The 1,076,467-nt window shown below is 38.4% G+C and overlaps 7 protein-coding genes across 27 annotated transcripts; 3 read left to right on the forward strand and 4 right to left on the reverse strand.

Annotated features, from left to right (window-relative positions):
• Nucleotides 1-5,951: 5,951 nt before the first annotated feature.
• On the reverse strand, nt 5,952-43,746 carry ABHD17B (abhydrolase domain containing 17B, depalmitoylase). Of its 3 annotated transcripts, none has more exons than XM_079926187.1 (4): nt 43,153-43,746; nt 14,672-15,141; nt 10,491-10,670; nt 5,952-7,480 (listed from the first exon to the last, which is right to left on the reverse strand). In XM_079926187.1, exons 2-4 carry the CDS (start codon nt 15,136-15,138, stop codon nt 7,261-7,263), a joined length of 867 nt encoding a protein of 288 aa, XP_079782313.1. In that variant the 5' UTR covers nt 15,139-15,141; nt 43,153-43,746; the 3' UTR covers nt 5,952-7,260. The 3 variants fall into 3 exon arrangements, with proteins under 3 accessions (XP_079782313.1, XP_079782314.1, XP_079782315.1); XM_079926188.1 differs by lacking the exon at nt 43,153-43,746 and adding an exon at nt 42,898-43,013; XM_079926189.1 differs by lacking the exon at nt 43,153-43,746 and adding an exon at nt 18,059-18,107.
• Nucleotides 43,747-43,925: 179 nt separating this feature from the next.
• Nucleotides 43,926-107,346, forward strand: LOC307189131 (uncharacterized protein C9orf85 homolog). The gene is made up of 4 exons (XM_079926937.1): nt 43,926-44,346; nt 74,710-74,816; nt 106,167-106,277; nt 106,758-107,346. Exons 1-4 carry the CDS (start codon nt 44,245-44,247, stop codon nt 106,909-106,911), a joined length of 474 nt encoding a protein of 157 aa, XP_079783063.1. The 5' UTR covers nt 43,926-44,244; the 3' UTR covers nt 106,912-107,346.
• Nucleotides 107,347-129,903: 22,557 nt separating this feature from the next.
• On the forward strand, nt 129,904-390,504 carry GDA (guanine deaminase). Of its 4 annotated transcripts, XM_079925961.1 has the most exons (16): nt 129,904-129,994; nt 251,331-251,403; nt 268,619-268,715; nt 311,682-311,770; nt 319,144-319,315; nt 331,454-331,541; nt 333,302-333,407; nt 334,880-334,907; nt 336,078-336,185; nt 339,659-339,766; nt 341,005-341,102; nt 346,823-346,890; nt 378,392-378,538; nt 381,674-381,804; nt 389,559-389,586; nt 390,339-390,504. In XM_079925961.1, the coding sequence occupies exons 3-16, from the start codon at nt 268,713-268,715 to the stop codon at nt 390,407-390,409; spliced, it is 1,245 nt and encodes a 414-aa protein (XP_079782087.1). In that variant the 5' UTR covers nt 129,904-129,994; nt 251,331-251,403; nt 268,619-268,712; the 3' UTR covers nt 390,410-390,504. The 4 variants fall into 4 exon arrangements, with proteins under 4 accessions (XP_079782087.1, XP_079782088.1, XP_079782090.1 ...); XM_079925962.1 differs by lacking the exon at nt 268,619-268,715; XM_079925963.1 differs by lacking the exons at nt 129,904-129,994; nt 268,619-268,715 and adding an exon at nt 161,654-161,824.
• Nucleotides 297,025-502,438, reverse strand: LOC307188602 (uncharacterized protein). Of its 10 annotated transcripts, none has more exons than XM_079925974.1 (6): nt 502,359-502,438; nt 491,470-491,642; nt 471,365-471,435; nt 340,294-340,340; nt 338,860-338,956; nt 297,025-297,148 (listed from the first exon to the last, which is right to left on the reverse strand). In XM_079925974.1, exons 2-6 carry the CDS (start codon nt 491,564-491,566, stop codon nt 297,137-297,139), a joined length of 324 nt encoding a protein of 107 aa, XP_079782100.1. In that variant the 5' UTR covers nt 491,567-491,642; nt 502,359-502,438; the 3' UTR covers nt 297,025-297,136. The 10 variants fall into 10 exon arrangements, 9 of the variants coding, with proteins under 9 accessions (XP_079782100.1, XP_079782094.1, XP_079782093.1 ...); XM_079925968.1 differs by having other exon boundaries at nt 338,860-338,963; XM_079925972.1 differs by lacking the exon at nt 297,025-297,148 and adding an exon at nt 336,427-338,580.
• A 487-nt stretch (nt 502,439-502,925) lies between these two features.
• ZFAND5 (zinc finger AN1-type containing 5) lies at nt 502,926-514,335 on the reverse strand. Its single transcript, XM_079925965.1, has 6 exons — nt 513,828-514,335; nt 509,442-509,599; nt 508,904-509,015; nt 508,152-508,255; nt 505,286-505,411; nt 502,926-504,601 (listed from the first exon to the last, which is right to left on the reverse strand). Exons 2-6 carry the CDS (start codon nt 509,590-509,592, stop codon nt 504,453-504,455), a joined length of 642 nt encoding a protein of 213 aa, XP_079782091.1. The 5' UTR covers nt 509,593-509,599; nt 513,828-514,335; the 3' UTR covers nt 502,926-504,452.
• A 173-nt stretch (nt 514,336-514,508) lies between these two features.
• TMC1 (transmembrane channel like 1) lies at nt 514,509-902,406 on the forward strand. Of its 7 annotated transcripts, XM_079925955.1 has the most exons (26): nt 514,509-515,243; nt 527,001-527,184; nt 637,909-638,051; nt 736,794-737,045; nt 742,059-742,127; nt 755,881-758,856; nt 770,443-770,605; nt 798,041-798,088; nt 801,869-802,040; nt 806,603-806,731; nt 825,036-825,126; nt 826,815-826,896; nt 839,193-839,299; nt 842,087-842,185; nt 856,487-856,629; nt 861,051-861,195; nt 861,814-862,008; nt 864,220-864,399; nt 864,525-864,686; nt 871,596-871,724; nt 882,129-882,196; nt 887,057-887,296; nt 892,053-892,178; nt 896,191-896,269; nt 896,377-896,428; nt 900,043-902,406. In XM_079925955.1, the coding sequence occupies exons 7-26, from the start codon at nt 770,590-770,592 to the stop codon at nt 900,063-900,065; spliced, it is 2,286 nt and encodes a 761-aa protein (XP_079782081.1). In that variant the 5' UTR covers nt 514,509-515,243; nt 527,001-527,184; nt 637,909-638,051; nt 736,794-737,045; nt 742,059-742,127; nt 755,881-758,856; nt 770,443-770,589; the 3' UTR covers nt 900,066-902,406. The 7 variants fall into 7 exon arrangements, 6 of the variants coding, with proteins under 6 accessions (XP_079782081.1, XP_079782082.1, XP_079782083.1 ...); XM_079925956.1 differs by lacking the exon at nt 742,059-742,127; XM_079925957.1 differs by lacking the exon at nt 637,909-638,051.
• Nucleotides 902,407-953,897: 51,491 nt separating this feature from the next.
• On the reverse strand, nt 953,898-1,007,863 carry ALDH1A1 (aldehyde dehydrogenase 1 family member A1). Its single transcript, XM_079926191.1, has 13 exons — nt 1,007,708-1,007,863; nt 988,911-989,015; nt 980,887-981,027; nt 978,688-978,817; nt 977,035-977,096; nt 975,357-975,485; nt 973,609-973,722; nt 969,347-969,449; nt 967,590-967,774; nt 964,581-964,745; nt 961,152-961,309; nt 959,242-959,316; nt 953,898-954,565 (listed from the first exon to the last, which is right to left on the reverse strand). Exons 1-13 carry the CDS (start codon nt 1,007,771-1,007,773, stop codon nt 954,493-954,495), a joined length of 1,506 nt encoding a protein of 501 aa, XP_079782317.1. The 5' UTR covers nt 1,007,774-1,007,863; the 3' UTR covers nt 953,898-954,492.
• Nucleotides 1,007,864-1,076,467: the final 68,604 nt, after the last annotated feature.

Raw genomic sequence — 1,076,467 nt, forward strand, 5'->3', positions numbered from 1 at the left:
TAATTCTTTGAAAGCAAAGTCATAAAACAGTAAGAAAACTAACACATTATTAATTTTATATTAAATATTACTCACCTTATGCCTATGTAAGGATAGGCTATCTACTTCAATACAAGTCTTGCACACGATGTTCTATATGATGGATACTCAGGCAATGATAATGATGACACAAAAACGTCTCATACAGTTCTTGTCGTACAGTTATTAGACTTTCACATGAAGACACTCATACACAACAGATAAGTTTATTAACTATATGGCGTAATGATTATTTACGATTCACTAAGAGGAAGTGAATCATCATAAAGTTCTTCATCTGCATCTTCTTCATTTTGGGTAGGCTGAGGAGGAAGAGAGGTTGGTCTTGTTTTTTCAGGGGTGACAGAGGCAAAAGAGGTGGAGGAGGTGTGAGGGGAGGCAGGAAAGGGAGGCGCACTTGGTGTAACTTTCTGCAAATACACTGTAATTTCTTTCTGATTTTTGCTTTTTCATTTCTTTAAAAATGTTTCCATATGGTACCAATCCTTCCTCCACCATTTGCTTTAGTTTCAGTGCCCATATCATAGAAGGTCCATGTCATAAAAGAAGTCAAAAGCAGTCATGAATAATCAGAACCCTTCTGCCAGTTGTCTAGTGTCAGTTTGTTTTCTGGCACTGCTTCCTCGACATCTTCTTCCTCATTGTCTGGTACTGGTTCGGAAGCACTCTGCCTGCCCCATCAAATTGTCTTCTGTTAATTCCCCGGGTGTGGTGTCTATTAGCTCTTGAATTTTTCTAATATCCATATCTTGAAATTCTTCACCCCCACTTTTTTGCCATATTCACAGTGTCTTTCATGATTTCCTTGACTGGTTCTGTCGTAAATTCTGTGAAGTCATGCACACATCTGAACAGTTTTCTCCAGCAGGAACTTATTGTTTTGGGCTTGATGACTTTCACAGCTTTTTCCATAATGATGGCATCTTTAATGGTGTAATCTTTCCAGACTTTCATGATGCGCTATAAGGGTTCTCTTCTATAGTGTTGACAATCCTTTTCCATAGAGTACCATGTGTAATGAGCATTAAAAGTCCTTACGACTCTCTGATCTAAGGGCTGAATAAGACGTTGTGTTTGGGGGCAAGTAGACCACTTTGACACCTTCACACGTTGAAATCATTGGGTTCTGGATGGCCAGGGGCATTGTCCAATATCAAAAGAATTTTAAAAGGCAGTTCCTTACTGGCAAGGTACTTCCTGAATTCAGGGACAAAGCATCAATAAAACCAGTCCAGAAAAACAGTTCTCATTGTTCAGGCTTTCTTGTAGTGCAATCAAAGGACTGGCAGCTGGTATCTATATTTTCCCTTCAAGGCTTGGGGGTTAGCAGCTTTATAGACAAGGGCAGTCTGGAACATAAACCCAACTGCATTTGCACAAAACAGTAACCTATCCCTTCTTGTCTTAAATCCTGGTGCTCATTTTTCTTCCTTACTAATAAATGTCCTTTGTGGCATTTTTTCTTTCTCCTCAATGATATTGGTATTCTTTCTCCTCAATGATTTTCTTAATGGCATCTGGGAACTTGTTTGCTGCCTCTTGGTTGGGAGGAGCTACTTCTCCTGTTATCTTGGCATTTTTAAAGCCAAACTTCTTTCTAAAAATTATCAAACTATCCCTGGTGGCGCAGTGGTTCAGAGTCCACCTGCCGATGCAGGGGACACGGGTTCGTGCCCCGGTCCAGGAAGATCCCACATGCCGCGGAACGGCTGGGCCCGTGAGCCCCGCGTACCGCAAACAAACAAACAAACAAAAACATAGCAACATAAAAAGTTACCTTTCTAAGGAAAGGAAAAAACTCACCCACAATCCTATTACCTCAACACAATAATTTTTCTTTGTATTTATTCTCTTCTGGTTTTATTCCAGAGGAATTTACATTTTATTTTATGGAGGTATAACCATTTATATTTTTATTTTTTCAGTTGATATTACACTGGATACTTCAGCAAGTTTAATTATCATTTTTGATAGCATCACATATATTCAGAGATATATAAGCTATTTTCTCATGTCTCGCTCCCATCTGCCCATTCTATTTTCTATTGGTGGACTTAGAAGGCTCAAGATTTTCAGATTCAAACCAGCTAGGAAAATATAGCAAAATGTAAAACTTCGGTGAAGTAATATAGCCTCTTACTTTACCAAAGCTTTAAAACTGAACTTACACAATTTGAAATTAAGTGTTTAAATATAAATACAAGTTTCATCTGAATAAGATGTTTTTTCCATCTAATATTTATAATGTAAAATGCTATTAGAAGTTGAAAGTTTTGATTTATAGTCTATGAATCCACCATACTCTGCAGGTAACCTGAAAAAGAGCATTACATTTAAAATGTTTGATTCAGATAGCCCTATATTCATAAAGCTACCTGCTACCTTTATTACCTCAACTAATATACTGCATTAAGCAGTAATTTTGGAAAAAGAAAGTTCAACTCTGAATTAATCAAGTAGTACAATAGTTGAAATTTGCATTTTTATCAGCACGTACAAAATATCACAAATTGTTTTAAAACAGCTTTTCTCCCAATTTTTCTAATATGTCATTTCTTAAAGCATACTATTAAATTGTTTTTCTAGGAGTGTTATAGTTGTATTATGCAAGTTCAGTACGTGGCCTACAGGAGGAAATAGAGGGAGAAAAATAATTTAAGGTCCATCTGGCTTCTAATATGATAACCAGTTTAACAGACTTTAGCTCACTGATATTTATAAAGACTCTATGCTTTACTTCCTGTTCTCCCCCCATCCCACCCCGGCCAAACTCTGTCAAGTGGGTCACTTCCAGGATAGAGGTATTTGCTTCCTTCCTTAGCATTACTCAACCAGTTCAGCCAGAGGCATAACCATTTATAGATGCAGTAGAGACCTCTCCGTTCTGCAAATTATAACTCAGTTCCAGCTATCATATGCATAATTCCTTTTTTGGTTACTGGACATTTGGGATATACATTATTGTTAGAACGCAACATGCTGTCATGTATTTAAACATACTGCCTGTTTTAAACCAAAACAACACACTTAAAGCCCATCCATCACCAACTAGTAACAACCGCTTTGATGCTTTTTTTCAACATAACTGCTTATTCTTGGCATGCTATAATTTGTAGTAAATGTGCTGCTGAAGTAAACATTTGATTGTTTATTCATGTGACTATAGTTACCATCTTCACTAGGCTTTAACACACCAAATAGCTGTTACTGAGCCTTGTAAAATGGATTATTGTTAAATACTTTAAATATAGAAATAATTTGAGAAATGTTAAAGATACAACGTATCAATTTGCTATTCAATGAATAACTAGCTGATATGGAGAACTCTAGGAGCCATTTAAAAAATACTTATGATTAATGTTGGAGAGCAAATAAGTTTAAGCTCAAAATGATCATTGATATATTAGTCCAGATAAATTTGGTTAAGAGAAGATAATGAGAGATAGTACAACTCTTGACAATTAGATTGTAGACCTTGGCAAAGTAACTTCTCGTTTGGGCTTCCTCACTTGTAAAATGAAGGGATTAGGCTTTATTGTCTAAAGTTTTTAAGATTTAAGAGTTTATCTGACTTCCCATAATAGCTGTTTTTGAAGTTAAGTTTTTGCCATATAGAATGTCTGCTTGCACCAAGAACATCCTATTTACGTGACAATTGATCTCAGTTTACAATTAAAAATTCATTTTCATTTATTAAGCTTTCTTAAAGTGAGCAAAACGTATATATTTATAGAAATCACCAAGAAAAAAACTACTGTGGAATATATTCTTAGCTGGAATATAGAACTGGTGATATTTAAGTTAGAAGTCTGGGGAAAGTGTGAAGATGATAAATCAATTTATTTAAGTTCTTATTCTGCTCATTGTAAGATATTGTAGGAGTTATGTACACTGCTGACCCTTATCCCAGGATTAACATTGCTATTCAAATTGCACAATGATGGTATGCACAAAAGCCACATATTGAAATATATTATTGGGGCTACTCTAGTCAAGGAAGGTTAAAAACTAATATGAGTCATTATATGAGTGGGGCTGAGATTTTCACATTACATTAAAAATGTAAGGGATTAATCAGTTCCATCTTTTCATTTCTAGTAGGAAGTTGTGGTCCAAAGAAGTGAATTGCCAAGGTCACAGATCTAATTACTGTCAGTTGAGAAGAGTGCCCAGATCCGATTGCCAATTCTACATCATACTGTCCTTCTCCTAGATGCCAGAGCAGGCAATCCTTTGATTAGGTATAACTCCAAATGGAATATAAAATCTTAAAGGCACTTTAGAGACAGTCCATGTAGCTCAACTTCTCATTTAAATCTGAAATTTCTTCTGTAGCACCGTGTCAGATGTCATTCAGCTTCTACTCCAGCGGTTAACATACTCATTTATCCTTCAGAGGTGATCCCTTTCCTTGATGGACAAAAAGCCATAAATTCTTTGAGCTCTAATCTGCCATTTTGCAACTTTCACCTAGTTCCACCGAGCCAAAAAGGGTAAATTGTACATACCTGTCAAATATGTGAAAACAGCTATCATTCCTTAGTGATAATAATCCTTCAGTTATTCTTTGGGTTTCAGTTTATGGGATTCTTCCCAACTTGGTAAAACACCCCAGGATTTGCTCTAATTTGTGAATTTGTCACTGCATCCTGAAATTATTGCAGATGTGGTTTGACCAGCACTTTGTATATAAGATTTATTTCCCCATGATCAATTTTTCATCACCATCATCTTACTTCAGGTTGTAAACAATTGGCTCAAATATTATTTCCAGCAAGTTAAAATCTCTAGATATTTTTCTTAAATTATGTTTTTCCTCCATAGTTTTTTTTAAAAAATTGATTAATTTATTTTTGGCTGTGTTGGGTCTTCATTGCTGCGTGCAGGTTTTCTCTAGTTGTAGCAAGCGGGGTCTACTCTTCCTTGTGCTGGGCAGGATTCTCATTGGGGTGGCTTCTGTTGTTGCAGAGAACGGGCTCTAGGCACACACACTTCAGTAGTTGTGGCTCATGGGCTTAGTTGCTCCATGGCATGTGGGACCTTCCTGGACCAGGTATCGAACCCGTGTCCCCTGCATTGCAGGTGGATTCTTAACCCCTGCACCACCAGGGAAGCCCCCAGATATTTTTCATCTATAAGCTCTTGACAAGTGTAGTTTCATATTTTTTTCAACGGTTTTCTACTATTTCTACAATGATGATACCATGTGATCGTGCCGCTAACTAGCTTGTCAGCCACCACCCCTCATCCCTCTGCCATCATTTCCCCTTGACCTCTGACCAGTGTTCTTAATTTCAAACGCACCATCCTTCCTCTAGGCTTCCACATACTGTTCCCCTCAGACAACCCAGGCCCAGTGTTTTCCTAGTCATCCTTCAAAGCTCAGTTCAAATACCACTTCTTTGTGGGACTCCTCCTTGCCCTTCTTCCCATGTTCGCTCAAGAGCACCTTTTACCTATTATAATACCCTACAAAGCTCCTTCAGCCTTATACAAACAGTAATAATACTTGTGCAATAAGGTGTCTGTCTCAGTTACACTGTGAAGGCTGTGAGGACAAGGTTGATGTCTATCTTTATCTGGCATAGGGTTTTGAATGATTTAAACATTCAATAAGTATCTGTTGAATGAATGAGTGAATACTGAATTAGTGTGATCAATATTTTGATTTTCCCAGGTGATCAAAGAAAACAGTTAAACTCTAGGGTGTATGTTGTACAAAGAAGGAAACGTATAGGCTTTAAGACAATCTTGAGAAGGAAAAACGTCTCTAAAAGAAAGAAGGAATAATAAAATTTAGGAAACTATGGATCTATGTACTATAAAGATGAATGGTATATATTTTTTTTAGTCCTTGTACTAAGTAGGGAGTGAGGAGCATGGAAGAAGAAAAACAAGCACAGCTGAGTGGCATATTTTTGTTTTACTGTTAATTTGACACATCTGAACCAAAGCATTCACAATACTTGATATACTTTGAAGAGAGTCATACACTATAGTCTTAGACATAACCACAGAACAAGCAGAACAATTAAAACTACATAAGGCCTTAAAATATATCCACAGTGTGTATTATTTCAATATTCATTCATTTACAAATTAGACTACATACCATTAATTTTATTTTTATTTTTCTTTCATTGTTTTATTCAAGCAGGATTCATTCAAGGAAAGGCAACTTAGTTTTTGTGTGAGCTTTATTTTTTTCACTACATTCGTTAATATAAAAGTTATGATGTTTTCTTATCTCCTGCATCCAGGAGTAAATCCATGAAATTCTCAGATAGTAATCCAAAACAACAGGTCCTATTCTTAAAAATAGTCAAAGTGAAAAGGGATCAAATAGCCAGTCTGTTTGTGGTCTTAAAGAACATCTAATGGACTTTCAGGTTTTCTAACAGTGACAGTATTGCATTTCTACGAGATTAGTCAAAATTTAAAACAACATTGTGTACAAAATTATTCTTGAAGCTCTAAATGCCTTTTAAATTACTAAAATGAAAATTTTAAGTAGTTGCCTCACAGTACCAAACTTATAAATCAAAACTCGTTAAAATTCAGTGCTATTGTGACTTTATCATTTACAAGGTAACTAGTGGGTAAATTAACAAATGGCATAAAAATTAAGACTTACATCTTTTTTTTTAAAGGAGAAAATGTATGATAACCAGGGAATACAGAAAATTCAATGTATTTTACAATAAAATAACCTTTAAATCTCTATCCCTGTACAACAGGGTTTAGGTCATCTTTAGTGAACTTGCATGTTTTCATACGGTTTATTCTGAGTACTTTAATTGTTTAAGATATACAGCTTTTTATTGAAAGAATATTACATTTGTATACCAGGATAAGGTTTAGTACATTGAGATGTTTTAAAAATATTTATAAATTTGTTTCTGATATGCAAAAGCATTTGGCAATACTTTCATAGCGTTTGATCTTACAGAATTAAAATTTCATACAGTACTCATCTTGATGTTTAAAAAAAAAAATTCACAGAAAAAATATAAATTACATAGCCTGACTGCATGATATTGTTATTTCCAGTTTCTAGTTTGGTAATTAAAACCTTCATTAAGTCTGTTAACAAATCATTACCTGTACATTTATGAAGGCAACTGACATGATTTGCAAACAAAACCTTCAGGTTTTATGTTATTTACCAAAGAGTGCAGTTCAGCAAGAAAGAAAACCCAGTATGCAAATTTTCAGAATATTTTACAAATTTACCAGTTCCTGTGACACAAACTGTTTCAATCTTTCAAGATACTGTCCATAAAGTTCCACATCATTGTGACCTGCCCCTTCAACCCAAAGAGGCTCCACAGGTCTTTGGCAACGCTCAAACAATGCGAGGCCGTGTGAGAAGTCAATGACTTCATCTTCAGTCCCATGAATTATTAATACTGGAGAGGTAATCTTAGAGATTTTGTCAATGCTGTAGGGAAAGAGGAGGAAAGAAGTCAACAAATTAAGTATGAAAAGGAAACAAAAAAAATTTTCTTGTGCTATATTAGATAATTTAAATATCAGAACCATCTTTGAATCAATTCAGAAGGGATAGATACCTCTTGGATTTCAAATATGATTCAAAAGTCATCTTTACATTACTCCCTACCTTAAGATTATCTGAGAACGTTAACTTCATGCACTTCTGTTTTGAGGGAATCACTCAATCATTATAGTCATCCTACTTCGCCTTTCTACAATGTTGATATTTTAGCACAGAAACTTAGGTTGCAAGGAGAGGAAGAAACCAAGGACCATTTCAGCTATGTGCTAACTTCATACCTCTCTGCATTCATATTTTTTTCTCCCTCCCAATATCCTACTAAAATGATAAGCAAAATATTTTTTTTGTTTTGGGTATTTACTACAAAAATAGGAAGAATAAAATAAAACATAACATTTTGGAGCTGGAAAGCAGATGAATATGTGAGATAACAGATTAAAAGTATAGGAGAAAACATAATTTTTAAGAGGACAGAAGGGTAAAGTGAAGAACCAATCCAATTTATATCATGGAATACCCCCAGAAGGCTAGGAACTGACATGCAGATAAAGGCGGGTGATTCAAATCTACAGAAGTTGTTCAAAGTCTGTTTAAGAAATAGTGTCCTGCACCCCCGCCCCACCCCCCCAGTTCTTTTCTTTCCTCCCTTTTGCAGCTGGGTAAATGCCCTCTACCTAAAACTGGAGGGTTTGTGGACTAGGGGATTGCCTGACACAGTTTAAGGCAGAGGTATCAAATAGCAAGTAAACATATACATGTTGTCTGCTATGAACCCATTTTCCCTACTGGGCTCCCAGAATGCTGGCAGCCAAGCCTCCACCTTTTAAGAGATAGTTGTAGTCAGAGTCTTCTTTGGAGACTATATATCTGCCTTAAGAGGAAAGATAAATACTGACATCGGGGTGGGATCCCCAACTAACTGGCTTGGCCAGATCACTGGATAGTGAAACTCACAGTCAACAAGTCTTAATTCCCCACACTTCAGCTCAGCTCTTTAGTTCCTTACTCTTCCATATGAGCACACAAATAAGAATTATCAGACATCAGAGGAGATGTCACTTTACATATAAGACAAGGATCAAAATAAACAGTAAAAAAGGGCAACTTGGAAGAGACAAACAATACAAAGAAAAAACCTTACGAAGAACAAGTTTTAAAAATTTTCTGATAGAGGCGCAAGGCATAACTACAAAATGAGGACAGAATCTTGAAAAAGAAGAAAATCATCAATGAAATAATTCAAGGCAGCATTTGGTAAGGAAAAAATGCTTGGGTATATTATTTGCTGTCAACTCTTCAATAGTAGAGGAATTAAATAAAAAAGGAAACATATGATCTTTTTCAAACAGTTTACTGTTAGTGCTGCATACTCTGTTGGTGCAGCTGAAATGAAAGAGGGAGCTAAACAGAGATGTAACTTGGCAATAGTTTACCCCAATTGTCTCCCTATCATTCCTACCATTCAGCTACAAAGTATAATGCACATACCTTCCAATCTACCATTTTCTAAAACAAAAACAAACCCCCAATAAATTTAAAAACCAAAAACCTCCCACAGCCTGCTCTGGTGATAATAGCATATGCTCCCATACGCTTCCCTAAGAAAGTAACCCCTTACTGGCTAAAGAAGAAAAAATTTGTTTTTGAAATGACCCTTCCTGTTCTTATAAAGAATCACGTGGTGACTTGGCCTTTGGCCTATCTATCATTCACAAAGAATCTTTGTATTGCTACCAATTTGGGAAAGGAAATAACAACTGAAATTTGCTACCCTGTCACTTCTTCCCTTCCTTTCTTTGAGAAAAATAGGCCTTCAATTTTTTTGTAACAATGAAGAAGAGCTAGTGGGAACTACCATCCTGTGTTGAGAAGCATGAGGAAAAGCAGCCCTTCTTTTAAATTTGTCTAACACTTATGTTTGCAGACTTTGTGGGGGCAGTAATTATTCTGGCTCATTTAAGACTCAACATTTTCACAATTCACTTCTTTTGTAAATCAGATATCACTAATTAGACATCATTCATTCATTTCTGGCTCATTTAAGACTCAACATTTTCACAATTCACTTCTTTTGTAAATCAGATATCACTAATTAGACATCATTCATTCATTTTTACAGAAGATTTTAAAAATTTTTATTTATTTTATTTTTGGCTGTGTTGGGTCTTTGTTGTTGAGTGTGGGCTTTTCTCTGGTTACCGCGAGTGGGGACTACTCTTTGTTGCTGTGTACAGGCTTCTCACTGCGGTGGCTTTTCTTGTGGAGCACTGGCTCTAGGCGCACGGGCTTCAGTAGCTGTGGCACGCAGGCTCAGCACTTGTGGCTTGCAGGCTCTAGAGCACAGGGTCAGTAGTTGTGGCACACAGGCTTAGTTGCTGCACGGCATGTGGGATCTTCCCAGACTAGGGCTCGAACCCGTGTCCCCTGCATTGGCAGGCGGATTCTTAACCACTGCGCCACCAGGGAAGCCCCGTTCATTCATATTTTATGCACATGTGTCTCATTTTCCCTCTACTTGTTCCTCTCCTCCAGTATTATGCACCTCACTGGATGGTACTATCGTCCATTAGCAGCTCAAGTCAGAAACCTGGGAATTATATTCAAATTCTTTTGTTTAGCATCCTATATACAGTCTGACATTCAGTTCTATCAATTTTTTCTCAAATTCACTCTCTTATCTCCAATACTAGTGCCACCATCTGGGGTATAAGGCTCTCAGCACTTTTCACTTGGCTTACTATTGCTCAAACACTTCAGCCTTCTGACAGATGTCCTGCCACCACCTTCCTCACAAAGTAATTTTTCCACAATTTCTAAAATATATGTAAAATAGGAGCTCATGGCTGAGTGAACTGTATCATGAATACCTTAAGTGATGGAAAAAAATTCCCTCAAAAGTTTCTTCGAATTAAACTATTTGAATATTAATACTTACTTTGGGAATGCATCAAAACAGTAGGTCTTCTTGGTATCAGGAAAAGCGACTCGCATTCCTGAGGTCAAAGGAGAATGAAGAATAACAGCAGCACTCTCATACCGAGCAGCAAGATCCACAGATGGTACTGTCCCTATACTTTGGCCATATATAATCACATTTTCAGGGCGAATGCCATATCTACAGAGTCCAGAAGTTTAAAAAAAAAAAAAAGAGTTGGAGAGTCAGACTGGTATGAAGTGTTCAATCACTACTAAGGACTTACTCTCAAAAAAGAATGAAAGAATGAGACAATGTCAGTAAATTTATATTTAAAACTTAAGTTTCTTAGTCATCACTAACATATTTAATGCCACAATAAAATCTATACTATTTCATCTGTTTCAAGTCTATCTTTTGGAAAAATAATGGCTGAGGTCTCTTAAAATTTTAATCTTAAGGAATGAATTTATTAAATCATTTATGCAATTCAATGTAGCATATTATTGACTATATTTGGAACATACTATGTCACTAATATTTTAATGGACTGATGTTTAATGGAGATTTAGTGTTTATTTTCCATTCAATGTAAAAAAGGTTCTTTATTTCTCTAGGCATTAAAAGTGGTTCATTTTATTTTCTGAAGTTGGTCATAGTGATGAAAATGCAACATATAGTTACAGTATGGAATGATGAATAAAATATATGTATTGTTTTAGCCAAGAGCAAATTACTTATTTTTCTTGAGATTTGCATTTATTTACCCATAGAAATGGACTAATGATTGGAAAGATCAATAGATGAATGAGAATTCCAAAAGCCACATGGGCCAGTGATTTATGAATACTTCCTTTAAAAATGATTCAGATTTAAATATATGAACTCACTAACTCAATTATATTGGGTATATACTATGTTCCAGGCATTGTTACTTGTGTACAGTATAACTGTCTTAACTATAAACTACTGCAAGTGTAAGTGAGGTACTATAGGAGCTAATTACCTCTCCATAGTTTCTTCAAATCAGTCTTACAGAAGAATTTGGACCATGTCCCAAAGATTGGGTTCCATCTACTACAGACTGACTCTAAATGTAACTAAACTCAGAAAAGCTTTTTTTGCACTTCCCTTGTGATGCACTGTTTAAGAATACGCCTGCCAACACAGGGGACATAGGTTTGATCCCTGGTCTGGGAAGATCCCACATGCCACAGAGCAACTAAGCCCATGTGCCACAACTACTGAGCCTGCACTCTAGAGCCTGTGAGCCACAACTACTGAAGCCCGTGCGCCTAGAACCCATGCTCCGCAACGAGAAGCCACCACAATGAGAAGCCCACGCACCACAACTAAGAGTAGCCCCTGCTCGCCGCAACTAGAGAAGGCCCGCGCGCAGCAATGAAGACCCAACGCAGCCAAAATATATAAATAAATAAATAAATTCTCTACACAGAATCTTAATTAAAAAAAGAAAAGGTTTTTTCTTTGCAACAGACCTAGCTTCATAGGAATGAAGAAATTAGGAAAATGAACATTTGCAGCATCGCATCAGCATAACGCTTGGGGCTGCATGGATGCTGTTTAGCTGAACAGCAGAACTGTGGGTGGCAACGATGGGTTTTAGGCTAAAGCTAGCAATGGCAAGGCTCCAGAGTAGCTGAAGCATCTGCCAATTTACTATCAGAGGACTCAAAGCAGTAACAGAATTTCAGAATAGTACACATTAGAAAGGACTTCAGAGACCATCTAATCTAGGTTGGCTGCTTACTGAGTAGATGTTCAAAGTCAGAGTAAGTTAATGACTTACTCAGTTAATGACAGAGTAAGTTAACTGACTTACTCAGTTAATGACAGAGTAAGTTAATTAGAACCCAGGTATCCTGACTCCAGGTCCAGTGCCTTTTCTATTATAGCACACAGATAATGAGCTCAAATACTGTGGGGGAAAGGCTGCATAGTGAATATTCATACTTTATTTTCTGTTGATCCATCAGAAGTTCAGAAACATGGTTACTATAGATATTCAATTATCCTTAAAGGGAAGTTATTCAAATAATAATTATTTAAGTTCATTATTTTTTCCCTTCCTGGTTACTTAAGCTCTTTTTTACTTTAATCAAGTAAACTAAATGAAAGGCATGAATTCTAATTACACACATTTTATTAGATGACAGAATTCAAGAACTGGAAAGAATCTTGGAGATCATTTAACTCAAGCGCTTCATTAAATAGACTAAGAAACAGAGGCTCAGAAAAATTAAATAAAATTTCCCAAGACTTCCTAACCTTACTAACTCTTCCAACCATATTTAGAGTTCAACATAAGAGAAATTTTAAGTCTGAAATTCTATGCTAAACTAGTATGTGGGACTAGGTAGCAATCTATCTGTTCTACTCCTAGTCTTCATTCATACTGGTCGAGTGTATAAAAAGCTTAATTAACCCAGACTAGAAATCACTGAAGAAAGTTTCCTGTAAATTGATATCTGATAAGATTTAAAAAAAATAATAAAGCTGACCACTTACAAGAGGGGATTCTTTTACATAAACATAGAAAGAACACTTAACTGGATACTAACATGTTTTGCTTGAATAATTTATACTTTTGTGCTACTTGGAAGCACTAATAATGAAGGCTATCTGCTTTTGGCACCTTTAGATGCTATACTAATTCACTGAAGTTGATTTATAGTATGTGAATTATATTGCAATAAATCTGTTATTAAAAAATTATCATATTTTCCTGACAGGTATTATATATACTATATTCAACTGGTTGAATCTGAAAGGGGGAACTCAGTTTTGTTTGCGGGCCTGAGGGGACTGACAGGAGTATAACCGAAGCATATTTTGACTGTGGTCATTTAAGGTAGCTTTTAAGTTTATAAATTTTTACCGCTCTGTGCGTGCCTCCCTCCCACTCCTAAACTCCATAATTACTACTTACCATCTATTTTTTTTCTTACTTGTCAGAAATTTGTTTTCATATCATTTCAATTGACTTAAGAATCCCTTTTATACAGAATTCTGCTATGGAACTATAGTTTTACTACACATCTTGGAGGGGTAAATGTTTCTAAAGATTTTTCTAAAAAAGATTATATCTACTAATGAAATTGAGAAAGTTCTTCCCAACTAACTGAAACCATTAATATTTAAATTAAATTAGGAATGGTAGATTTTCTTTATGTACTCTAGCTTCAGTCTAAAATCCTCTGGAGGGATTTCCCTGGTGGTGCAGTGGTTAAGAATCCGCCTGCCAATGCAGGGGACACGGGTTCGAGCCTTGGTCCGGGAAGATCCCACATGCTGCGGAGCAACTAAGCCCGTGCGCCACAACTACCGAGCCTGCTCTCTAGAGCTGGAGAGCCACAACTACTGAGCCCGCGTGCCACAACTACTGAAGCTTGCGTGCCTAGAGCCCGTGCTCCGCAACAAGAGAAGCCACCGCAGTGAGAAGCCCGCGCACTGCAACGAAGAGTAGCCCCTGCTCACCGCAACTAGAGAAAGCCCGCGCACAGCAACGAAGACCCAACGCAGGCAAAAAACAAACAAACAAACAAACAAAAAAACACCTCTGGAAGTCAGGCAGCTTATTAATGTACAATGAAGAATAATTTGTATTGAGGTATCTTTCTGTTTAGTGTACATTAACTGATGAGAAAATACACTGAAGTATACAAAATTGCAATCTTTTTCAAGAAAAATTTATAAGTATTTTTGTGACTAGCAAAGATTAATGTTATTTCTATTTATTAATTTTTAATGATTAATTATATAAAATGATGCAAACCCTGCCTTAGGATTTTAACAATCTAGCCTCTTACTCTGTTAATGACAGATCAAGAGAATGATTAGCTAAATCACTGTTTTCTCTCATTCCCTTGAAATGTTGCAACTTTGAATAAACATTTTTATACCACAATCCAGTAAGTTTCTAAAACCAAACATTTTTTCACTGGCTTACATTTTTAGGAAAATCACACACACACACACAAGCTGTCAAACTCTTTTATGCTATTATACAAAATTTAAAATTACAATCTAAAAGTGTAACTCTTCATAGGTTTATACTGGTAAATATAATCTTTATTTAGTACTTCAAGATGTGTTACAAAAACAGATTTTATTCTATTCTTATACAAGACAATTTTATCAGCCATCACAAATGTGGAAAACAATTCCCAATCACCATTTACCTTGTCCTAAGAGCAAGCCAAGCAGCTTCTATGTCTGCATAGAGGTTCTTCTCTGTCGGTTTCCCAGAACTTGCACCATATCCAGAATAATCATATGAAAATATATTACAATTAATCCGTGATCCCAGTCCTATGTAAAAACTGCTCATCTGACCAAGATCAACAGCATTTCCATGTGAAAAGAGTAAAGTGTATTTGGCATTGGGTGAGCAACGCACAAACATGCAGGCAATTCTGTTGCCTTTACTGGTTCTAGTCATGAAACACTCAATAGCATCTTTTTCTCTAGAAGAATATTGCCAGTCTGCTCGTTCTGATAGGTGTAACGTCCAGCGGCTTCCACTTTCATCACACATCAGCGTGTAAGTTGGATCAGGTGGCAAAAATGCTAATTTTGAAGCAATTTTCCCTGGACAAGGTGGACAGCAGAAGAGGCAACATAGCTCACTAAATGAAAGATTATTCATCTTCTGAAAAAGAAAAGAATAGTCATGTTTTAATCACTGAATGTCCATTCTGCATTTGCATACAATAAAAGTTAAAACAAAGACACCAGTAAATTCTACTACTGGACAGTGTCTACTACTATTATATGAAGTATGCTTTCCCAAATAGATTTTTGGCATCTTTCTAGAAACACTTGAAATCATGAGGTGAGACAAATATTCCTGACCAGGAAACGGACTCAAATACTATGTGACATGTTGCAAATAGTAGTTGAATTTTTTTTTTTTTTGCAGTACGTGGGCCTCTCACTGTTGTGGCCTCTCCCGTTGCGGAGCACAGGCTCCGGACGCACAGGCTCAGCAGCCATGGCTCACGGGCCCAGCCGCTCCGCGGCATGCGGGATCCTCCCGGACCGGGGCACAAACCCGTTTCCCCTGCATCGGCAGGTGGACTCTCAACCACTGCACCACCAGGGAAGCCCAGTAGTTGATATTTTATAATACTTAACCAAAATATGAAAAATGATACTCTTACCAGAGAGTAGAGGTATAAATTTGTTATTTCTCTACAAATACCAACATAGTAGGTATGAAATATCTTTAGTTAGCTTTTAATTTCTGTGTAACTCAGTGAAAATTCTCAGAATCTCGTGAGAAGCTAGGGATTTAACATAATATAGTAAATATATAATAATAGCACTTACTATTTGTCAGGCATTGTGCTAAGGGTTCTATGCATATCAGCATGTTTAATCCTCTAAGCAACTCTGTATGGTAGTCTGAGAAAAGAAACCTGCACAAGTTGAGGAAGTGAGGGAGCCAGGATTTGACACCAGGCTCAGTCATTGTCCTACATCACTGGGCTACATACACTGCTTCAAGGGCTCAAAACACTATTTGTCTCAGAAGCTTATTATTTTAGCCATATTTGTCTCAGAAGCCTATTATGTTAGCCATAGTGCCAATGGCCTAAATAACCTGTAAAACATTAAAATGTATATATGAATATATGTATGTATGAAATTATTGCCCAAATTAAGAAGGCATTATTATTATGGAAAAAAGATCTGCTCAAGGAAAATTTCGTAAATGGTTAGATGGAAATGAGCATAAGGTTTGAAGTCAGAGAGAGTTGTGGTAGCACTTACTAGCCGTGTGCCCTTGGGCAAATTATTTACCTTTTTGACCCTCACTGTTTTCATAAGTAAATGAGGCCAGTGCCTACAATGAACACAGTGGTTGTGAAGAACAAATATAATGATATCGTTAAGGCACTTAACATAGTAATGGCCGTAGAGCTGACACACTCAGAAATGGTCCACTTTCTCCTATGCCCTTTTCATCAATATTTTAAAAGTATCCACAGCTCATATTAACTCAGAAACAAAATAAAGTACTACTTGTTTGCCCTACCAGCATTTCCTTCTAATTATCCTTTCTCAAATTCCTATCTCTTTTTAGCAGTAGACCATTGCTTAGGTTCCAGGAAGAAGGCATTCAAAACAAACACCTTCCAGAGGTTTGGTGGCACCTAATTTTCTCCAAAAAAATCTAAATAAAAGGATAGGGAAAAAAAGAACTTCATCCTACCAAAAAATGAGAAACTATCACCTCAGAAGAGTGACTAAAGTGTTGAGTACATATGGAAAGAAATGAATGCCTTTTTCATTAATTACTGATTCAAAATCTAGTTTATTTTGCTTAATACAAATGTGTTAATTTCCCAGTGTAAACTAATTAGGTAGAAAGAAGAAGCAGAAACAGCAGAGAGAGAAGAGTAGGAGTGACATGAAAGGCTTTAAAAGATGAGTAAGGGAAGGGCAGAAAAATGTCTCTGGGCTAATGGGAAGCACCTTTACTTGTTATTCTATTTTTATTCCCTTTCGGCCTTCAAAATGAATATAGCCTGAATAAGTTAATGTCTTACTCTGGTTGGAACAAGAGTCAGATAGAACAAAAATGACAACTAGCTGTCATCCTTAGTGCTAACTCTAATTGGCTCCATGACATGTTGTACTGAGGAGGATTCTGAGAGCATGCCCCGGGCTTAGCAGGCAAAGAATGTGTGATAAATTAGCAAAGTCTACTACAGAATTTGGCTACAAATCTATTATCCTGGTCAGGAGGACAAAGGATCTGGTGAAGATGGCAGAGAAGGGAGTTCAAAGGGTCAGTTCCAAAGAAGGAGATGATCCCCAAAACAAAAACAAACAAACAAAAAAAACCTAAAAACAAAGAAGGAGATAACCTGGAAAAAGAAGATGAGGTAGAAGGTACAATATATCAGTGCTATCCATTTAATAATCTACCTATGGTCATTTCTTACCCCCAATTACCTTACACGCCATCAACTGCTGACCCTGAAGAGCATATTAAAAGCTTGATTAAGTAAACTGTATATAGCTATACTATGTTCCTGTAAATTACCACTTGAACGTGAAGACTTTTATGTACTATATAATAAAGTAATTTTGAAATAAACTGGCTGACCGAACATATATAATGCTGCAGAGACGATTCTGAAGATGAACACCAAAGGAAAAAATTAGACGAGAAAAAGCTGCAATGCCAGGGTCAAGTCAAATGAAAGACAATCTGACCTTCTTAATGGTGGCAGAAGAAATTATTCCCACCTCCACTGCCTCAAACCCAGACAACTGGTATCCACTTAATAAGATAAACTTGGAAATTATCACTTTCCTAATGATAGGTCTGATATAGGGCAGCAACATAGACTTGCTTAAAAAAGTTACTCTCTCCTTTTCTATAAATGTGAAATTTTTCACAATAGAAAATATAAATAAAACAAATAAACCTATGTTTTAGTATGATCAGAGCAGAGCTGGGCAAATTACTGAGGGAGAATATCTTATTCTTGATAAATCACTGAAATCTTGTTAAATTTAGATAATTTAAATCCAATTTGTTTCATATAACTCACCTGAATATAAACATTTTATTTACTAGTTATTTCTTGACAACAAAATCTTGAGGCGACAAGGCAGTGAGTAATCACAGATGGAAAAGAGAGTTATGAGAGTACACAAAGGTCATACAACAAATTGAATAATTTGTAGCTTAATTTTTGGACAAGACAAAACAAGGATTTAAACTAAGTTATAATAAACCTATTTAAAAAGAGAGAGAGAGGGGCTTCCCAGGTGGCACAGTGGCTGAGAGTCCGCCTGCCGATGCGGGGACACGGGTTTGTGCCCCGTTCCGGGGAGATCCCACATGCCGCGGAGCGGCTGGGCCCGTTGAGCCATGGCCGCTGAGCCTGCGCGTCCGAGCCTGTGCTCCGCAACGGGAGAGGCCATGATAGTGAGAGGCCCGCGCACCAAAGAAAAAAAAAAAAAAAGAGAGAGAGAGAGAAAGAGAGAAGGAGGGAGTGAGAGAGAGAGAAAACTTAACGATGAAGCAGAAAAAAGTGTCAGAAAGAAAAGTTCAACTGGAATCCCTGGTATAAAAAAATCAGTATCTGAAATAAAGAATTAAACTGATGGGTTGGGTACAAATATTGATAACAGTTGAAGAACACATTAGTGAGCTGGAAAATCAGACTGAAGAATTCCCAGGTATGGAACTTTTCAGGGGGATGAAGAGATGGAAAATATAGAAGAAAATTTAAGGAGGATTTCAGTAGAAATACCAATATCACTATAGGAGTCCCCTCCAAAAAAAGAGAGGAGAAAATAAAGACAATCTAATAATTTTTCAGAATTAAAGAGAGAAAATTCAGATTGAAATAGCTCAGAATGCCAAATAGGTATTTAAGAAAACTTTCACAGCTAGACAAATTACAGTAAATATTAAAACTGCCAGAAACAAAAATCTGAACGTTTCCAAAAGGGAAGAACAGATTACTTACAAAGGAACAAGAATCAGATGAACAGCTAACTTTTGAATAGCAACACTAGAAACCAGAAGACACTGAAGGGGTAAGTTTAAAGTAAGGAAAAAGCTTTGAAGCTAGAATTTCACACAGATAAAATACCAATTTAGGACTTCCCTGGTGGCGCAGTGGTTGAGCCTCCGCCTGCCGATGCAGGGGACACGGGTTCGTGCCCCGGTCCAGGAAGATCCCACATACCGCGGAGCGGCTGGGCCCGTGAGCCATGGCCGCTGAGCCTGCGCGTCCGGAGCCTGTGCTCCACAGCGGGAGAGGCCACAGCAGTGAGAGGCCAGCGTACCGCAAAAAACAAAAAATAAAAAAAATACCCATTTAATATAAGGATAAAATAAGGATATTTGCAGGCACACAAAAACTGAGAAGGTTTACTAAGTCAAGACCCTCTTTGAAAAACTCCAGCAAGGAGGAAAAGAAATGCAAGAAAAGTCTGAGGTATCTGAGATATGACAAATAAATAATAGTTAATATAATGTCTTTTTTGGTAAGTAAGCAATGGAGGAAAAGAAAAAGCAGCAAAGTACATCCCTAATAATCCAGAATCAAAACTTTGGAGAATACCAATGTGGAGGGGACTGGAATAAGAGTTAGGAAATATTTAAGAAGTAAAAATGTGCCAGGGCACCGGTCACTTGAATTGTTGGGAATATTAATACTGATAAGATTAAGACACAGAATAAAGGCATGAATATGACTCTTATTTATTTTGGCTGCACCAAGCAGCACAGGAGATCTTAGTTCCCTGACCAGGGAATGCACCCATGCCCCCTGCAGTGGAAGCATGGAGTCCTAATCACTGGGTCACCAGGGAATTCCCATTATGACTCTTAATAAGTCAGATATAACCAGCATAAAAATGATACTATGATACACCTGAAGAGTAGTTATAGTTTTCATTACAAATGTCTAGCCTTGAGTATTTATCAGCATGTTAAAACTCAAGAAGGAGTGTAAACACAAAGAAATAAGAAATTAATGGTAGATATCAACAAAATAGAGAACAAAATGCAACAGAAAAAGAGGTCATTCTGGACCTCTAGTGCCATGCAGAGTATCTAACACATAATGAGGTTTCTAATTATTTTTTAGATGAATGAGTTAGTAAATTATTAAGATTAATTCAACCCTCTGCACTTCAGAAGCCCCCAGAAAAGAAGGAAAAAAGTTTACAAATCACATGTTAAGAAAGAAATCCAACATATTTTGTGACAATTACTTAGGTTTCTTTTATGGGTCAGAATAGAAGCAATCAAATAAAAATGTATGAACCTGAATGAGGGAGGGTTCAGGCAGGAAAAGCATTGCTAGTTACTGAAATCATTCAGTGTGTTATAAAGCACAGAACAGAACAGTCTTCCAGGGAGAAGGAAATCTTGCCCCTTTGGAAATCAATTCACAAAATGAAAGGTCAGCTCAATGTTAAACAGATGGCCCATTGTGAAAATTAAGGTTTTCCTTTTGGCAGGGGACTCAGAGTTACTTCACTTATATAGCAGGAGGAAGTTCCTAAAATTGCATGAAATAATAATTTAAGAACTTGCTTCTCCTGGTAATTTTTTCCTGCTCAATGACAAAGGAAAAGAGATGAACACCTGAGTCCTTTCTCAGCAAAACAGGAAGACTACTGTTAAATAATGTCCTTAAATAAAATGACATACTATAATCTCCTTCCCTTTTTTTTTTTTTGCGGTACGCTGGCCTCTCACTGTTGTGGCCTCTCCCGTTGCAGAGCACAGGCTCCAGACGCGCAGGCTCAGCGGCCATGGCTCACGGGCCCAGCCGCTCCGCGGCATGTGGGAACCTCCCGGACCGGGGCACGAGCCTGTGTCCCCTGCATTGGCAGGCGGACTCTCAACCACTGGGCCACCAGGGAAGCCCCTCCTCTCTCTCTTTTTTTTTTAAAAATTTATTTATTTTTGGCTGAGTTGGGTCTTCGTTGCTGCGCGTGGGCTTTCTCTAGTTGCGGTGAGCGGTGGTGGTGGGGGGCTACTCTTTGTTTTGGTGCACAGGCTTCTCATTGCGATGGCTTCTCTTGTTGCGGAGCACAGGCCCTAGGCGCATGGGCTTCAGTAGTTGCGGCATGCAGGCTCAGTAGTTGCGGCACACGGGTTTAGTTGCTCTGCAGCATGCGGGATCTTCCCGGACCAGGGATCGTACCCGTGTCCCCTGTATTGGCAGGTGGATTCTCAACCACTGCACCACCAGGGAAGCCCCGCCTTCCTCTCTTCTGACAGAAGAAATAACTGAAACGACTTCTGTTAATTCCTGATGTAATAACATTTACTGAAAAAAAATCTCCCTTTCAACTCTTTTGTAATAATTTCTTGGTAATGCAGATTGACTCATATTACTACCATCTACGAAGGACAATTGATTGATTCTTTTAGGGTTCAAGATTTTGTCATGATGAACAGTAGTAGTACTCAATAGTCTTTTAAAAAAGGTTTTAGAGAAAACATTTTAAAAGTATCAATACTTATAACTTTTCTTCATTTTGTGTGGTATTTTGACAATTTCACTCTAAATAGTATCTGAGCTGATTTAAAGTCTTACCCAATTTGGAGTGTAGTCAGTAAACTGCTTAAATTTTGATATACTAGATTTCATGTTAAGAACTACATTCTAAAATCCAAGATGAATTTCTTTGAATTTGGCTTCATGCACGGAAATCTGGGGAAGTAATATTACATATTCTGTTTTGTAGAATGTCAGAATTTGTTACCTAGAGAATCTGCGATTACTACTTTCAGTTAGTTATACGTCTATCTATTTAGCAATCAGGTTTCAAGAAGTCCCAGTGATTCAGAATAACAGCAACGCTTCCCAGAGATTAATTTTTTAAGATAAATAAATATCTGAGCATTCAAAGACAAAAAATAAGTAAAAAAGGGAAGACTGCACAAAATGTAAAGACTGGTCTGTTTGCTACTGTAAAAACAACCCATTTTTGATGCTTATCTTTGGTTATAAAAATTAAAGCTTGATGTTTTTTAAACTGACAGAAGAAACCAGAAAAAATAAAAATAAAAATAGATTTATAGCAAAGCCTGCCTAACACCAGAAATGGATAAACGAGGTAGATGTTTGATTATTAAGAGCAAGAGGTAGCAAAGATCAGAATGAAGTTCGAAGCGATGGCACAGAAGATACTCAACTATGAAAAAGCAGGAAAAAAAAAATCAGATTTTAGGTTAGTTCTGTACAAGGGGGCCATGAGCCCAACACATCCCAGCTGACTAATCCAAAGGAAATCACCATAATACTACTATACAAAGGGGGTCAATCACATACAGCTCAGTAGCCTAGGGGTGTATCTAAATCAAATTAAGCTCAGTTCAGTATCCTTGGAGGGCACCAAGGGAGTTAGGTACTGCCACCCTAATATCCAGCATGTAATCTGTAGTAGCATTTACCAAAGTACAGCAACAAGTGAAACCACATGCGTTACTGTTTTCAGAGAGCTATATGTATTACAGAGTTCAACGTATACAGAGAAGCTGAATAATCACCATTAAAGAAGTTTGGCACCAGCCTTATTTTTCACTCAAGACAGAGTATTCCAAATTCTCATAATGATCAAAATTTCTGCTAAATGTTACTTAGAAACTAGGTGTTTAGTACATGTCACTTTAACACATTTTCTTATTTGTATATATCTTATGTAGAAATACAGCTTATGTAGCCCTTATCTCTTTGGGGTAGGTTGTATTTATTTCTTTTAGATCATTATAAGAATCAGCAGCAGAAGTACTCCACTGTCTGTGAGATCAAAGGACTTGATTGGCTGATTTTGCTAGGAAAACTTGGAAGACAGAACGCATGGGTTGTGTTACATAGGAATGGAAACTTAATAACTCAGGAAAAGTTTTTTTAAAGGCACTATATTTTTTGTATTTCAAATTGGAAGGAAAATTTGGTAAAACTATTTTCTTTTAAAGAGTCATGTCAGTTACTTTTAAAGATAGTTATAATTTTTAAATACTAATAAGATTCTAGAGATACTTAGTAACTGGGCCAATGTATCACTTGAAAACACCTATGAAACGTGGCTTTTGTTGGTAAATTGAACAGATGCCTTAATAATTGCGAGTTTTATAAAATTTAGAGGAGTTTCTCAAACAGGCAAAACATAATGGGTATGTCAAAATAAGTTTCCTTTCCCGCTGGTGAGAAAAGTTGGGGTTAGACACATGAAGAAAGTTGAGGTCTACCAGAGGTACCAAAATAGTCCCAATCCTAGTGTTAGTATGAAGTTATTTATTTATTTTTTCTTCAGTAAAAGAAAGTTAAACAGTAAGAATCAGAAGTGAGGAAACTGGATTTATGACAAGATTATAGAAGATGGAAATTAAGGCTGAAGAGCCTATACGCTAGGCCAAGCAAACTAATTTGGCTCAGCACTCCTACATAGGTCAATGTAGCCATTTCTACAGTACTAATGTTTTCCCCTAGTTTCTTAATTCTTACTGCACTAATACAGGAGGCACTAACCACATACGGCTACTTAAAGTAATTAAAATTAAATATTCAGTTCCTCAGCCACACTAGCCATATGTTGACTAGTGGCTACCAAATTGCACAGTGTAGAAGAAGCATTTCCATCACTGCAGAAAGTCCTTATTGGGCAGTGCTGAACTAAAAGCTTTTAAACCCAGGCAATGCAGAACCAAAACTTACATGCTTCATACTAGATTTAAATGTTGGAGCTCCTTCCTCTCCAGTCTTTCCATCATAGTACATATAAGCTATTTTTATAGGTCCTGTTGAACAATGTAACCACCCAGAACTAAATGAGTTTACCTATACAATACTGTTTTAGAAGACTACTATCTTGACAAAAATATTACATCAAGCCCAACCTTAACGTAAAAGCCATTTTATTTAAAAGGAGGAATGCAAATCAATCAGACTATCCATACATTTTAATGCATGGTTTTAAGGTGTCAAAGGAATCCAATATTCTTTTTTGCGGTACGCGGGCCTCTCACTGTTGTGGCCTCTCCCGTTGCGGAGCACAGGCTCGGACGCGCAGGCTCAGCGGCCATGGCTCATGGGCCCAGCCGCTCCGCGGCATGTGGGATCCTCCCGGACCGGAGCACGAACCCGCATCCTCTGCGTTGGCAGGCGGACTCTCAACCACTGCGCCACCAGGCAAGCCCTCCATTTCTTGTTCCATCAACTTTAGGAAGTTTCCACTGGCTTCCTATGTAATCAAATACCATTATAATTGGCTATACAATTACCTTCACATTAAGTTTTATATCATTTGCAGTTTGTTTTATAATTATAAAATTTTTGTTTTATCTATAGGTTGATTTTTTTAAACTGGGTAACAAAAAGTATTTACAATGTTATCCACTGCCATCCAAGTAGTGGGATATTTTATGTCACTAAATTCCAAGTGTGAAGGTGTTTATAACTCTGATAACTGCTCAAAAATAAGGCACATTTCAGTTTGTTTCATATTTGACTTTCTGAAGAGCCTTTAATTTTCCTAGAGCTGCTGCCTTTTTTTAATTTTCAGAAAGTTCATAAGCTTTTATCACATATAATATATTCCAACTTCTTATTCTTCGAATTTGTGCAACAGAATCTGTGTTTCTGAAGATGTTCTTAGTCCCCAGTGAGTTATTTTAAACTGAAACAATTAAGTTCTGGGACAGTTCAAAGCCCAGGAGTCTGTCTAGCTAGGATTTCTTTTCATCATCCTTCTGTTGTTTCATAATCTCATGTTTTAATTCTTCTGTGGGATTATTTTTTGTTTGGTTTTGCTAGAATACATCTCTAAGCATTTGCCCTCCCTCCCTCACAAGGGCCTAGGGGAAATAAAGCATATTTTAATGTACAATTTTAAAAAGTTCTTACTTTGGGACTTCCCTAGTGGCGCAGTGGTTAAGATCCCACATGCCTCAGTGCAGCTACTGAGCCTACGCTCTGGAGCCCGTGAGCCACAACTACTGAGGCCCGTGCGCCTAGAGCCCGTGCTCCACAACAAGAGAAGCCACCACAATGAGAAGCCCGCGCACCTCCACGAAGAGTAGCCCCTGCTCACCTCAACTAGAGAAAGCCCGCGCACAGCAACCAAGACCCAACGCAGCCAAAAATATTTATTTAAAAACAAAGTTCTTACTTAGATTTCACAAATGGCAAACTAGGCATGCTTTAGAATTACAAGTTTTTAAAGAAATTTCCACCCCAGTTTAAATCATTGGCCCACATCTTCTAGCATCCAATGTTGACTCCTAATACCAATCTGATTTTTGTTTTTTAAAGTAATTCCCATCTCTCTTCCACAAAAAAAAAAAACCTGAGATTTTTCTTTATCCTGAGCTCTGAAATTTTATGAGACTATATCTAAATGTGTTTTCATTCTTTCTGTTGTGTATTTAACAAGTCATTTTGATCTAAAGCCTCAAGACTTTTCTTTAGCTCAAAGAATTTTTCTTCTGTTTTTTAATTCCCTCTCCACCTCTTTCTCTTTCTATCAGGAATTCCTATTTAGGAATCCTAGGACTATTATACTTACAAATTTTCTTTCCTTTTCCCTTCTCTTTCTGCTCTATTTCCTAGGTAATTTCTTCTAGTTTATCTCACAGATCGCTACTTTGGTATTCTAGAGTATAAAATCAATTTTAACATTAAAACTTTTTGGTTGGGCTTCCCTGGTCGCGCAGTGGTTAGAATCTGCCTGTCAATGCAGGGGACACAGGTTCAAGCTCTGGTCCAGGAAGATCCCACATGCCGCGGAGCAATTAAGCCCGTGCGCCACAACTACTGAGCCTGTGCTCTAGAGCCCAAGAGCCACAACTACTGAGCCCACGAGACACATCTACTGAAGCCCACCCGCCTAGAGCCTGTGCTCTGCAACAAGAGAAGCCACTGCAATGAGAAGCCCGCGCACCACAGCGAAGAGTAGTTGCTGCTCGCTGCAACTAGAGAAAGCCTGCGCACAGCAACGAAGACCCAACACAGCCAAAAAACCCCCCAAAAAAACCCCAAAACAAAAAAACCCCCAACTTTTTGGTTTATGGGTGCAATATCCTCTGAAATCTCTCTTAGAGTAGCAAGTGAGCCAAATTTTTGTTGTTCTGTCCATCTGTGTTTTTCAGATGTTTGTTCCTTCTGTTTGTTCATCTTTGATTTTCATGCTGTTAGACTGCTTCTTCACTGACTGTTCATATTTATGAGCAAAGAATTAAATTGAGTATCCTTTATATTTGTGTAAGCATGCTGTTCAGCAGATTTCTAGTCTGAATAGGACTAACTGGCTGCAGTCTTAGAACTCCTATAACTATGAAAATAAAGAGGATTTCTGGGGATAGGGTACTTTACTTGAGTCAGTCTCAAGTCTATCAGTCTCTCCCATATCCATCCATCCACCTCTGCCTATGGAAAAAAAAAGTGTGTTCTATTTACCGTTTTCAATGGGAACAGAAGATACCTTACAAATATTCAAGAACATGGTACAGCTTTAACTATTTGGTCCAGTAATGCAATTAGGGATTCTACCCAGTAAATTATTCAAACGAGTACAGTATAGTCCAGAAACTATAAGGTTGGTGACTTTAGGGAAGTCAATCCCTTTAAATCTAATTCTCCTTTTAAATAAAATGAGAAGTTTGAACTAGATATTAAGATTTCTTCTAGTTCTAAAACTTTACAATTAAGCTTCATTTATGGTCAAAAGCTTCAATTCACTCAATCTTCCTTAGCATGTAAAAGAGTGAAGAAATACATAATTTGAAAAACTTCAGAGATTTTCAAAGTTTCCCCCACCACTAAAAAAGTACCTAAACAAGCATGTTAATTTATATTTTGCAAATTATAGTTAATGAGTTGTAATTTGGGGGAGGGGGATAGGCTAGTGACAATGTGGGGAGGGGGAGTGCAAGTATTCCTGAGGGGGGTGAAAGATTCCTATTTTACACAGTTGCTTTTCAAAATGAGTGATCTCTGTGTCTCCTGGCCACTCCGGGGGAAACAATGTGCTTTTTAAAATTGTGGTAAAATATACATAACATAAAATTGATCATTTAAAGCATTTTTAAGTGTACAATTCTGTAGCATTAGGTACATTTATACTGTTAGGCAATCACCACTACCAGTCTTCTTCAGAACATTTTCATCTTCCCCAACTGTAAGTTTGTACTACTAAGCAATGATTCCCTTATTCCCTCCTTCCCCCAGCCCCTCCCAATCATCATCCTACTTTTTGTCTCTATGAATTTGACTACTCTAGTGGAATCATATAGTATTTGTCCTTTTGTGACTGGCTTATTTCACTTAGCACATCTTCAAGGTTCATCATGTTGCAGTATGCGTCAGACTTTCCTTCCTTTTAAAGGCTGAATAATAGTCCATTTTATGTACATATCACATTTAGTTTATCCATTAATCAATCTGCTGGACACTTTTGGCTACTGTGAATAATGCTTCTATGAACATGGGTGAACAAACATCTGTTCAAGTCCTTGCTTTCATTTCTTTTGGGGGAGAAACAATGTTTCAAAAAGTATAAAAATATTTTTAGCTTCATTCTAATGTAGATTTATTTTGTTTGAATTATTTCTCACTTCCCATCTATCAGAAACAAAATAAAGAAATGCTGTATCTAGCAAGCTGTATATTTAAATAAAATAAAACAAAACTAGGTTAACAATTCAAAGTTAATTTTTAAAATATGGGTTAAATATACTTTAAATTTTAATATGTTGAATATGAAAATTATATAGTCAAATATTTAAAATATTTTATATTCCTAAAATAAAACTTTCTTATTTCAATTTTTCAAGAAATTTAAATTTTAGTATATACTCTACAAACTCCTAAACTTCAAAATTTTTAGACATTTTATATCTGCACTACTCAGTGAATTATCACTAAAAAATTAAATTCCAGTCTGTATAGATTATTAAAAGGTATCTTCTAAAAGCATGGAAATGTATATGAGGGGCCCATGAAGTCCCGTTCCAAAAGGAGCCAGACATTTTGGGCTTAAAAATGTTTTTTCTTTATTGTACAATTAATCAGCTGAACCACTTTGTAAATTACCAACTATTTACTAACCACAAGGACATTTCTGTCCTTATTGTTTTGAATCATATCTCACACATACCCTTCATTGCATATACTCAACATTCAAGTATACCTACTTCTAGCAATGGCTGCCACACAGAAGTCGCTCAAAAGCCAATGATAGCTGAGCTAGTTTGTAAAACAAAATAAATCAAACATTAGTATCACTTTTTTTTTTTTTTTTTTTTTTGCGGTACGCGGGCCTCTCACTATTGTGGCCTCTCCCGCTGCGGAGCACAGGCTCTGGACACGCAAGCTCAGCGGCCATGGCTCACGGGCCCAGCCGCTCCGCGGCATGTGGGATCTTCCCGGACCGGGGCATGAACCCGCATCTCCTGCATCGGCAGGCGGACTCTCAACCACTGCGCCACCAGGGAAGCCCTAATATCACTTTTGACATTCAGAAATCTAAACCTGCAGGTATGATATTTTGCTAGGTTACAAAAGCCAAGTTAGTGTTTATTTATCAAAATACTTATATAGCTAGATCTTGTAAAAAAAAAAAAAACTTCATAAATAATCCCTATAACAACCCTATGAAAGAGATGCCATTATCCTCCCCACCAGCCCAATTTACAGATGAGAAAACCGAGAAGTTTAGTTTCCCCCGGATCACTGTAGTGAAGCCAGGACTGATACTTAGCAGTTTGACCCAGAGTCCATGCTTTTAATCATTGAGTTAAGATTAGTATTGGGAATGAAATGTTTCGCTATGGTGTGGATATGGAGAGTATATAACGAGTCCAGTGGAGAAAGAAGAACAAGGATGAAAGACCTTCCCATTTCATACACAAGAACAAACTAAAGCCAAACCAAATAAAATTTAAAAATCTAAGACTACATGAAAAAAAAAAAGTTTGTTTGGGTGTTCAGAATATGAGACTATGTACCTGGGGCAAGAGGAAGGAAGTGGTCTTGGCCACCAGGTGGCAAAAAAGTAAGTAAAACCTAGACTGGCATTTATAAATTCACAGCTTTGATGTTCTTTTCTGAGGATTATGAAGTCACTGTTTAAAACAGGCAAATTGTACTTGTTACATGGAAGAAAGTGATATATTTCAGTGGCCTTCAAGTATGCAAGGATTCTGGAAGTCTTTGGATATATGCTTTAATATTGTCAAATTTCTATTTCTTAAAATGTATCCAAAATGGACTGCCAAACTGCTCTCAAAGGTGGCATCAGTTTCCAGTAACAACTATACAACCACCTGATGGGGATTTGTCATTTGTTTTAACTTTGATACTTGATATTCTCTGGGATGTTGATGAGTGGCACTGAATCTAGAAATCAATTTGGGAAGAACTGAAATCTCTGAGTGTTTGTATTCCTGTATTCTCTATTTAACCTTTTTAAAAATACCATGTTCTAATTCTTTGTTAATGTATAGAAATGTAATATGTTTTTGTGTACTGACAGTATACAACAACAAGCTAGGAATATTCCTTAATGCCCAGGTTGAAGGCATATTCCAAGGTCAGGAAGTCGCCACCAAAATTGTAATCTGGATTGTGTGCACTGCCAAAAGGGAAAAAGGAAATTGAAGTCAGGAGAATATAGAGCTGGGAATATTAACCATACAGAAGTGAAGTTTGGGACAAAATGAGCATTTACAGAATCAAAGTATAGGTAGGTTAGTTAATAAGACTTAAGAAGCATAAAATGACTATTTAACAGAAATTCTAACTCAAGAACCACCAGATATTTTAGAAGAGAGTTTTCAGGTCACTCTGTTATTAAATGTTTTGGATCCTTTTTTCTAAAAATTTTGCATATAGTTTCAGGGTTCATAGAACCACACATATCCTTAATAGTGCTGTTGGTATCTAATGTAATTTTCAGATTTGACACCCAAGCTGATAGCACAGTAACTGCTTTTGCATGGAATTGATTAAATAGTACCTAGCTCTGAACCATCCTGCTAAGTGTTTGTCCAATGTCAATTCTTGAGAGAAATACATTATTACGTTATCCTGATACACTGCCATTTTGGGGTAGAAGATGTTAATAAGAAACAATTCTAAGCATTAGAACACTGACAAGATGGCATTACAGAAGCCAAGATCTTGGCACATTCTTCCCATTGAAAATGGAAGTAGCCCAAACTTGCATATATATATTAAACATCAATTCTCAAAATAATAGGCTCTTCCACTAGACCAGCTCTGAGATTTAACCTCTTAAAAAAATGTTTATTTGGTGAAGGAGTGAAATTTAGGTTATTTAAATTAAGTCAGTTTTATCCTACCATTATTTAATAAAGCAGTACATAGAAGTGAAACATATAAATCTGTTTAAGCAGGCAACAAAAAAACACAAAACCACACGGCTTCAGGGTGGATCAGGGTACAATTTCAAGTGTTCTATAGATATGATTTTGAAAGAGGTATTTTCATTAAGCATTGGGACAAAAGAACCACAGAACTGCATAAGCAGCATACAAGTATATTCCTCATAACAATCCCTTCTCCATATTTTTAGTAGGGTTATGGGGGGAATGCTGGCACTTATGAGGCCTTAATATAAGTACAACATTCCTTAACAAGTATCATTGTCTCTCTTATATAGATTGTGTAACAAGCCAATCAATTCTTACTAATATGGCCTTCAGTTTGTCTATCAACACAACATAAACTGCCATCTCCACCACTTCCTTTTTCTCCTGGTTGCCAGCTGCTTTTCCTTAGCTATACTCACCTGTTAAGTAAAGGTCTGAAGAAATACTACCACTCCTAGAAAGTGTGTTATAAATCCTCATGACTGTAACTTGTGCTTAATACCTTTCCTGGCCTCAACAAATCAACATTTTGCCATCATTTCTTCAAACATGGAAGTTTTGTGCAAATTTTCTCCAGGAGTGCCTGATAAGAACTAGAATAACTATTTCAAAGAAGAAAGGTTTAAATGCCCAATTAAAGAAAATAAGAACAACATATTTAACAGACTAAAAGTCAGTTTTAATTCTTTAAGACCTCGGGCAAGTAATTTAACTCTTATATTTCTTCATTTGAAAAAATAAGGTAATTGGCGTAACATTCATTCAAGTCTCTCTTAATTCTTAAATTCATGTGTTCTTTTGTAAATTGGCTGTCAGTATTTTAAATGTATTATAATGAATGAATATGTATTATTAATAAATTAATGCTCTACAGGCTCTTTTCATCTTATAAAAAATTAAATGCTATGTAATACAGGGTAGACTTTAAGTTTCAGAAATCAGACAAAAGTAGATAACACTTAGGAAAGACCTTATGAAGGAGTTAGAACTAAAAAGTCAGTAAATACGACTTCCAAAAGCAGAGGGAAAACCCTCCAGGCTAGGAGAATAATACATGTAAAAGTATGACAGTTGAGAAAGAACTAAGGCAAAGGTATATGGTAGAAAGGAAGAAAAAAAAAACAGGGAAAGGGGAGGATTAGATAAATGAGAAATTTAAAAATAAATCTGTTTAACAATGTATAGAAAACCATTGTAGTTCTTTTACACATGGAATAAAGAATGATGCAGTCATTTAGGTAACTGCATATAAGCCTGCACTGACTTGGAATTACATTAGAATCTGATAGTACTGATGATTTTAGAGCACAGTAACTTGGTAACTTGTGTACTACTGAAGAACTTTATTTATTTAAATCTTAAGCTTTCAAAAACAAACCTCAAACAGGCATACTCTTCAACCTGCTACATGGAGGTACATCAAACACACATTATTTAGAAAGCAGAAGATTTAACAAATGGCTATATGGTGCACAATGTATAAACCACATCCTTTAATTAAATATCAACACATGACTACATTTAAAGGTAATTGTTTCTCCAAATTAGTAACACATAAAACTTTCTCCCACACAAAATAAACTAAAGGTAATCTTGATTTACTGGATATTTTAGTTAATAAAAATTGTCTTAAATTTTCCTTTTAGAGGCAAGTAGCAAACAAAGTAAATACTGCAGCCATTTTTTTGTTTGTTTGTTTTCTTTTAGAGACAATTTCTAGAATAGGTCTGAAAAGTATTTTAGTAAAAGCTGATACAGAACAATGATGTTTCTGATGCTGTATGCCCAGTGATGCAACTGGAGAAAAGTGGGATGGTGGGAAGGGGAACAGAAGATTGCAAAAACAGTTGAGGCAAATCCTTGATACTTGATTTGAGAAGAATCTGAGAGCTAGTTTTAGATACATGTCTTGTGTATCTCTGGTGTAAATACTTGTTTGGGAGGAGGAAGAAAACAAGCATTAAAGATGGGTAGTCCACTCATCCTTTCAAATGTCATCAACTGGGTTACTAAATATCATCTTAGGCATGAAATATTAAATTCATCTAATGATTTTTGGTATTGCATACAATTTTTACCTTTCGAAGAAGTCTTGTTTCACATTATATGTACCTTATTTTTATAAAGTAAAGGAATGGTAGAAACAGCACCAGCTGAGGAGTTAGGGAACTCAGGTTCTAGTTACAACTCTATTTAAATGAGCTCTTATGCCCCCAACTACCTCAATTTTAATGTGAGAAGATTCAATTATAACATCTAGAGCTTTTCCAGCAAGAATATTTTATTATGCTAAATCCTAATTCTCCTCTGTAATCTGCCTGGATTTGGGGGGCATTGTATCCTATGTTCACAATGTTGCTCTTTATACAACTGGATATAATTCCTTTCCTCTCCTTGACCCTATAGAAATTTGATTGTTTATTCTATTAAAAATACCAAGGATATAAAAATAGCCTCTGAAGTATAACATTTTAAAGAGAACAAAAATTGTGAAACCTGTGGGAATATTATTGAAATTAAGTTAAAACAGTATCAAACAGGTAGTTTTCAATGACCTCGACCTCAATATTGTAAAGTCTAAATAAATACTAAACGGAGAGTTCAATTTGGAAAAACAATTTCTTTCATCCTTTATTACAGGTGAGAACACATGCAATTCCTTTGATTTACTGAGGTTACCTTTTCCACTCTTTTATAGTAATTCCTGGCTTTTACAAATAAAGGAGTGACCAGGGTTATGTAGAATAACACAGCAGAAGGAACAACGTAGAATGTGTGAGTAAACGAACAAATGGAAAATATTTGAGAGTAAATGTGAATTTCTTCCTTTCATATGTTCTCCTAACTTACAATTTCTTTTCTACATAGCCTACAAAGTAATCTGCTCAAGAACTCCTTGATAGCTTCCCGCTGTACCTGTAATAAAATCTAACTTCTCCACAGGTCCTTAAAGGCCTTGTGTGACCCGGCCTTTGCTTACGCCTCCAAACTTATCTTGATACTTTCACCTCTATGATTGCAGACTCCCTCACTCACCCTCTTTCAGTTTCTTGAAAGCTGTTTCCAAGTCAGGATTTGCACACTTGCCTCATTTGCTCCCTCTGACCTCTCAATATTCCAGTCTCAAATGCCACTTTTCCCAGACGTCTTAAAAGCCTCAAATCTAAATTGTTATTCTTCCTCATAGCACCCAGTTCTTTTCGTTTACAGTTGAATATTGTGATCCCTGCCATGTGTGCTTAATTGATTAATGCCTACTGTCTTTACTATGATGTTAGTGACCATGTGTTTTCTTCAGCAGTATACAGGCAGCACCTGATCAATAATAATTTACTAATGAAATGAAAGAGAGTAAAGAAAATAAGAACTTTCAGTTATACCTAAAGACCTGACAGAACATAAACTGAGATAGATAATGCTAAATATAATTAAAATAGGTTTTGTTTTGTTATTCTGAACCAGGATTCACAACACTAATGTGTGTAATTTATGGCTTGACTCTTTCTGGAAACCATAATAATTAACAAATTATGCTTCTATTTACATTGCACTCTATGCATTAAAAAAAACACCTTCTGATATACTTAAAATCCTTAAGAAAGGTAGTTAAATAAGCAGACCAGTAAGTTAAGGATAATTACCACATGTACATTTTACTAATGTGCTAATTGGGGATGTTTTATCTGGCTAATACCCATTAACTGCAATAGCAAATCCATTTTCCTGATTATAAAGCTATAATACTATATTTTTCTTTATTAAGTTATATCACGAGTATCTTCTGACAAGGCTAGAAAATCCTTTTTTAAAAGTTATTTGAATGGTGGCAAAAAGAAAAAAAGTTGAAATTCTTCCAAGTTGATTAATTTGGGAGCCATTTTAGCGAGCCTTGTACTCATGAGTTACTTTGAAGAGTTAATTTAAATTTTGTATTGGCAAAAACTGAACATTCTCTGCTACTGACAGTTTCTTTTGGGATGAAATGTGTGCTAGTGGGAAGAATTTATATTCTTAAAGCATTCACTTTTAAATGATTTGGGCACTTAAAATAACTGAGTGATTCACTCCTGCAGCCCTCAGGTGGAGCATATTGTCCCTAAGTGATAAGTTATCAGTCAGTGCCCCACTGTAAGCCCCTGAACAGTGATTTTTTCCCCCCTGTATTACTAGTACTACTTTCCAGTGCCATCACAGGCAGAAGCAGAACTTCAAACTTAAAGAAGATGGAACTAAGTCAGTTCTTCACTTTGATAGGAACTCTAAAAAAATAAGATACACATGTGTTGATTAAAGATGTACTGTTATAGTTGGTTAGGCAATATTTACACTTCTATAAGCAAATAAGTTTATGTATCCAGGATAATATTCCCAAAGTGGGACAAGGTAGGGTAGTAAGCAATGGTACAAAATATCTGTTAGAGCAATTTGATTTTCTATTTCTGAAAGTATTTAGATTTACAGCGGCTTTCAGCAATTTAAAAAATAAGCCATAATACACAAAACCCAGAAGTATCTAAGAAATTTACAAAAGGAAACAGTTTGTGAATCAATGCTTTGAATTTCTAGGAGTTGCTTTTGTTTATCATTTTATTAATTTCTTACAAGTTTGGTAATGAGAACCCTCAGAAATCAATTTGCAGCAAAACAAAATATGAAAGAAGTTTCTAACATGGGGGAAATACAATATTTAGTTTTTTTGAACACAATAAAATATTCAGCTATAACAACTGAAGTTTGTTATACAATGGTAACAATGTACTATATTTTTGTATATATATAAGTTTCATTTCATGAATCTTTGTTGGCATGGGTGGTTTGAGGGCTGGTACTGGCCTATAATCAAGTTTTTACCATTCTTCAGCAAAATGAGAAAAGTTATGGACAAAAGTAGTGAGTTAATAAATTTAAAGGTTTGCCCTCTATTTGGAGATTATATCCTTTCAACAGTTTTCTAACATTAAAATATATCTTTTTTTGTGAAAAATGAAACTCTTGTAAGAAACTAAGAAATGGTAATAGGTACTAAGTTTTTATTTTTGAAGTGATTGTACTGAGCAAAACTTCAATTGGTAGCCTCTCATTATCCTTCCCCCTTTTTGGAAATTTCACTGTTCCCCTCAAAAATAAAAAATTTTAGAACTACTGGGCTTTGAAACTAGATATAAATGCAATCAAATCACAGCTCAGTTACCTTCTAAGTTGTGTCGGCTTTAGACAAATCACAGTACTTCTCTGAGCCTCAATCTTATTTGTAAACTGTGCAGAGTTACTGGGAACATGAAATGAGACATCTAAATTCCTGCCATACTAGATGCAGAAAAGATGTTCTTTTTACTTGGAAAATGCAGGCATGTATTTTATAATCCCTTTCTGGACCCTCGAAATCAATCAAATCCTGACTGTGCGAAGTGTCACTCCCTCAGGACCGACTCCTCCACACATATTCTGGAGGGTTCCAATGCCTCTAGCATCTTCAGAGACCCTGCCTAACCAGTTATCCTCTCTGATGTTTCCTGTATCTTCAGCCTCTCCTGCTCTTCTGATCCATCTCTGCTGTTTATAAACATATTCAAGAGTCTCCTCTTTAAAAAAAAAAAAAAAAAGTGTATATATCTAGATTCTACTACCTTCTCTGACTATCTTTCAAAATCAAACTTCTTTACTTCTCATTTTCCACTGTTCCCCATGAGGGCCAAAATGAATTGTGATCTAACATCTATCATGAAGTTGTTGATCCATTTAGGATTACCGGTAACCTCATAATTTCAAGTGCATTGGGTATTTCTTAGTCTTCCTTTTACACAATCACTTGTGGAATTAAACACCATCATCCTCTCCTTTCCTTCTTGAAACTAACTTCCAATCTAGGTTTTTCTGGTGATCTTTTCAAAGGTTATACTATTATTATTATTATTTACAAATTGCCCTTTATTGTCCTCTTATCTTTTGTTTAACTCGCCCAAACCTATGCTTTAGCTACAACTTTGGTCTTTTGCCTTCCTGTCTTTTGTTCTCAGCCATACCCCTGGCTTTAACTACCATTTATACACTGATGGTGTCTAAATCTAAAAAACTAAACCTGAATCTCTAGCACAGACCTCTCCCTTAAGCTATAGACCCTGAATATCTAAATCTGTATTTCCTTCCCTCCTCCTCCCTCCCTCTCTCTTCAGTTCTCTCATTCAATCAAGGCCTAACTCCTAGGTACCTCTCCATCCCCTCAGCCACATCTTAGCTCAACCACTTTTCAACTTATTAAAAAGTCACTCAGTAGTATCTATCTCATACCCCTCTAATGCACATTCTACACTGTTGCCAAGTGATTTCATTTTTTTGTTTAAAATCTTTCAATAGGTCTTATATCCCTCTTGGATTAATCTAAACTCTTTAACATGTCATACATGATTCCCCCACCCTCTTCCCTTCTTGGCATCTATCCTTATTTCTGAGTACTTCCTTTTCCATTCATTCTACTGAGCATTTAGATAATCTTAGGTGCAACATTATTTTGTGTGTGCATATGCATGTATTAGGTCATGAAAGCAAAACTTCTTATGGATTTTAACAAATGAAAAATTGAAAGCAACTACCCTAGGGAATTCTATCAGAATGTCTTCCAAGCATAATTTTTAAAGGTCTTCCTCACTCCCATTAACTTAACCGCCCTAAATCTTCATTAATAAAAGTGACAGTGAGGTCTGTTAAAAAGCTGTGAATGAAATGTAAGCTTGCCAAACCAAGTTACCGAATGGCATTATTTTCTCGTTAATAGCTGATGTGTGGAGAATAATTTTTACTTTTTAGGGGTGGAGATGGCAAAGCTAAAGAGTGAAAAATTATAAGTACACCAAGCAGGATACTAATCAGAAACAAAAAATCTAGGCTACAGTTTGCTGATGGAATTTGGGGGGGGTAGTTTATTACAGGAATTATTTCAACTGCTTTTAATTTTCAAAACACATTTAAGAATAATGTAAATTCAGAAGCCAAACAAATTTGTTGCACTAGATAAACTGATAATGTCTTCTACTTTTGTTCCTGGAGGCGTTTTCTTTTATTTCAGGTTTGTTGGGATTGGAATGGAGACTTGCCTACACCAAGTTAATGAGGTTATTTCAACGTCTCTTTCTTCTTCATCCTGACCTACATCAAGCATATACTTATTCTCTTAATCCTATTCTTTCACTGTGGCTACATTCTAAAAATAAATCTTAGTTAAATATGCTAAGACAGACATAATGAAAAGAATTTCTTTAGCAGTATGTATTTTTAAGGGTAAAGACCCCTATCTCTATTGCCATAAAAATAAAGTACAGAGTGCTACATGAAACTACATGGCAGGGGGCTGGGGCAGGGAGGGAAGGAGGTAGGGGCTTTTACTTGTTATCTCCTTTAATCTTAATAATACTTTTCTCAGGTTATCATCCCTTTACATATGAAGAAATCAAGGCTTCAGGTTAAGTCAATCAACTTGTCCAAGTTCACACAACTTATTAAATGGGAGAGCCAGGAACATAGGTTTAACTTGACTATATTCTGTCCACTCTTCCAAGATTATCCACATGGTTAATGCCCTCACTGCACATTGTGCTCATTCTCCCCTTCTCAAAAGGGAGACCTATTTAATAGGTCAAAACTTCCTCATTTGATTTCCTCCTTACCATTCTCTACCTTTTCTTTAGAAGTTATTTATCGCTTTCTAACATATTAGATATTTATTGTGCATATTGTGTATGGTCCTCTGCTAGGTGGTAAGCTCTAGAAGGTTAGGGATCTTTGTTTATTTTGTTTACAGATGCACCCCTCAAACCTAGAAGAGTAACTGATAGTAGACACCGGCCCATTCTTCCTTTCCCACTTTTCATCTTTAACTGTACAAGGACTTGTTTAACCATTTTCACCTTTAATTCCTGGGAAAACAAAACAGGACCTACATCTGAGCCAAATTAACATTAAAATACTTGAATTTAGTCTGAAATTCTGTTAAAAAATTAGGATAATAAGTATCATTTTTAAAATTCTAGGCAGAATAAAAAGTGATGACAAGACACATAAAACAAACTGTAAAATGTGGAGATGCAAATGATGAAAGATTAGTACCTTAGAGTACCTGCTCACTTTCTGTGATGTTTTAGAGGCCAAATGTGAGACACAGATGAAAAAAGGAATCAGAGTACTCTAAAAGCAGTGGTTCCCAAACCTTTTGTTAAAAAAGTCAAATTGGGGACTTCCCTGGCGGGCCAGTGATTAGGACTTTGCCTTTCAATGCAGAGCGTGTGTGTTCGATCCAAATTAAAAAAAAAAAATTGGAATGACAAAAGAGTTAACAAGTTTTAATTTTGCCACAAAGGGGTGTTACAAACTAAATATAATATACTATCACTATAATTTCATAAGCACACATTAACATAAAAATAATTTCAGTATAAAGGGTAGTCATTTTTACTGAGTAAATTTAGATTCACAAACACCTCATTTATAAAAATAGCTCCATGTGTATTTAAGATTTACATGTGAAAAAGTAAAACTTTTAAAACAAACTGTAACAGAATCTTTATAATCTCAAGATAGAGAAGATTTCCTTTAAAGAGAAAAAGCATAATCATAGAAGAATTTGACATTAAAATTAAGAACATCTAGTTACCAAAAGATACCATACTTAAAGTGAAAAGGCATGCAAATGACTAGAAAATATCTGTAAAGCCTACCAAGCATTGCTATCCAGAATACATAAAAAGCATTTACAAATCAATAAAATAAACCCGTAGAAAAACAGAATAGGCAATTCATAGAAGGAACATGAATAGCCAAAAAATAAATGAAAGTGTTCTCAACAGTGTGATGAAACCTACAATGAAGTAACATTTCATACTCCTCATAATGTCAAAACTTAACAAGTCTAAAGTATCTGGAAGGTGAGAAAACAGACCCTTTAATCCATTACTGATACAAACACTCTGGAGAGAAAACTGGTAGTTATCAAATCAAGTTGAAGAAGCAGCTCCTACCCTGTGTTCTAGCAATCTACTACTAGATTTGTATCCCAGTGCAATCTTTCTCAATAATGGCTTTTTAGTTGTTGTAACGAATGGGGTACTACTGTATAGATACCAGGGACACGAGGCACACTTGGTGTGTAAAGATAATGCTGTGACACGTCCCATGACTTTTGAACATTCTGCTGGACAATCATTTAAGGGAACAGAAGGAAAAAATAAGGTCAAATATTAATAAATAGGATTTAACACAAAGTATATTTGTATTGTTTTAATATAGGTGAAGATTTTAAAGAATGCAACCCTTGTGTAAAGAGAGAAGACTGCACTTTTATTTTTGTTCCAACTTTACTGAAATTAGTTATTTCAGAAACTCCCTTATCAGTATCAGTGCCTCTGTTGGTATTTGAATGGCCAATTCAACACACCTGTTTAATCTGCTTTAGCAGCTGTCCTATTCATGGTGATCCTACCCGTGCAAAGTATCTACTACTACTATTTCTTCTAGCAGTGCTTCTTAGACTTTAAGGTGCACTCAACTCACCTGGGAATCTTGTTAATATTCAGCACCTGAATCACTAGGGTAGGGCCTGAGGTTCTGATTTCTAACAAGCTCCCAGAATTCTAATGTTACTGGTCTACTATCACACTTGGTAGCAAGATTACAGTGTGGTTGAGCCTGAGCATTGACACAGTGCAATATATTACTTTGTTATAAATTACTTCTTTATTTTAGTCAGGGCATTACTTTATTTAAAATATGAATGTAAGTTTATTATTATGAATTTCATTTTAACAGTAATGAGGAAGTTGTAAAATATTACTTTAAAAATGGTATATAGGTTCAAGAACCACTACCCTAGAGGAAGCCTTGCACATGCACCTAAGTAAACATACACCGGAATATTCCCTACGCACTGTTTAATAAGCAAACAATTGGAAACAACTAAAATGACCAACAGAAACCTGATACAGTCACATAATGAAACACACACCATATGACAGTAAAAATAAACTAGAGCTACCTGAATAAACATAGATAAATCTTGGCATGATCAGTGAAGAAAGCAAGCTACAGATACAAAATTCATATTTAAATAGTCTTAAAACCAATCAAAGAAAAACCATATAGGGTTCATGGATATAAAGGAATGTAGTAAAGTATAAACGGAAGGATGCATGTTAGCAGTTGGGAGTGGGGAAAAGAGGGAATAGGATTTAAGAGGGGTACCAAGTACAGAGGAAGTTTTGTTTTGTAGTTTTAACTTTCCAACTGGGTAATGAGTGCATGAATATTCATTTTATTGTATATTATCAATACTTACATTGCTATATTATTTCTCATTTCACCTCAGTTGGCGAAAACTGTTGGGCCTAGACAGATGTTTGGAAAACACTGCTCCAAAGCAAAGATTCAGGACTAGAAGTCAGAAGACCCAGATTCAAGTCTCAGTTCTGGTTCTTACAAATTGTGTAGCTTTAGGCAATTCAAATAACGAACTTCTCTAGGCTTTATTTCATCTGTAATAAAGTCATAAAGCATCATTTTTCCTCTCCAACTCACAAGGCTGGGTTTGAGAGCCATATTGCTATGTGAGAAATCTTTTAACAGGATAGGAAAGGTAGGAGTAGGTAGGAGTAATTTTTGAGAATTAAGAGCAAAACCTTGGATATATTAGAAATAAAATCTATCAGTAAACAAACCAAGCAAGTCAATCTGTCACTCTATTTTCTTGTCATCACTGATTCTAAAGATATGACACCAAATTATATTTTCTTAACAATGGAGAAATTTTGAGTTTATCACTTCCTAAGTGATGGCATATGGATAGACAGTCTCCCTATTATAACTATGTTTCTTTATCGTAATTCTTCACCAAGGAACTGAAATTCATGATACCAAAACAAAATTGCATTAAAAAGTACTCTTATTAACTAAAACAATCAATGTCACATAACCAGAGGAACTGTTGGTTCTCACTGCCCTTTCTACATAGTGAGCAAATGCACATTTTATTAGTCCTATATTACAGATGGAGAAACTGACTCAGATGTGGGATAGCTTGCCTGGAGCTGTAGACCAATTCAGCGACAAAACTTGGAACAGACACTAACTGCCTAGTTCTTCTGTGTCCATTAAACTACCAAAAACATTACTTTGCCATAATGCTTTATGGCAATTCTGTATGTCACAGGAAATAGAAAATTCTTTGTCAGATGTCATGCACGTTTCAAAATGGGCAAAGATACTCAAGGAAACAAGCCACTTATCAACTACAGTACTGCACAGCAAGTGACAAGATTAAAACTGCCTAGGTGTGCTAAAACTCTAATCCTATCCTTGACAATTAACCTTATTAATTCTACAGCAGGAGAAAAGAGAGGTCAAAATATAGGTGAGGGTTTCCTCCTGGATCTCAAGTAATATAGCAATTATCGCACAACAGGGACCTTATTTCTTTTATAAGGTGAAACATGTCTATCTCCACTGCTCTTCTTTAAGTAAGCCTCCACCCCTACTCCCAACCAAAGAGTTGGGCACCCAAATTAGAACACTGGCAATTATGATAATTATCAAAATATTGGCTCTGATTAGATATTAGATAAATCACCCAAATGAGTTTATGCTATAAACGTATGAGACAAACTCTTCATAGAGAAAAGTTCATTTTATTTTAAGTCTTTTTGTTAATGTAAACAGATGAATGCTCTTACAACATGTACCTTTTTACTCAGACTCATTACCTAATGACTAGTAGTTTTAAATGACGCGAGATTTCCAAACTTTTTATTTATTGAAGCCTTAAAGAATTCAATGAATTATCTTACGGATCAAGTACTGCATATTACAGAAAAGTTTTAAACATGAATACCTTTTTGTAAGCTAACAGCCAAAATTTAAAGGTCACCCTCCCTGTATTCCGTTACTCATCCTTCTGCTTAACAAATCCACTTCACGCTGACTTAAATCTATGAGTCATTTAAAAAAGTTATATCCTGGCGTTGGCAGAAATCTCCACGGATCAAAGCTCTGAACATTTCTTTCTTTTTTTTTTTTTTTGAATAAGAAGCCAGGGTTAAACTCTCTTCTTTACAAAAGCCCTTCACAACAGTACAATCTAACTTTTCGTTTCAGGGTTAAAAAAAATTCCAAAGAAAACTTCTAATTTTTCAATTCAAAAACAATTCCTGATGAGCCTACCCTAGAGTTCGAAAACAAGTAGAGTTCAACCATCGAGAGAAAACCACCCTACGGCGGCGGACCAGAATACACAAATCACCAAGCGCGGTGCACAAACGAGCTAAAGTCTAGGCTGGCACACACGAGGACATCCAGGAGACAGCCTTCAGGCGTCGCGACTCTCACAATGAGCCAGGGAGCGAAAAGTGAACCTGGACCCATCTTTCCGTCCACAGGGAGAATAGCAAAGGAATGAAATGAGGCCCTTCTTTGCAAGAAGGACCCAAGACCTTTGCCAGTCCGTCTGTCCGTCCCTCTCCCGCCCCCAGACTCCCGCAGCCTCACCGACTACGAAGACTTTCCTACCTCTCCCCTTCACCGAACCAACAGAGAATCTTCTCAAAAACCCAGACGCGATCGGGAGTGGCTTCTCCGCCTTTGCCGGCGCCGAGAGGCATCCCAGTCGCCAACAACAAAGACGCCTCCCGCTCCCCTCCCCCCGCCCGGCCCGGACTCGTCCCTCCCGCGCTGCTGCTCCGGGCCTAGCGCCCCCTCCCCGAGCCCAGCCGCAGCGCCCCGGCCCCCCGTGGCCCCACGCACCTGCACCTGAGGGCCGCAGGCAAGGCGTCAGGCAGAAAGGGCCAGGAGAGAACCTCTGCCGCCGCGCTGTCCTCTACGAGGCGCGATCCGCGCTGCTGCCGCCGCCCGACTCTCCCGGCCTGCGGGCGGGCCCGGCCAAAGAGGGGGGACGAGGGCGGCAGCCCCCGGCGCCGGGACGAGCAAGAACGGCGGCGCCCGAGGGGGCCGGCTCGCGCTCCCGAGTCTCGCCTCGCGACGGCCCTGCTCCTCCACACGGGTTCGCGTTCTGCTGACTAACGGCCTCGGCGCGAGGCGCTGGAGCGGCCGCCTCCGCCGCCGCCGTCGGCTGCTGTTGGGCCTCACGTCCCGCGCGGCCGTGGTCGCTGCTGCCGCAGCCGCCGCCACCTCCCTTTCTGGCACTGCAGACACCACCCAGACCCAGTCAGGTCTTTCTTCTTTTTAATCCTCCTTTCTTTGCTCCCCTTCGGCCTGCCGGCAGCGGGGTTCGCTCTCGTGGCGGGAAGGAGGCTGGAAGGGAACCCAGGCGCTAGCAGAGAGCTCACTAAGCTAGGACTTGGTCACTGACTGAACGAAAGCGCCAAGGCTGACCCGGACTCCAGCCTGCGAGCGGGCCGGGGGTTGGACGGAGTCCAGTTTAGCCCGACTTCCACCAATCACAAGCCGCCCAGAGGAGTAGGGCGCCCGGAGAGGCCGAGCTGAGTCGGCAGGAGGCGGGGATTGCGGAAAAGAAGAGCCAATAGGAGCAAAGTTTTCCCTCCCCTTCACTTGGGCGGACTGCCACATTCGGACCAATGGGGGAATTCTCGCTTCGAAGAAAGTGGGATTTTTCGCCGGGTTTGAGAAAGAGGCTTCGCGGATGGGGAGGGGTAGAGATTGGGCTGAGTAAAAGACCCTTGCTGGAGCTGAAGGGCCGAAAGGTGTCCTTTGACCTCCGCGAGGAGTCACGTGGGATGCCGGAGGCGGAGGCAGAAATGCTGGTTAAGTTCCTTCCGGGTCGGAGACAGAAGCGTGAACTCCGTGGAGATAGTTCCTGGTACCCTAGGCTTGGGTGCATCTTCCTTGTCCCAGCTCGAGGTGGTTGTGGTTTCGGCGATGAGCTCCCAGAAGGGGAACGTGGCTCGTTCCAGGCCTCAGAGGCACCAGAATACGTTTAGCTTCAAAAATGACAAGTTTGATAAGAGTGTTCAGACCAAGGTAGGAGCCTGCCTATTACACTAAATCTGACTCCAGGGAGGAATGGTTCAGTGGAAGTGAGAGGAGTTGGCTCTCAGGAAGTGAGAGGAGTTGGCCAGGGCAAATGTGGACCGCAGCCCAGAGTTAGTTTTGGCTGCAGTGTAGCCTTTTCTTTGACCTGGATGTGGTGTCTCCTTGTAAATATATTTGGCGGTGAACATTTGACTAATTGTACTGAATGAACGGGACCCTCATCAAACCTAAAATGCAAAGGGAAAATTGAGTCGTTGAACGCTCCCATTTGGATTACATATTTGCAGTAGGAAAACGAGGATTATGACGCTAGTGTCTTTTTCAAATGTTGCACCAGGTTTATGCAGTCACTGTTTCTTTTTTGGAAAATCCCAGGCCCATAGGTTTGTAGGGAGAATGTGAAAGCTCTTAAGCCCTCTTAGCCCCAGTGTCCACACCAACATAATGGGAATTTCTCTCTCGTTTGTAAGATTGTTTTGAGAATCAAATTATTTGATGAATGCAAAACTGCTTGTGTTGCTGTTTATATTTATTTAGCAGATTTATTTAAGCTGGAAGGAAATTCAGACTGTATAGATAGCCAGAGGTCTTGGGTTGTATACAGCTACTAATTTGCTGTTAAGTATTTCTCTCTCCTCACTTAGCTGTATGGAGGGGAGATAATTGAAGACAAGAGCAGCTTGGGGGCAACCGCCATCATATCAGATAAACCTGACGTTAACGTAAACTGGAGCTCAAATTTTCTAGGTGTGTGGCTTAAGCAAGTTATTAAATATTTAATTTCTCTGAGTCTTACTTTGGTCTCAAATGAGAAACCCGCCTGTGTTGTTGAGAGGTTAAATGATATATATAAATGATCTGGATCATTAGTGTCCAACAAGTGATAAATTTCCCAACATTGGCTACGCAAGAAAAGTAACTTTTTTTTTTTTTTTTGGCTGCGTTGGGTCTTTGTTGCTGAGTGCGGGCTTTCTCTAGTTGCAGCGAGCCGGGCTACGCTTCGTTGCGGTGCGTGGGCTTCTCATTGCGGAGCACGGGCTGTAGGCGCGTGGGCTCAGTAGTTGTGGCTTGCGGGCTCTAGAGCGCAGGCTCAGTAGTTGTGGCGCATGGGCTTAGTTGCTCCGCGGCATGTGGGATCTTCCAGGTCTGACGATCGAACCTGTGTCCTCTGCATTGGCAGGCGGATTCTTAACCACTGCATCACCAGGGAAGTCCCAAAGTGACAGTTCATGGTAACCAGTGACTTCCTTTTTGTTTCCTTTCTGTCTTCACTATACAGATATATAATGAACATCTTTCATGTACAGGGTCCCATGTGCATGTGTATACAGTGTTCAAAAGAGTTGACTCTGCCTTCAAGGAACTTATGGTTTTCTGGGTCATGGGACAATAGCACAGAGATATATAATTATAAATTATGATGAAGGGAATCACAGTTGAGTAAAGAAGAATAAGGAGGGATATTTTCAATTGGGCGCTCAGAGGACCTCTCCTTTCCCTTAATTAGGTTCAGATTCAGAAGGAAAACCTGGAGCAACGTTTGGGAAGACTTTCCCAAGTTTGTGCCTGTCATCAATAGGTAAACCAGAGTAAAAAAGCTGTGCTATTCCAAATAGATGTCTATCTTGCCCTGTATTCTTACTCTAAGTCTTTTCACAAGCATTTACTGCTGATTGTTTTTCATCAGGTGATAAAAAGCAGTTTTAATAAGTATTTAGCTACAGTGTCGCTTACTGTGCTTGTTGTCCTTTTACGTACAGGACTTCTTGAACTTGTACTTCTTGTTCTAGTACTTCGTCCTAGACTTCCTGTACTTTTCATCGTGTATTTTCTGGTGTTATCTAACAACCATGTCATTATGGTCTGAAATGTTTTCATGAGTCTCAAGTTCAGTTCCTGAGTTTCATTTTGTTTATCACTGTTATCATTAATTCCTTTGTCTCTTTTAAATAGTGAGGAAGTCTCATTCGTCCATTGGTAGAACCACCAGGTGCTTTGTTATTGGAGGTTCTAACAAAAACAGCAAGAAATATTTTACTGAGGAAGATCATTAGGTTGATTGTTCATCTGTCTGATGGAGGACTAATAATTGGCTGCATTCATGGCAAATTCTTGAACCATCTATGTGTAGCTGTTTAAAGCCAAGATTTTGTCAGAAGCATCTGACCCTGTCTTCATTCCTGTGCTTTATACCAGAAAGATGTTTTATTCAGCAACATCTAATAAAGGAGTGGTAAGATGTGCATGATTCTCTGTAACTCTCCTTGAAGGATTGTAGTAACAATTGACTACTTGTACCTCATTATTTTGACATAGTCTTACATGATGGTTCTCCGTCTCCTCGTCTGCCAAGCAGTTTGTCAGGACTGAAATTAGAAGTTGGATAATGACAGCTGTTTTATTGGAAAGTTTATCTAAGTAAAGCACCCACTCCCAAAAAGACACAGGTGATAACTGTCTTCATATACTTGAATATATTCCAGAAGAGGAGAGAAGCTTCGCATTCCAAATGGCCAAACTTGAACCAACGGGTCAAAGTAAAAGAGATAGGTTTCAGCTCAATATAAGGGAATTGTCTTAATAGTGAGGAGCATGCACTAGAATTTTGTAACCTCCCTGTCACTGGGGTTATTAAAAGAAGCCTCTATGGCCATTGGCCTGCAGTGCCCTCTCATGACTTGCAGAGGTGAGGTGGAGAGGGGAGTAGGTTTAAATCTCTTCTAGTCATTTGGTACTAAAATATTGATTGTATCGATATCAAGCTTGTGTCCCTTATTGGAAAGGCAATAATGTGTAGTGGAAGGAACACTGGACCAAGAAAAAGCCACATTTTAGCCCCAGTTCTGTTGTTTTTTTTTGCTTTGTGGAAGCATAAAGCATATGATAATTTATGTGGACTTGCAGTTGCTCAAAGCTTAAAAAATTAATTAGAAAAGAAATACATGTTTGTTGAAGAATATTGAAACAACAGAGAAATGTATAAAGTGTAAAAGTGAAAGTACCTTTTTCCAGGCCTGTTCCTCTTCAGATGTAGTCACTGTTAAGAGTTAGATGTGTATGTTTTTAGACATCTATGCACAATATAGTACATATGAAATAAAATGCATTTTCCCTTTCTCATTTAGAAAATTGAGTATGTCAGAACATAGAGATTAAGCTCATTCTTTTTAATGGGTGTATAATATTCTATAATATATATGTAGAGTAGCTTATTTAATTACTTTCCTATTAATAAACATTTGAGTTGTTTTCAATTTTTCACTATGACAAATAAAGTTGCAGTGAATTCTTGTATTCACATATTTGTTTCATATCAGTTATTTGGTACCAGACATTGTGGTAGACACTAGGGGTATAAGGTTGAGCATAATATACAGCCATGCCTTTAATTGAAGCTTATAGTTTGGTGGGCAAGGTGACAGGCATTAATCAAATAATCTTTTTGAGTATGTTAATACAAATGGCAGTAAGAGCTAGGAAGGAAAAGTCTAAGGGAACCTTGAGAGTATCTAGCAGGAAGTCTTGAGTAAGTTTGGAGGGTTTAAGAAGGCTTCCCTGAGGTCTGAAGGATGGATAGCATTTAACTAAATGAAATGGGAAGAGCATATATTATCTTCTTAAGGATGCTGTTTGTTTCATATGTGTAGTCAGCATTGTTTTTACTAGCATGTCTGAAAGTGTTAGAGCCACAGGATCACATGATTTTGTTAGGGCAGAAGTCAATTTCGTGGTCAATACTAGATCTCACTTTTAGGGGGTCATAGTGTACATTAGCATAAAACACTTAGATGTTTTGCAGTTTAAAAAAAAATTATTTAGCCAAAACTTCCCTGGCTGTAGACTTTGGTTTACATAATACCAGTTAAATGTGAATTAATTTTGGGGGGAACACACTCATTTTGGGCAACTCTTGTTACTACCTTGAAATGGAAAAGGAAAAGGAAAATCTGAGGTTATACTCTCTAAATAGTTTTGGAAATAAAGTTTTGTTAATAATAGCTAATGCTATGTACTTAAGTATGTTAGCATCTGTGAATACTTGATATGTATTATCTAATTTGATCTTCAAAAATAACCCTAAGACAGGTGCTACAGTTATCCCATTTTGCATCTTGGGAAATTAGGACTCAGAGGTGAATGATGTGCCCAAAGTTATATTAATAGCATGTGGCTGGCTATGCATTGATTAGGTGTAGCCTGTGCTGGGAGACCTTAAAGAACGGGTAAATTAAAAGTTCCTTTTTGTGTCTGTGTGTTGGTTGTTGTTTTTGAATACTGTGTTTTTGTCTATAATAGAAGCAATGTGATACCAGATTAGGGTTGGAACAGAGATGAGCTTTATTGACACTACCCCTAAACACTACCTGTTTGAAATGTTCGGGGGAAAGAGTCTATTCTCATAAAGTGTGGCCCCCTGGAGTGTCACATATCACAGATCCGGGCTGGTTGGAGCAGGTCCCATCTAATCAGCCAGGGCTCTGGAGCAGGGGTGGGGCTCCTCACTCATTTTGTGTGAAAGCCGATGCTAATTCCTTCAAGACCCTCAGCTCCTAGTTTAGGCAGAAAGCTGTCTTAAGTTTAAGGTGATATGATTACATTTATACAGCAGAACAGGATTCTGTGTTTACAAGTACCTTTATTCACAATAGCCAAAAAAACAAAACAAAACAAAAAACAAACAAAACCCCCCACAAATATCCTTCAACAGAGAATAGATAAACAGATTGTGTCAATCAAATAATGAAATACTTTGCTATTTAAAAAAAAGCTACTGATACATGCAAGCATGTAGGTAAATCTCAAAAATATCGTGTGGAAGGAAAGAAGTCAGGTGTTTCTCACATCTATAGAAATCTGAACAGTAGTTGCCTTGGGTGGTGGGGGAATTGACTGGAAGGGGTTCAGGACAACTTTCTGGAGTGACGGAAACATGAAGGTCACAAGCATTTATTGAAACTCATTGAATTGAGCATTTAAGGTCTGTGCATGACACTGATATAAATTTTACCTCAATTATAAACAGATATGACCGCAGAATGACTGATTAACTACTCAGATGTCATGAAGTTCTGTTTTTGTTGTTTGCTTTTTGTTTGGGGAAGTTGTAGGAATACTACCTATTATCAGTATGTTTTAAAAAGAAAACTATTTTTTTAACTTCTCCAGAAAGAAAACAAATGACAGGTTGACATTCTGTCATATTGAATATGTTAGCTAACCATAAGTCAAATTAATTCTAATAGTTGTCTTCTAATATTTTCCCATTTTTTAAGCTTTTATCTACAAACTCCAGTCATGACCCTTAAGTTAAATATTGTCTCTCTGTAAGAGAAATACAGATGGTCGTTACAAAGTGGATCTTGGGAACTCCTTGGTGGTCCAGCGGTTAGGACTCTGTGCTTTCACCGCTGAGGGCGTGGGTTCGATCCCTGGTTAGGGAACTAAGATACCACAAGCCATGTGGTGTGGCAAAAAATAAAAAACAAACAAAAAACAAAGTGGATCTTGTTCATAACATTATTGAGCCTGGGGCTTCCCTGGTGGCGCAGTGGTTGAGAGTCTACCTGCCGATGCAGGGGACACGGGTTCGTGCCCCGGTCCGGGAAGGTCCCACGTGCCGCGGAGCGGCTGGGCCCGTGAGCCATGGCCGCTGAGCCCGCGCGTCCGGAGCCTGTGCTCCGTAACGAGAGAGGCCACAACAGTGAGATGCGGCGAGCCGTTTCCGACCGGCAGAATAACGAGCCGCCACACGCAAGATTCTTCTCGTATCACACTTTATTGGAGCACAGCTTGGTTGAAGAAAGATGGAAGGAAGACCCCGCAATCCTCTAGCAGTCTGCTTATATAGGGATTAAGAACATGTGTCGCTCTGTGATTGGCTTTCGCCGATGGTGCGATTTGTGAGCCAGCATCGGATAGGTCGCTACTTTAAAACCTCATTAGTATACTTAGCGCAAGCGCAGTGGCCACAGGAAGGATGACTCAGCTTATTTCAGCTTCCTGCTGCGTAGCAGTTAGCTGACCGCGCCCTACATCTCCCCCTTTTTTATTTATTAGAACACCAAACAGAATGTAGCCCGTACAAGTGTTCACCTCATGATGTGCTCACTGTTCGAGGGCAGTTTTCTGTTGGCATGTTTGAGACTCAGAATAATGGCTGATTCCCTATAGAGGTGCGATGGCGACAAGGCCTCTCTGTGCAAGGGCAATCAGGACAATGGCTGACTCCCTATAGAGGTGCAATGGCAACAAGGCCTCTCTGTGCAAGGGCAATCAGGACAATGAATGACTCCCTATAGAGGTGCAATGGCAACAAGGCCTCTCTGTGCAAGGGCAATCAGGACAATGAATGAATGACTCCCTATAGAGGTGCAATGGCAACAAGGCCTCTCTGTGCAAGGGCAATCATTTCGAATTATTCAGGGCGGAGAGCCAGGCTGCGGGAGAATCTCCTTCATTAATAGCCAGAAGTGCCTGAGTGAGCAGGACCCTATCTCGATGTGCCCTGATGCGCACACGACAGACCAACCAGAGACACAGCATAATCCCAAATACACAGCAGACTCCAAAGATTCCTACCCCCACCCACTCCCCAAAGGAGGAAAAGGCAGAAGAGAGCCAAGAGGCAAAATCTCCAAAGGCAACGGGCTCCAGCCCGGCAGCACTCAGTTGCACAATCTGAATAATCCTTTGTGGAATTCCAACTAATACAAAGACTTCGATTAAGAATCATCAGGAACATCCAACTCAGCATCTTCTCCGAAGTTTTCTTCAACAATTCTCGTCAGTCTTGATGGCACCCAGATCGGATCTTGATCCTGTGGGGAGACACTAGAGATCCCCTGGATCGAGTAATAACACGATCCGGGCCCTTCCATTGATTGGATTCCCCCTTTTTGTTTTATTAAAGAGTTCTTTAAGCTGATCTGCCTCATTGACAAACCCTGTCGTTCACTTTATCTCGACTATTCAAAGGAATAGAAAAGAAACAATCTTTACGCCATTTCCCTAATTTTTTCTTAATTATTCCAGGGTGACTGGGAGGGTTCTAAATGCCCTAATTGTAACTGCTCATCCACTAGTTTGGATGCCGCCTCCAGCTTTTCCTTTGACAAAGGCCACTGAGGTACCCACACAGGTGTTGTGGTCCTCCATGTAATCATAAACTCAGTGACCCTTGAGAAAAACCCAAGCCTCGGCGGTTTAAATTTCCGCGGGCTTCTATAGGGGCGGTCATGCCTTATAACTTACGTCTTATCCCTCTATTAGATATCAGGTTGAAACAAATATAATTCCTTAAACTCATCTAGGATTGGATATAATCCTGGCACCGTTTCTTGCTTTTCCTTTTGTTTTCTTTTTTCTCTTTTCATAATTTCAGGCCTATCTACCGTAGTCCCTGTTTGTTCATTCTCTGATGCGCTATCTTGAAAACATACCTGACTGGACTACTCACCGACGGTTCACTCCGTGTGTCGAGTTCTGAATCGGTCCTCCATGCAGGGCGCGAAGTTCCCGGGTTTCGGCACCACTTGCGGCGAGCCGTTTCCGACCAGCAGAATAACGAGCCGCCACACGCAAGATTCTTCTCGTATCACACTTTATTGGAGCACAGCTTGGTTGAAGAAAGATGGAAGGAAGACCCCGCAATCCTATAGCAGTCTGCTTATATAGGGATTAAGAACATGTGTCGCTCTGTGATTGGCTTTCGCCGATGGTGCGATTTGTGAGCCAGCATCGGATAGGTCGCTACTTTAAAACCTCATTAGTATACTTAGCGCAAGCGCAGTGGCCACAGGAAGGATGACTCAGCTTATTTCAGCTTCCTGCTACGTAGCAGTTAGCTGACCGCGCCCTACAGTGAGAGGCCCACGTACAACAACAACAACAACAAAAAAAAGATTACTGAGCTTGGATCTTACTTCTCCTAGATTGACTCCAGGATAGAGTCATAATAATTTAGTTGGCCATGATGCCTGACACCGTAAGATGAATGAATAAAACCTTGCTATGGAAAAGATACTATTGGTAAGGCTCATTTTGTTTAGGTAGCTTGGAATCAAGTCATATGGGATCTTTGTCCTATCTCCTCGAGCCCAAAGATGTTGTAATTTAGGAAATGGTCTCAGATTGGTTTGTGTTATCTCTGATGTGAGTAATTTTGGTATGAGTTATGAAGTGCCAGTCATGGGAATAAGTGTTATTTCTTAATCAATGGATTTCAACAATTAAGGTTTAAATGAGTGAGTAGCCATTAAACAAATCTGCAGCTGGGCAGAAATAGATTCCACTGTAGTTTCAAGGTAACCATCTTTGGCATTCTGGAGATCACCTGGGACCCCCTTTGATCTTTTTTCCAGATTGGGAAGTGCTCTTTGATATATTTCACCAAGGCTGTCTATTACATGGATTGAAATTAAATGTATCCTCCCCCCAATTGACTTCTTATTAAATTCAACATACTTTTTCAATTGACAAGGTGATTTAATCTATGGTGTGCGGGGCATTATGATACATAAGAGTATTGTACTAAATAAAAGTCATAGTGCTAGTGAATATTCACTACTTTGAATGTTTTGAAGTATAGTATTCCCTGTCTTTTACACAAAATAATCTCATCCATGTTTTGGGATATTTCATTATACCTACATTCCCAAGGTGCTTCCACTTGAAGCCAATAAATTGATTTTGCATGTTTCTTATTTTTGATGCCTGCTACAGTTGTTTTTTTCTACGTCAACCGTATGTTGTAGACATTTCATTTTATGTACAATGAATGACAACTGAAATTAATTTGTCTTGATTTGGTCTATGTGTTAAGGAATACTACCATACTCACTGTTGGATTATAAAATTTTATAATTACATTGTCAACACTTGTTTCTACATAAAGTTAAATACTACCCTGTTAGAAATAAAGTATTCTCAGAATTCTTCATCTAGGTAAATTAGTTCACCTGAGAGAGAGAAAGTCGTAATGTATATTAACTCTTCCCCAAATGGGTTATTTTCCGTTTGGAGAAACACTGTGTAGTACGGAGTGGCGCAGTTGGACAAGGAACCTCAGGGATGACAGTTACAGACTGCTGCGGCATTTGTTATTTTAAGCTATAGGACTCTCCACACCTGCACAAGCGTTTTTGTGAGGTCACAGGCAGGTGTACAGAGAATTGTGTTTGTCCTCAGAGCAACCCTGCTGCCCGCTCACTCCAGCCTAATTGTTATTGAACTTTTTCTCACCATTGACTTTTGTGAAAGGAAGAAATGAAATGAGAAAGGGGATAAACGGATAGCTAACATGCCTAAGATTCCTTTCTGAGATTTTCCTTATCACTCCAGGCCAAATAGCACTTAAATATACTGAATGAATTGAATAAACATTCCTCTTCTGAACTTGTCTATGTATGCAAGGCCCTCTACATGCAGGTGATTATCATTAGGATTCTTTAGTTGCTAACTTAAGCAAAAAGGGAATTTATTGGAAAGATACTGAACTGCTCTCATGAAGCTTAGAAAAGGTGTTTGTTAATTTGTTTCGGTTGCATTTTTAGTGTCGAGGATTCCCAAGTTGGCCATTTTTGCTGGGAAATTTTATACTCATTTGCTTTATGTAGATCCTAACTTGATACAATCCTTGAACTTTTCAATGTCCCCTTCCCCTAACCCTTCCAATTTGCCTCCTGGAACTGATAGTTTACTATCATCAAACAGACATAGTGTTGAAAATAAAATTTCGTTCACTTTCTTGCCCTGACTATTCCTGGGAACTCTTGTTTCCCTATAGTCTTTAAGTAATGATGTTTTTTTCACCCCACATCTTCAACCCCTCATTTAGAACCCTTTCTCCCATTTGTTGCTTTAGTCCATTTTTTCCTTGCTCAGAACCCCAGCTCTTCTGAAATGCATGCCATCAGACTATTTTCCCCTCCAGATCCATCCTTACCTCCTCGTTAGTACCCGGCTCACTGCTTTTCCACAGTTTTCCTGTCATTAGACTTAGTGATTGCTACAGCCACATGGATAATCAAACATCTGATCTCACAGCTTTTAGATCCCCCCACCTCAGAAATCTATTCCCATGGTCAAATGTTAAACCTCATTGCTGGTAACTGCTCCTCTTATAAACTTAAAACAAGCAAACAAACAAAAAGAACAACAAAAAAACCCACTGTCTACTTACCTGGTTTCCTTATTCCTCATATAATTTGTTTTAACTCCACTGGGTGCTCATGTACGTTAAGTTTTCCACTTTCCACTGCACCTCATTCATGTCCTTTTTTCCGTCATCTAGCTTGGAAACCATGTTCTATCAGTACAACTGCTCTTTTGCATGTACTTCAAATCCCTTATCCTTCTTTCCTTCTGTGGTACTTACCTGACAGAATCCTAACCTTGCTTAGATCCAGCTTTCTATCCACCATCATATCTACCAAACTACCTGCATCTGTACCCATTGTAAGGTCGGATCTTAACAAACGGCACCGCGAAACAGGAAAGCTTCAAGTGAGCTTTATTAGGGAGCGCTCCCGAGCGAGGTTCACTGGTCCGAGAGAAAGGGGCCAGAGAAGTCGCACCCGGGCGAGGGTTGGGCAAGATTTTATAGGGGAAGAAGGGAAAGGGGTGTGGTGAATCTGGGAGGGCGCAGCGTATTCCTTATTTGGTGGTCTTTTCGGGTATCCTAGGGGACCGTTAGTCCCGCCCCTCGAAAGGCGGGAAGGCTGGGCCGGGTGCAAAGTCCCCAGGTCAGTTCCTGGAACTGGGTCGTCCGGAATGTCTCCAGGGCAGTTTCTGGAACTGGGTGGTCCGGAGAATTTCGGTCTGATGAAACCTGTGAATCTGATTGTGTTCCCCTGCCTCGGGCCAGTTGGCCTTACACCCATACACTCTCCTTCCTGTTACAGTGGATGAAGTGCCTGTCTCTGCCTAAGACTGGTCCCTTTCCTTGCACCCTAGAGCTCATTTCTTCTTGCCTACCTTAGGACTTAAAGGCTTAAGAATTCTCATTTGTCCATGTTCTGTTGCATCATCAATCTTTCCATCTGTAATGGGTTATTTCAATTAAAAAAAAAATCCTCCTTAGATAAAACCCATGTTCTTTTCTGGCCCCACCCTACTTCTTTCTTCTTTATAAGAAAAGCTCCTGGATCTCCCATTTCTTTACCTCCCATTTTGTTCTATCCCTATTTAAATAATTTTTGTACATACCATTCCACTAAAAGCACCCTTGTCAAGGTCATCGATCTCTGTGTTGCCAAATCTTTGTTAATGCTCAGTACTCATCTCACTCAGTTGATCAGCAGCATTTGCCTCTCCAGCACTGTCTTGAAATAATTTTTTTCATTCAGCTCAGTCCATGACTTTACCATCTTTATGCTGATACCTTCCAAATCTGGAACTCCAGGCCAACCTCTCTCCTAAGCTGCAAAGTTGTATATTTAACTACCTACTTGACCTCTATTCTTAAATATCAAAAAGGTTTCTTAAGCTTAACATGGCAAAGAAAGAACTCTTAATTTTTCTCTTTCAAACCTTTTCCTCCTCCTGTGCTTCCCAACTCTGTAAACAACTCCACTATTTACCCAGTTCCTCAAACCAAAATGTAAGAATTACCCTTGATTCTTGGCCTTTTCTCACATTCTATGTTTCAGTTTGTCAGCAAGACTGTCAACTGTTAAATTATCTTAATTTTCATAACCTCATTATTTTGGTAGTCGGCTTTTTGTTAGAAGACTATGGTTGACTGAGACCTTTTTACCAAAAAGGATAGTCGAATAGGTTGATCTCAAGCTGTGAATTAGAATTCCAAAACTGTCAATTTAGGCCATCATTCCTATACATAGATGTGGTCTGTTTTGTTTTGGTTTTGATCCAGTTACTTTGAAGAATAAAAATATTTTGAAGTGCATCCATTGGGTAGGAAAAATTTTTTTTATCAGTTTTTGTCAGATTTCAGATTTGGATTTTTGGCCACAGATATCAAGCTCTTATTCAAGACAGTGGCAGCATGGTGTGGTAGAAAGACATTGATCTTGGAGTGAAAAGATTTAGGTCAAATTCTCTAGTATGTACTGGCTCTGTGATCTTACATAAATTTCTTAACTAGTCAAGATCTTAGTGGGTTTAGCTATATTGTGAAAGTTAAGTAAGGTTTATGAAAATGCTCACATGGTACCTGACGTGCAGTGTTAAGTATTCTGTAAATGCTGGTCCATTCCTTCATCTTACTAAGACGTTCATCATGCTTGTACTACGCCCTCAGTAATGCCCTTCCTGGTTAATCCCACTGGAATGTCTCACTCCTTCCCTGTGGCATTTATTGCTCTCACCACACATATAGTGCATGTCTTATTAGTTATTAGTATATATGTCTTGGCTTCTTTCTCTCTCTTACGTGTACATACACAAATGCCATCTACCTCTGGCGGGAGGGGCTCAAGCATTTTTTTTTTTAACTACTCATGGTGTACTACGTAATATGTAGCAGCAGTTCAGTGCTCTGGAATGAAGGAATGCAAATCAAGTAGTTCTTATTGACATTGTATAATTGATTGTTGGTCTTTGTTAATTCATCTGTCTTTATTGACATGACATCTGTCTTATTGTTATGTAGCAAGCATTTGCAAAAGATGAGTATGGTATGAATCATTCAGGAATCTCAGACTAGTAACTACTCTAAAAAGTGAAAAAAGGTAAATATGGAACATTTTCATTTATTGAACTTCTGTTGAAGTATAACATACAACATATAGAAAGTGCAAAAATCATAATAGAGTTCAATGAAGTTTCACAAACTGAACCCAGTCAACTCAGATCAAGAGAATGTCACTGACCTCTCCTATTCACCACAACTCTCTCCTCTAATAACCATTATCTTGATGAATATGAAGTATTTTTAAATAACCTTAAAGTCACGGCTTTTGGAGTCAAAGGAGAGAGAGTTATAGGTGCCTGGATGACCAGCCTTTCTTTACAGAAATAGTATTAGTGGATGTAGGCAAGCATCCTGATGGATCATCTTAACTGCTTAAATGTACAACACGACTTGATATGATCCTTCTTTGGGATGAAAGAAATTGGTGTCATTTGATTTTCCAAGTGATTGATTTGGCCCCTTTAGGATTTTTGACTTCTAAAACTATCAAGAGTAAATTTGAACTTTCCTTTAGCTTTGGAGTTGATTATTTCAACCTCAGTCCTAAATGTCTTCCAATTTATCTACTTATGAGGTTGAATTGCATTTTTAGAACTTTATGGTGCATATTTTCTTAGATATTTTATCAAGTTCATTTCTAATTGGAATAGTTAGATTTATATTCTAAAGTTAATGTAATTATTCAAATTGTCCTTACGGAATGGAGTTGTATGACACATTTTCTTTTTTGTTTTTGCTTTGGCAGAGTTATATGTTATTAACAAAGAAGTATTTTTTCTTGTAGGTGATAGAAGTATACTGTATAATAATTTTCAGTGATGGCCCATCAGCATTAGAATTCTGTTGTAGCTTTATATTAATTGCACCTGGTTTTGAAGGCCGTTTACAACACGCATATGAAATACCAAGCTAAACTAGGGATTATTTTAAATGCTTTGTTGTTCTGTAAAGATTTATATATTATTAAATGCTCAGCCCTGTCTTACCAGGTGGCTGACTTGTTTGTTTTGAAATTACTCATGTTCCTGAAGTCATCAAATTGAATAATATACTTGACATCATAGTATATACTTGTATTTGTGAATGTTCTATATACCATCATTAGCGCTTATCACAAGACATTATAGTAATATGATACCATGTTTCCTGTAAACGTGAATGCTTGTAGGACATAATGCTAGATCTAATTTTTAATAAAGTTAGAATAGTCATATGGGATAAGTTGTCATTTATCGTCCATATGAAAGAATATTATGGTTACTTTTACATATGTGATGCTGTTGCTCTAATTTAAACTCCTTATTATTGAACCATGGATGGTTCTTTGACCCTCACATGATGATTTCGTTGGCTGTTCCCTGGTATATTTAAATAAAAATCCTGGTTTATCTTGGTAGTTAACACTCATCTTAGGGATTCTCTAGAGACACCTTTATTAATGCCTACTTTTTGCTACCCAGTAAGAAAAAATCAGTCAAATTTTACTAAGGCTTCGTCTTCTTTTTTAAAAAAAATCATTTCCTACAATTATTATTATTATTTAATATAAATTTATTTATTTATGGCTGTGTTGGGTCTTCATTGCTGCGCGCAAGCTTTCTCTGGTTGCAGCAAGCAGGGGCTAATCTTTGTTGCAGTGCGTGGGCATCTCATTGCGTTGGCTTCTATTGTTGCGGAGCACAGGCTCTAGGCGAGCGGGCTTAAGTAGTTGCGGCACGCCGGCTGAGTAGCTGTGGCTGGCGGGCCCTAGAGCGCAGGCTCAGTAGTTGTGGCGCACGGGCTTAGTTGCTCCGCGGCATGCGGGATCTTCGCAGAGAAGAACTCGAACTCGTGTCTCCTGCATTGGCAGGTGGATTCTTAACCACTGTGCCACCAGGAAGTCCCCATCATTAAAGTTTTAAAGTCTTAGTGCCCATTATTTAGTGTCTGTGCTAAGCAATAAGGAGATGAACATAAGACCTTGTTCTGGCCTTCATGGTGTTGTAGTATAGCTGGGGAGTTAAGACCAGTGTACAAGAAGTAAGAGCAAACTAGAAATTTTATTGACACCTTCAGGAAAGGCCAAAAAATATGGGCTGTGTGACCATCTGTACATAGTCTCTCCTGCTTCTACTTGTGGATAAATCCCACTTCTGGTTTTAACACTTGACTGGTAGAAGTACAAAGAAGGTATGAAAGAAGATGAATTGCTGCTGTTTTAAATTAAACCCGTGTGTCACGTTAGGCTTTGATCTGCAACCTTTTGAGGACTTATTTTACAAGATTAACAATGGTCTTTGAAAACATAAGATGTCTTCCCCATTCTGTGATACCTTTGCAAATTTGTCATTGAGTAGTAGAGATAGATAACTCCCTCTCTTTGTCCCATTGGGTTGGGACTGAATGAAACAATAGAGTTTTTAAATCTGCAAGGCTACCAGTCAGCCTTGAATCTCCAGTGACTCCCCTACCCCTCAATCCAAATCCTTCCAAAAGCCCAGTTTGAAGAAGCTAACAGTTAATCTATTGTTTTAAACACTATTTTAACTCTTAACAATACTATTGCTTACTATTCAGATTTCCTTCATGCCCATTACTTTTGTCTCAACTAGATGTGAAGCACTGTGAGGAAAGAACTGTGTATTGTAAATCTTCTGAATCCTTGCGATGCCTAGCATAGTACTGAGTACACACTAGCTTGTACTTTTTTCAAATTGTTCCTGTAGACAGCAGAGAGATGGTCACAGTACATGGTGTACTTACTTCTAACCTGTGATACATTTTATAATTTGACTGTTGGAAGGAGTCCTAAACTTGGAGTCAGGGCAAAGCAGGAGTAGACTCTTCGGATTCCTTCCTGTATGGCTACTGAGTCACTCTCTGTAACCATAGGTAAGTTATATCAATTCTCTACAAATTAGAATAACAATAAATAACAATACTACTTTCTTCCTTCCACACAGGGCTGATGTGAGAATAAAATAAGAACTATAGGACAACTTCAGATTTTAAAAAAACTATGGAAATAAAATGTAGTAGCGTTTTGTTACAGGTGATTTGCATCCTTCACTTCAGAACACACCTTAATTTTATCCCTTAGTTTTTTTATATTCTTGTCATCAAAAATATCTTTCTTTTTTAAGAATGAGAAAATGCTCGCAACTGAAGTTAGGTAAGTCACATGTGAATACTGCGCTCTAGACTAAACGAATCATGGCACAAACCTAATTTTTTGTGACTTGACTCCTCAATCAATTGTCAGCATATACAGGCTATTCTTATGATATATTAGTGTGACCAGAACAAGGCAACTATCTTTGAAGAAATTAACTAGCTTCAGTATGGCAGTTGTCTTTGTATACCTGTACCCAAGTAAATGACATGCAATGCTGATTTATTTTAAAAGATAAAATCATTTGGTTTGTGGACATTGCCAATTATTATGCTTGGAAGAGTTAAATCCATAAATTCCTAAAATATGCTATTAGAAGGAAATGAATATTATTGTTCTTTTTTGTTTAATACATGCTAAACAATGGTTGGTCAATAGTTTGTCTCTTAAGATCACTAACTTGGGGCATACCATACTGGTTGGACAGGATCTCAAATTGTGACTAACTTTTAATGAGTGCTTTTAAAAACACGTGTTGCCTCATGACACTACACAATTGCTGCTTGAGTAGGGCTTTTTGCATTCCAATTGGATTATACATAGTTGGCCTATGTAGCTCACTACTTTAGTTTACACTTTATTTTTTAGGTGTCAGTGTGTTGAAAATCTGTGAAGAACATTGTAGAAAAGTAAATCCTCCTCTTTTAGAACATTGCTTAGCAAAGGTAATATTTTCTTTCTTAAATGAATTTTTCTAACTTTCGAATTTTGTTTTGTGCCTTTTAAGCAAATAACATATAATACTGCTAGGTTACCTTAGGAACAAGCCAGCAGGTTTGGCCCTATTTGCAAAACAATGAACATACCAGTGTTAGAATTTGAGTCAAAACATAGGACAAAAACATAGACAGAATTTTACTCTGCAAAATGTTGTGCTTTTCTTTTTTTCTTTTTTCCTTTACTATTTAGAAAACCTTGAAAGCTATAGGGGAACACTTTCTACTTGTAACTTTAACAGAATGCCCTAAACTAAAAGGCATCTTTTTATGGGTTCTGCCTCTGCTGTCCTGATTAATTGTGTGACCTCAGGCAAATCTCTTAATTCTCTGAGCCTCAGGTTTCTCATCTGCAAAATGAAGATAATTATGCCTGCCCCTAGCCACAGGAATGTGGCTAAGAATAGCAGCAGGGAGAATTTTTATAAAGGATTAGGCATGTGGTTTATAGATTTATGATAGCAGTCTTTTACATAAAAATTATTTAGTTTGCTATTATTTTTATAGTGAAAACCAAAAAGACCTGTTTTATAATAAACCATGTAAATAAATAACCTTTCCCTAAGCATGCTTTGTCTAGACACCTGATCAAAGTACAGACATGTCCCATAGATATGAAATCACTCAAGGACTTGCATAAGCAAAAGAACATTGACCAGAACTGTAAACAACCGAGCAGGGAGTTAAATGATAAGTACAGTAGAAGATTTCTCGAGAAGCTAGAAATACATGTATTTAGCTCTATCTCCTCTAGTTTTGAGAGACATCCTCTGTTGGAAAAGAATGTATCAGGACCTCTCTTCCCTGTGCTTCCCCCAAATACTCATTAACTCTCCTGTTAATTAAGTTGTACTATTTTCTGTATTTGATGATGAGAGTAACATGGGGTTGTGAACAGTAGAGGGAGAAACAAAGGTTGAGTATCACTGATCTGGAAATTACCCAGATTTCCTAGCATGTTCCTAATCTTAGATTCCATAGCTAATTGAGATTTGGTCTGACGTTTGACCTTTTAACTAAGGCAGGGTTAAAACATAGGGAAGAGTGAAGAAGTAATTCCCCAGCTTTCAGAGTGTTTAGATTTGGCCTAAATTCCAGGAATAGGAATAAAGGCCATAAACTATTTCTATAAATTCTATTTTTCCTGACCATGAGAAAGTCAGAGTAGAAAACAGATGGTTTCTATACAGTGCAATACCACTGTGAACCATGTCTGAATTAAGGGACTTTAGACATACAGACTGAGAATCTAGGATTCATTACATTTAGGGGTGATATCTTTTGATATTAAACTTTGGAAAAGCTTCTTAAGTAATAGCTCTTCTGGACTCTTGACCTATGTCTCTAACATAGGTTTTCCTGTCAGTTCTGAGGTTATTCTGGACAACACTGTACGTTTCAACAAACACTGTATGTTTCAAAGATTTCTCTAAGTTACTCGATTGGAAATCAAAGTGAATCTTCCCAAGTAATGATGCTTTCAACGGGGAAACTAGAAATCAGACTGAGATTTAGTTTCTTTTTCTTTTAAATTTATTTATTTATTATTTTTGGCTGTGTTGGGTCTTCATTGCTGCACGCGGGCTTTCTCTAGTTGTGGCGAGCAGGGGCTACTCTTTGTTGCGGTGCGCGGGCCTCTCATTATGGTGGCTTCTCTTGTTGTGGAGCACGGGCTCTAGAGTGCGGGGGCTTCAGTAGATGCGGCACGTGGGCGCAGTAGTTGTGGCTCGTGGGCTCTAGAGCACAGGCTCAGTAGTTGTGGCACACGGGCTTAGTTGCTCTGCGGCGTGTGGGATCTTCCCAGACCAGGGTTTGAACCCGTGTCCCCTGCATTGGTAGGCGGATTCTTAACCACTGTGCCACCAGGGAAGCCCTGAGATTTAGTTTCTAAAAGAGAGACAGTATGGAATGGTGGGGCAAAATGTGGAATTTGGAGTCAGCATGCTCTTGAGCCCTGGTTGTATGACTTTGTAGTTGTGTGATTGTAGGCAGATTGTTAAACCTGTCTGGATTTGTTCCTTCATCTGTAAAATAGGAATAATACTATTTATCCCTAAGATAGTCATGAGGAAATGATATGATTAACTGTGAATATTGATTTTTAAGATTATACTGTATAAATGTCATTATTATTATTACCATTATTGTTATTATTTCTTCTCACACTAACCAGTGGTGTTTCAACTATAGTAATCAACTTTCTTTCTAAGGAAAAGTGTATCACCTCCTTGGTAGACATCTAAGTTGAAGGAGAGAAAAAGACAGAGAGAGAGTGGGCAGGTGAGTGAGTGAGTTGATGACTAAATATTGAGGAATGTATAATTTTAAGGGGTAATCAGAGGAAGAAGTATTAGCAAAGGATCTTAAGAAGGAGCAAATGGAGTTTGGGGTACAATCCTACATTGTAAGGCGGGTCTTTTTTCAGGAACGACACAGATTATCCCTAGATAAAATCATTGACATTTTGACCATTTACAGCAAAATTTTGAGGGAGAAAAAACTTACTTCCTGTAAAACTGCTCTGACAATAATGCTATTTCCTCTTAGAGAAGTTATTCTTGGGTTATTTGTTTACTAAAAACGTCCCATAGTTAATGATGAAGATGGCTTAAATATAATTGAAAGCACATTATCTTAAAATACTAAATTCCCAATGTTTTAATTGTTGTAAGGCAAAATTTCTCTTGTCCTCAGGAGATTATTCTATGTTCTGCTTATACTTTGTTCTTAGCATTGCATTTTGGGTCCTTCTATGGAAATATTTTTTAACATTCATAACATGTCCTCCTGAACTGTTCCTTTTAGAACAAGATGGAGAGAATTAAAAATCTTCATACCAGAGTGCTCTTTGTTCCAACTGACCACACCTTTTAAAGATGTGATTGGTTTATCAGTGCAGTGATTTGGTTGTTAGAATCCTTCAGAAATATTTGCTTGTTAAAATTTACAGCGCCAATTTATTTTAATTTTTCCTTAAAAGTAAATGAGTGAAATATACTTTGGAAAAAAAATTGCTTTCTTAATAGGTTTTGCTACTGCCAGAAAATATTGCAACAGCATGTTTCTGCCTGTAGGCAGGTGTGGCTTCTTTTAAGTGTCTGTCTGCATTCAGCTTGTCAGTGAAAATCTGAGTAGTTTGCATGGCTGCTGAAATAAATCAGTAGGTAGTTTGTACATAGACCCTCTCTGTATAATTGCAACTGACAATAGCTCTACCCACTTTTTGAGAGAATAGTCCTCTGTTTAGGATGATCAGAACTCATTTTATATTCAGTCTTTGGATGAAAATGCAATTGTTTATTTTTGCAGATGTCATTTGTTAAACATTTCAGTAGTAAAAAAAAAAGTGGGAGAGGGAATCCAATATTATTTCGTGACTAGAAAAGCTAGTATTGTAAATGTGTTGAACAAGAGGAGAATTTTGAGTATTTCTAGTATATATTTTCACTTTCCTCTGCTTGGTATTGGTGTTTTAAGGACTTAAGATGAATACAGAGTGAATGAGAGGAAGATGGACTAGACTTCAGGGAGTAAAATTAATTATTTTAACTTACAGTAGAAAGATACCTCATTTTATGCCTTAGGTATCTTTTAATTAGAATTTTATATAGTGAAAAATCAAATATTGGTAACTGAAATGTTTATGTATTTGATGTATATATATATATGTATGTCAAGTATTTTAGAACACTAAGGTAATATTTTGCTTATGAATGTTGAGAGCTAATCTCTAATTAGCTACATTAAACCAATGTAGTTTCCTAAAAAGAAGTAAGCGTATAGTAACTTTGGTCTTCTATTTATCCTTAAATGACAATAAAACCAATTTTATTAGGAGAACTCACTTCAAAAGTATTTCTGGTCTATTTATATAACTAGCTCATTTTGTGAAATAATAAAATACATAAAAATAGTAAGACTCAGTAACTTATCCAAATAAGGTATTTCTGAGAGTAATAGACATTCAGACTATTACTTCTTATTACATTAAAAAAGAGTTTGTACGTTTGAAAGTTTTAAGAGACTAGAATCAGTATTAATATTCTGGATCATGTAATAGTGGTGTCCTATCTATAGTAATTGTGGTATTGTTGATTATAGCAAGAATGCTTTTTTTTTGGGGGGGGGCTGTCCTGAGAGGCTTGCGGGATCTTAGTTCCTTGACCAGGGATTGAACCTGGGCCCTTGGCAGTGAAAGAGCCGAGTCCTAACCACTGGACCGCCAGGGAATTCCCAGCAAGAATGATTTTTAATTCCCTTTTTGAAAAGGAAAGTGGCAATGTCTTCTATTCTTTTTAACTTTTTAACTGCCAGGATAAAAAAACAAAGCAAATTTTTATAGACAATATTAGGAAACATTTGCTTTAATGTCCAAATAATTATGTACTTGATTTAAGAAAGGGACAGTTATTCTTTACTACGAGTTTTTACCTCTGATAAAATTCCTGTTATTTTTACTCTTTTGTTGAAATGAGATAAGAACTTGTTTTGTGTAAATGAGAATTTGCATGTTCATTAAAAGTTTTCTGATATTTATAACATAGTACATTTAAAAATATACGTATTCAGTCAGAAGTTGGAAACAAGCAAACTCTCAAGAGAATAGGTTAAGTAAATGAAAGTATTACTCTGAGAGAATAAAATACAGCCAATGAAAACATGTTTTAAAAGTATATATACTCTTATGAAAAAAATTGATAAGTTATAAAGCAATGCATACATTAAAAAGTGCAAATTTCTATAAATATATATGCTTGAAATGTTGGAAAGTATAGAATCTCTGAGTGATAAGACTTGTCTTTTTCTCTTTATCTGTATTTTTATAAAAATTTCTACAATGTGAATATTTATATATAAGTGCTCATATTGTTTTAAATCTATAAAATTGATCAGTAAAGTTATTTTTCATTTACAAAAGTAATAAATTCTTGGCATAAGAAAATTATACAATATAGTATACCATTGTTAATACATAGTGGGGAAAAAAATCATTAAAAGGAAAGAACTAGTTGTAAAACCAAATGAGGTGGTAGGAGATGAACAAAATTTACAGACTACTGGACAGAATACAAAAGAGATTTCTACGTGAAGCTTGAACTCTGTTTTTTCCCCTTCCCTGTACATATTTATTGAGTGATAAATTTGATTTCCTAAAGTGTTATATAATATGATAAACCAAAGGCTAGCTATAAGAAATTGAACTCCATCTAGTTAGGATAAACTTTTTCTTGGTTTGTAACCAAAAAAACACTTTTAACATATAAATGTACTTTTAAACGTTTAAAAATAAGGACTTGAGCTTATTCTACAAGACTTTTAATATTCTAGTGTTCTTCTAAGATATATAAAATCTTTACTTCTATTTTAAGTCCTTTTAACCCTTTTATATGAATCCTCTAGCAGCTGAACTAAACACCAAAACCAGAGATGTTATTAAAACAAATGAACAGGGCTTCCCTGGTGGCGCAGTGGTTGAGAGTTCGCCTGCCGATGCAGAGGACGCGGGTTCGTGCCCCGGTCCGGGAAGATCCCACGTGCAGCGGAGCGGCTGGGCCCTTGAGCCGTGGCCGCTGAGCCTGCGCGTCTGGAGCCTGTGCTCAGCAATGGGGGAGGCCACAGCAGTGAGAGGCCCGCGTAACGCAAAAAACAACAACAACAACAAAAAAAAATGAACAAACAACTATGGACCAATATCCCTCATTGAACATAAACACAAAAATCTTCAGTGAAATATTAGCATATTGTATTCACCAATAAGAAGGATAATATACCTCAGACAAATGAGGTTTATCCCAGGAATGCAATGGTGATGGATTGGAATAGTCAGAATTGTTAAGATGTCAATTCTCCCTCAAATTTATTTATGGTTTCAATATAATCCTAATTGCAATCATAGCAGGCTTTTTTAAAAAATTTTTTTTAACATCTTTATTATAGCATAATTGCTTTACAATGGTATGTCAGTTTCTGCTTTATAACAAAGTGAATCAGTTATACATATACATATGTCCCCATATCTCTTCCCTCTTGCATCTCCTTCCCTCCCACCCTCCCTATCCCACCCCTCCAGACGGTCACAAAGCACTGAGCTGATCTCCCTGTGCTATGAGGCTGCTTCCCACTAGCTATCTATTTTATGTTTCGTAATGTATATATGTCCATGCCACTCTCTCACTTTGTCCCAGCTTACCCTTCCCCCTCCCTGTGTCCTCAAGTCCATTCTCTAGTAGGTCCATAGCAGGCTTTTTTTGTTACAATTAAGAAATTGATCCTAAAATGTATACAGAAAAGTAGAGGAACTAGAATAGCCAAAACAATTTTGAAAAAGAACAAATTTGGAGGAGACACAGTACTGACTTCAAGACCTTAAAGCTCCAGTAATCAAGACAGGGTGGTACTGAAGAAAGAGTAGACACAGATTAATGTGATGGAATATTGAGTCCAAAATAGACTCACACATACTTAACTTTTGACAAAGATACAAACACAATTCAGTGATGCTAGAACTTGGATGCCCATAGATAATTTATAAATTTATTTATTTATTTACTTATTTTTGGCTGCATTGGGTCTTCGTTGCTGCGCACGGGCTTTCTCTAGTTGCGGTGAGCGGGGGCTCCTCTTTGCGGTGCGCGGGCTTCTCATTGCGGTGGCTTCTCTTGTTGCAGAGCACGGGCTCTAGGTGCACGGGCTTCAGTAGTTGCGGCTAGCGGGCTCTAGAGCACAGGCTTAGTAGTTGTGGCACACGGGCTTAGTTGCTCTGCGGCATGTGGGATTTTCCTGGACCAGGGATCGAGCCTATGGTCCCTGCATTGGCAGGCGTATTCTTAACCACTGCACCACCAGGAAGTCCCGCCCATAGATAATTTAAAAAGAACCTCCTACCAGTATTTTGCACCATGTACAAAAATGAGCTCAAAATAGATGATAGACTAAATGTAAGGCCTAAAATTACTGAACTTCCAGAAGAAAACGTAGGTAAAAATCATTATTCTTCAAAGACTTCTTAGATTTGACACTAAAAGCATAGTCCGTAAAAGAAAAAATCGAAACATTGTTCTTTGAAATTTAAAAGATTTTATCTTAGAAAAACGCTGTTAAGATAATGAAAATAAAAGCACAGATTGGGGGCTTCCCTGGTGGCGCAGTGATTGAGAGTCCACCTGTCGATGCAGGGGACACGGGTTAGTGCCCTGGTCCGGGAAGATCCCACATGCCATGGAGCGGCTGGGCCCGTGAGCCATGGCTGCTGAGCCTGCGCGTATATATTTGCAAAGTATGTATCAGTAAAGGCCAGGTATCTAGAATATATACAGAACCTCACATCAAAATAATGAGAAAACAAACAAAACAATACAATTAAAAGAAAAAAAAACGGCAAAAGGTTTGAACAGACACTTCAGTAAAGAAAATACATGATAGCATGTAAGTGCATGAAAAGATATTCAGCATTATCAGTTATTAAGGAGATGCAAATTAAAAGCATAAATAGATAACTCTATCCACCTATTCAAATGGCTAAAATAAAAAAAATATTTACAATTTCAAGCACTGGAAAGGATGTGGAAAAACTGGATCTTCATGCATGGCTAGTGGAAATGCAAAATGGTATAGCCACTTTGAAAAATTGTTAGTTTCTTAGAAAGTTAAGCATAAAATTATCATACAACCCAACGATACCATTCTTAGATAGTAAATCAAGAGAAATAAAAACATTTCCACACAGAAATTTGTATGTAAATATTCATTAGCACCCCAAACTAGAAGCAACTCAAAATGTCCTTCAAGGGCTTCCCTGGTGGCGCAGTGGTTGAGAGTCCGCCTGCCGATACAGGGGACACGGGTTCGTGCCCTGGACCGGGAAGATCCCACATATCACGGAGCGGCTGGGCCCGTGAGCCATGGCCGCTGAGCCTGCGCGTCCGGAGCCTGTGCTCCACAGCGGGAGACGCCACAACAGTGAGAGGCCCGCGTACCGCAAAAAAAAAAAAAAGTCCTTCAAATGGTGAATGAATAAACATTATAGCACATCTATGCAATGGAATACCATTCACCAATAAAAAGGAATGAGCTCCTCAAATAGTTATATACTTGATCATTTCATTTATATGACATTCTGGAAAAGGCAACACTATAAGAGCAGACTGAAAATTAGTGTTGTCTGGGGGTTGACAACAAAGGGGCATGAGGGAACTTTTTAGAAGGATGGAAATGTTCTATATTTTGATTGTCAGATTCACGGAACTATACACCTAAATTGGGTGAATTTTACTCTATATGTATTATACCTCAAAACTGACTTAAGCTGTCAACCTTTTTTTAAAAAAAATTAATGTAGAAAGAATGATAGAGTTAGCATTTAAAATGATTGATTCAGACAAAGAACCTTGAATGGATGCTAAAACCATGAAGCGAAATGTTATTGTGGAACAGCATATTGACATGACCCCTATAGATTATTGCTAATCTTTGTAATTTGAAGAGATCTGGACTGTCACTACCTTAACCAAGTGATCAGTCAAATTTCTCATCACTGACTAGGTGAGAACTGGACATCTTGTGCCTCCTGACTTGGAGTAATATGGAGTACATAGCAGCAGCACAAATGAACTGTTCTTGTCAAAAAAATCTTAAACCTGGGTCTAATCAAGTCTTTAAACCTAACTTCCACCTTGCAAAACTATAGGACATAAAGCAATGAGTTAAATTACACCAAGAGAAAACAATCTTACACATACAGAATGTGGAATATTCTCAAAGACAACTTGCCTGGTATTTTCAAAAACATCAGTGTACATGTATAACTGATTCACTTTGCTGTATACCTGAAATTAACACAACATTGTAAATCAACAGTACTCCAATAAAAATTTTTTTAAAAATAATTGAAAAAAAATCAGTGTAATAGAGGGTAAAAGAGGAAAACCCTTCTAGATCAAAAGAGAGATAACAAACAACTTGAATACTGATTTGGGGGGGCAGGGCAGCAGTTGAGGACATTTCAGTGTAGACGGGCTACATTCAATGATATTAGAGAATTATTTTTCATTTTTCTGAGGTGTGGTAATGGTATTGTGGTTAAGTAGGAGAAAGTCTATTTCCAGGATATGTATGATTGACAGGTGAATTGTCTCGATGTTTGCAACTTATTTTAAGTGTACACACACATAAAATGTTAACAGTTGTCTCTAGATAGTGTATATGGCTATGCGTTAGTATTATTGTTTTAACTTTTTTCTGCATGTTTGAATTTTTCGTAATAGAGGTGAATGTTTTTAGAACTCATTTGGGAGAAAGTATTTATTGAAGATGGCCTTATGATTTGCAGTGCATTTCTATAGATCTTATGAATATCAGGCCTCTGTATCTACTTTGCACACCCGAAAATAACTTTTTTACTACATTGTGTTTGGCGTGCTATAACACCGGCCTACTTTGAGAACTAGGGTAGAAAACAGCTCTGTGAAATACTTTGAATTATAAGGATTTTTTTTTTTTTTTTTTTTTTTTTTGCGGTACACGGGCCTCTCACTGCTGTGGCCTCTCCCGTTGCGGAGCACAGGCTCCAGACGCGCAGGCTCAGCGGCCATGGCTCACGGGCCCAGCAGCTCCGCGGCATGTGGGATCTTCCCGGACCGGGGCACGAACCCGCGTCCCCTGCATTGGCAGGCAGACTCTCAACCACTGCGCCACCAGGAAAGCCCTGTAAGGATGTTTTTGAGAGCATTGTTTACTGTATTATATGGTGTCCTTTTTGGGAAAATGAAACTTTGGATTTCAATGACAAGAATAGTTGTGCTGCTTCTGAGAAACTGGATTTTTGGCATGTTACAAACATTGAATCAGGTAGGTGAGCAGAGCTCATGTTTTTTTGACTGCTAGAAAACTCACATCTCACTTGTGGCTGATTTCTAGCAAGTGCACTTCCCAGCTGTACTCCTGACTGCTTTGTAATTTTCGCTACCAACTCTCATTATTCCCTCAATCTGACTCCCTCATCTATTTTTGGTTGTATTTATTTTATAAGATACTTTATGCCCAACAATGTTCTAGCCATATTAAAAGGATTTAAAATAATACGGTTTATGATTTGAAAGTCACAACCTAAAATACAGATTTTCACATTATTATTATTAGTCATATAATATCTTACTCCTAAATTCAGAGATCCTTTATCCTCTAACCAAATTTAGAATAAAGGAGTGTTACTAGAAAATTTTAAAATATATACTTTTAAATATAGTTAAAATATAAAATTCCTATTTTCTGAAATAACACTGTTGTAGCTATATTGGCAGCAAATACCTTATTTTGGTAAGGCAGGGGAGAGAACAAGGCCATTCCATTCCATTCCATGGAAATTAAGCTGCCATTAGAATTGGCATTTTTCTTGAGAATTTGATTTTTTTTTTCCATTAATGAAGGGAAGTAAAATATGCCATTGTTTTACCTTTAGCATTTCTGAAAGAATTTTGATGTGCAGAAAATCCTAACGAAAGATTATATTAGTTGCTCTTGAATGTTATTCAGATTCTTGCCCCCCAACATAGTAGTGCCTTCCTTCTGTTAAATGATACTTTATATTTTATAAAATATTTTTCAGCATCAGCATATTGATACAGATGTTATATTTACAATTTGCTCTTGCTGCCTTCTTGGGGTTGTAGTCCTCACCCAGTTTTCTTTTGGGGATTGCTGTGTTATTTTACCACTGATGCATTGTGGGATAACAACGTTTAACAGGGATAACAGCACTTACTATAAAATGTGTTGTATGAATTAATAATGGCTTAGACAGTTTTTAAGACTATGTGTGTGAAGTAGGAGTGTCTTCTGATACATCTTAAGTCTATTCTAATTTTTAAAAGAAGTATTCATTGATAAAGAAGGTTTTCTTTTTTTTTTTGTGGTACGCGGGCCTCTCACTGTTGTGGCCCCTCCCGTTGTGGAGCACAGGCTCCGGACGTGCAGGCCCAGCGGCCATGGCTCACGGGCCCAGCCGCTCCGCGGCACGCGGGATCCTCCCGGACCGGGGCACGAACCCGTGTCCCCTGCATCGGCAGGCGGACTCTCAACCACTGCGCCACCAGGGAAGCCCCGGTTTTCTTTTTTTAGCTAAGATTCTTAAGTCCAGTGGAATCTTCCACTGATGATTTTTTTCCTTTAGATATCTGGATAGTAGCTTGTTAAACTAAATGATCTTTAAAGGCTTTTGTACTTATAAAACTAAGTTTTGATTTTATATTTGAACATGCTTAAATCTTAACCTTAAATAACCTATTATCTTCTACCATGAGGGACATGCCAAAATTAACTGCCAAAACAGGGTTAGTTGTAAACATAGGTGTAAGGTAAGATTGCCATCTCCTTTGCTCCAGGCAGAGTGATTCCTAGAACTAGGATTTGGCTTTCTTTGCTCAGTTGTCTGGAATTCACTTTTTCTAGTTTGCCAAAAGACAGTAAAGCAAGGTACACTGTTTTCTTTCTGCAATTATTTTTAAGTGAAAGTACTGTTCATTCTCATTCATTCATTTCTTTTCTCATTCATTTCTTAACGCATGAAAATCAAAGTTTAATTTTGTAGTAGTGCCTGCTGGTCATGTGGATGCTGTACAACGTCTCCATTTATACTGCTTCACACATCACATACAGGACAAGTTCCCACAAAGACCTGTTTTGTTCTACTCTCGATCCACCCTAAAGAAACCAGTTTCCAAACTATGCACAGCTTTGTAAATCAAGATGAAATGGTCGGAAATTGGAACAGAAACAAGCAAGAAACCAAATAATCCTTCCTAGTTAACAAGTAGCGTGTGTTGTATATAATAAAATTGCAGGTAACAAAATGGTGTGCATTCTAAGAACATTCTAATTTGAAAGTTTATATCACATTCACATTATAATCATAGATCAAGTCATTAGTTTGTTTCTATTGTTGTTAGAGTTAGGAAGATATAAGCAATGCTTTCGGTAAGATATTCTAGGCAACAGAGGGCAGTGAGAATCAAAGATGAAATGTGAACCTTAGTTCTGGATATTTCTTAGCAAGCCCTGTATGCAATAACTAAGTGCCAAGGTTGATAAGAAGAGGAGTCTGGTGTTAGGCACAGACTTCCTTCTTTCTGGCAACAGTCAGTGGACCACAGAAAAGAGGGAATATAGTGGCATGCAGAATTTATCTTCCCAGGGACTCTCCTTCTAGGTCAGGAAGAAAAGAATCCCCACACACAATTCATAAGTAATAGAATATGTTTTTCACCACAGCGTTAAATTCACTCATAATGTATTCACAGCTTAATTTATGGTTTTTGAAAATACCCTTGAAATATCTCTTTGAATAAACGTTTTGTCATTATCTTACCTTCTTGTTTAGAACTTTAAAGAATATCAAATGCTGTTTAGAAGTTTTGTTTTCTTTCAGATGATTTCTAAATATTGTGATTTTAACTCAGTATCAAATAACCTTCCAAAGAATCTGCATCTTTTGGGATGCTTTTTTTTTCTCCTTTTGAGAAATTAAAAAAGGAAACAAAGGAAGCGAACTTAAAATGTCCTTTCTTCATTATTCCAACAATAGGCAAAGACCAGGCTTCCACAACCAAAGTAAGTTAGAGAATTCCCAGAGTACTTAGTGAAAATATATAGTCTAGGTCCTGAGTCAAATAGATGTGTTATAAAATATAAAGCTGTTGTGAGAACACATGACACATTTAAAAATTTTCCTTCCTCATTTCGCAACACATTTTGAGACTAATATTATAATAAAAATGTTTATTTTCTTCATAAAGCCCCTTTTCTACCACAGTCACATGCACATATTTATTTTCTGTTTTGAAGAAACCAGGTTAGCAAGGTAACTTTTCTAAGACATCTTTACATGAGAATACAAAAGGTTTAAATTGAATAATTAAATACCTTCTTGCTTCCAGCTGCTTCTCCCTGGCTCTCCTTTCTCAAGTTTCTTAGTCTCTGCTGTCCCCTGCAGACTGACAATTCAGGACTGTCTAATTTCTCAGTTTAATTTCTCATTTCTCAGTGGTAAGATTTGAATTGTCAAAACAGTAGTCTTAAAATATGAATTAGACTTTCTTTTTTATTACTACCTGTTTTTGAGATATAATGTACATACAGTAAAATGCATATATCTTAACTATACAGTTTGAGTTGTAAAATAAATATGCATCAGAATCAATGGGAATGTGCTTAAAATACTCCTTCCAGGAAATTAAAAAGCTCCCTAGATGATTCTGAGCTACAGCCAGTTAAGGATCTTTGCCTTTGTAAAGAGCCAAATTGATAATGTACATCGAAATACATAGTATACCATAAAATGTTAACCCAGGTTGAAGTTAGGTTGCTATTTAAAAAAACACTTAGGCCTTCCCTAGTGGCACAGTGGTTAAGAATCCGCCTGCCAATGCAGGGTACATGGGTTTGAGCCTTGGTCTGGGAAGATCCCACATGCCATGAAGCAGCTAAGCCCGCACTCCACAACTACTGAGGCTGTGCTCTAGAGCCCGCAAGCTGCAACTACTGAGCCCACGTGCCACAGCTGCTGAAGCCCACACGCCTAAAGTCCGTGCTCTGCAACGAGAGTAGCCACCGCAATGAGAAGCCCGTGCACCACAACAAGGAGTAGCCCCCACTTACTGCAACTAGAGAAAGGTCGCGTAGCAACAAAGATCCAACGCGGCCAAAAAGTAAATAAATTTATAAAAATAAATAAATAAAATTAAAATTAAAAAAACCTTAAATTTCTCATGTACCTTTTGGGGTTTGTAATGCTGGCTCACAAGTGAAATTCTCAATTTGTTTTTCTGTTTCTTTTTAAGAAAATTAATGCAAAACTTCATGATGGAGTATGTCAGCGTTGTAAAGAAGTTCTTGAGTGGCGTGTAAAATACAGCAAGTACAAACCCTTATCAAAGCCTAAAAAATGGTAAGTTAAGTTTCTTAATTACCTCACCAGTACTATCAGTATCATAGTATATGACTTCATTCCCTGATTTTAAAAATCGTGTCCAGAAAATATTAAGGTGAATAGAGAAAAAATTTCCATTCCCTGCAGAATAGAATTTCATCTTACATGCTGAATCCTAGCTTGTGAAGGCAAATAGATTGAAAGGGTGGATTCACCATTCCCTTCTCCCCATTCTCCCCTAAATAAATAATGCACCATTTTTATAGCATCTTGTTCATAAAATGAGACTAGGCTTAAGACAGAGAAGGGAAAGTTTGTTTTGCAAAATTCTATCTCCCACTGATGAGATAATAATGTTTACTATTTAATTTACTAAATTAAATAATATTTTTTACCAAAGGGGGTCTTAAAAAGGGTCTGACCTTTTAATTTGGCCCATGAAGATTACTGAAATGCCTTAGATTGAGTATCATAAATAAATCACTAGATTGATAATTTATAATTTCATTCCTTTGAAGTTTTGGGTCTACATGAAGAGACACTGGACTTTGTTTCTCACCTCTCTGTCCTTTACCCTTCCTCTGTAATTTTGGCATTCTGTTTTATCAGCTTTATGTACATCCTGGTGCAGCTCCCTTACATTCTTTGGCTCAGCTGAGTAAGGGCCATATTGGAGGGTAATTGCTGCCTAAAAGAGAAAACTGATTATTTTACATATAAAAATTAGCATTAATATGTACAATATTATTTTTACAATTATGAGTTTTAATTTGGTAGTCTATATAGTAACTATTTAGAATACATTTGTTCATTGTTGCTTTATTTTACTTTTAGCTATTCAGTAGTAGCAACTTCCTTAAATGTATTCCCTCTCCCTTTTTGGGAGGAAATTTTAATTAAAGTTTGGAAGTCAGTCTAAATAATAAATATGGGGCTTCCCTGGTGGCGCAGTGGTTGAGAGTCCGCCTGCCGATGCAGGGGACGCGGGTTCGTGCCCCGGTCCGGGAAGATCCCACATGCCGTGGAGCTGCTGGGCCCGTGAGCCATGGCCGCTGAGCCTGCGCGTCTGGAGCCTGTGTTCCACAACGGGAGAGGCCAGGGCAGTGAGAGGCCCGTGTACCACACACACACAAAATAATAATAATAATAATAAATAAATATGATACAACCTTTGCTGTTTATTTCTATTGAAAAATTATGTCAGCTTTTTTGTGGATCTTTAACTCAAGCTATGGGGTAATTTGTTTATTTGAGAATTTTAATAGCTTTGAATGTTTGGGCATTTTAGTTTGCTTAAGATGCTTCTTTTTTTTTTTTTTTTTTTGCGGTATGCGGGCCTCTCACTGTTGTGGCCTCTCCCGTTGCGGAGCACAGGCTCCGGGTGCGCAGGCCTAGCAGCCATGGCTCATGGGCCCAGCCACTCCGCGGCACGTGGGATCTTCCCGGACTGGGGCACGAACCTGTGTCCCCTGCATCGGCAGGCGGACTCTCAACCACTGCGCCACCAGGGAAGCCCAAGATGCTTCTTTTTAATGCTGAAAGGTTAAAAACCTCAAGTAAAGATAGACTAACTTCAGCTTTTTATTTCTGTATTGCTTTTTCAGAGCAAATTTTTAGTATTTATTACAGGTACAGCTGACCCCCTTTTAAATAGCTATACAAGTTTCTGTCTCCTGTCTTCCAGTCTTTTCTTTGTATTCTCTAGCATTTCCTCCCCAAAGAAAACACTTATAAAGAAAATTTTAAAGTTTTATGCTCATTGGCCCAAATTAGCAGTAGGGAAATTTGGCAACTGTTTGTACTGTTCAGTGCTGGATTTCCATGAATGGATTGACTCTGTTTCCTACCACAGAAATTAGATGCTGATTCACTATAAACTGTGTAGTTTTAGTTAATAGGCCTAATACAAGATTTGTAGTTTTTTGAATATTTTCAACAGGTCTTTCTTTTTATAAAGGTATTTTGAGATTTCGTCACCAGTCTCCACTTTTCTCTTGGTAGTGCTAGTTCCTAAAAGAATTTTTATAGGTAGTAAGTATTTATGTAACTGTAGAGTTTTAGTAGATTCATGATATAACAAAGGAAATAATTTAAAAACATTTGTGCCTTATCCATTATCTGCAATTTAATCTCTTATCTTTAATTTGTGCTGCCTCCTTTATGTTTATCTTCATTGAATGTGCCAGTATATAAAAGATCATATCAATTATTATACATTTTCCAGATGCTGTGATTTGCTAGAGAATTTCTTTTTTTAAAAAAGTTTTTATTGAATTTGTTACAATATTGCTTCTGCTTTATGTTTTGGTTTTTTGGCCCCAAAGCATGTGGGATCTTAGCTCCCCAACCAGGGATCAAACCCACACCCCCCACATTGGAAGGCAAAGTCTTAACCACTGGACCGCCAGGGAAGTCCCATGCCATAGAATTTCTGAACTTAGTTATTTTAGACAGCTCTTGAATTTTTATTCTTTTTGTGTATTACTTATGGCCTTAATATTTTTATGGTTCCAGAAGAACTTGTATACTATAATTCCTAGAAGAACAGATATTTTATTCAGATAGAAAGACTCTGTTAAAAACAAAAGGAAACAGTAACAAATCTTATGTTTAGTTCCAGAAAACTTATAACACAACAACCTAAGAATGGTTGAATGTGGACACATGGACCCAAAGGTCAGCAACTCTGTCCTATCTTGGAGTCATTGAAGTCCTTGGAGTCAGGGAAGCTCATGGTGATGTTGCCAATAGCCGGTAGTATGTGACTCAGAGGTCTTCGAAATGAGAGCTAGAAGAGGACCTCAGGAGCTGCTGTTCTATATCACCCTGAAGCAGATGAGGTTAGCCATAGAATAGCTCCCACTGAATGCAAAATGAAGGAAATATATTATACAAATACCAAAGTACAGGTAACAAGACATTAAAGCCTAAAGGAAGATCTCTAGTAATAAAGAAGCCCAAACTAATACAAAAATGATAGCTTATGAGAGACTAAGAAACTGCTAGTTAAAACAAGTCTGAACACGTGATTTAGGAGGTCAACTTGCCTGGCCTAGAATATCATGAATTTCAGGCTACGTTAGAATTTTAGATTACATTAGGCATTTTAGAAAGCCTAGCTTTCAAACTCCAAACCAAGATTGAGTGTTATAGAAAGCATAAATCACCTATGTACACTTTGCTGTCTCTGCATATCAAAACTTGACCAATGCTATAAGGTTTTTAAATCCATTGATGAACAGTGCTTAAAGTAGCGTAGCTTGTTTTGAAATTTTAAATGTTTTGTTCAAGCTAATCACTTATAAATTAAATTTGTCCTTTGTTAGGATTTGTATAAGAAGTTTACTTTGACACTAGATGTGTCTTTTGTGTAAAGATTCATTTTCCAGCACCCTGAATGTTACTTTTGGTAAAAACGCTGAGCATTGTTTCATTTGTCTGTCTCATGCTACAAATTATGTAACCAAATGATGTACATAAAGAAAAGTTCAGCAGAACATAAAATGGAGGAGGAAGTACTGGTTATAAGTGACATTTCTTTTGGAATGAGATAATATTCTGAATATTGGGAAAATTAATGCCTTTTCTCCCATTTGTTTGGCGTGTGAATCACCAAAAACCACCCACATCTAGCAAATTTCCATTGTCCATGGGATCTGATACCAAACAGTTAGATCCAAGAAACAGAGGTTGACATCTAAACTCTTCAAACTTCTTCATTCAACCATGGGAAGCAAAAATTGTACGGTGTTTGTAAGTGGCAGAAAATATTTTCATGTTTCTCTTTTTCCTTCAGTAAGGTGATGTGCTACAGGATTTTTATAAGCATGTTCTTTATGACAATTTCTTCCAATAACTGAAAACAACCATGGACCATTCCCAGAGACTTTTAAGAAAAGAATAGACGTCCTAACTTTAGCTGAAAGAGAGAAGAGTTGAAAACTGTTTTTGCTAGAGAGGGATGGGATGATGGCTGTGAGGGGAAGGGGATAAAATGCATGTCACGTATTAGTGATGTGTGAACAATGAGATATGGTATGATACTACCCTTTTATATGATCAGATAATTTAAATGTCATTGAGTATGCAAAGCTGTAGGTCTTTATAGAAATAAAATGAAAGGCTCATAAACATAATGCTTAGTTTTTTACAGCTTCTCATCTCTGTAAAAGTGCTAAGATGAGCTGCCATCCTTATTTTCCACTGTCACTTAATCAGAGGTCAGCGTAGTTGTACCAGGATTTCCCCATCATTTTGGCTCGTGTTTTTTTATTTGAAGGCGAGAAATCGCTACTCCCTGGTGGAGGGCTGTTGTGGTGCTATGACAGACATCTCCCTTGACCCCTGAATGGTATAATCATTATTAAGATTACTGCTAGATGTTGAATTGTGGTTCAGGACGAGTCTAAATCTTTTTGTATAAAACCTCATTTTTCAAGGGGAATTACCTGGTGGTCCAGTGGTTAGGACTCTGCACTTTCAGCGCTTTCACTGTGAAGGGTGGGGTTCGGTCCCTGGTTGGGGAACTAAGATCCCTGCAAGTCACGCAGCGAGGCCAAAAAAAAACCCCAAAAACCCCTCATTTTTCAAGTGCCTTGTTTTTTTTTTTTTTTTTTAACATCTTTATTGGAGTATAATTGCTCTACAATGGTGTGTTAGTTTCTGTCAAGTGTCTTGTTTTTGACTTTTGAGGGGAAAAAAAAAACCCAAAGATAAATTAAAACCATTCATTACCATTCCTGGTCAATCACAAACCATTCATGAACACTGTAAATAATTTTAGGTGTGGAGCTGAAAATTATTGGAAAAGCAAGAAATCTTAAAAATATAAAGTGATTTGTATAACTCTTAAAAGAAGAAAGGAATCTTGATATTTTTCACTTAAAACTCATTTATAGACATTTATATTATTTTCTGGGTACTAGAAATACAGATGGTTAAAAGACTGTCCCCTTCCTCAAGCAATGTAAGGAAATGAAATGGGCTGTTTTCTTTCTTTCTTTTTTTTTATTCTGGGCTCAGAGGGATTAAATGTCTTACCAAGATAAGAAAGTAAAGCAAATGGAGTTAAGATTCAGATGCAAATTGTCTTATTGCAAAGCTCTGTTTTTCCACTTTCCCACAGTGATTTCTGTGTTTTATTATTCATTCAAAAAGTCCTTTTTCCCTCTTCACCTGAGCCTAATACTATATTAATTTTTATAAGTCACCTGTCTTGTTTATGGAAGTTTCCTACTGCTGAGTAGTATATATAGTCCTGCTTTTTTTTTTTTTTTTTTTGAAATGCCTGTATCTAGACAAATTTTACTTGTAGGTCCTGAAATGCCTAAGGCATAGAAACTTCATATGCCTTGTGTTTCAGGTAACCAAGCAACCTTTTTCTCCTGTCAATTTTGAAATGTAGTAGGCAAATACCCACATATCTGTTAGAGTCTCTAGCCTGTTTGTTTTCTCTTCCTACCCATTAAAAAGAAATCACCAATAATATAGTGTTAGCTCATGTTTAACATAACCATTAGAAGAGAAAGGAGAAGCTAGTATAAAATAGCAACAGACCACAAACAGATTAGAGTCTGGGAGGGGAGGATTTTGCCTCCCAGGGGATATTTGGCAGTGTCTGGAGACTTTTTGATTGTCATGACTAGAGAATTTGGGAGGGATGCTACTGGCATCTAGGAGGTAGAGGCCCAGGTGTAGGCTAAACATCCCACAGCGCCCAGGACAGCCCTTACAACGAAGCTATAGCCGCCTGACCTGGCCGTAGTGTCGTGGTTGAGGAACCGTGTTGCATACAAAATAGGTGGATACCCACAGGGTCAAGCCACTGAAATGTCATACGTATTTGGTTCAGTGGTTTTCAAACTTTGCAGCTGTAGAGTTTTTGAATAAAACAAAAGGTTACCCAGGAGTCCACTGAATGCTACAGACCAAAATGGAGCTGCCCTGAATGGAGAGAAGACCTTAAATGCCAAAGGAAGAATGTTGATTGAAAGTAGATTTCATCCGAAACATATTTCAAGTGAAGAGAAGAACTGGTGTACCATACCTTGGAACCACATTGCTCTAGGGATGTCTGGCCAGTTTCATGACTTGTGGGTGCTATATGCCTAAAACAATGTTTGCTTTTCATTAAACAAAGTCACTCCCCCTGGTCCTCACATCCAGGTATTCACTTCTTTTTTAATTTATTTATTTATTTTTGGCTGCGTTGGGTCTTCATTGCTGCGCACGGGCTTTATCTAGTTGCGGCAAGCGGGGGCTACTCTCAGTTGCGGTGTGCGGGCTTCTCATTGCAGTGACTTTTCTTGTCGCAGAGCATGGACTCTAGGCACGCGGGCTTCAGTAGTTGTGATCCGTGTGCTCAGTAGTTGTGGCCTACGGGCTCTAGAGCGCAGGCTCAGTAGTTGTGGAGCATGGGCTTAGTTGCTCTGCAGCACATGGGATCTTCCTGGACCAGGGATTGAACCCATGTCTCCTGCATTGGCAGGCAGAGTCTTAACCACTGCGCCACCAGGGAAGTCCCCAGGTATTGCACTTCTTACTTGACAATTTTAAAACGTGTTGCCTCTTAATTTTTATCTCCACTGACTGCCCTGGTACAACCCTTATCTCTTCACACGTCATTGCATTAAATAAATAAATTCTCCCCTATCTCATCTCTACTCCCTTGGCTCAGATGAATAAAATAGTGTTTTTAAAAAGGCTTATTTCACATGAATGTTTCAAGTGCACTTGTGGGGAAGAGTTGGGTCTCCAGCAGCAGCAGGCAGGTAAGTGGAACTTTGTCCCCCCAGAAGTTTTGCTTTTGTATGTTTACTGTAGTGTGCTGGGGGAATGGATGGGGGTGGTCTTCTAAACTGTGGGAGAAAACAAAACGTAGTACTATTGGGGAGAAAGTGAGGTGTTGCTCAACAGGTCATGCTACCCTATTGCTTACCTCTCTAACCAGATGTTTGCTCCATCTTTACTAAAAGCTTTTCTTTTTTTAATTAGCCAAACTAAATCCTTAAAGATAATCTTTTATAGACCAACTGTGTTCTTTTTTTAAGTTGTCTATCTATCTATCTATCTATTTATTTTTGTTGTGGTGGTGAAAAACACATAACATAAAATTTGCCATCTCAGCCATTTAAAAGTGTACAGTTTGGTAGTGTTATGTATAATCACATGTGCAGTAGATCTCCAGAGCTTTTTCATCTTGCAAGTTTGAAGCTGTATAACCCATTTAACAACAACTCCCCTCTTCTTCTTTCCTTAGTTCTTGGTAAACACCATTCTACTTTCTGTTGTTTTGAATTTGACTACTTTAAATACCTTATATAAATGCAATCATACAGTGTATGTCTTTTTTTTTACTTTCATTTCACTTAGCATGATGTCTTCAAGGATCATTGTGCTGCAGCATGTGACAGAATTTCCTTCCATTTTAAACCTGAATAATAATTGTGTGTGTGTGTGTGTGTGTGTGTGTGTGTGTGTATGTATCACATTTTGTTTATCCACTCATCCACTGATGGACCTCTAGGTGGCTCCCACCTCTTGGCTATTTTGAATACTGCTATGAACAATGTTGGGCAGATATCTCTTCGAGACTCTGTTTTCAGTTCCTTGCATGTATACGCAGAAGAGGGATTGGTGGATCATATGGTAGTTCTGTTTTCATGAGGCTTCTCCATACTTTTTTCTATAGTGATCACACTATTTTATAATCCTATCAGTGGTGCACAAGGGTTCAAATTTCTCTACATACTTGCCAAAATATGTTAACTCCCTTTTTTTTAAAGGGAAGAAGTATTGTACTCTTAAAATTCTGCCTAATAAAGAGTACCACTGCCCTCACTTTTCAAAGAAAGCAAATTAATGCACAGAAAGCACCAGGTATATCCACCAGCTAATGGTTAAATCATGATAGTACCTTGCACTCATTCCTTGGTACTGAATTATTTTATTTGTCCATGAGTTGGCATTCATTACTTGTATTTGTTCATTGCTCAAACACTGTAACGTGAATCTCCTTGAACGAGTTATAATCACATTTTAGATAGATAGATTCTATTCATAAGTATCCAAGGTGTACTTGCTTTCAGTGCTTAGGAACTGAGCATACTACTTACTTCACTGTGAGATACCTGAAAAATAATGTTTACAATATGCCGTGACCAGTCCAAATTGAGCCCTTATTCCTCCATATAATCTGAGTTTATAGCGTCTGAGTGAAGACCCATTGTTTAGGTGGCTAATTCTACAATCCACATGTTTTGAACATTTTGACTTGCCTCCCTTTTGATGTATTGTAAAACTGAGCACATTTATCAGCTCTTTGCATTCTAGAAGCACAGCTTCTGTTATTAAAATACACCTTTGAGGGGTCCCTGAGCCATTATGGGCCTAAAGCTATATTGCATGCATGGGAAAGATAAACAGATTCAAGTGAAAAGGAAAAATAAATGGATTTTTAAATAAATTATTAGAGAAAGAATTTTTCCTTTTTTAAATTTGAAGAAAATATTTGTGTCAGGACATCTGAAAATTAAATGCGTTGTTTATTGTAGACTCTTCTAATAGAAAAATTGTCTCAGTGCTAATAAACATTGGTGCTTAACGAAATTAATTGGGATGGAAATGCAAAAGCTTTATATTTTATAAATATTATATTTCATAGCCAGAGAAGGCTGTTGACTTGGTGATATTTTATATAGTGAAATGGCTACAGATTAACGAACAAAGTTGAATTCCTTAAAAACTGGTAAAAATTGGGGACTTCCCTGGCCGTCCAGTGGTTAAGACTTGGCCTTCCAATGCAGGGGGTGCAGGTTGGATCCCTGGTCTGGGAGCTAGGATCCCACATGCCTCTCGGCCAAAAAACCAAAACATAAAATGGAAGCAATATTGTAACAAATTCAATGAAGACTTTAAAAATGGTCCACATCAACCCATGATGCTCGCTCCATCCGCTACTCTGATCCCCTCATCAAGGTGAATGACACCATTCAAATTGATTTGGAGACTGGCAAGATTACTGATTTCTTCAAATTTGACACTGGTAACCTGTGAATTGTGGCTGGAGGTGCTAACCTGGGAAGAATTGGTATGATCACTCACCAGGAGAGACATCCTGGTTCTTTTGATGTAGTTTATGTGAAAGATGCCAATGGCAATAGCTTTGCCACCCGGCTCTCCAACATTTTCGTTATTGGCAAAGGCAACAAACCATGGATCTCTGTTCCTTGTGGAAAGGGTATCTGCCTTACCATTGCTGAGGAGAGAGACAAGAGACTGGCAGCCAAACAGAGCAGTGGATAAAATGATCTCTAAGTGACGTGATTGGGAAAGTCTTTGTACTTATAGATAATACTACATACTTAATAGCCTCTTTAGTGTTAAAAAAAAAAAATGGTCCACATCAAAAAAAATCTTAAAAAAAAAAACTGGTAAAAATTGGATGCTTAATTTATCGGTTTATTGCCTGACAACTGGCTTTTATTCCCTTCCTTCCTTCCTGTTTTTCTATTTTTCTTTCTTTCTATTTTTCTTTTTTTCTTTCTTTTGCTGGCACCATGTATTTTATATATTGTATATACCTGTATATAGCATATATATATTATTGTGGTAAATAAAGACTGGCTTTCTATACATTCTTTTATTTTTACCATTTAAAATAAACATAGCAGTTGGATTGTTTATCTGGTTTATAGATTTTTAGGCTCTTTCTAATCTTACCTCCCAAACCCCATCATTTTTATTATTAACTTAGGGTATTAGACTGGGTGGAAATAGAAGGTGAAGTTTATACCAGTTGTGTTCATTACATTTTACAAATTTTATTGGCTTGGCAAAAAGGGTTGGAATTTATTTTTTATTTTTTATTTTGCGGTACGCGGGCCTCTCACTGTTGTGGCCTCTCCTGTTGCAGAGCGCAGGCTCAGCGGCCATGGCGCACGAGCCCAGCCGCTCCGCGGCATGTGGGATCTTCCCGGACCGGGGCACGAACCCGTGTCCCCTGCATCGGCAGGCGGACTCTCAACCACTGCACCACCAGGGAAGCACAAAGGGTTGGAATTTTTAAGTGTTGAATTAAATTTTACACCAGGTCTAGGCAACATCCCAATCAATTTCATTGAAATAAATACATTATTAAATATCACGTTTCCAGACCAGTGAAAAATTGATTACTTACTGTTGCAAAGAATGTAATAAATTAGGAAGAAAAATTGTTCTAAAATAAAATAGGAGAAAAGGATATTTAATGATTAAACCTTCATTGTCAGTCAGGTCCTCTCTCTAGATGTGTGTGTACCTATATGCAGTTTATTTGGAAATTCAAGTAAGTTTGTGATGGCAGAGGTGATTGGGATGAAGATAGTTTAACAGTGTATGCTATCTGCCAGAATCCAAGCAGAATTAAAAGATAGTAAAGACTCAACTGTAGTTTGACTCTTTCTTTTCCTTTCCCTTCCTGCCTTCATCCCCCATCAACCTGGGAAAGGTGTACTGTAAATAGCTGGGGAAACCCCTGCAGTTGAGTGCCTTTTTCCTTTCAGACAGCATGACTTTCATGAATAGGAACTGGGAGTGGCATTGCAGAGACTACGTCTTAGATAAGTAAAGTACTTTTAGTACTCTGGGATGCAGAAATAGCTTTGTTATTATAGAACCTTCTCCTTTACTGGTATTTTAGAAATCCAATTTTACTTTTTTGTTTGTTTGTTTTTTTGCGGTACGCGGGCCTCTCACTGTTGTGGCCTCTCCCGTTGCGGAGCACAGGCTCCAGACGCACAGGCTCAGCGGCCATGGCTCACGGGCCCAGCCGCTCCGCGGCATGTGGGATCTTCCCAGACCGGGGCACGAACCCGTGTCCCCTGCATCGGCAGGCAGACTCTCAACCACTGCGCCACCAGGGAAGCCCCCAATTTTACTTTTACTGTTTGGGCACTGAAATGATGTATTCTTTCTGATTTGGATGTTAATTGTAAAAGGTAGAAGCCAGAAAGCTAAGAAATCCCTTAAAAGTAGAAATTATATTCTGTTGGTGAGACTTGGGAGAATTTATTGCTGGAATTCTTCAGAGAATTATCAGGAACTTGATACTGTTTGAGGAATCATGGTAAAAGGAAAGGAAAAGATCTCAAATACTTAGAGCTGGCCTAAGATCACGTAAAGCTAGATTTCACTTTAACCCTAGTACTATACGTTTTTCCATTTTTCTGATAGTGTCTTAAGCAAGTAGATAATTAAGATATTTGTACTGAACTTTGCATGTCTTCAAAGCTTTGTTATATATATTGACTTCTAGTAAGAACCCTATGGAGGTAGGAGCAGCAGATGAAAAAGTGGCCTTAGAAAAATTAGGCGACTTACCGTAGGCACAGCTAGTAAACAGCAGATTCAAAATTAGAATGCAGAGGTTTTTTTGTTTGTTTTTTCATAATCTCTCATTCCTGGCTTTCATTTTAATGTCAGATCCCTAAGGTTTGACTCAAAGTCATCCACTGTGACTTGAACCATTTCTATACCTTAAATTAACGAACACAAAATTTTCACTTGTAGAATGAAAACGTATCTGTTAAAAAACTTTATTTTGTATAACCAGATTTTCCTTACTTAACCTACAAGAACCAAGAAACCTGCCCTGTATTTGAAAGATAATTTAGTGTAATCTACATGTTTTGTTAGGAACAAAATTGTCTCTAGGAAGAGTCCAGGGTAGTGATGGAGGATATTATCCCAAACATAGCTATTTTCTGACAAAGAAATGGGATTGCTAGGGATAACAGATAAAAAATTTGGTTCAGTTTGCAATTATTTTTTTAAATAAATTTATTTATTTATTTGTTTTTATTATTGGCTGTGTTGGGGTCTTTGTTGCTGCATGTGGGCTTTCTCTAGTTGCGGGAGCAGGGACTACTCTTCATTGGGGTGTGCGGGCTTCTCATTGCGGTGGCTTCTCTTGTGGAGCACGGGCTCCAGGCATGCGGGCTTCAGTAGTTGCGGCATGCGGGCTCATTAATTGTGGTTCGTGGGCTCTCTAGAGTGCAGGTTCAGTAGTTGTGGCACATGGGCTTAGTTGCTCCACGACATGTGGGATCTTTCCGGACCAGGGCTTGAACCCATGTCCCCTGCCTTGGCAGGTGGATTCTTAACCACTGTGCCACCAGGGAAGCCCTGCAATTATTTTAAATAGCATCTTCAATGTACAAGACACTGTGCTATGTATTACAGAAGATACCAAAATGACTGTGACACCAAGGAATTTACAGTCTGTTACGAGAGGTGGGCCCACAGGTAACTCTGTTGGCAGGTCGCAAGAAGTGCTAGTTGTAAGTAAAAGGAGACAGAGACCCAAAGGGCACAAGTTAAGCCTGCAGAGGAATAATAAGATGAAGATAGGAAAGACAGATCTAGAAAAGGTAGTAGAGTGCTGTAAACAATGTTTACAGGAAACCCTATGAGGAAGGCACCAGGGAATGGAGGGAAAATGAGCAAGAATCCCCTGTTCTCTTTGATGGACAATGCAGGTACTCTCAAACTGTCTCTATATGTATTGTCTTTGGGTTCTACATAAGTTGTCATTTGTTCATTCATTTGCTCTTATTTTTTCTTTCCTCTTGTTACATAATCTTGGTGATTCATAAACATTAATCAATGTTCCTTGTCAAAAAGATCTGTTTTGAGTATACATTTAACAAAGAGAAAACAAGACAGAATTTTGGTTTAGCGGTTAGATTTCTAGCCTTAAAAAAAGTGTATTGATCACTAATTTTTTTTCATCTTTTATCAAACAAAAGTAAACATTGTTATATACTACAATATGATCAGTCCTTCCATGTATACCAGTGTGTGACAATAAACTATATATGAGAGAAAGACAGTGAGTGCCAGTTTGGCCTCTTTGGTTTAGCTCTTCAACTCCAGAATTTCTTAGAATAGTTTGAGGCTCTGATGGTTAATCAGTGATATGAGAGTCACGTCACCACATTCCAGGAGTATTAAAATGTCCTAGAGTGGAGTTTTAGTCACAGGCCACTCCGCATCATATTATAGTATACAGTGACTGTAAACCCTGACCTTATTCTTGCCCAGAACTTTGGTCTTTAATACGTAAAGGTAAAAGTGAAGAGTTTTCATTACTATCATCACTAGTGCATCTGTACATAAAGCCTACTTTTTGACATTAATATTGATTGATACAGCAAGCTTTGATTTTAAATTACCTGCTCCAAGTAATAGTTTTGAGCAGTAGTTTCCATTTTCTCTTTTTTTTTTCTAAACTACTCTTGGTCAAAGGTGAATATTTTGTAATCTTTTAAGAATTATTCTAATCAAATCTACGGCAATAAGAAGAGGTAAAATCTCTCCACGTATTTTCAAATACATCATTTAGGGACACAGGGAAGTGAACTGAACTTCTACTCAAAGTTCTTGGAATTTGGGGACATTGTTTCCTTAAAAACATTTCCTAAGTAGCATATGATATAATTCCTTAGTATGGATTCTGGATCTTTCTGTGTTAGCACAGGTTACTTGGAGCCACTGTAGGAAATGTCACTTTATAGAACTCTGTTAATGTGAGTTTCTATTATTTGTATACCAAGAATGGAGTATCACAGCTCACTGTTTACAAAAGCACCTAGCTGTCACCTGTCAGAATATTACAAGTGGAGCTGAACTGTGATAAAGGTTAAAGTGTAATAATATAACCAGGAAATGAAGGCAGTACCAGAAAAGTTGTGGCAGAGTAAAATGAGTCTTTTACTTATAGAAGTTACTGAAAATATCAGATCAGTTCTTTTCCCATTGGTATTTATTGTCCAGATCAGTACTTCTCAGAGCTTTTGTTCTCAGGACCTCTTTATACTGTTAAAAATTACTGAGGGGCTTCACTGGTGGTACAGTGGTTGAGAGTCCGCCTGCCGATGCAGGGGACCATGGGTTCGTGCCCCGGTCCGGGAAGATCCCACATGCCGCGGAGCGGCTAGGCCCGTGAGCCATGGCCGCTGAGCCTGCGATCCGCAGCAGGAGAGGCCACAACAGTGAGAGGCCCGCATACCATAAAAAAAAAAAAAAAAAAAAAAAATTTACTGAGGAGCTCAGATAGCTTGTTTTTTAAAAATTAATTATTTGTTTATTTTTGGCTGCGTTGGGTCTTCGTTGCTGCGCGCGGGCTTTCTCTAGTTGTGGTGAGCAGGCTTCTCATTGCGGTGGCTTCTCTTGTTGCAGAGCACGGGCTCTAGGCGGGCGGGCTTCAGTAGTTGTGGCTCGCGGGCTTAGTTGCTCCGCAACATGTGGGATCTTCCCAGACCAGGGATCGAACCCGTGTCCCCTGTATTGGCAGGTGGGATTCTTAACCACTGTGCCACAAGGGAAGCCCTGATAGCTTGGTTTATATTGGCTTTTATGGGTTATATCTAATGATATTTATTAGATATAATGATATTTATTGTATTAGATATGAAAACTGAGACATTTTTAAATAATTATTTAATAAATAATATGAATGTAAGCAACATGCCCATTAAGTGTTAATACTAATAACTTTTTATGAAAAAATAACTTTTGAAACAAAAATATTAGTGAGACAAGTGGCATTGTTTTATATTTCTATGAATTTCATTAGTGTCTGACTAGTAGAAGGAAAAGGAAACAGTACATTTCAAAAAGAGTATGAATAAATTTTAATAACCTTTTCCAGATAATTGCAGAAATTCATCTTTGATACCATACCAGATCTCAGAAGGGTAATTTCCTAAAGGTTTGTTATGGTATAGAATCTGAAACCACATCAGAGAACACTTTGTTATACTAAAATCCATTGGTCTGTCTTGCAATTGAATGGATCTTTCACTCATGCATGCTTTTGTAACATCATGCATTTGCTCATTTGGAAAATATTAGTTCATTGAATTATACAGATCTTCCAAATGTTGCTATGTTTTATTATACAATAGAAAATGTGTTAATACTACAAGAATGTCATTAGAAAGTCTGTGGGTTTTTCATTTTTGTTATTTAGCTATGAATTTGTGGAAGTGACAAATACAGTGATTACTAGTACAATTTGGTGCTGCTGTCTTTGTTCATGCTAAGTTGCCCGGACTTTTAGTACCCATTGTAAAGAATGAGACTCAAAGAAGTTAAAGTGACTTTCAATGATTATGTGGCAAGGATATCAGGATATCCCAAATCAGTGCTATTTTCAAAATACATAATATTTTCTAGTATTTACAGTGGTTCTCAAAATCAAATTTTGTCTCTGATTTTTATCCTTAAATAGGTAGTGAACATTGTTTAGCTTTTAATTACTTTTTCTTTACTTTTGTGTTTTTCATTATAAAAAAAGTAAATATAATAACATTTTAAAAAAGTGTATTACTGTCTCCTTTGTTAGTAAACGTGGTTCACAGGAGTAACCTGTGCTTTTTTTTTGAGCACAGTTTCCACTAAAATGATTAGTTGTGGTATATGCATGGTCAAGATTGATTATTTCTGGGAATTGTATTTCATGGAGCAATGAAAAGAAGGCAAAATCACCATTATTTTAACATCTCTGGAGTTCTCTTGGTAATGAACTCACAAAATATTCAAAATGTAGCTATTTTCAGGGGAAATTAGGTAAAATTTGTATTTAGGTGAATTTCAAGTTTTTCCTTACTACACATTTTGCAAGAAAAAAATACTCAGGAGTGATTAAATAATTTACAGCTATTTTTAAAAATGTTTCAAGATACTGCACAAGTTTTATTACAACTTGGAATGTATATCTCTTATCATTAAAATAATGTCTAAACCATTTCATGCTTAAGATCAAGATTCTTTGGCTAGACGAATGTAATGTATTTAGGTGAGAAAAAGAGGCTGAAACTCAATTACTTTCAGGTCTTCTCTCACTGTATTCCCCATGAAGACATAAAGCCTAGGTTAAGAGATTTGAAATTGAAGGCGCACAAAGATCTCACTTCTGTGACAGAGAAACTGGAGGGTTGTAAACGTCTAAAAATGTATATAATTTACCTTTTAACAAACATTTCACGTTTATAAAAAGGAAACGTGTCATTTGAAAAATGTGTATGTGTGTGTATCTCCTTATAAGATAGGTATATTTATACTCAGAGCTACTAGCCTAATACAACCTGTTTTTCTGAGTGGATTTAAATTTGAAAAGAGCATAATTGCTTTCAGCAAAAAAATTCCTTCTCTTCTCAACCATATTGAAGGATATTGAAAGACCCCCCTATCTAGGCAGTAGTACTTTGATCTGGTCAAGAGTTCTCCAGTGGTAATGTGCTTAAGAATTTCTTTAAGAGTTTATTAACAGACAGATTCTTGGAATCCATCCCCAAGATTCTGATTATATAAATAATGGGTGGAGGCCAGAGATCTGCATTTTAATAAGCTACACAGGTGTTTGAGCCAGTGATAAAAGTCACTGTTTTGAGGATTAGATGTGCTAGAAAATGTAGAATCTGGTATCTTTTAACTCTGCATTCCAAAACAGGATATCCCATTTTTGAGCCTATTTTACATGTAAATTTTAACATTAACAGTTCTACAAATACAGTTTTATCCCCGAATTAGCAATTTGAATACTTAAGGATTAGTTTACCCCAGGAGTTCCTGTTATAAAACAACGTATTAATAGAAATGAATTTCTTTGAAGCCTCAGAAATCTAACCAAAACAGGCTTCCTTTAAAATTATTTAAAAAAAAGAAATTGAAGCCAAAAAACACTGAAATTTTTCCTAGTCCATTTGTATTATTAGAATTTTGTGTGTATTCTAATGGCATAATATTTTAATCTAATTTTTATTGCAAAGTAATTAAGTAAAGCTTTTTGGAAAGTCAAAACACAAAACATACCAAATTAACAAAAAATTTTCATAATTATTTTCACTTCGATTGTGAAGTTTTTTTTTAAAATTCTGATTCATTTTTCCTAATCAAGTCTCTTACATGCAGTAAAATGTACCCTTTATAGTGTACAGTGTTAGAAAAACAAAATTCAACTGAGTGAATTTTCGAGATCTTATTGACTTTATCCGATTTAGCAGATGGAAAGGAGCTCTGAGGAACTGTAGAAAATGAAAGAGTTTTGTAGGCAGAAGGGTGTGGGAACAAGAAAGTCACACTAGACAAAAAAGCAGATTGGTTACTGCAAGGTCACTTTCCTTTAGGGGGTGGCAAGGGCCTATCAGGCAGAGTACTTAGCTTGTGCTGATTAGATGAGTCCTGATTGGTTTAAAATTCCATTTCTGGGAAAACCAAAACGGAAATTGTCTCAATTTGGTGATTTGGGCCTTAGCTTAAGTGACTCTATTTTGGGGGCAGTTGTTTTGTTTTTAACAACAGTTTTATAAGTTTTGACAAATGAATACAGTTGTGAGACAAACACCACAATTAAGATATAGGACGGTTCTATTACCCACAAACATTCCTTTATGCCACTTTGTAGTTCCTCCTACCTCACTCCCAGTCCCTGGCAAACACTGATCTGTTTTCTTTCCCCATACTTTTACCTTATTGCAGAATGTCATATTTATGGAGTCACACAGTATATGGTCTTTTGAGGCTGACTTCTTTAACTTAACATAGTGGATTTGAGATTCATCTGCACTGTTGTGTGGATCAGTGGTTAGGTCGGTTTTATTGCTGAGTAGTATTCAATCAGGATGTATCACCGACTGTTCATCCATTCACTGGTTGATAGACATTTAGGTTTGCTAGTTTTTGGTGATTGTGAACTATGCTGCCATAAATATTTCATGTACAGAGTTTTGTGTGAATGTATGGTGAAGATCTGTTTAATTTATCAGGATTTATTGATGATGGTTTTGTTGTAGTTAAGAAATCTTTGCCTAGGGTTACAAATATTTTTTCCTTTGTTTTCCTCTACAAGTTATGTAATTCTTGGTTTTATATTGGGTTTATGATCCATTTCCTGTTAATTTTATGGATATCCAACTGTTCCATGGTTATTTGTTGAAAAGTCTGTACTTTCTCCATTGAATTCCCTTTGTGTACTGTGTTGAAAATCAGTTGAGTTATGTGTAAGAGTCTATTCTGTCCCATTGATGTATGTATCTATCTTTCACCAATACCATACTGCCTTCCTTGATTACTACAGCTTTAAGATAAGTCTTGAAATCCAGGCTTAAGAAAGTCTTCCAACCTTGTTTTTCTTTCAAAATAGTTTTGGCTAATATATTTACTTTGCTTTTTCTTATAACTTTTAGAATCAGCTTGTCAATTTTATTTTTTTAAATTTATTTATTTTTTTATACAGCAGGTTCTTATTAGTTATCCGTTTTATACATATTAATGTATATACCTCAATCCCAATCTCCCAATTCATCCCACCCCCCCCCCCCACCACCACTTTTCCCCCTTGGTGTCCATACGTTTGTTGTCTCCATCTGTGTCTCAATTTCTGCCCTGCAAACCAGTTCATCTGTAGCATGTTTCTAGGTTCCACATATATGCGTTAATATACGATATTTGTTTTTCTCTGTCTGACTTACTTCACTCTGTATGACAGTTTCTAGATCCATCCATGTCTCTACAAATGACCCAATTTCATTCCTTCTTATGGCTGAGTAATATTCCATTGTATATATGTACCACACCTTCTTTATCCATTCGTCTGTCAGTGGGCATTTAGGTTGCTTCCATGTCCTGGCTATTGTAAATAGTGCTGCGATGAACATTGGGGTGCATGTGTCTTTTTAAATTATGGTTTTCTCTGGGTATATGCCCAGTAGTGGGATTGCTGGGTCATATGGTAATTCTATTTTTAGTTTTTTAAGGAACCTCCTTACTGTTCTCCATAGTGGCTGTATTAAATTACATTCCCACCAACAGTGCAAGAGGGTTCCCTTTTCTCCACGCCCTCTCCAGCATTTGTTGTTTCTAGATTTTGTGATGATGCCCATTCTGACTGGTGTGAGGTGATACCTCATTGTAGTGTTGATTTGCATTTCTCTAATAATTAGTGATGTTGAGCAGCTTTTCATGTGCTTCTTGGCCATTTGTATGTCTTCTTTGGAGAAATGTCTATTTAGGTCTTCTGCCCATTTTTGGATTGGGTTGTTTGTTTTTTTAATATTGAGCTGTATGAGCTGTTTATATATTTTGGAGATTAATCCTTTGTCCGTTGATTCGTTTGCAAATATTGTCTCCCATTCTGAGGGTTGTCTTTTCGTCTTGTTTGTAGTTTCCTTTGCTGTGCAAAAAGTTTCATTAGACCCCATTTGTTTATTTTTTATTTCCATTACTCTAGGAGGTGGATGAAAAAAGGTCTTACTGTGATTTATGTCAAAGAGTGTTCTTTCTATGTTTTCCTGTAAGAGTTTTATAGTGTTCGGTCTTACATTTAGGTCTCTAATTCATTTTGAGTCTATTTTTGTGTATGGTGTTAGGGAGTGTACTAATTTCAATCTTTTACATATAGTTGTCCAGTTTTCCCAGCACCACTTATTGAAGAGACTGTCTTTTCTCCATTGTATATCCTTGCCTCCTTTGTCATAGATTACTTCACCATAGGTGCATGGGTTTATCTCTGGGCTTTCTATCTTGTTCCATTGATCTATTTCTTTTTTTGTGCCAGTACCATATTGTCTTGATTACTGTAGCTTTCTAGTATAGTCTGAAGTCAGGGACTCTGATTCCCCCAGTTCCGTTTTTTTCCCTCAAGACCGCTTTGGCTATTTGGGGTCTTTTGTGTCTCCATTACAAATTTTAAGGTTTTTTGTTGTAGTTCCATAAAAAACGCCATTGGTAATTTGATAGGGATTGCACTGAATCTGTAGATTGCTTTGGGTAGTATAGTCATTTTCGCAATATTAATTCTTGCAATCCAACAACATGGTATATCTCTCCATCTATTTGTATCATCTTTAATTTCTTTCACCAGTGTCTTATAGTTTTCTGCATACTGGTCTTTTGTCTCCTTAGGAAGACTTATTCCTAGGTATTTTATTCTTTTTGTTGCAGTGGTAAATGGGAGTGTTTCCTTAATTTCGCTTTCAGATTTTTCATCATTAGTGTGTAGGAATGCAAGAGATTTCTGTGCATTAATTTTGTAACCTGCTACTTTACCAAATTCATTGATTAGCTCTAGCAGTTTTCTGGTAGCATCTTTAGAATTCTCTATGTATGATATCATGTCACCTGCAAACAGTGACAGATTTACTTCTTCTTTTCCAGTTTGGATTCCTTTTATTTCTTTTTCTTCTCTGATTGCTGTGGCTAAAAGTTCCAAAACTATGTTGAATAACAGTGGTGAGAGTGGACAACCTTGTCTTGTTCCTGATCTTAGAGGAAATGGTTTCAGTTTTTCACTGTTGAGAACGATGTTGGCTGTGGGTTTGTCATATATGGCCTGTATTATGTTGAGGTAAGTTCCCTCTATGCCTACCTCCTGGAGGGTTGTTATCATAAATTGGTGTTGAATTTTGTCGAAAGCTTTTTCTGCATCTATTCAGATGATCCTATGGTTTCTCTTCTGCAATTTGCTAATATGGTGTATCACATTGATTGATTTGCGTATATTGAAGAATCCTTGCATCCCTGGGATAAATCCCAGTTGATCATGGTGCATGATCCTTTTAATGTGTTATTGGATTCTCTTTGCTAGTATTTTGTTGAGGATTTTTGCATCTATATTCATCAGTGATATTGGTCTGTCATTTTCTTTTCTTGTAGTATCTTTGTCTGTTTTTGGTATCAGGGTGATGGTGGCCTCGTAGAATGAATTTGGGTGTGTTCCTTCCTCTGCAATTTCTTGAGTTTGAGAAGAATGTGTGTTATCTATTCTCTAAATGTTTGATAGAATTCACCTGTGAAGCCATCTGGTCCTGGGCTTTGTTTGTTGGAAGATTTTTAATCACAGTTTCAATTTCATTACTTCTGATTGGTATGTTCATATTTTCTGTTTCTTCCTGGTTCAGTCTTGGAAGGTTATACCTTTCTAAGAATTTGTCCATTTCTTCCAGGTTGTCCATTTTATTGGCATAGAGTTGCTTTTAGTAGTCTCTTAGGGTGCTTTGTATTTCTGCCGTGTCTGTTGTAACTTCTCCTTTTTCATTTCTAATTTTATTGATTTGAGTCCTCTCCCTCTTTTTCTTGATGAGTCTGGCAAATGGTTTATCAATTTTGTTTATCTTCTCAAAGAACCATCTTTTAGTTTTATTGATCTTTGCTATTTTCTTTGTTTCTGTTTCATGTATTTCTGCTCTGATCTTTATGATTTTTTTCCTCTACTAACTTTGGGTTTTGTTTGTTCTTCTTTCTCTAGTTCCTTTAGGTATAAGGTTAGATTGTTTATTTGAGATGTTTGTTGTTTCTTGAGGAAGGATTGTATTGTGATTAACTTCCCTCTTAGAACTGCTTTTGCTGCATCCCATAGGTTTTGGATTGTTGTGTTTTCATTGTCATTTGTCTCTAAGTATTTTTTGATGCCTTCTTTGATTTCTTCAGTGATCTCTTGGTTATTGAGTAAGGTATTGTTTAGCCTCCATGTGTTTGTGCTTTTTACGTTTTTTCCCCTGTAATTGATTTCTAATCTCATAGCATTGTGGTCAGAAAAGATGCTTGATATGATTTCAATTTTCTTAAATTTACAGAGGCTTGATTTGTGACCCAAGATGTGATCTATCCTGGAGAATGTTCCGTGCGCACTTGAGAAGAAAGAGTAATCTGCTGTTTTTGTATGGAATGTCCTATAAATATCAATTAACTCTATCTTGTCTACTTTGTCATTTAAAGCTTGTGTTTCCTTATTAATTTTCTGTTTGGATGATCTGTCCATTGGTGTGAGGTGTTAAAGTCCCCCACTATTATTGTGTCACTGTCAGTTTCCTCTTTTATAGCAGTTAGCAGTTGCCTTATGTATTGAGGAGCTCCTATGTTGGGTGCATGTATATTTATACTTGTTATGTTTCTTCTTGGATTGATCCCTTGATCATTATGTAGTGTCCTTCCTTTCTCTTATAACATTCTTTATTTTAAAGTCTATTTTATCTGATATGAGTATTGCTACTCCAGCTTTCTTTTGATTTCCATTTGCATGAATATCTTTTTCCATCCCCTCACTTTCAGTCTGTATGTGTCCCTAGGTCTGAAGTGGGTCTTTTGTAGACAGCATATATATGGGTCTAGTTTTTGTATCCATTCAGCGAGCCTGTGTCTTTTGGTTGGAGCATTTAATCCATTCACATTTAAGGTAATTATTGATATGTATGTTCTTATTACCATTTTCTTAATTGATTTAGGTTTGTTTTTGTAGGTCCTTTTCTTCTCCTGTGTTTCCCACTTAGAGAAGCTCCTTTAGCATTTGTTGTAGAGCTGGTTTGGTGGTGCTGAATTCTTTTAGCTTTTGCTTGTCTTTAAAGCTTTTGATTTCTCTGTTGAGTCTGAATGAGATCCTTGCTGGGTAGAGTAATCTTGGTTTTAGTTTCTTCCCTTTCATCACTTTAAATATGTCATGCCACTCCCTTCTGGCTTGTAGAATTTCTGCTGAGAAATCAGCTATTAACCTTATGGTAGTTCCCTTGTATGTTATTTGTCGTTTTTCCGTTGCTGCTTTCAATAATTTTTCTTTGTCTTTAATTTTTGCCAATTTGATTACTATGTGTCTTGGCGTGCTTCTCCTTGGGTTTATCCTGCCTGGGACTCTCTGTGCTTCCTGGACTTGGGTGGCTATTTCCTCTCCCATGTTAGGGAAGTTTTCGTGTATAATCTCTTCAAATATTTTCTCGGGTCCTTTCTCTCTCTTCTTCTGGGACCGCTATAATGCGAATGTTGTTGCATTTAATGTTGTCCCAAAGGCTGTCTTCATTTATTTTCATTCTTTTTTCTTTATTCTGTTCCACAGCAGTGAATTCCACCATTCTGTCTTCCAGGTCACTTATCCGTTCTTCTGCCTCAGTTATTCTGCTATTGATTCCTTCGTGTGTATTTTTCATTTCAGTTATTGTATTGTTCATCTCCGTTTGTTCTTTAATCCTTCTAGGTGTTTGTTAAACATTTCTTACATCTTCTCGATCTTTGCCTCCATTCTTTTTCCTAGGTCCTGGATCATCTTCACTATCATTATTCTGAATTCCTTTTCTGGAAGGTTGCCTGTCTCCACTTCATTTAGTTGTTTTTCTGGGGTTTTATCTTGTTCCTTCATCTGGTACATAGCCCTCTGCCTTTTCATCTTGTCTATCTTTCTGTGGATGTGGTTTTTGTTCCACCGGCTGCAGGATTGTAGTTCTTCTCACTTCCGATGCACAGTGCCTGCCACACGGCATCGATGTCATGTAGAGGTTCTTCTCAGAGGGCTTGCCCAAGCTGATGCCATGGCCCGAGTAGTCATAGGAGAAGATGTTGCAGTTGATGCGTGAGCCGAGGCCGATGTAGAAGCTGCACATCTGGCCCAGGTCCATGGTGCTGCCATGGAGAAGAGCAGCATGTAGTGGCTGGAGGGTGCACAGCGCATGAACATGCAGCCGAGCCCCAATTTTATTTCTAACACTTTTTTTTGTATATTCTGTGATATTTTCTACATAGACAATTTTTTTTTTTTTGGCAGTACGCGGGCCTCTCACTGTTGTGGCTTCTCTGTGAATTTTTTAAAAAATGAAGACATAGGAATTCCCTGGTGGTCCAGTGGTTAGGACTTGGCACTTTCACTGCCATGGTCACAGAACTAAGATCCCGCAAGCCATGAGGTGGGGGAAAAAAAAAAAAGATACAAAATGAAGACAGTTTTATTTCTTGCTTTCCAGTCTGTATGACTTTTATTTCTATTTTGGCTTTATTTTACTGCCTAGGGCCTCCAGTATGTTTTTGAAAAGGAGTGATGAGGACAGATATTCTTACCCTGTTCCTGATCTTATGGGGAACATACCCAGTCTTTTATCCTTAAGTATATTAGCTGTAGATTCTTTTTAGATGCATTTTACTGGGTTGAGGAAGTTTCAGTTCATAGTTTGCTGAGAACTTATTTCATGAATAGATGTTAAATTTTGTCAAATAACTATTTCTGCACCTAGATGATCATATGGTTTTTCTTCGTTAGAACATTGATTTGATGAGTTATGTTTATTGATTTTAATATTGAATCAGACTTTCATGTCCCTAGATAAACCCCACTTGATCATGATGTGTAACCTTTTTACATATTGCTTGATTTGATTTGCTAACATTTTGTTACATTTTCTTGCATGTGTTCATTACCAATACTCGTTTGTAATTTTGTCTTTTTCTTATCTTGATGTTAGGGCCTCATCAAATGAGTTGGGAACTGTTTCTTTCTATTTTATTTTCTGGAAAGATTTGTGTAAATTTAGTATTATCTCTTAAATGTTTGATAGAATTCGCCAATTCTAAAGCCATTTTGGCCTGGAGTTTTATTTGTTGGGAGAGTTTTTAACCATAACTAAATTTTTCTTTAATGGGTAGAGGAGTTTTTAGATTATCTATTTCATCTTAAGCAAGTTTTTATACTGGTCTTTCCAGAAATTTGTCCATTTCAATGAAGTGGTTGGATTTATAGGCATAGAGTTTTTAGTATATTTTTCTTATTATTCTTTAATATCTGTTGCATCTCTAGTATTGTTCCCTCTTTCTTTCCTGAAATTGATTATTTGTGGTCTCTCTTTTTTTATCTTGATCAGCCTGGCTATATGTTTATGAATTATATTAATCTTTGCAAAGAGCCTGCTTTGGATTTTATTGGTTTTCTCTTTTTCTGTTTTTCAATTTCATCAATTTCTGTTCACATTGATATTGCTTCCTCCCTTTTGTTTACTTTGAGTTTAATTTACTCTTCTTTTTCTTCTTTCTTAAGATGGATGTTTAGATAGTTCTTTTTGCTTAATATAAGCATTTATTTATATAAATTTCCCAAGAGCATCTTTAGCTCCATTCCATAAATTTTGGTGCTGTGTTTTCATTATCATTCAATCGAAGTATTCTAATGGCCTTTGTGACTTCCTCTTTAACCTGTAGGTTATTTAGAATTGTTTTGCTTAATTTTTGAATATTTGGGCATTTTCCAGATGTTTTTCTGTTACTGATTTCTGGTTAATTTCATTGTGGTAAGAGAACATACTTTATATAAATTTTAGGCTTTTGTTTTTAATTTGTTAAGGTTGGTTTTATAGCTCAGAATATGGTTTATATTAGATTCTGTTCCATGTGTGCTTGAAGGGAATATATTGCTCTTGTTGGGTGGAGTGTTCTGTAAATGTCAGTTTGATTGATAGGCTTCTGTCAGTCAGGTGTTCTATATCTTTACTGATTTTTGTCTGCTTGTTTCTTCACTTACAGAGAGAGAAGTGTTGAAGTCCCCAGTTGTAATTGTGGATTTGTCTATTTCTCTTTTTAGTTCAATGCTTTTGCATCATTTATTTCAACACACTTTTTTGGTGCATAAATATTTAGGATTATTTCATGCTTTTGGAAAATTGATTCCTTCATTGTCATGTAATATCCTTTCTTTAAACCTGACAGTTTTCTTTGCTTTGAAGTCTATTTCAATAATAATGTAGCTTTCTTCTGATTAGTGTTTGCATTTTTTTTGTGTGTGTTTTTTTGCAGTACGCGGGCCTCTCACTGTTGTGGTCTCTTCCATTGCGGAGCACAGGCTCCGGACACGCAGGCTCAGCAGCCATGGCTCACGGGCCTAGTCGCTCCATGGCATGTGGGATCTTCCCAGACCGGGGCATGATCCCGTGTCCTCTGCATCGGCAGGCGGACTCTCAACCACTGCGCCAACAGGGAAGCCCTGCATTTGTTTTTTTTTCCTGCCCTTCTCCTTTTAACTCTCTACAGGCATATCTCAGAGATATTGTGGGTTTGATTCCAGGGCACCTCAGTAAAGCAAGCACTGCAGTAAAGTGAGTCACATGAATTTTTTGGTTTCCAGTGCATGTAGAACTTAGGCTTACACTATATTGTAGTCTATTAAGTATGCAATAGCATTATGTTTTAAAAAATCAATGTACATACCTTATTTAAAAAATATTGCTAGAAAATGCTAGCCATCATCTGAGTCTTCAGCAAGTTGTAATCTTTTTGCAATAGTAACATCAAAGATTACTCATCACAGATAACTGTAACAAATATAATAATTTAAAAATTTGAAATATTGCAAGAATATTCAAAATGTGACACAGAGGCACAAAGTGAGCAAATGTTGGAAAAAATGACAACGATAGACTTGCTCAACACAGGGTTGCCACAAGCCTTCAATTTGTTTAAAAAAGAAAGAAAAAGCAATATCTGTAAAGTACAATAAAATGAGGTATGCCTGTTTATGTTTAAAGTAGATTTCTTGTGTCTTTCACTCCATGTCTTTCTTATTTCTAATATATTTCTATTTGGCTTTTTAAAAATATCTTTATTAAGATTCACGTACTATACTGTTCATCCATTTGAAGTGTACAGTTTAGCAGCTTTTAGTATTATATATCACAGAGTTTTGCAAACACATCAAATTTTGAACATTTTCATCATCTCAGAAAGAAACCTCATACCCATTAGGAGTCAATCTCCATTTCTCCCCCAAACATTCCCCCAACCCTTGCTTTCTCTTTCTATAGATTTACCTATTTTGGACATTTCATATAAACAGAATCATATAATATGTAGTCTTCTATGACTGCCTTCTTTCACTTAGCATATTTTTTTCAAGCATGTTGTAACATTTATCAGTGCTTAATTCTTTTTTATTAATAAGTAATACTCCATCGTATGGATATATATTGTTATTTACCCATTCATCAATTGAGGGACATTTGGATTATTCCTACTTTTTTGGCTCTTACAAATAATGCTGCTGTGAACATTGATGTACAAGTTTTTGCATGCATATGTGTTTTCAATTCTCTTGGGTATGTATCTAGAAGTAGAGTTTCTGGGTTAGGTGATACTTCTGTATTTATAACCTTTTGAGGAACTGCCAAATTGTTTTCAAAAGTGACCGTACCTTTTTACTTCCCACCAGCAATATGAGGATTCCAATTTCTCCACATCCTTACCAACACTTGTTATTGCCCTTCTTTTTGATACTAGTCATTCTAGTCATTATATGGTGGTTCCTTATCGTGGTTTTGATTTGCATTTCCCTGATGACTAAAGATGTTGATGATCTTTTCATGTGCTTATTGGCCATTTGTATATCTTTTTTGGGAAAATGTCTATTCAGATTCTTTGTTTATTTGTAATTGTGTTGTCTTTTTATTATTGAGTTATAGGAGTTTTTAGTATATTCTAGATGCCAGTTCCTTATCAGATATGATTTCCAAGTATTTTCTCCCATTCAGCAGGGTTTTGTTTTCACTTTCTTGATAATGTCCTTTGATGCAGAAAAAATTTTAATTTTTTGAAAATTGAGATATAATTGACATATAACATTATGTTAGTTTCAAGTATACAACATAATGATTTGATATTTTTATACATTGCAAAATGATCACCACAATAAGTCTAGTTAACATGCATCACCATGCATAGTCACAAAATTTTTTTTCTTGTGATGAGAACTTTTAAGATTTACTTTCTTAGCAACTTTCAAATATGCAATACAGAATTATTAACCATAGTTACCATGATGTACATTACATCCCGATGACTTATTTATTTTATAGCTCAAAGTTTGTACCTTTTGACCCCCTTCACCCATTTTGCCCACCCCCTACCCCTTGCCTTTGACAACCACCAATCTGTTCTCTGTATCCATGAGCTAGGTATTTTATTTATTTATTCATTCATTCATTCATTCAGATTTTACATAGAAGTGAGATTATATGGAATTTGCCTTTTTCTGTCTGACTTATTTCCCTTAGCATAATGCCCTCAGGGTCCATCCATGTTGTCACAAATGGCAAGATTTCCTTCTTTTTTAAAGACTGAATAATATTCCATTGTGTGTGTGTGTGTGTGTGTGTGTGTGTGTGTGTGTGTACGTATATATTACATTTTCTTTATCCATCCATCAATGGACACTTGGGTTGTTTCCATTTCTTTTCCATTGCAAATAATGCTGCAGTGAACATGGGGATGAATATATCTTTTCAAGTTAGTGTTTTTGTTTTCTTTGGAATAATACCCAGAAGTAGAATTGCTGGATCAAATGGTAGTTCCGTTTTTAATTTTTTGATTAACCTCTATAATGTTTCCCATAGTGGCTGCACTGATTTACATTCCCACTAACAGTGCATAAACTTTCCTTTTTTCCCCACATTCTCGCCAACACTTGTTATTTCTTGTCTTTTTGATAATAGCCATTCTGACAGGTGTGGAGTGATATCTCATTTTGGTTTAGATTTGAATTTCCCTGATTATTAGTGATGTTGAGCATCTTTTTATGTACCTGTTGGCCATCTGTATGTATTCTTTGGAAAAATGTCTATTCAGATCCTTTGCTCATTTATTTATTTATTTTGCAGTACGCGGGCCTCTCACTGTTGTGGCCTCTCCCGTTGCGGAGCACAGGCTCCGGACGCACAGGCCCAGCGGCCATGGCTCATGGGCCCAGCCGCCCCGCGGCACGTGGGATCTTCTTGGACCAGGGCATGAACCCATGTCCCCTGCATCGGCAGGCGGACTCTCAACCACTGCGCCACCAGGGAAGCCCTGCCCATTTTTTAATCAGATTTTTTTTTTTTTTTTTGCCTTTGGGGTATATGAGTTCTTTGTATATTTGAGTTATTAACCCCTTAACATATACATGATTTGCAAATATTTTCTCTCATTCTGTAGGTTGCCTTTTCATTTTGTTGGCGTTTTCCTTTGCTGTGAAGAAGCTTTTTAGTATGTTATAGTCCTACTTGTTTATTTTTTTTTTGACTTTATTTCCAAAATGATTTCCAAAAAATTGCCAAGACTGATGTCAAGAGCTTACTGCCAGTTTTCTTCTAGGAGTTTTATGGTTTTAGGTCTTACATTCAAGTCTGTAACCCACTTTGAGTTAATTTTTTTGTATAGTGTAAGATAGTGGTGTAGTTCCATTCTTTTGCATGTGGCTGTCCAGTTTTTCCAATACCATTTATAGAAGAGACTGTTCTTTCCTTATTGTATATTCTTGGCTCCTTTTTATAAATTAATTGACCATATATGAATGGGTTTATTTCTGGGCTCTCTATTCTGTTCCATCAATCTATGTGTCTATTTTTATGCCAGTACCACTGTTTTGATTACTGTGGCTTTGTAATATAGTTTGAAATCAGGAAGTGTGCTGCTGTTACCTTTTTTCTTCTTTCTCAAGACTGCTTTGCTATTTGGGGTCTTTTGTGGTTCCATACAAATTTAGGATTGTTTGTTTTATTTCTGTGAAAAATGCCACTGAAATTTTGATAAGGACTGAATTGAATCTGTAGATTGCTTTTGTTAGTATGGCCTTTTAAACAATATTATATGGGTACATATGGAATATTCCAACCAAAAGCAACAAAATACGTACACTTCTCAAGTGTCCACGGAGCATTCTCCAGGATATATTTTATGTTAACCCACAAAGCAGTTCTGAGAAGGAAGTTCCTAGCAGTAAATGCTTACGTCAAGAAACAAAAAAAATCTTAAACAACCTAACTTTATTTATTTATTTATTTTTACATCTTTATTGGAGTATAATTGCTTTACAATGGTGTGTTAGTTTCTGCTTTGTAACAAAGTGAATCAGTTATACATATGTTCCCATATCTCTTCGCTCTTGCGTCGTCTCCTTCCCTCCCACCCTCCCTATCCCACCCCTCCAGGCGGTCACAAAGCACCGAGCTGATCTCCCTGTGCTATGTGGCTGCTTCCCACTAGCTATCTACCTTACATTTGGTAGTGCATATATGTCCATGCCTCTCTCTCGCTTTGTCCCAGCTTACCCTTCCCCCTCCCCATATCCTCAAGTCCATTCTCTAGTAGGTCTGTGTCTTTATTCCTGTCTTACCCCTGGGTTCTTCATGACATGTTTTTTTTTTCTTAAATTCCATATATACGTTAAACAACCTAACTTTGTTCCTAAAGGAACTAGAAAAATAGATGAAGTCCAAAGTTAGAAGAAGGAAGGAAATAACAAAGTTCAGATTGGAAATAATCGAAATAGGAACTGAAAAGACAACAGGAAAGATCAATGAATCTCAGAACTGGTTATTTGTAAAGATAAACAAAATTGTCAGACCTTTAGCTAGAATCACCAAGAAAAAAGAGAACTCAAATAAATCAAATCAGAAATGAAAAAGGAGACATTGCAACAGATACCACAGAAATACAAAGGATTTTAAGAGACTTCGATGGACAATTGTATGCCAACACGTTTGACAACCTATAAGAAATGGGTAAATTCCTAGAAACATACACCCTACAAAGACTGAATCATGAAGAAGTAAAAATCTAAAAGTTCACTTACTAGTAAGGAGATTGAATTAGCAATCAAAAATCTCCCAACAAACAAAAGTCCAGGACCAGACAGCTTCACTGGTAAATTCTACCAAACATTCAAAGAAGAACTAATACCAATCCTTCTCAAACTCTTCCAAAAAAACAAAAAAACAAAAAACGAATACCAATCCTTCTCAGACTCTTCAAGAGGAGGGAATGCTTCCAAACTCATTTTATGAGGCCAGCATTACTCTGCTACCAAACCAGACAGGGATACCACAAGAAAAGAAAATTACAGGCCATTATCCCTGATGAACATAGATGCAAAAGTTCTCAACAAAATATTAGTAAACTGAATTCAACAATACATCAAAAGGACCATTCACCATGATCAAGTGGGGTTTATTCCAGGCATGCAAGAATGGTTCGATTTCCTCAAATCAATCAATATGATACAGCACATTAATAAAATGAAGGATAAAAATCATATGACCATCTCAATAGATGCAAAAAAAGCATTTCACACAATGATATGATAAAAACTCTCAACAAAGTGGGTATAGAGGGAAAGTTTCTCAACATAATAAAGGCCATATATGATAAATCCACAGCTAACGTTATACTCAGTGGTGAAAACTGAAAGCTTTCCCTCTAAGATCAGGATCAATACAAGGATGCCCACTGTTGCCACTTTTATTCAACATAGTGTTGGAAGTCCTAGCCAGAGCAATCAGATAAGGAAAAGAAATAAAAGGAATCCAAATTGAAAAGGAAGGAGTAAAATTGTTAATATTTGCAGATGACATTTTTTAAAAGCTTTAAGAATCTACTATTATTCTGAGCTGTACACTGTTCTCTAGAAATGCTATGTAATTAATCTAAATAACATATGAGAGTAATATCTGAGATTGAGGCTTATCAGCTATACACTTAGCCACACACCCCCTTATTTCATTAAATAAACCTTAGATAATGAGTAAAAAATTAAGATTTTATTTTCTTTTCTACTTTTAGTGTTAAATGTTTACAAAAGACAGTGAAGGATTCTTATCACATAATGTGTAGACCATGTGCCTGTGATCTTGAAGTTTGTGCCAAATGTGGAAAGAGAGAAGATGTTATTCCGTGAGTATTTCTTTTTATGTTTGCGATTTACTCTTTTAATTAATATGTGAATTTTCTTTTAAGGAAACATTCAGTTGCTCTGAGAGTCTTAAGATGCAGAATGTCACACTAATGTAGACGTTGTTCTACCCAACAGGAAGAACATCTTAATTAATTGTTAAATATTTCTATCGTTATAATAAAAGTGAAACATCATTTTTAGAAAGTTAAAATATTTATGAGGTTCACATTTATTACACATTACAAAAGAATTACTCATTATATAACTTCTTTTCTTTAATGGACATCATGTGTTAATTTCTTTGATCATACTTTATTGACAACTGTATTATAATTGGTTGGCTCTTGAGTTAAGTTAATCTTCAAGGATCTTTTCCTCTTTATTTCATTAGGCTCCTATTAATCAAGAAATGTAGTGTAAAAGTCTTTTCAGTCTACAATGAAATCCTGAGAAATAAAGTTTTTTTCTTCCATCTTTAGGTTTAATATAGAACCAGAAAAGACAGAAAATGTTGAAAATAATCAACGTTCCAGCCACAGAAGAAGCTGCAGAAGAAATGAAGAAAGTGATGATTTAGATTTAGATTTTGATATTGATTTAGATGACACAGAAGAAGACAATCAGATGGATTGATATAACTATATTAAAAGATAGTTTGGAAGCATGAAATTCTGAACAACTTTAATTTTGAGGGTTTAAAAAAAATACTGTGGAATACTAGTAAGGACATTGGAAAAACATATAGAAAATACATGGACAATATGAATTGTGTATGATATTTGAATAGTGATAAAGCTTTCATCCAGAGTTTTCTTATAATACATTTTTAAGTAGCATATGCTAGTATATCTGCCAAAATGAGTATTGGAGTATCGTATTGCAGTTCATGGGAATTATTTAGAAGAATATACTATCTAGTATCAAATTAAGCAAGATTCAGAATTGATGCTTGTATAGAAACTATCTCATGGAAAAATCAGATGACATTATTTTGTTGCTAGCCTCAAAAATTGGTCCTCAGGAGGTACCTTTTGACAGATTGATCTCAGGTTAATGTCCCAGATAACAAAATCCCTCTTGCTTACGCTTGCTTGTTGTAAAGCAAAAAGTTTGTTTTTTAATAATAATGTTTAACAAGTATATAGCAGTTTTTCTTTGAAAATATTTTTATGTATCTTATCACATTATTTTTAACTTTTTTCGCTTATGAAATTTACATATAGAAAAAAATGCATAAAATCTATATGTATAGTTTAACACATAAAGAATAATCATACATTTATCACCCACGTGAATAAAATACTCCTAAACAATATAAGTTAGCTTTGTCTGATTTTTGAACATTTTTTCTATCTTTTTGTTTTGAAAAATCTCAAACCTAAAGAAAAGTAGCAGTGTAGTACAATGAACCTTTGTATGCTCTTCACTTAGATTCACAATTGTTAACATTTTGCCACATTTTCTTTATATTTGAATAGATATATGGATATATTTTTATTTGCTGAACCATTTGAAAATAAGTGGCAGGCATTGGTTTCAAACTTTATATGAACAGACTTATACTGTGCATGTTAATTTGTATCTCTTCTTATTTCATTATTATGAAACTTGTGAAATTGATCCATGTTGTTGCAAGAGCTCTAATTTGTTAAGATTACATTTTTATTCTACATTTTTTATTCTGTTTTGTTCTATTGTATTTACATACCAAAATTTATTTTTCCTCTCTAATACTGAGGGACATTTGAGTTATTTCAGAATTTTCCTATAACAAACAATACTAAGTGTTTCTTGGTATAAGTGTCTTATTTCTTGGTACATTTTCTGTTAGGTATGTAATAGAAGAAGATTGAAATGTTTCCTGGTGTACTTGTCTTGTTTCTTGCTACAGTTTCTGTTAGGTGTGTCTAGCAGTGGTAGAGGGCATCAGGTATATATGCATCTTCACTATTACTATGCACTATGTAATGCTGTCTTTCCGGAAGGATTGTTATCTCCCTTCCCCATAGCAATGTATTAGAGCTCCTGTGCTCTGCATCCTTTCCAACACTTGGTATCATACTTTTAAATTTCTGTCAGATATGTGTGCAACATATGTCTTTGTCTTATTAATTTGTATTTCTCTAATTACTAATGAGGCTGAGCCCCCTTTAATGTTTATTGACCATTGGTTTTTGGGTAATAGATGATATTAAGGAATCATTTTGCTTAGGTGTAATAATGTTATTTGAGAGATACATATTGAAATATTAAAGGGTGTATAGTCAATTTACTTTAAAATATTTTAAGCATAAAAAAGTAGAGATACAGGGCTTCCCTGGTGGCGCAGTGGTTGAGAGTCCACCTGCCGATGCAGGGGACGTGGGTTCGTGCCCCGGTCCGGGAAGATCCCACATGCCGCGGAGCGGCTAGGCCTGTGAGCCATGGCCCCTGAGCCTGTGCGTCCGGAGCCTGTGCTCCGCAACGGGAGAGGCCACAACAGTGAGAGGCCCGCATACCGCAATAAATAAATAAATAAATATAAATAAATAAATAGAGAGAAATATCATGTTTATGATATAGAAACCTCTAAGTTTACAGTCTACAGAAAGCTTTTCTACCATAAATTCGTGTGGCTTACCTTTTTGTTTGTAAATTTGTTTTCTGAGCTATGTAACTTTTGTGGTTAATGAGCCAGCTTAATTATTATTAGACCTAGCATAAATTCTTCCCCATCTGAGTGAGTTATAATTCCTCAGATTACCTTACTAGGAGAGAAGTTTAATGAAGAGCATCACCTAGTGACATGTACTAATATCTGCATTTCATTCTTTAGTGCTAAGAGAGATTTTGTTTTGTTTTTTCAACAGACTGAAATTTAATTGTTACATTTAGCTCATTTACATATCTTTAGGTCTTATCCTTTCTAATCTAAAAATTATTTTTATTGGAATTCAGCATGGATCTAAGTCCTGGCTCTGCCAGTTACTAGCTGTGTGACTTGGTACAAATTAATATTTCTGTGCCAACTATGAGTGCACTAAATAACTGATATTATTATTGCTACTGTGATTTTGTGTGTATATATATATTAGTAATGAGTTAGTAATTATTAACTGGAAATGAAATAATTAGTAATTATTAGTAATGAAGATGTCAATTTGGTTGTTTGCCTATGTTCTTCAGAAGAACATATATATGTGTTTATATATGGAATGCAGAATGTTAGAAGGTGAAAAGTTCTGTGGGAAAAAAAATAAGGCATGGTAGGGTGATTGGGAGTCTAAGGGTATGGATGGGGTGGGAATGAGTGCGCACAAGGGGATGGGAAGTGGTCTTTTTAAATAAGGTGCCTAGAGAGACATGTTGGGGAAGAATGTTCCAGGCAGAGGAAACAGCCACTACAAGGCCTCTAAAGCAAGATTGTGCCAGGTGTGTTCAAGGGACAGCAAGGAAGGGAGTGATTAAGTTGGAGAGTTGAAAGAGATAAGATCAGGAAGGTAATGGAAGGTCAGATGATGTGAAACCTGCTTTTAAGATGTTTTTTGTTTCCCTTTGGTTTTCAGCCATTTGACTGATTTCTAAGGTATGAATTTCTTATTTATGCTCCTTAAGGTTTTCTGAGTTTCTCATATCTGTTGGTCAATGTCCTTGAACAGACTTGGAAAGTCGTTAGCCATTATTTCTTCAAATATGCTTTTTCCTATTCTTTCCTCTCCTAGCACTCCCATTCTATATGCATAGGAGTGTGTCCCACGTCTTTCTCATGCTCTGCTTTCTTTTTTCTATTTGTTTTTGTGTTTGTTTGTTTGTATGTTTTCTTTTGGCCTTTCTTTGCATTCATAATTCTGTCTTCTATATAGAAGGAGTAATGTGTTCAGTATGCTTTTATTTTTTAAATTTTATTGAAGTGTAGTTGATTTACACTGTTAATTTATGCTGTACAGCAAAGTGACTCAGTTATACATATATATATTATTTTTCATATTCTTCTCCATTATAGTTTACTACAGGATATTGAGTATAATTCCCTGTGAAAAGGGCGTGTATTTATTTATGTATTTATATTTATTTGTTTATTTTGGCCATGAGGCTCACGGGATCCCAGTTCCCCAACCAGTGATCAAACCTGTGCCCCCTGCTGTGGAAGCACGGAGTCTGAACCACTGGACCACCAGCCAGGCAATTCCTACTAGTATGCTTTTAAACCCGTCTAATACATTCTTAATTTCAGATACTGAATTTTGCAGTTCTAAAATGTTCATTTGATTCTTTTTTTTAAATAGATTTATCTCTGTTGAAATATTCTGTGCTACCTATCTTGTACATTTTTTCTCTATGTTTTTAATGTATTAATTACAGTTATTTTGAAGTTCTTGTTCACTTTTGTTTGCTTTTACTAATTATTTTATCTCTTGATTGTTGGTCACTACCCCTGGCTTTGCATATCTAATAACTTTTATTGTATGCTAGAAATTGTGGATGATACATTATAGAGACTTCCTCTGAAAAATAAATTACTGCAGATCACCTTGATCCTGTCAAAACTTGGGTTTAGGCTTGGGGTGGTCTATTTCAGTTTCATACTTATTCCTGGCTCTTACTCCTTGAGTATTGTTTTTATTCCTAAGCATGTATTTTCTGAGGTCTTAATGCCACTGGTGTTCACCAAGGAATCTCCCCTCTGGGTAAGCCCAGACTGCAACACTGGGTGACCTCTGAAGTCTCTGCCTACCTCTCAGCCTCACAGCAGCTGTTCTCTGCTAGGACTCCTGGAGTTGTGCCCTGCATGTGTGCAGTTTAGGAGACTAAGGAGTGACCAGAGAAGTAGGAGAACCAAGAAAGGGTGTCCTGAAAGGCAACAGGCACACATATTGAGTGCTTACTGTATTCTGACAGTGCTCTAAACTAAGCCCTTTACATGATAAACTCCTTGAATGTATATCATGGCCCTGTATAGTGATAACTATTGTTATCCACATTTACAGATGAGAAACTGAGATTAAATAAATTGACATACATCCACAAAGTGTTTAGGTCCAGGTTTTGAACCTACATGATCATCTGATCCCAAACCCCATTCTGCCTATTAGGGTTAGTATGCTTAAGAAAAATATGTGAGTTGCTGACTGGATAACTCTACTATTTTTCATACTACTATTCCAGGGCTCTGTTGACAGTCATTTCCACTGCTACACTTTCATATTCCTTTATTTGAGAAAATTTAGAGCTTTTCTCTCTTTTTTTCTGAAGAACTGTCCCAGGCATCACTGTAGAGAGCTTAAGTTTTTAGCCACTGCTGATATACCTGAATTCAAGTCACTTTTTTTGTACTCTCCTCCATGATTATTGATTTCCATATATGAATCATAATACCTGTGATCTTCCTAATTAGTGATGTCCTGTTATTGTGAGACCTACTTGCATAATGGAAGGAATATAGGTGTTTGCAAACAATTCTGGATATATCTAGTAGTTGTATTGGGAAGGTAAGTTGTGATTATCTCCTAATATGGTAATAATTATTAGGAGAGTAAAAAGTTGTTATATGTACTTGGTGCTTTTATATATTTTTTCATTGTAAAAGATAAACAGCAATATTCTTAGTGTTCTCCATTCTTCAGGTGACTTACCTAAGGCTCGAGGTTAAGTAACTTGCCAAAGTCAAAAAGATAAGTAATAAACCTGAGGTTCAAACCAAGTCTATGTGGCTCCAAAGCCTATATTATTTCAACCACATTTGTGCAAAATTACAAATATTCCATGTTCCTAAACGCTTTTCTTCTTACGTGAAATGTGTAACAACATTAACCTGAACACACCTCTGTCCTTTCCTTCTAGGTCTTTTCCCTCTCTCGTAACATTAGTCCTGTACTGAATGATTGCCCTGTTTAAAAGCTACATTTTTTTAAAAATAAAAAGATTATAGATATCCTCCATATAACTTGTGGCATAGAATTTTTGTCACTCATTATTTTCAAATTTGTCAGTAATGTTAAATGTTGCAAGATCGTTTTGCACAATTTTTACTGGCAAACTTATGGAGTCAGGGGAGTACGTTGGGATTACTTAGCTCTATGCTAATGAGCTGCACAATTTCATCAACAACTGTGGAAAAAATTATGCATCCCCAAATCTCTTAAATAAGACTAATTTTTAAGGAATTAAAATACCAGGCTTTCAAAAGATATCATTACATAAAACTACACATAAGGTTACATCAGTTACTTCTATATAATCTTAAAAGTAAAAAAAAATTTATAATCTTAAAAATGTTTCCTTTCAAATCAAATAGTTTGCATTATAAAATGTATAGTTGGTACTTGATGCTAATATGGAGGGTTTTAAAAAATATATTGGATATAAAATTACAAACAGTACCTTAGTGTTCAAAAGTTGACTAAGTGATACAATATTCCATCAAAATTTGGTTTAGAAGTTTTTGTAACCTCCAGAAATATTAATTTGTAGTATATAAATTAAATACAAATATTCAATATTTAAATTATATTATTTAAATAATATTTTAAAATAACTTTTTTCTATTTTCTAAGGCAAATCAAATGTCTTTGAATTGAACATAAACATTAATTTGTAATTAACATTTTAAAATTATACATTATCCGTGGATGGACCTCACAGATAATGATGAACAAAAGAATCCAAACACGAGATTATATATTTTATGATTCCATTTGTATGAAGTTCAGAAATAATCAAAACTGGGAATTCCCTGGTGGTCCGGCAGTTAGGACTCAGAGCTTTCACTGCCAGGGTGCAGGTTCAATCCCTGGTTGGCGAATTAAGATGACACAGGCCATCCGGCGTGGCCAAAAATAAAAAAACCCCAAATAACAAACAAAACCAAACAGAACAAAAATAGTCAAAACTAATGATGATAGACATCAGAATAGTGGCTACCTTTGAGAGTGTGGTATTGACTAAGAAGGGACACAATGGAAACTTCTGGGGTGCTGGAATTGCCCTTATCCTGATCTAAGGATAGTTACAGAAGTATCTAAAAATATAAAGTTTTAACAGTTAGGATTTGTTCACTTTATTGTATCTAAATTTTATCTGAATTCAAAAGTAATTATAGTACTTAATTTAAAAAAATTAATAGATACCATTAGCAAATCCATTCCTTGAAATAAAGCAATGTGGATTTTGGTGTCAGGAAGAGTAGCAGGCAGAGAGACTTGGAGGCAGAAAGATCTGTTTGAACCCTAACCCTGCTCCTTCACTAGCTTTGTGACCCTTGGCCAATTTCCTTGTGAAGTTACCTTCTGTGCACTTTACCTAGTTGTAAAATGAAGACTGATTTCTACAGTATAAGATTGCTATTAGTTTAAATACAGTATCTAGAAAGCTCCTGGCCCATAGGTGCTCTATTCATAGAGCTTATAAATATTATTTTTTAAATTTTGGCTTAGACATTTTCTTTCAAATTATCCCAAGATGCTTTGTGTGGGTGAGACATAGGTAAACTGAAAATTCTTTGGTGGAGGAGAGAAAAGAAACCTTGATACAGAATTCCTGCATGCTGAAAGTAAGAGGCAAACCCTTCCATTTGTAATAAGACATGTCAGGCTTGCTATCGGCTATTTTTAGTATTTGTGAGGGATAGGCCCTTCAATAACAACATCCAGGGACTTCACTGGTGGCACAGTGGTTAAGAGGCCACCTGCCAATGCAGGGGACACGGGTTCAAGCCCTGGTCTGGGAAGATCCCACATGCCTCGGAGCAACTAAGCCCGCGAGCCACAACTACTGAGCCCGCGTGCCTGGAGCCCGAGCTCCGCAACAAGAGAAGCCACTGCAATGAGAAGCCCGTGCACTGCAACGAAACGTAACCCCTGCTCGCTGCAACTAGACAAAGCCCGCATGCAGCTACAAAGACCCAACGCAGCCGTAAATAAATAAATAAATTTATTTAAAAAAAAATAACATCCATAAATTTGTGAGTACAATAGTGAGCTTTAGAAAAAATATTTCTGACAATAACAACTTTATAAACTGCCCTTCGTTTCTTTGTTAAAACTAAGTAATACCATATTGCCAACCGTAATTAATATCACACAGACACAGGAACTGAGAAACTTTAGTAAATCAAATGATCAAAAAATTTATATTTTTAAAATTAGCTAATGAATTAAAAATACAAAATAAATTAGAAAAGCATATTCCATTACACTGAACTTTTATTTAAATTATAAGCTTGCATATTTAAATTACAAACAACATTATTTGTGTAGTTGTTTGTAATTGTTATTGTTTATTCTACTTTTTATTTTTACTTATTTAATCTAGTCACAATTTATTTGTGGGGTATATTTTCTTTAATCTGTAAAAGTTATTTTTTTCTCTTAGTGTTATGAAGAAAAATCACAGTAACGTGGAGAACAATGACCTAAATGGCTGATACAGGAAATGAATTGGCCCTGGGGAAATTGCCAGGACCAGCTGAGGTTAGGAAAGATGATCTTCTACGGGACAAAACTGACGTCCCTTAGAAGAGGATATTACAGCATGTCCACGAAATTTGGAAACATAAACTGACTTAAATTATGTTATTTACACTTTCAAATAGTATACTCAGTACGTTTCCTGATGAAGTGCTCTGAATTTAAAGCAATAGGTCCAATTGTTATTCTAGAAAAATATATAATCGATACACTACAGAGTGTCCAGAACATCTGGAAACACAGGGAGAATAGTGTATTTATTATACTTCATCCAAGAGCATACTGAACATACTATTTGGCAGTACAACTGAATAGTTACACACTGTTTTAAAAAATAAGTTTCTCCGATGTTTCTCGCCTTTGCAACATTTGTGACTACCAGCTGAACAAGGCAGGTGCAGCAAGAGCGGCTGCTAGTGGACAGTGACAAAAACAAGACTTGCTGAAACAAACAAGTGTTTCTTATAAATAATTTGGAAACAATTTTGGAATCCATTTCTTGGCAATGAAAATAGTACATTTCAGATCCTATTAAATGATTGATTTATATGTGGGAAGCCCTCAACTGGTAGTTCTGGAAATATTTAATGACGTTATGCCACTGTCTGTAAAGTTGAGAGGATATCCTACAGAAAATGAAAATCCCAGAGGAAGGAAGACATGTGGGAGTATGCTGTCTCTGCATGGTCATGATCACCTAATACAAGGTTTGTGCTGGAGAACTGTAGTGACACGACTGGTTACAACTGAAATGGGCCCTGGGGATGGACTGGAGACAAAACAGGAATCCACAAAACAGTTCCATTGTAAGTTTGAACAAGCATCCAACCAGCCAAACTTTCTGTATTTTTCCAGTCATACGACTTCTCTTTTTCCATGATCCACTTAAGTACATTTTGCCCCCATGTGGGACTACAGAGATGACTAAAACACCATGGAACTGAACTTAAAGTAGTAAATTTGCTTTTTTTTGGTTCAGTGCTGCATTAGGAGATGAAAAAATTTCGAAGAAGTTTCAAGTCAGGGGCTACTGACCCCACCAGTATTCAAGAAGCCTATGAACCCACATGTGCACTCAACATTGACAGTAGACTGAATAAATAATACATCTTACATATGTATCTACTATGTATCTACTATTTTTATGTGTAGATGTGATTAGTTAAATGCAAATTCAATTAAAATTATTACTGAGTTCACAGTATTCTTGAAATTATGTTTCCTCAATTTATACCAGATGTTCAATTCATATATATATAAATATGCAGGGCTGTCACTATTTTTGCTGTTAAAAAAGGATTCTAGTCCTGGAAATGGTTGAGAATCACTGCTAAAAGTATCAGTCCTCACTGTGCTATAAATTCTGTAAAATTCTATAAAAGCTTTTCATACAACATAGTGATAATTCCATCTCTATACTTTTTAAATACTTTATTGAGGTATAATTTATATGCCATAAAATTTACTTAAGTGTTTAATTTTATGATTTGGTAAGTTTACAGTGTTGTACAATTATCACCACAATCTAGTTTTAGTCCATTCCCATCACCTCAGAAGGATCCATCATGCCCAGTGTTTAGTCACTCCCCATTCCTATTCCCAGCCCCAGGCAACTAATCTCCTTTCTGTGTCTATAAAATTGCCTTTTATGAACCTTTCAGATAAGTGAAATCACAAAATATGTAGTCGGTAAGTCTGGGTTTTTTCATCGAACATAACATTTTCGAGATAGATTCATGTTGTAACATGTATCAGTAGTTCATCATTCTCTTTTTCCTTTTTGCTAAATAATTTCCCATTGTATGGCCATACTAATTTTGTTTACCCATTCCAATCTTTATTGGTTCCACTTTATGGCTATTATGAGTAATGCTGTTGTGAACATCTGCATTGTGTTTGTGTGGACATATGTTTTCATTTTTCTTGAGTGTATGTATACCTAGGAGTGAGATTGATGGATCCTATGGTAAATTTACATTTAATTTTTAAGAAGCTACCAAGTTTTTTCTGTTTTTCAGGGTGGCTGCACCATTTATAACCCTGCCATCGGTGTTGAGGGGTTCTCATTGAGGAGGTTCCACATCCTCACCAATATTTGTAATTGTTGATCCATTTTGATGATCACCATTCTAGTGGGTGTGAAGTTTATTATGGTTTTAATTTGTATATTCCTAATGAATAATGATGTTGACTTAGCATCTCTTCATGTGCTTATCAGCCAATGGTATATCTTCTTAGGTAATGTGTCTATTCAGATATTTTGCCTACTTTTATTTATTTATTTATTTATCTTTGCAGTACGTGGGCCTCTCACTGCTGTGGCCTCTCCTGTTGCAGAGCACAGGCTCCGGACGCGCAGGCTCAGTGGCCATGGCTCATGGGCCCAGCCGCTCCACAGCATGTGGGATCTTTCCGGACCGGGGCATGAACCCTTGTCCCCTGCATGGGCAGGCGGACTCTCAACCACTGCTCCACCAGGGAAGCCCCTGCCTATTTTTAAAATGGGGTTGTTTTCTTACAAATCCTTTATCTGATATAACTTGGAAATATTTTTCTGCCAGTCTGTGGCAGATATATAAATGTAACTCAATTTAAAAATAGTATCCTTCACATTAAGAAATTACCAGTGTAGAGACATAATAACTAACCCCTCTGGTAGCCATGGATGTTTGCAGTCCTGAAGCCTGACTAACTGTCCACTGCCCCTCCCAGCTACATGCTACATCATTTATGAAAATTTTAGAGTAACCATTGCGCATGCAGTCTTGTTTGTTTGGGTAGATTTCTAGAATTGGAAGACAGAGAGCATGTAGTCCAGCACATTGCCCCAGTAAGTTAGTATGAAATTTCCTGTTAGGAATTTTTGTTCTCTTCTGTGGTGGGTATACTGTGGGCATGTCCAGTATGACTAGGGAGTGGGGGCGGAGGGGAGCGGCATCTCTTGAGAATGTGAAGAAATGGCTTTCATTATCTTTAAGTCAAAGTAGTATTTCTGTATTTCAGTATGTGTATAAAGGTATGTGTGTGTGTATGTCTCTGTGTGTAAATAAACAAACATGGCTGGAGGAGGTGGTTCAACCAGGTACTGCAGGAAGGGCACAAAAGAATAACTGGATCTACCTTCAATAATGAAAACTGTGTATACAACAAACCATAAAAGCCAAATGTAGATTCTCATATTAGCCTCTGGTTCTTCCTAAGAAAATGGTGTATAGCCATTGTAGTAGCAGGAATCATTTTGGTCCATCTAGAGCCTCTTTTTTATTTTGTAGTTTTATTTTCAAGGTTGCTCTTGTCCACCACTGGACCGGCAGCCTTTTGCTCCACATCAGAGAGTCATTAAGTCTTTGCTTATGTTCTCATTCAAAAATGAGTCTGGGGCTTCCCTGGTGCCGCAGTGGTTAAGAACCCACCTGCCAATGCAGGGGACACAGGTTTGAGCCCTGGTCTGGGAAGATGCCACATGCTGCGGAGCAACTAAGCCCATGGGCCACAGCTACTGAGCCTGCGCTCTAGAGCCCGTGTGCCACAACTACTGAAGCCCGTGTACCTAGAGCCCGTGCTCCACAACAAGAGAAGCCACCGCCATGAGAAGCCTGTGCACTGCAAGGAAGAGTAGCCCCCGCTCGCCGCAACTAGAGAAAGCCCGTGCGCAGCAACGAAGACCCAATGCGGCCAAAAAAATAAATTAAAAAATAAAATGAGTCTGCATCAGTTTTCTATAAGAAAACATTTTAAAATATCTTATATAAAAATGCCCTGTGGGACTTCCCTGGCAGTCCGGTGGTTAAGACTCCGAGCATCCACTGCATGTGGCTTGGGTTTGATCCCTGGTCAGGGAACTAGGATCCTGCATGCCGCGCAGCATGGCCAAATTAAAAAAAAAAAAAAGCCCCTCACTTGCAGTCTCTGCCTGAGGCAGTTTCTTTTCTCTTCTCTCTTCCCATTTGGTGGAACGAATTTGTTCCTGTTTGAAACTGAAAATATTTTCTCCACTGCCCAAAAGGGTGGACACTAAGATCACTGTACAGTGCCATTAACCCCCTCAAAAAACCCCCAGCAACTGAGATATCATATTGGGCAGTGGTCCCCAGACCTGGGTGTACATCAAAATCACCTGTGATGTGCATTTAAACTACTGATCCTCCGGCCCCTTAGGCAAAGCTCTTCTGCAAAGTTGATACCAGCTAGTATGGGGAGCCAGTAGGGAAGACTGAAATGGCTCAGCAGGCCAAGGTCCAAGCTGTCGGTGCATTGTGTCATTACAGTATATTTAGCACAGCTAGAAGGATGGACTCACCCTGCTGGACAGCCTGGTACTACAGACCCTCAGGCACAGGGCTGTTTAAACCTTAGGTGTGGGCCATAACTGATGGGGACAAGCTGGCCATATTTGGAAAAATTCTATTGTAAGGGGCAAATGTGGGTGAGATTTAGGAGCCATAGGGAAATATAGCAGGACAGATTAAATCTTGTGCTATGCGAGAGATGTGGGAGAAACTAACTATTGGCAGAGGAAATATAATCCCTGGTATAAGGCAGCATTGTGATTATTCAGATTATCACTGTGTGGGCATGAGATGAAGTACAGGAAGAGGTTAAGGCATTGGGAAATCAAGTAGCTGTGGCATTCAGTCATTATGCTGATAATAAATGATTCTATAGATCATGGAGCCACCTGGCTTCTTTTGACAGCCTTAGAGGGTGTATGAAAGATAAAGGAGAAATGAAACAGTGAGTTTCCGACTGTAAGTGGATAATCCGAAAGCCTTTTGAAGCTTCTGAAGGTTGTCAGATTTTGAAAGATGAGAGCATCTCCTGTAGTTATGGAGCAGATGTCATTGTGGTTACTATTATAGAAAGGGTAAAGTGAAAACGCTGGAGCTACACAGCTCTCCCCATCAAGATAGTAAGCCAAAAGCGATGCTCTGTTTCCAGAGAAATGGCAGAGGTTGGTGCCACCATCAAACACTTGAGAGATGCAGTGGTGTGGTTCTATCATATCCCCTTTCGAGTTGCTTGTTTGGCTAGTATAAAAGTCAGATGGTTTATGGAGATGTTACTGAGAACTTAAACAGATGGTGATGACAGTCATAACCATGGCCTGACTGGAGTACCATTACTAGAACAGATCAGCATAGTCCTACCTATCTGTTTACCTGACAATTTACCTACATAGCTGTTGACCTGACAAATGCTTTTTTCCATTCTCATCATTAATAAAAATCGGAAGCATCTTGAAGTAGTTTGCCTTTTCAAGGCAGGGCAATGTATACCTTTCCTGATTTGTCTCTAGGCCGTGTGAACCCTCTTGCTCTGTTATAAAACAGTCCAAAGGGAATTTGATCATCTTGATAGTCTACATAGCATCAGGGTAATCCACTACAATAATGACACAATGCTAATAGGAACAGGGGAACAGGAAGTAGCATATATCCTAGATGCCTTAGTAAGTCGCATTCATCCTAGAAGGTGGGACAAAAGTCTATGAAAGTTCAAGGGCCTTCCACATGTGTGATGTTTTGATGTGTGCAACAGGCTGAGGCATGTCTCTCTAAAGTGGGAGGCAAGTTGCTGCACCTTGCATTGACTACCACAAAGAAGCACAAAGTATGTTGGGTTTCTTTGGATTTTGGAGGCAGCATATGCCACATTTGAGCATAATGTTCCAACCCACTTACCTAGTAAGCTGTGAAGCTGACAGTTGTTTTTTTTTTTTTTTTTTTTGCGGTATGCAGGCCTCTCACTGTTGTGGCCTCTCCCGTTGCGGAGCACAGGCTCTGGACGCGCAGGCCCAGCGCCATGGCTCATGGGCCTAGCCACTCTGCGGCATGTGGGATCTTCCCGGACCAGGGCACGAACCCGTGTCCCCTGCAATGGCAGGCGGACTCTCAACCACTGTGCCACCAGGGAAGTCCAAGCTGACAGTTTTGAGTGAGCTCCAGCGCAAGAAAGCATTCTGAAACAGGTGCAGGCTGAGGTGCAAGCTGCCCTGCCACTTGAGCCTTATGACCCAGTAGACCCAATCATACCCCAAATATCTGTGACCGACAGAATGTCTTATGAAACCTCTGGCAATCCCCAGTAGGAGATTGTTCATGGCAACTTTAGAGCCCAAAGCTGGGAGAAAAAATCTAAATGTTCATCAACTGGTGAATGGATAAATAAATTGTGATATTTCAATAGAATACTACTTAGCCAAAAAAGGAACAAATTATTGATATGTGCAACGATAAAGATGAATCTCAAATAATTATGCTAAATGAAAGAAGTGATATAAAAAAGCATAGTTGCTGTATGATTTCATTTATATACAGTTTTAGAAGAGGCCAACTAATCTATAGTGACAGAAAGTAGATCAGTGATTGCCTGGGGCAGGAGGGGAATTGGGAGGGTTGACAGGAGGGACCACAAACTTTTGGTGATGACAAGTATGTCTATTATCTCAATTGAGGTGATGGCTTCATGGGTTTAGAGATGTATATTTAAACCCAAGAAATTGTACATTTTAAAAAATGCAAGCTATAGTATGTCTATTATACCTAGTAAAGCTGTTTCTTTATATTTCTTTATATTTATAACCCAATCCCGGAAGAAATTGCCTGGGTTTAATTAAATATGTAGTATAGGAGTTTCAACAGAGAAATAGATCATGGAAATCCCGCACAGTTAGGAAGATGAGAGGAAAAGGGAAAGGAAGAAAGGATGCTTGTGTGGTCAGTACCTTACTAGGGTTTTTGGGTTTTAGTTTGTACTTCATCTCATGTAATCTTCATGACAATCCTAAGAGAGGGTAATATATTGATTGTAGAAATAAGGAAACTCTAACTCAGAGAGGAAAAGAAACCTAAATCCATCTAAATCTACTTCATATTCTTCTGCCTATACCGTGCTGTCTTTCTTTCTCACACCAGAAATTGAAATGGGCCTCCTATAACAGATATAAGTGAAAGTAAAGATTTGGGGAAATAGATTCCAAAAGGTTAGAAGCAACTCTACCAATGGCAGCAGGAACAACTGTGTTTGAAAAACAGTGGGCAGGCTAGTTTGAGAGAGGAAAAGTATCCTTTGGGGAAAGCAAAGGCAGAAACACTTATAATGGTGAGCAATAGTCAGATTTTTGAAGGCTCTGAATTTCTGTATAGAAAGTTGGGACTTTGTCCCATAGCCTGTGGAACTTAGTGAACAACAGGATTCACTTACCCCTTAAGCAATAGGCACAGTGCCTAGGACTCATGATATTTTCAGGAACCCACAACAGTGTTTGAATTTTAATTTATCTCAAAATGAGAAAAAAAGAATATATAAAATGAATCCAGTCTGGATTGTATCCATCTTTATAACCATACAGATATAAAATTTTATTATATATATACATATATATGTAGGAGGATGATTCAGGAACATCTTTTTAAAAAAATTTATTGAAGTATAGTTGATTTACAATGTTGTGTTAATTTCTGCTGTACAGCAAAGTGATTCAGCTATACATTGTATATATATTCTTTTTCATATTCTTTTCCATTATGGTTTATCACAGGATATTGAATATATTTCCCTGTGCTATACAGTAGGACCTTGTTGTTTATCCATCCTATATATAATAGTTTGTATCTGCTAACCCCAAACTCCCAATACTCCCCTCCCCACTCCCTTGGCAACCACAAGTCTGTTCTCTATGTCTGTGAGTCTGTTTCTGGCTCATAGATATGTTCATTTGTGTAGTATTTTAGATTCCGCATATAAGTGATTTCATATCGTATTTGTCCTTTTGTTTCTGACTTACTTCACTTAGTATGATAATCTCTAGGTCCATCCATGTTGCTACAAATGGCATTGTTTCATTCTTTTTTTTTTTTTAACATCTTTATTGGGTATAATTTGTTTCATTCTTTTTAATGGCTCTAATATTCCACTGTATGTGTACGTATATATACCACATCTTCTTTATCCATTCATCTGTTGATGGACATTTAGGTTGTTTCCGTGTCTTGGCTATTGTATATAGTGCTGCAATGGACATAGGGATGCATGTATCTTTTTGAATTATATTTTTTTCTGGGTATATGCCCAGGAGTGAGATTGCTGGATCATATGACAACTCTATTTTTATTTTTTTGAGGAACCTCCGTACTGTTTTCCATAGTGGCTGCACCAATTTACAAGGAATGACTTTAAAGTTTAGAAACTGAAAAGGTTAAACAGAAAGGCTAAATGTGTCATGGCCTGAGATGGCAAAATCAGGAAAAGCTGGTTTTTGGGAAATACTGATGCTCTGCTGAGTTGGAGGCTGATGCTGAAATTCTGGTATGAAGTGATAAGGATTTTGATCCGGTGGTGGCTTTGAGAAGAGGACAGTGTCTTTGAATTGGTGTCTAATTGGATTGGGAAGAGAGGGTTCAGTATGGGAAACCACCCCTGGAATTTCCCACCTCTCTATCTGCTAGATGACCCCAGGCTTTCCTCTTACTGACATAACAGGAAGACAGAGGTTGAGAGGTTCCTCTCACCAAAGGCTGTACTGGGTCACAGCCTCCCATGCCATTAACTCTAACCTCTTTCATGTCTCCTGCACCCCACCTTGTTCTCTGTGGTCCTATATACTTATGTAGATTATTGTATCATTTACATTTGAAATTAACTATAATGTGAAGAGCACAACGTCATTGTAATATCAGCAATCACAATTTTTATTTGTAGAATACCTTACAGGTGCAAAAGTGTTTTCTAGGAAGTGCCTTATAGCATACGACACCCCCAAGAGAGAGAAAGGGCAGATTTCCTAGTCCTACAAATAAAAGCTTGTCTGGGGTCTCAGTCTTCGACAGAGCTGGGATTAAAAATCATATCCTTTGACTCTAATTCTCTTTCAACTTCACCATCAACAATCAGCCTAGATTTAGTTGAAAAAGTCAAAGTCTCACCACTTTGCAGGTTTCAATTCGATTTTAAAATACCAAAAACATCTTTATGGAAAACCTCAGTCTCCTTGTCCACTCGTCTTGGAGGTGCCTTCTAGTCCCCAATAAAAGCCCTTAGTCCTAGGGTGTACTTAGCCTTGATTTATTTCATCTTTCTCCTTGGAGCCATTATTCTGTTGCTATTCTCCCTTCTTTATTCTTTCTGTTCTAACCCTCCCTGTCTTTGCCCCTGTACTCTCTATTCCCTCTCTTCTCTCTCCCTCTCTTCCTCTATCCACTTTCCCTCACTCCCCCTCCTTTTTTCTCTTTATTTTTCCTTTTTATGTTCATATCTTGGTACTATCTCCCCAATATTCGTCTTAGTGACATCATCATTCTGTCTCCTGAAACTAATTTAATTATCCATATCATCATATAGCCTTGTTATATTTCCTTCATGCTTACAAAATAAACTTGCATTTATAAAGTAAATCCATAAACTTTTTACAAGTGTGTGTTCAAACAATATAATTAGAAAATGAGCAAAGGGCATGAAGAGACATTTCACTGAAGAGGATATATGCATGGCAAATAAAGACATGAAAAGACATTCAATGTCATTAGCCATTAGGGGGATGCAAATGAAAACCACACTGAGCTATCACTACACACCTATTATAACAGCTAAAATTAAAAATAGTGGCAATACCAAATGCTGGCAAGGATAAGGATCTCTCATACATTGCTGGTGGGAAGGTCAAATGATACAGCCACTCTGGAAAATACTTTGGCAGTTTCTTAAAGTACTAAACACACACTTAGCATATGACTTATAATCACACTCCTGGGCATTTATCCCATAGAAATGAAAATTCATGTTCACACAATCTGTACATGAATGAAAATTCAAATGAAAATGAAATGAAATGAAAATGAAAATTCAAATGAAAATTCAAATGAAAATTCATGTTCACAAAATCTGTACATGAATGTTCATAGAAATTTTACTTGTAATAGCCTCAAACTGAAAACAATCAAAATGCCCCTTTATAGAGGAATGATGAAACAAACTTTTCTCTTTTATATACACAAGGTTATTATATACACTGTTCTGCAACATGATTCTCTCCTCCCCCAATCATAATTTATCTAACCAGTCCCCTATCATTGATGGTCCAATCTTTTGCTGTCATAATAATATTGTACAATGAATAACTTTATATATATGTCACTTTAAAGGTATGAACTTATGGATACAGGATAAATTCCCAGAAATGGAATTGCTGGATTAAAAGAATCTGCAATAGTATCTTTAATAACTTTAACAAGTGACTGGGGTTGTCCATTTAAATTCCTACTAGCAATCAGAGTGAAGTGTCGGTCTTCCTTGCTAAAAGAATGTGCTTTTACTTTCTCGAATTTTAGCCAATCTAGTAGAGGAGGAAAATGATATCTCAGGATAGTCTTCATTTGCATTCTTTCATTATGAGTGAGGTTAAGCAACTCTTCATGTATCTACAGTCATTTGTACTTCTTTTTCTGTGAATGGTCTTTGCCCATTTTTCTACTGGTTTTTTGGTTTTTCTCTTTTTGATTTCTAGGAGCTCTTTAAGTATTAGGGAGAGTGGCTCTTTTTCTGTGATATTATTTGTAAAGATTTTCCACTATGAATCTAACTTCAAAGGCACCATTTTCTTACGTTATTGCCTTTGAACATAACGCAAATGCTTTTTATTTTTATTTTATGTTTTTAGTATTATGAAGTATATGTTTCTCAACAAGTAAGGCATTCTCTTGCAGCTTGACACAATGTCCTTTCTCTTTTGTTGCAGAATATTCCGTAAGTATTGCAGTGTTGTCGTCTGTGTACTGTTCCTTGAAAAATGAGGTCTTTCTGGACTTCCCTGGTGGAGCAGTGGTTAAGAATCCACCTGCCAATGCAGGGGATACGGGTTCGAGCACTAGGCCGGGAAGATCCCACATGCCACGGAGCAACAAAGCCCGTGAGCCACAACTACTGAGCCCACGTGCCACATCTACTGAAGCCCCGGCACTCTAGAGCCCATGCTCCATAACAAGAGAAGCCACCACAATGAGAAGCCTGCACACCGCCATGAAGAGTAGCCCCCCATTCACCGCAACTAGATAAAGTCCGCGCGCAGCAATGAAGACCCAACGCAATCAAAAAAAAAAAAAAAAAAATTAGGGCTTCCCTGGTGGCGCAGTGGTTGAGCGTCCGCCTGCCGATGCAGGGGACACGGGTTCGTGCCCCGGTCCGAGAAGATCCCGCATGCCGTGGAGTGGCTGGGCCTGTAAGCCATGGCCGCTGAGCCTGTGCGTCCGGAGCCCGTGCTCCGCAACGGGAGACGCCACAACAGTGAGAGGCCCGCGTACCGCAAAAAAAAAAATTAAAAAAAAAAAAAAGAGATCTTCCCAACCCTGAAATTTGCTTTCTTGCTTTGTTTTGATCAGAAGTGGTACCTGAAAAACCACAATGCCTAGAGAGCAACACTTGCTTTCAGAGCCCTCCTGAGCTCACGGCCAGCATCAGCATCACTGCTCATGCTGCATTTCTAGGGTTTGAAGACTCAGAATGCATAGAGAGAAAGTAATAATCACTTTAGGGGTGTGGCAGTGGCTCTAACTGCCTCAGAAGAGGTCCTACAGTTTTGGAGTGACCTCTTGGTTTGTCCGTGGTGGATAGGAGAGTGGGAATAGAGGAAGTGGGTCTGACGTTCACCTCCTTCCTGCTCAAACACTGTACACGTAGCTTCAGGGGTTCACAGCTGGCCTCTGTGCTGACTGATCCATGACCATGTGCTACCTGTTGTTAAGTATTTTCACTATCCATCCTCCACCCTCCACCCTCCATCCCCAGTGGAAGCTTTGTTCTCCTTTCTTTCTTTTGGCTACGAAGGTTACAAAGTTTAGTTTCAGGGGTCATGATTTGAACCAGTCGGTGATGGTTTCTCAATCACATTATATTTACTGAACATTAGGATCTGCGTTCCTGATGATGGATATTTTCATTTTGAAGTCCTGTTGGGACTTTCTATTCTTTTGTACAGTGTCTCTTTTTATTTTTTTCGTAAATCCCATTAAGCCAGGGGAATGATTCAGCCAAGTGTTCTATAGCTGCCCTCTTAACCAGGAAGGACTGAAAAACAGCTTTCCGAACCAAACCCTGAAAGTTGTATCCATTTTTTTGTTTGACTTTTCTAGATTTTGGTGTGCTAATAACACTCACTGCTTTTCCATATTGTAAGTAATGTAACAATTTATTGGATTGTTTATATTTTGAGTTAACACTGACCCCAGGTGAACCAAATACTGGAATGTCTCCCTGAGCGTGTGATCTAGAGTGATGGGTTGTAACTGGGGATGCATCAGGATCACCTATGATGCTTGTTAAAGGCCCTGATGCCTCGCTTTTATAGGTCCTAGCCTGGCCCTCCTGGTAGGTGTGTACTTGAAAAAATGGGGATTGATATCTGACAAGGGACACGGGAAGACCCGTCTGCTTAGCACACTTACTTGGGTTTTCATTATTCTTAGAGTAGGATCCAGATTCATTTCGAAGGCATTCAGACCTGTGTGATCTGTGGCCTGCCCACCCTGAACCTCATCTGATAGGGTTCTTCTCTTTTCTTGTGTTTCAGTCACACCGGCTTTTGCTGTCTCCCAAGAACACTAAGCTCATTCCCACTTTAGGAACTTTGTATTAACTGCTTCCGTGTCAGACTGCTGTTCCCCAGCTCTCTTCTCCCCAGCCCCCTCTTATTCTTCAGGTTTCAGGTCAAATATCCCTTCTTCAGAGAGGTTTTCCCTGACCTCCTTATCCAAAGTATCCTTCCCCAGAAACTCTACATTTCAACATCCTGGTTTTTTTCTTTTCCTAGCATTTTTCAAAATCTGTAATTTTTTCAGTTACTGACATTCTCATTGACCAACCTCTCCCACTAGACACTAGGCTTCATGTGGGAGCCTAAGTCTGTATATGGTGGGCCCCAAGTCTGTATATGGTGGGCCCTCAATAAATATAAACTGAAAAGAATGGATGAACTCAAAAACATACCACAATCCTTTTGGAAATTAAATGGCAAGAATTATGAGGAAGATACGGCATACAATTCATGTTTTAACATACAACATCTTTAGAGAGATTACTGTGGTAATCCCAGGGTCTGTGGCAGGAAACAATTTCCCTCAGGCCATTAGGGGAAATGGATACCTAAACCACTGAGTCTTATTAAACTGTGGACAAGAATAACTCATCATGAACTTTTACCTATCAGTGTCTTGTCTCACCAGGGCTCCGTTTTTATATGTGCTACTGTTGCTTTACTTTTCATTACCTGGAAATAGATTTAACTGAATTGCTAATACCTTCCTGCCTTAAAAAAGCAAAAAGAGATAATCCAATTTATTCACTTATTTATGGTTAGAAGTGGAAGGTTCTGGAGCTTGCAGGCACTAGGCAGAGGTACTAGTGAAACATTTTCAAGAATCTTAAAGAGTTTGAAAAGAACTAAAAATATTTTTTAAAATTAATAAAGAGTTTTTGAACTGGATGCATTCTTAGAGATCATTTGGTTTAAAGCTATTTTCCTGGAAGACTAAACGGTAAAGTGGAAAGAGATGCTTGGTGTGTAGACTGACATTTAAGAGCCTGTATGACCTTCGGCAGATCATTTAATCTCATGGAGCTCCACTTGCCTCAGCTTTAAAGAGGAGGGGGAGAAAGAGAAGGGTCAGTCTGGCCCAGTTATTCCGTGATGATTGCTGCAGGTGGACTTAATTAAGTCAGCCTGTCAACAATTGCTTTTGGAGAGTTTTCCAGGTGTTAGCAACTGAGATGTGCTTTCAAGTCATGACTGTGAGCTTCCAGTCTCTCCCAGAGGACTGCTCTTTTCTTTGTCCTGCTGTGGGTTTGGGGATATGATTTCCCTGCTCTTACTACTCTCTGTAAGAACCTGCAGTTTTAGTCTGATGGTTTGTGTCCCCTTTTTGCTGTTGCTTCTGAAGCTATTAGGAATTCATTCTTTTAAAAATATTTTTTTCTGCCATTACAATGGGATTTGAACAAATGGTGAGTAAGTACATGTTCTCATTACATCATCTTTGAAAAAATATTATGAAATATAGAAGACTAATGTAATAAACACCAGAGCCATTTAAAACATAAAATGTTTCCAGGACACTTGTTATTCCCGTGTTTCTCTCCCCTGAGAAGGATCCACTATTCTGAATTCATGTTCTGTCATTCCCATGTACTTCTTTATAATTTTCCCATGTCTATGTATCCCTAAACTATACACACGTGCACACACATGTATTTGCATATTATACACACACACACACGCACACGTGTGTGCATATATTTTCTGCCTGGTTTTATACTTTATAGAAATGGTATAATATTGCACACATCTTTCTATAACTTACTGTTTTTACTCTGGTTCATTCCTTTTCACTGCTCTTAAGAGTATTCCATTTTACAAGAATACTACAATTTAGTACCTGAAACTTTTACCAACCTAGGGAACTTCTTTAACCTAATAATATTTTTTGCCTTAAATTCTATTTTGTATTAGTACTATAGCTACAAAAGCTTTTATTTTGGTTAGTACTATCTATATTTCAGTTGTTTTATTATCAGTTTTTCTATGTTCTTATGTTTTAGGTCTTTCTCTTGTATATAGGATATGACTAGAGTTTTTATTTTCCAGTCTGACAATCTCAGTCATTTAACAGGTAAATTGAGTTCATTTTTTTTTTGTGATTCCTGATGTGCCCAAATTTATTTCTAAGTTATCTTTTGCTTTCTCATCCTGCTGTTTCCTATATTCCCTCTTTTTTTCTACCACTGCTTTTGTTACTGACCCTTTCGGGTTGGTACCCTGAAAGGGTCTTCCTGCCCAGTGTCGTTGTAGCCAAGAGAATGAGACCAAGTTTGGTTCAGAAGCAAAGGAAAGTTCTATTCTTCGATCCAAGAATGGAGAGGTGCGAGCTAGCACTCTGGAGTACTTGTTCTCCCCACCGGCTGTGGGCAGGTGTGTTTCATAGGGATCTTGTCAGTGGGGAGGGGAGGGAGCAGAGCTCTTGCATGTTGGACTCAGCTGCGCTACTTAGGCTCCAGATCCCCGCGCCAGGCCCAGCGTCTCTGCACACAGCCCGCCGCTGCCACCTTGAACGGAAGCGTCCTACGCAGCGCTTCTGCGCAGCGCTTCTGCGCACGCGTCCTCCGAGTGCAAGTGTCAGCACAGCCATTTCTCAGTAGGAGCTCCGTCTGAAGTGCTGCGTGCAGTGCTTCCGAGTGCGGCGTCCTACAAGCAAGTGAAAGACTAAGCACAAAGGGAAAGGAAAAAAAAGGTTAGACTTTATTTTATTACCCAGAATGGGCTTTGCTGGTGACACTTTCTTCTGAATTTATTTTCAGTTTGACTTTGGTTTCTTCTGTTTTGGATTTTATGCACTCATTTCTTTTTCTTTAGTGAATAGCCTTAATTAACAATCCGAAATGCATAGAAAATATTATAATATCTTGCTACTGAAAATGTGGTTCACGAAGCAATAACATCGGTACCACTTGAGCGCCTCTCAGAAATGCAGAATCCGAGGCCCCCCAGAACTGCTAAGTCTGAATCTGCATTTGAACAAGGTCCCAGTTGATTCATGTGCACTTTAAAGTGTGAGAAGCACTAGTTTAATGAAAAAAAATCTCCTACATTTAACAAATATTAGCATTTTGCCATAATTACTTCATATATTTATTTTTTCTTTACGTATTTAAAAGTAAATTGCAGAAAGGAAAAAACTTGTATTTTAAATAGTTTAATACAGGTCTCTTAAAAATAAGAATATTTCTACATATTTGCAATATCGTCATCAAACTTAACAACATCAACTATAATTCCCTAATATCACTGAGTACTCAGTATTCAGATTTCTCCAACTATTTCCAAAATAGCTTTTGCAGTTACTTAGTGTGTACTAGGATCCAATCTTGGTCTGTATGTATCTTTTGGTCAATGTTTTATGTCTCTTAAGCTTCCTTGAATCTAGAATACTCCTCTCCTCCCTCCCACACACGCCTTTTCATGACATTGTCGAGTTAACTGTAGAATGACCTCAGTTCTGGTTTTGTTTGACTGCTTCCTTGTAGTCCTGTTTAACTTGTTCTTCTAGTCCCTGTATTTCCTGTAAACTACAAATGAGAGCTAAAGGCTTGATTAGATTCAGGCTAAGCGAATACATCATAGGCAATGTTGTTTACTTCCCATTGCATCACATCAAGTTGCACATAATGTCTCATTCCATTTAACAGTGATGAGAATATCCATCACTGGGTTCAGATGGGGTAAGCCTAATGCCTTCAACATGATGTTTGGTTTTTCCTCTTGTGACTCACAAGTAACCTGTGAAATATTTGCTTTGCAAATATTTCATTCTCCATCAAATTTTTACCTGTTGGTTTTACTGTTCATTTGTAATCCTTGCTGGACCCATTTTTTTTTTTTTTGTTAGGGGCTACAAAATGGTGACTTCCTAATTTTTAATTTCTTTTACATGTATTAGATGAAATTCTATGGTAAGGAAGAGCTTTCTTTCTGGCTAGGGCTGTTGGGTTACCCTTAATTGCAGTTCTTACTTCAAAGATGGTATAAAGGTTTAATTATTTCCTGTAAACCCTTACAATCTTAATGTGTGTTCTTAACAAAATCTAAGTTAATCCGTTTCCCCCCGAATTCAAGAACCTTGGCATTTGTCTTACACATTATTTTTGTCAGGGTTTTAATTCTATCTTCTTTTGTTTCCCCCCCCTAATTAGACTTCATTATTACTGACTTATATAGTCAATCTCTATGTGTTTATATTTACCAGGATCTTAGCCTATTTCTTTATCCCCTCCTTCCTATTTCCTTCAGTCACCTGTGATCATTTTCCATCTTCAGGTATGTTTTTTTTTTTTAACATTTCTCTAGTGAGAGTCTTTTGGTGGTAAGCAATTTTAGTTTTTGTTTTTCTAAAAAGGAAAAGAGTTTTACTGAGAATGTGGTTCTAGGTTGACCATTGTTGTGCTTGGTCCCCTTGGTCCATTCTGAATTGCTGGTCACTGCTCTGCCTCTCAATTCTGTGACTTCCTTTTGTAGGGTCCCTGTTTTCTGTATTCCATGCTGTCTCCTTTGTTGTTGTTAAAACTCCTTTACCTTGCTGAAGCACATTCTACAGTGGCTTCGTAAGAAAGGACACATGAGCTAAATTTTTGGAGCCCTTGCATGTATGTAAGTGTCTTTATCTTCACACTTGATTTGTAATTTGATACAGAATTTGGCAGGCACTGTTGCTTAAACATTTTGAAGTAATTGTCTTTACACCTTTTGGTGTTGGTGTTGCTCTTCAGAATCAAATATCCTTTTTTTTTTTTTTTTTGCAAAATTTCCTTTAATAATGACTGAGTCTGATGCAAATGAATAACAAGAAAGGTTTCTAAGACAGCCAAGCCATATCTAGTTTTCAAAAACATATTTGTTGTGAATTAAGGGTGCACTTCACTTAATGAAGTTATTTTTTCTTTTTTCTCTTGGCAATATGTATATATATATTTTTAGTCCTTTAATATTTAATCAAATATCCTTTTGATTCCCCATCCTTTGTGACTTGTTTTTCCTGTCTGAAAGTGGTATGAATCTTTAGTTTGTTCCTCCAAAAATTTTTTTGTGATATGCTGAGGTGTGAGTCTTTTTTTGTTTGTTTAAATCAGGTAGTTGGTGAGCTCTTTCCAACTGGAGACTTATGTTCCTCTATTCCGGATGGTTTTGTTTTGGGTATTAGTTCTTTGATAATATTCCGTCCATTTTATCTATTTCCTTTTTTTGGTACTGCTATTTGTCACTTGGTAGATATCTTTGATTTCCTCTTTAAGTTTCTTGTCTTTTTTCTCTTATTTCCATTTCTTTGTCTTTTATGTAAGACATTTTGGGAGATTTACTTAATTTTTATCATCTAACTCCTCTATTGAATTTGTAAGTTGTTTGGTCATACTCTGAGTTTTCAAAGAACTTTTTTTATTCTTGATTCTTTTTCCATAGCACACTGTTTAGTTTCTATGGATGCAATATCTCCTCTTGTCTCAATGAAAATAATGATGGTTTTTAAAAAATATTTTATGCTACTTCCTACATTATACCTGTTTCCTCTGGGTTCCCTTTTTTGTGTTTGGTTTGGGCCTCTATTTTTCCTATTGAAGCTTTCAACAATGTCTGACTATCCTTGATTCATAGCAAACAATATATTCTTTGAGAGACTGAGAGGAAATTAAAGGATAAAGAGGATTTGCTTTGGCTGCCATTGTTTTTGAACTAGACATCTAGTTCTTGATTATTGTCCTTTCAACTTCATACATTATTGTCTTGGGAGAAAAAAATGCAAGCAATCTTGACTTTTTTTTTGGTACGCGGGCCTCTCACTGTTGTGGCCTCTCCCATTGCGGAGCACAGGCTCCAGACGTGCAGGCTCAGCGGCCATGGCTCACGGGCCCAGCCGCTCCGCGGCATGTGGGATCTTCCCGGACCGGGGCACGAACCCGTGTCCCCTGCATCGGCAGGCGGACTCTCAACCACTGCACCACCAGGGAAGCCCCAATCTTGACTTTTTAATAAGACGATTATGCTTTCTATGGGCGAATGTAAGTATAAGCATACTTTTGTGGGAGATTTTTAATAGTACTGACTGTAAGGAGATACATTTCTTTGTCTTAAGTTTGGGGAGGGCCAACATTTTGCCTGTACATACTTTCACAAGCATTAGACTATGAGTTAGGAGGCCTGGGTTTTAGTTCTTGGTCCCTGCTGTGTGATCATAGGTGTATCACTTACCTTCTCTGAACTTCAGTTGCCTTATGTATAAAATGAAATTCTTTTTTCTCACTGGGCCATTATGGGGATCAAATGTGATATACCAATTGTCTTCACCCATAAATCATCAGTCAGAAATTTCTTAACTCCCTCCATTCCCCAGAGATCTGCGAGCATGACACTTGCTCTTCAAGACATCCTTTCATAAAAGATTACCTTTTGGCTGAGGGTTGGCAAACAGCTGCCACATTTTAACTTCTTGTGATTTCTTTGTTTACGTTTCTCTAACCTGGTCTAGGAATGAAGGAATTGTTTCAATTGTTTGAATCTGGATGAGAATCCTGAGGCCACATTCTATTTTATTGAGGCTTTGAATGGTCTTAAAAGAAAAAAAAAAAAAACCTGGCTGCATGAAGTTGATGTCAGAAAAATGACTTCAGTCCATTAATCACCTTGGGTGGACAAAACAGGCGGCCACTGCAGGTATAAAGGAAATACTAATCTAAGAGTGACTAAGGCTGAGATTAATCCTGTTCAGAACTAAGTCAAGCAGTTTATTTAGGGCTTGGGTGGTGAATCAGTCTGTGGAAGCTTGGACTTCCAGGTTGAGGGACTTGCAGGGTGTTCGGGGGGAGTGTGTGTGTGTAGCTAGGTCGGAAGAGTGATTCATCCTTCTAGAAGAGTCTCTGCATCTCTATCTCCTCCTCTTTTGTGCTCTCTCCATCTTCTCACTCATTTTCTCTACTTTCACACTCTAAGATTCTCTTTTGCTCCTTGTCTTAGACCTGCTTTGACTCCAGTTTCTTCCTGGCATGTCCTTTTAAGGTCTAGAGCAAAGGTTTTGCCTGAGACTTAGGGCTGGGGAGTGAAGAGGACTGGTACACCCATGACTACCACAGGTGGAGCTTGATCTGCACCCCTTCTAGTACTCTTCTGTCCATTACTTTACCTTGTTCTTTATTTGGAACTCAGTGATATCCACAGAGAAACGTTACTGTGCATCTAGATGCTATGGTCATCTCTTGTCAGTCCTTATGTCCTCCTACTCCTGCTTTAGTCTATGTTTTGAAGACCAATAGGCTTTTGGAAATACTTGTGTGCAAGAAAACAGGGTCCTCTATATGTAAGGGGCACACAACCACACACAAAAAAAAAGGATAAGAAGGGAAACATAGTGGGAAGTTTAATTTTCATTCTCAAGAGGATCATAGATGGCATTAAAGGGTAATTAGTTATTGTTGAGCTTTAAGGGAGACATTTTTATGCATATTTTTGTTCAAAAACAGCCCACAGTCATGGCAAGCCATGACAACTGAAATAAATACAAGGCTAGTAATTAAGCACAGGTTTCCAAGATAATGATCCAGAAAGACAGTACAGAGAGAAGGAAGGATAAAGGTGTCGTTTATTGAGCCTGTGTGCTATCTAGAAAGCTACAGCAACTTTAAAAATAATAAATGATCCCAGGTACTATGGATAAATACAGTTGGATAAGAACAAATGGGTAACATCAGTAAAGTATATTGTGCTTCTGTGGGTGAAGGGATGTTGTAAGCCATAACTCAGTTCACTTCTGATATTTATTAGGCACACTCCAGGGACAAAGCCCTGCCCTAGGAACTGGAGGGAGCTGCAAAATACCTAAGACACTGTTAAGGAAATAAAGACTTCCTGCTATATTATATGTATCACATTTGCTCAGATTATGCAATTCTTGTGTTGTATTACGTTCTCATTGGTTTTGTTCCTGCTAAGGCTGTGGGGTGAAACACCTTACTATCTCTATGTGGCATGTGCATATGCTCTGAAGAAAGGGGCTGGGGAAGAGAGGCTGGATCTGTCAGGAAGCTGGGACTCAGAGGGCTCTCGGAACTTAAAGCCATAAAATATAAACCATATTATCTGGTTGGGTCTAGCTCTGGGTGTTTGTGGGTCTTTTGGTTTGGTGTTGGGTTGTTTTCCTCCGGAGCCTTTTAGTATGGTCTCTTTTCAAATGTCTGGCCTTGTTTCCCCTCTGCTTCTGAAGACACAAAGGAGGATCTTAGATCCTTGGAAGCAGTGGTTTTCAAAGTGTGGTCTGCGGACCAGTAGTATCAGCATCTATCTGGGAACTTATTAGTAATGCACATTCATGGGTCCCACGCAGACCAATTGGATCAGGAACGCTGGGGGTTCCTGATGCGATGTGTGTCTTAAGCCTTCCAGGGGATTCTGAGGCTGTCTCCCTGAGAACAGGTGCTGTCTTGGCTGTGGCTCTAGCAGTGAGTGGCCACAGCCAGTGCAATACATCCTCTAGGACACCAGCATTCGTACCCCTTTGTGGAGCATGTCCACATCCATTTATACACAAATATTTAAGGAGCATCTCCCATAGGCCAGGTGCTGTCTAGACACTGTGGGGAGAGCTGTCAACCAAACAGACATGGCCCTTGCCTTCAGAGAAAATTGTTAAATAAGTGAACAGGGGCTTCCCTGGTGGTCCAGTGGTTAAGACTTTGCCTTCCAATGCAGAGCGTGCGAGTTCGATCCCTGGTTGGGGAACTAAGATCCCAAATGCCTTGCAGCCAAAAAACCAAAACATAAAACAGAAGCAATATTAAATAAGTGAACAAAATAATTTCAGATGTTGATAAGTGCAATGAGGGAAATGAAAGAGGATGATGTGATAGGGAGCAGCTGGGACAGCACCACTTAGACTCGGCAGGTGGGGAAAGCCTCCCACGGGAGGACACTTGGCGAGAAATCTGAAGAAGGCCTCAAACAAACAGACCCCCCAAACCCTTGTGAACAGATCTGGAGAAGGACATTACAGACGGGGGAAAACACGAGGGCAAAGCTGCTGAGCTATGAGTAAACTTGGTGTGTTTGATGTATTTATAGTGGAGAGAGGGGAAGCGAAGTAATGGGGTGCATCTGACAGGCAAAGGCCATGGTGAGGAGTTTAAATGTTCTGAGGAAAAAGGAGAGCCATTGAGCAGGTGAGTGACCCAATATTATTTACATATATACAAATTATATTACTTATTTAATCCTTTCAACAGATAATGAGGAAATTAGGTCTTAAGACAAAGAAAGAAAGATACTGAAAAGTTATGTGATAGATCCAGAGGTCACCCAGCAAAGGCTGAGCAGAGTCTGAAACCTGGCTCTTCAAACTCCAAGTCCAGTGTTGTCCTCTGGGCACCAGCTGAGTGCCAAGTAAGATGAATGGCAAGGACAAGAGTGTGGATGTGGTATTTTATTTGCACACATACTAAGTACATGATAAAGGGATTGGGGAATGGAGGTGTCCTGGAGAGATATATTTCTTAGTGAACTTACATGCAGCAGTTCAGCTAGCTTTTGAAGATTTCTAGAAGACAGAGGAACTGGTTCTGGAAGAGCCTGACCTCAGGATTTTCAGTTCTATAGGGTTACAGGATAATAGTGATACTGTAATAGCTCAATCTTTTTTTTTTTTCCTCCTTATTATCAATAGTTCATTCATATGGAACACTAACTGTGTGCCAGGCACTGTTCTAAATGTTTTATAAACACACACACACACACACACACACACACACACACACACACACACACACACACAAACAAACCAGTCTTTGAATGAACATTACAGTCAGGGAAAAAGGCACAAAGTTTTTGAGATACTAATAAGCTTATGTTGGATGAATAGAAAGAGGTCAGTGTACAAAGAGCAGAAATACTTTTTCTCTTCACATCAAGCCAGTGAGGAAGGTATTGTCATTATTCCAATGTTGCAGACATGGGAACTGAGGCATGGAGAGGTTAATAATTTGCCCAAGATCAAACAGTGACTACGTGGCAAGAGCCCTAGAGCCCACACTTTTCAACCCCATATCACACTGCTATTTACTGAGTGGAAAATAGGACAGGAGCTCTATACAAATTATTCTTGACCCAGCCCTGAAATATGGCCATCATTAGTTTCCTCATGTAGTAGATAATAGAAATTCAGAGAGTATAAATAATTTCTCCAAGTCATCCAGTGAGCTCAGATTCAAATCCAGGTGTGCCCAATGCCTAAATTCATACCCTTCACTTTACATTCCTGCCTCTTAGGCTCCCCAAGGAGGACCACTCTCTTAAACTGGACCGAATAGCAGGCCTCCACCAATCAGAAGCACGATACTCAAACCTGGGGTCAACAGTATTTCAGGTGTTCTTGACATTAGTCCACTGAGATGCTTGGATTGAAAAAAAGTAGCTCTGGAGTCTTGCTGAGAGGAAGGTATAGGATTTAAAGAGGCAGGACCCTCCCAGAAGTCATGACCAAGAATGTGGCTTAAAGCCTAAAGCTACAACTTCTCCCACAAGGAAGAGCTGGATAAAGTGACAGCCACTAGGAAACTAGGACGGTGTGTGGAAGAACCCCAGCCTATATATACCCCATTGCAACAGACCCACTGACCAGTCATTTTTTTCATGTTTTCTCAATGACTGTCTGACCCATTCAATACTTATTACCTTTCATATCTCCCAAGAGGCAGACATATGGCGACTTTGTTTTTTGGCTAAGAGAATTCCATAGTCATGTATGTATATAAATTCTTCAGCTCTTATTTCTCTATTTTTTCATATTCCTCATTAGTCTTAAATATTTCTTATGATTGTTTTCTAACAGTCAAGTCTTTATAAATATGAAATGTAATTGTGTATGTATGTGTTTGATGTTGAAGGGACTATTTATAGTGACTGTTGTGTGCTCATGTTGGATTTTTTACCACATTTAATAACCATGAAATTTGTACAGGAACAACTTTATGAAATCTGAAGTTTAGTGCCAAGATAATTAACATTTTAGACAATAAGGTTAAGATATAATAGACCTATGGAAATCTTAGTTAAATTGGTATCTATATTTGATCTTGCTAAAAATTCACCTCAAGTTACCACTGCCTACTTTTCTATGGCTTTCTAGTCTTATGTAAAGAACGGACATGGAGCTTTAAAATGGTCGGTTTCATTGTATCTATATAGTCAACAGGTAATGTTGCCATGAGTAAAATTGTATCAAAACCCCCAAACTTGATGAATATTATCTATAAGCCTATGATTATGAGGGTCTTTTGGGTTAAAGAAAGAATTTATGTCCATAAGACTCAGAATTCATGAGGTTATACTTTTCCGTAAATTATTACTTTAATTAATATTCAAAGATGAGGCCCCGCCCCCCCCCCCCCCCAGAGCAACCTGGAAGTGAGGGGAGTTAATGGCCCCAGGAGCAGTCCTCAGCCAATGGCGGATGGGAGCCAGTGAATAAATGCTACAGCTTTCCATCCTTAAGATGGAAAATTCTACTTTTCAGAAGGTACCAGAAGAATCAAGATAGGACCAACCTTGACAATGCACACTAATACTGACTTTTCTTTCTTTCTTGATTCACTTTCCCCTCTTCTTCACTCTTGTTTCCTGGGCTCATCTTACGAATAAACAACCTGCACTCAAGTCCTAGTCTCAAGTTCTGCTTTAGGGTGAATCTGAACTAAGATATTTGGACCAGAACTAGCCCTAGAAAACAAGCTATTAAAATGGTCTCTGGAAATGTCTTACTGGTGGTTGGCTAGTGGTAAGCGGGTGATGTTATCCTTTGCCCGCGGTAGCATCACAGTTGCTAAGGCTCTCAGTGTGGTGGGTTGTGTGAGGTATAAGTGAAAGGGGAAGCCCTGAGTTGTTCAGAAGCTCAGCACATGAGTGGTATGGGCAGTGGCTATTATAAAGATGATGGAGTTGGCTGGATGTCTACCTCGGAATCTTTGAAGGAAAAGAGCACATCCTGGTCAGCCAACTATTAACTCAAGGGAAGCTGTAAGAGCCAGAAGGCTTGCTTGGCAGCATATAAAAAGAGTCTTATCTCTTGTAGCTATAGGACAGTCTGCGCTAAAAATCAGGCCCAAGATGTAAATAGGGTGGCTGGGCTGCAAAGAACACTATTCAAGTGCACAGCCTCCACCAGTCTCCTGTGCTAAAGTCAGGGCCTCAGGATGAAGACATTTTCAAGGATGTGTCTAAGAACCTTGAACCCCTCCCTGTATTCCTGTGAACCCACGGGGCTGGCAGAAGCAACAGTCTCCTCTTGCTTGGAGAACATTCAAAGACCACCCATGAGGTGGCCGTGTTACAAGATGATGTTTGTTCTCAAGATCTGACACTCCCATCCCCAGCCTCCAGCTCATTGCCTGGAGGCAATAACCAGGGTTAGGTCTCAGGAGGGGAGGTTTAAAACTTACTGTGGTAGGGCTTCCCTGGTGGCGCAGTGGTTGAGAGTCCGCCTGCCGATGCAGGAGACGTGGGTTCGTGCCCCGGTCCGGAAAGATCCCATGTGCCGCGGAGCCTGTGCATCCGGAGCTTGTGCTCCACAACGGGAGAGGCCACAACAGTGAGAGGCCCGCGTACCGCAAAAAAAAAAAAAAAAACTTACTGTGGGAGAAATAGGTATTCACCCAAATAATTGCAGGGCGTGACTAGTATGTATTGTGTAGAACCAGGGGAGCATGTGCAGGAATGGATTTTGAGACTATTGGGATGGGCAGGGTGGTGGAGGAGCAGAATATAAAGCCGGATGGGGGAGAATGAAATGACGCTGGAGCATCTCCCGTAACCTGGGATTAAACATGCAGCTGGTCCCCATATGCCACTGGGATGGGAAGCTTGAACATGATGATGACCTTCAGCAAATGACGTGGAGATGCCAGAACTGATGTGGAGGCATATGGAGGAAGGAGTCGGTATGATTAAAGAGGTGGGCGTGAAGAATGGATTTATTAATAAGACCAGCGAAGCCACCTGCTGGCTGGATTCTCAAAGAAGACCCAGCACATACTGCTTGTATAAAAGTGACAACGAATGTACTCGTGAGGGGCACCAAAATCACTGAAAGCTCAGTGGTGGCTGTCCTTATAGGCGGGGATTATCAATCATAGGTGCTTTTGCAAAATTAATCTTCCTAGTGTCAATGGGAAGAGTAACAGAGCCCAGTGACAGCACGTAAACATCAGATGCAGAGTATGCATAATTATCATAATTAACAGCGAGGGTGGAATATCAGGCAGAGCACCTTGACCTGCAGGGATCAATAGTGATGGCTAATAGACTATGGTGTTTTTGGGGATGAGAAAAATGGGTTGCCAACTGGGGAGATGCTTGACTTGTATCACCAGAAAAAAATTAAGAATTGGTGAGCAAAAGACTGATGTCACTTTTCCACTATAAATAATCTTTCTCCCAGTTTTCATATTTGAGTGGTTCTAAGACCCAAAGCCCATCACTTGAAGGGGAGGAAGGGTCCCTGGAGCTAGGCTTCTGCAACTCTCCAGCAAGTATATACAATATATATTCCTTCAGTTCTTCCCCAAATAGACGTATATACTGAGACAGTTTCTATCTGAGCACTGTCCACACAGATATAGGGACTGAGCTCAAAATCTTAAAGGCTCTCCATTGTATTCCTGTTCAATTCAGCTGCATGACCCCTGCAAAAACCAGGTGGATTGTTGTAGTAAAGATGGACTATATAGACTTAAACAAAGGTACCCCCAATTATAGCTGCTGTACTGTATGTGGCATCTTTATTGTTGCAGATTGGACATTTGATATATGGCTGTTGGTCTGGGGAATGCATTTTCTTTCAGTTCTTTCAGTGAAGATGATCAAAAGAGTTCACAATGTGGAAGAGACAGTGAGGCGCATTCACTGATTTTGACCAAAGTTATATCAACTGTCCTGATCTCTGGCACAAAATAATCTTCATAAACCTTGATCATCTTGATACTCTGCAGCATAACACACTGGTCCACTATATCACTGATACAATGTTAATTGGAGCTGGTGAACAGAAAGTAGCAAATATTATGGATGATTTAGTTAGACATATGTGGCCCAAAGGATGAAAGACAAATTGAAAAAATTCCGGGTCCTGCCGTGTTGGTGAAGTTATTAGGGGTTCAGTTGTCTGGAGTATGCTGGGACATCCCTTTAAGGAGAAAACCAACTTATAGCACCTTATACCTTCAATCACTAAGAAAGAGGCTCAGTGCTTGTTGGGCCTCTTTATATTTTGGACACAGTCAGTTTTGAGTGGAGACCAGAGCAAGAAAGGACTTTATCACAGGTTAGGGTTGCATTACAGTCTGCCCGGATGGTTGTGCTTAAACGATTCAACAGACCAAATGGTGCTAGATGTACCCATGGTGGAAAGGATACTGTTTAGTGTCTGACAAGCTCTGATAGGAGAACCACAGCACAGACCTGAAGGGTTCTGGACATCACCATGCCTTCTGTAGCAGAGAACAACTCACCATAGTGAAAAAAAAAAAAAAGCTCCATGAGGGCTACTGCGACATTGTAGAGATGGATATCAAGTGACTATGATATCACCATGGGCTAGGCGACATCATAACCACTGAATCATAACGAGCTGCCACAATCCACTGCATGATGAAAAATGGTTCATGCAGATCACGCCCAAGCAGGTTTAGAGGGTGTGTCACCTTGGTGGCATAGCACCTCTTCCTCAACTTATGCACTTGATCTCACAGCAGCTTCCAGATGATCCAGTGGTCGAAGAGGAAACTTCTTGTGTCTGGTTCATAGGTGGGTTGGATCAGTATATTGGGAGAAGGAAATGAACAGTTGTCACATAATAGTCATTCAATATTGATCGTCAAGGACAGAGTGAGGGGAATCCTCCCAGTGGACAGAGCTGTGGCTGGGATACTTGGTTGTTTGATTTGTATGGGAGGAGAGATGGCCAGCGATATGGATATATATATAGGCTTCTGGGTAGGGAGCAAATAGTTTGGTTAGTTGGTCGGGGGCATGAAACTAGCAAGATTGGAAGATTGGAGATATGTAGGTGGACCGATAAGAGTGGATACAAGGGCATCCACTCTAGTGGAGATGCTCAGTAACCAGGTGGACAGGATGACTCAGCCAATATCTCTCCCTGGCTGCCAAATGCTTGAGCAATGGGCCCGTAAATAGAGTGACTGTACTAATATGAATTGAGGCTCTGTATTTTTCTAACAGAATGGAGCTGCCTCTCACCAAGGCTGACCTACTGGTTACTGGCTACCGCCAAGGCTGAATTTCCAGCATGTTAGTACCAAGGAATGACACTGAACCCTCAGGGGGGTACAATACCTGGAGGAGATCAGCCAGCTGCCCAGTGGCAGGTTGATAACACTAGACCTCTTCCACCTTGGCGGTGGCAATTCAGACCATATTATGCCAATCCATATCTGGGACTTCATTCTGTTTAAGGGGAGATACAATTTTTTTTGAGATTAAAAGCATAAAGAGGATCCATAAATGTCTTTAAGTTATTTCTGGTTTAAGCATAATTGCAAACAAACCATTTGGCCTCATTTCCTCTGGTTCTTCCTTGAGTGCAGCAGTCCCCAACCTTTTGGGCACCAGGGACCGGTTTTGCGGAAGACAGTTTTTCCACGGACAGGGTGTGGGAATGTTCAGGCGGTAATGTGAGTGATGGCGAGCCATGGGGAGCAATGCAGAGTGGCAGGTGAAGCTTTGCTCGCTGGCCGCTTACCTCCTGCTGTGCGGCCCAGTTCCTAACAGGCTGCGGGTGGGGGTTGGGGACCCCCGCTTTAGTGGACATGAGGTGGGACAGTGAGCTGTTACCATTTTCCATGGGAAAGCCTTTTTAGAAAAAGATTTTAAATGGCTTCTTCGTAAATAAGAAATCCTGGTCCCAGATTCTCCCTCAGGTTCTCCTGCATATCTAAACCCCCTCTAAATTTTTAGCATCTAACCCCCTTCTAAATTTCTAGCACTTATTACATGGGTGTAATTAGAGTTTGTCTAGTCTTAACAGAAAGGATTCTAACATTTTGAACCATCTCTGTAGTAGCATTAGTTAAAGCAGCCAATGACTGGGCACTTCCTGCTTGCTAGCCACTTGACTAGGTGTTTTTCTTAAAGTATTCTATTGTCTTTCACCTACTGGAGAACGGACTTGAGGATGTGGGGAGGGGGAAGGGTGAGCTGTGACAGGGCGAGAGAGAGTCATGGACATATATACACTAACAAATGTAAGGCAGATAGCTAGTGGGAAGCAGCTGCATAGCACAGGGATATCAGCTCAGTGCTTTGTGACCGCCTGGAGGGGTGGGATAGGGAGGGTGGGAGGGAGGGAGACGCAAGAGGGAAGAGATATGGGAACATATGTATATGTATAACTGATTCACTTTGTTATAAAGCAGAAACTAACATACCATTGTAAAGCAATTATACCCCAATAAAGATGTTAAAAAAATAAAGTATTCTATTGTCTTTGAGAACAATTATACAGAGCAAATATTATAATCATGACGTTGTTGATGATGACACCACAGATCAGAGAAATCAAGTAACTTGCCCACAGCTGGTCAGTTATACAGCTAGGACAGAATCCAGTTGTCGTCCTCAATGATGCAATATAGGATTCCCACTTGATTTTAATTTTTTAAAACATTTATTTTGTTTTTGGCTGCATTGGGTCTTCATTGCTGTGCATGGGCTTTCTCTAGTTGTGGCAAGCAGGGGCTACTCTTCGATGCAGTGCATGGGCTTCTCATTGTGGTGCCTGGGCTTCTCATTGCAGTGGCTTCTCTTGTCGTGGAGCACGGGCTCTAGGCGTGCAGGCTTCAGTAGTTGCGGCGCGTGGGTACAGTAGTTGTGGCCCGTGGGCTTAGTTGCTCCGCGGCATGTGGGATCTTCCTGGACCAGGGATCAAACCCATGTCCCCTGCATTGGCAGGTGGATTATTAACCACTGTGCCATCAGGGAAGTCCCTCCCACTTGATTTTTGAACTTCAGAGCTATATAATCCAGTGGGTCAGTTGAACTCACTACACCCCAAGAATTACCTTCCCTCCTTTCTTTTTCCTATATTTTTTACCTTTTCCCCCTCTGTCAGACTTCAAACCACATCTACAGGCACTGTTACAGGTTGTGATTAGTTAACTTGCCACAAATACCACTTAGCATATGTTTTGATAACTCAAGGATTTTGCCTTGCATAACTTGGTGCAGTATACTGGGACCTAAAACAGATAATAAGTAGAGCATCCTGGCTTGATGGATAAAGGAAAGAGCAGTGCAGGGAGTCACTATGATGGACCGCAAGGTGCAGTTACCACTGTTGGCCACCAGATGGCAGAGACACTCAGGGAAACGTGGCACGGAGGCTACAGGTGCGCTGAGGACCTGGCTGAGGTGAGGCTCCCCACAGGCCTGAGAGCCAAAAGCAGAAGGGTTTGTTGACAGCGTTCTAAGCAGGGAGGGCCAGTTGTTTAGGCAAATATAATTCAGAAAGGTTGAAAATAGAGTTCACTGGTGAGTTTCAAACAGGCTCACTTTGGTTCTGACAGGATTTATGCCAGAAAAATGAAATGCAGAAGAGTGCATGCCTCTGTGTGTGTGTGTGTGTGTGTGTGTGTGTGTGTGTGTGTTTTGGAGATGTGGTTCATTGAAAGGCATAGTTTCAAAGAAACCACATCAAAACACAAGACGAACAGTTGAACTAGAGAACAGGCTGGATATGATCACCAGGCAGGATTCAGTCCAGGTGATTAGCATTTTAGGGTGAGTTATGTAATGTGGACTTCTGTTGCAGTGAGGTTCTAGAAGGGGAGGGTTCTTAATTTTTTTTTTTTAATGCCATGGGCTCATTTGACAGGCTGGTGAAATTTATAAATCCTGTGGTAGATAATATTTTTAAAAAATGGCCTCAACCATATTTCAGATCTCATCTTTTTCCAGCAGCTTAGTTCTTCTCCATCAAGAGGCGGAGTCTGTATGCTCCCCATAAACCTGGATGGGCCTTCATGACTGCCTCACTAATAGGGTACAGTAGAAGTGACGTGTGACTTTTAAAGTTAAGTAATAAAAGGTGGTACAGCTTCCCTCTGGCTGTCTCTGTCTTGGGTTACTGAGTTGCCATGTGAGGAATCAGGCTACCTTGAAGCTGCCGCGTTACAGAGACCACATGGAAAGACACAGTGTTTTGTCTTGGGAATGGCAAATTATGCTGAGACTGATATTCTCTTTGCCAGTAGTTTATTTAACACATGTTCACTGCAGGAATTTCACAAGCCATTGGTATACAGGGTCATGTTTCTTAATAAGACAATAAAGAAATAATATACTCTAAACCAATGATAGGTTAATCACACTCTTGTTCTGGGCAAGGGGAGATGACAGAAGTAAAGTCCAAATTAAGTCGAGGTGTACCTTTATGCAAGTTTGGTTTCTAGGGAAAGAAGGCTTAAGCAAACGGGAGCTGACTTTCAGCTGCCAGTACAAAAGGAAAGTCCCTTGCTGCTGGAGCTCGTTGCTAGGGAACCACAGCACCTGTGGGGCAGGGTAGGCTCCTCCCAGGGATATCCCTCCAGGGACCGTTGCCCACCTTACACCACTGCGAACGAGGAGTGCTCAAGACAGGGAAAAGATGTTCCTTGTCTTCTTTAGACTGCTGTACAGTTGAACACCACTGCCGACCAAGAGCAGCCTGGCCATGGCAGGAGCAAGTGGAGAGCTAGATCATCAACTCAAAGTCTGTAGCTTTTGCCCAGACCGAAACTCTCGGATATTCCTCACAGACTCTAGGTGCTCACAGTCTAAATGTCCCCTTGCCTTTAGTCCCCTTGCTTCTCCACGTGCTCTTATCGATAGGCCCCCAGCGGGGCCCTTCAGCAGCCGTGCATGTCAAGGACGATGACACAGCTTTACTTCTAAAAACAACATTTTTTTTGGTCTTTGTCATAAATAAGTGCGTTTGAAATCGTATCAAACCAATACACAACACAGGTAGAGAGATGCTGAGTGAGCCCACCCGTTCTTGTCCCCAGTGGTTCAGGTCTTCCCAGCCTAGGAGCTAGACTCGTAAATGGTTGGTTCCAGCCCCAGACACTGCCCGACTGTAATTCCATGAGAAACCCTAAGGGAGATTGGCCTCGTGGAGGTCGGTCAGCCCCAGAACCATGAGAGAGAAAAATAAAATGATTGTTGTTTTAAGCCACAAAGTTTTGTGATGAATTGTTATACAGCAATAGATAACACAAACAGACCCCATGTTAGAATAATGTTTCCAAGTGCTAAAAGAGCATATATAGGATTACAGAGGCACACTGAGAGATTAAAAACCCAGTATATGACAATACATGTGCTTTTCATCAATGTATTAAATAAGATCTAGTGTTGCGTATCATGACTACTATAATGTCAAAGTGTTGATTGTTTGGAGTTGTACACACAGCAGACATTTTTTGTCTGTGATATAAATAACATGATATAAAGATATTTGCTACTTTTTGATAAAGTCACAGGTAGTTCTAATACTACGGCCACATGCTGCTTTTATTCATTATGGAAGGAAAAGCTAAATTTCAGTTACCAGTGAGTGAAAAAGGAATAAATGTGTAATTTTTTTCCCAGCCAAGTTCATGGACTGCTTTCCTCCACACCCCACACCCAACTGAGAACCACAGGAAGTTGGTGCTCGCAAGAATCTCAGGAATTATAAACCAATCCTGTCTTTTCCATATGTGGGAAGCGAAGGGTGTGACATTAAGTCTGATGATAAATTGAGATTATGATGGAGTCATCATAGCTCAGGCATACAAAAATGGAGTCAGGTAGCCATTGAGTATCTGGTCTCAGACATGTCCCTGCACCACTGAGAACCAGAGCTTCCTGTGAACTATGCCTACGCCAAGGACTCCAGCCATTTTTAAAACAACATCTGGTAATTGCAACCTTGAGTCTCAGGGTTGTTGCCCCTTGTAACTAATTATGCAACCATTTCGGACCCCAACCAATCCTTACTTCATAAGCACCCTTACTTCTTGCTGGCTCCAATTATGATTCTTGATAAACCACTCATGTAACTAACCGGAACCTTGCAGTTTTTGCCTTTACAGACCTCCCCCATTTTGTAGTTTGGTGGAACACAGTTCAAGTGCTTCTTGAATCTGCGGTCCCCTGGGCTTCTTGAATCTGTGTCTCCTGGGCTGCAGTCCTAACAAACCCCAAATAAACACCTTTTTATTTCAATCAGGTCTCCATTTCTCAAATTTTGGTTAACAAGTCTTTGCTCAACTTGAGTGGCTCTTCGGTAGCAGTGTATTTTCCCAAGCCACTCCTCTGTTCCCCTTCTCTAGAGTTATCTGTCTTGTACTCTCCCTTTCATGGATCTGTCTGCATCTCTTTTTCCATGGCCTTTTCTTCTTCTGTGACTCCTCCTAGTCATGAAATTAAATGCAGAGCTTTAAAATCAAAGCTGTGTGTATACTCACTTCTTTCTCAATCTTGCCCACGATTCAAGAATTCATTTACCGGATACTCAGTTTTCTTCTTTACATGCTGCGATTTGTCACGTGAACCCTCTACTTAGAAGAAACAGATCATGAAACCAGGTACATCCCTGTGCCCCACCCCCAGAATGCTCTGTCCACTCCTCCACTTACCTAAATTAGTGTCTCCTCAGTATGTGGTCTGCGCTCTGCTTGTAGCAGAATCACTTGACTCCCCCTCTAACCTAAAGTCCGCCAGGGGGCAGGTCTTAAGAACCTGATTTTTAACAAGCTGCCCGGGGTGGTTTAATGGCCCTGATAGTTTGAGAACCCCCCACCCTGGTCGACAAATGTCCATACAATTTCCACCTCTTCTGCCCACCAGGGCCTCACCCGTCTCTGACATTCCCATTTTCAGAATTGCTATTTATCTTATCCTGCCCTGCCTTCTTGATGGAAACTTTAGAGCAGTGAGGAAGAAAGGAGAGGATCAGGTAGGTGGTGAGCACTTGTCATGTGCCAGACATTCTATGAGATCCAGTGAAGTAAATGTTATTGACCTTGTTTTACAAAGAAGAAAATTAAAGTTCAAAAAGTTGAATGACTGGTTCTGGGACACACAGTTACTAAATGGTGGAAATAAACTTACATCTTTAATCCTTTTTTTTTTTTTTTAGCTCCAAATCCTCTGTTCTTCTCCTGACACAGACGTTATTCAGCTGAGCGTCAGGGTTGAAGCCTAGCCACTTTCCATATGCTAAGTCCCAGTGTACGTTCCTTTTTCCCAATAACCTGAACTTAATAACCTGAGCTTTCCCTTGAGCCTTTACAGATTTTTCTCATTTTATGCCCTGCCCTCCCCATTCAACATATGTCTTTCTAAAAGTTCTTCTCTGGTCTCTTCTCTTTTCTCACTCTTCATATTGACCTCAGTTTTTGACCTATATGCTGGATGCTCAAATCTGTCTCCAGCCCAGACTTCTTTCTTGAGCTTCAAACCTAGATGCCGGATGCCATAGGTACTAAAGTTCAACAAGCTGGACTCTATTTCTTGACCCTATTCCCATCTACAAACCGTCTCAGTCATTGTGGCCAATTCTGAGGAAGTGCTCTTTTAATGTCTCTTCCAGCCTCTATCTAGTGGATATCCCCAGTGCAGAAGCCAGAACGTGCCTTCTCTTCAGCTCTACCTCTAAATTTTCCAGAGCCCAGAGCTCAGTCCTACACTTATACCTTAGGTGTTCTTTCAGTTCAAAGGCATTCAATAGCATATTTTTGGTGATGAATCCTGAATTTCTCTACTAGACCTCTCCCTTGAGGTTCAGACTTGTATATTTGACCTCATAAGGGCAGTCTCCATGTGGGCATCTAATCAGCATCTCAGTATGTCCAGAGGAGAACACAGATCTCTGCTGCCTGCAATGCTCACCTTCCTCACTGTAGATGACTTACTGTCCTTCAGATCTCTGCTTGGAGATGCCTTGCTCTACTCATCCTATCTGAAATAGAGCATGCACTGTCACTTTAGCCCACCTAATTTTATTCCCATTGTATTTGCTTAACAGGAATTAGGTTATTGTTGTCTCATTCCTCCACTATAATGTAAGATTTCTAAGAGCAAGAACTTGTTCACTGCTATATCTACGGTACCTAGAAGGGTTCCTGCACATAGAAGTGCAAGAAATATTTCTTATTCTTAGATGCCCACTGCCACTTTCCCAATATAGGACACCATTACCTCTCACCTGGCTTGCTGCAAAAGTCTAAATGTTCTGTTGGTCTCCAATTCCAATTATTTTCCAAACTGAAGCCACTGTGACCTTCCTAAAATGCAAAGCTGTTTATCCGCTGCCCTTCTTAGACTTTTTGGGAGGATCTGTGTTAGTCTGGACCCTGGATCTCGAGCATCAGAAACCCAGCTTGCTCAGGCAAAAAGAAATTCTAGGGTATAAGAATCTAAGAAACTGTTGAGTCATGAAAGTGTGGGATGAGCTGGGATGCAGTGGGATTTCAAGAACAAAGGGGATGGGGGATTCAAATGCTCCCTCTTCCCCATCTCTCAGTGATGTTTCTGTTATCAACTTTATCCTCTCTCCTTGCACACTGGCATTTTTCACAAACAGAAAACACAGTTGCTCACAAGTTACAGGTTTTCCATCCCATTGTACAGACAGTGACTCTCCCTTTCTTTAGTTCAAGTTTAGCTGAAAAATTCCAAGTCAGAACTCCACTTGGCCTGTTTTGGGTCATATGCCTAGTCAAGAAACAGTAACAGTGTTCAGGGGGTAGAGTAAGACACAGACATTTTCTGTGGAAGCCCTTTGGCTGGAGTGTGGGGATGAGGTCCAGTTCCCAGAAAAGGGTGGAGAGGTGCTAGATGGACAACACACAGTAGGCTGTCACAGTCCCTCATTGCTAGAGGAAAGGCAATCTCCTGGCATGCTCCAAGACCCTGCCACATCTAACTCCACCTACTTTTCCAGCTCAGCATGGGTCTTTCCCCTCCCCAGCTTTACCGAGATACTATTGACTTAGAATATATGTAAGTTTAAGGTGGACAGTGTGATGATTAGATACATGTATATAATGCAAATGTTTACCACAATAAGGTTTGTTAACATCTCCCTCCCTTCACGTAATTACAAGTTTTTGTGTGTGTACGTGGTGATAAGCGTTTAAGATCTACTCTCTTAAAAACATTCAAGTATGTAATACAGTATTTAAAACAATTAATTAATTAATTAATTTATGGCTGCTTTGGGTCTTAGTTGTGGCACGTGGGCTCTTCGTTGCCACCCACGGGCTTCTCGCTAGCTGTGGTGCGTGGGCTCAGAAGTTGCAGCGCGCGGGCTTAGTTGCCCTGTGGCATGTGGGATCTTAGTTCCCCGACCAGGGATCGAACCTGCGTCCCCTGCACTGGAAGACGGATTCTTAACCACTGGACCACCAGGGAAGTCCCTATGATACAGTATTGATAATTACAGTCATCATCCTGTGCATTTGATCCCCTGATCTTATTTATCTCGTAGCTGGGAATCAGCACGGGTCTTGATCCCTTAGTCTGGGTACCAGGCATCCTGAGCTCTACTTGTGCCTCAAAGCAGAATGTTGACCCCTCTATTTGGAATCTGTATCAGTGAGATTCTCCAGGAAAAGAGAACCAATAGGATGTATATGTGTATATAGAGAGATTTATTTTAAGGAGTTGGTTCATGCAATTATGGGGATGGGCAAGTACAAACTCTAGCAGTTTGGAGACCCAAGGGAGAGTTACAATTCAAGTTCAAGGCCGTCTTCTGGCAGAATTCCTTCTTCCTTGGGGGAGGTCCATCTTTTTTTCTATTAAGGCCTTCAGCTATTTAGATGAGGCCCTCCCACGTTATGGAATCTAATCTGTTTTATGCAAAGCCTACTGATTTAAATATTAGTTCCACCTGAAAAATACCTTCACAGAAACACCTAGAATAATATTTGACCAGATCTGGATACTGTGGACTAGACAAGATGACACATAAAATTAAGCATCAGAGAATGTTTTCCCTCCAACCTCCCAGGTCTTCTGGCTTATTCCTATCTTTTAGATTTTAGCTTAGTCATATCTCCTTTGAGAGCCTTTTGTGACCAACATTGGAGTAGGTACCTCTCTTTTGAAACCCATATATCAGCCTGTATTTATTAATATGACAGACTTATTACATTATATTACAAATGCCAATTTTTGTGGTTTCTTCCCTTGCACAAGAAGTAACTGCGTGAACATCAAAATTATTCACTATTGGATCTTTATGACTTTCATTGTAGCTGACATGTAGGAATTGCTCAATAAATATTTATTGAAGTAATGAATTCTACGTGCTTCAGATTTCTACACTTATGGACTACATCTTCTTTCTCTCTCTTCCTTCTCCATAACCAGAGCTGTAGCTTGACCTGCCACTACATTTTTGCCCCAGGGTTCTGAATTTTACCTAGGGTGCCATATTTTAAATAATTGTGAAATTAATTCAACAACCCATGCATGTAGTATCACTAAGTTTAACACCTAGTTAGAAAGAATAATTAGTTAAGACAGGAAACTACCAGATGGTAAGTATTATCAATAACACCCCTACGTGAGCCAAGACATGAATTGCAAAGTTAATTTGAGGGAATGTTTTATGCTTGCCCTGGCACCAAAATTGATAGTTACAGTGATGCTGGAAGTTTCGTTCTACACAATAATTTCGGATGGCAGGTCTATTAACTTTATTCAGTATGTGTGGGGATGAGAAGGCATAAAATATACTCACACCAGGAAGTGATGGGAAGGATAGATTACGGACCTGCCTTTCTGTATTCGTCCTGTTATTTGGAGCATTAGGATTTGAGGTTCGGCCAAAAAAGACTACAGGATTACTTACTGGTGGTAATCTGTGAAGATCAAGGAAATATGCAGATAGGAGATACGTATCCACCAGCAGGTAGAGCCACCTCTAGTGCCTTCACTTGTAGGATTTGCAGCCACATGGGTCGGCCACTGGGAGAGAGAGTGTGAACTACTCTGGACAGTCGGTGCTGTAACGACCCCAGGTCTACCCAAAGATGTGGGTGTTTTACCATGTCTCCGACATTGAACATCAGCCTGGAGTTTTAGCCATAAAGGTGTTAGCACATGAAGTTCTTCACTGCAGAAAATCAAAATTTAAAAGAGGGCTCCCTGTTTATGTAGCTTGTAATATTCAGTGCTTCAGACTTTTCTCCATCATTATATAACTGAGTATTTTTTGTCTGTCCAAAGTCCTAGTCAGACTCAGAGTTGCTTATGAAGCTCAGAGTTCAATCATCAACCATTCCATTGACTTCTATTTCTTTGCTCCTGTGCTTCCTTCAAAGACCCTAAGTTGCATTTCTCAGAGACTTTACGCATATGCTGAGGAGTCAGGGTCGTACCATCCCAGCGGCTCAATTTCTTGCTCACCCATGTGCTTCTCCCAGGGGCTGGCATTTGTGGAGGAGTGAAGGTCATATGGACATCACTGGAAGATCCCTCTCTGCCACCTGTCAGCTCTGGGAGTCTGAGACTCCTCACCAGTATGGCAATGGCCATATTGATGATAAAAGTTGTGCTTTCAATAATAAGTAAAGCTTTCAATAATAAGTAAGTAAATAAACTAGAATAAAATAAAATAATAAAATGTGTGCTCTCTGGAACTTCAGAAAACCTTGTAACTGAGTGCCAGCAGGTAAAATGTTAACATCCCTCCTTTGCTAGTATAATCATTTTCACTCTCTTCTCTGCCACATCTTCCAGATGCCCCCAATTTATCTACTGCAAAGAGTTTTCCTTTAAATGAATTCAGAGGCATTAACCACTGAGGTTTCTATTTCAGTTGCAGAAAGAAAATGTAATCAACAAGGAAGCCAACCTGGTATTCAGAGGATCAAGGGAGGTCCTTAGATTTATTAGCACTTCAGTCTGATGTCTTATAAATAGATTAAAATCAGGCTAATCTGGTATCATTTTGTCTTTATATGTGAGGGCTAGGAAAAAAGTAAATTTGTTAGCTGAAGAGATCTTGAATGGGGCTTGAGTGGAGGTGTAAAATGAAAAGATGCAATTGCATGTCTCTAGACCATCTGTGTGTTTTGAGGGAAATTATGACTGAGAAATCATTAGGATGAAAGGAAGACAATATGACAGATGCCACTCTTGAAATAAGATCCCATGTAAACCAAGTAATGGGTGTGTCAACCTTGGGGGAAGGGAAATGCCACACCACCCCTTGCATGATCAAGTGTGGTTGTTTCCCATAGCTGCTGTAAGAAGAATGCAAATTAATTATCTTACCATTTTGGAGGTCACAGTCTAAAATGTGTCCACAGGGCTGCATTTCTTCTGGAGGCTCTAGAGAAGATAATGTGTCCTTGACTTTTCCAGCTTCTAGAGGTTGCCCACATCCCTTGGCTTGTAACCCCTCTCCTCCATCTTCAAAGCCAGCAGCAGGGCATCTTCAAATCTCTCTCTGAACTCTGCTTCCACTGTCACATCTTCTCTGACTCTGACCTTCCTGCTTCCTTCTTAAATAAAGACCCTTGTGATTACTACATTGGGCCCACCTGGGTAATTCAAGATAATCTCCTAATCTCAAAATCTTTAATTTAAGCACATCTGCAAAATCACTTTTGTCCTGTAAAGTAACATATTCATAGTTTCCAGGGATTAGAACATGGACTTCTTTGGGAGGTCATTACTCAGTGTACCAATTAAAGGATGTGAAAGTTATTTTTGTTTCCATGGTGAGTTTGGGGTGAAATTGACATTCAGCTAAAGTGCTTCAGCAGTGGCCACTGCTGTCATGGTTTGCATTTCTCCTACAATTTCAGGGATAATACAGATCTAAGTGAGCATTGATCATATAACCAGAGCCTATCTCATGAGCTGTATTTAGCATGTGTTATTTTATTTTATTTTTTTAAAAATTTATCTTTTTTTTTTTTTGGCTGCATTGGGTCTTCGTTGCGCACAGGCTTTCTCTAGTTGTGGTGAGCAGGGGCTACTCTTCCTTGCGGTGCGTGGGCTTCTCATTGTGGTGGCTTCTCTTGTTGCGGAGCATGGGCTCTAGGCACACAGGCGTCAGTAGTTGTGGTGGGCTCAGTAGTTGTGGTTCGCAGGCTCTAGAGCGCAGGCTCAGTAGTTGTGGCACATGGGCTTAGTTGCTCCGTGGCATGTGGTATCTTCCCGGACCAGGGTTCGAACCCGTGTCTCCTGCATTGGCAGGCAGATTCTTAACCACTGTGCCACCAGGGAAGTCCAGCATGTGTTATTTTTAATGTAAGAAAGCAATAGCAAATAGGTGTTAATGTTGAGTCATATATAAGCATACCTTGTTTTATTGTGCTTTGCTTTATTTTGCTTCACAGCATCGTGTTTTGTACAAGTTGAAGGTTTGTGACAACCCTGTGTTGAGCGTCTATCAGTGCCATTTATCCAACAGCATTTGCTCATTTCGTGTCTCTGTGTCATATTTTGGTAATTCTTGCAATATTTCAAACTTTTGCATTATTATTATATTTGTTATGGTGATCTGTGATCAGTAATCTTTGATGTTACTATTATAATTGTTCTGGATGCCACAAACCGCATCCATTTAAGACGGGTGAACTTAACTGACAGATGTTGTGTGTATTCCGACTGCTCCACTGACCAGCTATTCCCCCATCTCTCTCCCAGTCCTTGGGCCTCCCTATTCCCTGAGACACAAAAATCTTGAAATTAGGCCAATTAGTAACCCTACACTGGCCTCTAAGTGTTCAAGTGAAAGGAGAAGTTGCATGTCTCTCACTTTAAATCAAAAACTAGAAATGATTAGCTTAGTGAGGAAGGCATGTCAAAAGCCGAGAGGCTGAAAGCTAGGTCTCTTGCATCAAACAGACAAGTTGTGAAGGCAAAGGAAAAGTTCTTGAAGCAAATTAAAAGTGCTCCTCCAGTGAACACACGAATGATAAGAAAGTGAAACAGCCTTACTGCTGATACGGAGAAAGTTTTAGTGTCCTGAATAGAAGAGGAAACCAGCCATAACATTCCCTTAAGCCAAAGTCTAATCCAGAGCAAGCCCCTAACTCTCTTCAGTTCTATGAAGGCTGAGAGAGGTGAGGAAGCTTCAGAACAGTTTGGAGCTGGCAGAGGCTTGTTCATGAGGTTTAAGGAAAGAAGCTACCTCCATAACATAAAAGTGCAAGATGAAGCAGCAAGAGCATGTAGAAGCTGCAGCAAGTTATCCAGAAGATCTAACTAAGATAATTAATGAAGGTGGCTACACAAAACAACAGATTGTCAATGTAGATGATACAGCCTTCTATTGGAAGAAGATGCCATCTAGGACTTTCATAGCTAGAGAGGAGAAGTCAATGCCTGGCTTCAAAGCTTCAAAGGACAGGCTGACTCTCTTGTTAGGGGATAATGCAGCTGGTGATTTGAGGTTGAAGCCAATGCTTATTTACCATTTTGAAAATCCTAGGGCCCTTAAGAATTATGCTCAATCTAGTATGCCTGTGCCCTGTGACTGGAACAACAAAGCCTGACAGCACATCTGTTTACAACATGGGTAACTTAATATTTTAAGCCCACTGTGGACCTACTGCTCAATAAAAGATTCCTTTCAAAATAGTATATTACTGTTCACTGTTCATTGACAATGTACCTTGTCACCCAAGAATTCTGATAGAGAGGTACAGTGAGATTAATGTTGTTTTCATGCCTGTTAACACAACATCAATTCTGTAGCCCATGGGTCAAGGAGTAATTTCAACTTTCAAGTATTATTATTTAAGAAATATATAATGTTTCATAAGGCTATAGCTGCCATAGATAGTGATTCCTTTAATCGATCTGGGAAAAGTCAATTGAAAATCTTCTGGAAAGGATTCACCATTCTAGATGCCATTAAGAACATTTATGATTCATGGAAAGAGGTCAAAATATTGACATCAGTAGAAGTTTGGAACAAGTTGATCCCAACCTCATGGATGACTTGGAGGGGCTCAAGACTTAAGTAGAGGAAGTAACGGCAGATGTAGTGAAAGTAGCAAGAGAATTAGATTTAGAAGTAGAGCCTAAAGATGACTGAATTGCTGCAATCTCATGATAAAACTTTAATGAATGAGGAGTTGCTTCTTGGATGAGCAAAGAAAGTGGTTTCTTGGGATGGAAACTACTCCTGGTGAGGATTGTTGAAATGACAACAAAGTATTTAGAATATTCCATAAACTTAATTGATAAAGCAGTGGCAGAGTTTGAGAGGATTGACTCCAATTTTGAAAGAAGTTCCACTGTGGGTAAAATGCTATCAAACAGCATTGCATGCTGCAGAGAAATCATTTGTGAAAGGAAGAGTCAATTCATGCAGAAACTTCATTGTTGTCTTATTTTAGAAATTGCCTCAGCCCACCCCAACCTTCAGCAGCCACCACCGCGATCAGTCAGCAGCCGTCAGCATGGAGGCAAGTTCCTCTACCAGCAAAAAGATTATGACTTGCTGAAGGCTCAGATGATGGTTAGCATTTTTTGGCAATAAAGTATTTTTTAATTAAGGTGTGTACATTTTTTTTAGACATAATGTTATTGTACACTTAATAGACCACAGTATAGTGTAAACATAACTTTTATACGCACTGGGAAACCAAAAAATTTATGACTCTCTAAATTGCAATATTTGCATTAGTGGCAGTCTGGAACCGAATCCACAATATCTCTGAGGTATGCCTTTAATGTTAGAACTTGAAGGGATCTGAGAGATCATGTGATCCAATCTTCTTCATCTTACCCATGAGGAGAATGAGGTGCAGGGAAACCAAATTGACTTGCCAAGGTTACCAGCTAATTAGTGACACAAAATACCAGCACCCCGCTTCCTAGTTCTTTTTTTAGGCAGAACACTCTTTGACATAAATTGCAGCAATATCTTTTTGGATCTACCTCCTAGAGTAATGAAAATAAAAACAAAAATAAACAAATGGGACCTAATTAAACTTAAAAGCTTTTGCACAGCAAAGGAAACCATAAACAAAATGAAAAGACAAACCACAGAATGGGAGAAAATATTTGTAAACGATGCGACTGACAGAGATTAATCTCCAAAATATACAAACAGCTCATGCAGCTCAATATCAAAAAAGCAAACAACGTAGTTCTCTTCTCACTACATCACTTGGATTGTGAGTTAAGCTTGCAAAGCTCCCTGGAGTTAGTCACTGATGATCTGATCTTGTCATTTGTTTCCTCCAATATATTGGGTAATAACATTAGTTACATTTAAAAAACAAGAAAAATAGAAGTAAAATCTCAATGAAGTTCACTGATTTAGGATAACCACTGTTTACCAATGTAGCTGATGCATAGAGTGATAGAATAGTAGCAAGTGTATTTAAATCTCAGGATGAAGAAACTTTTTTTTTTGTAGTTTCAGAAATGTGGTCTAAGGAACATGGGTAAAATGAGTGTGGAGGGAAATGTCGAGTCTCCTTGGGCTTTTTTAAAATGCTTGTTTTACTTCAAAGTTTATAGAAAAGCATTTGCTGAAAGTCCACTGTGTGTAGGATGTTGTCCTAGGTTCTGTGAAAAAAATAATAAAAAAGTTTTTATTGAGATTTATTACTTACCATTTGAATTTCTCAAACTCCTAGAAATACAGAGAAAAACAACTTTAAATTTTAAAACACAACAATCTTGAAGTTGCAAAAGTAAGGCATTGAATGAGAATAATTGAATATGTGGCACATTAAAAAATGTGAAATGTAGTTCAGAGTATATTCATAACTCTTTAAAATTCCTTGTGGATGGAAATCCATTTCCCTGCTTCCGTTGAAATGCTTGATCTGCCAAAACTAGATTAGCCAAAGCACGAAGGCGTGGTTAAAGTATGGAAATCCAGTATTTTGCCAAATCCTAACACAGATGGGAAAAATAAGTACCAACCCTCACACCTTCTCGAGCCCTTTGCCGTTTGGGTTCGTAGTTCTTACAGGCCTGGTTTGCTAATTCCTGGCTTATTTTTCCTGCAGTGTTTGTTAAATCAGTTTCTCCAGTACAATAAATTGCCCTGAAAGAGCAAGGCAGTTTGCTTTGGAAACCAAATGAACCCTTTCAGGTCACTTGGTATCTTGTGATACAATTAATTTGAAACTGTATTTTGCAATATGGAAATATTTAGGAAAATTAGTGAACTAGAGATGATATGTATAATTTGACTCAGAGAGTCACTCACGTTTTTACTTCTTTGTAGCTTTGAAATCATTGAAAGGGGAAATAAAAAAGAGAAGAGAAAGATTGTGCTGGAAAGGATGTTTCTGAGATGAGTTAGGACTGGTGGCTGAGAAACTGGGCATCTTGAAAGCCCAAACTGGTTTCAGACAATAACTCCTACAACCTGCAGGTCTGAGACTTTTGCAGAAAGCTGACTGATGGTAGCTGCTGTCTTGGGATGACGAGTTCAGGCTCTGAGATTGACTGATCAGTCAAGCAATTTGGATATGGGACCCTGGATCAGAAATTGCACAAAGGACGATGGCAGCAGTGAGTAGAGTGAATTTCATAAGTTGTCACGATTCTCTTGAAGCACTCATCTTGGCTCTCTGTGCAGCCTTGAACTGAATACCATTGAATTCCATCTGGGGGAAACAAGAGGTCATGGTAGATGAATCCCTTGGCAGGTACAACCTACCCGGCCTCAGTTGCTTCAGATAACTAACAGGTTAAAAAAACAAAGACAAAGGAAAACAAAGCAAAAACTCTAGGTCTACCAGGATACAATCATCTTGCCTTTTAAGAACTCCCACCTAAAGTTATTCTAGTTGTGTGCATTGCAATACAAAAGCTTTGAAATTGTAAAGCAAAATAGCTTTCAAACTCAGTTCATAAAGCTATGCAATTGCCAGTTTCTGTGTAGAAATTTTTGAAATGTTAGCTTTTTAGAAACTCCCTAATAATCATCCCCCAGTTTTACCAGGTCATGAGGTATTCAAAGGGCTGAATCCACAGAAGGGTCATTTAGATGTGTAAGTGCTTTTTAGGAATGGAGGTGTGTCGTAGATCTCATTTAATTTTCCCCCAATTACAAGTAGTAATGCATGTTCACTGTGGAAAATGTGAACAATACGCAAAAGTGCAAAATAAGTGACAACAATGTCCTGTAATCTTAGCATTCCCAGTTTCAATTGTATGGGGGAGAACACAAATGAGCAATTCTCTAAAGGCAGCAAAACATAGTTGGAAACTTGAGAAAACAGTAGCCTTTCAACTGTGGGCGATTTTGCTCCCCAACCCCAGGACATTAGATAATGCCCATAAACATTTTTGTTGCTGCAACTTGGAAGATATTACTGGGATGTAGTGGGTATAGGCCAGCAGTGTGCTAAATATCCTACAATACACAAAATATCCCTGTATAACAAAGAATTATCCTGCCAAAATGTCAATAGTGTTGACAAACTATTGGTAAAACCATCAAGCCTAAGTTCCAGTGGTATTTATTTTGCATCAGCATGCAGTGGCAGACTTGTCATGTTAGGAAACTGCTCTTCCCACAACATTGTAGTTATTCCAGGTCCTTGAGCCAACCAAGAGCTATTGTCAAGATTTTGCTGTATAAGCTTCCAAGCTCTTTCTTATGTGCAGAGTTTTTATGGTAAGTTGACTAGATGGCTATCTGTCCACCTTCAGGAAGAGAAATCACTGAGAGCTAACATTTCATGGCTCCAGGGGGGCTTGGCCCCTTGCCTCTTCAATAAAGAAAGGGTTCTTGACTGGTATGGGTGAGAGTCAGAGGGAACTTGGGGCTCAGAGAGCGGACATAGGTTGAACAAAGCTCAAGTAACCCTCTTAAAACCAAAACCCCAGCAGACATGACCCCAAATTTTCTTCCTCTCTCCCAACTGACTTTGATTTCCTCTAATTTTTTTTCTCTGCTTCCATTTCCATAGAGAAATTTAGAGTTTTGCTTTGTGGATTTTTATACATAAGTGGCATACTATACGTACTGTTTTGCAACTGACTTTTTTTCTGCTCAACAACGTTTTAAAGATTTTTTTCATGTTAACAAAAGGATCTGGTTCATTCTAAGTATTACATAGCAATCCATGGTCTGAATATATCATAGTTTAACACCTATAGACAAACATTTAGATCATTTCCATTACTTTACTATTAAACATAATGCTGCAGTGATAACCTTGATACATGCCTTTTTGTGTTACATGTAAGTATTTCTCTGAAGTAGATGCCAGGAAATAAATTGCTTTGTAGACAACTGTGATCATTTAAAATTTTAACTGAAATTCACAAATTGTCTTTAAAAAAGTCAAACCAATCTAAACTGTCATTAGAAAATGTATGAGAGTTCCCATTTTTCCATATTGTCACAACCCTTGATATTATAAAACTCATAATTTTTAGCAATCTGATGGGTTAAAAATATTATTTCTGTAGTTTGCATTTCTTTGATATTTACTGATGGGTTGAGCTGCTTTTTATGTTTTTAGGTTAAGTCATTTATATCTCCTCTTCTGAAAATTGCCTTTCTATGTCTTTAACAAGTGTGTTTGTTTGTTTTTGGTTGTTGGCCTTTTAAAAAATGAGTTTTTTAGAAGTTCTTTATTCTGGGTAGATATTAATATTTTCTTGTTATTTCCCAATTATTTTTGCCCAGTTTTTTCCTTATCTTTTATAGTTTTGGGGTTATCATTCATTTCATAAATTTTAAAATACTGATATATTCAAATTTATCATTTCCTTTATGATTTTTGTCTTTTGGATGTTAAGGAGGCCTCCTCTCTTTCAAGCTTAAAATATGTTCTTCAATATTTTCTTCTAACGTTTTCTTCATTTGGATTTTTATGTTTCTCTCTTTAATCCATGTGGACAAGGCCAGCTTCCTGGGCATTAAACCTGTGTGATTACACAGAGCCCTGCACTTCGAGGGAAATTATGTATTAATTTTTTGTGAGGATGTGAATGGTGTGAATGAGGCAGTATATAGATTTCTTTAGAAATGTGTGCTCTGAAGTACTCACATTTGAATTAGACTACAACACTCCTTAACTGTGTAACATCATGCAAATTTCTTAATCTTTCTATGCCTCAGATTTCTTATCTTTGGGAATAGCGACAAGATCCAGCTCATATCATTGATTTATTGGTGTGATGTAATCTAGGTAAAGCCCTTAGTATAGCATGTAGTAAATGCTCAGTGAATGTTTGCTCTTACATAAGGAGTTTTCCTGTGCTTATTTTAGTTAAATGTTTTTAAAGTGTTATGACTTACCTTTAATATGGACCTCTTTTATACAATACTGTCCAGGTTTTGTTCTGCAGGTTCCAAAGTCCAAAAGACATCCATGGAAGGGGATTGAGAGGTTGCATGATCTACAAATCACACCTCCAACACCTCCAAATACAGGACAGAAAAAATAAGGGAAAACTAGAGATGGACACCAGAGCCAGAAAAAAAGACAGAGAGAAAAGAGAAATCCAAAAATAAAGCAATGATTTTCAACTTTAAAAAGTATGCAATATTTTATAAATTGATTCTAAAAAGTCACATAAATTTAAAATATTTTTATTTGGAGAATTTAATAGGGGAAATTTCATAACATATGCTACATTAAAGAACTGGAAGCACTCTGAACTGATACTAATAAAAAAATGAAGCCAGGTGGGCTAAACAAGTTAGTTGGTTAAAATGTATTCAGTTTCTCAGAGCCTAATTAAATCAAACCAAAGTTATTTAGCCAGAATATTTAATTTCAGCCATATATCCACTGTTAGGTCTTCATTTCCATGTCTAAGGAAGAACATTATATATAGTAGGTTCTCTGTATTTATGTTTTTTTGATTAATATTTACGTATTGGTAATCTTCAATACGCAAACTCAGTGGCTTAAAAGTGTTATTTATTTTGGTTATGTAGAAATAGCCCAGAGATTTTTGACCTTGGTCAACGTAGATAAGATTGGAAGACATTAACTGGAAGATCACTTTCCAAATCTGACTATGCATCAGATTCACTTAAGCAGTTAAAATGAACACAGATTTCCACAGCCTCCACAGAACCTGAGTTAGAATCAATAAGAGGTGGGGCCCAGGAATCCGTACTTTAGATATCCAGAAACAGTGGAGGGCGTGTGATCTGAATGTAGATGTCTGGACCAGTTTTTGAGAACCACTGGTTCTGTTGAATTCAGGAATCTCCTTTATAATAACCCCTGTAGGCGGCCTTGGCTAGTGATGGAGAGCTCATCATGATTAAACCAGTGCAGACTGTTAAAGAATTCTTCTGAAATTGAGCTGAAATTTGTCTTAAAGTTCATAGTTCCAATCTTCTAATATATGAAAACCATTGCTGTTCCACTCCTATTCACTGGTTAACTCTAAAGAAGAGTTTACTAAACATTTTGTGCAATGTATTTTATATCTCCGACATATTGGGGATTAGAAGAGATCACTTTTAATAGAAAATAGTCTGGCTGATGAGGCTAATTAACCTCTGTTGACTATTCTCCCCAGCTTCAAACTCATCTAAAGATATTTTGGAAATATCACATTGGTTTTCTCATTGAGCATGACAGAATTTCAATCCATAATCAATGATCAACCAGCAAATATATTTTAAAGAACTAAGCTTATGCCAAGGATTCTGCTAAACAATCTACATTTCCCACAATAAATCTTTCAGGCAGGTATCATAGTTGCCCACATTTCACGTAAAAGAAAACTGAGGCCTTAAGATTTTAAGTAGCTCACTCCAGTGGTGGAGACAGGAGTTGAAAGAGGTCTGTTGAAATCCAAACCCCTTGCTTTTAGCAAGCACACCATGTCACTGAAGTTGCCTACCTCTGTGTATCCCAAACCCTCTGATGTCACCTTCTTGTTGCTGGAGATTTTGACTCTTCCAAGATTCAGGGTCAGTCTCCTGCCCAGAATACTAGGGCTGCTTGCTTCTTCAAGTCATGCCTAAGGGAGTTTTCCTCCTGGACTCGTGATTTCTCAATTCATAACTTGTCCTTAGTGATCTACTACATAGCTCAGACCTTGGTGCCAGTGCCCCCCCCCCCCCAGTGGAGAGCTTATATGATGCCAGATCTTTCTCTGCCATGCCTAAGGCCCCTGGACTGTGTTCCTGGATGAGATCTGCTCTAGTTTCTTTCTCTCCCTCTCAGATGGTCCTTCTTCCTTCTGATTCCACACCCAATATCCACAGCCTTCTCCCTAAAATCTTGGCCCTGACATTCTTTACTACAGCTGAAGGCGATGCCTTAACTTTTAGGTCTTTCTGCTGACCGTATTTGTCCCATTGCATGAATACTTATAAATACGTTCACAGATCCATTTCCTTTCTTCCAGTCTCTTTTTGTCTGAAAATTTATTGTTGGTTTTATTAATATAACTAACATATGGTACATTCCAATTTGACAACGAAATTTAAAGTTTCAGGTTTTATGTTAAATTAATAGTTTCCTCACATGATTAATTCTGAAGTATCCTATTCTACTTCATGATCTTATTGTGGGGAAAATCTAACAGACTGTATTTAATTACTCAAATGCATATTATAAATATATATGTAATTATTTAAACATTATAAATCATGATGATGGTGATCATGATTTTTAAAATGACCATCCCTTACTTCATGGACACTCCTTACTTCAAAATTTCTCTTTATGCTGAATTTTCTTCTTTTACCCTCACATCTTCCCTGTGTATTCAACAAAATTAATGCAATCTCCTGCCTGAGTCATTTTTTTCATGATATCCAAGACAGGGAAGATGTTCTCTTGAAATTTTTCATCTATTCCTATGTTCCCTTCCACATTCTTTACAGAAGAGAAGTGTAAAGACTTAAAATGCAGCAGAGACCCAAGCAGTTTGAGTTTGCTCCTGCCCTTTCTGCAAGGGGTAATGAAAACTCTATTGCGCATTGTATATAGTATTGAGGGTAGTGTGGGAAGCAGAGACTACAAACAAGTGGTCCAGGGGCTAGACCTGGTCGGTTTAACTTGCATACTGCTTTCACAATGTTAACATTTAAAAGTTGGGAGAGTTTTCCTGCAAACCTGAATATCTGGCTTCTCCTGAAGAATCAGATTTGGCATTGTTCGGCTCTCCTTTCTCCATGTCAGCTGGGTACTGGCTGCCCTCCTCTGGTTTTGTTACTGGGTGATCCGCGCCCCGCCCCCCCCGCCCCATTTATATTATCTGACCAAACACTTGAGGCATTTGAGATGGTGATCCCAGTATTAGGTACCAAAAGTCTCTAAGTCTCAGTATTAGAATTTTATTTACCTCTGGGATACCTTTTGGATTTTTCCTACTGACATGTGGTCTCCAGACCAACAGCATTGGCATCACTTGAAGCTTGTTGGAAATGCAGACTCTCAGGCCCTACACCTGACCTGCTGAATCAGATTGTGCATTTTAACAAGATCCCCAGGTGACTCATATGTACCTTAAATCTTCTGACTCTAAGAAACCCTGCCCTGTTAACCCCTGGGTTCAGCATAGAGCAGCCATCTTCATTAACCATATTACCATTTCATTGGGAAGGAGAATTCCCATGTGCTTAAACATGCCTGTTTGGAGATATTACCTTCATGAATATCTACCTAATTTGAAGGGCCTTAGGAATTCTGTAAAAGGGATTGAAAGCTCTCTGTTATGTGGTTCTTTTATAAATGAAGGAATATTATAGTTGGTGGTGATGAGCACATAGAAAAAGTGCTGGGAGAGCCTTGTCTATGCTTATTTGGTCTAATTTATTTTTTGGGTCATATTTATAAGGGCTTCCTGCCTAGATTGATTAGTTCCAGCTTAATGATAATAATAGCAACATGTGGGCCACCATCTACCAGCTCAGTTTACTCATGTATAAAATGGGAAATAATAGCATTTAACTCATAGGATTGTCATGTGGATTCAGTGCATTAATACAAATAAAATATTTAGACCAGTACCTGGCATATAGTAAATGCTGAATAAACGTTAGCTCATTGTTATTTAAGGGTTTACTCAGGCTTTGTTTTAAGGACCTTTGGTACTTTATTTAAGGCCACCCTCCACTTATATTGTAATTCTGCAATTTCTTGAGTAATTTTTCCTCTTTTTTGATTTATGTTTTCTTAATGACTTACCACCTAAGAGGCAGAATAAGATAAAAGCACCACCGAAGACAATCCTTCTCATTCTAAGATTTCTAGCCAAAAAAGATGGATGGAAAGACATGTACCACCATTAAATCATTCCTAGGGAAGTAATGAAGTTGTACATTTGTTAGCTGTTATAAAAAGGGAAATCACTAAATAAGTTTATTTCTTTCATTAAGAAACTATAAAGAAATTCATTTTGTGAAGGAGGAAAAACAATGTACCTGTCTATGTCAAAAATTCACGATAAAACTTTTCTTAGTTCCAGAACATTTTAAGTTTAGCTGTCTTCTTATTATCAAATACCATTCCCTCCCTTAATAATTTCCCTGAATTGAAAAATAGGAAATAATATAGATAACGTTTCTAGAATAATATCGTGTTAAAAATACTTTTAACTATTAGCTAAAAAATTTTTATTTATGCTTCCTCATAAACTACTGCTTTCATTGCAAATGATCATATTTGTAAGGAAAGTATTTATATCATAGTTAACAATAGTTAACACTTATTAAAATGAAGAGAAAGAAATTGTCAGATTGGCTAAACTATGACATTTCAGTTATTCATAACTTACCTGCCTTCTTCATAAATGTATTGTGGGAATTTTCTAGGTCTGAACTTCTTTAAAAGATAACAAGTAAAATTTCTGATGTAATAAAGTTCGTTATAACTGAAACCAAGTCTCTGATCCTCTAGATTCCAAACAGTTTAAACAGTAAAATTTGCCCAAGTAAACAGGAAAAATTTTCACCAGAATGCTCTGATCTATATGGAACTTAATTGCTTTATTTATGAAATTAACATAATAAGACTAAGTCAGGCAGTTGTTAAACTAATTAACTGTAAATATGGCTAAAGATTTCTGTGTTCACTATGCTACAGATTAATTAGTTCACATACACATAGCCATGTGGGCATTCTATCGGTTCATTATATAAAGTACTTGATCTTAATATTTTTAAAAATGCCATGTAATCTTTATAATAGAACTTGGTGCATTCAGAAAGCAATTTGATTTTTTTTTTTTACATCTTTACTGGAGTATTATTACTTTACAATGGTGTGTTAGTTTCTGCTTTATAACAAAGGGAATCAGCTATGCATATACATATATCCCCATATCTTGTCCCTCTTGTGTCTCCCTCCTCCCCTCCCGATCCCACCTCTCTAGGTGGTTGCAAAGCACAGAGCTGATCTCCCTGTGCTATGTGGCTGCTTCCCACTAGCTATCTATTTTACATTTGGTAGTGTATATATGTCCATGCCACTCTCTTAGTTCATCCCAGCTTACCCTTCCCCCTCCCCGTGTCCTCAAGTCCATTCTCTATATCTGTGTCTTTATTCCTGTCAACCCCTAGGTTCTTCAGAACGGTTTTCTTTTTTTTTTTTAGATTCCATATATATGTGTTAGCATACGGTATTTGTTTTCTTAATTTTTTTAACATCCTTACTGGAGTATAATTTCTTTACAATCATGTGTTAGTTTCTGCTTTATAACAAAGTGAATCAGCTATACATATATCCCCATATCTCCTCCCTCTTGCGTCTCCCTCCCACCCTCCCTATCCTACCCCTCCAGGCGGTCACAAAGCACGGAGCTGATCTCCCTGTGCTATGTGGCTACTTCGCACTAGCTATCTGTTTTACATTTGGTAGTGTATATATGTCCATGCCACTCTCTCACTTCGTCCCAGCTTACCCTTCCCACTCCCCGTGTCCTCAAGTCCATTCTCTACATCTGTGTCTTTATTCCTGTCCTGCCCCTAGGTTCTTCAGAACCATTTTTTTAAATTCCATATATATGTTTTAGCATATGGTATTTGTTTTTCTCTTTCTGACTTACTTCACTCTGTATGACAGACTCTAGGTCCATCCACCTCACTAAAAATAACTCAATTTCATTTCTTTCTATGGCTGAGTAATATTCCATTGTATATATGTGCCACATCTTCTTTATCCATCCATCTGTTGATGGACACTTAGGTCACTTCCAAGTCCTGGCTATTGTAAATATAGCTGCAGTGAACATTGTGGTACATGACTCTTTGAATTATGGTTTTCTCAGGGTATATGCCCAGTAGTGGGATTGCTGGGTCATATGGTAGTTCTATTTTTAGTTTTTTAAGGAACCTCCATACTGTTCTCCATAGTGGCTGTATCAATTTACATTCCCAGCAGTAGTGCAAGAGGGTTCCCTTTTCTCCACACCCTCTCCAGCATTTACTGTTTGTAGATTTTTTGATGATGGCCATTCTGACTGGTGTGAGGTGATACCTCATTGTAGTTTTAATTTGCATTTCTCTAATGATTAGTGATGTGGAGCATCCTTTCATGTGTTTGTTGGCAATCTGTATATCTTCTTTGGAGAAATGTCTGTTTAGGTCTTCTGCCCATTTTTGGATTGGGTTGTTTGTTTTTGATATTGAGCTGCATGAGCTGCTTGTATATTTTAGAGATTAATCCCCTGTCCGTTGCTTCGTTTGTAAATATTATCTCCCATTCTGAGGGTTGTCTTTTCGTCTTGTTTATGTTTTCCTTTGCTGTGCAAAAGCTTTTAAGTTTCATTAGGTCCCATTTGTTTATTTTTGTTTTTATTTACATTTCTCTAGGAGTTGGGTCAAAAAGGATCTTGCTGTGATTTATGTCATAGAGTGTTCTGCCTACAATTTCCTCTAAGAGTATTATAGTGTCTGGCCTTACATTTAGGTCTTATATCCATTTTGAGTTTATTTTTGTGTATGGTGTTAGGGAGTGTTCTAATTTCATTCTTTTACATGTAGCTGTCCAGTTTTCCCAGCACCATTTATTGAAGAGGCTGTCTTTTCTCCATTGTATATTCTTGCCTCCTTTATCAAAAATAAGGTGGCCATGTGTGTGTGGGTTTATCTCTGACCTTTTCATCCTGTTCCATTGATCTATATTTCTGTTTTTGTGCCAGTACCATATTGTCTTGATTACTGTAGCTTTGTAGTGTAGTCTGAAGTCTGGAAGCCTGATTCCTCCAGCTCTGTTTTTCTTTCTCAAGATTGCTTGGGCTATTTGGAGTCTTTTATGTTTCCATACAAATAGTGAAATTTTTTGTTCTAGTTCTGTGAAAAATGCCATTCATAGTTCGATAGGGATTGCACTGAATCTGTAGATTGCTTTGGGTAGTATAGTCATTTTCACAATAATGATTCTTCCAATCCAAGAACATGGTATATCTCTCCATCTATTTGTATCATCTTTAATTTCTTTCATCAGTGTCTTATAATTTTCTGCATACAGGTCTTTTGTCTCCTTAGGTAGGCTTATTCCTAGGTATTTTATTATTTTTGTTGCAGTGGTAAATGAAGTGTTTCCTTAATTTCTCTTTCCGATTTTTCATCATTAGTGTGTAGGAATGCAAGAGATTTCTGTGCATTAATTTTGTATCCTGTTACTTTACCAAATTCATTGATTAGCTCTAGTAGTTTTCTGGTAGCATCTTTAGGATTCTCTGTGTATAGTATGTCATCTGCAAACAGTGACAGCTTTACTTCTTCTTTTCTGATTTGGATTCCTTTTATTTCTTTTTCTTCTCTGGTTGCTGTGGCTAAAACTTCTAAAACTATGTTGAATAATAGTGGTGAGATTGGACAGCCTTGTCTTGTTCCTGATCTTAGAGGAAGTAGTTGCAGTTTTTCACCATTGAGAATGATGTTGGCTGTGGGTTTGTCATATATGGTCTTTATTATGTTGAGGTAAGTTCCCTCTATGCCTCCTTTCTGGAGGGTTTTTATCATAAATTGGTGTTGAATTTTTTTGAAAGCTTTCTCTGCATCTATTGAGATGATCATATGGTTTTTCTCCTTCAATTTGTTAATATGGTTTATCACATTGATTGATTTGCATATATTGAAGAATCCTTGCATTCCTGGGGTAAACCCCACTTGATGATGGTGTATGATCCTTTTAATGTGTTGTTGGTTTCTGTTTGCTAGTTTTTCGTTGAGAATTTTTGCATCTATGTTCATCAGTGATATTTGTCTGTAGTTTTCTTTGTGACATCTTTGTCTGGTTTTGGTATCAGGGTGATGGCAGCCTCGTAGAATGAGTTTGGGAGTGTTCCTCCCTCTGCTGTATTTTGGAAGAGTTTGAGAAGGATAGGTGTTAGCTCTTCTCTAAATGTTTGATAGAATTTGCCTGTGAAGGAAGCCATCTGGTCCTGGGCTTTTGTTTGTTGGAAGATTTAAAATCACAGTCTCAATTTCAGTGCTTGTGATTGGTCTGTTTATATTTTGTATTTCTTCTTGGTTCAGTCTTAGAAGGTTGTGGTATTCTAAGAATTTGTCCATTTCTTCCACGTTGTCCATTTTATTGGCATATAGTTGCTTGTAGTGATCTCTCATGATCATTTGTATTTCTGCAGTGTCAGTTGTTACCTCTCCTTTTTCATCTGTAATTGGATTGATTTGAGTCTTCTCTCTTTTTTACTTGATGAGTCTGGCTAGTGGTTTATCGATTTTGTTTATCTTCTCAAAGAACAAGCTTTTAGTTTTATTGAGCTTTGCTATTGTTTGCTTCTTTTCTTTTTCATTTATATCTGATCTGATCTTTATGATCTCTTTCCTTCTGCTAACTTTGGGGTTTTTTTGGTTCTTCTTTCTCTAATTGCTTTAGGTGTAAGGTTAGGTTGTTTATTTGAGATGCTTCTTGTTTCTTGAGGTAGGATTGTATTGCTGTAAACTTCCCACTTAGAACTGCTTTTGCTGCATCCCATAGGTTTTGGGTCGTCGTGTTTTCATTGTCATTTGTTTCTAGGTGTTTTTTGATTTCCTCTTTGATTTCCTCAGTGATCTCTTGGTTATTTAGTAGTGTATTGTTTAGCCCCCATGTGTTTGTATTTTTTACAGATTTTTTCCTGTAATTGGTATCTAATCTCATAATGTTATGAGGTTGGAAAAGATACCTGTTACTATTTCAATTTTCTTAAATTTACCAAGGCTTGATTTGTGACCCAAGATATGATCTCTCCTGGAGAATGTTCCATAAGCACTTGAGAAGAAAGTGTATTCTGTTGTTTTTGGATGGAATGTCCTATAAATATCAATTAAGTCCATCTTGTTTAATGTATCATTTAAAGCTTGTGTTTCCTTATTTATTTTCATTTTGGATGATCTGTCCATTGGTGAAAGTGGGGTGCTAAAGTCCCCTACTATGATAGTGTTACTGTCCATTTCCCCTTTTATGGCTGTTAGCATTTGCCTTATGTATTTAGGTGCCCCTGTATTGGGTGCATAAATATTTACAATTGTTATATATTCTTCTTGGAATGGTCCCTTGATCATTATATAGTGTCCTTCTTTGTCTCTTGTAATAGTCTTTATTTTAAAGTCTATTTTCTCTGATATGAGAATTGCTACTTCAGCTTTCTTTTGATTTCCATCTACATGGAATATCTTTTTCTATCCCCTCACTTTCAGTGTGTATGTGTTGTAGGTCTGAAGTGGGTCTCTGTAGACAGCATATTTACGGGTCTTGTTTTCGTATCCATTCAGCCAGTCTGTGTCTTCTGGTGGGAGCATTTAATCCATTTACATTTAAAGTAATTATTGATATGTATGTTCCTATTACCATTTTCTTAATTGTTTTGGGTTTGTTATTGTAGGTCTTTTACTTCTCTTGTGTTTTCTGCCTAGAGAAGTTCCTTTAGCATTTGTTGTAAAGCTGGTTTGGTGGTGTTGAATTCTCTTAGCTTTTGCTTGTCTGTAAAGGTTTTAATTTCTCTGTCGAATCTGAATGAGATCCTTGCTGGGTAGAGTAATCTTGGTTGTAGGTTTTTCCCTTTCATCGCTTTAAGTATGTCTTGCCACTCCCTTCTGGCTTGCAGAGTTTTGTTGAAAGGTCAGCTGTTAACTTTATGGGGATTCCCTTGTGTGTTATTTGTTGTTTTTCCCTTGCTGCTTTTAATATTTGTTCTTTGTATTTAATTTTTGATAGTTTGATTAATATGTGTCTTGGCGTGTTTCTCCTTGGATTTCTCCTGTATGGGACTCTCTGTGCTTCCTGGACTTGATTGACTATTTCCCTTCCCATATTAGGGAAGTTTTCAACTATAATCTCTTCAAATATTTTCTCAGTCCCTTTCTTTTTCTCTTCTTCTTCTGGGACCCATATAATTCGAATTTTGTTGCATTTAATGTTGTCCCAGAGGTCTCTGATAATGTCCTCAATTTTTTTCATTCTTTTCTCTTTGTTCTGCTCTGTGGTAGTTATTCCCACTATTTTATCTTCCAGGTTACCTATCTGTTCTCCTGCTTGTTATTCTGCCATTGATTCCTTCTAGAGCATTTTTAATTTCATTTATTGTGTTGTTCATCATTGTTTGTTGCTCTTTAGTTCTTCTAGGTCTTTTTAAAATGTTTCTTGTATTTTCTCCATTTTATTTCCAAGATTTTGGATCATCTTTACTATCATTACTCTGAATTCTTTTTTAGGTGGACTGCCTATTTCCTCTTCATTTGTTTGGTCTGGTGGGTTTTTACCTTGCTCCTTCATCTGCTGTGTGTTTCTCTGACTTCTCATTTTGCTTAACTTACTGTGTTTGGGGTCTCCTTTTTGTAGGATGCAGGTTTTTAGTCCCATTGTTTTTGGTGTCTGCTGCAGTGGCTAAGGTTGGTTCAGTGGGTTGTGTAGGCTTCCTGGTGGAGGGGACTGGTGCCTGTGTTCTGGTGGATGAGGCTGGATCTTGTCTTTCTGGTGGGCAGGACCACGTCCGGTGGTGTGTTTTGGGGTGTCTGTGACCTTATATATATATATATATATTTTTTTTTTTTTTTTAGACATCCTCTCTGCTAATAGGTGGGGTTCTGTTTCTGTCTTGCTAGTTGTTTGGGATAGGGTGTCCAGCACTGTAGCTTGCTGGTCGTTGAGTGGAGCTGGGTCTTAGCGTTGAGATTGAGATCTCTGGGAGAGCTTTCACCATTTGATATTACATGGAGCCATGAGGTCTCTGGTGGACCAGTGTCCTGAACTCGGCTCTCCCACCTCAGAGGCACAGGCCTCACATCCGGCCAGAGCACCAAGACCCTGCTCTGTATTCTTCCATTGGCCGCTGATGCCACCGCCGTGCTTGCCGCGCTGGAAGTTCTCAGGCTGTTGTGGATCATGTGCTGTGCGTTCAGATGCGGTGATTCTGGGAACAGTGAGAAGCTTCTTTGTTTGCACTCTACCTGCTGTGGACCTCATATCTTCCAGGAGGGCTTTGAGCAGTAGCTCTGACAGAGAGATCCAGAAACCTGCTTACATTTCTCTCCCTCCTGAATCACTTCTTCTGTGGGAAACCAAATGCCATGAAACAAGGCTGTTCAAGCAGGCTGTGGAGGAGTCTGTGTGTCAAGGAATGCAGGTCTCTGACCAATAGCCAGTGAAGAATGGAGGCATATGCACGATGTGCGGCTCCGTAGGCGCGAAAAGCTGGGCCCACTGAAGGTAGCGCCTATCGCTCCCTATGGGGTGGCTGGAGTGGTGCAATTTGATTTTTAAAAATGTTTATTTTTAAATTAATATGTAATTACAAATTAATATATTCTATCTGAAACAGATTAAAATATGAAGACTGTCGAAATCTCTTTAGACCGTGTTCCCACCAAACTGAGTGTCTGTCCGAAATGTAACCATATTAAATATGTTGGGTGTCCTTTTTATTCTGTGCATTTTCATAGTACATTTGTAATTTGGGAATATGTGTAATATTGCTTTTTGTTTCATTTTTGTAAACATAGTATCATATGCTACATATTATTTTTCACTCAAAAATATGTTTTGTATTTCACTCAAAAATATGTTTAAAATTTTTCTAGGTCAGTCTTTAAAACTACTTCATTGTTTTTCATTGCTATATAATATTTTTGGTATGGATATACCATGTTCATTTAGCCTTTCCCTGGTTGATGAGCACATAGGCTCTTCTTGTTTTGTTTTGTTTTAATGACAAACAATGTTACAATGTGTATATATGTCCTTGGGCACATATGCAAGTAGTTTTTAGAAGACAGATTCTGAAAAGTGGAATTGCTTGTCACAGGGTATATTTCTGTTATATTTTAATAGATCCTATATAATTGCCCTTGAAAGTAGCTATCAATCTTCCTACCACCAGCAGAGTATGAGTACTTTTTTCCCTCATACCCTCATTAATACTGAATCAAAGATTTGCAATATAATGTTTATTATTATCTAAAAATCTAAATTAAAAAAACATTATATTTTAGCCTATCAAGTTGACAAAGATGAAAAAGTTATTCTTGACAAAAGGTATTCTGAAATATGTGCTTTTAGTCACAGTGTCAGGAAATGTAAATTAACGTGTGTATGTACAGGTACATATGTGTTTTAGTACATACATACTATTAGTACATTTACTCATATATACATTAGTGTATTAGTACGTGTGTGTATTAGTACATATGCACTATTATTACATTTACTCATACATACATACATACACACACAAGAAATACTTTGTATTACACCATATATATAAATACTTTGTATTACACCGTATATATTACAGATTTGTAGCTTGTTTTAAAAAAAAATTTGATGTTTTGAGTATTTATTACATTATTAAATATTCCTTAAGAATATATTTTAAAGATTCTGTAATATCCAGCATAGTAAGTCAATGGACTTACTGTAGCTTATTTAATAATTCCCACATGTTTGTGTATCTCTCATATTGTAGTTGTATCTGAATATATTTTTAGGATAAATTTGTAGAAATGGAATTACAGGAACAAAGATATAAACCTTTTATAAGGGTTTTGATACACATTAGTAAATTGTTTTCTAGAAAAGTAACACCAATGTAGAGCTATAGTGTGGCATATTCATTAAAAATTTTTTTTAATTGAAGTATAGTTGATTTAAAATGTTGCGTTAATTTCTGCTGTACAGCAAAGTGATTCAGTTATACATATATATATACAGTCTTTTAAAAATTCTTTTCCAATATGGTTCCATTCTATATGTAATAATTTGCACCTGCTAACCCCAAACTCCCAATCCATCTCTCCTTTACCCTTTCTCCCCCTTGGCAACCATAAGTCTGTTCTCTATGTCTGAGAGTCTGTTTCTGTTTGTAGATAGGTTCATTTGTGTCATATTTTAGATTCCACATATAAGTGATATCATATGGTATTTGTCTTTCTCTTTCTGACTTACTTCATTTAGTATGGTAATCTCTAAGTCCATCCATGTTGCCGCAAGTGGCATTATTTCATTCTTTTTTATGGCTGAGTAGTATTCCATTGTATATAAGTACCACATCTTCTTTATCCATTCATATGTCGATAGACATTTAGGTTGTTTCCATGTCTTGGCTACAGTGCTGCTATGAACACAGGGGTGCATGTGTCTTTTTGAATTATAGTTTTGTCTGGATATGTGCCCAGGAGTGGGATTGCAGGGTCATATGGCAACTGGGGACTCGCCATACTGTTTTCCATAATGGCTACAGCAACTTACATTCCCACCTTGGCATATTCATTTTTCAATTCCCAGTGCTTAGCTTGCACTGTGCCTAGGCTATAATAAGCTCTCAGTTAATGCCAATTTTCTTCAGTCCCCTCTGGACGTTTTCCTTTTGCTCACATACCTTCCTTGTAAGTTTGTATTTGGCCCTGATGAGCCACTATTAGAAAAGTATTTCCTTGAATCAAGGTGACATTATCTGATTAGTCAATCTGTAAACATATGTTTACACAAATATAAACTCTTAGGTGAGGATATTTTCCTTGATATATATTATCTATATCTCCTTTCCTTTAATGAGATTTTTTTTTTTGAGTCTCTAATTGATATCTGTAGGAAATAGATTTTGGTGAAAGCAATCAATATGGAAAGTGGGGCCCTGAAAGTAGCCACTGGGGGTCTTGGAGTTTCGGGTTAAAAGTTTCCATCTAGATGCCCTAAGAAAGGTGACTGGATACAAAATAATGATACTCAAATCAATAGCAGTACATACTGTATAATTTCATTAAACATATGAAATTCAAGAACAGGCAACATGAGTCTATAGTGATTGAAGATGGAATAGTGGTTAACTCTGGAAAGGAGGATGGACTTGAGAAGGGGCTTGAGAAAACTTTCTAGGGTGAAATGAAAATGTTCTGTATTTGATCTGGGTGGTAGACATGTGTTTATGCAAATGTAAAATGGTACTGAGCTGTACATCTTAGATTTGTACATTTTACTGAATAATACCTTCAGGGATTATATGTTTTCATTACCCTCTTCATTAGGGATAAATCAGTGGGAATGTTTTGCAAGCACTTCTGTATGAATTAGGTTTTTACTGAATTGTGTAAAGGGAGTGACATTATTCAGTTTCTACTGTACTCCAGACATACTGATTTCAATTTTTTTTCTAAATCATTCTGGTAGAAAAGCGAAAGTTAAGTTGGCAAAGGTGAAACTGGAAGCAGAGAGAAAGTTAGGAAAGTGTTGTATTAGCTCTGTCAAGAGATGATAAAACCTGGAACCAGGGCAGAAGCAGGAGGGATGAAAAAGGGGAAATGAATGAGAGAAATGCTAAGAATTAAGTGTTCACTATCTTAATGCTAATGGTCTTGAGTCAAGGAATACCTTAGTCCTAACTCTCTCTACTATAGCACTCCACTTAACTCCCTTTAAAAGAATTATCTCTTTATATTCTCTCTCACTAGATTGTTATCTCCTTGAGTGAAGAAATGCCAACTTGTTATCTCCAGCTTCTAGTAGGATGCCTGGCACATAATAGGTGTTTGATAAATGTTTGACAAATGAATGAGATATCTTTGGTGGAAGGAAGATCAGAGGAAAGAATCTCAGAGTAGTATGGGGGTAAGAGGTTGTGAGAAGGATAAGGGACATTGAGTGACAAGGATGAGCAATGTGGTTGGATGGACTCTTCTTGGGCTGCTGTAGACTGAGGTCCAAGGTGCTGGTTAAGGCTTGAGGAGATGAGCAAACTGATTTTTTCTAGGGGTTGTTTTTCTGTCTCCTAAGGTAGTTCTCCCCTGGCAGTAAGAAGGAAGAAGTAGCTGGTCTCTAGGATGCAACATTCTGAATGAAATCCTAGAATCCAAGCTAGCTCCAAGTCCAGAGTTTTTAAGGTTGGATAGACTGGAGCACCTTGGGAGAGCTCTATCCAGGCAAATCAGGACAGGATTGTCTGCCTCCCTGGATGGTCACCTCTGTGGTTATACAAAGACACTTAATGACCTTAAATAATTCACTTCATCGTCCTGAGCCTTAATCTCCTCATCTCTATAACTAGGGGATAGATTATAGTGTTCAGTGGTTCTACTGGTTCAAAAACTTGGTAGCTCCATTTTAGTCCTCCATGTAGAGAGCAGAAGGAGGAACTCTAAAACTACAGCTTAGATAAAACCTCCTTAGTAGCAGGAAAGGACACTTTGTATTCTATGAACCTTGATTTCTCACCATAGTAAGAGGAGTGTATATGCATATAAGGGGGCTGGTACCTGTCACCATGGAGACATAGATACGGACACTGCAGAGTACCACTAGTGAGTCACATTTAAGGTGCTCTCCTCTGTTTTCTGGTAGATTTTGTGATGAAGAGAAATGTGAAGGTGCATAATTTTACATTATGCCCAGGAGGGTAAAATCAGGGTTAAAAAGTGCTCTAATACTTGTGAAGATGATTTACCTGTGGAGCCATTGTCATCCTAATCTCTGCTAAGGACTAATGCTGAATTATATTACTTTGAAGCTAGAAAACATTACCAACAACCTGCTTAGGGACAGAAACATTTTTATTCCCATTTGGGGAAATTCAGAGAGATTACAAGATTTCCTTAACATGACACATTGAGTAAATGAAGATCTGGGACAAAAAACAACCAAGCGTCCTCATGCTTCATGAGGTTGCTTCCTAAAATACAAAGAGTCTGAACTTCCTGTATGGGTGACAGAGATGTTACAGTAGTAAATGAATGTTATAATTTATATGCAATAATAACTAGAATTTATAGCAGTTTAAGATTCTAAACCAAACTTTAGATATTGCCATTTATTTCTTTATTCAGTAATTACTTATTGATCTCCTACTATGCATCAGATACTGAATAGTTAAAGCAAAAGAAAAAAAAAGATAAACAGTAGCTTGCCCTCATGCAGCTTGTATTCTGTTGAGAGAGAGAAAATCAGAAAGTAAATGTACATACATATAAACAAATTAAATAATATCAAATAATGATAAATACTATAAGAAAATAAAATAGGGAAATGTGATAGAGAATGATGACAGATAAGAAATATCTATCAGAGTCCCATCAAGTGTTATGGGTTGAATTGTTTTCTTCCAAAATTTCTATGAAATCCTACCCCTGTACCTCAGAATGTGACCTTATTTGGAAATAGGGTCATTGTAGATGTAATTAGTTAAATCACATCATTAGAGTAATTCCTAATTCAATACGACATGAAGGAGAAATTTGGACACAGAGACACACAGGGAGAACATCATGTGAAGATGAAGGCAAGATTGGGATGATGATTTTATAAGCCAAGGAATGCCAACGATTGCCAGCAAACCATCATTAGCTAGGGGAGAGGCATAGGACAGATTCTCCCTCACAGCTCTCAGAAGGAGCCAACCCTGTCCACACCTTGGTCTTGGACATCTAGCTTCCAGAACTGTGATATAACAGTTTATGAATAATAACTTTCTGTTGTGTAAGCCACCCAGTTTGTGGTACTTTGTTATGGCAACCCTATCCGACTATTACATCAGGAAATGGATGGCACACTCAGGGTAAAAGGGATTTTAATGAAGGAAAACCAGCAATGGATAATGAAACACCCCAGACCCCAAAATAGGAAATGACTATAACTCCTGAGCCTGAAGGGATGAAGGGAAGGAGCCATTAGTGGAAACTCATGGGAAGTTATAGCTATAGAACTTCGGTTAAAAAAAATGGCCACCACCACCAACCAACAACTCAGCATTGGGAGAATCAGGGAAATACCCAGATCTTTCTTTCCTTCTGCCCTTCTGTTTCCCGCCATTGCTTCCCATTGGCAAAACCCAATAGAAAGAGAGAGCAAAGAGGCCTGGTTGATGTATTCTATGAAGGTCAGCTTTCTGAGGGACAGGTGAGAATGGAGAAGAGTAGACAGGATATCTGGAGAAACAAATGAGGACTATTTAGGAGGGGTTAGAGAAGGTCTTTTTTGATGATATGGCATTTGAGCTGAAAACTCAATGAAGCAGTGATCATAGGGAAGTATGTTCCTGCAGAGTGAACAGTAGGTGTAAAGACCCTGAGGTGGGAATGAACTAAGTAATTTGAGAAACAAAAAGGAGATCCAGAGTGCTCTTAGTGTGGTGAATGCAGGGGAGCATGTACTTGGTGAGCTGAGAGCTGGGCAATTGTTGGAACTTTTAGGACCTCATAAGGTGCCAAGAAGAAGGTTAGACTTGTATTGTAATTGTAATGGGAAATAAACAGAGAATTTTGAATTATTGCGATGTGATGTGATTTGCATTTTGAAAGGATCACTTTAACTGTTTTGTGGAACCTGGTTTTAGGAGGGTGAGTGTAGAAGCAGGGTGCTTGCTTAGGAGGTGATAGCAGTACCCAAATGAGACATCATGGTGGCTTGGACAGAGGTGGTAGAAAAGAAGGTGGAGCAAAGGAGACAGATTGAGGGTCTATGTTGAAAATAGGGAAGGCAGGGCTTGTACTTCAATTTATGTGGGAAGAAAGGAAAAATGAGGAATTAAAGTTGATGTCTCGGTATTTTGGCTTGAGCAATTCAGTGTTTCATATTTACCGAGATAAGGAAATAAGGGGAAGAGCAGATTTGAGAGGAAAACTATGAGTTCTGATTGGGATACATTAAGTTTTAAATATCCTATAAACTTCCAAGTAAAGATTTAAAGTAGCAGCTGGCAATGAATCTCAAGCTCAGGAGAGAAGTTAGGGCTGGAAATATAAATTAGATGTGTTATTTGAAGCATATATATGAAATTGGCTAGAACTGCCTACTGCAAGATTATACATAGAGAAGAGAGGTCTTTTTCTGGCAATGTGGAAAGCTAGAGATTCTGAAACTCATGCCTGCTGCGTGACATCTAAAAATACTCAACAACAATAAAAAAAACTCTTTTGAAATAATCAAATGAGCCCTTTAAGAAACTAATGAAAATTCTCCAAGGTTAGGAATAAAGAAGAACAGGAGAACCTGGAGGTAAATGTTGTGGACTGAATATTTGTGTCCTCCCAAAATTCATATTGAATTTGGAGGCTTAGCTCCCAATGTGGGTATATTTGGAGGTGAGGCCTTTGAGGAAGTAATTAAGGTTAAATGAGGTCATAAGCATGCTACCCTGATCTGAGAGGATTAGTGTCTTTGTAAAAAGACATTGGAAGCCTCCAGCTTCCACCCCCTTCCTCAGTGTGAAGACACAGGGAGAAGGTGGCCGTCTGCAATCCAGGAAAAGGGTCCTCAGCAGAAATCAAATCTGCTAGAACATTGATCTTGGACTTTTAGCCTCTAGAACTGTGAGAAAATAAATTGTTGTTTAAGCCACTCAATCTGTAATGGCAGCCTGTGCAGACTAAGACAATAAATGAACCTTGAATCCTTTGTATATATTGAAGCCACTGGATATGGGTGGCCTAGAGCCTTGGAACACAAGGGATATTGGAGACAAAGCCTTGGGTCAGTGCAGGACATAGATTTTATTGGAAACCACCTTACATAAATCCAGGACATAGAAAGAGCTATGCCCTTAGGTAAAGGGTGAACTAGAAAAGGAAAGCTCCTGTCTCAGAAGCAGACAGCAATATTGGGCATGGTACTGAATGGAGATTAAAGAAAAGAACTGTCTCCTCCTAACAATTTCTTTCATATTTGGCTGAATTTATATTATTTTCGTGGTCCTAAGAACTACAGGCTAAAGATTTTAGTTTAAAGTAGATACTGGTGTCCTCAGGCACAGAGCAAAATCAGCACAAATTCTCCTTAGAGGAGTTTTTCTTTGTTTTAGGCCTCAGAGAATTCCCACAAAGTTCAAGCAAATTTAAAACACATGAGAAAACAAGCTACTTTGAACAAAGGTAGCAGAAACAATAAGCAGAATTAGAATTGTAAGATATTCAAATCTGGAATTACTGGATGCGGAATACAGAAAAGTATGTTATTGCTTAACAAAATAAAAGGAGGAAATAAAATCTGACAAAGAAATAAGACTACCAAATTGAGCAAATAGATTGGAAAAGAAAGCAAATTGAATTTCCAGGAATAAAACATACACTCTTTAATTAAATATTTAGTGCCATGTAAGAGACACTAGTGGTAGAGTTTACTGACGTGAACAAAATAAACAAAAATATTTGACCTCATACAGCTTACCCTCTAGGTGAGGAAATATATAAAATTTAAAACATAGTGGAAGGGTTCAAGAGAAGACAATTCAAGCTTAAGAAACAATTAGTGAAATGGAAAATAAATCTAAAGAAGTAACATAGAATTCTGCCTAGAAATACAAAGGTATGAAAAATGTGACAGAGGGATTAAGTGATAGAGAGGATAAGTAAGAAGGCATAAAAGACAGTAAAGTTACAAAAGGAGTTAATAGAATATATGAAAACCAATTTTCAAAAGTTAATGGTTGATAATTTGTTAAAGGTCATGATTTTTCAGGTTCATATTACAAAAGTAAGATGTTAAAAGTGGCCTGAGACAAGAATATACAGTGGAGAAAAGACAACCTCTTCAATAAGTGGTGCTGGGAAAACTGGACAGCTACATGTAACAGAATGAAATTAGAACACTCCCTAACACCATACACAAAAATAAACTCAAAATGGATTAAAGACTTAAATGTAAGGCCAGACACTATAAAACTCTTAGAGGAAAACATAGGCAGAACACTCTATGACATAAATCACAGCAAGATCCTTTTTGACCCACCTCCTAGAGAAATGTAAATAAAAACAAAAATAAACAAATGGGACCTAATAAAACTTAAAGCTTTTGCACAGCAAAGGAAAACATAAACAAGACAAATAGACAACCCTCAGAATGGGAGAAAATATTTGCAAATGAAGCAACTGACAAAGGATTAATCTCCAAAATTTACAAGCAGCTCAGTATCAAAAGAACAAACAACCTAATTCAAAATTGGGCAGAAGACCTAAATAGACATTTCTCAAAGAAGATATAGAGATTGCCAACAAACACATGAAAGGAAGGTCCACATCACTAATCATTAGAGAAATGCAAATCAAAACTACAATGAGGTATCACCTCACACCAGTCAGAATGGCCATCATCAAAAAATCTACAAACAGTAAATGCTGGAGAGGGTGTGGAGAAAAGGGAACCCTCTTGCATTGTTGGTGGGAATGTAAGTTGATACAGCCACTATGGAGAACAGTATGGAGGTTCCTTAAAAAACTACAAATAGAACTACCATACGACCCAGCAATCCCACTACTGGTCATACACCCTGAGAAAACCATAATTCAAAAAAAGTCATGTACCACAATGTTCATTGCCGCTCTATTTACAATAGCCAGGACATAGAAGCAACCTAAGTGTCCATCAACAGATGAATGGATAAAGATGTGGCACATATATACAGTGGAATATTACTCAGCCATAAAAAGAAATGAAATTGAGTTATTTGTAGTGAGGTGGATGGACCTAGAGTCTGTCATACAGAGTGAAGTAGTCCAGCCACACCAGTCAGAATGGCCATCATCAAAAAGTCTACAAATAACAAATGCTGGAGAGGGTGTGGAGAAAAGGAAACCCTCCTGCACTGTTGGTGGGAATGTAAATTGGTGCAGCCAGTATGGAGAACAGTACAGTATGGAGGTTCCTTAAAAAACTAAAAATGGAGTTTTTTAGTTTAGTTGTATGATCCTGCAATCCCACTCCTGGGCATATATCTGGAGAAAACTCTAATTCAAAAAGATACATGCCTCCTAATGTTCATAGCAGCATTATTTACAATAGCCAAGACATGGAAGCAATCTAAATGTCCATCAACAGATGAATGGGTAAAGAAGATGTGGTATACTGTATATATACAATGGAATATTATTCAGCCATAAAATATAATGAAATAATGCCATTTCCAGCAACATGGATGGACCTAGAGGTTATCATACTAAGTGAAGTAAGTCAGACAAAGACAAATATCATATGATATCACTTATGTGTGGAATCTAAAATATGATACAAATGAACCTATCTACAAACAGAAACAGACTCACATAGAAAACAAACATGGTTGCCAAAAGAGAAAGGGAGGAGTGATAAATTAGGAAGTTGGGATTAATAGATACACACTACTATATATCAAATAGGTACAATATATCAAATAGGACCTATATGTAAAATAAATAAACAACAAGGATCTCTATGGCACAGGGAACTATATTCAATATTTTGTAATAACCTGTAATGGAAAAGAATCTGAAAGAATACACCTGAAACATAGTAAAATCAACTATACTTCAATTTAAAAAGCTCTTAAAAAGAACAACTAAAAGTACTAATAAAACTGACAAACTCCTAATAAAATTATTCAAGAAAAATTAGAATGCAAAAATTAAACAATTATTCGACTGACTGTGGATTTCTTATCAGAAAAACACAAAAGGCCAGAAGATAGTGGAACGATATAATTAAAGTACTAAGAGAAAAGAATTGTCAACCCTGAATTCTACATCCAGCAAAAGGAAATGTCTTTTAGGAATGTAGGCAAAATGAAGACGTTCTCAGGTGAAGAAAAATCAAGAGAATTGTCACCAGGATACTTATTCTAGAAGAAATTCTTAAATTCTGAGTTCTTCAGACTGGAGGGGAAATGATACCTGGGAGAAACTTAGAACATCAAGATTAAAGGAAGAACAACAGAAATAGCGAATATCTGGGTAAACAGTATAGACTATTTTTCTTTTCTTAAGTTCTTTTAAAATTTTTTTTTATTTTTTATACAGCAGGTTCTTACTAGTTATCTATTTTATACATATTGTTGTATATATGTCAATCCCAATCTCCCAGTTCATCCCACTACCACCCCTTTCCCTGCTTTCCCCCCTTAAATTCTTTTTTTTTTTTTTTTGCGGTACGCGGGCCTCTCACTGTTGTGGCCTCTCCCGTCGTGGAGCGCAGGCTCCAGATGCGCAGGCTCAGCGGCCATGGCTCACGGGCGCAGCCGCTCCGTGGCATGTGGGATCTTCCTGGACCGGGGCACGAACCCATGTCCCCTGCATCGGCAGGCGGACTCTCAACCACTGTGCCACCAGGGAAGCCCCCCCGCTTAAGTTCTTTAAATACATGCGACAGTTGAGCAAAAAGTATTTAACGTTGTCCGGTAGAGTTTTCAACATAGTACAAATGGTGACTATAATACAAAGGAGGAAGAGTGAAGGGTTCCATAAGGTTGGAAGGCTTTTACATTTTATTTGAGGTGGCGAAATATTAGCTCTAAGTAGATCAAGAAAGGTTTGTATATTATAATCATGACAGCAACTACTAAAACAATAACACCAAGAGGTATAGCCTCCTGGTAATCCTAGAACAAATAGAAAATCAGCAAGGATATAGACCTGGATTTCTTTCAAGTGCACATGGAACATTGCTTTTTTTTAAGAGGTGAAATCATTTGCTGGTTGTTTATTTTTTGGTACAACCAGAAAATAGTGGGATATTGAATATGGGAAGCTTTGATTGTCTTGGGTGTCAGGTTAACATTCCACAGATGGAGGGTAGCTTTTATATCCTATAATACAAAGCATACTAAATGGCAGTTTGGAGTCAGTTGTGCATTTAATGTCTTAAACACTTTAAATTACTTCTCTTCCCATGTTGTTTTTGGTAGAATAGTTTCCTATAGCAAACCACGCACCCCTTGATCTTAGCTCTCCTGGGCAGAATTTTGTGCACTCTGTAACATCTTTGGTTGTGGTAGTCCAGTTCTTCTAGTAACTGTTAATGTGCTGTGAACGATTGACAATTTGAGTATGTAGTGTATGTGATATTAAATTGTGAATTAGTGGGACTTACGATGTAACAGCATATCAATATTTGAAGATATTGGTACTTGATATCCTGTGAAGGAAAATTTGCCCCCACATTTTAAGCTGGAAAGTCACTGGAATAACTGTTCAGAAAAGAATCACAACTACATGATTTTTTAGGTTTTTGGTACGTATGTTGAGAATTGTGTACAAATTGAAATGTCTGTGTACTGATCCTCAAAACAACCAATAAAATCTCAATTATGAAAGAAAAAAATCATAATTAGATACCAGTATATACTATAGAATGGCTAAAATAAAATAAAAAGAAACCCAACAATACCAAGTAATGGCTAGGATACAGATCACCTGGAATTCTCATTCTTTGTGGGAATACGAATTGGCAGTGTCTTGGAAAAACAGTTTGGCAGTTTTTTATAATAATAAACATACACTTAGCATATGACCTAGCAATCTCACTCCTACATATTTACCCAAGAGAATGAAAATGTATGTTCACACAAAAACCTGTACATGACTGTTTATGACAGTTTTACTCCTAGTTCCCTCACAATGGAAGCAATCCAGGTGTCCTTCAATTGGTGAATGGGTAAGCAAACTGCAGTACCTCCATGCAATGGAATACTACTCAACAATAAAAAGTAATGAACTACTGATATACAAACAACATAAATAGATCTCGGTTGCATTATTCTGAATGAAAGAAATCATACCTATAAGGCTGCATATTCTTTGATACCATTTAAGTGGCATCTGGAAAAGGCAAGACTATAGTGGTTGCCAGGGATTGAGTTGGAGGGGAGGGACTGACTACAGAAAGATAGCAAGAAGAAATTTTGGGGGGTGATCAAACTGTTCTGTACTTGTTTGTGGTTGTAGTTACAAGACTATGCATTTTTGAATTTTAGTGGATATAAATTTTAAAATTAATGGGAAAAAAATCCCTGAGTGTTGGCAGGGAGAGATACTGGGAGTTACAAGAAACAATAAAGGGGGGGTATTCTAATTTATTATTTATACTGGGGGATCAGGGAAGACTCTGAGGAAGTGGTTTAAGCTGAGCTGTGAAGGATGTGGAGAGGAGTTGGCTAGGAGAGAGGTAAGGGAAGAGAAGGTTACAGGCAGAGGAAATAGCTTATAGAAATGCTTGGCAAGGCAAGAGAGGACTCTGGTTCTTAAAAGCTGAGAGAAAGCCAGTGTGGTTGTAGCCCAGAGCACTAGGGCAAGAGTGATGAGAGGTGGGATTTAAGAGAGAAGGCCTTATGGGCCATTTAAGGATTTTGGCTTCTATCTGAAAACAATGGGATTTTGCTAGCAATTAGGAATAGCTTGATTAGATTAAGAATTGTGCTTTAAAAATAGGGCTGCATGTTGGAGAACAAATTGGAGAGGAGAGAAAGTAGCAGTTGGAAGATCTGCTTGGTGAAGTGACAGTTCTAGCATAGAAGAAAAAATGGTCTGGGACATAATCCTTTCATAGACTGTATGTAATTCACACCCTCCTTCTGGGAAAAATTAGCACGTCTAATAAATAGTTATGACAGTTTCTAATGAATTTTGATGAAATGAAGAGTTGTTCTGGTTAACTATTGACCCATACAGTTGACTATCAGCTGACTCTCAGTCAGGGATCTACTGACTTACAACCAGACTTATTCTTCCTTTCTGTATCTAATCCATTCTCTTTTCCTAGAAAATTTCCCTGCTAGAAATAGATATTTTAATTGACCTAAAAAGAGCATTTTTTTCTTGCATGCATGCAAGATTATAATAAAATGTTGACACATGTTTATTTTAAAAAAAGATTTTAGCAGAGTTTCTGGGTATAAGATCAATGTTCCAATATTAACTTCTTTACTGAATATCATCAATAAACCACTAACAAACATAAATTCTAAATAAAATATGCCATTTCCAATAGCAATTGGAGGAATTTGGGAATAAATACAACAAAAGTACATGTATACAATGGAATATTACTCAGCCATAAAAAAGAACAAAATAATGCCATTTGTAGCAACATGGATGGACCTAGAGGTTGTCATATTGAGTGAAGTAAGTCAGACAGAAAGACAAATGTCTGATATCGTTTATATGTGGAATCTAAATAAAAGGGTACAAATAAACTTATTTACAAAACAGAAGTAGAGTCACGGATGTAGGAAACAAACTTAGGGTTACCAGGGGATAATGTGGGGGAAGGGATAAGCTGGGAGATTAGAACTGACATATACTCATTACTATATATAAAATAGATAACTAATAAGGACCTGCTGTAAAGTATAGGGAACTCTACTCAATACTCTGTAATGGCCTATATGGGAAAAGAATCTAAAAAAAACCAGAGTGGATATATGTATAAGTATAACTGATTCACTTTGCTGTACACCTGAAACTAACACAGCATTGTAAATCAACCATACTCCAATAAAAATTAAAAAAGAAAAAAGAGAACAAACTACTATACATAAAATAAATAAGCTACAAGAATATATTATATAGCACAGGGAAATGTAGCCATTATTTTATAATAACTTTAAATGAAGTATAATCTATAAAAATATTGAATCACTATGTTATATATCTGAAACTAATATATTATAAACTATAATTCAATTAAAAAAAAGATATGCAAGGTCATTCTGAAGAAATTATAAAACTTTATTGAAAGTATGTGGCTGTACTAGGACAGCCGTATCAAATTACCACAAATTGGTAGATTAAAACAACAGAAATTTATTCTCTCACAGTTCTTTATGACAAAAATCCAAAATCAAGATGTTGGCAGGACTGCAGTCCTTTTGAAAGCTTTAGGGGAGAATCCTTCCTTGCCTTTTCCAGCTTTTGGTAGCTCCAGGTGTTCCTTGGCTTGTGGCTGCATAAATCTTATTTCTGCCTCTACCTTCACAAGGCCTGTCTTCTGTGTCTTGTCTTCTCTTCTGTATCTTATGACACTTGCTATTAGAGTTAAGGTCCACTTGGATGGTAGCATCTTGAGATCTTTATATCTGCAAAGACCCTTTTTTTTTTTTTCAAATAAGGTCACATTCACAGGTTCAAGGGGTTAATACATGGACATATCTTTGGGGGGGCCATCATTCAAAAATAAAGAACCAAATAAATGGAGGGACGTACCATGTTCAAAATAATGAGGATGACTATTAAAATGATGTCAGTTTTTGCCAAATTGATCTTGCCAAGTTGATTCAATGTTACTGTATCTCCAAAGGTTTTTTCAATGGAACTTAACTAATTGATTCTAAAAAGGACAAATAGCCAGGATACTTTTTAAAAAAACTGGGCTAAGAGATGTGATCAACTAGAGATAAAGATTTATTTGAAAACTGTACTAAAAAAGATCACATAGCATTGACACAAAGATAAACTGACCAATGAAACAAATTAACCTATATATATATAACCTACAAATATATTGAAACCTGATAGATGTGGCAGTGCGATCTGTGGGGAAGGAATGATTTTTTAGGAGATGTTCCTGGAGCAATAGGTTATCCACACTGAAAAAACTGAAATCAGATCCCTACCTCACACGATATCCAAACATGAATTCCAGATGTATTAAAGCCCTACATGTAAAAGCCAAAACTTTAACAGTATTTGAAGAAAATACAGAAAATTATGACAGTCGAGCAGGAAATGACTTACTAAGCAAGAAACAAAAGTACTAACAATAAAAGATAAAAATGATAAATTTTACTACATTAAAATTAAGATTTTTTTGTAACTGAAAAGATATCATAAAGAGAGTAAAAAGATATGCTGATTGTCCTTTATATGCCCCCATAACTTGCTGTATATTACACTACTATATACCCCCATCCTCACCTCCTTTACCTTCCACTTTCAGGGGGCTTCTTGTCAATATCTCCTGTCCAAGGAGAGTTCCATCTCCTCAAAAAATGTCCTGCTGGTCATTCTTAATCACTTCCTTTTGGAGTTCTTAGATTGTTTCCATACCTTTTGCTATTTGTAAAAATGCTGTGAAGAAAAAAAGTAAAAAAGATATGCTGAAAACTTAGAGAAGACATTGGATACATACAACAGAAGATAGATATCCAGAATATGTAAAGAATTTCTGAAAAAACTAAAAGACCAACAAAATATTCATATATATTCTATCTACATGTATTACTATATCTATTAAATTATATTCTAATATAAAATTGGGCAAAATGCATAAGCAGGCATTCTAAAGAGGAAATGTGAACGAAAAAACTTGCTCAATCTCATTATTAATTATGGAAATACAAATGAAAACATTAATGAAGTACCACATTACACCCACTAGATTAGCAAAAATTTATAAGTTTTAAAACATTGTATTCTGCTAGGCCTGAGAAGCAACAGAAACTGTTGTTGGTGGTAGTGGATATTGGTACAAGCATTTTGGATCGCAATATGGCATTACCTAGTAAATTCCAACTTGTGCACACCATATGACTCAGAGATTCTCTTCCCAGGAGTAGATTCTGGGGCTTAGAGAACCTCTCAGCCTGTAGACAGCAGGCATGTATAAGAATGTTCACAGAAGCAAGGTTTGTAATGACAAGTAACTGGAATCAACCCACACATCCATCAGTAGGAAAATGGATGAATAAAGATGTAGTCATAGGGTAGAACACCAGAGAACCACGAAGAGGGGTGAACTACAGCTGCTCACCTAAGCATGAAGGACTGTATGAGACTTAATATTAAATGAAGAAAAAAGAATGACTTAGAGGAATATATTAATGTTTTATTAAAAAAACTGTGGTCAGTGTTTTCTTCTGTTTTTCACCTGTCGTAATTGGCCTCAGCACTGTGTGAGGAAAGAAGTTTTTGAGGTCTGCTTTGGACAGTAGAAAGGGCCAAACTAGAAGAAAGGAAAATAGACATAGGATCTTGGGTGATTTAAGACAATGGGTGAGAAAATACTGATTACAAGATCTACACAATGAGGACACGGAAGCAGAAGGGGAGAAGGTATTCAGCATCTGGAGGTTGGTTCCTCACGGGCATGGCTGTGGACCATGTTACTTCTGGTTGGTCTTCTGCTGGGATGGGCCTGGAATGACCATTGAAGTGTACGTCTCTGGCACCTTGGTTGCCAGACTGAGTAGCCGATATCTCGTAATAACTATAAATGGAGTATAACCTTTAAAAATTGTGAATCATTGTCATACACCTGAAACTTATATTGCACATCACCTATACCTTAATAAAATACTTTTTTAATATTTTAAAATAAATAAATGAAATATCAAATTTATGGTAAATTTTGTATGTGAATTTTGCAAATCTGGTAATTTTGTGTATTTTGCCTTTTAAAAATATTTTCTTGTTCAGTCTTTCTAGTAGTTTGTCTATATATATGATTGGTCTTTTTACAATCTAGCCTCTAGGTTAATTTATCAAATATTTTCAAATTCTCCAGTATATGAATGTTTCATATTTATCTCTTTTAAATTCATTCTTTTGGTTTGATTATATATATATTGGATCTCTTGGATTTATACTCCACAGCTCTTATCTTTTGTTTATCTCTTTTATTGCTTTTTCATTTTTTCCCCAAGTTCTGGGAGGATTGCTTGGGGCTTAGATTCCAATTCACTGATTTGCTTGAAACTTGACAAACCAGGTTTTCTATTTTCTCAGTCTTTTCTGATTTCATATTTTTTCCTTTTTAATTACTGCTTATTCTGATGTTCAATATGCAAAATCCCCTTCAACCAATCAGAGAATTTCCAAATTTTCATACAGAAATATTTAATCTCATTATTCAGATTTCACCCAGATTAATACATTTTTTGACTTGTGCTACCTTTTCCTCTTTTCAGTTATTTACTGAATTAAAGAGGGAGGTCAGAGTTTGTCCAGTATTGTTGGTCTGAGTGCTTTTAGAGCTTCTGTGGGTTTGAAGTTCCAGACCAACTAAGCCTAAGATTAGCTGGGGCAGCAACCCCATTCTTTCTCTGGCAGAATTGCCTTTATTTGGAGAGATCTATAGCAGCCTTTTAATTTTTTTCCGAGCATGGCAGTCCATTTGCAGTGTAAGATATTTGAAAGGACCCCAAGATCTCTGCTCCTTGTGGCTATGGCATGTAGTGCACTCCCCAGAGCTACAGGCTGATTCACATTTGCCCCTTACAAGGTCACTGATGACTATTGTTGACTCCAGCCCTTGCTACTACAATGAAGGACATAGTCAGATTTTGTCAGAATTAATTTTCATTTAATTTCCAGACTTCAAAGAAACCTGGGGTGATAGGTCTTGTCTTTGTGGTATTTAGCAAAGATTCCTTCATTTCTTAATTACCAGCATTGCTGTGTTTCCTATTTATGATAGCTATAGGTTATTTCAGTAGAAAACTTGGATGGAATATAAGGCAGTTAAATGTATCCTCAAGTCACCATTTTTAGCTGAAAGCCATCTCTGCCTTTCTGAAATCTGGGACAGCTACCAAATCAACACCCCCACGTACTAGTAATGGCTGGCAGAGTAGGGAATTGGGGGCAGAAGATTTATGCCCTGTATTTATTACATTTCTCAGTCATCACCTACAAGCAGATGTCTTCTACAAGAACATCAATTCGGTGGCCAAGAGTATCTTGGAAAGAGGAAGCCAAGATATTTTCCATAATGCTTCATCTTCCAGTGTTTTTGATATCTCAAAGTCACCAGATCAATTAAATGTTCAGTAATGGCCATCTGCTTTCTGCATTCTGCAATACCATCTGTTGCTGTTGTCAGGGTCCTTCAGGATCACAGGTAGATATCTTTCTAACATCTCTGTTTTACCCCCTACAAACCGTTTCTTGTTAATAAGATTTACCTTAAGGTGGATGGAAATTTAAATAATTCCTTCCACATGTAAATTTTCTTCTTTTAAATTTAGATTGTCAGCATCCCATTGCACACGCCCACCAACTAGACAGGAATTTTGACAAGCATGCCCAGGTTTTAATAGTGACATCAAGTTTCCTTTTAAAATTCTAGACACACATACTTGGCTTATCATTTTATATTTAGGTTTTATTTCCCATATAATTTTGTTCCTCAGGTACTGGCCAGATTTCCTCTTATTTTCAACTAATTACTGTGTAGTAGGCAGTGCTCAAATTCAGTGAGTTAGGAGCAAAACTTTTGGAAGCTTAGCATTTGGCCAAAGCCTTGAAACTTCAGCAAGAAGAATGCCAAGACTTCAGTTATTTCTGGGAAGTACATGCGAGATAGGACACTTGAGCAGAGAAGCCGTTAAGGGCTGAGGTTTGATACAAGCGCTACTTTGGGGACTTAGCAGGAAAGCCTAGATGGAGTGACACTTAATGTGAGTGAACCCAGTCTTATTCATAAGAAGATTGCCAGGGGCTATTTTTTTTAACATCTTTATTGGAGTATAATTGCTTTACAATGGTGTGTTAGTTTCTGCTTTATAACAAGGTGAATCAGTTATATATATACATATGTTCCCATATCTCTTCCCTCTTGCATCTCCCTCCCTCCCACCCTCCCTATCCCACCCATCTAGGTGGTCACAAAGCACCGAGCTGATCTCCCTGTGCTCTGTGGCTGCTTCCCACTAGCTATCTATTTTATGTTTGGTAGTGTATATATGTCCATGCCACTCTCTCGCTTTGTCACAGCTTACCCTTCCCGCCAGGGGCTATTTTACTGCTAACACTTATGAACAAAATCGGAAGCCTTCTAAATCTGTAGGTGACTAAACAAATTTGACAAGAGTAATAGAGTGCTACTGATGCTACAGTACAAGTGGTTATTACCATTCAATAAACATTTATTGAGTGACTACTATATTCCAGTCACTGTGCCAAAAGCAAAGTCTACCAAGGTGCTTAAGACCTGCCCACCAAAAACCTGATCATTTGGGGATAAGATTACATTAAAAAGAGGAGCCTATAGAATTCTGTGATTCAACCAGTTGTGTTTCATCTAACTCCTTACTGATGTTTTCAAATGTTTGATTTTAGAAAATTTGAAACATATACAAAAGGAGAGAAAACAGTGTAATGAACCTGGTGTATTCATTGCTCAGCTTCAAAAATTATTAATACACAGTCAAGCTTTTTTTATCTAGATTCCCTCAACTCTTTCCTCATTGAGATTATTTTGGAATATATCCTGAACATCATATAATTTCCTCTGTAAATATTTCAGTCTGTATCTCTAGAAAATAAGGACTCTTTTAACATACCCACAATACCATTATCATCACATGTAAACAAATTTATAATAATTTATTAATATCACATAAAAAGTTCCCATTGAACTGATTGCTTGCCCTATTTTAAAAAACTTTTTTTTTGTTTTTTTAATAATAACTTTCTTTTTAATTGGGGTATAGTTGCTTTACAATGTTGCATTAGTTTCTGCTGTACAATGAAGTGAATCAGCTGTATGTATACATATATCCCCTCCCTCTTGGACCTCCCTCCCTCCCCTCCTCCATCCCACCCATCTAGGTCACCACATAGCAGCGAGCTGAGCTCCTTGTGCTACACAGCAGTTTCCCACTAGCTATCTCTTTTACACATGGTAGTGTATATATGTCAATCCCAATCTCTCAATTCATTCCACCCCTCCCCCCTCCCCCCATTTCCACCTGTCTGTTCTCTACATCTGCATCTCTATTCCGGCCGTGCAAATAGGTTCATCTCTATCATTTTTCTAGGTTCCACGTATATGCGTTAATATACGACATTTGTTTTTCTCTTTCTGACTTATTTCACTCTATATGACAGACTCTAGGTCCATCCACGTCTCTACAAATGACCCGACTTCGTTCTTTTTTATGGCTGAGTAATATTCCATTATATATATATATATATATGTACCACATCTTCTTAATCCATTCATCTGTCGATGGACATTTAGGTTGCTTCCATGTCCTGGCTATTGTAAAGAGTGCTGCAATGAACATTGGGGTGCATGTATCTTTTTGAATTATGGTTTTCTCAGGGTATATGACCAGTAGTGGGATTGCTGGGTCATATGGTAGTTCTATTTTTAGTTTTTTAAGGAACCTCTATACTGTTCTCCATAGTTGCTGTATCAGTTTACCTTCCCACCAACAGTGCAAGAGGGTTCCCTTTTCTCCACACCCTCTCCAGCATTTATTGTTTGTAGATTTTCTGATGATGCCCATTCTAACCGGTGTGAGGTGATACCTCATTGTAGTTTTGATTTGCATTTCTCTAATAATTAGTGATGTTGAGCAGCTTTTCATGTGCTTCTTGGCCATCTGTATGTCTTCTTTGGAGAAATGTCTATTTAGGTTTTCCACCCATTTTTTGATTGGGTTGTTTATTTTTTTGATATTGAGCTGCATGTGCTATTTGTATATTTTTGAGATTAATCCCTTGTCAGTTGTTTTGTTTGCAGATATCTTCTCCCATTCTGAGGGTTGTCTTTTCGTCTTGTTTATCGTTTTCTTTGTTGTGCAAAAGCTTTTGAGTTTCATTAGGTCCCATTTGTTTGTTTTTATTTCCATTACTCTAGGAGGTGGGTCAAAAAAGATCTTGCTGTGATTTATGTCAAAGAGTGTTTCTTCCTATGCTTTCCTCTAAGAGTTTTGGAGTGTCCAGTCTTACATTTAGGTCCCTAATCCATTTTGAGTTTATTTTTGTGTATGGAGGTAGGGAGTGTTCTAATTTCATTCTTTTACATGTAGCTGTCCAGTTTTCCCAGCACCACTTATTGAAGAGACTGTCTTTTCTCCATTGTATGTTCTTGCCTCCTTTGTCATAGATTAGGTGACCATAGGTGCATGGATCTATCTCTGGGCTTTGTATCCTGCTCCATTGATCTGTATTTCTGTTTTTGTGCCAGGACCATACTCTCTTGATTACTGTAGCTTTGTAGTATAGTCTGAAGTCTGGAAGCCTGATTCCTCCAGCTCTGTTTTTCTTTCTCAAGATTGCTTTGGCTATTCAGGGTCTTTTATGTTTCCATATAAACTGTAAATTTTTTTGTTCTAATTCTGTGAAAAATGCCATTGGTAATTTGATAGGGATTGCATTGAATCTGTAGGTTGCTTTAGGTAGTATAGTCATTTTTACAATATTGATTCTTCTAGTCTAAGAAAATGATATATTTCTCCATCTGTATCATTTTTGATTTCTTTCATCAGTGTCTTATAGTTTTCTGCATACAGGTCTTTTGTCTTCTTGGGTAGGTTTATTCCTAGGTATTTTATTCTTTTTGTTGCAGTGATAAATGGGATTGCTTCCTTAATATATCTTTCTGATCTTTCATTGTTAGTGTATAGGAATGCAAGAGATTTCTGTGCATTAATTTTGTATCCTGCTACTTTACCAAATTCATTGATTAGCTGTAATAGTTTTCTGGTGGCATCTTTAGGATTCTCTATGTATAGTATCATGTCATCTGCAAATAGTGACAGTTTTACTTCATTTTTTCCAGTTTGGATTCCTTTTATTTCTTTTTCTTCTCTGATTGCCATGTCTAGGACTTCTAAAACTGTGTTGAGTTACAGTGGTGAGAGTGGACATCCTTGTCTTGTTCCTGATCTTAGAGGAAATGCTCTCAGTTTTTCACCTTTGAGAATGATGTTTGCTGTGGGTTTGTCATATGTGGCCTTTATTATGTTGAGGTACATTCCCTCTGTGCCCACTTTCTGGAGAGTTTTTATCATAAGTGAGTGTTGAATTTTGCCAAAAGCTTTTTCTGCATCTATTGAGATGATCATATGGTAAAAAACTTTTTTTTTTTTTGAATCACAATCCAAATAAGGTCCATAGTTCGCCAGTGATTGATTGTATTGAAGTTTCTTTTAATCTATGGTGTCTTCCTACATCTCTCTTTTTTTCTTGAATTTCTTTTTTATCTTATAGTTTCCCACAGTCTGCATTTTATTAATTGCATCCCCATGGTATTTTAAAGTATTTCTTTATATGCTGCATTTTATATAAATTGGCAGTTAGATTAAGAAGAGGCTTGATATATTTCAGGTTAGAGTTCTTCTTTTTTTTTTTTAACCATTTTTTTTTTTTAAGAAGATGTTGGGGGTAGGAGTTTATTAATTAATTAATTTATTTTCGCTGTGTTGGGTCTTCGTTTCTGTGTGAGGGCTTTCTCTAGTTGTGGCGAGCGGGGGACACTCTTCATTGCAGTGCGTGGGCCTCTCACTATCGCGGCCTCTCTTGTTGCGGAGCACAGGCTCCAGACAGGCAGGCTCAGTAGTTGTGGCTCACAGGCCTAGTTGCTCCGCGGCATGTGGGATCCTCCCAGACCAGGGCTCGAACCCATGTCCCCTGCATTGGCAGGCAGATTCTCAACCACTGTGCCACCAGGGAAGCCCTAGAGTTCTTTTTTTTGACACTACTTCATTCATGGTGTGTTTTGCTTCATGAGGAAAACAATGTCCTAGTGTCTTTCTTTTTGTGACTTTCATTAGAGGTTACAGAATGGTGAGACAACAATTCTATCATTCCTTTTTCATTTACTTTTTGAAATACTTCTATAAACAGAAACTTCCCCTCATCAACTATTTGGTTATCCTGTAATACAGACTCGATAGGAAGGGCAGGAAAGGCTTGATTCTGTCCCTTTATTTATCAGATTTCAAAACAATGAGACATTCCCCTGGCATCTTCCAAAGGATACCAAGTAGTTTGGGTTTAGTATAATTATAAACTCACAGTTTTAAACATATATAAAGTATTTCAATCCATTGAAGTTATTATGCTTATTGACGCTCAAATAACCTATTTTAGCCCAGCAGAACTTGTTTAGATTGAGTCCTGAGGCCTTTTGACACCACCCTGGTGGTCTTCAATAGCTTCCTTGCTTTTTAGAAGAACAAGATTTCCTAGCATATATTTTACACTTCCTGTCCTAGACCCAAAGAGCCCTGGTTGTTTAAGAGGGAAATGATATTTAGAGATTATAATCTGGACACTAGGGGTGCTCATTGCTACTGAGTTGGTCATTGGTTCTTTGCCTTTACAGTGATTAAAGTTAGGGAATATGTTTGTTTGTTTTCTTTGTTTAGGCAAAAGACATCATGAATTCATACTTATCCTTTCAAGGCCAAGTTATGACTTGGTTTTTACTTAACCTTATCAATTATACATCTGTATCTCCTGGCAGTTCTCTATGATACTAGCCTAATTAGATGTTTTATTTTTTCCATACAGTACACACAGCAATCTCAGAGAGCAATTCTAACACTACCACCTCCAATATGATTACTGAAAATGGTTGAAAAAAATTTTTTGCAGCTGTTTTTGTCCTTAAAATACATCACTAATGTATCCCTTAGGAATATACATTTCTTGTGTTTTAAAATCCTTTGTTATAATTTCTCTCTTTGAGATTATTCTCCCAACTACGAATTGTTAAAGAGGAAACCACAGGCTCAAGATGACATCACTTGTACTAAAAAGCCTGTTATACCAGACCTAGATTTAATACCTCACATATTGCTGTTTGGACCTTCACCAGAAATGTAATCTTAATCAGCCTGTCTGGAATTTTCTGGTCAGCACCAGTGAGGTAATCTGTCATATGGGCCCTCTCCATCCCTTAAAAGAAGAAGTAATTTGCATGGTAGACTTCCTCCTTCCCCCGCAAAATGTAACTTGGCCTGAAACAATATTTTCTTTTCTTTTGCTAACAGCTTCCTTGCCCCATCCTCCTCCTGCCTACAAAATCTTCTATTTTGTACAACCCCTTGGGGTGCCTTTTTATTTATTAGGTGGGATGCTACCCAATTCATGAATCCTTGAATAAAGCCAATTAGATGTTCAAATTTACTCAGTTGTTTTTAAACTATATATAGCCAGATTCATTTTTTCATATTACTTTCAAATTCAGAGCTTGTTTTTATTATTTAATTTCGTTTGCATTTTAAGTAAAATATCTACATGGTTCTAAAGCCAAACCTACAAAACAAGGCATATTTAGAGAAGTCTTCTATTCTTGTCCCCTCTACCATGTTCCCTTCCTCCTCCTATAAAAAGCCATTTAAAAAAATGGTTTATCTTTTCATTATTTTAAAATATATAATTAAATAAATACATCTATAATAATTATTCATTTGGACCTTTGAACCCAGCCCAGCTACAAATGAATACCATTGACTCAAAAACCCACATGAAGCAAAAGAACTGCCTGTGGGGCCCTACCCAAATCTCTGTCCCAAAGAATTATGAGAAATGAGAAATTATTGTTTTAAGTAAATATGTTTTGGATGGTTTGTTATACGGCAATAAATAGATGATACTACAGTATATCCTATAGTTCATGCTATAATAGTGTATAGAATATTAATATTTGTCTTTTAATGTGTATCAGAAAATAGGTTTATTTTCCTTTGAGAGTGTGAAAGGAAAATCAAAATGGAGTTAGTACTGCTAAGAGAGCTCTTTAAAATGGAGGCAGGAGGCCATTGTGATTTATGCACATCTCAGCCCAGTTGGGATCTAAACTTTGACCAATTATTGTCTTAATGCAGACATCCAGAACATCTGCACAATATTCCAAAAACTGAAGATACTTATTGGACCCATATCGTAAAATAACTAGTGACAGCCTATCCCTGCAGGACAAATATTTCTTTCACCCAAGTGGCAATTCTTAAAACCCCAAATAAAACTTTTTGTTTTTTGCAGCCTAAATACTGATTATTGTTTGACAGGAGTAACAGGTAGGCTGAAAAATCATCGTTAATTAGGGCTTCCCTGGTGGCGCAGTGGTTGAGAGTCCACCTGCCGATGCAGGGGACGCGGGTTCCTGCCCCGGTCCGGGAAGATCCCACATGCCGCGGAGTGGCTGGGCCCGTGAGCCATGGCCGCTGAGCCTGCACGTCCGGAGCCTGTGCTCCGCAACGGGAGAGGCCACAACAGTGAGAGGCCCGCGTACCAAAAAAAAAAAAAAAAAAAAAAAAAAAAGTTAATTAATATTAATACCATCATTAGGCTGACATTGGAGGGATTTGCCCGACAATCAACTTGATTACAAAGATACTCTCAATGGAGAAATGGCATGAAAATACACCATTTCGTGGTGTTAGGGAGGAAAATATATTTCCCTCTACCGTTCTGAGTCTTTGGCTGAGACCCCCTGTAATAAAAGACAGATTAAAAAGAGAAAAACAAGCAGAAGTTTAATAACACGTGTACTTCCTGTATACACGGGAGAAACCCAGGAAAACTGATTAACTCCTCGAAATGGCCCAAGCCTCCACCTTAAATACCATCTTCAGCTAGTGACAAAAGAAAGAGTTTTGGAGTGAAGGGGAACCAGTAATCGGAGGATACCAGAAAAAGCAGGGTAAATAAGGGTAAGGTTTGTTATGCAGACTTAAATCTTATGATTTAGGGATCCTTCCATTCTTGGTACAGAGAGGGAGACACACAAATGGAGGTTCCCTTTATAAATTGTAAATTTTCCTTACAGAAGGGTAAATTCTACTCTGTTTTCAGAGCTTCTCTTGGATCTGTTGTTTCTCAAAATAATCAGCTCAAAACAATCATTATGCCAAAGAGATATGTTTTGGGGTGGTACCTTCTACTACCCCTTACTGAATTTGTTTGATGGACTAATAGAGGTGCTGCAAGAGTCTTTGGTTTATGGGTGAATTTGTACATATGGCCTGAGGAGCGAGATTAGACTTCCTTCAAGGTGCCATAACGCATTAGTGTTCTCACCATTCATTCATTCAGACTGTTTTGTATATCCCTTTAGGAAGAGCTAGGAGTCCTGTGACTCTGTTTTATTGCTGAACTATTGTTTAAGCTATCATTACTTTTCTTGCTTGACTGCTTTTCCTTTCTTTCTGCATTCCCTCACTTCTCTAATTAGTAACTGTTTGAGTCTGCTCTTTGGAACTTGGGGGAGACCTGGAAGACTAAAGCCTTTTTCTATAAACAAGGAATGGAGGACACAGAGGCGCTCTTGTACTTGGGAAGCCCTGCAGTGTCCTGCTCAGTTTCAGTCCCCCTTTTTCTTTGATATTCCTCAATCTTGATAGGAACAGGAGCAAGACAAGAAAGGGAGTAAATTTTTGGATAGAGAGGTTAATCATAGACTTGGCAGGGGAACTCTGTTTTAGGGGGACTTGGTTTCAACCCCATGTGACTAGGAAGCCATGACACTATTTGAATGGATGGAGATTCCTCTTTTTCTGTTGTCTGCATTCCACCGCCTCTCTTTAGTATGAATAAGCATTCTTAGACAATATGGGTAGAGGAAGGCCCAATGGGCATACTGGACTGACAATAATGCAGTGATTAATTGAAAAAAAAAAAAGAAGCAAAATAAGGAAATGATGTGAGGACAGTGTTCCTGAGTTTGTGGAAAAGGCAGTACTAGTGATTTCTAGAGTGTACTAGCCTATAGCCACAAGACCAGTAGTGCACCTCCATGTGCCTGACAGGCATTTAGCACTGTTGGATTTGCTTTGATGCTGGTGATTCTGTAGTTCTACCCATCATAAACTTCTCTCTGATTTCCAGTGCTTTGGTTTCTTTGGAACAAGCTCGCTGGTTAAACGCTTCTGGGAAAGTGGAGACATGGTTACACAAAATAGGTGTAGGGGAAGAAAAATAATTTTCCCCCTACCCCTCTAGGTTCTTGGCTGAGAAACGCCCTGTAATAAAAGACAGATTAACAGGAGAAAAACAAACAGAAGTTTAATAACATTTTAACCTCCTGTACACATGGGAGATACCCAGGAAACTGTATAAATCCCAGAAATGGCACAAGCCACCACCTTAAATAACATTTCCAGCTAAAGACAAAATAAGATTTTAGGAGAGTCGGGTGGGCAGTTATGGGAAGTTATCAAGCAAAGCTTGGAAAACAAGGGTCTGGTTGTTATATAGATTTAAATGCCTTTCCCATTGATGAGTTTCTTACAATTTAGTTATCCTTCCCTTCCTGGTACAGAGAGGGAGACACTCTTAAAAATGGAGATTTCCCTTATAAATGTAAATTTCCCTTACAAAAGGGTAACCTACTCATTTTTGGAGCTTTTCCTGTGTCTGCTGTTTCTTAAAAATGACCATCTCAAGATAATCCTATGACAAAGAGACATATTTTGGAGTGGCCTATTCTGCTCCCCTTCACAGGCCAAGTGGCTTACAGAAGTATCTCCCTCTTCAGGATCATTTCTTGGTTTATTTAATTCTAACTGGTTTGGTTCATGGGGACCATGCCTCAGAAAACTCTTAGGAATACTTTTAATAATAATAATAATCTCCCTGGTACAGTTGCATTCTCTCAAGGGTTTTAAATGCTTGTACACAGCCAGGGGCCAGCCAACAAATGGTCTCCTTCAGACTGGAATGACAAAAAAGACCCAAGGAACAAAGACAACGTCAGGATTATGAACGTGACATCATTTCCTGCAAAATATATACCACAGAGGCCATTATAACTTAGAATAACTTGCAACATTGTCTTTGATCACATCTCTTGCTTGGCCAGAGGTTGATCAAAAGGTAGAATTGTCAAACGGATCTCACATTAACCTTCCTTGGTAGATCAAGTGCCACTTATCTTGGGAAACCACATCAGCAAAATGAAACTTAACTTTTAGGTTTCATATTCTTGTTTATGTTCTATCAGCCCAGAACTCAGACCATCTGGCTAACCAGTTCATGATCGCCAAGTAACACAGGTGATCTCCTGTTCCTATGTAACCCCAGCCAATCAGATATTTTTATTCCTTATTTTCCTTGTCCCCTATTTTTCATCCAATAAAAGCTTCCTTCCTTCTGCCCCACCTTGCAGTTCTCCAAACTCTTTGAGAGTGGAGATGTCCCACTCCATGAAGTGTTAAAAATTTGTTTCTATTGCCTAAATTGTCTTTTTAAATCATCTTAACAGCACGTATCGGGCATTTAAAAATATTGAATTGATTTATGCTAGGTCTTTCTAAATGCAGAACGAGGATTGAGCTCTCATAATCACCAGAGCAATTTTCAAAAAATATATAGCTTTATGTTTAAACAGATCTACTGAATCAGAATTGTTGGGATATGGAATCTGAGAATTTGTATTAAATAAAAGTCCCTCAGGATGATTTTAATGTTCAGCTAGGATTTTAATGTTCAGCTAGGATTTAATGTTCAGCTAGGATTAATGTTCAGCTATGATTTTAATGTTCAGCTAGGATTGTTCAGATAGGATAGGATGATTTTAATGTTCAGCTAGGATTTAATGTTCAGCTAGGATTCAGCTATATACCAGAAGTATATAACAAGAAATATGAAAAGAATTTATTTTAACCCACAGAGACGTCAAAGGCATCCTGTTCCTCGCATTTACTTTCTTTCCTTTGACTCTCCTAAAACAATATCCATAAATAAATATTGAAAGCAAAGAGATTATTGACATCGTTGCTATGTGTCATGCCTTCCGTTTGAGAATGTTTCTGAGTTCTCGTTGATGTTTGGCAGTCTTGCCAGCACATCCTAAATTAAATCAGATAGCTGCTTCTCCCAGCAGGGCATTGGAATGACTCCAGCTAAGAATCGATCCAGTAACAAACAACTTAATTTATGATGGTATAAAAAGCCCAGCCTCAGAATATCTGTAATTAGGAAGAGTCCAACTGAGATTGAGCTGTGCTAAAATGAATATTCTCGTCTCCTTCCTTTGCACACTGCGTACACACACACACACACACGCACACTTCTTATTTTCATAGATTCTCATAGCCAGAATACTGTGAAAAATCATTTGTTCTATCATGTGGGCTTTTAGGCTTTTTGGATGAATAGAATATCCTGAAACTGTGATAATCCTAAGGGATGAACTTGCCCTAACAGCCTTTGGAAGGTTAGAGGAGCTCAAGATAAAAGAAAATAGAGTCCTTTATGAAGATGTTCATGGTACTGTCAATACTCTGGCATGTTCTTAAACTGAAATGGACTCATTAATAGAGGTCTACCCCCCACCCCTGCTCCCTGAGTCACCTAGCATCCCCTCCTGAATCAGCTAGGGTTAGCTTTAGGTATGAATGATACAAACCCCCATGTATTAATGATCTAAGATAGAAATTTATTTCTTTCCCATGAAAACAGAGTTCTGAGGTAAGCATTCCAAGGCTGGTGTGATGAGAGCACCATTAACAGGGACACTGACTCTTTTCTGTTGCTTTGCTATTGTCAAAAGGGGGCTTTTCTCTCATGCTCCAAGTATAGGAAGCCTGAGTTCCAGGAAGCAGGTCCACGATCTTGCCGGCAGGAAGAAGTGGGAGAGGAGAGAGCACAACTCCTTTTTAAAGGACACAGCGTTGGCCAGCCAGAGCCACACCTGTTTGCAAAGAGAGCTGGGATATGTCATCTTTATTCAAGTCAGCCATGAGGTTAGCTAAAAGCTGGTGTTCCATTACTAAGGAATAACTGGAGAATAGATAGTGGGGGACAAATCAGTGATTTGATCCCATCTCTTTATAGGCAACCTTTGTTATCAATTTTTTGTGTAGCCTCAAAAGATAGTCTATATAAATAGTTAAGCATACATGTGTACATATCCACACCCCTGCTTCCTTTCTTAAAACAACTAGAAGCCTACAAATTACACTTCACTGTTTCTTGTTTGTTTGTTTTCTGTGTAAAGTATATTCAGGAGGTCAGTTCCTATCTGTCAATATATAGATTTATCCTTTTTAAATGGGTGTGGAATTCCCCATTAAGGTGATGCACCATAACTAAAATACCACTAATGGCATTTAACTGTGTTTTGGTCTTTTTCTACTAGTATAAATAGTCAACAATGGCTATAATTCTAAGTTTGCTCACATGTATAAACAAATCTGCAGGATATATATATATAGGAGAGGAAACACTGGGTCTAAATTTTGATAGCCGTTATCAAATTGCCTCCAAAGAGTTTGCTCCAGTAGTTTTTTGGGAAAGCGTTCCTAAGAGAGAAAATATTCTGAGATCTCACAATATTCTACCTGTACACTTGATGTACATTTATATTTTGCCTGGATATGGATTTCTAGGTGGAAAATAATTTTCTTTCAGAACGTTGAATGCTTCGTTCCATTGCCCTAGTTCAGTGTCATTCTGATTCCTAGACCGTTTTATTTGATACATAATATGTTTCTTTCTGAAAGTGTCAAAGACATGTTCATTCCTGGCATTGTGAAATTTCACAATGATGTGCTGTAGTTCTCATTTTCACTATTGGACCACCCACTTGCTGGGTCTTCCAACCTGGATACATAAGACTTTTAGTTGCAGGAAATGTTCTAGTACCCTTTCTCTTACGCTTTGCTCTATTTTCTCTGTTCTCTCTTTATGAAACTCCTATTAATCAGATGTTGAAGCTCCTAAAATGATCATCTAATTTTCATATACTTCATATCCTATTGTCACCTCTCTGACTTTTTAAATTCTACATTTTGGTGTGATTCAATAGCTTTGTCTTCCAAAGGGAGACTTATTGAAGTCTGAAAGACTTGAGTATATGCAGGAAATAAGTCAACAAAAGAGGAGAGATTGAAGATACGGGAAAGACAGAAGGAAACTGATAGAATAGATTCCTGAAGGAGTTAAGAAGGAATGGGATCCTCAAATGGGTTCACTAGTTTTGCTTAAGATGAGGCGAAAAACCCCATTGTCAGATATGCTAAGATTCTGCACCCAAGTTTCAACATGTGGTTTCTTTCTTTCCCCCCAAAACACCAAGCAATTCTTGGACACGAGCTGGGTGTCTTGCAGTTCAACTCAAATCTGACACTATATCCAAGAGATAGTGTCAGATCCCACAGATTAACGGCTCAGCCCTACAAGACTACCAACTCCCAATCACACTTCAAATGCCAGTCGCAAGTCCAGGTTATCACCTGTGCCTCTGACCAACTGACTATAAACGAGAGGTTCCAAAGATTCCCTCCCTGGGTTCAGTTGATTTGTTAGAGTGCCTCACAGAACTCAGAGAAACATTTTACTTACTAGATTACTGGTTCATTATAAAAGGATGTAACTCAGGAACAGTCAGATGGAAGAGATGCATAGGGCAGAGTATGGGGAAAGGATGAGGAGCTTCCATGCCATCTCAGAGAACATTACTCTCCCCAAATCCCCATATGTTCACCAACCCAGAAGGTCTCTGAACCCTGTCCTTTTGGGTTTGTATGGAGGTGTTGACCTAAAACAAATAGACTGCCAGCTATTTCTCCAGCAAAAATGGGTTTATTCAGGATCAGCAGAGAATTGCAATTTGGGGTCTGCAACCACGGTGAGCCATGTGCAAGTCCCCCACAGCAAGGGAAGGAGAACTCTTTTTTAGAGGGGAAAAGGAAATTGGGAGGGCATTAGTAAACAGAGTCCATGGTTATTTATTAGTTAAGTCCTTGCCAGGAAAGGAGAGGAGTCTTTCTTCTTCCTGTTGGGCTCTGCTATCATCACAGGGAGAGAGCACTCCCCTTTCTGGTCTCCTGATTCTATTTAGTTGAGGTTTCTGTTTATTAATTTTTTGCAGAGGCATGAATGATTCATCATATAAGTATGATTAAAATTATTGGCTGTCACTGTTTGATTCAACCTCCAGCCCTTCTCTCCTCCCCAAAGGTCAGGGGGTAGGACTAAAAATTCCAACCCTTTAATCACATGGTTGGTTCTTCTGGCAACCAGCCATCATCCTTGGGTGAATCCAAAAGTCACCCATTAACATAACAAAAGGCATCTTTATTGCTGTCATCACTTAGGAAATTCCAAGAGCTTTAGGAGCTCTATGCTAGGAAAAATGGAGGAAGACCAAATACATATTTCTTATTATAAATCCCAATATCATAGATGCAGTAAGCAAAGCTATGCATAAGCACTAAAAATGGCATTGTGTAGTTTTAAATGTGGGCTCAGAGTCAGAGGTCTGTGTTTAAGTTCTGACTCTCCTAGTTACTAGCTCTGTAACCATGACCTTGATGGTGGACCTCTCTAAGGTATGTGTGTATAGATGTAGATATAGATATAGATATGTATGTGTGTATATATATATATATATCCATAAGGAGAAAGCAATAATAATATAATACTAGTTCATAGGGTTGTTGATATTATAAGGATTATAGGACAAAACGTATATAGAAAGGATTTAAGGGAGGAAGTAGAGATTGAGTGTAGGGGCTCTTACACTTGGACTAATCAGTTTACTTTCTGTCACCATAACTACAAACATCTGTACTTGGGTTCATCATTCTATAGCCAACATTTATTGAGTGCTTAGTAGATTAGAGTTACTATGATACATAATCGTAATAAATGTTCATATGTTAGCAATCATATTATGTAGCACAGTACCTGGCATCTAGTAAGCATGTTGTGAATTTTAACTCTCCAAAGATATGGTCAGATATAGATTATTTTAAATAAGGAAAAAGAAAATGATTTAACACCTAATAATCTCCACCTTCTTTGTGAAATATAGATCAAAGAAATCTATAAAAGTGTGGGTGTGAGTGTTTGGGAGAGTGATTGGGAGTGAGAAATAAGCTTAGATAAATGCAGTATAGCATTGTTAAATAGCGGTGAGGGTCTGTTGAGATTAGACCCCACAATTAGCTGCTGAGATTAGCAGTTCCATTGTCATATCATTAAGAAAACTAAGTCATTTTCTCCGCAGTTCTCATCAGCATGGAGGCAAATATTTGGACTAATCCAGGTTAGAAATTAGAGGATGACTGCCATGTTGAGATAAGGGGATTAAAAAATGATGCCGCAGTAATTGTTGAAGCAAAGTCCCAGGGAGTCTAGACTAAATGGGGAAAGAAGTGAAGCCAGGGGGCTTCTCATATGTTTGGAGATAAAGTGGCGTCAAGATGGACAAGAGGAAAGAGTGTAGACTTGGTGGAAGTATGGAAGTGAGGACACGGATACCTCAGATTTAATGTGAGTTTGGGCAGAGTCCTCAGGGATCCAGTCTTGAGGACAAAGTCATCTCAGATCAAGATCTCAGATAAAGATTTAAGAAATTAATCTTTAAAACTCTACTACTTGCTGTAGAGGTACAAAGCTGTAAGAATGATCAATCTGTGGTTCATTTAGTTTTGGAGGAGTCATTTATATATGTTCCACAAGAATAGAATAATTCTGTGACTCTGTGACTTCTTATTTATAACCTTAAACACTCAAAAAGACAAAAGTGATGCAGGCACAAAAGTTTAAAAGGTAAATCTCTCCCCTTCTCCAATCCAGTTTCCAGAGGTAATCACCCTTAGAGATGAGTGTTGTCCTAGTTTGGGATAGAGCCTGAGACAAGGGCTTGCAGAACTATGGTGCAGGTACTCCATGTGGAAGGTCACGGGGAGCAGGAGAAAGAGGCAAGAAAGAAGGGGCGGCCAATATATGGCACATTATCAAGATCCTGAGTGTAAATTCCACCAGAATCTAGAAATATACAGTTTGACAGGTCCTCAAAAATTTAAACTTGTAGTTATCTTATGACTAGCATTTTCACTCATGGGTATATATATCCAAAAGAATTGAAACAAGGACTCAGATACTTGTATACCCATGTTCATAGCAGCATTATTCACAATAGCCAAAAGGTGGAAACAGCAGAAATGTCTCTCAACAGATGAATGGATAAATGAAATGCAGTTTATACATGTAATAGAATATTATACTTCAAAGTTGGTAAGAGACAAGATCTTAAATGTTCTCACTACAAAAAAGAAATGACAATTATGTGAAGTGATGGAGATGTTAGCTAACACTTTGGTGGTAATCATATTGCAACATATAAATGTATGAAATCAACACACCATATGCCTTAAACTTACACAATGTTATGTGTCAATTATATCTCAATTTTTTTTAAAAATAAAAATTATTCAGATTTAAATTTAAAAAAATGCAATTCTGTTAGATGCTATGATATGGATGAGCCTTGAAAACATTATGCTAAGTGAAATAAGCCAGACACAAAAGGATAAATATTAAATGATTCTACTGATACAAGGTACCTACAATAGACCAATTCACAGACAGAAAAAATAGAGGTTCCCACGGTCTGTGAGGAGGGGAGAATGGGGAGTTACTGGATTTTGAGTACAGAGTTTATGTTGGGGATGATGAAATGGAAATGAATAGTGGTGATGGTTGCACAACAATTTGAATGTACTTCATGCCACTGAATTGTGTACTTGAAAATTGTCAAAATGGCCAATTTATGTTATATATATTTTACCACAATAAAAAAATAGAAGTATGCAGAATGACTCCCAGACCTGTCCATTCAAAGTTGCAGTTGATGGTCTGGGGCATTTATCCATTAGCTTTTATTCCCCATTAGTTGAGTGTTTCTCATGGAGGTGTTCACTCACTTGTCCTTCTGGGTGGCTCTTTTTGCAAGTCTCAGTGGACTCCCTTGAGAATCCCCAAGGCAGAGTTTGGAAAGGCCACAGGCATTCTCTTTTGGTGGGACATCATCAGCTTGAGTCTGAGCTTGTGTGGAATCATCTGCCACAACTGTGGCTGATATCAGAGATGGACAAAGGAAATGTGACATGGGGCCTCAAAAAGTCTCCGGCACAAGTATGTGTTCTTTCAGACAATTCTCTCATGCATTTAAAAATACGCAAATAAGGCTGTCTATCTATATCTATACCTACACACATTTCTACACACTGATTTTTTTTCCATTGCAAATATGAAATCATGCTATTCGTGTTATTTGCCAACTTGCTCTTCTTATAGGCATAGAAACTTAGAGCTATAGATGCACCTCAGTCTTTTAAACCACTGCAGAGCAGTCCATTGTACGGAGGTGCTATACTTTTTTAACCCACTGCATTTGTGCTCCTACATTTATCAATAACAAAATGACTCTTGCCAAGGTCACTAATAACCTTCATATCTTTAAATCCAATGAGTCCATTTTTAGTTCTTCTCTTATGTGGCCCTCCCTTGCTGTCATCATCTTTGTTGTGTTTTTCTTTGATGTTTGTATTATGGCGGGTATATTCTTTGCTTCAAGTCACACCTATTTCAGACATGATTTTAAAAGAAGTAGCAAATGTGGTGATACATTCAAAGTCAAATCGTGATAAAAGATAGAATAGGGTTTGTTTTTCTTGCCCTTTTTTTTTTTTAAAGAAAGTATGTTTTTCCAAGCTGTTTGCTCCTGAATTTTCTGTAAGCAAGAAAAAATTCTCAAAAATGTTTGACTTGATGTTTGAAGAAGATATCTGCTAATTATAGTTTTCGGGCATGTGCAACAAAATAACACACATGTGGATTACAGCATTCCATATTCTTTGCTGACACTGAGTGAAATAGGCTATTATTAGTTGAGAATTATGTGGGCAGAATACAGATGGGGGGGATTTTAACAATTAAGTGAAAAGACATTTTCTCCTTTCAGTGTCAGTACATTTTATTGTATTTCAAGAGCCAGTCTTATTTAATTGAAATCATTTCAGGAGACTTAGGAGTATTAATTTTGAGCTTCCATTAACTTTCAGAATTTGGGTTTGGCGCTTGGGACTAAGAGTACAAAGTATAACATTTTTATTAGTTGGAATGCAAAGAGCATAGGGGTGGAAAGCACAGGCTCAGCCATCCTGGGTGTTTTAATCAGCTTGGGCTGCTATAACAAAATACCATAGACTGTGTGGCTTACACAACAGACTTTTATTTCTCACAGTTCTGGAGGCTGGAAAGTCTGAGATCAGCATGTTCTGGGTTTGGCACGGGCCATCTTCCTGGCTTGCAGTCATCAACCTTGTTGTATTCTCACACAGCAGAGAGAGGAAGCTCTGGTGTCTCTTCCCTTTCTTATAAGGGCACTAATCCCATCATGGGGGCTCTACCTTCATGACTTTATCTAAGCTTAACCACCTCTCACAGGTCCTATCTCCTAATACTAACACACTGGGAGTTAGAACTTCAATATATGAATTTGGGGGTGGGGGAACACAAACATTCAGTCCATAATACTGGGATGTGTGTTCTGGCGCCTATTACCTGTATGACTTTGGTTATGTCACCTAACCTTAGTTTTCTCATCTGTGAAGTGATAGTCACATTTCATAATCTCATACAGCTCCTGTGAGGATGAAATGGGATGACGTTTCGGAAGTTCTTGATGAAGTACCTTTTGTTTATGTAGCTATTATTAGGACTCTTCTATGACTACAAAGTGTCAATTACTCTTCAGAACCATTCAGTATGGTGGTGATCAGTTGTGTTGAAAGAGGAGGCTCTCAGGCACAATGGAACCTGAAACCATTAACTGTGCCAACAAGGACACCTACTTGGAGAGGTGACCATCTACACTTGCTGCATTCTGACAAGGTTTTAGGATGCACTGAGGATTCACAGAATGCTAACTGACAGGCAGGTAGGCCAAATTCATCACGCTCTAACCCCCACAGGGAACTACAGAAGTGCAAGAAGCCAGAGACCTGATGCAAATGCTGTTAACTTAGGATGCCACCAGGATTGGAGGGAATGGACAAGCTTCAGATGTACCCATGCAAATGGGTTTTATCTGCAGAGAAGCCCAGAGTGTCCTCAGATTCTCAGACGGGTCTCCAGTTCAACAAACTTTAAGAGTCTCTGACCATAAAGAAACTTACAGTGTTTTCCAGAGCATCCCCCTTAACTAAATTTCCTACACCCCATACTTCTGAATGAAAAACTTGTGTTTTTCTTCCCTAGGAAAAGATTAAATTCTATTTTGATTCTCAAGATCTAAAATTTGATAATACATTTTTTGGAGGGAGTTTTTAATTAAGTAACAGAAAAGAACTATCTGTAAATTAGAAAATAATGAAGGAAAAAGAAGCTGCAGTCATTTTCTTTAATTTTAATATTGCAATGTAAACTGAATGTCCCCAGCTCACCAACCAGTGGGTATAAATGAGATCACTGGAACATTAATAAGGCCTGCATTTAGCTTCCTCACAGACCATATGTCAGGACCTCTGTTCATCTCCAATTTTTTGGCAATTTCATGGATATCTCACTTGAGCTCAGGAATAAGTCTGCACATGTTCTAATTTTGTGTCACTACTGATGTCCATTGCTATTAGCCATTGTATTGTAGTTCTGTGGCTAGAATCCTCAGTGGGAATGCTGCTTCCTGGCATTCCTGCTCCACAGCTGCCTTGAGATTCCTGCCAAATGTCACCCTGTGCTGTGCAGAGATTGCAGACATGCTCTTCTCTCTAAGTAGCAATTTGGCACATAGTGCTATTGTGTATGCAGTATGTCTTATAGGTTTCTCATCAAAATGCTTTAGCTTTCAGTTACAACTTCTCCATTCTTGCCTACGGGGAGTCCCTGACAGGTGGGGTGGATAGCAGACACTCTTTAATCTTTCTTTTCCACATCACTCTTTTCTCTGTCCCAGATGACCATGAAAAAGGTCCCTGCCTTCTTTTGTGTGTGTGTGTGTGTGTGTGTGTGTGTGTGTGTGTGTGTGTGTGTGTGTGTTTGGGGGTGGGGGAGGGGACAAGTCTTACATACTGAGTGACACAGGCAAATAAATCTCTGGAGTTAAGGATTTGAGGATGTTACCAACATCTGCTTATGCTCAGCTTAGATACCTATTTAACTTTTTAATAAAAGTAATAATAAACCTTTTATATCAATTAGAATGCTTTGGGCTGCAAGTAACAAAATATTAAATTTACAGTGTCTTAAACAATAATGACACTAATATCTTCTACAATGTGCTCTGGATAAATGTCTAATGTAAGACTGTCTATTTTATTTACCAGTGTATCCCTAAAGCCTAGGACACCTGGCAAGAGTAAGTGCCCAGTAAATATTTTTTGAATGAACAAGTGAATGTCCACACAGTTCTTCTGGCTTTCTTTCACAAGCTAAATATCATGTTGTAACCAAAACAAAAATAAAACATGCTGGAGGATAAAAGACTCTATCCATATGTACCTATTCTAGCAGGTCTTTCCAAGAAGACCTCAGCTGACTTCCTATTCTTCAATGTCTAGAAATAGATTATAAGCCCACTGCAGACCAGTCACAGTAAGAACAATATGGGATTGTCATAATTGACTTAAGTCAGTCTTGATTCATCTGATGAGGCTGAGCACTTTGTAACCTAAACAAAATTGGTAGCTTGAACAGAGAGAACGTCTGTTGGGTTGCTAATCAACAGTGTCTGCCATACCCTTTCCAGTATTTCTAAACCCAGTTTTTGTATGTGTTCCATTTCCTCACTTGCAAACATATGTTGGTGATTGGAATAAAATAATCGACCATGTCCTCATTTTTAAAAGTCTTCCATTGGATAGAAATGGGCAGAGTATCTGGTCTGTGTATTTTCTAAATGAAGAAAAAAAGCCCAGCAGTCCAGATCTTCATTATCCTTGGAAACTAGACTATAGCAAGGGCCTCCAAGTTGGCCTACCTGCCTCCAGCTTCTTGCTGCTCTAATCCATCTGCCTCACAGCCAACAGAGTAATTTTTCAAATTCCAGACATGATAGGTTAATTTTTCTGCTTAAAAATTTCTGATAGCTCTCATCACCTCTCATTCATTAGTATCACAAACAATGCCCTTCACAATCTTGACTCATTCTCTCTCTTCAGTGTCATCTTCAACTCCCTTTCTTACCCTCTTCAGCTTCATTTTGCCATGAAAGGCAGTCTCACATATCTGTGCCTACTACAGTGGCATTCCCTCTTTCTGGAACGTCTTTGTCATTTTGTCTGCCTGGTCATCTTCATTTTATGAGCTTTCCTTGATAGCTCTGAGAGTCACAGATGCAAATATCTGTAGTTATCAGGTGGATGAGTGAGGTGAGGTAGGTATAAGGAAAAAACATGCTTCTGATCATTGAACTTCGTGTCTTAGAGACAATAGGGGGTTGTGGAGACTGTGGCCAACTGGAGAACATATGCTAAAGGGGGCATTCATTACTCAGCTTCAGCAGGTTGTTGCCATGATGGAACGTGGGCCTTCACTTCCAAATATTCTGACTACTCCAGAGAAGCCAGAAATGAATATTTTATGTGAAATCTCCTAATTTTATACACGTAGAATTTTAATTTTTCAAAATATTGTAGACCAAAACCAAGCCAGATAGAGTGGGCCATCTGTTTTTCATCACAGCCTTGGTTACACCCTGCTCTGAGCACCCATAGTATAGGAAATTGCTGAGTGGCAGTTATGTAAGTTTCAACTTGATACTTTGATCCTGCTATCAGTGTAGCATATAATACAGTGGAGAATGGTTATTTGAGAATGGCTTGAGCTCTTCCATAAACCTTGGGTACAGGATGTCAGACTTCTTAATTCCTTCCCAGAGTCTGCCCCAACTGGCATTGGTATGACATGCAATTATTTATTGTTTAGGGCCTTCATCCTCATCTCTTCCCTGTGGAGAACACCCCTAACTTGAAAAAACTACAGTGTGGGACAAGGCCATGGTGGGGTTTCCTGTCATGCTTCTAGTTCCATTCAGAGGCCGGCAGTTCCTTTGCTCTAGGCGCATACTCTGTCTGTCCCACTCAGACCTTGGGACTCGGCTGTGGCTTCCAAGGACACGGTACTCAGTAAGGAGGCATCCATCTTTGGGGTGCTGTGTGAGAGCAGAAAGCAGGTCCTCACCACTTGTGGAACCACACCTCTCTCCTTATAGTCTGGGGGAATCCAGTTCTTCCCAGAGTTGGGCTGTTCCTCTCCTTCAAACTTGGAGCATTTTCCTTTTCAGACAGTCTAGATTTTTGCATCCCTGGGCTTGGATTTTGAAAAGCAGAGACCTCTTAAGAAGGAAGAGAAGGCTTAGCCCTTAAAATTAGAAACTCGGGTCCAACTTTTGAGCCTTTAAAGAAAACATTGCACAGGTTAAATGTGCCTATTAACTTATAACACTAGAATATCAATAAATCATGATGCTACATTTGTTCACACAAAAACCTCCCTTACATTGTGTAGCTCACACACTTAGCAAGGCACCTGGTACTTAGTAGGTTCCCAACAATTGATCAATGAATTGACCTCAGTATACCAGGTTTATACTGAGAAAGAAAGGGTTGGAAAATGAGAGGGAAAGAGAAAGAGAGTGAAGAGGGGGCTGGAGGAAGAGGACAGGCAGGAGGGAGAGGAATGAACAATTATTGAGTACTGATCATATTTTGGTTCTTTATAGTTATTGCATTTAATCCCAAGAGAAATAATCATATAGGCATTTTCATTCATATTTTACGGGAGAGGATACGAAGGCTGAGTGAAAGGTTAAGTAATGTACCAAGATCACTGAGCTTCTTAGCTGAGCTGGGATTTAGACTGATATGCCTTTCACTCCAAAGTCCTGCTAATTATTACACCTGCCTGTCCAAATAATCCCAACTAATCTGGAGATACTTGAGAATCTGGTGGAAGCTGCCTGCATGTGTTGAATTGAAGATAATAGAAAACTCGCCTATTATTTGGCCTGGGGTCACCATGCAGTGAAATGCAAGAAGCTGAATGGATGAATTGGGATATTGGGATTGACATGTATACACGAATATGTATAAAATAGATAACTAATAAGCACCTGCTATATAAAAAAACTAATTTAATTTAATTTAAAAAAAGAGAAAAAGCTGGAACCTGAGAGATGGTTTCCGTAGAGGCCAAATGTGACTGTAGCATAGCATGGCTTCTACCGTGCCTCTGCAAGGAGAAGTCCAAATGCCCTCAGTTAACCAGTTCTGTGCATTCTAATGGCTCTGAACTCAGTTTTCTATTTTTTTGACTTTATTTTTATACTTTTTTAACATCTTTATTGGAGTATAATTGCTTTACAATGGTGTGTTCTGCTTTACAACAAAGTGAATCAGTTATACATATACATATGTTCCCATATCTCTTCCCTCTTGCATCTCCCTCCCTCCAACCCCCCCATTCCCACCCCTCTAGGTGGTCACAAACCACCGAGCCGATCTCCCTGTGCTATGTGGCTGCTTCCCACTAGCTATCTATTTTACGTTTGGTAGTGTATATATGTCCATGCCACTCTCTCACTTTGTCCAGGCTTACACTTCCCCCTCCCCATATTCTCAAGTCCATTCTCTAGTAGGTCTGTGTCTTTATTCCTGTCTTACCCCTGTGTTCTTCATGACATTTTTTTTTCTTAGATTCCATATATATGTGTTAGCATACGGTATTTGTCTTTCTCTTTCTGACTTACTTCACTGTGTATGACAGACTCTAGGTCCATCCACCTCACTACAAATACCTCAGTTTCGTTTCTTTTTATGGCTGAGTAATGGTCCATTGTATATATGTGCCACATCTGCTTTATCCATTCATCTGTTGATGGACATGTAGGTTGCTTCCATCTCCTGGGTATTGTAAATAGAGCTGCAGTGAACATTTTGGTACATGACTCTTTTTGAATTATGGTTTTCTCAGGGTATATGCCCAGTAGTGGGATTGCTGGGTCATATGGTAGTTCTATTTGTAGTATTTTTTTTTTTTTTTTTTTTGCGGTATGCGGGCCTCTTACTGTTGTGGCCTCTCCCGTTGCAGAGCACAGGCTCCAGACACGCAGGCTCAGAGGCCATGGCTCATGGGCCCAGCCACTCCGCGGCATGTGGGATCTTCCTGGACCGGGGCACGAACCCGTGTCCCCTGCATTGGCAAGCGGACTCTCAACAACTGCGCCACCAGGGAAGCCCTATTTGTAGTTTTTTAAGGAACCTCCATACTGTTCTTCATGGTGTCTGTATCAATTCACATTCCCACCAGCAGTGCAAAAAGGTTCCCTTTTCTTCACACCCTCTCCAGCATTTATTGTTTGGAGATTTTTTGATGATGGCCTTTCTGACCGGTGTAAATGATATCTCATTGGAGTTTTGATTTACATTTCTCTAATGATTAATGATGTTGAGCATTCTTTCATGTGTTTGTTGGCAATGTGTATATCTTCTTTGGAGAAATGTCTATTTAGGTCTTCTGCCCATTTTTGGATTGGGTTGTTTGTTTTTTTGTTATTGAGCTTCATGAGCTGCTTGTAAATTTTGGAGATTAATCCTTGTCAGTGGCTTCATTTGCAAATATTTTCTCCCATTCTGTTGTCTTTTGGTCTTGTTTATGGTTTCCTTTGCTGTGCAAAAGCTTTGAAGTTTTATTAGGTCCCATTTGTTTATTTTTTTTTATTTCCATTTCTCTAGGAGGTGGGTCAAAAAGGATCTTGCTGTGATTTATGTCATAGAGTGTTCTGCCTATGTTTTCCTCTAAGAGTTTGATAGTTTGTGGCCTTACATTTAGGTCTTTAATCCATTTTGAGCTTATTTTTGTGTATGGTGTTAGGGAGTGTTCTAATCTCATACTTTTACATGTAGCTGTCCAGTTTTCCCAGCACCACTTATTGAAGAGACTGTCTTTTCTCCATTGTATATTCTTGCCTCCTTTGTCATAGATCAGTTGACCAAAGGTGCGTGGGTTTATCTCTGGGCTTTCTATCCTGTTCCACTGATCTGTATTTCTGTTTTTGTGCCAGTACCATACTGTCTTGATTACTGTAGCTTTGTAGTATAGTCTGAAGTCAGGGAGCCTGATTCCTCCAGCTCTGTTTTTCGTGCTCAAGATTGCTTTGACTATTCAGGGTCTTTTGTGTTTCCATACAACTTGTGAAATTTTTTGTTCTAGTTCTGTGTAAAATGCCATTGGTAGTTTTATAGGGATTGCATTGAATCTGTAGATTGCTTTGGGTAGTATAGTCATTTTCACAATGTTGATTCTTCCAATTCAAGAACATAGTATATCTCTCCGTCTAGTTGTATCATCTTTAATTTCTTTCATCAGTGTCTTATAATTTTCTGCATATAGGTCTTTTGTCTCCTTAGGTAGGTTTATTCCTAGATATTTTATTCTTTTTGTTGCAGTGGTAAATGGGAGTGTTTTCTTAATTTCACTTTCAGATTTTTCATTATTAGTGTATAGGAATGCCAGAGATTTCTGTGCATTAATTTTGTATCCTGCTACTTTACCAAATTCATTGATTAGCTCTAGTAGTTTTCTGGTAGCATCTTTAGGATTCTCTATGTATAGTATCATGTCATCTGCAAACAGTGACAGCTTTACTTCTTCTTATCCATTTTGGATTCCTTTTATTTCCTTTTCTTCTCTGATTGCTATGGCTAAAACTTCCAAAACTATGTTGAGTAAGAGTGGGCAGCCTTGTCTTGTTTTTGATCTTAGTGGAAATGGTTTCAGTTTTTCACCATTGAGGACGATGTTGGCTGTGGGTTTGTCATATATGGCCTTTATTATGTTGAGGAAAGTTCCCTCTATGCCTACTTTCTGGAGGGTTTTTATCATAAAAAAAAAACGACCAGCTTGCTGGTCGTTGAGTGAAGCTGGGTGTTGGTGTTGAGATGGAGATCTCTGGGAGATTTTTGCCGTTTGATATTTCATGGAGCTGGGAGGTCTCTTGTGGACCAGTGTCCTGAAGTTGGCTCTCCCACATCAGAGGCACAGCATTGACTCCTGGCTGTAGCACCAAGAGCCTTTCATCCACACGGCCGCCCGCCGTCTCCACAACTATTGCGGCTTCGGCCGCTGGGGCACCTCCAGACCCGGCATCCTCAGTGAGGCCGCCCTCCCCTCGGGCTCCGGGGCAGTTCCGTGACGGCGGAGGGAAGAGACTCCGAGCCAGGAGTTCCAGCTCTGCGCAAACGTGGGCTCCGTTCTGGGTGCAGGGAGTGGGACCGCTCTCTGAACTCAGTTTTCTAAAGGAAAGTGCTCCCCTGCTGTACTCTGTGCTCTACACTGTGAGCTCTTAAGAGGACTAAGCACTGGGGCTCTCACACTGTCCCTACGAAATTATACAGGATTATTCCTCTAGTTGAGAAAGAGTACCTTCTGTCCCCAGAATGTTCCAGACAGACAAGATCTTCTGGGGTCCTCACCACTGTAGGGGACAGCTTATTCTTTTCTTTTACACCTTCTTTCTTTTCTATGCCTCCTTGATGTCTCTGTGTCTACAGGAACTCCTTTAAATTATTGCCTGTTGTAGCCAAGACAGCTCTGTGTCTAAAAGTCTGGTTAGTTTCACTCCAGTGTCGCTTGGATTTCTTTTCTGTGGTGCAGAGTTTACAATGTGAACCCAGATTAAGAGGGAATGAGTCGATCCATTACTGGTATATTAGTAGAATGTCAATTTAACAGAACCTACTCAAGCATCCCACAAAACAAAGGATTTTTTGAACGAAGCCTTCTGAATTTGCATGATTTATAAACTTGGGCTAGTTATGAGGGAGGTCAGCCAGAATTAAGAAAAACTCTGAATTATAGTTTAATATACTAGAAAGAACATTTGTTATTCTTATTATTTTCCTCTAAGAAATAGAATTAATTCAGTCTAAAGTATTTCCAAATCAAGGTTACCTAAGCCTGCTTTTACATGTAGAAGCTTTGCATTTTTGGTTGTTAGGATCACTAATTTATACTTAAATTAATACTACAAAGTTGTAAAATACAGGTAATTCTCTTAAGTAAGTCATTGACCTTCAACATGATATGAATTATTAAAAAATCAGAAACATATACAAATGTAAATCACAACTGAACTGCTTGAAAATGAGGGAGAAGGTACACAAGCAGATCTTCAGATGACAGTAATAGCTACTATTTATTGTGTTCCAGTACTGTACCAAAAGGATAATCCTAAGAGGTGATAATTAGTATCCTAACTTTTCAGTTAAGTTACAGCTTTTGAGGAGGCTAAACAGCCGGCCCAAAGCCACACAGCTAGTAAATAACAGAACCCCGGCTCAAGCTGAGTGAGCTTGTCACGGACCTTTGTTGCTAATGCCCACTTTACACTGTTTTCATTTTAGTGCAAAAGGAGATTTTAGAGTTGATCTAGTCCAGTGTTTCTCAAACTGAGTGATGAACGTATCCCTTATATATGTATTAAAAAAAGGGGCTTCCCTGGTGGCGCAGTGGTTGAGAGTCTGCCTACCGGTGCAGGGGACACGGGTTCGTGCCCCGGTCTGGGAAGATCCCACATGCCGCGGAGCGGCTGGGTCCGTGAGCCATGGCCGCTCAGCCTGCACATCCGGAGCCTGTGCTCCGCAGCGGGAGAGGCCACAACAGTGAGAGGTCCGCGTACCGCAAAAAACAAACAAACAAACAAAAAAAACTCATGTGGATTCACAGTGTTGACATAAATTATTTTTATTATAAGAAGCTTAAATATGTATAAACTATGTTCCTTTTATGCCCATATTTCTTATATAAGCCTAAAGTCAAACCACATTACAAATTAAATATCAAGAAAATTATAAAACCAGTAAAATTTAATAGCATTAACATGACAGAAAATGCTTTTCTGCTGAAACTAAATTGCCTAGATTAGCTTTAAAAATATCAAAAGATATCTACTAATCACTAGGGTAGAAAATCGGAGTCTGTAGCAATGAGGTGTTCATATAAATGTAATGTTCAGAATGTTATTAATAATTTCAAGGCAGTGAGAGATGTTCAGATGCCAATTTTAATGGAGTCTTTTATAACTCTGTAAATTATCTTATTTACTTGAAGGTAAGGTTAGCATTCTACCTTTTGGGAAATCTACATTAAAGAATATCTGATTGAATTATCACTGGACTGTGAAACTAAAATGTACTCACTATGTGTTAACTGCCTTACAGAACTGTTCTTGAACTATTGCAAACTGGTACGGAGGGTACCAGAAAGTGGATTCTCTTAGGTTCAGCAACTCTAAACTACTGCTATGCTGCATGATGGTTCAATGCTCTACTTGTCTCTTTTCAAAGTTTTGTGTACTAATTTAGGATAGTGTTAGCAGTTACAATAGGTAACTGAATTTTCAGTAATTGAACCCAGTAAAATTTTGCTTCTCACTCCACAGTCTGGTCAGGCAGCCTTTCATGTTACCCTCTCAGGGACTGGTTTCCTTCCATTTTGTGGCTCCACTTGCCTTTGGTCCTCAGTGGCCTTTCTGTTCAGCTGACACATGGGGAAAGAGAGCAAAGGCTCTATGTGCTGTGGGGAGGAGAGTGGGTGCTTATTTGGGCCCAACGTGGAAATGGCACACATAACTTCTGCCAGTCACCCAGCCACACCCAAATACAAGAGAGGCTAGTAAAGGTAGTCCAGCTGTGTGCTGAAAAAGGAAACAGTAAATATATAGCAGAATATTTTCTCATTATTAAAAGAAACAGTTTTTTTTTAGTGAACCAGAATTTCTTAGATGAGCCAGATTATAAACACAAGTATGAAAATGGGTCCCGTAATGATGTAGTAGTGACTAGATTAAGTGGCTACCCTGACCTACATATGCTTACACTAATATTTTAGATTATCCCTGAAGTGAAAACATTAAGTGTAAAAATTGTCTCTGAAAACTCAAAGGCCTCTAAGAACATACATAGAATCCTCAAGGTCCATACATCCTAATTTTAGGGACGATCACCCTAAATGAAATCTCCATTCTAGTCTGGCTAGAGGGTTCCCTGACGCCTCTTCATTCACCATAATTATTCCTAGCCTTAGGCTTTTGTTTATGCAGTTTACCTGCCTAGAATGCTCTACCCATTTCTTTTCAGAAATTTATCAAATTCCTACTGACCACTTGGCTAATGGTCCCACACCTCTAGGAAGGTTACCCAGCCTTCCTGTCATCCAGGATCTCTGATTTTGCAGAACTCTTACCTTACACAGAACTAAAAAGTTATTCATATCATTATTTAGTTTATGCATATATGTCTTGTTTCATGACTTGTTTCATCAAGTGATTTCCCAACCAGAGCCCGGAGGAGTTTTTCACTCCACAAAGAAATGAAGAAAGTAAGGATAGAATGCTGGGTTTTTGAAAAGGTTTAATTAATTCAAACTCCAAAATTTTTTTCTTGAGAGTACATATTTTCTATTTTTTAAATGTTAAAATGACTTTGCTTTTATAAAATGATGATTTGAAATACAGAGAGCAATCTCTGTCTTTCTCTCTGTTTCTCTGTCTCTCTCTCTCCCAGTGAAGAGACTGAACTCAGAGAGGTGAAGTGACATTCCTAAGGTTACATTGCAAGGTCAAACCGAAGTGTTTCAGTCAGGATATTGTGGACAATGAATGACAGGAAAATCAAACGAAACCCAAGTGTCTTAAGCAGTAAAGAAACATATGAAGAAGTCCTGAGGAAAGGCTTCTATGCAGGGTTGATTTATTCAGTGGCTCAATGATGTCATCAAAGGTCCAGATTCTTTCTGTATTTTTTTTTAATTTAATTAATTTATTTGTATACAGCAGGTTCTTATTAGTTATCTATTTTATACATATTAGTGTATAGATGTCAATCCCAATCTCCTAGTTCATCCCACCCCCACCCCCACCCCGGACTTTCCCCCCTTGGTGTCCATCCTTTTGTTCTCTACATCTGTGTCTCTGTTTCTGCCCTGCAAGCCAGTTCATCTGTAACATTTTTCTAGATTCCACATATATGCGTTAATATACAATGTTTGTTTTTCTCTTTCTGACTTACTTCACTCTGTATGACAGTCTCTAGGTCCATCCACGTCTCTAGAGACAACCCAGTTTCCTTCCTTTTTATGGCTGAATAATATTCCATTGTACATAGGTACCACTTCTTCTTTATCCATTTGTCTGTTAATGGGCATTTAGGGTGCTTCCATGACCTGGATATTGTAAATAGTGCTGCAATGTACATTGGGGTGCATGTGTTTTTTTGAATTATGGTTTTCTCAGGGTATATGCCCAGTAGTGGGATTGCTGGGTCATATGGTAATTCTATTTTTAGTTTTTTAAGGAACCTCCGTACTGTTCTCCATAGTGGCTGTATCAATTTACATTGTCACCAACAGTGCAAGACGGTTCCCTTTTCTCCACACCCTCTCCAGCATTTATTGTTTTTAGATTTTCTGATGATGCCCATTCTAACTGGTGTGAGGTGATACCTTATTGTAGTTTTGATTTGTATGTCTCTAATAATTAGTGATGTTGAGCAGCTTTTGATGTGCCTCTTGGCCATCTGTATGTCTTCTTTGGAGAAATGTCTATTTAGGTCTTCTACCCATTTTTTGACTGGGTTGTTTGTTTTTTTAGTATTGAGTGACATGAGCTGTTTATATATTTTGAAGATTAATCCTTTGTCCGTTGATTTGTTTGCAAATATTTTCTCCCATTCTGAGGGTTGTCTTTTCATCTTGTTTATGTTTTCCTTTGCTGTGCAAAAGATTTTAAGTTTCACTAAGTTCCATTTTTGTTTTTATTTCCATTACTCTAGGAGGTGGGTCAAAAAAGATCTTCCTGTGATTTATGTCATAGAGTGTTCTGCCTATGTTTTTCTCTAACAGTTTTATAGTGTCCGGTCTTACATTTAGGTCTTTAATCCATTTTGAGTTTATTTTTCTGTATGGTGTTAGGGAGTGTTCTAATTTAATTCTTTTACATGTAGCTGTCCAATTTTTCCAACACCACTTATTGAAGAGGCTGTCTTTTCTCCATTGTATACCCTTGCCTCCTTTATCAAAGATAAGGTGACCATAGGTGCATGGGTTTATCTCTGGGCTTTGTATCCTGCTCCATTGATCTGTATTTCGGTTTCTGTGCCAGTACCATATTGTCTTGATTACTGTAGCTTTGTAGTATAGTCTGAAGTCAGGGAGTCTGATTCCTCCAGCTCTGTTTTTTCCCCTCAAGATTGCTTTGGCTATTCAGGGTCTTTTATGTCTCCATACAAATTTTAAGATTTTTGTTCTAGTTCTGTAAAAAATGCCATTGGTAATTTGATAGGGATTGCATTGAATCTGTAGATTGCTTTGGGTAGTATAGTCATTTTCACAATATTGATTCTTCCGATCCAAGAACATGGTATATCTCTCTGTGTCATTTTTGATTTCTATCATCAGTGTCTTATAGCTTTCTGCACACAGGTCTTTGGTCTCCTTGGGTAGGTTTATTCCTAGTTATTTTATTCTTTTTGTTGCAGTGGTAAATGGGAGTGTTTCTTTATTTTCTCTTTCTGGTCTTTCATTGTTAGTGTATAGGAATGCAAGAGATGTCTGTGCATTAATTTTGTATCCTGCTACTTTACCAAATTCATTGATTAGCTCTAGTAGTTTTCTGGTGGCATCTTTAGAATTCTCTATGTATAGTATCATGTCATCTGCAAATAGTGACAGTTTTACTTCATTTTTTTCCCATTTGGATTCCTTTTATTTCTTTTTCTTGTCTCATTGCCATGTCTAGGACTTCCAAAACTATGTTGAATGACAGTGGCGAGAGTGGATATCCTTGTCTTGTTCCTGATCTTAGAGGAAATGCTTTCAGTTTTTCACCTTTGAGAATGATGTTTGCTGTGGGTTTGTCATATGTGGCCTTTATTATGTTGAGGTACATTCCCTCTATGCCCACTTTCTGGAGAGTTTTTGTCATAAGTGGGTGTTGAATTTTGTTGAAAGCTTTCTCTGCATCTATTGAGATGGTCATATGGTTTTTCTCCTTCAATTTGTTAATATGGTTTTTCACATTGATTGATTTGCATATATTGAAGAATCCCTGCAATCCTGGGATAAACCCCACTTGATCATGGTGTATGATCCTTTTAATGTGCTGCTGGATTCTGTTTGCTAGTATTTTGTTGAGGATTTTTGCATCTCTGTTCATCAGTGATATTGGCCTGTAGTTTTCTTTCTTTGTGACATCTTTGACTGGTTTTGGTATCAGGGTGATGGTGGCCTTGTAGAATGTGTTTGGGAGTGTTGTTTCCTCTGCAATTTTTTGGAAGAGTTTGAGAAGGATGGGTGCTAGCTCTTCTCTAAATGTTTGATAGAATTCACCTGTGAAGCCGTCTGATCCTGGACTTTTGTTTGTTGGAAGACTTTAAATCACAGTTTCAATTTCATTACTTTTGATTGGTCTGTTTATATTTTCTATTTCTTCCTGTTTCAGTCTTGGAAGGTTATACCTTTCTACGAATTTGCCCATTTCTTCCAGGTTGTCCATTTTATTGGCATAGAGTTGCTTGTAGTAGTCTCTTATGATGTTTTCTATGTCTGCGGTGTCCATTGTAACTTCTCCTTCTTCATTTCTAATTTTATTGAGTTGAGTCTTCTCCCTCTTGATGAATCTGGCTAAAGGTTTATCAGTTTTGTTTATCTTCTCAAAGAACCAGCTTTTAGTTTTTTTGATCTTTGCTATTGTTTTCTTTGTTTCTATTTCATTTTTTTCTCCTCTGATCTTTGATTTCTCTCCCTCTCCTAACTTTGGGTTTTTTTTGTTCTTCTTTCTCTAGTTCCTTTAGGTGTAAGGTTAGGTTGTTTATTTGAGATTTTTCTTGTTTTCTTGATGTTGGCTTGTATAGCTATGATCTTCCTTCTTAGAACTTTTTGCTGCATCCCATATGTTTTGGATTGTCGGGTTTTCATTGTCATTTATCTCTAGGTATTTTTTGATGCCTTCTTTGATTTCTTCAGTGATCTCTTTGTTATTTAGTAATGTATTGTTTAGCCTCCATGTGTTTCTGTTTTTTATGTTTTTTTCCCTGTAATTGATTTCTAATCTCATAGCGTTGTGGTCAGAAAAGGTGCTTGATATGATTTCAATTTTCTTAAATTTACGGAGGCTTGATTTGTGACCCAAGTTCTGATCTATCCTGGAGAATGTTCCATGCGCACTTGAGAAGAAAGTGTAATCTGCTGGTTTTGGATGGAATGTCCTATAAATATCAATTAAATCTATCTGGTCTATTGTGTCATTTAAAGCTTCTGTTTCCTTATTTATTTTCATTTTGGATGATCCGTCCATTGGTGTAAGTGAGGTGTTAAAGTCTCCCACTATTATTGTGTTACTGTTGATTTCCTCTTTTAGAGCTGTTAGCAGTTGCCTTATGTATTGAGGTGCTCCTATGTTGGGTGCATATATATTTATAATTGTTACATATTCTTCTTGGATTGATCCCTTGATCATTATGTAGTGTCCTTCCTTGTCTCTTGTAGCATTCTTTATTTTAAAGTCTATTTTATCTGATATGAGTATTGCTACTCCAGCTTTCTTTTGATTTCCATTTGCATGGAATATCTTTTTCCATCCCCTCACTTTCAGTCTGTATGTGTCCCTAGGTCTGAAGTGGATCTCTTGAGATAGCATATATATGGGTCTTGTTTTTGTATCCATCAGCGAGCCTATCTCTTTTGGCTGGAGCATTTAATCCATTCACATTTAAGGTAATTATCGATATGTATGTTCCTATTACCATTTTCCTAATTGTTTTAGGGTTTTTTTTTTTAGGTCATTTTCTTCTCTTGTGTTTCCCACTTAGAAAATTTCCTTTAGCATTTGTTGTAGAGCTGGTTTGGTAGTGCTGAATTCTCTTAGCTTTTGCTTGTCTGTAAAGCTATTGATTTCTCCATTGAATCTGAATGAGACCTTTGCCAGGTAGAGTAGTTGGTTGTAGTTCCTTCCGTTTCATCACTTTAAATATATCGTGCCACTCCCTTCTCACTTGTAGAGTTTCTGGTGAGAAATCAGCTCTTAACCTTATGGAAGTTCCCTTGTTGCTTTTAATAATTTTTCTTTGTCTTTAATTCTTGTCAGTTTGATTACTATGTGTCTTGGTGTGTTTTTCCTTGGGTTTATCCTGCCTGGGAATCTCTGTGCTTCCTGGACTTGGGTGGATATTTCCTTTCCCACGTTAGGGAAGTTTTTGACTATAATCTCTTCTAACATTTTCTCGGGTCCTTTCTCTCTCTCTTCTCCTTCTGGTACCCCTGTAATGCAAATGTTGTTGCATTTAATGTTGTCTCAGAGGTCTCTTAGGCTGTCTTCATTTCTTTTCATTCTTTTTCCTTTATTCTGTTCCGCGGCAGTGAATTCCACCATTCTGTCTTCCAGGTCACTTATCTGTTTTCTGCCTCAGTTATTCTGCTATTGATTCCTTCAGTGTATTTGTCACTTCAGTTCTTGTATTGTTCATCTCTGTTCATTTGTTCTTTAATTCTTCTAGATGTTTGTTCTTTAATTCTTCTAGTTCTTTGTTCAACATTTTTTGCCTCTTCTCTGTCTTTGCCTCCATTCTTTTACTGAGGTCCTGGATCATCTTCACTATCATTCTGAATTCTTTTTCTGGAAGGTTGCATATCTTCACTTCATTTAGTTGTTTTTCTGGGAATTTATCTTTTTCCTTCATCTGGTACATAGTCCTCTGCCTTTTCATTTTGTCTATTTTTCTGTGAATGTGGTTTTCCTTCCACAGGCTCTAGAATTGTAGTTCTTCTTGCTTCTGCTGCCTGTCCTCTGGTGGATGAGGCTATTTAAGAGGCTTGTGCAAGCTTCCTGATGTGAGGGACTGGTGATGGGTAGAGGTGGGTGTTGCTGTGGTGGGCAGAGCTCAGTAAAACTTTAATCTGCTTGTCTGCTGATGAGTGGGGCTGGGTTCCCTCCCTTTTGGTTGTTTGGCCTGAGGCGACCCAGCACTGGAGCCTACGTGGCTCTTTGGTGGGGCTAATGGCAGACTCTGGGAGGGCTCATGCCAAGAAGTACTTCCCAGAACTTCTGCTGTCAGTGTCCTTGTCCTCACGGTGAGCCACAGCCACCTTCTGCCTCTGCAGTACACCCTCCAACACCAGCAGGTAAGTCTGGTTCTCCTATAGGGTCACTCCTTCTTCCCCTTGGGTTCTGATGTGTGCACTACTTTGTGTGTGCCCTCCAAGAGTGGAGTCTCTGTTTCACCCAGACCTGTTGAAGTCCTGCAATCAAATCCCTCTAGACTTCAAAGTCTTATTCTCTGGGAATTTCTCCTCCTGTTGCCGGACCCCCAGGTTGGGAAGCCTGATGTGGGGCTTAGAACCTTCACTCCAGTGGGTGGACTTTTATGGTATAATCGTTTTCCAGTTTGTGAGTCACCCAACCAGTGGTTATGTGATTTGATTTTATTGTGATTGTGCCTCTCCTACTGTCTCATTGCGGCTTCTCCTTTGTCTTTGGAGGTGGGGTATCTTTTTTGGTGAGTTCCAGTGTTTTCCTGTCAATGATTGTTCAGTAGTTAGTTGTGATTCTGGTGCTCTCACAAGAGAGGGTGAGCACACGTCCTTCTACTTTGCCATCTTGAACCAATCTCTCCCTTTCTGTATTTCCTTCTCAGCCATCTGGAACTGGGTGGCTTTGGTTTCAAGGTGGTACTCACGGTTCTAGATGTCATAAGCAGACATGCTGCCAGTGTTTGGCAACGTGAAAAGAGGTGGTTTTTCTTTCTGTGTTTTTCTTTTGTAAAAGTGAGGAAACCTTTGACAAAGGTTACCAGACTTCTCCCTCAACTCACTGGCTGAAATGTGTCACATGCTGAGACCCAAACCAATGACTGTGGAAAAAGGAATGGGGTGAACATGATTGGTCAGGATGTACCACTGAGTTGGTTTAGGGTCACCTTCCCTGAGGAGTAGAAAAAAAACAAAATTGGGTTTTGTGAACACAAAAGAAGGGGGAGAAATGGCTGTCAATAAACAATCATTAAGGCTCACTATGCCAGACTGATTCTAGGGGTCTTCCTACCTCACAAAATACTGGTTGAATGAATAGAGTGAAGTCAAAATATACATATAGGAGAAAGATATTTAGAATATCAATTAAGACATTGAGAGAAGGAAAACTGATTTCTCATTCTTTTCTTTAGAACCGTCAAATACTTTTATAATTTATGATAATGCACATTTGTATGAACCATATAGAAGTTCCTCCTTCAGGCTTTCTTATGTTTCTATAAAGATAAATGAGCTCTGTGAAGTCATACACCATAAATATAAGTTTTTATCACAATACTGATTATTACAACTCTATTTCTAAAGAGCTGTAGAAATTTCATGAAAAGAAAAATGAAACTCTAGGAGATGCATATAAAAGCCAAACAATTGCACAGATTTTTAAAGCAGCATTTTCCAAAAATATGTCAGTGCAATATAAATAAATATATAAATATTTAAATATTTAAATATAAATAAATAAATATATAAATGTTCAGCTTCACTAGTAATCAAAGGAATGCAAATTAGCATGAGAAACATTTTCACTCATCAAACTGGCAATTTTTTTCCTAAGCTTGGTGTTAAAGGTTGGTGAGTGTGTAAGAAAATAGGCATTCTTATATACTGATGGTGGGATTGTAACTTGCTGCATCATTTCTGGTTGTCATTTTAACAATGTGTGACAAAGGATTGTTTATTTTCCATCTTCACTAGACCTTAGGGTCACTGATTGCAGGGACTATATTTGTTCTGTTGAATATTCCTGGTGTCTAGACCATTGCCTAATAATTAAATACATATCTAATAGTTATTGAGTGGTCACTAAATATTTGCTGAATTAATAAACAGATATTTTAAAAAGTAAGCATAGCCTTTAACCTGGCATTAAAGTTTCTAGGAATATATATGAGAAAAATAAGGATTATAAACCAAGAATCATTTATAAAGATATTTATCCCATTGTAATTTACAGTTTCAACAAGATAAAACTGTCAGTAGGAGAATAATGTTTAGCATAAGGGATTAGTATTCTAAATGTTAGCACATCCAGATGATAAGAACTAATAAAAAAAATTGCGGAAGGTTATTTAATAACATTGAAAATGTTCATAAATGTGTATTATCAAATCAAGAAAGTTTTAACAATAGCATGACCTCTTTTGTTAAATACATGGATATGTGAAAATGCTTAGAAAAAGTGCTGTAAATATATACAACAAAATGTGCACAATGATTATTTAACTATGATGGGAATATAGCTGATTCTTTTTCATTTTTTTAAATACTTAACATGTATTGTTTTGTAATAAGGAAAAGAAGAATAAATGTTCTTTTGTTCAAGTGAGTGATTTGGGAAAAAACCCCTCTCCATTTGATTACTCCTAATCAAATGTCATTTTATTTTGGTAATGATGGCTTGATAAAGATATATACTATATCAACCAAACTAAGCATAAAGAATCAATCTGTGGTACTTTTGTGGCAGATTGTGGGATGTTTTCCCACTGTGACTCCTGCAGCAGGTATTAAAATGATATTTTAAAGATTACCAAAAAGAGTCACAAATTTCTGTGTAAACTGTGGAAAAAAATCTATTGTATTTGAAGTTAAGCTTCAAACTTGTATATCTTATATTCGAGAGCAGCAACTTAATGTTTTAAAAAGCTGCTTGCCTACTTCTCTCTCTTTGACAGTGCTATTTAAAGTGCGGTTAAGCACACTTATCAATAGGATGTATGAGTCATATCAATAATTATGAGCAACAGCAATAGTTTTCTCAAAGATGTGCAGCGTTTTTTTAAAACATTAAGCAAAATGGCATCTTTATGCAGTTGAATGGTGTTAGGGGCTGTTTAGAAGCAATGGAGTCTTTTGTTGTTTCCAGTCAATCTGTATCATTGTAGATGAGAAACAAATCAAGTCATCCATTAACATAAAACATTTTTTACCATGACGTAGTTGATGCACATATTATTGGGCGTAAATAAACTCATTGTCCCTAAGACATGATTCACGTTCCCTAACATGTTTTATATGGTCTAACTTTGTTTATCAGCAGCCTCCAGGTAGCTCCCTGGTTTCTCCATGGTAGATATTTGAATTTTTTCCTGCTCTTATCAAGCCTATGCTTTCACCAACCTGTCCCTTAATACATGACTTCAACACTTGCATTATTCAGAAAATAGAAGGCACCAGAAGGAAAATGACTGTAATTTGCTTCACTGAAACTACAGATTTACCTACCTTAGCACCCACCAATCCACTTTCCTTCCTACAGTGAATTCCTCTATCTGTGCTTTGGATCTCATCTTCCCCTGCCTTCTCAGGACTATACTCCACAAATTAGCCCCCTTTTCTTATCTCCAACTCTGACTTCAACCATAGGCATCTCAATATCCTCACAAGTAGCACATGGATAGCATTAATAAAATGGCAATTCCACATTTACTAAGCATTTCGTCTGTACTGGGCACAGAGCTTTGAATCTATTAGCTTATTTCTTTCAACCTCTTTGTATGGTGGGTGTTGTTTTCCATATTATGCAGATGAGGGAATTGAAGCTCAGAAAGGTTAAGCACCAGCTAAGATTATGCAACACACATGTGGCAGAGTTGGGATGCAAACCAAACTCTGTCTGATTAAAAGATTATATCTTAACTGTTGTGTTATTTTGCTCTTGTTTGTCTCTGAAAAACCCTCTCTTGGACTCAATCTCTATCTCATCATAGACAAAGTTCTTGGAAGACCTGTATTCACCTGCTCTCTCTACTTCACTCCTTACACCTCAACCCACTGCAACTTGGCCTGTGCAACATCGTCAGTTACCTTCTCATTTCTAAAGCCAGAAGGTCTTCTGAATCCTCTTCACAACTTGATTTGTCGGAGACCTTGACTCTGTTGACAGCTCTCTCCTTGAAACATTTTCTTCTGTGGACTTTCATAAAATACCCACTTTGCTAGTTTTTTTCCCTACTTAATCTTTGGGGTTGCAAATTACTTCTTTTTTTCTCTATCTTTGTGTTAAAATTCCTCAGATCTGTCTTTTGTTTGTTACAAATACAAATGTTTTCATTACAAATAATGTCCTAGGGATCTCATGCACTCCCATGGCTTTATGTCTATTTGCTGATAAATCCCTCGTTTCTATCTGGAGCCCAGGTCTTTGTTCTGACCTTCAGACCTGAATATCTGCTGCCTGTTTCACATCTGACTTTACCTGTCCCTCAGGCACAGAGGTGGAGTAGTGAAGTATTGGGAGCATCCTATCTAGACTCATGCTGGGGCTTGAATCCTGGTACCACCACCTAGGACCATGTGCCTCTGGGCATTCAACCCTCTGGGCCTACATTTCCTCACCTTATCTGCACTTACTGAGTACACACACATAACATTTTTCTCTTTTTTAAGAAAAACAGGTCTTATGCAAATAAAGATACTACTATACCATTGAAGGTTATTTTTCAAATTATAGTGCAGGCCACCTGCCACTCCATCAAGTGAGAAAATAATGGTATGTTCTTTATTTTAATAGTCCAGTATCCTATTTTTTATGGGTCAAAAACTGCAAAGGAGAGAGAAAGAGAGATAAAGGAGGGAGGAGGAGAGGGAGGAAGAATGGTTGAAAGTTTTTTTTTAAAAAAAAGAAAACCTGAATTTTCATAAAAATTTACACAAATTACTATTAATTAATGGTATCATTCAAGGTAATTGGTGTCAGTTATTCACTAAGAGGGACTTGTGGCATTCAAGCAGATTGGTACTCAGTAAACAATAATCAAGAATAGTGTTTCTCAAATATGGTGATCATCAGAATCACTGCAGAAAATTTAAAATATACCTATGTGAATTCCTCCCCAGATTTACTGAATCAGAATCTCTGGGGATGGGAGCCAGGAATATGTACATTTTAAAGCTCTCAGCAGATTCTAATGATCTGTCTTATTTGGAAATCACTGTTGAGCAGGGTTTTAACCTCCAATATAATAAAATAGTCATACCTTCTTTAGAACAAATGAAAACTATTTTTAGTGCTCTATGATATTTTATGTTTGAATCCTGGATACTTTGAGAGACGACTCAAAGGACTCATCACTAATGGCATTGACCTAGGTAAAGACTACATTTAGGAGCTTCAAGTTGGCAGAAGAGTAAGATGCCGAGATCAGCTTCCTCCCCACAAATACATCAGAAATACATTTACATGTGGAACAGCTCCTACAGAACACCTACTGAACGCTGGCAGAAGACCTCAGACCTCCCAAAAGGCAGGAAACTCCCCACGTACCTGGGTAGGGCAAAAGAAAAAAGAAAAAACAGACAGAATAGGGACGGGACCTGCACCAGTGGGAGGTAGCTATGATGGAGGAAAGGTTTCCACACACTAGGAAGCCCTTTCGCGGGCGGAGACTCTGGGTGGCGGAGCGGGGATCTTTGGAGCCGCGGAGGAGAGCGCAGCAACAGGGGTGCGGAGGGCAAAGCGGGGAGATTCCCGCACAGAGGATCGGTGCCGACCGGCACTCACCAGCCTGAGAGGCTTGTCTGCTGACTCGCTGGGGCGGGCGGGGCTGGGAGCCGAGGCTCGGGCTTCGTTGGTCGGAGCGCAAGGAGAGGGCTGGCGGTGTGAACACAGACCGAAGGGGGCTAGTGCGCCACGGCTAGCCAGGAGGGAGTCCGGGAAAAAGCCTGGAGATGCCGAAGAGGCAAGAGACTTTTTCTTGCCTCTGTTTCCTGGTGCGCGAGGAGAGGGGTTTCAGAGCGCTGCTTAAAGGAGTTCCAAAGACGGGCGCGATCCACGGCTATCAGCGCGGACCCCAGAGACGGGCATGAGACGCTAAGGCTGCTGCTGCCTCCACCAAGAAGCCTGTGTGCGAGCACAGGTCACTCTCCATACCTCCCTTCCGGGGAGCTCTGCAGCCCGCCACTGCCAGCGTCCCGAGATCCAGGGACAACTTTCCCGGGAGAACGCACGGTGCGCCTCAGGCTGGTGCAAAGTGACGCCGGCCTCTGCCGCCGCAGGCCCGCCCCGCACTCCGAGCCCCTCCCTCCCCCCGGCCTGAGTGAGCCAGAGCCCCTGAATCAGCGGCTCCTTTAACCCCGTCCTGTCTGAGCGAAGAACAGACGCCCTCAGGCGATGACACGCAGAGGCGGGGCCAAATCCAAAGCTGAACCACATGAGCTGTGCAAACAAAAAAGAGAAAGGGAAATCTCTCCCAGCAGCCTTAGGAGCAGCGGATTAAATCTCCGCAATCAACTTGATGTACCCTGCATCTGTGGAATACCTGAACAGACAACGAATCATCCCAAATTGAGGAGGTGGACTTCGGGAGCAACGATATATATATATATTTTTTCCCTTTTTCTCTTTTTGTGAGTGTGTATATGTATGCTTCTTTGTGTGATTTTGTCTGTATAGCTTTGTTTTTACCATTTGTCCTAGTGTTCTGTCAGTTTTTAAAAATTTTTTTCTTAATAATTATTTTTTATTTTAATAACTTTATTTTATTTTATTATATTTTATCTTCCTCTTTCTTTCTGTTTTTCATCCCTTTTATTCTGAGCTGTGTGGAGGACAGGCTCTTGGTGCTGCAACCAGGAGTCAGTGCTATGCCACAGAGGTGGGAGAGCCAAGTTCAGGACACTGGTCCACAAGAGACCTCCCAGCTCCACGTAATATCAAATGGCGAAGATCTCCCAGAGATCTCCATCTCAATGCCAAGACCCAGCTCCACTCGACGACCAGCAAGCTACAGTGCTGGACACCCCATGCCAAACAACTAGCAAGACAGCAACACAACCCCATCCATTAGCACAGAGACTGCCTAAAATCATAATAAGGCCACAGACACCCCGAAACACACCACCAGACGTGGACCTGCCCACCAGAAAGACAAGATCCAGCCTCATCCACCAGAACACAGGCACTAGTCCCCTCCACCAGGAAGGTTACACAACCCACTGAACCAACCTAAGCCACTGGGGACAGACACCAAAAACAACAGGAACTATGAACCTGCAGCCTGCAAAAAGGAGACCCCAAACACAGTAAGATAAGCAAAATGAAAAGACAGAAAAACACACAGCAGATGAAGGAGCAAGATAAAAATGCACCAGACCTAACAAATGAAGAGGAAATAGGCAGTCTACCTGAAAAAGAATTCAGAATAATGATAGTAAAGATGATCCAAAATCTTGGAAATAGAATGGAGAAAATACAAGAAACGTTTAACAAGGACCTAGAAGAACTAAAAAGCAAACAAACAGTGATGAACAACACAATAAATGAAATTAAAAATTGTCTAGAAGGGATCAATAGCAGAATAACTGAGGCAGAAGAACAGATAAGTGACCTGGAAGATAAAAGAGTGGAAACAACTACTGCAGAGCTGAATAAGAAAAAAAGAATGAAAAGAATTGAGGACAGTCTCAGAGACCTCTGGGACAACATGAAACACACCAATATTTGAATTATAGGGATCCCAGAAGAAGAAGAGAAAAAGAAGGACTGAGAAAATATTTGAAGAGATTATAGTTGAAAACTTCCCTAATATGGGAAAGGAAACAGTCAAGTCCAGGAAGCCCAAGAGTGCCATACAGGATAAATCCGAGGAGAAATATGCCAACACACATATTAATCAAGCTATGAAAAATTAAATACAAAGAACAGATATTAAAAGCAGCAAGGGAAAAACAATAAATAACACATAAGGGAATCCCCATAAGGTTCATAGCTGATCTTTCAGCAGAAACTCTGTAAGCCAGAAGGGAGTGGCAGGGCATATTTAAAGTGATGAAGGACAAAAACCTACAACCAAGATTACTCTACCCAACAAAGATCTCATTCAGATTTGACGGAGAAATTAAAACCTTTACAGACAAGCAAAAGCTAAGAGAATTCAGCACCACCAAACCAGCTTTACAACAAATGCTAAAGGAACTTCTCTAGACAGGAAACACAAGAGAAGGAAAAGACCTACAATAATAAACCCAAAACAATTAAGAAAATGGTAATAGGAACATATATATCGATAATCACCTTAAATGTAAATGGATTAAATGCTCCAACCAAAAGACATAGACTGGCTGAATGGATATAAAAACAAGACCCATATATATGCTGTCTACAAGAGACCCACTTCAGACCTAGAGACACATACAGACTGAAAGTAAGGGGATGGAAAAAGGTATTTCATGCAAATGGAAACCAAAAGAAAGCTGGAGTAGCAATTCTCATATCAGACAAAATAGACTTTAAAATAAAGACTATTAGAAGAGACAAAGAAGGACACTACATAATGATCAAGTGATGGATCCAAGAAGAAGATATAACAATTGTAAATATTTATGCACCCAACATAGGAGCACCTCAATGCATAAGGCAAATACTAACAGCCATAAAAGGGGAAATTGACAGTAACACAATAATAGTAGGGGACTTTAACACCCCACTTTCACCAATGGACAGATCATCCAAAATGAAAATACATAAATAAACACAAGCTTTAAATGATACATTAAACAAGATGGACTTAACTGATATTTATAGGACATTCCATCCAAAAACAACAGAATACACTTTCTTCTCAATTGCTCATAGAACATTCTCAAGGATAGATCATATTTTGGGTCACAAATCAAGCTTTGGTAAATTTAAGAAAATTGAAATTGTATCAAGCATCTTTTCTGACCACAACACTATGAGATTAGAAACCAATTACAGGAAAAAATCTGTAAAAAACACAAACACATGGAGGCTAAAAAATACACTAATAAATAACCAAGAGATCACTGAAGAAATCAGAGAGGAAATCAAAAAATACCTAGAGACAAATGACAACATAAACACAACAACCCAAAACCTATGGGATGCAGGAAGAGCAGTTCTAAGAGGGAAGTTTATAGCAATAAAGTGAGCAATAAAATATAGCAATAATATGAAAAACTCATGTTGCCAACAAACACATGAAAGGATGCTCAACATCACTAATCATTAGAGAAATGCAAATCAAAACTACAATGAGGTATCACCTCACACCAGTCAGAATGGCCATCATCAAAAAATCTGCAAACAATAAATGATGGAGAGGGTGTGGCGAAAAGGGAACCCTCTTGCACTGTTGGTGGGAATGTAAATTGATACAACCACTATGGAGAACAGTATGGAGGTTCCTTAAAAAGCTAGAAATAGAACTACCATATGACCCAGCAATCCCACTACTGGGCATATACCCTGAGAAAACCATAATTCAAAAAGAGTCATGTACCACAATGTTCATTGCAGCTCTATTTGCAATAGCCAGGACGTGGAAGCAACCAAAGTGTCCATCAACAGATGAATGGATAAAGAAGATGTGACACATATATACAGTGGGATATTACTCAGCCATAAAAAGGAATGAAACTGAGTTATTTGTTGTGAGGTGGATGGACCTAGAGACTGTCCTACAGAGTGAAGTAAGTCAGAAAGAGAAAAACAAATACCGTATACTAACTCATAGATATGGAAACCAAAAAAAAAAAAAAGGTCATGAAGGACCTAGGCACAAGATGGGAATAAGGATGCAGACCTAGTAGAGAATGAACTTGAGTATATGGGGAGGGGGAAGGGTAAGCTGGGACGAAGTGAGAGAGTGGCATGGACATATATACACTACGAAACGTAAAATAGATAGCTAGTGGAAACACCTGCATAGCACAGGGTGATCAGCTCGGTGCTTTGTGACCACCTAGAGGGGTGGGAGGGAGGGAGATGAAAGAGAGAAGAGATATGGGGACATATGTATATGTAAAACTGATTCACTTTGTTATAATGCAGAAACACACCTTTGTAAAGCAATTATATTCCAATAAAGATGTTAAAAAAAAAAAAGACTGCATTTATTAGTCTCCATTGCAGCAAGGGGTTACCATGTGACTAAGTTCTGCCAATTGCATGAGAGTGGAAATGTGGCATGCAATTTGGGGTTTGGCCTTTCCAGCAGTGGATTTTATTGGGTTTTATTCCATAGGCCCTTTTGACAGCCTGGAATAGACTAAAGGCTCCTTTTAAAAATAATATTTGTATATGCATCAAGTAAATACTTAGGATTATGAGGAGACAAATTATATGACATACTGATATCAAAATATTAAAAGGATAAATTTGTGATACAGTGATATAGATGTTTATCAACACATTGAACAAGATTTAGCAGCAGGTTTATGGCAGAATTATGAACATTAGGGTTGCTTGGGGTGAAGGTGGGAGAGACAGATATTTCAGGGTAGGGTAATGCTTGGATTCAAAGCACTTAGGTTTCTCTGGGTTCTAAGAGTAAATGGACTCTATTCTCATGTTTTCTAGACTCTAGAAACTTCTAACTTTGTCCCAATCCTACCCAAAGTCCTAATTCTCAAGCATCACTTAAAGGAAAATTATAGATGCATAATGGACATGGCTTTTCTGTGAATTAGGAAGGTAAAGAGCAGGTTCAGGAATGTTTTTAAGTAAGACGGGGACCTTTTAAAGTATTCTCATTCTGGTTTACTTGATTTTGTAAACCCAGCTAAAAGAAGTGGTATTTCCTTTATTGGGCTCCTCAGTACTTAATTCATTTATCCATCCATCCATCCATCCATCCATCCATCTATCCATCTATTCATCCGTCCATTCATGCAACAAATATTTTTTGAGAAAAATGAATCTGCCATAGTCCAGACACTATACTGGGTTATCTAAAAAATGTTGGCGACTCATAAACTTGCCAGATGTTGTGTAGTGGGTGTGACCTGTAGTGACAGGCCAGTGGCACCTCACCCTTAAGTCTGATCACATCTGCCGGTCCAGTTAGAACAAGATAGGAATTAGGTTTACAAAGCACTCTAAAGGGATAGTGAGGAACTAGTTAGTTTTTGGCTCCCTGTTTTAAGTTTGTTGTATAATTGCCTGATCTTTTCTGAGAGTATCTGGGTCTCTCTTTGAGCAAACTTCTGGCTTGTAATAGGTCAGTTCAAGGAGAGCATACGGTCATTCCTAGGAAATTTCCATAATAAAAAATTCTCTGTGACCCTAATGATTCAAACTGGCCATCTGCCTTGCTCAAAATCACTGGGAAATATGTTGCATCCTAAATTTCCATTTATTTGTGTCTGACTTAGCCTGATCTTTTAAAAACTACATGTCACTTGCTCTATTGAGCATTGCTATATTTAATGCTCATCTTGGAGTAAAGTAGAAATTACATCCTTTTTTTAAAAAAAAATATAAACATTTGAACCACGTTGAATCAAAATCAGTTTTTTAATTTAAATTGGTTGATGGGAAAATAAATCTGAAATGAGCACAAAAAAATATATGAAAGTAAATCTTTCCTGGGAGAATCTACAATATGTCTGTAGGTTTAGTTGTTCTTTCAGGCTCATCCTTGGACATTTTCTCAGGTTACCTGCCTATATTAGGTCAAATGAAATGATGTGTGAGACTGGCCTTGTAAGCACCACTGTTCCATGCAAAAAGAAGGCATTGCCACTGTCAACTAATGGCCTAAGAAGGCATTTCCTCCAAAAGAAGTTAGGTGGTTTTCCCCATTATGTATCTGTTTATCTTTTACTTTTGTCTTGTTTATTATTTTTTGTATCTATGTGTAACTGTAAACCATTTGTTAGAGAGCACTTTGAATCCTGTCTCTCAATTCTATCAAGTATTTTTCTTGGTGGATTCACTTGAGCCAAAGACTTCTAGATTTTCTGTTTAGTGGTTTACTGGATTTTTGTTACTTGTTACCCACATTCCCACAGAGAAGGGACTTCTGATAAATGGAAAATAATTTCATATCGGAAGGATATAAATGTAACTGGCATAGAAATGAATAGGTAAGATAAATGAGAGTCGTATGGCTGCTTCTGGACCTGCCTATTACCACCATATTATCCTTGATGTATTTAAAAGCTATCTCTATAACTAAGTAAATGGAAAATGGCAAATGGTTTATTTACCATTCTATGTTCTCTTAAATAAGGGGTTCAAATATTGGAGTGGTAAAATGTGGTAGGGTGGGAGTGTGTTGGATGGCTTTCTTGACATTCTTTTGAAAAATTTGCGTTACATTGGCAGTCTCTTTGCTAATCGTAATAGTAATAATGATAATTAAAAACTACTATCATTTTGGAGCACTTACTATGTGCTAGGCATTTTATATACATTATCTTCACAACAAAAAGGGAAAATAGATGCTATTATTTGCTTGCCAATGCCTATATATGTGTGTATATATATTTTTATATATAGATATATAAAGTAGTAAGCATATAATGTTGATATAATTAGAGTGGATTAGTTATTTGCATTAGGATTTTGACAACTTGTAGGAGTTCTTTACCAGATTTCAAGCCAGCTCTAAACCCTCATAAAAGTCTTGTGAGACAGGCTGGCAGCCAACATCTTTATATAGGCAGGGCTTGAGCCTGATTCAGTTTTTTGCCTAGCACCTAGCTTATTTTTAGAATGCAATACATAGTAATAAAAATAAAATAGTGAACAACAATATAATCAAAGTAATACAGATTTACTTCTCAGATTAGATGTGCTCTCACTGGAATTTCTTTTAGGGTGTCTGAGGTATTCCTTGTCTGGCAATAGAGATGGAATAAAATTACACCAATTTTAGATAAAAATTATTCAAGCTTTCAACAGAATAGGCCAGCAGCCTCTCCCTGTGAGTAAGCTAGGCAGAGCTGGAGTCTCCACTGACTGCTTCACTCCTCCTGGCACATTTGCCTTGCCACAGTGAGCTTGTGTGTGCCCTCCACACCTGTGGGCATCCTCCGGCTGTGTCCACAATCCTCGGGTAACATTAATCACCACCCCTCTGCTTCCAGACCAAGTTAGGACTTGTTGGCACATGGGATGTAGTCAGGGTGTCACTGAAGGAAAATTACTTTTTGGGACCCCACACAGGGCTCATGGCATCTGCTGCAGTATATTCTTCACATTCCCATATTCTGGCCTTCAGTCTTACAGCTCCACTGATGTGATATTGCTAGGAGCCTGGAATTCCTCGGATACAGGGAGACAGATCACTGCTTTATCTAGCTCACAACAGACTCCATGTAAAAACACAATGTTAGGGTATTTAACTGACAATGAGAAATGTAACTGCCAAAAAGAATTTCTCTTAGTGAACTCTATATGAGAAGCTAAATCTTAATCAGAGGGTTGCTTGGTTAGCATTAAAGCAGGGCGGGGGAGTTAGCATAATGAGTTGAATATTTAAAGACCCCAGGGTCATGTTAGTCTGGGACCAGGAATCTCGTGGCCACCAAGATGGGAAATGGTAAATTCTTAAGCCAGAGCATTTCTGCCCCTGGAAGTTCCCTGCCCTGGAGACAACTAGTGCCTGCTGGAGGCTGTTGGATGATGCTGGAAATATTTCCCCTGGCCACTGGCACCTCCCCAGTGCACTGCACTGAGTAGGCACTAAGAGAAAGAGAGTTAAACAACAAGCCCCTATAGCACATAGACGTAAATGCCTTTATTCTAATCCTACATTCACATTGGGAAGTGATCATATTTCTGAATTACGATGCCAAGTAGTTTAAAAAAAAATTCATCTAGCTAGAGAATAAATGTGGTAGATTAAAATAAGCCAAGAAAAAAGGGGGTGGGGTGCAAATCCCATATAGATGTTTCAATTTCATTTAGTGGCTTATTTATGTAGATAAGAGCATTTTAAAAAACAGACACTTCCAGGAGGTTTAAATCTACCTAATATTCATAACTTAGTACACTTAAATGAATAATTTTTGGTGACATATAATACTTGATTTACAGAAAATGACAAGATACAGAGAATAAACTAGTGATTACCAGTGGGGAGAGAGAAGTGAGGAGGGGCAAGATAGGACAGAGGGTTAAGAGGTACAAACTACTCTGTATAAAATACATAAGCTACAAGAATATATTGTACAGCACAGGGAATATAGCCAATATTTTATAATAACTTTAAATGGAGTATAATCTATAAAAATATTGAATCATTATGTTGTACACCTGAAATTAATATAATATTGTAAATCAACTATACTGCAGTTTTAAAAAATGACAATCAAGAACTTTACACAAGAAGAAACTGAGACCCACAGAGTTGAAGACATACAAATGATTAGAGGTAGAAGCAAAATATACACTTGCTTAACTTTCAGTCCATAGTTGTTTGCATAATTAAGTACAGCTTATTTTTCTTCTATCACCCAGTTGATATGCACCAAATAAGGAATGGAATTTGGGTTTGAGAGAGAGGGAGAGGGGTAAGGGGTAATTTTTTTGAGAATGACACAATGTTAGGGGCCAGGGAACCCAAGTAGAGCCCCAGTGGAAGGTCATAGGGTGCAGAGAGGACCATAATGGACATCTTCAATTCTGCAGTTTTTTTAGAACTGGTCAGCAGCTCTCATGCCAGATTTTGGATAGCTTTATATTCTATTACTTCAACTGCATTAGTTTTGTAATATACAAAACACTCATCATCAAGTACATGAGGGGAAAACAGAGCTGTGGGAAGATGATGACACTAAGACCTGGAGATCCTGGTTAATGGATAACTTATGAGAATGTAGCAAACTCATTTTTTTTTTCATTCTATATTTATTGAGTACCTCTGCCCAGATATGCCCTGGGCATAACCCAGAGGACACAAAGATTAATAGCACATGGTCCCAGCCCTCAAGAAGCCACAGTCCAGTGAAGTCTTTCACTTAATCAATTACAGTTACTGCATAATATACCCAATGATCCAAAGCTATATAAGACATGGTGATAATATAGAGGTAGGAGAACATAATTCTATTGGGAGTGGTCAAAGAAGGCTTTCCAGAAAAGGTGACCTATGAACTGGGTTTTGAGTAATGAATAGCCTTAACCATGGCCTTAAGCTGTTACCTCATCCCACCACACCCCTGCTTCATGAACCCTGTGCTACCTACTTTGCCACTCTTAACTGCACCATGGAGTTTTCCTTCATTGCAATGCCTTTTCTCTATTACTTAAAAAATAAAAAAGCTTACTTGTCTTTCAAGGCCTATCTCTAGCACCCTCTAAACCAGAGATCAGAAAACTATGGCTTGTGAGTCAAATTTGGTCCACTATTTGTTTTGTAAATAAAGTTTTATTGGAACACGGCCATATTCATTGAAGTATCACCTTATGTGTTTGGTGTTACAATAGCAGAATTAAGCAGTTGTTTTAGAGATGGCATGGCCTCCAAAACTATGTATCCTTGAGATAATAGTTATTTAACTTTCATGTTTCAATTTCCTTATGAGTCACATGGCAGTAATTATTAAAGCTGCAGCATGTTTTTATAATGATTAAATGAGCTGTTGTGTATTTGATGGATGCTGTGATGTGGCACCCTCATCCCTCTTCTGAATGAGGATCTATTTCCTCAGTTGTCAAAACATAGCACTTAGCTGTCAACCTTCTGCTGTGTTGGAAGAAAACTTCACTTCAGGTCATGACTCTTTTCTGGGGCAGTGCCCATCTAATGACTAATTACTCTGGCAAGTATGGACTTAACCCCCTGCCCCCGCAACTCAGATCTGTACCAGCACCAGAGGTCCCCATGGATCATAGAAATTCAGGCTTTTCCTGTGCTGGATCCTGCTACCTTCCTCACTGTTCCATAGGTGTTGATCTCAAGAGCATTCCCTAAACTCCTTCTCAGGGTCTACACCCAATGATCCCCGCCTGTGATAGTAGGTACCAGGATTGGTCTCCAAGCATAGACACTAAGATGGCATTTTGGAGCTGATCACCGTCTCCTGGCTGCAATGTGAGTGCTGTTACTGGTAGGTAGAACACGCATAGCCCAGGCAGCTGTGCAGTTGTTTCACCAGTCATGACCTACGAGTGGAAGGGGATGTGCTGGCTGATGCTGTGTGTCAGGCATTTGAGAAGTAAGAAGGAAATAGTAATCTTTTTTTTTCACTGTTGTGGCCTCTCCCGTTGCGGAGCACAGGCTCCGGACGTGCAGGCTCAGCGGCCATGGCTCACGGGCCCAGCTGCTCTGTGGCATGTGGGATCCTCCCGGACCGGGGCACGAACCCGTGTCCCCTGCATTGGCAGGCGGACTCTCAACCACTGCGCCACCAGGGAAGCCTGGACATAGTAATCTTAAGGGCAGTGAATTGGCTGGCTGTGGTCAAGTTCCACTGATGCCCTGGAAAAGGGTAGCAAAAGAGCTGAGATGGATTAATCAGCAATTAAATCCTAATTGTGAAGACCAGATGGCCTCCCTCGAAACAGAAAAAAAAAAGGCTCTTATATCAGAAATTGAGGATAAGGGGTTCAAATACAAGGACCAAGGCCAGGATTTAATGGTAAGAGTAGCTGAGGCAGGTTTGTTATGCCAAGGTTGGGAAAAATGGGCCCCGGACACAAGGGATGGGTGTATCTGTGTGGATCCCCCCCCCCTCCAAGAATCTTTAATTTCCAGATTACCCTGAATCCTCTGAGCCTGCACAAATGGCCCACTCTTCCTCTCTGTTAAGGGCTAGATACACACACACACACACACACACTCACTCTCTCTCTCTCTCCATGCTTGAAGTTAATCCTCTGTACTCATTCAGGATCTCCGCCATCCCCCCTCCCAATCACCAGGTCAATAACTAGGATTAAATCACAATATACCTCTGCCAAGGACCTACTGGAACTGATAAGGGAGGAAAAAGACCATCCCCCTATAGTCTAACTTCAAGACTAGCCAACTGGGGAAGTATGCATGGGACTGGGTTCTGAGTGTGCCCGGCCAAGGTGGGTGGACGATAAATTTAGGTATGAGAGTTTGCCAATATGAGAGCATTTGCCCACAGTACAGGATGTAATAATATCCTGGCAAGGATCCAAGAGAAAGGATGTGAATGTGTTGCAGGCTGGCTCCCAGAGCATGGAAAAAGCAATGCCCCATACTCAGTGAGGTAGAAATGATGGAGTTGATGTGCCAGACAGATGGAGAAAAGAAAGAACATGTTTACATGTTCTTTACACAATGGAGAAAGGAAAGAACGTGTTCAACGGCTCTTCTCCCTTGCCCAATTTGACAGTAAATGACATGTGCAGCAGTCTCAGCCTAGTTTTATTATTGCTGTATCATTCTGAAGATGTCCAAATCAGTCAAGAGGATGCAGATTTGTGCCAAGAAGAGTACTCCAAGAATGTCCCATAGGGACACAGTAGTCCAGACACACTGGGAGATACACAGACCATTGAGGGTTCTGCTGGATCCAAACAGTTACAGTTTCTGCAATCCTCTTACCTCCCAACACCACATCCTCAACCAGATATCCCTGTATCTGTCCTAGGTGTGCAGTTTTGTGGCTCTGGCTTATGGGACCCCATTATGCAGGGACACCTTGTATAGTTGTGTCTGGCTATGAGATGGGGCCCATCATTTCCAAGGACAAAGTGTAACAGAGGAAGAAAAGGAGGCAGCTGGCTGCCCTTTGTGTGATTATCAATTTCGGGAGAACTGTTCTTCTCTAATAACAAGAAGTAATTTTTGCTTAGGAAGCAATCTCTGAGCTTTCTCTTTTCTGGTCTCTATCTATATTATTTATTGATTTGCAGGTTCCAGCATGTCAGCTATTTTACACGAATTCTTTTCTATTTTAAAAATCAGTAATGTATATAGATACTATTCGGACATCCCTTGTGTATTGTTCCTTGGGAACGTTGAGCTGAGAATGCTTGCTTTTAGATTAGCCAAGTGACCTTAGCACACAAAGAAATTATTACCCATCATTTTTTTTAAACATCTTTATTGGAGTATAATTGCTTTACAATGTTGTGTTAGTTTCTGCTGTATAATAAAGTGAATCAGCTATACCTATACCTATATCCTCATATCCCCTCCCTCTTGCGTCTCCCTCCCACCCTCCCTATCCCACCCCTCTCGGTGGTCACAAAGCACCGAGCTGATCTCCCTGTGCTATGCGGCTGCTTCCCACTCATCCATAAAAAGAAACAAAATTAGGTTATTTGTAGTGAGGTGGATGGACCTAGAGTCTGTCAAAAAGAGTGAAGCAAGTCAGAAGGAGAAAAGCAAATACCGTATGCTAACACATATATATGGAATCTAAAAAAAAAAATGGTTCTGAAGAACATCATTTGTTTTTAAACTCCATGGCCTTACATCGGCCTGATTTTCCATGGGTAGAATACATATTCACGCTGGTTGCAGTTTAAGGAGAGTTAAGAAAGCTCCCTTATTTTCTCTTAGACTGACTTCCTAGAAATATTCTCCCCCAAAGTGTTTTAAATTCCACTATAATCAACACTGTTGTACAATAATGCTATGAATGGGTCCAAAGTAGTCACTCTGCATAATGCAGTGCTGCTTTAATGCAAGGTTCAAGACATAAGCCCAGGGAGCCTGCTGGAAGGACTGAAGCCAATGCCAAATCCCATTACATTGGAATCTGAGCTATCACAGGACTGTGTTATCATCGTTTCATTCCATGTTTAGCAAACTGGTCTCTGGTTACTCGTTGAACTCTCCCTGTGTTTCTCATTTACTGCAGAAGAACCAATCGGATTCTCTCTTTACTCTTTGTCTAAAGAGTGGAAATCATTGATATAATGGGGAGCAGGAAGACCATGAAAAAGAGAATAGGAGAACAAAGGGAAGGGATTCAGCAAATAGGTATAAACACCAGTTTGGGGCTGAAACAGTTTGCTCAAATAAAAGACCAAATAGGGTGATGGAAAGAATTTGGAGTTAATTGCCAGAGTTCTGAGGCTCTTAGAGAACCAGTGTTGCAGTCTTGGACATAGCAGTTAATGTTTGTTTATCTCAGTTACTTCGCCTGTAAAATGCAAAGTACTGTGCTTGCCTTGCCCATCTCCCTGGCTGATTGTGAAACCCAAGTTTATATTTCTGATGACTCTCTGTGAAACATACTGTGCTCTAGGAAGGCACTTGGTTTTTGTTATGGGTTTCTGAGTGTGTATAAATCATGCCTCAAAATCTATTGGGAAAGTAGTTGGGTATAAAAGAGTACATAGAACTGAATTAATATTTATGTGACATATCAAGAATAGAGGAGCGTCTACTTGACAATTTTGCCTGGTTGCAATCCTGGTGCTGCTATTATAGAGCTGAGGATGTCCCAGTTGACCAGCCTCCACTGGGGGAACTGTGGTTTTGGCGAAGAAGGTGGCTGGTCCAGATCACATCCAACTATGATATCCAGTAACTTGGGTTTATTGTTGGTTACCTCTCAGTCGAATGATATTTCTCTGGAAGCACAAGCTTCTACAGTTTAGGGAAGACAGTGTCAGCTAAAAAAGAATTCCTGCTCCATTTGCTTTGTTTTGTTTTTCTGTATCAGTATCCACAGTTAGCTATTCACTGGCAAGACTGACCCATTTTTACATCCACTTTTGAATAAATAAATTTTTACTCAGGAAAGAATTAAGGTATGGTCCTGGACATCATGGCCTTTTTTTTCCTTTGAGTTTTCAAATTTCAGTCAACAAAAGAGATCACATCATCAAATAATAAAAATAAATAATATTGAGTACCTTCTATATTCTAACTGCTGTGCTAAGAATTATATGTATACTATTTCACCAGTTCTAATAGTGAAATAGAGTAGGTATTTGTGTTTCTGTTTGGAGAAAGCAAGATTTAAGATGAAGCCACACACACGAGATTGCATAGTCATACGGGGTAGAGCCAGGATTCAGATCCATCTTTCACTTATTTTGAATCCCAGATCCTTAATCACTTTGTTCTCCTATCTTCACCAAAGGGCATCTGCTCTGAGGAAGGTGTGCTGTGTACTGGGGATGGAAGGATGAATAAAGTAGTAATTCTGTCCTCATCAAGTTCCATTTGATGTTTGAATGAGCATTATAAAAGCTATTATTGAGAGGCCCACAAGACTGAAATGATTACCATAATAGTGTTTCATAGAAATAATAAATTTTTACAATTTGAGGGGAAAATATTCCATTTTTAAGCAGTAAAAGTGATAGCAGAATGTATGTTATATCTTGACTTCAGCAAGGCGCCAGACAGTATTTCATAACATTTTTGAGGGAGAATTGTAGAACTATCATGTAAATGACAGTGTAATATGGAGAATTCAGAGCTGATTAAACCCATACATCAAAATGTATTGACTAATACAGTCAAGATCAAGCTGGAGTGCGGTTCTGGAGGTGAGCCATTGGGCTCTGTCTTTACTCATGACCTACTCGTCTCTTTTAACAGTGCCTTAGGTCATTGATTTGTTTAGCACATAACAAATCTGTGGATGGCGTAAGACTTTGAGAAATAATTGACACATTGAATTAAACAAGGTCGTTATCATTAAGGATAATGTAAAGCCTTTGATTTAGGTTCAGAAAGTCAACTACATTTGTATAGAATGATACTAATAATGGGCTAGAAAGATTTAAACGTGTAGTATGTCTAAATAACAAAATATGTATGCTAATGGAGCAGGTGTTACCTTAGACTGAAATAATAAAGTCTTATGTCCAGATCAACGAAGATAAGTTTCAGTGTATTTATTTCTGTACTTTAAAAAAATATTCTGATAGTTCCAGGTGTCTTCCTTGAAATGAGATATTGACCAGATAAAGGCAACAGAGACATTTATTTAGGACCTACTATGTGAGGACCAGATTATGTGCTAGGTGTCATCCAAATCTCACAACATCTCTGTGAAACACTTTTAAAGAAGACGTAACAACTGAACCTCAGAGAGGTTAATAAGTTGTTTGCAGTGAAGCTGAGATTTGATGTCAGACTGATGTAACTCCAAAACTCATAGCCACACCACCAAATCAGGCTCCCAGAGGGCTCTAAGCTCTGAAGGGAGCAACCTGGGGGTGGGAATGAACGGAGGTAGCTAAGAGTAGAGGAGAAGTGAATTAACATTTATTAGGCATCTACTATTTGCTAAACATTTTACATGCATAGTCTCAATTAATATAGTAACTCAACAAAATAGGTATTATCACATACCCATTTTAATATGAGAAAACTGAGGTTCAAATGGCTAAATATGACCTAGGCATTTTGAATGTATAGAAATATTGAACCACTATGTTGTATAACAGGAACCAACATAGTGTTGTAGGTCAGTTATATCAATATTTCAGAAACAAGCAAACATGCAAACACATAGAAAAAGAGATTAGATTTGTTATTAACAGGCAGGGGGTAAGGGTGGGAATTGGATGAAGGCAGTCAAAATGTACAAATTTCCAGTTTAAAGTAAGTACTAGGGATATAATGTACATGATAAATTAACACTGCTGAATGTCATCCATGAAAATTGTTGAGCATAAATCCTAAGAATTCTCACAGCAATGACAAAATACTTTTTTCTGTTTCTTTAATTTTATATCTATATGAAATAATGGATGTTCACTAAACTTATTGTGGTAATCATTTCATGATGTATGTAAGTCAAATTATGTTGTACACCTTAAACTTATACAGTGTTATATGTCAGTTATATCAAAATAAAACTGGAAGAAAAAAATAACTTACCTAAGGTCACCTAATAAATAAGTGGTAGAGTCAAGATCAGGCTACTCATCTGTTCTATGACCATGGTTTGCCATCCCCACTTTCAGATATAACACATGGCACCCATATTGATTTTGCCCAGTCTGTAAATCTGTGTTGTAATTAACTTTTTAGAAAAAAAACTCAATTTTTAAAACTTAACTTTTTTTTTTTTTTTGCGGTACGTGGGCCTCTCAGTGCTGCGGCCTCTCCCGTCGCGGAGCACAGGCTCCGGACGCGCAGGCTCAGTGGCCATGGCTCACGGGCCCAGCCACTCCGCGGCATGTGGGATCTTCCCGAACCAGGGCACGAACCCGTGTCCCCCGCATCGGCAGGCAGACTCCCAACCACTGCGCCACCAGGGAAGCGCAAAACTTAACTATTTTTAAAAATATTTATTTATTTTTGGCTGCGTTGGGTCTTCGTTGTTGCATGCGGGCTTTCTCTAGTTGCGGCGAGTGGGGGCTACTCTTCATTGCGGTGCGCGGGCTTCTCATTGCGAGTGGCTTCTCGTTGCGGAGCACGGGCTCTAGGTGCGTGGGCTTCAGTAGTTGTGGCACACGGGCTTAGTTGCTCCACAGCATGTGGGATCTTCCCAGACCAGGGCTCGAACCCGTATCCCTTGCATTGGCAGGCAGATTCTTAACCACTGTGCCACCAGGGAAGTCCCTAAACTCAACTATTTAACTGGAAAATTGTATACAGAACCATAAATGAGAAGCCAAATCTATGTATGCCAAATCTATAAAAGAGAAACTGTATGCCAAATCTATAAAAGAGAAACTAACACCCCTTTGCTATAAACAAGAAGAGACCATAAACGTAAGAATGTTATAAACAAAAGGATGTTGGATACTAGCTAGATACTGTTGCCTGCAGAAGGTTCTAACTCTGAGGTCCCCTTTCTCTTTGTTGGAAAACGAAATTAGCCTGGTTACTAAGCCGTTTAGATCCCTGACCTGTAAAGAACTGAAGAATTCAAACAGAAGTAATTTTCTCACAATAATTATATGTAATTCAATGCTGTTTAATGCAGTGTCTGTGAGATAGCTGAAATCATCTCCTGAACCATCTGAAGACATCTCAGCTTTCACCAGTTGCTCACATCCAATATTTTTGAATATACTCTTTACCATTCTTCTTAATTGCCTTGAAGAATAGTAGGATGATGCATCTGGTAGGGGGAAAAAAAGGCTTAGGACAGTCACCACCATTTCAAATTCTGGAGGGCTGACATGTGGGAGATAGTACTGAGATAGTACTTATTTCTTATTTTATCCTCAAGAAAGTCAAACAAGGACAAATTGTATGACACTTTGAAATACAACTTTCGGTTCAATGTAATATACAATATGAACAGTAAAACTAACAAAATAAATGGCTATTGCTCAAAGAACTGAGTTCTTTGCTCATGAAAATTGATAGTGGACCATCTTCCAAGATTGATATAAAAGAAATGATTCTATTGTTTGGGGGATTGAAGTCAAATTAAAGATCATTTAGAACTTTAAGATCATTTTCCACTCCATCATTCTCTATGATTCCATGATGCTGCTAGTAGCTCAAAGATCACTGGACATTTAAGATCCTATAGCTGATCTTACCTAGACAAAGATTTTTCAACCTCAGCACTACTGACATTTTTTGACTAGAAAATTCTTTGTCCTCTGACTTGTAGGATGTTTATCAGCATTTCTGGCCTCTACCCACTAGATACTAGTAACACGCCCCCGGTTGTGACAACCAAAAATGTCTCCAGGCATTACCAAATTTCCCCTAGGGGGCAGACCACTCTTGGTTGAGGATCACTGTTCGAGACCCACTTCTCTCTGTGCATATTTGCTCTTCTGAGATAGTAATCAGTAAGAAGTTTCTTAAATATTTATATCTTATATATACCTTTACCATTGCACTTAATGCATTTAACAAACATCTACAACATGCCAGATGCTGTGTAGCCACAGTGGTAAAGGAGACAGAGCCAGTCCACACAGAGCTCTGTGGTGGGTGGATGGGATTGCAGGGGTCGAGGGGCAAAGAGACAGACCTGTATATGGTTTATCATAGTTAACCTGTGTTCCTGTCTGTTTCCACCATTATCTTGGGAGCTTCCTAAGGGTGAGAACCACGTCTTTGAAATCTTTGGGTTCCCAGGGCCTAGCTGAATGCCTGGAATATAGTAGGTGCTCGACAAAACATTTGCTGACTAAATGAATAAGAGGGTAGAAGATTGGGTAAGGGCAGGAAATGGTAACCTACCCAGCACACCACCACCACAACAAAATCAACCATGTTTAGTTGATTGGGGAAGGAGGAAAATTTATATAGTTTTTGTTAGGTCTTGTGGAAGATTAATATCATTGCATCTTTCCATAGTTTCATTTTTTTTAAATCATAGAGTTTTACCAAAAGCCAGGAATAGAGAAATCTCAGAATGAGGGAAGTGTACTTATAGGGGTATGGGTAGTGGGGAGGGAGGGGAACTTTGGCTCAGAGGATTTCCATACTTTCATTGTATGTTGTTTTTATGAGCATTGTCCCTTATCCTAACACATCTAGGAATATAAAAAAAAGATGAACCAGGCATGACCAGCCACCCCCTCTTTCTAGCACTTTACCTTAAGGTTGATAAGTAAAAATTTGACCCAGAGAAATGATCAAAGCAGTGCTTTTTGTTGTGGTTCTTTTGAATTAGGCATTTTGGTGTATTTGGTGCAAATTTACTGAATTTCATTACCAATTTCAAGATGGCATGAGGGATAAGTAAGGATTGGGAAGATTAATGATCAAATTGACATTGCAATGCTATATGTTTTAAGTCATTAAACTATCTCTCCATTGAAATAACCATATCAATATGTCCCATATCTGGAAATGACATAATTTACATAAAGTAAGTACATGGCAAATAGAGAAATTCCTTATGGCACCAAAAATGTTAAATATCTTTCTTCTAAGTCATAATGGCTGAATCTCTGACCCAGATCTATGTATTTATGTCCTTCTAAGGGAAGAGCAGTCTGTAAATAAAAATTAAAAGAGTAGTTCACTCTGCACTTTATTTTTTAAAAGGTCCCTTACATGGGGCTTCCCTGGTGGCGCAGTGGTTGAGAGTCCGCCTGCCGATGCAGGGGACACGGGTTCGTGCCCTGGTCCGGGAGGATCCCACGTGCCACGGAGCGGCTGGGCCCGTGAGCCATGGCCGCTGAGCCTGCGCGTCTGGAGCCTGTGCTCTGCAACGGGAGAGGCCACAGCAGTGAGAGGCCCACGTACCGCAAAAAAAAAAAAAAAACACAAAAACAAAAGGTCCCTTACACTTGTGATTCTTAGTGTGAGGACAGGAACTATTTCACACTTATTTTTATACCCCACACAACACACAGCACATTGTCTTACTCATAGGAGGCACAAAACAAAGTTTATTGAAGGAAAAAAGAAAGCATGTCGCAATATAATTATTTCATGTACATCATGGATTCTGTCATACTTCACCAATATTTATACCTGTTATATAGTTGACCCTTGAACAATATGGGTTTGAACTGCTCAGGTCCACTTACTGTATATATATATTTTTTCAATAAATATATTGGAAAATTTTAATGGAGATTTGAGACAATTTGATAAACTCTCAGATGAATCATGTAGCCTAGAAATATCAAAGAAATTAAGAAAAAGTTAAGTATGTGAAGAATGCATAAAATATATGTAGATATTAGTTGATCCTTACATAGGCATAAGGTGAGTGATATTTAATATAAAACTAATAATGTATTAGTTTTCTTACTGTTTCATAACTTTGCTTTCAGAGAATTACATTACTGTTCACTATGCCTCCCTCTTTCATAATTGGTGAAACTGCACATCAGTCTGTCATCACAGGTAAGTGATTTTTTTAAAAATGAAGTTTCCAATACTGTATTATGAATATGATTGTAATACTGTATGCCGTAAAAATTTTATAATGATTCATTAGTGTATAGGGTAGGCTATACAATCGATATGTGAAGCAATTGTATTGATTACACTAGGCTACCATATTGCTGCTGCTTTATTATCAATGCATGAATCGTTACACCTGTAAATAAATATGAATTTCCTTTTCACGTTATATTTTCATTTTTGATGTCTAGTGTTAATAATAACCTCTACAGTATTTTATATCATATAAGACAATTTTGATATAGGTACTGACAGATGATTCATCTTGTAAACAGATGATTCAAACTTACTGTAACGATAAATACAATACCGTACTGTAAATGTATTTTTGCTTACTTATGGTTTGCTTAATAACATTTTCTTTTCTCTAGCTTACTTTATTGTAAGAATACAGTATATAATACATATAACATACCAACTATGTGTTAACTGTTTATGTTATCAGTAAGGCTTCTGGTCAACAGTAGGCTATTAGTAGTTAACTTTTGGGGGAGTCAAGTCAAACACAGATTTTTAACTGCTTGGGGGTCTGCACCCCTAACCCCCAAGTTGTTCAGGGCATCACATCTCACATTGCCCTCTATGGTGATTGTTGTGGGACCGGACATTGGTCCAATTGGGGTAGATAAGGCAAAGAGCTGTCTGTTGTTGTTTTCCTGGAAATTTGGAGGAAGGTTGTTTGGTGCTTCCCTCAGTTGAATTTGAGAGAGTGTGAAGTCTAGAGCTGTTGCTGCCATGTTGTAGCCATAAGGAGAGATATGCTAGAGAATTAAGTCTGTCTGAAGGAGGATGGAGGATGGGGGAGGGAGGGAGAGAGAGAGAGAGGGAGAGAGGAGAGGAACAACCGGGTGCTGTAGACATTGATGGAACCTGCAACCAAGCTGTGCCAGAAGCCAGTGAGATTATGTTTTTGGTTTTGTGAGACAGTATATTCTCTCCTTTGGCTTAAAAAGTTTGAACTGATTTTCTGCCACTTTCAACTCATAGTCTTTACTTACACATGCCCTAAACTCAAATTACATTTTCTTCATTTCACAGCATATTATAGTATTATACACACTATGGCAATTTTAATGCTGCAGTGGGGGTAGATGAGGGAGTCTGAGTCGGGGGTTTAGGGTATATAATGTAACATTAATTCATCTAACATTTACTGTGTCTCTATTATATTCCATTGCACAAAGAATTCTGAAAAGGAAACCAAACTTATAAAAGCAATTAGAAAAACTGCTTTTCTCAGATGTTTTTATTCTCCGATTAGGGCTAGATTTTTGTTATAAATACAATCAATGGTTTTGCATTTCATAAGGAAGAGTCTTCTGTAAATGGTAGGTTCCTTCATTTATACGTCATATTAAAAATGATCCCTTTAGAAATATGCAGAGAGGAATTTTTGACATTTATAGCTTCCCAAATAATTTTATACATTCAAATAATACTATAAGAATTCCTCAGAACTCTTCTTTTTTCCTTTAAAAACATCATTATTTTATCATTTAATTTGAGTTTCAGTTAGCCTTTAATTTCCATATCCGAAGGGGCTCTAATTGTGTAGCTTTTCTAAGGATGGTAATATTTGGCTTTCTGCTGGGGTAGAGTCCAACCTTGACGTGGCTTCTAGAAGCATGGACTCTATAGGCATGCAGTAGCTGTTATAGTATATTGACTATCATGTCATTAGCTGGCGCCAGCATTTTCCCAACTTTGGAACCATGATTGCTCAAGCCACTTGAGTTGTGCATTGATATCCTTGAGGAAAACCAACCTTTCTCTGTGATCTCAAGAATTAACACCTAAGTAGTATTCACTTAATCCTCTAGGTCTCAGGCATTGATGTGGCATGATGGATATGTGTAAAATACACTCTTTTAGTTCAAGGCAGAAAATTAACAGCTAATTCCCCAAAATGTGTGCAATCAGGTCAATGATTCCCTACCCTAGTTTGGTTTTTATCAACCTAGAGTCCCAGGATACTAAGGAGGATTATTCAACAAATTAAAAAACATATTCCTTAAGCTATTTCTGACATTTCACAAAGGCTAACAGAATTTGTCCAACTTGAGATAGATTGCATGGGCTGCATGAAATGTTAGATCTGCTTTTGTTTAGAATTATGTTCACTCAACATACTGATACTAGACAGTTCATGTTGATCAGCAAAATTTCATTGGTAGTTAATCTGGTCTTTAATGAAAAATAGGGAAATAATTTATTCAACAAAAATTTATGTCAAGCATCGATCTTATCTTCTTGATGGATAAAATGTTTTAAAACTTAAGATCTTAGCAGTCCTTGAGAGTAAAGAAGTATGGAGCCAGTGATAGTACGTGACCTTCCATCTTATAGATGGAGAAACCAAGCCAAAGAGGTGGAATGCCTTTCCCAAGGCACCACTGGCTAGTGGCTAAGCTGGAACAGGAGTCTATAGGTATTGATTCTATCTGGTGCTTATCCTTTGATATTAAACATAGGAAAATATCTATGTTAGGGCAGAAATGTAGACAGAGTAACATCAGGTTGATAGTATTTGCTTTGAGCTTGCTGTCATGACATGGAAAGTGGCATAAGGTTATCTCTGCTCAGGCGCTATGTGATTCTAAAGGTCAGCAGTATGAGCGGGTGGAGACAGCTACTTACATGGTACTGAAAGCTTTCCAGCCAGGAAAAATATCTTCCTGCACCAGCCTGGCATAAAACCTAATTCAAGTTGAAGCACAATCCTCTCGTTTTGAAGTTTTCCTTTCTTCATTAAAATTCAAGTGAAATATATGCCTTTTCCCAAATTTATCCAAATTTAATTGCTTTTCTACAAAGTAGAGGTAGCTTCTCCCTAGCTTAGTTTTCCTTTCTACAAACTTCTAGGCTGTCTATTTTTTGTCTTTTCTATACTTGAACTTTTCTAAGAAAATATCAAGGGTGCTAATGGCGATGATATATCTGGGTAGTGAGATATGAGTATTTTTTTTAAATAGTCAAATCTTGAAAAATGAACATATATCAGTTTTACAAAAGTAATAAAGTAGCTACTTAAAAATACAGACTTCTTTAAAACAAATAATGTTAAAGAAATCACATAACCTCTGCATTGTTATCAACATGTGTCACTTCAGCCTTAGTCTTAAGTGCATTTTATTATATATATTATATATAATTTACAATTTGATATGTAGTATATATGATAATATGCTATTTGCCAGCCATGCTAGGGAAATGTTATAATAACACTATGAAAACTAATCCTACTCCTAGAGGTGATGGAGAGAAAGAAGATTAGTATAAATTGCATATGGACAAGATAATATCTGTTTCATACACTGTTACATCCACAGAGCCTGGCAGAGTGCCTGTCATAATATAGATTTCCAATAAATATTGGCTGAATGAACAAACAGAAGAAAATGTATAGGGACTAGTACCATATTCTCATAAAAATCGGCTCAGTGAGGTTTGAGCCATTTCTCTTTGCCAGTAAATGCAGAAGTGATATTCACAGACATAACTACTGCTACACAGATAATTTTCGGGAGCCAAGGGTGCTCCTTTGGTGGGTATGCAATCCTGTGTTCCCACTTAAGAAGTGGAAAAATCAAGATCGTTATGATTTGCCATCTATCAAGGCTTCCTACTCAGGAGCAAACAGTTTTAAAAGAAATCCATTTATCCCATCTCAGATTTTTGGTGTGTGTGTTTTTTTCCCTAAAGCATAACGAGCTTGTCAGAGTTTCCATGGTGAATGTGGGGCACCATGGAAACTGATAGATTTAGCTACACGAAAAGAATAAATAAAATAGGCAGGCATTTATTTCACTATGCAATGACAACTTCTCTGCCAGATAGGAGAGGAAAGTGGCTTCTCATTTAACCCGCCTGACCTTCACTCTCCATGTCTCTTGAAAGTGTGAGTTATTCTCACTGGATCGTTTTACTGACTTATGTTGATTGGATTGTTCTTCTCCTTGAGGTCCATTAGTCTTACTTTGGTTTTTCTTCAGGGTAGATCTGTATGTCACTGGCAACTGTTGAAAAACCATGTACAATGTGAAAGTTGTAGATGACAACCCACAATGTGGTGACCAAATGAGTCATGGCAAAATTGAATGGAAATTCTTCACAGTCTACTGTGTTGAGACAATGAGTGAGAATAACTGGAATTAAAACCCAGGTCTATCCTATACTAATTGGATAGGCAAGCCAACTGCCCTGAACCTCAGTTTCCCCATCTCTGGAATGGTTAAAATACATCCTCTTCCTACTTTATAGAGTTGTTGTGAGGTTCAAAATGAGATAGTAAAAGAGAAAGTTTTTTAAACAGTCAGGTTCTGTCTAGCAGGAGAGATTGACCAGCTGCAGGTATAGTTACACTGATAAGGTGATCAAAATGTCAAAACTGGTCATGCTATGGTCCTGTTCCTTGCTTCACACAATTAGAGGTTCAGTTTCTACTGGTCCTATCCAGTTGTTGAGTTTGAATCACGTGGCTCCATCTGAAGAAGGGAAAAGTGTGATCTTAAGAAATGAAGCTTTTCAACTTTTCTGCATGTTTGAAAATTTTCACAATAAAATGTTAGAAAACTAAATAAATGAAATAAAACTCTTCCTTAAATTCTAGTCCCAGTGAATTGCTCACCATTAGCACACACCCGCTATTCTCTTCTTTTTCATCACTAAAATATAGACAATAGAGTCATCTCTTGAAATCCAGCATTTATGTGTTTATTGAGCAGCTCCTACTGGTCACATGCTGTGTTAAGCGGGTACAGAGAAAGAAGGGAAGGAAGAAAACATGGTCCTTAAGGAAACAGCAATCTTCTCAGGGAGACAGACTGATAAGGAATACTTATAGCAACCCCACAAACTCAGGAGGAGCACTTAACACCTGAGAGAGAGAGGAGGTGTAAAGATTTCCTGGAGGTGGGCGGGAGTGCACAATTAAGATGAGGGATTTAGCCAGGGGAGAGTGGGCAGTAAAATGAGGCAGGCGCAGTATAAAGTGGTATAAGGGCGCTGCAGGCAGAGAGATCGTGAGCAAAAGCAGATGCATGGTATGTGGGATACTGGAAGAAGAGCCTGAAGAAGCAGCCAGGGCTTCAGGAAGCGTCCATGACAAGGAGAGTCTCTTTTCTTCGGTAGGAAGTGATACGTAGGGGTAGGGCACTGAAAACTGCATACCACCGTTGGATTTCCTTTAGAGAAACTGAGTTGGTGAGGGTTGAAAGGAGCCATTATTGGCAGGGAACAGTGATTCTAGAAAATAGCAGTGAAATGCACATTGAATAATAATCTCTACGGCTCTTTCAGTTCTAATATTGCATGAATTTAAGATGGGCTACAGAAAGAGCTGATGAATACGAACAGGTATTTCCTTGAGACTTTGGAGGCACAATAAGCACCACTTGTCACATACTTTGCCCTGGTCAGAATCATTACACTAAACCAGAGGCTGGCTTGCGGTGTGCTTGAGCTGTGTTTCAAAGGTAAATATAAAAGCTCTGCACTCCTTTCTTCCTCCAGACCTCAGTAGCCTCCAGAATGTTTCCCTAGAGATAACAGGGTGGGAGTCCAAATTGCAGGAGGACTGGGAATTTAAAGGAGTCTCCACCCCTGAGGGTGGAGGACAGGTGAGAATAGTTGGGAAGCCAAGATTTCTTGACGTGTGGCTGAGCTGAGGGTACTGGATCCTGAGCAAGGCGACTACACCTTGGCTGGGAGTGGAAGTGAAATTGTGCCCTGCTTGGAAGAGCTAACACTTACCTGAGAAGTGCTAATGCCATGTCACCTGGAGGCCCATGGCCATATCTCCTGTTTAAGAAGATCAGCTTTATTCAAAGCTACACAATGACTAGTCATTCCATAAGGCCACATGAAACAATGTCAATAAACATCAAAACACAATTCCCCAGCAATTCCACTACCTCAACAGAATGACTGCCATTGTTTGGTACACCTTTTTTTTTTTTTTTTGCGTTACACGGGCCTCTCACTGTTGTGGTCTCTCCCGCTGCGGAACACAGGCTCCGGACGCGCAGGCTCAGCGGCCATGGCTCACGGGCCCAGCCACTCCGCGGTGTGTGGGATCCTCCCGGACCGGGCCACGAACCCGTGTCCCCTGCATCGGCAGGCAGACTCTCAACCACCGCGCCACCAGGGAAGCCCTGGTACACTTTTCTAATTCTAGCCATTATGCCCTAGGCTTTTCCTGATTTTAACCATAGCATAAATGCCATTAAAGAAAAACAAAAAAAACTTGACATTTTATTATACGTAACTCCTACAAGGTTACATATATCCCGTATTGTTTTCAATAACTGCATAATATTCTAAGTAAATAGATGCTAATTCACTAAACTAGACTCAATTGTTGGACATTTAGGTGGCTTTCATTAAAAAATATATTAGCTGTATTTATGTTAGGAAACCAATATATGTTTTAGAAATACTTAATTGATTCCTCTTTTACAGTGACAGCCAGACGTTTTCTTCACTTTTCTTTCTGAGGTTTGTGTATATACAAGCCTAGATCAAGAGGATGTTTTCAGTGTTCTGTCTCTTGCGACTGCAAGCAGGGAGTGTGGTCTGCATAATCAGAAGTAAGCAACAGGGAGAAAGGGCTGATGTCTCCCAGAGGCAAGTCCAAAGCTCTCAGCTTCCTAATCTCAGGGCTTCCTAATCTGAGTTCTTGGCAGGTGATCAACGAGCTTGGTGTGCCTGGGACTGAGGAGTTTCCTGCATTGTGAGACTTTCAGTGTTACAGCAAGGAAAGTCCCCATGAGTTGGTCACCCTACACCTTGGTAAGGGGGAGGTGAAGGTACTGAGAAGGGAATGAATCATTTATATAAGCTACCCCTGTGTCATAAAAGCAGCAATTCAGAGAAAGCTTGCTCATGTACGGCAGTGTGAAACCCTTATCCTTTATGTAGGAGCCAAAATCGATATTTATCTCAGGTTACTGCTCTGCTCCCAGAAGAACCATTCATTCATTCATTCATTCAATATGTATGAAACACCAGGCACTGTTCTAGGTATAAGACTCCTGTCCTTGTGGTGCTTCTGTTACTCTGTGTGTGTGTATACTGGGGGAAGGGAAGCAGAAATAAATGAAAAAGCATAAAATAAATGAGAATGGATATGATAAATGCAATAGCAGAAACAAAATAGTCTAATGCGATAGAAACTGTCAGGGATGGGGACGTGCTATTAGCTTGGTGTTGGAGGGAGGTTACTCGGAAGAGCTGACACTTGAGGCAAACCAGTGATCGGAAGAGCCAGTCATGTGAGTATCCACAGGAGGCATTAGGGGCAGAAGGAGCAGCACGCACAAAGGCCCTGAGTGGAAACCAGTTATTCTTCCTGGAGGAACTTAGTAAAGTACTTTGTGCACATACTGTAGGGAAGGAATGCTGACCTAGAATCAATCTTAGCAACCACCCAGTCCCAGTTCCATTTTCACAAACAAGGATAAGGATGCTGAGTCCCACCTGCATTGACCATAGTCTCTTGATTCCTAATCCAGGACTCTTTCCACCAAGCCGTGCCACACTGCCATTTTTAGCTACTTGGCTTGAGTACTTAATTTTCTCCCCCTGTACAACTGGAAGTAAATCAAAGAGATTCATTTATTTTAGGTATGAGAAAAACTGGAATTGGAGTTGTTTGTGGGTGGACACAAGGCCCAAAACATTGGCCTCAGGTGAAGAGAGGAACTTTGGGGTCGAGATTAGCCTTCACTGGTGGGGCCCCCATAATTCTGTAAGACATGCTTTCAGAACATGAGGTTAGGACAAATTCTTCAGCCCGCAGAAAATGAAAATGAAACTGGTTGGTAAAGTAGGCAGCCCTAACAGACCTGTCACCCTGGCACTGAACTCGTGCCCGTTCAGACCTTGTGGTTACTACAGGTTGAAAAGTTCCAGGGTTTGGCTACAAATAGCCCTAAGAGTTTAAAGGGCAGGGAAAGCAGATAGATGCAACTCTGGGCGTGACAACTAAAGGAAGGTGGAGGAAGTTGGGGCCCGTGGCAAAAGCGAATTTAATGACCACTTAAAGGTACAGGGATGGAATCCTGAATCCTCCAACTCCTTCCTTCATCTCCCGCCCCCTGGGTGGGTGACAACAACCAACGGTTAAAAGAACCGCAGCGTGAACGGTGATTTTGGAAACTCAAAGAGTTAACGTATCAAAAACTAAAGCAGGGGAGGAGAGACTGGAGCCAACTCACGGGAGAAAAAATCCTATTGGCATCGAGGAGGCAGGGAGCCAGCCCCTGGGCGCGGTCTGCAGGGGGAAGGCGATCGCGCGGGGAAGCGGGGGCAGGACGAGGCCGGCGCTGGTGCCGGCTCGGCAGCTGCCCGCAGCCGCAGGGAGTCCTCGCCGCGCCTCCGCCCGGTGCGCCCTCCTTGGGCCGCGGACTCCGCACTGCGCTCCACCGCTGACATGTGTGCCGCCCGGATGCCGCCCCTGGCGCACATCTTCCGAGGGACTTTCGTCCACTCCACCTGGACCTGCCCCATGGAGGTGCTGCGGGATCACCTCCTTGGTGTGAGCGACAGCGGCAAAGTAAGCGGGTGCGGGGTCTGGCGCACCCTGACGGGCGGGCGGACAGGTGGAAGGAAGCTCGCCGCGTGAGCCGCGGAGCCCGGAGTTAGCTCCGTGTGGAGCGGGCGCCGCGGCGCTGGAGTTGAACTTGAGCGTTTTGGCTTTGGGAGAACGCCGGGAGAGCCCTGGCACTGGGTTCGTGGGCTGGACTGGGAGTAAAGTGTTCCCAGGTGCTGGGAGCCATGGAGTACGCACACCCACGATTGGTTCGACAGCTGTGCAGGCTGTGGTGGCAGGGAGCGAGGCTGTGCCCTGCCAAATCTTAAGAGATCATTAATAAACTAGCACCGCGCTTCATTCATTTTTGTATCTCAGGAGCCTGACACAGTGCCTGGCACCACCTAGGCGCTCCGTAAATTTGATTGAATTTATTGTGAAAGAAATAACAGAAGGGTCATTTGATCAGTGTGGTTGAGCCCTTTCAGTGCATTGGAATAAGTAAAGAACTGATGTCATTCACCTGATCATTCAGCAAACAATACATGAATGATTCAGACTAGACAACCTGTAATACTAGAAAGAACAGTCTGAGATAAATTATCCACCCAACCCCATCCCCCAGCCATTTGCATCAAAGCAAGCAGTTCCATTTTAAGGTTCAAAATGTCTTCTATGAGAGTATCTTTCACACTTACATTTCCAAAATCAGGATTTCTGCAAACGACATAGGTAACTTGACTGTTCCATACACACCAGTGGTAGCTGTATTGGCAGTGGCCTGGCCAGTTTCAGTGAAAGCCATTCCATTTTTAGGAGAAAAATTAAAGATAGAGATGGGTTATTTTTGAGCTTTTCCCCAACTACTGGTTTGGTTAACATAAGTACACATATTTGGAACTTGTCAGCTTGAAGATACTATTCCTGACTAAAGATGCTTCCGAGTCAGTGACAGTTTTGAATCGTGACTCTTACATTTGGGGATAACTAAACCCTGTTTTCTTTTGGTGCTGAAAAATCTATACTCCCTGTGTATATTCGGGGAGCCTGCTGTTGTGTTTCCAAGGTGATGAAACTCTCAGAGCTCTCCCAAATGGGGAGACTCCAGTAAACCCTGAGACTGATGAATTGTTGCCTTGGGTACTTGACCCTCAAGTTTCAGGGATGCCTTAGGCTTGGGACAAGTCCCAAGAAGCAAAGGAAGAGAGACTGCTAGACCAGGGCAAGATTAGAGGTATTTGCTTAATCACAAGGAATTGTTCAACAATTAGGTTTCTTTTTACAATTTAAATTTTCATTTCTAAAATTTGAATTGGTAGGATGGCAGGTGAGAGAATTGACCAGTGGAGAGGAGGAAGAAAAGAAAGTAATTTATCTAAAAATTTACCTTTTCTGGGGGTTGTACAGAAGAAGAATAAAAGAGTGTCCTGAACATGAAATCAGTAGTTGAGTCAGGGAGTCTGTTCATAACTAAGGAGCATATTGAAGTTATAAATTTAGAAAAATGCCATTCCCCCACAAGACAAAATGAACTAGGAATCGGATACAAAGGTGAGTTAATCAACTGGATTAGATTTACAGTATACAGTGTCCTAATCAGTGAAATGGTAACTGTTTTATTGCTCTCCTCCTAAGTGCAAGGCAGTTGATCCCTCACTGTGTGTAAAGGGTGGACATGTCATATATATTTTAAGACTTGATTTCTTTCATTTTGAAAATGGGACTGCCTCACCTTTAGAGTTACTGGGATAAATATATTATTCATTTAAAAATTTTCAAGGTTCTTACAGAAAATTATATTCCCATGAAGTAAATAAATATGCAGTTGATCTTTATCTTTTTACTGAGCTCCCAAAGCTGTTCTCAAACCTTGGGATGAATCAGAAACATCTGGGGTGTTTGTTAAAATGCCAGTTCCTGGGTGTCATCTTCAGAGAATCTGAATCTGTAGGCCTGGAGTAGGTCCTAGGAAGTGGCATTCCAACAAAGGTCCCAGGAGATTCGGACACAGGTAGTGGATGGATTACATTTTGGGTAACCTCAGTATATAGGCTGTGTGATGCAACCAGTTATGTGGGGTCTTGGGTGCTCAGTTCTCCGTTTCAAGCCCTGGGCTGGGGTAGCATCTCAGAGAGACAGGACATGATTTCCTCTGTCCTCCCTCTCCCTTCTAGACCTAATCTTTCATTTCAGGTAGGCCCAGAGAATGGTAATGATTAACTGCTTTTAGTTCATTAATTAAAACTCATTCAAAATTAGGTTAATTTAAAAAAAAATTCTCTAGTCAATATTGGGCATTTTGAATTCAGAGTTAGTTTTTCTACTCAAGTGGCATGTAGCTTTTTGAAAGAAAAACTCCAGCATGTGTAATTCATTTGCAGATAGGTAATTAATTGTGAGACACTGTGTGCTCAAATATTACTAAATTATCTGATTCTTCCAGCAGGGTCAAGTTGAATTTAAAGATAGGTAAAGATGTCTTGGGTCTTTTAAGCACACTTAGCTGAAAGCAACAGCAAGGAAGAGAATCATTTTGGAAGTAGTGCCCTGGGGTAGCAGGAGCAAGTCCTATGGAGACCTAAGTTCAAGTCAGGTCTCCACCACCTACATGTTCAAAGTCCATGGGTGAGACCTTAACCTCTCTGAGCCTCAGTTTCCTCACTTGTAGAATCAGATACTTTTGCTAAGTATTAAATGAGACAATGTATGAAAATGCCTGTCACTTAGTGGATACGCAACACATACCATGTTCATTTTGTCCCCTTCCTTCCCTCTGTGCCTAGCAAATCCTTAACCTCTTGCTCACTGTAGCATTTTTGCATATTTCCGCATGGTGGCACCCATGCAGGCCAACAGGTAGAGAAGGAAGCCGTGGCCTGGGATGAAATATGTGGGAGGTGGGGGAGGTCACTGGGCCTCTGGTGTGCAGCCTCACTGCTCATGCCATCGACCCTCTGGGACACAAAGATGCATCTAGGAAGAAAGATCTAAACAGCATTTGCTGCCGGTTCACTAGCACATCATTTTCAGTGTCTCTTTTAGTCTTCAGTGTGATTATTTCGTCTTAAAGTTAGGAAAGTTGAGACTTGAAAAATCATGCATCCAGAGATGGATTTTGAATTAACATGGCCAAAGCCCATATTCTCCCTCTCTCTCTCTCTCTCTCTCTTTAATTGGGTATAGTTGCTTTGCAATGCTATGTCATATTCTGCTGTGGTCACCGCAGAGGATAGAGCTGAGCTCCCTGTGCTATACAGCAAGTTCCCACTAGCTATCTACTTTACACATGGTAGTGTATATATGTCAATCCTAATCTCCCAATTCATCCCACCCCCTTCCCCACCGGTGTCCACACGTCCGTTTTCTACGTCTGCATCTCTGTTCCTGCCCCGCAAATTGGTTCATCTGTACCATTTTTCTGGAGTCCACATATATGCGTTAATATAAGATATTTGTTTTCCTCTTTCTGACTTACTTTACTCTGTGTGACAGACTGTAGGTCCATCCACATCTCTACAGATGACCCAATTTTGTTCCTTTTTCAGAATGGCCGTCATCAAAAAATCTACAAACAATAAATGCTGGAGAGGGTGTGGAGAAAAGGGAACCCTCTCACACTGTTGGTGGGAATGTAAATTGATACAGCCACTATGGAGAAGAGTGTGGCGGTTCCTTAAAAAACTAAAAATAGAGTTACCATATGACCCAGCAATCCCACTACTGAGCATATACCCTGAGAAAACCATAATTCAAAAAGACACATGCACCCCAATGTTCACTGCAGCTCTATTTACAATAGGTGGGACATGGAAGCCCATATTCTCTTTACTAGAGTAGCCCACCTCCCTGAGGCACAGTCCCTGACCTCAGTGAACTTGCACTTTTAGCAAGGGAGCTTAGAGTTGTACCTGTAATAAAAGTGGATTGATTCCTGAACCAAAGACTGGGCTCATTGCTGGAGATACGCTGATGAGTGAAATATGCAAACTCTGCCCTGCTCTAGTGAGGTTGATCATCTCGTGATTAACAGAATCTGCTATGACCTATAAGAACTTGAACTAATCTGGGAGGTAGGGAAGAGCCTTCTAGGTAGAGGGAATAGCCTGTGCAAAGGCCCTGGGGTAGGAAGGAATGAAAACATCAAGGTGGTTAGAATCCAAAGTTCTAGAAGAGGATAACACAATGTAAGTCTAGAGAGGTAGGCAGGGCATAGGGAGTTGGGGGAGGGATTGTGCCATGACCAAATTTTGCATTTTTTTTTTAAAGATCATTTTAGCTTCAGGATGTAAAGAATGCATTGGAGAGGAGTTAAGTGCAGGCAAGGAGATCAGATAGGATCCTGTTGCAGTAGTTTAGGTGAAATGGGATGTGGCTTAGAAGAGAGAGGCGGTGTAATGTATCAATTAAGAAATGAACTCTCAAGAGTACTTCTATCACTTATTACCTATGTGAATTTGAATAAGTTACTTAACAATTCTATTTCCAAGTTTCCTCAAGTATAAAATGATTACTATAATCTACCTCACTGGGCTATTGAAAAGACTAAATGAATTAATAATTGTAAAGTGCATAGAATAATGCCTTGCAGCGTAGCACATGCCCAGTAAACATCAGCAGTTATTATCAGCAATGGAGATAGAAAGAGGTGGACAGAATTGGTAACTATTTAGGTCAAATTAATTGGATTTGATGATAGGATTAGAAAGATGTTTGTGAATGTATTAAATAGTATGGTGGGATACAAATTGGTTGGTGGTAGGAAAAACTTGATGAAGGAAGCCAAAATTGAACTGGACATTAAAGAACACATAGGACTTGAACATGCAGAAGAGGGTTAAATAGCCCTGGTTAAGGGAAATGAATCAATGTTCTGTAATTTCTAAAACTTCTAGGAGGAGCAAGAGTTGTGTTTCACCTGTGACTGCATCATCATCTTGCTTTACCAGGAGTTCTCATAGTCTGAATCACAAAACTTAGTGGTTGTGTGTCATCTTTTCCTTCTGCTTGGCCAGGTGAAGACCCATCTTCCTATAAGCTCAAGACCTCAGAATATCTTATCATTTTGAAGAGGGAATTTGGGATAAGCTACCCCTTCTGAGGCTGCTGCATCAGGGCTTCACTTTCATCAGAAACGTTTTCATGCCCAAGGATCACATTATCATCCTGTAAATTCCCATTTTCTGGAAGGCAGATTGCTTTGTTCAAAATGCTCATGGCAGACCCTGTTGGTTACCCACTCACTAGCCATAACCACTTCTTTCTTATTAACACTTTCTGAGCTTGATAGCCTGCAGTATACTTGGCTCATGGATAGATCATGGTGTAAGCCAGTCATAGTAATCATAATCCTGTTTGCTGGATACTTATTTTTCCAGTTTCCTGGTAGCTAAGGGTGGCCAGTGATGACATTCCAGCATTCAGGAAGTCATCTCAGAGGCTTCTGGGAAATATTTTTTCCCTAATAAATAGACACAGATGTGGGAAGAGAAGTCCTTCCTTTTTTGGATACTTTCATGCGAGGAGTGGAGCTGCTGCCACCACTGTTTGAGACTCTGAGGAAAAAAGTTAAGAGGTTTTCAGAGGCACCAGCCTAGTCCCTCTTTGAACATCATTGAATGCATACGTGAATTACATCGAGTAGTTAATGGTCCCTGGAGCTGCCTACTACCGTTGAATTCTTTTGCGAGATAATGAAATATCTTTATTATCTACCCTTCTGTCAATTGCAGCTCAAAGCACCTCTAACAATTATACCACTTTTTCAAAGAATTGTATTATTTTTCAAAGGACTGCTAGCTGCCTTCTCCTTTTTCCGTTTCTATCTTCTCCTTATTTGCCAAAAATGTCAGTGTCTTTCCAGGCACCCATATCAGTATTCAGGTCCCCCCAGTTATCCCCTGGGGTATCTTTGTGCACACCCCTTTCCATTGTCATTGGCCCTGTCCAGCCTTCCATTGTCTCTTGCCTGAAGTATTACAGGAACCTCCTAACCGTTTTCTCTTCCCCCATTCTAATATCTCTTCCACATTACTGACAGTTACTTTCCTGGAGCATGGGTAGTGTCATATATCTTCTCTTTTGTAACTACCTATGGCTCTCTATTGCCTCTAAGATCCAAATGCCCCAGGAAGATATTTTAGACATGACATTTGGCCCTAACCTGCTTTCCTAATACTTTCTCCTGTTCCATCCTTCTCTCTTGCAAGTAGGAGTAGGATTACCATGAGGTATCCACAAGCTGAGGGATATCTATCCATGTCAACTTCTCACTGTTTCCCAGCACATCATATCTTTTTGCACCTCCACTTTGTTGGTGACAATCCCTCAGCCTGGAATAGTCCTCCTTTATATAATCCCTTTTCCATTCCACCTCTGTCAAAATGAAATCTTGCTTTTCCTCCAAGGCCCAGTTCTGATGTCCCCTTCTTCCCAAAAGCTTCTCTGGCGACCATCCCCCAGTTGAAATAAATTACCTTTTGTTTTTCCATAAAATTTGCATATATATTCAAACCGGTGTTTTCCTGGTGGTTAAGAGCATGGCTTCTGGAGTCAGATTATGTGGATTCAAATCCCAGCTCTGCCACTTACTTGGAAACATTTCCTAATATATTTGAGCCTTGGTACCCTCACTTATAAAATGTGGACAACAGCACCCTGAAGAAGAGGTAAGGCAGATGAGGTAGTGTGTGTAAAGCACTTGGCACATAGTAATTGCTCAATAAATACTGGCCATTGTTATTATTTTTCTCTCACTAAAGTGATTATTTCACTTTTGCCTTTGATTATACTTAGGTTTACAGAATGTTCTCACTCACTGAACTGATTTAAAGTTCTTTGACAAGTGGGAGGTGAACTGGAGAGAAGGTAACATTTATTAAGTCATAATTTGTGTCAGACACTCTGCCAGATTCTTTATACGTCAACAGTTCTGAGATGAGACCACATCATCATAATCATCTTCTTCTTCGTTATCCCTACTCTACAAATGAGGAAATGGAGGGTCAGCTAGTTAGTTGACTTGACTGCAGTCATGGTGAGTAAGTGGCAAAACCAAGAATCACACCCAAGTCTGTCTAATTTCCAAGGTTTGTGCTCTTTCCAGGAGTTCCGGCTGCCTCCTGTCATGAGGAGTGCTGACACTCTGTTGTCTTTAAGGCTCCTCAACATTGTCTTACTGTTCTAACACAAAGTAGGTGATCAGAAAAGTGTTTTGAAAGTGATGTGTAGTACAAAGACATTTGTGTGTGATGATTAAAAAAAAAGACATTTCTAATTCCAGAGAGTTTTTTTTTTTTTTTTAAAGCACTATTTGACTTATTCTTCGAGGCCTTGAAGCAACACTGCTGGGCGTGACTGGAGTTTGCCACCCTTCTGGTTGTGTAAAGTTGTTTGTGAATTTCTGGAATTTCTTGGCAGTCTGGTTGATTCAGTGCTGTGGCTGTGAGGCAGCATAGGTGTTGGTGTATCTGACACGTGGCTGACTGTCTGGGAGCTTCTGACAGGTGCAGAGGTGGTGGGCAGGATCTCCTGCAGGCCTATGGCATGCCCATTCCCTTAATGGGCATTGATCTAACTATTTAGGGATAAAGGCCAGGTGGACTTCCCTTACCTGCAAGAAGAGAATCCAATCGGTCATGTGTTCACAACCCCCTTTTTGTAGAAAAGATTTAAGGCAGCTCTAGAGGGCACAGGCAAGTGGTGATGCTTTTATACATTTAAGGGAGAAGAGTCAGTTGTTGACATAAAACAAAGCTAGGAATTAGATTTAAAATGCATCGTGAAATGACCTACACTGTTATTGGCCTCTAACTTTCCTAGGTGCCAGCCATTAAAAGGACACATGTTACCTAGTTGGCAATATCTGTACTAAAAGCAATTGCTCAAGAGAAATGCCCCTGTTCTTGATGCTGAGTTCGGATGGGAATTTCTCCTAGATGGACACTGTCTCTTATAATTATGCTTAACAACTTTCCAGTGCAAGGTAGCATTTCATAGGATTGCCTCTCTTGAGCCGAAGATGTGACAGGAAGAAGGGGGTCCATAAAACTATTCTGTAGGGCTGAAGCTCTGGGGAGGGGACAGTGGGAGGTGGTCCAGGTACCCAGGTCTTGGCTGATCTGAAATGTCCTAGAGATAGACTTCAGGATGTCAGAGGGGTGGCAGGACCCCATGTCTTCCAGGTACTCCTAAGAGTGGTCCTTCTGATGGGGTTATGATGAACAGAAAGAGGGAGGAGCCTCGTAGTTATTTGGCATAAGCCTGGAGTGCAGTTTGTTTCGTGTTGCCAGTAAAATGCAGAACCACCTACCTTTACTGCTAATCCAGCTTTGTGGACGTTGAGGAACCTCACAAGAGGCTATTCAACAATTTCAAACCCATTTACACCGGTTAGAAATCCATTTCCATGGTGGCCGTGGCTGCCCTTTGTGACCACACGATGCTACACTTGGGTGCTAATCCCAGCCATCTGTCTGCCATTACTATGTTGTTCTGTCCAGGCTGGAAAGGGCTTTCCTGTCGGTCAGCTCAGTGGCAACTCCACACCCCTGTGCTCTGTTTGTTCTAGAACAACTCATACAGACTGCTGTGGTCACACTGGTCTTAATATTTAGCTTCCCCCTCTAGGGAGGAGAACAAGGTGTTATTCTTTCCTGGTGCATCCAAGGCACTAAGAAAACAAAATACAAGAGAAATTCTCAGTGGGTCACTCAGCTACTCAATGGTAAGTTTTAAAAATGAGTTCCATGGTATATTTAAGTTATGATTTTAAAAGTTTGATCAATAAAAATATAAGCACATTTGTTATATTAAGCAGATGTGCATTAAAATACTATAACATGAATAAAAAGGAAATAAATTTTGTGTGTAAATCATCTTCTTACATTGCATTGGGTTTCTAGCCCATGACACTGGGTTATAAGCTCGTAGACAGGAGGTACATGGATGGCGCTATTGCTCACGTTAACAACTACGATAATATTGAACATTTATTAGGCACTTGTTATGTGCTAGGTTCTGTACTCTGTGCTTTGCAAAGCATAATTCTCCTGACTACTTTATGAGGTGAAACTCTTACCGATTCCTGATTAGGTTCTTTCCCTACCTGGTTATTGTTCACATCAACAAGGTGAAATTACTTTTTTAGCAGCAAACAGAAACTTTATTCATTGGCCAAAGAATGGAAAAGGAGGAGCTCATGCTCTAAAATCACCTTTTCCTCGTTACAGGCAAGGCGAAATTCCTATAGAAAAAGGTGAAGGAGGCTAGGGGGCACGGGTATCTTTTATTATCCTGACTTGTGGAAAGGGGTGGTGACTTTCCAGAATGCAGCTCATGCCTATTTTCAGCCCTTGTGTGGTCCTTCAGTGTCTGGGTCAGAAGTGGGTTTAACCAGTATGGCGCAGGTGGGAAGAGATCTTATTACAATGAGATGGTAATGAGCTGTAGAGAGACCTTTGTCCCAATTTTTAATTCGGCTAGCTTATGCCAGTTTCTTGTGGTTAAGCCCTCTTGTTCTAATTATGTAAAAACAGCTAGAAGATACAGTCAGTTTTTGGTTTTCTGCAAGTTTGCCTGGAGTAGAGAGTTTACCAGAAGTGGGGCACTTCTTTGCCTCCTTGCCTAAGACAGGTGCACTTGTGCTTTACAGAGACAGTTTAGGTACAGATGAAGGACCCTTGACTTGATCCCCTGGGTGACAAAACTTTTCCTTATTTTATTGACAAGGAAACTGAGACTCAGAGTGTTAATCCTAACTCTGAAATAAACATCTGATTACTATACATTGGATGACTTCTCTCTCCTAAAGACACTGTGTAGCTCTTTGTTTTCAGATAGTCAAATGGCAAAGTTATAATAGCGTTCTGTACTTAAATTGTAAATACCAATTTAATCCCTAAGATTAAAGGTGAAGACAGATTCATCTCTTCAGATACATTTTTTTTTTTTTTTTTTGCGGTGCGTAGGCCTCTCACTGTTGTGGCCTCTCCCGTTGCAGAGCACAGGCTCCGGACGCGCAGGCACAGTGGCCATGGCTCACAGTTCTAGCCGCTCCGCGGCATGTGGGATCTTCCCGGACCGGGGCACAAACCCGTGTCCCCTGCATTGGCAGGCGGACTCTCAACCAGTGCGCCACCAGGGAAGCCCATGATACATTTTTTAAGACTCAGCAATAGGGAATTTACTGGCAGTCCGGTGGTTAGCACTCTGCACTCTCACTGCCGAAGGCCCAGGTTCAATCCCTGGTTGGGGATCTAAGATCTCACAGCCACAAGGCGTGGACAAAAAAAGAAAAAAAGATTGAGCAATAAATGTTGATCATCTCCCCCCAAATCTTACTTTGACGTTATTTCCCACCTTCGAAAAAGCCTCACCCTTTTCCTTTATGAAAGCATTTCTTCATTGACGTTATTACACTGACTTATTGACTCTAAAGGATAAATTACATTAACTTTATTTTTTCTTTTTTAAAGTATCTCATATATTTTAAGCATCAAACAATATACTACATGCTGTGTTAGATATTTTATCTATTATCACATTAATACTCTACAATCATATGAGGTAGATTTTTTCCTCTTATATTGGAGTAGAGTTGATTAACATTAACTTCTAATTGAGATCTGTTTTTCAAAATCTTTTGACTGTTGAAGTTGGTGCCTTTGCTTGTGAAATGGTGATTTGTTTTTCATGAATTAGTTATTCATGCACTGTTACCTGAAACCGTTTCGTAATAAATACCCTTCATGCCTTCTCTTCTCATCATGGTTCTGCTCAGGTTGGCATCACCATGAGACCTGCTTCTATAGTCACAATGCTTTTTCTCTTCTCAGCCTGTTACTGGGTTTTAAAAAATTATTTTGACAGAATGAACTTTCCTCAGTAACCTCCACCTGAAAACCCAGCTGTGTTGACCTCAATTTATCAACCAGCTATTGATTCGTGAGTTAAAAAAGCTTTGAAGGCTAAACAATTATAAGATAATTCTAATTTAAAGTGAGTTCTTCTAGACTTACATATACTGATATAGGAATTTTAAGAACCCAAAGATTTCCCAGTAGTTTAAATGGACAAAAAAGTGTATGACCATACAACACTCTCCATTCACCCACACACTTATATACACACATTATAAAACATATGTCTGGAAGGCAGTATTAAAATTAAAAACCTAAATAAGGGCTCCCCTGGTGGCGCAGTGGTTGAGAGTCCGCCTGCCGATGCAGGGAACACGGGTTCGTGCCCCGGTCCGGGAGGATCCCACATGCCGCGGAGCAGCTGGGCCCGTGAGCCATGGCCGCTGAGCCTGCGCGTCCGGATCCTGTGCTCCGCAACGGGAGAGGCCGCAACAGTGAGAGGCCCGCGTACCGCAAAAACAAAAACAAAAAACACCCAAATAACAGTTTTGTAGAGTAGGAGTGGAGAAGTGGGGATGTGGAGAAGAATTTTCACGTTCCACTTTATACCTTTCTGCATTATTAGTTTTTGTTTTATAATTTTCCATAAAATTCACCATTTTAAAGTGTACAATTCAGTGTCATTTATCACAGTCACAATGTTGTACAACCATCACCACTAACTAGTTCCAGAATATGTTCATCACCCCCAAAGGGAAACCCATTAACCATGAAGCAGTCACTCCCTATCCCTCCCCTCCTTCCCCTGAGCAACCACTAATTTGCTTTCTGTTTCTATAAATTTGCCCTATTCTGGATATTTTATATAGATGGATAAATATAATGTGTAACCTTTGTGTCTGGCTTTTTTCACTTAATGTTTTCAAGGTTCACTCATGTTGTGGCATGTGTCAGAACTCCTTTCCTTTTTATGGCTGATTAATAATCCATTGTATAGATATACAACATTGTGTTTATGTGTCCATCAGTTGATGGACATTTGAATTGTTTCCACCTTTTGCCTATTGTCAGCAGTGCTACATCATGTGCAAGTTTTTAAAACCAGTTTATTGTTTAAAGTTGTTTTATGGTTCCACATTGCTTAACTGTGGGATAATTCCTGGCCTAGCCTTGCTAACTGATTGCCCCACCTTTCATATTGTTTATGCCCTTGTGTCTTTGTTTATGCTCCTCCTTCACCTTCCTTCTGCTGGTTCCATGTACCTTAGAAACTAGTTTAGAAACTAGTTTAGAAACTAGTTTAAACGTTACTTCCTCAATGAGGTCATTGCTGACATTGCTCCCTGCCTTCTGTTTGCAGGCAGAGCTGAACCTGGCTCCTTTGTGCCTCAGTTTCTGCTTGGCACCTCTTTGTGGCTCTTTATTTTGTGAGTCTCTCCTATAACCCAACCTTGAAGGCAGGGGCCATGACTTGATCACTTTTGTATTCACGACTCCTAGCACGTGGTAGGTAGGCACCCAGATGAATATTTGTTAGATAAACGGTGCTTAGATTTTTTTTTACTGCAGGATAACCAGGTTGGAAAAGTTCACTTTAGGATCACCAAAATGTACAGCCAACTAAAAATATCTTCCAAATAATTGTTTGAATAAGAACTCTGGGTTTTTCTAATCTGGGTGTTTGATACAATGTACTTGGCCACTGGGAGCTATAATTAGTTTCATGTCCTAGTGAGTAATTAAGAACCCTGGAAGAGTAGATTCTAATTGGAACTCTGAGGCCACATAAAGTTTTCAAATGCCTTTAACTTGGGCTGTGTTAAGGATTTGGAATAATGTAGATTATATAGGCCTGCTTACTCCCTTTGGTTTTATATTATGGTTTAAGTGTTCACTTCTTCATAAAATTGTAATTTACTTGAAATGTTGCTTGTAAACTGCCACTTACAATTTATAGTCCTGGAACATGGTAGACCCTCCAAAAACAATAGCTCTTATTTTCCATCTCCTGCCCCTCACAGTACTTGGTGCTTTAGCACAAAATCAGCATTCAATAAATGCTTCTGAGTAAAAGAATGAACAGAATGGGCTGCTATACTCTGAGAGTACACTATTCCTTTTGACCCTCAGATAGTCCTGGCTGTGTAGGCAGGCAGTAGTTAATCAACATGCTCATCTGGTTGTAGCCAATATCTGTGAAGGTGCAACAGAAGAAGTAATATTGTTAATGCCTTCCAAGAGTGGGACAGATTTTTTTCTTTGTGCCCTTTAACGTGGAAGTTGTTTCCCTCCTGCCATGTGGAGGGTGGTCTTATGTAAGCCCTAACTATTTTCTGAAGTGCAAAACACAGGGAGAAGCCGTTCCGGCTCCCTGGGACATGAACCTTCAGCTCCAAGCATGTGGACTCACTAGCCTGTGGAGTTAGTGCCCTTGGAGCTCATAACAACTGATAATGGCTGATGAAGAGCAAAGACTTAAAGGGGTTCAGGATAAAATTGTGAGCAAAAGGAATGCAGATACTGCCTTATTTGTACTCAGAGTCAATAATCAAATGAGCATGAATAAGTATATGATCTCTACAAAGGAAAAATGCAGAGTGCTATGGAGGTATGAAGCCAGAGGACCTGGCTTATTTTGAGGAGGTGTTTCAAGATGCATCCCTAAAGAAGTGACATTTGGTTGAGTCTGAAGTCTAAATGGAAGTTAACTAGGCAAAGGAAGGGAGGGGAAAGGCCATGCAAAGACCCAGTGGGGTGGAGGAATTAGGAACCTGTGATGGAGGATGGGGGTGGAAATAGATGAAGCCAGAGAGATAAGCAGTAGCCATGGCAGTGTCTTTGTAGGCCTTTCCCTTTATTCCAAGGCCAATGGGAAGGCAATGAAGACTGTTAGAATGAAGAAGATAGATCAGATTTGCATTTTAAAAATATATAAACAGTCACACCTGTCAGAATGGCTATCATAAAAAACCCACAAATAACAAATGTTGGCAAGGATATGGAGAAAAGGGAAACCTAGTACACTATTGGTGGGAATGTAAACTGGTGCAGCCACTATGGAAAACAGTATGGAGGTTCCTCAAAAAACTAGAAATAGAACTACCAGCAATTCCACCCTTAGGTATATATCTGAAGAAAACGAAAACAGTAGTTCGAAGAAAGGCATGCACCCCAATGTTCATGGCATCATTGTTTATAATAGGCAAGATATGGAAGCAACCTAAGTGTCCATCAATAAATGGACAATTTATTGATAATTGAAATTATCAAAAAATTGATAATTGAAATAGATAAATGGATAAAGAAGATATATATATAAATGAAAACAAACAAACCTACATATATATATATATATGAATTGCAGGGTGGAGGACAGACTAGAGCAGAGCAAGAGTGGTTGCTGTAGGAGATGTGTTAGAAGGAATTGCAGTGAACCACGAAAGAGAGGTAGGTGGTGGTAGACTTGGAGAGAAGTAGGTCCATCTGTGAGACAGTAAGGATGCAAAAAACTCAATGGGATTGGGTGACAGGTTGGATATGGGGTCGGGACAAGCTTCCCCTAGATTTCAGGCTTATACAACTGGATGGATGTGGTGGACATCATTGAGTTAGGGAACAGAGAAAGAGGTCAGACCCTGAGGTCTGTTTTGGTCATGCTTAGTGGAGGTGCCCTTGAGATATCTGAGTAGGAGATAGTGGAGTAAGGATTGAGCACCAGAAGGTAATGTCATAGAAGGCAAAAGATGGGGATACTTCAAGATGGAGGGAGTAGAGCAAATGTCACATGTTACTGAGAAGTAGAGGAGGAATAATACTGGAAAAATGTCCAATGGATTTAGCAACATGAGATTATTGTTGAACTTACGAAGACTTATTTTGGTGGAGAGAGAGGGTGCCAGTCATCTTGGTTTGGGTTTGAAATGGGTGAAAGATAAGGAAATACAGATAGTGATCATAGACAACTCTTCTGAGATAACTGTGTAATGTTTTTATTTATCATAAAGTGCCTCCAATAGTGATAAAATACAAATAAGTTACGTATGTTTTATTCCCCCAGTTAAGTTATTTGAGGGCTTTTCTACAAGTGTTTGTGCTTATAAAAGTTACATAAGCACTAATATTGCCCATTTACAAATATTTGAGTGGACGCTAAAGCCTTGGCAAATGTATATGTGCCAGAGTTTAGAATTAGTTACAACCTTCTTAATAATCATTTTACTATCTTATCTCAGAAATGTAATTTAGCACCTCAGAGTCACTGGAAATCTTGATATTCAGTCAGTATTTTTGTTTCAAAGCGTGGGATGCTACTAGTGAAGCTATTTTCATTTTATTAAGACCAAACAGGGAAGGCATAATTTTTCTATACATTTAAGGTTGTTTTGAAATTAAAACAAACAAAAGCAGGTAAGACAATCGAAACAGATGTTTCCTGTATTTTAAATGCACTTTGATCCTGGGGAAGCATTTTTGGACTCCTGCCTTCTCTAAGGGAATTAAGAAAACCTCACCTCCTCCCTCTCTCCCAGGTGGATGACTGTGCAAGAAAGATTTAATCCAGTTGGAAAAAAAACCACATATAAATGACTCACATTAGGAAGGAAAACTGCAACCCTTATCTGTATGAATGGAGGCCTGAACAATCATTCTTTTTTTCTTTCTCTGTCCAGACAATCAAGTAGGAAGGAGAAAAACAAGACTTATGCTAGATTTGTGACAATTGAAATTAGAATAAGGAAAACTATCCGTGTAATCTAGACAGGATTGGAGTCTTCAAAAATGCCAAATCATTGGGTATGTAGAGTGAGAAGACAGTTAAGAGGAAACTATGTGGAAAAGGAATGATGTGACAATTATGACAATATAAATACACATCAGTTTACATTTTTTTCATGTCTTTGGGCTTCCCCATCTTTGTGTCTTATCCTGAATGCCCTAACCCCTCACTCTTCCCTACTTATAACTTATCCATCACCTCCAAAACACAGAAAAAAAGAAAAGAAGATTTCTCCTTTCTATGAGTTTTCACAGCTCAGTTCATAATGCCAATTTGGCTCTTAGAAACATGCCACTGTGCACTGTTCTCAGTTTCCTATCTGCACATAAATTTTATTTCCTCTGGCAGAAAATAAACTTTCAAAAGGCAAGAATTATTTCTTATACATTTATCTGAATCCTTAACAGTTTGATGGGCATATGATGTACATTTAAACAATATGTGTTGCCTTGAATCATTACCAGGTAAAATGCGTTACTGAACATGACAAAAGGTAGGCCAAGGAGTATATTTTATACAACTTCCAGCCAAATCTTGGCATTTTTCCTCCTAGCCTCTGTACCTAATGATTTGTTTGCCATGCACCCTGTAACAGGCCCTTGGTGAGCACAGGTGTGACTTTCTCAGATGAATTTGCAAGGTGTTTGTAATTTAGTGGAGGTGTATGTCTGAATCCCTAAAGCTGCATGGTGGTGTACTGGTCAGTATCACTTAACCAGCCATTGAGCCCATCTTGTCCTCCAGCGTCAGCACCTCAGTATCATTTCTTGTCCTTTTTGTATACGCAGTAACTCTCACGAAGAAGGTGAAAAGCAACCCACACTTAGCATATTTATAAAATGTTTCTATGTTCTTGAAAAATTGAGGACCCCAGTGTTTGTAACAGTATTATATACCATAGCCAAGATATGGAAGCAACCTAAGTGCCCATCAGAAGATGAATGGATAAAGAAGATGTGGTAAAAATATATACAGTGGACTATTACTTAGCTATAAAAAGAGTAAAATCTTGCCATTTGTGACAACTTGGATGGACCTGGAAGGTATTACGCCTAGTGAAATAAGTCAAACAGAGAAAGACAAATACTGTATGTTTTCATTTATATGTGAAGTCTAAAAAAGCAAAACAAAGAAATATAACAAAACAGAAACAGACTCACAGACATGAGAACAAGCTAGTAGTTGCCAGAAAAAGGGGAGTGGAGAGAGGGGGGTGAAATAGGTGAAGGGGATTAAGAGGTATAAACTACCAGTTATCATATAAATAAGTCACAGGGATATGATCAATATGTTATAGTCAATATGTTACAGTAACTTTGTATGGTGCATAATCTATAAAAATATCGAATCACTACTTGTATACTGCAAACGAATATAATATTGCAAGTCATCTATACTTCAATTATTAAAAAAATGAGCAAGTGAAGATATACTGCTATCAAAGCAGTTTCCTTTTACTAGCATTGCTGCTGCTGTAGATTATTAATTCCTTGAGGGCAAGGGTTTATGTCTTACTCCTATCACATTCTCCAGGCTGGGCACATCATCTGGTAGATAGAATGTGCTCAGCAAATATTTGATGAATGAATAAGTAAGCAAATGATTAATTTCTAAAAAAGGTAAAAGATTGTATAACATTTATTGTGTGCCAGGCACTAGTCTGAGTCTTTTACATATATTAACTCATTTAATCATTACAACAACTCTGTGAATTAAGTACCATTATATCTCCATTTTGCAGATGAGGAAACTGAGTCACCAACAGTTTGAGTGCCTTGTTCAAGCTCACATAGCTGGAAACTGATGGAGTTAGGGTTTAAATATACATGGTCTGGTTCTAAAATCTGTACTTTTAGCAGCTCTGATTTGGGAGAAATTAAATGCTGTACTGGTAATCAGATATTTGGGGATATATGAAAACCTTAGGATATAGTTACCAGTCTCTGTTATAAAATTTTTGTTTGCTTTTGGCTTTTTGTCTTACCAGAGAAAACTCATAAGGCATTTTGGCAGTTTGTCAGTAAACTTTCTAAAGCAATTATGTGTCCTTTCCAAGATCACTAATTTGCTAATTCTTACTCAGGTTTTCAGGGACGCTGTTATGTCGTTACAGGTCAGAGCTTTGGAACCGGGGCCATAGACGCTGGCCTTGGGAGTGGGGAAAAGTAAACTAGTGTCAGTGCTTGGCTCTGGCATCCTCATACAGGAGAGGGATTTGCAAGGCCAGTAGCGGGGCTTGTTCTGAATTTCTTTTATTAGCTTCAAGAGTTGAGTTTGTTGAGCTAATAAGCAGGCAGTTCAGTGAAACTCACAATATGTTGGCTATGTGAAACCTAATGTCACGTCTATCTAGAGCCACCACAAAGAAAAGAGAGACAAACAAGAAGGAGTATCAATCACGTGGAATATTTCTGATTGGACTCAGATTTTATTTTATTTTTTTCACACACACACACACTGTATTTTATTTTTACAACAGATAAATAAACTGACACCAAGCATTGTAAATGGATGACCACAACAAAAGCAACAATGATTGAAATCACCAAACACGAAACACACTCATACTATGTCATAATATTGACATTCAGTCCAGGAATGCTCCGCTGTAACAGCTCCTTTACTTTGCAGTGAAAATTGATTTGTATATTTTTTGCCTCTGAGTCCTTGTGGGATTTTTTTTTTAAATTCAAACAGAAAGTCACAAAAATTATAATCATCCTCATCAGTTCACTCAGTTCCATGTAATTAATTTTTTTTATCTTGATCTTAGCACTTTCATGAATTCATCAGTTTTCCATTAGAGTTCTGAAAATGCGTATTCATTCAGTTCAGCAGTATAGTCAGTTACCAGAAACATGTACTTGTCAGAGTCTTTTCCATGAATTCCTTGAAGATGAAACCCTTTTATAGGAACATATTTGCAAAAGCATCAGAGTACACCCAGAACTGTCTGTAAATGACAAAAGACTTAAAAATGACCATGGTTAAAGATTTGATGAAAGTTCAGAATAATGCAATCGACAAGGAAAGATTTTATTTTATTTTATTTTATTTATTTTTAATACATTTACTTAATTTATTTATTTTTGGCTGCATTGGGTCTTCGTTGCTGCACACGGCATTTCTCTAGTTGTGGCGAGAGGGGGCTACTCTTTGTTGTGGTGCGTGGGCTCTTCATTACGGTGGCTTTTCTGTTGTGGAGCACGGGCTCTAGGCACGTGGCCTCAGTAGTTGTGGCACACAGGCTCAGTAGTTGTGGAGCAAGGGCCCAGTTGCTCCGCGGCATGTGAGATCTTCCTGGACCAAGGCTCGAACCCGTGTCCCCTGCATTGGCAGGTGGATTCTTAACCACTGTGCCACCAGGGAAGTCCCAAGATTTCATTTTTTAAATCTACTCTTTTGGACATAGAGCCACAATTTGACAAACCTTGGCTGCTCTGCATGCATATTCTCTAGATGGCCACCATGATTTCCATACATGTTCATACCGACTTTTAAGTAGGCTTTGTAAATCAAACCTTGGACTAATTGTCCTGATGTAACTTATTTAAAGAGCTACTCCCAGTCGTAGGTACAAAGTCTTGGGAGTTCTGTTCGGCAGAAACAAACGGAACCAAAATTTTGCTTTTCTACTTTCATCCTACTCCCTATATAGTCAATCTGATTAAAACAAACTAAACACCCCAAAAGCAAAGCTGGCTACTGAGCTCACACTGGAATTGGAAATTGTGAAACATTTGGTTTTCCAGGGGCACTGGGAAGGTCTTTGTAATTAATGTGATAGAAACAAAGAGGTTTTCAATTTCACCACATATGATAGAAAAAAACAGTAATTTAAAAAATGTATCTTCCAGCTCTGAGAGCAAGTAAAGGTCCCCTGAACCTCCAGTAGGAGGTGCTCTTGCTAATTCATACAGCTGTGTCCCAATGACCAAATGGGATGAAGAGAGATGAACTGTAAATTAAACAAACAGAATGAAGCATATATTAGGGAATATGACATCAAATAGCATTCTCTGGTTGCCATAAAAATACAACAGGAAAATTGGATTAGAACCACAGTTTTGACTAATGAATCCTGTACTCATGAAAACACATAATTATCCCTGAGCTCTTGATGTGAACCAATTGCAGTAGCTTGGGTGAGGGGGCATTTGCACATATTAATTTTAAAGATAGAATACTGGTTGGCAAAAATGACTCTCCTAGCACTATATTAAAGGATACAGCAAGAAGCAGGGAATATACATAAAGACTGAAAGAAAAATAAAGCTCATTGCTGTTTTCATTGAGTACAGATTTCTTAGAACTTAATAACTGGCTTTTTGTGGAACTGTATTTAAAAGAAATTTTATAGATTAAATATCGTGAAAAAATGTATTAGGCCATAAGTTGGGATACCTGAACTAGAGAAGGGATTCTACTACTCATAGGATTGTGTGATCATGGGCTAGTCTGGATCCTTTGTGTGTCTTCCTTCCTCATCTGTGAAGTGGGTTTGGGGATACGGTCCTCCAGAAAGGATTTTTATTTTCTTCTGTTGGGAGCTTGGGACCGTTGGGGTCACCGGGCATTTTGTCTGAGCTTACTGTTCATTGTTCCTCTTTCACCCTACAGCCTCTTTTTAGTCTCTCTCTCTCTCTCTCTTTTTTTTTTTTTAAACCTTGATACTTCCCCTGTGTCCTGCAAACATTACCTAAAAAGTCTTATGCAGCATAGAGTTATTTGTACCTTTAGAGTATCTCACCCCCTTATTTATGGAAGCAGAAATTGCTGGTGTTATTGAATACTTACTCTATGCCAGGCATTCTTTTGAGCATTTTACTTGTGCCATCTCATTTAATGCCAACAACAACTTTATGAGGAAGGTAGTATTTTTATTCTCATTTTATGAGTGAGGAGACAGAGGTCTAGTGAGATTAAGTAATGATTTGCCAATGTTACACAGCTGATAAATGCTGGAACTGGGATTTTAAAAAATACACCAAAAAAAAAAAGAAAAAGAAAATCCATGCACATGATAGGAAATTCCAAGTTTACAAAAGGATATATGTAGTGGCTAGCAGGTCCTGTTTCTGTTCCTGTCTCCTAGACATGACCGTGCCCCTCCCAAAAGACAACCACTATTACCAGTTTCTTATATATTTTTCTAGAGATAATGTACAACATATAGAAGCTAATATATATATTTTACGTATTCAAATACTTATATATTTTTATATATTCATTTTTTTCCCACAAATCGTGGTCCACTAAATGTTTAATGCTTTGCTATATACTGTCAGCCCTCCATAGGTTCAGGTTCTGCATCTGAGGGTACAAAGGGTCAACTCTGGGACTTAAGCATCCCTGGAGTTTGGTACCCTCACAAGTCCTGGAACCAATACCCCGTGGATAGTGAGGGATGACTCTTTGACATCCTTGCATAACAGTAGATAAAGATTTGCCTCATTTTCTCACTTTTCCACCATTTTCCATTGCAGTGATGGGCCAGAATTTATTTCACCATTCCCTATTGATGAGTATGTAAATTATTTCATCTGTTTTGTTATTACAAACAGCGTGGTGCTGGGATGTGAACTCAGATAATCTGACTCCTGATCCCTACTTCTTTGCCAACCTTTTCATTTGCTTTCTGCTAAGGAGTTTCCTCTGTACTCTGAAAATGATGATGAGAAACATTGTAAAATAGGGGAGTGACATGTCACCAGTGCTCTGTTGTTGAAAGAGAACTCTGGTGGCTGCAGGGAGGAGAGTCTAGATAGAGAGGAGTTTGGAAGCAAGGGTATTCTTTTTTCAGTAATTAACATCACTTTCCCCTTCACCATGTGGACAGTGTGATCTCATATTCTTCCATCTCCAGGGACCTCCATCCTCCTTCCACTCCAGCCACCGGCATGGCCTCATGTGGAATCTTCGCAGCTCTGACCACGACCTGTCCCTTGCCTCGTTCCCAGCCCTCAGTTTTCATGGGAGTGGGCCTTACCCTGTTCTCCTCTGTCTGGATTTGATAGGAAAATAGAAATAACAAAACTAGAAAGTAACATTTCTTGAATTGTTACTCCACCCCTGGCATTTCTCATTCATGATCTCTTTTAATCTGAAGAATATTAGTTTTATTTTAAAGGTGAGAAATTGAGCCTTAGGAAATTTAAGTAACTTGTCCAAGGATTTTCAGATAGTAAGAAGCAGAGCTTAGATGCAAACCCAGGTATTCATGGTTCCTGAACTTGCACTCTCAGCCCTCAGATGATGCTACCTATGGTTTTTTCCGAGGGATGGATGCCCTTAGCCCCCCTGTACTGGGTTAGGCTGAGGGTTAGAGTTAAGGCTGGAGCTAGGGTTCACCTTAGGATTGCCCCTCTATCTCTGATGCCCAGCCTGGATGTGGCCTGCCCAGGCTGTTTTGGGATTGCTGGCTCCTGGGGGACATGGGGGCTGGCACGAAGCTCAGCCCTGCCCAGTTTCTCTACATTCATATTGTCAGTTTCATGTTTAAGGATAAGCCTTTATCGGCCACTCTCTCTATTTTGCAACTCCCTCCCTCTTTTTTTCTTCTTGTTCTGATTCTTTTCTTTCAACCTTTCTATATTTGAGTTCCTTTGTGTGTCTAGCACTTTGGTGCGAGAAATACCAAGGACCACGAGCATCACTGTCTTTTGAGGAGGTTATACTCTAGTGGGGAGACAAATAGATGAACTCTAGATTATACTTCAGTGAGTTTAGTGCTTGTATCAACATTAGCTTCCTATGGTGTTACCACAGACTTGGTGACTTATAACAACACACATTGATTCTCTTACATTTCTGGAGGTCCAAAGTCTGAAATCCATTCCCTTGGGCCAAAATCAAGGGGTCAATAGGGCCCTGCTCCCTCTGCAAGTTCTAAGGGAGAATCTGTTTCCTTGCATTTTCCAGTTTCTAGAGCTACATTTCCTGCATCCTTGATTCCTGGGCCTTCCCTCCATCTTCAAAAACAGCACCTCGCTCCAGCGGGCACATTGCCTCCTGCTTCTGTGTCAAATCTCCCTCTCCCTCTCTCCACTAAGGACACTTATGATTGCATTTAGGGTCCACCCCGCTAGTCCAGAATAATCTCTCCATATCAAGATACTTAATTTAGCCACATCTGCAAAATGCCACATAAGGTAACATTCGCAGGTTCCAGGGATTAGGAACGGGATATTTTTGGTGGCCATAATTCAGCCTACCACATTGCTGATGTCAGGTGCACGCAGACATTGCCAAAGAGCAATTTCTTTAGCTTGAGGGGTCAGGTCAAAAAGGGCACCTGAGGACGGACTTGAGGTTATGGGGAGGGGGAAGGGTGAGCTGTGACAGGGCGAGAGAGAGTCATGGACATATACACACTAACAAACGTAGTAAGGTAGATAGCTAGTTGGAAGCAGCCGCATGGCACAGGGGTATTGGCTTGGTGCTTTGTGACAGCCTGGAGGGGTGGGATAGGGAGGGTGGGAGGGAGGGAGACGCAAGAGGGAAGAGATATGGGAACATATGTATATGTATAACTGATTCACTTTGTTATAAAGCAGAAACTAACACACTATTGTGAAGCAATTATACCCCAATAAAGATGTTAAAAAAAAAAAATGGAAAAGAGGAAAAAAAAAAAAAAAAGGGCACCTGAGGAAGTGGTTGACCCTTCAGCGGAATTCTTAACTAGATAGGAGTGGGCTTCCATTCATTCCACTCATTACTCCCCAGGCCTGTCTCCCTGACTTTACCTTTTCCAATTCCTTTCCTGGCTCCTCTCACCCTTCTAGACTTTAAAAATCAGCCACAAAACCCCAGGCTTCCCCTGTCAGCGCTTCTCACTCCATCTTCTCTTCCCCAGAAATGTCAGCCTCTTGCATGGGGTTCACATTCACCTCTGCACAGATGACTCCAATATCCATCTCCAGACCTGTGAGTTTCAGTCCTCTGCCCACACCTGCTGTTGGACAGCTCTGTCTGCAAGTCCTGCTCCCCTGCGTCATCTCCCCTCTACACCTCCAACTCACATCTCCTTTGGTTGTCATAGTTCTGTCGTTTCATCCTCACTCTCTCATTCAGAGACTTAGTATTTATATATATCCTCACTGTTTCTTCTGGATCCAGTGCACTACCAAGTTGTGTGGGTCCTTCCTTAACATTCTGCTCCCATGTTACTTCTCTCTCTGCTCCTCTCTACACTGGCCATTGCCTCTACCCAGATGAACCATTCAAATGGTTGGCTAAGGGTTCTTCCTGTCTCTAAACTCTCCTCCTAACTTACCTTACGATCATTGCTCCGTTAATTTTCATCTGCGACCCTTGTTTAAAAACTTCTAGAGAAAACACTCTAAAGTCCTTTGTGTGACACTTCAAGGTTCTTCAGAAGCCAGCCCTACATCACATTCATTTATTCATTCATCAAATGTTTAGTAGGCATTCATCAAATGTTTAGTAGGCATCTCTCATGTGTTCCCCTCATGCCAGGAAGTGGAGGTATGATAATAAGTAAAAATAGACATCTCCACCTTTGTGGAATTTGTCATCTAATGGTAAAGACAGATATGAATAAAACAATAATTATGAGTATGTGTGAAATTGCAGCTGTCGTAAAACAGTAGTTCAGACTTATGTAATGTCTGTGATGTGTCTGTCACCAATCTAAGCATTTTACCTATGTTTCATTTAATCTTCACAACATGTTCATAACTATTATTCCCACATTACAGATGAGAACACAGGCACAGAGAGTTTAAGTAACTTGCCCAAATTTATACAACCGGAAAGGACTGAAGTCAGGTATCCTGCTTCTAGATTTGTGTATTGAATAACGACGATGTTGTATTTTCATCAAGAACAGGTGCCTGGTGCTTAGAGAATTGTTAACTGGGGGTGGGATATGAATGAGGGGTGTTATGAGGAATTTGAGCTCATCAGGAAAGGCTTCCTAAGGAAGGACAGCTAAACTGAAATAGGAAAAATCAGTTGGGATTCATTGGGCAAGAGGAAAGAAAGGTGTTCCATGCAGAGGGAGGGGAAAAAAGGCCCGATGGTGGGGAGAGCAGGCTGCTTACAGAGTCTGAAATGGGACCAGTGTGGTGGAGCAGAGAGAGAGGGGGAGGGAGGAACAAAGAGTGGGATTTGGCTGAGGTGGGATTAGGCTGGGAGGCAGGTAGATGCCAAACCACCCAGCACCCTACAGACCATGCTATGAATGTTTTTCTTGACCCTAAACACAGTGGGAAGCCATTGAGGTTTTAAGCAGGGGGTAAGAGAGATGTGACAAAGGTTTCTGGATTGTGCCCTGAAATGATGTGGTCTCATTTTGTAGAACAGGAACTCTGGAAAGGGACTCAGTTCAGGAATAAGATCATGGACTTTGTTTGGACATGTTGACTTTGAAGTGCTTTGTGAGAAATACTAATGAGACATCAAGGACAATGTCAGATACAGGAATCTGGAGTCCATATAGAAGTCTGGGCTGGACCTTTAAGTTTGGGTGAGCAGATGGTGCCACACTGAAGGAAATGGTTCCTTCATTATATGAAGCATGGAAGGGCTAAGCCTTGTTTCATTGACCATTTGTGACAGAGAGATGAACTTACTGAAGGAATTCTCTCCTGCTGAAGAGCACATTAAGACCTATTTGTGAGGTCTGTGTTAATCTTTTGCAGCAGATTTGAATGTGGGTTGATAATCAGCCAGAGTGGGAGGAATTAATTTTAGATTCCTTCTCTACTTTCTGCTTTTTACAACAGAATACTATTAGTAATCATTTATCTTCAATGATCGGAACTAGTTTTTGGAAATTGTGGTTTCAGTGTATTAAAAGGAGACTGGCAGGAAAAAAGAAAGAAAGAATTAAAAAGCTCTGTGAGCAGGCTTCTTAAGATTACAAGGTACCCTCAGTGTTCACATCAAAATGGATTGTATTTGTTAGCTATTGCTGCATAACAAATTACCCCAAAACTTAGGGGCTTAAAACAACAATTTATTATCCTTACAGATTCTTTGGGTCAGGGATTCAGGATCAGTTTAGCTCAGGATGTCTCATGAGGCCTCAGTCAAGATGTTGGCCAGGGCTGAAGTCATCTGAAGGCTTGACTGGGGCTGAGGGATCCACTTCCAAGGTTCAAGTTCATTCACATGACAGTAAGCTGGTGCTTACAGTTGTGGACATCAATCCTTGATTTCCTCCCATGAGAGCTTCTCCTAGGGCTTTTTAAGTATCCTCATGGCAAAACTGGAGGCTTCTCCCCATAATAATAATCCAAGAGTGAAAGAGCCAGGTGGAAGCTGTCCTTTTTATCAGCTAGCCCGAGAAGTCACATAGCATCATGAGTGCTTTATTCCAAGCACATTATGAAGTTTGGTACACCTCAAGGCACCTTTTGAAGAGAGGAGTGTCGAAGAATTTGTGGACATATTTTAAAGCTACCACATGGATGTTTAGAATCTGAGCTGGGGATGGAGCCTCCACTCCCATCCTGTGTAGGAACTAAATTCTGCTACAACATCCCCGACAGATGGTCACTCAGCCTCTGCTTAACACTTCCAACCACGAGGAGTTCACTACGTTGTGAGTCAGTGAGTTCCATTTATATCCAGTTTTAATTGTTAGAAGCTTCTTCTGTTCATGAACTTGAAAACACTATTGCTGACTATTTCATTATTGAAGCTAGTTTTGCTGCTCTAGAATGGCACTTTTATGTCATGACTTTTCCATTATTTGCAATGATGGTAATCTTCTTGACTTCTCTCTTCTTCAGACAAAATACTGTCAGTTTCATTCAGAGTTTACTCTCATGTTTTGATTTCAGGGTCTTTCCACATTCTGGTCACTTTCCTATAAAAACATTTCAATTCAGTTCATCCCTCCACAACTGAAGATCAATTAGTCCTGTACCCCAAGCTAAGTGTAAAAGAACACCACAAGGTAGTCTTCACTTTGCATAATAATGAAGGACGAGAAAAAGGACACTGAAAGCTGAAATCATGCAAGTAATTTTAAGAATCAATGGGAAAAATTACGATTACTCTGAGACCTTTTAAAACTGTTAAAACATTAAAAAGTTCAGCTCTAAATGCATGGGGAAATGAAATAAACAGTGAAACTAGTGTTCATTTAGTATACTGTAATTTAAAACATTAGAAACATAGATAAAGTGTTTCATTTCTTTGTTTTAAAAAAACTTAGCAAGAGTAGTTTGAACAGTGCTTGCCTTTTTCTTCTTATCATAAAACTGATAATACAGAGTAAGCATCTTTTGTTTGCCTTGCAAATTGTCATCCTGCTTTATAAATTTGGATCAGCTTCCAATATTTTATCTTTTGAGCTCTGAATGTCATGTGAATATCTCTGAGACACATCTCAATGAATGAAGCTTTTTGCTGCTGTTGTTTCTTTTGAGACATCTTCAATCACTATCCTCCTTTGTGTCAATAAGTTCACCTCCACTAAGTTCCTGGGGCCATAGATCTAGAGTATCTTGAATGGGGGCAGTGCCAACATTCCTAACGATAAGCTGTTTTTTCCATAACTCCATTTATGTTAGATTCAAGTTTCGCTGTTTGTGCTATCATTTTTCATTTCTTTGCTGCACTTTCATCTTTGTTGAGCAGTTTGCTCTTTCAATTATTCATTTTGTAGAGTGCTGTGTGAGTTTATTGCTGGAAGACAAGGAGGCAACACAACTACATGCTTTGTTGTCTGTGTATTGAACTGATGCACAGTGATGCACAGTGACCAGTCACCACAGACTTTGGAAGAAGTGATGTGATTGGCTACTGATCATGATACACATCTGTTATGTATATAATGATTTGTGGAATGGAGAGTGAGGAGCCACGTTTGCACTTCATTCAGTCACTCACAGTTAACATACCATGGTAACTGATATTTGAACCATGTTGTTGGGGGCTGGTTTTATTTAACTGTCTCAGTACCTGAGATTTATGTATGTGAGAATCATGCAAAGCGAGGACTGCCTATATTTATACAAATTTGACCTTAGAATCCGTTTCCATAGGCAACTGTTCCATACTGCTAATTTTGAACTCATCATTCTTGCTCTTATCAGGTCTCATAATCTTTACCTCGTGCATTTGATTTTCCTTAAACATAAATGTTGGATTTTTACTTGTATTCCTGTTCAGCTTCGTCTTATTAGTCTTAGCCCATGGCTATCTTTTAAAAACTTGATTGTGATACCTAGGGAACAAACTGTCCCTTCCAAATTGTTATCCTTTTCACATTTAAGCCATTGATAAGAACAGGGCTGGGGCAGAGCTCGGTGATATGTCTCTAGAGCTCTCCAGCCACGCTTCCCTCATCCTGTCAACCCTTTGAGTAGGGGTAGACAACCAGATATGAATTTCTCCAAATCTGCCTATTTTGAGCTTGTTCAACAAAGTTAACTTTCTGATGCCATCAGGTGCCTTTCTGAAATCAGAGCACACTGTGTCAGCAGTTGCCTCCCGAAATAACCCCTCCGGTTACCACGTCAAAAATCAACATTACTCATAATACCTTACGTTTATGGAGAACTTTTACAGTTCATGGAGTGTTTTACATATCTCCATTAAAAAATATTTTGTCTTGATAGCATTGAAAGGAGATGTGGCAGATATTCTTACCATATTTTCAAACATGATAAGTCAGAAAGGTTAAGGGATTTGCTTTGTTCACAGAGCTAGCAAATCTTGATTCTACCTAGATTTACTAGGTAGAATCTTGATTCTTTAGTTAAGTCTAGTGTATTTTTTGCCACCTCAGACTTCTCAGATGAAGCGCCTACGGTAAACACAAAAAGGGAGTTTCCGTAATATTTTTCCTTTGTTGATTTATTAGACTAGTCTTATAATCCCCTCTCCCATAGAGTCTTGTATTGGTTTGCTAGGGTCGCCATAACAAAGCACCACAAGCTGGGTGGCTTAAACAACAGAAATTTATTGTCTTCCAGTTATGGAGGATAGAAGTCCAAGATCATAGTGTTGGCAGGGCTGGTTCTTTTTGGAAGCCGTGAGGGAAGGATCTTTTCCAGGTCTCTTTTCCTTGGCTTGTTGATGGCCATTTTTCTCCAGGTGTCTCTTCACATCATCTTCTCTCTATTCATGTCTCTGTGTTGACATTTCCCCTTTTTGTATGGACACCGGTTATACTAAATTAGGGCGCACCCTAATGACTTCACTTTAACTTGATTACTTCTGTAAAAACCTCATCTCTAAATATTCTGAGGTACTGAGCATTTAGGACTTCAACGTATGACTTTTGGGGAGACAATTCAACTTATAGCAGGTCTCTAAGGCAGATTTTGTATTTGAAAATAATGATCAAAGGAGCAGGCTTGTGTAGCCAGTGTAGGTGGTACATGCCTGTATTTTCTTATCCATTTCTATGCAGTCTGATGAGATAAACTTTACCATCAGTTGATATCCCCTTTCAGTTTTCAAAAGAGAGAGTGGGTGTTTTTCCTAAAGTCATTCTCAGTTGTCCACTTGCTGAATTTAGTCTCTGAAGATGTCTTTGTAAGGCAGCTGCTGAAATTATTAGCTTGTTTAATGACTTCAGGATTCAGATGTGTCATTTAACCTTGGCTCTGAGATTTGTGGTGAATTCGGCTCAGTGCTTAGTTATGATTATACTCCCATCTAAGTAGATTCCTTATTCCACAAATTGGTTAAGGCGTCAAGGGATTCTTAATTTAGGGGACAAATAAATTAGAGAGTAACAATTTGTACCCCCAAAACATTCACAACTATCAGGTGCCTGTAAAGATTGTTTAGCACGTTACTGACCTTTTAAAAGAAGAAGGGACAAATATAATATCCTTTTAGATTACTAGCATCAGCATCAGAATACTATAAATGTTTCACCTATGTCACTCTGTTTTCTCATTGCCTCTACCCTCCTGTAGTTTTACTTCTTGGTCATTTGGGCGTTCCACAGAGCATTAATGCTCATACCAATGTGAGCATTTCATATGGCACAGATTTTGCTGTTTAAAAAAAATTACATTTAGTGTGAGCGGAGAATTTTTTTGCTCATATATTTGCTCATATAAAAAAAACAGTTATAATGTTTCTATAAGGTGTAATGAATGAAGACATGGTGAACCCTTCTGTTATCTTTGAAGCCTCCTATATCCCATTTTCTTCCCTTCTACTCTGGCAAACTCATTATCCTAAATTTTATGTTTATCATGTCCTTAACTGTTCCTTATACTTTAAGTATTTGCATTTCTAAACAAATATACTGTTTAAGTTTTGTAGTTAAAAATTTTAACTCCCCGTCCCATTTTCTTCCCTTCTACTCTGGAAAACTCATTATCCTAAATTTTATGTTTATCGTGTTAACTTTTCCTTATACTTCAAGTATTTGTGTTTCTAAACAAATACACTGTTTAAGTTAAAAATTTTAAACTTTTTAAGTCATTAAATTATTTAAATAGTTACAAGAGTAATATAAATAACTCTCATATAGCCTTCACCCATGTTCCCCAGTGTTAACGTTTTACCATGTTTGATTCACAGTTCTTCCCTACTCTCTCCAGATATATGTAGGTATACATATGCCAGTACATACACACGTATTTTTTCTGAGTAAGTTACAGATATCCTGTTCCAGTTTAAATACTTCAGTGTGTATTTCCTAAACATAAGGATGCTGTCTTACGTAGTCATATGCAAAAATCTAGATCAGGAAATTAACATAGATATAATTCTACCACGTAATCCACAGATCCATTCAAACCTTGCCCATTGGTCCTATAATATCCTTGGTACCTTTTTTCCCCCTTCTGGTTCAGGATCCTCTCCAGAGTCACAACTGCATTTAATTGTCATGTTTCTTTAGTTGCCTTCCATCTGGAACAGGGCTTCAGTCTTCTTTCTCTTTCATGTCCTGGATAATTTTCAAGAATACAGAATAGTTTTTTTTTAGGAGTATCTCTCAATTTGGGTTCAACTGATGTTTCCTCATATTATGCATTTTTTGGCAGAAATGATGCTATATTCTTCTCAGTGCATTATATCAAGAGGCACATGACCTTGATTTATCCTATTATTCTTTTTTTTTAACATCTTTATTGGAGTATAATTGGAGTATATACTCCAATTTATTGGAGTATAAAAGGCTTGTTGCTATGGAACAGAGTAAACTGCTCTTTGGGCCATTGTGAAATACCTTGGCCATCTAACAAAATAAGGTAATATATATTGCAACACAAAATCCACTCAGGCACAGTAATGGGAGATAAAATCAGATAAAAATGTGAGGTCTCAATGATTTCTGAAGCTTTTGGACAGAGATGGAAATGACCATATTAGCTCAATTCATATCAAACAGATTAATGGAAAAGATGAAGTGAGACTGCTTTTTAAATAAACTGTCAGCCTATAAAAGTAGAATCGAGTGAATTCATGTTATGAAGGCACCAAAGGGTAGCATGAAGCACTTAGATCTTCAGGTCCAATATTCTCATTTCACAGATGAGGAAACAGACCAGGATATGTGACTTGTCCAGGGTCACCAGGCGAGGCAGGAGTATCTGCTGGACTTGACCCATCTTCCCTGAGATTCTTCCAGACCTCTGTGACTGCTTCTCTAACAGTATAAACCAAGAGTCAGCACACTTTCTTTCTTTCTTTTTTTTTTAACGTCTTTATTGGAGTATAATTGCTTCACAATGGTGTGTTAGTTTCTGCTTTATAACAAAGTGAACCAGTTATACATATACATATACATATATCCCCATATCTCTTCCCTCTTGCGTCTCCCTCCTACCCTCCCTATCCCACCCCTCTAGGTGGTCACAAAGCACTGAGCTGATCTCCCTGTGCTGTGCGGCTGCTTCCCCCTAGCTAGCTGTTTTACATTTGGTAGTGTATATACGTCCATGCCACTCTCTCACTTTGTCCCAGCTTACCCTTCCCCCTCAGCATATCCTCAGGTCCATTCTCTAGTAGGTCTGTGTCTTTATTCCCGTCTTGCCCCTAGGTTCTTCATGACATTTTTTTTTCTTAGATTCCATATATATATGTTAGCGTACAGTATTTGTTTTTCTCTTTCTGACTTACTTCACTCTGTATGACAGTCTCTAGGTCCATCCACCTCACTACAAATAACTCAATTTCATTTCTTTTTATGGCTGAGTAATATTCCATTGTATATATGTGCCACATCTTCTTTATCCATCCATCTGTTGATGGACACTTAGGTTGCTTCCGTGTCCTGGCTACTGTTAATAAAGCTGCAATGAACATTGTGGTAAATGACTCTTTTTTTTTTTTTTTTTTTTTGTGGTACGCGGGCCTCTCACTGTTGTGGCCTCTCGTGCTGTGGAGCACAGGCTCCGTATGTGCAGGCCCAGCGGCCATGGCTGATGGGCCCAGCCGCTCCGTGGCATGTGGGATCCGCCCGGACTGGGGCACGAACCCGCGTCCCCTGCATTGGCAGGCGGACTCCCAACCTCTGTGCCACCAGGGAAGCCCCATGACTGTTTTTTGAATTATGGTTTTCTCAGGGTATATGCCCAGTAGTGGGATTACTGGGTCATATGGTAGTTCTATTTTTAGTTTTATAAGGAACCTCCATACTGTTCTCCATAATGGCTGTATCAATTTACATTCCCACCAGCAGTGCAAGAAGGTTCCCTTTTCTCCACACACTCTTCAGCATTTATTGTTTGTAGATTTTTTGATGATGGACATTCTGACTGGTGTGAGGTGATACCTCATTGTAGTTTTTAATTGCATTTCTCTAATGATTAGTGATGTTGAGCATCCTTTCATGTGTTTGTTGGCAATCTGTATATCTTCTTTGGGGAAATGTCTATTTAGGTTCTGCCCATTTTTGGATTGGGTTGTTTGTTTTTTTGTTATTGAGCTGCATGAGCTGCTTGTATATTTTGGAGATCAATCCCTTGTCAGTTGCTTTGTTTGCAAATATTTTCTCCCATTCTGAGGGTTGTCTTTTGGTCTTGTTTGGGGTTTCCTTTGCTGTGCAAAAGCTTTTAAGTTTCATTAGGTCCCATTTGTTTATTGTTGCTTTTATTTTCATTTCTCTAGGAGGTGGGTCAACACAGATCTTGCTGTGATTTCTGTCATAGAGTGTTCTGCCTATGTTTTCCTCTAAGAGATTTATAGTGTCTGGCCTTACATTTAGGTCTTTAATCCATTTTGAGTTTACTTTTGTGTATGGTGTTATCCAGTGTTCTAATTTCATTCTTTTAAATGGAGCTGTCCAGTTTTCCGAGCACCATTTATTGAAGAGGCTATCTTTTCTCCATTGTATATTCTTGCCTACTTTACCAAAGATAAGGTGACCATATGTGTGTGGGTTTATCGCTGGGCTTTCTTCCTGTTTCATTGATCTATATTTCTGTTTTTGTGCCAGTACCATGTTGTCTTGATTACTGTAGCTTTGTAGTATAGTCTGAAGTCAGGGAGTCTGATTCCTCCAGCTCCATTTTCCTTTCTCAGATTGCTTTGGCTATTCAAGGTCTTTTGTGTTCCCATACAAATTGTGAAATTTTTTGTTCTAGTTCTGTGAAAGATGCCATTGGTAGTTTGATAGGGATTGCGCTGAATCTGTAGATTGCTTTGGGTAGTAGAGTCATTTTCACAATGTTGATTCTTCTAATCCAAGAACATAGCATATCTCTCCATCTGTTTGTATCATCTTTATTTTCTTTCATCAGTGTCTTATAGTTTTCTGCATACAGGTCTTTTGTCTCCTTAGGTAGGTTTATTCCTAGGTATTTTATTCTTTTTGTTGCAGTGGTAAATGGGAGTGTTTCATTAATTTCTCTTTCAGATTTTTCATCATTAATGTATAGTAATGCAAGAGTTTTCTGTGCATTAATTTTGTATCCTGTTACTTTACCAAATTCATTGATTAGCTCTAGTAGGTTTCTGGTAGCATCTTTAAGAGTCTCTACGTATAGAGAATATACATATTCTCTATGTATATATCATCTGCAAACAGTGACAGTTTTACTTCTTCTTTTCCAATTTGGTTTCCTTTTATTTCTTCTTCTCTGATAGCTCTGGCTAAAACTTCCAAAACCATGTTGAATAATAATGGTGAGAGTGGCCAACCTTTTCTTGTTCCTGATCTTAGTGGTTTCAGTTTTTCACCATTGAGAACGATGTTGGCTGTGGGTTTGTCATATATGGCCTTGTTTATGTTGAAGTAAGTTCCTTCTATGCCTACTTTCTGGAGGGTTTTTATCATAAACAGGTCTTAAATTTTGTTGAAAGCTTTTTCTGCATCTGTTGACATTATCATATTGTTTTTATCCTTCAATTTGTTAATATGGTTTATCACATCGATAGATTTGCATATATTGAAGAATCCTTGCATTCCTGGGATAAACCCCACTTGATCATGGTGTATGACCCTTTAAATGTGCTGTTGGATTCTGTTTACTAGTATTTTGCTGAGGATTTTTGCATCTATGTTCATCAGTGATATTGGCCTGTAGTTTTCTTTCTTTGTGACATCTTTGTCTGGTTTCGGTATCAGGGTGATGTGGCCTCATAGAAGGAGTTTGGGGGTGTTCCTCGCTCTGCTGTATTTTGGCAGAGTTTGAGAAGGATGGGTGTTAGATATTCTCTAAACGTTTGATAGAATTCACCTGTGAAGCCATCTTGTCCTGGGCTTTTGTTTGTTGGAAGATTTTTAATCACAGTTTCAATTTCATTGCTTGTGATTGGTCTGTTCATATTTTCTATTTCTTCCTGGTTCAGTCTTGGAAGGTTGTGCTTTTCTAAGAATTTGTCCATTTCTTCCAGTTTGTCCATTTTATTGGCATATAGTTGCTTGTAGTAATCTCACATGATCCTTTGTATTTCTGCAGTTTCAATGGTTATTTCTGCTTTTTCATTTGTAATTTGATTGATTTGAGTCTTCTCCCTTTTTTCCTGGATGAGTCTGGCTAATGGTTTATCAATTTTGTTTATCTTCTCAAATAACCAGCTTTTAGTTTTATTGATCTTTGCTATCATTTCCTTCATTTCTTTTTCATTTTTTTCTGATCTGATCTTATGATTTCCCTCCTTCTGCTGACTTTGGGGTTTTTTTGTTCTTCTTTCTCTAATTGCTTTAGGTGTAAGTCTGGGTTTTTTATTTGAGATTTTTCTTGTTTCTTGAGGTAGGATTGTATTTCTACAAACTTCCCTCTTAGAACTGCTTTTGCTGCATCCCGTAGGTTTTGGGTTGTCATGTTTCTAGGTATTTTTTGATTTCCTCTTTGATTTCTTCAGTGATCTCTTGGTTATTTAGGAGTGTATTGTTTAGCCTACATGCGTTTGTATTTTTTACAGATTTTCCTGTAATTGATATCTAGTTTCATAGCGTTGTGGTCGGAAAAGATACCTGATACAATTTCAATTTTCTTAAATTTACCAAGGCTTGATTTGTGACCTAAGACATGATCTATCCTGGAGAATGTTACGTGGGCAGTTGAGAAGAAAGTGTATTCTGTTGTTTTTGGATGGAATGTCCTATAAATATCAATTAAGTCCATCTTGTTTAATGTATCATTAAAAGCTTGTGTTTCCTTATTTATTTTCACTTTGGATTATCTGCCCATTGGTGAAAGTGAGGTGTTAAAGTCCCCTACTGTGATTGTGTTACTGTTGATTTCCCCTTTTATGGCTGTTAGCATTTGCCTTATGTATTGAGGTGCTCCTGTGTTGGGTGCATAAATATTTACAATTTTTATATCTTCTTCTTGGATCAATCCCTTATTCAGTAGTGTCCTTCTTTGTCTCTTGTAGTAGGCTTTATTTTTAACTCTCTTTTGTCTGATATGAGAATTGCTACTCCAACTTTCCTTTGATTTCTATTTGCATGGAATATCTTTTTCCATCCCCTCACTTTCAGTCTGTATGTGTCCTAGGTCTGAAGTGGGTCTCTTGTAGACAGCATATATATGGGTCTTGTTTTTGAATCCATTTAGCCAGTCTGTGTCTTTTGGTTGGCGCATTTAATCCATTTACTTTTAAGGTAATTATTGACATGTATGTTCCTATTACCATTTTCTTAATTATTTTGGGTTTGTTATTGTAGGTCTTTTCCTTCTCTTGTGTTTTCTGCCTAGAGAAATTCCTTTAGCATTTCTTGTAAAGCTGGTTTTGTGGTGCTGAATTCTCTTAGCTTTTGCTTGTCTGTAAAGGTTTTAATTTCTCCATTGAATCTGAATGAGATCCTTGCTGGGTAGAGTAATCTTGGTTGTAGGTTTTTCCCTTTCATCACTTTAAATATGTCCTGCAACACCGTACTGGCTTGCAGAGTTTCTGGTGAGAAATCAGGTGTTAACCTTATGGGGATTCCCTTGTATGTTATTTATTGCTTTCCCCTTGCTGCTTTTAATATTTTTTGTTTGTATTTAGTTTTTGATAGTTTGATTAATATGTGTCTTGTCATGTTTCTCCTTGGATTTATCCTTTATGGGACTCTCTGCACTTCCTGGACTTGATTGACTCTTTCCTTTCCCATGTTAGGTAAGTTTCCAACTATAATCTCTTCAAATATTTTCTCAGTCCCTTTTTTTTCTCTTCTTCTTCTGGAACCCCTGTAATTCGAATGTTGGTGCGTTTAATGTTGTTCCAGACTTCTCTGAGACTGTCCTCAATTCTTTTCATTCTTTTTTCTTTATTCTTCTCTGCAGTAGTTATTTCCACTATTTTATCTTCCAGGTGACTTATCCATTCTTCTTCCTCAGTTATTCTGCTGTTGATTCCTTCTAAAGAATTTTAAAATTTCATTTACTGTGTTGTTCATTTTAAAATTTCATTTACTGTGTTGTTCATCATTGTTTGTTTGCTCTTTAGTTCTTCTAGGTCTTTGTTAAACGTTTCTTGTATTTTCTCCATTCTATTTCCAAGATTTTGGATCATCTTTACTATCATTACTCTGAATTCTTTTTCAGGTAGACTGCCTGTTTCCTCTTCATTTGTTTGGTCTGGTGGGTTTTTACCTTGCTTCTTCCTCTGCTGTGTATTTCTCTGTCTTCTCATTTTGCTTAACTAACTGCGTTTGGGGTCTCCATTTCACAGGCTGCAGGTTCGTAGTTCCTGTTGTTTTTGGTGTCTGCCCTCAGTGAGCAAGGTTGTTTCAGTGGGTTGTGGCTGGTCCCCTTCCCGGTGGAGGGGACTGGTACCTGTGTTCTGGTGGATGAGGCTGGATCTTGTCTTTCTGTTGGGCAGGACCACGTCTGGTGGTATATTTTGGGGTGTCTGTGAACTTATTATGATTTTAGGCAGCCTCTCTGCTAATGGATGGGATTGTGTTCCTGTCTTACTAGTTGTTTGTTATGGGGTGTCAAGCACTGTAGCTTGCTGGTCGTTGGGTGGAGCTGGGTCTTAGCATTGAGATGGAGATCTCTGTGAGAGCTTTTGCCGTTTGATATTACATGGGGCTGGGAAATCTCTGGTGGTCCAATGTCCTGAACTTGGCTCTCCCACCTCAGAGGCTCAGGCCTGACACCCAGTCACAGCACCAAGACCCTGTCAGCCACATGGCTCAGAAGAAAAGGGAGAAAAAAAAAGAAAGAAAAATCAATAAATAAAATTATTGAAATAATTAATATTATTAAAGGGCTTCCCTGGTGGTTCAGTGGTTGAGAGTCCTCCTGTCGATTCAGGGGACATGAGTTCGTGGCCCGGACTGGGAAGATCCCACATGCCGCGGAGTGGCTAGGCCCATGAGCCATGGCCACTGAGTCTGCGCATCTGGAGCCTGTGCTCTGCAACGGGAGAGGCCACAACAGTGAGAGGCCTGCGTACTGGAAAAAAAAAAAATAAAAAAAAGTAATTTAAAAAAAGAAAGAAGAGAGCTACCAAACCAATAAACAAATCTACCAATGATAACAAGTGCTAAAACCTATACCAAAAAAACCCAAAATGCACAGACAGAGCCCTAGGACAAATGGTAAAAGCAAAGCTATATAGACAAAATCACACAAAGAAGCATACACATACACACTTACAAAAAGAGAAAAAGGAAAAAAATATATATACACACAAAACGAAGAGAGCAACCAACTCAATAAACAAATCTGCCAATGATAATAAGTTGTAAATACTAAACTAAGATAAACATAAAACCAGAAACAAATTAGATGCAGAAAGCAAACCCCAAGTCTACAGTTGCTCCCAAAGTCCCCTGCCTCAATTTTGGTATGATTCGTTGGCTATTCAGGTATTCCACAGATGCAGTGTACATCAAGTTGATTGTGGAGATTTAATCCACTGCTCCTGAGGCTGCTGGGAGGAATTTCCCTTTCTGTTGTTTGTTCGCACAGCTCCTGGGGTTCAGCTTTATATTTGGCCCTGCCTCTGCATGTGGGTGGTCTGAGGGCATCTATTCTTCACTCAGACAGGACGGGGTTAAAGTAGCAGCTGATTAGGGGGCTCATGCTCACTCAGGCTGGGGGGAGGGTGGGGTATGGAATGTGGGGCAAGCCTGTGGCAGCAGATGCCGGTGTGACGTTGCACCAGCCTGAGGCGCACCGTGTGTTCTCCTGGGGAAGTTGTCCCTTGATCACGAGACCCTGGCAGTGGTGGGCTGCACAGGCTCCTGGGAGGGGAGGTGTGGAGAGTGACCTGTGCTCGCACACAGGCTTCTTGGTGGCTGCAGCAACAGCCTTAGCATTTCATGCCCGTCTCTGGTGTCTGCGCTGATAGCCACAGCTCGCGCCCGTCTCTGGAGCTTCTTTAGGCGGTGCTATGAATCCCCTCTCCTTGTGCACCAGGGAACAATGGTCTCTTGCCTCTTAGGCAGGTCCATACATTTTCTGGACTCCCTCCCATCTAGCTGTGGCGCACTAGCCCCCTTCAGGCTGTGTTCACGCAGCCAACCCCAGTCCCCTCCCTGGGATCTGACCTCCAAAGCCCGAGCCTCAGCTCCCAGCCCCCGCCCGCCCTGGCGGGTGAGCAGGTAAGCCTCTCAGCTGGTGAGTGCTGGTCAGCACCGATCCTCTGTGCGGGAATCTCTCCGCTTTGCCCTCTGCACCCCTCTTGCTGCGCTCTCCTCCGTGGCTCCGAAGCTCCCACCCTGCCACCCCCAGTCTCCGCCAGTTAAGGGGCTTCCTAGTGTGTGGAAACCTTTCCTCCTTCACAGCTCCCTCCCAGAGGTGCAGGTCCTGTCCCTATTCTTTTGTCTCTGTTTGTTCTCTTTTCTTTTGCCCTACCCAAGGACATGGGGAGTTTCTTGCCTTTCGGGAAGATTGAGGTCTTCTGCCAGCATTCAGTAGGTGTTCTGTAGGAGCTGTTCCACATGTAGATGTATTTTTGATGTACTTGTGGGGAGGAAGGTGATCTCCACATCTTACTCCTCTGCCATCTTGAAGGTCCCCTGTCCCATTATTCTTGATGTTAACTTTGTTCACTTGGTTAAGGTGGTATTTACTAGGTTTCTCCAACATAAAGTTACTGTTTTTCTCTGTAAGCTAAATTTTGTGGGAGATATTTTGAAATTATGTAAATATCCTGTTCCTTAACAAATTTTCACCCACTAGGTTTAACATTCATTGATGATTTTTTGCATGAATCATTTATTACAATGATGGTTGCCAAATGCTCATTTTCTAATTTTGTCATTCCTTCCACATGTATTAAGTGGTATTCTACTGTAGGGAAGAACACTCTGTTATTCGTTCATTCATTTATTTAGACTCAAGAATTCCTATTTTATTTACTGGGGTTTAATTCTTTATTATTATTATTTATTTTGATGCTCAAATTGACCTATATTTGGCTAGCAGGAGCTTCTTCAAGAGGGTTCCTAGGTGTTTTTTTTTTACCACTTTCCAATCGCATCTTTAGCATTTCCTCACTTTTGACACTTCTATTCCAGACTTACGTTGTACTTTCTGTGCTCCACCTGTAGTATCATTCTGGTTCTTTCTAGTGGAGAATGATATGTAGAAACCAAGATCTGAGCATTAGGGGTGCTGATTAATACAGGGTGTCATTGTTTCTAGGCCCTTTTAACAAATAGAGTTAGGAAGGATAGACATAGACACACACACACACACACACACACACACACACACACAGTTTTCTTCTTGGTCATTTGAGTGTTCCACAGATTACCAGTGTGAGCATTTCATATAATATGGATTTTGATGTTTTTAAAAAATAACATTTACCGTAAGCAGAGCCCATGTGTGTGTGCACATGCATACACCTGTGCATATATATGTATGTGTATATCCTTCTTAGCTCTATCTGCATATGTGTGTGCATGCATGCACTTACTGATCTACCTAAGTTAAAAACCATGAGTTGACGCAAATACCTCCAATTCAAATCCAGTATGACAGAGTTTGTTTTAGCCTTTCCGCTTTCCATTTTTGAAACTCCTTTCTGAGAAGCCTGGCTCTCATTATTCACAATATATTTACATACTTGCCTGTTACCCTCATGTGTAATCACCATGGTGGCTGTCTCCTTAGCCACATCTCTGCACATTTAACTTGCCTTTTTGACTCTGTACTTCTCCAGTCCCAGTTCCCTTGGCACTATTAGCCTTCTCAGTCTTGACCATCCCCTTCACCCAACTGTCTCCATATTCCTGGCCCTAGCAGGCCCACCAACCTGAGCTGTAATAAGGGAAGGGAAGGAAGAGGAAAGGGAAGGGAAGGAAGAGGAAAGACACTAAGAAATATATTATAAAGAAAAATAAACAAAAGGGGAGAGCTGTTTTATTTATTTCTGTGTGAAATGCTGTTTTAAAAATATATAATAGTGTTTAGTAGCCCTTACTTCGAGGCTGACTGTGGTTCAAATTCTAAATTTACCACCTACCAGGTGTGTAATCTTGGGCAAGGTACTTAACATCTCTGTGCCTCAATTTTGTCACATGTAAAATGGGGCTAGTAATAATACCTGTCTCATAGGATTCTGGTGAGGTTTAAGTGAGTTAATATGTATAAAGTGTACAGGACAGTGTCTTGCACACAGTATTTTTATTATTATCAGACAACCTATCATTGTGAAATATGTTGTTTTTTTCTCATAAAAAATTACTAAATACCAATGAATCATTAGTGATGTCTTCAGTAGAGATAAGAAAAATTACTATGGTTACTTTTTCATCTATCAAAAAGTATATGTTCTCTACAGGAAAATAAGGCAGCCAGAATTGGTACTTTTCCAAGAGTTTTTTTTATTTTTTTATTTTAACCAGGCTGTGAAGTTAAAGGAAAAATCATTAAAAGTTATTGCCAATTAGAGATATTAGTTTAAGCCACTGGGATGGTTTTCAAAGTATACAGTTTTAATTTGCATGCATCTTTTTAGGAGTCTGCATCAGAAGTTGGCAGTCTGTGGCCCATAGGTCAAATCTAGCCCACTGCCTGGTTTTTATATGCCCAGTGAGCTAAGTGTGGTTTTTACATTTTTAAAAAACTTATTTATTTTTATTGAGTACTGCTGATTTACAGTGATGTATCAGTTTCTGGTGTACAGCAAAGTGATTCAGTTTCATATATATATATATTCTTTTCCACTATGGTTTATTATATGATATTGAATATTTCCTATGCTATATAGTAGGACCTTGTTTTTTTAATCTGTTTTATATGTAGTAGTTTGTATCTGATAATCCCAAACACCTAACTTTTCCCTCCACCACCCCCTTTCCCCTTTAGTAACCATAAGTTTGTGTTCTGTGTCTGTGAATCTGTTTCACAATAAGTTCATTTGTGTCATATTTTAGATTCTACATATAAGTGATATCATATGATATTTGTCTTTCTCTTTCTGACTTACTTCACTTAGTATGATAACCTCTAGGTCCATTCATGTTGCTGCAAATGGCATTATTTCATTCTTTTTTATGGCTGAGTAATATTCCATTGTATATATGTACTACATCTTTATCCATTCATCTGTCAGTGGACATTTAAGTTGCTTACATGTCTTGGCTATTGTAAATAGTGCTGCAGTGAACATTGGGATGCATGTATCTTTTCTAATTATAGTTTTGTCTGGCTATATGCCTAGGAGTGAAATTGCTGGATCATATGGTAACTCTGTTTTTAGTTTTGTAAGGAGGCTCCACACTGTTTTCTACAGCGGCTGCACCAATTTACATTCCGAACAATGTAGGAGGGTTCCCTTTTCTCCACACCCTCTCCAGCATTTGTTATTTGTAGCCTTTTTAATGATGGCCATTCTGACTGGTGTGAGGTGGTACTTCACTGTAGTTTTTTTTTTTTTTTTTTTTTTTTTTTTGCAGTACACGGGCCTCTCACTGTTGTGGCCTCTCCTGTTGTGGAGCACAGTCATCGGATGTGCAGGCTCAGCAGCCATGGCTCATGGGCCCAGCTGCTCCGCGGCATGTGGGATCCTCCCAGACCAGGGCACGAACCTGCGTCCCCTGCATTGGCAGGCGGACTCTCAACCACTGCGCCACCAGGGAAACCCCTTCACTGTAGTTTTGATTTGTATTTCTCTAATAATTATGTTGAGCATCTTTTCATGTGCCTATTAGTCATCTGTGTGTCTTCTTTGGAGAAATATCTATTTAGGTCTTCTGCCCATTTTTACATTTTTAAATGGTTTTAAAAAGTAAGAATATTTTATGACAAGTGAAAATTATGTAAAATGCAAATTTCATTTTCTATAAGTAAAGTTTCATTGGAGCATAGCCACACCTATTTGTGTATATCTTATCTGTGGCTGATCTTGCTCTACAGTGACAGGGTTGAATAGTTACAACAGAGACAATACGGTCCACAAAGTCTAAAATACTTAATGTATGGCCCACTCTCACCACTATTATTCAACATAGTTTTGGAAGTTTTAGCCACAGCATTCAGAGAATAACAAGAAATAAAAGGAATCCAAATCAGAAAAGAAGTAAAGCTGTCACTCTTTGCAGATGGCATGATACTATACATAGAGAATCCTAAAGATGCTACCAGAAAACTACTAGAGCTAATCAATGAATTTGGTAAAGTAGCAGGATACAAAATTAATGCACAGAAATCTCTTGCATTCCTATACACTAATGATGAAAAATCTCAAAGTGAAATTAAGAAAACACTCCCATTTACCATTGCAACAAAAAGAATAAAATATCTAGGAAAAAAACTACCTAAGGAGACAAAAGACCTGTATGCAGAAAATTATAAGACACTGATGAAAGAAATTAAAGATGATACAAATAGACGGAGAGATATACTATGTTCTTGGATTGGAAGAATTAACATTGTGAAAATGACTATACTACCCAAAGCAATCTACAGATTCAGTGCAATCCCTATCAAATCACCAATGGCATTTTTTATGGAATTAGAGCAGAAAATCTTAAAATTTGTATGGAGACACAAAAGACCCCGAATAGCCAAAGCAGTCTTGAGGGAAAAAAACAGAGCTGGAGGAATCAGACTCCTTGACTTCAGACTATACTACAAAGCTACAGCAATCAAGACAATATGGTACTGGCACAAAAACAGAAACATAGATCAATGGAACAGGATAGAAAGCCCAGAGATAAACCCACGCACCTTTGGTCAACTAATCTATGACAAAGGAGGCAAGGATATACAATGGAGAAAAGACAGTCTCTTCAATGAATGGTGCTGGGAAAACTGGACAGCTACATGTAAAAGAAGGAAATTAGAACACTCCCTAACATCTTACACAAAAATAAGCTCAAAATGGATTAAAGACTAAATGTAAGGCTAGATACTATTAAACTCTTAGAGGAAAACATAGGCAGAACACTCCATGACATAAATCACAGCAAGATCCTTTTGACCCACCACCTAGAGAAATGGAAATAAAAACAAAAAGAAACAAATGGGACCTAATGAAACTTAAAAGCTTTTGCACAGCAAAGGAAACCATAAACAAGACCAAAAGACAACCCTCAGAATGGGAGAAAATATTTGCAAATGAAGCAACTGACAAAGGATTAATCTCCAAAATTTACAAGCAGCTCATGCAGCTCAATATCAAAAAAACAAATCATCCAATCCAAAAATGGGCAGAAGACCTAAATAGACATTCCTCAAAAGAAGATATACAGATTGCCAACAAACACATGAAAGAATGCTCAACATCATTAATCATTAGAGAAATGCAAATCAAAACTACAATGAGATATCATCTCACACCAGTCAGAATGGCCATCATCAAAAAATCTAGAAACAATAAATGCTGGAAAGGGTGTGGAGAAAAGTGAACCCTCTTACACTGTTGGTGGGAATGTAAATTGATACAACCACTATGGAGAACAGTATGGAGGTTCCTTAAAAAACTAAAAATAGAACTACCATATGACCCAGTAATCCCAGTACTGGGCATATACCCTGAGAAAACCATAATTCAATAAGAGTCATGTACCACAATGTTCATTGCAGCTGTATTTACAGTAGCCAGGACATGGAAGCAACCTAAGTGTCCATCAACAGATGGATGGATAAAGAAGGTGTGGCACATATATACAATGGAATATTACTCAGCCATGAAAAGAAACGAAATTGAGTTATTTGTAATGAGGTGGATGGACCTAGACTCTGCCATACAGAGTGAAGTAAGTCGGAAAGAGAAAAACAAATACCGTATGCTCACACATATATATGGAATCTAAGAAAAAAAAAAAGCTCATGAAAAACGTAGGGGCAAGACGGGAATAAAGACGCATACCTACTAGAGAATGGACTTGAGGATATGCGGAGGGGGAAGGGTAAGCTGGGACAAAGTGAGAGAGTGGCATGGACATATATACACTACCAAACGTAAAATAGCTAGCTGGGGGAAGCAGCCACACAGCACAGGGAGATGAGCTCAGTGCTTTGTGACCACCTGTAGGGGTGGGATAGGGAGTGTGGGAGGGAGACGCAAGAGGGCAGAAACTAACACACCATTGTAAAGCAGTTATACTCCACTAAAGATGTTAAAAAAAAAAAAGTGTGCTGACTCTTGGTTTATACTGTTAGAGAAGCAGTCACAGAGGTCTGGAAGAATCTCAGGGAAGATGGGTCAAGTCCAGCAGATACTCCTGCCTTGCCTGGTGACCCTGGGCAAGTCACATATCCTGGTCTGTTTCCTCATCTGTGAAATGAGAATATTGGACCTGAAGATCTAAGTGCTTCATGCTACCCTTTGGTGCCTTCGTAACATGAATTCACTCGATTCTACTTTTATAGGCTGACAGTTTATTTAAAAAGCAGTCTCACTTCATCTTTTCCATTAATCTGTTTGATATGAATTGAGCTAATATGGCAATTTTCATCTCTGTCTAAAAGCTTCAGAAATCATTAAGACCTCACATTTTTATCTGATTTTATCTCCCATTACTGTGCCTGAGTGGATTTTGTGTTGCAATATATATTACCTTATTTTGTTAGATGGCCAAGGTATTTCACAATGGCCCAAAGAGCAGTTTATTCTGTTCCATAGCAACAAGTCTTTTGCCCACATTTGCCATCTGGTGTTTGAAGCCTGTATCTTGTGGAGATTTTTTTCATTAGCTGACAGTCATTACTCATCTTCTTTTGGCTTTAGTATATCTGACATTCTCATTATTGCTCATCCTAAATAGTCTCTGTTTTAAGTAAGAGAGCACTTGGAGTTGTTTGCTTAATAGAAGGAATTCAATTTTCTCATCTGGAAAACAAGGGTGTTGGATGAGAAGGTTCCTGCCAGTTGACACCATCTATGATTTTATGAAACTTGGGTTTTAATGACTTATGTATGTGATTGACAGCCCACCTAGACTGTGGTCTGTGAAGAGGAAGGCCATGCCATAATAGGCTCTCTTGGTGATGAATAACTGAGTAAGTGAATGAATGGCCACATAAGCCCAGGTAATATCAGGATGAGAGCGCCATTGTCCCATAAAGGCAATACCAACGGTATTTTGTAATTTTCCACATTCATTTTCCATAGTATTTTTAGAGGTTTCCTAAAAATAAATCTCAAGGCCGTGACCTACAAAGCCCCTTGCTACCTCCTCCATCTGATTTTTACTACTCTTTCTTCTGGCCTTTATACTATATCCCCACTGGTCATCCTGGTATTTCAAAACATGCCAAGCATCTAATTGAAGTTTAATTTAAATATACATATCAGGGTCCTTGTACTGGCTGTTCCCTCTGCCTGGAATGCTCTTCCAAGAATATGCAAGTGGTTTATTCCCTTCATGCAAATCTGTGCTCAAACATCATCTCTCAGAGAGACTATCACATCCCACATCTTATTTTATCCATTTACTTTGTTTTATTTTTCATCATAGCACTCACTAATATATGCAATGTGTCTTATATGCATCTATCAGTTTATTGTTCCTAGCCCCTGGAATAGTGCTTTGCACACAGGAGTCACTCAAGCAGTAATTGTTGAGTGAATACATGAATGAGAACAAGAAAAAAAAATCTATTAAGTACCTGATTTGTGACTTACGGTTCTCTCCAACTCCACTGTTAAAGTACACACCTGTCTATAACACAACTTGTAGTTTTTTTGCCTCTATGCCTCTGCACCTATCATTATTTACCCCTTCTATCCCTTTCCCTCTAATTCTGGATACTTATAAGTCCCAAATCCTACCCATCATTGTCTGAGTTCTGTCTTTTCTTTGAAACCTTCACTGACCAGGCCCACTATCTCTCCATCTGAACTGGTGGGGCCAATGGCACTCTGTCATCATGCCCTCTCCCATCTGATTCATTATCTATCTCTCCGTGTCTTAACTCCCCAACCATAGGCTCTATGAGTAGAGATTATTTTTATGTATTTCTATTTTGTTTTACTTTACATTTTCATGTATATTTTAAATGGAATTGATTTTTTTGTTTTAGATAGAATAGAACATTTACTATTAACAATTTTGAATCTGCAAAGATATAAAGATGAAAGCAAAAATTACCCCCGAATTCTACTGTAAAGAGAAAATAACCACTGTGAACATTTAGACACACCAACCCAACACACACACACACACACACACACACACACACACACACACCATATTCTCATAAAAAATTGGATACCCTATGTTATCTAGTACCTTAAATATTTTTTTGCATTGTTTTAAAAAAATTTAAGATTATATCGAGGATAATTCAGTAAATATGTCTTCACTGATACTTTTAATTGCTGCAGTTTCATCATATTTAACCAATCCCTTATTTGACTGACTTTGAAATTATTTGCAATTTTTAGCTATTGCAAATGTTTGATGTATATTTTTGGGGTAAGCGGGATGAGAGATTTGAAGAGAGGGTAGACTTGAAATCATCATGGTGGAGGGATGGAACATGAATTGACTAGAGAAATACTCTTCACATTTTTTTTTACTAATGTGCCCCCTAAAAGAATTTTGAAAAATTCTATTCGCTTTTGCATTTTTAGAAGTTGATATGTATAGTTTTTATTAAATTTTAAAATGTTTAAAGCTTATAATTTCTGGCAAATTGTAAATATATACATGTTAAAATTAAGCTATGCTATTACTTTTTAAAAGATGTTTGATGGAATCAAAATATAGTGGTTTGATATCTACCTTAATCTATTTTTCAAAAAATCATGAACTAGCTCCTTATTAATGATCTGAAATGGTATACAGTCCCTTTTTCTTCTAGAATTACCAGTTCTATTCTCCTTTTCTTACAGAGTTTGTGCTAATACAGTATAGTTTTACACTTCAAAGCCTTTTACTGGTCAACCATTGCAATGAAATTTGTGTGCATAAATTTAAATATTTAAAATTTCCTGGGACCACAAGGAAATTTTTAAATGTGTATTACACATTTTGAAAAGTAATTTGTTAAATGTATTAATAAAATAAAAAAGCTGTTTTTTTTTTCCAACTAGGTAATGTATCTATGGATGAGTGTTACTTGTTGGTAGAATTAAATAGGAGCAGTATCAATTTTTTTCTTATTTTTCATTTTTATAGATGTAAGTGCTGGGAAACATTTTCACATTAATCAAGAAGATGGGAATGGGCAGAGTTTTGTTATAGCAATTTTCCTCAATCTTTTGAACTCCTTTTGAGTTATTTGATTAAAAAAATTGTGTATAGGGCTTCCCTGGTGGCGCAGTGGTTTAGAGTCCGCCTGCCGATGCAGGGGACGCGGGTTCGTGTCCCGGTCCGGGAAGATCCCACATTCCTTGGAGTGGCTGGGCCTGTGAGCCATGGCCGCTGAGCCTGCACGTCTGGAGGCTGTGCTCCGCAACGGGAGAGGCCACAACAGTGAGAGGCCTGTGTACTGCAAAAAAAAAAAAAAAAAAAATGGTGTATAAATTTATTACCAAAAAATACTTCTAATGATCTGTCAGTGGATAAGCAATTAGGCCTCCTGTCAGTTTTATTGACAGTAAAGACAGGGCTGGAGAAATGTCTTAGGGGGCCAGGCACAGACATTGGCTGGAGCACCTTTGAACTTGATGACTATGGATATTCTGTCTACTGTGTGGTGTGCTTGCCCCAGTGCTGCCTGGCTCCTCAGGTGCAGCCCAGAGAAGCAGGGCTGGGTTTCATCAGGGTTGAAAATTCAGCACATGTGTGTTAACTAAAAGATATAAGAAATATGAAAAAATAGCTAGTGGAATCCAGGCTGGACAAGGAAAGTGGTGAAAGATGGACTGGGGAAAGTAGAGAGGAGAAAGTAAAGGGAGGGCTCTTTAAGGTGGATGATTGTTTGGAATAGCTGAAGTGGCAAACAGGAAAAAGAGGAAATGGTGGTCAGTTGTGTGATTCCGTAGTCTTAGAGGTAGAGCAGTTATGGGTCGTGAACATGGCCAAGGTGTGGCCATGACGTAAAGTTCGTAAACTTCATTTGTTCATAAACAGATCACATGAAGATGAGTTCATGGAAATAGGTGCTATGATCTCAAAAGGGTTGTCCATGTTGATAGGATAAGGAGTGAAGGCAGGGCTTGCAGTGGAGAGATAGAGTGTAGGGCAGGCGTCAACAGATTTGAACAATGAGAGAAGGTTGGTAAAGCAGAACAACAAAGAAAGAGGAAGCATGCCTTGAAAGCTGAAAGGAGTGGGTCTTAAGGGAGCTTTGCATGTTTACAAGAAGCTGCAGGAAAAATGGTTTAGAAATGGCCATGGTGGGTATGGAAACTCATTGCCTGACCCTGATGTAGGAATACCTGTCATTTGAGAAGTGTTGGGGAGGCCGTGTCCTCAGGGAAGAGCCCCAGTTATGAGGAGGGAGAAACTCAGAGCAGATATTGAAGACACAGGGAAATTTGCTGTCGATGGATGGGCGGTAACAAGAAGTCACAGTGAAGTGGAGAGTGGTAGGAGCAGGTCAGGAACAAGAAAGTAGCACAGAGCTTTTTGAAGAGAATGTTACAGATCAATATCCCTGCTGTGTATTTGAGGAGCAGGTGAATTCTAGTTTTCATGTTGACTGAAGAAAACTGAAAAGAGGGCAGGTGGATTTAGTCCAGTGGCCTCTGAGGAGTAGGGCCTTTGCCCAACTACTCAATATCAGCTTTAATTTCATTGAAGATGTGTCTTGCTTGGTTGAAATAATTGAGGCTTAACATGCTGCAGACATGCTGAATTATTATTTTAATGTATTTTTGCTTTTTATTGCCATTGGGATTATTTTTGCGCCTGTATTTATTAATTATTTATTTAATAACTACATTACAAAAGGCATTGGCTTATAATTTTTATTCTCTGCATATCTGTGTTTATGTATATTGTGTATTTTGTCAGGTTTTGGTATGAGGATTTGGTAGCTTTTAGAAACAGAGAGGTGTCCATTGTTTTCTGTGCTCTGGAACTCTTAGCACAGACATTATCTGTTCTTTGTAAGCTAGAAAGAAGTTTTCTATAAAATTCTCTGAATGTGTGCTATCTAATATGGCATAATAAGCACCTGAAATGTGGCTAATATGACTGAGGAACTGAATTTTCAAATTTATTATTTTTATTTTAAATTTAATTTCTCATTTAAAAATTGATACTCATCTCAGTGTTTCAGTGTTTTGGGGTAAAACTGGTTATGTGAGTCTATGTTTTGTAGATTATGTGAAGTCTAAATACATAGATGACGTATTTCTAATGAAAATTTACCAGCCAGATTGAAATGTACTTTAAATGCAAAATATACCCTGGATTTTAAAGACTAAGAAAAAGTAAAACTAATAGCTTTTACATTGATTTTATGTTGACATGATAATTTTTTGTCATGGCCACCTATGTTGTTAAAATATGTTATTAAAATTAATTTTACTATTCCTTTTTATCCTTTTAGTGTGGCTATTAAGAAAATTTAAAATTATAAATGTGGCTTGCATTTGTGACAGGCATTATATTTCTATTAGACAGCATGGTTCTGAACCATAAGCTTTTCTAAAAGGTAGTAAAACTTCCTCAGTTTCTTTTTTTTTTAATTTTCATATCTGGTTTTATTTATTTTTAATTAATTTTTATTGGAGTACAGTTGATTTACAATGTTGTGTTAGTTTCTACTGTACAGCAAATTGAATCAGTTATACATATACATATATCCACTCTTTTCTAGATTCTTTTTCCATGTAGGCCATTACAGAGTATTGAGTAGAGTTCCCTGTGCTATGCAGCAGTTCCTTATTAGTTATCTGTTTTATATATCGTAGTGTGTATTTGTCAATCCCAATCTCCCAATTTATCCCTCTCCTCATTTTCTTATAGAGTTACTGGTTCATTCAGTTTTCCTATCTCTCCAGAATAAATTTTGATCATTTATATCTTCCTCAAAAGTATTTATTTCAAATGTATGAATATAGTACTTTAAAATATTTCCTTTCTTCCTCCCTCCCTTCCTTTCAGTAATGGTAAATGGTAAATCAGCTCTAAGATACATTGATAAAATTCTCTTTTTGTGATTTTCAATTAATTTTATATCTGCTTTGACATTTATTGATTCAAATATATTTTTAGAATCATCCAATTACTTTTCCTTATTTGTAGGAATTACATTTTTGTTTTCTGATAAAAATCACTTTTTTTAAAAAAGGATATCATCAATGAATAGAGAAGTCAATATTTATTTTATTTTATTTTCTGTTCCACAAACTATTTTTCCTGCAGTATACTGCCTTCTAATTGTTTAGATAAATTTTATATAAAAGTTTTCTTTCAATATTTCATGTTCCATGAAACATTTATTTTTACAATATTGCATTTAAAAATGAAACAGGATATGTCCTGCACATATATTTCATTTTTCTTTGTCCTTTCTTGCTTTGCAATCCACTTTTACAGAGAAAGCAATCACGCTGTACTTAAAAAGAATCAACAATAGATGCAATGTATCTACCATTTAAATGTTCCAGGGATGTGCTAATTTCTTAATTGAAATTACCATATTTAGCCTTCACAGTAGTTCTGTGAAGTATGTACTGATGGTATCCTCAGTTTGCAGATGGGGAAACCAGACCAAGAGGGATTGGAACCCATCCAGGGTTTCTCACCTATTGCCCATGGACTCACACGCTCCATGGGAGAGATCATTCTGTTAGTTTCTCATGCACAATACTAGAAAAATATAGCAGACCTCTTTATAGCAGAGGTCTAGCATCAGAACATCAACATAGTTCATGCTAAGATTCCATTGTCAGGCAGTTATTACATCCAGTTATGTTCAGTGTTCATAAATTGTCCCATGGTATACTACTACTGTGTTCTGGACTTGGGTTTCCTATAACAGCCTAACAAAAATCTTTCATTCATCTGCACTGAGGTACACTTTCTATAAACAATTGTTTCCTTTAATCATTTGGGGTGTGGGGAGAAATAGATACCAATTAGCCATTTTTAATACTGTGTATCTTCAAATTAGAATTTTTGAAGTCTTACTTATACCTATAGAATGGCAGAAAAGGAGAAACTTCATACAGTTTACTTCTTTGGGCAAGCAAAGGCAAATCCCTGTCTTTTTACCTCTGAACTCTATCCCATTTGCTGTCAAATACCTTTTAAAATTAATTTAGCTATGGTATAGTCTCTTTTAAGATTTAGATATTTAATAACAACAAATGACTATGGTTCATTAATTTGTGATTCTTTTCTTTCTTTTTTTTAAAGATAGTGTTTTTGGAAGAAGCGTCCCAACAAGAAAAGCTGGCCAAAGAATGGTGCTTCAAGCCATGTGAAATAAGAGAACTGAGCCACCAGTAAGTCAGAGCCAACATTTTTCCCTTTTACTTGATGCTGTTAACTAGTCTCAGATGATAAGAACCTGTCTTGAGAGACAGAGAGGCTTTTTTTTTTTTTTTAAAGGATGACGTGGGAAAGAGAAGGTAAATAGAGAACATGGAGCTGAAAGACAGAAACTTTGAAAACTAGAGGCTGCCATCATTCATTTACTTCTTCAGCAAATTATTGAGCTTATCATGTGTAAGAATAGGATCTGGAGGTGAAAATGATCTACAGAGCCTTGGTCCTCACTGGGTTTACGGCCCATGGGGGACAGGGAGAATAAACAAGTGCACAGATACGTAAGTTACTTCCTTCTATAAAGGAAGTAACGAGGGAGCATGATAGAGATAAACTAGGGCTCTGGAGGCGAGTTTGGGGAGGAATAACTCTGACAGTGTGCTTAGGGAAGACCTATCTCCAAAAGTACATTTGAGCTACGATTTTATGTTCCAGCTACTTTAGTGGTTAATATTTGTGCCAAATGTGTTTCCTGTTGATTGGTCTACTCTCTTCATAGCCTGGGTGATTTGTCTTATAGAAATGGGAATACTTTTTTTAAACTCAAAAATTTTGTCTGGTTTCAGGCCAAGTATGTTTCCAAAGTCAATGAAAGTTCCAGAGTCAACCAAAATCGTTTACATTCTACAAACACTTTTATAACTTGGGAAGTGGCTTTAGAGTAATGTAGTGAGAACACTGAATTAGGAATTAGAACACCTGCCACGAATCCTCACCCTACAGCTCTGCAGCTGTTAGATGGAAAGCAAGCCACTTCCCCTCTTTGAGCTCATCTCCTGGGCTGTTGGCAAAGGATTGTCCTAGATTGTGGTAGACACCTTGTCCACTGCAGGAGGACTGTGAATTGGGTTCCCCCTTAGGCTTTGAGGCAGAGGACCTGGCCACAGTCCAGAGAGATGGGGTGACTGACCCTAAAGTTTTGTTGCACTTATACTCACGTCTCCTCCTCCTTCCCTCTCTGTGCTGCCTCCCTGTTGGCTTAGAAGCATGTGGCCAGTGGGCATGCAGATGAGTCCAATGGACATGGAGGTCATTTTAGGCACCTCTGCTGTTGCCATGTTTCCTCTGCTAGATTTTCTTGAGAATATATATTGAGGAATAACTGACATTTATAAGTCACCTTCTTGCATTGCTTTGTCGTGAAAGATTAGAAGGTGGCTTGGGAGTGGATGAGATGGAGGTTGGGAGAGGGTGGGAGGATGGTGGAGTGGCTGGAGGATGGGCAGTGAGGTGAACACATCTGTGGGTCTTCATATCCTTTTGTCCCTCTTTATGAGGTTGCTTTTGGAGTTTAATCCATCTGACAAATGTATATGTCAGGAGACCTGTAAGCACTACACACAGAAAAGTGAGAAGGTAAGAAAAATTGTGAACTTTGGTGGAAGACTAAAATCTTTGAAGACAAATTATATTTAAAATGCAAAGTGATTTTTATATCAAACCTATAAGACAGGTACCGTTGAATTTCTTCAAGTCAGGATTAAAATACATGATGTCTCTGACAGTCTGTTTAATAGAGTCAGTGTACCTACAGGTATCTCAGCACTGTGTGGATTTTTTTTTAAATGAAAATTACTGCTGGAGCACTCTGAGCCGTGCTTTGATAGGAGTGGATCAGACTATGACCATGGACCTGAGAGAGGTTGACAGGGCCAGGATTAGAGTGAGGCAAGTGAGGCATTCACCTTGAGTACAGAATTTAAGGATTTTGGGGAGGGCAAAAAACTTACTAATCAAGATAAATAATACTTTAATGCAGTTTAATGCAGTATTTTTAAAAATCAAAATTAATGCAAAATACCAAACAAAATACCAAAATTATTAATAAGGACAAGATGTTGTTGTTTGCTTCACACCCCTGCATTTTTGTGCAATGAAAGAGTGGTTTTCAAACAGCCCAGGATTCCCAGGCCCTTGGGACCATCGCACCCCCAGCAGTGCATGTTGATGAGTGTTGCCAATAGTGTGCAAGCAGACTGAGTAACTTAAGCTATTATATAGAAGTTCATGTGTTTTGATTGTAGGGCTTTTTCTAGCATTTTCCACTTGGTTAAAAGACAGGTGGATGTTCTGACAAGGGGCACATATTGTTCTTTCTCCTCAGGTTCTGGTACAGCCTAGGCAGCACTGCAAGTTTGGGATGTGAAGTTGATGGTTTTTATCTGGGGAAAGTTGAGATTTTCTGAGGAAGTTAGGATAGTGATTAAGTAAAGTGAAAAGAGCAAAGTGGAAAAGCAGGAGAAAGGAGAGCTTTCTCACCTTCTCCTGCTTCAGCCTTCAAGACCCCCTGCTTTGCCTGCAGTTTGACTTTTGATGGCAACCATTTAGCTGCAAGTGATATCTTGAGTGGCGTTCTAAGCCTGGCTGGGCCACTAATCATCCTTAAGCTTCCTTTGTTCTTTCCGTAGAATGAGTAGCTGGGCTCAGTGAGCGCTAATCTCACGTGCAGCTCTGACAGTCCACACGCTCCTGCATGTACTGCTATCTGTAATAATCCTGGAATATAATTTTGATCATGTGAATGTTTCTATTAATAAGCATTTCATAATACTTCCTGTTTCCTAAAAAGGATTACTAGGCTTTCTGGATGAAAGTTAAACTTCTGATACAGTAAATCCTTGCTCCCTGTCGCCTCTGAAGACTTTGTATCCTGTGTTATCTCCTTTAGTTCTTTCATCTCTGGTACCTTCAGAATATGCTCAGCTTTCTCCTACATGGAAAACAAAAGGTGACTTTCACTCTTCCCCTACATTACCATTCTAACTTTCACTACCGAATAGTTTTTGCCCAGTACTTTCTCTACACCTGTCTTTCCTGTTCATGGCTCTCTCCTCAGCACCTAGGACAGTAACTAAAACATACTAGGACTGGGTAAGTACTTAGATAATAAAGGACTGCATCCATGTGAAATCAGGTGTCATTGTATGGAAATGAGAGCTCACAGGGTCTGGACTCTTGCAGTTTTTAACACTGGTCACTGTCCTGCACTCCTTCCCTAAATTGCTGTCCTCAACACCTCTCTATCATAGGTGTCTGTCTCCCTGACAATGATTCTGTCTAGATCAAGCACGATCTTCTCTTCCTCAATCCTACTCGTTAAGTGGAGGCTACTGCTCAAGGTTTAGTTTCATTCTTTCTTCCACAGAAATCTCCGGCACCACCAACTTCTAGGGTTACCTAATCAGGGGAGACTGTCGAATCTGAATGCCATCTTTAACTCTGTGACCTCTTATCGCATGTGTTCAATTGCTTTTTGGAGACTTGCAGGTCATACTTTGACTGTAGGCTTAGTATGACATTGTCCCTCCCTCAAAATGGACTTTCCTTTTAAATTCTCTGTACTTGATGTCATGTATTCAGCATCACACGCTCAGAAACTTACTCTGACTCTTTCCTCTGCTAACTAGAGCTAATAAAAATCAAGTTCTTTCTCTCATATTTATCCTTTTCCTTTATTCAGAAATGCTCTCATGCTTGAGAGATTGAAAGAGTGTCCCCACACGTGCCTGCCACCACCAGATTCAACTTCCTAAACCTGGGGTTCAATATGTCACAGTTCTGCCAAAGAAGATAAAAAACAAAGGATCAAATATTCTCATGATCCCCTCCCTCCTGGCTACAGAATAACAAATACATGTTAATTCACTAAATTGAGTATTCAAGACCCTTTCTTAAAATAACTTTTTTGTAGTTGTTTTTTAGGAAACATTTTCTATATAGTAAAGTGCATAGATCTTATATAATTTGATAAATTTTGGCAAATATATATTTTTCAAACATACCAATCAAGATATAAAACATTCCTTCATCCTAGAAAGTTCCCCGTGCTGCTTCCAGTCACTGTCCAGCCCCTTATCAGCAGCTACTGTTTGATTTCTATCACTTAGATTAATTTTGCCTGTTTTTGAACATCACATAAATGTAATAACTCAATATGTACTCTCTGGGCTTCCCTGGTGACGCAGTGGTTGAGAGTCCGCCTGCCGATGCAGGGGACACGGGTTCGTGCCCCGGTCCGGGAAGATCCCACATGCCGCGGAGCAGTTGGGCCCGTGAGCCATGGCCGCTAAGCCTGCGCATCCGGAGCCTGTTCTCCGCAACGGGAGAGGCCACAACAGTGAGAGGCCCGTGTACTGCAAAAACCAAAACCAAAACCAAAACCAAAATATGTACTCTTCTGAGTCTGGATTCTTCCATTCAAAATAATGTTTTTGAGATTCACTCTTATTGTTATGTACACTAGTAGTTCAGTCTTTTTCATTGCAAACAGTGTTTCATTGTATCAACAGACCACAGTTTGTTTATCTATGTTCCTGTGGTATTTGGATTGTTCCTCCCCACCCTTTTGTTATTGGAGTATAATTGCTTTACAATGTTGTGTTAGCTTCTGCTGTACAATGAAGTGAATCGGCTGTATGTGTACATCTGTCCTCTCCCTCTTGGGCCTCCCTCTCACCCCACCCACCATCCCACCCGTCTAGGTCACCACAGAGCACCGAGCTGAGCTTCCTGTGCTTTACAGCAGGTTCCCACCAGCTATCTATTTTACACACGGTAGTGTACCTAATCTCCCTAATCTCCCAATCTCAATCCTAATTTCCCAATTCGTCCCACCCTCCCCTTCCCCCCATGTCCACATGTCCATTCTCTACATTTACGTCTCTATTCCTGCCCTGGAAGTGGGTTCATCTGTACCATTTTTCTGGATTCCACATATATGCATTAGTATACAATATTTTTTTTTCTCTTTCTGACTTACTTCACTCTGTATGACAGACTCTAGGTCCATCCACATCTCTACAAATGACCCAATTTCATTCCTTTGCATGGCTGAGTAATATTCCATTGTATATAGGTAGCACATCTTCCTTATCCATTCGTCTGTCATTGGACATTTAGGTTGTTTCCATGTCCTGGCTATTGTAAATTTGAGGCTAGTATGAATAAATCCCCCATAAAGTCTTACATGATCCTTTTTGTAAACATATGTTTTATTTCACTTGGGTAAATTACTAGGAGTGAAATTGCTCCTTCTGTCTCTCTGTGTTTGTCTCTTTCTCTTACACACATACACACACACACACAGACACACACACACACACACACACACAGACGTCCTCTCTCACCCCTGATGTCCTCAACTAGATTATAATCTCTTTGAGGACAAGAAGGTGTCTTATTTTTCTTTGGACTCAAGGTGTAGCAGAGTTTCTTAAACATAGTAGATACTTGGGAAATATTATTTGATTGAACAATTCAACTACATGAAGAAGTCACATTGCCATTCCATGTTATGATGGTGGGGACAGTAAAAGCCCCAAGGACTGAAGTGTTCTGGAGAGGTCAGTGACTGACACCGAAGAGGAATCTGTATTTCCTTCTCCCTCTCTGCATGCCCTCACGTTGTAAGCACACTTACTGCAGTCGTCTTGAAGTACTTGTAGGTTGTCACTGCTTTTCATTTCCAGAGTGAATGAAAAATTCAGAGGGTAGTGACCAAGAATACTGAGGCTACTGCCTGGGTTTGAGTCTAGGCTCTAGAGCTGAAGCTGAATAATTACTTTTTTCAAGCTATTTAAATTTCCTGAGCTTGAGTTTACTCTTGTGAAGATGGGGATTACAATACTACTTCTTAAGTTTGTTGTGAGCATTACATCATCATCACAACTAATTTTTTTGGTGCTTTCCATTATCTAGGCACTGTTTTTGCAAATATTAACTCAATCCTCACAACAGCCCTACGGTGAAACTACTATCTCCATTTTATGTAAGGGGAAACTGAGTCACAGAGCAGTTAAAGAATATCCAACTGCTGGTTTATGGTGGGGCATAAATTCAAAATCAGGCAGTATCGGTCAAGAATGTGTATACTCAAACCTTATAATAAACTGCCTTCCACAAATAAGATGATGTACGTAGAATGCTGTGCCCAGTGCCCAGTACATGTCCGACTTCAGTAAACATTGCCTGCTGTCACCATCATCATTAGCATCATCACTACCATTCGTAATTCTCATTTTTATTTTATTTTTATTTATTTATTTTTTGCTATACGCGGGCCTCTCACTGTTGTGGCCTCTCCCATTGCGGAGCATAGGCTCCGGACGCGCAGGCTCAGCGGCCATGGCTCACGGGCCCAGCTGCTCCGCGGCATGTGGGATCTTCCCAGACCGGGGCATGAACCCGTGTCTCTTGCATCGGCAGGCGGACTCTCAACCGCTGCGCCACCAGGGAATCCCCCTAGTTCTCATTTTTTTTAAAAAAAGCATTTATAGATACCCGTGGCTTTGTCTTCCATTTAAGTAGTATACATTTGAATTGGTACTATATGGGATTCTTTATTATGTCCAATTCTGAGTTCCAGTTCCTTATGTATATAAAAATGTAACTAATATTTCCTTGTGGTGATGGTGGTGGTGGTGGTGCATACTGTATTTTAACAAATATCTGCTTGGATGCAATTAGACACTTAATAGACACCAGTGAGCCAGATGATTTCTTTAGAAAAGCTTGAAGTATCTATTAGCATTGGGCTGCCTCAGTTCTGTGGGCAGTGCTGCTGAAAACTCTAGAAAACATCGTTCTAGGACTTGCTGTTATAAGAGTTAATAGAAATAGGAAAATTGATGGGTGGAACAGTGGAGTGATCAGAAACATCTGGAGAATGGTTGTCATAGCATTGCATCGCTCTCTTCACTTAACTGTTTATACCACTCACCCACTGACACTCTCATCTTCTCAGATTGCCCTTCCCTAACCAGCCTCAGTTTGCTCTTGTTGCTTCTGTTTCAGAACTCAGACGCTCCATCCCATGGGACAGGACTAGATTTCTTGCAGTCAGCCAAGGTCAAGATGTCCATTGGGACTAAAATTGTGGCCATTCTGTTTCTCATCATCAGTCATCCGTAGTGACTTGTGTGTAATTCCTCATCGTGGTTCTAGAAGTTTGACCTCCTCTCTCATCTTTGCCCTCTGTCCTACAACCCCCAATTGTGAGAACAAAGTCATACGATTAAACTGTAGCTTCACACATTTCTTGTGCAACGACTGCTTTGCTTCTGCTCAGTGCTGTGCTTTTCCCTCCTTTCATGATCTCTGGTAAACTTTACACCAAGACATTCCAATTTAGGACTGTTATCTCTCCTAGTAGAGTTTCATTTTTATTTTCTGATCTCTAAATAATAGAATAATTTACATTCATCTGATTGCATTGGTTCTAAACCTGGGTGGAGTAAACAATTAAATCACTGTATAGAGAAAATGTGATTTAAAGATATGGAAAATGACTAAAGATGTTATTAAATTCTTTTCTCCCTATCTTAATTTCCAGTGAGTTCTTCATGCCTGGGCTGGTTGATACACACATCCATGCCCCTCAGTACTCTTTTGCCGGGAGTAACGTAGACTTCCCACTTTTGGAGTGGCTGACCAAGTACACATTTCCTACAGAACACAAATTCCAGAGCATCGACTTTGCTGAAGAAGTATATACCAGAGTTGTTGTAAGTATCCTGCTTATGAGTATTGGTGCATTGTGTTCAGTCATCTATAGAAACATCCATTTCTTGGGGGCAGATTTAAGTTATTAAAAATAGGCCGTTAAGGCTATACTAGGCTGTACAGACCTATTCGGTTCTTTCATAGCTCAGTGAGTTTGTGACCACTTCACCTACATAGCTAGCCACTAGCAAAGAGACAGCTTGAATCTAAATCCTCAAATCCCCTGGGTTCTCATTACTCTCACTTACTTCTCGTTTTACTTTACTAAATTTGGGTTTAATGCATATGTGTGTTCCTTTACTCTTGCCAATCCACAGTGCCGTTCTAGGTACCATATGGAATAGCTGTGTAACCTTTGGAAAGTTCTGTGACTCATTTTCCCCATTTGTAAAAAAAAAACAGATAATGATAGTACCTACTTCTTAGGATTGTTATGATAATTAAGCAAGTTAATATTTGTTAAGCTCTTAAAATGGTGCGTGACATATGTATTTGCTTTACAGAATACCCAAGGAAATCTAAAATTAAACTTTCAAGTTACAGTGAGAAGGGTATCACATTATTTTGGTAGCTTCGAAAGGAAGGAAAATAGGATGGTCCCCTGTTGCAGGGCGTGTGGGAATGTGATGAGCATTAACCCAGCAGAGAGAACTAGAGCTAGTTCAGTCAGAGAACAGTGGCTGTGGTGTGTGCCAACTAAAGGCCCTGAAATGTCCTTCCTTCCACTCTATCAGGAAAATCAGTTCCCTTTATTCTACTCCAACCCTATGCCCAGTCCACTTAGCAGCCAGAAATAACTTCTGCAGCTGAGAATTAAAGCTGCCAATATCCTATCTGACCACTAACTCTTGTCATCTAGCATACTGAGTCTGAACATTCCTGCATTTTTATTGGACCCATTGATGGTTTTTCTCTTAAAGTAATGGTGTGAGGGTGATAATATTATAAGCCTTATACAGTGACCTAGCCACCCTGCCAGTTTCCCAGATCTTGCATCATCCAAGCCTTAAAGAGTAAAAGCAAGTGCTATCATTTATATACTTGCCTTGCTTAGTTATAAATTCAGTGTAATTGTGGACTTTACATATTTAGCACGGATCCACGTGACACCAGAAAAACTGAGAAGGACTAAGGCTGTGTTGGAAGTTGCTGGTGCATTGTGTTAATGAATTGTGTTAGCCACATCAAATCTTTTTATTCTCAAAATTTATTTATACCTTGCATTGTTCTGAAAAGCGTTAGAGATATCTTAAAATTGCATTGTATACAAGAGAAGAAAATGAGTCATGAAATCACAGCAAAGGGAAAAAAAGGAGGAGGAAAAATAAAATAAAGCCAAGAGGTAAATGTGTACCATGGGGGTCCATGCACTTGTTAGGATTTGTCACACATTTGGCTGTAACTGACCCAGAGAGGGAATTCAAAGTATTTCATGTCAGCGAGTACAGAATAGGTGAAATAGGTGTTATTCTCTACAAGTATTTTCGGTGTACACATCCTCTGTTTCTGATTATGAGCAGGCCCATAGACTTTAAGAGTTGGATGAGCTGAGAGTATAATTGACATTTGTTTAAGAAAGTTGAGATTTGTTAACTAGAACCTGTCCCTAAGGCTGAAGACTGCCTGTGGCAATGCAAAGGGGTGCTAAGGCAGTACCCATGAACCAAGACATTTTTTGTTTTGTTTTTTATTTTCTGCCTCAGAAAACAGTCCTGGATCTATTCTTCAAGAAATGGGCAATCCAGACCCCAGAGTTTTGCACCACAGATTTTGACAGTGATAATTTAATCTGAAAGTAATTTAAAGTATATATTAGCAAACATCTCCTAAGATTGTTAAGAAAAAAATCCCAGTCAGTCAGTTAGTCCTGGAATATCTCCCTTTAAACATTGCAAGTGAGAGACTGAAGTTTCAAATTGGACTTTGGACTGGAATGAACCAAAAAGACTCGAAAGTTCAGGAATCTGTATATTATATAGATTATAGTCAAGGGACTGGAGAGTGAGATTCTTGGTAAATATGCCAAGACAAACTGGTTGCAAATATTCTCCTGGATAATAGAATGAATATGCTTACTCTATGGGGTTGTCAAATTCAGCAGATAAATTCAACTAATTCCAAAGAGGTGTCAAGTCATTAAAGTACAGGTGAAAAGACAAGGAGTCAGGCCACTCTTTTCCCCTGTTTTAGCTCATGGAAATTGTATAACCTGTTAAGGGGCCTGTTGATACTGGCGTTGAAGCTCAGTAGTAGTTGGCAATCTATTTTGAGCTCAAAAGTCTTGGTCTCAAGAATTGACAATTCTTATCAAGAATTGAAAGCAGGGGAAAGGTTGGGAAGCACAGCCAGTATTTTGATGTTATTCCTGACAGATTTCTGTATAAATTGGAAAGTCATCATTAATGGAAAAGCCCTCTCAAAAGCTTATGAGAAACTAGGGTGGAACAGATGCCCAGAAACCCAAACATGTAACATGCGAAGAAGAAAAGTAGCTGCATTTTAGACGGCTTACCTAGTAAGATTTTTCAACCAAATTCCTTCCTTACTTTTTTAACTACATAAGTCACACACATGTGGCTGAATGCAGTGGGAACCAACAGGAGTAGCTTTGGAGGTTCTTTCTTCTCTCCCTCCTTCCCTCTCTTCCTTCCTTTTTTCCCCCTCCTCTATGGGCTCTCCCTGTCCTGTCCCTTAAATGTAATTTGGGCCGATTCTTGAACTTTCTAGTCTTTCTAGTTTGTTCCAGTCCAATTTGAAACTGCAGTTTCTCATCTAGAAGCTTTTCTGTATGAGAAGCGTTTTCCCCCCTGACTCAGAGGAAGAACTTGCTGTTGGTGAATGGGTAGTACTTCCATTGTCATTGTTGCTAATTAGCTGAAATTTTCCATTTTCATCTGTTCTTCAAGCCCATTTTAGAAAGGTGTTTAAAGTGTTGAGAATTTAGAAAATGTCAGATTATACTTCTGTTTTAATTTTGAGTTTCATTTTATTTTGCTTAGTAAATGTAACGTGTGTGGTTTTTTTTCTTGGGAATTAGTTCACTGTTATTTTATGACCCAATAAAAGGTCAATTTTTATGATTCTACACATTTTAAAAAAGACTGTGTTTTCTCTGTCAATATGACTTTTTAAAATATCTGTTAGATTAGGTTGTTAAAAGTGTTACACAAGTCTTGTATCGTTTTCCTCTATAGTCTCCCACATAATAAGACAAAAAACTTAAATAGTCTTCCCTTAAAGATGCAGCCCCCTCACCATGTCCTGTGTTACATCACGTGAGATTTTAGTTCCTGGTTTTTTTTCTTTGCCATCTACATACATTTAATTTAAAATGTTTTTTTTTAAGTTAATTTTTTTATACAGCAGGTTCTTTTTTTTTTTCACAGCTTTATTGGAGTATAATTGCTTTAAAATGGTGCGTTAGTTTCTGCTTTATAACAAAGTGAATCAGTTATACATATACATATGTTCCCATATCTCTTCCCTCTTGCATCTCCCTCCCTCCAACCCTCCCTATCCCACCCCTCTAGGTGGTCACAAAGCACCGAGCTGATCTCCCTGTGCTATGCGGCTGCTTCCCACTAGCTATCTGCTTTACGTTTGGTAGTGTATATATGTCCATGCCACTCTCTCACTTTGTCACAGCTTACCCTTCCCCCTCCCCATATCCTCAAGTCCATTCTCTAGTAGGTCTGTGTCTTTATTCCTTTCTTACTCCTAGGTTCTTCATGACATTTTTTTTGTCTTAGATTCCATATATATGTGTTAGCATACAGTATTTGTTTTTCTCTTTCTGACTTACTTCACTTTGTATGACAGACTCTAGGTCCATCCACCTCACTACAAATAACTCAATTTCGTTTCTTTTTATGGCTGAGTAATATTCCATTGTATATATGTGCCACATCTTCTTTATCCATTCATCTGATGATGGACACTTAGGTTGTTTCCATATCCTGGCTATTGTAAATAGGGCTGCAGTAAACATTTTGGTACATGACTCTATGTGAATTATGGTTTTCTCAGGGTATATGCCCAGTAGTGGGATTGCTGGGTCATATGGTAGTTCTATTTGTAGTTTTTTAAGGAACCTCCATACTGTTCTCCATAGTGACTGTACCAATTAACATTCCCACCAGCAGTAAAAGAAGTTTCCCTTTTCTCCACACCCTCTCCAGCATTTATTGTTTGCAGATTTTTTGATGATGGCCATTCTGACTAGTGTAAGATGATATCTCATTGTAGTTTTGATTTGCATTTCTCTAATGATTAATGATGTTGAGCATTCTTTCATGTGTTTGTTGGAAGTCTGTATATCTTCTTTGGAGAAATGTCTATTTATGTCTTCTGCCCATTTTTGGATTGGGTTCTTTGTTTTTGTTATTGAGCTGCATGAGCTGCTAATAAATTTTAGAGATTAATCTTTTGTCAGTTGCTTTGTTTGCAAATATTTTCTTCCATTCTGAGGGTTGTCTTTTGGTCTTGTTTATGGTTTCCTTTGCTGTGCAAAGCTTTTCAGTTTCATTAGGTCCCATTTGTTTATTTTTGCTTTTATTTCCATTTCTCTAGGAGGTGGGTCAAAAAGGATCTTGCTGTGGTTTATGTCATAGAGTGTTCTGCCTATGTTTTCCTCTAAGAGTTTGATAGTTTCTGGCCTTACATTTAGGTCTTTAATCCATTTTGAGCTTATTTCTGTGTATGATGTTAGGGAGTGTGCTAATCTCATACTTTTACATGTACCTGTCCAGTTTTCCCAGCACTACTTATTGAAGAGGCTGTCCTTTCTCCACTGTACATTCCTGCCTCCTTTATCAAAGATAAGGTGACCCTATGTGCATGGGTTTATCTCTGGGCTTTCTATCCTGTTCCATTGATCTATATTTCTGTTTTTGTGCCAGTACCATACTGTCTTGATTACTGTAGCTTTGTAGTATAGTCTGAAGTCAGGGAGCCTGATTCCTCCAGCTCTGTTTTTCATTCTCAAAATTGCTTTGGCTATTCGGGGTTTTGTGTCTCCATACAAATTGTGAAATTTTTTGTTCTAGTTCTGTGAAAAATGCCAGTGGTAGTTTGATAGGGATTGCATTCAACCTGTAGATTGCTTCAGGTAGTAGAGTCATTTTCACAATGTTGATTCTTCCAATCCAAGAACATAGTATATCTCTCCATCTATTTGTATCATCTTTTATTTCTTTCATCAGTGTCTTATAATTTTCTGCATGTAGGTCTTTTGTCTCCTTAGGTACGTTTATTCCTAGATATTTTATTCTTTTTGTTGCAATGGTAAATGGGAGTGTTTTCTTAATTTCACTTTGAGATTTTTCATCATTAGTGTATAGGAATGCGAGAGATTTCTGTGCATTGTTTCCTGCTACTTTACCGGATTCATTGATTAGCTCTAGTAGTTTTCTGGTAGCATCTTTAGGATTCTCTATGTATAGTATCATGTCATCTGCAAACAGTACAGCTTTACTTCTTCTTTTCCGATTTGGATTCCTTTTATTTCCTTTTCTTCTCTGATTGCTGTGCCTAAAACTTCCAAAACTTTGTTGAATAAAAGTGGTGAGAGTGGGAAACCTTGTCTTGTTCCTGACCTTAGTGGAAATGCTTTCAGTTTTTCACCATTGAGGACGATGTTGGCTGTGGGTTTGTCATATATGGTCTTTATTATGTTGAGGAAAGTTCCCTCTATGCCTACTTTCTTGAGGATTTTTGTCATAAATGGGTACTGAATTTTTTCGAAAGCTTTCTCTGCATCTATTGAGATGACCATATGGTTTTTCTCCTTCAATTTGTTAATATTGTGTATCACATTGATTGATTTGTATATATTGAAGAATCCTTGCATTCCTGGAATAAACCTCACTTGATCATGGTGTATGATCCTTTTAATGTGCTCTTGGATTCTGTTTGCTAGTATTTTGTTGAGGATTTTTGCACCTATGTTCATCAGTGATATTGGCCTGTAGTTTTCTTTCTTTGTGGCATCCTTGTATGGTTTCGGTATCAGGGTGATGGTGGCCTCGTAGAATGAGTTTGGGAGTGTTCCTCCCTCTGCTATATTTTGGAAGAGTTTGAGAAGGATAGGTCTTAGCTCTTCTCTAAATGTTTGATAGAATTCGCCTGTGAAGTCATCTGGTCATCGGCTTTTGTTTGTTGGAAGATTTTTAATCACAGTTTCAATTTCAGTGCTTGTAATCAGTCTGTTCATATTTTATATTTCTTCCTGGTTCAGTCTTGGAAGGTTATACCTTTCTAAGAATTTGTCCATTTCTTCCAGGTTGTCCATTTTATTGGCATAGAGTTGCTTGTAGTAGTCTCTTAGGATGCTTTGCATTTCTGCAGTGTCTTTTGTAACTTCTCCTTTTTCATTTCTAATTTTATTGATTTGAATCCTCTCCCTCTTTTGCTTGATGAGTCTGGCTAACGGTTTATCAATTTTGTTTATCTTCTCAAAGAACCAGCTTTTAGTTTTATTGATCTTTGCTATTGTTTTCTTTGTTTCTATTTCATTTATTTCTGCTCTGATCTTTATGATTTCTTTCCTTCTGCTAACTTTGGGTTTTGCTGGTTCTCCTTTCTCTAGTTCCTTCAGGTGTAAGTTTACATTGTTTATTTGAAATTTTTCTTGTTTCTTGAGGTAGGCTTGTATAGCTATAATCTTCCCTCTTAGAACTGCTTTTGCTGCATCGCATAGGTTTTGGATCGTCGTGTTTTCATTGTCATTTGTCTCTAGGTATTTTTTGATTTCCTCTTTGATATCTTCAGTGATCTCTTCATTGTTTAGTAATGTATTGTTTAGCCTCCATGTGTTTCTGTTTTTTATGGTTTTTTCCTTGTAATTCATTTCTAATCTCATAGCGTTGTGGTCAGAAAGGATGCTTGATGTGATTTCAATTTTCTTAAATTTACTGAGGCTTGATTTGTGACCCAAGATGTGATCTATCCTGGAGAATGTTCCATGCTCATTTGAGAAGAAAGTGTAATCTGCTGTTTTTGGATGGAATGTCCTATAAATATCAATTTAATCTATTTGGTCTATTGTGTCGTTTAAAGCTTCTGTTTCCTTATTTATTTTCATTTTGGATGATCTGTGCATTGGGGTAAGTGAGGTGTTAAAGTCCCCCACTATTATTGTTTTGCTGTCAATTTCCCCTTTTATGGCTGTTAGCAGTTGCCTTATATATTGAGGTGCTCCTATGTTGGGTACATAAATATTTATAATTGTTATATCTTCTTGGATTGATCCCTTGATCATTATGTAGTGTCCTTCCTTGTCTCTTGTAACACTTTTATTTTAAAGTCTATTTTATCTGATATGAGTATTGCTACTCCAGCTTTGATTTCCATTTGCATGGAATATCTTTTTCCATCCCCTCACTTTCAGTCTGTATGTGTGTCTAGGTCTAAAGTGGGTCTCTTGTAGAAAGCATATATATGGATCTTGTTTTTGTATCCATTCAGCAAGCCTGTGTCTTTTAGTTGGAGCATTTAATCCATTCACGTTTAAGGTAATTATTGATATGTATGTTCCTATGACCATTTTCTTAATTGTTTTGGGTTTGTTTTTGTAGGTCATTTTTTTCTCTTGTGTTTCCCACTTAGAGAAGTTCCTTTAGCATTTGTTGTAGAGCTGGTTTGGTGGTGCTGAATTCTCTTAGCTTTTGCTTGTCTGTAAAGCTTTTGATTTCTCCTTCGAATCTGAATGAGATCCTTGCTGCGTAGAGTAATCTTGGTTGTAGGTTCTTCCCTTTCATCACTTTATCATGCCACTCCCTTCTGGCTTGTAGAGTTTGTGGTGAGAAGTCAGCTGTTAATGTTATGGGAGTTCCCTTATATGTTATTTGTCGTTTTTCCCTTGCTGCTTTCAATAATTTTTCTTTGTCTTTAATTTTTGCCAATTTGATTATATGTCTCTCGGCGTGTTTCTCCTTGGGTGTATCCTGTGTGGGACTCTCTGCACGTCCTGGACTTGGGTGGCTATTTTCTTTCCCATGTTAGGGAAGTTTTCGACTATAATCTCTTCAGATATTTTCTCGGGTCCTTTCTCTCTGTCTTCTCCTTCTGAGACCGCTATAATACGAATGGTGTTGTGTTTAATGTTTTCCCAGTGGTGTCTTAGGCTGTCTTCATTTCTTTTCATTCTTTTTTCTTTATTCTGTTCTGCAGCAGTGAATTCCACCATTCTGTCTTCCAGGTCACTTATCCATTCTTCTGCCTCAGTTATTCTGCTATTGATTCCTTCTACTGTAGTTTTCATTTCAGTTACTGTATTGTTCATCTCTGTTTGTTTGTTCTTTAATTCTTCTAGGTCTTTGTTAAACATTTCTTGCATCTTCTCGATCTTTGCCTCCATTCTTTTTCCGAGGTCCTGGATCATCTTCACTATCATTATTCTGAATTCTTTTCTGGAAGGTTGCCTATCTCCACTTCATTTAGTTGTTTGTCTGGGGTTGTATCTTGTTTCTTCACCTGGTACATAGCCCTCTGCCTTTTCATCCTGTCTGTCTTTCTGTGGATGTGGGTTTTTTTCCCCAGGCTGCAGGATTGTAGTTCTTCTTGCTTCTGCTGTCTGCCCTCTGGTGGATGTCTAAAATGTTTTAAATTTGGATCCTCTGTCTTTGTTTTGGATGTATTTTCTTAGACGATGATAATCTTTTCCAATAAGGTGGGTGAAAAACAATCCAAATCCTTGAACTACCAAAAATGGTGTTACTTTCTTCTGACTCTTGAATGATGCACTTCAGCTACAGAGAGAATTTTCTTTAAAATGATTTTCCCACCAGCATCCAGTGTGCTGATGTCAATCTGATTGTCATTCCCTTCTAGCTAATTTGCTGGCCTTCAGGATTTTCTTCATTCTTGAGGTTCTGAAATTTCACTTAGAGATATGTTTTTGTTTTTGTTTTTTTCAGTCCATTTTCTTTAATATAGTATTATTTCTGTTCTGGGAAATGAATTTCCTTCTCTCTCTTTCTTGTGCATGCATGCTCATTTATTTTCTCTGCCACCCCCCCAGCCCATTTCCCTTGCTCTTAGTATATTCTTCCCTCCAATCTGTTCTTTCTTTCGCAACTCTTCTTAGAAAAATAGTGAAACTTCTGCGTATACTTTTGCGCTACATTCTCAGAGAATGCTAGTGGCCCAAACTGGCAAGTTATTATATTCACTCTCACTGTTACAGTAGCCTCTTCCTTTGTCAAGGATACAATGTCCTAGTCTATGCACATAACAATGCTTATTTTAGATCATTTTTTTGCCTCTTGTTGCTTTAGTAAGTCTGATTCCTCATGTGTTCATTCAACAATGTTTACTAGGCACACACGAAGATCCAGGCACTTTTCTGGTTGCTGGAGATTGAATTCGATGCCTCTGTCATGGTGTTAACTTTTCTCTTGGGTGTGTGATTATGGTAGCAAGCTAGCACATCCTTTTCTATAGGTGACAGGCTATATAAACATCCTTTACTTGCAGCCAGAAATATTTTTTTTCATGTGCCTTAAACTTTGAAAAGATTGACATTAAAATCCAGTTTTCCTAATTCTCTTGCCCTTCATTACTAACTGACATCACTGGTCTCTCTTTTTTGTTGTTCTTTTAACAGTTGGCTGAAGCTGAGTAGTGGCTGCTAGGATACGGCATGTTCTTCCCTATTACTTTAAGTCCAAATTATTTTCCTCCTGCAGACGTTTACGTTTCTAATCCAACCCCATTCTAGTCAAGAGTCCTCTTATTTCACAAATGAGGAAACTGATGTTGAGAATGTAAAGCAACTTTCTCAAGGTCACACAGGTCATAATATGCAAGAAGCAAGAACTCCAGTGCCATTTTTCCTCTGCACTTTAAAAAGCTTCTGCTATGTGTGGGGGCTGGGGGCATATGGGAAATCTCTGTACCTTCCTCTCAATTTTGCTGTGAACCTAAAACTGCTCTTAAAAAATGTCTTAAAATTTTAAAAAAGAAGAAGAAGGAAAAGCTTCTGCTTAAGACAGACCCTGCTCAGGTCAATCAGTACTTTTCCAAGTGCTGAGACAAGTCAGGCAATATCAGTTCTGATTTCTTTCTCAAACTCTTCCCACTGCCTTCTGTTCCTTTGTTTCACTCTGGTCGGGATTGTCTCTGGCACTGCTATAATCTGGGCATTCCCTTTGGTTCTCCTCTGTGTTTAATTCCCATTTTCTGGACCTAAGAAGTTCTTTTACTTTGCATTACTCTCACATTTTTTAAAAACACATCTTCTACGAGCTTTCTAAGCTCTTAAAGGAGAAAAACATTCAAGATTTTGTGTATCTAATCATATATCTCTATTCTATTTTCACACTTGACTGATAATTTACAAGGGTATAAAATTCTACTTTAAAATAACTTCCCTCCTTAAATCAACTATACTTCAATAAAATAAATTTTTTAAAAATTGAAAAAAACCTTCCTCCAGAATTTTAAAGCCATTGTTCTGTTTTCAGCATCACTGGTGTTTCCTGCCATTTGTCTATGACTGGTTTTCTTTCTCTGGAACCTTTCAGAATCTTCACTTTACTTGTAGACTTAATATCTCACAATTATATGCCTTACTTGGCTTCTGTTTTTCATGCACTGAACTGAGCATTCTATGAGGATTTTCAGTTTGGAGAGACTATTATTTCTCAGACAATTTCACCCCCTTCATTTCCTTTAAAAAAAAAATTTTTTTTTTTAGAACTTTTATTCTAAATGTTAGATCTCTTAGATTGAGCATAATTTTTTTATCTTTTCATCCTTGACTTTCATATTTCTTCTCTGAGAAATTCTCTTCTAATTTAACCTTCTGTTGACTCCCATATTTCATTGTTAACATTTTTACTTTTGGAGAGCTCTTTTATTTTTTTTTTGCGATACGTGGGCCTCTCACTGTTGTGGCCCCTCCCGTTGCAGAGCACAGGCTCCGGACGCGCAGGCTCAGTGGCCATGGCTCACAGGCCTAGCCACTCCGCGGCATGTGGGATTTTTCTGGACCGGGGCACGAACCCGTGTCCCCTGCATCGGCAGGCAGACTCTCAACCACTGCGCCACCAGGGAAGCCCTCCTGCAGTGTCCGTTGAACCTTATTAAATGCACATTCATATTTAAGTGTGATGCTCCAAGATGCTGACTGGAAGATCTGGGTGGGGTAGCATTTGTTGACTGGTAAACTTCATTATATGATGAACAGTGAAGGTAGTAAACAGCCCTTTAAATTGTGGGTCCCAAAAGTCGTGAGGACATTTTACTTCTAGAGCCATTCATCTTCTCTAGGAAGAAGTCCTTCAGTCCTGCCAGGACTGGTGGAAACAGTACATGTGGCATTTTGGGGAAGATGACCAAGGGTCCCAGAGGTCAGCCAGATGTCCACTTAAACCTCTTCTTTTCAGCCTATGCCTCACCTTGTCCTTTTGGGCTTGTACCCTCTAAATACTATCCAATTTCTACAAAGGGTAAATCTCTTCTGCAAGGAGCAGGTTAGGGGTGGTTGGCTGATTTCAGCAGGGAAAAGAGTCCTGCCAAGGTTTAATTATCTGTATACAGACTTTCAGCCAATTCCCTGTTAACAGCCACATGCTCCTTTCTCTTTCCAAGTTGCCTCCAGGTTCTTATACTTGTTTTTTCTTCCGAGAAGATGCTGAAATATTTCCGCTGCTCATGTCTCCTCTCTGCTTATGGTTTAATAAATGTTATACTCCTTTACTGGTATTTTAGTAGAGATTTGCTGAGGAAGAGAGATGGATACATTTATCAATCTGCTAGGATGAACTAAAAATCTGGCTGAATAACTGTATCCTGTAATCACTAGAAAAATCTCATTTATTCACTCCCAGATGCAATAAAGTTTGCATATTCTTAAACAGTCCTAAAAAAATAAGGAATTAATTAGTATCACATTTTATAAATTCTGCAACACAGAACTGTGTGAATCTAGGAAATCGAAAGCATCAACTTCTCCTCTAGCTAACACTTTTAAAATATAAATACTTTTACCATTTGCCTTAACTACATTTCATATTGAGATGGCATGCCTTTAAATAAAAGCATCTTAAAATTGAAAACTAAAATTCCATTTTCATCTGTATATACCATGTGACTCTTCTGGGCACAGGCGATTCATGGTTTTTGTGATTTATTTTTAGAGGAGAACACTAAAGAATGGAACCACCACAGCTTGTTACTTTGCAACAATTCACACTGACTCATCGCTGCTCCTTGCGGAAATTACAGGTGAGGAGATGAAAGGATGATTTACGGGCACATGAAGCATGTCCAGACCATGCCAGCAGTGACTTATACTTGTGAGCAGTCCTGCCTTTTAATTGCTAGAATTTAAGCACTGCATTTCTTGCAAGTAATTAGGTATTTGTGTATCACTGTGGCCCTTGAACTTTTTCTGTTGTTTAAGTAATTTATTTACCTTTAGTTTTTGGCTGCAGAATGATGTAAATGGGTCTGAATTTTGTGTATTAATTTAGGGCTTTTTGGAGCAGGTTTACTAATTCTAGCAATAGCAACAGTTTATCTATCAGCAGATAGATCTTAGCTGTTGGCTAGACTCAGGGCACTATGCTAGATGCAGGGAACACAGTAAAACGGAAAATAGTCTCTGCCCTTGAGGAACCAGACAGGATTAACTGATTAATAGGTACATACATTGATTAATGACTTTAGTAATGGCTGTAGTGCTTTTACTAGATGCCTGGTATTGTGCAAAGAACTCTACGTGGACTAGTTCAGCTCAGTTGCAAACAGCCTTCTGGAGCAGTTATTCAGGTCCTTGTGTTACAGATGGATAAACTGATGCTCAGAGAGGTTATGTAACATGCCCAAGTCACACAGCTAGTAAGCAGAGATGAGACTGGATTTACACTGATGATTCCAAAACTTGTACCCAGTACAGTGCCTAGCACATAGCAGGTGCTCAGTAAATACTGTTGACTGATGTGCTGACACTACTGCTTGCTGGCCAAGGTAGTTTATACCAAAGACCTCAAGGGTGACACTGAAAGTAAATATTGCAAATTTTGGAGGAGACAGAATGAACCCAGGGTTGGCTCACCTGGGAAGATTTCATTGAAGGGATCTTTAAATTGGCCTTTGAAGGGAAGATAAAATGAGGAGAGAGGAAAATGCCTTTCAGACAGGAAAGATGACATGGGGGTATGGGTATGGGGACAGGAACGTTCATAGTGGATATACAGGAGGCAGGGAACAGAGTAGCTGAACTAAAGGGAAGGATTCATGGCATGGTGGGATGGGAGAGGTTGGGCAGAGGGGATGGTTCAGTCTCTGGAGAGATTCAAATATGCATCAGACTCAAAAAAAGTTTTCAGCGAGATGAGGTATGTGATGAAGGTGGTGTTTTAAGGAAGAGTAATCTAATGGCCAGGCATTACAGTGAATTACAGGGGAAAGAGAGAGATAGAAAGACTTCTGAAAGACTCAAGACAGCGGTGGAGACATTGTTGAAAAAATGAACATTGCCCCATGTAGCATCAACTTTCTAGCTGAAATAGAATTCCTCTAGCACCTTTGATAAGCATGAGGTTCTTCAGTGCTGAGAACTGCTGGTAGGAGTTAAGTAAAATCCCCCACAGATAATGATATTGGCACTGCTACACTTAAGAATAGTGACAGTATCTTTTCTAAGCCCATGTGCCAGCCACTTTACATACATTATTGGGTATAGTCCTCATAACCCTGCACATAGAGGAGGACACTGGGCACATCTGGGTTTAGACCTTAAGCAAATAATATCCTTCATTCTGGGAGTAATCAGAGGAGTAAGGTGCTAATGGGAGAACCTTTACTACTTACAGAATTGATCGAGGTCTTGTTGTTACTGTTCTTAAATGGTGTGATGATCTTTTACATTCTCACTTATGTTTTTATAACGATTTTAATTTAAGATGTTTTAAAGAGGCTTAGGAAAGGTACAGTTTGGGAGAGAAACATGACTGTAGATTCTTTTTGTGTGTGTCTCACAGATAAATTCGGGCAGCGGGCATTTGTGGGCAAAGTCTGCATGGATTTGAATGACACTGTTCCAGAATACAAGGAAACCACTGAGGAATCAATCAAGGAAACAGAGAGGTATGTTTGTCTTGATTTGTCTTACGGATGGAGTTGGAGATGGGAAAAAGAAACCTCTTTAACCCAGGCAGAACGTGCACATATATCACTGCCTGGGTTTGCCTAACTTCATGAAATTGATCTGATCCTAAGGAAAATGTTGCATGTCAGTACTATTTTTGTATATCAAATCATATTTTAAAGCCTCTGGGAACTTGTTATAGGAGTCCTAGGGCAAATCCCTTTATAAAATGAAGGATTTTTTTAAAAAGTAAATGATTTGCCCACTCCCTGTCATTCGTTGTAGATTGGGGCTTCTCCTGTAGATTAAACTTGCACTTAAGTGTCTGTGGCCTGCTCATTAAATTACTTTTGGTTGTGGGTCATCCTGTTGCTTGAGATCATGTGCTTTTGTTATGTTCTTTTTATTTTACATGGGGATATGCTAGTGATACCATAGGTACTTTTTCTGTATTTCTTTAACGGCTTTTCCATTGTGCCTTGAGGATTTGACAAGGAATTGTGTTGTATGACACTCAACATCCAAGAGATATAGAAGAAAATTCTTTAGCTTTAAATCTTGCCTAAGACCAAACATATCCTGATGCAAGTTTGAGAAGTCCAACTTTTCTCCATTCCCAGGCCTCCTTCACCTTAAGTGTGTCCTCTGTAAAGGGTGGCTTAGGTGCTGCTATGTTCCCAGAAAGAGAAGGAAGCACACACTTTCCCTTTAGCATTTGGCCATATGCTCAACTTTTCTATGAATCTGTGTTTGTGGGAATAGTGAACCCTGATTCACATTTTATTCTTAAACAAAGGATTACCAGAAAGCAGGAAGCTATAGCTCATAAATATTTTCAGCCAGGGCAGAAACAGTCATTTCATAGGCCCTATGGATACCACCATCCCTGCAGATATAATTGGTAAGATCACCATCCCCGTCACTACCCATTTCACAACCATGTCTGGCCTATTCCTTCTGCTTTACTCCAACATCCATGCCCAGTAGGACTCAGCCTTTGAAAATAAATGATGCTATTGTGATTCTGTGAGCAAGCAGCTTCCACTTTAGGGAAACTGGGAGTAGAGAGCCCCATGGCTTCTAAACACCTCCAGATACACAGGACTCCATGACTCTGATATCCATGGAACATAACATACTGCAGTATTCCCCCAAACAGAGCTAAAGCTAGAATGGCTTGAGCGCTGTGGGATGGCTTGAGCGCTGTGGGAATACTTGTGAACAGCCCGGCTGATGTTAGATGATAAAATTGCATTTCCCTGTGATTTTGCACTCCATCGCTCTGGCTGCAAATGAGAAAGCAGGGTAATTACTGCTTGCTAATCCTTAATTAGTGGTGGTGAAACATGTGCAGCATTAGAAATGTTTACATGGAAATTAGGACATGTAAGGCTCATGTTTTCGTGCTTTTAAAAAATTAATTTCAAAAATGCCTGAATGTTCTAACTTCCCGTTTGTTGCTTTATTTCAGATTTGTGTCAGAAATGCTCCAAAGGAATGTAAGTAAACTTGTTCCCAGCTCGCTTTTTAATTGCCTTCCTGTTAGTTGTAGGATTTGTTCTTAAGCTGTTTGGTAGAGGTTAGCCTGTATACATTTGGCCTATTCCATGCATGCAGAAGTATTTTCCTAAAGCCTTAAATTGTTTTCATGGTGGATGCATCAACTCAGCTTAGGAAGGTCAGGCATTTTTTACTTTCTCAGTGGTTTTCCCTCCCTCTCCTCTGGGACCTTCTAATTTCATAGGACAGGCCGGTGGGGAGGCGGGGGAGGGCTTCATGCATGTAGACAGATTGGTGGCAACTGGATGCTGTGGCATGGTTTGTTGGCTACATCACCATTGGCTCTGGCCTCTTGTACCCCCTGATCTGGTCTGAAACACAGGTGGTGTCCAGCCCTGATGCCCCAGCCAGACTGCCTTGGTCCACAGATGCGTGCATGTCGTGTGGCCTGCAGGCACTCAGCCAGGCACCCCCGTTCCACAGTGCCCTGGTGTTGGTGATCCTGTGAAGACAGTGCTGTTTTCTGTCCCACCCCCAGCAGGCTTGTCTATGGCTCTGCTGTGCCGTCTCTTAGATTTGCAAACCAGACTCTTCCCTCACCATTTTTTAAGGTCTGACTGGAAGCCATAGGAAACCTCAGTATTGCTTTCAGTCTAATCTTGGGAGACCTAGGTGCAGCTTTGTGGATCCTTATCCTTGCCGCTCTTCTATGAGTCCTTCTCTACTGCTCAGCCACAAAGGTGACATCAGAGCCATGCCTGCAACTAAGTAAAAGTCCTCAGGGAGGCCATGGCCAGCATACCACCCCAAGATGTAGAAAGGGGAACAGGCTACCACTTCATTCTTAGTCTTCCCAGCACTCTCCCTTAAAACGTCTCCTCTGCCTCCTAATTCTCTTCATAAAAGCCACCCAGTCTAGGCCTGGTCTGAGCCTTCACGTGCCTTGCGTTTGAGATGGGATCTTCTTCCATTGCGTTTGAGATGGGATCTTCTTCCATTGAACTTGGTGCTACAGAATATACCCTTCCTTGTTCTCCGTGAGCCATTTCCATGAAATCCAGCACTTCCACCCACTCCTGGAATGAAGGACTGTCCCTAGAGATGAAGACATAAAATCATTTTGTGGTATGATATGCATTTCCTTACCAAGTGTTTTTGATTATTTCCAGTATTTGAGAGTGCAGCCCATAGTGACACCACGTTTTTCCCTTTCCTGCTCTGAGACTTTGTTGGGTGAACTTGGGAACATCGCGAAGACCCATGATTTGCACATTCAGGTGGGCGTTTTTCTCCTATTTGCCTCTGTCTAGACCTGCAAGACTTCTCTGTACCCTAAATTCTGGCAGTAATCTCCAATTCTTTTACTGAGATGATGGAGGAGGTGGGTTTCCCCTTTTCTCTTTTAGTTCTTTTGGTTGGCAATTAATGTGACATAAAGCAGATTAACAGGAGAAAATCAAATTTATTATGTGCATACAGGAAATCCACATAAGTATGAAAGAATTCCAAAGACAGCGAGGCAAGGTGAGGTATATATATATTCTGGACTAAGTAGAAGGAAACAGGGGTCTGAGGTTTCAAGGAGAAATAAGGTAATTCACTGGAAGATAAAAAGAGTTAATATTTGGTAAACAAAAGTTTGCTGAACCATTCAAAGACAATGGGATACAGACAAGTTTGATTAAATGGGCTTGCTAGGTTCCTCTTGTCTACCATGCCTAATACCTTACTACAGTTATCTATGGTAATAGCTCCTTCCTGGGACAGCCCTCCTATCTTAAATTCTTTTAGGTGGTAAGGAGGGAGTTCAAAGGTTCTTCCTGAGTCTTTCGGGCATTGATTGGTTTTTAACTCAAAATAATCTACATGGGCTTCCCTGGTGGCGCAGCGGTTGGGAGTCCGCCTGCCGATGCAGGGGGCGCGGGTTCGTGCCCCGGTCCAGGAGGATCCCACGTGCTGCGGAGCGGCTGGGCCCGTGAGCCATGGCCACTGGGCCTGCACATCCGGAGCCTGTGCTCCGCGGCGGGAGAGACCGCAGTGGTGGGAGGCCCACGTACTGCAAAAATAATAATAATAATAATAATAATCTACATGCCAGAGTGGCACATCATGGGGGTGGCCTGCCTTTAGCCCCATAAGATCTCAAGATACAGCATCATAGGACATAAGGTCCCTTACAGATATCACCTAAATGTAGTTCTCTAATTTTTTAGTTAAGAAAAGAAACCTGAAGTTCCTTTTGCCTTCAATCTTCTCTGATCTGGCTCCTAGAGATGAGAACATCTTAAGTAACCAAGCAAGATCAATGGCGAACTGGTTACCTGTTCTCTGTAGGATACATTTAATGCATTTCTTTCCTGCTCTCTTCTATTTGATACTTTCTCAGTGTTCTAGTCCTTCCTTTTTGGAGGAACCGTCTATTATTTGAAAAGCAAAAAGAACCTAATTTCCACCTTACCAAAATGGATTTAAAAGCCCTTTTGTTCCAAGTTTCTTAATTTAAAATCAGGAACAAAACAGTGTATCTTACTTTGTCATTAAGCGGTTGCAATTTAGGAATAAAACAGTTTCTAAATCTTCCAGCTGGGTTAAAATTGGGAGCTCCCCTTCCCCCATCCAAACTTCATTACATACTGCACTAAAATTCTCCCTCTTAAGAGCTATCTTAAAGGGCATGTCGGGCTTCCCTGGTGGCGCAGTGGTTGAGAGTCCGCCTGCCGATGCAGGGGACATGGGTTCGTACCCTGGTCTGGGAAGATCCCACATGGTGCGGAGCAGCTGGGCCTGTGAGCCATGGCCGCTGAGCCTGTGCATCCGGAGCCTGTGCTCCGCAACGGGAGAGGCCACAACAGTGAGAGGCCCGTGTACCATAAAAAAAAAAAAAAAGGGCATGTCAGGGAAAGGCAACACATAGATCCTTTATCATTTTTTAGGGTGGAAGTTTTGTTTTTTTTTTTTTAAGATTTGTTAGGACTCATTAACTATTTTCATTTTTTCCCTTTTTTTGATGGGCTGTGATATTCAGTCCCACACAATTGCAGGGGAAGAAAAAGTTATCCTTGACCTATTTAGGGTCCCTGGCTGGGCCTGAAAACTAAACTGACAAAGCTAAACAAGAGAAAAGCATACAAATTTATTTCATATAAGGTTTACATGGCACAGGAGCCTTTATAAGGAAACAAAGACACAAAGAAACAGACCTGAGTATTTTTATGTTAGGTGTGGTGACAGGTGTACAGTCCTGGAGGAACATAAGTTAAGGAGTACGAGGTAAGTGTATTAGCAAGGCCTGTTTCTTCTTGGTTCCCTTTGTCTTCAGAGATAAGGATGCTCCTTTCCATGTATAGGGCGGGCGCCTCTCATTTACGAGAGCCTGTGCTCCGGTCACAGGGGAAAAGGGTGGGGGCAAAATCAGAGTGACCTTCCTGCTTCTGCCATTTTCTCAAACCCCTTCAGCATAAAGTATTCAGTATCCCAAGGTGGCGTATTTTGGGTTTGTGTGTCCTGAATCCCAGAAACACACAACAAAATCAAGTATATACTTACTGGCGTTGTATATATGTGTATAACTGCATATACTCAAATCTATCAAAATGACACAAATCTCTTCTGATGCCCATGCCCATTTCTTCAGTGGTCTGGAGTTCCTCAAGGCCAAGGATAGAACTCATTCTGCAGGTAGAACATTCTGTTTTTAGTCCAATGCTGTTGTTTTCTTTCATTTATTTGGTTATGCATACTCTACCTCAAGGAGAAAGGCAAATGGCATTGCTGTTCTTGGAAGTGGTAACTTGCTCATGAGTTATTTCCCATAATACATGGTCATCACCAGTTGGTCAGAAATGATTTTTGTTTTAGGTGAGGGGTTGGGATGGTGACACTTACGTTGTGTCTGCAGTCTCATGTTTGTGGTGCCCTGGAGAAAGGACTGTGCCGGGGGCCAGGACTCACTTGTTTTGCTTGCGTGTGGATTCTTATAGGCTCTTTCTTGATGACCGCAGGACTGCCTAGCTCTGTTATTTTCCAACTGTTTCCTGCAGAACTCATCCTGGAAGCTGACAAAGGGGATAGAATGGGGACAGGGTCCCAGAGTCCTAACCCTGCTTCATCCTGCGTAGCAACTTGTTTATGCTGTTTACATATTGAATTTCTATGATTTTTTAAATAAGAATAACACATCTAAAGCTAAAAGAATTTGGAAAATCACTCATCTATCCCAACGCTTTTATTTGAGAGATGAGAACATGGAGGCCCAAAGAGAAAACAATGGACTCAACCCTAAGACACATAACTAGGGTCAGAACTTGGGCTAAAATTCAGCTTTTTATTTCAAATTTCAGCTTTCTATGAGTGAACCATGCTCTGTCCTTTTGATGGCCAATGAACTCTTCTTAAACAGCCAACACCAGAAGTAGTAGGTGATCGACCATGAATAGCTAGGCTCTTACTCTCTACAAGGAGTACTTTTTATTTTTACTTATTCTTGCTATAGTTTGGAATTTGAAAAGACTTTGTCAGAAAAACATCACATGGGTTAGGGTTAGGATATTACATGTTCATATAATTACATTTTCATAGTTTCTTCGTCATATATATCTTATATAATAAGAATTGTTTCAAATAAAATACACAAGAATCTTCATTTTTTTTACCTAGGCAAGTAGGAACCATCCATATCATTTGGGGGTAGGAAGTATAATTTCTAATGGTATTTTACATTAAAAAATTGAAAATATTTCTTTTCTTTTAGAGCCATGTAAGTGAAAATCGTGATGAAGTTAAAGCTGTGAAAAACCTATACCCTGGTTATAAAAACTACACAGATGTGTATGATAAAAACAACCTTCTGACAAATAAGGTAAGTTGTACATCATGATATAATCTATATGAAGTACGGCATATTTATCTAAATTTTAAAATCTCAGTAGTAATCTTCAGACTTCTATGACACACGTGCATTTCCCAAACTCAAGTACAGAGTGTGCATATTCATGTGTGCGCAGAATTAAAAATGGGCCTGGTTTCATCCCTAATGAATAAATCATTACATTTATTGGTAAATAAATCTAAAAGCTTCTTTGAGGTGGGAATGTCATGTGGTCCAAGGACATTTTGTCAGTATCCATTAGAATGTAAATGTGCATTCCTTTGAGTTAGAAAATGTATTTCTGAAGATCCATTCTGTAAGGACTATGACTAGAGATGTTAATTACATATGAAAGTTAAAAAATGGCTATCAGTGGGAAATTGTTTAAATTATAGAACATACATAATTAGAATTTTATCCAACATTCACAAAGAATGAAGTATACAGACTTACAAGGAAGAGTGTTTGTACAGTATTGTCTGATATGTGTATATACGTGCGGGTGCGTGCTCACTTACCAAACACTGTCTGGAAGACACACATTGAACGTTAAAAGTGATCCTTCCTGAGGGAGAAAGCAGAGGACTTTTTACTTTTTATTTTTAAACACTCTAAGATTGCTTTGTAAAAGAAATGAGTATTACTACATTTATAATTAAACAATTTTAAGTTAATAAAATTAATATGAGTGAGGAGAGACCTCATTACAACAATATACCCCCTGGCCTTGGCATTTAATGAAATGTATGAACTGCATGGAGAGTTTAACTATTACAGCAAATAAATTCTTAGGGACTTTGTGCTCAGAGATCTGAATGTGACTGATTTGAAAGGTTAATACTCTGCACAGATCTTGTTTATGCTACATCATAATTTTCATCCTCCTCTACATATATTTCTATATAATTAATAAATTAGCCTTCAATTTGCATGTTAATTTTACTTGCATAGAGGTCAGCTGGACCAACCCTCATTTATTTTATAGATTAAAAAAGAGAGAAAAAGATCCACAAATGTGTGGGACTTTCGTAATCCAATGTTTTCACAGGCCTTTTCTGAGGTGTAACTTGGGCACAGTGATTTTATACATATAGGTAATCATCAATGTTTTTGTGAAGATAACAGATAAGTCACAGCTTTTATGTGCACCTATAATATCTTGCTGTGAGTGAGGACTGACTTAAGCATTTTTGAGTGGTAGACTCCACATAGGATGCTCTTCTCTCCAGACAGTGATGGCACATGGCTGCTACCTTTCTGAAGAAGAACTGGATGTATTCAGGGAACGAGGAGCATCCATCTCACATTGTCCCAATTCTAACTTATCGTAAGTAGGCAATTATTGATTAGTAGATTATGAACGTTTGGGTTGCAAAGTAGCGGCCAAATACCTTTGTTTTCTCAGTCATTCCTCCAGTATCTCCCTTCTGTAGTTATGTTCAATTGGGATGTGAACTAGATAGAAGGACACCTACCTATACTGTACTGGGGAGACAGCACTTAAAAGAGGCTATTTTTTGCAGAGTATGCATTTGAAGAGCACTACATCTCTTAAAATTTCTGAGTTTGCACAAAACAGAACAATAGGAAATAGAGTTCAAAACCAATAGCACTGAGAACTTAGAGCTAAGGACCGAAAGAGTGGGTGTGCCAACCAGGTGTTCCAGAGAGAGTGTACTGACCTCTTACTACTTTGTGTTGTACAAACTACTAGAAATGTGCACATTACCAGAAATGGTGCAATGCTACTAGAAGCCAGCACCCGTCAGTAAATGTCATGCTGCTATATCTGACGAGATGCACTTAGGAGGGGACTTGTCCTGCTGTAATTCGCGCAAACAAAATTTTTATTTAAACCTGGTTCTTAACCTTTGAAAGGTTATAGATGCATAAGGGAATCAGATGAAACTTGTGGTCTGGATCATCAGGAAAAAAACCCCATACAGGGCTTCCCTGGTGGCGCAGTGGTTGAGAGTCCGCCTGCCGGTGCAGGGGACATGGGTTCGTGCCCCGGTCTGGGAAGATCCCACATGCCGCGGAGCGGCTGGGCCCGTGAGCCATGGCCGCTGAGTTTGTGCTCCGCAGGGGGAGAGGCCACAGCAGTGAGAGGCCCGCGTAACGCAAAAAAAAAAAAAAAAAAAAAGCCCATAGACATAAAAATGCTGCATCTAATTTCAGGGAATTCATAGATTCCATAATGCCAATCCTTGGATGCTAGGCTAAGAATTCATGCTCCACAATTAGATACAGAAAGGATTTCTCATTTCTTGTGTTAGCTGGCTCAGAACAGAGCTAGAGGCAGGTTGGGGTGGATCATTCATATATTCATTCAATAAATTTATTAGCTTCTGCTAGACTTTTTTTTAACGTCTTTATTGGAGTATAATTGCTTTCAATGGTGTGTTTCTGCTTTATAACAAGGTGAATCAGTTATACGTATACATATGTTCCCATATCTCCTCCCTCTTGCGTCTCCCTCCCTCCCTATCCCACCCATCCAGGTGGTCACAAAGCACCGAGCTGATCTCCCTGTGCTATGCAGCTGCTTCCCACTAGCTATCTACCTTACGTTTGGTAGTGTATATATGTCCATGCCACTCTCTCACTTTGTCACAGCTTACCCTTCCCCCTCCCTATATCCTCAAGTCCATTCTCTAGTAGGTCTGTGTCTTTATTCCTGTCTTACCCCTAGGTTCTTCATGACCTTTTTTTTTTTCCCTTAGATTCCATATATATGTGTTAGCATACAGTATTTGTCTTTCTCTTTCTGACTTACTTCACTCTGTATGACAGACTCTAGGTCCATCCACCTCACTACAAATAAGTCAATTTCGTTTCTTTTTATGGCTGAGTATTCCATTGTATATACGTGCCACATCTTCTTTATCAATTCATCTGTTGATGGACACTTCCATGTCCTGGCTATTGTAAACAGTGCTGCAATGAACATTGTGGTACGTGACTCTTTTTGAATTATGGTTTTCTCAGGGTATATGCCCAGTAGTGGGATTGCTGGGTCATATAGTAGTTCTATTTTTAGTTTCTTAAGGAACTTCCATACTGTTCTCCATAGTGGCTGTATCAATTTACATTCCCACCAACAGTGCAAGAGGGTTCCCTTTTCTCCACACCCTCTCCAGCATTTATTGTTTCTAGATTTTTTGATGATGGCCATTCTGACTGGTGTGAGATGATACCTCACTGTAGTTTTGATTTGCATTTCTCTAATGATTAATGATGTTGAGCATTCTTTCAAATGTTTCTTGGCAATCTGTATATCTTCTTTGGACAAATGTCTATTTAGGTCTTCTGCCCATTTTTGGATTGGGTTGTTTGTTTTTTTGATATTGAGCTGCATGAGCTGCTTGTAAATTTTGGAGATTAATCTTTTGTCAGTTGCTTCATTTGCAAATATTTTCTCCCATTCTGAGCGTTGTCTTTTCATCTTGTTTATGGTTTCCTCTGCTGTGCAAAAGCTTTTAAGTTTCATTAGGTCCCATTTGTTTATTTTTGTTTTTATTTCAATTTCGCTAGGGTCAAAAAGGATCTTCCTGTGATTTATGTCATGGAGTGTTCTGCCTATGTTTTCCTCTAAGAGTTTAATAGTGTCTGGCTTTACATTTAGGTCTTCAATCCATTTTGAGTTTATTTTTGTGTATGGTGTTAGAGAGTGTTCTAATTTCATTGTTTTACATGGAGCTATCCAGTTTTCCCAGCACCACTTATCGAAGAGGCTGTCTTTTCTCCACTGTATATTCTTGTCTCCTTTATCAAAGATAAGGTGACCATATGTGCGTGGGTTTATCTCTGGGCTTTCTATCCTGTTCCATTGATCTATATTTCTGTAGTCTTGATTACTGTAGCTTTGTAGTATAGTCTGAAGTCAGGGAGCCTGATACCTCCAGCTCCATTTTTCTTTCTCAAGATGGCTTTGGCTATTCAGGGTCTTTTGTGTTTCCATACAAACTGAGATTTTTTTGTTCTAGTTCTGTGAAAAATGCCAGTGGTAGTTTGATAGGGATTGGATTGAATCTGTAGATTGCTTTGGGTAGTAGATTCATTTTCACAATGTTGATTCTTCCAATCCAAGAACATGGCATATCTCTCCATCTATTTGTATCATCTTTAATTTCTTTCATCAGTGTCTTATAATTTTCTGCATACAGGTCTTTTGTCTCCTTAGGTAGGTTTATTCCTAGATGTTTTATTCTTTTTGTTGCAATGGTAAATGGGAGTGTTTTCTTGATTTCACTTTCAGATTTTTCATCATTAGTGTATAGGAATGCAAGAGATTTCTGTGCGTTAATTTTGTATTCTGCTACTTTACCAAATTCATTGATTAGCTCTAGTAGTTTTCTGGTAGCATCTTTAGGATTCTCTATGTATAGTATCATGTCACCTGCAAACAGTGACAGCTTTACTTCTTTTCCAGTTTGGATTCCTTTTATTTCTTTTTCTTCTCTGATTGCTGTGGCTAAAAGTTCCAAAACTATGTTGAATAACAGTGGTGAGAGTGGACAACCTTGTCTTGTTCCTGATTTTAGAGGAAATGGTTTCAGTTTTTCACCGTTGAGAATGATGTTGGCTGTGGGTTTGTCATATATGGCCTTTATTATGTTGAGGAAAGTTCCCTCTATGCCTACTTTCTGGAGGGTTTTTATCATAAATGGGTATTTAATTTTGTCAAAAGCTTTCTCTGCATCTATTGAGATGATCATATGGTTTTTATCCTTCAATTTGTTAATATGGTGTATCACATTGATTGTGTATATTGAAGAATCCTTGCATTCCTGGGATAAACCCCACTTGATCATGGTGTATGATCCTTTTAATGTGCTGTTGGATTCTGTTTGCCAGTATTTTGTTAAGGAGTTTTGCATCTATGTTCATCAGTGATATTGGCCTGTAGTTTTACTTCATATCCTTACTTGTTTTAGAGTTCTTGCAGAAGCAGAACATGACGTGAGGATTTATGTACAAGTAATTTATTTGGCAGGTGATCTCAGGAAGCACCTTTATGGGGTGAGACAGAGAAGGGAAGGAAGACAGTAAAGAGCACATCACCAAGCTAGTTACCACCATGGGTTCCTGGAATTTAATCCTTCTGGAAAACGCAGCAAGCCAGTGTACAAAGCAGACCTCAAAGACAACCTGCCCAAGGGGTGGGGGAGCTGGAGTAATTATACCTAAACTTACCAGTTATTGGTGGAGGGCTGCTGGGTGGGTTCGAAGGGGCATGAAGTCCCTGCAACTTCGGGCCTTCCCCAATCAAGGGCAGAGCGGGCTCTAGCGGAGTGAAAGAGCCTCCAGGCAAAGAGTAGGAGGTGCCAGCAGTCAAAAGTCTAGGAACTTCGCAAATGAAAAAATTCTACATCAGTGGCAGTATGGGAAAGGCACGAGAGCCACAGTAATGTGTTTCTGGAGTGTTTTGAGAGGTTCCAGAGGCTTTTAGTTTTCAGACATAAAGTGGCCGTACATAACAGGGAATCTTGACTAGGTACAGCTTAGTGACCATAATTATGGTCTAGTGACCAGTTAGGGGAAGCGTTTAACATCCTGTGGGTTTAGTTATACAACATCTAAATTAAAACATGACCCAGTTTCGCAAACTGAGGTTTGAAGTTAAATTTCTTTATGGCTAATATTTTGGTTTGAATGGTCACTGTTACTCTTTCTCCAACCACTTTGAGAGATTTATTGCATGTGCACTGGCAGTTTGAAAATGATAATTATGTGGATTTTCAAGCAGACTACTTTGACCTTTGCATCTTCTCAGACTTTTAAGGATGCTTTAGTTTTTCTTTGTCTCTTTAGAAAGGCGGCACATCTACTGAGTCAGGGTCATGAGCTCCGGAATTCAGTCCAGGAACCATCTCTCCTAGTTGCTGCTGTCCTCAGAAGTAGCATTTGAACCACCAGGCCCTGACTTACAACCTGCATCCCCTCTTCCAGCTATACCCCTCTTTCTTTGATCTTGCAAGTCGCTACTCATTCAAGGCAACAAATGATCCCAGGAAGAGAGGAAAGGCAACGCTTTATAATTTCTACTTCCTAGCATAGAAGGATGGGTTGGTTAAAAAAAAAATTAAAGACCTATAGTTGATAACACCATATTGTATAACTGAAATTTGCTAAGAGAGTAGAACTTGTATGTTCTCACAAATAAAAAAGGTAAATAGGGCTTCCCTGGTGGCGCAGTGGTTGAGAGTCCGCCTGCTCATGCAGGGGACACGGGTTCATGCCCCAATATGGGAAGATCCCACATGCCGCAGAGCAACTGGGCCTGTGAGCCATGGCCGCTAAGCCTGTGCTCTGCAGCGGGAGAGGCCACAGCAGTGAGAGACCCGCGTACCGCAAAAAAAAAAAAAAGGTAAATATGTGAGGTGATAGATGTGTTGGTCGACTCAGTGGGGGGAAATCCTCTCGCAATGTATACATATATCAGATCATCATGTTGTACACTTTAAATATCTTAGAATTTTGTCATTTGTATCTTAAGCTGAAAAGAATAGCAAAAATTTTTGAACTAGTTGCAAGATTTAATTTCTTCATTTATTTTTCCTTACAAATGATCCCCTGCTCTCCCTTCTAATTCTTGCTGCTTTGTGCCCTTCTGATATTAACCTCTGCTCAATGGTTCAAACTCCTTCATGATCCTTTTTTACTCCAGGACTCGGATGGTCTGATTTTTTTGTGTGTGTGCAGTGCGCGGGCCTCTCACTTTTGTGGCCTCTCCCGTTGCGGAGCATAGGCTCTGGATGCGCAGGCTCAGCAGCCATGGCTCACGGGCCCAGCCGCTCCACGGCACGTGGGATCTTCCCGGACCGGGGGACGAACCCGTGTCCCCTGCCTCGGCAGGCGGACTCTCAACCACTGCGCCACCAGGGAAGCCCCTGGATGGTCTGATTTGACTAATGTGTTTATGTCAGCATTAGAGCTGAGATGGGAATCATAATTTTCAGTGATAGCACCATCATTTTTGTTAGTGCCTTTCTCTTGTTGGACCCACGTGGGTCTCCCTGTTCTGACTGTCTCCTCTCTCTACAGGCTCAGCAGTGGCCTTCTCAATGTGCCAGAGGTCCTGAAACATGGAGTGAAGATAGGGCTGGGTACAGGTTAGTAGTTTCCCATGAAGAACCATGGCAAAGTGGTTAAGTGCATAACTTTCAAATGTGACTAATTTTCAAGTAAGAGTTCTGTGTTTTAAAAGACTTAGTTTTATTTTCTGGTAGTCATATCTAGAGCTAATAAAATAATGAGGTTGGAAGCAGTAAGAAAGTGTATGCGAAGGGAAAAGTTTTGATGACATTAACCTCTTGAAAGCCATTAACCATGTTTACTATCCAGACATGGGGCTATAAAGGATAAGTCCTTCTCAAGTGTTTTAGAGATTCTTTTTGAAAAGTCCTTGTTTTTTGTTTGTTTGTTTTGTCCTTCCTGCTAAATTTCAATGGTTTGGATTTGTATGTTTTTGGTTTTCAATAGCTGTGTCATCACAAATACTATCTCAAAAGAAAATTATTCAACTTTGCCAGTAGTGAGCACAAATTCAGTCTATGCCATAACGGAGAACTCTAAGATATGTTAAAAAGCATGCTTTGCTTTTAAGCAGTTTTTAACAAAATGAGATTCTAATTCCCACAGGCAGTCTGATGTTTGCTAGGCTGAAGGACAGTCTAGGTGGCTGATGAATTAGTGATGTCTCCTTTTTTTTCACAGTACATTTGAATTGTTTTTCTTGAGTGTGTACTGTGCTGCTCACTTTAGAAGTGTCAGTCAGGCCCAAATGTTTAGGCATCCACTGTGAGCCTTTTTTTTTAATCACTGTGTGTGAATGAACTAAAAAAAATTTTTTTTAAATGGCTGTGGGGCACAAGGTCTTATTTTTCATTCTTGATGGGTTTGTCTTCCTGATATGTAAGAGCACCAGAATGTTTGCATATTGACAATAATGGTTTTTATCATTTTCTGCAATGACTCAAGTCTCAGTTAATTTTTGTACCAAGCAATATTGGTAGGACATACAATAATACAAAATGATTTATCTATAATTTTAAAGAGGTGTGCTAGTTAGAAGTTTTTCTAAATTTTACATGAATCAGAGCAATTAAAATTCTTAAAATTTTGAATTTAAGCGTTGAATCATTGAGATTGTGTAGTACCTGGATATAGTCTCAGGTATTAAGGCAGGAAACCAGTTATTTTTAACTTCACAGAAAAGCTTTAAATGAATAAAAAATAAGTGGCCAAGAGTTTTTGTCAATCAATTGAAAATTTGGTAGAAATGCAAAAATCATATGTACTGCTTTCAAATTTTCTAGGATTTTGGTCTCCATGATTTAAGTTCATCACATGATTTCCAGTTCTTGATTTTGGGTTGTATAGTGACTGTCTAAAATGATTAGGTAAAGCTATGTCACTTATTAGCTGTAAGACCCTGAGCAAATTACCTTAATTTTCTAAGGCTTTGTTTCCTAATTTCTATAACAATAATTATAATAATGTCTATGTTACAACCTTGTTTTGAGGCTTAAATGAAAAAAAATGTGTGTGAGGTGGTTAGCACATATCTGGCATGTTGCAGTGGTTAATGAAGATTGGCTTAAAAGGGAAAAAGTAACATTGGTTTCCGATTAAAGGTTTGATTAAGTATGATATATTATCATATTAACTTGGAGAATGTTGTTGCATTTTACATAGTCTCTGTTGTAACAGCCATCCTATGCACCGGTATTACCTAAACATGACCTTTATGTATAAACCTGTCCTTCTGCTTTGGACTTCAGTAGATTATTTAACTGTAACTTATACTGTGGACAGAGAGCAGGTCCAAGAATGGATCATTCACCATGTCTATAAGAAACAGAGGCAGATCTGGACTTTCTCAAATATTAAATAGGAGAAACCCTGATGAAGCTTCACAAAAATATTGCAAAACAAGAGAAAGCAGTATCAAAAAGAAGAAGAAGATGAACATAGCTCTGAAAAGCATCTACTTCAGGATCCAGAATAAGAGTTCAGAAAATTGCTAGCATCCTTAGAGTACAAGAAGACATGGCTGTATGGAAAGACCATGAGTTTTGATGGAAAAGGAAAATTTGAAAATGAAAGAAGAAAACTGAAAAAGAAAAGAAAAAAAGAATAGGAAGCATGTAGATAGACCCTCATACACTACTGCAGGGAGATTAAATGGTACAACCAACGTAGAGAACTGTTCGGCAGTTTCTTATAAAGTTAAATATACATCAGTAATTCCATTTTGGGTATTTACCCTAGAGAAATGGACATACATATTTGCACAAACAGTTGTACAAGAATATTTATAGTATCTTTATTAATAGCCCCAAACTGGAAATAGTCCAAACAGCTTCCAAGAGGAGGACAGATAGGCAAATGTGGCATATTTATACAATTAAATATTATTCAGCATTCTAAAAACAGAACAAAACGTTGATGTATGCAGAATATGGATAAATCTCAAAAATATTTTGTTAAAAATGCTGGAGAGGGTGTGAAGAAAAGAGAATGCTCCTACACTATTGGTGGGAATGTAAATTAGTGCAGCCACTATGGAAAACTGGAGCTTCGTCAACTGAAAACAGAGTTGCCATATAATCCAGCAATCCTACTCCTAGGCATGTATTTGGACAAAACTATAATTCAAAAAGATACATGCACCCCTATGTTCACAGCAGCATTATTTACAATAGCCAAGACATGGAAGCAACCTAAGTGTCCATCAACAGAGGAATTGAAAAAAAAAGATGTGGTATAGAAGATCTAGATGCCTAGAGGAGACAAGATGGCAGAATGGAAAGACTAGAGCTCACCTCCTCTCACGAAAACACCACAATCACAACTGATTGCTGAACAACCATGGACAAAAAAGACTTGAACCTACCAAAAAAGGTATTCTAAAGACAAAGAAGGAGCCACAACGAGATGGCAGGACGGGTGCTTTCACCATATAATAAAATCTCATACTTGCCAGGTAGGTGACCCACAAACTGGAAAATAATTATTTCACAGAGGTTCTCCCACAGGAGTGAGAGTTCTGAGCCCCATGTCATGCTCCCCAGCCTGGGGGTCTGGCATCAGGAGGAGGAGCCCCCAGAACATTTGGCTTTGAAGGCCAGTGGGGCTTGAATGCAGGAGCTCCACAGGACAGTGGGAAACAAACACTCCACTCTTGAGGAAGCACACAAGGTTTCACAGGAACTGGAACCCAGAGCAAAGCAGTGACTCCATAAGAGGGTGGGCCAGACCTATCTTCAAGTCTTGGAGGGTCTTCTGGGGAGGTAGGGATTGGCTGTGGCTCACTCTAGGGGCAAGGACATTGGTGGCGGATGCCCCAGGGAATACTCATAGGCATTAACTCTCCTGGAGATAGCTATTTTGGCACTGAGAACTGGCCTCATCCAACAGGCTGCAGGCTTCAGTGCTGGGATGCCTCAGGCCAAACAACAAACAGGGTGGGAACACAGCCCCACCCATCAGCAGACAGGCTGCCTAAAGTCATCCTGAGCCAAAAGCTGCCTATAAACACACCCCTTGACATAGCCCTGCCCACCAGAGGGACAAGACCCAGCTCCACCCACCAGTGAGCAGGCACCAGTTCCTCCCACCAGGAAGCCAGCACAAGCCCCCAGATCAATCTCATCCACCACGGGGCACATACCAGAACCAAGAAGAATTACAATCCTGCAGCCTGAGGAATGGAGATGGCAAACACAGAAAGTTAGACAAAATGAGACAGCAGAAAAATATGAAGGAACAAGATAAAAACCCAAAAGAACAACTAAGTGAAGTTGAGATGGGCAATCTACATGAAAAAGAATTCATAGTAATGATAGTAAATACTATTCAAGATCTTGGAAAAAGAATAGAGGCACAGACTGAGAGGATACAAGAAATGTTTAATAAAGAGCTAGAATCTTTAGAACAAACAGATGAACAATAAAATCACTGAAATGAAAAACATACTAGAAGGAATCAATAGCAGAATAAATTAGAAAAATGAGTAAGTGAGCTGGAAGACAGATTGGTGGAAACCACTGCTGCAGAACAAAGAAAGAAGAATGAAAAGAAATGAGGACAGTCTAAGAGACCTCTGGGACAACATTAAACACAACAACATTTGCATTATAGGGGTCCCAGAAGGAGAAGAGAGAGAGAAAGGGCCTGAGGAAACACGTGAAGAGATAGTAGTTGAAAATGTCCCTAACATGGGAAGGAAACACTCAAGTACAGGAAGCACAGAGTCCCATAGAGGATAAACCCGAGGAGGAACACACCAAGACACATATTAATCAAACTGACAAAAATTAAAGACAAGGAGAAAACATTAAAAGCAACAAGGGAAAAGCAATAAGTAACCTTATGGGAGTTCCCTTGTATGTTGTCAGCTGATTTTTCAGCAGAAACTATGCAGGCCAGAAGGGAGTGACATGATATATTTAAAGTCATGAAAGGGAAAAACCTATAACCAAGAATACTCTACCTAGCATGGCTCTCATTCAAATTTGACAGAGAAATCAAAAGCTTTACAGACAAGCAAAAGCAAACAGAATTCAGGACCACCAAACCAGCTTTACAGCAAATGCTAAAGGAACTTTTCTAGGCAGAAAAGGCCACAACTAGAAACAAGAAAATTATGAAATGGGAAAGCTCACTGGTAAAGGCAAACATACAGTAAACATAGGAAATCATCCACACACAAATATATCAAAACCAGCAAACATGAGGAGAGTACAAATGCAGGATATTGGAAATGGATTTGAAATTAAGAGACCAACAGCTTAAAACAAACTTGCATATGTATATAGACTAATCTATCAAAACCTCATGGTAACTGCAAACCAAAAATCTACAATAGATACACACACACAAAAGAAAAGAGAATTCAAACACAACATTAAAGTTAGACATCAAATCACAAAACAAAAGAGGAAGGGAAGAAAAAAGACCTGCAAAAACAAACCCAAAACAATTAACAAAATGGCAATAAGAACATACATATCGATAATTACCTTAAATGTAAACGGATTAAATGCTCCAACCAAAAGACGTAGACTGGCAGAATAGATACAAAAATAAGACCCATATATATGCTATCTACAAGCAACCCACTTCAGATCTAGGGACACATACAGACTGAAAACGAGGGGATGGAAAAAGATATCCCATGCAAATGGAAATCAAAAGAAAGCTGGAATAGCAATACTCATATCAGACAAAATAGACTTTAAAATAAACACTGTTACAAGAGACAAAGGATACTAAATAATGATAAAGGGATCAATCCAGGAAGATGTAACAATTGTGAATATATATGCACCCAACATAGGAGCACCTCAATAATATTAAGGTAAATGCTAACAGCCATAAAAGGAGAAATTGACAGTAACAGGGTAATAATGGGGGCCTTTAACAACCAACTTTCATCAATGGATAGATCATCCAGAAATAAAATCAATAAGGAAATAAAGGCCTTAAATGACACATGAGAGCAGATGGACTTAACTGATATTTATAAAGCATTCCATCCAAGGGCAGCAGAAAAAACACATTCTTCTGAAGTGCACATGCAACATTGCACTTCATTGCACATGCAACAAGTGCACCCAGCAACACATGCTGGGCCACATTGCAAACCTCAGTAAACTTAAGAAAACTGAAATCATATCAAGCATTTTCTCCAACCACAACACTATGAGATTAGAAACCAACTACAAGAAAAAAAATGGAAAAAACACAAACACGTGGAGGCTAAACTATATGTTACTAAACAACCAATGGATCACTGAAGAAATCAAAGAGGAAATTAAAAAATACCTAGAGACAAATGAAAATGAAAACACAACAATCCAAAACCTATGGGACACAGCAAAAGCAGTTCTAAGAGCAAAGTTTATAGCTATAAAATGTTATCTCAGGAAACAAGAAAAATCTCAATCTAAACTTATACCTAAAGAACCAAGAGAAAGAAGAACAAACAAAATCCAAAGTTAGTAGAAGGAAAGAAGTCATAAAGATCAGAGCAGAAATAAATGAAAGAGAAATGAAAAAAAGACAAGATCAATGAACCTAAAAGCTGGTTCTTTGGGGAAAATAAACAAAAGTGATAAACCTTTAGCCAGACTCATCAAATAAAAAAGGGAGAGGGCTCAAATCAATAAAATTAGAAATGAAAAAGGTGAAGTTACAATTGACACTACAGAAATACAAAGGATCATAAGAGACTACTACAAGCAACTATATGCCAGTGAAATGGAAAACCAGAAGAAATGAACTAATTCTTAGAAAGGTACAATCTTCCAAGACTGAACCAGAAAGAAATAGAAAACATGAAGAGACCAATCACAAGTACTGAAATTGAAACTGTGATGAAAAAGCTTCCAACAAACAAAAGTCCAGGACTAGATGGCTTCCAGGCGAATTCTATCAAACATTTAGAGAAGAGTTAATAACTATCCTTTTGCAGAGGAAGGAACACTCCCAAATTCATTCTAGGAAGCCACCATCACCCTGATATGAAAACCAGCCAACGATACCATGAGAAAAGTGAATTACAGGCCAGTATCACTGATGAACATAGACTCAAAAATTCTCAACCAAATAATAGCAAACCAAATCCAACAATACATTAAAAGGATGACACACCATGATCAACTAGGATTTATCCCAGGGGTGCAAGGATTTTTCAGTATCCGCAAATCAGTCACTGTGATACACTACATTAACAATGAAGAATAAAAACCATATGATCATCTCAATAGATGCAGAAAAAGCTTTTGACCAAATTCAACACCCATCTATGATAAAAACTCTCCAGAAAGTGGGCACAGAGGGAACCTACCTCAACATAATAAAGGCCATATATGACAAACCCACAGCTAACATCATACTCAATGGGGAAAGGCTGAAACCATTTCCTCTATGATCAGGAACAAGACAAGGATGTCTGCAGTCATCCCCTTTTTTTTTTTTTTTGCGGTAAGCAGGCCTTGCACTGTTGTGGCCTCTCCCGTTGCAGAGCACAGGCTCCGGACGCGCAGGCCCAGCGGCCATGGCTCACTGGTGTAGCCGCTCCGCGGCATGTGGGATCTTCCCGGCCCAGGGCACGAACCCGTGTCCCCTGCATCGGCAGGCGGACTGTCAACCACTGCGCCACCAGGGAAGCCCTGAGCAATCACCACTTTTATTCAACATAGTTTTAGAAGTCCTAGCCACGGCAATCAGAGAAGAAGAAGAAGAAAAGGAATCCAAATTGGAAAAGAAATAAAACAGTCATTGTTTGCATATGACATGATACTATACATAGAAAGCCCTAAAGATGCTACAGAAAAGTACTAGAGCTCATCAATGAATTCAGTAAGGCTGCAGGATACAAAACTAATACACAGAAATCTGTTGCATTTCTATACACTAACAACGAAAGATCAGAAAGAGAAATTATGGAAACAATCCCATTTACCATCACATAAAAAAGAATAAAATACCTAGGAATAAACGTACCTACGGAGGTTAGATACCTGTATTCTGAAAGTTATAAGATGCTGATGAAAGAAATAAAAGATAACACAAACAGATAGAAAGATATTCCATGTTCTTGTATTGGAAGAATCAATTATGTCAAAATGACTGTACTACCCAAGGCAATCTACAGATTCAATGCAATCCCTATTAAATTACCAATGACATTTTTCAGAGAAATAGAACAAAAATTTTCAAAATTTGTGTGGAAACACAAAAGACAACAGAGCCAAAGCAAACCTGAGAAAGAAAAACCGAGCTGGAGGAATCAGGCTCCCTGACTTCAGACTATACTACAAAGCTACAGTAATCAAAACAGTATGGTACTGAAACAAAAACAGAAATATAGATCAATGGAACAGGATAGAAAGCCCAGAAATAAACCCATGCACCTATGGTCAATTAGTCTACTACAAAGGAGGCAAGAATATAGAATGGAGAAAAGACAGTCTCCTCAATACGTGTTGCTGGGAAAACTGGACAGCTACACATAAAAGAATCAAATTAGAACATTCTCTAACTCCATTCACAAAAATAAACTCAAAATGGATTAAAGACCTCAATGTAAGACCAGATACTATAAAATTCTTAGAGGAAAAACACAGGCAGAACACTCTTTGACATAAATTGCAGTAAGATCTTTTTGGATCCACCTCCTAGAGTAATGAAAATAAAACAAAAATAAACAAATGGGACCTAATGAAACTTAAAAGTTTTTGCACAGCAAACCATAAACAAAATGAAAAGAAAACCCATAGAATGGGAGAAAAATATTTGCAAAGCAATCTCCAAAATAAACAGCTCATGCAGCTCAATATCAAAAAAAAACCACAACCCAATCAAAAAATGAGCAGAAGATCTAAATAGACATTTCTCCAAAGAAGACATAAAGAGGGAATTCCCTGGCAGTCCAGTGGTTAGGACTGAGCGCTTTCACTGTCATGGCCCAGGTTCAATCCCTGGTCAGGGAACCTACAAGCTGTGTGGTACAGCTACAAAAAAAAAAAAAAAAAAACAGAAGACCAAGAAGCACATGAAAAGATGCTCAACATCACTAGTTATTAGGGAAATTCAAATCGAAACTACAATGAGGTATCACTTTACATCAGTCAGAATGGCCATCATCAAAAAGTCTACAAACAATAAATGCTGGAGAGAGTGTGGAGAAAAGGGAACCCTCTTATACTGTTGGTGGGAATATAAACTAGTAAAACCATTGTGGAGAAGAGTATGGAGGATCCTTAAAAAACTAAAAATAGAACTACCATATGATCCAGGGATCCTACTCCTGGGCATGTATCCACAGAATAACATACTTTGAAAAGATACGTGCACCCCAATGTTCACTGTAGCACTATATACAATAGCAAAGACTTGGAAGCAACCTAAATGTCCACTGACAGAGGAATGGATAAAGAAGATATGGCATATATATATATATATATATATATATATATATACACACACACACACACACACACACATATACAAGGGAATATTATTCAGCCATTGAAACGAGTGAAATACTGCCATTGGCAGCAACATGGATGGACCTAGAGATTATCACACTAAGTGAAGTAAGTCAGACAGAGAAAAACAAATATCATATGGTATCACTTAAATGTGGAATCTGAAAAATGATACAAAAGAACTTATTTACAAAACAGAAATAGACCCACAGACATAGAAACCAAACTATGGTTACCAAAGGGGATAGGGGGAGGAAGAAATTAGGAATTTGGGATTAACAGATACACATTACTATATATAAAATAAACAAACAAGGATCTACTGTATAGCACAGGGAACTATATTCAACATCTTGTAATAATATATTCAGTATCTTCTAATACCCTCCAATGGAAAAGAATCTGAAAAAGAATTTTATATATATATATAACTTTTTAATAGAGTTTTATATATATAACTGAATCACTTTGCTTTATACCTGAAACATGTAAATCAAATATACTTCAATAAAAAAAAAATCCTTAAGCATTCCCTCCCATTAGCAACAGTGTCAAGTCTAAATTCCTTAGGGAAGTACAGATATCAGGCACCACCTGGTCCCTCTTGTCCTTCCCACTCATCTCTTCCTGTATCTACGGAACAGAAACAGACTCACAGACATAGAGAACAGACTTATGGTTGCCAAGGGGGAGGAAGTTTGGGGGAGGGATGGATTGGGAGTTTGGGGTTAGCAGATGCAAACTATTATATATAGGATGAATAAACAACAAGATCCTACTGTATAGCACAGGAGACTATGTTCAATATCCTGTGATAAACCATAATGTAAAAGAATATGAAAAAGAATATATATATAATATAGTTTATATATATATATATATATATATATATATATAAACTAAATTACTTTGCTCTACAGCAGAAACTAACACAACAATGTAAATCAACTATACTTCAATAAAATAAATTTTAAAAAGGGGTCCAATCAAGATGGCAGAGCAGAAGGACGTGGAGCTCACCTCCTCCCACAAATACAGCAAACAGTGCTCACAGAATACCTACTGAACGCTGGCAGAAGACTCAGATAACAGAAAACTATCTGAGAAATTTCTCCACCTTAACTGGGTAGGATGAAAAAAGAAGGAAAAAAAGGAAGCAGGCTGGGACCTGTGCCCTTGGGAGGGAGCTGAAAAAAAGGAAAGGTTCCTGCACCCCAGGAAGCCCTCTCTCTGGTGGGGAACAAAAAGCTTCAGAGGCTTGGAGGAAAGTACAGCATTCGGTTTGTGGCTGGCAGAACAGAAAGAGAGCTTCCCAGAAGGTCTGTGCCACTGCCCTGCACTCCCCAGCCTGAGACATGTGTCTTCTGTTGCAGGTGGGGGCTGGGTGCTGAAACTTGAGCTTTAGAGGACAGACCTAGGGAGAGACCTGGGGTTGGCTGTGGGGACACAGCCTGAAGGGGCTGGAGTGTGGTACGGCTGCAACCTGGGATGTACACAGAAGCCTAGGCCCACCACAGAAGTGGAGCACCATTAAGGGGCACGTGAAGGGAGTGGCAGGGCCCACCATAGCAGCCATTTTCTCCGTGCTCATTCAGGCGGCACAGCATGGCCTCTGTGAGCTCTGGGAGCACGCAAGCCAGTGGGTTGCCCACACACAGTGGTGGGGCTGAAATCAGAGCTGAGCCCCAGGGCTTGCACAACTTAGGAAGCAGGACTGAAATCTCTCCCTGTGGCTGCACAATACACGGATTTACACCACTGCCACTGGCTTTGTAAACTCAGTGCCCGTGGGTCATCAGAGTGGATGGCGGGTTCTCCCATGGCTGGGACAGGTCTGGCCTTAGCAGCTGTGGGCTTTGGGGGTGTGTTCATGTGGAGGCTGGGCCAGGCCAGGGTCTGGGCTGTCTCCATAGCTTCCATGGTGAGCCCAGGTGTGAGACTGCTGCAGTCCTGGTATCTGACTTCAGTGGATCTGCGTCTACAGATCTCTGCTGGTGGCTTTGTGATAACAACACCTGAGGGACACCAGGGCCAATTGCTGGCATTCCCATGGTGGAGGCAGAGCCAAGGGCAGTGCTAACCTCAGTGTACTTTGTGAGCCTGTACAACGGGTGACAGGTGACACATCAAAGTGCACTCCCAGGTGGACAGCTTTGGTGAAGGAATACTCCGTGGCTCCTCTCCCAGTGGGTGTGCTCCAACCCTGCTTACCTCACACCACATCTCAGAAATGGATAAGAGGCTTCTACTCCAACAACTAGGGAGCAGACCCTGCCCCCACAGGCTGTGACAACCACAGAGCAAAGAGGAGGCCCCACTCAACATCCAGTACTGGCTCTGATCACCACAACACCAGTCACAACCCCCCATCAAGAGGATAAAGGCCAGCACACACTGAGGAAGAGGCAGCAGGCATCCATATTAAAAATAGCACTTGTACCAAATATATTAAACCTACACAGGCTAATTAGGGATGCTCCCACATAAAAATAGCCCTCCAAGACCACAGTAGATAATTGTTTCTCCTAAACGTATAGAGTAAGATAAACGTAAGAAAAATGAAGAAGCAGAGGAACCACTCCCAGTTAAAAGATCAAGAGAATTCCCCTGAAAGAACAATTAACCAGACCTCTCCAGCCTAACAGACACTGAATTCAAAAAGGAGAAAATCAAAATCCTGAAGGAATTTAAAAAGGCTATCAATAGAAAGGCAGATTACTGTAAAAGGGAAGTAGAAACTATAAAGAGGAGCCAAGAAAAATAAGAAAACTCATTTGTTGAGATGAAAGTTGAGCCAAAGGCAGTGAATACCAGATTGAATAATGCAGAAGAAGGAATAAGTGATCTGGAAGACAGAATAATGGAAATCACTCAAACAGAACAGCAGACAGAAAGCCAAATGAAACAAAAATGAAAGCAATATAAGAGACCTATGGAATAATATGAAGCGTGTAAATCTATGCATAATAGGGATTCCAGAAGAAGAAGAAAGAGAAAAGGGGATCGAAAGTGTATTTGAATAAATTATGGCTGGAAACTTCCAAACCTAAAGAAGGAAACAGATATGCAGGTACAAGAAGCACAGGGCGTCCCCAACAAGATGAACTCAAACAGACTACACCAAGACATATTATAATTAAAATGGCAAAAGTTAAAGAGGGGGATTCTAAAGGCAGCAAGAGAAAAACAGAGTTAATTATAAAGAAACCCCCATAAGGCTATCAGCTGATTTCTCAACAGAAATGTTGCAGGCCAGAAGGTAGTGGCAAGGTATATTCAAAGTCCTAAAAGGGAAAAATCTGCAAACTGGGTTACTCTACCCAGCAAGATTATCATTTAGAATAGAAGGAGAGACAAAGAATTTCTTAAGCAAAAGCTAAAAAAAAAAACCCACAGCAATACTAAACCTATCCTAAAAGAAATATTGAAAGGTCTTCTCTAAATAGAAAAGAAGCAAGAATCTATAGGAAAGAGAAAATCACAACTGGAAATAAGTCACTTAAATAAGCCAGTATACAGATTTAAAAAAAATCAAAAAATGTTTGTGAAAGTGATGATAACCACAATGAACAGTAAAAAGATAAACATGGGGCTTCCCTGGTGGTTCAGTGGTTGAGAATCTGCCTGCCAATGCAGGGGACACGGGTTCGAGCCCTGGTCTGGGAAGATCCCACATACCACAGAGCAATTGGGCCCGTGAGCCACAACTACTGAGCCTGTGCGTCTGGAGCCTGTGCTCCACAACAATAGAGGCCACGACAGTGAGAGGCCCACGCACCGCGAGGAAGAGGGGCCCCCACTCGCTGCAACTAGAGAAAGCCCTTGCACAGAAATGAAGACCCAACACAGCCAAAAATAAACATGAAAATGTAAAAGAGGACATCAAAATCATAAAATGTTGAGTAGGAGAGTAAGAACATGTAGATTCTTTTTTTATTTTAGAATGTGTTTGATCCTATATGACTATCAGTCTAAAGCAAGTATATATAGGAAGGGGTTAACATACTTGAACAACGTTGCAACAACAAATAAAAAACATACAATAGATTCACAAAAACCAAAAAAACCAGAACACAAGTGTAATATAAAAGGAAATCATCAAACCATAAAAGGAAAAACAAAAAAGGGACAAAGAAGATATACAAAATCAATTGGAAAACAAGGCTTAAAATAGCAATGAATATCTATCAATAATTATGTTAAATGTCAATGGATTAAATGCTCCAATCAAAAGACACAGAGTGGCAGATTAGTTAAAAAAAAACAAGTGCCTACAATATGTTGCTTACAAGAGACCCACTTTAGGGCAAAGAACACACATAGATAGAAAGTGAGGGGATGGAAAAAGATATTTCATCTTTTGGGGACTGCAATACTAATATCATACAAAATAGACTTTAAAACAAAGGCCATAAAGAAAAAGAAGGACACTATATAATGAAGGATCAATACAAGAAGAGGATATTACACTTATCAACATATACGCACCCCACATAGGAGCACCCAACTACATAAAACAAATAGTAACAGACATAAAGGGAAAAACTGATGGGAATCCAATAATAGTATGAGACTTTAACACTCTACTCACATCAATGGACAGATCTTCTAGACAGAAAATCAATAAGGCACATTGAGATCCTAAATGATACAACAGAATAGACTTAACTGATATCTTCAGGACATTACATCCAAAAAAACCCACAACAATACATATTCTTTTCAAGTGCACATGGAACATTCTCTAGGATTTACCACATACTAGGACACAAAACAAGCCTCAATAAATTTAAGTGTGTAGAAATTATTTCAAGCATCTTTTCTGACCACAATGACATGAAACTAGGAATCAACCAGAGGAAAGAAATGAGAATAAAATGATTACATGGAGACTAAACAACATGCTACTAAAAAACCAGTGGGTCAACAATGAATACAAAGAGGAAATTAAAAAATACCTTGAGGCAAATGACAATGAAAACATAACCATATAAAATCTATGGGATGCTGCAAAAACAGTTTATTAGAGGGTAGTTCATATCAATACAGACCTTCCTCAGAAAACAAGAAAAATCTCAAACAACCTAACCTACCACCTAAAAGAACTAGAAAAAGAACAAAAGCTAAAGTCAACAGAAGGAAGGAAATAATAAAGATCAGAGAGGAAATAAATAAAATAGAGATTAAAAATTAGAAAAAAAAGATCAGTAAAACCAAGAGCTGGTTCTTCAAAAAGGTAAATAAAATTGACAAACCTCTGGCCAGGCTCACCAGGAAGAAAAGGGAACCCATATAAACAAAATAAGAAATGAAAAAGGAGAAGTAATATCCAATACCACAGAAATACAAAAAACCATAAGAGAATACTATGAATAATTATATGCCAACAAATTCAGCAACCTGGAAGAATGGACTTGTTTCTAGAAACATAGAGCCCACCAAACTGAATAAAGAAGAAATAGATAATTTGAACAGACCGATCACTAGAAGTGAAATAGAATCTGTAATTTTAAAAAACTCCCTATAATACAAAAGTCCAGGACCAGATGGCTTCACAGGCGAAATCTACCAAACATACAAAGAACTTATACCAGTCCTTCTCAAACTCTTCCAAAGGATTGAAGAGGAGGGAACACTCTCAAAGACATTCTGTGAAGCCACCTGAGAGCAAAACCAGACAAAGACACCACCAAAATAGAAAATTACAGGCCAATATCTTTGATGAATATAGACGCAAAAATTTTCAGCAAAATATTAGCAAACCAAATCTAACAACACATAAAAGAGATCATACACCATGACCAAGTTGTATTTATCCCAGGATCACAAGGATGGTTCAACATACGCAAATCAATCAAAGTTATACAACACATCTACAAAAGTAAAGACAAAAATCACATGATGATCTCAAAAGATGCAGAAAAAGCATTTGATAAAATTCAACATCCATTCATGATAAAAACTCTTACCAAAGTGGGTACAGAGGGAACATATCTCAACATAATAAAAGCTATTTATGACAAACCCACAGCCAATATAATACTCAATGGTGAAATGCTGAAAGCTTTCCCACTAAAATCTGGAACAAGATAGGATGCCCACTCTCACCACTTCTATTCAACACAGTATTCGAAGTCCTAGCCACAGCAATCAGACAAGAAAAAGAAGTAAAAGGTATAAAAATTGTAAGGGAAGAGGTAAACTTGTCATTACATGCAGATGACAAGTTATTATATATAGAAAACCCTAAAGATTCCACACAAAAACTAATAGAACTGATAAATTCAGCAAGGTAGCAGGATACAAGATCAACTTAAAGAAATCAGTTGCATTTGTTCATACTCAAAATAAGAGAAAGGGAATGTAAAAAAACAATCCCTTTTAAAATTCCATCAAAAAAATAAAATACTTAGGAATAAACCTGACCAAGAAGGTGAAAGACTTACATGCTGAGAATGATAAGACATTAATAAAGGAAATTGAAGATGATTCAAAGAAATGGAAAGATATCCCATGCTCTTGGATTGGAAGAATTAATATTGTTAAAATGGCCATACTACCCAAAGCAATCTACAGATTTAATGTGATCCCTATCAAATTACCCATGACATTTTTCACATAACTAAAACAAATAATCCTAAAATTTATATGGAACCATAAAAGACCCAGAACTGCCAAACAGTCCTGAGGAAGAAGAACAAAAGAGGAGGCATAACCCTCCCAGACTCCAGACAATACTACAAAGTTACAGTAATCAAAACAGCATGGTATTGGCACAGAAACAGACATATGTATCAATGGAACAGAAAAGAAAGCACAGAAATAAACCCACACACCTGCAGTCAATTAATCTTTGACAGAGGGGGCAAGAATATACAATGGAAAAAATACAGTCTCTTCACCAAGTAGTATTGGGAAAGTTGGACAGCCACATGTAACCCAATGAAGTTAGAACACACCCTTACACCATACACAAAAATAAACTCAAAATGGCTTAAAGACTTAAATATAAAACATGACACCATAAAACTTCTAGAAGAGAACATAGGCAAAACATTCTCTGACATAAGTTGCACCAATGTTTTCTTAGGTCAGTCAATAGAAATAGAAAGCAAATATTAATAGAAATAAAAACAAGGCCAATAAAAATAAAAGCAAGGCAATAGGAATAAAATAAAAATAAAAGTAAAAATAAACAAATGGGACCTAATCAAACTTACAAGCTTTTGTACAGCAATTGAAACCATCAACACAATGAAAAGACAACATATGGACTGGGAGAAAACATTTGCAAATGATGCTACCAACAAGGGCTTAATTTCCAAAATATATAAACAGCTCATACAACTCAACAACACACACACAAAAACAAACAACCCAATCAAAATATGGGCAGAAGACCTTAATAGACATTTCTCCAAAGAAGACATAAAGATGACCAACAGGCACATGAAAAGATACTCAACATCACTAATTATTAGAGAAATGCAAATCAAAACTACAATGAGGTAGCACCTCACACCAGTCAGAATGGGCGTCATCAGAAAATATACAAACAACAAATGCTGGAGAGGGTGTGGAGAAAAGGCAACCTTCCTTCACTATTGGTAGGGATGTAAAGTGCAGCCACTATGGAGAACAGTATGGAGGTTTCTCAAAAAACTACAAATAGAGTTGCCATATGATCCAGCAGTCCCACTCCTGGGCATATATCCAGGTAAAACTATAATTCGAAAAGATACATGCACCCCTATGTTCATAGCAGCGCTGTTTACAATAGCCAAGACATGGAAGCAACCTAAAAGTCTATCGACAGATGAATGGATAAAGAAGATGTGGTACATATATACAATGGAATACAATTCAGCCATAAAAAAGACTGAAATAATGCCATTTGGTATTATCTAGAGATTATCATACCAAGTGAAGTACGTCAGAAGGAGAAAGACAAATATCATATGATATCACTTATGTGTGGAATCTAAAATATGATACAAATGAACCTATCTACAAAACAGAAACAGACTCACAGACATAGAGAACAGACCTGTGGTTGCTGAGGAGGGTGGGAGGGAGAGGGATGGACTGGGAGTTTGGGGTTAGTAGATGCAAACTATTACATTTAGAATGGATAAACAACAAGGTTGTAGTGTATAGCACAGGGAACTCTATTCAATATTCTGTGATAAACCATAATAGAAAAGAATATGAAAAACTATATATATATATATATATATATATATATATATGTAAACTGAATTACTTTGCTGTATAGCAGAAATTAACACATTGTAAATCAACTATACTTCAATAAAATACTTTTTTAAATTAATTAATTTAAAATTAATTTTGTTAAGTGAAAAAAGCCAGGCACAAAAGAGCACACAACTGTATGGTTTGTTCCCTTCGTATGAAATCCAGGGATCAACAGAGCTAACCTACAATGACAGAAATCAGAAAGTGGTTGCCAAGGCTTGGGGGTGGGTGTGGGGAGGGGAATTGACTGGAAAGGGCCATAAGGGACCTTGCTGGAGTGATGGAAATGTTTAATATCTTGTTTTCTTGAAAGGTAGTTAAATGCCTCTATACAATTGTTAACATGCATCAAACTGAACACAAGTTCTGTGCATTTTATGATATCTTAATTATCCTTCAGTTAAAAAACAAGAAACAAGCCATATAGAAAGCTATGAGATGTAGAATTATTGTTGCAGAAAATTAAATCAGTGGTGTGGAAAACAAAGTTGTCCAAAGATCAAAGGGGGTGTTTGAGCATGATCCACATGGAGGGCAGAGAGCACAGCACCAGCACATGGGATTTTCCTGACCAAGGTTCCAGAACTAATGGAACAGAAGCAATAATAAGAGCTCTGAAGGATAAATCTTTTCTGAGGTTAAGAAAGAACCAAGAGTCATATTGCAGGAACTTACCCTGTTCTAGGCTAAACCATAATTGAACTCATTATGGCAAAATATTTGAATTATAAAGAAAAAGAAAAAAGTTCTAAAACATTGAGGCGGGGGAAAAGTCAGTTATCAATAAAACAAAAACCAATTTGGTTGCAGTTGTTTTTGTTGGCCCACAAAATATCAAGAACAGGAGTTTGGAGACAAAGTAGTTGTTATTCAAGAATATTATACTGGACCACATTCTCCCTCATGTTTGAAGGCAACAAAATTCTCAGATGTACAAAGGTTTGGAAAATATTCTCCCCGTGAACCCTTTGAAGAAATTAGTTGAAAATCTTTATCATTCAATGAGTGATGAGGCAAAATGAAGGGTCATGGTATAGAGGAGTAATGGTACAAGAGGATGTCAGGGAAGGCTAAAATCATTTAAAACAGGAACAAGAAAAAACTATAAAGGAGCTTAAAAAATGATAGTAAAACTCAATGTATTTCAAGAGAGAATACACACAATGTTAAAAGTAATATCCTTTTTAAAAACCTATCAGACTATTATGAGTCTTAAACTGCTCTAAAAACAAAGTCTTAATAACAACAACAAAACATTTAAATAAATCAAAATGGCAACATAAATCAAGAAGGTGTTTCCCTCTGTTTGGGCAGAGGTTCCTGGGACCTGAATATGTGATGCTTTTTTAAAAAAAATTTTTATTGGAGTATAGTTGATTTACAATGTTGTGCTTGTTTCAGGTGTACAGCAAAGTGAATCAGTTATACATATACATATATCCACTTTTTCAGATTCTTTTCCCATATAGGCTATTAGAGCATTGAGTAGAGTTCCCTTTGCTATACAGTTGGTCCTTATTAGTTATCTATTTTATGTATAGTAGTGTGTATGTATGATGCTATTTTTGAAACTGCATGTCAGGTCCTTCTGTTTTGGTATTTTCCCTACCTCATTTGAACGTCTTCAATATTTTATCATAAAATTTTAAAATAATATACAGGCTGCAAGAAGAACTTTCCAAGTACTAAAAATTATTCTACTTTCTGATTTTCTTAACAGAAACTGAGAAGTTGTGGTTTGTGTGTAAGGTTGAGAGGATGAAGATATATTTGGCAAGTGGGAGCAAAATTATAAGTGTATAAAATTCTTTGTCTCAGGAAAAAAAGGACATAACAAATTACCAAAAAAACAGTAACCTGAAAAAAAAATGGAACAACTTTATATCAACAAGACCTACAAATTCATCAAAACAACATATATGGAGCCAGGGTTCCACTTTCTAGGGACAAATTCATATCCTTCTAACTTACTTCAGTTAATCCCAAAGCAGCATTCTTTGATGAACTTGTAGATTCCAATCCAACGTTTGCATGCTTTTTCACAATCCATTATTCCCTTCCTGATTTAAGTATCTTAGATGCCAGAGTACTCGCTATAATCATTCCCTTGGAACTTCCTCATTTCTCATGTCCCTCTTGTTTTCTTTGTATTCACTTTCGAAAAGCCCAACCCCCTTAGTTGTCTCAACTATTCCCCTTCTCAGTGTTTACAGCTGAGTAGCTGGATGTTGCTGGAAAAAAATTTTCTAGTGGTTTCATTTTAAATGTTGCTCTCAAATCCTAAGTGGCCCTTGGCCCTACCCAAATAGACAATTATGTTCCTCTAATATGTCCCCATATTCCAAGACAGACTTATCTCATTTCTTCCTGAACTCTTAATCCCAAATCATACCCTCCTCACTTCCAGCTAATGGCCTTATCTCATAAGTCTTTGAGAAAACAGAAACAATCAGAAGCCCTACCTACATGTTCCCCACCACCAAATTTACATACCTTCCTCCATCTGCTTCCATTTTCTCTTCTTTTCCTTGCTATAGCTGAAAAAAAATTCTCTTCAAATCTAAGGCAAAAACTAAAATACTCTGAGGTGTGTTCTGTACTTTCTCCTCTCCCATGATCTCAATAAATTAATTCCACTGGTCACTAACTCTCCTGCATCATTGTTATCTCCTCCCTACTGGATCATTCCTTCAGGATACAAACATTCTCTAGTATCTCCTGATCTTTTAAGCAAAGACATGAAGAAAACCTCTCTCTTAATTAGACATCCTTTTCTGGGTCCTGCCCCACCTCTCTGTTCCCCTTCACAGCAAAACCTCTTCGATGAGTGGGTACCCACACTGCTACCACTTCCTAGGCACTCTTTCATTCCTCCACCCACTTCAGCCTGGCTTCTTACCACCCTCCATAGTAACGAACCTTGTCCTTTCTCCCCTGAGCTGTTACCACTGTGATCTCTTTTGCTGCCAACTCCAAAGGACACCAGTCTGTCCTTAACACACTGGACTTCTCCTTGTCCTAACAATCTTACCTTCGATTCAGTGAAACCACACTGTTTTAGGTTCTCTTCTTCCTCTCTTGCCTGCCCTTCTTCATCTTTGCTAAAGGTCCCTTCTCCATCTTTGCTAAAGGTCCCTTCTCTTCCTGGCTATTCAAAAGCTCTCCTCAAGGCTCAGTCCTAGGCTCTCTCCTCTTTTCACTTTCTTCTTAGGAGTTATCATCTGCAATCATGGCTTTACATGATTACATATATGCAGATGACTCAGATTTTTATATCCAGCCCAGACTCCTCTTTGAATTCCAAACCTGTATTTTCAATTGCTTACTTTCTCCTTTATCTTTGACCCCTCCTCATAGAATCCCCAAACTTCATTACACCCTCAAACACATTTAAGCCTGGTTCTCTTAAATGCCTCTCCTTCTCAGAGAATTCAATTTCTCAAAGTAAAACCTTGGGCATTGTTTTGGGGACCTTCTCCCTCACCTCTTCCCCATGTTTAAGCCAGTACAATATCCAGCCTCATGACTTCTTAATATCTCCTGAATCCATCCTCTTTTCCCTCATCAGCTACCACCACCTGATGCAAGCTGCCATTACCTCCTGAACTCCTGCATTAGCTTCCTAATCAGTCTCATATTCATCCTGGGGCCTTCTAATCCAGTCTCCTCTCTTCAAAAGTATCGCAATGAGGGCTTCCCTGGTGGCGCAGTGGTTGAGAGTCTGCCTGCCCATGCAGGGGACATGGGTTCGTGCCCCGGTCTGGGAGGATCCCACATGCCGCGGAGCGGCTGGGCCCGTGAGCCATGGCCGCTGAGCCTGTACGTCCGGAGCCTGTGCTCCACAACAGGAGAGGCCGCAACAGTGAGAGGCCCGCGTACAGCAAAAAAAAAAAAAAAAAAAGTATCGCAATGAAAATATGACCATTTCACTCCTTCCTGATTATCACCTTCAGTGGGATTTTGAATATGCAAACCTCTTTACAAGGCCACAAAGTTCTGCATGCTGTGACACCTCTCCATCTCCCAGCCTCACCTCGCACTACTCTCTCCTCCCTACAGTGCTATCTTTTAATCCCCTCTATGAATCACACTCCCTTCTGTCAAAAGACCTTTGTGCCTTCTGTTCCTCAGCCTGGAATACCCTTTACGTCTCTCTAAACATGGCTGAGTTCTCGTTTTTGTCCAGGTTTAAATGTCATTGACTTAACAAGGTTTTCTCTGACCATCCTGTCTAAATGGGCTTTCTGGAGGACCTTCAAGATGGTGGAGGAGTAAGACGTGGAGATCACTTTCCTCCCCACAAATACATCAAAAATACACCTACATGTGGAACAACTCCTACAGAACACCTACTAAATGCTGGCAGAAGACCCCAGACTTCCCAAAAGGCAAGAAACTCCCCACGTACCTGGGTAGGGCAAAAGAAAAAAAAGAAAAACCAGAGACAAAAGAATAGGGACAGGACCTGCACCTCTGGGAGGGAGCTGTGAAGGAGGAAGAGCTTCCACACACTAGGAAGCCCCTTCACTGGAGGAGATGGGGGGGTGGGTGGGCAGGGGGAAGCTTTGGAGCCACGGAGGAGAGCTCAGCAACAGGGGTGCAGAGGGCAAAGCGGAGAGATTCCTGCACAGAGGATCCATGCCGACCGGCACTCACCAGTGTCTGCTCACCCGCCGGGGCTGGTGGGGCTTGGGCTTCGGAGGTCAGACCCCAGGGAGAGGACTGGGGTTGGCTGTGTGAACACAGCCTGAGAGTGCTAGTGTGACACAGCAAGCCGGGAGGGCGTCAGGGAAAATGTCTGAACCTGCCTAAGAGGCAAGAGACCATTGTTTTGGGGTGTGTGAGGAGCGGGGATTCCTTCCCTGTCTGCCCACAGAAGGCAGAGCACCCCCTAAATGAGCTCCAGAGATAGGTGCAAGCTGCGGCTATCAGCATGGACACCAGTGATGGACATGAAATGCTAAGGCTGCTGCTGCAGACACCAGGAAGCCTGTGTGCAAGCACAGGTCACTGTCCACACCTCCCCTCCTGGGAGGCGGTGCAGCCTGCCACTGCCAGGTTCCTGTGATCCAGGGACAACTTCCCCGGGAGAACGCATAGCGCGCCTCAGGCTGTTGCAACGTCATGCTGGCTTCTGCCACCACAGGCTCGCCCCACATTCCATACCCCTCCCTCCCCCCGGCCTGAGTGAGCAGGAGCCCCCCAATGAGCCGCTCCTTTAACCCCCTCCTGTCTGGGTGAAGAACAGATGCCAGAGGGTGACGTACATGCAGACGTGGGGCCAAATCCAAACCTGAACCTCAGGAGCTGTGCAAACAAACAAGAGAAAGGGCGATCTCTCCCAGAAGCCTCAGGAGCAGCAGATTAAATCTCCACCATCAACTTGATGTACCCTGCACCTGAGCAATGCCAGAATAGACAACAAATCATCCCAAAACTGAGGCGGTGGACTTTGGGAGCAACTGGAGACTTGGGGTTTGCTGTATGAGTCAGACTAATTTCTGATTTTTATGTTTATCTTAGTATAAGTTTTAGTGCTTGTTATCACTGGTGGATTTGTTTATTGGTTTGGTTGCTCTTTTTTATTACGTTAAAACTTTTTAAATTTTAATATATTTTTATTTTAATAACTTTCTTTTCTTCTCCTCTTCTTCTCTCTCTCTCTCTCTCTCCCCCCCCCCTCCCTCCCCTCACTTTTCTTCTGAGCCGTGTGCCTAACAGGGTCATGGTGCTCCAGCCAGGTATCAGGCCTGGGCCTCTGAGGTGGGAGAGCTGAGTTCAGCACACTGGACCACCAGAGGCCTCACAGCTCCATGTAATATCAATTGATGAGAGCTCTCCCAGAGCTCTGTCTCAATGTTAAGACCCAGCTCCACTCAACAACTAGCAAGCTCCAGTGCTGGACACTCTATGCAAAACAACTAGTAAGAACACAATGCCACCCATTAGCATAGAGGTTGCCTAAAATCATAATAAGGTCACAGACACCCCAAAACACACGACCGGACGCATTCCTGCCCACTAGAAAGACAAGAGCGAGCCTCATCGACTGGAACACAGGCACCAGTCCCCTCCACCAGGAAGCATACACAACCAACAGAACCAACCTTACCAACTGCAGGCAGACACCAAAAAACCAGGAACTGCTAACCTGCAGCCAGCAAAAAGGAGACCCCAAACACAGTTAAGCAAAATGAGAAGACAGAGGAATACGCAGAAGATGAAGAAGCAAAGCAGAAACCCACCAGACCAAACAAATGAAGAGGAAACAGGCAGTCTACCTGAAAAAGAATTCAGAGTAATGGTAGTAAAGATGATCCAAAATCTTGCAAACAGAATGGAGAAAATACAAGAAACATTTAAGAACCTAGACGAACTAAAGAACAAACAAACATTGTGTTGTGATGAACAACACAATAAATGAAATTAAAAATTCTCTAGAAGGAATCAATAGCAGAATAACTGAGGAAGAGAAACGGATAAGTGACCTGGAAGGTAAAAGAGTGGAAATAACTACCACAGGGCAGAATAAAGAAAAAAGAATGAAAAGAATTGTGGACAGTCTCAGAGATGTCTGGGACAACACTAAATGCACCAACATTTGAATTCTACGGGTCCCAGAAAAAGAGGAGAAAAAGAAAGGGACTGAGAAAATATATGAAAAGATTATAGTTGAAAACTTCCCTAATATGGGAAAGGAAATAGTCAACTCCAGGAAGTGCAGAGAGTCCCATACAATATAAATCCAAGGAGAAACATGCCAAGACACATATTAATCAAACTATCAAAAATTAAATACAAAGAAAAAATATTAAAAGCAGCAAGGGAAAAGCAAAAAATAATACACAAGGGAATCCCATAAGCCTAACAGCTGATTTTTCAGCAGAAACTCTGCAAGCCAGAAGGGAATGGTAGGACATATTTAAAGTGATGAAAGGGGAAAACCTACAACCAATATTCCCCAGAAAGGATCTCATTCAGATTTGATGGAGAAATTAAAAGCTTTACAGACGAGCAAACGCTAAGAGAATTCAGCACCACCAAACCAGTTTTACAACAAATGCTAAAGGAACTTTTCTAGGCAGGAAACACAAGAGAAGGAAAAGACCTACAAAAACAAACCCAAGGGCTTCCGTGGTGGCGCAGTGGCTGAGAGTCTGCCTGCCAATGCAGGGGACACGGGTTTGTGCCCCGGTCCGGGAAGATACCACATGCTGTGGAGCGGCTGGGCCCATGAGCCATGGCCACTGAGCCTGCGCATCGGAGCCTGTGATCCGCAACGGGAGATGCCACAACAGTGAGAGGCCCACATACTGCAAAAAAAACCCAAAACAAACAAAAAACAAAAACAATTAAGAAAGTGGTAATAGGAACATACATATTGATAATTACCATAGATGTAAATGGATTAAATGCTCCAACCAAAAGACACAGACTGGCTGAATGGATACCAAAACAAGACCCATATATATGCTGTCTAAAAGAGACCCACTTCAGACCTAGGGACACATATACACTGCAAATGAGGGGATGGAAAAAGATATTCCATGCAAATGGAAATCAAAAGAAAACTGAAGTAGCAATTCTCTTATCAGACAAAAAAGATTTCAAAATAAAGACTATTAAAAGAAAAAAAGAAAAACACTATATAATGATCAAAAGATCAATCCAAGAAGATATAACAATTGTAAATATTTATGCACCCAACATAGGAGCACCTCAATACTTAAGGCAAATGCTAACAGCCATAAAAGGGGAAATCGACAGTAACACAAACATAGTTGGGGACTTTAACACCCCACGTTCACCAATGAACAGATCATCCAAGATGAAAATAAATAAGGAAACACAAGCTTTTATTGATACATTAAATAAGATGGACTTAATTGATATTTATAGGACATTCCATCCAACAGAATACACTTTCTTCTCAAGTGCTCATGGAACATTCTCCAGGATAGATCATATCCTGGGTCGCAAATCTAGCCTTGGTAAATTTAAGAAAATTGAAATCGTATCAAGTATCTTTTCTGACCACAATGCTATGAGACTAGATATCAATTACAGGAAAAAAATCTGTAAAAAATACAAACACTGGAGGCTAAACATTACAAACTAGGAAATAACCAAGTGATCACTGAATAAACCAAAGAGGAAATAAAAAAAAAAAAAACTAGAAACAAATGACAGTGAAAACACGACGATCCAAAACCTGTGGGATGCAGCAAAAGCAAGTCTAAGAGGGAAGTTTTTAGCAATATATCCCTACCTTAAGAGACAAGAAATATCTCAGACAACCTAACCTTATACCTAAAGCAATTAGGGAAAGAAGAACAAAAGAAAACCCAAAGTTAGCAGAAGGAAAAAAATCATAAAAATCATATCAGAAACAAATGAAAAAGAAGGAAACAATAGCGAAGATCAATAAAACTAAAAGCTGGTTCTTTGAGAAGATAAACAAAATTGATAAGCCATTAGTCATACTCACCAAGAAAAAAAGGGAGAAGACTCAAATCAACAAACTAGAAATAAAAAAGCAGAAGTAACACCTGACACTGCAGAAATACAAAGGATCATGAGAGATTACTACAAGCAACTCTAGGCCAATAAAATGGACAACCTGGAGGAAATGGATAATTTCTTAGAAAAGCACAACTTTCAGAGACTGAACCAGGAAGAAATAGAAAATATAAACAGACCAATCACAAGCACTAAAATTGAAACTGTGATTAAAAATCTTCCAACAAACAAAAGCCCAGGACCAGATGGCTTCACAGGCAGATTCTATAAAACATTTATAGAAGAGCCAACACCTGTCCTTCTCAAACTCTTCCAAAATATACCAGAAGGAGGAACACTCCCAAACTCATTGTACAAGGCCACCATCACCCTGATACCAATACCAGACAAAGATGTCACAAAGAAAGAAAACTACAGGCCAATATCACTGATGAATACAGATGCAAAAATCCTCAACAAAATATTAGCAAACAGAATCCAGCAGCACATTAAAAGGATCATACACCATGATCAAGTGGGGTTTATCCCAGAATTGCAAGGTTCCTTCAATATACGCAAATCAATCAACGTGATACACCATATTAACAAATTTAAGGAGAAGAACCATATGATCATCTCAATAGATGCAGAGAAAGCTTTCAACAAAATTCAACACCCATTTATGATAAAAACCCTCCAGAAAGTAGATAGATAGGGAACTTTCCTCAACATAATAAAGGCCATATATGACAAACCCACAGCAAACATCGTCCTCAATGGTGAAAAACTGAAACCATTTCCACTAAGATCAGAAACAAGACAAGGTTGCTCACTCTCACCACTATTATTCAACATAGTTGTGGAAGTTTTAGACACAGCAATCAGAGAAGAAAAAGAAATAAAAGGAATCCAAATCAGAAAAGAAGGAGTAAAGCTGTCACTGTTTGCAGATGACATGATACTATACATAGAGAATCCTAAAGAGGCTACCAGAAAACTACTAGAGCTAATCAATGAATTTGGTAAAGTAGCAGGATACAAAATTAATGCACAGAAATCTCTTGCATTCCTATACACTAATGATGAAAACTCTGAAAAGGAAATTAAGAATACACTCCCATTTACTATTGCAACAAAAAGAATAAAATACCTTGGAATAAACCTACCTAGGCAGACAAAAGACCTGTATACAGAAAACTGTAAGACACTGATGAAAGAAATTAAAGATGATTCAAACAGATGGAGAGATATACCAAGTTCTTGGATTGCAAGAATCAATATTGTGAAAATGACTCTACTACCCAAAGCAATCTACAGATTCAGTGCAATCCCTATCAAATTACCAATGGCATTTTTCACAGAACTAGAATAAAAAAATTTCACAATTTGTATGGAAACACAAAATACCCAAATAGCCAAAGCAATCTTGAGAAACAAATCAGAGCTGGAGGAATCAGGCTCCCCGTCTTCAGACTATAGTAGAAAGCTACAGTAATCAAGACAGTATGGTACTGGCACAAAAACAGAAATATAGATCAATGGAACACGATAGAAAGATAAATCCACACACATGTGGTCACCTTATCTTTGATATGGAAGGCAAGAATATACAATGGAGAAAAGACGGTCTCTTCAATAAGTGGTGCTGGGAATAGTGGACAGCTACATGTAAAAGAAGGAAATTAGAATACTTCCTAACACTATACAGAAAAATAAACTCAAAATAGATGAAAGACCTAAATGTAAGGCCAGAAAGTATAAAACTCTTAGAGGAAAACACAGGCAGAACACGCTATGACATAAATCAAAGCAAGATCCTTTTTGACCCACTTCCTAGGGTAATGGAAATAAAAACAAAAACAAACAAATGGGACCTAATGAAACTTAAAAGCTTTTGTACAGCAAATGAAACCATAAACAAGATGAAAAGGCAACCCTGAGAATGGGAGAAAATTTTTGCAAACGAAGCAACTGACAAGGGATTAATCTCCAAAATATACAAGCAGCTCATGCAGCTCAATATAAAAAAAAAAAAAAAACCCATACAACTCAATCCAAAAACGGGCACAAGACCTAAATAGACGTTTCTCCAAAGAAGATATACAGATTGCCAACAAACACATGAAAGGATGCTCAACATCACTAATCATTAAAGAAATGCAAATCAAAACCACAATGATGTATCACCTCACACCAGTCAGAATGGTCATCATCAAAAAATCTACAAACAGTAAATGCTGGAGAGGGTGTGGAGAAAAGGGGACCCTCTTGCACTGTTGGTGGGAATGTAAATTGATACAGCCACTATGGAGAACAGTATGAGGGGGTCCTTAAAAAATTAAAAATAGATCTACCGTATGACCCAGCAATCCCACTACTGGGCATATACCCTGAGAAAACCATAATTCAAAAAGAGTCATGTACCACAATGTTCATTGCAGCACTATTTACAATAGCCAATAGTGAGGACATGGAAGCAACCTAAGTGTCTGTTGACAGATGAATGGATAAAGAAGATGTGGCACATGTATACAATGGAATATTACTCAGCCATAAAAAGAAATGAAATTGAGTTATTTGTAGTGAGGTGGATGGACCTAGAATCTGTCAAACAGTGTGAAGTCAGAAAGTGAAAAACAAATACCGTATGCTAACACATATATATGGAATCTAAAAACAAAAAATGGTTCTGAAGAACCTAGCTAGGGGCAGAACAGGAATAAAGATGCAGATGTAGAGAATGGACTTGAGGACATGTGGGTGGGAAGGGTAAGCTGGGACAAAGTGAGACAGTAGCATTGATATATATACACTACCAAGTGTAAAACAGATAGCTAGTGGGAAGCAACTGCATAGCACAGGGAGATCAGCTCGGTGCTTTGTGACCACCTAGAGGGGTGGGATAAGGAGGGTTGGAGGGAGGCTTAAGAGGGAGGGGATATGGGGATATGTGTGTGCATATAGCTGATTTACTTTGTTGTACAGCAGAAACTAATATAACATTGTATAGCAATTATACTCCAATAAAGATGTTGAAGAAAAAACATTAGCTAATAAAATTTGTTTTTTTACCTATTTGACAATAAGTAAATAAATGGGCTTTCTACCTCCATTTTATCACTAACTGAACACAGTTTATAGTTAATATTTGTTTGTTTATGTCTCTTTTCCTTCTCCTCCACTAGATAGTAAGCTCATGTGGAACCTGTAACTTTCATTTATGAGTGCTTAAATACATCAGGCACAAAGAAGGTGCTTAGTAAATCTGTCAGTAAATGGATGAACGCATAAGATGAACACACACGTGTAAAATTACTTCCTTTTATTTTTCTATTGCCCTCTTGCTCAAGTTTTTACTCTTATACAGTTTTCTTAGCTTCTTCTTGTAATAAATAATATCCTTATCTTGACTCTGGCAAGGAAGTGATAGTGCCACTCTTTTTCATGATAGTAGAGGTGGCATGGGGTTAGGGAACAGATTTTCTGAGAAAAAGCACCCATTTTCTTCCCTCCACCATTCTCCCATGCAGTCTCTACCCTTTGGTCCTCATTCCCCAGCACTTATATTATTTAACTGGATTTTCTCAGCAACTGTTAAGATAAATGATGTTATTTCTATTTTCTGAGAAAATTGAGGGTCATAAGTACTGAGTAACAATCAAAGGTCAACAAAGCAAAAACCAGTCCAAATCCACAGTTTAAAACCAGGTCGGTAAAATGTGGAAGTTCACCGTTTCTTTTTCCAGCCTATCACTCTGCCTCTTGTTACAGATAAAGTGCGGATTCTACCTACATTACATGTGCTGTGGAGGGAAGAAGAAGCCTCCCGGGCTTAGCTCACTGGGCAGGGCAGGGATCGGGAAGTTAGTATCATGCTGGAAATTCTTCGAAGAAAAGCTTGAGTCTTACACATATGGTTCTGACTAAATATCATCGTTTGTGTGGTCCAGGGTTAATTCTTTCATCTGCCCAGTATTGTTCCATGTTGGAAGCTACTTCATGAACAACATCCAGAAGAATAAAAGATGATTAAGTCATCTTATAAGTCAGCAACATAAGATGGCTCTCAAAATTTTCTCAGGAAATTACATAGCATTATTTCCTAATCTATCCTTATTCTTTGTAAATGGATAGTTCTGGTTAGATACTGAGGAAAAGACTACTTTCTGTCATATTTTATAAAACCTGTTTTTATAACTGCAAGTATTTAAATCTTCCATCTTCACACCATCCTAAGAGCATTGCTTTTGTTTTTCTGTTTCCTTCCACTCTTCACCCACATATTTTGAAATATATATTCAATCTTTACATATTTCCATACCATGTAGTGATAGTAGTTTATTCTTTTAGACTGAACACTTTCTTTGTTCTGGTAATAAAGAATCAGTAGACAAAGTATTTCAAAGCTTAATGTGCATTATTCCCAAATTGTATTTGTTTTCTTAGTTTGATGCTATGATAAAATGAAAGGCTAATTGATGGTTACTGTATATTAAAGTGGACTAACTAAGTCGATGAGTAAAAGTTGTCAAGGAACTGGATGATCTTCTGGCAATACTATTCTGGCTAAAGAAAAGTATTTTAAAAAAAATCATACAAGTTTATCTAAAGACATGTAAGGCAGTTGAACATAAAATTAAACTGCAATCTAGGATTATTATTTAATAGGCTATTATTTTTTATCTTTGCAATATATATAGGCACTAACAATTATATATGTCTTCCTAGACATGACAGAAGGAACTCTTGAAATATAAAGTGTATTTTATAAGCTATAGGTGTACTTTTCCTCTAATAAAACATGTAAACTTACTTGACATTTATACAAACTCATTAAATAACTTCTATATTCATTCTTGTCAAAGGTAGTATTTCAATTTAATTATGATTAGGGACTTATTTAAATCACTATAAAGATCTCATTCCTCATCTAATGATGCCAGGGACAAATATAAAGCTGTCTATATCAGCATTGCTCATTTATTACACCAATTTTCCAGAATATATAGGTCATTCTAAAAGCTCTCCCTGAAAAAAATATAAAGTAGCTTTTTAATTCTCAAAGTTCTCATCAGAATTAAAATAGGTCAAGTTTTTAGAGCATAGAGCTGTGAGATTATTTTACATTATTTTTATTTATTTGAGTTTAGGGAATATTCCGAGATGTTTTTTCTCTTAGCTTTATTAAACATTTGGGCATTGTACTGGGTTGACCTGTGCTCGCCCTACCACCTCCCCAAAAAAGAGATGTCTACCAGGAACATGTAAATGTAGCCTTATTTGGAATAAAGGTCTTTGCAGATGTAATTAAGGTAAGGATCTCAAGATGAAGTCATTCTGAATTAAGGTGAATCCAGTAACGAATGTCCTTATAAGAGACAGACAATGAGAGGTACATAAAGACACAGAGGGAAGAAGGCCATTTGAAGATGGAGGCAGACATTGGAGTTATACTGCCACAAGCCGAGGAACGCCAGGAGTTGCCAGAAACTGGACAAAACTAGAAAAGATTCTTCCCTAGAGCCTTTGTAGGGTTGGTGGCCCTGCCAACACTTTAAGACTTCTGCCCTCCAAAACTGTGTGAGAATGAATTTCTGCTGTTTTAAACTACCACATCTGTGGTAATTTGTTGCAGCAGCCCTAGAAAACTAATACAAGCATACATTTGATACTAACTGCAGGTTTTGAACTCCTTTAAATGTTAGTCTGTGTCTATTCTGTGTTTATAGATAAGATCTTTTCTTTGAAGTATATTAAAGAGTGAATATCTGTCATTAAAAACAGGAAAAATCCTATATACCTAACATTCCATTTATCTCATAAAGTTACTGTTTTGGCTTTATTTTATCTACCACAGATGTGGCTGGTGGTTATTCATCTTCCATGCTTGATGCAATCAGAAGAGCAGTGATGGTTTCCAACGTGCTTTCAGTTAATAAGATAAATGCGAAAAGCCTCACCCTCAAAGAGGTCTTCAGACTAGCTACTCTTGGAGGCAGCCAAGGTAATGAGCATTTTATTTCTCACACGATGTACATACAACCATGCCAATGTGTCCTTTGCTGCAGTGTGAAGGCTTGTGATAGTGGCATCAGCAGGCACCCCCATATTCATGACTGTTGCATCTCATATAATATAACCAAAACTTAGCAAGTACATGTTCAAGCATGTGGTGGAGGCATCATTCTTTAAGCAAGTTCCCTGTTTTTGGCAGAAGAGATGTTCAGTATGCAATTATCATATTAATTGTTTTAATGGATACTTGCATTGGTCACATGCATACGAGTTCTTTAAAATAATCAGTTTTTTTCCACTGAGTCAAGTAACATGCTCTCTATTGGCTTAAGTAGTAATAATAACAATAATGGCCAAGACTTATTGGGCCCTTACCATGTGATAGGCACTATGCAACATGCTTTATGGATGCTGTTATTGAATCCTCAGAACCACTATTAATTCCATTTTACCAACAAGGTACCTGAGTGAGGCTTACACACCTGTCAAGCTACAGTGTGCCATGACTTGAATCCAGAAAATCTGATGCGAGAGTGCAGGGTGATACCCACCGCCTTCCACTGCAATATCTTCCTGTATAAATCTTGGCTTAGACGACGTATTTTGTTTATATACTTAAGTACACTAATTACCCAAGCCTCTTTCAAAGGAGAAAGATGGAGAAGTATAGTTGACTGATATGCAAATATTGTTCATCACCTTTTCCCAGTTCTCACATGTAACTGTATTTTTACTGAAAAAATAGAAAGTGGCAACTGTATTGCTCTCTGTCACTTTAAGTATTATAGTATAATCTGGATGGATGATAGTGAACATATCATGAAACCTTAGGTAGTTAGTGAGAAAAACATAGATCGTAAGACAGGTGTATATTTTTAATATATTTTAATATTTTTATATTTACGATATATACCCTAGATCTCATAAATGAAGTATGATGGAGGCCAGGGTATCCTGGGAAGAGAAACTTCCTGGCTCTTCTCTGAATGTTCTGGGCTATGATGAATGCCATAAAGAACATTTCAAGAAAGAAAGCAAAGGTCATGTGCTTTGCATTTCCCCCAGTCTTATGATTTCATTTTCTAAAGTTCCAAGTTTTAAAAGTTCTGTTCTTTAAACAAGTGTGACACTCCCTACCCCACCCCCGTTTTCACATCTGAGTTGTCCTACCATCTGATTTTCATGGTGTAAATGACTTGTATTTAAATAGTGCTTTTTTTATTCTAGGCTCTCTGTGAGTTGTTTCATCAGGATCCTGTATGTGACCAGGCCGGCATGGGGTGCTTACCAAATCATTTCTACCTTACCGTATAGCTTTCAAATCTATTTTCTGGGCCACTGTTATGAAATTTCTTCTCAGCTTTTGTCTCTACAAGAGTCTGAGTGAATGAGATGAATGCATCCCTGTTTAAAGTTGGCATCTTCCCCGCTTTACATTCACTCTCAAGATCAAGATGTGCATAAATCACCTTCACAGAGCCAACATTTGCTCCAAAGACAGTAAAACTGCATTTCCTAAAATGCATTTGAGTTGCTTACCAGCCCAGCTAGGCCTCTCTGAAATAATGTGAATTTTTCACTGTAAATTAATGTAGATGAATTTACAATTCACTGACAGTAGCTGTGGTTTTTTTTGGTTAGTTCATACCTGAACTCCCCAGGTTCTAACAAACAGTCCAGTTAATTTATATATATATATATATATAATACCATCAATTCCTGGCAAATGAACCTGGTTATCTGGTCTATTAAACACACAGTTTTATGTTGAATACAGTCATCAAAAACTCACGTTTGTCATGCTGTTTGTCAAGGGAAAAACGAAGTAGAGTGTAATCGATGAAGGAGGAGAAAATTTCCAGTGATTTTCTATTACATTCAGTTCTTCCCCCCACCATCAGTGGAAGTCACCTGACCACTTTTAACATTTCTAATTATGTTTGCACCTCTTTAAGAACTCTTTAGCTAAAAAAATCTTTTTCTTTTCTGAGAATAAAAGAGTTGCCCTTTAAATAACCATTTAAGAACAAGCAAGATTTCTAAATCTGTGCTTAGAGCATTGCCAAAAGACTTCTGGATATCCATACCTAGAAATATAACGTAGTGGGTATTGTCTAACAGGAATATGGTGTCTAATATTTTCACATAGGACTGTATTCTGACAGTGCCAGAATACAGCAAATACATGTAAAAATTCAAGGAAGTAATGCTGCACTCCAGTTGACCTTTCTTTCATGCATGCTTCTATCTGGAACACTCTATCCAGATTCTGGCTTTAAGGAGCTTTAAATTCAATACCTTCATTGACCAGGAAAACCAACTACCCTCATCTTCTGAAAGTAAACCATAAAAATGAGAGATGTTCTTCCTCGACATCCACTATTCACGGAATAGGAATTCTAGCTGGGAGATGGATCAAGTCAATAGACATTGTTGACCTATGCCCTATTTTAGAGAACCATTCTTCTCTGGCAACGAGAAAATCTTTAAGGTTACAGAGAAATTAGTCTGCTTTCAAAAGCTCTGGGACTCTTGAGTTATGAAAATCTATTTACTTTCAGAAGTGAATTTTTTCTATTCAAAGGATTTAAACTAAGGAACTTAGGATGGATATGCCTGCATTGAAAAATATGCAAAAAGATAATTATTTTTTACTTACTTGAAGTTCATTTCACTGCCACAAAAATAGACCTTGTCAGCTATTTCACAGAACAAAAAAAAAAAAAAAAAAAAAAAGGGCAAGGAAAGGAGTTGGAATGTTGGAAGGAGAATAGGAGAGAAAGAGAAAGATATTATGTCCATCATCATGTTTCTTAGAGAGGTGAATGGAAATCACAGACCAGTTGGACTGTGAAGGGAACTGATAGAGCTGAAACAGAGAGACAACATCAGAATTACGATCATGGTGTTGAAGAGAACTCTTTTTATTCTCAGATTTTGCTTTCCCTGTGCTTACTCTGCCTTCTGTAAGTCGAAGTCTTGCGACCTATTGGAATGCTTCACTATTAAGATACTAATTTTTTTCTAGTGACACACTGGCAGATTCTGTCCTTGCAAACTGGGATATTTGCATGGTCCAATGGCTAAAAATACTAACTGTTTATTAATTTATTCCATCCTGTAGCCCTGGGGCTGGATAGACAGATTGGAAACTTTGAAGTGGGCAAGGAATTTGATGCCCTCCTGATCAACCCCAAAGCATCTGACTCTCCCATTGACCTGTTTTATGGGGATTTTGTTGGTGATATTTCTGAGGTACGTAAAAGGAAGTTGATCAAAAAGCATTAATTTCATGAACTAGTCAGTCACAACAGCTTCCCTATAGAAAAAAAATAGACACTGAAACATTTATTGGAATGCAGGAGAATCTTATAAGGGAAGCTAGATCCTTTTTTTTTTTAAACATATTAATTCGAGTATCATTGCTTTACACTGATGTGTTAGCTGCTGCTGTATAACAAAGTGGATCAGCTATACGTATACATATATCCCCATATCCCCTCCCTCTTGCGTCTCCCTCCCACCCTCCCTATCCCACCCCTCTAGGTGGTCACAAAGCACAAGCTGATCTCCCTGTGCTATGTGGCTGCTTCCCACTAGCCATCTATCCCACGCCTGGTAGTGTACACAAGTCACTGCCACTCTCTCACTTCATCTCATCTTACCCCTCCCCCTCCCCGTGTCCTCAAGTCCATTCTCTACATCTGCGTCTCTGTTTCTGTCCTGCCCCTAGGTTCTTCAGAACCTTTTTTTTTTTTTTAGATTCCATATATATGTGTTAGCATATGGTATTTGTTTTTCTCTTTCTGACTTACTTCACTCTGTATGGCAGAGTCTAGGTCCATCCACCTCACTACTAATAACTCAATTTCGTTTCTTTTTATGGCTGATAATATTCCATTGTATATATGTGCCACATCTTCTTTATCCATTCATCTGTCGATGGACAAGTAGGTTGCTACCCTGTCCTGGCTGTTTTAAATAGTGCTGCAGTGAACATTGTGGTACATGACTCTTTTTGAATTATGGTTTTCTCAGGGTATATGCCCAGTAGTGGGATTGCTGGGTCATACGGTAGTTCTATTTTTAGTTTTTTAAGGAACCTCCACATTGTTCTCCATAGTGGCTGTATCAATTTACATTCCTATCAACAGTGCAAGAGGGTTCCCATTCTCTACACCCTCTCCACCATTTATTGTTTCTAGATTTTTTGATGATGCCCATTCTAGCGGGTGTGAGGTGATACCACATTGTAGTTTTGATTTGCATTTCTCTAATGATTAATGATGTGGAGTATCCTTTCAAATGTTTCTTGGCAATCTGTATATCTTCTTTGGAAAAATGTCTATTTAGGTCTTCTGCCCATTTTTGGATTGGGTTGTTTTTTTGATACTGAACTGCATGAGCTGCTTGTATATTGTGGAGATTAATCCTTTGTCAGTTGCTTTGTTTGCAAATATCTCCCACTGTGAGGGCTGTCTTTACATCTTGGTTATGGTTTCCTTTGCTGTGCAAAAGCTTTTAAGTTTCATTAGGTGCCATTTGTTTATTTTTATTTCCATTTCTCTAGGAGGTGGGTCAAAATGGATCTTGCTGTGATTTATGTCATAGAGTATTCTGCCTATGTTTTCCTCTAAGAGATTTATAGTGCCTGGCCTTATATTTAGGTCTTTAATCCATTTTGAGTTTATTTTTGTGTATGGTGTTAGGGAGTGATCTAATTTCATTCTTTTACATGTAGTTGTCCAGTTTTCCCAGCACCACTTATTGAAGAGGCTGTCTTTACTCCATTGTATATTCTCCTTTATCAGAGATAAGGTGACCATATGCGTGTTGATTTATCTTTGGGATTTCTGTCCTGTTCCATTAATCTGTATTTCTGTTTTTGTGCCACTACCATACTGTCTTGATTACTGTAGCTTTGTAATATAGTCTGAAGTCAGCGAGCCTGATTCCTCCAGGTCCGTTTTTCTTTCTCAAGATTGCGTTGGCTATTCGGGGTCTCTTGTGTTTCCATACAAATTGTGAAATTTTTTGTTCTAGTTCTGTGAAAAATGCCACTGGTAGTTTGATAGGGATTGCATTGAATCTGTAGATTCCTTTGGGTAGTATAATCATTTTCACAATGTTGATTCTTCCAATCCAAGAACATGGGATATCTCTCCATCTGTTTGCATCATCTTTAATTTCTTTCATCAGTGTGTTATAGTTTTCTGCATACAGGTCTTTTGTCTCCTTAGGTAGATTTATTCGTAGATATTTTATTCTTTTTGTTGCAATGGTAAATGGGAGTGTTTCCTTAATTTCACTTTCAGATTTTTCATCATTAGTGTATAGGAATGCAAGAGATTTCTGTGCATTAATATTGTTTCCTGCTACTTTACCGGATTCATTGATTAGCTCTAGTAGTTATCTAGTGGCATCTTTAGGATTCTCTATGATAGTATCACGTCATCTGCAAACAGTGACAGTTTTACTTCTTCTGTTCTGATTTGGATTCCTTTTATTTCTTTTTCTTTTCTGATTGCTGTGGCTAAAACTTCCAAAACTATGTTGAATAAGAGTGGTGAGAGTGGGCAGCCTTGTCTTGTTCCCCATCTTAGTGGACATGGTTTCAGTTTTTCACCATTGAGAATGATGTTTGCTGTGGGTTTGTCATATATGGCCTTTATTATGTTGAGGTAAGTTCCCTCTATGTCTACTTTCTGGAGGGTTTTTATCATAAATGGGTGTTGAATTTTGTTGAAAACCTATTCTGCATCTATTATCATATGGTTTTTCTCCTTCAATTTGTTAATATGGTGTATCACACTGATTGATTTGCATATATTGAGGAATCCTTGCATTCCTGGGATAAACCCCACTTGATCATGGTGTGTGATCCTTTTAATACGCTGCTGGATTCTGTTTGCTAGTATTTTGTTGAGGATTTTTGCATCTGCATTCATCAGTGACATTGGCCTGTAGTTTTCTTTTTTTGTGGGATATTTGTCGGGTTTTGTATCAGGGTGTTGGTGGCCTCGTAGAATGAGTTTGGGAGTGTTCCTCCCTCTGCTATATTTTGGAAGAGTTTGAGAAGTAAGAGTGTTAGCTCTTCTCTAAATGTTTGATAGAATTTGCCTGTGAAGCCATCTGGTCCTGGGCTTTTGTTTGTTGGCAGATTTTTAATCACAGCTGCAATTTCAGTGCTCGTGGTTGGTCTGTTTATATTTTTCTATTTATTCCTGGTTCAGCCTCGGAAAGTTGTGCTTTTCTAAGAAATTGTCCATTTCTTCCAGGTTGTCCACTTTATTGGCATATAGTTGCTTGTAGTAATCTCTCATGATCCTTTGTATTTCTGCAGTGTCAGTTGTTACTCCTGCTTTTTCATTTCTAATCCTGTTGATTTGAGTCTTCTCCCTTTTTTTCTTGAGTCTGGCTAATGGTTTATCAGTTTCGTTTATCTTCTCAAAGAACCAGCTTTTAGTTTTATCTTTGCTATTGTTTGCTTCATTTCTTTTCCATTTATTTCTGATCTGATCTTTATGATTTCTTTCCTTCTGCTAACTTTGGGGGGTTTTTGTTCTTCTTTCTCTAATTGCTTTAGGTGTAAGGTTAGGTTGTTAAATATTTGAGATGTTTTTTTTTTCCTGAGGTAGGACTGTATTGCTATAAACTTCCCTCTTTGAACCGCTTTTGCTGCATCCCATAGGTTTTTGGTCGTCATGTTTTCATTGTCATTTGTTTCTAGGTATTTTTTGATTTCCTCTTTGATTTATTCAGTGATCTCTTGGTTATTTACTAGTGTATTGTTTAGCCTCCATGTGTTTGTATTTTTTACATTATTTTTCCTTAATTGATATCTAGTCTTACAGCGTTGTGGTCGGAGAAAATACTTGATACTATTTCAATTTTCTTAAATTTACCAAGGCTTAATTTGCAAGCCAGGATATGATCTATCCTGGAGAATGTTCCATGAGCACTTGAGAAGAAAATGTATTCTGTTTTTTTGGATGGAATGTCATATAAATATCAATTAAGTCCATCTTGTTTATGTGTCATTTATAGCTTGTGTTTCCTTGTTTATTTTCATTTTGGATGAATTGTCCATTGGTGAAAGCAGGGTGTTACAGTCCCCTATTATTATTCTGTTACTGTCGATTTCCCCTTTTATGGCTGTTAGTATTTGCCTTATGTATTGAGGTGCTCCTCTGTTGGGTATATAAATATTTACAATTGTTATATCTTCTTCTTGCATTGATCCCTTGATTATTATGTAGTGTTCTTCCTTGTCTCTTGTAATAGTCTCTATTTTAAAGTCTATTTTATCTGATATGAGAATTGCTACTCCAGCTTTCTTTTGATTTCCATTTGCATGGATTATCTTTTTCCATCCCCTCACTTTCAGTGTGTATGTGTTTGTAGGTCTGAATTGGGTCTCTTGTAGACAGCATATACATGGATTTTGTTTTTGTATGCATTCAGCCAGTCTGTGTCTTTTGGTTGGAGCATTTAATCCATTTACATTTAAGGTAATTATCAATATGTATGTTCCTATTACCATTTTCTTAATTGTTTTGGGTTTGTTTTTGTAGGTCTTTTCCTTCTCTTGTGTTTCCTGCCTAGAGAAGTTCCTTTAGCATTTGTTGTAAAGCTGGTTTGGTGGTGCTGAATTCTCTTAGCTTCTGCTTGTCTGTAAAGGTTTTAATTTCTGTGTCAAATCTGAATGAGATCCTTGCTGGGTAGAGTAATCTTGGTTGCTGGTGTTTCCCTTTCATCAATTTAAATATGTCCTGCCACTCACTTCTGGCTTGCAGAATTTCTGCTGAAAAATCAGCTGTTAAGGTTTTGGGATTCCCTTGTATATTATTTGTTGCTTTTCCCTTGCTGTTTTTAATATTTTTTCTTTATATTTAATTTTTGATAGTTTGATTAATTTGTGTCTTGGTATGTTTCTCTTTGGATTTATCCTGTATGGGACTGTCTGTGCTTCCTGGACTTGATTATTTCCTTTCCCATATCAGGGAAGTTTTCACCTATAATCTCTTCAAATATTTTCTCAGTTCCTTGCTCTTTCTCTGGGACCCCTATAATTCGAATGTTGGTGCATTTAGTGTTGTCCCAGAGGTCTCTGAGACTGTCCTCGACTCTTTTCATTCTTTTTTCTTTACTCTGCTCTGCAGTAGTTATTTCCACTGTTTTATCTTCCAGGTCACTTATCCGTTCTTCTGCCTCAGTTATTCTGCTATTGATTCCTTCTAGAGAATTCTTAATTTCATTTATTGTGTTGTTCATCATTGTGTGTTTGCTCTTTCGTTCTTCTAGTTCCTTGTTAAATGTTTCTTGTACTTTCTCCATTCTATTTCCAAGATTTTGTATCATCTTCACTATCATTACTCTGAATTCTTCTTCAGGTAGACTGCCTATTTCCTCTTCATTTGTTTGGTCTCATGGATTTTTACTTTGCTCCTTCATCTGCGTATTTCTGTCTTCTCATTTTGCTTAACTTACTGTGTTTGGGGTCTCCTTTTCTCAGGCTACAGGTTCATAGTTCTTGTTGTTTTTGATGTCTGCCCCCAGTGGGTAAGGTTTGTTCTGTGGTTTGTGTAGGCTTCCTGGTGGAGGGCACTGGTGCCTGTATTCTGGTGGATGAGGCTGCATCTTGTCTTTCTGGTGGGCAAGACCGCATCCGGTGCGTGTGTTTTGGGTTGTTTGTGACCTTATTATGATTTTACGCAGCCTCTCTGCTGATGGGTGGGGTTGTGTTCCTTTCTTGCTAGATGTTCGCATGGCGTGTCCAGCACTGGAGCTTGCTGGTTGTTGAATGGAGCTGGGTCTTAGCATTGAGACGGTGATCTCTGGGAGAGCTCTCGCTGATTGATTATTATATGGGGCCAGGAGGTCTCTGGTGGTCCAATGTCCTGAACTCGGCTCTCCCACCTCCGAGACTCAGGCCTGACACCCGGCTGGAGCACCAGACCCTGTCAGCCACACGGCTGGAGTGCCTTCAGAGTTGGAGAAGCTGGCCTGCAGTGGCTCTCCTTCTGCGCTGCACATTAGAATCACCTGCTTCTTCCTTGTTTTGCCCCAAAGGCAGTGTTCCACAGAGAAAAACAGTCCCCTTGAAAATAGTCACAGCTTGAGATGGCTTTTTTTTTTACTTTGTGCTTAGGTTTCATTTGCTCACAGTGGGTCACAGAGGGTCACAGTGGGTCAGAGAGGCCTCGCACCCGGCTCTTCCTATTGGGGTTCCTACTTTGGAATCTAGATCCTTTTAAGTTATTATAATTTCATGACAATAATGGTATTAAAGAAACACTTGTATTTTGAATATATTTGTATATTTGAAGGTATTTGGCTATAAGAAGCCATAATACAGCTACCACTTATTGAACACACTTGCTGTGTGCTAGATGGCATGGGATTAATACATTATTTTTGTTTTATCAGAACAACTATTATGAGAGCCAGGTGCTATTAATATTACCATGTCGTTTATGGGGCAGTGAGGCTTAAGGGAGGCTAAATGGTTTACCTAAGAACTCATGGCTAGTAATTAGTAGACAGAGTTTGGATTCCATCCCAGGACTTTCTGACTTCTGGAGTCTGGGCTCTTGATCACAATGCTACATGGATTCTCTTAATTATAAGAAAATGAGTTTTTTTACTTTGTCCCTCTTATCATGTTTTTCTATGTATAAAATAAACTAGTTCTTACTTTAATAACAATTCTTTTTGAGACAGTTTTTCTTTAAAACTTAACTACTGCCATTTATAAATTGATCCATTTATGAGAGTAAATGTGATACTAAATGTAACATACTGAGGTTTTTTGAAGAAAGGGGCTGGATTATTTGAAGTTGATACCATTAGTTATTTACATATTACTTATTCTTTTACTTTTTTATTAGAGTGAGTTTCTGGGAATAGGGCTTAGACCCATTCATCCAGTCATTTTTCTTGCATTATACACCTCTTGAAATGTTTAAATTATTATATTAAATTAAATTTTTTTTTTTTTGCGGTACGCGGGCCTCTCACTGTTGTGGCCTCTCCCGCTGTGGAGCACAGGCTCCGGACGCACAGGCTCAACGGCCATGGCTCACGGGCCCAGCCGCTCCACAGCATGTGGGATCTTCCTGGACCGGAGCACGAACCCGTGTCCCCTGCATCAGCAGGCGGACTCCCAACCACTGCGCCACCAGGGAAGCCCTAAATTAAATTCTTTATTTTTTGTTAACACTTTCCTCTGAAGATTTCAAGGTTCTATGTTAAGAATTTTCAGGCAATGGGAAACATTTGTTAATAGTCAGTACTTTTTTTTCTAGGCAAAAGACCATTTCTTTTTCATTAATAAAAGTCGATTTTGGGATGTTCAGTCGATGCCAGCTTAGGTGAGACAGTGATTGTTAGCCATAGAAGCCAACTCCTATGAGTAGAGTTAGGTCTTTTGGGGCATACTTTAGCATTTTGACTTGGGATACTGGATTGTTGATGACAAATAAGGCTTCCCCTTTACCCTTTCTGCCCAACTCTGTTATTGGAATAGCCATCAGTGTATCCATTTCTGGGACCAAGTTCCAGCCAGGCTAATGTATACAACAGAGAGAAATACCTTTTAAATGGATGGATTACATGTCTTATCTCAAGACCTTTTTCAGGTTTAAATTCAAAATATTTTCACTGTAACTCTTTGATATGGAATGCAAGACTAAAGAAATTCACATGTGGAAATGCAAACAGACATTAATTAATCAAGATAGCATCTTTTATGTAAATATATAAATAAGTTTAGGCACTGAAATGTACAACTAACACATTTTTCTCCTCTGTGGGTTTAGCCATAATTTTGGTAATATATATATTTACGAAAGAAAAAAGTCTGTGTTTAGAAAAAAATAAAAACAGATTTTTGCCATTGAGAAATAAATTTATATTTCTGGATTTTGCCAACCACTGTTGGCTGTGAATTTGCTTTTCTAAATGCACAAAATATTCTTTCTCCTTCTTATTATTATTTTTCATTTTAGGCTATTATCCAGAAGTTCCTCTATCTAGGTAGGTATATATGTCTCTATGCTAAATAAAATCTTTCTTTGTCTCTTGGGTATGCTCTCTGCATTTATTGTACCATATGTTAAGCCTTATGATCATTTGCTTTGATTCATTATATTTTTTAACATTCCTTGGCATTGAGCCCATGTATGGCACAATATTTAAAGGCACTATTTGTAATGAATACGCTCCTCTAGAACATAGTCATAAATCCTAAACTGAGGAATGGCAGGCCAAGGAGAAGAGATCATCCTGTACCTTCTTCCTACACTCGTTCTGTAACCCCAAGTCTGCCCTAGCACATTGTATTTGTGATTGTGGTGGAGTCTTGCCACACATGCTTTTTAACGTACTCACATTCAATTCTCTTCACTGAGAGAGAGAAATAAATAGTGCAGAAGATTCTACTCTTCCTCCCACTCCGTTGAGTGAGCTCTGAGTTCTGAGTGAATTGGGGGTGGGAGAGACACATGTGGTATTTCTTAAAAAAGCTCAGTTCTTGCAGGCCCTTCATCTCACCATGCTGCTTATGATTCTGGGGTGTAAAGATAAGTATTTCTTTTACACTTGGGGCTGGAAAAGGAAACCACTCACTTCAGCTGAAAGAACGGTGATTGGGGGTTGATTCAATTTTATGTGAATTCTGCTTTAGGTGTGTATTTCAGACTCTAATCCTCAAATTAGGTGCAGCGTCTTCTTTTGGTCATATCTACCTGTTCAGATTATAAACAATGATTCCTTGATTTTTCTTTCAGGAGATGACCGAAATATTGAAGAGGTGTATGTGGGTGGAAAGCAGGTGGTTCCCTTTTCGAGCTCAGTGTAAGACCCTCTGCATCTACGAGTTCTCCTGGGGTAACACAGTTCTGTGTTTTCTTGTGCCCAGGCGGAGTTAGGAAGTCAAAAACCAGTACCTTGTTCTTGGGATGACTATCTCCTTCTGTGTCTAGTTACAGTATTCACTTGACAAATCGTTCAAAGGAAGTTGCTCTAATTCTCAACTCTCTGGTTGGGAGGATTAAAAATTTCGCCTTTTTGAGCTGTTTAGATTTACTTTAAAGCTCAAACATAAGGGAATGTTATTACTGGTGGTGTTCTTATTATGAGATTTAAATAAAATCTATTTCACATTTGGACATGTGGAGAGAAAAGATATTCTTATAAGGTTAGATATTTTGAGCTAGTAAATGTGAAAATTAGAAAACAGAAAATGAAACAGTGAATATATTTTTGAGGGAGAAAAAATTAGACTATGAACACACGTTGGAAAATGACTTCAGATTGTGTTTGAAAATTATATACTGAGCATACTAATTTAAAAAGAGAACTTGTTGAATTTTAAAATGTATTTCTCGATTGACCTTGTGTTCTGGAAATATGCACTTAATGGAACTTGCATTTCAGAGATATGTTATTGTTGTGCTTTGCCTTCTTTGGGGATGAAATGTCAGAAATTGAATGCCACATGCTTTCTTAATATAGTTCTGTGCTTCAAAGTGTTTGACAGAAGTTGGGTATTAAAGATTTAAAGTTTCTTAGGAATATTATTCATATAACTACATGGCATAAATAGCTATACTTTTGTGTACTTTAAAATCACAATGTATAATTGTGTGATGCTATTATTGCTTCATTTTTATTAGAAGAGAAACAAATTTCATACTCCACTGTTGTGTAGATTGGAGTCTTTCATATATTGGGACAAGTGCTGGGATTCCAGGAGCTGTCAATACTAAAAGGAAGGGTTTCATTGCAATGACCCATTCTCCCAAAGAACTATTCCATAGTTGCTGGAAATTTCATACTCAGATATCAATCTGTTAGAACTTTAAATGAAGGACAAATCCTACTAGATAAATATTATTTAAAATCTTTAAACCTTGCATATTGAAAGTACTCTATTTTTCAATTTTATCTTGTCTTTTTCATTCCTAATAATTTTCAGGACATTAGAATTTTAGGATAATGAAAAATATTTAGATGTCCCACTACTGTTTATATTAACAGGACTTAATCTGTACTAGACATCTAGAAACATTAAACAAAGCAAAGAGTGTTTTTATGCTTCCTAATAGTGTGCTTTCCCATAACGTGGAATTAAAAACAAATTATGACTTCATGATAAATCCTTAAGAAATATTGATATGAATATTATTTAAATATTATAGTTTTCTCAGTTAACTCCAAATCCTATAAACCAACAAGGAAAAGGAGTAGTTTTCTTAATATATCCTAACACTCATACCTAGGGCTTAGGGCTTAGGGCTGACTCCTTATTATCACCTTATAGTAAAGAACTTTATGTAATGTATCTGCAGAATGAAGAAGAAAATTTGTTCTCTGGTACTATATATTTTATTCTTATATAGTCATGCTAATTCAGCAGTAATTTGCTCAGTCTCTGGCCCCTCACCCCTGGAGAAAACACTTCTAGACTTGGGTATACCCTACACCTAAAGATAGAACAAATATTTGGTCTTATTTAAAAAGCAGAAACAAAAAACCAGAGTTTGTGTTGTGAGGTATTAAGTAACTCAGTAAACCCAGTTTCCAGTCTCAGTCTAGAATTCCTAGTTCCTGAGCCATGTCAAAGATGCCCCACCAAGTTTCTTTCCATTTCTCTATAGTGCCGGTAGGTATTTTCTGCTTTATCTCCCCAGTCCCTGCCAAAGGAACTTGGTTACCTAGTTTCTAACTCACATGAGTGGGCTTAGGAATTTGGAATGACATGTGCAAGATCCAGTAATAGGCAGAAGCTGTTCTTAGCCTTTGCAACATCCTACACTTTTACCTTCCAAAAGGGTGTACATTTTGATGTTGAACATCAACTTTCATTTAGATTTAGGACTTACATGCAGCAAATATAAATAAGTGTGGCATCAGAAGCAGGAATAATGGCCATATACAACCAATCTGTCAAATATTAAGTTTAGCCCTGATAATATGTTAAGACCTGAATATCTTTTCTAGTACGAATAGAATGTATTGAAATGTTTACATGTACTTTGATCTCCCTGCATTACTTATAACTTATGTGTTTTATTTCCCAGAGTGCAGTGTTGCTGAATGTTGCATATGCTTTTTGCGGTACTGCAGGCATTAGCCATACACGTGCCCAGATGTTCTGCACTTTGAAATGTTGCCTTTACTTAATGTGGGTTGACTTTATGAATTGCGGAAAGGCAGTATTCCAAGCCAATCCTATTTGTCACTTTATGTGTGAATATTTTGCTCTCTGACAGGAAAGGAAGAATTAAAACATCTTCTCAGCCCCCTCACCCTACTCTGCACTATTTGCCTCAGGTTTCATGACATTTTTAATGGAATACACTTTAACAGGTAAAAACGTATTCAATAGTAGTGACTATCATACATTTAAAAATATTTTTGCAACCAGAACAGAAAAGCAGGCTAATCAGCCAACATGAATTTAATTTTCAAAAAAGAGTAAAATGTAGGATTAGAACAGGAAAGGTTGTCCTGGTAATTGTAAACTGAGACCAAGGAAACTCTCCCCTTATTTATTCTCCCAGCTTCTTCTGATCTAATTGTCAAAGGTTTTAGAATCCAAGAGAATATCTTGGAATAAGCTTCCTTCATGCTAGGAGGAGGTCTTTCTAAATTAATATTATGAGCATTGAACCTCACTGCAGCTCTTTTAATTTTTGTGAGAATTCTGCACGGTCAAGAAAGGAAGGCAGTGGGGAAACACCCCTGTTACGCTTAGCTGATTTGAAGTGTGCCCTTGAATATCCCTGTTGGCAGCTACAGTTGAGATCTCAGAAGGGAAACAATGGCTGTGAGATCCAGCAACGTAGTTTGAATCTTCATTCCCTTCCAGACTCTTCCTGTTTTTAATTTTTTCACCTCAGAACCAGACATATGGAAAGCTTTAAAGACAAGCTGGAAGGCACATTGTATCAATTCTACACGTGTGCTATACATGGAAGATATCCCGAGCTGGATGCTCCTGTAGCCTGCTGGACAGAGGTGATGATGCTGGAAGCAATCACATGTTTTTTTTCTTTTAAAGAGTGTTCTGAGTTATTGAAAGGTAGACTACAAAATATGTCATGGGCAATGTCTTGAAGAAATGTTTAAACTGGTGGATTTTTGTGAATTTTTAAGGTTTTTTTTCTTTGCAATTTCAGATCTACTTAGCCACTTTAGGTATGACTTTGGACCCTGACACTTTTTTAATGTCTCTAAAGCATGGAAAGAAGTGCAGAAATGAACAGACACGTATTAGAAACCCTGGCATTGGTCCCATGCATGTTTTCATGCCCAGCCCCTCCTTCATTTCCCTCCTACAGTCTTGAGTGTGAGAGATCAAGAGGTGAGGAGTTAATTTGTAAATCTGATACAAATTGAGTGAAATGCAAAAGTTGAACAGCCCAATGGTGAAACTAAATATAAATTCCAAGATGGTTTCCACAGTCCACCAGATTCAAGTGACTTGAGTAACAGCCATTATGTGATTGATGTGTTCACTTCCTACTCAAAAGCCTGTCAGAAAGCATTCTTTATTGAAAACCACCTTACATTGTGTTAAACTTCTGATCGCTGCTATTAAGAATATATATACATATGTATTCATGGGAACATTTTTTCTCAATATTTGTATGATTTGCTTATTGTTCCTATGCTGAGTGAGCTCCTTTTTGCTTCAGACAAAAATAAACGAGATTTTGTGTTTATGTGTTTTTGTTGTTGTGAGTTCTATCGATCTGATAGAAGGGGGATTAATCTTAAAGTGGTTTCTCCTTTTAACGTGAATTTTAAGATTGAAGGGGATCAACTGTCTGGTGATGGATGGAAACTAAAATTTTTGGTGGTGAGCATGCTGTAGTGTATACAGAAGTAGAAATATAATGTTGTACATATGAAACTTATATAATGTTATAAACCAATGCTATCTCAATAAGAAAAAAAGAAATATCATAAGACTGGAAAAAAATAGAATATTTAGCTGTGGGCCAACATGTATCTTCTATCCTATAATAGTCACTATACACAGCTTTTAAAAATTAAGCTATAGCTATAATGTTCAGCTCTTTAGAATCAGATTACTGTTGCCTTTGATTTAAGCAGAGTTGATATTTCTTATTTTTTAAGCCACAACCCAGAATGAGACATGCACTTTAACATCAAGAATTAGTTCACACATACACACGTGCATGAGCATTTAAAACCAACGTCTCACAAAATGCTACTTTCCTTATCTGTGATACCCTGGGCTATTTCTCATTCTATTCTATTCTCTGTAATTTTTTAAATGCTGATAGCGAATTTCCCCCTTGGTTTCTTGAACCTCCAATGGGTTATCACCAGCACTGAGGAAGCAGTTTCCAGTGTCATTTGAGCTGTATACTTTAAGTCTCCATGACTTCATTCTGTGATTTGGCCATGACATGAGGGCCTGCCTTAGGATCATGAGGATTAAATAAAATAATACATAGCCAGCACTTAAGAGAGCAGCTGGAACAAAGCGAGTGCTCACTGTATGGTAGTTATTATCTTTAAAATGAATACAAACTGAACAGAAATAAAAATCATTTAAAATGTGTTTTTCTCAGTTTTTTAGAATTGAAATCAAGTGGTGTTAAGGATCTCTCTGTACATAAAAATATTCTGTAAGGATTAAATCTGATTTTTTCTGGCACTATTCGGCACTATGTTCATTATTTTTTATTTATAACAAGAAGCCTATAAGAGTAGTAGATCTGGTCTATAAATTCTCCCTCAATGTTCTGAGCAACTTACTAAGCATCTTTTTTTTTCTCCTAAGGAACAACTTAGTCAAAATACCCAGAAGAGAATGTTCATATGCATTATGTATAGCAGTAAAGTCTGCCTAATTTAATTTGCACATTGTAGGCCAGACTTCTGTAATGGGTACTTAATAGACAAAAACAAATTACTGCATGGTACTCAATTCAGGATTTAAATAAAATAAGACATGAAATATATATAACTGCCATTTAGACATGAAATACATATAACTGCCAGTAGCAAAAAGGGCCTGTAGTAGGGTATTTTAAGACTCCATGAAAAGGCACTCAAAGGAACTGGGCCCACAAGCAGTTAGTTGTCACTAACAAGGAGTAGGGTTATTTTTTCAAACCCTGTTTGTAAATGGGATAAGTGAAGTATTCTGTTCTTTGAAATGACAGAACATTATTTTAAAGTATAACTAACTTTTTTTCACTAATTCAGACTCATCTCCTTTTACCATCAAGGCTGCCTACACTATCACTGTAAAGTTACATTAAATTTGTCATACTCCTTGAATTTTTTCATGCTTCTATATTAGTAAGATCTATATTTCAGCCTGGAAAGAGAGAGAGAGAGGTGGCTAAAAAAGCATTCTCTAGGGCTTCCCTGGTGGCGCAGTGGTTGGGAGTCCGCCTGCCGATGCAGGGGGCGCGGGTTCGTGCCCCAGTCCGGGAGGATCCCAGGTGCCGCGGAGTGGCTAGGCCTGTGGGCCATGGCTGCTGGGCCTGTGCGTCCGGAGCCTGTGCTCCGCGGCGGGAGGGGCCACGGCAGTGAGAGGCCCGCGTACCGCAAAAACAAACAAACAAACAAAAAAGCATTCTCGGGCTTCCCTGGTGGCGCAGTGATTGAGAGTCTGCCTGCCGATGCAGGGGACACGGGTTCGTGCCCCGGTCCGGGAAGATCCCACATGCCGCGGAGCAGCGAGGCCCGTGAGCCATGGCTGCTGAGCCTGTGCTCCGCAATGGGAGAGGCCACAACAGAGAGAGGCCCGCGTACCGCAAAAAAAAAAAAAAGCATTCTCTATGGCAAAAACTTTGTAGAGAAATTTTTCAGTGGTAACTAAGAAAAAACAAAACATTTTTGCCCCAAGGTAAAAAGTGCTAAAATATGAACAGATATCATGGAATTTCTCAAATCACTGGGGCCTTCCTCAATTGCCTAGATTCTGCTCACCCTATAGGGAATAAAACAAACATTTGTTTCCCTATTTGTAGAAAGAAAGCTCAAAGTCATAGCAGTAAAATCTAACATAAGAGAAATAAAGGCCCTAGAAAGATTACCATTTATTCAGATGATAAGAGGTTCTCATACACTTGCTTAAAAACCTAAACTTGAAGCTTCACTGTGAAGTTAATTTCTGTCCTTTTAATCCTGGATAGTCTCCACATCATACTTTCGTTTTACTGCTGTCAAATAAAGCCACGATCCATAAATGAGTAAACCAAGGAAGAATTTTACTCTTGATTTTTCTCATGACTAAATTTGCTTCCTGGAGTACTTGAGAGACCTGAAAGAGCTTTGATGTTTTCTTTCTCTTTCTGCAAGAGTTGATTCCATCCACACCTGAGCTGGGGAATAAATGCAGAGATGTCTTTGTGCTTGGAAAGCACTTTGAAAACATTGACTGAAGCACATGAACAGATAAAGACATGAGAGGCTTCTGTTATTTCAAAGGATAACCTAAGAGGCTCAGAAAAAGCAGCACACATACTTCTTTCAATTCATGAACACTTTCCTCCTAGCTGAACTATGAAAGATGAATCGGGCTTTGAAAATTATGTATTCTGAATTAATTCATATAACCACAACAAAACCTTCAGTATCACAAACATGTCCCAGCCTGGTGCAGTGGCACAGTATGCACTCAGTAAAATCTCATGGCAAAGTTTTGGTAGTGTGCATGTAAAAGAGAAGCTATGGAGTTTGGGTTGTTTGTGGTTGCTTTATTAAGCTCAGTGATAGATCTGTTGATATCCAGGACAATTGCACAATCTCTTTTGAGTGGCTTATTTACTGTAACTTATAGAGGGAAAAAGACACCATTATGAAAAGAAACCTGTACAAAATCTTCATGTTCCCTATAAAATTAATGCCCAGGTAAGAAAGAAGTCAACATAAATGCATATACAACCTTCATTTAATGTCATTTGTGGTACTGTAGACCATTTAGCATGGCGTAATTGATTCTAAAAGAAATCAGAATTGGCTCACCTCCTCTCACGAGCACACCAAAATCACAACTGCTGAACAACCATCAATAAAAAAAGACTGGAACCTACTAAAAAAAAAAGATATTCTACATCCAAAGACATAAAGAAGAAACCACAAGAGATGCAATATGATCAAATCCCATACCACCTGGGTGGGTGACCCACAAACTGGGGAATAATTATATTGCAGAATATCTCCCACAGGACTGAGAGCTCTGAGTCCCACATTAGGCTCCCCAGCCGAGGGGTCCGGCATCGGGAGGAGGAGTCCCCAGAGCATTTGGCTTTGAAGGCCAGTGGGGCTTGATTGTAGGAGCTCCACAGGACTGGGGGAAACAGAGACTCCACTCAAGGAGGGTGCACACGAGGTCTTGTGCACATCAGGACCCAGAGCAAAAGCAGTGACTTCATAGAAGCCTGGGCCAGACTTATCTGCTGGTCTTGCAGGGCCTGCTGGGGAGGTGGGGTTGGGGGACGGCCGTGGATCTCTCTGGGGTCATAAAATATGGTGGTGGAAATAGCAAGGAGTGCACATCTACTTGAACTCTTCCTACAGGCAGACATACTGCTTGGATCAGTAGCAACAAGACCTGGCCTCACCCAATGGCCTGTAGGCTCCAGTGCTGGGATGGCTCAGGCCAAACAATCAACAGGACAGGAACACAGACCCACCCATCAGCAGACAGGCTGCCTAACACTAAAGACAGTCATCAAATCACAAGTGAACAAAAGAGGAAAGGGAAAAAATGACCTACAGAAACAAACAGCAATAAGAACATACATATCAATAATTACCTTAAACATAAATGGATTAAATGCTCCAATGAAAAGACACAGACTGGCTGAATAGATACAAGAACAAGACCCATATATATGCTGTCTACAAGAGACCCACTTCAGATCTAGGGACACATACAGACTGAAAGTGAGGGGATGGAAAAGGTATTCCATGCAAACGGAAATCAAAAGAAAGCTGGAATAGCAATACACATATCAGACAAAATAGACTTTAAACACTGTTAACAAAAGACAAAGAAGGACACTACATAATGATCAAGGAATCAATCTAAGAAGAAGATATAACAATTGTAATTATACATGCATCCAACATAGGAGCACCTCAATACATAAGGCAAATGCTAACAGCCATAAAAGGAGAAATTGAGAGTAACACAATAATAGTGAGGGACTTTAACACCCCACTTTCAAAATGGACAGATCATCCAGACAGAATATCAATAAGGAAACACAGGTTTCAAATGACACCTTAGATCAGATGGACTTAATTGATATTTACAGAGCATTCCATCCAAAAACAGAAGAATACACATTCTTTTCAATTGCACATGGAACACTCTCCCGGATAGATCACAGGCTGGGCCACAAAACAAGTCTTGTTAATTTAAGAAAATTGAAATCGTATCGAGCATATTTTCCAAACACAACACTATGAGATTAGAAATCAACTACAAGAAAAAAAAACTGTAAACACTGTAGTGGAATAACTGAGGACATGGAAAGGAGACGTGACCCATGAGCCCTCCCCCCCCGCCCCCCAGCAAACTGGGGGCTGGCGAATAAGCCAGAACTGCAAACAGTCCTGATTGCTTTGAGGCCCCCCGGCAAACCAGGGGCATGCGAATAAGCCAGAGTTGTGAACAGTTCTGAATGCTTTGAGCACCCCCCCGGCAAACCAGGGGCCTGCAAAGAAGCATTGAGTGCTTTGGGCACTGATCCATGAGATGTCCTCAGTATAATCAGAGTGGTGGGAATGCAAGGAAATGTCCTTGTGCTACTTCAGTATAATCAAAATAATGGTGGGAACTTTGTGCTGCTTTCGCACTCAAGGACGAAGCACGGCAGGTGTTCACGAAAGCCAATTATTGCTTGTATAATTAATAAAAACACAGGTTGCTGCTTTGGCACTTCTGAAATGTTAAGAAAACAAGTCTTAAAGTATAAACCTAGATAATGCTTTAATAAAAGTTACCACAGCAAGACAGACGGCGCTGCTTTGCCTGAGCGAGCAGCAGCCCTCTACTGCTGTGCTTTGGCACAATTCATCTCGTGTGATGAGCTTACTTTCGGCCCTGTCCTAAGAATAAACTACAACACTTGGCGCCCGAACAGGGACCTGAACGTAAGTAATCGCGTGATCGCGGGACCGAAGGGGATATTGGTCCGCTCAGAGTAAGCGAAACCTTCGGCAACAGTAGAGTAACTGTAATGGGGAATTCCCATTCAGTAGAATTTCAATACGTTAAACTCCTGAAACAGTTATTACAGAGTTCAGGAGTGAAAGTGAAACAAGAATCTTTTGATGAATTGTTTGCGCTGGTTCGTAAACACTGTTACTGGTTTCGACCTACTGGTCATAACCAGTTGAATTTAGAAGTTTGGAAACAGGTTATGCGAGCCTTAAGAAGAGCTCATCAGCATGGAGACCCTATATCTGTCCGTGTTTGGTCTCTTTGTAAATTAATTTCCCTTTCCCTGGAACCATTACAATCTGAAACTGAAAGTGACTATGGGGCGCGTCCTCAGCGTCCGAATTCTGCTCCCGATCCTTCTGCTGCTTTTCGTACTCTGTTTCGTGAGTCTCCTATAGAGGACTTTCCTCCGCCTCCTCCTCCCCTTGTGTCTGAGACAGGAGAGGATTTTTCGGATTCCAGTGATGAAGGGGCTTTTTCTGATGGTAATAAAGATCGGGAGCAGGCTAGCAAACAAAATGAAATGCCACTTCCTCAACAGAATGAGATTTCTGATATACTTTCAAAGTTAAAAAAATTTGATGACTAAACTGGAAGAAAATAAAAGCAATACTACTACTCCTTCATATCAGGAGCCATGTCCTACTATTCCTTCGGCTCCTCCTTTAGAATTAGCAGCTTATCCTGTTGGAGCCTCTCGTCAGTTTCGCTTTCCTCTAAAACCTGAATCTAATAGACTGTTGTTGAAAGAAGAGATGAATAAACAAGAAAAGCAATATTCTAAATCATTTTTTGCTTTCCCTATTGTTGGACAAGCTATGCCTGCTAATGATCAATTTCCAAATGGATATGTAAATGTTGAGTATAACCATCATGATATAAAAATTTTTAAAATGCTAAAAGAAGCCATTAATGCGTATGGGATACATTCTAATTATGTTCGGGGACTCTTGTCTGGTTATGCTACTGAAAACATGTTAAAAAATTGATATGTTTTCAGAAGCATACCTAGATAGAAGACCTTGAAATAGTCACCGTGAACTTTCTCCCCAGGCTGAACAAGAACTTAAATGGATAGAAAAACATATACATGATGCACAATTGGATCGGATTGAATCTCTCGATCATTTACGACTTATTGTATTTCATACTCCTCATTCTCCTACTGGTTTACTACAACAACAAGATAATCTCATAGAATGGATATTTTTAGCTCAAAAAGCTCAAAAGAAATTACAATCTTATATACAAAAAATAGCTGATATTATTATTAAAGGTAGGTAACGATTAAGGCAACTATGTGGTCAGGACCCACATGAACTTATAGTCCCTTTTTCAAACAAAGAAATACAAACTCTTTTTCAACTAGAGGATAACTGGCAAATTGCCTGTGCTCATTATATAGGTAAAATACATAATCATCATCCTTCTGAAAAACGTTTACAATTTTTGAAAAAGACTAATTGGATTTCGACAAAAATAGTTCAATTAGATCCTGTTATAGGACCAACTTTTTTTACTGATGCCAATAAAACGGGAAGAGCAGGATATGCTAACAGTCATGATCAAAAGGTGTTACAATCTCCATATGTTTCAGTTCAAAAAGCAGAACTATTTGCTGTAATACTATTGTTACAAGATTATCCAATTGCTCTTAATATAATTACAGACTCTCAGTATGTGGAATTTACAGTTAAAAATATTGAGACCGCTTTTATCCCAAATAATGGATCAGAACTGCATTCTTTATTTTTGCAAATACAACATATAATTAGACTACGTACTGCACTACTTTATATTACTCATATTCGTGCTCATACTCATTTACCCGGTCCATTGGTAGATGGAAATGATTTTATTGATACTTTAGTGGGTACCGTACAATTAGCTACAGCAGAACATCATAGATATCATACTAATGCCAGAAGATTGAAAAAATAAATTTAATCTTACATGGAAACAAGCAAAAACTATTCTCCGTACATGCCCGCAATGTGCTGCTATTAATCAACCTTGTTTGAATATTGGAGTTAACCCTAAAGGCTTATCTGCTAATGCTATCTGGCAAATGGATGTAACTCAATATCCTGGTTTTGGAAAGTTAAAATATATTCATCATTCTGTAGATACCTACTCTCATTTCTCATGGGCAACTCCACTATCTTCTGAAAAAGCTGATGCTGTAATAACTCATTTATTAGAAGCTTTTGCTGTCCGAAAATTCCCAACAGCATAAAAACTGATAATGCTTCTGCATATCACTCTCAAAAATGTCAGACTTTTTTTGCCACACATAATATACGGCATGTTACAGGTATCCCAAGAAACAGTACGGGACAAGCGGTTATTGAACGACAAAACCGCACTTTGAAAGAAAGGCTTATAAAACAAAAAGAGGGAGATGAGGTACAAAGTCCTAGGAAAAGAATACATATTGCTTTATTTACTCTTAATTTTTTGAATCATGGAGAAGATGATCTTAGTGCAGCTGACAGACATTGGACAAAAATAAGTACACAAGAACTTAGACAATCTGTTTTTATATTAAATGAAAATACTAACACTTGGGAACCTGGCGAGGTTCTTCGTTGGGGTCGAGGATATGCTTTTGTTTCTGCAGGAGCTGAATCCTATTGGGTGCCGGCTAAGAAGATAAAGCTTCGGGATGGCAACTAAGCGTAGCCTTGATGTGACGGGAATGATGAAGGGATTTGCCGAGATGGATTTGAGCAAGAGAGCATTCCGTGTGCCATTGGATCAAACAAAGAGGGCGTCTCCATTGACTTGGGGGCAAGTGAAAAAGTTTGCAGGCACTGCTGAAAATCTTGTCATTTCACAGGGTAAACCTCTCACTAGCACCAATCTTTTTGTAGCTATGTTGGCAATGTTGTCTGCACAGGTAATACGCATATCAGCCAATGAGATAAGTTGTACTAACCATACTTATTTGACTTATATTCCTAACCCTCCTCTTAATATGGGGGTTACCTGGTGGGATGCCCCAATTCTCGTATATGTAAATGAGTCTGGTTGGTTGCCTGGTCCTTTTGATGATAGAGGCCCTTTGAAGCCGGAGGAAGAAGGAAGGATAATAGAGAATTACACGGTGGGTGTTAATGGACCTCCTATTTGTATGGGAAAGGGAGATCATTGCCTTAAAATGAATTATCAGGCATGGTTAAGTGTTGTCAAAAATGAAAGCAGATATCATGGGTTATATCTTTTGAGTCCTTATAATTTTAAAAGTTCTAATTCCACTCTTAATGAAAATGTTTCTGCACCTTATTTGCCTCCATGCCAGGTGCCTCTTATGGATCGATTATCAGATTGGGTCCATTGGACTCGATGCCGAGGAGAAATGGCTCGGATTCTTGTTAATACTTCTTGGGGAAGCGTCATTGATTGAAGCCCTTTTGGCTCCGCCCGAGGTAAAAAGGGTTTGAAGAATTTATACTGGCATAAAGAGGGTAACACTATTTATAGCGATTCTATTAATGATACCATAGTATGGCATGCTGGAGGGTTTTCTCCTCCTGGTCCTCATTTAAATGGATATCCTATCCAAAAGGACTTATGGAAGCTTACGGCAGCTCTGAGAAAGATTAATGCCTGGGTAGGACATATGGTTAACAAATCTGAAAATCATAGTTTGATTTTTCATAAAGATGTTACTCGGTATACTCGTAGTTGTGTGAAATTACCTTATATATTGTTAAAGGGACCAGCTGTATGGAATGAGACTCAAGGTATTATAATGTGTAAAAATTGCTCTCTATATACCTGCATTAACTCTAGTATTTTAACATATCTACTGAAAGTCTGTATATCTTACGAGCTCGGACAGGTCTTTGCCTTCCTGTCAATCTTGGAAGGGAATGGCAAGAATCTCTTCCTATGGCTGTTTTACAATATTTAGCTGATGCATTAAAAAGAAGTAAAAGATTTGTAGGAACGTTGATTGCAGCTGTCATGGGTATTATAGCCATAACAGCTTCTACTGCAGGATTGCTAATGCTCATTATAATAATAATATGTTTAATTGTAGTCCGACGACGAGTGAAAGCTACCCGCCATGCAACATCGCAACAAGCTGCTGTGTTCTCCTTGATGCTGCACAAGCTGCAAAATAATTCCATGTAGTTTAGTACCGAGAGTAATGCTGCCGTGTTCTCCTTGATGCTGCAAAAATTGTAAAACAAAAAAGGGGGAAATGTAGTGGGATAACTGAGGACATGGAAAGGAGATGTGATCCATGAGCCCTCCCCCCCAGCAAACTGGGGGCTGGCGAATAAGCCAGAACTGCAAACAGTCCTGATTGCTTTGAGCCCCCCCGGCAAACCGGGGGCATGCGAATAAGCCAGAGTTGTGAACAGTTCTGAATGCTTTGAGCGCCACCCCCGGCAAACCGGGGGCCTGCAAGGAAGCATTGAGTGCTTTGGGCACTGATCCATGAGATGTCCTCAGTATAATCAGAGTGGTGGGAATGCAAGGAAATGTCCTTGTGCTACTTCAGTATAATCAAAATAATGGTGGGAACTTTGTGCTGCTTTTGCGCTCAAGGACAAAGCACGGCAGGTGCTCACGAAAGCCAATTATTGCTTGTATAATTAATAAAAACATAGGTTGCTGCTTTGGCACTTCTGAAATGTTAAGAAAAAAAAGTCTTAAAGTGTAAACCTAGATAATGCTTTAATAAAAGTTACCACAGCAAGACAGACGGTGCTGTTTTGCCTGAGCGAGCAGCAGCCCTCTACTGCTGTGCTTTGGCACAATTCATCTCGTGTGATGAGCTTACTTTCGGCCCTGTCCTAAGAATAAACTACAACAAAACACACACACACACACACACACACACACACACACAAACGTGGAGGCTAAAGAATATGCTACTAAACAACCAGTGAATCACTGAAGAAATTAAGAGGAAATCAAAAAATACCTACAGACAAATGAAAGTGAAAACAGGACAATCCAAAACCTATGGGATGCAGCAAAATCAGTTCTAAGCAGAAAGTTTATAGTAATACAAGCTTGCCTCAGGAAACAAGAAAAATCTCAAATAAATGACCTAACCTTACATCTAAAGAACAAACAAAACCCAAAGTTAGTAGAAAGAAATAATAAAAAATCAGAGAAGAAATAAATGAAATAGAGATGAAGAAAACAATGGAAAAGATCAATGAAACTAAAATCTGGGTCTTTGAAAAGATAAACAAAATTGATAAACCTCTAGCCAGACTCATCAAGAAAAAAAAGGGAGAGGGCCCAAATCAATAAAATTAGAAATGAAAAAAAGTTACAACCAACACCACAGAAATACAAAGGACCATAAGAGACTACTACAAGTAACTATATGCCAATAAAATGGACAACCTAGAAGAAATGGACAAATTCTTAGAAAGGTACAATATCCCAAGACTGAACCAGGAAGAAACAGAAAATATGAACAGACCAATTACAAGTACTGAAATCGAGACTGTGATTTAAAAACTCCCAACAAACAAAAGTCCAGAACCAGAAGGCTTCACAGGTGAATTCTACCAAACATTTAGGAAGAGTTAACACCTATCCTGAAACTATTCCAAAAAATTGCAGAGGAAGGAACACTTCAGAACTCATTCTATGAGGCCACCATCACTTTGATGCCAAAACCTGACAAAGATACCACAAAAAAAGAAAATTACAGGCCAATATCAGTGATGAATATAGACGCAAAAATCCTCAACAAAATATTCACAAATCGAATCCAAGAATACATTAAAAGGATCATACACCATGATCAAGTGGGATTTATCCCAGGGTTGTGAGAATTTTTCAATATCCACAGATCAATCAGTGATACACCACATTAATAAATTAAAGAATAAAAACCATATGATCATCTCAATAGATGCAGAAAAAGCCACTGATAAAATTTCACATCCATTTATGATAAAAATTCTCCAGAGTGGGAATAGAGGGAACATACCCCAACATAATAAAGGCCATATATGACAAACCTACAGCTAACAACATAATCAATGGTGAAAAGCTGAAAGCATTTCCTCTAAGATCAGGAACAAGACAAGGATGTCCACTCTCACCAGTTTTATTCAACATAGTTTTGGAAGTCCTAGCTACAGCAATCAGAGAAGAAAAAGAAATAAAAGGAATCCAAATTGGAAAAGAAGACATAAAACTGTCACTATCTGCAGATGACATGACACTATACAGAGAAAATCCTAAAGATGCTACCAGAAAACTACTAGAGCTCATCAATGAATTTGGTAAGGTTGCAGGATACAAAATTAATATGCAGAAATCCGTTGCATTTCTATACACTAACAATGAAAGATCAGAAAGAGAAAATTAAGGAAATAATCCCATTTACCACTGCATCAAAAAGAATAAAATACCTCTGAATAAATCTCCCTAAGGAGCCACTTTGAAAACTACACAATGCTGAGGAAGAAATCGAAGATGACACAAACAGATGGAAAGATATACCGTGTTCTTGGATTGGAAGAGTCAATACTATCAAAATGACTATACTACCCAAAATAATCTACAGATTTAATGCAATCCCTGTCAAACTGCCAAAGGCATTTTTCACAGAACTAGAACAAAAAATTTTTTAATTTGTATGGAGACACAAAAGACCCTAAGTAGCCAAAGCAATCCTGAGAAACAAAAACAGAGCTGGAGGAATCAGGCTCCCTGACTTTGGACTATACTACAAAGCTACAGCCATCAAAACAGTATGGTGCTGGCACAAAAACAAATACCAATCAATGGAACAGGATAGAAAGCCCAGAAATAAACCCACACCCCCACCGTAAATTAATCTATGACAAAGGTGGCAAGAATACAGAATGGAGAAAAGACAGCCTCTTCAATAAGTGTTGCTGGGAAAACTGGACAGCTACATGTGAAAGAAATTAGAACACTCTCTAACGCCATGCACAAAAATAAACTCAAAATGGATTAAAGACCTCAATGTAAGACCAGATACTATAAAACTCTCAGAGGAAAACATAGGCAGAACACTCTTTGACATAAATTGCAGCAATATCTTTTTGGATCCACCTCCTAGAGTAATGAAAATAAAAACAAAAATAAACAAATAGGACCTAATAAAACGTAAAAGGTTTTGCAAAGCAAAGGAAGCCATAAACAAAATGAAAAAACAACCACAGAATGGGAGAAAATATTTGCAAATGATGCAGCTGACAAAGGATTAATTTCCAAAATATACAAACAGCGCATACAGCTCAATATCAAAAAATAAATAAACAACCCAATCAAAAAATAGGCAGAACACCTAAATAGACATTTCTCCAAATAAGATATACAGATTGCCAAAAAGCTCATGAAAAGATGCTCAACATCACTAATTATTAGAGAAATGCAAATCAAAACTACAATGAGGTATCACCTCACACTGGTCAGAATCGCCATCATTAAAATGTCTACAAACAATAAATGCTGGAGAGGGTGTGGAGAAAAGGGAACCCTCCTACACTCTTGGTGGGAATGTAAATTGGTACAGCCACTATGTAGAACAGAATGAAGGTTCCTTAAAAAACTAAAAATACAAAAAAAAACACCCAAAACTAAAAATACAGCTGGGCGTATATCCAGAGAAAACCATAATTTGAAAGGATGCATGCACCCTGATGTTCACTGCAGCACTATTTACAATAGCCAGGACATGGAAGCAACCTAAATGCTCATCGACAGATGAATGGATAAAGAAGATGTGGTACATATATACAATGGAATATTACTCAGCCATTAAAAAGAATGAAATAATGCCATTTGCAGCAACATGGATGGACCTAGAGATTATCAGACTAAGTGAAGTAAAACAAAGAAAGACAAATATCATATGATATTGCTTATATGTGGAATCTAAAGAGATGATATTAATGAACTTACTTACACAACAGTAACAGACTCCCAGACTTCGATAACAAACTTATTGTTACCGAAGGGGAAAGGTGTGTGTGGGGGGAGGCGGGGATAAATTAGCAGTTTGGGATTAACAGATACACAACCCTATATATAAAATAGATAATCCATAAGGACCTACTGTATAGCACAGGGAACTCTACTCAATATTCTGTAATAACCTATATGGGAAAAGAATCATTGTATGTATATGTATAACTGAGCCACTTTGCTGTACACCTGAAACTAACAACATTGTAAATCAACTATACCCCAATATAAAATAAAAATTAAATTAAAAAAAATAAGTGAATGGTGGCACATTCCTCCCAAAGAAGGACCTGCTCCCTCTGCAGAGACAGCCACACTTTGATTCCATGGATTGGAGACCAACTGCAGGACAACCCTGGGAGCCATGAGCTGAATATGGCAGGGTCATGTGACAGAAGGAGCCTGGGTCACAAGTCAGCAGTGGAAGAGAGTGTCCCCAGTCTGGGAGTACATGGATTGAAAGAGGACAAACTGGTCCCACAGAAAATCCATGAAGTGTTAAGACACTGCCATTCACATAGTGAAATCCAGATCTGTTAGTTTATACCTTGGCTGAGTCCTTTCAGTGCTCTCCCCCCTGTGCTACTGGACAGACCAAACACCAAGCAGGGGCAGCAGGGGTGGGGGGGCCCTCCTGGCGAGAAAGAGCCCTGTGACCTTTGCAGGCAGGATCAGGCTTCCCTGCTGCTGAAGGAAACTTGAACTCAGGAGAATGAGTCGAGTCCTCCACCACAGCGTGCCCCATCATTACTCCCTGACCTGCTCATGGGCAGAGAATAGGTAGCGGCATGGCACTGCTTTGATCTCCTAGTCTTCCTGGCACCGGGTCAGAGTGCTCAGAGCTCAGGCTGGTTTCCTCTGCCTGCAATCAGTGTTTCCACTTGCCCAATGCACTGGATACATAATTAAACTTTCTGTTTGTGCAGAATCATGAGCAGAGCCAAGTTAGAGACACTGTTTTATAGAACCCAACCCACAGCCTACTGATGGTCTGTCCTGTTGGCCAGGCACTTGTTTGGATTAGCAGGGAGACACTCCACAGGGTTCCTTGTGGTCAGCTGTGGCCCACAGGTATTGGCAACTGGAGACCGAGTGGTGGTCCCCTTGGAGTCATGGAAGGCCTGATAATGGCCACAAAAATGTCTGCCCAGCCTGTTCTGGAGGTGCTGTTGAGTGCTCTGGTGATGGTGTATGACTGCTTGAGCCAAGGCCTGGGTCTCTGTGGGTCTCTGGAAGATTCTGGTATATGCTATCCTGATTGTTGTTATAAAAAAAGAGTCAACATACTTTAAGGAGCTAGTAAAAAGAGCTAACAAAATATTTTTTGCTCGGGTTGAAGAATGTTGTAACGTCCATGAGAGGATCAGACTGATTCCACAAACTGATGGAGCCCTCAAGTCACCTGGAGAGGAGGCCAGTCCTTTGAATCACAGACTGAATTTGGCAGCATTTAGTAAATATCCAAACAGGTTCACGTCTTTATTTGAGGACACCGTAGACCTTCTCCAAAAAGAACAGAAAAGCGAACCCCCTAAACTTTCATTTCATGGAGTAATGATGGCTGGACTCCAAGGACAGACAAAACCCCTTGAAGATGCATTAAAATCCTGTCGCTCCCTGGTGACTGATGCGAAAAACATCTTAAAAGCATCTCAGAAGAATGCAGAGCAATTTCAGAGGGAAATCATGGATGGTCTGGATAAAAATACTAATTTTCAGGAAGGTCTGTGACTGCTTTTCCAAAGAGCTGCCAGGTGGAAGGAAAGAGTGCAAGAATTGAAGGAACAGGAAAAAAATATCTGAGGACTCGAATACGTGAATGAAACAAGTTGTAAACGATAAGGAGAGCCAGTCAAAATATCTAAAACTACCCACAGATAGCATTTTATGTTGGCAACTTGATATTAGACCAAAAGAGTAAATCAGAAAATGGAGATCACCTAGACTATGAATCAGTTGATTTGAAAACATTTAAGTAAACATTGATGCTGTTTACTTAAAAAGGCTTGAAGGACAACGTCAAGACACATTTTTGAATTTTGTGAAGATAATCAACTGAATAAAGAGCACATGGTCAAATAAAAAGTCATCAGCTTGAGGAAGCATATTTACAGCTTAAAAACTCACACCTTCGAAATGAAATCTAAAAGCTTCAGCTGAAACTTCAAATACTCCTTGAACTACCCCAAGAACGTAATGTAACTTCACAGAAAGTCAACTGAGGCGGGAGTTAAACACTTAATAGAGAAGAAACTTCCCAAAGTGAATGAAAACATCAGCTATCTACATCAGAAGTGTGACTCCTACAGGCAGATAGCAGCAGACTTGGAGAACGAATCAGAAAGAGCCATTTCCTTCCATCGAAGATGGATTATTAATCATGAGGAAAAAAAGCGCAAGGAGGTTGCTTGGTAACTGTCGACTGAGAGAAAGTTCAACGAGCTAAGCAAAGAATATGGTCACAAGGGACAAAAAGTGGCTGATGCCGAGTTTAGGTCCCAGCTTTTGCCCAGTGGCTCCCCGACTGTTCCACATGCAGCCCTGGGCAGAGGCCTGAGAGGGTCAGAGAATCCCCTGGACCATTAGGTCCCTGAAAAGGAGAATTAAGCTGTGAGGACTCAGGGATCTGGGTCACCTGCAGATTTGATTCAGCTTTGCAGCAGGTGATCCCCAAATATCTACACCACAATCTGACTGTTTCCTCTCTTTGAGAAGAATAATTTTGATTTACCTTTATAGTCTAACTGCTGTTATTTAATTAATGCTACATTTGTTCTTACTGCTGAAAACAGTGTTTTCCAAATATAGACAGTTTAAATATAATTCTTATGGATACTGTATTCCCACTTCAATTTTATTTCCTCTAGAATCAGATGGTGTATTTTATTTTGATTGAAATTAAAAGTCCACTATACTAAACCATAATTGAGGGAGGTTTGACATCACTGGATGAAGACATTTGAAACAATAAAGATCACTTCTATATGCTATGAGTTTTTATTAAATATCTATAAAAGTTACTTAATATTTATTTCAATAAGTTTTAATTGGTTTTAAAAACAATGGAAAAAAACCCCACAAAAGACCTAAATAACAACACCCCCAGCTAAACTTAGCAATATTTTTATTACTTTAATCCTAAATTTACTGGTTATTTTAGGGGAGTTAACATTTTGCAACCATTTGTTTCTTTTGTAACTTTTCTAACTTTTCCTAGCCTTTATTTTGCTTAAGATATTCTTTGCTGTTTAAATACTTGTAAATTTTATGCAGTCAAAAAAGTCTTCATTTATGAAAAAAAATTGCATGTGCTCTCCTGCCAGCAGGCAGTCATTGCTGAACTGTCCCTTACAAAAGGTGACAGTCATTTCCTCCACACAGGATATGCTCTACTGTGATACCCCATCCCCACCATCACAGATGATTGGCCAAGTATTTGTATTTGATCCAAGCTACTATACCAATCCAATGATCTCTCCCTAGAATTAGAATTCAAGACCTAAATAAGCTAAGTGGGTTTGTCGCTGGAGCCATAATGGCATTATATTCAGAGGCTGAGTATATATTCCCATTTGGGAATGGATGTTTAAAGCCATCAATGAGCCAGATGAGTAAGCAGATTCAGCCTGTAGAGAGAAGTAGAGCAGGGCAGACCTGTGCAGAGAAGCAAAGACAAGAGACCACATGGCCCCAGAAGACAGCAGCTGTGTTGGCCCCTTGATATCTTATTTTCACCCTCAATTAAGGCTCCCCAAACGCCTGTGTATACTCCCTTGTTATTGTATTAAATCCTCTTTGGCTTTTTTTTTTTTTTTGGCATAAACAAGAAGCATTTATTTCTTACAGTTCTGGACACTGGAAGTCCAAGATCAGAGTACCATCATAGTCGGGTTCTGGTGAGAACCCTTCTGAGTTACAGACAGCTAATTTCTCATTGTATCTTTTTTTTTTTTTTAACATCTTTACTGGAGTATAATTGCTTTACGATGGTGTGTTAGTTTCTGCTTTATAACAAAGTGACTCACCTATACATATACATATATCGCCATATCTCCTCCCTCTTGCGTCTCCCTCCCACCCTCCCTATCCCACCCCTCTAGGTGGTCACAAAGCACCAAGCTGATCTCCCTGTGCTATGCGGCTGCTTCCCACTAGCTATTTTACATTTGGCAGTATATATATGTCCATGTCATTCTCTCACTTTGTCCCAGCTTACCCTTCCCCCTCCGCGTGTCCTCAAGTCCATTCTCTACGTCTGCATTTTTATTCCTGTCCAGCCCCTAGGTTCTTCAGAACCTTTTTTCTTTTTTTTTTTTAGATTCCATATATATGTGTTAGCATACAGTATTTGTTTTTCTCTTTCTGACTTACTTCATTCTGTATGACAGACTCTAGGTCCATCCACCTCGCTACAAATAACTCAATTTCGTTTCTTTTTATGGCTGAGTAATATTCCATTGTATATATGTGCCACATCTTCTTTATCCATTCATCTGTCGACGGACACTTAGGTTGCTTCCATGTCCTGGCTATTGTAAACAGAGCTGCAATGAACACTGTGGTACATGACTCTTTGAATTATGGTTTTCTCAGGGTATATGCCCAGTAGTGGAATTGCTGGGTCGTATGGTAGTTCTACTTTTAGTTTTTTAAGGAACTGCCATACTGTTCTCCATAGTGGCTGTATCAATTTACATTCCCACCAACAGAGCAAGAGGGTTCCCTTTTCTCCACACCCTCTCCAGCATTTATTGTTTGTAGATTTTTTGATGATGGCCATTCTGACTGGTGTGAGGGGATACTTCATTGTAGTTTTGATTTGCATTTCTCTAATGATTAGTGATGTTGAGCATCCTTTCATGTGTTTGTTGGCAAACTGTACATCTTTGGAGAAATGTCTATTTAGATCTTCTGCCCATTTTTGGATTGGGTCGTTGTATCTTTACACAGTACAAAAAGCAAGATAGTTCTTTGGGGTCCTTTTTTTTTTTCTTAAAGAGTATTAATTCCATTCATGAGGTTGGCACCCTCATGACCCCTAATCATCTCCCAAAGGCCCCACCTCCTAATACCATCGCACTGGAGAGTAGGATTTCACCATATGAATTTTGAGGAACACAAAAATTCAGTCAATAACAATATGGTTGATCAGTTTGACTCCAAATATCAACTTTTTGTGGTAAATGATTACAAGGTAGCTCAAAAGTCCAGCTTTAGTATAAAAGAAGATCTAACACTGTAGCCCGGAGGTGATCTCTTTTCAATCTTTTTTTTTTTGAATTTTATTTATTTATTTATTATACAGCAGGTTCTTATTCGTCATCTGTTTTATACATATTAGTGTATATATACAACTCTTGAATAAAGACCTGCCTCCCCTTACAACGGGATTTTAAAATTCCTTCTGAGGCAACTGTTATGCTGGCACACATTTCTTAAGGTCAGTGAGGGGGTTGAGGGGTGGGGGTGGGGTGTAATCAGGGGTTTCTTCTGCCATTTTGACAAGTTAGAGTTAACAGCCTTCACTGGTAAGGTGAAAGAAGCTTCTGTTACCACAGTCGGTTAGTCTGATTACCCTACTAGTATTCTTTACGTTTCCACCTATGAAATAAGCCTCTGCACTTAGATAGCTGCCACCTCCTGCCTACTTCTCAGTTACACACCAATAGTAGCTGAACATCTCTTAACAGTTTATAAGGGGAGGGAACAAGTGACTTATGCAGTGGACTCTGCAGTCCTTGATACGGTGGCACCAGTTTCCCAGAGGTAGGACACCCCAACCAGATGTACTCCCCACTCTGAGGAGGAACAGATTTTTCTGACTTCCTCTCCTACTTTTCCTTTAAAAGTGAAAAGTAAAACTAAGATTGAGTTAATAACAATAGCAAACAGTGTGTGCTTTGCCAGGAAGGAAGAAATTTTCCTCTACCGTTCTGGCTGGTCTAGGAATTAAATTGACATGAGAGAGATTAACAGGAGAAAATGAAACAAAAAGTTCAACAACATGTATACATGGGAGAGAGCCAGAAAAACTGAGTAACTCACCAAAATGCAAGAATACATATGATTCTTTCAAAGTAAATGAAACTGGCTCTTTGGTACAAGATGTAAATTGGTATTTTTCGAGTACAAGTTGAGATTGCAAGCGATCCAGGAAGATGGAGATACTGTTTAAGCAGTGTACCATCTAGTGGCCACAGCTTGAACAGATTACTCTGTGAAGCAATCAATGTCTCCCTCCAAAAGGGCCAAGGTGCAGAGGAAAAAAGAGGCTAAACTAATTTTATCGTGATACCCAGAAGAATAGAAATTCATAATTTTAATAAAGGCTTAAAACAATAAAAGAAAATTTAGAGTATTATTTTTCTAGTAGGAAGTTAGACTTTCTTTTTTCCTGTACAAGGAAATTAATAAATAATTTCTTAGGTTGAACCCAGACTCTATAATATACCATGCATAAAGAAAATTATATTCTTGATGCAAACAAATATCATTTACTTACTGTCCTTAATGAAGACAATTTCACAAGGAAAAAAAAAAGGAAACAAAATCATGATATCCCAAATCACTTGCCTGTATCACTTTAGTACTTAGAAGATAAAAGGCAAAGATTTGTCCATCAAAAGGAAGCTTCCTTGTGGAAATACTGCAAAGTGATGAACTTCCATGGTCATCTTGAAGTTGGCTTAAGAAGTAAGGATGTAGTAAAAACCGTTTTACACGTTCACCATAATAAAATTCAACAACACTGCCTGGAATTTGCTCAATTATTTTAGATACATGATTCAAACCATAACGTTTCTCCTAGCTTATGCAAACCAACTACCAGTTAAAGACATCAGTCTTTTGGTCAGGATTACACAGTGAAATGAAATCATCATCAGGGAAATGGGGAAATGGTGCTATAAGGGTCCCAAGAAGGATGTTAAGAATCAAGTCTTAGAAACTTAGAACCTCAGATTTGGAAGGAAACTTGATCATCTTGTCTGAGCTCAGGACATTGGTCCACCAGAGACCTCCCGGCTGCATGTAATATCAAATGGCAAAAACTCTCCCAGAGATCTCCATCTCAATGCTAAGACCCAGCTCCACTCAATGACCAGCAAGCTACAGTGCTGGACACCCTATGCCAAACAACTAGCAAGACAGGAACACAACACAACACATTAGCAGAGAGGCTGCCTAAAATCATAATAAGATCACAGACACCCCAAAACACACCACCGGACGCAGTCCTGACAACCAGAAAGACAAGATCCAGCCTCATCCACCTGAACACAGGCACCAGTCCCCTTCACCAGGAAGCCTACACAACCCACTGAACCTACCTTAGCCACTGGGGGCAGACACCAAAAACAATGGGAACTACAAACCTGCAGCCTGTGAAAAGGAGATCCCAAACACAGTAAGTGAGGCAAAATGGGAAGACAGAGAAAACCACAGAGATGAAGAAGCAAGGTAAAAACCCACCAGGCCAAACAAATGAAGAGGAAATAGGCAGGCTACCCGAAAAAGAATTCAGAGTAATGACAGTGAAGATGATCCAAAATCTTGGAAATCAAATGGAGAAAACACAAGAAACGTTTAACAAGTACCTAGAAGAACTAAAAGAGCAAAGAAACAATGATGAACAACACAATAAATGAAATTTAAAATTCTCTAGAAGGAATCAATAGCAGAATAATTGAGGCAGAAGAACGGATGAGTGACCTGGAAGATAAAATAGTACAAATAACTACCAAAGAGCAGAATAAAGAAAAAAGAATGAAAAGAATTGAGGACAGTCTTAGAGACCACTGAGACAACATTAAACGCAGCAACATTCGAATTATAGGGGTCACAGAAGAAGAAGAGAAAAAGAAAGGGACTGAGAAAATATTTGAAGAGATTATAGTTGAAAACTTCCCTAATATGGGAAAGGAAATATTCAATCAAGTCCAGGAAGCGCACAGAGTCCCATACAGGATAAACGCAAGGAGAAACACGCCAAGACATATACTAATCAAACTATCAAAAATTAAATACAAAGAAAAAATATTAAAAGCAGCAAGGGAAAAACAAAAAAATAACATACAAGGGAATCCCCATAAGGTTAACAGCTGATCTTTCAGCAGAAACTCTGTAAGCCAGAAGGGAGTGGCAGCACATATTTAAAATGATGAAAGGCAAAACCCTACAACAAAGATTACTCTACCCAGCAAGGATCTCATTCAGATTCGACAAAGAAATTACAACCTTTACAGACAAGCAAAAGCTAAGAGAATTCAGCACCACCAAACCAGCTTTACAACAAATGCTACAGGAACTTCCCTAGGCAGGAAACACAAGAAAAGGAAAAGACCTACAAAAACAAACCCAAAACGATTAAGAAAGTGGTAATAGGAACATACATATCGATAATTAGCTTAAATGTAAATGGATTAAATGCTCCAACCAAAAGACATAGACTGGCTGAATGGATACAAAAACAAGACCCTTACATATGCTGTCTACAAGAGACCCACTTCAGACCTAGGGACATTTATAGACTGCAAGTGAGGGGATGGAAAAAGATATTCCATGCAAGTGGAAATCGAAAGAAAACTAAGTAGCAATTCTCGTATCACCCAAAAGAGACTTTAAACACTATTACAAGAGACAAAGAAGGACACTATATAATTATCAAGAGATCAATCCAAGAAGAAGATATAACAATTGTAAATATTTATGCATCCAACATAGGAGCAGCTCAATTACATAAGGCAAATGCTAACAGCCCTGAGAGGGGAAAGCAACAGTAACACAAATATAGTAGGGGACTTTAACACCCCACTTTCACCAATGGACAGATCATCCAAAATGAAAATAAATAAGGAAACACAAGCTTTAAATGATACATTAAACAAGATAGATTTAATTGATATTTATATGACATTTCATCCCAAAACAACAGAATACACTTTCTGCTCAAGTGTTCATGGAACATTCTCCAGGAGACATCGAATCTTGGGTCATAAATCAACCCTTGGTAAATTTAAGAAAACTGAAATCGTATCAAGTATCTTTTCCCACCACAACGCTATGAGACTAGATATCAATTACAGGAAAAAATCTGTAAAAAAAAAAAACCAACACATGGAGGCTAAACAGTACACTACTTAATAACCAAAACAGCACTGAAGAAATCAAAAGGAAATCAAAAATTACTTTGAAAAAATGACAATGAAAACAAAACGACCCAAAACCTATGGGATGCAGCAAAAGCAGTTCTAAGAGGGAAGTTTATAGAAATACAATCCTACGTCAGGAAACAAGAAAAATCTCAAACAACCTAACCTTACACCTAAAGCAATTAGAGAAAGAAGGACAAAAAAACCCCCAAATTTAGCAGAAGGAAAGAAATCATAGAGATCAGGTCCGAAATAAAGGAAACAATAGCAAAGATCAATAAAACAAAAAGCTGATTCTTTGAGAAGATAAACAAAATTGATAAACCATTAGCCAGACTCATCAAGAAAAAAAGGGAGAAGACTCAAAACAATAGAATTAGAAATGAAAAAGCAGAAGTAACAACTGACACTGCAGAAATACAAGGATCATGAGAGATTACCAGAAGCAACTATATGCCAATAAAATGGAAAAACTGGAAGACATGGACACATTCTTAGAAAAGCACACCCTTCCAAGACTGAACCAAGAAGAAACAGAAAATATGAACAATCACAAGCACTGAAATTGAGACTGGGATTAAAAACCTTACAACAAACCAAAGCCCAGGACCAGATGGCTTCACAGGCGAATTCCATCAAACATTTAGAGAAGAGCTAACACCTATCCTTCTCAAGCTCTTCGAAAAAATAGCAGAGGGGGGAACACTCCCAAACTCATTCTATGAGGCCACCATCACCCTGATACCTAAACCACAGATGTCACAAAAAAATAAAACTACAGGCCAATATCACTGATGAACACAGATGCAAAAATCCTCAACAAAATACTAGCAAACAGAATCCAACAGCACATTAAAAGGATCATACACTATGATCAAGTGCAGTTTATCCCAGGAAAGCAAGGATTCTTCACTATATGCAAATCAATCAATGTGATAAACCATATTGACAAATTGAAGCAGAAAAACCATCTGATCATCTCAACAGATGCAGAGAAAGCTTTCAACAAAATTCAACACCCATTTATGATATAAGCCCTCCAGAAAGTAGGCATAGAGGGAACTTACCTCAACATAATAAAGGCCATATATAACAAACCCACAGCCAACATCGTTCTCAGTGGTGAAAAACTGAAACCATGTCCACTAAGATCAGGAATAAGACGAGCGTGCCCACTCTCACCACTCTTATTCAACATAGTTTGGAAGTTTTAGCCGCAGCAATCAGAAAAGAAAAAGAAATAAAAGGAATTCAAATTGGAAAAGAAGAAGTAAAGCTGTCACTGTTTGCAGATGACATGATACTATACATAGAGAATCCTAAAGATGCTACCAGAAAACTACTAGAGCTAATCAAGAATTTGGTAAAGTAGCAGCATACAAAATTAATGCACAGAAATCTCTGGTATTCCTATACACTAATGATGAAAAATCTGAAAGAGAAATTAAGGAAACACTCTCATTTACCACTGCAACAAAGAGAATAAAATATCTAGGAATAAACCTACCTAAGGAGGCAGAAGACCTGTTTGCAGAAAACTGTAAGACACTGATGAAAGAAATTAAAGATGATACAAACAGATGGAGAGATATCCCATATTCTTGGATTGGAAGAATCAACATTGTGAAAATGACTCTACTACCCAAAGCAATCTACAGATTCAATGCAATCCCTATCAAACTACCAATGGCATTTTTCACAGAACTAGAACAAAAAATTTCACAATTTGTATGGAAACACAAAAGACCCCAAATAGCCAAAGCAATCTTGAGAAAGAAAAATGGAGCTGGAGGTATCAGGCTCCTGGACTTCAGACTCTACTACAAAGCTACACTAACCAAGAGAGTATGGTACTGGCACAAAAACAGAAATATAGACCAATGGAAGAGGACAGAAAGCCCAGAGATAAACCGTGAACATATGGTCACCTTATTTTTGATAAAGGAGGCAAGAATATACAGCAGAGAAAAGACAGCCTCTTCAATAAGTGGTGCTGGGAAAACTGGACAGCTACATGTAAAAGAAAGAAATTAGAACACTCCCTAACATACATAAACATACATAAAAATAAACTCAAAATGGATTAAAGACCTAAATGTAAGGCCAGACACTATAAAACTCTTAGAGGAAAACGTAGGCAGAATACTCTATGACAAAAATCACAGCAAGATCCTTTTTGACCCACCTCCTAGCGAAATGGAAATAAAAACAAAAATAAACAAATGGGATCTAATGAAATTTAAAAGCTTTTGCACAGCAAAGGAAACCATAAACAAGACGAAAAGACAACCCTCACAATGGGTGAAAATATTTGCAAATGAAGCAACTGACAAATGATTAATCTCCAAAATTTACAAGCAGCTCATGCAGCTCAGTATCAAAAAAATAAACAACCCAATCAAAAATGGGCAGAAAACATAAATAGACATTTCTCCAAAGAAGATATACAGATTGCCAACAAACACATGAAAGGATGCTCAACATCACTAATCATTAGAGAAATGCAAATTAAAAGTACAATGAGGTATCACCTTATACCATTCAGAATGGTCGTCATGAAAAAATCTACAAACAATAAATGCTGGAGAGGGTGTGGAAAAAAGGGAATCCTTTTGCACTGTTGGTGGGAATGTAAATTGATACAGCCACTATGGAGAACTGTATGGCGGTTCCTTTAAAAACTAAAAATAGAACTACCATACAACCCAGCAATCCCACTATTGGGCATATACCCTGAGAAAACCATAATTCAAAAAGAGTCATGTATCACAATGTTCACTGCAGCTCTATTTACAATAGCCAGGACATGGAAGCAACCTAAGTGTCCATTGACAGACGAATGGATAAAAAAGTTGTGGCATGGTATATACAATGGAATATTACTCAGCCATAAAAAGAAACGAAATTGACTTATTTGTAGTGAGGTGGATGGACCTACAGTTTGTCATACAGAGTGAAGTAAATCAGAAAAAGAAAAACAAATACTGTATGCTAACACATACATATGGAATCTTAAGGAAAAAAAAGGTTCTGAAGAACCTAGGGGCTGTACAGGAATAAAGACGCAGATGTAGAGAATGGACTTGAGGACACGCGGAGGGGGAAGGGTAAGCTGTGACAAAGTGAGAGAGTGGCATGGACTTATATATACGACCAAATGTAAAATAGATAGCTAGTGGGAAGCAGCTGCATAGCACAGGGAGATCAGCTCGCTGCTTTGTGACCACCTAGAGGGGTGGGATAGGAAGGGTGGGAGAGAGACAAAAAGGGAGGAGATATGGGGATATATGTATATGTATAGGTGATTCACTTTGTTATAAAGCAGAAACGAACACACCATTGTAAAGCAATTATACTGCAAAAAGATGTTTAAAAAAATTAAAAAATAAAGATCTTGTCTGGCCAGATGGCTGATGCCTGAATCCCTTCTTTAACATTTCCAACAATGAATACCCAACTTCGTTTAAGCCCTGAGAGTGATGGGGAGCTCAAGGCTATGTCTCAAAGCTCTTTCCATTCTTGAACCACCAAATTGGAAAATCCTTTCTTGAAGAGACAAAATCTTACAATCTCTTACCCTACCCCATCCCATTGTTAACCCTTACAAGAACAAGTCTACTCCATCTGCATGTGACAGTCTTCACATATTTGAAGATACCTACTATGTCCCACTGAAGCACTTTCTTCTCCAGATAAAGCATCCCCAGTACTTTATATCTCACTGTTCTTCATCTTTTCATCATTAAGACCTCTTCTCCCCAAACAATACCCAGATAGTCCATTACTCCCTTTAAATATGTTACCATGGATTAAAGGTAAGTTTTTAAACTTGGGTGGCCAGCAAAGAAAGATACAAATCCTTAATTCTGGACCAATGTTTCTCAAAGTATGTTCCCTAGAATATAGGTTCTGGGATATGTCTCATGAAAAAAAAGAGTTTCTATGGCCAAATAAATTTGGGAAATATTGCATCCTTTTTCCATATCCCCCTTTCCCTGAAGATTCACTATTTATAGTAGCACACTATTGATTTTGAGGAGTTCTTCAACATGGTTGGAAGGTGATTCTGCAGCCTAATAATTTTGTCTAGCTTTGTTTTACACATTATTTCCAAAATTATTAGGCTACAGAACCACCTTCCAGTCATTTTTCACCAAAAGATACCTATTATTATCCCACTAATATTTGGGGACTTTTGCAAAAAAGTTTTTTAGATACAGGACTTTAATCCATGGGGGCTGACCACTTTTTGGTATTTGACCACATGACACTATAGATGCATATTGAGCTTTATTATCTACGTAAACTTTTCATTCTCTTTCAAACTGCTCTGTTACATCATATGTCTTCTCATCATCAATTTTTTTTTCCCACTGGAGTTTTAGATCAAGCTGCTGGACTTTTCCTCAACCCCTACTGAACTGCATGGTGCTCGAGTCAGTACACCTTTTCAACCTTTTAGTCTTTGGATCCAGAATTTACTATGCATACCGGTTTTATACCACCTTCAAATTGGTGAGCCTGCGTCCTTTCATCCAGAGCAGGCAGTCACCAGAGATTTTCCCATTATTTCATCTTTACAACCTTGTTACCAGGTGATGATGCTTCAAAAGTGATGATAATTGAGAGTCAGGAAATATTAATCTCATTTATTAAAAAAAAAAAAATCAGGTGGCCAAGCTAGTCTCCGAAGGTGGACCTTAATGAACCATGCCTCCCTGTATTCATGCCTTTGTATAGTACTCTTAGATACAGTCTGGGCTGGACCTTTGACTCACTTTGATCAACAAAATTCAGCAGAAGTGATGGTGTGCTCGTTCTGGGCATAAGCCTTATAGAAGCATGGAAACTTCTGCTTTTGTGCTTTTGGGGAGCTCTGTGCCACAATTTAAGAAGTCTGCTAAAGCAGCCATTTGGAATGACCACACAGAGAGGGCACATGGAGATAAAGAAGTCCTAAGATTACATGGAGAGAGTAAGAGAGAGAGACTTAGCTTTTCCAGCATCCCAGTTGAGCCTTCCAGTCATCTCTGCCAGATGCCAAACATGTAAGCAAACCACCTTGGCTGTTCTAGCCCAGGTGAGCCTCCAGATGACCACAGCCCAGATGCCATCACAGAATAGAACTCCCCAGCTGAGCCTCATTAACCCTCAGAATCATGAGAGAAAATAAAAAGATGGTTCCTGTAAGCCACTCCATCTGGGAATACTTTTTTTACAGTCCAATAGATAACTCAAATAGGCAGGGTAATACGTACAGTGTCGTGGCAGTTATCAATTTGTTGCCTGTCAACCTTAAATTCATCTTTTGTTGCCTGATCTATACGAATGCAACTGGCCCTTTAAACATTCTTCCTTTGGCAGCTGACATATTAAGCTTCATCGGTAGAGGGCACTGGAGAGACATTCTAAGAGGAAGGGTTCCCTAGTTCCTCAGTAGAGGGATTTCTTTCCAGAGCTAGACGCCTGTGGGGCACAACTCTCCCCACAGTTGGGACCAATTATTTTCTCCAGCTCTTGACTCAGGCTGTGGTGATGTGGCTAGCAGTCCCAGACAGTGCAGATCTACATCCCAGCCTGGGCTGCTTCCCACATGCTTTCCTCAGACCCACAGCTTATATATATATATATATATATATATATATATATATATATATATATATATATATATATAAAGAGAGAGACACACACACACACGCTGTGAATATTTGCTTACTTCAGGGAAGGAAGATCGGAGGGCAGACAGGTTGGTTACTGAATTTTACTTTATATGCTTCTATATTGTTTGAATTGCTGGTAGGCAGCAGTGAACACCCTGATTTGGGCTTCAAACTGATCCAAAATTTCAAGGCCTCTCTTTGGCTTGTCACTGACACGTTTCTGTAGATTTTTGTTTTTATGATCACATATAAGCTGTTCATTAGAGATCATACACAAATCCATATTCTATTACTAAATCAAATATACATAATCCTCCATACATACTAATTTAACAGAGAGAATGCAGAGTGACACTTCCCAATGTGTCTTATACGGTGTTCCCTGAAAGGAAGGAACAATTAGAATAACTAGGACCAAGGGTCTTTTGCCCAAGTTAAGTAGGCCACAGTTAAAAATTCTGATATTTCAATTGTCTAAGTTGAGCATGATTCATTATTACCCTTTGGGTCAAATTATTCAGCTGATAACGAATGTAACTAATGTCCTCCTGTCTAAGAAACAATTGACACAAAACTAAATAGTGATGTGAACGAGGTAGAATTGGCAAGTATGTTGTGGGCAAAAATGCAAATGAGAGCACATCAGATGTTTTATTCAATTGTGATATAACTCAATGCTCAACCCAGAAAGTGAATAAAGCATATTAAGTTGATTTGTCTCTGTGAATTTTAAAGCGTATGACTAGCTTTGTACACATCTCAAGTGTCATTAACAGTGCTACTCAGTCTAATTATAAGAATTTCAGGGCTTCCCTGGTGGCGCAGTGGTTGAGAATGTGCCTGCTAATGCAGGGGACATGGGTTCAAGCCCTGGTATGGGAGGATCCCACATGCCGCGGAGCAACTGGGCCCGTGAGCCACAATTACTGAGCCTGCGCGTCTGGAGCCTGTGCTCCGCAACACGAGAGGCCGCGATAGTGAGAGGCCCGCGCACCGCGATGAAGAGTGTCCCCCGCTTGCCACAACTAGAGAAAGCCCTTGCACAGAAACAAAGACCCAACACAGAAAAAAATTAATTAATTAATTAATTAACTTCTAAAAAAATAAAAATAAAAAAGGTATAATTAAAAAAAAAGAATTTCACAGGCATCTTGTTGTGACAATAACTGAAAACAATGTCAACTATTTCACTTTCCTGAAATCACTGTACCTTCAGTTCAATAAAAATGTTTTCACATTTGCTAATTCATATTTTTTTTCCATCCATGAAGAGAAGACTTTGATACATATAGTCAGCCCTTTGTATCCCAGGATGTGGAACCCCAGGGATACAGGGGGCCAAATGTACTAGCCATTTTATATAAGCGACTTGAGCATCCATGGGTTTTGGTATCTGTGGAGGTCATGGAAACAATACCTTTAGATATGAGGGACAACTGTATACTATTTACTTATTGTAATGGAAACTGCTCATTACATTTCGAGGCTTCATAATCTCGGAAAGGATTTGTCTTTAAGGGAAAAAAGAAAATGTACCTGATCTGTGTTTTAAGACTTTGGGGACAGATGTGGGTTTGCCTAGAGATGTAGACATTTACAACTTCTGGATCAAAAAGAGACTATGATATTTTTATCGATCAGGATTCTCTGTTGTAAGCAACAGAAACTGACCTGGGCTAATTTAAGAATAGCTGCTTAAAAACTCATCAGGGAGGCTGAAGAATCAGGCTTAGAAATCAGGCACAGTCCTATGTGAGTCTGACTTGCTGGAATCACAATCAAATAGGAGCGGTCTGTCCAGGGCCCTGCTGACACCACTTTCAGTGGACAATACCAATGCTGAACACTACTGGGTGCTCTTGCCATTGTGGAACACCACCAAGGTGAATGATTCTAACTGCCCTTCTACTTTGTTCCTGGGCATTTGATGGGCCAGCTTGGGTCATGTGCCCCTACCTCTCTAAGGGGCATAAGTAGGAAGACTTCATGCTGAGTTTCCTCAGTGAGCTTGGGGTACACCACACCGAATGAAGGATTCTTGCAAATAAAAAAGGGAGTTAGATGTAGGGACAGTCCGGATAAAGTAAAAACTGCCTACAATATTTATTTCTATGATACAGGCAAGTTCTGACTACAAGTCCCATTAAAGTTCTTATCTCCCAGAGCAATATTTTTATTCCTCACATCAAAAGCCCTGCCTCAGTTCCTGCTTCCTGCCTAAGCCTCAGAACTCCTGATCCACCAGTAGTTTTACACCCCCCACCCCCACCCCCCGCCGCAAAATCACTATCGTTTCCTTCCATTTTATGTTAGATCTTTCTTCCCAGGTCATGAGAGACACTCCTCACTAGTGTTTGAAGAAGGATAAACAAAAATGGGAAGAGGCAGAGGCATAAGGTCATTTGCCCAGGACAGTCCTTGTTCTCCCTGTCAGAGCTGCAGCAGGAGTGATGTGTGTTCTGATACCCATTGTTAGAAATCTGAATGCATGTGTTATAAAAATGGGCTAAAGGTGAGCTCTGCACATTGGCCCTGTGTTTACTTCTTCACAGCAGTTTAGGACTATTAGCCCAAAGCCCACCAGCACCAAACTCAAACATTTACACATCCAGTTGCTTTAAATATAGCCCAACTAAGAATGGAGACAAGATGGCAGTGTAGAAGGACATGAGCTCAACTTTTCTTACAAAAACACCAAAATCACAATTAACTGCTGAACAAACATTGATTTTAAAAAATGCTGGAACCTACCAAAAAAGACACCCTACATCCAGAGACAAAGAAGCAGCCATGATGAGACAGTTGGAGGGGCGCAATGCAACAAAATCAAATCCCATACCCCTCAGGTGGGCAACCCATAAACTGGAAAATAATTATACCACAGAAGTTTTCCCACAGGAGTGAATGTTCTGAGCCCTGTGGCAGGCTCCCCAGCCTGGGGAGTCTGGAACGGGAGGAGGAGCCCCCAGAAAATCAGACTTTGAAAGCCAGCAGGTTTTGATTACAGGAATTCCACAGGACTGGGGGAAACAGAGATTCTACTCTTAAAGGGTGCACACAAGGTCTTGTGTACACCAGGACCCAGGGGAAAAAGCAGTGACCTCATAAGAGCCTGGGCCAGACCTACCTGCTAGTATTGGAGGGTCTCCTGTGGAGGTGGGGGGCAGCTGTGGCTTACTGCAGGGACAAAGACACTGGCAGCGGTAGTTCTGGGGAGTACTCATTGGCATGAGCCCTCCTGGAGGTCACCATCTTCTCATCAAGACCTGGCCCCACCCAACAGCCTGTAGGCTCCAGTGCTGGGATGCTTCAGGCCAAACAACCACAAGGCAGGAACACAGCCCCATGAATCAGCAGACAGGCTGCTTAAAGGCTTCCTGAGCACACAGTGGCCTGGTAAACACAATCCTTGTCACTGCCCTGCCCACCAGACGACAAGACCCAGCTCCACCCACCAGTGGGCAGACACCAGTCCCTCCCACCAGGAAGCCTGCACAAGTTTCTTAGACAGCCTCATCCACCAGGGGACAGAGAGAAGAAGCAAGAAGAACTACAATTCTACAGCCTGTGGAATGGAAACTGAAACCACAGTAAGTCAGACAAAATGAGACAGCAAAGGAATATGTCCCAGATGAAGGAACAAGATGAAACCCCAGAAGAACAACTAAGTGAAGTGAAGACAGGCAATCTACCTGAAAAAGAATTCAGAGTAATGATAGTAAAGATGATCCAAGACCTCAGAAAAAAGACTGGAGGCACAGATTGAGGAGATAGAAGAAATGTTTAACAAAGACTTAGAAGAACTAAAGAAAAAACAAACAGAGATGAACAATACAATAACTGAAATGAAAAATACACTAGAAGGAATCAATAGCAGAATAAATGAGGCAGAAGAATGGATAAGTGAGCTGGAAGACAGCATGGTGGAAATCACTGCCATGGAACAGAATAAAAAAGAAGAATGAAAAGAAATGAGGACAGCCTAAGAGACCTCTGGGACAACATTAAATGCACCAACATTCACATTATAGGGGTCCCAGAAGGAGAAGAGAGAGAGAAAGGACCTGAGAAAAGATTTGAAGAGATAATAGTTGACAACTTCCCTAACATGGGAAAGGAAATGGTCACCCAAGTCCAGGAATCACAGAGAGTCCCAGGCAGGATAAACCCAAGGAGGAACATGCCTAGACACATAGTAATAAAACTGAAAAGAATTAAAGACAAGGAGATAATATTCAAAGCAACAAGGGAAAAGCTATAAATAACATATAAGGGAATTCCCATAAGGTTATCAGCTGATGTCTCAGCAGAAACTCTGCAGGCCAGCAGGAAGTGGTATGATACATTTAAAGTGATGAAAGGGAATAACCTACAACCAAGAATACTCTACCCAGCAAGGCTCTCATTTATATTCAACAGAGAAATCAAAAGCTTTACAGACAAGCAAAAGCTCAGAGAATTCAGCACCACCAGACCAGCTTTGCAACAAATGCTAAAGGAAGTTCTCTAGGCAGAAAAGAAAAGGCCACAACTAGAAACAAGAAAATTATGAATAGAAAAGCTCAATGGGAAAGGCAAACATATAGTAAAGGCAGGAAATCATCCACACACAAATATGATATCAAAACCAGCAATCAGACATAGCTTTTTAAATCTATTTACTTTGTCCTATGCTTTAGTGCTTCTGCTATAAACAGCAATTAGCTAGGTTTATTATTATCACCATAATCATCATTATTATAGTTCATATGCTATACCTCTTCTTTCATTAGCAAAGTTCATCCATTTGTATTTATTTTTATTACAATAGTAAGATATATGATTTAAAAAAAACAAAAACCAGCAATCGTGAGGAGAGTACAAATGCAGGATACTGGAAATGCATTTGAAATTAAAAGGTCAGCAACTTGAAACAATCTTGTTTATATATAGACTGCTATATCAAAACCACGTGGTAACCACAAAGCAGAAATCTACAGTAGATATACAAGCAAGAAAAACGAATCCAAACACAACACTAAAGTTAGACATCAAATCACAAAAGAAAAGAAAAAATGAGGAAGGAAAGAAAAAAGACCTACAAAAACAAATCTTAAACAATTAACAAAATGGCAATAAGAACATACACAACAATAATTACCTTAAGCATAAATGGATTAAATGCTCCAACAAAGACACAGATTGGCTGAACGGACACAAAAATGAGACCCATATATATATGCTGTCTACAAGAGACCCACTTCAGATCTAGGGACACATACAGACTGAAAGTGAGGGGATGGAAAAAGATATTCCATGCAAATGGAAATCAAAAGAAAGCTGGAGTAGCAATACTCATATCAGACAAAATAGACTTCAAAATAAGGACGGTTACAAGAGACAAAGAAGGACACTACATAATGATGAAGGGAGCAATCCAATACAAAGATATAGCAATTGTACACATATATGCACCCAATATAAGGCAAATGCCAACAGCCATAAAAGGAGAAACTGACAGTAACACAATAATAGTGGGAGACTTTTAACACACCACTTTCATCAATGGACAGATTTTCCAGACAGAAAATCAATAAGGAAACACAGGCCTTAAACGACACATTAGAGCACATGAACTTACTTGATATTTATAGAGCATTCCATCCAAAAGCAGCGGAATACACATTCTTTTCAAGTGCACATGGAACATTCTCCAGGACAGATCACATCCTGGGCCACAAAGCAAAGCTCAGTAAATTGAAGAAAACTGAAATTATATCAAGCATCTTTTCTGACACAAAGCTATAAGATTAGAAATCAACTACAAGAAAAAAAAACTGTAAAAAAAAACAACAACAAAACATTTGGAGGCTAAACAGTATGCTACTAAGCAACCAATGGATCAATGAAAAAATCAAAGAGAAAGTCAAAAAATACCTAGAGACAAATGAAAATGAAAGCACAATGATCCTAAATCTATGGGATGCAGCAAAAGCAGTTCTAAGAGGGAAGTTTATAGTGACACAATCTTACCTCAGAAAATAAGAAAAATATCAAAATAACCTTACCGAGGAGGGCAGAGTCAAGATGGCATACTAGGAGGATGCACAATTCGTGTCTCCTCACAACTAGAGCACCTACCAGGCACCTGTGGGGGACCACAGACACCTAAGGGGATGGGAGGAACCCCCAGTCACTGGGTAGGACGTGGGGTGTGGGGAGAGTGAATGAGGAAGAGAAGTGGAGGCAGGATGGGACTGGCGACCCTGAGGGGTGGCTAGGGGAGGGGAAAGGATCCCATGTCCGAAGGGGGAAATTGGGGATCCACTGAGAGGGCAGAGGATCAAAAGGGAGCGTGGCCAGGTTTCCCCTGCCCACTTGGGCACCCAGGAACCTGCTGAGATCCCAGGCCTAGGCCCCCTCCAGCCATGTGGGCCGTGAGGGAGTGGGAAGGAGGGAAGGGGTAGCAAAAGTAAAGGCCAGACTTCTGGGACTGGTACCGCCGAGGGGTAGCTGGGAGAGGGGAGGAATTCCTACACCCAGCAGGACCCACCCATGGTTAGGGGTCCAGCGGCGACAGGGGAGACCCTGGGAGAGACGGTGGGGGAGTGGCATGAAGGAATGGAAGGGAACAGGGCCAGTGCTTTCCCTGTCCACTTAGGCACCGGGAAGCCTGCTGGGCTCCCAGGCCTAATTCTCTGCCCTCAGAGCCTCCCTCCTGCCGTGCAGAGCCCAAGCCCTGCACCTACCCCAAACCCAGGGCCCTACCTCTACACTCGGAGACCCCCTCCAATGAGCTGGACCTAAACCCCACCCATACACCCTGACCCAGGGCCCTACCTCCAAACTCCAGAACTCCACACTCCAGAGGCCCTCCTTTCAATGTGCTGCCTCTCCCCTTCCATGCAGGTCCTAAGCAGAAGCCCCACCCCATGCTTGAACGTCACCCCGCCTTGGCCCCGCCCAAAGCTCAAACGTCACCCCCAACCTGCCTAGGTCCTGCCCCACACTTCCTAAGTTCCACAGCCGCCTAAATTCCATCCCCATAGCCAAGGCTTGTTTTTTTTTTCTTTTTTCCTCTTTGAGATGGGGGTTCTGTTTTTTTTTTTTTTTTACGGTACACGGGCCTCTCACTGTTGTGGCCTCTCCTGTTGTGGAGCACAGGCTCCGGACGCTCAGGCTCAGCAGCCATGGCTCACGGGCCCAGCCGCTCCGCGGCATGTGGGATCCTCCCGGACCGGGGCACGAACCCGTGTCCCCTGCATCGGCAGGCGGACTCTCAACCACTGCGCCACCAGGGAAGCCCGGGGGGTTCTGTTTTACCTTGCTGATTCATTGCTGTTGATTCTTTTATATTTTTATTATTCCTAATAAATTTTTTATTTTTCTAATTTTATTTTATTCTTTATACTTTGTTATTGTTCTCTCCTTTAGGCTTGCCCCACCTACCCACTTCTTTTTCTTTTTTCTGTTGTGGTTTTATTTTACCTTGTTGAAGTTGTTTCAATTATAGTTTTATTATTCCTAACATATTTTTTATCTTTCCAATTTTATTTTGTTATTTATTCTTTGATATTGTACTGCTTTTTTTTCTTTCTTACTTTTTTTATCTTTTTTTTTTTTTACCGTGCCACAAAGCTTGCGGGATCCTGGTTCCCAGGCCGTAGGTCTGGCCCGAGCTCCTGTGGTGGGAGCTCTGAGTCCAAACCTCTAGACTAACAGAGAACCTCAGACGTCAGGGAATATCAATCAGAGTGAAGTCTCCCAGAGTTCCTCACCTCAGCCCCAAGACCCAGCTCTATCCAACTGCCTGCAAACTCTAGTGCTGAACGTCCTAAGCCAAACAACCAGTAAGACAGGAATACAGCTCCACCCTTATAGACAAAGGAGCAAAGTAAAAACCTACAAAACCAAATAAATGAAGACAAAATAGGCAACCTACCTGAAAAAGAACTCAGAGTAATGATAGTAAAGATGATCCAAAAATCTTGGAAACAAAATGGAGAAAATACAAGAAACATTCAACAAGAATCCAAAAGAATTATAGAGCAAACAAACAGTGATGAACAGCACAATTACGGATATTAAAAATACTCTACAAAGGGCTTCCCTGGTGGTGCAGTGGTTGGGAGTCCGCCTGCCGATGCAGGGGACACGGGTTTGTGCCTCGGTCCAGGAGGATCCCACATGCCGCAGAGCGGCTAGGCCCGTGAGCCATGGCCGTTGAGCCTGCACGTCTGGAGGCTGTGCTCCACAACGGGAGAGGCCACAACAGTGAGAGGCCCACGTACCGCAAAAAAAAAAAAAACAAAAACAACTCTACAAGGAATCAATAAGAGAATAACTGAGGAAGAAGAATGGATAAGTGAGCTGGAAGATAAAATGGTGGAAATAACTGTCAGAGAGCAGAATAAAGAAAAAAAATGAAAAGAATTGAGGACAGTCTCAGAGACATCTGGGACAACATTAAATGCACCAACATTCGAATTATAGGGGTCCCAGAAGAAGAAGAGAAAAAGAAAGGGACTGAGAAAATATCTGAAGAGATTATAGTTGAAAACTTCGCTAACATGGGAAAGGAAAGAGTCATTCAAGTCCAGGAAGCACAGAGAGTCCATACAGGATAAACCCAAAGAGAAACACACCGGGACACATATTAATCAAACTATCAAAAATTAAATACAAAGAAAAAAATATTAAAAACAGCAAGGGAAAAGCAACAAATAACATACAACAGAATCCGCATAAGGTTAACAGCTGATCTTTCAGAAGAAACTCTGCAAGCCAGAAGGGAGTGGCAGCACATATTTAAAGTGATGAAAAAGAAAAAAAACAACCAAGATTACTCTACCCAGCAAGGATCTCATTCGGACTCGATGAAGAAATTAAAACCTTTACAGATAAGCAAAAGTTAAGATAATTCAGCATCAATAAACAAGCTTTAAACCAAATGCTAAAGGAACTTCTCTAGGCAAGACACACAAGAGAAGGAAAAAAACTACAAAACCAAACACGAAACAATTAAGAAAATGGTAAAAGGAACATACATATCGATAATTATCTTAAAAGTAAATGGATTAAATGTTCCAACCAAAAGACACAGACTGGCAGAATGGATCCAAAAACAAGACCCGTATATATGCTGTCTACAAGAGACCCACTTCAGACCGAGGGACACATACAGACTGAAAGTGAGGGGATGGAAAAAGATATTCCATGCAAATGAAATCCAAAGAAAGCTAGAGTAGAAATTCTCATATCAGACAAAAGAGACTTTAAAATAAAGAATATTAAAAGAGACAAAGACGCACACTACATAATGATCAAGGGATCAATCCAAGAAGAAGATATAACAATTGTAAATATTTATGCACCCAAAAGAGGAGTGCCTCAATACATAAGGCAAATGCTAACAGCCATAAAAGGGGAAATCAACAGTAACACAATCATAGTAGGGGACTTTAACACCCCACTTTCACCAATGGACAGATCAACCAAAATGAAAATAAATAAGGAAACACAAGCTTTAAATGACACATTAAAACACATGGACCTAATTGATATTTATAGGAAATTCCATCCAAAAACAAAAGAATACACTTTCTTCTCAAGTGTTCATGGAACATTCTCCAGGATAGACCATATCTTGGGTCACAAATCAAGCCTTGGTAAATTTAAGAAAACTGAAATTGTATCAAGTATCTTTTCTGACCAGAAAACTATGAGACTAGATATCAATTACAGGGAAAAAAATGTAAAAAATACAAACACATGGAGGCTAAACAATACACTACTAAATAATCAAGAGATCACTGTAGAAATCAAAGAGGAAATCAAAAAATACCTAGAAACAAACGACGGTGACAACGACATGTCAACAACACGACAACCCAAAACCTATGGGATGCAGCAAAAACAGTTCTAAGGGGGAAATTTATAGCAATACATTCCTACCTTAAGAAACAAGAAACATCTCAAATAAACAACCTAACCTTAAACCTAAAGCAATTAGAGAAAGAGGAACAAAAAAAAAAAACCCAGAGAGCATAAGAAATCATACAGATGAGATCAGAAATAAAAGGAAAAGAAATGAAGCAAACAATAGCAAAGATAAATAAAACTAAAAGCCAGTTCTTTGAGAAGATAAACAAAATTGATAAACCATTAGCCAGACTCATCAAGAAAAAAAGGGAGAAGACTCAAATCAACAGAATTAGAAATGAAAAAGCAGAAGTAACAACTGACACTGCAGAAATACAAAGGATCATGAGAGATTAGTACAAGCAACTATATGCCAATAAAATGGACAACCTGGAAGAAATGGACAAATTCTTACACAAGTACAACCTTCCAAGGCTGAACCAGGAAGAATTAGAAAATATGAACAGACAATCACAAACTTGAAATTGAGACTGTGATAAAAAATCTTCCACCAAACAAAAGCCCAGGACCAGTTGGCTTCACAGGCGAATTCTACCAAACATTTAGAGAAGAGCTAAAACCTATCCTTCTCGAACTCTTCCAAAATATAGCAGAGGCATGAACACTCTCAAACTCATTCTAAGAAGCCACCATCACCCTGATACCAAAACCAGAGAGAGATGTCACAAATAAAGAAAACTACAGGCCAACATCTCTGATGAACATAGATGCAAAACTCCTAAACAAAATACTAGCAAGCAGAATCCAACAGCATATTAAAAGGATCACACACCATGAATAAGTGGGGTTTATCCCAGGAATGCAAGGATTCTTCAATATACACAATTAGTGTGATACACCATATTAACAAATTGAAGGATAAAAACCATATGATAATCTCAATAGAGGCAGAAAAAGCTTTTGACAAAATTCAACACCAATTTATGATAAAACTCTCCAGAAGTAGGCATAGAGGGAACCCACCTCAACATAATAAAGGCCATATATGACAAACCACAGCCAACACTGTTCTCAGTGGTAAAAAACTGAAACCATTTCCTCTAAGATCAGGAACAATACAAGGGTGCCCACTCTCACCACTATTATTCAACACAGTTTTGGAAGTCCTAGCCATGGCATTCAGAGAGAAAAATAAATAAAAGGAATCCAAATCAGAAAAGAAGAAGTAAAGCTGTTTGCAGATGACATGATATTATACACAGAGAATCCTACCAGATTCTACCAGAAAACTACTAGAGCTAATCAATGAATTTGTTAAACTAGCAGGATACAAAATTAATGCACAGAAATTTCTTCCATTCCTATACACTAATGATGAAAAATCTGAAAGAGAAATTAAGAAAAGACTCCCATTTACCATTGCAACAAAAAGAATAAAATACCTAGGAATAAACCTACCTAGGGAGACAAAAGACCTGTATGTAGAAAACTATAATACACTGATGAAAGAAATTAAAGATAATACAAACAGATGGAGAGATATACCATGTTCTTGGATTGGAAGAATCAATATTGTGAAACTGATTATACTACCCAAAGCAATCTACAGATTCAATGCAATCCCTATAAAACTACCAGTGGCATTTTTCACAGAACTAGAACAAAAAATTTCACAATTTGTATGGAAACACAAGAGACCCCGAATAGCCAACGCAATCTTGAGAAAGAAAAACAGAGCTGGAGGAATCAGGCTCCCAGACTTCAGACTATACTACAAAGCTACAGTAATCAAGATAGTATGGTACTGGCACAAAAACAGAAATACAGATTAATGGAACAGGATAGAAATCCCAGAGATAAATCCACACACATATGGTCACCTTATCTCTGATAAAGGGGAATATACAATGGAGTAAAGACAGCCTCTTCAATAAGTGGTGCTGGGAAAACTGGACAGCTACATGTAAAAGAATGAAATTAGAACACTCCCTAACACCATACACAAAAATAAACTCAAAATGGATTAAAGACCTAAATGTAAGGCCAGACACTATAAAACTCTTGGAGGAAAACATTGGCAGAACACTATGACATAAATCACAGCAAGATCTTTTCTGACCCACCTCCTCAAGAAATGGAATTTAAAAAAAAAAAAAAGGGACCTAATGAAAGTTAAAAGCTTTTGCACAGGAAAGGAAACCATAAACAAGACAAAAAGTCACCCCTCAGAATAGGAGAAAATATTTTCAAACGAAGCAACTGACAAAGGATTAATCTCCAAAATATACAGGCAGCTCATGCAGCTTAACATTAAAAAGCGAACACTCCAATCCAAAAATGGGCAGAAGACCTAAATGGACATTTCTCCAAAAAAGATATACAGACTGCCAAAAAACACATGAAAAGATGCTAAACATGGGACTTCCCTGGTGGCGCAGTGGTTAAGAATATGCCTGCCAATGCAGGGGACGTGGGTTGATGCCCTGGTCCGAGAAGATCCCACATGCCGCGGAGCAACTAAGCCCGTGTGCCACAACTACTGAGCCTGTGTTCTAGAGCCTGCGAGTCACAACTACTGAAGCCCGTGTGCCACAACTACTGAAATCCATGCACCTAGAACTCATGCTCCGCAACGAGAAGCCACCACAATGACAAGCCCGCGCACTGCAAAGAGTAGCCCCTGCTCACCGCAACTACAGAAAGCCTGCGTGTAGCAACGAAGACCCAACGCAGCCAAAAATAAAAAATAATAAATAAATACCAAAAAAAAAGATGCTCAACATCACTAATCATTAGAGAAATGCAAATCAAAACTACAATGAGGTATCACCTCACACTGGTCACAATGGCCATCATCAAAAAATCTACAAACAATAAATGCTGGAGAGGGTGTGGCGAAAAGGGACCCCTCTTGCACTGTTGGTGGGAATGTAAATTGACACAGCCACTATGGAGAACACTATGGAGTTTCCTTAAAAAACTAAAAATAGTACTACCATATGACCCAGCAATCCCACTACTGGGCATATACCCTGAAAAAGCCATAATTCAAAAAGAGTCATGTACCTCAATGTTCACTTCAGCACTGTTTACAATAGCCAGGACATGGAAACAACCTAAGTGTCCATCAAGAGATGAATGGATAAGGAAGATGTGGCACATATATACAATGGAATATTACTCAGCCATAAAAAGAAATGAAATTGAGTTGTTTGTAGTGAGGTGGATGGACCTAGAGACTGTCACACAGAGTGAAGTTAGAAAGAGAAAAACAAATACCATATGTTAACACATATATATGGAATCTAAAAAAAAAAGTTTCTGATGAACCTAGGGGCAGGACAGGAATAAAGATGCAGACGTAGAAAATGGACTTGAGGACATGAGAGGGGGAAGGGTAAGCTGGGATGAAGTGAGAGTAGCATTAACATTTATACACTTCCAAATGTAAAATAGATAGCTAGTGGGAAGCAGCTGCATAGCACAGGGAGATCAGCTCGGTGCTTTGCGATCACCTAGAGGGGTGGAATAAGGAGGGTGGGAGGGAGATGCAAGAGGGAGGGGATGTGGGGATATACGTATGCATATAACTGATTCACTTTGTTATACAGGAGAAACTAACACAAAAATATAAAGCAACTATACTCCATTAAAGCTGTGGAAGGAAGGAAGGAAGGAATGGAGGGAGGGAGGGAGGGAGGAAGGAAGACACACTAAAAAAAACCTTACCTTACACCTAAAGCAACTAGAAAAAGAAGAACAAACAAAACCCAAAGTTAGTACAAGGAAAGAAATCATAAAGATCAGAGCAGAAACAAATAACATAGAGATGAATAAAAGAGAAAAGATTAATGAAACTAAAAGCTGGTTCTTTGAAAAGTTAAACAAAATTGATAAACCTTTAGTCAGAGTCATCAAGAAAAAGAGAGGGGGAGGGGAGCTTCCGGGCCGCGGAGGAGAGCGCAGCAACAGGGGTGCGGAGGGCAAAGCGGAGAGATTTCCGCACAGAGGATCAGTGCCGACTGGCACCCACCAGCCCAAGAGGTTTGTATGCTCACCCGCCGGGGCGGGCGGGTCTAGGAGCTGAGGCTCGGGCTTCAGTCCGAGCACAGGGAGAGGACTGGCAGCGTGAACACAGCCTGAAGGGATTAGTGCGCCACAGCTAGCTGGGAGGGAGTCCGGGGAAAACTCTGGACCTGCCGAAGAGGCAAGGGACATTTTCTTCCCTCTGTTTCCTGGTGTGCGAGGAGAGGGGATTAAGAGCGCTGCTTAAAGGAGCTTCAGAGATGGGCGCGAGCCGCAGCTATCAGCGCGGACACCAGAGATGGGCATGAGACACTAAGGCTGCTGCTGCCGCCACCAAGAAGCCTGTGTGCGAGCACAGGTCACTATACACACCCCCCTTCCGGGGAGCCTGTGTAGCCCACCACTGCCAGGATCCCGGGATCCAGGGACAACTTCCCCGGCAGAATGCACGGCGTGCCTCAGGCTGGTGCAACATCACGCTGGCCTCTGCCGCCGCAGGCTCGCCCCGCACTCCGCACCCCTCCCTCCCCCCAGCCTGAGTGAGCCAGAGCCCCCGAAACAGCGGCTCCTTTAACCCCGTCCTGTCTGAGCGAAGAACAGGCACCCTGCGGACACCTACACGCAGAGGTGGGGCCAAATCCAAAACTGAACCCCGGGAGCTGTGCGAACAAAGAAGAGGAAGAGAAATCTCTCCCAGCAGCCTCAGGAGCAGCAGATTAAATCTCCACAATCAACTTGATGTACCCTGCATCTGTGGAATACCTGAATACACAACGAATCATACCAAATTGAGGAGGAGGACTTTGAGAGCAAGAGTTATTATTTTTTCCCCTTTTCCTTTTTTTGTGAGTGTGTATGTGTATGCTTCTGTGGGAGATTTTGTCTGTACAGCTTTGCTTTCACCATTTGTCCTAGGGTTCTATCCGTCCGTTTTCCTTTTTTTTTGCTTAAAAATTTTTTTTCTTAACAATTACTTTTTTATTTTAATAACTTTATTTTATTTTACCTTACTTTATTTTATTTTATCCTCTTTCTTTCTACTTTTCCTCTCTTTTATTTTGAGCCGTGTGGATGAAAGGCTCTTGGTGCTGCAGCCAGGAGTCACTGCTGTGCCTCTGAGGTGGGAGAGCCAACTTCGGGAGACTGGTCCACAAGAGACCTCCCAGCTCCACGTAATATCAAATGGCAAAAATCTCCCAGATACCTCCATCTTAACGCCAACACCCAGCTTCACTCAACGACCAGCAAGCTACAGTGCTGGACACCCTATGCCAAACAACTAGCAAGACAGGAACACAACCCCACCCATTAGCAGAGAGGCTGCCTAAAATCATAATAAGTCCACAGACACCCCAAAACACACCACCAGACGTGGACCTGCCCACCAGAAAGACAAGATCCAGCCTCATCCACCAGAACACAGGCACCAGTCCCCTCCTCCAGGAAACCTACACAACCCACTGAACCAACTTTAGCCACTGGAGACAGACACCAAAACCTGCAGCCTGTAAAAAGGAGACCCCAAACACAGTAAGACAAGGAAAATAAGACAGAAAAACACACAGCAGATAAAAGAGCAATATAAAAACCCACGAGAGCTAACAAATGAAGAGGAAGCAGGCAGTCTACCTGAAAAAGAATTCAGAATAATGATAGTAAAGATGATCCAAAATCTTGGAAACAGAGTAGAGAAAATGCAAGAAACATTTAACGAGGACCTAGAAGAACTAAAGATGAAACAAGCAATGATGAACAACACAATAAATGAAATTAAAAATATTCTAGAAGGGATCAATAGCAGAATAACTGAGGCAGAAGAACGGATAAGTGACCTGGAAGATAAAATAGTGGAAATAACTATGGCAGAGCGGAATAAAGAAAAAGGAATGAAAAGAACTGAGGACAGTCTCAGAGATCTCAGGGACAACATTAAACGCACCAACATTTGAATTATAGGGTTTCCAGAATAAGAGAAAAAGAAAGGGACTGAGAAAATATTTGAAGAGATTATAGTTGAAAACTTCCCTAATATGGGAAAGGAAATAGTTAATCAAGTCCAGGAAGCACAGAGAGTTCCATACAGGATAAATCCAAGGAGAAATACGCCAAGATGCATATTAATCAAACTATCAAAAATTAAATGCAAAGAAAACATATTAAAAGCAGCAAGGAAAAACAACAAATAACACACAAGGGAATCCCCATAAGGTTAACAGCTGATCTCTCAGCAGAAACTCTGCAAGCCAGAAGGGACTGGCAGGACATATTTAAAGTGATGAAGGAGAAAAACCTACAACCAAGATTACTCTACCCAGCAAGGATCTCATTCAGATTTGACGGAGAAATTAAAACCTTTACAGACAAGCAAAAGCTGAGAGAGTTCAGCACCACCAAACCAGCTTTAAAACAAATGCAAAAGGATCTCCTCTAGGCAAGAAACACAAGAGAAGGAAAAGATCTATAATAACAAACCCAAAACAATTAAGAAAATGGGAATAGGAACATACATATCGATAATTACCTTAAATGTAAATGGATTAAATGCTCCCACCAAAAGACATAGACTGGCTGAATGGATACAAAAACAAGACCCATATATATGCTGTCTACAAGAGACCCACTTCAGACCTAGAGACACATACAGACTGAACGTAAGGGGATGGAAAAAGATATTTCATGCAAATGGAAACCAAAAGAAAGCTGGAGTAGCAATTCTCATATCAGACAAAATAGACTTTAAAATAAAGACTATTAGAAGAGACAAAGAAGGACACTACATAATGATCAAGGGATCGATCCAAGAAGAAGATATAAGAATTGTAAATATTTATGCACCCAACATAAGAGCACCTCAATACATAAGGCAAATACTAACATCCATAAAAGGGGAAATTGACAGTGACACATTCATAGTAGGGGACTTTAACACCCTACTTTCACCAATGGACAGATCATCCAAAACGAAAATAAACAAGGAAACACAAGCTTTAAATGATACATTAAACAAGATGGACTTAATTGATATTCATAGGACATTCCAATTCAAAACAATAGAATACACATTTTTCTCAAGTGCTCATGGAACATTCTCCAGGATAGACCGTATCTTGGGTCACAAATCAAGCCTTGGTAAATTTATGAAAATTGAAATTGTATCAAGTATCTTTCCCACCACAATGCTATGGTGGGAAATGCTATGAGACTAGGTATCAATTACAGGAAAAGATCTGTAAAAAGTGCAAACACATGGAGGCTAAACAATACACTATTTAATAACGAAGTGATCACTGAAGAAATCAAAGAGGAAATCAAAAAATACCTTGAAACAAATGACAATGGAGACATGATGACCCAAAACCTATGGGATGCAGCAAAAGCAGTTCTAAGATGGAAGTTTATAGCAATACAATCCTACCTTAAGAAACAGGAAACATCTCGAATAAACAACCTAACCTTGCACCTAAAGCAATTAGAGAAAGAGGAACAAAAAAAAATCAGAGAGCAGAAGAAATCATACAGGTGAGATCAGAAATAAAAGGAAAAGAAGCAAACAATAGCAAAGAGAAATAAAACTAAAAGCCAGTTCTTTGAGAAGATTAAACAAAATTGATAAACCATTAGCCAGACTCATCAAGAAAAAAAGGGAGAAGACTCAAATCAATAGAATTAGAAATGAAAAAGCAGAAGTAACAACTGACACTGCAGAAATACAAAAGATCATGAGAGGTTACTACAAGCAACTCTAGGCCAATAAAATGGACAACCTGGAAAAAATGGACAAATTCTTAGAAATGCACAACCTGCCAAGACTGAACCAGGAAGAAATAGAAAATATAAACAGACCAATCGCAAGCACTGAAATTGAAACTGTGATTAAAAATCTTCCAACAAACAAAAGCCCAGGACCACATGCTTCACAGACAAATTCTATCAAACATTTAGAGAATAGCTAACACCTATCCTTCTCAAACTCTTCGAAAATATAGCAGAGGGAGGAAACTCTCAAACTCATTCTATGAGGCCATCACCCTGATACAAAACTGGACAAAGATGTCACAAAAAAAGAAATCTGCAGGCCAGTATCACTGATGAACATAGATGCAAAAATCCTCAGCAAAATACTAGCAAACAGAATCCAGCAGCACATTAAAAGGATCATACACCATGATCAAGTGGGGTTTATCCCAGGATTGCAAGGATTCTTCAATATACGCCAATCAATCAACGTGATACACCATATTGACAAACTGAAGGAGAAAAACCATATGATCATCTCAATAGATGCAGAGAAAGCTTTCAACGAAATTCAATACCCATTTATGATAAAAACCCTACAGAAAGTAGACATAGAGTGAACTTTCCTCAACATAATAAAGGCCATATATGACAAACCCACAGCCAACATCGTCCTCAATGGTGAAAAACTGAAACCATTTCTACTAAGATCAGAAACAAGACAAGGTTGCCCACTCTCACCACTATCATTCAACATAGTTTTGGAAGTTTTAGCCACAGCAATCAGAGAAGAAAAAGAAATAAAAGGAATCCAAATCAGAAAAGGAGTAAAGCTGTCAAGGCTTGCAGTTGACATGATACTATACATACAGAATCCTAAAGATGCTACCAGAAAACTACTAGAGCTAATCAATGAATTTGGTAAAGTAGCAGGATACAAAATTAATGCACAGAAATCTCTTGCATTCCTATACACTAATGAAAAATCTGAAAGTGAAATCAAGAAAACCCTCCCATTTACCATTGCAACAAAAAGAATAAAATATCTAGGAATAAACCTACCTAAGGAGACAAAAGACCTGTATGCAGAAAATTATAAGACACTGATGAAAGAAATTAAAGATGATACAAATAGATGGAGAGATATACTATGTTCTTGGATTGGAAGAATCAACATTGTGAAAATGACTCTACTACCCAAAGCAATCTACAGATTCAATGCAATCCCTATCAAACTACCAGTGGCATATTTCACAGAACTAGAACAAAAAATTTCACAATTTGTATGGAAACACAAAAGACTCCGAATAGCCGAAGCCATCTTGAGAACGAAAAACGGAGCTGGAGGAATCAGGCTCCCTGACTTCAGACTATACTACAAAGCTACAGTAATCAAGACAGTATGGTACTGGCACAAAAACAGAAAGATAGATCAATGGAACAGGATAGAAAGCCCAGAGATAAATCCACCCACATATGGTCACCTTATCTTTGATAAAGGAGGCAGAATGTACAGTGGAGAAAGGACAGCCTCTTCAATAAGTGGTGCTGGGAAAACTGGACAGGTACATATGAAAGTTATGAGATTAGAACACTCCCTAACACCATACACAAAAATAAGCTCAAAATGGATTAAAGACCTAAATGTAAGGCCAGAAACTATCAAACTCTTAGAGGAAAACATAGGCAGAACACTCTATGACATAAATCACAGCAAGATCCTTTTTGACCCACCTCGTAGAAAAATGGAAATAAAAACAAAAATAAACAAATAGGGCCTAATGAAACTTCAAACTTTTGCACAGCAAAGGAAACCATGAAAAAGACCAAAAGACAACCCCCAGAATGGGAGAAAACATTTTCAAATGAAGCAACTGACAAAGGATTAATCTCTAAAATTTACAAGCAGCTTGCGCAGCTCAATAACAAAAAAACAAGCAACCCAATCCAAAAATGGGCAGAAGACATAAATAGACATTTCTCCAAAGAAGGTATACAGGCTGCCAACAAACACATGAAAGAATGCTCAACATCATTAATCATTAGAGAAATGAAAATCAAAATGACAATGAGATATCATCTCACACCAGTCAGAATGGCCATCATCAAAAAATCTAGAAACAATAAATGCTGGAGAGGGTGTGGAGAAAAGGGAACACTCTTGCACTGCTGGTGGGAATATGAATTGGTACAGCCACTATGGAGAACAGTATGGAGTTTCCTTAAAAAACTACAAATAGAACTACCATAGGACCCAGCAATCCCACTACTGGGCATATACCCTGAGAAAACCATAATTCAAAAAGAGTCATGTACCAAAATGTTCATTGCAGCTCTATTTACAATAGCCCAGAGATGCAAATAACCCTAGTGTCCATCATCGGATGAATGGATAAAGAAGATGTGGCACATATATACAATGGAATATTACTCAGCCATAAAAGAAATGAAATTGAGCTATTTGTAATGAGGTGGATGGACCTAGAGTCTGTCATACAGAGTGAAGTAAGTCAGAAAGAGAAAGACAAATACCATATGCTAACATATATATATATGGAATTTAAGAAAAATAAATGTCATGAAGAAACTAGGGGTAAGACAGGAATAAAGACACAGACCTACTAGAGAATGGACTTGAGGATATGGTGAGTGGGAAGGGTAAGCTGTGACAAAGTGAGAGAGTGACATGGACATATATACACTACCAAACATAAAATAGATAGCTAGTGGGAAACAGCCACATAGCACAGGGAGATCAGCTCGGTGCTTTGTGACCACCTAGAGGTGGGGGATAGGGAAGGTGGGAGGGAGGGAGACGCAAGAGGGAAGAGATATGGGAACATATGTATATGTATAACTGATTCACTTTATTATAAAGCAGAAACTAACACACCATTGTAAAGCAATTATACTCCAATAAAGATGTAAAAAAAAAAGAAAAAGAGAGGGCTGAAATCAATAAAATTAGAAATGAAAAAGAAGAAGTTATAATGGACACCACAGAAATACAAAGGATTATTAGAGACTACTACAAGCAACTATATCCCAAATAAAATGGACAACCTGGAAGAAATGGACAAATTCTTAGAAAGGTACAATGTCCCAAGTCTGAACCAGAAAGAAACAGAAAATATGAACAGACCAATCACAAGCACTGAAATTGAATCTGTGATTTAAAAACTCCCAACAAACAAAAGTCCAGGACCAGATGGCTTCAGAGGTGAATTCTACTAAATATTTTGAGAAGAGAGTTAACAACTATCCTTCTGAAACTATTCCAAAAAACTGTAGAGGAAGGAACACTCCTGAACCCACTCTATTAAGCCACTATCACCTTGATACCAAAACTCGACAAATATACCACACAAAAAAAGAAAATTATAGGCTAATATCACTGATGATCATAGACGTAAAAATCCTCAACAAAAATTTGCACAAACCAAATCTAACAATACATTAAAAGGATCATACACCATGATCAAGTGGGATTTATCCCAGGGATGCAAGTATTTTTCAACATCCACAAATCAATCAGTGTGATACAGCATGTCAACAAATTGAAGAATAAAAACCATATTATCATCTCAATAGATGCATAAAAAACTTTTGACCAAATTCAATACACATTCATGATAAAATCTCTCTAGAAAGTGGGCATAGAGGGAACAAAACTCAACATAATAAAGGTCATAGATGACAAACCTACAGCTAGCATCATACTCAATAGGGAAAGCAGAAAGCATTTCCTCTAAGGTCAGGAGCAAGTCAAGATGTCCACTCTCACCACTTTTACTCAACATAGTTTTGGAAGTCCTAGCTATGGCAATCAGAGAAGAAAAATAAATAAAAGGAATCCAAATTGGAAATGAAGAAGTAAAATTGGCACTATTTGCAGATGAGATAACACTATACATAAAAAATCGTAAAGATGCTACCAGAAAACTATTAGAGTTCATCAATGAATTCAGTAAAGTTGCAGGATGAAAATTAATACACAGAAACCTGTTGCATTTCTATACAATAACAACAAAAGATCAGAAGGAGAAATTAATGAAACAATCCCATTTACCATCACATCAAAACCAATAAAATACCTAGGAATAAACCTCCCTAAGGAGGCAAAAGAACTGTACTCTGAAAACTGTTAAGATGCTGATGATAGAAATTGAAGATGACACAAAGAGATGTAAAGATATACCATGTTCGTGGACTGGAAGAATCAATAGTGTCAAAATGACTATGCTACCCAAGGCAATCCACAGATTCAGTGCAATCCCTAACAAATTACCAATGACATTTTTCACAGAACTAGAACAAAAAAGTTTTAAATTTGTATGGAAACACAAAAGACTCCAAATTGCCAAAACAATCCCGAGAAAGAAAAACAGAGCTGGAGGAATCAAGTTCCCTGACTTCAGACTATACTACAAAGCTGCAGTCATCAAAACAGTATGGTTCTGGCATAAAAACAGACATATAGATCAGTGGAACAGGACAGAAAGCCCAGAAATAAACCCATGTACCTATGGTGAATTATTCTATGACAAAGGAGGCAAGACTATACAATGGAGAAAACATAGTCTCTTCAATAAATGGTGCTGGGAAAACTGGACAGCTACATGTAAAAAAATGAAATTAGAACATTCTTTAACATCATACACAAAAATAAACTCAAAATGGATTCAAGACCTAAATGTAAGACCAGATACTATAAAACTTTTAGAGGAAAACATAGGCAGAACACACTTTGACATTAATCGCAGCAATATCTTTTTCAATCCATCTCCTACAGTAATGAAAATAAAGCAAAAATAAACAAATGGGACCTAATTAAACTCAAAAGCTTTTGCACAGCAAAGAAAACCATAAAACAATGAAAAGACAACCCATAGAATGGGGGAAAATATTTGGAAACAAAGCCACTGACAAGGGATTAATCTCCAAAATTTACAAACAGCTCATGTGGCTCAATATAAAAAAACCCAACAACCCAATCAAAAAATGGGCAGAGGACCTAAATAGACTTTTCCCCAAAGAAGATATACAGATGGGCAAGAGGCCCATGAAAACATGCTCGACCTCACTAATTATTAGAGAAATGCAAATCAAAACTACAATGAGATATCACTTCACACCAGTCAGAAAGGCCATCATCAAAAAGTCTACAAACAATAAATGCTGGAGAGGGTATGGAGAAAAGGTAACCCTCCTACACTGTTGGTGGGAATGTAAATTGGTATAGCCCCTATGGAGAACAGTATGGAGGTTCCTTAAAAAATTAAAAATAGAACCATGGAGAAAACCATGGTTCCAAAGGATACATGCACCCCAATGTTCACTGCAGTGCTGTTTACAATAGCCAAGACATGGAAGCAACTTAAATGTCCATCAACAGATGAATAGATAAAGAAGGTGTGGTACATATATACAATGGAATATTACTCAGCCATTAAAAAGAATGAAATAATGCCATTTGCAGCACCATGGACGGACCTGGAGATTATCATACTAAGTAAAGTAAGTCAGACAGAGAAAGACAAATATCATGTGATATCACTTACATGCAGAATTTTAAAAAAATGATACAGATTAACTTGTTTACAAAACAGAAAAAGACTCACAGACTTAGGGAATGAACTTATGGTTTATGGTTACCGGGGCGAAAGGTGTGGGGGATAGATCGGGAGGTTGGGATTGACATGTACACACTGCTATATTTAAAACCGATAACCAACAAGGACCTACTCTATAGCACAAGGAACTCTGCTCAAGATTCTGTAATAATCTAAATAGGAAAAGAATTTGAAAAAGAATAGATACATGTATATGTATAACTGAATCACTTTGCTATACACCTGAAACTAACAGAACATTGTTAACCAATTATACTCCAATATAAAATAAAAAAATTTTAAAAGTCACAGTTAAGAAAACATAAAATAAATTTCAATAAGTGTGTGTGTGTATATGTGTGTGTGTGTGTGTGTGTGTGTGTGTGTGTGTGTGTGTGTGTGTGTGTGTGTGTATAGCCCAACTAAGCCTATTTTTGCAATCTAGAACCTGCCTGCTTTGCATACCTCATGAAACTGCACCAAACACTGTGCTAACCACATAGAGGATAAAACCCACAGCTATAAAAGATTCCAAACGGTCTTGGTCTCTGCTGCCCTTCAGAGCTCTCTGACCCAGAGATCCCTGCCTTGCTGCTGAGTGACACGACCTAGCCCCTTTTCCAATTCCCCTCTCCCCGAGAGTTCCCTGGCCCTTTCCCCTTCTGGGTGGTAGCCCTGCACCAGTGTCTCTGGAAGATCTTCTACTGTTAGGGACGTCCTGTCACATGTAGCCCTGTCCTAGAACTGCCCAACAAGCATATTTTCCAATACTACCATCTCCTGGTCTTGGCTTTTCCTTGATCAGCCCTGAAATTCTCCGACACACCATAGCACCTTACCGTATCTTATCCATTATTCAGAACTCCTCCAAGATCAGGACTAAATTTCAACTCTACCAAGGGTTAAATAGGCTTCTGTGTACTAATCTGGAATCATAACCACCAGAAATAAGTAGAGTAACCAGTTGTCTTGGTTTCCCAGGACTGAGGGTGTTCCTAGGATGTGGAACTATCAGTGCTAAAACTGGAAAAGCCCCCAGCTAACCTCAATTAGTGGATCACCCTAAGAATAGTTGTTTCTATGGGAAAATACATTCTGCACTCCAAACAAGTAATTTCAAATTACCTTAGTGAATACAATCTCTGGCACCAGCCTGTTGGAAACTATTTGGTTCATCTATACAGTGTGATCTGGCTTGTAAATAGGGCAGACATGGATATCTTAGTATGATTTTCTGACAGCTTTCACTGGAAGTCTTAATGTTCAGGAATATTTTATAGAGGCCAAACCTAGGGTACCAAGGATGTAAAAGAATATCCATGACTTGGCTGAGTCAAAGGAATATTTTATAGTGGCTTAAGAGTCAACAAATGGTTAGTGTCTGTCTTTAGAAATTTTTCATTAAAAGTTTGATTATTTCTGGGGACTTCCCTGGTGGCACAGTGGTTAAGAATCCACCTACCAATGCAGAGGACATGGGTTTGATCCCTGGTCTGGGAAGATCCCACATGCCACGGAGCAACTAAGCCTGTGCGCCACAACTACTGAGCCTGCGTTCTAGAGCCTGAGAGCCACAGCTACTGAAGCCCGCGCACCTAGAGCCCGTGCTCTGCAACAAGAGAAGCCACCACAATAAGAAGCCCCGCAACGAAGAGTAGCCCCCGCTCACCACAACTAGAGAAAGCCTGCATGCAGCAATGAAGACACAATGCAGCCAAAAATAAATTAATTAAATAATTTTTTTTTTTTTAAGTTTGATTATTTCTGGTTCCTGGTCAAAATTCATTGCAATCAGGCTGGTGAGACAATGCTGGTCAAGAGCCTGGTTGGCAGGGCAGCTGCCCTTAAAGTCTTGTGGGAAATTTTGTCACCAACAAAATTTCAAGGTCAGCTCTGCAGGTGGGAAAGACTCATGGCTGGAAACTGCTAACACCAATGAAACCAAACTCAAAGACTTCTGAGTCATGCAAATCAATTTGGGGGAAGGTTCATATTTTCAGGAATTTCTGAATCTATTTTCTTTCTGACTAGAAAAAATAAAAACAAAACCCATAAAACCCCAGCTCTATGAGTGAAGAGTACTTCTTCCCTACATTCCTACATTTAAACTCCTTGCTTAATATGTTTTTAATAGAACATCATTTGAATCTGTGGAGGTCAAGCTCATCATGATGTTTGTGTATGTTTGGGTTTTCCCTAAAAACAGAGCCTGAGAAAAGAACATGGGTATAAGAAGTTTATTGAAAGGTGACCCAGGAAGCAGGAGTGAAGGAACTAGGAGTGTGAGTGTGAGACAGGGAAGGGAGAAAAGCAAATGTAGGGGTGCATTATCAAGGTTACTATCATGAGCAGTGTGGGCTCAGTCCTGTTGGGAACACTGAAAAGCATACAGTTTCTGTGGATAGGGAAGCTGGGAGCAGCTTGGCTGGGCTGTTTTGGCTGGTAGTCTTTCGTAAGGTTGCCATTAGATGTCCGTTGAGGCTCTCCACAGGGCTGCTTGAGCATCCCCACAGCATGGCAGCACCATGGATGGTGCTGGCTTCTCCAAAGCAAGTGATCCAAGAGACCAAAATGGAATGTGCGGTACGTTTCATGATGTAGCCTTGAGAGTCACACGTGGTCTATTCCTCCATATGCTATTGGTCACACAGACCAGCTCTGATTCAATATGGAAGAGACTACATGAGGGCATGAATTCCAGGAACAGGATTACCGGGGTCATCTTGGAGGTTGGCTTCTTCTTAGCCTCAGTTTCCTTATCACTGGGAATAATTATAGGACAATCTCATAGGGTTGTTAAGAAGATTAAATGAGATAATGCATATGAAGTCCTTAAAACATTGCTTGGTATAGTAAATGCTTAATAAATATTAGTTATTATTATTGTTATGAGCCTCTTCTCTTCCTTCTACTCAGTGGCAAACCATCCTCACAGAAGCCATACACTAATTTACAATCATTACTGACCACATTACCAAAAGAGCTTGAGATTGCTCTCTATCTGAATTAAATAACCTAGTGTAAAATTTACGTTTTTGAAGAGCAGCAGGTTACCTGAAGGCTTGAGAGCTCTCTCAGCTCAAGAGCTGTGGTATGATTGTCACTGCATTCATAGCTCTGCATCCAGTTCAAACCATCCTTGCTTGGAGGGCTTAGCTATACTTTTCTCCTCTCCTGGCACCACCCTGGTCATGCTAAGTAATGATCACCTGAGAGCTGGGGGAGCTTGTACCAACTCACCTGTGTTCATCCCACAGGGTCAGGGGGTGGCAAAGAGAGTGCTTCCTTGTGGGCTTGAATCCCTCTCTCCATCCCCACTCCCATGGCTGTAACCTGGCATCTTTGGAATCAGAATAGCATCCTGCTGACTTCTTTGATTTGATTCCTATTCTTTGGGGACAGCTCTGTGGATGGATTTTATTACTTTATGTCCCCGGAAGCTGCTCAAATCCTCTTCAGGTCACATGTTAATGTAGTCTCCTTTGTCCCATTCTTGGCAAGAGAAAAAGCTTTTTGTCTGATTGCTAGAGGTGCAAAATATCCCCCTTGTCCTGTTGTACTTTTGGGGATAATGTGATAAGAGTGATTGCTTGTTGCTTTTCTCCCGCCACTCACTATTAAGACTTGTATTTGCTCTCCCATTACTTGGCCATGGCTGTGCTTGTTTTGACATCCGTAAAAGTCTTTAGCCTAGAGCAGTGGTTCTCAACTCTGTCTGTTCATTAGAATTGCCTGAAAGCGTTTAGAAATCCCAATACTTTGGCTGTACCCCAGACCAATTACATAAGGATCTCTGGGCATGGAACCCAGGCATCAGTATTTTTTCCAGGTTCCTAGGTTGACTCCAATATGCAGCCAAGGTTGAGAGCACTGATTCTCAAACTCTTTAACCTCAGAACCTTATCATTCTTCACCATTATTGGGGCCCCTGAAGTGTTCTTGTTTATGTGGATTTTTATCTGTAGATATCTGTTGTGTTAGAAATTAAAATATAAAAATTTTATGTATTAATTTACTTAAAAATAACAGCAGTAATAAGCCCATTATATGTTAACATAAATAACATTTTTATGAAAAATAGCTGTATTTTCAAAAATAAAAAAAAATTAGAAAAGTAGCACGTTTGCAGATCTTTTTAATGTCCAGCTTAATAGAAGACAGTAAGATTCTCAAATCTGCTTCTGTATTCAATCTGTTGAGACTTCAGTATGTCATGCAGCCCCTGGAAATTTCCTCTCTATGCTCATGCAAGAAGGAGAGTAAAAAAGGCAAATTTTTATGAAAACAGTTTTGACTTCATGGACCCCCTCAGGGTCGCCAAGCCACACTTCGAGAACTGCTGCTCTAGAAGGCTAGAGAGTATGTGACATCCCCTCCCCCCGCCGCGGGTTAGTTAACAAGCCCTTTCTACCACTTCACCCTCTTTCCTCTTCACTTTCAATCTGTTCTCTTTGCCTTTATTACTATTGGCCTCTAGAGGGTGCCCAAGGCCGTTTACTCCAACACGATCAGGTGTGCTCGTCAAGTTGAAGAACATGTATTGAGCTTATAAGATTAGGCCAGGGAGATTTGGTGGGCTGTGAAAGAAAAGGAGTAAACATTTTGACTTCTATCACAGTCTCTTTCTCATGTTTCATTCATGGTGACTGTGACAGACCTCGGACGTAAGTTGAGCCAGAACCGTATACATGGTTGGATTTGCAGGCAGTGAGTATCCTCCATTGTGAGAGTTCAAGCGTTTGCTGGGCATGCTGCACACTATCTTCCATCTCAATGCTTGCAGAGTCTTTAGAGCCTTGTGCTCAGAGTGTGGTCCCAGGACCAGCAGCAGCAACATCAGCTGGGAGCTTCCTGAAAATGGCTTCTTCTGTTAGGAGAAGGATAGGGGTTTATTCATCTTTGCGGGCCTTGCACATAGCAAACCCTCAGTATGTGTTGACTTGAAGTAGTTTACAGAACTAGTTAAAGAAAGGAGGAGCAGTGATTGTAGCAGCAGACAGTAAGCTGGGATGTCAGGATGGGGATCTTGGAGGAGCTATAAAGCAGTAGAAGACTCAAATAGTTTTGGAAATAAACTTGATCTACTTCTCTCGTTTGCCTTGAGCTCATCAGGGTCTCCATCCAATATTACTGCTTACGGCTGGCCCCATAGGCCCCACCAGGTAAGGTCAAATTACGTTTGTCAAGATGTGGACTGATGAATAGCCACCCTGTGGCAGGGTCAGGACCTGGTCCCTCTGCTCTCAGGTATCTCTCCTATACCCAGAACTGCTGTCCTTCCTTATCCTGGATTAGTTAGCTACTGCTGCATAACAAATTAGTTAAAAGTTTAATGGCCTAAAACAATAACAGACATTTATTATCTCACATACTTTCTATGGATCAGGAATCCAAGAGCAGCTTAGCTGGGTGATTTTGGTTCAGGTCTGTTCAAAAGCCCTTGGGCTTTCATCATCTTGACTGGTTAGAGAATCTGCTTCCAAGATTTTCACTCACATGGCTGTTGGCAGGAGGCCTCAGTTCCTCACCACATGGACAGCTTCATAAGCTGCTTGAGTATCTTCATGGTACAGCAGTGAGTTTCCCTCAGAGCCAGGGATCCAAGAGAGAGTAATGCAGAAGCTGCAATGTCTCCTATGACATAGTTTCAAAAGTCACACTCCATAACTTCTACAATATCCTATTGGTTACACAAATCAGCCCTATTCAATGTGTGAGAAGACTACACAAGGGCATGAATACAGAGAAGTGGGACCACTGAGGGCCATCTTGAGGGGTGGCGACCACATGCCCTTAGACTCCGATGTTTCACTTTCGTCATTAAGACAGACTTCTTCTCCAACACATGTCTACATATGTAAACAGTATGCTGAACAAGCCTGGGTCATGGCACAATCAAAACACAACGTTATTTAACTCGCCTGCATTCTTGCAAGATTATTCCATGGGCGTGATCGTCCCTAGTTCCTGCCAGGACCATGCCTTCACAGCTCACTCTTAAGCAACAATTAGACCCACTGTCATTCAGAAGCCAAACCTACTCTTGATTCAGAAATTAGAATATCTAGTTCAAAGTATAAATTCGAATACTGAACTTGATTTAACTTTGAGGTATTATATGTAACCTGAGTTGATAAAATCTTAGTCAACTCTCAGCGAATTCTCAGGCCCATGCAAGTGGAAAACCACATGTAAAAGAATGAAGTTGAACGCCTTAACTTACACCACATACAACAATTAACTCAAATTGGATCCTAGACTGAAATGAAAGTGCTAAAACTATAAATTGTCCTTTTTCAATACTGTTTTGTCTATACTGGGTCCCCTGATTTCCATACGAATTTTAGGATCAGTTCATCAATTTCTGCAAAAAAATGCAGCTAGGATTTTGACGGGGATTGCATTGAATCTGTAGATCAGTTTGGAAAGTATTGCCATCTTAACAGTAAGTCTTCCAATCTAAGAACATGGGATATGTTTGCATTTATTTCCATTTATTGGGACCTATTAACACTTTAATTCCTCTCAACAATATTTTGTAGTTTTCAGTGTACAAGTCTTGCAACTTTTTGGTTAAATTTATCCCTATATATTTTATTCTTTTTGGTGCTATTGTAAATGAAATTATTTTTTTCAGATTGTTCATTGCTAATACATAGGAATACAACTGCATTTTGCATATTGATCTCATATCCTGCAACCTTGATGAACTTGTTGATTAGGTCTAATAGTTTTGTGTGTGTGTCTATTACTCATGATTTTTAATACAAAAGATCATTTCTTTTGCAAATTGAGATAGTTTTATTTTTTCCTTTCCAAACTAGATGCCCTTTATTTCCTTCTCTTGGCTAGAACTGCAAGTACAATGTTAAAAATTTGGTGATACAGGACAGCATTGTCATGTTCCTGATCTTAGGAGGAAAACATCCACTCTTTCCCCATTGAGTGTGATGTTAACTGTAAGCTTTTCACAGATGCCTTTTATCAGGTTTAGGAGTTCCCTTATATTTCTAGTCTGTGGAGTGTTCTTATCATGAAATGGTGTTGAATTCTGTCAAATACTTTTTCTGTATCTATTGAGATGATTGTGTGATTTTTGTCCTTTATTATATCAATATGGTATATTACAAGATTGATTTTCAGATGTTACATCAATGTTGCATTCCTGGGGGGAAAAAATCACACTTAGTCATGGTGTATAATCCTTTTTATATGTTGCTGGTTTCAGTTTGTATTTTTCTGAGGATTGCACATAGTGCCTTTGATAAATATGTGTTGAATGAATGCATGCATGCATAAGTGAATGAATGTTTAGAGAGGAAAGGCATCCCTCATAGAGGCAGGCCCTAAAATACATGCACACAAATTTTGCACATGATTTTAGGAAATTAAAGGATACAAAATTAGTACCTCTGAAGAGTTTGGTAGGATATATTATTGCAGGATCACCGTGTGGAAAGGAGATGGTAATACTGGAACCAGAAGAGAAGGATAACGGAGGCAAGAATATAAAATGGGAAAAAAGTCTCTTCAGCAAGTGGTGCTAGTAAAGTTGGACAGCTGCACATAAATCAATGAAGTTAGAACACACCCTCACACCAGACACAAAAATAAACTCAAAATGGCTTAAAGACTTAAACATAAGACATGGCACCATAAAATTCCTATCAGAGATCACAGGCAAAACATTCTCTGACATAAGTCATACTAATGTTTTCATAGCTCTGTCTCCCAAGGCAATAGAAATAAAAACAAAAATAAACAAATGGGACCTAATCAAACTTATAAGCTTTTGCACAGCAAAGGAAACCATTAAAAAAAAAAAAGAAAGACAACCTATGGAATGGGGGAAAATATTTGCAAATGATGCAACAGACAAGGGCTTAATCTCCAAAATACATAAACAGTTCATACAACTCAACAACAACAAAAAAACCAAACAACCCAATCAAAAAATGGGCAGAAGACCTTAATCGACATTTCTCCAAAGAAGACATATATACAGATGGCCAGTAGGCACATGAAAAGATGCTCAACATCATTAATTATTAGAGAAATGTAAATCAAAACTACAATGAGGTATCACCTCACACTGGTCAGAATGGCCATCATTAAAAAAGTCTACAAATAACAAATGTTGGAGAGGGTGTAAAGAAAAGGGAACCCTCCTACACTGTTGGTGGGAATGTAAGTCGGTGCAGCTACTATGGAAAACAGTATGGATGTTCCTCAGAAAACTAAAAATAGAACTACCATATGATCCAGCAATCCCACTCCTGGGCATATATCCAGACAAAACTGTAATTCAAAAAGATACATGAACCCATATGTTCACAGCAGCACTATTCACAATAGCGAAGACATGGAAACAACCTAAATGTCCACTGACAGATGAATGGATAAAGAAGATGTGGTACATATATACAATGGAATACTACTCAGCCATAAAAAAGAAAAAAAGCCATTTGCAGCAACATGGATGCAACTAGAGATTATCATGCTAAGTGAAGTCAGTCACAAAAAGAGAGACAGGACTTCCCTGGTGGCACAGTGGTTAAGAATCCGCCTGCCAGTGCAAGGGACACGAGTTCGAGCTCTGGTCCGAGAAGATCCCACATGCCGCGGAGCAACTAAGCCCATGTGCCACAACTACTGAGCTGGCGCTCTAGAGCCTGCGAGCCACAACTACTAGCCTACGTGCTACAACTACTGAAGCCCGCGCGCCTAGAGCCTGTGCTCCACAAGAGAAGCCACCACAATGTAAAGCCCATGCACTGCAACAAAGAGTAGCCCGCACTCGCCTCAACCAGAGAAAGCCTGTGCTCAGCAACAAAGACCCAACGCAGCCAAAAATAAATGAATAAATAAATTTAAAAAAAAAAGAAAGACAAATACCGTATGATATCACTTATATATGGAATCTAAAATATGGCACAAATGAACCTATCTGCAAGACAGAAACAGACTCACAAACATAGAGAACAGACTTGTGGTTGCCAGGGGGGAGGGGGGAAGGGAGAGGGATGGACTGGGAGTTTGGGGTTAGCAGATGCAAACTATTACATTTAGAATGGATAAACAACAAGGTCGTACTGTATAGCACAGGGAACTGTATCCAGTCTCCTGGGATAAACCATAATGGAAAAGAATATAAAAAAAGAATGTATATATTCTGAGTATAACTGAGTCACTTAGCTGTATAACAGAAATTAGCATAATACTGTAAATCAACTATAGGTCAATAAAAAGAAATTGAAAAAAAACATAGGGATGATAGCTTTACTTTGATAATTCCTGGATGAGAGAACTTGTATCGTTATCTTATTTAGATAGGCTCTGTTTCTTCATCTATATAATGGAAGTTGGCGGTGGGGGGAGAAAGCTTGGGGAAGGGGTGTATTTGAACAAATAATCTCTCAGATACCTTTTAGTTCTAATAATCTATGATTCTCTCAAATACCATGTGAAATTCATTTTTAAGGAGAACATTTTGGGAACTCCCTGGCTGTCTGGTGGTTAGTACTCGGCGCTTTCACTGCCAGGGCCCAGGTTTAATCCCTGGTCAGGGAACTAAGATTCCACAAGCTGCCTGGTGCAGCCAAAAAAAAAAAAAAAAAGGAGAACATTTTACATGTTTTTGTAGTTCTCATTTGATGTCTCTGCAGCTTTGGGGAGAAAAATATATCGATGACTTCAATATAGTATGATAAACGCAAAACTTATTTACAGTAGCACAGAAAAGAAAATAGCTAATCGTCTTTAAAGGAGTATGATTAAGCTTAAAGGAAAGAAGCCATTTGAGCTGGGTCCTGTGAACAGGAGTTTGTCAGCTACAGAAGGCAGGGTAAAAAGAGATAGTTTTCTCTATTTCTGCTACTGTGTTGGTCTCTGAGTTTTTATTTTAAAATGTTCAAGAGGTAATTTAAAAAATTTGCTTCTAAAGTGTTCTCATAAATAATTTATGAAAGAAAATCCCTTAGTCTAAGATAGAATTTTATATAGAGAGAGAACTCAGTAGTGTGGTCTTATCTTATTCCTGAACTCTGAATTTTCTGGACTGAGTATGTGATTGAAGTTAATCTGAACAGGCAGCAAGACCTGTAATTTTAGGGTCTTTAAAAGATAACTGAAGTCTTATGGGTGTCAGTCAGATTGGGCCTTCAACATAACTGCACAGTTCCTCCCAATTTTATTTCCAGTTGTTATGTCAACACTACTCCAGCAGGGGGCAAGCTTTTAAAATTAAGCGCCTTCACAAATAAGATTCCATAACCTTTTTACTTTTGGTTCACGGACTTTAATTTTTGTGCATTTATCTCTACCATAATGTGCTTAGGGTACAGGAAATAGAAGTTATTTAAAATGAGATTAATCCTTAAATCACAAAACAACAAGAAGTCATAGAACACTTTAAAACAATGAAAATAGGTAGTAATGAGCACTTAGCTTTATGGAACTAGCAACAAAGACTGTTCAAGCATGCAGGATAAAATGAAGACAAAGCAACTACCCAGAAAGCAGAGACAAAAAGAATGCCTTTTGAAAACATTTTGGGAACATTTATGTTCAACTGAAGGTGCTTTAACTTAGTCCAAACAATTGTTTACATTTTTTTGCCTTTAAACATCTTTGCGTTGATAAACAACAAATGAGCAGTCTATTAATTATGACTGCATGCATACATCATGCTGGGTTAAGTAGGTCATTAGACAAGGACTCAAGGGACCCAACTTCTATTTTTATCTCCCACACCCCCCTTGCTAGGCTAATCACTTCCCTTCTTTAGGTCTCATTTTGCACAAAATAGAGACTATCATTTGCCTGCCTCAGTGTGTTGTTGAGCTAATCAAGGATAACACATATAAAAGAGCCTTTTAAAACAATTAAGCTGCATGCCAGTTAATTTTTAAAACAAGAAACACTTGGTTTTACAACTCTCCTCCTGACTGTAGAAGACCATACATTCAAAGGCAAAAAGTCTGTGGGAGTTCCAGAGCCTTACCTTTTAAGGACAGAGGCCAGCTTCACTCACAATTTTCACGTAAAAACCTTAATCATTGAGGCACAGGGTCTGATGCTAACGAAATACTTTTCTCATTGGAATGGTAAGCATGGGCCTCATTAGTGATTGTCCTAAAAGTAAATTATCTGTGGAAAGTAGCTCCCACATTGCAGCACTGACTTAGATATACATATTAATTCATTTTATTTAACAAATATATAATGAGCACTTGCTCTGTGCCAGGCACTGGGTTAGACACAGGGGATTCGTCAGTGTATAAAACAGACAAAAATCTCTGTTGTGTTGGAGCTTCCATTTCTGTGTGGGGCAATACTTACTAAGGTTTTTGTTTGCTCATTTAATAGGATATAGAAATATTTTAAGGGAAGCTGGATTTTCATTTATCTAGAAATGATGACCAAATTTCTGGGTCCTAAAAATAAAATCAATGTTTTTATTTAATTTCATCTTACTCTTGAGGGAAATTTCATGAAGAATTCAGTTTTATCCAGCAATCCCACTCCTGGGCATGTATTGGGAGAAAACCATAATCGAAAAGATACAGGCACCCCAGTGTTCACTGCAGCACTATTTACAATAGCCAAGACATGGAAGCAACCTAAATGTCCATTGACAGATGAATGGATAAAGAAGATGTGGTACATATATACCATGGAATATTACTCAGCCATAAAAAAGAATGAAATAATGCCATTTGCGGCAACATGGATGGATTATCATACCAAGTGCAGTAAATAAGTCAAGAACAAAAACCATATGATATCATTTATATGTGGAATCTAAAATATGATACAAATGAACTTATTTACAAAACAGAAACAGACTCACAGACATAGAAAACAAGCTTATGGTTACCAAAGGGGAAAGGGGGTGGGGGAGGGATAAATTAGGCGTTTGGGATTAGCAGATACAAACTACTATATATAAAATAGATAAACAACAAGGTCCTACTGTATACCACAGGGAACTATATTCAATATCTTGTAATAAACCATAATGGAAAAAAATATGAAAAAGAATACATATATATATGAATCACTTTGCTGTACACCAGAAACTAACATAACATTGTAAATCAACTATACTTCAATAAAAAAATTAAAAATTCAGTTTTGTTTATGGTCAGTACTATTTATTCAGCACCCACTGCAAACATAGTGTAACAGGTAGAAATTAAATACTTAAAGTGGTTTCTGGTTTAGTCTGTATCATTTTTCCCATTTATTTTTCTCTATTTTTTCTGAAACTTCTTCCCTATCCTCTCTTACAGAGATTTGAAAGCAAACAGCCTTGTAACGGGCATTTAATAATAACTAATATTTTTACAGGATTTTTAGTTTACAAAGAATTTTATCATACATAGTCTCTTTTGAGACAACCAGCAATCCCACCCATAGATGCTACTTCTGCTTTGCAATTGAGGAAACTAAGATTCAGAGACAGTAAGTAACCTACTCAAAGTTGCGCAGCTAATGAGAGGCACTGCTGGGATTCAGATTCACATTTTCTGTATTCAGATCTCTAGACCTTTCCTCAAGGCCATCTCTTTCCTTTCTCTTTAGAAAAAGAGAAAATCAGACAATATCACCTGACTTTGGTGTTCAATACCTCCTTGTTAATAAGCATGCCCAAAGTCAGCCTGTCAAGAAAAGTTTTATAGTTATTAGGCAGATGAAGGCAACTAGAATATTTTCTTCTTTCTTTGTGTAAATTCCTGAATCCTAGAGTCTAAAGGTTAATGAAATCAATAATTAACACCTCTGGTACAAACTACACTCGAAGTCTACTTTGAGTGATTTACCTTCATTTCTAACTTAAGCTACAAAAACGCATTAATATAAGGATAGGAATGGGAATTTCTTCCAGACACTCTACAATGAAAGCTATGTTAAGGTGAAGAACTCTTATTAACACTGATTCTGGCTTAATTTCTATTTAAAGGAGATATTAATATGGACTGAGGTAGCAGATATGATCTGAAAGCAAAGAAAAGCATTGATAATCCATTAAAATAAAACATTAAGCAAACTACTCCAAAAGGCTGGGAATGGCCAGCTTTAGGAAAAGAGAACTAGAACAATGCATGGGCTGGTTTAGAATGTGACACAGAGCTAGGCATTTATGCCCATGGGGGGATGTGTTGCTGGGTAAGTAATTCACGTTTTTCTAATTCTGAGTGACTGTGTTTCATCTTCATGTACCTGTTGGTGATCACCTATGTGGTGCCCAAGGTGGACACTGCCTGATCTTCCAGTCTGTGCAAGGGACACATTGGATCACGAGGAAGAAAGTAAAAAAAAAAAAGAGAACAGAAAGACATGGAGTTGGTGGTACACACAGCACCTACAGGCCAAATTTATGCCACGGACTTCCTAGCCCTGGATTAAGAGGAGATGGGACTCAGAATTTCTATGTCCTTGTCTTGTTGTGCTTTCTGTCAGACTCTTGTGTCCTGGATCCACCACAAGCATTTGTGGGCTCACGGTAAGAACACAAAGGAGACCCACATACCTTATGTCTAAGTATTTAAAAGTTACACGTGGACAATCAGATAAATGGCATACCTTGGCAAATGTACCTTTATAATGACCTAGAGGGCCAGTCTGGAATTTAGAATTTTCAGACTCCCCAAACCTCCTTGTTGGAATACAGTGGCATAGGGAGAGCTGGGCCCTGACACTTGCCCAATTCTCCCACCCACCCTGGCCCTGTCCTCAACTCTGAGGGACTTTATGCCAACACTGTGGACAACCCAGACTGTCCAGCTGGTCCTTGGTTACCCTATGGCCAGGGGTTTTCCCACCAGTGGTGCCATTTACTCCCTCAAGGATAGACTTGGGGATGAGGTCTGCAGAAGCCCTCAAAAGTGGCAGGAAGCCATTGGTCAAGGTGGGGAGGGGACTGCTGGATTCCAGATGGGCACAGTCCTTTGGCCCCATGGATCTCTCGACCCATAAGCAGGGATGCCTCATGTGGCAAGCCAGAGCAGAACCGTCTAAATTATGCGTCCCAGGTCAGGGTCCCTCTTGCCTGGGTCTAAGAGTGATACTTATGTGTCCTGGTGTCCACTCCAATTTACTAATCACGCAAAATGCACAGAATGTTCTCTTTGAACCAGCCTTGGAGGCAGGAACTGATGTGCCACCACCCAAAATGTGCAACCATGCGTGTGTTATCCTGCTGTTTCGGGTGGACTAAATAAATAAACCCAGTCCCCAGCATTCTGTGTGGTCAGACATCACCTAATAAAAATGTGCTTTTTAATTGTCATTTTTATTGTCTGACTTTTGCTGGTGGAGTGTTTAAACTCAGAAACCACTAGGTCTTAATTTGTTTTCATCCATCATGGCTGGCTTCCTTTCTCCTGTCTCATTTTGAAACTTTTGGACTAGCTTCACCATTGGGTTAATGTAAAATTAATTGCACATTTCTCTGTTTGCTTTGGTAATGTGTAGCTTATCGTTTTAGACACTACCAGGTGGTAATTATGTAAAAACACACTAAGAAATACTGGTACATTTCTATTCTCCCCGACTATTTTTTAAGCTGTTTAGAACGGGGCCTAGAACCAAGATACCGATTCCCTTCAGCCCTCGGGCAGCTGGTGAGGCCTGGTGGCTAGAGGCTGGCCTAGCCTGTGACTGCTGATTCCATTTTCTAGAAGTCTCATTCATTTACCCCAATGTGTCATCAATATCTTACCATTTTCTAAATATGCCCTGAAGTTAAAGAGGTTTGGTAGCTTTACAAAAGTTGTTTCACTTTGAATGTATCTGGGGATATATGTATTCAGGGTCACTCTAAGTTACTAATCTAAACAATACTGGTATTTCCTCCAATTTAGCAGTTTACTCACTCACCTTAATCTTCTGAAATGCTTTTCCTTCCTCCTCCTCTTAATTTCTCCCAGTCCCACTTATTCCTCAATGTCTTCCTAAGTTATTCAATCATCAAACAGTTACCAAGCTCATAGTTCCAGCTTCTCCATGAAGCCTTCCTTGACCACACTGGTCGGCCACAAACTCTCCCTCTCCCTCTTTGAGACTCATGATGTATATTATCTCCACTATTTATTTACACACAGCACCTTGTTATTTCAGTTCTGCTTTTACATACATAGATCCAGTCTTCCCAATGAGATGATAGATCCCTGAAAGAAAATACTAAAGTTTTGTATTTCTCACTCCACCTACTGAAGTGCATTTAGCATCTATATAAAATCTGTTGACTAACTGATCATGACTACAGTAATAATAAATATCACTTACTGAGTGAGCACAGTGCTTAGAGCAGAGTCTGTGAAGAGTCCGAATGAACTGGACTGAATCCTTATTAACTGTGCCACCTCGGGCTACTGACAACTGTTTCCTCATCTGTAAAATCAAGATCAGAAGGGGACTTCCCTCATGGGATTGTTTGAGAATGAAATGTCATAATACCTGAAAGCAGTACCTAGAAGAATTAGTATTCAGAGAACATTAGATGGCAATGATAAGACTCATAGTGTTCGAGGCATGGGGATGAATTCTTTACATGTCTTACCAATTTAATTCTTACTATAATCCTATGAAGTAAGAACTGTTACTATACCTGTTTTACAGATAGGAAAACCGAGGCTTAAGGAACATAAGTTTCCAGCCCAAGGTCACAGAAGAGGATCTGAAGTCCAGGCAATCTGACTGCAGAGCCCACCTTCTTAATCACTATAGGATGCCAATGGCAAAGACAGCAGAATCAGAAACTGATGGCATTGCCCCCTTTAAGCCACTTGCTGAATAAACATGTTGGGAAAGTGCAAGAGTACACGTAAAGCAGTCCTGTGCCCTAAACTGGAATTGGGATTCAGATTTGTCCGAGCCTGTGAACAACCTGGTAGGGAGGGTCGCCAGAAGTCAACGTCAATGAGGTTTTTGGCTGAACCCGGAGCGGGAGGGGTGGCGTGACTTGGTGCCTGATGTTGAGGGACTAGGGAAGGGAACAGAGCATGGCATTTGATTCCATCCTGTCTGAAGCCTCCTGGGCAAGAGGCTGCAGACAGATGATGAAACAGATGTTTTCACAAGGGAAGCTGAGACACAGAGGTATAAGCAACCTGGCTGCAGGCCTGGTGACCGGCCGTGATGCAGAGCAGGGTGAGTGGTGTTCTCCCCACAGTTAGGGCCGGGCTGTGCTGCAGTGCAGGCTGCAAAGGGGGCTGTGCTGCCTGGGCATCCTCAGCACCAGGCAGGGCACCTTGGGGGCAGACATCTTGTCCTCACTGAGGGTTCAGGCAGGAGCAGTGGTGGAGAGGTTCCTCAGAGTGGCTTCCTGGGCAGAGCAAGAGTGGAAGAACTGGAAAGCCATGAACACCTATAAGGTACCTTCTGGGATTTATATTGAGCTACACTCCAGCATTACGTAGATGAACGCAACACAGTAAAATCCAAGTTACTATCTCTTATGGGCTGAATTGTATCCCCGTAGATTTGTATGTTGAAGTCCAACTCCCAGGACCTCAAAATTTGGAGATAAGACCTTTAAAAGAGGTGATTAAGTTAAAATGAATCTGTTAGGGTGGAACTTAATCCAACATGACTGGTGACCTTACATGAAGAGGAAGAGACGCCAGGGGTGCACTTGCATAAAGAGGCAACCACATGAAGAGGCAGCAAGAAGATGGCCATCCACAAGCCAAAGAGAGAGGCCCTAAGGAAATCAACCCTGCCAGCACCTTGATCTTGGATTTCCAGCTTCCAGAACTTTGAGAAAATAAATTTCCACTGTTTAAGCTACCCAGTCTGTGGTATTTTGTTATGGCAGCCCAAGCAAACTCATACACAATCCATAAGACGATCAGTTTCATGCCCTCAGGCTGCCAAGACCTGGGGCAACTTGAAGTAGACCCACATTTAACTCTCACCATATGTGAGGCAGGCAGTATCACTCATTTTTACAAAGTAGGAAACCAAGGTTCAGAAAAGGTAAATAGCCTGCCCAGGGTCACAGAGCTCCTAAGTGATGGAGGCTGGATTCAAATCCAGGTCTTTGTGACTCCCCAATTCGTACTCTATGTGACACTGCTCTCAACCGTGATGTGTTTTACGCACATACTAATCACTAAGTGATGAGCAGGAGAGGCACATCTCCTATTGCCCTGATGATGCAAAGAAAACTGGTTCTTCATTTATGAATTCACTGCAATTGACTGTGTGGTAACATAAAATCCAGAAAGATCTGCTAGCAAAGGAATATTTGATTTTTCAAAAACACTAAAAAGAAAAAAAAATCCTAAGTAATTGCTGCTCCCTGCCATAAAATGATTCTACTAAAATGATGTCGAGTGGAGCCTGAGGGGGTAACTAGATCCACAGGCCTATTCCCAAGTACGTGTGTATTGGGCAACCAGGGGAAATAAAGGAAATGGGACGGGGAGGACAGAAGATAGGGATTTCCCTCCATTTCTCAAAGACTATGTTCTCATCGTTGTACCCCTAGGGCCTTATGGGGCTTGGAATACACGACTTTCAATGTATGCTTGTTGATTGACTGAACAAATGAGCAAACGAATGAACTCGACCCCTTAATAAGAAGAGAAAAATCCTTAGGCCTTTTCAATGACCTAAATTTGTCAAAGTATGTTGGGCTTTTCCTAATTTACTTTCTGTTTCACTTAATCAAATAAGATGTCACTTAAAAGGGAAGTAAAGATTAGACAGAAGAATTAAGCCATAGACCAAAGCAGGGCAAAAAAGGGGCTCCTGCCTGCATATTTGAATAGTATAAATGAAAATGTGTCTCCTTGTCACCCTTTACAGTCATCTTAGGAATCAGCTTCACCCCACTGCCTCAGTGGGTAAGCTCGGATATATTTGTTTCAGGTGGATGTTGTTGGCCTGTGTATGGTGAACTATAATCAGAGATGCTGATAGCTCAGAAAATGGAATACAATGGTAAATATAGGCCACAGTCATCCAAATCTTGTGAGCCGCATAGAATTTCTTCAGGCTGATGATTTTTAAGAGCTGTCTTCAGAGCTTGCTGTTATTATAATTATGGTATTAAAAATAATTATCTAATAGGCAGAGCACAGAGGATTTTTAGGGCAGTGAAACTATTCTGTATGATACTATAGTGGTGGGTACATGTCATTATACATTTGTCCAAACCCATAGAATGTACAACACCAAGAGTGAACCCTAATATAAACTCTGAACTCTAACATAATGACATGTCAATGTGGATTCATCAGATATTACAAATGTACCACTCTGGTGGGTGTTGCTGATAATGAGGGTGGTCTGTGCATGTATGGGGGCAGAGGGTATATGGAAAATCTCTGTACCTTCCTCTCAGTTTTTCTGTGAACCTAAAACTGCTCAAAAACACTAAGTCTATTAAAAAAATTATCTGCTAAAATAATAAATAATATAAAAGATACCCCCTCTTCCACACGCTAATCAAAAAAAGTGGCTAGAAAGCTTATGAATGGGAAAACAAAGCAAGATGTCCTTAAAGTTTTTAGGTACTATTCTAAAACCAACACTTTACTTTAGTACCCTTTACTATAATAAAATGCAAAACTTCCTGTGTACTCTATTCAGATTTTGATAACATCTGAATGTTATCAACATTTGCAGGACAAAAGAAGTGTTTTTTCATCCTACCTTGGCATATTACAATTATTAGTGCAGTAGCTAAAATAATTTTGCTTTTATCTTAGATGTTATTTATCTATTATTATGAAGAATGTAATACATTAGGGTGAGTTACTTTGTGTTGCTACCCGCCCAACGTTCATTGGGGACAGAGATGCTTCTAGCAACTCAAAAAGTTTAACAAATAGTTTTTCCTCTTTTTTCAGTAAAATCATCAAGTTATTATTAATTTTTAACTCTATCTGGGAAAATTTTAATGAGCTTTCAATTACAATGTTTCTATTTAACTTGCAAATGGATGATACCTCCATCCTACTATCTGCTATTATTATAAACACAGCTTTGAGTCTGAACAATCCAATGCTGATTAGAGGTTTTCAGCATTAAGCCTTGGCCTCATTTCTAAAGTTTAACAAATAACACAATACATAATTCTCTGGCATGTCCAGTCCTTTTGTGTCAGGCAGTTGAAGCTCTCTCTACTCACATGACAAGCAAACAGAAAGCATACTATAATCAACTGAGCAGCCTATGATCAACTTTGCTCAGAGCTGTCCCTAAACTCCCTGTAAGTCCTTAGTGGTTCTCAAGACAAAAATATGGCAAGGCATTTTTCTCTAATGAAGAGAAAATCTCTGATTAAGAGCATCTGATGTTTATTTGTTAAGTGATTATGAATTGAATTAGCACAGGGCCTAGCCACAACTGTCTCTCCTGTATTATTTTCACTCGCTTCTGCTACACAAAGCCAATCATTTGTGAGGTGCTGGCCTTTATAATGGGACCATTATAATACATAATGGGACCATTATGTTAATTAATTAATTGAGCAATAATGCAGACAGCCCATTCCCATTATCCTGAAATAGGACACATTCCAGCCACGTCGGTGAAATCAGTAGATGCAGCAGTTATTTCCATGTTTCTTGCGTGTCTGCAGATAGTCAACCAAACATTAATAATGCACTTGAAAATACGAAGTCACAGCTGGTAGCTAACAGCTCTGAACTCAGGGCATCTTCACAAGCTTGGTTACTTTCTCTCTTCATTGACAGCACATGTTTAAGTTGCAAATAGTAGCAACTGAGCAGCATCTCAGCTGCCTTCCCATGACAGACATTTTCAACCATTTGGTGCCCCCATACATGCAAATATCTAAGTAAGTTAACAGTATGCAAAGCTTTTAGACCACTCCAGTGACAGGACTATCACTCTGTCTGACTCCAGAATCAACTCCAAACCACTTTGCTCTAACGTCAGTAATTTCTTTCTTATCCCAAGCAAGGGTATCTTGTGGCTAACATGTTCCCCCCTCTGGGAAAATGTTCTTATTAGATGGATGAATAAGGTGGCTAAGAATGAAGAAGCTTACTGCTCAAGGAGAATCTGTCCAGGAGAGTCACTCTGACCCCCCAAAAGGCCTGGGGGGGGGTAATATGTCTAGAGCATAACTAGATTAATTGAATTTCAAAACCTTAACTAATTTCTGGTGGTATGGATGCTGTGTGCCATGCCACAGATCCCCCTTCTAGGACTGAAGGATTTATTCCTCTAGCTGTTTCTGGGAAGGATGTCAACTGACTGTCCTCAGGGCTGTTCCACCCAACGTCACATCCCTTCCTGGGGCAGCCAGCATCCAATGATTGGTCCATGCTTCCTCCTCTCAAATAAGAACAACTCTGAAAAGCCATCCTGGATTCAGTGCTCCCTGTGGGGTCCCCTAGACCTTGATTTAGACGACATGACAACCCTAATGATTTCCCTTCCTAATCCCGCTTCCTTCCCGTTCCCTTCCTTCCACAAGTTTTGATCCTTAAAGCACTCCCTAATAAACAATTTGCATACTAATTTCCACCTCAGAGTCCATTTCCTGGAGAACCAACATGCAATATCTGGCTTTCCCGTTTCCTTACCTTATACGACATACTATCACTTTCTTGCAGTTGTAATTAGCCAGTGGAGGATGTGTTAATCATATATATGTATGATTTCCACATGGAATTTCTGAGGGTGTAGATCCTGCCTACTTTACACCACTTATACTACTCTATACTCACTGAAAATCAAATACAGTTACAATTTAATGAATGTTCACTGAACAGAAGAAGCTCCAGGGTAGGGTGGGGTGGTAAGTATTACTACTCACAATAAGTGGCAAATATCCTATTTGGGGCTAACTAGTAACTTCAGGGGACTGCGAGTGAGTTAAATTCATTTGGGGCTAGCATTATGCACAGGCAGCTACATTAAACACTGGGAAGTGCCTGCATATTGTTTCCCTTTGGGTGTGTTTGGGGTTGGGGAAACTGACTTTTTGCAAAGCAGTAATGTGAATAGTTTGTTGATTTTAAAATTCCTTATTTCAAGAAATTTTTGGAAAATGTCTTCCCATTATCTGTTTTTCACTCTGCACACAAAATTTTGTATGGTAGCCTTTTGGATTTGTTTAGTTGATCCAAAGTTAGAATTAGTTAAGAAAATTATTACTAGTAAGTAATGTTATTGTCAAACAAATAGACTTAGGAATAATGTAAGCCATAATTAGTTGGTGTCATCTTACCCCTTAAGATCCAGGGGGCATAGGCTCAACCCTTTATCCCATATGGAAAGTCCAAGGCATTCCTCAACAATTCTACGAATTTCTGGAGGGCTTATATTCTCAGTGTCAGCTCTGACTCCAAGTTCCTATTCTGTTGAATTTGCTGAGTTTGGAATTGATCTTTTCATCATCTCTTGTTTTCCTTATTTCGTACCATGTCAATACAATGTAGAACCCAGTCTTTCTTCCTCCCTCCCTCTCTCTCACACACATACAGTCCACACAAGGCATTCTTGTATGTAGCCAACTTTACTAGAGTTTTGAAAAGATGAAAGTTACTTTACGAAGATTACAAAAACATACATATGATATTTGTCATCCTTGCTTTTTAAAAACGTCTTCCATCCTTTTCTACAACAATTGGCACTCCAGCCTCCCTCTCTTCATTCCTCCCTCCCTGTGTGCGCACTCTCTTTTAAAAGAAGGAAAAAAATCCCCTCATTCTGTTGTAGAGAATAATTCAGCCCTAACAGACACATATTAGGTCATTTTGACTGCAAGTGACAGAAAACCCAATTCAAACTGCTTTATGCAAGAGAATCTGTTGAGTCTTATAATAAAAGTTCAGGACTAGATCTCGTTTCAGGTATGGTTGGATATGGGAACTCTGCCCTGCTTGCAGATCAGCGTTCCTTCTTTCAGTCCGTCGGCTCCATTCTCCCTAGTACTGACTCTCTCTCAGATATCTTTTGCTCATTGTTGCAAGATTACTGTACTAACTTTTCACATCTTTCAGCATTCAACACCAACTTAAAACATGGGCCTGCCTCAATCCGAGAAGTCTCAGCAGTCTCAATGCATTGCACTGGCGCGAGTGAATCACGTGCCGATCCCTCAGCCTATCATTGTGGGTAGGGGCATGCAGTGCTCCAGGGGTAGGATTAGTCTGATTCAAACCACGTGGAAAGGGAATTCCCTGGCGGTCCAATGGTTAGGACTACTGTCACTGCTGAGGGTCTGGCTTCGATCCCTGACTGGGCAAACTAAGATCCCACAAGCCCCACAGCTCGGCCAAAAAAAACGAAAGAAATGTCCAAACCACATGGAAGGAGTGACTGGCTCCTCAGAAGGAAACCAGTTACGAGGGACATGGAAGGGTGAAACATCACAGAGCAACAGCCGGAAACATCAAGATCCAGTAAACGCCTGATGCACCCACACAGTCAGCTTAGGCATCCCTCTGAATACCTAAGGACTCCCTGCAGTTTTAAAATAATTACCTGCTCAGTTAAGTCTGTAGACAAAGGCCATCTTTCTACTCACTGATAGTTTAGAGAAGGAGAGTTCATTTTTACAGGTACTCTAAAAAGGCCTGCAGGCGCCAGAAATGTTCCATGTCTTGATGGTAGTAATGTACATGGGTGTATACAGATGTAAAACTTCATCAAGAAGTACACTCAAGGTTTGTGCATTTTACCACATACGTGTTATTACACTTCAGTTAATTTTATTTTCAAATTTTCTGCAAGATGACCAACAAATGTCCAGTGTGATTTGGAGTGCAACCAAGCCTCTTATCTTCAGTCTGCCTTTATACTAAGCCTTATTCACCCAAGGTGAAGACACAGCTTTGCTGAGGTCACCAGGATAGGAAATCCAATATGGGTTTGGGCTTAAGTCTTAGCTGGTATTAATACAGTTGTGTTTGCCTGAAGTCTCTTTTGGGCCATATATATCCCTCAGAAACTTAATATATTTACGTAAACATTTAGAGGCTGAAGATAACCTGAAAGATAATGTCTATAATTAAGGCTTCTAAATATTTTCCTAAATTATTCAGGTTAACATATTCAAGGCAGAAAAACAGTTTGCCTTCTATCAGAAACAGAGTTAATCAAAGTCATTAGTCCTTAGTGAAACCACATCAGATTTTCCCTCAGAGCAGATTATAATGGACTTTGAATCCTGTACTACCTATATGACTTTGGGCAAGTCACTTGCTTGTGCCTGAGCTTCAGTTCCACATCTGTAAAATAATAAGTGAGGTTCCCCTCTTCCAAGGCTGCTCTGAGAAACAGAGATGGCATGCACAAAAGGTGTTTGTGAAATGGTTAAGTCTTATTACTATTCTGATCCCCCCCTACCAACTGTTTTTGATAGGATTAATCACATTTTTTTCAGTGCCTCTTTTGAACTTATCTTCTTCGAATGGATTTTTCCTTCATAATTACTTCTAAGTTTAAGTGATTCAAGGGGTTGGTCCAGCAACCCCTTCCATTTTCCAATACCTTAGAACACCTTGCTTGAATTTCACCTTACATTTTTCAGATACTCTATCTATATGGTTTCTTATCTTTCTAGATCTTTTGCAGTTCAATCTTCTAATTCAGTCTGCTTACAATATTATTCCTCTTTGAAATTTCATTGTCAACTGTGGCCAACCTGAGTAAGGACAGTTCTTGATTTCTCTTCATCTGTTTCAATCATTGTATACTTCTCTGACTGTACAAGTACGATGAATAAGGAATAATTGTTGGTACAGAGAAAGTGGCAATTTTCTTTTTGAAAGGTGGGATTATTCTTACATAAGGAAAAGCTTACTGTTTTTCATAAGCTTCTGCAGAGAATTATGAGAAAGGAGATTTAATGAGAGTTGTAAGAACATTTTACAGATTAGTTCACTACCTCAGGTCTATGTACAGAGTGTCTAGCAAGTAGAAAGCATAATTTTAGGTACTTAACTTATACTTTTATCTAATTTAATCCTTCTACAAGTTTGCTATTGTTTTCTTCCTTTTACACGTGTGTTAACTTGTCCAAGGTCACATGGTAAGTTACATGGAAGAGACATATTTGGATAGAGATGCATCTAAATCTAATGCTTGTGCTTTTTCCAAAAGATGTTCTTCAGAGGCCCTTATCTGGTAGAGTTCAGTGGATCTCCAACCAGGTAAAGATAAGACATAAGCTTTGGTAATAGAATACTGACTTGCTAGCCACATGGTTTCTGTACAGGATTCATATATTTCCTTTTAACTAGGGTGTAAGTCAGGAAGGAAGGAACAAAGAAAGAAAAACAGTCACTTTCCTTCTACTGAGGACTGCTCAATAATAATAATAATTTATAAAATGCCAGTCTTAGATTGCTTCAATAGGAACTTCTATTACTTATAAAGAAGGTATCCTAGAAAGTGGGTTATTCAGTGTAAGGATGGATCACCAAGCGATTAATAGAATTAGCCTTAATGAAAATTACAGTGTCTAAGATCCAAGACCAGTAATTGCCACCTTCCAGGACAGTAAAACCTGGACTCAAAAGCCTTCTGGGAAACTGTAATTTTATAAGGTAATTACTTCTTTTAATATTAAAGTGTGAAATTGAAAAATTTGAGAAGACCATCTCAGTATGTCCTCATGGGGGCACATCTGTATTGTAAGTTTTCAAACCCAAATGGCTAGAATGATACAGTTATCAACATTTAAACATGCTAACATGCACATGACTAATATTATTGACATGTTGAGCTATATTCAGGTATTTGTTTATTAAATTAGCATATTGCTAGGAAAAATGTATAATTAAAAGTAGATACTAGTGCCTTCCCCTTCCATCCTTCGTCATTCTTTTGGAAAAGCAGACATTGTTAGTCACTATAAAGTCAAAGATGATCCTTATCCTAGACTCAGAGGCCCGGAAAGTATTACTGGGTCAGGGAGTTACTCAGATTTACAGTCCAAACAAGTTCCTACTCTGAGTGGCTGTGTGCATCACAGCTTTCACATCCCTGCTGTTGAACTATAGCAGCTACTACTGCATTTCTGGGACCTTTTTTAGTTGTTGTTACTGCTTCTCATCTGTGGTTCTCCAGACCCATTGCTCAAGATTAACCAAACATAACACACAAAGATCAATGTTCAGCTTTGAAATATAAAAGCATTATGTCCAAATGTTAAAAACAAGGTCAGCAATAAATCATGTTGGAAAGAAGCAGAATGTCATAAACACAAGACAAGAGATTATAAATCATAATTCACAACACAGGGCTCCACCATCCTAAGAAGTTCGGAAGAAAAAGGACAAAACGTTCAGAGGGTTCAGAGGGAAAGGCAAAGGGGAAAGCCCAGACAGACTAACTAGGTGTCATAGTAACGTTGGTTTGCTCGTTTATTGTTTTTCATCCTGGTGAACATGGTGCTGATAATACTAAACTTTTTGTTTGTTTGTTTGGCTGGTTTTCAAAGGTCACTCTAGGAAGTGTGATATCAGTTATTTAGAGGACCCTAAATTTCATGTGCTCAGTTAAAGATGTTCCTAACATCTTAAGGGCAAAACACTGAAAATCTTATAGTAGAAAGAGTAAACTTACATTGAGTTCTTCTGGTATCCCTTGGGAATGTGGCATCATCCTGACTTCTTTCAATACATGGTAGCAAATCACTGACACAAAGAGAAGAATGATTCACTATAAGTTAGAGAGAAGCCACAACCACAAATCTAAATGTCAGCTTTCTAGGTAAACTACAAAGCTAATAATGGTATAAAACTACTAATGACTGTACATCATATTTTCCTTGTGATGAAACATAATTACAATATGTTAATATTTACAAATCACATTGAGGCTCACAGATGAAGTGAAGTGATAAGTACATAAATATTACATAAATAAGCGATTACACAAGCAAGTTATGCCTCTGAAATTGTGTACTGTAAATCTGAAAACACTAATTGCTTTACAGGACCCAGGCCCATAGACAACATGGGAAGCGATGCTGTTTAGAATGAAATCAACTCCTCTCTACCAAAGAAGAAAATAAGGTTCCAATCTACCTAATTTTTTATATACCACTGGAGAGATTCTGAACACACAGTATCAGTTCAGGATAGTTGATTTGAGAACATGTATAAGTAAATGGCCTGATCTTTTTCTATTATGTGTTCATGTGCAGGCAGTGCCTAAAAATAACTTTTAAATATTTAAAAATATTTGATGGCCAGTATAGTGAGAGGGAAATATATGTGGGGGTAACTCATTCTTTGACTCATATTCAGGTGAGATGTAAATATAAAGTACTGCAAATATCCAAATGTGATTATGGAAAACTTGATTTTCATGAATTTTCTTTTTTTAAGTATAGTATTTTAATCTTTTATAAATAGGAAGGAAAATGGGGAGAAATGGGGAGCAGGAAATCACATTTCTAGTTAATTTTTTTTTTTTTTTTCGATACATGGGCCCCTCACTGCTGTGGCCTCTCCCATAGCAGAGCACAGGCTCCGGATGCGCAGGCTCAGCAGCCATGGCTCATGGGCCCAGCCGCTCCGCGGCATGTGGGATCCTCCCAGACAAGGGCACAAACCCGTGTCCCCTGCATTGGCAAGCGGACTCCCAACCACTGCGCCACCAGGGAAGCCCCCTAGTTAAATATTTTTAACTCACAGCTTTGGAAACTCAAGATTCCAGATCAGTTTGGAAGTTTAAAGAAAGCAAGAATCCAGTCTGCCATATTATACATAGCATTTGGGGATGTGATAAGCTTACTGTTCCCCCCATTCAACAATTCTCTACAGACTCAATTGTAACAATGAGGAGCAGAGAAAATTGTCTTTTTTCTCACTTGATTGCTTTGAAATGACTTATGGCAAAATACCTTAAAATTGCCCTAGAATCAAAGGGCTTTTCTTTGTAGTTCTTCACAAAAATAACTGCACAGGTATTAACTAACCCAAAAGAGCTTTGGTTCTGGGCCCAGATCACACACTAGGAAATTTAGCCCTATTTTACTGGCTTCTTTATTTTTTTATAACATCTTTATTGGAGTATAATTGCTTTACAATGGTGTGTTAGCTTCTGCTTTATAACAAAGTGAATCAGTCATACATATACATATGTCCTCATATCTCCTCCCTCTTTACTGGCTTCTTCCATATTTTCTGAATTTCCTACAAGGGACGTATAACACTTTTATAATCAGAAAAAAAATCACATAAAGAAATTTAGTTCATACCCAAAACTTGCTCAGGGTCAAAAAAAATGAGAGGATAAGTTGGATATCGTGTTGTAAGTTCTATAAGCTCCACCACCTGAGTCTGTGTATAGCCTTAACAACTATTTCTTATGTTTAGTAGCAAACATTTTGGATGATATAAACAAACACTATTACTTCTTCGCCCCTTACTGATGAGCACTGAAGCCTGTGTGCACTTACATAATTTTCTTCAGCATGGAGGTTAAAAAATAAATTATTCAGCAGCTTTACAAACAATGTGAAGGCTGTGTTAATAAATCTGAAGCTCTGGACAGCGTTAAGCCATCTGCGATTTTTGCTAGGGGGAGGCTGACAGGCCTATCAAAGAGAGCAAGGATGAACTTCTCAACAGAAAATTATTATTTTAGGGTGTGTAAGGCGAGGCAACGCATTCTCATAAAAATTTGGAGAGACTGAAGCAGCAGGAGGCTGAAGATTTACCACCAGCTCTGATACTTACAAGCTCTGTGACCCTGGACCATTTACTTAACCTCTCTGACCCTCTGTCTCCATTTATAAAATGATAATAATAGGACCTATTTGGAGTGTTATGGCAAGGATTAAACTAGTTTAAGTGCTTAGGACATCTACTAGAACATGGAAAGTGCTCAAATGTTAACTCTTATAGAAACCAGAACGGTCTTCTCCACTTACATAACAATGGTGTAAAAATGAAAAGCAGAGTTTGAACGTTTTAAAATATATTCATTACACAGTAGACTAGGTTGGACCACTAAGTTCCCTTACCTTCACGCTAACAGTACTATTTGGTATTCGAATCTTCAGCAGCCCCTAAAACGATACCACCTGAGTAATGGCAAATGGAAATTCCCTGTGCGAAATTAGAGAAAGCCTATGCTTGCGTTTAAGGCTCTAGAAGGTTGTTTCTAGAGAGAAAATCATGTTCCATTGGAGGATAAGAATCTGCTTATAACATTAATGGTAAACCATTCCCAAATATTCACGTAGAGTGAGAGAATTGCTAATAACTTGCCCCACGTTGATTTTTCATGACTGCCCCATACAACAGGTATTGTTTTAATCCCTGGAGAAAACTGAGGCTCAGGGAGGTTTTGCTCCCTGTTACACAACAAGTAAACGGCAGCCTGGGCACTCTGCTGTTTAATTGTAAGTGGGGACATCCATTTATTTGAGAAAAAACCACGTTAGTCTCACCCTTTAAAAAAAAAATTGCTGGTGGTGCGGAGGACACCACTGAGAAAGAGAAGAACAAGGAGGAAAAATTCAGTCAGCAGTTTCTTTCCCTGAAGGGCAGAGCCAACCACAATTGCCCCAGAAGCAAAGCCGGAGTTGGCAGACGCCAGGGTGAAAGGACAATCTTCCCGGGAATCTAAGGAGAAGGTGTGCCTTCAAAAGGTAGTCGCCGCGGTACTGCTCCCCTCCCCCACTACCCACTAACCTGTGTGTCGCTAGTTTGGGTTTGCCAGCCGTCGCCAGGGAGTGGAGCAAGACTCTGTGCTATAAACAGGAGCGAGTGCCAGAGCCCCCGGCCAGCCTCTCCAAGGCCGGACTGCCAAGGAAACCTGGCGTTGTGACAGCAAGGGCAATGCCGCACGGCCAGTGGTCACCGAGGAGCCACTCTGGGGAGGACAACCACCCCGCCCCTCAAGGCTCACCTTGAGTGAGGTCTCTCCCATTAGTGAGTTGTGTACGCTCTTAAAATTCCTCTAGCCTGAGTGTTTCAGGAACCGCCGAGAAGTCAAATTGTGTGTGCGCGCGCGCGTGCGCGCACCGGTGTGAGCGTGCCCGTGTGTGCGTCCACGTGGGCGCGCGCGCACAAATGCCCCAGGTTTTCTAGAGAAAAGGTCGAGCTCTTGACCCTCATGGGAAAAACCATATTCAGGAAAAGAACATACCCCTGTCTTCCAGAAAAGAACACCGAGCTCACCACTTTTATTTCTGGAGCAAATGAGCCCAGGCTCTCAGCCCAGTTACCTCTTACAAAACCCTAAGGCACTTAAGAGAGACCACAGGGGAAAAAAATAACTCAACCCCTTTTCTAATCTAAACCTAATCCTCCTTAAACCTCGCCTGACCCGGGCTACCAGGAATGCTGCCAGTGCCAAATGATATGATGTTATTCAGCTTACGTTTTAGCCTGCTGCTCCTGAGCCACAAAATCAAAGGGGAATGTTCCAGCCACCACCTGCTGATGAATGGGTAAACAAGGGCCCGTCAAGAAAGAGGAGCCCCAGTGTTTGAAGACAATGCCTTTGTGTAGTTCTGGCTCTCATAAGGGCACAGCTCCTAAGGAACAGGCTTGAGACATGCATAAATGCCGTGCCAACTAGTTCAGGAACCGGGGTGCAGCTGTTCCTAATGCACCCTTTGCCCCCTGCTACCCCTCAAACCACAAGAGAGTACCCAGGACACCATGTCCCCTCTCCCAGAAGAAGCTGGCAAGGTACAGTTTGTGAACCAGTTAGGTTTATGTTGGAAGAGCATTTTCCACATCATTTTCTGAGAAGCCTCAGCTCTGTAAGAGCAACGTAGAGCTCAGAACGCATGACCTGACTCCCATTTTACCAGAGCAGTGGTTTTGATCTGTTTTAAATCTGGGGGACCTGCATGAGATTTGGGGGGTGGGGGGAGTTCTGTTGCTAAAAACAGAATGTTTGAAAAACATTCTTGTAGTATCAGATTTGGTACATCCTTACACAAGAGGGGTTTAAATGAAATAAGTCTTATAGATCCTGAGATCCAGCAAGCTGGTTTTGTTCTGTTTTCTCTGCTTCCTTCCTCTGAACAAATGTCTCCTTATTACTCTTTAAATGTGTGATCGGATCAGCATCATCCTCTCAGCAATCATAACCCTGGGAAGAGTAGCTAACATTTATTCAGGGTCTGTTGTGTGTCATGTGATGTGCTGGGAGTTTTCCTGCATTATCTTACTGGAACCATTGCAGTGCTCTGGGTGGAGGATCGCTCTCCTTGGCTCTCAGGTGAGGGCAGTGAAGCAGAAACACAACTACAGCAATGACAACATTCACAACAGCAGCTTGCCTCCATGCACTCAGGGCTCTTAAATGATGGACCAGAACTGTAACCCAGGTAGTAACTCAAAACCTGAGTTCTGATTCTGTATAATGTCACCTCTAATGTTTAACAAGCAAGAGGTGTGTGTAAGCGTGTGTGTGCGTGTGAGCGTGCGTGTACTGTGTGTGTAAATCAGATGTAAATTATTTTTACATCTTAAAAATAAATCTCAATAAAGTCTGAAAGTAAAAATAGGAATAAAAAAATTACCCATCATTCCACCATTCCAAGACCACCAACTGTTAATATTTGGGCATATTTCCTCCCAGTGTATTTTTATGTATAATTTTTAGTTCTGCACATTTAAAACAGCTGTGATTGTCTATGCATATTTTATTTTGCATTTGTCACTTAATATGACAACAAAATATGATGATTTTTTCATAACATTTCAAATTCTCTGCCATTTTTACTGGCTAAATAATAGTCTTAGGTGGAGCAATTCAGTTTAACAAACATTTATTGAGCACATAGTATATAATACTGTTCTTTTCTTCAAGGAACTAGCAGTCTAGTATAGGGAAAATAAGGCACATAGATAACTATATGGTTATAATAACTAACACTACTGAACATAGACTGTGTTCCAGGCACTATTCACATGAATGAACTCACTGAATTCTCTTAGCAATCTTATGAGTAGGGACAATCTCTCTACTCTTTTAATAGTTGTCAAAGACTGAGGCACATCTCGCTAACAAGATGGTATTTCTAGGTAGGATAATAGCTCTTTGAAGATGTCCACCTCCTAATCCCCAGAACAAGTTTGGGATAACTTGTTATAGCAGCCATAGGAAATGAAAACACTAGGATTCAAACCCTGGCAGTTTGACTTCTAGAGCCATTATTCTTAACTATGGTCATATATGTTGGGCAAGGCAATTAACTGTGCTCAGGGCACTATAAGCGCCTAAAGAAAGGACACTTAACAGAGCACTAGGGAAGAAGAGGAAGACAAAAACCAGGCTCTTTAAAGCTGGACAGGAGTTCTGAAGGCAGTGAGCGAAGGAAGGATGAGGAATTGAATTACCATACGAAGCTCTCCATGCTTTCATAAGTGAAAAAATTCTAATATTATGCACAATAGTTTTCCCATTTCTGTTTAAATATATGTGTGAGTATATGTTTATAATCATAAGTAAAGGGAAGATAACTTCCATAGTTACCTCTAGACAGTGCGTTTGTGGGAAACGTAAGGGGAGATTTTTACTTTTTACTTACAAATTTTCGTATATTTTGAAAATTTCACCAGACGTGTACTTTGGGTTAAAATTTTTTTTGTAAAATAAGTAAAGTAGTATATATATAGGCCATTTTTCTAAGTTGAAGAAAATAAAATGCATCGCTGGGATGCAAATCTTTGTGCATAAAGCACTGTGCTTCTGTAGAATGATTTCCTTAACACAGAAAATTCCTGGAGGTAGAATTGCTGAACCAATAAATAGAAACATTCGGAAAACCTACATATATTTTAAAAATAAAATATACCAGAGATGGTACCTAGTTAGTAAACCAAACTGTGTGAGAGGAGAGGAGATATTTAACAGGTGAACAGAAGAGATGATAGTTGTCTACTCATATGTGAAGGTTGATACGTGGTATTCAATATATTAGTCTGCTAGTACCACAGACTAGGTGGCTTAAACAATAGAAATTTATTTTCTCACAATTTTAGAGGCTAGAAATCCAAGATCAAGGAGTTAGCAGGGCTCACTGAGGGTTCTCTCCTTGACTTATGGATGGTCTTCTTCTTGTATCTTCACATGGCCTTTCCTCTGTGTATTGGATTAGGGTCACTCTAAAAACCTCATTTTAATTTAATTACCTCTTTAAAGACCCTATTTTCAAGGAAGATACCATGTTCTGAGGTACTAAAGATTAGTACTTCAACATATGAATTTGCTGGGCGGTGGGGGCGGAGGACACACAATTCAGCCCACAACACAAAGAAGGCTGTAGAAGAACAAATCAATACCATTGAAGAGAATTTCTGTTCACTGCGAGAAGGAAACTTTGTAATATTTTAACATCTCCCGTAATGGAACAGAGCTAGAAAATGACATGGTGGTTATGCTGATTTTAGGCTCACTCTTTATTCCCAGCCCTGCCCCAGTGCCGGCCTAGGTCAGTTGGGCTGGGCCACATGAAAACTGCATACACCCTGCTTGGACCTTTCTCTTTGGAAACTTAAACCTAAATCTGCCCTCAGCAACTGCATGACTCTTTCCCAGTACCCATCGTGGTGCCACTTTGTTTCTGCAATCTATCTCCAAAGACAGCAGGATACAGTACAGCATAAATCATGAATAGGAAAAGAGTCTGGTTCCTTTCTCCTCCCAACAAAAGCTCCACTGTAATCTCTGTGTGCCCTTCACCTGTCTTTGATTCAGATCACAATCCTCTCCTATTGGAGTGAGAAGAGAGGGTGAGGATAGTTTCTTGAGCTTTTTGTTAAGATGACAGTACATTGCCAGTAAAGAGAGTTGTAGAGTCTAAATCAGGAATCAGCAAACATTTCTGTAAAAAGCCAGATAGTAAACATTTTAATGTTGCCGGCCACAGGATTGCTATTGTGAGTACTCAACTCTGCCACTGTAGTACCAAAGCAGCCACAGACAAAACAGTAAGGAAAAGAGCACTGTCATGTTCCAATGAAAAAAGCAGTGGACCACCTTTAATCTATGGGCTGTGGTTTGCTATAATTCAAGAAAACTGAGAATATTTACTAGGTTGAATGAAAGTATGCAGCGAGCCCAGACTGATAAACTATGAATTGTATCAATTTCTTTTGTTGATTTACTTAATACACTATGTATATCTGGGTTTAAATTATAGTCTGGTTCCTTCTGAACACTCTCCGTTCATTTTTTATTATAAAGAGGGAAGCTCTGAAAATTAGTTTAATAATACATATTTCTGAACCTGAACTTTAACTTTTTAAAAAAAGGTTTTGCCACATAATGCTTAGGTTAAATCTGCCACAGAAACAACACAACTGCAGGCTATAATTACAAAATAAGGCACAGAGATAAAGGTCAAGATAAGTCCCAAAGAGCTGGTGTTTCATTCTGTTATTCATTCAACCAATATTTGCATATGTGCTATGTGCAAGGCACTAGAGCAAGTACTTCAGAGAATTCCAGGATGAAATAGACATGAACCCTATCTTCAAAGTCTGTTTAATAAAGTGACAATAGAACACCCTGGCCATCAGTTGTTAGCCTAGGGAGAGCACGTAACCAAGTTACAATAAACAGCTCTTCCTGTACAATTTGAATCTAAAGTAGAATACCATGGCTGGGAGAGCATGCAACTATTTTATCAAGGAGAGTTCATTGCCTCATTCTGTGATGGGCTTATTTCACTTAGCATAATGTTCTTAAGGTTCATCTCTGCTGTCACAGATGGCAGCATTTCCCTTTTTAAGGCTGAATAATATTCCATTATATGTATGGAATATGTAATGGGCCTTCAAAGACCCATCCCTTCTCTGGGTCAAGTTATTTTTAAATTAGATTAGGAACCAATTTATATTTAAATAAATAAATTAGTTAAGCAGAATGAGAGAATAGGAAAATTTTTCAAAATGATGCCCCTTCCTATTTTATGCTTGCTATATGTAAGAACATACATGTAAGCATAACAACTTAGGGATTCGTGGGGAAAGTAAAGAACAAAATATAAAAATTTCTTTGCAGAGTGCAGTTTGGATCCTTCATTTTCCCACCTCTTTAAATCTTAACTGCATAGTCCTGAGTTCCATTGAAGACCCACAGATTCCAATTCAACAGGGAGCTGTTTTCTCCTTCATGGAAAAATCTCCATTTTAATGATTGCTACCCAGGGCTGCCTTATTAACTAAAGTGGGCACAGAGACTCAACTCTCAATTGTTGGTGATTATTGTAAGGTAATTCTTGCCACTTTTCCCTCCCCCAAGGGGCAGTTTAGCAGAAAATGTCCCACTATTTTTTTTTTTTTTTTTTTTTTCGGTACGCGGGCCTCTCACTGCTGTGGCCTCTCCCGTTGCGGAGCACAGGCTCCGGACCCGCAGGCTCAGCGGCCATGGCTCTCGGGCCCAGCCCCTCCGCGGCATGTGGGATCTTCCCGGACTGGGGCACGAACCCGCGTCCCCTGCATCGGCAGGCGGACTCTCAACCACTGCGCCACCAGGGAAGCCCAGTCCCACTATTAATTTAACCAATTGAAAAGAAAATAAAACTAACAACCAAATAAATCTGGTTTTGGTTGGTAGAAGAATTGGCTGCCTATATGGTGCATCATGAAGGTTGAAGAAAGGCTCATATCTGCCAGTATCTGTGTCCCACCAGTATGCCAGGGGGCAATTCTGTGGCTTGGGTTCTCCTAAATTCCAAATACATTACCTACAAGGTATAATAAGTTATACATTAAACTGTTATTTATTTCAACCACAGCTTATTCGCCTTTAGGCTCCTTATGCTTCTGCTAAAGCAGGTGTCTACAAGCTTTTTCTGTAAAGAGTCAGATAGTAAATATTTAAACTCTTTAGCCATTATGGTCTCTGTCACAACTACTCATATCTGCCATTATAGTACAAAAGAAGCCATAGACAATATGTAAATGAATATGTAGCTGTATTTCAATAAAATTTTGTTATGGACCCAGAAATATGAATTTTATATAATTTTTACATGCTGAAAATTCTTTTTCAATCTTTGGGTTTTTTTCCCGCAGCCATTTAAAAATATAAAAACCACCCTTAGATCGGGGGCCATACAAAAACAGATGGCAGGATGGTTGGGTCATAGTTTGCAGACTCTTATTCTAAGCAAAAACCATTTGCTATTGTAAATACGTTTCCTATGCTATTCCACTGCTCCTGCTGTTTCTTCTACTTAGAATGTTATTTTCCTGTCCCTACACTTCCATATTGTACTCATAACCTGGTTCAATTACTCTCTCCCTTCCAAAGTAACTGCTCATACTCTTAAGTGCCTTCGTCTGTACCTCTCTGATAGCCTCAATCACTTCTGATCTGCATTACTTTGTGGTACAAGATGCTTTATTTTTTTAGCCTCCATGGCGCTGAACTTAACATAGAGTTAACACTCATAAATGTTTCTCGAGTCAAGGCAGCACCATTAGGGAATTCCCTGGCAGTACAGTTGTTAGGATTCTGCGCTTCTACTGCAGGAGGCACGGATTCGATCCCTGGTCAGGGAACTAAGATCTGGAAAGCCACATGGCATGGCCTAAAAAAAAAGGCAACACCATTAGCATTTAGGAAACAATATAAGAGTGGAATAAAAATAAAGTTGAAAGACAAGTGAAAGGTATGCTTAACACTTGTAGAGGGTTGAATGGTGCCCCCTAAAACAATATGTCCACCTTCTAATACCTGGATCCTGTGAATGTGACCTTATTTGGAAAAGGATCTTTGCAGATGCAATTAAATTAAGGATCTTGAGATAAGATTATCCTGGATTACCCAAATGGGTCTTAAGTCCAATGACAAATGTCCTTATAAGAGAGAGAAGAAGACATACAGAAGAGAGGGCCATTGAGGACGAGGCAGAGACTGGAGTGATGCAGACACAAAGATTGCCATTGCCACCAGAAGCTTGAAGAGGCAAGGAAGGAGTCTCCCTTTGAGCCCCCAGAGGGAGTACAGCCCTGCTGACACCTCAGTTTTGGTCTTTTGGCTCCAGAACTATGAGAAAATACATTTCTATTGTTTTAATCCACCCAGTTTGTTCTAATTGCTATGACAAAGCTCAGAAGCTATAACAACCTCCTTCTCCAAGTTGAGTTAATATAGAAATAGCTATTATTTATTTAGCACTTATTATGTGCAGCTTTACACAGATTATTATATTAAATATTCACAGCTATCTGTTGAATTTGGCATTATCCTTATCCCTTGTACAGATGAGAAAACTGACATTCAGAGAAGTCAAGTAACCTACGTAAAGAGCCACTCAGCTAGTAAGTGATGGAACCAGAATTGAACCCAGCTGATCTGACTTCAGAGTTCCCTCCTCTTAATCACTGTATCATCTGTGAGAGTCTTCCTAATTATTCTTCTGATATTTCACATATGGTAAAAAAGATGGGGGAAATATTGGTTAATGGTTTCCTTCTTTGGGGGATGAAATTCCTCAAACTTGATTTCTACTATACCAGGAACCCATTCTTTTTTCTTTTTTTTCTTTTTTTTGCATTAAATAATTCTGTATTATCTCACCTGTAATTATCTCACCAGATAATTTCAATAAAATAAAACAGATATTTAAAAGTTTTTACATATATTTTCCTGTTTTGCATTAAATAATTTTCTATTATCTCACCTGTGATAAGAAACACCAGATAATTCCACTAAAATAAGATATATATTTTTAAATTTTTACATAGAATTTTTATCTTGCTAAAGATTATATAAAAATAAATGTACATTTATCCCCCAAATTTCAAGAAAAATTTTTAGTATTTGCAATAAGCCCAGCAGCTCATTCTTGATGAGCAAGGATAGGATAGTATGCTGCTCAGGTCAGGACAATAAATCTCTCTCTCTCTCTCTCTCTCTCTCTCTCTCTCTTTCTGTGTCTGTGTATGTTTCCTTCCTTCCCCTTCTCTCTCTGATTTTCAGGGGGAAAAAAATGGTTTCTGATCGCTTTTTAAAAGGTATGGCCTTCACAAAGTCTGTTTCCCTAAGCAGCCCTATTTGAATGCATTTAACAATCTTAGCTTCTAGTTTCCATTAAGGAAAATAAACACGAGGAAACACAACTCCAGGCAGCACTGGGAAGATGCCAGCAATGGAAACATTAGGCTGTTGCTGGGTGAGTCAGGGGGAGCAAAGTGCCCAGCTGCCACTGAGACTGGCCGTAGGAAAAGGCTCTGTGCATCAATGCCAGCAATACACAGTGACCCACAGTTAGGATCCACTAGGGAAGCCAGACAGCACAATGTTTAAAAGTATGAGTGCAGTTGAGTCTAGATTTGAGTGTCTTGGTATCATCACACACCAGCTGTGTGACCTGGGCCAACTGAGCTCAGTCTTAGTTTTTTCATCTGAGAAGTGGGACGATGATAGTACTTATTTCATAGGTAATGGTCATGTAAGAAGCTGGCACATGAAAGCACCCAGTACTATCAGAGTGTTGGTGATTAAATTGTTTATATTGAAGCCTTGGAAGGAGTGAAGGGTATTTTAACTCACTGCCTTTCCTTTCACCATCCTCCACCACTGGTTCTCAATTTCTCATTTACTAGGTGTGACTCTGCTACTTCATTAGCTTTTGCATAACTATCTGAAGGTTAAAAATAAGTTGAAAAGAATAAAAATAAGAATGTCCAGAGCTGACACAAACTCTCTTTTAAAAGATAATTACAAAATAAAAGATGCTTTCAGAGAAGAGAGATTTTTACATGACCAAAATTAAAATCTTTACCCTGTATACTAACCCAAATAATACAGATTATTTCATAACTCCATTATAGGAAAATCTAGTTAAGGCCATTTTCATCACTTAATTCCTCTCATCCCCCACTCCTGCTGCCTCCTAGAAGCATTCATTATCTCAGGATAATTTCACTGATTATTGAGGCATTATTATTCTGCTGCGTCTACTGTGAACTTTTTATTCCTAAAATCACTCCTTTGCTTCAAAGATGACACACTGGTAAGAATACCAATTTTTCCCTAGACCTGTATAAACGAGGTCCCATAGCCCCAGCATTTGAAATTTGAAAAACCAGAATGTATGATATCATCAGTAGAGAGTAGCACATAGTAGCAGTCATTGTAACACTCATTTTGCTAATAACACTTAGCACTTCCTTACCACCATCTTCTACTACTCTTACTTTCAAAGCATTTTCTATCTTCTTGATATAGATTATATATGTATGCATTACTATACACATATTTTTATGGTAATGGTTATGGACTACAGTATTATACACTCTTTATGTTTGGTATTACTTGTTGATGGACTGAGACCCAGGGAAAGTGAATTAGTTGCCTAGGCTGGCATAGCAAATTCATTACAGAACCATAAACCCAGACTGCAGATTTTGATTCCTTGGAAGTCCCAAGTTTATGTATTCTTGAGATGACGGTAGAACTATATGCCTTAGCCCTTCCAACCAACTTTTAATAGCATTGTGTCTTTTTTTTTTTTTTTGGCTGCGTTGGGTCTTCGTTGCTGTGCACGGGCTTTCTCTAGTTGCAGTGAGCGGGGGCTACTCTTCGTTGTGGTGCATGGGTTTCTCGTTGCGGTGGCTTCTGTTGTTGTGAAGCACAGGCTCTAAGCGCACGGGCTTCAGTAGTTGTGGCACAAGGGCTCAGTAGTTGTGGCACACGGGCTTAGTTGCTCCGTGGCATGTGGAATCTTTCCGGACCAGGGATCGAACCTGTGTCCCCTGCATTGGCAGGCGGATTCTTAACCACTACACCACCAGGGAAGTTCCCCGTTGTTTCTTTATATGGTTACCATACTAACTTTGTTTCCTTAGTCAGCTTAATTCTGCCCCATCCTAAAGAACTTTACCTTGATCTGTCCTGATTTCCCCTTCCTGGAAAATTTCCCTTCACGCCTTCATTCTTTCTCTTAGCCCACTGGAATCTGATTCCAACCTCAATAATTCATTGTTATCTTCAAGGTTACTAATGAACTGCTTGCCAGATATAGAGACCCTTTCTCAATCCTCATCTTTTTTTTTTTTTGGCGGTACGCGGGCCTCTCACTGTTGTGGCCTCTCCCGTTGCGGAGCACAGGCTCCGGACGCGCAGGCTCAGCGGCCATGGCTCACGGGCCCAGCCGCTCAGTGGCATGTGGAATCTTCCCGGACCGGGGCACGAACCCGCGTCCCCTGCATCGGCAGGCAGACTCTCAACCACTGCGCCACCAGGGAAGCCCTCAATCCTCATCTTAATTGATTCTGTATCACCTGAGATGACTGGGCATGGTCACCTCCTCAAAATTCTTTACTCCTTTTTTGGGGCCATCCTCGACTCTCCTGACACACCCTGGGATGGTGCCGTCCTAAGACTCCTTTTTGTTAATGAAGATTGCTTGAGCACTTACTATGGGACAGACATCATGTTAAATACTTTACATGAGTAACTCAAGGGTCAGCCTTTCTGTCTTTCCAGAATCATCTTCCTCTAATTTATTTTTGAGGAAATGGGTTTGTGTCATGTTCTGTTCCTTAGTCTGAGCTGCTGTCTGCTTCACTTTTGTCACTCGTACCTATAATGTTATTAAATATGACTACAGATAGTTCCCACTTTGGTGGGTTCCAAAATTTGTAAACTAGTTATTTGGAGTTTTTTTTTTAATTTTGTGTGTGTGTGTGGGGGAATGTGGGAAATGGTAGCCAGGTCCTTATGATAGCACTCAAAAGACAATTTCACCCGTAACAAAATTGATCCATGATATTATAGATCCCAACCATTATTCCTAACAGTTTCTCTGTGAAAACTCATCATTTTCAAAGATTTGAAGGATGTGTGGATGAGTATGTAGAGTTTATTTTTACACGGTAAGATGTTGTCCTTCACTGCATTTCTGTCTAGAAGCAAAAAAAAAAAAAAAAGTCCTTGTGTTCCAAGAGTGAGCTCCTTTCTTAACGGGCAACTATGTAATGAAACTTAGATGGGAGGTTGAGTGTCCCCAGTCTTCGGTCACTGCTCAGAGAAAGCAAGCTTTCAGGGATGTGGTGCTCAGTCTGTTATAGAAAACCCCATGCTGCAGGTTTTAAAGCGCCTTTCTTTCCCCCCAGTTCTTCCTTCTTATTCTTTGCTACCTCGACTGCCTGTCCTTTTTAATAATGATTCCAATATTCCCTGGGCCTGGGATAAGTATCTGTTCCTTTAGAGTAGAAGAAGCAATTATTTCGTCATGGGACTGGCTTGGGATTTAGAGGACCAGGTTTTAACACTGGTCTTCTCTCCTTCCAGCTTCTCCACCCCCTCATTCCTTAAAAAAGGGATGTGGACAAAAAAATGCTGCCTGCCATTTCAGTAAACAAGGGATGCAATGGCCATACAGCCATCAGCCCTTGTAGCCACGCCTGACGGTGCACCCTGAGGGGAATTCAGGATGGAGAAAAACAGGATAACAGCCCTCGATAGTTAAGATGCATATCAACAGAATGATTTCAGTAAGTCCAGACTCTTGCATCTTTCCATACATAGGAAAGTACTGAAATCACTAACCTGAGATGTCTGTTTTTTTGTGACTAGCAGTAATCTTTTGATGTTTGACTACATTTTTTTTTAGCAAAAACACCTATATATCCTGGCTCCTCCCTTACCTCTTTGGAACAGACTGTCAGAGCTGAGAAGCTGATTCTCCAGGCTACAGTCCTTGTAAGGTTCCTGAATAAAACATAATTCTCAACTTTTAGGTTATGCAGTTTGTTTTAGTTGACAGGGTTCTTGCTCTTCAGCCTCTCTGGAGTCAGACTTTCGATGTAGGAGGGCAGTTTGGGAGAGACTGTGCAAAAATGGTTTGCCCCTGGTCTGGATTCTAATGGAATCCAGGTTTTCCTACATATACCATATATGTGTTTTCCAATCACTACCATTATGCAAAGCCACATGAAGGAGAACAGGCATCACTATTATTCAAAGCCATATAGAGACCCATTCTCCTTTATGTGTTCTTGTGCCCTTTTACAACTTTTCCCCAAAGCCCGAATGTGCGGACTTTTACCTGAGCATGTTGTGACTTGGTCCAGCCGTCTGCCCAGGTTAAGATTGTCTTCCTTCAACATTCCCTTCAATCTAAACTAACCATCTGCTTCCTTTCATGTTTGGAACCATCTTAGCTCTCCTTTTTGTTGGGTAATCATGAAATACCCAGGATCTTGCCCAGTTGATAATTTGCCTTGGCTTCTTTGTCTTCTACTGATTAAGATCAGAAGCTACTGGTCTCGGTGATATTCTCTCTGCTTTGTTCTAACACCTAGTACAAGTATTGTTCACTCATTAAATCATAACCCCCTTCGGCTGAACTTGTTCGAAGAATAAAACAAATGCTTCATCTGCATATAAACCTGTTATTTCTTGGCCAGTATAAGATTTAAAAGACATTTTAAAAATCACATGTATCGTCTTTATCAACCTTAAAAATTTCAGAATTGTATTTCATTTAGTCTTCTGTCCTCTGTAAAAATATCAACAAGTAACACTGGAAGACAGCTTTTCTTCAGTTTGTTTTGCATTATCTTTAATAGTCCCATTTTCTTATTTATTGTTAGGGCTCAAGCACAGTCAAATCATCATTAATTAAAATGCTCGGGCTTCCCTGATGGCACAGTGGTTGAGAGTCCACCTGCCGATGCAGGGGACACGGGTTCGTGCCCTGGTCCGGGAAGATCCCACATGCCGCGGAGCGGCTGGGCCCGTGAGCCATGGCCGCTGAGCCGGCGCATCCAGAGCCTGTGCTCCGCAACGGGAGAGGCCACAACAGTGAGAGGCCCGCGTACCGCAAAAAAAAAAAAAAAAAAAAAAAAAAAAAAAAAAGCTCAAGGTACTCACAGAAAGCATAAATAAAACAGAGTGGAGAAGGCAGCCTCAACTTTGTATTTTTCGAGGTGGGTTAGCTTAAAAGGAAAGGCATGTTCTCTAGCTTGAAAATCAGAAAGGAGATACTTTTTCTACCCCATTAAAAGGAAATATGAAGCCACTGATTTTCCAAGAGAAAGGTCTTTTTCAAGCCCCTCTGAGGGTTAACTTTATGACAAAATGGAAGATTATCCTCTGCCATCTGTCACTGAAACCTAGTCTCCATTCTATATCTAAGCCTCAGAGCAGGGAGAAAGTAAAAAAAATTGAGAGACATCAATGTTCTAGGAGCTATTTCACAAGTTTATTTCTCATTTGTCTTCATCAGAAGGATTTCAAGACTGAAACATTTAATAGATCTCTCACTGACAGCTGATGGGAAGATCAGTGATCAAAGGCTGGAGATATTTGGAAAAGGAATGTGTTTTGCTGTGGGGATTGATGGGAAAATGAGGAGGAGAGAGAACTTGAGTTCTTGAAGTGGAGACTGATTAAGCTAAAAGCCCAAGAAACCTCTCTGGGGGAAGGAGAACAATGGATTTCACCTCCTCTTAGAGGCAGCATGCTGTGTCCATCCAGGGAAAGGCAGGCTACCTGCCCTTCAGAGAAAAGTGTAGTAGCCAAGTGGTGCTCTTGAGAAAGTCAATTGCAGGAGGCTTCTCACACGTGACAGGTTCAGCTGTGTCTGAGAGTGAATGTCAGTGAAACAACCCATGTGAGGTAGTCATGGCTTTTGTGAAGAAACAGGGCATTCAAGACATGATTCCTTTGGTTCTGTCAGAATCATTTACCAGAAGTTCATTTCACTTGTCTATTTTTCTAGCCTCTATGAATCCAGGCCCTTCCACAGTATTTCAATCGAGAAATGGGACTGCAGAGATTTTTGTCTTTTCAGTTCATAGACTACTTATGAGGTCAATGAAGCTATTGATTCCACTCACATGCATTTATCACTTGCTCCCCTTCTCACCCTCCTCCCTTGAAGTTTACTGATTCGTTCCAGAAACAAAGGTGGAGGCATTGTCAGATTATATACTTGAATTTGAACTGACCCACAGTTAAGCTTGAAGCAAAAATGAAAGACTCTTTTTGCTGGTGGATAGTGCAGGAAAGTGCAAACAGAGATGTCTGTGGCCAGGAAGAATGCCTCATGGTGACCCTTAAGACCAGCAGATGTTCAAAGTGGGGAGAGTGTCACGGAAGAGAGTTAGTGGCTGAACCTCTAACTTCCTGCAACCTCTAAATCCATCCTTCTATTTAAGAGGAAATGAGGCCTGAATGAGAGTCCTTCTCCCCTTCTGGAATCCCCAAATGTTAAAGCTGGAAAGGTGAATACACACCTTTCATTTTACAGGTGCCCAGAGATAAAATGACCTGTCTATGGTCATGGAGCTGCTTCACAACAGACCCAGAAGCACCCTGTGATTTTCCCGAGACCCAGTTCACTACAGTCCAGTGATAGAGATTCTCTCCTTGACCAAACTCTATTCAGGCTTCTCCGAACTCACTTCTGAAATAAGCCTTGACTTTTGGGCTTCTGTGATTGTCTCTGCATTGTCCAGTTTTAGTAAGAAATCCTAAATCATTTTAACCAAATCTCACACTCTGTCTGATCTCCCTGGCCTACCTTTCAGCAAGAATCCTGTTAGGTTGGTTTAGCCAGAATCCTCCCTTGCCCTTAGTGATTTCTATTCACTGACCACTCCCCCGCCCCCAATTCTGCTGCTGGACTACAAATTCCCACTTTTCCTTGCTGTACTTTGAGTTGAGTCCATTGCAGTGGTCCCTACATCTATCATGATGGTCCTGAATAAAGTCTGCCTTGCCATTCTTTAACGAAGTGTCATGAAATTTTTTTTTTCTCTAACACTGGTCTGGGGAACCATTTATTTTCTAATCATCATATGGGGGGGGGGCGGAAATATGGATTCTCCATTCTCTGTTCTTACAATTACAAGGGGTGGGGGAAGAGGACTAAAATCCTTAACTGAAAATTTAAGATTTCTATCAAAAATATATCTTCATTGTTGACTAAAAGGTTTCTTTTTTTTTTTTTTTTTTTGCAGTATGCGGGCTTCTCACTGTTGTGGCCTCTTCCGTTGTGGAGCACAGGCTCCGGACGCGCAGGCTCAGCGGCCATGGCTCATGGGCACAGCCGCTCCGCGGCATGTGGGATCTTCCCAGACCGGGGCACGAACCCGTGCCCCCTGCATCGGCAGGCGGACTCTCAACCACTGCACCACCAGGGAAGCCCGGTTTCTTTCTTTTTAATGAAACCCTGTCTTATTTCTAGAGGATGGGTAGATGACACATAAACTCTCAGACGGTCTGCTCCTGATCCCATCCCCATGATTCACATTATTCTTATCCCCACCCTCAGTTACCCTATGAAATTTCCCAATTCTAGTATTACTTTTGAATGCTAAGGACATGCAAATTAATTTTTTAAATTCCTGTACACATTAGCAAAATATTACTAAAACTATAATTTAAAAACCTCACCAATCTGTTTAAAGAGAAAAAAGGCGACTGAATTATCAATTATTTTGAAAAAAATTAAGTTAACATACTAGCAACAAACGAGTTTATAGATTAAAAAAAATTATATGGGGGGCTAGATAAGAATGAACTGTAATCAGCATAGGAGGTTTTTTTTTTTTTTTTTTTTTTTGCGGTTAGCAGGCCTCTCACTGTTGTGGCCTCTCCTGTTGCGGAGCACAGGCTCCGGACGCACAGGCTCCATGGCTTGTGGGATCTTCCCGGACCGGGGCAAGAACCCACGTCCCCTGCCTCGGCAGGCGGACTCTCAACCACTGCACCACCAGGGAAGCCCAGGAGTTATTTTTTATTTTTCCAAAGGAATTTGCAAAATTTGTTTGCAGATGGAGCACAGTCTTTGAAACCTTTGCTGCACTATTGAACCACTTAGCAGACACAAACCATTCTCACCTCCACCAACTCCAGACTCACACTTGGAATGATTTACCCAGCTCTAAAGAAGTGTCTTCCATTTCAAGAATATGAAAATGAGGTTTTATTTTTATCAGCAACTTATTGAAGCATTTGAAAGTTAAAATGTACATAAAACAATCATTTGCTAAATGCATCAACCCCTTGGGGGCTCTAATTAACAGTTGTGTTGATCTAGATGCATAAAGCTTTCCATTTGTTGTCACTTCCAAAATTCTTGTCAAAGTTGTCATCAGACTGAAGGTCTGACTCATTTTTAGCTTATCTGAGCAGGCTGCTCAGATCTGTCAGTTATAATTGTCCTTCTTACTTCTCTACTCATTTTGGTTAAAATTCTTGCCTGCACAGCCCACCAAACCTCTCCCCCGCCAGTTGTCCCAATTGTCACAACTGGATTTAGTATTTGCTAAGATTTCCAGTTGTAAATTCTACTTCATTCTGGATCTGGTTAGTCATAAAACAGCTTCTGCGCTGGATCAGCCTGAAGTGGGGCGAATTTTCATCCTTTTAAGAATATTTTATGAATTGGTAAGGTTTCCTCTAGATAATTTATTTTCTATATATTGATAACCTTCTCATTAATAAAATAACTAATAACTCCCTGGTGGATATTGCAGGATGTTTTGGGAACTTTATTAGCTAGTTTCCAAAACCTAGTGTGCACTGTCGCTATATTGTCCTCTAAAGTAAATATGTTCTACCTATTTAATGAGAGAGAGGTGACACGGGAGCTAGTCACTGTTTTTTTGCATTTGTTGTTGCTGCTTATCTTTCTCTTCCTTTTAAGTAGTTAAAAATTAGAGGATGCCAAATAATGAGTTTTCATTAGAAGCATTATGAAGGGTGAAAAAAACACATACTGGCTCTTGAAAGAGATCGATTCCTGATGTAAAGAAAAACAAACATCACGATGAACCAGGCTCTGTGAAAAATGCTGGAAATCAAAGATGAATTCATCACAGTCAGTCTTCGTATGCCAAGGGCTTTAAAGGCACCAAACTCTGTTTTCTTTTAGTTAGATGATGTTATATACCTGCATGAAACAAAACAAAACAAAACAAAATCAAACAAAACGACACCAACTTGAGCCAGAGGTTGCATTAGCAAGCTGGGCCATGAGGCAGTAGCACAACTTCATTCATTACTCTTGTCCCACTGTGATACATCCAGGTAGCCCTCCTTCATCTGGTAACTATGCCACTGGAAAATGTGATCCCAAAGTCACCCTAACAGGGAAAGGGGAGGAAGGAGGCTTAAGCAGAATGCTTTCAAGGGCTAAATTGAGAAGTGGCTTACTTCGGTTCTGCCCAGTTTGTTGGTCAGATTGTGACACATGGCTAACTGCAAGGAACCCTGGGAATAACTGTCTTCCCATGTGCTGGGGAAGAGGAACTGGGGTGGTGGGCACTTAGAGCACTGTTTCTGCCATGTAGCCAGAGATCATTTTCTTTGGAATCCTTCAAAATAGGTATCAACATTGAAAATAAATGCCAATATTTCTCACAAGAAGAAGGAAATGAAGCTTTTTAGGATCATCATGATACTTCTCAAAGAGAGCTATCGGTTTCTTTATGAATCTGTCATGTCAAGGAAACAGTATACATTAATATAATTTTTATCTGTGGTAAGATTGTTGAAGTCAATAATATTCATGTAAAAACATATGTGGATCACAGTCAACATAATTGCCTTTTCTGCATATTATAATAGTTAAAGCAAGGCTCCTTGGAAACATATTCTAATCTAAACTTTTTATGGAGTGAGTTGAATTGTGTCTCCCAAAAAGACACGTTTAAGTCCTAATCCCTGGTACCTGTGAATTATTCGGAAATAGGGTCTTTGTGGCATAATCAAGTTAAGGCGAGGATATTCTGGATTAGGATGGGCTCTCCATCCAATGACTGTTGTTTTTATAAGAGAAAGGAGAGAGAAATTTGCACACAGAGACACAGACACAAAGGAAGAAGGCAGGCCATGTGAAGTCAGAGGCAGAGATTGGAGTGATGCAGCTACAAGCCAGAGAATGTCAAGGATTGCCAACAACTACCAGAAGCCAGGAGAGAGGCACGGAATGGATTCTCCATCAGAGCCTCCAGATGGAACCAGTCTTGCTGACACCTCAATTTCAGACTTCTAGCCTCAAGAACTGTGAGAGAATAAATTTCTATTGTTTGAAGGCACCAAGTTTGTGGTAATTTGTTATGGTAGCCCTAGGAAACTTGTACACTTGATTTACAAAGAGCCTGGTCTTTAGGAGAGAGGTACCATCTTTAGGCTCCTACTGTGTACAAGGTACTGTTAGACATTGGTGATACAAAGGTGGGTATGAGGAGCTTGCAAATTAGTGGAGGTGAAAAACATGCAAATAAACATATTTGAATTAGACTGTGGGAGAACATTTTTGTCTTTTAGAATCTTCAACTAAAAAAAGCTAACAATATCAAAAATTATGTTTTACATTGTCCTTATTCCTCCTCCAATAGTCAAAACATCCAGTTCATTTCAACAGATGTCTGGGCTTAATGGTGCTCTTCGAAGACATCAAGTGTATTACTGATATTGTACAATGCTATGGTATCCCATTTGTGAAGTTGTAAGGAAACGATTATTTGATGTTTTGGTATTTGTTAAGACTTATGCTTTAGAGTTTTGCTACAAGCTAAAAAGTATACAGCAGTCCATAATTCTTGGAAATCATTTCATATCAGAAAAACAAGGGCAAGTGAAAACCAGTTCTTCATGAAGCAGGTTGATTTTTTTTTTTTTTTTTTTTTTTTTTGCGGTACGCGGGCCTCTCACTGTTGTGGCCTCTCCCATTGCAGAGCACAGGCTCTGGACGTGCAGGCTCAGCGGCCATGGCTCACGGGCCCAGCCGCTCCGTGGCATGTGGGATCTTCCCGGACCAGGGCACGAACCTGTGTCCCCTGCATCGGCAGGTGGACTCTCAACCACTGCGCCACCAGGGAAGCCCAAGCAGGTTGATTTTTGATGCCAAACAAAACAGTTGTTTTGTGTTTGACATGGAACATCCAACTTGGAATACCACCAACTAGAAATCATTTTTTGAGGAACAGCAAGTGTCAGTAAACCCCTGAGTACATGCTGGGAAGTACACTCATATAAATGATGCTGATAATCGTCTGACTGCATTTGGAATTATCCTTTGTGTTAAATCTGCTAAATGTGAGACCAAATCATTGTCAGTTCATTACTGAAGAACCACTGTGATACTATAATGGGGTCCAGACTCCATGACTGTGTAACTCATGGCTTTTTAAGTTTTCATTATTGACCTAACTTTGCTATAGAAATGATTAACTGCTGTTTTCAAGACCTAGGATTCTCTAACGGACTAAATAAAATGACCTCAATGAATCTCATTGGCTCAGTTTTGGTAGTACAGGTAGAAAATGCCACATTAAATTTGTCATGTTCAAATAGTTATGTGCTGTCATACAGTTCCCTAAGCGAGAAAAAATAAAGAGGAATTTTTTAACAAGTTGGTTCTGGTTTGGCACATGAAGTCAAATCTAGTTCAACTCCATTCATGGGAGAATAGAGAGTCAGCTACAGACAATTTACAACAACAGGTAACACTGAAGTTCATTTGTAGTCACAGGTCACCAAGGAGGTGCTATAAACCTAAATTACAAGATGGCCCAGCACATAGCAGATACTCAGGTCAAAGGATACCAAGAAAACTGCCCAGTAGCTCATCCCTACCTTCTCTCAGAAGGTCCCCAAAGTCATTACATCTCAAAGAGAACTTTATTGCCTCGTATATGGTCATTCAGCCTACTCTGTCTACACTCGCCACTATGTGAACCACTTCTTGAAGTCTGCTGCTCTTTGCAAGAGGGAACTCACAGATGCTTCTAAATACCTTGCAGAGGTCTGTATCTTCCCTAGACTCCCATAACTCCGCCCATCTTGGGCTACAGCTGATGACCTGTTCTTGCAACATAGGTAATCTGGCTTAGACAAGTATTAATCTGAGGGGCTCCACTATCACAGTTCATCTCAATGGTTATAGTTCTCTCTCTTCCACAGGAGGGAGATAAACCATTCTGCTTTTGTAATAATCATTGAGAGCTTGGCATTGATATCTCCTCCACTACTTTCCAGCTCTGGTCTTTCTTAACTTGGCTGAGATAGTTTGGGTTGATGGTGGGGGGCAGAGTGAAGGTGAGATGGCAAAGAAACTGTGCAAATATTTTTAGGCATCAGCATCAGTTCTGTGCTAAATGCTGTGCTCACCTCTTTTGATTTTGTTTCATTTAATTGGGACAAGAATCCTGTAAAATTGTCTTGTTAGGCCCACTTTCCCATTGAAGAAATAGGGGTTAAATAACCTGCCCCAAACTACATTGCTATTAAGAACCGAAGCAAAGACTTGAGTCTACTTTCAAAGTCCTTGATTTTTTTCCTACTACGTTCCTTTTTGAGACACGATTTAAGCATGCCCAGCCTTTTCAGTTAAGGTCACCTCTACCTCACTCCAGCCCTGGGGCCCTTCCTGTTCCTGGGAAGATCACAAGGCACACTTCTCTAAATGACTCTGTCCCATCTCTCGGGACCAAAAACTCATTCTAGTAATCCTTCTGTATTCCCTTAGCATAGGCTCATGTGACCCTGGATTGCATTTAGAGAGATGAAGCCAAGACCTTGGTAATAACTTCATACTCATACCTATCTTATGATTACTGTACTTACATTAACATAAATGGGTGCCTACTGTTCTGAAAATGCTTTTGAACAAGATTCTGAAGTTGTGCCAGGGAGCACTGGCTAGGTATGCTGGGAGCTGTCTGATTTCCTTGTCTTGGATTCTTGCTAACCTTTTCTCGACAATTCACACAATGAAGAGGAAAAGTGATACTAATGAAATATTTATCTTCACCGCTGTTCCTTTACTCTTCTCCAGAGCTAGAGAAATGCAACTTTTTTTTTTTTTCTACTACAGCTTTAAATAGCCTTCCTTCAAGGCTTGTTGGTAAATAAAAGGTTATCAATGAACAAGTAGGTAATATGGGTGGAGTACCCAGGCAGAGAAGTTGTAGAAAAACGAGCAAGTGCCACCAATGAATTTTAAAGTGAGATTGGTAGATGGGCTCCAAAGTCTTTAAAGCAACAGCATTTATTGAGTTTAATTGTTGAGTTTCACTGAACTCCAAAGAACAATGCGATTAAGTGGTTACTTTGGGGAAGGATTTTCCAGGTGAAATGTCTCAGCTATATGTTAAGGAACCATGTGATTACAACCAAAATGGATCTACTTCTACCTTAGCATTTTGCAAAATAATGTGGTATTAGAAATCATGGATAGAAAATACAAGAGTTCTACCAAGAGACAACACATACCAGTGCTTTAAAGTGAGGATAATACATAGAAACCGAAAGCTCCATTTGCAATAGTTCAAGTGAGTGAGACACTAAACTGTCCAAGCTCACCCCTCTTTATACTGCATGGGCCTACTTTGTGGAAGGAGACATACATTCTAAACAGTGTTTTCCAAATCTGATTAACAAAATAATGTAGGGGAGAGCTGTCAAAAATACAGGTTCTCCCAGATATTCTGATTTAGTGAAAATGAACTGAGACCCAAGTATGTGTTATTGCTGCTGCTGTTGTTTTTAGCTCACCAGTTGATTTTGGTGATCCACAGGTTTGGGAAAGACTCTGCTAAAAGATTTAGGCTACTTTGCTACTCTTAGGCATGATTTAGGCAACTCTCACCCATTTTCTGTGTCTGGATCAATGGATTGGGAAATATGCATTGGAAGAGTTTCAAAGATTGATTCTAAGATATTCTTCCAGCAATAACAGGCTGGGATATGGGTTCAGGGAGATAATATGCACCAGAAGAGGGATCACTCAGTAATAAAGTGCTGTTGTCCTGAACTCAGAGTAACTTTCAACTTCTCTACTATTTTAGCCTGGAAAATAATAGTATACAGATGCTTTAGTTTCTCTCCAACACACATAACAATACCCTGACAATTCAGCCAATGCTGTGAGAGGACATTTGGACTTATAAGGTTAAGACCATCACTGTGTAAGATAACATGTTTGAAACTCACATTTCTTGGCTTGCAAGAGTGTGTATCATGCAAAGCATGATGTCACAGACCCTGGTCTGGTTTTGAGAAGAGTAGGAGAGGGGTATCAGGAAAATCAAACTAAAATGGCAAGGCAAGATTATTTTTTAAAAGACTGGAGGACTATGTTTGTAACCGACAAATTCATTTCCTCCTTCAGCCCATGGAGCCGCCTTTGCTATTGCTTCTAACAAGAGAAAAGGTACTTTTTCTTTTAATATTGTCTGAGAGGCAGCAGAACAAGGTAGATTTGGTATTTCCAGCTTGTATAATAGCTAGCTCCCTCTTAAAATACTCAAGGATCTTCCCAGGAAGGCCATTTAGATTCTGAGTCGTCTTTGAGTCATGGATCAATTTGAAAATCCTACCAAGAAACACAGGGCTTCCCTGGTGGCGCAGTGATTGAGAGTCCGCCTGCCGACGCAGGGGACACGGGTTCGTGCACCGGTCCGGCAAGATTCCACATGCCGCGGAGCGGCTGGGGCCGTGAGCCATGGCCGCTGAGCCTGCGCGTCCGGAGCCTGTGCTCCGCAACGGGAGAGGCCACAGCAGTGAGAGGCCCGCGTACCGCCAAAAAAGAAAGAAAAAAAAAAAACCACAGACAACAGACTGCACGCAATTTCAGGGACACGTGTATCACAGCTTAAGAACTGTCAGCCTTGCAGAGAGAAAACTAGCAGTTGGATTTTGTTTCCTTTCCACCAAATGAATTTTAGTTGATTGCAAAATGACTGTTACACTGCACAGATCATAATCTGGCCTCTTAAACATCTGTGAATAGACTTTTTCAGGGGTTATTAGCTGTGTAAGTAATGTTGAAACACCGAGTCTGTATCAAGCACTTACAATGTGCTTGACATTACTAAGTGTGTTACAGTCAACATCATTTTAATCTTTAAAGTTTGCACAGGTAAAGACACTCAGTTACTCAAGATTAAGTAACTTTTCCAGAGTCACAGTTTTTGAGTCACAAACCTGAACTGACTTTAAAGCTATTGTCTAACCAACATCTACTCAACTGCTTTCCCACCTTGGAATGAAAAATTTACTCTCCACTTCCAACAGCGACGAATTTTGAAAGGGGTATTGTTTCTGGGAGAAGAGGCTTCGAGTAATGATGTATACCTGATGATATCCAACATTAATTCTGATCACCCATCCTCCTAAAACTCAAACAAACTTACTTTCTCAGCTGTAGAATCAACATGACCAATACAGTAATTCAGATCATTATATATTGTACTAGATCATAAGCTCCTTGAAAACTGAAACCATGTATGCCTCACTTTTCCTGCTCACACAGCATGCCTCAGGCATAGGCGGAAGTTCAGTGTCAAATATAAGAAGCTATTGGCTCCTCCCAGTTCTCAGTAGAAGATGACAGTCTTCCATGCAACCCTCTTGCAGTAACTTTAACGGGCCCGTTTCATTTGGTTTCTACTACATGTCATACATCCAGCTCATTGTAAAAAGCAGCCATTTGTCCTTAAGCCTTACAAATACATGACACTGAACAATTAACTTTACTACAAAGTTTGAAATGCTGTGATTCAGTACTAAGTATTATGTTCAATACAATCTGGGACCTTCTGTGTACGGGCCATACATCACTGGGCAGATTTTGATCATTGGTTAGCTGTGACAATTTGTCTAGGGTCCTTAAAGACACCTTTCTTAACAGTCTAGAGAATTCTTGGTCCCCCATTAACCAAGTAAAAAGTGCTACCCTTAATCTACTTTAAAAGCCCCACTTTTTAAATCAAAGACCCAAATTAACATAGCTAACACTTGAATGCTAAAGGGCCATGTCTGGATACGAATGCATGATATTTTGATGTCTGTAGGCTGCACTTTTTTTCTAACACGTATTATTACTTTGTTAAATCTCTGAAGTCTCATATTTTTGTCACCTGATATACAATCTTGCCACTGAAAAAACTGGTTATGCTGTCATAGATATTCACTAATTTTCATGACAACCAAATAAGCCACAGAATAACTAAAAATGAAAAATGTGCAAACATGGATAATTTTAGCAGGCATTTAAATATAACACAGATGCTAATGGGTAATGGGTGGGGTGGCATATTACCTATTCATATTTAAGTATTATAATTTTTACAGAATTACTTTTACAGTAGTAATTAGTGCAAGACAACATTAGAAGCCAAATATTTTTAGTATGTGGGTGATATTTCTAAGTACATGGGGTTATGTCTAGGGAGGGTTTCCTTAAGAAACATCACCCTAGTAAGAAGTACTTTTCTCATAGGGGTGGACATGGAACGAGAACACCAGGGTGCATACAAGTTTAAAAAGAAATGCTTTAAAAAAATCTAAACCATATTTATTTGCATGGTATTATAATTTTCATGTTTGAATGCATTTTTAGTAATGGGGAGGCAAGAGAGAACAGAAACATATAGGAAGAATTTGCTACCATTTTTTAATTTGCCATGGATTATACACACAAAATCAATCTGAGAAATTACTCAGACACTAGTGTTTGAGCTCATCTAGGCTAGTTTGGTTATATTTTTTTCTGGCTGATTTGTAAGCTCTAAAAGAATAAGGGCTTAAGTAATTGCTGTCTTGTGAACAGTTCCTGCATTCAACTAAAATTTAAGAAATGTGTTAGAAAGATTTCTTATTAATTTTTGAGCAGACTAATAGATTACCCTAATTCCTGAATAGCCTTCGTGTTACCGATGATTTCACATACATACAATCTGAGGTTCTGTGGTGATCATTTCAGTCAAAACCATCAGGAAAGAATATATTCAAAACAGGTTGTTAACCAACTAGAAAGTAACATATAAGTTCTGTCATCTTGCTGTTCACTTAAGTGTCACATGTGAAATACAATAGCAAGTCAGTACATATACTAAAAAGGAAAGTAGCACTTAGTTGTAGACAAAATTGAGTCTTACATTTATGCCACAAAATGGTTTAACTTTTACTTCTAGGACTAGAACAGAAATGTACTCTAGGGGAAAACACAAAACAATGCTCTTTGCTTTTATATGAATTAAAAGCCAGAGTTTGTGTGTGAAAACAGTAATAACCATTAAATGACACTTTTGTATTCTGTCGTACATGTACGTTTGCTTTAAAGCAGACTGTACAAACTTAAGAAACTGCTTTATCAAATTTCAAATTACTTTTCATTAACAACATGCTATTTCACCCATGGAAACCCATCTATGTAGTTAAAGGCTATATCATCTTACTGCTAATCAATCAGAAACCACACCCATCATTCTCTCCAAAATTATAAGCTAAATTTATGAACAAAAATCACTATGAGAACTTTGAATTCAAATAATTAAGCAAATGAGAGTCAAATTAAGGCTCTGCACACAAATGTTTACACGATGTGGAGGAGATAAACTTTCCAAGTTATGACAGTTACCTAAAATGTATCTTTGGAATGGGGCATATGCAACAGGATGAGAGAGGCTTTGCTTCTCAATGTATATCAGTAAATTCACTTTTGAACCCTGTGAATGTATTACCAATTCAAATACAATCATAACAGTAGTATGCTTAATACGTTGCTATTACTTAGTAGACGTTTGCCCATTTTTAGTTACTTGCAAAGAACTTCATTTAAGGCAACTGAAAAGAATGATTCTAATCACTTTAAACTGAAAGTTTTAAAGTTACAGATCTTTACCTTTTCATTATACAACTTAATGTAACCAATCTTGTTATCAAACAATTCTCTTTCAAGTTCTAGAAATCATTACTCTAGGACATTAAAATTAATAATAGCCCAAGAGAACAAATTAGACTGCAAGAAAATATTTGCAAGACACATCTGATAAAGAACTGTTATCCAAAATACACAAAGAACTCTTAAAGCTCAGTAGGAAAACAAACCTGATTAAAAATGGGCCAAAGACCTTACCAGACACCTCACCAAAGAAGATATACAGATAGATGGCAAATTAAGAATACTAAAGATGCTCCACATCATGTTACTGTGACGAGATTTAACTGCACACCTATTAGAATAGACAAAATCCACAACACTGACAACACCAAATGCTGGTGAAGATGTGGAGCAACAGAAACTCATTCATTGCTGGTAGGAATGCAAAATGGTACACATTTTGGAAGGCAGTTTGGTGGTTTCTTACAAAACCAAATATATTCTTACCATACTATCTACCCAAAGGAGTTGAAAACTTTATTCCACACAAATCTTGCTCACCGATGTTTTTAACAACTTCATTCATAATTGCCCTAACTTGGAAGCAACCAAGATATCCTTCAGTACGTATATGGAAATAAACTGTGACACATCCAGAAAAATGGATTATTCAATACTAAAAAGAAATGAGGTGTCAAGCCATGAAAAAGCATGGAAAAAACTTAAGTGAATATTATTAAGTTTAAGAAGCCAATCTGAAAAGATTACATACATACTGTATGACATTTTGGAAAAGGCAAAATTGTGGAAGCAGTAAAAAGATCAGTAGTTGTCAGGGGCTGGGGTGTTGGAATAGGCAGAGCAGACTTTTAGGGCAGTGAAAATATTCTGTATGATACTATGATGGATTTGTCAATATAGATTTGTCCAAACGCACAGAAAACACCAACGGTGAACTATAAACTATGGACTTTGGGTGATTATGGCGTCAATATAGGTTCATCAGTTTTAACAAATGTACCATTCTAGTGGTAAATGTTGGTAATAGAGGAGCTATGTATGTGTGGGGGAAGAGAGTGCATGGGAAATCTCTGTATTTACCTCTGTTTTGCTGTGAACCTAAAATTAAGTCCTTAAAAAATTTAATAGGGAACACTATGTGCCATGCATTTTTACCATCCTTATTTACAGATCAAACTTGGTCCTAGGGTCCACTATCTTCTTAACCAATATGCCATTCCACTCAAATTTTTTCCTTTTCAAATTCGTGCTGTGGGAAACACACTTCCCCTCAAACCAGAGGCCCTAGTTTTGCAGAGAAAGCCCACTGAAGAATAGACTTAATAAAAGGACTAGTCCTAGGCCATGTAGCTAATTCATGTCATCAGTGTCTGTCCTCTCAAAACATTTCTGGAGTGGGCATGTGCAAAATGAAACGTGATACATTCTTGACATGCTTTATATCTCAGTGTACATTCCAAAGATAATACCCACTTATAGTCTTGCCTGAGAAACATTCAGGTTTGAATACAGGAGTCTAGGTAGAACTGAATCTTCCTAGCTGCCTTAACACTTTGATTCCTTCTCCCCGGTCAATGTTCCAGACAAATCCAATCCTTAAGTCCAAATATGTTCTAAAGTAGTGTTTCTCATAAGAAATGATTATGGAAACATTTATTACCACAATCTCATGCTACTTATTTCAAAGACCACTACAGAATGAAGTCGAAAGGTCCATCACCTTCCCATGTAAGTCTTCTTTATCCTCAACGTACCACTCTTGGACTTCAAAACCTTAAGGTTTAAAAATTTATTAAGCAAATGTCTGACAGTGGTAGCACTGAGGGAAAATAAGTCTTATTTAAACTTTGAATAAAAATTAAGTTTGCCTTCTAAATACCATAATGTTCAACTCAATTTTGGTTCTTCAATATCCTTCATATTTCAGGAGACACTACCCTCATCATACTTCATATAGTATACATTTCCGCTCACCTGAAGCAAAAGTAGCAGCACTCAAAATACTGTGACAGGTGAGAGTGAATCATCTGGGTATTTCCATTTCAAACTCCCATCACTGCGAAGTCATGGTTCTGCTTTTTGGAAGTCAGCATGTCGTTATCCCTTATTCTTTATTATCTCACGTGACACCTGCAAAGACCAAGCCCACGGGTCCATCTCAACATTAGAACCAAACCCCAAACAAGACTATGTCTGTTGTTGTAAACACACTGTCATGCCTAAAGTGTCATTTATAAAGCAAAAAAAAAGGAAAAGGGAGATAGGAGGATTGAAAAATTATGACCTAAGTTCTAAGACTGTTTTAACCCTAAAAGTGCCTATTCATTTCTTCAAAATTAAATTGCCTATTATGTACCACACTTACGATGTTTTACAACACTCATCTCATGGCTCTCACTTGAATATATCATGTTCAGGGATGGCAATGGAAAAAAATTTACAATATAGCCATGCAAAGTCTACAAATGCAACTAAAAAGTTCAATATGAAACATTTTCTAATTATCCCCCTGTAGGATTTCTAACTATGGCTTAAAAACCCAATGAACAAGTGGAAGTTTCCCTCTGTACATGGCTTTTATTATTTACATAATACAATACAGCATCAATGCTGAATAGCATGATTATGTGCAATACATAAATATGAACTATCTGTACACATCTGCAGATCTAACTCAGAACTAAGGTACATAAAATTGAAAGCAAAACTGAATGCTTTAAGAGTAAAAGTAAAAACTAAGACTGAACACTGCAATAAATCAGAAGTAGTGCCTCGTGTACATACTTAACTATTTACAGATGAAAACAGGCATTACCACGACACCAATCTAACTATACGCATTTATATATAAAAAACACAAGTTTCATACATCACAAAAAACCTTCCATTATAACACAGAAGTGATATTACCAGACAAGCATCAGTGAAGTATACTGCCTCTTCTAGTTGTTATTGTACAATGCTGTAGATAATGCAGCCCATGCAATACACCCAAGAACACTAGAGTCCTACACCCAAGTACAATTAATATGATAAAGCAGCCCTCTGCAAGTGGTGCTGGATACCACTAAGAAGTCTACCGCAGCCATGTTGGTTATGATTTTCCATGCAGAAGGGTACAGTTACATTAAGAACTGAAGTCTTTAAAAAAGCTTTAAACATTCTTTCTTGAACCAAAACAATTCAACAAAATATGCACATGAAAAATTAACTATTCAGATACCCTTGCAAATTAAAATTCAGATGCATGTTACTCAATAGAGCTGCTATATGTGAAAACCAAACGTAGAGTTTTAACTTCTTCTTGTAGACAAATTAATCTTAGTGCAGTTCTGTGCTACACAATATTGTTAGCAATGAGAGTAATGCAGACATCTTCTGGTGCAGGCCAGCACGATAAGCTTCAAAGATAGCTCAAGACCCTGTTGGCTTGATCTGTTTTACTCTTTATAACCAGTTATGATGTGTACCTTCCAAAGAATGTCTTATTTGACAGCTTTTAGAAGACCAATTAGCCAGGCTTACATATGGCACCAAAACACTGGTTTCACGGAAAGGTCTGATAGCTTTCTTTATAGCTTTCTTCCCGCTTCCAAGGAAAATGTGGAAATTAACAGGGTAAAGTTTATGGTAGAAGTAGACTGCCAGTCCTTTTCTGGTGTACCATTAAAAAAAAAAAAAAAATACAGGCACGTAACACTAGCCAGAGATTATACCTTGATTACATTCTCAAAGGCAGATATGCTGCAAACATGCAGATATTTCACGTACTTTGTTTGGCACAAGGGAACTAAATTTTGTCCCTATTATCTGTGTTTTCAACTTGCTGTGCAGATTTTCATCCAATTTAATTCAGGGGAGGGCATATACATTTTGTAGGGCTGTATCTATCCAATTCTGCCTGTAACAAACACCCACACATCCTAAAATATCAATTATAAGACAGACAAGTGTAAAGTAAAACTCTGGAGAACATCAAAGGAAAATGGCCATGCATCTGCTCTTTAATGTTTTCCTACGATATATTAAAATAAAAACAAAGTTATCAGTCTCTTCACAAGTAGTAATTTATATTCTCTGGATTTTTTCAGCCACAACAACTGGATTCTCTTTTCTGATTTTTGCTGCAGCTTCTGCTTTGTAATCATATGGACAGTTGTGCTTGTCAGAGTAACGGTGAAGTCCACAAAACAAATTTCCACACCGGCAGTCAAACCCTGTACATACAAGAGGAAGTAGAGTCACTTGGGAACTTGTAGCAATTAAAAGAAACAAAAGCATTAGTCAATACAGAAAAGGAAGCAGATTTTCATGACTCTTTGCAACATTAAAGAGTCTGTCACTTTAAACTGAAAGTGCTCTTAACCTCCTCTGACATGGTGAGAAATTTAAGTAACTATCCTTCCATAAACTCCTGTAGGTACCAAACAGGGTAGAAATTACACAGGCTCTGGAGTCAGGCTGATTTGAATTTAAATTCTAGTCCTACCGTATGTTAACTGGGTAATGTTTCCTCAAGTGAAGGCTAGGAAAAGACAACCACATACAGTTCTGAGATTTAAAGGAGAACAATTAAAAAGTATCTAGAACATTTTGTGCCTGGTTCAAAGTAGGTGCTTACTATTTAATTCAGCTATCTTTTTCCCAGGAGAACAGAACACAGGAAAGAATCAAAAGGGATTAATTTTTATCAATCCGATAAAGGAAAGTAATTCAGAAGGCCTGAAGTCAGGAAAGGGTTTCATATGATTAGACAAACCAATGGAAATCAAACTCGACTTCTCTTCACTGTCCTCTTTCCAGTCTACTCTGGAAACTTTCTATTCTTCAAAGTCGGGCATTTTGTTTTATGTGTAAGACTGACCAGTCCCTTAGGGAGTAACTAGGAGCTCCCTGAATACCTGTAAGGCCAACTTTCTTTCTGCACATGAAACATCTGTTCTTCTTTGGTTTGGGCAACTCAGGGGCTTTTTCTTCACTTTGAGAAGTACTGGGCTGAGAAACTGATGGACTGGGCTGAGTGACAACTGAAAAACAAGGGTAAAAATTAGAAGTCTGTCAATTGTTTGGCTGATAATTATCTAAGACCAGACCAAAACAAAACAAGAGAAACAGTAAGATTCTTCCTGAAAATGTTTAAGAAGTCTTTCTTGAAAACATGTACTTTAAAAACAATCTTCTACTTTAATATCAGAACTTCTTTCAAATCTGAGAATTTCTTGCCAATTAACATAATACCACTTGCTCCTGTAAATTTTATTAAATTATCACTCCACTCAAATTCCTTTAAACTCACTCTAGTCCTGGCAAACAAAATCCTAATTCTAAATTTTAAAGACCTGAGAGATGTGGTCATCTGCTCAGTTTTTCCATATTCCAATTGCCTAAATGCAAACTTCTAAATTAGGGCAGTTCAAATTCAGGAAATAAGGTTACCAACTTCGGAGGTAATTAGCTATAAAGTCATTTTGCTTTTATACTGATAGAAAAAAGAAAAATTGTGTAGATAAACCCAATAAATTTTGACAAGTAAAACCCAAGTCATTAATCCCCTAATTAACTTTAGGCTCCAAAATTTCACAATTATTATTGTGCCATTTTAATAAGTGCTTTATATTGTCTTACATAGAAAACCTGCAGGATTAAAAAAAAAAAAAAACTTGAAATATCAGCAACGTTGTCTTTAGGACAGTGTAAGTACTTGTGAAGCTTTGATTTTAGACTATTAAGGATTCCAGAGGCAAAACAAGAATTTTTAGAGCACAGCTGTAATTTACTTTGTGATACTTATCTAAAATGGGTATGGGGATTCCCTGGTGGCGCAGTGGTTGAGAGTCCGCCTACGAATGCAGGGGACACGGGTTCGTGCCCCAGTCCGGGAAGATCCCACATGACGTGGAGCGGCTAGGCCCGTGAGCCATGGCTGCTGAGCCTGCGTGTCCAGAGCCTGTGCTCCGCAACGGGAGAGGCCACAACAGTGAGAGGCCCGCGTACCGCACAAAAATAAAAAATAAAAAATAAAAAATAAAAATAAAATGGGTATGAAATTTGGACAGTAAGAGATATGACCTACTTTTAAAAGTCCCTGTTTCTCCACCTAAAAGATCTAAGTTTTAAGTTTACTCATGACATCAATGGAATTTGTCAATATAAAGATAAAATTGCAGATTACTCTTTTAAAGTTCACATTACCACCAGGTTATTGAAAACAAAACAGCAAAATTTAATTCTACTTTTATAAAACTCAGCGAAACCAGAAGCACTATAAGCTGAGTTTTAATATTAATCCAAACCCCAATAGCAAATTAACGTATACAATACTAAAATTATTGCCTAACAATAGGTCAACACTAATGCTATCAGCATAAATCCAAACCAATTGGTTTAATAGGTATTGTAAAATTACCTCCAAATTTATAACTCATTTGCATTAGTAATATATCCAGTGAGATTAAGTCTAATATTAGACCAACAGTAATATTCTAGCTACTACTTATTCCTAATAATCTACTATGGCAACGTTAATGTAATTTTTCCTGATGGTATAACAGTAAAGAACAATCTGTGGAATAGTGCTGGGGAGGTGACAGCTATATTTCCTTGGCCACACCTGAAAATTGGACAGTGGTTCCTAAAACATACAGGGAAGAGGGGCGGGGGTCAGTCAAGAAGAGAAAAATGATACAGAAAAGACAGAGCAGTGAACTACAGAACGCCTACTAAGAAATAATAAATGCACAGAATAGCTACAAAACTAATCCAAAAGAGTACTGTTCCAAGGTCAGTGTCATTTTGTGTTTTAAAAAAACAAAAACAAATGAAACAGAACAAAAGCCTCACAAATACTAATTTGGTCAGCTTTTCATAAGGATGGAACTTAACTTAAAAATACCAAATATGGATTCACCTGCCCAACTTAAGAATTTTCATCTTAAATGTATCAATTAAGAGTGATATGGTTCACATAAGCTCGGCTACGTACAAAAGCAAGCCTCCAAATAGATTACACATCCACTGACACTATTAGCTCACAATAAAGTTTTATATTGTGTTCAGTCAACACTATACCAGGAAATCATGAATTGATCAAATGCACTATGTGCATCATAGAGTATATAGATCATTGTTCCAGGGTCTAGCCCAGATAAATCAAACAAGTCAATCTTCTGGCAACATTAAAGCACTTCTGGTTGTGCTATGTAAGTTCAGCATAGACTCAGTCACTAACTAATGAAAACCAAAATGCCTTTCCACACTGAGTTTTTAAACTCCCATAGGGATCCCACACTTCTTCAATTCAAAAGTTTCTTTTAGTGTTTGATATGTTCTTTTGATTGAGTATTTTCTACAGTATTGACAATATCAAGACTGAATAGTTAATGCTTTTGATTATTGAATTTTTCTCCACAGCTTTGGCATTTAGTCCGTATAATTTCTTCCGTTTGTGAACAATACCTTCTTTAATGATTTAGATACTTTTAAAATATATTCGTGAACAGTTCATTAAATTCTTGACATTTTCAGTCTTCATATTATAAACTTTGCTGATTTGTGGATGCAGGGGCAAGGGGGGATGGGCAGAGAAGAAGAGATTAAAGAGTGACTATTTTACACTTCAAGGTACTTTAAAGATAGTGGTTTGCTTGGCCTCTATTTTATAGCTCTCTCTCCTCTTTGGTCCTTCAATGGGAAGGAAAGAATCCCTCCACCAACCCTTTCTTGTACTACCAAATCCAGAACTGAACTAGTATTAAACAAAAAGCATACCTGGCTCTGACACCTCTGTTTTCGCGGTAGTTATTTTGTCCTCTCTTGAAATGCTCATTTCTGTCATTTGCTGAGTTACAGGCAAGGCAGCCACAGGCACATTTCTATTTAAGTTCAAGCAAACATTTTTAAAGATGTTAAGGGTACTTCTTGGAAAGATAAGAAGTTGTCAGTTCAACATATATTATTTCCAATGTGATCAAATGGAGCTAAATAATCTAAACAAGATGCCCAGCACAGATGGATGAGAATAAGGAAAGCAATTTGATGAATGGCTCATCAATTCAAGCCTGCATATTTATATAGGTTACGATGTTCTATTATAGCCAACTAGAAATTTTTAGCTGTGCCTGTGATTTGTTTAAGGGCAAAAGGGGTAGCTTTGCCAGAATGCCTTACGTGGCATTACAATATAGTCTGCAGAGCCTCATTCTCTACAATTATTACGCCTCAATTACAAGGAAATAAAAGCACAGCATCTCAACACAGTATCCTTGAGGTTGTTCAGGAGTGCGTTGTTAATACATAGCTTTACTCAATGACCTACACGATCATATATTAAAGGACACTGGAATAATCACCAATTGTGCAACACATGTAAAGCCAAGGGCATCTAATGTATTAACATCCTTATTATAAGGCAATATGTATGATGTAATACATCATTATTTATTAACATTCATAATTATAATGTCATTTATCTTTATTTCCTCCCTGTATTATTATAAAAACCCAGAAATGTTTAATCTTACCTTGATTTTTCAGATGTGCTGCCAGCAGCACCTTCACAGTTGTTTAAACTAGCATCTGCTCTTTGTACAGATGCAGAGTCTGAGGTAGGACTGTTGGAACCACTAGCTGTCCCTATTTAGAAAAAAGGATTGGTAAGAAACAAAGCAACACTACAAACACTCATTACCAAAACTATTAATAAGTAACAAATACTTGCATTTAATTAGATTAGTGACTTAAGTACTTTCACTGTGCTGCAGAATCTTACACTTAAGTGATATCCAAACAACAAAAAAAATATATTAAAAAGTCATATCCAGTGAGTACACGTACTCAAAAACGAAAATGAAAAAGCTAGAAGATGCTTGTAGACAGTCACTCATTCCTCATGTAGTCATTCCAAGTACTTGGGCTACTATTGCTTTAAATTTCAAGCTTTTCTCGAGTCTTCTCTCCTTGGACTTTCAGGATTCATTCTCAGTCTTAGGGCCCAACTCTTGGTTCTATATTTTCTGTCCACCAGGTCTTCAAATGGGTTATTTCTTGGAACCAACTTACCCATTGGGCTCATTCTGCCACTATTCTGCTGCCTCTGAAGATGTTCTTTGTAGCAAACAGAACACATTCCATTTGTCCTAGGATTCCCATAAAAGCCACATCCTGTACTACACAGCATGGGCCCTGGGGTCTGGTTAGTCTCCTGAGCCATTTTTCTCCTGTAAACAAAACAAAACAAAAATTTTAGAAACTAGCATGTAGTAAAAAAAAAAAAAAAAAAAAAATCACTAAAATTAGTATGATAGTCATTATTGTACCTTTGTCATTTCTAAACACTGAGTCTGTTTCTAACAAAGCCCCCAATTGTGTTAATCTTTAAGAGAGTAGGCTAAATTATGAATATTTTGTTGCCTTTATAAAACAAGGGACATGAATGGAACTGTTTTAGCTTGATAAACAATGAACTATCATGACTTCACATTTTTAGGACAAAAAATTCTATCATTAAACATTAAAATGTATTATTTTACCTGTCGCTGTTTCTGTAATTCGTGAAAAGGTCACCCTTCCCGATACCAGAATTATGTTTAAATCAATTTTGGCAATTGGTATCTTTAAATCACTTTCTACTCTCCTACACTACAGGCAGATTATTTCAAATAATCACAATTAACTACTGACTCTTCATATCTACTAGTTGTTCTTTAAACTAGCTGTATATTGGATGTAGCTCTAGAGCTTTCTTAAAACTAACATCTGAACATACGTGAGCCCTGTAGTAATTCAGTTCTGCTACGGGGCAGAGCATCTGTACTTTTTAAATGCTGCAACACCTTTACAGAAGACTGAAAAGAGAGCTGGTAGATCATCTAGCTTTTCCTGTTACCCTGGCACCAAAAAGTGAAGTTCTTTAAGAATTTAGGAAAAAGCTGCTTAAGAAATTCCTTTTGTTCTACATTTGACATGAGAAATCTGGGTCTGAGTATACTTTAAAGTCAGTGCCTAGAAACCTATAATGTACAAATTATTAGCCATAGATTTCTCAGCCAACGGCTCTATTAAAACTTTTAACAAGCACTTGTCTGCCTCATGACAGAAAATAATGAAACCTTTCCAAGCTCAATTTCAATATGGCAAAATAAAGCAATACACACAACCTTTAGTAATGGTTAATATTTAATGCTAGGTTACCAGAAAGAGCTTTATATAGCAAGCATACCCTTGCTTTTCCAGAAGCCTTCTTAAAATTAGCACAAACAGTAATGTTTTGCTAAATTTAGTAAAATTTCCTGAGTTAACAGACATAAATATTTAAGGAAATAAAATTAAAAACCTGGAAGGTTTCCATGTCACCTTTAAATTATGTATGAATGTACCAAAAGCGTATTTCAGAGCATTTTATCAAGGGGAGATTATGTGCAATAATTCTGGTCATTCTCCTTTAACTGTACCTTAATGTTGACTATGAAGGTGACTTATAAGTTATGAACTTTTCAAATAAGTGCAGGAAAGTACTTTCAGCTACAGCTTGTTACTTCCTAGAATTTCATACTGCTTTTTTCAACCACCACATACTAGGATACACTCTTTAGTGAGTTATTAAAAGCAATGTTTTAACAAGTATTAACACTTTTTACCAAAATTATAAAAAGGGGGGAAGAGGACTAACCAAACTTGACCTGGCCCGAATCCTGTTAATTATTCCAACAATCTAAATGATAGTAATCTTTCCTTTTGTTAGCAAAAAGCCATTATATTTCAAGCTTGAAAATACCTCAAGCCAATCAAACTTGTACAGAAAGTGACCAATACTTGCAACTTACTTCAGATAATAGTACTAATTTAGTTGACACTATCTCTTTAAGTAGTAAGTGGAATTTAGCTGACTCATTTTGGATCAGGGTAGTGTAAACATTTCAACATCACTTAGGAAGTTTATTAATAAACACTTTCAGCTGGGTTTTTAAAATTTTGAGTATAACATGTACAAAAAATGCTTCAAATAACAGTGTATTTGCATGCCTACCATGCAAAGTATGTGAATCTTTGCCCTGCACAAAAAGCAGGGCCATTCCTTGAAGCCAGCTTAAGAATTACACTAGCTCACTTGCTATACTAACTTCTAGTGTCATCTAACAGTGGCTTTAAAAGTAAATTGGCCTAAAAGTCAACCCACATTAATATTAATCTGATTCTTAAAATCTTTTGTTTATATAAATGGGGGTGGGAATTTCACCCAATGATTTCACATGCAAAGTATTCCACCTTTCTCCAGAAAACACATCTACCTTCAAGTCACGATAAACAGCCTCCAAACTGAAACACAAGAGACACTGGGACATCAGTCTTCTACATGGCATCTCATCTTGTAGACTCCCCCCCCCCCCCCCCCCAGAAAGCCAGCTTTTAAATGCCACCACAAGAGCAAAGCTTGCCTTAATATTTCTCAGAAGCTTAGATCACATGGGCGGGCGCTTCAGCCTGTCACAAGGCTGCAATGTGACAGGGTGAGCGGGATGGAGGCTCTCACATAAAGCCTAGTCAACAGAGGCCTCTGAAATCAGCTTCTATTTTTATCTCAGAGCCTGCCAACTCCTACACAACCCCAAGAATTAAGGATGCAGCGCTCATATAAGAAAACAAAACAAAAAGATGCCATTAAGATTGCTAGATTTTTTCTAACACAGGGAATGATCTCACATTAAATCTAGAAAATGCAAGCATCATTAATCACTCATGAAGCCAAATGGTCAGGGTTGTTTATAAAAACCAAGCACAGCGAAGAGCATCAAGGCAGAAAGAATCCTCATGATCAGTGGCAATTTTTTTTGAGGTGGGTGTCGGGGATGAGTGCCATTAGGTACTGTGTTTCCCCACTTGTATTTTAGAAAAATACAATACCATTATTATTTACTACCTTTAAAGTTGCTAGAAACTTGAGCATTCATCATGTCAGCTCTATCAGGTATAGCTAGAATGTTTATTTTTATAGTTTTTATAGCTGAAATGTGTTTTTTTTTTTTTTTTTTTTTACAGTTTGTGGCTTCCTATAATTCATAGGAAAATCAAAACCAAAAAGACAGGAGCATGTAACTGAAAAATTCTCCAGCCTCAAATATGAATAAAAAAGGTGTTCATGCCTATGCAATTTACTTCTCTCAGGTGCACAAAATGTTAAAAGACGTTTAAGAATGCCTGCCCACCTGGAGTTGAGACCAGAGTTCTAGTTTCTAATCTACCTCTAAGCCAGTGACCTTGGGCAAGCCCTTACTCTCCAGATCTCAGTTCCCTTTTCCTAAATGGACATTAGTGTGATTTTAAAGGCTCCTTTTCAGGCTTAATACCGGCCCTGAGAGATAGAAAATAGGGAAGAATTAAACATCTTTTTGAGGGGGACATTTTTAGAAGAAAAACTTGAAAAATGAAATTGCAGTATTTTCACCAATTCAGTTCTAAAACCCTACTTTTAAAAATAAGGAGTAAAATAAAATTCATTTAGATTTTTTAAAAAGTCTGTAAATTACCTGAATGGCCAAGCTGAAGAACAGTGGCTCTATGACCTATATACTACTTTACCCTAATGTGCCCTTAGACTAAATTATTAGAAGGCAGTCATTCAATAAAGATAACCCGGACCTTTTCCCAAAACACAGCTCCACGGAGTGCGTGGAAAGCGAGCAAAGAATTTCATGTTCCTCAGCCTAAATGCACGAAACAAAGGAGAAGGTGCTCCATTTCCTTCATGAAAGGCATCTCGGACGAGAAACGCAGCAACATCGGTAAAACTAAAACACGACAGAGAAGACCCCTCTCACCCAACGTTCCAGCGGATTATAAAACAAGTTCGGGTCCCACTGGTCCCCCATCCCTACCGCCATGCCCTTTCAAGCAAAGGCCTCGTTCAGGAAAGCACTGCAGGGCCTTTTCCAAAAACCACTGAGTCATGCAGAACAGCAGCTCCGCAGGCCAAGCCGGCCCCTAACCCTGCCGGTCCCGCGCCTACCCCCGACCCTGAACGGCCCCTCCGAGGAGGCGGAGATAGGGGGTGCGGCGGGCAAGGGGCTGGGGGCGCGGCCGCCGCGACCGCCTCTTTGTCTTTCCGGGTTTGGCCGCCCACGCCGGGCGCCACCGCGGAAGGCGGCCGCGGCGGACTCGAGGGAGGCCCAGAGCGCGAACCCCCGGAGGCCGCACGCCGGGCATTGTTTCCCCGACCATGAGTGTGCGAGTGAGCCCGGGGCACAGGGAACTAGGCCTCCGGCCTCAACGGCAGAATGCCGCCTCCGTCTTTGTGCTTCCTGAGCTGGCTGGCGGGCTCTCCTCCCCCGGACGCCGCCATACACTGGCCACTCGGCCTTCGTCGGAGGCCTGCGGCGCCCGAATCCCTCACTCCCAACCCCGGCCGACCACGAGTAGCCGGGTGCCCTCCCCAAGCCCCGTGCTACTCACCCTTCGGCGGCAGGAATCGGGCTGGCGCGCGACGCCGGCGCGGTGGGACCGGGCCGAGCCCTCACGGAGGGGCGAGCCGGAAGCCCTGAATTCGCCGCCGCCGCCGCGGGCCGGGAGCGGGTCAGAGCCGCAGGCGGAGGTGGCGCCGCCGCCGCGGGGTCTTCCTTTGTTCCCGCAGCAGCACCGAGCGTGGCCGGGACACGCCGGAGCTCGGGAAGTGGGAGGAGGGAAGCGAGGGGGGGCGGAGAAGGAGGCGGAGGGAGGGCCGAAGGCCGCGGCGGCTAACGCTGCTCGCGCCGCCGGCCCGTCGTTGCCTCACGCCTCCACCAGCGGCGGGTTTGGCCAACTCCGAGGGCGAGCGGGGCGCGCGCAGCTAGGCCTGGGCGCCGCAAGGGCCCGCGGATGGCGCTCTGTGTCGCTTTGCTACTGCCGGGGAAGGTGTGCGGCTCCAGGGAACAACGAACCCCAAAAGGAGATGCACGTAGGCCTGCGCTCCAGTCAACTGACGCGTCCTCTCCACCCGGCGCTCAGGCAGTGAGGGAAAGGGGAGGGGGTGCGGGGTCTGTGCGTCAGCGAAAACCCCGACGGCGGCCGCGGCGGGGAGCGCGTTGACGTCACGTGCTCGACGCCGCGCCTCCGCCTCCAGTCACCCGGCCGGGGAGGCGGGGCCGAGCCTGAGCGCGCTACCTATGCGCGGAGCCGAATCACTGACTCGGCTGCTGGCCCCAGGGTGGAGTTGGAAAGAAGTAGTCCTGTGGAGGATGCGTTTCTATTTTTAACCTGATTGTCCGCCCTCAGCCTCTCTCCTTCCGATTTTCTCAGTAAAGCCGACTTTTCGCCATCTGAGTTCTCGCGCTTTGTCTAAAGCCTTTGGCAGACATTTCCCTTTCCTCCTTACTCCCCACCCCTTCCCCACCCAACAAGAACGTGTTAGAAGGATTCGGCTCAAGAAGAGAAAATGAACTGCTGTTTAGCTTCTGGGTCTTCTCGCCTGTTTATGAAGTTTCCCCCGTCCGGTTCCCTCACACTCGCCTTCGGTTCTAAAGTCCAGCCTGAGCATTGCCCCTGATGCTCCCAGGAAGGAGCGGGGCGGGTGGCGCTCGCTTCCTCGCTCGCTCGCCCAAGGTCACGGATGGTTGTGCCGAGTCAGGAAGTGCTCCGCCGACTTGCTGCCCGTCTTCGGCCCCGGCGACACCGTTCTGAGCAAACTGTTTTGGCCAGCCTGTAAAATCTCTGGAAATGGACTATTCCAGCAGAGCCTCGTGAACTGGGAAAGCACCAAATGTTCTACCCGAGATGAAGTTAAGGAACAAACAAGCTAGACCCGAGGGAGAGATCAAAAAGGAGACGTTGCAGGAGGAAGTTCAGAAGGGGGCAATTCAAAAATGAGGCACAGGCCCCGACTAGTTTGAAAGGGTGAGTTAACTAAAAACACTGAGAAGCTTTTCAAAGCACCAACAAAAAAACCCACTTGCAACTGGCCTCGCCAGGTGACTTTAGTTCAACTCAAAAAACACAAGTAGTAAGACAGAAAGGACTTAGGAAATTTTCTAGTAAACAATGGCCTAATGAATAAATAGAAACGATGTTTAGGGCTTCTAATAGCCACCATTAGACTGGAGTGAGAGGTCCCTTCGTTGCTTCCCAAACTTGGTGATAAGAAAAATTACCTGGAATAATTGTTTACTTTTAAATAATCACCTAGGACTTTCCCCTGGAGATAGTTTTGGTAGTCTGGGGTGGAGCTCAGGAACTTGAATATTTAAGTAGTACTCCAGGTGATTCTTCTTTATAATTTTGTGTATTTGGGAGAATGCTGTCCTGGTGCCCTGTGCCAAAATTTCCAAATCAAACAGTTCTCTGCCACAGTAAGTGTAATCCCTAGAACATAACTGAACATTTTTCTTTGCAATTTAGAGTTATTGCTGTAGGCAATTAAAGTGTTAGAAATATAAATGTTGATAGTTTCAGACACTGATAGTTTCAGACACTGGTCCCAGGACCATTGAAATTTACTTTCTTGAGTGAGTAGACAAATTAGTAAAAACATAGCAGCTACCATTTACAGACCATTTGGGGAGCTAAGTATTTTTCATTTAGGGTTTCATTTAATCCTCACAGCAATTCACTGAGATAGGTACTATATATCCATTTTTTACAGTTAAGTGATAAAGTGACTCCCTTGCGGCACTGAAGGACAGGGAATCAATGGAGGTGGTTCTTACTGAGGACAAAAATAACTTAGAGATTTCCCCCTCCTCCCATTTTAGTTATTAAAAGGTGAAACGATAATTCCTGAAGGAGTGAAATTGAAAGAAAAAAAAAACCCAGCTAAGTAATAAGGCAAGCTGGTTATTTAATAATGTATTGCATAATATGTAGCCCCTTCTGATAACTTGTCTTCTCTACCAACCATTTATAATTTTCTCTATGAGACTATTTCAACCAGGAATATACCTGGTATTGAACCTAGTTTTAGCAGGTTACCCTTCCAGCACCTACACTAGTCGTTCTCAAAGTGTGGTCCCCAGACCAGCAGCATCAGCATCACCTGGGCACTTGTTAGAAATACAGATTCTCAGGCCCCCACACCAGACCTATGGAATCACAAACTCTGAGGGTTTGTCCAGTGATCTGTGTTTTAACAGGTTCTCCGTGTGATTCTGATGCACGCTCAAGTTTGAGAACCACTGACTTACCCCACCATGCTGTAAGAGATCTCTCAATCAGATGTTCACACCATGTGAAGGGAAAAAGTTAAAAAAAATTTTTTTTCTCATATTTCTGGTGTAACAGATTAGGGGATATGCTTCTAAGGAGTATTTTTGTTTTTGTTTTGGTGTTCTAAATTATCAGTTGGTCTGTAAAGACAAACTATAGAACACAAAATATATAGCAGAATGCTCTTAATATAGTATGCAAAAGGGCTGTCACCATGGTCATCAAAGAAGGTTAAAACCAGCCTCTGCAAAAAATACCGGAGGAAGTGGTGTGTGCTCAAAATGTGGTGTTATTGATTGTTCAAAAAATACCTTTTGTAGAATTTCATTACATGGAACATACCAAGTGACTGGTACTGATCCATTCCTAAATACTCCTTGAAAATAATACTAACTCAATTATTTTTTTATTCATTTTTTCCATAAAAATGTTTTGCACACTTGCTACATTCTAGATACCCACTAAACTGGGTGCTGGAATATACATTGGTGGGAAAAAATTGATCTTACCCTTGTTCTCATGGATCTTACTGTCATATTAGGGAAAAGGACGTTAACAATATTATCATGCAAATATGTAATGAGCTGGTAAATATTTTGAAAGAAAGGTGCAGAATGCTATGGGAGCATATAACCAATGACAATGGATGCTGAAAACTCACCCAAATCTGAGTTCCATTGCCAATCATCTCCATCACCAGTGGAACTAGGCTTATTTCCTTAAAGTAGTTAACTATAGCAAACTGGCATGTCATATGAGAAAGTTGGAACAGTTTGTATTCTGCTTAAGAATTCAGGTAAAGTCATTACAAGTTCACTTACATTTTTCTTTGTAATCTAGGGATGAGCCAAAAAGGGGATTGATAATTGGAGAAGAGCAAATTCATTCAATTTCTTAGAAAGTAGAAAACTGACATCTTTTAAAAATAGCAATAGAGGTTATTAGTCCACTGTAAAATATAAAAGACCTGGAGTTATTTTAGTTTGACATGGAGCTTTCCATTATGGAATAAGAATTGCTTCTATGTATGGCATGATTGTAACACCCTGTCATGGGTATTACATTTTTTCTCTGTGCTTGAGTAGAGCTTGGTGAAGGACAAAGTCTTTGCTGGGGTTTTAAAAACTGTTAGGTGTCATTTGATGTTCACATAGTACCCTTCTTCTCTCTCCTTCTTTATCCCCTTCCCAGATCTCAAAGGTCAAGGTAACAAGATTCAATTGTATTTTTATTATTTTCAGAATGATTGGCTGAAAGGATAGAATATTGTATTTAGAGCAAATCAGCTAATTAAAAAATTAAGAGTAGAACATACCATTACTTAATTTAAAATTTTTCCTCTAATAATTAGTAATTAAATAATAATTAAAATATCAGTGAGTCCAATAATGGATTGGTTTTAGACCTAGCTCAACAAGTGACTGGCTGAGTATTTTTCCCCGGGGAAATGATAAAACAGTAGCAGTTTAATTACTGTGTAGACCTTTCGATAGTGTTAAAGCCATACTTAATTTCAGTGAAAACAACTTGATCAAAGAATCTTCAAATAAATGGCATGGATGGCTTACCTAATTAGATAAGACTTTTAGACACAATCCAGATATTTTCATCATAACCATAAACAATTTTTACGACTATTTAAATGAACAAAAGCCTTTATTACTTATGCACATTAAGAACTTAAGGTGAAGGAAATCGATGAATATGTGTGTGTGTGTGTGTATATATATATATATATATATGTATTGCTGTGGATATCACCTTTGTAAGACACAAGGTACTTTGGTCTCAAGAACTTTAGGAAATCTTTGTGACTGAACAAACAATCTAGGTATAGATGTTAAGTATGTGATTTGAATCTCAGTAGTTGTATGTGGGGTTGGCTCTGAAACAACACTTTGGAGCATGTCATAACTTGGGTTCATAGCTGGTGGGTGGGCCAGAAAGACAGTCAGGAATGGGGTCAGTGATTTGGCAAGTGCCCCATAGCAACTAGAATGGTACAGAGCTGGGGCAGTGGCAGTTGGCACTAAGGCCCTAGCTGTCAGGCAACAGAAAAAGATCACAGAAAGCAGGTAGATACCATCAGGGTGGTCAGGATTCAATCAGAAAACTGGTAAGAGAGAAATGGGTAGGGTGGGCCCTTGTCCTGGAAGAATGTAAGTTCTAGAAGGAGAGTTTGTGTAACATTTTTTCATTTACAGTGTATATTCGAATACATTAATTCAATGAACTCTTACAACAGCCCATTGAGATAGGTATTATCATCTCTCCTTTTGCAGAGGAGTTGACTGAGGCTCAGGGCAAACTCATGTGTCCTGTCCAATGTCATACATCTAGTAAGAGTCAGAGCTGGGAATTTAACTCTAGGCTTCTGTCCCGTGGTTCAATGTTCTGCTGCTCTCCAGGAGCATTTCCTCTTTTAATTTACGTCATAATTATATTTCCTGTTAGAGTGTGAACCACACTTGTATATCTTGTATATCACTCATCTCACCCAAAACTGTGACCGTAATAGAAACTCTGATTAGATAGTTTCTGCCAACCTAACAGGCAATTCCTAAGTCTCATTTGCCGGTTCTAACCTCTCTATCCAACTTCTAAATGTGGCATTCCTTAAGTCTAGCACCCAAGCACTCTTTGTTTCTCTACTGCACATACTCTCAGAGTGATTTCACTCCCTTCCATGGATGTAAATGCTATCACCTGGTGCAATGGTTCTGCTAGAAAGAAGTAGGTGCTGATACTCCAGGTACACTAGTGGCTTCTCTTCTAGTCCAGCTCTTCCTTTCAAAAAGACTTCTCTCCCCCCATTTTTTTCTGGCTTAGAGGTTAAGAAGCATGCTTCTTTTTGAGAAGCCTTCAGGAGTAGAGTATGAAATAAAGGATTCATGCAATAGGAGTTAGATTCAACCAGATGACTTCTTCAGCCCCTGGCAATTATAAGACCCCATGATTTCTTTGAGTGCATATTTGAATGAGTAAATTTCTGTTCATTAACTGTTTTTAAAAGCTTTATTCTTTTGTAATCATTTGACTTTATAGTTAAGGTAGAATTTTAAAAAAGGATAAAAAGCCAGAAATTCATAATAAATTATTTAAAAAAATGAAAACCAGTACAACAGTGTAACTGCATAAGGATTAAAGGAACTATATAAGTTTCAGGCAAATATATTTAGTATTTATTTTGTGCTTTGTGCTTTTATATACCTTATTTCTAATTTTTACAATAATCCTTTGAAGTAGTGATGATTATGCTTTTTGTCAGAGGTAGGGCAGAGGTACAAGGAGATAAGTAATATATCTCAAATCATATAGTTGTTATTGAAGAGTGAAGTCAAACCCAGGTCAGTCTTTGAGGCTCAAGTCCTTTCCAATGCAGTAATACCTTTCCTAAACTAGTCATAGTTACAAACTTTTAGAGGGTCCTCTTCAGCTGTCCACCCAGCACAGAAGTCTTCTAGACAGCATCTTCAGCATTCAGGTTATGCGCTGATAACGCTAATGCTATGAAAGGATGTACTCACACAGTAACCCATCCCAACCTCCCAAAAATCGTGATACAAGATTTAATCCAGATAATTACCATTATCTAGTTTGCAAAGACCTCAGAAAAACATAACTTTAGTCTTCCATTTAAATGTATTCTATGACTATTAGGATGCCATTGGTTAAAAACAGCCATCATTTTTTTTAGAACTTATTGCTAAACATATTCAACAGGGTGGCTGTTTCTTTCAATTTGTACTTGGGTATAATTTTGTGGTCTGTTTACTATTGTCAACTCTCATTATTGGTTAGTGGATTATATGCCATACACCTCATCCGCAGTAACTTGGATGCTTTGCCATTTACAGCAAATTTGTTTTCTTATGTTGGAGGTATGTTGAGGATGAAGGAAAAAGAAGAAGGAGAAAATAACAAAAGAATTTTGGGGTGGAAATCTATTCTACATCTGTTTTATTATGCTATTTAAAAAAATTACAAAGTATTAATAGTATATGAATATATTCTCTTTGGAGGATAAATTTCAAGCAGCACACGATTTTAACATAAGAATGAGTCTCCTGTTCAAGCAACCCCCAACCCATTCTCCTCTTCCCAAAGATAATCCTTAGGTACTTATGTGTCTATACTTTCAAACCTTATTTTATGCATTCATGTACTTATATTTATATATAGAGAGAGACAGATGTCTTTGTGATTTGTTTACATACATGGAATTGTGCTGTATATATTGTTCTGCAACAGTATGCTTTGGGGATCTTTTCCATATCAGTGCATAAATATTGACCTTATTTATTTTAACAAATTCAATTAACAAAATTTGAGTATGGATGTAACATAATTTATGTTAATCATTATCCTACTGGTGGATGGTCAGATTTGCATTTCTAAACTATGATAAACAATGTTGATAAGAGCAGTAACTTATTCTGAAAATGCCATATATTAATACCAATTGTTTGCATTTAAAAAAATATTTTTCATATGGCCTTTGACCTTGCTCAAATGTCAGTCCTTGTGGGTAGAATTACTTTTTAAGAAAGCAGATAAATCTTAACTGACTTTACTAACCGTAACCTCTCCTTCTTTCCTTCCTTCCCTCCTTCCTCCCTCCCTCCCTCCCTCCCTCCTTTCTTCCCTACCGCCTTCCCTTCCTTCTTTCCTTTCTTTCTTCCTTCCTTCCTCTCTCTTTCTTTTTTCACTTTTTCACTTTTGAAAAGATAATACGCATAAGATGGTTAAGATTCACTAGGAGAGAATCAACTACAGTGTGAAGTCCTGCATCATTTCTCTCCCATCCAGAAACTAATGACCATGATGACAGTAGGTAACATTTGTTAGGCACTGATTAAATGCCAAGCTTTGCTGTAAGCACTTTATACATATTAATGTTAACTTAATTATTTCTCATAGAAGAATTAGGAAGTAGGCACAATTATTATCCCCATTTTGCTAATGTGGAAATTGTCAGAGGTTACCCTGGTACTGGACAAATGAGAGGACTTCTACATGGTGTTCCTCAAAGGCCTGGACAGTGAGGCCTTACCCTGGGTGTGGTAAAAGGGAGCAGTGCAACTCCACCAAGGCCCACTGTCCACAGCTCCTAGTCAAGAGCTGCTTCATACTTTGTGGGCATCCAACTTAGGGGGAGCATCTCCTCTGCTTCACCTGGGACTTTCCCAGTTTTAGCACTAGAAGTCCCAGGTCCCTGTCAATCCCTCAGTTGTGGGCAATCCTAGATGGTTGGTCACCCTAGTCCAAGTACTATTTATTTTGAGGAAAGGTGAGGGAGATCATACCTGGAGCAGGTGAGTGGATGACCTGCCTCATGGTCACCAAGGACTTTGGCAGGACCTTCATTGTGAACTACTGGCAGTGAATAAATATCTTTTCATAAATCCAGCTGTATAAATGGTAAGGTCAGAGCTGCTGACTTACCCTATCCACAGGGTCAGTACCTTTCCCTGTGAGACAGGAAAAGGTAAAAAGGATAAGAGGCCTACCACTTGGCTTGCATTCTAATATATCAGGGCACAAAGGATGCTGATGAGGAACCAAACCAAACAAACTCTCTGACAGCAAAAGTTCCTATCCTTTTTGACTTTTAATGTCATGCAGTTTAAATGTAATGTCCTGCTTCTAATCATAATAGGCCTACAAAATATTCTACTCTTCCTTGTTTCACCTGCAGTCAACAGTCTAAGTTACTTCATTATCTATGTTGCACAGATTTATGGCTTTTTTTTGGTGTGTGGTCTGGAATTAGCTTCCTTACAACAAAGATGAAATGTCCCTTTAAGAAAAAATCTAAAAGCAAAGATTGCATTTTTTCCTTGAACAGTCTGGCAATCTTGATATATTTAGAGTTGCAAATAGAATGACTTTTTTGCTGTTATTAATTCAGTCACAAATTGCAAAGGGGATTAGAAAACCAGGAAATCAGTCATGTTTCTTGGCGGATGGTGGGTCCCAAGAGAGGGAATGATGAGACTATGGCTATCCTTACAAAAAGAAACACAAGACAAAGCCTGCCATAAAACCTCATTTGAAAATTGCTCCTCTTAAGAAATTATGCTAAAAGTGGCCTGCTCCTAGAAATACAAGTAAAAGAGTCAACCAATTTTTACCTCATAATATCAGTTTAGCTCTGGAATTGTGCTTAATGCAGCTCTAAGTGGCTGAGGGAGTGACATCATTGACCAAAACTACACTTGACAGAATTCTGTGAAGCTCAGAGCTACAGTGCAAGGCCATTGATTTTGCAACAGTTTGTTTCTTTTCTGATCTAAAAGTGATTTCTATGTGCCAGGGGATCTTATCTATTAATGTTGTTCATTCTTCACTAGTCATCATTTTCCTTGGAACATGCCATCCTATGTAATCTGAGCAATAAGAACATCAGAAACTGACTGGTGGGAGATGTGGCCCTGAAAACACTGAAGGCACTTTGTCCCCAAGGCAGGGGTCACTAGGGAGGGAGAAGATGTTCTGGACTCCAATCAGACAAATACATTACAAAATTTCCACCTCAGACTTTCTCATGGAAGAACTAAGAAATTATATATACTCTTTGATTTGTTCTTATTATTAAAACAATGGACTTTCTGAGTCTCTCCAACACATGTTTATTGACCACCCACTCCATAACTTGCAGCTGGCGCCTGCAGAGCAACATTGAGGGTGATCTGGCCTCTTCCCCCAGGAGCTGATATCCTCCTGACCTCATCTTCTACTGCTGTCACTCTTCATTGCTTTGCTTCTGTCACTCTGGCTTCCTCGCTCTTCCTCAAACATGCCAAGCATTCGGTTGCTTCAGCGCTTTTCTACTTACTGTTTCTTCCACCTGAATAGCTCTTGTTCCAGATATTTCACTTTATTGACTCCCCGATTAAAGGTCACCCTCACAAGGGAGACCTTTCCCAACTCACCACATAAAAGAGCACACACACACACACGCACACGCACACGTGTATACCCTTTTACTATCCCTTATCCTATTTTACTTTTCTTCATATCCATTTTCTATCACATCAAACATATATTACTTTTATTTATGTCTTTATTAAGTGTCTTCCCCCCACTATCTTTTAAGCTCCATGAGAGCACAAAATTAGTCTCTTTTGTTTCCTGCTATATCCCTTGCGCTAAGAACAGTGCCTGGCACCTCGTAAATATTCAGTGAATAATTGTGGGAAGAATGAATGAGTGAAGCGATCAAGTAGACTGCTCTATTATTCACACTCAGTAGGTTGGTCTAACTCAGTGTTTTTATGCTCCTAAATCTTGAAGATCATGCCTCAGATTCTAAGTTACCTCAGAAATCTTTAAGGTCAACTGTTTTATTCTGTGTCCAGTCTAAGGCTTTGGGCCCAAGGGAGGATAAATAATCAGGCCTCCCCTCTTTTCCTGTCTCCTTCAACTACAACTCTGCTTTTAGCAGTTGTATATAGTGGACTTCAACAAAAGATTTCTTGTAAAGATAGGATTTCTCGAGCTAAAATACAATAAGCAAACAAAAAGCAGAAAAAGAAAACTACTATTTGAGGGAATTGGGATGAGGGATGTTAATCCTCTGCTTTAACACTTCTATCAGCATTACTCAGGGACCCTGAAGAAAGGTCTGAACTAGGTGAGTGAGTCGGTGCTGGAGTCTTGTGAAAGCTCAGCTTACGACAAGACAGAACCTGGAGGGGGCCTTGAAACAAAGCTGGAGTTTAATGTTTTAACTATTTTAGAATAACCTTTAAAGGTAATATGATGTTAGGAAATTTTCATCTTGATCACTTTATATTTCAGTGTTAGAGAAGTCGAATCAAACGCGTCTTTGTTAACATATGCAACATGTTTTCCTGAAAAATCCTTATTTTGAGAGATCAAATTTGCATCGTTAGCAGGGAAGCTATTAGAAAAACAAGAGCGCCTGACTTAAACAATAAAAAATTGTATGGATTCTTACCAGTTGTCCACTCTTGACTGTTGAAATGAACAGCTGTGAGCTTTGTGCTTCCAGTTTTCACATGGCCCACATGTCCTTGGCGGAATCCTACAGTTGTCATTTAAACAAACATATCTTTGTCATGTTGGAAGAGGCATCTGATTTCATTCTGCTGGAGTGATGTGATCTGGGTCTGTAGTAGGCAATTGGAAGCAGGTAGTACAGTTCAGAACACTGTAGGGACTAAGGTTCTCCCTGTCCTTGGCATGTAGTGTTAGTGCCCACGGAGAGGAATGAATGCCCCAGGCACCTATTTGGCAGCGCTCTGTGCCTAGGACAGTGCTCAGTACCATGGGGGAATTTTAAAGAAATTTGAGATCATCTCCGTAATCCTGTTCCCGCTGCCTTCGTGGCAGAGTCAAACTTTCTAGAAGAGAAGAAGCCTGCTCATTGATTTTCGATTACTTGGCTAAACGCTGGCTTCTAAAGCCAACTCTGTCTCAGCAGTTCCTTTGTTCTTCAGGAGCTGCCCTACTGCCTTCAGTATCCTCTCGCTTTAGTGTATTTTGCACACAACTTCAAAACATCAGTCTTCCTACAATGGAAGTAGATTTGAAGCAGATTGAATTTGAAATCATATAAGACCTGGGCCTATGTCTTGTTTAAAGATTATTCTACTGACAAGTAGTAGTAACACCTCCACTATAGAATTGTGGTGGGGATCAAATGAGATCATGTATGTAAAAGCAACTTGTAAAGAATAAAGATCAAGGGACTTCACTGGTGGTCCAGTGGTTAAGACTCTGTGCTTCCTCTGCAGGGGGTTCGGGTTTGACCCTTGGTCTGGGAAATAAGATCCTGCATGCTGTGTGGCATGGTCTTAAAAAAAAATAAAATAAAACAAAGATCAATACAAAAGTAAAATATTATTGGTATTAAGCTCTATTTTATTACGTATCCCCTTGATAATGAAAACCTTCCAAGGTTACTTATTGCCTATGGAATAAAGTCCACATGCATTAACCTGTTATAAGAGGCCCTCTCCTTTATGGCCTATTCTTCATATCTTCTATACAGAACCCATTCTTCAGGCAATCCAAGCTTTTCACAGTTCCCAGAACAAAGCATTACTTTCCTATATCTGTTACCTTTGTGAACTTAGTTCCCTTTTCTTGGAATGTTCCTCTACTTATTTTAGCCAATTGAAAGCCTACTTTTTTTTTCTTAAAAAATTTTTTTTTCTCTCTTTTCATGAAGCTTTTATCCTATGTTTTCTTCTAAGAGATATGTAGTTTTAGGTCTTATATTTATGTCTTTGAACCATTTCAATTTTTGTATATGGTATAATAAGGGTCAACTCTCTTCTTTGGGATGTACGTATACAGTTTTCCCAGCAGCATTTATTGAAAAGACTATTCTTTCTCCTGCTCCATTTTAAAATAAGCAAATATATGTATTTATTTATACATTCCCCTTTCCCAAATGGTAGCATACTAATGCATATCTTCACCTAGCTTTTGTCATTTAACAACATATTCTGGAGATCATGTACTAGAGACCTTCACTCTCACCCCCTTTCTTTTAATTGGTGGTATGATATTCCATTTTTTTGGGTGGACCATGTTTTATTCAACAAGTTTCCTATTGATGGACATTTGGGTTTTTTCCAGTTTTTGATATTATGCATAGGGCTGCAATGAATAGACTTGTGCATATGTCTTTTCATTTTTTGATAGTGAATCTTTCCAGGAGGTGGGATTGCTGAGTCTAAGCAATACAAGATAAAGTTATGCCTAATTTTGTTAAATATTGCCAAGTTCTTTGCCATAAGGTTTGTACCATCTTACATTCTCAACACCAATGTTTGTGAGACCCTGTTTCTCGACATTGTTTCTAGTAGTGTATATTGTCACACTTTTGGAATTTTGTGACTCTCATAGGTGGGAAATGAAATATCACCCACTAATTTTTTAAGGCTGAAGTACCATTTCTTATTAGTTTGCAGCAGGCATATGTAACTTGTTATACCCAATACTGTACTATGGGTATAAGGGTACATATATGATCTCCCCTACAAACAGGAAGCTTTCTGAGTGAAAGTAGTGGGTCTAATTGATGTTTTAAAAAAAATGTTTCAAGGACTTGGAATATTGTTGGCATTCATTGTATGTTTGCTGAAGGACAGGGTAAGTGAATAAACTCAGAATTAGGAACTTGTTTTTATATACCATTTTTAGAGTCTATAATTATGTTTACAATCATCTCCAGTGGGCGTGTTTATCTATGTGGTGGAACCCATGGAAAATTCAGGTGATTTTTGAGTGATTTTTTTTTTTTTCCTTGTCTGAGAAAAGATGGTCACAGAGATGTAGACCTTTTTTTTCCCCTGAAAGATTCTGTTGAGTTCTGCACAAAACCCCTTGGAGAATATAGTCATTTGGAAAGTGTATTTTATTTTCTATTTACATTGCAATTTATAAAGTTCCTTCATGTCTATTGTTTGTTTTCAGCCTCACAACAGTGGTGAGACAGACACATGTCTGTTTATGGAAGAGAAATTTGTGACTCAGAAAAGTTCAGTAACTTGATCAAAGTTACTGAGACAACAGAAGCAGAGCCAGGCCTCAAACCCAGGTCTTCTGATGCCAAAGCCAGCATTCTTTCTTGTACACCACAGCTGCCATCTGGAACTTGGTAAGAGTTTTATAATTTTCTTCTGTTGTTTTTCTTTAGATAGAAACAGCTTTGAATTTTAAAAATAAAGTCACTGAGGTCATTTTTTCCTTTCAATATTTATAATGTGATATCTTGTGTATGTAATATGATAAAGGAAGAAGTGTCATATAAGGCTCTATGTGTATACCTGTCCTAAGATGCTCTTGTCCTGGAATTGTGTAATCGAGGCTCAGAGGATGCATTCATTGCTGGGTGTCATGCCACTGATATAGTCATAGGAAACATACTGTGAAGATAAAAGCCACCTGTCTTTAAAATATTTTTTTAATTCATAAGGGCAGTTTCTAGTTCACGACGTCAAGGCGAGCACATTTATTTATTCCTCTCTCACAGAAATAATTTAAAATAATATTAGAAGAATAAAAAAGATTTGTAGTCCACAGAGATGGGGAGAATTATAAGTGGTCATGAGTAGATGAGAAGAAGGTAAACATGCTTTATTAAGTTTAGAGTGGAGCAGAGAGGAAGAAGAGGAGAAAACAACACCCTAGAATATGAGAGAAGTGGACTGCAAGGATAGAAGTCACTAAGCTGCTCTGAAGAACCCTGGAGAAGCTTTGGACTCAGAACTGGAAATCAGTTCAAGATGTCTAATAGCCAACTAGTAGGTATTCTAGAAAGACAAAACACTCATGGTAGAGGGAAGGAATTGTTAAAAAAAAATAACATCTCCAGAGCTAAAGGGAGATTTTTAAATTCAAACAGTCCATAAAAGCCAAGTCAGATAAATTTTTAAAAGGCCCGTATTTAGAGATATCATTGTGAAATCTCAGAACACTAAAGATTTAAAGTGGGAATTTACATCTATGAACCTTTACTTGAGGGTGTACTCCAGTAAAAAAAGGGTGAAAACCAAGAAAGGGGAAGATGTGGGATTGTTTAATAAATCATTTAACCTTACCCCACAAGAGGTCTGGCCTTTGCCACCAGCTTTCGGGAAGTAATCTCTAAACTTCTGGAATGTCATGCCTGATGGGGTGTTATTGTCTTCCTGGGGGCTTTGGGGCAGCCAAACTGTAATGGATGTGATTCAAGGTTGGGACTTTGAGTCACACCTTGAGGGCCTGGAGACTGGAGATTAAAATTGAGACTGGAGATTAAAATTGACCTTGAGGGCAGTCAATCATGCCTATGTAATGGCGCCTGAGTAAAAACTAAATACTGAGGCTCTAATGAACTTCCCTGGTTGGCAAGCATCTGTGCTTATTGTCAAAAATCAGTACTGGAGAAGTAATGTGTCTTGACTCTATGGGGAAAGGACAATGGAAGCTCTGCACTGGGTATTTCCCCAGACTCTACTCTATGTATTTCCTCCCTTGGCTGACTTTAATCTGTATTCTTTCTCTGCAATAACTCTCAACCATGAATATGATAGCTTTCAGTGAGTTCTGTGAGTCCTCCTAGTGAATTATCAAAACTGAGCATGATTTGGAGAACCCCTCAAACTTGCAACCGATGTCACATGTGAGGGTGGTCCTGTGTGGGTTGTGCTCCCTCTAACCTTGCAGTTGGTCTACCTCTTCTCAAGCATATATTATACAAAAAAACTTGTTTAGGAGAATAATGAAACAATATTCAAGGATGACAGTTATATAGTAGGCCAAGGAAGAAAACTGGTCTACTTTAGGACAGAGATTGGCAGGCCTCCAGAAAAATGTTTTCAAGGAAAAGAAAAGAATCGCTTTCAAATAATAGCAGCTGCTAATGATAAGTTGCAAGATATTAGGATATGGTGGGAAAAGCCTATGAATCTTAAGAAGGTAAAAAAGAATAACCAGAAACTCTAACTAGATCAAAACACTTTACCAGAACATCATGTTCCAAATATAAAGCAATTTAACACATGATTATTTTTTCAGCAATTGGTAAACTGTAAGAGAGGAGACTCTAATCTTGGCACTAGTGTATTTTCCTTTGAGTGGCACAAGGATTGTGACATCAGCAGCACAGACAAGAGAATGTAATTTTTAGCACTTTCTAGCTCTATGATGAATAATGTAATGAATAGTTATAATAATATAAAATTTGTTTATTGAGTCATGAAAATTATGTTTGTAAATACAGAAGTGAATTGTAGACATAAAATGGTCATGCCATTTGGTTAATGGCACTAGGCAGCATTTATGTAATAATTAATGACAAATTCGTGACTAGTAAATATAAAATAAAATGTTCTTTGTAGTAAAAAAAATTTTTTTATTGGTTATCAGCTTTTAAAATAAACTTATGCACAAAGCATGGAGGAGTTAATCTTGATTAACAACAGAATATAAACACTTGGCTTTGATGATGTTAAAGTAAAGCTCTAGCTGACAGATGTTGGCAGATGAAAGGTAGGCACAGGAAGGGGAAGCAACTGTAAAGGTACGCACATCCTCATTTTACACAGTAAGGAGTCGAGAGAATCTGTTGAAAATTAACAAAAAAAATTAAACATTGATGACATTGCTGAGCATTGGAAAAGAGGATGCTCTATCTGGGAAAAAAACCAACTTAAGCCACTCACACTGTATACAAAAATATCAATTCTAGGTAAATTGTAGATCCTTTAGCTATGAAAGGCAAAACAATAAAGCTTTAGAAGATAATATAGAAGAATAGATTCATGATCTCAACGTGAGAGAATGATTTTTAACCATATTGGATATTAAGAAGCACCAACCTTAAAGGTAAGGATTGATTAATTTGATTACAGTAAAATTAAGAATATTAAAAATAATTAAAATAGTAAAAAGGCAAGCTGCAGGTTAGGAGATATCTGGAACACATATAATTAACAAAGTGCCTATATCCAGAGTATATGAAGAACTCATACAACGCAGTAAGAAAATACAATTCAGTAGAAAAATGGGCAAATAGACTCAACAGCCACTTTAAAACAGGAAATATCTAATAGGTCAAGAAACATATGATAAGGTGCCCAATCTCATTAGTCATCAGAGAAATGCAAATTAAAAATGAAAAGAGATGCTCCTACATATGCATCAGAATGGCTGAAATTAAAAAGACAAAATAGTGAGGATTGCCAAGGAAGTAGAGCACCTGGAATTCTCATACAACTGCTGGTGGGAATGGAAACTAGTTTAACCAATTTAGAAAGTAGTTTGACTTTATTTAAACATACTGTATTTGTGACCTAGCAATTCCTCTCTTAGGTATTCCTCTCTTTCCAACTGAAATCTATGCCCATGTGTACCAGAAGACATGTATAAGAAAGTTTATAACAGCTTTATTCATATGCTTCAACATAGGAACAAGCTAAATGTCCATTAACAGGAGAATGTATTAATAAATTGTGGTATAATTACACAATGGAATACTATAAGGCAATGAAAATGAACTACAACTGAATGCTACAATATAAATGAATCTTATAAACATTATATTGAGCTAGAAAAGGCTAATGTAAAAGAATATATAATGCATAATTCCATTTATTTAAAACTCAAAAACAGGCCAGACTGTAATGTTGAGCGATGTATTCTTAGCAAAAATGTAAAGCACCAAAACAAGGAAGTGAACACCAAAAAAATCAGGAGAGAGTTACATTTAAGGAAAAGGGAGCAAGCTGTGACATAGACAGTATGCAGGGAGCTTCTTGGGGCTGGTATTGCTCTTCTTTTTTTTTTTTTTTTTAACATCTTTATTGGGGTATAATTGCTTTACAATGGTGTGTTAGTTTCTGCTTTATAACAAAGTGAATCAGTTATACATATACATATGTTCCCATATCTCTTCCCTCTTGCGTCTCCCTCCCTCCCATGTATTGCTCTTCTTGATCTGAGTAGCCAATGGATGTTTGCTTCAGAATACATCTATGCTTTATGACTTTCTGAACATGTGACATATTTTACACACCAAACCAAAAAAAAAAAACCAAAACGATTTAAATAAAAACAAATTCATGGTATAAGGAAATTATTTAAATTTTAAGATAATGAATAGTGAAACTAAAAATAGTGATATAATCCTGAAAATTGAGAGGTGTAGAGTCTTGTAATGAGCTCAGTTCTCCTCTGCAGTTATAGGAAGTTAATAAGAAAATCTCCAAATTGATAAACATACTATTTAGAAATAAGAACCAAAACAAACTGTAAAAGTATTGTTTTCCATTCTGTATTTTCCATTTAAAAATAATGGATTATTTTATGCTTATTTTTATTAATTTTTTAACCAAAATCCATCACATTATATTTACATTCTTATATTTTAAAAACATCTATATGACTGGACACCCAGATTATAAACAAATACATTTATTGACTGAGTTAACTTAATTTGAGGAATTTTAATTTTTGAGTGACTTATTTTATATTACCCTATATATTGATTAAAATTATTTTGTGTATTCAATAAAATATTGTCAAAAATCCTTTCTTTTCTCTGTTACTTTTCATATAACTTGTGAGAATGTTGAGGATAGAAATAATGAGACAAGGATTTTTTGTTTTCATAGCCAAATCTCACTTTTTGTACAGTTATTTAGGACTGTGATAGAAGAGTTAAGTTTGTATTTGTAAGATGACTTTTTATCTTTCCTGACTTCATTGCATTTTAAAGGCGTCTGTATTAATAAATAACCATATCTGATGGCTTTCATAAACAGCTATCACCACCATCACCAACCAAAAACACGAACAAAGAAAATGTCTACACCTCTACAAAAACCCAGCATTATGGTTGCTTCTAAGAAGCAACCTAAGGAAACAATGTCCTCATTACCTATCATTTCAGGGGTGTTGCAGTGTATTTGGGTGGAAGCACAGCTTTTAATGTCAAACATTCTCATTTTATCCTAGAACTTTTTAACAGTGAAGACAAGACAATTATAGATCATTTTAATCATCAGCTTAAGTGTATTTTGAGTTTACTGATAAACCATGCAAGAAAAAAGTTGCTTTTAATATAGGGAATGTATTTATTTTTTAATTCTTTGTTTGTATTCACTTTTTTTGGATTAGTTTTTATTAAAAAGAAGTAGAGTTAATCTGAAAAAAGTATGTAAAATATTCTTTCCAAAAATGCCTTATTAATAAAAGCTTTTCAAAAAGTAGTATAAAATAGATAAGTATTCTTCCAATATTAAAAGAAATTTGCAAGTTGTGGTTTTACTCTATTAAATTAACGTCTAAAAATATGCATTAAATTCCAAGACCCTTGGACAGTAATACCATAACATTTATGATGAAATCAGAAATTTTAATAAAGGGGAAAAAAACCTTTGGTCCAACGCAGTAGCTCTTTTTGCTAGCTAATGTAGAACTGATTGTTGTGAGGATCTGTTGTCTCACGGCAGTTAAAGAGCATATTTATTATTCTTGTAAGTTTTCTTTTTATATTTTATTGTGTGCTTTACACTTGCTTTTTAGGCACGCATGTTGAGATATCTGGCTTCCTTTGGCCTCGTTTCAATTGTAAGCTATCCGTCTGATCGTAATGTGTCAGTACTTTTGAATATTTACAATAAAAAGAATAAGGACACTCACTGCACTCATTTATGACATGGATGGGAGCCATCCAAATGCCCACTCTCGTTTCTGGTCACCTTGCCTCTGGTTTTCTGTTGTGTTTCAGCTTGGGGAGCTCACCTCTGTCCTTGTTCAAAATTTTAATCCACATTTCCAAAGAATGGTCATTTTAATGCACCTATGCTAAAAGCATTGATTAGGTCTTCTTTCTCTTAGAAGGTTGCACTTCATGTAAGGGATTTAGAAGATAACTAGTTCTAGGCATAAAGGTCAACCAATCTGTTTTTAAAACAGGGTTGACAAATAACCAGCTGCAGGCACTAAGTTCAGCCTACAAGTGTGTACTCTAAAATCAGTTCTGAGTCATCTGCTCTGTGTGTTTGGCACCCCTGTTTACAGCACATCTTGAGCCTTCTTATGTAGCAATGCTATTGGTAAATAGCCTACCCTTTATGACAGCATGGATGAGAAAAGGACAACCTGATCTTGGTTGATAAAATGTGTACCTTATATGTGGTGAAGGGATATTTTGTAAAGTCTCACGCAATTATTTAAAATGCCTCTGTGTGTGTATGTGTTCGTGTGTGTGTTCACACACTTGCTTTATGTGCTCTGTAATGATTCATGTTCTAAGAGGGTGTGTTTTTCTCTCTTGGAGAGCTGGCAGCCAGCCCGCCCTCTAAGAAATGGGAAATTTCTTGAGCTAATTTGGAAATGCAGTCTATGTGTTTATACCACAAAGCTATAACTCTTTGTCCAGACAGCACTGCCAATTATCTATGATATTTCTATTCAGTATAAACTTAAAAAAAAGGCCAGATCTTTTTATTAGCCTGTTTTGCATATAAATTTTTAGGATAATTGTCTATTAATATCACTTCTAAAGCAGAAAGGAGTTATTTAAAGGGATGACCTGATTGTCTTGATAAAGAAAATAATAGAGCTACAATCCATTTTCTGAAAATTTGGTCTTGAGTTTGAGTGTGGGCTGGAAGGTAAAAACTTTTGGATTAAATTCCAAACTCTAGGACAATAGGATTTAGGCCAAATAATTTACTCTTTCTGTATCTTTGCCTTCCAATCTGTTAATCAGGAATCAAAACATTTACTTATCTCCTTACAGGAAAATAAAACATTGGTAAACAAAAATGCATTTGCTCTGTTTGAAGGGCTAAGCCATGTACCATTTTTCAGTGTGCTCCTTGCTTCTGGCACTAGTAGACTCCTTTGTGGTCATCACATTTCTCACTGGCAAGAAAAAGGCCTATCGCTGTGACGAGAATTCAGAGAGAAGTTCTGTGCCATGTATAGCTTAGTTAACCAGGAAACAGGCAAAATTAAGACAGATTTTGTGGAAATTCTGTTTTGTGTTTTCTGAACTAGGAGAAGGCACAATTTTCTCAGAGGGCAGAAATATGCAGGAACAGGCTAGAATGACCTGTTAGGAGAATGACAAATAGAGAGGGTGGAGAGGTGGTGACATTTACTTTTCTGAGGGTCTTTTAAACAGACAAATAAAAACATGCAAAAAAATATGGTTCACAGATAAAGGCAGGAGGATTGTTTTTGTCACTGTTTGAGAGGTTCTTTTAATTTACAGCAGGCTTTTGTGAGTTATTAGGTCTGCCACCTAATAACTTAGGGTGTCAGTCTATGTGCCAAGCTGTTTACTATGTGTTGGGAACTCAAAAATGAATAATGAACAATTTTTTGAACTCAAGGTCTTCTTAACCTCCCTGGGAGAGAAATACTTACAAATAATTACAATAATATGTGATAAGTGCAAGACTAGTAGAAAAAACACGTGCTATGATTACAAATTTTGCCTGGGGTGGTTGGGACTGAAAAGGGAATATCTGCATTGGACCTTGAAGAATGAGAGGGAGTTAGGCAGAGGAGACCATTTCAGGCAGAGGACAGAGCATGAAAGGAGATTGGAGAAGTAGATGTCGGTGGAGTGTGGGGATATTTTAGAGAGGAGAGAGTAAGTGTTTGAGGGTCAGAGAGCCCCAGGTTGGTAACTCTGCTAGGTGGTCATTCACTGGCTGTGTGATTTAGGGCACATTGCTTAGCCTCTCTGAGCCTCGGTTGCTACATCTATACATTATTATGTATCGCGTAGGGTTGTTGTGAGAATGCAATGAAACAATAAATGTAAAGGACCTAGAACAGTACAAGGACAGAGTAAATGTTCAGTAAATGGTCACTATTGTTTCATCTTTTAAAATGAGCTGCAGCTGCTGCTCTGGAACTGCAAATTGTTCAGAATATCATGGGCTTATTCTGGAAGGGGCTTCTCGACATAAATCATCCATAAAATGGAAATAATACCTACTTTCAGGGTTGTTTAAAAGAGTTAATATTAAATACAGGCCCAATAATGGTACTCAATAAACAGTAGTTATTATCATTCAAATTTTAATAACACTTTTCTTTCAATGGCCCAAATATATGTACATTTCCACACTCATACTGAAGAAGTTGTGAATTTTTATATGCACAGAATTGTGAATTTTTGTGGTTTAGCACCTTCTGCTAAACCAGAGGCAGAAAATCACTTTTGAAAGTATGTTATTTCCCCCCATAGGTTGTGTGTCATATTAATGAACATGTTTGATATATGAGCTGGCATAACCATCACACCATGTTTGTTTTTCCATTTCTGTGTCCCAGTGCTCATCATGGTACCAGGCACTTGTATTTAAGTAAATACTTAAAGAAATACCTGCTACATGAATTAGGTGGTAACTCTCTTGCTGGTTCTCTCAAACATTTTTTTTTATATGGAGGAAAACAATTTTAGGTCTTGAAATTGCCTTTTGAAAATGAAGTTCCCAAACCATTTGAACGCTGAACACGTACAAATGCATATGATATCAGCTTGTGGAGAGGATCATGCTGTTCCAAAATCTTTGTTTGCCTGGAGGTTGCATTGGTCCAACCTGTAATTATAATTGTAAAGTTATTATATCCATAATTATTATTATGACATTCCTAATAAGTATTTTTGTAGAGGTCAACCTAATGTTATATCAATAAACCAGGCCTAGAGTATCTTATGTGTACATACTTCTTCTTCCTAGTACTATATTTATATATCAGAAATGGTAGAAAATCCAGCACTTTTTAGTTTCCTGAGGAACCCTCCTTACCTTTTACTCTACCCAATTGCATAATGCTTCTGAGATGTTACATTTCCACTGTTCTTTCCAGTTTTTTTTAATTCCGAGCCCAATTTATTTTTTAAAATTTATTTTAAAAAATTTTTACTGAAATGTTCTTTCCAGTTTCAATTATGAGCATTCATAATAATGGAAATGTAGGCTGTCTCAAGCTTGTGAAAATGACACTCTCTGACTTAAAATGCTGGTTTGTAGAGGGAAAAATCAGCATGGATGCATTAGATGCACTAGAACTTTCTTATCACATTAAGCAGCTATAGCCTCAGAGTACCAGTTACCTCTCCCACCAGCTTCTAAGCAGAACTGGACCCAAGTCATGTAGCCACACACAGTCACTTCTGTCTTACTTCTGAAGGGATGCAAGAATGAGAATTCACAACTTGCCTTGAAAATCTATCTGCTCTTTAAGAACTTAGTATTTGGCTCAAATTTTGAAAAAATTGTAACGTTACAAATTTAGCTTAGGTCCTCTTATTTGTTCCTCAGTAGAAAAGGAAAGAAAATATATTTAACCAACACTCTCTTTGTTGTAATCAGTTATTTGGCCTAGATTTAGAATCCTTTAGCTTGTAGAGACTTTGAAAATATATTCATCTATAAATTTGAAAACTAGGGAGATAAATTGGGAATTTACACTCTGGAATTTTAAGAGGCTCTCTAGCTTGTTCCCAAATTTGTCCTTACTTTTAGTTGAGACATTTGATATTTTAGGCACTGCCTTTAGGATTCAGCCATCACAAATCTGGGGCCTACATTTTCGGTTGTTCTTTTCAACATTGTCATTTATTCACTGAGCAGCTACAATTAGGTTGAATATCTAAAATTGCTGTTTTTATAGGCAAAAACAACAACAACAACAAACCAGTGTTCAATCTCAAAAGTATTTATTGAGGACCCACCATGTGAGAAGCAAAGGTTTGATTATGAAGGGAAAGTAATCCAAGAGTAGAATACCAAACAACAGCTTTTTAAACATTCACTCTACTGAGTTGATATAATTTTTTATTTGTAAACAACATTTTATGTGGCACTTTATATGACACACAAAATGGTTAAGTAGTATGGAAGTCTATAAAATAAAAACTGAAAGTTCTTCCCTTACCACCTGGAGTAAGTTGTTTTAAAAACTTTTATTCTGTTCCAATGCTCTCTTTGTTTTTAAAAAAAGTTCACATGTGAAATGAAATCTGCAGCGTTATTTTTCTACTTGGAATTATATCATAGACAATTCTCATACGTACAGAATACTTTTGAAATCAAGAAGAGTCAATATGTCCACTCAAATATCCTTTTAACAGTCACTTCCCACATTCAATTGTCTTTTATTTTAAAAAAAAAAAAATTTATTTATTTATTTAAAAAATTAATTAATTAATTATTTATGGCTGTGTTGGGTCTCTGTTGCGGTGTGCGGGCTTCTCATTGAGGTGGCCTCTCCTGTTGTGGAGCACAGGCTCTAGGCGCGCAGGCTTCAGTAGTTGTGGCTTGCCGGCTCTAGTGTGCAGGCTCCGTAGTTGTGGCACACGGGCATAGTTGCTCCGTGGCGTGTGGGATCTTCCTGGACCAGGGCTCTAACCCATGTCCCCTGCATTAGCAGGTGGATTCTTAACCACTGCACCACCAGGGAAGTCCCTCAATTGTCTTTTAATGGAGTACTTTTCAAAATTAGTTTTATTGTGGTAATTGCCCAAAAGCATTAAGACTTCTTATAGTCTCAAAACATTTTCATTTAAAACCATCTTTTAAAGAACATAAGGTACACGCAGTAACCACATGATTTTAGCACAGTGGATTGAAAACAAAACAAAAATAGTCATTCAAATGTTTTATCTCTACTTTACCAAATGAGAACCAACTTAGAATTTCAAAAAACTGAACTAGGCTTCAAGGGGGTGCAGATTCACCAAGGCTGGCATGAAGTAACATTGGTCTCATCTTTTTTTTTTTTTTTTGCGGTACGCAGGCCTCTCACTGCTATGGCCTCTCCCACTGCGGAGCACAGGCTCCGGACGCGCAGGCTCAGCAGCCATGGCTCACGGGCCCAGCTGCTCCGCGGCAGGAGGGATCCTCCCGCACCGGGGCACGAACCCGTGTCCCCTGCATCGGCAGGCGGACTCTCAACCACTGCGCCACCAGGGAAGCCCCTCATCTGTTTTTGTTTTTAAACTTCAGTTATAATTGACACGTTGTATTAGTTTCAGGTATACAATGTAGTGACTAGATATTTGTATGGTCTCATCTTAGTTTTAGAAAAGAAGATAGTAAACTTCAAATTTCTACATTTAAGTTCACACCCTAAATTTTTCTTAAATCTTTGCCATCTTATACTGCTTATTTGCTGATGAGCTCAGGAAACCAAATGAGTAGGTAGCATACAAATGTTAATACAAAACCTCTGAAATAACTCATTGTGTTTAGTTTAACAACATTTCCCCCCCTGGATATGTTGAGGTTAAATATAACATATGAATATAATAGAATCATATTTTTTACAAGTAAAAGTTTTGGTTCCCAGGGCAGACATAAATATGTCAACATTTTAATCGGTTTCCAAAAAAACATTGACTTCTAGGGGGTTCCACCTCTTAGCAAACTAGAGAATACTATATGGTATAGCAAGAACTCTGCTCTGAAATTGAAAGGCTTACTGTCACCTCTTGAATGAAGAAAGACTTCATTGGACTAGGTAATCCTCCAGGTTTCTTTTCAAAAACACTTAGTTCTTACGTTTATTTGCAAATCCTTCAGTTCCACAGCTCCTCTGCCACACAGCCCACTCCCCAACAGAAAGAGCAAAATCTGTATCTGTAAACACCAGTTTACTGAGAAATGGGATTGATTCCATTGCTAGTAAGGATTTTTTCAGTATCTTTTTGGCATCTTCTAAACTACAGGTCTGTCCCTATTTTAGGAGAAATAAAATGCACATCTAGGGCTTCCCTGGTGGCACAGTGGTTAAGAATCTGCCTGCCAGTGCAGGAGACATGGGTTCAAGCCCTGGTCCGGGAAGACCCCGCATGCCAAAGAGCAACTAAGCCCGTGTGCCACAACTACTGAGCCTGCGCTCTTGAGCCCGTGAGCCACAACTACTGAGCCCGCGTGCCAAAACTACTGAGCCAGTGTGCTGCAACTACTGAAGCCTGCGGGCCTAGAGCCTGTGCTCCGCAACAAGAGAAGCCACCACAATGAGATGCCCGCACACTGCAATGAAGAGTAGCCCCTACTCACCGGAACTAGAGAAAGCCTGCGTGCAGCAATGACGATCCAATGCAGCCAAAAATAAATAATGAAATAAATTTTTTAAAATGTACATCTAAATACACAAAACTATAAAAACCTGTTTTTTTAAACTTGAATTGCAAAAACATTTACTCCTTTAATGCTTTATATTGTAAAGTCTACTAGTGAACCTAAAATATTATGGATTTAATTTAACTAAAACAGTAACATAGCTATTTTTTTCCCATTTTTAAAAACATTTTTATTGGAGTATAATTGCTTTATAAATGTATGTTAGTTTCTGCTTTATAACAAAGTGAAACAGCTATACATATACATATATCCCCATATCACCTCCCTCTTGCGTCGCCCTCCCACCCTCCCTATCCCACCCCTCTAGGTGGTCACAGAGCATCGAGCTGATCTCCCTGTGCTATGTGGCTGCTTCCCACTAGCTATCTATTTTACGTTTGGTAGTGTATATATGTCCATGCCACTCTCTGACTTCGTCCCAGCTTACCCTTTCCCCTCCCTGTGTCCTCAAGTCCATTCTCTACGTCTGTGTCTTTATTCCTGTCCTGCCCTTAGGTTCTTCAGAACCATTTTTTTTTTTTTTTTAGGTTCCATATATATGTTAGCATACAGTATTTGTTTTTTTCTTTCTGACTTACTTCACTCTGTATGACAGTCTCTAGGTCCATCCACCTCACTACAAATAACTCAATTTCGTTACTTTCTATGGCTGAGTAACATTCCATTGTATATATGTGCCACATCTTCTTTATGTATTCATCTCTGGATGAACACTTAGGTTGCTACCATGTCCTGGCTATTGTAAATATAGCTGCAGTGAACATTGTGGTACATGACTCTTTTTGAATTATGGTTTTCTCAGGATACATGCCCAGTAGTGGGATTGCTGGGTCATATGGTAGTTCTATTTTTAGTTTCTTAAGGAACCTCCATACTGTTCTCCATAGTGGCTGTATCAGTTTACATTCACACCAACAGTGCAAGAGGGTTCCCTTTTCTCCACACCCTCTCCAGCAATTATTGTTTGTAGATTTTTTTGATGATGGCCATTCTGACTGGTGCGAAGTGATACCTCATTGTAGTTTTGACTTGCATTTCTCTAATGATCAGTGATGTTGCGCATCCTTTCATGTGTTTGCTGGCTATCTGTATATCTTCGTTGGAGAAATGTCTATTTAGTCTTCTGCCCACTTTTGGATTGGGTTGTTTGTTTCTTTGATATTGAGCTGCATGAGCTGCTTGTAAATTTTGGAGATTAATCCTTTGTCAGTTGCTTCATTTGAAAATATTTTCTCCCATTCTGAGGGTTGTCTTTTGGTCTTTTTTATGGTTTCCTTTGCTGTGCAAAAGCTCTGAAGTTTCATTAGGTCCCATTTGTTTATTTTTGTTTTTATTTCCATTTCTCTAGGAGGTGGGTCAAAAAGAAGCTTGCTGTGATTTATGTCATAGAGTGTTCTGCCTATGTTTTCCTCTAAGAGTTTTATAGTGTCTGGCCTTACATTTAGGTCTTTAATCCATTTTGAGTTTATTTTTGTATATGGTGTTAAGGAGTGTTCTAATTTCATTCTTTTATTTTTATTTTTTTAAAAAATATTTTCTATTTATTTTTATTTCATTCATGTAGCTGTCGACTTTTCCCAGCACCACTTACTGAAGAGGCTGTCTTATCTCCATTGTATATTCTTGCCTCCTTCATCAAAAATAAGGTGACCATATGTGTGTGGGTTTATCTCTGGGGTTTTTATCCTGTTCCATTGATATATATTTCTGTTTTTGTGCCAGTACCATACTCTCTTAATTACTATAACTTTGTAGTATAGTCTGAAGTCTGGGAGCCTGGTTCCACCAGCTCCATTTTTCTTTCTCAAGATTGCTTTGGCTATTCGGGGTCTTTTCGTGTTTCCATACAAATTGTGAATTTATTTGTTCTAGTTTTGTGAAAAATGCCATTGATAGTTTGATAGGGATTGCACTGAATCTGTAGATTGTTTTGCGTAGTATAGTCATTTTCACAGTGTTGATTTTTTCAATCCAAGAACATGATATATCTCTCCATCTATTTGTATCATCTTTAATTTCTTTCATCAGTGTCTTATAGTTTTCTGCACACAGGTCTTTTGTCTCCTTAGGTAGGTTTATTCCAAGGTATTTTATTCTTTTGGTTGCAATGGTAAATGGGAGTGTTTCCTTAATTTCTCTTTCAGATTTTTCATCATTAGTGTATAGGAATGCAAGTGATTTCTGTGCATTAATTTTTGATCCTGCTACTTTACCAAATTCTTGATTAGCTCTAGTAGTATTCTGGTAGCCTCTTTACGATTCCCTATGTATAGTATCTTGTCATCTGCAAGCAGTGACAATTTTACTTCTTCTTTTCCGATTTGGATTCCTTTTATTTCTTTTTCTTCTCTGATTGCTGTGTCTAAAACTTCCAAAACTATGTTGAATAATAGTGGTGAGAGTGGACAACCTTGTGTTGTTCCTGATCTTAGAGGAAATAGTTTCAGTTTTTCACCATTGAGAACGATGTTGGCTGTGGGTTTGTCATATATGGCCTTTATTATGTTGAGGTAAGTTCCCTCTATGCCCACTTTCTAGAGAGTTTTTATCATATATGGATGTTGAATTTTGTTGAAAGCTTTTTCTGCATCCATTGCGGTGATCATATGGTTTTTCTCCTTCAATTTGTTAATATGGTGTATCACCTTGATTGATTTGCGTATATTGAAGAATCCTTGCGTTCCTGGGATAAACCCCACTTGATCATGGTGTATGATCCTTTTAACGTGCCATTGGATTCTGTTTGCTAGTATTTTGTTGAGGATTTTTGCATCAACGTTCATCAGTGATATTGGCCTGTAGTTTTCTTTCTTTGTGACATCTTTATCTGGTTTTGGTATCAGGGTGATGGTGGCCTTGTAGAATGAGTTTGGGAGTGTTCCTCCCTCTGCTATATTTTGGAAGAGTTTGAGAAGGCTTGGTGTTAGCTTTTCTCTAAATGTTTGATAAAATTTGCCCGTGAAACCATCTGGTCCTGGGCTTTTGTTTGCTGGAAGATTTTTAATCACAGTTCCAATTTCAGTGTTTGTGATTTGTCTGTTTATATTTTCTATTTCTTCCTGGTTCAGTCTTGGAAGGTTATACTTTTCTAAGAATGTGTCCGTTTCTTCCATTTTATTGGCATATAGTTGTTTGTAGTAATCTCTCCTGATCTTTTGTATTTCTGCAGTGTCAGTTGTTACTTCTGCTTTTTCATTTCTGATCCTGTTGATTTGAGTCTTCTCCCTTTTTTTCTTGATGAGTCTGGCTAATGGTTTATCAATTTTATATATCTTCTCAAAGAACCAGTGTTAGTTTTATTGATCTTTGCTATTGTTTCCTTCATTTTGTTTTCATTTATTTCCGATCTGATCTTTATGATTTCTTCTGCTAACCTTGGGGTTTTGTTTTTCTTCTTTCTCTAATTGCTTTAGGTATAAGATTAGGTTGTTTATTTGAGATGTTTGTTGTTTCTTGAGGTAGGACTGTATTGCTATAAACTTCCCTCTTAGAACTGCTTTTGCTGCATCCCATAGGTTTTGGGTTGTTGTGTTTTCATTGTCGTTTGTTTCTAGGTATTTTTTGATTTCCTCTTTGATTTCTTCAGTGATCTCTTGGACATTTAGTAGTGTATTGTTTAGCCTCCATGTGTTTGTATCTTTTACAGATTTTTTCCTGTAATTGATATCTAGTCTTATAGCGTTGTGGTTGGAAAAGATACCTGATACAGTTTCAATTTTCTTAAATTTACGAAGGCTTGATTTGCGACCTAAGATATGATCTGTCCTGTAGAATGTTCCATGAGCACTTGAGAAGAATGTGTATTCTGTTGTTTTTGGATGGAATGTCCTATAAATATCAATTAAGTCCATCTTGTTTATTGTATCATTTAAAGCTTGTGTTTCCCTATTTATTTTCATTTTGGATGATCTGTTCATTGTTGAAAGTGGTGTGTTGAAGTCCCCTAATATGGTTGTGTTACTGTCAATATCCCCTATTATGGCTGTTAGCATTTGCCTTATGTATTGATGTGTTCCTATGTTGGGTGCATAAATATTTACAATTGTTATATTGTCTTCTTGGATTGATCCCTTGACCATTATGTAGTGTGCTTATTTGTCTCTTGTAATAGTCTTTATTTTATAGTCTCTTTTTTTGTGATATCAGAGTTGCTACTCCAGCTTTCTTTTGATTTCCATTTGCATGGAATATGTTTTTCCATCCCCTCAATTTCAGTCTGTATGTGTCCCTAAGTCTGAAGTGGGTCTCTTGTTGACAGCATATGTACGGTTCTTGTTTTTGTATCCAATCAGCCAGTCTGTGTCTTTTGGTTGGAGCATTTAATCCATTTACATTTAAGGTAATTATCGATTTGTATGTTCCTATTACCACTTTCTTAATCGTTCTGGGTTTGTTTTTGCAGGTCTTTTCCTTCTCTTGTGTTTCCTGCCTAGAGAAGTTTCTTTAGCATTTGTTGTAAAGCTGGTTTGGTGGTGCTGAATTCTCTTACCTTTTGCTTGTCTGTAATGTTTTAATTTCTCCGTCGAATCTGAATGAGATCCTTGCTGGGTAGAGTAATCTTGGTTGTTGGTTTTTCCCTTTCATCACTTTAAATATGTGCTGTCACTCCCTTCTGGCTTGCAGAGCTTCTGCTGAAAGATCAGCTGTTAACCTTATGGGGATTCCCATGTATGTAAGTTGTTGTTTTTCCCTTGCTGCTTTTAATATTTTTTCTTTGTATTTAATTTTGATAGTTTGATTAATATGTGTCCTGGTGTGTTTTGCCTTGGATGTATCCAGTATGGGACTCTTTGCACTTCTTGGACTTGATTGATTATTTCCTTTCCCATATTAGAGAAGTTTTCAACTATAATCTTTTCAAATATTTTCTCAGTCCCTTTCTTTGTCTCTTCTTCTTCTGGGACCCCTATAATTCAAATGTTGCTGCATTTAATGTTGTCCCAGAGGTCTCTGAGACTGTCCTCAATTCTTTTCATTTTTTTTTTCTTTATTCTGCTCTGTGGTAGTTATTTCCACTATTTTATCTTCCAGGTCACTTATCCATTCTTCTGCCTCAGTTATTCTGCCATTGATTCCTTCTATAGAAGTTTAATTTCATTTACTGTGTGTTGATCATTGTTTGTTTGCTCTTTAGTTCCTCTAGGTCCTTGTTAAACATTTCTTTTATTTTCTGCATTCTATTTCTATGATTTTGGATCATCTTTACTATCGTTACTCTGAATTCTTTTTCTGGTAGATTGCCTATTTCCTCTTCATTTGTTTGGTCTGGTGGGTGTTTACCTTGTTACTTCATCTGCTGTGTGTCTCTCTGTCTTCTCATTTTGCTTAACTTACTGTGTTTTGGGCCTCCTATACGCAGGCTGCAGGTTCATAGTTCCCGTTGTTTTTGGTGTCTGCCCCCAGTGGCTAAGGTTGGTTCAGTGGGTTGTGTAGGCTTCCTGGTGCAGCAGACTGGTGCCTGTGTTCTGGTGGATGAGACTGGATCTTGTCTTTCTGTTGGGCAGGCGTGCATCCGGTGGTGTGTTTTGGGGTGTCTGTGACCTTATTATGATTTTAGGCAGCCTCTCTGCTAATGGGTTGTGTTGTGTTCCTGTCTTGCTAGTTGTTTGGCGTAGGGTGTCCAACACTGTAGTTTGCTGGTCGTTGAGTTGAGCTGGGTCTTAGCATTGAGATGGAGATCTCTGAGAGAGCTTTCACCGTTTGATATTATGTGGAGCTAGGAGGTCTCTGGTGGACCAATGTCCTGAACTTGGCTCTCCCACCTCAGAGGCACAGGCCTGACACCCGGTCGGAGCACCAAGACCGTGTCAGCCACATGACTCAGAAGAAAAGGGAGAGAAAATGAAGGGAAAAAGGAGGAAAATAAAATAAAATAAAGTTATTAAAATAAAAAATTTAGTTATTAAAAATAAAAAATTGAAAAGTAATTTTAAAAAAAAAAGAAAGAAGAGATCAACCAAACCAAAAAACAAATCCACCAATGATAACAAATACTAAATAACAATACTAAAAAAATAAAAATAAAATAAATGGACAGACAGAACCCTGGGACAAATGGTAAAAAGCAAAGCTATGCAGACAAAATCACACAAAGTCCACTGTCTCAATTTTAGGATGATTCGTTGTCTATTCAGGTATTCCAGACTTGCAGGGTACATCAGGTTGACTGTGGAGATATAATCTGCTTCTCCTGAGGCTGCTGGGAGAGATTTCCCTTTCTCTTCTTTGTTCGCACAGCTCCTGGCATTTAGCTTTGGATTTGGCCCCGCCTCTGCGTGTAGGTCACCTTAGGGTGTCTGTTCTTGGCTCAGACACGACAGGGTTAAAGGAGCAGCTGATTCGGGGGCTCTGGCTCACTGAGGCAGCGGGAGGGAAGGGTACGGAATGCGAGGTGAACCTGCGGCGGCAGAGGCTGCTGTGACATTGCACCAGCCTGAGGCGCGCCGTGTGTTCTCTGGGGTAAGTCGTCCCTGGATCATGGGACCCTGGCAGTGGTGGGCTGCACAGGCTTCCGGGAGGGGAGGTGTGGAGAGTGACCTGTGCTCACACACAGGCTTCTTGGTGGCTGCAGCAGCAGCCTTAGCGTCCCATGCCCGTCTCTGGTGTCTACGCTGATATCTGCGGCTCGCGCCTGTCTGGAACTTGTTTAGGTGGTGCTCTGAATCCCCTCTCCTCGCGCATCCCAAAACAGTGGTCTCTTGCCTCATCGGCAGGTCCAGTATTTTTCCCGGACTCCCTCCCGGCTAGCAGTGGCGCACTAGCCCCCTTCAGGCTGTGTTCACGCAGCCAACCCCAGTCCTCTCCCTGGGATCTGACCCCCGAAGCCCAAGCCTCAACTCCCAGCCCCCGCCCACCCCGGCGGGTGAGCAGACAAGACTCTCGGGCTGGTGAGTGCTGGTCGGCACGTATCCTCTGTGCGGGAATCTCTCCGCTTTGCCCTCTGCACCCCTGTTGCTGTGCTCTTCTCCATGGCTCCGAAGCTTCCCTCCCGCCACCTGCAGTCTCCGCCCGGGAAGGGGCTTCCTAGTGTGTGGAAACCTTTCCTTCTTCACAGCTCCCTCTCAGAGGTGCAAGTCCCATCCCTCTTGTTTTGTCTCTGTTTTTTCTTTTGCCCTACCCAGGTATGTGGGGGGTTTCTTGCCTTTTGGGAGGTCTGCGGTCTTCTGCCAGTGTTCAGTAGGTGTTCTGTAGGAGTTGTTCCACATGTAGATGTATTTTTAATGTATTTGTGGGGAGGAAGGTGATCTCCACGGCTTACTCCTCCGCCATCTTGAAGGTCTCCAACATTGCTGTTTTAATGTAACTGTGCATTTTGTACCAGATTTGGACCAAATAATGCATCTTTACCCAAAAAATTACAAATTATAAGTACTATCTGCCTGTAGACATGCAGGGTTCATTTTCTTACAGCATGGAATGTGAACATGAAAATCTTAGGAAAATACAAGGTTTTCTCCTTTCCCTATCTTCACATTGTATGTTGAAAGCTAAAGTACGAACCATTCAAGATAGATTGATATGTGTGGGAATCTTACTTTTTTGTCTGTTGAAAATGATCAATAAAAGGCTTTATTTAAATTTACCTGAGACAAAAGAATATATATTTTTTAAATGCATAAAATGTACTCTTCCTCAGTTTTTTTGGCTGTATAATATTAGGAGCTGACTGTAGCCTATCTTGTTTGTTTCTTTTTTTTTTGGTTGTTGAGAAAATGAGAGGTCAGCAAAGTTTACCCAGAGCACTGCTGAAGGGATCAAGTGTTGTCATGTTCTGCGCTGATAGACATCTAAGTGGAATACTCTGGGTGCTCAACCTGAATTACTGTTAAGTCATTTTATGCTGATGAGTGATTTTTATACAGTGGAGCCTCAGAATGCATTCTGTCTCCATTTCTATGCCTGGAAAATATTTAGATGATTATCTCAAAAAAAAAAAGCTTCTGTTTGTAGATCTGGGGAAATTAAATCAGGACTGGATGATCAGACCTTTTCTTTATAAAAGGCAGTAGGGACATTTATTTGTTATTATAATATATTATTTGTTTGCACAAAAATAATATATGTATTCATTGCAGAAAAATCCCAAACCACAAATAAACAACAATAACAAATTGCTAGTGGCATCCGGAGAGATTACCATAATAACATTTTGGAATCTAATCTTCCAGTCTTCTGAGTATAAATGAATGCATGTAGCAGAATGCCTAGAACATCAGCTAGTGAATAACCACTCCTCCCTTCCTAGGTGGAGGGTTTATTAGCTTTATGTTTAAAGAATGAAAAAGAGAAGTTGCCAGGTCTCAGCTACCAGTGGACAATCTCTGAATCCATCTGTTGTGCTTGGAGGATCAGTTTAGTTTTGGCCTCTAAATTTAATGTCTGAGAAGAAGGGTAAGTAAGATCAATTATTTTCTTGCTGAGTCTAAAAAGAAGAGTGACTGAGCTCTGAAGTGGAAATAAGGGGAAGGGAGAAGGTTGGATGCTTAAGGAAGTCAGAAGAGCTCTGGTCTGGTCATCAAAAAGACTGAATTTAGATCCTACCCACTATTTGACCTCCGGTCAATTGCCAGCCTCCCTGGGCACCATTTCCCATGAAGGGTTTGTCGATAAGGGAGAGTGGAAGGTGGGAGAGAGATGGCAGAAATGTCTAAGACATAGCTCCTAATTAGTTGGGAAGAGAAAGAGCTATATTTCTGAGAAAGAGCTATATTTCTACATTGGGTGGTGGTGGTGGTGAGGAGATAAGGAGGGAGAGGACCTTAACAGAGGACTCAGCTAAAAGTCTGATCTCATTTAATATCTTCATTCAGGATCTAGACCCATGCTGACCAATGTGGCGGCTTCTAGCCACGTATGGCTACTGAGCACACAAAATGTGACTAGTCTGAATTGAAATGTGCTGTAAGTGTAAAATACACACTGGATTTTGAAAACTTAGTACAAAGAAATGTAAAACATCCCCTTAACAATTTTAAACTATTGATTCAATGTTGAAGTGATAGTATTTTAGATATATTGGGTTAAATAGAAATATATTATGAAAGTTTATTTTACCTTTTCCTTTTTAATTTTTTTAATGTGGTAACTAGAAAAATTTAAATTACATATATGGTCTGCATTCTGTTTCTATTGGACGGTGCTGATCTAGGACACAATGTCAGTGAATCACACTTTTAGAAAAAGTGCAGTCATTAACTTATATACAGATGTGGAAGATGTTACAATTTTTTTTTTTTTCGGTACGTGGGCCTCTCACTGTTGTGGCCTCTCCCACCGCGGAGCACAGGCTCCGGACGCGCAGGCTCAGCGGCCATGGCTCATGGGCCCAACCACTCCGCTGCATGTGGGATCTTCCAGGACTGGGGCACGAACCTGTGTCCCCTGCATTGGCAGGCAGACTCTCAACCACTGCGCCACCAGGGAAGCCCAGATGTTACAATTTTCAGAATCATCTAATAGAATGAGTATCATCAGAAACTCAGATATTTTGTAGACAAGAGAAAAGCAGGAAAATGAGAATGACTAAAATACTTGAAGGTAAATAATGATAACAGGTTTACAAGTACATGAATACAAACTTCCTCATGACAAAAAGCAGTTCAGAGCTAGTCTCACTTCAGGGAAACATGCTGGAATCACATCCCATTTGCAGTGGTTGATTATTTTAACTGCAGCTTTCTGCAGACTACCTGTAATAGCTTTAGGCAAGAAGGTAGGGATGGGAGAGGAGGAAGGAACGAGGAATGGCTTATGAAGCATATTTATAGACTTTATAGATTGGGCTCACTTCAGGAATGAGTTAATACATGTCAGTAAATGACTACCACTGCTCTGATAAGCTGAAGGCATTTGCTAAATAGCAGTTCATCTTCCTGGAAAATTTCCTTTACCTCATACAGATGACTCAATTTACTTCCAGAAAGTAGTACACTTACTGTAGACTCAGTTTAGTCCTAGTAATTAAATTCAGTCAGCCAAGTAGGGTCAGATTTCAAAGTAATAGGAGGGAGATAAAACTGAAAGGATTTTGAAAATGTCTTAAACACCATACCCAATGGCTTTTCACAATCTTCATCCTTCTAAACTCCAGAGGACCACTTGACAGGAATAACCTTCCCTTTATTATTGTCTTCTCCATCACCTTCTGTGATGTGATGTCCAAAGCCCTCATCTTACTGCTCTAACCCGTCTTGTCACGGAGGCAGTGTAGCATCAATTGAAGAGCCAAGGTTTGTGGGTTGTAATGAAAATTTGGGGTGATAGTTTATGTAAAGTACACAGTAGGTTCTCAATAGATTATAGGTATTAGTGTTTCTTAAATTACTTTTTACTGAATATTTTCTTTCAACTAATCCATAAGTTTATGTTCTCTCCTCTTCATACATTGTGGAATTCTATTTACTCCTTTATTTTCAAACATCACCTCTGTGGTGATAGGAGGCTGCAAATGCCATATCTGAATCCTTCTTTGACTGCACAGTGTAAGCATCGTCAAGGTTTTCTAGGCCTGGGTATCTGGATAACAGGTAAATGCTTCTTTCCCCTAAAACTCCCTGCTTCTAAGAGCCCTCATGTCTACACACCTCTCCACTTTTGCCAGATCAGCATCATAGACGCATGCTTGGGTCTTCCGACTGCCTGTCCTTCCAGCCTTGCACACCCCAGAGCTCTGTGAATAGGTGCAAGACACAAAACCCAGCTCAAGCTGAGTTTGGGTTCGTGTGGGAGTTCCAGGAGACCACGGAAGTTTGATGATGGTGTCAAGATGACTATTTATTTTTTAACCACTTTATTGAGGTATAATTACACATTTTAAAAAGCTGTACATATTTAATGTATACAACTTTCCGTGATTGCCAAGATAGAGAGATTGTGTTGACAAGCTTTAGCTGTGGGGCATTGCGCAGGTCATGTCACCTCCCTGTCTCAGTTCCTTCATTTATTTGTAGGATGAGTGAGCTGGACTGCATCTCTAAACTTCCCAGTGCTGGGATACTGAGCTTCTAGAAAGCAATAGGCATGGAGAGGAAGGCGAGGCTCACAGTATTCTTCTAAGTTTTCAAATGAGAGTATTGCTGAAAGGATAGTGGGAATGGATTGGCATTCTCAGAAAGTGCATGTTATGGGTAAATTTCAATAGCTGTGATAAATCCACACTGTGTGAGTAAAAGCTTGCTATCCCTGACAAGTTCTGTGTACTTGTTACTAATTTTGCTACTGAGATGATCACTTATATATCATAAATCATATGATTTGTTAATCATAAAAATTTTGCTCATTTTTAACTTTATAGATTACCAAAATCTATATTTATTTATTAAGAATTAAACAAATACCCAATACATTCCCGCTGTAAAAAAAATTCAAACAATAGAGAAAATAAAAGAAGACAGTAAAAATCAAATGACCCAAACTGTGGTCGTCCAGAAATAGTCATTTAAAAACTTTTAGTTAGTATCCTAATGTATGTGACATTATGTAAATTAGATCAAACTATAAATGCTGTTTTATAAACTGCTTTTTAAAAATCTCTATTTTTTTCAACAAGGACTATTGATTTAGAATAATCTTTTGTAATGGCCACATTCCACTGTATGGCTGTACCATAATATATATTCCTTTCCCAATGGACATTTAAGCTATTTCTAATTTATTACTATTATAGATGATAAATGTCAAGTCACATCTAAGCTTACAAACATATTCAAAACCACTCAGAGTGTTTTCTTAGATAATTAAGAGGCAGTCAGTGAATACACTTTGATAATCAGATTGTCACGGCAATGCCCAGTTCCTGATTTACAAAAGATTTCGTGTTTTGTGACCATTATTTTCCTGAAGAGTGGAAACTTGTGCTTCATCACTATATCTAAAAATTAATTTCATACTATTAGAGATGAGAAGGTAAAGTATCCTTTCCTCAGCTGAAACTATTATATTTATTTCTAATTAAACCATCCCTGATGCACATGTACTGGCTTCTCATCTCATTTGAATATGACGTTTCATTGTCATTCATGTTAGAAGCTCTTTGTAAATTTATTATTTATTTATTTATTTATTTTTGGCTGCATTGGGTCTTTGTTGCTGCACGCGGGCTGCGCGTGGGCTTTCTCTAGTTGCAGTGAGCGGGGGCTGCTCTTCATTGTGGTGCACGGGTTTCTCATTGCGTTGGCTTCTCTTTGTTGCGGAGCATGGGCTCTAGGTGCGTGCACTTCAGTAGTTGTGGCACACGAGCTTAGTTGCTCTGCGGCATGTGGGATCTTCCTGGACCAGGGCTCGAACCCATGTCTCCTGCATTGGCAGGCGGATTCTTAACCACCGCGCCACCAGGGAAGTCCATTTACTGTTACTCTTGAACAAGATTAAATTCTGATTATGAGAGAGAGAGATGTTCTTATAGGCACATATCCTCTATCCCTGATTTTATCTCATTCATTGTTAATAATGATAATTTCAGGCTTCCTTCATCTTTAACATGGATACTTCTCCAGAGAAACAGGAACAGCAAACTACTCTTATCTGTCTAGCTGGCTTATGCGATTGTGGGGGCTAGCAAGAGTGAAATTTGTAGGGCTTGTCAGTAGACTAGAAACTCTAGCAGGAGTCAGTGTTGTAGTTTTGAATCTGAAGGCAGTGTGGTGGTAGAATTCACTCTTCCATGGGGCACCTCAGTCTTTGCTCTTAAGGCCTTCAACTAATTGGATGACGCTCCCCCACGTTATGGAGAGAAATCCACTTTACTCAAAGTCTACCAATTTAGATATTAATCACATCTAAAAAATACCTTTACAAGCAACATCTAGACTGGTATTAGATCAAACAACCATAGCTTAGCCAAGTTAACAGATAAAATTGGTCATCACACCTCTATAGATGTATAAATGCAAATATTTATAGACAGGTATTGATATAGATATGTATATAAATAAAAGTATGTATGATATGTAATGTCTTTCTCTTTGCTTAATTCTGCCAATTTCATTTTTAAATTTAAAGTCAGTATGACTTGGAAATCACAGGAATTTAAGGAACTATTGGGATACTGAATTTGACTCCTTATGCTTGCTTCCAATTTGAGTTTATCTGGCTTGTCCAGATTCTTTGAATTTATGATTGATATGATAGTGTGGTAGGTACAATAGTGGCCCCCAAAGATGTCCACATCCTAATCCTGAAACCTATGAATATGTTACCTTACATGAAAAGGGGGAATTAAGGTTGCAGATGGAATTAAGGTTGCCTATCAACTGACCTTAAAATAAGGAGATTATCTGGGATCATCCAAGTGTGTCTCCTATAATCATAGGGTCCTTAAATGTGGAAGAGAGAGACAGAAGAGGAGGTCAGAGTGATAAGATGTACTATGATGGACTCGCATACTTCACAAATTCATATGTTGAAGTCCTAACCCCCAACGTGATGGCATTTGGTGATAGGGCCTTTGGGAAGTAATCAGGTTTAGATGAGGTCATGAGGGTAGGCCCCTCCTGATGGAATTGGTGCCCTTATCTCTTGTTGGAGACACCAGAGAGCTTGCTCTCTCTACCATGTGAGAACACAGTGAGAAGGTGGCCATCTGCAAGTCCAGAAAAGAGCTTTCATCCATCCATGCTGGCACCCTGATTTTGGAATTTCTATTCTCCAGAACTGTGGGAAAATAAACATGTGTTGTTTAAGCCACCCGGCCTATCGTATTTTGTTGTGGCAACCCGAGCTAGCTAGATGGGATGTGAGAAGGACTTGGCCCAACGTTGCTGGCTTTGAAGACAAAGGAAGGGGACTATGAGCCAAGGAAATCAGGTGGCCTCTAGAAAATGGAAAAGGCAAGGAAACAAATTCTCTCCATATCCTTCAGAAAGGAACTTAGCCCTGATGACACCTTGACTTTAGCCCTGTGAGGCCCATTTCAGACTTCTAATCTAGAGATCTGTAAACTACTACATTTGTGTTGTTTTAAGCCACGAAGTCTGTAGTTATTCAGGAGATTGGGCACATTCAGAGTGGTATGGCCATAAACTTTGTAGTAATTTGATACAGCATCAATAGAAAACTAATATAGATACTAAGAACCAGATGGGCAGGGCTGAGCACTTAATATTTCAACAAATTTAAATATGTCAAAGTTTAGGCTACAGTTATTAAAACTAGAGATAAAGATGCTTTAAAAATTTTGCTAGCACATGTACAAAGCATCAAAGACTCTAGTGATTTTGTTCTGTTGTTTGTATTGATTCAGGGCATGTATTTCAAATATTATTAAGAGAATCTTATTGGTGCTTGTATTTTAGTATTATTGAATAATTTGTAAGGATGAAATCAAGATTTTATTTGCAGCTAATTTCTACACTCAATCAGAACAGTAAATTGACTGCTGTGATCTTGATATAATTAACCTTTTAAAAGTCCTATCTTAGCCCTAGCTCCTAAAAACAGAAAGAAAATAATTGTATAAATTCAGTATTTGATAAATTGTAATAGCCATGCTTACTTTACACTAAGGGCATATTTTTTTAAGACATATTATTTTATTTAATTTTTCTAATTACTTTGTGAAATAGGGGTTCTGTCCATTTTACAGGTAAAGGAAGTGAGGCACAGTATCCAAATGGTGAAGATGGCTATCTGAGCCTAGGCAGTCTGAATCCTGACACTGTGTTTTAAGCCATTTTACACACTGCTACATATACTATAATGAAATTATGTTCTTAACTGTAGACTTAACATCCAGTAAAGTAAAAAGATAAACAGAATTTTAAAAGAGGTAGTAGGCGGTCCTCAGCAAGATTCTAAAATTATCTATCTACATGTCTATCTGTTGATCAATCTTTTTTGGTCTGAGTTGGAGAAGAAGATTCCTCAGTCAAACAGGCTGGGATTAGAAAGCATAAAGGAAGTGAACAACCCTTCTATAATCTCTCTTGCCTTTTCCCAGAGGAACCTTAAGAAAAAGGGATTTATTCACTGGTTTAACGTATGCTTTTATCACCTATCTCCCCTCTTCCTGCCATCCAGGATGAAGCAAGCAGTTTTTGGAGTTTGGTTACTGACCAACGGACCTTTGGTTACTGACCAATGGACCTTTGTATTACCTTGAAAGGAGCAGTGCCAGTATAATGGCAAGTTCACTAAAACAGGAGCCAGAAGATTTGGGACATAAGATTTAATCTCTTCACTCTCAGTTTTCTCCCCTAGAAAATGGGTATACTTACACCTACTTTCATGGATTTTTTTTTTTTTGAAGATTAAATAACATACTATATTTAAAGCATTTGGCACAGAGTACATATTCAGTATTGTTAGGAAAATTGTTCCTTTTCCTTTTTCTCTCCCTCCTTCACAATCTTTTAACTATTCCCTTTCATTCTAGACCCAAAGCTACCACTTCCTAATTTTGTGTCCTAGGGCAAATTTCTTAATCTCTGTGACCTCTTAATTTCTTTTATCTTTAAAATGAGGAACAAAAATACTGGTTTTGGCTGTCTAGAGCAGTTTTTGCCCCTTTCCTTTTTTGTTCTCTTTTCTCTCTCTCTTTCTTTCCCTTCCCTCCTTCCTTCCTTCCTTCCTTCCTTTCTCTTTTCCTTTCTTTATCCCTTCCTTCCTTCCTTCCTCCCTCCCTCCTTTCTTTCTTTCTTCCTTTCTTTCTTTCTCTCCCTCCCTCCCTCTCTCTCTTTTTCTTTCTTTCTCTTTCTTTCTTCCTTTCTTTCTTTCTCTCCCTCCCTCCCTCTCTCTCTTTTTCTTTCTTTCTCCCTTTCTTTCTTTCTTTCTTTCTTTCTTTCTTTCTTTCTTTCTTTCTTTCTTTCTTTCTTTCTTTCCTCCCTCCCTCCCTCCCTCTCTCTCTCTCTCTCTCTCTTTCTTTCTCTCTTTCCTTTCTTTCTCCCTTTTCCTTCCTTCCAGATCAGAAGAAACTCCATCTATAGAGTTGGTGACTAAATCACTCTTCAGTTATAAATGACAATGCTAATAAAGAACTTGGAATTTGTTATGTAATTAATAGCAAAACACTTTATATAAATACTCACAGAGGCATATGAGATTCCTAAATTTAAATTTCTTCTTGACTTGACCCTGATCAAAACCCACCAATGGCTTCTCATTGCCCTTAGATGAAGTCTAAAGTTCTTAACAAAGCCTTCACATACGTCTTGCCTATGTCTTCAGTCTCCTCTGAAACCTCTCTTTCTCTATCATGTTGGTCTTCTTTCAGTATTTCATATATACTACTAAGGTCCTTTCCATGCCAAATCTTTACTTATGCTAACAACCTCTCTTTCTTTTCCTTCCTCTCCTGTTTGACAACTTCTCAGCCTTTAAATCTCACCTTAAAAATCACTTCTTCTAGGAAGAATTCTGTCTTCCCTACCATCCTCCATTCAACTAGATCAGTTGCCATGTCATCTATACTCAACTTCTGTTCATTACTTTGTCTTTCATGGCATTTGTTTCAATTTCAATTAAATTCTCATGTGTGTAATTATTTATATGATGTTTATCCCTTGAAAGGTTATAAGTCTTGTTCACCACTGCATCCCTAGTCCCAGGTAAAAACTTGAACATATGATTTTCTCAGTACATATGTATTGAATAAATAAAGATTTTTTACAGAAGACCTGGAGAGGTTAGGTATTACATCTGAGCTCAAAACATGACCAGTGGCAAAGCCAGTCACTGAACCTAAGTCTACCTGATGCCAAGGCTCCTGCTTAAATATCTTCCTTTTTGTCTGTGAGATTAATTGATATATTTGAAAAGTTTAATAAAATCATAATTGAGACAAGTACCATTTTTAAGTATTATCAAAAAGTGAATCTTTTCTACCTCATCTGAAACTACTCCAACAAAGAGAATATTAAAAAAAAAAATTGGAAGGGTAGCAATATGATGATGGTTCTTGAACCATTATCAGAAGAATATGGACAAAGGAATACAAGAGAAAAAGACGTCTCATAAAATTAGAATTGAGGGGCTCCATAATTGTTCTTCCTATTGTGAGAGGTATATGAATAGGAACTTCAAAGAATTCCTAGGTTATTAGATCAATTGTAGTCATCCATGGCTTCAAAGACTTGCTCTTTCTAAATACACTGTACAATCACTAACTTGTATTGGAGTATGCATAGTAATCATCCTGGGAAGTCAGTAGTGCCTCTCTCAACTTCTGATCCACCTTCTAAGTTTCAGTTCTTACCTCATCAATTGTGACTGTGATCAAGGGTGAGTATTTTAGTTTGCTAGGACTGCCATAACAAAGTACCACAGACTGGGATGGGGGGTGGGGTGGTGGTGGTGGGATGAATTGGGAGATTGGGATTGACATATATGCACTAATATGTATAAAATAGATAACTAATAAGGACCTGCTGTATAAAAAAGAAATAAAATTCAAAAACAATAACAACAACAGCAAAGTACCACAGACTGGGTGGCTTACACAAAAGAAATTATTTTTTTCACAGTCCTAGAGACTAGAAGTTTGAGATACAGCTGTCAGCAGGATTGCTTTCTTCTGAGACCTCTTTCCTTGGCTCGTAGTTGACCATTTTCTCCCTGTATCTTCACATGGTCTTCCCTCTTTGTGTGTGTGTATATGTGTATGTATGCATGTGTGTGTCCTAATCTCGTCTTCTTACAAAGATACCAATCATTTTGGATTAGAGCCCACTTATACGATCTCGTTTTACCTTAATTACTTTTTGCACTATAATTAAGTAATTTACCCCAAATAGTAACAGTCTGAGGTACTGGGGATTAGGACTTCAACATATAAATTTGGGGGCTACACAATTTAGCTCATAATAGTGATGTTCAAAATACTTAAGAACCTGTTGGGCAAAGTACTGCAGCAGCCCTCTGCTGTGCTTTAGTTTAGAGATAGGGAGACCAGGTCCACTGGAGCAGTGGAAGGACACCTGGAGGACTAGTAGTAGTGGCAATTTGCCAGGTGGTAGAAAAGTATTTCAACGTTTTGATAACAAATATGGCCATTCTGGGACACAGCAGCTGAATTTCTATCTTGGACATGTATGAGGAATTAAACCACCCATTCTGAGTGCGGAATTAAACCACCCATTCTGAGTGCGGAATTAAACCACCCATTCTGAGTGCATTAAGCCTGGTCTTCTTTCTTGGAATTATTGCCAAGGTTGAACTCAGTCAGTTAGGATGGGTAAGGGATTCCCAGCTGTGTGTTACACTCAGCGTAGGAGCAGGAAGAGTGTGGTGACTCTCTTTCCTCGATTTACTAAGGTCTTAATTGTTTTCTTAAGGACAGTGGGGTGGTAGGTGGGGTAAGGGCTGGGAGAAATGGTGATTGAGAAGTTGTAAGCAGAAGAGTGATCTCAAAATAGCTCTCAGAAGATTGGGGTATGTGGACAGGGTCAGAAAGGCAGGAAACTGGGACACCAGTTAGGATTCTCTTACAAGGATCCGGGCATGAGTGGATAAAGGTCTTAATTAAGTAGGGTGCAATAAAAATGGAAAGAAAGAAATGGGTTGGAGAAAAGGAGGTTGTGGACTCTCTTTAAGAGGCTTATTCAAATGCCCACTGCCAGCTATCCTGGCAGAGGAAAGAGCTTCCCACTGCTGGCTCCCAGGTAGTCCCAGCAGCCAGAACCTCAGATGCTGTAGTTTTCCTTATCTCAGTGAATGAGGAGAGCCTGAAGTCAGTGCCTGTTTAGCCTTTCCAATGACCCCCGCCGAAAGGGGAAGATGTAGAATAGAAGGTCTGGAAAGTGATAGAAGCATGAAAGAGAATTGTTTCTTATATTAGTTGCTTTTAAATCTGAAGGTTTTGAATGTGTTCAAGGAGGTGGTGTTTGTGGGGTAGGGGGAGGTGGTGGAAGTTCTGAGCTAGGCAGGGGCTTGGGTAAACATTTGTATGCTGATATAAGGTATGCATGGATGAACATCAAAAAATATAGTTGTCTAGTGGAATACACATCAAAATGAAATAATTTAAAGACAAATATAAAGCAAACAATAGTGTAAATGGTATGTAGATTTGCCAAAATCTTGAAGGTGATATGCAAATTACTATAGGTTGAGAAATGCTAGTGTAGAGAAATGATCATCAAATAAATCTGGCTAGAACTTGGAGTCAGGAAACCTGGATTCAAATCCTGACTGTGATACTTACCAGTTTTAAAACTTCTAATTCCTTGGTAGTAAGATGGGAAAACCATCACCAACCCAACTTATCTCCTAGTCTTGTCATGAGATTCATTGAGTCTCATTCATTTATTCATTCAACAAACATTTATCAAATGTTGGTAAAGATAACACTGTATAATTAAAATACATTATTACTGTTGGGAGAAATAGGCTTTTGAAATTTTTGCATGATGACCTTGTGTTTAAATTTAAACTCAAGGGCAGCCCTCACTCATTTCAAAAGATCACTAGAGTAGATTTAAATTAAGATATTTCTTTTCTTCACCAAATATGAAAATAAAATGAGTGTTAGTAGGTGAGGGCATTAAAATCAGGAACAGAAGGTGCCATTATTCATTTAGCAACTTGAACACATAGAAAATTCATCTTTAACCTGATCTTATTATTTAGATGGTGCCGGGAATACCCATGGTACCTTGCAAAGTGAAAGTAGAAATGACAAGGTCCTTTCCCCAAGGAGCTCAGACCTAAACATTGTTGAACAAGTCGACACAGTATAGCAGTGGAGTGCATAATTGACTGATGTGATGGGAGAGGTCAGGCTAGGGCTGTGGGCTGATGATGTAGGAAATGAACCGTTCAAAGCTGGGGTGAGTTGGGGCTGGGAAGACAGAAGGAAGAGTGTGCTCCAGATATCTCAGTGGGATGAAATAGAAAATGTGGGGCAAAAGGGCTCACAGAGAGATGAGTCAAGTATGCCCACATTCCAAGAAGCAGCTCAAAAAGAATCTACTGGATATAATTTCCTTTATTCCTTGTTATTTGCAAATAGTCCTTAAACGTTTCTCTTTCCAACCTGCTCCAGTGAACACACTTTTCTCCATGTCTGTTTTAAAGACTAAGGGTGAGACTGGGCAGCTGGATATATATTTCCAGGGAGATTTGGTCAATCTGATAGAAGAGACCATAGTGAAGGGGGGAGAGTCACAGTATATGCTGGGGTTGGCAATGAGTCAGTGAGTGCTATGAAGAAGGCAGAAGTATCCAAATTCCATGATTGTTCATGACGCTGCCCATGCAACCTTGCATGCTAGTGGGGCTACCGGAGTGGGCCCTTTGCCTTTTGTCTGTCTATACCAATCCCACCACTGTGTGTTTACCCTGCATAGCCAGAGTTGGTAGTTATATCATCATGGCGTCCTTTCCAATATGACTCTGTCTCCTCTAATTTTCTCCTACTTTGAGTCATAATAATCACTGTAACAACTAATATTTGTTGAGCACTTAGTCTTTGCCAGGCACTGTTTGAAGCACTTCCCCTGTAATACCTCATTTATTCCTCATAACAAGTAGTAGTAGAAAACTCTATTTTACAGCTGAGGAAGCGGAGACTCAAAAATACTAAGTGATTCACTCAAGGTCACTCAGCTAATAAGTGGTAGGGGTGGTATTTGAACCCAAGTTTTCTTGCCCTGGCTCTCCTTCTTAACCACCTCACTATTATTGCCTTCCAGAGGCCTCATTGAAGCTAGGAGGGGATGAAAGGGTGGGAATCAGAATCACAGAGTCAAGATCATCTCATAGCATCATCGTCTCTTATCCCCGCCTCTCCAGAAAGAATCCCCTGAATGTCATCCCTGATAAGTTGTCACTTTGCTTCTCCTCAGATGCTCTTGGTGACCTGAAACTTGGTGCCGCATGAGGCAGCCTAGTCCATTTTTAGATAGCTCTAATTGTTACCCAGTTATTCCATATTTTGAACATAAATAATTTCTCTCCCTAACTTCACCTACTTGTCCTAGTTCTGTTTTCTGGAGCTCTACCAAACACAACTTTTCTTTCTTCTGATTGACATACCTTTAAATATCTGAAGAACTGAAGGATTTTGGAACAGTCTCTTACTATACCCCAGCCTCCTTTTTCTACTTGCAGCAGAAATGCAAGATTTTATTTTCTAAATGTAACAGGCCTTGTGTTCGTTTATGTGAGAGCTCATTTGTCCCTGTTAACCCAGAAAGATATGATTATGCTTTGTTTTAGGGTTTATTTGTTTGGGACAGTCAGCACACCTCTGCGCAGTCTTAATATTTTATGATTCAGTTTCATTCATTCAGTACACTGGCTTTGTGCTTGACCCGGGCTAGGCCCTGGTGTTCAGTTGTATGCACAAATCATTTATCTCTCCAAAACTTAAAAATAACAAGAGGAACACGTGATAGTGAAAAAATACTTTTGTGAAGATTGAGGGTACGATGTAGAGAAAAAAAAGAACATGAGGTAGTTTTGGGTGTCATGAGAGAGAGGACCTTGGAAGAGGTGATGAGCCTCTTGGTGTGGATCCACTGAGTGAAGAGTGAAACATTAGAGACTTGTAAGGACAAATTGGGTAGAACCATCAAGGAGGATAACAAACCAGAATAATTTTAGTAATGATTTATGGTATTTCTGGTCCCATCTGAGGAAGGATAAAGATTATAGTTGTGAGCTTGACAGTTGTTTATATAATATTGCATTCTTGATAGAAATTTCCAGAAGGCCTGAGACTTCTGTGTTTTAGTGAAGCACTTCTATTTTATTAAAAATTTCATCTTTAGGAAAGCTTTGTTACTGGAACTGATTCCCTTTTACATGGGAAGAAGGCTGCTCCCCTTCCTCTGGTGTGTCCTGCTTTTGTGTATTGGAAGGTGAATTGGCCCAAACTGAGTAGGCCACTAAACAGTCACATGACTGTGGGGAAGATTCTTCCTCTTGAGATCTCAATTTCCTCAACTGTGAAGTGAGACTATGAGACTAAGATTCTTTACAGCTCTGAGGATTATTAAGTTCTTCTTTGGTATACAGTTTTCCTGGTCTATAAAGGCCTAGTATGGACATAAATAGTTCATTTCTCCTTGTGACATCCATGGTGTTGTAGATTGAATTATTGGTTGCAGTTATTTATTCTCCTGATATGGTGGTATTATACATTCATACCCTTACCAGGGCCTTAGGGTGGACAAAGTGTGTTTCTCTGCCCCTTGGCTTTAGGTTTGGTCATGTGACTTGCTTTGACCAACAGGGTATTAGCAGATGTGTTATAAACAAAGGCTTGAAACATACTTGTGCCTGTTTTGAGTACTGGTCCAAGAACGATGAGAGAAACTGAACCTGGACACGGACAAGACCTACATCAGTTGGTCTTAGAGCCCAGTCTACATCAGTTGAATCCCAGCAGGTGCATGAGTGAAAAATAGATGCTTTATATTTTTTGCTGCTGATATTTTGTAGTTGTTTATTTTGCAGGGTTAGTTAATCATGAAAGTAAGGCATACTCAATGTGCGACCTGACCTAAACATTTGTTTGTGGTGGAATTCATGCACTCATTAATTTTAAATCTTATTAAATGTTTATATTCTTTTACTTATATTTGATGTTTTATTTATTTATTTATTTTTTGCGGTACGCGGGCCTCTCACTGCCGTGGCCTCTCCCTTTGCAGAGCACAGGCTCCAGACGCGCAGGCTCAGCGGCCATGGCTCACGGGCCCAGCCGCTCCGCGGCATGTGGGATCTTCCCGGACCGGGACACGAACCCGTGTTCCCTGCATCGGCAGGCGGACTCTCAACCACTGGGCCACCAGGGAAGCCCTATTTGTGTATGTTTTAATCAAGGCCTTTATGCTCTTTAATGGACAATTTTTTAGTTTAGTTTGGATTTTTGTTTCACAGAGATGCCAGTAATTAAAGACAGTTTGTCATTCAACCTACTTATGATACTTATGAGTGGAACCCCAAACCTCAAAGCTGAAATGACTCTTATTATTCTGGTTAGCTACCTGCATCAGAATTTGTATTTAAATGCACACTAGGAGTCAGAGCCATTGAAGAACTGTGGATCCCTTTGCTCCCAATACTGACTTCCTAGTTCTCAGCCGCAAACTTCATCTGCAACATTTAAATGGCTGGCATTTGTATACTGCTGCCCAACAGTGGGGGAAGGATTGCAGCACCGGAAAAGTGGTGTCAGCAGTCTTTGGGGGCTTAAAAGTCTTGAGAATTAATGGATTTTTTCTACCATGGTTTGTTCCAAAATTAATCTGTTTTCTGCCTGCCATGAACTGACACAGATTGTTGTTTTATGGTTATTTAAGGCACAGCACTTACCCTCCACAATTAGGCTTTCCCCTGCTCTTCCATTTTAATCAAAGTGATCCCCTGTTTATAGCCTTGAAAGCTGTGAGCTGAGATGCCCATTAGATCCATCATACTCACTTTTCTGCCCAACTGCAACTAGGTCCTTTGGAATTTGATAGATTCACACTGTGTATCCAGTACATCCTTATGCTTGTTTAGGGAAGGTGAATAAAATTTAAAACAATCCCATATAACTGGAAGAAAGAAAACCCATGCTGTGGTCATGCATAGTTCTTTTAGAAGAACTCAGTTTCACTGCATGTATTATGTTATCTGATAACTTTCCCTTTTTAATATTCCACAAGATTTCCAAGCTCAGAGCATTTATTCTACAAGTTCTTTATGGTAGAGGTGACAATAATTGGGGATGAGAGGGACTTTGTGATGAAATTAATCAAGGAAAAGGTATTTCAGTCAAGCATAGATTTTGAGTTTGTGGTTTTTTAAAAAACTTTTATTGGAGTATAGTTAATTTACAGTGTTGTGTTAGTTCAGCAAAGTGAATCAGTTATACATATATATATATATATATATATATATAATATTATATATATTCACTCCTTTTTTTTTAAGATTCTTTTCCCATATAGGCCATTACAGAGTATTGAGTAGAATTCCCTGTGCTATACAGCAGGTTCTTATTACTTATCTATTTTATATATAGTAGTGTGTATATGTCAATCCCAATCTCCCAATTTGAGTTTGTGTTTTCTTTGGTAATAAGGAAGAGATTTCTACTCTGAAGGTATTGGTGGTAAAAGTCTCCCAAGTATGATGCTACATTCTTGGATATTACAAGTAGAAGGCAGGAGTGGAGAGAGTCACTTAATTTTCCTCAGGGGGCACAGGAATACTTACCTGAATCATTTTGGGATTCATACATTTTGAGTGTGACTATTGCAACACTACCTGTTATTGGAATGACATAGCAAATGTTTTAGTCAAATGATGCAACAACAATAAAAATAAAACCTGGCCTAGTGGAAATGAGTTTATAGCATGGAATCTTCAAAACTTGTTTTACTATCTACTAAGTACTCTCACATACATTATTGCATTTATTTCTCAAGATAATCCTGAGAGTATAGTTACTATTACACCCGTATATCAAACATCATGCTCTTGTTTAGATGTATCTTGCAGTTAATCTTCCCTTCACATCTATAAGTCTCTTCTGTGCTTAGATTAGAAGCTACTTAGAGGACAAAGTTTTCAGTTTCAAATTTTTATATATCCCCATTATGTATCCCATAACATGATGATGAAGACATTCTAGCTCAAAGGTTAATGGATTTGCTAAGGATCCTACAACTGGTGAACTGCAGATTGAGATTCAAGCACTTGCCTAGGCTAATAGTCTTTCCACTCTATGATAACTGCTTCTCTGTAATACTTACAAACTCTTAAAAACTTAATGCATCTGTGTAGTATTTTATATAATTTTTATATGTTATGTTATGCTACATGATTTATATTATTCATGTATGTAGCTATTTTAGTAATTTGACCTGAAGATATTAGTAGTGTTCCATTTACTCCCTGAGTAGACACTAATTGAGGATGTAAGAGAAACAAAGCAAGGTTTGGAACCCTTAGGATCTTCCTATCAATATTGGGAAATTGGGCATACAGACAAGAAGTAGAGAAGATTTCCTGTTAATTCCTAGGTGATCTTTTGACCTTATGCTTTTTTAAAAAAATTTATGTATTTATTTTATTTATTTAGTTTGGGCTGTGTTGGGTGTTTCCTGCTGCGTGTGTTCTTTCTCTAGTTGCGGCGAGCGGGGGCTGCTCCTCGTCGTGGTGCGTGGGCTTCTCATTGCAGTGGCCTCTCCCATTGCGGAGCATGGGCTCTAGGCACGCGGGCTTCAGTAGTTGTGGCTCACAGGCTCTAGAGCACAGGCTCAGTAGTTGTGGCGCACGGGCTTCGCTGCTCCGCGGCATGTGGGAACCTCCCGGACCAGGGCTTGAACCCTTGTACCCTGCATTGGCAGGCGGATTCCTAACCACTGCGCCACCAGGGAAGCCCTGACCTTATTCTTATGAGGAGTCTCAATATTATTATGCAACTATGACCAAAACAAGATTCCCTTGTCTTCTCTTTCCAGCTTCTCCAAAACCAGGGTTTTGCAAGCTCCCAGCCATTGTGTTGTGAGAGGTTGAGTGAAGAAATCCGTCACATGTGAACAGTTTTGCCAATGAAGTTCTTTCCCTAAATTTTGCAAAGAAAAACAATGGGAAAGATTTTCTAATCTTTTGACTCTCATTCCTCTCCTAAGTGGGGAACTGAATCATTCTAAGTAATGTATAAAATTAATTACAGTGGAAGAGAGTTGCCAGGTTTGTGGATTCCCAGGGATTGGAGGGGGGTGGGGTGGGAATTGCCCTCCAGACAGTCAATTTTTCCATAAAAGTGTTTAGAAAATACCTATGTTTTTGTTTTCACTCTCAAGCATGACCTTGGTGTAGAACCCAAGGAAATTAACTTTACTGGATCTGAATTTCCTTTTTTTTTTTTTTTTTGGTGGTATGCGGGCCTCTCACTGTTGTGGCCTCTCCCACCGCGGAGCACAGGCTCCAGACGCGCAGGCTCAGCGGCCATGGCTCACGGGCCCAGCCGCTCCGTGGCATGTGGGATCTTCCCGGACCGGGGCACGAACCCGTGTCCCCTGCATCGGCAGGTGGACTCTCAACCACTGAGCCACCTGGGAAGCCCTGAATTTCTTTTTAAATTATGTCACTATAAATGCTGATAGCTCTCACTCTATGCCAGTGTTGCATATGAGAACCTGATACCAGATAATATCTAATTTAAAGTCCATTCACCCTTATTTCAAAAACATTCTCTTTGTGGTTCTTTTAAATAGCAGTCTCTCTTAATTGCCTTTGCTCAGGGAGAGAGAGAGAGAGAGAGAGGTGCTATGGAGGAATTATTCATAATTATTTATCCCTTATTTATTTGTCAATTATCTGTCAGCAAGTAAATTTAAGAATTAGGAGCCATCGTCAACAAAAGATTATGTGAAAACGAAGTGAAATAATCTCTGAAAATATACATGTCTAGCATGATATATGATTCAATTTATTGACATTTGATTTACACCTAACATCTCAAGAATATCATATATACATACTTGCTGATAGAGGTTTAGACTTTTGAAGTTGAAGGATACTATGGAAAGTGACAACATTTAAAGAATATTTAATGTTACAAGAATAAGAATGGAGAACTTTAAGTATGTGCTTCCCACTTTGTCAATGTCTTTATCCATAAAGGAATGTAGTATGGTACAGTAGTTATGAGTCTGTGCTCTGAGTCAGCCTGCTTGGTTTGTTTCCTAGTTTTGCTCCTCTTACTAGCTGTGTGACTTTGGTCAACTTACTTAACTCCCCTTGCCTTGGTGAAATAGAGACCTCATTAATATCTATTTTATAGATTATTCTGATGATTTAAAAAAATAATACATGCAGAACATTTAGAACAGTGCCTGACATAGAATAATTGCCCAATAAATGCTAGCTCTTTTATATATTTATAGATAATTGGACCATAATGGAAATATTTGGTCTCCAAAAGGTCAATGGTCTTTGCCTGTTTGTTTATGGATATAAATTAGGTACTTAGAACCATAACTGGCACAGGGTGGGCATTAATAAATATTCAATATATTCAGTGAAAGTTTGTTATATGTTATATATCTCTGGTGTTATGTGAGTTGAATTGTGTCTCTCAAAAGGATATGTTGAAGTTCTAAGTTGCAGTACCTCAGAATGTGACTTTATTTGTAAATAGAGTTATTGCTGGTGTAATTAGTTAAGATGTTGCCATACTGAATTAGGATGGGTCCCAATGCAATATGGATTGTGTCCTTATTAGATGAGGGAAATTTGGACACAGACACACAGAAGAGAACACCATGTGAAGACATAGGCAGAGATTGGAATGGTGGAGTTGTAAGCTAAGGAACATCAAGGATTGATAGCCGACACCAGAAGCTAAAAAGAGGCAAGAAAGGATTCTATCCAGACTCTCAGAGGGAATATGGCCCTGCTGACGTGTTGATTTTGGACTTCTGGCCTCTAGAACTGTGAGAGAATAAATTTGTGTTGTTTTAAGCCACCCAATTTATCGTACAGTTACAGCAGCCTAGGAAACTAATACACTAGTTACTTGGTTATATAGAGGTGTCATAGCAGTTGCATTTAGTGGAATTGTTTGCCTTGACACATAAATGATAATAACTAACCATTATATTGAGCCCCTACTATGTGCCAGGCATTCTGCTAAGCAGTTAATATATATTATCACATTCAATCCTTACAACAGCCCCGTGATGTACACATTGTTATATATGAGGAAGCAGAAAGATTTCAAGCTATTTGTCCAATTTATAGCTGGTTGGCAACTGAGTTGGGATTTCACCAATTTTTTCAACTATTAACCTCTAAACTATCTAGCCTCCCATGACTCCAAAATGACAACAACACCATTGGGTTATTCCCAGAGCATGGTCCTCAAACTCTAGTCCTTGGAGAATTCCCAGTGCAGTTAGAGGCTCTGAGAAGTTTTGCTGTAAAGTAGCCTGTTGAACTTTGTTTAATCCAGGGACAGGGTTCTTGTTCTCTTTGTGAGCGTTTTGTGTGATTTTTGTGTATGTGCATGACAGTGTTCTTTTGATCCTATTAGTAGATGGGATAACCATTTAGATTTACATCTTTACTCCACCCCTTACCAGCTACATCATCAGTTCGACCAGTCATTCATCCTTTCAGGTTCATTTCCTGCTCTAGAAAATGGGGATGCTAGCATCGATTTCTCATGGTTGTTATGGAGATTTATTGAAATTGTTCATGAGAAATCACCTTGGCACACTTCTTGGCCAATAGAAGGAGGGTGATCAACATTTGTTTTCTTCTTCTTTTCTCTTATTACCACTGACTGAATAACTGAGTCATTTTAAAGCAGTGGTTTTCAATGGGAGGTGGTTTTTTCTCCCCAGGGGACACTTGTCAATGTCTGAAGAAAATTTTGGTTGCCACAACTCGGGGGTGTGTGGAACGGTGATACTAACTTCAACTGAACAGAGGCCAGTGATGATGCTAAGCATCCTAGGACACACAGGACAGCCCCCCACAACAAAGAATTATCCAGCCTAAAATATCAATAGTGCCAAAGTCAAGAAACCATACTTTTAAGTAATCACACTATTAGTTTATTATGGAAACACTATTTGTTTATTATGGAAACACTATTTGCATAGGTTATATTTCTCACTGACTCAACAATGGGATAGATTAAGTTTGGTTTGCTGTTTCTCACATGTTATGGGCTGAATAGTGTCCTATCCCCCTGCCCCTCAAATTCATATGTTGAAGCTCTAACCTCCAGTTCCTCAGAATGACTATTTGGAGATAGGGCCTTTAAAGAAGTAATTAAATTAAAATAGGTCTTTAGGGTTGGCCCTAATCCAATCTGACTGGTGTCCTTAAAAAAAGAGGAGATTAAAACACACAGAGAGACATTAGTGATGTGCACATAGAGAATAAAGACCATGAGAGGACGCACAGGAAGACAGCCACCTACAAGCTAAGGAGGGAGGCCTAGGAAGACACCAAACCTGCCAACACCTTAATCTTAGAATTCTAGCCTCTAGAACTGTGAGAAAGTAAATTTCTGTTGTTTAAGCTACCCAGTCTGTGCTATTTTGTTATGGCAGTCCTAGCAAACTAATGCATTAGATACTCATTTTTGATGGTGCGTGTGTGTGTGTGTGTGTGTGTGTGTCTTTGTGTGTCTATTTCTTACTGATAAGAAAGATTTCATCAGGTTAAGATTTGGCCTACTTTCCAGTCCCATAATTTCCAGTGTATTATTATTCACCTTAAGTGGGATTCACTCCCCAGAGAAATGTAGGACATAACAAATAAGAAAACTTGGAAAGTTAAATTTTTAATTTACATATTTTTCTCAAAAAGCAAAATATTTACTCAAGCAGATTTTAAAATTTAACTTGGTATTTGGAAACATCTAAAGCAAATAGTGTGCCACGGATTTTCATCTGAAATGGAATATAGGTACAAAGTTTGAAGAGGTGAATTTTTTAAAGTATCAGATAATTAAGTGAAGAGAACTATTTGGAATGAAGCATAACGTAGAGCACCATAACTAGTCATACATTCTATCTCTAAGGATAGGATTAAACCAAAATCACTTGATGATATTTACTTAAGTGCCATCTAGGAGAGGCTCTTTGGGAAAAGTCCATATAAGGTGGCCTAATATAGAGACTCACCTTACTGTTTTCATTTGAAAGATAGTGAAATATCCATCCTCTCTGTTTTCTGATCTTACTTTCCAGTAGCATCTTCATCTCATTTTTTCTTGGCAAAACTTCCACTGTGGCCCTAAGCATGGCCTACTTAGAAACTTATAACCAATTGGGCATTTATTTACTTTAAGAGCAATTTAAGCACCTATGAGCAACTCTCTTTAGGGCACCATGTTGATAAGTAAAAGAATTCCATTACATAACTGTGCTTTTATTTTTCATCTTAAAGTTACAACCAGATAATTTTTTAAAGTTTACAAATTTATTTTTTATTTTAAAAATAATTATGCTTATTATTAAAAAAACCAGAAAATTCAGAAAAATATTAGAAAGTAGAGGGAGAAAATCACCTATAATTTAACTATTCATGGTGAATTTTCTTCTCATTTTTTTTTTTAACCTCTTCTAGTTCTCCTTTATCTCAAGCAAGCTTTTTGGAGGTTACTACTAACTCTCTTGGCCTTTCTACAAAAACCCAGATGTAATATATGTTTATAATACCTGGTTTTGTTTCAGGTGTGTTGTTGTTTCTATGCCCCATCTCCCCACTGTGGCATCTGCCCACTCCCACAGAGATTTCTGATGAAGGCTGAGAATATTAGATTCTGGAGTAAATACTAGTCTTTAGGGATGCCAGACATTGGTTCTAAGTGAGAAGCATTTCCTTTGATTACACATTTACTTTATCAGATCTCTGAAGAAGCCCAATGCTAAAGCTTTTGCTTAGAAGATCACAGGCTGTAATCACTAGTCTTTTCTAATTACCAGCAATGAATTTCAGATTTTTTTTCTCCCTTATTCTGCCTTTAACCACTATGCACAGATCACTTAATGTGGCAATAGATTATAAGATTTTAATTTCTCAGTGTAGTGATAGAATTGTCAAGTGGTTAATGTACTGACGCTTGGTGCCAGTTGGGACTGAGATTAAGCCCCAGTTTATCTCATTTACCAGTTGAGTGATCTTAAAGAGCACTTTACCTCTCTAAGACATAGTCTGTTTTTTTTTTTTAAATGGTAATAATAATGGGATTATAAAAATCATGGGGCATGTTGTGAGGATTATGTGAGACAGTGGTAGAGAGGTTATGAGCACAGGTTCTGTAGTCACCTGCCTGGATTCAAGTCTTACCCCAGCTACCTATTGGCAGTGTAGTCGTGGGGAAGTTTCTTAACCTCTCTGTGCTTCTGGTTCCTGAATAATTAAATGAGGATATTCACAGTTCCTACTTTGTAAAATTGTTGTGAGAGTTAAATAAGTTAATACATGTAAAGCATACATAATAGTGACTAGCACACAATAAGTACTTAGTAGATGCTAGTGGTTTTTATTATTATTATTGACATTTATATAGCCTGGCCCATAGTAAATCCTTGGTAGGTGTTTGTTCTTATGATTCTTCTCTGGACTTGTCAGTGTTCTTTCTCCCCATTTGTTCTTTGCTTAACTTATTGGGATCAATAAATAGGACCTCTCCCTAAGTGAGCATTAGTAACCTTTGGAATTAGCGAACAGAGAAGAGTAACTGTCATTGGCAATACTCTTCACAAGATCAGATGGATTTTCTCTTTTGCCACCTACTCTCCCTTAACTAGAAAAAGAAGGGTACGCTCATCCCACTGTCCATATAGGCCATGATCCTATCCAGATAATGATTCAGAGATCCATTATCCTGGAGAAGTCTTTCAGAAATGGCTATTTTCATTTATGCCCAATTGACAAAAGAGGGGTACTGCCCTGGCAATCTTGCAGAAGTATGATGTGCCTTTCAAAATAATAGAAGTTACCATTTGGGGGCAAAGAATTCTTTTTTTTTCCTGTATAGATTTGATAAGATATTGGCATTATCAAAAGGAATGAAGAATATAGTAGATCACCATTATTAATGTCATTGATTTGCACCTATACTGTGTATCATATACTGACACAAAAGAGATATAGTTATGGGTAGTTACAGTGTATCTGAATATTCTTAGTCCACTTAATACACGGTAGTTTTTTCCTCTGAAGTAATGTCAAGAAGGATTTCATTGTATTTCGTTTCAGAAATAGAATTTGTGATGGGTTGGACAAGTGCTGGACTGAAGTTTTTGTTTTCCATTTTAAATAAAGTTTACTCAACTTCTCCCATGTGTCACCTGCTTTCACAAATGACATTTTTTTCTGCAAAATGTATGAAGAAAGAATTAGCTATGCATATTAATAATATAAAAAGAAATGGAGGGACAATATTTACATCTCTACCAGGGGGCAGATTATTCTCATATTACTTTTAAAAAATCCATGTTTCTTTAAATATAATTAAATTCAGAATTCAGCATTTCGGACTGGTCTTCTCCCAGTTGGTTATAATTATTGGGATTAGACTTTAACAGATAATCATTGGGGAATGCTGTTTTATAGTAATATACACTGTTTTATAGTAATATACATGATAGATGTTGATGTGTTCCAAGCATAGGTTCAAGCCCAAGTTCTATCACTTACTAGCCAAGCCTCATTTTCCTATCTATGCGACTGGAATAACATACCTACTTCCAGGGTTATTGTTAGGATTATGGTACATAATATGTACCGAAACCAATATGTAAGGTGATATACAAGTGTTAGTTATTATTAGCAATCAAAGAATTAAAAGCCACTACCTTGAACTTGCTGTTTAAATCAAATATTTCTTATTTACCTTTGATCGTACTTATAGATTGAATGTACCAAATATACTTCACCGAGCATGGGGGTTCCTATCAACATAAGTGTCTCCCCCTGGGCAGGACCTTTTAGTAAGAAGGAAAGAACAGTGCATATAGATATTTAGAATAATACTAACATAGGAAACCACATTTGGTAATGATAAAAGGTAAGAGAAAAACAAAGAATAAAATATTACAAAGACTTGTTCTAAATCTGTTTTGTCTCAGTACCCAAAGGACTTTACAATGTTATTTTTTCCCATTTTCTTCTTTGCAATTGGGAGATGAAGTCCAGGCCATTCCTACACCCAGGATGGCAGTGTTGAGTTGGACAGGAGGGGCTGTGGAATTATGTTTGAATTCAACTGTTTTTGGTCAGACACCTGCTAGGAGAGACAGTAAAACAAAGTGGTTAAGCCTGTGGACTCTGGACATAGACTGTCTGGAAGCAGATTGTGTCTTACTAGCCTTGGGCAAATTACCCTGAGACTCAATTTCTTTACCTGTAAAATGGGAATGATTTAGCATCTTCTTCCTAGGATAAATATAAAGATTAAATAACGGAGCTGTACTTTTCGAACTTTAATATGCTCACGAATCACCTGGGGATGCTGTTGAAATGCAGATTCTGGATTTCCCTGGTGGCACAGTGGTTAAGAATCCGCCTGCCAATGCAGGGGACATGGGTTCGAGCCCTGGTCTGGGAAGATCTCCTATGCCGCGGAGCAACTAAGCCCGTGTGCCACAACTACTGAGCCGCATGCTCTGCAACTACTGAAGCCTGCACGCTTAGAGCCTGTGCTCCACAACAAGAGAAGCCACCACAATCAGAAGCCCGCGCACCGCAATGAAGAGTAGCCCCCGTTTGCCGCGACTAGAGGAAGCCCTCGTAGCAACGAAGACCCAACACAGCCAAAAAAAAGAAAAAAGTGATAAAATACTCTTAAAAAAAATGCAGATTCTGATTCAGTAGGTGTGGGCTGGGCCTGAGAATCCACATGTCTAACAAGCTCCCTGGTGATCCCTGTGCTATACCACATTATCAGTAGCAAGGATGTAAAGCACATAGCAATTGTGCTTTACAATTCCTGGCAAATTGTAAATACTCAATAAATGTTGGCCATTATTATCCATTTGGCACTGCACTATATGTTTTCACAAATGTTATTGTGGTTACTCTTTGCAACAACTTTACATTAGGTACTATTATGTCTCCATTTCCCAAATAAGGAGACAAGTCTAGAAAAACTGATGATTGTCAACATTATATTTGAACCCAGCTTTCTTGATTCTAAGTAGTCTCTTTTCTACACTTGAAATTTTTCGTAATTTTGGGTTGGGGAAAAAAAAAAAAGCAATGGACCTAAAACCTCACTTTCCTGGTCTTTGATATTGGAATGGGAAGGCTTCTCTTCTGTGTAAGCTTCAAAAGAGATCCACAGAGATTTAAATGACTTCCAGGTATATTACATGGTTTCCATTTTGTCTCTATATTAAAATATTTCTTTCTGATTATATTTGTGAAGAAAAAGTAAGCAATACTTTTATAAAAAGTATTGCTTTAGTATAAAAAATAAACTAAGCATTACCCTCAAAAATCTCATTGCCCAGAGGCAACAATAACGTATATATTATGTTAAGAGAGCCTAGTGTTCAAGTTCTCATCCTACTGTGATACATGGGTGTGATAGTTATCTAGTTAACTAGTTAAACATATATATGTGTCTTATATAAATGTGTTTATATATACATATATATAGTTTATGTATTAGTTTTAGTATTTATTAGTGTCAGTTTTCTATTACTATATAATCAATTATCAAAAGTATGGTGGTCTCAACTAGGTTCTTTGCTCAGGGCCTCACAAGGCTGAAGTCAAGGTGTAAGCCAGGCTGGCCTCTTATCTGGAGGTTCCAGGGAAAAATCCACTTAAAAGCTCTTTTATGTTATTGTTGTAATTTATTTCCTTGCAGTTATAGATTTTATAGATTTTATAGTTATAAGACTAAGGTCTTTGTTTTCTTGTTGGCTGTTGCCTGTGGGGTCATTCGCAGCTCTTGGAGGCTACATCAGATCCTTTCCATGTGGCCCCCTCTATCTTCAAGCTAGTAAGGGTATACTGAGTCCTCCTTGGGCTTTGAATTTCTGAGTTCCCCTCCTGCCACCAGCGCTGCTATTAAAGGGTTCATGTGATTAGGTCAGGCCCAATTGGATAAACTCCCTTTTGATTAACTCAAAGTCAGCTGGTTAGTAATCTTAATTATGTCAGCAAAATCCCTTTTTCTATGTAATGTAACATAATCGTGGGTATAACAGTAGGAACAGAAACCCTAGGGGACATCTTAGAATTCTGCCTACCATCTTAGATAGAAATACACTCTGTTTTTATATGAAATTACACAATATTTATTTACCTGCAAACTTTTCTTCTGTTCCATGAAAGCTGTAAAGATATTTCTCAGTAAATTTAGACATAACCTGGCCTTTTAAATAGCTAAATAATATTCTTTTTAAAGGATTTATCATAATTTAACAATTTCTCTAGTGGTGGATGTTTAGATTATTTCCTTATTATAAACATTGCTGTCATACACATATTAATGTTAGGTCTTGACTAACTGATTATCTCTTTAAGATAAATTGTTAGTTGTGAAATTACTGATCAAAGAGTATTTAAAATATTGATATACATTTCCAGTCTGCCTGCTGGAAAAGTTGCATCAATTTATATTCCCACTAACATTAATGGTTTATTAAATTGCTTGTTTCTCTACACATTTGCCAAAACTGGATCCTAACAATTCTTTTATAGTTGCTAATCTGATGAAAAGACATATTTCATTCTCTTTATTTACTCTTCCTTGAATCTTACTGAAGTTGAACGTCTTTGTTTATTTTCCACATATGTTGCTTCATTTGTAAACTGTCTATTCATTTCTTTTATCAATCAGGGCTCTTAGTTACAAGCAACAGTAGCCAGCTCTGGTTAATCTGGATAGAAACGGATCTTGCTAGAAGGGTATGGGTTAGCGTACAGAAGCAGTGAGGTGATTGGAGAAATAGGCTTGGTAAAGGAAGGCTAGGCAGTGGGGAGTGCAATAAATCTAAAAATTTAACTGTCATAAAACAGGACAGTTAATATTCTGTTACTGGCATCTTCTACACAGCCCACTGTCATTATCTTGAGACTCTCAACATTACTGTGAGTAAATTCTCAATTTCCCCTTTGTCTTTGCATCATTCTCAAGATTCAGAGACCCAGGTGGGAGCACCTGATTGACTGAGCCTAGGTCACATGCCTGAACTATAGTAATCAGTGGTGTAAGAATGGTATTCTTTGGCCCCTTTGGCTTCTGTAGTAAAAAGTAGGGGCTTATTCTCCACCAATACATATCTGCATTAGATGGACATTTAGTTGCTGGGTAGCTCCTCCCAAAAGACAAATGCCGTTTCTTCATTTATTCAATTGCAATTTTTTCTTCTTTATTAGAGCAGTTTTTACATTAGGGGTTTTAATATTTCGCCACATGTGTTGCATGTATCTTTTATATTATTTTTTCTTTTTCAATCATTGTGGAAAAGTAACCTTTTAAGAAAAATGACCCCAACTAGTTCTTTCCAGCAGAATCTGATACAATAATTGATGTATTATTGTTTCTTAATCAAACAAACCTTACTGTCCTAGCCATAGTCAATTTAACTAGGAAGTCTGTATATGGAGGAAGGTGGTTTGCTATACTGAGACATCTTTGCCTATTCTCTATTTCATATCAAGTGACAGAAAATTCACCCAAATTTCTTTTTGGGAAGTAAAAATGTTAATTGAACAGAAGAAGATGGGTCTTTCAAGCTTGGGGTGCAGTCTCACATGTTGAGGTACTTTTCCTGCTATATCCCTGCAATCAGAAGAGCTGGTACCTAGGGTGGTCACGTGGCTAATGAGTGATTTCTTGTTGGAGCCTGCGTGCTTACGTTTTTGCAGTAAAGCTCTGTAATAGAGATGGTTTGTGAGTGTGGCTTTTCTTCCTAGTGTAGTTTAGGACTTTGATCATTTGTAAGCCTCTTACTACTTAAATAATTCAAAAGAAATCCATGGATAATTCTTTTAAACATCTATAATAAATATTCCTTGATAGTCAGTTTCAGAATTTGTTAGGCGTTGTATCTGCCAAAAAAATTCCTCTTCAATGCATACCTGAACATGCTTTTGCTTAGCTAGTTCCTTCTTGCTTCAAGGAAAACCCCTTATTTCTTGCTAAAGGGACCAACAATCCTTTTAATTAACCAGCCTTTCCCACATGGGGTTAAAGTTCATCCTTCTCCAGAAAGCCTCAATATGAGTATTTGCAAAACTCTAGAGAGATGTAGTTGAACCTTACATATGCATTAGATGAAGAAATGGGTGTAATGCTCAAAGAAATTAACTTCCATATGAAGCTAGGAAGACAGGCTGAGATCATAAAGAGAACCAGAATATGTTTTTGAAAAGACTCAGTGGACAAATAAAGCCATATTTCCAAATCAATACTTTCCAAAGCTAATGAAGAAAAATAAATAATGGTTTCAGGGTAACATGCTTTTCCAAATTTACTACTTACAATGAAAGTCTCTAAGTAGTCCCCAGTGGTGCTTCAAAAAATTCCGGAGTGTGTTGTCATCAGCTTTATTCTAAACTCCTAGGCACAGTAATATTTTCTTCTCTGTTTTTGTTAAGAGATACATATGAGTAGAAAATTCCCCCTCTGATTTTTTTTTCTGAATTGGAAAGATAAACTTCTCAATGCTGGGTGAACAATTTGAATAGACCTTTTCCTCACCAGTGGGTTGATCTCTAAAATACTAAGCTACAATTCCATGTTGGGCTCTATATTGATGAAATACACAGAGAAAGACCCTAAATGTGTACCCAACAGACAGTTGAAAAGTGTCCTCATCTAGGCTAATATTGAATTTCTCTTTTAAGTGGATTGCTTTCAAATACTGCTTTCAAGATCAAGGATCCCAGAGGTAGTATGTATGAGTGTGTGTATGTGTAGAATTTTTCATGCCATGAATTAATTCCGAAAATGATTTCTCAGAGTTACTGTGGTCCCTTTCTCCTACACATGGAGAATAATTGGACTCTTTGTACAATTGATTGTTTCCCCTAAGAATATGAGGCGGGGAAGGTGGAGGAGTAACTTCAGAAGGAATTCACAAAAGCAGGCTAGAAGAAACCTAATTTTAGTTGTGAAAACAAGCAGAACTCAACTGCCCTCTATGTAACAAGTTAGGAAAGGTGATTCCTGGCATAGTTACAAGTGTGCTCTCTGCTGGAGCAGCTGTGCTGATGCTGTGCGTTAGCTGGAAGAAATTGTACAACGAAGACAGCGGGGAGGAATGGCACATTTGCCTGGTCTTTGGCTGGTCTTATCAACCAAAGCCAAAATGATTCTCTATGGACCAAGTATGGCGTCATCTATCCTTTACTATCTTGTCTTCTTTGCCCCTTTTCAGTACATATTTTAACATACATTTCCCATAAAATTGTCCATTTAAATGATCCTAGCTTTGGCATTTCATTTCTGTGCTCACTTGTCCAGATCCCTTCTCTTCTCTTTAGCTCAATCACTCCTTCCTTCTCCTGTTGCCTTTATTATCTCCTCTTTCCCCTACCTCTTTTCCCCTCTGATGTTTTTCTCTGCTCAATTGTTTCCGCCTTTCTGTCCTTCAGTGTTATGTTTTTTACATCAAAATAAAAAATTTGGAACTTCTTTACCCCAAATATTATTTTTCTGAGATGAATATCAGCTTAATAGTTATCAAAGTGCTTAGATAAAGGGATGAAGTACCAAAGTGGAATTTCAGGGGGAGACGGGCTGGAGTTCAGGAGGATTTCCATGTGTCTTCCAGTGCTGCTTCTTTTGTCCTTCATATGATTTCTCGAAACAGTAGGAATGTAGCTTTGAGAAGCACTTTGCCTCTCCTTTCAGGGCCTTGGAGTGCTCTGGAAGGAAGCATTTGAATGACAAATATTGGAACTGGGCCTCTGGAAGCAGCAAAACTGAACCAAGTAGACTCAGAGAACCAGGAGAGGGCTGGCTGCTGGAGCAGGGTTCTTATTCAGTCTATGGATATCTAGGTATAGAGATGGTGGCCTTTTCATTTTATGAATTCCTTTGTCTACTAAGGACATCATTCCTATATTCATTCATTCAACAAATATTTGCTGTGTATCCACTTTGTGCCAGGCATGCTCTCAGTACAGTGGACACACAGTTTAATGTGCAGTCTGTGCCCTCATCTTGAGAATGGCCTAGAGAGAAAGTCAGATGAAAAGGCCACTATAAGGCAGCACCGGACCCCAGGACAAACTTCTGCTACCGAGATGGAAAAATGTGCCTTTGAATTCAAATTGTGTTTGAAGGTCTTCTCAGCCTTAAAGGGAGTCAGCAAGGTTGTAGAGCTACAATAGAAGTGGATGGAAAGCAAAGGAGGAGGGAGATGCTGACTCATTCCCTTGAGCTGGCAAAGTATACAATACACAGCAGACTCTGGGGGGCAAACCATCCATCTGTCCGTGGAAATCAGTGAAACACAGGGGGGCTGTAGACACCCTCCCCTCCCTCCTGTGCCTACTCTGGATCTCAGGCTATTTGTATGCACCAAGGCTCTATATGTTGGGACCTTTTTGGTCAGCTCCTCCCACTCTTTCTGGGATAATAAAACCAGGGGAGAAATAATGGGATAGGTTCCAGCTTGTTTTGTTCTGTGCGAGCTGTGGGAGTACATGGGGCATTTGGAAATTTACAGAAGTTGCATGCAAAGCGTGGATAATTGGATTTGGAAGGGAGGTGGGGCGGTGCAGGTGATTGCTGCTTTTTCTTATAAGCCCTTCTGTGTTATATGAATTTCTAAAATTATCTGCATGAGTTACTTTGATAAACTAATAAAAATACCTATTTTTCAAAACAAATAAGAGTAGGATGGAGATAGTCTTGGGGCATGCAGGGCAGTGGGAGGGAATCCATGAGTAATAATCACACTTTGGAGAAAGGCTGGTTTCATGCCTGGTTTGGCTGTTTTATGATGCTACTGCTACTCTGGCAGGATGAGCTGGGCAGTGCATAAAAGGAATGATTGCTCACTATTCCTGGGTTTGGTTCTACACAGGCCAACCTCTGTCACTGCTTCAGTCTCTCAGCTCCATTAGCTGCCAACTCTATTGCTCATTTACCTTCTTCGTTATTTGTGTTTTTAGCTTCTGATCTCAGTTTCCTTTCCAGTAACATTTTAGTTTTTTCCTAGGTCCTGAAATATATATGGTCATCCTCTCAAGTAATAGCTTTCCCGACATGGCTTGGCTTTCAGGTTGTCCGTTCTAGACACTTTCCTATGAGGTTGTTCCCTCCTGGTTTGTCCCAATCATTCTGCAGTGCCTAACAGCCAAAAGGACCCAAGGAGGGCCTGAGGAGGGTTGACGACAGGCAGTGGAACAAAAGGGCTCAATCCCTGCAGACATACCAAGCTGCCTCCTTCTACATCCTAGCTGTGTGACCTTGTGCAAGTTACATAAACGTTCTGAGTCTTCATTTCTTCATCTGCATATAGAAGATACTGAGAGTATTTACCTCTTGATAAAAGCTCAATATCACCATCGCAGCAGGAGTGTAAACTTATATACACTGCTCTTAAATGTGCAACAACAAAGGATGACTCCTTTCCTCTATAATTGGTCTGTCTTCATGAAAGAGATCCCTCACTCAACTTCCTTTGACCCAGGTGGCTAAGCTTGAGGGATAGGGTCAGTTTCGGTCCCACCAGACGAATTTTGTTCAATTCTATGAAGAAAATCATTTCCTTAGGTAAATTCTTATCTCTGTTGGATAAAGAGCTCAGTTTTTCAGATTTCTGCTACCTCCCTCTGTTTCTTTCCAAGATGGGATCTGAATGTGAGATTTAAGTGATCTAATGGTGGTAGAGGAAGGAAGGGGCTTCTTGGTGTTCTTTGGATCCTTGCTTGTCTCTACTGTGTCATGGCTGGTCTGGGCTTCTCCCTGGACTGGTGACCACTGATGGGAACTGGTGTCATCCTGGGGTGCTTTGCTGGTGTCTGAAGCTGGTATAATTCACAGACCGTTCCCAACTTTGCTGACTCAGCTCTGCCTTGTGGGCACTGCAGAGGTCCAGGGTTAAGTCTCCTAGGTTTCAGCCTGCTGCATGGAAGATAGGCAGTGACGTGCTGCAAAATACTTAGCAGTTAGTTCTGGGCAGGAGAAGCCCTGATTTGCAGTATTTGCAGACTTCTGTGGTGTAAATAGCCCCATCTAGGCATTTCAGACTACCAATATGTTGTCACCAAATGCAGAGTTCGGAAGAGATGCACTGTACAGATCCAAAAGAAATAAATAATCCCAAGAACATAGATAATAGTAAAATGTAATAAAATAACTATGGAGTGGTAATTTTGCATATTTAATTATCTTTATTTTTAATAGAATTTATTGAATTTCAAATTTAAGTAATTTAACTTTTAAGAATTGCCATGTTAGGGTTTCCCTGGTGGCGCAGTGGTTGAGAGTCTGCCTGCCGATGCAGGGGACACGGGTTCGTGCCCCAGTCCGGGAAGATCCCACATGCCGCGAGGCGGCTAGGCCCGTGAGCCATGGCCGCTGAGCCTGCGTGTCCGGAGCCTGTGCTCTGCAACAGGAGAGGCCACAACAGTGAGAGGCCCGCATACCGCAAAAATAAATAAATAAATAATAAAAAATAAAAAAAAAAATAAAAGAGGAATTGCCATGTTAAACAACTGGCTTGCAAAATTTCTGACAATTTAGCGGTGAGTTATCTGAGCTGGTTAGCCAGCTCTGGTCCAGCTTCTGATAAGCTCCTATTCAGACCCTCAGGTAAGTTCAGTGTTCCCTTTCAGGGGCAACTTGAGAGAGCTAAATTTAGGCCAACCCTCTGCTGTCCACAAGTTGATGCAAAAGCAACCAATGACACAATACCCTCCCATATACTAAACAGGAAGCAGGGCAGAAGCTTCTCTACCCATGGCACTAACCTTGACCCACATAACTCACTTCCCCCTGGTAAAATTGGTCAAATAAGCAGAATATCAAATTCCCCTAGACTTCTGAAGCAAATTCACTCAATGACCAGTTCATAGAAATTCATTTCACCAAGTGAGAAGTTCACCAAATTTACTTCTATTTTGTTTTGATTGACTAGTTTTCCCAATAGCATTTTACGGATAAATGCTAAATTTGGTCTCTTGCAACAGCTGGAGGAAAGGGGCCAGAAGGGAGGAAATTGTATTAAACGTTTGTCTAGGAGCCCACATCAGCACCTCCTTCCTGCTTCTCATCTTATAGAGCAGCTTTCTCTGATCTCGATGGCCCTTTCTTTCTTCAGAGTCTCAGTCACTTCCTTCTCCACTTTGCAGCCTCCAAAGCCCAACCTTCCTCTTAAGAATTCTTAGTGGTCATAGAGGAGAATGCTGCTGCACTCACTAGCTTTTCCATTGGATGGCTGCTTAAACAAAACAAATTATAACAGAGATTGACTGGCAAAAATAACAAGCCCAAGAGAGTTCTGGAGATTCGAGTCAGCACGAAGCATTCCTCACAGCACTGGTCGCTGTTTATATGGTGATCTCAAAGTCACTTCTTAATCACCTAGCCATTTAAAAACGCTGGGCTCAAGGATCAGAGCTTGAGAAATGACTGGAGGCTTAAGCGGGAGAATGAGAAAGTTTGATCTGCTTTAGAAACTCAACTATGGTAACAATATGTGAGAAGGACCAAAAGGTGGAATTGGTAAGCAGGGAACTTGTTTAAGAGTTCATTGGAACCCAGGTGAAAAATGATAGCCTAAACTCCAGTAATGGAAATGATGGAAAAATAAGGGCCCTTTCCTGCCTACCCTAACTTAGTAGATCACCACCCCCACCCCCCACCCCCGGCCTCACTTTTATTTTTTGTCACTGTGCCGTTTGTTTCCTTCCTAGGTTTGTGGAAAATTTAAATTTTATATTTATTATTTACTTATCATCTGTTCCTCCATTAGACTGTAAGCTCCATGGGGGCAGGCCTGCTTCATTTCCCAAAGCATTCTCATCATTCAATGCAGTGTTGGGCACTTAACAGGTGCTCACAAACATCTGTGGAGGAAAGAGTGTAATTGAGAAGAAAGAAAGGATGTTGCTCAGTGGGAGAAGCTTAGCTATGTTTTAGGGTAAGGGAAAGGTGCCACGGAGAAGGAGGAGTAGAAAGCACAGAGAATAAGTGATAAGTGATGGTGCCAATTCCAGGAGAAGTGCAAACTGGAGAAAAAAATGAAAGTAGAGGAGCTAGCTTTGCCTGGGAGAAGGGCTTTACTTCTTCTGACACAGGAGAAAAGAAGAATGGGTGAGGATAGGGGTTGATTGGATTTGTAAGTTATAAGACTGATGGTCTCTGTTTCCTAGAGAAATAGTAGGCATAGTTATGATCTGAGAGAGACACAGAGAGAGACAGACAGACAGAGACAGAGAGAGAGACAGGGAGAGAGATGAAGTAGAGGAGGAGGAAGGAGAGGAGGAGGGAGAAGAGGGAAAAAAAGGAAGGGGACTTGAGAGTTTAAGGAGGTGGTGGAAATTTAACAAAATTATTCCAAGGAAAGGAATAAGTTGGTGGCCAAAAATACCTAAAACGATTTCTGAGGGAGGGCCAGCTGAGGAACAGTATGACCAAATTAGTCTAGCCCCAAATCTCATAGGTCAGTGACAGGGAAGTAGAACAACGAGATGGGAGGGTTAGTTGTGGCTGGGATTTTCAGCCATCTCTCTTCCTGGTTATTCTTATGTCTCACTGCAATAAAGAGAAAGGCTTCAGGACTCCTGGGATGAGTTCAGATGAATCATTCATCTCTCCAGCTGTCAGAAGTTTTGAATGCATTAGATAGGACATGAACATCAAAAACGGGCCCTCAGCAGTCTGCTCTCTCTGGAGAAGACCTCACCAAGGGGCTACAGCCTGCCTTGTCCTGCTGTGTCCTAGATCTGTATGATAACTGGTCTGCCCTTGAGTGTAACTTCCTCTAGCAGGAAGGCAGCTTCTATCTTAGAAATCTTACTGATATCCAAATAATTTTTGTGCTTAGGTGATTGCCTTCTATAAGAGAAAGTACATGAATTTAAACTTTGTTAGACCTGGGTTTGACTCCTAGCTCTGGTACATAGGAGCTGTGTGATCTTGAATAAATAGTCTGCCTTTTCAAGCCTCCATTGTTCAGAGTAAAATGGGGGGAATCACTGGAAAGGCAGAAAGTTGAAATGAGATGGTGTCTGTAAATCATCCAGCAAAATGCACAGCACAAGGTAAACACTCAATAAATATTGTGTTACCTCCCTCCCTCCTTTCCTTTCTCCCTTCCTCCCTCTTCACCTCCTTTCCTCCTCTGTTCCTCACATTTTAGTTACCAGTTTTCTGTACTAGATTGTAAGACTCCTCAGGGCAGGAATGACATCTTTGTCATTAAAAAGTAACTCTTATTTTTATCTTTATTAAAGTAATACATGTACTTGCTAGCTAAAATTTTCAAATAATACAAAGGAGAAACTGCCTCATCCTTCCCCACCCCAAATCTTACTCGCCAGAGGAAATCATATCTAGTTCTTAACAGGTTGGGATTTTAACTATTCTGGTGTCATCTCAGTTTGTCTAAAAGTCTATTTTTACCGTTATTTCCTGAATTAGTTTTGTTGAATAAGTTTTAAGGATTATTTGTGTTCTTACTTAACAGAAAAAGATTTAGCTTATTTACACTACCATCCCACCTCTGCTTCCCAAATAATTGTCTCTTTTTAATTTCTCTATTGGTGTACTTTATAATTTTAAATAATAAGCAAATATTTTACTTTTTTCCTTTCCATTATATGTAGCATCTCTTGATTCTCTACACTGTAAGACTGGGACATTATCACACCTACTGTTCTCTTCAGTTTTCCTCACCCCTTTTACTTTCTAACTTCTTTATACTTTTATATGGTTAAAGTTGATAACATTTACTTTCTCTTATGGAACTGTAATTAAGTCTTCTGTGTGTTGATAGATAGGTTCTAAGGATAGTAAATAGTGCTTCCATTATTATGGTTAATATTGTTAACAGCCTAGTCAAACGTATTTACTTTCTTGTTTAGATTTTTGCTTTTCCTAGGGTTTGTAATTGCCCTTTTTTTCTTTCATTGTCTGCTTTTATCATATCTTTAACTCTTCCAATGTTTCAGGGATCACAAAAATGTATTTCTCTCTTTTCTTGAATACCTCCTTCCTGGAATCCTCCTGTTTCAACATGGGCTAGTTGCTCTCCAGAATGGCTACAAACCTGTTGTCCTGGGATTTTCATTCATTACTCTTTTGAGTTGAATCTATACTGTCCAAAACCCACTGTTGTCCTCCTTTTTGGTTAATTCATTTTACAGAAAAAAGTCCAAAAGTTAATATCTGAGAAAGAGTACATGTGAGGTAAACTTTCTAAGTCCTTGCATGTCTAAAAGTATTTGCCCTTATATCGATTAGTAGTTTGGTTTGGTTAAAAATTCTAGAATTGGGACTTCCCTGGTGGTGCGGTGGTAAGAATCCACCTGCCAATGCAGGGGACACAGTTTCAAGCCCTGGTCCGGGAAGATCCCACATGCTGCGGAGCAACTAACCCATGAGCCACAACTACTGAGCCTGTGCTCCAGAGCCCGTGAGCCACAACTACTGAGCCCGCACGCCACAACTACTGAAGCCCGTGTACCTAGAGCCCATGCTCCACAACAAGAGAAGCCACCGCAATGAGAAGCCCACGCGCAGCAACGAAGAGTAGCCCCCACTCGCCTCAACTAGAGAAAGCCCGCGCGCAGCAATGAAGACCCAACGCAGCCAAAAAAAAAAAAAATCCTAGAACTAAAAATTTTTACTTGAGGATTTGTCTTCTAGGATTCAGTGAAGCTGAAGCAATCCAACTGTCTTTCCATTAGAAGTGACCTATTTTATTTATCTATCTCTTTGTGGAACCTTTTAGAATCTTACCTTTTAAGTTCTGATATCTTAAAATTATGTGAGTGAATGTAAGTTTTATTTCCCTCCATACATTGTGTTACATACCCAATAGGCCTTTTTAGTTTGAAGTCTCATTGGTACTAGAAAATTCTATTTTTAGTTTGATAATTTTTCCTCTCTATTTTCTCTTCTCTCCTTCTGAGTACCTTTTGTTGAACACTGTACATTTTGTCTAGACCTTCTATGGTTTTTGCTACTATTTTTCTCTCATATTTTCTATCTTTGTAATTTTTTCTAATTTTTCAAATATTTTATTACCTTGCTCTTCCAATTTAAAATATATTTTAATAGACTTTTAATTCAAAAATAATTTTAGATTTATAGAAAAATTGCAAAGATAGTATAAAGACTACCCATGTGTTCCACACCTACTTTCTCTTATTAACATCTAACATTAGTGTGGTATATCTGTCACAATTAATAAACCAATACTGATACATTCTTGTTAATGAAAGTCCATATTTTTTTAGTTTTTACCTAAATGTTTTGGGTTTTTTTTTTCTGTTTTAGGATCACATCTAAATATCACATTGCATTTAGTAATCGTCTCTTTAGGATCCTCTTAGCTGTGAGAGTTTTTCAGACTTTTCTTGTTTTTCATGACCTTGACCATTTTGAATAGTACAGGTCAGGTATTTTGTATAATGTCCCTCAATTGGGATTTTTCTGATGTCTTTCTCATCACCTAGCTGAGGTAGTGTTTCTCAGGTTTTTGCAGTGTAACATTACTATTTTATTCCCTTTCCATACTGTACTGTTTGGGTAAATGTCACTGTGTGTAGCTCGTACTTAGATGGGGAGTTATGCTCCACTTCCTAGAGGACAGAGTATCTACATAAATTATTTGGAATTCTCTTGCATGGGAGAGTTTTCTCTTCTCCCTCATTTATTTATTTATTCAGTTACTTATTTATGGCAGTATGGACTAATGAATATTTATTTTATACTCTGGGTTACAATCAAATACTACTTTATTTATTTTGTTGCTCAAACTCTTCCAGCTTTGGCCATTGGGAGGTTTTGGTTGGCTCCTTTGTCCCTTTGACATACCTCCAAAGTTGTGAGTTTACTTATTTATTTTTTAACATTTCCTTATTTTCTGTCACTGTAAGATGCTCCAGGCTTATCTTGAATATTTCCTACCTAAATCCTAGACTGACATTTCTCCAAGGAGATCTGATTCCTTCTACTGGAGAATAGTATTAAAAGCCAAAATCTGTGTGCTAGTTGCTACTGGAGTATTGTTGCATCTAGGCCCTCCCAGCTGACAGAGCAAAAGCATATGTGTGTATACCAACTTGGGTATATACATATATCTATAAATATTTCTATATTTAACATCTATATCTATATTAAGCTAAATATAAGTTCATACTCATGTCTCCAGCTCTAAGCCATTACCATACGGATCATTCTAGCTGTCTCTCCTTACTTGTCTATAAAATCCCAGTCTAGCAGAGAGAAACCTGGCTCCTGCAATCCCCCATCCACTTACTTGATTGTTCAATTCCAGTATATGTATCACAGTATCAAGATTATTAACTGGTACTCTCATAGGAAACAACTTTATCACCTAGAGTTCAGTGATTATATATATGGGGTTTTTTTGCCTTTAGTTTTACAAACTTTATTCATTTCCAGTGTTGCTAAGGTGAGCATCTTTTCCCTTCAGTCCCCTTCAGTGAGGTTTTTTATACACTTATAATACAGTTAGATTGTTTTGTCATATTCTGCATTCATTCTGGGATCTCTCAACCTTTTAATTTTCTTGAAGATTTCCTTAATGGTTCTTTGCAAAACTTCTGTTGACATTCCCCCACCTCCCCGCTGTCAAATTTTATTTTCCAAGAGTTCTTTTTACTCTCTGAAGTTTTAAAATACCATCTTATTCTTTTTTTTGTAGTTGCTAGTTAGCTGTTAGCAATCTGCATCTATGAAAATCCTCTCCCTGGGGATATTAATGAGAATTTTTTTTAAGTTTTCTTTTCTCTGTTTAGCCTGTTTTCTCCAAGTGTTTCACTCAGCTTATTCTCATCGCTGTGTTCCATATGAGACATTTTCCTCTGGTTTCTGGTAACCTTTGCTTGACTGCTCATGATTCAGACTGGGAGAATGTGATTTCCTGAGTAGAATGTCTGTAATCTCTTGACAGCATGGGTGGGTTTGTTAATGCTGAGTTTCCCTGTAGGGTAATTTGGCTGGGCTAGTGTTGGAGGTACCCCTGATATTCATATCTTTCCACTTGGGCTGATTCCTTAAAGAAGTAACTTCTAATCTGTGGCCTGAAGTGTAAGGCGTATCTGCTAGCAGTCTGGTAGTCAAGTAATTATTCATTTGATCCACACATTTTCAGACTAGTACTCATACCCTCAACTGTGCACGGCTTCTTCCAGAGAATAGACTCTGTTTTAACCTTTCTGATCTACTATTGAGGGGTAAGGGAAGTAACTCAGTGGAATAGCCAGAAGAATGTAGGGAAATGGATCCAATTGCTTTTTACTAAAGCTTCCAACCAATCTTCCTTATTTTTGCCCCCCATCTCCCTTAATTCCCATTTCTGGACATGTCTGATGCTGTCAACTTCCAAGACTTGAGGAATTTGAAGTGAAGATTAGGTCAGTTTTCAGGTTTCCTCAGTGCTGATTAGATTTGGCCTTCTTAGGTCTACAAGGCCCCTTGGTTAACATTCATCTGTCTGCTTTCCTGCCTTCCTAAAGTTTGTGCTGTTGTATTATCTCCATTTACTCTTGTATATATACCTTTAAAAACTTTATCTAGTCACCCATCTATCCCTTTATTGTGGTTTTTATAGGGGTTTCTAGAGGGAGGAAAGTTAGATTCGTGTGTTCAATTCATTGTCCATCTTTCCCCAAATCCAGTTTATAACTTTTTATTCACTTGATATAATGCATTATGGATACTAACTGCTCAGTGAATATTAGTTACATTAAAACATATAGAACCTAGAAAATCTTCATGGCATTGTGCTTTAAAGTTGATTGGTACACTAAGAGTATACCAAAGATTCACTTCATGCCCCAAATGTAATTGTCTTTTTAATGTCTTTCTGCTTTCTCAACTAAATTCAGAACAAAGTAAATCTTTTTTTTTTTTTTTTTTTTTTTTTTGCGGTACGCGGGCCTTTCACTGCCGTGGCCTCTCCCATTGCGGAGCACAGGCTCTGGACGTGCAGGCTCAACAGCCATGGCTCACTGGCCCAGCCGCTCCACGGCATGTGGGATCTTCCTGGACCGGGGCACGAACCCGTGTCCTCTGCATCGGCAGGCGGACTCTCAACCACTGCGCCACTAGGGAAGCCCAGAACAAAGTAAATCTTAATGACTACTTCCTTTGTTTTCACATCTAAATAAGCCTCCAGGGTAGAGCAGCCAAACAAATTTATTAGAGGGGTGGGATAGGGAGGGTGGGAGGGAGATGCAAGAGGGAGGAGATATGGGGATATATGTATATGTATAGCTGATTCACTTTGTTATAAAGCAGAAACTAACACACCATTGTAAAGCAATTATACTCCAATAAAGATGTTAAAAAAAAAAAAACAACCACATTAGCTGTTGTCACTTGAAGTGTTGGGAGAGTGGGGTTCGGTGGGGGTCCCTGCTTTCCCAGTATGATCCTCAGTTAAAAATACATGAAGATGTTAACAATTAACTTTATCAATGGGTAGTCATTCATGTAGCATTGGTCCTCCATTCCAAACATATTTAGCTGAATATTGGTTATGTGGCTGAAATTCTTAGACAAATGCTTTTGCTTTGATATATGATGAGTTAAATTGAATTAAAACTTCCTACTTGCCTCTTATAAAATGTAGCTTCCTTTGTTATTTAAATGTAACTTGTTTATGTGGTAACATAATGCTGAATCATCAAAGAACTGGGTCTTAGTCCTGGCTCTACTACTTGTAAAGTATAAGACTCTTACCTAGGCTTCCCTGGTGGCGCAGTGGTTGAGAGTCTGCCTGCCGATGCAGGGGACACCGGTTTGTGCCCCGGTCTGGGAAGATCCCACATGACGCTGAGCCTGCGTGTCCACAACGGGAGAGGCCACAACAGTGAGAGGCCCGCCTAATCTTCTCAGTTTCCACAGTGCTCTGACTCCCCATTTACAAAGCTGAGTTGATATCACTCATCCTGGCTGATTAATAATTGGGATAATACCTACCCATGTTGAAGTGGGTTAATGATGAATAAATTCTGCTAGACCCCTTTCGTTTATAAAGTATTACACAAATATAAAGGAATGTTATTTAAAAACTTTAAACGCTATGTTAAAGAAAGATCTATTGGACTAAAAGATTTAGTGAGAACAATGTACTTTTAAAAAAATAACAAAAACAAGGACTCCTGAGTCCCTTGCTTCTTGAGTAATTTGTAGATTAGAAGCAACACACTGATTAGATCTTTTGCACACACCAGTTCTCTTTCTTAATAGTCTGGCTTTGCTTTTACTCTCAACTGAAGAACAGAGAATCGCTGTGATCTTGACCTGATGTAGGCTCTAATCTTTCAAAGCTCCCTGTATTTTACTTGGCTTCTCTCCTGACCCTGAAGTTAAATGTAAATTCCAAGATCTCACTGCTTATCTTTTGAAATTGTTTTGTCAACAATAAGTAAGATCAAGTTTAGGAGGTTTGTCTACATTTGTCTGTCTAAGCGCTCAAAATGCTCAGTGGTGCCAACGTTTTTTCTTATAGAATTCTCTGTAGCATCAAGGGCTCTTGGTTGTCTTAGCCAAATGTCATTCATTGCTTTTCAGGAGTTTGTCCTTTAGGTGCCTTCTCTGGACTTGGATTCCTGACATTGAAAAGGTTTAACACCTACTATCAGTGATAGTCAATTGGAAGACAGACAGACGCAAAGCCATGCCCAAGGATTTCTTCCTTTATTTCTTTTTTTTTACATTGTTTTGTTTTAAATCTATTTATTTATTTTTGGCTGCGTTGGGTCTTCGTTGCTGCACACGGGCTTTCTCTAATTGTAGCAAGTGGGGGCTGTTCTTTGCTGTGGTGCCCGGGCTTCTCATTGTGGTGGCTTCTCTTTGTTGCGGTGCACGGGCTTTAGGTGCGCAGGCTTCAGTAGTTGTGGCACACGGGCTCAGTAGTTGAGGCTCGCAGTCTCTAGAGCGCAGGCTCAGTAGTTGTGGCGCACAGGCTTAGTTGCTCCGTGGCATGTGGGATCTTCCCGGACCAGGGCTCGAAACCAAGTCCCCTGTATTGGCAGGCAGATTCTTAACCACTGTGCCACCAGGGAAACCCTCTTCCTTTATTTCTAAAATACTTTTTGACCACTGGAAAAAGGGTTGATCTTTTCCTTTTGTTTCTTTTGGTATGCTCACAGTGATACAGAGAAGGAGAGAGAGCATTGCACTCAGAGGGTTTTCTTTTTTTTCTTCTACATGAAAGACTTCATTGTTCCACCTCCACAGTTGACTGCAGGCCCTGGAGAACGTAGCAAAAGATTAAGAAAGAGAGAAGAACGATTACTGACGTATTTTCAGAGTGGCAGGCTTTGGCTAAATAGAAATACATTGATTTGTGAAAGAGGACCCCTGTTATTTTTTTTTATTTTATTTTTTTGTGGTACGCGGGCCTGTCATTGTTGTGTCCTCTCCCGCTGCGGAGCACAGACTCTGGACGCGCAGGCTCAGTGCCGCCCCGCGGTATGTGGGATCTTCCCCGACTGGGACGTGAACCCGTGTCCTCTGCATCGGCAGGCGGACTCTCAACCACTGCGCCACCAGGGAAGCCCACGTCTGTTATATTTTAACAGTCTAATGGGGCTTGCTTTATCATTAGTGCCTTCAGTACTGCTTGTCTTGATTTAATCAGGATCAAAGCCTTTAGGCTGACATTATAAACCCACAACACAATAGTTAGTTGTGAGCTTTGATTAGATTTAATTAGCATTAGTGGAAAATGTATCAATATTTTGTCATCTCTTTCCCCTCCCTACCTTTTTTTTTTTTTTTTTGAACTTTTTCTCAGGGAAATGCTTTTGCTTTTTTCCCCTCTTTCCTTATTTCTTAGTCTGGAGAATAAAAATGTAAATATACACACATGAAAGGAAGTGAGATTATGTAACTAGATACTCAAAAGATCTATTGGATCTATGTTGTTTTTTGTATTATTAAATAAAACACATGCAGTCTGTGGTGCTGGCTGATTTATATAGCTGTATATTGATGAGATTACCCAAATTAGGAATTTTCAGTGCATCGTTTAACCATAAGTCTTCAAAAAGCCTTAATCGGGAGGAAAAACAGGCATGACAGAGTCAGGGGTGATGGTAGTGATGGTGGTTGTGTAGTGCCTAGGAAAAGCTATAGTGGACTAATTCATTAGCGTACTTTGGGTTGTACCATTGTGAAGTACAAAAATTTATTAATTTAAATAAGACTAGCATTATCTTAAGACCCTGTAATTACACACATAGTAAAAATCCAAATTTAATGGCAAAAATCCAATTGAAGAGTTATTGCTGAGGATTTTGTCAGAAGTTTCTAGATTGGGTAATTGGTTCTTTGGAACACATGAGACACATGAGCCATTTGGGGAGGAAAGGCGATCAGATGTTCAGTTTTTGATAAGATGAATTTGAAGTGTTCAAGGATCATCAGATAGAGCTATTCAGTGGAAGTTTGACATGGCTCTTATTTGCTAGTGAGGGGACTGTGCTGAATCCATAGATTTGAAGGTCCCTGACATGTGATAGTTAAGACTCTGAGAGGGAATGAAATAAATTAGGAGAGAAGATGACTAGGAAGAACAATGGATTATGTCTAGAACCCTGGGGAATTCCATATTTAATGATCAAATGAAGGAAAAATGTCTATAAGGAAACAGAAAATCAGAGATCAGTATCATGGGAGTGGAGTGCAGTATCATGGAAGCTTTGGAGTAAATATTTAAGAGTTCACCTAGAGCAGTTACTCAGGTGACTGCCAAGACAGTGCCAATCTGATCCTTGGGAGGGAGAGGTGGGGGTGAGGATTTCCAGCAAGAGGGGAGCAGCAATGCTCCCAAACAGGTGACTTTAAGCATCCCCCCATTTATCTTTGGGGAAAGTAATCATGAGACTTAGAGCTTAAAAGTAGTTCATTATTGCCAGAAGGCTAGGACTTGAGTTGCAGGTGGAGTTAGTAAGTGTACACATTTATTTGTGCCAAATCAATTTTTTTGTAGGTATTTTTCTAGCAGAAAAAAAATAAGAAAAAATAAATAGAATATGGAATCTGGTTCTAATTTCCCAGTTCCTTTTTTAGACTTTTATTACATTATATTTTAACCCATTTTTATAAATATACATGAGCACACATCACATAAGCCTTATACTTTTTGCAAAGTAAATATTATTTCTTATCTTTTTCTATGGTAGCTATTTTTGATAGTATTACAGGAGAACTGAGTATTTACCAGTGACCTTAGTCATCTTGGCAAAGTATCTGGAAAAGTCAGCTGCAAGGTTGGTTTCTTGTTTATTTATTCAGTCTTTCTAGTATTTCAGTTGCTTTTTTTCCCCCCTAAGCTATTTTCTAGTCCCTGACCAATGCCCAAATGTGAGTCCTTGTGAATTCAATGGGTTATAGGAAAAATCTGGTTCTGAGTTTCCATGTTTTGGAAGAGACAAACTAATTTTATGTAATTGACATTGAAATCTCATATTAAAAAAAAACTAGTGTGTTTTTGTGTGTTTGTTACGCGGGCCTCTCACCGTTGTGGCCTCTCCTGTTGCGGAGCACAGGCTCCGGACGCTCAGGCTCAGCGGCCATGGCTCACGGGCCCAGCCGCTCCGCATCATGTGGGATCCTCCCAGACCGGGGCACAGAACCCGCGTCCCCTGCATCGGCAGGCGGACTCCCAACCACTGCGCCACCAGGGAAGCCCAGACTAGTGTATTTTTAATTGAAAACCTCAAGATTAAACATCTCTAATTTTTTAGGTAATATGTTAGTCTCAGGTGAGAGAATTACTTCTTTGCACATTATTTGAAAAACAGAAGGACTAGAGAAAAGAGGAAATTCAGTCATTTTCAGTAACTTTACCAAGTAGTGACAAAATGGAGCACTCTAGTGTGTGGAAAGGGACTCTGAACAGAAACCTCAAATCTGTACCTCTTCCTAATGATGAAGTGATTTTGGGAAGATACCTAATTCTCAAGTTCTGGATTTTCTCATCTGTTAAATGATTGGATTATGCTAGTTATTTTTTTGTTATTTTTCCGTCGAGTTCCTATGTTCTGCAATTCCCAATAAGATTTCATTATTGATATCAATAGCCTATACCATAGATGCTCAGTTAATCAATGTCCATTTAACTGACTCCCTAGAGTAATCACACTCTATTCCCTCAATAAAACATGCTGGACGATGCCCATTGCAGAGGAGTACTGGCAGCCAGAAGACTATTCTAGAACATTTATGCATTTCTGCCCCCATCAGTTGAGTTTTATGTTTACCAAGAGTCAGCTAACGTTTCTTCCCAAATCTGTTTATGCCAGTTGTGTTCGTTATTGATATTACACAATTTATTAAGTAGTATGAAAGCCAAAGAAATATGAATGTGAAAAGGAAGAGAGTTGTTTCCATGAGAACTAAATTAAAGGCTTTGGAGAGCATCTGTGGGGGAGGGGGTGTGGGGAGCTGTGTAATATAAGAAAACATTGTAAAATATTAAAACATACTCATAAATATCTAGAAAAGTTGATTTTTATGTTTCTTCACAGCTGAACTTATTTTTTAATTCCACTGTAAAGAAACTGAAATTGGAGATCAAAGATGATGCTTTATGCAAAAAAGAAACAGAATACCAATGACTGTAAGAAAATGTTCTACAACAAATGATTGATGAATGAATACAGAAAGAAATGGTTGAAAGAAAAGTAAATTATTTAAGTATGCATGTATAATTTCCTATCTTTCCTTGCTTTAACTCTTTTTTTAATTAACCCAACAATTACCAATCCTGACCATGTCCTTTAGAGGGTATTTACGCTAATTTGTCATACTGAGGTCAGAGCCAGGCTAAAGTTTTTAACTTTCTTTTGTTCTCTCAACATTAACAGGATATACTATACGGATAAATAGTGTGAATAAGATCCTGAAGAGTACTTTTTTTTTAGGCTTTTGAAGTATAAGTATTTATTTCAAAGCTAATTACATGTTATAGGGTAGGAGTAGTATTTTCTGGGTTCCGGTCCTGCGTCGTGTTCTTACTAATTACTTAATGTCTTCAAGGCATGGTTTCTGCCACTGAGACATTACAATAATATACTAACTCACTGGGTTAAGAAGATTAACTCTGTTCATATACATAAAACACAGCACCTGGCATACAGTAGAAACTAAAAATATGATATTTATTATCCCTTAGAGTAGGTTCAAGTGCTTCTAATTACCAATTGATTTTTAATGTAATAAGGGACTCTGAAAGTTATTGAATAAAAAAGATTGAACTTTAGGCACCTTTTTGTGGGAGCTAAGGCAAAGTTCAGAGAACAATAGGGTGGCTGGGACCACGTAATTTGATTGCCTGGTGGCCAGAGGTCAAAACTGATTAGCAAGTCAGAACCTTCAGTTAGGGGTCAGTGACCAGGCATAAGCAGACATCAGTATTTGTGGCAGATGCTTCCAAGTGAAGTGTTCCCTCTGTGTAAAGCACTTTTGCTGGAGGTGATGAGCTATGTGCCAGGATTACTGCAGGTATGAGCTATGCTTGCTCTCCTCTTAGTCTGAACACAGCAGCGAGACTGAACCTTTTAAAGCCTAGATGAGATCATGTCACTCCTGTGCTCAAAACCACACAAAGGCTGCTCATCTCACTAGGAGTAAAAGCCAAAGTTCTTACAGCAAATGGCCTACAAGGCTCTACAATGATCTGAACCCTCAATTATTTCACTGCTCTCATTTCTGATTATTCCTCTCATTCACTCTTCTCCAGCTACACTAGCCTTCCTGTTATTCTTTAAAAAAAGTCTGGCACTCTCCTGTCCTATGACTTTTGTTGTTCTCTCCACTGGGAATGCTTTATCATCCCTAGCTGCTGGCCACAGTCCCTCACTTCCTTTAGGTCTCTGCTCAAGTCTTACTTTCCCAGTGAGACCGACCCTGACCACCTCTCACCTCCCCACGCTCTCCTTTTCCCTGCTTATTTTGCTTTTTATATTATCAATATATAACTTGCTTAGTCATTACGTTTACCTTTGATTCCGTTTCTCTGCTAGAATGTAAGTTCTATGAGGGGAAGGATCTTTATCTATAGTTTTGTTTACTTATGTATCCCAAGTGCCTAGAATGGTCCTTGGCTCATGGTCTGAGCTCTTAAATATTGGTTCAATGAATGAATGAACAACTGAGTGGAAGGACCAGGGCTGCCCTGAGTAGAGTCTAAGGTATTCTTTGCCAAAGGGCAGAGCAAATGGCAAAACTATCAGTCTCTGGGCATTTATCGAGGAAAGCAAAAATATTTTAAGACTGGAATGGCTCTCTGACATCAGCTACAGTTTGCAAATCGCCCTTTTTCCTAACTCCCACTGCTTTCTCGATTTTATGGCCTTAATTTCAGGTTTACTCAGGTAAAGGGAATCAGAGAACTGTAGCTAAGACCCAGATGATCCAGATAATAAACATGTCTTTGCTTCAATTTTGTGGCAGATGGGCAAATAGACATTAAGGCCTTTTCCCCCTTTTTCCTTCATTACTTGTCTCTAGTTTGGCTTAATGATTACCTAATGATTCAGCATTTATGACCTTTCTCGTTAACTATTGCAGTTTCTGACCCTCTCATACTGCATCCATTTTTGGTATTGGGGATTTATAAATTCCCTTTCTTCCCTTTTTACCTGATCACAGTTTAAATGCTTCCAGTTTCCATAGCTCTCTTTGTGTATAAAATAATAAGTTTATCATAATAATAATTATCCTGTAATAATAATTATAAAATTATTTAGCTCTATGGAGCATGTACTGTCTGCCAAGTTCTGATTTAGGAGCTTCAGATATATTTTCACTAATCTTCACACCAGCCTTGCAGGGGGGATTTTTGAACTCAGCAGATTTACTCTGTGCTTCTTAGCCTTTATGTTTTCTTTTGACTGGCCCCATTAGAATCACCAGAAACCCAAGATCACAGATATCTGGATCCCACTCCAGAAGACCTACAATTAGGATTTTCACCAACTTCCAAGGTGAAACTTTTGAAGACTCAAATTTGAGCACCATTGGGTGTGTTTTGAGGAAGAACAGACCTTGGAGTACACTGAGAAGTGGACTCTAAGTTGGCAGTAGTACACTGCAGTCATCACTATGCAGTTTTTTAATTACTGTAATGGAGGTTAACCCTCTTCCTGGCAAGTCATACTTTGCTTTTCCTTCTTCTGTGGCATTTGACATATATATTGTCACACAAACGAAAACCAGCAAGAGCCATCTTGAAGTTTCTAGCCAACAGATATTGTTCAACCATTGTTCTTTCATAGGCCAGATTGTGCCTTTCGACTCTATGTTAAATTATTTCTATTTTGTAAGGAATAAGGGACCAACTCATTTGGTCAGTGCACCTGGCAACAAAGACTAAAGAGGATATCTGAAAAAGTAAAGACAAGTATCTGAATATGCATCAAGAAAACGACTAGCTTTCTCTAATTTTCTTACTTATTCAGGTAAAAGAAAATAGCATGACTCAAGAGTCAGATATGTAAAATTGTGTAGACTCATATCACTGTAGTCAAGTCAGATAGGGAAAGTGAAGCAGTTGTCTAGATGGAAGGTTGGCAAACTTTGGTCCACAAGCCAGATTGTTTCTGCTATCTATTTTCATAAATGAAATTTTGTTGGATCACAGCCATGCACCTTCTTTTACATATTGTCTATGGCTGCTTTCATTCTACATTGGCAGAATTGAGTAAATTGGAGCAACAACTACTGGTATGGACAACAAAGCCAAAAATATTTACTATCTAGTCCTTTACAGAAGAAGTTTCTGCTCTCTGGTATAGATTATTTAGAGATTATTCACTTTGGTTCTAAATTATTCAAAATTTTTATATGGAATTTGACAGTGGTAAGATAATAGAATCTCAATAAATATCTATGAAATGAATGATGATATTTTTCAGTTGGACTCTCCACAAAAAAAGAAATTAACTCAGGAACCTGAAGTCACTAGAAGTGTTGGTAATTGTTAACCTGTAACCCCACCCCTAGAATTATGCCATTTGCCATAAAGCACTCATTTACCTACTCTAAAGGGAGAGAGGAGACAAGTTTTTATGGAGAAACATTCATTTCAAAGTGGAGGACATGCTTATCAGGGTGTGAACAAGACGATTCATTGGTGCATGGAAAAAGATATTATAATTTATGGCTTCACATTAATATATAGAGAAAAGAAATTAAGATTTACTGATATTTAATACAGATTGGCACTAGTCCTTGCACATATGTACTGTCAGAAAGGCATTTGGGTCTCTTAGGGGAAGAGTAGCACTTACCTAATCCCAAAGGACTGGTAGGGTTCTCTGTTGCTTGATTTCAGTGTATTGACACACAGTGAAGTGTATATGTACCTGGTTAAGTGGATTTAGGGATTTCATTATCTACTGCACAAAATGGACAAATGGATAAAAATATTTCTGAGATATCTCAGATTGAAAATAATAACTCATGTACTGCTTAAAGTGGGGGAAAAATGGCAAAGTTGACATTTCTCTTAATCCTGTACGACCAGTTGTTTGGCAGTCAAATAAGTAAAAGGTAAATTCATAGATTCTGATGAATTTTGAAAATGATCAAGAGAATAAATGAAATATGGATTTACTTCCTCTATCATTATAGACCTCACCCTAGTTGAATACTGTGTCAAATTTAGACAAAACTTTTGCATAGTTGGTGGATTGGATTAAAAAATAAGTACCATGATTTAGTAAGCAAGATAATGAGGTCCTTTTTCTTTTCACATACTTCTATCATTAGGAAATAACTTTTCAGCCATGACAGTCATTAAAATCAAGTACAGAAATAATGAACATAACATTGGACTGAATCACAAATGTTAAGCCAAGATTTTCAAAAATAATTAAGTATATTAAATCACATTATTTGAGCAATTTTTAATAATATTAATGATTTTTTAAAGTGGGAACATATTTTCTTATAGATTAATAAAATAAAATAATTATTTATGTTATCTTTATCTCATCCTTTTATAATTTCTATTTTGTATATGTTTTACTATGTATATAATATGTTAGTATAATAGTATATACATGTAATTTTTATATATTTGTGTATTTAAGCATATACCTTTGGTATATATATATATACACACACACACAAACACATCAAAGGTATATACTTAAATGTTTTATTCATAGGTGCATGGGATTAAAAAGTTTAGAAGCCACTGATTTAGACAATGATGTATGAGTTCAGCCTTCTTACTGAGTGTCTTGGGTTTTGTCTCTGCCTGACCTCTCCTCTGACCAAACTTCTCTCAACCTGCTGAAGGCTTGGTAAAGTGAAACAAATTGCAATAACTCCTCTGTATGTACCTTTTATAAATATTTATTCCATATTGTTACATACTTGCTTGCATATTTTACATTTGTCCACATTAGTGTTGTCTTCCATTAGTTCTGGCTACTTAAAATACTAAGGATATTAATGACTAAATTTTCTTTTTGTAGTACCTTCCACAGACAGTAAGCTAATTGACACCACTGATGCTGTTTGCTCTTGTTCCTGGAGAAATTATTGTATGATTACAGATTTCATTGACTCTTATTGATTTTTATATAAATAATGGGTGCACTTTGTAGACATTGGGTATGTTTGGAGATGGCTCAGTTTTTCTGGGGTTAAGCAGGTTTCGATGATATTGACCTTGCTCACTTTATGTCAAAACAATAAATCCTTAGGAAAAATTTTGCCTCAGTCATTTAAATTTATTTGGTATTTGTTGAGATATAAAGAACCCACTTTCATACCAAAAATTGTTCTAAATGAGATACCTACTCTCTTTTCTGGCCAAAACAAATCTATAATTTCATGTCTCAATTGTTATGTCCATTTAAAGATTTTCCCATCTGAGGACAACTGTGGTCTCCAAAACAGTACCACTGACATTAACCCCCAAACCCTTTCTTTTCTAAATTTAATTTTTAATTTTATATTGGCGTATGGTTGATTTGCAATGTTGTGTTAGTTTTAGATGTGCAGCAAAGTGATTCAGTTATACATATACATATATCCATTCTTTTTCAGATTCTTTTCTCATATAGGTTATTACAGAATATTGAGTAGTTCCCTGTGCTATACAGTAGGTCCTTATTGATTATTTTATGTATAGTAGTGTGTATATGTTAATCCCAAACTCCTAATTTATCCCTCCCCTGCACATTTCCCCTTTTGTAACCATAAACTTGTTTTCGAAGACTGTGAGTCTGTTTCTGTTTTGTAAATAAGTTCATTTGTATCATTTTTTTAAAGATTCCACATATAAGTGATATCATATGGTATTTGTCTTTGACTTACTTCAGTTAGTATGATAATCTCTAGGTCTATCCATGTTGCTGCAAATGGCATTATTTCATTCTTCTTTTATGGCTAATATTCAATTGTATATATGTACCACATCCTCTTTATTCATTCATCTGTCGATGGACATTTAGGTTGCTTTCATGTCTTGGCTATTGTATTTAAATAGTGCTGCAATGAACATTGGGGAGCGTGTATCTTTTCGAATTACAGTTTTCTCCAGGAATATGCTCAGGAGTGGGATTGCTGGATTATATGGTAGTTCTATTTTTAGTCTTCTAAGGACCCTCCATACTGTTCTCTGTAGTGGTTGTACCAACTTACATTCCCACCAACTCTGTAGGAGGGTTCCCTTTTCTCCACACCCTCTGCAGCATTTATTGTTTGTAGACTTTTCGATGATGGCCATTCTGACTGGTGTGAGCTGATACCTCATTGCAGTTTTGATTTGCATTTCTCTAAAAATTGGCGATGTTGAGCATCTTTTCATGTGTTTTTTGGCCTTCTGTGTCTTCTTTGGAGAAATGTCTGTTTAGATCTGCCAATTTTTTGATAGGGTTGTTTGCTTTTGATACAGAGCTGCATGAGCTCTTTGTATGTTTTGGAGATTAATCCCTTGTCAGTCGCTACGTTTGCAATAAAGCCCTTTTTATTTCTTCTTCATTAGAACACAGTATTCTATTAATCGAGTTAGTATTTTACTCCAGTAGTTCTCTTTTTCCTCTGTCAATTTTAGCCTGACTACAGAAGTTCTGCCTTTTATATTTATCCAAAGAGGAAACCTCAGAACTTGATATCTGCTACTAGACTGGCCAGAAAGTCTGGTTTCTCATTAGCTTCTTCCTGTGTTCTGGAAGCCAGTCTGAAATGCAAATCTCACACCTTTTGTGGGGTTCTGCAGATGTCAAAATGCCCCCCTTCCATCCCAGCCTAACTCTTATTCCCAGCAGCTCTGTGTTGCCAGTTGTAATTGAAATTCATGAAAACAAACTGGCACTTGAGTCATGGATGGAAACAATTTATGGGGGAGGCATAAAATAGCAGGGGTGTATTTCTCATGTTTATAGTCTACTCTCATATAAGGATTTCACTTTTGAGCGAAAGCAATTTTAATTCCATATATGCTCAGTTTGAATATTTTAGGGAGGAATTCATGATAACTACCTCTGATGTGAACTGAGCTCTAGTCTCATGACAAAAGAAATTGATTTCTTCTCTAAGCAAATGGCTAATCATGGCAGGTCCATATTGAAAACTGATAGCTTGGAGGAGTTTAGAATAAAAAATAGAGGAAAAGTAATTTTTTTTGAAATGTATTAGATTTGGAACAGTTTGAGAAATGAAAAAATCATTAATTGGTATTTTAGCAAAGTGTTTTTGTATAGGGATAGAGAAGATCTGAATCGAATCTAACACATGTATAGCTCTCATTATGCTAGCCAGTAAATCCCAGGCAGGAAAGATCAGCTACCAAAATCACACATTGAAATTTTATATTTCATGTCCTTAAACCAGCCATTTATTTATTCTTACAAGGTGTCAGGCATGTACTCGGCCCTTCCATAATCATTTTAGTGGTTCTTAATATATATTTTACCCTTACACATTTGTGGGATATGCCACATTCTCATTAGAAATAGCTCTTAAACAGTGGTGTAATGACCCATTCTTCTTGGTTTGGAGGAAGCAAGTTGGGGGAAACATGACAATTTGTTGGAGAAAATAGAATTTGAACCTAAACCTGGCTTTGAACTTGTGTTCTAAGCCACTATAGTCAAATAGCGCCCATCTTTTTGATCTTTCACTGCTTGTTATGGCCTGAATGTTTCTGTCCTTCCAAAATTCATTTGTTGAAATCTTACCACCCCCTCTCTCCCCAAGGTGATACTATTAGGAGGTGGGGGCCTTTGGGAGGTGATTAGGTCACGAGGGTGAAATCCTCAAGAATGGGATTAATGTTCTTATAAAAAGGACCCCAGAGAGCTCCCACCATGTGAAGACACATCAAGAAGTCAGCAGCCTGCAACCAGGAAGTGGACTGGCTACTAGGGCCTTGATCTCAGACTTCTAGCCTCCAGAACTGTGAGAAGGAAATGTTTGTTGTTTGAACCACTCAGTCTATGATATTTTTTAAAATAGCAGCTGAAGTTGTCTTAAGATACTACCCAAAGTATCTACTAAGAATATTCAGTGACTATGAGTTGAACTGAATTATGACTGATTCAGAGGTCATACTAAGAAAGTGTTGAACGAATGGATTCCAGGAATGTGATAGACGCACTAATATTTCCTACCAGTTCACTTCCTCTACCTAACAATGTCTGATCCCTTTGTTCTGAATAAGAGGCCCAGCAGAGTGAACCTGGCTGGTCAGTTCCATAGGGGGTGGGGGATGTGGAGGTGGGAAGGGATAAGACTAAAGGTGACTATTGGGCAGCTGCCTAAGTGGGACATTCTAGTCCCAGCTAAATCTCTTACCTTAAAGGGCCACTTGAAGTAAATGGGTCAAATGGAGGCTGGAGAACTAGAAAAGATGAGAGCGAGATGCTTGTCCGATTAAGTGAAATAGAATTTCACAGACATGCTCCTGGTGGGAACTTGTGTTGGCTTGTGTCTCCATTAAAGGACTGGCAGTGGGAGAAAGAGCAAACACCTTCCCATGCAACAAGATTCAAATCAAATGCCACCTTTTTTGGAAAGACTCCAAACTCCCCCTGGCCAAGTTAGAACCTTGCTATGCTGTGTTCCCACAGCTCCCTTTTAATGTCTCATGGCAGAATTTACCTCATTTTTATTATAGTAAGTACCTGTTGTAGGGCAGTCAACTCCAGTAGCTCCTGAGAGCATGGAGAGTCTTTGCATTTATCTTTGTTTCCCCTTATTAGATGCTGATTGAAGAAATAATTGATGAAATAAATTGCAACATGTTTGTGAAACTCCAAGTCTGAACATTATGGTTTATATAACAGGTATGAAATGCTTCATGACCTATGATGAGTATCATGCCACATTTCCTTAATTTTCAGATTAAAATGGAACTGGCTGTAGGCCCCACCTGCCAGAATTAAGGGAGATCCAGTATCATACTTCTGCCTTCCTGCTAGATTGAATGTTTGTGTACCCAACCCAATTCATGTTGAAACCAAATCTCCAGTGTGATGGTATTAGCAGGTGGGGCCTTTAGGCAGTGCTTAGGTCTTGAGGGTGGAGCCCTCATGAATGGGATTAGTGCCTTTGTAAAAGGACTCCAGATACCTCCTTTACCCCTTCCAACATGTGAGAACACAGTGAAAACATGGCCTTCTATGAATCAGGAAGTGTGTCCTCACTAGACACTGAATATGCTGATGCCTTTATCTTGAACTTCCCAGCCTCCAGAACTGTGAGAAATAAATTTCTGTTGTTTATCAGCCACTCAGTTTATGGTATTTTTGTTACAGCAGCCCGAACAGACAAAGACACTTCCTCCCTCCTTCTCTTGGATCATCCACAATCCCTAGGAGCTTAAGCAACAAATCATAGTCTGCTGTCCAGTGACCAGGGGCCCTGGTGAATCTCTGTGCACTGTGCCTTCCCTGTCTAGGCTTTGCTGGAGTCATCAATTTTCCACTGTACTTCTGGCCCAGCTGTTTCAGGTATTAGCAATGCATCAGCTTATACAGTTTCGTGCTGAGCAGCATGGGACTTTGAAAAAAAGGTGGCACCAAAAGTTTACACAGTTTGCTTTGTAATCTATCAGAACCCTTTGCTCAGGTCCCAAGGCTACTAACTAAGACTCACCTTTTCAGGAACCTACACATCCATGCTCCCACAAGGTCTTTCCCCCAACCAAAGAATGTCTAAGCATCTCCTTGTTTCTGAGATGACAACCACTCTCCCTTTTTTGAATTCTAGGATCTTCTTAGGGTGAGGGCATCTTTCCTTCTTCATCTTTCTAAAATAAATGGTACCTTCTTCCACAGTGAAGTTTAAAAGACCATTAAGAAGGACTTGGGCTTCAGAAACGTAAGAATCTGTCCATTTCCCTTTCTTGGGAATGGAGATAGAATGTCTTTTACTCCTTCTTGATAAATTGTCCACTCCATGGATAGGAGACTTTTTAATATAGAGTAAAAATTCTACTACAAGTTAAATTATCACCTGGAGGTCACTCTGCTATATCAAAGATGCTTAGAACAAGAGTGCATGCTTTTGTTAATTCATCTCTTGCATGGTGAAAGGAGTTCCTCTTTAGTTATGACCTAAACATAAAAATCTATGTCATAATGTTTTAACTTGTATAATTTATTTTTTATTTATTGCAAAAACAAGTGTTTTGGTATACAGTCCAGAGAGGAAACATTGCCAAGCTTGCTGCCAGAGAGAGAACTGAAGAAGCCAATCTCACAGGGCTCTGTTGAAAACAAGCAGCCTTTTACAGTCCCCTGATATCCTCACGGCGATGGCTTGGCAGTAACTTCTCAGGACCAGTGTGCAGGGGAGGGAGGTAGAGAAGTACCCCTGCAGTGCTCTACTTGGCTATGATCACGCTATCTTATTTTATGCCTGGTAACTCAGTGAGACTGCTTACCATTATATTAAGAAGCATAACTGCTTATAAAAGCATATCCGTAGTACTGGAGGACACTGTGTCAAGAACGCCCCTGAGAATTATTCAGGTAATGCTGTTGAGACCAGACCACTGGCCCATTGTCGCCCTCTCTTAAGGTAAGTTCCTCCTTTAGGAGAACATCCCTGGAGCATTTACCTACTCATTGATCTCAATTAGGATCCTTAAATAATGGTGAAACTAATCAGGGTTTGGGTTTTAAGTATTTTCTTTTCCTGGAGACTCTCTGGCCTGTAGCCAAAGGCATTTATTCCCTACTTAGTTTTCTTTGAGTTGAACATACAAAGATGATATGGATGTGGGGTAACTTGTCAAGCCACAAACATAACCTGCTCTGTAATAATACCCTCCCGCACTATTATCTTGCTTTGTCATGATATAATTCAAGTTCTAATCCTGTTTCCCTGACACTAAAATGAAGTGGTTTCTATTAAAGACATCATCCTCAATTGAAACTCACTAAAACATCAACATGTCACATGGACTAGCTTCACAAAGCTCTTAATCTGAAGTTGACCGTTTTAGAAAACCCATAGTTCAGAATTTGACCTTATCACCTCAGGAAATTAAATTTAAAATCTGTCTCTACAGTGTTACATGTGCTTTTTAAAAAAAAAAAAATCAGGTTTTTCTGAATTTGACTTGGGTATCAGAGACATTATTTGCTCACCAAAATGAACCAAAATACCTTCCTATTTAAAAAAAAATTCCTTTTCTTTCTTTCCTTAACATTTAGAAAAAATCTTGTTTTGGAAAAAATTCAACGTGAAAGATAACATGGGTGTGGGCCTCCACATATCAAGGCCTCAAAGAATTCACTTTCAGCATGTTTAATTTTCAACTGAGGCTTCTGAATTCCACCCAGTACAGGCTGTAGTGTGTGAAGAGTACATGTGATTGGTACTGAAGAGTAAAAGGCTCAGGCTTGAGATGGGAGGGAGGAAGAAGGAATATAAACAACCCAGAAACCTGTTTAGATCATGACAGGTGGCTGTTGATTAGGACAGGCATATAACTCACCTGGGTGCCTTAGTGGAAATGTCATGCCTTATTTTAGAAGGAAATTAGATTCAGTGATAGAAGATATACTCTAGGGACTAAATAGCATTCTAATAACATATTTTAAGTGTGCCACTTACCTACAAGATTGATTTTCAAATTTGTTTTAACAAAGATTAAAATAAAAATAAAACCTGATAGCAAAATGGTGAATAGTGAAAAGAAATGTGTAAAAGGATGATGGAGGATTATGTGAGCTACTCCCCCCGCCACCAAATTGTGTGAAATGCTAGGTTTTCTTCCTTCCTTCCTTCCTTCTTTCCTTCCTTCCTTCCTTCCTTCCTTTCTTTCTTTCTTTCCTTCAATTTTACTTGAAAATAACTTTTAAAATTTAGTCAGGTGCAGGCAAACTTATAGAGACAGAAAATAGATCAGTGGTTGCCTAGGGATGGAGATGGGATCTGGGATTGACTATAATCTGGCATAATGGATCTTTTGGGGGTGATGAAAATGTTCTAAAACTGGATTGGGGTGATAGTTGCACAACTGTATGAATTTAATCAAGATCATTGAACTGTGTACTTGTGATGGGCAGATTTTATGATATATAAATTATACCTCGGGCTTTGCTGGTGGCGCAGTGGTTGAGAGTCCACTTGCCGATCCAGGGGACACGGGCTCATGCCCCGGTCTGGGAAGATCCCACATGCTGCGGAGCGGCTAGGCCTGTGAGCCATGGCCGCTGATCCTGTGCGTCCGGAGCCTGTGCTCCACAACGGGAGAGGCCACAACAGTGAGAGGCCCGCGTGCCGCAAAAAAAAAAAAAAAAAAAAAAAAAAAAAAATTATACCTCATAAAGTTTTTAAGAAAATTAACAAGGTGCAGCTTCATGATATTGGATTTGGCAATTATTTCTTGGATATGACACCAAAAGCATAAGCAACAAAAGAAAAAATAGATAAACTGGACTACATTAAAATTAAAAGCGTCTGTGTATCAAAGGACACAGTCAACAGAATGAAAAGGCAGCCCAGATAATGGGAGAAAATATTTTAAAATCATATATCTGATAAGGGGTTAATATCCAGAATATTATAAAGAACTCTTAAAGCTCAACAACAAAACTAACAACCTGATTAAAAAATGAGCAAAGGTCTTGAATATGCATTTCTCCAAAGAAGATATACATATGGCCAATAAACACATGAAAAGATGCTCAACATTACTAATCATCAGGGAAATACAAATCAAAACCATAACAAGATACCTCCTTATACACATTAGAATGACCACTATCAAAAAAAATAGGAAATAACAAGTGTTGGCAAGGATGTGAAGAGATTGGAACACTTGTGCATTGTTGATGGGAATGTAAAGTGTGCAGCTGCTTTGGAAATCAGTATGGAGGTTCCTCAGAAAATTAAAAATAGAATTATCATATGATCCAGTAATTCCACTTCTGAATATATACCCAAAAGAATCAAAAGCAGGGTCTTGAAGAGATATTTGTACAATCATGTTCATAGCCGTACTCTTCACAATAGCCAAAAGGTGGAAGTGACCAAGTGTCCATCAACAGATGAATGGATAAACAAAATGTGGTCTATACATGCAGTGGAATATTATTCAGCCTTAAAAAGGAAGGAAATTCTGAAATAGGCTACAACACATGTGAACCTCAAGGACATGGTTAACGTGGTAAAATTTTACATTATGTATATTTTACCACAGTTAAAAACTTAAAAAGGTTAAATATTTTTTAACCAGATATGTTTGTCTATTCTAACACCCCCCAAATTGGTTTTGTCTATTCTAACACCCCCCAAATTGGTTTTATCTATTCTGGTCCTGGAATACTGTAGTCATGAATGAATTGTTGTGGGTATAAATGCATTCCAGATTGTGCTAATCAATTCTGATTGTGCTTCTGCTATTCTTTTGGTTAGTTCATCTGTTGTCATGGAGTTAAATCTCACTTTTGTGTGGATAATCTTACCTAGACCAACTTCACAAATTCTGATCCTGCAGTTCTAACTTCTTGATGGTGTTTTCACTAGAACATCACCAAATTATCCCAGACTCATCATGGGTAAATAAAAATTCATATTCTTTGCAAATAATGTCTGTCTCTTGAATTCCCTGGTTCTTCCTTTGGTCCCAGTCATCCTCCTAGTTATCATGGCTTATATCTGTGGAGTTATTTTGGATCCTACCTATTTCTCAGTAACAATCATTGTTTTTTCTGCCTTCATTCTTTTCTATTTCTAAACATACTGTACAACAGTGACAGGTAAATTTAAATCTTAAAACATTCAGACAATTCACAGTTAATCCTAACCCACCTACCCAAAATCCCTGACTGTTATCAAGATTAATTCTCTACTTCTACATTAAGTGTGCTCTACTTAATGTTCACATTCTAATTTTCATGTGTTTTACTCTCTTCCTTCCTAAATACAATGGTCTTCTCCCTCTTTTCCACTTAACGATCTCTTCCCATCAAGCATCCCTCAAACAGGAGCATTCCCTGATCACTGCAGCCTCTGGTCATCTCAGTCTTCTCTGAAAGCCTGCCTTGACACTCACTATCTCTTCTGGGCTACCAGTGGAGTGTGAGCTGTCAGCACCAGACAAGAATAACAAAAACAAACCCAGGATGGGCCTGGGGTCAGATGATAGGAGAGTGTTGATGGGAGGCCATGAGTTGAGGTGGGATTGTGGTCAAGATCAGATAGTGAATTAGCACAATAGAAGAAACACATATGAACAAAAGGAGACAGGAGAGTCAAAGTCTTTGGAAAAGACTGAAGAACAATAAGGAATGTAAATTGGAGTAAATCTTAAGTATCCCAACTTCCATTAAGAGCTCTAGTCACTGTACCTTGACTAGTACACAATCTCAGGCAGCAGAACAGTTCAGGGGAAAGGGTATAAACTAAAGCTCCTGACAGACATGGATCCTAATCCCAGGGCCCCCACTTCCTATCTGTGTGATCTTGGGTAAATTACTCGAACTTCTTGAGCCTTGTTGTATTCATCTCTAAAACAGGGATAATAATACCAATATTATAGAGTTGTTCTGATAAGTAGATAGAATTCAATAATGTAGATAAAGATCCTGGTAGATGCTCAATAATGATAGCTATTAAACCTTTATTCTGACTAAGGTCAATTGCTCTGTAGGTATTGAATGAAAACTACCTTCTTTATGAGTTATAAAGATAATATCATCACTACATCACTGTGTGAATAAAGTATAATTATCAATGAATGTCAACCTATATCTTAAGTATGCAAGAAATACTGCCTTTCTTCCTCTTTCTTTCCTACCACTCTTTGTTCTTTCTTTCCTTTTTCCTTTCTTTCTATTTAATTTTGACTCTGGTGTGGACTGGGTAGGAAATTCAATATCAATGATTCTTGGGTTCCCCACCTCCTTCAGTTTTGGGCCAAGAGTTCAGAGTCTTTCATGAAGGCTTTAGGAAAGTCTTGCTACTCACTGGTCTCTGTCTATCCTGAATACTGTTGAGAATCCACCTTGCCCAAGACTCCCTCAGATCTTTTGCCACACTTGGACTCCAAAGAACTTTGGTCAATCTAAGAACACTGGATCAAAGTCCAGTGTCATAGAAAGACTCACGGAAAGAAGAAAGGAAAAGGAAGGAAGGACAGAGGAAGGAAGGAGGAAGCCATCAGCCTAGGGATATCTGGGTTTGCTTGTTGGACAATAAATTATCGAAAGAAAGTTCTGTGTTCTAGGCAGAAATGAAAATCTCTGGAGATAAAAGGAGAGTGGAGAAGGGCAGATGGACTAAAGATATGGAAAAGCCTAAAGTTCAAAGTATTGTAGAATTTCTTATTTGTAACTTGAACTTTCTCTTCCTCTGATAGAAGAGACATGAATTGTTCAAAGGGTATTTCCAGCTGACTCAGACAAAGAGAACTTATGGGTTGTCTGAAGCAGGAGAAACACAATACTTCTTGTTTTGACCCTACCCTAACTTGGTTACTTAATTCATCTTCAGGGGCCCATGTTTTTTCATCTGTAAAATGAAGGTGTTCTAACCACAAACTGTTAAAAATATAGTTGAATTCTAAAATTCTCTGGAATCATCTGATAGAAAAAATGATTTTAGAGAGTGGGCTTTGCTATAGGTTTCAGAATCACGACTGTAAAAGGAAACAATTCAGAGGCAAAATAATCTCCTCCTCCACCCAACTGTCATTGCTCTTTAGCTCTGCCTCTATGACGGCCTGGATGACTTTCTGTTCTGATTTATAGTCATTTGCTGGCAAGTCTTATCTCCTAGTTTACTACTAGAGTTTAAATTCTTTATGGAACTGATTCAGCTCTCTAGACATCTCTCCTTTCCCTCTTTTCTCACTCCCTGCTCAGAGTCTCCTTGAATGGAGTAAGCACGAGTAAGAATTATTTACAATGAATGGAAATAACCAACTTTAAGAACTCAAGAATTTCCTCTGAAGGTTGACTTTATTGACCGCTCTTGGGAAGTTGTTTCTGTCGCCCACATTCTAACAAACTGAAACTGCTTTTGTCCTAAAATATTTATTTAAAATGTTTTCTGTTGTGTTTAACTCTTTACAAGCATTTTCTTTTTTCAATTTCACAACAAGCCTGAAAAGTAGATATTGATATCATATCTACCAGATAGGGAAACAAAGCCTCAGAGGGGTTAGCGTTTTGCCCAAGAGCATTCAGCTTGCTAAGAGGCAGAAGCAGGGCATAATTCCAAATCTTTCAGATTACAGAGCCCACCTCAATGTAGTAGAGATATTTTCCAAATCCTTTAGAAAGAGCTAGTAGGGATTGCCTCACAGTTGAAGAGACAAACTGGTTTATGAATATCCATGAAGGAAGAAGAACAGCAACGGTGAATTTGGAAACAAAACTTCCTTCTTCTAATTCAGTCCAAGCAGCATCTCTGATTTTAAGCAGCTATTTCATGATATATAGCATTGACGTCTAGCCTTGAGTTTGTAATCGTGGTGCTCACACAGGTTTGCCAGGAGTTTGCAAATGCTTTTAAGCAACAGAAGTTTTCAGTGAGAGAAAAAGGAAAATAGTTTCAATATAAAGATCAAGGAAAGAGACTGATTGACCCAATCCTATTAGAATGATTTAGACTGGAAATAATAACTGTTTGCTTTCAACTTATTCTGAGTAAGCAACTATTTTCAACAGGCATCCCATAATGACTCCCAATTCTCAGAACACTGAAACAATCTCTATAGGAGAATGAAGTCTGCTGTTTGTGAGGGGAGGAAAAAGATACCAGCATTGCATACTGACTATTCAAGGTTATAATAAACACTCTATGGAATGTCTCTTGCGTCTATATTACACTCTCAATCCACAATGAATATGTATTTGAACATTAAATTCATCTTTTTTTCCCCCAAAGAACAGGTATTTGTGTCGAACTAAAAATCAGGACAGAACTTACTTGTCTGTCCTTGGAAGTTGTTTTGCTTAAGAATCCCTTCTTTATCTTCCAGTTCAGTAAGGGCTTTATTGATTATTGAAGACTTCTTTTAGCTTGACAGTTTTAATAAGATATATAATATGGAAGTTTTAATATGATATATAATCAGAAGTCAGCTCATACCTGAAAAAAAATCATTGTGGAATAATACACATCCATAAGCGTGTCATTGTGGACACACCTGGCAATTGTCTGCTGTGACTAACTGCTTACCTCACACAGGTGACGACACTGACTGCTCTCCGTGTTATTTCAGGCTCTCTGGCTTAAATCCTGATTCTAGTAATTATGGAGAATATAAACAAAATTTTGGATGAGAGAACATTCTTTACTTTTTGGTGAATAGATGCAATTTTTTTGGTTGTACATGTATAATTTTATACACATAAATAAACTGTATAAATAAAATTATTCCGTCTTTAAATGGGATTTTCTTATTGGAGTTCATAGTTTAGTAAATGAATGGAAGCCTCATTTAAAAATCTATGTATCGGGGCTTCCCTGGTGGCGCAGTGGTTGAGAGTCCGCCTGCCGATGCAGGGGACACGGGTTCGTGCCCCAGTCTGGGAAGATCCCACATGCTGCGGGGCGGCTGGGCCCGTGAGCCATGGCCGCTGAGCCTGCGCATCTGGAGCCTGTGCTCCTCAATGGGAGGGTCCACAACAGTGAGAGGCCCGCATACCGCAAAAAAAAAAAAAAAAAAGAAAAATCTGTGTCTCATAGAAAACAAACTTATGGTTACCAAAGGAGAAGGGGGGGAGGGAAAAATTAGGAGTATGGGATTGACAGATACATACTACCTTATATAAAATAGATAGGCAACAAGGATTTACTGTATAGTACAGGGAACTATGTTCAATATCTTGTAATAACCTATAGTGGATTAGAATTTAAAAAATAAAGAATATATGTATATATGTATAACCAAATCACTTTGCTGTACACCTGAAACTAACACAATACTGTAAATCAACTATACTTCAATTAAAATTAAAAAAAATCTATGTCTTCATTGTATCTATGTTCAATGTTTTTCTATAAATTATAATAAAATCTTTTCCTGGCAAATATCTACAAAACTATAAATTGATAAATGAATGAAAGTTTAGGACTGTTATACAATTTCAAGCTGTTTCCAAGGATGATTTAAATTTGACCAGTTCAACTCCCAGGATCTATCACTGTTTATAGGTGGGTGGGTATGCACACATGTGTGTGCCCACGTGTGTGTACGTGTGCAGAGGATGACACTATAAACCACAGATCATAAACTGGTGATTATTATCACAGATGTGTTTTGATCTCCCAGCACAACGTTTTACAAAATCCCAAATTTGTTGTAAATATTTATGAATCAGCAAATATCAATAAAAGCAGATTTCTGAAGTCTCTTAAAAATGAGGAAACATAGCAATATTGAGCCTATAGTCTCTCATGGCAAAAATTGGATGGAGTTAGGGAGAGACTACAGAAATAACTGGGGCTCATACTTTCCAACTGTCCCCTCCTCCCTCATTGCTGTACATTACCTCCCTGGTTCCTGTGGGTATTTGAGATTGAGGCCCTCGCTTTGAAGAAAATTCTCTAAGACTTCCTTTTCGCGTGGTGTATTAGTCATTGACTTTGTGGTTGGTGACTCAGAGTTAAGAAGTATTGCAGGAGTCTCAGGCCAGCTCAACAGCCAGGTGTAACTGAAGGATACCTGTTTAGGAACTCCAATAGCCCAGCTCCTTGGGACTCACAGGATGAAGAGCCATACTGGAAGGGGAAGAACACCTACCCAAATCCTTTCATAAATGGGAAGGAGGGAATTTGTCAAACTTCAATCACCCTTGGAAGTGGCTTGAAATTGTATAATCATCCTAACTTTCCCTCATTTATCAATTTATTATTTTGTCAATATTTGCCATAAAAAGGTTTTAATACAATATATAGAAACCCTCTGAGTATAGGTACAATAAGGACATAGGTTTTTTTTTTTAAATTATTTTATTTTTGGCTGCAATAGGTCTTCATTGCTGCGCACGGGCTTTCTCTAGTTGCAGTGAGTGGGGGCTACTCTTCGTTGCGGTGCGTGGGCTTCTCATTGCAGTGGCTTCTCTTGTTGTAGAGCACAGGCTCTAGGCACACAGGCTTCAGTAGTTGTGGCACGTGGGCTCAGTAGTTGTGGCTCACAGGTTCAGTAGTTGTGGCTCACAGGCTCTAGAGCACAGGCTCAGTAGTTGTGGCACATGAGCTTTGTTGCTCCACGGCATGTGGAATCTTCCCGGACCAGGGATTGAACCTTGTCCCCTGCATTGGCAGGCGGATTCTTAACCACTGTGCCACCATGGAAGTCCCAGGACATAGGTTTTTAAGTAAAGTTTTCATTAATTTACATAAAGCCAACAGCCTGGATTGGGAGCACAGCTCTTGTTTTCTTTCTTATCCTTACTTCTGGGACGGAAATTTCTGACTATAAATTTGTTTTCAACACATTTGTTTATTAATACAAGGATATATGTATATATAGTGCATATAAACCAGCAGGCTTGGCTCATATGGAATAAAACAAAAGAAGGGAAAGTTTGGCAATTATCCTGGTAATTCCCTTGATAAAAACAGCAGATCTAGTTCTGTTCCATGATGGATATTTTGGTTTTAAATTAGTTCTATTACTACCAGGCCTGAATTAATTAACCAGGTAATTTTGCAAAGTGGGAAAAGTCTCCTTCAAGATGAAATAGGTACTCCCTGTTTAAGCTTTTAGATGGATTAATTTTAGAAAGTTCAGCTCACAGAATTCCTTAGATTTGTAATGATGTCACCACTTCGAAGAACTCTAATTCTGCGTCTGAGCCATTCCTCTCACCCCCAGGAGAGTGTGTGTGTGAGAGAGAAGGGAAGCCAGGCATGGATACATGAGCAATTGTGAAGGTGAGCTCAAACAGCAATACGTGGTACACAGAAGGGCTGTGTCTCTTTAATGAAACGCCTCAGCTTCCCTACTGCCCTCTGCCTAATTTTGGGTTCTAAGTTTCTTGGCAGCAGGGGATGATGGCTTTTAGGAGGTGCCAATCCTACTTGCAGATATTGTTGCTCTAATTCTGCCTAAATTGAAGTTTCTGGCCTTGGGTCATAATGCCAAATAGGAAGTGCCTCCTAGTTCCTCCAAATATGGTATGTGGACAAGGGGGCGGAGTTTAGCACACAAATACCCCTCTGCCAACTTTTCATGCTTACAAAGGATCAAAAATAGGTCACTTAAGGTCAATAATACATCCTTTCTTCTCCCTCCCAAGGAGCAAATAGTGTTGTCTTACACTCTAGGTGAAATACAGTCTTCAACTCCAGAGCTATATTTAGTTTGGAGTTTTGCTTTAATGCTACCCAAACACATTCTATAACTGTTATGGCCTCAAAGAATTGCATGAATAAAGTAACTTAAATTTAACTTGTATACATGTCTGATCAACTTTGTGGGGGAAAGTTTAAAGCCAAAACAAGGAGAAATGGGGAGAGGGAGTAAAAACATGTTGTTTGTTTTTGAGGTACGACTGATATTTGACTATAAATTAGTGTCTGAGTAGAATGGTAGAAAAACAAAAAACAGGGTTGACAGGTGTCTCAAAGGTCATGTCCAACCCTCTTCCTGAGGATGCATGAATCACCAGCCCACTCTGATTCCTTCTGTCTGAGCTGCTGCATTTTTTTCAGGTTCTGCTACTTCAGGAAACCACAGTTGTTGTCTGATAGAAAAATTGCAGCAGTGCCATAATACGAGAGAGCTATTTCTGCCAGTGAGATATTAAAAGTACCTAGTATATAATAGACCTTGCACTATAAGAAAATGCTGTTCTTTGCTGACTATCAAGAAGTTAAAAAAAAATAAACTGTGACTATTTTGAACTTTCAACTATCAGGTTCCCTGCATATCTAGGAATACTGATAATGTTCCTCTGGTGAATAGACTTGAAACACAGTAAAATGCTTTCTTTACAGCATTATCATTTCCATTAATTTGATCAAGTGTTGATCAGTATAAATTATTTATGTGAGCACTGAGAGCCGCCTCCCTAGGTGCAAGGCAATCTGTTAAAGATTTGCTATCATGCTAATGAATGAGGGGGAAGGGGGAGAAGTACATTTTATGAGTCATAAAGTTTTAGGAACATTAGTTCTCATGTTTGCATTTGGAAATGAACTCTTGGTGAGATGCACTGTAAAAAAAAAATGGAAACCCAAATTCATCAACAGCATACATCAAAATAATGGTGGAAAAGACTCAAACCCTGGTAACCTGACAATTATGATGATCAAATGGGAGATTAGAAATGGTCCTGAAGGTATAGAAGGACTTAAACTCTAGCAGGATTGACTGGCTCATGCCTTAATTTGATTTCGTTCCTTTTTTTTTTTAAAAAAATTAATTTGGCTGCGTTGGGTCTTCGTTGCTGCTCACGGGCTTTCTCTAGTTGTGGCAAGTGGGGGCTACTCTTCGTTGCGGTGCGCGGGCTTCTCACTGCGGTGGCTTCTCTTTGTTGCGGAGCACGGGCTTTAGGCACGTGGGCTTCAGTAGTTGTGGCTCGCGGGCTCTAGAGCGCAGGCTCAGTAGTTGTGGCGCATGGACTTAGCTGCTCCGTGGCATGTGGGATCTTCCAGGACCAGGGCTCGAACCCGTGTCCCCTGCATTGGCAGGCGGATTCTTAACCACTGCGCCACCAGGGAAGTCCCTTTAATTTGTTTCTAATAAAATATGTCTATCGGCCACAGCTTTTCTGAGGGGCAGGGGAAAGTGAGAAGAGAAAAGAAGATGGACAGAGAACCAGTACCTAATGTACTTCTTCCCATACTTACTGGTGTCACTGTAAGAATCTTGTAGTTGTCTATAGGCAAGGTCTAGCTTCCAGGGACAGCTAGGTAAGTCCTCTACTGCAAATAATTGGCAATAAGTGCACTTGTTATTCTGATGCTCCATGTATGTTAATGCATTTAATGCTTGCGTCAAGCCTGTAAGGTAGGCACTATCATTAATCCTATTCTACAGTCGAAGAAACTGAGGCACAATGAGGTTAAGTGTCATGTGCAAGTTCACACAAAAAGTAGAAGAGCCAGGAATTGAACCCAGGCAACTGAGTTCTAGACACTGCACTCTTAATCGCTGTACTAAATGACCTCTCAAATATTTGCAAAGTCTGTGTTTTACAAAGTCTGGTCTAAAATTCACCTGCATTAGACTTCCTGGGGTGATTTTTTAAAGTTTCCTAGGCTAGTATATCAGAATCTCTGGGAGTTGGGCTTAAGAATTCCTATTTAACAACTCACTTTTGCACACTAAAATTTGAGAATCACTAGTCTGAGGAGTGGGAGAGGGACCTAGAGAGAAGCTCCTTTTGGTCTTCAAAGCCCAGAAAGGCACGCTATTAAACTCTTCAGATTTTGTATGTAAAATCAGGTCACCTTCAAATACAGATGGTTTTACTTCTTCCTTTCCAATCTGGATGCCTTTTATTTCTTTTTCTTGCCTGACTGCCCTGGAGAGAATCTCTCGTACAATATAAAATAGAAGTGGTGAGAGTGGACATCTTTGTCTTGTTCCTAGCTCTCCAGATTTTGAAGGAAAGAATTGATGGATTGATGCTCATATATTAGAAATTCACAATTAAAATCTGTAGTTTGGTATCTTCCATTCCTGACCTGGATTGCATGAAGAGAAGCTTACACACCAAAAATACCAAATTTACTTCTAATTCATTCCCAGAATGGAGTGTGGTCTTCCTGTTAGGGCCCCAGGGAGCAGATCCAGACACGTAGAGATTTTCAGTAAACTCCTATTGAGTATGGGTGAGGTCTTCAGCTCTTTCCCTTCAGATTCACTGTGGGGACTAGGTATGTCCATGGTCTCCCCTTGTGGAGATTTGTTGGAGTTAAATGAGGAACATTTTCAAATTATACCTGTCTTTATCCCATATCTGCTGTTCAGCATGTCTGGGTATGGGACCTGGGTTATGTATTTTTAATAAAACTCCTAGACCATTATAATCTCCTCTCTGGTTAAGAAGAACTGCAGTATAGAGGCCTAGCTTTAGAGATAGTTTAATGTCACCTGATTCCTGTAAAGGTCACCATGAACAGTGCTGTCATAGAGGTAAAGAAATAAAGGGGCTGTTCCACTTATTGTGACTGCCTGAATTACCTCCACACTAAGTGCTGTATATCAACCGTTCATGATGCTCACAGATACTTTGGTTAGGAATTCAGACAAGGCTTGTAGTGGATCACTTACTCTGCACCATGAAGTCTGAGACCTTTGGTAGAAGACTTGAGAGCTGAGGGCTGAGGTTAGCTGAGGTTCATTCACTGATATACCTGGTGGCTGATGCTGGTTGTTGACTGAGACCTTAGCCCAGGCTGAGAGCTGGAACACCTCGACGTGGCCTCTCTGTGGGTCATGGCATTCCTCACAACAAGATGGCTGAATTCCAATAACAAGAATTCCAACAAGGCAGAAACTATATTGCCTTCCCTGATCTAGCCTTGGAAATCATGCAGCATCACTTTTATTGCATTCTGCACATTAGAAAGTCACTAAAATGGACCATATTCAAAGAAGAAGAATTAGGCTCCATTTTTTGTGTGTGGAAAAAGTGTCAAAGAATTTACAGATCTATTTTAAAACCATTACAGTTGGGATTTCCCTGATGGTCCAGTGGTTAAGACTCTGCGCTTCCACTGCAAGGGGCTTGGGTTCAATCCCTAGTTGGGAAACTGAAATCCCACAAGCTGCGTGGTGCAGCCAAAATGAAACAAACAAAAACCCATTACAGGTGCTATGGAAAAAGAAACCATATAATAATAATAATAATATCTAACATTATTGAGCACTTACACGCTAGATACTCTTCTAAACATTCTATGTAAATTACCCCAGTCTTCCCACAACCCTATAAAACAGACAATATTATAATCTCTATTGTAAAGAATCTGAGCTTGTATAACTTTCCTAAAGCATAGCTTGCCAGCAAGTAATGGTGATCAGATTAAAACCAGGCAGCCTGGCTCCAGAAATATTCTCTTATTTACTACTGGTATGCTACATAACTGAGAGAGACATGGGATCTAGTCCAAAGCACTAATTTGAGGAGGACTGTATTATGCTCCAAGTGTTTTCCATGCCCGAAACCCCATTCTGAGGAAAGATGACTACTCAGCTTTGTCTCTAGTCTATCCTGATTGACCAGGGAAGGACATCTTCCTGTGGCCATCATCTGTAATAACCCTGAAGTCTGATGACAGAACTCTGTAGAACTACTGGAGAGTTACTAAGTAAACCCATCAGATCCTCCCTCCCAGAACTTGAATGTAAGTCTATCCAAGGGTAGTCAGCTGTGTGTCAGTAGGCAGAAATCAGGAGACACATAGAAAATAAGTCAGAAAGGCTGCACAGGAAGCAGAAGCCCTGGGAAGAAGGAATTAAGAAGCAGGCAGGAGAATAAAGAGTTATGTGTTCATATGAACAAAAGCAGTAAAAGCAAAGGCGGAGAAGAGAGTAGTTAGTGCCCACAATAGGAAAAGACTGGAGCAGGCAGACAGATGCCAACGTCTAAGGCGTGTGTGCCATTGTGAAATTAGCAGACCTGGAATATATTTACTATATGTACCTTTTCTTATGTACCTGTAGTGTTTAGTGCTCAACGAAGTGTGTCTGTGCTACAAAGGAAGTTCCCTGCCCCGTGCATCCTTAAAACAAATCCTCATTTTCTGAGGTAACGTGAGCCTCTCTCTTTCTGTTCTTTATTCTTGAAATGCCCTCACCCACTGACTGTGCAGCTTATGAGTCATGTGGCCTGGGATAGGTCACTTCCCTGTTTGCCTCAGTTTTCTCATTGATAAGATGTGAGGTGGACCATTTCCAGCTCCAGAATTTATTATTCTGGACTCAGCACGAAGAGGGTGGTCACAGTTGGATTACAAAGTCATGGTAGTTCCCCCACCCTCTTTATTCTCAGCTTCCTTTCCAGCCACAGAGTGATTTAAACTTGAGACTTCTGTCTCATAAGAAATCCAACTGCAGTACTAGCGTGTAAATTAGCTGTGTGGCCTCCTGGCAGCCTCCACGCAGGCTTCCCTGGCTCTGTGCGGTGTTTTCGCCGAGCCAACAGGCGAATGTGTGTGTGCTGACCCTGTCTTCTCTCATTTCACAAGAGGCCTTGTTTGCTGGAGAGAGATGAAAATAAACTATGGGAAGTTGCAAACATGCTGATGGGAACTGAGGTAAAACGTGGAAAGGATGCTGGGTTTGGTGTGGTCAGAGGTGACTGTAACTACTGGCCAGGAAGGAAATTTGGAAGGGATTGTTTTACAGATTCTGCTTAAAATTCTGTCTCATCTCAAGGGGGCTTTACAGTGGAACAGACCAGCATTTGCATTTCAGAGAAATAAAAAAAAAAAAAGACAGAATTTTGGACCTGGAAGGGCTCGCAAGGATTCTTGTGTTAACCTCTGCCCATCACTCACTTCCATCCACCACTTCCCTACATGAGTTTGGATTTGGAGGAAACCATAGGCAGAGCTCCAGATGGAACATTTGGAGACCTGGAAACAGTTCTGGCTCTGAGGTCAGCTTATTGTGTGACTGTGGACAAAAACTTCTTGGAGTTCTTAGTTTTTCCTTTTGTATACTAAATGATATTGTCTGTTTTTTGCTTATGTCACTAGAATTTTGTGCTAGTTAATGACATATTGGTCTCTATTCTCCTCATTTTCTCAGTCAATACCTTGCACTAAGCCAAATGTTTAGAGAGGGTTACAGGTTAACTCTTTCAAACCTTCAGGGAATTGTTTTATGAATCACTAGTGTATTGAACTAAATAGAATCCTTGTATGGTCCGCTTAGAGAGTAGAGCACCAGAAATGCACTGAAAAGTCTGAATGGTACGCTAGAGAGCTGAAAGAGTTAATGGGCTTGCCTCTGGTAGAGCTGATTGGATGCCAAGACATGACATAAGACACAGGAGAAAGAGAAGGCTAAAATGTATTTACATGAGGGAAAATTTAGCAATCTGTTAGTAACAACTGGATTGTACTTCCCTTTCACTGTCTCTTTCCTTGCCCAATCTCTCTCTCTCTCTCTCTCTCTCTCTCACACACACACACACACACACACACACACACACACACACACACACACATGTGCCCACACACGTCTTGATATTATACTATTGACTAGAATGGAAAGTCAAACTGAGCTGAGTGGAAAGGTGCTTTGAGTTCTTGGTGAAAGAAATAAATACACCTCACCCTGGACTGTCCCTTTGTATTCTAAAAGTTCATTGGATGATGGGATTTTTTTTCCCTTCTTTTTTCTCCCTATTCACAGAAACCCAATTACTCACTGAGCTAAGGGTCATGGTTGATTTATTTCAAACCTAGGATCCAGTGAAGAAACAGGCTTCTGTGAGTATTCTAAGAAACCTAGAATAACAGGTAGCAAAACTCCACTGATTGCCCATTAGCAGGAGAATAATGTCAAAATTCCTGAAATTGAAATTCAATGAACTTCTTGGTCTGTTTCCAACCTAAGTATGCTGCCAGTGGAAAGGAAGCTTCCTAGGAGCGAAGACTGTCCACATTGTTCATTTTAGCAGGGCACTTTGTGTCTGTTATTTTGAGAATGTCGTGAACCCAGAGTGGTCTGATGTCCTGGTGTATTTGAGAACTTATTGGTTAATATGACAGAACAGCTACAGGCTCTTTTTCCATGTTCTTTTGGGGTTTTTCCTGTGTCTTCATTCTGTGTGCTCACTCTTCTATAAGCCACACTCCCTTTAATTGGCTGAATGAAGGTTGCCACGTAAAATATTTTCTTGTTAAAAATTTTCAACATTGTTATAATTCTGATTAAAATGATGGTATTAAAGGCCTTTGGGTTAAAACACAAAAATAACAGTTTTGTTGTCGTTTTTATTCATTGGTATATACCGACATGTAGCGTAGTACTTGACACATAATTAGCATTCAATAAATACTGAAAGAATGAGTAGATGAACCTTATTTTTCACTATTTTCCTTCCTTATTTTTTAGCCATAGCTAGTGGCCCAGCAGGTACAGTAAATGAGTGAAGTCAGTCATGAGTCCAGATTCATGCATTGGGTTTGTGGTAGGAACTGTGATGAGTTGGAGAACACATGTCCCAGTTACAGTGGGCAGCTCCTGCCTATTGTTGCCACACAGGAGTATTAAACTGGTTTTGCCAGACATTTTTATTTTCAAGAGAAGCTGAAAATCCTTATTTGTACATGAAATCTTCAGTTTTTAAAAGTATGCTGTGCAATATTTAAGAAACTATACTAACCCTAAATAAACAGGGACATATACCATGTTCATAGGTTAGAAGACTCAATATTGTAAAGGTGCAAATTTTCCACAAACTGACCTGTAGATTCAATAAAAGTCCATTTTCTTACTATATATGAGAATTAATGAGTCAATTATAAAATTTACCTAAAAATAACAAAGGATCAAGAATAGCCAAGGCAATCTTGAAAAGGAACAAAGTTGGAGAACTTATGCATTACCAGATATAAAGCGTTGTAATAGACAAATAGAACAGAGTCCCAAAACAAAAACGACATAGTCTGTTCACTTGATTCATGATGAGGGTGACATTGTAGTTCAGTGGGTAAAGAATAATTTAAAAGAAAAAGATGTTTCTGGGGGAATTAGATAGCCATATGGAAAAAAATAAATCTACTTTTTTTAAAAAACATCTTTATTGGAGTATAATTGCTTTACAATGGTGTGTTAGTTTCTGATTTATAACAAAGTGAATCAGCTATACATATACATAGATCCCCATATCTTCTCCCTCTTGCGTCTCCCTCCCACCCTTCCTATCCCACCCTTCTAGGTAGTCACAAAGCATCGACCTAATCTCCCTGTGCTATGCTGCTGCTTCCAACTAGCTATCTATTTTACATTTCGTAGTGTATATATGCCCATGCCACTCTCTCAGTTTGTCCCAGCTTACCCTTCCCTGTCGCTGTGTCCTCAAGTCCATTCTCTACATCTGTGTCTTTATTCCTGTCTTGCCCCTAGGTTCCTCATAACCTTTTTTTTCTTTTTTAGATTCCATATATATGTGTTAACATACGGTATTTATTTTTCTCTTTCTGACTTACTTCACTCTGTATGACAGACTCTAGGTCCATCCACCTCACTACAAATAACTCAATTTCGTTTCTTTCTATGGCTGAGTAATATTCCACTGTATATGTGTGCCACATCTTCTTTATCCATTCATCTGTCGATGGACACTTAGGTTGCTTTCATGTCCTGGCTATTGCATATAGATCTGCAATGAACATTGTGGTACATGACACTTTTTGAATTAGGTTTTCTCAGGGTATATGCCCAGTAGTGGGATTGCTGGGTCATATGGTAGTTCTATTTGTAGTTTCTTAAGGAACCTCCATACTGTTCTCCATAGTGGCTGTATCAATTTACATTCCCACCAACAGTGCAAGAGGGTTCCCATTCCACCACACCCTCTCCAGGATTTATTGTTTGTAGATTTTTGGATGATGGTCATTCTGACTGGTGTCAGGTGATATCTCATTGTACTTTTGATTTGCATTCTCTAATGATTAGTGATGTTGTTCATCCTTTCATGTGTTTGTTGGCAACCTGTATATCTTCTTTGGAGAAATGACTGTTTAGGTCTTCTGCCCATTTCTGGATTGGGTTGTTTGTTTTTTTGATATTGAGCTGCATGAGCTGCTTATAAATTTTGGAGATTAATCCTTTGTCAGTTGCTTCATTTGCAAATATTTTCTCCCATTCTGAGGGTTGTCTTTTGTCTTGTTTATGGTTTCCTTTGCTGTGCAAAAGCATTTAAGTTTCATTAAGTCCCATTTGTTTATTTTTGTTTTTATTTCCATTTCTCTAGGAGGTGGGTCAAAAAGGATCTTGCTGTGATTTATGTCATAGAGTGTTCTGCCTATATTTTCCTCTAAGAGTTTTATAGTGTCTGGCCTTACATTTAGGTCTTTAATCCATTTTGAGTTTATTTTTGTGTATAGTGTTAGGAAGTGTTCTAATTTCATTCTTTTACATGTAGCTGTCCAATTTCCCCAGCACCACTCATTGAAGAGGCTGTCTATTTTCCATTGTATATTCTTGCCTCCTTTATCAAAAATAAGGTGACCATATGTGCGTGGGTTTATCACTGGGCTTTCTATCCTGTTCCATTTATCGGTATTTCTGTTTTTGTACCAGTACCATACTGTCTTGATTACTGTAGCGTTGTAGTATAGTCTGAAGTCAGGGAGCCTGATTCCTCCAGCTCTGTTTTTCTTTTTTAAGATTGCTTTGGCTATTTGGGGTCTTTTGTGTTTCCATACAAATTGTGAAATTTTTTGTTCTAGTACTGTGAAAAATGCCATTGGTAGTTTGATAGGGATTGCATTGAATCTATAGATTGCTTTGGGTAATATAGTCATTTTCACAATGTTGATTCTTCCAATCCAAGCACATGGTATATCTCTCCATCTGTTTGTATCATCTTTAATTTCTTTCATCAGTGTCTTATAGTTTTCTGCATACAGGTCTTTTGTCTCCTTAGGTAGGTTTATTCCTAGTTATTTTATTCTTTTTGTTGCAATGGTAAATGGGAGTGTTTCCTTAATTTCTCTTTCAGGTGTTTCATCATTAGTATAGGAATGCAAGAGATTTCTGTGCATTAATTTTGTATCCTGCTACTTTACCAAATTCATTGATTAGCTCTAGTAGTTTTCTGGTAGTGTCTTTAGGATTCTCTATGTATAGTATCATGTCATCTTCAAACAGTGACAGCTTTACTTCTTCTTTTCCAATTTGGATTTCTTTTTCTTCTCTGATTGCTGTGACTAAAACTTCCAATACTATGTTGAATAATAGTGGTGAGAGTGGGCAACCTTGTCTGTTCTTGATCTTGGTGGAATTGGTTTCAGCTTTTCACCATTGAGAACCATATTGGCTGTGGGTTTGTCATATATGACCTTTATTATGTTGAGGTAAGTTCCCTTCTGCCTACTTTCTGGAGGATTTTTATCAAAAAATGGGTGTTGAATTTTGTTGAAAGCTTTTTCTGCATCTATTGAGATGATCATATGGTTTTTCTCCTTCAATTTGTTAATATGGTGTATCACATTGATTGATTTGCATATATTGAAGAATCCTTGCATTCCTGGGAGAAACCCCACTTGATCATGGTGTATGATCCTTTTAATGTGTTGTTGGATTCTGTTTGCTAGTATTTTGTTGAGGATTTTTGCATCTATGTTCATTAGTGATATTGGCCTGTAGTTTTCATTTTTTGTGACATCTTTGTCAGGTTTTGGTATCAGTGTGATGGTGGACTCGTAGAATGAGTTTGGGAGTGTTCCTCCCTCTGATATATTTTGGAAGTGTTTGAGAAGGATAGGTGTTAGCTCTTCTCTAAATGTTTGATAGAATTCGCCTGTGAAGCCATCTGGTCCTAGGCTTTTGTTTGTTGGAAGATCTTTAATCACAGTCTCAATTTCAGTGCTTGTGATTGGTCTCTTTATATTTTCTATTTTTCTTCCTGGTTCAGTCTCAGAAGGGTCTGCTTTTCTAAGAATTTGCTCATTTCTTCCAGGTTGTCCATTGTAAGGCATATAGTTGGTTGCAGTAATTCTCAGGATTCTCTGTATTTCTGCAGTGTCAGTTGTTACTTCTCCTTTTTCATTTCTGATCCTGTTGATTTGAGTCTTCTCCCTTTTTTTCTTGATGAGTCTGGCTAATGGTTTATCAATTTTGTTTATCTTCTTAAAGAACCAGCTTTTAGTTTTATTAATCTTTTCTATCATTTCCTTCATTTCTTTTTCATTTATTTCTGATCTGATCTGCATGATTTCTTTCCTTCTGCTAATTTTGGGTTTTCTTTTGTTCTTGTTTCTTTAATTGCTTTAGGTGTAAGGTTAGGTTGTTTATTTGAGATGTTTCTTGTTTCTTGAGATAGGATTGTATTGCTATAAACTTCCCTCTTAGAACTGCTTTTGCTGCATCCCATAGGTTTTGGGTTGTCATGTTTTCATTGTCATTTTTTTCTAGATATTGTTTGATTTGCTCTTTGATTTCTTCAGTGATCTCTTGGTTACTTAGTAGTATACTGTTTAGCCTCCATGTGTTTGTGGTTTTTACAGTTTTTTTCCTGTAATTGATATCTAGTCTTATAGCATTGTCGTCGGAAAAGATACTTGATACGACTTCAATTTTCTTAAATTTACCGAGGCTTGCTTCATGACCCAACATATGATCTATCCTAGAGAATGTTCCATGAGCACTTGAGAGGAAAGTGTATTCTGTTGTTTTAGTATGGAATGTCCTATATATATCAATTAAATCCATCTTGTTTAATGTGTCATTTAAACCTTATGTTTCCTTGTTTATTTTCATTTTGGATGATCTGGACATTGGTGAAAGTGGGGTGTTACAGTCTCCTACTATGATTGTGTTACTGTCGATTTCCCCTTTTATGGCTGTTAGCATTTTCCTTATGTATTGAGGTGCTCCTATGTTGGGTGCATAAATTTTTACAATTCTTATATCTTTTTCTTGGATTGATCCCTTGGTCATTATGTAGTGTCCTTCTTTGCCTCTTGTGAAAGTCTTTATTTTAAAGTCTATTTTGTCTGATATGAGAATTGCTACTCCAGCTTTGTTTTGATTTCCATTTGCATGGAATATCTTTTTCCATCCCCTCACTTTCAGTCTGTATCTGTCCCTAGGTCTGAAGTGGGTCTCTTGTTGACAGCATGTATACATGTCTTGTTTTTGTATCCATTCATCTAGTCTATGTCTTTTGGTTGGAGCATTTAATCAATTTACATTTAAGGTAATTATCGATATGTATGTTCCTATTACAATTTTCTTAATTGTTTTGGGTTTGTTATTGTAGGTCTTTTCCTTCTCTTGTGTTTCCTGCCTAGAGAAGTTCCTTTTGCATTTGTCGTAAAGCTGGTTTGGTGGTACTGAATTCTCTTAGCTTCTGCTTGTCTGTAAAGGTTTTATTTTCTCCGTCGAATCTGAATGAGATCCTTGCTGGGTAGAGTAATCTTGGTTGTTGGTTTTTCCGTTTCATCACTTTAAATATGTGCTGCCACTCCCTTTTGGCTAATAGAGTTTCTGCTGAAGGATCAGCTGTTAACCTTATGGGGATTCCCTTGTGTGTTATTTGTTGCTTTTCCCTTGCTGCTTTTAATATTTTTTCTTTGTATTTAATTTTTGATAGTTTAATATGTGTCTTGGCGTGTTTTTCCTTGGATTTATCCTGTGTGGGACTCTCTGCATTTCCTGGACTTGATTAGCTATTTCCTTTCCCATATTAGGGAAGTTTTCAACTATAATCTCTTCAAATATTTTCTCAGTCCCTTTCTTTTTCTCTTCTTCTTCGGGGACCCCTGTAATTTGAATATTGGTGTGTTTGGTGTTGTTCTAGAGGCCTCTGAGACTATCCTCAATTCTTTTCATTCTTTTTTCGTTATTCTGCTCTGCAGTAGTTATTTCCACTGTTTTATTTTTCAGGTCACCTATCCGTTCTTCTGCCTCAGTTATTCTGCTATTTATTCCTTCTAGAGAATTTTTAATTTCATTTATTGTGTTGTTCATCATTGTTTGTTTGCTCTTTAGTTCTTCTAGGTCCTTGTTAAACGTTTCTTGTATTTTCTCCATTCTATTTCCAAGATTTTGGATATCTTTAGTTCTTCTACGTCCTTGTTAAACATTTCTTGTATTTTCTCCATTCTATTTCCAAGATTTTGGATATCTTTACTATCATTACTCTGAATTATTTTGCAGGTAGACTGCCTATTTCCTCTTCAGTTGTTTGGTCTGGTGGTTTTTTACCTTGCTCATTCATCTGCTGTGTGTTTCTCTGTCTTCTCATTTTGCTTAACTTACTGTGTTTGGGGTCTCCTTTTCACAGGCTGCAGGTTCGTGGTTCCTATTGTTTTTGGTGTCTGCCCCCAGTGGCTAAGGTTGGTTCAGTGGGTTTTGTAGGCTTCCTCATGGAGGGGACTGGTCCCGGTTTTCTGGTGGATGAGGCTGGATCTTGTCTTTCTGTTGGGCAGGTGTGTGTCCGGTGGTGTGTTTTGGGGCGTCTGTGACCTTATTATGATTTTAGGCAGCGTGTCTGCTAATGGGTGGGGTTGTGTTCCTGTCTTGCTAGTTGTTCAGCATGGGGTATCCAGGACTGTAGCTTGCTGTTCATTGAGTGGAGCTGGTTCTTAGTGTTGAGATGGAGCTCTCTAGGAGAGTTTTCACCATTTAATATTACGTGGAGCTGGGAGGTTGCTGGGATGTCCTGTACTCGGCTCTCCCAACTCAGAGGCACAGGGCTGACATCTGGCCAGAGCACCAAGACCGTGTCAGCTACATGGCTCAGAAGAAAAGGGAGGAAAAAAAGAAAGAAAGAAAGAAAGAAAAAATAAAATAAAACAATTAAAATAAAATAAAATAATTAAAAATATAAAAAAGAAAGAAAGAAGAGAGCAACCAAACCAGAAAACAAATCCACCAATAATAACAAGCGCTGAAAACTATACTGAGAAAAAAACAAACAAACAAACAAAAACGGACAGAGAGAACCCTAGGATAAATTGTAAAAGCAAAGATATACAGACAAAATCACACAAAGAGACATATACATACACACTCAAAAAAGAGAGAAAGGAAAAAAATATATATATTGTTGTTCCCAAAGTCCACTGCTTCTATTTTGGGATGATTCGTTGTCTATTCAGGTATTCCAGAGATGCAGGGTACATCAAGTTGATTGTGGAGATTTAATCTGCTGCTCCTTGAGGCTGCTGGGAGAGATTTCCCTTTCTCTTCTTTGTTTGCACAGCTCCTGGGGTTCAACTTTGGATTTGGCCCTGCCTCTGCCTGTAGGTCGCTTGAGGGCGTCTTTTTTTCGCTCAGACAGGACGGGGTTAAAGGAGCAGCTGATTAGGGGGTTCTGGCTCACTCAGGCCAGTGGGGAGGGAGGGGTATGGGGTGCAGGGCGAGCCTGAGGCGGCAGAGGCTGGCGTGACGTTGCACCAGCCTGAGGAACACTGTGTGTTCTCCGGGGAAGTTGTCCCTGGATGCTGGCCGTGGGGAGCTGCACAGGCTCCAGGGAGGGGAGGTGTGGAGAGTGACCTCTGCTTGCACACAGGCTTCTTGGCTGCAGCAGCAGCCTTAGCGTCTGATCCCTATCTCTGGTGTCCGTGCTGATGCTGATAGCCATGGCTCGCACCCGTCTCTGGAGCTCCTTTAGGCAGTGCTCTGAATCCCCTCTCCTCGTGCACCCCCGAAACAATGGTCTCTTGCCTCTTAGGCAGGTCCAGACTTTTCCCCAGACTCCCTCCCGGGTAGCCGTGGTGAACTCACCCCCTGTAGGCTGTGTTCACGCCGCCAACCCCAGTCCTCTCCCGGCGCTCCGACCGAAGCCCGAGCCTCAGCTCCCAGCCCCGCCCGCCCCGGCGGGTGAGCAGACAAGCCCCTCGGGCTGGTGAGTGCTGGTCGGCACCGATCCTCTGTGCGTGAATCTCTCCGCTTTGCCCTCCGCACCCCTGTTGCTGTGCTCTCCTCCGCGGCTTCGAAGCTCCCCGCTCCGCCACCCACAGCCTCCGCCCGTGAAGGGGCTTCCTAGTGTGTGGAAACCTTTTCTCCTTTACAACTCCCTCCCAGTGGTGCAGGTCCAGTCCCTATTCCTTTATCTCTGTTTTTCCTTTTTTCTTTTGCCCTACCCAGGTACGTGGGGAGTTTCTTGCCTTTTGGGAGGTCTGAGGTCTTCCGCCAGCGTTCAGTGGGTATTCTGTAGGAGTTGTTCCACATGTAGATGTATTTCTGATGTATTTGTGGGGAGGAAGGTGATCTCCATGTCTCACTCCTCCGCCATCTTGAAGGTCTCCCCCCAAAAAATAAATCTTGATCTCTACCTTACACAATATATAAAAATCACTTCCAAATGGATTGTGTATGTAATATGAAAAGTAAAACAATAATAAGGAAGAGAACATAGAAGAATATCTTCATGATCTTGGGGAAGCAAAGATTTCTTTAAAAGGATGCAACAACACTAGCCATAAGTTAGAAGTAAAAACTTCTGGGGCTTCCCTCGAGGTCCAGTGGTTAAGACTTTAACTTTCAATCCAGGGGGTGAAGGTTTGATCCCTGGTCAGAGAGGTATTCATTTATAATACCGCCAACACAACTGTCCATCTACAATAGAGTATATAAATTAATGTAGTGTATTTATAAATGAAATACTGTACATCAGTGAGCAGGAGTGTATGATTGATGCATGAAACAACATGGGTGAATCTCACTAACACACAAAAATTTAGAGACAAAATTATACACACTGTATGATGCTATTTATGTAAGGTTCAAAAACAGACAAAACCAATCCGTGGTGATAGAAGTCAGGATAGTAATTACTTTTGGGGGGTAGTGTCTGGAAAAGGGGCATGAGAGAGGTTTATAGGGTGCTAGTAGGTGTTCTGTTTCTTGATATGTGAGGAGTTACATGAATGTGTTCAAAATTTGTGAAAATTCATTGAGCTGCACATATATAATTTGTGCATTTTTTGGAAAGTATGTTATATTAAAAAATAGATTACTTAAAAAAATATTATGCAAACCAAACAAACATAATTGTAAGTCTGGTAGAGTTCATGGGCCTACAGTTTGTGCCATTTATCCTGGGTCAAATTTCTGATTGAGCCAAACTGGTATATTCACTGTTCATACTCCTGCATTATTTCCTTCCTTGGGCTTCTGCCTATATCCTCTACCTGTCTGGAATTATCTCCCCACACCTTTTTACCATTCAGTCTTTCAACCCACTGTGGGCTCCACTTCTTTAGTGATTTTATTGCTCACCTGAATCACAAATCGGCTCATATTTTAATTACACTTTCTATGTATAGGTTTTGTCTCTTTAACGTTGTTCCATGGCTCCCAAATGCCAGTCTTTATAGATCCATACAAAATGACAAAAATAAGGGCAATGTAGCTTTTGTCCTAAAGCTAAATACATTGTATCTAACAGATCTTGTAGTTAGTTGACTTATTTACTCTCTTAGTATTAAGGTAAAGCTCTTTCATGGAACAATGAAATTAACTGATATGAGAAATTATGGTGGTTAAGGGTTCTGGGAGCTAGACTGGTTGTATTCGAATCCCAATGAGGCTGAGATCATTGACTTCTGCAGACTTCAGTTTCCTGAAAAACGGGGATGATAACAGTATATACACACACACACATAATGCTACATATAGTTATATATAGCAATAATAAAATATATAAAATTAATGTTTTATATATTTATAAAATGTCAGAACAGTTGCTATAAATTCTAAATGAAATAAATAAAGCCCTCATATCCATGTCTGGCACATAGTGTGCACTCTGTAAATGTTAGTCATTTTTATTGTTTAGCTGGGCAGAAGAAAAAGTTGATGTCTCTATCGTGTCTGTCCCTTCCATTTTTTATTCTCCAAGTTATTGATCTATGAAATTCAAAAGATTCAGACCCACTCAACTAGATTGTATGATCTCTGAGAGCATGGCCCATGCCTTATATTTCTTTTTTTTTTTTTTTTGGGGGGGGGGGTAGGAGTTTATTAATTAATTAATTAATTTTTCTTTTGCTGTGTTGCGTCTTCGTTTCTGTGCCGAGGGCTTTCTGTAGTTGTGGCAAGCAGGGGCCACTCTTCATCGCGGTGCGCGGGCCTCTCACTATCACGGCCTCTCTTGTTGCGGAGCACAGGCTCCAGATGTGCAGGCTCAGTAGCTGTGGCTCACGGGCCCAGTTGCTCCGCAGCATGTGGGATCTTCCCAGACCAGGGCTCGAACCCGTGTCCCCTGCATTAGCAGGCAGATTCTCAACCACTGTGCCACCAGGGAAGCCCGCCTTATATTTCTTTTAAGTATATAATATTATATGAGGAGCTGCTCAAATGGATTGATGAAGTACGTGTTTCTCTTTATAGTACCAATTTCTTCTAAGCCTGTTGGTATGCCTCTATGGTGAAATGCGATAAGATATATTTCTGTGTAGATATTTGCTTTAATACCATTTAATAATGTTAATTAAATATGAACCTTTTCAAAATTTAAAACTTCTATTGTAAATTCCATTTTCTTTTCAAGATAGTTTTTTCAACTAATAATAAAGAATAATCCTCTAAGGGCTTCCCTGGTGGCGCAGTGGTTGAGAGTCCGCCTGCCGATGCAGGGGACACAGGTTCATGCCCCGGTCCAGGAAGATCCCACATGCTGCTGAGCGGCTGGGCCTGTGAGCCATGGCCGCTGAGCCTGTGCGTCGCGTCCACAGCTTGTGCTCTGCAACAGGAGAGGCCACAACAGTGAGAGGCCCGCGGACCGCAAAAAAAAAAAAAAAAAAGAATAATCCTCTAAGAATAATAGCAAAAAGGCAATTGGGAAAAATCCCCCCTGAGGTTCAGACAATCTGCTGTCTTTTGGCATAATTAACTTTGGGATAAGAAGATCTTTGGAAAATGCACAGTGAAGGACAGACACCAAACACTGAGCGAATACTGTGGTTGAGTTTAATTAGCAGTGATCTTTATGACACTAAAGATTTTAAAACATAGCTGTCCATGACAATTGGTTGGGGCGAAGGAGGCAGCAGTAACTCTCTAAAAGATAAGCATTACAGCTTTAGGACGACATAGCAGAAACTACGAAAGGTGTTTCATCAATCTTGAAACTGTTCTAGAAAAAATTTGGAGATGTAGGAGTGGGAAGGAGGGACCTGAGAGAAGGAATCGGGGTTGTAAGTCTAGAAGAGTATCTTTGGAGAGAAGGAGGACATTTTCTTTCCCTTTTCCACCCTTATAATTCTCAATTAAAAAAAAAGAAAGGGCCTGCTTTGTATACACAACTTATACCTAAGACTCCCTGGAGATATATTTTTTTCAAGGCTAAAGTAAAGGAGTAAACTTAATTTCTTTGACAAATTTCAATTTAAACCATGTGTTAATCACAGGATGACTTAATGGGCAGAGTTGAAATTTTAAAGGAATATTCTAAATGGCAGAATCTTGAGTATAATCCTTATTTGAATCACAGAACCTTTCTTTTTAATTTCCTTTATAAGAAATTTAAATTTCCTGAGTAGGATGGTGGGGAAGATGGGGACACTATTTTGGAAGTTTTATTAGGGTGGCATAGAGGCACAGGTGCATAGCATAATTATTCTATCTACACTCAATTTCATTGCCAAGTGGGGCCAGTTGGTGCTTCTAAGGATTCCACTTGACTGACAGATCACAGAAACTTGAGCACTGAGGCATGAGGCATGATACGACTGCTCATGTTTCCAAAATTTGAAGAAAGCCTAAATTTCAAGGGATGGGGGCAACTCAATCAACATTACTTGGAGAGGTTCACAATCCCCTAATACAATTTTTGTCAAGGCTCTTCAGTTGAGCTCCAAATTCAGATCTGTGCCATGACCTATAGCCATTATTATTCTGTCAATAGGCTTTAACCACATTTTGTCTTAAGAATAAGGACATAAAATAGCCAATTTTGGCAATTTTGGCAATAGTTCATTGTTAAAAGCTGCTTTTCAAGAAGAGGAAAAAACACTGCTGTTTCTCAGAATTATTCCTGTTTATATGGTACATACATATGGTGAATGACATGTGCATTTTGATCAAATGCGTCGTTGTTTATGTTCCCTACTTTTCCTTTATTCTTTCTTAGTGGGGGGATAATCATCTGACCCTAGGTACAGATCTAGGCTACTCCCACGTCTTTTCTGTTTGTAAGGTAAACGACTGTCCTATGGTCATTTTAAGTCATAAACACAACTTTAATTCAGTCTCGACAATGTCCAGGGCCATGTAAAGTTAAAACTGCAAATATAACATCAAATCTCTCTTTCCTGAAATCTGAAATCTCTTCTGTTTCGGCCTGAAGCCTACAGTAGGAGAGGAAGCAAGTTTGTCTCCTCTTCCTCTATCATGTTCCCTGCTTGCCTCCTTCCTAGAGTCAAATGTAGCATGGGAGAGGGGAGAGATAAAAGGATAAGACTGTTGACTCTTGGCTAGCTGGCTTTGGCTCTTTGACTTGGCAGATGGTTAATGCCAGCCTCTCTTGGAAATCCTGGAAGGCAGGGACTTGGAACAAAAATGGACTCTTGCTCCTGTGTTGCAGTCTCATGGACTCTTCCCTTGCTGGGTTTCTCTCGCCTGTAGATCATTTTACCTTCATGGATGCATCTGTAACCCAGGTGTTAACAAGCAACTCCTTGCTCAGTCCTCAGATATCATTGGGTGTGCATCCAGCTTCTACTAAGGTCACCTCATACATCTATGTGGCCCAACTCTGTAGGACCCAAGAATAACAGAGGTCACTCTGTCTTGAATAACTCACTTTAGTCAACAGGAAACATCCCATGTCTCTTGCTTAGGGAAGCTCAGAGTGGGTAATGCAGTACCAAAGTGGCAGCTCCCTCTTCGATCCCCCACCAAAACAATTAAGTTAGTTAAGCCCTCTCTTACTATCTATATTTCCCCAGGACCATCCACACTCTGCCTTAGATGCCTCTAGCAGGAGTCAGGCAAGAGTCTTCTGTTACTCCCAACTATAGGAAATGTACTTTGAACCATGCTCAGATTCTTCTTTGTGTCATCCATCTACTTGCATAGTCTGATTGGCATGCAGCTAGTTCTTTGGGGCCATTTCTTTGTAAAATTCTGTTTGGAGTGCGGTGTGTCTCATGCTTACCTTTTTGACTGCAATCTATTATACTGCAGTCCTAAGAAACAAAGGCAGGAAGACTCCAATTCAATCATCTTGCTGCCTGTGTTTCATGGCTTGCAATTATTATTTATTATTTATTATTTCAGCTGTTTCTCACTGTAGCAAGAAATAAGCCCCCAAGAAACAGACATGTCAACCCCTTTTTCCTGGTGAAAAACAGAGTTTGGAAAGGTTAAATGACAGGCTCAAGTTCATATAGCTTTCACTGAAACTATCTATTTATTTGAATCCTCCCTGGGCTGAACTCTTTAAAGGATCTTGTATTCATGTTTGTATCCTCAGTACTTAGTGCATAGTAAGCAATAAATAAGCATTTATTTGTTTTTTTTTTGGCTGCTCCACGAGGTGTGTGGGATTTTAGTTGCCCAACCGGGGATCAAACCCCCACCCCCTGCAGTGGAAATGCAGAGTCTTAACCACTGGACCGCCAGGGAAGTCCCAATAAGTATTATTTATGGAATCAATACATCTGGGACTTCTAATGCCTAGTGAAGGGGTTCAGAACATGCCACCCCAAAATACGCCACTTTGGCATTTATTTTGAGCTGAAGGCACTTGAGAAACAGCACATGCAGGAAGGGCTCTCTGACCTTTTTGTACCTAAAAGCAGGTCATAAAATGTCCTATGAAAAAGGTGCCCTCCTTGTACTGAGAAGAACATTCTTATCACCAGAGACTGGGATTCAACAGTTAAATGGTTCTGTACAAACAAATCTACTAAAATAACCCTTATCTCCCATTAGGTTCCCCATATATTTCCTAGTCACCGTTCCACAATTTACTGTTTGTGGCCTAAGACCATTTGTCTTGTCACATCCCCACAATTTATTGTTCTTTGTTTAAAAAGATACATAAGCTTTCAGGCTTATGGCTTCTTTGAGTCTTCATTTTCCTTTTGATGACTCCCATGTGCACATAAAAATACTAAACTAAATTTGCATGTTTTTCTCTTGTTAATCTGTCTTATGTCAGTTTAATTCTTAGGCCAGTTATAGAACCTAGGATAGTAGAGGGAAGTTTTTCCTCCTTTGCACTAGTCAAGTTCTTTTTCCACTGTACATCAACTTGCCCCCATGCAGGGTGTCTGTTGTGACCTCCATGTCAGCACAACTGGTTATCCCCTAACAATCCAGGACTATTTCAGTTTAAGGCCAACCGAGGATCCAAAGGTTTGGATTTGAGTAAACTAAAGATGTTCAGAGCTCTTTGAGAGTTATTCTGGTCCATTCTACACTTAGCTTGTAACAAGCAACATTTACTGAGGTACTGTATGGATTATGAGAGAACCAACTATAAATAGGCAAGATTCCATGTCTTGCAGCTCACCTTGGAGCAGACTGGAAACTCAGGAAAACTCTGGAAATTATAGAATCTTTTGTAAACGCATGACAGTTTTGCCTGGAGCTTTTAGAAGGTACATTAATCCCAGAGTGGTAAACCCTCATGCCTATAGGGTTGGGCAAGTAGCACACATGAATAAAGTGGATCAGGTGGAACACAATAGGGAGAGGTGAGGAGTGTGGTAAACCAGAGAACACCTGCCCTATCTAAAGGTAGCAAGAACTACCCAACTCTGGCTGAAGTGAGCATAGCAACTCAGAGATTTCTAATTTTTCCGAAACGCTAGAGATCTGTATTTATTTTAAATGTAAATTTTCTCCATTTGAAAACACAGTGCTGGCCAGACAACATATCAGAGCGTTAGCAGGATTAGCCTCTGCCCTAGATGGATTCTGGAGCCATTTCTTTCTCCTCATTCCACCCCTACCTTCTCTTTTCTTGGGACATGGCTTGGGACTGAAATGGACTCGAGATTAGGAGCTGAGGTAAGGACTGCTGCTCAGCCTTATTCCCTTCCATGGGTCTTTATCAAAAGGAGAGCTGTGCCCCATTTCATTTCATTTCATTCTCTCAGAGAATAGGGGAACTTATGTTTAGAATTACCTTCAGCTTTTGTTCAAGGATGAAGTCCTTCCTTTAAGCAGGACTGCAAGAGACTTCCCATGACAGTCTTAACATCTATCTTGTTTTTTTTTTTAATATTTATTTATTTAAGCTGAGCCAGCTCTTAGTTGCAGCATGCGGGATCTTTAGTTGCGGCATGTGAACTCTTAGTTGCAGCATGCATGTGGGATCTAGTTCCCCGACCAGGGATCAAACCTGGGCCCTCTGCACTGGGAGTGCAGAGTGTTAGCCACTGGACCACCAGGGAAGTCCCTTAACATCTGTCTTATATGCATATTCATACATTATTATCGTTCACACAAATTTGAAAAGTATTCACCTTCTGAGTAATTGCTAGCTGGTTGTCCTGTTAATGGCCATTAAATGATGGCTTGTTACAAGCCATGATGATAAGCAGTTTATAACACAGGTATTTCTTTAAGAGTCATTCTCCCTCTGCTTTAGATTCCTATTTCCACGCTCATCTTGTGGACATCAGGGGCTCTGGATGTGTATTTATCTGCTTCAGGTTGCGTGATTCTCCCACTCACCCAGTTGCTTGTTTTAGAGCTATCTTGGTTCTGAATGCAAATATTCAGTACCTTTAAGTATTATAACCTATGTTTAATCATTTAGCCCGCTTTGTGGAAGGTTTAGATACTCTGGAGCACTGAGCGATAAATTGTTTCTTTGTTTTTTAATTATTTAGGTTACAGCTTTGAGACTCCAGGAACTTTTGATGTCAGATATTAACAATAAACAAATTGTAAGCCTAGCTTTTTTGTGGCATTGTGGTTATTACATGCTTAAATTAATTTGATAAATGTATCAGTGTATACCACTTATGTGGCATGAATACACACATGCATATACATATTTTTATCATAAATAAAAGACATGGCACTTTAAAAGATCAACTTTAACTGGCTAATGTATTCCATAGATTGTAAAGAAATGAAGCTTTCATTAAATGCTTGCATTTACGATTCAGTTGGTGTGGAGAGATTTTCATTTCTGACCTAGATACTTCAAGTGGCTTGCTTCTGGGAAAAATAATAGGTAGTTAGACAACAACAACAACAGAAACCCATGTCCTAATTGGGTTTTCAGAATCCCTAAAATGTTTTATTTTCATATCCATTGTTTTGAAATTGTGTCACTAGGTTAAGAAAATAGTTTTCTAGGGTAAATCAGAATTTAATTGCTAGTTTGCAAGTGTCTGGTGTACATGTATTGCATTTCACTTCAATCAAAATATTTTAGGTTCTATTGCAATCCTAATAAATTGGGGACCCCAAGGTTTCAGTCTCTGAAGAATGTGGCATTTCAGAAAAACTGTTCAGTAGGCAGTCTTGTCTCTTCCTCCACATTAAAAAGGAAATCTGTTCTTGTATCTCTCAAAGGATATTACAGGGATCCAAATCAGAATCATCATATCCTTTTTTTACCTTCTCCCCATTCTTTACATTTTCTTATTCACAACTAACTACCCCTTCCCCATTGCCATGCACTCCCTACCTATACTCTCTCCCCAGTCTATATGATTTTTTATTTTATTTTTTTGCGGTACGCGGGCCTTTCACTGTTGTGGCCTCTCCCGTTGCGGAGCACAGGCTCCGGACGCACAGGGTCAGCGGCCATGGCTCACGGGCCCAGCCGCTTCGCGGCATGTAGGATCTTCCCGGACCGGGGCACGAACCCGTGTCCCCTGCATCGGCAGGCGGACTCTCAACCACTGCACCACCAGGGAAGCAGTCTATATGATTTTTACTCTCTATCTTCCCTCCTCCCTCTCTCACAGCTCTTTATTTGTGAGTCACCTTCACCTCTTTCTCTGATTTGTTCCCTCCTCCTTTTATGTCAGTCTGAGAGATGGAAGGGAATAGGGAAGGGTGAACTGGTCTTGTAATTACCGAATGGTGGCCTTGGGGAGATTATGTAACTATTTTCCCTTTAATGATTTTTATCTTAACGGCATATGGCATTAAAGAGTTTTAAATCTGGCTTGCTTCAATAATATGGATTAAAATACAAAGACATTGGTATATTTGGTTCATAACTGAATGCTTTGGAGAGGATGAGATTGGGCTTTTTATCACTAAAATGGTGTTATTCTCTGAAGTGGTGTCAGTATTATCATACTACTCCATTCTGTGCCTATTAGGGCAATAAGGCTATCTAGGCTTTGTGTCTCCAAATTTTTCAACCTTTATCAATGGCAACAGAAGAATTTATCAGTGGTAATTAGAGTACTGCTCAGCCTTCAAACCGCTCCACAGTCTGGCACTGGTTCTGGTTTCCTGCCTTGTCCTAGCCCTGTTCCCCATGCCGAATACATTATTTATATCTCTATTAATAGAGCAAATTGCCTTGAATTATGGATATTCATGTACACACAGTCTGCCTTAATGGATGATAAGCTCTATAGCATCTTACACATAACACAGGCTGAATAAATGACTGTTGGGCTGACTGGAACTATTTATAGACTCTCAAACTTCAGGATAAATCCATGATGTGACCTTGTTTGTTCAGTGACTAGCAGGGTAGCTGCATATGGCACGTATTTTTGAATGAGAGACAGAGCAGCAGTAAAGCTAGCATCGTCAGAATTTGGAGAGTCTTCTCTCTACTAAACTCAGCAAATATTTCCTGAACGAAGATTATGTAAAAGACACTGAATGAGGTACCATGGGAAACACAAACTTAAGAATGTCTCAGTGTTCACCTCTGGGTATCTTACTGTCTTTGTGCATACAGTTTCATTTATATGGAATATAAGATGAAACAGAGAAAGCTCATTATTTCCTGGCCTGTTAAAATATCTGTAAGGTATGAATGCATATGTGTATTTGGAGTATCTTCCATGTGGATTCACCACTTTCCTTAACTGGCATTACTTCTCAATTATTTTCTAGGGATTACCATAAAATTGGTAAACACAATTATATACTTAATGTTTGAAAGAGGAATGAAGGGTAAACATTCCTTAGACTCTTACTACTGAGGAAACCAGACCAGCCATTCAAGTGATGAACCCTGTGACATCTAACAACTACTGGTGAGTCTTTAGTCCCAGAATGTTTCCGCTCCCTGAGCTGGATAACTTTGCTGTTGGTAACCACTAACAGATTCAAACTCCCCCTGGGAGGGTGGTCTCGGTTTTGCCAGTCTTCCTGGCCTTTATAACTTCTTTATAGTTTGGCATTTCCTCCTTGATCAAAATTCCTGTGTCTTGAAATATTCTTCAATAGCTATGTAAGCTGTGTTCCGTGAACTCTGGCTGAACTTGTATGCAATCTTGGTGGAAACCTTGAGCTTCATGGTATCTTCTGTGTACAATCTATTTTATAGAAAAATGGAAAATTGAAACTGGAAGGGACTTTCTGGAAGTGTTAGTAATAGGACAAGAGGAGGACTAGTGCAGTGGTAGTCATAGTCGGATTGTAGTGCTAGTAAAGTATAGCAGTAATCATAGTGTTATGGGCTGAATGGTGTCCCTCCTTCCACCCCTGAAATCATATGTTGAGTCCCTAACCCCCAGTACCTCAGAATGTGACTGTATTTGGAGATGAGACCTGTAAAGAAGTGATTAAGTTAAAATGAGGTTGGCAGAGTGAGTCCCAATCCAATCTGCCTGGTCTGATAAAAAGAAGAGGTTTGGATACACAGAGAAGTACTAGGATGTACACATAGCAGAAAGACCATGTGTGATGGTTAATTTTATGTACTGACCTGGCTAGACCACAAGATGCCCAGATATTTGGTCAAAATTATTTGGAATCTTTCTTTCAGGGTGTTTTTGGATGAGAATTACATTTCAGTCTTCGAGTAAAGTATATTGCTCTCCATAATGGGGATGGGCCTCATCTAATCAGTTGAAGGCCCGAGTAGAATAAAAGGCTGATGTTCCCCCAAGCTAGAGAGAATTTTGGCAGCAGACTTCCTCCAGATTTTATCTATAATATCAGCTCTTCCTAGTTTGTCAGTAGACTGCCTTTAGACTCAAATTGTAACTCTTTTCCTGAGTCTCCAGCCTTCAGGCCTTCCCCCATCAGATTTTAAACTTGCCAAGCTTCCCTAATCACATGACCCAATTCCTTAAAATAAATTTGGACTCCTTGTCTCTGAGTCCAAATTTCCTCTTTTTATAAGGATGCAAATCATATTGAATTAGCCCTCCCTCCCCCACCCTGCTAATGACCTCATTTTAATTTGATTATCTCTGTAAAGACCCTGTCTCCAGATAAGACCACATTCTGAAATACTGGGGATTGGGACTTCAATGTGTAGATTTTGGGAAGACATAATTCAACCCATAACAGGTGGTGATTAAATATACTTGTTTAATCCATAACTTACTGCACATTGAAATAGAATCATGTTGAAACTAGAGGAGAAATGGATGCCTAACAAGAGATCCTAGACTTGGAAACAAGTGCAGGAGGTAGTGAGAATTTAAATTATCTTCATTTGGAGAAGCTGTGAGTGTGTATTCAGCAAAGGAGCTACATTATGTTATTTGGGGACATTTTAGAAGAAGGTCCATGCATGGAGAGAACAGTGTGGGGACAGCAAAAAGAGATGGACCATGGAAGTTACATGAGGTTGTTGTGGTCACTCAGGAGCATTCAGCCCAGTTCCAGGACTTGTCCTCACTTTCATTTAGGACTCCACCCACCCTACCACCTCAAGTCATATGGTTGGTGCTGCATAATTTCCCCAGTCCTAAAGTTAAGTGTGAACATATGGCTACAGCTAAGCCAAGTGAGTTCTCTTTCTCAGGACTCTGAACACTGAATGAAGTAACTTGAGTACAAAATAACAGTAATGATTGGCATGCATTTATTAATTTCAGCAGTAGCAGTAGCCTGAAAAGAAGGTCTAGCAATTCCAGTGGTCTTGGTTCCCATCCTGACCTGGTTCTGAGTTTTTCTTCAGCCTTCCTGTAGATTTTGTATTCTTTCTGATGTAACAACTTCCTTTTGCTGAACTTGGGTTGATTTCTGATGCTTTTGATTGAAAATTTCTATTTCTTTTATTGAGGAATAATTGACATACAGCATTACATTAGTTTCAGGTGTACAACATAATGATTCAATATTTGTATATATTGTGAAATTATTACCACAATAAATCTAGTTAATGTCTGTCATCATACATTGAAATATCCTAATTGATAAAATGTTTTCTTAGTGATAATACTTGTTCTTTCAGGATTTATATAACTTGCACTAATATCTGTACATATCCTAAGATAAGAGGAAGCAATAATAAGTAGATTCATTAAACAGGCCCTTTTAAAAATTTCTTTTGGACAAGAGAAAAAAAATACACACACATATACATATGAATATATACATGTATATATAATTATAAAAATATGTTATAACAGGGCTTCCCTGGTGGCGCAGTGGTTGAGAGTCCGCCTGCCAATGCAGGGGACACGAGTTCGTGCCCCAGTCCGGGAAGATCCCACATGCCACGGAGCGGCTGGGCCCGTGAGCCATGGCCGCTGAGCCTGCGCGTCTGGAGCCTGTGCTCCGCAACGGGAGAGGCCACAGAAGTGAGAGGTCCGCATACCGCAAAAAAACAAAACAAAACAAACAAACAAACAAAAATATGTTATAATAATATATAAACTATATATTAAGTATATACTTTGTATTATATATTGTATATATTATAAATATATTTAAAAATATATAACATGTATTTCTTTTTTTTAATCTTAAATTAAACATATTTGGCTGAGAAGTGCTGTTTATAGTAAGATGAAGGAATGGGAAACCATGCTAGGGAATACTGCAGAAAGGCTCAAGTGCTTGTGAAATCCAAGCCTATTGGTCTTTTTCACCCCTTTATACACACACACACACACACACACACACACACACACACACACACACACAGATGTTTGTTGCCAAGTTATAATGATTGATAAGTTAAAGACTCAGTTTAATCAACAAGTGCTAGGTTGGAAAGAGGGTTGCAAACATAACTTTTCTCAGTGAATCTACTAAAGAACAACCTGTGTCTATGTGTGTATCAAGAACAACAATGAAGTATTTAGAATTTTGTTGAGAGACATAATGACTAGTCATACTAAATCAGAACTTATGGTGGCATATAGGTATCTGTCAAATGCTTAAAAACAAAACCAAATATTTACCAAATGCTTCTTACTCTCAAGTCACTGTGCTTATCTGCAATAATATAAGGGCAAATAAGACCAGGGCTGAGGCTTGAAGGAGCCTGAAATGCAAAAATGTGAAATCTAATCATATTTGTGGAATTACAAGCATATTTTCAATTACTCCTGGGCACTAATACCATCAAACAAAAGTAAGAACTTTTGAAATTGACAGACCTTCACGATAGAGTCTAAGGAAAATTTCTTGGGCTACTAATTTTTCCTGTTCTAAACATTAAATTAGTTTTGGTTGCAAGATATATATGGTATATGCTGTAAGGGCTATGTACAATCTTCATATTTTTTTTTACATCTTTATTGGAGTATAATTGCTTTACAATGGTGTGTTAGTTTTTGCTTTATAACAAAGTGAATCAGTTATACATATACATATGTTCCCATATCTCTTCCCTCTTGCGTCTCCCTCCCTCCCACCCTCCCTATCCCACCCCTCTAGGTGGTCACAAAGCACCGAGCTGGTCTCCCTGTGCTATGCGGCTGCTTCCCACTAGCTATCTATTTTACGTTTGGTAGTGTATATATGTCCATGCCACTCTCTCGCTTTGTCACAGCTTACTTCCCCTCCCCATATCCTCAGATCCATTCTCTAGTAGGTCTGTGTCTTTATTCCTGTTTTACCCCTAGAGATTTAAATGGGTACTTCTATCCAGAGCAACCTACCCAGAGAATTCTCTAACTTCCCTCCTCTGTTTTGCTTACTGCTATCTGATTTACTTTCCATGAGAAAAATATACATGCTGAATATGCTGCAAACATGGTAAGTCACACGGGAAGTCACATAAGAGTTGGAAAGAGACAAAATAGTGTAGTAAAAACAATGCTGACCTAGGAGTCAGGCAAGCCAGTTTCCTTAGCTAGCTGGCTTAAGTTATCACTTGGCCTTTGAGAGGCTCAATTATCTCTGTTGTGTCACAGAAATAGTAACAATTCTTCTTTTATCTATCTCACTGAATTGTGTAAGGCTCAAATGCAAAAATATTGTAAGTCCTGAATACCTACACAAATGTGAGTCACTATGGTTAAATGATGTCACAGATTAGAGGAACTGTGCTGAAAGATTTTCAAAGCTGCTGCTACTACTCTCTAAAAGTCTGAGTAGATAGCGTTCACATATTTTTATCTTTCAGATGGGTGTGGGAGTGAGGTGGGACAGAGGAGCTAGAGGAGAGAGTCAAGTTGAATATGTGAAATTTACAACACACAATAAAATGCACTAAGACTTTGAAGGTATTCACTACATTTTTTTTTATCCCATCCCATGACATGTTTGCAATAGATTTCCTCTAATTATTCCCGAGGCAAGTGAAAACACTGAGTGATACAGGTGGCTTTAAACAATTACCTCTGAAAAAATAAAAAATGCTTTAGTTGCTGGCCCATGGAAAGAAAATTAATATAAAACAGGCAATCACAGTGTATCTTCCATTGCTTAAAATAGAATTGACCCATCCCATAACTTCAGCCTTCATAGTAACCTTAGCTGATAAGTAGGTTTGGAGAAAAACTAAATAAACCAAGATGTACTGCTCTCCTTCCATCTCCTAACAAGAACAGAAAGTCTGAGTCATAAAATAGAGGCCCTAGCCACTAGTTAGAATTTAAGACTTGTCATTTTCTGTGGAGTCAATTCTTAAACATGGTGTATAAAAAAAAAAACTCTAGGCTTTAATGACTGATGTTTTTAAGGAATGTGTATGTGTGTATGAGTGTGTGTGTGTATTCTGATATGGGCTGAGGCTGCGTTTTTGGTGATTTCCACTCTTAAAACATTTCAACCTTAACCAAAGTCACCCACTCTACTATTTTCTGGCCTTAAAAGAGGTGAAGCTAAAAAACAAGTTATTTTTGTTTTTTGTCCTGTCCCAAATCCCAAGTTTTCTGCTTGATTGGTTAGCGGCTGGATTTTATTTACATGGCAAGGAAAAGGCAAACATTACAAAAGTTTAATTAAAAGCTATCAGAGCAAATATATTCTGAATTATAATGTAAATGTGACTCTTTTACTAACCATGGTCATCTGGAGTACTTGACCTTATGTATGAAACACTTAAACTTTCCTATGCATAACCCCCATAAAACTGATTAGTAAAAATTCTAATATTTCTTCTTGTGAGTCCCCTCTCCCAAATAGTCTAAGAATCCTGGTTCAAAGATGGCTATAGTGGTGTGACTTCTGACTCTACTGCTGTTTCTTCTTGCTGCAAATTAATATCAAGGATGAATATTGGTCCTGCACAGTCTGATAGATGCTATACTGCTGCTGGAATGGTCTAGTGAATCCAGGTTTTTGACCAGGCCTCATGTTGGATCCCAAGTGAATAACACGTTTTAGTTCACACTTTGATGCTCAGTGACTGTTTTCCAAAGTACAACTGCTGTGCTTAGCTGCCTAGGTTGGAGGAACTTCTAGCATTTGTCATACTGCTCAAACCAGCCCTCCCTCATAAACATTTAGGCACTAGTGTTAGTGCTGCATCACCAGTCCCCACAGACACCCCCAATTTTTTACTTTATTTTCCATGATTAAAATTTTTCACTTTACATATTGGTTAGGGTTCAGGGACGGGAATCCTTACGCAGTTTGGGCCACCTTCATCCCAAGGAAAACTTCTGCTTAACAGGATGTGGGCAGATTTGTTTAGCTACTGGAACAAAACCAAAGGCCTTATATTCTTCTACCAGAACAATGGGTAGATACTTGTTCTATATTGTTTTTTACCTGGGAGGGTCACTTAATTGACTCTTTACAGCTCAAAGAAGATCAAACAAACAAACAAACTTCAGCTCTACCCCACACAATTGTAATATCTGGAAGCATTTACAGTAGAAAGATAAATACATAGGCACTTAGAGCAACTGGCCTTCTACTGCTCTGTGTGTCATTTTGATCTGGCCTATAATGTCAAAATGTAACCATACAAAATAAATGATTTAGTAAGTTCAATTACTGTAGATACCCATACTATATAATGAATAATATTTTAGATACATTTGCTAGGAAATTATTTTAGTGCTTTTTCCACATTCAGTCATCTGAAATATCTGACCTTTGTTCTATACTTTGTTCAAAGAGGAGCCACTGTTACATTACATGACCAGAGAATTAGAAGCAGAGTGGTACATAGCCTCTCTCTAGTTTGGGAATTGCACCCGCTGTACTGTTTCTGATCTACTGAGTTATAAAAATTCAGAAAACTATTTTTATCTTCAATGAAATCTCATTATGTACCAACAATGAAATCAGCTCTTGAATTTAAAATCTTAGTTTATGGAGTATGTTGCATCACAGTCAATATTTACATGTGGCACAGTTGCAGAAGGAAATTGCTCAAACCAAAGCCATCCATCAGGAAAAGGGAGATTCCTGTAATAACTATTATGTTAATAAGATTTACCAAGTAGAAGAAGAGAATTGTGTTTCACCAGATAGGGAAATAAAATGCATTTGGTTTTATGACTTTCTTATCATTTAATTTTTCAATGAATGTCTAATTCAAATTTTCGCTATATTTATGGGCATCATTTTCAGCAGTACTCACTCTAGCTGTTTGAACTGAGTGATCCTGGATTTCCCAGAAGCTGTAAATGCCAATAATTAAAATATTTCTAATAATGATAATTGTTGTCTTGGAGGGAGTTATCCCTGATTCAAGGCTGATTTAGGATACCTAGGTGACATGGAGTTAGATGACACTCTTTTCCCCTAGAAAGTATATCTTTGTAATTACTGATTCCAAAAGTGTTGAGAAACTTTATGAAAAAAAAAAAGAAACAACTTAAGTGTGGTTCACAGTTCAGATGTTCACAGGTATGTCTGGTGGATTTGAGGTTGGAGTGTGCCTGTGTTAGAGGCGGGGGCACAAGTCGATAATTTTATGAAGCCAGGTGGAGTCCTGGTAAAGAATTCACCATAAGGAAAATGTTCAGCCGAACAAGTCAGGCTCAAGTACCGGCCAAATGTCAGAAGGTCCATGAGAGTGAAAGAGGTGTTAGAATGTGGCAGCTGATACTAGAAATCAGTCCTAATGAAACCATTCTGTGTGTCAGTCCAAGGAGAAAGAAAACAAAAAACCAAAAACGTCATCTCACTATCTTTGCAACCCTGAGCCCCAGGACCCTGCTGCTTTTCACCTCCACCCACTATTTCTTTCTTTCATTTTTTTTTTTTAATAAGGGAAATAGAATCTTCTCTTTTTTAAAAATTTTGTTTATTTTTGGCTGCGTTAGGTCTTCGTTGTTGTGCATGGGCTTTCTCTAGTTGTGGCGAGCGGGGGCTACTCCTCGTTGCGGTGTGCAGGTTTCTCATTGCGGTGGCTTCTCGTTGCGAAGCATGGGCTCTAGGCGCACGGCCCTCAGTAGTTGTGGCTTGCAGCCTCAGTAGTTGTGGCTCGCAGGCTCCAGAGCGCAGGCTCAGTGCACGGGCACGGGTGCATGGGCTTAGTTGTTCTGCGGCATGTGGGATTTTCCCAGACCAGGGCTCGAATCTGTGTCCCCTGAATTGGCAGGCGGATTCTTAACCACTGCACCACCAGGGAAGTCCTGCTGCCCAATATTTCTGAGAGTGCCCAAAAAGGGCATCACAAACAGGGTGTATTATTCCACTTGCCACTCTCTATGAACATTACTGGCTGGGAACAATCTTGGGGTGACAAAAAACAGTGGTAGGAGCATAGTCTGCAGAGTTCTGGCATGGCCAAGGGTGCCACCAGTGTTGGGATCAGTGTGCTAAGCCCAGGAATGATTTCTAAGACCTTCTTGAGCTATTCTGACATATTGGGCAATGTGGGGATAAAGGAACACTCTGAAAGGCTCTGGAATTCTTTCAAGAGCATATCTGAGTATAAGTGACAATGTGACATTATTTGTACCCACAAACTAAAAAAGTCAAGAGACATTTGGGTGAATATTATTTATTATCATTTTATTAGTAGTTTTATGATAATCTTTGTTGGACAGGTCTTGATAACCAAGACATGACTCAAATATAACTTCAACTCATGCCTCCTCCATTCCAAATTATGTAATAGCAATTGTGTGCACACATGCAAACACACACACACACATTTCCTGATTTATAACTTTGGACAGCTTTCTTCTTAAGAAGTGAGATGACATGCTTTCATGGATTGTGTCCTTTTCCTAGCCATCATGGTGTTGTACGATGACAGTTGAATACTTATAAAATAAGAGATAGACTATACCCAGTAGAAAAGCAAAGAGTTTTGATGTGAAACAAGACACAACGGAGGGAAAATACACATAGATGTTCTAGGAAGATCATTTTAATAAAAATTATAGATTTTAAAATATAGGGATAATTTTTCAAATACATACCATGTGTCTTCTTAGGATTCAGTAACATCAGTACAACACTTAGCATTTATCTATCATCTACTATGTGTCTGAAACTGCCAGGCATGAGATACACAAAGACAATTAAGACAGAGACTCTGACATTAAGGATTTCCCAACATAAAAGGGAAAAATAACTGCAGTAAATAATAACAATACTGTGTGACACAGAAGAAAAAGTGAGTAACTGCGTTTGAATAAGTGATTTGGGACAGCTTCTCAAAGAAAGGCTCTCTTATCCTGGGTTTGGAAGATGAGTCAGGTAAGGCCATTTCAGTTAGAGGAAACTGTGTGTAAAAGCAAGGTTGCATAAAACAGATTTTTAATCATTGGAAGAAAGTCTTGCAGTTTTTCCCATGGGCTATATAATTCAAAGAGCCACAGGAAAGCTAGTATGATGAGAATTTAGGGAGCATTTTGGAGAGTGCTGGGGATAAAGATAGAGAAGTGAGCTTTAATTAAGTCAATGAGAGCTATGGTAAGGTATGGTAATGGATTTTATATTGCAAGCAATGGGAAACCATTGAAATGTTTAAGTAAAGAGTGACATATTCAGATTCATGAATTAAAAAATAAAAAATAGCACTACCAGACACCCTTTCCTGCCTGGGCCCCACTTTGAAACCCTTTTTCATATGCTCATTTGCATGGTGCGTGATCATCTTTTCTCAAATTTGTGATCATCTTAGCCCTTTGATATTACAGATATTAATTGTTGAAAAACAGATTTTATTTCATGAGTCCATTCTTTTATTATATTGTTATAATGATTTTTGCCAAAGTAAAGATATTTTGAAGTTGAGAAGTTATGCATAGCTTTTCATTTCTAAGATCATTTTTGAAACAGTAGAAACGTGACTTCTTGGTAGAATCTAGTGTTTCAGTATTTGTGGCAATAAATGTGGTCTCTTGGTTTTTCAAATATGGTGAAGACTATTTGAAAGGAGAAGGGGTTTAGAGCTTTCCATTATAGGAGGAAGATTCTAGATCTTGGTGAGTTTACTGCGACATGTGGGAATCCAGAGCCCATTTTAGTTCTAGTATATTTTTAAACATGCTAAACTCAGGAAACAATGTTAAAGACTATGTTTTTGAAGATGTAGCTTGCTTTATATTTAAAACACCATACAGCAAAAATAAATGGGTACTTGAAGTAAATTGGCCTAGAATCATAAATTCCTATTCTAATTCAGAATGGCTCTGATTTAGAGATAAGTAAGCTTATAAATTGTGGTTACATTGATTACCATTTTTATACTGACCACAGTTTGAATAGTGATGTAGCAATTTTTGCCAGTATTGTGAACAATTTAAGGCTTCAAAATATCTGTTGTGCAGTGCCTGCATTTAATGGGCATTCGATAAATATTTAGTTGCATCATAGCAGTTCTCATTGTAATAAAGCGCTTTCTTAAGCTGGTTATTTTTATTTAATATTCACAATTTTTATGCGACCTTTGGAACTTTCTGATAATGGGAAAGTAGTATAGGCAGTTACTCTTCACTATTGTAAAGAAGATAATCCATATTTTCTCAACAGACTCTTTTCCCATCCAACGCTGTTCATGTCTCTAATCGGATTCCCTTAATGTTTCTAGAACACATTTGGTTCCACCTTTAGTTTAACAAACATTTATCCAGCCACTACTTCGTACAAGGCACTGAGACATATGCAAAGAAAACATTAGTCAGCACTGGTTTTATCATTCTGTATGGGTAGGTTCCAGTTGCTTAATATGTGAGCCCAGAGTCTTCGATTATCTGGGAGCAGAGCTCATTTTTCTCTCATCCTCTTCCTTTTCTTTTCCCCTGCACCATCTTTTAACAAATTCTTGTATACTTAATTCCAATTTCTTATCAACAAATTGCAAGTCACTTTTACTGAGAACACTTAGAAATCAGAAGTAACTGAGGGTTAGGAAAAGAGAAATGAGAAAAGTTAAATGGTGGTTCAGCTTAGTGGCTAAGAGGTCTGGCTCGGGTGTCAGACTTGGGTTCAGATTCTCCCCTTATCACGCACTAGTGTGTGACCTTGGATGAGGTACTAGACATCTAGAAATCTTTCTTTCCTTATCCATAAAATGAGGCTAATACTAACATCTATCTCATAAGCTGAGGCAGCAACCTCTGCCTTCATACCACATTCTTTTCTTTATTAAAATGGTGAGAACTTAGATGTGTTTCAGAAGATCCTTTAGCCAGAATAACTTCTGGAAATAGCCCATAATATATTAACATGTATATTAGAAAAAAGGCTTGAAAAAATTGCTCCTCAGTTGTGCAAAATAAGCTAGTGTATGGAGAGCCTTTTGAACATTCACTTTTAAATCTGTGTCCCTGAAATTATAGTGTAAACTGAGATGATAGGCGTTAGAGCTCTAAATTGTAAAAATCAGAAAGGACCAGACACTTTTAAACAATGCCACTTATTAACATGCATGCTCTTTGCAATAAAGCTAATAATATTATAATTTATAGTTTATAAATTCAAATTTTAAACTACAGTTTATAATTTTCATATTGAAACTTAGAGAAAGTGCTCTTCTGAAAAGTTCATAGTAAGTGAGGGATGAAAAAATGAAATTAATTGTATAGTATCCAATCTTATTAACTTAAGATGCCAAATGGCATTTATTTCATGTGCTGTCTTTATTTTAGCAATGGTTAAAAAAAGTCTGTGAGAGCTTTCTCAGAGTTATCCACTAGCTCATGTTCCCAACAGATAGATTTCTTCAATAAGGTCTCAATTTCCACCTCTATTCCTACATTCTTTTATGAAGGAAGCTTGAAGAAATTAATTCTTGTCCTTGGACGTGGAAGAGGACACTGTTCTGCTTTTTGTAGGAGGTATTATTATGTGTATTTCGGTACATTTCCCAAATATTCAGTAGGCATGAGTGGCCACACAAATGAACATATACATATGTCTAGTAATCACTTAAAAGCCACACCTATAAGCTTCTAATGCCTGATGTTTACAAACAGCAGGTAGAAAGAGGCTGTGTACAAAAAAATACATGCACTTCAATGTTTATTTCATCTGCTTGAAATTAAGCTTATTATATCTATAACATATAGCATGAAGTATATCAACTATTTTGAACTTAATATTATGCATAATATATTCATAAGCATTATAATTTTTTAGCATTTAGTTAGTTTTAGATGAGAGGTTAAAAGCTTTAGGATGCACAAAAAATGGTTAACGTTCTGTAAGAACTCTGGGAAATGATTGAAGACATGCCAATGAGAGACTGGAGGAGAGAGCAAATAGCCTAGGATACAAAACCAGAACAAAGAACATAGGAACAAGAGAAAATTGATTAGAAAAGGCATTGGGGGGGGAAGCAAACAATATGGGAATTATTAAACCAAAGCATCAAGCAACCAAAAGCTATAATCAAGGTAGAAGTTTGCAGTTCAAATATGTATTATGCCTGTAAGAAGTGTAATAGATATTAGAGCCCTGAGTATAATGCATCAACAAATAAGATATTTTGTTTTTAATTATCAAGATCTTCAAGAATGTTATGTTAGTTATATTTCCAATAAATAATGTTCCCCAAGTGTACTGGGTCTGACAATTAATTTACTTTTGAAAATTGAGCCCTTCCTTAGTTATAGGAATAGATTGGAATGTTTCTCCTCCCCTGCTTGCAGAAACCCATGAGTTGTTCTCTTTGTGAACACTGAAAATTTATTGTTTTAGCCAAGTGAAGGGTGTCCATTTTCGGTCAAGGAGTTACCTGGCTGGTTATCCTGAAGCAGCGGTTCTCAAAGTATGGTTAGAAGACCAGTAGCAGCAGCAGCATCACCTGAGAACTAGTAAGAAATGCAAATTCTCTGGTTCCAACCAGGTCCTACTGAATCAGAAACTCTGAGGGTGGGACCCAGACAAATCTTAAGAATCAGTGTCTTACAGGGTCACACTTACTGACTAGGTGTCAGATAAGGAAAGAACATGATGACATATGTGTGGCATATTTAAAACACTTTATGAAACACCTATGAAGACCTAAATCAAAGTCCTCTCCTTTAGGAAATGTTCTCTGATCACATTAATGGAAATGAAACTGTATTTCCTCTATTCTGCTGCTACAGAAATCTCCCCAGTAAGGATAGGCCCGGTTTCTTATTCATCTTTGTTTTCCTTGCAGTGCCCAGCATGTCGCCCTGTAATTGATACGTTTAAAAATTAAAATTAAATTGAATGAATGCCTAAGATAAACAAATGTGGGGCAACTTATTTCACTATGTTCCAATTCTTATTTTAGAGTGAAAGGAATTCAAACATGACAGTAAAGGGGGGAACAGAGCATATACTAATAAGGTAAAAAGGAGAAAAGGGAAGAGAAGAGGTATGGAGAGAGCTAGACAGGAGGAAGTGTCAGGAAAAGACTGAGGGCTTTACCCTAACTTTATCCCCGAGTATTGATTTTCCTTTGACTTGCAGTACCTGCTCAAATTAGTTATTAGCTATTTCATAGAGCTGTAATAAAATTTTTTTCAACTAAATTTTCAACAAAAAATTACTTAAAAATTTTTTTGGATTCCTACTGAGTGCTGGGCACTGTGCTTGGAGCTGGTAGAACAGAAAAGGAACTCAGTCCAGTGCAGGTTCTCAACCTTAGCAGTATTGGTATTTGAGTCTGGATAAATCCTTTACTGTGGGTGCTGTCCTGTGCATTGTAGGATGTTTGGCAGCATCCCTGGGCTTTAGCCACTAGATGCCAGTAACACCCCCTCCCCAATCCTGACAATCAAAAATGTCTCCAGAAATTGCCGAATCCCACCCCCCCACTGAGGGACAAGATCTCCTCCAGTTAAGAACCACTGGCCTAGTGGAAGAAACAGACAAAATATAGAAGTTTCTCACACACTGTGATAAGTGCCATGATGCTGTAGGGTTGATAGGAGTGCAGTGAAGGGGCACCTCACAAAGACTGTGTGTACGGAGGGAAATTAGGAAAGACTTAGGGCAGGTGAAGTGGCCTGGAATCTTGAAAACTGAGCAGCAGCCTGTGGGAGATGTGAAGGAGCATGAGGAGGAGGGAAAGGAGGAAAGAAGAAGAGTGAAGAGTGATGGGGAATTACTGGTCCAGGCTGAGGACGGGGAAAGAGAAAATGCACAAAGGCCTGAACCAGCATATTATATTAAAGAACCTAGAAACCAGTAAGTGCAGTGTTATTGAAGCATGAAGTGCGAAGGGAGGAAAGGGGACTTTGCAGCCACGAGGCTACAGAACACATTTTTCATAGCCCAAGGTCACTCTTCTATTCCCCTTTTCAGTGAGGTTATCATCATCTATTTTTCTCTTATCACTGCTGGGGAGCCCATTAAATACTTGCCCTATACTTGGTCCCAACAGTTCATAGACTGTAGCATCCTTTATTTCTTCACCTAGTGCTAAAATCAGTTGAGATTTTGCAGAATCTCAGGTGTGTTTTTCTTCAGATTTGGGACAGAAGCATTTAAAAAGATTCATAATACTTGAAAGTAGAGAAGAAAATAGCTTTGACAATTTGTTCCTTTATTCAGCCTGAAACTTTTTATAAAGGTAAAAAATAATTTTAAGGATAAATATCGTTATCATTTTATTTGAGCTCTTTTGATTTTGGGAGCCTTTGGAAAACAGATCAGTGTCTTTTTTTATTTTTTTGACTTTTATTTATTTATTTTAAACATCTTTATTGGGGTATAATTGCTTTACAATGGTGTGTTAGTTTCTGCTTTATAACAAAGTGAATCAGTCATACATAAACATATGTTCCCATATGTCTTCCCTCTTGCGTCTCCCTCCCTCCCACCCTCCCTATCCCACCGATCAGTGTCTTTTTAATGTTTATCACGATGTCTGATATACAGAAGGTGCTCAATAAATGAATGTTTATTGAATAAATATATTTACATTTATTTTAAATAATAATAAAATTTAGGCTTTTCTGCCTGTATATACTATATACTATATCAAAATGCCATAGACTGAGTGGCTTACAAACACAGAAATTTATTTTTCACAGTTCTGGAGGCCAAGAAGTCCAAGATCAAGTTGCCAGCAGCTTGGATGTCTGGCGATATCCCAATTTGTGGTTCATGGATGTCCATCTTTTCGCCATAACTTCACATGGCAGAAGGGGCAGAGGGTCTCAGGGGTCTCTTTTATAAGGCACTACTCCCACTCCTGAGGGTTCTGCTCTCATGACTTAAGCACCTCTCGAAGACCCCATTTCCTAATACTATAATATTAGGGATTAGGTTTCAATGTATGAATTTTGAGGGGACACAAACATTCAGTCTATAACACATTTCTGTAGAGCACAATACAGGATAAACTTTCCAACGATGTGATCTCGTTTGATAACTACAACAACCCAGTGAGGTAAATAAGGAATTGTTTTTAACTCCATTACAAGTTGTGTCTTATCCTGGACCCAATATTGTCCAAGCCGTACTTTCCTACTCTACACTGAAAGAAAACTGTTAACAGAAACATTTTCTGCATTGTATAAGTGCTTGTTCTTATCGACGGAAAACAGAGAGGGTAGGCATTATAGGTACATATTTTCAACTTTTTAAAGTCCTAGAATCATAAAACAATAAAGGAGGGAGGAGCCTTAACAGTCAAACCTTTTGATTTCACAGGTGAGGAAACTGAGGCTACATAGCTACTTAGTGTAGAGCCAGGATTATAACCTGGGTCTCTGGAGCCCTATGCTTGAGTGGGCACATAAGAACTTACTAATAGGTGTGTTTACCTGAAAATTCCATGTCTCTATAAGTAGCAGACCACCACACATCTGCACAGCAGAAGCCCGGATTGTGGAGGTTTCTCTGTACAGTGTGGCCTCTATAAAAGGATATGTTCCAGAAGAAAGTGGGCTTCAAGGACATGAGAAACAGCATGTTCAAAAACACACACATATGCCTATTCTTTCTACCAGTATTAAACAATGCTATCCAGGTGCCCAAATATAATAACCTGTCTGTTTCATCTTCCCTAGAACAGGATGCAAGGGCCTGGAGAGGTTAAATTTTACATAGGGTTCTGTTAGCCAAGTCAACATCTGTTTGCTTCTTAACAATGAGTCATCTCCTTATAAGTAGGGCAGGAGGGCAGCTGGAATTTCCCAGCTGATTCTTTGCTCACTGCTTCCTGTCTCTGCTGCTCTTTATCCTTCATGGCACATGGCACAACTTCACTGGCAAAAAAGTAAAACAGATACCACCCAGGGTAGTTGCCTCTACTGACTCATATGCCTTGGGCTTGTGTTATGGTAAAATGAAAGTCTGACTTTAACAACAGTGTGAATAATTGAATTTCTTCCCAAGCTTTATTGCTCAATATTCCACCCAGAAAGGAACCCAGACCACACTCAGCCTATCAAAGCTCATCTGTGATTAACACATGCAGAACTTGTCACAGGTGATGCAGATGATTATCATGGATGGATCATAGCTGCAAGAGAGAAAAACACTTTGAGCTGTTGTGGCTGTGTCCTCTCTCTCTCTCTCTCTCTCTCTCTCTCTCTCTCTCTCTCTCTCCCTCTCTCTCTCTCTCTCTCCCTCTCCCTCTCTCTCTCTCTCTCTCTCTCTCTCTCACACACACACACACACACACACACACACACAGACAGCACAAAACAAAGCAATCTTTAAAACCAAAGACCAAATAAGTGTTGATACACCAAGAATGCTTCACTAGTCTGGCCTGTTGCTAAAACTTGAAAGCAGTAGGGTCTTGTTTAGGTAGGTGTGTGAGTGTGTGTGTCCTCCTCTAGAAGGGGGCAACCCTGAGAATAGAAGGAAAGGATCTTGTTGAAGATACATTAAATTCCTATTGCAGTTAGTTTGTCTGGGGCACTCACTTTATCACTTAAAATAACATACTCCCTTGCACAGCTGTTATTTTTGCATTCCATGTATACAGCTTGACTTATCCAATGGCCTTGCTTTAAGGATGTTCATCATATCTTATTGATCCTTTCACTGTCTGGGACAGACAGAATAAATGCTTAACAGATACTACTTAAACTAAATGAACTCTATGAATTCAAAGTTTTAAGATGCCACTTAATCATGCAAGCTTTGTCCTTTAAGACTTTACCTGCCAAGGGAAAAGTCAAGACCTTGTAAAGTCACAGTGGGATTAAACTCTAGCATTTATTCATTTTATAATTGGCATTTTGACCCTAAGAGCTTTCTTTTCCTCTCTGATGCTTAAAAACAAAGAAAAGCAAGACAAGACAAAACCAAAACTAAATAAAGCAAAACCCCTCTGACTTCAACAAAAGAGCCCAAAATAATGAGTAAGTCTCTAGTCTAGACCAGTAGCTGTCCCTCACAATATGTGGGCCCAGGGCACAATTGCAGATGGAGGGAGAGAAAGGGAAAGCCTTTCTCTTACCCCTGTGTGAGAGGCTTGGAGAGCACAGGTGATCAGCCCAGCACGAAAGTCCAAGCTCCAGGCCCACCAAGCAGCTGCCCCTTGGCAAATACTTGGTTCTGGAATTGTGCACACCATGTAGTGTGGTCCAACCATGGGAGAACAGACCGGGGGAAGAGGTCCATTCAGGCCTTTGAATTGGTCTCAGTCATTTAGAGAATCCAGGGTCTTGGGAACCAGGATCATGGTCTGATGGGGCGTAGTTGTGTACTAGGTAAGCATGGGGTGCTGTTGAACTTGTTATCTTGACCCCTAGGACACCTTGCCCTGTGAAGAGCATGGCTGGAAGACGGTTCTTTAAAAGGCAGGGTCCAGGGCAGTATTCCCAGTTGCTCAGACCTATGGGCAGTACTGTTAAAAAAAAAATCACACTAAGAACTTGTTTAACATTCAGTTTCCTGTGTTCTACTCCCAGATATTTTTTGATGTAGCAGCTCTGAGGTAGGGCCTAGGAATCTGCCTGTGCAACCAGAGGTGGATACTCTGGTGTTTCCTGGTTTGGCTTTGCTCATCTGAGGGGATGTTTACCATCAGGAGAGAGGCCTCTTTCCTCTGCCCTCCTCCTCACACTGCCCTCCCCCAGACCTGGAGTGACTCACACTCCTCATGTTGCTGGCCTTTCTTTGTTGTGGTTGCCAGCATCATTGCTGTGCCTTGTGCAGACATAGCCTGCTCCCTATATGTTAGCACAGGTTCTGTTTTCCTGCTGCCACCACGGCTGTTGTTTGTTCTGTCCCTTGATTATTGTAGGAGAAGATGTTACTGTGCCTGTTGCCACTGCTATCAAGCTGCAATCACTATGATGTTTCTGTTGCACAAAGAAGGGGCTTCTCTGCTATGTGTTCTTCTATCAGCTAGACTTAGAAGCTCAGTCACTAAGTGACAATTGTACCTTGGCACTTCCAAATATGGCCTCATGGTTCCTAGCCCTCCATGTAATTCTTGTATCTGTTCTCTTACACCTGAAAAGGGACCCATGTCCTTTAGCATGGGTCCCTATTTCCTCTTTTCTTGGGGTACTTCTCCCTAGAACTTAGAGAAGTACTTCTGTCCTCCCAAAGGTTCTGAATCTGAGTACCCAAGACTTGACTTTCAGTCCTAACACCCTTCTCCTCTCTTCTTTCAGGGAGTCCATGTTATTTCCTAAATTTCCTGGATTCATGAGGTAGGTAGGCCTACAAACTGAGCTTCAGTATGACCTTTGCCACATTTATGTGATAGATTTCTTACAGGATTAGATAAATAATTGCAAAATGACTCCCTTCTATTTTTGTGAACTTGTAAAAGACTGTTGAGGAGCATGAAGACTGGGCAAGGCCAAAAGTTATATATTTATTTTAAAGTATGCTAAAATATGGGCCCAGAACATGAAAAAGTTAATTAGAAGACATTTAGGTATTAAACAAAAATGACTTGGTGAATAATAAATGCTGCTGTGGTAAACCTGTGCACATATAATAATGTCTATGTATTGTGTATATATATTAATATAATATAACTGTATTTGTCAAAACTTATGGCTTCATATGTTATAAAATAATATTTTGAGATATTCATTTAAATTTGTTCCCAGGTTGATTTTCTTCTCTCTTTGCCTTTACTCTGCTTTATTCAATGGCATTCATTGCTTCTGGGAAGAAGTGACCCAGCAAAACACCTAACAGAGAATCAAAAGTTTGCCCTTTGGGTAATAGATCCACTGGTCTGGGCATAAGAGAGAAAATTTAAAATAAGCTATCAGATTAAACCAGTTTTCTCCACCTGCAACTAGATAAAAATTTCCACAAGAAAGGAGAGAATAATGAGAGAGTGAAGACTTGGATCCCTGATAAGGGCTGTGCCCAGGTTCTGAGGGTAGAGGATAAGAGACATTCTCCCATCCCCTATCCCCACCACAGTAGGTTTTGGGAGTGAAGTTCAGAGAGGTCCATAATATAGAGTGTAGGGAGCAAGGCAGAACTCAGAATTTCTACATGACTACCATGAATTGGGAATAAAGAAAATATAACTGAAGTATATATCTGGACTGGTGGGTGTGAGGCAGCCTCATGGAGTTTCTTTAAGGCCCAGAGGAGTAGGAGAGCAGTAGCATATTTTATGTGTCTGGGAGCTACATAGTCATGAAAGAGAGCTTCAGAGCTAAATGATCTTGCAGTAGAAAATAAAGCATACAGCAGGGCAGTTGACTCTGTGTGGAGGAACAACTGAAGACCAACTGAAAATGAGAATGCATAAGTGTATGCAGCCAACATATATGATTGCCCACATCTGATGTGTCTTCCTTGATTTTTTTTTTTTTTTTTTTTTTTGGCGGTACACGGGCCTCTCACTGTTGTGGCCTCTCCCGTTGCGGAGCACAGGCTCCGAACACGCAGGCTCAGCGGCCATGGCTCATGGGCCCAGCCACTCCACGGCATGTGGGATCCTCCCGGACTGGGGCACGAACCCGTGTCCCCTGCATTGGCAGGCAGACTCGCAACCACTGTGCCACCAGGGAAGCTCCTCTTACTTGATTTTTACAGATCATCTTGAAGTGTGTGTTTCTGCAGCACAGTCTGATGGTAAATGCTGTATTTCATCAGTTCTAGAATAATTTCAGCTATTGTTTCTTCAGATAATGCCTCTGTCCCATTATCTGTCTCTCTTCTGAGATTCTAATGAAGTGTATGTAAGAGCTTCTTAATGTATTTTCTATGTCTTTTACTTCCTTTCTTGTATTTCTCATCTTTATGTCTTTGTGTTTCATTCTGGATAATTTCTTGTGACCTATCTTCCAGTTCACTAATTCTTTTTTCAGCTGTGTCTAGTATACTGTTAAGTCTGTTTATTGAATTCTTGATTTTAATTATTGAAATTTTCAAGTCTAGGATATCTAATTTGCCACTTGTTTCCTGTTTTCTGCCAGAGTTTTTAAACTTGACTTTTATCTCCTTGAACGTAGTAAACACAGTTGTTTATATCTTTATTTAAAAATTATAACATCTAGAGCCTCTAGAGTCTATTTTTGTTGCCTGTGATTTACATTCATAGTATCTAGTCTCTACATGTGCTGGATACTTTGATTGTATGCTAGATACTTTGATTGTATGCTAGACATTGGTGGGTTTTCTTGGCAAATAATTTTCTGAACACAAAGTGCACAAATAATTTGAAGCCTGGAATGATGTTTTGTCCACCAAAGAAGGTATTTAATTGATCTAGCCAAGTGCCTGGGGACACTAATAATTCAGAATTAACTTAATCCAAGTTCCAGATTTGATATTTTTGAGGCCACCCTGCATATCTTTAGTTCATAAAAGAAATAGTTTACTTCCAGCTTATGCTTACTTCTAGGGTACAGCTCTGTGGGCTACCAGCCTAAAGTAAGGAATAGTTTATGGAATTCCTTCTTTCCCTGCCTCTGGACACCAATTTTTATCTTCCCAGTTCCGTGAAGATACCAAAAGTATAGTTCAGCCTCTTGACCACATCTCTCCAATTGGCAAATACCTCCAGTTCAAAAGTGGTCATAGTACCAAGCTTACTTATCTGGATTCCCATCCCTCTGTATCTGGGATTGGTAATTCATCAGTCTCCTGTTGACCCTTTGATGCTACCAAGATTTTTGTCTCTTAAAATTTCATCCAGCTTTCTTAGTCATCTTTTGTGAGAGGACTGGCTTACATTACCTTGTCTTCTAGCAGAAGCAGAAATTTTGCTTCTGCTTTACCAGAGTTAAAATCATGTCATCCTGAGGTTATGGCCATGACTCTGTGAAAGGAATTGGTGAGGTGGGATGAGGCAGACACTCAAGAGCCTTGCTGACTTTGGAACATAGACTAGGATGAGAGTTGAAAAAGAGTACTGTAGTGTATTTTAATTTCCTTGGACAGATTCAGATTAATCTTCAGAACGACAAAATGCAAATGTAATCTTGTTAGAGCTTGCTGATGAGACTAAATTTTCTCAGTGTCTGAGGAATACCTAAGACGAAAAAGGTAAAGAAAGCTATTTTTAAGGACCTTATGGATCTGAATTGCTAAGTGAGAGTCAGTCTACCAGTCTGGGCTTGGGCTACTTGGCATAGAGGATCCTATTATTGTGACAAACTGGCTCATCCTTTAATCTACATACATGCTGGAGTGGGGGTGGGGGTGGGGTGGGAAAGGGGTGTTGTGTTTTTTAGGAGGAAGCTATATTCTATTGTAAGACCTGATTCTTCCCTTGCCTTGGAGGGGAGATGCTTATGAGATAGCTGCTAGGACCAGATCAAATGCCCCTCTTCTTGCTTTGCCTGTCAGAAACTGCGTACCTTGTTGTGAAGGATATGCATGAAGAGAACTCACACAGCTCATAATGTATAACTTGGAACAGGCTGAAAAGATCTTGAGGAACCGTAGAGAGATCCCTGGCTCTAGAAGGACCTTTAGGCATCCAGAATGATTTACTTTTCCCCAGAGATAACCTTGATCCAGAGATTGAGGGATAAATTGAAAGAGGAAGAGCACATGGCCTGGCAATGCATTGCTGTGAGCTTCTGCGTTAAGCAAAGACTGCTGCTTCCCCTCCTTATTTTCTCTTGAGCATACTCTACCAGAGGTGTCCTCCAGGGACCACCAGAGTTGTGGCTGAGTACATGTAAGCAATCAGATGAGTTTGAGGAGATAGCAGCCACACAGCCTTACACTTCTTGTCATGGGAGAGTTCTTGTTCTGGAGAGACAAACTCAGAGCAGAGACTCATTTGAGGGAGATTACGCAAACAATAGGAATTTATGATAAGGATACAGGACACTTACAAAATCTGAAAGAAACATCTAGGCCTCAGAAAGAAACCGGACCAGAGACTCAGACACTTCTGCTCTCCTGTGTGTCTGATTTCAGGTTTCTCTCTCTCTCTCTCTCTCTCTCTCTCTCTCTGTGGACTAGCTTTATTTACTTTTCCATGCACAAATGGAAAAATCCAATTGCTGAAACTTACAAACATTTTATGTTCCACCTCCAGCTACCTGGAAAGTGACTGCTGTCTCTCTTTTTCTCTCTTTTCCAATTCCCAGTCCCAGAGTCAGATGCCTTCCCTGCGGTAGGGCCATGAAACAGAAATATGACATTAGGATCCATCCTTTGATCATATGGACCAACAGCAGTTCACAGGAAAGGTAGAGGGAATGTGGAGGAAGGTGCTGAGTAGACATTATAAAAGAGCTCCACCAAATGAAGCTCTTTGATATATCCAATTTGTTATGTTTATTAACAGTCTGAAAAAATTCTTCACTCACACAACCAAGAACTGATAAACAATTAATTAAAAGATTGCATCCATTAAGAAACTATGTTCAGTTGTTTAATGACTAATATAGACATGGATTATATAATTTCTTAAATTTATGTTTAATGTAGAGTCTATATATTATTTTGGCAAATATAGAAAAAAATCCAGATATTTTGAAGACCATCACCAGAAAAATATTTATGAAAACACTAATGGAATCATATATACTTATGTCCTGTGAGAATGTGTAGTTCAACTTCCTCACTCTACTGATGAAGAAACTGACAACTTGAGTCATAAGATTATAAAATTTTTTTAAAAGATACTCTTAGGTTTTCATTCTAAATGCTTAAAAAGAATCCCTGAAAATAGTGGTTAAGAAATTTAAAAGACTGAAGACCAATAATATAGCTGACAGCCTGTTATAAAGATTTAGAGTATTCAAAGATATGATGAAAGAAAAAGATTATTTTTTATACCAGTGTAGAAATGGTTTATTTTCAGTATCACTGTTCTTGCTTAAGGTGTATATCTATTATCTGTTAAGCTGATCCATACAAATTGCCCCAATTCTTAGACAAAAGCAGTTGATTCATGGGTCTCTTAGAAAGAAAAGCTAGTTGGGTGTGTTACGACCACATGAATCATATGGGATACTGTTTAAAACTATATTTATCATGGGTAAAAGCATACTTTCAAGGGAAACTATGAGTCTACCTAAAATTATATGGTTCACCTCTGTTCAGAGGAACTTATCTTTTCAGTATGTTGTTGAATGTGCTACAAAAAAACTCTTCTGAACAGTTAGCATTGCAGGAAGAAACTCTCCAAGAGTTGCTAGAAGTCATCTCTGAAAGTTTGGCTTTCTCCTGGAAGCTCATATTTCCATCATAGTTTTAACTGCCTTTTTGAATCCTCTTGATAGGAAGTTACATGTCTTCTTGCCTTGGCTGCATTTAAACTTTTCCACTTATTGCCTTTCTTTTTCCCCTCTAATCCAACCTCTGAACCATACTCTAGTGAGGGTGCTTGATATGCCAATTGTGTCCTCTTACTTCCCACCTAGAGATCCTTTAGGGGCTCCATATTACCTCTAAGGTTAAATTTCAGCTACTCCCCCGAATTTCAGTGTTTTACCATCTGACATATCTAGTTGGCCTTGTTTCTTCATACTTTTTATACTTGTCCTTTACCTCATGAAGGAAATAGGAGGATGTGGTTCAGGGTGTGCTGTAAGCATTTCATGCTCAGTCTCCACTATCAAATTGTATTCCATTTCTTTTCCTTTCAGAGGCTGACATGACTGTTCCTTACAATGTAAGGACAAAGGTAGCCTCATAATGAGTAGTGAAATCAGGAGCAACCAGACCAGCTTTCAGCCGGGCATCTGCCTCAGGGAGACTTATCTTTGGCTGTGCTTGCCCTACGATTTTTTTTTTTATTTTAATCCCACCCCCTTTCGTAGCCAGTAAGTAGCTACATTTTCCCAGAACTTGTTCTTAGTGTTTATTCTTATCCTTACTGTTTAGAAGCTGGCCCTTAAGCCCCTTTCTGTCTTTGCAGTCTGACCCTGTCTCTGCAGTGACTTGTTGGTAGTCATTTATTTTTGTCCCTAGTCATTATTTCCAGACTTCATCATATCCATTTTGACGCCCCTCCCTTAGACTGTTACAAACCACTAGCACTCATATGAGAGGCCACATGCTATAGTGGTTAAGAGCACAGGCGCTATAACCAGACTTTATGGGCTTGAAACCCAGAACTGCAATGTGCTGGCTGTGTGACTGAGATAAGTTACATAACCACTCCATGCCTCAGTTTTCTTATCTGCAAAATGGAGGTAGAATAGTACCTCCTCATAAGGTTGTTATTATACTTACAAGTATAGTAATTAGTTATTCTTCTCAGATTAGCTGGTCTGCCTCCATTGAATCTAATCACCAACACTATTGCTCTTCATTAAAACTCCTGACCCATTTTTGGGCTTGGCCAGACCCTGAGCTGGATTAGTTTTTCTCAGTTAAAGCTTATATCTGTTTTCCTTTTCTCCCTTTCAAAGTCAAACTGTTCTTTGATTTTTATCTCTAGCCCTATAATCTTTGATTTCTCTCACCCACATGGATGGCCAACTTTTCTGAAATGTCATGGCCCTCATTGTGCTAGCTACCTATTTTGATGCCAAATCTGGTACTGGTAAAACCAGTCACTTAACCAGTTGTTACCTCTACATCTTAATCTCTCCAACCAAAATTAAAACTTGTGGATGTGAAGGATCCAAGGTCATCTTTTTGAATCATTCATAGGCTACAGAACAGTAATACTGAATAAATGTTTGTCTGACTAAATTGTTTGAATAACTTCTAGACCTTTCTTAAAGAGCCTAGAAGACTTCCAGAATGGTTTTGGAGGTATTGGCTTTAGAAAACAGTGCTTAATAGATGAAAATGGCCTGATTGCCAGTGTCCCATATGCTTCTCAAGAATGACGTATGGTTGGTCTGAAATTTCTGAAGATAGGAAGAACCTTCCTGTTATCACTGTCTGTGCCTTTAGGAACAAGTGAGTTCATAGGCTCTGTAGCAGACATAGCCACCAAAATGAAAAAGGGTATAAAGAAAAAGGATTATGATAAAAACAAACCAGGTGAAGTATTTGGAGTGCTAGACCCAAAGAGTCTGACCTAGGAGGTGACTTCTTTTCCAGGCTCTAACTCATTGAGCAGGTCATCTCTCCCCTTGCGCCTGAGCTTCCTAATGTGTAAAACGAAAATCTGGACTAGATCTTGTCTTGGTTTTCTCTATATGATGTTCTTTTTTTTTTTTTTTTTCAAACTACGGTGTTGCTTTACATTTATTTTTATACTTTTTCTTGTGAGATTGCCTTTGAGCCTTGAAACAAGGATTTTCCTCACTAAACCAGTTTCTCCCCCATCACAACCAATGACACCACCAATCACTCTTTGGTTAAGCAAGAAACCTGGGACGTCTTGATTCCTCCTCTTGTTTACTCCTCCCATCTACTCCATGAGTGAATCCTATCAGTTTTGTTCCGAATGTAAATCCCAAATATATCTTCTAGATCTCTGGCCTATCCACCTTCTTCTGTCTCTTCGATCATCAACTTAAGCCAAGTCACAACTTTTCATTTAGATTATTGAAATAGTCTCCTTATTGTTCTCCACGTTTTCATTGTTGCTCCCCTCCAATCTATTCTCAGCACTGCAGCCAGGACTATCTTGTAAAAACACAAATTTGATTACACTTTTCTTGTGTGTCTATCATTGACATTGTTTAGAATTGCCAGGGCATGGTGATAATGAGAAGCAGCCTCTGCCCTGCTGTCTTGACCAAACTTTAGGAGAGCTTGACTGGGGTGAACCAAGGTCTGTGGCCCTTCTAGCTGTGGTTTTGAGGCATTTCAACCATAAATGGCTATTAGGGGTTGAATTGTGTCCCCCGAAAGGTAGATTGAAGGCCTAGCCCCAGTGCCAGTGAATGTAATCTTACTTAGAAATAGGATCTTTGCAGATATAATCAAATTAGAATGAGGTCATATTGGATTATGGTAAGCCCCAGTCCAATTTGACTGCTGTCCTTATAAGAGGAGGAGAGACACAAGCACATAGGGATAAGGCCATGTTATGGTAGAGGCAGAGATTGGAATGATGCATCTATCAATCAAAGAATGCCAAGGATTGCCAGCAACACCAGAAGCTAAGAGAAAGGGATGGCATAGATTCTCTCCTAGAGCCCTCAGAGAGAGAGGATGGCCCTTCCAACACTTTGATTCCAGACTTCCAGCCTATAGAACTATGAAAGAATAAATTTCTCTTGTTTTAAGCCACCCAGTTTGTGATAATTTGTTACAGCAGCTCTAGCAGCAAACTAATACAATGTGTCTTCTGCCAGGGGAACTTGATCACCCTGGTAAGCGGTAGTCTTGGCCCATCTTATCCCAAATCTGAAAGGGGAGAAGGGATTGAAAGGTCCCAAAGATTTTGGCCTGTTTACTTAGGAGCCCTTCCACAGAACAAATAAACTCCTGAAGATTAACTGCTGCAGAGATTCTGTGCTTTGGACAGATTTGCACTTGCCTCTCCCCACAGCAGTCTGTGCACTGAGAACGGTCCAAGCTGAGAAGGAATTCCCTCAAGGAGATTTGTAAGCACAAGGGGCCCCTGGAAAACTAACAGGGAGAAGGTTAGAGCTGGAGGAGACTAACTGGATCTCTGAACTTCTGGTTATTGCTTGAATGTTGGGGGTAGGGTGCAAGTACTGTATTTGGGGGATGTACCATGGGCCTTCATTTGCATCTTGAGTTGTGTCAGGGTACTCTGGTTATGGTACAACTTTGTCAACATGGAACACAGGAAATCTGGCAACTAGTCTGCATTAATCAGATTAGGTAGAATTAGCTAACTTTCAAATGAAAGAATCAGAGAATACTTCACAAGCAAAAAATGATAGCTACACTGAATTACTTGCTATTTGTAAAACCAAACAACTAACCACTCATGATGTGTGTCCCAAGGTATGATAATAGCTAGATTTTAGCATTTTCTGTTCAGATTTATCTGGTTGCTTCTATTTATCATATAAAAAAAGGGATCAGGATCAGAAAATCTCAATACTCTTTATCTTTTTCCATTTGATGAAGATTTGTTTTAAAATATAGTGAGAGAGTAGCACTGACATATATACACTACCAAATGTAAAATAAATAGCTAATGGGAAGCTGCTGCATAGCACAGGGAGATCAGCTCAGTGCTTTGTGACCACCTAGAGGGGTGGGATAGGGAGGGTGGGAGGGAAGCTCAAGAGGGAGGGAATATGGGGATATGTGTACATATAGCTGATTCACTATGTTGTACAGCAGAAACTAATACAACATTGTGAAGCAATTATACTCCAATAAAGATGTGACAAAAAATTTAAGTATTACATATGTGTTTGTAAATGTGCACACACACACACACACATACACACATACAGTTGACCCTTGAACAACATGGGTTTGAACTGTACTGGTCCACTTATACGTGGTTTTTTTTCAATACTAAATACTACAGTACTATACAGTCCGGGGTTGGTTGAATCTGCAGGTGCGGAACTGTGAATTCAGAGGGACTGGCTCTACAGATAAATTATACTCGGATTTTCGACTGTAGGGAAGGTTGGTGCCCCTAACTCCCTGTGTTGTTCAGGGGTATACTGTATACAGTAACTCTCAATATTGCATATAACGTCCTTTTAGGGTTCAATTCTTTATATTTTAAAATATAAGTATAATGTTCCAATGTACAAAGCATATTCACGTATCAGTTGCTGTGCTATTTTTTTCCCCATTTTAATCACCCTAGAATGAAGAAAACTGTATGTAGATTTAAACATCTCACTTAATTTCTACTCTATTCAAAAAGAAATCCATTTATTTATGAAATAACTTAGTTATGAATTCTCTAATCTTCTCTGTTGCTAGGTTTTAGGAGGACAAAAAAGAAATAAAATGAAGCATGAAGTAGAAGAGAGAGTAGAATTTACACCAAAATAGTGGACTCATATTTTATCAGAGCTTGCCTATACTTCTGCTGATACATTTTTCCCACAGCTCGACATTTTAAAGGCTTATTTTAAATTTATCTCTCCTGTATTAACAGGTGAGAAGTGGCCAATTCAATGTATAGAAACTACTATGGCCACTTTCATCTGGTATTTTCTCTTAAAGGTAATAGGATTTCTGGGACCCTAGACATATAATGATTAGAATTCATGCTAGCAGTTCTATATGGAGCCATTACAATTTATCCCTTCAATGCATTTTTTGGTGTGTGTCTAAGTACTGGGTATCCCTATAGCTATTAACTTAACTGAATTTTATGCCTGAGTATTCCTTTTAACTAACAAATGAAAGTCCTTTAAAAAACTTCATTTTCAAAAAGAGCAGAAAACACTTAATATTCCTTTGTGATCCATAGCACACACACTCTTGACTTTTGATTCTTCAAAGTCTTGATATTTTATAAGCATGAGTTCCTATTCTTTTTTTTTTCCATGCAAAAAACTGACTGATACCATTGTATTGGTTCTTGCCTTTTGGTCTTTGGCTTTTCTCAGCTGTGCTCATTTGTTATTGAGTACTTAAGAACTGCTTTTTCCTATCAAAAATACATATTTCCCCTAAATTTTTGCTTCAGGCGACTCACTTCTGGTTTCAGTGTTGTTCCAGCTTGCTGAGCATTCCAGAGGGATGGCGTCCAAGTTAGCCAAGGTTTTAAAATGTTGACCATATTGACCTGAATTCTTTCCAGATGCTTATTTGCATACTTTCAACAAAAGTAGTTATTTCTCATCAAAAACCCCAAATCTAGAAATATTGGGGCAAGATTATGTTTTTTTCTTGGTGAGATCTTGATCTTAGCATTTTACTTTCCCTTCCTGGTTTGCAGCCGGACCTTTTTAGAAGTTAGAGGAGAGAGATAGAATAATGGCACATGGGAAGGGACATGACAAAAACAATCCCTAGAGCGAAGGTAGTGAAAGATGGAGTTAGGCTGGCATCGACCACTAAGAAGCTTGAAGGACTTTGGTATGTGACTTTGTGAGTATTGCTTTGTCATCTATAAAATAAGGGTGTTGGATCAGGTGATTTCTAAGGGTCTTTCTTGCTCTCTGACATAAGCTGTCTTCATAACCCATGACAACAAAGTCTCCAGAGAATAAAGGAGTTGAAAACATTTTTGAAATTTACCTAGCTTATATATTCCTAAACATTCCCAAATTCTGAGTTGGAATCTCTTGAGTAAATGCCATTAGCAACTAGATTTCCCTTGACTTATGAGAAACGCACAGAAGTTGACCTTCCTTAATGTAATTATTAGTAAAAGCATATAAATGACACATTGGAATGTCAGAAAATCAATAGCTTCATTTTTCATGTGTATGAATGTTTCTTATTAAGATTAAAATGTTCCACAGATATTATCTCATTTGTTCTTACAACATCCGGATGAAGTAGTCGGTAGTAGTAATCCCATGCAAATAAGTGGAGTCCTCTTAGTAACTCTGTTTCTTTGGATCCTTTTGGCTTTGGGCCTATTAGATGATTTTACTCAGGTAAATGAATTCATGAATAAGGTTAAAAGAAAAAAGGCAAGGCTATTAATGACATCTTATATAATTGAGACATTTTATGAAATCTAAGTGATTCATTCAGAGTCAGATAGGGCATGGATTATGAAATGAGTGTCACCAAATGAACCCTTCAATGCTTTGGGTGTGACTCTGTAAACAATGAAGATGGGGCAGGAAGTGGAGAGTGGATTTGAATAGGAGGGGTGGCAGTTATTAAAGAAGACTATCAAGGATATTAATTCTATTTACATAAGTATTCGGTAGGTTTGTCATTCATTCATTAATTCATTCATTCAAAAATATTTGTTGAGCACCTATGTACTATCTGCTGGGTATTGTGGGAAATAGGGATACAGCAGTAAAGAAACCAGATACATTCTGATAGGGGATAGGGGAAAGAAACTATACAAATAAAAAGTAAACTAATAAATATGATTATTTAGATTAAGATCTAACAATAAATACTGTGAGTATTATGATCCAGAGTGACTGAGGTGTAGGCAGGGCTGGTTCTGTTAACGAGGTAGAACCCTCCCCTGAAGAACGGACTTTGGAGATGAATCCTAAGTGATAAGAAGGAACCAGTCACAGGAATGTAGAAGAAGAGCATTCCAGACAGAGGAAAGGGCAAGTGCAAAGACCCTGAGGTGGGCAGAGTTTGGAATGTCTGAGAACAAACCACAAAATCAGAATGACTAGAGCAGAGGGGGTGGGGTGGGCGGTTGACAAGACATAAGGCCTTGTAGGCCAGGGCCAGGAATTTGTATTTTAAGTGTAATGGAAAGCCATGGGAGGATTTTAAACAAGGAGTGGCATGGTCTGATTTACGTTTTAAAAAGAGCTCCGTGAAGAATGGACTATGGCTTATAGAGGAGTGAGAGTAGAGGCAAGGAGACTGCTCCCTTAGTCCAGATGGAAGATGATGGGGGTTTGAATTTGAATAGAAGCAGGGGCTTTCCAGGAGAGAAATTTAGGGCTGATATTTAGATTAACGGATCAGAACAAAGAGGGAAGAAAATGGACCCTGATTCACTGAATTATTGCCTTATGAAGATAGAAAACTAACAAGGAGCAGAAAAAAAGAGGGGCACTAGGTTCTGAAACACAAGAACATCTGGCAGTTTCTTGAGTGCCCCTTAGTAGAAGGACTATAAATTAAGAAAGCCAGATTTCCTTTTAGTACAGTAGAATCTATCTGCACCCATGCAGCTGGTCGCTATTGGCCAGGGAGAAGTGTGAAGAGCAGAGAAGAATCACACCTCATACTAGGAATGATAAATGGCTTGAAATTCAAGAGCCACAGACAATGACAGTTTTGACTGTGTCCCACATATGTGACTATCAAGTAAGAATACAAGAATAACACAAGGAAAAGAGTGAAAAGATCTGTAGATCAGAAGCTCAGTGGATCTGACCACTAATCCACTGGGTGACTTTGCACAAGTCATGTCTCTGTGAGCCTTCTCATTGTGAGATGACAGCTTGGACTGAGTTCTCCCTAAGGAATTTTTTTAAACTATCTCATATAGAAATCTCAAATCAACACTCTTGCTTTCCAAAAATATGCTCTCTAAAGCAGTTGTTCTCCATTGGGGCAATATTGCCCCCCAGGTGACATTTGATAATGTCTGGAGACACGTTTGGTTGTCACAATTGGAGGTTGAGTGTGGATTGCTACTGGCATCTAGTAGGTAGAGGCCAGGGATGCTGCTAAACCTCCCACAATGCACAGGACGGCCCCCACACATACAAACAACAATTAATTAAACTGTCCAAAATGCTAACAGTGTTGAGGTTGAGAAACCCTGGTCTAAAGGAAATGACAGAAATGTTAACAGGTCGCTTCTGGATGGGATTATTATTCTGGATGGGATGTGATTTTTTTCTTGTTGAAAAAAAAAAGTTCTGTCTTTTCCAAACATTTAATATTGAACACTTACTTTACAAGCATTAAACAAATGGACAAGCACACACAGAAACTTGACAACTGAAAAGCAAACAACACCACCACCAAACAATGTCTCCCAGACCTGGGTCCTGAGTCTTCCTGATAGCAGACATCAGAGGCAATGTGCCTTAAGTCCTCTCCAAAGTGAGTCAGGGCTGGCAGCGGGAGAGGGTCCAGGGCTCTTTGATCTGACAGGCTGCAGAATGTCTTACCTAGCAAACGTTCAAGATTTCCAGTGAATCGTTTGCCTGTGGCTTTGCTCTGCTCGCTCAGGTCCTCTTGGGTTTTGGTTCTAGAGAGGCTGAAGAGGAAAAACAAGCTGTTCTGTTTCTCTTTAATTTACACTGTCATTGAGCAATATCTAGAACCCTGGCTGCTGCCCCTTCTTCTCTGCAGCTGGACCAGTGTGGAGTGTGTCAGAACCCAGAAGAGTCTCTAGGAGTTCATTATTTTAATATTAAATTTAATATTAAATTTTAATATTAAAGTATTTAAATATTAAACATTAAATAAGATTGCAGGTTATATTCAGAGAGAGTAGATATGCTCCCCTAGCACCATAAGGGTAGCCAGGAATAAAATAAAAAATACTTTTCAGTGAGGAGAATTGTCCAAACTGAAGACATAAGGAAACATTTCTCACTTGCCTCATGTTTAGTGAATGTCTCACTCTCACCCTCTCTCTGCAAAATTCCCAGTCACTTTCATTACTTTACCTCAGCCCAACCAAATGAGAGTTAAATCTCTTACCTCTCCTGTGGAACAGTAATGTCTCCATGTCCCACTCAGTAAAGCTAAACATAAAGTTATGCGCTTGTTAAATAATTCAGGTTACATTGTTTTTGAGATTTCAGGGTCACAGAGAAATTCTGACCTGAATAATCTGGATGAACTGTCACAATTGTGCACTGCTTTGTCTGTTCAAATTTGGCAAATGCTGACCAGCACTCATCCAACAGGTAAACCTGGAGTCTGGCTCACACAGCAAAATAGAATTTCAGGCTCAGTGATTTGTAATCTGTTACTACTTGCCATTTTCTATTGGAAGAGGGCAGTTTGCTTCATTGATCTCTATTTCTATTTCATCTTTTGAAAAATTGGGATGATAATGGTTATCTGGCTTACATGCTTGTCAGGAGGAGTTATTTTAAAGCACTTTGCAAATATAAAAATGTTGAACGAAATTGCAGCGTCATCTAGATGCTGTACCACCTGTCTCCTTTGGGGAATCCATCAAAATCCACACCTCTCCCAGGCTGATTTTTCTAGTCCTAATCTCCTATTCTCTCTTTTGTTGAAAGGTATTTAGATCTCCTTTTAAAATGTTTATTGCATGTGTATATGTGTTTGTCACGCAAAAGAATTCTGTTAAAATATTAATATCTTGAAAACTGTGTTTATAAGTTAAACATTTTATCCTGAAAAGTTGTGTAATTTCCCTTTTTAAGAATTCTCTTGCATTTCTTATTTGCATAAAAAATGTAAGCGAAAGTGTATTTTTCTCTCTAAATGGAAGAGTCTACTCGGCAATCATAAGAATTCTTGTTTGAAAAACTGAATTTTTTCAGTTGTTTGAAATTATTTTCAAAATTTCAGTTTCAGAAAAAACTGAATTTTTTCTTGTTTGAAAAACTGAAAAACTGTGACTAAGGAAGTCACATAACTTTTCAGTTGGATACCTTACTGAATTCAAATGAACATATTTTGATATAAGGAATGAGGTGAGCATCTTTTTCTTCTATAACTCTTTAAAGTGGACTTCATTTAGATTTGAGACACTAGAGTGAAAACGTTTCCTTTAGAGGAAAACATTTATTTTATAAAGAGTAGACTGGAATAGTCAATAGAATGAGAGAGATAATTTTACACAAACAACTTCAAGTTTTATACTAGAAACTTTATCTGGCCCCTTTTTCCCACAGTCTTAAGGAATCAACTCACATACCACCTATTTCGTGATACCCTCTGTAATGACCAGGTTCCATTCTGAGCTCCTACACCACTCAGTGTTTCTCATAAGGAACCACAGTAGTGGATAATACTCAGAAGCAGAGAATCCAAAAGGCAAAGAACAGGACCTAGAAAAGAAAAACTGAAATGGGCAGACAGAGAAGAACCTGCAAAGCAGACACCAAACCCAGAAAAATATGGTATCATAGCGACCACAAAAAGAGAATGGTTAAATTTTGAAAATTGAGATGAAGAAAAATCATCCATCTATAATTCTGCTATCTAAAAAAGAAAACACACATAAAAAAAGAAAAGAAAAGAATGGCTAAAAAAAAAAGAGGGTACTTGTCAGTCAACCATGTTGAATGCTGTGAAGATTAAGAAGTGTCCAGATAGATTTAGCAATAAGGAGGTCACGGATGCTGGGTGCAAAACCCAGACCTCAATGTATTTAGGAGGCATTAGCTATTTTGAAACATACTAATTTCAGGTTGAATTTAGGGAAGAATCCCATCGTTTGAAAGATTTTATTTGAGGAATAATATTCCTCATTAATAATTCATTCTTAAATAGGTATGTGAGAAGGAGCCTCTGGGCCTGATGTGTCCTTGATTGAAAGAAAAATAAATAATAGTTATGTCTGATAACCATGACCCATCATCCCACACTTGTTTGTAGCTTTCTACAGCTCAAAACATTGTTGAAAACACTAATTATTGCAATATCCCCAGGAGGCAGGTATTAATACCTGCTATATACACCTTTCAAACTGATGATTTGATGAAAGCAATTCTGTCATGAGTCATAAGTTACCACTACTTACTTCCCCAGAGTCAAATTGCACAGGGATCTATCTGATCACGGAAGCAATGCATGAATGTACCACAGCATTGCACATGTGTGTATAAACATTTCCGGCCAGTGATCTTTATTTAACTTTGGTGAGATAAAAGTTAATGCTCTCCTATGTCCTTATATATCCTGAGTCAGCCTCATGCACCTCAACTTTGCCCTAATGTGCTCTCAATTTGTATCTTTGACAAAGCTGTTGTCATTTTCTTCCTCTGGGTGTTTATCTCCTGTCTGCTTCCACAGGTGGTATTTTGCAACTTTCACCAGATCTCTTCAATTAAACTTCACTTTACCAACCATGGAAACTTGATGATTATTGTTTTACTTTTCTGATTGCATTGGACCCTGTGAGCACACCGATTAGCCAGAGATGCTTGGATTTGATATTCCCGGTAAATGAGTATTTCCAATCAGATACACAACAATGACAACAGCAGGACTGTTTTTGGACTTCTAGAGAGAGGAGAAGTTAACAGCTGTGTTTAGGTTTCTGCTCTTTTTCTCTAGACCATACAGTGGGTTTTTGCGGAAGTGGGGGAACCAGAACTGAGCAAATTAAACTATTAATTTTAAGAGATCACAGCAGTGGAAAGAAAGGCTGATAAAATGAAAGTAGTGTATTAGTCTCACTATGGGCGGTAGTAATAAATAGAACAACTATGTCAACAAATAACAGCAGGTAACATTTAATTAGGGCTTACTCCAAGCCTGCATTATTTTTAGCTTGTTTAATTTTCACAATCTTGTGAAGTAGGTCCTGTCCCATTTTAGAGCAGAGCCATCCCTGGATCAGCAAGGTTACAGTGACTTACCAAAGGTCAACAGAGGTAGTGAGTTCAGAGTTGGGGTTTAAACCCAGGTTGTCAATTTCAAACTGATATTCCATAATTCTCCCTCTACTTCTCTACCTTTCAGGCATACTTTTAAATACCGGAAGGTTTGGTCACAGAGTTAGAGACGATAAAAGATCACAAACAAGTCAGTGATAATTACAACATGATCATTATTACTGTCTAACAATATCTCACAGTGCTGTTAAAACACCCATAGTTACTGTTTGATCCACTTGGTTGCCCTTGAACATTGATTCGTTGTTTAAGTTGAACTGCCTCCTGCCCTGACTAAATCCTCTTATATACTCCAAGGCAAAGGTCTTGCAGTTTCTAATAAAAAAGCACTTTATTTTTGGTCACTGGTTTCACATTATATAATTCTTTTTAAGCTCTTGTGTGCACCAAATTTACTCCATTCTATGCTGTGTTATGTGAGTCACTCAACTTTTGCTCTCTGATATATCATAGAAAGAGTGCTCTTATATAATTGACATATTTTAATGTAATTTACATTTCATGTATATTGCAGTACACATTTGTATCATACTATATTGTTTGAGAATCAATCGATATTTCTGGTAGCTGTAAGCTTGAGATTATACATGAAAATCACTCACATTTATTATTACTAGGGGAGAGATAGATAATTAGTTTGATTCACAAACACTTGAATACTTATTGTGTCTACATTGTGTTAGGAATTGGGATACAAGGAATATACAACCTAATCTATCAAAGACTTCTCTAGTAAAAATATAATCATAGTGGGATAATTGGTATAATAACAGTTTGTTAACTGTAGAATAGAAATAAAAGACCCAACTAAGTTTTGAGGAATTATTAAAGAAAATGAAACTGAGACATGGCACTTGAGCTGTCTTTCAGATTAAGGAGAAAGTTACCAAGTAGACAGTGAGGGTTCAAATGTAGGACTTACAAGCAGAGAGTACAGCATAAACAGAGGCATAGAGGCACAACAGGATTTGGAGGTGGGTATGGTTGAAGCTTCCACTGCATGGTCAGAGTAGTGGGTTGCAATGAGGGGAGGTTGGAAAGTGGATGGAGACTGGATTGAGAAAAGTCTTCCAGACCAGATGAAAAATTTGGCCTTATTTAAGCAACAGGGAACCATAGAAAGTTTTAAATCATCATTAGCTTTATATTTTATAATAGTAATTGGGTTTTCCATAAGAAACTTGGATTAGAAGTTGATGGGAGCAGATTCCAAGGGACTAATTCATCAAACTTGAGTGCCAATAGTTCAAGAGACAATAAAAGTCACAATTAACACAGTGGCCGTGGATTCCAAAGGCATTTCAGAGTCTCAAAAAATGGACTCAAGATACCAGTGGGGATGGGAGGAAGAGAGAAAAATGAGGGAAAAGAAGGAGTTAATGTCTTTAGTGATTGATAGTGCTTTTGCTACAAGTGGTGATACTGGAGGGAGAATAAATTGGGGGAAGAGAGAAAGATATGCGCAGAATTCTAATTTTAATGTATTGAGCTTGAGATGCTAGTGGAACATCCAAGAGCCTAGGCCCTCTTTGATTGTCACTTCCTAGGTGATCAAACTCCTGGTAATAACTCCAATCACACTTATCAGCTGTAGATAAAGAAGAAACTTTGAGTCTTGCATACCAATCCTTAACTCTGCCATTTTGTATTTTTACAAATGCTAGTTTTTTGTTATTTGACGAGATTGGCTTAAAACTTCCCCTATATTTTCCTAATTGCAGTAACCTAGGGAAAGCATTCAATTGTGTTGATAGAATTGTTAGCTACAATCTGCCTCTAATGATAATAGTTTAGAATCATGAAGCAGCTATATTTTAGCCCGAGAGAAAACAAACTTTATCCCGAACACGTGTTCTTTTGCCTTTCTCATCTGATGTTGCTTGAAAATTTTATTTTTCCATTTTGAATAGTGGATTCTGCCAACTGTTTTAAAAGCTTTTCTCCTTTTAGGGGAGGAGAGGAACAGTTTTTCCTCCCTTTTGTCCGATAGCTGAGAAGTGAAGATTTAATCGGTGAGAAAAATATACACACTACAAACCTCAGAATGTTCCTCCTGCTTTTAATGTTTGATGTGCCTGACAGATTACCCTTTCAAAACAGGATAATAGGATAGGTGGTGCTGGAAAAAAACTTTTCCATCCAAGGCAAAACCTCATGGACATTGAAAAGAACTGGCATTAGCCTAGACATTTGGGGGAGGGGAAACATATCCTTGGGGCATAGATTCTATAGTGAAAGGCTTCCATCTCTTTAAACATACACTCTAGGCTCACTCCAAGAAGTGTAATGGAAAGAGCATTGAAAAATCAGGAGACTTGGCATCTGTCTCTGACTCTGCCACCTTGTGGGATGCGTAAATCTTACCACGCTCCGTGCTTCAGCATCTTCCTTTGCAAAGGTTAATGGTATTATTTCTGACTTTAACCCAAAATAAATACAATATTTTTTTGAACACCAGCTACTTTCACATATATTTTGGCACTCAATATAAATTGACAATGAAAAAACCCCAAAGTCACGTTACCCATTGTTTACTAATGAGAAAACGAAGGCTCAGAGAATTTAAGAGATTTACTCAGTATCAGGCAGTTCGTGAGCACTTTTGAGGCAAGGTCTTCCTTTAACCAGTGTCCTTTCCATAACACTGCACTGCTGCTAAGCAATTTCTATTATTTGGCTAGAAGAACACAACAGTTAGATGCATCTGAAACAATAAAACTACCTACTTTTCCTTATCTCAGGCAGAAACAGAGGATGATGAGCAACTTTGACTAAGAATTTAATGAAGTCTTCAGGACAAGTAATCTCAAAGCTTTGACTGGCTGCTTGGGTTTCTAGAAAGTGACCATGAAGAGGTATTATAACTCGGCAACAGGATCTTTCTTATTCCTGCCAAGACTGAAGATGCACAATTTTAAAGCTAAGGAGGATATAAAACACTGAATCCATTGTCTAAGAGAGGTGCCTTGCAAATTATGAGTTAGAAAAAATGTTTAGCTTCTACCTTGTCATTTTATGGACTTTATATCTTTGAGAATTAATGTTTTTCCTTTGGAGGGGTGGATATGTGTTCAAGCATTGTGTGTGTGCATATACACACATGCACTTATTTTGATAGTGACTGATGGACCATCTGTAGAATAAATCAAGAGAAGGGACTGACTCATACTGGAGGTGAGATCTGAAAAGAGACCAGTTGCTTAGAAATCCTTTCTCTACTCCCTCATCTGCCCTCAACTCTTCTGAAGGCCCTGAGGAGTCAAGCGCTGTCACTGTCTTTTCTTTGGAAGTCCTCAGGAGGCCATCCAATAAGGAATGGCTTAGGCTTTGTGATGGGTATAGGATGGGGGTGGGTGGGAAGGGCAGAGGAGAGACCAGTGCTCTGGGTTGGAGAGGGGATAGAGAGTGGCCCACTGATATTAAAAGAACAGTCCCTTTATGGAAGGGGAACACTTGACAATGATAGAATGGGAAGGAAGGAGAAACAGTCAAGAAACAAGAAGAGCCCAGAAGGAGGCCCCACTGTGAATAGCTGACTCTTCTGGAGTCCTTAGACGTGGGTGCAAAAGCTTATTTAGGTTTAGGTTCTTCTCCCTACCCATGATGATTCTGCCACATGCATATCTTTCAAATTGATTCCATCTACTTCCCTCTGATCTAATGCCACTATTTTATTAGTCTAGGACCACTCTCCTCTTTCCTGAGGTTACTGCCACAGAATCCTACCTGAGCTCCCAGCATCAGGTCCTCAGCCATTTTCATCTCTTGATACGTTCCACATAATACAGCCAGAGAGATCTAAAATGCAAATCAGATCTTGTGGCGTCCCAGTCTCAAACCCTTTCATTGCCCTCCACTTTTCCCTCATGGTCCAGTTCAAGCTATCGAGTGTGGGGGAATAAGTCCCTTTCTGATTTTTCTGCTTATTTCTCCTGCCTCAGGCCTTACCACCCTCTACCTCACAGAAGATGTCACAGCCACAGTGAGTTCCTAGTAGGACTTTGTTGCACTTTCTTCTCTATCCTCAAGGCTGTTCTCTCTGCTGTGAGATTCTCTTCCCCTTTCCCATGAAGAGTCCCTGTAAACATTTCCCTGAATAATATGTGATAATCCTTTAGGTTTCAGAGAAGATGTCACTTGCCCTGGGAACATTTCCCTGACTCCTCATTGCAAACATGTTCCTCTTTAAGTTCCCATAGCACCTGGTGATCACATCATAGGATTTATCACACTTTCTTGTGGTAGCCTGTTTTCTTGTGTGTATTCTCCACTAGGCTTTAAACTTCTCAAGTATAGAGTCTTCTTTGTTCATCATTGTAACTCCTTTTCCCGAGAACAGCTTCAGATATATGACACTCAAAAGCAGTTTGTCCTTCTTTCCTTTCTGTGGAGGAAATAAACGGCTATTTAGCATTATCCATAAAATAGCTCTCCAGCTAAAGACAGCTAAGGAACTCATGTAGTCTTATTTTGCCTCAAACAAATAATTCTGCCTCTTGAATCTTTCATTCATCAAGACTTTATCTTGGAGCTCTAAAAACGGACTGTTTTCTCCTGGGACATCCCAGTCCTAAATTCTGCTTTATTCCATAGATTAAATTTACCCTTGGGCCAAATTTCCATATCTGTGGCCTGTGAAAATTGAATTTGGGATTGAAAACCTGTAAGTAGTTGGCAGTGGTGTGTGTGGGGGTGGGGAATAAGAGGGTATGGGGCTCATACTGATTATTATTTCTTTGGGAATTTTTTTGTGGATCCTGAGAAATGCTCAGGATCTCCCAGATAAAAATGGTTTCGATTTTGTGGTCAGCTCCTTTTCTCAAATTTACTGCGTACTCCTCCACTTCTTCTCAAACCCCCAAGCTGAACTTCCCTCTTCAACATGTTCCCCTCTGACCCACACTCAGTCACATAGCTTTATCTGTGGAGAAAATATATTCCTTGACACAACAGAGGTAGGAACTCCTACTTCAAGAAACAGTACCATGTTTCTTGTACTTCTGTCTCTGTCTAAATTCTCCCCTTTCCAATTAAAATGGAAAGTAGATTAGAGCCATATTCTAGTATGGATATGATCAGAACAAAATAAAGCAAGAGGATCGCTTCAGGCATAGAAGCTTACACTGTAAAATTCAATTATTATAAATAATTATTGCTTAAGTACAATATTCTTAACCTGCATTCTTAAATATTTTGGGTCTATAGAAATTTGTTTGTTCATTTGTCATTATTACACGGGATCTGTTAGCTCAGTGGATTCTGAAATGGTCGGCTAGCCTTCTGATCCAAGATGGCAGACTAAACATTTGTATTTACTAACTGTGCTTCCCCACACCTCCCTGAAATAAAAGTATAGATGTACAAAATGAGATAAACTTATGAAGCAAAGGAAAGAGACCTTATCAGCAGAGAGGAGATTTTTAAAAATTTTAGAAAATGAGAGGTCATTTGAATAGTAGAATATAGAAGTATCAGACGTGTGGAAAACCAACAGCATGAACAAGGCAATCCGCCCCCCCAAACCAAATTAACCCTTGTAGAAAATGGAATTTGAGAATACAGACGTGAACTAAAAAATAAATGATTGAAACCAATAGCTTCTGTTTAATATATTCAGAGAGAATTGGGAAATCATTAAATTCATAAAGTAAGAGCACAGTGCAGTGAAAAAAGTGTCAGTGGATGTGTGTGTGTGTGTGTGTGTGTGTGTATGTGTGTATGTGTGTTTGAATATATATGGGTAAGAACCAGGAAAATCTTCATAAAGGAAGTGCTGGGCTGAGCTTATTGAAAAAGTAGATGTACTGTTCTTCAGGTGGATAGGGGCAGGGCATTTGGGGCAGAGGAAGCAACGTAAAACAGTGAAGTCTAGGAAACTACAGGTAACTGCAGAGAGATTATAGGGCTGATATGTGCATAGAAAGAGGTCAATCTGCTGAGATGAACAGGGGCTAGCTCATAAAGGGCTCCAGACTTTTGAAGCCATGCTAAATAGTTGGCATTTTATCTTCTCAGTAATGAGAAACAAACACCTTTGTGGAGATGTTTAATTGAGGAAGGGATTTATATGATCAAATATGCTTCAGGTTGATTGCCCTGAGTGCTGTTTGTTAGATGGATTGCAAAGGTTAAGGCCTGAAGCAGGAAAAAGAACCAATCAATGAGAGAGCTTGAACTAAAGTGGTGGCATTGGGACAGGACTTAGTGAGACTAGTGGCAACGTTCATCTAGACAGAGAATACAGGATGAGGAGCAGATTTCAGAGGAACATAATGAGTCCTTTTTTTAGCTCTTTGTGAATGTTCAGAAATGGCAGCTGGTGTTGCATAATTGCAAAATTGGGGCTTAGCTAGTTATTGGCTTCTAAGAACATAAATGCATTCCTTTTTTCCTCTGGCCTACTCTTTGAAAAATGACACCAAGGGGTGGGGCTGAAAGGGGTATTTTTTGTTTTTTCAAGCTAAGAATTTCTTTTTCTTTTTCTTTTTTTTTTTTTACATCTTTATTGGAGTATAATTGCTTTACAATGCTGTGTTAGTCTCTGCTGTATAACAAAGTGAATCAGCTATATGTATGCATGTATCCCCATACCACCTCCCTCTTGTGCCTCCCTCCCACCTACCTTATCCCACCCCTCTAGGTGGTCACAAATCACCAAGCTGATCTCTCTGTGCTATGCGGCTGCTTCCCACTAGCTATCTATTTTACATATGGTAGTGTTTATATATGTCCCTGCCACTCTCTCACTTCATCCCAGCGTAACCTTCCCCCTCCCCATGTCCTCAAGTACATTCTCTACGTCTGCATCTTTATTCCTGTCCTACCCCTAGGTTCATCAGAGCCTTTTTTTGTTTGTTTTTAGATTCCATATATATGTGTTAAAATAGGGTATTTATTTTTCTCTTTCTGACTTACTTCACACTGTAAGACAAACTCTAGGTCCATCCAACTCACTACAAATAACTCAATTTTGTTTCTTTTTATGGCTGAGTAATATTTCATTGTATATATGTGCCACACCATCTTTATTCATTCATCTGTCGATAGGCACTGAGGTTGCTTCCATGTCCTGGCTCCTGTAAATAGTGCTGCAATGAACATTGTGGTACATGTCTCTTTTTGAATTATGGTTTTCTCAGGATATATGCCCAGTAGTGGGATTGCTGGGTTGTATGGTAGTTCTATTTTTAGGTTTTTTTTTTTGTTGTTGTTGTTGTTTTGCGGTACGCGGGCCTATCACTGTTGTGGCCTCTCCCGTTGCGGAGCACAGGATCCGGACGCGCAGGCTCAGCGGCCATGGCTCACGGGCCCAGCTGCTCCACGGCATGTGGGATCCTCCCGGACCAGGGCATGAGCCCGTGTCCGCTGCATCGGCAGGCAGACTCTCAACCACTGCGCCACCAGGGAAGCCCTATTTTTAGTTTTTTAAGCAAACTCCATACTGTTCTCCATAGTGGCTGTATCAATTTACATTCCTACCAACAGTGCAAGAGGGTTCCCTTTTCTCCACACCCTCTCCAGCATTTATTGTTTGTAGATTTTTTTAATGATGGCCATTCTGACCGGTGTGAGGTGATTGTGGTTTTTTTTTTTTAATTAATTTAAAAATGTTATTTTTGGTCTGTGTTGGGTCTTTGTTGCTGTGTGTGCGCTTTCTCTACTTGCGGGGAGCGGTGGCTACTCTTTGTTCCAGAACATGGGCTTCTCCTTGTGGTGGCTTCTCTTGTTGCGGAGTATGGGCTCTAGATGCGCGGGCTTCAGTAGTTGTGGCACACGGGCTCCAGAGCACAGGATCAGTAGTTGTGGGGCATGGGCTTTGTTGCTCCGCGGCATGTGGGATCTTCCTGGACCAGGGTTCGAATCCGTGTCCCCTGCATTGGCATTCTTAACCACTGCGACACCAGGGAAGCCCCTCATTGTGGTTTTGATTTGCATTTCTCTAATGACTAGTGATGTTGAGCATCCTTTCATGTGTTTGTTGGCAATCTGTATATCTTCTTTGGAGAAATGTCTATTTAGGTCTTCTGCCCATTTTTGGATTGGGTTGTTTGTTTTTTTGATATTGAGCTGTATGAGCTCCTTGTATATTTTGGAGATTAATCTGTTGTCAGTTGCTTCGTTTGCAAATATTTTCTCCTATTCTGAGGGTTGTCTTTTGGTCTTGTTTATGGTTTCCTTTGCTGTGCAAAAGCTTTGAAGTTGCATTAGGTCCCATTTGTTTATTTTTGTTTTTATTTCCATTTCTCTAGGAGGTGGGTCAAAAAGGATCTTGCTGTGATTTATGTCATAGAGTGTTCTGCCTATATTTTCCTCTAAGAGTTTTATAGTGTCTGGCCTTACATTTAGATCTTTAATCCATTTTGAGTTTATTTTTGTGTATAGTGTTAGGAAGTGTTCTAATTTCATTCTTTTACATGTAGCTGTCCAGTTTTCCCAGCACCACTTATTGAAGAGGCTGTCTTTTCTCCATTGTATATTCTTGCCTCCTTTGTCAAAGATAAGGTAACCATATGTGCATGTGTTTATCTCTGGGCTTTCTATCCTGTTCCATTGATCTATATTTCTGCTTTTGTGCCAGTACCATGCTGTCTTGATTACTGTAGCTTTGTAGTACAGTCTGAAGTCAGGGAGCCTTAATCCTCCAGCTCTGTTTTTCTTTCTCAAGATTGCTTTGGCTATTCAGGGTTTTTTGTGTTTCCATACAAATTGTGAAATTTTTTGTTCTAGCTCTGTGAAAAATGCCATTGGTCGTTTGATAGGGATTGCATTGAATCTGTAGATTGCTTTGGGTAATATAGTCATTTTCACAATGTTGATTCTTCCAATCCAAGAACGTGGTATACCTCTCCAACTGTTTGTATTGTCTTTGATTTCTTTCATCAGTGTCTTATAGTTTTCTGCATACAGGTCTTTTGTCTCCTTAGGTAGGTTTATTCCTAGGTATTTTATTCTTTTATTGCAATGGTAAATGGGAGTGTTTCCTTAATTTCTCTTTCAGATGTTTCATCAGTAGTGTATAGGAATGCAAGAGCTTTCTGTGCATTAATTTTGTATCCTGTTACTTTACCAAATTCATTGATTAGCTCTAGTAGTTTTCTGGTAGCATCTTTCGGATTCTGTATGTATAGTTATCATGGCAGCTGCAAACAGTGACAGTTTTACTTCTTCTTTTCTGATTTGGATTCCTTTTATTTCTTTTTCTTCTCTGATTGTTGTGGCTAAAACTTCCAAAACTATGTTGTATAATAGTGGTGAGAGTGGGCACCCTTGTCTTGTTCCTGATCTTAGAGGAAATGGTTTCAGTTTTTCACCATTGAGAATGATGTTGGCTGTGGGTTTGTCATATATGGCCTTTATTATGTTGAGGTAGGTTCCCTCTATGCCCACTTTCTGGAGAGTTTTTATCATAAATGGGTGTTGAGTTTTGTCAGAAGCTTTTTCTGTATCTATGGAGATGATCATATGGTTTTTATCCTTCAATTTGTTAATATGGTGTATCACCTTGATTGATTTGTGTGTATTGAAGAATCCTTGCATTTCTGGGATAAACCCCACTTGATCATGGTGTATGACCCTTTTAATGTGCTGTTGGATTCTGTTTGCTAGTATTTTGTTGAGAATTTTTGCATCCATGTTCATCAGTGATATTGGCCTGTAGTTTTCTTTTTTTGTGATAACTTTGTCTGGTTTTGGTATCAGAGTGATGGTGGCCTCGTCGAATGAGTTTTAGAGTGTTCCTCCCTCTGCTATATTTTGGAACAGTTTGAGAAAGATAGGTGTTAGCTCTTCTCCAAATGTTTGATAGAATTCGCCTGTGAAGCCATCTGGTCCTGGGCTTTTGTTTGTTGGAAGATTTTTAATCACAGTTTCAATTTCAGTGCTTGTGATTGGTCTGTTCATATTTTCTATTTCTTCCTGGCTCAGTCTTGGAAGGTTGTGCTTTTCCAAGAATTTGTCCATTTTTTTCAGGTTGTCCACTTTATTGGCATATAGTTGCTTGTAGTAGTCTCTCATGATCCTTCGTGTTTCTTAAGTGTCTGTTGTTACTTCTCCTTTTTCATTTCTAATTCTGTTGATTTGAGTCTTCTCCCTTTTTTTTTTGATGAGTCTGGCTAATGGTTTATCAATTTTGTTTATCTTCTCCAAGAACCAGCTTTTAGTTTATTGATCTTTGCCATTGTTTCCTTCATTTCTTTTTCATTTATTTTTGTTCTGATCTTTATGATTTCTTTCCTTCTGCTAACTTTGGGGGTTTTTTTTGTTGTTGTTCTTGTTTCTCTAATTGCTTTAGGTGTAAGGTTAGGTTGTTTATTTGAGATGTTTCTTGTTTCTTGAGGTTGGATTGTATTGCTATAAAGTTCCCTCTTAGAACTGCTTTTGTTGCATGCCATAGGTTTTTGGTCGTCGTGTTTTCATTGTCATTTGTTTCTAGGTATTTTTTGATTTCCTGCTTGATTTCTTCAGTGATCTCTTGGTTATTTAGTAGTGTATTAGCCTCCATGTGTTTGTATTTTTTACAGACCTATGTGTCCCTAGGTCTGAAGTAGATCTCTTGTAGACAGCATATATACAGGTCTTGTTTTTGTATCCATTCAGCCTGTCTGTGTCTTTTGTTTGGAGCATTTAATCCATTTACATTTAAGGTAGTTATTGATATGTATGTTCCTATCACCATTTTCTTAATTGTTTTGGGTTTGTTATTGTAGGTCTTTTCCTCTTCTTGTGTTTCCTGCCAAGAGAAGTTCCTTTAGCATTTGTTGTAAAGCTGGTTTTGTGATGATTCTCTTAACTTTTGCTTGTCTGTATAGGTTTTAATTTCTCTGTCGAATCTTAATCAGATCCTTGCTGGGTAGAGTAATGTTGGTTGTAGGTTTTTCCATTAAAGGTTTTTTTTTTGAGACCTAAATGTAAGTTTCTTTACATTTGTCTTTACCTGCTCTACCACTTCTCAACATTTTGGCTGGTTGTTTTCATTACAGAGGTAATCCATGATCATGGCAAAAGTTCAAACAAAACGAAAAATGTAGGAAGTACAGAATAAAACCCCTGAAGTAACCTCCCACAGAAAAGTAACACTGACAGTTTGGTCTACAGTCTTTTGGATTTTTTTTTAGCATATATTCTTTTATTTGATCATGCATTATATTTTGTGCACTCTTACTATCATACTGCCTTTTAATTCATTTCTTCCATTTTTAATTTGAAATTTTTCAAATATACAGAAAAGTAAATGAAAGAAAATAACACCTATATACCCCACACTTAGATTTAAGAGAAATCAACACATTTCCAAACATTTTCTGTAAATAGAATTTCAGATATAGCCAAACCACCCAATTGCTATCACTTCTCCCTTCCTTCCTCCCTCCACCCCCCCTCTTTCCTTCACTCTTATTATAATTTACATTAAATGTTTATACTTATGGTATCATACTATATGTATCCTTTCTCAATTTGCTTTCTTTAAATGCAACATTATATTTTTGAGATTTAGCATGTAGCTTCATGTAGATTAATTTTACTTTTTAAAATCTAGTCTATGATACAGAATTCCACTTTTCTGATAATACAGTGAGAATAACACCATATTATTATCAGTGCTGTAAAGTATATCCTTGGACATCTCTGCTTGTATAAATATGAAAGACTTTCATAGAAGTCTGACTATGGAAGATGCCCATACTCAGCTTTACTAAAGATTGACAGATGGCTTTCCAAAGGGGCGATACCAGTTTACATTCCCACCAGCCCTTTGTGCACTTTCTTGATTCCTTTCATTTCTTGCCAATGCTTGTTGTTTTTAGACTTAAAATTTTTGTCAATCACGTTGATTACAAAAAGGTAGTCTGTGGTTGTTAATTTTATGTGTCAACTTGACTGGGCTCTAGGGTGCCCAGGTATTTGTTTAAATATTACCTGTGTCTGTGAAGGTGTTTCTGGTTGAGATTAACATTTGAGTTGGTAAAGTGAGTAAATTGCCTCCCCCAGTGAGGATGGGTCTCATCCAACTAATTGAAAGCCTGAATAGAACAACGAAGAAGAATAAGGGAGACTTCTCTCTTCCTGCCTTTATTTGACTGGGGACCAGGATCTTCTCTTGCCTTCACAGTAGGACCTGGATTAGAACTTATACCATTGACTCTCCTGGTTCTCGGGCCTCTGACGTAGACTGAAACCATACCATCAGTTCTCCTGGCCTCCAGGTTGCTGACTGTAGAGCTCGGGACTCTTCGGCCTCCATAATTGCACGAGCCAATTCTTTATAATATATCTCTATCTGTCTGTCTTATCTATCTATCTCTATCATCTCCTATCGGTTCTGTTTCTCTAGAGAACCCAGACTAATATAGTATCTCATCATCGTTTAAATAGACATTTCCCATAATAACTGTTAAGGTTGAACATTTTCTCCCCACGTGTTTATTAGCCATTTGAAATTTCTCTCTGATGAATTTTCTATTCATATACTTCGCCCACTTTATATGTGTCTAGTCACAGCCCATCCAACTGTTCTCTCCCTCAGATATTTCACTTTAGGGACATCCTTTCCATCTTCACCCCCTACACCCAGAATTTTAAATTTCATATCTGTTTGACTATAAATTGAAGAAAATGAAGGCTAATTCAGAATAAAGAATGGTGATGTAGGCAGATGAGCAGTGTATCCTTCTGTAAATAGGAGCTTTAGAATAAGAGAAGGTAAAATGAATGTGCAGCCTCAAAATCCACCACTCATGAATGGTTTCAGAGAACATGATGACACTGGCATGCTGTGCTAGCATTTCCTACCCACCACAGTGATTCAGTCCTACGTGTGGGCCTTGGAAGAGAATATACTCACTTTAAGCCATTAAGGAAGCAGGTAATAGTTTCTCAAAGTGGCAGGTCTTGTTCTCCTTTGTATGGTTTATAATGATCCTAAATCACCCTCAGAAAAAAAATCTCACTCACTCTATACTCTTTAATTAAGATTTCTGTTTCTGCAACATTTTGGTGGTATTTATGTCAAATGTTTACTTTTCAGAATGTCTCCCTTTTTCTGTCTTTTTTTTCTGTTTTGATCAGGCTGTAACCATGCTCTGTGCTCCACATGGGTGTTCCTTGGAAACAAAGCATTTTTGAGATGGCAGGATTGGGACTAGTAAAAGAAAACAGGAAGATCTGTGAGCAGAATCTCCTCCAGTACAGATGGTTAAGGAACATAGATAGAGGAGTGTGTTGAGTGACCTTTGTTTAATGGGGTGTCCAAACCACTGGGTGCTCTAGCGTGGGTGGCCATCCTGACTGACCCCATGATTCAAGAACTGCTATAATGATACCAGGGGTGCAAAACAAAGATGTGAGTATGCTGCAGAGACTGCTCCTTTTACAGAGGCTGTACACTTCTCCAGCTGAAAATTTTCCTTTGCCACAGTCCCAGTCAAGCCAGATTGAGTTGATGATCCAATTTCAAAGAATGTTTCCTTTTACAAAACGCATTCCATATCACTCTTTTCTCCAATAATATGGAATCAGTTTTGAAACTCAACTGGAAAACTTATCCATCCACAGGGAGGTTGTAAAAGGCCACCTGCTAACCACAGGAAGCCCAGACTGATATAGGGTGCCAAATTAATTTAAGGTGGATAATGGTTATTTCCTTGTCACTTTCTATACCTGTCCTTGCTCTGCAATAGGGGTTATAAGAAGTATGATGCATGCCAAAGGTGAAACTTTAAAGTCAACTCCTCCAAGAAGTATTCTCTGCGCACTCTTTCTGGAGTCCCCAAGTGCTCTCACATCTCCCTGTGTGTTAGTCAGGGTTTTCCAGAGAAACAGAAACAATAGGGCATGTAGAAATATATATAAGAAGAGAGTTATTATAAGAATCTCCTCACACAATTAAGGAGGCCAAGAAGTCCTAATCTGCTCTTTGCAAGGTGAAGAATCAGGAAAGCCAGTGGTGTAATTCAGTCAGAGTCTGAAGGCCTGAGAACCAGGGGAGCCAGCGTGTGAGGGCAGAAGATGGATGTCGCAGCTCAAGCAAAGAGAGCAATTTCACCCTTCTTCCATTGTTTTGTTCTACTGAGGCTGTCAGCAGGTTGGATGATGCCCACCTGTATTAGTAAAGGCAGGCCTTTACTCAGTCTACTGATTGAAATGCTAATCTGGTCTGGAAACACCCTTACAGAACACCCAGAAATAATGCCTTACCAGCTGTCTTGGCATCTCTTAGTCCAGTCAGGTTGACATATAAAATTAACCATCACACTGTATTCACTCCCACTGTGGGAGTTACTTACTCATTGTAACTGTTCACTTACCTGTCTCCATCATCAAGCTTAGACTCCTAGAAAGGCAGGGCCAGTGCTGTCTGTTTGATTTCCCAGACCTAGCACCATGCCCCCATGTACTTGTGGGATGATTTTAGTGGCTAGATTTGGGTTTGGGGACTCAGCTGCCAACTGTCATGAGGCTCTTATACTTCTTTAGGCCAGGCTTTCCCTCCCAGGCCCCACCGTGACCTCCCTTTTACCTCCATCACTCTGCTTAAAAGGAGATAAATAATACTACATTTGTACAGTGGGTTTACATGTATTGTCTCATTTGTATTATTATTCCACAGTAGTAGATGAGGTTTAAAAACTGAATACCATGTTCTTAAATTTGCAAATGTCTGGAACAAGAATTGGGAACAATGACAATATTCTGAGCTTCCCAGAAGGTAGCAACTATGGGGATTTTGTGGACATCTGAGAGAAGTACATGCACAGATGGTTTGCCTTTTATTGGCCCATTTTGCCCGGAAGGCAACACTAACTGAAACAAAGGAGCCTTATACCAGAAGGGTATGGGGTCACAGCCTTCAGGGTGGCTGTGGATCCTTGCTCTGGTCTCTCTCTCTCTCTCTGCTCTGTTCTATATTGCTCATCTTGTTACTTCACAATCCAGGACTTATGACATTTTTCTTCTCTGGACTGGAAATGACAGAGCTGTCAAACATTAGTTTCTGATTGGTATCTCTGAGTCAGGTAAGAGGGCCGGGGTGATTAAAACTGGGCTCACATGTATCTTCCCAACAGCCAAACAAGTGTTCCGAAGTATAGGAAGAACTTATTAGGGAAGATACCCAGGAGAATGCTTTCGGTGGTAAAGTCAGTGGAAAGCAGGCTTCCTTTGTGCCTGAAGAGATGGCACCACTTGGGCAGGAGCCCTGTGGCAGAATCTCCATTAAGACGTCAAAGTAAACTGTATGAAATTACTTCTAGGAAGCAGCTCAGATGAAAAAATCCAGCTTCACAGAGCAAGAACTGTGATCATGGTAAGCTCTGGCAACTATAATATAGTTGGCCGAGAGTGGAAAAATACACTTGAATTCTGAGGAGGCCCGTAGATATCTTGGATAATCTCAGCTTGTGTGCCAAATGTGTCATGGTCGTTTCTTTCCTTTCTCTCTTCTCGTTCCCTTTTCCCCTCTTCTCCTCCCCCTTCCCTTTCTCTTTCCTTTATGACCTCTTTCTCTAGACCCTCTTCCTTCTGTTCTTTCCCTTCCCTCTTCTATCTTCTCTGATCATTCCTTCCTCCTGTCCTTCAAATGATCAGTGCCCCTTTGCATCAACAAATGTGTACCAAACTTGTGCTTTTGCCAATTACCACGCTAAGAGCTGGGGTGTCAGAGTGAATCAGTTCTGTTTCCTCCCCAGCACCCAGGGATGATTTGATGGACTTTGCCTAGCCCCTTCCTGCATCCCCAACTTCTATTTCCTGGAACACTCCCCACTGTTATGTGGGCAACTTATCAAAAGTACAATCTAAGGTTAAATAATGTGCTTATTGTGCAACCATTGTTTCAGGTCAAGTCCCCTGGGTACAGCCTCCAACTGCTCCTTTTCTAGTATCATCTCTGCCCCTTTCTCCTCCTCTTAGAAATTCTGGAGGTGCCATTGCTCCTGCCCTCAGGCGGCTCACCACCTAGGGGAGCAACATTTAGATTAATTGCTTTAAAATTCTTTAATCACTCTGATGTTGACAAGACTAGCTGGCACAACTGATTTAGAAATGCCCAATTTAGCAGACTGTTGTGCTTGGGTTCCAAGGATGGGTGAAACAGAGGAACAAGAAGCCAGTTCTCGGGGTACTCACTGATTGCATAACAGGGAGAAGCATCAATTAACACAGATTCTGGCCAGAACACCCCGTAATGCCTCCATGTCCAGTCAGATAAAAACAGTTCACTCTGTAAGTAAATAATAGCTTAGTTTCTGTTGCAGCCTGATTGAGATCAGCTAACCTTTAGGCAAGGAGCATGACTCTTGCTAAAGTTTTTGACAAACTCTTTTCAGCTTTATGCAAGAGATTAGGTTAACTCTTGCAAAACTGGTTCACCAGGAACAATGACTAAGTGGATTTTTTCAGTATCTGGCATATTATGTCTGAGTAGCTATAAATATATTTACAAGTTGGAATTTCAAGGGAGAGGAGTATTACCTTGCTGGAAAACAAGCCAACTGCATTATGGGCCTACACCCAGCCAGCATGCTGTGTTTTCATCTTCACTTCTTGCAATTTTGTTTTCTTTCTCAAGGACTTTGACTATGTCATTTTTTCTTTAACACTAATAATTTCTCTCTACCCTGCTCCCATTGTGAATGTGCGTGTGTGTTATGTGTGTGTGTATCTTTCTACAGGGGGGTGGAGAATCCCATGCAGGTGTGTTCATGTTATTAAATGTATATCTGCTTATTAATCTCTCCATTGACAAAAGGCAACGGACAAACAAGCGATGCTCTTATCCCTCCTTTGCAGTGGTGAATCTGAAAGCCAAGAGAAGTTTTCTTTCAAACAGGAACTGTTTTGGAGTCTGAACAACTTTGCATTTAGACAGTGCAGCTTTCAGTTCCAGATCTTGGCAGTGGGGCAAGCAGAGGGTGTGGCAAGTACAGACTTTGCCACAGGGCAGTGTTTCCTACCGTGTGTTCCCTGGAGTTACTGACAGGAAGGATGCTACTAATCAATTTATTGAAATAAGGATGTCCAATGAGGGAACTTTCTTGAAGTATTAAATATACTACCGTGCCTTGGGCGTAGTCAAGGGTGAGTTATAATACATGTCATTTTTCATATTTATCATTGAAACCACATCACCCGCAGTCTTTCTCTAAGCCTAGCATTCTGAGAAACACTTTAGTGGTGCCTGAGGGCCTAGGGAAGGAATGGAATGAGTGAGGCATCCCAGAATAGAAAACTAACCTCATAGTTCCTGTTGGTTGGTGGACGATTTTCCACTTTCCACCAATGAAATTGATCTGAGGAGAGTAGACCGAACTGGGGACTCCTGTTTGAGGATCCAGGGCTTCTGGAATTTTCCCTGTTCCTTTATACTTTGCTCTACCATGTTCACCTCGAAAAATCAACATAATCCATTTGATTACAGAGCTGAACCTTTCTCCAGAGTGCGGGATTTTAACCACGCATATATTTAGACATCATTTATCATCTGTTCATTTGTCTTTTTTAAAGTTCAAGTCAAATTCTGGTAACCTAAGCACATACTTATACTGATCCTTTTACCACTCCCTTTTCTTCTCTGCAAGTTGCTTTCTCTGGTTTCTACGAACTCATTACTGCCCTCAAATTTACAACTTTGTCTTCCCAGTTCCCTGTGTCACCTGCTTGGTCTCAGCTGTCCAGGACTCTGCCTTGGAAATCTCAGACTCACATTTCTATATGTCCCTGCGCTCAATTCTGGCTGGCCTCAGAATCCCCCAGTCTCCATGCCAGTTCTGCCGACAATGCTCAGTCTTTTGTCTCAAGGCTGAAGCCCCAAAATCTCCACTTCTAAGTGACACCCCAGTGGATTCTGATGCCCACCCAGGATTGAGGAACACTGCTCTAGGTTCTGGGCACATAGCCCCCTGTCTTTTTTTCCTGGAGCCCCTCCTGGGTCATGATTCCATTTCCCCTTCCTCTGCCCTCAGAAGGGATAATGATGGAAGTATTTGTAAAGTTTCTCCTATGTCCCAGGTGCTTTAAATATGTTGTTTCATATTTCACAATACTCTCATGGAGTATATATCATCATCTTTATTTTAAGGATGAGGAAAACAAGATTCAGAGAGTCTGGGTAATTTTCCCAAAGGTGCACAATTAGGAAATGGCAGGGCAGGGGTTCAGACTCTGACCTGTCAGCATCTACAGCCTTACCACTTAAAAAGAGTGGTCCCTGGACCAGCAGAATCAGCGTGCCTTGGGATCTTGCTAGAAATGCAAATAACCTGGGTGGTGTCTCAGACCTACTGAATCAGTTTGTTTGGATGTGGGGACCAGAAATCTGTATTTTATCAAGCCCCTCAAGTGATTTTGATGTACCCTAAATTTAAGAGGGACCGGGCTTCCCTGGTGGCGCAGTTGTTGAGAGTCTGCCTGCCGATGCAGGGGCCACGGGTTTGTGCCCGGTCCGGGAAGATCCCACATGCCGCGGAGTGGCTGGGCCCGTGAGCCATGGCCACTGAGCCTGCGCATCCGGAGCCTGTGCTCCGCAGTGGGAGAGGCCACAACAGTGAGAGGCCCGCGTACCGCAAAAAAAAAAAAAAAAGAAGGACCAATCTAGAGTACCATGTATTTCCCCACTCTTTTGTCTCTTTTTCCTCATTTCTTGCCTCGGAAGAATTGCCTTATTTCTTTCCAGTAACACCACTATCAGCTTACTGCGCAGCCTCACTCATATCTTTCTCAACCAGCAGTTTTATTATGCACACCCTTCTCGTTTCCTTTACAACATTTGTGGTATCTGACTGAGCAAACACGGGGCTCCAACTTGGCTTCAGGTTTTGCCCTATCTTGCCTCAGACTCTCAGTATCTTCCCTTGAACATTTTAAGGCACTGAAGACACTGACTTGCAACTCTCTTTCTAAACTTGGGGGTGCACATGGGCACATGCCATGCACAAAGAATTAAGTTTGATCATCCAACTAGGTGCCTCATTAACGTCTATACACTACAGCTGGGAAATCCCTACTCGTGGTCTACTTCAAGTTCGGGTTCCCAGACAAAGAATTGCAAATATCCAGTGGCTTTGGAAAGTTTCATTTAGCATTGAACTGTGTCTCTTCCAAGTGAAGCAGTGGTGGGGAGATTTTTAAACATGGATCTGCTGATAACATGGCACCTCCTCAAAACTATAATCTCATTAAGGGTTGGATGATGTCCAAATCAAACCAGAAATGCAAGACCAAAAGACAACCCTCAGAATGGGAGAAAATATTTGCAAATGAAGCAACTGACAAAGGATTCATCTCCAAAATTTATAAGCAGCTCATACAGCTCAATAACAAAAAAACAAACAACCCAATCCAAAAATGGGCAGAAGACCTAAATAGACATTTCTCCAAAGAAGATATACAGGTTGCCAACAAACACATGAAAGGATGCTCAACTTCATTAATCATTAGAGAAATGCAAATCAAAACTACAATGAGATATCATCTCACACCAGTCAGAATGGCCATCATCAGAAAATCTAGAAACAATAAATGCTGGAGAGGGTGTGGAGCAAAGGGAACACTCTTGCACTGCTGGTGGGAATGTGAATTGGTACAGCCACTATGGAGAACAATATGGAGGTTCCTTAAAAAACTACAAATAGAACTACCATATGACCCAGCAATCCCACTACTGGGCATATACCCTGAGAAAACCATAATTCAAAAAGAGTCATATACCACAATGTTCATTGCAGCTCTATTTACAATAGCCAGGAGATGGAAGCAACCTAAGTGTCCATCATTGGATGAATGGATAAAGATGTGGCACATATATACAATGGAATATTACTCAGCCACAAAAAGAAACGAAATTGAGCTATTTGTAATGAGGTGGATAGACCTAGAGTCTGTCATACAGAGTGAAGTAAGTCAGAAAGAGAAAGGCAAATACCGTATGCTAACACATATATATATGGAATTTAAGAAGAAAAAATGTCATGAAGAACCTTGGGGTAAGACAGGAATAAAGACACAGACCTACTAGAGAATGGACTTGAGGATATGGGGAGGGGGAAGGGTAAGCTGTGACAAAGCGAGAGAGTGGCATGGACATATATACACTACCAAACATAAGGTAGATAGCTAGTGGGAAGCAGCCGCGTAGCACAGGGAGATCAGCTCGGTGCTTTGTGACCGCCTGGAGGGGTGGGATAGGGAGGGTGGGAGGGAGGGAGACGCAAGAGGGAAGAGATATGGGAACATATGTGTATGTATAACTGATTCACTGTTATAAAGCAGAAACCAACACACCATTGTAAAGCAATTATACTCCAATAAAGATGTAAAAAAAAAACAAAAACAAAACACCAGAAATGCTCCCATGCTACTCTGCCCTTAGTCAGAGGTTTCAGGGTGGCAAACACGTCTTGGTGACTCTGCCTCTGTCTACACGTGCAGAAAGTCCAAGTTGCTTGGCAAAAGTCTGATTGCTCTAGAAAAACAGTTTGATCCTAACTTCAAAAGAATTTTTATGCTATTTGGAATATATTTGAAAAATGAATTTATTCTAATATCTTTAGCCTCATAAATAATACATAATGATTAATGAAAGATTAGCATTTTGGAGTTCAAAATACATAGTTTCTTTGGACGGTTGATACATCATTGTTATTTATTTATTTATTTATATTGACGTATAGTTGATTGTAAGTGAACTAATATTATATTAGTTTCATGCGTACAGTATAGTGATTCAGTATTTTTATAGATTAGACTCCATTTAAAGTTATTACAAAACAGTGGCTGTATTTCCCTGTGCTCTACAATATGTCCTTGCTGCTTATCTTTTTTTTTTTTTTTTTTTTGCGGTACGCGGGCCTCTCACTGTTGTGGTCTCTCCCGTTGCGGAGCACAGGCTCCGGACACGCAGGCTCAGCGGCCATGGCTCACGGGCCCAGCTGCTCCGCGGCATGATGGGATCTTCCCGGACCGGGGCATGAACCCGCGTGCCCTGCATCGGCAGGCGGACTCTCAACCGCTGCGCCACCGGGGAAGCCCGCTGCTTAACTATTTTATACATAGTAGTTTGTACCTCTTAATCCCATACCCCTATCTTGCCCCTCCCCACTTCTATCTTCCCACTGGTAACCACTAGTTTGTTCTCTATATCTGTGATGCCTCATCATTAGGTAGAATAAGAGGAAATAGAAAGTTGACAGGGGAAACTTAGTTTAGTTTAACCCTAAACTAAATTATTTAGTTATTTTTCTTTAGTTGCATTTAGCTTCCAGATTGTTTCTTCAATGCCACCTTTCACAAGAATATATATATATATATATATTCATATATATATGAATAAATATTAGGCTATATCCCTGGCCATCTGTAATGGTCATGTTATTCTGTTCAATGGCTTGCTTGTGGGGTTGTATCCTAACTGGAATTGCAGTTGGTATATCAAGATGCGTTGTATGCATTTATATCTTTCTTTTTTCTTTCTAAATGTTTCCAAACTGGGTTAGAGCTCCTAGCCATGAGTACTCTCGGATCAGCTTAATTACTAAAAGAAGAATTATAGTTTTACTGTACAGTGACCTTGTAAGAAGTACCAGTGCAGCTCAATTTCAAATTCTGCTCACATTTCAATATATTTTTGATATATTTTGCTTAGCAGTTTATTTGCTTTCTCATTGCCACTGTTTTTCCTGATCATAGAACTCTATAAAACTCAATAATGGGGAGTGACTCAAAAGTTTGGTTATTTTTACTAGTAAACTATTTCGGGGGTAAGCACTTCACATTTCACATTCTTATGCTCCACAGCACTGTAATCCCTTGGATTCAAGAGAATATTTTGGAGATAATTGGCAGAAAATAGAATTAACAATGCTATCAATTTTCATGTTGAATAACTTTAGAGGGAATGATGGCATCTTATACTTAAGAATAAACATGCAAGAATTTGTAAAAGTTGGCAAACTGCAAGAATAATACATTTAGAAAATTGTGCTATGATTAAATGTCCTGGCTATATAGCTTATTTCCTTTTTAAATGTTTAAAATGAAATTTAAAGCACAATTGAGCTTGGCTTGGATAGGCAGACTGTATATTAACTGGGGATTTAGTTAATATCCAAGAGCTGATCTACTTCTGACAGTAAGACCCAAATAGCCCCCTTGGAAGTTTCCATAGAGGTTGATTAACCTTTTAAAATCCCTTTTTCTGGGGCTTCCCTGGTGGCGCAGTGGTTGAGAGTCCACCTGCCAATGCAGGGGACACGGGTTCGTGCCCCGGTCCGGGAAGATCCCTATATGCCGTGGAGCGGCTGGGCCCGTGAGCCATGGCCGCCGAGCCTGCGCGTCCAGAGCCTGTGCTCCGCAACGTGAGAGGCCTGCGTATCGCAAAAAAAATAAAAATAAAAAAATATTCCTCTTTCTCCCCTTCTTTTTGGCCTCTGCCTTCTTTAGTTGTGTGCTAATTTGCTACATAGAATCTTGATTTTCTAGAATTGCTACCTTGATGTATGGGGGAAAAGAAAATTTAATAAAATCCTTGATTTTGAAAATCTTGAATTTTTCATATTTGATTTTTTGAGGAGAAATTATTTAAATTTATTTCTGTTTTAACAATCTCCATGGAGTAATGATTAAATGTAAATTGTTCAATATGCCTTTTCAAAGTTTTACTTGTTAAACCTCATACTAAACCTCTGAAATATTGAGTCAATAATCTCTAATTCCCTGTTCAAAATTTCCACAAAGCAGAAACATAAATGTCTTCATTGTTAACGACAGACAAACAAAACCAATAACAACAACAAAATAATTTTTACACTTCTAGGATTCTATATTCGGTATTGCATGAGTTTTATTTATTAGATATGTTCCAATAATCTTTGTTATTTAAGAGCAGATGAATTAACTTCACTACTTTAACCTCTTTGGCTCTGCCTATTGCCACATGACTCTTCATTAGCAGTCCTAAGAACAAATTATGCATCAAAATTCCAATTAAGAGTCTATTGTTTGCCTACTCAATATCCCCTAGGAGAAATCTTATACAAGAGCTTTTGTTTCAGAACTAAGTGCCAGGAAAATTTTGCTGTCCTCAAGTAATGGCATGTTTTCTCCTTCTAGACAATGAGACCCATGTAATTGATCATATTTTCCTTTGTGATTTGGCTGCCGGGAAGCGCAGAGCCAAACTTCCAGCCCAAATGTTATGGCTATGTAAGGTCCTATGGCCCACATAGCTGGGATCTTGATATTGATTTTCAGTCTTGACTCTGGTTGACAAAACATGCCATTATAAAAAAATTATAAAAGTATCTATAGGCTATCTGAAATTATTATGAAGTAGGCTATAAATAAACCAGTCAATTGTTTAAAAAATAATTCAGTTTTTGCAGGGAGATGACTTTATGAACGATCTTTAGATTCACACTTCAACCCTCAGAAGACCATATCATTTTCAGTATACATTTCATGTGCATTTACCATGTGCTGGACAGATGTGCTCCTGGCAGAGAGGTTTCTAAGTATTAACAGAGTTCAGTCTCTCAAGGGCCTTTGGAGGCTCTAGAAGGAGGGACAAATACAAATTATGCAAGACTAAATAAAATAGGTGTTGAATAGCAATAAACTTTTTTGATATAAGGGTACAAGGAAAGGAACAATTTATTCTCCAAGGGCTTAAAAGATAGAGGTTTTCTCAAAGGCAAAAAACTGAGGTCATTTCAAGCCAAAGAGGCTATATGAAGAATGCACAATGTTGCTAAATTGTAGTGAGAAATGACAAAACAATGTTGTTACAGAACATTATTAATGAGCAACAGATTATCATTAATACTGCTTCTTGAGGAAGATGTGTTTATGTAGAGGTGGGTAGAGTTTTTTAAAGAGAGCTTCTGGGAATTTCACTACACTAGTCCTTATCATATGCAGTTCAGTTTAAAAATTGTATTTCTCCTTTTTCTTGATAGAGGACTATCATTAGGACTATCAATCATAACTGGGGCTATTTCTGAGTTGACAGTCATAATGAAGAGAGGAAGCAAAAGAGGAAAGGAGACGATACAAGAAGAAAAGGGAAGGAAAAAATGATGACAGGGATTAACTGTATTTTCCTAAGGTGGAGAGAGCACATGAGGATAAAAAGCGTATGGAATTCCTCAAGATAAAGGTTTCTCTGGATTGGAATTGACCAAAATAGAGAAGGGTGAAGAGACTATGACATATGGAAAATTCTCCTTGGGAAAAATGTCAGTGGAAAAGTTATTGGGTCAGATTGTTCTTCTGTCAAGGTAGAACATGGTGGCAATTTGACAAGGAACACAGTTTGGTACAATTAAGCCATCAAGCTTATGATGTGTGTTGTGTAGGGATGGGGAGGTGGGTTGGGGCCCAGGTGGGTGGTAGGAGAAATCATGTATCCTGGGTCTTGCCCATATATTGATGTTAGATTCCACTGACCATGTCACCACCTGAACTGTTTGACTTTGGTAGCTAATTTATAACATCAAGAAGAGTTGCCTAAGCAGAATCAGAGGGCAATTTCATAAACAGCAATTGCAGTGATTCCTACTGGCCAGGTGCTTTCAGAAACAATTTACACAAGGGCTGATTTCGACATGCACTAATGTATACAGTTTAGCTAGTGTTTTATATGGAAACTGTGATAAACCGTTCTAATTGGTGCTTAATTTACATAGATTAGAGAGTTCCACAGGCCCACACATTAATGCTTGGGGATTTTGGGTCATTTAATGGAGATGCCAATTTGATTCAGATAAATAACCAATTTTAGGGAATCCTGCTAAAGTTTGCCTGATACAAACTAGACTATCTTATTTTATTTTAATATTTTTTTGTACCAAGTTATTTATTTAGGCAATGATTGTAATAGTAAAAGCTTGGAGACAACTTAAATGCCCATCAGCAGGAACTGATTATACAAAGTATGTCTCCATAAAATTAAATATGTGCATTTAAAATAATGAGGCATGTAATGATAGCACACTGTCTAAGACACATATTTAAGTTAAAAAGGAAGATGCAGAACAATGTGTAAAGTATTCTAACATATGTGTTTTAAAAAGAGATGGAGTCCTGTATATATGTATCACATGTGTATGCCTAGTGTTCCTCTGGAATGCCACTAATGACAGAAACTAATTGACAGTGGCTGGCCTAGAAGGAAATATTAAGGGTCAAGAGTAGGAAGGAGACTTAACTTTTCATTGTTTCTTTTCAAACTAGTCAGTCTTGAGGTTTTTTTTTGCTTACTCTTGCCCAGTGGCCTCAACTAGCTTTCCATCTCTTTGCAAGATTCAGGACAAAGGGAATCACTGTATCAACATGAGGCAGGAAAGCTTTGATTTTCTAGTCCTGTTCTCTGTGGATGTATCCCAGATTCCTCCACAACCTGGGTCAGAGCATCTGTGGCCTTAGTATGAAGTTTTGTAAAAGGTTCTTCTTCAGACAGATGAATGAGAAAGATTTCCTCCTTCTGTATGGAGATAGCATAGCAAGCAGAGTGGGATGGATCTCATCCATGGCTTATCTCTGAGGTTAGGTACTGTTGTGCACTCTGCACACTGCACAACCATTTGTGGTGGCCCTGAACTGGGTCACCTTGCTGGGAGAGACTCTGAGTTCCAGGCACCTCACTTGGTATATCACTAACAGAAAACTCAAGCTCTAGGTAGATCATTACACCTGCCCTACTTTTCCACCTGCTCTCACAGTCTTCAGGGTGGCAGAGTCCAAGGAAGTAATTATAAGTTGATGTGGCAAATGATATGAGTGCTATGGAAGAGAATCTATGAAAGGCTTTCAAAGAGTGAAGAGGAAGCCATTCTGCATGGGGGCAGTTGCATCAGGTGGAGCCGTCTAAGTCAGTGTTTCTCAACTGGGGCCCTCTAAGGGATCTTTGGTAAAGTTTGGAGACATTTTGGTTGTCTCAGCTGGGGGTTATGGTGCTACTGGTGTCTAGTGGATGAAGGCCAGGGTTGCTGCTGAACATCCTACAATGCACAGGACAAAGAATTATCTAGCCCAAAATATTAGTAGTGCCGCCATTGAGAAACCTGGTCATATGCTGTGGTAATAAATAACTTTAAAAAATCTCAGTGGCTTAACTCAACAAATAATGGTATCTCCCTCATGCTGTACGTCCAGTCTGGGTTGGCAATGCAGTCCTCTTCATTGTAGTTCCACCAGGGAGTCTGGCTGATGGAATCTGTGTGGGCTTCCACCATCACTGTGACAGGAGAAAGGAACTTAGTGGATGGCACAGGAGAGTTTTAAACTTCTGCTCAGAATTGGCACGTGTCCTTTCCAATCACGTTCCATTGGCCATTATCTATCATATGACCAAGCCTAAATTCACAGCAGGTGGGAAGTTCATTTTTGTCTTGTACCCAGAAAGAGGAAAGAATGGGAATAGTTTTGAACGGCCCTCATGACTGTTGTACTGATGGTAGCAGTGGTTGTGGCAGTGGTGCGGGGATTTAGTCAAGTCTTCTGCTGCATAACAAACCACCCCAAACTTAGGGGCCGAGGACAGTCATTTAATTAGCTCATGAAGCTGAAATTTGGATAGGTCTGGAAGGGAACAGCTCATCTCTACACCATGTGGCATCAGCTGAGGCAGCTCAAAAACTGGGAGCCAGAATCATCTGAAAGCTTGATCGCTCATATGTCTGGCAGTTGATACCGGCTAGACTGAGACCTCAGCTGTGACTGTCAGCTGGACCACCTACACATGGCCTCTACATGTGGCTGTTTGGCTTCCTCACAACATGGTGGCTGGGTTCCAAGGCAGAAAGTAAATGCTGCCAGTTTCTTAAATCCTGCGCCTGGAAACTGGCACAGCATCACTTCTACCGTATTCTCTTTATTGAGGAGTTACAGAGCCCAAATTTAAGGGGAGGGAACATAGACCTCATGTTTCAGTAGGAGGAAGGTCAAAGAATCTGGGGGCTATGTTTTAAAACTGTTTCTCAGGTCAGTGACAGGGTTGAAGAAATGGCAAGATTTCTTTAGATGGAGTTTGGGGAATGAGCATTCTGAACAAAAGCACATCATATCTGAATTATCCTCAGTTTTCTAGGTGGTCCTGCCTCCTAGCTACTCACTCCTAGTGCTGACATAAGCCTTATGGAAATGTTTTGATCCAATTATAAAATATATATCAAGTGCACTGTTTCACTAATGTGAAGTACAATCTGGGTTTATTCTGATTTAATTGTCTAAAATTATACATGAGTCATTCTAATGCAAACAAATGAAATTTTTAAAAAAGCATCACCAAATTTTTCTGTTAAATGTTTGTTTTTCTTTAATAATAATAATAATTTAGTTCATAATAGTAGTTTAGTTTACCTCAATTTTGGGATTTAGTAGATTAGTGGCACTCATTCTGCTTTGGATTCATTTTGCTATGAACTTCATGCTATGAATTTTGACTTTAAAACAGGCTGGACTTGACCTGAAACACTTTCTTCAGGAATCAGATGCAACAGGGGTTGAGGAATAGCATAAATGGGCCATCCTTTTTCTGATTTTGAGAAGGGGATTATTACCAATATCCATGTGTTTTCCTGTCTTTTCAGAGTAATTTCTAGCAGCGTTGGCTGTGGGTCATAGAACCGCAGAATTGTAGAGCAGAGAGCATCTTTCAAGATCATCTAAGTTGAGTTTCCTCATTTTGCATATGAGAAAAGTGAGAATCAATGAGGCAAGGTGACCTCTTAGAGTTACAACTCACTATTACGCAGAAAGAGGAAGGGCAGTTGGTACATGGTGGAGGGGCCCCATGTTGGTACATGAAGGACAGTTGGAGGGGACCCACTGATGAATTACAGGGAATCGAATGTTCCCCCCCTGTATTTTTCACTGAGGAAGAAGCAGCTTCTTAGCTTCTACTGCACTGGCTTCTCTTGTGACCCCTGTCCCAGCCCTTGGCTCCATCTACTCCACATTCCTAGCCCTGGACCATTCCATCTGCCTTCTGTTTATGCGCTGACAGCTGCCTTTCCCCTCATCCTTCGTTCTTGTTCTTTTAAAGCCAAGGGGGAGTTGCTCCACTGACAGCATTTGAATTCAGCTCATGAAAAATTCTATAACAAGTGTACTTGACTGTTTGATCTCTGACTTCTCCCACATATTTGCCCTTTATACCCTGAGATCCATAAGCTTCATTTCCTTGGAGCAGATTACAATTTCAATGGAAAGGAAATGTGTAGCTTTCAAGCTGAGCTCAGTTCTAATAAGAATCAAGTAAAGCTCAATCCTGGGCCACTGTGGATACTCAGGCACTGAGTCAGGCTGTGGCCATCTCTCTGAAAACACAGCTTCATTGTTATGATGCTGGAAAATCCCTGACCTCGGTTCAAATTCCAGCCACACCATTTACCTGCTGTGTGATCTGGGCAAGATGCTTCAACTCTGCAGACTCAGTTTCCCCTTATATAACTGGGAACACTAATATTTGTTAGTGCATCCTGTGTGTCAAACTCTTATGGTTTATGATCCAGTGAGGAAGATGGACATGAATCAAATGATCACAAATAAATATAAAATTATAAATAGGTAGATCCATAAGCCATGAGTCCATACATCAGGACTATCTGGGCAAACTGGGATATATGGATCCTCCCCATCCTACCTTTCCCATGACAAAGAAGGTTGGGAAGGACTTCCCTGGGGATGGGAAGATGGAACTGAGATCTACAGGAAGAGTGAGGATTACTAGGCAAAAGGGGTAAGACAGGAACATTTAGGCCAAGAGAGCAAGCAGCATATGCAAAACTCTAAAGCAAGGGGAAGCATGGAGCCTACAATGGATTGAAGACCCGTATGGTAGAAGACTAGAGGAGTGTGTGGCAAACGTAGGGGCCAGAGCACTTGCCTGTCTCATAGGTGTTAGGAATGTGGGCTTGATCCTCGCTGGTTTTACGCAGGGGAATTGCAAGACTAGGTTTGTATTTTAAAAAGATCAGTCTGGCTTCAGAGTACAATTGAGTTCAGTAGTGGTTCTCAGTCTTGGCTTTCAAAGTGAAGCTTTTACACAATACCAAGGCCTGGGCCCCACCCCCAGTGATTTGGATTTAGTTGGTTTAGGGTAGCTTCCTGTAGGTTATAATGGATGCCAGGGCTGAGATTTACTGTAGAAAGCGGCTTTAATGGATGTGGGGAAGAACAACTGCAAAGCTACTCCTGTAGCCCAGATAAGTAATGATGAGATAGGTTTATGGCAGTAGCAGGGACCCTGTAGCTGGACTTCCAATTCCTGGAGGACTTGTTAAAATGCAGGTATCTGGGCCCCCTTGATTAGGCCTGGATTGGGGCCTGAGAATGTGCATTTCTGACCAGTTCCCTGGAGATATTAATGTTGCTGGTTTGGAGACCACACTTGGAGAATCACTGATCTAGAGAAAAGCTGTCAGATTTGGTAGATAAAATGAACAGAAGTTGGTGATAGATGGCCTGTGCACCTAAGGGTGAGGGAGATTGCAAGGAGTCTTTTTAGTTTTCTGACTGTATGGGGTGTGCCATTTATTGACCTTCGGGGAACAGCCAATCAGACCAGAAAGGATCATGAATTCAGTGCTGTGCATGTATTTGAGGATGTCTTTGAAACAACTAAGTGGATATATTAAGTAGGGACATATATAGAACTTGGAAGAGGAGGTGATTAGAGATGTAAATTTGAGAATCATTGTATAGATGGTCACTGAAACCAAGGACTTATCTATCAGTGGGACCGCTCAATTTTCCAACTTTCTTTTGCTCTTATCCTTAGTTTCAAAGCTCTGGCTTCTCTTTTTCTTAGCCTGTCCAAAGTGTCATAACCCTTCCAGCCTCAGTGCCTTCTTATGCCTTCTTAAAGACTATTCCTTCTGTTTGGAAGAATGTTTACTCTCCCTCTTCAAATTTAGCTCCTTTTGGATTCTACCCCTCAGGCTTGGTCATTAGCAACCAGGAATCCTTGTTTCTCTGATTTGTAGCATAAATCAAAGTTGGTGATTATGTGTTTATTTGTGTGATAATTTGCTAAATGGTCATCTCTCTTACTAGATTCTAAGAGAACACCACTGCGTCCTGAGGGCTTAGCTCAATATCTAATTGCACTTAAGGAAACCCTCTGAGATAGTTGTTAAGTGTCCAGCAGGTTAGTTACAGAGGTGGTAGTTGTTAAAACTGGTAATTTCTCAGGAATGGGGAGAAGCAGTCGCTGGTGTTTTTTCAGTGATGAGATTAAATTTTGTAGGACTCCGAATGTGTGAATCAGCAACAGCGCCATCTGGTGGAAATAAGTGATGCAACAACTACGACCTGGCAGTCCAGGCCCAGGGTTTTTTAAACAAATGCTGCTCTGGGAGAAAAGACTTTTTTATACTTAAAAAATATGAGTAAAATTTATTAGAGGGAAGATGGACTCTCTTTTTGAGAGAGACAGTTGGAATAATTGGATATTGAAAACAGCGTTTAGTTTTCCAAAAAGAACGACACTGTAATTCAGAGGGGTTTATTCAAAGGACACATATGGAAGGAAATAAGGAAGTTAGAGATCTCCACCCAAAGTCAGCATTACAGAAAAACGGGAACAGGCATATAGCTGTGCTTCTCAGACTGATTTGCATTTGGGAATTGACTGGTCAATGCGGATATTGCTATCTGGTTGCCTTGTAGTCTCCTCGGTGGCAGATGCAGGTCTCCGTTACTTTCTCCTCTCTTGCTCTTGTGGGCCTGCCTCCTGCAGAGACATGGTGTTACTAAAATGGTGACGTCAGGGACTTCACAATATGGGGGCTTGAAGGTATGAAAGTGGACTCATAATTTTTCTTTGTTTCTAAATTTTTCTCAGAATGGGGAAGATATATGGCTTTTTAATTCTGTGATAGGAAATGAAAACTGTGACTAGAGCCCACAATTTATGAAATTGATTTCACAATGTGCAGCTCTCCTCTGCTTCTAATTCAACTATTCTTGTTGCTATCAGTAGACTTAGTGAAGGACTTGGAGCCAGGTGGATTGATGTTGGTCAGTCACTTCCCTGGGTATGATGTCCCTATTGGACAGAGCTTTTGTATCCATCTACTTCACAGACCATTGTCCAGCCTGCACATCGTTTGCTCAGAGGTCTGGTGCCCTCCCTTATTCCATTCAGATACGGCATTGTTGGGGGTCATATAATACAGAATATAATCACTGTACCAGTTAAGTGGTTTCGATTCAAATAGCTTAAATTATAAGGGAATTTATTTCTTATATAACTGGTAAGTCTAGCAATAAAATGGCCTTTCTGTGAGGGATGATCCAGTGGTTCAGTGATGTCAAAAACCCTGTCTGTTTTTCCACTTTGCTATCTACAATGCTGGCTTCATCTTAAGGTTGTCTTCCTTTATTGTCATAGGTTTTGTATCAGTCAGGATCAACTGCATTATGCTATAGTAACGTTACGGACTGAATGTTTGTGTACTCTCAATCCATATGTTGAATCCCTAATCCCCAATGGGATAGTATTAGGAGGTAGGGCCTTTGGAAGGTAGCTAGTGAGCAGAGCCCCATGATGGGATGTGCCCTTATAAGAAGAGGAAGAGACATCAGCGTTTCCTTTCTCTGTCATGAGAAGACACAGTGAGAAGGCAGCCATCTGCAAGCCTGGAAGAGGGTTCTCACCAGACACTGAATCTGTCAGTACCTTAATCTTGGATTTCCAAGCCCCAGAACTGTGAGAAAATAAATATTTTTGTTTAAATTACCCAGTCTGTGATATTTTGCTCTGGAAGCCAGAGCTGGCTAATACAGAAATTGGTACCATGAAGTGGGGTGCTGTGGAAATGGCTTTGGTACTGGGTACTGGGTAGAAAATGGAAGAGTTTTGAAATGCATGCTAGAAAAGCCAAGATTACCATGAAATGACTGTTAAAGGTAATTCTGGTGAGAACTCAGAAAGAAAAGAGGAACTCCATAAAGAAAGCTTCTATCTTCATAAAGCATAATAATTAATCATGAATAGAATGATAGAAATATGGATGGTAAAGGCCGTTCTGATGACGGCTCAAACAGAAACGAGAAACATGTAATTGGACAATAGAGAGAAGGCAGTCCTTGTTATAAAGTGGCAAAGAACATGACTGAATTTTGTTCACATTCCAGTGTTTTGTGGAAGGTAGAACCTGTGAGTGATAAACCGGGTATTTCACTGAGGAGCTTTCTAAGAAAGGTGTTGAAAGAGTAGCTTGGTTCTCCCTGACTGCTTATAGTAAAACACAAGAAGAGATAAATGAATTGTAGAAGGAATTATTATGCAAAAAGGAACCAGAATTTAAAGATTTCGAAAATTCTCAGTGTATGCAGAGAGCACAGAGTGTGGTGGGACAACCGTTTGATAGGACATTAGTATGAACCATGGACCTAATCAGCCACCTCAGCAGAAACTCTGCCAGTTTGAACTGAAGGAGATGGCTGTAGGACTTCTTAGATCCCACAGGACTGGACCATGGTGCTACTCAGCTGTGAAGGTGTGCGATTCTTCAAGACTAGGGAAGAACAACCCCAAAGGTGATTTAGAGGTCATCAGAGCTGCCTGCCTCCTTGATTCTATTCGTTTCCTGTCATGCATTATGTTCCCTCTCTGTAATATTCTCTCCTGTGAAAATGAAAAGGATAAGATTCAGTCATTACAATAAACTAGTTACGCTACGGTGTTGATGCTTCACATCTACCATACTTCATTCTATGGTCTCCATGGAAAAGGACCTTTGATAGCTGCTCACTCCACTATTCTTCTCTTCCTTTCTTTTCCTCCAGCTAGGAGCAGCATCAACGGCTTTTCCTCAAGACTGTCCCCAGGATCTTCTGGTGAGGGTGGGACTGTCTGGCGCCACATACTTTTTTGAGCCACAGACCGAGGGGTTCAATTCCATGGAGCCACTGTCCCTTTACTGATGCTGTCACTTCTGACCCTCCCCCAGCTCTCTCTCCTTGAATCTCTTTGCCTTAGGACACATCAGTTTTTCCTCCACTTCTTCTTTACAGGGCTCTGTGATGCTGATGACTCAAGGCCAATGCTCGTACTTACCTCTTTATCAAGCCGCATCATCTCAGAAACTAGGTGATGGTTTTTCCAGCCTCTAAAACATGGAGATAGCATTCTCAGTGACTGAGTGTCATTGCTTTGTGGCACGTCGAAGACTAGGTAAAGAGTGGATGTGGGAATTCTCAGAAATCTCTTAAGTGGAGGCACCAGGGGAGCAGATATGTGCTACATTTAGTCACTCATGCAGGTGTTTATTTAATTGCCTACTAAAGATGGAGACTAGTTTGTTTATTTTAATGTGATATAACTTAAATGCAATAAGGAGCGTAATTTTAAGCGTACAGTTTGATGAGTTTTGCATATGTACACATTTATTTAACTACCATCCTGATCATACAGAGAGCATTTCTAGCATCTCAAAAAGTTCCCTATGCCCCTTCCTGGTCAGAACATCCCCCAAGGTATTTACTTTTGAAAAAAATTATGTTATAAATGTTTCAAACATAAAAGCGTGGAGAATAACAAAATGTACCCCCATACATATATCATCCTTATACTTATTACCCAGATCCAGTGTTTTTAAAGATTTTGCTGTACAATATTTATCTATTCCCCTTCTCTTTATGCATGTGTGTTAACTATTTTAAGCACACCTCAATTATCACATCATTCTATTTTGATATACATTTCCAAAAACATGGATATTTTCTTACATAGCCATAGCTTTATTGTACTGTGTGTTAAATGATGTGGAATCATTTAACACACAGTACACATTACAATCTCCTTAATTGTCTGTGTATAATTTATTTGGTCAAATTGAGATTCCGTCAAGGCCCATGGTAGTCCTCTCTCTCTTTTTCTCCTTGTCATTGACTTGTTAAAGATACTATGAGTTGACCTGTAGAACGTCTGTTTCCTTTAGGTGGTGTTTAACTTGTTCCTCCAGCTGCCATTTTCTTTTTTGACTGGAATTCAGCTCTAAAGCCTTCATCCAACGCAGGTTCAGGTTTTTGCAAGAGTACGATGTTATATATTTCACATCACATCACATCACTTCGGGAGGCACATTGGATCTGTCAGTTTCATTTTAGTGATTTTAATATTGATTCTTGAATTCAAGTGTTCACAGCCTGATCTCTCCCTTTCCTTATCAACCTTTCATCTAATGATTTCCACATTAGCTTTAAACATTTATTCTGCAAATATTTGTCAGAGCCTCTACTGAGTACTGTTAATGTGCAAGATACTGGGGTTACCAAGGTAGACAAAAGGAACTAGTTGCTGACAAGTATAAAGACTATTCATGTATCCTCCGCCTAAGAGTATACCCCCCAAATATGGAGTTTCTGTTTTTAGAGCAGATTTTTCTAGCCGGGGAAAGATGTGAATGGGAAATACAATTGGACCCCAGAGCTTCCTTAATGTCTAATTAATCCTATTACCTTTTCTTCCTTTACTTCTTCCTCATTTCATTCCTTTCTCTTCTCTCTTCCATTTTTCAATTATTTTGCTTTCATAATATGCTGGGTATACTGAAGATCGGTATTAGAAGTAAGGTGCACTAAATTATTCTTGTTCGTATGCCACGGTGATTCATGAGGGAGTTGGTTAGATAGCAGATCATACAACAACCTAATTTTGTCAAAGATAAAACTAAAATACAAGACCTTGTTACTTTTCTAAGTTTACACAATAACTGACCCCAATAATAAAGGCTGTCTTTACTGGAAGTACCCAGTAGCACACCTTCTGACAAGCAGCAGGGACTCTTCCAAGAAGAAAGATAGTCAAAGGCACATAGTGTAAATCTACACCAAAGCACACCTGATAAGGAATTGTATACACTGTCCCCTCTGGAAACTCAGTATACTGTGTATTTAACATAGTTGCTTTCGGCAGCTTAAAGTAGTTGAGTTGTGCGTCAGTAGGTGTTCTTCATGGAATTCAAATATGAAAGGCTTTCACTCCACATTGAAGAAAATGCACAACTAACTAAAGAAATTCAAGTTTAAAAAGGAAGAAAAAAGAGCAAAGAAAAATCCACTAGGGTCTCTAAAATAGAAGTGTGTGAGACATTGACTGTCAGTGGCTTATAGGCGCCATAAAATCTTATATCCCTCCTTCAATGTTGTGACAGGGTGGAAGGCACATGGGCCACTAACATCCCTGGCATATATTTGTGGATTTGAATTTCATAAAGTGAAATACCATCAGCTGAGGGCTTTGCTGCTACTGTTACAGAGCTGTGGCATCTATCACAAAACTGCCACATGAGAGACTTCTCAGATGACAAGATGTGGAATTCCTAATGAGAAAAGTTTATTAGAAAAGACTCTCTAATGCTGCCTCTTTAGAGAAGGACGTTTTACGTTTGTAATGGACCAGAGTTCTAGCTGTTGACTTTTCTTCCTGCACAGAGAAGAAAGGATGACACAGTGCTGTTCACGTTGGGCAGGGAAAGTGCTCTTGCCAAGCGGGTCAGCGGGACACAGGGACTGCATGCCTCACAATAGTGCAGACTGGCTCATATTTACTCAACTCTGTGGCCTCGCAGTGCTCTGTGACAGATTTCAGTGTCTGGAAAAGGAAGGGCTACCTTGAGGGCACCTGCTCTTCACCCTCTATTAGATTAAGATTGAAGAACGATAGTAGCCGTGTGTAGCAACTGGCATGAGGGCATCCTGGATACCCACATGTCAGCTCCAGGAAACGGCTACATTTTCCAACTTTCTCACCACGTGGCCCTGAGAATGAATAAAAGTCAGTGCTTATTAGGGGTGTATAAAGAGTTGGTAATATACCTCTCACAAGTCCCTGACCCAGATTTAGGGGCCATCGTGCCTTGGATGTTATCGGGAGCTGTGTTGTGTGTGTTCTGTTTAGCTCCCTAGTGGAGAATAATAACAATAGCAACAGTATTAATAATGAAACCCAGATGTCAGCGCAGACCCTCTGTTCTCCGGTCTTCTTCAAGATTTTTACGCGTTTCCAGGGATTAATGTTGGTTCAGGGCTGGCTCCTACTTCCTGCTTCTGGGAGAACTTATTCCACATTCCTAGCCTCTCATCTCCCATATAAGTTCCCTTCTCTCCACCCCATGCTGCACGAACACTGTACTCATCCCTTTCTCTTTGAATTACATGAAAAAAAACACCTCTCATGGGGCACTTATGTGTAATAGTCTTTACTGCACGTTTGAGAACACAGAAGGGGGTTTATATCCTAGCAGAGCAAATATCTTAAATGGAAAATAGAAAAAAATGAAACAAAACAATCCTCAGCTACCACAGTGTTGCATTCCTATTATCTTTTTGCTCCCTCCTTTTCTTCTGTTGCCTCCCCCTCAGAAGTGGAAGTAGACCCTACCATCCTCAGTCTCTGCTCTGGGGATCTTCTTGTATATCCAAAGAAGAATGAATGTGCTCTTGGTCTGCTAAATCATCTACTCTGGGTCTCAATCCTTCTCGCCCACCAGTCTCTGCAATTGAAAGGGGGCAGCAGAGAGATTTATTTTCCCAGTGACATAAATTAATTCCTCCCCCTATTCTTCCAACTTGGAAGTCAGATTTCATTATGGTTAGTTTTGATTAAAAACAAGCTTTTTATTTTTTCTCCACTACTGGAATAATAATGTAAGGGAGCATTGCGAGGTATGATTATTCTATTTTCATAATGTTATCTATTATTACTAATACCTTTTTCTTCTCCCGAATGTGGCTGAATAATGTAGCAAACACTACATTATTAAAGATAATAAAAAAGTGGAGTCAGAGCTCTGATAATAAAATTACTGAATTCTCCAAGACCGAGGACCTGGTTTTCAGTCATGAGTTTCCTAATCCTTGCTCCTACTGCTAGGAAGGCTGAACTGGTTTCCCTGTCTTTATCAGTGAGTCACATTTAGGAGGGACCAGGGACTTCCCTGGTGGTGCAGTGGTTAAGAATCCGCCTGCCAATGCAGGGGACCTGGGCTCGAGCCCTGGTCCGGGAAGATCCCACATGCCGTGCAGCAACTAAGTCTGTGCACCACAACTACTGAGCCTGTGCTCTAGAGCCTGTGAGCCACAACTACAGAAGCCACCACAATAGAAGCCGACACACTGCAACGAAGGGTAGCCCCCGCTTGCCGCAACTAGAGAAAGCCCATGCGCAGCAACAAAGACCCAATGCAGCCAAAACTAAATAAATAAATTTATAAAGGAAAAAAAAAGAGGGGCTGGAAGACAGGAAGGTGATGACTTTTGGGAGAATGCAGAATTTGTATTGTGGAAGCTATTCTTTCCTACTCAAAGAAGGACTTTGGACTTGTTCCTCTCCTTTTCCTGTACATTTGGGGATGTACATCTGTTTCCTCCTCTCCACTTGGTTAGGTGCTGACAATGTTCTCTTGTCTTAAAGTTGCTTCCTATTGGACCAGAAGAGTGTTTGATGCTAATGAGACAAGGAGAAAGTGGTAGGAGAGACATGGCTTAGCCAGAGGACACCTGCCTTTCCCACCATTTTTTTTGCAAAGATATTTAGATTTCCCTCCATTACGTGGATGCCAAAGAAGATGGATGGGGCAAAAGCCTTCTTGCAAATATCTCCCAAAAGGACTGTGGAAGAGTGGATTAAAAAAAAAAAAAAGTCTGTAGGTTAAATTTCACAAGGAAGGGGCTGGGGAGTAGAGGCCAAGTTGAAGCTGGATTTTCCATATCAAACAGTATGCAGAGGAAGACCCCTCAGGACCCTGTAATGAACCAACAACTGCACATCCAGTCCCTGGACACCTGCCATGCAGAGGAGGCCCTGTCATGTTGGTGGATAAGAGACAGCAACAACCTCCAGAAAGGGATATCAGAGTTGCTGCATCTCAAGAAAGTCAGTGTTACCCGCTCCCACATCAGTTGCCTGAAGTTTTGTGGGTAAATGCAGGTTAGAGAATCAGAGAGGAGAAAGGGAGAAGGCAGTCATGAGAAAGTAGACCATGCCTTCAGTGGGGTGCTGGAAATAGTTCATACCTGCTCAAGAGACTAAGTTTAAATTTTCAGGAATTTTGCCAGTTGTTCATTGGTAGTTTGAATCAGCCCTGGTTGGACTACTCTATATAGCATTAATACACAGTGGAAATCAGTCGCTGCTACAAATTGGGCACTTTGGATTTTTTCTCCCCTAAAGAGTTGGTCTGCCAGTGTGCCACTGCCTTCTCCCCACCCCAGACAGGTGCTGTCCACGGACAGTGAGAGCCTGAGGGGGTGTAACTTGTCTGATTATTTTAAGAACAAAAGAGAAATTAAATTGAAATATAACCAGGGAATCCTGTTCCTCAGCAAGAAAAGGGAGGTCAACAAAACAAAATTGGGTCAGTTATTAGAAAAACAAAATACCATTCTATACTGTATTCTTACCACAATTGGCTACTCTGCTTCTGCAGGGGAGGGAAGATAACTTCCCTCTACTTTTCTGAGTTCTCGGTGAGACTTCTGTAATAATAGATTAACAAGAGAAAAACAAACAAGTTTATTAATATGTATACCTCATGGGAGATACTCAGAAGAAAATGAGTAAGCCCGAGGTGGCTTAGAATTCAGACTTAAATACTATCTTAGTAGGGAAAGGGGAAAAAGGATGTAGGCCTCTCAGGGCAGAGTGAATGATTTTTAGGAAAGTTGAATGGGTCCTTAGAAGAATGTATATGGGAGACATGATAGTTTGTGGCAAAGTTCATTTAGGCATGGTGTTGACCTCTAGCCTTCTCTCCGGTAGTAAGTCAATCTTCTCTGCCTAATGAAACTCCCAGGGAACGGATTTATGGCAAGTGAGTTCCTTTAGGAGGATCTGTGTTTAGGCACATAAGGGAAGTTCAGAGAAAGTCTCTACCTGCGTTTGCTGTTTTTCAAGTGCCTTCAGCTCAAAATAGTCAATATACCAAAGTGGCATATTTTGGAGTGGCATGTCCTGAACTCCTACAGTCATGTTTTAAGGTGACATATTCTGCTACCTTTCACCTCTGTTATGGATTGAATTGCGTTCTCCCCAAAAGATATGTTGAAGTCCTAACCCCCAATACCTCAGAATGTGACCTTATTTGGAAATGTGATCTTTATGGAGGTAATAAAGGTAAAATGAGGTCATTAGGCCCTAATCCAATATGACTGGTGTCATTATAAAAAGGAGACATTTGGACACAGAGACAGATTAGCACAGAGGGAAGATGATATGAAGACACACAGGGAGAAGATGGCCATATGACTGAGAATGAGGCATCTACAAGCCAGGGAATTGAGGATTGCCAGCAACTACCAGAAGCTAGAAGAGCCAAAGAAGGCTTCCCTGCTAGAGCCATCAGAGAAAGCGGGTCCTGTCAACTCTTTAATTTTGGTCTTTTAGCCTCCAGAACTGTGAGACAATAAATTTCTGTTGTTCTAAGCCAGTTTTTGGTACTTGTTATGGCAGCCCTAGGAAACTAATACAGCCTCCAAAATACAGTTGCAATGGCTAGATTGGCTACCATTTGTTGATTATTTACAATGTGTATGGTGTGTACCAACACCTAGCTTTCTTTATATTATCTGAATTAATCCTTACAGAAGCCCTGTAAGGATGAGAAAACTGAAGCTTCTGTTGGTCATTGCAAAAGAGCATCAGAAGTTTCCAGGCAAGGAGGAGCCTCAGATATCTCAGAATCAGCAACAGGGAACTGTCACTAGATTTCTCCAGGCAGACAGTGAGGAGCTGGGTACTTACAGGGAGAGTTATTGTCATTCTACCCAGACCCATCCATCGCTCCAATTCACTTAAGAACTGAAAATGTGTCCTTTGGCTTAAGGGATATGACAGTAGACAGGGAGATGATAATGAGCAAACAAACAAATAGGATATTCTCAAACAACTTGTGATTAATTCAAGGTGTTGTGACTCAAGCATCGAGTGCTCCAGTGAAGGAATTGGCTTAAATATTTGCTAGGTGTTCCAGCAACCCTGGGCCAAATGCTTCGGGGCTGAATGATTATCAAGAATAAAATACCAGGGCATAGAGCAGAGCCAAGTGGAGAAGGGAAAGCATTCTAAAATGCCAATCTGAGAGGTTGTGAAATGGTAGCAGGGCTGTGAGGGAAGTAAAATGGAGAGTGATGAGTTGTGGATCAGCAAATAATTACAGTGATTCTGGAGCCAGGAGGATTACTCAGGAAGCTAACAAACGTGTGGTCGGCTGCCTTAAAACTGCTACACCCAGCTTATTTTGCAATTGTGACTTAAGTATTGAAACTGTAAAGCTCATGACATGCAGCCTGGGGTAAAAATTGGCGGTTTCAATCAATATCAACTGACATAATAACTTTGGGGGTCAGAATGTCTTAAATGAAATGAGTTTTAGTGGCTCTCAGAAGATAGTGGGAACAGGACATTCTATCCTGGAGACTGTGTCTGCTAGAATGAGGGTGACACAGGAACCTTGAAAGTGGCAGAACTTTTTCTCAAAATTCAAAGATTTTGGTTGTAATATGGGTAGAAAGATGCTCCAGGTGATGGCTGTATTTTTTCTGGGCTGATCTCTGGTGCACGTATAGATCTTACATTTTAGACCCACAGAATGTCTTTATTTACTAAGTGTCTCTTTTGTACTGGGCTTTATGCCAACTGCTGGGGACACAAAAATGAAAATGTGCTTCTTGCCGTCAGTAAAAGTTAAGTAAATGTCTTGTTTAGAGACAGACGTTCAAACAATTATAATGTAATGTGAAAATGACTTCTAGAGGTCTGCACACGGTGCTCCAGGAGCTCTGAGTTAGGAAGGACCAGCTCCCTAGTGATGACGAGTGGGCTGTCGAGCAAGGCTCCATAGAAGAGCTCTAATTGTAGGACTGGGGTCCGTGAAATATGTCAGCAGGTGCCATATTACAAAGACTCTCATGCCAGGCTTAAGGGAGCCATTTAAGTCTTTTAAGTTGTATTGTGACATGATTAAATGTGTTCCTTAGAAAAATCTCTATGGCAGCAGTGTGGAGGATGCAGTGACAAAAATACACACTGGGGCTTACTTTGTTCTAAACGGCAATTTTACCTTTAACTGTGCATACACCTTATTGACTATACTCAAGCCACAAAATGCACAGACTTAGAAACCCTGCATTACACTCCTGCACCTAGGTTTGTCACTGATTCAGCATATGCCTATGCTCTAATCTTATAGTCCTATGATTTTGTTTATGGAATTGGTTAAGACTAATGAGTAATAGGCTGTGTTCAAATGTATAATTTTGTAATTCTCACCAATACTGTAGGCTCTCTCTTTTGAGTTTTTCCATTGTATCTTTGGCTTTACAAAATACATTAACACAATTTAATAATAGATCTCTTGGAATATGGTTGTGTGGCCTACAGGAGTCTGTCTAAGCAAAGTCAAAAATAAGATGGGAAGAGTTATTCTATGGAAATCCTACTGTTCTCAAGCTACTGCTGGGTTTCTTTTTTAGTTGTTTGGAAAGAAATAAAACCAAGCATTCTTCTGCATTTAAATAGTCACAATAAAACAGAAGTTCTTAGTGATGAATTGTATTAGAATTTCTTTTTTGTGTAACCCTATATTCTATAAGCATGGTTCTCATTTCAGTGGTTACCAGAATCGCCTTCAGGGTTTGTTAAAACAGAGTGCTGGGTCCTGCCTGCAGAGTTTCTGATTCAGCAGGTGTTGGATGAGGCCTGAGCATTTGTATTTCTAAGTTCCCAGGTAATGTTGCCGTTGCTAGTCCAGGGACCACACGTGAAGAAACATCGATCTGAAATAATAATGGTTAACTTTTATTTGGCACTTTCTATGTTCCAACTGTGTCTGAATACCTTATTTACCTTAGTTCATTGAATCCTCATGACAACCTTAAGACTCTCCATTGGTCGAGGACATCTCCCTTTCTGTATCAGAAAGAGAAGTTTGATTCTAAATCACAGGAGAATCTTACCCATGGAGAAGGCACCAACTTAAATCTGCGTAGCAAACTTATCCTTGTTTACTGTGCTAATAACCTCCTGTGACTGACCTTTTCTCACCTTCCCTTCTTTGGCCTTTAGGTGAAGATGGTATTTGAGTCAGAATTCTAAGCCACCCTGGAGAGTTACTCATTTTCCCCTGTGTATCTACCACGTGTACTTGAGGTATACGTGTTAATAAACTTGTTTGTTTTTCTCTTATGAATCTGTTTTTGTATTACAGGAGTCTTAGCTAGAACTCAGAAGAGTAGAGGGAAAATGATTTTTTCTCCTCTACAATATCATAACAAATGAAACTGAGACTTGAGAAAGTAGAGTAACTCAAGTTCACTCAACCAATAAGCAATGGGTGAAGACTAAATCCAGAATTATACATGCCAGTGAATTGTACTGATTTTCCTGTTGGTGAATCCCAAGTATGCCACACATCCAGAAACTTTGGGACCCTGAAAACATTTTGTTGTTGTGTATTGTGACTAATATTTCCTTGTTCTAAGATGAATGTTGTTCTTTGTAAAAATACTCAAATTTTTAGGTAGAGACTTACTTCCTCCCCAGTGGACATTTCTGACTAGAGAGAAATTGCCAAACTTGTTGACTCACAACAAAAATAAAGAGCATCTGCTATTTAGCTTATGGCTTTTAGTTTTGGGAGGTGGTAGGAGGAAGACTAGATTGCCACCACTATAGATCATTTCATTTTTATTTTATTCAATGTCGTTTAGAGTACTGTATATAGAGGTGGTCTTGAGAGCTTTATGGAGATTATTTTTTCAGTAGTACAGATAGCTCTGCTAAATATTTAAGGCGTCTTGGCGAACAAGAATATGATCCTGACTCAGGGGAACTTGGTCATGTAACTCACTTTGTTTCAAGTGCTTTGACCTATGAACATTTAAAATGGACACATATTTTATTGGCTTATTAACTCATTGCTGGAGCCACTGAAGGCCCAAGCTACAGCTTCATGCCTGACCACAAACCAAGGATTTTTTATTGCTTATTTTACTGGCTCTTTGCCTGTTTTCCTTTCTCTATCCATAACCACGTATGTATAATGTCCAACAAACACTCTCTGTCTCTCTTTTTCTCTCTCACAAACACACACATACATTAACACATCATTTTTCATGGATTTGTTGGGTCAGAAAAATTTCTATGTTCTGAAGCTAAGTATAAAACATTTCCTCTGGCCACAGCAATGCCAAGTTCAGTTTTAAGGCTGTTATTTTGTTGGAATATAATGGGAGAAAGGGCCATCATCACTTGGTGATAAAGTTTCCTGTAATTATGAAGGAGAAAACATTGATGCCCAATATGCTTTTAATTTTAATGCCAGTATGTCAAAATTGAATACATTTCAAGTATTTACAATTCTTCTGCTGATAAGCTCTCATTGTAATCCTGAACATAACTGCAAAAAAGGAGCTATATACTGAAATTCACCATGAAAATTACCTTAGAAATGAGCCAAGCTGAAACAAGAATATACCCCCATACTCCTGAAAGTTTACAAGATTTACTAAATATTTTTAATATGGAATGGTTTACAAGAGCCTCCTCTATTCACTAGCTCAATATCGTCACATTTCTACCCACCATCTAAGGGGAGTTGATCATGGCTAGAAACGTTTCTAAGTGCGGGGTTGCAATTTACCCCCACGTTTATCCTGCATTTATTTATTACTTATTTATTTATTCCTGCAGTTATCACATATTCAGCAAAATATTACAAATTTTACTTATTTTTCTTCTTTTTTGCTGTCTCTTTCCACAGCTCTATGAGCAGGAATTTTCATCTGTTTTGTTTACTACTATATCCTCAAAGCCTGTAATGATGCCTGACACACACTAGGCATTACATAAGAACTTGGTGAGTTAAATAAGCACTTGTTGAGTGAATGGATAATAAACAAATTAGTGAATAGATTAACTGTGTTGGTTTACTATTCATCATCAGAACTGAAAAAGTTTAAAGAACCTCTATTTAGTTATGTTATGGGATAGAGATTTCTTCCATCTCAGAGACCTTCCTTTTGAGAGGAAAATAGGATATGTGTTTACATGTGCTCTGTCAAATACCTAATAAGTCAGACAGAGAAAGATAAATACTGTATGATATCACTGTATGTAGAATCTAAAAAAGCTGAACTCACAGAAACAAAGAGTAGAATGATGGTTACCAGGGGCTGAGGGTGTTGGTCAAAGGGTACAAACTTGCAGTTGGAAGATGAATAAATTCTGGGGAGCTAATGCACAGCATTGTGACTATAAACACACAAACACACAATGGAGCTACAGCATGAGGTACGGGAAGGGGAGTCAGAGAGCAAGCATGGATGGGTTGGGTTGGTGTCAGGTAATGAAATAACTTTAACATCAGACCACTGATTTGGGATTTCATTGTGTGGTCACTTAAGGAGGTTTTAAGCAATCAAAATGATGATTTAGGAAGAGTAATCTGGTGCAATTGTGAAAAGTAAAATGAGAAGAAGGCTTCAGGCTTGGCTTGATCCAAGGTTCAAATAATATCACCAAGATACATCTCTCATTTGTTTATTTTTGTTGTTTCCATTACTCTAGGAAATGGATGCAAAAAGATATTGCTGTGATTTATGTCAAAGAGTGTTCTGCCTATGTTTTCCTCTAGGAGTTTTACAGTGTCTGGTCTTACATTTAGGTTTTTAATCCATTTTGAGTTTATTTTTGTATACGGTGTTAGAGAATGTTCTAACTTCATTCTTTTACATGTAGCTGTCCAGTTTTCCCATCACCACTTATTGAAGAGACTGTCTTTTCTCCATTGTATATTTTTGCCTCCTTTGTTGTAGATTAATTGACCATAGGTGCATGGGTTTATTTCTGGGATTTCTATCCTGTTCCATTGATCTATATATTTTCTGTGTGCCAGTACCATGCTGTTTTAATTACTGTAGCTTTGTAGTATAGTCTGAAGTCAGGGAGCCTGATTCCTCCAACTCCATTTTTCTTTCTCCAGGTTGCTTTGGCTATTCAGGATCTTTTGTGTTTCCATACAACTTTAAAAATGTTTTGTTTTAGTTCTATGAAGAATGCCATTGGTAATTTGATAGGGATTGCATTGAATCTGTAGATTGCCTTGGGCAGTACAGTCATGTTAGCAATATTGATTCTTCCAATCCAAGAACATGATGTATTTTTCCATTTGAGTCACCTTCAGTTTCTTTCACCAGCATCTTATAGTTTTCAGAGTACAGGTCTTTTGCCTCCTTAGGTAGGTTTATTCCTAGGGATTTTATTCTTTTTGATGCAATGGTAGATGGGATTGCTACCTTAATTTCTCTTTCTGATCTTTTGTTGTTAATGTATAGAAATGCAAGAGATTTCTGTGCATTAATTTTGTATCTTGCAAATTTACCAGGTCCATTGATGAGCTCTAGTAGTTTTCTGTTGACATCTTTAGGGTTATCTATGTATAGTATCCTATTGTCTGCAAACAGTGACAGTTTTACTTTTTCTTTTCCAATTTGGATTCCTTTTATTTCTTTTTCTTCTCTGGTCACTGTGGCTAGGACTTCCAAAACTATGTTGAATAAAAGTGGTGAGAGTGGGCATTCTTGTCTTGTTCCTGATCTTAGAGGAAATGCTTTCAGCTTTTCACTGTTGAGTATGATGTTAGCTGTGGGTTTGTCATATATGGCGCTTATTATGTTGAGGTATGTTCCCTCTATGCCAACTTTCTGGAGAGTTTTTATCATAAATGGATATTGAATTTTGTCAAAAGCTTTCTGCATCTGTTGAGGTGATCATATGGTTTTTATTCTTCAATTTGTTAATGTGGTGTATCACACTGATTTACAGATACTGAAAAACTTTGCACCCCTGGGATACATCCCACTTGATCATGGTATATGATCGTTTAAGCTTAAAAACTTTTGCATAGCAAAGGAAACCATAAACAAAAGAAAAAGACAACCTACAGAATGGGAGAAAATGTTTGCAGTGATGTGACTGACAAGGAATTAATTTCCAAAATATACAAACAGCTCATGCAGCTCAATATCAAAAAAAACAAGCAACCCAGACAAAAAATGGGCAGAAGATCTAAGTAGACATTTCTCCAAAGAAGACATACAGATGGCCAACATCGCTAATTATTAGAGGAATGCAAATCAAAACTACAATGAGGTATCACCTCACACTGGTCAAAATGGCCATCATCCAAAATAAATGCTGGAGAGGGTGTGGAGAGAAAAGAACCCCCCTACACTATTGGTGGAAATGTAAACTGGTACAGACACTATGGAGAACAGTATGGAGGCTCCTTAAAAACATAAAAATAGAGTTACCATATGATCCAGGGATCCCAATCCTGGGCATATATCCAGAGAAAACTTTAATTCGAAAATATACGTGCACCCCAGTGTTCATTGCAGCACAATTTACAATAGCCAAGACGTGGATGCAACCTAAATGTCCATCGACTTATGAATGGATAAAGATGTGTACATATATACAATGGAATATTACTCAGCCATAAAAAAGAATGAAATAATGCCACTTACAGCAACATGGATGGACCTAGAGGTTATCATACTAAGTGAAGTAAGCCAGACAGAGAAAGACAAATATCATATGTTATTGCTTATATGTGGAATCTAAAAGAATTATACAAATGAACTTATTTACAAAATAGAAATAGACTCACAGACATAGAAAACAAACTTATGGTTACCAAAGGGGAAAGGGTATGGGGGAGGGATAAATTAGGAGTTTGGGATTAACATATATACACTACCATATATAAAATAGATAACCAACAAGGACCTACTGTATAGCACAGGGAACTATACTCAATATTTTGTAATAACCTATATGGGAAAATAATATGAAAAAGAATAGATATACATATATGTATAACAGAATCACTTTGCTGTACACCTGAAACTAACACAACATTGTAAATCAGTATACTTAAATTTAAAAAAAAAAAAGAATATATGGTGCTTTGGAAGCCAGAAGAAGTAAATCAAGATGGAAGGAATAATGGCAAGATCTTTTGATGCAAAGAAGTTAAGGTTGATGAAGTTTTAGGAAAAGGCTATCAGATTTGGTGATTAGGATATTCTGGCAGTTTTAGTTAAGGGCTGAAAGTCATGGGAAGCTGAGCAAGCAGTTAGGCCCCTGTTATCTGATATTATGACATTGTAGGGATTCAGTAAGCAGGGTAATTAAATTCTTTCTACCAATGTTTAGTAGCTTGAGGACATGAACAGAGAAGGTAGCAGGCAGGAGACGGATGGGGGCATGTCTGGTACTTGGGATTTAAGGTTTGAATGGGGGAAATGGGTTTAAGGATTGAAGTTTGTTAGAAAAGACAGCATTGAAATATCTGACTATGGGATTTTGCTTCAGAAAGGAGACAAATGAAGTGAGAAGGCCAGAAGGGGATTTAGGAGACTTTTCAAACTGTGTTCTCTATTTCACCTTGGACCAGTGGGTTCAAGATAAGGCCAACCTGTGCTGATCTCAATACCTTCCTCCACTAAACATCACAGAAACTTTGCTTTGATCAGTTTCGGTTATTAGGGCTCTATGCTGGGTTTCTTTTCTGTTTGTCCCCCAGGTCTAGTTTCCACCCTGTACATTCTGCTCTGTGACCTGGTAGGCTGATGAATAAGGACCGTATCCGTGGGTTATCTTGCTCTCCTGCTTCTGTTTGGATTTAGCCATTGGGGAACACTGGTCTGAGACTGGAGAAAGGGAGAATGTGAGGGAGGTATTCATTCTCTGGCTCCCTTCCTATGAGGTCGTTTTGGTCCTCTCCCCTTCAGGCCTAGAGACGGTAATAATGCCCAGCTTTCTTAGCCCTTCGTGATTTCTCTATACTCTGACACACGTTTGAAATTGCCTATATAAATTATTCTGCATATGCTTTACTTTCTCAAATTACCCAAGTTGAAAGTTCCATCTGGACCCTGTCTGACACAATTTTTATGTAAGATTTCATTATAAAAAGTTGTCATCACTAAAAAAATGTTTGAAATCAGTAGACTAGTACAGGAGTTGGCAAATTTTTTTCCTAAAGAGCCAGATAGTAAATATTTTTGGTTTTATGGGTTATACAATACCTGTCACCATTCCTCGATTCTGCTCTTTTAGTGAGAAAGCAGCATAGACAATAAGTAAGTGAATGAATATGCCTGTGTTTCAATAAAACTTTATTTACAAAGATAGGCAGTGGGTATTATTTTTGGCCTATGGGCTGTAATTTACTAATCCCTGATCTAGGACAATCAGTCTTCTGTTGGATGCATGAGACTGATTCTCAATCTGGGAAGATTTTACCCCTTAGGGGATGTTTGGCAATGTCTATAGACATTTTTGATTAGCACAACTATAGCAGGGGTATGCTTGGGGAATGTGCCATGAGCTAGTTCTTTTGTTTTTTTTGGTACACGGGCCTGTCACTGTTGTGGCCTCTCCCGTTGCCGAGCATAGGCTCAGGACGTGCAGGCTCAGCGGCCATGGCTTACGGGCCCAGCTGCTCCGCGGCATGTGGGATCCTCCCAGACCGGGGCACAAACCTGTGTCCCCTGCATCGGCAGGCGGACTCTCAACCACTGCGCCACCAGGGAAGCCCGAGCTAGTTCTTTTGATTATAATCTTCTGGGGCTCTGTGTTTAAGACTGGCTACCTTAACATTTCAGATGGGGAAGGAGAGGAATTGATAACTCCAACATGGGTTATTGTACTATGAGTTTTAAATGAACCTATATATCATCCTAAAACTATTGAACCAGAGCAAAACGGTGACATTTGTATTCCCTGAACTGAACTGATATTTCTTTTGACTAATGTCTTCGTTAACTGACAGGGGACCATATCTCACTCCCCACACACCCCACCACTATATTATTAATTAATGGACAAGTTGAAGAGCAAGGACACACAGAGATCTGTGTCTGGATGACATCATAATTTTGATCAACTAAACAGTCTGGCAGTAGCTTTGAAGAGATGCTTAACTTTTGGAAATCACTTCTGTATTGCAACCAAAGCTATTAAGTTTAAAGGTCCATAAAGATGAGATAAACAGTCATAAAGACCTTTTGAAATTCATACACAGTGTGTTAAATGGATTTAATCACTGTCATTTAAATATGGTGATGTTTTAGCAATGTCCATACACTGGCAAAAATCAGATCATTGACTGCTTAATGGAGGACAAAAATTTGGAGAACAGTGGATGAGATGTTACTTATGTATGACTTCTGAGTCATTTTTACAGGGTTTTCAAGGAAATAACTTGACTCTAGTGTACTACAGTGGAAAACAGCTCTATACCTGGGTCCATTCTTTTTAAAATTAATTTTAGAGTTCTTTTTTTCTATTGGATGCTTTTATCATAGTCTAACTTATAGATTGACAATCCTTAAAAGGTCATTTTAGAATAATTCTGACCCTGAATACCAGGGAAAGAAATACAATTGAAACATGAAACCAAATTTAGCCAATGTATCAAATACACAATATAATCTTAATCCTAGCTAGTATTGATTATTTCCTATGTGTCAGACAATATACTAAACAGTTTTCCTGGATTTACTATTTTAATTCTCCTGGTAAACTAGAGGTATGTGCAATTATTGTCACCCTCATTTACCAGAGGAAGAGAACTGGGGCATGAAGAGATTACATAATTGGTTCAAAATCACAAAGTAGCACTGTTGGAATTTGCACCCAGGCAATTTAATTTCACAGCCTACACTTAACCACTCTCTTACACTGCTTTCATTTTCTGTATTTTTGTGGTGAATATGATAAGATCATTTTGAAGGCATTATGGTATGTTTGGTCTTAATATCCCCAGTAATAAAGCTGTCTATAATACAAGTAAGCTGTGTGGTCTTCGGGAAATCACATAACTTGCATCAGTAAAGTGAGGGGGTAATACTGAGTGATTTCTAAAATGGCTTTTCTAATCCAACATGGTATTTCCAAGATAGTGTTTAATATTTTTTAACCATATCCTTCAATCAAACGGTCATCCTTTAGCATTAAAATATTTGGAGGGCTTCCCTGGTGGCGCAGTGATTGAGAGTCCGCCTGCCGATGCAGGGGACATGGGTTCATGCCCCGGTCCGGGAAGATCCCACATGCTGCGGAGCGGCTGGGCCCGTGAGCCATGGCCGCTGAGCCTGTGTGTCCGGAGTGTGTGCTCCGCAACGGGAGAGGCCACAACAGTGAGAGGCCCGCATACCGCAAAAAAAAAAAAAAAAAAAAATTTGGAATAGACGCTTTCCAAATTTGCAGAAAAATTTCCCAGTCTCCCTTTGACCCCATTGGTTGATGCTTAGATGTAATAAGAAACTCCACAGCCAAAAAAAGGAAGAATATTGTTTAAGTCTTTACTCTGTCATAAAAGAGATGTTTTGCCAATATAGAAAATTCACAGAATTTTACATCTGTAAAGCCATGACCTAATCTGGCCCTCTTACATTGCAAATGAGGAAGCTGAAATCCAGAGAGGTTCAGGGACATGTCCAAATTCACAAAGTTACTTCATAGTAGAGCTGGGCTACAATTATCTGGATTCAGAACCCAGGTCTCTTTCAGTGAATCACAACCACTTCTATCTTAATTTCCCCAAGTCATAAAAAACCACTGGCCTGTTTTAGTCTGGGTTGTCTAGTGGAACAGAAAGATCTGGGTTTGAATCTCAGCTTTATTGCATACTAGATGTGAAACGTTGGGGAAAGTTAAAATGTAAATACGTATGTGTATGTATGTATATATATATATATATATGCATATATAATGTCTGGGGTTTATATAAAGTCATCCTGTGTCATCTTTGGAGGATTGGTTCCTGGATACCACCCTGCATCCCCAAAGGATAGCTGTTGAATATAGTGGATTAATGTTGTAAGTCTGTTTGTTTTGAGTTTGTGAAGTCTTGTTATTATATAAGAATTATCATTATAAGTAGTTTATGTCTCATTTTGTATTACACATTTAAATTAAGCAAAATTAAGTAAAAAAATTAGAGAGATAGAGAATTTTTTCAAGAACTATTCATACATTTTCTTCTAGGCATGAAAATGCTTAATGGTCCAGTATGAGGACTCTTTTTAAGTGTTAGAGATTTTCTTAGACCCTCACATGATGGCGGCTGCATGATTCAAATATGTTATCTGAGACAATACCAAATGTTAAAAGACCACTGTGAATTTCAAAGCTTCCAAAATAATTTCATTCATCACACAGGCATTTACATGCGTTTTACAAAATGACAGCACATGAAAATGCTCTCCACTGCAGCATGACTTGTAAGAGCAAGAGTGGAAACAACTCAAATGACCACCAATAGAGACTATGAACTCGTGATGTTATATCCATATAATGAAATACTATGCAGCTGAGAGAGGGCATGAGGACGATTTCTATACACAGCCAGAGGTAATCTTGAGGATAAACTGTTAAGTGAAAAAGCAAGATAGAGGAAACATGACTCGTAAACTACCATTTATCTAAGAAGAATATGTGAGTATGGGTATGTGTTTGTACATATACATATGAACATATGAATATAAATATATATTTGTAAGGTGATGGTTAATTTTGTGTCATCTTGGCTAGGCTATGGTGCCCAGTTGTTTGGTCAAACTGGTCTAAATGTTGCTGTGGAGGTATTTTTTATGTGTGAGTAACATTTAAGTCAATAGACTTTGAGTAAAGTAGATTACCCTTCTAATGTGGGTGGACCTCATTCCATCAGTTGAAGGCCTTAAAAGAAAAGACTGAGGGTTCCCAAAGAAGAAAGAATTTGACCTCAAGACTGCAAAATCAACTCTTAACCTGAATTTCCAGCTTTGTGACTTTCCCTGCAAAGTTTAGACTTGTCACTCTCCACAATTTTGTGAGGCAATTCCTTAAAATCTCTCTCTCTCTCTCTCACATTATATATATATCTGAATGGAGATGAAAATGATGAAAAGGATGGGGATAGAACAAGTGAGACTCTTCTGGGTATAGCTTGCTAGTAGATATGACTTTGGAACCAAGTTAATATTTTCTATAATTAAAAAAAGGCAAAGTAAAACGGAACAATTTCTTAAAAGAAAGTAAAAATAAACATTAACTATGAATCGAGTTGGTAGCAAAACTACACAAGTTAAATGATTTCAATTGATTTTAAATCATAGTTAAATCACCTCTAGTGAGATTAAAAACAAAGGTAGGAATTGAGGTGTCCAGGGCAGCACTTCTGCACAGGGCTGCGCACCAAATTGTCGTGTTGCTCACAGCAGTTCTTCGCTAGGGACACTAATCCCATGTGCTAGGTGCAAGGCTTCTGCACACAGCCCACTACAGGCAAACAAAATTAGACTAATCCCTAAAGAAAGCTGTGTGGCTGACAGGGTCTTGGTGCTCCGGCTGGGTGTCAGGCCTGTGCCTCTGATGTGGGAGAGCCGAGTTCAGGACATTGGTCCACCAGACACCTCCCTGTTCACATAATATCAAACGGCAAAAGGTCTCCCAGAGATCTCCATCTCAACACTAAGACCAAGCTCCACTCAATGACCAGCAAGCTACAGTACTGGACACCCTATGCCAAACAACTAGCAAGACAGGAACACAACCCCACCCATTAGCAGACAGGCTGCCTAAAATCATAATAAGGTCACAGACACCCCAAAACATACCACCAGACGCAGTCACCAGTCCCCTCTACCAGGAAGCCTACACAACCCACTGAACCAACCTTAGCAATAGGGGGCAGACACCAAAAACAACGGAAACTACAAACCTGCAGCCTGTGAAAAGGAGGCCCCAAACACAGTAAGTTAAGCAAAATGAGAAGACAGAGAAACACACAGCAGATGAAGGAGCAAGGTAAAAACCCACCAGACCAAACAAGCGAAGAGAAAATAGGCAGTCTACCTGAAAAAGAATTCAGAGTAATGACAGTAAAGATGACCCAAAATCTTGGAAATAGAATGGAGAAAATACAAGAAACATTTGACAAGGACCTAGAAGAACTAAAAAGCAAACAATGATGAACAACACAATAAATGAAATTAAAAATTCTCTAGAAGGAATCAATAGCAGAATAACTGAGGCAGAAGAAGGGATAAGTGACCTGGAAGATAAAATATTGGAAATAACTACTGCAGAGCAGAATAAAGAAAAAAGAATGAAAAGAATTGAAGACAGTCTCAGAGACCTCTGGGACAACATTAAACACACCAACATTCGAATTATAGGGGTTCCAGAAGAAGAAGAGAAAAAGAAAGGGACTGAGAAAATATTTGAAGAGATTATAGGTGAAAACTTCCCTAATATGGGAAAGGAAATAGTCAATCAAGTCCAGGAAGCTCAGAGAGTCCTATACAGGATAAATCCAAGGAGAAACACGCCAAGACACATACTAAACAAAAAGTCAAAAATTAAATGCAAGGAAAAAAATATTAAAAGCAGCAAGGGAAAAACAACAAATAACATGCAAGGGAATCCCCATAAATTTAACTGCTGATCTATCAGCAGAAACTCTGTAAGCCAGAAGGTAGTGGCAGGACATATTTAAAGTGATGAAAGGGAAAAACCTCCAACCAAGATTACTCTACCCAGCAAGGATCCTATTCAGATTTGACAGAGGCATTAAAACCTATACAGACAAGCAAAAGTTAAGAGAATTCAGCACCACCAAACCAGCTTTACAACAAATGCTAAAGGAACTTCTCTAGGCAGGAAACACAAGGGAAGGAAAAGACCTATAATAACAAACCCAAAACAATTAAGAAAATGGTAGTAGGAGCATGCATATCGATAATTACCTTAAATGTAAATGGATTAAATGCTCCAACCAAAAGACATAGACTGGCTGAATGGATACAAAAACAAGACCCATATATATGCTGTCAACAAGAGACCCACATCAGACCTAGGGACATACACAGACTGAAAGTGAGGGGATGGAAAAACATATTCCATGCAAATGGAAATCAAAAGAAAGCTGGAGTAGCAATTCTCATATCAGACAAAATAGACTTTAAAATAAAGACTATTAGAAGAGGCAAAGAAGGACACTACATAATGATCAACGATTCAACCCAAGAAGAAGATATAACAATTGTAAATATTTATGCACCCAACATAGGAGCACCTGAATACATAAGGCAAATGCTAACAGCCATGAGAGGGGAAATCAACAGTAACACAATCATAGTAGGGGACTTTAACACCCCACTTTCACCAATGGACAGATCATCCAAAATGAAAATAAATCAGGAAACACAAGCTTTAAATGATACATTACACAAGATGGACTTAATTGATATTTATAGGACATTCAATCCAAAAACAACAGATTACACTTTCTTGTCAAGTGCTCATGGAACATTCTTCAGGATAGATCATATCTTGGGTCACAAATCAAGCCTTGGTAAATTTAAGAAAATTGAAATCGTATCAAGTATCTTTTCTGACCGCAATCCTATGAGACTAGATATCAATTACAGGAAAAAATCTGCAAAAAATACAAACACATGGAGACTATTAATACACTACTAAATAACCAGAAGATCATTGAAGAAATCAAAGAGGAAATCAAAAAATACCTAGAAACAAATGACAATGAAAACACGATGACCAAAAACCTATGGGATGCAGCAAAAGTGGTTCTAAGAGGGAAGTTTATAGCAATACAATCCTACCTCAAGAAACAAGAAACATCTCAAATAAACAACCTCACCTTACTCCTAAAGAAATCAGAGTAAGAAGGACGAAAAAACCCCAAAGTTAGCAGAAGGAAAGAAATCATAAAGATCAGATCAGAAATAAATGAAAAAGAAATGAAGAAAACAATGGCAAAGATCAATAAAACTAAAAGCTGGTTCTTTGAGAAGATAAACCAAATTGATAAACCATTAGCCAGACTCATCAAGAAAAAAAGGGGGAAGACTCAAATCAACAGAATTAGAAATGAAAAAGCAGAAGTAACAACTGACACTGCAGAAATACAAAGGATCATGAGAGATTACTACAAGCAACTATATTCCAATAAAATGGACAACCTGGAAGAAATGGACAAATTCTTAGAAAAGCACAACGTTCCAAGACTGAACCAGGAAGAAATAGAAAATATAAACAGACCAATCACAAGCACTGAAATTGAAACTGGGTTTAAAAATCTTCCAACAAACAAAAGCCCAGGACCAGATGGCTTCACAGGCAAATTCTATCAAACAGTTAGAGGAGAGCTAACACCTATCCTTCTCAAACTCTTCCAAAATATAGCAGAGGGAGGAACACTCCCAAACCCATTCTATGAAGCCACCATCACCCTGATATCAAAACCAGACAAAGGTGTCACAAAGAAAGAAAACTACAGGCCAATATCACTGATGAACATGGATGCAAAAATTCTCAACAAAATACTAGGAAACAGAATCCAACAGTACATTAAAAGGATCATACACCATGATCAAGTAGGGTTTATCCCAGGATTTCAAGGATTCTTCAAATCAATCAACGTGATACACCAAATTAACAAATTGAAGGAGAAAAACCACATGATCATCTCAGTAGCTGCAGAGAAAGCTTTCGACAAAATTCAACACCCATTTATGATAAAAACCCTCCAGAAAGTAGGCACAGAGGGAACTTACCTCAACATAATAAAGGCTGTATATGACAAACCCACAGCCAACATAATTCTCAATGGTGAAAAACTGAAACCATTTCCTCTAAGATCAGGAAAAAGACAAGGTTACCCACTCTCACCACAATTATTCAACATAGTTTTGGGAGTTTTAGCCACAGCAATCAGAGAAGGCAAAGAAATAAAAGGAATCCAGATTGGAAAAGAAGTAAAGCTGTCACTGTTTGCAGGTGACATGATACTACACAGAGGATTCTAAAGATGCTACCAGAAAACTATTATGGCTAATCAATGAATTTGGTAAAGTAGCAGGATACAAAATTAATGCACAGAAATCTCTTGCATTCCTTTACACTAATGATGAAACATCTGAAAGGAAATTAAGGAAACACTCCCATTTACCATTGCAACAAAAAGAATAAAATACCTAGGAATAAACCTACCTAAGGAGACAAAAGACCTGTATGCAGAAAACTATAAGACACTGATGAAAGAAATTAAAGATGATACAAACAGATGGAGAGATATACCATGTTCTTGGATTGGAAGAATCAACATTGTGAAAATGACTCTACTACCCAAAGCAATCTACAGATTCAATGCAATCCCTATCAAACTACCACTGGTGTTTTTCACAGAGCTAGAACAAAAAATTTCACAATTTGTATGGAAACACAAAAAACCCTGAATAGCCAAAGCAATCTTGAGAAAGAAAAACAGAGTTGGAGGAATCAGGCTCCCTGACTTCATACTGTACTACAAAGCTACAGTAATCAAGACAGCATGGTACTGGCACACACAAAAAAATATATAGATCAATGGAATAGGATAGAAAGCCCAGTGATAAACCCACACATATATGGTCACCTTATTTTTGATAAAGGAGGCAAGAGTATACAATGGAGAAAAGACGGCGTCTTCAATAAGTGGTGCTGGGAAAACTGGACAGCTGCATGTAAAAGATTGAAAGTAGAACGCTCCCTAACACCATACACAAAAATAAACTCAAAATGGATTAAAGACCTAAAGGTAAGGCCAGACACTATAAAACTCTTAAAGGAAAACATAGGCAGAAGATTCTGTGACATAAATCACAGCAAGATCCTTTTTGACCCACCTTCTAGAGAAATGTAAATAAAAACAAAAATAAACAAATGGAGCCTAATGAAACTTAAAAGCTTTTGCACAGCAAAGGAAACCATAAACAAGACCAAAAGACAACCCTCAGAATGGGAGAAAATATTTGCAAATGAAGCAACTGACAAAGGATTAATCTCCAAAATTTACAAGCAGCTCCTGCAGCTCCATATCAAAAATACAAACAACCCAATCCAAAAATGGGCAGAAGACCTAAGTAGATATTTCTCCAAAGAAGATATACAGATTGCCAACAGACACATGAAAGAATTCTCAACATCATTAATCATTAGAGAAATGCAAATCAAAACTACATTGAGGTAACACCTCACACCAGTCAGAATGACCATCATCCAAAAATCTACAGACAATAAATGCTGGAGAGAGTGTGGAGAAAAGGGAACCCTCTTGCACTGTTGGTGGGAATGTAAATTGATACTGCCACTATGTTGAACAGTATGGAGGTTCCTTAAAAAGCTAAAAATAGAACTACCATATGACCCAGCAATCCCACTACTGGGCATATGCCCGTAGAAAACCATAATTCAAAAAGAGTCATGTACCACAAAGTTCATTGCAGCTCTGTTTACAATAGCCAGGACATGGAAGCAACCTAAGTGTCCATCGACAGACGAATGGATAAAGACTATGTGGCACATATATACAATGGAATATTACTCAGCCATAAAAAGAAACGAAACTGTTATTTGTAGTGAGGTGGATGGACCTAGAGTCTGTCATACAGAGTGAAGTAAGTCAGAAAACGAAAAACAAATACCGTATGCTAACACATATATATGGAATCTAAAAAAAAAAAAAAAAGGTTATGAAGAACCTAGGGGCAGGACAGGAATAAAGATGCAGACATAGAGAATGGACTTGAGGACCCGGGGAGGGGGAAGGATAAGCTGTGATGAAGTGAGAGAGTTGCATGGACATATATATACTAACAAATGTAAAATAAATAGCTAGTGGGAAGCAGCCACATAGCACAGGGAGATCAGCACAGTGCTTTGTGACCACTTAGAGGGGTGGGATAGGGAGGGTGGGAGGGAGACGTAAGAGGGAAGAGATATGGGGTATATGTATATGTATAGCTGATTCACTTTGTTATAAAGCAGAAACTAACACACCATTGTAAAGCAATTATACTCCAATAAAGGTGTTGGAAAAAAAAAAGAAAACTGGCCAAATTTGGTACAAGTGAATTTATCATGGACTGATGAATAAGTGACTAAAAGATTGACCTCCAGGAATCCCAAGATCTGGTCAGTGTAGATTTATAGTGATTACGTTGCACCTCAAGAGGTATTTCGACGTATTGGTATAACTAGCTGGCAATTCACCATTTAGAGAGATTCAGCCTTGGAGGAGACTCCTCCCAATTCAGAGTGCCTCACATGCTTCCAAGGAGACTGACACCATCAATCGACAATCCCGATTCAGCCAAGGAAAGCACTTTGACACAAGAGAAATTGTGCAAGTGTTTATACCAGGCATAGTAAACTCATTTTCAGCTGACTCAAAGCATAAAGCAAAAGCATTTGGAGGGGCAACAGAATACATAATCAGTCACAATTTAGGGTAAAAGAAGAGAAATGACCAAGGGAGAACAGGAAAAAAACTTCAGTAGGGAAATTACCTCAAACTTCAATCTTCAAATTAATTGTATTTCAATAAGTTGCAAGTTATTTGTGTTAAAAAGAATAAAAGAACTAGATAGAAGAAAGTGAAAATGCAGTTAAAAACTGAGAGAATAGGAGACCTGTCATATCTTTTCATTCTGGAGTGAGTTGATGGACTCTTTAGCCAGACTGAGGAGAGCAAAGGGGCTTATCACTGGTGTTCCCTCCTATCCTAACTTTGAATCCAGAAAGCACAACTGGAGAGCTTTTTTTCGCCCCAACTCAGTGCTCTGTTTTCTCATCTTATCAGACTTCAGTTCTGCTCTAATTTACTTTGGTTGTTGGCTGAACTGAGGATGCAATAAAAAACAAAAACAGAGGTCTCACAGAAAGAAAACCAGTGGTTGCCAGGCACTGGGGGAGAGTGACATGGGGAGCGACTGTTTAATGGTAGGGTCTCTTCTTGGGGTGATGAAAATGTTTTGAAACTAGATAGTGGTGATGGTTGCAAAGCATTTGAATGTACTAAGTGCCATAAATTTTATACTTTTTAATGGTTAAAACAGTGTATTTTATGTTAGTGAGTTTTACAGTAAAAAAAAAAAAAATTAAGGGCTCAAATGCAGTGCATCGTGGGGAATGATATGGGGAAGAATGGGGAGATGCTGGCATCGTGGAAGCCAAAGGGATATAGAGAGTGCGGAGCTCCAGGGACTGAGCTAGAATCAGTGGGACTTCTGGCTCAGAAATGAGTCCTGGTTTTCTTTGGTGAACCCAGTTTTAGTTCTTTCTTAGCACTACTTCAGCATCTAATTCAGTTTACCCAAGATTCATACAGAAGTCATAAGTGGGCTAACAGTCTGATGTAGGTTGTAGATTTTTTCCCCTAGTATCTTTTGTTTTATTTTGTCATTTAATTTAATTTATTTTATTTTGTATAAATGTCTTTAGATGGGGTAAGCTTTCTCCAGTTTTGTATGTCCCCCGTGGATCCCTACTATTTTAAATTATTCCAGTTTCATTTATTTATGATAACATGCCTGGTCCATGAAAGCATTTGTGTTTGCACCCCTGGTATTTAAGGAACTTACACATATAAAGCACAATGCTAGAAATATTGATAATTACTCGAAATGGGCTTTTGCTTCACCGAGTCTTCTTAAAATGAAGACACATGTAAATGGTTTATTACAACATAGGCAAGATAGTCATTTTCCTCATTAGTATAGCGGTGAGTATCCCTGCCTGCCACAGCATAGGCAGGATAAGTGCCCAAATGGTAATAAAAATTAAGTGCATTGGGAACAAAGACAAATGTAAAGAACATGTAATATCTGATTCCCTTCCACTTTCGCTCATTGCATTGAGATTTTATTGCAGTGAATGCAGTTAAAGACAAATGGTATTTGTTAAGAAGCTGGAAAGAAATACCATCAAATCTGTAATTAATAGTCATCAGGGCATAACTTTATTGTAGCACACTTATAGCTCGGGAATGAGGAGTTGTATTTACATCGTTAATGAAAACAACTTTGGCATATATATATATATATATATATATATATATATATATATATATATATGGAAAATATATACACTTGGATTCTTAGCAGTTTAACAGCAATGCTCTCGGGAACTAAAGCTGCTATGTATTGACTCCTCCTGGGTGTTTTATATATGTCATTACCGATCCTCATAACAACCCTGCAAGTTAGTGTATGAGAATCTTGACATTAGTGAGGAGACGTTCTAAATATGTCTGAAGCCCTCAATTTCAAAATGTGGACATGGACCTTGGCTTTCCTGAATCACACTTTTTTCAAGAATCAGATGTCATTTGTGGATAGTCTCATGTTTCATTAAAAAAATTTTTTCCAACTATTAGAATCTTAGCTTTATCTCTGCTTTGCTAGCTATTTTAACAAACAAACAAACAAAAAACCCACAAAATCACCTTAGAGAAAGACTCCACAAAAAAATGAGTGGAGAACAGGAACTGGCTAAGCTGGACAGTCAGCTAAGATCACTCACTCACTGTGTGAGGATTTGTTCCAACACATCAGCCTCCTAGAACTGCCCCGCGTGTGCTTGTTCTTCATATATTCAAATTCTGCTGGAATGAACATAAATTTGCACAGCTTTATGGAAAAGTTTTATTATTATTATTATATATCCAAAGTTGTTTAAATGTTTGAGTCTTTGGACTCAGTAATTTCTCCTAAGGAAAATAATAAGATATCCATAAAGATGTATGTGAATGTTGATAATTGTTAGTTATAACAGTGAAAACGTACAAGGTGACAGTTATCAGTTTATTGTCTCTGAGCTCCAAATTCACCCTTCTTTGTCTTCCTTTGTGTTACTCTAGCTAAGTCCTATAAACGTTTCTTTTGCCAGCTGGCGGGATATTCATTTCATCAGTAGAGGGCACTGGACGCAGTAGTTGCAAGAAAACACTTCTCTTCCAGGTTCCAGTCCTCCGTATACATTCTGAGCCCCACAGCCATAAGCAGGAGCTTGAGCTGCACCCTCAGGCCATCTCTCCCTATCTGCAGCCACTTGAGAGCAGCTTCAGCTGTCTGCGCCCACAAGCAATGCTGGCCACTTCAACAGACACACTCTGGCCCGCCCACACCAACCAGCAAAGGCAGGTCACTCCTGCAGACCAGCTCCCGCCTACCAGCTCCCGCCTATCCACACCCAGCAGCCGTGATGAGCTGTTTTTACAGATCAGTGCCAGCCTGTGCCCTCAGCCAAGTTTTTTTTTTTTTTTTTTTTGCCACTGCAGGCTGCCTGTGGTAGCGACTCCCTTTTTGAAGAGGTTTGAATCTGAGCCTTGGGGCCCAGAGGGCTAATCCTAGTCCTTTATTGTTCCTATTCCTCAGGCTAGAGGTAGTACCTGCTTTTTTTTTTTTTAATTGGAGCATAGTTGATTAACAATGTCATGTTAGTTTCAGGTGTACAGCAGAGCGATTCAGTTATACGTATACATTTATCTATTTTTCAAATTCTTTTCCCATTTAGGTTATTACAGGATATTAAGAGCATTCCCTGTGCTATACAGTAGGTCCTGTTGGTAATCTGTTTTAAGTATAGCAGTGTGTACTTGTCAATTCCAAACTCCCAATCTATCCCTCCCTTCAACCCTTCCCCCCTGGTAACCATAAGTTGTTCTCTAAGTCTGTGAGTCTGTTTCTGTTTTATAAATAAGTTCATTTGTATCTTTTTTTTAGATTCTGCATATAAGTGATATCATATGATATTTATTTTTCTCTGTCTGACTTAACTTCACTTAGTATGAAAATCTCCAGGTCTATCCATGTTGCTGCAAATGGCACTATTTCATTCTTTTTAATGGCTGAGTGATATTCCTTTGTATATATGTACCACATCTTCTTTATCCATTCATCTGTCGATGGACACTTAGGTTGCTTCCATGTCTTGGCTATTGTAAACAGTGCTGCGATGAAATTTGGGGTGCATGTATCCTTTTGAACCATGTTTCAAAAAACCATGTTTCAAAAAACCATGTTTTTTTCTGGATATATGCCCAGGAGCGGGATTGCTAGATCATATGGTTGCTCTATTTTTAGTTGCTTAAGGAGCCTCCATACTGTTCTCCATCGTGACTGCATCAATTCACATTACCACCAACAGTGTAGGAGGGTTCCCTTTTCTTCACCCCCTCTCCAGCATTTATTGTTTGTAGTTTTTTTTTTTTTTTTCGGTACGTGGGCCTCTCACTGTTGCGGCCTCTCCCGTTGCGGAGCACAGGCTCCGGACGCGCAGGCTCAGCGGCCATGTTTCACGGGCCCAGCCGCTCCGCGGCATGTGGGATCTTCCCGGACCGGGGCACGAACCTGTGTCTCCTGCATCGGCAGGCGGACTCTCAACCACTGCACCACCAGGGAAGCCCTGTAGATTTTTTTAATGATGGCCATTCTGACTGGTACGAGGTGATATCTCATTATAGTTTTGATTTGCGTTTCTCTAATAATTAGCAATGTTGAACATCTTTTCATGTGCCTCTTGGCCATCTGTATGTCTTCTCTGGAGAAATGTCTATTTAGGTCTTCTGCCCATTTTTTTTGCGATATGCGGGCCTCTCACTGTTGTGGCCTCTCCTGTTGCAGAGCACAGTCTCCAGACGCACAGGCTCAGCGGCCATGGCTCACGGGCCCAGCTGCTCTGTGGCATGTGGGATCTTCCTGGACCGGGGCACGAACCCATGTCCCCTGCATCGGCAGGCGGGCTCTCAACCACTGCGCCACCAGGGAAGCCCCTGCCCATTTTTTTATTGGGTTTTTTTTTTTTTTTTGATATTGAGCTGCATGAGCTGTTTGTAAATTTTGAAGACTAATCCCTTGTAGGTCACGACGTTTGCAAATATTTTCTCCCATTCTGTGGGTTGTCTTTTTGTTTCGTTTATGGTTTCCTTTGCTCTGCAAAAGCTTTTGAGTTTAATTAGGTCCCATTTCTTTATGTTTGTTTTTATTTTGTTTATTTTATTATTTTTCTTTATTTTGTTCCTGGTGGGCTTTGACTGAAGGGCACTGACAGCTCCCAATATTATTCCATTTTATGGATGTATCCTCGTTTATTTAACTAATCCTTTATTGTTGAGCTTTTAACTTCTATATCAGTCAAGGTCCAGTTGGGAGACAGAAACCACGACAGTTATTTGAGCAGGGAAAAATTAATACCCCCACAAAATAACTACTAAAAGAGGTAAAAGTGGGCTTTAAGAGATCCAAGTATCACAAATTAAAAGAGCAGGTAATTTAAAGTTAGAGCCCCCTTAGAGCCCACTCGTACCTCTTTTAGTAGTTATTTTTTTGGTATTAATTTTTCCCTGTTCAAATAACTAGTGGTTTCTGTCTCCCAACTGGACCTTGACTGATATAGAAGTTAAAAGCTCAACAATAAAGGATTAGTTAAATAAATGAGGATACATCCATATAATGGAATAATATTGGGAGCTGTCAGTGCCCTTCAGTCAAAGCCCACCAGGAACACACTTGTAGCTAAACAAGTTGGATTTGTTACTTTGTAGAAAGGGAGAATGCACATCAGGGGAAAACCACAGGATGTTTCAGTAGGAATGTGTTAGAAAGAACCCATTATAGGATTTGCGATTTGGTTGGATGATTTGGGGGAAGGTTTAAGAAAGAAATTTGGTCTAGATTGTGTGTTGTCAGAATGTGGGGGTAATTCTATGGTTGGACATTTTGCAGTTGCCATAGTGATGTGTTTTTGTCTGTACTTACACAAAGTTATGAAGAGACCTTTCTTTATTTCATCCTGTCATGATCTCAGAGTAACCTTGTCTAAGGCTGGTATTCTGTGAGATTGTTTATGTCCAATAGGAGACTAACATGGCCTTGCTCTGAATGTTAGATTGGTTCTGAACATGAGTTCTTTTTCAGAGCTTTCAGCTATCATGTAAGAAGTCTGCCTACCCTGGGGCCACCACATGGAGTGACCACATACTTACATATAGAGAGAGATGGCCCAGAGTTCAAGTCTCCAGCTATTGAAGGCTTCCATCCTGGCTAACAGACAATTGAATGAAGACGACTTTGAGATGCTGTCAGCCCCAACCATTGTCTGACCACAACTACGTGAGAGACCTGCATGCAGTCAGAACTACCAGCTGAGCCAAGCTGACCTCCAGACTTGTGAGTAAAATAAATAATTACCATTGATTTGAGTTACTATTTGAGGGTGGTTTGTTTTACAGTAACAGATAACTGATACAATGTCGGATAGGCAGTTAGCTCTATAGTTCTGGAGCTCAGGAGAGAGATCAGACATGGTGGTACAGATCAGGAAGTCCTTTAGCAAGGAGAAAGCACTTGAAGTCATAGATGAAGTCATCAGGGAGATAATGTACATTGAGAAGAACAAAAAGAACCCACAGTGGCACCTTTACAATAACACTGAAGTGATCAAGACGAAAGAAGAATTTGCAAGGAGACTGAGAAGGAGTTATCAGATGACATCCATGAGAGATGAATGTTAAGGAAGTCAAGAATGAGAGTATGAAGAAAGAGGGCATTTTCCACAGAGTCAAATGCTGTGGCGGGAGATCAAGTAAAACAAAGACCGAAAAGTGTTCTTTGGATTGAGCAACAGTGAGTTTACCTTGTTGGAAAAAGTAGTTTCAGGGGGTTTCCCTGGTGGCGCAGTGGTTGAGAGTCCGCCTGCTGATGCAGGGGACACAGGTTCGTGCCCTGGTCCAGGAAGATCCCACATGCCGCGGAGTGGCTGGGCCCGTGAGCCATGGCCGCTGAGCCTGCGCGTCCGGAGCACACGCAACGGGAGAGGCCACAACTGTGAGAGGCCCGCGTACAGCGAAAAGAAAAAAAAAAAAGTAGTTTCAGGGAAACTAGGGGCTAGGCAGTGATGGGGGCAGAAGCCAGATTGCAGAGATAAGGAGAGAGGAGAAGATCAGAAAGATACCAAATCCTATGCTGTTTTACTGCGTCATGCTGACTTCCTGCATACTATTCGTCTGTATATAATTTTTTCTACAATTCAGTAACCCAATAAAACAATCACATCATGTCATGAACCTTACAATTCCACAAAAGCATGGGTATATCATGTCCTGTTATATATTTAGTGTCATACTTTAACCTGCAGTTTCCAGTTATAAATGCATTACTCTGTGTGTTTGTCTGTCATTATAATCACTTTAAATCTCTCACTGTTTATTTCTCTTGAAAGTAAAATAGCTCATCATTTAAAATAGTACTCAGTGTTCAGTGTTCATTGGTGCCTTGTAATTACTTCAGAAAAACAATCTCAGTTTACAGGTTATAAACTCCTGAAGCATCTCTGCAGGAGGAATAGCTTACTTTCACCAGAAAAGTCTAGGGAAAATTATTCTAGTCATAGCCTGCTAATTCATTGGCCTGATTGTCAGAGCTCCCATGACAGTTCACTCTCTTGGGAGGCTGGTGTGGGGCTCTGCTTATCCAAGGGGGAGGTCAAGGCCTCCTTGGCAACAGGGAATGAGTTGCAAGGGGGTTGTGGAAAGAAATTCTTTTCAATTCAACCTGTAAGTAGATCTGGACATAATGGCCTCATCTGGCTCCTCTAAGTCTCTCTTTCCCCCTTCTTTTTAAAGGGCAAATCTTATCCCTAACTCTTTCATTATTTGCTTGTGGTTTCCTTGCCAAAGATGCGTGGAGGTAAGCACTATGATGAGGATGGGAGTTAAGGGTTTTTGAATGAAGAGTTTACGTTTCAAAGGACTTGAAATTTATATTTCAAATGTCACTTCCCAATGAGCCTTTACACGTAAACAAAACATGATCAACAGACTTGGAAGGTGAGGAATAGCTTGCATGTTTGACTCCTGTTGCATTCCTGTGCTATACTGCCTGTAACTTTTTTTTTTTTTTTTTTTTTTTTTTTTTGCGGTACACAGGCCTCTTACTGTTGTGGCCTCTCCCGTTGCGGGGCACAGGCTCCGGACGCGCAGGCTCAGCGGCCATGGCTCACGGGCCCAGCCACTCCGCGGCACGTGGGATCTTCCCAGACCAGGACACGAACCCGTGTCCCCTGCATCGGCAGGCGGACTCTCAACCACTGTGCCCCCAGGGAAGCCCCTGTAACATTTTTTAATAGATTCTATAGTTACCTTGTAAATATCACCATTGAGTATATTATATTTAAAAACATTCTTTTGTTAGGTGTAGAAGTTTAAAAAGTACTATTATTTTTAAAAATCTGGTTTTGGCATTTTTTCATATTTTAGGATATTAGAAGCCTCTAAAATGGAAATTTTGTGGGCAGTTCTCAGCATTTGAGAAGCCCTTCCTGGGGCAATAACTTTTACCCTGTGTGGAAAGGTGTGGAGGATAATTCTGTGAGTGCTCAGAGGGGTTTGAAAAGTTGGAAACGAACACTCGTGCATTGAGCACGTTTTGTTGTGCTTAGCACCATACTAGGGGCTACACATTCTACATTTAATCATGGAGAATTGCCTGGAATGAGGCCTGAGAACACAAAGTCCTGGAGGAGATGATTTGAGCTGTCAGCAGAAGGGAAACTGCAGTATGTGGGACTTAAAAACAGCTTGCATGGGGTATGGGATAAGGGTAGAGGGAAAAAAATCTTGGCAAATTTATTCTGCACAAATACTTGTGTCATCCTCATTTGTGTAGACTTTGTGACTTTTTCCCTGGGTTCATCTGGTTGGCAGATGGATGTAAATGCCTTTTAGCCTCAAAGAAGGCACACAGAAGGCACGTACGAATCTTGGCTGTGTGATAAACAGAAGCTGAGCTTCAGAGAATTTCTGGTATGTGTGCGTGTTTGTGTGCACGCGAGCATGTATGCACGCGTTGGGGCTGAACATACCACTGGTTTAAATCTGATTTTCAACTGGGAAGGTTTCACGTACTTCTTTAGCGTGGCCCAAGTGAATATAATTTTGGCAATGAAAAGTAGAGCATGTTCCAAAAGTTCTTTTCTTTTGCCATCAGGGATAGCAGTACTTTTATTTATAGTAATTTCAGGTCCCCAAATACCTTCAGCAGTATTAATGGAGCAAACAACAAAAAAAATTAAGCAGCAGATGATTAGATCATGTGTTATTTTATTGAGTACTTTATTTTCTTGCCTTTGGAAAATACAGGCCCTCTTTTCTCAACTGTGGTAATAGCTAATTCTTTTTATTTTAAAACATCTTTATTGGAGTATCATTGCTTTACACTGGTGTGTTAGTTTCTGCTTTAGAACAGAGTGAATCAGCTATACATATACATATATCCCCATATCTCCTCCCTTTTGCATCTCCCTCCCACCTTCCCTATCCCCCCTGAGCTGGTCTCCCTGTGCTATGCGGCGGCTTCCCACTAGCTATCTATTTTACATTTGGTAGTATATATAAGTCCATGCCACTCTCTCACTTCGTCCCAGCTTACCCTTCCCCCTCCCCATGTCCTCAAGTCCATTCTCTACGTCTGCATCTTTATTCCTGTCCTGCCCCTAGGTTCTTCATAACCATTTTTTTTAAGATTCCATATATATGTGTTAGCATACAGTATTTATTTTTCTCTTTCTGACTTACTTCACTCTGTATGACAGGATCTAGGTCCATCCACCTCACTACAAATAACTCAATTTTGTTTCTTTTTATGGCAGAGTAATATTCCATTGTATATATGTGCCACTTCTTCTTTATCCATTCATCTGTCGATGGACACTTAGGTTGCTTCCATGTCCTGGCTATTGCTGCTACTTTACCAAATTCATTGATTAGCTCTAGTACTTTTCTGGTAGAGTCTTTTGGATTCTCTATGTATAGTGTCATGTCATCTGCAAACAGTGACAGTTTTACTTCTTCTTTTCTGATTTGGATTCCTTTTATCTCTTTTTCATCTCTGATTGTTGTGGCTAAAACTTCTAAAACTATGTTGAATAATAGTGGTGAGAGTGGGCAACTTTGTCTTGTTCCAGATCTTAGTGGACATGGTTTCAGTTTTTCACCATTGAGAATGATGTTGGCTGTGGTTTTGTCATATATGGCCTTTATTATGTTGAGGTAAGTTCCCTCTATGCCTACTTTCTGGAGGGTTTTTATCATAAATGGGTGTTGAATTTTGTCGAAAGCTTTTTCTGCATCTATTGAGATGATCATATGGTTTTTCTCCTTCAATTTGTTAATATGGTGTATCACATTGATTGATTTGCGTATATTGAAGAATCCTTGCATTCCTGGGATAAACCCCACTTGATCATGGTGTATGATCCTTTTAATGTGCTGTTGGATTCTCTTTGTTAATATTTTGTTGAGGATTTTTGCATCTATGTTCATCAGTGATGTTGGCCTGTAGTTTTCTTTCTTTATGACATCTTGGTCTGGTTTTGGTATCAAGGTGATGGTGGCCTCGTAGAATGAGTTTGGGAATGTTCCTGCCTCTGCTATATTTTGGAAGCATTTGAGAAGGATAGGTCTTAGCTCTCCTCTAAATATGTGATAGAATTGGTCTGTGAAGCCATCTGTTCCTAGGCTTTTGTTTGTTGGAAGATTTTTAATCACAGTCTCAGTTTCAGTGCTTGTGATTGGTCTGTTTATATTTTCTATTTCTTCCTGATATAATTTTTTTCTAAGATTTATTTAAAAGGAATATTCTTGCCTGTGCAACAAGAATATGGACAGTACAATTGACCTTGTCTCTTACTCTTGATGATTTAAAGAAAAATACATACATAAGAATCAAATTCTTTGAATTTGTTAATATTTATTATAATGGAAATATACATGGAATGGGAATATACATGAAATGACACTATATTGGAAACATACAGCAGTAACTAGAAAAATGTCTATTATTTATTGAGCAACTACTATATACTACATTCTTTCATATACTCATTACCTAATTTATATTCAAAGAATCCTATTAAGGTATGTTTTAGGATCACCATTTGTTCCAGTTTTGTCTCAAAAATATTAGGTAATTACTCCAAGGACTCTGAATAGCAAAGCTGGGAGCTTGAACCTAAGTTCGGCCAACTCTGAAGTTTATATTCTTTCCACTCAAACATGCTGCCCCTTAAAGTCATGCAATTACTGGTAATGACACTCAGTTCTATCACTAGGAAGGCAACTGTGTTTATTAGTCAACACTGTTCATATTCAAAGAACCATTTACTGAACTTCTGCTTTCTTCTAGACATGATGATAAATGATGTGGAATCTAGAGACCAAAGATGAGGTGTCCCTGCCTTCACAGAACCCACAGGTTAGTGGGAAAGTCTAGGAAGAATATTAATGATTATGGTGCAGGATGTTAGACATTATGAGAAATATAACAACAAGCTACTACTAGAGCCTGGAAAAGACCACAGGCTCTGTGTGCATGTGTGGTGTGTGTGGTGTGTTTGACTGAGGTAAGATAAAGGACATTCAAATGGAACAGCACATGCAAAGTAAAGTGATGGAGAACATATGGCTTATATGAAAAACTGAAAATTGTTTGGTTTACCTGGAACATAGTGGTAATGGGTGGCAGAGTGATGGGAAATGAGAATAAAAGGTTTTGAGAGGGACTTCCCTGGTGGTCCAGTGGCTAAGACTTTGCGTTTCCACTGCAGGGGGGCACAGGTTTGATCCCTGGTAGGGGAACTAAGATCCCACATGCTGCATGGCCAAAAAAAATAGCCTTTGAGAATGGTGAAATCAAGGATTTTACTTTCTGTATGGCCATAAACTTTCAAAATTGTCTTGATAAGATAAATATTTTCCTTCCTATCTTTTGAAGACACACTGTACTATCATAGTATTTTCCCAAAGAGGAAATGCAATTAGCACACAAGTATATGGGAAAAATAGTCTTATTGGTAATCAAAGTAAAGAAAAATATTAACCCAACCAAAGGATGAAACTAATAAAAATATCCAGTATTGATAAGTATAAGATGAGCTAGGCATATTTGTATTTTGCTGATTGTTCTATAAACTGGTCCAACACTTTTGCAAAGTTAAATATATATTAAGATATTTTAAATGTTTATGCCCTTTGAATCAATGGCACTAGTTTTGGAACTCTGTAATAAGAGAGCTATAAATATTTATTGCAAGTTTCTTTAATGGTGAACCATTAGAATCAGCCTAAGTCGCCAGAGTGCATCACTTTGATGCAACTTAAGGTACCATTAAAAATTATGTTTATGAATAGCATATAAAATGCATTTAACACAATTCTAGCTAAAAAAGTAGGATACTGAAATTGTATATATACATATATATATATACATACACACACATATATATCCCTTCTCCCACTCCCCTACACCATATAAAACTATGCATTTTGTGTATACACACACACACACACACACACACACACATTTGTATCCCCTGTCTTCCACTCCCCTAACACCCAATAAAAGTATACATTAAAAAAGAAACTGGAAATAAATCCACAGAATGTTAATGGTGGTAGTTGGGTTTTAGTGATAGGACTATGGGGAATTTTTTCTTTTTACTTTTTTTTTCTTTTTACTTTTATGCATTTTCCATATATTCTTTAATGATTGTTTAACTGTCAGAAATAGTACTAAATATTTTGTTAATGAATAGGAAAAGATGCTTGTAGAGTCCAGTTTTATTTTTTTGTTTCCTGTTGTCTGGTAAACTATTCTCAGATAGACCTGGCCCGCAATTATCCGCAAGGGGATAATTCTTTTAAAAAATTCCCAGTATTGGCAAACTTTCTCTTGGAATAGCTCTGCTGAACTCAAATGAGATCTTTTCTCCCTAAGCTACTTGCCCTTCTGTTTTTCTGGAAAGATGGAATTCATGAAAAATTACAATCTACAGTCTACAAATTGCTATGTACTACAGGGTCTATTAAAGAATATGACATTTTATTTTGCGAACTATATCTCCCAGGCTACAATGCCCCATAGCTAGTCTCACATCAAATGCAACCTTCCTGAACAGTCGTTTTCTCAAAGCTCCTGTCTCTTTAGAAAGTAAGTTGTTAGGGAAAGCAGAAAGTAATTTGTTAGGGAGAGCAGGTGGCTCTGAAAACATCAGCCATCCACACACTCTACCTCTTTGAGAATAGTGAATCTGAACAAGTGTCTCCTTGTCAAGGATGAACAATCACAAAAGATGTTAATGAAGCCCATAAAAATAAGAGCAGGGTGTAAGAAAACATGACCATTATGAAATAGCACAAAGCTATGAGGAAAGAACAAGCCGGATGAGAAGATACCAAGTGAGACTGAAAGAGATGGGAGAGATAGTAAAGACTGACAAGGAACTAAAGTAATGCAAAAACAATAAAACATTCATGCCAAGGGAGTAAAGAGTCAATGATGCATATACTCACATGGAAAACAAACTTGAGAAATTTTTGCAGAACATAGAATAAAAGGACAAGAAGATGGAAAAGGAAAAGGTCATGGATATAGAGGGCAAAGAATGGAGTTAAAGGAGTACTTTAAGTACTCCTAAGGAACCAACAAAGATAATATAAACAGAATAAATATTAAAAATATAATGGAATAAAATGACTCTGTTGAAAGAAGTCAAAGTATGTAGATTGAAAAGGTTCACAGATTCTAGTAAAAAGCATTCAGAACAACCCCCCCCCCAAAGAAATACTGCAAAGTCCATTCTTACAACTACATTAATTATTAGGATTTAAAAAATAAGTGCTCAGGAAGTAGAAAAAATTTGCCAATAAAGGAACTAAAATTAAACTCTTTCTTATGTAACTCTAAATTCCAGAAGAACTTGGAGATATATCTGCAAGCTTTGCAAGAGGCTGGATTAAGATGTGGATATTCGGGACTTCCCTGGTGGCACAGTGGGTAAGAATCCACCTGCCAGTGCAGGGGACACGGGTTCGACCCCTGGTCCAGGAGGATCCCATATGCCGCGGAGCAACTAAGCCCGTGCGCCACAACTACTGAGCCTGCGCTTTGGAGCCCCTGAGCCACAACTGCTGAGGCCCGCGTGTCTAGAGCCCGAGCTCTGCAAAAAGAGAAGCCACCACAATGAGAAGCCCAGCAATGAGAAGCCCACGCATCGCAATGAAGGGTAGCCCCCCACTCACCGCAACTAGAGAAAGTGCACGTGCAGCAACGAAGACCCAATGCAGCCAAAAAAAAATTTTTTTAAGTAGATATTCAAAATTAGGTAAGCACACTTTCATTGACAAAGGTGGTAGAAAGATGTACTTTTAGAAGTAGAAGTTCTCTACCCCTATATACTTTTCTGCAAAATATAAGATAAAATATAAATAAAATGGGCTTGACAGTGTACATTAATCACTGACAGATGATTCAAAAACATAATTTAATAACAAGAATGTTAGCATGTAAAAGATGTGTAGAATTTTTCCTTATCCAATTTGCTCAACAAATTTGTGGATCCATAATAACTTGATATATTTTGTTGCCTAAAGGGGAAGCTTGGCCTTACCTTTTCTGTTTTTGCTCTTTTCATGGTACAGGAAATATATTTTTGCTAACCAGTTATTCACTTCATGTTTAAAGTGGCCTTTGTTGCCCTTTTGTATGGCTGTTGTGTTAGGTCAAAGGTAGTTTCCTGCCACATGCCTAGGCCACTTTTATTTATTTATTTATTTGCAGTACGCGGGCCTCTAACTGTTGTGGCCTCTCCCGTTGCGGAGCACAGGCTCCGGACGCTCAGGCTCAGCGGCCATGGCTCACGGGCCCAGCCGCTCCGCGGCATGTGGGATCTTCCCGGACCGGGGCACGAACCCGTGTCCCCTGCATCGGCAGGCAGACTCTCAACCACTGTGCCACCAGGGAAGCCCTTAGGCCACTTTTAAATGATGTGGCACTGCCCTCAGTTCCTACTGTGGGGACCACATGCTTTGTCCTACTTGGGTGCAGCCAAAATTGGACCATGGTGGGCACCTGACCCATGACCACCAAATTATAGGTGATTAAAAGAATGGGAGCTGAGTCAGACTGTCTAGGTCCTAATCTAAGGTTTGCCACTTGACTTTGATCTTCATTTTCTTCTTTCATAAAATGAGCTTAATGATTATTCCTATTTGATTTGTTTGAAGTAAGGATTTAGAGTTAAACCATATGCTGTTTGGTACATGATACCTAATCCTGTTGCATGTTATTGTTATTATTATTATTTGAAAAGATGGGGTAAGTCAATCAAATTCTCTCTCCTCTTTTGAATTTGATTTGGGAAAATCAGAATCAGGCAGCTAGCAATGGGAATAAGAGTTTAAAGCATGCATAGAGAGGAGCTATGAGATAGAGTTGCCAGAGGTGATGGCAATCTGGAGTTCGCAGATAGGGGAAACTAGATTAAGCAGATTGTGTCTTTAGGCAAATCTGATATAAACCCAGGCAGAGTCACATCACCTCGCTGAATGCGTGCCCTACAACAGTTGTTTTTAGCACATATACATTCACCCCTTAGAGACAGTTTCTCTCTTCTATGACTGCTGGACCTTTCAGCTTCACTAAATAGGGTAGCTCCCTGTTACGGACTGAATGTTTGTATTCCCAGAAAATTCATATGCTGAAATCCTCATAATGTGATGATATTAGGAGGTGGGTGGGAGGGCCTTTGGATGGTGATTAGATCATCAGGGTAGAACCCTCATGAATGGGATTACTGCCCTTATAAAAGAGACTACAGAGAGGTCTCAAGTCCTCTTTCTGCCAGGTGAGAATAAAATGGGAAGACTGCAGTATGCAACTAGGAGAGGGCTCTCATCAGAACCCAACCATGTTGACACCCGAGCGAACTATGAGAAATAAATTTAGCCTCCAGAACTGTGAGAAATAAATTTCTGTTGTTTAAGCCACCCAGTCTGTGGTACTTTGTTACAGTGGCCTGAACAGACTAAGATACTCTCATTATACAGGGAAATCTGCCAGAGTTAAAGGTAAGAAAAGGGAACCTGGGATCCAGAATAGGGTTGAAGTGATCTTCCATTCTTCCTTTGATGTCTAGTCTGCCTTCTGTCTCTGCCAAGCAACAGAATAAAGACTAAGCTTCTACCCATAGCAGGCAAGGCCTGCCCTGATGTGAGGATGGGCCAGCTTAAAGGAGCCTTACTAAGTGCATTTGGTAAAGAAATTTGTGTACATTTCAATTAGTAACATATCTAACTTGTTTGGACTTGTACAATTTCTAAGAATAATTATGAAAAATGAGGTCATTCAAAAGGCTCATTTTCTAAGATTTCAGTATATAGTTAGCAATGTGGTACGGAATAAATAAAATGGCACAATTTGGGGGTTGGTGCCTTGTATATTTCTGTCCCAGATCTTTCCAGTGCTTTTAATTCTTTCAATAATAAAGAATACAGCAACGTGTGGATCTTTGAATCTATGGTATATAGTAACTGTCAGCCTAGAGCAGTGGTTCTCAACCAGGGATGTTTTTTGTCTCCTGCAGACATTTGTCAATGTCTGGAGAGTTTTGGTTGTCATAACTTGGGGGCTTGCGATTGGCATCTAGTGGGCAGAGGCCAGGGATGTTGCTAAATATCCTACAATTTAGAGGATGGTCCCCCCACAAAGAGAATTATTTTGTCAAATATGTCAATAGGGCCAATATTGAGAAACTCTGCCCTAAAAAAAGAAGTCTAGAACTTCTATTGAATGTTCTTTTATTCAATCAACTAATGAGAAGAAATATGGGGGAGACAAGCAAAAACATCAGCAGCCCTCCGTGGCGTTCAGAGTTCCTCAGGTCTGGAGCATTTCAGATGTTTGCTGTTTACCAATGACGACCAATTTGTTTATTTTCTAAAGTTCAGAGATTTCACAGGGACATATTATTAAACTGCCTATTATTTTCTCTTTTCACAAGCCTATTTTAATGGCCTGGTATTGACATGTCTGGCATAGAGATCTTATTGTTCTGAGTGCTGGATCTATTTTCACTTACTCAAGATTTTCCTAGTCAATACATCCTTTGACCTGAAAATTCAAGAAGTAGAAATCCTACCCATGGTTCTGCCCTGTCTCTGTCCCCAGTTGGCAGGTCTTCTACAAGCTCTTCAGTGTACTTTGGATATAGTACCTCCTATCGGTTTCATAATTAGAACACTTTATTCCTCTGAACTGTTTAATTTTTTAAGTTAATCTCTGGTTAGCCATAAACATTCAATTCTGAATTATTCTTCTAGTGTCAGAATAGAGGTCTAAATTATTACAGTATTAGAAGACTAATCAAGATCACCAAGAAAACCTCATGAATATCCCACTGTGCCTTACCTAGCATCTGATAGGATCAGATATATCTTGAAAATTTGCCTGACAAACATGTTGACATATAGTTTTATTAACGAATCCTAGAAAGTCAGTGGAAAAATCCCTTCTATTCTAAGTTGTTCAGGCCACATTCTTGGATATAGGGGATTCTGCATAAACATCTTCACAACTGGAAAAGTATAAGAGAATGAGTATTCCATTAATAAGGAATTCCTGATATTTTAAAAATATAGTCTAGCACAGAAATTACTACTTAGTAATTTTTTAAAACATCTTTATTGGAGTATAATTGCTTTACAGTTAGTTTCTGCTGTATAACAATATGAATCAGCTATATTCATACATATATCCCCATATCCCCTCCTCTTGCATCTCCCTCCCACCCTCCTTATCCCATCCCTCTAGGTGGTCGCAAAGCACCAAGCTGATCTCCCCATTCTCCCTGTGCTATGTGGCTGCTTCCCAATAGCTAGCTATTTTACATTTGGTAGTGTATATAAGTCCATGCCACTCTCTCACTTTATCCCAGCTCACCCTTCCCGCTCTCTGTGTCCTCAAGTCCATTCTCTACATCTGTGTCTTTATTCCTGTCCTGCTCCTAGGTTCATCAGAACCACTATTTTTTTTTTTTTTTTTTTTTTTTTAGATTCCATATATATGTGTTAGCATACGGTATTTGTTTTTCTCTTTCTCACTTACTTCATTCTGTATAGCTCGGGGGTAGAACATTTGACTATCTAGTAAATTTTGAAGGGAAATCTGAGGGAAATTTTTTGAATTGCTATAATTTTCAGAGTTTTCTCCTGAAGTAGTGTAGATGATGATCATGTCCCCCATTCTAGAGAACTTACTGTGGTCCCAACTTAAATGCAGCTTCTCAGACAGTCCCTTCCTGGTCTCCTATTTAAAACATATGCCTTAAGCCCCACACCCCATCACCTGCCTATACAAGACCAATATTTATCTATCCTATTACTCTGATTTTCTATCTAAAAGGATCTTATTTTCTCGTACACTAATCTATCATTCCTTGTACACTATAATGTCTGCTTTCATCTCATGAGTAATTAAAGCCTGGAAGCCTGGGAGTTATTTTTGAATCTTCCTTTTCCTTGCTTTTTCCTACAATTCTTTAAATTCACCAGCTAGTCTTGACTATTCTAAGTCCAAATATGTCTTGAAGTCATCTGACTCTCCCAGCGTTCACTGCTGTCATTGTAGTCCAGGGCCCCCATCGATGCTCACTGCACTATAGCAGTCTCCTGTCTGTTGTCCCACTTTACTGCATCCCCATCTCTAACCTGTCTGCACAAAGGAGCCGGAAAGAGTTAAATAAAAATACCAACTGTGTTGTTCACTATGCCATTATACTATTCCAGGCCCTGTTATATGTGGGTTCTCAATAGTATTGGCTGAATGAAGGCACAGACAGAAATAAATGAGCAGAGAGAATGAATTGACAGAAAATCTCCTTCTGTCTCATCTTACAGAGGGGGCTAGTGACACTTGTTTAAGGTGGCAGAGCTACTACATGTCAGGTTTGGGACTAAAACCCAATTTTTCTAAGAATGGTCAAGGGTTTCTTTATAGAAAACACAGTCATATCTCCTCATTCCTTTTTTTTTTTTTTTTTTTGCGGTACGCGGGCCTCTCACTGCTATGGCCTCTCCCGTTGCGGAGCACAGGCTCCGGACGCGCAGGCCCAGCGGCCATGGCTCACGGGCCCAGCCACTCCGCGGGATGTGGGATCTTCCTGGACCGGGGCACGAACCCGCGTCCCCTGCATCGGCAGGTGGACTCTCAACCACTGTGCCACCAGGGAAGCCCCCTCCTCATTCGTTTTTACTCTTAACGAATTAGTTGCATTTTATTTCACTTTACTGCACAATCATTGTTCATCTGGATTGGAAAATTGATACCCATTTTCTGTAAAAATCATTAAATTACTGAGGAACATAAAGGAGTTAAGAAGCAATTCATAATCCCTCTGAGCATGTAATTTTTACTTTCATCTTCATGCTTTTCTTCTTCATTGTTATTTTTTGCCATAAGTATGCATTTATTTTTATAGTCAGGAAATATAGAGTTATATCAATGTGTTAAGAATTTCATTCATGGGAAATAACTGCTGGTGATATTTTAATGTAATTTATTCTAATGTTTTGTGGGTTTGTTTGCAGTTTCTGGGATATGAATTTACATAATGCACAGGAAGATATTTTAAAGAATGCTAATCATAAGTTTAAGAAAGTAGGATTCATAATTTTAAATGTGGTCCACACAATTAATAAATATAGCTTAGCATACTACTTCTAATCCCTTGAATTTTTATAGCAACTGACTTTGACTGCAAAATGTTCAGTCTTAGAAACCTAATTATTCCTTAGAAAAATCCTTTGAGAAAGGGAAAATAAATTTTGTAGACTTTTTATTAGGTAATGATAGCAATAGCATAACTCTACCTATGTATCTATATATATTTTTAGAAGCCACATTAATATTTAAAAAATATTTGACATTTTCCCAAGGAATTTCTCTGCAGAAATTGTTTTTGGATGTATGTATAAAGCCTTGAAGTAATTTATAAGCTTCTTCTCTGGTCTCCACGTATGTTGGCAGACTTACTCATGTAAAATATATGCTTGAAATTTACTATAATAGTTGTTATTAAAATAAGCAGTCTTATCTAATATGTAGAGGAATAAATTAAAGGAATTTTAACACCAAAGTTATCTTTTCTTAATTAAACAAGGATTGTATTTATTTTAAAATTACATGTCAAAAAAAAAAATAAAAATAAAATAAAAATAAAATTACATGTCATACTCAAGCTGCCCTCAAATGTAATTTAATTTTCTATTATCTACATTTTAAACTAGCTATTTTATTTCATTGTTCATCTTTCTTAGTTCTTTAGGCACTATCCACCCCTTCCCCAACTCTAGCAACCAAATTAATTGCATTTTGCATCAAAATAATTTAAAATAGACCAAAGAACCAATTCCATAGGCCAATTTGCAAAAGCATTATGCACCTACATATACAATCAGAAAATGCATTTCTGATAGAATGCATTAAAAATAATATAATATAAATTAATATAATTTTAAAAAATTAAGTGCTTAGCATAATGCCCAGCACAGAAAAAGCACTTGGTACATGTATGTCAATGTCTTTGTAATTGTCATTTTTATTGATGATGTGTATTGGTACTACTAAAGGTTAATGGGATGCCTGTATTATGCATGATAATATTACAGTTAGGGTGACTATATGTCATAGCTGGCCTGGGAAAACCATGGTTTGTGTCCATTGTCCCAGTGTCCTTTACAGCTTAATATTTTAGCACTCTCAAAAGTGTCCTGATTTGGATGATCAATCGCATGGTCACTGATGTATAGTACAAAAGTAACCGTAATGAGAAGGCCCCAGTACAGTCATCACTCATCTCTTGATTTGGGCTTAACTGTATTCAGGTCTAGTGAGAGGGTGACTGGCCTGAATGACAAGACACTTTCCAAATGTGGGAAAGTATATTTAACATTAATAAACTCATTCCAGTGCCTATCTCCTCTTATGTTTTGTAGATGAAGAATCAGACAACATTTAAGAAACTGAGACCACAAGCCTTTACCTCACCTCACCCTTCCTGTCAGAGTTGTTTTTAGTTGGGATTTGGTTTTGGATGAAAATTTAAATAAATTTCTTAGACATGCCCATCTTTTCATTTGGCAGACAAGATGGACTAGAATTGGGGTGGTCATAATCATGTTTGTGGTTGTGGCACAAACCAGTGACACTTGAGTGGCAGTCTTTCCCATACCAGCTACTTGTGATTTATTTTGGGGTTGTAGGCACTACTTCCATTCTTGATTTTTTTTTTTTCCTTCAGGGGTTATGCAATCTGTCAATTTAAAAATAGCTATGTAGTCATATACATGTAGTCTGATTGCCGCCCTCCGGTTTGATCTATGTATTGCCTCTGTGGTTTGTCGATACACCTCAGTAGGTCTTATAACTTGAAATTGTGCTTTACTATGTGTCTTACATCTTTATGACAATGTCAAATGGATGTACCATGTCAAAGACAGTCTTCTTCACTGTCCTCTATTAGAGAAAGTTCAGTGATGGCTCCAGAATCTCCTGGATTTAGTTCTGGCTGCACAATTCATGAGGCTTAGTGCAAATTGAAAATGTAGAGCCTCATGTTAAAAAATTATTAGGAATTTCAAGGTGGCAACAGCAGAACATTAAGTCAAGAATGGGGCCCTTCTATTCTTGAGATCCCGTGCAACTGCATAGATATTGTACCATGCAGTTAGCCCTTTCATCTTTTAGTCTCCATTTTCCTTCCAACTGACAATTATGGACCACTTATTATGTATGAGGCACTATGCTTGTTATTTAATATAAAAATAAACTAATTTTTAGATTCTAATATTCCTGCTTTTAGATTTTGATGATTAAGACCCTCATCAGATAGATAAAATAGCACACAAATTGTAGCTATATTTTTGTCGTCTTCAGATCAAACACTTAGCTGTAATTTCCTATTCATCAGTCCTAAGTTGCAGTTCCTCTCCTCCAGATTCTTATGATCTATGTACTAACTATAGGATCCCAGCAGTCCCCGTCTCCCTGTATCTCTAACCATCCCACACATTGCCTGTTCTATTCCTACAGAGAGATTTATTCATGGCTAGGTAATAGATCATGCTATTAAGGTGTTAGTTGAAATGGGTTTAAAGCAGGGGTTTAAACTCAGATGTCTCCAGGGGTTGGGCAGATAATATGAAATGTTCTTTTTCTGTTGTCAATTAATTTCATTTTTAAAAAGACTCAATAAAGGCAGAAAAAAATAACTTCAGCCCAAAGTTAACTTAAGAGTTGTCAGTTTCCAATTTTTCTTTTCAGTCAGATTTACTGGAATATAATTCATATGTAATCAGTTCACTCTTTTAAGTGCATAGTTCTATGAGTTTTGACGAACACCTACATTTGTGTAACAACCACCACAGGCAAGGTATAGAATCCCCCAAAATTCCCTTGTGCCTTTTTGTAGTCAATTCCTCCAGCTCCTGAGAACCACTGGTATGTTTTTTTGTCTCTGTAGTTTTGCCTTTTCCAGAATGTCATATAAATGGAACGCTACAGTATGAACCCTTTGGAGACAGACGTCTTTCACTTAGCATAAACATTTGAGATTTATCCATATTGTATTTGGGTTGTTTCTACCTAATTTTCAAAGATATGTTTCCTACCTTCCTTCCCTCCCTTCTTCCCGTCTTCTATTCTTCCTTTTCTCTTTCCTTCTTACTTTCCCTCTCTCCTTTTGGGTATCAATTGTACAAAAGTAAATTAATCTTGGTATTTGTTTCATAACACACTATTATTATTGGCCCATGCATAGCTTTTATTTTAATAATTTTATTGAGATAAAATTGATATACAATAAACTGTACATACTCAAGTATACAATCTGAAAACTTAGATAGAAACTATCACTGTCACTGTATTTTCTAGAAAATTTTGTAAATTAAATAATACAGCATGTACTTTTTTCTATCTAGCTTCTTTCACTCAGCATGATTATTTTGAGATTCATGTATGTTGTTGTATGTATAAATAGTTCATTCCTTAGTATTATCAAGTAGCATTCCATTGTATGGCTGTATCGCAATGTGTCTATTAACTTGTTGATAGAGATTTGGATTGTTTTCAGTTTTGGTTACTATAAATATTCATGTAAAAATCTCTATAGGGACATGTGCTTTCCTTTCTTTTGGTTAAATAAATATCTTAGAGTGAAATAGCTAGGTCATATGGTAAATATACGTTTAACTTTTCAAGAAGTTGTTAAACTGTTTTCCAAAGTATAGTATGTACCATTTTACATTCCTACCAGCAGTGTATGAGAGTTCTAGTTGGGATTAGCCAGTCTTTTTCATCTTTTCTCCTACACTTGGTATAGCCAGTCTTTTTAATATTAGCCATTTAAATAAATCTGTAGTGGTATCTACTGTGGTTTTAATTGCATTTCTCTAATTACTAGTGATGTTGAGTATCTTTTCCTGTGCTTACTTGCCATCGTTGTCTTCTTTGGTGAAATGTCTGTTTAAATTTTTTGCACATATTTTATTGAATTGTTTGTTTTCTTATTAACTTTTTTTTTTTTTTGCGGTGTGCGGGCCTCTCACTGCTGCGGCCTCTGCCGTTGCGGAGCACAGGCTCCGGACGCGCAGGCTCAGCGGCCATGGCTCACGGGCCCAGCCGCTCCGCGGCATGTGGGATCTTCCCAAGCCGGGGCACGAACCCGTGTCCCCTGCATTGGCAGGCGGACTCTCAACCACTGCGCCACCAGGGAAGCCCCTCTTATTAACTTTTGAGAGTTGTTATATATATTCTATTATATATTCTGATTTTGAGTCCTTTTGCAGATGCATGAGTTGCAAATATTTTCTCCTTGTCTGCGATTATGTTTTCATTGTCTTAAAGTACCTTTTGAAGAGCAGACATTCTGCAGTTTAATAAAGTCCAATTTATCAGTTTTTTCTTTTATGGATTGAACATTTGGTATTATATCTAAAAACAAGATGTCTCTGCCTAACCCATAGTCTTCTGTGTTTTCTTCTAAAATTTTTACAATTTTAGATTTTACACTGGTTTACAGTCTATTTTGAGTTAATTTTTGTACATGGTGAGATGCAGACTGAAGTTATTTTTTAAAGTTGAAGTACAATTGATTTACAATGTTGTGTTAGTTTCTAGTGTATAGCAAAGTAATTCAGTTATACATATATCTACATATTCTTTTTCATATTATTTTCCATTATGGTTTATGACAGGATATTGAATATAGTTTCCTATGCTATACAGTAGGACCTTGTTGTTTATCTATTTTATATAGAGTAGTTTGTATCTGCTAATCCCAAACCCCTACTTTATCCCTCCCCCACCCTCTTTCCCCTTTGATAGCCATAAGTTTGATTTCTGTGTCTGTGAGTCTATTTCTGTTTTGTAAATAAGTTCATTTGTGTCACAGTTTAGATTCCACATATAAGTGATATCATATGGTATTTGTCTTTCTCTTTCTGACTTTTGAAGTTCATTTTTTTAATGTATGGATATCCAATTGTTTTGACATAATTTATTGAAAAGACTATTATTTCTCCACTAAATTGTCTTTGTACCTTTGTTAAAAATCCTTTGACCATGTATGTGTGGGTCTATTTCTGGTCTCTCTTTTCTGTTGCAGTGATCCATTTTGTCTCTCTGGATACCAGTATCACATTGTCTTGATTACTGTAGCTTGCTAGTAAGTCTTGAAGTTAGATAGTGTGTGTCCTCCAGCTATTCTCTTCTTTTTCAAAGTTGTTTTTCCAGTTCTAAGTTATTTGCATTTACATATAAATTTTTGGTTTTAGCTTGTTGATTTATTCACTTTTATTGCTATATAACATTCTGTTTTGTAAATATTCCATAATTTTTATATTCCATAATTTATATATTTTTCAAAGTTTTGCTAAGAGTTTCCTATCAAAAACAGTGCTGATAAAATGCATAGTACTGAATCCTCATGAATATGTACAAGAGTTCCTTCTGCATATTCTTAGTAGTAAATTTGCCAGGTCATAAGTTAAGCAAAAATTTATCTTCACAGGATTTAACTGGATTGTTTTCCAAAGTGGTTGAGCTAATTTATACTCTTATAAGACACATACAACAGATCCTATTTATCCTAATTGTCCAACATTTGGTATTGCAGGCTTAATAATCTTGCCAAACGGTGAAAATTGATACCTGTTGGAGGAGGTCATGAACAGGATATGATCGCTGGTGGACCCATGAGCTGGACTTGGGCAATTGGAGGCTTCTCACCCCCTCCCCTGTCCTTGGAATGTATGTTCTGCCTACAATTCCCATAGCCGGAACTGTTTTGAGGACATAGCCTTGAGAGAGTAAGGTGTTGAGACCATCTGGAGTGAATATGTGACTGAACCCAGTTAAGGCCTCTATATAAACTCCTAAGATTCTGGCAGGTGGGTGCAGAGATCTACTTGTCTTGTGATGCCCAAGACAAGTTCTCCTGTAAGTTCCCTTGCTTATTAAAATTGCCACCTACCAAGTAGGTGCAAAACCAACCATTGTTGAACTGGGCAGGAGACTGAAGAAATGGATCTTGGAAAAGAGGCATCCATGGGGGAATCCCAGGGTTGGCCATCATCCTTCATGTCAAGAGGGGTTGCTCATATGTTGGATGCTTGTGGACCACCACACGAGTACGGCGATGCCCTGAAAATGCCCACTGGTTTAATGCACTTGCTTGAAGAACTGAGCATAACACAGTGCTGCAAAGGAGAGAAATGAACCGCTGCGCAGTGGGCTGGCCTCTAGGGTGGGCAGTACAGCTTGACACTGATGACCAACCAGAGGCTGAAGCTTGAGTTAGAAAGTTGGAAGAAGAACTGAGGTTAGAGAAGGATGTGCACTGTCCACTGCCCTGCTCGCTTCGGGGCTGGCAGACAAAGTGGGAGAGAAGGATGATTAAGTTGGAGACTTCAGCATGCTGTTTTGCAAGGCCAGGAGGGCTCAAGCTGCCATGGATTAAGGTCTGAGCACCTGTGACAAAGCCCAATTGGGACACTAAGTGGTGGACTCCCTGGGAAAGTGAGGAAAACAAAGGTGGATTTTATGGTGATTGACAGTGAAACTGATGATACACCCCATGTCATTGGACCCGTAATTCAAAGGAAAGCAAAAACACAGCAACAACAATCCCAGCCAGTAAGGCAGCCCCCAATTCAGGAAACATACCTGATGAGAGAATATATGCTCACTGAGCTTATTGATATAATTATCAAGTTCCAACAAAAGGCCAGGAAAATATCCAGGAATGGTTAGTATGGTTACAGGATTGAGGGGCAGGGGAGAGGGGGCAATGGCATTTCTCTGACTGGGCAGGAGGCAGAAAAAAGAGCAATATCACCACACAGCCTTCTCTCCAGCTCAGGGGTGCTCAGGGGTGAGGGGCAATGGAGAGGTCAAGGCACTCACTCCCTTATAGATTGGATTATTCTATCCTACAGGGAAGCTTGACCCAGTAAGGGGGTCTCTCTGGACATATGAGGCCCTGGATATATTTAGAGGAGGTACAACAAATTCTTAGGGAGTGGGAAATGAGGTAGGCCATCTACGCCCCTGTCTTTGAAGGTCCTGATTGGGCTACATTCACTGCAGGAATGAAAGCCAAGATACTCCAGTATGCCTTCGGTACCTGGTATGCGGCACTGATACCCGTCCTGAGCCCAGTCATAACAGGAGACGTTTTTGATGTTGGGCAGGCTACTGCTGATCTGGGGGATACTGACAAATCCCAGGAATAGGTACAGGATGTGGGAAAGACCTAAGACAGAGAGGGAGCTCAAGAAGACAACAGGCTAACCCAATTGGCTGTAAACGGTCTGGTACAAGCAACCCAGAAGCAAATGTGGTTTGACCTCATTGCTGCAGGGATCACACCTGAAAAGATAGACGGGCAACCTAACACTGTGTTAGCTGGCCTGTGGAAAGCCTTAAAAGCTGAACAAGAGTTCAGACCTGCCCCACCTGCCTTACCATCCCTGATGTACCTACTGCTACAGCAGAGGCCTCAGGGATACAGTCCTATTCGGGGTGGGTACCTCCCACTCCCCGGGTGTAGGATATAAGCCAAGATGGCCTCCAAGTGAGGGCCGTTGGGGGCAATTGGAGGCCACATGTTGAGCTCACTATTCACTGGTACCCCAGAAATAAACAAAAGGTGACAGCTCTGATTGATATGTGAGCTGAATATACTCTAATACCTGGTAAACTTCAGGAATTTTCTGGGCCTTTCAGCGCCATCGATGGTTTCCAAGGGCAGTTGGTTATGGTCAGGAAGGTCCCTTTGACACTGCAAATTGGATGTTCTCCCCCACAAGAATATGAGGATTTTATCTCTCCAATACCAGAGAACATATTGGGCACGGACATCCTGCAAGGCCAAACTCCGCAACCTCTATCGGTGAATTCTGCCTCCGGGTTAGAGTAATCAAACCAGTACTGCTGAGGGGAAATGCCAACTGGGAATCAGTAAGCCTACACTTCCCCCTAACGAAGAGTGGTAATTGTCAAGGAAATAGGAGAAACTATCCAAGAACTGCACTGAGTGGGTATTCTACACCATGTCCATAGCACTTTCAACAGCCCATTATGGTCGGTAAAAAAAGGCAGATAGCTCATGGCAGATGATGGCGGATTACTGAGAATTGATCAAAGTTACGCCCCCCATTCATGCAGCTGTGCCCAAACTTGGCACCATCTTAGATAATTTGGCCACAGTCCTAGGAGTGGACCATGCTGTTCTGGACTTAGCAAATACTTTTCTTCAGAATACCTTGGCTGCTGAGTCACAAGTTCAATTTGCTTTCACATGGAAGGCACGATAATGGACTTTTCAAATTCTTCCCTGAGGCTACCTGTACAGCCCCACAAAATGTCATGGGATGGTGCCTGGAGATCTGTCCCTGTTATTCTTCCCCACATCTGTAAAATGGACCCATTGCTTTGATGATATAATGTCGACATATGAAGCCTTGCCTCTGCTGACTTCACACTCTGCAGATTTTGCTGGAACACCTGTGAGCAAGTGTATGGGAGGTGAATACACAGAAAACTGAAGGTGCAGTCACCAATGTAAAGTTTCCGGGAGTCATATGATCAGGTAAGATGTGAATTGTCCCAGAGCTATTATGGACAAGGTGCAAGCCTAGCTAATCTGTAAGAACATGAAAAAGGTGCGAGCTTTTATAGGAATTTTGGGGGTTTGGAGGACTTATATTCTCTACCTGGCACAGTGTTTCCATTCCTTATACTGCCTGGTAAAGAAAGGACATGTGTGAGCCTGGAGATCAGAACAATGAGCCACCTTTGAGAGGGCAAACATACTAAGGAGATTAAAGCTCTAGGCATCTCCCAAGCAGGGCTACCATTTGAGTTAGATGTGTCTGTGACTCCAGAAGGTATGCGTTGGGAACTGTAGCAGAGACAATAGAAGGAGAGAGTAGCCCTAGGATTTTGGTCCCAACTCTGGAAGGGGGCAGAAACCTGGTATAGCCCATAGAACAGTGGCTCCTAGCAGCATACACAGCACTCTTCCAGTAGAGCCTCTCACGAAACAACAGTGTATCATGGTAAGAACTTCTGTTGCTGTCAAGGTTGGATTGCGAATATATTCCACCGACCTACCTCTGCCATAGTTCAAACTCCCACTTTGACTAAGAGGCATGCCTGTTTGCAGAAGAGGACTAACCTGTCCTCCAGCCCACTGTCTCTAGAAATGCAGGTACAACTAGGCCCTATAGAACATGTAGGTTTTCCAAATGCCTCTGTCCCTAGTCCTGTGGCAGCCCCTGTAGGCTGTAGAGGGGGAATAGTGGAAATTGCTGCTGATGCCCAGTAAACAGAGGGGTCTAGTAGGGGCAACCCACCCACATGGACTGCACTTGCTATTCAGCCCAACACTGACACCATCTGGATGGAAACAGGAACAAACCACAGCAGCCAATGGGCTGCACTCAGAACATTTTGGCTGGTGATCACTCATGAGCCCTGGCCATTTCCCTTTGCACTGAAAGTTGGACTGTGGGCAACTGCCCTCCTCTACCTTCTTGGGGTTGACATGGCTGGTGTCACCACTGCACGGAGGGAATTGGAAAGCACTAAAGCAGTACATAAAGGAAGAACAAACTAGAGTTAGTACTCTTAATTCATCTGACATTAGCAATATTGATCCAAAAACCTGGCCTGTGGCACACACTATCAGTGGGCATTCTTTTTATGTCAATCAAACTGCACAGCCTATCAAATTGCTGACCAGAAGGGTCCTATGAATACCATCATCAGAGCCATGGGTGGCTACACTTAGATTTAGGATGTACTCACCTCGGCTATTGGACCTGTGAGCACCCATTCACCCCTACACTGGGACCAGAAAAAGCATTTTAAACAGAACCTGCCTTACTGTACCAGGGATATAAGATAGATATCACCAGAACTGCGCATTCTATTACATCAAAAGATAGTGACTAGTTTGGTACAGAATGGTCACACCATACAGGTATTTATTGGGGAGACCCAAATGAAACCCAGTGGTTCTGTGGCATGAATCTTTGGCCATGGCTTCCATCTAGGTGGTTCGGCCACTGTACCCTGGGTTTTCCCTGGGCACAGGAGAAAATCTATCCCACAGCAACAAAAGTTGCCAACCTCCTTCTCCTCAAGGCCAGAAGGGTGCATTCTGTTTTCCATTGGTATGATCATCTGGCTGCCATCTTTGTTCCTTTCATTGGCCTGGAGGATGGTATAGCTCACATAAAAGCCCTTATTAAATTCACCCAGCAAGCCTTATGATAGCCGACAGAACCTGTCCTTGCTGAACACTAAAATGTCTCTAACGAGGAAAGCGGTCCTCTGAAATAGGGTGGTCTTGGACAATATTACTGCCTCCCAAGGAGGCACCTGTGCCATTACCCAGGTAGAATGTGTGTGTTCACACCATGCAGCATTTTTACTAAAGCACACGGGTTACAAGTGAACACCCTGAGTAATCCAACCCCCACCTAGGGAGCTTAATAAATCAGTGGTTTGGATCATGGGGCTTTTAATGGAAAAAATTGTTTCTTACTTTGTTAATTGTTACCTTAATTTGTGTTTTCTCTTGCACGTGCCCATACTGTTGCTGTGGTATTTGCCTCTAATGTAGCCAGATAGCCGCAAATGAGCCATGCTAATGAAATTTCTTGTTGACCACTCAGGGCACATTGTAGAAAAAGGGTTGCATGTAAAATTGTAAGAGCCAGCAGGAGGGGTAGAGAGCTGGAGGAGGTCGTAGAGAGGATGTGACTGTTGTTGACCCTCAAGCTGGACCTGGGCAATTGGAGGCTCCTTATCCCCTTCCCTGTCCTTGGAAGGTGCATTCTGCCTGCCTTCCCTGCACCAGAGCCGTCTCAAAGACACAGTCCTGCAAGAGCAATGTGTTTCTGAGACCATCTGGACTGAATACAAAACCTAACCCAGTTAAAGCCTCTATATAAACCCTTAACATTCTGCAGGGCAGTGCCAAGATCTACTCGTCTTGCGACCACCAGAGACAAACCTCAAATGTGAGTTCCCTTGTTTATTAAAGCCACCAGCTATGAATCTGGAGTGGCCTGCCTCTTTCTTTGGTCTCCTCTTGCCCTCCATGCATGGAGCCAGTTTCAAATTTCACCCGGGGAACTTCTGAGGTTTAAACTAGCATGCCCCTACCACTTGTGGTCTTGATTTGCATTTCTCTAGATGACATTGGAACTTTCTTCATATGTCTATTGCCTGTGTGTTCCCTCTTTTGTGAAATTACTGTTGATGTTTCGTTCATTTTTTTGTTGTTACATCTTTATTGGAGTATAATTGCTTTACAATGGTCTGTTAGTTTCTGCTTTATAACAAAGTGAATCAGTTATACATATACATATGTTCCCATATGTCTTCCCTCTTGCGTCTCCCTCCCTCCCACCCTCCCTATCCCACCCCTCTAGGTGGTCACAAAGCACCGAGCTGATCTCCCTGTGCTATGCGGCTGCTTCCCACTAGCTATCTATTTTACATTTGGTAGTGTATATATGTCCATGCCACTCTCTCGCTTTGTCACAGCTTACCCTTCCCCCTCCCCATATCCTCAAGTCCAGTAGGTCTGTGTCTTTATTCCTGTCTTACCCCTAGGTTCTTCATGACATTTTTTTCCTTAAATTCCATATATATGTGTTAGCATACGGTATTTGTCGTTCTCTTTCTGACTAACTTCACTCTGTATGACAGGCTCTAGGTCCATCCACCTTATTACAAATAGCTCAATTTCATTTCTTTTTATGGCTGAGTAATATTCCATTGTATATATGTGCCACATCTTCTTTATCCATTCATCCGATGATGGACACTTAGGTTGTTTCCATCTACGGGCTATTGCAAATAGAGCTGCAATGAACATTTTGGTACATGACTCTTTTTGAATTATGGTTTTCTCAGGGTATATGCTCAGTAGTGGGATTGCTGGGTCATATAGTAGTTCTATTTGTAGTTTTTTAAAGAACCTCCATACTGTTCTCCATAGCGGCTGTACCAATTCACATTCCCACCAGCAGTGCAAGAGTGTTCCCTTTGCTCCACACCCTCTCCAGCATTTATTGTTTCTAGATTTTTTGATGATGGCCATTCTGACTGAGTGAGATGATATCTCATTGTAGTTTTGATTGGCATTTCTCTAATAATTAATGATGTTGAGCATTCTTTCATGTGTTTGTTGGCAGTCTGTATATCTTCTTTGGAGAAATGTCTATTTAGGTCTTCTGCCCATTTTTGGATTGGGTTGTTTGTTTTTTTGTTATTGAGCTGTATGAGCTGCTTATAAATTTTGGAGATTAATCCTTTGTCAGTTGCTTCATTTGCAAATATTTTCTCCCATTCTGAGAGTTGTCTTTTGGTCTTGTTTATGGTTTCCTTTGCTGTGCAAAAGCTTCAAAATTTCATTAGGTCCCATTTGTTTATTTTTGTTTTTATTTCCATTTCTCTAGGAGGTGGGTCAAAAAGGATCTTGCTGTCATTTATGTCATAGAGTGTTCTGCCTATGTTTTCCTCTAAGAGTTTGATAGTTTCTGGCCTTACATTTAGGTCTTTAATCCATTTTGAGCTTATTTTTGTGTATGGTGTTAGGGAGTGATCTAATCTCATACTTTTACATGTACCTGTCCATTTTCCCCAGCACCACTTATTGAAGAGGCTGTCCTTTCTCCACTGTACATTCCTGCCTCCTTTATCAAAGATAAGGTGACCATATGTACGTGGGTTTATCTCTGGGCTTTCTATCCTGTTCCATTGATCTATCTTTCTGTTTCTGTGCCAGTACCATACTGTCTTGATTACTGTAGCTTTGTAGTATAGCATGATGTCAGGGACCCTGATTCCTTCAGCTCCGTTTTTTGTTCTCAAGATTGCTTTGGCTATTCGTGGTCTTTTGTGTTTCCATACAAATTGTGAAATTTTTTGCTCTAGTTCTATGAAAAATGCCAGTGGTAGTTTGATAGGGATTGCATTGAATCTGTAGATTGCTTTGCATAGTAGAGTCATTTTCACAATGTTGATTCTTCCAATCCAAGAACATGGTATATCTCTCCATCTATTTGTATCATCTTTAATTTCTTTCATCAGTGTCTTATAATTTTCTGCATACAGGTCTTTTGTCTCCTTAGGTAGGTTTATTCCTAGGTATTTTATTCTTTTTGTTGCATGGTAAATGGGAATGTTTTCTTGATTTCACTTTCAGATTTTTCATCATTAGTGTATAGGAATGCCAGAGATTTCTATGCATTAATTTTGTATCCTGCTACTTTACTAAATTCATTGATTAGCTCTAGTAGTTTTCTGGTAGCACCTTTAGGAATCTCTATGTATAGTATCATGTCATCTGCAAACAGTGACAGCCTTACTTCTTCTTTTCCGATTTGGATTCCTTTTATTTCCTTTTCTTCTCTGATTACTGTGGCTAAAACTTCCAAAACTATGTTGAATAAGAGTGGTGAGAGTGGGCAACCTTGTCTTGTTCCTGATCTTAGTGGAAATGCTTTCAGTTTTTCACCATTGAGGATGATGTTAGCTGTGGGTTTGTCATATATGGCCTTTATTATGTTGAGGAAAGTTCCCTCTATGCCTACTTTCTGAAGGGTTTTTATCATAAATGGGTGTTGAATTTTGTTGAAAGCTTTCTCTGCATCTATTGAGATGATTATATGGTTTTTCTCCTTCAATTTGTTAATATGGTGTATCACGTTGATTGATTTTTGTATATTGAAGAATCCTTGCCTTCCTGGAATAAACCCCACTTGATCATGGTGTATGATCCTTTTAATGTGCTGTTGGATTCTGTTTGTTAATATTTTGTTGAGGATTTTTGCATCTATGTTCATCAGTGATATTGACCTGTAGTTTTCTTTCTTTGTGACATCCTTGTCTGGTTTTGGTATCAAGGTGATGGTGGCCTCGTAGAATAAGTTTGGGAGTGTTCCTCTCTCTGCTATATTTTGGAAGAGTCTGAGAAGGATAGGTGTTAGCTTTTTTCTAAATGTTTGATAGAATTCGCCTGTGAAGCCATCTGGTCCTGGGCTTTTGTTTGTTGGAAGATTTTTAATCACAGTTTCAATTTCAGTGCTTGTGATTGGTCTGTTCATATTTTCTATTTCTTCCTGATTCAGTCTTGGCAGGTTGTGCATTTCTAAGAATTTGTCCATTTCTTCCAGGTTGTCCATTTTATTGCCATAGAGTTGCTTGTAGTAATCTCTCAAGATCTTTTGTATTTCTGCAGTGTCTGTTGCTACTTCTCCTTTTTCATTTCTAATTCTATTGATTTGAGTCTTCTCCCTTTTTTTCTTGTTGAGTCTGGCTAATGGTTTATCAATTTTGTTTATCTTCTCAAAGAACCAGCTTTTAGTTTTATTGATCTTTGCTATCATTTCCTTCATTTCTTTTTCATTTCTTTCTGATCTGATTTTTATGATTTCTTTCCTTCTGCTAACTTTGGGGGTTTCTTTGTTCTTCTTTCTCTAATTGCTTTAGGTGCAAGGTTAGGTTGTTTATTTGAGATGTTTCGTGTTTCTTAAGGTAGGATTGTGTTGCTGTAAACTTCCCTCTTAGAACTGATTTTGATCCATTCCATAGGTTTTGGATCGTCGTGTCTCCATTGTCATTTGTTTCTAGGTATTTTTTGATTTCCTCTTTGATTTCCTCAGTGATCACTTCGTTATTAAGCAGTGTATTGTTTAGCCTCCATGTGTTTGTATTTTTTACAGATCTTTTCCTGTAATTGATATCTAGTCTCATAGTGTTGTGGTCGGAAATGATACTTGATACAGTTTCAATTTTCTTAAATTTACCAAGGCTTGATTTGTGACCCAAGATGTGATCTATCCTGGAGAATGTTCCATGAGCACTAGAGAAAAATGTGTATTCTGTTGTTTTTGGATGGAATGTCCTATAAATATCAATTAAGTCCATATTGTGTAATGTATCATTTAAAGCTTGTGTTTCCTTATTTATTTTCATTTTGGATGATCTGTCCATTGGTGAAAGTGGGGTGTTAAAGTCCCCTACTATGAATGTGTTACTGTCGATTTCCCCTTTTATGGCTGTTAGTATTTGCCTTATGTATTGAGGTGCTCCTATGTTGGGTGCATAAATATTTACAATTGTTATATCTTCTTCTTGGATCAATCCCTTGATCATTATGTAGTGTCCTTCTTTGTCTCTTCTAATAGTCTTTAAAGTCTATTTTATCTGATATGAGAATTGCTACTCCAGCTTTCTTTTGGTTTCCATTTGCATGGAATATCTTTTTCCATCCTCTTACTTTCAGTCTATATGTGTCTCTACGTCTGAAGTGGGTCTCTTGTAGACAGCATATATATGGGTCTTGTTTTTGTATCCATTCAGCCAATCTGTGTCTTTTGTTGGGAGCATTTAGTCCATTTACATGTAAGGTAATTATCGATATGTATGTGCCTATTCCCATTTTCTTAATTGTTTTGGGTTCATTATTGTAGGTCTTTTCCTTCTCTTGTGTTTCTTGCCTAGAGAAGTTCCTTTAGCATTTGTTGTAACGCTGGTTTGGTTGTGCTGAACTCTCTCAGCTTTTGCTTGTCTGTAAAGGTTTTAATTTCTCCATCAAATCTGAATGAGATCCTTGCTGGGTAGAGTAATCTTGGTTGCAGGTTTTTCTCCTTCATCATTTTAAATAAGTCCTGGCAGTCCCTTCTGGCTTGCAGTGTTTCTGCTGAAATATCAGCTGTTAACCTTACGGGGATTCCCTTGCATGTTATTTGTTGTTTTTCCCTTGCTGCTTTTAATGTTTTCTTTCTTTGTATTTAATTTTTGACATTTCGATTAATACGTGTCTTGGCGTATTTCTCCTTGGATTTATCCTGTATGGGACTCTCTGTGCTTCCTGGACTTGATTAACTATTTCCTTTCCCATATTAGGGAAGTTTTCAACTATAATCTCTTCAAATATTTTCTCAGTCCCTTTCTTTTTCTCTTCTTCTTCTGGAACCCCTATAATTCGAATGTTGGTGCGTTTCATGTTGTCTCAGAGGTCTCTGAGACTGTCCTCAGTTCTTTTCATTCTTTTTTGTTTATTCTGCTCTGCAGTAGTTATTTCCACTATTTTATCTTCCAGGTTACTTATCCATTCCTTTGCCTCAGTTATTCTGCTATTGATCCCATCTAAAGTATTTTTAATTTCATTTAATGTGTTGTTCATCGTTGCTCATTTCATCTTTAGTTCTTCTAGGTCCTTGTTAAACGTTTCTTGCATTTTGTCTATTCTATTTCCAAGATTTTGGATTATCTTTACTATGATTATTCTGAATTCTTTTTCAGGTAGACTGCCTATTTCCTCTTCATTTGTTAGGTCTGGTGGGTTTTTATCTTTTTTTTTTTTTGTTGTTGTTGTTGTTGTACGTGGGCCTCTCACTGTTGTGGCCTGTCCTGTCGCGGAGCACAGGCTCTGGACACGCAGGCTCAGCGGCCATGGCTCACGGGCCCAGCCGCTCTGTGGCATGTAGGATCTTCCCGGACCGGGGCACAAACCCATGTCCCCTGGCATTGGCAGGCAGACTCTCAACCAGTGCGCCACCAGGGAAGCCTTGAGGGTTTTTATCTGCTCCTTCATCTGCTGTGTGTTTTTCTGTCTTCTCATTTTGCTTATCTTAGTGTGTTTGGGGTCTCCTTTTTGCAGGCTGCAGGTTCGTAGTTCCCATTGTTTTTGGTGTCTGTCCCCAGTGGGTAAGGTTGATTCAGTGGGTTGTGTGGGCTTCCTGGTGGAGGGGACTAGTGCCTGTGTTCTGGTGGATGAGGCTGGATCTTGTCTTTCTGGTGGGCAGGTCCATGTCTGGTGGTGTGTTTTGGGGTGTCTGTGGACTTATTATGATTTTAGGCAGCCTCTCTGCTAATGGGTGGGGTTGTGTTCCTGTCTTGCTAGTTGTTTGGCATAGGGTGTCCAGCACTGTAGCTTGCTGGTCATTGAGTGAAGCTGGGTGCTGGTGTTGAGATGGAGATGTCTGGGAGATTTTCGCCATTTGATATTATGTGGAACTGGGAGGTCTCTTGTGGACCAGTGTCCTAAAGTTGGCTCTCCTGCCTCAGAGGCACAGCACTGACTCCTGGCTGGAGCACCAAGAGCCTTTCATCCACACGGCTCAGAATAAGAGGGAGAAAAAGTAGAAAGAAAGGGGGGGGGGGGGAAGGAGGGAGGGAGGGAGGGAGGGAAGAAGAAAGGAGATAAAATAAGATTAAGATAAAATAAAATGAAGTTATTAAAATAAAAAATAATTATTAAGAAAAAAAAATTTTTTAAAGAAAACGGATGGATAGAACCCTAGGACAAATGGTGGAAGCAAAGCTATACAGACAAAATCTCACACAGAAGCATACACATACACACTCACAAAAAGAGGAAAAGGGGGAAAAAAAATCTTGCTCTCAAAGTCCACCTCCTCAATTTGGGATGATTCCTTGTCTATTCAGGTATTCCATAGATGCAGGGTACATTAAGTTGATTGTGGAGCTTTAATCCGCTGCTTCTGAGGCTGCCGGGAGAGATTTCCCTTTCTCTTCCTTGTTCGTACAGCTCCCGGGGCTCAGCTTTGGATTTGGCCCCGCCTCTGCATGTAGGTCGCCGGAGGGCATCTGTTCTTCGTTCAGACAGGACGGGGTTAAAGGAGCAGCTGATTCGGGGGCTCTGGCTCACTCAGGCTGGGGGGAGGGAGGGGTACGGAGTGCAGGGCGAGCCTGCTGTGGCAGAGGCCAGCGTGACGTTGTGCCAGCCAGAGGTGCGCCATGCTGCGTTCTCCCGGGGAAGTTGTCCCTAGATCCCAGGACCCTGGAAGTGGCGGGCTCCACATGCTCCCCGGAAGGGGTGTGTGGATAGTGACCTGTGCTCGCACACAGGCTTCTTGCTGGCGGCAGCAGCAGCCTTAGCGTCTCATGCCCGTCTCTGGGGTCCGTGCTTTTAGCCACGGCTCGCGCCCGTCTCTGGAGCTCCTTTAAGCAGCGCTCTTAATCCCCTCTCCTCGTGCAGCAGGAAACAAAGAGGGAAGAAAAAGTCTCTTGCCTCTTGGGCAGGTCCAGACTTTTCCCCGGACTCCCTCCTGGCCAGCCATGGTGCACTAACCCCCTGCAGGCTGTGTTCATGCTCCCAACCCCAGTCCTCTCCCTGCGCTCCGACCAAAGCTGGAGCCTCAGCTCCCAGCCCTCGCCCGCCCCGGCGGGTGAGCAGACAAGCCTCTCGGGCTGGTGAGTGCCGGTTGGCACCGATCCTCGATCCTCCGTACGGGAATCTCTCCGCTTTGCCCTCCGCACCCCTGTTGCTGTGCTCTCCTCTGCAGCCCCGAAGCTTCCCTCCGGCCACCCACAGTCTCCGCCCGCAAAGGAGCTTCCTAGTGTGTGGAAACCTTTCCTCCTTCACGGCTCCCTCCCACTGGTGCAGGTCCCGTCCCTATTCTTTTGTCTCTGTTTATTCTTTTTTCTTTTGCCCTACCTAGGTACGTGGGGAGTTTCTTGCCTTTTGGGAGGTCTGAGGTCTTCTGCCAGCGTTCAGTAGGTGTTCTGTAGGAGTTGTTCCACGTGTAGATGTATTTCTGGTGTATCTGTGGGGAGGAAAGTGATCTCCGCACCTTACTCTTCCGCCATCTTCCCCTCATCCCTCTAACTGTATTGACAAATTCTCGTTTTGTTCATTTTTATTAGGTTTTATATCTTCCTATGTGTAATATTTGTTCAAATCTTTTGCCATTTATTTCCCTTTTGCCATTTATTTCCCTTTTGGGGGTGCTGATTTTCTTCTTGTTGATAAGTAGAAGTTCTTTGGTTTTTATACTTTTATGAAGTGTTGTGTGACTTGTAAGTATTTTCTACTTTAAATTCTTTGAAACGTCTTTCGATGAATAGGAATTTTAAATTTTAACATGCGTGAATTAATCTATGTTTCTTTGTTGGTTTCTGTGTTTAATCTTTTGTTTAGTATTGTTTTTATAATTTTTTGGACAGAAAGCTTGAAGAACATCTTGTTAATTTATTTATAAGTTTATTATGGTTTTTGTTAGAATAGAATTTAGAGTTATTTTACATATTTTTAAAGTTAATATAAATTAAATTACATACTGTTCTCACTCTAGATTATAGGTCCAACAATTTGCAACAAAACTTCTCAATTTCCTTATAAATTCCCAAGTTAAAGAACCACATAACTTTCATTATAAATCTTTAAATGAAGTACTTGTATCAGCTATATCCTATCTTACTATTACAGTTGAGATCTAATGTCCAGAATAGGAAAAAGCTAAGTGAGCATCACTTTACAGAGCTTTGTTTTAAACCATAATTCCAGGTGTGCTACACACTACTTTAGCTAAAGTCTATGTAGTAGGCTTTATATTCTAGAAGGGTCAGATCTGTGCACAAATCCATCTGTGAAGCCAAAAGCTGCCTTGGTGTAATGTGCCACCAGGATCCATTTCAAAACAGTGTTTCCTCTTGCCAAGGTCAGCGGCTATCACCGAAGTAACCAGAGAATGCCCGTGTTCTCCCTCTCCAAAGGCAGCCTCTTTTGCAACATTAGATTTCAGCACTTTTTGTCCCTTTCTTTTCAGTGATGGAAATCTTTTTTGTTTACCATTTTAAAGCAAGGATTACTACCTTCCTTTGAGAAGTGTTAATAGAAAAAAAAATTTTTTTTAAACTTCCCAGAAAATAAGCTTCCTGTTATAGCAAGTTTTATTTTCAGAGAATTTGAGAAAATGAACACAGTATCTCCGAGTTTCCCCACATTGAGATTGACAGCTAAACTGAATGCGCTGTGGCTTTGCTGCTTAAACCTGAACTCCACACATAGGAGTATCTTCTTTATTTACTCATTTAATTTACAGAGTCTGCTTAGTGGTCAGTATTTCTCACTTTTCTAAAAGTGCTTTCCCTTACACTGCCCTCTGTGCATGTATTTAGGATAAAACCCTAGAATGGAAGGTATTTAAAACGAGGCAGGCAAGCACATACAGAATGGGATGAAGCCAGATTTGCTTTGAATACCACTTGCACGATCAGCTTAGTTTTATTTCAGACATGAGCCCCACATACAACCCTTTTGACCTGAGTACTCCATCCCTAAATGGCAAACTAAACATTCATGAAAATTTAATGGTGAGGAAATTAGTACCTTCTTATGTTTCAGACTGTGAAATGGCACCAGGGAGCACTTTCAGCAACAGGCAGAACTGTGTGCATGTGCCGGACCAGACCTGAAACATTTGTCCCTTCAACCTGTCATCCTTCTTCACGTTAACCGGCAGCCGAGACATTCTGACGGGACACCACCAGGATGCCACCCAAGAAAGGTATTTCAAAATAAAGACCTGGTTGTAGGATACTTTACCTTTCTTAGAGATTGGGCACTTTGAAAAGTTTGTTTCACAATTTTTGTTTCCTCTTTGGGGCATTCCCCTTTCTATTTTTTCTGTGGGGAGAGTCCCTTTGTTTCTTGAGAAATTGGGAAGGGTTCAATATTTCTTCAACTTCTTTTCTTTAATGAATGTATGATTTCACCAGCTAGTAAGTGCTTGAACTTACCTTTCTTTCATTTAAGAAGGTAATGGGGGAAAGCAAAATACACTGATATTCCAGTGCAGCAACTCCTGCTTGGGGTTTAGTCCATAGCAGTGACCTCTCATCAGATTGGTGTGTGGGCCGAGTTTGTGAGGGAGACCTGTCCTGCTTCAATTTGTGAATTAGATACAGTTCTGAATTAAGTCAAGCTGAAGAGTAGAGGAAAGAGGATTAAGGCAGAGAAAGCTAAGAAGAGAGACATAAAACCCTATTGGGGGGGGATTTATGTGAAGGGAAGCAATGTGATGAAACATTCTTGGTACCTGTGACTTGTCACAGAGGTGCGATTTCAGTACTATGGAGATAGTGGGTGGCATATTCAGTTGTCATTTTGTGATGCTAATGCAGCTTACTTTGGATCTGTTGTCATCCTCATTTCAGTCCCCAAAAGACAAACTGGTAAAAATTTTAAATATGGAAAACCTGGAAATGTATATTTGCTTTTCAGCCTAGAACTTCTAATCCAAATGGCCTTGGTCTCTGTCGTTCCTTTAGCTGACTTATTTAATCTTAGAATGGAAAGTGGAGACAGAGATCTCATGTAGAGATAATCTATTAAAGTCATCCAGGCCTGTGTCTTGAGAATCTGAGCAGTATCCTATTGAATATGCTCAGTTATCTTATGGACTTCAAACATCTGGACAGTCTTAGGAGCATTATTATCAAAACAGGTCATTGCTTGTAGAAAACAAAAACAAAACCAGCCACTTCTTTTGAGACTCAACATACTTTTCCAAAGAGGCTATTAGAAATAGCTCATAGTTGTATATTAGCTTTTAATAGGTGGGGTTGGTTTTCCATTAATAAGTGTAGGGTTCAAATTTTATATAAGATGTTCAACTCCAGCACCAGGGTGTTCCAACCTGGGGTCCTCAAACTCCTCAGGCTATTTTCGTAGTGAAGGTATTGTCAGGCTCTCTTTAGAACTCCAACAGTTTTTACAAAAACTTGCAGTAAGGCTGCTCAGGCTTATCTTAACCATTTGTAAAAATGATGCTAATCCTGAATTGTAATTTAAAATGTAACATGTTGAGATCTTTCCCCCACCCTCTCTCTTTCATCATTGTTTGAAACAGATTAACAGATTAACTAGAAAAGCCCTCAGAAATTTTCTTTCAGTGCATCAATAGATTGTGATTTATAGACAGAAACTGCCTATTGGTAAAATAGTGGTCCAAAATGGCTTAGATGAGTTAATGTTTGTGAAAGCCATTTGTAAACTCTGATATAACATACAAAATAAAGGTGGCAATCATCGCCTTGTTTCTATACTATTGTTTGGCCATATGATTTTTTTTCAACAATGCAAAAATAAAACTCAGCCCTGCTCATACAGATTCTTCAAAATTCTAGATTTGTGGTGCTCAAATAAATGATATTTTATCATATTTAAAGATGGATAGGTAGCATTTTCTACAAGAGATAAATAATATACAGCTGTGTTGGGATATTAATTCCCATAGAAATTTATTTTATTCATTCATTCATTTATTCATTTGTTCACTTATTGGTGCATTCAACAAACAATTCATTTGATTCTTTTTATGTGCTCTGGGAAGAAGGTGATGTGACAGAGTTCTTAGCAAAGAATTTGTAGATTAATGTGTTTGGGGCAGTACTGAATAATTATCAAAACAAAACCAGAGCCAGAAACATTGCTTTGCAAGTTCTTTAGGGCCTTTAAAAATTAGGAACATTGAGGTATTTGTTTCCAGCTTGGCCTTTGCTTTCAGGATTTCTCTGAAGTCGACAGCACTTCCTGGGTCTGAAGTGCCCATTAGTGATGACTAAGGGCAGTATTCCTATGACTGATAGAATGTTGGCACTGTTTTATTTCCATTTTTTTCATTCCACTTTTAAAAACAGTGTTATTGATGTATAATTTGTGCACAAGAAACTGTACACATTTAAAATATACACTTTGGCAAGTTTTGACAAATGTATACATGCCATAATGACCACCACGATCAAGATTTCTACTTCCCCCAAATGCTCCGTATGCCCCTTTGACATAAATCCACACATTCTACTCCCACCTCCCATATAGTCTACCCCTAGACCTAAGCAACCCCTAATGTGCTTTTTGTCACTGTAGATTAGCTTGTGTTTGCTAGAATTTCATGTAAATGGAAACATGCAGTATGTACTCTTTTGTGTCTGGCTTCTTACATGTAGCATAATACTTTCTAGATTCATTCACATTTCAGTAGTGTTCCTTTTATTGCTGGGTAGTATTCCATTGTATGGTGTACCACAGTTTGTTTATCCACTCACCTGTTGATGAGCATTTGAGTTGTTTCTAATTTGGGGCTATTATAAAAAAAATTGCTATGAACATTTGAGTATGTGTCTTTGTGTGAATGTATGAGTTGGAATTGCTGGGTTGTGTGGCAAGTGTTTGATTAACTTCATAAGAATCTGCCAAATTGCTTTCTAAAGTGGCTGTATAATTTTGTGCTTTCACCAGCAATACATGACAGTGCTAGTGATCTACATCCTCACCAGAAGTTGATATTGCAAGTGAACCTTTTTAATTTTAGCCCTTGGGGAAAGTGTGTAGTAGTACCTTATTGTGGTTTTAATTTGCATTTCCCTAATGGCTAATGATGTTTAATGTGTTTTATGCTATTTTATTTCTTTTAACCCATGTATCTTTGTTCTTTATTCTTTTAATTTCTTTTGGAGTGTTTTTTTATTTCATTGTATCTCCTTTTTTATTGGTATATTAGCTCTTTTTTTGTTGTTATTCTGTTTTAGTGGGTTAACAGTATACAGCTTTAACTTATACTATTCTACCTTCAAATAATGGTATTCCACTTTACATAATATATATATATATATATTTTTTTTTTTTTTTTTTTTTTGCGGTACGCGCGGGCCTCTCACTGTTGTGGCCTCTCCCGTTGCGGAGCACAGGCTCCGGACGCGCAGGCTCAGCAGCCATGGCTCACGGGCCCAGCCGCTCCGCAGCATGTGGGATCTTCCCGGACCGGGGCACGAACCCATGTCCCCTGCATCGGCAGGCGGACTCTCAACCACTGCGCCACCAGGGGAGCCCCCACTTTACATATATTTTAATAGCATTACTACAGTATAATTTTATTCCCCTCTCCTATACTTCGTGTTATTGTTTTTGTACATTTTATTTCCACATATATTATAAACTCCACAGTCTATCATTATCATTTTTGCTTTAAACACTCAGTTATCTTTAAAAGAAATTTTGAAAAATAAGAAAAAGTTTTTCATATTTATCAATATATTTACCATTTCCAGTGATTTTTCTTCCATATTTCGGATCCAGATCTCTATCTAGTATCATTTTCCTTTTGCATGAATAACTTCCTTTAATATTTTTTGTAAAACAGGCCTATTGGCAATGAATTATCTCAACTTTTGTTTGAAAGAGTCTTTACCTTAGTTTTTGAAGGGTATTTTCAATGGAAACAGAATTCTAGTTTGTTAGGTTGTTTTCCTTTTAGTGTTTAAAGGTTTCTGTCTTTCATAGTTTCTGATGAGAAGTCTGTGATCATTCTTATCTTTATGTCATTTTTCTTTGTCTACTTTTAAGATGTTCCCATTACTAGTGTTCATTTTAGCAATTTGTTTATGCTCTGCCCTTGTATAGTTTTATTAATCTCTTTTTCTGTTTGGAATCTGCTGACATTTTTGGATATTTGGTTTATAGTTGCCATCAAATTTAAAACAATTTGGTCATTATTTCCTCACTTTTTTCTGACTTTCCCTCCAATTACATATATTTTAGACTGTTTACCATCATCTCACAGTCACAAATGTTCTTTTCATTTTTTAATCTTATTTTCCTTCTATGTTTCATTTTGAATAAAATTGATGTCTTCAAGTTTGGTGTTCTTTTCTTCATCAACATCTATCCACTGTTTATCCCATCCTATGTATTTCACATTTCAGATACTGTATTATTCATCTATAGAGTTTGGTTTGTATTTTTAAAATATTTTTTATTTTTTTCATTATGCTCTTAAACATGTGGAGTGTATTTATAATAGCTGTTTTACTATTGTTGTCTGCTAATTCTATCATGCTGGTCTTTACTGGATCTGTTTCTATCAGTTGATTTTATTGTTCTTCTGGATGGGAGGCATTATTTCCCCAGCTTCTTTGCTTACCTGGTGATTTTTAAATTCAATGTTGGAAATGTTAAATTTTACGTTTTTGGGTCCTGGATTTTTCTGTATTCCTTTAAATATTGTTGGATTATTTTCTGGGATGCAATTAACTTTAAATTAGCTGGATGCTTTTGAGACTTGGTTTTAAGCTACGTTAGGGTGTTTTCGGAGCAGGGCTAATTTGGTCTGGGCAATAACTTTCTGAGGACTCTAACCAATGCTTCTTGAATTACAAGGTCTCTCCTCGCTGACTGCTGGAAAATCCGAACTTTTCCTGACTCATGTGAACTTCAGAAACTATTCTGCCCATCCTTTCTAGTGTCCTTTCCCTGACCTTGGTAGTTACCACACATGTATGCACACATCAGTACTCAGCCAACGTTAGAAAAGATTTGTCTGCAGATCTAGAGCTCGCCATCTCCCCCGCCTCTGTGTGTGTTTGTGTGTGTGTGTTTGAAATCAGAACTGTTTCTCCTTAACTCAGTGAGACCACAAGCCTCTGTTTGGGTTCCCCCTCCCTGTGTTGCAGCCTAGAAACTCTCCTCAGACAAAATGATCAGGCAATGTCAGGGTGCATCTCATTTGCTTTCCTTCTTTGAGGAATCACTGTTTTGAGCTTTCTGTTGAGCAGTGTCTGAAAAGAGATGTTTCATGTATTTTGTCTGGATGTCTAGCTGCTTAAGGTAATAGCGTTAATGCATTCCTAATTACTTCATTGTGGCTGGAAGCAAAAATTCCAATACTGGATTTATAGTATGATTTGGCTTGAGTATTAGAAGATTTCCTTCAGTTACCATAACTTTTAAATGATATAAGGTAAATACCTTCAAAACATATCTTTCTACTTTGGGGTAGTACTCACAGGTATGTTTTTTTTACTAAAGATACAGATTTTTAGTATTTGAGTTTCATATGCCAATATTCAGAAATACTAAGTACATTCATGTAGTGTATTGTAATGGGGAAAAAAAGATAAAGTTCCACTCTTGTCTGATGTCTTCATAGGTCTTGGAAAGGCTTGAAGAAGGGGCATGAAGTCCATAAATCATTATTTAGTGAGATAGTAAAAAGGATCCAAACCAAAACTGTCCTAGACAAAAAAAAATACCCCTATGTAGAGGCTGAATCTCTAAGGCTTTTCCTCTTGGACACATGCTACAACAATTGCTTCAATTTGGAAATTTATCCCTAACACTAATTTAAATATCTCATATTAGTATATGAGAATTCTTTCTCCTCTTCTTGTTGTGGTATTGGAAAAAGTCAGTTCCCATCAATGTAGAGATTCATATTTACCAGTACTATTATTAAATTATCCTCTATTCTCTTGTGTTTGAACAAGCTGTCTTCTTTAATTTTAATTCATTTAACACAATACAACAAAAAGTATAATAGATATTCCTTGACTTGAAGAAGCTCAAAACCTATTTGAAGAGATGAGACAAAGACATAGAAAATATTAAAGAGCAGTGTAAGGCCATTACGAGAAAGATGTTTGGGTGCAGGATATGAAGTACCAATTGAATTGTGGAGGCAATATATACTATGCACTTTTTCTCATTTCCAATTATTTCATCTTCTTCTATGGCTCTCTAGTGAACATTCTTCAGTTTATCCAGATCACCCCTTAGCTGTGGAGCCGAAACATTCCGTAGATACAAGTCTGATCAGTTCTGGGTATGTCTGGATGATTACTTTAAAGTTCTGACTGCTGCGGTTCTGTTTATGCAGAACTGTACTTGCTCTTATCACCACACCATATCATTAACTCTTGGCAGTGTGGGGAGTGGAACAAATGTTGGAATCATGCAGACCTGGGTTTGAATCCTTGCTTCACTTCTTATAGGATTTAGAACTTGAGTGGGTGTGTTAGTTAAGGGCAATTTAGTTAAAGACAACATATTCCAGCTTAGCTAGCCTTAGCTAAAATATAGTGGGGGGTTGGTGGGGGGGATTCCCAGAGCCCAAAGGAAGAATGAAGTTGAGTCTCAGGCTCAGCTAGAACCAGAGACTGAAGCCCTATAGCAAACTCAGGAAATTCTCTTTGTCTTTTACCTCTGCAAATCTACTTCATTCTTTCCAGTTGCATGTGGTTTTCTCTCTTTTGTAGTAGACGTGACAGGTAAGACTGAGGCTAAGAGTACCTAAATCTTCCATTTTCTCAGCCATGTGGGTGAATAAATGTGTGTATGTTTATGTCAGGATACAATTCACAGAAAATGTTGGGGAGGTAGTAGGAAAGTTCCCATAAAAGCAGAGTAACTGGGATAATAAAATGATGGTTGTTTACTATAACTAATCATTTCATCTCTTTTAGTCCAGCTTACTTATATATAGGAGGTCTTCCATAAATATTAACTTTCTTGTTCCTTTCTTCCTTTCTAGCCAGTTCTCACTCTCTATCCTAGACAATTTTCTGCTAATAGTATATAATATGTAGTACCCACAAACAGGAGCATGTTGTATGGCTGATTCACTTTGTTGTGTGGCAGAAACAACATTGTAAAGCAATTATACTCCCAAAACAAACAAACATGGAATTATTGAAAACAACTTACATTTCCATCATTTATCAAGGCAAGAATTCATATATTCTTCCTTGGCCAAATAGATACAGTGGAAAGTAACAGTGGTTGAGTGATTTTGATGAGTCTTCATCCAAGAAGGTTGCTTGTTGGAATGAGGATTGTACAGATACAGAGGCTGCCTGTGGAGTGAAATATTGGGGTCCTACCTATGGGAGTATTGCAAAAGGCCCTCAGGAGAATGCATTAACCAAGTCTTAGACTGGACTGTGTATTTTAATACCTTGATACCAGAAAATGACTATGGCTTATCAAAGTGAGGTGATTCTTATAACTGTAAATTACCAGAAAGCTACAGGATCTACCTGAAAGCCAGGGCTGGAAGTGAAATCTGATGGAATCTGATTAAAGATAGCATTTATTTAATTTTTAATTAAATAATCTATGCTTACTGAAGTGAGCTATAGTTATAGTTAGTAGGGCACACAGTAGATTTTGATATAAATATCCAGTTCTTTTTCTTAAGGGAACCAGTTAGAAGCTTTAATCAAGACAGCTAAGGAATTTCTTTCGGGCTGGTATGGCTCATCTACCCTTCTGTGCTCCATTCTGCTCCTGGTCTGATCTTGCCTGGGAACTCTAATTGTGAAATATTAATTATCTATGACAGAGAGTTCACAATCTTTACTTTTTAACTCTGAGAATGACTTCATGATGCTATATGTCTTTTTCTACACCTGAGGGCTAATGGTTTATCTGTCCTATTCCTCACGTCTGTCCTTTCTGCTTGAAGGCGGGGTTTGGGGGTGGGTGGGGGGGGATTATCTACACATTGTGTAAATTGAAGAGGCCTTCCTACCCTCTTGATGTTGATGCTATCTTCTTTCTTTGCTATCTTCTATTAATGTCTGAATATTGGGTCCCTCATTTATGCACCACCGTGACATTTCCTGGGTAATGAATAATTAAACAGTCTTCCCAGCAAGAGTAGTTCGTTTTGTTTTGTTTTTTTCATTCCACGGCTAATATTGTGTGAAAGTTAAACTTGCAACTAGCCCAAGCCTTAAAATATGGTGATTTTGTGAAATGGAATTCTCTAACTTCAAATATACTTCCTTTTCATTGAACTTACTGAACTACATTCAAGTTAATAATTCAGTTCTTAAATATCTGGTTTTTGAGAGGCAGTGACTAATACAATAGCATCTCCTCCCCCAATACTATCTGCCTTTAAAAAAATATTTTTGTTTCAAAGAAAAAGAAGTTTTCCTGCCTTTCTATTTCTGTTCCAACTCCCCAGATACACAAACAGGTTTTCATAGTTCCAGAGTTTCTCTGACTCCACATAAAAGATTTCAGTATAGATACATATTGGTAATGCTAACCTCCCACAGAATACTTAGAAAATAATGGCAGGATATACTTGCAAGTTCCAGTCAAAATTATGAAGTGGCCAGAGATTTGTGCCCTCCTGTGGCTTCCCCATATTATAATAATACCATTGTGATCTAGGATCCAGTACTGTAAACTCTGTCCTCCACTTTTCTTTTTAGCTTGCTTTCATTGATTTTCATTCGGGTATCTGGATGGAAAATATCAATACATTATTTTTACACAAGAATGTAAATTATTGGTAGGTAAAGGAGTGCTTCTTAGTTTTCTGCCATGGCTCATATTTTTTCAGACCTTGCCTAATTCCTAGAGTATCATTCCATTCTGTCTCATCCTTCATCAGAAAGCTTAGATGGTTTCGCATTGTTTCCATGTGACGTTAGATTTCCCAAACCAGTATGTCAGGGTCTCCTGCTATTTGAACTTCCTCTTACTTTAAGTTCATATTTAATGCATTTGACCCACTCTCCATTCCCTGCATGCCCAGCACATTTTCCAACTTCTATATGTTATTTTACTGAAGTAATCACCTTAGCCCCTCTCAATCTTTTCCTATCATCACCCTGCCCATCTTCAAGGCTCAGGTGATTCCCACCTCCTCTGTGATGCTTTCCTGGATTTCTTCAGTAAAACATAATTTCTTCCTCTTCATACTTCCTGTGGCATTAAGTATACATCATGAACATGTCACTCTTCTTCAAGTGCTTTGGAGTGAAGAAGGTATTTATGTTCCTAATATGGATAGTCACCACTTTTTCCAGACCAAATATTGACACACTAGCCAGATCATTTTTTTCCAATTTGTGCACTTTATATATATATATATATATATATATATATATATATATATATATATATGTATATTTTACAAACTTATGAAGTTAAGTTTATTTTCTTAGGTTGAAAAATTTCAAGGACGAGGTGAGTCGATTGGCTTGCTGCTAAACTCACTGACAGTTAATGTTTGCTGGCCAGCCGTTATTACCCTAAAGAAAATCTACATGGGGAGCCAGATTATAATGCAAATGTTGCTTGGAGAGCCTATGCTCAGTGCCAGGATAGGTTGAAAGACTTGAGGGATATTTCAGCCAGGTCTGATGGAACATTCCAGTTTTGCCGGCAGGACAGAAAAACAAAAACAAAGAGCAAAGACGTTAGAATGGCTTGTCTTCTCCAGAATATGGATCTCTTTCCACCTGATAATGCTTAATAAGCACTAACGTCACTTCCTTTTTGGCTTCCCACTTTCTGTGCCTCTTTTTCTGACCAATTCCTCTCTTCCGACTGCTTTTGTTTTTCAAGTACATCGATGACATTATTTTGGCTACTTATTATGCCCTGGGAGCCATTCTATCTCTTTAGAAAGCTTTGCATGTGTCAGATCTCATCTTTTATGTTTTGATGTTTAATAACACTCAAAGGTTTTGTTTTCTTTTGTTCTAATAATATGAAAGTGTGCTCATTTAATAGGCTATATATTTTTAAATGTGTTACTTTTTTTAAATATAGAAAATTCTGCAACAATATATCATGGCTAGCAAAATATTTGTAATCAGGACTCTTTCAGAAATGTCAGAATGTATCATATCACTGATTACACTGGAAGATACGGGAAAGCAGGGGCATGGCTGGCTTTTAATATCGTGTATCTTCTACTGCCACAAGAATAGTAAGACTTAGTAAATATTTATTGAGTGATCGGTTGACTGTACTATGAATAGGTACATGGAGAGTGAGTAGAGTGATCCTAGGCTTTATAAGACACCTCCTGAGACCCACTTTCAGGTAGGTGTAAGAAGACATGAGTGTAGTCTAGGACCCCACTCCTTGTTCTTAGCTCCTGCTTGCAGGGGGTGTTAGAAAAGGAGGTTGGCCTCTGATACTATTTTCCTTGGTAGGTTATATGGCATCAAAGGCAGAACTTAAGGAAGTAGGTCTATTTTTAGACTTGGTGACTTATTTAGATAGGTTGTTATAGAAGGTGGTGCAAAGATATTCACACACAGAATATCAAATCCAGGGTGCGTTAACGCTGCATTCAGTGACCTGGGAGGGGTTGGATGGAAGCACCTGTGAACTGAAATAAACCACTGCAAGCTCCTCTTTGGAATCCACGAGTTTGGCAGCTGGTGACTCAGGCTGTGGGTCAGGAGACCTGAATGTTACCTTTGACACCATGATACCACATTAGTTTATAGACTTTGAGATTAATCTAATAGCCTTTCAATCATTTGGTTCATCTAAAAAAATCTGTCCAGCTTTTTGCTCCCCTCTAAACTTCTCCTTGTCTATGTGTAGATGTCGGTGAGGGTGCTAGATGTTTGTGAGCTATCAGCATGGACCACTAGGAGGGAAAATTATCCCACTCATGAGAAAGAGGCATTGGTTTCTCTGTGAAGAGGAATGGAATGGTCTGTATAATGGTGTGCAGAAGTGGGAACACAGCCTGCAGTTCCCTGCCATGGTTCCTCTCCATCCCCCTGCAGTGACATTTCCCTTGCATGGAGGAGGTTGGGGTTATATGAGGAGCAGAGCTGCCGGACCGCACAAATGCTGTAGTGAGAAGACAGGAAATTAAAATATATATACACTACCAAACGTAAGGTAGATAGCTAGTGGGAAGCAGCTGCATAGCACAGGGAGATCAGCTCGGTGCTTTGTGACCGCCTGGAGGGGTGGGATAGGGAGGGTGGGAGGGAGGGAGACGCAAGAGGGAAGAGATATGGGAACATATGTATATGTATAACTGATTCACTTTGTTATAAAGCAGAAACTAACACACCATTGTAAAGCGATTATACGCCAATAAAGATGTTAAAAAAATTTCAAGAGGAAAAATTTACAGTAGCTACTTTAAAAAGTGCTTTGATATTTAGAGGCACAAGAGATAGAGTTAAGGAAAACACATGATCTTTTCTAAGGAAGTAAGGGAAGAGCCCTAAGGAAGCAGCCCTGATCTCTTTGGGCAGAGTTCTTCTCTGTTCCCTCCATGGCCAGTGTCTCCTCCTTCCTGAGACTGGGCTCATGATCTTTCTTCCTCTTGGAAGGGTATAGGAAAGGCCCCAAGCAAGACTCAGGGGGAAATGTGATAAGTCTGAGACTGGAAGGAAGTTACTGTGTTATATCCCTATCGTTCATTGGTGGATTGGTTCATTCATTCATTTATTCACTTCACTCGTTCATGCTACAAATATTTACTGAGTGCTATGGTTTGCCAGGCACCAAGGAGAAAGAGTTGAAGAAGACCAACAAAGGTTGGTCCTGCCTTCCTGGAGCTTACTGCTTGTGGAGAAAATGAACAGTGGCTCAGTTAGCAAATAGCTAGATAACATAATGTCAGATGCTACAGTGCTATGAAGAAAACTAAAGCAGGGTAGGAGAACTAGTGACACCTGGCAGTTTTCGGTTTCTCCATCTGTCTAGTTGCTCTTGCAACCTCAGTGAGGTGGCATGGCAAAGAAAATTTCCCGTGTTGACTTTCAAGTTAGGGCACTTTTCTACCCTATGTTCTTCCTCCAGCCTCTAAGGTCTAATCCCTTGGATTCTGCAGTGTAAGTCAGCTTCCTTCCTCTTAGTTGCCACACATTCACTATAAAAATGCACATGCACTACACTCATTTGCATGGATACACCAGACTTCTCTGTTTTCTCGTTTTCTAAATGTTGTAGAGATCGCTCATCTGCTGATATTCCTTCTTTCCCTTTGTGTTGTGGGTTAGTACCTTTTAAAATTTCTTCACTACCATGTGTAGTTAGATCTTGGGAGTAAAGGCAAACATATATACAACCCACTATATGTTAATGGACTTACCCACTTAATCTGTTTAAACATTGGGACAATAGCACAACGACCACTGGGTTTCTCTGTGGACTCTGGACATTTTTAATCCCTGTAATTTTTCAATTGCTTAGTGGTAATATAGTCAGGTATGTTGAGTTGAAACAGACTGCCAGATATTTCTCCAGGAAAGATGGGTTTATTGGGGATCAGCAGAGAATTGCAATTAGGGGTCTGCAACCATGGTGAGCCATGTACAAGTCCCTGCATGGAAGGGAAGGAGAATGCTTTTTCAGAAAGGAGCAGGGGGAGGGATAAACTGGGAGATTGGGATTGAGATATGTACACTACTGTATATATAATAGATAACTAATAAGGATCTACTGTATAGCACAGGGAACTCTATGCAATACTCTGTAATGACCTATATGGGAAAAGAATCTAAAAAAGAGTGCATATATGTATATGTATAACTGATTCACTTTGGTGTGCACCTGAAACTAACACAGTATTGTAAATCAACTATACTCCAATAAAAATTATTAAAAACAAAATAGGAAAGGAAATTGAAAGGGCTTTAGTAAGCCAAGAGTCCATGGCTTTTCACTGGCTGAGTCTGTGCTAGGAAAGGAATCTGTCTTCTTCCTGTTGTGCTCTGTTTTGGTCACAGGGTGTGAGAGCTCCCCCTTCTGGCCTCCCAACTCTATTTAATTGAGGTTTCTATTTATTCATTTTTTACAGGTAACAGCACCTATTGTTATAAATTCCATCCCCCCTCCTCTGTTTACCTCACTGGGGCTGTAAGTTCCTCTTTACCAATTCTAATTCTTTTTTAGAGATTCAGTTTAACTCTCAGAATTGTTCACAGGGAGCCTTCACCGATTTGTCAATTACGTGTAGAATTTTCTACCCAGTAACAGTTCCTACAGGGGTTTCTGCTTGTAGGGTTTTGCGCTGGTAAGTTGCAGTTCTCTGTGTTTGCCTGTCTCTGTCTCTAATTTGGGGGAGACAACAGTTTGCCCTGTGACCTCGATTCTCTGACAGATCTTAGAAGAGTTGCTGATTTTCAGTTTGTTCAGCTTTTTCTTGTTAGGATGGGAGTGATTTCCAATCTCTTTACATCTGGAGACTCAGTGTGAGTCTACCTTTTTTATGCACCTTGCTCTGACCATTTCAGTTCCCTGGGATGTTTCCTCTTTCTTAGCTCTTATTTTTGACATTAAGTATCAGGGTACTTACTTACATTCCACCTTACACCAACTATTTTATTTGTGCATAGCCTGTCTTCTAGCTAGACTGTACTTCCTGAAATGAAAGAAAAATATCTTATTTACTTTATGGTTCCCCAGATTTCATTAGATTAATATAGAGTTGAGTGTCTTCTGTATACCAGACACTGCCACATACATTTTACTTATTTAATTATCACAACACTACTATGAAATTATTTGTTTTTACAGTTTGTTGAGATGAAAGCTGATGTGGCCTGTGGTCATGCTTTTTGAAGTGGCAGAGCTAGGTTTTGAACTCAGGTCTGCCTGATTCTAAGAATGAGACAGTTCCTTCAGCTAAGATACAAAGCCCTTCCTAGTACTTTGTCTCCATAGACAGTTGTATTCTTGTTCATTGAGTGAATTAATGGATGAATTATCTGGACATTTCACTACTGTTCTCTGTAAAGTGAGGATGATGGCAGGTACCTGACCTAAGAATGAAATAGTCAGCTGAGGTCTCTTACTTTGGTAACCAAGAGAAAGTAGAGTTAGTTAACTGAAACTCTCTCCCATCACTTCTCCTTAAACTTCCAGAATGTCTCAGAGACATTTTTCTGAGCTCCATTGCAAGGTGGAACATTTTAGCCACTACTGAAGAAAGCACTAAACATTTTATGAATTGGCTCTTTCTTCCTAACGTTGTTGGCTAAGTTCTGCCTGCTTTATTCCTGTTTTTTTCATGATGTTTTATAATCTAGGCCTTCTTTACAGGGACACAGGTGTATGTTTTATAACTGCAAGGGTCAAGAAAGTAAGAGTTTGAATGAGATTCTAGGAGACATAGTGAAGCAGTAACCTCTTACTTTCTGTAGCTTTTTTTTTTTTCAAAAATTTCCCCCATTTTTTTTGTCTCCCTAAATCTCAGTCTTAAAATTAAAAAAATAAAAAACACAACTTTACTTTTTAAAGTATCTTTAAAAGTAAATATGGTAAGTATTCATTTACCTTAATAATTTGGAAATACAGAAAATGTCTAAAGAAGAAGAAACTGACTTCTCACAATCTCATCATCCAGTTGTGACTGCTAACATTTTGGCATATTTCATCTCAGCCTCCACCCCCTTTTTGCATAAGGCATTTATTTCAGATCACTTATATTCTGTAATATACTGAATTTTTATAATCTTTTTACATGATATGTCAAACATTTCTGAATATCATTAAAATACATATAAATATTATTTCTATTTAACAGATGCATAGTTAATTTATGTGACCATTCAAAACTGGTAATTCCATGTGGAATCAACTTGAGGTGATTGAATATGAAACAAAAAAGAAAGACATGGGAGGCAGCCAAGGCTCTTGACTCATGTTTTTTTGTTTTTGCTTTTATGTATTTTTGGTTTTCTCCCCCCCATGTGACTGGAAGAAAAGAAATCAACTTACAGAATTCTAGAACATTTAGCATGAATAGATTTCTCATTTGGTCAAGATGGAGTACAGATACTGAATTTACTGTCCTTTCTGAAACAAAAAATGGACAAAATATATGAAACAACAGTTTTCAAGACATTTCACCTCAGACAACAAAGGATAGAGACCTCTAAGAGATGGAAAACAAATGAGGTGAACTCATGATTGCCCCAGCTGACTGTCTAGAGAAAGTCTCCTGGCCATGGTGCAGGTAGGTGGGGATATAAACAGAGACTAATGAGCTCTCTGAGTTGAGGAGATACAGCTTAGAGCCCAGGGAGACTGAGGCAGCTAAAATTCACAGGGAAGACTCCCAGAGAAGAGAAAGCTGGACAGAAAGAGAGAGAGAGTTCTGGAGATCTGCACTGTTCCTACTGACTTTTCAACTGAATAATGATCCATGCATGCAAGTGGTTGGGGAAAGAACCCCCAAAAGGATTAGAGGGAGCAATCACTAGAGCCTGCACAGGTCTGGGAATAGTTCCTCTTTCCACCAGCAAGAATATAAAACCTCAGAATTCATGCGATACCAGTAGAGTACTCAGAAGCATTTTTCTTCAGCAATAGGGAAAAATTAGCCCTAGACCAAATGTTGTTCTAGTCCCACCTAACAGCTTAAAAGTGAGACTCTAAAGGATAAAACTGTTTTGAAGTAACTTAAATGCATACCAGAAAAAAACTGAAGAATATTTATAGGAATATAAAAATATTTAACACCCCAATAAGGAAAAATTTATAATATCTATTATGTAATCAAATATTATCATGAATACAAAGAAGCATAAAAATACACATAATTATAAGAAAAATAAACATAATTGCCCCATAAATGACACAGATGATATAATTAGTAGACAAACAGTTATTATAACTATGTTACACACATTCAAGAGGCTAATGGGAAAATTAAGTAGCGGCATAGATGAAATTAAAAAGATAAAATTAAACTTCTGCAGATAAAAACTGCAGTGTCTGAGATGAAGCATATGGTACATGGGATTAACATCAGATTAGATATTGCAAAAGAAAAGATTAGTGAACTTGAAAATATGTATGACAATAGTAGCACAAAGTCTGGAAGGGAAGAAATAGAAACATACCGGTGTAAGGTTTTACACTATACATGAAACGGTATATCACTTGAAGATAGACTATTATTAAGTACCACTTTACCCTAAATCAGCCACTCAATATAGCATCAGAAAGAGTATAGATAGTAAGCCATAAGAGACAGTAAACTAGAATCACTGGGAAAGTCAGTTCATCCAAAAGAAGGCTGAAAAGAGGAAAGCAAAAACAAAGAGATCGGACAAACAAAAATTAAATAGCGAGAGGATGGATTTAAGCCCAATTATGTAGATGTGCACATTAAATGTAAATGGTCTAAATACCCAAATTAACAGTTAGAAACTGTCAGATTAGATTCAAAAATCAAGATTCAACTATATGTTGTCTACGAGAAACCCACTTTCAGTATAAAGATACAAATAGGTTAACAGTAAAAAGGATGGAAACAAAAAGTCATATGAAACTAATCAAAAGAAAGCTGGAGTGACCATGTTAATACTGGTTGAGTTCTATTTCAGATCAAAGAACATTACCAGGAATAAAGAATGCCATTTCATACAGATAGGGGTAAATTTATCAAGAGGAAATAACAAATTTAAACATTTATATACCTAATAACAGAACTTCAAAATACATAAAGCAAATACTGATAGAACTGCAAGGAAAAATAGGCAAATTGATTATTATAGTCAGATTTCAGCACCCTTTTTTGTAATAATTGATAGAACAAGCAAAAAAATTAATAAGCATATAGAAGACCTCCACAACACTATCAACCATGTTGAACTAATTGAAATTTATATAACTCCACCTAAGAAAAACAGAATACACACTCTTTTCAAAAGCATATAGAACATCTAGCAAGATAGGCCGTATTCTAGGTCATAAAATAAATCTCAATATGTTTGAAAAGATTCAGATTATACAGAGTATATTCTCTGACTATGGTGAAATTAAATTAGAACTCAATAGCAAAAGATATCTGGAAAATCCCCCCAAATTTGGAAAGTAAATATCACACTTCTAAATAACCCTTGGGTCAAATAATAAATCAGAAAAATTAGAAAGTGTTTTGAACTGAATTAAAATAAACACATAGCATTTCAAAATTTTTGAGAAGCAGCTAAAACAGTATTTAAAAGAAAATTTGTAGTATTATACACCTAGATTAGAAAAAAGGAAAGGTCTCAAATCAGTAATCCTAGTTTCTACTTTAAGAAACCAAAAAGAAAAGGAGTAAATAAAACTCAAAATTAGCAGAAGAAAGTAGGTAATAAGGGCTAAAGCTGAAATCAGTAGAAAACAAAATCAATAGAGAAAATGACACCAAAAACTTGTTCTTTGAGAAGATCAATAAAATTGATAAACCACTGGCCAGACTAATCAGGAATTTATCAAGAGGAAATAATAATTTTAATTAAACAGTTATTCACCTAGTAACAGAATACAGAAATGAGGGAGGAGACATCACTACAAATTCTATAGATAATGAAGGAATAATAAGGCAATATTATGAACAACTCATGACAATAAATTTGACAACTTAGGTAAATTGTACAAATTACTTGTATGATAGCCTACTAAAGCTCACTCAAGAAGAAATAGATAACCTGAATAGAAACTGAATTTATTGTTTAAAACTGCCCCACAAGAATATATCAAGGTTCTAATTGCTTCCCTGGAGAATTCTTTCTACTCAAGGAATCAGACAGACATTCTAAGAAAACCACAGACCAATGTATAAAAACAACAATCAGAAACTGAAATTTTACAAATATCATTTACAATCAGAAAAAAATTACAAAGCACTTAGAAACAAATCTGATCAAAGTGGTGTAAGACCCGAACACTGAAAACTACAAAACATTGCTGAAAGGAATTAAAGAGGATCTAAATAAATGGTTATACTCATTTATGGATTGAAGATTCAATATTGTTATCAATTCTCCCCAAACTGATTTGTAGATTCAACACAATTCCAATCAATATCTTAGTTGGCTTTTACAATTTTTTTGCGTAAATTGACAAGCTGATTCTAAAATGTGTATAGAAATGCAAAGAACCTAGAAGAGGCTAAACATCTTTGTAAAAGAAGAAGAAACTTGGAAGACATATTTGCCCTCATGGTTCATTATGAAGCTATAGTAATTAAGACAGTGTATTGGCATAATGGTGGACAATCAAAAGAAGACAGTTTCTAGGTCGCGAGAGTTATAGTTCCTAAAAGAAGATGGCAGGCTCATATTAACTTTCCCCATTCCCTCGGGATGCCTCAAAGTAGTGGTTCCCAAAGCATGGTTTGAAAACTAGCAATATTATTAACATCACCTGGAAGCTTTATAGAAAAGGCAATTATTGGGACCACCTACTGAATCAATATTTGTGGGAGAGGCCCAGGAATCTGTGTTTTCATAAGCTCTCCAGGTGATTCTGAGGCACAGTAAAGTTTTAGAAAGTACTGCCTAGGCCTCTCCCTGCTACAAATCCTCCAGGATTTGGGAGACAGGAGAAGAGGTTTGGAGACAGTGGCATAACTCAGTGTCACAGAGTGAAGAAGAAAACTGATGGCCTTTGACCACGGAATCCATTAAAACATACTCTCAATGCTGCCAGGCTGAGCTGATGAATAAAAAATAAGCTAATCTCATTTCTGGCCATTAGGCTATTGAAGATAATTGGGCTACAAGGTGAGCAATCAACTTTACCAAGCACAGGCAGTTGGCACAATGTGTTGCTTGGAACTAACTTACTGTAAGTAGATGGTTGAGAATAATGCAGAGGCCATGAAGAGAAATCCACGATTCTGAAATTTTCCTTAAGTCTTTTAAAATTCTCTTTCTCTCTGTCTCTCTCTCTCCCTCTCTTGCACACACACGAAAACACATACACACACATGCATTCACAGTGACATCTCATGACACATGAGACAGGATGTGGAACTGAACAGTTCTGACGAATGTCTGAGTGATAAGATCACCTTCAAGAGACAAGAGCTGAAAGTCTATTCTGGCTCAGTAAGACCTAGGAACTAGTCTCTTGGGGAATACTTGATTACGTTACGTAGGCCAAATAGTTTCTGACGTTAGCATTAGAGCTTTAGTCCTACCTTCAACTGCCTGAAGAATGTTCTATATTGGATTAGGAAACTGAGCCTCATGTAGTCTGGTCCTGCTTTCTGGATTTAGGATGTGGCTTGTCTCAATAACCAAAGTAAGTCCATCTCACGGAAAGAAAAGGAAGGGATGATGGGGAGTTAAAATTGTAATGAGCCCCTGAATTTATTTGTTGCTCTTTTAAAGGGGTCTCCTCTTTTTTTTTTTTTTTTTTTGCGGTATGCGGGCCTCTCACCACTGCGGGCTCCCCTGTCACGGAGCCCAGGCTCCGGACACGCAGGCCCAGCGGCCATGGCCCATGGGCTCAGCCGCTCCGCGGCATGTGGGACCTTCCCGGACCGGGGCACGAACCCTCATCCCCTGCACCGGCAGGCGGACTCCCAACCACTGCGCCACCAGGGAAGCCCTAGAGGGGTCTCCTCTTAATCAGCACCAGCTTTCTTTCCTACCTCCCACCTGGCTGTCATAGAACTAGGTATAGATCTTAACGTTTAACTATTGCCCTTCCCTGTGGGACATAATGGTTACAATTGTACTCCTGACCTTCTGGCATTTAATCAAGATAAAGTTGATTACCTTTAACTGAAAACAAAAAATCACTTATAATCAGAATACTGATATATTAGCAGGGACAAGATCCCAACTTTTAGTGGACTTGGCAGACTGTCAGGTACTGTCTTAAGTACTCCCCACCCTACACCTCTATTTTTCTATTGACAGAGAGTCATAATAATTTGTCCTGTGGATGCCAGTTGCTTTTTGTTCAACTTAAACCTGTGCTACAAGTGCTTCTTCAATCGCTGCAATCAAAAGTTTCCTAGTGAAGTTGCCCATTGGCTTAGGCAGCACGACTTTCAACGCTGGTTGGCATCATAAACAGGCATGGTGAGAGGTAGCTAAGAGTATCAAGAAACGGAGAGTTTAGGGTAATATTTTATTTCTTGTCTTTATCTTTTGATGATTAGTCTTTAACATAATCTCAGACTGAATACTGTGGCAATTTTCCTACTTGCAGAGTGCAAAATATTAAGGTAACAGTCTACGTAGATGTGTCTTTCTGTCTTACTAGAATTTTAGGTGAAAGATGTCAAAATTTTGTGTTTAAGTATGTGTTATAAAGCATTTGAACAATCCTTGTCGATTATTATAACCTTTGCTATGTGCCAGGCACTATATTATGTACAATGCATGCATTTGTTACTACATTTAGTTCTCCTTGTATAATGGTTATTATTCCTTCCTTTCTCTAAGGCATAGAGGATTTAAATAAATTATCCAAAGTTATGGCATAAAATTGTGGCAGAGCCAAAACTCAAATATGATTTTGTCTGAGTTAAAAACTCAGGTTTTCTGCTAGAGCCAGCTGCCAACTTGAAAATTCTGAGTTGTCTTTTCTAGTTCTAGGATATGAATGCAATAGTCTTAGGAACCGAAATGAACAAAAGTCCTTTTTTAGGACTAGGCCATATTTTTTCAGGACTAGGCCAGTCATGGAAATAAACTTTGTTCTTTTTTGGGGGCCACACTGCACAGCTTGTGAGATCTTAGTTCTCCAGCCAGGGATTGAACCCGGGTCCACAGCGGTGAAAGTCCAAGTCTTAACCACTGGACCACCAGGGAATTCCCTAAACTTTGTTCTTTATGACCATGATCTTGAAGGAATTGGAATTAATCCAAATGGAATCAAGTAGTGAAACACGTTTATTTATATTGATTAGTCTCCTGCCTATTTCCAGAAATATTTGAAGAAATGTGACAAAAAGCGAATATCCCGAAATTCCCTAATGAGCATAATCTCATTCTCTTATGAACTCTAATAGATCTTTTGCTTGTATTTCTCTGGTGGAACTTGCCGTTATATCTTGTGTTATTGTTTCTAGTATTTGTCTACTTCCATCAAGTTGATCCTGAAGGCAGATACTCTTTGTATTAGGATTCTTCCGAGAAACAAACCAATAGGTTCACTCTCTCTCACACACACATTTAATTTCACGAGATTCACTTGTAAAAAGCATTACTCCAATTAACAAACCATCTAGTGTTAATTTGAGATAGAGATGGCTGAAGTGCTTCTTCTTTCAGATGTTAAATCTCCATCCTACCATTGTGGATTACTAACTAGGGTACTCAGATGTTAACCAGCTGCCCATAGGATATAAATTAACACATATACCACATTTTATGTGGGCTATTTCAATAAAATGACAGACTACATACAAACTACTTAAGGGTTTAGTCTTATTGAATATTATAAATTGAGCCTGTGAGGAAAAAATTGGCATGGGTGGATAGGTGGTCACAATGCTTATAAACTCCTGAGGGCATCTAGTATTCAGAATTCCTTTTCATTAACTGAAGACAATGTTAGCTAATATATCTAGTCCGTAGCAAATCCTATAAAGTGTAATTCTTCCTAAGCAGCTAAAGAACAGAAAAAAGAATGATTCATTCTAGTCAATAATTTGCTTTTTTTTTTTAAGAAAAAATAAACTAAATTATTTCATCCTTACTCCTATTAATATTTTGTCAGAGAGACGAGTTCTAAATTTCAGAAAACAAATCCAAGTTCTAAGCTGCTCTCATTTTCTTTTTTCTGCCTCTGTCTTCTGTTGCAGCACTTCTCTCACCAATCAGCCTTCATCCTGACTCTGCCCCCACTGCCTTTTGTTCTTTAGAAGACACTCATTAACATTTGCTAATGTATGCTAATGAGAAGTAATTAGCATCTTCTCTGTGAACAAAAGCTGGTGCTAAGAAGGATGTGTAAAGACCGTACAGAGTTCGGCCAGCCTTGCTTCAAGCTTCTTTATGCTCTGAGGACAATCGTATACTTTCAGTTGTTTCACAGTTCTTGTGTTTTTTGTTTGTTTTGTTTTGTTTGTTTACCCGTGAATCCTGACAACCCTTCTTCTTCATGATTGGGAATATTACAGAAATGCTGCGGGGACAGAAGGATTCCTTTTGGTTCTAAGCAATCCAAGGATATATAAGTATAGCCACCAAGGGTTTATAGCACACTATTTTCATCTGGTTAGTAGCCACAGAAACTCACACAAGAGAACGTATTTTCATTTCAGCACACTTATTTACAGTGGTTGCCCTTTATGGCGGTAATTGCAATGTGAGAGCACACACTCTGAATATATATTATGACAACAGGGTTAAATAAGAAATGTCCTTTGCCCCAAAATAATCTGAATGCAAAGAAAGACTCACCACTTACTTTTCTGTAACCACAGAGAGCTCTAAATGCCTTTGTAAATAGCTGTTTATTTACTGAATATGTGTAGTTTAAAAAAAGTCAACCCTCCAAACCACATAGAATAAGAGTTGTTTTTGTTCTTTCTGTAGACCAGTGGTGTCAAGAAATATCTAATTGCAGTTTCTCACAAATACTCCTGTATATAATTTACCATTTGAAGAACTATGCTTCATCATTTCATATTTGCTCTTGTGGCTCAGAGGTGGTAGAACTTGGAAACATACCAGCTACCCATTTCATTCAGCCTGTTTAATTTTAATTTCATGTAACATAAAAACAGAAGGAAAAATTGCCAAACTATTCGGGGTGCATCCCCTTCCCCTCTTCTTATGTGTATAAAAAAAATTATTTTCATTGTGAAAGGATAGAAGGGGAATCTTTATTTTGAGTGAATTTTCTATTTTTCTTTTTGTTAGTCTCTCTGGAACCTCGTAGTAAAACGTGTTTCTCCACAGACTTCATTCTCTTCCTGTATTCCTCAATGCAACTACAATATGTTATATTGTGTTTTTAATAAAGCAGGCATCAGCAGCTATTTATTCTCTGCTTCTTAAGGACTAAAGAGCCTCAAAAATAAATATTATCTAAAAGGAAAAACATTAGAGAATGACAGCTACTGTTTTTTGTTTTTTGTTTTTTTTGCCTGCCCCGTCTCCTTCTTTGGTGAGTCTTACCAAAAACCAAAATTATTATTGTTTTTTGTAATTTTATAACCACAGTGATTTAAAATAACTATTTCGTATCTCCAAGATATCATAATGTTTGAAAATATGACCAGCCTTTTGGCATTTATTATACAAGTTTCCATCAGAGTGTTCTTGAACATATGTGCCCCATGGTTTTTTTCAATGGTCTTAAGGAAGACCTTATGGTTTTAAGGTTTTTAATGGTATTAAGGAAAGGTACTGGCACCTGCAGAAAGAGTATCAGCCTAGGTCTGTCACATTAAACCTTTCCCCCAGATACCTTGTGTATATTTAAGTGTAATGATCTCATTCTGTTATTTCCACTCCTGAGGATTTTTTAAATGTCTTATAGTTTACAGGTTCATTAAGGTATTTGATTGACATAAGAGCTAAATAATTATTCTTTTTACTCATTGGCTTCCAAAATATCATGCTCGATTCCATCATTTGAAGGAGTTGGGATTGTTATAAACAAATGTCATGAATATCTTCTTATCTGACCTAAAAGTAGCAAAAATAAAAGGAGCTGCTGATTTAAACTGAGTCAGATTTTATGTCCTGGGTAGATATTTGAGAGGAAGAAGAATCACATTCCATCATTTTTGTTCACTTTCACAGAGAGTGGCTTCTGTTCCTTACTTAACACCCACCAATAATAGTTTTTTCATAAATGAATGGAAGCCGAGTGCTGTGCCATTCTCTACAGGGGAAATGATACTTCAGTATGGTTTGGTGACTCCATCTCTTCAAATTAAACTACTGAACTTCAACTGTTCGTACCTAAGCTATTCTCCCTAGAGCCTCCTATCTCCTTTCCTTGAAACTCCACCCGCTGCTGCCCAGGCCGAAAACGTTGGAATTGTCCTTGATTCTTCTCTTCCTCTCATATTCCACATTATATCACATACTGATGACATGGGTTCTTCAGCTAAGATTTGGAAATGTGCTTGTTATGGCATAGATTAACATCTGTCTCAGGGCAGTTTATTCTGAGATGAAAGGTACCTCATTTATTTTTTATTTATTTTTTCTTAGGTAATACAATTCAAATTTAATTAATGAGCGGTTTCTACCATTTCGCAAGAGAACATGAAAATGTGTGTATATGCCCAGTTTTGATAATGGCAGTGCCTTTTTTAAAATATCAAAGTTAATTTACTTCCCCTTATTGTATATAAATTTTCACATCATTTTTCCATTTTTTAAAAGGTTATACTCCATTCATAGTTATTATAAAATATTGGCTATATTCCCTGGAAATGTATCCCATTTTATATGCGAGGAGCTGATGTTGACATTTCCTCACACACAAAGGAACCCTACAAAGAAACACACTAGTACATTGCTAATAAACATAATTAGTACATTGCTGGTATAACCCAAGTAAACTTGAGTTTAGGTATGAGTTATAAAGTTATTCTTTTGCATCAAATAGCAAGACTCCTTAAGGACGGTTATTTCCTTCTACAGTTTACAAACTCCTACTCCAGAGCACTTTGCTCTGTAGACCCTTGTAAATGCACAATAAATGCTGATTGAATAAATGAATTTTCAGTTTCCAAAGTAATGACCTGGTGCTACAATAATCCCTTCAAAAACTAGAGGAACAGGCAATATCATTAAACTCTTCCTGCCACTGGGCCACTGATACTGAAGAAGCATAAAATGCTTTCAGTACTATAGATTGAAAAAGAAAGCCTGGAACAACATCCACTTTTCTGAACGATTCCAATGCCTCTGAAATGTGACATTTTGCTGTTGTTTCCTTTTACTGTTTTTAATTACTGTGTCTATTTGCATGAAATGAGGATCTGGGTTGCCTAGGAGTTCATCTGCTCCTATTGCATATTCCTCTCTTAAATAAGCGTACTTCAATGCAGTTTTGCTTGCTGCCTTCAACATTTAGACAGGAAACCACTCCCCCCCTTCACTGTCCTCCCATCACTCCCCAGGAGAGAGGTTATTTTTAAAGTACATAATCAATAGGCTTTGGGAAGCATCCAGAACATGAGGGTGGTCATATGATTGGGAGCAAGCTACTAAGGACTGCTGAGAGAAGGGATCGCAATAGGCCGTGCCGAAAATTGTCTGAGAAGGGAAAGACAGTCTGTAACTCCCATTTAAGTGTTCTGAGTTATTCTTTTGCACAGGCTTTTGTCTGGGAGGGGCTTCTTAGATTGGTTCTTTAGCAACGCTTTGAGTTGCAGGAGATGCAGATCAGCATTGACAGTTGCTTTTCAGACCAAATAGTGTTCCATTAAAATTAAGCTTGGTCTGAGGCTCTTGATGGAGTCTTCAATCTCCTGGTCAGGGTGCTGCTGTTTAGTTCTTGATGCCGATGATGCCTTTGCTGAGGGTTTGAGTCAATAATAAACCAATTATGATCACAGTAACTATAAAAACAACTGTTTCATGGCCCCTGACTCAGCTTCCAGACAAAAGGAATGCTGTTGAATAAAGAAGGCACCTACTGAAAATGTGCAGATGATCATGCACAGATGAGTATCACTGTTGGAAAGTCACCTGAAGAGGAGTAAAGGAGCTATTTCTGCAATACTCTCCATTACATCACTCAGAAACCGTAGCTCTTTTTTCTTCTTTACTTGCAACCACAGGGCTATCTCCCCTTATGGATTTTTAGGTTTTATTTAATGGCCATTTATAACTATCCTTCCTGTACCTGAAAAGATGACCTATGACTCCAGCTCTGCTTTTTCTCTCCCCTGCTTGTCAGAGGAAATTGATTTCTTGCTCATCTCCTTAGCTTGGGACATTTCATTCTACTACTTTTGTTTAATATATGATCCTTCCTAAAGATTTGCTTGTATTTCTAGTTGTTTAGAATTTTCTTCCATTTCATTATTTAACTTTATTTAATCATGTCTAGTGAGTTGATTATTACAAATCATTATAGCATTTTATGTGAATTTTTGCTTTGGCTATGCATGGTGCAAAAGAGGCTATGTGTCAGACTTTGCTGTTTGTCCTCAGCTGTTTCTATATTATGCACGCTGATCAGACCTTGCTCTAGGGCTAATCTTATATCATTAAGGTGCCTTCCTGAGTGAATTCTTCTTTGGCTGAAGAAACTTGGTGGCAGCATTAATTGCAAATAAAGACCATGGACTATTGTTGAATATAAAATATCTCTGAGAAGTGTCTGCCTTCACTATTGCGAACTCTCAGTAGTGACATAAAGACCTTTGTCCTGTGCAGATCCAGTTACAACCGGCGACAGAAGGCATATGTCCACTCTGAACAAAACAACACTTATTTTCATATTCTATGGCTGATGTTGAGTGATAACATTTTTGCATATCCTAAAAATTTTTACGCAGATGCTGTTTAAAGGCAAAAAGTGCTTTTACAATAATCTTCTTTGTGAATGGAATTTAAACTCTGAATGTGCTGCCTTTTCAATATGCCTGTCAAGTTCTGAATAATAACCTTTGACAGTGCTGAGCAGAAACAAAACCAGAGGTTGTTTCCTCTGTTCACAGCAACATCGTTTGTTATCTTTGCTTTTTGGACTTATGCCCATCCACCTTAAATAAAAATATGTAAATTAATATTTTAAATGAGTTACTAGACTCATGGTTTAAAGAAATAGTCTACTGTAAGTTTTACCATGGCAATTTGCAGATCTTTGTCTCTGGCTGTCTCAACCTGTGATGAATGGACAGTAGTTGACAAGGGGAAAAAATCTGCCAATTAATATATTTTCCTATATTACTGTACCAGTAAAATTTTATAAAACTTTTATATGCCTTTATAAAAATGGAGCAAATCTAAACACAAGATGCTGAGGTTGAGGTGAGGAGTAGACAGAAGAGGTGTTCTTTGTCTTGGAAAGAACTGTAGAATCACCTGTCTCCACATAGTCAAGGTAAATCATATATGGGAAGATTTAAGCTGTCTGCATATAATACCTATAGAAATAATTCAAATAGGAAGTATCAGGTTTTAAGCATTTTTGAAAGATTCTTTGACACTGGGTACCTGGTCATAATGAAATATTGTCTATTTTAATAACTTTATTTGTAATAACCAAGTGATTTGTGCATGTGTATATAGCTTTGCCAACAATTCCTTTTACCATAGAATGAAATGACCCAACACACCCTAAGTCTGCTTATTGCAGTACAGAATTTATTTTGGTTGAAGTTATTTTGAATTGAGTTGACAGGTTTATGATTGGTATGTTTTGCAAATCGTTGAAGACGATGAAGCAGAGATGTCCTTGCACAGCACTGTATAAGATATTGTAGCTGTATATCTTTAATAAACAATGCTTATTTTGACAAGTTTATTGAAAAAATTTATTAACTGCACAAAAAACTTTACAATGAAAATAATAACAGTAAAAACCAGTTATTAACAATTGTACCATCATTTAAAGAATTGATGGTATTTAAAAAATACCATTTAAAAATGGTATTTAAAAATGGTATTTAAAAAATACCATTTAAAAAATATTTAAAGAATATTTTTTCTTTCTTCAACAGTGCAAATCCAAGTGGAGGAAAAAGAAGATGATACTGAGGAAAGTTCAAGTAAGTGGGGATGGACATATCCCCACTTGGGATATGTTTCCTGTGGAATAGTGGTGAATTCAGGGGATTCATCCTCTTATCTTGTGGGAATATGCTACCATATGCAAGCAGAGGAGCATGTGTGGATGACTTTCGATGGTCTCACAAAAGAGATCAAGACCATCAAACAGAATCTCTACTCGAGATTCCATTCAGTTGGCACACACACATTCCACCCAATTTATAATTTACTCATGAGTAAGTAGATGGTAGTTCAGAAAAAATTTGCTCTTTTATTTCTTTACTATTTTCCCCCATGAAAATCTTTGTCCTAAAAGCTTTTCTCTAAGGCTGAATCTATTACAATATAACAGATTGACCTTTTTGACTGAACTGATCAGGTGGTTCAATAAAAATGAAAAAACCTGTTCTTTTGTACTGAATTCATGGGTATTTTGTCGGAATTGCTCTGTTGTTTTTACTTTGAGTAGGTTCAGCTCAAGAGCTGTGACCCCTTTCCAGGCATGCAGACCCCTCATGGACTGGAACAGAGAAAGATCATTATATGAGCAAAAGTTTTGAGTTTACCAAAACTGAAAGAGCAGCATCTCAAGAAGAGTTCAATCAGAGAATACATCAACACTGTCAATTAAAAACCTGAGCCCAACATGACAGCCAGTGAATGTTCATGATGACAGTTGGTTTCATTAATTTGGTACATTTTACATGAAAACAGCCCAGAGTCTCACATAGATCCTAGATGCTATGACTTGACTGCTGTTGGGGAGGAAAAGTAATTTTTGCTCTACCCTCCTGAGTTCTTAGCTATAATATAAGACAGTTTAACAAGAAAAAAACCAAAACAAACCAGAAGTTTATTAACACATACACCTCATGTATACATGGGAGATATCCAGGAAAATGAATAACTGTGAGGTGGCTTAAAATTTAGATTTGAACACCATCTAAAGAGGGGAGAGGGAGGGCATGTAGGTCTCTTGAGAGAGAATAAATAAGTTTTAGGAGAATAGATGGGAATTATGATAGTTTATGATAAAGTGTGTCTGCATGTGGTGTTGACCTATAGTCTCCTCTCCTGTGATAATAGTCTATCTTCCTTGGGGATGAAACTCCTGGGGAGGGGATTTATGACAGTTGAGCTCCTTTTGGAGACTCTGTCTTTAAGCAGCTAAGAGAAGTTCAGAGAAAGTCTCTTCCTGCATTTGCTGTTTTTCAAGTGCTACAGCTCAAAATAGTCAATACACCAAAGTGGCATATTTTGGGGTGGTATATTCAGAATGCCTTTTTGACGTGGTATATTTTGCTACCCTTCAAAACTGAATCAAGCCCATTCCAAAAGGTAATGTATGCAAATCCACATTTAGTAGGCAACTGTAAAACATTCCTTTTTTAAGAATTTGAATATTTGGAAACTAGTTAAAACACTAAATAAAGACCTTTTTGTTCTAAGTGCTAAAATATAAATATAATAATACACTTTTCATCCATGGTCAAACTCTGCAAGCTTAATAGTTTAGCCTTAATATGAAATATACTAAAATGCAGGGTAATAAGTGGCTGCTAGAGTTTTCGAGCTATTTGTGGGTGAAATTGTTTCTCAGTTCCTATGAGGCTGTGTTCTTTCTATAATTAGTGACTAAAATGAACAATAAAGCCTGGGTAAATTTTCAGAATGCCAGAGTGGGGTTCAAATAACATATAACATTTGCCACAGTATTTAACAAATGGAAACTCATTCTTGGTTTTGATGACAAAATATAGTTTTCCAAACCCGGTTAGAAAAGTTACTCTCTGTTAGTCAAACTTTAGTAATAATGGTAATATTTAGATCTTAGATTTGAAATATCAATAAAAAAATTTTGATAAGTAATGTTAAAAAGATAATAAAAAATAACAAAAAGATTTTAAAAGATAAAATAATGACACACACATATGTAAAAATTAAGACATTTGACTAATAAATGAGGAATCTGGTGAGGCATTTATAGCAGTTACCAGTTAAAGGAAAATTCAAAGAACAGATATATTTATAGATCAGGAATATTTAAATGATTGTGCAAATAAGGCATGACTGTTTTGGGGATTTTTTCTTTCATTTTCTTTTTCGGTAGTGGAAGGTTGTCTCTGCATTAAGCAGAGTTCACTTGCTTGTCTATAGACAAGAACTATTTTGCATTGCTATCTAGTTATCCGTAACTTACAAGGTTACAAAATAGCTTCCATAGAATCAGAATCAGGTAACACAGAAGGGTATGGTGCAGACAATTCATAGTTTTCCATTAAAGCACAAATTTTTCCCTAAGTAGCTTCTATTTAAGAAGATAGTGATAATTATGAGTAATATTTGTTTTTTGTAATAAACATCAGAAGTTGACTCTAAATATCAGAAGTTAAAAAACAAAAGTGAAAGTGAAGTAGGATGTATGTCATAACGGTGAAGGAAGGAACTGAATTCTCCCTCTACTCTTTACCTGAAAGCTTCCGAAGAAGTTATGGACATATAAGGCATTAATTGTTAGTTGATGAATAAAATAAAATAATGTCATTTCTCTCAGTTTTGTATTAAATTTACAAGTTATTTATATCTATTTCTAATCAAAAAGATAAAATGATCAAGCAAAGGTATTTACTATCAGTTTCATTTAAGAAACAGGAAGAAATATCTAGGCAAAAGAAGAAATATTTGAAGTCAAGAATGAGAATAATTTTACATAAAATAAGTAAGCAACAAGGATTTACTGTGTAACACAGGGAACTGTATTCAATATCTTGTAAAAACCTATAAAGGGAAATAATCTGAAAAATATATATATGTATGTATAATTGAATCACTTGCGGTATACCTGAAACTTACACAGTACTGTAAATCAACTATACTTCAATTTTTTTCAAAAAGTAAAAAAAAGAAAAAGAATGAGAATAATTTGAATTAGGAGGAATGTCAAGGCATACATTAATTTCTTCAAAATTATTCTGGTTTGTAGCATTTCCTTGTCATTCTTATTCTTTGTTCTGAGATAGAAGTAGTATTAGCACATAGTGGTTAAACATTCAACCCTTATGTGTTGAATTGGTAACCTATAAACTTGGTCTGAGAGATCATGGTGTGATATTAAACTCCAACTCATCTAGTTACCCAAGTAAATGAAGGCTGGAATTCTAAGCATTATTAGAATTTGGGGATCGACACTGACATATGAGTAGATAAACCACAAGAAATGAGAATTTAGATAAATGTATTTATTTATTTTAAATTTATTTATTTATTTATTGGCTGTGTTGGGTCTATGTTGCGGGCTTTCTCTAGTTGTGGCGAGCAGGGGCTACTCTTCGTTGAGGTGCACACGCTTCTTGTTGCGGTGGCTTCTCTTTGTTGCAGAGCATGGGCTCTAGGCACGTGGGCTTCAGTAGTTATGGCATGCGGGCTCAGAAGTTGTGGCTCGCGGGCTCTAGAGCACAGGCTCAGTAGTTGTGGTGCAAGGGCTTAGTTGCTCTGCAGTATGTGGGATCTTCCCCGATCAGGGCTCGAACCTGTGTCCCCTGCATTGACAGGCAGACTCTCAACCACTGCGCAACTTATCTAGGGGAGTCCCTAGATAAATGTAATTAAGTGGCAGGCTATGAAATATATATGGCATGGTGCGTCTTATCTTGATATGACAAATTGCTGGATTATGGTCTCAGATGTGTGACAATGATAATTAAAAAGTAAGAATACATTTGGTAGTGGGAGAGCACTTTTCTGATACTGCTCACTGAAGCATTAACTGCTGTGTTTAGGTGAAGAGGAAGAGGAGGAGGAAGACAAACTACCTCGAAGAGAGAGCATGAGACCAAAGAGGAAACGGACCAGAGATGTCATCAATGAAGATGACCCAGAACCTGAACCAGAGGATGAAGAAACGAGGAAGGCCAGAGAAAAAGAGAGAAGGAGGAGGATGAGGAGAGGAGAGTAAGTTAGTTCTTATCTGAAATTGCTTCTCATTCAGAAGTGCCTGATGCTGAAAGACGACCACTCCCTTAGGCACTCCCTGGCCTTAAAATTGGTAATTAAACCTACTTTCAGAAAAACAGGCTTCATCTGCCATTTTACTCCACTTAGTTAATGTATTTTGACATTAAAATAGAATTGTGAAATGAATATATATTAAGAATGGACTTATGAGAAATTCCCTTATGAGAGATCTGAATTGTCATAGGTCATTGACATATTTAGTTAATTTAAATATTTTAAAGTTATCCCATTAGTTAAGTGCATCGTTACTGAAGTTAAGTGAAAAACTCCTTAACAATGAACCCAAATCACTTATCTTACAGAGCAGGGGTTGGCCAACCATGGTTAATTCCAACCCAAGGGCTAAGAATGATTCTTACAGTTTTAATAAAACTGTAATTTAAAAAAAAACAAAGAGGAATATGGGACAGAGCTGTATATAGCTCCCAAAGTCTAAAATATTAACTATCTGTCCCTTTACAAAGGATTGGGATTGTCATTTCCTTTTTAATATAACCCTTTGTCTTTCAGTTCTACCAGGCCAACGTTTTTCTGAGTGCTGTCTTTGTGTAGAATAATATATTAAATGCTGTTTAGGAAAAAATCCAAGAAAATAATTTTCTAGTCTTTGCTTTCTGGAAAATTGCAGATGGCAGGCAGGTAGGAAAAGTGTGCATGTAAAACACATTTACTAATAGAAAACCTAGACCCCTTGGAAAGGATTTAAGAGAATAGCTCCTCTGCCACCCCAGGTGGGGCATGGGAATCACCATGAGGTGATGGGATCTCCTCTGAAACAGTCCTAAAACTTTAAATGGTGAGGAACTTTCCAAGATAGCCTCCCAAGATGACACATTGCAGTACTCAATAACAAGCTATTATTTTCCTCTTCATAAGTAATTGTAATTAAATACAACTATGTGAACATTTTGTCAGGTAGAGAAGCTTAGCATTAATAGACGATGGTTCCTTTTAAAATAAGAGTAGCCCTACCCATTTCTTCATTATATTTTTGTTGATTTAAGTTTTTAAATCTCTCTCTTCCTCTTCTTTCTCTTCTTCCTTTTTCTCCTTCTCCTCCCCAAGTTCCTCCTCTTTCTTCTCTTTGAATACTAAGACATCACCTGCTTTACGTTTTGACTCTGGCATTTTTTATGTCTATCGTCCTTTCAAGTATTTTTATGCTTTGTTCTTTTCAAAAACAGAACACCCTTTTAAGTTCCATGTCTTATTGTGATTGTTATTGCTATTATTATGTAGTAATATTTCCTACTAGCAAAGCTTATGCCTTCTGACAGTGGTATTTCATTGAGAAAACATCACCAATAGACATATGCATGATATAGGTTGTGTTCCACAATTTGCTTTTCCTCTCCACTTGTGCCTCAGAGATGTCCTTTTTAAAAGATGACTTGGGTGGGAATTCCTCTTGTCTCCTGGTCTGTTCAAGGCCCTCACGTCAGTGTTCAACCTCTAGAAATAGGACCATATGAATCAACTGGGTCTTGGCCCCTGTTACTTGGGGCAGTCTTGTCCCAGTGAAAGTGTCTGTCCTTAGCTGATCCTACTCTCATCCTGATTCTGAGAAGCCAGAATCACCCCTGGTTCCCTCCCTCCCCACTTCTCCACAGAGCCAACTAAATCCAAGGTTGTAATGTTAACCGTCTTTGGAGTTGGTTAAAAAACACTGCCTCGTTTGGCATTTTGGAGTATTTCTAATAATATTACAGGCTTTTCTTGACCCAGTTTTAAGTGAGTAAGTAATATGTTCATAGCACTGAGAAATTCAGCACGTTATACCTCCTTTTTCCTAACAACTGTTGTTTAAATAAATCAAACCTAAGATAGAAAGCCATTCTTACACAGATTAGCCCTAAATTTTAGAAGATAAAGCATGTCAGTGCTATGCCCTTTTAATATGATTAGTTGCTTTCTTTGAGTGGTTCCTAGAAAAGCAGTTTCCCTGTAATACAGTGTTTTAGTTATGCATGATCATATTTTAATTATGCAAAAATGTAATATTTTAATTACCTGCATATTTGAAGGTAACTTAGCCGGCAACAGCTATACCTTGTAGCATAGCATGATCTTCCTGGAGCAATCAACAATTAACAACAAAGACTTTAAAAATATACCAGTCTAAGATCATTTAGTGTAGGAATAAATGTCTTTCTATAACATTCTAATCTTGGAAGACATCGTTATATTTTAGTATATTTGATGGTAATCCAATATACAGAAAAACTCTGTACATAAACATTTATTCAATAAATATTTATCCAGCTCCACTTCTGTGGAAGATAATTTGCTAATTTCTTTGGAAGATATGGATATGATTATGCAATTGCCTGCATTCTCTAGAAATTCATAATATAGTAAGGGAGAGGCCACTTAGACACAAATTATTATGAAATAAGACAGTATAAATGTGCCAGAGAAGTACAAAGTGATTTAGAGTCTTAGAGAAAAGTATTCTCATAGGGATAATCAGAAAAGGGTATTGAAGACATTTCATATCATTTTTGAAGGAATCATAGAATTTGAATATGTTAAACATACAAAGTACTGGGTTTAAGATAGCAGGAAACTGCGTAATTAATGTGAGGAATGTAGAGAAATGTAGAGAAATAAGCTTTAGTTACATGGTAAATCCAAACATCAAATAGATCATTCTTTCATTCTTTGTGAGTATTTTATTATGGTTGTATAGCACCATAGGATTTTATATAATAAATATCAAATAATTAAAATAGAAACAACCTAATGGCAATCAGAGTTGTATCTTAGTGGAGGGTATTTCCATAGTTCTCTCGAACCAGGATTACTATTCTAAGCAAAATGTCTGCATCGGTCAAAAAAAAACAAAGTATCTATGACAAGTGTATTTTAGAGGGTTAATTTAAATTTTTGTTTCAGTAATCATGACCTGATTAAAAACTCTGGATTGGTAGGAAAGAAAGGAGATTGCGAAGTCATTTTATAAGGTGGGCTGTAAAATTATGGGTATGTCCTCCTATCATTCAGCTGAAACTTTCAAAAACATCTTTTGCCATAGCCCTACTATGTCTGGTCATGAGTTTAGTGAACAACAAAACATGTTTCTGACTAACACTGAGTCAGATTACATTTTTTTTGTCAGTCAGGGTCTAGTTAGGAGAAAGAAACTCCAACAGTTAATTGAAGAGAGAGTATTTAATAAGAGGACTGTTTAGTAGATATAAATAATTGCTAACTAGGTTACTGGAAAGGTGAAAGAGAACACGAAGTATCGTGGTGACGGCAACTATAGGAAGCAAATAGCATACTAGGGGCTGGAGGAACAACGGAAAGAGGTTGGAATTAAAACTTAAAAGCATAGAGGAGAGACCCACGGAGCTGAAACTATCGCAGAGGGGGGCGATGCTCAAGGGGTGCTGGTGTCTACTGGGAGAATGATGAAGCTGGTTCTGCTAGTGTTGGAAAAGTCGGAAACTAGTTTCACCTGCAGCTATGGGAAGGCCCTGCAGCTCTTGGGGTGAAGAAGCATCACTAAAGAGTAAACATCACCACAGGAAGCAAACAGGAAACCAAAGAAAGGAAAGACGTAGTCCCTTCTTAGTGTCTTCTATGGGCAGCCGAAAAATGAGCCAACTGACAAACCAGAAATGTACCCTACAGAGTCACAGCCACAGCATCACAATATTAAGTATAGAAGGGTAAATTTGAAGTTAAGCAACAACAGCTCATAACTGAAACAATCTATTACCAAAAAAAAAAAAGGATCTCTGCAATAGGCCATTACATTCCTCAATTTAAAAATCACGTTGTTCATGTTTAGATTTTGTTTTCTTTGAGTTTTGGACCCTTTGATATTTTTGCAATACTAGGAACACAGAAAAGAAAAGATACATCTCATTTGCTCAGTAAGAAACTAAATTCCTTTGAAGGCCTCTTCAAAGGATTCACTTCTGTCAAATATACTTCAAGTTGAATTTTATCAATTGAAGTTTTGAGTTTAATTAACAGATTAAAGTTACCTTTGAGGAATAGATTTTTAAATTTTTTCCTATTTCAGTTTTTCTCTTTCTCTCGAGACAGGGCTAACAAATTTTTTAAGGGCACTTCAAAGACATGCTCACCTCTAATTTACTATCCTTGTTGAAAAATAAAGTTTTTAAATGAAATGTAGAATTGGTGGGGGAAGGTGTACAGGGGAACAAAGAAGAGAAGAAAATATATTGATAGATCTGTAACTGTTTCCACACATTTTCTAGTTCTGAGAATTTGAGACTATGGACATAAAATGGTTTCAGTACTTCAGAATGTAAACACTATTGTTTAAAGTTATATTTCCAGAAATCCTGCATCACTGTTCAGATACAAGCACTAAGGCTTGTGGATCTCAGCACACACCATATATAGTCAAGTTGCTATACATTGATCATCTGAGTATCTCATAGCATTCTTTAAGTTTGGAAGTCAAGCAAAACTTAACTTTACTAAAGGAGGTTTTTTTTTGTTTGTTTGTTTTCTGTTTTAAGGGAAGAAGAAGAAGAAATTGATGAAGAGGAATTGGAAAGATTGAAGGCAGAGTTAGATGAGAATAGACAAATGATTGCTACTGTCAAATGCAAGCCTTGGAAAATGGAAAAGAAAATTGAAGTTCTCAAGTATGTTGCCACTTTTCAAAATTAGAAACATTTTCCCTGCTATTGATCTCCCAAATTCTCTGAGTATTACCTATATATTATAGATAATACTATATGTGATACATCATGTATATAATACTCATTATATATAATTTTCATGGTCATATATAACATATATGGTACCTATCATATAGTTAACATATATCATATCACTAGAGAGGCTGGGCTAATGATTATAAAAGAAAATCATGATTAAATTCATTATTTGGAGTCTTACAATCTCAGATCACTTTTAATCATTTGTTCCTTGAACTGAGAATTTCCTTAGTTTAATACATACATTACTATCTCTCTGAAGGAGATAATATATTTGAATTTTACAAGTTTGTTGGATTGCACACTCTAGTTTCTCTGCAGGGTTCCAGCCTCAAATGATATATTCATGTGACAGCTCTTGTTAAAGCACAGGGAGTAAACGGGAAGAGTAACAGAAGAGTAAACGGGATTCCAATTAAGGATTACGCTAATAGCTATTCCCTGGTAACATGTAAGCGACCCAATTTCACTCTTTTGTTGAGTCTTGACACACTCAGAGACACATAGGTTTATAAACTCCTGATAAGAAAAGTCAAATGTTTATCCCTTTCCCTTTTGGGATTGGAAGCAGATTCGCCTCTGAGGATCACACTATATTTCTTTGCATGGTGGTTTGGGGAAGTGGGGCATGAATAAAAGGGACCATGTCTGTGATAACAACCATATTTGCATCTCACAGATGTGATACAAATTGCATTTTTTACACAGAACAATTTTTATAAACAGTGATAAATTTCCAAAGCTATCCCTCCACAAGCCTATTTAACTAATAACGTTAAACATTATAGTGTATCTATAATAATGTTAAAGTCTTTTTGTCTCTGGTAATGAAAAAAACTGAAGCAGCTATCAGGATAATCCACTACTAATCCTGGCTCTGCAAGAGCTTGTGTGTTATTTAAGAAATTGGCTTAAACTTCTGGGGCCTCAGTTACCTCATATCCAAAATAAAACAAGATATTCCAGGTTTACCCTATGAGGTGGGAACCTAGGCATCATTTCTAATGTTATTGCTTTGTTTCGTGGAATAAGGTTTCCAAGTTCCAAACAGTGGTCTTCCTAGAAAGCTTTTGGAACACCACACAACTGTAGGCTGGGAACTACTTATGCATGTGCTTGTACACCAGCCATAAATGAAGGCAAAGACAAGTAGCATTTCTGGTTCCATGAAGCTATTAATGTATGTGCATATGCACGTGTGTGTGTGTGTGTCAAAGTAGTTTTCATTTAATGAAGTAATAATGATGCTAAATGATAGGTTTAGGAAATACCCTTACTTGGCAAAATAGAAGTTTGGTAACCTTATATTGTTTCCCAAAATATTGGGTGGGCCAAAAATTGTCCTCGGTATTTTAAGTAAAAATAAAAGACACATTTTTCATTTTCACCAAGAACTTTATTGAACAACGTATTCACCCTTTTGTTCCACTACCTTCTGCCATTTTTCAGACAACTTCATAATTCCATCTTCCCAAAACTTACCTTTTTGAGCAAAGAACTGTTCCAGGTACCTTTTACAGTCTTCCAGGGAACTGAACTTTTTTCCATTAAGAGAATTTTGTAAAGACCAAAATAAATGGAAATCCGAAGGTGCAATGTCTGGTGAATGTGGCAGATGAATCAGAACTTCCCAGCCAAGCTGTAACCGTTTTTGCCTGGTCATCAAAGAAACATGTGGCCTTGCGTTACCCTGATGAAAGATCATGCGTTTTCTGTTGACTAATTCTGGATACTTTTCATGGAGTGCTGCTTTCAGTTGGTCTAATTGGGAGCAGTACTTGTTGGAATTAATTGTTCGGTTTTCCAGAAGGAGCTCATAATAGAGGACTCCCTTCCAATCCCACCATATACACAACATCAGCTTCTTTGGATAAAGACCGGCCTTTGGTGTGGTTGGTCGTGGTTCATTTCGCTTGCCCCACTATCTCTTCCATTCCACATCGTTGTACCTCTTCATCTCCTGTCACAATTTGTTTTAAAAATGGAATGTTTTCATTATGTTTCAGTAGAGAATCGCATGTGGAAATATGGTCAAGAAGGTTTTTTTCGCTTAACTTATTTGGAACCCAAACGTCAAAGCGATTCACATAACCAAGCTGGTGCAAATGACTTTCAGCGCTTGATTTGGATATTTTGAGTATGTCGGCTATCTCCTGCATGGTATAAAGTTGATTGTTCTCAATTATTGTTTCTATTTGATCGCTATCAACTTCAACTGGTTTATCTGACCATGGAGCCTTGGCCAGCGAGAAATCTCCAGCACGAAACTTTGCAAACCAGTTTTGACACATTCGATCAGTCACAGCACCTTCTCCATACACAGCACAAATATTTTTGTGTGTTTCGCTTGCATTTTTACCTTTCTTGAAATAATAAAGCCTGATATACTGAAAATGTTGCTTTTTTCTTCCATCTTCAGTATTAAAATGGCTACACAAAAACTCACTAATTTTGATACTTTTTTTTAATGCATGCTGATATGACAGCTGTTACATACAATCTAACAAAATTGTTTCAAATGAAGTTAAAGACAACTAAGTGCTGCTAGAGCCATCTTACAGAAAAAACCGAATGAACTTTTTGGCCTACCCAATATGTTTTGAAATATTGCTGACCATGAAATTCCCAAACCTGGGAACCACAGGTAACTGTATATAGAAAGTTGTAAAATTGGAAAGTGATAATATTGTGAACTGTCAAAGTGTGGTGTGAAACTGCATTAAAATGCCAAGCAATATATCCTCCCTTTCCACCTGCGTGGAGGTGTAGAAATACCCCCTCACTCTTCTTTGCCTGCATCTTCCATATAGGGCAGTGAAGAAGGGATGGGTTTCAGTCTTAAGTTTGAATCTCAGATCTTCCACCTGTGCAAATTTGAATGAATTGTGTAGCCCTCTGACCTTGGGTTTCTTATGAAATTTTACTAATTTACAGGGCTATTGGAATCATAAAGTGAGTTATTTCATATGAAACACTTAGCAGGGTGCCAGAACATAGCACAAAGCTGGGAAACACAAGTTGTAATTATTATTTCATCTCAGGACAGACTCAGTGTTGTCTGATTCCCTGCAGTATGACAGGAGAGATGGGAAGGGTACAGGACCTGGCAGGACTAGGTGGGAGCAGACTTAGCCATAGGCAACCCCAGGAGCCTTGGGGGATGGTGGCACATTGGTATAGCAGTCTGGATGGACAACTGATTTTGATGCTCCAACAAAGAAAAGAGGGTATCTTGACAGTTTGGCAGAATCCACGGTCAGCCGCTTTCAGATCTTCCAAAACGTACCCACAGGGTAATCTTGTGGCAGATTCCAGGTCCTGGGACCTTAGGCTGGAGTCCAGGGATAAAGCCATTTTTAGAGGCGGGGAGAGATAAGGGTTGGGATGGAAGGTAGGGCAATACCATGCCCTATTACTAAGGCAGAGGTTGAAGATGGGGAGTCCGCCGCTGAATCTAGACTATAGGTGGTTTTTATTTGGCCCACATGCTTTTTGTTTCTTTTTCTTTTATTGTTTTTTTAAAACTTGTGATTAAATATACATAACATAAAATTTACCATTTTAATCATCTGGGGGTGTATATTTTTATAAAAATGTTTTTTCTTTGTTGTTAAATTTTAAAAAGTGGGAGATTTCAGATTTTAAAAATCCAGATGTTCAGCTTCTCCTGGATAAGAAGAAAATCTGGTCCCCATTCCTACATGAAAATAATAGCTGGGGCTAAGCAATTGCTGTCCCCTACTAACAGGGCACTCCGTCTTCAGTGTGCACAGCTCCCAAACAAGCCACATCTCTTATTCACGCTCCTTGGCTGGACCTTATAAGCATTCAAGTTTGCTGCCTCTTACCCCTGTAGCTGGGGAGCAAGTTAGGCATGCTATCAAGACAGTGATTCAGAAAGTTGGAGTGAAAGCCAGCTTGCAGAATGGAAGCACAGATTTAGGCCCAGAGAAGAAACAACTATGGCTTCTCACCTGTCAGCAATGCTCACTGTCTTGGGATGATTCTCCACAGCCAGAAATGGCTCCTGCTTTGTGGCTTTGCAGTATTCTGCACAGCTGGTACCATTGGCCATGGTCAACCTGATTCTCTTGGTTTCAGCCTCTGTGATAAAGTCGTTGGTACTACAGTGCCCGACCTGTCTCCCTTCGTAGGTTTCTGAATGCTGTACTGAGCTTCTCCCCCACAGGTTCCTATCACATATTAGATAGTGGTCAGTACTTAGAACATGCAGTAAAGTTTCTCTACCCCAGTGTTACTAAAACATGGGAGTCAGGCAGCTTTCCTCCCACCCTTTTATTCCACTCAGAGACATCAAACTCTGAGAGAGTGTGTCTAAGGATTATATTATTCCCAGAAGTAGCCTCCAATCATCACTTCTGGCTAAGTCTATGGAATCCAAGGCACTAGGCTCAATATAACTGGAGCAGATATTTTCATCACAGGTTTGGATCTGTATCTAGGTTCTGAGGCTTCCCATCTGCCTCTGGACTCTGAAAAACTTGTGAAACTTCTAAGACAGAATTTACAGAGGGTCAAGGTTTTAAGATATGTTTTAAAGTAAAGCCTCAGGAATGGTAGCTTATGGTTCTGAGGATGCTGTGGGAGACTCAGGGGTAGTTCTCATATTTTGAAAGATTATCTACCACTAGGAACTTGAGCATTCTCAGGGCTGAGGGTCAAACATTGGTTAATATAAGCAGTAAATACATAGGCACGAACCTCAAAGAATGGGTTGTAAATCCATACGGACTCTCAAACATGGTTTAGGAACTGGAGCTCAGCATTTTTTTTTTTTTTTTGCGGTACGCGGGCCTCTCACTGTTGTGGCCTCTGCCGTTGCGGAGCACAGGCTCCGGACCCGCAGGCTCAGCGGCCATGGCTCACGGGCCCAGCCGCTCCACGGCATGTGGGATCTTCCCGGACCGGGGCACGAACCCGTGTCCCCTGCATCGGCAGGCGGACTCTCAAGCACTGCGCCACCAGGGAAGCCCGAGCTCAGCATTTTTGAGGCAGCAGAATTGGCTCCTTAGGGCTGAAGAGAAGCCACCTCATTTCCACCTTCACTGTGGAATGGTGTTTTTCAATGTATGTTTTCCTGTGTATTGATACAGGTTCAAACATTCATGTATCTTTAAACCTACTGAATAAAAATCTCTGGGTGGAGGGGCAGGGGTGTCTGGCCCAGATCAGGAATGTGTATTTTTAGTTTTACTCTAAAAGTCATTAATGTACGGTCAGGATTGAGCATCCCTTTCTTCATTTCTGAGAATCAGAAAACTTCATTAAGCAGAATATTCTATTCTGTGGACTGTTTATTGAATGGGTGAGAATATGTGTGGGTCAGGCCTAGGAAAAGGGAAAGAGTAGTGGATTTTCCAATTATTTGAAGGTCGTTCCTATTTTTTATTAGTTATCTAACTGAAAAATATCCAACAGCAAGGATTTTTAGCTTAATCTGTGTTTAAGTTTTTAATGGATTTAACTCAGAAGTTGGATGAATAGATCTTTCCTACCTATAAAAGTGGCTGCACTAATGTACCAGCCACCATAGGTGAAATAAAACACCTGGATGGAAAATGACAGATTTACTTATTAGTCATCCTGAAAGCTAAAACCTTTGACTATATCAGAACATTCTATGTGGTAGATTAAAAGCCCTCATCACTTAACCTAAATAAACAACTACTTTATTTTGTTATAGTGGAATAGGTTTTGGATTTAAAATTAAGAGATTGGACTCTGCTCTAAGCTCTAATTTCTAACTTTACCTCTCTGAGCCTCAGTTTATTTATTTATAAAATAAAAGGACTGGATTGTAGGCCCGTAATTTTCAAAGTGCTGTCCTCAGAGTTTAAGTTTGGTGAAGTCCCTTTATAAAGGGCAAAGGAGGCAGAGGTCAGAGGGAGGACTGCTTGGCCACATGTCAGTGTCAAGCAGAGGAGACCTGTGGTTTCTCTTTTCTATACAATGTACTTCCATATAAAGCATTCATTTGAAGAAAAAAATGCTTCTGTGCCTATTAACATAAGAAATAGCTTTAAGAAACCCACTTAATTGGATATTTAAGGAAACTTATTTTAGGGATGGAGCAGTTCTATCATTCCATGAGTTTACAGATTAGGGTGTGGAAGTACATACTCCAATATACTTTCGCATGGAAATGGCTCTTGGGTAGAAGCCATTTTAAAATGATTTATTTTGATGAAGAAGATGTTTATTTAGCTATTATACTGCCTGCTTTAATTTCTGAGCTTTGTAGCACCCTGACCCAAGTTCCCAGGAATTGTCCATTGGCAGACTAGGCCTGGTGATTTATTAATGAAACACCCAGTAAAGCCAAGAAAGTTACTCTTAGAATTTCATTTACTTTTAAACAGGTGCTTGAAAGTGTCACCTAGTCCTTAAGGTAACATCCTTCCCTACTCAAACTTTCTTCGTCCTTCGACACTGCTTTTTGGTTTTCTTTTCTTTTCTTTTTTGGTAGGGGAAGCTAATATAATTCATAGGCAAGAATTGTGATTTCAACTTTAGTTCAAAAAGGCCTTTACTTCATCTGCCACTGTGAAGGAATGAGGAATTCCACACAAGAGGACTTTTAAGCGTGTGTACTCATCCACTAATACACACTTCAATCATTTGAAGTGTGTATTCACCAAAAACTCAACCAAAGCAGAGACCTTTAGTTCTTGTACATTACAGGTATCTTGGGTACGTTCATTTTCTCATCCAAAGAATGGAGAGTCTGTAGGCAATTAGTACAGCTGAATTTTGTTGATCAAAATGTAACATTGACATCCAATTTTTCTACTGTTTAATAAGAGTCCCCTAGGTATCAAGCATTATGCTGTGACCTTAGACAAGTTTCTTAACCTCTGCATCCTTGAGTTTATCCTCTATAAATGGGGATAAAAGTAGTAGAACTTCATAAAATTCCTGAGAGGATTAAATCATTTAATAGACCTACAGCACTTAGAATGATGCCTGTCACATAGTAATCATTTTCTACACCTTCTTATATATCATCTTCTTCTTAATTGCATTTCATTATACACTACTTTCTCAAGTATTATCAGTCAATGTATCACATATGGTAAGCCACACTGAATTAATTTCCCCAGCTTGCCAAAGTATCCTAGCCTCCAAAAATTTTTGATAAACAGCAGCTTACCTAACTTGCACTCTTTAGAATTTTAGCTGTCAGTGATAGCTATTTTTCACAACTTGTTATTAGACTATCCATAAATATATGATCTTTGAAAACTGATTAAAAGGAGAAATTCATTAATTATGACTTCAAGTTATTTAGGAATACTTTTAAATATATTTGACATACTACATTAACAGTAAAAAGAAAGCAAATGTGCACATGATAAGCACAAAATAAGCTTAGTTTGAGAAGTTTATCCTTGTTGTTTTGGGAAAGTATCATACAGGTCTCAGATAAGGTACTAATTATGAAGATAACCCTTAAATTTATCATGTTTATAATAAGAGAATAAGCAAGGTATTTTTGAAGACGTTTTTATATATATAACCAAGAAATGGCAAGTAGAACACTACTTCGGGGGACTTAAGCTTGTTGCTATAGAATAAAAATGGTTACACCTTATTAAAATGCATATACTGAAAGTAAAGTTTGGAGAACATTATATTAGAATATCATAAAAAATTAGATGAGCTGAAGAAAGGGGAATAGTTTTCCATATTCAATATAATGTGTCTAAGATTCCCTCTGTCCTGAAAATTAGAAACTTTTAAGTTAAATATAAATCACTTCTTTCAAAGAGTCATATTAATTATGATTTTGTAATATATATACACACATATATATGTATATACTACTATACATATACATACATATTTACCCTCAAATATCTATAAAAGATACGTGATTCTTGGGCTTCCCTGGTGGTGCAGTGGTTGAGAGTCTGCCTGCTGATGCAGGGGACACGGGTTCGTGCCCCGGTCCGGGAGGATCCCACATGCTGTGGAGCAGCTGGGCCCGTGAGCCATGGCCGCTGGGCCTGTGGGTCCGGAGCCTGTGCTCCGCAACGGGAAAGGCCACAGCAGTGAGAGGCCCGTCTACCGCAAAAACAAAAAAAAACAAAAAAAAACAAAAAAAGATACATGATTCTTTGGCTGAATTAAGTTTTATATTTTATGAACTCACTATTATAGTGTTTCTTGACCAGTGGTTGGTCACAGTAATCGGGAAAGCTTAAAAAAGAGGCTATGGAAGGAAACTGTGAAATAGTAAGACTCCAAGTCTACTCAGCAGAAAGACTAGTTCACATAGGAGTATAATATGCTCTGTGGGTGACCTCACCTAAGTTGTGTTGCCAAATGCTCAGGAGAGACTCCAGATCTAAGTTTATCTTGTGGCAAGAGATTAAATTTACCAGGTAGTCTTGATTATTCGCAGAGCTCACTGAACTGCCATCATTTTAAATTTTTTGCCCACTCTTGGATCAAAAGGCAGAACACACTGTTCTAACAGAAAACTAAGGCTTTCTAGTATTCCTAAATATCACCACACAAAATTTTGAAAAAAAATATTTCACAATACTTAGAAATGTTGACCAGGGGCTAAATATGAAGACACAGGTGTTGTGCAGAAATATTTTACCAAACCTTTCAAAGCAGAATGGCTCCTCTCACTCTGAGGCAGTGCCCCATGAATCCTTCTGTTTCACAGTATTCAGAATTCATTAAACATGTTTGATTAGAATGCACGTGAACCAAGCAAAATTAGCACAGTATGTCTACCAATCCATGAATGTTAGTATATCTAAGAATATGAGATTGTACTTGAGGTTCATGGTGGAAATATCTCCTTTCTTAAGGAAATTTCTGCAAACCGATGCCTGGAATGCCTTTCTCTGCCTACTCAATTTTATCAGCCTTTTAATGTCCAGTTTAATTCTTATCTCGTCTACAATGTCTTCAACAAGCTCTCAAGCCTCCAGGGCCCTCTCCCTTTTTACTTCAAGGCTGCCTAGCACTGTTGCGTAACAATTTTATGGGCCTATATCTCTTTTTTCTTAATGGAGTTTAAGCTTCAGAAAGGAATCTACATGTTTCTTTTAGTTTTTTCAAAACACTTAACTCACTGCTAAAAACATAAAACACACTCAATAAATACTTAGAAAAAATGGCTAAGTAAAAAGGAGAATGAAAAGATTATAGAAATAAAATTAATTTACTTGTTGATCAGAATTTGCTAGGTCCTTCTTACATCTATGTATAGCAATCTGTATTTTCAGTGCTATTTCCACCTTCTTCTGAGTATAATTTTCCCACAGTGAAGGAGGGAGAGGATACATTGACGTTTTGCAAATTTTTGGTGTTGAGAATAGTTGAGGTAAGATTTTAGATTTACCTTTTCTTGTTACTCTTCAGCTCTTGATCTTACGATTCATTTGTGGCTTTAAGGACACATTCTCCCTAAATCTCATTTCTGCTCAAAACAAAGCAATAACAATAGACTGGGATATACCTCGATGTCTTAGGGATATGGCCTAGAACTCTGCAGCCCACGTAATGCCACCCCTACTTTCAGGGGTATTGTTTTAGGTATTAGTGTTGTTAATTGCATGCTCATTGATTCATTAAAACAAAAGACAAAAATCAAAATAAAATAAAAAATCCTTGATACAGAGCTTAATAAGATCTGGAGAGATATTAATGAAGTTACTATTACAGATTGTTTTAGATGGAGAAAGAATTCTTTATAGCAGCTTAATTGCACATTGTCTCTGCTGACAACATTACAAATCTTAGAATTTTTTGGTGTCCTTGTATGGCAGAAAACCAGTTTATGCTGTGACCAATATCTAAAACTCAGCAGACACTTTTAGCTCCTGGGGAAATCTATATGGTCTTCTTTCCCCTCTCCCTGCTATTATAATACAAAGGAAAATTATTAACCATAAATTGATTTTTAAATTAACCAGGTAGAGCAGAATTCGGAAAAGATTTAATAAGCAAGTAGAAAGAGTATCTAGTGTGCTTTCTTTCTTTATTAAACTACTAAAGCCCAGCTATGTTGTTTCTCCCTTGATTCATCTAAAATTACTCTGAGATGCTTGACTGACCTCTAGGGTACAACTAAAATATGTTTGAGTTTTTATTTGACATTTAAGCCAGCCATGAAAATTAGCATTGTTTCATAGTCCAGGGAACAAAGAAGTTATCCTAGGTCTGGAGAATTTCTATGGGTAGTAACTTTGAACTTAATACAGATTTGACCTACCCAAGCTTTGCTTTGGTTATTTACCAACACCAGCAGCTGGCTTTGACACATCTCCATGAATATCATCAGAGCTGATGAAAAAATTGTCTTAAGAACTCTTCGTGCACAGATAGATCATTGTTATGTTTATTGCTGATGAAATGTTTAGAAGTCTTGGTGCTCTCTCTCTGTCTCTCTCTCCATATATATATATTTTAAACTGTGAAATCTATGAAGTGGTGCTATTAAAAGGAAGCACACCAAAATAAGCCACATATATAGGGTAAGAGGTTATGTGAATATACAGACAACATTTTTGCTTGTTCTTTGTTCCTTGTTTTCAGATTGTTTCAGACGTTTTCAGTCAGTTACTCTTTAGGGATATAAGATAAAGAGTGAGCTAGGGACTTGAAAAATAAAGTTATTCACCAAAATAAATTTATCAAGCTTCAAAATATGTAGAGTATTACCAATGCAGGGGGACACCAAAATAATCATATTTAATCATATTTGATATAGTAGCTTTTTAGCCCAAACCTCCAACAACTTGCTTGGCCACGTAAAAATCTCTTAAATTTACTACTCTCAACAAATAATATTTGGTTTAGTTCCAAATTTGGTCCTCAGCTAGTTGCACGTTGGAACCATTTAGGGATGTTAAAAAGTACTGATGCCTATCTCCCACCCCTAGAGATTGTGACTTAAGTGGTCTGGGAATGGGGACACCTGGCCTTTGAAATTTTTAAAAGATCCCACATGTGATTCTGTTAAAAGATCCCACAGGTGATTCTGAGGTGTAGGTAGTTTAGGAACCACAGCCAGATTATCATCTAGTCTTCTTTTAGGTGTTCATTCATCGCAATAGCATTTGTTGAAACTCACTTCTGTGCCAGGTGCTATATTAAATATTGGGAAATTACAACAAAAGACATGGACCTTGCTTTCAGGAAATCCCAGTGCAGTGGTGGAAATGGACCATGAGTTAACTACAATACATGAGGTAATTACTACATGAAGGTCAGAGGTTAAATCACCCTGACCTGGGGCTGGAGGCGAGTGTTAGAAAGGAAAATCAGGAAAGACCTTATGGAGGAGCTGTAGTGTTGGCCTGGCTGTTGAACTGGAAATGGAAAGGAAGAGAACAGGTGGAGAAGACGGGAAGGGCATTCCAGAAAGAGGAAACAGCTTGTATAAAGGCATTAGAAATCAAGTTACATCCAGCCTCTCATTTTGTTTTCCTCTAATTCATCTTGCACATCATTGTTGCAACAGTTTTCATATAGTACACTGTACTGCACTTATCAGTTTCCTGCTGACAAAATGCTCATGGATCCTTATAGAGATCAGAGTGAATTCTGTACTGCTTAACTGGGCATCAGGGCATGCCAACTCCTCCTCTAAAGTACTTAGAATGTTTTCTTCATCACCCACCAGAAGACCCCAGGTGCATTTCCATCTCTTCACCACTGCTCACACCATTTCCCTGCGCTGTGTAATGTCCTTCCTGCAACGTTGACCATGTAGCTGAATCCTCCTTTTGTTCAAGGTTCTTTCTAACCACCCCACTCTCTCATCTGAATCTTTCAGCACTTAATTTTACTGTTTATTCATTTGGTAGTAATTAGATGATGCCCTAAATATTTATCTATGTCTTAGCTTTCTAATAGAATTAGAAATGCCTTACACAAAAGCATAGAGCCACATTCTTTTTTTTTCTTCATACAGCACAGTGCCTTGAAACAAATAAAAATCTATATTTTATTACTGTAAACAAAACTGTATGGTAGTACTATAACTTTAGAAAATAGAGGAACTAATTATTTGCATAATTGCCCAGTCTTTGGCCATTGACACACACGATTTTTACATAGTTGTAAAGGTAGTGTACAAATCATTCTTTATTCTGAAGTTTTACTCAATGTATCATATACATTGCCCAGAAAAATAATAAATGTCTTTGAATGATAATCAAAAGTACCATTTACCTCTGATATACCAAGAACTGCTTTGTTTATGTTGTCTCAACTTTTACATGTCCTTATACCAATCCCATGAGGTAAATAATGATGTTATTCTGGGAAGAACTGGGCATACGAGCTCAATTCCTAGCTGAGCTATGCCACTTACTCTTTGGGTAAATTTGGACACTTCTTTTACTGATCTAATCCTCAGTTTCCTCATCTCTGAAATGGGTATAATAATAGTTCCCACCTTGCAGGATTTGGTGGGGATTAAAGGAGATGATGGACATAAATAGTGCCTGGCTTATGGCAAACATTCAGTATGCTAGCTGTCATTGCTGTTACTGTTGCTGGTCCCATTTTATAGGCGAGAAAGCTTGGGATCAACAACATCTCCCCAAGAGCACACAGCTAGTATGTGACAGAGCCAGGACTCAAATCTGTGTCTCAGTTGTAAGATACAGGTCACAGAACTAAATAGAATGTGGTCCTAGTCAAGGGAGAGAGCTCTCTTTTTGTCTCTTACCACAGACTGCCCAGCTGTCCAAGCATCCTGAGCTCTCTGCAACAGCACAACATGGCTGGAGCAGGACTCGGGCTGGCACCCACCAATACCTCCTCCCCGGCAGCATCATAGCTGGGGCTTCTGCAGCCGGACACCTGGGCACTCTCATCAGGTCTCAGATGTAAGGCTGAATTCTCTCCTGCTCTTTTGGTAACAAGACCAATTCCCACTATTCTCACATCTCACTAGGGTCACAATCTAAGGGGAGATGGACTGGCTTTCTACAGGGTTTTGCCTGGAAGTATCTAGTCCTTGCTCAACTTTTTAATTTGGAGAGTCAGCATAAAAATTAAAGTCAGCTCGGTTAGTACTATTGCTATTAATAATAGTTACTCTTTATAGTGCTTTTCCCGTTTGCCATGGATGCATTACATACATTGTTACTAAACACATCACATACATTATTTCCTATAATGCATACAACAACCCTGTGGAATAGCTATTACTGTCTCTGTTTTATAGATGAAACAACTGAGCATCTTAACCATTATAACTGCTGCCACCAGCATCCCCGTTATAAAAGCACATGCTTTGAATGCTCAGTTCCAGTATTAGGATGACTTAAAATAATTCTGCCAGTCTAATTATGGAGTTATATTATCTAGAAAGGCCTATAATCCTTATTTTCAATCTCTGTATATTAGACTGTCTTCTTACCTCCTCAACTTTCTTTCAATTACTCAGTAATATTTTAGGAAAAGTCAGAGTTCTGACTTTTAGTCAATTTAAATTGGTCAACTTTTTTTTTTTAAATGCCATTGTTTATTAGGAAAAGACCTTTCATTCTTCTAATGCCTTTACTGGGAAGTAATGTTCACGAGCACAAGTTTTGATTACAGTTGCCTTAAAGACCAGTTTTGAAAAGTCTTTTGTTTACTTGAGCAATAAGTTGGTTGCTTAATGATACTATCAAACTGAGAACAAGAGGAAAGAAAAGTCAACTTAACCTAACCCAAATGAGAACATGTTTCCTGGGATGAGAATGTGTCAAAGGCAGCATAGCATGTCCTAAATCCCTTGTGTCATCAGTGTTGTATCATGTGTTATAGGTAAATTATCTTTTTTGTAAGTTAGGCCAAAGCGTGCTCCTTCAACTAACTGTGAAAGCATTCTTGAAAGCCCATGAAACCTTATTATTCTAATTACCAGCACAAGGGGTTGATAAATAAATTATGAGGCCAGGTATTATTGTCATTAAATAGACCTTGCTCAATTATTTATCCCTGGGTCTGGGGTTACAGCTCAGAGAGCTGTGCATATTGTACCAGGGCTTTGAGCTCTGAGACCTGGAGACTGGATTACAGTCTTGGCAGGCAGCTTTTGTTGAATGCAATTCAAGGGGATGACACACATTTTTCAGTCAGATATTTGGATGGTTTGAGGCCACCAGCTAGTCAAAGTTTATCCACAAGAGCCTATTTCATTTTAGCCATGTAGATAAATCCCTTTAAATTATCCAGATCAATACAAATGGGTAGGAAAATGGACTCACTACAGGAAAAATATAAAGAAAATGTGTTGCTTTTTAGTTTTCAAAGACTCTGCTCTTTGTTTTTTTGCATTCTGACATCTGTTATGGGTACTTTAGTGTGATAAGTATCCGTCAGTGTTTATCTCCATATTGACTAGTTTCTTTTTGTATCTTGTTTCTAACAGCACAGTGAAAGATGTTGTCTTCTGGTTAAGAAATGTGTTATCAGGGAGGATGGGATTGGGTGATACTAGTTTTCTTCCATCCTGAAATCATGCCAGCTCATTGTAAAGGTCAGCCCCCAAAATAGTGTTAAGGTGTGTTCTTTCACTGAGCTCTTCCACCCCAATATCCCCTCTTCTAGGCCGGAAAGGTGCAAGAGTGCTTTCTTACATCCCAAGAGCATCAGATTAGGGGGATCAAGAATCTGTTCTTGCTTAACAATTCTCTGCCCACCCCATACCCCTGGCTTTGTTTTAAAGTCATCCCCTAGATTTCTGATGAGTTGAGTCTAGTAGTTATTTTGGCCAGGGTGGGAAGTGGGGAACAGGAGGCTCTAGAATGGCTGGTCAGGGAGCCCTTAGGTATGAAACTTGGGGAAGATCTCTTGAAGGATGGAGGAGGGGTTAGGACATTCGGGCACTTGTGACCATGTGGAGTAGAGTGAAGTCCAGACTTTCATTTGAAAACCTTCAGGATATGTGTGTTGAGGGTGGGGTAGGGTAGTAATTGGAAGAGAAGTATGAAACTATGCTTAGTATCAGGGATAAATTGGCAATTTAAGAGACAAAAAATAAAAACTTGTTTAGATTGTCCAAAGGAAAATATATCTATAATAACTGATAAGAAATCTTATGAATGCCATGAAAATAAGTTTCTGTATTTGTTAAATGAATTTATAATTAATTTTGTGGTGACTTAAATTTGGTTATAACCCTGACTTCCCTCTCTCTCTTAAATCTTGCTAGTTTAATGTTCCTGTAACATAATTATCAGCTCACAAAATTTAAAATCTTGTCAGAAATATGGAGTAGAATAGCTATGTCTTTACGCTCCTGTCTGCTTAGAGCCGTCATGTTTTCTAATTGGCCACTCAGCTAGAAAGTGATCTAATTCTAATAGGCCAAACTGATGTTCTTTAATTATCTGCTAATCATCAGGAGCAGTGGATATCCCCATAAAATAGTCACCTTGTTACATGTGAAAAACAAATTTTGATTTTACTACTAAGAAGAATTTTTGGTCCTCCATTTATATATGTTTATTATAATAGAGAATGATGTGATAATTCCTGTGTATACTTGGTTTTATGAACTTCAAAATTCTTGATGCCAAATAATTGCTATAACATGATGTATAGGTTCCTAAAAATCTCTACACTATGAAAAATTGGGTAATGAAAACTACAGGGCTTGCAGGAAAAATGGGGATGGGGCACAATATTCAGAAACATTATCAGTGACACATTAAAAAAAGATAGAAATTTAAGAAAACGGTAGCAACATTTTACACATATTTAATGGCTGAGAAATACATAAACACTGCAATAAATATGGCAGTTTACCTTAAAAAAGACCTGAAGTTTGCTTGTGGAAATGACAAAATTGCAGTTTGTGAATTATTGTGAAGCATGGAAGGAGGGTCATTGTAACACCAGCTCTGAATGGATGTGACTTTTCTAACACATGGGGTGCCACGAAGTAGCTGGTTGATGAGGTGTGTGCATTTTGTATATATACTGCTAGGTTTAGACGGATGTGTTTTTTTCTTGTATTCACCCAGTGTTTCTTGCAGATAAAATCACATGTAAGCAAACACAAAATTTGTGTTATGTTCAAATTGTTCCGTAATATAAAACAATCATGTTAGAACAGATTCTTGGTTTCAAAACAAGTGTTACAGTGGAATTGACAGTGTAATAATTCCTTCAACACATTCACATCTATAGTCTCATCTTATTCTCGCCACCACCCCAGCAAGCAGGGAAGCAATTGCCCAATTTTTGTTTGTTTGTTTGAGAATCCTGACCTGTTAAAAGCTACACAGTAACTGAAGGAAAGTGTGCCAGAGCTTGCTCAGGTGTGTGCGAGTCCTGAGCAAGCAGTCTTTCCTCTGAGAAGTGGGATGCTCCTTAACGTGAGTACAGAGAGTGACAAAAACATGGGCAAAGTTATAGAGACAAATCACAGAGTCTGGGTTAGAACTCAGGTTACTTGATTTTCCGCTTAGATCAGTTCAACATTTTATAAAGTGTCTGCTAAGTACCACACTCACTCCTGTCTTATCATCTCTATAATACATAGTTAAAGCGTAACTGTGATAACGGTTTTTTGATTGCATGGATCTAAAAACCCAGCCATGAGAGCTCAGTTTATACTTGTTGATGGGGCTTTATTGAACATTTTTAAATGTGTAGAATGTTCTAGAAACTGTTTTTCAATTAATCTTCACAGCCCAGAAGTCATGTCAAATGTCAGGGTGTTTGACAAGGCCAGCCTAATAAATCTTCTTCATTTCTAGAAAGCTGTCCTAGTAGGTTTCTGAGAAGACCAAAGGGAAGGGTGCAATCCCAAAGTCTAGGAATGATTTTTCCTTCAAGCATTAATTGATGTGGAAAATACAATTATTAGATACTCCCTTGTCTCTGTCTATCCAAATTATGCCATTTAGATCTATTTCAAGAAGGTTTCAGTTTGCTAAACACCTCCTATGGTCAAAGTAGTGAACAGTGCTGTGAGAGATACAAAAAGGACAAGATATTGTCCCTGCCATTAAGGAAATGATGTGGGAAGTCTGTTTGATGACTGAAGAGAATCTTCTCTGTTGTGCTTGTGTTTTTATGGCAGGTCATGGGTGGGTGCACATGCACAGGTGAGTAATGGGGCACCATTTTCTAGTTATCAGCTAAGTTAGCAGACGTGGTGTTTTCATCACTGGGTATTGTAAAATCATGAGTTTAGCATTGATACTAAGGAACACAGAAAATCCTTCACCAACTTAAGGATGAAGTTTCATTTTTCACTTTTTAAAGAGTACTTTGTGTGTTGTTTATTTATAGTCATGTGTTGAAGGGGCTTGTCTGTAAAACCACATATTCCAGGGGCCACCCGACTGACGACAGCTTTGTACCTGTAGAACCAATGTCCAGGTTTGGATTATCCCTTGGTTCTCTTGGGTTATGCATTTTATGGCCCTGGAGAGGTCAAGGCAAGCCTGGACTGCCTCTATTTTAAAAATTCTTTTCATATCTCAAACAAACAACAATAGCAAAAATGACTAAAAAGTTTACAAAAGTTGTATATTTAACATGTTCACTTTATCCATTTTGATGAATTAATGCTTTTTACCACAAACACAAAGACACTAATGTGACTACTGTAAATGTACAAATATTTGGGAATAGCGTTAAAGTTTAAATTTGAAGCCCTTTCAGAATGTGAGGCCAAAAAGTATTCCTTTCCTTTTCTCTCTTCCCTCAACCCCATTTGCTTTACGGAGTATGGTTTTTCTGTTTTAAGTCATAATCGCTTTTATGAGATTAAATACCAGATCAATAAGTGTGTTCTATGTCAGTTTGTCCTAAACTTCCTGCCCTATTTTTTTTAAAAAAGCAATCCTTAAAAAAGAAGGAAAGAAAGTATTTTAAAATAAACATTCCGACTGCCAGAATCTGAAGTAAACTTCAGATTCAATTTTATATGTGGTAGAAATGAGAAGAACTAGGGTTCTCTATTTTGACACTTAGCATAAATTCCTTGCTTTTTGATGACTCCAGTGAGACTGAAATATCTCATTCTTTCTGACCAGAATTAAAAAACTTAAACATCCATTACAAGTCCCAAGGTTAGGAAATTCAGCTTACATTCACTTGTTAAGGGTTTGGAAGTGTCTAGAAGAAATCAGGCAGTAGACCTAATAAAATTAAATATCCACTACCTTTATGCTGTATTAATCTCAACCCACCACCACCCACCCCTTATTTTGTTTTATTTCCTCAGGGAAGCAAAAAAATTTGTGAGTGAAAATGAAGGGGCTCTTGGGAAAGGAAAAGGAAAACGGTGGTTTGCATTTAAGATGATGATGGGCAAGGTAAGTATTTTCTTAGCTCAATTTGGTTGGTGCCATTTATGCTCAGTGGAAGCCATGTTGCCCCCGAGTGGTGGTAAAATTGGTTCTGTTCTGAGTGAAAAAAATGTTATACGTTATGTCTATATATAGGTACATATACAGTAGACAAAGAGTATTCTGCGTTACTGAAATTTGGAGAAAGGGATGATTCAGAAAAAAATTGTCCTAAAAGGCTCTTTAAAGGAGTTAAAATGAAAATAAGTCGATAAACATTGATTCATGGCAAAAGACTGACCTGTGTGCTTTTATCACTTCCAAATGTAAAAGGTTGAGCCCCTTTCATTTTCATTCCCTGGGAGTTAAGGGATTCTGGGTCAAGGTTTCTTTCTCAAAATGTGTACAAGTTACACGGCCATATAGCTGTTCTCTACCATGAACATCAACTGTAGATTGGATAGAAAATAAGAAAAAACAAGTGATATGCCAATATAAATATAGATCTTTGGAAAAGATAGAAAAGAAACTAACATTTATTTAGCACTTACTATGTGCCAAGCACTGAATTAAATCCTTCTATAAAAATTAAATCTTTATATAAAAATCTTTCCATATTTAATTCTCACAGCAAAGTAGGTATGTAGGTATTATTATCTCCTCTTTACAAATGTTATACCACCTGAGGCTAAATATATTCCCATAAAGATGGGAGTTTTGTGACTGAAGTTCATATATCTTAAATATGAAATATTTAGATAGATCTGTAATATATATTTATACATCATATATATCATAGATTAGTTTTGTCTGTTTTTACAATTTAAATAAATGGAATCATATAGCATTTATGCTTTTGTTTCTGGCTTCTTTGATGCAATGTTATTTTCATGAGATATGTTCATGTCATGGGAGTTATAGTTCATTTTTATTTATGTGTTGTATCCCATCGTATGAAGATGCTGTAATTTATTTATCCATTCTGTTATAGATGAATATTTGGGTTGTTTCTGGTCTAGGTAATCTTTCAAACTCCAGGCTTGTCTCAAATCTTATTTAGGCTCCCCATGTCTGTCTAGCTCACCCATTATCTCAGCATAATCTGTACATGTGCAAAGTTATCTGCCCCATTCTCATTCTTCTTCTTAGTGGTCCTCTTGATCATGGGTAACCCAACATTGTTGGGTAAAATGGAAGGAAGATCTTTTATAAAAACTAATTTATGATTCTACCTCTACCAGAATGAAAAGTCATAGCACTTACCATCCTGTATAGAAATTACCTGTTTATGTACAGTGTACTTGATCCAGAAGCCCTTCAAGGCAGGAACTATGTCTTATTTATATTTCTTTAATTTCTTCATGCAATGAATATTTAATTAAACACACACCATTTGCTGATCACCTTATTAGGTGCTAACTCAGTCCCTGCTCTCTTATTGTGTGGTAGAATAAACAGATATTTCTCAGTGGTCAGCATATTTTCTGTAAAACAGAGAGTCAGTAAACATTTTTTAATTAAATTGGTCCAGGGGTAGGTGGGGAACAGGGAGGCAAGTGAAACTAGCATCTCCCCTTTTTACAAAAAGCAATATGTGATGCCAGAGAGATCTTTCCAAGCTCATTGTCATGAGATATTTTGGGATGAGTGTGGGAGATAAACATCTTAACAAACAAGCAGTTGGGTTTTACTGTTGTACTTGGCTTTCTTTTCAGAAATGGGTAAAATTTCTCCGTGATTTTGAGAACTTCAAAGCTGCTTGTGTCCCCTGGGAAAATAAAATCAAGGCAATTGAAAGTAAGTGCTCAATCTCATTAGATGGGGAATGCTGTCCTAGATAAATGTCTCATAAGCTAATCAGATGCCTTTCTCAGTTTCTGAACTATTGGAAAGATTAAAAACAAGAAAACAAACAAATAAAGACATTTTCATGTCCTCTTTGCTCACTGTGAAGATTTGCTAGCACTAACCAATCACAGCACTGGAGACCCCATTCTCCCTTCCTGCATTAGACCAAAATATTTTTTTGACCTTGTTTTTTCTTCTACACATGGAAGTCAGTATAGTGCACAATGACACTGAATCATCATTGGGAAGGCAGAGATTTTAGTTCGGCAATGAACATGACATTGAATGTAGGTACTTTAAATATTATAAATTAACTATATTTCAGTTAAAAAACTCATATACAAACATCAAAAAAACAGAAAATATATATTCACTTGGATGTTAGACAGTAATCAAAATGAACAATGTCTAAAAACAGTGAAGAAATCTTAAAGTATCATTTTCAAAACTCTGAAGTAGAATAAGCAATAATCATCCAGGAACTCGCTATATGAATATCATATTGTGCCTTCATTTTGTACAATATTCATAGTGTACAGAGAAGGCAGGAGAATGTACTCAATCAAAAACCTATTTAGTATAGGGCTGTAGGCTTCGAATAAGGCAAATAAAAATTTTTAAGTATTGTAAATATGATAGTATGTCATTTCTAAGATAATAAAGAATATAAGGAAAAGGGGATAACATTTAAAATAATTTTGAGCATAATCTTGCCATATTCTGGTTTGTAATAGTTTTGACTAGGATCTGATTTTCTTCCATGCCCCTCCAGATAGCAGGGCAGATTTTCCTGCTGGCTAAATGTTGCGTTGCCTAATTAAAATAGAGGCTCCATAGGGAGATGACACAGCTGATGGATATTTCACTGACAAGATTGGGCACGTTTTAGGAGTGACTATCCCTCAGTCCTCTGTCCCTCATTATCAAATGGCAATGAATTAAAATACATCAGCTCATTAATGGAACTTCCTCACACATATTCCTGTGCCATCCCTTTCTTGCCTTATTTTCCTCCTCAACACTAATCACTATCTAAAATACTATATTACTATATCTCAATTAAATTTAAAAATAAATTATTAAATAAATAATAAATAAAATAAATTAAAAATACAGTCATTTCATTTCATTTTGTGTTCATTTCTTCCAATAGACATGAAGGCAGAGATTTTGGTTTGCTCTTTCCCGGATCCCTAGACCTAGAACTTGCTTGGCCCTAATGAATATGTGTTGAATAAAATTAAACAGAAGACATTTTCCAAATGTCTACTATTCTAGGAAATGGAAAAAAGAAATTTAGACACATCAAAAAAAGAACAGTCATCATGAAATTCTTAAGTTTTAACTGTGCAGCTAAAATATGGTACCTTGAGAGCCATTGTGAAACAGAAGACCCTTTAGAGCATTAAGATCCTGATACAATGTGTGTTGAAAGAAGTCTGGATTTTTTTCTTGCTTTGCTACAGATTTGCTGTTTGACTCTGAGCCAGCCATTTAATCCCTCTGAGCCTCAGTCTACTCATTTATGAAATGATAAGGATGAATCTTGATCAGTTATGAGATGTATCCCAAGAAATTTGTAATTAATGATAGCTAAAATATATACAATTTGCAAATCATTTATTTTTAAAGTACACTAGAGCAGGTTCCAGTCTATCTCAATAGCAATGTCATGGTCACTTGTGTTGCAATAGCCTATCTTGAGTGGAATAGAAACAAATGGAATTATTTTTATTGCCAGAAGTTGCACATAGGAATGAGTTTACACATATGACCATAATTTATCATGTGTGTCACAGTGGGAAAAACATATTGAGAGCTACTCAATAATACTTTCAGTTATCTTCCCTCCTCCCCTCTTCCCTCAGAAATTTGGAGCAGTCAACCTGGATAGTTCAAACAAATGTGGATTATTTTCCACATTTATTTTTTGATTAGGTTGTCTTGATATTTTTCACTTTTCATGGTGCTTTTTGCCTCACTGTGGAGAATTGACACTTATTTTCTATTCTATCAACAATCACCATAACAACCATTTATTGAGTGCCACTCAGAAACCCTACAAACATTATTTCATTTAATCTTTAACATGCCGGCATTGTGCATATTAGTTTTCTGTTTTAGAGTTGTGGTCAATAACTGTCCCAGAATAAGTTAGCAGAGGAGCCAAGATAAAAGGTGAAGTCTGTCTGGGCCCAAAGCTTGCCATTTTCTCAGTGTAGTGTGCTGATTTTTGCTCTGAAGAAGATTTTATAAACTTTTTCTTTTGCACCGGGTCCTAGAGAAGATTAGACCAGGACAATGGCATGATAAGTAATTACAGATTTCCTTGATAGTTATCCTATTTGGGGAACTATTTCCCACCTTCTCATGTATTTATTTTTCAATGAGTTATTTATTTAATTATATATTTCATATTCTATAAGATATGTAATGTATTAAGCTCTTAATGATAATCATAAGTGCACTGTATACTTTTGGATATTGCATTAGTTGAAAAGTATGAAACCTATCTAAGAGTAAATTAGCAGAGTCTTTGGATTGGACTAACCATCTCATAGAAAGTACCTTACCACAGGTAGGGAAAGAGTGTGTCTGTGGTGGTCTTTCAAGCTGAACTGAATGAAAGGTGGAAAGAAATGGGACATGCAATCAGTTTATGAAAGGTTGAGGTCTTCTTGTCCCTTTCTGGCTCTATAGTTTGGGCAATGCTTTGATATTTAGGGCTCTCTATTTCCACATTTGGCTTTCCCACAAAATTTAGTTACAATCAGTCCATGTAAGCGTGTGAAGTTCTTTGCTTTATACTCTTGAGTTATAAGTTATTGAAACAGTTAAATGGAAAATAGACTTATACTAAGAGAGACCTGAATAATTTACCTTCTCTGCAAATTTTTTTTCAGAAAAAAGTAGGTTAAACATGTACCCTATTTATAATATTTATACTTTATATTATAAAACTAATATAAATGCTTTTCTCTTAAAGAAATGGCCATTTAATCTTATAAAAGTTTCAGAAATGTTATTATATTCCTTTTAAAGGTCAGAATCATCTAATGTAATATCTCATTTAATCTTCTGAATAAGCTTGATGTGATTGATTAATTGATTGAGCAAATACTCACTGAGTGCCTACCATTTATTAGGCATGTTTCTCGGCACTGGGGATGCAATACTGACAGAAACAGGCAAGGGTCGATCTTACATTCAAATGTGTTGATATGTGTGTGCATGGGTGGAGAGACAGTTCATAAAACACAAGCAAATAAATAATGAAGATGATTATGGACTGTGGTAAGTGGCAAAGAGAAGCACTCTCTTCGTGTTCCCCTCCCCAAAAGTCTTTCTAATCTGCCATGCTCTCACTCACTGCTCCATCTCTAAATAAATACTAACCAAATATTTTCTAAATTTGGTTTTGAAGGAGTCCCAAATTACCAGCCTTCATTAAGTTTCCACAAAGCTCTGTCCCGTACTTGGCAGAATCACAAGAGGAACTCAAGTCTAAAACTCATGCTGTTTCCATTTTGATTCCAGTAGGACCTGGATCCCTATACTAGTGTGGACCAGGTACTCACCTGATGACTCCCAACTTTTTTTCATATAAAAAATAGCTTTGATAATTCTTGTCATGGAGGAATTCTGTGAAGTTCTACATCACATGGTGATGCTGTGGAGTTTTACTATCATGCCAGCCTTGTAAAAGGCCTAGAACCACGTGGTTACCTGCAGAGATGCACCTTATTAACCACGTTGCATTGCATATTTTGCTAAAGAAGCTGTGCATTTGTGCTCCCTGGAGTACAAGTATAATATATACCTACTGTGACTCCAGCATTACTGTTAAAACCATGGATTAAATCATTAAATGTCTTTCAAGCTGGAGATTACAAGTCTTTCTAAGAATCAAAATCTGCTTCTTCCTAATAGTAAACTACAGCATCAAAGGTGTGATAGACCTCTTCTTTTTTTAGACCAGAAGTAGCTTTAGACAGACAATCTTAAGCACAGAGTTTAAACTGCATGTTTCCCTGCTGGCCTAAAGGCACCAGAAAATATAAATTAAATTTGCCACATTTAATTCCCTATCCCCAGACCAGTTTGAAAGAAACTGTGCTTTGAATCCTAGCCTAACAAGACGGTATTTATATTGTACTTTACAGCAGGTGATTTAACTGGTCTTTTCCCATTTAGAAATGTTCATTATTTATCTGCTTGTCTTATTACCCATCTGTTCAAGAGGAAATTATACATGATGATAGACTACAAATTACTCTGCCTTAATAATAAATAACCAGAGGGAGAGATGAAACTTTAACATTAATTTAAAGGAAACACAGAAAATTCAGGAATAAGAATATTACATAAGCTTTAGGCCTCACTTTAATAAATACCAAAGACTTTTCATATATTAATAATTAACTAATGAAATAGCATTTATTAGTTAGATTAAAGAGAAAAGGAATTGGTCATTTATGGGCACAATCCAAATTTGTGAATTTGACCAGCCTTAGCTGATTGATGGATATTATCTGTATCTATTCTTTCACACACACATTCATTGCCTATTTATTCTATATAGCATAGTTGTTTTTGTTTGTTTGTTTGTTTGTTTTGCGGTACGCGGGCCTCTCACTGTTGTGGCCTCTGCCGTTGCGGAGCACAGGCTCCAGACGCGCAGGCTCAGCGGCCATGTTTCACGGGCCCAGCCGCTCCGCGGCATGTGGGATCTTCCCGGACCGGGGCACGAACCCGTGTCCCCTGCATCAGCAGGCAGACTCTAAAACACTGCACCACCAGGGAAGCCCGCATAGTTTTCTTTTTAAAAAATGAATTTAACTATGATTATACTTGAGGAGCAATAGAGCACTGTGAATAAGAGAAATCAAGATTTGGAGTCAGACACCTATAGATCAAAATTATCTGATTTAGAACTCTGGCTCCATCATTTACTATCTACGTAACTATCAATACATATGTAACCCTGGCTCCATCATCTACCAGGTGTGTAACCTATGGAATTTAGTCTCTTGTAAAATGGGAGTACAATAGATTCCCCTGGCAGGGATTTGATGATGATTAAATGAATTAATTAATATGCAGAGATCAAATAGGTATCTGGAACAAAGATTCATTAAATTTTAGCTATTATTATTATTAATCAAGTCTTGGATCAGTCAACTGCTGTGTTTAAGCTTTTGATTCCCCATCCACACAGTAGGACTAATAATTCTTAACCTTATCAGGTTGTCAAGGTAGTAAAACGAGTTGATGCTGATAACGTTCTTAGTATATGTAATTGACCATCACAATATGTTAGCTACTATTATTATTATTCCTCATTATTGTTCTTTACAAGAGTAAATCAGTTTTATTTGAGAGACTAAGCACATGGAAATGACCATTCTTTTTAATTATGCTCTTTTAGGTACACTATAGAAGGGTTTCTTTTTTTAGGAAATGCCTGTTCCAGTCAACAATCTCTAGGAGGATAGAACTGCTAGGATAAATGAACATGAAGAGGGAAAACGCCTTCTTTTTCATTTTTGTGTTGAGAAAGGGAAAGGGCATATGGAGCTTTGATGTCAACTGGTTGATTTGTTTTCTCTCCTTTATGATCTTTGATCTTTGTTTGTTTTGTTACTGTTCTTTCCCCTTCTGCCACTGGTAGGTGTCATGCAGAAGGAACATTGTCTTCTGGATACTTTGGTCTCTTTGACCTGTGTCTAGGTCTTTCCTACAATCACTCTGGTTTTAATGAAATCTGTTTTCTTGCAATTCATTTCTTTATACCTAGGATTTTGTAAAGAAAAGCCTCAGCTGTCACTTCTCTACTTCCAAATAAAATTGTTGTGAAGCCACTGTTAAGTCTAAAAACTGGAATTTGGAGTCTAAACTTTTTCACCCATTATGAATATGGATTATACATAGGGTAGGGGGTACTTTCTGAAACATTTTTTTTTATTATTGGAGTATAGTTGCTTTACAATGTTGTGTTAGTTTCTGCTGTACAGCAAAGTGAATCAGCTATACGTATACATATATCCCCTCCTTTCTGGATTTCTACAGAGTGAAGTAAGTCAGAAAGAGAAAAACAAATATTGTATATTACCGCATATATGTGGAATCTAGAAAAGTGATACGGATGAACCTATTTGCAAAGCAGAAATAGGGACACAGACGTAGAGAACAAACATATAGACACCAAGTGGGGGAAAGAGGGTGGAATGAATTGGGATATTGGGACTGACATATATACACCACTATGTATAAAATAGATAACTAATGAGAACATACTGTATAGCACAGGGAACTCTACTCAATGCTCTGTGGTGACCTAAATGGGAAGGAAATCCAAAAAGGAGGGGATATATGTATACGTATAGCTGAAACATTTTAATTTGCTTCTCTTTTTTGCTTTTAGGTATATTTATACTCTGCCCTCATTTGCCAGGGGTTGTGTATGAGGGACTGGGAAAGGGTGGGCCATGGTGCTAATTAAAAGAGCAAAAGTGTAAAAAGCCAGTAAGGAAGGAAGGGAAGAAGGAAGGATGGAAGTAAGGGAAGGGTGGGTCAGTATCCTGTGCTCGGAACTCTATACCAGAGGGTTTCACGAGTGTTTCCAGGGAAAAGCTTGCCCTGGATACCTAAAGATGAATGTTGTTGATGAACAACTGGAATGACTAACAAGCTGGAAGTCCACTGCCTTCAATAAAACATGACGAGTGAACCTGGCTGAGGCAGCCCTCGGGTAGTTGATACCAGAGAACATAGATAAGGGCCATGAAATGATATGAAATCACTGGGAGCCAGGTGGATGATCATATGTCCTGGGAGAGGAGGATCTGCTTCAGCATTTCTGCACACAGACCAGTGCATCTGGTTACAACACGTGGGGGGCGTGTTTTTCAATATCACACACTTTTAGAAATCTTGTAGAACTCTGAACCCCTCTACAAAGTGAAACGAATTCCAAATACTCAGACTTAAAAGTAACTGACATCTTTCAAAATGTCCAATTAGACATTGAATTCCTTTTAGGTGTCTGTAAAAACTGCCACAGTACGGGGTGGGTGGGGGTGGGTAGAGATTTCTAACTCTTACCTCTTAGTAATGGTAACTGAGTTTTAGCTAGGTACATGATAGCACAGTTTAAAGACTCTATCTCCTGGCCTCCCTTGGTAAGTTGTGGTCATGTAACACAGTTCAATGGGATGTTAGCAGAAGTGATGTGTTCAAAGTCCAGTTTATGCCCTTAAAAGAAAGGATTTGCCTTCCACTGCTTTCCCCTCTTTCCCACTGGCTATCATATGAATATAATGGAATGAGCTGGAACAGCTATTTTAAACCACAAGATGAAAGCTGCATGTAGAGAATTTCACAGCAAGAAGACTGTAGGAGGCTAAGTCCCAGATACCATAGAGCTACCATATCAGCCATGTCATAGTTACACTCAATCTGAAACATGAGAGAGAAGAAGCCTTCTATTTTATCTTCTTTTTGTTTTTATATTTTTATAGTTGCATTGAGGTATAATCAACAAAAACAAATTGCACATATTTATGTATACAATTTGATAACTAGGGGCATGTGTATACACACATGAAACCATACAATCAGGAAACAGAACACACATTCCCCTCACAAAAGTTTCCTTGTGCCCCTTTGTAACATATCCCTCCATGACCACCACCATCCCCAATCAACCAGCAATCTGCTTTCTGTCACTGTAGATTGCATTTTCTAGAATTTTATACAAATATTTTTATGGAGTATGCATTTTTTGCCTGGCTGTTTCATTTATAATTATTTTGAGACTTATCCATGCTTTTGCATATATCATTAGTTTGTTTTTATTAGTAGTATTCTATTGTATGTATATGCCACAATTTGCTTATCCATTATGGACTTGTGAGTTGTTTCCAGTTTAGCTTTGGGCTATTACAAACAAAGCGGCTATGAATATTTGTGTACAAGTCTTGGGTTAAGACATGCTTTTATTTCTCTTGCGTAAATAACTAGAAGTAGAAAAGCTGGTCTACTACTATGGTATGTGTTATGTTTAACATTTTAAGACACTGCCAAACTGTTTTCCAAAGTGGTTGACCTAATTTCCATTTCCATCAATAGTGAAAGAGAGAGTTCTAGCTGCTTCACATCCTCAGCAGCATATGGTATGATCAGTCTTTATTTCAGCCGTTCTAGTAGGCGTGTAGTTGATTTTCATTTCCCTGGTGACTAATGACATTGTGCATCTTTTCAGGTGCTTATTTTCCATTTATAGAACTTCTTAGGTGAGGTGTTTTTTCAAAATTTTTGTGCATTGTTTATTAAAATGTTAGTCTTCTTATTGAGTTGTAAGAGTTTTTTGTATATTATAGACCCAAATACTTTGTCAAATATATGTTCACATATCTTTTCTCCCATGCTGTAACTTACCTTTTATTTATCAGAATCTTTGGAAAAGTGAAAGATATTAATTATGATAAGGTGCAATTTAAGGATTTTTAAAATCTAATAGCATGTACTTTTGGGGTCCTTTTTTTTTTTTTTTTTTTTTGCGGTATGCGGGCCTCTCACTGCTGCGGCCTCTCCCGTTGCGGAGCACAGGCTCCGGACGCGCAGGCCCAGCGGCCATGGCTCACGGGCCCAGCCGCTCCGCGGCATGCGGGATCCTCCCGGGTCGAGGCACGAACCCGCGTCCCCCGCATCGGCAGGCGGACTCTCAACCACCGCGCCACCAGGGAAGCCCATGGGGTCCTATTTTTAAAAAACCTTTGCCAAACCCAAGGTGACCAAGATGTTATGCTGTGTTTTCTCCTAGAGTTTTATAGTTTTAACTCTTAAATACTTAAGTCTATGACACATTTTGAGTTAATTTTTGTAAATGGTATGAGGTAAGAGTGGAGAGTTTTCATTTATTTTTGTTTTATTTTATTTTACATATGGGTATTTAATTGTTCCAGCATCATTGTTGAAAAGATTATTTTCACCATTGAATTGCTTTGGCACTTTTGTAAAAAGAAATCAATTGATTATATATGTGTAGGGCCATTTCTGAATTCCTATTCTGTTCCATTGATCTATGTTTATCTTTATGTCAATATCATACTCTGATTACTTTAGCTTGTGGTAAGTTTTGAAATCAGGTAGTATAAATCCTCCAATTTTGCTTGTTTTTCAAGGTTTTTCTGGCTATTCTTGGCATTTTCTTACAAATTTTATGATCAGTTTATCATTTTATAGAAACTACCTTCTGAAATTTTGATTGGAATTGCCTTGAATCTATAGGTAAATTTGGAAATGATTGCCATCTTAACAATATTGAGTCTTTTGTTCTGTGAACACAGTATAATCTCTCCATTTATTTAGGTCTTTTAAAATGTCTCTCAACAATGTTTTACAGTTTTCAGTGTACAAATTTTGTGCATATTTTATCAACTTTATCCCTATTTCATATTTTTGATGATATTGTAAGTTGTATTGTCTTTTAACTTCCATTTTTGATTATTCATCGCTAGTGTACAGAAGTGTTATTTATTTTCAAAATTTAACATTGTATCCCATAACCTTGCTAAACTCACTGGTTAGTTTCAATAGCTTATTAAAAATTCTTTAGGGGCTTCCCTGGTGGCGCAGTGGTTGAGAGTCCGCCTGCCGATGCAGGGGACATGGGTTCATGCCCCGGTCCAGGAGGATCCCACATGCCGTGGAGCAGCTGGGCCCATGAGCCGTGGCCACTGGGCTTGCGTGTCCAGGGCCTGTGCTCCGTGGCAGGAGGGGCCACAGCAGTGAGAGGCCCGCATACCACAAAAAAAAAAAAAAAAAAATTCTTTAGGATTTTCTACATAGACAATGAAGTCATCTATGATTAAAGAAAGTTTTATTTCTTTAAAAACAAAACCAAAAACTACCACAGTGTTATGAGAATAAGTAAGTGGTACCTAAAGAGTGAGCTAAGTCCTGGAAATAGAGGTCTGACTCTCATGTGAGCTTGGTCTCATCTTAGTAAGTGGAGGCTGAAATTTGCTCCACATGAACCTCCCTCTTCCTGTAATAATGCTCTTCCATCAGTAATGCTTCAAAAGCTAGAGGCCTCAAGAAAACCAATGGTCCCCAGGAGATGTTTTGCTAAATGAGTCAGGACAAAGGGCCTGATGCAGTGGGTAGCTGAGAATGTTCACTGATTCTTCTTGGGCAACTGAAAATGAAAACTGGGAAGACTGGGAAAACTAGCAACTTGATGTTGAATCTTAAGTGATTATCAAAGAAACTTGGCTTTTGTTAATCTATGAGATCTCAACCTGAGACTCAAATTCCGGTTTTTTCTTCCTCTTCCATTCTCTGATTTAAGAGAATGTTTTTGTTTTTGGACTCAGTCAATAAAAATTGCACAGATCATTTCACTTTCCCTGGGGTGAGTGCGAGCTGACAACACATTCTTGCCTATGCCCTCCAAATTCATTCCCCAGACCTGAAGTGACTGTTTAAAGGTCAAGTTCCCCTGCCCCACCCCCACTGCTTAACACCTGTCAATGACTTCATCTCATTTAACATAAAATTCTCACTTTTTACCTTTCCCTAAGAGACCCCACACACTGTGGTTTGGTTTCTTTCTTCATCCGTATCCATCACCACTTTCCTTTGTTCATTGTGCTCCAACCAGACAGCCCTTAGGTTTGTCCCTCAATTGTCCTGAGCTCTTGCTTCCCTCACGATATTTGTTCCTGCTCTTTCCTCTGCTTGAGCTGCTCTTCCCCAGCTCTGGGCTTTGCTGCCTGTTCCTTCAACTTCAGATCTGTGCTCAGATGTTACCTCTCTGGGATACCTTCCTTGACAAGCCTACCTAAAGCAACCCCTCTCATAATTTTACCTTCTTCCCTCTAGGACTGACCTGGCTAAATTATTATATATACTTTTATAATAATATGATTATATGTAATATGATATATATTATGTATAAATATATAATACATATGTCATATACATATATAATACACACCTATATGATATATATCATATATAACATACATATATACTATGTAATACTCATAATATATACATGTAATAGATGATATATAATATTACATATATCAAACGTACATATAATGTAATATAATATGTATTATGATAAATGTATATTTCTTTATTTCTTTTAAAATTATTGCATATTTGTTGTTCCCACATCTCACTAAAACGTAAGTTGCATTAGGGCAGCAACCTGTCTCTGATATTGTGTTTCACATCTAAGATAATTCCTGGCAGAAGATAAATATGTGAAGAGTAAATGGACTTCGGCTTCTATACTACCTGTGAAATGCCATTTACACAGGAGAACAGCACAGGATGGTGTATAGGATAACCGTCCATAAGAGATGTGGTAAACTTTTTTGAGAAGAACATTGTTGCTTGAGAAAAAGGAGGAAGAAGTTCAGTAACTATCAAAATAATTAGAATGATGCTAACTACTGGCCAGGCATTGTAGTAACTGTAATAGGGAAGAACCTTTGAATTCTATTACAGTAATCACTAAAGGGATGTTACCTATAAGCTTAAATTATACATAATGGCCCATTTGGGGGAACCCTGCCTTCCAGGTAATGAGCACTAAGCTAAAATACCTTTGTTTAGCTCATGGGAGACATCCTGACCAGGCCCACCTGTGAATGACTGCAGGAAGGGAGAAATGAACACATCCTCTTCGGAGGCTGGATGGAACCGGGAAATGTTTGGCTTTACTCCCTCCCCTTGTCGTATTAAAGAAGCCTGAATTCTAACTCAGGCAAGATGGTTCTTTGGGGCATGACTTCACCATCTTCTCGGTCTGCTGGCTTTCCGAATAAAGTCGTTATTCCTTGCCCCAACACCTCATCTCTCGATTTATTGGCCTGTCCTGCAGCGAGCGGTAGGAGCTTGGACTCGGTGACATAACCACTTTATATACCTTTGTTCACTTAACTGTGTTAACTCAAAGAATAAGATGGGCTCTTCAAATAGCAATCCTAGCTGCCAAGCAAAACGCAGCTTTCTCTTGGATGGATTCTAAAGATGTAGTCATTCTACACAGCTACCTCTACTTCCATCATGTTAACATTTTCTCCTTCTGGATAGAAAAAGAAAATGCTAGAGCCTGTAAAGAAAAGAACCCGTGTGTTGCAATGAGAAGACTTATTTTGAAAAGCACCAAGACGTGGCTTTTGTCTTGTTTTGACCTTTCTTCCAAACTTTTATTTTCTTTTGAATAGGTCAGTTTGGCTCATCAGTGGCCTCATACTTCCTCTTCATGAGATGGATGTATGGAGTAAATATGGTTCTCTTTATCCTGACGTTCAGCCTTATCATGTTGCCAGAGGTAAGATTCTGACTTCCAGTTTACAAAACATGCTGAAACAAGCTTCTTCTGCAATCACTCTACTAAAAAAAACTCTTTTCCTTAAGAGTAAGATGACTATCTAGCCACCTACGCTCTTAGAGTCATAGTATTTGTAACCAGGTTAATCTTCAAAATGGTGCCCATGAGCCGCAGGTCCTAATCCTTCTCCAAAGGGTACGTGAGCCTCCTGAAATCATATATGAAATGTGTGTATTGTGTATGTTGAAATGAATATTTCTCTGTGGAAAGATTCCCAAGGTGGTCCCTGTGCACAAATATTAATTGCTCAAGAGGAAGACTTTGACATCTTGGGAGTTCATTTATTTTGCCAAGTTTGCTTTGAAAGAGACATTACTTAATGCAACTCAAGGCATCCAGCTTTTCTATCTGAAGAAACACAAAGTGAGCAAATTTTTCCAGGTATAAAATAAGATACCCCCCCCTCCCCGCCCCATTCCATGGGTCTCTTAAGACCAAGGTCAGTGAGGAGAGTAAAACTGATAGTGGGTCCAGATTGCAGAAGAAGACAAAGCTCTGAGCTGGGGTCGGGGGAGGGGGGAGATTCAATTAACTCAGACCAAGAAGCAACACTGAGGTTGTGGACTTACCCATGAGAAGTTAAATGACTCTGACTTCTTTGGATGCTATCATACAGAAGTTGGGAGGCTTTGTTTAACCTACAAAGGACCTTTCCAGGTACCAGTGTTTCAAAGCCAATGTATTTAATACAGCATTGGCAACAGCCAAAACTAATTGTTTTGAGTGACTTTTTATCCCCATCTTTTAAAATCAAGGCCAGCTTTTATATCAAGCCTCCCCACAAGCATAATACTAATACTACTAGTGCCTTACATGCATAATGAGTTTCAGCTTTTAACAATGCAAAGCACTTAACACTTTCTTTTACTTACTGAGCTTCACAACAAATTTATAAAGTAGACTATAGAAGAGTTTTTCTTTCTCCATTTAAAAAAACATGGAAACTGAATCACATAATGCTTATTAGACTTAGCTAATACCACAGGGTGAGGTTTTTTTTTAAGCTGATCCGGGACGAGGACCCATGATTCTTCTTTTGTAACAAGATTTTGCACCTTATTTTGCTAGTTTTATAATCTTTGAGCTAATTCTGGGGGTTCTATGGCTATCTGGCTCGTAGAAGACAGTAGACATAGATCAGAAATCCTCAGACTCCTAAGGTCATAAGTAGAGTCCATCTCCTAAGCAGAACTTTCAGGCAATGCAGCACAGTGTATGTGTTCATCTATTTCAAGTTAACAACGGCTTTGTTTTTGCTCATCTCTCTAAGGAAATCTGAAACTCCATCACCAGCTACTTTGATGCTCTTCAGTGTCAGATGCAGGGTATACGCGGAGCTTTATCAGCTGCATTTACTCTTTCCCTGCCACAGCATGCTGCTTCCTTGTGGAGGAAATGAAAGGTTGTAGCGAATTCAGTCTAACTTTAGGAAATTGCAGATGCCTAATGTGTAGTGGAGGGAGCTAATATGCGTTCCATTAGGTGTATTCCTAGAACTAGGAAGTGTATTGGTTTGGGATGCTTTTTACAGGTTGTGTTAGGTGTTGAGGTGTATCCTGTTTTCTGGGCATTGATTACGACTCCAGCAAATGAACAAAAGAGGTTGGACTCCCTGCATGCTAACTTTATAGAACCAGCAGAGGGCAGGACTCGTCATCTCCTGCCAACAATGCTACATTTTTCAGGGGCCTCCACCCAGCAGCCTCACTCAGCATTCCTCTGATGCATTTGCCCTTTTGCCCAAAGTTCCTGTGTCACTGTACAAACTGGAGACCCTGGTCTTCTCCGTTTTCTGTGGCCTCCAACTCTGGGGAAAGATAGTCTGAGTAGAACCCACCCTCTGTTCTGTTCAGTCTCAGGAAGCCAGAGGGGCTGCTGTGGAAGCCATGCAGTTTGTGTGGAGAGAAGGAGCAGGGGCTGATTTGCAGCCCTTGCCTAGTCAAGTTCTGCACCCAAATTTCCATCCACATTCATCCTCCTCCCTTGGCCCCAGCCCCAGGGAAGGGATGTTTTCATGTCTCACAAGAAGCAGCATCTGCTTGGCCAACCGTGTGTCTGCCCTGGGGCTAGAGGGGTGGGTTTTTTTTTTTTCCAGTTTTCAGTAGTGCTCCTAGTATGACCCTACTCTTGTCCCGTCTCTGGCTGGCTCTGCCCTTAATCATATCTCTTTAATCTGGTAGCACAAGATCGGGGAGGTAAACCTGAATCAGTGGTGAAGCAGATATGACAGTCAGGGTATAGTCTTCCCGCCTAGTTGACACCCTCTAATGGTATGAGTGATGCTCTTTACTCCTCTCTTCCTTCACATGAAGGAGAGACTCTCCCTCCACCCCACCCCTGAGGGGTATTCCCATATGAAGAAGTGCTTAGTACGGTTTTCTTGAACACTATAATCCCCAAAAGGCCACCTCTCTCCTTTCCAGACCTCCTAAATGAGACCAGTTTAGAGGTGGTGGTGGGTAGTCGGGTTCCAGCAAGCCCTGAGCAACGTGGTTGGCTCCACTGCTGGTGGTCTGCGGAAGTCAGAATGCAGGGTCCTTAGCATTCCCTTTGTGCTTAACTCTGGATTTCGTAGTCGATTCCCAGAAAATGGGACCCCACATAGAGACCCACAGAGTCCCCATGAAAAAGTTTCAGAAGTGCTTTTAAACAAAACTGTTTGTGATCACATGTGTGCCTCAGACTTTGTTTCCAATTGTTAACTGCTTTCTTTGTTTCTCCATGTAGTACCTCTGGGGTTTGCCATATGGCAGTTTACCTAGGAAAACGGTTCCCAGAGCTGAAGAGGCATCAGCAGCCAACTTTGGTGTGTTGTATGACTTCAATGTAAGTGATTCCACACAGCTGTGTTCATAAGAGGACAGATTTTTCCATATTCTGAAACTCCGTGGCCTCCTCTTCTGAGGCCAGATGAAGGTCTAAGAGAGATGTCTCTGCCCGCTTAAAAAAAAAAAAAAGAAAAAACAAAAAAAGAAAGAAAAAGTAAATAGGGTTTGGGAATGTGATAATATGATTAAATGGGAATATAGACTATTAAATGAAGGTGAGCTCAGAGTTCAAAGACTTCACGTGAATATTATTATCTCTGACTTTGAAAAAGGACAAAGGAAGAGTTTGCAAATGTGCTTTTTGGAAAATCTTGTTGAATTCTTCGGGCTTTGATATTTCATATTAACTTCTTCACCTCCTAAACAAATCTATTTAGCATTACTGAATAGTCAATACTAAATAAAGCTAAATAGTAAGTACTAAACAATACTAAATTCTAACTTCTGTATAATATGAAAATAAGCATCACTTGATCGTGGTACCCAAATGAGCGTTATTCCATGGTAGCACTAGAATGAATATTACACTTCGAGCTCCCCTAGGTGGGGATTATTGTCATGGCAGGGACTCATTTCTGCCCATTGAAAAATCATTTTGGAGTGTGATTCAATTCTGTGACAACAATTCAATTCCACACATTCTTTTTAAAATACTGGCCAGATTAGAGATGTTTGGAAATGTATAGGATGAGAAAGTAGCACAGTGGAGATTGGGGAATTAGTAATTCAGGAATTTTTAAAAAGTAGAAAATGAGAATAAAATTTTATGTAGACCGGGGAATGAAGGAAGGAGAGAGACAATAAAGTCTTCAGGTTTATAGAATTAATATGCATATATTTCACAGATGTTTTGAATTCTACCCTCAACCTCTCTAAATCGTGAGCTTCCTAAAGAGCAGCTTACATCTGCTGCATCTTCTTTGAAGCCCTTAACATAATAATCAACCAATAGAGGCTTAATGAATCTTGTTGACTGGGAATCCTGAGCAAGGGGGAGGATTTGTAGAGCATTGAGATAAGAACCAAAGAAATTTATGTGAGCAGTACCAGCAAATGTAAACTTTAGGAAAGGTTCTCAGGCTCTGAGTAAACAAGGCAGCTATAGAATAAGCATAAGGCAGAGCGGCAGCCCCAACTTGGTGGCCTTTGGAATCTTAAATCACACCCGTCAGTTGGAAGTTTCATTTCCAGTCAACATTTATTTATGGAATATAAACAGGCACTGGTTTTACAAAGATGAATGTGACATGGCTCTTGACCTCAAGGTAGTCATGACAGTAGATGAAAGATGCATAGGCAACTAGTATACAGTGTGTTCCACACTTAGTAAAACGATGGGAAAAAAAAAATACTGGGGAGCCCTGAGGAAGCGGTTGTCAATTTTGCTAGGGTGTCTGGGTTTCAGAGTGGAGATAGCCTCTGAGTTAGATTTTACTTCTTTTATTTCTTCTTTCTATCACTTCATCTTCTTCCGTCTCTCTATCTTTATCTCTCTCTCCTTCCCCCCATTTACATTTCAAATAATTTATTACTATGTACCCCCCACCCTATTTTTATTTCTCATTCTCTTCCTCTGATTAGTTAAATAATAAGCTTCCAGTCTGGTTAATAAGGAAAATAACTAATAATATTATTGGCATCTTCTGTTGTTTTAGTCATATCAGAGAAAGGAAGAACTAAAAATATGAACAAAAGGCCTTTTGGCTTTTAAACATATTTTTGAAGTTTCTACACTTATAAATTTGTCAAGTAACTGAAATAAAAAGTTTTGCAAACAGTGTCCCTTTGAGATTTTAAAGGTATTAATAACTTGAGGAAGACAAAGAGGAAGGTGGCACTAAGAGAGCTGCTAAGGGGTGTACCAGAAGGTCTAGGAGGTGAATACAGGAGGAAACTAGGGGAAAGGTTTGGGCAGTGAGTGTGCTCACCAAGATTTTATTATTGCCCTCGACAGCTCTCATGTCCAGTTTGGTGAAATACTATTTACAATGGATAGAAGAAGATGGAAACAGGAGTATCCTATGATACTCACTTTCCTTTATAACTCTAGGCCAGCCTAGAAATTATTCTAAGACAATGAGAGATTATTAAAAGATCAAGAAAGAGTCATTAAAGTGATATTATTCACTTATTTCTTTTTTAATTTTTCTGTGTACTGTGATCACTCGATTATTTGACATATCACAAAATAAGAGTTTTAAGAGAGTGCCCTTAGATCTTCTATCCCATGTCCCACATTATAAAGTTAGGGAAACTTTGAGTCTCAGAATCATTTTTTAAGGTCTTATGGCTAATAAAAGCCTCCTAATCTAGTGTTCTTTCTATGTCTTGTATCACATCAGTAATTTTTCTGTCATAATTTCCAACATCCTTCTCACTGACAGTTTCTGGAACACAGGCTGACTCCATTTAATGCTATATCTCACAAGGGGAGAAGGGGTTGAAGCAGTTGGATCCCATTTCCACCTTTCATAATAAACATGCAATTCCTAAATTAGCTTCTCAAATAGAAAGTTTTAGTATTTACCCTTTTGCCTGAATTCTTTACTTGCTTCTTAGAACAATTACCTCATAGAGATGCCCACTCTGTATTATAAGATGATCTAAACAGACAGCCCAGTATTTCATCTATCACAGCACCATGGAGGAAGCCATTGTCCAGATGTCCTTGAGATCCCTGGAAACTCAGAATTCTATACTTCCAAAGAGCCCAGAGATGCCAGAGAAAAAGACATGTTTCAGGCCCAGGGTAGAGATGACTGGTGCCTAAATGATCTAATTGGAACATGAGCTGGTTTTTTGCATCTAAGAAGATTAATGTACCAGCTTAGCTAAGCAATGCCATATAGATGCTGGTGAAGAGAAGCAGAATCAATTTATAGGACACTGTAAAATAGATGCAAGCATGACCTCTTGTGGTAGAAGAGCCTATAGGTTGGGAAGGATCAGAAAACCTTTCGGCTGTAGGTGACAAGGTTGTGCAGGGGGAGCTGCTTCTCTGTTGAGTTCATATTAGAACCTTGGAACTTCTCTCTGGACCCTCTCCCCTGGAAGTATCCCCTTGGAGCTCAGTGCTCTGTCACCTATAAGCATGTATCATAATTCATCCAAATTCCCTTTAATTAATAGCAGACAAGTACCATGTGATATATGCAAGGTCAGCCAGTCTTATGGCCTCTCAAGGTCACCATTTACAAAGCACAATATTATTTATTTATTTATTTTTAATTGAATACCTAGGGATGGGTCTTACTGAACAGGAAGAGAGTATGTTTTATTAAAATAATAAGAAATAGGGAGATTGTCTAATGTGCATGTTATGAATCAAATTGGCAGAAGTAGTATTATTTGAAGCAGTAGAATTAGAATGAGTTTAAGCCAGTAAGAAGAGCATGTCTTTCAGATGAATGGATAAAGCAGATGTGGCACATATATACAATGGAATATTACTCAGCCATAAAAAGAAACAAAATTGAGTTATTTGTAGTGAGGTGGATGGACCTAGAGTCTGTCATACAGAGTGAAGTAAGTCAGAAAGAGAAAAGCAAATACCGTATGCTAACGCATGTATATGGAATCTAAAAAAAAAAAAAAAAATGCTACTGATGAACCTAGTGGTGAGGCAGTAATAAAGATGTAGACATAGAGAATGGACTTGAGGACGTGGGGTGGGGAGAGGGAAGCTGGGGCAAAGTGAGAGTAGCATCGACATATATACATTACCAAATGTAAAATAGTTAGCTAGTGGGAAGCAGCTGCATAGCACAGGGAGAACAGCTTGGTGCTTTGCAATAACCTAGAGAGGTGGGTTAGGGAGGGTAGGAGGGAGGCTCAAAGGGAGGGGATATGGGGATATGTGTACACATATGACTGATTCACTTTGTTGTACAACAGAAACTAACACAGCATTGCGAAGCAATTATACTCCAATAAATATGTATTAAAAAAAAAGAAGAAGAGGATGTCTTTGTTGGCAGGCTATTTGGAGACATGAGAATGATGTAGGAATGATAAAGAGGAAGAGACTGTAGAGCTTTGGTATTCTCGTAAGGGAGAGAGGGAGGAACTGAGGTGGAATTTGGAATGAGCTTGAGCTGATATCAGACAGTGAGATCATATGGGTAAAGATTTGAGTTGTGAATAAAGGGAAATGCATTTAGCTTTCCAGCTTGAGAGCATTTTGTACATTGCATATTGAGATAAATGGTGAGTCAACTTTGCCTCCCCTTTTCCCCTGGTCATCATAGATATGGGAGGTGGGGGGAAGCCCTAGAAAGGGAGGAGAGGAGAGTTAACACCCATTCTGTGTTAAGCAGGCACATACATTAAATTTTATCTTCATGACAGCCCTTTAAGAGGAAGATCAGTAATCTTTTCAGAGTTGAGGGGATTGGAACTCAGAGAGGTTAGTTTCCCAAAGACAGCACAGATAATGAAAGGAGACATTGAAATTTAAACTACAAGGTGGCTGACTCCAATGAAAAATTGTTTGTTGTACTCTAACATATCACCCCAAGCCTATTCCTTCTGCCCACTTTTGCCACATCTCATTCTTGAGGTCTGTCTTCAGAGGAGACTGTCACAGTCTAAAGGTTGACAAACAGCCGTTCAGTTCCTTATTTTATTGGCATCAATGGTTCTTTTAAGTAGTGATATTCCAAAGCGAGAGCGTCCTCTCTCAGGTAGTCTCAGTTCTCTAAGTTCTTTCATCTCTTATTGTACCGGCCACATTTAGAAGAGATATTTTTGTGATTCACATATGGAATGGTACATCTTTTCTTTAGGAATATTTCAGTAGTTCAAATATGTCCTTGTTTTCAGGGAGCTCCCCTTTTCAAAACTGAGGTAAAATTGACTTACAACATTATATTCGTTTCAGTTGTACAACGTAATGATTTGATATTTGTATATATTGCAAAATGGTCATCACAATAAGTCTAGTTAGCATCTGTTACTGTAGTGAGTGGCCTCATGAGTTTTATGGGTGAAAATGGGAAGATAATGAAAATATCCAAGTTTCTGGCTGGGGTAACTGGGTAGGTTGGTGGATCATTCCCTGAAATAGGAGGAACAAACAGCTTTGGAAGAACTTCTTTTTTTTAATGTTTATTTATTTATTTATTTTCTTATTAGTCGTACTTTTTTTTTTTAACATCTTTATTGGAGTATAATTGCTTTACAATGGTGTGTTAGTTTCTGCTTTATAACAAAGTGAATCAGTTATACATATACATATGTTCCCATATCTCTTCTCTCTTGCATCTCACTCCCTCCCACCCTCCCTATCCCACCCCTCTAGGTGGTTACAAAGCACCGAGCTGATCTCCCTGTGCTATGCGGCTGCTTCCCACTAGCTATCTGCTTTACGTTTGGTAGTGTATATATGTCCATGCCACTCTCTCACTTTGTCACAGCTTACCCTTCCCCCTCCCCATATCCTCAAGTCCATTCTCTAGTAGGTCTGTGTCTTTATTCCTTTCTTACTCCTAGGTTCTTCATGACATTTTTTTTTGTCTTAGATTCCATATATATGTGTTAGCATACAGTATTTGTTTTTCTCTTTCTGACTTACTTCACTCTGTATGACAGACTCTAGGCCCATCTACCTCACTACAAATAACTCAATTTCATTTCTTTTTATGGCTGAGTAATATTCCATTGTATATATGTGCCACATCTTCTTTATCCATTCATCTGATCATGGACACTTAGGTTGCTTCCATCTCCTGGCTATTGTAAATAGAGCTGCAATGAACATTTTGGTACATGACTCTTTTTGAATTATGGTTTTCTCAGGGTATATGCCCAGTAATGGGATTGCTGGGTCATATGGTAGTTCTATTTGTAGTTTTTTAAGGAACCTCCATACTGTTCTCCATAGTGGCTGTACCAATTCACATTCCCACCAGCAGTGCAAGAGTGTTCCCTTTGCTCCACACCCTCTCCAGCATTTATTGTTTCTAGATTTTTTGATGATGGCCATTCTGACCGGTGTGAGATGATATCTCATTGTAGTTTTGATTTGCATTTCTCTAATGATTAATGAAGTTGAGCATTCTTTCATGTGTTTGTTGGCAATCTGTATATCTTCTTTGGAGAAATGTCTGTGTAGGTCTTCTGCCCATTTTTGGATTGGGTTGTTTGTTTTTTTGTTATTGAGCTGCATGAGCTGCTTGTAAATTTTGGAGATTAATCCTTTGTCAGTTGCTTCATTTGAAATATTTTCTCCCATTCTGAGGGTTGTCTTTTGGTCTTGTTTATGGTTTCCTTTGCTGTGCAAAAGCTTTGAAGTTTCATTAGGTCCCATTTGTTTATGTTTGTTTTTATTTCCATTTCTCTAGGAGGTGGGTCAAAAAGGATCTTGCTGTGATTTATGTCACACAGTGTTCTGCCTATGTTTTCCTCTAAGAGTTTGATAGTTTCTGGCCTTACATTTAGGTCTTTAATCCATTTTGAGCTTATTTTTGTGTATGGTGTTAAGGAGTGTTCTAATCTCATACTTTTACATGTACCTGTCCAGTTTTCCCAGCACCACTTATTGAAGAGGCTGTCTTTTCTCCACTGTATATTCTTGCCTCCTTTATCAAAGATAAGGTGACCATATGTGCATGGGTTTATCTCTGGGCTTTCTATCCTGTTCCATTGATCTATCTTTCTGTTTTTGTGCCAGTACCATACTGTCTTGATTACTGTAGCTTTGTAGTACAGTCTGAAGTCAGGGAGCCTGATTCCTCCAGCTCCATTTTTTGTTCTCAAGATTGCTTTGGCTATTCGCGGTCTTTTGTGTTTCCATACAAATTGTGAAATTTTTTGTTCTAGTTCTGTGAAAAATGCCAGTGGTAGTTTGATAGGGATTGCATTGAATCTGTACATTGCTTTGGGTAGTAAAATCATTTTCACAATGTTGATTCTTCCAATCCAAGAACATGGCATATCTCTCCATCTATTTGTATCATCTTTAATTTCTTTCATCAGTGTCTTATAATTTTCTGCATACAGGTCTTTTGTCTCCTTAGGTACGTTTATTCCTAGATATTTTATTCTTTTTCTTGCAATGGTAAATGGGAGTGTTTTCTTAATTTCACTTTCAGATTTTTCATCATTAGTGTATAGGAATGCCAGAAATTTCTGTGCATTAATTTTGTATCCTGCTTCTTTACCAAATTCTTGATTAGCTCTAGTAGTTTGCTGGTAGCATCTTTAGGATTCTCTATGTATAGTATCATGTCATCTGCAAACAGTGACAGCTTTACTTCTTCTTTTCTGATTTGGATTCCTTTTATTTTCTTTTCTTCTCTGATTGCTGTGGCTAAAACTTCCAAAACTATGTTGAATAACAGTGGTGAGGGCTTCCCTGGTGGCACAGTGGTTGAGAGTCTGCCTGCCAAAGCAGGGGCCACGGGTTCGTGTCCTGGTCTGGGAAGATCCCACATGCCACGGAGCGGCTGGGACCGTGAGCCATAGCTGCTGAGCCTGCGCATTTGGAGCCTGTGCTCTGCAATGGGAGAGGCCACAACACTGAGAGGCCCGCCTACTGAAAAAAAAAAAAAGTGGTGAGAGTGGGCAACCTTTTCTTGTTCCTGATCTTAGTGGAAATGGTTTCAGTTTTTCACCATTGAGGACGATGTTGGCTGTGGGTTTGTCATATATGGCCTTTATTACGTTGAGGAACGTTCCCTCTATGCCTACTTTCTGCAGCGTTTTTATCATACATGGGTGTTGAATTTTGTCGAAAGCTTTCTCTGCATCTATTGAGATGATCATATGGTTTTTCTCTGTCAATTTGTTAATATGGTGTATCATGTTGATTGATTTGCATATATTGAAGAATCCTTGCATTCCTGGGATAAACCCCACTTGATCATGGTGTACGATCCTTTTAATGTGCTGTTGGATTCTGTTTGCTAGTATTTTGTTGAGGATTTTTGCATCTATGTTCATCAGGGATATTGGCCTATAGTTTTCTTTCTTTGTGACATCTTTGTCTTGTTTTGGTATCAGGGTGATGGTGGCCTCGTAGAATGAGTTTGGGAATGTTCCTCCCTCTGCTATATTTTGGAAGAGTTTGAGAAGGATAGGTGTTAGCTCTTCTCTAAATGTTTGATAGAATTCGCCTGTGAAGCCATCTGGTCCCGGGCTTTTGTTTGTTGGAAGATTTTTAATCACAGTTTCAATTTCATTACTTGTGATTGGTCTGTTCATATTTTCTGTTTCTTCCTGGTTCAGTCTTGGAAGGTTATACTTTTCTAAGAATTTGTCCATTTCTTCCAGGTTGTCCATTTTATTGGCATAGAGTTGCTTATAGTCGTCTGTTAGGATGCTTTGTATATCTGCGGTACCTGTTGTGACTTCTTTTTCATTTCTAATTTCATTGATTTGAGTCCTCTTCCTCTTTTTCTTGATGAGTCTGGCTAATGATTTATCAATTTTGTTTATCTTCTCAAAGAACCAGCTTTTAGTTTTATTGATCTTTGCTATTGTTCTCTTTGTTTCTATTTCATTTATTTCTGCTCTGATCTTTATGATTTCTTTCCTTCTGCTAACTTTGGGTTTTGTTTGTTCTTTTTTCTCTAGTTCCTTTACCTGTAAGGTTAGATTGTTTACTTGAGATTTTTCTTTTTTCTTGAGGTAGGCTTGTATAGCTATAAACTTCCCTCTTAGAACTGCTTTTGCTGCATCCCATATGTTTTGGATTGTCGTGTTTTCATTGTCCTTTGTCTCTAGGTTTTTTTTCATTTCCTCTGTGATCTCTTGGTTATTTAGTAACATCTCATTTAGCCTCCATGTTTTTGTGTATTTTACAGTATTTTTTCCTGTAAGTGATATCTAGTCTCATAGCGCTATGGTCAGAAAAGATGCTTGATATGATTTCAATTTTCTTAAATTTTACTGAGGCTTGATTTGTGACCCAAGATATGATCTATCCTGGAGAATGTTCCATGCGCATATGAGAAGAAAGTGTAATCTGCTGTTTTTGGATGGAATGTCCTATAAATATCAATTAAATCTATCTCATCTATTGTGTCATTTAAAGCTTCTGTTTCCTTATTAATTTTCCTTTTGGATGATCTGTCCATTGGTGTAAGTGAGGTGTTAAAGTCCCCCACTATTATTGTGTTACTGTCGATTTCCTCTTTTAGAGCTGTTAGCAGTTACCTTATGTATTGAGGTGCTCCTATGTTGGGTGCATATATATTTATAATTGTTATATCTTCTTGGATTGATCCCTTGATCATTATGTAGTGTCCTTCCTTGTCTCTTGTAACATTCTTTATTTTAAAGTCTATTTTATCTGATATGAGTATTGCTACTCCAGCTTTCTTTGAATTTCCATTTGCATGGAATATCTTTTTCCATCCCCTCACTTTCAGTCTGTATGTGTCCCTAGGTCTGAAGTGGGTCTCTTTTACACAGCATATATATGGGTCTTGTTTTTGTATCCATTCAGCAAGCCTGTGTCTTTTGGTTGGAGCATTTAATCCATCGACGTTTAAGGTAATTATTGATATGTATGTTCTTATTACCATTTTCTTAATTGTTTTGGGTTTGTTTTTGTAGGTCCTTTTCTTCTCTTGTGTTTCCCACTTAGAGAAGTTCCTTTAGCATTTGTTGTAGAGCTGGTTTGGTGGTGCTGAATTCTCTTAGCTTTTGCCTGTCTGTTAAGCATTTGATTTCTCCATCAAATCTGAATGAGATCCTTCCTGGGTAGAGTAATCTTGGTTGTAGTTTCTTCTGTTTCATCACTTTAAGTATATCATGCCACTCCCTTCTGGCTTGTAGAGTTTCTGCTGGGAAATCAGCTGTTAACCTTATGGGAGTTCCCATGTATGTTGTCATTTTTCCCTTGCTGCTTTCAATAATTTTTTTTTGTCTTTAATTTTTGCCAGTTTGATTGTTATGTGTCTCGGTATGTTTCTCCTTGGGTTTAGAGTCCTGTATGGGACTCTCTGCGCTTCCTGGACTTGGGTGGCTATTTCCTTTCCCATGTTAGGGAAGTTTTTGACTATAATCTCTTCAGATATTTTCTCGGGTCCTTTCTCTCTCTCTTCTCCTTCTGGGACCCCTATAATGCAAATGTTGTTGTGTTTAATGTTGTCCCAGAGGTCTCTTAAGCTGTCTTCATTTCTTTTCTTTCTTTTTTCTTTATTCTGTTCCACAGCAGTGAATTCCACGATTTTGTCTTCCAGGTCACTTATCCATTCTTCTGCCTCAGTTATTCTGCTATTGATTCCTTCTAGTGTATTTTTCATTTCAGTTATTGTATTGCTCATCTCTGTTTGTTTGTTCTTTAATTCTTCCACGTCTTTGCTAAACATTTCTTGCATCTTCTTGGTCTTTGCCGCCATTGTTTTTCTGAGGTCCTGGATCATCTTCACTATCATTATTCTGAATTGTTTTTCTGGAAGATTGCCTATCTCCATTTCATTTAGTTGTTTTTCTGGAGTTTTGTCTTGTTCATTCGTCTGGTCCATAGCCCTCTGCCTTTTCATCTTGTCTGTCTTTCTGTGAATATGGTTTTTGTTCCACAGGATGCAGGATTGTAGTTCTTCTTGCTTCTCTGGGAGAATTTTTAAAATGTAATGAGTTCAAGGTTCTTGTGGAACATCCAAGTGGAATGAGATGTGTAATGGGTATTGGGCATATGGTCTAGAATTCCCACCATTAGTGTCAGTTATGGATCATGGCACAAAAGGCAAACAGAAGTTTTCTTTACAGAAGCCAGCATGGTTAAAAAGGCAGTGTGGCATAATGAAAAGAACTCAGTCATGGGATTTAGACAGATTTGGATTTGAATCCTACCACATACTACCTGTGTGATATTAGACAACCACTCTGAGCCTTTTATGCATGGATGGGCACCAAAAAAAACTGTCTACTTCACAGCTTTTTGAAGGCCAGAGTTCACTGCCTAGGGTCCCATAGACAGGTAGAAGTTCATTCCCTCTACTGAAAATGAGAGGATCTGTGAAGGCTCAGCCCAGCTTCATTGTAATCTGCATGCTTCCTAGCCTAGAACCGTATAACATCAGTTTTATAACTCTAGATCTGGGTTGGAGCAAAAGGAAGAGAAACTCGGAGGCGAGCAAAGCATTAGATGGAACTTGGCAAGTCTGGTTGGAGAGAAGGAGGGTGGCCGGGGGCTGGATCTCAGCATGTACCACATAAGTGCCAGGCTGGCTGCTATTCTTATAAAGTTGGTCGAGGTTTGTTTTGGGTGTTGTTAGCCATTTCACTCCTTGCTTCTCTCCCAGGTCCCGAGCGTATCAGAATTTAAATGACGTCATTCCCTATCTTTCATCCACACTTGAAGCTTTCTTTAACACTAAGGTATAAATGACTGATAACAGTTCAGAGAAAAGTAGAAATATACTCCTACTAGTGTGGTACTACTTCCCTTTCACATACCCTCAGCAGTCACAGTTCACAAGTTATAGCTTCCTTTCCTACTAGTTCTGACTTAACGATTTTTTTTCAAAATAATGGTCTGACAGTTACTACAAACTAAAAAGGCTTACTAAGGATGATGAAACTCATTTACCATCATGGGGATAGAATGTTGTCTTTCACAGTGAGTATCTATTTGTAGTGAGAAACACCAAAGGGGTGGAACTCTAATATCATTTCAGGTGACACATACTTATAAAGGGGACATTTGCATGCAGAACTTTTTCTAGGGGCCTCTGTAATCCAGTCTCCCACTCCATCTGTGTATAGTATTTGGCAAATAAGTTCTCGATAAAAGTTAGTTAGATAAATAAATACATGAGTTGATTCCTAGCGACTGCAACATCAAAGCATTCTCATAGATGTGTGTCGATTTCTGTGGACTAGACCAGCTGCAGCATTCAAACAGAAATTAGAGTCTTGGTAGACAGTGTGCAAGCATGGAACCTAGAGTTGGACAGGAATTTTCTGTGCTCATTTGAAACTTGGCTCTGACTGTGGTTTCTCTGTCACAGATTTTGGGATGGGAGAGTGCTCCCACAGGGAAAGCCATGTGCGCTGACATGGAAACCGAATGGAACCTTGGCTAGGCTAGGAGTCGTTGCTATTTTAGTCACTTCCAGATGTCTGCTATTGGAGTTTTAAGGGAAAGGGAAAGATGTGTGGCGTGTGGTGGGCCACAGGGTGGAAGGGGAGGGGGAGACCTCTTTTAAGCCTTTCATTGTGTTTAAAACCACCCCTCAATATGCTACTGAGATGGATTGGATAAGACTTTTAAAAATTGTGCACTTCAACAGTACCTCCTCTTTTGTTTACATGCTTCACTGCATATGTAGAAATAGACCAACTGAAGAAACCTTTGCGAAGTAATCAGGATTCCAAAAAAGGGCTCTTACCCGCATTGGTTGTGATCTAATATTTATTGAGTGCAGCCATTGAACATAGGCTGAATGACACATACACCAGGTGAGTTAGCTGCCCCAGAAGCTACTGTGCTAACCTAACAAGCCCACCAGATGTTTGTTACATATCTACTTTCTCCTTTCATGTTATTTTGGAGGTGGCTTTTAATCCCAATACTGTCATTATGAATTAGAAAAAGAAGTCAGGTTGTAATGTTTATGTATGTGAAGATGAGGCCCTTTGAAATCTTTTCAAAAGGGGTGTCTAGATCCTTTCCAGGAGGTCCTGGCACCCACTCTGAACCAATCCAGGGGTCCAGGGACTTCTTGTTTCTTTGTTTTGCTGGGTAGATATGGCATTAGTATGATGCAAGTCCTGGTAGGCAAAGAAAGCATAGGAGAAGCAGTATAGCACAGTGGTTAAGCATATGGATTTGAATTAGACAGACCCTGTTCAGGTTCAGACTCTGTCACGTACTAGCTATGTGAACATGGACAAGTTACTTAACTTCTTTAAAGCTCAGTTTCTTCATCTGTAAAATAGGTGTAGAGCTATTGAGTCTTTTTCAGGTGGGGAAGTGATGGTAAATAACACCCCCTACCTTGTCGACCCAGGTTGTGAGCTAACCAGAAATAAGACAAAGGGTTAGACAGATGGAGGTCAGCATGACATCTTTATTATTGTTAACACTGATATTAAAGAATATGGCATCTTTTTATGGGCAAGTGGGCTTCAGAGGCAGACCTTCCTACCCAGCAGTCCTAGACCAGGACAGGATGCCCCTCACAGGGGCAGAGCACAGCATGGGATCTCAAAGGAGGAGGAAGAGTGGTGCCCCACATCATCCCCATTCCTCACCCATGCTCTACTGTCAGATGAGTCTCTCCTCCCTGGGGTTAGTATGAGGCAGTGGAGAGGGGCTGGGAGTTTTACAGTTACAGTTTTTCTCTACATGGCAAGTAACAAGTGTAGAGGAAAACGATTGCCCCTAACGGCAGCCGCTTCAAGAGAGTTCTTGTGAGGATTCTGTAAGAAGAAGTAAGGTGTTCAGCACATGCTACCGGCTCAAAAAAAATTATTGATTGATATTATTACTGCAATTATCTTCTCACTTCACAAAGCATAGTCGTTTTAAGTTATTGTCAGAGAGATGAAATCAGAGAGAAGCTGGGGAAGTGGATATATAGTAATACAGAAACAGTGCTGCCAAGCTAAGAGTGAAGGACACAGTGAATGAGAGAAGGAGAGGAAGATGAAGACTATTATAAGGGAAGCAACATCAAAATATGCCATGTTCTGTGTATAGAGAGCAGTTACTCAGGTGGCCTTGGAAGATGGTGATTCCAACCCTGGCAGATAATTTTTGGGAAACAGCATGTAATTTCATGAATAAACATGCTTGTTAGGGGATAATAGTCTTGATGAATGGAAGGTTGTGCATATTGGTTCCAATGTCATCTCACCTGCTCCTTGTTTTTGCTAAGTGTGAGCTGAGATGTGGCCTCTGTGGCTTATGAAGAACCAATGTAACTGTGGCTCAGGTGACTGGAAGTGGAAACCTGCCATGACACTTTGAGGAAGCACATTTCAGATCCTCCCCCCAATATTAAGCAGGCTCTTAAAATTGTAAATTTAATGACACCATGAAGTGTGTTTTGATATTTCAATCAGTGGGCATTTCACGGTAATGGCTCCACAGCTGAGCAAGCCTATAGTTGGTTAAAAATTTGACCTATTTAGAAGTCCCTGAATTTCAAGTAAACCAAGAGACTGTCAATCAATGTGGAAGCTGAAACAGTCACTCCATGAAGCAAAACAATAGGGCTCACGTCAGAGCCATCTCCCAAGTTTGAAAATTAATGTCATTTTGTTATTCCTCTTAGAAGTCGATCTTTTTTCTTTGAGTTGCTCTTCACAGCATCTGTTAAGTGACTTTGTTGTTGGATTTTAGGGATTGGCTCAATATTCCGTCCTCTTTTATGGCTATTACGACAATAAACGAACAATTGGATGGATGAATTTCAGACTGCCGCTATCCTATTTTCTGGTGGGGATCATGTGCATTGGATACAGCTTTCTGGTTGTCCTTAAAGAGTAAGTTTCATTGGTCTCTTGGGAAGCAAGCATTGATTTCTGGAATCAAATGGAAAAATTAACTTGAGAATTGGATTTTTTTTTTCCGTTTCATGTCTAGAGAATGCAGAGTATTTAAGAGATAAAATATGGTTTTAATACCTACACTAATGTTAGACTATTACATCTCCCAAACAAAAGGGTTGAACACAAGTGCAGGACTTTGATCATCTCACTGGGTCACAGTGATGGTTGCATGCCTATCCTGTGGTTAAGCATATTTTAAAGTTGTGCTTTTTTGTACTTTAAGGTGTGAATCAATGTTTCAAACAAGACAGGGAAGCAGCTGCTGACCCCTCTTTTTGCATACAGAGAGGTTTGTGAGTTGCAGAATCAGCTCAATAGACAGAATCTGTTGTTCTCTGTTCATTAAAACAAACAAACAAACAAACCCAGAATAATCACTCATCCAAAAAATTTCAGCTGTGTAAGACAGCAAAAACAAACGGCCCTCAACGAGACCGTCATGATCAACTATATAGTCATGTTTTATTTTTGAAGAGGATTTATTAGAGCATGGAAAAGAATTTCATTGGGGAACTGATGAAACTGCAGCTCATCCTTTCTCCCTGTCTGAAATATATTTTTAAAACCTCACTTGAAGACACTGCAGAAATCTAGCACAGTCATTTAGGGCTATAAATAATATGAATAATCCATCCTTTAGCTAATTTTCTGAACCAGTTTAGCAGGTGTTGAAACATCTCAATTAAAGTCTTCACCCTTTTATTTAACTATGCACAAGGTAAATTGGCCTTTTGCTTCATTGCAGGGAAGGACCTCTACCTGAGGGTCCAAGTCCTCTTGAGCAGGAGCTTTCTGGAACAGTCTTTGGCATGCTTTGTGTCCTGTCCCTGCCAAACTTATTGGTTCCTCCGGAGAAAACTATTATGCTTAGTTTTTAAGCCCTTTCAGGACTAGGCCTTAATGGAGATTCCATATCCAAATTCTTTATCTAGTTGTCCAAGTGTAACCAGAGACCCTAAGTATGTAAAGTATCTGTCTACCTGATCAAGTACTACCACGTTCCAAAAACTCTAAGATATTTCTAGTCTTTTGGCCATTTTGATTTGGCAGGACTAAAGTCAAGGGTACAGTTACATTACAGAGGCCTTGTGAGTATCGTTTCCATATTGGTCCTTTAGTCTCCATAGTCACTGAAGAAAGCATGTCTATGGATGTCCAAGTCCTCAGCTTCTTTTAGTGACTGTGCAGAGGCTACATACCCTAGTGGGCTCTTGAGCCGTTCTTCATGGAATCAAATACCAGCTCTAGCCCATTCTAAAAGAACTTTGACAAATTGTTCAACTGCTCTATTTTCCCGTTTCTAATAGAGGTCTAATGACACCTTGATGTTAGGATGGCTATGAGGACAAAATGAGTCAGTACATGCAAACACTTAGAACATAGTTGGCATACGGTGATTGACAAATGTTAACTGTTTTATTAGGATTATAATTCATAGGCTTATTGAAAAACCAAACAAAGCCAACATGGTAGGAATTGAGGTCATATGATAACCCCAGCAGTAGGGTAGTCACATATGGTTATGTAGTTATACATTAATAGATTTGCACATTTATTATAATAATTTTCTGGCAGATGAGTGTAAAGCATCTAGAACAGCATTATGCAAAGAACTATAAGACAAGGTACATATAATTTAAAATATTCTAGTAACTATATTAAACAAATACATAGGTGGAATATATTTTAATAATATATTTTATTTAACTCAATATATTGAAAGTATTCCTTCAACATATAATCAATCTAAAATTATTATTGAGATATTCTCTGTCTTTTTTGGTACAAAGTCTTTGAAATTTTATGTATGTTTCACACTAGTTGCATTTCAAGTGCTCAGTAACCACATATTGCTAGTAGCGAACTTATTAGCTAGTGCAGCTCTGCAGGAAATGGCAGCTTTTCCTATTAGCTCAAAGATGCCATTTAGGATAGCTGTAGGGCACAAATTCTACATTTTCCCCCTCAAAGTCATCCATGTTATGCCACCCAAACCAGCCTGATTTTGGTCCCTCCCTCCGGCAGGGGACCTTTGGTTGTTCATTACCAGATTGGCAAGTAGTTTAAGTTCACTGGCCTATATGGCAAGACAATTCCAAAGCAATTTATGACTCCTACCCCACTCCTAACCCTGGGGGCAAGGCTTGGTAGAACAACTGATGAGATATAAATGATTGTTCAGAATCTTATATCATCTATTTCCCCCACCACTGGCCCCAAACAAATACATTCTTGGAATAAACGTGAGTGGCTTTATGGGATACATGACTCAAATAAAGGGAAACTAAAACTGAATACTGACATCAACTAGGCAACTGGTGGACTTTGCCCTCTTGCCCATATTCTTTGTCTTCAGCATCCTCATCCATAAAAGGGAAGCAAATATCTATATTTGATTAATAAATAGGGAAATTGGAAGGAAAATTAGATATCCAAGAAAGCACTTTTCGATTTTAAGATAGGGTGACTAACTTTGTTGACCCAGGACTCTCCTGGCTTTAGCATTGAATCTTGTGCCCTGGAAACCTACTTAGTCCCTGGCAAAGCAAAACTTCCATCATTCCTTGCAAATTGTATGTTGAGGTAGCTTCTCAAAGATATAGTTGTTCAAAACTATAACCCCCTTGAAAAAGGAGGAATTTTTGTTTAAGTATGTACACTTTTTTTCTCTGCAGACAAGGAATGGAGCTGTACGTGAAATATTTTATAGCTATCAGGGCCATCTCTTAGTAAAAATGTGTTGTTAGCAGAGGTTGTCTTCAATATCCTTCCTCCCTTTCTTGTCACTCCCTTTTAGTATTTCACTCCCTTTCTTGTCAATTCCCACATGCTAGATGTTCCCTGTTTGCTTGTCCGGCTAGAGCTCCCTTCTCTGGAAGGCTGTCTACAGCTACAGAATCTTGCCTGTGATAGAGCTCCATTCAAGACTTATCTGTCAAGTGGTCAGTTTTACTTGAGGCCCTGCCCTTGGCTCAGTGACAGTGCAAAAAGGGGTGATGGCGTCTTAATCAAAAAAATCATTTTCTCCCTAGGTTAATCCATTGGAAATGTTTGATTTCAACCCTTTTTGACCTACAAAAAGGCACTTTGTATGGTTCAACATATTTCATGGTGTCCTAGCTTGGGTACCAGAATGAAGTCAGAAAACCTAAGCCCTTGACCCACCCCTGTGGTTTACTTCTGTATAATGGCCAGCAAATCACTTGATAATTTTATCCTTCAGCTTCCCCAACTGTAAAAAGAGAATAATATTAACTACTGTGACCTCTTGTTAAGTTTTTGAGAAGGACAAATATGATAATACACATCAATACCATTTGCAAAGGGTAAAGTGGTAGATTGATGTAAGGAATAATTATTTTTGGTTATTGTTCAAACACATTAGCCCATCTGAAATATAAAAACCTCTGTAAGGAATAGGACTAAACAGTGGGGGAATTTAGATGACCTTAGAGATACCTGCCAAACTACATTGTCAGCTTTATGTCATTGTACTCCTTTCTTTTTTCAGGTCCATATCACTGCAATATTTAAAAAACTAAAACCTTATGGGACCATTTTATAATATATATCATATAATATTTTAATTTTGCACTTTATAGTGGTAGGGGAAAAAAAGGAAGTGGAGTAAGTGGAATATAGATCCTTAGCCACTGAAGTAAGTAAATGTACTTTAAACTGTCCAAGCAAAAAAAAATTAAAACATCACTGATTAGAATATATGTAACCACTTGCTATTAAGTTGTATAAAAATCTTGATTTTTGGTCAAGAGTTGTCAAGTATGGAAAAATTCCATGCATTCAGTGTAATCACTCTTTGGAAGGAGATTCTAAGGGGAATTGGAATCTGTGAAGGAGTTTCCTGATCTGACCTGGGTTAATCCATCCCTAAGCTTCACAGGGTCTGGAAACCAACTAAAATTGTGTACAACAGTTTAAGAGTCTATACATATGTTTTTCCTGATGAGGGGACTGGTGGTTTTCACCGGATTTCTAAAGAGATCCTTATCCCACAGAAGTTTCAGAGCCTCGTATATGACCCTAGGAAAACAGTTTAGGAAAACAAATAAAAAATACGTAATTTTATATAACCTGTTTAATTGTTAAAATCATCAATGGTTAGTAGTCTTTTAATCCTGAAGGCCTGGAAAATGAACAGCTTAAAAAATTAAAACAAAAAAATATTTTTTTAATAAACTTTTATTTTCTAGTTATTAGAACAAACTTGTTTGAAAGTATATGTCTTTTAGATATTGCTTCTCCAATTTCCTTATAATTATGATGTTTTGCTATTCCCTAACCTCTCCCTTTCTGCTTGTATTCTGGCTGCTGGATTAAACTTCCTGTTTGTATAGGATGACCAAAAATATTGGTGATGATGGAGGTGGTGACGACAACAGCTTCAACTTCAGCTGGAAGGTGTTCACCAGCTGGGACTACCTGATTGGCAATCCTGAAACAGCAGACAACAAATTCAATTCTATCACAATGAACTTTAAGGTAAAAACACCAACTTCAAGAGCCTTTTCTTGGTATTTCTAAGAGTAAAATTGGAGCCATTCCAAATGGTCTAGGTAGCAAAGTATCTTGACAATTAAAAGAAAGATTAACTCATCATTTCTTCCTACCAGGATCTGGGCAGGGTTCTGATTATGACTGGAAAATGATTGATGACCCATGACAGCATTACTTCTCTCTAAATTTGGTAATAAAACAATGCCATTGGCTTGAAACAGCCAACCATTAGTAATCAGAATCAGATATTTTAAATAATAGAACAATGCTCGCTAATTATTTACAGGAATACATTAGCCCAATATTTTAAATGACTCTAAAGTATTATTTTGTAGTTGTTTTAAAAAACTGTACTAGAAGAGACTTTAGAATGAAGACTATCTTAGTAAATATTAACTCAACCAGAGTTTGTTTGTAAGAATTCTTCCTTCTCTGTCTTACTTTTTCTCACTTGCTGGCAATATTCACCTGGTTTGTGGAATCCCAGATTCAGTTTACATTTTCATTCCTCACTTTCTGATGTTTGCAGAAATAATTCCTGAGTTCATGATACTTTTTGTAGCTCAGATATTTCTTTTTTCTTTCTGTTTTGCCTGGGTACAGGAAGCTATAATAGAAGAAAGAGCAGCCCAAGCAGAAGAAAACGTCCACTTGATCAGATTCCTGAGGTTTCTTGCTAACTTCTTCGTGTTTCTAACACTTGGCGGGAGTGGATACCTCATCTTTTGGGCTGTGAAGCGATCCCAGGAATTTGCGCAGCAAGATCCTGACACCCTTGGGTGGTGGGAAAAAAATGAAGTTCGTCTCTGCATGCTTTTTATGTGCTTAGAATCTGATATTTGAGATTTTGTGGGTTGTGCTTCAATGTTGGGATATGAAATATGGCCGCTCTTTACCTATCTCTGTCATCCTGACCTGAGAGTGAACCAACCTCGGCACACGTGTCCCTATTCCAGCCTTACTTCCAAATCTGTCTACTGTCTGTTTTTCACTTTGTGACATTAGGGAAAGGTAGAGTTGGAAGAGAGATTAGAGCACATATTCCAACCAGTACGTTTTATAGACAGAGATAATGAATCTCAGATTAGGTGATGTGTTCATGGTCTCAGAACCATGGAGAACAATGAGAGTTAAAATTTAGGAATCTTGATTTCAAGCTCAGCACTCTCCATGACGCTATGTTGCTTTCTCTGCAGGTCCTGCATCTATCTTTGAAAGATCCAATTGTCCCCTGAATTCTTTGAAGCAGCAATGATAAAGCCCTGGGTTCTTATGTTTATTTCACTGGAAACATTCAGATTGCCTCCCCCACTTTGGGCAGGACTGGGCCTCTCTCTGTTTTTCACTAGCAGCCTAACTGCTTCACCTCCTCTCCTTACCCTATTATCTCCCCCTCCAAATGCTATTCAAATGAGGAAGGGCAGCTCTCTGAAAGGAATTAAATATTATGATTGCGATTTGTCTTCAGGGTATCTGCCCATTTAGCAGGTCCAAGAAAAGAGGTCAGAGGTAGATATTTAGAATCAGGAAATCACTGGTCATGTGTTGTTTCTTGGGTCTGTTCCCTTTCATAAAATGTTCTAGAATACAATGTGGCATCATTTTGAACTTGGGCCTTTTCAGTGTGTGGAGATTTAGGCGGTGGGAAGTGTAGATTTCCCACACTGAAACTTCTGCAGAGTCTTGTAGACCAAACAGATTATGAAAGTCTTCATAAGCATAGAATTTCCTAGAAGAATCTTGCACAGAAAATGGTATAACGTACTTACAACAAAAGGCTCCAAACAAAAACTTTCTAGATATTTCAGAAGCAGTAACACTGAAGATGGGAGACCATATATTTAAGAGCCTATGATGGCATAGATATTTCTTGGAAGCCTGTAAAACAGAGAGTCATTAGGTGGAGTTATTTTACTTATTTAAAACAAAGGGGAACCTCAAAGCATTACTAAGTTTGCTTTCAAAATTATCCTTGCAGTTATGATAGCATTTATAGGCAAAATTATCATGCCACTTTGGTCCATGGTTCGTACTGATCATATTTTTGTATTAATAAACCACAGAAAAGGAGGGATAATTGATTATCATCAAAAGGGTCACTCTTTGTAAGTACATATTTAATATCCATCTTAGGGGACCCCTGATTCCTAGGGGCCAACAAAGGTAATAATGGGGATTCATGAAAAACTTTACAAATTTGATGAAACAGAATTTAAATTTACCTTATATAAGATTGCATAGCTCTGCCAAGTTTTTACTTTAGGCTGAAATTGTATCATGCTGATTTTATATTATGTCATGCTGACTTTTAGCTCCTGCTGGTCATACTTATACAATGTTCTTAGTCAAAAGGGAAAAACATATTGACAATTATTTTCTCAATATAGTTTGGTAGTTCTAATCATTCAAAACATGGAGTCTACCAGGGGGAAATGGGAAATGTTAAACAGTGACAGTATGAGCCAGGTATTCAGGTAAAGACATTGCCAGAGTCACCTGGAACCTTTTTTTTTTTTTTGCCCCTTATAGTTTGCATTCCCGCATACTCAGTATTTAGTCCTGGGCCCATCTCAAGGAATTCATCCATTCTAACTGATTAAACTAGCCCATGTGCTGATGATTGCCAAATTAGTATTTCCAATTTGGACCTCATTCCTCAAGCAGATCATTTTCCATTTCCTTTGGAAATCTTGTTGTGAAGTGCAGAATCAGTTACCATGTATAACAGTAAATGTTCTCTGCATAGAAAGTAATGTAAATCGCATCCCTCATTATACTAGGAAACACTATTATTACTGGCACGTCCACAAGCTCACACACATGTACATCTTGAATATATGAGTTGAATATTGTCTCTGTTGTTTTAATAAGATCAAATTTTTAAAATGCATGAAATAATTTTAGTCTTATAAAATATCAAAGGAATCTAGCTGGAATCTTGCAAATTTGGAGGAAAGCAATAATTTTTAAACACCGTTAACTTGGTTCACCCCTTGTGTCTTCTTGTAGATGAACATGGTCATGTCCCTCCTGGGGATGTTCTGTCCAACATTGTTTGACTTATTTGCTGAATTGGAAGACTACCATCCCCTCATCGCTCTGAAATGGCTCCTGGGACGCATTTTTGCTCTTCTTTTAGGCAACTTGTATGTATTTATTCTTGCCTTGATGGATGAGATTAACAACAAGGTAAATCTTGTGTCTGGATTGTCCTTGCCATCAGCATGTTGTTAGATTCCCAATCTCAAGATTGCCAGAAATGCCTTTGAAATCTCTGTTGTCTTCATTTTTGTTTCCATTCCTCTGCTTTCTAGATTGAAGAGGAGAAGCTAGTAAAGGCCAATATTACCCTATGGGAAGCCAACATGATCAAGGCCTACAATGCATCACTCACTGGAAATACCACTGGGCCACCCTTTTTTGTGCACCCTGCAGATGTACCTCGAGGACCCTGCTGGGAAACAATGGTGGGGCAGGTAATGTCACAAACAGAAGTGCATAACAGTTAATGGATTAAAAAAGAGCAGGGTCACTATTTCTTCCATAAGTGTGGCCTGTTTTTTATTGCTTATTAATGAAAATAGCTGAGACTTATTGACTGTTCACCATATGCTGGCTGTGAATTTCATATATATTATCTCTTATAGTCCTCACATGCATCCATTCAGGTAAGCAGTACCTTTACACCCCTTTTACAGTTGCATGTGAAGGAAGGATATTTTAAAATGGTCTGAGGAAATGTTTACTATCTATCTGTGTTATAATAAAACACCCAGATTTAGATACAACCCAAGTAAATATTTAAGTGGAGCTCTAGTTAGTGTTACTTTTTTTTTTTTTTGCGGTACACGGGCCTCTCACTGTTGTGGCCTCTCCCGTTGCGGAGCACAGGCTCCGGACACGCAGGCTCAGCGGCCATGGCTCACGGGCCCAGCCACTCTGCCGCATGTGGGATCCTCCCAGACTGGGGCATGAACCATTGTACCCTCCATCGGCAGGCAGACTCTCAACCACTGCACCACCAGGGAAGCCCCAGTGTTACCTTTTTTCCATAAAAAAAAGAAAAGATTCTTTTGGGAGCATACACTAATACTCATTTCAATAATGTTAATTTTTGTCAAATAATTGCCCCTTAAGCATGAAAGGAAATACTATTTTAGGTTTGTTGTTTTCAGATGACTGTATAAATGACCCCAGTCCAAGACTAGTGGTATTTTAGCAGATAAAAGAAATAATGTTTCATATGGCTTTCTGTTCAATAAAGGGAAACCAAACCAAACAAAAACAAAAAACCTACTTCAGGTCTCTTATTTCTATACAAATCCAATTTATATTTTGAAAAGCCTTTAATTTTATCTCATTAGAATTGACATTCCTCATGTGCACTTCCTAAACTGATTTTGGACTTTGGTTCGTCCTTGATGGACAGACATTTTAAAATATGTCATAGTGCTTCTGTCTGTCAGACAACAGTTCAGTTTCAGCAGTAATGTGGTCTTTGGGAAATTATTTGAAATAATTTTTTACTATGTACTTATTTTTTTGTAAGATAAATGGAAAATTGAAAGTTAGCATTAGTCTTATGAAGCTAATTTAAACAAATACAGATATCATTAGATGTCCTCAGCTTCAGATACTCATCTGACTTAAGCCACTCATCTGTGATTTCAATTGTGGGAAAAAGTAAGGAAAATGTATATAATGCTAGACAGACATCACTGAAGACCAAGTCCAAAATGTATGATATAAGTAAGGATTCTATTTTATTTTTTAGGCTTTTAGGGACCAGATAAACCCTTCCCTTTCCAGTTACATGTTATTAAATACTTGATTTTCAGACATGCACATTTCATACACATTTACAGGAACATAGTATGTATGCAATAATAAATGAAATGAAACCTGCCTGCAGTTGGTAGAGAGATGCTTGTGATACATGATGTGGTAGACAGAATAATAACCCCTCAAAAACGTCCATGTTCTAATCCCTGGAAACTGTGACTATGTTACCTTACATAGTAAAATGGACTTTACCAATGTGATTAAGTTAAAGATCTGGGGATAGGAAAAATATCTTGGATTATGCGGTGAGCCTAACAAAATCACACATGCTTATAAATGGGAGACAAGAGTCAGTCAGAAAAACTGGCTGTGACAGTGGAACCAGAGGTTGGAGAGATGCACTTTAAAGGTGGGGGAAGGGGTCCACAAGCCAAGGAATGCAGGTGGCCTCTGGAAGCTGGAAAAGGCAAGGACACAGATTTCGCCTTGAGGCCTGCACCTTGATTTTAGGCTTCTGAACTCCAGAACAGTTTATGTTTATGTTGTTTTAAGCCACTAATTTTGTGGTGATTTCTTACAGCAGCAATAGGAAGTGAATACACAGGAGTATATGGGTTTCCATGTTTTAAAACTCCTTGAAGCAAAATCTGGTCACGGCACTTAACACAAGTCTGTTTTATCACATCTAGGCGGCTCCCTAAATCTTCAGCAAGAGTTGAGAGAAGTGAAAAAATATAAAGTGTAGTTTTCACAAACTCAGAGAGTTTGAGATATTCTCTTATGTACATCCCAGAATGCAGACTGGCATGAGGGCTAAGCAACCTACCCTTTACCAGGCAAACACCTGTTAAACAAGATTAATAGAACTAACTGTAAAGAATAAGGTGGAAGCTGCTCACTTCTGAGGCAGAGGCAGCAATTAATTAGACATGAACGTCATGCAATCTAGAATACTTATTTTCTGATTATGCAGAAGCTTCTGGGATGCTCCCACACACACTGAATTAAAATAAAGAAAAAATTATTTAATTCTTCTTCTTGGGAGCCCTTGTACCATGCTGCTTGTCTTGTCCTTTTTTTTTTAAATCCTGTCTCTATCTAGTGGTTTTCCTTGCTTCATCATCTTTTCTTACTGCCATTTGTAGTTGGGTTTCCCTTTTCTCTTTCGCCTTCCTTTCTCTAAATGAATATTCAGCGCTTGTGGGAAAGTCTGCAGGAGCAGCAGGAGGGAAGGGCTGTGGTTCTGAAACATTTATTTTACCCACTTTTAAAACAAAGCGATTCCAGAAGAAATAGTAAAAGGCAGCTGCTTTGCACAGAATGTTGGAGATATGACCCCAAAGACTTGTTCATTTTTCTATGAGAACATTCCAGATATTTTCTCTTCTTCTCTATGGGTGCCCTCTGCTCTGTTTTTCCTCAAGGATACTGTGGGACTTAATCTCTTTTTGAATTTGAATATAGGAATTTGGTGGCTCCTTTATCTCTCCAGGGAATCTCAAGATGTAGTCACTTAGTCTCATCTCCAGTGACATTTGATAGGTAGGCAGCAGAGCCATTCTTGGGAGACCGCTCTTTGAAGCTATATACTTAGGTCTGCATTTTGGCAAAGGAGAGAAAGCAGACAACAGCCGAAGATAATGACAATAATAGCTCACATTTATCGAATGCTTCTTGTGTGCCAAGCATTACCTCCTTGAATTTTTAAATTACCCTTTGAGATAAGTTATATCATTATCCCCATTTTATAGATGAGGAGACTATGACTTAGAAAGGTAAAATAATTTGCTCGAGACCTTAAAGAAAGTCAATGACAGGAGCCCAAATTTTACCTACAAAGTCTGATTAGAGTTTGTGTCCTTCTCCATAGTGCTGAACCGTCCTCCAGAAACATAATTAGCATCAACACATACTCCCAGACTCCTGCCATGGAATATCTGTCTGTGGCCCTTTGTGATGCCCCGTCTCTATTATTTTCCCTTCACTTGCTAATGAGCCTCTTAGGTTTACTGACCAAATACATGTCAGGAGAGTAAAGTGTGAGGTGTGGAGTGCAGTGCTCTGCAGAAGGCCTGTGTGGAGGCCATGCTCCCATCCTAGCACACTAGGAACTGGAATTGGATGATGATCCCTTGGTGGGCTGGACCACCATTTTTGGAATTTCCTTTCTTATAAAGCAATGTATCCCTTCTATGGTATATTAATAAATATTTTTACATTTTAATATAATGTTTGAATCCTCTTCTGCTATTTTATGTGAAAGTTAGGACGTTGCTTAGGAAAAATATTGTATTTCAACCATTGGAATGAGGATGCTTAGGAGGTTGTGGAGGACTTCAAAACCACTCTGAAATATTTTCTTTCTGAGGAAGTCTTCCCAACCTGGTGGTGGAAACCTAAAAATATCCCTCACAGCCTACTTCTAATTGATGCTAGTTATTAGAATCTGAACTCAAATTGCCTGGGGAATGAAAAGGAGAATAAGAGTAGGGAAGAGAAAAGTTATATTCAGAGATAACCACAGGAATTTACTATCACTCAGTCGCTCACTCCATATTTATTGAGTGCAGGCTAAGTGTCAGGTATTGTGCTAGATACTGGAGGTGCAATGAGGAACAAAGGTGGACCCAGTCTCTGCCATTGTGACAATTACAATCTCGTGACAATTACAATCTCTTGGGAACACAGCCATTAATTAAATAATTATAAAACATTTGCAAATTTACAATGGCAACAAAGCACTACAAGAATGCAATGCATGCATTCAGAAAAGCTTGCCCCTAGTCATCCAGGTGAGGGACTTCCCTGAGTTAGTGATGCTGTAGTGATGCATATTAGTTGGTGTAAACTGAGTCAAGAGGTGAAGTAAGATTGAGTAGCATGAAGACCACATGTAAAGACCCTATGGCCTAAAGAAGTATGGAGTTTGAGGGTATGAAAGAAAGCCAGTGGGACTGGAGTAGAGAAGACAAAGGAAAATATGGAGAGCTAGACAGGAATCAGATTATACAGACACATGGATTATGCAGAAACCTCACACTCACCTTTTTACTCCAGCTGTTGCTGCAGCAAATGACTGCATGCAGCTGTTACAAGACAGTATCTCAACTGAGTTGTATACAGATTCTCACCTTTACCCTGCTTATCTGCTGTCACCAAATGGGACGTTAATACCACATGGGGCCATCCCTGACTGATGGGAATGGGAGCTGGTGGATCAATACTTCCCTTCTCTGTCTCTTGGGTGGACAGTTGTGGGACTTATTCTATATGGCTACTCAGCGGATCCCCAGAAGAATCAAGACCCAGTTGCCCCAGTAGTGACAGCTTTTAACACTCTCTTGGGTAAAGGTTTTCTCTCCTTTCCTGTTTCATTCTTTTCCATCTCCACCCCTGTTCTTTGATAGCATTTCCCAAAATACATTACTGGCTCACAGGCAGTACATTTTTTTTTTTTTTTTTTTTTTTTTGCGCTACGCGGGCCTCTCACTGTTGTGGCCTCTCCCGTTGCGGAGCACAGGCTCCGGACGCGCAGGCTCAGCGGCCATGGCTCACGGGCCTAGCCGCTCCGCGGCATGTGGGATCTTCCTGGACCGGGGCCGAACCCGCGTCCCCTGTATTGGCAGGCGGACTCTCAACCACTGCGCCAGCAGGGAAGCCCCAGGCACTACTTTTGATGGGAACTAATGGCAAGATAATTCTTTTACATTTATAGTTTAAAGTTTTCAGTATAATTTTTTTAGCTTTTAATATATTTATATTATAGTTAACTACTGTTTATGGCAGATGTTATACACCTTCTATTTACAATAGTAGGAGCTTTTTTTTAAAAATAAAGTATATTAAAGTAAAGTAAGTAAAGTTAAAAGAAATATTAGGTAAATAATATTTCAGATAGTACTTGGACATGGCAAGAATCGTGAAGGTGGTACACGGCTACTTGGAGTTTAGGAAGCACTGCTCTGAAGTATGGGACTGGAAATTAACCAGATAACTGCTAGTCAAATGGGCCTTGCCCTGTGATGTGATTCTTTCTCACTAGTTATTTTAGAGGTGAGATTATATAGGTAGCTGGAAATAAAAACCAGAAGACTTCTTTTATTATAGAAGAACACTGTATTTCTGGAAAAATATGTCTTATTAGATATTCCATGTCTTCAATCTTAGGGCACGAATTATTGGGAAGGAGCAGAAAGGAAAGAGCAGAAGAAAACGATCATAATGAAAATTTATAATTATATGTCTACTCTTATATTTATTGCCTATTGTTATAAGTTCCGTGAGGAAATAGTGAGCTTCCCCTCTAACCCACAACATACACATTTTGCATGTAACTTCAAGTCCACACCACTGAGGTAAAAAGTTTCTAATTTTCCAGACCTTTTCTATACATATACATGTTATGCATATACTTATATACATGTATGTATATATGTGTAGGATTTTTTGTTAATAAGTGTGTTCATGCTACATATCCTATTTTGTAAATTTTTAACAATCCATTTCTTATCAGAACATAGCATTTGAGCACTTTTTAAACAAGTTTATTGAGATATAGTTCACATACCATACGTCTCACCCATTTAAAGTACACAATTCAGTGGGTTTTGGAATATGTTCACATTGTTGTGCAACCATAATCACAACAGCACTTTGTTTAAGAGCTCACAATGTTCTGTTGTGTGGACACCCGTTTTTATTTAATTAATTTCCTCTTGAGTATGTTTGAATTGCTTCCAATTTTGATCTGGGAGAAACAATGCTTTCATAATTATATGTATAGATTTGGACATTTGTGCTAATACCACCATAGGATACATTTCTAGAAGTGGATTTTCCTAATAAAATCCACACACTTTAAAATGTGATGGATCTTCACAAACGTCCCCCCACACACAAATGTTGCACCCGTCTAACTTTCCCTTCTAACTGTCAGTTTACAACAGTGCCTATTTCACCACACTCTCACCATTATGGAAAAGCATGGATTTTAAAATATTTATCACTGTGTGGAGCAACGAGTTATTGTTTTAATCGTATTTTTATAGTGTGGGATTTAGGTATTTTTGAATATTTTAATTAACTGTGTATTTTCTTCTTATTTGTGCCATTTGCCATTCTTTTCCTTATTGAATTGCCCATCGATTGTTGTACTGATTTGTAAAAGTTTTTAATGTGTTAGAAAAACTAGTTCTCCATCATATATGCCACAAGTACTTTTTCCAAGCTTGTCTTTTAATTTTATAAATAAAAAATTTATTTTATAAATAAATTTATTTTATTATCTGCTGTTTGCCAGATTCAAGTTTTAAACTTCTGTGTTGTCATTATTTTCCTGTTTTGTGTTCTCATGTCATGCTTATAAAAGTTTCTCAGTAGGAAGACTTCTGATACAGTGGTTTTGGAGCAGGAAATAATTCTTTTTAGACTAATAAAATAGGGGTGAAACATTTTTTACTTGCTAGATATGCCTAACTAGTTTCTTTACCATTAGTTGCAGTTTTCAAGTTAATACTATTTAGAAAGCATGACAAATTCGATGTTAACATTAGGACCATTTGAAGGGAGAAATGCTCCTTTTAATACAGATAATATCTCAACAGGAATTTGTGCGGCTGACTGTTTCTGATGTTCTGACTACCTACGTCACAATTCTCATTGGGGATTTTCTCCGAGCATGTTTTGTGAGGTTTTGCAATTACTGCTGGTGCTGGGATTTGGAATATGGATATGTAAGTGTGATATTCATTTTTCTCTTATCAAATTATTCCTTTGTGCTTAGTCATTTACGTATACCATGCAAGAAGAAGAATTTAGGAGGTGGGATTGTCTTTTAGATGTCAATAAATGAAGACCAATGAGTATAGCTTTAATTCAGAAGGGGGTCAGACTTGAGTCTCATGGCTTACAATAGTCTAGCAAAAATAGATTCTAGTAAAATTACAGATGGCTAAAGCAGCGGACTTCAACCTATCTGTTAAAATGGTGAACTCAATAAATCTTGGGCCCGTAGTCAGCTCCCTCCCCATGAAGCTTGCTGGCATTTCTAGAAGCAGGGCAAGATGAGTAGTATCAACTGCACATTTTCTGTTTGCTTTGAATTCTACTAAGCAACTGCTGGACACTTACCAAGTGCATCACTGTGCAGTACGCTGGGGGGAGAAAGGAGTCAGTGAACACGCTGCTTGCTTCATAAAGCTCACAGTCTAATGAGAGCTCAGCAGAGACACAAGCTTGGGGCTCTGAAAGGCTCAGGGTACTGACAGGGCTCTGGCACCTGGTGGAGTAGAATTCCGGCAAGTTGATTTCCTTCCCCACAACAACAGCACAGGTTTCTCTGAGCCCCACTGGTGTTGATTCCATCACCAGCCCCCCACTATGCTCAACCCCAGGTACCCCAACAAAGTTTGAGGGCGGCAGCAAAGCACACATCTCTCTGTCCGCCTTTGGCAAATGAAACTGTCATCTTGGGAAATAGGACCTGAGGAGTTGATTATTGATACTCATTTGCTCAAGTATTTCCAGTGGCTTCTAAGTATTTAGAATGAATTCCAAATCCCTGTTCAAGGCCATCGATACCCTGTGTGATCTGCTTCTTTTTTTCTCTCTGAGCTCATCTCCTACCACTTTCGCTCTTGCTTTGTAAAGTCCACAAACACTGGGAGTCTTTCTTATGCTCAAACACAAGATGCTCCTTGCATCTGCCCAAATTGTTCTTCCCTCTAGGGGTGCAGGTTCCTAGAATTTGCCAGGGCTGATTCTTGTCATTAAGGACTCACCCCTAATATGTCACCTCCTTTGAGCTTTCCTCTGACCTTCCAATCCAAGGTGGCCCATCAGGCACTCTCTATTTCAGCAGTTTTCTTTTCTTTATACATTGTAAAACTGTTTGACATCTCCTTTTTTGAACGTGCTTATTATCTGTCTCCCTCTGTTGTAATGAAAGCTTTCTGAAAACAGAGGCCTTGACCTCATGCTTAGAGCTGTGCTTGTCACATGGCAGGTATTATGTTGTCTGGCTGGACTGGCTGACTCAGTGTTGAACCTCCACATCCTAGCGCCATCAAGGCAACGCCGTCTACTGACAGAACTCTGCCTGCTTCCAGGGATGTGCCCTGGAATCAATTCTGCCCTAGTATTCTTGAGCTAATGATGTTTCTCTTCTCACCAGTGAAGGGATATCCTTCCCTGCTTGTCTTCCTCCTGTCTCATGCCGTCTAGTTTCTGGACAAGTCCTACGTTCAGAACTGTTTTCAAGGCTCCAGGCTAGATTCTCTACCTGGCTACCTGACTTTGAGATTGTACCTTTTATTAGGTCATCTGTCTCCCTCACTGAAAGTGTTTCTTGGAGGAGCCAGAAGCAGTTAGGTCATACTGTTTGGTGGACGACGGTGAGGTAATGCTATAGATACAGAATGCCCTTGCGTTGCTTTCCCATTCCCTGCTATGAGGTATTCAGCTGGCTTGGTTTCATTTCTATTTTCCTTGCCTGATTCAGCTCTTCTGAAGCAGACATAAAAATTGCCATTTCTTCCTTAGACCATCACTTGGCTTATGTTTGCCTTTGATCCCTAACTGCTTTCTTCTTAAGTGCTAGAAAATTTTGCTTCACATATGAAGTCAATATAACATGACCTGGTTGCATAAAAGCTGTAATTATATGACCGTAATTTATTATTTATTGAGTGCTGACAGTGCTCTTGGGTTAGAACAAAGTACAGGAAAAAAGACAAGTTTCTGTTTTAGGTCAGACAGAGTGAATTTGCTTCCATGTTACCTTTGGAAGGCTCATCAGAGAGAAGCTCAGCAGCAAAACAAGTTTTAAATCATTGAGGTTGGATGATGGACCTTTGATATGGATCTTATTATCACTGACCCACCAGGTGGATAGCTTACACAGCTGTGTGCCTGCTAGGTACAAACCATTGTGAGCAAACCGCTGTGCCTGCTGACAAGAGGATACACAGATGTAAAAGCTGTAAGCCTAAGGAGAGGTTGCAAACGTGGGTCTGCAGGCTAGATTCAACTGACAGATATCTTTTTCTCTCGTCTGCAGTGTTTGTTTGTTTTTTTGTTTTTATGAGCTAATATTTTAAAGCTTGGAGTTTTACTTCAAAAAAATATGGATTTCTTGGGACTTACCTGGTGGTCCAGTGGTAAAGAATCCGCCTTCCAATGCAGGGAACGCAGGTCCGACCCCTGGTCAGGCAACTAAGATCCCCCATGCCGCGGGGCAACTAAGCCTGCATGTCACAACTACTGAGCTCACACGCCTCAACAAGAGAGCCCGTGTGCCGCAAACTACAGAGCCCACGCGCTCTGGAGCCTGTGCACCACAACTAGAGAGAGAAAACCCGCACGCCACAACTAGAGAGAAGCCCGCGTGCAGCAATGAAGAGACCACGTGCTGCAATGAAAGATCCCATATGCTGCAACTAAGAGCTGACACAGCCAAAAAAAAAATTTATGTATGTGGATTTCTTGTTTTTCTTGACATATTGAAAGGCCTGACAACATTAGACCCATATTCCCACTCTGGAGAAATTGGCTGGAGCTGAGGAATTACTGCCCTCTTCTGGTGGAACATTCATTCACCGATTCCTCACACTCTTTGCTACCCTTTAATCCTGCAAGCTCCCGTTGTCAGCACAGAGCAGGAAATGTAATTGCACATTGGAGAAACCACTGTGGGAGAGATCAATAGAAATACAAAGACAGGATGGAGTAAGAGACATTTGAGCCAAGTCTTGAAGGAGGATCAGAATTTCAAAAGACTGAGATGGAAGAAAGAATTCTCAGTGGACGGACTGATGGAAGGCAGGGCCCAGCAGCTGGAAAGTATGGGTGGTGCAGGCAGAGATGCAGAAATCTAAAATGGAAATGTTTTAGAGGATAAGAGGCCGATGAGAATGTTTCTTTGATATTCTGGACTTATTAATTGCCAGTATGAGTCCAGAAAGTACCTGTCATTGAAGCAAAAGAGAACCTGAGATGGGCAGAGAAGATACTTTTAAGAATCCTTTCAGGAATGAAAGAGAAAAATGTGTCCATTTCTGCCACCAAAAACAAGAATTTTTTTTTCTGAACTTTAAAAATAATACCAGTTCATTGTTTAAAAATCTGGAAAAGGCAATATAAGCTTAATATGGAAATAAAAATCACAGGTAATCCCACCACTCACGACATTACTTAGTTAATTGAATTGTAGAGTATTAGTGTTTATTTATATGTAGATAAACAAGTACTATAGATTTATATATAGTACTATAGATTTTTATAAAAATATATTGGCATGTATCCTATTGACTAGTTACTTGCTTTTCTTCACCTAACTGTGACCTTTTCTCTATGTTATTAACGGGTCTTGTATAATTTTTAAATGGCTGTGTGATAGTCTACATATGAATGCACAATAACTAGTTATTTTTTATTTGTTGTTAGTTAACTGTACCTAATGTTTTATTATTATATTAAACATTGTGATCGTATTTATTTATAGCCATGTAGATAAATATCTCCATAGATAAATCATAATCTTATGTAAAACTTATTTCCTTATGAGAAATTTCTCTAGGTTGAATTGCTCAGTTATAGAGGAGATATTTTTGAAAAAGTTCATTCACTTTTATAACAATATTAACCTCTATAAAGTCTAAACTCTGCAGACTCCAGCATTAGATTCAGAGATTCACTGAATATTAAGGTTAGGTGGAGTTTTGACAAAATCAGTCATAATGCTTTTATTTTACATATAAAAAATTAAGAGTCTGAATTGGAGTTGCCTAAGTACATAGCCAGTGAATAAATAAGGACAGTGAAATATCCTTCTGGAAAAGCCATTATGTTAAATATACTGAATTATACACTGGTTATATCTGAGTAAATGGGGTTAAAAGTGACTCTGTATATTTTCCAGTTATAAATTCGTGGCCAAAGTATTACCACAACAAACCTATGAAGATGAATTGAGGTGGGAAAATTACTGGCTAGGAGCAGACTGTTAGACCATGTAATGTAAGTTAATCTTTCCTAAGACTTCTCTGAGCATAGCAGGTAGTTCTCAATGTTTCTAAAGAGTTCACTGACTCATGGGAGTGGAAAGGTTTGCTCCCAGAAAGGATTTTAACCACCCTGATTCAGCAAAACCGCCCTCAGTCCTCTTGTAAACTCTGGGTTTTCTGCAATAGTTCAACACAGAATGCCTTTAACTCTCACTTTAATTTATGTTGACACCATCCTTGCCATTTGTCAATGAAGTAGGTAAATAGTATCCAGGAAGAAATGGACTGAATACATGGCATCGGGTAAGAGTATGTTCAATCTAATTAAAACCTCAGCTTGGTTAAACCTTGTTTAAAGTTACATTTTAAGGTGCTCCTTGTTGAATTTATGTGAATGGAAAATATGGGAGATTTTCCTGAGATCTGATGGAGTGCAAGGTTACCCATAAATAAGAGGCATATGATTCACAGACCATCAGAGTATATTACTAATCATATTATACTGTATTATATTTTTATGTAGAGCTTGCCATGTGTTAGAACATCTACAAAATGCTTTACATATATTATTCTGTGTAACCATACCAGCAACGCTATGAGGTAGATAATATTTTTCTACTTTACAGTAAACTGAGGTTTAGAGATTTTTAATAATTTGCTGAAAGACATATAACTGGTCAGTGGTGGAGGTAGAACTGAAATCCACATCTGATTGACTTCAAAGCCGTCAACCAGATTTCCATCATATTGAATTTTCACTGTAATGCTTACCCCTAGAAATTTCAAGGACTCTGCCAAAGCATGACTAATTCATGAGCCAATCCATAGCATTTGTAAGTCAAATGCTTAGACAGGTTTCTTGCTGTAGAATGGAATTAGCAAGAGGGGCTGGGATATAGAATTAGGAAATAAACTGATATTCCCTTTCTGGGAATGAGATACTATTTAGCAGTCCAGGAAGATGGAATGATAAAGAGTCAGTAAGAAGTCATGGGTATCCAACAAAGGTGTGAGAACATGGGCAAAGGGACAGAATAGACTGGACTGGACGGAGTCTATCTGCAGGCAACTAGGGTTATAGTGCAAAGCCCTGAGGTGCTGAATCAACCTAGTAGACGAGGGTTGGATTTGTTCTGGGTTAGTAGTTCACTAATTTGAGCATATATCAGAATGCTCTGAAGGCACATGAAAACACAGGTTTCTGATTCAGTAGATCTGGGGCAGGGCCTGAGAATTTACTTTACTAAAAAGTTCCCAGATGTTGATGCTGCTTCTGGTCTGGGGACCACCCTTGAGTGCCATTGCCCCAGTGCCACAGGCCAGGCCAGCCTGCAGCTCTAAGCAGTGTGATTCCAGCTGTGGGAAATGAGATTTGTGTGACGAAAGTCAGGCAGGTCATTGCAATGACAGAATTATCTCTGAGATCCTGAATTGCATTTCACAATATCCAGAGGTTGATGGTTTGCCCCAAATAATTAAACTTGCAGGGAGAGGATGGGTTTTCTCAGGCTTTTTCGTCCAGTGAGTACCATATGTTTTCCTTCTGGGTAGATAACTGACTCTAGCCCACCACAAACAAAGGTCTAAAAATAAAGCAAGAAAATTTCTAGTTCCTTGACTATTACGGACCCCAACCCAAATCCAGATTGGCTTCTCTGTTGCTGGCCCCTAAAAATCTTATTATGGATGAGCAGCCCTTAGGGACTCTATTGCACTTACTCCATTTGAATCATTTTGTTAACTCGGGTTACGAGAAAACCTGTTTTTTCTCAAGCATCATTTACCTTTAAGCTTTTTATATTTTAGAGGCAACACTTTGCAAATTGATTTACACTCATATTATTAGTGTATTGGCTTTAAAAAAAAAAAGAAACTATAGTATGATCTCATATTTTTAAAAATCCACCTCTAAAAGAATGAGCCTTGAATTTCATACCCTGTGTGTGTGCGTGTGTGTGTGTGTGTGTGTGTGTGTGTGTGTGTGTGTTTGCTTTCTTTCATTGGTTTCGTTTTTAGAGTAGGATTTTCTGAGTTTAATGAATGGAGTATAAATTCCATTTTTAAGGTGTTTAGAGAGAAGCAATTTTTTTTTTTAACATTTATTTATTTGGTTGCGCTGGGTCTTAGTTGTGGCAGGCGGGCTCCTTAGTTACGACTCACGGGCTCCTTAGTTGTGGCATGTGAACTCTTAGTGACAGCACGCATGTGGGATCTAGTTCCCTGACCAGGGGTAAACCCAGGCCCCCTGCATTGGGAGCACCACCACGGAAGTCCCAAGAAGCAATTCTTTAATAACTGAGTCAACCAATTACAGATTTTAGATTAGAAAGGGATCTTAGAAGTTATCTAGTTCAGAAGTAGGCAAACTTTCTCTGTAAAAGATTGCACAATAAGTATTTTCACTTCTGCAAGTATGTTATTGTGGTGTAGTGAGAAATATATATTTTGGTCTTCATTCCAATTCCCGGCTGGAGCGCCTAAAATTTTTCTAATTTACAAAGCAGTGACGGTGCTAGGAACATCTTTTGTTCTTATATTTGGTCTTTAACCCTGGCTCTTGATGCAGAGTTCCTAAATTCCTTGGAATATTGTGGGTGATAGGAGCATTATTTTTTCCAATGAGGCAGCTCTTGGTGGGCTCCTGGATAGCTTCAGTTTGGGGGCTGGTCAACAGAAAGACCTGACCATAATTAGAAACTCGGAAATTTCAGCCTCATCCCCCCATCCTCCAGGGAGGGGAGAGAGGCTGGAGACTGAGTTAATGATTTTGTCCCTGTGATGAAGTCTCCATAAGAATCTCTGAACCCTGGGGTTTGGAGAACTTCCATGTTGCTGAACACATTGAGGTGCCAGAAAGACGGTGCACGTGGAGAAGGCAAGGAAACTCTGTACCCTTTCCCTCGTACTTTGCCCTATGCACCTCTTCCATCTGGCTGTTCCTGAGTTGTATCCTTTTATAACCAACCAGTAATCTAGTAAACAAACTGTTTTCCTGAGATCTGTGAGCTACTCTAGCAAATGATCAAAGCTAAGGAGGGAGTCGTGAGAATCTCCAGTTTACAGCCCATCAGTCAGCATAGGTGACAACCTGAGCTTTCGATTAACGTGTGAGGCTTTCATCTAAAGTGTGGGGCAGTCTTGTGGCACCAAGACCTTAACCTGTGGGATCTGTGCCAACTCTGGACAGTTACTGTCAGAATTGAGTTAAATTGTAGGACATCGAGATGGTATCCACAGAAAGTTGGGGAAATGCTTGGTTTGGGGGAAGAACCTATACATCTGTGTCAGAAGTATCATGAGTAGAGTGTAATCATAGAGGAAAACAAGTGATTTCCCTTGCATCAGGCCATATGGTCTCTGTTGTAACTATGACATTCCTGTTTTCATCCCAGACAGCAATAGACAATACAGAAATGAATGAATGTAGCTATATTCTAAAAAAACTTTATTTACAAAAATTGATGGTGGTCCAGATTTGGCTCATGGGTCATAATGCACCAACCCCTGATCTAGTTCATTTCATTAGTTTATCTGTGAGGAAACTGAGGCCTGAATTGATTAGTGACTGGCTCAGCTCACTCGGCGAGCAAATGGCAGGGCAAAGTCTCATACTGGAGTCTGAATCCCAGACGAGTGTCTGTATCACAAAACCACTTGTCACAGTAGGGAGTGTGGAGGTACCCTTTCTCTGCATCCGGTCAATCAATTTATGCATCAAAGATTTTATTCCTCCAGCTGCCCCTGCTGCACACACAGTATGAAACCAAGGGTTCCTAGTGTGTCCTTTGTGCTTTTCTGGTCACCTGGTTATAAAAATATCTCATCTCAAATGGCCTTTAAGAGGTTTGTATGCTTGTGAGAATAAAAGAAATGTACTTCTAAAAGTTTGAATTTTTTTCATTTTCCTTAGTTTGGTGGGCTAAATCTGACACTCTTCTAAAGAGGCCAAGGTTGAAGGTTTGATTCTTAAACGGACACAGAGAAGAGCTGTTCCAAGGCCACAGATGGTGCAGACCACCGACTGAGCATTTGTCACATGTGTTCTGTGATCTCACAGGGCTCCAGGAGAAAAGGGGAGTTGATCCAGAGCAAAGTGCTCCTGGGGAAAGAGAAAGACTCAGAGCTAACGTTTCTCCAGATTAGAAGCAATTCATTTTCTTCGTTTTCCATGAAAACCACACTTCTTTCATTGTTGATTTTAGAACAAAAACTGTCAACCTAACCTCTTTGCATCTTAAGAACATTAAGCTTCTTGATGATCTGCAAACTAAGTGAAACACTTTGTATATACTTTAGTAGTATCTTGAGTGAATTTTTGTTGAAATCATCTGTCATCTTTGTCCTCCTTATATAGGGTTATTTATTTTTTCATTATGTATCATCTTATTATTATTATATCTTGCTATTTAACCATTCTTGTTATGTCAGACTTGGCATCTACTACCTGAATCTGTTACAAGGCACATCGCGCATACCTTTCAGTTAACTGGGAGAGTACTGTTGCCTTTTGGGAAGTGATGAATTTGACGCCTGGATTCAAGAATTCTTGAGGCAGAGTGTTCAAAAATTGTGAAAGATTTGTTGGGGCTCCAAATCAGAGACCTATTTTATCTTCTTACAAATATATTTTTGGGTGCTTGGGTTTAAGAAAAACTGAGACACTCTCAGGTTGTTTGATTTTGTATGTGTGTGTGTGCACATGAGCGTTGTGCTGTGCGTATATATGTGTGCTAGGGAGGGAGTTATTATGAGGATACATGTGGTCTGAAGCCACACCTGCAGGTGTCAGGATCTGGGGCAGTAATCAGGTCCTGCCACTCTATTACTCTCTCTTTGTGGTCCTCTCACTTTATATTTTTTGCTGTTTGCTTTTTCTCTTGTTACCAGTTAGTCAATTTCCTGATTGATTATTCTCTATCTCAAATTAAATAGGAGCCAGCTTTATTGTCTTTGCTAATTAGCATTACTCCATTGACAGAGCTTTCTTTCTAAGATGCCTAATGTGTCACCAGGAAGCCTTTGGATGGGTCCTCCTAGGACAGATGCCCACCTCAGTTCCAACTGGTGTCCCCTGTGTACAAAGAAGAGCCTGGTGCTGCTGCCCTGAGTAGGATGGTATCATTTAGGAGTGAACACTGGACAATGAGTTGAATAACTTCTTAAACTTTCATTGTATTGCTCTCTCTCTCTTTCTTTCTTTTTTTTTTTTGTGGTACGCGGGCCTCTCACTGTTGTGGCCTCTCCCGTTGCGGAGCACAGGCTCCGGACGCACAGGCTCAGCGGCCATGGCTCACGGTCCCAGCCGCTCCGCGGCATGTGGGATCTTCCCAGACCGGGGCACGAACCTGTGTCCCCTGCATCGGCAGGCGGACTCTCAACCACTGCGCCACCAGGGAAGCCCCTCTATATTTTTTATTGTAAAATAAATTCACATTTTTTTATAAAAGTATTTTAAATACGCAAAACTTAAAGAAGAAAATAAAAGCATAATCCATCACCCACATATAACAACTATTAATTTTGCTGATCACTTTTAAGTTTTTTCTTTATGCATAGTTTCATATTGAGTAGAAAAAATAATGTATAAGTTTACATATTTTTTGTTTAACATTAGAGCATAGTTTTCTCTTGGTTATATAAATATCCTTCCAACGGTGATTGTAATTAGCTGCAATATATATCATAGCATAGTTAAACTGTGTTTATTTAACCAGTGTTGGACATTTAGATGGTTTCATCTCTGCTTCTTAAAATTTGTTAGCATTTAGGATTATTTTGTTAAAACCAATTTCTAGAAGTAAATTTACAGGGTCAAAGAGGATGAAGTTTTTAAAACTTTTCATATGTGTTGTCAAATTGTTTTCTAAAGGTTTACTCCAAGTTTTACTTTCACCAGCAGTATATGAGAGCGTATGTCTCATCACACTTCCACAGCATCGAATGACAGAATTTTAAAATGTCTTACTGTGTTAAAAAGGATGCCTTATTATTTTATTGCTAATTATTTATTGTATTGATTATTCTGCTGCTGCAAGAAAGTAGTTGCAAGTCTAGCCATACCTATATAGAAATATGAAACACTTGCCTTTCAGTTTTTGCCATTTGAGATGCTAATACAGTGAATGTCTCCTCTAGCCTTCATACACCGAATTTGACATCAGTGGCAATGTCCTCGCTCTGATCTTCAATCAAGGAATGATCTGGTAAGCCAGCTGTGGACAGTTTATCACTTGAAGAAAGCCTCCAAGATCATTTTTGCATGAAGCACTGTAGCCTGGTGTTAGAGAAGTCCACAGTCTGTATCTAACTCAACATTTGTCTTTTTGCAAAGTGAATGGTTGTGAAGAGTTTACTTTTTTTCCCCATATTTTAAATCTTAATTCTAAAAGGCATCTGCCTGTTTTGCAGAGCACTCCTTCATCAAATACTGGGAGTCTAGGTTCTGGCTTCTAGATTATTTGAAGGCTTTTTATAATTTCATATCCTGTGATACTAGGATCTGACAGTGAAACATTAATGATCCCATTACCCCATGTTAAGAAAGAAAGAAATTAGTGTAAGGTTTTTCCAAGAAACTTATTTTATTTGCAGTCACTATTGAATATGTTTTAAATGGAATTTACAGCTACTTTAAGAACTATTAGCTTACCAAATCCAGTAGTTTATAGAGATGAAATACATGTTTTAGGAAGGTTTAGTTAGAAATATGATCTTTATTTAGTAATTTGTTTCATGGGGCCACTTGCACATCGGAATTATTTCTTTTAATGTACAAAGGATTGTTATATCTTTTATTAAATGAAAGCATTTTCACTGTAAACTTTGACAGGTTAAGATGAGTTGATACAGTAGAAACCATTTTTGACTTTAAAAATGGAATCATAGCAGGAGATTCATCTGTGGACCGTGTGTCTTGAAAATCTGTCACTCTTAACTAAGAACACCCCAACCCACAAGCAGTTACAACTGAGCTTCTTTATCCCATTGACACAGATCTAATATTGTGCCAATCACACCATTGTCCTAGGTGCAAGTACTAGTTACTGGGGTCAGTTTTTGTGCAAGCTTCATCTATTACTCAACTCCTTCAACCATAGCTAGTCTGAATTGTTAAACCTTTGTGAGAGCAAACCTCTCTGCAAAAGTAAAAATGATCTTGCTTCAGTAATATAAAGACCACAGTCAAGGGCCTCATCATCCTGCCTTGGGGCCTGTCAGATTTCTGTGCCTCACTAGGTCAATCAATCTGAAGAGAAGACTATGAAAAGATCCTCCTCTCCATTGTCAGGTGTGTTTAAAAACGTGATTCCTGTTCCCTTGCTTTCTAAATTTTACAGGTTATGGCTTATATGTCCAGAGAGTCATTAAGGAGTGAAATGCATCCTTTCTTCTCCAAGCAGGGAGGAAAGTCAAGGTGGCTCAACATGTGACTATCACCAGAGATAGCAAAGGGCTCAGCTTCCAGATCTTTCGTTTCCTGTAGGGGATTCTGCTGTCATGGCAGAAAATGGCTAACGGTGCTATTGGAGTAATGAGAAACCACTGCCTTATATCAGTTTTAAAACTCCCTGGCTCTTATGCAGAGTGTCGTAAATCCCTCAGGCCTGGCGTGGCGCCATTTGTGCAGACATATGCTGCAAGTCTGTTTCTTGTTCTTTCATAGTGAAGACAACAGATTGGCCTAGAAATTTGTTTTCATTGTCAGCAAAGCTCTTATAATTGTGTCCTGATTTGTTTCACTTGTAATTTTGCACCTATTTAGTCCACTGTTGTTCATATTGAAATTCTTAAATATCTAAACAATCTTCTCCAGTTTTCTCATGGGCAGACCCATCATCAAAATCTTCGCGGTATCATTACACTATCACTTTCTATGTATTCAACCTTCAGATATTGGTCAAATATTGCTTCGGGTTAGTTTGAAGAGGACTTTAGAAAGTGATTGTGTTTTTTGAGTGTACTAAGATGTTCACACACTTCCCAGAGTTCTAGAAGCAAAATATTGAATAACTATTATTCCCCTTCAGGTCAACCCTTTGTACAAATGGTCTTTTCCTAACTGCCAGGAAGTTGGTGACAGGGTAGGGATGTGGTGTGGGGAATGTGTAGTCTAGGTTTAGAAGTCTCCCTTGTACTCACACATGTAATCCACTATTTTATGAGGCATAAGGATCTGATGCCCAAGTATGGCCATTTGCTACAGAAATGATCAAAAGAGGATGGAGATTTTGTGTTCAATTTTATTGGTTTGTGACTGGAGACATTCAATAACCGCTTTAGGAGTTTCTGAGTAATGAAGGTTATTTACACGGATGTTATTAAAGTCAAACAATTATAGGTAACATCCATTTTTTTATGAATTGGCTGATATGATCAGTAAAACTATATTATACACGTCTTTTTAAAATAGCATAGGTTTTGTCATCATATTTTTAAATGATGAAAGCATATCATATCTCTACTCTATCAGAGCAGGATGTAGCTGAGGCAGAGCACACACAGTGAGAAAGAAGATAGGTTTAGACGTTGTTCCAATGCTGTCTCCTGTGTCTCCCTGCCAGTCTTGTCACTTTCTGCTACCTCATTTTCTCACTTGATCAAATGTGAATAATTTACCTGACACGTACCGTGTCACTGGAACAATAAGAAGAGCTAAATAAAAGAAGCTTTGATTTGCTTTGATCTTCTTGGAAGAAAAGCATTTTATAAGCCTAAGGTATTACAATGATCTTCAACTGACAGATGACGGGATCAGGTCTGGCTAAGGGACTTAGTGAGCTGAGCTGATTAGTGAGTCACGGGCAAAGAAAGAATGAGCTTTAAGATTCAGATATCACTGTGCCGGGATCTCTTTTTCTAGGGTAATGTTCTTGAGTCATTTGTTCAAAATGCCTATGTGATATTTATTTTGAAATTCTGAAATTATTTATCTATAGATACACTTACATATATGAGTGTCCATATGTGTGCATACAGATAAACAACGCATGCCTATGTATAGCTACACATATATGTGGCTTTAGGCAAAACTGTATCTTAGGATAGACTAGGTTGTGCAGCAATTAAATACAAACCCCCAAATCTCAGTGGCTTAGAAAAGGAAAAGTTTATTTCTTATTTACTCCATGTGTCCAATGTGAGTTGGTAAAGGACTGTGCTCATGTTAGTTACTCTCACTGTGGAGTCATAGACTGTGATAGACTAGGATCCATGTGGAACATCACTGGTCAGAGCAGAGAGAGAAGAGAACAAAAAACCCTACAGCGCTATTAAAGTTTCCATCCCGTAGTGAGACACTTCATTTTTATCTCTGTTTTACTGGCCAAAACAAATCACATGGCCAAGCCTGACTTTTAGAAGGGGGCAAGCACAATCATCTGCAAGCATGTTACATTACAGACGTTGGCATTTGGGAATATCATCTAGTGCTTTGTAATTCTGACCCCTCAGCTGGGACTGTCACTCACTTACTTGCTCATGTTTCTGGGGTTCCAGATTCTCTCTTGCTATCCTGTAACCAAGATACACAGTATTGTTCCAAAGTTTACCCTCATTTAAAAAAAAACTAATGAACTTTATATCTTAGAGAAGTTATAGGTTCGCAGCAAAACTGAGTGGAAAGTACAGAGTTCCCATATACCCCCAGTCCCCACCCACGCACAGCCTTTCCCACTGTTGACATCTTCCACCACGCTGTACATTTGTTGTCACTGATGAACCTACATAGACAAATCATCATCACCCAAAGTACATACCATTTTTTTAATAGTTTAACTTTCTACAAAATCTATGGTCAGTTCCGTATGTTAAATGTTTTTCAGATCTGTTGTATGGAAACCTATTGACAACACAGCACAAACTGTAGCAGATTAGCACTTTTCAATGAAATGGTTTAATGTTGGATTGCACAAGTTCAATTATAGCCAAAACTAACTTCTTCATCTAACTCAACCCCCCGCCCTCCATAATATACCAAATTTACATTGGATTGATTTAAAAAATTATTCTACATAACCAGGAAATATAACATGCAAACCCTAACTAGAATTGCTGAAGGTTTTATTATATTTGGGACAGTTTAAAAGGTAGGATTCTGCTTATACTTCTGAAATAAGTGTACATGTATCCTCTTTTGAGTTTCGGATTAATAAATTGCCATTATGGTGCTGATGGATTTTCTCATCAAAGAAAACTGAAATTTATTTTGTTGAAATAATAACCACTAAAGCCATCAAGTAAGAGTGACCTCACCCAAATGGTTCCTGTTTAAAAGTGACATTTGAAAATACTTTTTAAAAATCTCATGTACAGACCAGTGGATTTCCTGGACAAGCTAAAATAAGAAAGTAAACAGATAAACTAAATTAAATGGATGTGTCAAATTTTCATTTCATAAACACATAAAGCTTACAATGGAATATCAACAAAACATAGTATCTTGTGAGGCACAAATACATAATTCCCATTGGCTCTAAAATACCATAACAGCCACAAATAGAAAATAACATCAGAAAAACTTACTTTAACATTTTCTCTTTCATTAAGTAAAAATTAGCTATGACAAAATAATTAATGCACATATGCAGTTTATTTGAATATAATGGGTGATTTTAAGGGTTAATTATAAAAAAAGCTAATTTTTAAAATTTGGGGGGAAAGTTTTTTTTAAAGCGAAATTTTTAGATATATTAATGATATGAATATTAGGGGAAAGTAAATTTTTTTTACAAGTAGAAGAGAGAAGTAGAACAAATGTAATATACTGTTTGGTCTGTTGTAGTTTAAAGTTACTAATGATAAGTGGATATAGTTAGCGACCAGCAGAGTTTCTGTGAAAGACTTCAGTACACAATATCTGCAATAATGGGGAAGATGGTAAAATGTGTACAGGAGATGGAAATAGAATTAGTTAAGTTTATTAACATGAAGGGTTTACGTGATTGAAAGCGGCAAACACATTTTCTGCCTTTGGCAAATAAGCATGATGTAAAATAAATACGGACTGTGTGACTTTGTTGGGGAGTGAAGCTCCATGGTGAGCAGAGCTCTGTTTTTCTTTCCAGGATGGGCTCCTTCTTCGCTCCCAGCCTCCCAGGCATCAATATCCTTCGTCTCCACACATCCATGTACTTCCAGGGCTGGGCTGTGATGTGTTGCAACGTTCCTGAGGCGAGGGTCTTCAAAGCTTCCAGATCGAATAACTTCTATCTGGGGATGCTGTTGCTCATCCTCTTCCTGTCCACCATGCCCGTCCTGTACATGATCGTGTCCCTCCCACCATCTTTCGACTGTGGCCCCTTCAGGTTCTTGCCTTTGTAATTTCTTTTGGGCAAAGTTTTCTTTCAGGGGTGGAGATGGGAATGGTCACTCGTCGTATAAGCTATTTTTTTCCCCCCAAACAGTGACATTTTGGTCTGTAGGAATTGAGCTCTTTTAGATATTCAGGCTCATTATGTGACATGGAAATTCTTAAACAAGATCCATCTATTGATGTTTTCTCACTTAGCAATCATAAAAGGGAAAATAACTGCTCCAGGTTCTGTCCGTGTGAAATATGTACACTGAATCTGAGCTCTTTCTGTATAAGGAGTTAGCGAAGAGCAAGGTTTGATTACACTAGTCTGGATATGAACATTTGCCTGATGCTAGGTCATCTCATTCAGACATTGGAAGCTATTGTTACTTTTCACATGAACCACCTAATTGAAAATATAAAAGAGGAAGGAAGGGCGGGAGGGAGGAAGGAAAAAAGAAAGATGACTCCACAAGCTACCTAGGAAATGGGATCATTATTAGCTAATAATGAATATAAAGAGGGTCACATAATTTATAATCCAAATCTACATGCTAGGAAAAAAATTAAGGATGTTCCTCGTGTATATTCTCCTCAAATAACAAGAATAAATCACACAAGTCAGTAATAAAGAGTCAAGAAGGCTCTTTGATCCAACTTAGAAATATACTTTTCTACAGTTCTCTATGACAGCGTTCCCTGTGACACTTACCAAGAAAGCAAAGTTTCCAGATCTGGAGGATTGAGATTTCATTCTACCACAAGTCCGCCCAAGAATCTCTACATGTTGAGTCACTGATCAGCATGCATTTGAGTTATTTCTACTTTTCAGTGGGAAAATGTGAATACAAAAAGCCATGTGAATGACAAGCATGATGCAATAGTGGACATGTATAATTTCTCCTTCATGCTGTCAGACCCAAGTTATTAAATTAAAGTCAAAATATTCTTTGCCCACAGACTTAAGTATAAAAGAAGCATTTTCATTCTAATAATAGTCTGTTATTACTGCTTTCCTGGACATAAAGAAAGAAAATGTTAAGCCTACTGATTGTGCAAAAACAGCTGGAGTTCTGTCATACATATTCAGGAAGCTGAAGTTGACAAGTCCTGTTCCCCCGCCCCACCCAGGTGGGGGGAAGTAAATAATGCAGACAGTGACATCTGGAGGCTAAATATGAAACTACAGTTTTGAAAGAGCAATTGGTCTTAATAAAGCTCAGGGTACAAAGTTCAAGAGACAAGTCATCTAAAGACTTTAGTTAATTGCAAATTACCCACACAACTAAATATCCAGGATAAGTTTTAGATGTGCTTTTAACTTTTTAATTGGAAGTGGGTCCTTCTCAGAAAAACATATCAAAGGAACTTAGTTGTCTGCCAGGGAAACCCCACAAGGTCAACATGGAGCTGGGTGGTGGTAACAAAGGTCCATTAATATTAAAAATATCATTGAGCTAGTCACGTACAATGACTGCACAATTTTAGGTTTTTGCATCCTAACTCCTTTGCCTCTCTTTAAATCACACTGAGTTACTATGATTTTAATGAATAAAACTTAGTCTGTGTCTAACACATAGTATCTGACTTTGACCAACTCTTTCCTAATTGGCAAACTTTGGCACATGAGCAGCATGTATATCACTATTTTGAGATCAAGGAAATTTAAATATTTTCAGTAGAGTATTGGGAAAGGGGTATCTCTGTCCTATTTAGATAGTCTGTTGTTCCTGGAGCAAAAGAATGTATACTTGGTTTATTCTCTAGATTTTAAAGCTTTAAGCATTGTTCTGCCTTGGTAGTGAGGTGAGAAAGGATATATTAGTAGGAGACTCATGACTTGCCATCCTTTTGGACCCTGAGTTTGAGGTGGTTTGACCAGCCTGCCTAGTGAAGTGTATCTGACCCTACTTGGCACCTGGGTGGGCAGCAAATTGGTAAACGTGCATTTGAGGTAGGTTAATAGGGACAGCACAGTAATGGCCAGGCTCTCCCAGGTGCATGTATGTTTTCAGGTAAGGTGGCTACAATACCTTAGAAGACCCATTCTGCAAAGCAATTTGATGAGATAGTCTAGCTTGTTCTGGTTTCATAAGAACTGGCTAGGGAGGGTGAATTTTCCAGAAAATTATTCCAGTAGGCTATTAAGTGGATTTACCTTAACAGTTTGACAATTAAAAAACTATTTCTTTGGTGTCCAGATGAAGAAAATTCTTCTAATTGCTCTACCACATTTCCTGACACTTGATGTTTCTCCCCCAGCTCCCTCACTAATAATTCTGGACAATTTGTAGTTCTCTAGGTTCTCACACACCTCCCTACTAACATTATGGTAATTATAACTTCATGTATTTTCATCTAACTGCAAAGGTAATATGTGTTTACCCTAGAAAAACCAGAAATTATAGAAATTTTCGCATGAAAATAAACACTAACTAAAGACCTGAAATAACAACTCTCAACATTTTTTTGGCATTTTGTATTTTGGTTTTCTTCTTATGCAGATTTTTAAAATAACTGAGATCATATAACATGTATATGTTTATGTTATATTGTGACACTGCTATTACATTACTCACTTGATGTGTTGATTTTTCTTAATAGTGTAGCTGACTTCTAGAGTTTAGGGACAGAATATTTTCATCCCTGTGAGTCAAAACACAGTAGAGTGTTGGCCGTAATTTGAGTTAATGAATGAAGAATGACTGTTTGTCATGCACTAAACACTAGAAGAGATGTAGGTGTACATTGGGCATTGATTCTGGCCAGGTGGACCTTTTGGTCTGGCTGAAAAGACAGACATAGACTATTCTAATTAGGGTGGATAGAGCTATGCCCAAGAGAGCTATAGATTAACTTCAGTAACATTTCACTTGGCTGTATACTCGCAACAGGCTGGAAAGGACTTCTGGGAATATGCATACTTTGGTTCACCTGTCAGAAAAAGGGAGTGCCAGGATTTGTAGATGCTTCTATAGTTTGTGTATAATAAAAGATCTGGACTCCTGGTAAGAGACCTATCCTGGAAAAGACACCCAAGAATCCTCAGTGATACTAATAACTTCACATTTCTCATACACTGGATGCAAAGAAGACCTTTGTGGGTAGGGATGATTTTGTAAAATTCCAGTTCCCTCATTCTGACATTCATCAAACACAGCCCTAGAGGCTGGAGAAGGTGGGGTGGATTGTCTCATTTTTTCTCATCCTCCTTGCCTGTCTCCTCATGCTGGCTGTATTCCGTATGTCATGGTCATGAAGCATGGTCAGCTAGAATGGATGAAGAATGAGAAACCTTAGTACAATAGGTTGATATAATCTTAAATTGTCAGTAAGCTTCATCCCCCCTTATGTATCATAGGTCTTGCTAATTAGTGTGTAGATCTATAATTTGTGAAGCAAAATTTATACCTCTGTAGTCCAGTGACTCCTGACAAGATACTTGAAGTCACTCTCAGTCTATTAAAAGATACTGGAGAGAAAAAACATCTGATCTGGAACTTGTGGGTCATGTTCAATTAGTAGTTAAGAATGTATAAAGGTCAAAAACCAAAAGTGAAGCCAAAATATTTGACTCAGTGTTATGCCAACCTTTATTCTCATGATACATACAAATTGCTGATAAATAATGCAATATCTTCTCTGAAAATTATATCATTTCATAGTAGAATCAATATGTATATACAGAAAAAAATAATTTGGCATGATGGGTGTTACCTGATAATGCTGAATATTATATACTAAGTTAAGACAGACATCCTGCTCTCATTTCTCTAGTTTATAGGGGCTGAGAACAAACTCACTAAGGACCTTTGCTTTTTAGGCTTGTTTTCTTTCTCTTCCCATTTTCTGTTCTTAGCTGGTATTCATTAGGGCCCGTCCAGAAGAAATACTGAGAGAGAAAGGATTCAGCATTCAGTGCAGTTACCTATTAATAGCTCAGATGAAAGAGGTCTGGTGGAAAATGAGATAGAAGCTATAACATGGAAAGAGATATTAGATTATTTGTGGATTTTATTCCATTAAGCTATTCCTTATGCTCATTTCCAAGGCTAATTAAAAAAATTGAGCACACTATTTGTTCAGCCCAAAGAAAGTATTCTCATATAAGAACAGCTGCTGAGGAGTAGACTTACAAGCTATTTATAAAATATATTTTCATACATATATAAGGTATATTTATATTTTATATAATATATTTGTTCCCAAGTAACCCAAATCTTAGAAATATAGCTTTAAAAAATCTTCTCCTGGAGGGAAGGGATAAATTGGGAGATTGGGATTGACATATACACTGCTATATATAAAATAGATAACTAATAAGGACTTACTGTATAGCACAGGGAATTCTACTCAATATTCCATAATGACCTCTATGGGAAAGGATTCTTAAAAAGAGTGGATTATATATATATAACCGATTCACTTTGCAGTACACCTGAAGCGAACACAACACTGTAAATCAACTATACTCCAAAAAAAAATTTTTTTTAAATCTTCTCCTAATGCTGTGGTTAATTTCCTAACTGCTTTGACTATGTGTTTGTGTTGGCATAACATTTCTCATATCTTATCCATTTGTTGACAGTATGAGGCCAAAGTGTCAGGAGTTGTAGCTAAACATCAGATTTCTAACCTGAAAGAGTACTTAGGCAATGTTTGAGAAAAATTTCTAGTTTTCTTGCTATAAACATAGTTTTTACATCTTGCTATAAACATGGTTTTTACATCTGTTTTAAATGAACTTCTCTCCTTTTTTTTTTCAGTGGCAAAAATAGGATGTTTGAAGTCATCGGAGAGACACTGGAACATGATTTTCCAAGCTGGCTGGCAATGATCTTGAGACAGCTTTCTAATCCTGGATTAGTTATTGCTGTTATTTTGGTTATGGTGTATGTGCTTTCCCTCCTCATAGAAAGAGCCTTTGTAATGTTCTTCCTGCGCCTTTTAAGTTTCAGCGTTTTCAACTCTCTTTCTCCCCAGGGGTTGTGCTGTAACCTAACCAATTCAGCACTGATTACGTGGTGGTGAGAGGCTAAAATTCATGAGCCATATTCTGATCCTATTGCATGTAATTTACAGCCATCTGCATCTGTCTTTGCCTGCCTAGGATTATAAGATTTGTTTCCCAAGTAACCAAAATAATTATCAGTAAACAGCTACAGCAAGGGAAACATAAACACTAAATCTAATCAGCACATCAAGCTTCCTCCCCACCCCCCTGACCGCCACCTTTTTTCCATAAAGCATATGGCTGTGAATACACAGAAGTGATGAGCCTCTAAGTTAATATTCCCCTTGAGGGCCCTACAGGCTATATTTCAGGGCTAAAGGCTTAAGGGGTCTTAGAAATTACCCTGTCCTTCTTCCTAGAAGGCCATTAATAACTATGTCTGCCCATGATGATAGAATCAGAGGACCAGAAGGGTCTTGGAAAGGTCACTTAGTCTATCCTTTCGAAGTCAGAGATGATATCCAAAGGGGAACTTGAGAGGGGTCTTTTGTTCCCGTATTACTTTCATTGGTTTCTGAGTCTTGGCCACCACAGGTAAACTTACATTCTAAGCAAAAAAAAAAAAAATATATATATATATGCTTCCTATGGAAGAGCTACAAAAAGTGCCCCAGTCCTTCCTTTCAAACCCCAAGGCCTTCCTAAATAAAAAGTCTAGAACTGCCACTGATCTCAATCAAGGAGGGCAAGTATGAAGTCACCCTCGTGGACACTTTAGTGGAACAAAGCTGACACAAAGGGTTGGATTTGTTTAAATAAAGGTAAAACTAGGAAATGTCAGGGAGAGATTGGGAGAGAAATCCCAGTGGTTTAAGTAAATGAACTGGGTTCTGGGCCAAGTTGTTAGGATCGTCTCTGTGATGGTCGTGGTCACAAGCCACATCAGTGAGGGCAGGTGTCATCTTCAAGTTTATAAATTAAGAAACTGACTTGGAGGAGGGAAGGGATTTTTCCCTCAGTGAGAATACATCAAAAATGACAATAGTAGGGCTTTGACAGTAAATCCAGCACTCACCCCTTTACACCATGATGCCTTCTTTGAGGGAGAGCTAATAGCCTGTAGGGATAATTAAATAGTAAAACAGATTATTTTATGTAGTACAGAACCTTGATCATGGGGTGCCGTTAAGAATCTGATAGTAAATCTCTGGTGCAGATGTGTTAGAAGATGACTTGCTGGATGCAGCATGTTTCACCAGATGGCCCTGGAAGTGATTTTCCTTCTTAGTGTTTTTACAATACAGTGGCTTTTGAGAGCATGGCTTTTAGGAGTCAAGGCCTTTTCGTGGTAAAAAGGAGGTCTTGTTTTAAAACACACACACTCAAAACAATGTCAGATTTTATGACTATATTCTTGACTTATTGAGAGAGATTTATTTTTAAGCAAAAGAGCAACATTGTTCTAATGCCACTAATTAAAGATTTAATAAGCTGCCCCAGGGGTATGGAAGAGGAATGAACACTGCCTTTGTTCCAGGCACGATCCATGTATTAACTCATTTAATTTCCACAATAACCTTAAGAAGTTGGCCTCATTAATCATATTATTGAAAGCACATGGAAGATCTGCCCCAAATCAAATGGCTAATAGGTAAATTCAAACCCATGTCTTTTTATTCCCCACCACTTATTTCCCACCTACTCATTTACAGCACCAAACACTGAGTTCAGGCTGAGTGGAAATGCTCAGAAGAACTGGAAGCCACTTGTCAGAGATGGTCCACACCCAGGGTTGGCACACTTTTCCTTAAAGGACCATATAGTAGTTACTTCAGGCTTTGTGGTCCAAGAGGCAAAATTGAGGATATTATGTAAGTACTTATGTAACTATTTTAAAATGTAAAAACCAATCTTAGTTCATGGGCCATACATAACAGGCTGGGAGTCAGGTTTGCCCCAGAGACCATAGTTTGACAACCCCTGATATAGACTGTCTAGAGGGAAACTGGCATGATATAAGGTCAAATAGATGTCCCACAAGGATGATTTTAGTTCTGACGTTTTGATTTAAAACCCGAAATTCAGCTTATTACTGATTTGATTTTTCAAATACTGAGGTCTCATCTTCAGCACTTTATGATGCCCATACAGTTGGCTTGGATTTTTTTTTTAATTAATTTATTTATTTTTGGCTGCATTGGGTCTTTGTTGTATGGGTTTTCTCTAGTTGCAGCTAGCGGGGGCCACTCCTCGCTGTGGTGTGCTGGCTTCTCATTGCGGTGGCTTCTCCTGTTGCGGAGCACGGGCTCTAGGCACGTGGGCTCCAGTAGTTGTGGCATGCAGGCTCACTAGTTGTGGCTCACGGGCTCCAGAGCACAGACTCAGCAGTTGTGGCACACAGACTCCGTCGCTCTGTGGCATGTGGGATCTTCCCGGACCAGGGTGCAAACCTGTGTCCCCTGCATTGGCAGGCGGATTCTTAACCACTGCGCCACCAGGCAGTCCTGGCTTGGCTTTTTATTACCTTTAATTAGAGAATGTTTACAAGCATTTTGAATTTCCCCAATGAATCATATTACATCAGCTTGGTTGGTTTTTGGGTAACTGAGTAGAGTTTGAGCTAGTTCCCTGCAGGCGGTTTCATTCCTTTGGAGACTAAAAAATGATCTATGAAGAATACTCATTGAAGGTGCATCTCAAGGTAGAAAAAAAGTGATGGATAAATAGAGAATTACAGAATTACAAATGACTTGTGAGGTCTTTGAGTTCTTCCTCCAAATGCCGGCACTTTTCTAAGAAAACCCTTACAATACACAGACACACCATATTTATTGAACACCTAATTCATGCCAGATATTACACCAGATGCTTTCATGTATGTAATTTCATTCAAAATCCTATCACTTGTATAAGAAATAAACCCAGCGGAAATGATATCAATAATCTTGTTGCTAGCAGCAGATGGCTCATAAAGGTTATGATCTGGCATGTTGGTGAGTAGGGGAAATGTGTTCAGTAACCAGTTATTTGCAATAAAGGGCAATGCCAGTTATGGTTTTTTTTGTTTTTGTGGTATGCGGGCCTCTCACTGTTGTGGCCCCTCCCGTTGTGGAGCACAGGCTCTGGACGCTTAGGCTCAGCGGCCATGGCTCACGGGCCCAGCCGCTCTGCGGCATGTGGGATCCTCCCAGACCGGGACACGAACCCGCGTCCCCTGCATTGGCAGGCGAACTCTCAACCACCGTGCCACCAGGGAAGCCCCGTTTTGTTTTGTTTTTTAAATGCATTCTTTCTTTGTTTTGCTTTGTGAAGATGAACATGTTTATTTTTGCAAAAACGTTTGGCTGGAATTTGCTCTTTCTAGAAATGTCACTTAAATGCCAGGACTATTCTTTTATGAAATAGTTTCTTGTGAAGGAGAGAGAAATGCAAACAATACATTCTATGGATGAAAAAAAGCCATGTTAATTAACTATGACGATGAGGATTATGTTCTTAGTTGTAAAAGCCAAAGGAAGGAATTTAAAGTGGAAAGTCAGTTTCCTTTTTATTCCACACATTCCCTAAGCTTCAAGAGATTTTCTGTTCTCTTGGATGCCATTGGTATCGATTTGAAATGGTGTTTTCAATTATAACTTAAAGTGATGTTAATACATTTCCAAGAAGAACCTAAAATTAGGTAGTGAGGAACATCAGACAGAGCCCTGGGCTGTGGAGGAGGAGACTTGGGGGTCCAACTTCCCAGGTCCACCCCAGTTGCTGTGGAATTCTGAATGTACTTCTTCACCTCTCTGTACTTCAGGCTTTTATCTACAAAAGAGGTTCAGAGTAGAAAATACCTTAAAGTCACTCCAGTGCCAACATTATATGATTTAGTTAATGTAAATTTAAGAAGAACCTTGAGGAACTGAAAAATACCATAAATTTTATTTTATTTTTTTTAAATTTAGTTTGACTATCTATTATCTCAATTCTACTGCAAAAGGCCAGAAGGCAGCAAATCTGGATCTAAAAAAGAAGATGAAACAGGTAGGATACAATTTATTTCAGAGAAATATTTGTCTTTATTAATGTCAAGTAGTAGAACGCATCAGGAAATCTCATGTTCTTCTTCTCTACTATTTTTTATTATGTAGCAAGCTTTGGAGAACAAACTGCGAAACAAGAAAATGGCAGCTGCACGAGCAGGTTTGAGCTATGTTATGTTTGCATTCTTTCTCCCCTACAAACAGTATGCTCTTCCTTTTTTTCCTCTCAAAATGGGGCATTTGATGCAGAGGAGCATTACTGCCCCAGCAAGTCACCCCATACTCTTTACTGTCCACCTTTTTAAGCCCTTTTCAGGCATCATATCCAGAGGGTTTGGTTGTTTTCCAGTGGGAGAAAGAAAAGAGAAAGAAAACTTCAGGAATATAAAAGTAGCAGTAGTGATAGAAAAGGGATCTTGCAAATTGACGGAAGATGAAGAAAACATCCACATACATAGTCATACAAAGAGCAGATACAGATGCCTAATCTCTCCTGCCTATTTTGACCATTTTTATACATAGATGGATACACTGGGAAGATGCTAATAGTATCCTCTAGGCTCATCACTGTTGCTTTCCCAGAGCCTTCTCTAATTTGTTAACCTCTCTTACTTTTTAACCTCTTTAATTTTTAAACTATTAGAATAAGGCATACTCTTATTTGCCAAAATTACTGATATGCTTTGCCTTCTACATGGAAAAGTGATGCCTAAGAAATTCAATAAAAATCTTTTCCAACTCTTCCCTCATTCCCAACTCTACAACTCTTTATATTAGTACGGCCTTTTTTCCCCCTGTAAGTAATAATAATAATAATTTTAAAAACTCAACCCCAATTAGTTTAAGTAGAAAAATGTATTGGTTCACACAAATGAACAGAAGAGTGGTATGTAAATCTTCTGGTCACATTTTACCCCAAGTTTAGAAGCAATCAGGATTGAACCCCATTTCTCTGTGGTTCTTTCAACACTACACTCCTTTTATGTTGGCCAGCCTTTACGGCAGCAAAAGTGGATGCAGCAACTTCTAATGATGTCGTGTCCTTAGATTATATTTGTCTTAGTTTTTTTTTTTTTTTGTCATTAAGCTACTTGTTTCTTAACTGCATTAATTTTTTTTCAGCTCTATTGAGGTGTAATTGACTAATAAAATTGTAACACATTTGAAGTGTACAATGTGATAATTTGATATACACATACATTATGAAAGGATTCCCACCTCCAGTTAATTAACACATCCATCACCTCACATATTTACCTTTTTTTAGCACATTTCAATTATATAATACAGTGTTACCAACTATAGTCACTATGTTGTACATTAGATCCTCAGATGATATTCATCTTATAGCTGAAAGTTTTGTACCCTTTTACTAACCCCTCCCAATTTCCCCAACCTCGTATCTCTGGCAACCATCATTTTACTCTGTGTCTATGTGTTCCACTCTTTTGTTAAAGCTTCCACATATAAGTGATACTGTGACATGTTTGTCTTTCTCTGTCTGGCTTACTTCACTTAACATAATGCCCTCCAGGTTCGTCCATATTAAATGGTAGTACTTCTTTCTTTTATAAGGCTGAATAATATTCTATAGTGTGTGTGTGTGTATACACACACACCACATCTACTTTATCCATTCGTCCATAGATGGACACTTAGGTTGTTTTCATACCTTGGCTGTTGTGAATAATGCTGCAATGAACATAGGAATACAAATGAATGATTTCATTTCCTTTGCATATCAATCCAGAAGTGGGATTGCTGGATCACATGATAGTTCTGTTTTCAGTTTCTTGCAGAACCTCCATACTGTTTTCCATTGTGACTGCACCAATTTACATTCCCACCAACAGTGCACAGCGTCCCCTTTCTTCCCATCCTCATCAGCATTTGCCATCTCTTGCCTTTTTGGTAATAAACATTTTCACATGTGTAAGGTGATACCTCATTGTGGTTGTGATTTGTGTTTTCTTGATGACTAGTGATGTTAAGCACCTTTTCATGTACCTATTGGCCATCTGCATGTCTTCTTTGGAAAAATGTCTATTCGATCCTTTGCCCATTTTTAAATTAGGTTATTATTATTTTGCTATTGAGTTATATAAGTTCCTAATATATTTTGGATATTAACGCCTTATCGGATATGTGGTTTACAAATATTTTCTTCAATTCTCTAGGTTGCCTGTTCATTTTATTTATGGTTTCCTTTGCTGTACAGAAGTTTTTTGGTTTAATGTAGTCCCATTTGTTTCTTTTTGCTTTTGCTGCCTTTGCTATTGGTGTCAAATCCAAAAAATCATTGCCAGGAAAAATTGCAAGAGCTTTTCCTCTAAGTTTTCTTCTAGGAGTTTTATGCTTTAAGGTCTTATATTCAAGTCTTGAATCATTTCAACTTGATTTTTGTGTATGGTATAAGTTTAATTCTTTTCCATGTAGACGTCTAGTTTTTCCACCATCATTTATTGAGGAGATTATCCATTTTCCATTGAATATTCTTGGTGTTTTGTCAAAAATCAATTGACCATATATGCATGTGTTTATTTTGGGCTCTCTATTCTGTTCCATTGATCTTTGTGTCTGTTTTTATGCAAATACCATATAGTTTGGATTACGACAGCTTTGTAATATAATTTGAAATGAGGAAGTGTGATGCCTCTAGCTTTGTTCTTTCTCAAAATTGCTTTGGTTATTCGGGGACTTTTGTGGTTCTGTATGAATTTTAGGATTTTTTTCCTATTACTGAGAAAAATGCCATTGGAATTTTGATAGGGATTGCATTGAGTTTGTAGATTGCTTTGGGCAGTATGGGCATTTTCACAATATTAATTCTTCCAATCATTAACACAGAGTATCTTTCTATTCATTTGTGTCTTCTTCAATCATTTATTAAAGAAATTTATTTGTGTCTTCTTCAATCATTATATAATGACCTTCTTTGTTTCTTGTTACAGTTTTTGGTTTAAAATCTGTTTTGTGTGATATAAGTAGAGCTATGCATGCTTTTGGTTTCCATCTGCATAAAATATCTTTATCCATCTCTTCACTTTCAGTCTATGTATGTCCTTAGAGCTGAAGTGAGTCTCTTGTGGACATCTCATAGTTGGAAGCATTTATGTCGCACATATCTGCAGTGCTTTTGTATTTGCTCTAGATTGGGACTATAACTTAATATTATCAAATTAGTATTTAGAATAGTGAATGAAATGTTCTGACTTCTAAGATCTGAATTCTAGTTAAGGCATATTATTACCTTTGTTTTAAATAATATAATGTTATTGCATACTAATTTACCTGATATTTTCCCATGATTTGTTAAAAATAGGTATAACCTTTGTGAAGGCAAAGACTATATCTTATTTATCGTTGTTTCCTCAGGACTTAATATAGGACTTTATATATCAGTCACTCAATAAATACCTACTAATTTTCTAGGACAATGGACAATAAGGAATTCTTTTACTGGAAAAATTTGAAATGAACAGATTTCTATACTAATTACATAAGCAGTAATGAATGAATAAACATTTCAAAAAGAGCAGAACTTTTATTCTCCTGTCTTTAGAATTTGTGAGGATTTTGTAAAATATAGGAATATTTGACAACAAATATTATAGCAACCTGGAACACATTTGAAGGTATAGATTTCAGGCCACCTCATTCAGAACCATTAAGCAAACTGAAATTTTTATTTACCTCTTCTTTATCTTCTTTCTCTGTCTCTTGATTTATTTATTTATTTATTTATTTATTTATTTATTTATTTATTTTGAACAGCTGCAGCTGCTGGAGGCCAGTAATTTTCATGGATATTCTGGAGGCCCAGAAGTATTCCTCATCATACTGTTCAAAACCAGTGACTTATGTGAAGGCCCAAGTAAAAAAAGAAGGATCTCTACCTTATTCCAAATTAGGGATTTGTTCCTGCACCACCACTTTCTCCCCTGAGCAAGTCCCCTCACATTTTCTTTAACAAATTGAGTTTAAAATTGTGTGTGATGGAGAAGTATGGATTACTGGCTTACTTGTTGGGTTAATTTAAAAACTTTTTACTCATATGGACTTTCATTTTATACATATCTTCTGCCTTAGTTTTCTTAGCCTGGAAACAGGAATATTTCACCTTCTTTTTTCTTCTAAGGTCAGAAATATCTTTATAAAGTATTCATTGTAATCATTCGTTAACTCACTTTTTTTTTTTTGAAATTAACATCTTGTTTTCCCTTTTCATTCTGTCTCCCCATCCATGGTCCCCAAAAATATACACCCAAAACCTTTTTATTTGCTGCTGGATTCAGTATGAAAAGGAATGGGCTTTTTAGAATAAAAATCTCATGGGTTATCTCTTTGGGCTTCTGAGAGGTACACATAGTTTAAACCATATCAGGAGGTTTATATTAGCAAGCTTTGACCTGAACTGTGTTTTCTCATCCTGATGGGTCCCTACAAGTACCAGAGCCGGAGTCCATCGGGTCTAGGAATATACTGGTGACCCATGTCTTACTATATATGGTGAGGTATGGTTCCCTAGTTGACTTTGGGGTTTAGCCTTTGCTACCTTCATTCCTCAGTGGATGGGTCAGTAGGAAGAGGTTTTGTGTCAGTTTCCCTGCCTAATACTCCAGTGTCTTCTCTGGACTGGACTTTAATTCAGTCAACTTGATTGGAACTTGGACTATTTCAGCTTGGACTATTTCAGTGCTTTACTAGACCCTTCCCAGAAGCGTATGTGCAAATTGTGGGGGAGTGAGTTTGTAATAAACACTGGGACCACACTGAGTGCATGACCACCAGGAACTACAATGAGGCCAGTACCTCTTAATCTGTTTACTAAATATTTATCAAACATTATGTGTCAAACATTTATCAAACATTATATATCTTAAGTATCACCTGCTCTCTAGATTTTCTCTACCACTTTTTGCCCTACCTGCTATATCCTTAGTTTCTAGCATCTTCCAGAATACTAGATACTAGAACTTGCAAACCTGTTTTAGGATCGAACAAAATTAATGATACCTTCCCACTCAGGGCAGGACTGTCCCTTTCTTCACAATGACACAGATATTATAGTACACTATCAGTATTCAGAAAAAAGATTTGCTTTCTCTTATTCTCTATTAAGTGCAATGTCTAACAAAATCCAGTTATTATTCTACCTTTTTCAGCTCTCTTCCAAAGTTAGGACATCTTGATGGACAAATAACCCTAGACCTCAGAGTTGGCATCACATGCTTAGTAGATGGGATGCAAACAAAGGAGTTTAGCCCACAATGGAAAACCAAGTTCCTGTGGAAAAAAACAAGGGAGTGCTTTAGCAGAGGGAATCCAATGCAATGTGGGTAAGATGGGAGTCTGATGACTTTACTGCCTCCCTTGAATCAAAAATATGGACCTGGATAATATCCAGTTACAACTTTCTTTTGCCTTGTTTGGTTCACAAAAGTAAAAAAAGTGTTTCCACAATTCATTTGTAAAGAAATATATATTAAAAGAGTAAGTAAGCAGGCTTCAAAAACAAGAGACTTAAGAATGGGATGGGCAGATGTTCTCAGCTCTCAACTCAGATACACACTTGATTTTTCAGAAGACACATTGAGACCTAAGAATATTTTTAAAAATAAACTGTAGTCATAGCCTTTATTCATATCTACTTCCTGCAAGAAGGAAACAGCATTATATGATGGTGACAAGATTTCTCAAGGCCCTATATGAGGTTTCTTTTTCTCAAAGTTCTCTTGTAATGGATTGCCTTGGATGGTCCAGCTGCCTTTACCAGGACGGGTCTTGATGACTTAGTAATTATGAATAATGGAACAATGTATACATGAAATACTTGACCTCTTCTGGGAACTTAGGTATTATATAACACACATCTTTTTCATACACACCAAGAAGGTTTCATACAAATCCTTGGTCATTTAAAAATTTATAATAGTGGTACACGTTCATTACAGCAAATTTAGAAATTTTTAATAGAATTAAAAAAGCAAAAGAACCTATAATTCCACCACCCAGAATAACTTCTGTTAACATTTTGGTGTATTTTTTTCTCAGATTCACACACACATATAGACTCAATAAAATATTTTGGATCATAAGATATATTTAGTCTTTATCCTACTTTCTTAGTTAACATTTTCCCATGTCATAAAAATTACTTCAGAACATTTTTTAATGGCTACAAAATATTTTTTGATATTAATACAGCATAATTAGTCTATTCTACTGTTGTACATTTAGGTTGATTAAAGATTAAATATTAACTTTAAATTTGGGTCCTTTCAGGACACATTTTTATGCAAAAGCATTAGTTTGTATAGACTTTTAAATCAACACATATACATTTGAAGACAGTTTCAGTCAATTTACTGATACAATTATATTACTTTCTATTACTTTCCTGATTCAGAGCAATTAGCCTTAAATGTCACTAAATTTTCTTTTGATACTGTTTTGCTTATGGCTATATAAAAACTTTTTAGGAACCATCTCATTTTTTTTAATCTTAAGGAACATATTTAAAATCTTTTTTTTTGGAAGTCAAGTTTCACATGCTGAATCAAATCAAGTATCATCCACATATGATAACCAATACAAATTGCCACCTGGGAAATTAATGATTTTTTCCTATTTTATTTGATTTACTAAAACTTTGGTCAAAGTTATTGTCTTTATGTTTTTATTTGTTATTAAAGGCAACAGGCTCAAAATTATTTCTCAATTCAAAGAATATCAGAGTCCTTGATATTTTACTGGAAGTTTAATTTCTGTGTTGCTGCTGCTGCTGAGGCTCATATTTCTCAGGTTACGATCACTGTTCAAAAGAAAAGCCTGGATGCATAACCTTGGCATCTTACTCATTGCTGGTAGGATACCAATCAGATTCTTTCTGCATCACTCATTGTCCATCATATGTAAACTAACAGAAACTCCCTAAATCAAATGATGTCATAGAAATATTCCATAACATAGCAAATTAGTAATTGATCATGTCAAATGTATCATGACATCCAAATGTATCCAGGTTAAATTCAGAAGGTGATATAGGTTCTGAAATCCCCAGCTGACCATCTGAAGACTTCAGCAAGAATTTTAAGGGGAAAATACCATCTTAAAAGTGGATTAGAGGGCTTCCCTGGTGGCGCAGTGGTTGAGAGTCCACCTGCCGATGCAGGTGACACGGGTTCGTGCCCCGGTCCGGGAAGATCCCACATGCCGCGGAGCGGCTAGGCCCGTGAAACATGGCCGCTGAGCCTGCGCGTTCGGAGCCTGTGCTCTGCAACGGGAGAGGCCACAACAGTGAGAGGCCCGTGTACTGCAAAAATAAAAAGGTCTGGACAGTATAAGACCCCATTATTACAGTCCCTCTTCTGTGTTAGCTTTCATTTGTAAACAAAAATATTCCTCACCAGCCAACACATTATACTTAAGTGCGTGATGAGGATGAACTGTAAAGAGTAATTAAGAGATAATTTAGTGCTTCAGACAGAAAAACACATTCACCAATTTGCCAGATAATTATTAATAACTATTTTGTATGCCTTGATCTTCAAAGGGAAAGCAAATTTCTAACTTTATGATCTCTGTTGCGATAGTGTATAACTGTGCTCCTTTTATACAGAAAGAAAAGGAGGCAGGCGCAAATTAGGTGATCTGCCCATTGCAGTAGTGGAAACACTGTGGATCGGAATTTGGAGCATCTGTGAGTTACATTCAGCTCAGGTCCTGGGAAGGAGCCTGAGGCTGTGTTCAACAGAGCACTGGATCAAAAGAAAGAACTCCCCAGCTTTATTTTCTGTGCTGTATTGTTTTTTACTGAAAACAGGAATACAATATTTGCAACTAAAAAAGAAAATTGGCTAATAGAACTGCTGAGATCTTTGGAAAATCTTTGAATCTTTTGCATCTAGATGCTGTGTAATCATAGCCGGCTCATTCTCACTTAGCACTGGTTTCATTCCTATGTATCTGATTGGCCCAGCTGGGCTCAGTGCTGGCCTGCAATAACAGTGAGAATGTGTCCAAACGGAGCCACACAAGGTATCTTTTGCTTTTCCTCAATACTGTAGGTGAGGAGGCACCAAAATGTTATTCATTTTGTTAATCATTTGTTCTTTTATTCAGCAGTTATGCCATGATTCTTTGTTTATCAGTCAAACATTCCCAAATATGGGAATGTTCATGCTCATTTAAAACAGGCAAAACTTAACATTTGCCATGTGACTTTATGGAAATGGTTCAACCTCTCAAAACCTTGTTTCTCCTCTCTAAAAAACGGGGATAATAAGAGTCCTACTCCATAAACTTTCTACTTGGGATTAAAAGAGAGAGATCCTGCAGAGATCATAGCACCAAACCTGGCACATAGTTAGTGCTCGATAACAGCCATGGTTGTCACCCTTGTTCTTATGGCATTCCAAATATTTGTAGCTGTGGTTTAATTATTTTTCTGCTTGACCATACATCTAAACTCTGGGAAGAAATTGAGAACACCATTGAAATGAGAATTTGTCAGGGCCTTATCATTTTTACAAATGGAACACTGAAATATCATGGTGATCCCCAGTATCTAATTTTAAGTAAAAACAATATTACTCTTTTTTTTTTTTTTTTTTTCTTTCCGGTACGCGGGCCTCTCACTGCTGTGGCCTCTCCCGTTGCGGAGCACAGGCTCCGGACGCGCAGGCTCAGCGGCCATGGCTTACGGGCCCAGCCGCTCCGCGGCATGTGGGATCTTCCCGGACCGGGGCACGAACCCGTGTCCCCTGCATCGGCAGGCGGACTCTCAACCACCGTACCACCAGGGAAGCCCCCAATATTACTCTTAAAACACTAAACTTTCATACATGCTGAAGTCATGCTTTCTGACTCCTGAAAGTCATTTAGAAGATGCTTCTTTCTGGAAAAAAAAAATCCTGCTTTGTTGTTGCTCTAATACCTGCTTACTTGCTCTGTCAAGTAATCCAGGCATGGAATTAGCAATCTGTAATGTTGATGTGCTTATAAATTAGAGGGTAAGACCCTATAGGCATGGCTAGTGTTTTGCAGGAATAATATAAATGGACTAAATACATAAGGACTGGACTGTGAGTCAGCAGGAGCAGAGAGTATGACTGAACTGAATGTTAAAATCCTAAAGTGCTTTTTTTCTTTTGGGATCAACTATTTTCCCATATGACTTGATAATGGAAGTAAATGGGGGAAATGGATTCATTTATAAATTTTTAGAAATGATTCTATGTGTTAAGGCAGGTCAAACTGAATGACATTAATTAAGAGACATGTGAATGTCATACTGTGATGCATGATGTGAGGATAACCCTGAAAAAGACGATAGATTAACATGTCTGAAGGGTAAGGTGCTTAGGTCATTGACCTCAGAATTAATAAATACATTTGTAGTGGAATACGATGGAATAACCCAACAGCAGGTGGAAATTAGCCTGCCGCAAAATAGGCCAAGAGCTGGAATTACAACTGATCTCAGTGGAACATGGAATGAGTTGATTCAATGGGAAATGTTTGTCCCTAGTGAAACAGTAGATAACACCCAGTGGAAACACTCAGCCTTTGGATCTGCATCACAGAAAATGTTCCATGTATCTCAAGTCCACGACAACTAAATAATCATGGGGGCTGAGTGGTGGTATAAAAGAGCACAGGCTTGGGAGCCAGGGCCAAGGTTTAAGTTTTGTTCCTGACTGACTGAGAGTGTTACTCACTGGCCATATGATTTTTTGGTTGTCATTAATTAGCTTTTTGACCCAAGCTAATTACTTATTCTCACTAGGCTTCAATTACCTCATCTTTAAAATAGATAATTGTCTCCATGCGAATTGCTGCACAGATTACGAGATGATGCTGAATATCACTGAGCACCGTTTAGCGCATAGCACATAGTTTAGCACCCAGTTAAGGGCCGGATATATGTTACCCCTCATTCTCCTTTTTTGCCAAAATTTTTATTTGAAAAATTTAGTCATGTTTCAGTTTAAACATTAGAATGATTTTAATTGATCTAATTCAGGGAGTTATCAAAAAACCAATTGCAAGGAAGATTTTACTCAATTGGAGAAAACCAAATCTCTTATAGACCAATAAAAACAGCTGTTCAGATTACTTTAGTACATTCTTGGTTATTTTTTAGATGAGTATGTTTTAGCAGCAGAGTGGCTTAAATTTAAGATAAGCAGCATTAAATGAATAGAAATGCATGTGATTGCCCATCAGGATCTCAGTGTTCTAGCACTGTCTCTGCTACTGGTTAGCTGTGTGACTTGTTGGAAGTCATGTCACCTTTTGAAGTCTCACTTGCAAGATAAGGAAATCGCACAGCATAGTTTCCAAAATTCTTTCCTGTGCTCTAAACCTGAGTGGCCCAATATGGTAGCCACTAGCCACATGTGACTATTGAGGACTTGCAGCATGAAATTGAGTTGTGCTGTAAATATAAAATACATGCTGATTTTGAAGACTGTATGAAAAAGCTAACGTAAAATATTTCATTAATAATTTTTCATTTTGATTATTGGAGAGATTATTTTGCATGTATTTGGTTAAATAAATTAAGTTACTAAAATTACTTGCTTCTTTTCTTTAATGTGGCTACTAAGCTTTAATTGACAGGTAGCTTGCACTTGTGGTTGTGTTCGTTTCCATCGGACAATGATGCTCTAAAAACTGAGTTTATGGAATAAATTTTAGTGAAGGTTTCAATTGTACACAGAGCTGGGTTTCAGAGCTACTAGGACATTTCTGGTAAGCTGATAGAGCTGGTGCCTTCCACTTATTTGATTGTAGCAGGTGAGTTGCACTGTGCAGGTGGTGGGGAGAAGCTGGAGAAAGGAATGGGAATAGATTAGAGTCCAGCGGAGACAGAGTCTGCAGACAGAATCAGATGCGGCCAGTTGGTGGAGGGAGGATTCTGGGACAGTGGGGTACAGGAGACGCTCCGTTGGTGGTCGGGGAGCACACCTAACACAAAGAAGGGAAGACAGACATTCTGCTCTCTGTGCATGGAGCGTGACACCGCTGTGGCACCACCATCAACTGGCAGCTTGGGGAGCACGGGCAGATGGCCCACTTGAAAGGATTCTGGTGTCCTCAAGGACACCTCAAGGTGTCCTCTGTCCACATCCATGACAGGCACGTCTCAGGCATTGGCTTGAAGAACTGGAGGAGCAAAAGAAGAGTGCAGAGCAAGCTTCGCAGTGAACGAGCCTCATGGATCAGTTCATGGACGACAGACCAACTGACAAACAGGTGTCCCTTTACAGAGTATTAATGTTTATCTCCCCAGACGTAGGTGCAACACCACTTGGGATCTTAATGTTAAAAAATACCTCCTTCGGACCTAAGGCTGGTAAAGTCTAGGGAAGTTTTTCAGCTAAGCAGGAATAACAAACTTTTAAAAAGCAAAGTTTCTGGGGCTTCCCTGGTGGCGCAGTGGTTCAGAGTCCGCCTGCCGATGCAGGGGACACGGGTTCGTGCCCCGGTCCGGAAGGATCCCACATGCCGCGGAGCAGCTGGGCCCGTGAGCCATGGCCGCTGAGCCTGTGCGTCCGGAGCCTGTGCTCCGCAACGGGAGAGCCCACAGCAGTGAGAGGCCTGCGTACTGCAAAAAAAAAAAAAAAAAAATCAAAGTTTCTTAAAAGCAACGATACGCCAGGTCAAAGAGAAGGCAGCATGCTCATGGTATCTTGTTTAGGTTGTCTGGGCGTGTGGTGGGGCAGGGAGAAGGCTGGAAGGAAGAGTTGACAAACATACACTGTCATTTTTGTGTTGTCTTTTCTAGTGCTTTATAACCAGTGGAGTATAAATGGGGATCACGGAGTTTCCTTTTCTGGGCTAAAGGGATAATATTCTTGAGTCAATGACAAGGTTGAATGCTAAGTCATACCATTTCCTGAGCCTATAAATTAAAAAAAATTAAATGATCACTTTGTGACAAGCACCTGTGGTTAATTTTTCTTAAACACGTTGGTCACATGGCTTTTGATTGGCTTCTTACTGTTGTTGATATGCTTGCTGATCTGTGATAGACTGTAAAAGAGTAATAAAAGAGGTTTGGCCCTAGGGATGAAGGCATTAGCTCTCTTCCCGATTTTCCAAGTTATTTAATTCTTAAATTCATTTTAAAATTTAGAACTGGATCCAAAATATTATGAAAATGTTACAACTCAGTGAATCACAAGCAATACCGAGTATTCCTTAGTGAATCCAATAAGCCCTTTTAGGAGGGATCTTGGAGTCAGGTTCAGGGTGAGACTGCTGAGATGTTATCACCACCTGCTGGTGCACAGCCCAGCAAGATGAATCCTTACCTCCTTGACTGTGAGTGACAGCAGGTCTTTGCCTTTCTTGAGAACATCAGCTGGACTTCCAACTTTCTCCCTCTTTGTTCCTCTTCTAATCTCCCTGGAGACAACACGTGAGGCTATGTAGAACCAACCAGTCTTCAGTATCATTTGGGAAACACTAAGCCCTAAGACACAGATGCATTTGTGAGCAGTTAGTATCAGGCACTGTACTAGGTTGAGGAACACAGCACTGAAAATAGCAGATCTCTTTCCTTATGGAGGAAACACACAAGAAACCATCATAAAAACAAACGAATGAACCAAGTAAGTGAACGAGTAAATTAAAACAACAATAACAAAGTTACCGAACCAGGTTCGTTTTGCCTGATGCGCAGCAAGCCAAAATGCTGAGACCCCAAGGTTTGCAGCAAAGAGAGGGTTTACTCGCCAGGCAGCCAAGTGAGGAGATCGGTGAACAAGTCTCAAATCCATCTCCCAGAAGGCAGGGAGCTCAGCGTATATTTACAGGATGAAGAAATAAAGAAGCAGGGCGGGGCTCCCCTGGTGGCGCAGTGGTTGAGAGTCCGCCTGCCGATGCAGAGTACACGGGTTCATGCCCCGGTCTGGGAGGATCCCACATGCCGCGGAGCGGCTGGGCCCGTCAGCCATGGCCGCTGAGCCTGCGCATTCGGAGCCTGTGCTGCGCAACGGGAGAGGCCACAACAGTGAGAGGCCCGCGTACCGCAAAAAAAAAAAAAAAAAAAGAAGCAGGGCGGGCGGAAGTTTTCCCACCTTCTGAGGTCAAAAGGTCAAAACGCAAAACGCGCATGCTCAATTGAAGGGTGGGTGGTCCTATCCAGTCTTAACCAGCTCAGCTCTGACTAGACACAGCTGACTCCAAGTTTCTGGAAAATGCGAGCAAATGTCTTACTGTTAGGTTATGTGCCGCTCAGAGGACGTGCAAGTCTTCAAATGACCTTGATTAGTGAAGGTAAGTGAAATGGATTTGACTCGTTACCCATGGCTTCAACAACAAACAGCTTCCGCTGCTGATAATGGCTAAGAAAAAGGTAAAATAAGGTAAATTGATAGAGTGGCTGGGAGGGCTGCTTTGGCAAGGTGATCAGGGAAGCTTGTGTCTGAGGAGGTGACATTGGAATTGAGACATAACTGAGGAAAAAGGGACAAACAGAGGTGCTTCTTTGAAATTTTTGATTACTTAAGATCCCTTGGGGAGTGAGGGGAGCTATAAAAAGTGTTTAAATTACCATGAATTAGATAGGTGGGGGCTTGACAATAATTTGCCCGTTTTAGAGAAATAAACATCACTGAAGAAATAGTGTTGTAGAGTGTAACCCATACCTGCTCTACAAACCACTCTATTTAGAAAAAATAAAAGCCCAGAATGATTGAAAGAGTATAAGAAATCATGAAAACGTAGAGGCTAAAAGATAGACTGCTTTTTCCCAAGGTGACTCATCCGGGTTATGACAAAGCTGGGAAGCAGAAGAGTCTTTTATTACGTGGTTTATGCTCTTTCAGTGACGTTGGAGCATTTTTGCTATACGCTTCCTGCTTTAACAGGGATTGCAAACCCGGAGGCCAACAGCGGCCAAGAGAGCAACACAGGAAGTGAAGTTATCTAGTGGGACCATGGTGAAATGAAGAGATCTGTCCTATAGTTAGGGAACGTGAACTACTCAGTTGTAGCTAACTATTGCAGACCCCAGGCTCCCAGATCTTCTGATTTTTAAAGAGAAGCTGGAAACCTGGACTTTTATGCACATACTATTTTAAACATTAGTAATTAGTGTAAATTAATACACAGACAAACACACACACTCCATCTGTTGGCAGGATGCTGTCCAACGGCCATCAGGGTGCACTCTGATATTTCTGATATTAGAAGTCCTTCAAATAAACAATCGTCTTTTGTACATTCTCAAACCATTTATCAGGGTTTTCCTGGTCTTTTTCTTTGAAAAAAATGCAGTTTCTCTGCTGGCTCATGAAGACATTATCTGTGCTTTTCCTGCACCAAAGAACCTGGGATTTGAGTTCAGCTCTGACGTACTACCACAAGGGGGAGCTCAAACTTCTTTTTTAAGTTTTACATGAAAACATCAAACACTGGCATAATTTTGTTAAGAATTCTTTCACTAACTGTAAAAACAGACAACAAACTCCCCTGAAACTCAGCATAAAGCGTATCAGTTTAATTTTATTTTATATTTTATTGCTTTTATTTTATATATTCAATTTATTTTTTTTACCATGATATATGCTCAAGGCAGAGGTAAAGAAGCAAAAAGAATACAGAGTTTGGGACCACTGGGGTCCTATAGCTTACAATTCAAATTTAAATTTAAAATAGAAAAAACCCCCAAGATTCTCTGAGACAAGAAATATGTTTTCATTTTGGTAAAGGAAAACCAATGGTTAGTCCTAATGGGCTGAGGTATCCAAAGATGGCTCTCTGGCTTAGAACCTAGTCTTTTCATAGGTTTCCAGCTTTACTTCCTCTGTTTCCCTTGAAGTCTCCATGAATCTCTTCTAATACATCAGCCCACACACCAAGCCCTGAACGGACATGTGTTTTGTTTGTTTGTTGTTTCATTTCTTGGTTGCTTCTACCGTATCCACCCCAGTAAAGCCTGGAGAATAATAGTACTTCCCCCATGAGGCTTAGCGAGCGGTTCTTGAGTTAAAGTCTGTGAAGTGCTCCATGCAGGGTATGACACATGGAACTCCATGTGAGCTAGGAATGATTATAGCAGACACTTGATATGACTGCATCTTATTAAAGTGACTTTCCTAGGATTCAAACTGTGACAGAGCTCACAGTTTTCAAGACAGCTTTTGGTTTTTTTTTTAATATCTAGATAAATTGTTAATATTTTACTCTGCATTATCTTTACATAAAGAAAGTTTAAGAGCTAGTTGGTGACTAGCAATGGCCTTGACTTTGATATACACTTCTAATCCTGGTAAATATTCTGATGAGTAGCACACAAAACTACACAGATTTTGAATAACTGGATTCCATTTTTATGTGCAGTATATTCAGTATAGTCCATATCCAATTTTATGTGCAGATGAGCAGGTAAATTTACAATGAGAAAACAAGACTATTTACTTGGATCTGTTTTCCTTGTATTTAAAGAATACCTGTGTCTCCTATTAAATTCTGTTTTTCTTTTTTTGAGGTTGCATCTTTTACTTCATATGTTAAAAAACAGGACAATAGACCCAAAATGGAGTCACTTATGCTAAGACCCACTTCCCCAACCGAGACTTAATTATAGTTTTGGGTCTTCCAGACATGGAATCTTTAGGAATCTTCTGATCAGCACTAGTTAAATCGTCTGCCTGATAGACCCCTGCCATCCCCTAAAGGAAATTAGCCTGGCAATAACAGACCAATTTTTTTTTTAATTTTATTTTATTTATTTTTTTACACAACAGGTTATTATTAGTTATCCATTTTATACATATCAGTGTATACATGTCAATCCAAATCTCCCAATTCATCACACCACCACCCTCTCCACCACTTTCCCCCCTTGGTGTCCATACATTTGTTCTCTGCATCTGTGTCTCAATTTCTGCCCTGCAAACTGGTTCATCTGTACCATTTTTCTAGGTTCCACATATATGCATTAATATACGATATTTGTTTTTCTCTTTCTGACTTACTTCACTCTGTATGACAGTCTCTAGATCCATCCACGTCACTACAAATGACCCACTTTCATTCCTTTTTATGGCTGAGTAATATTCCATTGTATATATGTAGCACATCTTCTTTACCCATTCATCTGTTGATGGGTTGCTTCCATGACCTGGCTATTGTAAATAGTGCTGCAATGAACATTGGGGTGCATGTGTCTTTTTGAGTTATGGTTTTCTCTGGGTATATGCCCAGTAGTGGGATTGCTGGGTCATATTTTTAGTTTTTTAAGGAACCTCCATACTGTTCTTCATAGTGGCTGTACCAATTCACATTCCCACCAGCAGTGCAGGAGTGTTCCCTTTTCTCCACACCCTCTCCAGCATTTATTGTTTCTAGATTTTTTGATGATGGCCATTCTGACCAGTGTGAGATAATATCTCATTGTAGTTTTGATTTGCATTTCTCTGATGGTTAATGATGTTGAGCATTCTTTCATGTGTTTGTTGGCAGTCTGTATATCTTCTTTGGAGAAATATCTATTTAGGTCTTCTGCCCATTTTTGGATTGGATTGTTTGTTTTTTTGTTATTGAGCTGCATGAGCTGCTTGTAAATTTTGGAAATTAATCCTTTGTCAGTTGCTTCATATGCAAATATTTTCTCCCATTCTGAGGGTTGTCTTTTGGTCTTGTTTATGGTTTCCTTTGCTGTGCAAAAGCTTTGAAGTTTCATTAGGTCCCATTTGTTTATTTTTGTTTTTATTTCCATTTCTCTAGGAAGTGGGTCAGAAAGGATCTTGCTGTGATTTATGTCATAGAGTGTTCTGCCTATGTTTTCCTCTAAGAGTTTGATAGTTTCTGGCCTTACATTTAGGTCTTTAATCCATTTTGAGCTTATTTTTGTGTATGGTGTTAGGGAGTGATCTAATCTCATACTTTTACACATACCTGTCCAATTTTCCCAGCACCACTTATTGAAGAGGCTGTCCTTTCTCCACTGTACATTCCTGCCTCCTTTATCAAAGATAAGGTGACCATATGTGCGTGGATTTATTTCTGGGCTTTCTATCCTGTTCCATTGATCTATCTTTCTGTTTTTGTGCCAGTAGCATACTGTCTTGATTACTGTAGCTTTGTAGTATAGTCTGAAGTCAAGGAGCCTGATTCCTCCAGCTCCGTTTTTCGTTCTCATGATTGCTTTGGCTATTTGCGGTCTTTTGTGTTTCCATACAAATTGTGAAATCTTTTGTTCTAGTTCTGTGAAAAATGCCAGTGGTAGTTTGATAGGGATTGCATTGAATCTGTAGATTGCTTTGCGTAGTAGAGTCATTTTCACAATGTTGATTCTTCCAATCCAAGAACATGGTATATCTCTCCATCTATTTGTATCATCTTTAATTTCTTTCATCAGTGTCTTATAATTTTCTGCATACAGGTCTTTTGTCTCCTTAGGTACGTTTATTCCTAGATATTTTATTCTTTTTGTTGCAATGGTAAATGGGAGTGTTTTCTTGATTTCACTTTCAGATTTTTCATCATTAGTGTATAGGATGCCAGAGATTTCTGTGCATTAATTTTGTATCCTGCTACTTTACCAAATTCTTGATTAGCTCTAGTTGTTTGCTAGTAGCATCTTTAGGATTCTCTATGTATAGTATCATGTCATCTGCAAACACTGACAGCTTTACTTCTTCTTTTCTGATTTGGATTCCTTTTATTTCCTTTTCTTCTCTGATGGCTGTGGCTAAAACTTCCAAAACTGTTGAATAAGAGTGGTGAGAGTGGGCAACCTTGTCTTATTCCTGATCTTAGTGGAAATGCTTTCCGTTTTTCACCATTGAGGACGATGTTGGCTGTGGGTTTGTCATACATGGCCTTTATTATGTTGAGGAAAGTTCCCTCTATACCTACTTTCTGCAGGGTTTTTATCATAAATGGGTGTTGAATTTTGTCAAAAGCTTTTTCTGCATCTATTGAGATGATCATATGGTTTTTCTCCTTCAATTTGTTAATATGGTGTATCACGTTGATTGATTTGAGTATATTGAAGAATCCTTGCATTCCTGGAATAAACCCCACTTGATCATGGTGTATGATCCTTTCAATGTGCTGTTGGATTCTGTTTGCTAGTATTGTGTTGAGGATTTTTGCATCTATGTTCATCAGTGATATTGGCCTGTAGTTTTCTTTCTTTGTGAAATCCTTGTATGGTTTTGGTATCAAGGTGATGGTGGCCTCGTAGAATGAGTTTGGGAGTGTTCCTCCCTCTGCTATATTTTGGAAGAGTTTGAGAAGGATAGGTGTTAGCTTTCTCTAAATATTTGATAGAATTTGCATGTGAAGCCATCTGGTCCTGGGCTTTTGTTTGTTGGAAGATTTTTAATCACAGTTTCAATTTCAGTGCTTGTGATTGGTCTGTTCATATTTTCTATTTCTTCCTGATTCAGTCTTGGCAGGTTGTGCATTTCTAAGAATTTGCCCATTTCTTCCAGGTTGTCCATTTTATTGGCATAGAGTTGCTTGTAGTAATCTCTCATTATCTTTTGTATTTCTGCAGTGTCAGTTGTTACTTCTCCTTTTTCATTTCTAATTCTATTGATTTGAGTCTTCTCCCTTTTTTTCTTGATGAGTCCGGCTAATGGTTTATCAATTTTGTTTATCTTCTCAAAGAACCAGCTTTTAGTTTTATTGATCTTTGCTATTGTTTCTTTTTCATTGATTTCTGATCTGAGTTTTATGATTTCGTTCCTTCTGTTAACTTTGGGGTTTTTTTGTTCTTCTTTCTCTAATTGCTTTAGGTGCAAGGTTAGGTTGTTTATTTGAGATGTTTCCTGTTTCTTAAGGTGGGCTTGTATTGCTATAAACTTCCCTCTTAGAACTGCTTTTGATGCATCCCATAGGTTTTGGGTCATCGTGTCTCCATTGTCATTTGTTTCTAGGTAATTTTTATTTCCTCTTTGATTTCTTCAGTGATCACTTCATTATTAAGTAGTGTATTCTTTAGCCTCCATGTGTTTGTATTTTTTACAGATCTTTTCCTGTAATTGATACCTAGTCTCATAGCGTTGTGGTTGGAAACGATACTTGATACAATTTCAATTTTCTTAAATTTACCAAGGCTTCATTTGTGACCCAAGATATGATCTATCCTTGAGAATGTTCCATGAGCACTTGAGAAAAATGTGTATTCTGTTGTTTTTGGATGGAATGTCCTATAAATATCAATTAAGTCCATCTTGTTTAATGTATCATTTAAAGCTTGTGTTTCCTTATTTATTTTCATTGTGGATGATCTGTCCATTGGTGAAAGTGGGGTGTTAAAGTCCCCTATTATGAATGTGTTACTGTCGATTTCCCCTTTTATGGCTGTTAGTATTTGCCTTATGTATTGAGGTGCTCCTATGTTGGGTGCATAAATATTTACAGTTGTTATATCTTCTTCTTGGATCTATCCCTTGATCATTATGTATGTCCTTCTTTGTCTCTTCTAATAGTCTGTATTATAAAGTCTATTTTATCTGATATGAGAATTGCTACTCCAGCTTTCTTTTGGTTTCCATTTGCATGGAATATCTTTTTCCATCCCCTCACTTTCCGTCTGTATGTGTCTCTAGGTCTGAAGTGGGTCTCTTGTAGACAGCATATATATGGGTCTTGTTTTTGTATCCATTCAGCCAATCTGTGTCTTTTGGTGGGAGCATTTAGTCCATTTACTTGTAAGGTAATTATCGATATGTATGTTCCTATTCCCATTTTCTTAATTGTTTTGGGTTCGTTATTGTAGGTCTTTTCATTCTCTTGTGTTTCTTGCCTAGAGAAGTTCCTTTAGCATTTGTTGTAAAGCTGGTTTGCTGGTGTTGAACTCTCTCAGCTTTTGCTTGTCTGTAAATGTTTAATTTCTCCATCGAATCTGAATGAGATCCTTGCTGAGTAGAGTAATCTTGGTTGCAGGTTTTTCTCCTTCATCACTTTAAATATGTCCTGCCAGTCCCTTCTGGCTTGCAGAGTTTCTGCCGAAAGATCAGCCGTTAACCTTATGGGGATTCCCTTGTATGTTATTTGTTGTTTTTCCCTTGCTGCTTTTAATATGCTTTCTTTGTATTTAATTTTTGACAGTTTGATTAATATGTGTCTTGGCATATTTCACCTTGGATTTATCCTGTATGGGACTCTCTGTGCTTCCTGGACTTGATTAACTATTTCCTTTCCCATATTAGGGAAGTGTTCAACTATAATCTCTTCAAATATTTTCTCAGTCCCTTTCTTTTTCTCTTCTTCTTCATGAACCCCTATAGTTTAAATGTTGGTGCATTTAATGTTGTCCCAGAGGTCTCTGAGACTGTCCTCAGTTCTCTTCATTCTTTTTTCTTTATTGTGCTCTGCAGTAGTTATTTCCACTATTTTATCTTCCAGGTCACTTATCCATTTTTCTGCCTCAGTTATTCTGCTATTGATCCCATCTAGAGTAATTTTAATTTCACTTATTGTGTTGCACATCATTGCTTGTTTCCTCTTTAGTTCTTCTAGGTCCTTGTTAAATGTTTCTTGCATTTTGTCTATTCTATTTCCAAGATTTTGGATCATCTTTACTATCATTATTCTGAATTCTTTTTCAGGTAGACTGCCTATTTTCTCTTCATTTGTTAGGTCTGCTGGGTTTTTATTTTGCTCCTTCATCTGGTGTGTGTTTTTCTGTCTTCTCATTTTGCTTATCTTACTGTGTTTGGGGTCTCCTTTTTGCAGTCTGCAGGTTCGTAGTTCCCATTGTTTTTGGTGTCTGTCCCCAGTGGCTAAGGTTGGTTCAGTGGGTTGTGTGGGCTTCCTGGTGGAGGGGACTAGTGCCTGTGTTCTGGTGGATGAGGCTGGATCTTGTCTTTCTGGTGGGCAGGTCCACATCTGGTGGTGTGTTTTGGGGTGTCTGTGGCGTTATTATGATTTTAGGCAGCCTCTCTGCTAATGGGTGGGGTTGTGTTCCTGTCTTGCTAGTTGTTTGGCATAGGATGTCCAGCACTGTAGCTTGCTGGTCGTTGAGTGAAGCTGGATGCTGGTGTTGAGATGGAGATCTCTGGGAGATTTTCGCCGTTTGATATTATCTGGAGCTGGGAGGTCTCTTGTGGACCAGTGTCCTGAAGTTGGCTCTCCCACCTCAGAGGCACAGCAGTGACTCCTGGCTGCAGCACCAACAGCCTTTCATCCACACAGCTCAGAATAAAAGGGAGAAAAAGTAGAAAGAAATAATTAGTAGAAGAAAGAAAGAAAGAAGGGAGGGAGGAAGGAGGGAAGGAAGGGAAAAAAGAAAGAAAGAAAGGAGGGAGGGAGGAAGGAAGGAGGGAGGGAAGAAACAAAAGATAAAGTAAAAAGAATAAAGTAAAATAAAATATAATAAAGTTATTAAAATAAAGAATAATTATTAAGAAAAAAAGATTTAAAAAAAAACGGATGGACAGAATCCTAGGACAAATGGTGGAAGCAAAGCTATACAGCCAAAATCTCAAACAGAAGCATACACATACACACTCACAAAAAGAGGAAAAGGGGACAAAAATCATAAATGTTGCTCTCAAAGTCCAACTCCTCAATTTGGGATGATTCGTTGTCTATTCAGGTATTCCACTGATGCAGGTACATCAAGTTGATTGTGGAGCTTTAATCCGCTGCTTCTGAGGCTGCTGGGAGAGATTTCCCTTTCTCTTCTTTGTTCTCACAGCTCCCAGGGCTCAGCTTTGGATTTGGCCCCGCCTCTGCGTGTAGGTCGCCGGAGGGCGTCTGTTCTTCGCTCAGACAGGACGGGGTTAAAGGAGCCGCTGATTCGGTGGCTCTGGCTCACTCAGGCTGTGGGGAGGGAGGGGCACGGAGTGCGGGGCGAGCCTGCGGCGGCAGAGGCCGGCATGACGTTGCTCCAGCCTGAGGCGCGCCACGCGTTCTCCCGGGGAAGTTGTCCCTGGATCCCGGGATCCTGGCAGTGGCGGGCTGCACAGGCTCCCCGGAAGTGGGGTGTGGATAGTGACCTGTGCTCACACACAGGCTTCTTGCTGGTGGCAGCAGCAGCCTTAGCGTCTCATGCCCGTCTCTGGGGTCTGCGCTTTTAGCCGTGGCTCGCGCCCGTCTCTGGAGCTCCTTTAAGCAGCGCTCTTAACGCGCACCAGGAAACGAAGAGGTAAGAAAAAGTCTCTTGCCTCTTGGGCAGGTCCAGACTTTTCCCCGGACTCCCTCCCAGCTAGCCGCGGCGCACCAATCGCCTGCAGGCTGTGTTCACGCAGCCAACCCCAGTCCTCTCCCTGCGCTCTGACGGAAGCCCGAGCCTCAGCTCCCAGCCCCGCCCGCCCCGGCGGGTGAGCAGACAAGCGTCTCGGGCTGGTGAGTGCCGGTCGGCCCCGATCCTCTGTGAGGGAATCTCTTCGCTTTGCCCCCCGCACCCCTGTTACTGTGCTCTCCTCCGCGGCCCCGAAGCTTCCCTCCCGCCACCCGCAGTCTCCGCCCGCGAAGGGCCTTCCTAGTGTGTGGAAACTTCCTCCTTCACAGCTCCCTTCCTGAGGTGGAGGTGCCGTCCCTACCCTCTGTCTCCGTTTATTCTTTTTTCTTTTGCCCTACCCAGGTACGTGGGGGGTTTCTTGCCTTTTGGGAGGTCTGAGGTCTTCTGCCAGCGTTCAGTAGGTGTTCTGTAGGAGTTGTTCCACGTGTAGATGTATTTCTGGTGTATCTGTGGGGAGGAAGGTGATCTCCGCGTCTTACTCTTCCGCCATCTTCTGTTCTTTAATTTTTCTAGGTCTTTGTTAAACATTTCTTGCATCTTCTCAATCTTTGCCTCCATTCTTTTTCTGAGGTCCTCAATGATCTTCATTATCAGTATTCTGAATTCTTTTCCTGGAGGTTGGCTATCTCCACTTTATTTAGTTGTTTTTCTGGCCTTTTATCTTGTTCCTTCATCTGGTACATAGCCCTCTGCCTTTTCATTTTGTCTTTCTTTCTGTGAACGTGGTTTTCATTCCACAGACTGCAAGATGGTAGTTTTTCTTGCTTCTGCTGTCTGCCTTCTGGTGCTGAGGCTATCTAAGAGTGTTTTGCAAGCTTCCTGATGGGAGGGATTGGTGGTGGGTAGAGCTGAGTGTTGCTCTGTTAGGCAGAACTCAGTTAAACTTTAATCTGCTTGTCTGCTGATGGGTGGGGCTGAGTTCCCTCTCTGTTGGTTGTTTGGCCTGATGCAACCCAGAACTGGAGGCTACAGGCTCTTTGGTGGGACTAGTGATGGACTCTGGGAGAGTTCATAGCAAGGAGTACTTCCCAGAACTTCTGCTGCCAGTGTCCTTGTCCCCGTGGTGAGACACAGCCACCCCCCACCTCTGCAGGAGACCCTCCAACACTAGCAGGTAGGTCTGATTCAGTCTCCTGTGGGGTCACTGCTCCCTCCCCCTGGGTCCTGATGCGCACACTACTTGGTGTGTGCCCTCCAAGAGTAGAGTCTCTGTTTCCCTCAGTCCTGTTGAAGTCCTGCAATCAAATCCCGCTAGCCTTCAAAGTCTGATTCTCTGGGAATTCCTCCTCTCACTGCCGGACCCCCAGGTTGGGACGTCTGACGTGGGGCTCAGAACCTTCACTCCAGTGGGTGGACTTCTGTGGTATAAGTGTTCTCCAGTTTGTGAGTCACCCACCCAGCAGTTATGGGATTTGATTTTATCGTGATTGTGCCCCTCCTACCATCTCATTGTGGCTTCTCCTTTGTCTTTGGATGTGGGGTATCTTTTTTCATGAGTTCCAGTGTCTTCCTGTTGATGATTGTTCAGCAGTTAGTTGTGATTCCGGTGCTCTTGCAAGAGGGAGTGAGCGCTCGTCCTTCTACTTAACCATCTTGAACCAATCTCCTATTAACTTCTGTTAAGATAATCCTTATATCCCTGAAGAAACTTAAAGTTTCCTATTAAAGCCGATTCTTTACTCTCCAGTTGGTTGAAGTTCAAAAAGATAAAAGTTGTGTGTAGTTATTTTATATTAGGGTTATGGCAGAGAATCTAATCTTCAATTACAACATTTTCTTTAAAGGAAATTTGATTGGTTTTGCATAATTTTGACTTATGGAAAAATGGCCAGTCCTAAATAAAAGCATCCTCTGTTCCTCTCATTAATTAATGTCACTCATTAATTTTTTAACATCTATTTATTGAGTGCCAGTTATATGCCAGACACTGTTCTAGTTAAGGCATGCTTCCTACTTTGAAAACAAAAGAGACCACCATAGTACATTTTCTTACTAAACAATCAAAATGAAGTGAAAAGATAATCAGAATAAGTAAATTAAGGTAGTTGACAGTTTCGATATCTTAATAGTTTACAAAGCAACTAAGTCTAAAAGGCTTCTGAGTGTGGGTCCTCTCAAGTTCTCTTTGGGACGGTCCCATCTCAGAGCAAAGTGCTTGTACTCACTGCTTCCACCTAGTGGCGGCCCTTCTTCTCCTGAGGCACTGCTGCATGTGGAGGGTGGGGCCATGAGTGACCTGTCCACCTCTAATCCTGTGTGCTATCTGCCTCCTGGCTTTCACCATATCTGGGTTTAGATTATTATAGCATTTACAAATTAATATCCTTGTGATTTTGGAATGAAGAATCAGAATTCTCAGGAATTCTTGAAATGACGTGATTATGTACTTATAAAAAATTCTTTATTTGCATATTTTAAATTAGTAGTGAGTGACCATAATAATGAACAAAAGTCGTTTTTTTCTCACAGGGTTTTACTAAAAGTTCAGAGGTTTTCTTTATTATTATGAAACAATATATTGGAACAAAATTATATATTTTAATAGAATGATCTCTACCTGATATTGACATTTTATAATAGAATACACTGAAGTAAGAGAACATAAAAACAAAACAAATGTCAAATAAAAATTATTTCAAATGTAAGGATTATACCATATACATTTAATGTTTAAAAGTTAAAATTCTTGAATTTTAAGATTCAGAGCATTATCCAATGGTCTTGATCTTTGTTTCATGACAAAAATTGCTTTCATTCTGTATTGACGTTTGTTCACTTGTCCAAAACCATCTTCAAGCTGGGTGTTAGAATACATATTGCTTTCCGTAAGCTTATTTCCTTTTTAAACAATTTTGAGGTTTTTGTTGTTTTTGCTCATTCAGATTTTAGATCAGTTTCTGATTTCCTAAGGGTATATTCTCAATAATATTCACATATTCTACTCCTTGTATTTTCTCTTTTAAGGTATTTACAAGGAACTGTGGCCTACAGCAAATATTCAGACTCTGGAAAATGCTAGAAAATATTGAGTAACATAACATTAGAATCTGCTAGCAAGGGCCACAGTATTGCATAGAATCAGCAGTTGAAGCTGCTAATTTAAGGACTTAGTTTGCTTTCCAAATGTGTTAGTTCTCAGCATACCATTCAGAGAATTAGTTTAAAGCATGTATACTATGAGGATAAAATCACTGACATTTATATTATTTGCAAGAATAAGTCACTGTTAGCAGCAAACGGGGCCATGCACACCCATTTTACAACATGACAAATGATCAGATCATTCCTGCCTCTCTCCTCCAGGTTCCCAGAAACGCTGGTTTTAACCTTCAGGTCACAAATGTCTTGCCTTCAAGGAGATATCAGTGAACTCCTTGGAACCAGTAATGCCTCCATGTTGATTGTTAGCCTCACAGAAGAATTAGTTTTTCTCTTTTCCTTGATTTCTCAACTGATTTTTTTTTTTGAGATTCTAAAATTTCTGAGACATATGGGAAATTTCCACACTGAAACACCAGTGCAGAATACCCTGGGTTCTGTTCCCACCATTTCTGCTAGAACTTTCCCACACATCTCTTATGTTATCAGTTTCCTCGTAAATCCAACCTGTTGGTCTTTTGTATTTCCAGGATTTGTCACAACTTCCTATCTATTATATTTCTTTTTTTTGTTTTTCAGCATGGCTGAATATCCTTTAAAATGTGTTTTTTTACTTCTAGGGGTTTGGCGTGAGAGGGAAAGAGTGTGTCTTTTATACCATCCTGAAGTGAAAGTTTAGCATTTCCGTTTCTGAACTGCATCACGGCAGTGGTAAGTAGATCCCCTTTGTAAATACAGTGTTGGAAATGAAGAAGAGTTAGGATTCCCACTTGTTTGAGAGATAAATTGTGCTGTACTGAGCTATATTAAGTTCCTGTAGCCTGTGCTGGGAAGTAAGTAATTTGATCAGCAGTGATTTGGTTCTTATTTTTTAATGTTTATGAAAATGAACCATTCTCATTGCAATAATTGCTTTAATATATTAATCAGTGCTTTCTGATAAATGCTATATTCCATTATATTGTGCTATTGGAATGACAGGCTCTATGATTACAGAGGTTTCCTCTAATGAGCAAATCTTGCTTCAGATGTGTTAACTGCTCACATCTGCCTTCCGCATGGCCTGGAGTTCTCCAATTAACATGTGATTGTGAGGATATTCAACTTCGGCTTTGATCCTAATGATCTTTATGATGCCCATTTCTTTGTTATAATGTTTTTATTTGTGCAGTGAAGGCCTTACAGGTAAAAGAGCAGAGTTAGGGAGAGAGAGAAGAGAGTTTCCCTCCATGCCCCTGCCCCCTCCCCTCCATAACAGTTTCTATCAGCCTCAGTTTGCAGCCGGAGAAGGAGGAATTAACTAACTCCCTCATGAAGGAGGACTTGGGGCATCAGAAGTCATTGACCTTAGTATGTTCATAGTGGGATTTCATAAGTTTGAAAAATGAGCATTGCAAGCGATCAGTTTGTCATGCTGCCTGCAACCCAGCAATTTAACTTGACCCAGACAATACAGGTACCATGAGGATGAAACAATGAAAAAAACTATGGTATTTTAGTCTTATTTTATTAAAAATTACAAGTTAGAAAATTGAAAGGGAACAAGTAACATTACAATTGAGATAAAGATGGAGTTCTTTAAAGATACTTAAATGGTAAATCCTAATCTATTCATAGCTCTTCAGTGAGGTGTATAATTGAGATGGATAAGAATATGTTCAAAATGGTGAAAAGTTTTATTGTAGCGGACATTTGTCACTTTTGGGTGTCTGGTATCCAAGTGTCCTGATGTATTAATCTGTGTTCTCTGGAGAAACAGAACACAACTGATAAGGGGTGCATGTGTGTGTGTGTGTGTGTGTGTGTGTGTGTGTGTGTGTGTATGTGTATCTATATCTATATACACATACGTATTTATTCACTTATTGTAAGGAATTGGCTTATGTGATTATGGAGGCTGACCAGTCCCCAAAATCTCTAGCCGGCAAGCTGGAGATCTAGGAGGGCCAATGGTGTAGTTCCTGTCTAATAGCTGGCAGGCTTGAGACCCGGGAAGAGCCAATGTTTCAGTTCTAGTCTGAAGGCAGGAAAAACTGATATCCAAGCTCAAGGCAGTCAGGTAGGTGTAGTTGCCGTTACTTGCAGGAGGGTCAGCCCTTTTCTTGTACTCAGACCTTCCACTGATTGGATGAGGCCCACTCACGATAAACGGGCCTCATCATCTGCATTGGATCCACTGGCAGGGATGGGAATGGTCTTTAAATGCTCATTAAATATATAAATTTCTGACCTCTACCTTTTAATTTTTTCAATCTTAATCTCTGCTGAGTGGAGCCCTAAAATCTATACTTTTAACAACCTCTCTAGGTGTATTTGTGCCCAGAAACGTTCAATTACTCCTGTCTATTTAGACTAACAGGATGATGGATAAAATTAGGTCCCTGGAAAAGATGTGATCTCCACTGCCTCCCATCCCAAGGGGAGGTGGCCTTGGAGCATGAAATTGCTTGGACTGTTGAGTTTGTGTTAAGAATCTCAGTTGCCAGTACTGTTAAAGCTGTGTCAAATGATCTCTACCATCAAGGTCATAAAAGAACGTTTAACATTGTGAAGTACTGCAAGGACCCTCCTCCAGAGGGAAACTGCTGCATGACTGCAAATGCAGTCAGGATTTGAAAGTGGTAGCTGGGCTAGGCTGGAAGGTCCAAGATGGCCTCACTCTCGTGTTGGTGGTTGTCACTGGCCGGAATGCTTCATAATGTCTTTAAGTCTCTCTGAGCCTTATTTCATTGTGATTTCTACTCAGTATTTCTTTTCCCTTTCTTTTTTGTTTTCCCAAAGGCTGTTGTCACATCGACTTACATTTAACCATATGTACAAAACTTGTAAAAATATGATATATCAAAAGTAATAGGATCCTTGAAATTTGTGCTTGCTGTGAGCTAAAAACTGAAAGCAGAGTTTGTTTCCAGATTAATAAACATCACATTTTTCAAAATGTATATTGTTTGATTCCTGTAATTGAATATATAGTTAGAGGAAATAACATTTTAAAAAATGCAATAAATTCTGATGTAAATTTAAGGGCAATTTACAGAACCATATTTTACATAATTTGAGACGTGGAAAGGGGACGGAATTAACACTGCTACAATTTTGGTGTTATTTTCCTCCAATTTTTAATCCATGTGTTTTATAATGTTGTCATAATCGTTCCAAATGCTGCCTTTAAAATAAGCTTATGCCATAAATATCTTCTTTTCAAATTACTATATCATATTTTAAAATATTTTTAATAGAGGGTTAATTTTGTATCTAATGAATAAACTATAATTTATTTAACCAATTCCACATAAATGGACATGCAGGTTGTTTCCAATTTTGTTGTTGTTGTTTTGCTTCTTTTTCATTATTACTTGAGGCCAGATTCCTATAAGGGCAGTCAGAGCTTATGAACATGTTCATAAGACATTGCTAACTTCAGTTACAAAGAGTTGCATCAATTTACTTTCCCATCAATAATACATGAGCAATAGTTTCTGTCTTCCCTTTCCAGCATTTCCAGTATTCACAACATGTTACCCTCTCGATAATTTATTCAAAAATATTTATTGAACACTTTACTATGTGCCAGAGTCTGTATATAAAAAGAAGGACGATGCTTAAAGGAGTTTGTGATTAAGTAGGAGAGATGGATACTTTAAAAGTATATATTTCCAGTTCAATTTTAAAAGTCCAATAAGAGAGATTTTCAGCCAAGATGGCACTAGATAATCATGACGGTAATGCCCCATCTGCTTCACATATATAACAACGATAGGTAAAATGTAAAAATATAAAATTTAAAAGGCGTGGCTAGATGAAAAGCCAAATACAGCTGAAGTCACGAGCCTACTAGCCTCCTAGTCTTTGATAATTAAGTATCTATGGTGTTGGTGCTGGGGGAAACTAATGTGTTGACAAATCCTTTCCCCAACCCCAATGAATAATACATCCTCCTGTCAGTGCGTGACGTTTTACAGAGAGAGTCAAAGGTGTTAATAGGTCCTTTAGCTCCACAATGGAAAATGCAGCCTTTTCCTTTTATTTTGTTTAATGCTTAATTCATTAAATTTAAAACCATTTTGTTATAAACATTCACTTAAACACTGAACACTCACAATCGCTCTAAATATTTTATACTACTTACAAGGCTAATCCATCAATACTTACAGAGTTCAGTTAAAAATATCTCAAATATTTAAATGATTATGAATATATTTAATTTTACTCTTCTAAATATTTAGTTGAAATCAAAACATGAAATATGAAATTTTCTTAAAGGCTTTAAACAATTTGAAGAGTGGAAAACCCACACATAAAATATCATACCAATTACAAATATTACAGTAAGATTAAAATAGTTGTAAAGGTAATGATGAAAACACATAACCACATTATTAATGATTTCATTTTATATTTATATTCTTGTTTTTAATCTTCTGTTTTGCTCTCCCAATACCACAGTAATTTTACCAGATGCTGATTTTTATACCTCCTTAAAGTGGGAAATATTCTGTCCAAACATCAAAGTAAAAGAATACTCAGACTTGTCAAGGTCTAGGGTTTACATTCTTGATACGTTGATTCTCAGTAGAGTTGCATAACCCAAGCAGTCCAAAGTGACGCAAAACTGAGCCACTTACTTGGGATGAGCCCTTTCTAATAATGAATCTGCCTTGTTTGGTTATAAGAACTTCAGTCCATAAATTTTATGAAATTTTGTGTTTTTGAAATTCTAGGAATAATGTACATTTTAAAATGAACAATAATACTAATTCACTGTCCTGTCATTATGAGATTTTTTTTTTGGCAAAAGCAGATTTACATAGACTTTTGTCTTCCCTCTCTATGGCTTGGAAAGACCTACTCTCCAAGATACCTTGTTCCTCTTCAATCCATAATAGTATTAAAGACCAAAAACTGGATTCTGGATACATCTGGGTGGTGGACATAGGAAAACATTAATTTAGCCTCTTTGAATTGGTTATACTCAGGTAACTCTATGCTAAGTAGCTGCTGGGAGCTGCAGCAACCCCTCTAAAGAAGTAAATGAAGGCAATGGTCTCACCAGACCCAAGATCATGGAGGAGGGCTGAGCCACTGTTGAAACCACAAATGAAGCACCACCTAAGACAGGTGCTGGGGCTGCTGAGAGGCTGATACGCAGCACGTGAGGAGACTCTTTACTGCAGGTGCCAGAAAGATGAGGATGGAGTGCTGGCTCTCTTGGCTGCTGGAAAATGCCAACAGAATCTAGAACAGGAAGCAAATCCCCTTTCCCCACTCCTGCCTTTCAGATTTCTGTCAGTACTTCCCATGGGTAGAAACTAACCAGAAGCTCGCTGGCAAGTAACTGGGAAAATGGGATATGCAGGTCCCTGGACTCTTAAAATACATAGCGGAACGTAGAAGGGCAGAAATGGGAGCCAAGAGCAACAGGCAAATGATCGTTACAACCTATTTCTTCTCAGCGACTTTGCGTGGCTAAAACACATCCCAGGAGGTCATCTATTTGGCTTTTTGAGTATATGTCTTTTCTTTTTGAGAACTCAGATAGGTGTGGTACCTTTTTATCCTCCTTTGGATTGGTTTTTTTCCACAGGTTTCTGTATCTCCACCAGGTGGAGTTAGAGGCTAGTTTATTAAAGGGTTAAATTTAGGAAGTAAATTTGCTTGAGGGTTTCAGTTTCAGATGGGATAAAGCAAAGATAAACAATACGAAGGGGACTACTTCTTCCCTCTGATGTTCCCTTTTAGGATGTTACCTTGTTATTATCATATTCTCTTTGACTGTTATGTCAATGTGCCCCATTCTCTGGCTGTGACTTAGGATACTCCTGCTGCAAGGAATAGAGGCTCATTCCAGCTGGCTCAAGAAAAAAGAATCCTATATAAATACACAAGAAGGAATATCACAGACATTTTTGGAAGAGAAACAAAACACAACCAAGGCGTACCAGGAGCAGAGGCTGCTCTTTGCTTCTTTTAGGGAACACACTGTCACTCTTGTGTCTGCTTCTCATTTATTCATTATTCATTCTTTGAATATGCACCGAGTCTCCACTCTGGTGCTGGGGACTTGAGATACAGAGGTGCATGAGGCATTAAATGGGAAGAGAGTCATTAAACAAATAAATACACACGCATACAATTACAAATTGCTATAAATATTATGAATAAAATAGGCAGCTTTAAAATAGAGTGTAACATGGGAACTTAATTACAATTAGGCGGCTAGGGGAAAAAAAATTTAAGTGGCATTTAAGTATAGACCTAAAAAGACAACTAAAGGTCAGCACAATTAGAGTGGAACAGGAAGTTTGCTCAGCTATAAAGTGTTTCAGGAAAAATTTAACCATTTCCTATTTATACAGGGGCACTGGGCGTATTCTTTAGCTTATTATTTTAATATGGGTAAACATATTTGTGGTGAATGAAGTCCTCTCAGAATTAGGGGAAACGGTTGTAGAAATCTGTGAAATATACATAATTCTCTTCCATTCAGATTGGTTCTTCATTTTATATTTGCTTTATGTAGAAATTGAAGGTAGAGATCATAAATTTGTTATCAGTACAATGTTTCCCAACATCTGCTGCTAATGTAATTTAAAAGTGCATGAAAATAACTTGCCTTGCATTTTAAGTTGGCCAAGCTCCCAGCTTCTTGGGGGAGTTTTATTACATTAGCTAGCAGATCTGGTTCTTTATCTCTCCACTGAAATGGCACAAAGGCAAACTTGAGCCAGGCACATAAACAATGTCCTTCCTACTGATGATTTTTCTTTTAAATCAAGTCGTTGAGAGCCCCAAGACACTACCTGACATGCATCTGTTATCGCTGTGTCCACTGATGTGGACTGGGCTGTCAGAGGTCTGACATACAGTCCTTGTCCTCTCTGACCCCTCACATGTAGCAGGCTAATTATGAATTAGTGGGTTGGCCACCCTGAGTCAGAATGTTACTGGTGGCTTTTTCCCCCCAGGTCCTGATTTCACAGACAACAGTCTCATTTAAATCCATTGATTTAATACACCTTCAGTGACAATTCTGATTCCTATGTTAATGTCCCTAGGAACATCTGCTTACTAGATTTGGGATAGTGACTGTAGATAAAAAGAAAAAAATTGAATAACAAGGAGCAGATCCTAAACGTCTACTGGAGTAAAAGAATGAATATAAAATGATCACTATTGTCTCCTAGCTATCTAAGCCTAGCAAATGGACTATTTAAAAACCCTTCCTTTAAAGGAACTATTCCACTTAAAATTTTCTGAGAAATACCTAGAAAATATAACTAATGTAAATTTACTTGCATTGTTTGAATGATGGAATTGAGAATGTAAATGAAAACTTTCTAGTAACCCTGAATGAAGATCTCTCACAGGTATTTATTTAAAGAAGAGGAGACTTCCAGGTTTGCTTTTTTGCCTGTTGTTAAGTCATTCCAATAAAAATAACTGGATGTATTTCGTCTCAGTCAATAGTATTTTATTATCTTTAGGGACTTTTTTTGGTCTCCACACAGTTAAAGGTTGGACTGCCAACAAGATAAACCAAGATATGAAACATTCTATTCTTCAGAATTAAAAATTATTTTCCCTAGATATATGGGCATGACTCCCAACTGAATCATCCAAAATAAACTAGATTAATTAGTTCCAGGATGGATAAGATAGATTATCCGCAAAAAGATTACACTTCATATAAGCTTATAAATATTCATTCTCTTATGTCAGTAGTTTCAAATTTAGTCTATGGGTGTGTAAAGAAAATGAGTGAGCCTAGTAAGACTTAAAAAATTCTGTTCATCTCAGTGCATTGATTAAGATGACAGGCCAGCATTCAAATTCCAGCATTACCACTCACTATTGTGCAGATTTGGGTCAATTACTATTTTTTTAAATTAAATTTTATTTTTTTTATACAGCAGGTTCTTATTAGTTATCTGTTTTATACATATTAGTGTATACATGTCAATCCCAATCTCCCAATTCATCCCACACTACCACCCCCACTACTTTCCCCCCTTGGTGTCCATAGGTTTGTTCTCTACATCTGTGTTGCTATTTCTGCCTTGCATACCGGTTCATCTGTACCATTTTTCTGGATTTCCCATACATGCGTTAGCATACTGTATTTGTTTTTCTCTTTCTGACTTACTTCACTCTGTATGACAGTCTCTAGGTCCATCCACGTCTCTACAAATGACCCAGTTTCGTTCCTTTTTATGGCGGAGTAATATTCCATTGTATATATGTACCACATCTTCTTTATCCATTCATCTGTTGATGGGCATTTAGGTTGCTTCCATGACCTGGCTATTATAAATAGTGCTGCAATGAACATGGGGGTGCATGTGTCTTTTTGAGTTATGGTTTTATCTGGGTATATGCCCAGTAGTGGGATTGCTGGATCATATGGTAATTCTAGTTTTAGTTTTTTAAGGAACCTCCATACTGTTCTGCATAGTGGCTCTATCAGTCTACATTCCCACCAACAGTGCAAGAGGGTTCCCTTTTCTCCACACCCTCTCCAGCATTTATTGTTTGTAGATTTTCTGATGATGCCCATTCTAACCAGTGTGACATGATACCTCATTGTAGTTTTGATTTGCATTTATCTAATAATTAGTGATGCTGAGCAGCTTTTCATGTGCCTCTTGCCATCTGTATGTCTTCTTTGGAGAAATGTCTATTTAGGTCTTCAACCCATTTTTGGATTAGGTCGTTTGGAGCTGCTCGTATATTTTGGAGATTAATCCTTTGTCTGTTGATTCATTTGCAAATATTTTCTCCCATTCTGAGGGTTGTCTTTTCGTATTGTTTGTAGTTTCCTTTGCTTTGCAAAAGCTTTTAAGTTTCATTAGGTCCCATTTGTTTATTTTCCTTTTTATTTCCATTACTCTAGGAGGTGAATCAAAAAATACCTTGCTGTGATTTATGTCAAAGAGTGTTCTTCCTATGTTTTCCTCTAAGAGTTTTATAGTGTCCAGTTCTACATTTAAGTCTCTAATCCATTTTGAGTTTATTTTTGTGTATGGTGTTAGGGAGTGTTCTAATTTCATTCTCTTACATGTAGCTATCCAGTTTTCCCAGACCACTTATTGAAGAGACTGTCTTTTCTCCATTGTATATCCTTGCCTCCTTTGTCATAGATTAGTTGACCATAGGTATATGGGTTTACCTCTGGTCTTTCTATCCTGTTCCATTGATCTATATTTCTGTTTATGTGCCAGTACCATATTGTCTTAATTACTGTAGCTTTGTAATATAGTCTGAAGTCAGGGAGTCTGATTCCTCCAGCTCTGTTTTTTCCCCTCAAGACTGCTTTGGCTATTCGGGGTATTTTGTGTCTCCATAAAAATTTTAAGAATTTTTTGTTCTAGTTCTGTAAAAAATGCCATTGGTAATTTGATAGGGGTTGCATTGAATCTGTAGATTGCTTTGGGTGGTATAGTCATTTTCACAATATTGATTCTTCCAATCCAAGAATATGGTATATCTCTCCATCTGTTTGTGTCACCTTTGATTTATTTCATCAGTGTCTTATAGTTTTCTGAGTACAGGTCTTTTACCCCCTTTGGTAGGTTTATTCCTAGGTATTTTATTCTTTTTGTTTCAGTGGTGAATGGGATTGTTTCCTTAATCTCTCTGTCTGATCTTTCATTGTTAGTGTATAGGAATGCAAGAGATTTCTGTGCATTAATTTGTATCCTGCAAATTTACCAAATTCATTGATTAGCTCTAATAGTTTTCTAGTGGCATCTTTAGGATTCTCTATGTATAGTATCATGTCATCTGCAAACAGTGACAGTTTTACTTCTTCTTTTCCATTGTGTATTCCTTTTATTTCTTTTTCTTCTCTGATTGCCTTGGCTAGGACTTCCAAAACTATGTTGAATAATAGTGGTAAGAGTAGACATCCTTGTCTTTTTCCTGATCTGGGAGGAAATGCTTTCAGTTTTTCACCACTGAGGATGATGTTTGCTGTGGGTTTGTCATATATGGCCTTTATTATGTTGAGGTAGGTTCCCTCTCTGCCCACACTCTGGAGAGTTTTTATCATAAATGGGTGTTGAATTTTGTCAAAAGCTTTTTCTGCATCTATTGAAATGATCATATGGTTTTTATTCTTCAATTTGTTAATATGGTGTATCACATTGATGGATTTGCATATATTGAAGAATCCTTGCATCCCTGGGATAAATCCCGCTTGATCATGGTGTATGATCCTTTTAATATGTTTTTGGATTCTGTTTGCTAGTATTTTGTTGAGGAATTTTGTATCTATATTCATGAGTGATATTGGTCTGTAGTTTTCTTTTTTGTAGTATCTTTGTGTGGTTTTGGTATCAGGGTGATGGTGGCCTCATAGAATGAGTTTGGGAGTGTTCCTTCCTCTGCAATTTTTTGGAAGCATTTGAATAGGATGGGTGTTTGTTCTTCTCTGAATGTTTGATAGAATTCAACTGTGAAGCCATCTGGTCCCATTTTGTTTGTTGGAAGATTTTTAATCACAGTTTCAATTTTATTACTTGTGATTGGTCTGTTCATATTTTCTATTTATTCCTGATTCAGCCTTGGAAGGTTATATCTTTCTAAGAATTTGTCCATTTCTTCCAGGTTGTCCATTTTATTGGCATAGAGTTGCTTGTAGTAGTCTCTTAGGATGCAATATTTTTGCAGTGTCCATTGTAAACTCTCCTTTTTTATTTCTAATTTTATTGATTTGAGTCCTCTCCCTCTTTTTCTTGATGAGTCTGGCTAAAGGTTTATCAAGTTGCTTATCTTCTCAGCGAACCATCTTTTAGTTTTATTGATCTTTGCTATTGTTTTCTTTGTTTCTATTTCATTGATTTCTGCTCTGATCTTTATGATTTCTTTCCTTCTACTAACTTTGGGTTTTGTTTGTCCTTCTTTCTCTAGTTCTTTCTTTAGGTGTAAGGTTAAATTGTTTATTTGAGATGTTTGTTGTTTCTCGAGGTAGTATTGTATTGCTATAAACTTGTCTCTTAGAACTGCTTTTGCTGCATCCCATAGATTTTGGATCATTGTGTTTTTGTTGTCATTTGTGTCTAAGTATTTTTTGATTTCCTCTTTGATTTCTTCAGTGATCTCTTGGTTATTTAGTAACGTCTTGTTTAGCCTCCATGTGTTTGTGTTTTCTACATTTTTTCCGTGTAATTGATTTCTAATCTCATAGCGTTGTGGTCGGAAAGGATGCTTGATACAATTTCAATTTTCTTAAATTTACTGAGGCTTGATTTGTGACCCAAGACGTGATCTATCCTGCGAAATGTTCCTTGTGCACTTGAGAAGAAAGTGTCATCTTCTGTTTTCAGATGGAATGTCCTATAAATATCAATTAAGTCTATCTGGTCTATTGTGTCATTTAAAGCTTGTGTTTCCTTATTAATTTTCTTTTTGGATGATCTGTCCGTTGGTGTAAGTGAGGTTGTAAGTCCCCCACTCTTACTGTGTTACTGTCAATTTCCTTTTTTATAGCCGTTAGCAGTTTCCTTATGTATTGAGGTGCTCCTATGTTGGGTGCATATCTATTTATAATTGTTATATCTTCTTCTTGGATTGATCTCTTTATCATTATGTAGTATCCTTCCTTGTCTCTTATAACATTCTTTATTTTAAAGTCTATGTTATCTGATATGAGTATTGCTACTCCAGCTTTCTTTGGATTTCCATTTGCATGGAATATCTTTTTCCATCCCCTCACTTTCAGTCTATATGTGTCCCTAGGTCTGAAGTGGGTCTTCTGTGGGTCTTGTGTTTGTATCCATTCAGCGAGCTTGTGTCTTTTGGTTGGAGCATCCATTCACATGTAAGGTAATTATCGATATGTATGTTCCTAGTACCATTTTCTTAATTGTTTTGGGTTTGTTTTTATAGGTCCTTTTCTCCTCTTGTGTTTCCACTTAGGGAAGTTCCTTTAGCATTTGTTTTAGAGCTGGTTTGGTGGTGCTCAACTCTCTTAGCTTTTGCTTGTCTGTAAAGCTTTTTATTTCTCATCAAATCTGAATGAGATCCTGCTGAGTAGAGTAATCATGGTTGTAGGTTCTTCCCTTTCATCACTTTAAATATGTCCTGCCACTCCCTTCTGGCTTGTAGAGTTTCCGCTGGGGAATCAGCTGTTAACCTTATGGGAGTTCCCATGTATGTTATTTGTTGCTTTTCCTTTGTTGCTTTTAATAATTTTTCTTTGTCTTTAATTTTTGTCTATTTGATTACTATGTGTCTCGGCATGTTTCTCCTTCGGTTTATCCTGCCTGGGACTCTCTGTGGTTCCTGGACTTGGGTGGCTATTTTCTTTCCCATGTTAGGGAAGTTTTTGACTATAATCTCTTCAAATATTTTCTCGGGTCCTTTCTCTCTCTCTTCTCCTTCTGGCACCCCTATAATGCAAATGTTGGTTCGTTTCATGTTGTCCCAGAGGTCTCTTAGGCTGTCTTCATTTCTTTTCATTCTTTTTTCTTTATTCTGTTCCATGGCAATGCATGTGAGAAGCACCTGCTTTGTGTTACACTTTCTTAATGATGCCACCAATTTGCTCTTGGTGACCCTGAGGGTTTTTCAGAGTCTAACACATGGAGCATCCCTCAGGGACCCTGGCTGTCCAGGCAGCCATGACTGCCACAGAGTTTCCTGAGAGAAACTTTTTTTTAAAAGACTTTGGGGCTCTAGAATCCAGTCCCTAGAAACCAATATTAAGACATTAACACAAAAGAGGGCCTATCTATATTACTCTGTTTTGCTTGGAGAAGACATCCAGTCCTTCTCAGATTCACCTGCACAGAATATGTTCTTGATAATTATCTGTTGAATGAAGGAAGATGGGGTGAAGCCTAAATCATGGCTCCAATTTGATGTGTGGCATTGGGATGCAAGGGGTCCTGTAGAGTGCTGAGTTACACCACCGTGAACTGTCCTGCCTGTTTAAAGAGGCGTCAGGGGATCGATCCAGTCCAGAGGTATTCAACCTTTTTTCTAATCCTTTTTCAACTAAAAACCTGTTACATACTATGTGAACAGATGCAGAAGGAGATGCTCTGGTTGGAGCTGGAGGGGGCAGGGGGGTTCTCCAAAGCTCTGGAGCTGGCCCGTTCTTGCCTTGCCTTGCCTCACAAACACACCCTGCCCTGCTCCATCAAGAGGGCCTGTGAGGCAGTTTGCAGAAACCAGAACCAAGGCACTAAAAAGGGGGTTGTCACTTTAAAACAAGCCTCTATCCTATTGAGCCAGAGAATGATAACCCCTTAGAAGTCAGCACATCAAAATTGAGCTGTAAGAGGCATTATACTAAAAGAGCAAGACTGGTTGCACACAGGGTGAGCTGTCACCTTCAACTGGAGCAAAATTAAGCAGGTTGTTGGTGTGGGGACCATGGCAATGGGAAAGGGGATGAGGAGCCAGGCGCATGCAGTAAGCAGCTGTACGGGCACATATGGCCTCATTAAGGCCGCGGGGAAGTAAGAGCCAGGCAGACAGCGTGGGGAAGTGTTAGCAGTTCCTGGGGCCTCGAAGGGACTCACTAGAAGGTCCTTGAAGGCTGAACACCCCTGACTCACTAAAGGGTCCTTGAAGGCTGAACACCCCTGACAGGTGCCCCAGACAGAAGAAGGAAGTGACGGGGGAGATTAAGAGGCATTTTCTTTGTATAGGAAACCTCACAAGAAGACAACAAGAAGGATGGGAGGGGCATGAGAAACCTTTGGGAACTGCTGCCAAAAACCCCTTTTTACTCTGGACATGATGCTCTAAAGGCTTCTTGCCTTCCCGGAAAGAGCAGATCACTTTAGGGCAGCCGTCCAAGTTGGATTTCATGACCCACGATGACAAACCTGGGAATGTTACCTGTTACCTCCTCCAGTGGCTTAAAAGGCTGGTCCTCCAATCCTCCCAGCTCAGGTTTGTTCCCACTTCTGACTTCTAAGAATGGAATAAGGTGTATGACTATAAAGGCTGCAAGACTTCAAGCCCCTTCCCTCATGAAAGTGTTCTGGGTTCTGCAGGCTAACAAACTTGTATGAAAGAATGAGTTTGGTCAGCAATTCATTAAACAAAATTGCTCAGTCAGATATATTCAGAGATTTTGGTAAGTCTTCCTCATACAGGAAAAAAAGAGAGCAAGGAAGAATTGATACAAACTATGACTTTATTTTATGATAGAGATGATGAATTTCTCTCCTCTTCTCCACAATGGGTCTGTCAGTTCTGGGTCCACGTGGGGAGACCTGTTCAGAGCAGCACTCACTGGGAACAGGTGTGTCAGCATCACTCTGTTCCTCACCCTGTATCCCCTCAAGAGTGACCCAATTGCTCCACAGTCACTCCTAGACATTTATCCTGCCTTATGTTTCTTAGCACTCATAACCAGCCAAAAAATATATATATATATATATATATATTTTTTTTTTTTTTTTTTTTTTTTTTTTTTGTGGTACGCGGGCCTCTCACTGCTGTGGCCTCTCCCGTTGCGGAGCACAGCCTCCGGACGCGCAAGCTCAGCGGCCATGGCTCACGGGCCCAGCCACTTCGCGGCATGTGGGATCTTCCCGGACCAGGGCACGAACCCGCGTCCCCTGCATCGGCAGGCAGACTCCCAACCACTGCGCCACCAGGGAAGCCCCAGCCCAAATATTTTTTATTTATTTATTTATTTATTATCTCCCTCCCTCATTAGAGCATATGCTGAGTAAGAGCATGGAATTTCTCAGTGTTCTTTGCTGTGTCCCCCTCATCTGGAACCTTGGCCAGCATATGTCTTGCCATGTGTTCTAAGTGTTTCCCACGATCCTGTTTAACTTTCTCAAACAATGGGCTAGGTACCACATTCCAAGTGACAACTTTAAACTTAACTTGATCAAGGTCTCACAGTAAGAACTGGTGGAATGAGGATTTGAACTCACGGCTGCCTGGATTTAGAGCCTTCAGCTTTTAATCTTACGTTCTTCTCTGCAAAGTTCCAGTCGAATTAAAACCACTTTCTTGATGAGGAGATTCTTTTCAGGTGTTTCATTGCCAGTTGGTTTTGTGCCACTGTCTTGCCGTAAAACAAGTAGTGGTCCCAGTAACTGGGGGCCTGGGTGTGGTGGTGTAGGTCTGGGGTCCTCATGACTCAGAGGGCTGGGCCGGAAGATTCTTTTGAGCTCAGGAGTCCCTATGGGTGTGGAGGTTTGAAGAAGGAGCAGGTAAACAGAAGAGCATTCAGAAATAGAGCAAACAATAAGAGGGAAAAAAAGGTAAATTAACAATGAGTAAACAAACCCATGAATGAAGAAATTACTGAATTAATTGGTGGAGTGAAATCATGTAAGGACAGAGGGAGAGTACTGTTTTATTCTTAGTAATCTGGCTGGTTACTTACTCGGGGCTCTGATGACAGAAGAGAAAAGCCTCAAGCCTCCTGTCCCCTCATTATTTATTTTTCAGTTTTATTGAGGTATAACTGACAAATAAAAATTGTATATATTTAAGGTGTGCAATGGGATGATTTGATATATGTACACATTGTGAAAAGACCACATTCAAGTGAATTAACACATCCATTACCTCACAGTTATCTTTTTTGGAGTGGGGGGTGGTGAGAACATTTAAGATCTACTCTGTTAGCAAATTTCAAGTGTACAATATAGTATTATTAACTATAGTCACCATGCTGTACATTAGATCTCCAGAACTTATTCATCTTACAACTGGAAGTTTGTACCCTTTGACCCGTCTTCCCATTTTCCCACCCCTGGCTCTGGAAACTGCTATCCTACTCTCCGGTTCTTTGAGCCTCCCCACCTGCCTGCACCCCCATTCTCTTTGCTCACTTCTACCACAGGCTGGTTGTTCTAGATGGTTCAGGGTCAGACATGTCTATTTGGAACACTTTAAGAAGCTCTGGAGAAGGTCTTGTGTACCCTTTTTTAATCCGGTGAGGGCAACTCCCTTTGAACTCATCGCAATCAGAGTTTGAATGCCAGCTTCACAAGCAAATGGGCTTAGGATCTGGAAGAAATAACTTATCCTCTTTGTGCTTCAGTTTTTTTCATTACATAATGAAGATTCTTAATTCCCTTGTAACATCATCAGGATGATGAGAAATTGTATAGAATACACATTTACATATACACCTATACACACACACATACACACACACACACAGCCTAGTGCCATTCCTATAGCTCAATAAATATAGCTGTCATTTATTATGGTTGAGAAGGCAAAAAACAAAAACAAAAACTGGGGGGGGGGGAATATGTCCCAATAGAATTGCCCTGATTAACATGATTAATGTAGGCGAATGATTTTCTGAGTAGCAGCTTGTGTTCCTCTTCCACTTATGTTCTAGAAAGACAGTTTCCCAACATCCTGTATTTTCTTACTGAAGGATAGGGCCATTTGATAACTTCTGTACTTCTTTTACCCTTGGGTTTTTTACAGTGCCTTGTTTCAATTAATGTCTAGTTAGATAGTTATAGATTCTTCACTTTTTCCTGAACTGATTTAGAGGATTTAGAGAATCTTGTTTTTCTGACATATCGATGCTGGAGGTTGGAGTGGTTGTTCACAGATTTAGATGTTCTGTTTGGCAGTGAGGTGGTGGAAGCACACAGATGTCTCTGGGCTTAAGTGCAGGTTCCATACATGGAAACCAGGTATCCACAAGAAGAAGAAATGAATGCCTGATGAACTCTAAGTTAGACTCATCAAAAGTTTTCCTCTTCTAGACCTTTTGATAATAACTGTCTGTTATGGGGTGTGCATTGCTATAGTGAGGGGAAGATTGGGAAATACACAGAAAATTGGCTGAGCTTATTTAATATTTAGGAAAATGTACTCCTTTGAGGTGGCTTTGCAGTATAATGCATTTTCCTGTGATGGTGGCAAGGATTACAATGCTAATACAATTTCTTAAAGTTCTATAAACCAGATTATGTGTGTAATGCATCACTTCTGGGCTGAGGCAGTTGAAAGCTAGTGTGCCTTTTCCATCTACCTCTTCCCTTAAAGTGGCTACCTTGAAGGTCCTATGTTCCAGATGGCAGAGCTGAAAGATGCAGGAAGGCTGCAGTACTCACATGAGACTTTATGAGAGTCTTCACTGTGCAAAGCCTTTGCGATTTGGAGGTTTATCTCTTATTGCAGCACATTATGGCCTATCCTGACTAACTCAGGGCAATTAGGGAAATGCTCATGAGACAAAGCCATGGGAAAAGAAAAGGAAGTGCAAAAAGAAAGTCAGAATAAAGTCATGCAGAGATTGACCTGAGTTTGAGTCCAGCGTCCGTCACAGCCTGTGACTTTACATAACACCACTAAACCTTTTTTCTCATCCATAAAGTGGGAATAAAAATAGTATGTACTTCAGAAGGTTGTTGTAAGAGTAAATGAGGTAATTCATGCAAAATCACAGTGTTTTGCGTAATTCCTGGCACATAATAAGCACTTTAAAAATGTTTGAGGGCTTCCCTGGTGGCGCAGTGGTTGAGAGTCCACCTGCCGATGCAGGGGACACGGGTTCGTGCCCTGGTCCAGGAAGATCCCACATGCCGCAGAGCGGCTAGGCCCATAAGCCATGGCCGCTGAGCCAGCATGTCCGGAGCCTGTGCTCCGCAACGAGAGAGGCCACGACAGTGAGAGGCCCACATAACGCAAAAAAAAAAAAAAAAAAAAAAAAAAAAAAAATGTTTGAAAACATCTGAGATTTGAAAATATAAAATAATACAAAAACTCATCCTGGCTTATGCAGGATGTCAGTTAATATTATGAAAGCCAGTTCAGGCAAAGCGCCAAAAGACAGGTTCTTACATTATAAGACCTACAGATGGATTTCAGAAGGTAAATAAACCCCATGAAATTGTATGCAAAATTGTGTGTATAAGTAAATGTACTTTTATCTAAATATAGTGAATCCCAAGTGAGATTTATTGAGAGCCTCACTTGGTGTAACGGACTATAGGAACAGAGAACTAAGCTTAGATATAAAAGATATTGCAGTGAAAATACTGACAGGAAATGAAGACTGATTAGACTATTGTGAAGCTCAAGGATTTGAAAGACTTAATCATCTTGGAGTCTGCCATGGTAAAAGCTCGCGACTTGGATCTGGTCAGTTTGCCTCACTTTAGACTGCTTCAATCTCCATTCATCCCTCCTCAGTCAAACTTCCACGCCCAGAGGGACTCCGGAGCTCTAAGGAGTATTTCCACTCTGCCCTCTGAGTAATGAAAACTCTAGGCTCACCACCACTATACCCAGCTCCACAGCTACTGTGACCCTACTGGCAGATTTACGATAGGATGATGGGACTGAACCAACTGATAAGAAAATACTTGAAAATAAGACCCTAATCATTTGTTTTATTTCAGTTGAAGCTTTGGAAATGCAGAAGCAAGCAATGAGAATGCTTCAGAGAATGAGCTCTGTAGTTAGGTCACTTAACTGAAACGTCCAAAGGTAGTATCTATTCAGGTATGGCTAAATTCAAGAGTGCAAATGGTAATGTCAAGACTCTGTCCATCTACTGGTATTACTTTTCTTTGTGAGTTGACTTCTTTACTATCTAGGTTTCTGCCATAGAGGGTGTGATTTTATATGTAGTTAAATAAAAGTTTCAGCTGAATCACTGAGGCTCAATATCTATTGCCTTACAAAGGAAGTGCTAAACCATATATGAATTTGCAGAGTTAACCAAAGATGAAATATACAATGCTAAAAATAAATCACCTTTAACAAAAGGGTTGGCTTATGCAATATTAAGGAGGAATTAGGAGAAAGATTTCTTTGGAGAAAACTGTTTGTGAGAAGGTATGAGTGGGGAGCTTTAAAAAAATACTCTGAGAGCTTGCTGTGTGCCATCTACAATCAGTTTCCCCTTCAATTCACTACTATCTGACTCTCTCCTGAGGAATCTAGAGGATGAGAGAAAAGTTAACTAGCTTCTCTAGAAGTAGAATGAAGGAGAATTGCTGCTATGCTCAGCTTGCACTTCCAAAGTTTGACAGCAAGAGTGATGCAGAAGTGTCTCCCTTGGACTGTGTGTTAGTTTGCTAGGGCTGCCCTAACAAAATGCTATAGACTGGGAAGCTTAAACAACGGAAATTCATTTTCTCAGAGCTCTGGAGGCTGAAATCCATGATCAAGGTGTTGGCAGGTTTGGTTTCTTCCGAGGCCTCTCTTCTTGGCTTGCAGATGGTCACCTTCCTGCTGTGTCCTCACAAGGTCTTTCCTCTGTGTGTCCGTGTCCTAATCTCTCACTATAAGGAGACCAGTCATATTGGCTCACCCTAATGGCCTCATCTTAACTTTAAGTGCCTCTTTAAAGTCCCTTTCTTCAAATACAGTCACATTCTGAGGTACTGGGGGGTTAGGACTTCCACATATGAATACGGAGTTGGGGGGCACAGTTGAGCCCATCACAGAACATGTCGGGGCTATTCATAGGAGAGGGTTGTCAGCGTAGCTATCAGATTCTGTCAAAAAGAAGCTTGACTTGCAGACATTTTGTGGCTGTGGTTAACCTGGTTGAGGGCATGGATGATATGAGAACTCCAGCACTGGAGTTTTCCAAGAACCCGTGAAAATGCCCACTGGAGAAAGTCAGCAGCAGAGAGCACAAAGCCAGGACACCACAGTACCAGGCACGTAAAACCTTTCCTGCCGCCATGCTGCTTCCTCCCCTTCATCCCTCCCTACCTCCATCTCAGATTTGACCCTAAAGGGTAAGAAAGCTGCTTAGCAAGTTGGGGAAGAAGGAGATAAAGGTGTAAACTGGGGGAAAAAAAGAAATAAGAAAAAAAGACCATGTCCTCACTCCTTTCCAGTCTGTAAGTTTTCATCAACCACAAGCTCTGGTTAGGGGAGGAGAAGTAATGATGACTTTGAGAAAAGGTAGGCCTTTGACTAACAAGCAGGCCTTGATGTTCTAAATGCTGAATTACTTCTTAAAAATATAAAGAACTTTTTATTCTCCAAGAGCAAGAGCAATTCATCAGTCTATTGAAGTTCTCATGTAGGATTAGGAGAAATTCTCCTACTAAATATATTTTAAGAGGCCAGTGGGAGATTAAAAAAAAAATGCCGTGTACCGTTTAGATCCCTTAAGTCTCATTTATTCTATATGCCAGGTGTCTTAATAATCAGTCTCTGTATTTCCAACAATTGTCTCAGATAGTGTTCTGACTGGCTTAGCTGGGACCATGTGCATAACTGGACACCAATCCCCAAGCCCAGGAAGATAAAAACTCTGACCAGACTTGGATTAATGCCCATCCCTAAAGTTAGAGGAAGTGCATGGGTTCACATTTTCCCAAACCATATGGAGTGAGAGTGGAGAAAAGCTGGTTCCTCAAACACATGCTAAGCTGGAAAAATGAAACAATGACCAATAACATGTGACCAGAAACTTTCAAGTCAATTCCAACCTGGAGATGCAAATATTTTATGTTTAGAAACATGACAGGTAGAATGATACTGGGAAATGTACCAGTCCACAAATTAGCAATCCTGGATTTTAGTCGTGATGCTGCCACTAACTAGCTGTGATAGCAGCCATCCCACTTAACGTCTCTGAGCCTCAATATCTTCAGCTACATAATGATAGGTGTGGGCTAGATCCTTTTCACTTATAACCCCATCTATGGAGGTATAGAAGGACTTTGTTTCTAGAGGGAGGAGCTTGACTTTGCAGTCTTTTTTTTCTTTTTGGCTGCACCGGGTCTTCGTTGCTGCGCACAGGCTTTCTCTAGTTGCGGCGAGCGGGGGTAACTCTTCGCTGCAGTGCGCGGGCTTCTCATTGTGGTGGCTTCTCTTGTTGCGGAGCGTGGGCTGTAGGCACGCGGGCTTCAGTAGCTGCGTCACGCGGGCTTGGTAGTTGTGGCGCACGGGCTTAGTTGCTCTGTCATGTGGGATCCTCCCAGACCAGAGATCGAACCCATGTCCCCTGCATTGGTAGGTGGATTCTTAATCACTGCACCACCAGGGAAGTCCCTGCAGTCATTTTATTCTGACTTCTTCCTCTAATCTATGGCAAACAATCTGTTACAACTTAAAAAACCCTGGAAAGTTAATTGAAATGTGGATGACTTACAGAAATGTAATTTCATTGCTTCCCTTTTACCCACTAGGTATAATCATGTCATAGCTGCCTACATTTCTGTGCTTCTAAAGCACCTTATAAACCAGGAGAACATCAGATGGGACTTTTATAAGCCCAGCAAAACCACTCTCTTTCTTTAAATTGCACCGTCTACCTTATGGGAAAATCCTACCCAGTTTTCCTCCTCCAGAATGCAACTCAAAATGATTGGAGAAAATAAAGTGATACCGCAACAATGGAGAGAATATCCTACAATCCTTTAATATCCTCTGCATAGTCATTTTCCGCCTGTTCTTGCAGTTTGAGATCACAGGATTCTTGACAACCTAATAGCACTTCATGTCAATAAAGTCGAGACTACCTTATGTTTGATGTTGTGCAGAATATGCAGTTATCCAACGGCAGGTTGTAGCTAAACATTTTTATCTACCCCAGCCCTTTCTGCCCGAGAGAGAGACTATGACAGACCTCTCAGTTTCAATTATATTAACTGGCCCGGAATTTGCAAGTTTTGGAGATTTTACCTTTCAGAATGCTGGATGCTATAAATCTCATTTGGAGGAGACTTTTTGGCTCTTTAATAGTGACCACTTTGCTTCCAATTATTTTTTTTTGGATGAAAGATCTAGAAATTTCCATAGTGTCCCACCTCCATCACCATTCAGAATTTCTTTTGAAGCTTCTGTCCACCTTTTAGATATGAAGGGATTTGTGATCAGATTCTCAAGTCCTGAGAGAGCACTCTGTGGGATGGAGAGATGGCGCTCTCCAACCTGCTCCTTCCGTTCTTACACTGTCCCCACCTACCCTGCTCTCTGCTCTGCTTAGTGTTAGAAACACTAAGAGAACAAAGAGGAATTAGGAGGTCAGCCTTCTGAAGGGAAAACAAGCATCCCTTTGGGGGTGATGGTATGGGGTTGTCATTCCAGTGGCATTGAGCCCTGTATCCCTTACCTGCACCCCTTCCCCTTGCAGAACTAACTCCATGCAGCTCTCCTTTGACATTCCTGGCCAGTGTGAAGGAGCAACGTCTCCAGGCCTCTGTGCGTAAGCACCACCTTCCTTCCTCCTTTCTACCCTTTCCCCAGCAGTGAACTACTGTTCTTTGCCATTGCTGCTTCACTGGCACCTCTGGCTTGAAAAGTACAGTGAGATCAAGAACGATTAAGGATGTGATGAGATCAAGAATGATTAAGGATGTGAGAGTGCTGTCTAGGAGCCTGGAGTAATAATATCAGAAGATTTCAGCATAATCTTTGCACCATTGCACCTTACCTATCTGAACTTGAGCAAGTCAGTAAATCTCTTAAAAGTTAAGATTTCTTATGTATCCAGTGGGATGACAGTTCCTTCCCAGCTCCCCTCAGGAGAGGTTACAAGAATCAAATACAATAATGTGCCATATAAAATGCAACAAAAATGTTAGCTGTCACGAAGGATTGTACCACTAATGATTTCACGGCCAACATTTATGAATCACGGACCATGGGCTGTTCGTTACTTACATGGATTCATTCTCACAACCCTCTGAAGTTTTCACTGTTATGTCCCCATTTCACTCATGAGATGAAGAAAGTGAAACCTAGAGTGGTTATTTTACTCAAAGTAGCACAATTACTCACATCAGGTTTCAGAGCTGGCTCTTTGAAGCAAGTCTGCGTGATGCTGAAGTCAGCTTTCTTGTGCAAAATGTCTATGGTATTTCTTACAAGGATTAGCATGCCTGCCTGTGGTAAGGAGGGTGCATTTCTGATCTGCTTTTGTGATTCTTCTCCACCTGCAGCCTGTGCAATGGGCTCTGGTTCTCTTTTGACCTCCATCCTCTGATCACCGGTGTTCATATCTTTCCATTATCCCCAGATTTAGGACAGGAGAGAGCAAATGGCACAGTCCAGTTGTGGTAAATCCAACATATATGTTTTACATGTAAAAACAATTTTTTGAAGTGTAACCAGAGCTTGCAAAAGACCAGAATGCTAAGCACCGTACTGGATGGAGGAATGTAAAATAAAAGCACAATGTCAAATCTCAGGCTACCATTTCTCAGTCCAGTGTGAAGCAAGCAAGTAAACAGAGGGTTACAGTTGAGAACAATGCATTCTAGGTGAGAGATTCACTGACCCATTAACTGTAGGACAGATAGGAGAGCCAACTAAATAGAAAAGTGGTTGAGAATAGTGTGTGGGAGGGAAGACTTCTGGATTGAGGTGACCCCTGACTTAAGTCTTAAACAATCACCCAAGTTATCATTATAATATAATACAGTTATTCCTCCCTCTTCAGTGTCAGTGCCTACAATCTCCCTGGGCTTTCATTTCTTATTTCTCCAAATCTTCCCTTGATTTTTTTCCTTTAGCCATAATTTAACTATTAAAAACCTTAAATCTAAAGATTTCTTCTTCCGTCCTTTTTCCTTGAGACTTGATTTGCCTTAAAACTGGCACATCCTTTGTTGTTGGAGTAGATGAGTCCTAATAAAATTCTTTTATCTTTAAAAATCAGCTGAGAGTAGCTTAAAAGTCTTGAAACGTTATAGATGTACCATAATCACTTCACTTGGCCTAAGAAGACCTTGAACGCCAGACCATTGCTTTGACCATCATTGGGCAAAGAAATATTGGGGTAAATTTTTGGTTGGTAGGGCCAATGAATGAGAGAGATGACAGCTTCCCTAATGTGCTAATAATATTCTGTAATTTGTGATTGCTTGACTGGGCCTAATGCCTAGTTATTATGGTATATTGGTTCAGAATGAGGGGGATTAAGCAGTTAGACTGCCTGGCTTTGAATCTTCATACTACTACTTACTAGGTGTCTACTTTTTTCAAATTAGTTAAATTTTCTGAGTTTCGGTTTTCTCAACTACAAAATGAGGAAAGTAGTACTGGTCTCATATGACTGTTGAGAGGAGGAAATGAGATAATTTTCTGAGGGCACTTAGAATAGTGCCTGGTGTGAACAAAGTGTTCTGTGAGGGGTGCTGTATTCTGTGATGTTCCGTGATGTTCCTTGGTGTTCCGTGGTGTCCCGTGGTGTTCTGTGGTATCCAGTGATGTTTTGTGGTGTCTGGTGCTCTGTGGTATTCTCTGATATTCTGTGGTGTCTCAGTGTTCTGTGGTGTTCTGTTGTGTCTGTGGTGGTCTGCAGTGTCTGTGGTGCACTGTGGTGTACCATGATATTCTGTGGTGTCTCAGTGTTCTGTGGTGTCCTGTAGTGTCTTGGTGTTCTATGGTGTCTGTGGTATTCTCAGGTGTCTTGTGATGTTCTGTGGTGTTCTGTGGTGTCCAATGGTGTTCTGTGGTGTATTCTGATGTTCTGTGGTCTCTGTGGTGTTCTGTGATATTCTGTGGTGTCTCAGTGTTCTGTGGTATTCCATGGTATTCGGTGGTGTTCCTGGTGTTCTGTGTTGTTCAGTGGTATTTTGTGGTGTTCTGTGGTGTTCAGTGGTCCTGTGTGTGCTGTGGTGTTCTGTGACATTCTGTGGTGTCCTGGTGTTCTGTGTTGTCCTGTGGTGTGTGTGATGTTCTGATGTGTTCTGTGGTGTCTGTGGTGTTCTGTCTTCTTCTGTAGTATTCTGTGATATTCTGTGGTGTCCCATGGTATTCTGTGGTGTCCCATCATGTTCTGTGGTATTCCGTGATATTCTGTGGGGTTCCTGGTGTTCTGTGGTGTTCAGTAGTCCTGTGGTGTGCTGTGGTGTTCTGTGATATTCTGTGATGTCTGTGGTGTTTTGTGGTGTCATGTGATCTGTGGTGTTCTGTGATGTTCCATGGTGTTCCGTGGCAGCTGCTCCTGTCACTCTGCAGGGTGGGTCTGGAGAGCTTCTGAGTGCTGTGGTTGGCTTAGCCTAATTCAGCAGCTGTGGGGAGAAAGAGACAGGCTCAAGTGGAGACAACCCACCTTCTTCTGAGTGGGGGAGCAGCTGGAGTGGACCAGTCTTTTGGGCAATGTGAGGACCAGCACGTCAAAGTCCTGAGGCAGAAGCCCCATGTTTTCTACCGTAGCCTTTCTGGGGAGGAATCATGAGTGGAGATGTGTGAAGAAGACACAGGAGATTGACAATCTCCTGATCTGTTGTGCTTGCCTAAGAACCGAAGTCACATGCTCTCATATGGGGGTCCTGCTCTGTATTCTTCAAGGCTTTGTTTCATTTCTGACATGGGTACGGGAAGATTTGTCCCTTCTGCTTTCTCAAATCTAACTCAGAACTTCAGAGGAGATTCAACTACCTCTCTAGAAGTAGAAAAATGGAATATTCTATGTTTCTGCCAACAGATCTTCCTCCTGTTCTCCTGCCTTTTCATTGTCATTCTATATTCACACTTGGATGGGGCACAATAAGACACTTCAACTCTACTCAGAAGTTATTACAGAAAATATAATAATAACTCCCCCTTTAGAGACTTGTATCTTAAAACTTGCCAAGACAATTCCCATTAGAAGTGGTAAAATTCAATCATATATTTTACACGATTATAATTCAATACACACAATAACTTGGATAAATCTCCAGAGAATTGTGCTGGTTGAAAAAAAAAAGCCAATCCCCAAAGATTGCATACTGTATGATTCTTGAAATGGCAAATTATAGAAATGGAGGACAAATTGCTAGGGGTTAAGGGAGAGGTGAAGGTGGGAGAGACATGGGTGTGACAATAAAAAACAACATAAGGGATCCACAAGATGACGAAAATGTTCCTTATCTTGGCTGTAATGGCATCAATGTTCTGGTTGTGATATTGTATTAGAATTTTGCAAGATGTTACCATTAGGGAAAAGTACATGTGATCTCTTTCTACAATTTCTTACAACTACATGTGAATCTACAATTATTTAAAAATTAAAAGTTTAATTGAAAAAATCTCAGTGAATTTACCATTCATTTTAAGATTTCTCTTTGTCACATTTTTATGACTTAAGTTGGAATTCAAGGTTTCCATGGTCTTGCCCCAAACTGCCTGTCTAGCTTTATCTCCCAACCAAGCAGGACTTCACTTTCCTGCTTCATCTGCACTTGTTCAGGTCCTCCTCTATGTCAGGCTGGGTCAGATGCTGTCTATTCCACAAAAGTCACTCCAGGGAGAGACCATTTTCCTCCCTCTAAACAACTGCAGATTTTTGCTATCTATCTTTGTATATTTTGTACATTCTTTTATTTCCATGATTTTGTGTATATTTCTCATTTCCTCTATCAGATGTAAGCATTGAGTGAGTAGGATCTTTCACTTTTATTTGAAGCAAATAACCTCTTAAGTCACTAGAATTGTTTTTTCACAGAACAAGGACTTAATAACCATTATTTCTTTTGCAGTCCTTAGTTATTTTGTACACAATAGACGTCCAATAACTGTTAAATCAATAAATGTGCGAAATTTTTGTTTTTGTAACTAAATCAAGGCACTTTGCTGTGTAAGTGATTGAAACTAACTTGCATTATTTGAAGACTTATTAAAAAGCTATCATTTAGAGTTTTTCCTTTTATAGACAAAAGGAATAAATTCCAATAAATAAAATACATGCAAACAACATGTAACAATGGGTATTATATAGCTTCATTTTTCTAGACATAAGGAATAAAATATAAAAAATAAAGTAAAATGATGGATGCTACATATTTAATCAAGTATCAGTTAAATATCTATAGTGCCACATGGGACCCAGGCAGTAGCACAGAACTAGGAGTTAGAATACAGAGGGCATTAGCCAGACTCTGCCAATGGTAATTTAGCGACCTTTCAAGTGTCTCGATTTTTCCATGCCTCTGTGAAATGAAGTTATTGGGCTAGAATAGAACACTAGGTTCTTTTCTAACTCTGACATTCTGTGGTTACATGAATTTGGGATGACTGAACATTGAACACAAATGCTAAGTCATGTGCTTTTAAGTCCACTAATCCTTCTCATTGAATTCATAGGGGCTGAGTCTCTGAATCAATCACTGGGTAACCAGTGTCATTGTGGGCTCCTGTGTGGTAGTCTGAAACCAGTCTCTTCTGTTTGTCCTTGCTTAGTCCCACTGTCCCTGACTATTAGCTTAAAGATTAATCATGATGACTGGCAACTCAGGGATGAAAGACAGTTGAGTTCATTTAATTAGAACTAATTCCACTTTGAAATTAAATATATTCAAATTTCCAACCTCAGCTTTAGAGCCAAGTTTTTGTTCACATTCTTCTCCATCCTCTTCTGACTTTGATGGTAAATGTTAACCTTTATATGAAGGGGATGATTTTTTTTTTTTTAATTTGGTTGCTCTGGGTCTTAGTTGCAGCAGGTGGGCTCCTTAGTTGCGGCTTACCGGTTCCTTGGTTGTGGCATGCGAACTCTTAGCCGTGGCATATATGTGGGATCTAGTTCCCTGACCAGGGATCAAACTCAAGCCCCCTGCATTGGGAGCACAGAATCTTAACCACAGCACAGCCTGGGAAGTCCCGGGAATGATTTTTTTTGGGGATTGGCAAATCACAATTATGGGGTCCTAAATGAAATTAGTTTAGCATCTAGGTCACTGGAAGACTGAGAAAAAGAGCGTAGGGAAAATACAAAGTCAAGATCAAGAGAAAGATACTTTCTTTCCTGTCTAAAGACACTATTATTTTTGTTGACATCGTTATAATTAATCTAAGCTATCAGTAGATTAGTAATGTGTTCGGCGCTTGTTACATCCTAGGAACCCTGCAAACATTTTACAAACATTATTTCATTTAATAGAATAAAGCAATTAGGTAAGTACCGTTATTTATCTTTCTTACAGATAAAGAAACTGCAGTTTAGAGAGGTTGGGTATCTTGTCCCAAATCTTAAGGCCAGTGAGTGCAGAACAGGGATTTGAAACCAGATTGCTGGGGTCCAAGGGCCTTGTGATTATGTAGAACATTATATTTCTTCCCAAATATCAATAGCCACCATTATCTCTTGAATGAATGCTAAATGAGAAAGGTTTAACAATTGACCTAGGATAATACCACTATTGAGCAATGGAACCAGAATTTAGAATCTTTTTTACTCCAAAGGTCAAGATCTTTATATCCCCATTGTACTTTGAAAGGAAAGTCATTTAATATGCTTCTATGTGGTTAGGGATTTGTAACTAGTTCAAATTGAAGTACCTCCCCAGATGTCATCAGAATGTAGGCAATCTGTTATTAAGAAAAAATATTCAATTAAGCTAGGAAATAAAATGAAAAAGGGCAATGTTGCAATAGTACAGACAAGGGACAGTCACTAATATCCTCAGGGGAACATATAGCTTTTCTTCAAAATTGTCCAAGAAAGAAGGTATATTTTCTAGTTTATAAATATCCTTGTCAGTTTATCGTGGAGGATGGTAATTAATAATCAAATCTTGAAGTATTTATTCTTTAACACTATTCAACCTGCTTTTCTCTGATTCTTGTTAACTCAATAACTTTGAGTTTTGTGTGTCCTTTAGGATTCTCTCCAGGCCAACGACACAACCTGACTGAATATTAGGTGTGTGTATGAGGTATAAAGCCATTGTCAAGGAAGAGCAAACAAAAGGAAGCTATGGTAAGTAAATGCAATGCATGATCCTGAATTAAGTTTTGGATCATGGGGGGAAAATGCCATAAAGGACATTAGTGGGACAGTTAGAGAAAATTATATGTGAACTGTATATTAGATACTAGTATCTTGTCAATGTTAAATTTCCTGAATTAGATAATTATATTGTGGCTTTGTGAAAGAATTACATTATTTCCAGAAAAAGATACTGAAATATTTTGTGGTAAAGGGACATGATGGCTAAGAGTTATTCTTAAAAGTTTGTCTCAAGAAAAAAATGAATCTGTATAGAGAATTAGAATGAAAAAGTCAATGTGGGAAAATATTAAAAATTATTAAAATTATTAAAAATGATTACTCAGCCATTAAAAAGAATGAAATAATGCCACTTTTAGCAACATGGATGGACCTGGAGATTATTATACTGAGTGAAGTAAGTCAGAGAAAGACAAATATCATATAATATCAGTTATATGTGGAATCTAAAAAAAAAAGAAATACAAATGAACTTATTTACAAAACAGAAACAGACTCACAGACTTAGAGAACAAACTTATGGTTACCAGGGGGGAATGTTCGAGGGGAGGGATACATTGAGAGTTTGGGATTGACACGTACACATGGCTATATTTAAAATAGATAACCAATAAGAACCTACTGTAAAAAAATTTTTTTTAATTAGTGAATAAAAGATATATGAGAGTTCTTTGTGTTGCTGTAGCAGCTCCTCCAAAACTTTGAAATTATTTTAAAATAAAAAGCTTAAAAAAATAGTTGGCAGCCTAATCAGATTTGTAAAATATATTTTCCAAGGCCTGATGAATCTTCAAGTGACTCAACAAAAAATTAAAAAACCTAAAATCCTGAAACGCTAATGAAATCATTTCAGGATAGTGCCATGTCAGCCTCCTATGAACTTTTCTATAAAACTCAGAGATGTCCATTAAAACACAACTAAACTAAACCTAAATGCTCGTGAAACTAGTTGGCACATGACACTAAAGTAAATGTGCAAAAAAACATTGCAATACCTTTGCCATAGATAATCTACTAGGCAATAAAGTTGACTTTCTAGGGATTTTGGAATTATCGTAAGTGTTTATAGATGTTAATGGATGTGACTATTATCCCCTGGAATAAAACCACCACCCAGAATCTAAAGACTGATTTAAAGACATGGTCTAGAGCAATCTCAATCACCCCTGGTAATTTTGTGGCCTTGCCTTCGGAGAGAAATGCCATCTCTTCTCCCCTACAGTATGTCAAAGGGATAACTGAGCTATTTCCCTCTCATTTGTATCCTGACTCAGGATGATATCTTCCAGACTACCACAGTCCCAGCATGTTACAAGAGTGGGCTTCCATGCCCTCCTGGTAGTCACTGAATTTTGGTATCCAGGGAATTTAGCTATCTTCTCTAATTCTCCTTCCTATATATTCTCTCAATATAAAAAAGGGAAGCCTCAAATCCATTTCCAGAGAGCATTAAAAAAAAAAATCCAAGGTGAATCAGCAAATCAAAGTCTAATTGGGAACTTATGCTTCATGTGAAAATGTAACCTAGTTGTTTGATATACCCTGCAAAAGTCACCAGAAGATAAGAGTTTCATTGATGGTACTTGCACACTTCTAAAAGTCCAAGTGAAATTAGATACTCAAAAAATTACATGCATTGCCCAGGGAAAGGTGTCTTTGGGGTCCATTATTCCCTCCTGAATTATGTGAAGAAATGACTAAAATTTCCTACTTTGAGTTAACTCTATTTTTAGTTGACCACAAGAATTTAAGAAAAATATTTTCTCGCTATTTCTCATTGGTTATTTCAAAATAAACCCAGAAACATGTATCCTAAAAAATGAAAAAAAAAAAGATGCTAGACATTTGAGAATCCATATCTGACCTCTGATATTGACCTCTGATATTGCCTCTGCCTAAACAGTTACCTCCAACTTTGGTGTTCCTAGAGGTGAAAATACTTCTGCCAGGTGGTTTGAGACAATGAGATCACATTTACAACTGCAGAACTGAATTCTTTATGATAAAATTCCTTATTGTACTTCCTGTAGTCATGGGCTAATAAGATACCCGTTAACTTTTCAAGGTTTTAAGAATTATTGCCAGTATGGCTTTAGAAATCGGAGGAGAAGGAACACAAATAATGTCTAGAGGGTCAGGATGAGCCAATATTAAACAGATTTTTTTTTGTTGTTTAATCCTGTAATGTCTTATTTATACCAGGAAGATTTAATTTTCAAATATTTAAACTTGTTTCTGGCTTTTGTCTTGTTTTGTGTTCATTCCTCTTTGTTCTACATTTTAAAATGTTCTGGTGGGTTGCCATTACAATATTAACTTGTCTACCTATTTATTTATGCATCTTTTCATAATGTAGACACTGTCTGGTTTTTGGAAAACACAACCTTCCTCTGTATTTGGCTTTTTTCCCTTCTCAGTGTCCTAACATCTTTCAGTTCTCCCTAGACTTTAATTCTTCCTGTTTTCAAAATGGTCATTATGTCCCAAATTGTATAAGATAGTCCAGATGGCAAATTTTATAGGCCCATACAAGTTAGAGAAGCTCTTGCAATTGGGGGTGAAATTATTTCAGGTCTAAGAAGCTAATAAATTTCATTCGTTCACACATTGTTGCACTTGACTATGACAGCTATTAGAATGTCCTAGTAACAGTGTCACTAACTAATCTGTTAATGTAAAATGACAAACTTAATCATTTATATAAAATCTGAATCTGAAAAAGAATGTTATCCTAAAGATTACTAGGCTTAAATTTTAAGCTGCTGAACTAACGGTTCTAGAATATGTATAGTAATATATAAAAAACATTATACTTGGGCTTAAGTCACTTCCCACATGGGAGCACAACAAGAAGAGGCTCTTTGTCTAGGGCACAAATATGTAAATATGGTCCAGTTAGTTTTACAGATGACATTTTCCCAGCTGCTTCCCTTTGATCCCCAGATCTCTGCTCAGAACACTCAGTGCTACCTCGTTGCATAGAACAGCATCTTCCAATGTGGGTTTCTTAATGTTAACTGGTATTAAATGAGGGTGAGGGGAAGGCAAGGCCTCTGGTTAAACAAATTTTGGGGAAAACTAAAACTATACAGTTTGTAGGACTTCTCAGAACTTAGACTATGCCAATGTGCAATCTGCAACTCCAACAGGGGAAAATATTATATAGAATTTTTTTTGATGGAACATGTCCAGAGGGAATATTTTGTAGGACTTCTTTCCTCTTTATTCACTGCAAATCTGCTCATCAGGTTCATATCCAGTCAAATTTCCTTCATGAGGCCATTCCCAAGTCCGTCAGTTACTGGTATCACTACCCTTTGGCATATTACTATAATCTTATGGTTCTTCGAATTCTCATTTCCATCATATGCGCCATCATTTTTTTCAGACAGTGTCTTTGTTCTCCACATATTAAAGCATTTTGGATAATGGACCATTCACTATTCACCTATTTTCTATAACACCTACCATAGTGCCCAGAGCTTTGTAGGAACTCAATAAATGCTTGCTGAAGGACTGAAGCCATCTATCTCAAATGTTTGCTATTGATTGCAAGAATTCCTGCAGAAAATAAAATTTGTTTCTTTACCTATTTGAGAATAAGTAGATTAGACTTTTATTTTTAAATATATCTTTATTCTCAATTTAACACTGCTTTTGAGTGACAGGGAGAGTAAATCACCATAACCAAGACTCTATTTAAAAAATTCACACTGAACAAGAATCATGCAAGGTTGTTTTTATTAAGCTTTACGTTTAGATTACATCTAAGTATTTCAGGCATTACTTCATTTGACAAGCAGACATGACATTTTAGGAAACATTTCAACAAACTCCAAGGACTTCACAACTATGGGGAACAGAGCACATCTAGTCTGCAGTTAACAGGTATGGTAAGTACTTCAAGGGGTGGTCAAGGGAAAGAAGCTAGATGATAACTGGTCCTCTTTCATAAAATGTTTATCCTAGACAAGTAGCTACAAAGAAAAGCACATGACTGTTACAGAGCTAGAGAGATCTTGCATCCAAATCCATCATTTTCATTACGGGTAGGACTTGGGTGTCACATATCAGGAGACAGATGATTCCTTCAGAATAAGCTACATATCAAGTTTTCTATGTGTAGTATTAATGCTAATATGATTAGCTCACGTTTAAAAAATGAAAGAAAGAACAATTTTGCATTTAAAACCCACTATGATATATTAGCCACTGAAGGAGGTGCTTAGCCATTGAGGAGTCATCTCTGCACTCTTGTAGTTTATGAGTTCTTCTGAGAAATTTTGATTGTGACCGTCTTGACCTCTGTGTATTCATGGAGACCATATTCTCCTCTAGAGAGAGGGGGAAAAATGAACAGAATTTAGCAGAGCAGTACAAATATACTATGGTCAATGATAATCGAAGTTTGTTCCTGCTTATCTGGCTAGGGACAATGGAAAATATTTTCTGTGTACAGAACCATTTCAAATAGTAGCTAGCCAACCGTAAGATATCTGGTCTTATATAAATCCCCTTGTGGGAAAATAATTTTTTTGCATTTTTAAATGATCATGTACCCTCAGTAGACTTTCAAAGAAATTGTTCAATTTTGACATTTTTTCTGCTTGACTATAAAAGGGCTCAACACACACGCACACGCACACACACACACACAAATCGGCCCAACAAGAATTTTATCATATCTAGCTTAGGTTCAAATAAATAAGAAGGCTATATTACTATAGGAAAAGTAGTAATGTATAATTACTTGAGTAGTATAGAACAACTATAAATTCAAGTATAGCTCAGTTTAGTGTATTTACCATGTCCAGTTGGTCCAGAAATGAGGAAGGGGCTAAAAATGACCAGGCTTCTATTTTCACTCTAACTGGCCCTAATATGCTTAAAACAAAATATTTTCTAGCTGTAGTTCTAATATCTTTTGTTCTTGATTCTTGGCAAAAACAAAAACAAAAACTCCCCAAAACCAAAAATCTGACCTTAACTGTTACAACTTTTTATTTGAGGGTGGGGTTGTTTTGTTTTGTTTTGTTTTAAGAGGGGGAGAGGGTTCATTGGCCTAAAATTCAGGGCTTTTGGGCTTTCTGTGGTTGTTGGATTTTTCTATTTATGCAACCTCTGTCATTTGCTTATATAACTCTTAAATCCAACCCAGATGATCAGGAATTAACTTGAGTCAGTCAATTAAAATCCTTGTATCTTGTTATCAGGTTTATTGAGACCTCCTATCAGTTTTGGAAACTGTGATGTACCCTTCATTAAAGAGATAACTAAAAAGATTAGGCTAAGTTATTCTCTATATGGTTTTGATGAAAGGATTAAATTACATGTACATAAGAGTACTCTTAAAATCATTACACTCATGCACATGTAGGCTTACAGAGGAAAAAGATCTTGATCTTTTTCTACCCCTCTCCTTTGGTGAGGTAGACAGGTATGTAGAAGACATCTTTTTCTCCTGGGTAACCTAATCCTCTTACACTGATTATTTTCTTGGGCCATTAAGCTTCTGAAAATACCTTCTAAAAGCTTCAGTGAGCATGTTCTTCAAAGTAATTAAAGGGTTTAGCCTCAGTTGTCTGAAACCCATTAAAGGATAATATTTTAGTAAGTATTTTATCTCACAAAGTTAGATATATTAACCCATGATTTTTGCCAATAGGCTTTCCATTGTATTTTGGGTTACATGGACACTTGAAACTCTCAGGAGAGTACAAAGTGTGATAATTGTCTTACTCAAGTTGAAATAGGTCCTGCTTCTTAGTGTTCCGATGTATACAAATTCCTATGTCTATGATATAACACAAAAACATCTTTATATTTCTCTTTATGTCACTAGCCTATGAGTTATTGGTTCTGTGCTTCTAAAATTGTCAATGTACCAGTCACCCGGGACCTGATGCAAATGCTGATTCTATTTTAGCAGGTCTGGGGATAGGCCTGAGACTCTGCATTTCCAACATACTTTTACGTGATACCCAGGCTTCTCATCCAGGGTCCACACTGGAGTGATAAGATGCTAATAACAAGTTATGCCTGTTTTTCACTCTGTATCCAGAAATGAGCCTGGCACTAATTAAGTAGGCACAGGAAAATGTTTGCTGAACTGGTTTGGCAAATATAATCAAGCAAAAACTACTCACGTTAGCCCACCAGTTTATACCACTTTATCTCTCCCCATTTCTGAAGGGGACAGGAAGAAAGAAATATCTTGTGAGGTGTTGAGAGCCAATTAAGTTTGAAATGGCATACTAGTAAAGTCTCAAGTGATCTATGTTAATCTAAGTAAAAATTAGTGCAATTACACAGAGAGAGGGATTTCTACCATTTAACTCATTCCAGGGCCAGCACCATGACCTGAGATGCAAATCCTGGTTTGGGCACTCAGCATCACCACCACATTGGGCTGCGCATACTACTATTTTCAGCTCTTTGAGAACTCTTTCCAACTGATCAATTCTACCTTTCTATCTTTGAAGATAAACTGTAATTGAACTCTTGGGAGTCATTTGAGGTTATTGCTTCAGTAATTCTGTTTAAACATCTTGCAGCAAATGACTTATTTATTAAATTTGCCAAATTTGGTTTCAGATAGACATTAACACTAGCATCCTCAGCTGGAAGTTTTGAAGTAAAAATTACAGTATAACTTTTTCCTTTGTATTTCAAAGAAGCAAATCATCTATACCCACAGTCCAGATTTTTAAGAAATTACTGATGGTTGATTCTTGTTTTCATCCCCCTCTTTATTTGCTTTCCATATGTCTAGAACATAAAGTTTGACTAAATTGTATTTAACAAAATTGATATGTTTAGTCTACTTTATTTCATCCCTTCTGATTATTTTATCTATGACATTCCTAAGGAAGTGTATTAGATAGCTGGGCCAGCAGTAATCTGATCTTCAAAATAATCTAACTTTTGTTATAGCTCTTTGTACAAAGTAATTAGTGCTGCCAAGGGACTCCCCAATAATGGGTATTATAAAGACAAGGAGCTAGGGAAGGATGAAACCATCTGTTGAGTCCCCACTTTGTGACAGATACAGTGCTAGGGAATGAAGGCGTAGTATGTTTCCTAACTCTCACAACCATCTTAAGAGGAATATTAACATTTCCCTTTTAAATAGGAGAAAATAGATGTTCAGAAGTTAGGCAACTTGAACTGGACTCTGTGGCTAGCAAGAGGTGGAGTCAGAGTTCACAGGCAGGCTGGTTAGTCTCCAGTTATGTTTACTATGCTGTGTGCACCTTTGACAAATTGATCTTTTGGCCACTCCACCTCTCCATCAACATTCTAAAGCTATCTATCGCTTTCCCTGCTCCACTAATATATGTAAGCCGATTTTCTTGAATTCAAGTCTTCTTAATCTGTATTCTATTTAACTCTGAAATCACACTTCTCACCCCCATAAATCCCCACCTGTCAGGCAAATTCACTAACCCCTCAACATGCCACATAGAACATTCCTTCAAGAATGCCCTCTTATCTGCTTCCTAACATCCTACACTTGTTACATGCCCTAGATCAAGTCCTACCTTTTCTGTTAGGTCTTCTCTTATTCTATAAACGGTCTTTAAGTTTTTATCCGTTGCATTTTCACCGGGGTTAAAACCACAGAATCTCAAGCATGGAAAGGAGCTCAAAGACCTTTTACTTTCTTCTCCCACTCCTATCCCCACCACAAATGCTGAACTTGTCTGACAGATGGAAACAGTGAGAGTTAGCGAGGTGACGTGAATGTTATAGTCTGGTGGTGCCCAGATTTTCCATCCTCTGATACTGCGCTCTGCATTTTAACTGCTTCTCTACCTTCGCGAGGCACGGACTCCCAGTCTGTTACTATTTATTTCATAGTGTGTGTTGGTTATTTTGCTCTCTCTGTATTTTTACATGTTCCTCCTGCCACCACGATTATATGGAAGGTGGAACGTGGTACCGTGTTTCTGGGGCTCCTAGGACCTCATATACATAGTAACTACTTAATGAAAGTATATTGAGAAGGAGAGTGGATCATTTTAACGTGCCCTCTTTTCACTGACTCCCCAATGGTAGTTGTTTCAATGTGATTTTGCTGATTTATTTAAATGACAAGTACCTGGCTCTTTAAGGCACTCATGACCTTTAGAAGCTGAGACTCACTTTTACTTGCTGTTTACAAAATGAGCAGCTTTACTATGTTTGATTCCATGAGGTTTGAATATAATGTGTCTTTTCCTGATGATTTTTTAAATTTATTGATAAACATGAGAAAATTTTAAGAAATAAAATGGTTAAAAGTGCTTGAACAAAATTGACCAAACACATTGCCACTACTTTCTGTGTGTAAATATGTATGTGCACGTTTTTAAAAAGTCAATATTTCCTGGATTGAAAAGCAACTGAAGGCTCATAAATGCATTTGTATAATATATATATCCTCAATCTAGTCATGACTATAAAACATGTTTTCCTTAGTTAAATTTTCTTTCAGTTTAGATATTAGTACCAAAAATAACTCATTCAGGTTATTTTAGAGTCTACATCAAAAATATTACAACAAATGAGAATCATTACTCCTACATTGAAAAGTTTTTTGATATAAACACACCTAATTTACTTATGTAAGAGGCATATTCAAATAGCTAAACTCTTCTTATATTTGCACACTTCTTACAATCACCAATTTGTAGTTTCCACCTCCTTTCTGGAAATGTTTCCCCAATATATTACATTCATGTATACAGTAAACAATTCTAAAAGTAAGCAATATTTCAGTAACCAATGTAAAGTGCTTAGTATGATCCCTTGTGAATTGTAAGAGTTTAATAAATTGTATTTCCCTCTGCCATCACCTGTTTGCACTTTTTGGGGTAAATCCAGCATTTAAAAAGCTGTTTGACAGTATTAATCTCCAGGAAAGAACAGAGGCAGGTTTTAATCTGAGTAGTAACTAAGGATTAATTCCTTGAGAGTGAGAACCATTTTTATCAAGATAAGTATTTATCTTAATGAAAGTTAATCTTACAGTTCTCGACCATTTCCAGACATCTTGAATCCACCAAAGGGGCACTGGGCAGATACCACACTATAGCAGTTAACCCTGAAAAGAAAATAAGTACGTTATAGGTCATACTTAACCTATGAAATAACTCCTAAATTTGGAATTTTTGAAATTCAGTGAGTTCTTTAACAACTCCATTAATTTTAATATTACGTAGTCATTTTTGAGCAAAAGTAGCACTATAAATTAGAATGCAGGAGTATAAGTATATGTATATATACTGCCTAGGAATTTTAAAAAAATGGTACAACTGTATGTGTGGATAGCCATTTTGGCAGTACATCATGTCCCTGAGAAGTTATAGCTTGAATTATAAAAGATAGACTACCCAACGTACCATAAGAGGAAGGCTACGGTCTGTGAGAGACGAGTTTGTTGGATGGGTGTTCTTTACTGCCTATACTCGTAAGCTTTGTAGTTCTCTTGTGGGTTGTATACTTAACAGGCTAGAATTAATTTTCTTTTATAATTGTAATATGTCTCATATTACTTAGTTTACTTTTTTCATTAATTAATTCAAAAAATTGCTTAGACAGAGGGCTTGACAGGAGTTGGATTTCATTATTAATTTGCTTATCCCTTGCCATGTTTTAAAAAATGTTTCAAAATGCTTTTATGAACATATAATTATAAAAACATGAATAATTAGAATTTAAAAAAATTAAAAGACCTACATCCAGACTCAGTCACAGACACTGATATAATTGGTGGGTTTGACATACACCCTTCTCTACCCAAATCAGTGTAGATATTTTTAAAGCTCCCCAGACAACTCTACTGTACAGCCAGGGTTGAGAATCACTGCTTTAGAGTCTGAAATAGGTCTGAATCTCAGCTGTCATTTATTTCATGATCTCGATCAATTATGCAACCTCACTAAGCTTCTGTTTTTCCGTCCATAAATTTGCCATACCAATTAACAGTTGTAGCAAGGTAACATGAGATAATGAATGTGAAGACTGCCACGTGGTGCTTAGCGTAGAGTGCATACTGACTAAATCATGAATGTCCCTTTGCTTAAGAAAAAAGATTCTAGAGCTATCAAGAGGGGCAAGGATTTCTTGGCTGTCTCTCAAGGATAAATACTTTTCAATGTCCAGTGGATTTGGTTATGACATTATTGGGAAGAAAATAATCTTGGGCTGTTGATGGGACTGAGGGGACAAAGTGAGGTCTGGTGGAAAAAAAATTAGTAACAAGGCAGTCCAGAGATGGGGGGGCTGGGCGGGGGATGTGACAGTTTGAGAGGCATAGCCTTGGCACTTATATACTCTAAATTAAAGTGTAAACATCAGAGATATAAACCAGGTCAAAAATAAAACAGACATCTCAAAATGCAATATGTTCTTCCAATTTAAGACCTTCAGACATCTCTAATAGTCCCAGAGTAAAAAGCTGATGTAAGAACTAAATGCTTGTATACATAAGGGCACTGAATAAATACTGTCTTACTATCTGATTATCTTGATTAAACAGAACTTTTATCTCCCTTGTGTGTAGCATAGTGCTAAGTGCCTAGAAATTATTTATAATAATAATACATATTGTATTAGCCAAACATCAATAAAGTATTTTGGGCAAGTAATTTCAGAAGGCTGGATAGAGTTAAATATATATATGTATCTGTGTGTATATATATAGATAGATATAGATATGTGTATATATATATATATATGCTATATCTATCTATCTATCTATCTTCTATGCTCTTCTAAAGTTCTTCCAATACAGCAGGATTTTTGTTTGTTTGTTTGTTTTATTTTCAAACAGAAGGCCATGTGATTCCAAACAAAAAATCAAAGTCAGAAAAAATTCAAAGTAGTCTGTTAATGTGGTTAACATTGAAAAGGTGGTATTACATAGGTTTGACTTACCACACTGTCCCGGCCTGCAGAGCAGAGGAGACTGTGATGGCTTTATCAATATCTTTGGTAAAAATTCCTGCTGATAAGCCATAGAAAGTATTGTTTGCTCTCTTGATTACATCATCTAAAGATTTAAACTTCATGATTTGCTGCACTGGTCCAAATATCTATACCACAAGAAATGAATGAAATAAATCAAAGTAATAGGTTACAACTAAATATTTATTTTGTATTATAGTTATAAATATAAATCTATTAATATATAAATAAAATATCTATATTTATTATATTTCATGTAAATATACTTATGTTTTATATTGACTATAAGGTACTTGGCACACAGTGAGCAGTCACTAAATGTTTTTTTATTATCAATAAAAACAATCAAAACTGCAGACCAATATCCCTTAAACCACAGGCCAATATCAACTACAGCAAATATTTCTTAAAAATATTAGCAAACAGTGTTCAACAATACCTACAAAGAATTGTACACCATCACCAAGTGAGGTTCATTCTAGAGATGCGAGGCTGGTTCAGTATTCAAAAATCAATCAATATAATACATCATATTAATAGAATGAAGGAAAAATATCATATAATCATCTCAATTGATGCAGAAAAAGCATTTGACAAAAATCCAACCTCTTTTCCCCCTTAACAGATTAAAAATAGAAAGGCACTTCTGAACCTGATCAAAGGCAGTTATGAAAAATCTTACAGTTAACATCATACTCAATGATATGATACTGAATACTTTTCCCCTAAGATAGGGAGCAAAGCAAGATGTCCACTTTTACTACTCTTATTCAACATAGTGCTGGAATTCTAGCAAGTGAAAAAGGCAAGAAGAGGAAATAAAAGGCATATAGATTAGAAACAAAGGAATAAAATTGTCCCTATTTGTAGATGACATGATTGTCTACATATAAATTCCCAAGGAATATCCAAAAATCTTGTAGAATACCTGAGCTCAGTGATGTCACAGGATGCAAGAAAATATACAAAAATCAAATATACTTGTATATACTAGCAATGAACATGTGCATACTGAAATCAGAAATACCATTTACAATCACTCAGAAAATACTTAGGTAGAAATCCAATAAAACACATATAGGACTTGTTACCAGAAATTACAAAATGCTAATGAAAGAAATAAAGGAAGATATAAATAAATGGAGAGATCTACTATATTCAATAACCGGAAGATTTAGCACAATAAAAACATTAATTCTCCCCAAATTGATAATATACACAATTTTAACACAACTCCTCTCAAAATTTCAGCAAGATTTTTTAGTATATATGGACAAGGTTATTCTAAAATTTATATGGAAGAGCAAAGGAATTAGTTAGATAAAACAATTTTGAAAAAGAAGAATAAAGTGAGAGGACTCAGTCTTTCCAATTTCAAGACTTCTCATACAGCTACCAAAATCAAAAGAGTATACTTAATATTTTGTAATAACCTATAAGGGAAAAGAATCTGAAAAAGAATATATATATATATATATTCATATATATATGAATCACTTTGCTGTACACCTGAAGCTAACACAGCATTGTAAATCAACTATACTTCAATAAAAGTAAATAAATTAAAAAAGAGGGTATAAGTAGAGAAATAGACGCATAGATCAATTGAAGAGTAGAGAACCCAGAAATTGATACACACACAAATATGCACAACTGAACTTTCACAGTTGCAAAAGTAATGGAATGGAAGAAAAACACCTTTTCAACAAATGATGCTGAAGCAATTGAACATATCGGCAAAAACAAACGAGCAAACAACCTTGACTTAAATCTCACACCTTGTATAAAAATTAACCTAAAATGGATCATAGACTTAAGTGTAAAACATAGACTATAAAGCTTTCAGAAAGAATAAAAAAATTACACGGAAAAAAGTATTTTTGGATTTAGGAGTAAACAAAGAGTAGTTCATAGAGTTGACACCAAAAATACTATCCATAAAAAGAAAAATGGATAAATTGGACTTCTGTAAAATTAAAAACTTCTGCTCTGAGAAAGACCCTGGTAAAGAAGATGAAAAGACAAGCTACAGCCTGGGAGGAAATATTTGTGAACCACACATCCAAAAAAGATCAGTATCAAGAATGTATAAGGGGCTCTCGAAACTCAACAGTAAAAAGCACACAATCCAATTAGAACATGAGCAAAAAAAATGAAAAGACATTTCATCAAGGAAGTTATCAGATGGCAAATAAGCTCATTAAAGATGTTCAATATCACTAGCCATTAAGGAAATGCAAATTTAAACCTCAGTGAGCTATCACACCTATCAGAATGGCTAAAATAAAAAATAGTCACAACAAATGTTAGCAAGGATGCAAAGAAATTAGGATCATTCATACATTGCTAAGGGGAATGTGAAATCGTTCAGCCACTCTGGAAAACAGTTTGGCAATTTCTTAAAAAGTTGCATCTACCATATGACCTAGCATTATACTCCTGGGCACTTATCCCAGAGAAATGAAAACTTACGTTCACACAAAAAACCTGTATACTGATGTTTATAACAGCATTATTAAAAGTAGCCCCAAACTGGTAACAACCCAAAGTTCTTCAAAGGGTGAATTGTTAAACTATGGTGCACCCGTACTATGAAATACTACTCATCAATAAACAGGAACAAACTATCCTTACGTGCAACAACCTAGATGAATCTATAGAGAATTACGCTGAGTGAAAAAAAGCTAATCCCAAAAGATTGCATGAAGTATGAATCCACTTATGTAACATTCTTGAAATGACAATATTACAGAAATAAAGAAGAGATTAGTGGTTAAGAGAAAGCCAAGGGTTGAGGATGGGATGGTGTAGGAAGGATAATAGATTTGGCTATTAAAGGGAAACATGAGAGATTCACGTGGTGATGAAATGCTCTGTGTCTTGACTGTATCAATGTTAACATACTTGCTGTGATATTATAGATTTGTAAGATGTTATCAATGATGGAAACTGGATAAAGAGTACATGGGATCTTTCTATATTCTCACAATGGCAACTGAATCTACAATTATCTCAAAATAAGGAGTTTAATTTAAAAAAACAGCATATCACTTTATTCTTTTCTAATTATTTTCAAATATATTATTTCCAAAGGAGAAAAAGCAACAATGAACGTGGAATTGTATTTTCTATTACCTTAAATCTGTGAAGGAAGCACCTAGAAATTGCTAAGCATCCTGATCTGCAGTCGGCTGGAAGTTCTTGGCTTGCCCAGTGAACTCCTGACTATTTTTAGTCTTAATCAAAAATAAATTAATCCTTTATCAGTATTAGAAATGAGAAGTAACATTTATTGGAAAAGGTGTTCAAAGAGCTGAGAATGTTACAGTAATACTTTGTATACATCCACACAGACAAAATACGGCAACAAAGGGAACAGAACAGAATGAAACCATTTACCTCCTCTTTGGCAATGCGCATCTCATCAGTAACATTAGAGAAAACCGTGGGCTGGATAAAGTAGCCTTTATTCCCCCATGGACCTCCACCACACTCCAGTTTGGCCCCTTCCTTCTTCCCACTTTCAATGAGGTCAAGTATTTTTTCATATTGTTCCTTATCAATCTATTTGAAAAATATCACATGAAAAGGAAAAAAAATAGCAACTCGTAAAGATAATACTTTGCCCGGCCTGTAAATAAAGGTTTCAAAAATGCTAGGCTATTGTTATTAAGTTAAATATTCAACCTAAACAGCTGACAGAGGCTCAGATTTATTGTTGGGTATATTTTATCTCAAGACTTTTCTGGAAAGAATCCTTGAAGATAAATATTTGTATTTAGTGTTTGTTTCACAGCCATGTAAGAGAAGTGTATTGGCACTGCAAACGTGTAAACCTTTTCACACAACTGTCATTTATTTACAGGAAGAAATGTCTGTTACTCATCAACCACACTTAACCTGGAAACTGTAATCCTAAATGAAATTAAAAGGTGAAAGAAGAAAAAGAAAACTTTGATACTGGGTTAATTAGACATGGCAGTTGGAAAGCAGATGCTTTGTGACTTTAGGAAGATTCCTCGACCTCTGCTTCTCTTCATCCTGACCATCCCCTTGTGGCAGGGTCCATGCTGACCACAGCCTGGTTATCCCACCCAGTTTAAGTCCCCCTGGGGCAGTGAGTAGGTCTGGTTCTAATTTCTGACCTGTCCTGATTGTTGCCAACCTGCTTTGTTAAATGGACCACATCTAAATATATTACAAGAACTACAGAACTTAAATGGTTTATTTTTACAAGGAAAAGAATGACTTCAGAGTTCTAGCTGGGAACGTCAGGAGCCCATACCTCTCCTCCATGCACTGGAATTGGGACTACCTATTGCCTCAGTTCCTATTTGGGGGTGTTGAAGGACTGGGTGATTCTTGGACTCCAAATCACTGGTGAAGACTGCCTTGTCTCAGATGTGGCTAGGGTTAGGTTTTAAAGGAAAAACATTGGAGATCCTGGAGTTAAGTTGTGAGCCTCTTGTCAATTTGCCTTGACTCTTCTGACTACTTAAAAACTGTTGTTCTTTATCGTCCTCTATGACTCTGTAATCTCCCCTATCTTCTAAATCCCAGGAAAAGTTTTCAAAGTTCTCACTGCACACAATCCAGCTCCATATCCAATTAGATTAAATACTATTTACACATATAACAAATTCTTCCTTGGTAAAGTCCTTTTCCAATCTGATTTCAAAGACCAAAATATACATTTCCTTAAAAAGTTGGAAATAATCAGTATTTTCATTTGAAAAAGAAGTTATGATATCCACATATATATATAATTTTATATTATAAATTAGAATATATATTAAAGCTTAGTAAATGAGTGTCTCTTTCCATAAGCTCTTTCTTATAACAACAAGTGAGTATTTCAAAGGGTAAAGAAGCTTCAGGGGCTTTTCGGTCTTTTACTCAAAGACCCAACGTATCTACTTTTTCTACTTTTTCTACTTATTCAGTGCAACCTGTGACAAAAATATTTTCACTTATCAAGTTTAAATTATTATGTTAAGTAGTTAGATCACTGGATTATTTACTTAAGAACGCTATGAATGGAAATTTTCTTAAAATGAAGCATTCTAGCTCAATTTTTGAGCCTCTGGTTGAATTGTGCAGATCCCCTGATGGGGGAAAATATTGCCCAACAATGTTTAATATTAAGTATCTTCTCTTCCCTTCCTCTCTCTTCTTTTCTTTCCTCTTCACATATATATTTCTTTCTATCTATATCAATCTGTCTATCTATCATCTATCTTATGTCTGTTTGATAGATGTGTATCGCAAATGGGAAACGTGCTTACTTTTACATAGATAGATAAATAGACAGATATTTAGAGAAAGAAACAATCACAGCTAAAACCTTAGAATCCCATCCTTTTTTAGAATGGGAAACCAAGTCAAAATTGAATTTAATACATGTCTTGGCATCCATTTGGAAAGTTACCCAATATGATCAAAATTAGCAACTATTTCTATGTGGTTACTAAACACAAAGATAAATACAAAATATAACAAGATTAGACTTAACAAAACATATTACTTCATTTACCAGTTAAGTTATTTTAGGGCTTTTAGATTTCAATATTTGGTATTGCCTAAGTCCTAAAATTTTCCTACTTGGGTATATTGTCATGAGCAGGAAAATCCAAGACAGCCTTTTAACTTTCTAGACTGTAAGTTCTATGAGATCAGGTGGAAACTCTGCTCTGGATCAAAACCTCAAAGGGCAGGAGTAAATTTAGAACCAAAGGTCCAGGAGCTTGAAAGCAGACAATGAACAGAGAACTGTGCAACGAAGAGGGAAGGATGAGCTTTGGATAAGAGAGACACTCTTGTTGACAGTGGTTGTAAGCAGACAGAAGAAAATGGGAACCCTAGGGGATCATTGAGCTTTAACAACTAAAATGGGAGTTTGCCACAAAGCCAGGAACTCGGGACTTTTTAAGGCACTCATGCTATCTTTAGAAGGTCGAGTGACTAAAGACTTTGGAGAGAATTTATAGAGGTGTGCCAGCTGCCTGTATCTGGGATTGGAAGCCGAGAAAAAGGATTGATGCTGAGGAAAGAATAAATGATAGGACTGTTTAAGAACTTCCAAGTGGATAGGAACTGTAAATAGGGATTCAGAGGTGTACAGATTGAGGAAAACAAATTTACAGCATTCGTTATTTTTCCTCACATCTTTAATTTCCAACATATCTCTTCAGCTGTTTCTGGATGTGATAACCGGGCAACACAAAACCAGGATACTTTCTTTACCATTGGGAGTTAGATTCATTATTTTTTTAATCACCAAACTGATACAGTATTGTCACCTGGGAAGATATGTGAATGGGAAGTAATCGTATTCAAGTAAAACCAGGTCTAGAGAAGATACTTTATTCTTGTGCCTGGTGAACGCTGTTCCGTCTATTTTACACTCACCTGCGGGCCTTGATTGACTCCTGGGGTTAGAGGATTTCCAAGAACATACTTTCTAGCCTGCTCAACACTCTTTCGAACAAACTCATCATAAATTGATTCTTCTACAAAGAGCCGGGATGCAGCTATACAACATTGGCCCTGGTGGTAGAATACCCCGTGGTGTGCAAATGCAACAGCACTGTCCACTGCAAAGAAGACATTCATGTTAAAGAAGAGATGTTTTCTAAAGATTATATATTTTTATACATCTTTCTCAGAGGTGATATGGTGGTATAAAAAAATCATGAGTCATATAGTCATAGATTCAGTATATTCTACCTCATTAGCCAGGTGACACATTAACCTTTCTGATCCTTTATTTGCTACTAAAATGATAGTAAAAATAGTAGACTCTGAAATAATAGTGGTTATTAATACAACTTTAATATGCGCAATTCCAAGAATGTGGAAACTATCCTAAGATCAAATCTCACTGCAAGTGATTTTTATAAATATCTCCATTTATAATTAGACGACTGTGAATATTTCTTTCGGGCCTCAGGTTTTAACTAATGACAAAGAAAATATAAAATATCCATTACATTAAATAAGAATTTTAAAACATTCTTAGATACCCTAATCAATAGAAAAAGTGATATTTCTGAAAACAAAAAACCCCATAAAACCCCCCAAAACCTCCAAACAACTAATATTCAGAATTGCCCACCCACCTTACAACCCTATTCTATGAAAACATTTTTCCAAATTTATGTAAAGTGTGCCATGTTATTTCATATATGCCTATAAATTCTTATCTGTTTATTTGAGATGGTTATGTGGGTCTTAAAAAGAGGAAATAGTTTGCTTCATTAGTAGATCCTAAGCAACCAGAAGAAATTTTTCTTTGCATTTTAATTTTCTAAAGGCAGAAGTTTTAATTTAACATTGTAGCAACTGGATATTGTTATCTTTATTTTGTGAACTAATCACATCCGCTTAGCTGTAGTGAAAGCAGTTTATAGGAAGATTTGGTAAAATCAGAAATCTTGTCATGTCTGTAGAATGTATAAGATAGTGTGCTCTAAAAAGCTTCAGGTAAGATCACAGTAACAACATAAGTCATCTGTGTTGATTGCCTCAGACCAATAATGCAGCTCTTAAAGAGACAGATGAATGTTTGACCTTCTTTCTCTGCTGGAAATAATTGCGGGATTCTACTTGTTAATATAATCAGGATGAACCTAGGAATATTGTATAATGGAGTCACATCATAATTAGAGATTTAATATATATAAATTCAACTACACCTGCTAGAAAAAAATGAGAGAAATTACTTAAATAGTAGGCATCCTTTTCCTCTTGCCATTTTATTCAATGAGTGTGTGACCCAGAGAGAAGGGAGATGACAAATGTGCAACTTGCTGTCTCTCCAGCTGGTCTCAGTCCAACGTGTCTGAGGGTATCTCACCACGCTTAAGGTGATGCTAATATTTAAAGGTATGGAATTAAGAATATACATTACGGCCCCTAAATGCAAAATAGTTAGTTTCTCTAGAGTTCAGCTGAGAAAATAGCAATCTATTCCAAACCAAGAAATTGTGTCTGTGTTGGACTTATCTAGGCGTTATAACTTTAGGACAATTTAAGAGATTTTTAAGAGTAATTTTGGACTCTGGCTAATGCCTTACACCTTGACGTTAGAAGCAAACCCTTCACTGTATGGCATTACCAGACACCGAAAAGAAGGGTGAGAAGTGAGCAGAGTGACTTTTACTCACGGTCGGCATCAGCAAACACAATGCAAGGACTTTTTCCTCCGAGTTCCAGGGTCACCCTCTTCAGATTGCTTTTCCCAGCAGCTTCTTTGATCATTTTGCCAACCTGAAATGGAGCATTACAAAGGAGGAGGCTTAATCTGCTCTCATGAAGGCAGGTTTCTTTAGCGATTTAAATTTATACGATGTTTGTGCCACAGTTACGTTTCATTAGGGAGAAATGGCATTTTTGCAGATTTGGCACTTTCAGATACCAAAGACTTCTCCATCCAAACATAAACATATGATGGATCATGAAAACAGATATATTGAACGTGATAGCTGATCTTGATGTACATGATCTTGATGTACATGGCTAGACAGGTTATTTTTCATTTTAATCAGAACTTCATCATTCTTCTGATCAGTCTGACAAATCATGATCCAACCATAATTTATCTATTTTGACTTTTCATCCTTCTGTTGAAATCCAGAAAACTCTATCCAGACAAAGTGGCGTATTTACCAGCCTCGAATCTCTCTCTGCTTCTCATTTATAATGAGACCCAAAGGTCTTACCCCGACTTGGGCTGCCTCCATTCCTACCCTTTCTTAGGGTCCAGCTCGTATCTTAGCTCCTCTTTGAAGCCATCTATGACAACTCAAGGTGAACATGACCCTTTCTTTCTCTGATCTCCAATAAGTGCCCTCATGAGGACTCGTTTCAGAGTTTCTCTTGGATTGTATTATTTGTATAAATATCAGTTTCCCAAACAGATGTTGCCTCCCTGGTAGCAGTGACAATGTCCTATCATTGCATACCTTTTCTCAACACTGTCTGTCAGAGTGGGCTCACTTAACTATTGATGAACTGATATCCCCTCTCCCCCATGGCTCTCGCTCTCACTTTCCCTCTTTCTCATGCTGTCCTCCACACCTTTGAAGAGTGGAGTTTGGAGAAAGAAATTGGGTCTGTGTTCTGTGCTGCTACTTCAGTTAGCTGGAATCCTACTGTTTTTTGTTTTTTTTCTTATTAATGCTAGTGGCCTCTCTTCAGAGAAAGAGTTTTCATTTTTTTTCTTTATGGATCACTTCCTATGAAAATTAGTTTTTGCATTCTTTATATTTTTCTCATTTTTAAACTCTGGCCTGTTTTATAATTATTTCTTCTTTCTTTCTTTCTTTAATATAACTATTTCTTCCTTATTATTTTTTATTGAAGTCTTAGAACACTAAAAGGATCTTTGCTTTTCTTTTTACAAGGTGATTCATTTTATCTTTCTTCTTTTATTTTCTGGATTTCTTTTCTTCCTCAACACATCAGATTTTAAGAAAAAGTTTCTATCTCAACTGAATAAAAGTTAAGTAGACGCTTGCTTGAATGTGTGTTTAAATTTTGACTGTTGAACTGACTCCTACTGTGCATTACAGAGTAGATCATTAATTAATCTGCTGATGTTTTCATCTTATTTAAAATCTTCATGCACTAAATCAAACCCTTAAATGTAGGTTAATAAAAATAAACTAAAAGTAGACTGGCAATGGAGAAACCCTGTTTGAAATTTCTCTTATATCCCATTTTGGTTCCACAACATATTTCTTATGACCACTCTCAAAAATTGAATTTTCATTTGAGGTGATTAAGAATTTTGTATTTTCTAGATAATAATCTTTGCCTTTCTCCCTTTGAATTCTCCAAATTCTTTCTCTGCATCTTTCTTTTATTTTCTGGGGTTTTGGGGTTTCTTTTTTTGTTTTTAGCTTAGAAAGATTTGCTGGAGAAACTTTATTAAAGCAGATAATTTTTGTCTTGGGGAAGGGAGTAAGATCAGAGGCATTTTTCTAAAAGCTACAAATGTCAAAAGAACTAGCATGAAGAATGGTTAGAGGTACGAGTGAGAAAGAAAGGTTACACTTTTACTTCGTGCAGTTTCAGATGGCAAATAAAAGGTTTGTTTGAGTTTTCCCAAAGGTCTAGCTAAAGTCAAAATAAGGAAACATCAGTTTTTGCCCCATGATTTTGTTCCCTCACTTGGAAAAAAGTAAAATGTTGTCATTTTTCCCTCAAAAAGGTCTACAATGAAGAGAGGATAAGGACTATTTAGGCTATGGTAAAAAGTATGTTCCATGATATTGTGGCGTTGCCCTTGTGGGGCAGAAGTAGCAAATGCTCAAAATAATGTTCTAACTTAGCACATCCTGCACAACATGGGTTGGATTCTGTTTTAAATGAATCTAATGGGACATTAAAATTCTTACCATGCCAGAAACATTTTTATAATGAGCGTGACTGCTACAATGAACCACAACAACATAAAATCCATAGTTTGCCTCTTTCATGGCATTTGGCAAGTTCACTACTATCTTCAAAGCAACGAACTTGAAGCTAAAAGAAGACCCAGAAAGACTGATCTTTTGTGTGGCTTCTAAAATCATCTTAGTCACACTTAATTCTTTAATACTCAATCAGAAGTAGTTACTGTACTGGTTTCTGGAGATGAGAATGAATAAGATAGTCTTTGAGGATAGTCAGCAAAAGGGAGAGAGATACATAACAAAGCAAGGAGAACATGCTATCATAATTATATATCAGGGACAATGGGGGCACAGATGGAAAGTTTTTAAATTCAGGATGCTCCTGAGACTGCGGAGAAAGCCATAGAGGGCATGTGATGGGAGCCACATTATAGTAGGTGTGGCCACGCATGAGCAAACACCTGCGGGAATGAAAAGATGCATGAAATAATCAGGAAGTGATGGGGCAGCGATGAAGAAATATTTTGTGGAGAAGGGACCTCTTCCCTCACACCTCATGAACTAGTGTGAGAAATTAAAGAGTGAGGGAAGGAACAAGGGAATGGAAATGACTCTAGAACACACAATAATCATGCCATTTAGTGACTACTCTGTAGGATGCTAAATGTTTTACTACTCATTAGCTTATTCAGTTTTATTTGGTATAACTCAATAAAGTAGATATTATTATTCCCATTTTACATATGAAGAAACTCAAGTTTAGTAAGGATACTTAACTTTTGGAAGACATACTGCTAGGAGGGGTAGACTTAGAATTTAAACCTAGATGTTTCCTAGTCTTCTCATATCAAAGTTTTCTGGGGGAGGGGGCAGATAAAGTACCCCTAAAGTGCTGTAGGGGTTCAGGGATGAGCCAAGACAAACAGGCAGTGATGCAGAGATGGCATTGTGGAACAGTAGCCTCTGGCTCAGACAAACTAGAGAAGCGTCTGGGATCTAGAGCAGAAGCTGTATGTGGCGTCCCTGTTGGGGAAGGTCTACCATGCTAGGCTGAGAAATTGGTACCTTCCTGCTTTACCTCCTCTGCTATGACTGTGACTTCATCATGTTTTAATTTATTGCTGTGTCTTGACCGTTACCAATTGTTTTGTCCACAGACTCCTGATTGAAGAATTGGTTTTCCCCTACCTCAATTAGGAGTTTGTAGAATGTAAACTTTTTCTACTCTATGTCTTAAAAAAACAAGAAAAAATTATATATTGATATATCTAGTTTAAAAAAGATCAAGAAAAATAAAATTTTATTTTCTATCATTTTAGTTCTTTATGTAAACTACTCTTTGTATTGGAGTGGCTAATTAGGAGTATAAAATAATCAAATTAGCCTTTCCACACTATCTGGAATGTTCTTCCTGTTTCTCCAGAAAGTTAAAAAAGTAAGCATTTTCAACACCCAGAACATTTAAAGAGCATTTAGCATCCCTCCTCTCCCCCATCCCTCTCCTCTGAAGTGCCCACGGCTGGGGTCCTGTTCTTTAAAATCTGGATAGCCAAGCTGGAGCTACTGAGGCAGAAAAGTTAGGTTGGATCGGGAAGCTGAGCTGCTGACTCCTTTTCAGAATGTTCAGGGAAGAGAGAGCCCCAAATAAGGAGCTAAGGGTGAGGCTCTGCTCTTTGATTTCCCTGATCTACAGGATAAAATTACAATTCATTCATACAAATCACTGTGGTCTAATTTATATTTTTTATCATAAACCTTACTAATCATACGACAAGGTCTAATCAGCCATATTTCTCGTCAGAGAAAGTAATAACATACTAAAAACAGTTTACTCCAGTCCTTCTGCTTTTGTAATAGGTATTTCGTTTCATCTCAACGACATCTGCTTATGTTCTATAAACATGTGTGAAGGCTAGAATAAGGAACAAATCATTAAAAGAACTTTTGTTTTAAGGAAATGTCAGCTTAAAAACAGTAACATAAAACATGCTTCCAACTGCTTCACTACTGGCCTCAGTAAATGATGTTACCTGTGTTGATCCTGTGAAGGCCACTTTGTCTACATCCATGTGAGAAGAAATGGCCGCCCCTGCAGTAGGCCCGTAACCAGGGACAATATTCACTACTCCAGGAGGAAACCCTGCCTAAAAGATAACAAGTAAAATAGTTAGAACAGAACTGATCATTTAATTCTACAGAAAAAAGAGGAGAGTATGGGATCAAAGCTTCCTCTTTATGCTAATCTTATGAGTTTCTCTACAAAGAAAGATGCATATAGGTGGTTTTATTATTTATTATTATTCTTATTTCATTGTTAAGCCCACTTAAAATAACCTCAAGGGTTGCATTATTGAGGGACTATTTCTCCTCAGAGTAAGTCCATCTTTGACTTTCATGGATCATTTGCTCCAATGATGGCTGTCTCAAATTTTATAATAGTAACTCAAAAAGATAGTGTGTGTAAAAGTGGTTGGTAAATTACTCACAAAGAAGGAAAACAATGTGTTTATTATCCGTTCAGCAAAAATAAGAAGCTAAAGCGATCTTAACATTTTTAGTTTCTACCTGTTGATTGATCAGGGCATACCAACTAGGTTGCAAATTCCTATCAGCATTATTTAATCAGAAAAATGTTAGGTTAAAAATGGTCATCCCATTCATGATCAAGCTTCACAGATTGATTCCAATCCCAATTAAAGAATTATCAAGTATAGAGCAGTGTGGCAACTGAAACAACACATTGAAATTTCATGTTATTTGCATCAAAATGTCTCATTTTGACATCTCTTTTGCCTACTTTTAATTTGAAGTGAAGAATATTTTTAAGATATGGATTCAGATTTCCTGAATTTTAAATTTCTAGGGACTAAAGCTTATTTTTTAAATATTGGTATAATATAAAGGACAATAACTTGTTTGCAAGAAAAAATATATTAAAACAATCTAGATAGCTGATGAAAATAAATTCTATGTGCTCTTTTGTCAGTTTTTGAGCAGGAAGGTAAATGCAGAGGAAACCGTAATAGAAAAGAGAATATAAAGGTATTCCCTCATTGGTGAATGAGTTTAGAAATAATGTAGCCCAATGCCACAAGCAAGCGTATTAACTCAGAAGCCTCCAACCGTCAGATAGACTAGTTTAAGCTAGTTTAAATTTGTAGAATTTCCAGGCTGTTAGTTGCAGTTATATACCAACTTACAGTTCAACATTTGAAAGAAAATCATAGCAATTTCAACATGAACTTGCATTCATGGGTGTTGGGCAAAAGAAATAAAAAAAGTGATCATAAGGTGGCAGCTGGACATGAAGCTTCTGGTCTAGCTTCCTGTCCTCCTTTGGGCAGAGGTTCATTTGGGTTGACTGCCAGAAGTCCCTGCCAGCAGCTATGCTTAATGCGTCCCCACTGGACAGGAGCCATTGGCAGATAATGTAATTTACAGTAGCAACAGATGAAGTCTTCCTACTGTAAATAGGGACTACTGATTTCTTGCACATACTTTTTTTTTTTAAGATATTTGAAATACAACTTTATTCTGATTCTAAACGAAAAGAAATGGGAATGACAGTAACAAACAAGATTCCACCTCTCAATATCGTCATGTGACTGTAGCAGTCTTATATTTGAAACTCAAGGAGGAAACAGCTGTGTTCCAAAACAGCTAAATATGCAGGTCCAAAAAATAAAGGTTTTTTTTTTTAACGGCCACATTCACTCCAAAGCCCATCCATCTCCTTCAGCATCCAAAGATTAAACATATTTTGATTTAGGAAACGTACCTCTTTTATTAAAGATGCCATGTGAAGAGCAGTCAGAGGGGTTTGCTCTGCTGGTTTCACAACCACTGTGTTTCCGCAGCTGAGGGCAGGCCCTATTTTCCAAATGAGCATGACCAATGGGAAATTCCACTAGAAAGCAATATATAACAATAGATTCTTTGTATTGCTGAAAGCCACATTTGCTAATCTAACTTCCACATTATACACTCCCTGTAGACGTTAAACAAGAATTGTAGTAGTTTTGTTTAATCATCTGGTATATTCTAATTAAGTTCATTGCTCAAAGCAACTCATAAATGCAAAAAAAAAAAAAAAAAAACCCTCCAAACAAACTAGATACAGGAAGAGAGCAGGAGAAAGTCATAAAATTTTATCAAGTGCTGTTATTTTGAGTTCTTTTTCTACCAGGAAAAAAAATCACTGCATGGTTTAGAAATCAAGCCTTACTATTAAATATATTGTAAGTTACCTGTAAGGGTTTAAAAAATGTAATTATTCCTCCCTCCCTATAGGTCTTTAAATGTAACCATTTATCCAATAATAATATTTAGTAGTATTTAATTCCAAGACAAATATCTTGCTAAAGACACAGAAGTCTAGGGTTTGGAGGCTGACAGCTTGGTTCACATCAGCTCAATCACTGAGCAGCCATGTGAATTCAGACACGTTATATGCACTTTGTGTATGATTTCATCATCTATAAGTGCTGAAAACAGTCCTCTCTACTTCAGAAGGTTGTCCTGAGGATTCATAGAGAAAGAGGGCCAAATGTTTAATGCAGTGAATTGTTCATCACAGGCATACAGTAAATATTAACAATTCTTAGTATTCAGGATTATGTAGTTTTTATGGGTTTTATTGGGATTTTTGAACTAATGAGCAATTTCATTCAAAATATTAATATGTGTACATTTCAATCTCATTGGAGCAGAAGATAAGTCATTGCCACTTCCTCTTCTAAGAACATCAGGACATTTTATCATCTTTTCGTTTGGCCTTTTTGGCCTTTCTGAATATGTCAGTCAAAGTGAAATCATTGATAGTCTCCTATTTGTTGGACATAAAAGGAGATCTTCATGATTCTGCATAAAATGGTACTTTCTCTAAGAGGAATGTGGAGTATCAAAGCCTCTTATCTGAAGGTAGGATATATTCCATACTGTGCTCCAAATGCCTCTGGCACAGTTTCTTCCATTTAGTTAAGAAATTTCATTCAATTTGAACACCCTGGTTGCTACTATTCTCTATGTTGAGAAATCCCAATGAGGATATATTGATAGAAAGTGTTGGAGAGTGGTTGGCCATACTATACTTCACTGAAATGCTTGGCGTCTTGCACAATGACCACTTTGCTATGTACATGTAAAGCATGGGTCTTAAACAGAGTACACAATACATCTTCTTAAAAACAAACCATAGAGTAAAAGGTTAAGGTTTGGTGATGCTGTATATGGAAACACACTCAAGAGATATGCCAGAATATAGATAGGTTTCCGGACTACTAGTTCGTATCCAAAGGGTACGGCCACAGAGAGACCCAAGTTCAACAATTACTATATTTGCTCCACATTTAGCAAATATCTAAGCATTCATTTGTGCCCAAGAAATCTTCATTAACAAAAGAAATAGAATTGGAACTCACTTTTTTTTAACTGAAAATTGTATGAGGGCAACTTACAGGAATGATTTGGCCACACACACCAATAGGCTCATTTCTTGTATAAGTAAAAAAATTTCCATCTGAAAAATAAAACACACAATCATTTATAGACAAATGTGCTTGATATTCACAGAACGGTGGTTTGGGGCTGATGTGAGAGGAAGGTATAGACAATAATTTAAAAAAAAGAAAGAGAGAACATATCTCTGCTTATTTACAAAATGAAAAACTGAGCCCTCAAATAGTAATTTGAAATGAGAGGAACCATAAAACTGAGTTAGGTCAAAGCAGAGATGCACAATTGGAAAAGATCTGAACAATATTTATTCTATCTCTGATCTTATAGGAGGGCTACTTTCTAAATCATACTTGTTCTCAGTTTCCTTTCTTTCATGATAAAGGAAATAAAAGGTGTGTAACTAAGAAAGAAACTGTTAGAGTTCTGTTTCTGACAGCTCTGAGTTCTACCAGTAATTTTTTAAGTGCATAATATAATTTAAAAAATAGTAAAATTAAAATATAGTAGAATTAAAAAAATATCTCCCTGTGAGTGACAAGCCTTTCCTACTGGCTTGTTCTAAAAAGTCCTCTTCTTTTTGCCTGCCGAACAATAAAAGCAAGCTCTCTTAATCTATGAAAAAAAATGCCGGAAGTAAAGGACATTTCCATCTGGATTTGATTGATTCATGTGCCTCCAAGTTTGATGTGGTCATCCTGAGGTTGCACTGTGCTTTGTGTTCGTTCTAGTTCCCACAAAAGCTTCCTGGCTATCATAGCAAGAAGGCTACTTAATCAAGATCGATTTGTACTTTAAATGGTTTCTCCCATTTTATCAAAGGGTAAAGTAAAAGTTTCTGAAATAACCACAGTTCTTGGTCCCATCATGGTCTCACTCTCCCCTTTCCACTTCCTGGCTCTCACATCTAACCAGCGGGATGCTCCAGTTAGATTGGAAATGCACTTCGGGGCCAGTCCTGGAGGGTGTTGTATTTCCATAGTCAATACGTTTATATGAATTAAATTCTACTTGTAATGTTTTCCGACTCGATGCCTTTTCATATTCCTATCCCGTTGTGTACATACTCTATTAAGATACTAAAATGCATACACATTCACTCACACAAATTCTTAAGCCGTAAACACAGACCCATCTTTCTTTGAAACTATTTGAAACAAATCAATGTGAATTAGTTTGTTTAATTAGTCTGCTCTAACTATACTGAGTTAGACCAGGCACAGATTACCATAGCTGACTCATACTGGAACGTACAAAGAGGCTTAAATAATTACATTATAGAAAGGGTATAAATGTCACCATTGGAATAAAACCCAAATAAATAATTTCAGAGGCCAGCTCTGAAAAGTTTGAGTCCTTAGAGAGACAACTGCTTAAATCAGTAATTGTGGGCATACGAATGTTCTTACTTTAATATTTTCTAAAGTATCTATAGTGTTATCTTCTGCATAATTATGTTGAAACAATTTTAAAACCCATATGATGAATCTTAGCAGAACGTCCAGGTTCAGAACTGCATTGTCTCAAAGTCAAGAAGAAAATAATTCTGCCCTACTTGGTTGACATCTTTAAAAGGGAGAGTTTGGAATTTTTCATCTCTACAATAATCTCCTCACCCCTACCGTCACCCACGGTGGTTTCCCAAAGCTACTTACCAATGGGTATCGTGCGGCCCTGGATCTTGTCAGCCCAGCCTGCACAGTAGCGTAATGTTTTTATACAGCCTCCTAAATCCATCAGATATGCATTGGAAAATAGTTTTCCACCATTCATTGACTCCATTGTCTGAAAAAGAGATCACACCCCAAATCTAAACTTCTACAGAAATTTTAGATTAAAAAAATAGTCAATATTTTGAGTAATCGTGTGCTAGAGAATTTTGAAAATACTAGAAGAAGTCCTGTAAGCAATCTTTTGTAACCTCCTCTTTTTAAAAAGGAGACTAAAAAAAGAGTTAAAAGGACTTGCTTAAGACCATACTTGCTTAAGGACATAGCAAGATCTGGGTAGAAAAGGTAGTGAGATTCTGGTTTCTAAACCCTCGTGCCCTTCTATCTCATTCTGAACGTCCGCCAGTGAACCAGCTTTCTAGGAATTGGTCACAATTTGATATACACACAGCTTGTGAGAGTGGCACTTAGTCTCCTTAGTCAGATCAGAGTTCCAACAAGATTTCACTTATTGTATGATACAACTGTGGGTGACAATTTACTGTCAGTGACCATTAATAATGCCTCAATAATCATTTTTAATTTTTACATCCCATCTGGATATTCACACAAACTTAAGTAACCCCTGGATTTTTTTTTAATCCATGAGTTTCCTTCAACAAAAGTTTAAATTGTGAAACTCTGAGTTTTGCCACTAATATCAAAATTATTGTTTGAATGGTCAGGCTGTAAGGTTCGACATTTTCTAGGATAGTGCCCTAATGGTTTTAGGATGACCTATCTCTTCTTTTCCTCCTTTTCTTAAGCAGAACTGTAAAGACTTTGGGGCGTAATGTTCTGCTGGGGCAGGAGTGTACAGGTGATAAACTCTTAAATCAGTTCCTTATCTGTTGTACAGTCTTCTGTCTCTGCATTATATTGTATGCTACCTCAAAACTTTATCAAATATGATTTTTGTATGCTTACTCTTTCTTCCCCCTTTATGATCTTATGCTGACAGAGGCAGTCAGCATTCTGTAATTCACAGATCGGATAAATTAGGGAAGGCAAGTTTTAACAAATTCTGCTTTCTTCCTGCAGGATGTTTTGGTTATGGTTGTTGTGTATAACTTCTAATTCCATATTTTTACATACTGTGAATTATGCTGAATCTTTGATTGGATAATAAATGGCCCTTTGATTAACTATAATTGCTAATGGTGATTTTAAAAAACATAAGCCTTTCTGTTGCCGCCAGTTAAGATTCTAAAGGTAGTAAAAACTTACTCTGAAATCTGATGTTGCTGTTGCTTTGTGTTAAATTGGCTTCTCTAGGAAAAAACAAGGAAACACCTCCCCCACCCATTTTATGTGCTGATTCATATAACTGCTGAAATGTGTTTTAAAAAGCAGTATACATAAAAATAACATTTTTATAAACACATGAATGGATTTTTCTTTATTATTCGCTCTTTCACCTATAAAAAGAACATAATTTATTCAAGACCATTGTGAACATGTACATTTCAGGAAAGGAAAAAGTGGCCATTTTATTAACTGTCTTGGTGGGCTAGATTATGGAGAAATAAGGTTTATTTTAAAGAAATATCCTGGGCACCTTTAACAAACTCCATGAGATTTTTTCACTTGAGGAGTTCAGTGGTCAAGTAAGTTCAAGAAAGCTGGTATATTATTCTAGGATCTTCATGCTGCATGTGACCTTATTTTATAAAGGCTCAGAAATTCTACAGTAAAGGAAAGAAACTTGTTTAATTTGATTTAACTCAGGGTCTGCCCTGGTGGTGCAGTGGTTAAGACTCCACGCTCCCAATGCAGGGGGCCTGGGTTTGATCCCTGGTCAGGGAACTAGATCCCACGTGCATGCCGCAACTAAGGAGCCCGCCTGCCACAACTAAGACCCAGTGCAACTAACTAACTAAATAAATAAAGCAAAAAAAAACCAATGTTTAGACTGTAGACTCTATTCTGGGAGTAGACATTAACGTCATCTAAAACCAGAGTGCAGATTACTTACTATCCGAGAATAAGCTCAATGGTACCATTCATATACAAGAGCTGGTAGAAGTCTTTTTGTTTTATTTGTAGAGAGTATATAGTGAACACTAAAATTAAAACAACTCACCAATCCAAACAATGAACGCTTTCTAGAGATTTTGAGTTCTGCGTAGTTCGGTTAATACTCACTGCCAGAAGCAGACGATCTCTTTCGATTAAATCAGCCAACTTGTTTATTAGCCGTCCTCTCTCTGAAGCATCCATAGTACGCCATGGAGAGCCAATCTGAAAAGACTGTCTTGCGGCCTTCACTGCTTTGTCAACATCCTCCTGCAAGTCAAAGAATTCAATTCGTGGGCTAAATATATTAGCAAATCCAGTGGCGATAACCCTATAAAATACACTAAAACTCCTCATAAGCTGTGTCTTCATCAGCCTAATTCCAGCATACTGTACAAACTCAACTACCATATATTGGAATTATACCTGCTGCCTACTCTTTGGAATGATGAGTACCACACACATAGCACATGCTTGATTTCCTAGAATAGAAATATTATATTTTAATAGTTCCTATTATTGGCGTGCTTACCATATATCAGGTAATGTTCTGATTGCTTTATGAGTTAATTAAATTAACTCATTTAATTCTTTTTTTGTTTTGTTTTGTTTTTTGTGGTACGTGGGCCTCTCACTGTTGTGGCCTCTCCTGTTGCGGAGCACAGGCTCCGGACACGCAGGCTTAGCGGCCATGGCTCACGGGCCCAGCTGCTCCGCGGCACGTGGGATCTTCTCGGACCAGGGCACGAACCCGTGTCCGCTGCATCGGCAGACGGACTCTCAACCACTGCGCCACCCGAGAAGCCCTCATTTAATTCTTAATAATTTTATGAGACAGATACGTTCCCCATTTTAGAGATGAAGAAACTGAAGCAAAGAGAAAGAGGAGATTTGCCCAAGCTCAATAGCTGAAAGTGGCTGAACTGTGTTTTAAAAGGAGCCCAGCTGACTGTAGAGTCTTTGCTCTTCACCACTGCATTTTACTGCTTTGGTGATTGGTTTGTCAAGAGTTCCAGGGAAAGCTCAAGATCTAAAATAGTGAATATCTTCTTGGATCTCTGGTGACTTTAAGGGCTGTGTACTCTAATGAAGAACCTACTGAAGGGTGAATAAGAACTGTGTTTTGCTGTTGAAGAGTAAACATTATAAACATGTGCTCATTCCTCTTGTTCAGAGGGAAAAAGGCACAGAGGCAGCGGGTCTGGTATAGAGAAAGGGCAGTATATTACAACCTCTCATTTCCCAACTAGGTACAAAGAGTTCCTTTCATTCCCTAACTAGGTAAAGAAATCAGTTTCTTATTATTAAGGCACTGCTTAAAATTACATTAATTCAAGCAAAAGTCAAATAATTGAGTCATTTCACACTCAGTCTTCTTGCCGTCTCTCATCTGTCCTCACTCATACTCTTGTTTCTGAACTGGTTTATTCCTCCTGTTCTTTCCTAGTCTGCCTCAGTTAAATACTTTTCCCTGGCCACTCATTCCCATAGATCTTTGTTCAGATCCCATTTGAGCGCCTGTAGAATACACCTACTACAAAAATCACTACCTCTTCCATTACTACTTTGTCTTTTTTCCTTCCTCCATCAAATCAGCTGCAAACACTTTAAAGGCATAGATTTTCCCAATCTTCTTTTGCTTATCAGTCTGGTCACTACATGGAGCTATATAAGCTCCACAAATCATGGTACCTCTTAGGCCAGTGGGTTGTCTTTTGTGCAGGAGCCATAGTTTCCTTAAAGAATCTGAAGGGAAAATTGTCCTAAATTTTTTTAAGTTGCTCAAATTAAGCTGAACCCATTTAACGATGATACCTCCCCCTTTGGGAGGCATGGATCTCAGATTAATATTCCCTGCCTTTGATTATATTCAGTCAAGAAGTCCCAAACTGGGAATTCCCTGGTGGTCCAGTGGTTAGGACTCCACACTTCCACTGCAGGGACATGGGTTTGATCCCTGGTTGGAGAATAAAGATCCCACGTAGTGCCACCCAAAAAAAAAAAAAAAAAAAGAATCCCAAACTTACAAGTCTGCATATTAAAATACAAGAAAAGTAAATTATTTTTACATTATTTATCACCACACTAAGATGATCTTGGGCCAGAGGGACATTTTAGAAGTATAATTTGGTCTGATTAAGTGATAATATTATCACAATACAGACTACAAGCAAACATTCTTTCACTGTAACCATCACACACTTGTGTATCTTTTCTTTTTTAAAAAATTTTTAAAATTTAATTTTATTTATTTTTTTATACAGCAGGTTCTTATTAGTCACTTGTGTATCTTACTGTCTAACTTTTGAGAGAATAGTGATTATGTACAATAAAATACATGTATTCTTACTCTCCCTCCCTGAGAAATATGTATACAGTCATATTTTGGGCATTCAGTTAATCACATTGATTGCTTATATTTGGACATTGTGTTATGCCATAGGTTCTCACCTTTTCCAAATTATATTGGAAGAGCACTGTTGAAAAAAACTAAAAAGCAAACCACAAGAATCTGAAATTGCCAGCATGACCTGTGGATACCACAGCTTATAAAATACATTCTGCTCTGTGTTTAAAAAAGTCTGTGTGACACAGCTTTCATATGGATCCTTGTGCTCCGTGTTCCCTCATCAGCCTTAGCCAAATATGGTTTATCATAGGCATCCTGGCCTCTCAAAGGGATATGGAGTAATTGGCTTCAAGACAAGGAACTCTGCCATATGGAAAATATGTTCCTGGAGAATGCTGCTATAAATACAGACGTTTTTGTATCGTGCTTCTCCTTTTCTCATATATTTTATCTTGCTGGCACAGAAATAGAATAATGGTAGGTAATATATAGGTCTGGAACAAAACAACCCTGATCTGAATTCTGGTTCCTCACCTATTAGCTATGTAAGCTTTGACGCATCCATCTATTCATTCATCCATCTCTCTAAAGATTTGCTAAACACTCTATTCTGTAGCATTCTTATCATCAGGCTGCTAACGATAAAGTAGTGAAGTAAAGAGACTGGCCTTTTGAAAATTCCAGTTGTGTGGGAGAAACATACAACCAAATAATCACATCATTATTATAAACCATGAGAAATATTCTGAAGTGAACTATATTGTGATATAACTTCTCTCACCTTTGGTTTTCTTATCTTTAAAATAGGGATAATGTACCTCATGGAGTTGTGTTGAAGATTAAATAAGGTGACACTTGAAACACATTTTCTGTGACAGACATTATGTTAAGTGTTCATTAAATGGTAGTAAGTGCTATTGGAATCAGAGCAGTCAAAACAACCTTAAAATAACTCTCAGCAGTTGTAGTGTGTTTTAATCCTTCCTTTCAGTTTTCACTGCCCTGTATTATTTTAGGCTGTCATTATCTCGTATCGTTGCTAGCCTTCCTAAGTCCATTTTCTTCTCTCCCCAAACTGTCTTGCCTATTGCTACCAGGCTAATCTTCCTCAAATAATTTGACCTTATCACTTTCCCTTTCCAATATTTGCAAATGCCCCCTTAGCCCACAGTCCTTGGGTCAGACTTCTCTTTCTGATTTTCAAAGCCTAGCATTTTGGGGCCCCACTTCACCTACTCAAACTTGTGCTCACATTTTTTCTACTCTGTCTGGCCCAACTACTTCTCACCTTTGCTCCTATAATTCTCCTCGCCTAGAATGTTCTACCAGCACACCCCTTTCCTTTCAAAGTCCTACATATTCTTTAAGACCCAGCTCAAATATCACAACCTACCTACACCCTTGCCAGATTAATCCAGCTTGATAATAGCTACTAGTTAAGAGCTTACTAAGTTCCTGGCACTATGCTAAACCCTTTATAACCCCACAGTTACTGCTATAGTTAAGCATCACAGACCTTGTTTTATAGGACATGAAATCTAGCAGATAGTAGAACCAAAATTTAGTCCCAAATCTGACTCCAAAATCCAGTTGTATAGCTCTTCAAGGCTATCCTGATAATGATCTCATTTGCAATGAATACTCACTGCTATCTTTATTATAAGCTATAATACTTCTTACTATTTGGGTCTACAATAGGCAGGTTATAAATATTTAATAAGTTTATTATGCATCTTATAAACTCATTATGTTACATTGATTTTATATAAGCATGCTCCTTATAGAAATAATTTTCTTATATTGATATTTACAAAATAATTCATATCGTAATTGATTCCATTATATAACAAAGCTTTTACATTAACCAAAACTATTAGGCATAAGGGGTTTTTGTAAATTATTATTATTATTATTTTTATTCCAAGACTACTATTTCTTGGATTTTTAATCCAGGACTAGCATTTCCAAGGACATAATTTTTTAACTAACTAGAAAACAATTTGATACCATTAACTCAGATTTTCTACCATCAATAATACTTTTACCTTATAGTGTTTAAAATGTTCCTTTTTGAAGTAGGGACCACAAGTTGAAAAGATGAAATTAAGGAAGGACTGAACTCTTCCATCCCTCCCAGACCGTGCATTTCCATATGAAATTTGTTCAGATTTGGAGAAAGTAGTTATCAGACCAGTTTTACACCTGTCATAGGCATTTACTTTAATGGACATTTACTTTTATCCCCACCAATTATTTGTTAGGTCATGCTTTAGTATTAAAAGCAGTTTTCGGGATTAGTCAATATAGCCCAAAAGAGCCACTGAAGTGAAAAGAAAACAGTTCCCACCCCCATCTGTGCTTTTCTTTGTAACCTGCATTTGTTCTTGCCCTTCCTCCTTTCTTTATAGTACCATTGAAAGGCGGTATGTAGCCCATTGTTAGCTCCATTCTACTCATCAATTAAATCCTTAAAACCTCTTGGCTCATTATCTAAAGAGTCAGTTCCAGAATATTAGGTTTACTGTGACCATGTAATTTACTAGATTTGTACCTTTCACTAAGCAACGTTGGAAGTTACTATACATTTGTCAGCAAAATTGTGAGAACAGCAGTAAAATTATTTTAAAGCAAATGCTGGTAGATCATTTCAAAAAAGAATATGACGACAAGAGCACTGGATCTTAAGCAAACGATTGCTTACTATGGACAGTTTATACCATAAACAATCTAACTTGAGAGATCAAGTATCCAGCCAACTCCATTAGCACGGTGACCTGATTTGAAGCTTTGCTGGACTTTAATGAATGTTTTTAAACCACATTTGCCCAGACAGTTCTGCCCTAGTAAGAGCAGGAATAATTGTCAATAAGCAGAGAGCAAATAGATATCAAATATTTTTAAAGCTTCAGGTGTGATCATCAGCTTTCCCTCACTACACTTTAGGAAAAGAGTAAATCTCACCAATGATACCAAGAAAAGTCCTCAGATTGCCTGACAAGATTTCACCTGGAAATCCAGGCACAGATTTGTTTTACTGAGGAAACTAATCTCAGAAGCTAGTGGCAAAGCAAGATGTCCAAGGCCCAAGAGCTAAAGCATCAAGAATTGTTTTTTTCTTTCGTTAATGCAAACTGCACACAGTCTGCAGTCTCCCTCCTGAGTGGCATTTATACCTCTGGAGAGAAAGCGTAGGCAGCTGTCAGGGGCTCAGCTCTGCCCTCATCTTGTCCTTTATTGCTTTTCCCACCTCTTCAGGGTTGTCAGAACCACTCAAGCAACTAGAAGGACATTTGAGGTCACGTAATTCTGGGTAGACCTCTAGAAGTCTATGATAAAAACTATTCTTTATTGAATGTGAAGAATCAATTTTTCTCTGATTTCTGGGAATGCCTAATAGGACCCAGGGTTCTGGGTTTCCTAGAGCACATTGCTAGGGATCATCAGTATTTTTCTGCCTAAGTTTGGTCTTGTGCCATTTCATGGAGATGCAGAGTGATTATCATAGCACAGTTTCCAATCATCAACTTTCTTACCTGTCAAAACCCATGCTTCCTCTTAAATGCTAACACCTGAGAGGAGATACAGCTTACAATTTAATACATTAGTTCAGTGGTTATCAAGGTGTATTCCCTACCTTTACCCCAAACAGCAGCATCAGCATCAGCTAAGAATTTGTCAGAAACACAAATTCTCAGGTCTCACTCTAGAATTATTGAAACAAACTCAGGGTGGGTGGGGTCCAGGGATCTGTGTTTAACAAGCCTTCCAAGAAGTTCTAAAGCAACCAAAATTTCAAGAATCACTGCTTTAGTCAGTAGTCATTTTAGTACTAGATTCCTAAGGTAAGGTGTATGAGGTATATGGAAACAAAGCTTGATGAAAGAGAAAATGATTTCATTTATCCATTATCTATAGGGTGTTAGATACCATGGGCATAAAGGTGAGATGTAATGTCAATCTCTACAAGAAGCATATTGTCTCAGACAAATTAACCAATAAGCAGTAAAACACAAGGGATAGAATATAAGTATAAGTGATGTTCTGTAATGACATAGAAGAGAGCAATTCTACCTGCAAAGGTTAGAGAAGGCTTTAAAGAAGTGTAATACCTATAATGATTGAGGCTACATTATATGCCTGGCACTGTTAAAACACTACGTATTTTCTTATTTAAGCTCCCCCAAGTTTTTCCTATCTCCCTGTTTTGCACAAAAAGGAACAGGAACTCAAAGAGGGTAAATGGTAAATGCAAATGTGGAACTTCTGTGTCCTTACCACAGATGGTGACTTGAACTAGGTCTCAAGGACTGCACTGTGGCTGTGGCCCAGAGGCAGCGATCAACATGCAATGTTTGGGGCATGGTACTGGGCACCGTAAGGTTGGAACTCTTACATTGATGAGGAAAAATGGAAGCCAGAAACAAAGGGTTCCCCCACGCCCCCCAGAGGCAATGAGAAGCCCTTGAAGAATTTATGCACGGGTGAACTCTGGTACATAGAAAGTGAAATCTGAAAGCAGGTGACATGTGTCTCCATTCTATGTTGCTTCTACTTCTCAAGCTGCTGACCCCTCTGTCTACACTCTGCATCCTTGCCCCTTGAGGCATGGGTCTTATTTCTTCTGATAACACTGCAACCTGAATCCAGGGCCTTTCCTAAATCCCAAAGAGCCCCTCAGGTCTATCACTATTTTCAAAAAGGTTTGCAAGGTGTAATACCTTGAGATTAGTTGATTGGGAAGAAGATAGCAAAAGAATGGAGACAGGACAGGAACACATGATTGCTACCATGAACTGAACATAGTGTCGGAAGTAGTAGTATCCTTGGATTTTGCTGACTTCATCTTCCAATAAGTAGTCTTTGCATGCGGCAAAATATTTTACCTCTTTATATCTTATATAACAGAAATTAAAAGCTTGATAACATCTGGACAGCTAAAGACCAGAAAAATCATTTCAAATTAGACCATATGCTTTTTAAGGTATGTGTTCAGATAAAAATTCTGAAGGCTTTTATACTCTCTTCACTCCCTGGCCTATTTAATATTACCCTCTCTTTTATAATAATCACAAGGTAAGGCAGTAGCCCTGCCAGACACAGGCTCCGGGGACAGAAGCACAGCAGCTGAATGCTGATTTCATTATTTATTAGCAATATCTTCTTGAGTAAATTACTCAACCTTTTCATTCTGCTGTTTCATCATCATTTGTAAAAGTGGCTAACAGCAGTATGTAGGGTTGCTTTGTGTATTAAATTTTTTTTTGATTTGTATTAAAAATTATCATTATAAAAGTTAATTTTTGTTGTTAGTATTATTAGCTAACAAGCAACAACACTTAATTTGTGATTCAATTTAAGTCACTTTAAAATTCAATTTTTAAGGTACTGATCAATATAAATTCAATGATTTTTAATGAAATAACTTGGCAATGTATCATTACAAAAGCCCTATATTAAGATTTTTTAGTTTCCTTTTGCAACTTAAAAAATTTTGTATGAATAAAGGATTTCTCTGCTTTTTAAATGTATGACCACTCACTTCATATGCAGTCTATTTGTACAATAAATACAGACACTATTTCAATTGAAAAGCAAGGAAAATAATATGAAAAGGATCACCACACCCAGAAGCACAAGCACAGGCTCATCATCATTGCATGACTAGTGAGTACCCATTATGTACCAAGAACATTTCCCCAGATGACCTGGAAACCATGTTTTCATGACATGTCTGTTTGAACATGGAAGGAGATTGGGAGCTCAGAATGGTGGCATAAAATGGAACTAGTGTTATAAAACTTACCTTATCTCCTTCTTCTACCTCGCATAGTTTCTCCTCAGTTGCAGGATTAAAGACTGGAAATTTCTTGCCACTCACTGAACTATGCCATTCATTGTTTATGAATATCTGCAGAGAAGGAGAAAAGGTAAATAAAAAGGTATTTAAGGGCAGAGTCAAGATGGCGGTGTGCGAAGACATGGGGTTAGCATCTCCCCACAACTAGGGTGACTGCCAGCTGCTGGTGGGGGACTCTGACGCCCAAGGAGATGGGAGGAACCCCAGAGTGAACCGGTAGGATGTAGGGGGACTGAGCGGGGAGGGGAAGTGGAGGCCAGACAGGATCGGTGCCCCTGAGGCAGGGGAGATCAGGAGAGGCAGGTAGGAGAGACTCTCTGGGAAGAGCGGGAGAGGAGCGAAGGGAGATTGCCTGGCCCACTTGGGCACAGGGAGCCTGCTGAGCTCCGAGGTTGATCCCCTGCCCTCCAAAGCCCTCTCCAGGCCACATGGGTCCTGGGGGGCATAGGAGGGAGGCTCGGGGAGATCAGGAGAGGCAGGCGGGAGGGGCCCTCCCAGACCCCAGACCAGAGGAGCAGTAGAGGAGAGGAGGACATTTTCCCCACCCACTCAAGCCCAGGAAGCCTGCTGGGCTCCCAGGTGAGGTCCCCTGCCCTCTGAGACCAGGGGTGGGGGGCACGCCTGTGCCCCTTCTGTTCCTTGAGCCTAAGCCCCACCCTCCCATACCCCCAGGGCCTTTTCCAGCCCTGTGGGTCCTGAGCACTGGCCCCGCCCACCATTCAAACCTCACCCTTGCTTAGGCCCCACCCTCCACAGCCAAGGCCTTCCCCACCTTTTTTTTCTTTTCCCTCCTCCTCTTTTTTACTATTGTGGCACTGATATACCTTCCAGTTGTTGATTCATCTATATTTTTATTTTTAAATTCTTTCTAACATATCTGTTACTTTCCTAGTCTAATTTTATTTTTTACTTTGTTATTGTTTTGGGTTTGTGTTTTTTTTTGCCACACCACACGGCTTGAGGGATCTTGGTTCATGGAGCCCAGGGTCGGGTGGAAGCTCCATGAACTTGGAGCTCCAAGTCCAACACACTGGACTAACAGAGAACCTCAGACCCCAGGGAATATATTCATCAGAGTGAAGTCTCACAGAGGTCCTCATCTCAGCACCAAGACCCAGCTCTACTCAATAGCCTACAAACTCCAGTGTTGGAAGCCTCAGGCCAAACAACCAGTAAAACAGGAACACAATCCCACTCATCAAAAAAAAAAGATGAGATGGCGAAATAATGTCACAGATGAAGGAACAAGGTGAAAACCTACAAGACCAAATAAATAAAGAGGAAAGAGGCAATCTACCTGAAAAAGAATTCAGAGTAATGATAGTAAAGATGATCCAGAATCTCAGAAATAGAATGGAAGCATGGATTGAGAAAATACAAGAAATGTTTAACAAAGATCTAGAAGAACTAAAGAACAAACAAACAGAGATGAACAACACAATACCTGAAATGAAAAATACACTAGAAGGAATCAATAACAGAATAACTGAGGCAGAAGAACGAATAAGTGAGCTGGAAGACAAAATGGTAGAAATAACTGCCGAGGAGCAGAATAAAGAAAAAAGAATGAAAAGAATTGAAGATAATCTCAGAGACCTCTGGGACAACACTAAATGCACCAACATTCAAATTATAGGGGTCCCAGAAGAAGAAGAGAAAAAGAAAGGGTCTGAGAAAATATTTGAAGAGATTATAGTGGAAAACTTCCCTAACATGGGAAAGGAAATAGTCACCCAAGTCCAGGAAGCACAGAGAGCCCCATACAGGATGAACCCTAGGAGAAACACACCAAGACACATATTAATCAAACTAACAAAATTAAATTCAAAGAAAAAATATTAAAAGCAGCAAGGGAAAACCAAAAAATAACATACAAAGGAATCCCCATAAGGTTATCAGCTGATTTTTCAGTGGAAACTCTGCAGGCCAGAAGGGAGTGGCAGGATATACTTAAAGTGATGAAAGCGGAAAAACCTGCAACCAAGATTACCCAGCAAGGATGTCATTCAGATTCGATGGAGAAGTTAAAAGCTTTTCAGACAAGCAAAAGCTAAGAGAATTCAGCGCCACCAAACCAGCTTTACAACAAATGCTAAAGAAACTTCTCTAAGCAGTAAACACAAGAGAAGAACAAGACCCACAAAAACAAACCCAAAACAATTAAGAAAAACGGTAATAGGAATATACATATCTATAATAACCTTGAATGTAAGTGGATTAAATGCTCCAACCAAAAGACACAGGCTTGCTGAATGGATACAAAAACAAGACCTATCTATATGCTGTCTACAAGAGACCCACTTCAGACCTAGGGACACATAGAGACTGAAAATGAGGGGATGGAAAAAGATATTCCATGCAAATGGAAATCAAAAGAAAGCTGGAGTAGCAATACTCATATCAGATAAAATAGACTTTAAAATAAAGACTGTTACAAGAGGTAAGGAGGGACACTACATAATGATCAAAGGACCAATCCAAGAAGAAGATATAACAATTATAAATGTTTATGCACCCAACATAGGAGAAATTCAATACATAAAGAAAATGCTAACAACCATGAAAGGAGAAATCAACAGTAACAAAATAATAGTAGGGGACTTGAACACCCCAATTACACGAATGGACAGATCATCCAAACAGAAAATAAATAAGGAAACACAAGCTTTAAATGACACAAGACCAGATAGATCTAACTGATATTTATAAAACATTCCACCCAAAAGTGACAGAATACACTTTCTTCTCAAGTGCACACAAACATTTTCCAGGATACATCACATCTTGGGTCACAAATCAAGCCTCGGAAAATTTAAGAAAATTGAAATTGTATCAAGCATCTATTCTGACCACAACATTATGAGATTGGAAATCAATTACAGGGAAAAACACCGTAAGAAACAAAAATACATGGAGGCTAAAGAGTGTGCTACTAAATAATCAAGAGATCTCTGAAGAAATCAAAGAAGAAACAAAGAAATACATAGAAACAAGTGACAACAAAAACACGACGACCCAAAACCTATGGGATGAAGCAAAGGCAGTTCTAAGAGGGAAGTTTACAGCAATTCAGTCTCACCTCAAGAAACAAGAAAAATCCCAAATAAACAATCTAATGCTACACTTAAATCACTTGAGAAAGAAGAAGAGAACGCAAAGTCAGTAGAAGAAAGAAATCATAAAGATCAGAGCAGAAATAAATGAAATAGAAATGAAGAAAACAATAGCAAAGATCAATAAAACTAAAAGCTGGTTCTTTGAGAAGATAAACAAAATTGATAAACCCTTAGCCAGACTCATCAAGAAAAAAAGGGAGAGGATGCAAATCACTAAAATTAGAAATGAAAAAGGAGAAATCACAACTGACACTGCAGAAATACAAAGGATTGTAAGAGACTACTACATACAATTATATGCCAATAAAATGGAGAACCACAAAGAAATGGACAAATTCTTGGAAAGGTACAATTTTCCAAGACAGAACCAGGAAGAATTAGAAAATATAAACAACCTATCACAAGTAATGAAATTGAAACCATAATGAAAAATCTTCCAACAAACAAAAGTCTAGGACCAGATGGCTTCACAGGCGAATTCTATCAAACACTTAGAGAAAAGCTAGCACTGATCCTTCTCAAACTCTTCCAAAAAATTGCAGAGGGAGAAACACTCCCAAATTCATTCTACGAGGCCACCATCACCCTGATACCAAAAGCAGACAAAGATGTCACAAAGAAAGAATACTACAGGCCAATATCACTGATGAACATAGATGCAAAAATCCTCAACAAAATACTAGCAAACAGAATCCAACAACACAGTAAAAGGATCATACACCATGATCAAATGGGATTTATCCCAGGGATGCACAGATTTGTCAATATATGCAAATCAATCAGTGTGATACAACATATGAACAAACTGCAGAATAAAAAATCATATGATCATCTCAATAGGTGCAGAAAAAGCTTTTGACAAAATTCAACAGCCATTTATGATAAAAAACTCTCCAGATAGTGGGCATAGAGGGAAACTACCTCAACATAATAAAGGCCATATATGACAAACCCACAGCAAGCATCATACTCAATGGTGAAAAACTAAAGGCATTTCCACTAAGATCAGGAATAAGACAAGTATGTCCACTCTCACCACTCTTATTCAACAAGGTTTTGGAAGTCGTAGCCGTGGCAATCAGAGAAGAAAAAGAAATAAAAGGAATACAAATTGGAGAAGAAGAAGTAAAATTGTCACTGTTTGCAGGTGACATGATACTATACATAGAAAATCCTAAAGACGCCAACAGAAAACTACTAGAACTAATGAATGAATTTGGTAAGGTTGTAGGATACAAAACTAATGCACAGAAATCTCTGGCTTTCCTATACACCAACAACAAAAACTCAGAAATAGAAATTAAGTAAACACTCCCATTTACCACTGCAACAAAAAGAATAAAATACCGAGGAATAAACCTGCCTAAGGAGGCAAAAGACTTACTCAGAAAACTATAAAACACTGATGAAAGAAATCAAAGATGACATAAACAGATGGAGAAATATACCATGTTCTTGGATTGGAAGAATCAACACCGTGAAAATGTGTATACTACCCAAAGCGATCTACAGATTCAGTGCAATCCCTATCAAACTACCAATGGCATTCTCCACAGAATTAGAAAAAAAAATCTTACAATTCGTATGGAAACAAAAAAGACCCCGAATAGCCAAAGCAATCTTGAGAAAGAAAAACAGAGTTGAAGAAATCAGGCTCCCTGACTCCAAACTATACGACAAAGCTACAGTAATCAGGACAGTATGATACTGGCACAAAAACAGAAATATAGATCAATAGTACGGGATAGAATGCCCAGAGATAAACCCACGCACATATGGGCACCTAATTTACGACAAAGGAGGCAAGAACATACAGTGGAGAAAAGACAGCCTCTTCAATAAGTGGTGCTGGGAAAACTGGACAGGTACATGTAAAAGAATGAAATTAGAACACTCCCTAACAGCATACACAAAAATAAACTCCAAATGGATTAAAGACTCAAATGTAAAACAGACACTATAAAACTTTTAGAGGAAAACATAGGAAAAACACTCTTTGACATAAACCACAGCAAGATCTTTTTTGACCCACCTCCTAGAGTGACAGAAATAAAAAAAATTAATAAACAAATGGGACTTAAAAGCCTTTGCACAGCAAAGGAAACCATAAACAAAACAAAAAGACAACCCTCAGAATGGGAGAAAATATTTGCAAATGAATCAACAGACAAAGGATTAATCTCCAAAATATACAAACAGCTCATGGAGCTCAATATCAAAAAGACAAACAACCCAATCCAAAAATGGGTGGAAGATCTAAACAGACATTTGACCAAGGAAGATAAAGATGGCCAAGAGGCACATGAAAAAATGCTCAACATCACTAATTATTAGAGACATGCAAATCAAAACTACAATGAGGTATCACCTCATGCCAGTCAGAATGGCCATTAGCAAAAAACCTAGAAACAATAAATTCTGGAAAGGGTGTGGTGAAAAGGGAACCCTCCTACACTGTTGGTGGGAATGTAAATTGATACAACCACTATGGAGAAGAGTATGGAGTTTCCTTAAAAAACTAAAAATAGATCTACCATATGACCCAGCACCCCACCACTGGACATATACCCTGAGAAAACCATAATTCAAAAAGAGACATGCAGCGCAATGTTCATTGCAGCACTCTTTACAATAGCCAGGACATGGAACCAACCTAAATGTCCATCAGCAGATGAATGGATAAAGAAGATGTAGCACATATATACAATGGAATATTTCTTAGCCATAATAAGAAACAAAATTGAGTTATTTGTAGTGAGGTGGATGGACCTAGAGTCTCTCATGCAGAGTGAAGTAAGTCAGAAAGAAAAAAACAAATACCATGTGCTAACACATATACGTGGAATCTAAAAAAAAAAAAAAAATGGTACTGATGAACTTAGTTGCAGGGCAGGAATAAAGAGGTAGGCATAGAGAATGGACTTGAGGACATGGGGTGGGAGGGTGAAGCTGGGGTGAAGTGAGAGTAGCATCAACATATATACTCTGCCGAATGTAAAATAGTTGGCTGGTGGGAAGCAGCAGCGTAGCACAGGGAGATCAGCTCGGTGCTTTGCGATGACCTAAAGGGGTGGCATAGGGAGGATGAGAGGGAAGCTCAAGAGGGAGGGGATATGGGGACATGTGTATGCATATGGCTGATTCGCTTTTTTGTGCAACAGAAACTAACATGGTATTATGAAGCAATTATACTCCAATAAAGACCTATTTTTTAAAAAGGCATTTAAATAATGCAGCAAATTTCGGAAACTCTTTATAAACTTAAACTAAAGCACTACAGAATGCATAGGTGAAGCCAATATTACATCCTCACCTCCCTCACCTACCTGCCCCCTCCAAGAATATTTTAGCCGTTTAAGACATTTTACACACACATTCACAGATACACACGCATGCACACATACACACAGTAAGATAAGGTAATACTTTAAAATTTCACTAAGATATGAGGTCATTTAAAGAATAGAAAATACAGACTGGAGAAGACAACCTAGAAAAAGATGCTGTTAGCCATAAATTTGAGGTAAGAGCGAAGGCTTGAGTGGGCTTGATCTTTATGAATCACTGTCTATTTTCTACTTAAGATTCTGAACATGCTCATTTTGGGCTACTGGTGATTTGGTATCATAAGTGACTATTTTTTGATCCTTTATTTTACTGTCTTGAAAGTAGCCTGAGGGAGGATTTTAAAAGAAGATTGCTTAGAAAAAAATTGGCTTAGTGACATTTTTTCATCGACTTTTTAAAGGCATAAGGGTTTCATTCTCCTTTTTAAAAGATTATCTAATAAATTATTTGTCCTCATTTGAAATCAGGTACTAGATTTCTTAGTGCTATCTATGAGAAAGAGACCTGCATCTAAAGAAACAGAAGGATCTAGAAAATAATGGAATTTTGTTTTTTGTACACAATAAAAAAATAAGAATATTAAGAAGTGTTAGTATGTCATCATTTAAAAAGTCTGAGTTTCAACTTTTGCAGCCCTGAATTTGCATTTCATTATGGAAATTAATAGAGCTTTGATATTCATCTTTTCATAGAATAAAAACATTTGATGAGGCCAAATTAAGAAGTACCACTTATATGATGAATAAAGTTATGTTTGTCTGTTTTTCTGGTTTATCCTCAGAATAAAAAATTCCCAGCCAAAGTGTCCAAGGTGTGCAGCACAATCCCAGTCCTCAAGTGACCTTAACCTCAGTAAAGAACTCTTAAATAAATAACTTAAAATTGAATCAAAGAACCTAGAATCCAGTAGCTACGTATGGGTAATATCTATAATATTCTGCACATGAGTACACTCTGATATTTTGATTTGCTAAAAAACAAGGGGAAGGATAAGTCTCCTCCTTTGCCTGTTCCTGCCAATATAACCTATGTATTTGGAGGCGTTCAAAAGAATTGTGATGCTAGCCTGGAACTGACAGGAAAAAGATGTGGGCGTGAATAAATAAAGGGGGAGGGATACAAAGCAGTTCAGATAAAGAGACTAGATGTCCAAAGACACATATATGGAGGTTTGAGAAAGATAGAGGTATCAAGAAAATCCTTGTTTCTCTGATAGGGTAATGGAATACAGACGAAGAGCATAAAACTCCTATTAGCCTCCAAAAAAAAAAAAAAATTGGCATCTTAGTTCAACTTGAAGAAAGATAAATTCAGATTAAAACTACTGACTTACTCAGCGTCTCTTGGAGTGAATCAGCATTCTAGCTATCAAAAACGCATTTTATGGAATCCTGTAATTACTCTTAAAGAGTATTCTCTTTCATGCGTCTTTAGCCTTTACCTCTTATTTTTCCTCACATGGGATCGCTGGGAAGCACCTCAATCTAAGTGTCCCAAGTTCAGCTCACTGTCATCTCTAGCTTTATGCTGCTCTCACCTCAAACTAAGGTTCTAAAACTTGCTCTTGCATTCTCTCTCTCTTACATGCACACACACTTTCCCTCTTCTGTTAATGGCACACAAAATCCCTACTCATCCTTTTGTATCACTATGTTTTATACTATCATAAAAAAGCTTTCCCCTGTTCTTCCTGCCCCCACCTCTGCCTAATTGAAATTTAATTTTTACCCTGTTAACATAACCTTCCTAAGCCAGGCCAGTTCAAATTTTGTCCCCTCCTCAGAACACTTTTAGGTGGTTCTCCATTCTCAAACTACTGAGCATGGCATTTGAGGTGTCTTATGGTTTGGCCCCAATGTCCTTTTCCAACCTTTTATCCGACTCTTTCCTCAATTTACCCTTTATTTCAACCTCATTCTACTGTCTCAAATACCATGCATTTTTTTCTCCTCCATACCTTGATTCATGCTGTTCCTCAGACTGGAGTTTCACTATTTTCTTCTCTTCATACTTCAAACTCTTTTAAAATGTCATTTCCTCATGAAGATTTCACTAGTCTGTCCGATTGGATTTAACCTCTTTTTTTCTCTTTCCTAACATAGCATTTTAATATCCTACTATTAAATTACTTATTATGTTCTGTTTTGAATTAAAGCTAGCTATCTACGTATCAGCTCATCAAATTATAAACAGAAAACTAAAGACATCATGGTACTTGCTCTAGATTCTTGAGCCAGCCTTGCAAAACTTGATTCAGATTCACTCACAGATGTCTAATTCTGCCTCTTCTTGCCCTAAAGATAGTATCCCCTCCTCCAACTTTATATCTCTAAACTAAGAGAGCACAAAGTCTCACCCTGTCAGAGATATGCCCAGAATTCCACCCTTCCACAGTATAATTTCACCAAAACTCTCATAAAAAGAAGAGACAGAATGTATTATATTTTGATAGGCCTGTGGTGAAGCTTTCCAGCTCCCACCTAAGTCCTCTCACCCTGATAATTTGTGGTTTCAACTTTTCAATAATACACTCTCAATATATTATAACTTGTTTTAATCCCTTCATACAATCTCTTTTGGTGAAAGAACCATTACAATATGTATGTACCATCTATTTTTATTATCAGGCTCTTGCATTTAAACTGCACATAAAACTCCCCTTTCAGATTAAAATCAGTGAATATTTTGTAAATGAGCATTAAAGAACACAAATTTATCTGTCAGCCTCCAGGCAACTGAAGAGATCAGTTGTGGATGATCCCAAATTACCAGCAACTACTCTGCATTATTCAGTTTTAACCTTTAATAAAGGAAAACACAGTGAACTTAATTTTTGTTTGAATTTGTGCTTATACTCACATAATCCCAAATGGTCACTTTTCTTTGATCAGAAAAGTGTTTGTCAAATAATGTGTAGATAGCTGAGAAATACTCTGTAAGGTCATATGGAAACATGGAAGATGAGTGAGCTCTGGCCCCTGCTTCCGAGTGGTTTATGATCTAAGAGGAGAGTATATTTATATCAAGATCAGCCAGTAAAGAATTAAAGATTGTAGAGTACAATGACCAAAGCAGTGCTTTAGTCAGTAAATTACAGAGTGAAACTCATGGAAGAGAGGACCATGGGCTGGAAGAATGCAATCTGGAAGATAGGATTGGTAGAAAAAAAGGAAAACAAGGAGCAGAAGGAGGGAACCCTCTTGGGGTGTTTGGAACACGGTAGAGAGATCAGCCCCAAGCAGAGAGTTCCAGTGCAAACAAGTCTTAGATAAGTTCCAGCAGTGAAAATGAAGCCAGTTTGTGGTGGATCTTGATACCTGAGTGACTCTATTCTGGATGTCATAAGGGAGTGACAGGATCAAATGGATGTTTTAGAAATATTGATTTTACAGTACCCAAAATGGATTTGAGGAGCACAGACAGTCCAGGGGATTTGCCTGGAGACCATTCTAACATTCCAGGCATGACGTCTTAAGGCTTTAGAGGAGAATGACACAGCAGTATAGTCTGCAAATTATGAATGATACACATTCTCCCCCAAACAGTGGCCTTGCAGCGTGAAAACAAAACTCAGCACAGATAATGAGATGAGAGGCAAGCATTGTTCCATCTTTTTTTAACCTGAGCTGTGGAGAAGTTATTGATAGGGACTATCTTAATCATCTTTTTTTCTGTTTTAATTGTATTGGGTTTATATTTGCCTTCCAGCTAACTGTGTGACTGAATGTTTTTGAATAACCATCCTTCCTGTAGTTATATAAAATGGTTATATGGAGATGTGTAGGTTAATGAATGTTTATTATAATGATTATGAAACCTATTTTAGGCCTGTTGAAATGATCTATCATGGTTACAACCTCATTTTCCATTTGCTATTTGCCTTTAGCAAGTTTAGGGGGGAAAGGATCATGCTATAAAAGTAAAAAAAAAAATTATTGGATCCTATTTAACCATTATGTTAACTATATTCTAATTATGAATTTTGGACTCAGGATACTTTTGAATAATATATATGTGCAGTAGACTCAAAGTTCACAATATTGATGGGAAATCATAGATGCCTATTCATACTCTTAAACTTCAAGTGCTTCTTATTTGGGGAAACAATCAATGGAAATGTTGAAGCAACTTAAACATTGATTTTTACTCTTTAAATTTTAGATAGGTCAGATTTTAAGAGATGCAGTACATAACCTTTGATAAAAAAAAAACTGGCTGTTTCCTGAATGTAGTTTAGTGTCCAACAATAAATCATAATTTTGAAGAAAAAAAGGCTTTCCTGAGGAAAAGTTATTATATCTTAGTGTGTTTAGTATAAAGCTACAATTCTAAATAAATAAGCACTTTCTTCAAAATATGTCTGGCTTAGATCAAGTTAGGTTTGACTAATAGGCAAATAAAACCTATTAGCCTTATCTGCTGATACGAGATTTTTGGAACCTGTTGGCTCCCTCTAACAGTCCCTCGGGGAGCCCTAAATTCACATTATCTCTTTAGGACTGCAACCTGGCCAGCGCCTCCAGATGCCGTAAGAGAAGCCAATGCTTTCTTGGTGGCAGAGAGATTTTAACAGATTTCACATTTTCAACGTACAAAGAATTTCTTTTAAGTCATGCCAAGAGTGAGGAAGTTTGATGATATTCTCCATTTTATGTCACCTGTGTGAAATTCCAAACCTGAGAGCCTGGGTCTCGAGCATGTGAAGTGATGGGTACTGTTGTAAACGTATAGGAAGTGATGGATGCTGTAAATGTGTAAACTTTTCTCAGCATTAGGAACCTAAAAAGCACCAGAGACTGTGAGGGTGGGGGGTGAGGGCAGGGAGAAAGAACAAGATGGGGGTTCAATAATAAGAGAGAGAGACTGAACAAAAGTCAGGTGTTAAACATTAAAAGAATCAAAGCTAGATCTCTAGCAAGTACTTTTAACCCCAATGCAACCCATTTTGCAAAGCAAAATGTTGAGACTCAAAGTAAAAATGTCTAAAAGGAAATTAAGGAGGAAATAACAGATGGGAAGAAAATACTTAACTGCAGTCAAAAGAATGAAAACAAAATGAGGGGGTGACCAAAAGAAAAGTAAGAGAAATAAAATTTTCCTTTCATTTCTGTTTTATATTATAGTCTGAGTTCAATAACATGAGTGTATACTCTATTCTTTCTTGTTCTTTGAAAAACCTTTCAGCCTTTTCAATTCAATTAGGGGAAAAGAAAAGATGCTAAAGCATTTCTGTTTTGAGCCACAACTTCATTTTGTCCCATAAATGACAAAAACACTCGTCGATAATTTCCATACATCATATATACCCTATATCAAAGAGGTAAGATGCAGAAGCACTAGAAAGTTCTGTATATATTTAATATTTAACAATTATCAAGACCCAATAAGATAATTGCTCGCATATAAGCCTTCTTCCTTCTGAAGAAAGTGCCAAATGGAGAGCATGATTCAGTTGTTCGATATTTGCATTCCTTTGACTTCCGAAAAAGTATTGGGAGAGCAGTGGAAATAGTCAGTTAATGGGATCTGGGTGAGGGAGGTAGCTGTTCAGGCAAAATTTTAAGAACTGTGCTGTTTGTGCAGACCCCCAGCCAAGAAATATACATTAATAATTCCAACATTACAATAAAGGCATCAGGTAGAGATAACATCAGAAATCAAATATTAGCAACACTCTACATACCTTGCAAGCATCGCCAGTGTTTGTGGGAACTTTTGACAGACACACACACACACACAGACATATGCACGTGTGTATACGCCAAATGAATCAGTGTGATGAAATCCAGTTTACACAAATATTTACTTTTCTGATTTGTAGACTAGCAGTGGCTCTTAATTAAATGTTTAATTATGAAGCAATTATTGCTCCTGTTCTTTTGAACATGGCTCTGTGTTGCCACTTAAATCTGGTAAATGTGTAATGGGTTTGACCACAATTATAATAGCATTATGAAAACACAAACCACCACCACCACCACCCCCCAAGCCATCTAATTGCTACCCTGAGACAGGTTTATGGCCATTTTATCAATGCCTGTATTCCCATGAGGGTTCTTTTTGGCTGATCTGGGTTATATCATCCCGTAGATTACCCATGCCATTTCAGAGGCACTAATCTAACTTTGGGTTGCTCTTCAAATGAGTTGTTTCTCATACTCTTCAAGAGTTTTTCTCACCCTGCCCCCTTGGTCTGCGAAGTAGTTAATGACAAATCCATTAGGTGAAGTCCAGTTTAAAGAAATCATGTGAACACTTGTAGTCCTGAGGGTCCTCATGAAATGGGAATAACACCCTCTTTTGGGTATGTGCTATTTACTTTAGGATTTTGTTGATTAGGTTTTCTTGAAGCCAGGCAGGTGCCAGAGAACAAAACAATTTGCCAAGATACTGTCTTCAGAGATAAGCTAAAATATTGCATTCTTAGAGAATGTTTATCTCCCAGGATCAAAATCAATAGTTGGTTTCATCACTGGTTTGTGGCCATGATATAGTTCTTGCTGGACTCAGGCACTGAAAGAGAAAGTAAGCGCTTCTGACCTGGCTGGGTGTGAGTGAGTTTCTGGGAGAAATAGGAAGTCAAGTCCCTAAGTAATTAGATGGTGATCACTGTAGGTAAGTTATAAGGCTGACCCAAAACTTTTAGACAGTTGCTGCTGGTCAATGGACCATGCTTTGAGTAGCATCAGCAAAACCTTTAAGTCTGTTAGAGATGCAGAATTTCATACCTCACCTCATACCTACAGCATCAGAATCTGTGTTTCAACATGGTCTCTAACTGAGGCACTTAAACAATCAAATTTGAGATATACTGCTCTAGAGTATCTTCTTTCTATTAGTCCACGTGTTTAGGGATCTAGTGTCCAAATTATCTCTCTTCTCTTATCATCCAAATTTCCATTCTCTCTATCGGATAAAGGAATGAATGATACAAATTAAATAACAGGTGCAAAAGCATTTGTTAGAGACGATCCAGTGAGATTCAAATGCTATTTTTAATATTTAGGAAAAATATGAAATCATGTGGAAAAGAATCAGATCTGAAATAAGATTCAGAATCCGGTTCATTCTGTGCTTGCCTCTTAAAAACTGTGACCTTGGGCAAGTCACTTAAGCTGAGCTCAGGTCCCTCAGCTCTAAAATGTGTCACAAGTAACATCTTCCCTAGCTCCTTCTCGGTGGTTAATTATGAACTTCAGATGAGACCAGCAGATGAAAGTAGTTTTGAACTTTGACAAGCAGTGCAAGTATTTGTTCCACTTACATTGGCAACTGAAAATTTTTAGAATTCTAGGAGTCATCTTGGGAAGGAGAGGGTTAAAGAGAGCCTGGACCAAGGAGCTAATAAGTGCTGGGCACTTTACACAAATTACCTCACTTAATTCTCACAGCCACTTTCCAAGGTAGTCATTATTATTCCCAATTTACAGACAAGGGAACTGAAACTCAAGGAGATTAGAAGCTTGGCCAAGGTCATATCATTAAATAAGTAGAAGAGCTAGAAATTGAAGCCGGGTTTATCTTGTTAAGCCACTGCACCTTGCAGCCATCCAGCTATTTGTTCAACTGCTTCCAAGCCAAAAGCAAACAAAATATTGCTTCAGTCAGTGGGGACTTAAAAAGATTTCCCAAATGAAAGCAGTGCCACGGCACAATCGTCTTTGTCTTCAACATAAGTCCTGTCCTGTTTTAAGCACCCCTCAGTGGTTTCCCTCAAATGAAATCCATCAGGCAGTCTGGCTGGAGGCTCCATCTCAAGTCTTATCTCTTTCATGCTCTCTCTTCCTCACTTTATTCCGGCTATGTTTGCCTTTTGATAATTCTTTGAATATACCAAACTCTTGTCCGCAGACGTCCCTGCACGTGTTATTACCTCTGGATCTTTGTTTCCCCACGTTCCATGGCCACCTTATGCTCTGCATCCCTCAGGTTCCCCCTTCCCTGATACCTCATCCAAAGTAAGCTCTTCCCCTCATATTGTCTCAGCTTTGTTTTCTTCTTTTTAGCATTTAACACAATTTGTGATTAAAGTATTTACTTACTTGCTTCCTTCCTTCCCACCCCACACCCTGCAGGAATATAAGCTCCATGAGGCAAGAATCATACTAGCTTTCTTATATCATAAGACCTAGCACAGAACAGTCATTCAATGATTTGTTAAATAAAGGGAGGTAAAATGGGAGAGAGGAAGGGAAAAAGGGAGAAATGAGTGAAGAGAGTGGAGTATTTGGAACTGCATGTGGTCTGAATTTGTTTGTTGTAAGAATTTAAAAGGAGATAATAGTAGGGGAAGAAAACACTTTAAATTGTGCCTAGCACATAGTATTCAATGATTCATAACTCTTCTTTATCAAAAATATATCTTTAACCCACATGGGTTAAATAATAATACCAGAAATCTAGGAAAATATCTCCTCCTCTAACCAAAATGTATTATTATTCCCTATGGGTTGAAGAAATGCAGTCCACGTAGAAATTGCACACCTATGTCAAAGTCCTCTGCATCATGGTCTCTCCCAGCCCAAAGGCCGCCTTTTCAATCAAAGCAGAGAGTATGTTTATTTCCAACCTTCCTTATTGTTCTCCTCTTTTTCTAAGTTGGTGGCAAACTTCCTCCTGTTGGCCTGGGAACAGCAGAGCAACAGCTGGAAAGGCTCATGGGCATGGCCCCTCCAGTAATCAGGAATGGACAAATGAAAGACAGAATAAAGGTAGAATAGGATGTCAGCAACGCCATGTCCCAAAGTAGTGATATTGGTCTTAGACAAGTCACTTGTTGGTGTGAGGGCTGAGACTGCCAGCATTCCAAGTCTAGCTTTGTCATTTACTAGCTGTGTAACTTAAGCCAAGTTACTTAGCCACTCTGTTCTTCAGTGTCCTCATCTACAAAACAGGAATAGTAACGTCCTCATAGGGTTATTGTAAGGAGTAAATAAAATCATTGTAAAGGACTTAAACAGTCATTGGCACAGAGTAAACACAATGAAACTTAACTATGATATTTCATGTGTGTGTGGGTATGGGTGTGTGTGGGGGGGTGTGAAATGTCATTAGCTGATGAAGATCTTTTCCAGCATGAATAAATCATTATTCAATGAGTTACATTTAAGAGTCAAGTTAAATATTTTGGGGTTTGAATCCTGTCTGAGAAAGCTTTCTTCTTGAGTTTTCTATTTATCTTTTAAGGTAGAAAACAGTGTTATGAAGGGAGAATGGAAAACAAATTTACCAAATCCTGTAAGAGAAAGTTCTTGATCCCTGAAATCCCAGATCAACCCCTGGAACTTCGCTCCAATGCGGTCCTGTCAGGTGGGGCATGACTGTGCAAGAAAGAGTGACAGAAAGCCTTGGAAAAGAGAATGAGATGAGAGGGACACTTGTGGGAAACAGGTCTAGGAAAGGCTGAGTAAAAGAAGGCTCTGGAAAATTGGAAGAAATTCAGAAAAATAAATAGGACTAGGATAGCTAATGTTAATCGATCACTTCCCATGTGCCAAGCACTGTTTCAAGTGCCTTAAATGCATTAAACTCATTTAATGCTTTTTTCCACCTTAGGAATTCCTATTTTCCATGTAAGGAAACCAAGGCAGAGAGAGGTAATGTAGTTTGCCCAAAGATCACATAATTTCCGAAGAACCTCATCATTTAAAAGCTCAACAAAACAGATGAGTTGGCAGATGTAGGGTTTGTTTAGAATTGGAAAGGGGGAAAATGAGAATAGAGATGAAATCTGAGTTTATGTGCATTTATAATGATGTTATTGAGGTTTTAAGTTCTAAAAACTTTGGTATCATTTTAGAAAGTATTTCTTAAACTCTGATCTCTGTTTTATGCACCTTAAAAAATTAAACCGACTGTACTAGAAAATAAGTCATAAGAGACAGCGATGTCTTTTGTTTGGATGAGAGGCAGTCTCAAGCTTGAGAGGGCGTGTAGTTCTTCTACCATAGTTGTAATAGTTTTTGGTTACGCAATTTTGCTTGTCTCTTCCCTCCGCCTTGCCCCAATGACCAATATATTCTAGCGATAATAAAAACGGACACTAAAACAGTGGGAGAAAAATAATGAGTTTAGGGGCTAGCTATAGAAGGTAATTTCTCAGACACTATAAAATCCTTGCTTATTTGGTTTGCAACCCGGAAACTTAGTTAATAACCATCATTTTCCAACTCCTCTTGCAAGTGCAAATCCAATACAATTCTTCAGTGAGGCACAGTAAAAAGAAAATGCAAAGGCATTTGAAAAAGCTCACCCATTTAGATTTAATTACATACATAACTGGTGTCCTCCCAAGTGTGAAAATGCTGTAACCAATAAATCAGACAATAAAATGGTATCTGAGCAGAACAGATTTGTAGAGAAGATGTGTGAGCAATCAAAATTCACTGACTTGCACTGGGCATTTTTACCCAGAAAAGTTCTTATATGCAAGAGTAAATTTCTGCTCTTGGAATCTTGCCTCCTTTTGAACACGAAGGTCAGTTAGTTTCCCTAGAGGGTGTTCTTGTGTAATGACTTTTAAGTGAACAGGAGACTTTAATCTTAAAATCATCTCTATGTGTTAAAGAATCACTAGATCTGTGTTTGTATGTTAGATTTTTTTTTGTATGTTAGATTTTAAGGACCATTTCATTTGTCTACTACTGTTTCTCACATGTTTAATTAATAACTACTAAATGAAGCTTAATTCAGTAGAAAGAATATTTCATACTAGATGTCCCTGGAGATTCTCATATAAGGAAGACTGCAAACTTCTACAAACCAGATTTTCAAAAAAAGTGACATTCAGACTACCAAAATATCTTCCCAGGTAGTATAGAAAAAAAAAAAAAAGACTCCTATAATAGTAAGGGTATAATTCAATCATTGCCAATGGTTTTGATCTTTATGAAGTGAATGCATTTTTAAATGTACTTACCTTGGATCGAAATTTCTTGTGAATAACAGAGTTAAGAAAGTTGGCAAAACTGGAGTCTTGTTATCTTTTGGGCATAACTTTGCCAAGTGCAAAATTTTTGGAGGGTATATATAGTGTCATCGCATTTTTCATATTCCCATTTGGAATAAAATCAAACCGACAAAAAATATTTTCCCTTTTAATAAAAGCTTGTGAAAATAATACTTTAATACACTTTGTAGCTGTTGGTCAACCATGTTAAAGGCACAATCTGATCTCTACAGGCACTTTCCTATGGAAAATAGTCAGCTGAATAACTTCCTCATTTGTTGTACTTATGAAAATGAAAATGTAACAGACTTTAGGATTTCAAAAGCATCCGTGGTCGCAAGTAAGGAAACAATTTAATAATAGCAGGACTTTATCATTAACGTATAATGCTCTTGGTTTTTCATTGGTTAATTCAGACAGGAAAATGGCTCTCCCTGAGTGGGAATAGTTCCTTTCTTACCTTCCTTTCTGCATCACACCACAAAGCTCACTTTTTAAATGATTTTGGTTAGATTGGTTTTGTTTGTTTTATTTGTTTTTCTGGGAGTTCTAGGCTCTGACTAGAAAGCAGGAATGTAACAGTGTGAAACAGGCAAAGTTCAGAGATACTCCTGATCGACTCAAATAGGATCCATTTCCTCCTTCTCTCTAGCTGTGGATTTTTAAATCTGGGTCTGGCTTCTGCTCTTGTTTCTGTAAATATTTATCAGCTAACAATTACATACTGGCTCCAATGGCAGCAAATTGGCTGAAGAAATAAATAAGAATGCTTTCTTTCCCCAAATATGCTAAATAATGCAAGTCCCATGAATTTTTTTGTAACTGGAGTTTTCTTCATCCAGTTATCAGACTGAGGTCTTTCAATTTTGACACTCATTTGACATATATAAAAATCATGTTACTTCACTATGCTCTGTTTCTCTCTCTTTTTTTTTCCTTTTTAAAAAAAAATTCCCATTTGTTTGTCTGTTTCCAGTAAGTTTCTCTAGTAAGTATTTGCCTCTCCTATCACACATGCTAGGCTCTGCTGAAAGTTAATAGAACTGCTTAGTAAAGTCCCCTGAATCCTGGCACAAGAACCTTTTACAACGAAGAGAATTCCTTTCACTCAGAAATATTTTAAGAAATAAATTTATGAAAAGTTGCCTAATACAATTTAGAATTCATTATTTGATCAAGACACTAAACCCAGACCGGCATTTTGCAAGCCTTTTATTTTTATATTTGCAAAGGGCTCTTTACACAAGTTTACTTAAATTGACCTTTTATGCTTTAAATAAACGTAGTTTTTATAAAACTGAGGCAAAACAGCAAATAGAAGTTGTACTAACCTTAGTATATTGAAACTTCAAATTGGTGAGTGGGACAGGTACATCTGGCATGGCAGAGGACGACATTTCTGGTTCAGCTCCTGGAACACAGGTGACAGGCTCAGCGATTTGGTTCTGATAGAGCACTTGGCTTTATTTGTTCCTTTTTATCTGCATGGGCTAAGGTTTATTTGCATACTGGGTTATGATTGGATGAACAAACTGGGAGCAAAAAGAAAACGACACTACTTATTTGTAACACCTAGGGCAGGAAGCCCTTGACTTTAAACTTAAATCCTTAAGAAACCAGTGCTACAGCATTGAAGCTGCATCTGGAGAGAGGGCACTATTTGCAGACGAATTAATTTACAAAGCCGAAACCTGTGATAAGGGTACGAAGCACAGCTGCTCTGGCCACTAAGGCCAGTTATTATGTTTTTGGCTTTTCATGCTTTTTATGCTGCTGTGAAACTTTCTGTTCTCTGACAGACTTGGAATCAGAGAATTCGAGGATTGAAAAATAATCTCAAAGGGCACTTGTTCTCAGCAGAGGCTGGTGTGTCGAGGACCCTCGCCAGGTATCTTTAGGACAGTGCAGTCAGAGAATCAGTCCATGTCCCAGAAAAGCAGGGTGCTGTTTGTGGAAGAAAGGCCCTCTATAGAGACCCTACCCCAAGTCAGCTTATAAAAAATCATACCAATCAAATGTATTTTCAGTGCTTGGTAAGTAGAACTACTAGGATTTCAGGAGCTCTAAATTTATCTTTACTTAAATTACCTTTATTTAAATTACCTTTATCTAAATTATCTTTTATATGTGGGAATAGAAAAGTTAGCAGGATATTTTTTAAAAACTCGGACTGTGCTGTCACACAGTCACCGCAGTAGCAATATGGCAATATCGTCTGCTAAAACTCATTTAAAATGAAAGTAACCTCTGGTTTTGGAAGTTGGCTGGTATTTATCAATCATTGATGCAGGCAATTGTACCAAGAGTGACTTTAAACAGGACTCCCAAGTAATACAAGTTCTTAAAATGAAATTAATGTTTCAAGTTGGGAACATTCAAAAAGGACAATTTTTAACTGTACTACTCCCATTTTAAGTACAATAGTTTATTTTATTGAAACTCTAGCAAAAGCTAGAGTCAGAACAAGATGGAAAACTTTGGATGCTCTTAACTGGTTACTAAGAATTAAGAACAACAATTATTTTTTCCAGTGAAAAATGCCAGCTCCCCCAAATGAGATTTAGGTAGGGAAGCTAAGACTTACTGAGTAGTTACTCCAAATCAGGTGCAGAAGCCTTACTTTCTCTTTCCTTCCTCACTGGGTTTCCCATTTTACAGACATAGAGTAAGTAGCTTGCTTATGAACACAAATCTAATATGTACAAGAATTTCACTGGCCTGAATTTCATTTCAGGCCAGTCGGATGCTAAAACCCTGGCTCTTATTCCAATTTATTCTCCTTGCCCTCCTCTCCATAAGAGAATTCCCAGATGGGCTTGAGAATCGGCTGTTTTGGTTCTCTAAGTGAGTAGTCACTCCTCACAGGCACTCAAGCTTAGCCTTCTATTCACCTAAAATGGGGGTCAGCAAACTTTTTCTGTAAAGAGATAATATTTTCCACTTTCTAGGCCAGATAGTTTCTGTTGTAACTTACTCAACCCTGCATGAAACAAACTACAGGCAATCGATACATTAAGGGGTGTAGGGTGTTTTGCAATACAATTTTATTTACAAAAACAGGAGGCAGGCCAGATTTGACTCATAGGCAGGCCCCTAGATTCTAAGAGAACCATCCCCAAGGTCCTTGCCTTCCCTGCGCTTCACTCTTGAAGACCAGATGGAAACTTCTGTGCTATTTCACCATTTTTGTCTCTCTGTCCCTTTCTTTCTCTCACTCTCAATTTCATTCTTTTTTGGAAAATCTAATTGTTTTCTCTCTTAAAAATGTGTTCCGAATTAAATGCACAATTACACAATAGCTGTTACGTAACTTGCAGAGTGGTGCTCTGGCCAGGCCCAGACAGCTGTGTTTTGCTACTTTCTTCTTCTCTCAGCTTTGCAGGTGTTTGTGGAGTCAGACACTTGTCCAGGCAGTGAAAGCTCAAAGCTTCATAACACATTTGGTGTGTCATCTCAATATTTTAAGCTCATCCTTAATCATATTCTATTGAATAATTACATAAGAACAGGTCCCTTTATGCCAGATATTACTGAATGTAGGTAAAAGGAACAGCTTTGGAAACAGGTTACCACACCTGCACATTAAATTTTAACAAATATTTACCAAGTATCTTCTATGAGTAAAGCATTGCGATTAGAGTATCAGGAACTCTCCAACCTTAATCTTACTTGAAGGGCAGATCTCTTCTGTCCAGAAACCACAGGCCCTGAGATTTCTATTTCTGAAGTAAGTATCATCCTGCCCCTGGAATTTGTCTCGTAGAATAGTATATTTTTAGGAGTGGTTGCATGGGTAAAAGGCCTAGGAGATCACTTTCCTCCCTTACAAAGTGGCTTTGGTGAGAACACAGGGCCCAAGAAGCCCCACTTCAAGACTGGACCCAATCGTGTATATTTTTATATACAATATATATTTGTATATTTTGCCAGGATTATGCATCAGAGGAGGGGCTGGAACTTGAATTTGGGATTAATAGATGAAGGATGTTTAATCTTCCTTTCTTTCTTAGGGACAAGTTAAGTTACACACACACACACACACACACACACACACACACACACACACACACACACATGGCAGTGGGGGGATGGGGAAAGGAGCATAATTTATTTTTATTTTGAATCTGATTTCTTCCAGTCCTTTGTGAAAGCTGTCATTATACGAATAAATATATAGACCAGGTCATCAACCATTGCTGAAACTGCTGTCTCATTTTATAAGGAATCTCTCTAAAACTCCATTCAAGCCATAGTCACTGAAAAGCTAATGGAACCTAACCTTCTCCCACCCACATGAGTAATTGAAATAAAAACCATTTATATTTAACAAACTTAATTGTATGGTAAAATTAAAAATAGCTGATTTTCACATTTTCTGATTTCAAAATCCAGGATCAATTTGTTGAACTTCTTTTGCTCAGTGACATCTGCCATCCCTGACACTTCATTGTCACCTTCAGCATGACTGGGTGAGTCTGCCAGGTGGTTAACCCAGCAATGGATATGTCCCTTTGCTTTTGATCACTGCAATTTCAACAGACACCACATGGGCTTATGTGCCTATTTGGGTTTTAATAATTTGGAAAAAGTGGATCTTGTATGTGATGAGAGAATATGTGCTCAGTTGGCAAGTTGCTATTAAAAATGGAGGTGGAGGGCTTCCCTGGTGGCGCAGTCGTTGAGAGTCCGCCTGCCGATGCAGGGGACGCGGGTTCGTGCCCCGGTCCGGGAAGATCCGCGGCTGGGCCCGTGAGCTATGGCTGCTGAGCCTGCACGTCCGGAGCCTGTGCTTCGCAACAGGAGAAGCCACAGCAGTGAGAGGCCTGTGTACCGCAAAAAAAAAAAAAAAAAAAAATGGAGGTGGAAAGAGAATTCGAGTATGTGAACATAATGTGTTTGTGGGCTAATTTCTGTTCATCTGACAATCTTTTCCAATTGGCGATATTTTTTTACCTCTGATTTCCCCTGCTCCTCACATATCCTATCATCGCTTTCTCTTTGTCCTGTGTTACTAAGATGGCAGATGTCCCTCTTACCTGATACAATGAGGACACTAATCAGTAGGGTCACTAAAAGAAATAGTAGATTAAATCCTCTATAAGACAGTTATTTCACTTTAAATAGGTTTTGCTAAACTTCATGGGCCAAAACCATTTCTTAGAACTGGGTCTGCTGCTAGAGTTTGAAATAACCTTGCATAAATAATGTTCACATTGTTGTTGTTTCCTCAGAGTGCAGAAAGAATTTTAAAGACATCTTTGAGGCAATCTGAATGTAGACTACTTTGAGATTTTTATGTATTTTTAATTTTTTTACAATTGTCTTATACACAGATTATTATTATTATGCCAGTGTGTTTAATAATTTGACGAGATTGTTTGCATAACACTCAGTTTTGTTTTCATAGAAATCACTTTCCCTTTCCTCCTAATAAATCAACAACTTGAATAACATTTAATTTAATCATGCGGTTGAACTTCTAGGTTCATGTGAATGATAAGATTTTGGAGCAGAGATTTGACTATTGCTAAGCAGCCAAGATTGTGCCCAAAACTGAGTGTATGTAGACATGAGTGTCAGTACTAATTTTTTTCTCTTTTAATTTATTTTTTATTAAAATTTTTTTAAGTCAAATACACCATGTATAGAAAAACTGCAAAAATCATAACTTTTTATTTATAACATCTCAACAAACAGTCATGAAAGGAACAAAACAAAATAACCACCACCGGGATCAAAGAATTGAACAATATTAGAACCCCATAGCCCACTTTGTACATCCTCTCTGTCGCTATCCCCTTCTTCCTCACCCCAGATGACCAGTATCCTAACTTCTAATGCCACACATTCTTTTTTCCCTGATTTTGAACCTGTAAGCAAATCATACAGTCAGAATATTTTTACAAAGGAACTTCAGAGGTGCAAGTTAATCAGGCAAGTGAGTTAAATCGTGGTTGTAGGTAAAGAAAGTTTCTCAGGGAGTACTCTCCACCAAAATATCCTCCAATAAATTTAAATTATAAGTGCAAAATACGCAGCAACAAGTTAGCATTTTTAAGAGTCAAGGGGCACTTTTTTTATCCCAATCCCGGCACATGTAAGGGTGCGGAGAAATGACCCTTTTCCTGTAGCGTTTCTCAGAGCTTAATAACACTTGGCAAATTGTATTAAAATTTTAAAAACATTTAACCCTTGATCTGGTTATTCTAATTCTAGAAATTTCTTTTAAGGAAACAAATAAATATGTGTAAATTATGAACAAGTATCTTTAAAAGAATATTATTTATGAAATTAAAAAAATACCAGATGGTTAGATAAATCATGGGTTAGTGAAAAAAGTAAACAAATACTTGAGGAACTTTTGTGATATATTGTAAATTAGTAAAAAAAAAAAAAAAAAAGCAAGTTATAAACCCGTGTGCCCTCTGTAGGCATGCTAAGAAATTGTGCTTCACTCTTAGTATTTGGCTGAAATCTGCAATTTGCCTTTGACCTTGGCCTCAGCATTTGGAAAGCTAAATAGCTGAATTTTGACTTCAGTGTCATTTCTGGCATTTTGAATTTATGCATGATAAAAACAATCATGTGATTTCTTTGGTTATATTTTATAGAATTTTCCCAGGCTGAATAATGATTCCTAAAGATATCTCTGGAAGCTGTGAATATTACCTTATATAGCAAAAGAAAGTTTGCAGATATGATTTAGTTAAGGATCATGAGATGAGAGATTATTTTGTATTATCAGGGTGGGCCTTAAATGTAATCACAAGTATCCTTGTAAGAGGGAGGCAAAGGAGATTTGACCACAGAAACAGAAGGCAGTTTGACCACTGAAGCAGCTAGCTTTGACAATCAAGGGGCTAGGAGCCAAGGAATGCAAGGAATGCAGCTCTAGAAACTGGAAAATACAAGGAAATGGATTCTCCCCCTGTGCCTCTGGAGGGAACTGGCTCTGCCCACCCCTTTGATATTGACCAGTGAAACTGATTTCAGCCCTATGACCTCTAGAATTGTAAGAATGAATGTGTGCTGTGTTAAACCACCAAGTTTATGGTAATTTGTTACATCAGTCATGGGCACCCAATACAATAATCAATGTTAAGCAGGAGTTCAGGGTTGCCAAATAGTATCCGCTGTCATTGGTCATGCCCTCTGCATGTTTTTCTAGTTTATTGTTAAAATCTAAATATTCATGTTCAAATAAAGGGAAGCCTCCCTCCCATCTGTACCTGGAATAAAAACTTCTCAGGTGCTGACATTTTGAAATCCTTCCAGTTTCCGTTGTAGTATAAATGGATACTCATTCAATTGCAAAAGTAAGATACAATAGAAAATGATGTTTGTGAAAGCCTTTTTTTAAAATGATCGTTTCAGCTAGACAATATCAAACTTGGTTTGCATTTGCTTGCTTGGATTTTTCCCACACACATATGTACCCAGATCTATAACTACAATCCAAACTTATCTTCCAGGCTCTGGCTTAGGTTCCAGCTGCTTGTTCGGTACCTGAGCTACATGTCACATCTAGTCAGGTAGCTGGATTTGAAAATTGAGAGCTTGTATATTTGTTTACGTGGACCATGCAGTATGATTAAAAAAAAATAGAAACATTTACATAAAAACCCAGATTTTAACTTGACCATCAGAAGACTGGAAGAGTGTTTTAGCCTGCCTGCCCATTGGAATCACCTAGGGAATTCAAAACAAAACAAAACAAAAGAGATTCCGATTCAGTAACAGTGGTTTGAGCCCAGCTATTGGTATGCATTTTAAGTTCCTCAGGTAATTCTAATGTGTGGTCAGCTGTCAGAACCGCTGAAGCAGCTCTGGCTCTATTTCCTCATGGTGCTCAATGTTGGAGTGACATCCACGTCACCTGGATATTTTAGAAATGCTAATTCTCAGGTTCAATCTCAGAACAACTGAATCAGAATCCTTGGAGCTAGGGCCCAGCAATCTGTGCTTTAAGGAACCCATCAGGTGATTCTGAGTCAAGGTCAAGTTTGAGGATCACTGCACTGAAACATAGACCCAACCTATCTCTAGTATTTAGTTCAGCCTATTTTCACTCAATTAGGTTAACTACCTAGTCTCTTAGTTCATATTTTAAGACCCTTGATTGAACTCATTATCATTTTTCAAAATCAAACCTTTTTCTTGAATTTTCTCTTTCTGCTTATAACAAAACAACACCGACGAAAATTCAGGCATCTGTGATTCCTTGCCTTTTTCCTGTAAAACTATTAATTTTATTTATTGAAATAATTATTACTTTCAACTTTCCAGTGTCCTGACATTTTAGGTCAAGGTTTTAACGAGCACATAGCTGTCATATTTTTTTAATCCAATCTCAGAGTCTCTGCTTTTAACACGTACGTTTATTCCATTTCTGTCTATTTCTGATTATTGTGATGACTGATGTACTTTGTGCTTTCTGTTTGTCCTTATATCAGTTAGGATTAGGTTTGGTTGCCCATTAGGGAACATCCAAAATAAATGCTCAAAATGGAAATGGATTTCTCTTTCACATAAACAGACATCGTAAATTGCTCATCCAGGGAAGGCATGGTGGCAGAGTTGAAAGATACAGAGGGAATTCCTTTCAGCTTACTGCCCCAGCATCCCTGAACTATGACTCTTGGCTTCCGGGTAAGAGAAGGCTGCCAGAATTCCAACCATTGCATTCATATCCCAGGATTCAGAATGGAGAAAGGGGAGGGAAAATGACAAAGGACTAGGGTCCACTGCATTTTCAGGAGGTTTCCCTTGAAGCTTAGACCTCAGTGATCAGAGTTTAGTCACATATCCACACTTAGCTGTAAGGAAAAATAAAGACTGTACACTTTTTCTGGGCAACCAGGCTCATAGTTCAAAATCAGTAATTGTAGTAGTAAGAAGAGAGGACTATTGTAGAGGTAACTGCATACTCCTTTACTTCTTACCTCTCTTCTCTTGTAGTGATTGCAATTTCTCTGTTCCTCCATTTTCACCTCTTTTTTTGTTTGGAAGAAATGCTTTCTATTTTTATTAGTCAACCTATAAATTTTAATGCACTTCCCTCATTTAAAGCTCTAAATTTCCCTCTAAGCATGTCTTTAGAAGTGTCTACAAGTTTGGAAATAGTATTTTCATTTTCAGGCAATTAAAAATACTAATTTCCATTGTGATATCTTCCTTGATTCATGGTTTATTTTGGTGTGCATTTCTTAATTTTTCTATTGGTTGGCAATAAACAGCCCCCAAGTCTTTGCAGCTTACATTAGTAAGGCTATATTTTTATGTGCTTACAAATTTAGCCTTGATTTATCTTCCTTGTGAATTGAACTTTTTATCACTATAAGATGTCCCTGTTCATCTTTATGCTTTTTGCCTTTGTTTCCTTTGTCGGATAAATTATACCCACAGTAGCTTTTCTTTAGGTTGGAATTTGCATAATATATATTCTTCCATCTTCTTACTTACAATCTCTGTGTCTATATGTGTTGCACGTCTCTTTAAACGACCCATTGTTGGGGTTTCTTCATTTGTGCAATTTTACAGATTTTCTATTTTAATTGGATCATTTATTTTATTGACATGTAATATAATGTATTGATAAATTTATGTTTAAAAATTCTATCATCTTACTAAATACTTTTATTTGTTTTACTTGCTCGATTTTTCTTTTCTTACCTTTATAAAAAATTGATTTAAAATTAATTAAGATATTAGTTTTAAAATTAAACTAAACTATGTTAATTTTTCATTTAGTGTACATTCATTTAAATTAATTTAAAATTATTCTCTCTCTTATTTGGGGAATTTTATATTGGGTTTATTATTTTAATAATAGTTCAAAGTCTAAAATTAATTTGTACCTTTACTCTTTTCCTTGGCCAATCTAAATACGTAGAACACTTTAAACTTGTTTACATCTCTCCCCATATACATGTCATTGCTGGTGGATGTTTATTTAAATATTTGTGTGTACATGTTAATATTACTGGATATTCTGTTTTCCACTTCAGATCCATTTCATCTCTTTGCCTTATGACACGGCTCTCTTGCCCTCTGGCTTCTGGTTTTGTTCAACCAATAGGAAAGGGAGGGAGGTGCTGACAGGAGAATGGAGTGTAGCAGGAGAGAAAGGCCAGGGTACATGCTCCCTTGCTTCTCTCATGGCTGGCTGGCATTCTGGCAGGGTTCTGGCAGGGCTGACTCTTCCTCCTATGACTACGGACCTTGCTGAATGTCCCTCACTATAGAGTGTTGGCTTTATTCACTGAGCTCTGAAAATACCATTTCCACCTCCTGTCTCTTCAGGCTTTCAGGAGTGGTCACTGCTGCTCACCTGTGCAAGCTCTAGGTTCTTCAGTATTCCTTGTGGATTGTCTACCCTTCTGTAAAAAATTCCTTCATTATATCATTTACAAAACTCCAGCCAGGTGTGCCTTTTGTTTTTGCTGTGACCCTGATATTATTCCTTTAGATTTTCAGATACATCTTTTTGTTTTGTTTAATTGTATAATTAGTTATGTATAATAACATAATAAGCACTACCAAACCATTACACAAAACAAAGTAGTTTGAAGATAACCTACATGTATACTTGTGGTCCTTCATTCCATTGCTCTGTCCCCTCTCTCCTACCCGGATGAGAAAATTATGAAACCTGTGTTTATTATTCTCTTGGTTGACTTCCACTGTATCTCTGTGTATTCCAGAATATGGTATGCATGTGTTTGTGTGTGTGTATGTGTATACATTTTAGTTAGTTCTAACTTTATTTTTTTCTTATTTAAATGTTTTTTGTTTTGTTTTTTGGCCATGCTGCTTGTAGGATTGAACCCAGACCACAGCGGTGAAAGCACCGAATCTTAACCACCAGACCACCGGGGAACTCCCTTAAATGTTATAGATAGGATTCATTCATATTGTTGCATGTCACGTAGTTTCTTTATTTTGACTGCTGGGTGATATACTTTTCTGATAATAGTTTATTCATCCAGTCTTTGCTAATGGGTTTTGGGGGGCTTTGCTATTATGAGCAGTGCTTCTGTGAACATTTTTTGTGTGTGTGTGGTACGCGGGCCTCTCACCGTTGTGGCCTCTCCCGCTGCGGAGCACAGGCTCCGGACGCGCAGGCTCAGCGTCCATGGCTCACGGGCCCAGCCGCTCTGCGGTATGTGGGATCTTCCCGGACCGGGGCACGAACCCGTGTCCCCTGCATCGGCAGGTGGACTCTCAACCACTGCACCACCAGGGAAGCCCTCTGTGAACATTTTTGTATACATGCTATTGGCTATATATCTAGAATCAAATTTGATATTTCTTAAGGAAGAGGAATGTTAAACTTTGGGATATAATGTCACAGTGATTGTATCAATTTGCACTTCTATCTCCAATGGAAAAATAACCCTGTGGATCCATATTCTTCAGCATTTGAGTATCAGGCTTTTTAATTTTTAATAATCAAAGAGATACAAGGTGGTATCGCACTGCATTCTTGATTTGTTCTTCTTTTGTCACTAAGTATCTCGAATACTTCATCATATGTTTATTGGTTAGTTTTGTTTTTGTAAAAGCCTATTCACGTGCTTTGCACAGTTTTATTGTATTGTCTGTGTATTTTTAAATTATTTTGTAATGTTTAAAAATATATACTTGATTCTAATCCTTAATCATATTACTAATGTCTTTTCTCAGTTTTGAATCTCTAAATTTTAATTTACATACAGTATATTTTTAATGATCAAAATATTCTTAATTTTAATGCAGTTAAATTTATCAGTCTTTTATTTTTGCAGTCAATGTTGTTTTTTGTGCTTTTTAAAAGAAAACTAATCAAATAACACAGACCAAAGATATGCTGTCATCTTTTCCTACTAAGAACTTTAAATTGTATTTTTCCCTTTGAAGCTTATTTGGGAATGATTTTTGTGTATGGTGTGAAGTAAAGTTACTGGGGTGTTGCAGCTGGCTCATCCTAGCTCAGGAAGCATGGCTGTTAATCTTTCAGGAATTTGAGAGTCAGGGGACTTTACACTGGTTACTTAAACTCAATCATGGGTGGAGTATTTGCATTACGGGAACTGTCAAGTGCTACAAACCAGTGCAAATCAGGGCCTTTTTTTGTTTTGTTTTGTTTTTTTAGAGAGTTGGTTTACCAGCAGAGCATTGAGTAGCAGTACTGATTAATCTTCTCTATGTGGATAAGCATTTTTTCAAGTTCCTTTTATTGAACATCTTGCTTTTCTCCAATAACTTGACATGATATCTTGTCATAGAATAACATTTTATACAAATATATGTGTGTTTTGCGGGGGAGTTCTTTGTTTTATTTCTCTGGTCATTTTGCCCATCCAACTACTGATACCACATTGTCTTAATTAGTATGTCTAGCTTTGCCATTAGTAGAAAAAGATTATTCTCTCTGCTCTTTTTCTTTAGAAGAGTACCTGCTATTCTTGGCTTTATACTCTTCCATGTATATTTTAGAATCTTTTTTACTTTATGTTTCATGAAAAGCCATGTGTTGAGATATTGATTGGAATTTGGAAAGAATTGACATCTTCATTGTATAAACATTTCTATCCATGAAATGGCATAGTTCCCCAGTGTATTTAGCAAATCCTTAATATTTCCTAATAAAGTTTAAAAATTCCGTGTTGAGATTTGTACAGATTTTGTTAGAGTTATTCTTGAGTACTTGATTTTCAAATTTGTATTACACTGGCTAAAGCATCCAACACATTGTAGAATTTAAGTGATGTTAGTGGGCATCCTTCTCTATATCCTGATTTTAAAGGTAGCATTTCAAATGTTTTCCCGTTTAGATTGATTTTTGATAATGGTTTGTTTGTTTACATTTAGAAACTCTTTATTAGTTTAAAGAAGGTTCTTTTTATTCCTACTTTATTTAGAGGTTTTGTTTTATTATGAATGTGTTGAATTTCATAAAATAATTTTTTTGTATTACCTTAGATTTTCATTTTTTTTTTTAATTCTGTATGTTGTCAGGTACATTTATGGATTTTTCTAATATTAAAAAACCTTTGCATACTGGAACTAAAGCTAAATTGGATTCGCATTTAATTACTTGCATTGCGAGTGAAAATATAGATACATCTAAAAATGTATGATAATAAAATTATCATATATTAACATCTGTTAGGCTCATCAAAAACAGTACTTCAAGGGAAATTTTTATTCCTGAAACTTATATTGAAAAAATTCTTCAAATGAATGAAATAACTGCACATTTTAAGGAGGTAGGAAATCCATAACAGTATATATCTAAAGAAAGTAGAAAGAGGGAACTAATAAGAGTAAAAAAGGCATGAATTAAGTTTTTTTTAAAAGGCAAAATAGAGAAATTCAACAAAGCCAAAACTTGACTTTTTGAAAAATAGAAGATGGAGCATTTGAAAGACTGAGCAATAAAAGAGAAAAAGGATACAAAAATATCTTGATAAAGTGGGACATGCTTGCAGATAATGTAATAATTAAAATGAAAATTAAGAAAAAACCCACTTTCAACAGCTATGTGTCAACCTATCCAATTGCTCCAACACCATTTGTTGAAAAGACTGTTCTTTTTCTACCAACTTGCCTTTGTGCCTTCTGTGGAAAGTCAATTGTTCATGTATATGTAGGTTTATTTCTGGACTCTATATTATTCCATTAATCTCTTTGTCTGTTTATATCAATACCACGCTGTTTTAATAGCTGTTACTTTATAATGAATCTTGAAATAAGGTAATGTTCATCCTCCAATGTTGTGTTTTTCAAAGTTTTTCGGTTTATTCTAGATCCTTTCTATTTCCATGTGAATTTTAGAATCAGTTTGCCAATTTCCACAAAAATGCCTTCTGGGATTTTAATTGGGATTGCATTGAATCTTCTCTCTTCTCCTTCAGGGACTCCAGCTATGTTTTATTAGATCATGTCTCTATTATTTAGTCATTTACTCACTCTTCTCTATTTTTTGTTAGTATTTTGTCTGACTAGGCTTCACTATGGAGATTTTCTTCTATCCTAACTAGTTTACTAATTCTTCCTTCAACTGTGTCCAGTTGCTATTAAATAATTCATCTAGGCGGCATTTGATAATGGCCATTTTTAGTTCAAGTATTATTTTTTTGTTATTCTTTTTTCAGGTTTTGGATCTCTTCTGAAATTATTAGTCTTGTCTTTTAAATATAGATCTTTTAAAGTCTGTGTCTGATAATTCCAATATCCTAAGTCTCTGCATTGAGAAATCCATTTTGTCTGTTGATCCTTCTGGCTTTTGTTCATGCTGTCTTTTCTTCTTCTGACTGTGCTAGACATTATGTATTAGGCATTGGATTTAAAATTTTGTTTTCAAATAATTGAAGACTTATGATGATCCTATCTTCTTCTTAAAAATATTTATATTTGCTATGACCTTTATTTCTATTAGATATATATTGTACCTTCTCATTCTAACCTCTGTGTTCTTGAAAATCTGTTTCATAATCCCCATATCTTGATTTCTCTGTGCTTCATCCTAGATAATTCCTCAAATGTATACTCTATTTTACTTACTCTCTATTCAGCTATTTTCAATCTGTTGTTTAGAGCATCAGTTGAGTTTTTAATTTCAATGACTATGTTTTTTTCTTTCTGGAGTTTTGATTCTTTTTAAAATTATCATGGGTTTTTTTTTTGTATTATCTTGTGTTGATTTAAATAAGATGAATATTCTCAAACCTTCATTTAACTGAAGAATTCAACAGAATCACAGATATATTGTGTCTTTATAAACAAATGGTAAAAAAGGAAAGTTTAAAGTTCTTCTGGACTAACAACAAAACCTCAAATAATCTGTCAATTCAAATAGTATTTCTTGGGCAAACACGTAGAAGTTTGTTGAGGTTATATTTCACAAAACACAGCAACAACCGCCAAAATCTGAATGTCTTAAAAGGCTTATTTGTATAAATAACACTTCCAAGAATGTGTTATGAAATAGAACAGGATTATTCATTTTTATACAAATCTCCATACTGGGAAAGAGAATCATATTGAGATGTTTTTGTAAATGTTCTCAATTTACCACTTTATCAGAACTAAACTTAAGACATGAAATTGTATCTGCTCCTCTGTATTGTAAGGAGAAGAAGAAACATTTTATTATTATCTTTCTGATATTCCTTTCATTAGCATTTGGGAGGAACTGCAGTTTCAAGTCTAAGTGATGTAACACAGACAAAGAGTAAACGCCTTTGTTTATGAAATCTCAAAGAAGGAAGAAATTTTTTTTACACCCACAGCCTAGACTAAGGAGCTGTTTGACCATGCTGTTGCCTCCCCATCCAGTGATTCAAAGGGCATATTTTTCTATTACATTCTTCAGTGAATGTAAGCCATTCAACCATGTGGGGTCTTAGTTCCTACCTCCTCTTCCTGCAACCTTGACTGCTCTCCTTACTTGGCTATTAAACCCTTTGGCTATCAAGGCAGCACATTCTCAAGAGCAGGAACAGTTTGTTTACCTCTCAATTTTAAGTTTCCTCTTTGTTCTTTTGGCTTCTGGAATTTTTTTTTTTTACTTTCTTATTGAGCCAAGTATGCATTCGACAGTTACTTATTATATTTTTATCTTGCATTTTCAGTTGTGTTTTAGAAGGAGAATTTCCCCATGATCTAGCCTGCTATAATGAGTGAAATGGAAATTATTTTTCCAAAAAGAGCACAGTCATTTAAAAAAAAACTAGTTCATTCATAAGACTACTAGATTTTTACACTTGCTCATTTTTTGTTTGCACATAATTTTGAGAAACTTTTTTTAATAAATGACAATCAATATAAGAAAATATTCATACTCTCTTATATATGGTATATATTGTTTATTATTACTTACAAGCATAAAGGTGTATGTGTATAGAAACCTCTTTCCTGATTTGGAGCTTTTTTTTTTCAGTTTTTCCCTTTTATAGAAAATTTTAGTCAATTTATATTAAAATTACAAAATCATACAAGATCATATTAGTTTGTTACCGCTCCAATACTAAGTTTAATACTTGTACTTAGAGTTCCAGGTTGAACCTAAACTCAAGCTAAAATCTACCAGTGTTGAGATATTTTGAATGTGTCCAGAATACTGATCATATTGACCCATCAGGAGCATTTTTAAAGGAAAGGCTAAGATCTTCCTGGGAATAACTCTAAGTGAGGATAGCACCAGAGAAACAAACTGAGGTCTATAGTAATGCTTTGATTGTCAGAGATGAGGGTTGAATCTGATCACAACTTGCCATTTGCTATTGAGATTTGCTCCTAACTCAGCACCCCTTCTCCCAAACATGGGTTTTCATCATAATGTAAGGAGAGAGTAGGCTGAAATTAATTAATAAAAAACTGTTAATTGGGGCTTCCCTTGTGGCACAGTGGTTGAGAGTCTGCCTGCCGATGCAGGGGACATGGGTTCGTGCCCCGGTCCGGGAAGATCCCACATGCCGCAGAGCGGCTGGGCCTGTGAGCCATGGCCGCTGAGCCTGCGCGTCCGGAGCCTGTGCTCCACAACAGGAGAGGCCACAGCAGTGAAAGGCCCGCGTACCGCCAAAAAAAAAAAAAAAAAAAAAACAACTGTTAATTAATGAAAAGTCATTCTCCCACAGACACAAAGAAATTCCAGGGTTTTTTAATTTATCTGTTACTCACATGATAAAGAGAAATGCAAGAGTTAAGAGAGAGAGAAAGACTCTCCCACAGTGGCTTTGGTACATTAATGAACCCAGAAAATACATTATCACTGGTATTTTTGAAGACTCCACTATGTCAGTCATGGCAGCAGAGATGTAGAGCCCATGCAATGCCCAGGAGGTAGGGTAGCCATGGAGATAGGAGGGCATTCAGGCAGCAGAGGGTTGTTATTGGCAGCTTAGTGACCACCAAGAGAGAGATTGTGTCCTTGGCTCTAAGATCAGCTTTTCTTTAGCTGTAAATGGCTGCAGCCAGGTGCTCTCAGATGACTTTATGGACAGCAAAAGCCTGGTAAGAACACTCGCTAAAAGGAATAGATCACAAAACGGGAAACAGATGAGACAGAATGTGAACTGGTGGTTGCCAGGGCCTGAGGAGAAACTGATTAATGGGGAAGGAGTTTTACTTTGGAGTGATGGAAATGTTTTGGAACTAGATAAGGGTGGTGGCTGCACCACATGTGAATGGACTAAATGTCACTGAACTGTTTCCTTTAAAATGGTTAATTTCATGTTGTAAAAATTCACCTCAATAAATTATTTTAAAAATATAAAGAGGAAGCAGATAGAAACTTATTACTGACCACATGTGACAACCCAAGGACTATACCAGTTAATGGATGATTCTTTGATGAGGCTGTAGACCTTGCAATACCATGGATACTAAAAGCCTGAGAAACTGTTTTTATTACTTTCAAACTGACCCAGGAATGGCTGCCCTGGGGAAATATGAGTTTCATGCCATTTAAAATATTTTGCTCCCATGTCCTATTGTTTCAGTCTCAATTCTTAGATATTGTGACAACATAAATAATGATTAGCATGTATTGGATAACACTTCAAGAATATTCTAAAAGGATAAATTTGTATATTTTTCTTGTTGTTTCTGAAGGATAAAGAATGATTTGCCTCAAGTTCCCCCTCATTCAAAGAATAAAACAAGAGTCGGTATTAATCTAAAATCTTTCCTAAGTTGCTCTGATTAGTTTTGGAAAGCGTTTGAGAATCGAGGATTCTTTTCTCTCTGAAGTCAGACTACTATGACTTTAAAGCACTGAAGAGCAATTTAGAATATGGAGTTTAAACATTTTAAAAATAAATGGTGTGTGAACATAGGAAATGGTTTCCCTCAGGCAATAGTGTCATGATTTGTCCTCAACCCAGATTTCAAAGCTTCCCTCTAAACCATTGGGGGGTTGTTTCTCCCAGGATACAGCTTTCCTAGGCAAAAAAGCAATGGCACACTTCTCTCCCTCATGTTCCTGTATGAAGACTAATTTTTTAAGTAAGAGAGTCATGAACTCCCTAAGCAATTATAATCTCCTAACATTATATGTGGGCGATGCAAACTGTTTCTCAAAAAAAATGGACTTCAAAAGTTCAAAGTCCTGGGGCTTCCCTGGTGGCGCAGTGGTTGAGAGTCCGCCCGCCGATGCAGGGGACGAGGGTTCGTGCCCAGGTCCGGGAGAATCCCACATGCCGCGGAGCGGCTGGGCCCATGAGCCGTGGCCGCTAAGCCTGCGCGTCCGGAGCCTGTGCTCCGCAACGGGAGAGGCCACAACAGTGAGAGGCCCGCGTACCGCAAAAAAAAAAAAAAAAAAGAAGTACTAGCATACAGAGATTCCACTGTGTTCCATAGAATTGCAAGTTATTCATTCCTTACCACTTGACCCCAGTGTACCATTACACGGTATCAGAATTAACATTATGTAACTTTTTAATTTCAACTACCATATGAGTGAGGACTGACCTTATATTTTTTTATGTACCTCCATATATGGGCTATCACTGATATGTGCATGGACAAGTTCTTTTACCCCAGTCAACATATAGAAAGAGACTAGTGGCATTCTCCCTCAAAAGTGTAAAATAGGAAATTCATAAAACTGAGTAAATTAAATCCTTCTTTGTAAATGTAGACTCAAGGACACAGAAACCTTGGTGTATCAAAGTCTCTTTTAGGCAGCTGGCTTAGAAAGGCATTTTGCTTAGTAAATCCATACTAAATCCCATTGCAGTCTGGATTCATACCAATGAAGTATCCAGTAGCTGATGATTCCATCCCATCTGCCTAGAATTCTACACTCCAGTATTTTAAACTATTGGAATTCTGTTCATTATTCAAAATCAAACTTTCAGAAAATTACATTAGCCGAAACAAAAACAGCAACAATGACAACTGAAGTTATTATGAACCTAATTCTAAGTGCTTTATAAATCTGGATTGAAAGTACTATTCTCCCCATTGTATGGATGAAAAAACCAAGGTTTCGTGAGGTCAGTAATATCCTCAGAGTCCTACTGTCTTCCTAGTCCTTCCCAACTCACCATTCCAAATCAATTTAGTCCCTACCTTCTTTGACTTGCCACCTCCTATAGAAATGTGTTAATACCTTGATATATCTCTTAATTTAGCTCCCATACATATGCTTGCTCATTCTTCCAGCAGCTTATAAATTGAGGAAATGGCCCATCTCACTCAGCTTTGTATCAGATGTGGTTCAGAGGGAAGTGCCTTGCACATAATAAAATATTTCATGATCATTTTTAAAGTTTTGTAAATTATTGATATTGATGTTAGAGAAGTACTTAGATTTGGGTGTAGACCACCCAGTATTCATCCTCTGAACAGCTAATGTTTTATTGCTTCCAGATTACCTGAGCAATGGCTCAACGTGAGTTGCCATAGATAAAATATTCATATTATAGTTAAGAACCAGGGTCCCCAACCAGCACACCTGGTTCAAAGAATCTTCAGAAAGTCATCAGCACCATAGTTTCCATTCATGAGACTGTGGTTAACCCAGTTAATAAAACAAGAGACTTGGTGTTCCTCTTTGGTTAGTATAGGAGGATACTTCCCACGAAACTTTGTTTATTTGCCTTGAGAGGCAAGGAGACCATGACCATGTCACCGGGCCAGTATTCTTAATTTGTGGCAGCTTTGCATTGCCAGTTTTTGTTATCTCAGGTTGAGGTTAATTTGTTCTGTGACCACATTGTCTTTCTGCCAACTTTATTTTCATGTTCTGAATAACTAAATATATAGAAGTTTCAGTGCCTGGAAAAATATTACATTTCCTCCTCTCATCCCCAAGCAAAAGAGAGAAAAGATCTCTGCATATCTCTCATAATGCAGTTTAAAAGTAGAAAACCCTGAAGAATTTTTATGGATTTTTTTTCAAGCAAATATTATGAATAGGTTACCTTATCATCTCCACATTTGGAATCATATTATTTACATCTCTGCTTAGCATCAATTGGGCTGGCATTCTTCTACTAGATAGAAAGCTACTATTCCTTGACAGAGAGAGAGAGAGGCTGCTACTTCTCTTCCAAAATCCATTATTCTCATCTTCCATAATAATAGGTTTGAGGCTGACATGTGAGTGCATGGCACAGTTCCGGAAGTTATATGTGCCAGTTTTTGGTCTAGGACTTCAGGCATCAAGTATACCTCTTCTATCTCCTCTTTCCTTTTCTACCAGCAGGAAGCTAGATGAGGTGGGAATTCAGTCCTGACCAGAGTGAAAGTGACAGTGACAGTGTCAACTGGTGATAGTGCCTAAGGGGTAGCATGACAATGACTTTTGGAATATGGCTTATGAATGACCTCAAGGAGTAGGGTTCCCCTGCAAACCTGAAGTGAACTCATAGGAACATTTATGGGAGAGGGACAAGGACAGTTTTTATCTGGATTTTTGGAAATCATTTATAATTGTTTAGTCTTGCCCTGACAAATACATCTGTGAGTGGATACCCCTGTTGTAAACTATTGTCATAACTACAGGAGTCATCAAAAGTAATTGAATACCCAAACACTCTAGTAGCAAAACTCAATCTCTCACCATTTATTTTTTGGTCTTTTTAATTGAGTCAGTTATATCTACATCCACATGATGTAGAATTTTGTCAATTCATAGGTAGTGTTTGGCCTTCTGTTCCAGATTTCCACTATGATTACTAGAGATCAAAAAGTCTGCTAAATTTAATCACAACTTGATATCAGATTGGCAACCACTGGCATGAACACACTCTGGACTTTGTTATCTTGCATTTTGGCTTTAACTTTACATACATGAATTCTGTAATTCTCTTCCATGATAGAGATCAAGAATCTTTTCATTGTTTCATTAAAATTTTACCAAGCACTCTAATTTTTTTTTTTTTTTTTTTTTTTTTTTTTTTTTTTTACTTTCCTAATGTTTTGGTCCAGGGGTTAGCAAAATGTTTCCGTAAGGGTGAGATAATAAATATTTTAGGCTTAACAGGCCATAGGCTTCCGCACAACTATTCACCTTCACTGTTGTAGAGCAAAAGGAGCTTATAGATTACACAGAAATGAAAGGATGTGACTGTGTTTCAGTAAAACTTTATTTACAAAAAAAGGTAGTCAAGCTGGATTTGGTCCACAGGTCATAGTATGCTGGCCTATGCCTTAGTCTATATACGAACAAGGATAGCCTGGATAATTATTTCAACTTCACCCTATCTGTGCCCTCCTGACCTTTAGCCCCATCTATCTTGACAGTTTTTTATCCTGTCTTGATCTGCTTTCCTCACTTTTGTTGCCAGGCTTCTAAAGACATCTGGGGAAAAAAATGTATCCGGATTAGAGCCATTTCACATTTTTATTTTTAATATCTGCTCATTTCTCTGTTTGTCACTGGTCAACACTCTTTCCCATTCCTACTCTAAACCTGCCATTAATTGTCCTAGATAATGACAAGCTGTTCTCCAAAGGGGTTGAACCAATTTACACGTCAGTAAGCAGTAACTGAGATTCTCATTGTTTCACATCCTTGCTGATGTGGCAGACTTTTGATTTTTTGCCAGTTTAGCGGTTGTGAAACAGAGCCAGTGCATTCCACAGCTTCAAGGGGATGACACTCATATTTGAGTTCATAAGGATGGTGCTCCCTGGAGTTGAGCAGTGGGTGATCCATGCAGCTATATATAGCAACGCTGGAATGAAGCTTATCTCAGTGTGATTGTAATGTAAAATTGCTTGATTATTAATGAGTTTGTTTAATGGCTACTCATACTTCTTCATTTGTGAAGCATATATATTCATGACTTTCACCCAATTTTAAAATCTTCCTGTAGTCTGTATACTAGGGCTTTGTGGGTTATATGTGTTACATATATCTACTCTCAATTTGTGGCTTGTATTTTTACTCTTTTGAGGGTGTCTTTGGATGAACAGAAGTTTCTTATTTTCATGAAGTCAATTGTATCATTTTTCTTTTATGGTAAATGCTTTTAATGTATGATTTAAGGAGTTATTCCTTGTTCTGAAGCCAGAAAAAAATTCTCCTAGATTATCTTCTAAAAGTTTGAAAATTTTACCTTTCACATTAAAGTTGTTTAACTAGCTGGAATTGATTTTTGTCTGTGTGTCATACAGCATTATTTATTGAGTAGCTCCTTTTTTGTCCTTTTAATCTCAGTCATAAATTAAGTTTCAATACATGCATTACTTTGTTTCCATTTTCTTTGAGTCAACTTAGTCCTTGTCCAAATATACATTTTTCATTCACATAGTGTATGTTCAATTTTGAATACTGCTTCTTTATTTCAGAAGTTATCTTATTTTCAATATTTCCACATTGTTTTATAACATTGTGCCTATATACCTTTTTGCAGCATTTTTGTTTATCCATTCCCTGTTATTGGTCAGTTAAGCTTTTTCCAATATATTGATACTACAGAGAATGTTATAATGGACATTTTATGTGCATATCTTTTTCTTCTGCCGAATAATATCCTAAGGATATAATCCCAAGAGTAGGAATATTGAGTAAGAGTAATGATATTTTATGGTTTTAAATACCATAAGTTAAATATTACCATACTCAATTCCAAAATCATGATTTCATTTTAACATTTTAATTTCCTGCCTCCAAGTTATTAGTAATGCAAAGGTACTTTGGTTTAGTTTCAGTAAGCATTTATTGGATTGCCCGTGAGGCTAAATAGGTTTCCTTGAGTCTGTGTATTGTGCATGTCTCTTCATGAGTGGGTCTCCCGCTCATTCTCTTTATATTGAAGTCTTGGTGCTTTACATAAAAATTTGAATGTGCTCTTTATAGGTTACAGATTTAGACTAGATACTGTATAACTTGATTTCTTTTTTAAAGTACTAACATTCTAAGCGCCTACTTAGTCTGTTTTTTTTTTTTTCATTCCATCATATTGGACAAATCACACAAGATCCTCTTCCAGCTGCATTTTGGCACAGAAGTGGCATCATCTCTCTGAAACAACATCGCTTATACCTCTGGGAACTAGAGATTGAATTACAGCTCTGCTCAAGAGTTACCCGCAAAGACTGGCTTCAAAGATGAGGGTTTGAAGTTTCTGTCTCATTCAGAGCAGTGGCAGGCATAGCAGCAGAGCACAGTGAGTCATCCTCATCCTTTCGTAGCACTCAGCTTAGCTGGCAGGTCACATCTGACAGTGCCCAGCTTTTAGATGAAGGAACATCAAGTGCTATGTTAGCTAATTACAATACACTAAGCTTGGAACCTGACTCCCAGAGTACTGAGGAGGAAATGCACACACAGCCTCTGTTTCTTCACACTGGCTATTCACCAGGGTGCAATAAACTATATAAATTTCCTTGGACTGAACCCCAAGGAAAACTAAAGCATATCCTGCTTCTTCAATCATTCATTTTAGTTAAGAATGGGACCTTTCACTTGCTTAGAAATTATGGTGGAGAGTGTTTCATAGATAACATCTGTCAGTCTTCGTTCTCCCTCTCCCCTTTCTCCTTAACACATCTAATAAGTCACTGAAGCGCGTCCATTCAGGATTCATACATTTGGATATAGCCTCTCTTCTTTAGCTCCATTGTCTTAGTTCAGGCCCTTATCATCACTCATGTAGATTACTTTAATTCCTATAAGTACATCTCTCTTCTTCCACTTTTATCTGACTTTTATCCTCTACATTAGTGAGAACATTTTCAACTACAAATACAGAAACCAAATTCAAATTATGTTTATGAAATAAACAACAAAATATAATTTACTAAATAAGAAAACTGAAGAAGAGAGTTGGTTTCAAGCATAGCTAGATACGGGTGTTCAAATGATGCCATCAGAATTCTGTCTCTCTTTCCATCCCTCAGCTCTGCTTTTTTCACCGTTGGCCTCCTTGGTCAGGTTCTGTCCACATAGTGACAGAGATAGCCAAGGAGCCACAGGCTCACATGAATAAGTCTTTTAGGTAGCAGTTCCAGAGAAAAAAGCATGATGACCACTAGCATGTATGTCATCCACCCACCCCACCCCCAAAGATTTATATTAAGCTCTTATGGGTCAGGGTTCACTCCTGGGCCAGTTTGATTAGCCAGCTTGTGCCGTGTGCCCAACCCCATGGTGGAGAGGTGGAAACCCTTGCTTACTACCCCACCAAAATTACAAGGAGCAAGGAAGGGGCAGTATTCCAAACTAAGGGTGGTAGGACCGACTGAAAACTAATAGATGTTCATTAAATATGGCCACCAGAATTATCTTTTTAAAGTAAAGTTATAATGATGTCTCTAGTTCCCTGCTCAAAAAACCTTCAAAGGCTTCCAGTTTCTCACGAGATGACGTCCAGCCTTCCTGCCTGGTACATAGGTACACCAGACTAAAGACTCATCCTACCTTCCCTGTCATCTTCCATACATTCTCTAACATATTTCAAGTTGTAAATCATCCATGCCATATAAATCGTCATTGCCTTAATATTCTTAATATATTTTAATCTTTTAAGTTTCTATAATTTATAACGTTGCACCCTCTACCATGAAAGTCTTAATTCCTCTTCTCTGAATGGCTTAAATATTACCTTCAATTTCCAGCTTCAATTTTACTTCTTCAAGTCTTTCTAGGCTCCACCAGTCAGTTGCTAATCCTTCTATTACTAGAGCATCTTGCACTGATCTTGCTTATTATCTGAATCATATTGTTTTATGGTTGTGATTATCTATCTGTTTTCTGTCCTAGACTTTGGGCACCTGGAGGACAGGAGCTGTTTCTTAATTGTCTTTTTACTCTGTACTATACCCAGTTCTGTACCTCCTAGGAAATGTCTGAATAAACACATGCTGATTGACTGAAAGCATGCATGCAATGAGATCGCAGGTTTTTGTGTTAAAAGGTTATTGAAAGCATGATGTTTCCAACCAAGTGAATCTAGTCCCTCAAAAAATAATTGGTACTAAGGGAACTCATCTTATAATGCGGCTCAACAGGGTGGCAGATGTTGGCATAGTAACTTATTTGCAATGCTGAAGACATTCTGTGGTTTGGAAACGTTTCCAAATAGTGGAGTGAAATGTTACAAAACAATCCAAGAGATTATAGGCTTGAATAATTCAGTATATTAAAACTATTTCCTTCTGGACTTGGATCCCCTGGCTACTATGCAATACTCTACATTTCGACCTGCTAATAGAGGAACTGCTGTTTTAAGACTCACACATTTTAGATAAACTAGGGTACTATATGTTCGTGAAATAATATGCTTTAAATAACATTCTGATTTCTTTCATGTTTTCCTCTCATGAATATCCACAAAATAATTGTTAGAGAACAGAAGACAACCATTTTAGCAAGGCTTGAACTATTATTATCAAGCATATTCAGAAATTTTTCACAATGTGGCCTCTTTCTCAGAGCAAGCCCCCACTGGCTCCCTCAAATCTTTATGAAAGAGGTGATTATCTCCACTAAGGCCACAAAAGTCATAGAATTCTAGGAGGCACTGTTTACATATAAAATAATTGAGCACCATGGAATTCACTGTGTTTACTAGGTTCTGGTGTATATAAGTTAAGGTTGAATTTGAGTTTTTATGCAAACAGCGACACCTAGCCCAAAAGTGCTCTATGGTTACCACCACAGTAACCAAATATAAACAAGATCTCAGGTGTACACACAGGGTGTATGCATTTTTACAAAAGACCGTATACAAGTGCTTTTGGGATTGTGATGAGATTCAAGGTTATGAGAATGCAAAGGGAAAAGATAAAGCTATGGGTTGCATAACAGCAAGTGTGGAAATTAGTTTACACTCCTTAGCAGCACCAAATAATGCTGACTCACTGTGCAGGAAATTAAAGGTCAAACCTTACACGTAGATTAAATCCAGGGAAAACTGCATTTTTCTCAGGTTAAAGTGGTCTTTGTCAACAGATGTTGTATAAGTCACATTCCCAATTGGGGCTTTTATTTAGCATATTAAATTATCCATCAAGACAGATAGATTCAGAAGTCTATGAGACCCATTTTGTGGTGCCATCTATCAGGAATGTCACAGTTAGGATGTGTTCTCTACCGACAAAATCTTTCCTTTTATTATATATATATATATATATATATATATATATATATATATAATCAAGTGGGCGTATCCTTTCAAAAGGTTTGAACATATAAGGTCTTAAGGCTGGAAAGTGCCACAGAGAACATTTCATTTTACCATTTTATTTTGCAAGTTAAAGAAGTAGTAAAGAACTATTCACTAGGTACCGTAAACTACCTGTAAAAGTACTGAGTTCCAATTATTTGGGCCAAACGGGAAACCAAGAATGGTTTGCCATTGAATCCAGTCTCCCTGCAGTGATAATGACCAAGATTATTGAACAGTTTTCAGAACTTCCTTGTTTTTCATTTAGCACTTTAAATTTTCTATAGTGTTTTTATAATCTTCAGGAATGTGGGACAAATAATCAGCAACTTGGTGGGGGATGAGACAGTCTACAGGGACCCAAAATAGATACAATATTTGAATGTCCCATATTTTAGGGGTCTGCTTTGAACTATAGATTACTGCTTTCTTTTCTTGTACTTTTTCCCTCCTCACTTCACTGGAAAGATATTTTGCCCATTTTCTTCTGCTTCATATCCTGAGTTAATCTGAAAGAAGATTCTGATCTACATTTTTGGCTCCTTAACGACTAGATTTCTTGATATAGTCTCAAGTGTTAGTTCTTTGATCTTCCACGGAAGACTGCTACTCACAGAGGGAGTTATTGTGTGTGCTGGAGTTTGGGGGAAAGTGTGCTTGGAATAACCCTACCTCTGTTCTCTGTTACTGCTCAGATCTTTATCTTTTGTCTCTTAGTATTCTGTAAGCCTGTTTCAGCTGTTGCCAGCATTACTCGCTGATAGCTTAAACACATTTAGAGAGACGTGTTGATGAATAATGGAGAGTGTCATTCATTCATCTTTCAGTTCTTTGTGATAAACAACTGATTTTCCTAATAGTTAACATGCTTGAAAAGGCTTATACTAAGATTATAATGTAGGATTAAGGGAATGCCAACTCTCTCAAACAAAATCCAGAACCTCAAAAAGATTTTTTTTACTGGAAGCAAAGTGTCCATAGAGAGGTCCATTTTGAACCAAGTGGCTCCAGATTTGTTCTCTCAAGTTTCCCCTTTCCAGTGACGCTGGTTTTTCCTGATACTATAGGTTCCTCTCACTACAACAAAGCCAGGCTAGATTTTCAGACTTTTAATAAGTACGTAGAAAGAGCAAAAGAGAAATAAATACAGAAAACATAAGATTTGTTTTCTTCCAGGGAAAGATGTGTGGATCTCTTTTAAGACCGGGAACTAGCCTTATTTCCTTAAATCTCTGACACTTAACACAGTCTTGACAGATAGTAATTGTTTTATACATCTTAAATGAATGAATACATGAGTGACTAAAATACTAAGTAATTTGGATAACAAAGTACACATGGCTATCGTGCAAGTAGATTCTATAGCTTGAAGTTTCTAAACTCCAGCTCCAAAAGACTGGACTGATTTCATAATCCCCTTGCTTTAGTTCCTTATTTTCTTGGTCTGACTGCTGCTCATGTGGAAATCACCATCTAAAACCCTAGCCTTCCAATTGTTCCCAGGACATCTGGGCCAAGTCATGACAAGGAGAGGCAGATGCCCCTCTGTTACTCAGTGAAGTTCCAGGCTCTTGTACAGATGGTTGACACCTGGGATGTCTCCATCCCCTCCAAGTCATGCTCCATGGCACAGGCAGAATTTTCTTTTAAAATACCAAAAGGAGAAGTAGAGACTAGAATGGTAGTTACCAGGGGCCGGCGGGGAGGTGAGGGGAGATGTTGGTCAAAGAGTACAAACTTCCAGTTATAAGATGAATAAGTTCTGGGGACCTAATATACAGCATAGTGACTATAGTTAGTTACATTGTATTGTATACTTGAAAGTTGATAAGAGTAGATCTTAAATGCTCCCAACACAAAAAAGAAATGGTAATTATATTACTTGATGGAGGTGTTGGCTAACACTATAATGGTAATCATTTGCAATATATTCATGTATCAAATGAATATGTCATACACCTTAAACTTACACAATGTTATATGTTAATTATATTTTAATAAAGCTGGAAAAAAGTGGGGTGATGTTTCTGATCATAGGTAGTTTGAGGTCACTGTTTTTGTGATGAGAAATATTTAGATCAGATTTTACAATACTTTCCATCAGACTATTTATATTGAGAAAATTAATTTAAATGTCATCTGTTTAATTATTGTTTGTTACCCTTAATTAAAATGTTAATTGAGCACAAAATAAAATAAGATACCAAAGGATCACACTCCATTTCTTTGTTAAAAACTCTTAAACAGCTTCAAAATCCCCCAATCATTTTCAAGGCTTACAAATCATTTTTAAATGGCTTTCCAATTTTAATATGGCTTGAAACAGTATTTTTCAAATGACAAATCAAATAATAAGCCAAATTAATTGTCCAACTAAAATGTAAATGATATCAATTTAGTGGGTTAAGATAAGCATTTTTATTACCGAGTCCAAGCTTGTACTGCTCGCCGCACAACAGGCCACTAAGTCAGGAAACAAGGTGTTGGGACAAGGAATGGAGACTATTCAGAAAGCCAGCAGACTGAGAAAATGATGGACGAGTGTCCCAAAGAACCATCTTACCTGAGTTAGAGTTCATGCCTCTTTTACACTAAAAGGGGAGGTGGTGTGGTTGGCTGTTGCAAACTTCCTGGTGCTGGCCAGACCCCCAAGGGATTGTGATAATCCTTTGCTCTTGCAGCTGTCCACGTAGGTCTAGTCACGATGTTCCTGTAAACTCTTAGCAAGACGAACGCTATTCTCTGTTCTGCATTTTTTTAAATCTCTGTGTGAATGAAAAGTGTTATACCTCTAAAGGTCAAGCCTGGGAGGCAGAGCCTTGAGGATGGGCTATCATGTTTATTTCAGGCAAACATTCTTTTACAAAGGTGCAAAGCCATTATAACTAAGCACAGGCAACAGAGCACAAAGGTTAGAGCTAAAAGAATAGATCCAATATGGAGTTAGATTTGTACTTCTCTGTTAAATTTTTAAAAATAAAATTCAGTAGGATATAATATATTAGAGTGTACTGCATGTAGTAAGGGTCAGTATTATTTCAAGAAAATTTTCAGTTATCCCTATATGATATAAAATATATACTATATTAAATATGATATATGAAAAATATCCTATCACATCATACATTAGCTCAATAAGTATTTTCTGGGAAAAAAATGAATGTTGCTGAAAGAAATCATCTCTGAGAAATAACTGTCATGGCAATAGGCATACAATAGTAGATTCTTGAAAAAGAAGCAGCATGACTAAGTCAGAGAACAACTTTTAAGGAGGAATGCCAGGGCTCTGTTATCATCAGCAGGGTGCTCTTCTCAGATATCTTTCCAAACCTGGCTATAATGCCGTGGTTGGATAATGATGCTTTGGGTCCATCAGTCTTAAGGTGAGAGTGCTTAATAAGGAGGATTCTCAGTATAATTGTGATTTCTTAGGAATAGTCCCAAGTTCAGAATCACAAGCCCTTTTCAATTCTTTGCACCCGTGTACTTCATAGTGATGTAGTAGAGGATCTACTGTTAGGTATCTTTTTCGCAGGCTCCTGTATGATGTTAGAAGATCCATTGGCCTAGTTTTTGCTCTATATTTTAGGAGACTGTGTACCATAAATTATATTGCCTGAGCCTGTTCTGAACCAAGTCATTCTATTAAGAGAAAAAGACTTTGAGAGAAAAAATAATTCGTCCCTAATTTAGATACCTTCTATAGGTCAGGAAATGACAGAATAGACAACCTGGGTTAATATATCACAGGAATTGCCAACTAACCAAACAATCTTTAAAAGCTAGTCAATGATTACTTTAAGGATTATCCTCAAAACCTTTCGAGAAAAGGGTTAATTTGAGTATATGTACCTACTAGGGAACTCAAACCATACATCAAATTCACATGCATTTGTGAAATTTTAGCTAATTACTGGCAGTAGGAAACAAAAAACAGGTTAATAAACTATCCTCCACAGAGGTCAGTGACTGTAATAGGTAATCAAAATGTAAAGATATTCATTGCAAATGACTTTTTAATTTTTCTTCAGAAGTTCACAATGTATTAATCACTCCAATTTGGAAAATCCTAACATGGAATTGAGATACAGTTCACAATCTAGTAATCGCCCCAACTGGGAAAATCTTAAACAAAAAATTGAAATGCTGGATCAAGGGAAGATAACCCTGATTTGATTTGGGAGTCCAGAGCCCCCATTCCAGCCCTCCAAAAATCAGCAATGGGACCCTGAACAGGTGCAGGCTCTTGGGCTCTCAAGTCCTCTGTCTCCAGCTGGGAAACAATGCTTTGGACTAGATGGGCCTTCCTTTCAGTCTTCATCATGCATAATTCTATGTGCACTTTATACTCCCAAGGTGCTCATTAAGGTACTGATTTGCCATGGATGATAACAATCTGACTCAAGTGACATATCTAAAGAGAGCAAATGAAACATTAACATGAGTTTTCCCTACTTAAAAAAAATAATTTTCTATGCAAGTGTTTAAGGAATTACTGACTAAAGTTTTCTCCGTTAAATATAATGTGAATAGACAAATAGATCCCCATCTTCCTACCAGGTTGCAGATTAAATCCTTAATCATCAGCTTGTATTGCTGAAAGCAGTTGGTATTAAGCAACTTTCAACTTTCCCTGAAGCAATCTTGGTTTCAAAGTCAAGATGCAGACAGCCTCTTTGTTTTGTTTGTTTGTTTTGGCTACTTGGGTCTTCATTGCTGTGCGCAGGATTTCTCTAGTTGCAGTGAGCGGGGGCTACTCTTTGTTGCGGTGCGAGGGCTTCTCATTGCAGTGGCTTCTCGTTGCAGAGCACGGGCTCTAGGTGCGCAGGCTTCAGTAGTTGTGGCACGCAGGCTTAATAGTTGTGGCTCGCGGGCTCTAGAGCGCAGGCTCAGTAGATGTGGCACACGGGCTTAGTTGCTCCGCAGCATGTGGGATCTTCCCGGACCAGGGATCGAACCCATGTCTCCTGCATTGGCAGGCAGATTTTTAACCACTGTGCCACCAGGGAAGTCCCAGACAGCCTCTTGATTTTTACATATTTGATATGTAAGCAGTAAATCTGTAGATATATATTTTTGCAATTAGGCATCACATTAATGACACTGCATTTTGCGGCAGGTAAAGAGGAGGACTGATTCCATAAATGTGGTGATATATGATAACAAGGAATAGTTGCTTAATGGTGAAACACTTTCTCCTGTATAACACTGGGAAAGGCATGTCCGAAGTGCTTTGTCATTATATGATGACTGGGGTTAAATTAGTTTGATGTTAACGTTCATACTTAAGATAAAGGTTACTGTTTAAAACACTCCCTGCTCCACACCCCAGCACCCTGGGGTTAAATGCTTAGTGGTAGGGTATTACAGGTATGACTGAGTTTTCTAAGGAAAACTTTTTACCCTTAAGAGAAAGCTAAAGATACATGCAGAAATTTTCTAGAAAAAAGATTTGATTGTTTTCATATATTCATACTAGACTATATGATATAAGGGGAGATTATTTTAAATAATACTTCATCAGATATTTACTGAGCATCTACAATATTCCAGACACTATGCTGTGGGGTTATTTATAAGGGCAAGAAAATGCAGGAAAAGGTCCACTCAGGGAGTTGGCAAAATACTAGAGAAATAATGGTTAGGTAAATGTTCTTGACTTTTAAGACCCTGGTTTGTTTTGAAGGCAGCTATTAGACCTAATGACCTTAGCGATTTGTTGCCATATGTGCTCTAAGTTACGTTTCGATGATAATTTCCTCTCTTCCGGCTCTCTTTCTTTGCTTGATTAATTACTACTTAAGGTCTTAGTAATACTCGGACTTTATTCTGGGAAACCTTCCCCAACCCTTAAGACTATTTGGGCTCTTAAAGCGCCCAATGCCTTTTAACCATAGAACTTACCACACCCACACTAGGGTGTCTATGAATCTGTGAGATCCACTTGGATATTACACAGCTGTGTTTTGCTAGCACTGTGTCCCCAGACACTAGTACAGCACATGGCTTAAAGTTGGTGTATTCAATGAATAATTATTCATTACATGAATGAACATTTATCATGATCCTGGGGAAGGGGGATAGTGATGTAAGAAACCATTCCTTTTGTATACTAGGCACATAACAGATTTTTTAAAAAATTATTATGAAGACAGTACACACTGAATTCAGAAGCCTGAAGTTTGCTCCAAGAAAGCTGTGAGCAGCAAACTATGGAACAATTTAGAACCTCCCAGGTAGCATCAGAAGTGTGTGGAGATTTGCTTAACATAACAATGTGGAGTAGGTCCCCTTGAGTAACAGGACTATAAAAAGGAGCTGCTTCCATTTTTAGATACCTCGCTTGAGTCCAACGAGCTGTCAGGTGCATGCTGCCTCTTGCTTTGCAGCCTGGGATAGAGTTACACCCTCTGCATTGCATTTCATTCCCTCGATTATTTACATAATCCCTCTGGCTGTGCCTATCAATTTACAGACCGAAAGGAATCCCGTCATAAGCGCACTAAGTTATATACTTGGCTGCATCTTACAAATGTGTTTTACCTGGATTATATTTGGCAGGGCAAACCCCTGAGTGATGATAATTTCATTGTATTTAACATAAAGTCTCCCTCGAGGTGGTGGGTGGGAATACCTGAGGTATAGGGAAACCAAACCCGTTAAGCATAATCACTCCAGATAGCTTGTCTTCTTTCCACAACTTGTGACTTTAGAAATAGATTACACAGTGTCTTTAAAGCTGTATTGTAATGAAAAAGTTCCTGTAGCAGCCCCCTTTGAAAACTTCATGCTTATACCAAGCTATGATCGTTTGTGAAATATTAACTTTGAGAGGAAAGATGATTCATTCTTTCCCCAAATAATGGAGTTTGTTAGATCCCTAAATATTTTGAAGGGTAAGATAGACCGCCAGGCTAACATTTTTAAATATATAAAATGAAAATACATAGATATTACCAGAAGTAAATTGAGAAAGAATCTGTTTTATGACTAGAGGGATGGAGAGTAAATCTTAGCTGCAAACAATAAAACAATTATGATGATGCCAGTAGTTTATTTATGTGTTTACAAATTTATAGACTAATAAAATGAGACAGTACTAAAGCATTAGAATGTCTCAAAGCGCCAAGAGAACTGAATACCATTTCACTGGTGTACTTCAGATGAATTTTCTGATACCAAGATGAAGGAAAGTAAGAAAGGTATCTGAGTACATCAGTGTGGTTTAATACATCAGTGTTGTCCTACAAAAGATTCACTTCACAAACAGAAGCACTGAAGCAGACTTCACAAAGATTTTGTTGAGCACTTTGAAATATTCAGTTTCCCAGTTGTAGGAGAATATTCCTAGAAACAGAAATGGTTAAGTCTGATCAGAGAGCCATTATCTCCAATAGGATCACCAAAGTCAAGAAATATTTAATAAAAGTATACATTACTCATAATATTCTCATTTAGTTTTTGTGGTATTAAAATATAAAAAATCCACACTGTCATTAATTCCTTCAATTAAAGTCCTGGAAAAGTTCTGTTTCAAAAATTATCCAAGTCATCCTTAAAGACAAATGCAAGAGGAACCTGATAGTCATACATACACAGAGTCTTGGGCAAGTGGATTTCAGCTGGGAGTCAGGGCACATGCTTTCTTGTCTCTTGGTTCTACCTCTGGCTATGTGACTTTGGACGACTGTGTCTTGCCTTTCACTATGCCAGTGGTTAAAACTCAGAATTGCCTGGAGGATTTGTTAAAACACAAGTTGGAGTTTCTAACTTAGTAGGTTGGCGTGAGACCCAAGAATTTGTATTTCCTACCAAGTCCCCAGGTATTTCTTATGCTTCTGGCATGGGACAGGCTTTGAGGACCACTGCAATCAATACACATATCTCCCAATCTAATCTGTTTCTCTTTACTTAGGAGGGAAGCACGTGTTAACCATGAAATGCAGGATGGCAGAACATGTTATGGTCTTTACATGACACTGCAGGAGTGGTGTACTTTACTGGGCATCGAGGCAGGAAAGGAGGGAGGAAGAAGCACACATTTGTACCCAGTTCCCAATATTTTCAGTCTCTCGATTTCATCAACAAGGAGACAAGCCTAGCATTTGCAAGCAAAGAACCCAGAGTAGTTTAGGGGAAAAATAAACAATGTTCCCAAAAATTCCAAGTACATTCTCCAGCTCTCCATCTTTGCCCTTGCTCATACTATATCCTGGGGCTCAAAAATCCCAAATGATACATAAATGTAAAGGGGTAAAGCTGACCAGCAGTCATCCTGCTGGCAGAAATATGTAGATCTTTCCTTACATACAAGGTGACAACTCATAACAGATTTATGTTCAGAAAAGAACACGGTTGGGTGTATTTTTTAAGTAAAGATCATGAAGAATTATTATGCTTTAACTAGAATATTTTTTACACCTAAACAGAAGTAGACATGTTCTTTGTGATGCATATGAATAAATGTTCACATTTATATGGCTAAATATGGCATTATGCATTGATGAAAAACATTTTCCAGTAGGCACACCAAAATATGAAAAAGATTTAGTTAACTCAGATTTGCAAAGAATATCAAGATGGAATTTCCTTTTATATGCTGGAACTCAAAAAGTCCATTTAACTACTGATGTTAAAATAAAATATGTGAAACAGTGTGTTTTTCTATACCCTAACTGCTGTATTACTTATTATAAGCAGCATTACAGACAATAAAATGTTAGTATAAAAATTGTCAGGTGTATTAACAAACTATCTGCAATGGGATTTGTCTTGTAAAAGCTGTTTTCCTTTAGAAATAAGGCTGCATGCTTTTCTTATTTGCACATTATTCTCTGCATAGAACACTGCTTTATCACTGCAATTCATTGCCTCTCCATGGAGTTACTAGACAGTGCAGCATATTTATAGTGACATGAATTACATTGCTGAAATAAATATTACAATGCTTCTCTATTCAGAGGACATCATGAACAGGAACATAACACGACATTTGCTTTCTCTCAGGGAAATTACATGAGCCCTCTGTGTAATTTTCAACGGAAGGGAGAACAATTTGTGAACGTAGAACCAGTTTGTGTCTTGTACCCATAAAAGTCATTCAAGTTCATCACAAGTCAAGTCCAGATACAAAGTTGTTTATACAACTGAATAGATTTTGCAAAATGAAAAGATTCAGTAAAGGAAGACTTAAAATCTTAATGGTTAATTGCTCCCAATATTTTGGACACTTTTTCACTGACTGGTTTTGGGTAGTAAATTCATATAGAACAATGAAGTCTTGCTGTGTGATTTTTTTTTCAGTATGTAATTTTAAAACACCATAACCACTTTTGAGGAAAATGATTTTATGCAATCATCTATTATAAAATTTCGGTCTTTTTCATCTTATCAAAGTGTCAAACACAAGGATGTTACTTCCGGATACTTTTAGAAAACTGAAATATAGATATTTTCAATAAATAGAATTATAAAAATTGAAAATATTTAATTTCTAAAACGTTTATTAGGTGTGCAGATTTAACATATATTTTTACAATGGAATTAATGAAAACTTCCAAGCTCAGTTAAGCAAAACCACATAAAAAATCTGAATGATATTTATCCATTTACTTGGAGAGGGGAAGATTATTACATTCAAATTTGCTTTCCTATAGAGAACATATATTCAAGAGTTTCATATCATTAGTTGAAGGTGACTAAGGTGGTACAAAATAATTAGAATAGAACACATCCTCAAGGATCTTTTCCCCACCAGAATAATAAAACATATCTCTAAAAAGTGGACGTTCTCCAGAACATATAAGAAGGATGTAAAAGTAGAAAAAAATCGTGCAATAAAACTTTGCAATAAACATTAATTTTTTAAATGCTTGGTAGCTCTTTGCAATTCTTGCATTGTCCCAGGGACTAGGAATGTGAGTAGTTGAGTGTGAATATTGAGAATTTTGTTCATAATTTCATTTTCCAAGTTGCAACTTAAAAAAAAATAGTAATATAAAGCATCAAACATATTCTCCAAATTTCTTCTTCTATGCTGAAAGGGTAAGAAATAAATTGAGTTTTCCCCTTCCTTCCTCGAAAGTAAACAGTACAAAGTTCAATTAAGTTAGAAGATGCATAGGAGGAGATGCTTTGTTTTAATTGAGGCAACATTTGAGTTAACTTTTAGACAGAAAATTATGAATGTGACTATTACAGATATAAAAGTCATTTTATGAAAAAAGATGACAATCCACAGAGTAAGTTAATAAGCAAGTATAGGAAATTAATATTCAACCAAGTAGACATTTATTACTCTGCAAAATCTTTTATATAAACCTATGTATTTTGTTAAAATATTACTTTTTGGAATTTGATTAATAATTTACTTCTATATTTGAACATCATTTTAAAAAAATTGTTAAATTTTCTGGTGCCATCCCTTAAAAAATTCCAAAGCACATCTGATGATTAGTAAAGACTTAGTATGAAAAATAAAGGAGAAAAACAAAACTAAAGTAATGAATTCTCTATTTTTTACATGTTGGATCAATATTTTGGATATATTGGGTTATACAAAATATAATACTGAAAATTTTTAAATATACTTGTTTTAATATTTTTTAATGTGGCTACTAGACAATTTTAAATGACAAATATAGCTTGCATATATTTTCAGTGGAACAGCCCTGATCTACACTGTAAATAGAAGTTAAAACTTACATTTTGCACTTTAGGAAATTTGTGGCCATTGTTACCACATGTATTTTAGAGAGTATTCATTCTGTATAGCCACAGCTAATCTAACCACATATGACATAACTTTCCCCTTGGTTGTGAGACCATTTCAGTTGTTAGTAAATGTTCACAGCCCATATTAGATTGATATTTTAGTGAAAATCTGAGTTTTTAAATTAAAGCATGTTTGCTGAGTCACAGTGTACAGTTATAAACGTTGTTTACAACACAAGGGTTCCTAAGTAAACCCAACCTGTACCCCACTCACCAAGTCATCGTCCTGGCAAGGGCATTCATTTGTCTGGAGGAGGAGGTTCTTTTTCCCTAGTTAGCACAAAAGCAGCACGTGGGCTAGCCAACGCTGCATGTTTGCATCAAGATGTAATATTGCAATATTATGAAAAGCACTCTCAGAACATTATTTTCTGCTCCAATCATCCAGATAGAGTGCATTGATATTTCTACATGATATGCAGTAAAAATTCTGATATCACCTTTCATTTGCCAAAGGTTTTATTATTCTCCCAGCTTTCACACATATTTTATCAGTATTCTCATAGTAATACTAGGAGATAAGTAAAGCAGGTATTGTCCTCATTTTACAACTGAGAAAATGGAATTGAATTTCCTCCTTGGATCGGAATAGAACACAGAATTACCACATTTTCCCTTTGCAAATAAAATTACAACTCATAACTTGTGAGGCAGCCCTATAGGCATATACATTGCAACTAAAAGCTAATGTAACATTTATAGGCTAAAAACAGATTATAATAAAAGGAAATAATTCAACCATATTTTGGGCTTCTAAAATTCAATCAAAATTTTGTTTTCTAATAAAAATATTTAATCATGTTTTGTTATTTAATTTATATGTTTTAAAAGAGTGAAAAAAGTAGTGGCTAGGTAGTGTTCCCCAAATCTAATTTATTTATTAGAATTTTTGTTCTCACAACTTATCTAAGTGAGCCTACAGAAAAAAAGTTCTCCCTTGAAAATATTCCTGAAAATAACAGCTACTTTGAGAAACAACTTTGCATTAGAGTCAATTAAAATCTATTTTTAGTTAATAATAAACACTGTTTTCACTCTATATACTTTACTTAAACTAAGGAAAAAACAACTTAGCTAGTGCTTTTATGAATCAAGAGGGCTCTGAGGAGAATATCTTTAAGATAATTCCTTAATATCCCTTTTGGAAGAGTATTAGTAGTTTCTTATTCAATGTAGATTTCTTAAGTAGCTGACATTTATTTTGTTTCCTACCACCTGATCTTGGTACCTTAAAATCTGTTTTTCATTTGTTTTACATTTATTCATGTTCTAATGGCTCTTGGTGATTTTCAACTAGAATTTTCTTAAGGAGTGAAATTTAAGATCTTTCTACATTTACAATGAATATTGTTTGTCCCTATGTGTTTTTTAAGAAAAACCCTCTATTTGTTAAACATTAATGACTCATTCATATTGATTATATTCTTAACAGTTACTAATTTCCAGTCATTGGATTGGAGCCTTAGAGTTCACTTGATTATAGTAATTGGCATGTATATTTAATTATATCAAATAGTATGCCTTTCTTTTGATGTTTTTATAAATAGCACATTTGTTCATTGAAATTCAGACCAGGCCTAAACCACATAGATTTTGAAGAATGGAGTGTCTTACCTTTACAATAAAAGTTGGCTTCATAACCTATACTCAAAAGCAAAGTTTCATCTTGGGGTATCAAACCACACCACAACTGCCAGATTATCAAGGAATTGGAGGTAATAGATTCACAACGTTTTATATTTGTTTCAATCTCATTTTTATCAAACCGCTATTGTCATCAAAAGAGATTATTTAGGCACATGCTTCATCCATACTGATTTGAAGGGGGATTTAATGAAACATGACAAAAAGGGAATTTATTTTAAAAGTAAAAACATGAATTCACCCCAGACTATCACACATACTACTCATTCTGTAAATCATGTAATGGACATTGTCATTTTGACATGTAGAACATTTCTCTTCTTCCATCACCTTTGAATTAATTGGATTGTAAGGGGTAGGGCAAGGGAAAGAGGGATGGAATTTGGAAAGTGCAATGGCTCCCATTGCTATTTGTACCATTGGAACATTTTGAAGTCAGGTAGATATTAACCTAATAAGGGAAGCCCCACTGGCTTTCTGTCTCCTCCAGACAAAAAAAAAAACATAATTGTGTCTGTGCCTCTCTTTTCAATTGTTCTACTATAACACAGATTGAGAAGTAATACAGATTCTAATTAACTCAAATTAGACTAATGAGAGAGATGATAAGTACTACAACATGAAGATTAAGAAATTAATCCTAATTTCCAACCTCAAAGATTTTGGGTACAAAGGAAATAAATGTTAAAGGAACAAATTGGGCACTAACTGCTTCACAGGTATTGGAAGTTAGTGCTAACCAGTTAGTGGCTTTAACCCATTTGGATGCAATCTCCTGAATTTCTACAAAAAAAGAATTTCAGCACCTAAAGGACAATAGCCTAAGTTTCAAAGTGATATTAAGTCTTTTCTTGCACTTCTTGCACTTGATTCTGCATTTATCATTAGCTTGGGGCTGAGAAGGGTGGAAGTGGTTGGGATAGGAAAATATTTTATCAATTAAAAAATAATTTATTGATTTAAAAACTTGCTTAGCAGGTTTTTTCAAAGTTTAGAAAATTTATAAAGACTAAGTATTACAACAGTATTAAAGACATTTTAAAAGATGTATAATGAGAACTTTTATTCTAATTCTGTTTGAGAAAGCCATTTATTATAGATGTGCATTAATAAAATTCCTTATTAAAAATGTGCACAGCATTCTATTTTTCCATAATTTGCAACTCATTAAAAATTTTACTTTTATACTGATGCTTCTAATGTTCAGTCATTTCTCTAAGTTTTTAGTGTGAAAATAAGCTTGTAGAGAAAAGGTAATCTTTTTTACTATTGCAGGATTTTCTTGCAGCAGTCCATAATTATAAATTATGGATTTATAATATTGTAAATTCATATTATATGATAAATTTATTTGTAAGTATGTTTTTAATTCTAATCCTTTTTACATATAGGACTTAAGATAAAAAATGAAATAAATAGCCATTAGACTAATAAAATGTAGAGCAATTTGCCTAAAATTTAAAAAATCAAAACCACGTAAAGGAAGAAAACAAAAATGTAGGCTGTTTGGATCATCCCAGAGGACTTCCAATCAAATATCAAACCAAACTTAGAGTTTTCTGCAAACCAAAGTAAAAAGGGAGATAAAGTAGGCTCCATGAGTCTCTTATTAAAAAAGATGGAATCACATTAATTCCTCAAAAATTCTTTGAAGTCTTTAAAATAGGAACTCACGTTGTGGCTCTCCAAGTAATAATCTCCTTAACAAGTTTGCAACATGCCAAGTGGTACATTACAACAAAATCAAGTCACAGACACAGGTGGCATAAACAAATTTATTACCAAGAAGGTACAAAAACATTCAAACAACGTGTTCTTTAAACTAGGTGAAATTTTAGCTCTCTGTCCTTCAGTCATTGACCTTTCATGAAAGGTTCTTTGGAGGCCCATGTGACAGTAGTCTTGAGGATCAGCTAGTCATCTGGTTAAAATTAGGTGAGTCCTTTATTTTGCTTTGGGGCCCTGGGAAAGAACAGGAGTCCTAGGACTAGGGCATGCTTTGAAGGATAGTGCGCGCTGGCTCACCAAGTTCTCAAATCACCTTTACAATGGGGGAAAAGTATCTCAAGTATCTCTTCTGTTCTATCGCAGTTGGGGATGTCATAATTAGAAGTCATTGTTATTGGAAGATACACAACACTGGTTAGAGTCTTTCAAATGCTATCTAATTATCCTAACTAGAATACTTTCAACGTTAATAATCCATTCTAGCATGTAGATTATAGTTAAATTATACCCACTTTATTACACTATCTATGCCTAGATATTTGAAATGAATTGTAGGCAACATAACAAGAGTCGTTACAATCTACTCAGGAGAGGACTCGTGGTTTTCCTAAGATGTCTATATCAGCTCTTTCCCTTGAAGATCTGCTAATACAAACCTTCTTCTTTATTAATATGCACAAAATATTTAATTTGTAATAATAAATACATTCTTCTTTTCAGTACTTTATGCATAGTGTTTTATGTTTCAAATTATTCCCCATATATCATTTAATTTATGCACTGGAACCTTGTAAATTGAAACAAAATAGGACCATTTTCTTCATTACACCAAAGAAAGCAGAAGGGCTCACCTTGGTAAAGTGATGTACTCAGAACCACACAGCAAATCTTGGCAGAGCTGGCATTTCTTATCTAGTGGTTTTCCATTGTGTAATTTTTCTTAGTGATCTTTTGTAATGTTCCTCCTGCTGTTTTTCCAGAAAAGTCTACAAGAAGAATGCATTTATATTCTTTTACCTGATTTCACTTTCTCTAATTATTCAGGAAAATGATTTTAAGCATTCTCTTTGGCTGGGTAAGAGTATGCTTTTAAGTTCTCTGATGATTCTTGAAAAAAAAAAAAACCACCAACTTCTTCAATACGGAATTAACTGTAAATTGAACTCTGTTCTTATTTAGCAAAGTTCAAATGGTAGTCTGTGCTTCACAAAAATTACAAAATATTTACCACATAAATCTAATTTAAAATATAAATGGAAATTTTTGTCCACTTATTTTGTACAGAGGAGTTGGAAAATTGGAGTATTTCAGACTAAATTCTTAAACTTATTTTGGCTCTCTGGCTTATAATTAAAGTGATCTCATCTTATAATTCACTTCTTCTCCACTATCAATATTGTCTTCAAAATGGAATTAACTCCTTCTAAGGAAATAACATTGCTTCATGAAAAGAGCACTAAATGTGAATCAGACAGAATGAGTTTGCTTTGTCCCATTTCTGCCAATTATTTGCTAAGTGACGTTGCCTAGTTCCCATAACTACATTAAACCTGGATTGAAACATCTGAAGAGAAGCAGTGATATGAATAAGAACCTCTAAGGGTTTTATGAAATTACAAAATAAGGGCAAAATATGTCAGGGTTTTTTGTTTTCCTGGCAGACTCTTACTTCTCTTCATACTTCACCTCAGGCATCACCTCCTTGGAGCATCCAGCCCTTGTATATACCCTCTTATCTCACCTCATTGGATATACTCTCCTTTGCTTATCTCTGTCATTGCATTTACTCTATGTAGTATCTGCCTAATTCTGTGCCTCTCCTAGACAGGTAGTCTCTGGAAAGTAAGGACAACATTTCATCAGTCTTTTTATTTTAGCTCTAATCCAAGAGCAGTACCAAATAGAGTAGATTCTTTAAAAAAAAAAAAAAAAAAAAAGTTAAGTGAATGAATAGATGAATAAATGAATGGAATGCAATGCAATGGAAGAATATTTACCCATCTATCTCGCAAGGTTGTTGTGAAGATCAAAACTGGTAATGAGTGATAAGTTAAACTTTTAAAACTTACGTGTCATGTACAGTTTCCCTCAGCTTGCATAGCTTTAATAAATGATTGGGAAGTTGAATTAAACAAAACTAAAACTTTTAAAAAATTTACCATGGATTTGTGTCTAACCCTATGCAGTTTGTAAATGGTGACCTTGTGCAGATTAAATCTAAAGGCCCTTGAGTGGAGTTGTCTATCCTATATCCGCCCTCCTTGGCATGGCCCTGGCTGAGGTTGAGAACTACGGGTGTCTCAGACTGCCAAAACATAAGGAGATATGACAGGTAACCAAACGGGAGACCGCTGGCTGCCTTGGGCTCGCTGAGATTTATGTCTAACAAGGCAGACTTGTCACTGGGCCCTTTGGAGGGGAAATAAAGTGATGAACTAATGCTAGGCATAGGAGGCGCCAGGCCCTGACAGGCTAAGGTGTGACCTGCTGAATCCTAACCATCCCAGACATCTTTAGAAGAACAAGTGAGCTGGGAGATGGCCAGGGGCAAGCAAGGTTGCAGGGGAAAGGAGGTGTGTACAGAGCCCACAGAGAGTAGAAAAAGAAAGGGCAAGTGAGATTACTGGTCATCTGGTGTCTTTGATCCCACGAAAAGCAAACTTCAAGCACAACAGCAAACACAACCTTTGAGCATTACTGTCTTCAAAGAGTATTTACCAAGTGCTCTCTGGCTTGATCTCCCAGGCTTGGTTAAATATGCATTTTCTCAATGTTGTGTTTCTGACTTTCTTTTCTTTCCCTTTTTGTTATTGTTGTTATTATTTCTATTTTTTTTTAAATTTCTTTTAACACCTCATTTGCTTTAACACTATGACTGACACTGAGGAGAGGAGGAAATAAAAGAAGAGTGAGAAAGAGGAGAAAATTCCACAGAGAGCATTTTTTAAAAAGCCTTTACAATAGAAAAAAAAATGGAATTTAACATTTATAATTATATTATTAAATATATTATTAAATATAATATATGATTCCTTGATCATATTATTAAATATATTATGTACATATGATTCTATAAATGTTATTCTTCATTTAAAATCACTAATATTTCAAAATTAGCAGGCAATACATTCAACTCATACCATTTTTATAAGCTACCTTTCCTTAAAATAGGAAACAAGATCAACAGTGATATTAAAATACATTTTATTTGGTGGCTAGAAGTGTACAAACTTTACAAAGCATTTAAATATATCATTGTACTTTATTAAGGGGAAATGGGAAAAATGGGAAGTTATAAATGAGGTAAAAGTTTTTGTATGCCTTTATGTGTGGCCATTTCATTACATTTTATCACAGTTCTTTGTTTATATGACAGTGTACCAACCAAATCCAGGATCTAGGGAAATGGTAACTATGTTTTGTTCATCCTTGAATTTTCAGCACTTAGCAAAATGCTTGGAGCATAATAGGTTCTTAAAGATATTTAATAAGTAAAAAATGAAAGAACTAAGACCTCACATAATATATCATACTGTTTTAACAATATAATTTTTAAATAATAGCAATTTTTTAACATACAACGTACCTCTCATTTTTCACACATTGAAATGTGTCATAGAAGTATAAAATATATGAAAAGATAAATTTTCTAATGGGTTCATCACTGGGTTCCAATGAATATTTAACTGATCACATTATATTTTCAACTCTATGAGAATTAGAAAGTAACAAAAGAAGATATTTATTATGTGAACATTCTCCACTAAATCGAAGAGTAGAAAGCACCCTATTTGAAATACATAATGTACTTTTGTTTTATTTGGTATTTAGAGTATATGGAGCAGTAAGAAGAGGACACATTTTTCCTTTTTGAAACACACAATGTTCTAGATCCTTTAGACTTTTAATAGAAGTGGTTTAATTTGACTTATAATGTTTCAGAATGTAATATATGTAACAAATGTAAATTTTCACTCCTTTTGTTTTCTACATTTTATTTGTACATTAAAAATCTCATTAATAGTTAGATCAACTAATACAGCACACACCCAGAGAATCCAATTCATCACTTCTGAAGGACAGACATAGTTTTCACCACAAAGATAAGGAAACGACAGCAAGGATTCACTTGTGTCCAGGCGGTACCTGCTCAATCTCAACAACCTTAGCTGCACACAACACAGAAAGAAAAGCCATCTCTCCTCCCTCCCCCAGACCTTGAGAAACCACTGCAACTAGTACATATCAGGAGCATCAAGTCAGTCATGAGCATCAGTCACCGAAGCAGCAACAGATCATTGGAGATGACTTGTTTTCCACACTAAGAGGGTGTGGCAGTAACAGCAAAAAAATGCAGCAGATATTTAAAACAGTCGTGGCTGGATGTGACATGGTGTTCCATGTGGTTCTCAAATCTTCCAGACTTGAGGGATTTTTAAAAATATAGACTTCTAACCTCCAGCTCCAGAGATTCTGATTCATTATGCTTGGTATGGACCTCACGCTGTGGGAGTCTGTTGACCATCAGATTGGAGAACATCTAATCTAGTCCGGGCCACTTAACAGATCAGAAACTCCAGGCCCAGAAATGAGAAGGCCCTGAGACCACATAAGACATGAACGCTAGAGCAAGAACCGCATACTGGATCTCAGTGGTTCCATTTTCATGATGCCACACCCTTGACTTGAGTGGGAGAACTAGGGTTAGAGATTTTGAAAACCAATGTCTGTGAGTTACACACATCTCTTCCTCATATGGGATTTACACTATTAATTAGATGGAAACTTTTATTTCCAGTCTAGCAAAGGTAATATTCAATCCCAGATATTTTCCAAAGTATTTTAATTTCTGAACCTACAAATTAACAAAGGTAGTCCAGGTTAAATGCCTTTAAAAATAACAATAACAAAATGTTGCTTATGCTATCTATTTTCCCCATTGAAAACAGTGCTATCACTTTTTCTGATTATGTAAATAGTGCATAACCTTTGTAAAACTTTAAAGAATACCATAAATTATAGGGAAAAATGAAAATATCCTCTGAGATCCTGCTACCCTCATGTATCCATTTGCGTCATTTTGGTTAAATTCATTTATTCATCTTCATGCAATCACAGATATTTATTCTGTATATAAAATGGCATAAATGGGACAATATAATACATGCTGGGTCAGTTGTTTTTATGAACTGACATCTCCTCTCCCTCTACTCCATTCTCCCCTCCCCACCTCATCTCCTCTTCACCAACTATATAGTCAAAAATTACAGGGCTTCCCTGGTGGCACGGTGGTTGAGAGTCCGCCTGCCGATGCAGGAGACACAGGTTCGTGCCCCGGTCCGGGAAGATCCCACATGCCGCAGAGCGGCTGGGCCCGTGAGCCATGGCCATTGAGCCTGCGCGTCCGGAGCCTGTGCTCCGCAACAGGAGAGGCCACAGCAGTGAGAGGCCCGCGTACCGCAAAAAAAAAAAATTACCTACCTCCTGGTGTAGATGATTTCTATACCTTTCTATACCTTTCCCCATGTATATGGAATCATACATGCATATATGCAAAAACATACGGCACATATAAAACACATTTTGCCACCTTGTTTTACGTAATTGGAATGGTGCATATATTTCTCTGAATTTTGTTTTTGTCCCTTAGCTGTATATCATGGACATATTTCTAGGGAAATATATATAGATCTAATTCATTCCTTTTAATGGCTAAATAATATTGTATGAAACTATCACAACATATTAAATTAGTCCTCAATTGTTTCTGAAGCTGTAAAATATATCTTTGTTACTGTTCTGTATGCACTAGGACTTTTATTTCTATGGGCTAGAATACAAGGAGTGCGATTGCTGAATAAAAGGATATGCAGATTATTAATTTTAATATAGAGTACCAGAATGCTTTCCTAAACGGCCGTCACTATTTATACTTCCACCAGTAATGTATGAGAGTTCTCTTCCTCACTTGTTACCACTCCAGTGTTTGCCGGTCTGAGGGTGTGACGTGATAGCTTACTGTTAAATTTATTTACATTCTCTCAGTGAAGTAGAGTATCTTTTTTATATTATTAGCCATTCATACTTCCTCTTTTGTGAAATGCCCTCCCACTCTCTTTTTTTAGTCCAGGATCAAAAATACTGTGCAAAATCTCAGAGATCAACATGGCAACACCATGAAAAATTAAAGCCCTCTCTCTGTGTGAATGCCTTTTGTGGAAAAAACACATACAAGCACACATGCAAAATAGTGGTTTACACACAAAATGCTATTCTCTGAAATCATTTCAGGCTGATTAACAAAAAGATAAAATAATTATTTTCCTGGAGTAAAACTAATGAAGCTATACATCCCCATGTTTCATTATTTGGGTTTGTTTTGTTTTGTTTTTTGTGGTACGCGGGCCTCTCACTGTTGTGGCCTCTCCCGTTATGGAGCACAGGCTCCGGACACGCAGGCTTAGCGGCCATGGCTCACGGGCCCAGCTGCTCTGTGGCACGTGGGATCTTCCCGGACCAGGGCACGAACCCGTGTCCCCTGCATCGGCAGGCGGACTCTCATCCACTGCGCCACCAGGGAAGCCCATTATTTGGTTTTAAATACAATTTTTGGAACAGTTTTCTTGAGATAAAATTTACATACCATAAAATCGATCCATCCTTTTCAAGTTTATGATTCAGTGGGTTTTGGTATATTCATCACCACTATCTAATATGAGAAGATTTTCATCATTCCAAAACGAAACCCCATACTCATTAGCCGTCACTCCTAATTCCTTCTGCCCCCAGGCCCTGGCAAACACTATTCTATTTCCTATCTCTAAAGATTTTCCGATTGTGGACATTTCACACTAGCAAGATCGTGCAGTATGTTGCCTTTTTGGTCTGGCTTCTTTCACATAATGATTTCAAGGTTCATTCATGTTGTAGCATGCATAAATACTCCATTCCTTTTTTATTACTCAATAATATTCCATTGTAGGTTATACCAAATTTTATGTATCCATTCATTAGTTGGTGGACATTTGGGTTAGCCTGTTCTGGGTTCAAATCCAGGTTTTGACAGTCATTTCCTTTGTGACCATGGAAAGAGAAACAAAGCTTAACTTCAGTTTCCTTAGCCCCAGTACCCTGGATTCTAGTATATTCTGGACAGGGTTGTTGTGAAGACTAGGTAAAACAATGGATCTGAGACAGAGTACCTGATGATTATCAGGGAATCAGAAACCACAGTACTTATTTTAACAAAGAGACTCGAAAATGGAGAGTGACTAAAAAAGGTAAAAAGAGGAACATTGAGGAAACAGAGAAATTAACTACAGGAAGCAGTTACACCTGTAGGGCTGGGAGAAAACAGGAAATTGTTGGAGTGGGTTATCCAAGCCCTGGGAGGAGGGTCTACAGAGCTGAGATCTAGCCGGCTGGGGAGAGAGTTTGGCTTGTCTTGTGCTCTTAAGGGGCTGTTTCTGCTGCTGCCATGGAAAAAGGCTATTGGCAGGAAGATGTTGAAGAAGAGTAAGGAAATAGCATGAGCTTGTCTTTCCTCCTTCATTCTGCCTTCCATTTTCCCTCTAGTGCCTCCTACTTGTCGTCTAGAAAGACTCAATCTGGCCAAGGGGAAGTGCAGATTGCAGTCTCAGCTGAGTACAGAGCAAAGAGTCTGGAGTTGAAAAGAAATAGCTTAATGAACTGGCATCGTTCACTCGTTGACTACTCTGTATTATACCCATTTTTGAATTTCCAAAAAAGCAAAAACTATGCTTTTGCCTAGAAAGATAGTCCTTTGCTCTCCCCTCTTTCTGGAAAAAGGTAGACACAGAATCCCAACTGGGGTGTTCATCTCTGGAAAGAGTCATGGTATCCATCGCTGAGTGATGTTAATTACTCCTCAAATTCTGTAACAGTCTCACCTGGAGACTAATCTGCAGTCTAAATTGTAGTAGAACCACCACCCAATAAATCTTATATAAAATAATAAGAGAAAGAGAAAAGATAAAAATAAATGAATGAGTATATAATAATACAAATATGAATACACATAACAAGCGAGGAAGAAACCATGCGTACCTTCTATAGTCCTTATTTATAAAACTAATCATGAGTTGATGGTTAATATTTGTCACTTTCTTTTTTCATGTTCCGTTTGAACGACTGGGTTTCTTTACCAGTGGGCTTATCTCAGTTTTTATTTCTGAAGGCTCTGAATCCTCAGTAACCTGCCTTTTTATGGTTGCTGTAGTTTTCTATTAACTTCTATTATTGGACATGAAAGTATTAATAGGTGCTCAGAGAATCCTGTCAGTGTGCTCCCTACTTCCCTTCCTGTTTAGAAGCTACTCAAGTCCCTTTGATCATCGACACCAACTTCCCCAGCCTGTGCAGCTACCTCTTTTTCTGAGTGTTAGTTCAGTGCCGTAAGGAGCCCGAAGTGACCAGGCAATAGTTTCAGCTTCCAGTTTAATGAAACTTCTGGTGTCCATTAGAGCCTAAATTGTGTTAGAGCCACCTTCCTCAGGATCTAACCATCTGGAAACAGCTCAAGTTGTTTTCCTCCGTCATAAGAAAATCTCTTGGATCAAAGCAGAAGAGACACCAGAGCAGGAGTCGGTATCAAAGAAGTATATCAAAATACAAGTGAAGGCCTCAAGCCACCTTCTCATGTGCATCAAGTATCCACTTGATGATTAATTACTTGCCCAAACTCCTGGCTTGGTGAACCATGTAATACCTAGTTCATGAGGGGCAGTTCAGGTTGGATGGTCATTTTCGTGTCCTGTGAGTGAAAATATGTCACCTGTCATATCAGTGAACAAAGGACATTGCAGTCATCAAGCCCTCAGCCGCTACAGCCACCCCCGATGGTGCACCCTAAGGAGACTCAGGATGGGAAAACACAGGATACTGGCCCCAGATAGCTGAGGTGCGCATCAAATGAATGATTTCAGTGAGCCCAGACTTTTGCATCTTCCCATACATAGAAAAGCGCTAAATTCATTACCTTGAGATGTCTATTTTTCTAATTAATCAACAGTAATCTTTTGAAGCTCTGACTACCTAGTCTTTGTTGCAAAAACTCCTCTGTATCCCGGCTCCTCCCTTACCTCGTCTGAGCCATCCCTCAGAGCTATATGAGAGACTGCGTCCCCGACTGAAGTCCTCAGTTTTGTCCACCAAATAAAACATAACTCTCAACTTTTAGGTTGTGCATTATTTTTTTTTTCAGTCGACAGTCCCATGGTCAGGATTTCAGTCTCTATAAGGGTCAAAAGCACTCCAAGGGCTTCCCTGGTGGCGCAGTGGTTGGGAGTCCGCCTGCCGATGCAGGGGACATGGGTTCGTACCCGGGAAGATCCCACGTGCCGCGGAGCGGCTGGGCCCGTGAGCCATGGCCGCTGAGCCTGCGCGTCCGGAGCCTGTGCTCCGCAACGGGAGAGGCCACAACAGTGAGAGGCCCGCATACCGCAAAAAAAAAAAAAACACATACACAAAAAACCCAAAAAACAAAAAAAGCACTCCAAGAACCATTTCTCAAAAGAAGAAAAGAATGTATCGGAGAGAGCATAGATTTGCTCCCGAGCCCTAGAGGCCTTCACGGTGGTCCTCCTCTTGGGTCCTTCCGGAGTCTCCTTGCAGCACCCCTGTTTACCCAGACTCTTAGGATCTTAGGATCTGCCACTATGAGTCTACAAGTGGCCAGGCAGGACCACTGGACTTGCAGCAGAGCCTTCTCTTGCTTTTTTTTTAATCACCCATTTCTTGTTGTTGCTGATGGTGGTCACAGCTCATTCTTAATTTATTTCTAAACTCTTAAAAACCTACCCACATTATACAGGAAAATTTCACAGTTCATCAGTGCAAAAATTTTATTTCTCCTTTGTTTTCCCTTCCCCCGCACTTTAGAGGATCTGAAATTTTACTTAATCCACAGCATTCTTTTCATCACCTGTACTCAGTCATGTAAAATGTAAGAAAAAAAACACTAGTCAATTTAAAATCTCAGCCTCTTACCCCACTGTTACAGCAAATTTAGGGTAAGTCTACAGCATTCCCTTATTTTAGCTGGTTCTAATACTGAGGCATATTTTTTTATTTGAAAATCAATGCCTAAAGACTTGGCTAATTGTACTGCATTTGAATCATCACTGATAAGTGTCCCAAGAGCCACAAGAAGTCTAAAAGTAGCTGCCAGGTCTTGTACAACTTCCAAGACTTGCTAATTACTGACAAGCCTTAAGCTTTCCCTTCAATGTTATGGTCTTTATGAAAAGAGAATAGTTCACGGTCAGTGTAGCCAGAGCAATGTGAATGTTCTTACTACTCCCTGATTTCAGTTCTATTGCATAGGACAGTAGTGATTCCCTCCGGGACATCATGAGCTTTTTCCCTACCTGGCCAACAAAAAAAAGCCCATGTACTCAGTTGTGGAACTCCTAGCCCTGGCCTGTGACTCCCCAGCTGGCTGCTGCCCAGGTGTCAGAATCCAGGCAGAGTTCAAACAGGGTCTGTCCCAGCAGGCCCTGGGCAAGGCCACCAACCTTTGTCCTCAATTACTGTGCATTTCAACTCCTGGACTTGAACTCTACTGTATCGTAAGTGTTTTTAAAGAGAACAGCTGTACAGGACGATTGACTGCCCTGCCAATCAGGTGGGCCTGCCACATCTGTGAATCTCGAGAGTGGTGCCGTCCACCCCATACCTCTGCCGCCCGCCCTGCCATCGGGGTGCCTACCGCCTTCACTGCACGGGGTGCAGCCAAATGTGTGAGCTCGGTGTTGATATGGGGAAGGGGAGCCTTCTCTTGCTTTGCTTCCACTCAAACGTGTTAGTTTTAGAAGTGATTCAGTAAGGGCGGTTAGTAGTTGGGAGAGGACACGGCCCGTTTTATGCTAGTACTACCAAGGGGGTGCGGTGAGGCTTGTTCTGGGAGTGCTGAAATGAGCTCGCGAGTGAAACAAATTGTGCTGTGACAGGCCATTGCTGGGATGACACCCACAGAAAGAGGCAAATAGGAAGAGCATATCCCTTCTCTGTGTGTTTGCCTCTCAGTCTCCCAGGAGTGCCCCCATTGGTAGAATCTAACAGGAAACCTGCTAGAAAGCAGAAAGATTATTTGCAAAATTGAAACCTCAGCATGACAGAGCAGAGCATAGAAGAATGGGTTTGGAGATGATATACAGTAGGTTAATAACCAGCGCAGCACGAAACTGATCGTCAACTTAGTCTACTGCACAACATGTATAAAAGTAACTTGAACTGGCTTACTTTCCATATTAAAAAGCAGTACGTATTTATTGAGTAAAACAGTAAAACAATATAATAAAAATCTCTTATAATCCTACAATTTAAAAAGAATTGGTGTATCTTTTGCTCTTACTACACACACACACACATTTTTTAAAATTGAAGTATAGTTGATTTACAATACTGTGTTAGTTTCATGTGTACAGCAGAGTGATTTGGTTATACATATATATATTTTTTTCAATTCTTCTCAAGATATCGACTATAGTTACCTGTGCTATACACAGGTAATCCTTGTGGTTTATCTATTTTATATGTAGTAGTGTGTATCTGTTGATCCCATATTCATAATTTATCCCTCCTCCCCTTCCCCTTTGGTAACCATAGGTTTGTTTTCTATGTCCACACACACATCTTTATATTTGCAGAAACTGGGGTCATATTCTACAGGCAATTTTTTAAACCCTCTTTTATGCGTAATAATCTAATATACAGTTAGCATCTTCATTTGTCATTAAATAATCCACAATCACAATGTTATTGTCCACATAAGGTCTTAGTATATCTCTGTACTGCATAGATATACTAATATATCATAAATCATTCCCTCATTTTTGGATGTGTTAAATAATTTGTATTAATACATTATGCTGTGATAAATATCTTTGTTTTAGATTCTTTACAAACATTTGTTGTTAGCTAAATTTTGGAGAAATGTTCACTCTGTTCTTATTACATTGTTTGAATCTTAATGATAATTACTGTGTATATAAGTCCCTTTGAAAATAGTTTGTCACAATCAGAAAAGCAATTTCTCGAATGGCAATTCAGATGCAAATTCCCTTTCTTTTTCCTTCCCTCCTTTCCTCCCTCCCTCTCTGTTTCTTTCCTTCTTTCCTCCTTTCTTTCTTTCTTTCCTTCTTCTTCTCCTCCCCCTCCCTCTTCCTCCTCCTACTTCTTCTTTCTCTCTCTTTCTTAGTTACCCCCCTCCCCACTCTCTTTTGCCAATTACTCTACGATGCTAGGCTGAGGCGTTATTTGAATTACTGCACATTCCTTTCTAGAGCAGAAAATATGACTAAAAATGTATATAAGAGAGATTTTTTGAGTGTGGGTAGTGATGAGAACAGCTGGGGTGGAGACTGAAAGAAATGACAGGGACATTTCATGTAGATATAAGTGGAATTGCTTAGCACAAAACATAGATTTTCTTGTGGTAGGAGAATAAATTAGAATAGAGTATATTTTTTCCTTATAAATATAAAATGCTAAATCTTAAAGCCATCTGTGCTCTTTCTGAAAGTTTATAATTTGAATTTAGGTAAGTCAAAGTGAAAACGTTCATGTGTCAACAAGCAATGTAGCTAATCTAGGATCTCATAATCAAGTGCCATAAAAAATGTTGGCTACAGTAAGTGTGTCCCCAGAGCCACTGAGTCAGCGTCAGCTATTTCAGGAGGAGTTTTCAGGGAGCCCAAAAGAGTCCCCAATGAGGGTAAAATTGTCTTCAAGCCGTTTTGCGTTTCTTTTGCAATGCAGATCCTGGTACCTCAACTCACTGGTTCCCAAATCAGATATAGTCAAGGAGATAAAATGTATTCTGTTCCATCCCATGTAGGTACTCCCAGTGAAATGAGAGGATCACCTCAATATGCAGACACTAGGAGCCCATACCCTTATTCAGAGGACAGAAGCCCATTGCTAGAGTCAACTTAACTGGGAAATAGATTTAGACCCAGTAGTGAAGCTCTCTTACCTACCCAAAATTTTAAAGTGGAAAATACTTTGGGGTTTTAGTCTTTCAGAAGGTAGCTCCCTCAAATTTTAATTATTCTTGTTAAGATAACTGTAATTGTTTATGTCAATAAGTTATGTTATTTTGTCTATTTATTATAAATATGGGTGTGTGCATTGTTTACATAGATTAGGTGAATTTTATTAACATGTTACTATTTGTTACTGTTACATCAAATTATGGAAATGATACAATACTCCAGTGATTTGTTCCTGTGTCATTTGAGACATGATTTGATATATTTTTTTAATTTGATAGAAATGTTTCACTACTGTCTCTACGAAATTATTATTTATGTTACTAAGATGCTGAACTGACTAATGCCATTTTAATGCGAAACTGACTACTAACCTTGAAATTACAAGGGTTGCAATTTTCAGATCATATAGGAGTTACATTTACTATTTTAAATTGCTAATCCTCTCAAATAATTATTTGCTTCTTTTTCTGGAAGAATTTTTAATGATTTAAAAGTAATACCCAGCTGATTCTAAAAAATAGGGAAACACAAGAAATAAGAAGAAAAAACCTTTCTGCATTCTTAGCATTCAAAAATTATTGGTTGATTTCCTTCCAGTTCTTAACTTTTTCTAACCCTTTCTGTCATGATAAAATGTCCTTCCTTAGTCTCTAGTAACAATTTTTGATATTCTCTCTGTTTTATATTCTATGATAACTATATATTTCCATGTAGGATATGTATATATATGGGTGTGTATATATGCACACACATATATAGTATATTTCTATGCAAATATATATACATATATAATATATATATCTCCTGTATATGAAATACTATATATATATTTAATTCTTTGGATAAGAACCTAATCTTATTTTAAATTTAAAGACGTAGTGATTCATGTCCTCATGTGATTCCAATGCCTTATTCATAGATCTGCTTGTAATGATTTAATAAGTCTTAAACAATGAAGCATGTATTCTGGTAGCTATTATGTATTTTTGTCCCATTATAGATGGAATCATCTAAAAAAGGGATCTAAAGATATCTCTTAGTGCTGCATGTGTATATGTGGTTCTACAAAATTTGTCATTGTGGTTATTACTTTTAAACACTTGTTTCTTTTTCTTTGGAAATTATTATTTTCATTTCATGGTACAGTTGTAGTCAAGAATATGGGCAAAATTGCAAGTTTTGCACTTGAAATTTGCAGTTAATCAACGCTTATTTTCTTTTCTTCTGAAATATGGAATTACTACCCTGTAAGAAATAAAAGAAATATATATGGTTTAAAAAATTATATATCTGAGGAAGAATCATCATCATTTTTGATAAATAGTCATTCCTGGTTTGGGGAGTTTATTTTGGCAACTATACTTTAAACATATTAATGCTTCTAAATTCATGATTGGGATGTCACATTATCTAATTCACGTTAACAAGGAGAGGGAGGCCAGAGCAACCAGGGTTGCCAGTGAGTGAGAGGGGAATGCCAGAAAAGCAGTAGAAATTGCCCATGCCTGGAAATCAGGAATCCTATGTTCTCAGGTGTGCCTGAGAACTCAATAATGCTTTGGTTTCTTAAATGATGTAAAGGTTTCCAAACTAAAAACACAAAACAAAACACAAGTGTATTAGAATAAACATAAATTATGCACTCAAATCTAACAAGCCAATGAAATATACCTGACTTGAAATTTAAAATGGTTAAAAAATATTAGAGCATGATTTTTTAGGTTTATCAGTTCTTCTAAAGATAGAACATACTGTAGTGTTTAATTATGGAGAATCGCTTTGCTAATTAAGGTTTTAGTAGACAGAAAAGGATGTTACAACTTAGTCATTAACTTAACTTTTCTTGAAAGAAGTGTAATTCTAAAGACAGAAGAACACAGCTTGGCAGCTTTATAGGTCATCTGAATAAAGCCAACATTTGAGTTCTGGTTTTTCTTGGCAAAATACAACTTTCTACCTCAAAGAAATAGTGTTGACAAAAGCTTATTCTTAAAAAGTTTCCTTAAACATCAAATGTCTCTTACAAAGCAATTTGTATACTAAAGTGTAAATTAATCTGATACCATAATACTGAATTTCCATTTTGAAAATTTATACAAGACTTGAAAAGTGAAGACTTTGAGTTCAATAGCTTAAAAGAAAAAAAGAGTGTTGCAGATTTGTACTGTATTGTACTGTGTTGTATTGCATTATGTTATATTATTATTCTATTCTATTCTAGCCTAACCCCCCTGAAGAACATGACTGCTTATGGTCTATCAGGAAATTAGCTGATAGACCATAAGCAGTCTATCAGGACCCACATTTTCAATGTTCTCTTTTACAGGTAATCACACACAGGCCAATATTTACACATCTGTAGATTGTTTAATATAATTGAATGATAATTAATATGATACTAATATGAATTTATCATATGTGTGTGGTTCTTGAAATTTACAAAGTTATTTCAAATTCAACACCACCTCCCCCAACCAAGAAGTTGTATGTCCAACCAGTGACTTGGTGTTTTGCTTCTGTTCAGCCTTGATAACTGCCTTTGCATAACCTCAGATATGATCAAAACTCTTCTCCCAGAAATATGTACTGAACAGAGACTTCCAGAAACTTTCATAATTTGTGCTTCACTGATCTCAGAGGGATTTGGGTGAATCAGGTTTTCTACTCCTATCAGCCAATGCAATCTTATGCAACTCTTGTTTCAAGAACCATCTAATATTAATATGAAACCTCAAACTCTGTATACAGGATGCAGATCCTTCCTTATCACAGCCCTCAGGCTGCACCTTACACTTGGCTTCTTTTCATAAATCCTTTTCACATGTCATACCCAGGGCCAATGGCTGCAGTCAATAATTAATGCTAGTGGGCTGGCTCTTTTCCAAAATTCAGTTGTTTGTCTTCTCAGTCGATATCATATGGACAATCTTTGCAAAATTACTCAAGAGATTTTTTAAAAATTGTGTACTGGAGAGAGATAATTGAGAGCTGTTGTACTTTCAAATTCTTATCTGTGATTATAATAGTGAGCACAGGCCAAAGGATTCCATGCATTTTTCATTAAGTGAGGAATTTTATTTGTCTGACTTCATAACTTAATGTGACTCTTCAACTAGGACACAATGAAAAATGATAAACAGAAGTATTCAGTCTTGAAATTCTAATCCATGCTAGCCAAGGTCAGCCTGCCTGCACAGACTACCAGGCACAGAATGAGGCATAGAGAACCTTCGTATGTGTGGACACCCTTCATGTATACCCACTCCTCCATCAGAGGACTCACTCCCAGAGAAAGATCAGCAGCTTCTGAAAGCCAGGGACTCCCTGGCACTACAAGAAGGCCTTGTGCTGCTAGGAGCTGGCCTGCCACTCACAGCTAAGCCATGGTATTCTCTTATTGAATGGAAATAATTTCAGAGAATGCCAAAACCAGACAAGGCCACACTGTGATTTTGTTGGATCAAGGCAAAAACAAGAACCTCCTGTAATTATGTGTTAGACAAAAACAAGGACATTACCCAAGTGATAAAAAAGACCAGATGTTACCCTTATCTGGCTACTATGAGTAACTATTGCCTTTTGACCAATTACAGTTTTAGCTGTACACCATTCCTCTCTACTGCCTGGAAAATAATTTTTAAGATGCCCAAAGAATTATCTTTAATTTTTGATAGCAGCAATCAATCCAGAGCAAAAGGCCTACTTCCTTGAACTCTTCCTAAGATCACCAAACGTATGTCCAAATCTTCTAAGTCGCTTCTTACACCCTTTCACTGAGATGCCTCCAAGGTTTCTCAAAGGGCGTGTTCTTCCTCATTATAACAAGTGAATAAAAGCAACCGTGTTATACTACAAATGTGTTCTGGGAGGTTTTTGGCTGGAGAAATTTGACAAATCTGTGGCATGAGCATTTGGGGATCAAAGGAAAGCTAGAAGAACACTCACCAGAAAAGACAGATATATGTAAAGGACAGAGAGATAAATTAACAGCAATAGAAATTCTTCCAAGTGTGCAGAAAAAAGGGAGATTGATATGGAAAGAGGGAGAGAGAGAGACATTGCTAGAGACAATTTATGAACAGAGGACTTGAGAAAATAGACACAGGTCACCATGGGATGTTGGAAGCTAGTGGTGGTGAGAGTGGAAATAATTCATCCATGCCTCCATTCACTTATTTAGTCCACCAGCAAGAATTTACTGAGCGCTAACTATGTGCTGGGCACCGGGGCCTGGGGATGCAATGATAAACAAGAGGAAAATACTATCCCTGCCTTTCTGGATCTCACAGTTGGTGGTAGGGAGTGGAAGTTATCTGACGTTGAGATAACAAGCATTACTCAGATAATTGCAGAAATAAGAATTGCCCTTGACAAGTGCTCTGGAGGAAGGATCTAGGAGGCTCTGAGAGACTCTACAAAGACGGGGAGGCCACAGGTGGCTTCTTTGGGCCAAGATCTGAAGAAGGAATAAGAGCTAACCAGGTGAAGAGATTATGGAAGAACAACCCAGGCAGAGAGAAGGACATCGGTGAAAGCCTTGTGGTGGGAAAGAATATGTTAAGTATAAAAGCATGAAATAAGCACTGGAATGGCAATAACAGTAGGATATTCTGTATGAGAGAATAGAGAGGTAATTAGGGGTGCAATATGCGGAACATTTTAGGACAAGGACTGGCAAATTAGAGCCTGTGTGTCAAACCCAGCCTGTTGCTTGATTATATGAAGTTTTATTGGACCACAGCCCCCTATTTGTTTATTGTTTGTGGCTGTTTTTCATTATAATAACAGTGTTGAAAAGTTGCAACATAGACTGTATGGCCAGGAAAACCTAAAATATTTATTATATAGTCCCTTAGAGGAAAAAGTTTGCTGACCCCTGTTACAGGTTTTGCCAGGAGTTTTGTCTTTATTGAAAGAGAAATAGAATGCCATCAATGGCGTGGAAAAAATACCTCAGGCCATAACATGGTGAGTTCAATGAACAGAGCCCAGAGGACATGTGGGTAGACAAATTATGAGGCAACGGTGGCAGTTCAGGTGAGAGATGAGGTTGTTTAAGAATAGGGAGGAGGTGGTGGAGATGGAGGGAAATGTGATGAATTGGATATGTGAAATATGTGAAATGGAGAAGAGAAATCAGGGAAGACTTCTGGCTTCTGGCTTGTACAGCTAGAGAGAAGATAATGGCATTTGCTGAGCTAAGGGATGCTCCAAAGAGAACCAGCATTTTGTTAATTTATTTTTACACAAGCGAGAAGATTATGAGTTAAGTTTGGGTGTTCAATTTTGAGGTCACTCTGAGATGCCCAAGAGAAGATACACAGTAAACAGGTGGATATACAGTTCTGGAGCTCAGGGAAGAGTACGAGTTGCATGCATACAAATCTTCCCCTATGTTTATAAACAATTTGGAACTAACCCAAGGAGATAAGTGGGGATCAAAGTCCAGAATCAGATTCTTAAAATATTGAACTTGAGTGCATTGTAGGGCTTCCTCTCACTGGGATTTGATCTCCTCAATCTAGAGAATGGCAGACATGCCCTACAGGAAGGTACCAAACGGACACAAAAGAGCTGGAGGAGGAAAGTATGTGCCACTTGAGAACAGAACACTCCAAAAGGAAAAGAACAATAGACAAGAGGTGGGGTCACTCATGGACAAGGCCTTCAACACCAATTATCTCAGCCAATAGAGAAAGATGGCACAGATGAAGGCCACATTCTAACTGAAGTCACCACTCTGATAAGCTACTTCTTCATCCAAAAGAGAAATGGCCAGATAGAGAGAGGAGCTAGAAGTATTTGTTCTAATACTCTTCTAAGTCAGAGAGTTGAGACTGAGAACCATTTCCATTATGGCAATGTGAGGAGTCGGGGAGGGGCATGGATACACGTTTCCTTTTAAGAAAAGATTCCAAAATCATATAGAGGACAAGAGACATATAAGAGGTTCAAAATTTATGTTGTTACGTCCTAATTTGAGGAAAGGAGAAACTATGGAGCTATATTTAAATAAAAGAAACTCATTAACATAATTGTATTTTAGTAAACAAAGCGGACTGGGGATTAGTGGACATAAGGAGACACTAGTAAGACGTCTATAGAGGGCTGCCTGGAAGTAGCTTTCCAGGGCTTGGCCATTCTCACTGGCCAAGTATTAGTGGAGGGTGAAAAAATTCTGACCCTGAACTTTGAGCACTAATAAAGCCTAGATGTCTTTACCGCTTCAAGACATTCACTGTGGTGAATAGGAGATTTAATGTAGTTGATGTACTAGGAAGTAGCTCCTAAGAATTTTTTAATCAGTCCTGCAAAACAAGTCCATTCTTTGTTAGTCGTAACTCAGTATGGAGCCACCATTAGGACTGAATTTTGAGCTCTTATTATTATGCTGGTTAATCACTGACTATGTTTTCAGTGGGGAAATAAAGGATGTCTTTGTTTTTTAATCAAATTCAATGGCCTTTCATAAAAGTAAAATTTTCTTCTCATAATAATGTTAATGCAATGTTTCCTTTTATATTTTTAATTTTTGCCTTTTAAATGCTCATAAACTCAGAAGTTATACATGCTTGTTGCAAAAACTCTAATATTATGGAAATAAATGCAGTGTAAAATGAAAGCCTCCCTGAAAGGCATTTACCTGCTCCCTTCTCTCTCCCTAGAGTAAGTATCAGGGTTAACAATTTTGACTGTATACACTTACAGAACTTTATCCATGCATTTACGTATATAGTTTTCTTTATAAAAATCACACTACATAATATTATTATTGTTATTATTTCTATTATTAATATTATTTATCTTGGTTTCCTCACTCAGTTGGAACCTCAAACCAGTACCAACAGATCTACTTGAGTAACTTTAACTGCAAGGTAACACACTATGTGTGGATGTAAGGTGTTTTGTGTATTCAGAACCCAAAGCAACATTTTTATAATGATCCTTAGCATGATATTGTCAGATTAGTAAAAGAACTATTTCATCTCTATGTTTAAACTATAGACCAGCTTTTACATTATGATCAAAAGAGAGACAACGGAGCTTCATGGAGTGAGCTCTTGAACTAGTTCAGCTCATCATTTGATTTTTCTATGATTTAAAGTCCTTATTTGTAATGAGGTTTGGATCCAGTTTATTTCTAATATTCCTGCTAACTCTAGAATTGTATATGTGTCGAGTATTGGAACATCCAGTTTTAAGACGCTTTAAGAGCTTTTCCTATTTGTCAATATTAAACACCTATCTGCACTCGATACTTTAGGTAAATTGAGGGACAAAAATACATGCTACCTGTCGTCCATGTCAGATATTGATTGAAAGATAATTTTTCATTTGCCCTTGAATTGTTGTTTCCAACAGTAACTATTTTCCAGAAGTGCTGAGAAGTTCTATGAAAGTAAGGAATTAAGAATCCGAATGGAAATTAAACTCTTAATAGCTAGAGAAATGGAATCAAGAAAACTAAAATAAAATTTCTTAAGGTGAAGAAGAAGTTTCCTTTCGGTTGTGAGAAATACCTTCAGGAGAAAAAGCAAAAAGAGAAACATGTATGGGACCAAGTATGGGCAAAAGCAGAACATTGGGGTGGCTTAACTATAGAAGAATGAAAAGTGTGGAGTCATTCTGGTCCCTGGAAAAGAACTGCTGCTCCCCCTTGTGGCCAGTGTAGAGAGCTAACACCCTGATAAAGCAAGGCCTTTCATTCTAGACGCAAAATGATGTAAGATCTGTTTGGATTACAGTGATATACTGCTTTTAAGGGGAAAATAAAAGGCATATTCAAATGGAAACTTCAAGTGATGGTTCTGTCTCAGGTATAGGCTTCATGTCACCAAGGGCAGATGATGTGAGGCTGTGCCCACTTGGAGCCACAGATGCTGACTGTGGTCAACTCATGTAGTTGGTTGGTCGACACTTACTTAACAAACATGTGTTTGTTTGCCAACCACTTTGTAAAGTACTAAGAAGAGTGTAAAGTAATATAATACAGTCACCTTTCAAAAGTATGCCATCCACCTAGGAATATATAATATAAACACAAGGAGACAGCTCATTATGAGGTGGTGGATTGCTGTCATACTGGGTGACCTAGAGCAGGGAGAAGGGAGAGGGGCTTTTTTGCACTGGGACCTGAAGGGTAGGGGTGCTTCAGAGAGGCTTAGGATGGTAATAAGCCAATCAAGTAGCAAAGCATAAAGCCAGGAAGTTAACCAAGTTTTGTGTTTATCCACTAAAGGCAAGAAAGAATATTTGGGACCAGATTAAGTAATCCTGAGCTAACCACTTTGGACTATATCCCACTTGTTTTATAGATAAATAACTGTTAAATGTGTTTGCGTAGAGAAGTGGCATGATGTGACATATTTCAGGAAGTTTAATATGGGAAACTATATTCAATAAGTGTCCTTTAGTTGCATATGAATTTAAACATTAAAAGAATTACAATTATTTTTTTTAAAGTTGTACCTCTCTAATCCATTATTCCCTATCCTCATATGAGCTATTTTTTCATGTAATGTATTACTATTTGACATTATATGATTATATACGTGTTTGTTTGTTTGCTGTATCCCTCACTGATTACAAATCCATGAAAGCCACAACTCTCACTTTTGTTTACTGCTGTATCCTTAACTCCTCAGACAGTAGTGGACACTGGCTAAATATTCATTGCTATTATAAATAAATCTACATGGAAAGGCAAAAGGCTTGAGGTAAGGAGAGCAATTAAGTGTTTATCAAGATGATGAAACTTGACCTTGAACAGAGGAAGGAGAAGAGAAAAAAAAGAGACATTCAATATTTTGAAGAATGAGTAAACTAGATTTGATAACTCGCTGAATGTGACTGGCGAGGGAGGAAAAAGGAAGTTAAAATTGCTGAGGCTTCAAGGTTATGTGCATGGTAGGATGATGGTAGCGTTAAAACAAATCAGGGCCATCGGTTGGAAAGTATGTTTTGGCTGGATAACAGAGTAAGTTTGTGACACAGTCTGAGAGGGACAGTTAGTGATTTCTGGTTAGAATCCAAGAAGCAGGCCAGGCTTGCAGATTCAGCTTTATGGCAGAAAGGAGAGCTGAACCATGAGCTAAGATTAGATTTCTGTGGGACGAACTCTAGATGCTGTGAGGAGGAGAGGAGAGAACTGAACCTTATAGTTATATAAGCCGTCTTCAAAACTGACCTTAAGCACTGTGACCCACTCCTAATTTATGCCTTCATGCTACATATTGAGCCCTGACTAAACAAAACATGATAGGAGGATTCTGGGGAACTCATAGTCTTGTTAAGGGAGGGAAACCTGAAGAAAAGATGTATACACATGACTCATCAAAATGAATCAGCTACCCCAGCTCCAGCCGACTGTAGACCTGGCATCGTCAGATCTTATGATCTTTCAAGACAGGCTGAGTTTTTATGTGAGAATTTCTACCATCTAAATATAGGACATTGATTAAAATGTGTGGGCCAAATCATTTTTGCTGACTGGATTTATTTTTTAATTTATTTTATTGAAGTATAGTTGATTTACAATGTTATGTTAATTTCTGCTGTACAGCAAAGTGATTCAGTTACACATATTCTTTTTCATATTCTTTTCCATTATGGTTTATCACAGGATATTGAATATAGTTCCCTGTGCTATACAGTAGAACCTTGTCGTTTATCCATTCTATATATAATAGTTTGCATCTGCTAATCCCAGACTTCCAAGCTGGCTGGATTTAATCTGCAGCCAGCCCTATTATAATCTCAATCAAGAAGAGAGTCCTCCACAGATGTAGAGAATGGACTTGAGGACGCGGGGTGGGGGAAGGGTAAACTGGGGCGAAGTGAGAGAGTGGTATGGACATATATACACTACCAAATGTAAAACAGCTAGTGGGAAGCAGCCGCATAGCACAGGGAGACCAGCTCTGTGCTTTTCGTCCACCTAGAGGGGTGGAATAGGGAGGGTGGGAGGGAGACGCAAGAGGGAGGAGATATGGGGATGTATATATATGTATAGCTGATTCACTTTGTTATAAAGCAGAAACTAACACACCACTGTAAAGCAATTATACTTCAATAAAGATGTTTAAAAAAAAAAAGGATAAAGACAAAAAAAAAAAAAGAAGAGTCCTCTATCTCCCTTACCCCTTTAATTGTGTAATCTAGGGGAGGATGCTTTAAGAGTCCTGTGAGAATCAGATTAAACAGTCTGGTAGGGAGGGGTGTTTTAGAAAGGCCACTGTGTACTGGTAGATAGGATCACTCTCACACATAGGTCTGTGTGAGTTAAATGAATAACTCATTCTGTTATTTATTTAATAAATAACTCATTCTGTTATTTATTTAATAAATAACTCATTCTGTTATTTATTTAATAAATACTTACAGAGCCCATACCATGGAGTAGGAACTCAGTATATAAGGGTGAGCAAATTAGACAAATTGACATTTTGTTGAGGCAAATTTCATCAGTTAAGAGACTAAAGATTATTGCCAATGGGAAGAAGAGAACTCTTAACATCTACAATATGTATCTACCTGGTGTGCTGGCTGAAACTGCTTTAATTTTTATGAGAAAGCTGGAGTGGAAGGCGAGGAACATTTCTAGGTGAAGTGTTTATCTGTGTGAATTGCTGGGGGAGGGTAGGTAAGGGCTGTGAAAAAGGCCCTAGAAATGTCAAGTACAGGCAAGACAAAAGAAAGTTAATAAAGAATGAAATACGTCACATTTGTTACCTATAGGAATAACAGCGAAAAATGAGTTGATTTGAATTCTGATTAAACCAGTGGCTTCCAAGCTTTCTTTGGTTGTGTCACAGTAAATAAACTATTTTTCCTTTCCACACACTATACAAAAGATGCACATATACTAAAACAAAAGTTTCACATATTAATATTTACATTTACCATATGACATATTGAGAAATTCTCCATTGTTTTATTTTGTTTTTTTAAAACACTGGTCATGACCTACTAATAAGCTAAACCCACATCCTTGAAAACACTGGATTAAATAAAATAGTCACTTGTCCTTGTGTATCAGTCATTACTTCTTCTCAATGGGCCATGGATTTTCTAGGACTTTGGTTCTGAAAGTGTATGGTGATATCTGAGACACAGTACTGTTAAGTTAATAGAAGTACACCATTTAATTATTTGTGTTCTTAGATGTAATACCAGTTTATATTGAGAAGCTATGTTTGTTTTCAGGGACTTTTTACTTTTACTAATAGAAATCAAGTTAATCGTGATTTTGAAAGAGTATATAAACTGACATTTTAAAATAAAGGGTAGCCAGGAAATTTAAATTTTTATTTGTAGAACTTGTTTGCTTTTAAAGATACTCATGACCAAAATGTTAGTGATAATTGAGTATTGAGTATTGCTTAAATTTACAACATAGTAATGACATTAGAAAAATTAGCCCAAGATGTATAGCGTTTTGGAGATAGGGAAGTTTATTTATTAATATTGACTCATGCTACTATTTTTTTATCGACTTTTCTAACGTGTTGGATATTGAAATAATTAAAAGAGCAGGATATTATATAGAAATCATTACCTGTGTACAAAGCTTTTAGGAGTTGAATTTCTGGAATGTGGTGCAGTTTATTTATAATGTTTATATTATGTTTTTTAGAAAATGACTAGTGTATATTGAAGTACTATAGAATTACACTGACATTTTCTATCATGTAACAATTTTTTAGGATAAGAAAAGAAGACAGAAGCCAAATAAGCAAGTAAAGTAAGGAACCATAAAATTGATGATCCAAGACATACAGAATACAGTAAAGTTTTATATTAATCCAAATTTTTGAATAGCATTCCCCAAGTAATAGATAATAAACATGTACTTCCTGTAATAGGTTCTATACCATCATACCATTTGATTTTCCTGCCTTCACATTTTATAATATGGCAGATGCAAGAGTAAATCTTTGTGATATTTATAGAGGTCATTATCCTTTGTTAAAGAGATTGTATGAGAAATTCTGTAATTATTCATGATGTTACAAATGGAGGTTGAGAATGTAGCTTTTGGATTCTCACTCAAATTCAAATCCTGGCCTCAAATTTAATTAGCTGTGTAACTTTAATTGTGCTACAAATGACCATTGGACCTTTCAGGCAAAAATGCATAATTTGAACATAGTCCTAAGGAAACATCAGACAAACTTACATTTAACAACATTCTAGCAAAGACTAGACCGCACTGTTCTAAAGTGTTAAAGTCGTGGAAAACTGTGGAATGACTATGTTGAAGGAGCTTAAAACAACATGGCAACTACAGACAATATATTTTCTTCTGCTATAAAGAACATTATCAGGCAATTTGAATATGATAATATTAGTGTATTAACGTTAATTTCCTGGTTTTATTCCTACTGTAGTTATTGAAGAGAAAAAGAGAACGATAGATAACGTAATAAGTGTTACTATTTCAGGAGATTGTTTGAAGACTATATGGGAGTTCTTTGTACTATCCTTGAAAAAAATACCACTGAACCATAGTTAAATGGGTGTAATTATACCAAATTCAAAAAGCTCTTATTAAGGATTAAATGAGACAATTTGTGTAAAACTCCAAATAATCCTCAAAAAATGATAGGTGTTAGATGTTTTTGCTACAACACAATATATCTGTTCCAGAAATACCAGGATTTCTTTTTTTTTTTTTTAACATCTTTATTGGAGTATAATTGCTTTACAATGGTGTGTTAGTTTCTGCTGTATAACAAAGTGAATCAGCTATACATTTACATACATCCCCATATCTCCTTCCTCTTGCGTCTCCCTCCCACCCTGCCTATTCCACCCCTCTAGGTGGACACAAAGCACTGAGCTGATCTCCCTGTGCTATGCGGCTGCTTCCCACTAGCTATCTATTTTACATTTGGTAGTGTATATATATGTCTATGCCACTCTCTCACTTCATCCCAGCTTACCCTTCCCCCTCCCCATGTCCTCAAATCCATTCTCTATGTCTGTGTCTTTATTCCTGTCCTGCCCCTAGGTTCTTCAGAACCATTTTTTTTTTTTAGATTCCATATATATGTGTTAGCATACGGTATTTGTTTTTCTCTTTCTGACTTACTTCACTCTGTAGGGCAGTCTCTAGGTCCATCCACCTCACTACAAATAACTCAATTTCGTTTCTTTTTATGGCTGACTAATATTCCATCGTATACATCTGCTGAAGAATTCTCCAGTAGAAGGTGGTATAATCAGAGGCTATGGGCACAGTACTAGAGTTATATTACTTGAGTTCAAAACTTTTTTTACACCATTTACATTCTGTTAGCCTGAGCAATTTTTCTAATTTCTTGGTGCCTCAAAATTTATCAGGGATAAACAGGGAAAAAATAGCAGTTCTTTTAGAAGTTGGATATAAGAAATAACTGAAATAATATGTAAAGTACTTTCAAATGCTTATTCCTTGGAAGCACACAATAAACATTAGCTATCACAATTAATATTTTGGAACAGATTTTCTTCTTAACCAATGGGAATGCAAGGCAATTCTCATTATCATCTCCTAACAAGGCTTTTAAATAACACATTGCCAAGCAATTATTATCAATTGTCTATAACATGGGTACATGCACGAGGAACTTGATATGGCTATGTAATGTCTATACATTAATCCAATGTGGAGTTAGTTGTATTAAGAAGGTAATACTTAAAGAAAAACATTAGTAATAAAAAATTTTTTTTTTTCGGTAGCTAAGTATGAAATGACTAAATGCTGGTTAGGAAAATTCTGCCCCTGGGTCAGAAAGTCCCTATGGTTTGGAGTCAGATTTTTTTGGCCATATGATTTCAAGAGTTTTGATATTGAGAAATCCACAATGTTTTGTGAATATGACACAGTAGTTCAGGGCCTGAAGGTTACCCCTGAGGAAATATCTGAGGTTTAACACTCTCTTTGGGGGCTTGCTTTCTTTACCACGTGAGAAAGTACCAGCTACCAGCGATCCTTCTTGGACAGTCTCATTAAAAGCTGAGTTGAAACCTAGAATAATTATGGAGCCAAAGACTCCAAAACTTTAAAGAAAAGTTTATTATGTAATAACTTACAGACACCTTGAAAGCATGATGTCACCAAACCACCCGGCATTTCCCTAATAACAGGTAGAAAAACTAGACTTCACACACTGTAGAGGTAGAAAAATTGGTGTTTACACAGGTCGAACAAAAGTGCCTTGACGCCGGTAAGAATATTGTCTCAAATCAAAGCTGTGAATATCATACTCAGAATTAACTGCTCTAGTTGTGGAAATACAAATCTGTCTGGTTGATGAAGACTCCCAAGAAGCTACCAAACCCTCCTGACAAAGGCAACCTGAGTTTCCTGGATTTTTTATTTTGTCCATCTTCCCGCCACTGTGCTTGGCTGCCCAGAGGGCTGCGTGCATGTCCCTGGTTTCCTGAAATTCACAGCAAAGCAATACCTCTGCACCATCGGTACATTTCCTTCTTGCTCTTTGCTTCCTTGCTGCCTGTCTTTCGACCCTAATTCTGCTTGTCACCAGCAATTTTAAAAGAATTAGTCTTTGCATCCTCCCTTTCCTGCCCTGCTTTTTTCCAAGATCAATTTCCATCCTACAGTCTTCTTCCCACGCCTAGCTCCAGATGTGGTCCGCCTCCCTCCACTCATGCTGGAATTTCCCAGCTTCCAGGGCCCAATTTTGGCTGCAGAGGCCTCTCCATTCCTCTTTCTAGCTCTCAAATACCCTAATCCAGCTCCAGACTCCTCCCCACACAGGTCCAAAGTCCACCCCTCATTCTCTATTCCCAGAATGTTCTCTCCCAGCCTTTCCCCAGGCCTGCTGCTGCTGTGACCACACTGTTCCTGTTTCCTAGGATGCACGCAACTTTCTAGAAAACCTTCTTTGCTGTTAGATCCCTCCGCCAGATTCCTCGCACTGACTGCAAGATTTCTGGACACGGGTGAGCCTTCCAAGCTTCATTGTAATTTGGCTGAATGGATTTGTTGATCTCATAGCAGGTTGTTTTCTCCCCAAAAAGGTCCTCAACTTGGAATGGCCCTTAGTCATATTGAGGAGCTTTTTAACATGCATCCACCCCTAGAGATTTGGATAACTGGTCCATTTGGGACGTGGGTATTACAATGGTTTCACAGCTTCCGAGGGAGGTCTGATGTGTGTGTCTAGGTTTGAGAACCAAAACAAAAGCCTTCAACCTACTTGTGCTTTTTTCACCTGGTTCTTCTCTTAAGGGGTTAGAGTTCACCTTGAATTTTTGACGATGCTGCAGCCCACACTTAGGGAGCTGTATACCCTGTTTCAGCCCTAGCTCACTCCAAAACAACAGGAACAGAATTTGCCTTCAGAGCTTTCCAAGAAAGTTGCCGGGAAAGTTGGCAATGCGCCTGGGTCTGGTAAACTGCCAAAGAGAATTTAATTACAGACTAGAAGGGCCCAAGATGAAAAAGAATCCAGGGTGATCACACAGTTACTTACATTTGTGGAACTGCTAACTGCTCTGGAAACTCTGGCAACACAATATAGCCAGGCAATTAACCCTGGACATCACACTCAGGCTTCTGCCTGCTTTTTCCTTCTAACTTTGATTACTGAAGGCTGGAGCTGGCCTTCAAAGTCTACTAGTCTGGAGGGACCATTTTACAGATGAGAAAACTGAGGCCAAAAGACACTATAATTTAAAAGAGTTCCCACATCTAAATAGGGAAAGAGGTAGGCGGGGGAAACCCAGTCATCTTTCTGGGAGTCAAACCGCACCTACTTCTAGCCACACCCACTCACTTCTCATCTATTTAGTTGTCTGCTTTGGAAACGCCTCTGATAATTGTCAATGTGCATTTGTCAAATTGGAAGTTTGGTTAATGCCCAAGAGAAATGGAATTTTATGAAAAGGCAAGTGCTAGAAGTAATTGGTGATTCATTATTAAGCTCAAAAACCATGGGAAATAAATGAGGAAAATGACTTTATCTCGCGAAGCCTCCCCATAACAGGATGATACATTACCTCATAGAGGTATGAGCTTTGAAAGTGTGGATTTAGTGCTTAGTTCTGGATCTGGCATCTGGTAAGAGAGCAATAAATGGTCATAGAAGCGAGAGCGGTTTCGCAAAATCAGTATGCTGCAAAGCCTCAGTGCAATGACATTCTCACTGTTTTCTTCCTGAACTGAGAGAAAAGGGAAGTTTTGCAAATTGTAGCTGTTGCATTGATTAGGGACTCAGTTTTTCTTTTTAATTTAAATGCACAATTTTCCCCCTATAAAAACAAGTTGATCTTTCATTTTTAACTCCAAAGTTAATTCCTTAGAAAACAGTGCCAACCAAGTTGGTGTAATTAGCCACATTTTATCTGTGAACTTGGAAAGGTAAAACAATCAACTAAAATAGAAGACAAGGGTTTTCTTGCGTATTCAGAGAGGGGGCCATAAGATACACATTTCTTTGATCCTTGGTGCTTTTTAAAAGTAGAACATAAGCGTAGTGCTTTTTACCACCCTATCATTTTCTTCTGAACTGGAAAACAAATTCATTGCTGCTTGCAAGAATGCTTCCCAATATGAATGTGTGTGTGTGTATGTGTATATATATATATATATATATATATATATATATATATATATATATATATATGAAATCAAGTGTTGGCCTACTCAAAAACTCAAAAAGAACTGGATATTTACACTGGCAAATGAGTATACTGCCCACCAATGTTAACTTGTCTCAGGAAGTAATTTGAGAAGTGTGAAATTTAGTTGTATTCTTTCAAGGGAGAGAAAGTTTTGTATTCTTTCTATAGTTACTATAAAATGCAATAGCTA

The sequence above is a fragment of the Stenella coeruleoalba genome (assembly GCF_951394435.1).
Source record: "Stenella coeruleoalba genome assembly, chromosome: 7".
Classification (NCBI taxonomy): domain Eukaryota; kingdom Metazoa; phylum Chordata; class Mammalia; order Artiodactyla; family Delphinidae; genus Stenella; species Stenella coeruleoalba.

What these genes read in the sequence shown, in the direction of transcription:
- ABHD17B (XM_079926187.1), bottom strand. Translation starts at nt 15,138, where the DNA reads ATGAATAATCTTTCATTTAGTGAGCTATGTTGCCTCTTCTGCTGTCCA. An exon ending in TGGCTTGCTCTTAGGACAAG is followed by an intron (nt 10,671 to 14,671) that starts GTAAATGGTGAT and finishes TGGACTCTGTAG; the next exon opens with ATATGGCATTCGCCCTGAAA. An exon ending in TGTTTTGATGCATTCCCAAA is followed by an intron (nt 7,481 to 10,490) that starts GTAAGTATTAAT and finishes CTTTCCCTACAG; the next exon opens with CATTGACAAAATCTCTAAGA.
- LOC307189131 (XM_079926937.1), top strand. Translation starts at nt 44,245, where the DNA reads ATGAGCTCCCAGAAGGGGAACGTGGCTCGTTCCAGGCCTCAGAGGCAC. An exon ending in TTATCAAAGCCTAAAAAATG is followed by an intron (nt 74,817 to 106,166) that starts GTAAGTTAAGTT and finishes TTCTACTTTTAG; the next exon opens with TGTTAAATGTTTACAAAAGA. An exon ending in AAGAGAGAAGATGTTATTCC is followed by an intron (nt 106,278 to 106,757) that starts GTGAGTATTTCT and finishes TTCCATCTTTAG; the next exon opens with GTTTAATATAGAACCAGAAA.
- GDA (XM_079925961.1), top strand. An exon ending in AAGTATATACCAGAGTTGTT is followed by an intron (nt 319,316 to 331,453) that starts GTAAGTATCCTG and finishes ATTTATTTTTAG; the next exon opens with AGGAGAACACTAAAGAATGG. An exon ending in CCAGAAGTTCCTCTATCTAG is followed by an intron (nt 389,587 to 390,338) that starts GTAGGTATATAT and finishes TTTTTCTTTCAG; the next exon opens with GAGATGACCGAAATATTGAA.
- LOC307188602 (XM_079925966.1), bottom strand. Translation starts at nt 491,566, where the DNA reads ATGAATTCATCTTTGATTTCCAGCATTTTTCACAGAGCCTGGTTCATC. An exon ending in GGATACCAGAAGAACTCAAT is followed by an intron (nt 340,341 to 471,364) that starts GTAAGTTTACTC and finishes TTTCTCCCTCAG; the next exon opens with GAAGGATCACTTTTAACGTT. An exon ending in TGTCTTCCAGACAGTGTTTG is followed by an intron (nt 338,964 to 340,293) that starts GTAAGTGAGCAC and finishes CCCCTTTGTCAG; the next exon opens with CTTCCAGGATGAGTTCTGCA.
- ZFAND5 (XM_079925965.1), bottom strand. Translation starts at nt 509,592, where the DNA reads ATGGCTCAGGAGACTAACCAGACCCCAGGGCCCATGCTGTGTAGTACA. An exon ending in AGCACATCTGAAAAATCAAG is followed by an intron (nt 508,256 to 508,903) that starts GTAAGATTAAAC and finishes GAACTTAAATAG; the next exon opens with AAATGTGCCTGTGGCTGCCT. An exon ending in AAAGAAAGTTGGCCTTACAG is followed by an intron (nt 504,602 to 505,285) that starts GTATTCAGGGAG and finishes TTGTATGTACAG; the next exon opens with GGTTTGACTGCCGGTGTGGA.
- TMC1 (XM_079925955.1), top strand. An exon ending in TAAAATCAAGGCAATTGAAA is followed by an intron (nt 826,897 to 839,192) that starts GTAAGTGCTCAA and finishes TCTTTTGAATAG; the next exon opens with GTCAGTTTGGCTCATCAGTG. An exon ending in GTGTGTTGTATGACTTCAAT is followed by an intron (nt 842,186 to 856,486) that starts GTAAGTGATTCC and finishes GTTGGATTTTAG; the next exon opens with GGATTGGCTCAATATTCCGT.
- ALDH1A1 (XM_079926191.1), bottom strand. Translation starts at nt 1,007,773, where the DNA reads ATGTCGTCCTCTGCCATGCCAGATGTACCTGTCCCACTCACCAATTTG. An exon ending in AGGTAGAAGAAGGAGATAAG is followed by an intron (nt 981,028 to 988,910) that starts GTAAGTTTTATA and finishes TTTGACTTGCAG; the next exon opens with GAGGATGTTGACAAAGCAGT. An exon ending in TGCGCATTGCCAAAGAGGAG is followed by an intron (nt 961,310 to 964,580) that starts GTAAATGGTTTC and finishes CTTGTGGTATAG; the next exon opens with ATATTTGGACCAGTGCAGCA.